This window comes from Fusarium poae, chromosome 1 (assembly GCF_019609905.1).
Source record: "Fusarium poae strain DAOMC 252244 chromosome 1, whole genome shotgun sequence".
Lineage (NCBI taxonomy): Eukaryota > Fungi > Ascomycota > Sordariomycetes > Hypocreales > Nectriaceae > Fusarium > Fusarium poae.
The window spans coordinates 6,467,938-7,521,632 of NC_058399.1; the positions used below are offsets into that span (position 1 = coordinate 6,467,938).

Sequence of the window (1,053,695 nt, forward strand, 5' to 3'; positions counted from 1 at the left end):
GTTTGTGTAAATAACACTGGATCTTCCTACAAAATTCCCTTATTTTTCATTGTAAATAACAGATCCGTTTACCTTCACCTCCCTTTCCCCAGTATGCCACCCTACCCCGTGAACCTTTCAGATATGGCAACTCCACAATACTCGATATCCCTGGCGTGCTGGCCATTGTTCCAGAACACCAGCTTCTTGTGTCTAATTTTATTCTCCTGACCCATTAATTCCTCACTTGGTGTCAAATCCTACCCATCCATCCCCTATACCGTTCAGGAAAACACCAAATGGCTAACCATCAGGCTCGCCAGAGTGAAAGCAGCGAACGAACAGTGGTACCAGAACCGCAACTAACAAAGAAAAAATCGAATCTTACCAACTATCTACGAGTTTTTACTTATGCGACAAGATGGGACCTTTGCGTGTATGTTGTTGGCGCACTGGCGTCTATTGGAGTCGGCGTGACGACGCCATTGATGAACGTCGTCCTGGGACAACTCGTTGGCGATTTCAGCGACACAGTCCAAGATCCATATAACATGGACTTGGGCAGCTTCAAGTCAATGCTGCAAAAACAGTCTTTGTACATCGTTGGACTCTTCCTGGGCCGTTGGCTTCTAAACTCGATCAACAAATTCTGCTTCAGGATGATTGGAATTCGTCTATCATCAGCGATTCGCCATCACTATTTACGATCACTATTTGCTCAGTCTATTCATGTAATCGACTCGATGCCTCCAGGCGCTGCTGCAACTGCTATCACTGCAACATCTAATACTTTACAAATCGGAGTATCGGAACGTCTGGGAACTTTCGTAACATACGTGTCCACCATCATTGCCGCCATAGCTGTTGCATTTACTTGGAGCTGGAGTCTAACGGTAGTTTCAGCTTCATTGCTTCTATATATCGCTATCATCATTGCTATCGTTGTGCCGATATACCTCAAGGCAAATGCTGCTACGCTCGAAGCAGATGCACAAGGAACGGCCATCGCAAGTGAAGCTCTGCAAGGGATTCGGCTAGTCAATGCATGTGGCGCTCACGAGCGCATCATATCTAGGTACAGTAAATGGGTTGACAAGGCTATGAAACGGTCGCAAAGGGTTGCTCCCATTATTGGCGCTCAGACGGGCTTAGTAGTATGTACCTCCTCTTCCATGGCTGTAAATCAAGTGCATCGAGCTGATGGCGCATACAGTTCTTTGGCATATTCGGTGTATTTGGCCTTGCATTCTGGTACGGCACCAATCAATTTATCCATGGTGTCATCGAGAATGTGGGCGTAGTCATTATTGTGTTGACCTCGGTCATGCTGATACTATTTGCCTTCTCATACCTTGAACAGCCAATCATGGCCATAAGTCAGGCTATGGTTGCTTCCACTGAACTGTTCAAAGTAATCGACGCCCCTTTGCCCCCGTCGGGTTCTCTCACTCCTGATATCACTTCGAAAGATCTAATATTCGAGGATGTAACCTTTGAGTATCCAAGTCGGCCTGGAGCTCGAGTGTTGGACGGTCTTTCATTCCGCATTCAAGCGGGTCAGAATACTGCACTTGTTGGCCCATCTGGTTCTGGAAAGAGCACGATTGTTGGTCTCTTAGAGAGATGGTACTCTTTGAAGCATTCTCAAGCCCTCCCGGAAGCAGCCACACTACCTTCCTCGAAGGATGATAGTCACGGCAAGACAAAACATGAGCGAAGCACATATGAAGTACCCATCATATCGCCGACTAACCTGACTGGTGGTTTGTCCGGATCTATCAGCATTGGTGCTCACGACTTGGATGACCTCGATGCAAAGTGGTGGAGAGCACAGATTGGGTTAGTTCAGCAGGAACCTTTTCTATTTAACAGCTCCATCTTTGATAACGTGGCGAATGGTCTTCTCGGTACCGAATGGGAGAATGAGTCCGAGGCTAAGAAAAGGGAAATGGTTCAAGATGCATGCCAAGAAGCATATGCTCATGAGTTCATCTGCCGTCTACCAGATGTAAGCTGTCCACCAATTATCCATATTTACGAAACGAGTAGCTCTTCTAACCACGACATTGTTAATTTAGGCGTACGACACACGCGTAGGAGACGGCGGCGCAAAACTGTCTGGAGGCCAGAAGCAACGTATTGCTATTGCCCGCAGTATCGTCAAAAGGCCACAAATCATGATTCTCGACGAAGCCACCTCTGCAATTGATGCAAAAAGCGAGAAAATCGTTCAAGCAGCCCTCGATCGAGCCACTAAAACACGTACAACTATTACTATTGCCCATCGTCTTTCCACCATACAGAAGGCAGACCATATTGTCGTGCTCAGCAAGGGTCGTGTTGTCGAGGAGGGCACACACAAGAGTCTTATGGAGCACGAAGATGGGGTGTACTACAGTTTGGTTCAGGCACAATCACTTCGACTGTCAACATCAACCACGGATGACACAGATCCTGACGTCCCAGCCACGACATATGTCGAGCTGAAGAGTGCTGCTGTCGATATTGAACAACCATTGGAAATTCACAATAATACCAATAGTGGCCCTGATACTGAGCCTGAGGTACTACGAACATTAACCCAGTCTTTTATAAAGCTGCTTCGTGGTCTTCGCTCACAGTGGCCCTCCTTTCTCCTTATTGCGATCGCATCTATCGGTGTTGGCGCAGCCACCCCGCTCCAAGCCTGGCTCTTCGCCAAAGCTGTTATTGTCTTCGTCTCATCTAGTGACGATTTGAAGGAAGAGGGCGATTTTTGGGCATTCATGTGGCTCGCGCTAGCAGGAGGTGTCGGTATTGCTTACTTCTTTCAATGTTGGACCAGCCTGAATCTTCAATATTATGTTGGCGCAACAACAAGACAAAGTTACCTCCGCGACATGTTACATCAAGAACTAAGTTTCTTTGACGACGACAGTCGCTCTTCAGGCGCTTTGATTGGGCGCATCGCGGGTGATCCCAAGCAAGTGGAGGGGGTCTTCGGGATGAACTTAGCTTCCGCAACTAGCAGCGTTTTCACTATCGCCGGCTGTCTCATCATCTCACTCACATTTGGGTGGAAGCTTGGTCTTGTAGGATTATGCGTCACAGTCCCTATAATGATGGTGTCGGGGTTTTGGAAGTTTCGGCATGAACTCCAGTTTGACCAAATGAATGCAGCTGTGTTCGCAGAGAGTTCGCAGTTTGCTTCAGAGGCTATCGGAGCTATGCGAACAGTATCATCACTTACCATGGAATCCGCTATCAATAACCGGTACAAGCAACTATTAGACGGCCATGTTGAAGCAGCGCGGAGAAAGGCTCAATGGACTGCTGTTATTTTCGGCTTTGCTGAGAGCGCTACACTTGGATGCCAAGCACTTATCCTCTGGTATGGAGGTAGACTAATCTCCAGTGGAGAATATAGCCTTGAGTCTTTTATGGTCTCTTACATGGCTATCATCAACGGCGTGGAATACGCTGGCCAAATACTAGGCGTAGCTCCGAGCGCTGCACAAGCCGCTGCTGCAGCAAACCGTATCCTTGATGTTCAAGACTCCAATCGGTCCCCCCAAGAGGCAGCAAAGAGTGGCCCGACAGTGGATGATACGGAAGGCGGAGTAGAAATTGAACTCCGCAATGTTTCCTTCAAGTATCCCACACGAAATGTCTCTATATACAATAACCTAGGCCTTACTATCAAGAAGGGTCAGTACGCAGCTCTTGTCGGGCCATCCGGGTGTGGGAAGACAACCATAATCTCTTTACTGGAACGGTTCTATGACTTGGAGCCAAACCATGGCGAGATCCTCTGGAATGGGACGAATATCAACGATTTCGGCGTCTACCAGTATCGGCAACATTTGTCCCTTGTTTCTCAAGAACCCATTCTCTTCCGAGGGACTATAAGGGATAATATTTTATTTGGAGTGGCTGACCCGAACTCCGTCTCAGAGGAGAGAATTCACGAGGTTTGCCGTGATGTCTACATTCACGAGGTTATCGTCTCATTTCCAGACGGGTACAACACCGAGGTCGGTGCCATGTCCCTATCTGGTGGTCAGAAGCAGCGCATTGCTATCGCCCGCGCCTTGATTCGTGATCCGAAACTTCTCCTGCTTGATGAAGCCACCTCAGCATTGGATTCTGAGTCGGAGAAGATTGTACAATCAGCGTTTGAAAAAGCGCGAAAAGGAAGAACTATGGTTGCTGTGGCACATCGGCTTGCGACAATACAAGATGCTGATATCATTTTCGTGTTTGATCAAGGTATGGTAGTGGAGAAAGGCACCCACAGCGAGCTTCTTCAAAAACGCGGTATATACTGGGATATGGTAAGTTGAATTCCCCGCCATCGCTTGTATTTGTTGGCTAACGTATGGACTTTTTAGTGCCAGACCCAAGCTCTGGATCAATAATTCGTCTAATTTGGGAGTTAGGAATACGGTAGGAGGTTGATTTCAAATGCTCAAATAGTAGCTGTTCAAGTCTATAATAGATTGCCCTGCAAGACCGACCATTGATGCGGTCACTTAACACTGCTGGAAATGTTTTAATAGTTGGCTAACCCAAGTACAATGCCACAAAATGTCGTATTCAATTCTAATGTACCATATTGCATGTACATGTTCTGGTTCTTAAGGAGTGTTTCCTAGCAGCCTTTTATTTTCAGTCAAGCTCCAGTTCAAATCCTTTCCTGTGCTATATAAATGTTCAAAAGTCAGATTAATCCCAAGTCCTCTCAAATCCATACTCCATGCTACAAACGTATAAATTTCGTTCAAGTTGCACTTAATCCTCGTCATCCTCGGCAGCCAGTATCTCCATGGCTGTTGCGACAGTTGAAATCGTCTTTGTGACAAAGTCGACCTGAGAGAACATTAGTAGCTACTTTCATTAGGATGAGCAAATGATTCTTACGTTTCTCGGATCAAAGATGCTAAAGTGGTGACCTTGGATCGGATAACTCTCTTTGACAATTGAAGACCCAGCCCGCTCGTTCCAGCCCAAGGTTGGACTATCTCTGAACTGGTCGACCAAGGACAAAGCTACGTGGTCACTACCCACGTCGTCGCCAGCACACAGCATTACAGTATGAGGTTGCGGTTCTCGTCGCCACACGGGAATTTTCCATTTGTGCAACATTGTTACGGTTTGCAACATGGATTTCTCAATATCGCTTCGAGTCGAGACTGGACCATCTTCTGATGGGGGAGATTCGAGAGCGAGAGAGAGAGCATGACGGTAATCAGGGAAGGGGCTATCGATCATGAGAATGCCCGCGACGTTCACCTTGGGATCTCTAGAGAAGATCCAGGCGACCTGGAGTGCAGTCATGCCTCCAAGAGACCAGCCTAGATATTTTATTAGTCACGTCCTGATTGAAGGTGTCTTCTCCAAGTGTATATACCGCCAAGCAGAATAGTTCCTTCTGCGATAGTGGATTTAATGAGAGCATAGTAACGGCGACTCATCTCTTGCAGGCTTTCACCACCGCTGGCTTTGATACGCGAGTCCGCGATGGCGTACACATCACGTCCCAGAAGGCCAAGAGCGAGATAGTTTGAGATGGTACCGCTAGCATCGTGAAACAGGAAGAGTGGACTGGCGTTCGACCCAGCAGGTCGCTTCTGAATTTGGCGAATCATTGCTTGTAGTTATCGTGACAACGAAACGATAGTATGTACTAGAGGTTGAAGCAACAAGGAAAAGATCTCCCTGGCTGGCAGACGATCTCGTGGGGCTGGTTGATGAGAACAATTCTTTGCCAGTGACAAGACGGGGACAAACTCCATCGACTGAGCGAATTCCCCGTCGTAAGCCATGGATGTTCATGACGGCTGGGCATATGTGGACTGGGTCAATGATGAGATCTGAGTGTTCAACCAAGTATACCGAATAGGCATGCCGTAAGCCGTCAATAATGGAATAACGATAAAGAGACGATGTATTGAGACAGGGTTATTCACGTAAGAAGTGGGTCAATAGAACGTAGAACGAGCAGCGTAGGATGCGCTAGTCTAGGATCCTGCCTTTCGAGGCTCTTCATAGCTGCCATATTAGGAAACTCTTGACATGGGTGGGTGTGGTTCTAGTTACTAAACTAAACAGACGACCCAGATACACTCCCACCGTTCGTGACTGAGGAGATGTCACCTTTGAGAATATCTAGATCGGTTCTTATGAGTGTATCTTTTGAGTAAAGGTAAATTTCTTAATTAATGACTTTGAACTCATATTGAAGAGGGACTGTTACAAAATAAGTATAAAAAAAAACAGCCATTGAATTTGACTGGGGTTCACCATGTAGGTTTCCTAGCTACTGACTGATACTGAGACTCTGGTCGAAGATCACATCTCGCGAGAACCCCTCTTCCAGTAGAGAGCTTTTGTGGCCAGAAATAGATATCTGACTATGGCATGTTCAACGTTACATTGAGTGCTTTGAAAAAGATCCTTTGCCTCGGTTCGGGGAGTCCGTGGCCATGGCCATGGCCATGGGAGAATACATCCACTATCTTTACCTGTTCGAATGCAGATAGACACTGGTAACGGGGGCTCAATATCCGTAATAGGAACGGTGAATGTCATTATCATGGATGGTGGGGCGGGTTCAGCCAATTCTAGTCACGGCCAAGCATGCTGGTATAATCGACCTCTTGATCACCTCAGCCTCGTAGTCCGTTGTGTACTATAATACATCGTCCTGATTCTTCTGTACACTCCATGTTGTCTCTGTAAACTACAATCTTAACTAATTGCGAACAAAATGGCTCCTGAAATGTCAACTCCAGAGCCAATTGCCATCATTGGCATGAGTTGCCGCTTTCCGGGTGGTGCTTCGGAGCCATCCCGTCTGTGGGACACCCTCTCTCAAGGAAGATCAGCGTGGAGTGAAGTTCCTGAAGACAGATTTAATATGAAAGCCTTTTACCAACGCGGAGATCCCCATGCAAGCACGACTAATACCGCTGGAGGTCACTTCTTAGATGAAGACCTATCCAAGTTCGACAGCAACTTCTTTGGAGTCAAGCCCTTGGAGGCTCGGGCCTGGGATCCTCAACAACGTCTCACCCTGGAGCTTGCCTACGAAGCATTTGAGAATGCTGGCTTGACCATACCTCAGCTTTGGGGATCCAACACTGGTGTTTATGTTGGTCAATGGAGTTCAGATTATAGCGAGGTTCTGGCGAGGGATCCAGAATACCAGGAACTCTACCACACTCTTGGTGCAGGTCCAGCAATTACGTCCAACAGAGTCTCATTCTTCTTCAATCTGAGAGGCCCAAGTTTCACAGTCGATACAGGCTGCTCATCTAGCCTTGTCGCATTGCACAACGCCGTGCAGAGTCTGCGCAATGGAGAGAGTACGATGAGTCTTGTCGGCGGTGTCAACGTCTTGCTGGATCCTCAGCGTTTCACCTACCAGAGCAAACTCAAAATGTTTTCGCCCGATGGTCGTTCATTTTCATTTGATCATCGCGCAAATGGCTATGGAAGAGGAGAAGGTTGTGGATGTGTCGTCTTGAAACCCCTTTCACTGGCCGTCAAGGATGGTGATCGAATCCGAGCAGTGATTCGAAACTCGGCACTGAACCAAGATGGCAGAACACCTCAGGGCATCAGTGTCCCAAGCATGGACGCTCAGGAGGAATTGATCCGACGGGCATATGCCGAGGTTGGGCTGGTTCCCACCGAGACAGACTATGTCGAGGCCCATGGAACAGGTACTGCAGTTGGTGATCCAATCGAGGCTCAAGCTATTGCTGCTGTCCTTGCTCAAACCAGGAAGCCAGGACAAGAACCTTTGTCTCTAGCCTCAGTCAAAGGAAACATTGGTCACACGGAAAGTGCGGCTGGCATTGCGGGCCTGATTAAGTCTGTCTTGATGCTCGAGAACCAGGCTATCCCTCCTCAGGTTAATTATGAGAAGCCGAACCCCAAGATCCCGCTGGATAAATGGAATCTACAGGTATGTTTATCAGGGATAATTTAACAGAAAACGGACTGGCTAACTCTTATCTCAGATCCCGACTCGGTTTGAGGATAAACCACTTCGCCGTATCTCTGTGAACAGGTAATGCAAATAGCCCGACTTGACCAAAGTCATCCATTGCTAATTTACGTGGTAGTTTTGGATATGGAGGTACTAACGCTCATGTGATTGTCGACCGCGTGGGCGAACATAATCACAGTAACGGTACGAACGGTACAAATGGTGCCCATCATCACAATGGCACCAACGGCTCAAACGGTACCCATGGCACCAATGGTACTAGCGGCTTCCACGATACTGAGAGCATATCCGATATCGCCTCGGACAGGCCTCGTGTTTTCGTCGTGAGTGGTGCCGAAGAGCAGAGCTGTCATCAAAATGCAGAGCGTCTTGCACAATATCTTACGAAACTCCCAGCATCTCTATTGGAGGACTCAGATGAGTTTCTCGATAAGCTGGCTGTGTCGGTCAACAAACGCACTGTCCATGACTACAGTGCTTCTGTCATTGCTTATGACGGTGAGGATTTGCTTGCACAGCTGGATGTCCTACAGCAGACACCTGTCGCAATTAGAGCACCCGTCAAGTCAGGAGCTCGCGTCGGATATGTCTTTGGAGGCCAGGGAGCACAATACTATAACATGGGTCGGGAAATGATCAAGTCTTGGACACCTTTCCGTCAATCTTTGGACAGAGCCAACGCCCACCTCAAGACTATGGGATGTCAGTGGGATCTTCTCACTGAGCTGGGCCACGAAAAGGCTCAGGACTCGCATGTTGATGAGCCAGAATATGGACAGACTCTATCAACTGCCGTTCAGCTGGCTCTAGTCGACACACTGATTGCTGTGAAGATGCGTCCGACATCCGTCGTTGGTCACTCCAGTGGAGAAATTGCTGCGGCTTACGCTGCTGGTGCCCTCTCATTTGAAGACGCACTGACAGTGGCGTACCATCGTGGTCGTCTCACATCCCAGTTGATCCGTACTGGCATCTCCGGTGGTATGCTTGCCGTGGGCTCATCCCCAGATACAATTCAAGACTACATTGAGCAGGTCAAGGCAACTACCAAGGCCAATGTCAAGATCGCTTGCTACAATAGTCCCACAAGTGTCACACTTTCTGGCGACAGCGAAGCTATCAATGCTATCGCCGAACTTCTTCAGGACGATGATGTTTTCAACCGCAAGTTGAAGACTCAGGGAGCTGCATATCACTCACAGATGATGCAGGCGATGGAGGAAGAGTACCGATCGGCAATCGCGCATATTCAGCCACGTCCCGTGGATACATCAGTCACCATGATGTCCTCGCTGCTAGGAAAGAAGCTGCCAGCTGGTTTCCTGTTGGACGGGGAGTACTGGGCTCGAAACCTTGTATCGCCAGTCCTCTTTGCTGGAGCTCTGAGGGGTATCATGGTAGGCGATGAGCATGATGGGTCATCACAGCATAGTCCTCAGGTCGATCTCCTGCTTGAGATAGGCCCTCATGCGACAATGCAAGGTGCGGTCAAGGAAACATTGAAGGGACTGGGGTCTTCGGTTCGCATCCAATACCTATCTTGTCTCAAGAGAAAGGCAAGCGCAGCCGAAAACATGCTACGCACTCTGGCTGATCTGTTTGCCCTGGGCGCCTCTGTTGATCTCCATTATGCAAACATCGGTTTCCGCACAAGCTTGCCATCCATCCTGAATGATTTGCCGCCCTATGCATTCAACCATGATCAACGTCTCTGGCATGATGGCCGTATATCCCATGAGTTCACTCACCGACAGTTCCTCCCTCATGAGCTTCTGGGCAATCTGTCCGCCGATGTTAATCATACTGAGCCCAGGTGGCGTCGTTTCTTGAGGCTGAAGGAGCTCCCCTGGCTGCAACATCACGTTGTGCAAGGTCAAGTTATCTTCCCAGCAGCCGGTTATCTGGCAATGTCAATGGAAGCAATGCGTCGCTTCACGGCGTTTGAGGCCGAGAATCAGTCCAAGGCTACTGTTGGCTACTCATTCCGTAACACTAGCTTTTCTAAGGCGCTAGTGCTCAGAGAGGATGATGCGGACACCGAGATATGCCTGTCGCTACGACCCGAGGCAAGAAGCGCAAGGAACTCATGGCAAGACTGGAAAGAGTTCCGAGTCTTTTCGATATCACCTGGTAAAGGATGGAGTGAACATTGCCGAGGTCGTATTCGCGCTGTTGTCGATGAAGGCATTCTTGCAGATGCTCTTAAAGACACAACTGGAGTCAAGGACCGCATTGCTGCCTCGGTTCCTCACCATATCACACCCAATCGGCTGTATGCCACTGCACGTCAAGTTGGCATGGAATGGTACGCTCCATTCGACAACGTCGTGACTCTTCAAGCAAGAACCGATTTGAGTGTGGCCACCAACAGAATGCCAACCTTGTTGAGCTCGGCTCATCCATTTGGGCCTTCTACATATGTCGTACACCCAGGCATGCTTGACTCAACTCTTTTCCACGGTCTAGTAGCCAGTGTCCTAGTTGAACAGGAGGTTAAGGCGCCTGTGGTGCCTACTTTCCTTGAACAATTCACTGTCTCAACTGCTATACAAGTTCCTGAAGGCGCGGAATTGCGCACTTTTTCTATTTCTCGGGAGGAAGGCTCTTGTTGGAGCGCCCAGATTGAGTTGAACGGGGAGTCCGTCATGAGCTTCCATGGATTGAGGACCGCTCAACTTCCTAGTGATGTGATAACTACTCGGCCTCATCAGCTGGCCCATAGTCCAGAGTGGGTAAGCCATTATCCAAGCATGACACGAGAACAAATCATCGACAACTGCATCAACTCAGTCCCTGCTGGATCTGCTAGACAGCGCAATATTGTTCTCTACGCAGATGTTCGAGCTCACGTGGAACGGGCTCTCAGCCAGATCCAACCAGATCAAGTTGCCTCTGGTCATCAGCAGCCTTGGTACAACTGGATGAAATCATTCTTGGCCACAGAACCCGAATCTGGTGAGACAGTATCCGAGGCTAGAGAGGCAACAAAATCGGAAAAGTTTGTTGGTTTTGACGCAGTAAAGATCATCGGAGAGAATCTTGAGCAGCTTCTAACAGGCGAGGTCAACTCTCTTTCCCTCTTGTCCACCGATGATATGCTCGGAAGATTGTACTCAGAGGAACGCAATCAACGTTGCTATACACAGATTAGTGCTTATTGCAAAGCTGTCGGCTTGTACAATCCAGCTTTGAAAATGCTTGAGGTTGGAGGTGGTACAGCTTCCGCTACCTTGCCCTTGCTACAGGCATTGTCTCATCAAAGCCATCCATTAGTTTCGCAGTACGACTTTACGGATCTTTCAACAGCTTTCTTTGCTGCCGCCCGCGAGCGTTTGGGTCAGTATGGCCAAAATGTCAATTATGAGGCCTTCGATCTTGCCCAGAACCCTGAAACCCAAGGTTTCGAACCTGGCAGCTACGATATTATCGTTGCATGCAATGTTGTTCACGCTACTCCCAGCATCGCATCATCTCTAGAGCACATTCGTCAACTCCTTCGTCCGGGTGGAACGCTGGTTCTTATGGAGATTACCAACGGTGATCCCTTCTACCAACTCATCTTTGGTTCCCTTTCCGGATGGTGGTCCGGTGTCGACGAGGGACGAGAATCCACTGCCATTCTATCAGAGGATGAATGGAAGCAGGTGTTGGCAGAACAAAGCTATCAATCAGATCCAATCATGGTCGGTGACTATGCTACATCTGAAGGAGGCACGATTAGTGTCATCTTTGCCAAAACTCCAGTCGAATCTCAACGTGATCATCTCAGTGAGACTTCACTACATTTCGTGAACAGTCTATTCGCCGATTCTTCAACAGGTTATCTTGACAATGTTGCTGAACACCTTGAGCAGAGACCCGAGCTTGGCCTACGACAGATCACGACCGGCAACTTTGAGGCCATGCAAGATATTGATAAGACTGTAGTGGTGATCGATCCTGAGACAATCGAGGCTCTCGCGGGTCGTATGGATGCATCTCTATGGGGGAAGTTCCAAAAATGCGCCTTGTCCTGCAAGGGTCTGCTCTTGGTTTCTCGGGGCGCAACTGGTAGCTCGGTTGTTCCTGAAGGTGCTTTGGCCGTTGGCTTCGCCCGATCCATGAGGTTGGAACAGCACGGCATTCGATACATCACGCTCGATCTTGACCCAAATATCAACCACGATGCCAATGAGCTGAGCCGGGTGCTAGCTCAACTCCTGACCTCAGAGACGTTTGACTTTGATCGCACTATCTCCGATGCTGACTATGAATTTGCTGAGCGCAAGGGACAACTGCACGTAAATCGACTGTTCCCCAACGTCAAGCTCGAGGAGAGTGTAGCCCACTCCACTGGAAGAAGCAAGCCTGAGCAGACCGAGTTTCTGAATACTTCACGTCCGCTCAAGGTCGAGCTCGGCGTGGATGGACTGCTCGAGACCTTCCGATGGGTCGACGACCACCAACATGCGCGCAGCTTGGCACCAGATGAAGTTCGCATTGAGTGTCGCGCTGCCAGTATCAACTTCCGTGACGTTCTCATTGCTACTGGTGGACTCGGCGGTGCTGGAACCATGATGAATGACTGTGCCGGTACAGTGGTCGAGGTCGGCAGCAATATGACGTCGCGTTATTCAGTTGGTGATCGAGTCTGCAGTTACTACGCTCAGTCTTACAACAACTACCCCATCGTTGATGGACAGCATTGTGCAAAGATCCCAGACAATGTCTCCTTTGCGTTAGGTGCATCTTTGCCAATCGTGTGGGCAACGACATATCATTCACTTGTCAACGTGGCCAAGCTCAAAGCGGGAGAGTCCATTCTGGTTCATGCTGCTGCTGGAGCGGTCGGCCAAGCCGCCGTCATCCTGGCTCAGCACCTGGGGGCCGTGGTATATGCTACTTGTGGCTCGCAGGAGAAGCGCGAACGTCTTGAAAGCATGGGCGTCCACCCCGACCATATCTTTACAAGTCGCTCTCCCGCCTTCGGCCCTGCACTTCGTGCCGCGACCAAAAACAAGGGCGTCAATGTCATCTTGAACTCTTTGGCCGGGGAGCTGTTCCGGGAGTCACTGGAGTGCCTCACATCCTTTGGTCGATTTATCGAGATTGGCAAGAAGGATTTCCTCGACGATGCATTGATGCCAACCAAGTTCTTGCTTCAAAACATCACCTTTGCATGTGTTGATCTGGTTCAGATGATTAATGAGGACAAGCCACTGGTTCACCGTTTGCTTAACGATGTAGTCGAATTGGTGGCAAGTGGACAATTGAAGGATGAAGTAAACCTGCAACTGTACAAGCTTGGAGAAATTGAGTCCGCCTTCCGCCTCATTTCAGCCGGAAAGCACATGGGCAAAGTCATCTTGACAGTCGATCAAGGCGAGACTGTTTTGGTACGTGAAACATCTACTGAACTTCCAAGTTTAACCAAAAGAAATGCATACTAATACGATGATATGAACAGGCTCTTCCAGCAACTCCCAACATTCCAAAGCTCCTGCCGGATGCCACCTATCTTTTGGTTGGTGGTTTCGGCGGCCTTGGAGTGCGTCTCATCAGATGGCTTGCTTCAAGAGGCGCAAAGACTATTGTGACCATGTCTCGATCAGGAGCCAAGTCCCCTGCTGCAAAGACGTGTATCGAGGAGATGCACAGCATTGGCGTGAAAATCATTGCCAAGTCTTGCGATATTTCTTCCAAGGAGGCTCTAGAGGCTGTGGTAAAAGAGCTTCAGGATGTTGACGGACTGAGCCCAGTTCGCGGTGTTATCAATGCCGCCATGGCCCTCGAGGTGAGTAGTTTAACATATAATTCTCTACAACAACTAACTTATGTGATAATAGGATGCCATGTTTGACCAGATGACCCATCAACAATGGGTGTCATCGTTAGCACCCAAGGTTGCTGGCACCCGAAACCTGGATGAGGTTTTGCCAAACGACATGGACTTTTTCGTTGTTTTGTCTTCGATTGCTGGAATCATCGGTCATCAAGCTCAGGCGAACTACGCAGCAGCTTGTACTTTCCAAGATGCTTTCATGCACTATCGCCGAAGCCAAGGTCGAGCCTCATTTGCAATCGATGTTGGAGTTGTTAGCGATGCTGGCTTTGTCAGTGAGGCTCCGGCTGTCTTCTCCAACATGAAACGCCAGGGCTTCTCTTTCATCTCAGTAGCTGAGCTCCTTGCGACGCTCGATTATGCTCTTAGCAACAACGGGCCAGATTGTCAAGCCAGTATTGGTGTAATGGCTGAGGCTAGTCCCAACAACGCTGAATGGCTGGAGCAGAGGCGAATCTCGCATTTGGTCAAAGACTCTGCTAATGGTACGGCGGCTTTGGGCGACGGCAGTGGCAGTGATGCAGATCACATTGGCCACATCAGGAGTGCAAAGACAGCCGAGGAGGCTCTCGAGGCTGTGGGACAAGCAGTTCTAGCTGAGTTGAGCAAACTGACCGTCACTCCAGTGGATCGAATCCTTCCTCACCGGACGCTCGATTCCTATGGCGTCGACTCGTTGGTGGCGGTGGAGTTGCGAAATTGGGTTGTGGCAATTGTAGCAGCGGATCTCTCCCTTCTCTTGATTCGTGAGTCCAGGAGCATTGAGGAACTCATCCACTTGGTTGCAGGGAAATCAAGATTGGTCCCGGCCAAGCTTCAGGAGGCTGTCTCAAAGTTGTCTTGAAATTTAGTATAGTGGTGATGGATTGAGTACAAGAATTAACAATTTCCTTACTTCCTCCACCAAGACGGCTCGATTAACGTCCATGATCATTTGAATCCCAGGCTCTTCGTAGCATTATAGATGTTATCTTGGTTTGCATCTCCGGCCATAACCGCATAACACAAATAGACCATCTTTGTAACAATATTGGAATACATATAACACCCTCAGCTTCACAAACACCTGTACAGTACAGCGGCAAATGCCGCACGGATATAAAAAGTAGAATCCGATATTACAGTATCCGTAGGGACCTAGCTCTGTGAACTCACTCATGTTACCCACAGGGTTGATGAGACAGTAACAGGGGCCATTTCAGCCATGAAGATAGATACGTTGACGGGCAAGCCCTGGCCCTAGGTGAACATTCAGGGTCTCAATACATCCGTAGACTAACTAACAATACTCACGACCTTTAGACGCCAATCAAAGCGTCTAGACTAGACTATGGATAGGGCAGCCAGCTCAACGTAACAGAGCTATGTATTCCACTAGTAACTTCTGTAGCGTGTTGATAATGGGGGCACGTCAAGTGCTAGTGTATCTTATCTACATACATAGTAGCCTGGGCTGCATTGATTCGAGATGAGTTTCTGGTTCTTGGGTTCAGACGTGATTGGCTAAAAAGAAAGTGAGTCAATATTCCCAATGAGACGGGTCAGAACAACAACCCCAGATGAACAATACTACGTGCATCTATCATCAGTGGAGAAAACCCCAGGCTGTCGGAAGACTTTGTAATTGAACAAGAATTATGCGCCAATTGAAAATTTTCGTTTCATTTGACTCCACCGCTACCTGAATACACTGCACCCTACGACATACGAAGGATGCAACGTGAACTTTCTCCCTATAAGATCCCATCGTATCCGAAGACAGGGATCAGCGTTAAAGCGGGACGGGCCAGGATACAAGATTTGTAACGGTGTCTCTAAAAAGGCGGTCATATTCACATGTATGTATTGGCCCCCTAGGTTCCCTTCTTTTGCATTTCGCCGGGACTAGAGCCGGAGAATATGAATGAAAACTCCGTACAGGCCAAGTACATGTAGACTAATGCTGGGTTAGAGTAGACAGAGTCTAGGCCCAAATCCCTACATACGCGCTTATCACTCCATATATAGGGCAAACTCACAGAGAGTCCATCCGACTCACTGAAACGCTAGCCAGGGCAGCCTCTCGTATTGAGAAAACATCTCTTACAATGTTAGAATGTACATACAGTGAGAGGTGTCGAGACTTGTGGAGTCTTTTCAAAGCCACACACATCTGTGATTTTGGCCGAAGAGTTCAGTGTCACTTTCTTCAGCTAATAGCTATAGCTGAATTCAATGTCACTGTTCTGTGCCTATTGGAAATGGAAAATCCAGACTTATCTGATCCTTTAGCTCATACAACCCTATTGGTCTTGCATGGTAAACTTCAAGCTCCACAAGTATTGACACTTGTACTACAGACGTGGTAAGGAGATCGTATACATTTGTTAATTCCCTCAACTCCCATAACTTTCTTATAACTACGTAATCATGTCAGACTCGTGAGGTTTCATGCATCCGAGAGAATACTTTCGTCAAGGTATCAGGATATTTGGCCGATCTAAGCATAAGTTTTGTCCCTCCTATAGTATCTAGAAAGAATGTACACGCCGTTTTGGTGACTAATAGAATAGCTTGGTTATTTGTTTTGGATGACGAACTGTGAAAAACGTGCATATCTGACACGGCCTGACATGCAATACAGAGCCACTAAAACCTGCATGTGTGCGATATCTAGGACAATATTTAAAAGCCCGTCGGCGAAGGATCGACAACCTTGAGGTTTGGGGATGTTCGGACTGCCGGCTTACATAGTACATTCGGGACCGAATGAGTTTGGCCTAGCCTGGTCAGGATCATGATCGTTAAGTGGGATGAAGCCATGTAGATCCCTTATGAGGAAAGTCGGGTTTTGAGACCTCCCTGAAGCGGTAATAGAGGCGGCATCGACTGCGGCACAGCAACGCTAAGGCGGAGCTGCCGAAGCGGCTCATCGAACGGCTTCCACACCCGGCGTCAACAAGTTCATCCTTGCGTGTTTTGGAAGCTGTGACGTTCTAGTTAACTACATATTTTCCTCTACTAAATATTGAAAGGTGCCTAAGTGCTTACCATGTAGTAGGTAGCCTGGTTCGAGCGGATGCGTGACATCGCTTAAACCCTTGTAGAATCCTTCGTCCGGAGCACACTTCTAAGAATGAAAGAGGCAGACACGTGTCGGATGATGGAATTTTTCTTTGAATTGCACTGAACAACCTATACGACATATATGTATTGAAGAATAATCCCAATTGTAGATGCTAGAGCTAGATATAGTCTGGATATATTGTCGTCCAGCGAATCAATTATCCTGCGAATGAACACTACCAACAGATTGTCAAACCAACCCCGCTTAGAACACATGGAGCTCGTGAGTTTAAAGTTGATCAATGCGGCTTCGCAAGGGTATGAATGCTAATAGGGTTCATTGCGCGTGTAGCCAACATACGCCGTTTCACAATCTCTGCTGGCATCACGATCTGTCGCTTCCCCGCGTGGAGACAGAGACCAGCCGGTACGAGCACCAACAAACGGAAACCAAAGTCAAGTTCAAGATGGTCGCAATCAAGTGACAGGCAAGAGAAAAAGGGTAAACCCTGGACATGTTCCAAAGGAGTTCAGTTCAAGATGCAATGGTCTCGTAAGTCTTCAAACAGGCAAACATCTGTACATGAACTCAACTGATCTTTGTCTTTAGACACAATACGCAGTTCCGGCATCTTTTCAGTCGCCGCAGCTAGTCCAGTATTCTCCTCCAAACCGAATATTACGAACTCCACCGTCCAACGACATTGATGACCTACCTTTGAATTCTCGATCAGAATCAGTGTACCTCACACTCGGAGCACCATGCGAAGCACAAAATCGTTCTCCTCATCCGGTCCCCGGAGCTGTCAGACAAATACCGACGACTCAATTTATGAATCATGTTCCCAACTTTGTATACGAGCCAACCAATAAAGATGCTGCCATGAAACAAAACTACTTCTCAGGTAAGCATACATGACGTTGCTTACACTTGTGCCTCCCCATTAACCTTGTAATATTGGCAGACTCAACTTTCTTTCCAAGCCCAGCCATCACAGATACATGGGGAGAACTACCTACCCCGGATCTATCTTCGTGGGATACCACCACTAAGCCACGCAGCAGCCCTGGAAACAGAACTACACCTATCATTGACAAACAAGTGTCACCCTTTGAAGCCGCTCTGGAAATAGTGGAGGCCGCATCGGACAGGAGTGCTCAAGATGTGCATGATGCCATCAGCACGGGAGATGGTCACATCGAAACTCCGGCGTCTATTGAAGACCGCTTATCACAAGTTCTAAAGGCTGTTGATGCAGCTGGTTTCGATAGTTTGGACAGTGCCGTCATCGCATACTACCAAAGATCATCCAAAGGCAACGAATGGCTTCGGCAGGAACAGAGACTAAATCGCATGCGACGGTTACCTGTTCTTTTGAAGGAGCTCCATCTTGCAGCACAAGGATGGGGTCAATGGGAAAGGAGGAACTTCCAGGAGCAAATCATCAAGAGCACAGAAGACATTCTCTTCGCTGAGCTACAAGATCATCTTGCGACGAGGCGGAGCTCCCCCCATGGCTCACCATGCAGCATTGAGCAGAGAGGTCAAACCCGTCAACATATGACGGACCAAGACACGGATCCAGAGGCCGAGGTAAGCTCCCAAAGAGGCATCTAATCAACCTTGCAAGATACTAACTACAAGTGCAGCTTCCCAACACATGGACCTTGCTTACGTCTCTTTCGACAAGATACAGTACGATAGCTTCTCAAGACTTACAAACTGATATGCCAAGATTGGTCAGCAACTTTCTTGCAGCCGGCACTGAATTGAATACTTGAGGTATTTTGGCTCTACAATAAATGTACCATAATAAACACACTGGTAGATTGCCTGGATCGACGTATACTTCATGATACATGATAGATCACAAGTGACCGAGAGTTGGGTGTGGTTGGAAGATGATCGGCCGCTAGTCTATGTATGTCCTACACACACAACCATTACGCTATGACTACGGAAGGCCACAGGGGGCAGTGTCCCAAAAGTGCGTCATGAGTCACGTGACGGCAAAAATCAATGCAATCACACCTCCCGTACAGACCCGTTTAAAGAATATACCTACTATAAGGTCTATGATTGATAGTGCTATAGCTGCTGAATGCGCTGCAATTGATAGTGCTAAGTGCGCTGTAATTGATAGTGCTATAGCTGCTAAGTGCGCTGTAATTGATAGTGCTATAGCTGCTGAATGCGCTGTAATTGATAGTGCTATAGCTGCTGAATGCGCTGTAATTGATAGTGCTAAGTGTGCTGTAATTAATAGTGCTAAGTGTACTGTAATTAATAGTGCTAAGTGTGCTGTAATTAATAGTGCTAAGTGTGCTGTAATTAATAGTGCTAAGTGCGCTATAATTAATAGTGCTATAGCTGCTAAATGCGCTGTAATTAATAGTGCTAAATGCGCTGTAATTAATAGTGCTATAGCTGCTAAATGCGCTGTAATTAATAGTGCTAAATGCGCTGTAATTAATAGTGCTATAGCTGCTAAATGCGCTGTAAAGACCTTCTGTTTAAATGCATATTCTTTGATTAGTCAGAAGACTAGTCCTAATTAGGATAATTATGCATTTAAACCATATAGTCATCCTGACATCGGCGTCAACCTAACAGAAAAATCATCGCATCCGCACTTTTGGGACACTGCCCCCTGTGGCCTTCCGTAATGACCGCCAATTGTGTACCTAAAAGTCATCACAGCGCTTAGAGTGTGTCTGTATGAGTTGTTATAAAATGGCTGGATGAAGGTAGAGGCCCAGACAAAATGTCGATGTACTGTCCAGATTAAGCACCCATGCTCATCCTATGTAGCACATTCGGTATCCATCACTAGCAACATGGTTGAACAGTTGGTAAAATTGAGCAAGACTCATCCCAATTGAGTAGAAGTCTGCGCATTATCTTCATCTTCAATCTCGACAGGGTTACACGTCAAGCGATTTCTATTCACCGCATCATTTTCTCTACCGCCATGAATGCTATCTTTTTGGCCTGACTTTCTCTGTTCCCCTATACCTGTAGTTTGAGGGAAAATCTGTGCCCATAACCAAACGGCCTGGTTAAAGACACGCTCACACGCCGACATATCGGGTGTCTGGTCTATGGCAAGCTCATCAACGATTGACTTGCAAACATCCACGAACCGGCCAAAGTTTTCTGACTTCCAATTCTCAATGAATGCTTCCCGGAGGGCAGTTGTGTGTCTATCTTTACGTGTCGCTTGGCCGCTATATGCGCTTGGGGATGCGCTCGACGGCAAGCTGTAAGACGGAAGTGAAAAGGAGCTGCGTTCCGGTGTTGGCATCGATCTGGCAACAAATGAACCGGCGTATGAGAAGGAATTATAAAAGAGCTGAACGCGGGTCAGCCTGTAGTCATACCGAAAGCATCAATTACGAAGTAGCTTACAATCTCGACGGCCCATAGCAATACCATGCCCTCAAGTAATGTGGCAGACGCACATGAGGCGCTGTTAAACAAATCGATGAAGCTCTTGGTAGCCGGTTTCGGTTCATCCAAGCCCACTTCGAGTCCATACTCGCGCTTGGTAGCTTCAAGAAATTCTAGCTCCTTCTTCATGTTGGATACAGCAGAGCAGAGCAGATCGAGACACCTAAACGTTGAGTCGTGTTCCAGGTTCGCAGTTTCCGGTATGCGGATCTTGCCTATTAGGGCTCCAGTGAAAGGGACAAGCGATCGTGAGATGTATCCAATCTGGGCCAGCCATTGATTGAAAGCATTCTCACTCAGCGATCCAGAGCCTGCATGTGCCAAGAAGCCATGTTGAACAGCATTGGTCAATAATTCCTCAGACTGGCCAAGCAAGTGTTGAGCCAACGACGGTGGTTGAGATGCACGAGATGGTGAAGGCCGAGAACAAGGGCCAACTTGTGCCGCTGTACTCAGAGGACGATTCGAAAGATGACGGACCATGAGATCAGGGTGTGGTCTGGTACCATTCCAAATCGCAGGAGACTGCTGTTGCTGCACATTGTGAGTCAGGCTTCCACTTGCCAGAAGTTCTTCCCCCTCAGTTGTCGCAATAAAATCCTTGCATTGCATCAAGTGATCTGCTTGACGAGTTGCATTTTTCGCTCGGACAAAGCCACAACTTTTGCATCGGACTCTTGCGCACTGCTTCATGTCAGACAATAGTTCAGTTGGCATGCATGTTGATCACATACCTTGTGATCAAGACTATCGTCAAAGAACTCGTCAAAATACTTGCTCATGTCAAGCGTCGACCGTATCCGTTGCATGGTAGGGACTTCTTGATTTGACCCCAGATGAAAGAGACTCGAATTGTCAAGGCCGTAAGACTCGGCGAAAGCTCTCCTACCAGTGGCGTTGTATGGGTTTGTTGGGGCCAATTCTTGGCCATTTCCTGCCGCCCTCCAAGCTGCGTATTCAGGACAGTTCTGAAGGTGCCCCTGAATGTCTTGTCAGTCTGGCTGATCAAAAATGGATTGCAAAGGATTCTGACCTTTTTGCGGCTTAGGACTTTTGCACTACCTTGCCAGCGACCACAATGTAGGCACTCGACTGTTTCCCCTAGATTTGCACTATCGACGGGTCTAAACTGTGACATCTCTTAACGACTATTCTTCCGAGACAACATGGGCTTACATGTTACATACCTGATCGTGCGTGTAAGTGTCGGCTGGGCGGGGCATGGTATCCTGGAGGAGATCCAACCCCTCAACCGATGAGGGAAAGGATTGATATCGTGTCAATTACAAGATGTAAATGTAAATGTAAATGTACGTTCACTTATAAAAGGGCCGTTCTGTTGCCACAAATGGAGCAGAAGGAATGGAGGGGTGGGTCTAATACTATAGTAGTAGTATGTAGTTTCGATGTGGGTGAAAACAAGCTTTTCTAGATAGATGTCGCCATGGCCAATGTAATAGTAACGGCTAGATAGTTGTGTGTTATTTACCTGTTATTACAGAGGATCCTCGTATACTAGCGGATACTACCATTACGGGCATTAGGTGTGTCATTGTCAAGCATTAGACTAATCTTCCGGCTGCCATGAGGATCGTAATCCTTGTCGGTTCGTTTTAGGGTCCTCTATTCCGTACGGAGTAGTTAGGTATCAGAAGAATTAGCCGCTAAAGGCATAAAAGACGAAATTAGTATTGTTTATTTTCGTAGGTATCCTAAAGCTCATAGGCTAACATTTTTGCTACGCACCAGAATTCTATTGAGATCTACTAGACTTCGAGGAACAACCACATCAATTAAGGATTATGATGCGAGTTTAGTCAATTATGTACACAACTAACCATTTAGTTATTATGCAGGATGGGATTTTTAATCATTTCATGGAGAAATGAGAAACCATTTAGTTATCTTTCCTTAGTCTGCCTCGTACCCTATTGTACTACGAATCGGAGTCATGTAAACTGAAGCGCTGTATTGGAGCTAGGAGCACCATCAAGTTAAGCTCATACTTCCCACAATTAGCCGCTTAACTAATTCAAGATGTGTCAATTCGCAGATACGTATATCGCACCGGACAAAACTAGTCAAATTCTCTAGGGCATGACAACTGTAGGCATCACGATTGGATAATTTAACAGTATTGGTATTTTGGATCTTCTTTTTCAAATGCTAGAATGAACTATTGCACAATGGGAGTTGGGTTTTGTTTTGATGATCTTTTTAACTCTAAGGGGCAAGGGGCTCGCCGTCCTTGATCTTCCTCGCGCCATACTTCTCGAGGCGGATACCCTGGATAGCGATGAAGCCAGTGGTGTCCTGAGGAGTCCAGTTCATGTCGAGGGTGTCCATGCTGCTCTCGTCCTCGGAGTAGAGGTTGGAGGTCTCGCTGGATCGTCCGACGACGTAGGCGTTACCCTTGTAGGCGACAAGGCTCACCTTACCCTCAACCTGGCGCTGAGAGAACTTGATGGCGTGCTCGACAAGTTCACGCTCAGGGCTGAAGTACATGCCTGTTTAGGTGTTAGAACATCAAGTCTGGGTGTTAGATGTGGGTTTGGTTAAAGATGACTGACCGTTGTAAATGCAAGCTGACCAGTCCTGAGTAAGACGGTCACGAATGGCTCGCACCTTGGAGTCAAGGACAAGTCCCTCAAGGTCGATGTGGGCCTGTCGGAGGATGGTGAGGCCGGGGGTATCTGTGACGCTGGTGTTAGTGGTGTCTTCAAGTAACCGACTGAGCCAAATCCCGTCACATACCGTAGCAACCTCGGCTCTTGAGACCTAAATATTGTTAGCGAGATACAATTGATGTTGGAGTCATTTATCTCCAAAGAAGACTCACCAATGAATCGGGACTCGACAATGTCGACACGTCCAATACCGTTGACCCGGCCGATCTCGTTGGCCTCCTTGAAGATCTCGAGGGATCCAGTGATGACCTTGCCGGCAACCTCGAGCTTGACGGGAACACCCTGCTCGAAGTGGATAGTGAAGGGGGTAGGCTCATCGGGGGCCTTCATGGGGTCTAAAGATGTACATTAGCATCTACTAGTTCTGGGATATCCAAGCCTGACTTACCAACTGTGCGCTTCCACATATCCTTGGGGGGCTCAAGCTCGGTTTGCTCGAGAATCTGACAGGGTCAATACGGTACACAAACCATCTGAGAACATGGGGAAGCTTACACCGGCCTCGTAAGAGCAGTGGATGATGTTGTCGTCCATAGACCAGGGGGCCTTGGGGGTAGAGCTGACGGGGATGTTCTGCTCGGAGGCGAACTTGAGCAAATCGGCACGTCCACTATACAGTCGTCAGCTTGGTCGCGAGCGAGCAATTGGGAATAGTAACGAACGCGAATCGGTTGTAGAACTCAGGCATGCGCCAGGGGGCGAGAACCTTGAGGGTAGGGTCGCAAGCCTTCCAGGCGAGCTCGAATCGAACTTGACTAAAAACATGTAAGTACTATGCCAGAGCTATGTTGAAAAGAGAGGCGTACTCGTTCTATAGACGTTAGTATGAGAAACCTGACAAGTGGAATTGAACAACTTACACCCTTACCAGTACCTAAAGAGATAGGAAACCCATATTAGCAAGTTCTCCATACAGAAAGATAGCTCTCAATTGAGCAAACCGTCGCTTACATCCGTGGCTGAGAATTGTGCAGTTGTGCTCCTTGGCGACCTTGACCATAGCCCTGGCGATGACGGGGCGAGCAAGACTGGTTCCGAGGAGGTCTTCTCGATGTTAGCTAGATCTTGGATGAGAACATAAGTTGGATATCGCATCTTACATCGGTCCTCGTAGATGGCGTTGCCTACAGATGTCGAGTGTCAGTAAGCTGTTCAGCAGCCAGGACGAAAGGGATTGGACGTACACTGGACAGCGGGCCAGACAAGCTCGTCGATAAGCTCCTGCTGGACATCAAGGATGATCATGCGCTCAGCGCCGAGCTTCTCGGCCTTGACCTTGACAGCATCGAAGTCCTCCTCCTGACCACAGTCGGCAAGGAAGCAGACAACCTGGTAGCCCTGGAGGACCAACCATCGGAGGATGGTGCTGGTGTCGAGACCTAGTCATATTGTGAGTATCGAAGTCGAGGCGACAATTTAGAGTTTTGCTCGACTTACCACCAGAGTAGGCACTGAGAGGATTGGGTTAGCTACCAATGAGTTGACTGACTACCTGTAGAAGAGGTATCCTGACTGGATGAGAGGGAGAACTTACAGGCAAACACGTTCAGCAGCCATTGTGATGATTTCTTGGTGTCAAAAAGTGACCTGAATAGGCAAGTGCAAGAGATGGGCCCAAAAGTTTGGTACGAGAAACAAAGCAGCTCGATATCAGGAATAGAAGTCGGCAAAGGTGCGGGCAGAGCAGAACCTTAGAATAGTATCTCCAGCTCCGAAGACGGCCCTCCACTCGAGTCATGATTTTTGTGGGGGCTCTTCGATATCAGGGCCGCTCAACCCTACCCATGTCTCAATTTGGGACTCGATTGGAGCCTCGAAGGATTAACTAACTAGTTATTGTACTTGTTGAAGCAATTATGGACGATGTTGAATAGTGAGCGATTCGCGTGAATGCCTTTGTATTACAATTCACTCCTTGCCTTTAGTCGACGAGTACTAACTCAGTTCCAGTATAAACATCATCATTGAGCTGTTCATCTCGGGCAAAAAGAAGGGAAACAAGACTGCTACAATCTTACGATGTTATCTTTTTAATTTCCTTTCCATGATACGATCCTACTCGTATCAGCTGAGCTCAACGCCACTATTACAATGTCCCCTCCTCATGAGCAGAAAAAAAAAGACCCCTCAAAAGAACGGGAGCTTAAAGATTAGTAGCACCAGTGGTGGGGGATTAGAGTACCTATCAGTGACGTATAACCAGATAAGCCCAGCACCCCGCAGTTATGGAAAGACCGCGTGATAAGCGATAAGCCGGTCTCAAGCGGGCTAAAACAATGTTGATAAGTACCTAATAAGCCGTTCAACTTCCGCGACTTTCTCCACATATTTCCCCGGACACACCAAGACAAGGCGAGTCATAACTTAGTTAGTAGTATTCATACATCAACAGATCAACGTCAATATTTCTGTTTCATTCCTTACTCAACTCGTCCCCGAAAGGACGCATATCGAAAGGAACAAGAATCCTTGCGCCCAGCCCGTTGGCTCAGTATGCTGCCATGATTACTTCTTCCGCAAGGTCAATTCGGCAACGCATGCCTACTGCTTCTGTAGTTCTCCGGTCATGTCCTCATCCCAGCTTCCAACGATGTATATCTCAATGGAGAGGACCTAGACAATCGCAATGGGTACACAGAAATACAGGCACTGGAATGGTACTAAGACGGAGTATACATTCTCAAAAAGTAACGGATGATGAAATTGCGACTCTTGCTCGTCTACATCAACATCCACTATCCCTGGCGGACTTGGTGAGGTATGTTTCAATACAATCACCCTCATCTACTCAAACTAATCAAATCTAATCATATACAGACACGGCCGTCCACCTCTTTCGTCCGAATCTCTCCTCTCTTCCGCCAACTTCGCACTCTCCCTCCTCCCAGTGCGCCTCGCCCACCGTATCCAAGCTCTACGCAACCTCCCCTACATCGTCGTCGCGAACCCAAACATCTCCCGAATCTACAACAATTACCTCCACTCTCTATCCATCCTCCTCCCCTACTGGCACGCGACCCGCGAGGGACGACCAATCTCGACCCTCGAGGATGAAGTACACTTCACCAATGTCTTAGCCGAGCTCGTGGCGACGCACACGGATACGATCCCCATTCTCGCTAAAGGCTTTCTCGAATGTCGGCGATACATATCTCCCGAGGAGGTAACTCGATTCCTCGACCAGCACCTCCGCGCTCGAATTGGTACACGACTTATCGCAGAACAACATATCGCACTGCACTTTAGTTCCCAGCCGCATTTCGACCCGAGTGCCAGTCCAACACCATGCCCTGAGCATCCTTCATATATCGGAGTTATTGACACAGCTCTTCGCCCAGCGCAAATAGTGGAATCATGCGCTGGTTTTGTCGCCGACATCTGTGAGCTACGTTATGGCGTGCGACCTCTACTATACATCCGCGGTGAACCGGACACGACGTTTGCATTCGTGCCTATGCATCTCGAATACATTGTCACCGAACTTCTCAAGAACGCCTTTCGAGCTACAATCGAGAACAGATCCAACGAACCCATAATCGTCACCATCGCTCCAGAGCCGGCTTCGCCTAAAGATTCTTCGACGTCTGCTCCAAGTCTACCTGCCGAGAACAAACAAAACGATACGAATACAGACACCATACGCCCTCTCGATGACAATGCTCCAGGTGTCACAATCCGTATTCGCGATCGCGGTGGTGGCATCCCGCCAGAGGTCACCCCCAATATTTGGTCATACTCGTTTACAACTTTCTCCGACGACGTCGACGATTTCCCTGGGGACGCCAACGGCAATGATGGTGGGCTCAGCGCCATATCCACTGCTAGCACTGGCGGCAGCTCCATCGCTGGTCTTGGCTACGGACTGCCTCTAAGCAGGGCTTATGCGGAATACTTTGGTGGGGGGATTGCGGTACAGAGCTTGTATGGGTGGGGAACAGATGTGTACTTGCGATTGAAGGGCGTGGGAAATTTGGATAAGCAGTAGTAGATAATGGCTCTATTTTGGATGTAAGCGATCCTTACCAAGTTACTATGGTACAGCGACATGAGAAGGACTTATGAGATATGGTATTAGTAAAATGCGAACGGTATCTGCCCGTCAAGGCATGTTGGAAAGGTTAACTAATTCTATCATCAACAACATTAAGCTCAGCTTTTCAGATCAGTAATTACAAACTGTAACGCTTATCATACGTAAACCACGATATCCAGTCCTTGTTGATAATCTCATAATGTATTTTGCAGTAGAATCGACAAGTCAAAAGCGAAACACATGGAACGTGGTTTTGGCAATAGATAGCATTAACGTAGGTAAGTTATTGAAACAAAAACCAATAGCCAGCCATTGTACCATTAAGAGATAATAAGAGATGTAAACATTTTTACAGTAAACCAATAGTATAAAATTTCCAATGAACGACTCCCATTTCTGCCCATTAATATCATCAAACGCCTGCCAGTATTCTCACTTTCTCGTTTTACGAACACCCATGTTTCCATCATGCTCTGGTTTTTGCTAGCAACTCTACCCAAGAACAAGTAGATGATGTTGCGACACGCTGTATAAACCCAGTAAAAGGTATGTACCCAAGATTAGAGTATAAAAACACAAATTTCCACGTTTCTCTAGTATTTAAATCACATGTTCTCGAGCTCATGGTCGATCTGTCGATCCATGAACGTGCGTCGCTCACCAACAAGCTCGGTCTGGAGACGTTGTTCCACCAGAGCGCGAACTTGCTTCTTAGTCACGGTATCGAGATCAACCTCGCAGAGGACAGAGCGGATTGACTCAACGATAGCCATATCAGTGGGGCCACCCTGTCCATGCTGGAAGTCAAATGATGACTGCGATCGCATGGCATCGGGCATAGGAGAGCGGGAGCCACTGCTGAAGCCCAGAGCAGTGCCTGACCTGCTGTGACCACCACCGGTAGCAGGGGAAAGATTAACCTGGCCACGCAAGTTGGCAACACTGGGGTGCTGGCCAGGGTAATCTTGGTACGGTGACTGACTGCGCATATCCTGGACACCTGTGCCCATAGACATCATGGATTGACGGTGCTGCATAGGTGATTCTTGGAAGCCCATGGTAGATGTGCGGCCGTTGTTGAAAGCAGGAGAAGGAGGCATATAAGTATTACGTCCGGGCATGCCAGTCAAGACAGAGCCCTGAGGACCGGCAGAGTACACAGACTTGATCTCATCAAGCTCGTAGTTGTCGCCGTAGGAGTAATCAGTCTTCTCCTGGTAACCACCGCGACGTCCGGGAAGGTTGTTGGCCATGGCATAGTCGTCCCAGCGCTGCAGAGGAATAGAGCGAGGATCGAAGCCCTCATCGTCAACAGCGACGACCTGCTTGTCACCCTTCTCTCCAATGACGATACGGGTGTTACCCCACGAGAAGTTGTCTTGATTCCAGAAGGAGTAGAGGGGAAGGATGAAGGAGTAGATAGGGAAAGCAAGGATGTAGATGATCATCCATCCGATGTGTTGCCACTGTCTCTTGAGGATGAAGATGAGAGCCTGGAGACCATAGACGGCAGCAATCATAGCAAGAGAAATGTATGGAATAGGTCCAGTGCCGGTTGCCAGAATGTAGATGAGGTAACCAATGTAGACGGTAGTAGAGGGGAGAATGATAGTACCGCAAAGATCGATGAACACAACGAAGCGCATACTGAAACAGCAGAAACCACAGAGCTCCTTGAGTTGCATAAGTTCAACCAGGTTGTGGATGGTCGAGTTGATCCATCGTCGACGTTGAGACAACAAAACACTCCAAGATTCAGGAGCAGCAGTCTTACACTGAGCATCAGGAATAAACTTGTAGGACATCTCGGGGAAGTACTTGGTCATCAGGGTGGTAAGATAACGATCCTCACCAAGAGACAACAGGTTCTTCTTGTGGAGGGTGTCGACATCGCAAACGCTGTAATCTTTAATGACACCATCAGAGATAATGAGGGGCTTGCCCTTATCAACGCTTCGGAGACGGTACATGGTAAAACTGGAACGGGTTAGCTAGATCAAAAGCATTGAGATAAAGAAGAGACTTACCATCCAGGCAAACAAGTAACACTGCCAAAGAGAGACTCAAAGGCCTTGGCAAGGTGATGAGAAATGAAGTACTCGTAAACTTGGATCATGGTCCACCAAGTCTTTTCATCGTTCTCCAGTGCGGTTTCACCACAAATACCAGCAATCTTGGCATCGTGAGCACAGGCGGCAACAAGACGGTTCAGGGAGTCTTCCTCAACGCAGGTATCGGCATCAACCATGAGAAGGTACTCATACAATTCAGGATCCACACCAATGATGTTGTTGACCTGATGGAACATCTCGAGCTCGAGAGGAGACATAGGAGCGCGGTGGTGGACGCGGTTGAGGAAGCTCATGAGGAGAATCTGGGAGTCACGCTTTCCACGGTTACCAGGCTTAGACTTGGATTGTTCAGACTCCTTGCCAACCTTGACGACAACGATATAAGGAACCACGTTGCCTTCAAACTCGTACAAACCAGAGTAAACCTTGCCGTAGTTGAGCTGCTCAGCACTGTTGCCAACAGATTTGAAGGGAAGCGCGGGAGGATCAACCTTGGGATCAACACCGAGAATGTCGAGGACAATCTTGGGTGTAGGACGATCGTTGCCTTGACCAACGACGACACCATCACAGATGACGCAGATAAGTTTGCGCTTGTTATCATACTGAAGAGCAGTCAATGAGTCCAGTGCCTTTCTAAGAGAATCTTCACCCTCAGTGTAGACGGGCACCTGGCAGATAACGAACTTATCCTGGGGCGAAGGACGTCGCTTGGAACCGAATTGTAGAGCAGCGAGGAACTTGACAGCGGTAACGATACAGATAATGATAGCGAAAGCCAAAAGGAGCCAATTGTTGACTCGGCATCGGGGAGAGTCACGGAAATCGGTGATACCCTTGAACGCAATGTTCTGAATACAGGTCCAACTGTTCTTAAGGTTGGCGGCCACAGTTTCGTTCTTTGCGTTGGCGATGAGAGAGTCAAGATCGTTCTTGATATTGGTGCCGGGGCTGTTCTTCCACAAGTTGACCATATCTTGGTTAAGGAACTTGTACGTATCGAAGTTGTCGTTGACATCCAGAGTGTTGAAGTAGTCGGTAAGGTCGTAAACCTGGTTACCGTACATGGCCCATGGGTGTTGCTCGCTACCTTCACCCTGGCTCTTGACAGTGCTCTCTTTCCAAACGAGGTCACCGTGGTAGTACTCCTTGATCTTGGGCTGGAACTTCTGCCAGAACCAGTCAGGATCATTAAGAGCACTAGTACGGTCACGAGTGTAGAAACCAGAGATATGTTGAGCAAGCGGGTTAGTGAGAGTCTCGTTGTAGGTGAGCTGGACGGTCTCCTTGATGCCAAGGCCTCTGCAGGCTCTGTTGAGGGGAGGCATGAAGTAGTTGTCCATAACCATACCAGCAAGAGGCAACATGTTCGTCTTGGTGGTCTTGATGCTGGTATCACTGTGCTGCTGTCGCCAGAAGTCGGTGATGTCGTAAACCTTGCCAAAAATGGCAACCCAGAAAGCGTCTTCATCTTCTGCATGACCAGCAACCTCCTTGACGTTCCATGCCTTGTCGGCATTGGGACATAAAAGCTTTCCAAAACCGATAATCCAGAAGATGATCATACCGTTGAGGAGGAGGATAATGAAGAACAGGACAAACTTTTCACGCCAAGCCATGCGGACATCAGGTCGTCGCATGCGGCCGATAAACTTGAGAAGAGGCGAAGGAATCCAGAAAGTCAAGGCCCAAACAAAACCAATCCAAGCCCGTCGGCCAAAGGTTAGGGGCTTGGTTTCGATCTTCTTGTCCTTGGCAAGTTCTCCATCGAGCATACCAGTGAAATCTCCATCCTCGTTATAGAAAACCTGACCCTTGTAGGTATCGCCCTTGTTACCGAGGCCATAATCACCGGCGGCGGGCGGACCGCTGCGCATAGCAGATGGGGCAATTGAAGGCGCTGATTGAGGGTTCAGATGAGGGTGTTGGTTGAAGGTAGCTTGGCTCATGTTACCTTGGCTAAAGTTGCGGGTATGCATGAGGTGATCATTGCTGCCATTCAAGCTGTTGTCCATAGCGGGAGCAGGGAAGAAGCCGCTACCGTTGGGTGGGTTGGCTGAGTAGCTTGTGTCAAAACCGGATGTAAATGGATTTTGACCCATACTTTGCAGACTATGAGCGGGCTTGATATCAAGCATACTCTCTGCCTCCCACCAAGGGCCCTCGCGGACCCAAATTCGCTCCTTGCCAATGAAAACTTCACCATTGCTCCATCCTCTCTCGAGCATCCAGGTCTCAATTCCGTCCTTGCCGTCTTTACAGCCTAATGCGCCGTAACGACCAACAAACTCGTCAACATCAAAGTCGGCTGTGTAGTCGAGACTTCGGTTGCGACGGTTAGCCCATTCGGGAAGTCGCCAAGAGCGAAGCTGTCGAGAGATAGTGCCAGCTGACCACGCGGAGGTGATAGCAGGGAGCGTAGCCAAGTTGGCAGGAGAATCATCTGTGGGGTGCAGAGAAAGGTGAAACCAAGCACGGCTGGCACTCAGAAGACCGGGGAGGTCGAAGCGACCGGCTCGGCCCAGATTGATACCCTGACCCTCGACAGGGAACAACAACTTCTTCAGGAAGCTATCTTCTTCAGAAGCATAGGCAGCCTTTTCCAGAATGACTTCTCGCTTCTCCATATCATGCTGTCGGTCGCGGCCCTGAGGACCGGTCATGATACCCAGATCAGGTGCGACGTCAGCGACGGCTTGCTGCATCTCACGAACAACAGAAGATGAAGCTGGGTGGATTTCGACACCATCCTCAATCATCTCAGCGTTGATGCCCAGGGTGTCGTCGAAAATAGTTCGCATGGCCAAAGCCCTGCCGAGAGCGGGCTCAGGAACCTCAACAACGGTGATAGAAACAGTGTCACCATCCTCGTTTTCGTTAGGAGTACGGACGCCACGGCCATCGACAGACTCGTCGCCATCTCGGATGCGGAGCATCTGAGCGGCAATGGCAGCGTTGGCCTTGGAAATGACCCAGTCAACGAGAGCTTCGTATAAGCCAGCGACAAGTGTTCGTCGATCTTCGGTGCTCAACTGCTGCATGAGAACCTCGGGTTCCATGCCAAGAAGACCGCTGACATCTTCGCAGATCTCCTCGAAATCGTCGGAATCGGCATCGTAGTCGAGGGTGTTACCAAGCTTGAGAAGTCCAGCCAATGTAGAGATGAAGTTACGATGGGCAGATCCCTTGATACCAATCTCCTTAAGTGCTTGGCGGAAGTCGTCGGCAGCAGCACCGTCATCAGCGGTAATGAGGTAGGATGGCGGCTCGTAGGTGCCTGAGCGAGCAAGGAGAGCATACGCTGAAGGTGCCTTAAGACCTAGGAACTCTCGCTCAGCGGGTGTCGAGGCGGATGTGAGCAAGTAGTAGAAAACGTCAAAAGCACGGTAGCCAGCCTCGGCAGGAACATTGAGTAATCCATTTTCTGTATCGATTCCGCCTTGCGACAAGGCCAGAGTAGCTCCTGTAACACTTCCTCCCAAGCTCAATGTCAGTGTAACACCGAGGGCGATATGTCGTGGAGCCGAAGCGTTGTAGGGAGTGACGCATCGGAGAAACGGTTGTACAGCCTCCAGTGACTTGTAAATGGATGCGGGAATAGCAAACGGAAACGTGTTGAGGAACGGCACGAGAAGCGAGGGAGTTGCCTGGTGGAGTGAACTATAATAGATTAGCAATGGCGACAATCGCATATTAACAAAGACATACCCTAAAATCACACAGCCATCCTCAGCACGACGCCTAGCATGCTCCCAAGCTCGAGCAGCGAGCGTAGCATCAACAGTAGCACCAGCTTGAGCAGCGGTGAGCCATGTGTTGACGACCAGACTTGTACCGGCGTCGAGTTGATAGGGTTGAGAAGACAGGTAGATGTTGTGGATGGCGTTCAGGAGAGTCGTGGTAGACATCTGCTGGGGGGCTTGAGGACCACCCATAGCCTCAGAGGCCATCGAGTACATGGACATTCGTCTCGCCATGGTCGATGAAAGTGATGCCCTCGATGGGGACAATCACAGGATACTGCACGTTGCGATGTAGATGTAGTACACGGGATTGGGTTTTGGTGTTGGTTTCAACGGCCGAGTCTAAGTGCAACAAAGTATATGGTGCAAACGATATTACGTCGAAAAATCGAAAGAGGAACGACAGACGATAGCAATTAGATGTATGAGCGAATGGATATGATAGCGATCGACTCCCCAGCAATTGAAGGCGGCTGAAAGGCTTGCAGGAAGATGGTCGAATGATGGGATCAAGGTTTCGGTCGCTAGGCAACGCCGCCCTCCTTTTTGCCTGATCGGATGAAGTATCACGGCCTGGGCGACAGTGAATACTGTGTAAAGGGAGGTTGGTGATGATGATAGTCAGTAATTAAGATAAAGTAGCGATTGATAAAAAGAAGACACAACCAAAGCGAGTGAGGCCGGTCAGTGAAGCTGTAGCGAAAACAGATAACGACAAGACAAGACGAGACGCTCACTCTCGTAGAATTGAAGAAACGACTGGGTCTTGTTCAGGGTGGTCTTGGTCTAGTCTGAAGGACAGGCGAGGTAGAGGTAGCAGTAGCGGGCGGTAGGAGGTCGAGCAGTATGGCCTAGTGCCGTTGTAGTGTGCCCCAGCAAAAAAGGGCGACTCCGAAAATGGATACACCTGATGATGCACTGTGTACGGCGAGACGTTGGATCCAAACGCGCAGTATTCCATGTCTACCTAACGTCCCGTCTTGATACTTTTAGCGACTCGACGTGGCGCTTCAGGCGGGCTTTGATCTGTAAAGGGGTCATCTAACTGGTCAAGGACACGATGGATCCAATATCTCCCTACAAACACAGCACAATCAACATAAGCCATCAAGAGACAACGGGGAATATTAACTACTGAGGTAGTAGTTACAGCTCTATTGTATTCTTCAACAAACTCAACATCAAACCAGCACAGCACACTGTATAGCACTGTACTGACTGTCACTCCTAAATGGATCTGTCCATCGCATATCTAAACTTGGAACACACGACCGTACCATCACCAGTCGGGGTAAGGGGGCCGACCCGAGGGCAGGGCAAAGAACCTTGTGTTTAGTAAGGATTGGGTCCGGATTGGAGTTGAGTGGTGTGTGGGTCAAGGCCAAATACGAGGGTCGGGCCAATTCATTCAATCATTCACTTGTATTGACTACGCGTCCCTGAGAGAAAAGTCTCGCGATGCACGACGTGCAGGTTATTCAGCTAGCCAGCTTTTTGTATGCACATAATAATAGTATTCATTCTTGTGATCTATAATGACGATAGAGAGGCTATGCCATGATCCAAAGGCCTCTACTTCTACTGTAGTACAGTAAGGCTTTAGTAACTCGTACACGTATGTATACGTTACATATACCACACAACCCAGGATTTCGGCTTGCATGTGGTTACACACAACTCTCAGGTTCTCACCACCAGCCTGGTCATGTCAATCGGAAAAACAAGGGCAGATGTGAACAACAAAGATCGAGAAATCGCATCACCCCGAAAATCTTATCTAGTTGTGGCCCAAAGTCCAGGAGAACCCATATCCCGTCATAGATCTACATGTAACAGTTCTTTTTCCAGGTTGTTGTCTTTTGACTTTCTGCCTTGATCCGCGGTTACCATGACCCTCTTATTAGTGATAGAGTTCCATCACTGTGTAGCATCTGATATAAGTAGGTACAATACCGACACCCAGCCGAGCGCTGAAGGCGCCCTGGGCGCGTAAAGCGTCAACGCCCGTCTGGACGATGGATCGTGAAATAGCTTGAGCAGGATTTTAGTTAAATCAATTGCTAGCATGTAGCATTAGCTGCAACGTTCACTGTCAGACAGTCATGATCCGCAGCTGGGACGTGGGTAGAAAGTTGTCTCACGAAAACATGGACTATTTACCCTAAACTTAGTAAATGGCATAAGACTACTGACACTCAAAGCAAGCTTTGGCTCTCGTTGATTAATCCCTCCTGGCCTATATTCTGACACGAGGAAGAGTTTATTATGATTCTTTACTCTTCCATCAATGCCGGGGGTCGTGTAGAACCAGCTTGATTTGAGATCAGCAGTAGTAAGGATGTCTCGGATATTTCCATACGACTCTTGCTCTCACTCACACAATCTTGCTGGGCTGTGTGAAGACAACAGGACGAAGGAACATCACGAGAGTCAGGTTTAGGAAATCAAGATAAAAGTCTCGTGGTAAAACGGTGTCATAAGAACAAAGACTGGAGGATGGATGCCATCCTTTTGATGACTGTGCCTCCACCCAACGACTGCCATCGCGACCTGCCATCCATCTCCCTGTCCTAAAATAACAGCTGCAGGGGAGGGAGAATCGCGGGCTAGCATCGATTTTCACACTTCGGGCACACATTCCAGAAGGCCGATGGAGAGGATCGATCACTGGAGCCGGGAGGTTGACCCTAGTAAGCCGGGAGACGGTCCAACGTTCTCCTTGTCTTTTTTGAGGCGACTTTGAAATTTCGACAGTGGAGATTCTAGACCCCTGAGACATCACAGGAGAAATTGTTAAAAAATCCCATATGCCCGTTGACATTCTTGCCTCGCCGCTTATTTGCGGTGTCATAGGGTAAGACGAATTATGAAAGGGTGTTGGCCACATTGTCTTGCCCAGAGTTATTCTCTGGGTCTTGATCCCTTGAAAATGTCTGGAACACTCTATTTAGGCATGCAGATGTTCCCGCCATCATATCATGGGTTATTAGTCAACTGGTCATCGGCTTTCAAGGAAGCCGACGCAGAAACATGTCTCAATTCAAGGTCTGATACTCGCTGTATAGGGGATTATGAATGCGCACAGTACGGAGCATAAATGTAAACAAGCCTTTTGTATGACCCGCCGTCCTGTCCCTGTCTGTGCGGGTTAGCAGCTTGGTCTTGCTGGAATATCATTCGACGAGAGAGTGACTGGCTGGTTACCGGGTCAGGGATTGCATGGGTTTCTTTTTTAGGGGTCTGTAAAGAGAGTCCACGACAAAACGGACGTTAGCATGTCGGTTGACGATGATGCAGTTACCCATCACGAGTTTGGTGAGTAGCATATGTCCCCTTTCGTTATAGCATCAACGAGAGAGGAATGTTTTCTCTGGACCAAGGCTCAGCTATCGTCATGGCTGGCCGTTGTGGCGTCCAAATTAAGTGAGATGGGCAATCTAGTCTTAGCGAGGGAGAGGCGCGATTGAGACTTGATTTAGAGATGATACAGAGCCACCACCACCGGATCTTTTATTAAGTGGCATTTTAATATGTACCGTGCTGTGCAGTGTATTGACCTCATCGTGATCAAGATTGAATTGTAGTAGTAAGCGGCCTGTACAAGCGCGGTTTCAGACACCTTTAATTATCGATCTGCTGCGCTGATCAGCCATGCATGGGAAATATGCGTATGATTTAGTTACTTCCGCCGCCTGTTCCATCGCTTTTGAAGGTCGCCCGAGCATGAACAAAGGGTAGTAGACATGTTTCTGATACATATTGTTCACAGACCCAGACTGCCAATATAGATGAGGCTCGTGACAAGTCTGGTCTGTTGTGCCAAGAACCAGACGAGAATGACAGAGACAAATTCAGGGGGGCTCAGGACTTGTGCTGTACAGCAGTCTAGACGGAAGTGCCGTGTGGCTATGGGCAGGGAAAAAGCTCGTATGGGCACCCATTTTTATGCTGTGGTCGTGGGACAAGCCAAACATAGAAATCAGTCCAAGGTCAAAGGGGGGGCTTCGCGCTATGTCCGAACTGCACATACTGACCCAAAGGTCGACCGTACAAGGAAAATCCCACCTCCACTCTCCCTGTCGTGTACGAGAAGACTTGCATGTGGCCAGTAGACCCAAGAAAACAATCCCTTTTCCCAGTCCAGTCCAATCCAATCCAGCCCAGTCAGTCCAGGTTGTTTTTGTTGGTGCTGTGCTAATACATACTACCTACTACCTTTGGCTGACAAGTAGATTGATTTCCCACTACTACCGTTCAATCGTCCGTCCTGGTGAAGGTTTTCTGAATCCGGAGCCTCTTACCTTTTTCATCTTTATTATTGTTTTTCTGACGCTCGTTTATTGTCTGTCTACTTGCACCCTCACCCTCGCTCAGAGTGCCTGTTGACTTGTTGTTGCTCTTGATCTGCCATCCAACAATCATCCCAATACACTAATCAACGACGACCGATCGAGTCCATAATAACCAATTCACGACAAGAACTGATATCAGAACCTACCGAATCGTTATAATCATCGACAGCCACTTGTTGGCTTGACTTTATGGCCATGAGCCTTCCACAGCTCGGCGGCGCAGGAGGCCCTCATACTCAACCCTCTCTGCCTTCGCTACCGGCACATCTCCAGTCCGACACGCACCTCACTGCTCACCTTGCCAGTCGTTTCCATGTCTCTCATCCTACTGCTCGACTCTCCTCTCACGCCCTCATCTCGCTCAACACCTACACAAACTCGTCAAAGGGTCCAGATGGCGGCAAGGAGGGAAGCGCCATGGCTGGCGCTGAAGATATTGCAGACCGAGCCTTTCTGCGATTAGGACACAGATCCGAAAACCAGGCCATTGTCTTCCTGTAAGTAATGCAGATTCTCGTAGTTTGGTGTTGTACTAACATACCTTCCTCAGGGGTGAATCTGGTGCTGGAAAGTCTACCATTCGAGCCCACCTCCTTACTGCTCTCCTCAACAAATCATCGACACCTCTCTCCACCAAGCTCTCTCTTGCCGCATATGTCTTTGACAGTCTCACAACTACAAAGACTGCCACAACACCGACTGCTTCAAAGTCTGGTTTGTTCTACGAGTTGCAGTATGATACTTCGTCTACTACCAATCCCATCTTGATCGGTGGTAAGCTTCTCGACCATCGTCTGGAGCGAAGCCGTATCGCCGATGTTCCAACAGGAGAGCGAAACTTCCACGTTCTGTACTATCTTCTCGCTGGTACAAGCGAAGCTGAAAAGTCTCATCTTGGTTTGGATGGTGGATCTGGGGCTGCCGGCGCCACCCAAAAGCGTTGGAAGTATCTTGGACACCCTACTCAGCTCAAGGTTGGCATCAACGATGCAGAGGGTTTCCAAGTCTTCAAGAACGCTCTCCGAAAGCTTGAGTTCCCCCGTGCGGAGATCGCTGAGATCTGCCAGATTCTCGCCAGTATTCTTCACATTGGTCAACTTGAGTTTGAGACAACTAACCAGACCAGCGTTACTGGTGATGACAGTGGTGGTTTCTCCCACGAGGGCGGCACCACTGTTACAGCCGTTAAGAACAAGGATGTTCTCAGCATCATTGCGGCCTTCCTCGGTGTTAGCGCTGCTGACCTCCAGACCACTCTGGGTTACAAGACCAAGATGATTCACCGAGAACGTGTTACTGTCATGCTTGATCCCAACGGTGCTCGCGCCCATGCTGGAGAACTTGCACGAACACTGTACTCTCTTCTCGTTGCCTGGATCCTTGAGACCATTAACCAGCGCCTCTGTGCCCCCGAGGAGTCTATTGCTAACACTGTCTCGATTGTCGACTTCCCTGGTTTCTGCCAGCAAACCCCTACTGGATCTGCCCTGGACCAGTTGCTCAACAACGCTGCCACCGAGAGCATCTACAACCTGACTCTTCAGAACTTCTTCGACCGCAAGGCTGACATGCTGGAGTCTGAAGAGGTCAGTGTTGCTGCTACCAGCTACTTCGACAACTCGGACGCCGTGCGAGGTATCCTGAAGCCTGGCAATGGTCTTCTCAGCATCCTCGACGACCAGACCCGACGCAACCGAACGGACATGCAATTCCTCGAGGCTCTCCGAAGACGCTTCGACGGTAAGAACGCTGCTATTGAGGTTGGCTCCGCTCAAGCCAAGCTCCCTGGCAGCAATTTCTTGACCGAGAACACTTCCGCTTGCTTCACCGTCAAGCACTTTGCTGGTGAGGTCGACTACCCTGTCAAGGGACTCATTGAGGAGAACAGCGAGGTCATCTCTGGTGATCTTCTCAACATGATCAACGGCACAAAGAGCGAGTTTGTTGCTCGTCTTTTCGGCCAGGATGCTCTTCAAACCGTCACTCATCCCACCGAACGTACAACCGTGATGCAGGCTACTGTCAGCTCAAAGCCCATGCGTGCACCTAGTGTCATGTCACGAAAGACTCACCGCACTGGCCGACCCAGCACTGCCCACAGGCGCCAGCAGCAAGAGGCTTTGGAGGAGCTTGATCAGCAGAGCCAAGCTGGAGAGTCCAACAAGAAGAACGCCAACATGACTCCCGAGCAAGGAGCTTCAGGCCAGTTCCTCGCCTCTCTGGACAACGTTCAAAAAGCCGTTACCGATCCCGGCACAAACTCGTACTTTATCTTCTGCTTGAAGCCTAACGATCGACGAATCGCCAATCAGTTTGATAGCAAGTGTGTGCGAATGCAGGTGCAAACCTTTGGCATTGCAGAAATCAGCCAGCGTCTCCGATCTGCCGACTTCAGTCTGTTCTTGCCTTTCGGCGAGTTCCTTGGCTTGACAGATTCCGAGACGATTTTGGTGGGCAGTGAACGCGAGCGTGCTGAGATGGTCATTGAAGAGAAGCAGTGGCCTCAAAATGAAGTCCGCGTGGGCGCTACGGGTGTGTTCCTTAGTGAGCGCTGCTGGATGGAGATCGCCCAGCTCGGCGAAGCCGTTTCTGTTGGAGGTCGATACGGTGGCCTGCCTTTATCCGACGCTGGCGACGGTCTCACACCTGCCGAGTCCATTCCTTATGGTGTTTCCAAGGAGAATCTGGTCTCTGGTGGTAACACCCCTCTCATGTACGGTGAGAAGTCCAAGGCCGGCTATTTCACTGATGACACGCGGTCTGAGGCTGGCGTCTCTGCTTTTGGCGGAGGCGACATGTTCAAGAACTTGGATACTCGTGAGCAGATGGCCGAGCGTGGTAACGAGAAATCACTCGAGGAAGTCGAAGAGTACAGAGACAAGCCCAGCCGAAAGCGATGGGTTGCTCTTGTTTACTTTCTCACCTGGTTTATTCCCGATTTTGCCATCAGAATCATTGGACGTATGTCCCGTAAGGACGTTCGCATGGCGTGGCGAGAAAAGGTTGCTATTAACATGCTCATTTGGTTGATGTGTGCTGTTGCCGCCTTCTTCATGGTCGGATTCCCCATGCTTATCTGCCCCAAGCAATACGTCTATAGTTCCGGTGAACTGTCGTCTTACGATGGTGACAAGGGCAGCAAGGGTGCTTATGTTGCCATTCGCGGATTTGTCATTGATCTTGAGAACTTCATTCCCAACCATTATCCTGGTAGCGATCTTGTCAGCGAAACGACTCTCATGAAGTACGCCGGAAAGGATATTACCTCTCTGTTCCCCGTCCAGGTCTCTGCTCTTTGCCAGGGTAAGGATGGCGCCATTCCTCCTGAGGTTACTCTCGACAACCGAAACACCAACATGACAGGCCAGCCTCAGCTTCTTGCGCAAAGAGATGTCGACGTCAACTCAATTTACCACGATTTCCGATATGGTACCAACGACAGCCGACCCGATTGGTACTTTGAGCAGATGTATACCTTCAAGCATGTCTACCTCAAGGGCAGAATGGGTTACACTCCCAAGTATGTCGAGAAGCTCGCTCGTGATAGCGCCTGGAACATTGTCACCATCCACGGAAAGGTCTACGATATGACAAAGTATATGCAGGGTGGTCTTCGCATGAAGCCCAAGCCCGGTCAGCAGACTCCCAACATCCCTGGTGCTACCGATTTCATGGAGGATAGCGTTGTCCAGCTATTCCGAAGTGCCAAGGGTCAAGATGTTTCCAAGTACTGGGACAACATCAAGCTCTCCGCAGTCAAGAAGCAACGCATGGAGACCTGCCTGAACAACCTCTTCTACATTGGTGACTCCGATACCCGAAACTCCACTCGCTGTCAATTCGCCGAGTACTTCATTTTGGCTATCTCGGTTATGCTTGCTTCTATCTTGGTCTTCAAGTTCCTTGCCGCGCTCCAATTCGGTGGCAAGAACGTGCCTGAGAATCTTGACAAGTTCGTCATGTGTATGATTCCCGCTTATACCGAAGACGAGGACTCTCTTCGCCGTGCTATCGATTCGCTTTCCCGCATGAAGTACGATGACAAGCGTAAGCTCCTTGTCGTTGTTTGTGACGGTATGATTATCGGTCAGGGTAACGACAGGCCCACGCCTCGCATTGTTCTCGATATTCTGGGCGTCTCTGAGACTGTCGACCCCGAGCCACTCAGCTTCGAGGCTCTTGGCGAGGGTATGAAGCAGCACAATATGGGTAAGATCTACTCTGGTCTCTACGAAGTCCAAGGTCACATCGTCCCCTTCATGGTCATTGTCAAGGTTGGCAAGCCCTCCGAGGTGGCTCGTCCTGGCAACCGTGGTAAGCGAGACTCTCAGATGGTTCTCATGCGCTTCCTCAACCGCGTTCATTACAACCTGGCCATGAGTCCCATGGAGCTCGAGATGTATCACCAAATCCGCAACATTATCGGCGTCAACCCAACCTTTTACGAATATTTGTTCCAAATTGATGCCGATACTGTCGTTGCTCAGGATTCAGCTACTCGCATGATCTCAGCCTTTATCGACGACACTCGCCTGATTGCCTGCTGTGGTGAAACTGCTCTAACCAATGCCAAGGGCTCATTCATTACTATGATTCAGGTCTACGAGTACTGGATTTCTCATAACTTGTCCAAGGCCTTTGAGAGTTTGTTCGGTTCCGTCACATGTCTGCCTGGTTGTTTCTCCATGTATCGAATCCGCGCCGCTGAGACTGGCAAGCCTCTGTTCGTCAGCAAGGAAATTGTCGAGGATTACTCTACCATTCGTGTTGATACGCTTCACATGAAGAATCTGCTTCACCTTGGTGAAGATCGATACCTTACGACTCTGCTCCTCAAGTACCACTCCAAGTACAAGACAAAGTACCTCTACAGCGCGCAGGCTTGGACCATTGCCCCTGACTCTTGGGCCGTCTTCCTGTCTCAACGACGTCGTTGGATCAACTCTACTGTGCACAACTTGGCCGAGCTTATTCCTCTTGCCCAGCTTTGTGGTTTCTGTTGTTTCAGTATGAGATTCGTCGTCTTTATCGATCTCTTGAGTACCATTGTCCAGCCTGTTATTGTCATGTACATCGGATACCTGATTTATCAGGTCGCGTCTAACCCCGCCGTTGTGCCCATCACAGCCTTCTTGTTGCTTGCTGCTATCTACGGTCTGCAAGCCATTATCTTCATCTTGCGCCGCAAGTGGGAGATGGTTGGTTGGATGATCATGTACATTGCTGCCATTCCCGTCTTCTCCTTTGCCTTGCCTCTTTACTCTTTCTGGCATATGGATGATTTCAACTGGGGTAACACTCGTGTTATTGCTGGTGAGTCCGGCAAGAAGATCGTTGTTTCCGACGAAGGCAAATTCGACCCCAACTCGATCCCTCGCAAGAAGTGGGAGGAGTACCAAGCCGAGCTTTGGGAGACCCAAACACAGACTGCTCGCGACGATGTTCGATCCGAGATTTCCGGTTACAGCTATGCCACCAAGGCTCAAGGGCCCTTCTCCGATTACAATGGTGGTTACCAGCCCAGCCGCCCAGGCTCAACTGCTGGTTTCGGTCACCACAACATGTCTCGCATGTCCCTGGCTCACTCTGAGATGCCTGGTAACCGCATGAGTCAGTTTGGTGGCTCACAATTCTTCTCTCCTGAGGAGATGGTTGGCATGCCCAGTGATGACGCTCTTCTCGCCGAGATCCGCGACATTCTTAAGACAGCCGACTTGATGACCGTCACCAAGAAGGGCATCAAGCAAGAGTTGGAGAGACGCTTCAACGTTCCTCTAGACGCGAAGAGGGCCTACATCAACTCTGGTAAGTTTCCTCACTCTTATTTCTATTCCCAAAACCCGAGCTAACATTCCTTTCAGCAACCGAAGCCTTGCTTTCTGGCCAACTATAGATTGCATAAAAACCCAATGAAACGGCCTTTATAATGCCTATCTAAAGCCTGGCGATAATCTTGTTTATTTGAACTTGGAAATCTTTTATTTATTTTTACATACGGCGAACATGGAATGGGAATACTAAAACTTAACATTTTTGTTTAACGGCATAAACAATTTTGGCCGGTCTTATCCATAATACTGCGTGGGTGGGTAGCGAAGGGGAATTTATCTTGTGTGAATAGACACGCACTTCCGTGTTCATTGTATGGTGTCTGTTCGTTCATTCGTGTTTTTGTGGTAGATGGTTAGGGATATGTACATACATACATGTACAAACAAATTTGATCAAGCTTGACAGTTCACTATTGTTCCATCATCCTACGTGACGCTGTTTGTTCATCTTGAGCATGGTTTAAGAGACGGCCAACGCCGTGCTTATTAGTCTACAATGGCCACGCCCGAGATCTTATCAACATCACTCCCTGACAACGTTGGATTCTTCGTCGTATTATAACGCCGGGTATATCAATTATCATATGGTCTATATAGATTCAAACCGTCCATTTTACAGAACATGGGCAGCAACCAACTTTTCGATACCGCCCTTACTCCAAATCTTCACCTTTTCCTGGTCACAGGTCTCCCAGACCCGCTTCATAAGCGCAGCCATCACATCTGCCTCCTCTCCTCCTTCGAACGAAGCGCGTTGTGTATCAAGCCAGCTCAGAATGCCAAATCGAGTAATCAATGTGGTGCTGCCGCCTTCAATGCAAGTTGCGCGGTAAAGCAGACGTAGAAGACGAGTGCGAAGGTTAACACGAAGATAAGGGTTGACGCCCACAGCGAGGATCTTCTCGAACCAACGCTTGCGGTGGAATATGCTCAGGTCGGAGGGTGTGCGCAGGCTGTCTAATAGGTAGGTAAGAAGCCATGTGATTTCGGTGTAGTATTTGTCATCTTCTGAAGGCTCGCCGTGAAGGACATCGTGAGCAAGGGGAAGCTTGTCAGCGGACCAGAAAGGACTGCGGGTGAGAAAGCTGTTGATCTTGGGGTAGAGAGGGTGCAGTGGGTTATTGAGGACGTCCAGGGCGTGGATGGCGAAGGCTGTGAATGCAGAAGGAACAGGACCCTTGTCAACTTGGTCCCGCGAGGACTCGACAAGTTCTGAGAGAAGAAGCCAGACTTGTTCCTTTTCTTCGTATGAAGACTCCTTGAGCTTGGCGGCCATTTTGAGAAGACCGGTCAGGGCTTCTTTACGGATGTTGGTATGGGCAGAAGAGAGGAGGCGGATTAGGCCCGATGCCCAGCCGTCTTCAACAAAATCCTCTGCGTTTTTACCTGCCCATTTGGTCAAGTTTGCGGTATCTTCGTCTTCAGCGATCGTCACATGTAGCATGGCCTCAAGTTTTGAAGAGTCAATAGTTGACCCGTCTTTCGCAACGGTGGTCTCAGTCGTGTCCACATCCATCATGTCCTCGTCGACAACTGTATTGTCGGACTTTTCCTCCTTGAGCTTCTTCATTTTGACCTTGCTCGAAGATAACTGATCTGAGATGCGCTTGTACAAGGATTTTGTAAGCTGTTTTCCTTGCTTCATGTTGTATGAGGCAGAGAAGTAATAGTATAGGAATTTGCCAAGTGCGGCCTGTTCATCGCTACTAGCAGAGCTCATAGCAAAAGACAACTGCTCCGCCATAGTGACATTGACTAAAGCAGTATCGTCACTAGGTATCTGTAAACCATCTTCCTGGACATATGTCTCTAGGAGGTCGAGGTATTTTATTGGCGACGAAGCACATCGGTTAATGCAGTTATCAACATACGACCAAACCTTTTCCATATGTTTTGTCGCGACATCGACCAATGTATTTTGAAGTGCATCAAACAGCGGTGACATGATAGATGCCTTTGTGACTAGCTGATTCTCGACAGCGACCTCGCCAAGAACCTTTTTCAGTTGCTGGAATGGGAGATCTCGCTTCTTGTCACAGAGCAGGCGTAGCAGAGCAGTATATGGTGACGATCCTGCCCCGTCGACAAGGTTGTCGATCTTTGAAAACCATCGCATACCTGGAGAATAGCTGGCAATAGAAACAAGGTTCTCAAGCTCCATCACTCTTAGAGACTCATCCTCATGCTGCTCGCTACCCTTGTTGAGCGATCTGAGGACTTCGGTAAAGAAGGGTGAAACGTCGAAGTTTGCAGCAAGTGCCACTTGTGGGATTACTTCATAGTAAAGGCGTAACAAGCGACTGGCCATGGTCTTGTGAAGAATGTTCTCGGCTGGAATACTCTTGTAAGATCGGACGATTTCTTTCATGTCGGGGATACGCTGGCAAAAGGCATCAGTCAAACGACGGCCAGCCCCAGTCCAGACAGGATCTTTGCCCTTTGATATCTCCTCATGCATTTTTAAGGCTTTAGACAGTTTTTCGACTGCCACGATAAGAATGCGAGTAGCAAAGAATGATGTGAGGTTCGATTTGGATGAAAGGCATCGAATGAGAACCTTCTGATTGATAGGGAGAGGAATAATGTTATCAAGCAGGATAGATGTAGGAGGAGGAGTTTTGGCAGATCGTGAGCGATCTCCGAAGCGAGGGAGCAGAGGAATCTGCATGGTATTGAAGAGGAAAGCGGCGTATCCAATCCAAGTCATGGATAGCTTTGGTTCGAACGTGAAAGATTTGTTGCTGAGGAAATATTTGGCAATGAGTTCGGGAGCAGCAGTGAAGATCTCAATGAGCAATTCACTGTGTCTCAGACTAGACCAAGGGCGTAGCTTCTGGGCAAATTCAGCGAGAACAAAGTTATACACAGGGATGTCCTCCTTGTACTTGTCTGTGAGCAGTGCGCCTTGCGTACTGGCCTTTTGCACTCCGTTTGGTATGGGGTCGTCATCGGATTCCTTGGGATAGAGACCGGTGGAAGGGTATAGTACACCAGCGCTGGGAGTTGTACAGATATAGATGAGAAGTTGGTGAGCCTTATAGCTTACTGTCGACTTCTCATCTACATCCTCACCATCGTTGGAATATGTATAAAGAGCCAAGAAACGCATCAATGACTTCGTATTGAAACTTCGGAATTTGATTTCTCGAGGAATTTTTTCATCTTTCAGAACATACGCTTTCAAGGAATCCAGGATATCCGTAACGACGTAAGGAGGATCGTTTCTGATCGTGTAAGTCAGATGCGAAAGGAGCTCTTTCTGCAAAAGCAGCTCTTTTCTGCCATCAGAACCCAGAAACTTGAGAAGACTCAAGAAGAAGCGGACAGCGTTCGTTCTAACAGAAGCCTTGTGTACTTCCTCCAGAGTATCGCCGATATGTCCAATCTCGAGATTTCTTCCGAGAGAGGTCAATGTAAAGTTTCGAGCACGGAAAATGCGCTTGGCATAGGCACCTCCATCCAAGCATGTCGCCTCTCTCAGAAGGCGCAGAGTAGGAGAGATAACGAAACCCTTGCTTTTTTCAGCCGAAAGGTTCTTCGCCAATGACTTGAGTTGTCCCTCTTGCAGGAGGGTTTGGCAGATACCGAGGCCGTGACGAACGAGCTGCAGCGAGCCGGAAAGGATCTGGAGCAACAAAGCTAGGACAACGGCAACAGATGACATGACGCCATCATTGTTGACCTGGACAGCAAAGGACCACATTTCCATGATATCGCTGAGAAAGACTGCATCTTCGGTTGTGTCTTTGGGCTTGACGGATTCAAGATACTGTTGCAAGATTTCGAGTTTTGCTCGTCGGTCGCCTTCTTCGTGAACTATCTGATCGAGTAGAGTCTTAAAAGATTGAAGGCCTAAGAAGATTTTGAGTTTGTGCTTCGTACAAGATTGCAATAACATCATAACTTACCATGCCTGGCGTTGCGCAAATCTTGGTCGAAAGAGAGGAGATTGCGCAATTGATCGCTTGAAGTCACCTCTTCACTGGTGGGCGTCTCATGTACAACCTTCTGACGCTTGCGAAAAGCAGCAGCTCCATCTCCGCTGTTAAAGTCACGTTTGCCCATTTTGACGACCTGGTAGCTTGCCGCAGCCTCTAACTCTTGTCCATGAATTTACTTGAGATTTTGGAATTCTGCCATTTGCGACCGTAGTCTCCGCCTGCCTAATTAGGATTCAGAGAGTTGGAGTTATGGAAACGTCGGAGAATCTATTTACCCGTTAAGCCGTTAAAGATTCCATGCATCTATTCTTTTGCTTCTATTTTCTGGAGCCCACTAAGAAGTCTCGAACCCACCTACAGACAAAAAGATGGGACGAAAAGATTGAGATACACAGGGCCAAAGATCCATAATCCTTTCTCTCTGTCTAATCCTTGGTTACTGCCTATCCCCATTATCTTACATCATTCTACACCTAGAGGGAAGCGAAGTAGTAGGCCGCAACCATTCGGCCTTGGAAATCAACCTTGGCTGAAGATCGGTGTCACCTTCAACTTGTTATCATCAAAATCGAGTCATCCAGGTCAACTGACTTGTTTCCTCTCCTCTCCACTCACTAAAAAAATTAAAGAGGACACTCTGATCCCACATCGCGAATTTCTCATTGCGCCACACCCGTTGTATCCGTTGTTGCAAGGCTCAAGACTCCAATGCACAAGAAACAAGGAAACGGGGTGCTCCATCCTTTTAAACAGCCATTCCCGTCTCAAAGACTGAGACAGGTTGCACTCCAAGCTGAATACTGCGCTTCCTGCGGGATAAATAGAAAAAAACCTCAGCCAGAATAACTGGAAGATCGCCACTAGAATATCCACAATATTCTCTTAGAATTCTATTTTGGAAGAGATCATGGCATGTGAATGGTATCTTGCCTCGATCATGAGCTTTTTGAACACCTCTGATGAGGGTATGGTGGCATCCCTGCCAAAAAGTTAATTCCCAAGCGTGCGGAGCCACCCATTCATCGCCATTCTTGATACGTCTCTATTTTAAGAACCAAGGAAAGGCAAAGTCAGGGGCACCACCCCGACAACCTGCTTGACAAGCAACCATCGTCTTTCAATTAGCAGACTCGAGCGATGAGTAGAGAAGAGCAGATGGTGGCGACGGCTACACACCAAAATTATCGGAAAGCTGCACGGCGTAGCGTAACGTAGCTAATGGAATTGAGCTTACAGCACAGGACAGACAAACTACCTCGCCTAAACTCACTAACCATGTCTGCACTTTGCAGCAGCAGGGAGCGGACCGGTTGTCGATCGGGCTTGACATCGACCCAGCTGCGTGGAATCAGCCCCTAACAGTGTTCGTCTGGCACACGCTCTTTAAACCCCACATGAAGCCATCACACATGCTCGTGTTAGTCATTTTTGGTGACTCTCACTGAGACAAATGCCGGGCTGTGCAATAGACTACTACGGCTGAGAGGCAGAAAAGGCAACAAGAATACGACCCAAGGTATCATGGTCGCTTACCATCAGATACTACCACTGAGGCCAAGACGTTTTCAGACTTTCCGTTCGTCAGCGGCAAACATTAAATTTCGGGAGTATCATCATCTCGTCAATTGTCTCAAATTCTGATGGTAAGCGAATCGTATTGCCTCCGCTCACGCCAGAAGACGGGTCATCACAGCGGCCTCTTTCTCGTCACTATTCTGGGTGACATGAAACACCGTCACGGCCGTTTTGGGATTAAACGACCAGTTCGGCCAGCCAAGTTGCAACATGTTTTGCCCAAAGGAGCAACGGGATTTGACGAAAGCTAAATTGACAGGCGTTCCTGATGTTCCCACGTTTCAAGAGGCCCTTGTTGTAATCTCATACAATAAGGGACGCGGCTGTCAGCCGCAGGGTTGAAAGGTGAACAAACAAAACGTGCAGCGTACCGATTTGATGGAGGAGAGATGATGAAGAGACTAGGTCCCGGGGTGCATCTACCAATCAGCCCACCAAGACCGGGGTGTTGCCCAAACCGGCGGTGCAACCCCAAATAAGATGTACGAATGCGACGTCAGATGTCGATTCAAGGAACACAAAGGAAGATGAGAAGGGCAAGATTGGCACTAGAAGCCAGCAAGCGAAGCAGGCCTATACGATCTACTGCTGGGAGTTTGTTCATGGGCACCAAGTTAAAAGCTATGACATTTTTGCAATGTATTGATTTGCTCTTCACCACGTGCTACGTGGTACTGGCAACGTCTTTTTGTCGATGCACTCAACATCAGTGATATCAATATCATGCCAATGGTCCTGCCAAGAAGAAAGTTCACACCAGTTTGACAAGAGAAAGTGAGAAATGTGCAGCGTGACGACACACAGCCTCGAACACAGGCAAAGGCCTCAAGGCTCAAACCCCCGTCATGTCTTGCAAGCGTCCAATGCGGAGGCAGCACGAGACCTCGTCTGGGGTCTTTTGTGGCAAGCAGAGAGTGGACCAAATGCACGACATCGAGTCGTAGTAGAGGAAACTAGACACCATCTCGGCCGCTACGTGTGGCCCAGTCAGTGAGTGTCTGTGGTGTTTTGATAAAGTTGGTGTGGAGCGCTAACATGATCAAGTCTCTCTTCTAAGCGCCGACTGGTCCGGCGTTACAACCGACCCCGGTCCATCACCTGCGCCGTGGGTTCGTCTTGGGCAAACGTCAACCACTCGATAGGTCGTCTTGCATCTGCTTGGGCTGCCGCCCATTTTTATTGTTATTTAATTTTTTTACTTTTTCTCTCTACAACAAGATCGTAGTCTGATGGGGCCCTGAAACTTCCCAGATCCCATTGCAGGGTCATGGTTACCAATGCTGCCGTTTGTTGCCTCTATGGGTGTGGCTTCAACGTCGCGGCCCAGCCGTCACCCACGAGATGTGCTGGGTTAGACTGCAAGTTGCTTGCCGCTGCTTGCTTCTCTTGATTCTTTTATCTGCCGGGTCCCTGGTCCCTTTCATGCGGCTTTCCCGTCCTGCTTCTACCTCTGTCCTATCCCTTTCATCTTCGTTCGTGCAGGTGTTGGCTTACATATACGAAGGCGTGTGCCGTACATACACACATACATACACACTCGGGATCTCACCTTGTCTTATCTATCATATGCGTTGAACCCTTATTTTTCAGCTGGACTCCCGACCTTTCTTTTTGTTTTCGTTGAGTAACGAATCGTCTGTCTTTTCACATATTCCGCCTTTTCTTCTCCCGTGCGTTCGATACGCATTCTCGGTATGACGTGAGAGCTTCGCTCGCAGCATGACACACGCCGGTACCCACGGTGCCCATGGCTCTGGCCCTCAAACATCTCCTTGGCCATCGTGGCTTTCTCTCTGCTGCGCACCGTTGGTCTCCTCAGAGGACAGGAGGCCGCGTCGTAGTAAGTCTCTGTCTACTTCTACTTCTGACTCTGCCCACGTTGGCTTTGCCTGGGCCTCGGATTCGTCTTCAACTTTGAACATTTCGTGGCCAGTGGGCAGGTTGAGCGACAAACAGTTGCTGATAGGCCAAGTCGATGAGAAGCAAGCATACCCAGTAATATACGATCAACCAGTTCACCATCCTAAACCTGTAGCCATGCCCAAGCATCGCAACATGTCGGAAAGTTCGCCACGAGACAGTGTCTCTTCGAAGAGGAGGAGATTCTGGTCTTTTTCTTCAAACAACTCGCGCCGACCTCTCATCTCAGCACCTTCAGACTTTCGCCATATAGCCACATCCACCGATCCATTCTTTGACTATCCCGAACCTACACCATCACGGGCATCCAATCTTCGACCGGCCAAACAGCTACCTCATCACCCTTACCGACCGCTCGAGTTGAGCATTTACCAGCCTGACAATCGTGTATCTCCCATTCTACCTCACTTTGAACCTAGACCTGCCAACCCGGCCCCTTCATCGGACTTTTCTGAGGAACGTGTCTCAGACCTTTCAGACTCACCATCAGAAAAAGTACGACCTTCATTAGAGCACCAGAAGAGTTTCTCAGACTCTCCTATGTCTTTTCACTTTCCACGCAAAAACATGACGAGCAGTGCTGCCAGCTCTTCCTTTGGAGACGATGAGATCCCTCCTCTGATCCCTCCCAAATCGCGAGGTCGTTCTCGAGCCTATAGCTCACCGGACGTGGAAAAGGTCAAGGAACGGGTTGCGAGTGCTATGCTCGAGGTCGAAAAACTCCAGAAACAAATAGACGAGGTTATTGAGAGGCAGAGTCTCTATGTCCCAAGTCGGCCAGCAACTCCCCATTCTGTGGTTAGAAACACGCCGAGTATGAGTTCTAGTCCTGGTGACGAATCTCATATGCTGACTCGCTCAGATTTGGAGCCTATGCCCTCAATTCCTGCTCTGCCACCAGCAGCCCCGTCCTTTGCCCAGCGTCTTAACTCTGATATCATTGAGAGACCTCACACGGCACCCATCAGATCACCTCGTACACCTATCAGGACTCCCATCACCCCTCCTCGTCGGGCCCGGACTCCTGGTGAGCCGCGGACCCCATCTTCTACCACTCCTCCCCCTCGTCCCAGACGAGATGATCTACCCCCACCGCCACCTTTACCTTTAGTGCTCCGACCTCCTCTGAGGAAGAAGAAGTCCTTTTCTCGGGTATCGACCTGGCTCTTTCCCGGATCGCAGCACAGTCGCAATATGAGTTTCGATTCTGTCACCAACGCTCCCCGCCCTATCAAGGGCAACCAAGGCTTCTACCAGGTCTCGCTGGGCGGGACATCACTTCGACGGCGGAGCACGGACTCTGCCGATACTGTTAGTACTTGGGAGTCGGACGAGGAGAATCGCACAGTTCCAACGACGTGCTCAGTTGGTAGCACAGCAGCCGTGTCACCAGACGAGGGGCATCTGATTTCACGGTTCGCCACGTCTACGTTTGGTCGCAACGAGATCCGACCACAGAGGAGGAGCGTTGGCGTTGCAATGTGAAGGAATGATTGGAGTACATTGTTTGGTTTATACCCCGCGTTTTTACTGCAACGTTTTTGATGACTTTATTTACATTCGATGATACCATTTTACCATATACGATAGCTACCACTAGCTAGACTACGTGGTACCTTTCTGGAAATTTGTTTGCGGAATAGGTAATGAATTGGGGGAACTGTGTTCGGATAAAAGCACGGAAATCTGGGCGGCAGGTTTGCTCTAAAATTCATGTCATGTTACACGATAGACACTTTGCAATAGGCAAGTTTCGGCATAACGGTATTAATGGAGGGTTGCACTAGATAGTCACAATATACCGCCTAGAGCGGTTTCTCACAAAGATTGATCCATTGTCGCAATTCTATTTTGAGCAGAAGTTTTGTCATTGTTCTCAGTTGAGGCCGAGATTCTAGGTTTAGGGTATGTGAGCTGATAATCCCAAGTCGAAAGTTCTCATGTGAACCATCCTCTATAGTATCTGAAACCCATGAAATTATAAGAAATCTATACATTTAGTAGTATCATATATACCCAGAAAGTCGTGAATTAATTGCTGCAACGGTTACAAATAAAATGTTCAATGGTCTGTGGCTAATGAGTGCCTCGGGTCAGCCTCATGACCATGCACGTGGCCCGCCTCAGGTGTCCTGTCTCGAAACCTCGAACAACATCAGGGATGCTCATTCACAATCAATCGATGCCATCAAACCGCAAGAACCTCGTGGAAAGAGGCTTCGAGTATTCTCTATTTGCTTGATTATTGGCGAGATAAACCTGCTTTGCCGCTTTGTCATCAATACATTCGTTGGGAGCTAGACTGACTAGCAGCTGGTTATCTTTCAAGAATCCACCAACAAACATCCCTGTCACTACAACAGACTCATTCGATATGGTAGGAATCTCGCACGACGATGCGCCTTCAACGGCCGGACAATCAAGTATCTCTGACACCGATGCTGAGAGAGGACGATTGCTTTCGGACAATGACGATGATGAGACCGACGATGATATTACCAACGCTGGCGAGAGCTGTGAGGATGCTGAGCGACTCGAGAGCTGGCATCTCCAGCATAAGCGGCGTGAGACCAGACGCTGGAGTTATCTTGTTATGGTAATCAGCACGATCGCATTGATAACAGTTCTTGCTGTTTGGGTTCACAACTAGTAAGCGCGTCACCAAATATTCTATCATTCACTCTGAATTAATATTTCCAAAGCACTTTCACTTCTGGATGCGAGTATGATGGAAGTTGTAATGACATCTCCAAACTCTGGGGCCAGTACTCTTCATTCTTTTCTGTCCCATCAGAGATTGATCCATCAACACCTGATGATTGTGATGTCACCCTCGCAATCGTCCTGTCTCGTCATGGAGCACGATATCCAACGATCACCAAGTCTGAAGCTTACGAAGCCACCATCGCGCGTCTTCAAAAGTCCGTGACCAAGTACGGCAGTGGCTATGAATGGCTCAAGGAATATGAGTACAGTCTCGGTTCTGACGATTTGACCGATTTTGGCCAGGATCAGATGATTGATTCCGGAAAGGCATTCTACGAGCGATACATTGGACTCGCCGAGAACTCGGACCCTTTTATCAGGGCATCAGGATCGGACAGAGTCGTAATTTCATCCTACAACTTCACACAGGGATTCTATGCTTCTCGTGGTGAATCTGGAGATGACTATAGTGGCAATATTCTGGTCATTCCTGAAGAGCCTGGAATCAACAATACCATGTCGCACGGATTGTGCACTTCGTTTGAGAAGGATGACGACCTTGGCGATAACGACGCACAAACCGCTTGGGGAAATAAGTTCCTGCCTCCCATTCGAGACAGACTCAATAGTGATTTGAAAAAGGCCAAGTTGTCGCTAAAGGAAACTATCTATCTGATGGATCTGTGCCCTTTCAACACTGTCAACACACCCGATGGCGCCGTGCAGTCCAGGTTTTGCGACCTCTTTTCTACAGAAGATTGGCGAAGCTACAACTATTGGCAGACGCTCAGCAAGTACTACAAGTACGGTAACGGCAACGACATGGGACCAACGCAAGGTGTAGGATATGTCAATGAACTTATCTCCCGCCTGACACGAAAGCCCGTTAAGGATGAGACAACTACGAACAGCACGTTGGACTCCAACCCAGAGACGTTCCCCCTTGACAGGGCTCTGTATGCGGATTTTAGCCACGACAACAGCATGGTCTCCGTATTTTCCGCTATGGGTCTGTACAACTACACAGGCAAGTTGCCGAAACACCACATTGTGCCAGCCGTCCGGGCGCATGGCTACTCATCTGCGTGGGTAGTTCCTTTTGCGGCGCGCATGTACGTCGAGAAGCTCGAGTGCGGGGCTACAAAGGAACAGAAGGGTGAAGAGTATGTGAGGGTGTTGATCAATGACCGAGTGATGGAGCTCGACACATGTGGAGGAGATGAGTACGGACGCTGCACGCTGGAGGACTTTGTAGAGAGTCTGTCGTTTGCCAGGGGAGGAGGACACTGGGATCGATGCGATGTTTGAGCTTTAATGTTAGGTTTAAAGTAGAGAGCGGTTAATTGCACGTTATTGTTATTTTGAGAGGCTAGTGTCCGCCGCAATGGACTGAAATAGAACTGAGACGCAAGGATCGTAGATTGAGTTGGAAGAGGAATACGAGGTTTTTAGGGCTAGTAACATGTTGTAGCTCAACAGCGAGAGTGATTAATGGATAGAACTATAGTCGCCTCTTTTGGAGAAAAGACTATTAGTATCGTTATCTATCGAAGCGGTTCATGAGCTCACTGATCTGGGGAGTTTAGAGTTTGCTTATTAGGTTCCATGGCTCAAGGAACTCATCGGGTATCCAAATGCAGCACACAGCATCAGCGCCAAGCTCACTGTAAGCAGCCCCTGTACGTTAGGCCCTGGCCCGCCCGTGCAGCCGTCCATTGCAGTGGGCTACCGAAGCTTCCCGTTAGATGGACACGGGCCATCCATTGATTTTGCTTAGGTTTGCTTATTCCTCGTAATTGATGAGTGAGATCGGATCTCCCAGCAATCTGGAAAGCACCCGACCTTGGAGCACAGCCACCTCACCCACAGACAAGCCCAAAGTCAAACAAAGGGCCTCGAATCTTACATACCAGTCTATCTAGCTACCAAAAACCTCCGTCTCTCAATCTTTTCCCTACGGCGATTGTTTCGTCAGCATCGACATACGTCTATCCACCGAAGCAATCATCTTGTTGCGTCACCAGGAATCATACATTTATCCGTCATCATCACACGATTGAATCGCATCGCAGAACAAATTGCCTGGGACACACAATAGCAGGATAACAGAAGATGGTGTCGGTAGCTGGAGGTATCGTGATTGCCATTATCGTCCTGCTATTTGCAGGCGCCGCAGGATGGTTCATTTTCACACAACTGCGCGCCCGCAGACTCGGGGTATGTTAATTGCACTTGCTTCTCGATTCCAGAGCAATCAGAACTGACTTTCTATCTACAGCTCCCACCCCCAAGCTTCACATCATATCTACCATGGCATAAAGAAGACGACGGCTACGGGCCCCCGCAACCTGCACCAGGAGGTGTTGTCGGTTGGTTCAACGATCAGTTCCGAAAGCTGAAGAACCGTAACAACCGATCCGCCGCAGGCGCTTACGAGCAGTCCGGTGCATCCCGCGGCCGTCGCGGTTTCGGTCCTCTCGATCCGGACGAGGCATGGGACTCGCGCGTTGGAAACGAAGCCGACCAATACGGATATTATGAAGAGGAAGTTGGTGGCCGTGGCCGAGATACCGCATACGGTGGAGGCGGCTACAATATGAACCTTGCAGCAACACCGGGACTGTCTGGTGGACGAGGATTTGGTGATGGAGAAGAGGACCGAGGCCGCAGGGCAAGCAGGAGTCCCACCTCAGGACCTGGTGGGCGAAATCCATTTGATGACGATGCTGCTGCCACGAGTTTGCGCGGCGTGAGCCCCCGACCTATCGACACAGGATACGGAAAGCCCAAGAACAGAAGTGGTAGTGCCGAGAGCAGCCCGACAGAACGACGGTCTGTGTTCAGAGAGAACATGTGAGAAGATATGGATAGGTTGTTTGATTTCAGGATGAGACGAGATAGGAGCTACGAGGACCACGGATTGTTTACCGTTTTGCGTTTTCATTTATCGGCCTTTGAAACCTCTCGCTGTGGCTGTGGCCTGGGTTTTCGCTTGGCGGAGGAGCTCTGATACATCATGACTTTGTTATATGCGTGTTTTCTCTTAAAATTGGCAGTTCGTGTAACATTTGTATAACTTGGGTATGGCTAGGTGGTTTCACCTTTCAATCAATGGCGTTGCGATATGACATGTTAGCCTACTAAGCCATCGACGGATCCCATCGTGACCAATTCATAGCAGAGCAGGAGAACAAAGCGCAATTCTGTTTCAGATAGAGCAATTCGGTAATAGGAATATCACTTTGAGTGGAAGCTCTGGATGGGGTCTTGTCCGACCGGCCCCGGTTTCCGGCCCCTCCTCGCAGACGTCAGGGTGACCTGGTGGAGCTTTGCTAATAAACGCTTACCCTTGTTGGGATAGAGACTCTCAATCCTATGTATGTAATATGGATGGATAACAAGCGATACCTGCAGAAGCCTATCTAGTCAGTTGGACTAGGTAGATAATATAATAGATATGTAAAAATGGTGATAGGATCTAATAGTCCGCTTGAACTACTTCCTCTCTTGTATTCAAGGACATTTCTAGACAAGTTGAAGGACTCAGTTTCTCTGATCCCGGTGAGAGGACCAGTTATCACCATCGTCCGTACCCACACTTATCTTGTCTTGACATCAAGACAATGTTTTGAATGTGATACCCATTGTGGTTAATTCAACTGATGAAGAAAATTTATATTGCTGATCATGCGACTATTCTGTTTCTTAATTTCAACAGACCATAATTCTCAACAATCGATGTGGGTGTTCCTCGAAGTTTAATAATCGAAAGATGCAGCCTCGTCACGAAAGATAGGGCTCTTGGAGCAACCTTATAATTCTCAACAATAAAATAACCTCTCCCGGGCAGATGAAAACTAGGTAAATTGACATTAGAGGAAGTGGTCGTGACAAATGAATTTTAATTAACATAAATTGCTCATACCCGGCCTTTGATAGTCCTAAAGACATTGCTTGATTCCAACAGAAGGTCTTCGGAAGCTTCTTCAAATTGAGGTTGTCTTCCTATGAAAATATGACATTTAGAAATATATAGGTCTATTAAGATATACAGAATTGTTTTGGTAAATTTCCGATCATAAATCGTCTTCCATTACATACATGGTATGTGAAAGGGTAAATATACGATATCTTGAAGCCTCCTAACAACTTGGTCAAGAATGAGTAACCTGCATTGAAGTATGGTGAATTTACTACATAGGTAATGATATTCCATTGCATTGGTACCCCGCCGCTGAGCTACCCCGCCGAAATAACATGGACCTCAGGGTGTCAGAAGAATTGGCCGCAGGAAGCATGAGGAATGAAATTAGTAGGTCAACTTATGCTCTTTAGACTATAGCTCTTAGGTTATTTATTTTTGCAGCCTAAGCCCCAGGAAGCCAACTTTTCTGCTACCCAGTAGATGGGGAACTCCTCCATAATAAGCCTGCTCCGCCTAGTCTCATCATGACACTGTCGAATTGAATTGTACATCTTAGCCACGGTAACCAAACAATGGCAGAACTCGACCTTCAAGCTGTTCACGATGAGCTCGTATCGGTGGCCTACGAGGCCGGAGCCATGATATTGGAAGCGAACCCCGCTGAGCTTGACACCGACACTAAGCTCAACTGTATGTCTCCGTCGTCCTGGCCTTGACGATACCGCTGAACTGATGCTTTCGTGTAGCCGTCGACATTGTCACCGAGGCAGACAAGGGTGTCGAGAAGATGGTCTCGACCCGACTATCATCCTCATTCCCCAACATCTCTTTCATGGGCGAGGAAACATACAAGCCTGGCATGAAGCTCGGCCCCGAACCAACCTTTGTCGTAGACCCCATCGACGGTACCACCAACTTCGTCCATTCGTTCCCCAGCGCCTGTATCTCTCTCGGTCTCGCCATCGATCGCAAGCCAGTCGTTGGCGTTATCTACAACCCCTGGCTCGACACTCTTTACACCGCCATCAAGGGCCACGGTGCTTTCCTTACACACGGCCGTGGAAAGCAGCCTCAGCGTCTTCCTCTTGCGCGCTCGCCCAGACCCATTGAGGGATTGGGAAGTTCGCTCGTTGCTATCGAGTGGGGCGCGCAGCGCGACGGACCAAACTTTGACGTCAAGGTCGAGGCATTTAGAAAACTCACAGCCAGTCGCGAGACGGGCGGCTCGATGGTGCACTCCCTGCGATCGATGGGCTCTGCCGCACTGAACATTGCTGCTGTTGCGGCTGGCCAGATGGATTTGTACTGGGAGGGTGGATGCTGGGCGTGGGATGTCTGTGCTGGATGGGCAATCCTCAACGAGGCCGGCGGTCGAATGGTGCATGGAAACCCAGGTAACTGGGATCCCGAGGTCGAGTCGCGCGTGTACCTTGCTGTGCGAGGCGCCCCAAGTGGTCAGAAGGAGCTCATTGAAGAGTTCTGGGGAGTCCTTGGAGACAACAAGCTTGATTACTCTATCTAGAATCAAAGAGTTATGCAACGAAAGACAATGGATACTTTAAAGAGTGGCATCCTAGAGAAAATGGATGCAATGTTAGAAAAAGTCACTTGCGAACAGCTTATACTACTATGACGATTTTTGTCATTTTCCACTAGCCGCGTTTAAAGCTATGATAGACAATAAGAAACACCCATTGCTCCGTAAAAAGTCCCATGATACAATTGTAGTAAACGAGCATTGTGTCCTTTTTTAATAACGACTTTCCCAGTTTCCGAAACATCCCCTTTTTTTGTTTAAATGCGTGGTATCAGCCAACATGAATTTGTTTGGTATTCCTTTCTCTTCCTTGATTCAGTTGTATGGTTCTGTTTTGACCTTGACCCACTCGCCGTCGACATCAGATTCGGACTTGAGTTTGGGTTCAGTCTTTGATTCGGGCCCATTCTTGATTTCAGGTTCTGTCTTGACCTGGGGAACAAGATCACCAATAGGTGTGTCTTCTCTGTCGTCGATGGGCTCGTCGGATTCAATCTTGACCTCGACCTACTCGGTCTTGACATCAACCTTCTTGGCGGCCGGCTCGCCGGCAGGAGCTTCATCACGGCTTCGCTTCTTGTTATCGCTAGACTCATCGGTGGTGGACTGGATGCGAGGCATGGTGCTGTTCATGTTAGCGGATGAGCTTGTCAATTGGAGATTCAACAGGGAAACCTACTCGTTGCTGCTGTGCTTGACATCGTCCTTGGCCTGATCCCGGTCGCGGCCACCATCGCGTCCGCCACGACCGCGACCTCGACCTCGACCTCCACGGCCACCGCGACCTCCTCGTCGGTCCTTGAAGCCGTTCTTCTGGTCGTTGTCGCGGCGCTGCTTCCAGTTGTCGTTGTCACGGCTGCCGGAGTCGTTACCGCCACGTCCGCGACCTCGTCCACTCTTGCCAGATTCCCTACCCTCGTAAAACTTCTTGGGCTGGGTGTGGTTAGGCTCGATCTTTCCTTGCTTGATAAGCTCGTTCTTTTCATCGCAGTAAGCACGCTTGCTCATGATCTTGAGGTCATGGTCCTGCCACTTGGGGGCGGGCTCTGTCTTGAGGAACTTATTGGCCTCCTCCTCATCGGCGAAAGTAACAAAGACGGAGCCCTTGAAGAGACCCTCGTTTGTGCGTCGAAGCTTAATACCCTTGACCTCACCAAACTGAGCAAAGAAGCTCTCAAGATCAAATTGAGTGTTGGGGGTTTCGTCGCCAAAGCCCTTGGCATAAACGGTGGCGGCCTCAACCTTGGACTTGGAGATGTTCAGAGGCTGGTAGGGGGTCTTGCGCTTGAGCTCCTCCTCACCCTCCTCACCAGAGAGGTCGAGGAACTTGCTGTCCTTGAGAGCAGCAATAACGGCGCTGTAGGGCTGGAAGGTTCGCATGCGCTTGAAGGAGTGGATGGTCTTGACCTTCATGGGCTTGTTCTCGGTGCCACCGCATGACTCCCACATGAACTTGTCTTGAGGGAAGTTCCAGTCACCAAAATAGAACTCGACCTAGAGGAGTCAGTACGCGCGCTGTAGAAGGAGCGTTAAAAAAGCTGTACATACCTGCTTGCGGATGGCCTCAGGGTCGTCAGTAACCTCACGGACAGAAGGGTCGAATTTGCGGTTGTTACGGGGGTTCTCGGCGTGTTTGGCGGTGGTCTTGAGAATCTCCTTCTTCTCTTCAGACTTCTCCTCTGAAGGTTGTGTGGTCTCCTCGGGCTTCTCTTCGGTGGGCTGGGTAGTAGGGACAGCCTCGGCCTCAGGCTGGAGGGCCTCGACAGGCTTGGGGGCTTCAGCTTCGCTCATTGCGTATTCTTATCGAGAAATGATAATGGAATGTGGTATGCGATCGCGATAGCGTAACCGATACAGGTTGAAAATGGAGCGTTGTGGTATGTAAGGAAAGAAACTAAAAGCTAGGTGAGAAGGAGTCGCGAAAAATAGGTACCGTAAAAAGATGGTGGCGGGGTACGGCAAAAAAGAGTCATCGCCGTACTTACACTCAAAGTTGAGTATTCAGTTGCCTAATAGAAACTTACCTCTAAGTATTGTATTGTTAGATTGAAATTACAGATGAATTGATTGTGCAATGTAAAGAGGTTGTTGCACAAACGCAAGTATGCGATTGATTAATTCTGCCGGCGCGAGAGAAAAAATACTTGAAAAAACCCATCCAGAGGCCCATCCTTGGTTTTGCGATTTCACCGCTCGCCGCTTTTGGCCACTCGACGCGCTTTGTTTCTACGTTTGTAGGACACTCCCCCACCGAAGCCGACCCCACTTGCCAGCCTGCCCTCAGGGTATCAGAAAAATTGGCCGCTGTAAGCCTAAGAGACGAAATTAGTGGGCCACTTTATGCCCTTCAAACTATAGCTCTTAGACTACTTATTTTTGTAACCCAATATTTAGGAGGTCATTTCTTCTGCTACCCATTAGCCTGCCGTTCCCTTGCTTTTAACGCTTTGACTGTTTGTTCATCTGTTTGTATTTCTAGTCAATTTGTGGTTGTATGTAACTGTGTGATTTTCAAAGCCTACTAAAGTAGCATGTACTGGCTAATTCTGACTTCTGTAGTTTTTGTTAAGCTGCAGATAAATAAAGCATTTTCATCGATGATTTTGGCTTCAAAGGATAATAACTTCAGAAAAAAAAACGTCGGTATAGGTATTCTTGAGTTTTGCTCTAGGAACGTTTCTACTGGGCTTGCTTGGAATTTAGTACTAACTTATTCTATATTTGTTTTATAACAAAGTAATAATTAACAAAGTTGCTCTGTGGTCAATTAAAAACAAGGCAACGAGATTAATAAAATAAAACAACAACCCGAGTCATTATTAAAGTATCAATTGCCGTGGATTTAATAATGCAGTCGTCATTAAAGATGTCTCGTGATATCAGCACTACCGATGGATCTCCATGAGCGATCTAAGATCTGTTTCCTTTGCCAAGATAAACGTCGAACTTCGAGTCTTCCCACCACCTCAAAACTTGGCAGTAAAGCAGATTGAGTTCCCGCGAAGTGAAAGCGCCCAAGTTGATCGTCAGCCGTGTTTTGATTGGGTCTCGACATGGTTGCTTGGCTCGAACCAAGCTTTCTACCTAACCATCCAAGTTTCGAGCGGACCTGAAGATCCGTGGCACATGTAAAAATTGGCAGACACTGCCCGAAACAAGCATCTTTACCACATTTTTATTGCAGGCATCGGGAATTTTCGTCTTCTTTTTTGTTTTTTTTGTCTGCGACTGACCCATGCATGGTACCACATTGTCTACCTTGCCTGCCTATGCGCGATTGTCCGACGTGATTGTGATCTCAGACATTGATAAAGTGATACTTGTAATAATCTCACACTTACCATAAAGTCTCAAGTACCACTCTAGTGTTGCCTTCTTAACCCCACCTCCCACTTTTGCAGGGAGCAACTAGAGAATGACATCAGCCATCGTGGGCTATTCTCAACAAGTTGCGCAGCGTCGTGTCATATAAACCTCCAGTGTCCGACAGAACCCGCAACATTACAATACCTATACCCTAATCTTTGAACTGCCATGTCAATCTAATTCTTCACTTTCTTTCAAACACTGTCAACTCCTATATAATCCTTTCGCGACAATGTACTAAGTTCGGACAACTAGCCACAGAAAGCATGTGCGCATAAAATAATTTCCAACGAATACCAATTGAATTCGAAAACCATGAGACACTATCGTGGCTCTCTCAGGAGCCTCCATAGAATCCCCTCTCGATTCAACCATCACACACGACTCCCACGAAGGCGATTGACGCCTCGCCAGCACCGTCAACTTTGGACTTCGCATACCAAATGTGATGACAAGCAAGAAGAACAACAACGATCGACGTTGCCAGTAGCAGTAATCACCGGCGGACTTTTCATCTGGTGGCTTTACCCTTCTGACGACTTTGCACAGCTCTCCGGCAAACAAGCAAGATTACGAGGCGACCAGGACACAAAACGAGACAAGAGCCAAGATACGAGTCAGAATACCGAATCAGAAGCGGATCAGTCGGCTTGGATCAACTTTTCCCGCCGCTTTGAGGCATTCTCCGCACTTAATAGTGTTGAGTTCTCCTCGTTTCCCGACAAGATCGTCAACTCGTTACTCCCAGAATGGTCCAGACTCATACCCGGCTATGTTCGTAAGCTACAGCGCGAGCTGTCCATGTCGCCAGGCTCCTTGGCCGACGAAATTTGGCGAGACGCCCATGATCCATCAATAAATCCCGAAATCCAATATTCCGCCACAGTCCGAGTATCCCCAGACATTTGTGACGAAGAGAAGGAGTATTTGTCCAGGCGGAAACGAGTTGCTAGAGTTGGTCTTGCCAAATATCTTGGACTCAAAGAAGATGAGGTTCACCCAGACGACGTTCCTACAATCGCCATGTGTGGCTCAGGAGGAGGCCTGAGAGCGCTTATTGCAGGAACAGGCTCAATCCTTGCGACAGAGGAAGATGGTCTATTCGACTGTGTGACATACACATCAGGTGTGAGCGGTTCATGTTGGCTTCAAGCCCTGAACTTGACATCGTTTAATCAGGGGAGCCTCAAAAAACTCATCGAGCATCTAAAGGCCAGGTCTTCCACTCACATTGCTTACCCACCCGAGGCATTCCAGGCACTTGCCTCTATGCCTACCAATAAATATCTGCTGAGCGGTATGGTTGAAAAGCTCAAGGGTGACCCGAAGGCCGATTTTGGCCTGGTCGATGTCTACGGCGTACTGCTAGCAGCAAGATACCTGGTCCCTAAAGGAGATCTCGGTGTCAATGACCGCGATTTTAAGCTTTCGAACCAACGGCAGTACGTCCAATATGGACAGCTCCCGCTACCCATCTACACTGCCGTGAGGCACGAAATTCCCAACCTGCCTGACGCTTCTGAACAGGGACCTATAGAAGCTGAAATCGCCAAAGAGAAAGCTAAGAAAGAGGCTTGGTTTCAATGGTACGAGATCACTCCCTACGAGTTCTTTTGTGAAGAGTTCGGTGCCGGTATTCCTACCTGGGCCCTTGGCCGAAGATTCAAGTCAGGCCGCGACATTGCCCCGGAGGACGGTTTTCATCTTCCCGAGATTCGATTACCGCTACTTATGGGCATCTTTGGCAGTGCATTCTGCGCAACCCTCAGCCATTACTACCGTGAGATCAAGCCTCTTGTTCAAGGGCTAACTGGTTTTGGTACTATTGATGAACTTATCTCGACACGGGACGACGATCTCATCAAAGTACATCCGATCGATCCTGCCAAGATACCCAACTTTGCCTATGGTATGCACGGAAAACTTCCAAAGACAACCCCTGAAAGCATCTACGACAATGAGTACATCCAACTCATGGATGCTGGAATGTCCAACAACTTGCCCATCTATCCTCTTCTCCGACCCGGCCGCGATGTTGATGTTCTTGTCGCATTTGATGCTTCTGCAGATATCAAAACTGATAACTGGCTTTCAGTCGCAGACGGATACGCTCGCCAACGTAACATCAAAGGCTGGCCAGTTGGAATTGGTTGGCCCAAGCCAGGGGAAGCCACATCTCAAGTCGTCGAAGAGCTCGATGAAGCCCAGGCCAAATCTTCACGCGAGGCGGAGAACAAACTTCGAGAAGCCAAGGAAGAACAAAAGGAACTGCGCCAAGAAGCTCATGAAGAAGGTAAACAAGTTATGGCTGAGAATGACAAAACCAAATTCGAACATGGTGACCAAGAGTCCGGCGATTTGGGATATTGTACTGTCTGGGTCGGAACAAACCAAGAGCGCAGTTCTAAGCCACCTCCTCCATCAAAAGCATTATCTGGAGATAACTCGTGGCAACTGATGGAGCCAGAGGCCGGCATTGCCGTTGTCTATTTGCCATTCATCTCGAATGACAAAGTACCCGGCATCTCACCCGGCACCACCGACTATCTCAGCACATGGAATTTTATCTATACTCCTGAGCAGATTGACAACGTGGTTGAGTTGGCACGAGCGAACTACAACGAAGGAAAGCAGCAGATCCGAGATACCATTCGTGGAGTATACGAACGCAAGAAGAAGCTTCGCGAAGAAACCGAGAAAGCACAGCGAGAAAATCGCTATAGATCTCTTGTGAGGAGAGGAGAGGGTGTCCGTCTAGGCGAGGGCGACCATTTTAGTTAACCCTGTAGTAGCAAAACTCATTGGCAAAAGAATTGTTTTGATTCATAAAACCATGCATCTAGTATACCCACCCATTCGGGCGTCAGGGACGCAGCGTAATGCAAAAAAAAAACCAAAAAAAAGTTGATTCTGACTCGCCATTGTCGAGGAGTTTTGTCATTGTTCTACATTGTATCGTACATTGACATTTCCCGATCCGATTCTCTAGGGTCCTATGCTCCCATGTAATTTTTTATACACTGCCCAACCTGGGCGAAGAATTCATTATTCACATACAGGGTCGACGCCTTACACCGTCCCTCCGCGTACATATATATCCAACACGATGACGCCTCTTTTTAGATAATCTCACCAATATCAATATGAGGGGCCTTCCAGGGCTTAGCACCCGGCTCGTGCATATCACTTGGTACCCGGACCTTGTTGCCAGGGCTGTAGAGGTACCACGCCTTGAGAGCGTTCATCGAAGCCTTCCACCTAGCAAGGTCCAGACTAGCACCGGCACCTTCACCAAGCTTTTCAGAGTTACTGTAGATGCCAACAACGAACACGGGAGTTCGTGAGTGACGACCTGTCTCACTCTCTAGGCGGGCAATGGGAGCTGGAAAGCCTTCGCGGGCACAAAGTAGGGCGAGTTCTCGTGTGGGCAGCTTGAACTGGAACATGGTGGAGACGTCGACCTGTCGGGAGAGGACGTGGGACTTGACAAAGTCTCGGGCAGCGTCTTGACCGGCGTGGGTGTAAATAGAACCGACAACGGCCTGAACGAATGAAGAATGCGCCTCATGCTGGTAGTACTTGTATGCATCCTCGCCAGTCTGGGGTTCTTGGATGGGATCGCCGAAATCGTCATCGAAAACCACTCGGCTGCTAATTCCACGGCGGGGCTGAAATCGGTCGGTATAGGCGGCCTCTTGACGCACATATCCCCATCGAGTTTGCATGCCCGAATCCTTGGGCGCCCACTGTAGCAGACCTGGATCAACCTCCTCGCCGGGAGCAGCGGCAGCCTCAACACCCCATCGACGAGCTATTTGATGCAGAGATTCCTTTCCAGCGAAGGCACGAAGGGCCTCATAGAGGATAGTCATTGGCAGACGGGGCCATTTGCAGACAAGGTATTCGAGGACGTGGTAGTTGATGAATGTGCTGCCGAGGAAAGCGAGATTCGAGTTGTTGTAGCTGGGGTTCCCGTCGGCTGAGGGGACGACAAGGGTGCGGGCGAGAGTCTCGAGTGGGATCTTGTTGGAGAGGGATAACCGGGCATGGAGGGCAGCAAGCTTAGCCGACTCTGCCGCGCGTTGGTAAGGAGGAGAAGGGAGAGGTTGAGGTTGAGATGAGGTGTTCTCAGTTTGAGAAGCGGTAGCTGAGGTGGTCTGTCGTCGAGTCGTTTGCAGAAAGGCCTGTCTCGTGATATTGATGCCGCCGCGGGCTTGGGCTTGGGCCTGCAGCAATTGGCCGCCCCATCGATCGAGCCGTACCCGCTTCATCGAGCCAATTTATTTCCCTCTATCCCAAATATCTCCAAGTTCCCTTCTGTTCGTAATTGGGGGCGACGGGGGAGGGAATTGTCGCCTGTTCTTTTGGTCGTCGACGGGGAAAAAGTTCTGCGCTACAAGCCTAGAGGCTAGAGTCGTGTGAGCTGGGGTGTGGTTGGTCGGAACAACCTGCGGCCCGCTGAGCGTTTCTCCCGGGCGAGCCTTGGAAGCTTGGGATGGGGGACCTCACCTGTTGGTAACCGGCCATTCGACATCAATTCAACGTCGCCATTGCGCACCTCAATCCTCTCCTTTACGTCCATTGATAAGTTATTCAAAATGGTAAGTGGTATTTCCATAACTCCGCATGACTCTGCGCTGACAATTGACCTAGGGCGGCGGCGGAAAAGTCCCGTAAGTCTTCTCACGAACCGACACACCGAATGCGAGGCGACCGTATCTAATCCGTATCCTACGACAGTTACCCCAAGCACGTCTGGTCCCCAGCCGGTGGTTGGTACGCGCAGCCTGCCAACTGGCGCGGCAACACTCTGATTGCTGGTGTCGTCATGGCCGGCATCGTTGCCGTTACTTGGAAGTTCAGCTCTGAGCGAGAACAATGGGCCCACCGACCTGAGCCAGGCCAGTGGTATGCCAGCAGACAGTACGTTATATTATACCGATCTGCGAATGAGAGTGAAAGTGCTGACGTAGGAACGTAGCTGGTCAAAGCAACTGAAGCAGTGGGATGCGGAGGACCGTGAGAATTCAACAAAGAGCGAATAAAGTTTGGATAAAAAGACCTGTGTATATTTCTGCAACAGATGAAGACAACTTTGAGTTAAAGATAAATCTTTGCGGCTCCTTGATGGTTTGTGGTGAAACCGAAGCGCCGATATCGTTTGTGACGGTGTTCTGCTTGTGCACAATTGAAATGCAGTTTAATAGCAATATTCGAACCCCAGGGAATACATACACCTCTAATTGCGATGACTGGCTTCTCCAACGTGTTGTACTACACAGGAAAGTCAATGAATTGCTGGTTTACACATGCCTTGATGGGCAAATCAGAGCATTTCTAAATATGCTTATGAGAGTTGGTATATCCGTCCTAAATCCGCGCTATAGATTTGGCTTGGGGTGCAATAAGAGGCACAAAGAAAGCTCGTGTCTGAATTTATACAATTCAAAATACCTTTATCTAGGTAATTATACAAATACGGGTTCAAAACAAACCTGTTGGTTCCGTCTTGTTGAACTTCACATATCGGATGCCATATCTGGCATCCATGGGTCGGGTAGTCTTCTTATGGAACTCACCTCAACTATTAAACAACACCAAAAACTAGTCTTTTATTCGATGGTTGAGACGATATGGAAATTTGTGTACATGATGTCCCATGTCACCACCAAGACATTGTGGCATAGTCTCTAGTTTGTGTGATCTAGCGATCGATCCTCGACGTGAACTACTGACTACCCAGGTATCGTTGTACGCAGTAGAGCAGGACAGGGTAATATATGGCTCTGGGCAAGACTCTACCCGAATTCATCCTGGACAAGATTGAAATTGAGCAGATATGTCCAGATAAAGGTAGAAGGAAGATACTGTATATGTCCGTCCTTTTCTTTCGCCATTATAACTGTGCTCTCATATCGTCCGTCATTTTTGTATCCCAGTACAAGGTCACGTAGTATCTTATTCTGCTCATTTCGGGGAAGCATCAACAGTTTTCGACAGGTCTTTTGGTATCGATTGGTTAATGGAGATGAATAGAAGCATCAGACAGTAGTCTGAATTTTTTGAGTCTTTGTATTTTACTCTCCGCTCGTGTTCTTTTGCAGTGCTGATAAAGATCAAGGTAGGCGAAGTGATGAGTATTGGGCATCAAACTCTTTCATATGTGATGGTGGTATAGCCAATGAGTGTGCCTCATATTCTCATTGCCTGAACCAATGCATCATGACCAATAATAAGTACATTTCATTGTGACCAGGCTGTGAATCGTTGGCTATCAGCTGTCTTCAAGACGAACTGTGGTACATCAAGAGGCAGTACAATTCAGCCCAGACAGCCTGCAGCGTGCCAGAAATGCAACACTTGCAATGCCTACGCACCTCCAATCAGTCTGGTACAAGTCGGGGTACTTCATGGACGCAAGGATTAAACTGCCCAAGTCCACTTTAAGCCGCTGCCATTGAGGTCACTACCGACCCTAGGCTTAAGTATCTGGCTGCAGGATCCTAGTACAGCTCCGCTGGCTTATTGAGGCTTCAAGGCTGCTTTGCGTTGTCATCTTTGTATGTCGATTTCCCCTCTTTTGCATTGATTTTTATCAATAAATTGAGATTTATGGGAGTTTGTTTTGTGAAAGATCCCACTGGCATTTGCTCTTTGTTATACGGGGAAACCTCAGGCCTACCGTCACGTTCTGGCCTACTAAGTTTGACCTCTGATCTCGTTCCGCCAGTATCGATCGCCTTCCAGGAGCCTAAACCATATCTGTCAGTGCACTCAATCACCACCAATACCTACCTACCTACCTACACTTGACCTACCAAGCTCCTGTACCTAAAGGTCCTCCCACTCCTCCGTTCCTACAAGACATTATTCTACCTCTCTTTGCCTGTCTTTGCACTCTTCATTCTTGGTTTCTTAGCCTTTCTGTTCACATCGCACTCCTCGTCTGGCCCACCCTTGTCTTGGCACTGCATCACCGTTGTTCTTTGCCGTTCAGGTCATTTAGTTCGCCACCGCCCTAAAGCTGGAAGTCATCAAACCATCACCTTACATTACCAACTTTCTTAACGATAGCCTCATTTGGTTCCGAAACGGAGCTAAGGCTTTCCTCGTCGTTTATTAAACCAGCGCGATCTTACTAACGCATCGCAACTTCAACCGAATTTCTAACCTCAACATCCGGACTTGCCGCAAGAGCTTACTGCACTCTAGCGCTCGGTCCATTACGCCATACCTCGGCCATCGCTATAAACGATTTCTTGCACCAACCTTCAGTCTGGCGTCCCGAGCTTTTCGCCTAGCCGGCCTTGCTGTCGGCCTTGGTTTGAGTGCCTTGACTGCGTATCAGCGCAATCAAGCGCAGCAGATGTCTTCTCATGCCGAAAGGCATGGTCACCTCGACGCGACCGCGGGGCGTGAGATAGTGTATTGCCACGCCTGCGCCAGCGAATGGTATCGAGATGAGGATGGCTTAACATGTCCCGAATGTCGTGGGGAGATCACTGAGATTGTAAGACTTGTACAGATCCGTTGCATGCCCCGCTTGCTGACCATGGATATTTAGATCGACCCTGAGAACGATCCCCGCGACCTTGGACACCATTCCTCCGCTTCTACTTCACCAGAACTTCACCCTTACGATTCGGACCCTGATGAAGCTGATATAGATGAACACACCAATCAAGGCTTTGTATTTCGACGGAGCATTCGCGAGGGACCCGGTCACCATCACCACCATGATCCTGCCTATGTTCCCACTTTCGAGAGCTTTGTGAATATGCTTAATGAATTTGGAGCGCGGGTGCCTGATGGTAGATCGTTCTCCCATGGACCTGGCGAGCATGGAGAACACCAAGGCCATGGAGAACACGAACATCAGGGGCATGGAGAACGGGCAGAAGAAGGAGAACATGCTCATCCGAACTTTGCACGTGTACAACGAGCGACTTTCACTGGACCCTTTGGCTCCGGAAGAACTACCATAACAATGATCTCTACACCTGTGCAAACAACTCACACTGGGCCCCCTGGTGCTTCTGGTGCTTCTGGTGCCGCAGGACTCCACACATTCCAAGAGTATGCACAACCCCCTCTGCGACGCCCCGACGGACCAAGGGGTCTACGGGTTACGGCCATTTCACTGACCATGGGAGCTAACCAACGTCCCAGTATATTCTCAGACATACTACGCGATGTCGGGGCACCACCGGGTCATGAGAACGCCGGCGAAGATGGCACGGGTGGTGTCCATCCACCTGGCTTCGGTCGAGGATTGCAGGATTTGTTGAACCTCCTCACCCCGGGAAATGCTGTGCATGGTGATGCAGTGTACTCTCAAGAAGCTCTAGATCGGATCATCACTCGACTCATGGAGGCCAATCCCCAGTCAAATGCGGCACCCCCGGCTTCAGAAGAAGCCCTTCGGAATTTGGAACGTAAACCTGTCAACAAGGAGATGCTGGGCTCTGAAGGTAAGGCAGAATGTACCATCTGTATCGATGAGATGAAAGAGGGAGATATGGCCACCTTCTTGCCCTGTAGTCATTGGTTCCATGAGGAGTGCGTCACACTTTGGTTGAAGGAGCACAATACGTGCCCCATTTGCCGAACACCAATCGAAAAGAATGATCGAGGTGCTAGCAATAACAGCGGTAACAATAACAGCAATGGTAGCAACCAGTCTCAAGGACCAGCTTCAGGACCTAGCTCCGACCGATCGAACCCTTTTGCAGCTCATATGCCTAATGCGTTCAACTCTGGTTGGGAAACGTTTGACTGGACTTCTCAACCTCACACTCACTCGCGCCCAGCACAATACTCTCGGCCCCCTAGTCAGAGCCAAAGCCGCCTCAATGAGGTCCTGCGAAATATCTCACAACGGGAAGAGAGAGACCGTGAATCTGGCCGCGAGCGAGACCGCGCCACAACATCTGGGTACAGTTACGACACCTCTAGACTGCAGCGCCGCAGCTCCCATTCCCCCACCAGTCCTCGTGCGCGAGCTCCTAGTGAGCATGGTGCGCGTATGAGACAAAGAAGCCCTTCCCAGAGCAGCCGACGATCAACGGCAGATTCGGACCAACAATCTCGAACTGGCGGTCACGGTCCCATTAGCTGGCTCCGTGGCCAATTCAGTAGAGGACCAGGTAGCGGATCGCCACGAGACGGAAGTCGGCAATAGGATGACCACTCACAACACCTTGAAGGAATCATATTGGGTACGATATCAGACGTCCCGGTTTCTCATTCGTTAGCTAGCTGGATTGAAGAAGATAAGAGGCTCATCAGGTGGATCGCACGGAGAAGACATACGGGCATCATGACACTTTGATACGGCAAAACAGGCATATGACTCTGGAAACAGAGCACTGAGCTCACAGGCTTAATGTTTTATGTACAAATAGAATAGATCGTGAAAGGGAGACGAGGGGATGGATTGAAATTAAGCTGCGAGCGGCATTGCTAGTTATATAAATGGACGTCAGGGATACCCATACTGAAATGAAGATTGATATTGAACACTATTGTTGTGATAAATGTTACCCTGAATTAAAGGCGAGCCAAACGACAGCCAAGTTTTTGGAACATCAGTATAAACTTTTGTTGCCACAAAAGTTACGAGAGGTCCTTGATGATAGGTAAAGACAGCAACTCCCAACCCTAGATAGATAATGCAACCACCTAATCAAACACATCCGTAGCGAAACGCTCGTTTCTACTTCTCTCAAACCAAGCCCTTGCCTTCTCCTCTGTCGCACCATTTCCTTCATGTGTTTCTTCTGACCTCTCCATGGCAAGACGAACACAGACATCCTCAACCGCCTTGCCAATCTCGCGGCTTCCACAGATAAATACCTTGGCGCCCTGATCCCACACCTTGAACACGTCGGCACGGTCGTGGTAAATACGATCCTGAACGTACTTGCAACCTTCGGACTTCTCGGTAGCTCGAGAGTAAGCACGGCGGACATCCACCGCTCCCATCTGCTCCCAACGTGCTATCTCTTCGGCATAGAGGTCGTCGTTCTCAGGGTCGCGACAGCCGAAGAAGAGAAGAGCAGGAGCGAGCTTTCGACCGGCGGCAAGCATAGCGGCGCGCTCCTGAATGAAGCCACGGAAAGGAGCGAGGCCAGTTCCAGCGGCGACGCAGATGATTGGGGTGGTCTCGGGATCACTGGGGAGGTGGAAGGCTGCGCTAGAGGCGCGGACTGAGACGTGGAGTTTGTCACCGGCGATGAGTTGAGACAGGAAGTTTGTGGCGACACCAACATGACGACCTTGGCCAGAGAGAGAAGGGGCGTCCAGGAGGGAGTATGTGAGGGTGAGTCTGCTGGGATCGGCAAAGGGAGAAGAAGAGATGGAGCTGCGAATGTTAGTACTGTGGCCTATTAAGGATTCGATGAGAAACTTACTACTGTCGGACTCTCATGGGAGGAAGCATGGCGAGATATGAGCTGATGGGAAGAGCAACAGCTGGGTACTTCTCGAGAAGATCCAGGACCGAGACCTTCTTAACCGAGATATCTTCTTGATAAGCATCGCCCGCAAGCCTTTCAAGTTCCTGGATAGTCTTCTTGTCCTCGGTTGCTTCAGCCAGGGCAAGGATGTTCTAGAAATGTCAGTAGAGCTCGAACAGTCAGTGATGAGTGCACATACCCTCTTTGTTGCTGGCTGTGACAGCTCGACGTAAGCACTGAAAACGTCAAAGGCAGAGATTGCGATGTTGGTAGGCAGTGTAGTAGGACCATCAGATTGAATCTTCAAGAAGGAATCCCAAGCGAGAGAAAACCGTCGGAAAACTCTCGAAACTGTCTTCCTTGGATTGAGGGGAAGAATGGCGAGGTAATCGCCAGCCTTGTAGGTCTTGCCTGAAGGAAGCTGAATCTCAATGTGCTTCTTGGCAGGACCAGACTTGGTGAGTGTCTTCTCTGATACCACAAGAGCTTCCTCAACATCTTGACGAAGAGTGGTCTTTCGTGGTGTCGTCACTTCGACCAAGAGACCCCTTTGTCCATTAGCCTCATCGTCCGTGACGTTGTACTTTTCCTTGAGAGCGGGCCAGAGAACGGTATCCTCCCATGCTTCAAAATCACTAAACATGTCGCTGGTGGCAGCATCGGCGCTGCCCATAGGAACAAGACGGGTACCGCCTCGCTTTTCGAGCGTGGTGTCGACAAGCTTGGGGATTCGGAGGAAAGTATCAACCCAGTCGTGGTGACCACAGCCAAAGACGGCGTAAGATACCTTGTCCATGTCATTACCGGTCAGATCTTCCATCCACTTGATGAAGTGAGCGGCATTGGAAGGCGGCTGTCCCTCGTATGAAGCAGTGACGATGACGACAGGTCGGTCTGCGGGGAGGTTCTGCTTGGCCTGATCCAGTGTACCAACGATTGATGCGCTGAAACCATGACCAGCGGCATCTGAAGCAAGTCTGTTAGCCAGAGCCTCACAGGTGCCACTGTTAGAGCCGTAGTAGATAGCCATAGGCTTTCCGTTGCTGGTCTTGGCTCCCTTGGCTGCAGGAGTCTTGGTATGGGAAGCAATGCTAGTAGCAGCGCCCTTTCCAGCCAGTTGACCCTCAAGATCTGTGGGGGTCATGCCATGTCGTAGAGTACAGTTGAAGAAGAAGTTGTCAGGCTTGATGGTGAGATTTTGCTTGATCTGCAATTCGTAGTTGGGATCGGTCTGTGTAAAGTTGAATTTTTGGAACAGAAGGGCCATTGCGAGGAGACTTTCCTGCCACGCGAAAGGTCTTCCGATACAAGCTCTTTTGCCGTTACCGAAAGGTTTCCAACAGTTAGGGAACTCTTTGTTCAATCTAGCGAATTCTTCATCAAGCATACGTTCGGGAATGAACTTTTCGGCATCAGGCCCGTACACGACGGGATCTACGTGACCTCTTGACAGGACAGAAAGGACAGTTTCACCCTTTTTGATAAGGTATTTACCGCCGAGGAAGGTGTCTTCGATCGCCTCGACACCGAAACCAGTGATGGGAGAGCTGATTCGGAGGGTCTCTCTCAACACGGCACTGAGGTAGGGAAGCTTGGTGAGGTGTTCCACAGTGACAGGGTCACGGCCAATAACCTCGTCGATCTCCTTTTGGACCTTGTTATAGGCCTCTGGGTTCTTAAGAAGGTAGTACATGGCGAAAGAAAGTGTGCCAGAAGTAGTTTCGTGGCCGGCGATGAGGAATGTGATGAGTTGGTTGGTAATGTTGTCGTCAGATAGCTTTTCGCCTGTTTGAGGGTCAACACCCTCAAGCATAGCAGCAAGCAGATCCTTTCTACCAGTGGGGTTCTGCTTTCTTGTCGCAACGACTTCGTCTGCTACTGACTTCATGAGAGCAATGTCGGCGTAAAACTTGTCGTTGGCTGCGCGGTAGAGAAAGTTGGGGGCGAATGCAGGTCGTCTGTTTCTGTTTCCTGACTCCAGTAGGAAATCGCCCATCGCTTCAATAAATGGATGTAGTTCCTCCTTGTAGTATGAGTTGAAGCGGAAGTCCATGGCACAAAGAGCCAAGGTGTCGAGTGCCAGCCGAGTGAAGTTGTCGCTGGCGTCAACTGGTGTGTGAGGGCCATGGCGAGCCAGCTTCATGCATAACTGATTGGCGATCTCGTGCATTTCTGGAAACATGTTCCTGATACTCAGAGGGCCGAAAGCAGGAATTAGAATTCTATGTGCCTTGCCCCAATTGGGCTCATCCTCGAATGCTGTGAATAGTCCATCATGGACACCTTCTCGCACAACCTAATGACTTTGGTTAGTAACGCCTTTTTATTTGTGGGTGGTAGTAACAAACACCGAGAACAGATTTCAATGTCTTTTTGAAGCGCTTTTCATCGCAAGCCTCGTTGATAAAGGCGTTGCTTGAGACAAAAGTAGGCGTTTTTGCTCCAAGACGCAGTCTGAAGATGGGACCTGTTGAAGGTTTAGTGGGCGGTCAAAAAAGCAAGGCGAGTGAGGTCAGTCACCATAAGTGTCGGCCAGACGGTTGAGATCAGTGAGTGGGTTCGTCTTGAATTCGCCCAAATTTCCAATGAGAGGGTAGCCAGGAGGCTCAGGAATAGGCACAGATTCAGCCATTGTTGTGTGTTTGAAGAAAGGTAAAGATGTAGAATGGATAAAAGGGTCGTCGTTCTCTTAAAGATCAGCACCTAGTCCAGCTAGAGGAAGCTCGTATGAGGCTTGGCGTGTATGTGTGAAGAAAAGTTTCTTAATCGTGTTTGGTTAGTGTGTGATGTGTGTTGACGTGGATCAGTGAGGGGAAGGACAACTGGAATATCGTATTTAAAGTATTTTGCATTCCTTAAGTAAAGGTATGGATCTCCTTTATATTAACTATGTCCCAAGGAAATAGCTACTTTGATAAACGTCATGCCCCGCGGCGAACGCCAATACCGACGGACTATAAGGAGCCTCAAAATGACCCAAATGTTTTATTCTAACTCATGCATCAAACTCCGGCCCCGTCCGTATCAAGTGCCGGTCAATCTGGCCAATAATAAGGGATGCATTGCATCAAGCTACTTAACTTGGTAACGTTGCCGTTTCTGTCTCCTCTGTCCTACCATGCCTCGGCCGAAGCCGTGTAGATCCACACTTTTTCCAGCACCGAAATCCGTCTAGCGGCCAAAACGGCAGGATTGTATTCCCGAATCCCCTCCCAATGTCTCCAACGGAGGTGGAAACGGAACTATCAATGAGAGGTTTCAATTGTTTTCTGAAGCAAACATTTGAGAGTTTAGAGTTTGCCTGTCAACGTAGACCAGTTTGAGCTAGCACATTCCTCATTCATCATTCGTCTTGGGTTTAGGGCAGGCTTTGCCTCTATTCTCTATTGCACTTGTTTCTAGCTAAATAAAAGAAACGCGGCACAGAAAGAATACACGACAACATCTACTAGATAGTTTTCTGATTACGCAATATCACCAATATCGGTTCTTGAAACTGCCACCTTGGAGTCTGTTTGAACGGCCCGTCGGCGTTGTGGATCCTCGATCGGAGTTTATAGACCCCCGTTCCTCCGATCTTTTGACATGTGCTTATAGTTTATCAGTCACTTTGACTGCCGATTGCTACTAAAACACTGGGCTTATCGTCCTGCACGTCAACGCTCTCGATTACCCACCATATATTTGTTATCACAATTCCAATTAACCTGAATGCCATTGATCATAATCCATATCGGCGAGTATGTACGCAGATTGGATTCGAAACCATTAAGTGAGGTTAGTGTGTAACAGAAAAGTTGGCCTTTGAGTTGTGAGGTACAAAAATAGACATCATAAACTGATCTAACAATTTCGACTCTTTTGCTTTCAGCTCCCAAATCCTCTATTGCCCTGAGGTGAGGCTATAGCCCGCCACCAACCCTATTTCTTCATTACCCTCATGTACGTCAACTCGGACTCGCCGTCGGCAACAGCCATACCTGCCACCCGTCTTCTTTTAGTCTCTTCACAGCCTCGGGCTTACTCCTCAATAAAAGCCTATAGAAATAGCCCTTGATCATAGACAGGCCAAAGGACCACACCATCGATCATTTTGAGGCTGCTTACATACATCTCTACAAATATTATCTGGCACATAGTGTTGAAGCATCAAAGTTCATCATTACTACTCAATCAAACGCCAACAAAACGTTGCCCACATTATTCATCACACCTACCAGGCCCCATACTCTTCTTGTTCCCATCCACATAACCCCTTTAAGTGTATATAGACTCAGTAACAGCATTGACTTGAAGTCCCCATTCCGCCATCTCAGCTTCAGACAAGAACTCGAGGGGAAACCAGACGAGGTGACCCTTTATTTGCGACAGTTTCTCTCTCGCGTCAGCTACAGGGAGGAATTGGTCGAAAATGTGGCCTGCTTTTACTCCCTTGGGGGGTAAATATCTATCGTAATCTTCGAAGGTTTTGACTGGCAAGCGTTAGTTAGGTATGAATTGAGATCAAGTTGAGATTGAGTGACAGTTGAAGGGTAAAGGTGGGTCTACCCGACGGGTAGCCACGAGGTGATCAGAATAGGCAGGACCAAAAGGGAAGGAGTGTATCAAAGTGGAAAGAGGGTATCCACTGATCCATGAAGTAATAAATGATAAGAGATGGCGGAACTTACTGTGATCATCAGGATCGGCATGGAAAAGATGTCGGAAGAGCATGGTGTTCTTGTCCGCTCGGCCAGTCCACATGTCCCAAACTTCGTCGCTGAGGGGATCCTCAACGAATTTGTACGACTCGTCCTGGTCGTAGATGTTGTTGTCAGGGTTGACGTTGACGGGCATGGCGTTGATGTCCTTGGAAGCATCGTGCTCCTGAGGGGGCAAGAGACCCATGTGTTCACGCCAGAGGTAGCGACGAAGTGTAGCCGCATGGTATCCAGCCTCATAGGGTTGGCCATCCATGACGCTAGGAATCAAACGGGTGTCCTCCATGACGACACTCAACTCGCTGTCGTGGTCACCAAGCTGACTGCGGTCGTTAAGGTTACTGCTTCCACAAACTGCTATACGATCGTCGACCAAAAGCAATTTACCATGGATGTACAATTCTTCTTGGATCCAATTCTTGATCTCTGATTCAGGGTCTTCTTCAAACCAAGGTTCGTTATTCAGGCCTTCGCCATTGCCAGCCATCGCGTGATGAGCGACCGATGATGTTGTGTGCACGTTTTCAGGGGGCATAGCAGCCTCGAATTTCTTTCGGGCCTCCATCGTCTTCTTGATATCTTCATCCAGCTCTCCCTTGTCTTTGTCTCGCCTCATATGGTCGTCGCCTTCTGAGTCTTCTGGGTCAAATGAGCCATGGATGCCCTCACTCATAATTTCCTCGGCTTCGGCGCGCTGAACCTGCTGGTAACTAATACCAGTCTCCTTTTCAGCCTTGATGATAGCAGGCGTCTTGTTGAGACGATCGTAAGACCGCAGGTTGAAGAAGAAAATGTATTTGGTAGGGTCAACGTCCTCAGCGCGGCACTGACCAAAAATAGAGTGTTCACCACGGCAAATAGATTTGTACTGGTAATCCATGATAGCACGCGTGCCCGTAGCAGCTTCCTCTCGTAGATCTCCAGCAAATCCGGGGATTGCGGGGATGAGAACGATAACGCGGAATTTGCGACCCTCCTTGGCGGCTCTGACAACCGCATCGACGATGGCGCGACCAATCTGGTTTTTGACCGGAGCCTGTTGGTCACCTGTTGCAGTGATGAAGAACTGATTCTCGATGTAGACATAGTGCTGAGCCTTTGAAATGATCTCAATGTATGCGTTCTGGATGCTGTGGTCCGTCAAGATACCGCTGCTCCAGTCGGCGCTCGACCGGACGATTTGACAATTAACAGTGCCCATATTATCAAGTTTTTTCTCACTTAGAGGCGTGTACGGATGTCTGACGTAATCTCCAACTGGATGTTTGGGGCGCTGAACTCCAACGAGGTCCTCATCCTCGCCCTCCCGGCCCTCCAACATCAACCAGTTGAATCGTTCATCACGTTTATATTTATCACGCTTTACGAAATTCCAGCGTAATACAAAGTGTTCTGCTACGTCATAGGCAGCGCTGCCTTCATTTTGAGTCAATTGGGCGTTCTGGGAAGTTTTTGAGGTTGAAAACTCGACATACCTTGGATGCACATCGCCACATCGTGCCAGGGCATGCGCCCGAAGTCAGCTTTGCTCAATTCGTTGTCCTGCCAGCTGTCCACTTTCTGAAAATCCATTACACGGTTGTTATTAAAGTCCTGGCCCGGCCAGATTTCGTCACGAACGTCGGTAGGGTGGATGTCGGCCAGAGGGTGTTGGTGATTATCCCAACGTCCGAAGCAGAGATCAAGACCACCAACAAAGGCGATTTCGTAATCGATGACAATGAACTTCTCATGGTGAGCCCAATACCAAGTCATGTCGCTGAGATAAGTTAGTAATAGCATAACATGGATGGTGGTGATATCGCCAAGTCAGGCGCAGACACCACAACCTCGACCGAAATCACGATAGTTCGGCAAATGCTTTTTCAACTTACCCAAAGTTTTCAAAAACGTTATGATCAGGGTGTCGGGCGACATGGATGTTTCCATATCCGGGGGTGCCCTTGGGGCAGAGCTTCCTCAACGCATGCTTCGTATGAGCTGAATTACAAGTCAAGGCCTGTTCGACCTCCTTGTAGACACAAACGTAGATTTGGACACCAGCTTCGGCCTTTCGCTTGATTAGTTTGTCCAATCTGTATTCCTGCTCCTTGTAAGGGGGGCGGCGGAGGAAGAGCTCGGGTGACAGCCACCAGTCGGCAATGTATATAGACTCTTTGGCGTTTTCGAGGGCAATAGAAACGGCCCAGAAGTAGTCCCTACCATCGACGTACCTAATAAGTTAGCTTCTGGCTCAAAAACAATACCAATTGACATACCATTTCACGCGGTTGCCGGCGCGCATGGGGAAGTAGGATTTGTAACGGTTCTGCTCGCAGATGGCGGCGCGCTTTTCATCGCAACGTTGCTCATGCTCTTCATCGTGTCTATGGTTTTTATTGAACTAAAGAAACATGTGTGTAAGCTTCGCGGTTCAAGGTAGCGATTCGGTCGGGGATCGCGACAGCGCGACACCGTCAATTGGGAAGTGCGCAACATACCAGGTTTGTCAATTTACCAATTTTATGTCTATATATACATGTTAGATGCCATTGACTTAAGCGCGACTCAAATTACTGACTTCTGGTGAACGAGATGCACCTTTGCATCGTGAAGCTTGAGCTTGTCAAACAGCGACTCGGTGCGCTTGTGTTCCCCCATTTCAACAGAACTCTAGCGATCTGTAGGGGTCTTTCGAATGAAAGAACAAACTAGGAGCGCTCAGATCGCTTTGCGCCGGTATTCGGCAGCAGATCGATCGGAGAGAAATATGAGGGGTTGGTGAGATTTGAGTGAGGGGGACTAAATGGAGGGGTAATGAGACGGAAGGAGCAAAAGAAGAAGAGAAGTGAAGAGACAGAATACACGAGGGTGACAATGCCTTTAGTCTCCTGGGAAGAGAGTGAGAGTAATCGCAAGGCTTGGCTTAACTAGGAACAGATCCTCACGCGACAACCCAAAAGAAAAGCCAAGCTCATCTATAATGGTAGTATAATTGACTACAACTCTTTGAGCCTGGCGATGTCATCGAACAAGCCAAGCTCAAAATGCAGGAAAACAACGCCAAGCCGGCGAGACGGCGCGCAAGACTCTTGGATAGCATCTTACAGGCTCAAATCAGGGACCTTTTCCTCTCTATTACAGGCAAACATTAAGCCTCGGCCAAGCTAAACAATCACGGCATCCGTCATGACCCGCACACATCAAGCGGAACACGTAATGGGCTACGCACAGGGCTGAATGGGTCGTATCAATAACCAGCCAATTGACTTGAGAATACCGTATGAAGCTTTTCATGGTCTCCCTTGCCGAGCATTTCGTTAAGAGAACAAGCAACAACAAGAAAAAGCTTGCATTGTAACTCTAAAAATAAGAAGAACCAGTCATGCCATTTCAGTCTCATAATCCCGTTTATCCCCTGGACCTGATGACGTCAGAAGCTATATCCTGAATCTTGGCCTGTCCTGTCACAAAAGTTCGTGACGATCAGCCGTTCAACCATGTTTCAAGCTAATCAATTTACTTTTGTTTGTACGATAATTAACGGTTTTAATGGTAACCCTTGCCTTGGTATGCTGTCCAATTGACAATTCTTTTGAGTAAACCCTAGCTAGGGACCCAGCCCCTTGCATGATCTCGGCTGGCAGAAGCGTAGCATCGTAACAAAGACCATACATACAGCCTCCATAACCATGGTAAAGGAGACACGTTCCTGGATGAGTGAAATGTCCGAGACTGTCAGATTATACCTGGTCTAGTTTGCTTCCAATCAAGTTTCCCTATCTTCAATGGTGATGTACCAGGTTCACCATTTTGATTGTGTTATCTTGAGCTTCGATTGGTGCAATCGTATCGCAGTTTTCTTCTCATTCATTCAATGAATCTCTGCAACTTGCCGAGTATCCCTGTACATGTTCGATTGATGAGACAATAGGGGATACAAATATAATTGTGTATCATTCGACACAAAAGACATTGTGTGAACAAGACCCAAGAGGTGAAAACAATTACCCACACATTTGTCTTGGTTGTAGGTGCGTTGCATGATTCGTTTATAAACATCTATATTTTATAGTACCCCCATGACATAATTATCTCCCATTCTTTTTGGATGTCTTTTCTTTGCGTTGATCCCAAACAAACTCATTCATTGTGGACAGGCTACACCTTGATGAATGTTGCTCGATTACTACCCTAGAGACATCCAAGCTGGAGCTCATACCAGAACTAACGGTCCAAGCTCGACCCGCCTCAAGCGTCGTAAGCCAAAACTGCTCCATATACTTCAACAGTGGCCTTTGTATCGTATCATTGATAACAAGTCGTTCCACGTGAGAGTCCCTGCAAAGTCCCACCGATCATTCCTCAGACGTTTCACCCAGCTTGTAATTATTTGTTGAGGTCTCGACTCTGGTCTCTTTCTCTCCGCCATTTGACAAGTTGATTGGCAGGGATCATGAAAGAACGTGGGGTTTGTAGCGGTCGACGGAACAACTAAATCCAGCCCCGAAACACAGTGTCAAATGCGAGAACTGTTGATGCATCTGGAGATTTCAAGTCGTAATAAGCTTGAATTGTTTCAGGTTGAATGCAGTTTTGCATCATGTAGAGTACAATATGCGTGCATATGGCATCTGAACTATTTATGTCTGTTTCAAGTGTTGACTTTAGATGCGTAAAGCATGATTGCTTATACTCATCGCCAATCTACATGTATCAGAGCTCTTATCTTATCATTATGCACTGTTCATCTGCCCCTCTTTCACCGTATTGACCCCTCCCTAGGTCCCCTGAGCTAGACCCCTCCTGTACTGCTGTTCACTGTACCTACCCGCAAAGGGACAGCTCAGCTTGACCGCTCCAACGACATCTCCTTTATCTTCTTCTTCCCATCCAACAATTCTTCAACTTCCTTTTTCCATTAATCTCTATCATCAATCATCATGTCTGACGCCGCTTACCCCCCTGGAGGCACCATTGTGCAATCGCTTAAGCGATCTTTCGTCGACGTCCCCGTCGATGAGGCCAACGGCGAGGCTGTCTCTACCACTGAGTTCCTCGAGGCTTCCGAGTCCCTGACCACTATCTTCGGTATGACAATGTCTCAGAGGTTAAGAGGATGATTTGTTGCTAACTTTGCTGTCTCTTAGATGCCATTGGTGGTGTTGCTTTCGGTCCCGTCAAGAAGGATATCCTTGGCAACGTCGAGGTTCGTCACGACATGCTCCTTCCCGTCGCACGACAGCAAACCCTTGCTATCAAAAATTTCCGTTCCAGATCATATATCTGACAATAAATCTACAGAAGCTCCGTGCCCGCCAGGCCGCCGCTCCCGCCGAGTCCGGTACCGTCCAGGACCTCGTCCGCAACGAGCTCAAGACCGGCAAGCACACTGCCACTGAGGGCTGCCTTTGGCTCGTCCGGTATGTATAACTCTTTGATACGATGCATCGGCACAGCTGACAACTTTATAGAGGTCTTGACTTTACCGCCCAGGGCCTTGAGCTCAACGTCGCCAACTCCAGCCAGGAGCTTGCTGACTCTTTCCGCACTGCCTACGGTAACACTCTGAAGCCTCACCACAGCTTCATGGTCAAGCCTATCTTCAGCGCTGCCATGTCCGCCGTTCCCTACCGAAAGGACTTCTACGCCAAGCTTGGCGAGAACCCCGAGCAGGTCGAGGCCGAGCTCAAGACTTACCTTGCTTCCTTCACCAAGATTGTCACTATCCTCAAGAAGTTCATCAACAGCCCTGAGGCAAAGTGGTAAATCATATATGATATAATAAATGTTAGCGTACCTGTTGCCTGCCGATAAATGACAGAGCTAAGTGAAAACAAGTCACATGTTTGAGAAACACGACTTGGTTGACGAGATGCATCAGCATTGAGGAGCTATCCTGCAGAGAGACCTGTGGAAGATGGCTACAATAATAGCTGTCGTCCCATATTACGATAACGAAAATGAATAAATACATATTGCATGACCATCTGCTTGATCTGTTACTCCTGTCATCGTGACTTTTCATACTCGAAGCCCCTTTCCGTGCCTGATAGACCTGACAACCGGATCGCGATTTCTGAACCAGCCACAACCTAATGTCAAGCTTTCTTCAAAAGTCATACCATGTCTGTGAATCTGGAGACGCCACATTTTATCATGAAGTGGCTGAACCTTTGGTTCGCGATCATCCAGGATCGCCAAAATCACGTACCAGTCTGTCCTAGCCAATTCGGCAACACGGGACCGAGCACACCACTTTCATAGCTGTAAGCATCATGAGAATCGCACTATGATTGGCAGTATGAAGAGTAACAAGTCGATCTCTGTACAAAATACGCGGCGACAAATGATGACGGCCGGGTGAGATCTAGTAATGAGACATGGAGCTTGGCAGAGAATCTGACAACAAAGTTATCCCACCAACATGATAGCAAGACAATGTTTAAACTATCGTGAATCTGTATCTCGAATTGTCTCCTGATGTTCCGTCATGGGTTACAATACGATACTACATACAATCTGCACTTGCTCTTGTCTACCGGGAGCGTCGGATTGTCCGGACAAAACACCTCGGCATTTGGTATTGTCCAAAACCCCGAAGAAAAGTTTCAGTCTCAGTCAGGCGGTCATTAAGCATAAACTATTAACGCATAGATGCAAAAGATAAGCAGCTGACCAAGGTCGCCATAAGTATTACCTCTCCGCATATTGTTTGTAAGGCAAGGCTAGTCTAGGCTGAGGGTGCCTGGAAACACTCAATATCATTAATGGTGAGAAATGATGGGAAAAGTTTGTGAGAAAGACATCACCTCCCGGGACTAGTTAACGACCCAGAAAAGCCACATGGACATGTCTAAAAACGCATTGTCCAATCTCAGGGTCTGAGATGCTACCGTCCTCCCGACGCTTCCGAGAGGACCCCGAAATGCTCAAATGTACCTTTTGTAAAACTTCAAGTACCTAGTTCCTGACATTTTCGTTTACACCTTGGGGTGAAATTCACAGAGACGAAAGAAAGCAAATACCGAAGTCTATTTAGCGAAGTGCCCTTGGCAAGACCAGAAATGCTTCTTTCAAATTGAGTGGGCATGTGGCTGATGTTGGTGATCTTGGCTATGGACCTAGAGACCCTTGAACTCTACTCTGCCAAGTGTTCTTGAGATGCTACTGTAAGGCTGATTTTATCATGTCTATATGCATTTATCTCGCTCTAACAACAGATTATGTGAAATCCAAAGCCTGGCCGTGTATTCTTTTGTGCCTTGCCAACCTTTATCTGATCAATCGGATGAAGCGCCTCGCTCAGTAAAAAACAGAATAAGAAATACGCAAAGCAATGTCATGATGATGCCAAAACCCAATAATCCTGCCAGAGGCCACTACCACCCGGACCAGGTATTGTAAGAGAGGTATTTGGGTCGTTTGAAGACTGCTCGTTTCAGTTTCATGGACCGCAGCGACTCTGTGTCAGTCTCGCACTTCTTGCCGAACCAACTAGCTATGGTTTCAACAGCTACTTGATACTCTGTCATGACACTCTCCTTTGGTGTCATGGGCGGGGGACAATCCCAAGCGTGCCTCTCACCTTCGACAATGCGCAACGTGAACTGCTTTCCAGCAGCCTTGAGGCGATTTGAGAACTTGAGACCTTCGGCGAGGAGCATGTCGTACTCGCATAGGACCAAGTGAATAGGGGGGAGCTTTTTCAGCATCTCATCTGGCATCAGACCTGGTGACAACCGTGGATCAAACCTTTCCTCGCGGGGAATGATGGGGTAGATGAACGAGGCATCAATTAGATCTGTGAGACCCTTGGGCAAGGTGAACTCTGGTTTTGAGCATGTGAGTCGCTTTTCGGGACGTGATATGGTCCAGTCTAGGACGGGGTAGTAGAGTGCTATACCCGCAATCTTGGGTGGTTCGAAAGGAAATTTGTAGCCCCATCGATCAGGGTCGTTCAGAATGAGCCAGGATGCAATAGCGTTTGTGGCTCCTGCGGAGAATCCTGACAGAACAATCCGATCAGGATCAATGCCAAACTCGGCAGCTCGGTGCTTGATCTGGAGAACAGCATCGACGCAATCCTCAATGGGAGTTGGAAAAGGACATGAAGGTGCCAGGCGGTAGTTGACAGTGAAGACAACCGCATCCAGATTCGCCATGATGGCACCGGCCCAACGGGCATCGTCAGTGCCCTGGCCGAGGATCCAGCCTCCACCGTGAAAGTTTATAACGGCAGCTCTGGCACCGAGAGCGGGACGGGGCGGCATCCATACTTCGGCTTTGATCTTAGTCTTGGCGCGGTCGGCGCGACTGGGAGTAGCTTTTGACAGCGTGGCATCGAGCCAAATGTCTCGCGTGGGTGATGGTGCAGGTGGATTAGTGCGATTGGCGATGCTGAAACCCAAACTCGCAGCAGAGCGGATGGCTTGGGCACGAGCGATCAGGTACCATCTCGAGCTGGACTCGAGAGGATTCACATAACCCGGAGGTTCCGGGGTGGTTGGTCGTGACTCAGAGGGGGTGGCCTCAGTCTCCATATCAGATTTGATTAGATGGATGAGGGGAGGGAGGAGGGCGTGGTCCCAGCTTGAGACTCTGGAGTAAGACGGCAGCCAGTAGCTACAGTACTGTACTGAGTGAGGGAGGGAGAGTGATGAATGTTAGGAAACACAAGCAAAAGGCTTACAAGCCCAAAGCAAAGCCAAGAAGTCACTCGGCTGCGACGGAATAAAGAAGCGGTGGGGGAGTTTCCTTTTGCGTGGTGCAACAGCCAGAGACGGTGCCGGATTGGAGTGTTCTGTAAGCGCGATAATATGTGGGAGCAAGGATTGGTTAACAAGGAGAATAAATGCTGATCAGAATGGATAAAGAAGAGAGATAATTTGTCGAAGGGGCTATTGATAGCGTCTATGTCGATGTTTGTCGGCTCATTTACTACTAATGACGACCTCAAGTCAAACTAGTGAGGTTGGACCCTAAAGCTGAGCTGACAATAGCAATAGAAGAGAAGAGAGAAAAAGCAAAAGCAGGTTTGGCTGGTCAGACAAGCAGTGAATTGAGAATGAGTGGCCTTGTCAATTGATTGAGTGTATCAAATTCTCATTGAAAACGCCGAGATAATGCAAAACCTGGTTAGTATCCAACCAGAATTGTTACGTGACGTTGCAGGCTTTGGAGTGACATGACAGGTGAATTAATGCTATGACGTAGTGAGGCTTGTTTTTGTTATGTTTTCCACTTTACTGGATTAAATTGGTTAGAACAGGAGCGGTACGACAAGGACAAGGGTATATTAGTGGAGTCTCGATTAATAAAAGAGCAAAAAAAAAAAAAGAAAAGAAAAGGCCTAGAATCGACTTAGTAGACAAATAAGCAAAGCCAAGCAGATACGAGAATGTTCCCTTTGCTTGGTGATTCGTATTACCAAGTCCCGATTCACCCGATTGCGCTTTGTTGATTGACGTCAATTCAATGCGCTGGGTAAATTAAACTTGTTGTTTCAGCACTCAAACAGATCTTCTTTCTGACCACAAAAAGGCTTGGATGAAATAATTTCAGGGGGGAATAACAGGTTATAATCGAGCCACGAGGTCTTAAACTACGAAAACCCTCGTTTGATCTTCTCTATCAATCGCCGATGGTATTAAGGATATGTCATGGGCTTGGCTGTACTGCAGTATCCGGAGCTTCTCCACCGGAACTCCAATCATGGGCTCCGTGCAGACCCAGAAACATCCGGGGGCGGGTAACTCGCAGTGTCTAAAAATCCCTAGTCTGGATGGACAGAAGACGAGAGAAAACCGACAACGAACGATCTTAGTGCTATGTCACTGATGTCACAGTGTTTCTCGCATTACTCGAACGGGCATCACCCGTTGACGTACATGGTACTTTGATGGGTACGTAGAGGAACGCCGAGACGGTAAACGGCAGCTTGTCTCGTTCTTGCAGGGTGAGGCCAAGACTGGGACCTGAGTGTCTGACGGTAATAACACCTTGGCTCCCGGGGTTATGTGTGGCGTATGTAGGATAGTGATAGTCTGTGTTGTGTTTTCTACTGATTATTTGCTACGTGGTACAGTATTTGTGGCTGGTTTGACTATCCAGTGTATCAAACACCGAGACATTTCCTGTATATCAGACGGACATCAGTTATGACGCAAGTCTAATCCCCCAGACATTACAATCGATCTTGTACGATAAATGCGATGCATGTGAGGCTCTAACTGACGGTATGTCCGTCTATCCACCACAACTATTCTAGACTAGACTACCGGGCACGTTACTTATCACGATCATGGCACCGTTCTAGGGCTGCTAGTGCAGAGACCTGAGCGTCTTCGTGCAGTAACCCGCGGAGTGTGTTGAAAACAAAACCCGTGGAGCTGGGTATGTACCCAGGCATGCACGGGAGAGTTACATCCCCCACGAGATGCCGAATCACCTGTCAGTCTAGCGGATTTTATGTGTAGGGCCGAGGCCGAATAGAGGGTAGCCGATTGAGTAAGCTGTCGGAATTTGACAAAGACTGACCACATTTTTTTTCGGTTCTTGTAAGCAGATCCTGTTCATGTCTCATTCCGGGTCGCCGAAAATGCCGTGACTGCGAGAATATTACGGTTTATAGTTTTGTGTTTACGATCATATAAACTGTATTGTAGTTCCTTTTTTCAGTCATGTTTCTCAAGTGTTTAGGGCTCGCATAAAAAACATAAAAAGAACAGGAAACTATTCTGTTGCTCCTGATTCATCTTTTCCCATTTCTTCATCAAACGACAAGCCACAGTGCGTACCTGATACATACTTGCACCTCTCATCGTCACAGCCACGATCATCGAGACCAGTCCCTGACTCTGAATCACCCAAAAGAGAATTGAACAACCGAAACCAGCCCGCACGATCGTCATCGACTGCAAGCAGGGGTGCTCTATTGCGGAAACATTACGGAGAGCCAGAACCAAGCCAAGTCAGGCAAATCCAAGATTTCAAGTGTGGCTGACCCACCGTGCCACACCCTCCATCATCATTGCTGCTGCTGGGCACTAATTCGCTATTATGACGGGCATCCTGGCTCCCGTCACATCAGCTTTTGGCATGCCGCTACCGTCCAAATATCATCAAAAAGGTCTTGCAACCACCACCACAAATTCTTCTTCCTCTCCTTCTACTCCTACCTCTATTTCTTCTACACCTAGAATTCCTTCTCCTTTAATCACATCATATACTCCAGTCCAGGCTTTAACATCAAGCCCACTTTCGACAATCTCCATAGATTCGGTCCTTTCAGAACCCACTGATTCTCTGACATCATCGCTCTACTACACTGCTCAAATGGCGAGCCCGGACACCACCCACCGGCCTGCCTCGGTCGCTACGAGTGCGGCCTCGATGAGCGTTGATACAAGGCCATCGGCAGCCATTCTTAGTTCAGCGTTTTCCTCACCTCGCTCCGTTTCACCATCCAGAACCATTCGCGAAACCATGAACGATAGCGGCGTCGAACTTCCCCACAGAGATTCGGCTCGATCCAGCATGGATGGCACAACGGCCACTACCAATGCTATTGTTCCTAGCAGCCGAACTTCTCTTGACAGCGGTCGAACTAGCATGAGCTCCGACTGGCCAGTTCACCCTGGCGAGATCAACACAATTGCTCAGCTCGATACCCTGCCCTTTGGTACCGAAGTCACATTTCGAGCTCGTATCGAGACGCAGCGACCCATCTCAAAGGTGCTCGACTTCCTCCTACTCCGCGACCAAACACACTCTGTCCAAGGTGTTCTCGCCCGTGATGTCGGTAATGCCGAGTTTATCTCTTGGGTCCGCAAGATCAACTCTGAGTCTCTGGTCCAGATCACTGGTACCCTCAAGCAGCCTCCTGAGCCCATCCGATCGGCCACACACTCTCGAGTCGAGGTTGCTGTCGACTCTGTCCATCTCGTCAACCTTGCCCAGAACCTTCCTTTCAGCAACTACAAGCCCCCAGAGACTCTGCGCAACCGAATGAATGCCCGAATTCTCGATCTTCGACACCCCTCGAACCAAGCCCTCTTCCGTGTGCGCTCAATGGTCACGCGCATCTTCCGAAACACCCTCGAGGAACATGGCTTCGTCGAGATCAACACCCCCAAGCTGCAGCCTGCAGCCACAGAGAGTGGTGCTGCTGTCTTTCCTGTGAACTACTTCGGTCGCCGGGCTTTCCTTGCTCAGAGCCCTCAACTCGCAAAGCAAGAGGCTATTTCGGCCGACTTTGGTCGTGTCTTTGAGGTCGGCCCTGTTTTCCGTGCTGAAAATTCCAACACCCACCGTCACTTGACCGAGTACACTGGTCTCGATCTGGAGATGGCCATCGACACCGACTACCACGAGGTCATCTCTTTCATTGACATCTTTCTCAAGGAAGTCTTTAGAACAGTCTACTCATCCCGAGAGCTTGAGGTCATTCGTAAGCGATGGCCAAGCAAGGAGTTCAAGTGGCTCGAGGAGACGCTTATCCTCCCTTTCAGCGAGGGTCTCCAGATGCTTCGAGACGACGGGCGCGAGGTGGAAGTGGAGGATTTGTCTACTCCTGATGAGATGCGACTTGGCGAGCTTGTTCGCGAGAAGTACAACACCGATTACTATGTTCTTGACAAATTTCCCGCCAACGCTCGTCCTTTTTACACTGCCAAGGACCTCGAGGATCCCACGTGGACTCGATCCTTCGATATCTTCATTCGCGGTCAGGAGATCTGCTCTGGTGGCCAGCGTATCCATAATGTTGAAGAGCTCCGAGCCAACATGGCTGAAGCCGGTATGACTGAGGATGGTATGGAGGATTACCTCACCGCGTTCGAGTTGGGTGCTCCTCCTCACGCTGGTGCTGGTCTTGGTCTTGAGCGTATTGTCGCTTGGATGCTCGAGCTTGGCGATGTCCGATACGCCTCTCTCTTCCACCGAGATCCCAAGTCTCTCCCTACCAAGGCTCCTGGCCTGCCTCATCCCGAGGCTGATACCACCAAGCCCCACCACGCCGACTCTCCCCCTCCTTTGGAGAAGCTTATCGCCAACTACGGTGATGCCACCAACACATCTTGGCTCGATGAGCGTTTCCAGATCTGGCGACACGAGACCGGTGCAGCTATCGGCTGGGTTCAGAGTGACAAGTTTGCCATGATCACTGGTGACCCTCTTTGCGACCGCAGCCAATACCCACAGGTCATCCGTGCTTTTATCAACCATCTTACTGTTGACTTGCGCTTGACACCTCTCTGGATGCTCGTCTCGTACGAAATCCAAAAGATTCTCGCTTCTGAGCTTCGCTGGCGAAGTTTGACGTGTACCGAGGAGCAGCGTGTTGATGCCGACAAACACAACAGTGCTCAAATTGAAGGACTGGCTGCCAAGGCCCGTCGCGTTGAGCGTGAAGGAGTCAAGATTCACGAGGTCAAGGCCGACGAAGACTTCATTTCTCGTGCCAACCCCGCTATCGAGGAATGGAAGCAGAACCGTAAGGGTAAGCAAGTTCATCTTACCGAAGTTCGTCCATGGATCGACCAGGAGCACCGCCGCTACTTTGCTGCCGAGAAGGACGGCAAGGTCATGTCTATGGTGGTCTTGGCCAAGCTTGCTCCTCGCCACGGCTGGCAAGTGAAGTGGGCTCTCGACTTCCCTGGCGCTGTTAACGGTGCCATCGAGGTCCTGGTCAGCTTTGCCCTGTCCAACGTTACCGGAAAGGTCACCTTTGGTGCAGGTGTGTCGGAGAAGCTTACCGCCGGTGAGCACGTCGGCGGACTTCGCGCCAAGTTCCTCAGCGCCACCTACAGATCTATCATTGACAGCCTCGGCCTTCGCCGTAAGGCTTCATTCCGATCCAAGTTCGGTGCCCTGGGAGAGGAGATTTACATCTGTTATCCTAAGAAGGGTGTTGGCCTGCGCGACTTGCAAAACGTTATCAAGTTCTTCACCGACTAAACGATCAATCAACACGAATAAAACACACGAAAAAATATATATACAGCATCATGACCGTGCTACCAAGCGAAACAATAGCGAGGGGGGAGAGGGGTTCTTTGCGTTTCTAAGATACCATGATACCATACAGAAGATTGAACCCGTGGGGTGAGGGTGTTCAACGACGAATGACGAGCATGGCACCTGCGTTGGAGGGGCTGTCTAATGAAGTATTGCTTTGGATGGGAGTGCGATATCAATTTCTTTTGTACTGGATTGCAACATGTTTATTGTTTAACAATTCCCCCTTTAGATACCAAACCTGGATGAAAACAACTCTAGACGGATGATCTTCAGCAGGCTGTGCCTACTGATGTGAACCAATATTACTAGTTACAGAATTCATATGTTTACAATAACCAAGCTTGAACTGTGTGACTTGTCTTTGTGCAAATGTCTATCCCTGGAGATTATGACCGCCCATGTCATTTGTTGTTCCTCGCTGGCTGGTCGTTCATGCAGTTAAGCGTTGCAGATGCTGGGGATCTGTTTTCATTTGTCGGCGAGCAACCTAATCTCATACATAAGCTCGAGGGAATAAACATAAGCTCGAGAGAATAACCATAAATGACAAACCTAAGTATGCCTAAGAAGCATAAGATAAGCTAATAGTTTCGTCCCTTATGTTTTATGATACCTAGTCTAGTACACTGGGTCTCGCCCATTCATTTTCGCAAGATGTGAACTCGGTTGCACTGGATGAGAACCCACGACGAGTTCCTTCCTCGTTCGCATGACCTTGTCATATCTTTGAGAAATCCTACACATGCCCAATGGTAAGGCTTGTCGTATCTTCACTGGGAATTACCAGGCAGTGTCATCTTCACACACTACATCACTCACCATGACGCCCTCTTGGAAATCATTGCCTCCAGAGATTCGTCTCCTAATTCTACGATGTATTATCCCTCAACATCGACTCAAAAGAACCATCACCGACCGTGGATTCCCTCGAGCATCGTTATTAGCCACCGTGTCCAAAGAGTGGCGGTGCTTTTTCGAGAGAGAAACGTTTCGACGCATGGATCTAGAAGCGACCGATTTGCATAACTTTACAAAGAACGTTGGGGGGAAGAACGTCATCAGGTTGAATTATATAACCAACGTGTTGCTTACCATCAAACTTGCAACATACACCCGGCGTATAGCAGACAAACCAGAGAGTGGAACGACTGCTACCCAGAACAACAGGACCTTTACAAAAGCTATGGCAGTCCTTCTAAACACACTATCTCACTGGGAAGGTCAAACTAGAGGAGGGCTTTTACTCGAGATCCGCATGTATTCGCCTAGTGACAGGCTGTTTCATGGCAATCTAATGCAGCTCTACGACGACTATCCACTTCGGTTTGAAGATGACCCACAGCTGTTGACTACATTTATGAGGTTTTGCAGGAGAAACAAGACACGGTTCAAGTCATTCAGAGCTGCACAACGCTCTTTGGATGTCGTGGGCCGGACGAAACGACTCCATGGCACGCCGCTCGAGTTGAAGCCGTCACTGGTGAAGAAGCAACATTTCTGCTCGAAAACATTACGCAACCTCCCAAAGGCCCCCGTTGTCAAGGGTTTAATTCTACGTGGGGATTGCCGAAAAAGTATTGCAGTGAAAACCCTCACCACGCTGTTTCGCGAATGCTTCGTAGCTTTGGAATCATTCAATTTTGTGCGATGGTGTGGTTTTACAGAGGAACAAGAAACAACTTTCTTAAACGGTACGTATAAACTTAAGAGTATGTTAAACACAAGCGAAGCTGTCACAACTAACGACTGAGACCAGATCTTCGTGGGGGGGTTGATGCCAGCTTTCCCTGCTAGTCTCCAGCGATTTGTCTTTCACATACGTAGGGATTATGGTCGATATCTTCCCGACCGTTCCGACTTTGTACCCGATGCTTTATCGACTCTTTTGGCCCATGCTTGCCATAACTTTACCCAGTTCTGCCTCCCAAATGATGGGGTTAGCAGCCGGCTTTCTTTTTGGGATGAATTGATGAGAGTTGATGGGCGCGAATCCAAGCTTCAGAGTCTAGCCTTCAAGACAAGGTATCTTGGTCACAATTCGAGCCAATTAGCAGTGACAGAGTTCCTGATCTTCATCAGTGTCACAGTAAAGCGCTTGCCTGCATTACGGACTCTGGAGCTATGGAGTGCCAGCGATGGATTTGGCTGTTTGTTCCGGTGCACCCTAGATGACTTCAGAGTCAAAATCACATGGCGATGCACCGATGACCGATTCACTTTGCAGGAAGAAGCGGTGCGGTACTGGGCTCACATGGCCTCAAACCGTCCTTTCGAGGTTATAAAGGTTCCACTTACCAAAAGCATAGAGTTCAACCCGATGTTTAAGCTCTCGACTATGCTGCGGGGGCTACAACTTAGGCAGCTGAGTTTTGACCCCATTTACGAAGCTCATACAAGGCTCGCTGAGAAAATGGACGTGGGCACATTGTTTGGTGTGGAATGAGGAGTGCATTTTGCACGTACTCCAGGCCTGGCTGTATATCAACGAGGAATAAACAATGCACGGTAGCAAAAATGTTAGCCTCCTAAGTCTTAGGATACAAAAACAAATGACCTAAGGCTATAGTCTATCTAAATAGCATAAACTGACCCACTAATTTTATCTCTTATGCTTCCAGCCCGTGATTGTTTCTTCTGGTACCTTCACCAGACATGTCATTCTTTCGTCTTATTTTGTGTTCACCCAAGATTAATGACTCATAGGTTTAGCACAGGATGGTATTGATGCTTCGAGGTTGTATGAAAGCTGATGACTTCATAGTAGCATCTGGAAGCGCAAATTATTACATGTTCTGTCATTGGACCAGCAGATTTATAGCAGCTGAAACCTCTGTATGGGAACGCCCCTGTCTTTCAGTGCTGCTTCTGTCATCCTTGGGTCTTTTGACGAAAATTCCTTGTGTCCAGCTCTGGCCCAGCACGGACTTCCATCTTCAAGTAAAGTCTCCTCAGATCCATCACTATAGGGGACACCATCCAGTCGAGGGTCTGTGAAACGGATAGAGCTCCCTTCTTTGACGAAACCATACAAAAGAAACTCGCGATGCCATAGCCTTTCCCACCTGTGAAAGTCGTTGCCGAGAAAGGCTTCAGCTGCTGAGAAATCGGGATGATAAGCTGGACCGATGACCATATAAGAATTATCTCTGGCTTGAGGCCGTAAAATGATCGATGTAGATAGGCCGAGAAGTACAGCGACTACATCTCCCTTCCGAGCCTCCATAGGAACACGAATAAAGGTTCCGCGACAGGTCTTTGCACAGCCATGTGTAGATCCTCCAATGGGTAAGCTTCGCAAATACACTCCGTCTTTCTCCCACGGTTCCTGCATATCATCTGCCTCCAAATATTCACTGTTTATCCACTGTCGTATCTTTCTACGCCAGTCATTTAATCCATGCAGTGAATATACTTTGGGAGGATGTAGTCTTTGTGTGCTGTAGTCCCTCACCTGTCCGTAGGTAAGAATCATTATCAATTGGTCCAGAATCGAGTCATCTTGGAGTGATTCCTCAGCTACCAGAGCCAGAAGTGTATGAACGATCCTTTGACGGAATTCGCTAATAGGTTCAACTAACTCTTTAGAGCGAAGCGGTTGAGGTGCATCAGAGACTTCATCGCATATTATGCCTGCCACTTCCAATATATGTGGCTCGATAAGATCTACTGCAGGTGACGAATTCCCTCCTGCGTTAGAATCCACAGTAAGATCTCCCCATGTTCTCTCCAAATCAGCTACCCAGCTTGGGCTTCTAGCTGCGTTGCAGTGTGTCAGAAACTCGAGATTGCGCTGCCGCCTGATTTCATTGAGGCATACTGAAGTGAATATCTGTTTCAAGGACTTGGTGTAGTCTACCTGAATTGACTCGGCGACATCTGGTTCGACAAGGCCGCGTAGAGAGTATATCCTATCGCGGTCATCTCCACATTCGAGAGCCTCGGTACCAGAGAGGGCCCCTAGCCAGCTATCGCTTTTTTTCACGTCGTCCGCACAAGCCAACAATCTGTCTCCGACAATCTGTACGTGTTTACTATATGCAGCGACATCATTGATGGCATGGGATGGGGGCCCTGTGAGGAAACATATAACGCTAACTGCGTCGTGGAATTGCTTCCAAGTTATTTCTTCAAAACCCAACATCACGATGCATGTTTGCTTGTTTGCCAGTACGACCTCTTGGTGAGTCCACAAACGTTTATGCCAATTGAGGGCCAGTATTGCCTCGAAGGCCCGCCACTGGTCCACATCCAACGGTAGTCCATCTCTCGCGAGCCCTCCATTCGCATGTACTGGATCTTTAAATTTAAACATTTGCCGGACGATGCTGTAGTTCATTGTGACCGATTCGACCAGGTCGGCGCATGACCGCAATGTATGCATCGCTAGGACACTCCAAGAGGTTTCCGGGCCTAGCCATACCACTACACTCGCAGCGTAGTAGTATATATGATGCATCTTTTGAACTTGAGCGGCACGGTCACCGAGATCGTTCTGATCTATGCAGATAGAGTCGCACCATATCAATCGCTTTCTCTCAGACTTTCGAAGAGCCTTCAACGCTGCGGCCAAATTCTTTCCAATACGTAACTTCCCTACAGTATGATCCTGGAATGATTGCTCCATATACATGTGTTGCTCTTGCGTCAATTCGATGGAGACAGGCTGAGACTGATCGTCCCAACAATACGATATGGCATCGAACTCTGGGATCTTTTCTTCGGGTAGGAAGGTTCTATACAAGATGGCACCTTTGAGAGGGTCTTTCGCGTCTCCAGGATCGAGTTCAAGTAAACGGATGTCTGAAGACAAAACAGGACGGTAGCGGAAGGCAGGCATTGATAGTGTATATCCAACGTCATTCGTGTTTAAAGAAGCTTTGACTCGCAATGTGACAACTAGTTTGGTTTGGAAATCGATGTATGGTATAACATTTGTGAGAGGTTTGCATCAACTTGCGGGGCTGAGTTGGACATATGCAAGCAGCTGGAAAGCTTAGTCATAAAGACAGATTAACAAACAAACTTGCGATGGTGAGCTGTGCTAGAATCATGATAAATATGTATGCAAGAATAACTCTATTGTTTGTTGCTTTTCGAGGCGTAAGTCCCGAAGTATACATTTAAAATCAACTCATAAGCAAGAATAACTCAGCTTTGCTGTGCTTGTCTTTCTGGGACCAAATACAGCTACGGCACAAAGGAATATCTTATTGAAAGATCCTATTGGGTGGTTGCAAGCATAGCGATCTGTCAATACCTACGTAACTCAGTGTGCGTTTTGTCTCGAATCTCGATTGAAGTCTTTATCTGTTATGAATGGTCGATGGTCTTGTGAAGTTAGGTTTTTAAATAAGTTGTCATACATGTCTAACTAAGAGGCTGGTCTTAGCTTCACCAGGAACCACGATAGGATTCCTGGCTACTGACCCAGAACACTACGAGAAAGTGCCAGCCCGTCGTTCTGGACCCCCTCCCTCTCCTTCTTCCAAACAAAAATAAGAAACGACAACAGGAATAAGAAAGACACCCCAGGGGGAGCCACTTCGATGTCAAAAACAGACCACCTTCCAGCATCCAAGGCCATACAAACCTCCAGCGCCGGAAACATTGGTGAATACAGACCAAGATCTCAGTTATGGTACCAACGTTCCTCCAGCCAAGACCTAAGTCTGGTGACACTCCAGAGTGCCCTGGGCAGCTGGAATCTGGGCCTGGAGCAACAGGAAGGCGGTACATCGAAGGGCTTTTGTTTTGGAGACAAAGAAAAACAAAGAAAAACATGAAAGAAAATGAACAGATAACTACAAACATTTGCGTGTACGACATATACGTAAAAAGGGAAAGGAAACGACAAACGAGGTAAAAAAGAAACAGTGATACCATGACTTGTAAATGGAAATGAAAGGAAAAGAAAAAAGGAAAGCTCACCATAGAACAGACAAGGAAGACTATTCAACAGTCCTAAGCACCGTCCTTGAAAACTTCAGAGGGGGTGTTACCCTCGGGGGTCCTCTGAGCATGAGCCTCAGTCAGCCTGACGAGGTAACCGTTGGCCGAACTGTCCCAGACAGCTTCCCATCCTTCTGGCAAAGGCGGCGGAGCAGGAAGGGGCCAACCTGCTGCTGCTGCAGCAGCTCCCGTCGACGTCGAAACTCAGCCTCGACTTGTGCCATCGCCGCTCGTTCCTCCTCGTCGATTTGCTCCTGCTGCTGCTGAAGGGGGGCAGGAGGGAGAGGATGTTGCTCACGATGAGCAGGAGGAGTCGTCGGAACAGGGGGTGCCTGACGACGGGCTTGCTTCTTGCGGTGACGCCGTTCACCTCTGTGAGGACAGTCCCTCAAGCGGTGCTCTTCAGAGCCACACTATAAAGAACTGTTAGTTTGAACTTGGTTAAATGGTAGAAATACTTACGTGCCAACAACCCCGTCGGCGGTCATTGGGGGCCACCACCACGTCCACCACCGCCACGGCCGCCACGGCCGCCAGAGCCAGAGCCAGAGCCGACCATGCTGCGTTTCTCGTAAGTTGCAGCCTCAATGGTGTGACCGATCCTCGCATTGGTAGACATCTGAAGAAATATTAGTGCTTGTATCTGAGAGAAGAGAGTGAGTGCATGCTGTTTCTTCTTGAATCCTTGTTCGTCGTGTTATCGTTGTGTTGTATGTTTAACGTGATGCGATGCGATGCGAAATGAAGGGAATAAAAAGAGGAGAAGAAGAGAGGAGAAGAAAGAAGGAATTTTGTGCAAGCTCTGACGCATGCCTGTAGATTGAAAGTGGAAGCTGAGTTACGGCTACAGGTGGCAGGTGGCAGGCACTGCCAAAGACCGTCAAGGATTGTTAAGATATTTGCAGGCCAGATATCGCCAGTAACGGTCACCACAGAAGGGAATCTTAGTAAAGTATGGGTTTTGGTTAAATTCAATATATTTGTTATTCAATCGTCGAGTATCGTAGTTACTGTTATCTAATGAATCTATCATCAGATCGGAGTGATCAACACGGATTTCAGTACGCGGGCCCAGCGCCAATCCCACAAGAACCTTGGTAGGAGGACTGAGTTGCATCGTATATATAGATAATATGGCAAAGGTCCGGGGACAGTGATGATAAACAGAAGGTCGGAGTTGAAAGTTAGTGCTCCGCCGACTATTAAAATACCGCTTTTCCTCAACTACGAGGAAGGCTGATCTTTGCTTCGCCTGAGCTTGTGAAATAGGGGTTGTTCAGATAAAACTAAGTCAGTAGGATTTGTTTGTTAATTGTATAAGCTCATCCACATATACTGCTTTCTATAGGTCAATGCACTCTGTAGTCATTTGCATTGCCGTGCCTTGACATATCAAAGTGCAGCTGGTATTACAAAGGCAACTTTTCAGTTGTGAGTGATGTTGATTTGAATTTTGCAGTAACATAGACAAACTAACCAAATCAAAATTGAAATACTTCTGGCAGAAGATTTTAATTAGAGTTAAACAAATTACTATACTTTTAAGATATTATTTAAAACTTTATACTTACTATCATTAAGGTCGTATATATAAAATAACCTCCATATATATCGACATATAATACAGTAAAAATATAATATACCCATGTTTTCTGACATAGAATTTTAACTACAACGTCTCAAATTAGAATGTCTGGCAGTGTCTGGCACCTGCCACTTGAACTCGCATCTTCGTAGGTAGGCAGGTGCCTACCTACTTCCTAGACAACTAACCACGCGTCGCGTTAGGGATTCTATTAAAATATTCCTCCTTCCGAGTTTCTGTCTTCTCATCTGCATCTCACATCTTCGCATCACATAACATCGCATAAAATCGCACTCTCGCATTCTCACATTGCATCATATCGCACTCTTGCCTCTTATATTCACTTCTCATCTCTCACTTCTCGCCTCATTTCATCTCGCCTCGTCTCATCACTGTATGTATCTCTCTCTTCAATATTAACTCTTCAGACCGCAGCTACTAATATCACATCTAGATGTCTAACGCCGAAACGATAAAGGCCATCGGTGCTGCTGTTGGAAAGGCTCTGAAGGAATCAGGACTCAGTGGCTCTGGCTCTGGTGCTGCTTCTGGCTCTGGCGGTCGCCGTGGTGGTCGTGGTGGTCGTGGTGGCCGAGGTGGCCATGGAGGTGACGGAGGTGTTCGCAAGAAGCCCGCTCGTTGCTTCCGCGTAAGTTCTCATTAACATCTCTAGAGCTTCAAAGTCTGATTTCCTTCGCGCAGTGCGGCTCGACTGAGCATTTTTACAAGGACTGCCCTCACAAGAATAAATCCCGAAGCAAGTCCAAGCAGGCCCAACTCGAGGCCGCTGCTAAGAGGCCAACTTTCCCACCTGCTGCGCCTCCTGCTATTCCTGGATGGGAGTCCATTTGGGATCCAACATTTGGCGCATATCTCCTGCGGCCAGTTGTGGTACCAACACAGGGTGCTCCTACTTCTGCCGCCCCTGCTCCTGCTCCGGCTCCTGCTCCGGCTCCGGCTCCTGCCCCTGCTCCTTCTTATTCTCCCGCTCCCGCTATCGGTCTCTGCCATTCCCCTCTTTCCGCCAACAGCGACGCTCTTGTATCTGATGCAGAGTATCGCTTGCGTCTTGCGGAAGCTGACATTCAAGCAATGAAGGAACGCTTCAGCGGGCCCCAGCCTCAGCCTCAACCTCAGCAGCAGCAACAACACCAACAGTTTGGCCCTGTTCCTGCTACAGTTCCACCTCAACCGACCGTCTCTGCTCTTGGGCCTGAGCAGCAACAGGCACCAACTCTTCGCAGTTCAGGACCAATCTCTCTCGACGACTTTCTGGGCCCTGCAGGGAATTTGCCTCTCAGCCAGAGCCAATCGTTTGAGCCTCGCAGTCGCAGGCGTCTCATCATCTCATTAGTGAGAGCGACCAACGTCAGCCCAGGTATCGCTGCCCAGCTACTCTGGCGGTTTGACTGGAACCTCAGGTTCTGTGAAGACCTCGTGTGGAATCAAGGGGTAAGTCTGGTTCTCTCTATTTATCATATCATTAAACTAATCGCATAATAGTCAACATGGCCCTCTAGTGTGTTCAAGGATGGCGGTTTGAGACGAGTGTAGGACTGGAAAATAGTTGTCTTCGTTTATTCTGCGGTGAATTGTTCTTTTCTTTTGCCTGATGGCCCTGTCATGTTGTTCATTTTGCGTCACTGCCGGCGATGCAAACGCCCATTCATGTTTTTTCCCTGTGGGTTTTTGTTTCTCTCTTTTTTTTTTTTTCATTACTGCTACATTTGACCTCAGCACACCTATTTGTATTCATGGTAAGCTCTTCCTCTATTTTCCTGCCGCTCACCGACGTTCTCCAAGCTTGACACCTACTCCGCATGGTTCGAGAGGCGCATCCCGGTTCGAGAAACCTGCTACCGAGTCGAGACACATCCTTGGTACGCTACCGAGTCGAGATATGTACATCCTTGGTATGCTACTGAGTCGAGATACATCCTTGGTACGCTACTGAGTCGAGATATATCCGTGGCACGCAGAAATTATACACCGTGGATGCAGATCTAGAACCTTGACAGGAGAAGTGGACTGCCTTGAGAACTGGAGGTTAAGAAGCTGGTCAGTGTTTGTATTGAAGTGACTTTCCTGAAGTGTCTTTGTCGTTTCTATTACAAGGCCAAGAATAGCGTCCGCAGTGGTTATAACAATTCCTCATTGTCTTTCAACTGTACTGTCTGAATGTGATCTTCCTATTGAGTGCCGTGGTGATACCGAGACAGTATAAGTAGTTTTTTTCTTGCCACTACCCAGACAGTCAACAACAAATGTACTTCACCTCTCCTTGGTTGCCAGGTTTGGTATTTACCACCTTTCCAAACTACACAGGCCAACAAGGCTGTCCTAAGTCTTAGGGTACAAACATAATTAGTCTAATATTATAGTCTAAGGAGCATAAGATAACCTACTAGTTTCGTCTCTTATGCTTCTAGTTATTTATTATTCTGACACCCTAAGTCTGTATATCTAGTGGTAGCATAAATACTGATATAGCAGCGCCGCGTGACAGTTTAATGTTACACGGGATGCTAATAATTACACCCCAATCAAAACTGCACTCCTGTAACTCATCGTCACCAAGTGATATGTTCAGCAGGCCTCACCGCCGAGCACCTCATATTCGTGTTCCGGCTGGATCGGAAAACGATCCTTCCAGGAAAAGCTCCTATAGTTGTGGTGACGGCATAGGTTTTCTTTCCCATGGGTTGAAAGAAAGGCGGGTTCAGTGCTTGGCTTGGCGGGATTCAGTTATATAATACGAGGTAGCTCGATATTCAGTTTTGTTTATCGTGGGCTTTGTGTCATAGTCAAGAGTTTCTGCGTGCTAGAGGCCCAGCAGAATTCCCAAGACAACCTTCTCTGGTCGTGTAGTTTCTTTGTGGTAGTGTAAACTCATCTGCAGGATCAATAGTTGATTTAGTGAAATTGGATCTATAAACTATTCATTGTAACGCTTTGTTTTTCGACGTGCCATTGTAGTTGCGAACGACAGGTGTTATTGTAATGAGATCTAAAAAGACCATGTAATTGGATGCGGTGCTGAGAGAGCACAAATGTGGTTCCCCTGCCTCTAGAATGGGAGTTACATATGATAGCATATAGTGAGTATATCTTCAATAAGAACGACAACGTGAAAGACAAATACGGTATATTGTATACGCGGTCACCTCTGTAGTTCTTCAGTCGTAACCACAATAGGCCAGTGTAGTATCAACTTCTGGACTAAATCATCCGGCACAGTGAAGTAGATGTATGTGACTGTCCATGTACTGGGTCAATATCAGATCAACAGAGTGGTGGAATCAGCACAACACGCATCAGGCATAGGGAAACTTCTAACAAAGGACCGTATTGGTTTCTTGACAACCTACATAACCCAGGAAAGGATTGTGTCTCCTTCATTAGATGGTTAAGTGGGTCAGGCGACTGGTTGTCGTGATATCAATGAAGTATCAAATTATTGTCAGAAAACATCAAGAATCAAATAAGACAACGTAGCCAAGTGGTTACGGCGTCTGCCTCGAAGCAATTCAAGAAAGCAGATCCCTTCGGGGGCGTAGGTTCGAATCCTGCCGTTGTCGAGATACCTTTTTGTGTTGTGTATCCATGGTGTTGTGGGTTCTGGACTAGCTTTTTGCAAGCGGTGAGATTTTGGTGGGTCTGGAATGAGGAAACAGATACTAGAGAACGGAGCAATAAGATATAGTGGGTCATTTCTGGGTCAAACAGTGGTTGTTGTTGTGGGACAATAGTCTACATAGTTAGTTGGTTGGGGTATAAAGTAGCAATGGCGTTTTGTCTCAGACCAACCGCAGCAAAACAAACTGGACCCTACAGGTTCTTTCTTAGCATTAATCATTAAGCGGAGTGGTTTCTTGAGCCTCTCTGGGCAAAATACCTTGGTTGTTTGTTATCTGTTACGGCAGGTCGAAAATCTAACCTGGATGAACGAGACCACCAAATTGACATATTATGGGTAGTATTGATAGGACAAAACAACGGCTGTAACGACATACTAAGCTAGTTCCTGAATTTTCTTACTGGCTAATATTCAGCTCGCCAACAAGGGCGACGACAGACGCGAAACCCGCATCAGTCGTGGGCCGAACCAAGAGCATTCCACTCCCTCGATCCCACTCAGCGATGTGCGCATTCTCCTCGGTAGCCTTATCAGGGTCACCCTCGGGAGTAGCAGGTATACCAAAGACACGAACAGAGCCTCCGGAGTCCTTGGCTTGCCCAAACATGTCATCAACTTGTCTAGCAAGCTTGTCGTCTCGGATACTGATCTTGAAACCGAGGTTTCTTACCACGACAAGATAATCGGGGAAGGCAAGCTTACGAGACTCCTCGGAAGCTGTGCTTGAAAGTTGGTATCGTCGACCAGGGCTGGGGACATTCCTGTCAAGTAGTGTCAGTATGCTATGTGGGCTTGGAAGTTGTAAACCCTACCAGTCACCAGCTGGAACCGCAACAGTCTGAATCTCGTCATATGAGAATTGAACGTCAAGGTTCGTATCAGTGTCAACAGAACCGAAAGACAAAGGCTTCTCATTCGTGCTTCCTTTGCCACTGGAGAATGACAGCCATGGACCATAAGAAAAACCATCTGTGGCGGCATGGCCAAAATCAAACTCATCAACACGCTTTCCATCTGCGACATTAATCTGTGTAGAGGAGTCTCCATCGCCAACTCCGTTCATCCAGTGCTCAATCTGAGATGTGTACTGTGGAGAGATGAACTCAGGGACATATGTGATGGCATGTGGTGTTCTGTCTTTCTCGAGGAGTTCTCGAGTGATTTCAGCGGATGCATGGCAAGCTGGCATGGTAATTCTATAATCGTTAGATGATAATCAACCTTGTTAAATATCGGACACTTACCCATCAACAAATTGCCCGCCGATCAAAGCTTGAATGATTCTGTTGAAATCTCTCGCAAGCTGACTGGCAGCTGGTCCTCCAGCGCTGAGGAGGAGAGCTTTATAGTCTGCAGCCACAGCGTCGACCTTTGACTTGGCAGCAGAATATGCCGGTGCATGTGAAGGCCACCACTGGGAAAAGTCTTCTTCACCAGTCAACCCATAACCTTCTTCCCTTTCAAACCTGTTCAGTGCACGTTCCCTCTCACGTAGAGCTTGGTCAAGTGCGCTGGTTAGAGTCCGTCCTGTCATGGTTACGCGAGTCTGGTTTCCATCTCCCTGAGGCCTGTTAGAAATGGATGTGTTACTGGTAAAGATTACATACAATCTTGACTGAAAGCAGATATCTGGTTCTATGTTAGCTCTATTGTCTCAGTCTTAGATCAATTCACTTACTCAAGTAGACATTGTGTATAGGTCTTGTGGTGAGATGGATCGAAGAATAGATCATTTGTCTGCAGAAAATTGTTGATAATGTTGTTGATACCATAGTTTGTGTAGGCGGGATCAACATCCGGCGATGCAACGGGTGCTTTTTGAGCCTTCTTGGTGAAGAACAGGGCAGGTTTGTGTCCAGGTAGGCCACCAACAGCATTCTGCACTGCCTTACAGTATGCCAACCAAAGGTACTTGTCAACTTCAGAGATAGACATTTTGATATCAAACGGTCAGATGGTTAGGAGAAAGAAAATGATGGGGAAATCCCTGGGAACAGGAGCAGCGGGTAAGACAGGATCAGCTTTTAAGGAATTCTAACAAGCCATGTTTCTCCTGTTGATAACACACTTTTGCCCAGCTTCCATTGAATCTGGAACTGAGACTAATGGTTCTCAGCTATGATAAGCCGCTAGGCAATAGGTTTGAACTCTATCAGATGTGATGAGCTTGGCAGGCTTAGCGGGCCACTTGCATCGATAGATCTCTATCGGGGAAACTCAACCGTGAACCCGAGTCAAAGTAGCTGGCGGAGTTCAAGACACGGCTTGGAGAGAAATGGTGCCAGTGACAAAATAGGTGCTTCCGCACTGACTATTGATTGATGGCTGTTACTGCTCATTCGTCAATTGTCTCTAACCGAGCCATCAACTACTGCCTGTTCCTCGCGGCGTGTCGTGCAAGGAGGGAACGGTAGAATGTCTCCCTTGCATCGTGTCTAGATTAGAGTCCAATTGGCAGGTAGCGCTTTGGAGAAATACACGTTGGTACTTCCCTGCATTGTGTCCATCATTTGAAAAGCCACCATTCCTAGACCCCATTGATCTAGCCGGTTCCCCGCGCAACAGAGTACAGAATTCGGTGGCTTGTGATCAGGGGCCCAGAAATGCTGCATTACGGTAGTAGAAAAAATGACCTCCTAAGTCTTAGGTTACAAAAATAAATGGTCTAAGAGCTATAGTCTAAGGAAAATAAAGTGGCCCACTAATTTCGTCTCTGATGCTTCCAGTGGTCAATGTTTCTAATATCCTGAGGGGAGAATCTGCGGCCGCAAAGTGAGAATATGTTGCATTACTTCAAATGATAACACCGTGAGATAAGCTGGCAGACCGCCTCGGGTCATATCTCTGTTTATTGGCCAGAGCAACAATCATCCAGGCGTTTCGAGATATGTCATTCATAGCAATGCAGTATTGTCATCACTCATACAGATATCTCTGATGAATCCCGCAGAGTTTGCGCTTTGGCCATTGGATCTTGAACGGCAGAGATGCGATGGAGCTCCCACGCGAGAGGAATAATATTGCTAGCCAAGTTAGATAAGCGGACCGACGCGTTGGTTTAGTCCAAGCGCCACCGCACGTTCTCGCTCCTACCGAGGACCAAGAACCCACGGCCTAGACAAGAATGCGTCTGAGCATTAACTTTGTCTGAGGAATGAGGTGGCAGAGAAGCAATCCTCGGGGTGTCAGAAACATCGACCGCCAAAGGCATAAGAGATAAAATTAGTATGACATTTTATGCTCCTTAGACTATAGCTTTAGACTATTTATTTTTATACCCCAAGGCTTAGGGAGTCTTTTTTTCTGTTATCTAGATGCTAGGCAGTCAAAATCCACTGGCTAGACCCAGGGTAGCAGAGATCTCGGTATGGAGGACAAAATGACTTGATCATATTGTGACGATTTAGCCGGATCTTTGGGCCAACTATTTTATCCGATCTAATCTTGGATCTCACATTCTTTACCGTCTTAAAGTCGGATAACAATTGGAGCCGCATCTGGAAACTTCTAGTGCAGCAATGAAAACCCATGAGCTTGGTATGTGGCGTACCATGTTTAAGGACACGAAGTCGAGGATCTAGTACTCGATCATAACCCACATGGCAAACGGAGTTCTAGTTTCATTCTTTCTCATCTGCCGATGATTGTGGATAGTGAGGACAGAAAAGACGGATCTCTGAAGATGAATACGACTAGACTTCATGACAGTCCTACCCTAAACTAATGGGAATTTATTAACAGAAGCATTTATTTATCTAAATAAGAGACATTTTGGTATTCCATGATAACATTCGCGTGATATTTGTCATTTCAATTGAGACATGCGAAAAATACTCTGTCTCTCTGTCGTATTCATCACCCTGTGTTTGGCTTGCATCGCACAACTGCCCAGTTATGGAAAATTCATGAGAAGTAGTTTCTACCATTGGCCAATCGGAGTAATTATAATACAAGTTTACATACGTAGTACGTAGTATGCACCGGAAACACTCCTTGTTAATAAAATCGCATCTTTCTTTGGCTGTAAACTCAGCTTCTTTCGGGAGTCGGGATGTGGGAGCCGAACTCCCCACAAGGCTTGGTAGCTTGCGTGTGTCAACACCAAGGAAAAGCCACCGCGAACAACCAATCGTCGTCACCTTTTTGTACTCTGACACGCACGGTTACCATTTTGCAAGTCCTCTCATAGGATAGACAACGACGACCCCTGCGTCATGCCAGATGCTATCCTCGGTAGTATTCCCCCTAGTTGCCGTCTATGCTTATGCTTCATGCTTAGCTTCTTCACTAGCATTCGACTGACTTCATTCGGAGAGATCGTCGTTTTCGATATCTTTGATGTAACGCGTCAGTCACCGCGAATATCCATGCGTCTCACTCTGATTGTTACAATGGCGGTATTCTTGAGCAAGGCTACACGGCATGTGGGATCTCATCAACAACAGAAAACCAAAGGACAATATTTGCGAATGAAGAAACATAAAAGCAGACAACTCCTGGAAACAATCTATCTCTATCTTCATCCAAACCATTCAAACTACTCATAAACCATCTACAACTCCTCTCCTCACCAACCACCACCAAAATGCCTTCTATCAAGAACGTCCTCGCAAGCTTCGCTCTCGCAGCCAGCATTGCTTCAGCCCATCCCGGACACGATATCGCCCATGAAGCTGCAGAGCGCCGCGACTTTCTCAGCTCTGTCAAGAGATCCTCTCTCGCTCACTGCTCCACTAAGCTCAAGGCTCGTGGTGTTGAGGCCCGAAATGTCGCTCGTCGCTCAGCCCAAGTCAACAAGGCTCGTGCCAAGCGCGCTTTGAAGAAGAGAGCTCAAGATGCCCTGAACACTTCTCACAATCAGACTGATCAAGGCTTCACCGAGTGTACTGATGCTGCTGCCCTCTTTGCGAGCATCAACTCTTGTGTCTTGACTCCCGAAGTTACTCAGGGTCCTTACTGTAAGATATCCTCCACACCATGTTTTGTATACACGAATACTAACACAAGATAGACGTTGCTGGTGAGTACGTCCGAGAGAACATCATCGAAGAGCAAGGCGGACTCAACATCGTCCTCGACTACCAGGTCATCGACGTCGAGACTTGCGACCCTGTTCCCAATGTCTACCTCGAGATGTGGCACTGCAACTCCACCGGTGTTTACTCCGGTATCGTCGCAAATGGTAATGGCGACAGCTCCGACGAGACCAACATCGACAAGACCTGGCTTCGCGGAATCCAGAAGACAGACAGTGATGGTGTTGCGCAATTCGAGTCCATCTTCCCTGGCCATTACACCGGCCGAGCGACTCACATCCATGTCATGGCTCACACCAACGCTACCCTCCTGGCCAATCACACTCTGGGCAGCGACAACTATGCTAGTCATGTCGGACAAGCCTTCTTTGATCAGGATCTCATCTCTCAGGTCGAGACTCTGGAGCCTTATGCTTCCAACACCCAGGAGCTTACTCTCAACGAAGATGACAGTATCTTGAAGGAGGAGCTCAGCACCGACGGTGTCGACCCATTCATTGAGTACACTCTCCTCGGAGATAGCATCAGTGACGGTCTTTTTGCTTGGCTCGCTTTCGGCATCAACACTACCGTTTCCAACTCTGTCACCCCCGCTGCTTACTACTACAAGGAGGGTGGTGTTGCCAACGGAAACAGCGGCGGCGCCCCTGGTGGCGGACCCGGTGGCCCTCCTTCTGGAATGCCTTCTGGATCTCCCCCCGGATCTGCCCCTTCCGCTACTCCTAATGCCGAGTAAATTGGGAGACCGACGCTAGAGTGATCTTTGGCACAATTCTGTTGCGGCACATCGTTTTGTTAGCCGATCTACCCGGTCCTGCCGAGTTCGTCGCTGCGCCGTAGGACCAGGGAGGCAAGAATTTGTGGGCTGATGTCCAATTCTCAGTCAGGTACTGAGTCGGAGTTTGTTATTATAGAGCGGAGGAATGCGCTAGCAATTGTTAGATGCATTTTGATAGTATAAATTACATGGTTATCTTGTACCAACACGTCCTTCCAAAACACTGATACCATCCGGCTAAGAGAGCTGTTCTATAACTGTACTTGCGTGTTGACAACACTTTCCGGTCTTCCAGGTGACTATAAGTGAATTCATTACTCTGTATAGTAGTCAGCCTCAGGGTATCAGAAAAATTGGCCGCTGGAAGCATAAGAGACGAAATTAGTAGGCCACTTTATGCTCCTTAGACTATAGCTCTTAGACTATTTATTTCTGTAACCTAAGACTTAGGAGGTCAATATTTCTGCTATCCACTACCTAGGTCAGATTTAGTCTTATCAAAGTAATTGGCTGCGTCGGTGATATGAGTCCGGCGCAATGTTGATATCCGGCCAGTCGCATGTAGAGTGCCGGACGCACAGAACCTCTATGGAGCATTGTCATACTTTAACCAACAAATAAATAATCATACAAATCCGATTGGAGAATCATTAGCGTAGGAGAGCATTGGGATCGGGAGTAAGAATGCGAATACTATGTTCCACCTGCTCAGCATGTTATATCGTCTGTATATAAGCCCCGGACAATCCGGCGCTGAGCCAGACGGAGGAATGATCTGATGCATTCTTCAATAGGAAAGCGCGCTATTCAATTACCCGCTAAACATTTATTTCAAACGTTAGAGTGTTAATTTTGATTCCCATTCAACTCGTAAACATGAGTTTCCTAAGAGCTGGCTTCGTTGCGATGCGTGGTACGTAGCGTTTCTATACCAAGCAAGCTCACCATGACTCATTGTTGATTAGCAACTTCATCAAGACCAAGCATGATGCTCAATAGCAATATTGCTAGAATTGCATTTACCCGTTTTTTGTCTCAACAATCACAGTGAGTTTCACAGCCACAATCCTCCTCATCACTCAACGAAAGGCCCTGACCCTTTTCCAGAGCCCCCATCATCACAAAGCTCCAGCCAGAGGAAGGTCGGGAGATTGTTGTCAAGCAGCGCCTGAATCGACCCGTCACTCCAAACCTTGGTATTTACAAAATTGGTCAAGTTTGGTTCAGTGCTTCAGCTTGGACCAGAATCACTGGCCTTATCGTGGGTGGCACAGCATATCTCACATTAGGCGCCCATGCTGTTGCTCCTTACCTTGGACTCGGCTTTGACTCTACTGCTTTGGTAACGGCTTTTGGTGCGTTGCCTTTTGTCGCCAAGGCAGCTGTCAAATTCGGTTTACTAGGATTCCCTTTCTCGTACCACTTCATTAATGGAATTCGGCATCTAGTGTTTGACTTAGGAATTGGATACAATAAGGCCCAGTTCAAGAAATCAGAAGCAGCTACGTGGATTCTCAGTGTCATAAGTGGACTGGTATTGGCATTTTGGCTGTAGTATTAACATTTACTTGTATAGCTTGAACTGGAAACCTGATGAGATCGAGTGACTACAGATGATAGATGAATCAGAATATCAGGATGGACTAACCCAAATGTCGTCTCTCATGTCTCTGTGGCTAATATGTATATCTATTATCTCGAGGAGTGGGTAGTCCAAAAAGGTCTATTAACAAGTTACTTTTGTCATGGTACTATTCTGGTATGTGTCACAGTGTCACAGAGCCATTGGATACCCGATATTTAGCCTTGCGAAATGGTTGACTCATCTAGCCTTGAGATACCAGGGTTGGAGTCATAATTTCTCAACTTCCTTTGAATTGACCAGACCAGCAAATTCAGGACAGAAATCAACATGTCCGACTTTATCGAGGTTTATTCTACCGTTCCAGCGCAGCTGGTGACGCTCTTGAGCAACCACTTGCCCTATTCTCTTTCACTTCTTCGGAGACTACAATTCACTAAATTCGAAGGGGGACTACGAAAAACAGCAAAGATTTGTTTTGCAGCCGACTCCAAACTGGATGACGAAGAGTCCCCAAAGAGATTCACGGCTATGTATATTGACGTGGGGGGTGGCCCTGACACACAGGCATGGATCTATTCGACCTACGAACACCCCGACCAAGCTACGACCAATGACACAACCATCTATGAGAAACAACTTGACAGGATTGTCCAAGAGAGTATCAAGATTGCAAGGGATCACGGCCGACAGCTTGTATACGACGATGCTGTCTTGCTTGGAACACTTCATGACTCTGTTCGTGAACTTCTGTACAAAACAGGACGAGTAGAACCACGCGAAACAGGAGCATACGACAAGTGGCTTTTCAAGTACGATGATATACCCAAGGACGAAGTAGAATTGCCCGAGGGTATGAAATGGGGAACGGCAACGGATGATGACTGTCGGATTGTCATCTCGCGAACTGATATCCCTAGAACTGTGTAGGTCCTGAAAGCTCGCGTAAGGTTCCATGCTGATGACTTGGTATAGACAGGTTTTGCGTCGTATGCCAAGTTTGATGATCAAGCTCGAGGATGGCACTCCCGTATCTTGGGCTTTTCTGGGTATTGTCTTCGATCGTACTTATGCGGCTCGGCTCTAATTGCGTTAGGTTTCGACGGTTCACTGATCAGTCTTCACTGTGAAGTAAGTATACAAATGTTGGCAGGGATAAATGGAAGCTTATTATGTCCAGGAACCATATCGTCGACGAGGACTGGCCAAGACACTCGCTGCAAAGTTGTTTCGTGAAAAGTCCCTCGACTTTGCGGATGATGGTTGGTGTTGTGCAGACGTGGCGCCTGAGAATGATGGGAGTAGGGGCATGTGTAAGAGCTTGAATGGAAAGCCTTACTGGAGGGTTTCGTGGTGAGTTTATTTTTGGGACAATACCTAGTGTGGCCCAGACTGACAATTACAGGGTATTGTTACACGTTGGAGAGAAAGTACAGGTTTGACGGATAAATGCAATGGTGCGAAGTGATAATCTAGATCTGGTAATGATATAATTAGACCTAAGAGCATGATAGAGATTTTGCACAATACAGAATAGTTGGTTACATGAAAAACCCCACTGACAAGATGAATCGTCACAATCCTAGACTTATCTGATCTGTTAATGAACTCATGGTCCACTCGATCGCTCGGGCCTCGTTGAAAAATCAAGGGCTGTTCTCAGGACATCCGTAGTTTGACACAGTTCGGCTAATGTAGTCTTGAGCGCAATGACCTGTATCTGGTCGAAGCACGAGCTGAACATGATGTTGTGGATTTCGGAGAGACAGCGGAAGCTTCCGCTTTAATATCTTAGGCTAAATATGAGTAATAAAGCTTATCCTTAGTTAGGATATTGCTACCACTGAGTTTAATATACTATGTATAGATTAATTTGATTGATAGACGTTGATCTAGGCATTTATCCATATTAACTGACAGCGGTGACATGTCTTGCTGTTAAATGTACACATCACTTTTCCAAGTCATAGGTTGTTAATAACTCTCGATGACAGCGGCATTAATCTGATGATTGTTTATCGAATACATTATTATTTTCATCCAATCGCATCCTAGAAACATGTTTCCAATGTCAATCAGTATCGTCACTTTTCCTTTTCGGGTTTCAAGGCTACAGATCAAAAACAGCTCATGTCCAGTTACTACACCTGAAACAATCCAACTTTTGACACCTGGTCCTGGCTTTTCGTCATGTTTCAAGTTAAGCAAGGTTTAGCTAATGCCAAGGTGGGTAAAAGTCCCGAGACGCGTCGTCAACTACGGTTACACTATGTTTCAATCGAAATTAAATGTGGCCCAATATGGTCAAGCTCAACGTCAAGAACAATGAACTTGAGTTTGGTTGACAGGAAACGACATTCTATACATAGTTCCCGTTTGTTAACTTGTTTCGTTACAAAACAAGAGATGGATTCAAAACAGCAAACACTATATGGTTATCTGATGATAGAAACATGATCATCACATCAAGTCTCAGAAATGATGCGAGATGTTCAATGTTAACCAACGCCAAGATTAAAATACTACCAAAGATCTCGAAATCATATTTAGCCGAAGGAAATATCGCCATAAGGCCTGCTAGAGCATTGATATTTCCTTGGCATATCGGCATTCTCGGCCCACGATCGATTGATTTACTGTTTCATAAACATGAATAAATCGCCAAGTCGGTCGCTTAACGGACGGAAAAATTATCGAGTCGATCCTCCTTCATTGACATGGTCCGATCGGCACTTCGGCCCGCCCTGGTAAGCATGCGGTAGTTGTTTCAGCCTCATTAACCTCACGACACATGGGACTTTCTTCTCAAGACTATATATCTACTATTTCCTCTGCCCTCTTCTTTATCGAATCATCCTTTCAACTCCATCACTCGCTTTCTATTCACTCTTATACATTCTTTTCTTTCTACTTGATTCAGGAATCAATCTTATTCTACCAAAATGGTTCGCATTACTTCCGTCTTCGTTGGGCTGTCGCTCGTAGCTGGTTCTATCGCCGCGCCCTCTCCCGAAGGCCTTTTCTCCAAGCTTGCCAAGCGAGGCGGTACCCCCAACAGCTCTGGTACTCACGATGGCTTCTACTACTCTTGGTGGTCTGATGGTGGTGCTGAGGCCACTTACGAGAACGGCGCTGGCGGCTCTTACACCATGTCTTGGCAGACTGGTGGCAACGTCGTCGGCGGAAAGGGTTGGAGCCCTGGAAAGGCCCGGTAAGTCATTCTTCCACATCAACGACAAATCCATACTTACATATCTAGAACCATCTCTTACGAGGGAGAGTACAAGCCCAACGGCAACAGCTACCTCTCCGTCTACGGATGGACCCGAAACCCTCTGATCGAGTACTACATCGTTGAGCAGTTCGGTGACTACGATCCCTCCACCGGAGCTCAGAAGAAGGGAACTGTCGAGGTCGATGGTAGCACCTACGACATCTTCACCCAAACCCGTACCAACGCTCCCTCCATCGACGGTACTCAGACCTTTGAGCAGTACTGGTCCGTTCGCAAGGATCACCGATCCACTGGTAGCATTGATGTTGGTGCTCACTTTGACGCCTGGGAGAAGAACGGCATGAAGCTCGGTACCCACGACTACCAGATTCTCGCCACCGAGGGTTACTTCAGCAGTGGATCTTCCCACATGACTGTTTCCGAGGGCGGTGCTTCTTCCGGTGGTGGTGCCTCCGCTGGTGGTGACAGCTCTGCTCAGCCTGACACTGGTGCTGGTAACGGTAACGCTACTCAGCCCGATGCCGGCAACGGTGGTGACGCTGGTGCTGGTGCTGGTGCTGGAAACGGTCAGGGCGATGCCGGCAACGGCCAGCAGCAGCCCGGTGCCGGTGAGGGTCAGGACCAAGGACAGGGTCAAGGTCAGGATCAGGGTAACGGTCAGCAGCAGCCTAGCTTCGGAAATGACGGCCAGCAGCAGGGTGGTAACCCCTTCCAACAGGGTGGTAACCCCTTCCAGCAGGGAGGTGCTCAGCCCCAGCAGGAGCAGGCCGCTGGCGAGTCTTGCCAGAGCAACTAAGGTTAAAAACCTGCCGAGCACAAAACCTGGCACTGGTTTTTCTATCCATCCGGAAACGTGCATGGATAGAACAGAGTCAGACTTCCTGAGAGCTGTCAATTTTGGATGATGGTTGTTGGCAACTTCTTGTGCCCCTTGCACAGAAGTGAAAGGAATTCTATTTATTTCTTGTATATATGAAATATTTACTTGCAGATACTGCAGCTATATGAAATGATCCCATCCTCAAGTGATTTATCTGCAACCATGTTCCTGTACATGACTTTCACTTTAAAACAGTCAATTTGCTTTATGTAAGGCCTGCCAAGATCTTGACTTACACCCATGCAAGTAAATCCAATCTTTGTTTCGCCCAGACATGGATTTGCAAGCGGCGCTCTATACTGTAACCCCTACTAGTTCATTTTGGCCACGATTTCGTGGTAGCAGGCTTGGCTCGTACAACCAAATTACTTTAGGTTACTTTGGACAGGCTTTTATGATGTTTATTTGTTTGCATCCTAAACTTATGCCTTTCGTTTTTCACTACCGCTTAGAGCCAGCATACGCCACTATGCTCACTGATACCAATATCAAAATGCCTCTTACGAGAATAATGGAATAATAATACTACCAGAGACAGCGATGAATACAGTCAAGAGTCCACCGATGTCAGCAATACTGTGTCCTTGTGCCTCGCTATTACTATCGGCGCCGCCGTCATCCCCATTTGTCTTTTGAGTCCCACTAGTACTCGTAGGGTCAGAAGCATTACCGGATTCTGTGCCTGTGACCCTTGAAGCTGAATCGGTAGTCTTGCTAGGGACCTTAGTTAAGCTTGTAGTAGATTTTATAATGGCTGCCGCAAGACTACTTCAAACCTCCTTGACGTCGAGGTTGCAAGGCTTTGGCTTTGGTGACTCATCCTCCGCAAGGATGGGACAGCCAACTGTATGATTCTTTTCAAGCTTGAACGCAGTTCCCCCAATGGCGCAACCATCGTATTCGGTTATAGCTTTGCAAGCAGTCTTTGCACCTGGACGAAGAGGGAATGTGACGTTTCCGGAATGTTGAAATTGGTTGTTCTTTAATAGGTAGGACACTGCCATCATATTGCGGTTCACAGACAGTGGTCCATCGAAAATCTCACTTCAGGATGCAAGGATCTTTTTCACCGCACCAGTACTGAAACTGGTCTTCATCGACATCAGCAATGGCCTGACTTGTGTGGAGAAAGTAGTATGGCCCAGAGCCGGGTAGAAAGTTCAAGTTCAGCCGACAGATGCCAAATAGCGTTTAAGCGCAGTCAAGTTCCCAGTTGAGTGTACCGCTAAAAGTGGTCAAAATTGGCGCGTTTTGGAGGCCAAAGATGACGGGAAGTGGTGCTTCTGCTGCGTACGTTTCCTTCGATGGTGGAAACACGATGTCTACTTCGCCAATGGCAGGGAATGAGACGACATCTTTACCAGAAGCAGCGGCCAAGATTGAGAGACCTAGGCTGATGAGTGTTGTAGGTATGGCACGCATAGTTACATCAACAACGGGAGTTATCAAAGAAGGCTGAAGATGACGGTCCGAGACCAAGTAAATCATATAGAGTATTTAAGAGTAATAACAGTCAGCCATCGGCAATGGATCCATCCCTGTCATTGCATCCAGATCCAATTCGATTTGGGGTCCAGCTGAAAAGGCTGAAACCCATTTAGCGTCACAACTAATTACAAGTGAATCCCCTCCAATAGTTTGCGCACAGTTTCGCTAGCATGACACTGAAGATTTGCTCGATCATGAATCAGGAACCAACGTCATAACCTTATCTCGAACTCTGTAAGCTTAATTTAATGTCAACTTATATGGGCTTCGGCTTGGAGGTCAGGCACGACAGTCAAGTCAAATAATGGACTCTAGATGGTAGCAAACTCAGTACGTAGAACCGCATAGAACAGTTAACTGTCTTGTAGCGTGTTTAATAGATTTATTTGGGTAGATTGTTGGTAATCTCATGCGCCTCCATTATCATTAACATATCTATGAAGAACCAGAGATAATGTAGGACTATGAAAAGTTAGAACAGCAGTTTAACACATAGGATTTGCTTACTAGATCGTGCCAGGCGACACCAGCGTATTCAGACTCGCTTTTGCCATAGTGCTCGAACCCAAGCTTTTGATAATAAGGCACAAGTCGGTCGTACGTCAAGATTGAAATTCTGTCTGCTGCGTCCATCTTCTTCATTTGGTCGATGTATGCTCGCATAATAGCCTTTCCCAAACCAGACCTCTGGTAGTCAGGAGACACGGCAAGGGCGTGAAGGGCAATTGTTCTTCCATTTTTCTTGTGGCCGACATCATAGTCACCCTGAGGGTCAGACTTCCAGTCAGGAGGGTAATCCATGTCTTCGTCCCTGACAGGCTTGTTGGTGGATTTGGTGGATATGACGTGCGCCAGAAGCACGTCGTCGTTGGATCCAGATCCTTCAACGAAGGGTATGTCGTGAGGGATGGGTGATGGTAGGCTGGCCCCTGCACGTAGGAATAGACCCATGCATAGCTCAGGGCATACTGTCAAGCGGTATTCGATCTGTGGGCGACTGTGAGATCAATATTGTTCACTGTGGACTCACATACCTTTTCGCGAGTTGCTGCTTCGGCTGGTGGAAACGCAGCAGTTTCGACGACTAGTGACCGTTCCAGGTCGTTAATGTTGAGTTCCCTAACGTACAGTGACATTGCTTCTAGACTTCCAAAGTAATGGGAGGAAGATGCTTGAGTTTTGATGATCTCAATACCAGACAATCCAACCGAAATTGATAGAAGAGGGCGGGGTTGAGTGGGGCAGTCTATTTAAGGGCGCGCTTTTCGACTGATCGTCATGGTCTCGATTGAGGCTCTGCGAAGATTACGATTTAAGAAGTCGGTGATGAAATGGTGCCAAAGTTGAGTCAACGGTAACTTTGATCGGCTTCTTGTAGCATCTATCAAAAATTGACGAAGCATATTCATCTCGCAACATATATCCAACAGTTCTGTACATATCCAATCTCAGTGCATGTAACGCCAGGTCACAGCCTTATCTCCCCTGGCTGAAAGCTCTTCTTCCGACACGGTCTCATGCTCGCCGGCCGCCATTCTCCTTTCGCGGCTTTTGTTGATGCGGCTGTAGCTAAATATCAAGATAAGAGCGGCGATTATTCCTGCGCTAATAAAGCCAAGTTCCAAAGCATGGCCAAGTATATACCGAGGACCGTCCTTTTGCCGGTAAAAGTTGGATGCCATGGCCTAGTTTCATTAGAAAGATCGAATAAACGCAGAGAAGAATAGTAACTTACACCACCAAGGTTGCCAACACCGATCTGAATAGCCATACCGACACTCCGCTTGTAGCTTCCTGACAGGTTGTTGGCTAACCATGTGATGACTCCAGGGAATGCTGGGTAAATGGCGCAAGCGGCAATGAAAACTCCACCATAGACAACCTTTGGGTTGTGAGTAGAAATACACCTGCACAGAAGTTAGAGTCAAATGAGGTGCAAGAACAAGACATGACTTACATTGAGAAACCAACAATCATGACACAGAGGAATGTCACGATAAACGGGCTTCTCTTTCCAACCCGATCTGAAGTCCATGCCACAATCACAGCAAGAATTGCCGCTGTGATGTAGATGGGCACAGTCATGAGTTGGGCAGTACTCGAACTGTAACCGAGATTTCGAATAATGGTGGGCAAAAAGAGGCTGATTCCGTAGAGCGGGCAAACAATCTGCCAGCGTGTTAGTAACTTCAAGACAAGCGCTCATATGTTATACTCACTCCCCAGTACACAAAGATATTGACCCAGATCTGCCAATCCTTGAATGCGTCCCAAACATAAGCCCATTTGAACTCATCGCTCTGCGCGACACGAGACTGGCTCTGACCGGCGCCCTTCTGCTGACCCTGATACTTAAGTCGGAAAACAACAAAGGCACGCTCCTCTTCAGTCAAAAAACCTGCGGTCTCGGGGAAATCGTAAAGAGCCCAAAAGGCAAAGATGGCAACAATAACAGTGACAATTCCTTCGAGAATGAAGATCCAGCGCCACCCTTCGAGACCACCAACACCGTCCATCTTGGCAATTCCAAAGGCGAGAAGACCGCTAAAGGCACCGGCGATAGAAGCAGCCGAAAAGAAAAGGGCTTGTCGGAATTGGATTTCGTGTCGGCAATACCACATGGTAAGATAGTACTAACTCTTATCAGCAATCGGGACGAAAGCCAAAGTTTGTTGGACTTACCGCAACGCCAGGGAAAAGACCAGCCTCGGTAAGGCCGAGAAAGACGCGAGCAACAAGAAGACCGGTGTAATTCTGGACGATACCCATCAATGTCATCACAACACCCCAGGCAATCATGATTATAGGGAGCCAAACGCTGGGGCGGAGCTTTTTGAGGAGGAGGTTGGATGGGACTTCAAAAGCGGCGTATGTGAAGAAGAAGACGGTAAGACACCAGTTGTATTGATCGGGAGTCATGTTGAGATCCTCTTGTAGGCCTTCGATTTTTGCATTTCCGATGTTGCCTCCTGAAAATATAATTAGCTTGATATTGGGGTAAGGCCGGCGGTGACGTACGGTCGAGGAATGAGAGGAGATATAGAAGTGCTAGCATGGGGATCAAGCGCATATCCATCTAGGATGCTAATTAGTTGGGTTCACTTGCGGTGACGACATAGAAATACCTTGCGCAGAATCTTCTTCTCATCAAGGTGAGAAAAAGACTCGAGTGTTACTCCTGGTGCTGTAGCCATAGCATCAATGCGGCCAACTTGGGTACCATCATGATATCGATTGGGGGTTGTCTCTGCCTCCAAGACCTCTGCCTTTTCGTTTGGGGGAGTAGAGTAAGGTGCCATGGTTGGAACAGTTGAGAAATGAAACTGTGTGAAGCTTGATCTGAAGGTTCAAAAAACGTGGAATTGTGGATGATCAACGTGTTTAAGTACGTCGGAGCACACCCCTTGTCTTCCCCATGATTTCCCCGCAAACTCCAGGTATTTGTATTGCAGATCTCATATCTAACGTAGAACAAGGGCCACAAAAGACGCAGTGTTACAGCCGTAAGAGGCTTGTGGGCGGAGGAAGCGGCAGATGGAGACGGCGTAAACGAAACTGCAACAAGGGAAGAGCGGAATTGGTTGACACAGAATAAAAGAGGACCGAAAGGGTAGTGGTTTTCGCTCCACATTCTGGCGGGATCGGATCCGATGCCGTTACCAAGTTGTATCAAGTCAAGTTGATTTGAGTCATGCTGTCATGGTTCTCGTTAAGTTTAACTGTAGTGGTGCTTCGGTTCCGAACGCTACCAGCAGACCAGCAATTGCGTTTGACTCATGGGAAGTGGTGGCCGTCCCATTCGATGCAAGGGCTTGTCCAAGATTAACCTCGCCAACAGCCTTGAGGCTACCGCTAAACGGGTATCGTCTGTTATTTGCCCGTTTACTGCTTGTTTGCAATGCGAAGCTTAAGATTGTGCGAAGCTTAAGATTCCTTAAAGCACAGTGACGATACCCCAGATTTAGTGAACTTGGTGATCAGCATGCACTAACGTTACCCCGCATCTCGAAATACCAACCCTAGTTCCCTGTTTCTTTTCCTAATCATCAAGTTCCGGATCCGATTCTACTCATCAACCCATCATCGCCTCTAATTCGAGATGAAAAGGCCTCCACTATAGCGACCCAATCATGCCAACTCGTCTTGTGACGCGTCGTACTCAATTTTCCAGTTGCGATGAATGTCGCCGATCGCGTGTAGCGTGTGACGCTCAAAGGAACCCCGACAATCCACCTGGAGACCCTTCTTCGCCGTGCACAAGATGTCGGAACCGGAATCAAGCATGTACTTTCCAGGTATGTAGTGACAGTGTACCATATACCGTTAGGGACTAATATATGTTCAATTGTATAGTGGCTTGAAAATACCAGAGCAAATACTGCTTCGAGTGCAAAGGGGAAGTCTCGTCGAAGTCGAAGGACAATCTCGCGGCCAATAAGTGATACATCCTCGACACAAGCCAGCCATGGTACAGATACTTTTGAACAGCCGGCCCCGGACGATGTTCCTGCTTTCGAAGCAGATATCGCTATCTGTGGCGAAAGCTCGACGGTTTCGGCGGTTCCCCCAAAGTCAGTATCCCCATCACGGTACACAAACCCACATGGGGACTGCGTGGGTGATGCCAGTATGGGGCCACTGGATACCATATGGCTCGATACACTGTACAGAGAAGGGTTCGAGGTTGTATTTGGCTCCTGGATGGGAAGCTATAGCTGTCCATTTTTGTAGGTATCGAAGTGACTCTCTCTCAAGTCAACGCTGACATTTCGCAGATTTGGCCATAATCTGGCCGATAAGTACGTCAGTATATCTGATCTCTGTCGCCATCTCGATGAGTGCATATTAGACTCGGGCAGCAGTGGAGTGGTTGGTCGAGGTGAGGACGCTCAACAGTCTCTGCAAAGCACCATTTGTTCCTTTGCTGCACGCTGGCTTCCTGTAACTTCTGTGGCAGAGCCTTATGAAAATCACCTGAGCCATGTTCAGAGTCTTTGGAGACATGCCCGAAGAGACATGCTGCGCGTCATCAACAGACCTTCTTACCGATCCATGTTATCATTGCTATTATTTGCTCTAACACCAATACCTGAAGGAATCTCGGAGGAGGAAGAGACAGACGGCATATCCGGCCAAGCTTGCGTCCATGCTGCCTTGCAACAAATTCAAACTTTACGAGCTCGCCAAAGAAATCTTCAGTTCAGTGGCTCCAAAGTCTCCCCTTCACTAAGGTCAGAAACCATCGTCACAACACCCGAATCAATCGAATCCTCTGGATTCATCAACGCCGAAAGCACCGTATACTGGGCCGCCCTGACATTTGATACATCAGCGTCCTTAACTCTGAACTGTCGATCTTTGTTGTCCTCAAACATCTTCGGCTTCGAGTCTGAGATGCCCTGGCGTCTGGTCAGGACTTGTGCCAAGATGTTCGATGAAAATGCCCGTCAATGGAGGCAAGCAAGCTCCGACATGACAGATGACAGGGCGAACCAGATAATTGCTGCTGGTGCGTCTTGGAAGCTCCTCGGGTGGAAGTTGACTGCGATATTCAAGGAAGCTCTGCGTGATGGCCACGAGGAGCTCGAAGTACGAAAGGCCTATTTCGCTGTGGTGGATTCCATAAAGCAGTTTGGTATTATTTACCGTCCTCTTTTAGACGAGTGCCACAAGAGAATGCCATTTCTTGGTCAACAGACCAAGCTACGTTGGTGTAGGTACAGTATAGATCTGGTGGAAGAGGCCGCACTGACTTATAGAATAGTTTCTCTTATGCTTCACTACCACCTCAGCATATTAATGCTAGTCGACATCATCGAAGCTACCGATCGTCGAGACCTATTGCAGGATATTACAGACATAATCATCGATGCCGAGAACACAATCATGAACACGCTGGCCTTTGGCCTTCATAATACCTTTACACTAAAACGGCCCCTCGACGATTCTCACAATGGAGGGAGATCAGTATTTACAGTACCAATCGTGTCTATTGATCCCTACCCGCATCATGCAGTTGCAGGGGTGCAGCTACTACGAAAGGCAATTGACCGTGATTTTGGAGTAGGAAAGATTACGGAAGACACGTATCAGAGTTTACTCTCGACGTTGCAACAAACTTTAAAGTACCTACCACAAAGTTCAAGATCTGTTCAAGCCGCGATAGCAAAGTTTTCAACGGTTTCAGCCAATATGCCATAATTGAACTTACCTAGCCATATTACGGTTTTTCGACTTCTGCACTAGTCAAACGAAAACATTTGTTCTCAAGGAAATGATTGCCAAGGCGAAAGCGGAACTCAGTGATTCAGTGATTCAGGACACAGAAAATAGGAAAGGTGGAAATGGGCATGTCATTTCACTCTCTCGACAAGCAGAAACAAGAAACGAGACTCCTCACTAGCCCGATGACAATTTCCGCACAGCGGAAAGGCAAAAATAACTCCAAAAGAAGCGAGTCAGCCACCGACATCACAGCTGACTATTCGGGTATGATTATCCTGTTTCTTATACCATCGGATCCGACCACGCCTTAGAGAATAAATAAAATGTTTCCTTTTTTGCCACGGCTATCAATCGGATCCTAAATGACGATGTTGTATTATTTCTTTATTTAGGATATTCCTTCACGGGTAAATACTTCATCTTTTCCGTTAAATGAAATCCGATAATCCTTACACCTAAGTACAAGCGCAACTCGACACGATGGTACTCACAACAGCTAGAATGGCCGTCACTCTGATCGGTGCTGGTACCCAGGGACGACGCCTTGCTTTTATGGTCAGTGCTTGAAAGCAAGATGCCAAATCAAAACGGCCCATATTACCAGTCCCAGAGCTGACTCAATATATCTCTAGTGGTCGAGTACAGGCAATGATGTCCATTTGGTCGACAGCCAAGAGTCTCAACTCCTGGCCAGCCTCGAAGCTATTGATGATTTTCAAAAGAGTTCCAACAAAGAATATGCTTCATGGGGGAAAATAATCACCCATTCAAGAGAAACACTATGTGAGGCACTTCAAGCCGCATGGTTGGTAGTAGAGGTAAATGAACTTCTCTATCCGAAACAAAGAGATACTGATTTTTTAGTGTGTTCCCGAGAGACTTGACCTCAAACAAAAGGTCATATCTGAGCTAGATTCTATCGCCCCAAAACAGACAATTATTGCCTCAAATTCTAGCAGTTACTCCTGTTCTGAAATATTGAAAGGCCTTGACTTGAAGCATGAAAGCCGGTTCTTGAGTGCTCATTCTTGTGAGTGAAGACGAATGTTTCTTCGAGGGACTGTTACTGATGCTTAAATTGGAAGATTGGCCGCCTGAAGTACCAGGTAAGCATTTCACTCTGATAAAACGGCAATCATGCTAAATAGGCCAGAAATCGAGATCATGGGTCACGGAACCACAGATCCTTCGCATATTGATCTAATGATGGAGCAATGCAAATCCCACGGCTTTTCTCCCTTTCACGTCAAAAAGCCATCGATGGGGTACATCTACAATAGGTAAGTGATGGTACCGATCACAGTAGCCCCAATGACTAATAGCTGTTCTCTTCAGAATATGGGCAGCTATCAAGAGAGAAGCCCTTCTTACAGCAGCAGAGGGCGTCGCAACTCCTGAGGAAATTGATGGCATCTTCAAAGGAGTTCTGAAGACACCCAAAGGACCCTTTGAACAGATGGATTTGGTGGGACTAGACGTTGTTATGGACATAGAGCAGCACTATGCTGATGCGAGGGGAAATATTTCCAGCGAACCCCGAGAATATCTGCAGAAGTTCCTAGATGAAGGCAACCTGGGTATCAAAAGTGGACGAGGGTTTTACGATTATACTAGAAGATAAAGGTCTGGTTCGTTATCTTTAGATTAGCTTGGCAGAGTGATGCCTTCATTGTTCCAATTTGATAATCTGTTGAATACCAGCGAATCAAACGAACTCGAATCATTGTATCCTTGAAACGCCTCCCAAGCGAAGAAGACTCGAATCCCAGGCTCAAACGATTATAAAACGTCTTAGTATAGTTCCAGGCCTCCCAAGCCACCCCGCTGTGGTGACATTGGATAAAAAGAAAATGTCAGGGATCATCTCGTCATTCCCGCGGGGAATATTGTTGCATCAGGGCTCGGCCCGAAGAGGAGCAAATAAAACTCGACGGTGTGGAGAATGCAACTGCATAGTGCAGGGGACTTGCCACGGAGTGAAGTCCTCATGCTTTGAATCCTATCAGGAACTGATACTTATATAGGCAGTTGGTTTAAAGTGGCAAGTCGGGCAGCCTAGAGTAGAAATTAAGCCCGTAGATATACAAGGGTCGATGAAAAACACTCATCCATAGACTTGGACCGGGAACGCCTTGCTTGGCGAGCCTCTACGCTCCACTATGATGTGACTAGGGGTGCTGACTTGTTCAGGTTGTTCAATTTACTACGGTGTTGGGTTAAGCGAAAGCGAAGTCATAGTTACCCGCGGGTATCGTAGTAGATCTATGGTTGATACAATCGCTGATAGATCGCAGTAAGGTCCCAATGGTGTAGTCAATTAGAAGGTACTGGTCGATGTTGACAATTTATTGCTGATCACTTTTGCGTTCTGGCCCAGGGGCCTTCCTTATACCCTTTCTTCGTGATCGTCACCTGTTGAACGTTAAATGCGCCCCATTTTAGGTTTTTGCTCAATAGAATGCCACAACCTATCTCGCATAATATGATAACACCAAGACAACGATCAAAGTCTACCATATGCAAAGTTGAATTATATTATCATGATATAATTAAGCGTTCTAGCGCAAGAGAATGCAACCTTTTCCATTCTAATAATGTCGCAGTTTAAATGTAGACATAACAGAAAGGACCAGATTGAGTGCTCATGAGATCCTTGATCTGCTTATCAGGTCCAAGCCAGCCCATATGAATGGTGTCTTCAAAGGTAGTGTCAGCGCTGGGAGGCATATTGAGGAACGTGTTGGTGCCTGCAAGGGCATCCTTTCCATTGATACGGTTCTTGGTGTCAAGCATCTGCCAAATCCACCAGACACGGTCAATCATGGAGTGGTGAAGGTAGAAAGCAGGGTCACCAGGGGAGGTATAGACATCCCGACCAGGGTCACCACCAAGGGCGTAGTGACCACCACCATGGATACCAATGTCTCCAGTGCCGGGGACACCCTGCATCTGCATCTGGAAGTCAAAGACATTCTTGGGCTTGACGATATTGTTCAACACAGACGTGGCGTTAGCAAATCGGCGGTTCACTGAGTCACTCAAGTCACGCTTGAGGCAGCGGGGATTGTATTCGAGCGGATCGGGGTTGGCTTGGACTGCACCTCCAGGGAGATCAAGGGCTGCAGGGCCAAGGTTGACGCTCATGCTCTTGAAGGGACCTGAAGTGACACAGCCACCTCCATTGCCGGTCTCGAGATACACAGGAGGCAGGCCACTGGATGCTCCAATAACAATATCGGGGGTTTTGCCAATGCTCTCACCATCACCAGAGAGGGATGTATCACTACCATCAAAGATAGGAGACTTCTTGAGGCCGCTAACGGCAGTGAGAGACCAGTCCCAGTACTTTTAAAGCATTTTAGTAACCAAAGTAAGTTGTCATCGTTTTGTTGGGGTGCTTACAGGCTGAGTACCCTTGAAACCGCACTCGTGTCGAAGAGCCTCCTCATACAACCACGTATAGTAACGATGGTACGAGAGGAAGTTGCCTGTATAATGAATAGTAGAAGTCACATTAATATGAGTGGCAACAAATTCATCAAAGCGTGTCTTGGCTCCAGGGGCAAATTCTGCAGAGCCCTTGCCAGGTTTGGACTGAAGACACTTCACAGCCTTGATATAAGCCTGTTTGTCACTCTTAGAGAGTGTGCCCCTACCGGTAGTTAGTATCATGCTTCATCTGCATGACATGCAGTGGCATCCAGACTTACCATTCCCGTCGAACGCGGACCTTGCTCCAATCGCAAGTATTGGCACGCTTGGTCTTGCCCCCAGAAAGCTCTTGGGCAGTCTTGTAGGCGGCAGCAGCAAGATCAGAGATCGCGTCGATGTTGGTCACCTCAGGAGCAGAGGCGTCAATTGTGGTGGGCTTGGGGGCAGCCAAAACACTGGCAGTGTTGAGAGCCACAAGGGAAAGGAATCCGGCACGCATGATGATGAAAGAACGGGGGGGACAGGACAAACGAGGGACAGGGATTGCTCAGGTTTCAACTCTGGTGATTGTGACTTGAATAACCGGTGAGTGAAGAGTGATGATGGAGTAGAATTTGACTGAACTATATACTGCATATGAGTCTCCTTGACCGGGGTTTTCGTCAAATCAACTTGCATGACCAACAAGCCCTAGGTGCAGGACAAGGAAATGAGCGGTCTTGGCTCTCTGTCAGACCTCACGACTATCATGGGTAAATATTCTACCAAAGTACCTTACAATTGGAGTATCGTGTAGAACCATTCAACAGTAGCTATAAGGCAAGGATTGGCTTGAATTGGCGGCAATTAACCTCGGGCCAATGACCAAAAAGCCGGGGTCGAGACAGAAGAGCGTGGTGAGTGTGGAGTCGCGAGACCCTCTAAACCTTATACATACAGTTGAACCGAGGCAGGGGTTCAATCGAGACCAAGATCTAATCCGATTTAGGGTTGTGATCCTACAGAATGAACAGGGAGTTCAGGAAACCGCGGGAGAGTTCACAGAGTGACAGGGATTCATCTGCAGGAGAAAGGTACACCAGCGGCGCATTTGTTACAATGAATAATTCAGGGGAATAAGGTCCAGTTGATGATATGATATGATGAGTGAGCCCCTTTTTAAAAATCATGAACTTGAGCTGGAGCTACTATTCCATTTATATCCGTATCACTCAACGGAACTTTTATTAGTACAAACGATGGCTGATCATTGAGCGAAGATCCGGAAGAGTCCCGTCAAGTGGAGAAAGGTATCCATATCTGAGAATATGTCCGACACTAACATACATAATATGTGCCATTACCGTTAGTATCAGCGGGGAAGACAAGAAGACTGTTCCGAGTGTCCGGTGTTTTGAATTCCTGGATAAATGGGGACGGAATACAGGGCTAATATCTGACTACAATGACCAGATTGGACAGGATACAAAAGACACAAAACCCACTTTGTGATTATATTCCCATCCGAACTCCTTGATCGACGTGTAGATCCCCCCTCGCGAATCATGGCTGGATCCAGTTGACGTGCGACTCGACTTTATCAACCCCAGAAATATGTCACTCTGCTATGAATGAGACCTTCCATGTTAAACATCCCTTCTCATGCGAAGCCGTTGCAGTTGCATTCGCAGACTTGTACAGGAAGCATCAATCCATTTCCTGGCGGAGAAGAATTGCCGCGGGTCCTGCAAACGCTTTGGGCGTGCATATCTTTAGTCTCGGCTGTAGTGAACTGGATTTAGAAATATTTTGCTACATCATCTTGGCGTTTCACCTACGGTGGCATCTTTCAGGAACATGTGATCACCACACCCTGGCCAAACTGATGGAACTAGCCCTCAGATTATGTTGCGTACCGGATCTACCGCTGCCAGGGATCTCATTCCAGGCGTGGGGTATAAGACGGAACACACCGTGTAGGACGCTTAATATCAGGAGGCTGGTGATTATGTCTCGGTACTATGATAGTTCTACATTAACTGGGTAGGTGATCCGACTTTAGTTTGGCAGTATTCTCCGATTGGGAAATGTGGAAATTACTCAATGCTCAATACGAACAATTTGACGTGGCATAATTCCGCTGTGACAGTGAATTCGAGTCAAAGAACTTAAAAGTACAACTTCTTCTTCATTGCGTTATACCTTGTAGCAAGATGTTGATCTTCCTACTTCGGAAGACCCCGCCGAACCTGCATCTCTACTATCCTCAAAAGGCCTCACCTGCGTTCCTGGACTGCGGGACTTACATGTTTTAGCTCATGCTGAAACCCTGTTAGAAACGTGGTGTCCAGGCTCTTGACGTGAGAGGCAGCTCGTCTACTGATAGTACCCCCTTGGCAAACACGTTTTACCCCCTCTTCTGTGCATCTATTTTTTCTTATTATATGCCCTACTTCCCCTGCATCGCTGCTCTATCCTTTCCATGTTCTGGGGTCTCTTGTAAATCTTTGCCTTGTGTTGATTCATCATGGATCCAGCCAATCTGCCCTCAAATCCTCAAGAGAACGCGTCTGCTACTATTCTTGGTTCTACTGTTTCTATTGTCACTTTGGCTACAATTGTTGTACTTGCTCGTTTGTATGTGCGAGTGTTTATTATTCGTGGTACTGGATGGGATGTAAGTTTGATTTTGACATTGCATTCTACTTGCTTTTTGTCTTCCCTTGACTCTACGCCGATCATTTGCTTGACTATCACTTTCAGTACGGACCAACGCTGACATCTTGACAGGATGCATTCATGATATTAACGATGGCCCTCAATTGGGCCGGAGAGGGTGCCATCATTGCTTCGGTGGTCTATGGGGCTGGGCAACACATCGGCGATGTCGATCCAGCTGTCTTTCAAAAAGGAATGAAGCTCAACTTTATCAGTCAACCCATTTTCCTTATAGCTATCTGTGTCGTAAAGCTATCTGTCGGATTTGCTTTACTACGAATTGCCTCTACCAAATTCTACCGATGGCTTATTTGTGGTATCATGATATTCATGTCAATCTATACCATTGGATGCTTCTTTGTAAGTTGCAACTTCCAACCACAAACCCCCAAATACTGACATGCCCAAGACTGTGGTACTTCAATGTACGGACCTTCGTGCCCTCTGGGATCCTCTAGTCCCCATGCAATGCTGGGACCAGCGCACCCTCCAGAGCCTATCATACACAAATGCGGCTCTAAATATCTTGACCGATCTTTTCTTCGCCGTCATTATTCCTACTCCCATGCTATGGAATCTCAACGTCCACTTCCGCACTCGAATAACACTCCTTGCCATTCTTGGCCTCGGTGTCTTTGCCTGCGCTGCCGCCATTGTAAAAGTCGGCTATGTTACCAACTACGGCAAAGTCGGTGACTGGCTCTGGGACTCTCGCAACATTAGCATCTGGACCGTCGTCGAGCTTAATGTTGGTGTTATTGGTGGCAGTCTGCCCTGTCTCAAGCCACTGTTCCGCCGCTTCCTCGGCACATACTATGGCAAGGACTCCAAGAAAACTCCGACTACTGGCAACACTGGCTATGGTCGTGGGACCCTGCGAAGCGCGACAGGGATTAGCGCAAAGAACTGGCATACTTTGTCAAGTGGCAACAGAAAGGATGATGAAACGAGCAGCCAAGAAGTTATCAATGGTGACTATGAGCTTCGAGACAGTATAACAAGCCCTCACGGGTTTACCAACCATGCGACAGTCCTCGGTAACATTGATGTACAATCGAGTGACGACGAGGGCGCTGATGACGCAGCACACCGAGGTCTCCATATGCAAGGCATTACGAAAACCACCATGACGACGGTCAAAGTTTCCAGGGCGGGACATTGACCAATGCGATAATTTTTAGCCTCTTTTTACTTGTATCTATGATTTCGAATTAATGGGGACGGAATTTGATACGATAGTATTTATGAATATGTGTCAGGCTTCTCTAAGAGAATCTCTCTGGGCCTAGAAGCATGTATATAGTTTTTAGTATATAAATCTCTTGACGACTTACGATATGTGTAAAAGATCCTCTCATTCTCCCATCATTCTTATATGAGTTTAGTTATCGATACACATTCTATCTCCCATTTAATATGAACTGGATCCCTTTTGATATACTCCATTTTGAAGTGTAAAGCTGATCCATCTCAGCACAGACCAACATTGAACACGTGATAAAAACAAATGCATCTCATAATTAATGGCTTTCTGTCAATATGAACATGTATGGTGTGACTGATTGATTGTGTTATCAAGCATTGAGTAAAGCCTTATGCTACTTGACTGCAAGAGTGGTCATGATGCATTCCAGGTCAATTTGTACACTGAAAAAAGCATGGGATCTGCCTCATTAAATATGGTTCGAGGTTGGATGCAAACACTATTTATAGCTTGTGGAATCCGGATATAAGTAATGTTCTATGATGCTTCTAACGCGAGCTAATGCAGGGCTTCGATAGCTGATATGAGAATCAGGGGTAATTTTGGCATGATATTCCAGGCTTATCAAGGCACGCATCGCCATGAACCGAATCTTTAAAGGAGAAAAAGGGTTTCGAGTCTGATAAGATACTCCTTTTAAACAAAGTGATTGATAACATTTGGGATTCACTGACCATGTCTCAGCCATTCGTCCTGCATGTTCGTTTCAGGTTTATCATCGGACCATGATCCCTTCGTTTAAGGATTCGCCTCACATGCAAAACTGTCTGTGTGCAAAGAATAAGGTTTCCCTCATATTGATATGCTCTCGAACGGGCCAACATGCTGTCCCAGCCAACATTCCTCACGGAACATACCCTGGAGCTCCGGACAGGAACGGAGCTGGGCGAAAGTTGCCCGCAAGGCTGAAGTGGCGTAGTTTAGTTATTGCTGACATGATTCAAATTACTTTCCCTCTCCATCAGTCTTATCAAGTGATTAACTAAAACGTTGAAATCACTTGTCTCCGTTTAGTTGCCAGAATTGTGTAAGATTGACTGAAGGCAGGGATTTAGTCTGTTATCAACTTATCACCTGCATGGAATATGTATGTATCACTTCATTATCTGCCGAAGGACAGCTCATCTCCACCATCCTCATCCAGGCCCGGACAGATGGAATTCCTAAGCTTATTTTTGCCGGTCTCGGTCTAGTTCTGTCTTCTGGACTCCATTTCCCCCGCAACGCGGAGAGACCGGTCGGTCCACCCCCGATTGGCCATGGGATCCATGTAGGACGCGAGTAAGGTGACATCAAAGCCGTACCCCATCCCATCGATTCCGAGATAAGGGACAAGGACAGAAGACTTTATAACTAGTCGCGTCTTTATTCCTTTTTGTCGCGGTGCAGTTGAAAGAAAGCTTAGACTTTGTTCAACATCACTCAACGCATTGTAGGTCATCGCAATCATGGCGGCGACAGAAACTCAGGCCCACGAGGGTCGCCTCCAAAAGAGGTTCTCCAAGATTACCATGATTGGCATGGCTTTTGCAATTCTCAAGTAAGACATTCATCTCACCACATCTGACTTCCCCATACTCATCACCAACAGCACCTGGATCTCTCTCGCAGGATCGCTAGGACTTGTTATGCCATCTGGTGGTTCCGTTAGTTTCGTTTACGGCTTCATCTTTTGCGTTATCTGCAATATCTGTTTGAGTGCCAGTGTCGGAGAGTTAGCATCCCTGTATCCTACAGCAGGAGGACAATATCACTACTCCTTTGCACTATCAGCCAAAAAATGGAAGAACCTCATGGTAAAAACACCATTTCCAATTCAATCAATTCCCTACTAACGTGCGACAGAGTTTCATCGTTGGATGGATTAACATTGCTGGATGGTTAACCCTCAACACAACCGCTGCTTACTTTGGAGGTAGTTTATTATTACCCCCTTTATTTCGCTAAATGTCTATCAAATCGCTTACAGAAAATTAGCACGTTTCCTTGCCGCCGCCGCTGTAGCTGGCTCTGGCGGTACCTACGAGATCACTCAATGGGGCACATATTTGATGTTTGTAGCAGTATCAATTGTCGGCGTCTTCCTCAACATTTTTGCCTATCCAATTCTGAACCGATGGAATGAGGGCGCATGTAAGTCTTTTGTGTATGATCCGTAAACCCAAATGCTGAGCTTTTGCAGTGTATTGGTCTTTGACCAGTGTCGTGGTCATCAGTATTGTACTTCTTTCCACTTCTCCCAAAACCGATGCCAAGTTCGTCTTTACCAACTTTTCCAACACAACTGGATGGAGCGATGGCACAGCTTGGATGCTTGGACTACTTCAGTCAGCTCTGAGTATGATTGGGTGAGTTTCTCTTTAGCTGTCAAGTGGAAAATTGTTAACGATTGTAGTTTTGATGCTGTGGCACACATGACCGAAGAAATGCCTCGACCATCCAAAGATGCACCTCAAGCAATGGTAGCTGCTGTCCTAGTCGGTGGTGTAACGTGAGATTCCCCAGAGAAAACATGTAGAAAATATGCTAAATATTTCCAGTGGCATTGTCTTCATTTTGGTCATGCTCTTTTGCTTTGTCGATCTTGATCTTCTTCTCGCATCACCCACCCAGAGCCCCCTCACTGAGATGATCTTGCAGGCAACCGGCAGTCAGGTTGCTGCTACCGTTTTGACTGTTGCTGTTGCTCTGTGTTTCGTCAACGGAGCAAATGGCTGCGTGACTTCTGGAAGTCGTCTTCTTTGGTCCATGGCACGAGATAATGGAACACCATTTTCCAAATAGTAAGTATTCCCTGACCATTCCATAATTCTGATGTGTTATTAACAAAAAAGCCTCTCGCATCTTCACCCCAAGCTTAATGTCCCCGTTCGCGCTATCTTGATTCAAGCCGTCTTCAACCTTCTCTTTGGATTACTGTATCTAGGTAAGCCTCTTCATCCTCAACGCTATGAAATACACTCTGACAGATTGAAGGTCCGGAGGTTGCTTTCAACGCGTATATCGCTAGCGCCACCCTTTTCCTCAACCTCTCATACGCTGCACCAGTTCTTATTCTTCTTATCCGAGGACGACAACTTGTTCTCGCAGAGCCTCCTGAGTTTTCTCTCGGACATATGTTTGGGTACACGGTGAACTACATCGCAGTTATATTTGTCCTTGTCACATCTGTTGTAAGCTATAACCTCTAGAGCAGAAACCACCTCGTTGAATTGAATCCTACTAACATTTTCTACAGTTCTTTTGCTTCCCGCCTGCGATTCCCATCAACCTGTCAACTATGAGTAAGTTTATGAACTTGACCATGCTTGCCCAATTGCTGACATGTTTTAGACTACGTCACGGCCGTCTTGGGTATCTTCATTGTTTTTGTGACAGGACTGTGGTTCATGAAGAGAAAGACCTATGAAGGACCCAAGCTTGAGTTCATCTTGGGGGAAGAATTGCCCGTGGTTGACTCATCGGAGCCGCAGAGAGCGGAGAAAGAGGTTGTGTCTAGCGCACATTCCAAGCAAGAGGAGTCATAATCTGACCAACACAGTAAGTAGTTTGAGCACGAGCAAGCAAGCGGGTGGAATGGTCGAATGATGTTTATGAGGTTATTGGGTATTTGCATTATTGTAATTAAGTTAAGGCTATCTTTCAAGTTCTTGTTTAATTATTCAAGGTCAACCGTGATTCAGGGACTGTCAATGTGTCAGTGAAGTGCAACGACTAATATTGTCCAGGTCGTGGTTGATGCTGGTATATATTTCGCATCATGTTTCAATAATACCAAGTCTTCACATGATTGCATAGTAACTCAAGGTTGTGGCATGAAGATATTGAATTATGTTGTAGTTTCCCCATACAACAGGTGACGATGACTTGGAACGGTACTCGGATATTCATTCATGACGTGATATAAAGAAGATGCGTGCAATAACTTACAGCTTTGCTGTTGTGCTCCTGTCATACCCATAATGCCAATCCTCCCTCGCTAAATCTTGCCTAATCTGGTAATTGCGCTCCGCAATGTCCACAGTCTGCATATCAACGTTCAGGATACGCATCGCCTCCTCGCCATCAGTAAAGCTCCCAGGAACAGTCCCGACAATGGGCAACGTGACTTGACTACAGCCAAAGAAGCCCTGTTCCGCTGGTCCGCCAACGTTACAGTAGATAACCGCGGCAGTGTTCTCGAATGCTCGAGTGACCAGTGCAGACTGTATAAACATCTTTTCGCAGTTGGCATTGTATGCGAGGCCCTCTTCTGACATGTCCCCTGATGTCCAGTATGAAGGGATAATTATTATCTTGGCCCCGGCAAGGACAAGTTGTCGGAAGGCTTCGGGGAAGGCAAGGTCCCAGCACACAAGTATGCCAACTCGACCGAGAGGGGTGTCGATGACTTGATGAGGGTTGGGGGCTCCGAATTCGTTTTTGGACGTGTTGCGAGCATGATCAACAAAAGAAGTCAATGTAAGACGCTCTGGAATCCAGAGGTTGGTCTTGGTGTAAGTGCCAAGGAGGTTGCCATTATGATCGATAAAGTCTGATGTGTTCAGCAGCGTAGGCCTGGCATCAAGATTGGCAACATCGCCAAGGTTGGAAGTCTGAGTAACAAAGGTTCCAGCGCAGATGTTGATGTGAAGTTCTGCTGCTAACGCTTGGTATTTCTCTCGATATTTTTGGGCATCTTCAGGCGAGAGGGCAAAAGATGGTTCTTCTGGCACCCAGCCTGTGAGGTGGTACTCTGGCAGGACTGCTAGAGATGCACCCCGAACCGCCGCGAGTCGTATCTGCTCGGCCGCATGTGCAAAGTTGTGTTCAGCATCGAGGGGCTTTCTGAACGTCAGTACTTTCAAGTGTCATCGATGTGGTTGTCATGACTTACCTTTGGCTTCATCTGCACAAGAGCCACGTCGAAAGAGGGACTTGGTGTTATCGACGCCATCTCGATTAGCTTTGATATTGACAACTGCAAAAACAAGGCAGCATTGACCTGGCGTTCCTGGTACAGATAGCTTAGATTGCTGGGAGTAATAGAACCCTTGAATAGAGAGAATGATAGCCACGATTCCCGTGCAAACAACTTCCGTTTCTGGTATTGATATCCTTAGCTTATTGATACCGAGTTGGGAATGGGGTTGGTGGAGCAGTAGCGGACGTTCGGGAACGATGGATCATTTCCTGGGGAATATGATGAATGATTATACCTCATGTCTCGGAATGGAAGTTATATGACACGCATATTGAGATATGCATTTCCGTCATGGTCAATCAATTTTGGCAACGTCGGAATGGCTGAAGAGGTGGCAACGGTAATATATGCTATAGGTGGAGATGTATGTAGTACAAAGCTAAGTAGTTCCACATGGGTTTAAGGTACTTGTGCATTGATACAGTGTTTGGTATAGTACATTGATCGAATCTGGATATTTACAACACCACAAGATGTTATTGTGAATAGAGTCAAGTTGGAGAGCAATAGACATGTTCCTCGGCAATATAAGCAACGGAATGATCCAATAACAAAGATCCAATAAGGAGAGGCGATGGCTTTACGCTAAAGAGTCACGTGATGATCGAGGCTCTATCTCTCTTCTCCATTCTCCACCCCCGACTATCCCGCACCTTGAAATCTCCACTCATCAACACGGACGGATACCACCAAACGGGGTCATGATGCTCTCAACTAATTCTACTCATTCAGCGGCGCGCATGAACATCACTAGATCACGCACGGGTTGCGCTGTGTGTAAGTCCAAAAGGGTAAGTCATTGTCTTTGCCTCACCCGTGACCCTACCCCTCCCCCTTTCTGACCGCTTATCTAGCTCAAATGTGACGAATCCAAGCCCGCTTGTTCCCGTTGTGTTAGACTAGGCATTCCATGTCCAGGTTATCAAAAGCCTCTACGCTGGAAAGGCGGATCAAAGTCTCCGCCAAAGGATCCTCCTGAGACGCCTTCTGATGCTACTGTTGATGATGTTGCTACCTTACCCCCTCAGCAACCTCAACCAAGTCCAATATATGCGTCTTATCAACCTCCACCATTACAACGGCAACAACAACAACAACCACAACCCGCGCACCAGCCTCCGCCTCCGCCTCCGCCTCAACCCCAAGCACAAGCACAAGCACAAGCACAAGCACAACCTCAACCTCAACCTCAACACTCGGGGCAGTTCGTCAATAGTTACTATGATCAAGGACTTTTAGATCATCTCTCTAATGTCATCGACGCGGGTTGTATCGAGCCTCAAGGGCAGGAAGCCTTGGACGGTTCCATGCCTTTGATGCAATTCACCGATGATATGTTACATCTATATCCGGATCAATCACTCGGACAAACGCCAGATAATGTTTCCCCAGAGCAAACTGATGATAGGCTTTGGTCAACTACCACGATGGAACCGCCACAGGTATACTCACAGGCGTTGACAAGAGTAGAACCCACGAACCAGGCGTCTGAGCAAGTTATCGAGATGCCGTTAGCTCAAGCTCTCCAGGACCATTCATCTGTACTTGTCGAATACTACTTTAAGGAAGTATGCGGAATGATGTCTTGCTACGACAGCCCGATGAACCCTTATCGAACTACTATCTCAAACATGTGGACCGGATCACAGTCTCTCTACTACATCACGCAGAGTATGGCTGCGGCATGCCTCTCAGAGGTTTCGCCTACCTTTGCATCCGTTGGCCACCGACTAAGAGATCAAGCCATGATATGCTTGTCCAGGGAAGCCAAGATTGCCGAATTAGAAACGTCGTCTCTGTTGGCTTTAGTCATGTTAGGAATGAGTCTTTCATGGCATGATCCGGACAGTCTCGGTCAACCACAATTCGATGTCCTTGCTCGAAAGGTTATATCTGCCGAAGCGCGCGGAGATCCGCTTGCCTTGGCCGATAAGAAGAAGGAGTTTTTCTTTTACAACTCGTTGGTGTATTGGAAAATGCTGCTTTCCTTTGTGACAGATTTGGACCCAAACACAAGGAGTGCTGCACCGCAGCCAGTCCCACCGGACTCTCTTGATATGCACGAACCTCGCATGCCTCACCCTCAGACAGGAATCGGCATTGAAGTGCAAGAGTTGGTTGCCAGTGTGGGTAGCCTTGTGCGAAAAGAAAGAAAGCGATTGCGCACCCGACGTTTTGTTTCCAAGGACGATATTCAACAGGCTCAAGATGCAATTCTTGCTTCGGAACAGCTACATGCGGAGCTTTGTGCGATTGAGCTACCACAAGAAGGCGATATTGTCGATGCTGGCGATGACTTGACCCCAGCCATTCATCTAGTCAATATTGCCGAAGCTTATCGATGCACAGGGCTGCTTCAGTTGTACCGAAACTTCCCAGATCTTTTGTTACCATACGCACAATCAGCGCACTTTATGACGGGCTCGCCTGATTCCTCTGGTTCTTATCCGGATGAGAGGGCTTTTGCAGATACGTGGTTGACCTGCCTAGCTCTCCATGTGCTAGACTTGGTCAAAGATATTCCTACAACGTCTCGAAGCAGGTCTATTCAGCCGTTGCTGTTTGTGAGTATCTGTAGTGAGCTCTCAATGTGTCGCTCGTACTGCTCGATTTCAAATCTGCAGCGATCTCCTGTGGCAAGCGTAGCAGCGAGTCCACGTTTTAGGGTACCGTTGAACGGATTGGAAGTCCTTCAAGCAAGAAAGATAGTTCTTGCCCGTCTATCTGCTTTTGAAAATATCTTGGCCGCCAAGCCGATTCGGCGGATGCTGATGTTGGTCAAGAAGACGTGGGCTTGCATGGACGAGGAAAAGAAGGATACGTATTGGATGGATGTTATGATGGATAACGGATATGAGACGTTGATGGGCTGAATCTCATCGAAGAAGGATAACATATAGACTTTGTGAATTTCTTTTCATTTCAAACCTTCACTCTTTTTCATCATATGATTCTAGAATGCGATCTAGAAGATGTCACTGGTTTGTACTTTAATATTATGCTTTTTAATCGTCAATTGAACCCATTGGATTATCAAAAGGAATAGGCGGTCTGGACTTGTCCAACGCCAATAACCATTTAAACAATGCGGGATTTTACCTTAGTTGCCGTTAAACTCACGATCCGTCTAAATTTAATCTCGTCTTTGCATGTCATCATGTCAGGGCCAGGGCCAGAGCCAGGGTCCAGTCCACTTATCCATAAGGAGAAGAGCCCTGCAGGCATAAGCTTTAACCGAACTTGGGCGATGCAGCCGCCGGTTTACGAGGGAATCCAGTCCCGGGCCTGAACTACCGGTCGTTCGGCTTTCTGACTGGATTGGGGCAAAGAATGGCATAATTTATGCCATCTCAACCGTTGGTCAACCCTTGATTTGGTGCTACAAGGGCCGCAGATAGAAGGCATATAAACTGCCATTACCGCATCCTTAAAGTCGATAGTTCATCATCGTCATCACCATCACCGCCAATACAACTATGGCTCGTGGTCTTTTCACTGTCTGCGCCAGCGCCCTTTTGGCCGTCGCTGGCGCAGTCAAGCCTGCAGACGTGGTCTTTTACAATGGCAACATCTATACCATGAACCCATCCAACAACATGGTCACTGCCATGGCCGTGCGTGGAGGCAAGATCGAGTATGTTGGCGACAAGGAGACGGCGCATTCGTACATTGGAAAAAAGACAAAAGTCATCGATCTCGAGGGCCGCATGGCTATGCCTGGTCTCGTGGATTCCCACATGCACGTTGTGTCGGGAGGTCTCTTCCTTCTCAAATGCGATCTGAGTTACCAGACCTTGTCCATTACCGAGGTGTTGGAGCATATTCAGGGATGTATCGATAATGAAGCCAACAAGGGTGATGATGATTGGATCGAGGTCGTCAATATGGACTATGCTGGTCTTGTGTCGAAGAGTGGAAATGTTGGAAAGGCTCAACTCGACAAGCTGAGCACAAAACGACCCGTCATCATTCGCTCAAGCGATTACCACACTATCCTCGCCAACTCCCGCGCGCTTGACCTATCAAACATCGATGAAAACACCAAGGATCCCGGAGATGGTAAGATTGTCCGTCTTCCGGGAAGTCAAGAGCCTTCTGGTGCTCTTCAAGACGGCGCTTCCAGCCTTCTTGCTGGTCCTCCTCCTCCCACTGAGGCCGAGAACCTTGAGGCTGGTCGTGCTGCCCTCAAGCTCCTGCGTGAAGCTGGTATCACCACTTTCCAGGATGCTGCCGCTCTAGATGAACACCACACTATCTTCAACGCCATCAAGGAGGAAGATGGCCTCTCTGCGCGCGCTTATTTCGATTATCGCATTGAGGCTCCCAGCTCAGTGGATGGGGTATCTGCTCTTGTCAAGAACGTCACTAAGAAATTAGCTTCTTGGCATGACAAGTCTACTGTCGGACCCAAGCCAACCCTCAAATGGCAAGCCATCAAGGCCTTCATCGACGGTGTCATCACATACCCCTCCAACACCGCTGCCCTTGTCGACCCATACTGGGCACCCGTCAACGCCTCCAACGAGAACGGCACTTGGGCTCCTGATGAGAACTCGCTGAACGACCCCTACTGGAAGCCTGCTGTGCTTACCAAGACCATCGAACAGCTTTTCATGGCTGGTATCGACGCCCAACTCCACGTCGACGGCGATCTCGCTGTGCAGGTTGGTCTCGATGCTGCCGAGGCATTCCGCAAGAAGCACCCCGGAAAGGATATTCGACTTGGTCTTGCTCACAATGAGCTTTCGCAAGAGAGTGACTGGCCTAGATATGCTAAGCTTGGCGTTGACCCTATCGTCAGCTACCAGTGGGCACAGCTCAGCTCATTCTATATCCCCAACACTTTCAATTCCCTTGCCGAGTATCGCATGGACAATCTTCAGGCATGGGCCCAATTTGAAAAGCGAGGTCGCCCACTTGTGTATGGAAGTGACTGGCCTGTAAGTTGATTTTATATCACCCGCCATCGTTAGATACAGTTATTAACTATGATAGATTGATCCTCTGGACGAGTTCCTAGCTCTCAAAGTTGCAGTCACACGCTCAGGAGACCCCTCAAACCCCAACTCACCGGCATCGCAGGGTCCCCCTTTCGATGGCGTCTTCCCGGGCAGCGGCATCTCACGCACATCAGCCTTACGTTCGATCACCATCAACGGCGCGCGCTTTCTTCGTGCCGATAAGCAGATTGGCTCACTGGAAAAGGGTAAGCTGGCTGACGTAATTGTCTTGGAAAACAACTTCTTCAAGGTCCCCGAGGAGGAACTTGGTCGGCAGAAGGTGCTGTTGACCATGGTTGGTGGAGAGGTGCTCTATGTTGCAAAGGGTCACGACTTTGGCGTCAAGGCCAAGTTTCCCAACGATGATGAGGCAAGTGGTAAGCTGGCCCGTCGCACCATTGGCGGTTTCAATGCCAACGAGCTGTCAGAGGAGGCCAAGATGAACGTCGCCAAGCTACGAAAGAGGGGCGTTTGTGTTCACAAGCACTAACCAAGTGTTTGTCGTTACCAGATTATAGATAGCACTCAAGACGATTCCATCTGGACTTCCTGAAAGAGATCTTGAAAAAAAGCTTAAACGCACAGGTCCCGCGTGATTGTAACTGTGATTGTGATAGACATAGCGTTTTGCAGTATCTTTGCAAAGATCCCGTGTCATGTCCATGGGACTGCGTTTCAGTACGACTTTCCAGATATGGAATCATCGCTTCCCGAACCAGATACGGAATAGTTGAGGAATTGCGGGATTGGCTGTTGGAACGTCTTCTACCTGGCCTTGGTATTGGTGCCTGAGCGTCATGTCTCATCTTAGTAGTACTGATAATGTGTTGTACGAGGTGCTTGAACTGAGAAACCCCTGGACTAAGAATTGACCCGATAAGAAAGTGAGGAAATAGCTCATGATGAATGGGCGTATCGCATCAGTAGACCAGCCACGAGGTAGTGTCAGGGGCATCAAAGCGGCGAAGGATCTACCGGGAACCAGGAGTATTGAGGTAACATTCGGCATGAGCGTTCCTTGGCGCGCTGCAGGTCGATTGTTTTGGCTTGTCTGCATAATCACCGAACTATAATACGGTATTCTATGAGTGTGTCTTTCTACATGATGTGATATTGGCAGATTGGGCAGCAGTTGTTGGTCACTTTTCAGGTGTGGCGCCTGTATCGCGATTCATGTTATAACATGTCATAAATACCTAATCAGCCGTGATCCGACATCTGTCCAGTCACCATTCCTTCTGAATTCATGATAATTCATTGAGGAAACAGTGGCTTGCTGTCTCGTTTGATCAGTGGGATGAGAGGTAAAGTGTGATTATTCCCGGTATCCCACTCTCGGGTGGACATGCCCGAGACTCTAGTGCAAACCTTAATGCTTAGGCCTAGCACCCCCTACACTACCCAGTTTACTAAAGTACCTAGGTAATTACTCATGTGTTGTTGACCCTTTACTTTATTGAGTGGATGTTTCCATGTCTAAGAAACGCCACCTACTCTAATTGAGGGTTGGTTGAGCTTACAATGTCAGTTCGCAGTCTAGCTCAAGATACTGACTGTGCTTATGGCTTTTGCGAATGACTTGTTATGTTCAAGAGGTAAATAATAATCAGGAAACCACTCTATTGTAAACTCGTCTAGAGGGACCTTCTTATTTCGTCTCGTACCCATTCTTCAGAGTTTGAGTGTCCAAGGAACCCTCCGCACGCTCGTCTCTGCAGGGGAAGTTTCTCTCCACCAACTCAACATGCATGGATTGTATGTATGTACTCCATAGACAGTGAAAGTCTGCAACAATGCCAAGTCTCCAATTCCTGGGGCACACATTGTCACTCTCAGGTGAGGCTTTGCAATACGTAGTTCATGTACATTGATTAGATATGTACATAGAGATGAACCCTTGCTGGATAGCCAAGCTCTAATGCATGTAAACTTTCGGATTTATCAAGGGCATCCATCCCATCTTTCTCCTGCTTGCGTCATGTCATTTCAGTTTTTCTTTTTCCGATCTCCATTACTCAAGCATTGCATTGGAAAATCATTGCAATCCTTACTTCTTTGCATGATACACAATTTCTTTTTTCTGATGCTTTGATTCCTTCCCCAGACTCACTATGGCTACTGCGCCGTCTGCTGCTACTGTGATTGTGTGTTTGACCACCTGCTCAACTACATCTCTTGATACTGACTGACCCAAATGTGTAGGCAGTGGAGTTTATGCTTGTCACAGTGGCACTCGCCATCATCATCGCTCGGGTCTACCTACGCCTGGTGGTACAGAAGCAAAGTCTTGTTCTTGCAGATTGGGTACGGATAGTAGCATTTCTATCTGGTTGTGTCACAGCCATCTTCGACATTGTATTCTTTGTCGAGGGGGCATTAGATCCCACCATCAATTTCACGCTGGACAATTGGAATGTGCCACCAGAGAAGCTAGAACGAGTCCTCAAGGTCTGTCTGACCAAGCAAACACTTGTGTACATAATATAGGCTGACTAGGATATCTACACAGTTTACCTGGGCTAATTCGATTCCTTTCTTTTCAACCTTTTACCTCTGCAAAGCCTCGCTTCTTGTTGTCTACCTCCAGCTATTTCCTACCTTTATGCGAAAGGCACGAATTGTGCTCTGGGGAGTGGTTGCTTATTGCATGTGCGCATTCATCATATCCATGAGCCTTGTGATATTCCTTTGTTTTCCTACTGAAAGGAACTGGTGAGTAATGGACATATAGCCTTCTAGGTCTGTTTCTAATTTATCACATAGGTCTGTCACGGAACCTGAGAAGCTCTGTGGCGATTGGCCGGTGGCTACAACATTCCAGATTGCTTGGGCGCTACATTTTACTGGATCTCTTGCTCGTGAGCTTGCCTCGTGTTTTCAATGTGGATGGATTCAATACTAACCATGCCTTCAGTATTTGCCCTGCCATTCCTCCTCCTCCACAAGCTCAACCTGCGCCCAAAGGTTAGAGTCGGTGTTTACGCTGTTTTCCTTCTTGGATTTGTCGACATAGCGTTTTCCTTGACTCGCTTTTTGACGATTCAACTGACCAAGGTTGGCGAATTTTCATCCATCACAACAATTGGTAATCCGCCCCCACAGTTCCAGATGGATGTCTTTCTAACATGTTTCAGCGCTCTGGAGTAGCCTTGACGTATACGTAGGCTTGATAGTCGCCTGTCTCCCCGCCCTCCGCCCATACCTCCACAGAAAGGGCTCCAAGTTCAGCTACGGCGAGTCAGGCCGACCAACAGGTACCTCAACTCATCCTGCACGAAGGACAGTGGACCGAGGATTCCAAGAGATTGACGAGACGCCGTCTGTGGAGGGCGATCGAGGACCTGGCCCGTGGGCTGTGGGACACTCACCTGAGCTCGGTGCAACAGGGTGGAGCGATAAGAAAAGCAATGGCAGCGACGTCGAACTCGTGAGTCTTGACGTTATGGCGGCTAAGGATCGGATGCATGTATAAACTATAAGTTGCTGGGTGCAACGATAGAGAGGGATATTAATGCAGGCAAAACCAAATATTATGCTTGGCACATCGTGGTAACCCACGTGTACTGTAACCTCGAATCATATGCGCAAATCGATGGCCAGAGAATTCAATTAGAGTTCGACATGTGAATAAAGAGCTCGTATCCCCTGCTTAGACCCCTGAATAGTGTTCCTGGTCATTAAAACATGGTTCATTACTCGCATCATCCCACGATCGACTCTACCCGTCAGTTGTTGGTTGCCACCTACCCGCGGCCCGTTGACAAGTTCCTCGGGATGATACACACAGAGTTATATCTAAGCCTGTTCTCACACAATTTAAACTTCACAATGGTTACACACAGGGTCGATGCTCGAAATAGAACAGCGAAGATACGCTGTCGATCTTTGCCATATATAGTCCGAAACCCGGACAAACAAATATCCGACGCATCATAACGGCCACTGTTTCATACCAAGCTTACAAAAACACCATGAACATCATCATCGTCAGAAGATGGAAGCTTCACTTCCTTACCACGAGCCCTCAATAACAACCATTGCCGTACTTTCAGGGTTTCTGATTCTCTTGAATCTAATCAATCATGGTCTCGATAAACTTGCCTACTGTGGTCTAATTGGCCAAGTCGCAATAGGGATAGCTTGGGGTACGCCAGGGTCGAAATGGCTATCTCGCGATGTTGAAAGTGCTGTAGTACAGCTAGGATACCTTGGTTTGATTCTTGTAGTATTCGAAGGTCAGTTCAACCTTCCGGTCAGCATATCACCCACTAATTCGTTTCATAGGAGGCCTTTCAACTTCTTTCAAATCTCTAAAAGCTAACCTCGGTCTCTCATCTGCCGTTGCGACGACTGGAATCTTGCTTCCTATCGGCTTCTCTTTCGCAGTCATGTCTATGCTCAACGCAACTCCCCTTCAAGCCTTTGCAGCAGGCGCCGCACTTTGCTCTACAAGTCTTGGCACAACATTCACCATCCTCGGCACAAGCGGCCTTTCTTCAACTCGTCTCGGCATCGTCTTGACCAGTGCTGCCATGATGGATGATGTGGTTGGCCTTATCATGGTCCAGGTTATCTCTAACCTCGGTGGCGATACTTTCGACGCCTTCACTGTTGTTAGACCAATTACTGTCTCTCTGTCTCTTGCGATTGTGATTCCTATCCTCTGCAGATTTATCATTGTGCCAGTCACCCTCCATCTCAACTCTTACCGCAAGGCAAACCCATCTACCATGGTTTCGAAACTTTTTGGTATGGAACAAACTGCTTTCGTTATTCATACAGGCTATCTTCTTGGTGTGGTTATTGGAGCAACTTTTGCTGGTACTTCGGGTCTCTTGGCCTCCTACATCGCTGGTGCAAGCATTAGTTGGTGGGACTCTGAGGTACAGCACTTGACGTTGGATACAGATAATCTTACAACCATAGAACCTGAAGAGAGTCCAACAATCGATCATCAGATTGGAGAAGGGCCTTCTACTCAAACGCCTTCACCCAAGATAATGAAAGGCGGTTCAGGTGCAGAGGTCTTTCACCATTATTTCGAGTCTGCCCTGCAGCGAATTCTCAAGCCTTTTTTCTTTGTCAGTCCATTATTCTTTATATCGCTTAGTATATTCTGACTCTACAGGCATCCATTGGATTTTCCATCCCTATCACCCAATTGTTCACAGGGTCCACGGTCTGGCGTGGTGTCGTCTACACGATTCTAATGATAATTGCAAAACTCGCTTGTGGACTATGGCTTATTTCCTTTGCCAGTCCTTTCCGGGCCTTCATTCGACCTGTTCGAAATATTATACCTACACTCAAAAAGTCTTCAAAGACTCTGGCACCTGGTGCTCAATGCACTGATAGCTTAGCACACGAAGGGTCCAGTGATTCCATACAGCAACCTCAAGAACGCGACAGCGTTCCTCTTCAGCCACTTACAGACACGGATATATCCCAGGTCTCTCCTCACACACGCAACTCAACACCGAAGCCTGAAAAGGCGCTTTCACTTTACCCAGCGTGTATCGTTGGAATGGGCATGGTAGCTCGAGGAGAGATTGGGTATTTAATTTCAGCGCTGGCTGAGAGCAAGGGTATCTTTGGACGTTCAGAGAATGGCCAACCATCTGAAATATTTCTCGTTGTAACATGGGCTATCACACTTTGCACGATAATTGCGCCAATTGCCGTTGGGATTGTTGTGAGTCGTGTTAGACAACTGGAGTATGGAAGCAAAAAGGCCAAGGGCGAAAGTAAAAGAAATGTTCTGGGGGCTTGGGGAGTCAGCTAGATATTTTTTCCTACTTATCGACCTTTCCGGCCTCATGCTACAACGAGACACGAGCTGATTGCGAAGGCCCAGCACCCAAAATTTCCCCAGTCAGACCGACCCAAGGCGATGGCTCTCGAGTACCGTCCATAGAACCATGGCCCGAGCTGTGCCTAATCTTATCCAACGCCTGATAGCCACCTCGAATACTATCAGCTTCGTAACCCTTGGCACGAAGCACACTTGTCGCAACACGAGCACTGTCTCCGTCGTAACAACTGAGCAAGATCCTTCTACCTTGGAGGAGAGATTGAAGTTCCCGTCCCGGTTTCTGGAATACATCTTCAAGACTCTTCCATAAAGTTTCCAAAAGCTTAGCATCAGAGAAGGGACTCGGTGTGTTGTCATTTACGAATGGCATGTTGAAGGCACCAGGAAGATGGAAGTTGCCAAAATCTTGAGGTTGTCGTAGGTCGATAATCGTCGTATCCTGTCTCGAACGTAGAATATTGTGTAGATCAACTGTGCTCGCCGATGGACTCTTTGGGTCGACTAGCACCATATCGAGAAGAGCGCCCCTATCAATATCGAAAAAGGCATCGATAGCTTCAGAAGCCGTTCGCTCCCACTTCTCGTCGTACCTATAGAGGTCGACTTTCAAAAGGTCCTAAATGTCGTTAATGGAAGGACTCCATCTTGCTTGATCACATACCCCATTTTTGATGGATGGAAAGTAACTTTCCCCGAGCTTATCAAAGTACTCGCTTATGTACTGGTATGGCAAATCGCAGCATAGAAACACACAGTTGATGGTTCCATCTGGTCCAGCCAGATCCGAAAGAGAACCTTCAGCCTTGCGCTTCTCGATGAGCTGGAACAGTCCTGTCAAGTTGAATCCAGAAGATGGGCCACAGACGATGCCGTTACGACATAAATCCAAGGACATGGAGAATGAGTGGTGCGAGTCGACCTCTTCGATGTGGTCAACTGACTTCTTCCATGGAAATTGGACAGGGGCCATCAGTGCGAATGATCTTGGTCCAGGGACTCGATCGCCAGGGGCAGTACATACACTATAAACACATTTTAGTAATGGGCCCTTCGGGTATTAACTAATGTGCGCTCGATTCGATCTCACCCGAGTTTAAACACCGAAGGCTTGGCTTCTTTAAAATATGTGCCAAGACCGGTCATAGTACCTTTAACTTGTTAGCAGCTAAACTGTCGAGATTATAACCAGTTCAGCTTACCTGAAGTTCCCATTCCTGCACAGATCAAGTTGATCTCTGGCAATTGTGCATGAAGCTGTGGGCCTGTCCATTTAACGTGTGCGTTCCAGTTCTGATGCAATGTTAGTCCTGGGGCCAATGCTCGGTCTGTGAGTGACTTGCAAGGTTATTCTCATATTGATTTGGGTTGATGATAGTCTCGTCCGAATCCTGAGCTAGCCTCTGAGCTGCTCTGATACCACCACGTTCGTCAAGAGGCTCAGGCTGAGATGGACCTCCGAAGAGTGTACTAAGGTAACATGTCAACACTTTGACTCATCTATGGCTTCAGTAACATGAACTGCTTACATGTCGATTCCAAAGAATTGCATAAGTTGAAGTTTCGTTGCACTCGTCTTGTTACTCAAGAATGCTCGCACATCATCAATGCCGTGGATAGCTCTTGAAATTAACGACATGGACAAAACAGTCGAGCCTGAACTGTATTCAACGACTGCCTTGGTTTTCCCCGGGACGACACAGTTGTTTAGTAAGTTCAGAGCTAAGATCCCTATTAGAGAGAAGCAACTTATACCAAAGTTATTTGCCTACCTGGCATGGCTTTTACATTATTCGCAGGATGCATAGTCATCATCTTGGCATAAATGCGCACTCCATCCTGACAATAAGGGTTAAGTGAGTCCGGGATCTCGACTAGCGGAAGTGGTGGCGCTGATTCAGGGTCGAAGTAATTCTTGATAGAGTCTTGTCCCTTGTATACGTTAAGAGGGTTGGGACTAGTCATGTTGAAACAAAGTCTTGGCTCGTAGACTAGATTTAGTCGACTGACACAAGGACAGAACCCCAAAGTCGAAGGAGTAATATAGCCACTATATAAGTGATTCCGGATGAGCTTTTTTCTCGTCGACCTTCTTGGTTTGCTCCGGCTGTGTGCAGACATAGGATATGTGGCCACTCTTTTCTTCGGGCAGTCAGCAAATGTTCATGTTCGAGGGGAGTCGCATGCCAATCAACGCAGTTGCAACCCACACTTGGATTTCATAATACTAAGATCATCATGTTCCTGGCGAGAGTGAAGTGGATGCTGAGGGCAGTCTCTGGCCAAAGGGAATAGGGTCTTGGAATGGCAACTCAACGACCTTCTAATGATCGGCAGACTTTTACTCTAGTTCAGTGGATAATTTTGGCTCAGCGACACCCTTGTCAGGACAATGAGGTTGTTTAATTATTATGCATGAAGCTCGTGGTGGTGTGTCTAACCATCAAGGTAGTTTCATTAGGAGCAAGTAGATAAATGAGTACCAACGATTACGTACGCTTGTGTATACGGGCAGGAGTACCTTTTAACAATTAATTCATCTCGACTATTTATACAACTCAATCTAATAATAGTTGCTAGTTTTGTGAGTCTCCGAAGTAGAGGACCTTGATAGATGTTGGACAAGGAGGTTCACAGTGGAGATACTAGTCAATTTTTTTTTTCCAAATCCAGGTCCAACCAGTTTAATGGTTTCTGGAAGAACCTTGATGAACCAGGGGTTTTTTCCCCTTGCTGAATTCCAACCACGCAACTACATGCTGCAATCGAGTTTTATATTCTGGCCAGAAGGGTTCTCGTCATATTTGTCGATCCCTGCGTATGTAATTCGAGGAGATATGGAATCCCAATTTAGGGAGAAAGTCTCGGCATCAAGGTAGGTTAAGGCTTGAGGGCTGGATTAAAAGAGAGTCGACGCTCTAGAGCCCAACTGGTAACTCTCAAGAACGTTCCAAGCGTATCCAAGATATGATTTATAATGGCGAACACCATCAACTCAGATAACAATGTTATGAGTCGTGATATAGGCTCAACAAACACTATCGTTGACGTGGGAGGATCTGAAAATGGCAAGACCCATCAGTTCAACGAGCAGACGAATTATGTTCCTAAGAGAGCCATCATCACAGTATGCTGTGATAACCCACCAGACAAGATACCAAGCTAACGCATGCCACAGATATTCCTGGCATGTGCAACCGTCGACTTGTTAGCACTGATGGACCAGACCATGTTAGCTACGAGTTTATACATTATCGGCAATGCCTTAGGCTCAACAGCTCAGGTATCATGGATAGCCAGCGGATATTTCATGTAAGCATTTTCATTGCGGCATGTGGACGCCGGTTAACAACTACAGCACTTCAACAGTTGGACAGCTCATGTATGGAAGGCTATCAGATATTTGGTCTCGCAAGGTAATCCTCCTTTTGGGCCTTGCTATCTTCTTTATCGGATCATTGGCCTCTTCTTTAGCACAATCAGTGCTGCAGCTCACCATCTTTCGCGCTTTTACTGGTGTTGGAGGGGGTGGTCTCATGACTGTCGCACAGTTGATAGTTAGCGACGTAGTCCCTTTGAGAGAGAGGGGAAAGTATCAAGGCATTCTCGTAAGTCACTTGAAGCACATTTGAGATAAAGACGACTGATGGGTTCCTTTGTTAGGGCGCTGTGGTTGCGATCGCCAATGGTATAGGGCCTGTCGTGGGAGGTGCACTTTCGTCAAGTTCAGAGGATTCATGGCGATGGATCTTTAGGATGCAACTACCTTTGACCCTTCTGACGACCGTATGTGTGCTTTTTTTTATGCCTTTGAAAGGCGTGCAAGGAGACTGGAGACTGTAAGTGCGTGTGACGAATATCAAATGTAACTTGGCTGACATGAATACAGAAAACTCAAGGCTGTGGATTTTTTGGGCATCTTCCTCGCCCTCGCTGGCATGACAGTTGTTATTCTGGGATTGACGTGGGGAGGAAAGGAATATGCTTGGAACTCGACGCAAGTGATATCAACTTTGACGGTAGGTACAGCAGTGTGCATCATGTTTATGCTGTGGCAGTGGAAGGGCCCCAAGTACCCATTGATACCACGTAAGTATCCCAAAGACCCATTGAACCCATCCTCTGACAGATATTAGTGCACATATTTAGGTCAAAGATCGTCAACGGCGCATGTCTTACCATGGCCATCAACGGCTGGAACTTTGTCATGCAAGTCTACTACATACCATCATTCTACCAACTCGTCTACGGCTACTCGGCTACCAAAGCCGGAGCAATGCTTTTGCCAATCACACTGCTCCAAACCGCCAGCAGTACCTTCTCAGGTTTCATAGTCCACTGGATCGGTCGGTACCGTGAGTGTATACTTTTCGGCTGGTTGTGTTGGGCTGTTGGTCTTGGCCTTATGTCAACTCTTGATGAGAAAACAGGTGTGGATAAGCAGATCGGTTATTCTGTACTCATTGGTATTGGAGTGGGCAATACACTGCAGCCGTAAGTAGGGGGGATTTGTGATGTTTGAATGGTATCAGAAAGGGCTCACAAGAACAATAGTGCGCTCATTGCTACGCAAGCTGGTGTTGATAGGCGTGACATGGCAGTTGTCACTTCGTTTCGCAAGTGAGTGATTAATGGTAAACACAACACAACACGAGAGTGAAGTTGACATGTGTGGTAGTTTCGTCAGAAATCTGGGTGCAACACTAGGACTTGCAGTTTGTGGTACAGTCTTGTATGCTGCATCATGTGTCAAGAATGAGCAGTCACTAACTGAATGGCTGTAGGAACAATGTCCTTGCCGGTTCAATGTCCTCCCTGAACCTGGGCAACCACGAATCAAAGACCTTACTGGGAAACCCTCAATCCTTTCTTGATACAGTTCCATTCAATGAAGCAGAGAGAATTCGATCAGTTCTCATTCCAGCCTATAGACAAGGATTCCGCATAATCTTCCTCATGGGCGCGGGTGCAGCCAGTCTAGGATTTATCCTAGCATTTATTCTCATGCCACAAGTCAATCTTGGAAGAAAAGATGACTCGAGACTGAAAGAAGAAGGTCGTAGAGCTTATTATGAGGAGAAAAAAGCCCAAGACATGAGTTAGGTGAGCATGACGCCAGAAGTGCGTGCTTTGGTGTCGACGGACGGGAATGAATTGTGGGCTTTGGGCTACCCTGGTTTCCTCACTCTACCTGGATCAAGGTTCAAATACGGGACAGTGGACGCCAGCGATAACAATTTATTGTATCTGACAAATTTTGTCAACAGAGTGACGTGAAATTAACAAAAGAATTACCTACTGCGAAGCTGCAAAGCCGGGTACACAAAGGGAGTCAGCAAGGACAAGTACGGTACCCCTCCCTGTGAAAGCTGCTGTCGAAATGTTGTTGACGGGTGTGTCCGGCTTTCGTCATTATTGAAAGACCCTGCCATTTGTTCCTACTGGATGACGTTCTTGGCGCACATCTTCTCTTCACTGTCTAAGCGCAGGTAAACAAACCTTCTAGCCCCCTGCGACAACGACTAGAACTGTTATCTACTAACGTAAAATAGCCATCACCCGACGAGTCTGGAACAGCCAATAGCAAGCATCGGAGAGCATGGCCGATGTTCAGCTGGGTTAGGTATCATTGGCAAATCGATATCTCTGCATCTGATAGAAGAGGGCTCACTAGTCGCTCGTTTCTCTCATCATGTTGTTGGCAGCTCTCATATGAAGATATTAATTACCATCTTCTCCAACGCAATCCCTTCTTTTCAGTTTTGCAATTGGAGGCCTTTTAGGGCGTAAACTCTTATCTCAATTGCAAACAAGTTATTATTGAACTCTCTTGAACAATGTCTTCTTCAGACTCAAGTTACAACCGTCCTATTCTCCCCGCTCCCACACGTTCAGAACCTCAAATGCACATTTCTCATACTCTACTACCTCGTCCATCCCGAATTGGTGTCTCAGTCGCCTGCGAGTCTTGTAGGAGACGCAAAACTCGAGTACAACACCCACAACTGATCATTTGTATGTCTACTCTAACTAGTGTCACAGTGTAGCGGGCAACGACCACGATGCGAAAAATGCGACACAAATGGAACAGCATGTACCTACGCCTTGCCTTTAAAGGACCAAGAGCTACGACAGCAGATCAGAACCTTGAAAACACAACAAGAAGTTAACGGAAAGCTCATAGAGCTCCTACGATCAAGAAATGCTGGTGAAGCGAGCCTTATACTCAATTTGCTCCGGCAGAATACTAGTGTTCAAGGCATCCTACGCCAGATCGAGCTCGGGGACATGCTGTGTAACTTGTCTCACCAAGCTGATCACGGCTGTTCTTAGACTAAAAGATCCTCGCAATACATGCATATATGTCCAACATTGTTGGTTTGTATTACCTCATCAAGTGCTTACAAAATCGGCTTTCGAATGATCAACTCGCTCCTCACGCCATCCTGCAATACCTTCTGCTACACTCTCATATAGAACCACCAACCGATTACGTCGCACTTATACCAGTACCTCAATGGATTGAATCGAACCCTTCATATCCTGGAGGATGCTGCAAGAGACAACTGTGGAGTTTTGGCAGCCATGTAGTATCTTGAGGACCTTGACCATGCTCAAAATGTCTCACAACTCGTAGAAGTTGCACGACTACTCTATCATGGTTGGCATGAGCCACCATGACTGTCAAGACGGCTTTACCAGTACCGCAGCCCTCATTAGGCTGTGTCACGAATGGGTTATCGCTATTGGGGCGGAGATTGGCCGGATCATAACAATTCTCACTACCTTTCTTGGACTGTGTCAATAAAGGCACCAATATGTTACAGTCTGAGGCTGAGAAGCACACAAAATACCAAGAATTAGCTGCTTACAACATAACACAATAAAGAGACTTGGGGAAATAATGCCACCTACAAAGTTAGTTTCGCTATTTTGTCAATTTGCAACTTCGCAGTCAAAACACATGTGTTTAAGCTATTCAATGGAGCTTCATATTTCTTTATTGTTGAAATAAAGCAGGTACATTAATAAACCCACAAACTTAATTTCTTCTTCTAGTATTATACACTCCTGAATCGGTGTGATTGAGTTGACACTTCAACTTTGTTCATACTTTTACCAAACCTGTATACTGCTCATCGGACATCGAAGATGCCTACCGTTATTTCGTCAACGCTATGCCAGAGATAAATACCATCGCCATTGTCGTTGTCGCTGTCATCGTCGTTATCGTTACCGTCATCGTCAGTGTCGCTACTCAGTGCCTGTCACCACTAACCCGCCCAGCTGCGTCCTTGTGATTTACGTTAAAGCTGACATTGCCCAAAAGGTTTCCCATCGGTCAGGGCCATAAGAGTTCATGGGCAAGGGAACTTCACCTGTCCGGTAGACGAGCTTAAAGAAATGGCGGTACGTCCGTACCCTTGCCGAAAACGTGGCGGCTATGAGAGAAAGTGGGTGATGAATGCCAACAGTGAAGCCTCTGTCCTCAGCGTCTTGGAGTGCTTTCATGATATCCGAACGTTGGATGAAGTTCCCATCAAAGGTTTGGGAAGCAAACTCCTCAGGGATTAGCGAACCATATCGGATGAACTCTGTGGTGATGATGTTCGATTGTTGCAAAATAGCTTCCTGGATAGGCAAAGCATCATACCCATCTGTCGTATTGACCAGGAAGTCGTGCTCGACGAGTTTCCTGATTATCCTGCAATTCTCCACATCATCGTCACTGATGTAGTTGAGATAGTGGAGAGCCGTTGCGCCACGGCTATCCAATATGGTGTTAAGGTTGGCAACGACGGACTCGTGCTGTAGAAGCGACTCGACAAGACCAGTATCACCGTTACTCACAGCCTGATGAAGGGCATGAATGCCGCATCCGGTGTGCGTGACAAATTCCGCGCCGGCATGGATGAGGAGATGTATCGTATCCCAGTCACCCCCTTTGATAGCAAAGTAAAGGGGGTTCGCTCCGTGCTCCAGGGTCCATCTGGCAACTTCTTCGTCAACACCCTTGAGACAGATTATGCCATCTTCGACGTTTGCATCCACGATATCGCAATAAAATGTGTCAGCTTTGACATGGACGCGGTGGTTTACGTCAGCGCCTCGTTCGAGCAGAAGAGAGACAATGTCCTTGTGGCCCCAGTAGGCAGCCCAATGGATAGCAGTGGCTTGTCCGCTCATGTCGAAGGGATGCCATGCACCCCAGTATAGCTCATGGACCTCTCCATCCATTGACAAACAAAAACGGGCGATGTCACGGGAAACTGTTCCCATGGTAGTATCGCCAATGTCAACATTGGCCCCAGCCTCGAGAGATCTTTTGACCCCTTCCAAGCTACCCATCTTGGCTGACCTCAATAGTGCAGCCGATTTGTTGTTTCGCACGTCAGTGCGATATATCTGTTTGATGAGCAGGTTGTAAAGGGCCTTGCAAGTTGTAGCAAGGCTGAGCGCATCCTTGTATCTGTGCAAGGGATTGAAGTATGGCTCGGGCTCGTCATCAGCCCAAGTCCATCGTGCGGGCTGCTCACAGCCATGGTTCATCTTGAGCATACTGTCGACGATGCAAACGATGATCTCTGGGGGCATCCTCAAGAATGGACGAGGCATATCAATGACTGTGTAGGTATGGACAGACATCTTGCTTTATAGGTAGGAATTGTCTAAAGCTTTATTAATGATACGTTCTGCAGGTAATATATCCAACCTTGAGGTACTATGTGAGGTGAGTATAAATTCTACCTTGGTAATGATAGCAATTCCGTTGATCGTAGTAGGATATGTGTGTACAAGTCTTGGTTGTTTGAACAAGACGATAATGTAGAACACAAATGGGTTTCGCCGTGGCTGAGAAAAAGTGTTTGTGATTCGGGTTTGTGAAGAGTAGTTCGATATCTGGTATAACTAATGAAATGTTGGCAAAGACCGAGGGAGTGTGGGAGAGCAGTTGCTTCTTATACCAACGAAGCCTTGTGAAAGTTCTATTTGCAAAATGGGTGTAGGTTCTTGAAATGACCGCAACATGGATATAAACTCAAATCATTATTAGTTTCATTGCGACAACAATCTTGGCTTGTCTGATGTGTTTAAACATTGTTCATAAAATGTGCGCACTTCAATTTGAGGCGGTCCAGCCTTTTTTACGTTCTGGAGTTTGTATTTTAACATTGAATAATCTGATCAGTCAGGACTCTATTGTTGTCATGCATTTAAAAGTCACTTGCAAAGTTTTCCATGAAATACAGCTTTGACAGAAAGTAGACATTATACATGTGAGTCTATACAGGCGTGAGTCTTGATGATCGATCGCCTGGGCATGGACAATTGCAGACCTGTATAGAGACTCTCTGTAAACATTCTGTCAATAATAATGAACCACTCATCCGGTATGGTGTAGTGGCTAACATTTCGCGCTCTCATAACCTGAGAGATCAGTACCGCGGAGCCCAGGGTTCGATTCCCTGTACCGGAGTTTGACTTTTGCCACTCGATGGTCCTGAGGTTTAAAGAGTGCTTCATTTTTTTTTAAGTTCCCATTCTACAGATAACTTTATTGCCTGACACAGGGCAACAACTCTCATGAAAGCCTACTGCTGAGCAACGTGAAACTAAACTTAATGCTTTAGGAATGAACCTTCTGTCGCGAGCACCCCAAAAGAAAAGCAGGTCTTATCACTTCTGTCATCTGGATACAGTTGCAGTACTTTCATCTAGCTAAGAGAACGAGAAATAAATATCAAAAAGATCAAAATCGTATCTGTATTCAGCTTCAGCTATACATCAACTACAGTCCGGCCGGTGTCAAGACTCGGATCCGGAAGTGGGGCCGGTACTTGCACATGGAAACGGAGACATTGAACCATGAGTAGGTAGAGAGAGTGTTTGATGGATGACGTTGAAAATGCGGTAGAATTGGTATTTTCTTATCGATAAAGCTATACAATAAAACATCATACTATCATAACTGTTGCGTTGGGCGGTTGTGCGGTCAATCCAAAGAAATGACATCAATGACTGGCTGGTCCGGTCTATTCAAGGCGCTGACTCTCTCTCTCTCTATCTCTCTCTCTATCCATACAATTACTGGAAATGGCAATGTCAGATCATCAGCTGAAGAATAGAACAACACTTACAAATCATACTATGAAACATTATCTTTCTATCAATCAACAAAGACAATATTGAATACTCCGCGACAGATGGAGCTTTCGGAGACGGGTTGATTACAAAGATTATTGTAACAATCATGGTCCAATGTGGGTTTGTTTCGGCACCTCCACCACCCAAGGCAAGGTAGCGTAGCCTCGGATTAGAAATCTAAACTGGGGGGACCTCATGAATAATTGATCCAGTCCATTTCATTCCCCAGACTAACAAGCCCCTCATTATACGACCATAAGTACTACTGTACTGTAACCATATTCAAGGTCAACATCTACTTCTTCTACCCATACTTATAAAAGTCACATCATCCCCTCCCCCTCTCTCTCTCTCCACCTTCACTCTCACTCACTCACAACACAAACACCAAACACCAAACATTAATGACAACACGTATTGCCAACCTAGGCAAACAATTCCTCAACATGGCTCAAAAGATCAAGACCGACATCACCCTCTACACCACCAACACTCCCAATGGCATCAAGCCCTCCATTCTGCTCGAGGAGCTCAACCTCGAGTACAAGGTAAAACCAAACCACTCACTTTACAGCAACACCGCCCAGCGTCTAACAAAACTTAGGTGCACGCCATCAAGATGACCGAAAATGAGCAAAAGGAAGAGTGGTTCCTCAAGATCAACCCCAACGGTCGCATCCCTGCTCTCACTGATACACTCGACGGCAAGCAGATTCGTGTCTTTGAGAGTGGTGCTATGCTGCAGTACCTCGTTGATCGCTATGACAAGGATCACAAGTTCTCTTTCCCTCAAGGCTCTGCTGAGCATTGGGAGATGACCAGCTGGCTCATGTGGCAGATGGGTGGTCTTGGTCCTATGCAAGGCCAAGCCAACCACTTCAAGCGTATGTTTTCGCCTCTATTTTGCCAGATATTCGATACTAACGGATCATTCAGGCTACGCTCCCGAGAAGATTGAGTACGGTATCAACCGCTACACCAACGAAACTCGTCGTCTGTACCGCACTCTCGACACTCATCTCTCCAAGCAAGAGTCCGGCTACATTGTCGGCGGCAAGGTGACCATTGCTGATATCTCCATCTGGGGCTGGGTAGCCTCTGCCAGTAAGTCTCTCGCATCCCATACTCCATCTCACATACTAACGCGGCTCAACAGAGTGGGCTGGTGTCGACTTGTCCGAGTTCCCTCATCTGGAGAAGTGGCTCTACAAGCTCCTCGAGCGTCCTGGTTTCGAGGCCGGTCGCCATGTTCCTACCCCTCATACTGCTTTTGACCTGAACAAGCTGTCTGAGGAGGAGTTGGAAGAGAAGGCCACCGGAGCCAAGAACTGGGTGCAGGCCGGTATGAAGGATGATGCTAAGAAATGAACTAATGAGAACATAAAAGTCGGATAATTACAGAACATAATACACATACAATTATTTCCTAACTCATTTACTATATTGCATAGCACGGTATGGTCATTACTTCTTGACAACAGCCAGCTTGCTTCGCACAGGCACATTCTCCTGTCTTCCAACCTCGGGGAATCCTTCCACCTTGACTCCCTTGCGGAAGATGACACAATGAGTCGAGCCTCCGAAATGGAACATACCCGTCTCTTGGCCCTTCTTTACATGGTCGCCCTCCTTAACCGTGATCTCACAGGTGCTCACCTCGTCCATACCGATACCGACAAATGCTAGCAGTCCGATAGCCGGTTCATCCGCCTCGATGATAATGATGGCTCTCGTGGCCAGAGCGCTCAAGTACCCCTGACTCTGCGAAAGTCCTGCTGACGAAATCTCGGTGGATCCGGGCTCTCCCACACCTTCGAAGAGAGGCTCACTAAAGTACGTGCCATCCTGGACGAAAGCGCGCACGATCTTTCCGGAGACGGGAGTATGCCAGCGGTGGTAGGACAGAGCGGAGAGGAAGGCCTGATAGATCGTTCCTCCAGCGAACTTCTCAGCTAGAGGGTCGTGGGCGAGCATATCAAGGATGGAGTAGGGTTGACCCTTGGCAAAGAAGCGGTCGCGGAGCTTGACGTCATGCTCGATGTTGTACACGCGGGACTCGCAGCAGTTGGCGATGACAAGGTCGTCGTCAGGAGATGCTACAGGGCGAGCATCGTCACGGATCTTGCGTGTGAAGAAGTCTGGGCCTGTTAGTGGATCACAAGACTTGACGTGATTGAGAATAAATCACTTACCATCCCAGGACTTGTAGCCGTAGTGTTTGGCTGAAGGGTCGCATATAAACATGTCTTCAAACTTCATGTCTGTACCATTCGGCTTATTGGCGACCTCTACAAGATCGTGGATGCCAGTTGGACCAAACCAGCCCTGAGTGTGATCTCCCAAGACCTTTGCCGAGTCAGGCGTCTATACAGAGTCAGTTTCATTCCGGATGCTTTACATGCGAGTAACATACCATAAGATACTTGCCCCAGTGGTTGAGAACCTTTTTAAGCATACGGTTCACATCAGGGTCCAAAAATGCGGCATAACCACTAAATACCAATCAGCCTCATCTTCACCTCTCTGATCTCTCGTTGAAGACTCACCTGGGCGTTCCCATGGGGTAGTCAAAAATAGCACAAAGCGGTACTCCAACCATTCCCACACTCTCAGCCGCATCTGTCCACTCTGGCGCCGTGCTAAAGATATGGTTCAACACCTGCAGCATGTGCTCATAGTCGCGCAGCTGGGGTGTGCCCGTGGGGTCATTCTCGTAAGGATGTTTCTGAGGGATCTCTTCAAACATTTGCACAAAGTACATGTACACACGGGGCGTCGTCTCAATGAACTCCTTGAACTCTTTGAGGACGGGCGTGAGTTCCTTGGGGTTCTCGTCTGCATGTTTTGTCACGCGACGCATGTACTCCCTGTGTACACGATGGTCGGCTGGGAGCCATGCACCAGGCCTTCAAGCTATGTTAGCTATTGTTATAGATGAGTAGGAAGTGAGTCAATCTTACTTGTGAATCCGGTGCTTCTTGGGGATATCATGGTGGTCTCCGTGTTGATGAACCATTTTTGCTGCTGCGTCTTGAGTGATTATGATACTCCAACAGTCAATTACCAAGACAAAGATGCTCTCTATATATAAACATTCCCTTCTCTCTACTTGAATTACTGCTCAAATACGATAGTGCTACGTCAGCATCTCGATGATGCAAACCACTTAGACAATAAACTCCACCCCCGGGCATTGCCGTGCTGTAACCCCTCTTCCGGCGTACCCGTTCAGTTATAAAGTGCCGTTATCCGTATTCAATTACTTGATATTTTTCGTTTCCTTTGGCAAGAATGCAAGGCGCATTGCTCTGTCCAATTGTTGTGCCGATCTCCCGAACTTCCAAGGTCAATTGACAAATAAATAATCATGACGTTGTGGGCATTCCATCTATTTTGAGACCCAAACCTCCTAACGATTATAGTTTGTATTACCTTGGAAGTTGTCGTTCGAGACTTTTCACTCAAGTACTTATTACTCAACACTAATTAAAATGCATCATCAGGGTTCTATCCTGGTTTGAACCATTGACATGAACAATTATGCAGATAACCACTATTCAGGTCCCAGATATTGTAACACAACCGCAAGGCAATGTAGCACCATCATTTATCACGCATTTGGACACGATCATACTTTTAGTATTTTGTTATTCATCCGCTTCAACTCTCAATCTCCAAAACATCCTGTCAAGATGCCCCTCGGAAATCTGGCTATATAACAAGCACTGGCCCACACCAGCCAGCGTTACCAGACTCTCACTGCAAGTATGAAGAATGGCGCCATCAAGAAACCGCCGTCTATCAATCCGCTCCCATTGTACCTCTCCTCTTTGGGCAAAAATATAACAGGAAACACCATTTCAGCGGCAAAACCGCTATCAGTTACCAAAAGACAAGGCAAGAAGCTCAAACGCCGGGGGATTAAATAAGATAATGAAGGACTCCGGAAAAGACATGTGTGTGCCTTTGCTTCACCAGAGACTCAGGCAGCTCACCGAATGAGCCCGTCACATCGGTGAATGCATGAACTTTCCTCTATTGGATATATGTCGTGGTGACAAGGTCGCTGCTGTCTTTTGTTCGGGTTGACGTGGAACAGATCGCTTATAAAAATTGTTCAACAAATGGAATGAAAAGTGCGTCGCTAACCAGGTGGCGGGCTGGTTTGGTATGATATGGTGTAACACAATGGCTGAATGTAAATAATTCGAAAAAGAAATTCGTTGCGTCGTAAAGTGTTGTCGAGCACTGGTGGTAAGGAGCGGGTATTTCAAAATCGTGGTTGGATCGACAATCGACAAGACCAGGTCTACATGACCACACAGCAACCACAGCCGCCCTTGCTGTCGTCGTCGGCAGGTTGTTGACGTTGAGGTTGTTGTTGCTGCACAGGTTGTTCGGCAGATTGCTCTTCTTTTGGCTGTTCTTGTCCTGGCCCGTTGGGTGAAAGAGGTGCGTTGGGCGACATGGGTGTCCTTGGACTTGGGAGAGGACTGTTGGTGGGCTTGTCCGAAATCCTAGGCATTGTGGAATAACCTCCAGCACGTTGTGTAGGACTCTTTGGCTCCAACTTGAGTGGCCACTCACCCCCAGCCTGGCCTTCTTCCTTCTCCTTCGAGTCGGTCTCGTCTCCGGACCTATTCTCATGGTGTTCCTTGCCCAAGGCATTATCGTTGAGGGGTCGGAAATCCTTGTCGTAGACATCGCCGAATTTACCCTCCTTCTCCCACTTCTCCTGCTGTAGGCGTCGCGCCACGGTTGGGAGAAGCTGCTGATCAGGAGGAAGTCGAGGATCAGGCTTGTAAGAGTTAATCATCCATGGAGGGTCACCTTCAGGTGCCTTGTTCCCAGGTGACAACTCTCCAGATCGAGTTGTAGGTCGCGTGGCGTTTGTGATACTATTTCCAACAGAACCAGACCTTGTCTTTGGCCTGTTTGTTCCAGTCGCTGTCTTGGAAGGTGCAGAGGTCTTTCGCGGACCGTTCGCGTTCTTCTTGGGTGAAGGATTGTCGGTAGCGGCTCGTTTCGGTGCGGGCAAGCTACTGTTGTTGAAGTTGCTGTTGATCGACATGGCATCGGAACCCTTCATCATGTGCGAGCTTCCAGGTCGCGCCTTTTCATATGTCAAAGTCCGTTCATTTTCGGGGCTCGAGCTCGTCTTTCTCGAAGCGATGGATGCTCGCTCAAAACGGTCGATACTGATGGGCACTGGACTAACCTTGGCAACCGGAATGCGAGAGCCTCCTTTGTGGCTGTTTGCATGGAAGTAAGCATTGTTTTCCTCCTCGGCAATCTCCTCTGGAGTTCTCAAATCCCAGGATTCGCCTCCAATCTCGGGACTTCGCGAATCGACAGCTGTGGAGTTCTTTCGAGATCTAGTCTCGGATGTATCTGTGCCTCGGCGCATAGCACTACGGCTACGGTCTCGATCGCCTCGTCGTTGCTTGCTTTGGTTACGGGATCTCGGAATGTAAATTCCGGCAGCCTGGAGCTCCTCACTTTCTATCCTTGCCAGCTTATCACGGTGAATCCACTTGGAGCCCTCATCAGGCGGTTGATCGATAGGTACAGCATTGCGACTGTATTCGTCCTCGGTCTCATGGGGGCCATACTCCTGTCCCCATGAGCTGCCATTCAAGGCTGGGCTCGTCTGGGACTCGGCAATGTGACGGCCCCCGATACCGTCGACGGAGTTATGAAGCTTTGTACTCGAAAGATTATCGTGGGAGTTTACTTTGCGGCCAACTCTATCCATACCAGAGTGGTAAGAGTTGGAGTTGCCATTCTGGGTAGTGAAATGGTTCTTTTGGGGAAAGTCATGGTTGTTCATGTCGTTATCATAGTCCTAGCCAGCCAATCGTCAGCAACTTGACCCTGCAACCTCGATAGCAGCAGACAGCATCCTAAGACGCAAAACTCCATACCTCTTTCTGGGACATGTTGTATCCCCATGAGTCTGCTTGGCCATGACTGCTGCGCGGTGGGGTAATGTTCTCGGTCGAGGTCGGGGCTGGAGCCATTGTCGCCGTGTAGATGGCGCCCGCGACCGTCGAGGACTGATTTAGCGGATTATAGGGCGGTAAACGAAGGTATGTATTGTGGTGTTGATCCAGATGTAAGGAGAAAATGTCGTTGTCAATGACGCAGGATTTCGGAGTAGTAGCTGCTAGGCAAAGTAAAAGCAGTGTTTATAGGACGCAATCGGTACTGCGTAGATTGATCGAAGCGGCTAACGAGGGGATCCGGTAAAAAGGTGATGAAGAAGAGATAAGATAACTTTTGGTAGGGGGAATAATTGTTGAAGGAGAGCGTCGACGGCCAGCGATACTAACTATTGAAAGATATCGTCGTCTCTAAGATATCATTCTTTTGTGAATCGAGGCGCGTCGGGCTCCGGGAGAGCTTTACAGAGAGAAAGAGAAGGTAGGACAGGACAGGCAGACACAGTCGAGACAGAAAGACAAGGACAAGGCGAGATTTCCCATGAGGGGGCTGGCCTGTGCTGGGGAATTGACACTGTGCTGTGCACTAACAACCTTCGCTGCACGGCCCCTCACCCGGGCGGGCTAGATCCCCTGGAAGCCCCTGTAACGGACTCAGCGAGCTCTAAGTGGACACTGACGGAAATACAGCAGAGAACAGGCAGGGATTGTCGAGCAAGTGGCTTAAGATGGGATATGAAATTTGAATGATGGAGAGACATTCTGCACAAGGCAGGTTAGATCATGTCTTGAGCCTGACGTTGGATTATTGTGAAAATAGCATACATAGCATCTTTGCACTGCCTACTCTGTGATATCATGCGCATCAGCCAGCGGTGTGCTTGCTTGCTTGATGGATCTGGATCGGACATTGTATCTAACCAATAGCTAGTAGAATACAAGTGAGGAGTCATGGGAACGCCACGCTTCATGTACAATGACCATAGATCACAGCCAGTTGTTCAAAGGCCCCTTAGTTGCCGCCGCCGTTTGTTTCATTCTGATTGCCCAATGGGCAAAATCCCAAAAGAAAGGAATGGATCATGCTATGGTGCACAGATAAATGCAAGCCAACGAGTGGAAGGGGAATAACCATGGTTTCCCCTGATGAGAATAAGCCGCGCCAGGATTAAAAAGCCACCAGACAGGGGGGACCAATTTGATCAAAGGAACGCCTGACCCGAATATTTGCTTTTTCTCGACTCGTCAGTGACTTTTTTTAGTCAAAGCAAAGCAAATACCCCATACGGAAATATTCTAGCCAACGTGAGCGTTTCATGTATTATTCGAACACCGCATCAACACGATGTTCAAGGTTATGCTTTGCTTTGTTGTTTTATTTTTGTTTTTATCGTTAAATTACCATGCTATAGGCAAAAAACGGCGTGCTTTAACTCAAATGGACAATACCGAGATTAGATTCCCTCCCACAGGTTGGACCGTTGCGCTGGGAATGGACTGTCAATCAGCTGGCCCTGTCCATCACCCTGTTACCAGCGACAGGGGACGTATTATAAGTCATCATCGCCTTGATTTATGCAACGCTGTTGAATTGCGCGTCAACAGGGGCCAAGTATCCGAGAAAACATAAATCTGTCAAAGGTGACGCGAAAAGGCGTCTTTCCGACTTGTTTTCCATCAAACCTGCATGAAGCTTTCTTTGATGAAGTCATTCCCAGGTTCAGAAAACAGGCAAACAGTCAGTGCGGGAAGAAACTTGGCCGCCACTGAGTGAAGAGGTTGTCATTTAGGGTCCTTCTAGCGCTGAAATTAGCGGCGTACAGTAAACGTGCACTGTACCGTGCCTTTTGCAACGGTCCATAACAACTTACCCAACGGCACTTGTCTCTCCAACATCTCGGTTCACTTTCCCAACCTCTATCATATTTAAATTACGTAGCATTCTTTCTTGTCAAAGAAAATCATCCCTTGGCTATCTAAGGACGGAGTATCCGTACCTAGGTAATGTTTCGTGGCATCAGAGGATCATGTTGATGGTAACATCTTCTAGAAGCAGGAACCGTAGCATTATAGAAGCCTTCCGTGATCCATCATCAGCAAACAAGCACAAGATCAGCTCTAATTGATCCACCAAATCTGCAGCCTGCACATCACCCTCGCATTACGACGGGTACAAGCGAGAGCCTCACTGGCATGGACGAGAAAATAAAGTAAAGCTCGCTCGCTATCAAAACGTGCTTCAACGGTTGCTCCCGTCGGTCAGAATCTCCCTTGCAGCTGAAGGAAAAAGAAATCAAATCAGCCACTTGACATGAGCCTACTTTCCGAATTCTGAAAAGACGATCCTTTGTCTTAGACATCAACTCCACACGGCGCATAGCTTAGTTGCCGAGCTGGCAGATTGACTCACTGAGTACAGAGTAACGCTAACCAGCGATTACACTTTCGGTTCCTCACCTTTACACAAAAGCCAACCATTCCCTTGGGTTAAACGGCTGTGAATTGGCTTTTGACGCCATTATGACAGCATCAATGAGGAGAAGAACCAGAATCGTCTGCATCTCTGATACTCACAACTGTCAGGTCAAGCTGCCAAAGGGTGATGTCCTCATCCACGCTGGAGATTTAACAAACCAGGGGAGTCATGTTGAGGTCTGTAGTACTGACTCGGATATTCTGAACTGGCACATACAAGACGGATGCTGATCTCTCTTCAGCTTGCAAAGACAGTCGCTTGGTTAGAGAAGCAGGACTTTGAGGCCAAGATCGTCATCGCGGGTATGACCTCTTCAAGATCCGTGACACGGTCGAGTAGTGTCTAACGCGCCTCGCAAACTCTAGGCAACCATGATATAACTCTGGATCCGGAATTCTATGCCGAGCATGGCCTGTACTTTCACAACAAGAACCCTCAGTCTCACGACGAGTGTCTGCGCCTGTTCACGTCTTCGCCGTCAATAACGTATCTGTCCCACGGCTCAGCCAATGTTTGTCTCACATCACCTTCAGGGCCACGTACGCACTTCAAGGTCTTTGGGTCGCCGTATTCTCCACGCCACGGGTTATGGGCATTCTACTATGATGCTCCCCAGAATCCGAGCAACTGGTCAGATCTGACGTCGATGTGGGAGTCTATACCACTTGATACAGACATTGTCGTGACGCACACACCTCCGAGAACGCATTGTGATGAAACCGATGAACGGCGAGCTACTGGCTGCGAGGCTCTAAGGCAGGCGCTCTGGCGGGTGAGGCCACAGCTTGTCGTTTGTGGCCATATTCACGATGGGAGAGGTGCTGAACGAGTGATGTGGGATCTAAGTTGTCGAAACGTCGCCTATCAGGAGGAGAGTGTCGTTCACTGGGAAGACCCTGGCCAAGGCAACAAAACATGCCTGGTAGACTTGACTGGAAAGAAAGCACCCTCACTCGCCAACGATGGATCTCATCCAGGTCGATATGGAACAAGTATAGGGGTACCTGACGTAACCGACGTTTCCCGCCCTGCCGAGTCAGCAACGAGTCCATATGTATTCGGATCTGGCCCTATGGATATGCACGCCTCTCATGGCACTATCGGGTTAGGGGGCGATGCCGCCTCACCACGAAGCGATCAGGCAGCTCTGTATGGGAGGATGGGTCGTCGAGAAACGTGTGTTGTAAACGCGGCGATCATCAAGAGTCGACATCCACATATCGGAGGAAAGCAATTCAACAAGCCTATCGTAGTTGACCTTGATCTTCCTGTCTGGGAACAGGACGGCCATATCAACGATCACTGATTCGCTCCTGACTTACCCTAGACTCGGGCATGAGTTGATGCCCAATGAACCACGTTGGGAGAGAAGATGGCCTCAAATGAAGTTGAAGTCAACCAAGTTTTCATGTGGTCATAGGCTATTGATAAAGCTTACTACGCTGTGACGCACCTTCTGCATTGTGCCGGATCGAAACAACGAATTGAATGCATGTGGTGGTATTTGACGTCGTGTACCACCGTTGTTTGATGTATGTCATAGTCGAGTCCAAGAGATGAACTACAACTCTAGTGCGTGAACGTGGTCCCAATGATCACTCGAGTACTTCCTAAGTAGATAACTGAGTATCAAATTAAACTTTGATGTGTTTTCAATGTATTACGTGGTTTGATGTAGTTGCAGGTATTCACAGTCTTGAATGGTAGCCTACCCTGGAGCCAGACAAGTTCGTGATCAATCGGACTCTCAACATCAGACCGCCAATCAGCCAAGCAATTATCAATCGATTCCTGTTGCGATATTGATCGGAATCGCAACACCATAACTAACACATTATTGCCTCTACAGTGGAATCATGGCCCCTCCTGTTGAGACGCCAAGAAGTCAAAGAAATGCCTCCCTTGGCACATGAAACGAGATCGTGGATAGTCATTCACGTGGCTATAGCATGAAGATCGAACAAACCTTCTTCCTTGCTCTTCGTCGTCGTCCCGAGTTACAGAAAACCTCTCTAGCACCAATCCAAACAAATAACCACAACGAGGGATTTGCTTCATACTTGCGGGGAGGGCTCCGCCGAGAGAGGGGGGAAACAAGTCCAGTCTCGTCTGCTCACCGCCAGTCTTTGTCGTGATACCCTCAGCAGCCCAATAGCGTGGCTTAGTTTCCCCTGTATTTCTGTTCTATCTTGGGAATGGCGAAGCACAAAACTCACCTTTCCCCTTTTTTGCATACTATTAGGTATTCTTTACACGAGGCTAGATCAGGTACGGCAGTTCCTCCATGAAACCGAGCTGTATAATATGCAACACGCTTCGCTTGTATATGTGCATACGACCCCGCGTTTAGCGAAGGATAGGAGAAGGAAAGGAAAAAAGGGAAAAAGCAAAGAGGTGCATCGGCAGAGGATGGACGAACGCTCACGGGGATGTTCCCAGTGAGAGTGCGCTTGAGGCATTTGACCGACGCGGGTTGAAGCGGCATGTTCCCTGTTCATGATTAACGCGCTTTTTCTCACGAGGGTCATGAGTGAAATGACATCGGCATCGCCAATCGCGGGATCGTCAAAGGGTATCGATATCGATCGATGTCCAGGTCCAAGTCCAAGGAACAAGATTCTTTTCTTCTACAGGTACAATAGGCAGGGGAAGTGCACCCATCTTTGGGCTCACATGGTGGATTAGGACATTTCCCAATCTTTCGTCAATTGAGCCGAAAACTTGGAAAAGGGAAAAAAGGTTGAATCATTCAGAGAGAAAAAGCCGGATCTAGGAATTTGACGTCTGGCAGAGAACACACCCACGTGGTGGTGACCTGCGCTATCCTATCCCATCCTGCCATCTCAAGCTATGGATCGAGGAATAACGTCAAAGGGCTCGTGCCAAAGCCACCACACTGACTTGGCTTCAATATTGCCCACCCTCTCTAACCCAACCGTATGATAGTGGTACGGCGCTGTACTTGTTTCCGTTTCGAGATGTACGATGCGACGTCTTGTAGCGGGCATCAAGAAAGACAGGAATTTGATCATGATAAGCCTTGCTCTGTGAAACTTTGAGAGGCAGAAGCCTTCTAGAAACTCTGCTGCCACGGGTGTTTTGTGTTGGCAAAGTCACTCTACGCGACCAACAAGCGCAAAAAAATACTTGACCTGTCTGTCTTTCTTCTTCCCTTTCTGTCCAGGGATTAGCCTAGTAGATAGGCCTGTGATCCCCAAAGCCACATGCTGCGATCAGATTCAAGCACCAAGACGGCGTCCGGCCTTGCCTGTAGATGGCTAGAGAGCTCTCTTAAGGAGGGGTCTTTTATCAATCTTCTGCCGCCTGCTATTCCTATCAGAGAAGTGTCCCCTCGCTGGTCCTTACTCAGAGAGGAAAGCACCCTGGACCAGACCATCGATGATCTTCCTCTGGCTTCGCTCTTTTTGGGCGGTGGCCCCCTTCTTCGTTTCTTCCCCAGGATTCTGGTCGGTCCCCTTTGCTTATGTTGGCATGTGTATGTGTGTAAGTATGTATGTATTGCTCCAGCTCCCCGGCTGTAACCTGGCCAGTTGCAGAGACCCAGATGGATCCAGGTTCCATACGAGTTTCCTTACGGGCATATTATTGAATGTACGATTTAGGCTGGATCTGAATCTTTGTCGTGTTTTTTTTCTTGTATCTTTCCATTAAAAACCTCAGTTGAAGGAAGCATGCCTTGATTGGTTGAAATAAATCCAAGATGTGATCAGATGCGAAAGCCCGTTGGACGGCCCCGCCCTTTCCCGAAGACGGGGGAGTTTTGCTTTTCATCCAATCAGATTATTTATTCGACCCTCTGACATGGCCTGGCTTCAGCCCAACGGGTGCTGTACTTTACCGGCCTCCACTGGGCCATGACGCTGATGACCAAAACATCTGTCACAAGAGACTCTGATCTGGGGAGCATCTGACTTTTCTTTCCCCTTTCTCTCGATGAGTTCGTCATCTCGGAGGAATTATCAATTGTTAGCTGTATAGAGAAGAAGTGATGGATGTGATATGTGGTACGTTTTCCCATCACATCTCTCCTACAGCTCTTATGCACTTCACAATAAGCGCCTGTGTGACGAGCTGTGATGGGCTCTGCTGTAGTCAGTCGAGTTAACCACCTTTTGGGTGTCAAGTACAGTGTTATGTAGGACTCGTCGCTTCTCATGGATGGTGTCATGCAGAAGAAAGACACCAAACATGCCCCTCACCACCATCTTTCTCTATGGTTAATTGGTCTTTGTCAGCTTGTGCCCACTGCATCTCTTTGGTCTTTCTGCAGGTCCGTCCCATCTCCTATCGGATGAGGAGTCCATAGAGAGAAGCCTTCTGCAGGAATGCTCTCGTGTGTCTGGTGTAGCATCCGCATCATGACACTCTTCCCTTTGCTCATGGGTAACCACTCCACCTGTGCTTCATACTGTTGTACTGTACATTTACCGTGGGGGGTATCTTTTGTCCAAATCTAGATGTGGAGATATGCAGCACATGGGTTTCTCGAATCTTGGAATCTCCTTTTATTTTCGCCGAACATCTATCTGGGTATCCGCGGATCAATTGAATAGTACTGTTATCATCATGAGGTTCCTGGGACAATGATCAGAAAGCCACAGCAACCACGCATTTTGATCCACCCCAAGCGGGTTCCAGGGGGTGAAGCGAAGAGTCCAGAGACGTGGTGCAACTTGGAAAATGCAGGCCTCGTGATGCGATGGCCTGCAAGCTACATTCCCACTATCAACTATCCGTCGTCTCACAAGGGGTCCAAGGGGAGCTTCATTCCAGGGATATCTGCTGCAGCTTGTCGACGAGTCTGCTGAATTGATGAATAGAATCTCACGAGGGAGAAATCTTCGTGGAGCTATCGCTGTGGTCCCTGACAGCCTGCATCGGTTGATCAAGCGAGCTGAGCAAGGTCCAAGGAACAGAAACGTGGAACGAAACCTGAAGCTAAAAAGAGCTCATGAGACGCTCGTCGCTACGGTGATTACATGCAACTTCCTTGAAGCAATTGACCGCACTTGTGATCCGTATTGTCTGTCTACCCGAGCTGTACATAGTATCATGGAACATCACCAGGGCAGGGCATAGTTTGGATCTTGGCTCGTTTTAGTCTCTCCCCTCCAAGCTCTGACAGCTCAAGCCGTCGATCCCCAGAGCTCTACACACCGAGTAATTGATCGACGATCTGTGCTCATGTCTCGTGGTGGGAAAATCACTTGCACGTTATGCTGCCAACGTTTGCAACAAGCATGATGCTGTATTTCAATTCAGATTCTTGACGGATGGCCTCACGACCACCTCAGCCCAACGAGGAGAGGGTAGCCGACCAGTCAGCCCATAGGTGTAAGTGGTCCAATGGAATGATGGGAGGCACTTGTAAAGACCGTTGAAAAATGATATGTCTTTGTTTGCGCTGTGGTTGGATGTATGCACTTTGGTTGTCCAATCTAGGGGGATGCTCCAATACAGCTTTACTTTCAACTAACAGTTCGCCTACCTAAGCACCACTGTATTTTGCTTCACTTTACCTCTGTCGTATCGCTTCGTAGACGATGCTTGTTATCATCGTCATAGTCATCATTTAGTTTGACAATTCAGCCTTACTGAAACTGCCGAAATAGAAACCTCCATTCGCTTTCAGCACCGCCTCGTGTCATTTCAGCTACCAAAGACACATACTTTCGGTGCAATGCTGGATTTAAGGAAAGGCGCCAGTCATCAGCCTCACCGCCTCTGGGCTTCGTCCCGCTCCCTCCCGCTTCCGTTCCCATCCCTCCCGCTGGGCACCTCCAAATAATAGCATACACCTTACTTAGCCTTGGGACGAGTCGGGCTTACTACAGCGGGCAACTTTGGGTATCCAGCTGCGATGGACTGCTCTGCAGTCAGGCCAAGGCTTGCCGTCATGAGACGGGGCTTGATGAACGCCTGAACTGCAATCCAAGAACTGATGATGTTTTTACTGGGCCGATGACTGTAGTTGTCAGGATGTTCCTGGGCTGATTCATACAGCTCAGCAGTTTGATGGAGTTGTTGGACTACTCAATGACAGGTTATCTCCACCCGGACCCTGAATTGACGACAGACCCGAAGAATTGGAAAGCCTTGCTTTGATCATTGTACTGTTCACCATCTAGATTTGCCCCGAGCTCCGACAAAGAAGTGAGTCGGAATTGAAGGGTCTTACTCGCCACACCAGCCACTTTAATTATCGAGGTACTTTGGTATTGGGCTTGGTAGTACTGTAATGCAAGGTACACCATCTCGGTCGGAATCGCCATCTGTGTACTAACTAATTGTTGATTATAAAGGGAAATAGTCTAATCAGGATTAACTCTTTTGAAAGGGATTACTCTAACCCGGTAATTGATCTAAAATCCGAGGCTATATCTGACATTACATCCATGTCAAGATGGTCTACAGTACTGACTGTATCATCACTCACAGCCAGTCATCCTGATTCATTGCCTGCTTCGTCTCAGTGTCGGTCATCCTCGCGCAGCCGAAGGGAACGAGTGATTAGGTACATGCGCCATTACCTGACTCATCTAACCTGATACCTTTAGCTCGGTGAATCTCGCCACTGGGAGGAATGTACCTCCACGTGTCTCGACTCGTAAGATGCGCGTACCAACAGCGACCCGCGCCACAAACCCACTTCCGCAATGGTGAATCAAGCCTGTGGACACCCATCTTCGCGAGCCATTTCAGTGAAGGGCAACAGGGGACCATTCACTAACCTGGTACAAGTGCGGGTTGAAGCAGCTCTGTCCTTGGCTGGGCTCAATCAAAGCCTTCGACGCCCTTCCATTAGTTGCTGTCTCTTGAACCAGGATTCTCCATTCGCTGTGACGCTATTCGCTCAATACGGACGGATACTGAGGAAAAAAACCACCGATCTTTTTTACCAAGCATATCGTTACGGAGTGTCAGTTCAGTTGGATGTACTAGTCAGCTCATGATTAATCGCCGCCGCCGCCGACGACCAAGATGCAAAAACACGAGACGGAAACACGACTAGAAAGGAGGCTGAATAAGGTGAAGGAAGACTTTTCCCACATGAACAATGAATTAAACTCAACTCAACTCGCCACGTTCCTGATTCTTTGCCTTTTACAGAAAGGAACCGGAATCTCCTTATCCAATTGACTCTGATCTGCTTTTGCGTTTTGATAAATCTCGCTCCACCCGTGAGAGTACGTACTTGGATACTTAGTATTTAACCTGCCCGTCGAAGCCTCAGGCAGGTAGAGCCTTGGCAATACTGAAGAGTACTTGGGCTACTTTGCTTTCTAGCACCCAGCCACCTCGTTTCAACCACACGCCTTACGAGTCAAACCATTCAATTTGATCAGTAGTTCGCAGCTACTTGATTCATTCTAGAAAATCAAGATACTCAGAGGCGAATAACGGAATTCATCGGTGAATAAGTGACTCTTTCGAGGTCATACCCAACTCGAGAAGAAAGAGAAGAAAAAAAACTCCACCAAGACCAGACCAGACCAGAACAGCTCCATCGTAAAGAGGGACTCGGACTACCTCACAAGTACATACAGCACCCCTCCAGTGGACCACCTTCTGGACCAACAGCGACCACTAACAGCGGGCAACTCCAGCACCCACGCACCACGCACCACCTACGCACCACCAGACGAGACGGTCCAAGGTACAGGTGGACCGCACCCCCAAAGCCCAAAGGCGACCCTCCAGAGTCGTGGACCCCCTACCTGGCGTCTGATCGTCGACTCTAGCTTGTCCTTTCTATCGACCCTTGTACCGGCGAATCAGTCCCCCTTGTCTACTACCACGCTCTCGCCCGTGACCTCATCTACTCTTGTTCTTCAATACCCCAACGACCGCTGTCTTGTCCCCTTCTCCCGCATTGTTCCTCTGTTCCCCGTGGACGTGAACAACCAAATCAACACCACCAAACTTTTTTAAACTTACTTATTCTCTGTCGTGTCGTCTGTCTCGTGTTCAGCAGCCGGCTGCTCACTTTTTTTGTAAAGACTCTCGCCTCCCACCCCCGGTCTTTCGTTTGATCCGGCATTGCATTGCATTTACTTGCAAAGTACAAATTTCTGCCTGGTTCTACGGTACCCTGCAAATCCGAGCACCCACTCACCTCACCTTGCTCTGGCGACGAGACTCACAAGACACCGCCCCCCCAATAGCAAAAGCCCAGACCACTCAACAACATCAAGTCATACTTACCCGACTTGGTTTTTAATATACATACAATCAACTTCCCAGCCCTGCCTTGCTTGTAGGATACAGCCTTACTACAACTCACTAAAGCCTCGCCCTTCCGACGACCTTCGGATCGATGCAATAGATATCCTCAACGAGCAACATTTATCTATTCTATTCTATTCTATATACTCGACACCTTAATCGGTAGTCGACAATCAACCACACAATATGTCTACACAACCTGATCCTTATAAAATTCTGGGTGTCGCCAAGGATGCTCTATTACCCGAAATCCGATCTGCGCACCGAAAGCTCGTCCTCAAATGTCATCCCGACAAAGTTCAGGACCCAACATTAAAGGCTCAGAAGCAGGACGAGTTCCAGCGGGTCCAAACCGCCTACGAGCTACTGGCCGACGAGAAGGAGCGGAAACGCTACGACGATCAGGCCAGGCTCGCGGAATTGCGAGAGCAAATGCGAGCCAAGACAGCTGCAAGTGCATCAAGTCGCCAGGCAGCAGCAGCCGCAAGCCCCTCGGCAAGTCGACCTACACCTACATCAACCGCATATAAATATGAAATCCACACGCCTGAGCGCAGTTATAAGTCTCCCCGACAGCCTTCACCTGGCCCCAGGGGATACTCTTCATATTCGCGTTCTTACGAGGATGACCACCATCGCGCTGCTGATATCTTTGAGGGAGTACGAACTGTGAGGAGGGAGAAATCCTACCAGGACAAAACTTCAAGACGTGAAGAGAGGGAAAGAGAGGACAGAGAACGAGAGAAGGAGTACGCGCGAAAGATGCGCGAGCGGGAGAAGGAGAAGGAAATTGAGCGTCAACAAAGAAGAAAAGCCGACGAAGCCATTCGACGTGCCGAGAAGGAAGCCAAGGAGGCCGCCAAAGAAGCCCGACGCGCCGAGAAGAAGACTCGCGATAAGTCTCGCAAGCGGGAGACGGAGAGCAAGAAGACAAAACCTTACATCGAGACCTTTGATAGTGAACCCGCCTCAAAGTCCGACAAGAAGAAGTCGAGCAAGAAGCACGACGAGAAACGCGAGCGAGATCGATCAACGCATCGTGAGGAGGTTGTTCCTCCCGCTACCAACTCGATGCCCCCGCCTCCTATTCCTACTCAGTACCAGAACGAATATTTGAGCAAGGCTGATGCTGCGTTGAACTATATCCACGCCTCTCGAAGCAAGGTTCCAGCATCTTTTGCTCGACATGTGCAGCCTCCTGCGCCCACTCCACCTCCTGTGGGCTCGCCTTTTGCTGCTCCTACCGAAGAAGACGACGCTCGGCGAGCAGCCGCTAAGCCTAGACGCAATTCAGCTGGCGAGAAGGTTTACAGCAAGCCTGAGGTCGTTGATGACCCCATTGAGGCTTCTCCTCCCACTGCTCGCCCTCACATGTACAAGTCAGCTACAGCAACCGGTGTGCCTACAGGCTCTCCTCCCCGACGCGACCTTCCCCGGACATCTACCATGCCCGTTGAGGGTGGCCACAGCGGTCGCTACGCGCCAGGCATCGCCAGAGCTCAAACTTTCAGCGGTGCCTATCCCGAGTTGGACCCCCGTGGCCGAGGCCGTACCAGGCACCAGGCCCAAATCCCTGAGAGTGATTCTGAGGACGAGTACGAGCGTCAGCGACGAGAGCGCAAGGCTCATCGCAGTAGCAAGAAGCACGGCCCCGAAGCGCGTGGCGAACATGTGATGCAATACCGAGTTGATGGCGGCCGTACAACGCTCCAGAACTCCTATTCGCGCTCCGCTGAACCCACTGATGCCTACGGATACTACGCTGATCACACTGCTGCCCGCGCCGGTGAGCGTCCTTCCATGCCTGCTCGCGACACTAGCTACTCTGGTGGCTATGGAGGCGTTCAATACTCCAAAGTCAAGACCTCGAATTACAGCGACGTGCAGTTTAGCCAGTACCCCTACCGCGAAGCCTATGCTGCCTAGACAGCCAGGCTAGCCTCCACATACATTGTCTCGCGACATCATTTGACGGCGTTTGAACGCGTGTATTCCAGCACCTGGGTTTCCATTTCCATCTTAGCCTCGGCATTGATATTTCTGTTATTTACCTTGTTTTCATGCTTTAACGACACGAAACATGTCTTACGAAATACGAAATTTACCTCGATCGCAGACAGGCGATTGGGATGCGGGATGATTGGCGCGAAGGGGCAGTGGTTGCTTGTTTTTTCACCACCATTTGATGAGTTTAGCTCTCTGGCATCTGGAAGGGCCTTGAATCGCTGTGGAGAGACAAGTTTGCATGATAGACGTGTTTTCTTGGCTTTGTCACTCTGTGTTCTCGTGACCCCAGAGCCACTCATTGTACGCTGTAGGGAGCGCAGCAATCATGGCATCGGTAAGGATCTTTGGGCGGCTCTATCTGTTTTTCCAGTTTTCTATTTTCCATAACATTATTGGCGTTGGGGATACCACACTCGCTCGGGTTTCTTATCTACTCGGATGACGAGAAGTTATATCAATATCAGATAGAGATAGGAGGCAGGCCTTTGACATGGCCTGGCTTTATTAGAAATGAAAGCTAATTCGCCTCGCACTTTACTTTCCTGTCCAATTGTGATCTGAACTTTACTCTTGTACAGATACCTGCCATATTACTGCTATCCTGATGCTATTCAGTTCCAGCCCTTTCCAAATCAATACGATATCTCGGTGGCGACCTTGACCGCATACAAGCATAAGCTGACGCCAAATCTTCTTGCGCCGCGAATGCTTAACGGATACTGACCGACCAAGCTATAGAGTTGCCCCGGATTGAACGGAAGCCAATCTGATAGGCCACGCCCATAAATTTGACTCGGTTAACGTTGGCATCGTGAAAGTAACCAAGGCCCGCACCCAAACACCACTCAGCTGTGGTCGGTCACCTGTGTACCTACGTAGCACTTGCCGGACCGAGATACAAGCACACGTACATACATTCTGATTTCATTGTGCGTGTGGACATGCCGGGCATTTGCTCGTACGTGTAATCGCTCGGAAACGCAAAGTGTCATCCGCATACGGGACTCTACTGTTTTGCCTCCGCTTCACGGAAGCGTATCTCGTTTGGGACGATGAGACGCGGTGTAGACGTGTAATGGAAGGAATATTGCCTAGATCATCGGAAGCATGAATCTGGGGTATCACGGGGGCACTGTCTAACCGATTTGCTCGGGATTGCTGTCTGGGCTGCCAGTGGAGGTTTGGTGAGGTGGCAAGAGGATACGCCTATCTGATTAGACACGTCAGTTGCGGTATATGAAACGGGGCAGACATCGTGGGGAAGCAATTTACTGTGATGATGTGGATTGTTTTGTGTATGTTGTTTATCCTTGAGGTCGGGTCAGTGCAGAGACAACAACACTGAGGCATCGCGGGTTTTTGCAGAAAGCGACAATGCATTCCTCCCAAGCGAGAGATCTCCATGGAGTCATTAATATCAATACTCCCCCAATGCATGAGGTCAATAGCCGTATTGTCTTTTCGGGATGACGGTGAAGAACCTGGAAGCGGTCCTGGCAATGATGCATTATGCCGCGTCTAAGGGCCAGTAAAGAGATAGCAATTCCATATCGTCAAACATAAACGGATACTGTACATATTTTAAACGGGATCATGCACAAGTAATGCTGTGCCGTGTCCATCATGCCTTTCTTTGGTTTCCTGTGTTTGCTGCAGTGTCCCGTCGGCGCCTGTTTCTCTAGCCACACAATTTTCGATTGCCGTGGTAGTGTCAATGATGGAATCTGTAGAATGGTTGGTATCGTAGTAATTAAGCAAATTTGAAGGAAAGAATGACCATATTACACTCATTCTTTCCCCCAACTTAAATCTTGAATCTTCACGCACTTCCCCAATCGTTGTTTCATACTACACATCCCAACACTGCACTTCTATCAAGTTCCATCGGGACTATGACTTTGCATCTCATGAAAGGAGGTATCTTTCAGCATGATATTGATGTCCCACCGAAGTTACTCTGGCAATTTATCGTCAGGGATAGAGTCGACGACTTGGCTCATTTATCTTCGTTTATTGGAGACGCACATCCTACTTCATGAACATCTTATCAAAGATGACGAAGTAAGTCTATAAGTACAGTACTGTTATGAAGCTGACCAATCTAGTGCTCCTGGAACCCATCGCCAGAATCACTCCTCAGAAGCAGTCTTGAGCCAGTTCACATTCAAGACAAGCGGTGTTCAATCTCGAAGTCTTACCGGCCGACAGGTAAGCATCAGGTACCGATAATCTCATCATTAACATATCGAGTCATTCGTCATGGCATGATGAAATTGTCGCGTGTGGTACTTTTGTACAGGACTACACTAACAACATCAGGGAAGAATGTCCTTTTGATCAAGTGACGTAAACCAGAACCCATCGTCAAACAGAAGCTTGGGAGGATGAGCCTCTCAATATTACCACACCGCGATCAGGTATTTGAGTGACGTATCGTGTCGCGAATCTTGATTATTATACCAGGTGTTGAGGGAATGATTCGACACCTCGTTCTCTATGAAGGTAAATATGAGTCGGACGAGTCTGAAGACACTACCTCTAAATCTGTGGTGGTCCATATGGCCACGGCTGAATGAGACCTCTTGCGAAAATGCATCTAGATGAGACAAACCTGATCGACAGGGTCACGGCTGTGTATATGTTACCTTTTATCGCGTCAACAAGAAACTCAAGCCGAATGTTACTCTGCGCAAGCTACACGACCTTACTATTGCAAGGCGACTCATTCTATCCAGAAGCTAATTGCTGCATATGGATATGACTGCCACCGATTCCACACCCCTGGTCGAATGGTCTCGAGCACATCAGGACAAGAATTCGTCTTTAAGTTAAAAACTATTTTCCGTGTTGTGAAGATGGAGTCCCGAACGACCATATCAACAAGATAGTTGACCACAAGATTGAAACTGTATCAAGGCCTTGAAATAGCGATCCGAGTATCACAGAACCGTCGAATGTACTCAATCACCAACGCGTTGATGCTATACGAGCCCGCGGGTTGATCAGTTTGGCATGGCTACTGCATCTCTTCTGAACGACGATTGCCAAACCCATCAAAGTACTTCAAGACTGGCCTCAGTCTCTCAAACATTGAACAGAAAGATAATGTTGCTATTTTGAGTGAGCTTATCTGTCAACAAGCCAAACATGGCTCAGTCATGACTTGTCTGTATTGTGGGTGGCTATGACATACAGCAAGTGGCAGTGTCTTGTAAGACAGGGCAAGAAATATGTTCTCAAACGGCATTACTGGACAAGATCCGCAACCTCAGCTGTTAGCTTTATGTCCGAGGTCGCAGGGAAAGAAGAAGAAGCGATTCCTTCCCTTTGTCGCCGGTGCTAGCTGATGCTGTATTCTATTTGATGCACCAGACCAGGCAGTCTTTCTCTCCAATTGTCAGAGACCTTGCCACGTTGTTTAAAAAGTTCACATGGAACACGGCTTCTTGCGCCATTCTAGCTCAAGCACACGATGTGTATGATTTCGGTTACAATCTTGTCATCAAGGCATCCCTCGTATTTAACACGGTATTTGGCCAAATAATGAACCACACAACAGCCAAAGACCTCGTGCCAGCACTGGCTATCGATATCTTCCTCAACTTGGACCTCAATCACTGGCGCCATCGAGAGAGGAAAGTCTTCATGAGAAACAATCATGTAATCTCACAGTGTGCGACAGGCAAAGTTCTGAGGATCAATTTCTGGTAAAGCATAGCAGTAGCATCAAATGCGGACCATTCGAAAGTATCCTGACTTTGAAGACGTGTTGAAGTTGGAGGTGTTGGTTCCATCTGTCTCTTCTCCAACAAAGTGCTAGCAAGGACGAAGAAGAAGCGTCACCTCGAGTCGATAACCTCCCTGTTGCACAACAATTTACCGCAACTATGAGGTAAATATCGTCGGGGTAACACATCATTATGTCGCAATCAGACAAATCTTCCTCTCAGTCACCCAGTACGACTCGCCTTGTACATCAACCGAATCAGAAGATTTACATGTCGAAGAGTCAATATCTAGACATGTTGTTCCGGACAGAGATATCAGATCCCTAAGTTCTCTCCACTCCTGCGAAGTCCTAGCTCTCCAATGTCTTGAAGTTTGCTGTGAGGCTTTCCATCTATTGACTTGGTGCGCTCGGGAAGCCCATGGTTACGAGTCAATGCGCATCAGAGATTTTAAGGGTAGGCCTTACAGTATAGAGGAGGAACCTATAGACACCACTCCTTTGACTCCATTGACGGGATATATGAACAGGTCTCGGAGGTTATTATATTGGAGAAAGACAAAATGTGACATGTTCCCGGATGTCATGCAAAATAGAGAGTGACATGGATGCCCTCATATTCTTGGTTGTATATTCTCAAGTCAGCTCTTGGGTGAATGGATGGGACTTCTACGTAGACCACTCTTTACATATCTCTTGTACAATGTTTCGAGGTGCATGGGTAGTCTTACACCCAAATGAAAAGGTTCGTCTATCATCAACCACTTCTTCCACAGTCACATCAGAATATACAACGAATAGACACGACAATAATATTTAACTTGCCCTGTCAGATCATGTTTCTTCTTCAAATGTCGCTTACACTGGAGAAACAAGAACTTCTGCTCCATTCTAGGAGGCCTACCATCATATGACATAACCCCTCAGACGTAGCTGCATAGGCCTCCAAACCCACCAATAGCACTGGATATAATGAATACTACAGATGCAGCTTGACTATTAATATAAATATTCATTTTTACGCTCTATCACCTGTTCTATCTTTCTTTTCTCTTCAATCCCGTTTCACTGCTTGATCAGCACCACTGGGGGCAGACTCAAACTTTTGCCCATATTGTCACTGACACTATGGGGGGAACGATGTGCCTGTCCCCAGTGGTGCTGCAAGAGTGTCACTGGGATTCAATAAATAATTATCCAATTCTTTTCTACCGATAATAATTATACGTCTGGCCATATAGGACTGGGCCACCCAAGAATGGAGCGTCAGAGAGAGGGCTGCAGCCTCTTCTTGTCGAATGTCATGTTTGATCCCAACATTGACATTTCAAGCGCTTCATGGAACGACTTATCACTGAGCCCTGCGGATGACGCATTATTTGCCGACGCATACCTAGGTATAGATGAAGGCGCATTTAGCATGTGCACATTCCCTACCGATCTAAGCACTTTCAATCTCGACAGGACACTTATTGATGAGAACTACTTAACCGATATATCACTTACAAGCTGGGACTTTCTTACGATGCAGCCACTACTTACTACAAATCCTTCCATCGCAACCTTGGCCAGTCCAGACAATGGAGAGCCATCGGAATGTATCGAGACTCAAACATCCTCCCCAAGACCAACAACTCAAGCCTCACTGGGCATGTTGAGCCCGCGTGAGATGCTACCAACGCAGAATGTCCCTGAACGACCCGCGGTTGTACCAAACACTCCGAGTGGAAGGACAAAGATGAAGCCCGGTACACGGCCGTGTGATTTAAGGTCGGTTACCACAGTTCTTTATTTCGAATGTTATCTTCTGACAGGCATCACAGAAGACAGAAGCGAAAAGACGACAAGCCAGAGAAGTGTCGCATCTGCGAGAAAGGCCATCAATGGAGGCGTGATCTGGAAAGGCACTACTGCACTCAACATCCGGATGAAGCTACAAAGATGGGACTTAGTATGTCTAGACCTGTGTGCAGACACTGCGGTCAAGATTTTGCGAGGCGCGATCATTTGACGCGGCACTTAAGGAGGAAGCATGGCGGTTAAGGGGTAATTTGTATATAAGCTCAGGCCAGTTCCACGGAGACGGATTGCTCATGGCGTTTCTTGTTGTCTTCCAGTTTTTTATCCGTTTGCTCGTTTCCAACTAGATGGTCCCACAACGGACGTGTTAATGAAGCAAGACGTTGTAGCATAGGAGCGTATGATAAAGGGATCGCCTATTGTATCCATTAAAGTTATTTTGACAAGGAAAAAGACGACGCCCTTAGCGCTCATGCGCTCCATAAGCAGGAGTTCATCATTGTCTATAAACAAAAAAGAAGCCTAAATATCCAACACCAACAGCAAAAGAGAAACTCCGGTACAGGGAATCGAACCCTGGGCTCCGCGGTACTGATCTCTCAGGTTATGAGAGCGCGAAATGTTAGCCACTACACCATACCGGATGACCTGATTGGTGATTTGATACAGGTGGTAGGCACAAACGGACATGATGTTATCTTCAATTTGAGAGGGAGACCTACACATAGAGACCTTGTCATTAACGTCCTTTACAATGAATTCATTCTCTCATGTAGATAGTAACACATGTTTTAATTTAAGATTTCTTACCTTCTTTCAGCCTCAGCTAGTAAATTATATTATATAACTCAGTTGGTAATAACTAGAAGTAAGGGTTAACGACAAGTCAGGAGGTAAGAAATAGTATACATATATCGTGAAATTCAATATACTATCAGATTACTAACTGACTTACAATATGCAGATAGGCATACAATTCAGGCCACTTCGTATAGATCTCATAATGGGTTAATCACTGTCAATCAGTAGCAGTGACAAAGATTCAGTTACCGGGCAACATCGCGCATTTTAGTGTAAACAGACTACGCCAGGCATTTCATTACAGTGTTTACACTTCATTGCTTCTCTTACCTAAACGCTTCAGTGTTGGCTCTCCTTTAATCTTACTCGTCTGCTCGATTCCAGCTAAAAATCTGTTCTCATTGTTGGTATCTACCCCTCTTTTGTGCCCTCAATTCTCAATTTTGAGAAGTAGTCATTGTGAGCCACCCAACTTGAGCTTCACTCTTTCAGCTCTCCATCTATCGGAGTTAAACGGTATTCGCTATAACATCTTTATTTGAACAAAAACTATTCTTTTCCTTTCGAAGCTTCATTGAAAGGTATTTACTCATTGAAAGCCTCTTTTCGGCACATACTGACCGAAATGCAGACTTCCAAGGCGCTCAGATCACGCGCACTCGAACCACATTGCTACTTCTTCACTGCATTCATGATGGAGCCTATGGAGGATACTTATGATCTGCCCGAGGGCTACACTTCCCTCGACTGCCCAAACTCTCCCGAGAACAAAACTCTCACTTGCCCCTATGTAGGCTGCGACGGCTTCGTGTTCGCCTCTGCCGATGAGTGCTAGAAGCACGAGTACAACTGGCACAAAGGTCCCTACATTTGCGGCGAGTGTGGCCACAGCTTCGCAGCTGCCTCTGCCCTCGGCAGACATGGACGTGGGAGCGGTCATCAAGTCGAGTGGGAATGTCGCGACGACGAGTGTGAGAAGTTCGGGGAGAAGTTTGCTACCAGTGCTCTTTATCTCGAGCATCTTCGGGACTCGTCGGGTCACCGATGTGATGAGGAAAGCGATGAGGCTAAGAATACCGCGTCCGTCTTTTCGCCTTCGTCAAACTCCGCTGCCCAAGATACTGAAGACGACATCTTTGGTCCGTCTGCTCAAACTACTGCTTCTGTCGGAAACATCTGCAACGTGCCCTGCTGCCATCATTACGGTGCGGATTATAGGTGCAAGTCCGAGTACAGCCGCCATGAAGCCACTGGCGCCCACCAAATTGCGAGCAGACTGAACCAGGTTCTTCTAGCCAACATTCCTGCTGACGGGGTTAAAGCTGAGCAGGAAGCCATCCGGGCCTTGCGATGCAACTGGTCTGACTGTTTGCTGTTCGGAAAGACTTTCAAGAATGCCAGGGTCTTTTACCGCCACCTCCAGGAAGAGGATCATCGCAACGGGTGGGATATCAAATTCCAGGAAGAGAGCTTTGAGTACAACAGCGACAACGAGCCGTTGCCTGGGATGGCCTTCTATGTCGACGGCCGAAAGGGCATGTGCATCAATGACAAATGCCCCCGGTTTGGTCAGAAGTTTGACTCGTTTACGGCAATGAAGCAGCACAGCAGATCTTTTGGCCATGCCCTGACCGAAGAAGACCTAGCCTCCACAGACGCCGAAGAGTCTGGCGATGAGATTTGGAAGACGAGCGATGTCCACGGCATGGAAGTTACTGATGACGAAAGCCTCTGGAAGTGTGTCAAACAAGGATGCAAGGGCTACCAGAAGATCATGAGCAACATGGCCAATGTCAGGATGCACTACAATTCAGCTGCGCACATCAACGCGGCGGATGAAGTCAGTTCTTCTGATGATTCCCATGAGGAGCTGGATGGAATGGAGTTTTCCAAAGACAGTGGCTGGCTTTGCATTAGACCGGGTTGCAAAAAACTCGGGACTACTTATCGCATTCTCTACAACGCGAAGCGACACTTTTGCAGCGAAATCCATGCCATGGCTGAAGAGGAGAGCTCTAATGATGAATCCGAAGAAGTACTTGATGGTTTGGCGTACTCGGAGGAACTGGCTGCTTGGATCTGTACAAAGATTGCCTGTAAGCGTCATGGCCATCGCTTTACTCATGTCGGCTTCGCCCGCCAGCACGCTCGATGCACTACTCACTTGAAGGCTAGTGAAATCACCACCACCCCGCGTCGTGCTAAGCACTCTTCAATCAACTCTCTCCTCACACCTATCGAGATGGATGGCTCGACAGCTCAAGTGACCCCCGGAAGCCCCTCTGCTGGTCGAGGCCTTAACCTCGTGCAACATCCAGCCGGTACTTCTGTGAACAGTCCTGCCACTCGTATCCCAGGAAGGATTCGAATTCGACGGCAATCTGGTGCTAACTCGCGCAACGAAAATCGTATCATGAAGCTCGAGAAGGAAAACCAGCAGTTGAAGGAGCGCGTTACGAAGCTGGAAGGAGAAGTGTTTGGACCGAAGAGTCCGGGTGTTGCTCAATCAAATCTGCTTGCTCCGCCTGCTATTCAGGTATCTACCGCCTCTTCTTCATCCTTGTCTTCGCCCGCTTCGTCTAGACAGATGGAGAATTTGGCCCAGTATGTGCAAGACGAGTTTCGCCTTGACGTGCCTATGGAAATGGATGAGTCTGATGATATGTGGGATCCGGCCAAGTATTGAAAGACGATGTACGGAGATTTGGAAGGGACTGCTAATCGGTACTGTATGAAAGGATCACGACTATATTTATCCACACTTTGCTTGTAGATAGCAGCTGCGCCGGTGTCTAGATAATGAAAAATATCAGAGTATCAACAAATATCCTCCGAATCACCACATAAATCCATCTTCAGTATCTCGGAAGATGCTGTCGGAGTTTTCATGTTGGGTAGCTTGTTCCCCATCAAGGCACTCCCAAGACTTGGAAAGAGAACCACTAATGGCTTCATCTCCAACGCCGAATCGCTGCCGAAACATCTGTCCTCCATGGTCCTCTTCGGGAGACTCAAGAGCCGAGCCATTTTCATCTTGTTGGGAGCCAGAACCTGCAACTTCATCCTCCGGACCATCGACGATTATCTCCTCTCCTTCTCCGAAGAGTTCTCCCGTACATATTATGCGACTTCCTTCGATCTCGACGTCAAATATCTCATCAATGTTGAATAACTCTTCATATAGCTCTCCGTCAACACAAAGCTCCATCTCTGGTAGGTCTTCGACGTCATCTTCATCGGATGCTTCGTAGATCTCGAGATCAACATCCGCATGTTGAGACGGAACACCTACGACTCGGGCGCCATGGAAGATGTTCAGCTCTTCACTGTCTGAATCGGGATAGTGCGGTTCGGGATCAAACATGTTATCGGCCGAGAACGTGTCGTCAAAGTCGTCGATATCATCAGGACCGATGTCGGGTTCAGACTCGCTATCGATATCACTATCGTTGCCAGGGTCGGAGAAGCAGAAAGAATCAAGGCTCAAGGAGGTGGAATCATCAGACAACACAAGGGTCGTGCTTTGGGATAGCGATCCTGCTCCAGTATCGGATGCCTGCTCAGCCTCAAAATCGCTGGAAAATAAGGTACAATCTTCGTCATCATCTGGAGTATGCTGCTCATCCTCGTCCTTTTGATGCAGATATCGGATCGCATCCTCTGCTGCTGCACCCTAGACAGGCAACAGATTCAAGCCGATATAAATATCCTCCAGTGGGATACCCTGAACACTGGCCTCATACAGCATCACGCCTGTCTTCCAGATGATGTCCTCACGCACCAATTTTCCGACTTGTTGAGCTTCATCTCTTGTGACGAGGCTAGACTGAATGATGTCGTGCAGAGATTCTGCAGCAGGATCCCAAGTGCGTCCACACCAAGTCAAAAGACAATCATCGCCGACAGCAAGATCATCAAGATCGACACCGCTCGCCTTGGCTTCTTCAAGGCGCTGGTTTGAGTTATAGAAGTAGCAGTTCTTGAAGTCAGTGGCCATGAGGTTAAGAGGGAGACTATTGAGACATCTTTCACTAAACTCTTTGACACTGGCGGTGAGATCAATTCCATCTATCTTCATGTTAGGGATAGGATAAAGGAGGACATAATCGTCTATTAACTTACCGAGAGTATCAGATGAAAGGGTACAAGAAGAAATCCCAGGTTCATCGCTATCAGAGTCGATGACAATGATATCCTGAAGACCCGAGCGAGCGTCGTCCGAAGGCCCTGTCTCAACTGTTTCGTCGGTGCGAGGCATTCCATCCAGGGTAGGGTTTTTGTGGCTCATTTTGATGATTGGTAGGCATCGAAGGGGAAGATTGATAATGGAAGAGGTAAGATGAAAACCAAATAGCTAGTTGAGTTGTCGAGTTGAAATAGGAAGAAGAAGCGGGGAAGAAATTTTGAAAGAGGTGAATCACTGCCTCTCAAATGGGTACCGGCAGATTGATGCGACACGTGTCGGACGACATTTTGTCTAGGTACCTACTAAGGTAGGCATTCGATGTTAATCAGTAACTTATGGTGTCCAGCAAACCCTATAACCAAGGATGTTTGTCACTATCGGTTTGTCCCCGTTTGTCAGGTTGGCAGGATCACCAGATATGCCTTGATCATCATCAAATCACTCTTTCTAGAAACATCATAGTTTGAATCAAGAGTAACTTACAATGATTCATCTTATGGCCTCTCAAGGGATAAAACAGCCCCCTTAACAGCCATATGTAAACGGCGCGAGGAGGGAACCCATTCGGAACAACAACGACCACATTTAAACAAACGACCCAATTTGAGACCTCATAGGTGAATAGCTCAGGTTTGCTTACATATGCTTGATGTTAATAACCTCAACTTTGACAGCTCAAAGTGATATACGGGGCGCATATTGGGTAACAGAAGAGATGGTCTCTAAACTCTAGGGAGCAAAGAAAAACATCCTAAAAAGCCTGATATAAACAGCATAAACTGGCCTACTAATATAGCCTCTTATGTTCCCAGCGGCCAGTTGTTCTGATACTGAGGGGGGCATATAGTCACAGTTCAAAATGTCTCCCTGGAAGAAAGGTTAGCAACGCACTCCGAGCAAGCGGTAATAGGCTTGTTAACGCCCTCTTTAAAACGCAAAATTACAACAAACCACATTTTCATCGACATCAAACATAGTTTCTTAGTTGCTCGATGTCTCCAAACCTTGTTCGGATTTCGATTTCAAGCTCTCTTGGTTCTCGCCGTATTCTGCAGAAACAAGTATCTACCTATCTATACTTCGCATTCAAGTCAGATATGTACATCGTGATTTGGTTCCGCAACTTTCTCATCTCAGCCCTTTGGGCCATAGCCATAAGCATTGGCAGAATCTTTGGTTGCGAGAGGGCCCTCAAAAAGCAACTCTACGTGGCTGGCTCTCGTTTTGGCATATCTTCTTGGGCCACCACCAATACGAAACCCGCAACGACCACAGAGAGAATCTTGGAATGGATGGAAAATGTTACCCCTGGTAGGTCTGTCAATAGCTACGAGCACATCGCCTTGACTAACTGATCAGGACCACCCGAAAAGCCACCTAAAAGACCGAAGCGCAAGGCCACCTCCAAGAAGAACAAGACCAAAAAGCCCAAGAGACGAGCTTAAGTTAACACATCTATCGAGTCAGAACAAAGGCAGCACTGGGGCTCTCTAATATGGCATCACCACCTCAAGATGCCGCTTGGGTGTATACATTAGTCCAAAAGCGGGCTGTGCCATCTGATACATATACAAAATCGACCATACTCCTTCGTCAAGCACCAAGATTAATTCGCAAGGAGACCAGGACATATGGTTAACAACATCGACACCATATACGACCGGTAATTATAACCGAACAGGCCAAGATCGAAAACAGATCGTCATATTCATTATTATCGGGAGTGTCTGGAGATTGTTTCCCTCAATATGCGCCTTTGCGACTCTAATGTGGAGTGGTACACCAGGATAGTACTCCTTAAATCCTGCTAATGTTTAATACTAGCTTGCTCAAGTGCTTGTGCCACATAAATATCTTTCAACACGACGTTTCCTCTCTGTCGCTACCATGGGCGGGTTATTCAATAATCGTTTCGCTGGGTAGCTTTGGCGCTTGTCGTGAATCCGTCCGTCCGTTCGGTCGTTTTTGTCTATCCTTTTTCGCCATCACGCATCCCTCACTGGATATCAGTCATCTCGGCCTCTTCGGTCTTCTCCTCGGTTTGAACCTCGGGAGCATCTGCAGCAAATCAGTACTTCATCACCCAAAGATCTCAACTTCTGTACAAACTCACCCTTCATCTCTGCTTCTCCCTCAGCCTCCATCTTTCGCTTTAAAGCATGCGCCATTGCCTTCTCGACCTTGCGCGCCTTCTTGGCACTCATCTTTGCTCTGGGTCCGCTTGTAGGCATAAGGCCCTTTCGCGCACCTCGTGTTGTGTCGGCCTTTGCGACCTTGTCCTTGGGAGCTTCGGACTTCTTGCGTCGGTCCTTTCGAGCCTTTGAGGCGCGGGCCGCAAGACGGTTCTTGGAGGGGCCGTTGGGGTTTCCGACTGAAGGCATTGTGATGGAATGTGGTTTTTGGTTGTTGTGTTGGAGATTTTGCGATCACAGCTCGGCCTGGCTCTAAACTTTTTTTTACTCTGGGGTCTAAAATCTCGGTGAACTCTCGGTGAGGAACTGCGCTAAGTTGTGCCCCGCTGTGGGGAGCGGCTGTCTTGCATGTTCCAGAACGCTTAGGGAAAGATAAGATAAGGAAGATACCCTGAACTGTCAATATACGAAGTAGATCTATCGGAAATACAACATCAGGTTTCTCAAGTCACTTTAAGTATGTCCTTTTTGGCTTCCAAGATTCATTTACAATATGGGAAACAAATATATCAATGTTTTATACGTATTACAAGTTGATGTGTTTAGCACTACACCCTCGTCCAATTCTCGGCGGACACAACGAAACTTAATACGAATCCTTTCTGTCGTGTACGCAGCTGCGTCTACAGAAACAACGACATTGGTGAACATCAAGATTGACAAGACGTTCACTGACTTAACGTATCGACTTTATGTATCAAATTCTTCAGTTGATTAGAATACCCACTCGCTGTATATCATGTACCTGTATCAATCGCGCCTAAAATATGTGTAATATATGTCTCTAGAAAATACCAACTTCCCATCTCAAAGACAAGCCTGACCATGAATCGTCGCCTCTTGTAAACACCGTGAATGACGCCACCCTGATTGCATACATTCTTTATGATAAGTACAATTGTCGTCTTCGAATAACACACTTTCAATCGTTATGTGTCTTGGTGCTAAAAACCCATCAATTCCTTGCCGCCGTTCTCGTATTGCTGGAGTCGAGCATTTGTCGACTGGGATCATCATCGTCGTCGCTCATTAATCCATCCAATTCAAACTCCTGGGCATCTCGCAATTGGCCGTTCTCAACTGCCAAACCATTGGCGTAGTGGTTGGCACCGAGTTCCTTAGTGTCTAAGACTGGATGTTCCAGGCGATCCCAGAGGCCGATAAGAATGTTGACAAACAAAAACATCAGAGATGCAAGCGAGTAAGTGATGAGGATGTACGAAATGTGATCCATAGAAGAACTGGCAACGAGCATCATCTGCTCTTCTGTAGCACCCATGAAAAGGAAGCCGGCGGCATACATGAGCTACCAACGTTAGTGTCAAGTCATCGGAATACAATGTGGAACTTACAAAACATGGAATAAACTGGAAACTGTTAGCTGATCGGCCGTCTTCTGAGATGGAGTGCGCATCTCGCAGAACAAAGGCAATTTCGATAACTCGAGTAATACCGACTCCCATGAGGGTGTATCCGAACATGGTGTGCGTAGCAGCACTAACCATGAGCTCCTGAGGATGAGCAGACATGCCCCAGCCAGTGATAAAGATGACAAAAGCGGGAATAAAGTTGCGCTTTGGATTTCCATCGCGGTCCTTGCTGAGCCAGATACCTACCAGGCCAGCCGACCACCATATAACGCCCATTGTGGTATGCTGCCAGTCATTCTTGACCCAGTCGGTGCCCCAGCGATGCTCGGTAAAGGTGTTGATACAGCCCCATGCGGCAATTGTTGCGCTGTCGTAAAACTCTTGAGACCGACCGTTTCGGCGAATCCAAAGCTGACCAACGACCAGGAGAATTGTGAGAAGAATACCGTAAGCGATGAATGCGCCTCCCATGATGAAATGAGCGGCGCATTGGCCGGTGTGATCTCCTTGACAAAAGCCCAGGGCAGTAATACCGCCAAAGATCATTTGTGTCCAGGCCATTATTGGCATCAGCTTTCCAATGATGGAATGGCATGGACGAATTAATTTTCTGATTTTGCCATTGATACCCTTCTCCCAATGACCTTTGAGGTACAAACCAAGAATGACCTGCGCAGCAAGGGTAAGTTGAAGAATGTGGGCAAACTTTCCATGGACATGGTTGGGAATGAACTGGCGGCCCTTATGCGCATGACCGAGGAAAAAGCCAAGAATAGCGAGGATCGTGCCTACAACTTGGGTTGGGACATGCCATCGATTCTTTGTCATCTGGGAGTTGTCAGTGTTGTGTATAGAGTCTGCGCCAAGCAATTACTTACACCCAAAACCATGCCAACTGGGAAGATAACGCCGTAAGCCAGCATTTGAATTAATATGTGAATCCATAATATCGTATCCTACTACTGATCAGGCTATGCTCAAAGTCTTGTCTACTTAAAAACACACCAGTGGTTCCAGGGAAATGGTTTCGCCTTCGGGAATCTGACTTGTATCGTGTTCGTGGGCTTGTGTAACTGGAGCAAGAAGCGCAACTATCGCGATACTAGATAACGAAGGCGCCGCGAGGGCCTTTGTTCTATAAGTACCAATCATGGTCTTTTCGTATTCAATTTCTTTGTATGTACTACAGTCGATATTGGCGAAAAACCTTCAGTGATTGTAAATGGTTATTCCGTCCTTTCCGTCGCAACAATCGCGGTCGGATCAGTGGGGGATCGTCACGATGATTTAGCGGCGTTAATGGTTCGATTGGAAGCAGTAAGCATTGGCGTCGATAAGCGAGTTTATGTTGACTTTTAGCGGCAGAGCAAGTAAATGTCTGCGCGTGTTGCAGGCTGTAGAACAAAACCTCCTCTAGAAAAGACGAAAAGAAAAAAGGTTAAGAAGTTTAAAAAAGATGAGGACGGAAATCGGGAAACCCCAAGGTTTGTTGTTTCCTTGTGTAGCTTTACCTCTGGGTCCTCTAGTCCTCCATAAAAAATGAGGCCCCAGGGGGGTCCTATCGACTGACAGCGTCATTCCGGAGCTTTCGGCAGCTCTAGCATGACCTTGACAGCCACAGTGATTGGTTGTCTGCAGCATGAGGCTTGATCCTTGCCTGTTAAATCCTTGAACGACTTGTGGGGGCTCCGGAGCTTTGTACGGATAGTCCACTAATAGATGGAAGCAGCGTGCGTTTTTTTGGGTCCCGATATATCCGGATCCAAGAATGCCATATCTTGTAAACAACAAGGGTTAGTCTGTAAGAGTCTCAGCAACTTTTATTAGTTGGCCTTGACTATCCTTGGCCTTGACGGCTCGAACTGTATTTACTGGCCATTTCAAAATTCAAGAGCGACATGTCGTACCGTACAAAGTTAAAAATGGTCAATATAGGTAGCCAGTGCATATCCACTTTCCTCGTCAAAGGACAATACGGTTGATATCGGTATCCCCCGCCAGAACATATCCTGTCTGCAGACAATATGCTTTCTCCGTCGACTTTTTCTTCAAGGCTAAAAGTAGATAGGTCGCACGCGTGTAACAAGGTTATTATATTAGCTAAGTTATTATAGCTAACTATAGTGCAGAAGGCACTATAGTAATAACTACTAATAAGATAACTAAAGTAAATAAGGCTAACCTTTATAATATACTACCTTAATCTCTTAATAGTATTACTTATAATATAAATTAAATTATATTAATTCTTTATATAATAATTAAACTTTATTCTTTCTTATAAATATAATAATATATTCTTTAATTAGCTATTTTATAATAATATATTTTTATATTTTAAAGGCTATTTAATTTAATAATCTCTTTTTTTTATTATTTTTTTATAAAATTTTTATTTTTAAGTATTTAATTATATAATTTTATTTTTATTATAATAAATATACTTTTCTATTTTTTAGAAAATTATAAAGGCCTTATTTTTATTTATATAATTATTATAAGTTTAAATAAATTAATTTTACTTATATACTTATTCTTAATTATTTAATTTCTTTAGAATAGTCTTATAATAAATCTTTTAATATTTATTTATTATTAATATTTTTCTTATATTATATTAAATATTTAAGTAAAAGTAAATATAATCTATTTAAATATAAAATATATAGTTTAAAATTATTAATATAAATCTTATATATTTTAAATAAATTAATTAAGTTTTTTATTATATAGGTAATATTTAAGTTTTATTAAATAATTATAAAAAGGTTTTTTTATATCTTATAAAACTTAATATATAATTTTCTTAGTTTATTAAGATATTTTTATATTATTATACTTATTTTTAATTATTATAATAGTAATAATAACTTAATATTTATTTATAAACTTTATTAATTTTAAATTTCTATTTTTAGTTTTTCTTTTATATTAATAAAAGCTAAATTAAATTCTCTTAAGGTTAAGTTTATATTCTTTAAGTAATTATTATTTAATAAGATATTTAAAATACCTAAATATTATAAAAAGGGTTTAAAATTAAATATTATTATTATTAATAAAATTCTTAGGTTTTTAATATATTAATAATTAAGGTTTATTAAAATAAGTATTAATACTTAATATTATTAATTTAATAAAAGACTTTTTTATTTTATTACCTATTTCTATAATTAGTTTTTTATTAAATATATATTTTACTCTAGTAAATTTATACTTTAAGGGTATAATATTAAATTAAACTTAAGTTATATCTTATATTTTATTATAATAGCTTAAAATACTATATTAAAAAAGTAATTATTATTATTATAGTAAATTACCTAGGGCTATTTAAATATTATACTCTAGTTTAATTCTTAAGTATTTAGAATTTCTATTCTATTTATAAAATAATAATATACTTTACTAATAAATTTTATTATATAATCTGCAATTAATAAAATATATTTATATCTATTTACTAAAGGTAAATTAATAGGCCTAAGGTAATTTATTTTAATAAGCTTTTATAGTATAAAGTATAAAATATTCTTAAGTTATATTTAAAAAATCTAAAATACTATCTATTAATATATTATATAGGAATAATAATAATTCTTAATATTACTTAATCTTAAAGGCTATTAATATCTTTTTTTTAGCTTTTTAATTATTATACTTACTATAAAGTATTTATATATATTATATACTTACTATAAGATAAATAGTACTTTACTTTCTATTATATATATTACTAGTAATTTATTACTTTTTATATAGTATAAAATCTAATTAATAATTCTATATTATAGGATATATTACTTTATTAGCCTTTATTAACTCTTCTTAATTATACTTATATTACTAAGTAATATAAAAATAATCTCTATATATTAAGATTTATTTTTCTAATAGCCTATAGATAGGTAAAATAGAGTAAATAATAATTTTCCTAGTAATTTCCTTTTTAATAGAATTATATTTATAATAAATTCTATAGTATATATTAAAATCTTTATAAATAGTATTTTACTAAAGACTCTTTTAATACTTAGCTTTAGTTTTATTAGTTTAATATTATTTTATAATTTTTCTAGTAAATATAATATTCTATTTACTAAGTATAATAGTTTATCTTTATAAGAGTAATAAATAAACTTAATATTAAATTCTCCTAGGATTTTAATCTATTAGCTAATCTTACTATATAAATAACCTAGGTTTACTATAAAGTTTATAATTCCCTTATAATTAATATAAACCTTTATAAGGTATATTAAATATAAAATTATCTATTTAATTTCCTTTAGTATTTTAATTATTATAAATATTTCTTTCTTAAGTATTATATATCTTTACTTAATATTATTTAGCTTACTGCTTATTTATATAATAACCCTTATATATTTATAGTTTATAGAGGTAATCTTTTTACCTAATAGTATTTTATTAAATTAAAAGAGTATAGCTCTTATACCTATTTTAAAGGTATTAATAGCTAGGTAAAATTATTTTAATAAATTAGCTTTTAAGGTAGTATTCTTTTAAATACTATTATAGATTTTCTTAAGTACTATTTATACTTTAGGGGTCTATATTAGTTTATTTTATAAAATATTTATTATTAATATTAATATCTTACCTATCTTAGTTTTCTTAATAACTTATTTAAAGAATACTATCTTAATAATATAAATAAGGTTAGCTCTTCTAAGGATAAATTTTTATATAAATAGTATAAAGTATAAGAGTTATTATATATTATTCTAAATATAGAGTAAATTCTCTTTAAAATATTTCTATAGCTACTTAAACTTTTTCTAGTATTTTAATAAAAAGTAAATTCTATTTATATTAATTAAGAATTTAAGAGTTTTAATTTATAATTTAAATAATCCTATTTTCCTCCTAGTTAAGCTAATTAGTACTTATATAATTCTTAAAAAGTAGAATTTCTATAGGAATTTAAAGTATTAATTAAATATTTTTAATACTATATTATAGTTATTAATATAAATAAAGAATATAATTATAAGTTCTTTAAAGTATCTTAATATAGATTAAAGTTTAATACTATCTTTAAAATTAAGATAATTAAATATAAGGTCTTTAAAGTATATATAGGTATTAAGTAAGCTAGTAAGCCTTATTAGTATATTATTATAATAATAAAGACTATTTAGAGTTTTAAATCCTATTTTAATTTTATTTAATTTAATAATAAGAATTCCTTAAAATCCTTATAATATATCTATTTATAAGAAAACTTTTAATCTTCTATAGTAAATAGAGTCTAGGTTAGCTTCTATATTATAATATAAGTATACTAATTTAACTATATCTTTATTAATTATTCTATAGTTATATATTATATACAGTTATACTAATTATTTTAATTTTAATTCTTTAGGCTTAAAAACCTAAGTTATAAGTACTGCCTAAAGTCTATTACTATATATAATTAAATTATATTTTTCTATAAGAAGTAGAAATTCTTATATAGCTTTAATATTATATTAGCTATATTTCCTATTTAGAATTAATTATAATATTATATTACTCTTAAGTAGAATATAATACTCTATAAGATTAGTTTATTTAAGTTCTTTAATATTTAAGATAAAATAATCTTTATATATATAGTATAATTATATAACTTTAAACTTTTAAGCTAGTATCTTAGCTATATCCTTTAACTTAATCTTATTAATAGTAAACTAGGAAATTATAATTTTATAGAGTAAATTAAAAAGCTAATAGAATTACTTTAAATTTTATAAAAATAAAAAGTTAGCCTTAATTTTTAAATTCTTTATATAAAATAGAGGTAAGGTTATTTCTTATATATCTTAGTATTAGAGTTATATTGCTTTACTTAACCTTAAGGATCTTAAGATTAAAATTTTTAAAATTTTAAAGTCTTATTTATTAATATCTTATCTTATCTATAGGATATCTATATCTTACTATATTAAGTATTTAAGTTTAGCTTATTTAGAGCTAAGTATATATATTACTAATATATCCTATACTATAGGTTTTTAATAATTTCTATAATTTACTATATTAAAGTTTAAATTACTATATAGCAGTTTAAGTTTTAATTTTTTAATTTTCTTTACTTATTTAACTATATTAGTATTATAAGTATTAAGATAACTTAAGGAATTAACCTTAAGTTTAATACTAACTATTTAAGTCTATCTAGCTATTATTAAGGTTACTATTAAGCTATTAGTCTATTATATCTATAAATATATTAAATTTTTTATATTAATAAATTAGATTTTTAAATCTAATATCTAGCTTATCTTTTTAATAGTTTAAATTTCTATAATATCTAGATTATTCTTAATTATAAGTATTTAATATCTATTTCTTATTTTTATAGCCTTTAATATAAAAGCAGAATTCTATATCTTTTATTTAGTTATTTATACTAATAGTAATACTTTCTATTTTAATTTAGTATTTAATATTTTAGCCTACTTTAAGGTTTTTAAATTTACTAGTATCTAGCTAGCTACTTTAATATTTAATATTATAAGTTACTTAGGTTATATTATTATAGTCTTAAAATAGCTTATTTAATAGTATTTTATTTTATATTATTATTTTATTATTTTTTATTATAGTATTTAGGTTTAAAGTAAAAAAGTTATATTCTACTTATATTAAGGAAATAAAGATTTTAATTCTAGTATTAAGATTTTAGTTTTTAATACCCTAAGTTCTTATACTATCTATTATATAAATATAAAGTTTAGATTTTTAATTTCCTTTTATAAAGATTTTTAATTTATTATAAGAATAAGTTTTTTATCTATAAATCTTATATATTATATTTAATAGTATATATAGTAAGTTTTAGATTTTAATTATTAAAGTAAAGGAAGTAAGTTTATATTATATATAGAAAGTAAAATCTTAATTACTTTCTCTTTAATTAATATAAAGGCTTCTATATATTAAGAAAATAGCTATAAGGAAAAGAATAATATTAGGTAATAATTAGAAAGAGGATAAATAAGAATAATAAGTATAATACCCTTATACTATATATACTTATTAGTAGTAATATTATAAGAAAATAGTTTATCTTCTATATATACTTAAAAGCAAGGTAACCTTTTAGTACTAATCTTTAGTATATTTAGCTTTACTTTAGAAATATAATCTTAGTAATTATAAGAAATCTTTATAAAATAGTTATATTAAAGGTTTAATATATAATAATAATAATTTATTATTTTAGTATTATATAGTTTACTATCTTGGTTTTTTATTTTTATAATAATAATAAGGTTTTTATTACTTTAGTCCTTAGTTTACTATTTTATTAACTTAGAGTTATTAATAGTAATATTTAATTTCCCTAGTTATTATTTTACTCTTAAGTTCCTTAGATTATACTATAGAGTTTAATAAGAATACTCTTAACTTTATATAAAATCTATTTATTATCCTTAATATAGATAATATTCTTTTTTTCTAGCTTTTCTAATTAATCTTATTAATATACTAAATAGCTAGTTTTAATTCTCTCTATTAATTAATATTAATATAAGCAAGGTATAATATTTAATATAGAATATTTATTATTAATTCTCTTTATAATAAGTTTCTTATTAATATAATATTTAATTGCTTAAATATAATATAGCTAGGGATAATTAATAAGTAAATTCTAATTACTATTTCTATTAATAAGGTAAATTATAATTACTATTAGAATATTTCCTATTTATAGCTTTAAGATAGTAAACTATATAATATAAATAACCTTATTATTTATTAAATAAATTAATTCTTTCTTTAATAAATTAAATAGTTATATTTTATTATTCTTAAGGAAATAGCTATTAATTAAGTTTATTCCTAATTTACTATTTAATAAGATTATATTAGTTTAATAATCTCCTAGGTACCTAATAATATAACTTAAGGTAATAGCTATTACCTCTTTAAGTAATCTACTATCTAAGTAAATAGCTAGGCATTTTAAATTTATATTTTATATTAAGTTATAAGTAGGTATTTCTATAGATACTAGGAGTTCTTTTAAATCCTTATTTATCTCTATTTCTAGAATCTATTTAAATAGTATTAGAATATTTACTAGTTTCTCTTTATATTATATATCCTTTAGCTTTTAATAATACTATATAAGTTATAATAGCTATTATTAAATAGATAGTATAATTTAAAGTAACTTTAATATACTTATAGTAATTAATATATCCTTAAGATAATAGCTAATTTTAAAGTTTAAGATCTTATACTATTTAATTATTTAAATCTTATTAAGAAAATAATATAGCTTTTTAATAATATTTAAATCTATTTTATTAGATTTATTCTATTAATTCTTTACTATATATTTCTTAATATATAGCTTTAGCTTATTTTAAAGTCTAATAAACTCTACTTTTAAAATTTCCTTAGGTAAGTTAATATTTATTTTATTATTATTTATTATAAGTACTTTAATATAGTCTCTTAATTTAATTATATAAAGACTAGGAATAAGTTAAGGTTTATTTTAAGATAAAGAATATTAAATTTATTCTAGGTAGCTAATAATAGCTTCTATTAATATTATAAGTTTCTTATTATTTATAACCTTTTCTTTATTATTATATATATTCTTTTTAATTTTTATATTAAGAGGGTTTTATACTTAAGATTAAGATATTAAGTATATTATTACTTTAGTCTCTAAAGGATATTATAGCTTAATAAGAGAGCGCTTAAGTTATAAGTTATTATTCTTAAGATACTAAAGTTTAAAAAGCTTTCTCTTAAGATATTAAGGTTTAATATAGTTAATATCTTATTAGAAAGGTCTTATTAAAGTTTACTCTCTTTACTATATTACCTATAAAGCTTTATAATTATATTAAACTATTAATATTAATATAAAACCTATTAAGGGTCTTAATATCTTAAAGCTTAAGATAGACTTAATAGTAATAATAGGCTTTATATAAAGTATTTATACTTAGTTTACTATTATTTATATCTAATTATTATAAAAAAGATTAAAATTATAAGTTTAGTATTTTATATTCTAAGGTATTAAATAGCTTAAACTTTTATATCTTTATTTTATATAATTAAAATATTATTAATAATATTTATTATTAAAATTACTAAGGCTATTTATATTACTTTAATATATCTTATTATAAACTTAAAGGTTATTATTATTTATTTATAAATTTAGGTTATTTTAAAGGGGATTTTATAGTTAATAAATATTACCTATTCTCCTATTAAATAAGTTTCTTTTAATTAAGTTCTTAATAAGCTTTAATTAAACCTTAATAAATTAAATAAAAAGATTCTCTATTTTATTATATTAAGTAAATTCTATACTTTATATAATAAGTAAAAGCTTTTTAATATTTAGTAATTTTAATTTACTATTAATATTACTTTAATAATCCTAAATTAAATAGTAAAGTTTATTAAAAGTAAGCTTCTTAATAGTAAAGCTATTAATCTATTAGTCTATAGTATATAGATAATCTTAAATTTATTTTTAAAGGTATATATCCTTATGCCTATTTATTATTTAAAGTATAGTATTAATAAAGACTATTAAATAATAGATTATTAAGATATAATAGTATAAACTTTATACTTTCTAAAGAAAGTCCTAAAGAGTCTTATTTATTTTATATCCTAGTTAATAAGCCTCTATAATTAGAAAACTATTATAGTATTTTATAAGATTCTTATATTATTCTTTAAATAAGGGTTTAAACTCTATATAGGTTTTATATACTAGCCTCTTTTCCTTAAATTAATAGAGTATTAGCCTTATAAGACCTTATTAAAAGGTAGCCTTTTAAAACTTATCTTTTAATTTAATATTTTTTAAATTATTATCTCTTTTTAAATTAAAGTTATTATATTTAATTTACTTTTTAATAAAACTAATATATATACTTAATTTATAATTACTAGGCTTTCTTAAGAAAGTAAAATTATTTCTATTAATATTTATATTAACTTTAGTATTTAAAGTATTTAAATTAAAATTAAATTAAGAAAGATTTCTACTTAAGGAATATTTAATAATAAATACTAGGCTAGATAGTAATAATAATAAGGTATTAAAGAATTATTAAGGTTTAAAGTTAAATAAAACTAGAGTTTAATTAATAAATAGTAATAATTTAAATAATAAAATCTTAAGGCTAGGTAATCTTAGAGTAATAAATTAAAAAAAGCTAATAAGAGATTCTAGAATATATATAATTAAATAAATAAAAATATAAAATTAATTTCTATATATAAAGATTAATCTATAGACTTTTTTTAAATATTTTTTAATAATTATAAATAAAAAAGAATAAGAATAATAATAAAAGGTATTAATATTAAGTTCTTAAGTATAATATAGAATAAAAAAGAAATTAAATTTATTAAGTAAGGTTAATATTTATTTTAATCTTATTTCTATTAAGATATAATTTCCTTTATTATTTTACTAGGAAATAGTAATTATAGTAATATATTCTCTAGATATAAACTTTAAATAATAAAATTCTATTCTTTATACCTTTCTTCTTTATATTAAAGTCTTTATAGTTTAATATTATTATTATAATATTAAGATAAACTCTATAGTAAGAATTTTTATTTTTATATTTTCCTAGTAAAAAGACTTTTTAAACTTAAAAGATAGTATTTTTATTAAGATTATATCTAGGTAATATTATAATATAAATTAATAAAATTCTATAGTAAATAAAATTAAAGTTTTTAATATTTATTTTTTATATAAGTATAAAATCTAATTTTCTTAAAATATTAATTTTTAAAAATAGTTTTAAATATATCTTAAGGCTAGTATTTATTATTAAAATTTTAAGGTTTTAATAGTAATTTATAATTTATACTTTAAGATTTTAAAATTTTAAAATTTAATATTTAAGTTTATATATATTTAATCTATTATCTTATTATCTAGCTATATTTAGCTTTAATACCTAGGCTAACCTTATTACTAGCTTAATAAATACCTTATTCTTATAATTTAAATTTAAGGCTATTTATAAGTTTTAATTTTTTAATTTAATTACTATTTAATAGTTTTACTTATAACTTTAGAATTTTAAAATCTAGTTTTAAAATTTTAAAATTACTTAAATACTAGAATTATAATTTAAGTATATATATCTTACTTTATCTTAATAATATTAAAAGTAAAACTAATATCTTAATTTTAAATATTTACCTAGTCTTTTAATTCCTAAGGTAATTAATTTAATTTATTAATTTAATATTTAAAAATCCTTTAAAGTTTCTAGTTATATTAAGAGGTTTTAAAAATCTATATTTAAATATTATTTCCTTATTCTAGGATTTTTAATATACTTAATATTTAATATTCTAATTATACTTAATAATATTAAGATACTTAGTATAATATATTTAATTTTACTTTAAATTTTATTAATTTATTAATTTATTTTATATAGTATAATATCTAGTTAATAATATATATCTAGTTTAAAGTAAGGTTTACTTTATTTAATTCTTTAAATTATTTTCTTTATCTTTTTAAATTCTAGTTTTATATTAATATAATATTATAATATTTATATATTATATTTATATTTAAAGTTTAAGTTTTATATATATATAATTTCTTATTATTTATAAGCTTTATAATACTCTAGGGAATCTATATTATAATATAGTATATTTCTTTTATATATTACCTTAATAAATTATAAAGGAAAGTTTTTATATCTTTATTACTTATAAGCTATATATATTATATTAAAGTTAAAATTTTAAGATCTTACTATAATATATTTTTCTAGTAATATATTATTTAATATAATTTTATAATATTAAAGTTTTTAAAGAAAAAGAATTTAATATATATTTTAATATATAAAATAAATCTAGAAGTTTAATCTTAAAAGATATTTAAAGTAATCTTAATCTTATTATTATAAAAGTAAATAGGTTATATATATATAATAAGGTTATTATATTAGCTAAGTTATTATAGCTAACTATAGTGCAAAAGGCGCTATAGTAATAACCGCTAATGAGATAACTAAGGTAGATAGGGCTAACCCCTGTAACAAGGCTCGCAGGCCAATATATCTTTTCTCTAGATTCATTACTTCACTAAACGGCAATCAAAGTCGCGATTGACGAGGGTTAAGTAATCTACTGCCAGCTTTCCTCGGGAAATCGCCCTGCCAATTCCTTCAGAGACCCAGCCACAGGGCCACAGTCAATCCAAGACTTATTGCTTTCCCAGAGCCCACAAATCAGCACTTGTATGTGTGTCGAGGTTTAAGAGGGATGGTCAGTAAACAATAGTAATATGGTGGATAGGGTCGTCAGATTTCTACCCAGGCAATGGATACACTTGGTAGAAAGATCAAGGCAAGGCTGATATGTTAGTTCACGACTAGCATCAAGGTAACCGTGTTATTATCACCATAAAAAGGAATAGGGTGCGAAACTGACTCTAGTTTCAATCCAGTCTTCTCATTGCGAGTCATGTAGAATACCCTTCTGTTTATTTCCTTGTTGTTATTCCATACGCGATTTGTCTGGGTGAATTAGGTAGCATGATCGCAAGTCTAGACAATCACTAGCCATATGAATTCGAAGACCATGCTTGTCTGGGGGTCCTCAATATCCCAAGTCATGAATTCCTCCGCCAAAATGACATCTGGTAGACAGCTCACGAGCCGAATTCTATTGAGCAGGTTCGTTCTTCTTCAAAAAACCCTTAGCTTTATCCCAAAGCTCTGCCTCCATGTCTCTCTCCACTCTCGTACCTCGACTGTTGAGCCAGCCTGCGCCAATATTGCCTACAGCTCCCACCCCATTCGGCTTCTGAGATGCCATAATAGGCCCATTGTTTTCATGGCGCTGCGGGGGGGCAAGATTGACGATACTAGCCTCCTCGAGAGCGAATATTTGTCGTTTCATCTTGACGTCGACAGCGTGTAGTGCAGTAAGAAACGAATCTGTCGCTGAGCGGAAAGCATCCTTTTGGGCGGGGGGGTCCAGTGATGGCTTAGGAGGTTCATATGCTGGGTCATGGGTTTGGTTGGACTCTGGAGTGTGAGGTATTGTGAGTGCGTTGAGGGCTGTGGCAGTGTGCTTCATGAGCTGGACAATTTGTTGATCGACGGCATTAAGCTGTCGGATGTTTTCTTCCACGGTGAAGGGCTCGTTTGCGCGTGCCGTTCCGGCCCCTCCCATGTCAACGTCGCTTGGAGATGACATATTTGTGTACCTGTTGAAGGATGGACTGCGTACAAGCGTGTGATGGTGTTGATGTGAATTTTAGTGTTTGCTCTGATGAAAGGTGCGGTGTGATGCGCGTAGCTAAAGTATGTGGTAAAATTAGTTCCAAACTTAAAACAACTCTCAAACAGTCCAAAAGTTGAGTTTATTTATTCAGTTGTCGATGAAGAAGTCCACAGCGTGTGAGCAATTGTTTCTGTGAGGTTGATGTGAGGTTGAACAAGGTACTAATTTAGGCATGTCCATTGTCACTCAATGCTTGGATATCTGCTTCGCGGGCCAGATTCAATGTTCCTGCTTTAACAACAGATCGTTCAATTCAACACGTTGATGGAGAAAAACTTTAAACTCAACTTAAACAGGCTGAGTAATGTTATTATTTATTACACACCAAAGAACTACTGAAAAGATAACTTATTCCTCAACTAGGAAGTCTATCTTGAACTTGTCATGATACTCGACCGCTTAATCCCCGGCTAATTAGTCGCGCTCTCACAAGGTCCGGCGCGCTTGAGCCTGTTCACATCTACCTTCCGCAACACTTCGAGGGTGCATAACTCAATATTCTCATCAGAATGCATCTCAATTTTTAAACCATCATCCTGATTTCTTTTATTGAGATTACTTATCTTGCTTAGAACTGGTCCGGCCGTCCCAAACCATCAGCAGACGGTATCTCATTTACAAACTACAGTCTGTGGTTTCACCTCACCAACATTAACGGAAAGCTGGCCATCACCAACACGAAAGCCTCATCATCGGGATATGATCAGTCTTTGAAAGGTTAGGCTGTTTCATCGCAAGTGTGCACAAAGGACAGGCGCATTTGAGTGCCCCGATACTAGGCAGCCTTCTGATACCGACCGCCTCTGCCTCCGCCTCTTTTCATCATGTCTGCTCCATCGCAAACACCGGGTGCCCCTGCGCCGGGCGCATATCAAGGCCCTGCAGCCACTCCTCCAGCTCCCACGCACACAGGTTCAACCACAACCGGACAAGCAGGCACTGGTACAACAGGGCCAATGTCAAACCAAAATCTCAATCAGATAGTAAGTCCTATGAATTTCTTATTCGTCACTTGGCTATGCAGTAATTGCGTGTTGGCCGGTCTGCCCACTGTCAGTCTCTATCACTGCCAAGCAGCTGCACAATGACATCTACCTCATGCCTGAGAAGGCAACCTGCCCAACAAGTAACAAAAAAAAGTTGGTGAACTGATCTACCAAAACTACATTGAATTGGCTCCTCGTGTAGCCTCGTGACAGTCACGATTGCTTGATACACACATCAAACATAAAGTTTTTGATGGAGTCATGCCCGTTCATTTTCGTTGCTCCCTCTTGCCAGCCATTCTTTTTAATCGTCACTTGTATTATATTTTCTGAACACGTGCCGAGCAACTATGGAATCTCTACCGAGCTTAAGACTGACTGGTGTTCGTGAACAGGTCACAGATTATCTACTCAAGCGAGGCTTCAATCGCACAGAAGAAGTATTTCGTCAAGAATCGAAGCATCTTGGCCCCGATGGCAAGCCCATCTACCAACTGGCCAACCTTGGGCCAAAGAAGTACCAAAAAGCTTTTGGCCTCCTTCGTGAATGGGTAGAGAATAACCTTGATATTTACAAGGTAAGTCAGGGTCTTCATTCGGCTTTTGCTTCGCTAATAACCCCAGTTTGAACTGTCCAAATTACTTTGGCCAGTCTTTGTCTACTCCTTTCTCGAACTCATCACGCATGCCTATACTGAAGATGCGAAAGCCTTTCTTAGGGATATTGGTCCCAACTTTCAGCCAGTTCATGCAGACGATCTTAAGACGCTTGGTACTATTACACTGGCACAACACATCAATGAGAATCCCATGACAAAGCTGTACCGGGAGAACAAATATCGAATTCCTCTGAACCAACACGCCAGTGGCGATCTTTTCAACTTCCTGGAACGCGAGTCTGACCAAGGTGGTTCTGTCATCCGACAGCTCTTGGCGACATATTGCCAGATTGACTCTACAGCTCGTGGGCCTATCACACCTTTCAGCTTCGAGGCTGTCTATAAACGTTCAAGAAATACGGAAGTCGAGAGCGTGGATACCAATGAAGGTATCCCAGGTGTCAACATCGGGTTGTCCAACCAGGACATTACGGATCCATCTACTACTTTAAAGCTTGGGCCCTTGCCCATGGACGCAGATCTTCGCGACGATGTGCGTGCAGAGCTTGAGGATGATGAGCGAAGAAACCCACCTCCACCTGGGAAAGCATCACTAGTGGACGAATTTGACCAAAAGATAAAGCGAGAGGAGAGTGCCGATGCCCCTAGCAGAGCAGAGCTGCCTCTGCCGCCGTCCAGGCCAAGAGATATTATGCTCGAGATGCAAAAGCTCAGAGAGAACCGCGACAGATTTAGGATTGATGGTGCAACAGGAGGTGTGGGTGTACCCATCAGCGCATGCATGTTTACTTTCCACAACACACTTGGAAGGTAAGTAGTCCTGGTAAAATGGTGGATATCCCACACTAACGGATCGCAGTGTTGCCTCTATGGACTTTTCCAACGACGGGCAGCTGGTGGCAGCCGGCACGACTGAATCTTATATCCGAGTATGGTCACTAGATGGCAAAGCCCTTCCCACTATGAATCCACACGAGAAAGATGCCAAATTCAACAGCCGGAAACTCATCGGACACTCCGGCCCTGTTTACGATGTTTCATTCTCTGATGCCGCGTCAGGACCCCCACAGAAGCTCTTTGGTGACGAAGGCAAGTCAAACCCAGCTATGGACACACGGCCCAAGCTTCTACTATCCGCATCAGCGGATGGCCAGGTTCGTCTATGGTCGTTGGAATCTTGGAGCTGCCTTTGCCTTTACAAGTCTCATGACGGGCCTGTTTTCAGAACACTCTGGGGCCCTCACGGGCACTACTTTCTCAGTGGAGGGTATGACAAGGCTCTCCGTGTATGGATGCAAGATCATGCTTCTCCTCAACGGCTGTTGGTTGGCCATGACACTGCCATCTCGGCGTTAACATGGCACCCCAACGGTCTTTACGTGTTTTCTGCTTCGGATGAGACCGACAAGTCAATTCGTATGTGGTCTGTGGTGAGCGGCTCTTGCGTGCGTGTCTTTACAGGTCACAACGACTACATCAGCGCCATGGAATGCGCGCCAAATGGCAAGATCCTAGCAAGTGCCGATTGTGCAGGTAACATCTTCCTTTGGGACCTTGCTAAAGGAACACGCATCAAGCGGTCACGTGGCCACGGTAAAGGTGGCATCTGGTCGCTGAGCTTTAGTGTTGAATCCAATGTACTTGCGTCTGGTGGTCAAGATGGCACAGTTCGGTTATGGGATGTCGAATTGCCTGCCGATCCACAAAAAGCCAGCCAGCAGCAGGCTGGAAATGACGCGACAGCAACGGGGGCGGATGGCACGAATACTGGAGGCGCCGTTGGTGAGGGTTCCCGCGTTGCAGCTGCTACTTCAGGGCAAGGCGGGGGCAGTGGTACAACCGGAACACATAAGAAAAAGAATAAGGAGGTCATGATTACCCCCGACCAAATCAGCGCGTTTCCAACAAAAAAGACGCCAGTGATGAAGGTCAAATTTACACGGATGAACTTGGTAATTGTGGGAGGCTGTTACGACCCCGAGCGTTAGGAGCGAGAGGTTACCGACCCAGTTGCGCTTGAGAAATTACGAAAGCGATCTTTTGCCGCTCAGTTTGGAATAGATCTTGAACTGAGGGCGATGACCCGCGAATAGCCCAAGGCGAAGACGGACAGAACAAATGGGGTGAATATTGAACAATCAAGCACGGAAAGCATGATCGTGATTTAATCAACGAGAAACAGACCGTGGCTGGGATGCATTGGGTGGGATGCAAGATAGATCTAGGTGAAGGCGTTGCATCCAGGCTTTTTGAAGAATTAGAATTACAGGTAGCTGATAATTCTTGGCTGACACTTGACGTTTTTGTAATAGTACTAGGCTACCGTAATAACAGAAATTGACTGATGATACCATAGTAGTGTGTACTCATTTGGTTATTGTGAGTTGATTGCGGGATTACAAGCAGTGTAAGTTGTGATGGAATGGCACAGCTTGTAGCCTGTACGATACGTACCTGCCGTACGGGGAAGAGTGGAACCGTCTCCGCTGACGTCCGGCTGCGTGGGTGCTTGCTCTCCAAGCTTCCAACCTTCACCTCCCAAGTCACTACAAACCCCAACTATATATCGCGACAGCAGAAGTTTAGCTTCAAGTTTCGTGATCGCAATAATTAGCTATGGACGTCGAAGAGTCGCCTTGGGCCGATTCATCACAGGCTTCGCAACAGGCGTCACAGCCTGAAGCCTCGGCCTCCGCTTCGCAATCTACCCCAGCTCCCGCTTCCTCATCCGCCCCTCGTCCGTCGAGAGGGCCCCGTCGCCTGGTCGCTCAACCCACACGTCTCGAAGCTGTCGATGATCCTCTTGGTCCCCTCGGCGCCGTCCCCGAAGACAATGGTCCCGCTCAGGATGCCCCTCCGGTGCCTCCGCAAAAGGAGCAGATGGTGATTCGTACCACCATGCCTCAACCGCAGCAGCAGCAACGACGACCTGCGGACCCAAATCATATTGATGATGAGGAAAATGATGGCCCAAAGGCTCCTCGCGCACCTCCGCCTGTCGATGCTGCGCAGCCAAGCGCTGTAAGGAGCAGCAACCAGCCCAGTGTTAGCATTGAGCAGGCTGCCAAGCCTACATTTCAGATTTACGTTGGTGATCCTCACAAAGTTGGCGATTTGACTAGTTCTCATATCGTCTACTCTGTCAGGACCAAGGTACAAACCCAAATACCCAATTGCCTGAATCCAGACTGATCTAGAAACAGACCACTTCTAAGGGATACAAGCAACCCGAGTTCGAAGTCAAACGCCGATACCGTGATTTCCTATGGCTCTATAATACTCTCCACGGTAATAACCCTGGCATCGTCGTCCCACCACCCCCAGACAAGCAGGCTGTTGGTCGCTTTGACAGTAACTTTGTTGAAAGCCGCCGAGCCGCTCTCGAGAAAATGCTCAACAAGACCGCGATACACCCCACGCTACAGCACGACCCCGACTTGAAGCTTTTCTTGGAAAGTGAGACCTTTAATGTGGATATTAAGCACAAGGAAAGAAGGGAGCCTATTCCCACTGAGAGCAAAGGTGTACTAGGCTCGTTGGGTATCAATGTTGGAGGCGGCAACAAGTTTGTGGAGCAAGATGACTGGTTCCACGACCGTAAAGTTTATCTTGACGCCCTGGAAAACCAGCTCAAGGGTTTACTCAAAGCAATGGAGACTATGGTTGGACAGCGCAAGATGATGGCCGAGGCAGCCGGTGACTTTTCGGCTTCCCTTCATGCGCTTTCTACTGTGGAGCTATCTCCATCACTATCGGGTCCTCTTGATGCTCTATCTGAACTCCAGCTTACCATTCGAGATGTCTACGATCGTCAGGCCCAGCAGGATGTTTTGACATTTGGAATTATTCTTGAGGAGTACATTCGTCTCATTGGTTCAGTCAAAATGGCATTCAGCCAGCGACAAAAGGCTTTCTATTCATGGCACACTGCTGAATCAGAACTGCAAAAGAAGAAGGCTACTCAGGATAAGCTGCTGAGGCAAGGAAAGAGTCAGCAAGACCGACTCAACCAAATGAGTGCCGAAGTGGGCGAGTCAGAGCGCAAAGTACACCAAGCCAGGCTCCTATTTGAGGATATGGGACGACTGATGAGGAGCGAACTCGACCGATTCGAGAAGGAGAAGGTGGAAGATTTCAAGAGCGGAGTTGAGACATTCCTCGAGAGTGCAGTTGAAGCACAAAAGGAGGTAAGTTTAACAACAACTCGCAGATGAGAACAGTGCTGACAGTCGTAGCTTATCGAGAAGTGGGAAACCTTTTTGATGCAACTTGACGCTGAAGACGACGAGTCAGTGTTTTATAGACCACCAGTATACCAGCAGCAACAGCAAAAAGGGGGTGACACTGCTGTCGACCGTGCTCGAGCAAGGATAGACGAAGACTCGGATTAGGTTCACGTGAGCCCTCTGTTCCTAGCGCCTTGCCACAATTCTGTCTCTTGGGAATGAAGTTGGAGAGAAGATGGAAGGGTCATATTCACACCCATGGGGTCGTTTGACTATTGACCAATTCGAGAATCGTGGGCACGTGTTTTTATATCTTACAAGCCTCGGGGGCTGTCAACTGTTGTACATATCAAACCACCCCCATCCACCTCATGCTTTCATTCTCGGGCCTTGCCAGTAGTAATTTATACAAGACACATTTATACCCTTTGAAAAATCTGGGTAGAGAATATTGTTGTGGTCGTTGTTCCCCCTCCGTCAAATCCCAATATCATTTCGTTTACTTTCTCTTCTTGGCCTGCTTCTTAGGACCTGAGTCTCTCATAGTGTTGGCACCTTGTGCTGGCGCATATCCAGTTATAAGATCCGCATAACTTCCGTCCGCATCCTCAGCAGCTTCAGCATTCTCTCCACCCTCTTCGGCACTAGAAGCATCGTAGGCACGGCCGTAACGCTCTCGGAAAGCGGCCAATCTACCAGCCTCATCGAGCTCGACGTTCTTGAGTGACTTTTCGGATGGCTGCCACAGCAGTGTGTTGCGTGTGTCCTTGGCAGCACGGTAGATGGGCAGTGGTGAAGTAGTTCGCATGGTGTATGCGGAGCCGTCGGACAGCGTGACCAGCTGGGTAAATGTGTAGGGTCGACGAGGTCGGGGAATGAAGGTCGCATGACGGACTTGGCCGAGGGAGAAGCGGCTCGGTGAATATGATGATGTTGAAGTGAGCGTTGTTCGGATAGGCGACAGGGTCGCTGGTGAGACGGAGAATTTGGCCATTTTGATATGAAACGCTGCTGAGAGCGAGGCCGGAGGACACGAATTGGCCCTGGTTACGGGGTATAGAACGATTGACTGCCGTTTGGCTGGTGATAAAGCTTTAGATCGACTTGAAGTTGATCGGTAAAATTTAGGATGCGAGGTCCGAAGGCGGGTACCACCAAGCAGGGGTTCGTAAGCTTATCGATAAGAAAATGGCAATTGTTGCTCGTCATTTCTAGACTGGCGTCGGAGTCCGAAACTTGCGAAACGAGTGAAATAAAACGTGCCTATCTTCTTTTGATCGCAGAGAGGATCCAGAGCGATCACCACGGTTCTTTCAGGTGCGTTGTCGATAATGCGCTGTGTTGGGCAATGAAGAGCTCTCTAGCCCTGCGCAATGGCGCTACGACAGCACTTGTCATGACGAGAGGCAGGACAAGAGGGTTAAGCTCTCTACGGAATTTTGAATGTTTGAGGAGGTCTTTAGTGGGACGTGAAGACTATAAGATACCTTTTGGCTCAATATCGAGGTCTTGTTCGTACCAATGGTCCCTTCAGAGTGAGCTCCCATCGTCCTTGTTGATACTCTACCTAGCTAATGTGTACTATAGATAGAAGAAATCACACTTCTACAGCCTCAAAACCATGGCATACATCACCAGCCACTCCTCCGACCGTCCATCCGATCAAACAAGTCCCTCTCCCCGAACAGCTCCGCTCTATAATGCGTCTCCTCCCCCACAGTGTGGTGGTATGCACATCCAACCAACCCGGCGATGGCCCACGGGCTATGACAATGTCATCGTTTACCTCTCTTACACTTACACCGACACCTCTTGTTAACTTCAATATCGCCATACCGAGCAGAACGTTTGATGCGATAAAAGCAAGTGGGGAGTTTAATGTGCACGTTCTCTCTGGGGATGAGCGGGGCGCAAGTGTAGCGAGTCACTTCACAAAGGGTAATGTTGGTGGACATGCATTCCAAGGTCTTGATTATACTCAAAACGGTGATGAGGCACCTATTCTAAAAGAGGAGGGCGTTATGTTTGCACTACGGTGTAGGGTGCTAAAGGATGCACCTGAAGAGGGTCTCATGAGAGTAAGGGATCACGTCATTGTGGTGGGAGAGGTGATGGAAATGGTGAGAGTTGAAAAAGAAGAGGATGAGGATTTTGGACTTGTGTATGCGGATAGAAAATATAGACAGGTTGGAGGAGTGTTGGAGATGTAAATGATATATCAAAAGCTGGCATGGAGTGTATGGTATTTCAGACTGTAAGCTACGTGTAACGATATAGGGTAGGGTAGAGAGCAAAGTTGTACTTGTTTCTCGAAGATTCACGATGTATGTTGAGAGATGTATTCGAACAGCAATACAGTGGAACATTCCCCTTCATGGAGGTTTGGGCTGGCTTCTATCCATGTCGGCTGCTGTCGTGGTTGTTGACTCAATTTGGAAACCAACAGAAGCATGCAACAGAATGAAAAGAACGGAAACTCCAAATACGCCAAATACGGCAGTTAAGCCTTGAGATTGCCTAGAGCCTAGAACATCAAGATCTGACACTCATGTCTCCTGCAGCCCGCCTCATTTTCGGCCCCCATTGGTACCTCAACTGTCTGTACATATCACTCAGCCTTGTTAGTTTTGATAACGAATCTTATTGGTTTATGCATAAATTACAAACGGCTCAGCACAGCTACAGCCCAGTCTACTTCGATTGACGGGCCTCAATTGGGCCCATTTTCAAGCAAAACCGCCAGGCAACACAAGCATCAGTCTGCCTGAATGGCTAGAAGATTCGATTAGATCGAGGGGTCGTTTTTTGCTGGGGTTAGGAAGCGGTGGACCTCGCTAGAAAGTCTAGGAATATATGAACAACAAGGGTCTTTTCAGCCTCGAATGAGGGGTTGTCTTGTAACAGAGACCCTCGACTACTCGAAGACAAAACAATAACGACGAGGCTCTACTGTTACCAACAATAACAATAACGTCGGAATTCGCCATGATGATTAAGATTTGCATGAATCATGTAGATCGGTGAAATCTCTGTTCCCGCTATCTTGATAGTCTAATGTTAGATTCGGGAGCATGTGGCTTGTGGTACCTGAAGTCGCAAAAGATGAACATTCTGAGGCGATGCATCAAAAACGTGGAAGACTCTAGCAAAGGCTGGCCAATCAATCGAGACCGTAGTAGACAAACGTGGACTTTTGCCGCCTGGTCTCTTGATACATTTTTTGGAGTAAGCGTATACGTACCGTTTCATTCACTGTAAAGCGCAAAGATGGGAGGATATAACGGATGGAAGGCAAACGGAATGGAGACCAGACAAGTCAGAGAAGAGGCAAACTGCAGTGATAGCGTTGGCCACTTGCCGTAGTGCGTGTAAAAGTCGGGCGGTTGCTATGGCTGCCTTCCAGTGCCCCTCAGTACCAGTAAAACATGGGTAGCGGAAGGCGGGGGAAGGCAGCTGTAGGCGGCGCTAGGTGGACTCTTGGGCCGTGGAATCTCATGGAACCCTTCACATTGGGAGAAGCAGATGGAAGGAAGGAGGGGCCGGCCGCCAGCCTACATATTTTTCTTGTACTGCCTCTGCTTCGACCTTTCTTCCCTTTCTCTCCAAACATTACATCTCTCTCACGCTTTTGCACATTCTCCTTTTCTCTCTCACCAGGGGATTCACTCAACTTTAGACGAGCAATCTTGTCTTTAGCCTTTTCCTTTTTGTAACGAATATCTCAAGGTACGTGCCTTTGCCGTTGCGTTCCCCGCTGCACTTCTATCAGCCTTGCACCCAACTTGCTTGGAATTCTTCTTCACCATTCTTTGCTATACCTTTGTGGCAGCTTGAATAGCTTCAGAATCTTCTAGCAGACCACTGTTTATTGGATACGCTATTTCTACTTGCGCTGGTGGCTACTGGTTGAAGTTGGAATTCTAGAGCATTCTGTACCCCTCCATCCACTGCCCGCCTCACTCACCGACCAAACTTTTACAACTATAAATTCAATTCTTTTTTCAGTTTCTAACGTCTTTAACAGTCACGAATTCCCTTTGATACCCGACACCATGTCTGAGACTTTCGAGTTCCAGGCTGAGATCTCTCAGCTTCTCTCCCTTATCATCAACACCGTCTACTCCAACAAGGAGATCTTCCTCCGAGAGCTTGTCTCCAACGCTTCTGATGCCCTAGACAAGATCCGATACAAGTCCCTTGCGGACCCTAGCCAGCTTGACTCTGGCAAGGACCTCCGAATCGACATCATCCCCGACAAGGCCAACAAGACCCTTACCATCCGGGATACCGGTATTGGTATGACCAAGGCTGTAAGTTGAACCGTCTACTAGTTGCCTGTAACAGTAACTAACAATATGCAGGACCTTGTCAACAACCTGGGTACGATCGCCCGCTCCGGTACCAAGCAGTTCATGGAGGCTCTTACTGCCGGTGCCGATGTTTCCATGATCGGTCAGTTCGGTGTCGGTTTCTACTCCGCCTACCTTGTTGCCGACCGTGTCACCGTCATCTCCAAGAACAACGATGACGAGCAGTACATCTGGGAGTCCAGCGCTGGTGGTACTTTCTCCATCACCGAGGACACCGAAAGCGAGCAGCTCGGCCGCGGTACCTCCATCATCCTCCACCTCAAGGAGGAGCAGACTGACTACCTGAACGAGAGCAAGATCAAGGAGGTCATCAAGAAGCACTCCGAGTTCATCTCCTACCCCATCTACCTCCACGTCGAGAAGGAGACCGAGAAGGAGGTCCCTGATGAGGAGGCCGAGGAGGTCACCGAGGAGGGTGATGACAAGAAGCCCAAGATCGAGGAGGTCGATGACGATGAGGAGGAGAAGAAGCCCAAGACCAAGAAGATCAAGGAGACCAAGATCGAGGAGGAGGAGCTCAACAAGCAGAAGCCCATCTGGACTCGCAACCCCCAGGACATCTCCCAAGAGGAGTATGCTTCCTTCTACAAGTCCCTCTCCAACGACTGGGAGGACCACCTTGCTGTCAAGCACTTCTCCGTCGAGGGTCAGCTCGAGTTCCGTGCCATCCTCTTCGTTCCCAAGCGTGCTCCCTTTGATCTCTTTGAGACCAAGAAGACCAAGAACAACATCAAGCTCTACGTCCGCCGTGTCTTCATCACCGACGACGCCACCGACCTCATCCCTGAGTGGCTCGGCTTCGTCAAGGGTGTTGTCGACTCTGAGGATCTCCCTCTCAACCTGTCTCGTGAGACTCTCCAGCAGAACAAGATCATGAAGGTCATCAAGAAGAACATTGTCAAGAAGTCTCTTGAGCTCTTCCAGGAGATCGCCGAGGACAAGGAGCAGTTCGACAAGTTCTACAGCGCCTTCTCCAAGAACCTCAAGCTTGGTATCCACGAGGACTCCCAGAACCGATCCATCCTTGCCAAGCTCCTCCGATTCAACTCCACCAAGTCTGGTGATGAGCTTACCTCCCTCACCGACTACGTCACTCGCATGCCCGAGCACCAGAACAACATGTACTACATCACTGGCGAGTCCATCAACGCTGTTTCCAAGTCCCCCTTCCTTGACGCTCTCCGCGAGAAGGGCTTCGAGGTTCTGTTCCTTGTTGACCCCATTGATGAGTACGCCATGACTCAGCTCAAGGAGTTCGAGGGCAAGAAGCTTGTCGACATCACCAAGGACTTTGAGCTCGAGGAGACTGAGGAGGAGAAGAAGGCCCGTGAGGAGGAGGAGAAGGAGTACGAGAACCTTGCCAAGTCTCTCAAGAACGTTCTCGGTGACAAGGTCGAGAAGGTTGTCGTCTCTCACAAGCTCGGCTCTTCTCCTTGCGCTATCCGAACTGGTCAGTTCGGTTGGTCCGCCAACATGGAGCGTATCATGAAGGCCCAGGCCCTCCGTGACACCTCCATGTCCAGCTACATGTCCTCCAAGAAGACTTTCGAGATCTCTCCCAAGTCTGCTATTGTCCAGGAGCTCAAGAAGAAGGTTGAGAACGACGGCGAGAACGACCGCACTGTCAAGTCCATCGTCCAGCTCCTCTTCGAGACCTCTCTCCTTGTCTCTGGCTTCACAATTGAGGAGCCTGCTGGTTTCGCCGACCGCATCCACAAGCTTGTCCAGCTCGGCCTCAACATTGAGGAGGATGACTCCGCTCCTGCTGATGCTGATGCCACCGACGCCCCTGTCGCTGCCGCCGCCGGTGACAGCGCCATGGAGGAGGTCGACTAAACGATCAATGCATTCTAAACGGGATACCATAAAAAGTCAACGGAGTTGAAGGGTTTCGGTTTTTATGAGCAACAAGGTCTTTGTTTTCTGGTTTTTATGCGGACTTGTCGGATTTGAGCAGCCGCCTTATCTGCCATAATTCCTCAGTTCTTGAAGTAGGACGAGGTGTAACTCTAGTTAGCTCTATGATCACGAGAGAGATGAAGTAGATGCGAAATGGAAATGGTTTAGATTAATTGTTTATGAATGTGACTGGCCCTGTGACTTGTACACTCGTCTATTGACTGAGGTGGAACAACCCAACCGTTTGAATTTCGGATCCATTGTAGTCGGGTTGGACACAATCTTGGATATGATCGTCGGAATACTACACCAGACCCAGATAATCCCCCGCATGTTATTCTCGGCTGCTGCAGAAATGGCTGTCGGTTCGGTTCAATCCTTGCTGTGGTGGACGCGATGCGACTATAAAACCGTTGATGATTCTCGTTTGACTCACCGTTGTTGTCTAGATATTTTGGACGGACGTTAATAGCTGCTATACAGATGGGCGTCTTTAACATTTTGGCCGTTCTCTCAGGTCTGGCCGTTGCACTGGCTAGCGATGTTTGCTCGCCAAGTTTAAAAGTCAAGACTCACAACGGTGTGCTACAAGGTTTCAAAGACGATTTCTCCAACGTTGCCCAGTTCCTCGGTATTCCTTACGGTGAACATCGACGATGGGAGGCAGCTATACCTAGTGGCCATTTCGGAACACTCAAGGCTACATCGTTTGGTCCCAATTGTGCTCAGAGTGAACCTGGTGTTGGCGGTCCTTGGGCTCCCGAGTTTCTCATCAAGCCTAACAGCACGAGTGAGAATTGTCTCTTCCTGAATATCTGGACGCCGGAGCAGGCCCTTTGTCCTAAGGCGAAACCACTTCCTGTGATAGTTTGGATTCACGGAGGAGGGTTCACCTCGGTATGTGTTGCATTCTACGTGAGATGGCGTGATCTGATAAGTGTAGGGCGGTGGTAATATTGTTTACCAGATTCCCAAGAACTGGGTTGAAAGAAGTCAGAAGCACATTGTTGTCAGCATCAAGTATGTCACTGCCCGTTTCATTGCAGGTTGTATACTGACCACCGCTACTCACAGCTACCGTCTTGGAGTATTTGGTTTTCCCAATGCTCCAAGTCTAAATCCTAGACAACAAAATTTGGGATTCCTAGATCAACGTCTCGCAGTTAAATGGGTCAATGACAACATATCACGCTTCGGTGGTGATCCTAAGCGCATCATCCTCTGGGGTCAGAGTGCCGGCGCCGCTTCTGTGGCATTCTACCAATATGCGTATCCCAACACTCCCATCGCGGCTGGATACATTGAGAATTCGGGATCGGCTTTCCTCGGACTTAGGGCCAATGACGTGACAAAGAGTAACTTTACCTCACTTGCTAAATCGTTCGGATGCAGGCGTGACTATGTTGAGTGTCTACGACGTGTTCCTTTTAAGGATCTCCAGAGACATGTCGAGGAAGCAAAGACTATGAGCTTTGTCCCTGTTGTTGACGAACGGACTGTGTTCTCTGACTTCACTGACAGGATCCCGAACGTTGCTAAACTTGTAAGTTGGCCTCAGTCGTCTGGCTATCAATACTGACCGTCTCATCAGCCTACGATCATTGGAACAAACCGAGACGAAGGAGACATGACAGACCCTCAAGCGCAAGGAGACCGGTCTTCAGATCAAGCCAAGCCCGATAATACCTTCCACTGCCCAGCACACTACGAGACCATCCTCCGATCTTCTGCAGGAGCAAACACGTGGCGATATATGTATTCCCCCAACTTTACCAACATTATGCCTGGAGGAGAGGGTGCGTTCCACAGCGCCGAGCTACCTCTGATCATGGGAACTCATGACGAAGCCCGTGGAAAGTCGACCAAGTTTGAGTATAAAGTCAGTCACGCTATGCAGGATTATTGGCTTGCTTTTGCGCAAGATCCTTCTGCGGGTTTAACCCGCAAGGGGTGGAAACCGACGCCAAAGACAGGACTTCAACAAGGAATTGCCTTTGGGTCCGACAACAAGGTTGTGGTGAAGCCCTATGTCTGGACTAGCATGGAGACTGGATGTAGCAAAGCCGGTGCTGCTAAGAATTAGATAGTACAGATGCAATCAGTCTACTGCCAAAGGTTGAATATAGGCCTGACATCTAGCAAACACAAATATTTTGCAGGCATGTGATTCAGTACATAGTAACAAAGAACAAAACTCACTATTGACTATGGGGTATATATCTATCTATCTTTATAATGTGGTAAACAATAGTCCAATCCTCCATCCAATCCTGTGCTGGCCTTGAACGACCGTCCCTGTACTTGTACATGGATGAGCCGACATGACGATTCCAGTGGGACCGTATCTCCTTATCTTCAGTTTGACAATTAGGCAATCAATGGATGACCAGCATATTCGTATAATTGCAATATTCGGGGCAAATATGTATCGACTACACAAGGACGTAGAGAGCACAAATCTATACTTTGTTAGTGATGTCAGGTGAAGAAATGAAGTAAACTTACCATGCTGAGACCAAGAACCATTGAAGCCCAGAAACAGACATTGTTCAAAGTCTTCTTGCCACGAACCCATCTTGTACGCTGAAGCATGACAATGGGTAGCTGAAGCATTTGGCAGACAAAGCCGTATCCACGGAACTTCTTTGTAATACAGGCCATGACGATCTCATGGCCAAATGCCGAGATAAGGAAAGTAAGCGCAGTGGCAGCACCTCTACCAATTCGAGGTCGGGAAGCGCTATAAACGTGACGCCGGAGAAAGCTGTAGACAGGAATATTCCATTCACGAGAGAACTCCATCCAGTCTGTTGAGTTCCACCAGTCAGAGTAAAAGTGTCGGTCAGCGAAAAAGGTGATTTCGGCGAAAGCACCAAGAACATATTCGAAAATCACAAGGAAAACGAGTAGGAATGTAATCATGAAAGGGAAAAGAAGCCATGAGATGGTCTCGGCCAAGATGAGAAGCTTCTCAGACACGGAGGATACTGCCGGTACAGCATCGAGCCGTTCCGAGGCATCCAAAAGGACAGGCAAGATGAAGTCTTCGGAAATAATGGTCAAGAGAAAGATGCAGCCAAACGTGGCAATAATCTTTGAGATTAGATTAATCCAGTTGATGCGCGATGTTCGAGGGTATTCAATCTCGTAACAGAGCGTCGGGCAGAATATGTAATCCGTGTAGTTGGACCAAGTCAAGTTGTTTGGGTAAGTGACATTGCCAATGGGACTCGTAAGCTCGCGGGCAAGGTCTTCTCGCAACTCGTCAACTTCATCGGCACTGTTGTTGGGGCTGGCGACAGGGCTGGGAGCTAGGAGATCATGGTTGATAGGTTCCTCGTCATTGCTCTTGTGACCGTTGGTACCATTTTGCTTGGCTTCTTGCTTCTTCTGGCGTTGTCGGCGGCGCTTCTTCGCGCTGGTGCTAATAGATTCTCCCTTTGTGACGCTGGTAGGCAAATCGGTGCCAGGATATTGATAAGCTGGACGTCGGTCGTGAGGCGAGAACGGGTTGTCGAGAGCGTGCAGTCGCTTCTCTGTTTGCGATAGGTGTCCATTGTAAAAAGCATAAGAGTGCATCTTCATCAGAAGGACCATGGTATGAAGGAGGAAGAACACCTGGGAGGTCCACGTCCACTCAAAGTAGAAAGGGACAATGATCCAAAGAGTAAGCCAAGCAACCTGATAAATACTCTGAATAGCGATTCCACCTCGATCCCAGTCCAGAAAGCTGCCTGGCTTGGCTTTCCTCGCCGCGCGATTCAGAGGTAGACTGACGGCAGTTGTCGCAACCATGAAAAAATCAGCAATGGCAAGATGCCAGAGCTTGACGGTAAAAAGACCCCAAATATGCACTCTCAGAGGAAAGCCAGTATCTTTAAGATTGCGCAACATGGAAGTAATGCCCATAATGGCAAGACCAATCCAGAACAAGTTGAAGAAGCCATGGAAGTCTCTATAATCACTCTCGGGGTCGAAGTGACTCACGCGTGAGGCGAATTCGATCGTGGGAAATATACGGCGGCGTTGCTCGGCGCGAACTTGTTTTCGAGCGGTAGAAAGGGATTTGACAGATGGAGGCGCATTATCCGGGACGGGTGTAGAACGACCGCTGTAAACAATTAGCTCGGGCTCGTTGGAAGTTCGGTCTTTGTACCTAGTCAAACCACTTGCTGAACCTGTGCTGGCGTTGTCGGGCATTAGGTGTTCACCATCACTTGCTGTCATACGGACAACATCAGAGACTTGTGAATGCTTCGGTTTGCGCGGCCGAGGACGAAGGACATGGTCATGTTCGCCCGCATGGCCATTTCCGTTAGGAAGAGTCTCTATCGAAGAGCTCATGGTCGCGGTGTTGTGTGGTGATATGTCGCGATCAATGTTGAGGATTCATTCGACAATCTCTTGAGGAATACTATTATGTTGGTGTAGTTGCTCGGCGAGGACGAAAAGTAAGAAACAAGACTTGAGTCAAGTTTGTCGTAAATGTGAGACACTACAGCGAATGGCCTCGAGGGAGCTAAAAAGTAGCTTGTCTTTTAGGCTTGATGTGTCGTCACGACGTTGAGAAGGGGTTGTGGCTTGAAGGGGTTGTGACTTGAAGAGAGATAATATAGAAGCAAGAGCGGCGGATACAACTCTGTGAGAGAAAAAAGGGAAAAAGGAGCGACGTAACTGCAAGACAGCCAAGAAATGTCAATACTTGTTTGTTTGAATCCTTCAAGTAGTACTGAATATTTGGTCGATCGATTGGGAATTGATTTGGGGTTACAGCGGAGGCAGCGGCAGATGACAGCTAGAAATGGAGCTCCAGTGAAGTGAACCCCTAACTTTATCCCATGACGTAACAAGGAGTTGGGGTCCTTCGTCATTTCTGCACGCACTCATGGAAGTAATCTCTACCTACCTAGGTACTCATGACAACTCATTCAATCCTCGTGACCTTAAGATACTGTCTATCAAAAGTCAATTCGCCTCGTTCAGCCAGAATCACTTTCTCGTGCAGATATTCATGAGAAAACATCGTTTATGCATGTCCATCCCTTGCTAACCAGGAACCTATACGCGTATCATATATCGCTATACTCTTTCGTTCCGCGTGTCGTTTCCTTTGCTCTTATTCGTCAACAGCCAGTTTCGAACGGTTGGCCTTTTCTGATACAATTCGTTTCGTATTAGAATCCTTGCAGCATATTCTCCTCACTATCCCAGTCGTTTCTCGATCATCACTGATCCCTATCAGAAACATAACAGACGAAATTAGCAGGCCAGTTTATGCCATTGAGACGAAACCTCAGACGATTTATTTTCTACCCTAAAACGAGGAGGCCAGCTTTCTGCAACCCGCTAGCTAATGCATCAAAACTCGATGGGAAGCACACAAGACACAAAGACAGTACGTTGATTGATGCTAGCTTGATGACCTCAGTAGCATGTCGATCTCTTGTAACACAAACTCCACGTCGATCTTGACAAGTTAACCTCTGGGGTCTCAACGCTATACATCAAGGCTAACGGCATTCACCTTGTCTATATTTACATACTTGACACGAAGTCATAAAAAGTACGATTCTCGATTGTCAGAGATTAAAATCTTGTTAGACTTGTGCTTATTGAGGTACAACTAACTTGTCTTGAACACATCTCAACAGATCCCTTTCATTCTCCGTTTTGCCGACCATCTCTATACAAATCTCCTGCGACTTAATGTTCCAAATGCTTAGCAACTAGACAGTTTCCATGAGCTCCCATTCTTGGCCAAATGATTTCTGCCTCGTGGCCTTCCTCTGCGTGAACCGCAATAGTTCTCATTGTACACATCTACCACTCCTTTTATTCTTTGTCGCAAACAACTGGAAACGGAAATTTGGCTTCGAGGTTCTCATATTGCTCCCGAGACGCCAGTTGACGAGATAGTACGGCAATGTTTTCCATGCTCAAACCGCCCTCGTCCATTTCCTGACATGTTCGGTCAAGAAGCTTATATTCGAGGATACCGAGTCCCAACTCTCGTGCTTCTTTCCGGAAGTTCTCTAGTTGGCCCTTTGACCAGAAAGCCTTTTCGTTGGGCTTTGATCGAGCATCGGAAAAGTTTGGATCAGCATTGACAGCATACTCGCGGAAGCAGTGGACGAGCTCGCTATCATCGCCCAGGAGATGGCATAACCCCTCGTCAATCTTCTGAAGATTATCCATAGACACATTCTTTGAAGGTCCTCGGGTATTTGCTCGCCGACGTTTGGTGGGCGGTGCAGCTGGAGAAGTTTGGTCTAGGTGCTGCAAACCATCAATCCTGGCCATTATTTTGGCTGTGGATTCCCGCTGCTCGTGCAAGATTTCTTGCATCCATTCATGAAGCTTCTCTTCGACACTGCTTTGAATAGTTGGGATCGTAGTAACCGGTTCTTCGAGGGTAGAGGTGTACTGATATTCCATGATGTCTTCATCCGCGTCCCGAATTGCGTCAAGCCATTCTCGGCCATGCTGTTGGCACCAGATCGAGACTCTGTTTTTCATTTCCTCGCTGAGCACTTTGATCACAGGCAGCGATAGCCATTCGTTCATTTGTGGGACAAGAGATGCTTGATCAAAACCTCGATGCCCCAGATTCTTGACAATGTCGCCAGCATGCGCCATGGCTCTCTCTCGCGTCATCAGATACGTCGCTCCTATCAATTGTGGTCCAGCAGCCATAGATGAGGGTGTCAAAGATTGTTGCGAACACTCTTCTGGCGAAACATTCAGGTCTGATCTTTCAGACGCCATTTCTAGCATTTCTAGGGCTTTTTGTTTCTGGATCATGTTAGCAGATATTTCTTGCGTGTAGTTGGCTTGAAAAACTCACAAATGGATGGTAATAACCCAATACTGACTTGTTATAGCGATTGCAAGCAGGTGAGGAGGCTCCTAATGTTAATGTTGCTGAGGCTTGAGATTTAATATGAGAGTGGGGGAGGATATAAACAAACAGATGTGCGGCTGGCAGTTGGCAGCAGTGACAAACCACATCACCGTTCAACAGTGATTCACCAAGCCAGCCTCAGGCCGAACGCTCACAGTCACTACTGTGAAGCGTCGTCCTGATCTCACCCCCATAAAGAAACCGGTGTCAGTGCCGGGGGCTGGCATGCTAGCTTGCGAACTTTCCAAACGGCTAATCAAGACTGATACCACTCTGGCACTAGGCATCACTTGTTTTAATCTTTTGGTATAAGTGAGACTCTGACTGCACTGAAGTTTAAACAGTTTGTGTTGGTCTGTATATACCTTTCGTTAATCCTCAAGTGTTCTCCTATCAGACCAGAACCAGGGAACCCAAGATATATATTAGCAATGCATGATAACAATAATCAAGTTTACGTTGTTTATACGAGGGATGACCTTATTTTCACAATGACATTGACTGGTTATTGTTATAATGCTGTATGCCAATAGGACCCCTCAGCTATATATGCAAGTGCATTATATATCTATGCCAACATCTTCAAACACAGAGTCATCATATATAACCAGCAAAACAGACAGCAGACTATAAAGTACAACATGAGCTAAAAATAACCAGTTCTCTCATCATTAAAGCAGTCTGTCCCGTTGGCTCCTATTAAATTCAGTGCGATAAATGATCTAGTCACTATGCCGTGACGATTTTCTAACTGCTTAATCTAATATGGCCTCAGACAGTTGTGCAATATCATTATTGATAGAGAGGATACGGGTATCAAGATGGAAGTTATCAGGGGTTGTTTGCCAACTTTCGGTGGATGACTAACGATGGATGGGACTTGCCATTCCGAGAAACCACGTTTCCGATCTGAAGCTTGAGCTTAGGCTAACCTTTTCCTTTACTCTCCAAAGGTGTGGGATTAACTTTACAATCGCCAACTCTGCCTCGATTCCCGCATTATCAACAAAATCACTGCTACTCAGGATACCTAGGACGACACATTGGCTACTGGCATATCCTATTCGCTCCGATAAGCAATGTACCGTGCTGGCAGCTGTCCAGAGCCTCGGCTTCTTGTTCGCCTACTACTCACCCACAATCATGAACCACTATCCGGTATGGTGTAGTGGCTAACATTTCGCGCTCTCATTCAATGAGAGAGAATCATCTCGATCCGCGGAGCCCAGGGTTCGATTCCCTGTACCGGAGTTTCCTTTTGCTGTCCTTTTTGCCTGTAGGCGCATGTTCTTTTTTGTTTCCTTGATCGACCAGTCTCTAGGCAAGCGCTGGAGTGATTACTTTGACCCTAGTGGGCTCAACAGACAGATGCTACTGTCTCTTACTTTTATCTTTATAAAGACACATTGCTAACTAGTTACTTACTCTCCTTAGTACCAGACACTTGGGGTTTGCAAAAGAGATGCCTTGCGTTGTATACTTACCAAGACAATCACAGCAGTTTCACTGCTGGATGAAACTAGTCCTGAGCTGCCCGATGCATGCTCCTGCATATATTCCATCGAGTCCTTCCCCTTACTCTTCTGTGGACGAGCAGGAGAGCAAAAAGAACTAACTCCGGTACAGGGAATCGAACCCTGGGCTCCGCGGTACTGATCTCTCAAGTTATGAGAGCGCGAAATGTTAGCCACTACACCATACCGGATGGTAATTTGTTGGAGGTTGAGGATGCAACATTGTTCCAACCTCGTCGTGGTGATGAGCAAGACACGAAACGGGTTAATCTAGTAAACCGTAGCTGCTTCACGAGTGTCCTTCTGCTGGAGTTTATACTGCCATATATCAGATAACTAGTTGCTGAAGTATTTAGCAGGTAACAACTTAGATTGCAGACAGCCTCTTGACTTGCCGTGTCTTGTTAATTATCCATCGCATAGACAAAGTTATATTCCCCAAGACGTTACTGTTCTTAATAGCTAGTCTAGATGCGGTATTAGTTATGTTATAAATGGCTTTCCACTGTGATAATGAAGGGCATTCAGTGGCTCAGTAAGAGAGTTGACATGGTTGCTAGTTGCGTCAAAGTTTCGATATCATGAACTTGTCCAAGGACATTTCAAGAGTCAGAGACACCACCATAAGGCAACAGTAACATCACCACTGGAATATCAGTTAGTAGTACTAATCTATAACTGAGACATAAAAAAGACTTAGTATTCTGTTATTGATCTATCTGTAAGGTTAGCTAGGTAGGGCCAACCACCAATGGATGTCCCTCCAGACGACGCAACCGGCAAAAGAATGTCGGTGGAGAGGCTCGAACTCTCGACCTTTGGATTACCCTGGTGTTTAACCAAGTCATGGACATATGAGACCAACGCTCTAACCAACTGAGCCACACCGACTGAGGATGGAAGAGACTAATTGCTTTCCAACGATGAGAGAATGACTTCAATGTTCACATATGTAAGAAGCACGTGCTGTCATGTGAGTCTCGCTCTTTTTGGTACATTCGTGGATCGTCATTCGCTCTCGCTTCGCTTCTTAGTCCTCTTATGGCAATGCTGCGCCTCACGTCCACGCACTACACATCCATCAATACTAGGCGGCCGCGTTTTACTTCGCCTGGGGGCGATGATGTTTTGATATCTGGTTGGATGAGATTGCGTAGACTCTTTATTGAAGAGAGTGCGAGGCATGCTGGCTCACAGATGACAGAAACGTTGACCTCTTAACTGTAGGATACAAAAATAAATGATCTAAAAGTGACATCTAAGTAGCATACGCTGGTTTACTAATTTTGTCTCTTATACTTCTGATAAGTACTATTCTGGCAATCTGGGGGCTAGGCGCAAAGATGTGTAACATATAAGGATGAGTGATCTGGATCAAGATGACCAGAACACTGCAGCATCTCTCAAGCGTTCACATTAACTTGCCTTTTTCCATCTTCAATTCATACAATTCAATATCTCTTTCATCATGACTGCCCATCCCACCAACAGCTACATCGAGGTTGACCCTCTTAAACAAGCTGGTCAACTTCCCTCTTACAACATTCCATCAGACAACACAGAACACTATCACACTCAACCACAAGACCGAGATGCTGTTCCTCACAATAAGCCAACTGCTGGTCAACGCTTCCACAAAATCAGCTCCAAGGCTGGCTCGCCGCTCAACAAAGCTGCAAACTTGATTGGAGCTGAAGGGTGGTGGCCTACTACTATGGACAAGGAGTGCGCCAAGGCTGCCCGCATCCTTCACTCTTTTACCAGTAAGTGCTGCCATCTACCTGGATAAGATTGAACAGTACTGACTTGCACTTTCAGACCTCAGCTCTTCTACATCTCCCAACAGCAAAGGGCCTCTTCACCCCACAGGTCTCACTCGAAAGTCGATGATCAAGATCCCTCCTACCGTTCTTCAAAACGCCGCCGGTCTCGCTATATTCAATGTCATTCGTGCCGGCGCCTGCCATGGCTCTCTTTCCGGTGGCTCTGGTGTAGTCATCTCTCGCCGCGCAGACGGCACCTGGTCTCCTCCCTCTTCATTCATTGTCAGCACGCTGGGTGCAGGCTTTGTCTTTGGTCTTGATGTATATGACTGCGTCTGCGTTCTCAACACCCCTGAGCAAGTTGCCGCCTTTACCAAGCCTCGTGTATCCCTCGGCGCAGAAGGTTCCATTGCTGTTGGTCCTGTTGGAACAGGTGGCAGTATCGAAGCGGCCCTCAGCAAGACTGCTGCTCGACCAGTGTGGAGTTATATGAAGAGTCGCGGTTTGTGGGCGGGTATTCAGATTGATGGCACTATTGTTGTTGCACGAGGCGATGCCAATGCCTCATTCTACAACGAGCGCGGTATCACAGCAAAGAAGATCTTACTTGGTGATGTCGCTTGGCCCATGGGTGCTAGGCCTCTTTTTGCAGTCCTCCAAGCACTCGAGGGAAGGTCTACATATGACCGCACTGTCGTGCAGGCCGTGGGCGAATCCCCCACCCCTGGTGACTCTATCTCTGGTGACTCTATCCTGCCTGAAAAACAGGGAAGATATACCGATGAGCCCGAAGAGTCAGAGACTCGTAGTTTTGAAAGGCTGGAAAAGTACACTGACGAACCTGAAGAACGCACGATTGGTGGGTCTGAAAAGTCGGAAAGGATCGATGAACTTTCGAGTCAGGAGGCTCAAGAGCCTCCGATGCTCATAGTTACATCTCCTACCACTATTCATAGCACAGAAGACCTTCCCGGTTATGAGGTTGTGGAGAAGAATTAGGTTCGGGATTTCGGTGAGGACAGAACGGGCTTTGACTTGAGCTTGCGATTTAAGTTTACTTGTTTCTTACATAAAGTCTTCAGTATTATAGTTATTGTTTATGTCCGTCCATCCATTAATCGTGAGCCAATACACTCATGCCTGAACAGGATATAGGCCTCATGCGGCAAACAAATGTCTTTCGTCAGCAGCACTTTCAATAACCATGAATCAAAGTTTCTGACGAACAGAATGCTATAGAATACTATACAAGTCTATTAAAACAATACTGTGTCACCACTCATGCCCTACTCCTTACTAACCATGCATCGTGACTAAACAGCCTCTTCGCCCACAGGTCCCCTTCGCTTCCTCCTAGTGTTTGCATCCAAGTTCTCTATCTCCTCAGCGCCACTACGGAGGGTAGACTCGGTGCTAATAGCAGGACCGCTCGAGCTTTCAGGCAACCTAACCTTTTTGCCTCCCCATCCAGCAGCCATGGATAGCGTTTGCGCTGCATAATCCAAGTCTCCATCAAAGCCATATCGAAAAGATTCCGTCTCTTGAAGTGGGAGATGATTGAAACGCCAATCCCAAACTGAAGCGTAGGTAGAGCGGTAGCTAGCAAATGCCATGATCGTGCCGATGAAACCTCCTCCCAAGATATCGTACCAGTTGTGCGCAGCATCGATGGTGAGAGAGCCAGCGATGAGAACTGCCGCCAAGACAGGTATGAAAGTGAGCAACAGCTTCCAGAACGCGGGCTTGTGATCTGCCCAGACCTTGAGCTTTGCGTTAAGCCACAAGAAAAGAAAACCAAATCCGGCAAATGCGGCGGTTGTATGTCCACTCGGAAACGACGTGATGGCGTTTTGGATCCTTGACTGGTCGGGCTGCGTACAGATCTCTGTGGTGTACATGATCTGGTAGAAGCCAACTCCATTCAGGCCAGATTTGTTGTGCGTCTTTGCGAGCGAGACGTCGGGCATGCAAACATCGAGAAAGTAAGGTCTGAAACCGCCCACGAGTTGTTTGAGAGTAACCTGGAAGAGCGACGCCAGAGTTACGGACCAAACTGTCCCGATTATAGCATTACTCGCATCCCAAACTGACTTGATCTGGATCTGAGCAACGATGTAGGTAATAATGGGCAAGGCGATAGAGATCAGGCCAGAGAGCCACGCAGGAATAATCCAACCACGGTCAGGGTAGGCCCACTGGGGGTAGACGATATCGCCGGACGTCGCATCGAAAGTGATTGGGAATGTTCGTGTAATGATGACGGGAGAGTGGTAGATCTGGGAGTTGTTAGCGACGGAATAAAAGCGCAGGAATAATACGTACACCATAAGCAAGAGCACCAACAAAGGCCATGCAAAGCAGATCTTGGTAGTTCACTTTTAACCATTTTCGCAAAAAGGTCTTGAGTGTCGCTCTCTTGGATTCAGGCGTTGCGGCCACATCCGGGTTGATTCGTGGAAGGAGAGGCATGACGACCCGAAGATAAATAATATCGTCTCGAAAATGTAGGGAAGTAAAATTGTTGCAGATAAAGAATGAGAGACGAGAGAAAAGACGAGATGCAAGCTTGTGATGCGTCGCGTGCCTGCTTTTAGATGGCTGACGTCATGGTGTGCATGCACGATCGGGATCGTCTTCAGGGTATTAAAAGCAGGTCAGTTTATGCCATTTAGACCAGACTTTTAGGTTATTTACCTTTATATCCTAATCCTTATGGCCAACTCGATCATGTCGGCGCCATAATGAATTTATTTCAATTTCTCCTTTACGCATTTATTCTGATATAGAGCTTTTGCTGAATCTGGTCGAATGTATAGCCTTGTGGCCTTACTGGTCTTGTTACTATTTGCTTTTGCTGTTCAATTATTGGGTTTACTGGGAAGGTTGCTACACTCTTAAGTTATATTGACTTTTGAAGACTGGAAAAGCATCTGCCAAATCATTTCAATTTCCCATAACCGTTGTATACATTGATGGAGGCTAGGTTCGTCGTTTGAGCATCAGTCTTTATATACAGGCCTCAGGGTATCAGAAAAATTGGCCGCTGGAAACATAAGAGACGAAGTTAGTGGGTTACTTTATGCTCCTTACACTATAGCTCTTAGACTATTTATTTTTATATCATAAGACTTAGGAGGCTATTTTTCTGTTTTCTGCTACCCAGTAGTTTAGGTCTAAATATGTCCGTAGTAACCCCAGCTCTCCGTCACGACTCGGGATGGAATAAAGAATGGGGGGCGCTGACTGACTGATTCCGCCTGGCTGAAAACCTAACTGGTAGGGATTTTTGATCCAAGATGCCTTGTGGCGCTTCCTTAAAATAGAAGTCGGTTGGCGGGGACCACAGTTCAAATGTCAACCATATCTCACTGGCTGTCGAGCCGCCTGATTGAAACAGATCATGTTGATCCCTCGCAAGAGCTTCAACAACCAAACATAATTGAATCACTTGCAGATCCAAAGCAGCAGCTCTGTTGCCTGTTTCTCATTTGACCAGACAAAAAGAAAAATAAATAAATATGACCCGATTGAAACAAGATGCAATTGAGATCTGACAGGTCCGCAAAACTGTCAGCAGCTGCAGCACAGCCCATCAAACTACTAGGATAGTAAGCAATCCGCCTAGCGCCAACAACTGCAGGTAGTTCCACACAGCCGCAAGCCTCCGATTTTAGGGTGCAAGGATAAACAGCCCAAGAAGTCTCGTTAACATAACTCAAGCTTGACCTACTAATTTCGTCTCCAAAGCCTCTAGCACCAGCTTTCTTGATACCCTGCGAGAATGGATGGACGACATAAAAGGGTTGGTAGACGCCCGAAAGAGGACTTTTATCAGCCCTATCATTCTTCATTTTCATACTCATCATGATTATTCCCACCTCTCTGTTGGCCCTTGCCGGGGTCGGCTTTGCTGCCCTGGAGCCTAGACAGATCATGCACCAGGCGAGGCATCAGCCCTCTTTCATTACATCTCGCGACCTTTCAGATACGAAAAACCCTTGCAAACTTATAAGTCAGACCTACGAGGAGGCGAACCCTGAAAAGGGAGATCCTGTCATTCTAGCTATTCCTCCATCAGTCGGCATTGCCTGCCTCAAGTCTGTTCCCCTGGACAAGAAGAGAGACCTGGAGCTACTCGATTACCTTGAGCCTCTCATCGGGTTTCAAAGCACACTCGAGATTCTTGCTGATCCCCCAGAAGAACATTTGTTTCCTGGTGTCGATGTCTTGGGTGGATTTGATACCATTCGCAGCAAGTTGGAGAACAGCAAGTACAAGACACAATATGAAGTCATGACTGATCTACGGAGTATTGTAAGTAAGCTTTCCTCGGGGCATAAGAGAAGTTGGCATGGACGCATAAGGGACGAAACTATTAGGTCAGCTTATGCTATTTAGACCAGGCTTTTAGGTTATTTGTTTTTATGTCCTAAAGCCTGGCCAACTTTCCTATTGCCATCCCCTTTACTTGACATGAATCCATACTGACCCAACAGTTTGCCGCTGCCTATGATGGCCATTTCGACTACCCCCCGGCGCTTCTCAATGCCTTTATGTATGTCCGACGAGGCATCGACTTTGAGTCCGTCTCTTCCAACGGTATCCGTTTACCCTACATCTTCTCCCGTATCGATTCAGACCGTGGCAACCACGGCCTTCTTGACTACACCCCTTCAGCTGTCAAGAGCATCGACGGCACCCCGGTTGTAGAGTGGCTCGAGGAGGATGCCTCTCGTCTTACAGCCGGCGCCCAAGATCCTGATGCTCAGTATAATGCTCTATTTTCATCCGCCCCCCGCAAAGCTGTTGGCTCATCCGCAAGCACACTCATCACTCAGTATGAGATCCCCGATACATATATCATTGAATTTCATAACGGCACCAAAAAGGTGGTTCAAAACGAGATCATCGTCCTGCCTGCAATCGATTTCTCTGGGATCGAGTCTGGCGAGGACTTCCACCAGTACATCGAAATCATGCCTGCCAACACGACATCCGAAGAGCCTACCAATGAACGCCGCTCAACCCAAGAGTCATCCAAGTCCATCCCTGGGTACCCCATCCCCATTGCCAAGCATTCAGCCAATTCTGTAGCCGCATACTTCCTCGACGGAAAGGGTTATGAAGATACTGCTGTTCTCTCCATTTTGAGCTTTGTCCCTATTGGACTTGACCTCGCCAACCCCCCTGCTGGCTTCAGTCTGGAAAAGTTTATCCTTGAGGGGCAAGCTGTGGTACTCGAACTCATCCGCAAGGCCAAAGCAGCTGGCCGTGATAAACTGATCATCGACATGTCTGCCAACGGTGGCGGATCGGTCATCTTGGCACACTCAATCTATCGTCTGTTGTTTCCAGATGGCAAGTTTACCGGCTGGGATCGATATCGCGCCAACGCTGCTCTCGAGGCAGCTTCCGAAGCCGACTATGATAATCTCGTCGCATCTTTTATCACAAGATCAGAGTACTACCCTGTGGGCGTCGATGGCAAAGCCATTGAAACCGGCAAAGACTTTTTCGGTCCCTACACAGTCAAAGGCGAGAACGTAACTGCGGCTTTCCAGACCAACAAGACTGTCCCTTGGGGGTCTACTATCCCTGCCTACCTCAACGGCTTCGACCCTGAAACGAAGCCCGTCGTGGAGAAAGCCCCTTGGAAGCCTGAGGATATACTCATTGTCACTGATGGCATTTGCGCATCAGCCTGTGGTATCCTGACTGGTCTTCTCACGCGCAACTATGGCATTCGTACGCTTGCTCTTGGCGGTCGCCCTCTCAATCAAGCTATGCAAGCCATGGGTGGCGTCAAGGGGACTTTGCTCAACTTTAACCAGGACATTGTCAGCGCAGTGGCTCAAGTTCAAGCTGGCGCAAGTGACAAGGAAGCACTCTCCATCCTCAACGACGCTTCTGCCTCACTCCCCAGCTTGTCAAACCCACCTCTTCTACCCCTACCCAACGCTGGTAGAGTCAACTCGCTCAACGGTTATACTGAGGATAACCTCAAAGGATATCCAGTGCAGTTTCGATATGAAGCAGCCAACTGCCGTCTGTTTTATACACAACTCATGTCGGCTTCGCCGACTGCCGTTTGGAGACGTGCTAGAGGTGTAGCATGGAATCAAGAGCCCTGTGTCTCGGGCTCTACCACGGGCAAGAGTGAAATGATTGGCGACAAGACTCTCAAGTATGACTCGAGAGTTCGAAGTCGAGCAAGCACCATCAAGGGTCCTGGTATGTTGAAGAGGTGATGAATCTATTTTACATGATACCATATAGTAGGCGATAGAGGCGTTATTATACCAGAGTTTATATAATTATTTATTCCGTGTTACATTTAGCTACGTATGAAAGTCCTTGGGTACTGTCTCACATCACGTGCAGTCGCATCAGCTTCGTGTCAGGACCCACCAAAGTTTAAAGTCTGTGTAATAGATAATAGTTTATATTAACAGTAAATTCAATAAATGATAGGAAATGATGGACAATATTGACATTGATTACAACACTGTTTCTAAGTATATCCATAGCCTGGACATCATAAGACCAAATGCGATTATCCGTGTCGTATGAGTTTCAAAGCCTCAGCGATAGGGGTATTTGGGAAGATGCTTGTGGGCGTAGATGGTGTGAATAGGTAGTTGGGGAGATTCGAATAGAAAGGCAGGAACTACGTATGCTGCAGTCGCTTCTTGAGTCCCGGTGCGCAGGCCCGTGGCCTTGGTTCTTCCGCCATGATACACAAGGTAAAAGTACGTTTTCATTAAAAGCTCTGAGGACGAGCGGGAGTTTTGGCATGCTGCCCAGATGATTCTCAGTCGGGATATCCCGTCCTAGACACTCAGAGTGCCATAACTTACACCTGTGCAAATCAGACTAGAGGGACGTGGAGATGATAGGATACTTGCCCTCTGGAAGCGCGTCAGTGAAGTGTTGTTGATTCTTATTGTTGTCTTTTGGCTGGAGAGTACGTATGATCACAGGGTGAGAACCCCGATTGTGGGCAGTTGTCACTGCCGTCAGGAACATTTGGAGAAAAGATTGCAGTGGTAGCTGCGATGTCTGTCTGGAGCGCGAGGGTTGCTTGAAGGCATCTGTTTTGCCCACAACTTTCAGGGTCTCTGTGTATGGCTCCAGCTTTGATGTGAGATGGGAATGTGACATGGGCTTTGCCCGGAAGGCGATACAACGGCTCGAGCCACTGTGCACCAACCGACCGGATATCGAGTAAAGTCACTTTGCGGGTGAATGTGATGCTTGGGATCAAGCCAAAGGCTCCCGTATCAACGACCATGAGCCCATGTGGCCAGTGGTTCTGGTGAGGAGGTGAGGGCATTGTGTGTTTTTGGCAAATCGTGAAGATAGTAAATTAAGCTATATCTGACGCCAGAATAAGCTTGCCCTGTACCTAGAATTCTAGTGCAACAGGTAGATTGGTAGGTAAATAGGTGGGTACTAAGGTAGTGAGCCTTGCAGAGTCCATCCATCGTTCAGAGCAAAGAACACTCAGCTATAGATATCCAGCTCGTGGGTTCAGGCTCAGGGGATTTGGGGCATTTGGGTAGTAGGAGATGGGCACTGGAAAGGGTCGGGTTTTGGGCATGCAAGTGAGTGTTTGGTGAAGGGGATAGGGATAGGGAATAGGGGTAAAGTGTCGAGAAGAGTCAAAGTTGGCTTATTAGGGCGTAGTAGTACCTAGTAGAAGGAGGAGGAGTAGTAGCAGGGTAGAAGGGAGAAGAGGGGGAGGAAGAGGGGAAGAGGGGGGAAGAGGGGAAGAGGGGAAGAGGGGAAGAGGGGGAAGAGGGGGAAGAGGGGGAGGGGAAAAGGGGGAACTCCTGGGGTGAATTCGCTCCGATATCCCAGGTCATCAGAAAAACTGCCACTTGACACGCGAAGCCTAGAGCTCCCATTTTTCTCTCACACTTTCCATTTCCCCTCTCGTCTACTACCATCTATAAATGCTATGGTAAATGATGATTCTTCAAGTGTAGCTTCCAAGTTACATGCTCTAATTAACCCCTTTCCAAAGACTGACGCCCACATAGTGTTTGCTTATGTGCCTACGCAAAGGGGCTTGAAGTTGATGCCCACCTATGAGTCATAGTAGTAGTCTTGTAGTTATTGAAATAGCAGATGTTGTTTGAGAACATATCGTCTTTACTCATGAAAAGCAATGCATCGGTCAGAGCTATATTGCGTCGTGTCTTCCATCTCTAGCCCAGTTAGCTATATCAACTCGAAAGATACCTTTCTAGTTTTTGAGCGAGCACATGGACTGATAAGCCAGTCCGCAATGCACCAGCCATGCATGGTCCTCTAATAAGTAACGCCACTGTTCGGGTGAGCAAGTTTTCGAAGACGAGGCGATTGCGCCACATTCATCGCGTGTCTGATGGCGCAATCGTCGCGTCTTGACCACGACGAATAGAGAACGCGTCGCGTAGGGTACCCATGCGTATAGGTAAGTCGGATTCTCTTCTCCTTGAACTATACTCCATCATCACCATCATCACCACCCACCTCGCCGACCTCGCAGCCAAAAGCCCCTTTTTATTTTTTTTAAAATATATATATATATATCCAAAGACTGTGATTCACAGTCCGTTACTCTTTTTTTTTTCTTTTTTTTAAACTACAATGTGGGAACAAGAGTTCCTTTCTGAAGACGTGTCGGGGTATATCCCCTATGACCAGGGTTTTGTCCCTCGGGACGAAGACTGGGCCGGTAAGTATCATCCTGTTAGATACTGAATTATTCATAAGTATAGACTATATTCTAATATTCTAACTAGACATCCCTGTCAATGCCCCGGTCGATATCCCGGTCTCTTTACCCTGTAAGGCTGCCCTAAACTAATCTTTATCACTATCCCATATTAACAATAGTCTTAGAGAAACGTAAGAGAGATGAGAACGACGAGGAAGAGAAGAAGAAGAAGAAGAAGAAGACGATCCAGGACTTCTTCGGCATCCCGGCAGCCGTCGCCCCGGTAAGTGTTACTTTCACTATGCTCTCACCTCCGAGCTACTCTTCAGCAACATCAATCGAATTGACAAACTAACATCTCATAGCGAATCCGAACCTAGGAGGAGCGGGTTGCGGCGGCTGTCGCGGCTTGCAAAAAGAGCCTGGCGACAATGTCGCCCAAGTATCAACGCCGCCTTCAGGCGAAGAATCTGGAGTTAGAACTCGCTGGGATTTCTGAGTGACAGGAGTTTTTTTTTTTTTTTTACTGGTAAAGCATAACGGCCTGAACATGGGGATGGAGTTTTTTCTTTTCTTTTCTTTTTTTAAAAAAAATCATGGAGTATAATTCCCTTAGATGGGATGGGATGGGATGGGATGGGATAACACAGTTAAAGTATTGATGCACTTGTCTTCCGTCCATCTTCAGAAATTAACTAATAAAGCATAATCGTAACCGTCCATATGAATGTAATCAACTATATTGATTACATACATAGGGGCATTGAAGAAGGTCAACTGCATTCGCTCTCCGGACGACCTATCGTTTGTTTTTGCATGGGGCAGTAGGCATTAGGCATATACAAAGGACTTAGGAGTACTGGGAAAGATGGCAGTTTAATGGTTACTTTTGGAAGACAAGTATGAATCATTAATGATTTCATTATCCTACCCCATCCTAGGGATTGACTCGTTTTCGACAAACAAAAGAAAGAACTCATTAATATCATGTCTATTCACCATCGTTCTTCGACAGGGAAAAACCTCTTCCCAGCGTAAGATCCAGTAGGTTCAGGACTTCTCTGAGGGTAGAACGTCCTTTGGGCTCAACTTCAGCTTGAGCTCAAACATGAACTTTGTCATCTTCTGCTTGACGGCTGCCCAAGCTACAGCAGCAAGCTTCTTCTAGGTTCGTGCCTGTTCAAGATGGAAAGGTCAGCATGTTTGGAAGTAGATTGTCGAGAAGGGTCAAATTTGACTTACTGGGGTAGCCGTGGCGGTGGTGGGAAAGGTAGCCTGTGCAGCAGCAACACGCTCTTCCCAAGTTCGCACCTGTTGAAAATGAATGTTGGCATGTTTTGAATTATTGTGTTGAGAAGAGACAAAGTTGACTTACTGGGAAACGGGGAGCCTCTGGCTCCTGGCAGATCTCGAAATCTGGTGTCGTCTTCGTCTTCGTCTTGATCCCCCCTTCCTCCTCCCGACGGAGGTTCACTAATTTTGAAGTTAGCTTCACAACGACTAAGATAGGGATGTTCAAGTACTTACGCGAGAATTCAAGCCATTCCCTCTCGGCTTCCGCCGCGTTCCACCAGGGCATCAGTTCACTCAACAACATAATGACAGATGTCTTTGTAAAGAGAAAAAATAAATAGGAATAGGCGGTCGCTCTGCTCAAAAGGCTTGATGTTTCTTCTTTCTGGAGGAAAAAAAGAAAGAAAGAAAGAAAGAAAGAAAGGAGGAAATTGCGAGAGGGAAGGAGCTCTTGTAGTGAATGGACTCTGATACAATTTCATCACTGTCTGGCACCTGCCAGCCAATGCCGACATGCGGCAGCGCGACGTTGGAGCAACGTTTGCAACTTGCAAATGAATTTATCCTGTACCCTTTTAGTCACATATAAATACATCTTATGGGTAGTTTAATGTTAATGAATCAGGAATAGATAAACATGCGATTTTTGTTTTTCAAGAAGCATGTCTAATGAAGAAGTTCATGGCGAACTATGTGGTGCAAACTGCGCGGCTGTCTGGCATCAGCTAAATAAAAACCTCATCATCCTCCTCGATCTGAGCTAGGTAGGTTTATAAAATTAAAAGGAGTTAAAAAGCAAAATATATATAAGGCTAAAATTGACCCTTGCATTCACATCTTGAGCCTCTGCCGTTTATCTCTACACCCTGTCTTCCTCCACCGGTTATTCAGCAGCATTTTCTTGCATCTCAAGGAACTGAGAGTAGTTTGGCGGACATGCTATGCGTTCTTTCGGGGAATTTCCCTAAAAGATACAGAGCTTGATGCTGTAATGCTATGCGGCATCTATATGCCAAATCTCTTGTATCACGGAGACTATTTTGTCTGGCTACATCCGTCCAGTGATCATCTCATGATAGTTATTCTTTATATCTGGATTACCGGCTACCACTACTGTCCTATCATTTAATTCTTATATCAAACCTGGAGGCTCTATTCTAACAGCTAATAGCCTAGCCATTGGCATTTGAAAATATGGCTGACGGTGCTTGGTATCCGCGGCACATATGATTTCCATCACAATCAATACTTGAACCAAGCTTCAGATAAGTGCCATCTCATGGCATTTTAGAGTCGAATCAATAAGGTAAACTCAGCAAGGGGTCTAGAATTAGCCCTGAGCTATGCATCCTGTCCCCTTGTTCTTCCCTAATAAAAGATATCGGTTACAATGGATCTAATTCAAGAATATCAGGGGTCTTATCCCTAATACAATATAAGAAGAGAAAGGAAAGGGAGAGTATTATGCGTTTATATAGGTCGAAGAAGAGGGGAGGTATAACCCGAAGGGATAGTACTTCCCTGACAAGCTGTATCTGACGAAATCAGTACATACTAACCTACCTATGTTAGTACCTAGAGAACAAGTTTTCGCTTTGTTAAGGCATAAACAGTCGAGTACTATGTTTACCGGAAGAGCAATCAACCCTTTCACCATAAACATTATGATTGTTCATGATGAAGCGATGTATGTTATACTTTAAATGGCTTGCATGGTTTGCAGCGCTACGTTTGTCAGACCCTGACCATTCAAATTGGTTGATGAATTGGCGATTAGCCTTCTATCCATTACTGTGTCGCACGTGCTTATGTATGAACATTTTTTCAGAATGCATATGTACAATATACAATATACACCTATGTGAAGGTAAAGAAGCTTCTTGGCAATATGTTTCATAGCTGGAAATTACTCAACTCTCATGCGCCCTAAGAATAAAGGTGTTGGCAAATTCACGACTTACAAACACTATTCAACGCCTGGCGATAGACAACAAATACGACAACAAGCACTGATACGAAGGCAGGTGACTCAAGCACAAGTAACACTATGATTGAACTCGGCCGGGTCCTTAGACGAATTATGTAGGTGCTAATGTTCAAGATATACGTTAATTTACAACGTTATTACATTGCAGTTGGCTCGTGAAGAAATGCCATAATGGTATTGTTGTTCGTTGAATATGATCAAAACTGAATTACAATATTTCCCCCAGATACAGGAAGGAATGAGCGTAGAAGACACTGCGCAGTTGTTCCACGAATGGCGAGTGTAGTGTCTGCTATACAATGCTTGTCAGTGATTCACAGTCTCTAGCCAACACACTCAACCTCCTCTCTCCATCCTTTTCAGTTCACTTTCGACTTCCCCAAGAACACACACAACCAGATCCGCCAGCTCTACCACCATGGCGAACCCAGCCTCCCCCAAGATTATCTTCAAGACATTTCGTGTCGTCAGACCACTTAACGAAGAGGAAACCAAGACACTGAACAATAGTGCTGGGCCAGGCTTCATCAGTCTGAAGGTTGGCGACTTCGGCTTGATTCCAAACATCCCAGCGAACTTCCTGGATGGGAATTTACGCCCACACCTAACTGTCCAGCTGCTGCGTCATGATGCAACTGGTGCTGTAGCCCGGCTAGACACGCACTGGCCCAACGGAAGATGTCGAGTTCCCAAATCCATCGTTGAGATAGGAGCATATTTTCGAGAAAATGTTGAGCTCATCGATGAGAACAACTTGCCGAACTCATCTCTCAAACTACAGCTGTCTCCCAACATGCCCCTGCAGAAATTCCTGGAGAGCTTTCTGGCATCGCTTTCGGCAGCCGAAATGCAAACACAACTCAAACTCCACGGTGTGTCTGGGAAAGTCGCAGACGTTGTATTGCAGTCCAACAAATGCCGTGGATTCGTGAAAGAATTCATCAATGGTAAGCTTGCCCCCATACCTAAGCGACGAAATCAGCAAGCCACTTTATGCTATTCAGGCTATGATCTTAGGCTATTTATCTAACATCAGATCTTAGGAATGGACTACTGCGGGTCTCTGAGACTCTTTCGAAACGGCCTCCCAAAGCTCTCTGAGATCTGGAACGAGCTTCGACATGTTGACTCAGATGCTTCGAATGCACCCTTCACCAAAAACGGAGTTTTCTTCTATATCATAATATATTACAACGAGAAGAATGGCACCATCGCGGTGTATATCGGTAAAACCGGCAGTCCATTGGCCCGGTACAGGCAACATACAAAGGAGCTTTCCGGGAATGGTAGACTAATGCACTATCGTGTTGCTCGTCAGAAGCTCAAAGACGGAGCCACTCACCGTCTCATCCCTATCGCTTTTTTACCAGGCCACATGTCCGATGTCAAATTGTTCGAGGGGTGGGCCGAAACAATTTTGACAGTCTTGTTCAATTCTTTCAGTCCCATCATGTTGAACAGCAAACAGCAATCAACGTCGAATGAACTCCCACCCGACGAACTTGCACAATTGAGTCAATCTCTCAAGCGAGATCCTTACCTTCAAACTTGCGGCGCCCCCCTTGGCAGATTTCTACTGAATGTGGCCGGTCGAATCAAGAACTCTGACTCCTCATTGAAGGGATTCGTTTCAAATGAACGGTTCACAGGCCTGAATTGGTCTGTACCGTTATCTGAGGGCGTATTTTATGAGGCGAACCTCTGGATTCGATCTACAATACACGGTGGTGGAAACAAACCAGCAATGTGGGAATTCCGCACCCACCCAAGACGGCTCACGAAGGAGAGGTTTGTTTTCATCTTCCACGGTCGTACCAATACTCTGCCCGTTAGGTTCCGCCCTGTCGTCCCAGCGGAACTCACATCCCTTGTCGCAGGGTCGCTTGTCAACGTGGTGATCGAAATCACCATTAATCCGAACGATAAACACCCATACGCCTACGCCCGAATGCCGACTGTTGGGCCCTTCGATTGTTGGAACGAGGCATCGCGTCTCGCCGTCCGTTTCGAATTTGAGGATGAGCAGGGCTGGCATACACAGTACTTGAAACAAGAGAAAGTGCAACTTTTCTCTGCAAGGATCAAATCAAGTTCAAGTGAACTTGGCGATGAAGTCAACCACATTGACCTTGGCTGGGTGCACAGTATCAAGATGCTTGCGGCTTTGTTGAACTGGGAATAGAATCCCCCTAACAATGCTCTAGCACAAAAGGTCTGGGTTCCTTACAGCAACAGACTTCGCGTTATCGATTTCGATTTCTTCAACCAATGACTCGTTGTCGGTAACTGCCAGCCAACCAGCAAGCCCGTCCCTCGCCTCCTGACTTTGGACGAGACATCAAGACTGATTGAAGAGAAGTTTGGTCATGATGTCCACATTGGCAGCCTGCCACACTTGTCCCAGATCAACACTGAGGGCTCAGCGATTCGGACAAAGTGCGATCTCTGTTTGGTAAGTCATTTTGCCCAGCACGGAATAAGGGAAGAAATTAGCAGGTCACTTTATGCTATTTAGACTATGGCCTAAGGTTATTTATTTTTGTACCCTGAACTTTGCTAACATCTTTACAGATGGGAGATCGGGGAGGACAGATGTTGAGTCTTCCCAGAAAATGCAAAGACAGATGGGTTGTCGGAACAGTGAACGGCCAACCACTCTGGCAATGCGCATTTTCATTTATGCTGAATCGGTATTGTACCTTCACCAAGGGCATTGAGAACCGACAGGATATGTACAACCTGGTGTACCATGTTGGAGAAGGGCATTACCCTATTCAACATATTGCGCCCCCGCCGAACGTTTTCCAGTATCTGGAGGTACGCGAGAAGCTGGAGGAGGAGCCAGTTGAGCAAGACTAGTTTGAAACCTGCGCCATCAACCGCAGTCTCCAGCAAACAACGCCTTATGACCAGCACTCCTGTCTACACAACCAAGGCCTGGGTGTGAGGCACAGGACTAAGATGTGAAGGATAATGCGAGTTTTTTGTTTCTGTTCTGTTTTGTGCTTCCTTTTCTGTTTTTCTCACGACCTACCTACCTATTGAGATGAATGGGGTTTTATCCGGCTGGGGTCAGACAAACTTCTGGCAGCCACACAGTTCCCCATGAATTACTTGAGCAGACCTAGCTAGCTGGCGAATTGATATTTCATTGCCCAAAGTTAATCTTTTATGAATGCGCATTGTCGCAATACTAATAGACCAATTGTGATAACATGACCGCATAAACAAAATGAGCACGCTTGCGTATACAGGATTTGAGAAATGCAGTTGCTGTGCTTTGGCCGTTTCGCTCTACTCTCGACTGAGCAGTCACCAGTATCACTGTCTCATATCATATGGCGCTGACCTGTACATACCTATTCATTAAAATTTTTGTCTGAGTGCGCTCCATTCACAAATGCGTAATCACAGTAATAGCGATTGACATGCCTCGATATTTGATAGATAAGACCAGTGCTTCAACTGCAGCTATTGATAGAACTCCACAGTTTAAGTAGACATAAGTCACTGCGTCTACAAAGAGCCAGTCTGAATATAATAGCGCCTTGATTGAGAAGGCAATGACATTTTTGCCTTCAGATATTATGCTTTCTCTCTTCCATGACAGGGCAACCTGTCACATATTGGTCTATTAGCTGGCTGTACAGAGTATGTATGCATGTTTAAGTGGAAAACGCGATCAATAGTGGGGCACATCTCAACGGTGCCCGGGCACGGGCACGTGCGCGGGAGTAGTGGGGCATGTGGTTTTTTTTGTGGGGATCGCAACCTCACGTCGACTGGGGTATCAAAACAACCACCGCGAAACCTTGTACCATGTCAAAACACAAAAACGAATCCTTTGTGATATCTTTATATCATAAAAAAGACAAAAAAAATTGGTAGCTTCTCTTTGATTGAGCGTGTCATCCTTAGTGCAGGGGCCATGCTAATCTATATTCGGTCAGTATCGTGATCGGGTTGATGATGTTGTTCGAACGAACCTTCTCTGTATCGTTCTGTGGGAAAGTTAGCGAAGTTTCTAAAGTTAGACCGCTAGGCCACTCACTCAATAGACCATTTGTGAGCAGGTTTGACCCTGTCACGGAAGAGAGAGAAAGTAAAATGACTTATATACCACCCACCACCGTTTCACCACCATACCTCTTGCAATCACTAACACTTTTCTTTACATTTCTTTAGACCAAACTCACGTGCCAACGCCGAATGTACATAGCATGTCTTGTGAAGCCACCATGACACTATACCAGGTCGAACGCAAGCTCAAGAATCCAACGTGCACTCGGGATACCACAACCACCGAAATTGATAGAAGTTGGATTTTTTACAAGTGCAGAATTACTCCCAGATACATAGTAGTCAAAGAACGCGGTATTTTACAAAATTGTGTGCCATTTGTAAAGGGTGGTGTGGTGGGGCTGATGCGCAAACCTGTTGGAACCATACTCAAAGTAGTGTTGTAACCAGTTCCTCTATGTTGCTCAACTATTCCAATGGACTCTCAGACTATTCATCCCTCTATCCCAGGGCTTGAACGCTGGCTATTCTATCACATTCCAGCCTGAGCAAAAGAAGCCGACGAGATCCAGGGTACGCAGTCTGAGAGTCATGCTACTGTAGTGACAGCAGACACAGAAACTCAACACAAACTTTACTGCCGTATAGAATATTGGTATTCAGAAGGGTCTATGTATGTTAAAATGAGATCAACCCGATACCACGATACTGACCGAATATAGATTAGCATGGCCCCTGCCCCAACGATGACACGCTCAATCAAAGAGAAGCTACCAATTTTTTTTTTGGTATATCTTCTACTTTCTCTATCTTGCCTACTGCCATTTATATATGCCATCTTGATAACAATAATGTGGGTGCAGCTCGTAGATTGCCTTTCCAAAGACTGATGCCTACACCAGCGTTTATTTATGAATGTATCCAGGAGTGCTTGAAGTTGAGTCCAGTCATCAGCTCACAAGAAATTACGAAAACATGATCTTTACTAATAACAAAAGCCGGCCAAAGCCATCGTGTGGTTATCTGACGCCCTGAGCCTAGCTAACTGTATGGGCTTGGAAAAGACCTGTCTGATTATTGGAGCAAGCAGAGGGACGGATGTGTCAATTTACAACATACATATCAGCGCTCAAGGTAAGAAAAAGAATGACGCTACAATTAATAGGCTAGTTCATACTCCTTTCACTATATTTCTTAGACTAATGATTTTTATATCTCAAGTTCCAGGGGACCAACTCTCCTGCTAACCAGTAGCCAGCCCTCAGGGTGTCAGAAGAATTGGCCTCTGGAAGCATAAGAAACGAAATTATTAGGTCAGTTTATGCTACTTAGGCCAGACCTCTTAGGCTGTTTTTTTTTTACCAAGCCCCAGGAAGCTAGCTTTTCTGCTACCCAGTACCTACTAAGCCAGCAACACGATCTGCACAGGATCGTTATTGGCCTGATGTGAGCCTGAGGGATCAGGCTTAACGGAGCCCTTGTCATGCCGCCCATTGAGACCGTGGCGCAACGCCACATTTCAGCCACGACGGGTAATGGAAAACGCGACGCGTAGAGTACCTCACGCGTGTTTTCTATCTTGGATTATAACTCTATCACCACCGTCCTCTCACCCTCGCCTCAAAGAGCCCCCGTTTCCTCTCCGTTTTTTTTTTTTTTTTTTAAATCAACATGTGGGAAGAAGAGTTCCTTTCTGAAGATGTAGGGGTAACTGTCCTTACGGACAGGAACTTCGTCCCTCGCGACGAAGACTGGGCTGGTAAGTGCATCATCCTGTCACTGAGTTATCTATTTATAAGTATATTAACATTTAAACTAGATTTTTTTGTCGATGCCCCTGTGGATGTCCCAGCCTCTGGCCCTATCACTCTGCCCTGTAAGCTGACCTAACCCGATATTTACCACTCCATACAGAGTAATATTGACATCATTCTTAGAGAAACGCAAGAGGGAGGAGGACGAGGACGAGGAAAAGAAAGAGGAGAAGAAGCAGAAGACGATCCTCGATTTTTTTCGTGTCAAGAAAGTTGTCGTAAGTGTTCCTTTGACTCGCTAAAAGCTTCTCATATCCTCCATGCTAAATCTCATCTACAGCGCCCCCGAACCTGGGCGGAGCGGGTTGCAGCGGCTGTCGAGTCTTGCAGGCGACGGCTGGCGGCCGCCACCGCCGAATTCCGGGCCCGGATAATGGCGATGGATCAGGAGCTGGGGCTTAGTGGGGTTCCGCGAAACTAGACTTTGAGATTCGTCGACAATAGAGACATACACACAATACTGGCATAGCAATCGAGATGGTATTACATCTATAATCGTTCTAATTACAAGACATGTAGACACGGCGATGCTAGGTACAAAGGACAAGACAAAAGTGGGAATAACGCACGTTCAAAAAGGCCACCGCCAAGAAGCTTCAGATAAAAAATGATCCATCCAAAAATCATCGATTACAGAAGGACCATACCAGCACCGACAACACCGGCGACGGCCATGTAGGCGCCAACGGCGTAGTCGCCGAGAGAGAAGACGCGGGCGATGGTAGCGGCCTGGAGACCAAAGGACTCATCGTCGTCCTCGCTCTCAGACTCGCCGGTGGAAGCAGCGCCAGCAGCAGCGGTGGCGGTGGCAACCTCCTCGTTGATCTTGTCGGCAGACTCGAGCTTAGCCTTGCAAGAGTCCTGGTTCTGAGCCTTCTGGGTGGTGGCCTTGCCCTTAAAGTCACAGGCGTTGGCGTTGCTGTTCTGCTCCTTGTAGTAGGCGTCGAGAATGTAGGCGAGCTTGGCCTCGCTGTCACACATGCTGTAGGCACCGTAGATGCCGGCGGTGGCGTTGGCGTTGATGGCAGTGCAGATCTTCTTGTTCTCGCCGCAGATGTAACCAAAGATATCGTTAAAGTCCTTAGTCTTGAGGTCGTCGGCGGGAACACAGCTTCGGCTCTTGACCATGCAATCACAAAGAGACTTGTCGGGGGTAGGGGGGAGGAGGGCGTTAACCTTCCAGGACTTGGACTGAGAGGGGCAAGTGGCGGCTTTTCCAGTGGGCTTGTAGTCGTCCTCCTCAACACCCTGGGGCTGGGCAGCGGTGGCCTTCTTCTTGAGCTGGGCGAAATCCTTCTGCTTGACAGCGTCACCGTTCTTGCTGATCTTGACGAGACCGTAGTCGTTGGCCTCCTGGTGGTACATGTAGACGATACCGCCGCTGAAAACATCAGTCATCTCCTTCTCCTCGTAGAGAGCAGTGGTCTCGTCAAAGATACGGTTGGCAGCACCATCGGGCTCGTTGCAGCCGTACTCGGCGAAGAAGACGGGGACGGAGTAATCCTTGAAGAACTCGGCCTGGGTAGAGTATCCAGAGTCCTTCATGCTGCTCTTGCCACACCAAGAGTAAATGTTGTAACCCCAGTAGTCGATGCGCTCATCGTCCTTGCCACAGTTGAAGTAGTCGGCAATATCCTCACGAATGTCGACATCGTCGTTGGAGGCGTATCCGACACCCAACCAGCGGTCGTACTTGCTCTTGATGTGCTTCTTGGTGTCACGGACGGCAGCCTTGACAAAGGCAGAAGCCTGAGTGTTGGAGACGTTGTTGGAGACCTCGTTACCGGCAAAGAAACCGACAACATTATCATACTTGGCGAGCTCGTCGACAACGCCAATGTATCGCTCGTACAGTTCAATGTCCCACTTGGGGTCATCTCGGTTGATAGAAACTGAAGGCTCGGAAAGATCAGAGATGACGTAGATGCCGGCGTCGTCGAGGAGCTTCATGCAAGCAGTGTGGTCGGCCTCGGGATCAATGGCGTAGGTTCGGATGATGTTGGTGCCGAGCTCCTTGAGAAGAGGAACATCACGCTTGCAGGCCTTCTCGTCGGCGAGAGGGTCGCTGTAGGACTTCTTTGAGGTGGTCTCACCTCCAGCGGCGGAGTCCTGCTGGTAAGCGACACCCTTCATGAAGAACTGAGTTCCGTTGGTGTAGAAAAGCTTGGAACCCTGGGAGCTGTCAGTATGTGCACCATGTCACGATGCGCGCGCAACGAACCTTCATGGTGATGGGCTCGAGCTTGGCGCTGGCAGCCGCGGCCGCCGCAGCGACAATAACGGCAGAGTACTTCATTGTGTTGTGTATCAAACGACTTGTAAATAAAATATTGTAATGAGTGTCGAGAATCAAGAGCAATTGTTGGAATGCTGAAACCCCTTGTTTGCCTTTCGCAAAGGTCGGATCGTGGTAGCAAGATTGTTTGTAAATGAGTGTCGGGAAAGGTTAAAAACGGTCTCAAAGTAACGAGAACCGAAAGAGACAAAAAACGGCGATGAAGAATTAGAGGTTGTTGTAGGAAGAAAGACGAAAAATGAAAGTTGAGTTGAGGGATGGGCGGGTGCATTTGAAAAGTAAAATGGAATGCATGGGACCGGCTCTGGGGCCCCTGAGCTCCAGTAACCCAAGCCGCTAATTGTCATGGCAAGGGGTTGGCAGCGGCTGTGTTGCAGTGGGTGAGCGACACTGTGCTTGCAACGGTCAAGGCTTTAGGTCCCTCGGACAAAATAACGAGCAGATCCCTTCGACAAGCGGGAAATGAGCCAACCAGACAAAAGAACCCATGTCGATTGTGAGGCGCAGTCCAGAAATTGAAGCTTGTTTGGGTCTTGACCGGCGCCATCCGTATCCAATCAGGGATGGTGAATGCGGCATCTCATCTTGTTGACGGTGGTATAGTGCTTGGTATCAATGCACACCGTAGCTCTATCTCGCTCTAGCCAAAGCTTGGCTTCGCCTAGGGCATTTGGTGTTAGCAACCCATGCTCAGACGATACTCTGCACTGTACAGAAAAGGGGACAATCTCCACTGGTTATCCGTCTTTGTCAAAACATCAGGGGTCTCACATTCTCTATTTCGCCTTCTAGACGTATACGACGTCTCGAATCAATCTTGGGAAATTGTCTTGAAACGCTTCCGGTGGAACTCAATCTTTGGACCTGCACTTGGCAACAAGAGTCATGGATTTTGCAATACAATGATATTACAGAGTAAATGTCTTGTCCTCTTGGCTTAATTGGATTGCAAGCAGCCTCATTTCAATCAACGACATTGGATTGTCCATAGGTTCATCCCTGAACAACAGAAGCTTACGCGTGTTCATATCTCCTGCATACCCCGATTCTCTCTCAAGGATCACAGATCCCTCTGCCACCTCGGCCCGGATTGTCTCTTTGTCTCAAGCCTCTTGAGGCATGTCATTCCTGATCCTGACACTGTATCTCTCACTCGTTTGTGCTGGTTGGCTCCGGACTCTGAAACGAGTGTAAAGCAGAGCATTGACTTCTCTGCACATCGATGGGTCCATAAATGATTCCTGATACGGCGGCGCATAGCTGGCGTGAGCTTGATTGTCGTATTTTTGGATTGTTCGTTGTTGTTCCTCCTTTATAAGCGCTGGGGCTCTGTCTATCATCATCATATAGAGTGGTTCATCGACGACATGTCAAAGCTTGATCTTGTTGACAGGAGCGCAAACAGTGGGTAATCTTCTTTCTGATCATCGATCCCATTCCTCTCTCGTGTATGCGTCGTCATCATTGTCGTGGTTCATTGCCCTCGAATCTTGTAATAGACGTTACCAACGCCGTAGAGTAAGCGACCCCAAACATCGTGAGTTTTTTGCAACATCCCATGTTGAGGACGCGTTTGACCATGCCGTTGTTCCGGCCGGTCTGCCGAAGTACGATGATAGTGACCATCGTGGTAAACGAGTTCTCCAGTTGGCATCGTGTTGGTTTTAATTAGGTGTGGAGTATGCGTTTTAATGCGAGTTCGATAGTTCAAAATTTAGTTGTTTATGGCCGTGGTGTTTGTTTCTGCACCTAGGAACTACTCTATTTAAATAATATCAAACATGAGTTAGTCCTAGGCTGTGGTGGTGGTTGTCAGCCTTTTAGGCCGCATGCCAAACGATGACTCTAATTACGCTTCACATTTTCATCACTTGCTGCTCGAGATTTTATGGTTCTTCTACATTTGACCTCTGACATGCGTTGAAATCTACGGCGTTACTGAATTGGTTCCACTGATGGTCGATCATGCGACACAATCGCTACCTCAGTTGGCTAAAGGGTGGCAAAACTGCCATTCGGGGCCAAATTTCCTTCATTCTTGCGTCAGGCGCGCGGAATATCAGCCTTGGCAACTGAGCCTTGTGAAGATCTTGTTTGAATGACATTGAATGCTTTGTGGTTGTCTGTTTGTTCAAGAACCTGTTTTAGTGTAGAAAAGAGGGAGAAAGATAACCCCATGAAACTAAAATGGGAGTGTGCGATTTCAGCTCTCCTAGATGACAAGACGATTGATATTATTCTGGACTATGGCGATCATTAATTTCGAGGGATACCTACATTAATTCTGGACTATGTATATAAGATGAGCTTGCATTTTGGTTAATGCCCATGGGCACACGAACAGAGAGGCAAATGCACTATGGTACAACGGAAAAGTCCAGCCCTAGATAAGTTTTTATCGGACCTAACCTTGAAGGTCACAAGTTCGAGGCACGGTTCGATCAATCACACTCTTATTTTTTAGTCTTTCTTTTTCTGACTTTCTTTTTGGAATTGGTGGAGTCTATTCTAGACTTGCAACTTATTCGATAAAAGGCCTTCAATGTAATGCTATTCATGGTGACCAAAAGCCGCCAAGATCCCCGTTGCTGATGCGTGAAACCCATATACCAATTCCCTTTCTAGGCCACACTAGAAATGGTTCGCCCTCTACGTCTTGAAATTGATGTCGCTCTTCTTATCTGGGGCTTCACGCAGGGCTGCTGGGCTGAAACGAGTCCAATGTGTAGGCCAGGCTTGCTTGGCATTAGATGCTAAACAGTGGTTAGCAGAGGCATGCAGGAATGCGGATGAGGTACCTGTATTTACTACTAATATCCTTCCAGCATTGATGGTTTTGCGGTGCAATTTTCAAAGTCTAACACTTCTCTCGTCATACATATAGCTAGGTAGCCAGGCAGGTACGGTATCGAAGTCTTCGACAAGTTGTAACAGGCAATACACAAAAGGTCGTTAGAGTAATAAAGCAGATTAGTAGCATAATGGCATAACAGCTTTATGGCACAAGTTACAGACCTTCACTTAGCCTTGGGCCAAATTCTACATGGTCAGGATGAGCGAATTCAGACAATGCTCACCCAGCTCCGCCAGATCGCGCGATTGGCTATTAAACAAGAGAAAACTGCATAATTTCCCGTTAGTACCAGTATCACAGGTCGACTATTACTCCTTTGTAGACTCACTCCTTTATGACCCGACCGTTGACATGACGTTCAACGGGCTGAGAATAACTAATTAGTATATAACAAGGCACGCTTAGAGGGGATTTATCACTGTCGCACTGGAAAAACAACCCATTATTCACAGATAAGTCGGGGTGTTTTTGACGCAACATTCCCCAATGTTATGCTACATTCCTCACCACTAAAGCGACACTCGAGTATACCAATCGCTTTGAATATCAACGATATATCTCCAAACAAATAAACAACAGTATTACATGCGCAATTTTGCCATAATGTTGGGGCATAAAAGTTTCTGTTGTATCCGGGTCATGCTGTCAAGTTTATGTAGCCCCTCGGATATCTCGACAGCTTTTGTACTCGAGGTAAGTGACCACTAGGTATGTATCGCAAGGATACACATATCATCAAACTGCTGCCATTATCAAGCTTACTATAGGAGCTGATACTCGGTACGCACACGAGCAATTATACATGTTGAAAGGCCCACGAAAAGTGTCACATTTCGTTAAACCACATATACCTTGTAGCGAACATATGCACGCACGTGGGCCATATCGCAATATCACCAGACTCTTCTGCGTTAAGTAAGTTTTTCCCATTGTGCGCATTCAACGTGAAAAGTTTTTGCGTGGTGAAGCTATTGCCTGGTGTAACTAAAAGTATGGTTTTGCATTAGTTCATTGCGGGAACGGACAGTGAGAGCGAAATGAAGAGGGTTGGACAAATATACGCCAAGACATATTCTCCACGACCCAGCATTGCACAGACATGCAGAAGTGGCCAGTAAATAGACAAACAGGCGAAAAGGCTCCGGAGCCTCATGGGTTTTTGCACAGGAGCGTGATTCTTGCATAAACTTTGGTGTTGTTGTTGTCATAAATGGTCGTCCGACAAGTTCAGACATCGTCATTCCGCTGTCACAGAAATGAGATGCCGGCAGGGCTGAAGAGTCATTAGACATGCAACCCTCTGTTGTTCTGCCAAAGGTTTCGTGTTACCCTTGGCCGTAGTATCCCGTCATGTTGCAACACACATCTTGCAGGTGCCACCCATCTTACACGACACGGCATCCGCCGCTCAGATCTCGATGTCTATGTACTCCGTCGAACTTTCCAAACCTTTGGCTAACCGAACTCAAAAAGTCCTTTGTTCTTACCGCTTTGCTTGTTTTCATGGCCAGTTCCTCGTGGCTAGAACCTTCATGATGTAATCCGGCGTCATGCTAGAGGTTAAAGGCGTCAAGTGAGGGACAGTCGCCATGATGTCATGCAACTACCAAATAGCAATATATCATTCAGCTCAAGGCCCTTTCTCAAATGATATCTGAATCAAATCATACTCTGCTACTTCAGCTTCAATTGAAAACACTAAACCAATTCTCTTCTCTCCCTACCTATACCAGACAACAGACACCATGGCTCCCAAGAACCAGAATCCCAGTCACGGTCAAAAGGTAAGCTCCGTCCAAGAATACCATGTGCTCCATGCCTGCAATGAATACTTACACGTCACAGGTTGATCTTGGCCAGAACGCTCCCGTCAAGGAAGAGGGTGCAGGCAAGGTCGCCTCCGAGTCTCTTGCTGCCGAGTCCATGAAGGAGGGCGGTGAATTCGCTTCCAACGAGGGTATTCGTGGTGAGAACCAACCCTCATCCGCGTCTGAGAACACCAGCGCTGGCCGCAACACCGATACCTCTTCGGCTCCTAGCTCCAAGTCTGCTCAGTCCAGCTCTGGCCAGTCCAGCTCCGACAAGTCTAGCGCTGGCCGTACTACCAAGACCTCTTCCGCTCTTGGCTCCAACGCCGATTCCAAGTCTGGTCAGTCCGACTCTGCCAACAGCGGCACAGCTCCCAGCTACGTCGAGAACCAGTACATCCGGAGCTCTGGTGGACCTCACGGCAAAAACATCACCGAGGGATTTGACGACTCCAAGACCAAGGATGGCCTCAAGTTGGCTTTAGAGTCTGAGCCAGGCAGCGAAAATGACCCTAGCCGGCTTGCTGAGCACCAGTTCCAGGAGAGACAGAATGCTGTTGGTCGGGATGCTGGCCCCAGGCAGAGTGCCCTCTCCAGCGAGACCCCTTTTGATTCTCTCAACGACACTTCCTCTTAATTCCTGAGGATGCAATGGCACCTGTAGCAGAGCGACTTTAGTATCAATGATGAAATGACTTGATGAAACAAAACAGGATATGAGCGATTGAGTGATACTAGTGACCTATGATTGGGACGTAAACTATAGTCTAGTCACTGTCATCATGTGCTCTCAATAGTATGCTATTCCAGTACCATGTTGAGCCCAGTTCGATACAAGTCTCCGGGGTGGGGTAAGATCGGCCTCAGTGATAAATAGCAGTGTAGGCCTTCCCCAGATAATCAATGGTACACGTCTTTGCATCGCATGAGACAAGTGTCAGCCTGGTAATTCATCATGATAAGTAACGAGTTAAGCTGGAAAGGGTATAACTGCCTGATACAACTCGGCTACAAGGATTGAGTCAGCGATTGTTACCGTCGGGTACCAGGCGCAACGCGCGGCAGTATCACCTTCAGGTGAGTACGTTGATTTGCGAGTTCATGCTGAGAGGCAAAGTTGACTCGCGCTGTCTCAACATGTAGCCGGTGAGTCCGACTTTCATGATGAAGCAGAGAATTACAAGTGCGGACACGATGCAATGATACGGGCTCGCCGTCCCTTAAGGTTGTCTACACGATAACAAGATGGCGGGCAGTGAAAATTCTAAAGACAACAGCCAATCAGATCAAAGGGATTGATGACGTCAGGTTTTTGAAAAAAAGATCCCCCATTTATTGGGGTTTTGATAACAGTGGATTTTACTACACAAAGAGAGAATCTAGAAATCAGCACATCAAGAGAATTAGCAAATATTAACTTTTTATTTTTAAAAGTTCAAACGAAATCAAAAACTTCTTGAATATTGCCGCTTATCGGAAATAAACTCACAGTTTGGTGCCTTAGTTGGTGCCTGACTCCTTCGTCAGTCAAAAAATCTGTAAATCTGCCCCACCAAATAAAAATTCACCCCGCCTTGCCTCTCAGAAGCCTTGAAGGACTGTACGTGCATTATTCAACCGGGAACTGGAACCGCCACACTCATTGTTATTTGCTTGGCTGGTTTTTCTTGTCGGTCAACTTGACTTTTTCCATCTCTCCTCTCTTCCTTCTTTCTTCATCGAACATTCATTTTCCAAACCATCACCAAATATACCCCCTTGGTTTGGACTTGATTTCTTAGACAGACAGTTTATTCACCCCGCCGTCAGTCTCCGTTCTTTCAACCCCGCGGTCTTTTTTTCTTCATACACACAGACTCGTCATCATGGCTCCCTCTTCTTCCAAGGAGAAGCGTCTCGCTAAGAAGGCTGCCGAGGGCAAGCTCAAGGGCAAGAAGGGTGCCAAGAAGAACGAAGAGCCCGAGCTCGATGCCAACGGCAACCCCATCCAAGACGATGCCCCCGCGACTTCAGGCGAGAAGCTTGACGAGGTGAAGCGTCTTGCCGACCAGATGGATAAGCACGGTATCTCTGACCGTGTCACCACCGGTGTCCTCGCTTCTACCCAGACCAGCAAGGACGTCAAGATCACAAGTACTTCCCTGGTTTTCCATGGTCGTGTCCTTATCACCGATTCCACCCTCGAGCTCTCGTACGGTCGACGATACGGTCTCCTCGGTGAGAACGGTTGCGGAAAGTCTACTTTCCTCAAGGCTATCGCCGCCCGCGAGTACCCTATCCCCGAGCATCTCGACATCTACCTTCTTAACGAGGGTGCTCCCCCCAGTGACTTGGGTGCCCTTGAGTGGGTTGTCCGAGAGGCTGAGCTGGAGCTGGAGCGTCTCGACCACCAGGCTGAGAAGCTCCTCGAGGATGAGGGCCCTGAGAGCCCTGTTCTCCTCGATCTCTACGAGGCAAGTTTCCCGCAACATTTTGATACAAGTACTCAACTAACATCCCACAGCACATGGACAAGCTTGATCCCTCAACCTTTGCTACCCGTGCTTCCCTGATCCTGACAGGTCTGGGTTTCAACAAGAAGACCATCCACAAGAAGACCAAGGACATGTCTGGTGGTTGGCGTATGCGAGTCGCCCTTGCCAAGGCCCTCTTCGTCAAGCCCTCTGTTCTGCTTCTCGATGACCCTACTGCCCATTTGGATTTGGAGGCTTGTGTGTGGCTCGAGGAGTACCTCAAGAAGTGGGAGCGAACTCTGGTTCTCGTCTCCCACTCTATGGATTTCCTGAACGGTGTATGCTCCAGCATGATCGATATGCGTGGTAAGCAGCTCATCTACTACGGTGGTAACTACGACTCGTACAGCAAGACGCGATCCGAGAACGAGACCAACCAGATGAAGGCCTACCAGAAGCAACAGGACGAAATTGTTCACATCAAGAAGTTCATTGCTAGCGCTGGTACCTACGCCAACTTGGTGCGACAGGCCAAGTCCCGACAGAAGATTCTTGACAAGATGGAGGCCGATGGTTTTATCCAGCCTGTCGAGCAGGACCGTGTCTTCTCTTTCCGTTTCGCCGATGTTGACAAGCTTCCTCCCCCTGTCCTATCTTTTGACAATGTCACTTTCTCCTACTCTGGTAACCCCGAGGACGACCTGTACCGCAACCTTGACCTCGGTTTTGATATGGACTCCCGAACTGCCCTTGTCGGACCCAACGGTGTCGGCAAGTCCACTCTGCTACGTCTCATGACCGGCAAGCTTTCTCCCACCGGTGGTGTCGTCACCCGACACACCCACTTGAAGCTCGGTCTCTACTCCCAACACAGTGCTGAGCAGCTTGATCTGACAAAGTCGGCTCTTGACTTCGTCCGTGACAAGTACAGCTCCAAGTCTCAGGACTACCAGTACTGGCGCCAGCAGCTTGGCAAGTACGGTCTCAGTGGTGATTCCCAGACTGCCTTGATGGGTACTCTGTCTGAGGGTCAGAAGAGTCGTATCGTCTTCGCTCTGCTTGCCATTGAGAGCCCCAACATGTTGCTTCTTGACGAGCCTACCAACGGTCTGGATATCCCTACCATTGACAGTTTGGCAGACGCCATCAACGCTTTCAGCGGAGGTGTTATCGTCGTGTCCCACGACTTCCGGTAAGCACCCTTCAATGAAATGATACAATGATATATGACTAACGATGTACAGACTGCTCGACAAGATTGCCAAGCAGATTCTTGTTTGCGAGAACCAGACCATCCGCACATGGGATGGCCCTATCTCTGAATACAAGAACTACCTCCGAAAGAAGATGATCAGCGCTGGTGCCGTCTAAGGCAACAACAAAAGTGTTTTACGACGATGTTTTGATTTTTTTTGGCACGAATGCATGAAAGGAAATTAACTATAGAGGATATTTATCCACAAAAGTTGATGAGTGCCATTGGCATCATGTGGTTATTTTCATGGGATATGAGCGGCGGGTGGCAAGACCATCAGGATACGGATATTTGATACCTGCCTTGCGATGGGAAATGAAACGGCCACGACGACGCTACAGGACGCATGGGCATGGCCTCAGTAGAGAGGCCCGGAAGCGTTCATGAAGATGTGGAAATGTTCACGATAGATTTTCTTTTTTACTTTGGGTCCGGCTCTTGAAGCCTTTAGTAGTACGAATAAATGGGATTTCCATTAAAACAATTGATGCTGGCTGAAAACGTGACTGCCTACACCATGAATAGATGAATCGAATGCTGGCAATGCTTTCTTTGACCTTTGTGAGGCTGTCGGTAATGTCGATTTTGATGCATTCCATACTCGTTGGTATAATAAAGTGCCTAAGAAATGAGCTTCAGCCTTGTAGTTCTTGCATAACACAGAATGCAACAAACGGTATATCTAGGTAGACAATGATTATTATTGTCAACACTTCCAATGACCTAGAGTAATGCCAACAACGTGTTTATACCAGCAAGATAATGTATATTCCTCTGACCTCTGGTTACCCTAGACAGAATGACAACATGTCAATTAACGATCTTCGGGAACTATCCCCCGCTGCCGGTGACTGGGGAGATGGCCAAAAACTGGTTAACGCTAAATGTATTAGCTTCGAGTCAGACCCACATGGCGCGGGACCAACGGGACAAGACAGGACAGGGGCAGACTGTCTGAACCAAAAAAGTTGACGTGAAAAAGAGACGAGACTGACACGCACCAAATCGAGGCGAGACGAGTCGAGTCGAGATCGGATCGTGTACATGTGTGCCTTCGCGTGCGCCTTGATTTACAATTTCCCATCTACAGTTACACCTGTCGAATACTATGAGGTTTTAAATACAGTGCATCGGAGCATATGTCAACATGAACTAATCAACACCGACTTGATATGAGTAAACGCTCCTTCAACACTGAGCCTATCGCCAATTCCTTTTTAGGGAATCGTGCTTTGAAACAGTTGGTGTGATACACAAATGAAAAAACTTGGCCTGGATTGCTTCACTGTCAACTGCAGTTTGTTGCGTCTGTGATTCCCATCTTAGTGGTTATAATTTAGTCCACCCAAGCCCCTAGATACCCGTGCGTGCAGCTTTGTAAATGACTATCACAGCGTCTGCATATGCTTCTTGTCTCTCCTCCATGCTCTCATCTGGATGGGCTGGATTGCGTTAATTCTCCACACCACCACCGTCGTCATGGCTCATCAGGCAAGATTTTTGTCCTGATCAAAGTCAACATGATGGGTTTCAATGATAAAATACATATCTGACCTGTTTGTATCATCACTTGAAATCTTATACTCGCATTGTGCCTGAGAAGTAGGTACTTACCGTTAGCTGGGCTGGGCTGCCAGTTACTCCATCACCACCACCTCAGCCTGGTTCAACCCGTCGTCTGGAACAAACTCCACTCCACTTTGTTCCCCGGGCCATCCTTCGACTTTCTCACCATTCATTCCCATTGTTGTCCTATTATCCGTTCCCCCACTGCCTCTCTCTCTACTCTGTCCATTGGCTCGTTTCTTCTACCTGTACAATAATATCCCGTAGCCACAAACACCCCGTCTCCAATCCCCTTCCCCATATCGACTGCCGCTTGCATCGCCGTATCCCAGTTGAGCGCCACGCTACGTCCAACACCTCCACACCAAAACACTTTGCCCCCCAGCCAGGGCTTCCTCGTTCGAGTTGCCGTGTATTTGGGCTCAACTTGGAACCAACATTGTCGCGATCCATCTACATCGGTCATCGTTCTCATTCCCCTCGTCAGTCGCAGTTCGCTGCATCACCGGTCGCGACTTGCGAATCGCATCGCATCGCATCACATCCAGTTCAGATTACACAAAGCCTCGCGTGCGCATCGCGAATCTCTGACTGATCGACTGCGCATCTTTGTCACGGAGAAATAACCCTCGCACATCGAATCCTACCCCCCAATCGTCGCAGCGCTGTCTTGTCGAGCACATGGGTTCTCGAATTTGATTGCCAACGGCCGCCCGACTTATAACATATTCCCTGCTCTCTCGGGTGTTTAGCTTTGTTCTGTTCTGCCAACCCAGGCGCTAGACCATCAATCATCATGGATCAGAACGGCTATAACTCCTCGGTGCTGCAGCGGCCACCGCGTAGAGGGGACGACGGAGGCGAAGAGGACCGAGACTCTCGTCCTCATCACCACCATCGTCACCACCACCATCATCATCACCACCGTCGCGACGGCGATTTACCTGCAGGAGCTGTAGCTGGAGAAACGGCGACAGCCTCATCGAATGCAGGCGGCGCGAATGCGCATCAGCACTCCACCTTTACCCTGCGCTCACCCAAATCTGAGTACCGCCCACCTCCATTCTCTTCTCCCAACGGTCATAATCATAGTCACCACAACACCAGCACTTCAAGTGCGAACCATTCCCTTCAATCCCCGCCTCGCCCGGCGTTGCCCAATCCCTACATGTCATCGTCCACGAGCGCACCCGGTGGCCCCGTGGCCCCTTCTCTGCCACCTCCTGTAGGCATTAATTCGTCCTCATCACCTGGGTCGTCGGCTGCTGGACTTCATCAGCATCATCATCAACCCGGAGCAACAGCTCATCAACACCGAGCTGCACCTCCACCGGTATCGCCGCTGCACCCTCCTGTTGCATATTACCCTCTCGGGACGAACACGGATATTTATATACCTCCTCCTGAGCCCAAACCTGCGTCGCGAGGTTTTTATGATCCTACAACTGATACACCAAAGGAACGTCGAATTTCTGACGCGGCGACGCCTGGAGCCTCCTGGCACAACGCCAACGCCAACGCGCCCCCGGCTGGCACTCCGAAGGTAAGGGGGGCAAATCCACTTCTTTTTTGTCTTTGACTCTCGTTTCGCCCAGACTCGATTTGATTAGATTGATTGCACTTGCTGCCCTTTGATTTTCCTTTTCCTATCAACCTTTAATTCTTTCTTGATCATCGCGATCTTCAACCATCACACCCAGGCCATCAATGCCTGTTTCATTTCTTCTTGCTTGTCGAGCTTAATTTCCCTTCAAGCTGTAACCGTCACATCATCTTTTTAATTTCATCATCACGCTCCTTTACTCCATCGTGCAACCTACTCCTCCTACTCCGAATCCAAAATCGACACAATCACAAAGTTTGCTGACGTGGAGCTAACCTTTCTTTCCCCCTCAATAGAACCGTGATTCATACAACTATTCGCAAACTTCCGACCAGCACACTCCTTCGTATTACAGCGGCTCCTATACATCTCCTCGAGGTCCATCGTATAATCGCCCGCGTAGCCCTCTATCACACTCGCATCAGAACCCTCCAGCTGGATCGCTCAGCCCTCCGGGGCAACAACCTTTGTTGGCTTCTCCCAGTGTGAGACATGGTGCTACAGCCAACATGAACTCAACTACTAATGGCGCTTCTGCTATGCCGCCCTTCAAGTCGGATCTCGCGGCTGCATCACCTCCCAATCCCGTGCCTTCATCAACGGTAAGTACCCCAGAATTCACGAATGCTATTTTTGTACTAATTCCACCAAAGACCTCGAGGGCGAACCCTATGTCTTTTGATAGTATTCTCTCTAGCTCCGAACCCGCCTCAAAACCAAAAGAACCTTCTCCCATAGTTGCTAGAGAGCAAGAAATTAAGCAGGAGCGAGAGCCTAGACGTGATCGCGAACCGAAACGCGACTCGCGGGAACCAAAGCAGACAAAACGCTCATTAGAGCCCGAACCGGATAACGATACTGAAGTTGAAAAGGATGTCGAGACCGAGCCTGAACCAATCCCCAGCAGGGAAAAGGAGAAGGAGCCCGCGGCCAAGAAACGAGGAGCCCGAAAGTCAACCAAAGGTCGCGCTTCTGATATCAGGGACGCTGCAACACCGAAGAACGGCCGCAGGCTGTCAGTCAAGAAGGAATCGCCAACGCCCCGTCTGCCAGCTAAGCGACAGGCGAATGGTCAGCCCAAGCCAAAGACCTGGTCAGCAGAGATGGAGAAGAAAATCCAGAATGCCGAAACACAGATCGAAAACAGGGCCGCAAACTTGGATGCTGATGAATTCGACGAACAGCAATACAAGGAGCGAGCCCAGAAGCGACGGCGCGTGATGAGCGAACTTGATGTTGAGCATGGCCTTTCCCGACGCGACGCATTTGCGACTACCGCTAGCAAGAAGTTGGTGCTTCACGCCGAGCTAGGCAAGCGACGATACGATGATGTTTTCTACGACGAAGCGCTTCATGAGGTGCGCGAACGAGAAGTCTATGCTGAAAAGGAACGCAAGAAGGACATGCAGCGCAAGCGACGTCGTGAGAAGTCCATGGCAGTCACGATGGAGCAGAAGGAAGCAGCCCTTGCTCGTGCTGAAGCTGCCGAAGATGAGACGGAGCGTCAAAAGCATCTTCGTGATGCCGAGCGTGCCAGTAAGAAGGCGCAGCAAACGAAGCTCATCTTGCAAAAGGGCATCAAGGGGCCTGCCCGGAATCTTGAAGTCAACTTGGAGGGTGGCACCATGTCTTCATTCCAAGCTTCAGACGTTGAATCTGGAGAAGCAGGTACACCATCTGGCAAGCGGAAGGGTAAAGGCCGCAGCGGACCTCGTCTCAAGAAATCAAAAGAGCAGAAGCAAGCCGAGAAGGATTCTGCGGAGGCTGCACAGGCCGCCCTGGATGCTGGAGAGGAGTTGCCGACCAAAGAAGAGAATCGCGTTCGCATCAAGATCAAGAAAACCAAGAAGGACGTCGCCGTCGACAGTGAGAAGGACAAGGACGAAGCCGAAAAGACTGAAGAAGAGGTTGTCGAGAAGAAGACCAAGAAAAGCAAGGACAAAGACAAGGACAAGGAAAAGGTTGACGATGTCCCCGACAACGAAAAGCGATTCATGTCCAAGGGTTACAACCAAATTTACGACCAAATTTGGCGAGACATGGCCCGTAAAGACGTCAACAAGACCTTCAAACTTGCTGTGGACTCTTATGCCACCAAGGCCTCGAATCTCAAGAAAACGGCCATTCTGGCATCGAAAGAGGCCAAACGATGGCAACTGCGAACAAACAAAGGCACCAAAGATCTTCAAGCTCGCGCGAAACGTGTTATGCGTGACATGATGGGCTTTTGGAAGCGCAACGAGCGAGAGGAGCGAGACTTGCGCAAAGCTGCCGAAAAGCAAGAGATCGAAAACGCTCGCAAAGAAGAAGCCGACCGTGAAGCCGCTCGTCAAAAGAGAAAGCTTAACTTCCTTATCTCTCAGACCGAGCTATACTCCCACTTTATCGGCAAGAAGATCAAGACCGACGAGGTGGAACGAAGCACAGACAACCCCGATGTCGCCAAGGATGCCCACCAGGTCGATAGGAAGATGCTTGACATCGATGAGCCTACCGGCCCCGTTACCGGCAAGGTCACCAACTTTGAGAACCTCGATTTCGAAGAAGGTAGCGACGAAGCTCTCCGTGCTGCTGCCATGGCCAACGCCCAGAACGCCATTGCAGAGGCTCAGAAGAAGGCTCGCGACTTCAACAACCAAGGTTTGGACATGGACGATGAGGGCGAGATGAATTTCCAGAACCCTACAGGTCTTGGCGATGTCGAAATCGAGCAGCCAAAGCTCATCAACGCTCAACTCAAGGAATACCAGCTCAAGGGCCTCAACTGGCTCGTCAACTTGTACGAGCAGGGTATCAACGGTATTTTGGCAGACGAAATGGGTCTCGGAAAGACTGTCCAGTCCATTTCCGTCATGGCTTACCTCGCAGAGAAGCACGATATTTGGGGCCCCTTCCTCGTCGTTGCCCCTGCTTCAACACTTCATAACTGGCAGCAGGAGATCGCCAAGTTTGTTCCCGAGTTCAAGATTCTCCCCTACTGGGGAGGTGCGAGCGACCGAAAGGTTCTACGAAAGTTCTGGGACCGTAAACACACTACATACCGAAAGGATGCGCCTTTCCACGTGTGCATTACCTCGTACCAGTTGGTTGTCTCGGATGTGGCATACTTCCAAAAGATGCGATGGCAGTACATGATCCTGGATGAAGCCCAGGCCATCAAGAGCTCACAGAGTTCACGATGGAAGGCATTGCTCAACTTCCACTGTCGAAACAGATTGCTTCTCACCGGAACACCCATTCAGAACAACATGCAAGAACTCTGGGCTCTGCTTCATTTCATCATGCCGTCACTTTTCGATTCACACGACGAGTTCAGTGAATGGTTCTCCAAGGATATTGAGTCGCACGCACAAAGTAATACCAAGCTGAACGAAGATCAGCTGAAGCGTCTTCACATGATTCTCAAGCCCTTCATGCTTCGGCGTGTCAAGAAGCATGTGCAGAAAGAACTTGGTGACAAGATCGAGCTTGACATCTTCTGTGACCTCACCTACCGACAGCGTGCCTACTACAGCAATCTACGAAACCAGATCAATATTATGGATCTCGTTGAGAAGGCCACAATGGGCGATGAACAAGACTCTGGTACACTCATGAACTTGGTTATGCAGTTCCGAAAGGTCTGTAACCATCCTGATTTGTTTGAACGTGCCGAGGTCAACTCCCCATTTGCTTGCGCCTACTTTGCCGAGACTGCATCCTTCGTTCGCGAGGGCAATGATGTTGCTGTTGGATATTCAAGCCGAAATCTCATCGAGTACGAGCTTCCTCGTCTTGTTTGGAGGGACGGGGGTCGAATCCACAAGGCTGGCCCAGATAGTCAGGTTGCAGGCTGGAAGAACCGGACACTGAACCATCTGATGAACATTTGGAGCCCAGACAATATCCGGGACAGCAGTGAGGGGTCAACGGCATTCTCATGGCTCAGATTCGCGGATACATCTCCCAATGAAGTTTACCAGGCCACCCACCAAAGCCTGATCGTCCGAGCCGCAAAAGAGCTTCAGAAACGAGACAGACTTGGATACATGAACGTGGCTTATAGTGATACTGAGGACGCAAACTTTACTCCAGCTCATGCCCTGTTCCAGATCCGTTCTCGACAGAACCGAAAGCCTCTTGCGGAAATTACTGATGAAGGTATCTTGAGCCGGCTGATGAACGTTGCTCAAGGAGATTACGACGAATCTGGCCTCGGCCGCCTGGAACCTGCGGGTAGACCTCGGGCGTCGGCACCGCCTATCCAGGTGTCTTGCCGCAGCTGGGCAAGCGAGTTTGAACGCGGTGAAGTTCTGTTCAATGCACCAATCCGCAAGATTCTCTATGGCCCCACTGTCTTCGAGGAGAAGGCCTTGGTCGAGAAGAAGCTTCCCATGGAGCTGTGGCCCACCCGGCAGATGCTTCCCAAGCCTGATCATGAGAAGAAGGGATTCACCAACATCAGTGTTCCTTCTATGCAACGCTTTGTCACTGACAGTGGCAAGCTGGCTAAGCTTGATGAGCTTCTGTTCAAGCTCAAGAGTGAGGGTCACCGTGTCCTGCTGTACTTCCAGATGACTCGCATGATTGATATGATGGAGGAATACTTGACATACCGCAACTACAAGTACTGCCGACTAGATGGTTCGACCAAGCTTGAAGATCGACGTGATACTGTGCACGATTTCCAAACTCGTCCCGAAATTTTCATCTTCCTTTTGTCTACTCGCGCTGGTGGTCTTGGTATCAACCTTACAACTGCTGACACAGTCATCTTTTATGACTCTGATTGGAACCCGACCATTGATTCACAGGCTATGGATCGAGCCCATCGTCTTGGTCAGACTAAACAAGTCACGGTGTATCGTCTCATCACCCGTGGGACGATCGAAGAGCGCATCCGAAAGCGTGCCATGCAGAAGGAAGAAGTCCAGCGTGTCGTCATCCAAGGTGGTGGCGCAAGCGTTGACTTCTCTGGACGTCGTGCTCCTGAGAACCGCAACCGCGATATCGCTATGTGGTTGGCCGATGATGAGCAGGCTGAGATGATTGAACGCCGTGAGAAGGAGCTTCTCGAGTCAGGCGAGTTGGAGAAGCAGCAAAAGAAGAAGGGCGGCAAACGACGCAAGGCTGAAAACTCGGCCAGCCTGGATGAGATGTACCATGAAGGTGAGCAGTGCAACCCCCTATTTATCTTTCTTCAAACTAACAGTATGCAGGCGAGGGTAACTTCGACGATGGTTCAAAGGGTGTCTCTGGTACAGCCACACCAGCTACAGCAGCCACCCCTGCCGATAGTGACAGCAAAGGCAAGAAAGGCCGCAAGGGAACAAAGCGAGCCAAGACAGCAAAGCAAAGGTTGGCGATCGCGGACGGTATGATGGAATGAAGTGATAGAAAGTAAGCGGTATCTAATAGATGCGTGGAACTCGGAGCCTCAAAGGCTCATGGGGGATCAAGGGAGTTAGTTAATGGTGTATTTATTACGTTGGGATTTTCTTTGTTTAGTCATGGCGATGGACCATCAATAGGCGGAGTTGATGGCGAAAATGCCGATCAAAGATAACAAGGCAAAGCATTCTTGCGGAATGGGACGTGTACATTACTATAGATGGAGGATAACAAAGCTTGTCCCTGGAACCAGTCCACGTGGTGAAGTATTGAGTGAGGACCCAATATTGGAGGAACTACGTGAGAAGCCTGGCCTGTACATGATGTGTGTTTGTCCAGCTCACCTTTATCGAATCACTAATATCGATTATCCGGTATGGTGTAGTGGCTAACATTTCGCGCTCTCATAACCTGAGAGACCAGTACCGCGGAGCCCAGGGTTCGATTCCCTGTACCGGAGATTCTCTTTTGCTATTGTCTGGATCTCTTTTTGCTGACGAGGGAGGCTTCTTGATTGTTGTGGATGTGGTGGGCTGTATAAGCAGTGAATAATTGGGGCCCGAGCTGCTGCATGCCAGCTTTTATAAAGCACATGAGTGAGATGGGTGAACAAGTAATTCACTACAAAAGTACGGTAGATACAATTGGTCATGTTGTTGGAGGTATCTATCGATGAGTATGACTTGAGAACATTCTCGTGTTGCAATATCCAAGATCACATGTTTATTCTACAATTAATCTGTATCAGAAGCTGGAATGGAGTTGTTCATCTGTATTACTTGATTGGACAAAACCATCCAGTGTTGCTCCCTCCCCGTAACTATGCACCAGCACATCCCCCACGTCATCATCCCCTGTCAATCTTACCGTCATCCCCTTCCCTTTTCATGACCATTGTATCATACACACCATAAACCAATCTTTTACCACATCAAACCACACACTCTCTTTTCTTCTTCCTCTTCTCGAACTTCTGTATAATTGCCTTCTTCAATCAAACCAATAACAATGGCTCCAAGCGCAACGATGGACTCATGGAAAGACTTCCCAGAGGAGAAAGCATCTGGCTTTATCACCTATGCGCGTAACTCTGTTGATCGAGTTGTCCCTCCTCCTTCACGACAAAAGGCATATGACAACACTATGGCTTTTGCTTCTGCGCGACCTATTCTCTTTGTAAGTTACCCTTTCCAGCTCCTCTGCGTCAACTTCAGCTAACGACAGCAGTCTTTCATTGTGTCACAGCTTCTCCTCTCATTCCTCCCTCTTCTCATCTTTCTCACCTTCTCCCTATCAACCATTCTTTTCGCCTTGGGTGCTGCCATCGTATTTTCGCTCTTCTGGATTGGTGTTGCTCTGTTGGTCCTCGTGCCCGCTCTGCTCGTAACTTCATCTATCGCCGTGCTTGTCTGGGGCTGGGCGGTTGGCAGTTTTGTTGTTGCACGATGGTTGTATAACCACTCACCCGTTAGTGTACAGAACGGGGAGGTTGTGAAGAAGGAGAATGGCAACTAGTTTTACGCTTGCACCGTCTGGCAACTTGGCATTGGAGCTGATTGGGATCCTCATGATATGTCTGCGTTTTGGGATCCGTGTATGGGATATGGGGGGTACCGAGGGGAATAATGGTTTATTCAAGGGCAGGAGTTCCGGATTTCTTTACTGAAAGGGCAAGGCGATTATCACACTACCAAACTAATGGTTCGCGCACAACATGATTCGAGTCATGCAACATGACAATGCAATACGCATCACTACACTCTGCACCGAATCCTAAGGCTGTTTGCCGACCTAGAATTAATGCTTGCCATCACATTTATATGTATGAATTTGCTGTTGCTCAACTCTATTTCTCATTAAAAACGACCGAGACCCATCTATCTCTGTCCCAAACGCGCTGGTACATTACAAATACAGACCCTCTGGCTCGCCCTCTTGCTTCGTACGGAGTACTCTCTCACGAGCTGAGCGGAAATCCGCCATTTGCACCCGCATTCTTCGTTCTCGGAGGGCTAGCAGACCAGCCTCAGAGCAGATGGCCTTGATGTCGGCACCAGAAAGATCGTCCTTTTGCGATATGAACTCCTCGAGATCGACATCGTCGTTAAGGTTCATCTTGGAAGTGTGCAAGGTAAAGATCTTGCGCTTGGTGTTTTGATCGGGGTTCTCAAAGAGAATCTTTCGGTCGATACGTCCAGGTCGAATCAAAGCGGGATCCAGTGTATCAATCTTATTGGTGGCCATTATGACCTTGACGTCACCACGGTCATCGAAACCGTCCAGCTGGTTGAGAAGCTCCAGCATAGTTCGCTGAACTTCTCGTTCACCGCCGGATGTCGAGTCGTATCGCTTTGTACCAATGGCATCGATTTCGTCAATAAAGACAATAGAAGGTGCGTTTTCGCCAGCAACCTGACAATGTTAGTAAAGGGCGGACCTATCAAAGGAACCTACATACCTGGAAAAGTTGTCGGACAAGTCGAGGTCCGTCACCAAGATACTTTTGAATAAGCTCACTACCCACAATACGGAGGAAAGTAGCAGACGTTTGGTTGGCAACAGCCTTGGCCAGTAGTGTCTTTCCAGTACCGGGAGCGCCGTAGAGGATAACACCCTTGGGAGGCTTGATACCCATCTCTTCGTATAGCTCGGGGTGGAGTAGCGGCAACTCCACTGACTCTCTGACTTCCTGAATCTGTTGTTCCAAACCACCAATATCGGCGTATGATTCGGTCGGCGCCTTGTCGAGCTTCATCACGCTGACGATAGGGTCGGCGTCGTCCGTCAAAACACCAACGATACTGACGCTCTTGTGGTGCAGAAGTACGCTGGCACCGGGCTCCAAAAGATCCTTGTCGACAAAGCTCATGATGCTGACATAGTATTCAGGACCAGTTGTGCTACTGACGATCGCATGGTCGTCGTCGATGAGCTCTTCCAGAGTTCCAACACCCATGGGGCTTCCTCGCATATCGTCAACACGACCGCGCTCATCTGCTAATCGGTCAACGTCGGCATCAGTGCCAGCGGTTTGGCCCTCCTTGGCTGCCTTGGCCTTTCGCAGACGCTCCTGGTTCTCGACGTATTCTTCCTCAAGCAAGAGATGATCGTGGATTCGCTGCATTCGCAAGAGTCGAAGCTTGCATCGGCTAGTAGGGTAGACGGCGGGAAGCTTTTGTGCGGCGCTGGTGCCACCGGCCTTTCTCTTCTTGCGGCCAACTCGTGTCGTAGGCCTGGGCGGAGGCTCGTACTTGGGCTTATCCTTCTATAAGACTGTTAGAGAAGCTGAATGAAAGCGGATTCGAATTGCTTGCCTTCTTGTCCTTGTCATCACGTCCCCCTTCTCCCATGCCGGATTGACCTTGACCCTAGATAACGTCAGTAGCTGCAACGACACCGAAACAGCGACGAAAAACCCACCATGCTGGAGAATTAAGAGCCTGAAGCTCGGTATATTCTTTATCAATGATTAATGTGCCGGGATTCTGTCTGAGTGAAAAAGAGTAGATGGATGTGATTTGATGTGGAGGAGAGGTCAAGGACGAGGCTCCAGAGCTTAGTGATGATGAAAGCGACCGCCAGGCGCCAGGGAAACACGACAGCAGCTCCAGCCTAGTCACGTGCTGACAGTCACGTGGAGTTCGACGACAACAGCAGCATAGCAATAAATGTTCAAAGACCCAATTCATGCAAAAATGTCTTGCTAATGGAATTAAGTTTATTGATAGTGTTTGTATTCTGGTAGTATTTTGATGATTGATGTATCTCTGTTCTTGCACCTCTATAACCTTCTATTGGTTATAAGTAAATAAATGTCATATTCGCCGATGTCGGAGGACACATTGCCGTAGTATAATGTCTAAACCTTCGATTTAAAAAGGTAAAAAGCTAATACGTATGCTGTAATGTAGAAGATTGGTTAATGAGATGATGATGTGGTTGGGAAACCGACGTTACCTTAGTACTCATCATGAGGTGCTTATTAAACCTTTGTAGTTGTATCCGTAGATGTAAGAAATATCAAGACAGGTATGAAGCGTTGACCCACTGCAAGATTCCTCATTATTAAGAGAAAAAAGTTAAGAGAAGTCAATTCTTCGGTGAGGCAGACACGAAACGTCTTTGAGCTGTGAGCATAGACGCAAGGTGGAATAATCAGCTGCAGGAGCAAACAAGGGTGTTACACTGTTACTTGTGACAGGTACTCCTGTCGGCTGCGAGGTTTAAAACATGATTCGTGAATATATTTGACTTGTAATTTCTCTCTCTTTCCACCTAAAAGCTCCACCTATAAAAAGAACCCAAAGACCTTTACCCATCGACCTGGGCACTTGTAGAAAGGCAGTAATCCATTCATTTCCTTCCATCCATCTATTTTTGAACAACCCGGCTGCAACCACCCCCACAAGGCGCTAACTCTTAGCGGTCTCCCAGTGGAGTGACGTCGGCTGAACGCTACGCCACAGCCTGACAAAATTCTAGGACCCCTCCTTCCATCGCCGACCCAACCCAACCTTAGTACCTACCCGGTCTTTTGCACACGACCATCTACAAAAGCTTACTCCAAAGGTTGCATCTTTTCCTTGTTACATAAACCGACATTCTTTTTAAACAAACAAAAAATAGCTACTCGATATTCCAAGACAAGAAACCCGCCACAGTCGACATCATGTCAAGAGATCGCCGCATATTGAAAGAGCTTAAGGACATTGAACTTGATCATGACAACTCGGGTGTAAATGCGACTCTTGTTTCCGACGGCGTCATGACACACCTCAAAGGGACATTTCCTGCTCCTCCAGACACGCCTTACTCTGGCGGCACCTACACGATCGATATTCAGATCCCTGATCAATATCCATTCAAGGCACCGTTGATGAGGTTTGACACAATGATTTGGCACCCCAATGTCAGCAGTCAGACAGTAAGTATAGGATGAGAGGGGAAAGAAGATCCTGGCATTTGGGTAAAAAACGAGGATTGGATGGAAAAGAGATGGAACACTATCAGAGAGCAGGCAAATAAGCAGTTATTGACCGACCCGTTTCTAGGGCGCCATCTGTCTCGACACCCTCAGCTCCAACTGGTCTCCCGTCCAGACCATCAAAACAGCCCTTCTCTCCCTTCGAATGCTTCTGGAATGTCCAAACCCAACTGATCCTCAAGACGCAGAGGTTGCGAAGATGATGATCGAAAGCCCTGAACGGTTCGCTGTCAAGGCCCACGACTGGGCAGTTGAATACGCTGGAGCTCCACGAAAAGAGGTCGATCTGAGCCAATACAAGCAAGAAGGCGCTCCTGCGACCCCCAAAGCTGATCCTGCCCGGTATGTGGACCATACGAATGAGAAGCAACGAGGGCTAACTTGGCACACAGATATATGGGTTACAATAAGGACCTCGTCGAGAGGTTTGTTAACATGGGCTTTGCTCTGGACAGTGTCGTTGAGGCCTTCATTGCTATCGGCATTGACCGCAACGGGGGCCGAGACTACGTCTTGGAGGAGGCATACATGGGCGACATTGTCGCCAGACTCCTCGGCGAGCAATAATTCATTACCAAGTAGCGTCTAAAGAGGAGGAACAGTGTTTCTAATAAACGAATTTCAGCATGGTATGGGGAGTTAGACTGCGTTCCGGATTTACTTCGTTCTTTTATTTTATTTGTCCGTTTTAACATAGACAAGTCCACAGGATGGAAAGACTGCGAAGCTGAAATGGCAGATGCACTTAGTAGCGAGTACTCAAAATCGAAATATGATATGACATTGTGGTTTGATGCTTGGCAGCATGTAATACCGTGCATGTCCAAGAAACAATTACGACATTTTCATGTGCAACAAACCACATGTTCGTGCATGGGTCCTTATCAGAGATAGCTTGAAACACTTTTCGACATTAGATAGGTAGTTCATGGTGTAATGTGACATTTTAGCGCATCGCGTGCTGAGGGTTATGTTATGGCACGCACTCGCCGGTGGAAAATCAACACCAAATAGCCCTTTCCACAATCTAGCCTGCGCGCCAGCCAGACCATCCTTGCTCTATCAGGTACGTACGAAGAAATCATGCAATATGATGCAAATAGCCCTCCTTGAGCGAGCCCTTGGTCAATTATATGAACCGGGCTCTGCTGACTCATTTACTTCCCCCAACTCAGACACATATCTCATCTTCCAAAAAGCCGAAACCAGTCAGAAGACGCAGACGTAGTTTAGTTATAAGATTATAGCAGATCGCGGCGGACAAACTCGTTGTAGAGAGCCTTGCCCAGACCAGCGGGGGAGCGCTCGACAATGACACCGGCGTCCTCGAGAGCCTTGATCTTGGTGTCGGCACCACCCTTACCACCGGAGACGATGGCACCGGCGTGACCCATTCGTCGTCCAGGGGGAGCGGAGATACCAGCGATGAAGCTGACAACGGGCTTGCCACCGTTGACGGTGTTGGCCTGCTTGAGGAACTCGGCGGCGTCCTCCTCGGCGGAACCACCAATCTCACCAATCATGATGATACCGTCGGTGTTGGGGTCCTCGGTGAAGACCTTTAGGCAGTCGATGAAGTTGGTACCGGAGAAGGGGTCACCGCCAATACCGACGACGAGAGACTGGCCGAGGCCGGCCTGGGTAGTCTGGTTGACGGCCTCGTAGGTCAGGGTACCGGAACGGGAGACGATACCGATGCGACCGCGCTTGTGGATGAAACCAGGCATGATACCAATCTTGCACTGTTCGGGGGCGATGATACCGGGGCAGTTGGGGCCGACGAGACGGGTCTTGTCCTGGGTCTTGAGCATGTCGGTGATGCGAACCATGTCTAAGTGGGCCCTGGGTTAGAAACCTTCAATTGGGCGTGAGACGGACATGAATAAAAACCTACCATGCTGGGGGATACCCTCAGTGATACAGACAACGAGGGGGATCTCGGCCTCGAGGGCCTCCTCGATACCGGCAGCGGCCAGAGGAGGACTGAAAGATATTGTTAGGGGCGGTTTTGTTCGTTATATGGTTGAGTAGACGTACGGGACGAAGAGACCAGTAGCGGTAGCGCCAGTCTCCTTGACGGCTTCTGAGACGTTCTTGAAGACAGGAAGGCCGAGGTGAGTCTGGCCAGCCTTCTTGGGGTTTGTTCCACCGACAACCTTGGTGCCTGTTCATTGTATTGTCAGTCTTTGAACCCCTGTCACATGTATATATATATATCATGATGTATGTGTGTCGAGATCGATATAGTGGGAAGACCGTACCGTATTCGATAGCTTGCTCAGCGTGGAAACTACGTCATTTGTTAGTTTTAATTGTTCTGTAGACATATTTGACTGTTCGTAATACTCACGTTCCCTGCTTTCCAGTGAATCCCTGGTAGATGACCTTGGTGTCGCTGTTGATGCGCAGGTTGTTGATGGTCTTGGCGTACTGCGATGAAGAGTAGGCGCGGCGGCCAACGTTCTTCAGCGCAGAAGCGCGAGCGGCTCTAGTGACGGACTGCATGATGATATGATTATGGAAAAAAGGAGAGAGAGAAGAAGTAACGCTGCTTCTGATTTGCAACGTTTAAAGATTGGAGAGCAATGGGGGGGTTCAATTTCTGGGGACAGGACTGGAGGAGCTAGAAAGGAAAAACGTCGATACAGGAGCTTGTTCTTGTTCGTATCAAGATTATCCCGTGGCCGGGATCTAACGGCCTAAACCAGAACGGGTCGACTCACACATTTTTGTTACCTTTCCAGTGTGTCAGTTTTTGGTGCTGGACCTCTGCGCTACGGGTGGTCTCGGAGGAACTGTGCCGAGCGGAACATGAATAATCCGGGGTTACAGGTAATGAGAACCACTAAGAAGTGCCCATGTAGAGGTGAGCGTTTTGGTACACGGTTAATCGCGGGTTCTCGGTGAGAGCGAAAACTAACGGGAAGGTGCGTCATTGGGTGCTGCAGGGGCCCTGGACCCTCCTTTTTTCACGGACTTGTAAGTCCTAATGATTGTTTCGATTAAAATCGCGGACATTGACAACCTGATTGATCCCGTGGGAGTGAATGAGTGAGTTCCTTCTACTATTGCCTTGTCTATCTAAAGAACGAATGTATTCTATCTACGGTTCAAAGAGTGTAAATCCCCAAATCTTTTATCCAATCTCTGCTTCAACCATTGCTCCCACTATATGCTGCTAATTGCAAGCAAAACATCTCAACCAAATGTTTGAAAGAATGTTAAGAAAGTAACGATATCAAGATATACTTCCGAGGAAGCATCCCGACCAAGTCAGTTGATACTCTGATCCTGGCATGCATGACCGGCTGGTATAGTTGATCACCGGACCAATCGTAACCATGTCAGCCCCTGGGTTCAATTGAAGATGTGCGCGTCCCATGACATTTCAGTTCAATCGCGCACATCTTCAATAAAGAACAATCTTAGTAGACGCTCTTCACGTTCCAGCCAACAGCCATTACTCTCGCAGCGAGGAAACAGGCAAGCGCCAGTACATACGACAGTCCATCAAAGACGATGAGAGCAGTCCAGCCTGCATCGCCGTTACCTCCAGCTTCGAGAAGAGCACCAGCAATGGGTAGACTGCTGAGGGTTCCGAAACTAGCTACCATGAAAGCTGTCGAGATGAAGCGTCCGTAGTCGCGCGGGTCGCATAGTTGACCAACGCAGACAGGTGTCAAACCCAGGTTTGAGCCAGAACCAAAGCCAAATACGACCGCGAATGCGATGATCATGACTTGGGAGTCACCTGCTGGCAACCACAAAGCGAAAGCCGAGAGAATGCACAGCCCAAGGGTAAGAAGCATGACGTTGAAGCGGCCGATCTTGTCCGCTAGAAAGCCAGGGAGAAAACGACCGAGTAATGAACCAGCGTTGAGGATCGAAATGAGTGTGTAAGAGCTATTGGCATCGCCAGAGTATCTACCAGCATAGGAAACAATGTACGTCAATGGTACGAAGAGACCCCATTCCATAAAGAAGATCCCAAACGCAGCAAAGGTAAACTTGAGGTCTTTGAAGATGCCAAAGTCTGGCCAGACAGAAGTTACTCTGTTATGTCGCGGAAGTCGTGATCGCATAAAGAGCGTGGCCGGAACGGTAAGACCCAAGATGATGAAGCCCAAGATACGAGTCGTCCACGCAAAGCCAATGCTGGGGAGGAGCTTTTGCAAGACGACGGGGAATATGATGCCGCCGATTGATCCTGCAGTCATCGCACAGCCTGTTGCAAGACCGCGGCGGACGTCGAACCAGTGGGCGATGGATGCATAGGAGGGAGAATTGAGCAGGGCGCCTCCTAGACCACCCATGACCGAGTATGACAGAAGGATCTGGTAGAATTCTGTATAGGTATGTTAGAGACTATTGAGTCCACGAAAGATAGAGTCACTCACCTTGACAAACGCTGAGGATGAACAGACTGGTAGCAATAAGTAAACCACCAGCAAGAACAATAAGTCTGGGGCCATATTTGTCAAAGACAGGCCCAACCTGAATGCCTACAATAAAAACAAAAAATAGGTACAGACTAAAGATCCATCCAATTTGGGATGACGAGTAGTCTCGGAGCTGGTTCTCGGAAAAGTACGACTCAAAGACAGCAGCGGTGTTGATGAGACCGTACACGGAAAACATGCCGCAAAAGGATCCAAAGACTACAAGCCATGCTTGAAGACCACCCTCGGGAAACTCGAGATTAGGCTCATGATTCTCGGTCGGGCTGGTGGAGGAGGTTTCAGTGGCTCCGTACTCGAACCCCGGAGCCGTTACCGGGGCCGGTGATGATTTTTCGGGATCTCCGCGCTGGATCGCCGGCGGCGGAGGGGAAGTGGAAGAATGACTAAAATTGATAGACTCGTCCTGCGCAAGGCAGGCTTGGTGCTGGTTTTTTAGGCAGCTGTCCTCTGCATTGTGTTCGTCGTATGTCATATGGTGGTTAAAAAAACCTCTTGATCACAAACGAGTTTCTGGCCTTGTTCAATTGATAATGAATTTACATGGAGAGGACCATTGAGAAGGTATTTAGTTGAATTGAGAGATAGACCAAGGTTCCGAGGAGGGGGGGATAGACAAAGAATTTATATGCCGGGATATGCAGCCGGTAAACTCGGTGTATAGTATGATACAATGCTGGTTAGGTTGGGCGCTATCTACAAGTGAGTCTACCGCAACAATTCATTTTGCTTAGTGCATGGGCGTCGACTCCGTAGAGGTGCATGACTTGGCACTAAACCATAGGCTATTCGTTTAAATTACAGATTCTATGAGTCAAGAGGACGTTGTTGTCCTCTATGATGATGAATTGGCTGATATGATTCATCGACGGGTGTCAAGTTACAGTTACATACAGTTAGAGCCCGTTTTGCCCCATCTTTGAAGCAGCCAGGGAGCTAGTAGTTAAATCTGGGGCCATCGGATACTCTAGCCGTGATGAATTGAACATCTCCGGGCGAATCACATCGGATATAGTTATATGGATACCCGCCGTTATTAATATATACAAGTCCGAATCGTATGATGAACAAACATGCATGGGAATTTAAGCTTATGATGATGTGTAATGTTTGCTCAAACTGCATGTGGGAGAAATTGGTTTCGACTCACCACAGCGCTTATTACCATGCAGGGTCTTGACTGACGATACCGACACGCTCGCACAAGAGAATATTGTTTGGCGTTGATGAGTATCAGGGCACTTTCGGTTAGAATACAATTAGTATCGTTCGGTTGGCGGAAAGTCCATATTAATGGTTGTGCCGATAAACGTATCCCGTAACCTGCAGCGAGTAACCGGCCTGGGCTATCTAATTTCTTGATCACCGGCCACTGCAAACTGTGAAAATAGACTTGGATTAATTATTGAAAATTGTTACTTAATAATATGTGCCATGAGAAGCTACCAACAGTACAGTATCCTTCAGCATTTGTGATATTGAGCTCGAGTGCAGCTGTCGTCAATGTGTATAACTGCATGACCCGGTAACAACTCCCCTATTTTCTTGACCAGCTACAAGAAAACGTTGTACACGAAGTTGATTCACAGCTTCCACGTAATTAATTACTCAAGAAAAAATCTAGCTACTATATGCCGTTAGTTGTAGACGGGACGCCCATGTAGGCCTAGACGCATTGACACTGTCACTGTTGTTGTCTGGGCATACCAAAAGTCCAAAGATGCAAAACTCCTTTTCATATCGCACTCTATTCTGACCATACTGAACAAACTGTATATAATTAATGTTATCGTAATAATACTGCGCCACAACCAATGTCCCACTTCAAATGCCGTTGCTCTTACACGAGAACACACCAGACACCTGCCCAGCTTCAAACTGGTCTATGATACCCTGCACACTTACATACGTTCCCAACGTGAGGTACAAAACACCAGTCAACATGATGATGACGTTGAGAGTCACGGAAAGGAAGTCAAGGATGGGCTGGCGTGTCCTTCCAACTTTCTTATCGGCGCTTCGCATGCGAAAGTAGGCTAGAGCCCAAAAGATGAAACCGAACCAGCAGTTGAATAGAGATGACATGACGGATAACACTAAAGTTTTCATGAGTGATATTCAGCAGCAAATTCGAGTGACTTACACGATGAGAAGAAGGGAATGAGTTCAGCGACGAGGAACGCTGCAGCCCAGCTGAGGAACAAAACAAAGCTCCACCAGAACCAGCCTTTGAAGGTATGCGACGTGAGATGCTCTGAGTCTTTGAACATGCGAAAGAAAACGAATCTGCCTGTCACGCTGGCGTAAAGGCACCCGACAAAGATGATAGTAGGGACCATGAAGGAATAAGAGACCTTCTTGTAGAGGTCATTGAGGACACCAAAGGCTGGCGTGACCATGTACTGGTTACCCGTATAGGCGTAAATGACAGCGCCGACTATGCTGAAGGTGACGATTTCCGCGCATGTGCAAGCCCACAAGGCCTTGGGGAAGTCCCTATAATTGTTAAAAGATTGATAGCTTCATCAATTGACTGTAACGTACCGAGGATCGCGCATCTCAGCGATGAAGCTAGGAATGGTGGTTTGACCGATGAATGTGTAGCTCATGTTCATAAAGGCCGACATGCCCGTAACAAGAGTGGTGGTACTTGGCGTCCATATCGAGATTATAGGCTCGCCCTTGCTAGGATAACCAGCAGGCGTTCCTTGGGCTCCGGAAAAAGCGGTTGCTAATATGACTGAGATAAAAGTGAACAGTGTCGAGGCAAAGGCGAGCTTTGAGAGCATGCTAAAGGTACGTGGGAGCGACCCGATCCAGCTGATGACGGTCACCACTACGGCAAAGGCAACTGTTCTGCAACCTTTGATGTTATCGGCCTCTGTCATTGTGTTTAAGTAAATGGCGCCGACAAGGACGTGGAGAGCCTGGATAAAGGTGTTGTTGAGGACAAACATGGCTGCTGTCCACCACCAAGCCCATCGCCCATTCCACCAGATCATCTGGCCTATGTCGCAAACATCGCGAACCTCGGGATGTCGCAGACAAAATTCCCACAGAACGAGACTTGTGTACAGGACAAGTCCAGCAACAACAGCAGTCAGGATCAATCCAGGTACGAGGCCAAGAAGACTGTAGGACCAAGGAAAGCTCATGATAGAAAGCACAATGTACTCGCTAAAGAGAAGCCCGGCCGTCTTTTGCCAAGAACATGTTCTGTATTGGATGGCATTTCCTGCTTCGGAAGCGACCTGCTTATCGTGCAGGTCTACGGCCGAGGTGCTGTCTGTTTCGGAGACAAGGTTGGATGCCAAGTGCTCGGCGAGGGGTTCGACGCGGGGGCCAATTGTGACTCTGGAGCCTCCAAAAGCTGATGCGAGCCAAGGCGATCTGTTTGCGGCGCCTGAGCTTGGCGTGCGTTGAGCCTCTTCAAGTGTGGAGGATTTGGATTCCATGGCTGTGTTATGAATGATACAATGTACTGTATGCGATAATGCAGCTCAATTGTAGTCTAGGGAATATGGACAGAATATGAAAGACACGCCGAGAGATGAAGATGACGATGGGGAAATGTTGGGGGATACAACCCTTATAGAAGAAAAAAGTACCTCATCTCTAAGGAGTAGCAGAAGGATGGCAAGTCCCTCTCTGCTGCTTTCCTTACCTACTGCTACTTACCCTCCTCTCAGTCCAAGCCAAGCCAAGTCGAGTGGAAGGTAGGTCGATCTTCTCTAGACTGCTCCAGCCTGCAGTTGCAGTTGAATGAACTCCCCGAGACCTTGCATGATGGGGGCGTTGAGGCGTCGGGTTCAAGGTAAATTACAGCACTAATTCCTACAGTGTTTATTCTGATTGGACTGTCTGCCGGTATTAAGGTACAAAAGTATCGATCATGACGTACTCAAAAGGTCCAACATGACTCCTAGAGAACCTGTTCAATCACGCAATTTGATGCTCATTGCTCATAGGTGTGTAGCGTTAGTCTAGTAGAATTGGGTTTTAAGCTTACTTCTCATAAGCTTGTTTTTGTTGCTCAGCTTCTACTGGTTGTTCAACGGGAATAATATGCAATCCCCGGCACCGCCGAACGCCCGACCACTCAATGAAGGCGCCATAGGTATATTGCATCTGCAAACTTATATCCACAAAAGAAATGGTTCGCAGTCCTAAGGAGTGTCTTGATGGATGAAATTTCACAGCACTAGTTACATTTCTGTCATTTTCTCCTACCCAGGTGACATTGGAACAACCTTGCATCCTAGCGGCACATAAGTACCTAATAAAGCAATCCTATCTTCTGGCCCCCAACATGGATGTTTTTCGAATTGAGAACCCACAGTGGGCACCTTATAGAGGATGCTCTGGGGACTCAAATAGGTATATATCTTGCGCTGAAATTGGCCAGTCAAAAGTTAACAAGTCATAGATAACCATGGTCAAAGCGAAAATGCAACTCTGACGACTTGGCTCAAGTTGTACTGGCGAATAAGACGATACCAAGAAACAAGCTATATCAACAGGCTATAGTCCATCCAATGTCTTAAAGAGGGTTAAAGCCCACAAGCCGAAGAAGTTGTTTATGGGTCGATTTTCTCTCTTCATCTCATCTCTTCTTCATCCAAACATGAACTCTCTCACCCACAGCGAAAGTCTCATCGCGGCCGGCCTCGAGGCACGTATCTTGGTACCAAATGATGCCGATTTCATGGCTCGTCAGGAATCATACTGGTCCAACAGTGCTAAAATCAAGCCCGCATGTATTGTGCAGCCCCATACTGCTGACGAGGTTGCCACTATCGTCAAGACACTTGTAGCTGCTGGTCACAAGTTTGCTATTCGTAGCGGTGGTCATACAAATTGGGCTGGATCGAACAACATCGAGGGTGGAGTAACTGTTGACCTCGTTCACTTGAACAATGTATCTTTTGATGCCTCCACCGAGACAGTCGATGTTGGACCTGGCTGCAGGTGGCGAGATGTTTACTCTCAGCTGAGCAAGCATGGCCGTACTGTGGCTGGAGGCCGTGAGGGAAATCCCGGTGTTGCTGGTCTTCTCCTGGGAGGGGGAAATACCTTTTTTACAGGAATACAGGGCTTCGGATGTGACAATGTCGTTTCATACCAAGTTGTCCTCGCCAGCGGAGATATCGTCACTGCGGACAACAAGAACAACGTCGACTTATTCAGAGTCCTCAAGGGTGGTTCCAACAACTTTGGCATCGTCACAAACTTTACCATGAAAGCCATTAGAGTTGATCGTGTATGGGGTGGAATGGCCGTGTTCTCCAATGAGGCTATTCCTGAAGTCATCGAAGCCCTCTCTGACTTTACGGATAACGTAGCCAATGATGTTCACAGCAACCTTGTGACTGTCTTTCAATACCTGCCCGACCTGAAAGACATCAGTACAGCTGCTGTGTATGCCAACATGGAAGGTATTGAAAAGGCCACAGCCTACAAAAAGTGGCTTGCCTTGCCTGAGATTTCCAGTAGGGTTAAGAATACCACTGTTGCTGAAATTGCTTCCGAGTATAATCTCCCCACTGATTACTAGTGAGTTGACTCATCTTGAAACAATGTCTGAATAGTACTAACGTCTTGTAGTAACACCTGGTTTACATGCAGCTTCAAAAATGATATTCGAATTATCACCAAAGCTTCAGAGCTGCACAACAAACTAGTGGAAGAACTCAAAGAATTCATCCCTGATGGCAACTTCGTCACCCAGTGCATATACCAACCTCTGCCAATGGTGTTTGGTCAACGCTCCGTCGAAGCTGGTGGTAACGTCATGGGTGTTGAACGCCATCAACACAACGGAATTTTATTCCTCGCCAACGTTATGGCTAAGACCCCTGAGCAGGAAGCCTTTGCTCGACCAAAAGTTAGCGATTGGGTTAGAGACTTGCGTGAATTTGCAGCCACCATTGAGGGAGGAAACCTGGAGTGGACATATCTGAACTACGCAGATAAGAGCCAAAATCCTCTTGGAAGTTATGGACCTGAGAATATTAGGAAGATGAAGGATGCAGCGGCTAAGTATGACCCTGACCAAGTGTTCCAGAAATTGGTACCTGGGGGATTCAAGATTTCAGACGTGAAAGACGTATGAATGTGATGAAGTGAGCTCGAATTTTCATATGGATATTTTCAGACAAAGCTTGGAATGTAATGGCTATAAATCAGAGTACTTGCAACATCATCTACTGGTATCAACTACATAACGGCCAGCAATGTTACCTGCAATCATCATGTCATAAACCTTCTGGAGCTCTGATAGACCGACAATTCTGAGAGATCAAGTCAGTAAGACGCCATGTCTTGATTTAGGAATAGCCTACTTGTACGGCGCCTTGATCAGACCTTGTCTGTAAAACTCGATGGCCTCAGCGGTATCTTGGCGGTTTCCCACGTAACTTCCTTTGATATTGATTTCCCTATTTTATCCTTTGTTAGTTATTTCGGATAAGAAGATTCAAGCCTTACTCACCGAACAACTGTGTCGAACACAGGGGCCTTCACAAAAGCATTTGCTGGTAATCCAACACAGACAATCGTGCCTTTGCTCTTGACATATTGACTAGCCTGCTGGAAAGGCTTCTCACTCGCTGCCAAAAGTAGAACTGCATCTGGACCTGAACCCCCAGTGGCACCTTTGATCTCCCCTACGATATCCGAAGAGGTTTTGAAGTCAACAAAAGTATCAGCTCCAAGTTCAGTACAAAGCTTGCGCTTCTCTTCACCACCATCTAGGGCTGTTACACGCAGCCCCATAGCCTTGGCATACTGGATTGCAAAAACACCAAGACCTCCGCCTGCGCCAGCAATGACTATACTTTGTCCTGGACGAACGTTGGAGGACTTGAGTGCTTTGTAAACAGTTAATCCAGCACACAAGATAGGTGCTACTCCAGCGAGATCGCAGTCTTTGGGAATACGCGCCACATGAGCTGCTTTGCCGACGGCATATTGCTGGAACGAGCCGTCGACTGTGTAGCCAGACAGTGAAGCGTGGGAACAAAGAGATTCGTTAGACTGGCGACATTGTTCACAGCTCATGCATGATCCATGAAGCCACTTAAGACCTACATGGTCACCTATTTCGACGTCTTTGACGAGTTCTCCTCGCGCTACTACCACGCCTGCACCTTCATGACCCCCGACTAGAGGAATCTTGGAAGCAAGGGGCCAGTCGCCGTTGACCGCATGAAGATCCGTATGACAAACACCACTGTACTTGATGTTGATCAAAACCTCATCTGATCCAGGTGTAGGAACTGGGATCTTTTTATACTGAACAGCTAGAATAGTTGGTCAGCCTAAATCAAGAAAAGAAAAATGCCTGACTTACCTCCCCCAGTCTTTTCCAGAACCTGTGCCCACTGCTCGGTAGGTATTGTGTATACTGCAGTGGCATATGCTGCACCTTTACGTAGGCTGTTGGGGTTAAAGTTTGTGGTGATGTTACTCACACTACAACGACTTTTCAAGCCGTGACGAGCACATGCTTGACCCCCAGAAGTTGCGCAACTTGTACAAGGCGTTCTTTTTGTAGTTGAAAAGTTCTGGCGACTTGTCTGGACTATTGCTGTTGTTGAGCGTACGAACAATGTTGTGTGTTGAGTGACCAGCCTGATGGGTCGAAGAATGCTAGTTCGCACCATATTACTGGAAGATAGCATGTTCATATTTGTAAAGAGTATATGAAATTGGTTGTTTGGTGATGTACAAGTATTCAAACGTATGAGTATGAGTCAACGCTTTGTAGAAGAGCGAACTCGCTTCAACTTATAATACAAAATCAGATATCAGCCCATTCAAATACTTCTATGGTGCCATGGAAGAGGAGTCAAAAGTGTCTCATCAGATCATGTCAAATCGTGCAAAGTTTAAAATCCTCGGGATAATGGAACTACAACCGTAAGCTGATGAGCTATGCTTGAATGTACCTTTATCCGTGGAGATGCGGCAAAGCCAGCTGACCCCGTGGGGTTAATAGTGCCTTTTACCCTGGCCAACACAGTCTCGTGCGTGCTTCTACAACAGGCTATGGAAATGAGTCGATTTGAGGTATGATTCTGTAACAATGGGTTTCAGTTCCATCACTGGGCCACAAGATGACAGAGACTTTTGGCCCTAAAGAGCTATATGGTAAGAATATTTGCCATAACAAGAAGGTGACACAATCACCCAATTGGCCGTAAATAAACATATATTGTTTTTCTCGGTCTTTTGCAGTGTAGCAAGAGGCAAAGCAATTATCCTCTTGATCCGCACCAATATGGAAACTCCAAACTGGTGATTTAGACGTCATTTGGGGTTGCAACAGCCCTCTCGAAAGAAGAAAATAAGTTTAATATGCAATTTAAGCATTTCAACCGCATGGAACTATGTAATGGTAGATGAGGTATTTCCTCGGTTAGTTTGGTCCGGAACTATGAATCCGAGAATGGAACAGCCCATCAAACATCACGAGATTTAGGATTCAAGTCACGCGAGGTTATTGGTTCACCAACAAGAACCATGGAATTCCTGGTTAACACTCCGAAGATCGGAGATACTCTGCTGTATTTGAGATTAATGTTATGATTTTATGATACTTTGGTTGCATTATCATACCAATATGGTTGAAACAAGGGAATTAATATCGTGGATAATGGAAATTGTTAGTTAAAGAGGCTAGTTCTAAACTAGGCTGCATGTAGGTTCCAAAAACATCTCGATACTCTTGAGCTTCTGGTAAGTCAAGAATAAGAATTGCTCGTTTTTAATATCCCATGCATGTTGAGATTCTTACTAAACCTGTCCTTACAAACTATTGTTGTCCTTGACGATTTCGACTACCTATCATGGCCACAAGTCCGTGCAAGCTATAGATAATCTTGGTCAGATGAACACGAACAGACATCCATTGCGATTGCAACAAGTATCCCAAACATCAAAACAAACGTCATTACGGTAAGTAGACTTATTAGTCATGATATAAATAAATCGAATACAGATTGACACTCACAGGGTAGCTGAAAACGTATTCATTCTAAAGTTGGTTAGTCGCTTTAGAATGTGTCTGTGGTGTCCAAATCACGGGGACAAGAACACGAAATATGCCATTTTTGGCTACATCTTTCAATGCTAACCATTAAGATATTCAAACAAAACCAGGCAGAAGCAATTCTTTGAAAACGACTCGTCCAGGTGACCGTGGCGCAGCTGTGATGCATACGAAAGCCCCGTCTTAAGTGTATAAAAATAGCCGTCTGACTAAGCCGTCGACTTACACGGTCTAGCCTCCGTCGTCATGTCTCTTCGACCTGGATGCGTATCACTTTCTTTCCTCTTATTATATGTATCAATTGCAAGATATACTTGAGAAACATTGCCATTCATTCTACGGCGTCATGCATACATCCGCAGATGTAAAGGATGCTGCCTCTCGGCTTGCGGAATTCGCCGATGAAGCGGCTAGATTCTTTCACCAACTTGATCCCTCCAAAAAGGACGTTACAAAACGACCCGAACAGTTGGAAAGCTTGTCAAGATTAGCAAACGAGTTTAAACTAGCCCCATCAACCGACAGAAGCGACACTGAAAAGGAACTCGAATTTACGACGCAAATCCTGCTTCACTGCTCTGAGATCATAAGAGACATTCTGTCCGAGCTTAACTGGCGTGAACCAACTCTAACCAGGCCTGAGTCGTTAACAGTATACGAAATTATCAATAGGAAGAGAGCCAGAGACCTTTTCGACGATTTGAAACAAGAGCAGCTGTGTCTTGTGGCATTCCGAAACTCAGAGTAAGTTATGAACAAGTCTACCAACAGGCTAAGCTGACCATTTGATAGATTCAAATCACTGTCCTGTGTTTCCAACTCTTCGCATCAACCAGAGTATTCAAACTCTTTCGAAGAACGCGAGAAAGAACTATTACACTATTTGTTTGTAATCGATCCACGACAAGATCGTGCATCACTCGAAGCAGCAAAGGGTCATGTTCTTGAAGGAACTTGTACCTGGATCACTGAGATTCCCGATTTCCGCTATTGGCTCCTGCCTCCCAGCAAATGTAAGGGCCTCGTTATCCAAGGAAGTCAAGGCACAGGAAAGACCATGTTGGCCAGTTACATCGCCGGTCAACTCGAACGATTATCCGGACACACGCCTGACAATACCGTGCTATACTTCTTTTGCAGCCAGGGCAACATCTACAAGAACTCCACTGCAGCTGTTCTCCGTGGACTCATATGGCAACTTTGCAAATTGAGACCCAAACTCATACGCCATGGGCTTCAAGAGGTTCGAGCTCATGGTAGCGACCGGATAGCTTTGGCAAAAAATGTGGTTGGGACACTTTGGCAAATATTTGTCGCCATGATTCGAGATCCACTCGCAGGAAATCTCACCTGTATCCTCGATGGAATCGACGAGTGCGATGTAACATCGATCAAAAGCTTGATTGAGCGGTTATCTGAACTTATAACCTCGCCCAAATGTCCTCAAAACTTTCGACTTCTCATGACATGTCTCTCGGTACCTCCCCAGATGAAGCACCAGGATACTATTTCGATATTGTCTCTTGATTCAGAGCTGCATGAGAGCAATGCCCGAGATGTTCAGCTCTATATAAAGACTAACGTCAAGAAAATCGCACAAGACAATGGGTGGTCTCTGCAACTCCACGACCAAGTAGTAACAGCTCTCGCATCACGACCTAACCAGTCGTTTCATTGGGCAAGCTTGGTGCTTTCTGATCTCCAACACAAATCTCAACTTCAGATACCATTACACATCAGGTGTCTAAGTAATAGTTTTGAAACTGTTTACGGCAATATTCTGCAGGAAATCCCAACCGAACATATAAAAAGGTTGCGATTATTGTTTAGTTGGTTGTTGCTTGTATACCATCCTCTGACTATTGAAGAGCTGGATGCCTTAATGGGAGATCAGAGTTCCGACCCAGAGACTAGCATTGGAGATCTACAGGCCTGTCTAAAGGTCAGCAGATCCCTTCTCATTATTAGACCAGAGATAAGAAAATCTGGCTTGGGATATGAGACAATGCAGACTGTTCAGTTCTCTCAACGCTCAGTTCGAGACTTTTTTCATCGATACATGACAGCTGAGAGGGCTGGTCCAGGCACCTTTCAGATACTCTCCGATAAAGACCATGAGTCTATTGCATCACGGTGTTTGGATCTGATGGGAGAGTTACTTCCAGCTTGGTCCGAGGGTAATACAGACAAGAGATTCGGTTTAGTGCTTCCCTATGCAACCCGATACTGGTTTCGACATCTCGGAGAGTGCCCTCAGTTACTTGAAAATGACAAAACAGCAACAAAAGCTATGTCGTTCCTGACTCCGGACAGTGCCCACCGAGGATTATGGTTCACATACCTTTCCAAGTTCAGAGATGCACAAGAGTATGTCAAAGACCAATGGACTGCAATAAAGAATGGTGGCCATTTTACTACGATCAACGGACTGGGGGAAATCACCGATGTTATTATTGTTGAGCAACCGAAGGATTATACTTCAGCAGACAAACTCAATCCTTTACAACTAGCTTCACTGCTTGGCATAATGTCGATTGTTCGGAAGATCATCGACACCACAAATCTGGCAAGATACCTGAGACAGACCAGTATTCGATCTTTACTATATAGCTTCTCTCTCACGCAGCCTAGAAGTAAAGCTCGCATACTAAAAACCCGAGAAGGACAACCGTTGTTAGCCACTGCGGAACTTGTGGCAATGACTCCCCTCGAGCTAGCTGTGCTCGAGGGACACAAGGAGGTTGTATCTCTTTTGTTGAAGCGTCATCCGCGCTCCAGTATGCGACCGGATTCGACTTTTGCTCTAGAGACAGCTATCAGTCGATGTGACAAGGAAATGGTCAGGTTGCTGATTAGAGCTGGAGCCCCAAAGTTGAGAGCTTCCAAGAATGCCGATGGTCCTGTCGGTAATGCAGTCGCCGTCAACCGCTTAGACATGATTGAGTTTCTCTGCAAATCTGACAACAATATCTGGGCACGGAAAGATTCGAAACAAGATGAGATTACATATGCCTTGCTACATCTTGCTAACGACGCCACACCCTCCCCTCATGATGAACCAAGGTTTGAGGACTACGCAAGACTTTTGCTTCGAGGAGGTGCTTCACCAAATGGTACTGTCTCGTGCCATGAGGGTCGCAGCTTAAGACATTTGAAATATGGACTCCTACAGTTGCTGCACAGTCGAGGAATCACTCTCCAGGCTCTTGGACCATTTCCAGACGAACAAACCCCCCTGATGCTCGTCATCTCATCAATGCACCTGAGCTGCTCTGGAGTTGACCCAACAGAAATCGTACAATTTCTTTTGGATTCAGGAGCTTCCATCAACCAAACAGATCAAAAAGCATGGAGTGCTTTGCATCACATCGCTAACCAGATCGCGCTGGGAAGGGTAAAGAAGGCCTGGGAGGATATGGAAGATGATGAGGAGCACAAGTTATATGGTATTGCTGGCCTCTTAATCGAAGCTGGTATCAACCAGGATCTAGAGGATAAGGAAAATCGTAAAGCTGCTGACATTCTTGAGATTGTGGGTGCTCCAGTATGGAAACGGGATATGGCATGGCATAAACGTTTTATGGGAAGTGAACCTACGAGTAGGATGTCTCTTGAATAGATGGAGCGTAGTGTACAGTTATTTCTTAATGTCTAATCTTAATATGGAAGTGTCTTTTATCTTGATTCTGCGTTGCGATCCAGCAATCACATCATGGCACTCGCTTGAAAAATATGTATGTCTTCTACTCCTGACCTCGTCATCGACCTCAAAAGAAAATACAGTCAATGATAAGAAGAAATCACAACAAAAAGTCGATTTGGTAGCGCTGATGTCGATCTGTATTTCCTCTCAGCCTTGAACCAACTTAGCGCCTTGATTGACAGCGGTTATTTCGTGCTTTAGTCTTAGCGTTCAGGGGTAAACATGTTTATTTTTTTCAATCATTTATCACGATCAGCAGAAAACAAGGAATAACGTGTTAGCTGCAGCACCAATTCCAATAGTCTGTTGTTAGTTTCGTGCTAGGACTCAGCCTAACCAACACTTATTCCAAAAGGATTATCACTGCAGATATTATATGTGTATATATTGAAGAATATTGCCTATATTGTTTACCTGTTGGTTCAGAGTTCTGACTGGAGAAGTTTGTCATTCGTTTTCGCATATTATTACATTCGTTACAATGGTTTCATCAAGACTATTCACTGGCTTTATTGCCCTCGCTTCTTTCCACGCTGTCAACGCTGGAGCATGCCGTCCTAGACCCAGCTCTGCAGTTGGAACCGACACCACCGTCACAACCAGCGAGACCTCATTCCAAACATCCATCGAGACTGAAACATCTTCAGTCACTGCCCAAGAGACAACAACCCTCGAAACCACTATCTCGCTCACATCTGCCGAGACATCAGTTGAGACATCTTTCGTAACAGAGGATGATTTGACCACTACACTCGAGACCACACAGAATCTCGACTTCACAACCGACATCACCTCATTCATCACTCTTCCTGCCGAGACCACAACGAGCGAATCCGCTGCAACCACGTCATCTTTTGTTCCTGCCCATCTTTTCCCCTGTGATTTGGATGAGGACTGCCGCACTGTTGAGTTTTGCGACACAGTTAATTGTGGTTGCCTCAACGGCTTCTGCAAGCTTCTCAACGTTGACATTGATGTTCCTATCCCACGACGTCTTCACTGATCGAATTCAACCCCGATTTCTTCAGGCACACAACCAATCTTCTTAGCATCTGCTCCTACAATCAAATGATAATGTCTGGGTGGTATTATAGCGCACATACAACTTGCTTCCTTCCCAGTATATAATAGCTTGTTAGAAACAATCAATGTTACTAAACAGTGACTTTTCACTATTGCCTTGCAGCTTTGAGTCGTAACAAGCAATCAATTTTATATATAAACCAGACTACGTGATACACAATCAGACTCTGGACTATGCCTTTGGAAACAATTCCTTGTACTGCAACAAAGCCTCTTGATACGGCTTCGGCTTCCTCCCCGTCAACCTTTCAACACTGTCAGTCGTCTTCGCCATGAACCCTCTTGCAACCATCTCTCCACAGCACAATAGATCGCCAATACAAAGCTTCATAGGTAACTTTGAGAAGTCACCAAAGAAATCTGTGGGCAAGCCGTGATCCAGCCACCATGTCTTGAGTTCCTCATCAGGCATATCAACGATTTCGCCCTTGTAGCCGGTCTGCTCGCACATCCATTTAAAAACTTGTTCGTTGGTGACTGCTTCTGGACCGCTGATCTCATAGACTGTGTTGGGCTCTCCTCTGCCAAGGAGTAATGCAGCCAACACATTTCCGCAGTCTTCTCGTGCGACATACGCACCAGCCTGGCCATGTGTGTTGACCAGCCAGCGATCACCACAGAACTTCCACGACTGTGCAAACAAAGTCGGAATGTTGTCTGCATAGAGGTAGTTGCGCTGGATATTCCACTCCAAGCCAGAAGCGTAGATGATCTTTTCGATAAAATGATGGTCTCGAGGAAGGAAAGGAATATCCTCCTCATTCTCGGCTTCGATACCGCCACCAACGAATGAGGTATAGCAGACCCTCTTTACGCCGCATGCTTTGGCAGCATCCACTACCGTCTGAGCCTGGCGACGTCGACCTTCCCCAAAGAGTCAGGTTGAGATCAACGAAACAGCTTCAGCACCTTGGAAGGCTGCTTTGAGGCTTTCGACGTCGTCGTACGTGGCAGTGACGACCTTTGCACCTTTATCAGTCCATGATTTTTGAAGGTCTTCTGGGATGGCGTCTTGTTTATAGGTGGTGAAAACGAGTTCATCATCAGGTCTGGCAATCTCCAAGGCGAAGCTAGCTGCAATTCGACCAAGGTTGCCGTCTGCGCCTGTGAGAACGTACTTTGGCATTGTGATTATGTGGTGATTGGAACTAACAATAAGATGTAGGAATATAAAACTACATCGCTAGACAAGAAATACTCAAGCTATTTATACGTCCCCTTTGTCCTGACCGTATTATCATGGTCTGATCGACATGGTGAGATGTCAATGATGCACCGGGTGATCCGAGTCTTGATAGAGTCGTGTAATTCCGAGATTCGCTGGTCACACCAGATCTGGACCCAGAGCGGCGGTAATCCCGCCGCTAAAAGTGGCCTGTGGAAGCTTCAGGGGTAGTGTCAGATCATCTTCTACCGACGACATCAGACCCAGTCTCGTGATGTCAATTTAGCGGTGTTCTAGTGTACAGCTGCCGGTTAAGCCATTGAATTTTCAGTCGTTGTAAAAGCGTTGATAACATTATTCTCTACACATTCCTCCTGTAGGTATATCAAGCCAAAACCCGTTGGTAGTTCGTTCCTAGAGCTACCGCCCTGTTACAAACATGAGCCTTCCTTGCTCCCCTCCCTCTATCAAATCACCAATCAGATTATCCGGTATGGTGTAGTGGCTAACATTTCGCGCTCTCATAACCTGAGAGATCAGTACCGCGGAGCCCAGGGTTCGATTCCCTGTACCGGAGTTAGATTTTGCATATGCATCCTTTTTGCTGGTCATTCCTCGTTAATGATGGTAGATTTGGGAGAAGGACGGGCAGATATTTCCTACTGGTACGTGCTTGTTTCTTGTAGATCTGGCCATTCATTTATCCATAAAACTACAGACCCAGGCCACGATGAATAAACATGTAGAAATAAACGAAGAAAGTATACACACATATCGTTGCAAGACAGGATATACTGATCAAAATCAAAGATTGCCCATTATATGTTCGTTCCATCAATCATAATCGGACAGCCAAGACTTCTATTTTGACGTCTTCTACGACGGTTGAAAAATAAATAGCCTAAAAATATGTATTCAAACAGCAGCCAACACACCTCCCACTTTGTCTATCTATATTATATATATCTCCATCTTTTCTGAATCCTGCTCGTGATTCCACCCTTTCGTCATATAATTTGTTATATATCCTACTCGCTGATAAACATTCCCAAACTCTCTGACCTCCTTGGGAAGATCAGACTGTTTGTTGAGCGTTTCGTTGTCTACCTTGACCAATACCAAGGCGCCATCGTCGTCCCAGGCATTTCTTGTACTCAGTCTTGTGCATAGTCTCAAGCACAACAAATTTTTAGTCTTGAGATTTCGCAAACGAAATAGACTGTCTGGTCTTTCGAATGGTTTCCTAACAGTGTTGCCCGGCTTTTCCAAATACACGGTATTTCCATCCATGTTAAAAGTCATTGGCATGGCGTGACCCGTGAGAAATATATAGCCACAATCCACCTGTCCGAACTTGTTTTCACCTTTAAGGGGACAAGCTGTTCGATCAAGGTCAACTGTGACGAAGTAATCATCATACTCGAAACTTTCCAGTCCCCATGTTACACCACGATGAACACTGAGCCAACTCCAGCTCGGCGCAATGTAACTTAACTCCTCCTCGGAGTCTTTTTCGTCTGGCATCCAGCGTAGACCGTTCAGTAGATCCTTCTCCCACAGGCCAGCAAGATATCTACCAGTCAGCTTGTCTGACCACTCTGTAGCCAATCCTGCAACAGCAGGAAGACCATCGGTTCGAAAGGTGATTTGTTTTTGAGAATACTGCACGATCAAATCTCGCCAAAGCTCATGATGTTCTTGAAATTCCTTCACTTCCCCCTCAAGTGGCTTTGATGGCCTAATAGAAGTTCCCCTGTAGCTCTTTGTTCCTGTGATAAACTTGTGACCCGTCTTGATGATCCGGCGTGCTGGCACTAAGGGATCATCCTCGTGTTCCTCAAGTGCGCCACATTCACAGTCCATTGACGACAGACAATCAAAAATCATCTCACTCTTAGTGTAGTGCAAAATCCGTGTGGCCAACAATCTTTCCTGAAAGCACCAGGCACGTGTCAACAACGGATGATCCAAGACATCAGACACGCTAGTTCCGCTAATGGGGTTTGAAGAACCTTTGGCCACGTTTCGATCGGTATTCCAGCCAAACGCAGAATGCTGTGCAGCTTTGCGCCCATAAACCTGAAAGGGTTTTCCATCAGGAGAGGTACCTGACACCGTCACGTAAGGTTCTCGTGGAAACAAACAGCCACCAGATCCATCAACTGATCCTGTAGCTGATAGGACCAACTCAGCACCATTGTAAATAGACGCCATTTTGGCAGCCTCTATTTCCCAATCCTTTGTATCATCTTGAACTATACAAAGAGAATCTATCCAGATGTATCGAATACCCAGCTCTCGCGAAATGATGATGGCATCCTGAAAGGTTTTGGCAAATCGATCGAATGGAATGTTCTGTTTCCACTTTTCTAGAGTGTCTTTAGTTGACTTGAGATGTTGTGTCTTTCCCCAGCAATGGGAAAGGGCGATGTACCGTTCAACTATATGCTGCTTAGAGTCATCGTGCGTAAAAATGTGGATTCCATCGTTTGTTTCAGGTCCAATGTCGACGACTCGCTTGGGTAATTTCGATGTGGAAGCAGACTCTGCTTCAGAACAGATGGTATGATTCTCCTTACATACTTTTATCCAACTCCTTGCTCTATCAAAAGATGGTTTAGAAGTAGGATCAGGCTCGATGTGATTCGCTTGTCCGCCGAATTCAGCATCAAGACTCCAATCAGGTCGTTCGATATTCATGCATGAACCGATGGTTGGCCAAGGGCATGGGGAACCTAGGTCAAGTTTAGAATCCGCTCCTCCATCTTACTCCGGGGGGTGGGTGGGAGTGTGTAAGGGGTATCGTACCAGGCAGAGTGTATATCTCATATTGTTCAATGAGATCACCTTCGGAACTATCTCCACCTGAAGAGAACATATCAAAGTCGTCTTCAGGCGGACTTCCACGAATAAGATTCAGCCTTAGAGTGTTCCCTTTACAGAACACTATCTCTAGCCAAAGCTCAGGATCGCTACAATCTAAATTGCCCTTGTTCAACTTTGTCAACATATCTTGAAGAAGCCAGCAAGATGCACAACCCCCCGCTGCTGAACCAGGAACGTCAGGAAAGTAGACTCTGACCCCCCAAGAAGCATAATCAATACGACCGTGTCCCGCCCAGGTGGAGGCTGCCTCTAAGTTACCGGCTCCGGCAGCTCTGACGGAGTTGATGGTACCAGAGTTCTCGTGCATGGCTATTCCAGCCAAAGGGAGAGCTGAAGAAGCTGAGCCAGGGTAGAGATTCCAGCATACTCGACACAATTTTGGATCTTTCCTAATCTCTTCATCGGTATCGCCTGTTGGGTAGGGAGGAGTTTTGAGGTTTAGTGAGGCCATACTTGTTTGACCCCGCAGTGAGGAGATGTTCTGATCACGCAAATGTTGGTAGTGAGGATTCACTAAATATCAGAACCAAAACTAGTTACCGAAGATGAAAGTCTGTAAGGATAAGTTAGTATATCTCAAGTCAGGATGAGATTATTGGAAGTCAGTTGAAGAAGCCTTATGATTACCCCCATTGTCATGTGATACCCTGGCCACTCTTGCCAGGGGTCCAATCTGATACTGAATTTCCACTTATGTATCTCTGATGGAATTATATTTCTCTCATCATTACATACAAGTCCATGAATAGGTTTGAGTACTACTGGGGTCTTAGATATAAATTACCGTCATTATGTTAGGTGTAGGCTCACTTCATCTTTGGATTCTTCAATGTGGATTTATGAACAAAGAACCCACGCTATTTTATCGCTTATGCCCTGGTAACTAAACATACTCTAATTGACAAGTGCTTCTCATCCAAGAATGATGCTGGCAGTGTTGGAATCTTCTGCGTTACTTATTGCACCTTAACAGCGTTTGCATGCTCTGCGTTCGCTGAACAGCTACATCGCAGTTGTTCTGGGTTTTGGCGACTAGGCCTTTCATCCTCACCTGCAGATCCCTGATGCTCTTGGCGTAACGGGGATTCTTTATAGCGGCTGTTTCCATCTTGGCCCATACATCCGTCATCGGTCCTAATAACTGCGAAAAGGGCCAAATTCTATGTGTTTCAAGGATAAGGGTGTACTCGGGCCCTGCAGGATCGAGTTTGAAATTTCGTCGATTCTTCTCCATCATGAGTTTTATCTCGAATACTATCCGAGACGTTGTGCTTCGCAAAATATCTTAGTCAAGTCAGTCTTGCTTTCTTTAGAGGCTTAAATCTGACGTACCTTCGATATCCGAGGCAATGTTTACTCCGTCGTCAATCCATGCGTTTCCTTCACTGAACTCATCTGCATACAGTATTGCTCTGTAGACAAACACTTGGATCAACTTGGGGCATTTGAAATAGAATGCGGCTGCAATGCAAGCCCCTATCTCTCTTCCCGTGGCTCTGGTGGCCACCCTATAGAGCCATAGATCAATCCAAGCGCTCATGATTCCGTCGCAACAATATTTGTCGTAATGCAGTGCGACGGAAAGAATTTTCGCGGAGCTCAAAACGTTGTATCTTCTGAGCTCTACCTTGTCGTGTAAAATTGAAAGGATAAGTCTCATAGTGTCTGGGTCATCCTCCAAAAGAGATATCTCGGGCTTTTCGCCCTTCGGGAAGGCAAGACCTCTGGCGCCAGATGTGAAAAGAGCGCGGAAATAAGACATCTGGTTCATTAGGATGCTTGAAGATACCATGCATCGTAGAGTAGGCTTTTTGTTTTTATTGTCAGGGATTACGAATATTGTGTCCCAATCTGGAGCGAGCTCAAGGGTTGTTGATTCCGGCATTTCGTCTGTATTCTCGCCTGCGCCCTTGGTCAAAGACATTTGCACAAGGTTTCGAGATTCTAGATGAGGAACGGTTGAGGGTAAGGGATAGAAGAAATCTGGTGATATACGACCAGTCTTTGGAAACAAAGGATAGCAGTGATTTCAATAGTATGTGAAGTTCAATAAGGCCTTGAGGCTTCATTACGAGAAGGGACGAAGAATACGTTATGATGTGCGGCAAAGTAAACACTGCTGTATTGTTATGATGTTAAGATTTGAAGAAGAGAAAATGATGACAGCTAAAGCTCAGGTATATTGATGATGATTACCTACCAGTAGGTAGGAGGTAGGTACTATATAAAAGGTAGTAGCCAGAAAGGCAACTCATATAACCAAATTAAAGGAAGGTAACAAAACCAGCCAAGAGCAATCAATACCTACCTAGGTAGGTAGGTACAGTTCAAAGAATGCACGTGACCAACTCATTGACCTTTGTGTAACTCCGCATTGGGTGGAAAGTGGAAACCCATAATAACCCCACCAAGATTTTTATCTAAAGCTTCTTTTGGAGGGGCAAAATATCGATCATTGAAACTCCTCCCATGTCGATTTGACACACAAACCCCGGCCTTTCAATCACTACTGTTACGAACGACTATCGCGACGTCCGAGTACCAAATTCTACAAATATCAACCCCGTCGCGACACCAGTTTCGATTCATTCATTTATCATGGCCACCGCCACCATGACTGTGACGGCCGTGCCGACCAAGAAGAAGCCTGATATGGCTCCCGAGAGCGAGCGCTTCCTACGATGTTGCGCCGACGTCGCAAATGCCCTCATTGAGGACCACGAAGCTTCAAAGGCTGGTCGCACCACTCGCGACATCAATCTCAACTCGCTACGAAACAAGCTCGCCAAGAAGCACAAGCTCATGAACATTCCGCCTTTGACCGCCATCATCGCCTCCATCCCCGAGCACTACAAGAAGTACATCCTACCAAAGCTTATCGCCAAGCCCATTAGAACGTCCTCGGGTATTGCTGTCGTTGCCGTCATGTGCAAGCCCCATCGATGCCCTCATATCGCTTATACCGGAAATATCTGCGTCTATTGTCCTGGAGGACCTGACTCCGATTTCGAGTACAGTACACAGTCATACACCGGCTATGAACCTACGTCGATGCGAGCCATCCGCGCGCGATACGACCCATTCGAGCAGGCTCGAGGACGTGTTGATCAACTCAAGTCCCTCGGCCATTCTGTCGACAAGGTCGAGTACATCATTATGGGAGGAACGTTCATGTCTCTATCTGAGTCATACCGAGAAGAATTCATTGCCCAGCTTCACAACGCCCTCAGCGGATACCAAACTACCAATGTCGATGAGGCCGTAGAGGCAGGTGAGATGAGCAACGTGAAATGTGTTGGTATTACAATCGAAACCCGACCCGATTATTGTCTACAGCCTCATCTCTCCGACATGCTGCGATACGGCTGCACTCGACTCGAGGTTGGTGTACAGTCTTTGTACGAGGATGTTGCGCGAGACTCCAATCGAGGACATACCGTCGCTGCCGTCGCCGAGACTTTCTGTCTCGCAAAAGATGCTGGGTACAAGGTCGTTAGTCACATGATGCCTGATTTGCCCAATGTTGGCATGGAGCGCGACATCGATCAATTCAGGGAATATTTCGAGAACCCTGCTTTCAGAACCGATGGTCTCAAGATCTACCCCACACTGGTCATTCGAGGCACAGGTCTATATGAGTTGTGGCGAACAGGACGATACCAGAACTACACTCCCAACGGATTGATCGATCTCATCGCAAGAATTATGGCTCTGATCCCTCCTTGGACTCGTATCTACCGTGTTCAGCGTGATATCCCCATGCCTTTGGTCACATCTGGTGTCGAGAATGGCAACCTACGTGAGTTGGCTTTGGCTCGAATGAAGGACTTTGGAACAACTTGCCGAGATGTACGAACGCGAGAGGTTGGTGTAAACGAGATCAAGAACAAGATCCGACCCAACCAGATCGAGCTGGTTCGAAGAGATTACGTCGCCAATGGCGGTTGGGAGACTTTCCTTGCTTATGAGGACCCTAAGCAGGATATTCTCGTTGCTCTTCTTCGACTGCGAAAGTGTACCGAGAAGTACACTTATCGGGAGGAGCTTACTGGCCAGCCCACCAGTATGGTTCGAGAGCTTCACGTCTACGGTACAGCCGTCCCTGTTCACGCGCGCGATCCCCGCAAGTTCCAGCACCAGGGCTTCGGTACGCTGCTGATGGAGGAGGCCGAGAGAATCGCACTTGAGGAGCACGGAAGTGACAAAATCAGTGTTATCTCTGGTGTTGGTGTGAGAAGCTACTACAAGAAGCTTGGTTTCTGGTTGGATGGACCATATATGAGCAAGTGGCTGGATGGACACGAGCAACCCGAGTAAATAGGAGAACTTGCAGAGTACAGGATAACGAATAGCATGAATAGTGGCATTGGGAATATCTCACGGTTGGGGTTTTGCATTTATAGATGGCGTACGTACATTGGATGGGAATAAAAGGCTACGACTATTTGATCAAATTGTGTTTTTTGACTGTCATCCTCTTTGTCCTGTGCTGTAGGTAGGTAGCTTCAGGTCACCTGGACCGTTTATAATGACCCTCATTCGCAGCACCTAATAGGTCCGCTTTGATTAGTCACCCGATCATCATCCTCAGAAAGCCCAACCTGCTAAGGTACCGCATATTTAGTCTACAGGCTGCCTCTTGTTCCCGAATCTCTTCTAAAACATGAATCCCTCAACGCCATGAACCCTCGTCAAAATGGGGTTCCAGATTATGGGACCGGTATTCTCCCGGTGATACCTCCAGACGTGTCTTTGCCAGACCGTGATCCACGAAGCAATGCTGCTACCGCCGCTTCAGCAGCTGGTGTCCGCGCCCTGAGCACCCAAGTCATTGCTTTTTACTTTCGTGCGCCTGCAAAGGCCTTTTTCAGAACACGAGTGGACTATCTTGCCTATGCAAGAAATATACACCAGGCGCAGACGCAGATGCTAATGAAAGCTGCTGCAAACGATGCCTCTGCTTCAGCGTTTACTACACTTTTACGCCAAAGTTGGCTCCTACTGAGAAGTACCACACCTGGAGTTCTGACTTCAGCCATCAGACACCAAGGATGGAGTATCGTACCGAACCAGATTTTGCCACCTCTTATTGCGAACGTTGGTGTTGGAGCAGTTTTGTATACGAGTTATCTCCAAATTTTAGGACGACTCCATGAAGAGAGCGGCCAAGCGCGGAAAAGAGTGTATCCACCACCTCATCCAACACATACCTTCACAGCTGGTTTGCTTGCTGGTGGCCTTCAGAGTGTCTTAGCAGCACCTTTGGATGCTCTTCAAGCGCGTTATGATCACACCGATCTCATGCCTAACGACGGCAGCGGTAAACCCAGGAGCATGTGGAAATTTGGATGGGAAAAGCTTCGCGAAATCGGTATCAGGGGTATTTTTGCAGGATGGGGGTTGTCTCTCGCAAAGGATAGTCTTGGAAGCGCTATATTCTTTAGCACATTCGAATACGTCAAGGCTCAGGGTTACTACCGTTTTGTTACGTGGTACTATGGTGGCCTGGCAGAGGACATTGTCGACGTGCTAGCTATGAAGCGTCCTGCACACCAACATCGTCAAGAAGAAGGCATTAGGCTTATCCGACCGCATTACGCCCTCGAGCCCATGTTCCTTCTACTCGGAGGTTTGGGTGCCTCATTCACACAACAAATTCTCCTCCACCCCTTGACACATTTCCAAGTCAAGCACTGGGATCATCTCGAAGACCTCGACGCCAAAGCCGCCAAACTACGCGCGTCTAAAGTGGTCAATCCAGAAAAGCCCCACCGGCGGTGGAGGATGCTACGAGCTTACTATCATGCTTATCAAGAATCACTAGCTGTCTGTAGAACAGAGGCGGCGGCTGAAGGGCTGACCCTAACGAAATGGCTCTACCGCGGGTTTTGGTGGAACGCAATCCGCCAAGTGCCCAGCACGAGTGCGGGATTGATCATTTTTGAGTTGATACGGCGTAAGTACGGACTTGGACAGGAAGAAGTGAGGATCACAAAGGGTGGATATGACATTCTACTTCACTAAGTTTAGATTGGGTGCGTTGGCGTTGGTGATGTATGATAGACGTTCCCCTCTTCTCAATTCATTGCATATATAGACTATTCATTCATTCGTTTCCCATTTTCCTCCGTGAAATCTATGCCTTCTCACTAACTCCAGGCGCGAATGTCAATAACATCAATTTGTGACAGCATACAAGTCAAAACCTCATCGACAATATCCAAATGTGGAGGCTCGTCCGGTACTTGAGGACCCATTCCCCAAAGAAATTCCATGTCCTCATCATCCAAGCCTATCGCGCGGGCATCCTTCACGAAATCACCCTCTCTCTCGAAAAAGCGCTCATCCCAATCATTTGGTTTGAGAGAGTACTCAAGACCAAAATGGACGTGATCAATAGAGCCTGAAACAGGAAACCTCTCAAACCAGCCATCGAACCACGCCCCTTCCCTCTCAAAATCATGATTAATGAAGAAGCTATCAATCAGAGAATTGAGGGAGCACAGCTCGAAGATAAACTGCAACTCATATGAGTCACCATAGCTGGGTAGGCAGGCTGCTAACCCCTGAACTCCAAGGTGATGGAGTTTGTCCACTTGCAAGATGCGGAAGAGACTGTACTTAGTTCGAATATCGCCTATGTCAGCCTTACACACTGTTATGGCTAGACGTTGCCACTTGACCAGTCTTTGGAATGGCAAAGTGTCCACCAGAATTGGCTCCCGCAGAAGCCGATCGATCGTCTTCCGAATCTCCCTATTATCGGAGAGTTTGCCATAGTCGTAAAGGTCGATCACATTCATAGCCCGGGTTTCGAATTCTTCTTGCCAGAAGCTTCGCTGCACGCGAGCAAGTAATTCCGGGTCGATGGGATTGCCTGCCATGTCCTTCAGAATTTCGCCGGGCAAATTCTGTAGATCGTAGACATAAAGACCAATACGAATCGTCTCCATGAGTTTGGGGTCATCCAGAGGTAGATCTTCCATGTCTGAAGCTGCAGTATCCGAGAACGTATTCCCGTGTGAATTGTACAGAGCATACCGATACATGACCTCCCAATGCTTCTGAGGGTCGGGCACAGCCATATAGAGTTCAGATAGTTGGTTGATGTTATCAGCCAGCTCTATGAACTCCCGCAGGATATTGAAATTGCCCTTTATTATGGACAAGTATTGGCACACCCATCTATCCAGGCCCACACCAGGAGGTATGGGATTGAATGGGAATCTATGGATGCTGAATGCGACGACGGCCATGCCTATATTGCGACGATCAATGTATTTGTCGATGAACTGATCGACATTTGTCCTAGGATCGCTTTTTGCTTGAGCCGTCAACGACTTGATGTCGTCGTCGATATAAAGGGACCTTTCACGTCGTTGGAGGATGGATTTGGCGGCTTCCTTGATAGAAGGAGGAGGGCGGATATTAAAACGATCCATGTTGCTTGATGACGATGGGAGAGTATCGTGAAGAAGTATCGAACTTGTCCGGTAAGCTCTGAGTGTAGGCTTTTGGTAATGACCTTGGTATATAGAGTACACAAGGGATGATTATTTGTAATATTACAATTGTAATACTACAAAGCAGTTGAGATTGGGATTGAGAAGTGTTTGTGACGACTTGATGAAGACTGGTAGATCTTGAGAAAAGAATCTGGAAACTGAAACTATGGATGAGCCTGGCTTTATACGACATCTATCTGCTACAGAGTTTCCCAAGGATTCAAAGTTTCAGACTTATACTTCTCCTAATACTCATGAGTGAGTTTCTTGAGTTTAAGAAATGCCCTTATACCACGCCCCATCTCAGATGTACCGTGTGAGTATTTACACAACGAAATCTAACATGGTATAATGCAGTCACGGAATGGAGAAACAGGATGTCCTTTCTCGCTGAATGCATTTACTTGTAGCTACTCGTGGTGTATGGCATCAATTTGTATTCTTTTGAGGCATTACGTGCTCTCTCATCGCCCTTCATGTATGTATGTCTGTGGTTACTGGGTGACGATAACAATAACCCAATAAAAAACTACTTGAGCTTTAACATGTTAGTCACGTTGTACTCATTGAGAAAGTTAGTCATTGAGAGACACATTTCTTTTTACAATTCGTAAAGTTTCAATCTGCACGGACAGACAGATCAGCCTTAAAGTTGGAAAATACCTAGAGTATATCGAGAAGGTTTAGGCATCTACTAAGAGATGAAAAAGCATAAGTTATATATGAAAGTATAAATTAATTGGATGCAAATTAGCAGCATGTGCGTCAAAGTCACTTACACATCCACGTGAATGCTAACTTTTGCTCAAACAGATAGACAAAGACGCCGTAGAAACTCTCCATTCTATCATTGGAACATACGCAATATGCCGGCAGACAAGACCACGTTCATTACCTATACCTCAAAGGGGGATATTATTGATCTCGCATTCTCGTAGGTCACATCTGCATAGGACATGTAACTAGTTATGTTGAAGCACTCGCAACTCACTGAGCCAGCCACAAGTATAAAAATAAGCCAACATAGATAATAGCAATAGCCACACTTGTTTGTTGAGATCATTATGTGAATACAGTGAAAGTACGCCTGCTTATTTAATCACAAATCACACTACAAATGGCAAGAAACATTGGTTTGAAGATGCAAAACATTGAATCAATTTACAAATCACCTCCGAGCCTCCCCTTTATCTTCGCTCCCTGTATACATACCACTGGACACATCAACCCCATCCGTCCCCCCCATCCCCAAGAACCGTGCAAGATCCTCAAAACTCCATGACGCAAAAACCAAAAATAACTACATCCAGATGTACGTATAGACGTGCTCCCCATATAGGAAAGACAAGAAACCAGTCCTATTACCGCCGCTTCTAGCTGCGTGATCCAGGACCAAAGTCGGGTTCGCGTTCGGGAAGATGCTTTTTCTCTTTGCGCCCCTTGATCACAAACTCAGACATGATCTGAATATGATCGGCGGGGAAATGCCAGTTGGGGAAAGCGGGAACCCGCTTGAGATACTCAGGATCAGGGGGTCCCAGCAGGTCTACTACTTCTAAGGTGTTGGTCGAGTACCAGATGTAATCAATCACATCGGCGAATCCGGGTGTGTAGTTGGTAAATGGCATGTCGTCGGCGGTGTGTTTAAGGTGGGCGTAGGCATCCCTCAGGCTGAAGGGGTGTTCAATACCGTCACGTGTGAAGCTACCGTACTGGAAGCTGCTCAAGTCGAGATGGTCCGGAGGCACACGTCCCATAGACATCAGCTCGTACACGGACGAGTCTTCTGTCGAGTTGAAATCACCACAGACGAGTAGAGGAATCTCAGTATTTGTGCGGTACTCTTGGCTGGGACCTGGCTCAGCCTGAGGCACGGGAACCTCATCTTCGCCCACTGGTAGTACAATCATCTTTTTGTCCTTAACTGCAGGCCACCTTGCGTATTTCTCCGCGAGTTTAGTAACATGCTCCATCAGAATACCGGTCTGGATAACCTTGACATCAGCCAGAGCAGAATCCCATGTAAGATGGGCGTTGACGAGGATAATTCGAGCTCCAGTAAGGCGAGACTCAAAGAAACAAATAACGGCAATGTTGTCCTTGGGCATGACACGATTGAAGACATCATGTTGGTTCTTCATGTCTGGTCGATTAATGGCAATAGTGGCGAACTCAATTAGCTGCTTGTCGAGAAGGATGAACTTGCTCTGCTTGTAAAAGACGGCGCAACCGTCCACAGATTGGGCATCCTTCTCAGACATGGTTTTGGCTCGCGATTTGGGCCAGTGGACACCCTTGTAATCCAGTTGTGCCAGATCGGGGCTGAGGTCCTCTTTGAACGCATCCGTAGACACCTCTTGAAGGGCAAGGAAGTCTGCATCCCTAATTTCGAGTTCTTCCAGGATGCAGCTCCTGCGATAGTCCCAGTTGAGAGCGTTTGTTGGTGTATATCCATAGGTCTGGGGTGTCGCATATTTGTCGCAGAGAATGTTCCATGAAAAAACTTTGATCCTTTCCAGGTTGGGCGATACGTCTTCTTGAATGACAACGAGTTTCCGAGGAGAGGGAGGAGGAGGGCCTGTAAAATTGTTAACACAATCAACCATGGTACAAATTGTTAACCAACGTACAAGGGGCGTTTTCTTTTAGATAAGTGATCAGACTCTTTGTCCCCTTCTCCATGATCTCATGTTTGATCTCTTGGTCCAGAGGGTTACCTTCGATTCCAAGTATTTCAAGAAGGTGAAGCGATCCCAGTTCATTGGGCAAAGTTCGAATGTTATTGTTGAAAAGATGCAAGTTCTTGAGGTAGGTGCACATTCCGATTTCGGGGGGGATTTCTTCGATCTGGTTAAAGGAGGCATCGAGGTGGCGTAGTGCTCGTAGTTCTCCAATTGCGTTGGGTAGTATTTTGAGCTTGTTCGAAGCTATGAAGAGCTCGTTCAAGAAGCGATACTTGAATAGTTCCGGTGCTAGGTTTCGCAAGCCTTGTCCGCTCATATCCATGTTGTGCCAGTCTTGCCGTCTCATTTCCTTCTCCACAGTCAGGGGTCGTCTTCTATCAACACCATCGTTCTCGTCGTCCGGCTGAGCACGTAAACTACTCGGTGGTGGGCCGCCAATGCCTCTATTTTCCGACGCTTTGAGCCTAGCATAGTAGTGCGGTTGTTGTTGATCGGTCATGGCAGCGTGCGCTCGTTCAGACTCCTTGTGCATCCTCAATTGCTCCTGCCACATTTCGTTTGGAGGCTGTTGGCCTCGATTACCAACTGAGTGGCCATTTTGAAGCGCATTCGGAGCGAAGGGACTCGAGTTCGAGAGGCCAGCAGGGGTGAATGTCGAATGATGGCTCAGGCCGTTGACGTTGGGCATGCCATGATCGTGTTGAAGTCCTTGGTGGTGTTGTGTCTGAGATGGGTGTTGATGTGAGGGATGTTGGTAGTTGTACATCATGCTCGGTATGCCTCGGCCGGCACCGTTCATCCGACCATGTTGACCTTGCCCGGAGTGTTGAGGGTACATTCCGGCAGGTGTCTGTGAAGTGATTATGATGGTTATAAGTTGTAGGGCAGTGGGTTAGGGGGCTGCGCCGGCAAACAGCACGGCAGCAGATATCGTTGGTCGGAAGTCGTTCTTGAGGGGGTGGATAGGGCAAGTCGCTGGAGCAGCTCATCGGCCGTCGAGTAAAATCGCTGGATGAATTGGGTTGAAGAGCTCGCGTAACCGCGCGGGGTGAATTCGACGAGTGACGAATGGCTCGACACTTTCACCCAATGTTCAAAAAGAGAGAGAGGAAGATTGACTCGCGTTGACGCATTAGCCTTTAGCAGCCAGTTCGTGGGGAAGTATGTTGTGTCTTTGTGGCTCGATTGGAGAAGGTTGATTCGTTGGTAGGTCAAGAGCTCATGAGAGTTGTTCGCGACAATTTCGTTAGGTCCCTGTTGGTGATGGCGGGTGAACCAATGTTAGTTAATCACTGTCGAGCAAACGGGAGCAACAGAGCTATTGTAGTGAAGATCGAGAGCAGAGCATGCGTGTCAAGAAATGCTGCAAGGATAGTGGTCAGTCAGAGCTTGTTTGAAAGAAGGGCATCATAGTTGGGAGGAGGGGGATCCGAGCTTTCGCGAACACGTTGCGGTGTCTGTTTTAGCTCGTGCGGGGCCACGCACATGTAAGGAGCGAGCGCAACAATGCAGATATTGGTTTAAAAATCAACTGATACTTGGACAGAAGAAGAGCAGTTAATGGTACAGGAAGCACGGCTTAGATATGACTGTGATGCTGGTCGACACTGCGACGAACGGACTGAGGCCCAAGGAGCGATGTTCAATCACGTGCATGCACCTGCTCCGCATTCTGATGGCTCGTGCGAGTATCCAGATCACGTGCACTCAGCCGTTCCGTCTCCAAGATGTATGAGACCATTGCAGTCGTCAGCCTTGCTTGAGAGTTGAAGATGCTTCAAGTCAATCGCGATATGTGACATGCCATGTTGTTGATTGAATCAAAATTTTACCAATTATCAATGTGTGTGTTTGTTTGTTTAATTGTGTGAACTCAATCTTGGCAACCTTATTCTAAATATTAAATTTACGAACTATAGGATGTTTGCAGCATCAGATGCTGTTATTCACGGGAACCCACGCAAGCGCATGCAATGACAAGGAACTACTAATTAACCACATGGTTCGAGCTTACCCCAGACTTGTATCCTGCAAAGGTGACTTTTGCAATCACCTACCATTTAAAAAGACACTCTACCTATGTGTTGCCATGTGCTGTATATAATAGAAATAAATATTCTTCGTTGTATCAATTACATAGGTGCGTAGTGATAATTCCGCGAATATTACTCCATCAGAGAAAGCATGAATTAAGTCATGAAAGTGACGCCACTATTGCTGTCACTCACACCACGTCCTCTGTGATTACCACCGACCTTGAGACTCCGAAAAGATATATTTGTACAATGACTTGGCTGCATGTTTTCTTAGAGGCACGTATGCAATGGTACCCCAATGGGCTCTTTCTAAATCTTCATGAATTAACATAACCTGGATGGCGACTCACGAAATTAATGGTTCGATCCGCTAACACGGACCGCCTGCTTGGGAGGAGCAGGAGCCAAGAAACGTTGTACTGATTCATCCGCAACAACGTCGCCCAATCATTCTCATATATCTGTCATGCCACGGAGCCTCGAGCCGCAATGGAACAACTCCAGCTCAGTCAGGCATGTGCAGCAGAGAACACTGCCCATTCGGCCGAGAATAGCACCGTTGGACATGATTCACTTTTGTGTAGTGCAGGACTATCTTCCATGTCACTATCGCGGGGAACAAGATCGCCTCAAGCACAAGTTCCGAAGGAAAAGCTGGGGTCTGCGCTCCCTTCGGCTATCATTCATGCAAGCGACCCGCTCGAATACCCAAATCCTGGAAAGATTGTCAGCCGTGAACATGCAGAATGTATCTATACTGTCAGATTCGGGTCGCTACAGCTGCAGCTGAAATTACATGTTTGATCCTTCGCAATGTACTCTTCGTACCTGGCCGCGACCTGCAGCAATCACAAGTTCTTGACAGCAATTGTCCCCTGTTCAACCAACCAGAAAGACCTCGGAACGCCAGGGCTGGAGAGGAAGCTGCTAACACGATACGCGTCAATAAAACATCAGGCAAAGAGTCTAATGTGCGGGGGACAGCCAACCGAAGTGCAGCGCTCCACACCTCATACAGTCTTGAACTGGGGAAACAGCATCGCTTGGATCCGAGCCAGCATGAGGCCTGGGGGATGTATCCTGTTGCGAGAAGCCAGTTGCCGTATATAGAATGTGACCTCTGCCGCCATGCCTGGCCTGTTTGCTTATCTGCTTGCTTGCTTGCTTGCTTGCTTGTCCAACCTGAAACCACAGTACTACTACTGCACAGGACATGCGGTTTGTTGCAGTATCATTGTCCTTCCTTACACTCGCACTCGCACTCGATCTCGACGCAGCTACCCGTCCCGCTGTTTGACGCCAAAGTTCATCTTGAAGACTTGAACCAATACGCACATACTCATGTATCTGCGGCATTTCCCGCATTCTTTGTTCAAACAGACAAACAAACATCGCCCACACCACAGACACGGCTTGCTGGCCAACCAGTAACGCCCGTCGTCAATCATTAGCCTACGTTGGTTCCGCCATCTATTCCAAGGTTACGACATCATAACACGGGAAGAGAAGACAGGGAAAACGACGGCACTGCTACTAACAACGGTCAATGTCCCTCTTTGGGCAATCAGGACTGGAGCAGCAAAGAAGGTCGACACCGGGAACTGGATATTGTTCCAGGTGCGATCAGCGGTTGACATTTTAACTTTGCAGATTGCGGGAATTCTTGGTCTTCAACACCACGCTGATCCGAAACCCTGGCACAAGCGGTTTAGGCGACCGACACCTTGAATCAGTGCCCAGCATTCATTCACAAAAGAGTCCAAGCCAAGGGTTAACTATCGGTTCCTTCAGTGCCCCTGCATGATCCGGGAGGCAATCCGGCGACCACCCGGATTTGGAAGTCGAATTACGCGGACCAAAGAAGGGTTCTAGAAGGGCTAAAAAGTCTGCAACCAGCCCCAGGGGGTCGGGAGAGTACCTACCTACCTACCGTTTTCTACAGTGCCTACCGGTAGGTACTAACTGAGACCTACACCCAAGTTGCCATATCTCGGTGCAGTGCAGTGTTAGGGCGGCTTCAGCTCAAGCCGCCAGTGTTTGCTAGCGGCGGTGAAACTACATCACCAGATTGATCAACCATAGCAATTACACCTGCAGCTGCACCTACACCTGCACTGTACTCCGTACAAACGGTAAACTATTAGCCCACCCCTGTCTAGTCCAGGCAAACCACCCCATCCCCTAATCCACGGGCATCCACATCCACATCCCCATCCCTATCCCTATTCATCGGCAAGCTTGCGCCAAAGAGTATAGTTTAGCCCAAGCCCAGGACGACAATGTCGGAATGGAGCGGATTTTACTACGCTTCTGCCAACCCCTTACCCACCTTTGCTCGAAAGACAAAGGCTGAAAAGGAGTGGCATCGCCCTGAAACTCCCCCGCGGTCCATTTCAGCTTCCCACGACATCAAGCCCAACAACACAAGACGTCCCTTTCGGCATACGAGGACCTCTAGTGGGAGTCAGCGTAGCGGTAGTCGCTCGTCGCACGAGTCGTCTCTCGTGCATTCCAGCTCCAGCCCCGTCGCCAAAAGCGGCCCCTCCTTGGGGGAAGACAATTCTCATTACTCGCACTCAAAAGTCTTATCATCTGACTCGCGCCGACAATCTTCAACGTCGACGTCAACATCACATAAACCTCCTATCAACCCAACTTCTACCACCGGCGTAACAGCACCTTTATCCCCTCCTATTATCTTCAATCGCCCCGTCATTATCGACAAATCCCGAGAACGCGAGCTTCTTTCCCGTCACTCAGGCGCGAGTACTCCTACCTACGGCTCTATTGATCTGAAAAATGTCACCATGTACTCCCAGCTGGAAGCAGGCAACAAACCCATGTCAGGGACAACGAAGCAATTAAACCTCGGTTTCCCTCGAACAGAGTCCGTATCTTCCACGAGCGGACAGACGACCGCCTCAAACCACACAATGACTTCGACAGATCCCTCCAACTCGTCCGACCCTGCGATGAAACCATTTATCGTAAGAAATGGCCGCACCTACTTCAATGATCCTACATCGTCATATCCTCTCCCTACCGATCTCACAGAACTTCATCGACAAAGCTTGCGAACGCTTCTCATGATCCAGGTCTATGGCGCACCCGTTTATACACCATTTATTCAAAACAACCCTCCACAGCGTGTGCTGGAGATTGGATGCGGCACAGGTTTTTGGAGTATGATGTGCCATCGATACTACAAGGATCGGGGCCACACCGGCATACATTTCACAGGCATTGACATCGCGCCTCTGGCACCCGGCAGTCCAGGATCCCCTGCCGAGCTTTGCAAACCAGACAAGGATATGAAATGGCGATTTATTCAGCACGATCTTCGCCAGAGGCCATGGCCTTTTGGCGATGAAGAGTTTGACTTGATCATGGTCAAAGACGCATGCCTCATGGTTCCAAGTCATGTTTACCAACTTTTTGTTGAAGAATATCTCCGCTTGCTCAAACCTGGTGGGGTTTTGGAAATTTGGGACAGCGACCCAACATTTCGCATGTTGCGACCACATGTCCCAAGTGCATTGCCAGGTTCAGAAGAGGCAGAAGAGCATGAAGCCGCACTTGATCTAGGTGCTTTTCTCATGACATCAAAAACGCCACTATCTGCGCCATTGAACTCATTCCTGGTTGAATACAACACATATTTGTCGCGAACTCTAGAAGGCCGACAACTGTCGCCTGTGCCGTGCTCTCTCATCAGCGCATTCCTCCTTCAAGAGGCAGAAGATATGATGGACATCAAATCAAAGCGTCTAGCAATCCCTCTGAGCGAAGTCCGTTGGGAGCGCGAAGGTGTCGGCGGTGTTGTTACAAAGGACGGCAAGTCGTATGTGGAGATGAAAGCCAAGTCAGCACCAAACCAAAAGGTTGAAAAGAAGACACTGACACCTGGACAATCTGCACTACGCAAAACGGCGCTCTTGACAGTTGCGCAACAAGTATCGGCACTGGAGCCTATTCTTCGAGATGCGAGCGGCAAGAGCCAGGATGAGTGGGATGCATGGGTGGCCAAGATGATGGCGGATTTGATGAGTGAGACTGGAACAAGCTGGGGAGAGTGTTTAGAATTGGGAGTATGGTCAGCGAGGAAGAGGCTGCGTAAGGGCGAATCTTGAGGTCACCACGGGAGTTGGAGTGCAAAAGCAAAATGGCGTCTTGAGGTGAACCTTAATGGACGCCCTGGCGCATCAATGTCTCATGATAGATGACACGCCTACATACATGGGGGACCTCAACGTCTCAGGTCAAGTCCCCACAGCAACCCTCACCAGCATCTTTTCTCATTGTACGGATACACATACCCGTACTTGTTCCCGTTTACGCGTCGGCGTCATAACGTTTTCTCAATGTGCGATATCTTTTCAGATAGTACCTATACCCATATGATTAGTAAAAAAGCAGGTTATTGGATGAGAGGACAGGATTTCAGGATAATGGAACTTCAGGGACAATTGGATTCTTTTTGACATTGGATGATTTGACTTGACCTTGGTTTAATCAAGTGATATGGTTGTGACAGAGTTTGGAGCTGGGTAACGTCTAACGATAGACAGTGGTTTGAAATGGCAGAAGATATGAACGCAAGCCATTCATAGACGATTGCAAGTGCTTTGACGCCTTGGTAAATGTTTGAGAGTAGACTTACAAAGCCTCGATCTCTGTGTCTCGTGTCAATAAATACTAGCAAAACGGCCATATTCAAACATACCCTTCTTAACGTATTCAGCCTGCGCAATTCCCTGGCGAATCTTATCCTCATCGCGCTCTCCAGCTTTGGAAATGAAGGCTTTGTGCAACCGAGGTCGAAAGTAATCAAAGCCAAGAGGATATTCTCTTCCTAGATATAGGAGCTCTATTGTACGTATCAGTGCGCGGCTTTGGACAAAGAAAATGTAGTCACTAACCCTTGTAGATGTTTATGACTTGACGTCTTAGTTGCGGGTTAGAACTCATTGTGGTTTATATGTTTGTGTATTGTTGAGAATCTCACAACAGTGCCTTGAGCTGATACCGATGGTCTATGATGATACCGCGGTACTTCCCCAGACTGTGGCGCAGTATCCACCGCTCTAATAAAAAATATTTCGCCTCGTTATTATTCAGCCACAAATACTTTCATCTCAACAAGCGTCTGATGGCACCATCACCAAAAGTTTTAATTTATTCCATATTGCCTACGATACCCTGGATTCTAGTGTTGCGCCAGTGTAGCAACTGATCAAGATATTAGTTGCCATGTTACCCAGCAGGATAGGATCTCAGCGTATCCTAAAACCGCTCCCTAAAGCCCCGAGTCTCGTTCGCTTCAAAAACTACAAAGAAGATCTTGCTGAAGACCGATGGCCAACAGGATTAACACCGGAAGCGAGGCCATTTCGCAGTACATGGACACACCCAAACAAGAACTACTCTGTGCCATTTACAGTGTACAATGTTCCAAACAACTCCGAGGCATTTATAAGATGGCCAACACTCAAAAAATTCATGCCGGCGCTGAATCCGCGAGCATGGAGAACAATCAAAGCCGGGGGATCCGTGGGTTCCAAAGTTGAAACAGCCCAACATGGTTCAGCCCGTGATGCCAGAGTAGAAAAACAACTAGCATTGATGCCTTACATGTACAATGACCTGGGTGTGTTGGTTTACGAGGGCCCAACTGAGAAACAGTTGCAGACCATAGGTCACATACTCAAGAAGCTAGTGAAACATGAGGGCAGACTGAATATTCGTGCATGGAACTCAACTGAGAAAAAAGTGCGCTTCGATAAATGGAACGTATACCGTTTGTCGGTAAATGAGAGTGATCATCTTGACATACGTTGGAAGGTGCGTGGGTAGATGTCCCTTGGCAAGAGTGAGGATACGACGCTGATTTTACTACAGAGAGGCTTCTTGCTCCCGAGTGGCCTCGATGAGCTTACTGACATGGCGCTAAACAAATGGCGACATGACTGGAAGGCTAGAAGGGAGGCCGAAGGGAAAGACGGTCGTTTACCAGTCAGATTTTCTAAAGACAGCAAGGAGATGTGGCTCTTGAGTAGCAAAGACGCCTTGGGCTCGATCAATGTAGGCTTTCCTTGTCACTCGGTCCAAGGCCCCAATGATCTGATAAACCTCGCAGGAAACCATCAACGGCCCTCGTGTCACTTCAGTCGATGCCTACGTTGCCACAGCAGTCTACAAAAGCCGCATTCAGATGAACATCGAGCTTCACACTGTAGGAACAAAGCGTTTCCTCGGCTGTGCAAACCTCCGACTTGAGCCAAGCGTCGACAACGGCGTCCAAGAAAAGGGATTGGAAGAGGTCAAGGAAATGGGCAATGCCAGCCCCGATGGTACTGAATCAGCGACGCGAACGCGCAAGCAACTGAGGGCAGTTGTGCGTCGTGATCTGAAGAAGATTTACAATATCGAAGCGCCAACCTCGATGGACCGGCAGGAGCCTATTGTTCACGACATGACCAGGAAGCTGTGGAGGCTTGAGCGATTGATTTGGAAGAAGAGAGAGGATGCTGTGAAAAAGGAGAGGAACGAGAAGAACAGACTTGAATGGGAAGCACAAAAGGCTTTGAGGAAGTCTATAAGGGCTCAAGAGAAGGCGGAAATGGAAGGAAATGAAATGCCTTTGGAAAAGAAAGAGAAATCTGAGGAAGAACAACGCCAGAGAGACGACGATGCCGCTGAGGGCTTGCATGATGAAAAGTCTACCTGAAGAGACAGTCATATTCTAGAGGTTCATTTGGCCATTGTGAAGAGCATTTGACCTCTTTACTATACTCTTCAACCGTCCGAGAACTCTAGGGCTATAAAAGTAGAAAAGTATAAAGTCCCACTTCTCAGGTCATTTTTGTCGAAAATGCTGGAACAGTACCTGGGTCGTTGGCGAAGTCTCGAAGTCAATCCAGTGAAACACTTACATGTACCGAGGATGATGTTTCTGCCGACCTGCAGTCAACTGCAGGTTCCATGGGTCTTCACCTCAGATGGCCTCGGAACACGTCAATTTTGATACTGGCAGTGTTCACATGTCTCCATCAAGCCCCTAATCCATGACTGGCGTTCAAACCGCCACACGTAACACGCAGGCATTGAATACAATCGGCACCGGTATCAAACAATTCCAAGTCACCCAAGGCTCTAAAGAACGAAACCAAGAACAAGTTGAATGCCACTAACTAATGACAAATACTGAGCTTGTGCCTGAGACATCCAGAGACATCGGGTTGCCTAATTGGGCAGCAGTTCAAGTGATGCCATCCAAAGCAAGACGTCGACTTTTTCATTTCCGAGAACACATGGACAATTTCCGGATCACTCTGAAGAAAAGACAGCGCAGCGGGAAGACAACCGAAAAGTGTGATATCTTCCGATATCACAGAACATCATGTCATGTAACGCTTCGGTCCATCCACACAGGGCTGACTCAAGTGGCGTCCATATGCAGCAGCACGGGGCATCCCGCATAACATATTGGAAGCTCCAACGCTCCCCCGCCCAGAACAGGGTCTCAAGTACCGGAGCTCAGCAGGTAGTTGTTGCATATATAGCTTCAATGCTGTTTAGTGATTCAGGCCATGGACTTGAGTAACGACATAATGCTTCATGAACGGTGCTCTGGAGCACTTGCCCTTGACACCATTAACAAGCATTATTTCTTTTCCGCAGAGGCCGGTTTGTTGTCCGCTCACCGTCACTTGACACCACCTCATGGCCTAGCACACGAAACAAAGTGCACAGGAAGCTGATGCAGGGTTGTAAGCTCAGTTTTGATAGGGCAAGTTAAACAGACAAGTGCGAGAAGTGCCGACGAGGGGTGGCAGCCAAACAGATCGCCCCCATCGATAGGGATCAAGCCAAGACCTAAGCGTGGTGCTGCGATTTGCTACGCAGCAGGGCAACAGCGATTATCGCGCTCCATCATGATTTTGTTCATTTGTAGTAACGAGATCGTGGGGTTGATGCTCGTTGAGACAACCGAAGTTGGTAAATAGCCACAATCCCATCAACAGCCTACGTGTTCGGCCTCAAAAGGCCTGAATGAAAGAGCATAATATAAATAACCTCACTGTACTTGTCTCGTACAGAGAAAACATTTCCAAGTTGGCCGGCCTCATTGAAGTTCATTCTCAGTCTGTGAATGGACGAGGGTCAGCAGTGGGCTCGCATAAGCAAGCACGGCCGTTTGAGTCGTGGCAGCAGATCACAGTGCGATGATTTCTTCGTAAATAAACCCATGTGGGTTGGATGATCAGCGTTTTTAGTCGTCGACTGACGACACATGGAAGAGGGGTTTTGTGGTGTTGATGTGTACAATCAGTGATTGTCAACCGCTGATCAAGAGGAGTTTTGAGCTTCCTGGACAGTGTGTCAAAAGTAGGTAGGCAATGCTAAGCAAAAATTCCAGAGGTTTAACTGCGCATTCTCTTGTCCCCTGTGCTGTTAACGGTCCGACAGCTTCATTCTGAGCAAGTGGGGTATATCAAAGAGTTGTGTGCATCTGCCAGGGAATGACCTGCAAATCTTTCAATGTAACCAAGCTCAAAATTGTTGCCCTTGTTGATCGGCTTTTGTCCATATCGAGACGAAGTTCGTTCTTGATCGTTGCAAAAGGACATGATAAAAAGCGGGACATTAAATTAGATCCAAAAACGGGCCAAGAAAAACTGCCGAAAGTAAATCCTTGACTGAGTCTAATGACTCAAGTACCGTCCTGGGGAGTTGATCATTATCGGTGAGTCGGGAAATAATTGTTAGTTGTTGCTTAAGTTGGGAGATTCCGATAAACTCGATGGGGTCTTGCAGCATGATTTGCAGCTTGTGGATTTCTGTGGCATCGAGGCTGTAGAGCATCCTGTAGTATAAAGGTTGAGCTTTGAGTACAAGAGCCGCTTCCTTAACTCTGTCGTTTCATCGTGTTTTTGACTTCCATGGTCATAGCCATGTCCATCCATGCTTGTGTCCGTCGTGCCCTTGTCGTGCAGTTTAGCGACTTGGAAAGAGTTGACCAATCCGTGTTGCTCTAAAATCTTTCCCCTTGAGCCAGCTCAGGGCCTTTCCCACAATGGGCAGCCCTTGGCGCCCACGACGTCAGTGAATTCTCTCGCGTCGCTTCCAAGGTATCGGCCGCCGTTCCAAAATTAAGAGGGAGACCGCCAGCTAGCTTAGCGATTAACCTTTGGGGGCGTTTCACTGGCTCATTCGTCCAACTTGGTTCGACATGTGTGTGTCGGAGTCTACCGAGGCAAGAGTTTCTAGCTCTATTGTTAGTGATGATGTTAACCATTAACTAGTTAGATGAGGCTGTGGTGATGTTCTTTTTCTTGCGTTGCGGAGAAGCCCTATAGTAGGTAGGAGCACGGCAGAGCCGGGGTGCACCCTGGCCACTACTTGCTTGTTTACAGAGCTTGTAAGCGATGGCGTGCGCACGCGATGTGTTGCATTTGTTCTTTAATGTCGACGTATAATCGGGATAAAGGCCAGGTCAAGAATTTGAATTAAAGCCATAGCGTTTTATGGATTATGTGTTATGACGATATTCTAAAGGTCAGCATATCTGTCAAAGCAAATATTTCGTGACGAATGTGGACAAGAAGAGACTTTGATTCCTGCCAATAATTTACCTTCTTCCGCCTCAACTCATCTCTGCTAAAAAGCAGGGTTCACACAGTAAGACGCACGGAGCGTTTCATTGTGGAGCATGTGACTCCTCTTCAATCGTCTATTTGATATTACTTGAGAAAAACTACTGCACAAAGCCATGGAAGACGACGTACATAGTTTTCCAACGGACATCGTTACATGGAAATGATATTCAAATCCAAACTCAATCATTAATCTGAGGGATTAGTAGGTAGATATTGAGCTTGTTGTATATAGGCCAGCCAGCTAGCTGTGCAGCAGTCCACCGTAGCGCCTCATCTTAACCAACACAACCTTGTTCCTGGGTACCTGATCTGTTGGCATTCAAGACGCCATTATGGCCCAGAAGTGGGATCTCAACGTGGCCGATCCACTTGAAGGATACATCCGTCCCTTATTGAAGCTATTCATTGTCCTGATTATAGTCATCATTGGCACCTTTCAGCTCTCATCAGCACAACTCTTCAATTCAGCCAAAGACTCCACTGATATCCTCTTTAACGCGCCTTTAGCGCGCATCTTGGAATAGACTGCCCTGCCCACTGCCCCAATTACGCCCCATCTAATGTGTCCCAAAACCCGGGCATCATTGGCGACTGGAGCCCTGTAATCATGCGAGCCACTAAGACTATAGTGGATTCTAGCACTCAGAGCCAGAAACAGCCGCGTAGAGAGGTACAGTGCGAGCCTTCGCACCCCGCTATTCCCGTTCCCGTCTATCCTTCCATTATCCTTTTTGCGTTCGGCCACTCCATTCATTCCTTTCTGTTTCCTTTTCAATACCTCGATCCTTCCACAAGCACGAGCCTGGCTTTGACAGCCAAAAAATCTCCTACCTCCACAAACAACAACAACCACTACCTCGCATTACTTTTTTTTTTCTTTTACCGTCCAATATTCTATATCAAAATCCCACTGTAAAACCACGTCGTAACCAGTCAAATCTTGTTGCAACATTACCTGCTTTCTGCGGCCCCTCGGCCGATCTTAGCAGGTTTTGCTTGTTGAAGTTGACTTGACTTGACGGTAGTTCCCCTCTTCTGTCGTCGCCCTTATCGTTTGATCTTAGCATTGTCTCGTCGTGTCTTGTTTCGTTACGACCGTTTACAATTCGAATGCATATGTCGGCCTCGAACTCTCTTTTCGCAACGGTCCGCCTCACAACTCTACCTTCTATCTGCCCGAGATCCCATTTTCTGCCCGCCGTACCGTGTTAAAAACGGCCGAGACACCATATCGCTCGAGTCGCCAACTTCCAGTTCCAAGCCCTTGACTTTGCAAGGCTTGTCCCGGCTGCCGGCCCTGTTCCCACGTGGTTCTCAGGTTCGACAGACTGTGGCAGCAAGACAAGTCGTTGCGCATGCCTCGCGCTCCAGGTTCGAGTAAGCGACAGCAAGGCGCCGCCAGTCACCGCGACAATCGCCATGAGAATGGGCTTGTAGGCCCTGCCAAGCGTTCCAACGACAAAAAGGGCTCAGGACAGCTCGATAACTCTGCCCGACGATCTGACCAAGGTGCTTCCGGTGCCCCTGGACAATCAACGCCCGTCAACGGTCACGCCAGCAGCCCGTACAAGCAGTGTGTCTATGATGCAACCAACGATACCCGTAACGACGACCACCGACGCTCTTCTCTCGACGCTGTCTCCGAGATGTCATCCGATTCATCCACCACCACTGGCCCTAGTGGTGTCGACTCTAGCCACCGCCAGATCGACGTCAATGCCATGAAGAACGCTGATGTCCACCGTGACTCGGGCCCGTTTGATCTTGCAACTACTGTCCTCAAGTCTCTTCCTATGCAGGACACGCTCGCTATTCTCATCATTCTTATGCATGTTCCATCGCTCTCACTTACCGTTATATACACCATCTTTACGTTCCTTACCTTTGTTCCTCCTGTCACCACCAGTTCCGGCATGAATATTAACTTGGCCGAGATTTTTGATGGCAACTCGACTATGCCCTCTCTTGTTACAGTTTTATGCGTCGACTTTTTCTTCCTTCTGATATGGCTCTTTCTGTGGGGTCCGATCCAGGACGCTATCCTGGATTTTGCTAAGCCAGTCATTGCTATTACTTTGGGAGGGGGAACAAGCGCAAGAGATGGGACTTCTAGGGGACTCACCACATGCTTCACGTGGGTGATAGGCCATCATCTGCTCCGAGGGACCAAAAACCATTGGGGTCGTGTGGCTCGCCATATACCTGAACATTGGCGTGTGCCAAATGTTTTCAGCAGTTCACTCGAAGCTACTTCCAGCACATATGATAAAATGAGTGCATACGGATGGGTCAGGAGTGTTCTAGCTATACACATCCTGACCCAAGGCATCGTACGATATATCCGAGAATGGTATCTAAGGCGTGAAAAGGCCAATTCTTCCGTTGGTGCCAGTGATCCAGAGGCTGGAAAGCCACCTAGTGTGGCTGGCGACACGACCAATGAAGGGGGGTTTTCAACGCCTGATACCGAAACAGGGACATCGTCGACGTCTACGGCACCTACGACCAAAAAAAGAAGAAAGCAAAGCACTCAAGTTCGTCTTCAGCAACCGCTGTGGGCAGCATTGGCAAGCACCAAAATTGTGGTGGTGAAGGAGTATGAGTTGTCCCATGCAGCTTCAGAGTCAGCTGGGACAAATGCTACCGACATTCACAATCTTGGCAATGCCCCTTTCAACAATCAACCCAATCAAATTTGGATTTCCTACATTGGTAGCGATGAAGTATGTTTTAACACTAGCTATTTTCCCGAAATCGACGATGACGAGACACGCTCTGTTGAATCCTCAGGCGAGGATTCAAGACCCGCCAACATTGACACCTCAAAGCCATTCTACGTCAGAGTCAATAATGCTGTTTGGCAGCCCACACGCATGTTTCCAATCGAGGAGTCTCCCGAAGATTCTCACGAAGGCGTACGCTGGACAGGCGATATCTACGGACTCAGGCCCGCATCCAAATATGTCTGTGAATTTCTTGATAGCCAAACTGATGAAGTTCTGTTCTCAACCAGTATCAGAACTGTTCAGGCGACTCAGCGCGAGGCGGACGGCGTCCCGCCTCCTGTGACTAATGCCCAGCGCTCTCTTCATCCGGATTCACCTGCCACGACATTGAGAACATCGATTGCCGCGGTCGAGGCTAAGCTTGGCGAAGAGAAGTCCCGCCTCAAGACTCTGCGAAAGGAATACAAGAACCGCGCCAACGCACTGCGGAAGGACAATGAGTTGACGGACAATCAGCTCTCCTCGGCTGGAAACCATGACGAAAAGTATCGACAGAAGATTCGTCAGCAAGAAACCCAAAAAGCCCAGGCAGAGCGTGACACCCAACAGCTTACTGAACAACTCAAAAACTTTGACACTGCTCCTGAACTTGCTGAACGAAAAAAGAAGGTCGAGAAGCAGTTCAGCAGTGAGAAGAAGGTTTTTGAGGCAGCGCAAAAGACTTTCAAGGAGTACAAGACCGGGCTCGAGAAAGAAATCAAAGCTAAGGAAGTCGAGAAATCAAACCTCAACACCCGTCGAAATAAGGTCGCCACGCGTATTGCCAAGGTTGAGAACGAGCTTGCCAACATCAACGATGCGAACAACCGTGGCCTGGACGAGGCGGAACGACGTAACCAACAGCGTTCTCACTGGCAAGTTCATGTTGCCGGCATCGAAGCTAACTACAACGAGCGACTGGCCCATGTCCGTGCCGATAATGCCGGTAAGAGCGAGGAGATTCGGCACTTTCAAATGCAGTTGATGAGTATGCACGAGTTTATGACCTCGGGCAATGGCATGTCATACGAAATGATGCCGCCTCTCGATGCTGGCCACCCACAGCTTGGACCTCCTTTCCAGCCTGCGACTTCGAGTACCTGGAACCCTGATCCTACGGTTCCTCCTCACTACCCAACTGGTCTCTGGTCGGCTTCTGACAACATGCTTCCTTCGGCTTCGGCTCCCACGCTCCCGTCCCTGTCCCCTTGGCAACCTCCCCCAACCGCCCCACCATTTGAGCCGCGCATGAACCGCTCGCGTGGACGCAGTTCAAGTATGCTCAGTAACATCAGCGGCTTTACGCAGTCGAGCGGCGAGGATTATGCATCACCCCCCATGGACTCTTACCAGGTCAAGCACATCTGGGCGAGTCGCACCAAGGCCAGCGGTGGCGGTAGCAGCGGCAGCGGCAGCAATGGTGATCCGACAAGCCCCAGATGAGCACAGCATGAGCATGTTCCGTTTGGGTCGAGGATTTGACTATCTTGCATTGGGTGATACATGGCTGCGGTAGAAGTTAGCGGTTTTTTAGTTCGATTTCGGCAGGCTGCTGTTGGATAGTGCTTGCAGCGAATAAAAGTAGTGACTTTGATACTGATTGTCTATCAAATGGTGACATGCCGTATTTACGTCAGAGCCTTAAATTTCTAGATTCTGAGAAAAAGGTAAGTCTCAATTGTATGTAATCATAACTACCAAGGTATATCAATTTGTCTAATGCTTGAGTAAGCCTTTGCTTTTATGATATGATATTACCCTAATCCCAGACTATAATTTTAGAAGAGTTAGGTGGTGGCTTTCTGCTAGTCATGTCAGTCAGTTATGGGTTCCAAGCAGAGTATGTCTGCATCTTCCGAATGAGGCTTATGGGATGGGATGTAGGAACAATCTTTCGTAGCTCTCTGTTCATCCAGGCAACAACTCGGCATTGCTTTGTGTCACTTCTAGGGTTGTATCGAGGCATTGTTCTCGATACCATGCGTGTTTGGATGCGTGTCGGACCATGTTGAGGAGCCTCTAGGGAAGAGTATTGAAGATGGGGAGATGAAGAGAAAAGTAGGTGGTGAAGTAAGTGAGTATGAGCCTAGAGAAAAGGCCACGCAACTTAAGATTATCATTTTATCTTTAATGATTAGCATTGCGATTGTCGACATTCAACCTTTTATCGCCAGCATAAGGCTCACCATTAAACTCATCAATGTATGTTGTGTAAATAAGCACCAGCTCAAACGAATTTCCATTAATAGTGACATATTCGTACAACATCGCCATATAATATATATTGAGCCTTGCGAGATCTAATATGAACAACAGGTGCCGACAACCCTATACCACCAAAGGAAGAATTCTTGTTTTTTGAGTGACACATGTTGACTCAACCCGAATATTCATAACAAACAGCTGATTGACAAGAGATCCCAAAGTAAGAGCATCGAAGAGCTTGTGTGGTGGGACGCACAAGCACTTATTATCTACGAGATGAAATCATAACTGAGACTGGACTTATTCCGGTCCTGAATGTTATGATATAGTCATGTCGCCTTTTCTAATACCAAGGTTGAATTATCCCTCTTACCAGGACAAATGCTGTACAAGTCATGCCACTTCACTTACAATTTGGCTCAAAAGAACTGTATGGTAAACTATCTGCACGACAGTGGTCTGTTTTTATGAATATGAATGCCTCCTTCAGCCAGAACTTATATCGTAATATCATCTATGATAGAGAGTACAAAATAGAAATAATTGTCCTTACTAGGTACAGTCAAAACTATCAACTATCTTCTCCTCAGCCCGGACTTGCACCTCAAAAAGGGGTCGCAACCCTACCCTAAACAATCAGCCACACACCCCTGTAGAGCCACAATCCAACGCCACATGTCCGGTCACTCAGTTGTCCATCGACCCAGGAGACGACAGCTCTCAACACAACAACTTGAAGTAACCTGCGCAGTGTCGTTATGTGGTCAAGGTGACCTTATTGCCCTAGATATAGTCGCCGGGAGATGCATCCAATATCGCCATGGATTTCGTGAGTGTCTCATCCACAGCTACTACCGCAGCCAAGACCTTCAGCTAATTGTCCTTCATAGTGGTCGCGCTTATTGAGCCCTCTTTCATCTGGGGGCTCCCGCAAGGACCTCGGACAGGATCCTGCGAAACGACTACAGCGATTCGAGAAACAGTACAGCCGCTTATTAGTGAGGCACCAGCCGAAGCCCTCCGTCCCCGACAAGCACTAACCACTGCAGAACGCTTGGAGAGCGTCGTCCAACCTGTCTCGCGATAGCGACGCCGCAGAAACCCTGGAAATCCGCCTCCAAGACCTCACCAACATCCTCAGCGACGAGAGTCGACGACCGCTACCGCATCCATGTATTCAATACTGCTCGATCAAGCAAATCTACGTTCCCATCGGCAAGATCGCTACGACCTCGTATAACGAATGGATCATTAAGGAGGCCGTCCTTTTCTTTGCGACTTTGATCGAAAGTGAGGAGGAAGCCTTTGTCGAGAACCAGACCTTCTCTTCCAGTCTGACAAACCTCCTCGTACGAATCACCGGTCTGAACAGTGTGCGACTCGGCCTCGATACTGAGTCGCGCGTCGTCGAACTTGCCTTCAATATCACCACCAAGATCCGACTGGACCCAAGTATCCTCCCAGCATGGTTCAAAACGCATCGCGGTGTGGCGCTCCAGAACAGGGAGAAGGAAGACAGAACCCGCGATACCTTTGTTGGACGGACCCAAAAGGCCGATTTTCCTCTCTTCTATATCCTCATGGACTATATTCATCATGAGGGAAAAGTAGGCGACTTTGCGCGGACAGGATTGCTCTACATTATCGAAGCAGCGTCGAGCTCAGGACCTCTGGAACAATGGATTGTTGAAAGTGACCTGTCGACATTGATGGCGACAGGTCTAGGCGCCTTGTACAGCCAGCTCAGTCGCAAACTGGTCGTTGACCATCTCCCCCACAACCTGCCCCCTATTCTTGCATTTTCTGATTATGAACACCCTACATCCAACTATGAAGTCATTAGCTCATGCTCTCCCGAGTTTCAATCTCACCTTGAAGTTTTCCTCTCTCACCTATTGTTCTGGCAAGACGTCTTGAACCACTGTCGATCGGTTGAGGTCAAGTCGACTCTGTTGGAGCACTTTCAAGTTATTTTCTTGCAACAGTTATTGTAAGTTATTTTATCCCTCTGCGTGAACCTTGCTGACAGTCCAGATACCCCTCGCTGCTTGAATCCTCTGATATTGACGGAGGTTCGTCAGTAGCTGTTTTGACTTATCTCCGCCGTATCCTAGAATCTCTTGACCACCCTGACATGATCAACCTTATCCTCCACTACCTCTTAGCACTACCCGATCACGTCGCCTCCGATGGGCCTGGCTCTAGCTCATCTGTCAGTAAGGCTCGTAAACGAAAGTCAATGGATTTGGCCACAATGTTGGCGGAGAGGGCAGAACCAGCTGCGACCCCTCTGCTCTTCAACCTGGTCGATCTCATTCTCGCATGTTTGAGATCGCGGAATCAACAAACAATTCATGTTACGTTGCAATTGGTGTCGGCTATTCTCAAGCGACATCACCGTTACGCCATTGTCACTCTTCTGAGGACTGATAACGTTCCGGTTCAAAATGCTACCCGAACTGTCGGTGCTCAAGAGCAAGAAGTAGAATTTTTCATGTCGTTGGCAGGGACAATAGGTGGCGAGGATGATTTTGATGAAGTGTATCAACTTGTTCTTCGAGATACTATGACTAAACTTGAAGCCCATCCTTGTTCGCTGAAGCTTGTCGCACCCAGGGCGTCTACGAGTAACCAAAGGCTGCCTGACAGTCTTCCTGGAGCACCCAAGGATGTCGGGGACCATACTCTTCGTCCAGATGATCCTCTTCTCAATTCGCTACTGGATCTTCTGGAGACGTTCTTCGTTAATCAAGTTGAGACAAATCTCTCTGTGACCGAGACGCTTGTTGATTTGGCTGTCTGCGGTTTCATGAAGATTGAAGGGTGGTTAACTCGCAGCCCGAGCTCTTATATATATGATGATGCCGTGAAGGAGAAACATACCCCTGAAGGAGAAGAAGCTACAGAGAGCGACGACGACGACGACGATGATGACGACTTGGGAGATTTGCCTTCTCCGACAGCAGAACAAAAACAACTTCGAGCTATGGAACAATGCCGCCAACGACCGCAGTGGTCTCAAGCTTCGCTACCACGTGTTTTCAGTGTTCTCAGACGATTGGAAGAACAAGTAGCTTCCTACAAGAGAAGCATTCCCCACTTTGACGAGCTGGTGCAACAAAGACGAGATGCATTCAGAACTGCGGATGCAATGTTACACCATGCGGGTCCCACGCCAAGGCCGACCCCCATCAGTGAAGACCCCCCTGATCGACGCAGCTTTGAAGAGCCATCACGCAGTACATCTCCTTCCCGGCCGTCGGCACTGGAAGGCCTAGCGCACCGTCTCCTGTCCGAATTGGGAACCCCAAGCCGTGCTAGCAGCCCGCGAGGACGCAAGGAGCTTGGCCGTGCGCCTGGCAGCGGAAATGCGACCCCCGGAAAACCTGGTCTGACTTCTCCAAAGGAGGCGTCCCTTAGTCGGGGGCGAGGCACTCCTGTGCTGAGCCATTCTCCGGAGAGGATACAGGGCACTATCGACCCGATGCAGAAGGCTAGGGAGGAGGTGCTTTCTCGACAGACAGCTGAGTTTGCAACTATGGGCCAAACTATCCTCTCTAAGAAGGTGGGATTACCGCAAGTCGAGGTTGAGCCTGTTTCTGTCAAGTCTGATATTCCTGTCAAGTCCGATAAAGAGTCGGCGCGCGAACCGAGCGTAACTGTAGATGGACCAGAGTCTATTGAAGAGGCTCCCACTGAACAGGATGATGCAAAGAAGGATGAGTTAGAGCACACTGATGAGGTGGTCAGTGAACTGGATGATACGAAGAAAAATGAAGCAGATGATTCTGTGATTGAAACCGCAGAGCAACCCCCCGCTGAAGTTAAAGAGGATGGGGAAACAAAGCCTGAAGGTGCCGAGACCGAGACTGAAGTTCAACCTTCAGGAGCCGAACCTGCTGAGGCTGTGCCTGAACCGACTGAGCTGCCCAAAGCTACTGAGGTTGACGATAAGGATCCCAAGATAACTGAGGTTTTCGAGGAACATGAGCCTACTAAGGAGCCTGAGACTCAGGAGCTAGTGGACAAAGAGCCAGAGGTCAATGAACCTGAGACCAGTGAACCCGAGGTCCAGGAGCCAGAGGTCAAGCCGCTAGAGACCAAGGAGTTGGACGTTGAGGAGACAGCGGCGGAGCAGCCAGAGACCAAGGAGTCTGAGACAGAGGACTCCACACCAAAGGACCCCGAAGCAGAGGAGAAGACAGAGACACAGCAACATGAGACTAATGACACTGAAATCGAGAGCCATCAACCCGAGGAGCCCAGTGAGGCGCCCAGGCCTGAGACTCCTCGACCAAAATCTCGACAGCAAACCCTGGAGCCAGAAACTCCGCAGCCGCGAGTACAAAAAGAGAACACAACGACCGTGTCAGTCTCTCACGTTGTCACCAACGTGATCATCCTGCAATCTTTTCTCTTTGAGCTTGCTGCTCTCGTCCAAGTCAGGGCAGGTCTATTCGACGAGGTACGATTTGTGTAAGGGTAGAAATTGAGCTAGAAGGTGCATTATTCGGGCGCGATTCACAAGATCCTCACGATTCATGAGCAGATGGCATCGGTGCGATTGTTTGATAGACAGGAAGGGAAGGGAAAGGAAAGGAATATTTATATAATGCATACCGAGACCGTAGATCCGGATCTGGTTGAACGTAACATTCACTTTTGACTCGTGGTAGTGTATCGTGACTTTGTGTATTGAAAAGAACCCAACGCCGGCTAGAAATGCGTACATATGTTACATGATTCCCATACTTATGGGTTAATTTCATCCCATTCTATCCACCTTCTGATGATATCATCGACAGCTTTGATGCCCTCTCTTGTGGCTTCTACCTCGAACCACTCACGATGTTCTCTACCACAAGCGGCACACTTGCCCGCATCCGCCTTGAAACCCAATCCTGAAAGCTCTAGGTGTACCAGCCGCTCTACACGGTGTACATGCGGCGTCATATGTGGAACAACGCCTGAAGATTCCTGTGAACCAGGAATATAGGGGTAGTATCGCAAAAGCTCAACTTCGCGGCCACATTGGCGCTGCCACTCGTTCAGTCGGCGCTGCACGTTAGATGCGCGGCCGATCTTGAGGAGCATGGTGCTCTTGGAGTTGGCTGGATCTGAAGCTGCAAAGCTACGCACGGCGTTGCTTGCGCTTCGCGAGCGCGATTGGTTGTTTGGTGACGGGGGTGCTAGGAGAGAGCGGGCTGCGTCAACGGGCGCGGCAGATTTGGACTGAGAGGTGGGAGTGAGCCAGAACATGTAGATGAAGCCAGGCTCTTCTCCACTTCCGAACGGACGGGACATCTCGGCCATTAGCGCTGAGGCGGTGGTGGTGTCGAGAGAGTCGGGGATGAAATCTTTGATGGTGGCTGTCCGCGAGCCTGTTGATTTACGTGATTTGCGGGATGATTTGCCGCCGGATATGTTTTGTGATGGGCTCAGTCCTTGGTTGGCCGCGGATGTGTGCTGAACAGGGTGTGGTTGTGGACGTTCCGGTTCCTCTTCATCTTCATAAGGAACCGAAAAGCAGAAACAGCACAACAGAGACGACTTTTTCGATTGTGGTTTCGAACTATTCATTCTCCCGTTGCCATGTTTCTTTTCGTTTAGATCCACCAATCCCAATCTGTCCGTCAACGTATCCAAGCTCGTGCGACCTTCCAGGATTGGTGTCCCATTAGGACGCGGGCCAGGACTGGATTGTGCTGAAATGTTGGCTTGTTCGCGATGCTGCCAGCAGTAGAGATTCTCATCGCGTGGATCAGGGGTGACGGGACGTCTGCGCCTGTCGGTCTTTGGTGGGGGGTTCTGCTGAACAACTGGGCGGCGACATGGTTTTCCGTTGGATGTCAGGCCGCGACAAGTTCCTTCGGTGAGTTTTGAGTCGGAGCGACCGAGATAAGACTCGGGAGTATTTGCGACAAAAGGCATTGTTTCTGTGTTTGTTTACAAAGAGCGGTGGGAACTCAATGGGAGAAAGAATTGCGGAGAGGGAGAGAGAGATAGTTGTATATATAGGTAGGTGGGATGAGAGATCAGAACATGATTCAGGGATGGTTGAAGGGATGACGAAGTGTGTTCAAGGCCAACCAAGGCGTGTCCGGAAGCTGGTTCGTTTGTTCCCGTTCGTTCCCCATCCCATGTTGACCTGGCTTGGCTTCTGCAGTCGCGACCAAGTCCAAGCATGGCGGCGGCTAGGCAAGGGGAGGGATCCGTGATGGAGAATGAGTTTGCAGCTAAGTGGAGAGTATGTTTGAGTTGGCAGACAGTAAGTGGCTGTGCGTGGCTGTGCATGAGCCGTAGGCTGAATTGAACCCTGCATATGAAGTGATGGCAATCTTTATGTGGCCAACAACTCAGCTCGGATGCTGTAGGAATTAAACATGTGTTGTTTATGCTTTGCTTTGTTTTTTTGATGCTTGGTGAGTTGGTGATGATATGTTGGTGTTGGTGTTGGTGTTGGTAGTACGTGTTGAGCTGATCAGTGCACTCTATTTTTACAAAATGAAACGTCATCCCCAATGACCGGTTAATCCCTGACAGATAAACCGGGGACTTTCCTGAATAAGAGATTTTGGTTTGCCTTGGATACGGCAGTTGTGAATCTTGATGATTCGGTGCCTGAATTGATTTTTTTTGTAATGGTTGAGCAGGTGGAACAAGCCCCAGGGGAATCAGGAACGAGAGAGATTAATGAGATATAATTCGACAAAGACAAAGTACCTATGGAGTAACTTGTAGCGAAAAAGTAAACAATCAATTGTATGCAGCTGATTAAACGCCGAGCCGAACGAACCTATGCTGGGGGGACCCTCCTCAACCGCGACGGGATGACAACTTATAACGCCCGCCAATAAGAACCTTGATAAAGCAAAGACACAAAACCCTTTGACCATGAACTTAATTCGTATCCGGCGCCAATGCACTCTTCTAGTCTAGTTAGAGCGATGGTGAAGGAGAGGATGGACAAGACGATTCTTCTGATGATCCCTGACTCATGAAGTTGAAGCCAACGATGCCTTCTGCCACGATTTTATTCTGGCCTGTTGCAAGACGTGAATAGACAGAAACACGACGTCCAATAATTCCATCGCCCCCAACTTCAAGTGATAGTGGCCCCTCGAGTTGCGATTCGACAAAGTGGTTGGATGCCGTTGGCGATTGGAGAGAGAATTGACGAAATAGACCACATTCGCTTGCGTTTCTTGTCAAATCACCACTAGAACTTTTCAGTGTTTGTTAATACAGACTGATGGACTGGTGGAAGTGAAGGAAGCTCACTGTATAATGATGTGTAGATTAGAGAAATTGTTTATACTGCATTCCTCGTTCGGGGTGAGTCTTGCATGTGTCGCGCTTGAACTTGATGGACTTCCGGGAGTGTGAAAGGCGAGATCACCAGAGAGTTTGGAAGAATGAGAGTTGAGGGAGACGAGAGCACCTCCTCGGGGACGGTTTGTATTTTCAGGGCCGCACATTATGGTGATCATAGAGAAAAGTTAGTGATTATAGACAACAGTAGATGAATTGTAGTAGATATAATATAATTATTGTACCCTTTTGTCCTGTTTTAGCATTCTTCTCATAGTCTCTCACGGTTCCTCCCGTCAAACCTGCTCATATAAAATCAACCAATCAGAGACCAGATACATCTAGCGTGTTCCCGAATCGGGTAACTTTTGGGGGTGAGCAAGTTTGAGGGGAAATGCTCTCGAAACGACAACAACAACAACAACTCGAGGACCTTGATGAACACTTTCACCCACTATCACTCACTATCTACTGTCTATCTACCTATCGCTATAACAAATACTACCAATTAGAGACTAATCCCTCTTCCGTCATGTTTCCCCTACTACCCCTCCTCCTTCTCCTCACTTCACCTTTATCCTCTCTCTCTGTCAACGCTGAACCTGACCTTGCTTCTGAACCTATTCAACCCTCAGATAACATTCACTCTTATTCCGCCATGTCTGTTGGAACCTACTCTCTTCCGGCGTTGCCGTACGCCTATGATGTGAGCCAGTCCCCTCTAATCATCAAGAACAACCAAGCTAACAACAAAAAGGCCCTTGAGCCCAGCATCTCTGCTCAAATCATGGAGCTTCACCACTCCAAACATCACCAAGCCTACGTGACAAACCTCAACGCCGCTCTCAAGAACTACGCCACTGCTACTTCATCTAGCGACATCGCCGGTCAGATCGCCCTGCAGTCCGCTATCAAGTTCAATGGCGGTGGTCACATCAACCACTCCCTCTTCTGGGAGAATCTCAGTCCCTCCAGCTCCCCAGACTCCAAGCCCGACAGTGCCCCCACGCTCGGTGCTGAAATCTCCAAGACGTGGGGCAGCATCGAGGCTTTCCAAGAGACCTTCAAGAAGACTCTGCTAGGTCTGCAAGGCAGCGGCTGGGGATGGCTGGTCAAGGACACGCAGGGCTTGCGTATCGTTACCACCAAGGACCAGGACCCTGTCGTGGGAGGGGAAGTGCCCATTTTCGGTGTTGATATGTGGGAACATGCCTACTATCTGCAGGTACGTTACAGTTACAGTGCCACAGACAATTCATAACTAATATGGGTGTGCAACTATCTAGTACCTCAATGGAAAGGCTGCTTATGTCGATAACATCTGGAATGTCATCAACTGGAAGACAGCCGAGGCTCGTTTCACTGGCTCCCGTGAGGATGCATTCAAGGTCCTCCGAGCTTCCATCTAGATTGGGTTGACATAATCAAGAACGAGTTATGACGCTACGAGACTCCTTCATACCATAGTACCAACTCATCTATTTCCAGATGACACAAATTACAAAAACACCCAACCTCAAGCTTTATCAGCCATGCAGTGAAACTCTACAAACTCTCTAGCAACGTGCTCAACATCCGACACTCAGTCTCGGATAACCACCCAAGACCGTGGCCTGCGTTTGACTCGTGCAGCAGCATGCCGTGCACTAGTATCTATCTTGCTTGACCGCCAAGTCTTTTCATTGTCCTTCTATCAATTACGCCTCCAAATGGCCCGCGAAATGCTCTGATCTTCTTCCCCTTGCCGTCTCCCCTTTCGCTCCTATTATGCGGCCACATGCATGTTCCCGTCTACACGCGTGTTTGGCAACGCCACGTATCTAAATATGCATACACATCATCCGACGATGACTTAACTGAGACCTCGGTCCTAAGTTTTGTATCACCGTCCTTTTATCAGCTTGTACATGTGAATCATGTGTCTGTGCTTGTGTAACTCGCCTACATAGAATAGACGCAAGGTCCGGCTTCACGATTGCGCACAATGGGAAATTAAAAGAGAAGAAAAAAGAAACGCCAACGAATCTTGACTGAGGCGTTAGGAAGTGCTCGACTAAAAAAACAGGGAATGAGCCAACCTGCGCAAGTGACTCGATGTAACTGTGAGACGTTATACTGACTCTCAAGTGCCAGCTCTCACTTTATCCAATTTCTCCCTATTTTGACATTAGGTAGAGAGAGAAAGAAATGAATCTGGAAGGGCATCATCCGTATGGGATGCAGGCTCGCTCGGCTCAAAGCATTAGCTGTAACAAAGTTACCCGTCTACAGGCTTTCCTTGACAAAACAAGCATTGGTGTCATGGCATTGCCGGAAGCCGAAGGGAAGGGAAGAGAACTGTAACTTGACGGAAGGAATATTATATTAACTCTACGGCAAGACGAAACGTGCAACGCGGACCGACACATACTTCCCATACCCTTTAATTATACCTCGCTCGCGGTCTGTCCGGTATCACCGCATGATGCATTGATAGGGGTTACATGACAACGGACTCGTGAGAGGCCTCGTAAGAGGAAGAATAGGTATAAAGAGGGGAGGACGAGCTTTCAAGAAAAACATCAAAGATCAAGTCTTGCTCACCCAGAACTAAGACCAGACTCATCCTTTTTCGTCACTCGTTTTGTTCCCTAATCTTTACACTCACCACTTTCGCTTCTCCCCTGAGAGACCCAAACATGTCTCTCCTCGCTCGCTTTGCCCTTGTCGGGCTTTGGTAAGTGTTTCTCATTCTTGTTCAGTGTAATATCAACTAACTGGCACAGGGCTTCAGCTGCTTATGCGCAGCGCGACACTGTCACTGTCACCGAGACAGTTACAGAGTGTGCTGCGTCCTGTTACTCTGTTGTATCGCAGTGTACCTCGACCGAGTCCATCGACACATCCTCCATCATCAACCTTCCGACTGAATCCTCGGTTACCGTGTCTGAGACTTCTCTTATCGAGACCACCCAGATTATCTCCCTTCCCACTGCTTCTGTTACCTCGGCGTCCTCCAAGTTTGCCAACACCAGCGCTACCACTGGCTCTTACACTTCTACCTCTACTGTCTCTGACTTGGAGACTACGATTACTATCTCCGAGTCTTCTGGAATCTCGGTTGGCTCTAGTGCTCTTGCGGGTGAGACTTCTGAGTCTGAGTCTGAGTCCAGTCTGTATGGATACTCCACCAGTACTCTGGCCTTGACCGAGGCGACCACTGAGACTTTCACGGATGTTGAGACTATACCCACCATTGTACCGAGTGTCGATTCCTCTGCTCTTGCATCTGGAACCACTCAGCTGTCAGAGACAAGTGAGTCCAGCATTGTCACTCAAGGTACGACCGGACAGTCTTCAGAGTCCGCCCCTCTCAGCACTGAATCTGTGTCTACTGAGAGTACTACCACCGATAAAATCATTCCTCAGCAGAGCAAATCCACTCTGATCGAAAGCACTGGTGTATCTTCAGCTACTGAGGGAGCCTCCACCGCCACTCTGACATCGGTTCTCACCAGCCAGGTCACCTTCACCGAGACTATCTCTACTGTCTACTCCAGCTCCGCTGAGCAAGGTATTACCTCAGAGGAGAGCACCGAACTCCTGGTTACATCTTCTCAGATTGAGGAGTCTAGTAGCCGAACTGAGCAAGGCTCTGAGACGACTGGAGCTGTCACTTCTGAAGTTACTGGTGTTACCCAGTTGACATCTTCCGTCACTTTGACACGCACCGAGACCGTATCTGTGTCTGTGTCCGAGTCCACTGCATCTTCAGAGGGAACCACCGAAAGCTCAATCTCCGAGTCCTCTATCACAAACGCCTCTACTGATTCTGAGACTGCAGTCGAAACTGTTACCTCCATCGAGACTGTCACAGTAGAGACATCATCTTCTCAGACTGATTCAACTGCTAGTGGTTCAAGCCCCGAGTCTACCAGCGCTGGCGTTTCCACTGGCACAACTGAGGTCGAGGAATCGACAACCACTACCTGCACATCGACCAGACACACTCACGTCTATGAGAACACAACTGTTATCCATAGTACTGCTGATGTGAGTGTCGACTCGTCTGCTCTGGCTGGATCGCTCACGTCAATTCTTTCCGAGAGTACTGGTTACACCTCTGAAACTTCAGTCGTGGTTGAGCAAACTACAGCCCCCACCGCAGAGACTGAGACTGGAGTGACTACTGGTGGTACAGTTGCTGGAGCTGAGACAAGCGATTCAGCTTCTATTGAGTCAACTGCCTCTCAATCTACCCCATCCGCCGCCACGACACCCATCTCTCTTCCATTCGAACCAACGTATCCTCCTCACAATTATGACTTTGGTGCTCCGAGCTCCGCAGACAATGGCTGGCCAACATTCTCCGTCGACTCGAGCGCTGATGCTGCAACTGGTTTCTCGTCTTTCACCACTTTCCTCACCACAAGCAAGGCCACTGATACTGCTTCTGCTTCCACTTCCACCGGTATCAAGGAGCCTGATTACGAGCCACCTGCCTATGAGCCTCCTTCGTACCGTGAGCCTGCATACGCTCGTAAGCGCTGGGGTTTTGGATGGTAATTGGTTTCGTTTAGTACGAAAGGACGTTGGTGTACTTGCTGGATTCTTGTCTTTTTTACTTTCTTGTGAATGACTTGATGTCTTTCTCCCCACTTTGATTGATTCCATCTTGTTTTTTGTATCTGGGATACGAGGTTATCTGGAGGTAGATAATTGATAGAAAATAAATTGTGGTTGTTTGATGTTAAGAGGTTAATGGTAAAAACGTGGTTTATTTGTAGTGTGATGTTAACTTTGTATTTATGTTGGCGTCCATTTCTTTTAGTCCAAAGAGAATAACCCATATCTACCCTCTCAACTTAATGTGGTGCTCATCAATACCATCTACCTAGCTTACACTCTCCCATTCCATAGGATCAACCATCCAATCCCATTCATCATCCACAGCCATGCCCATCTCATCATCAAAGTCATCAGCCCACGACCTCCCCTGGTTATCCTTTTCAACCTTTTTAGCGCCAATACCATATCCAACCTCCAAACCAGCCAGTATCTGTCCCACAAGCCAGGTTAGGTCATACATCTTGAGAGGCGGTGTCTCTTTCCCTTCCCCAGCATCCTTCCACCTATTCCTCAGCTCCTTGGCTTTCCGCAGCGCCATATTCACTTCTCCACTTCCCAGTGCCTCGTATAGAGGACATGACACCTCTTCCAAGGCGTTGATAACCTCCTCGTGATACCGGTGCTGTTGTTTCTTCCCCCCAGCAAACCTTTGGTGCGGAATTCCAATGTCAAAGACGAGGAGGAGAAGGACAATCGCTTGCTCAATCCATACATAGAATTCGTGAAAATCCACCTTGAAGTTTCTCTCAGCGTCGCCCACCGTGAATCCAAACTTTTCCGGATGCAGCGCACGCTCATACGAGTTCTTCAGATCAATGAACCTCCATCGCAGCCTCTGGCAGGCCTGTTCAAAGCGGTGGAAAGCTTGCGACGAAGTTAAGCGTGTCGAACTTGGAATTGAGCTTGGCAAAGGTGTCGTAGCTGAAATCGAGCCCTTCAAGGGCGCTGGGGGTGAAACCGAGCCTGATAAAGGCGCTGGAGTTGAAATTGAGCTTGGTAAAGGCGCTGAGGCAGATGCTGGCGGGGGTGTTGGTCGCGATGAAGGTTGCGACGAGGCACGTGCTGAGGGGACAGCGTTTTGAAGGCGAGAACGACCTCCCGTAGCCCAGATGGAGCCTTTGAGGCCTGTCGCGCCTGTCATGATGATGATGTTCAATGAGTTGAAAGAGTTGAGATGGCGTGTATCGTGAGAGAGTGCGAAAAGGTCTGTGAGTGATTGAAAGGGCAGACTTTGTTGCTGGCCAACCTCAATTCAGGTTCAACTTCAGCTGGCAAGCTTAATTGCTTTTCGCTTTATCTCATATAGTCTAATTCGCCAGCCTCCTTTGTTTCTTTGGTTTAGATACCCTTGAGGCCTGTGCTGAAGCAGTACAACTGACTTGTTTCACGTCTCTTTATGTTTGCGGCGACCTGGTTCCTAAAGCGGAGTCAATGTACACAAGCAATGACTTTACCCATGAGCTGAAGCTGAGATGGATGATAAAGTAGTGATAATGTTAACTTGCAACCAAAACAATATCTCGTAGTGATAAACAAAGAGAGATGCTCAAAGGAATGAAAGAACAAAAGTGAGTGAATACGCCAACTCGATTTGCGAATGACAGCCATGGATTTTAGTGCCCGTCGATGGCTTATTCATCGGCGATTAACAATTGGCGTTGACTCTAACTAAACTTGGCTGCGTCAACAACAATTCTCCATACTCGTGAGACTAATTCATCACCAATCTCTAACCAATAATTCGTAGCAGTAAGGAAACAAGATCAATGCTCATGACAAGTATTTCCTGTATCAATATATACAATGTTTGTTCACTATAGACAACGCAGACGCAGCAAGCCTCAGTACCTAGGTAGGTTACCCAACTCATGTCCAGAAATCAATCAATCAATCATGTTTACTTGCTCGCCTGACACAAACACATCATAGACTGGCCCTAGGCGACAGCTCTTAACCATATATGCTCCTGAAACTCCTACAATCCAGACATTTCGGCTTCTGGACGCCTTATTCAACGCTATCCTGATGACCCAACTCAAAAGCAACAAAAACACACAACTCCATTATCCGCATCTTCTTGACAGTTCCAATCGATAGTCTGTCTATAGGCCGGCCTATGTTGAATCGCGCACCTTTTTGGTCGCCTTGGCCGTACCAATATGAGTGTTGTGCACCTGTTCTGGTTAGCCTTGTTATAATCAATACATGGAAACAAACATACTTTTGTCGCAAATCGAAGACTTGTCAATGTTTCCTTCAGATGTGTCTCGAGTGGCGAAACCATGACAAACATCAGAGTCTTGCTGTTGCCTCCCAAGCTGTATTGTAGCAAGTGGGTCAACTTGGAATTGCGGTATGGAATATGACCTGATCCTCGTCCAAGAGCCTCGATAACATCGCCCAAGCAGCTCAGACTCTTGTTGATGTTTTGGGTTTCCTTCATACGGTCACCCTCAGCCTGTGAGTGCTTGAGACGCTCGGAACCCGCCAAATCAACGAGGTTCAGTGTACCCTCGCATCGTTCTCCAGTGGCAGAATTCTCTCCAATCAACTTGAGGATAAAGATGCTGTGAGATCGAGACGATCGCTCGTTGGCCTTAGTGGCGGCTACGGATCGATTGTTCTGTGCCTCCTCAAGCATCATTTCTACACTGGATGGACTGTCAAGACGTACTGACTGGCAGTTCGTGATTGTCGTCTGCTTGCGAATTTCGTCATGACGAATCTCCAACTTTCTTGCCGCAGCTCGATCATTAGGTGTCAACAGGTCGTTGAGCTCTTCGTTGTACACCTCAACAAACGAACCCTCCATGGTGTACTCCCAGGACTTCTCCTTGAGCTTGGTGATGGTGTCGTAGATCATATGGGTGGCACGCGGGATCATACCATCGCTAGAAGACATGGTATGTGTCTTTCCAGAGCCCGTTTGGCCATAACAGAAGATGCATACGTTGTATCCATCAAGTGCGCTTTGAACCAACTGAGAGATCTCACCGAAAATCTCTTGGTTCTGAGTACCAGGAACAAAGACACGATCGAACTCGAAGGGGTAATTCTTCCGTGTGATCTGTCCCAAGCTGCTTTTCTCTTCAGGGCCAGCCAGAACAATCTCAGAAGATGTCTTGTCATCAGGGAACGACATCTTGGCCTCCTCTCCCTCTCCGTTACCCAGAGGCGGTCGCACACGGCACATGACTCGAATGTTGCCTTTGAGCTCTTGGTACTTGTTGAAAAGAACTCGTCGTTCAGTCTCCTCTTTGATGAGCTTGGTCTGGGCCTCTTCGGCTACACGGAGGGCTTCTTGAAGACGTGCCTCCATGTTGGCAAATGAGTCCGACTGGGCCTTGTTATCCGATTCGAGGAATTCGACGTGTGACTTGAGCGAGTTGATCTTGGCTTCTAGTGTCGTATTGGCTGCTGAAAGTTCGGCGATGCTCGTTTGAAGAGTGCTCTTCAAGGTGCGTTCCCGCTGGAGATCTCCTCTTAGATTTTCCACCATGGAGTTGGCTTCTTGAAGCTCACGGTCCTTTCTTTGTATGGCGACGCCCATATCCTGGTGGTCGTTGCCCATTCGGGTTCGTAGTTCTTGGATCTCGCGGTCCTTCTTTTGTCTCTCCTCTGACAATTCCTGATGGTAGAGCCTTGTCAAGCTTTCAATCTTTTGCTCGTGGTCTTTTGTCTGTTCCTCTTTTAGTCGGTCCAATTCCCGCCTGAGTTCTTCGGATGCTGTTCTATGCTGTCGTGATATGTCATCAATCTTTTCTCTATGCTTTCGTTCCTGATCCTCCATTTGTCGTTCGAATTCCCACTTTTGCTTGTCCATTTCGTGTCGGATTTGGCGTCCCTCCTCTCTTGCCGAGTCGAGATCTGATTTCAAGGCGTCGTTCCTCATATCGAGCTTCTCCCTATCACTCTCCAACTCTTTCACTGTAGAAATGTTAGTGATTTTCCTCTTCATAGTCGCAAATACCCACCTCGCTTCTTTGCTAGCTCGAGGGCATCGTCATGACCCTTTCGCTCAATAAGAGTGGTGTTGACCATCTCCTTGAGTTCTTTGAATTGGGATTCCATGTCCACGACTCGACCGCCAACGTCCCATGCTACATATGATGTCAGGTTAGAATCTTTGTTTAAAAATGCTTTGCTAGGGGATGGTGCTTTGGCAGGGGACTGGAATGTTTTGACGGGCGAAAGAGCCAGTGACTCTTCGAATTCCGCAAGCTTTCGTTTCACTTCCTCAGCTCCTGGTGCTTTCGGAGGAGCTCCCTATTCCCGCTCCGAGGACGCCAGTCGAGAGGTAGCGATCTTGTCATTCTGGCCAACTCTGCCACGCCGTTTACAAGGAATGTTGGATATATGTGATGCGATTGATGATTGTGATAATCGACGTGTTAAGGGGCGGGAAATCGCTTGAGTCCCGGGGATATCTTGATCTTCGAGACTCAAACCATTGAATTGTGTGGTTAGAGAACTATCTCTGATTGTTGGTAGGGTCGGAAAGGCTTGTGATGTTCTTGTCTTGTTGTGAGGGAGAGGAACGTGTGATTGTGAACAGAATAGTTGCATTCCCGTCGTACCATTATTTGCTGGAGGCTCTTGTCGTTCTTCTTCGCGGATAGCATGCGCTGTTCGTGGACGAGGTGCTTGGCTCTTCGATCGGGTATGCGTAGGACGGCCATTGACTCCATTAGTTCCGTTAATTCGTGTAGTCGTTGTCGTTGTCGTGCCATATCGTCCGTTCTGGGTGGCCTTGTTAAAGCCCATCGATGTAGCTGCGCCGAGTCGTGACTGAGTGGTTGAGGGTTGCTTGAGCTAGAAACAAGGAGTTAGCAGCTGCAAAGTTGTATCAATACCGTGCCGGTAGAGTCATATGCCCGCTGTAATTTAGTACCAGTCGATAAGGAAGGAGGATAACGTGGACATCGTTCAGTTTCAGGAGCAAAGGCTTGTCTCCAGACTTGCTTCGTGGTGTCGGTTCAAGAATGTCGAGTAAGTGCGGTCGAAGGGTGATTCTGACACGCCAAACTGGTGCAATCTCAGAAAGTTTGTGACTTACCCCGGAAGACATGCCCGCTAGACTCTGAGGTCGCACACCTGATCGTGCAGCCGCTGCGCCAGAGGCATATGATGTCGGTTTGGAAGAATACTCGAGAGCGCGTTCGGAAAGCGGTTTGCGCTTGGGATCAGATTGCGCGGCTATGTGATGTCAGATATGGTTGCGACATGTCTGAAAATCGATTTACCTGGTTGAGGGATCTCGCGCTTCAGGTTTTTGAGGGCCGATAGCGAGCTCGCAGTGGAAGCAATGCGAGCGTTGTGTTGCGACTCGCTCCATTCCGTAAGGCCTCCCCCTCCTATCGACATGGACAGCGAAGAAGGTGCGGGGAGCCGACTCATTTTGGAGGTTCGTAGTGACTGTGAAGGTTGATGATAAGTGTCTGTCTCAGGTTTTTGACGCGAATTAACAACGTACTGAGTTGTCCTCCATGGTGAAAACAGTGCGCCCACAATTTAGAGACAAAAGCAGGAGGCACGGACAACAAGCAGCAACGAAGCACTTGTTGTAGACCGCAGTAGCAAGAGTAGGTAGGTAAGTAGTGTGAATATACGAAGGCTAATAAAGAGTGAAAAGTAGTGGTAACAAAAGTGGTACACGCTCGGTGCTTAACTCATGGATGGAGCTACTATTATGGTTGACTTGGAAGGATCCTCATGTGGGATAGTTCGCTTGGAGATTGGCGATGCGGAAGCGTTAATTGTTTACCTATGTCAAGGCGTTGCTGGGGCGATGGACCGAATCCGTTTTTGGAGACACCCCACCACGGAAAGGGGACTTTCAAGTTGACATCACTGTATAGGTATATGTACAGATATAGCCTGAAATGTAACCTCTCGATAAAGAGAATCTCGATTCCTTGGTCAGTCAGGTCTTGTATGATTGTTTTTCTAATCGTATTTCCTGCAGTGCAAACCGCCGTTGTCAAGTGCAACGTCCTACCAGCAAAGCGTTGAAGCTTCACCTCACCCAAAGCCATGTAACCTTCCAGTCTTGTCCTGTGAAACCATAGACCGATTGATATGACTGCTATACTAAGCCAAGCAGTGACTTTCAAGTTATTGAATGTGTCTGGTGATTTCAAAAAAAAGAAAGAAAGAAAAAAAAAAGAAGAAAAAAACACTGTGAATCGAAACAATATATCACCTTGCTACCCCCATATTCGACTTTTACCCATGTATCCAATCCAACCCAATTTCTACTGATCTGATTTTATGTATCAAAGAACTAAATGGAACCCGTTAAGACAACCCAAACTTTCTATAATATACTATGAAACAACTACAAACTCGGCCTTAAAGTGCTTCAAGGTTGAAGCTCTGAAGCTACCCCAGTCTAAACCAAAAACATCATCAAAGTTAGGCTGACTCAGCCAGCACCGTTGACAAGTCCCAACGTGGGGCGACAGACAGTTCACACACAAATTCACATGTCACTCTTGTCCGTCCATCTTATGACATGACGCTTGATGGCATGCGCTGTCGCAGAATCTGACATCGCAACGCCGTCTCATTTGTTCTCGTTATCCGTAGCCGAGTCGCATCTTTTCTCCTCAGACAACGACCAGCAAACATAAAAGCGAAAGGCTTCTCATGTCTCGATAGCTAACCCCTCCGCTTGTCCTCTTCTTTTGTCTTACACCACGCGATCACCAGCATCATGGAAAAATACAGTCAATTTCGCGATCGAGGTAAACTACCTTCAGAAACCTAGCGTTATTCACATGCTAATATCTAATAGCCACGGGTATTGCGCCCTTCCTTCCCGTCTCGACACCCATTTCAGCGGTCGCGATATTCACCCACGCCACGCTCTTCCTCTTCCGCCTCCCATTCTTCATCGCCTATTTCGTCGGCTACTTTCTCTTCTTTCACTTCCTCCCACTGCCCGTTATCTTTAGAAAAGTTGCCCTTTGGGGATTGATGGCCATACCGGGAATCTGGTGGATTGACCTGCAGCTAGACGGCGTCAAACGTGGCACTTTGGCGGACCAGCCCCGCGAGCGCTTCCCTCACCCCGGTTCAGTTATTGCTGTCAACTTCTCGAGTCCGATAGATGCGATCTACCTCGCCGCCATCTTCGATCCCATCTTTACAATCTCGTATCCTGATACCCGTCGTGTCCAGCGTGTTAGCTTGCTGGGCGCTGTTCTGGCAGCTCTCTCGCCCGTACGAACTGCTCCTCCTGCGAACGCCAAACTAGTCGAAATCAAGGACATTTTGGCTAGTAACCCAGGGCAAATTGTGGCCGTTTTCCCTGAGTGCGGAACGACCAACGGAAAAGCCATTCTGCCTTTTAGCCCGAGTATCCTTCAAACACCAGCCGATGTTCACATTTTCCCCGTGAGTATTCGATACACACCCTCCGACGTCACGACTCCCGTGCCTGGCAAGTGGTTCCGGTTCCTGTGGGATCTCCTTTCTCGACCAACAACATGTATCCGTGTGCGTATCGCTGAGGGTCAGATCAACACATCTGCCGCAAAGGTCAACGGTGTCTCACATTCTGCCCCCACTGAGCTGCGCCAACGTAACGATGTGAGCGCCGGCGTTTCTGCGGATGAACAGCGTGTTCTTGACCGCGTGGGTGAAGCTTTGGCCAGGCTTAGTCGGGTCAAGCGAGTCGGCCTCACAATGAAGGACAAGGCGTCCTTTGTTGACGCACTGAACAGCAAGAAATGATTACGGCAGCAAAAGTCGGAAGAGCCAATACAGAGATGTTGGTCGGTTGATTCGAGAAATGATTTGAGGAAAAGGAGTTGTCGCATTGCAAAGAGCCTGGAGGTTTTTTGTTAAGTCAGCCAAATACCCATGATCATTCGTAGTTTCGTATTTTCTGGGTTGGTCTTTGCATTTAATTTGATATGCCCTATTGTAGTCAGTTGAGTAGACTCGTCAGGTAAAAAGCATTTCTTGCATCACCAGTCACAATGGACAGAATCTGGTAAGGTATTTAAAACAAAAAATATTGGGATATAAGTTCTGACCCCGAAAAATCCAAATTCGCCTTTTCCGACCCCATTAAAATGAATTACATCGTGGCATATAACAATTTTGTTTGGCTTTCACGAGCCCTTTAGTTCTTGAGTCCGCTGTCGGTGACACAGCCCTCACTGGCGTCCCTGACCAGCTGAGCGTACTTGCTGAGAGTACCCTTGGTGTATCGGGGAGGGGGAGCCTTCCAAGCCTTGCGGCGGCGAGCGACCTCCTCCTCGGGGACAACAAGGTCGATAGCACGAGACTCGGCATCGATAACGATGGTGTCACCGTCCTCGACAAGGGCGATAGGGCCACCCTCCATGGCCTCAGGGACAATGTGACCAATAATGAAACCGTGGGAACCACCAGAGAAGCGACCGTCAGTGAGAAGGGCGACATCCTGCCCGAGGCCAGCACCCATGATGGCAGAAGAAGGCTTCAGCATCTCGGGCATACCGGGGCCACCCTTGGGTCCGTCATATCGAATGATGACGACAGTCTTCTCACCCTTCTTGATCTCACCAGCCTCAAGGCTAGAGATGAAGGCGGGCTCCGAGTCGTAGACACGAGCCTTGCCCTCGAATCGAAGACCCTCCTTACCAGTAATCTTACCAACACAGCCACCAGGAGCCAGTGATCCGCGAAGGATCTGAATGTGGCCGGTAGGCTTGATGGGGTTGCTCAGAGGGCGGATGATGGTTTGATCCTCGGGGAATCCAGGCAAATCCTCGACGTTTTGCTTCATGGTCTTACCAGTGACAGTAATACCAGAGCCGTCAATGATGCCCTCCTTTAGGAGGAACTTGAGAAGAGCAGGAGTACCACCAATCTTGTGCATATCGGCCATGACCCACTTTCCGGAGGGCTTCAGGTCGGCAAGGAAAGGAGTACGGTCGGAAACCTTTTGGAAATCCTCGATATCAAGCTTGATACCGACAGAGTCGGCAATGGCAATAAGGTGCAGGACAGCGTTGGTGCTGCCACCAAGGATGGTGGTGACGATCATGGCATTCTCAAAGGCTTGGCGAGTCATGATGTCACGAGGTCGGATATCCTCCTTCAGGATGTTGCGGATAGCAGGTCCAACAGCCTCACACTCAGCAACCTTGCTGGGGTCCTCAGCAGGGCTGCTGCTGCTGCCAGGAAGGGTGAGTCCCAGAGTCTCAATGGCAGTAGCCATGGTGTTGGCAGTGTACATACCACCACAGGCACCACCACCAGGGCAGGCGTTTCGAATAATGTCGAATCGCTGCGCCTCAGTGATCTCGCCTGTGAGGTATTGACCGTAGGCCTGGAAAGCAGAGATGATATCGATTGAATCGCCTTGCTTGGTGCAGCCGGGCTTGATGGTTCCACCGTAAACCATGATGCTGGGACGGTTGACACGGCCCATAGCAATGGCAACACCAGGCATGTTCTTGTCGCAACCGGGCAAGCTGACGTTGGCATCGTACCATTGACCGTTCATGACAGTCTCGATACTATCGGCGATAATCTCTCGGCTCTGGAGGGAGTATCGCATACCGGTGGTACCCATGGAGATACCATCAGAGACACCGATGGTGTTGAATCGGTAGGGAATGAGACCAGCCTTGGCAACAGACTCCTTGACATGGGCAGAGAGGTCCATAAGGTGCATGTTGCAAGGGTTTCCCTCGTACCATACGGACGAGATACCAACCTGAGCCTTGTTCATGTCATCCTCAGAAAGGCCGGTGGCGTAGAGCATAGCCTGGGAGGCACCCTGTGCCTTGGGCTGGGTGATGTTGGAGGAGATCTTGTTGAGCTTGTCATCGGCGCGGATGGCGGTGGTGGACAGGAAGCGGCTGTAATAGGAGAGATATTAGTATTTACAGATGAATTGACCTATTGTTGGAAATTGTTGATCGTTGGCAATAGATAGTGATGGACGTACCCATGGCTTCTGGGGATGGGGAAAGCTCCCACAGCTCTGGAGCGCAGTAGTGACCGGGAAAGCATGATGACGACTTGAGGCTGTTTACAAGAGCCAATTGAAGCTTTTCACGACAAACTCAAAAGGTCACAGCGTACGTGGGATGGTCAATGGCCCAAAGATGCCAGAAATAAAACGGTGGTAAGTTTGTGGAATTTCTTAAGCTGGGGTTCAACTGCGATGTCGGCTGCCTTTTTGACCAAAATTTCCCAGTTCAGGTTCCCTGTGATCTTCCCTGTGACTTTTGGTGCTCCTCCCCCGTCGAGTGCTCCCCGCATGACAATTCGAGTATTGCCATTGGTTGGAAGGAGGATTGCCAAGTTCCTCCGGGGGAAGTGCTTCTACTCCGGCGGGGCTTTCAGCGCATTGTCCACTTTGTCCACTCAAGTCATGTCATAGCAGCTACCAATACAACTTGCATACATCTATTCTGCCGAGCTTCCGGGCTTATGAGAGCTTATGACACTATACCAAGTGCAATTGTTGTTTATCACGAGTGAGAGTGGGAGTTTCAGTAGTTGTAAAAGAGACTCAATATTAAAAACATGCCCACGAAATTATGAGCGACACCCGCGGATTTATTGCACCTTGCTACCTATGCAAGAAGCAACCAGTGATGGTACTCTATCTTTCGTCATGTCCTATGTGTGTCTCCCATATTACCCTTTATTTCACCAAGACCTTAGGGAATCCTAATCCAAGTACTTACTTTGATGCCAGTACATTCATCGAATTAAGAAGTAGCTTGCCATGTCATACATGTCTAAGAACGACATAGGAACTATCTGTACCAGCGACAAGACACGCTCCCCATTTGCTTTAACTTATACATTCAACTTAGAGAAGCGCGTTCCAAACTATTAAGTGAATCCTTCATCTTCTCGGAGATATCCTCAATGAACTTGAAAGCAAACACTTCAAAGTGATGACCATCGATATCCACCACTTCGGAGAAAAGATTCTTGTCATATAAATCCCATCCCAGATTTCGCTCCTCGCGACTCATGTCCACGAGATCCTTTTCCCCATCTTTCACTGGTAAGGCCTCTTTGGCGCGGAGCAGTGAGACCCGTGGCCTTTCTCCTATGGAGTCCTCGTCCCAGACCGGAGGATCCCAAGACTGGAGCATACGGCGAGCATCAGCCATGGCAAGGTCAGCGAGAATCTGGTTCTTGTTTCTGCCTTCTTCTGATCCTTCGCCGGGCCTCTTGCGGTTATTACTCGAGTACTTGTGTGGATAGATTGTGTCAACCATAAGAATACCGATGACTCTGATCTCAGTATCCTCAGGGTTGAGCTGCTTGGCGATCTCAAGACTCAAGTGGCCACCCAGGCTCCATCCTCCGAGAAGTATTTGGATCTTTCCGTCGGAATTGTATCGCCTAGGGAAGTCGGGCTTCTCGACAGTCTCAATGATCCAATGTGTGTAAAGCTTGGCCATGTCTTTGAGTTCTCCGTCGAAGGGTTCCCCGCTGTGAAAGTTGGGATTGTAGATTCCGTAAACGGGACGGTTGAGGGGTTCCAGGCAGTGGTATGAGAATGTTGTACCACCTCCATCGTGGATGAGGAAGACTGGTACAGCTTGACCGGCCTGCCAGTCTGCAGGCTGAATGCATTCAGGATTGTTGTCCATGGCTGAGTGAATTTGAGTTGCAATGGTTCATATGCAAGGGTCTTTTAAACCAATGTGAATTTGAGATGTTTGGGCTGGGTCTTCTCTTAATGTCGATATGATGTATCGTTTGATTCGGTTTTTGCAGACGCTCAGTGAGATGAACAAAAATCGCTCAAATGACTTGCAACCCTGTATTTCACTTTCAACTCTATCGAAAGCAAACGGTATAAGCAACGTGGAAGCAACAAATGATGAACAAACGAAGGGTTACTCTCCTCTATTGTCAGAACCATCATAAAAAACGGAACCGATCTATCGGCGTGCGTCGGCCATGACTGCTGGCCGTCGGTAGATGTGGGGCCGTAATGAGAACCGACTGGGAGTGAACAACAGGATGTAGCACATGTACAAAATCCCTGCCTTGCTTATTATCATGGTATCTTTCTATTTTACAATTCTACTAATATTGCCTTGGCTCAATGAGCTCTGCCTGCGGCTCTGCCAAATATCCTTGTAGTCTCCAAAGGAGCAGAAACAAGCTTCGCATGCTTTCACTCCTGTGGTTCTTCAATATCAACAGTTCCTGGCCCTGAAACTCTTTCGCCTCCGTCCTCAATCGCTCAACCTCTGACTCGCCAAGTAGAAATACCAAGTCGTGCACTGCGACCTTCCCACCGTAATTGGCATTCTGCACATCAAGAGTGGCGTAATTATTCATGTCTTCTGTTGGTTCTGTTGGTATGTAGAGCACAGCCCCACCAGCAACAGATTGTGCTGCTTCTTCCCAACTCTCAACCGGCATGATGAATTTATAGGGGTCCTTTCCGTCGCGCTTACTTGAGCTTCGTGCGATGAGAGCGTCGACGGCTTGGCGTCGCATCATCTTGAGCAACAAGTCGCCCATATCAGGTCGGAAGATTCTTTTTCCAACAGGAGGGATGCCGTGTGCTCCCATACCATTGCGTTGAGCTGTCATCTTAGCTTGCAATGATTTGGTAATTGCAATAATATCGATCAAGCTTTTTCGTGAGAGAGTGTAGATGACGAAACGTGCGGGCCGATGGGAATCTTCTCTGATTTCCCCATCAAGACTGTCTTTTTCCTGTCCTTCCAAGATATCATCCTCGACTTTTTCTGTTTCTTTCTCTTGTGAGGTCTCCTCGCTATTGGTGGATGTCTCTCTTTGCGATGTTGTATCAGGGGCCTCATGTTTCTCAACCCCCATTTCTTGTATTTGTGCATTGGCGTTGCTCTCTTTATCCTCCCCCGGTCTCTGAAGACTCCATGGCATAACGTTCACGAAGGCCAGTGGGCCTGGAGCATACCACACTTCCGTTTGAGTGGAATCCGGATGCTTGACTAGCTCGAAGTCCTGCAAGAAATGTCTAGGTAGAATTGCATTCGTATTCTTACACCATCTCATCGGGGTCATCAATGCCTCGGCTATAGTACTACTTAGCCATGATATATATGTAAATACGGACAACATACCGTATGGGTTATTTGAAAGGTGCTTGCGAAATTGTCCTGATACTATCCCCGCCTTTGGTTTGCGAAATCGTCTCCTTGAAGCGACCCATTCCGCATCAAGAATTGGGGATAGTGGCAATTCCCCTGCTTCCGTCTCGATTGTCTTTTTCTCCAGGTTTATTGGATTGTCCCGGTTTTCTATTCTCGTGATTTCCGCTTGTATTTGCCTAAGAATTTGTTCTCGAGAAAGTTTTGATCTATCGTAGGAAACCCATCGTTTTTGGCCGTCGATCGTTAGTCGTAAGCTCCGGAGCTGACCGACACAAGCATTTGTACATCTGTTCATCGTTTCTCGAGGTATCATGATAGGTTCATGGTAATTGGTATCGTGCTTGTTCAATCGCGAATTCCGTCATGAGGGAAGCATGGAAGCTACCTAAATTTCAGCAGGGGTCAGTCGCATCGTTATCGATAACGCGCCGCTGGGCTACGTGAAGCTTCCCCCACTACTTCCGCCCGTCGGCCCCAGTCCATCAACATCATCATACCTACCACTCATTATTGCGACAATGTTTCTAAGACCGAGGACGTTGCGCGTGTTGCGCGGCGTGTCGAAGCATCAAGTGAGGGCATTTGGATTCTCTAGCTCCTCTGGTCAGGGACCAACAGCACCAATGGCTAACATCCCCATGCCGTACATTGAAGAGTCGTCTGTAGGTTATCTCTTGTTCTGAGTCAATGCGCCCAACTAACATGCCCAGGCCGCCGGAAGAAAGACATGTCCGTTTTAAGCTGTTATTTGGATGTTGTCAACAAGCTGATGGGTTATAGGGGATATCTTTTCCAAGCTTTTGCAGGTAAGTACAAGTTATTCATATCGCGAATACAGTTCTAACGGCGCCAGGAACGGATCATCTGCCTTAATGGTGAGGTCAACGACTATATGTCCGCCTCGATCGTTGCGCAGCTTCTTTGGCTCGAGTCCGATACCCCTGAAAAGCCGATCACGATGTACATCAACTCTCCAGGTGGTTCTGTCACTTCAGGTACTTCCACCGCCAATCATGTCTCTCTTCAATACTCACAACTGTTTTAGGAATGGCCATTTACGATACCATGACATACATCAAGTCACCAGTTTCGACAGTATGTATAGGAGGCGCTGCGTCAATGGCAGCTATCCTTCTCGCAGGAGGTGAAGCCGGCAAGAGATTCTCGCTCCCCCATAGCTCAATCATGATCCATCAACCTCTTGGTGGAACAAGAGGTCAAGCATCAGACATTATGATCTACGCAAATCAGATCCAAAAGACACGAGAGCAGTCCAACCGGATAATGCAATACCACCTCAACAAAGCCAAGGGTCACGAGAAGTACTCTCTGGAGGAGATTAACGATTTGATGGAGCGAGACAAGTACCTGACGCCGGACGAAGCCCTGGATTTGGGCGTTATCGACGAGATCCTAACCAAGAGGCCGGAAACGGAATCGGAAAAGAAAGAGGGGCAATCCGATGCACCCAAGACGAGCTAGAATTACAATCTTGCCATAAATCTAATGGGTAACAAATATGACAGAGACTAATGTTTCACGCATTTTAGATCAAGATCGTTATGTAGAGGGTTGCCTTGAAGTATAGTTTGTATAATAGCTGTTGAGAAGAGTATGTATTCATTGACTACACACAAGCCAGACTCTGCTACTTGAGTTGCTAACGAGGTTAACGACTTGAGGATCAATTGCTGTCGTAGACCTGAATATTATGGTTTCTGCACGTTACATACCGTCATTCTTACTTAAACTCACAACACGGTTGCAAGGTAGACTGACATTGTTGCAAGCTCTCGACACTAGATGGTACGAATGAAATCCAGCAAATTAAATACTGGCGGAAAGAAAGAAGAGAAAAGCTATTTACAAGTGTTCATAATCTTCCACTAATTGTCGATTCGGAAAACAGCAATGTCATGCTTCTCCAACTTAGCCTGAACAGTCCTGCCCCTACCCTTGGCACCAGTCAAGAGCTCTGTCCATGAGTAGTCCTGGTCCTTAAGTCCGGGAACTTGTGAAAGGCTCAGCTTCGTGTCGATGTTGCCCTTACTTGCGACAATGGCGACAACGGTTCCGGACGAGAGAGGTCCTGACCAGTAAGGGTAGATCTCGTTGTTGGCTTTGGCAGGGGTACCAGGAGGGGTGAAAGGCACGGCAGGCTTTGACAGTGAGTCTTGGTTGATCGCGAGGAGGCCCTTGATATGTATGGTCAGTTTATGTCTACAGTATCGGGTGCGACTGTGAGTACCTTGTTTGTGATGAGCTTGATCTCTTCGCTGTTGATCTTGGTCATGTCTGTTCCGAGGATGATGGGGGACTTGGTGATGGCCCAAATTGCAAAGTGAGTTCGCTCCTCAGCTGGTGTCAAAGCACCGTTGGCAAGAATCTAAATCTCTATCAGTCCTCAAATTTCTTATAAGCATATACAATCTTTGGCCTACCATCATATCGAGGTCATTGTAGCGACCAGGCTGGGTGTACTTAAGGATAGGTGCGGCCTGATTGGCAATTCGCACAACATCCTCCCATTTCCCCCAGTTATCGACACTCATACGCCACATGTGGCCAACCTGAGCACCCCAAGTCCAGACCTCATCCCAGCCCCAGTTGCAGAGGGAGTAGAGGATATCCTTTCCTGTGTTGCGGAGCATGTCTCTCATCAATTCGTATCCGGGTCTGGAGCTGGGGCCCTGGCCGTTAGGGCAGGTCTGGATGTCGGCTTGGTTGCCGTTGTAGCATGGCGTGTAACAGTTGTCGTACTTCCAGTAGTCAACACCCCAGCTGGCAAGCAGGTCGGCATCTTGCTTCTCGTGGCCTTGACTTCCGGGAAAGCCGGCGCAGGTCTTGACACCTCGGTCACCGTAAAGACCGAACTTGAGGCCCATTCTATGGATCTCGTCGGCGACAGGCTTGATGCCTCTTGGCCACTTACTGGGATCGGGTACAAGGTTGCCCTTCGAATCACGCTGTCTCGTAGACCAGCAATCGTCTATGTTGATGTATTGGTATCCGGCGTCCTTCAGACCCAAATCAACGAAGGTCTTGGCTGTCGCCAAAGCAACTTTCTCGCTGGCCGCATTACATTGTCCCTGATTCTGTTGAAGATGTCAGTAACCAGGCCGGGCTTTCGGATTTCTATCATTAACTTACCCAACCGTTCCATCCCAAAGCTGGGAGTCTTCCAACTTCTCGGGTTGCGAGAGTCTTTCGCTCAGGAAGAGCAGTGGTTAATGTGGCAAGGGCCACAACCCCAATGGATTGAGAAAAAAGCATTGTGAAGTTGAGCTGGAAGTACTGGTGGATTGCTGCCGAGCAAGTACAAGTTTTTCACTCCAAACAAGGCCGCCATTTGCTTTCTTTATATACTTTTCGCCTCTCATGATCACCAAGACCGTCAATACCATCTGAAATGCCGGCTAATATGGATGAGTACCGAAGGTTAAATTCGTATAAGTGAAACAATCTCCACTACTCCAACCCCAGAGTCCGGGGAAGTCCCATATCGTAGGTGATCGTCAGACCGGCATTCTATGCGCTTTGAATCCATTGGCGCGGTTCGTCCGAATGTTTCGCTTAGTAGAGGGCTTCCCCAGATGGCAATGGGTTTTTGAATTTGATTCAGTGCCTCCGGACGTGGCGATCTACCTAATTCGGCTTCGGATGCTACCTTCTTCGTTGTTTCCAAGAATATGTCATTCGATGGAGATCATGGCTGACATGGTTCTCCTCACGAAAAAAGCTAGATTTGTTGGAAGATGACGGTCTCTCAGATTCAATTCGAGCGGTAGTTGACCTTTTCCCGATAGGCTATTCTACAAAGTCCCCATGGCAGTTCTGCATAGTACAAGCGGGCCAAGGACGATGAAGTCGTGAAGATGTTTACTGCACGTCTGCCCTAGGAGGATGTTTAATAGGCCTTGATATTGGCAGGGATTGGTCTGATGGGGGCAATATATGCGAAAAGCTAGCTAAAGCATCGCATCTCCTATCTATACGAGAAGAGAAAGCAAGCATGATTGGCTGATATGTCCTTGAATATCAGATATCGAATGGGAACAGGTCGACGGGCATAGATACATCTAATACGCCCATGCTCTTGAATCGTGTAATGCAACTGTCTGTCTGTGAAGAGTAAAAAGAAGAGACCAGTTTTGCATTGGACCCATAACTGCATTTTTGATATAACATAGAAATTTGTCTTAGAGAGGTTCTACTCGTTGATCATTCCTCCGACGAACCAACAAATAGTTGGGATTTTAAATGTCGGGAAAGCCACGATCGCAGGTCAAGGTCCGGGGTAAGTTGCTCAAATTTGAGGGAGTAGAGTATTTTTTTAATGTAGTCGTCTTGAATGATGATACATTCCAATGGTATGGATTGAGATATATCCATGTATTATTCCTTGTAGTTTAATTAATTTGTGTCGACGACCATTCATCAGGATACCTACTCGCCATTATCTTTTAGTGCTGCTCCTTACCCCATATCTACCTCTAAAACTTCTACATTGTCACATCCGAATGATATTGTTAACACAGTGTCCAATGTTAGATCTCAAGTTGTTTCTCTTTCAAAGTATCCGTTTACATGACTGAGAAATATATTGCTGTTTATTCTCCTACTTGGCAATTTAAATGGTTCCCCAAGTCAAACATTTCCCGAGAAGCTCGGCATTCCAATTGCGGTTTGACGTCAGATTCCCATCTTGAGCCCCACCAAAAAGTGCCCCGCGTGCCCCTCCATGATGTTTAGTTGAGATCTCTAGTTACTTCCTGATGATCTTCCATCTGTTGAAAAAAGTTATCTATTCTATATTTACAATTGAAAGTGAAGACGCAAATCAATATGGAGCACGATACCAAGACTCGTATGTGCTTCTCGACTTTACCATCGAACACGACTGACTCGACCGACAGCACAATACAAGACTAGCGATCCCACATCGTTCGCTCATGAGTCTGTCAAGAAGCGATGGCCTGTCATTCTGGTGAGATGGACCAATATGCCTCATTGAAGTAACCGCTGACTTTTTGAAGACCCAAGGAATTGACGATGTTTACCGCGCTGTTACCAAGACCTCCGACCCCGAGAAACTAGCCGAGGGCAAGAAGATCATCGAGAAGATGGCGGGTCTCAAGTACGAAGTCGAACACGATCGCAAACTTACGTACGATACAACTATACCCCGATGAAATCACCTCTGACTGACTCGTATAGTCCCATCCCCGATGATGGTTTCACTGAGGAGATTGCGACCTACAACAAGGAGATTGAGGCTCTAGGTCCTGATGCTCACTGGTACGATGTGCCATGGCTCTTTTCCGAGTGTTATCTGTATAGGCGCATAAGCTCCATCTTCCGTATGAGTGAGCACTGGAAGAACTATGATATCTTTGCCAGACAAAAGATGGATACCTTCCGATCATCAAGACCCGCTGTCCTCGAGCTCGCCAGTAACTACAGACAACTGGTTCAGCAACTCCGCGCCGATAAAGACTCAACCCACGACCCCGAAGCAGAGAAGACGCTCTTTCAAGAGATGTTTGAGATTTGCCTGTGGGGTAACGCGACTGACTTGTCACTACTCACCAACTTGACCTACGAGGATATTCAGAAGCTGCAGGGTTCCTCGGCTCGTAAGGCGGCCGAGAAAAATATTCTTTGCAACGATCTACCCAAGGCATATGAGATCCTCAAGAAGGCCCAAAATGAGGGTAAGAAAGAGCGTCGCGTTGATATCGTTCTCGACAATGCCGGCTTCGAACTGTATGTTGATATGATCCTGGCCGGTTATCTCCTCTCCGCTGGTCTTGCTACCCAGGTTGTTTTACGACCCAAGTCTATCCCCTGGTTCGTCTCAGATGTTGTACCCAGCGATTTCAGCGGCCTCCTAAACGCCGTTGCCAACCCCCGTGCATTGTACGACACACCATCAGAGGACGAAGATCTTCAAGGAAAGAAGCCTGAGCCTCTATCTGAAGAGGGAGAGAAGGATCTCCAGTTCCTCTTCCAAGAGTGGGCCACATTCCACGCCGAAGGACAACTTATTCTCCGACCTAACCGATACTGGACCTATGGCGGAAGCTTCTGGCGCTTGCCCTCCGAGAACCCCGAGTTGCACGAGGAGCTCAAGCCTGCCGAGCTTGTCATCTTTAAGGGAGATCTAAACTATCGTAAGCTCACAGCTGATGTAAGTTATTCCTGTCAATCGAGAAGGACCATCACTGACACTGTATAGGCTGCTTGGCCCCCAACTACACCATTCACTGAAGCCCTAGGTCCCCTAGGTCCCTCTTCAGGTGTCAACGTTCTGTCTCTACGAACCTGCAAGGCCGATGTTGTCGTTGGCCTTCCTGAGGGCAAGGATGAAGAGCTGAGGCAACTTGAGGGTGGCGGTGGTGATTCTGGTGCCAGAAAGTGGGCATGGAATGGCAAATGGGCTGTCGTTAACCTTTCTCAAGGCCACTAAGCAACTTGTTTGATATGATGATAGATTTGATTAGACGTAAAACCAGTATGATAAAGAAGAATATTAGAAGATCTGTATATGATTTTTAGTACTTCATTGGACCCAGACTACTCTGCACTTATTTTTGCACAATAATAAGCCATAAACTTAAAAAGAGGCAATAGGAACATTCTTGTAGCAAACTACATCGTCAAGTCTTCGTGCTTAACTACAACCAGCGGAACCATCGCAATACCCCTGCCGTCAGGTACAATGACATCTCAAAATACTCGAGAGTCATGCATCACTAAGTTGAACACCCCAACCTGTTTCCTTCTTCATTTTCACTTACTCGCAATCTCGGACTGCTTTCTCTTGTTCTCAATTGCTTCTGACTCCTTTCGTTCTCGCTTCGCTTCCATCTGTGCGATAATATCGGCGTGAATGGAGTTGGGCGTACGGGCACCGCTGTTACGAACACGGTCCTGATTCCAGAAATTAGCCTGATGAAAAGCCTTGATTCCTGGGTTTTATACCTGGCCAGGCTCGAGACGCCCATCGTGATAGGGATGGGTACATCCTTCGGCGTTGGGTCGTGCAGCGAAACACTCGTGCGTGGAGACTAAAGATTGAGCAGCTTTGCGATCGGTCAGTAAAGCATGAAGAAGAAAGTTACTAAGAGAAACGAACGGGTGGTTCTGCCCTGGAGAGGGCCCTCGCCTTTAGCAGTAGGGGAAATGGCTTCCCACTGGTCGAGCACTTCTCTTGTAGGCATGATGGAATGATTGTTTAGGGAAGATGCGAACTGGGTGTCAGGTGTTGAGTGTTTGAAGTGTTGGGTTGTCGGATGTATTTGAAGGTGTTAGGTTATGATAAGTGTGGAAAGATAGAAACTGGGCATAAGAACAGGTGATGCTGAACCTTCTTTAAAAGCTTGACGTCACTTGGATACTCTAAATGCTATTAGAGTGCAGGAAATCATGTGGCTTTATTAAGCAACGTGGTTGCACTTGTACAACAGAAAGTTGAGGTAGGTAACGGACGTATGTGGAAGCTTATTGGAGGTTTTGTAAGTCAAAGGCTCGGGTAAGGAACAGCAGTGACGACGAGCAAGAGGTCAGATCAACCAACCAGGCAGTTATCAAGATACTGCAAAAATATCTTAGATAGAACTAATGAAACTAAGTAGATATGAATGGGAATAATAGATGACGATCAAGCGAAGTTATCATCTTATGGTATGGGGTTGAATCAGTAGTACCGACAGATTGGGTCATGCCAGGGGTGCCAAAAAAGTATGGCTGAGAACGACATTCTTGATCAGCCAGGTCCTCGGGCGAACACATAAAGCCACGCATGGATGTAGGTGATAACAGTAGAAACATTTTGACATACAGGAGACAGATTAGATTGCAGTCATTAATTAAATGTTAGCCTATTAGTCTATTTAATTAGAATGCCAGCTACTTGGGGTAAATGTGGACTTCCTGTCAGTTGATCGTCAGTTCCTGATTTTCGGGACAGGAAGCCCCACAAATGAACTTACTTCTCCGCGTCAGGTGACGGACGGCTTTAGTTTCCCCATCCTCTTATACAATTTCAAGTATATTCCATTGTTCCATACTACAATCTTGGACTTAGCAGTCTCTATTTCACACAGACCTAATGGATATGAATGGAGGGAGACCGCTCATTCCACGCCTTTCAAGCGGTGTGAGTATCCAGAGCCAAAGCCATAGCACATCAAGTACACGCCCTACAATCGCGGCAAGGAGGCAGATCCGCTCACGCGATGGATGTTTAACATGCAAGTACGTATAGTACTTCAAATTATGTGTTTGTCCCTGATTTTAAACACAAAATAGGAGGCGAAAAGTCAAATGCGACGAGCAGAGACCTAGATGTTCACATTGCGAGAGGCTCAATATGGAGTGCAAGTGGCGTCCTCAACAACGCTCAGGAGCTCAAAGGAGACCAGCATCTGCGGCAGGAACGCTCGCGCAAACTCTTGAGCAAAGTTTGTCGCCAACCGATACGTCACCGGGAACATCTGTGTTCCAATCGGGGCATGCAGTGGACGAAGTGTTTGATTATGCAAGTTTCATGTGGGATTACGGAGACTTTTGGCAACAAGCTTCACCTGAATTGCACCAGAATCAGGAGCTAGAAACACCCATGCTGGTAGGAAATTCTATGGTTACACTACGAGAGTACTGACACAAACAGGCTGCCCAACCACAAGTCACATTTCCAGACAGGACGACATTTGCAACACCGTTACAAGCACCTTCAATAACACACAGCAATGACAGTCGGGTAACCGATACTAGAGATGGAAGCGACAGGTTGATGGAGTTCTTTGCCAGCTCTGTCAACCCTCCCATTATTGCCGAGGTCGAGACTCAGAAGAAATGGATTTCTATGCGACAGATTGTTATCGGAATGGCCAATGTCTCCCCCATGGTCCGTCACGCAATTATGGCTTTTTCGAATCTTTTGCTTTCCAGAAAAGACGGGAACTGGACTATGAGCGATGATGATCATTACCAGCGTGGCGTTGCAGAAGTTGCAAGCCATGATGGTGTGTCCATGTCTGAACATAGCCGTGAACGCGAGCATCTCCTTGCAGCCTTATTCTTTCTCGGCTATATCGATATACTAGAGAGTCGTCTCGATGCCGCGCATTCGAATTTAAAGCGCGCGTATACTCTTTTCCAAGCGAGTAACAAACATGGCTTGACGCAAGTAGAGAAGCAATTGCTTCTCTGGATACGGCTCCTCGATGGGCGGGCAGTATCTGCTGGGGGCGATGGCCTGTTCCTCACTAAAGACGACGAGGTTCTTTTGGTGGAAGCATCACCGGCAAGTTTCGATGGGGAGCCCGACGATATCTCGAAGAACGACCCTGCGGAAGATATCGAGGATGTATTGTTCCAGGTGTTATATCAACCAGGTGTTGTGTTTTACCAGAAAGTTCAAAGCTTTATGGGCAGGATCTCCAAGATTGATCCATGGCATCGATCGCGTGGTACGGTTGAAGACGAAATCGAAGTTATGAATATCGGTGCTGTCATAGCGGCTGATTTACGCACTCTGTACGAACACCGACCACCATTGATGGACTATGCCGTAGCAGGCAAGTTGACGCAGCCTCACGTCTCGAAACACCTGGCGTTTGTCATCACGCGAGCTTTCCGGACATACCTTTCAAACTATTACGCCAGCAAAGTGCATCTTCATCGTGTTGCCTATAAGAGCCTGCCTTTAACGAAAGAGGCGTCAGAAGCTTTGGACCAGATCCGGAAGCTCGCTCGGCAGATTGTGGCAGCTTTGGATGCCGATGACACACTTCCCATCAATATGCTTTGGCCTCTTTTGATGCTGGGTGTGGAGGAGCAAGACGCTAGCGAAAAGGCTTGGATCAAAACACAGATTCTCAGAATGGAGAAGGTCGCTGGCAATGCACGTATCACGGCACAAGTGCTAGAGGAAGTCCAGGCTCGGCAAGACGCGGCCAAGGCACGTATGGACATTCGATCTGTGATGCACGAGGTCTTCAACTCAAGCTTTGCCATCGTCTGAGATCGGGTCGAGGCTGGGTTTCGATAGTTTGTTGCGACCCTGGTATGGTGGTTTCTGGCTGTCAGTTCCGCGATGTCGGTGAATATTTGTCAGACACTTGCAAGCTCATGACACTAGTTGTCTTGGCTTTTGACATATAAACTACTGATTTGGCTGGTGTCTCGGACCATTAATCAATGTCATGCGACTGATCTTGACTGTTCTACTTAACGGTCGGGTCGAGGCCCCACACACACTTGTCGAGCCGATCGGATGTGGTGATCTCCAACTTCCCCGCACCAGGCTAAAGTGGGTGAAAGCTGGGGATGACCTCTACTAATGCATTTGCACGACAAATGTCGAAGCCATGGCTAGCGAATCGCAGAACTAGAACATGACATGATGCCGTTGCATCAATGGGTCCACTAGGCCAGCGTCAAATTCAGAACAAAACCCTCGAGGTAGCTTGTTCTTCATCTTGCAACAATCAACAACCTCTTACTCCAATTCTGTCTTCCTTGACATCGATCTTCTCACCACCGTAACCTTGAATACTTCAGCTTTACATCATAGTCATTCAATATGGGCTCAATCTCCGCAAAGGGCAAGGCCTTCCCCCCAGGCATTCACGTCCCTTCTTTGACTTGGTTCCAGAATGATGCCGACCAAGAAGTCAACTGGGATCAACAGAGTCGCCATATTGAGTTCCTAGTCAACTCTGGCCTTGATGGCAGTATGTATATACATAAAATATAGTCGAACTCACACTAACGGCCTTCAGTCGTAATTGCAGGAACAAACGGAGAGGCAGTCACACTGTCAGCAGCCGAGAAGTCACGACTAGTCCGAACGACGCGCGAGATTGCAACCTCTTGTGGTCGCCCCGATATCACAATCACAATGGGAACCTCCTCACAAACAACAAGAGATGCCATCAACGAGACAAAACTTGCTAAGGATGCAGGTGCCGACTTTGTGCTCGTTCTGACACCCAGCTACTTCCACTTTGCTATGACGCAAGATGCTATTGTCGCATTCTTCGAAGAGCTCGCGGATGCTAGTCCTGTTCCTGTTGTTATCTATAACTTCCCTGGTGTTGTGGCGGGTCTTGACGTCAACTCAGAAATGCTGGAGCGTCTGGCCAAGCACCCCAACATTGTCGGCGTGAAGCTTACATGTGGTGGTATCGCAAAGGTCGCCCGTGTGGCAGCCCAATATAAGCCAGAGGAGTTCACTGCTCTCGCTGGTCAGAGCGACTGGCTCGTCCCAGCACTATCTGTTGGTGCCACAGGAGCAGTCACTGGTGTCGCAAACTTGTACCCCAAGACTTGCTTGCGAATCTTTGACTTGTACATGGCTGGCAAGACAAAGGAAGCTGAGGCCGCGCAGCTTGAGTTGGCTAAGATGGAATGGGGATTTGCCAAGGGTGGTATCAACGGCACCAAGTGGATTGTGGCCAAGCTTCTGGGATACCCCTCTGGCAGCTGCCACTGCAGGAAGCCTTACCCTCAGTATGTTGATGAGAGCAAACAGGAGTGGATTCATAGTGTTGTTGAGCCTCTTTCGGCCACTGAGAAGGGTCTCGGTAAGAGGGGTTCTGATATCTAGATGGGATTATAGATGAACTTATGACATATATAAAATTTTATCATATTACGAAATTTGGCGTTCATATTTCTTTCTGGATGATATAGAAATGGTTGTTTAAGCCATGCGATTTTTCCCTTTGGCTCTATATGAGAGTACAAATGCGTTGTAATGTTTAGAGAATTGTTGTTACTACTTGAATCGCATCTACAAATTTTGTTGTTGCAGCTGTTGCTCGGATCCTTTTAGTCATATCCAACTAGCAGCAAGTAATAGTCATAGCAATGGAATAGAATAGCCAGATTTTATGAGTCTTGTACCAATTCTTGGCCTTGATATGTCGCTTTAATTCCGCGTCTCAGGCGATTGAGCGAAAAGAATTCGGAAATCATGAGATATAATATCTTGATTTTGTTTATAAGAAGTGGACTAAGCTGTCTTCCCCCGCATCGGCAAACTCAATCCTCCAATCGCCTTTTCCCCTCGCCTCGGCTCGCCTGTCGGGTTTGGTCTCTCCAAGACTTGAACCCTGCATCGTTCATGCATGAGACCATGACTCGTAAAAGAGAGAGAGAGAAAAACATGTTTGTGATGACTCTGTTTCTCCACACAATCCCCAGGTTTCCATTTCCCCACGCCCCCGGATTTGTCAATTGGAGAGATTATGCTTTAAATACCGTTACTGATCCTGGATCAACCAACGTTTTTGAAAGACATGGTTCCACAGGGTTTCCTTCCTCCTTATCTCTTAATCAATCCGTCCCAGCTTCAAGTATAACATTTACTTGTTCACGATATAGACATCATCATGGGTGGCTTCCGTGCTGTCGAAGATCGGCCTACGCCAAAGGAGGTGTACAATTGGCGTCTCTACACCGAGGCAGCAGTTATTGCTACAGGATCTCTGCTGTAAGTTTTATATCGTTAACCTAAAGTTCAAGCCACTAACAGGATGGAAGATTTGGTTACGATTCCGCTTTCATTGGTACCACAATCGCTCGCGATAGCTTCAAGCGCGATTTCAACATTCAGCCTAGCCAACAGGCTGATATTTCGTCCAACATCACCGCGACATTCCAGGCTGGTGCCTTTTTCGGCGCTATCATCTGTTTCTTGAGTATGTTCTCCCATATTGAAATTTGGGGATACAATTGCTGATACCTCTGAACAGTCACTGAGAAGATTGGTCGAAAATGGGCTCTCCAGGCTAATGTCGCCGTCTTCCTCATTGGCGCTATCCTCATGACTGCCGCAACTCATCAACTGTCTTATATCTGTAAGTCAGCTTTGAGAGCTTGACGATATCGTTATCTAACAACTTTAGACGCCGGCCGTGCTCTCACAGGAGTCGCATGCGGAGCCATCACAGCCACAGTACCCAGTTACATCGCCGAGCTTTCCATCGTTTCCATCCGCGGTATTCTCACTGGCCTTTTCGAAGTCACATACCAAACCGGATCTTTGATTGGTTTCTGGATCAACTACGGCATCAACCAGAACATGAACCCAAACTCTGCAGCGGCATGGCGTGTCCCCATGGCTGTCCAGATCGCCCCTGCTGCTGTGTTGTTTATTGGTGGCTTCTTCTTACATGAGAGTCCTCTTTGGTTAATGCGCAAGAACCGTGAGGAAGATGCGACAAAGGCTCTTGAGAGTCTTCGACAGATCCCTCGTGATCACAAGTGTAAGTTTGGTATTGCGCTCTTATAAAAGGGACGGCACTGACAACGTGGTAGATCTCCAGGAAGATCTCGACATGATTCGCAAGCGTCTCGCAGATGAGGCTCACATTGCCAGTCGATTCGGAACAGGACCTTGGGCTCTTTTTCGTGGCGCGATTTCTGAACTGACCAAGAAAGGCATGCGAAATCGTGTTGTGCTTGTCTTTTGCTCTTTTGCCCTGCAAAATATGTCTGGTGCTGCTGGTAAGACTAACACCCACTTGGTTGTTTACTGTATGGCAAATCCAACTAACAGCTTACAGCCATCAATTACTACTCTCCCACTCTTTTCGGATCGCTTGGTATCAAGGATGTCGCTTTGTACACTGGAATTTACGGTCTCGTCAAGGGTATGTTCAGCAAATATCTATTCACCGTGCTTTTTCTGACTCCTAATAGCTGTTGCATCTATCATCTTCTACGGTGCTCTCATTGACATCTGGGGACGACGAAACCCGACCATCATTTCGTCTGCCTTTTGCTCAGCTTGTCTTTGGATCGTGGGTGCTTATGTCAAGATTGGACATCCTGCTTCTATCATCGCCGAGGGCAAGGAGTTGTCCCCATCAACTGCCGCTGGTGGTAAGGCTGCTACAGCCATGATCATGATATACTCTGTCTTGTAAGCTCCCCTCCTCTTTTTTGTTGAGATAATCAGTGTTCTAATCTGTAATAGCTGGTCTTTTGGTCTGAACGGCATCCCCTGGATTGTATCCGCTGAGATCTTCCCTGGTGCTCTGCGTACTTTGACAGGTACATACGCTGCCTGCGTCCAATGGCTCACTCAATTCGCCATCACAAAGGCCCTCCCCTACATCTTCAAGTCCTTCGGCTACGGAACATGGTTCTTCTTCGCCTGCTGGATGATCATCGCCACTGTATGGGCTTTCTTCTTCCTTCCTGAGACCAAGGGCAAGACCCTCGAAGAGATGGATGTCATGTTCGGCTACGTGCATGACCGTGCGCCCACCGAGAGCGACGATATGGGCGGCAAGCTTGGTGCCAAGGCATCAGTTACTGAGCACAGGGAGGATAGCGTCTGAGTAGATTCATGTATAACGTAGATTTATTTTGAGGAACATCTCCGCTGTTTGTAATACGCCCGCATGGTCCGCCACCAACTATTAGACTGTGCCTTGGATTCAGTGCCGTAATAAACGTTTCAATGTTATTTTTGGTTCACAACGATACACTATGATGAGCTTGCAGTCAGTAGGGACGCTAGAAGCACGAGAGACGAAATCACTAGATCAGTGTTGGCTATTTAGACTCGACTACTTAGGCTATTTCTTTAGGCCAGCCTTTCTACCAGCCACTCAAACAAACGATTTCGAAGACACCGATTTCGTTACGATAAACCGATGACTCGGAAATAGCTACGTCTCGCATTTTCTTTGTTCTCGGGAATGCAGCCGGTGGTTATTCTCGGCATCTTCAATCTAAGCACGCACACAAAGCGACGATACCCCTCCCAAGAGAACAAAGAACAAAGAGAACAGGTCGTCTTTGAAACACATATGAGAATGTCTATGTCTATCTATTCGTTGTTAGATGTTTGTTTCACGATGTAGTTACAAATGCCTATTAAAAGAAATGGTGGCGTTTGTTGGTGTGAGTGAGTCTGGTGACAGAACTAATACTGAAGTTTCTACATAAGAAGGTAGGACAACGGCCATGTGTAACAGTCTCCAAGAAAACCAATTACTGTACCTATCTTCGAAACACTTCTAGTGACTGTCGAGTTGTAAACCTTTCACCAAAAATTCATTTGCACTTAAATACAATCAAGTACTCCAATACACGTCAGTTCAAAATGGAGACTGTCAACCCAGCACTATTGACACGGCAAGCATCTCATGCACCTCCCAGTTCAAGCAGACCCTCAAATCCAGCAATTGCCAGTCAATTCACCGGGTCAGTTCAGCAGACTACTTCTTCGTCCTCGCCATACCCCAGTAGCGGACGGCAGGGCGCTTGGATGGGAAGTGTCGGCTTTACAACTCGTTTCACAAGAGACACTATGGGCTATGGCCGAGCAAACCTGGAAACACCAGTTATCGCCTACGAGCCTGAACCTCTTCAGCCTCTTTTCGGGGGTATAGTTTCTTTATCAACATTACCGGAACCTGCAAGCCAGAGCACCCAGATGCCGCCATCAGAACATAGAATGGGGGGGGATATGGCATGGCTCTTTGGGCGGCCCCAATCAGGATACGTTGAGAGACCAAATATTATTGCTTGCAACGGCGGGCAAAGACTAGTGACGACGCAAAGGATGTATATCAGCCGCGGCTTTAGAGAAGCTGGAAAGAGTCGTTGAATGGGTATAGTTCAGGATCAAGATTGTCAACTGGGGCCAGTATACTAGACTAATGGGTATAGACATCGCAAGTACATAATTCATAACTCGTTTCAATGATTAGCAATTTTTTCCTGTCCCTGAACCTCGACGACGCTCACATTTGGAGGATTCCGTGCTTCACCAAACGGCTGCTTCTTCCAGTGACGCGCAGGAATACCATCTCTGAAGAAACCATTAATCTCCTCAATGCTACGTCCTGTGACTTCGCCAACACAAAAGTACACATAGGTCAATGTGACGAAACAGAGACCTGTGTATACGAAACCTGTCTTAGGACCGAGATCCGCAGAGTAGTACAGATAAGGCAGGGTAAAAACTGTGACCCAGACTGTGATCCAGAACGAAGCAACAGCGACGGCGTAGATTTTGTTGCGGTTTCTCCCGACTGCCATTTCAGAAGCCTGGGGTATCATGTTAGAAAAGCATCGGGGAAGGTAGAGATACTCACAATTGTCCAGCCGAGAGGTCCCCAAGCAAAGTTGAAGGCCACAATCTCAATAATAACAAAACTGATAATCACCTTTCCTACCGTCTCACTTGGTTGTCCACCAGGAATACCCAAACACCCAACTACAAAGATAGACACAGTCATAATTCCCGTAGTGATCAGCAAAAGAGGTCGTCTTGGGATCTTGTTAGCCAGTAACACCGCCGCAAGGACGACAAAGACTTGGATAATAAAGACAATAAGCGTCATGAGGAATGGGTCGCGCAGACCAATTGCCTTGGAAAAGATAGTACCGAAATAGTAGAACCACTGAATCCCGTTAATTTGCTGAGCGACCAGAGCGCCGGCGCTGTGAATAACTTTACGACGCTCAACAGGATCTGTTATAAGTTGCATCCATGCGCTCTCTGCATCATCGGCGTTATCTTTCGCAGAGTCTTTTTCGATACTCCGAATCACGGCTTGACAATCGTACTGCTTGTCCTCGCGATGAAGGACACGCAGAGAGTGCATCGCTTTATCATGTTGTCCACGGCGTAATAACCATCGCGGCGACTCTGGTAGCCAAGTGATACCAAGGAGCAGTATCAATGGAAATATCAACTGAAACCCAATGGGGAATCGATACGCAAAGGTGGTGTCGTTGTGGATCACACTTCGGTTTATACCAGCAGCGATGATCTGCGATATAGACAAGACAAGTTGCCAGCACATAAGAAGTGGACTTCTCAACCCCTCTGGCGCAATCTCCTACAATTTGATCACTAATAAGCAAAAAAACGAACATGTTTCACATAGTTTCAAATAGACATACTCCCATATACAAAGGCGAAGTAGCAGAAAAGTTACCCACGCCAAACCCTGAGATGGCTCTCCCGGCTGTGATGAGAGCACGACTAGAGGTGGTGGAAAGTTGCATTACAACACCGATGATGACAGTGATGGCGCCGGACATGAATGCTCCCTTTCGGCCGAATAGGTCGTTGATGGGAGCTGCCAATAGCGATCCCACCAACTCGCCCACGTTAATCATGCTCGTCGTGACAGCCAGGGCGGTGGGGGAGATCTCATATTCGCCCTGAGCACCAGGTACTGGTGTGCCAAAGTCGCGTATAAAGACATCTTTTGATGGTATCAGCTAAACAGCACTAGTATCTGGTTTAATTTAGTTTTAGACAAATGGAGAAAATTAACATACCGAGAGTCGAAACCCCGGTAAAGTAGACGCCCTCATAACCATACAGACAAGCACCCAAAGCCGCAAAGCCGCAGCAGAGCCAGACGTAGGGATGTCTGATCCGGAAGAACATGTTCCTACTCTGTTTGTAACTTTCTCTTGACTCAGTTTCTGTTTGTTTTGCAATCACTATTTCTCCGCGGGAAATAGAAAGAAGTCTGGCGCGCTGGCATCGACAGGGCTGAAAGGGAGGATACTCTTTCTTCCTCCCGTGCCTTGGCCTTTGCTCTCTCTCTCTCTGTAAGCCGGCAAAGGCTTTCTGGGTTTAGTTGACTATGTTTAGTAGGGTTTTAGATGAGGGAGGGGGGGGAGATTGCAATTGCGGTTCCGATGCAGTAGATTGATTAGTGAGTGGATCAAATGGGGATGGTATCCTTGAAGAAAGAGACTGTGATGGATACTTTGACGTTGATGAGGGAGAAGAAGGAGGAGAAAAAGAGAGGCTCCGGAAAGAATACAACGTCACATACGAAAAATGACTGAATCACGAGTTTGTCTTGGCCTGATCATGATGTCTACCAACAAAAGTTCCCTTTCAATCCCCCCCTTTTTTCTTATCCTGTACCCTACCTTGCAATGGCTTTTGAGGCTTTGGCTGATATTAAGCTGATGTTTTAATTCTAGAACGTATTCTCCCGTACGCCTCATTATTGTTCTACCTAGTCATGAATTCAGAGTAATAATGTCTCTGTTCGGGTCCTTACTATTCAGGATCAGGTTAGAGGCTCGGGACTTGGGCATTCTTCATCGAAGCCTAAGCTAAACCCGTGCAAGTTAGGATCATCGAAATAAAGTTTGAGCAAGGGTCTAGAAGCTTGACTCGTTCGGGCAGCGCCGTGCCGGGGCATTTTCTAAAAAGGTTCATTTTGATACCTTGCTGCCGACGCGATAAACTAATAACTGTTCACAGCCAGTACAGAGTATGGATACAACTTCCAATCCTCTCTTTTATTTCTTGGATGATCCCCCCCCCCTGGTGCCTGCCCAGACATGTTCTGCCTTGTTATGTGATCTTCTCCCTTTTTACCCCTCTTCAAAAGTGATAATGTTCCAGTTGGAGAGTCATGTTCAAAGAGTCAATCCCCCGACGCCCTGACCATGTACATGAATCGGGGAACTCCATTCGATATCTAAACAGCGTGGAAGCTTCGACCATATCTACATATAGCCATACCCATACCTTCCTATACCTATTCATATGCCAAGGTTTCTTTTAAAATGGATATAAACAGAAGACGTTGCTTTACTTTATTATTCCTATCATTCATTCTAGGCTAATAACAAACAGTATCGTCCACCTTGATAATCAGACTATTCCTCACTTATTATATACTTCATATCAAGACAGCTCACTGCAAATAATTATGCGATCCATACTCCCAGTCCCAACTCCACCACCCGAACTATGCCCTTACTCTCGCGCGTCAGCCAGTCAAGCATCCGCCGATGTCATCCCACTGCTCGTTGACGACACATACCATGTCTTTCACCTCAGTACACCGCCATCCACAAAACACCATCCTCAGCGACTGAGAACAACATGGTCCCGCTTGCGATCAACAAACCTCCTCGAATGGGAACGGGATCCTCAACCTGTGATATCCCCCGGAGAGTCAAGTACCGACCCTGACGCTGATGGCGTCTGGACGGGATGTGCCGTGCTCGATTTGGATCAGAACATGAATATCTTCTATACAGGATATAATCTGTCTCGAAATGGCCAACAAACGATCCTTCACACCAAGGCTCTTGACCGTCATGGCACAAGGTTCAATTCGACATCAAAGCCAATCACTATTCTCGGCAATGGACTGGACAAGTTTGAGCGTATTGACTTTCGTGATCCGTTTGTCTTTTTCAACCGCGCCGAAGGAAGATATTGGATGCTTGTCGGCACTCGACTCGCCAATGGCCCGTATTGGAGTCGTGGATGCATAGCCCTATTGACTTCACCGGATCTTGAGGCTTGGACAGTATCCCCGGAGCCTTTGTATGCCCCCAACGACGTCTTTTGCCCAGAATGTCCAGAGTTGTTCACGATGCCAAATGGAAAGTGGTACCTGGTATATTCACGCTTCCACGCACCAAATGCAGGAACAGTCTATCGCATGGCCGACACTCCATATGGTCCATTCCGCGTTCCACGCGACGGGTCACATGGACGCTTGGACGGACGCCGTTGGTATGCAGCCAAATCATGCCCAAAGGCTGGAGACCCTGACAAGAGGATCTGCTTTGGCTGGATTGGCGACTATGCGGACGACGAAAACAAGTGGCTCTGGGGAGGCGATCTCGGTATCACCAGAGTTATGTGGGCAGATAACAACGCCTGTTTGCGCATTGACGCCTCTCAAGAGTTTCGAAGTTATATATGGCGAACTTCTAGACCTGTGTCGCCGGGTGATGCTGCTCCCAGCTTGTATCTTTGTTCTCTCGGGACGACAGCGACACATTATCCCGAACTAGGGGCAGCAGAGTGGAAACGACATCTCATGGTCGACTTTAAAGTCGCAGCATGTGATGCTCACACTTTTGGAGTCATGCTGCAAATTGATAGCACTGGAAAGGGCCATCGCTTGCAGTTCAGTCCTCAAGGAAATGGCCTCTTTTCTGTCGCGCTCATGACGGACTTCCCTCCCCTGGATGATTTCTGGGCTGACCAGTACCGTATGCACATTCCACGACCTGTCGACGGACCCGAGCTGGTGCGACATGACAATGTCAGCCTTATCGACGGGGTCTTCCTCTTTTTGAGAGGTCAAATCGTGGAGGTATTTTGCGGGGGGCGAGCACTAAGCTTTCGATTACCTACACCACCTAACTGGACAGACAACGACCGTTGTGGCGTCCGTAGGGTGGGATGGTATGTGGAAGATGGCATGGTTGATTTAGTTGATATTAATATGCGTCATTCGATGTGCAGCAAAGACGGCTTAGCCGAGTCGGACAATCTCGAAGACGCCGAGTAATTCTTCTATTAACCTTCCTCGCCGCAAGATTATTCTCTTTGCAGCTCTCATCCCAGATCGTCTTGTGGCATCATGGGATTCGGCTGGATAACCAACCCGCTAAGAAGATCATATGGACCTGTTGCGCCAGCCGCCAGGTCCCAGTCACCAAAATCGGTGTATTCATATACATCTGAAGCATAATTCCCCATCATGGGGCTAACTTTGTCATTGAGCGGTTCGTTCAAGTTGACCGCCAGAGAGTGCTCTAGACCGCGCAGGATGGCGCCCTCGAGACGATTCACAGCATATTGCATTGGCTGATGACTTTTGCTCATCATGCGAAGATTCCAGAGATACGAGTTTAGGGTTTCTTGCCAGAAATGTCGTTCTTGGGAAGATAGTGAGGTGACAAGAAGTAGGGTGGTAAATGAGCCGAGGAGCGAGAAGAGGTAGGGTGATGTAAAGTACCAGAATGCTTCGAGATGGTCAGGCCTCAAGCTTATTACGAAGCTTATCGCGCTCTGGGCAGTTTGGAGAGCAATCTGGCGAATGCTGGAGAGCACTCGATCGTCCGAACAGCGTGGCGGGAGGGCTGTAGAGCGAATCAGGCGGCGCAGAAGGGTCATGACAACGCCATAGTATGAGAAGTGCAAGTATCCGTGGAAACACAACTTGCGCTGGTAGATAACATTCATCTGCAGTGTTGGCGGGATGGTGTGGTACCAGTTCGTCAACATCTCGAAAAGAGGCCGGGCCTTTTCAAAAAGGATCACCGTGTCCTGCTCTCGACAGGTACGAGCTGTGTAGAAGTTGGAGTAGACAACTGATAGAATCTGCGTCAACCGCACCATCTGTATATACTGCGTCATACCAGTGTAGGCGATCGATCTCCGATCATCGTCGGAGCCAGAAACAGAAACGGAACTAGAAACAGATCCCGAAGCTGAGGGAGCGTTGGGGACCTCATTTTCAAAATCCGAAAAATCAGCCGAAGTAAGATCGCCAACTGTCCAGTCATCGTCGTGAATGTGAACAGGTCGTCCGTAAGCCAATGCAGTCCAGCGGTCCTGCAGGAATAGCGCCCAGCTGAGACGCTTACGAACGTTGCGCTCCCATTGGGGAATAGTCCAGTTGCTGGCATCAAGGTGAAGACCAAGACATTGACCGATAGCGAGCGCCTGGCATGTCAGGCCCCATTGGAAGGTATGGTCCGGGTTGAGGGGGTCCTCGGGCTGGCATTGGAGGAGGAGCAGGGCAGCCTGTATGGAACTGAGCTTTGGGCGGTGGTAGGACGCCGGGATGGCCGTCCGGAGCATCCTACGCAGTAGGGCAGCATCCGGGGGACTTCTAATGGAGAGTTCAGGGTCATAGGTCCACCAGCGGATAGCGGATAGATAGATGGCTCCGAGGAGGGCCGCGGGTATGCGCCGGTAAGACTGGCTATAGGCAAGGGTGAAGGGGTCCTTGGAGAGGATGGGATAGCACGGCTGAACGTGTCTCCAGAAGAGCTCAACTAGACTTGGGCCATGGGGGCGAACGCAACTCTCGATAGCGTCGACCTGGGAAAAGGTGGGATCACCGTCAACTGCTTTTTCATCTCGAGCCATGTGAAACGTCAAGGGATACTCCTGGCCGTCATCCCTCTCGAGCACACGGCGGATGGCATGCGTATCAAGGCTAAACTCGTGGGTTTGAGGATCGTAGGGACGATGTCGCATTAGTATGGGCTCCATGTCACTTCCAAGACCATAGAGTTCGGCGAAGCGCGTAGACGAGCACCCCATAGTGCGATCCAGGGGACCAAGCTCGGGAACAAGCACCGATGGCGGAGCAATAGGCATACCACTATCAGCAGAAGCGCGCGTCTCAGCAGGGGAGAGGAATGGCTGGATCGAGGGGACGGAGTAGACGGACTGAACTTCGTCCCGAGACTCTTTACGACTTTGCTGGCTCATACTCCTGGCTGAAGGTTGGGTCTGGTTCTGAAGCTGTCCTGGAATCTCGTCTGGGCCGATTTCTTCCTGGATGCCTGGGGCGGTGGCGGTTGTGCTGCTGCTATTCCCGCTGGTACTTGCAACCTGTCGCTCTGGGGGATCGTGCTGAAAGGTACACGGTGTAGCTCTCAGCTGACAATGGACGCAGTCACCGTCACCATCTTTTGTGACGCAGCGAGTCTTGCGCTTCCGACAAGCGTCGCAGGGACGAAGGCTACGACGTTGTCGCTTGCGGGAGTTGTTCTGGTAGTCCTGGGGTGTGATGATTTCCATTTGAGGGTGTCGTGATGTAGTGTTGATGTGGGAGAATACGAGACCGATGGAGTAGGTACAAATCTTTTTGCCATGTCCTTATTTTTCAGAACAAGACAGGCATGGGTGGGATGATGTGTTGTGTCTGTGTATATGTATATGTATGTATGTATGTATGTATGGGGATGGGTATAAGTATAAGTAAGTATGGGGATAGGTATGGGTATGGGTATTAGTACATGCAAGACAAGGCGAGGTAAGAAAGAAGAGAGATGATGTGTAAGAGGTTTTTGATGTTTGTGTTATCTTGTGTCTGGCTGGGCAGGTTGTTAAAAAGAAAACCCACCCCCCGCTTCTTTTCGTCTGCTTGTCCCTGTCTCAACTTGTGCAAGCAAATTCTTGTCTTGGTATGGATTGTGCTTGGACTTTTTTTTCTCTTCCTTTCTCTTTCTTGGGGTCTTGGGTCTTGGTCTCGCCTTTCTCTAAAAAAGGGAAGAGGGATAAAAAATACCTAGTCTACACCTAGGGCATGTACTTATTAATTGGCAATTCCACTGAGGCACTGCAGTACACTGTTGTATAGAGAGAGAAAGGTATGCAAATGCAACTACCGATCCGCGGTATAGTGTATAATCTACAGTGCCGAGCTTTGCTTACTTGATCGAGTCCTTGGCCTCAGGTAACAAGCTCTCTTGGCATGAGGCTGTGTCGATAGATGTGACAGTCTTATACTCTGTATGTACTGTACCGTGACTGTATCTGTGCATCTGTATCGGGGGAGATGGTGGATGATCTTTTGTCGATGGATGGAGGGAGGGATGGATAGTGACTGTCTGTCAGCCTTAAAGTCAAGTCTCAGCTTGTGGGTTTGTTGGCTCGATGCAGTCAGTGCAGTGGAGAGGGAAGAGGAGACGATGAAGAACCATGTCGATTATGATCAAAGCTTCTGGAGTGATTCCTTTTGGTTCAGCTCTCTGTCTCTCAAGTACAACCAACGGGGCCCGAGCCATTTACATAACACGCATATTGAGTGTTGGGGACTGGCTGATCTTGAGGCCAACCCTCTGTCCTCGGTCCCTCCATCCATTCGTGTTGTATCCCTGCTTAGTCGGTCAAGGTTAAGACGGGAACCTGGTTGACCTGTAGACGCGGACGGCAAATAGAGTTGGGTCCGTCCATTTTTTGCAGGCTCTAGCAGTTACGCCGCCTCATCCACACACCAAGACGCCATGGCGCACTATAGTGTTGCCTCGTTATCCGAACAGTTTAGTTTTACGGTGCGTTAGTTGTCGTTTTTTGCTTTGCCCAGTTCCGTGGATTCGGGAGTTGGGGTATCGAGGTTCCGTACTATACCGGACCAGGTCTTGTTGCCGCCGCCCAGTCTTGGCATGGAACCCTAGAGGAGGGTGACCCTGAAAGTCTTGTGCTTCCTTTGTGTCTTCTTTTAGTTATTCCAGAGTCAAATGACGCACTCAGATGTTGGATTTATCGGATTGATCCGAGATGACCTCATCTGGGATGCCCCCTTTTTAGAGCACTACAGTATGTATGTACCTATGTACATAAGGGAAATAATATATTTCACGTGATGACACTGCATGATGTATTACATGCCAAGACTCGTTGTATGTGAAATTTGATCCGTCACTACTAAAAACCAATGGTCTATGCGTAGGTACCCAGATAACTTATTCCATCCTTTGCCAAGACCCCGAGACTACGAGAGTGCCCGCAACGACAACGACAACAACAAGAATTACTACTACTATCAACACCTCTTAACCGTGGATCAATAATCTTAAATATGGCATTTCTTGGCGCCAACACGTCCAAAATGTCACTGTAAACCTTCTTGCCCATCCATGCATGCATGCACATCAATCATTTGGGCATTCCGCGGAAACACACCAACGTCGTGTTATTTCCACCAACTTTTAGCATTTCCGATTACCTAGCAGCTCATATGATGGAATTCGCCTCATTCTGACATCTCATTTCGTTCTCTAGTGCTCTGGAAACAAGTTCTATCCACACTCTAGTAGGCCTCCCGTCGGCCAACTTTACTGCTTTGGACTACTGTACTGTACCTGTTCGCCAAACGTGGCGTTGTCAAATTGCCTCTTGTTCCGAAAACCCAGGAATTCCTTCCAAAGATCGACACTGGAATTCGATAACGATTCTGCTATTTCCGTTGATCGACCACCAGTGCCAGGTAGCCAGGGCAGCCACTGTCAATCCATATGATAAGTCTCCTGGCTTTTCGATATTCCCCTGAACAAGCGAGCGCGGTGATCGAGCATGTCGCTGCATAGCCGCATCGGCCAGTCGTTGACCTCCTGCATCAATCTCATCTGAAGATCATGCTCTATTCTCGTACACGCAGCGAATCGGTATCAGCCCAGCTCACACAGAGTGCCCACAACTACCGTCGGTTCCCTCCAAGAGGAAATCCTACGTAGGCAAACATCTAACTTGATCAAGTTAGTTGGAGCGTACTGGTAACGTCTTGGCTTCCCCCTACAAGAGCCAAGATTCCGTTTTCTCGCAACGGTTTCGCTTCGCTTCGTGCCTTCGGCCCAGCCCTGCGAAATCTAAAGCGCGAAAGTGACGAGGCCGTATTTACGGTGCCATGCCCTGAGCTATAAGTGGCTACTGGCGCGCCGTTCCGTGGCGATTGGCAGCTTGGATGGTATGATCGTCGCTCGGACGTCGTTGCCATTTCCAACACGTCTTGGCACAGCAGCTGAACATTCATAGTTCGCAAAAGGCACTGATTTTCAAGACGCTTTGTTTTTTTTTATTACATTTCCACCTCTTGGCGGTCAAAGTCGGGTCATTTCTGCATAATGGAGCAATTGAGTATCTGATGCCAAGAGAGTCGCTAGGATGATGGCAATCTTGAGAGACAACAAGTTGATGAATAATAGGACTTGATCTGAATTTTACATCCGATTATGTGATCAAGCTTGAGCCGTGAGTAGGCGTATGAAGTTTAGTATTCGCACAACGTTGTACTGAGTGAAGATCCTATCGTCCTAGGCAGTGATCGTTGCAAGTGGATAAGACGGCAAAGAAAGACGACTCTAACAGTCCCTGTTAGTTGATACCATTAATCATTTGACAGCGAGATAGCTTCAAACTTGAGTCGTGTAAGCGACTACTGACCGAGTTCGGTCCCGAGTCCAGGCCTTTGAGAAATATCTCTCCTGCATGGTGATATTAGTTTTTAGTGCTAAGTTGTGAGTGGATGACCAACCCGTTTATGCACAGAGTGTCATTGCTAACAATTCATGTTTTGTTGGAATGAATAGAATCAAGGTTCAAGACATGTTCGCTGGTGTGAATATTCTGGTATCGTACAAGATTCTTGACATGAAGTTATTCGCAACATGACAGAGAGCAAGCTGACTCATGGGTATGGTATAGGGTAGGATACGTACAAAGATATCCAATCAGTATGTCTGGCTAGGGGTCCGAACTCAGTACTGTAGTTACACCGCTCACTTAGTAAACATGTCCAAAATAGTAACAGCATCGCAATGACGACTGATAGTAATGACAAAGCCCGAAAGTAATCGGGATACGAAATGGCGTTTTCTTTAATCTCCCTTGAGTTCTCTTGTCATATGTAGACTGAGTAGTCTATCGATCGAGGCAAGATGGTTTTTGTTAGTGCCCGCAGTTCAGTTCACGGACGTGGTTGTTCAAGCCACTAACTACGGCAACTCTCCACTGATTCCCACTTGAAGCGTTTACTGGAGAATTATGCGCTTATAAATATATGACTACTATCGAGGACACTATCCAGACAGACGGGACGAAACTAATACCAACAGGTTCTTTTCTAGTTTATACTCTTCGGGCCTGATGCTCCGGGCCCCGACTTGGCTACCTCGGTATGTTTATGAAGCTCTCTCTACTGTAGCTTTTAGTCTGCTGGTCTTGAAAAGTATGTAATAACAAATCATTAACGCTTTGACTGATGATCAGCCAGATTAGCTAGCGATTGGATGTTTTGCAGGGATTACGCTAGATCGAAATAGGCATCTCGATAAATCTCCAGCTGTGGCCAAATTCCAGCCGCAACATAGACAATAACACAAAAAGGCTTGGCAGTTGGTGATATCAAAGTGAAATGAGTGCTGCTCAAATGGGCAGTTCATAGAGATGGGTTGCCTATCTGTCACAAGCCCATAGTCCTTGGCCCTTTGAAAACGCCCGCTTCTGACGTGACGGACGAACAGTTGACAAGCAAGCCAATGTTCAGGGTCATTGAGGCGTTTTGTCTATCTAGTACCTTAGTAGTCGCAACGAATAAGCTTAAAGGCTAATGTGTTGGCACTAAATAAATTGCCCCAGTTGTTCAGTTGCGGGTTCTTCTAAGAGATTCAAGGGACTTTGTGTTTCTGTACGAGTCATTCAGTGGTTAACTACCTGTGCTACCATGTTGATGATTGATAAACAGTAAAAAGCGACAACAGTTTTCGATTTCACATTAGACTTCGAGGGATACCCATATCAACTTGTCTATTAGAGATACAGAGACAGAGTTCAAGAGCACAAACTAGACACGACTGCGCACAAGGAATGTCTTAGGTTGGTCAGGCTAACCTTGGTCAAAAACCGTTTGACCGACGCTATAAACAATAAACCTTCCTCATTTGTCTTACAACGCCGACGCGGCACCGATTACCCCGAGGCTTGAGTCTTGGCCTTGTTGGGGTCCCCAAGCTTATCAACAGTCTGGAGTCACACAGTAGGTAGACTCATAGTTAGTAGTAGACTGATAGTCAAAATCACATTCAAACAAGGACCAATCCAGATGAAACAGAAGCCTGCACACACGTTTCTATATACTTGCAGGTTACTGTACACGATAATAACTCCTGCCAAATCAATAATAGTTAAATAAAACAAAATGAAAAGGATTCAACTCAGCTCATGCGATAAGCCAGTCACATTACCCACGTGTGGTCTTGGCGATCCCTTTTTATCATGGAACCTTTGCAAGACCCCAAGACCTGTCATTATCAGCGACGATCAGGCCAAGGAATGCCGACAGGGTCTGCTTCAATTGACGAGTTAAAGAGTCGAGCCATGACTCTTGATCAATTTCTCGAAATGTTCACCCTTTAACTCTCGATTCTGGGGCAATTGCGCTTTTTTTGACGAGTCCAAACATTCATCATGAAGTCGTCAATTACTCTCACAGCTCTCGCTTTGACCGGCTCCGTCATCGCTGAAGATACCCTCTTCAGCAAGCGATTGACCAAGCGCTTCATCGACGATGACGGAAATTACAACATTTGTATGCACTCTACATCCGTCGCAATCAATTTCTGTATCACTCACTAACCTCTCATAGCCTTCTTCCACGTCAACGATGTCCACGCCCATCTCGACCAATTCGCAAAGTCAGGCACAGACTGCGTCGACCCTAAGAAGGGCTGCTTCGGTGGCTACGCGCGCATTAAGCATACCGTTGATGCTCTGCGAAAGGATAACCCGGACAACCTGTGGCTCAATGCGGGCGACGAGTTCCAGGGCACGCTATTCTACTCCTTCTACGGACCCTCCAAGATCGCAGAGAATCTGAATGCTCTCGACTTTGACGCCATGACTCTCGGAAACCACGAGTGGGATGGTGGCGACGAGGAACTCGGCGAGTTTCTCCAAAACTTGACTTTCCCTGTCGTTTCTTGCAATGTCAAGAGTGAGTATGAGGGTCTTAACAAGACCATCAAGAACTATCAAATCTTTGAAGAGCACGATTTGGCTGTCATTGGTGTGACGACTGATACTACACCCGGAATCTCAAGTGTTGGAAACAAGACTACTTTCCTCGACCCCATCACCGAAGTGCAAAAGGCTGTCTGGGAGATTCGCAACAAGACCGAGGTCAACCGTATTGTCGCGCTCACTCACCTTGGCTACGACGTGGACCAGGAGCTTGCCGCCAAGACGGAGGGTCTGTCTCTCATCATCGGTGGCCACAGTCACACTCCTCTCGGCAACATGAGCAATTCCGAGGGTGATTACCCCACCATTGTTGACAACATCAACGGCGAGGAAGTCTTTATTGTTACTGCCTACCGATGGGGCGAGTACCTCGGCTCCATCGACCTGACCTTCGACAAGGACGGCAAGCCCCTCGCATACCACGGTGCTCCCATCCACCTCACCAACCAGACCGAGATGGACAAGGACCTTCAGAAGAAGATCGAGTCGTGGCGAGGTCCCTTTGAAAAGTTCGCCGCTGAGGTCGTTGGCTACACGGATGCCGAGCTTGACCAGTCTACATGCCAAGATGGAGACTGTCTGCTCGGACAAGTCATGGCCGACGCCATGCTCGAATATCGTCTCAACCAAAGCCGCTCCGACGATGACAAGCCCAGCTTCGCCTTTATCAACGCCGGTGGAGTTCGCGCCACTATTGACGAGGGCAACATCACCCGCGGCGAGGTCCTAACATCCTTCCCCTTCGGTAACGCCATCGTTGAGCTCACTTTCACCGGTGCCGAGATCAAGGATATTTTCGAGGGTGCCGTGACAGGCCTGAACCAGGACAACGATAAGGAGATCACCTCGTGGTTCCAGGTTTCCAAGGGTCTCAAGGTTGAATTCAATCCTGACAACAAGAACGGATCCAAGCTGGTCAGTCTGAAGCTCGACGGTGAATCCTTCGAGGACAAGACCAAGTATCGCGTTGTCACGCTTGACTTCCTGGCTGGTGGCGGTGACAACTTCTTCAGCACTGACAATAAGAATGTTGCCACTCTTGACACACAGGACGAGGTGCTGATTGGTTACTTTGATGCGCACAACCCTCTCAAGCCCAAGCTGGAGGAGCGTGTTGTCAAGACCAACGCGACTAGCAGCGATGACGATGATTCCGAGGATGCCGATTCAGAAGAGGCCAAGGGTAACGGGAGCGGCGGAAGCACAGGAGGGAACGACGAGAACGCCGCCAGCGGAATGCAGATCTCTCTGCTTACTGCTGTGTTCGGTGTTGTGATGACTACATTCATGATGTAAATATAGGAAAACATGCAATTTGTGTATATATAGATAGATGACTTACAGCGCAAAGCGAAATGATGGTCTCTTGTTCTACTTCTTTGTCTCGATCGTCCTGTACAATGACTTGTTAGTGTCTGTAGTAGATATGATCGTCAGCGTCTATCAAAAACAATGCCAGCATTGTAAAAAAACAAAACCCACCAACCTGTTATCATACACCGACCCTCAAGCCCCGGACCGTGGTTTGATAGTCCATCGGCGTTTCCTCCACGGGCAACAGAAGACCCTCTTCCAACCACTCTACCTCTCTGTTCTCCATACGGCATTTGAACACTAGTAGTGTGACAAAGACGATGGGAAGAAATAGCCATAGCATTAGCTCAACGGCCAAGATACCCAGATAGACTGGGACAGCGTACTCGGGATGACTCATGTTTGCGAGATGAGAAACGAGGATGTGTTATTACAGAACCATCATGATCACGACGGATAGGAATGGGGTTTATGAGGAAATGGTGAAGAAAGATTTTTCTTTGTACGGGTATGTGGGAGACCAAAGTGTTTGGGTGGGAGTGTACAATGTGCGATGGTCATGGTTGGAGAACAAGACAAGGAACACGACGCAGTTCAGGAGTAACACTGTCCAGTCTATAACTTGGGAGGACGAACAGCGTTTGAGGTGACAGAAAGAAAGGCTTTTGTCTCTTATGAGCAACATGTCACCAAGATGAGTGCAAGGGATATGAAAGACAAAGATTTGAACAATAGATGTTATTGGACTACTGGAACATATCCACCTCGAACAACGGAGAAATCGTACGCTAGCAGTCGACATGCACTCATCCATCTTAGTAAGTATAGCGGAAATCAGCAGTAGCATCGTCCTAGAGTAGTTTGTCAGTGATGATGATGTGTCAGCAGGAAAGGGCTTACTCACATCATGAGCCTCCAAAATCTTCTCGCCTCTGTCTGCCTTGGCGTTGTTCCTCTTGAAGTCCAAATCGCAGCAGATGACAAGAATGACAGTGACAAGACAGCATGCAATACAGGCCCACATGCCGGGCTTGTATCCCGTCAACTTGTCCTGCTCACGGAACACCAAGCTGCCAGCGATACCTCCAAAACCACCGAAGCCCACAAGAGTGGCGCTGCAGAAAGCTCGCTTCCACTGACCACGGATGTTGTTGGCCTGGAAAGACATGGCAGTGGGGATGTTGCTGTTGGCACCGGCAGTGACGAGGAAAACACCGAAGTATCGGACGTTGGCGCTCTCAGCCCAGCCCATGATGGGAAGTCCGATGAGGCAAAGCAGCATGTTGAAGAGAATGCAGGGACCTCGGACGTGGTACTTGTCACCGACCCAAGCTGTCGCGAACATGACGATACCGGCAAAGGCGTAAGGAGGGGCGACAAGACACTGGGCAGCTCCGACGCTGAAGCCCATGTTTCCAACGAGCAAGATGGGAAGGGTATAAGCGAGGGCGTAGCTGATGGTGGTGGTGTCAAAGAAGATCATGGCATAGGCCCAGACCTTCCAGTCGGCGCCACCGCGAAGGAATTTTCCAATCTGGAAAGGAGGAACCTCGGTATCGCCACGATCACGGCTGATGCGATCGACAACCCATTGACGCTCACGAACACCGAGGAAAGACCAAGTCTTGCGCTTCGAGTCGGGGAAATCGACGAGAAGCCAGTAGCCGGCAATACCAAGGGCGACAGTCATAGCACCTTCGATGATGAAGATCCAGCGCCAGCCAGTGAGACCTTCACGACCGTTGAGCTGCATAAGCTGTGAAGTGAAATGTAAGTAAGTGCGAAACAGCGAAAGCGAGGGTGAAACGTACACCGTAGGCGAGAATACCGGAGAAAGCTGAGGCGACGCAGCCGAGGAGATAAAAGACTGAGTATCGCTTTCCAACCTCGTCTGAATATTGGTCAGTGACTGAGTGACAACCGACCAGATTCAAGTATACTCACATCGCGTGTACCAGGTACTAAGCAGATAAACACAGCTAGGGAAGAAACCAGCTTCGAAGAAACCAAGGACCGCACGAAGAGCCGCAAGCTGAGGGAACTTTTCGACGAAACCCATACCAATCATGACCGCTCCCCAGAGCATGGTGATGATGGCCAGATGAAAGCGGGGACCAATTCTGCGGATAAGGATAGTCGAAGGCGGCTGGAAGATGATGTACGGGATGAAGAAGACCAGGTTTGCAATGTTCTGTTGACCGAATTCGTCAGTACATATGGTATCGACCTCAATTGTTAAGAACGAGACTCACGTATCGGAAGCCAGTGAGTTGAAGCTCAACACCCATACCGGCAATATTGGCAGCACTCATGTTGGTGCGATCCATGAGCGAGACACAGTACATGGCACCGACAGTGATAACCAGACGACGATCAATGCGCTTGATAATGCTGCGCTGCTCCTCTGGGGTGAAGCCATGGTCGGCATCGATCTCGGAGCTGACCTTGCTGGGAGCTTGGTCGATGTGCTTATAGTCGGAATCAGGCTGCTTCTCAACAGCCTCCATATCGTTTGGCCTCTCCATGGTTTATTATCGAGAGGATGGTAGTATGTGGTGAGAAGTTGAGAGAAGATGAGGGAAAGAGAGAGAGAGAGAGAGAGAGAAGAGGGGAATGGGGATAGTGGATAGGTAGTAGATAAAAACGATGAGCAAGTGGATGAGGATTATGTTGTCCTGATTTGTTACACAACCCCCCTTTTGAAGAAAGAGGAAGGTCCCAAGTTTCACGGATTGAAGAGGTCAAGCAAGCTTGGATTGCTTTGCTTGTATTACCCCGAGTTTTTCTTTGTCTCCAGTTTATTCTGTTCTGTTTTGTTGGTTTACGATGCGTCGCTTCTCTTGTTTATATACCTACCTACGTCTGGGATTTTCTCTTTACCCCGGTTCTCTCTGTGTGTTCTCCTGTTATCGACCAATCCAATACAACAACACAAACATGCCTCGGGTGGCGGTCAATGCCAAGCAGCAATTGATAAACAGTCCACACCCCCTTTGCGTCTCGTCTAGGGCTATCGGTATTGTAACTATGCTTTGGAGAGGTTTGCGTCAGTATTATCCCCATGTCCCATCTACGTTGTGACTCTCCCCCGCAAGATCTGCCTACTAAACCTGGAGGTCGCTCCACACCTCACGATATTGAAGGAATAAAAAACCCGGGGTGTGGGAACTTTGCGGGGTAAAGTAATTCGTTCCCATGAGTGTATTGAATAGCTCCAGCTCCTACGCCCGGAGGATTGCCTTTTTTGGGCCAAGATGCGAAGGAGGAGCCATGCAACTGCGCTGGGAATGTATCAGCAGACTTGGTATTTCTCGAGGTGCGGAATATTATACACTTACTAGTTTAAAGACAGAAAAGAAGAATAAAAAATAAAAAAAAGAGGCTTGGGTAGTGCAGTCTTGGCTATTGACCAGACCAACCATTTGCAGAGCATGGATTCCCTACCTCTGTAATTGACAGGCCCCTTGCTTTCACTTGTCTGAGCGCACTGACTGATGTTCTCTCTGTGTTGCATGGGCTGAATCTAGAAGCGAGGGATTGGCATTGTTTGTCGTAGTATTGACCAGTAACCAAATGCTGTGTCAAGTCAATTTCCCTTTTACTACAAGTCGTGGGAAACACAACAGATGCTGTCTAGGTATTTGTTGACCTCACTTACACCAACAAGGGTAACCTGTTTCTCGTTTTGGAGCGACAAAAAGACTAAACTTGGGGCAAACTGAACAAAAATACACAGTCATTTTACAATCCTCCATACACCCTTGTTACTTATTTAATTTCTACACCCAAATTACAAAAGCCATCTTTTCCATCACCCCCAAGCCCTTAGCCTCAAGCCACCTCCTGCTTAATCTGTTCATCAAACCAATCTCATTCCATCAAGGACACGATATCCTAGACTAATTGTCAACTCTGACTTGGAAACGATACAAGTCAAAAAAAAAAACAAGACAAGACAAGACAGACACACCACACACACTCAAACCTCTCAACTTAATCTCTTTCCCCGCGTTTCTTCCCCACCCCCGCATCATCTCTCGATATCCCGAACCAATAACGCTTCATAGAGCGACCTTGGATGCCGAGGCTCGTAGTTAATCTAGACTAACCCTTGACAGAAAACGACTAGTCCAACCAGTCCAGAAAGGCTACTTGAACACCTCCCTAGCTCCCCAACCTTGAGTCTACGACTCTTCCTCGTTGGACAGACTGAAAAGAAGGGGACGCTAACTTATGGTTGTTTGCAATTTGGCTTGGCTTGGTCCGCGCTTGAGAGCTGCCACCTGAGGGAGGCTTGCAGCAACACCGCATGGCAACCCAACCCAAAAGCATTGCTATCTCTTTGTGGCAATGCTTGCGCATCCTTCCCTAGCTCCAACGTCGGTACGCGCCGAGGCTCTATTATCCGTCAATGATCCTTCCTTCGGTAGCGACAAAAGTGTCATTCGGGATATCAAGCTATCAATTGTACGTTCCTATACGCTTGCTGAACTACCTCAAGTCAAACTCAGAAATACAATTCGTCTCTCAGCCCTCGGATACTGTCCGAATCCTTGAAGCATCCTCTCTTCTGGATGCCTCCTTTCTAACCAGACTGCGCCTCGGTATCTCATCTATGCTGCAACAAAAACAACATCACACCGAAACAAGAAAAACCTTCACACCTTTATCAAATCCTTCCAGCTCACCTTGAAGGGTTGTGCAACCTTAAGCCGTCAAATTTCGACAGACACAACCGTCAAGGTCCGGTTCCATACACATCCCCAAGCTTACCGCCCTGATCCCAACCGAACCTCGGCTCTTTCTATTGAAAGACTGTTGTCATAGTCGTAAACGTCTTCTTGGTGTTGTGCCAAATCAGCGCAACAGTGCCAACAACAGTGAAGAGCTGGAGAATCTCCCATGGCTGCCGTGTCTTGACCTCGGTCTCGATGTAATCGACCTTACCCCCCTCCATGCGAGGGAACCGACCAGTTGACATGTACTCTTCCATCAGTGCATCCTTCTTATACCACTCCTCGCGAAGCCAGAGATCAAAGGCCTTTTGGTCGTCGAGGGGAATGTCGCTCAGTCGGAAACGGCGCCAGTGAAAGTTGACCGACTTGGGAGGTCGCCCTTGGAAGTAGGTGCTAACCAGACCAAAGTACTCTTCACCGAATCCACCTCGGCTATATTCGTTCGTCAGTCGACAGATTTTATGCTGTGTAACGGGGCTTGCAGGTCACAACTTACGGGATTCCCTCATACGCGACCGTGCAATCATAGACGTAGTCAAGGCTTCCTTTGAGCTCGTTCAAACAAAAGAACATACCGGTGCTCCTTGGGAGCAAAACGTGCTCGGGATCCTTGAGATCCATCTTGGCCGCCCAGCCTGCCGATTTTCTACGCCCATTGTTGGAAAGATTGGTGCCTTCAGGGAACAAGAGCAGCCACATCGGGTCCATATAAGACTTCCCATTGGGGTCAACCTTGGGCTTCTTCAGCTTGTTGAGGCGGTAAGCCATTCTGGGTTGATCAGAAGTCATCTTTCTTGACATGAAGATGAATCCATAGAGCTGCATGCCCAACCCAACAATTGGGATGCGCTTGAGTGACTCCTTGAGAATGATGTAAATGTGGCCATGCATGCTTGGGGAGTTGGCATAAGCAATCCACCAGAGGTAAAGCCAGTCAGTGTAAATCTACAACCAGAATTAGCACACGGCCGTTTTGCGTATCGCATCGCCTCTCCTACCTGATGATTGGCGATGAGCACCAACCGCTCAGGGAACTCAAACTGCACTCCCCCGTCGGCCCGTAACTTAATCTGGCCAGCGACCGACTCGTCACCGCTAACTCGAATGGTTGTCGGGCCCCAGATTTGGGTCATGAGAGTTATGGTAAGACCAAAGAAGCCCTTGGTCATGGCTATGTAAGCGTAGTACCAGTCACGGTTGACAAAGTACAGCGGCAAACCGACGAGCTGGGTGAGGAAAATGCTGCCATCATGTTAGCCATGATGCGGTCGATAACGGACTTGCTGTGCATACATGAATATGCATGAATTGAAGTAGAGAGCGAAACAAGAGCCGCGGATTATTTGCACAAAGGTTCCATAGCCCTCCTTTCCCGACGGATGCTCTTCCTTTGATAACGGCTTTTCGTTCTTGACCAACGACTCTTCAGTGATTCCAGCAAGGACTTCTGGCGCTGGGACTGCCGTCTCTGACGGGTGAGCGTTTGTGGTGTCAGCCATGGCGGCGCCTGGCTATCGCTTGCTTGCTTGCTTAAATGTGTTTGTCTATCTCGACCGATGGGCTCGTACGAGGTGTCACGACGAGGAGAACGAACAAAAACAGATAAAAGAGCGCCCTAAAGACTGTTATATCTCGTGTTTGCCTCGTCAAAATGGATATCGCCGAGCTGAGGTGAAGACGAGGGGTCGCGTGGCACAGGCAGTCAGTCTGCAGCTGTATAAGCCTCGTGGCAGCCGACGAACACTGTCGCAAACCTGCTAAAGTTCCAGGTAAAGGTAAAGACAAAGATGCAAAAGAAAATTACTAGTCCAGGTTACAGCATGTGATTAATGTCTAGGCATGAGCTTATTGCTACCGTACCTACATAACGTCCATGCTTTGTCTGTTCTTCGTTAGCTGCTACCAGCAAGCAAGGCAGGTTAGTAGTCTAGTGACATCAGGCGGATGCGTCGGAGGGCTGAGGTCCTATGACATTTGACCAATCACAACCTGGTAATATGAGATCTCGCAGCTGTTGGATCTACATCTACAGAAGCTATCGCGGGGTTCATCAAGACACTCTACAGTGGAGGTCATATACATTCTTCACCTGATCAGTTTTTATCTTTAAGGTTATAATGTCCGAGTCAATAAAAAGGGTTCAGATACCGTGATCTGATCCCTTGAAAACTCTCCAAGCTTGAGTACCCTCATTCTTTCCCAGAAGCTTTACCTCTAAGAAGGCAGGCGGTGAAAATAGCCCACCATTAGCTTCATAGATTCTGCCAAAGCAGTTGCAAAGCAACTAGCTGCCGTCTTCGGCGTCATCTATAGTCAAATTTAATCAGCCTGGACAGGCATATTTTCTTCTTGAAAGCCATGCACCATCATCCATGCCATGTCTAGAAGGCACTTCATAAGAGGCCTGGCGCCCGTTCAGCCCAGAATTTATCAGCGACCCACGTGTTCGTTCATTGTTCGACTACCAACCTCGACTTGCACTCCACAAACATGCCGTTTTCTATCGACAACTTCTGCCCGCCGAACCTCTGAAATTCGCAGCATTGCAGAACTACCAAATAGAATAAACCCACGATACCTCCAAAGTACCAAGCCAGGATCATCACTTTTATCTCTCAACTGGCCCAAGCCTCCTCAAAACCTTCTCATCATCCACAAGCTGTACTCAGATGCAGTTGTCGACGCCGTTGTCAAGTTTTCCACATACCTTCACAATGAGTATCCCGAGGTCAACCTTGTATTCGAGCCACGCATCGCCGAATCGCTAAAGGAACATCTCGATTTCCCAATCTACGCCTCCGACTCTCGATCCAACATGGCAGACAAGGTTGACGTCATTGCAACATTTGGAGGAGATGGCACTGTTCTCCGAGCTGCTAGTCTGTACAAGCTTCATGGCTCTGTTCCTCCCATCCTTTCATTCAACATGGGAACGTTGGGGTTTCTCGGAGAATGGGATTTCAGGGAATACAAAAAGGCTTGGAGGGAAACGTTTATGAGTGGCAGTGATGTTGCAACACGCGAAGCCAACTACCCTCGTGGCGATTGGGACAAGACAACCCCAGTATCCTACACAGCTTGGGATAGGCACAAGGGGAAGAGCATGGGAGCTCAGCGAGCTTCCAAGGTGCTGCTGCGCCATCGCATCAAGGCTGACGTGTTTGATCCCTCGGGAAACAATATCAACCATTGGCTGTCAGATACGTTATCAAGCGAAGCCAAGTCGGGGGCAAAAGCGTTAGCAGTCCCGCACGAACCGTCGCCATCATTGAGAGCAATCAACGAGATATCGGTGCATCGAGGATCTCACCCTCATCTAGCCATTATCGACATTTACCAGAACGGGCACTTTCTTACCGAAACCACAGCTGATGGTATACTTATCAGCACACCGACTGGCTCGACAGCGTACAGTCTAAGTGCGGGCGGCCCTATTGTTCATCCACTAGTCAAGTCCATTCTTATCACGTCCATCAGCCCTTGTAGTCTCAGCTTTCGATCGCTAGTACTTCCACTGGACACAAAGGTCACCTTGCGGATGAGCCGGAAGAACCGTGGCCGTGAGCTTGATCTCAGCATTGATGGCAAGCGATGCGCCGGAGTGTCCCCAGGGACCGAGATTCGGGTGGAAGGTGAATTCATTGGACGTGCTGGGCCTGGTGAAGAGTGGCATGGCGGTGTGCCATGCATGATCAGGACCGAAGATGATGACCCTTGGGTTGGTGGATTGACTGGCCTCCTCAAGTTTAACAGCACTTTTGGACGAGAGCCTGCAGGCGATGAATTTGCTGATTAAAGCCAGCTATGAGATATGTTGATGCCCATGCATGCAGATCTAGAATATATAATGCAATATTTGATACCCATGCTTTTATTAGAGGATATAAGATGACATCTACAGATATTCTAGGGCTGAACATGCTAGCGGGTACAGAAGATCGCCAGCTTTAAAACACAAATAAATACCAAACCCAAGAGTTTGGTTTGATATAAACAGCATAGAAAGTCTTTTGACATTATGCTTCCGGCAGTCGACTGCCCTAACCTTGAGGACATGGTAACCAACTGAAGCATAACAGCTGCAATAAGCTTGCAAAAGAGGAATAGATCGCTCTAGTTCTCCGCATCGGCCGAGAAAAAGTGAAGCTATGGAATTGTCCGCGGACAAGGGTTCAGGCTAAAATTATGATGTGGTAAGCGTTCCTGGACCACTCAACACGAGAGATTGCACCTTTTGGTGGTAAATGGTGATCCACGATGGATGCATGCCCGCTGACAGATGGCAGTGCAGTGGAGGAGAATCCACAACGTGATACGAGAGGCCTGTACTTTATATCCACAGTTATCCATTATTTTTTTAGAAGCTGACATGGTGAGAATTTTGATGGCATTTGTCTTACTTGATGCAATACCTTTTGGTCGACAGAGATGTGTTGTACAATATGTATCTAAGCGCCCTTTGGATGAATCTTTGTGTGTGAATTGCATGACAACAAGACGTCACAAGAGCCGCCAAGCCGTCTTGGCTCTGGAAATCTAAGCTTGGGGCATTCCCTTTAATTTCTCTAGGCAGGGGTAATCGTTCTATGTACTCTGTACGCGGGAGAGCATTTGACCCCGAGACTTTGGTAATGGCCAGTGCTTGATCTTCATGGAAATGTCGTTTGACGTTTTATGTTCCGCGGATCTTAATACTCACTCAGCCTTTGCGAAATATCCAGAATAGGGGATCCATGGCTGAGGTGAGGTCATTCCATCCCGAGGCTCAGCTCAGCTCAGCGGGCATCCATAATCCCCCCTAGGGTGCAATAGCGGGTGTACCTGGAACAGCTTTGAGCCTTGTGAGTGGCTGGTTCGTGTGCAGGGTGTTTATTCCATTCTGGGGGCCCCATAACGACTCTATCTGTCACTTGTGGACTAATAAAAGCTGTATGTAGACTTAGTAGTTGGACAACAAAAGGTCATGTTACAAGACGATAACGTACGAGTATCAACGTTCAATTGCAGTTCAAAAGGTTCAACAAAACTTATCCGTAGCTACACGCAGTGCAACTCTACATTAAAGCACAAAAGTCACACAGCCTGTACTATTATTGCATCAAACCGATACAGCTCAGAGAGGCGGCGCAGGGCTGGGCAAGTCTTGGCATCAAAGTAAGAGAGGGACTTTGGGCGCCTGTAAGAAAATGGTGCGCTCGGCGGCTGATGACACTAGAAAAAGGAATGGAGAGAAACGAATTAATTGTTATTTATATACTCACTTGCTTTGCCAGTTGTTTTGATATTCATGTACTCGTCTCGAACTACTAAACATGTGCCAGAACTAAAAGCACAGATCAAAAAAATCACAAGAAACCGTTTCCAATCAAACTCTCACCCCACATTGAATCCTTCCCTCTTACAAGCAACCCTCGCGTGTTTCTTGGATTTCATTTTACTATTCCCTTTATTTTTCGTTTCATTCTTCTTTAGAAGGGATTTCTCTCTTTTCTTCTTCGTTTCGTTCTATATCGCATTTCTTTTTATTTGCCCTTTGCCATTTTGGACGCATTCAACTTTGAAACACCAACTTTATCTTATTCCGAGCATCTTCGCCGATCGCATAACCATTCTCGAGCCAATTTATCGACAACGACAATTCAAATTCGACTTATCCACTTCGTTCCTTCTGGCGCCTTTACAAACTCTTCTTAGCTTACCGTCTTCTCATCACTCCTTTCACCTTGCCCGAGGCCTTAATTAGTATGGCCATCACTTCGGGCCTCGCCCTTTTGCTGGCTGCCAGCGCCGCCCTGCAACCCGTTGCTGCCAGACCTTCCAGTAAGTCGACATTCTCACCCAATCGCGCGCGCTCGCATATTACATGATTGCATTTTGAGGCGCATCAAGGTTGTTGTGCTGTGGTGCCATTTCTTGCCAGATTTACGGGTCCTGGATCGAGGCTAATCGCAACCTAATCGCAGTTGACGACGCCTTTGTCGCCATCTCCAACTCAGATTTCTCTGCCCGATCTGTGTCAAAACGAGGCACTCCTCAAGCCCCCGATGGTTATGTTCCCGCCAAAGTCGATTGCCCAAGCACGCGCCCGACCATTCGAAATGGCTCTACAATCTCGAGCATGGAGCGCGACTGGATTCCGAAGCGCCGAAACGAGACCATCTCCCCTATCCGAGATCTTCTGAAACGAATTGCGATCCCTGGTTTCAACAGCGAAGAGTATCTTAAGGATGTCGAGACCAACGCTACAGCTCTCCCAAATATTGGTCTTGCCGTCTCTGGTGGTGGTTATCGTGCCATGTTGTGCGGTGCTGGTGCGCTGGCGGCTTGGGATATTCGCTCCGACGGTAGCGACAAGGATGGGAACCTCGGTGGTCTTTTGCAAAGTGCGACATATCTCTCAGGTCTTTCCGGTGGTGGATGGCTCGTCGGTAGTCTGATGATGAACAACTTCACCTCTGTGCAAGACAGCGTGCAATATCCTGGTCTTTGGCAGTTAGAGAACTCGATCCTGGAGGGTCCTGAGCGATACTCACTGGTTCAATACTACAACACCATTTTCGACGCTGTATCGGATAAGAAAGATGCAGGTTACGAACGATCTCTCACAGATTACTGGGGCCGCATGCTATCATATCAGCTCATCAATGCCACAGATGGTGGTCCTTCCTATACCTGGTCTTCTATTGCTGACGATCCTGACTTCTCTGAGGGCAAGGCTCCTATGCCTCTCATTGTCGCTGACGGTCGCGCGCCCAACGAGAAGATCATCTCGCTTAACGCGACCAACTTTGAATTTACTCCTTGGGAGCTTGGCTCCTACGACCCTGTTCTTGAGGGCTTTGTTCCCCTCAAGTACGTCGGTTCCGAGTTCGACAAGGGAAAGCTACCCAAGGACAAGTCCTGTATTGCTGGCTTCGACAACGCCGGTTTCGTCATGGGAACTTCTAGCAGTCTTTTTAACCAGATTGTTTTGTACCTGAACGACGACGACAGCAACTACGTCCCCGATGGTGTTCCCAACATTGCCCTCGAGGCTGTATCCGCCGTCTTCAACGCTCTTGGCAATGAGAACAACGATATCGCCGACTGGACCCCTAACCCCTTCTATGGCTGGAACCCCGAGGAGAACCTGAGCGCCGAATCTGAGCGTCTCACTCTCGTCGACGGCGGTGAGGATCTTCAGAACATCCCTTACTACCCTCACCTCCGGAAGGACCGTGAGGTTGACGTTGTCTTCTCTTTCGACTCCTCAGCCGACACCGAATTCAGCTGGCCCGACGGTGCATCTCCCATTGCTACCTATGAGCGCTCTCTTACCGACATTGCAAAGGGCTCATCATTCCCTCCCGTTCCTGATAAGAACACCTTCCTCAACCTCGGCCTCAACACCCGCCCAACCTTCTTCGGCTGCAACGCCACCAATATGACTGAGCCCACTCCTCTCATCGTTTACATCCCCAACTACCCCTACGTCTACTCCTCCAATATCTCCACCTTCCAAATGAGCATCAACTCCTCCGAGCTCTCCGCCATCATCGAAAACGGTTACGCTGTCGCCACCATGCTTAACGGCACCCGCGACGAAAACTGGCCCGTCTGCGTTGGTTGCGCCATGCTCGCCCGCAGCTTCGACCGCACAAACACTACCGTGCCCGACAAGTGCCAAGAGTGTTTCACAAACTACTGCTGGAACGGCACTATCGACAACAGTGATCCTGGCGTCTATGACCCTCAATTCATCGGCGACGAGATTCAGATTGAGAGTTCTGCGACAAAGATGGCCAGCAACGCCTTCGTCGCTATCGCAGCCGCTGCAGGATTCATCCTAGCCATTTAAACCTGAAAAACAAGAAAAGACGAAAAGGTTTTGCACATAGGGGAAGAATATACATATATATATATATACCACGTATTGGAGTTGTTGATTTTTACTTTATTTATTCGTTTTGAAGCATGTTCTTGAGGAAATGCATTGCGAAGGGGATATATCTCGATTGAATAGACGATGAGTCTGAGGCTCATATTGTTTTTATTTGCTATACTTGAATTGAAGGGGTTGCACGGTTTGCTCTTTAGGATACCTAGTACTATGGTCAATCTAAATGATTTCGCGCCCAATGTTGTTGTGTGATAGTGAAATCATGATCTTGACAATCTCACTTTGATTCAAACTCAAAAACGATATCTCGGTACGCTGCGAGACAGAACGACGTCGTCAATGTCATTATATTCGTTTGGTTACACGGCTAGAACTACTTCTTAATGAGTGTATTTACTATCTGCGGGGCATCAGAAACGTTGGTCTCTTGCTGTTCAAGAGACTGACTGCTTGAGTTAGTTTATGCTGTTCTGACTGGACTTTCAGGTGGTTCATTCCAACATAAAGGCTCGGGGGTTAAGTCTTCTATTACTTACTATCTAGAAGTCGCAAGACTTGATATCTCTGAATGGGAGCTTTTTTGAAACCTTTCCATCAGTCGGCTCCATTCGACTATCCTGACGACGACCCCCATCATAACCAGTATTGTATATGTGCTTTCGTGGACTACTGTGGTTTTTGCCCGCCAATAGCTCGTCAATCTCTTGAGCAATGCCAAGTGACCATGCGTACGTATTCATTCCTTTGTCAAAAGCCTTCCACATACAGTCAATCTCGCTGAGTACCGTCAGCCCAGCAGCACCGACAACTCCGATTAGGAAACATGAAAAGAGCCTTTTCGATACTGTCAAGCTCTCCCAGTCAATTCTAATGAATAAAGGAACCGCAAACAACATCACTTTTGCAACAATTTGCAATACCCATAGGAAAGCAACAGGTACTGCATCGTTCTAAGAATAGACCAGGCACTCGCGACCTGATATGGCCATGACATCGATATTCTCGCCTGTTATAATGAGAACCGTGATGTCTACTAAGGGTATGGTCACTTACGGAGGAAGGGGGATCTGAGAGGATCCAAGTTTCTGTCGTCAATTAAGTTTTCGAGAATCATGCGAATATTGGTAATTGTATGTTGGGCAGCCAAAGACGGGCGGTTGTTTCGGCGCGAAGTACGGAACTCCATTTCCAGTTCCAATGAGAATGTCTCAAAGAAATGGGTTTGCTCGATATCGACATTTTCCTCTATATTAGATCGAGGTGCTTGACTCAGTTGTGACGAAGAACTTTGCCATGTGATAGGGTATATCCTTGTGAGTCGATGCACGGCTTCTTCGCAGCGGCTATCAACATCTGCGTAACATTTGTTGTCTAGTCCCTGGTGCAGTAGACAGACTGGATACGCCGTTAACAGTGCGAGGCATTTGCTAAAAATAGTTAATCTTCAGTACATTAGGTTGACTGACAAGAGGACTCACAAAACGTCGCGTTGCAGTTTCTTCTGTCGCTTCCCATGTTGAATCATCTGTTCCACTTCATTTCTGAATTGAACAATGTTCGGGTCTCTCTGTATCTCAAGATCAACAACTTGCGTGCTTTTCAAAAGCAATGTCGCTATCGTGGTGGCTGTATGCCCTACACGTTCCATTCCGACCCGCGCTCCTCGCAAACTGAGAAGTTTTAGCTTCATCTTCGACGTTACAATGGGGAGGGTTGCAGACGTGATGAGGCCCTGAGCCATAGAAAAAGCTGAACCGACAATACAGACTTCAAAGAAGAAGGGAAGAAACCTGGAATGTGTCTTGGTATCCATAAGTCCTGGAGCGATACTCCTGCCTTCATATGCTCCCTCGAAACCAGAGGCACTACCGTTGGGTGAAGACCTGCGTATAGGCATTTCCCCCCATACTTGGCCTGAAGGGTCGTATGCGCCTCGAGTCAGCCAATCCATGATGGACGTGATCATCATAGACCAAACAGACATCACGACAAAGCGAAAGACAAAACGAGAGACAAAACGTCCACGATTCCTAGTCTGGCCAAGTTCCTAATCGATGTACCTGGAACCTTCTGGGTCGGCGAATTTCCCCTCGATTCGATAGTCTTCGCTATCATGGTTATGTATTAGAAAAAGTTGGATAAGAAGTCTGAGGCATTGGGGCCTGATCCAGTTGGTTTTCTGGAGATACCACTCTCTCTTGGATGGCTGCGGGGTGTAGTATCCTTGTTCAAGATCGTCCAAACCAGAGGAGCTACACGTGTGGCATAGGATTTGGGGAGGTGGGCTAGCTCGTCGAAAAGCGGTTGGCAAAGACGACTCGGAGGTATCGTTGGAGAAGAAGCGCCTCGATAAGTATCGGGGAAGTCTCGCACGGCTTCTCGTCATAATGGGCGAGAAAGGGGGTGTATGGAGAAGTAAATGATTGATGTGTATATGATGCTGCTTTCAATAATAAGAACGCCTAGACGACGATGGGTCTACTGACATAAAAGACTCAAGATAATGGTGATAGAAGTTGATCTTTGCCCTGGCCTCCTTTCTTCAATAATGTCGATAGGACGTCATAAAGAAATATCTGTTGAGGAAAGCACAACAGCTCACACTGCGGAGAATATGTTCCGTAACGATAGGATAGTGGAAGGCGCGCAGCGTACACTTTACTTTTTTATTGTTCATTAAGTTCATTATATCTGAAGTGCCCTAAAGGCTTTAAGCAAAAGTAACGTCCTTGCCAGTCTTGGCACTCTCGAAAACACCCTCGATGATCTGCAAAACATCTCGAGCTTCGCTGGCCTTGACAGGCACATACTCTTCCTTTCCAGTCTCAACAGCCTTTGCGAGCTGGGCATAGAAGGCCTTGTAAGTAGGAACCTCAATAGAGGAGAGAGGTTGCTCCTTGGCCTTCTCGTTCTCGTCAACAACAATCAATTTGTATCGTGCAGGGTCCTCCTTTCCGAAACCTTCGTCAGTAGCCTTTGTGCCGGCCTTGAGCGCATCTTCTTGCGTGTCAAGACCCAGCTTGCGGAAGCTGCCCTTTGTACCGCGGACCCAGAAACGAGGCTGCTCAAGCTCGGCACTGAGGACGCTGATGCGGATGTTGACAATAAGACCATCAGGGTAGGTCAATTCAGCTGAGACACCGTCGGGGTTCTCAAAGTCAAACTTGCCGCTGCGCTGAGAGAGGAGACGACCATGGACAGACTGAGGCTTGCCGAAGAGGATATAGGCCTGATCAATGAGATGCGTTCCCAAATCAAAAAGGGCACTGCCACCCTGAGAGATGGGCAAATCCAACTTCCAGTTGTTGGAGGGGACCATTCGGTAACGGTCAAAGTGGTTATCAAACTGGAAGATACGGCCCAGTGTACCCTCAGAAATGAGCTTCTGGAGGGTAACGAAATCAGAGTCCCATCGTCGGTTCTGGTAAACAATAAGGAGCTTTCCGTTCTGCTTGGCAATCTCGATGAGCTTGTCGGCCTCAGCAGAAGTAGGCACGAAAGGCTTCTCGGTCAAGACATGCTTTCCGGACTCGAGAGCAGCCTTTGTGAGTTCGAAGTGGTTGTTGGGAGGAGTGCTGATAATGATCAAGTCGACATCGGAGTCAGCAAAGAGTTGCTTGTAGTCTGTGTAGTGCTTGATATCGGGGTAGTCAGCAGGCGCTGAGTTGCCCTCCTTGGGAGATCGCTGGACGATGGCATGCAGCTTGAACTGGGGAGTCTGAGTAAGGAAGGGGATGTGGAAGATTTTGGCAGACATGCTATTTGAGTCAGCTGATTGAAGTGGTGAGATGTCATGATTATGAGGTTGACTTACCCATATCCCACGATGCCCACGTTAAATGTCTTTCCGCTCATTTTGGTTGTATTTGGTTGATGAGCTGCTTGGATATGGTGAGCAATATTACAAGTGGGATATTCTTTGCTTTATAAACAGTCGATTAAAACATTGACATGAACTAGATATTTCTCCAAACTGTCGAATGATTCCGTCATGATGCGGAGTTACTCCCCACGGTTACTTGCCAAGCCATTCTTGGAGGCTCTGGAGAGCTCCGAGGTTTACGGTTGGTTCGTGGTCTCTGAATAAAGTGGATTTGACCGAGAAGTCGGGGATGTTTGGAGAAGAGTGAGAAGGTCCAAGCGAGAGAGCTTCAACTACTTAGTCAAGTTTTGACATCTGTTGGGATTACAAAACATCTAAAGGCTTTTCAATATGGGATATTTGCATGATAGAAGAAACGAGAAAATAAAATTTACTTTCTTAGTGAGGAATATTGGTTAGTTGCGGAAGTTCCTGTTTAGGAAAGGTATCTGCAAGACTGCAACAAGTCTATATCTCTTGATAAGCTCATGTTATCGATACGACAATCCGACATAAATTCCCGGACGGAGTGGATGTAAAGGCCGATGATTTCGGCGCCGTGGCCGAACATTTGGAGTCTCAGACCGGGGTGGATCCCGGACAATCGCTGCGACACCCGGGTGGTCGATCAAGACTATGATACAAGTCGAGATGAGGATCCAATTCAATGGGACATAGTTTCTAGTAGCACGTGTTACTGATTGACTGTGTATCATCACTAAGGTATATTCCTGTTTTAGCTTTCATCAACCACAAGATAGGTCGGTGTCTTGTATAACAGCCTTAGCTGATGTATGCCAACCTGCAAAGGCCGACCCATTCACTACATAGTATTACATCAACGCCCGTAAATACCTGTATTCAACTTCTAGTATCTCCAGTATAACCAGCCAAGATCTTAGCCAGGAATCTTGCTCAACATGTGCGTCACACCATGTTTCATAGACCCTTCTCGAACAGGGGCAGACAAGACTGGCACATTCAATCTCGACGTACGTCACACTGGAGATCTAGCCGTGATCTTGGTTAAGAATAAAAGCCGTTGATTTCTGTCGCAAAGCAATTCTTGGAACGGTTGCAATGACGTTGTTGTCAACGGTTGAGCGCCAAGAGACATGGGTTCCCTCTGGCAGAGAATGTGGGATAGTGAACTGTAATGATTGGTGGTAATTTCAGGGTTGAATATGTAGAAAAGCTGGCGGATCAAGGAAACATGGGACTTTGTCGCTGCTGGTAGGATTGAGAGGATTCTGTATCCAAACGACACGGCACTTCAGTCTCGGAGATTACAGCACTGTCTTGCTTTGACTCTAGGGGCACCTGAATGTAGATCCCATCATATGCTTCATCTCTCACCCTCGGTCTAACAATCAACATTGCCCAACCTTCCCTTTTCTATGGTCGGTAGTGATGTAAATTAAAAGTGTGTGGCAACGCATGTTGGCCCTGTATGCAAACCCGAGCTGAGATGGTTGCATTGAACCTAGCCGTTTTGTTCTCTCCAACCTTTGAGGCTATTTTAATCCTAGACCTGGCAGGAATGAAATTTGACATGACGAAGAATGTTGTTCCTTACCTACCCTACTGCTGTGCTGTGCCAGACAAGTACATTCCGTACCTTGCAATAAAGCCTCATCTCGGAGGAATGTGTGTCTTTTCGTCACCAACCTTTTTCATGGTTGCATGTTATGTGTGGTCTATAATTGAGCACCTATGCATAAGTAAATGCACTTGCATTAATGTTAAGATGGATCGTGTTCTCGTAAAGGCTATGCCTGCATTGCATCTCAGCTCATATACATACTTATTGCAAAACACTAAAAATGTCAAATATTGGGATGGGTTCTTTATTGTTGAACAAAAGCAAAAAAAGAGAACAGGAACCCTGTTTCACTAGTAACGTTTGCCAAGTCGGTAACGGCGGATAGGCGATGCGATGAAAGATCCCTTGTCCTCTCCCCATCGCATCAGTCGACTTCAGTTCCTCCCGAAGAGATTCCCCAGCAACAACAACAACAACAGTCGAGTTGGTCCCCCCAGCTAAGCTCAGATCAGAAAAAAGCAAGCAATAAACAGTGCCGCAGGACATGTGGGTTCCTTTCCTTTACTCTTTTTCCCATGTGAGTCCTCGGCGTGGCGGTCGAGAACAAGCAGCGGTTGAGTAGGTAATAATGCATTTGTCCATGGTAGGAAGGCAGTCAGTCTCGATCCCTGACAAGCGACAGGGTCTTTTATTCCCGTTGTGGGTGTCTCTGCCGGGGTTATTTGTTTCTGATGGTGGAGGCGTACACAGAGACGGAGAAGATGCGGGGGGAGTTTGGCGCCATTACTAAAGGAGTGTGTGTGTAAGTTTTTGCAACATTGAGATGATGAAGTTCTCTTCAGAGTTCAGATCACAATAACATATGAAATGAATAATAGAGCAAAAGAGTCAGGTGTTGGGAGTAATGTTGCATCCATGATAGAGCATCCAAGCTTTGAGACTCTACCCTTTGGAGCCAAGTCTTTTCACCATCTGACTTCAAACCAAGCCGATCTCAATATGCTGCATCAAATCAAAAACTAGCAACCTTTGTGCGTGTTGTGTTCCTGCATTTTCGACGTACCATTCCATCTCCTAGTTGTAGTGGTTGGTATGCTGTAACTTTAGCTCATTAAACTTTATAGAACCTGTTTTTCACATTCAACTCACCAACTTTTGACACTGGCTCTGGCCCATTGAGTTCCGTTCATCGGCCCTCGGGGTTCTAAAAAAAAATACCATGGGATTAATAGAACTTTGCGTGTCAGCATGTGACCCAATCCAGGACGAGTCCCGGATTCTGTCCGTACTCCAAATCTTGTTTTTCAGCAGCCAAACAGATGTCTATCACAATCGAGTCACGTTTCTTATAGAGATCCATATCTATTAATCGACATCTACTATGTAAAGCTAACAAGAGGGAACCAATATTCAATATCCAGAAGTGGACCATTCCACGTGTGCTCTGACCTTCGAATACTGATGGGTCGAGCTTCGAATGGGCATCATGTGGGAACAGGTCTCGGATAGAACCCATCGATCGGACCAATAATCCAGCAATTGCCTCTAGAGCATCTGTGCTCACTGCTAAGTTAAGGGGTTTCAGTTAAATAGATTGGACAAGGTGACTTCTACTCCGGTAGCTGCGTCTAGTAAAACCAAGTACCCATTTAGCTTTGACAACTAGCAGCAGCCCCTTTCATTAGTGAGCCCTCTGTACCTGATCTAGGGGATTTTCAAGTGGGTTTCTACAGAGTCTACCCGAGTCATTAAAGAATTGCCTCTCTCAATTTCGGCATTCGTGAATCAACTGGATATACCGAGCTGTTGTTGTAGAGCAGTTTGTGTCTGTACAGGCCTGTGCTTGCTTCAACTTTCGCTCTCTCCGCATCCCCCAGGTTTTTTTCCTTCTCATCTGGATCCCCCTCGTCGATCTACTCGGATGTGTGTATCGAATTCGGTAATCGACCCCGTTGGCCTCGTTAGTTGAAAGGAATAGACAGGCCAGAAACGTACGTAGTTGCTGTATAATCATTTGCATGCACTTGGACCTTTTGTCAATAACCACCCCCTCTTTACACTGGGTTTCTCTGCTGCTATTCTTATCTCCTATTGGTCGACGATCTTCACTGAGCTAGTCGGGCCCGGCTCGTCGCATGCCACTAACCTGATACCCTTGGAGGACTGGCCTGACCTGACCACTTTTCTATACTCCACCCACACTTGGCTAGTTTACATGGATGGCAATAGCTTCAGAATCAAGAACATGACGGATGTCCAAAGCAGTACTTGCAGTGAAGTGCATACCGCACCACATGCAGTTGTAGCTGCAGCTGAGAGGAGAGGCTGGTTCCTCTCTTCCATGAGAATCGATCAACGGCAACCAAACCCGCACAGACATACACCCCTGTTGTACATGATTCGACTTGTTGTTGACTAGAATCTATAAACTACATAAAGCCTCTTCTTCATCCGTCTTCTCGAGTCTCTTTCCTTCCTCCTCATCCACTCGCTCTTACACTGTCTCTTACACTCGTTGTATCTCGTCTTTTTCAAACAACAAGAACAAAAAAACAAACAACACATTCAAAATGAAGTACTCCGTCGCTTTCGTTGCTCTCGCCGCTGTTGCCGCTCAGGCTCAGTCTCTTGCCGACGTCCCCAAGTGCGCCCTTCCTTGCCTCGACAAGGCTATCGCCAGCGAGACCGACTGTGACAAGACCGACCTCGCCTGTGTCTGCAAGGGCTTCAGCGCTGTCCGATCCGTTGCTACCTCTTGTGTCATTAACGAGTGTGGTACCGACGTTGCCATCAGTGAGTCCCCTTCTATATCTTGTAGTTTATATCATATATACTAACCAATGATCTCAAGACGAGGTCCTCCCCGCTACCGAGGGTCTCTGCAAGAACCCTCCCAAGGAGTCTGAGGACAAGCCCTCCACTGCCGAGGAGAAGCCTACCACCACCAAGGTCGTTGTCAGCACCAGCGTCGCTGTCGTTGAGACCACCACCGCCGCCGAGGAGGAGAAGCCCACCACCACTGTCGCTCCTGTTGTTCCCACCACCGCTGCTGAGGAGCCCGTCGCCAGCACCCCCGCTGCCACCCCTTCCAAGGGCCCTGAGCAGACCAACGGCGCTGCTAGCCTCACTGGTCTCGGTGCCCTTGCCATGGCTGCTTTCGCTGCCCTTGCTCTGTAAAGGAGTTTAAGGAACTAGTTTGTCAGTTATGAAGAGCTGATTCCTCAAGTAGTCAAACTGGATAGTCAATGTGTACATCTGGTGAGGCGAACGGGGTAAGAAGCACTGTTTTTCGAGTTGAAAGGACGATATTGATTATGTGTATGAGAATTGGAAACATTATCAGGATTCGATTCACGGGTTAATAGTAATGGTCTTTGACCACAATGAATATGAGCGAATATACCAGTGATCATTATCTCATCTGTCTCTTGTTTCTTGCGATTAAATGCCTGACCAACTGGTTAACAATATCACGAATATACAACAGTCAGTACCTGATTGCAGATCGTGATGACACCCACTTCGATCATACTCAACTGTCAACGGCCGAGTAACCCAATCACTGAGCTGTTACTCGCCGCCACCTCCAACATCTTCACACACCCATGTTCCCTTCTCCAAACGGCTAGCCTCGCCTCCAGTGGTCGACGTCTGTTTGTCTGCACTGAGAGCCGTTCCGTTTCTGGACCGCATCCCGAAAGTTCCTTCGTTGTTGGCCCGCCAAGAGGCCATAACCCTTACGCGTCCCCGTCCCCCTCGATCTTTCATTTTGGCTCAGTGCGGGGGAACCGACAACCGATGTGACGCTGAAAATAAACCAGGGGGTGGAAAACCGAAATATTCTTGTGGCTGAAAAGTTAGATTTCCTATCGAGATCCAATAGAAGACGGCGTGTTATGCTTAAGTGGTGGCCATGTGTCTTGAATTCATCGTCAGCTTCGTATATGCAATCACGGCGCCAGTGCCCACGGTCCACGTCTAATTATTGATCATTATGATTGTCTACTGCTTTGGAGCGCTGTGATGAGGCTTGAAAGATATGCCTTGAGCAAGAGAATCCTTGTTCTTATTCGTTTTTGTGTCCATCGATTTCCTTAACCCACTCACATACTCTCTTCGCGACCTCTAGACTCGCATCTAAACCCGTTAGCGAATATCAGATCACCTCGGTGAATTTCACATACCTTGTCTCGTGCAGAATGCATGTGGAATATCCCCTTCATCAACCGCGATCCTTGACACATGTCCTCTCTTCTCCATAATGTCATTTCTCTCCGCATCATGAACCCAATGATCCTTCTTTGCATAAAACAAAAAGAACCTCGGCACTCCATTCTCCTCTCCAGCTGTAGCCCAAAGCTCTTCACTCCATTTCTCCTCGCAGATCATCTCCAGCTCTGTCAGCCCCAGATGAACTGCCTGCAACACACCATCTCTGCTCTTTAGCCATCGCGCTGTGACGTCTGCGCTTGCGTGGGTGAAGCCCAAAAGACGTTGCACGATCCACGTCACGCTGGCTACGCTCAATAGCCCGAGGAGTAGCCGCGCGAGTAGAGATGCGACGGTGTCGAGAAAGGGAATGATGCGACGCAGCAACACAAACTGCACGCCGTTGGAAGAACGAGCGAGGTGCGTCAGCGTAGGAAACAGAAGGAACCCATGTCGTAGCTTGAGGTTCGGCGCTCTTTCTGGGTTGTTCATGTGTCGATGGAATATCTCGACCGCAATATATGACCCAACAGAATGGCCCATGAGTATCACAAAGTCGTAACCTTCTCCCTTTGCCGTGATTTTGTCGTACATGCCCTCGACCTGTCCATCAAGACCCCAAGGCTTGTGGTTTGAATTGAACGGCTCGTGATCATCGTCACTGAACCCGAGTAAATTGGTACCATATATGTCGTACGCAGTGTTCTTCTCCGTCTTATCTAGCAGACCACGTAGGTTACTAAGGAAGTCGGTGTAGTACTCAATAAGCCCTGGGTTTCCACAGATATAGTAAATGAGGGCCTTCTTTTCGGCTCCCTTAGAGCGTTCTGAGGGCAGCCATATTTGAGGAACCATGGTGTTTGGTCAATGTAAGTGAGGTCCTTGAATTGAGGGCTTAGTGATAGAGACAAAAGTATGGATATGGGTGGATGCGATTGCGTATCTTGACACCCGAGCTACCCGGTAGCTAAGAATGATGATTTTAATAGTTTTGAAGCGTCGTACGTAGTGATCAGTTTGCCAGACATTTAATCAGCTACAGATGTACGCCAAATAATTTCTCATTTCTTAGAAAGTTGTGGGTGATATATTGACGCTTGTATACTTAACATTGTGCTGTTGCGACTGTGATTTGGGTCTCAGTATTGACACTTTGAAAATGTTTGATCATCATATTTTTACGGCACTCAGGTTACTCAACAATTAAACAATAGGCCAAAACCAAACTAATGCAACAAATCAATCCCAAACTCCCTGTCAATGGCTATCACCATGCTTCAGGGCCGTTCGCACTCATAAACCACTCTAGCGATGCATTGCCAAGTCTTTCAGGTTCCCGTCATGCATGTCGTGTTCGTGATATCCTCCCATCTGTTGATTAAACTTTGTGAGTCTTGCGCACTTCTACAAGTCCCACGTTCTTCTTGGTGACCGCTGCCCAAGTAGGCATGTACTTAAGAAGTTCGTCAAGAGCAGGAATCGTGCCAGGGGTGTTGGCATCGCTCCAGGCACAGCTGACTGTGATTTCAAGACGATCTGCTGCTTGCTCTATCTTTCTAGTCTTCAGTTCTTCGTCTCCCAGCACCTCGCTTTCTTCTTGCTCTGACTCTGCTACAGCCAATGCATTGCGCTCATTCAAGTAGAGATTCAAGGTCCAGGGTCGATCGCGATCACGTCGCCAGAGTTGGACGCTGCTGAAACCCTCCGAAGGAAATTTCCCAAAGCGAGGATCTCGTGCACTTGCACCATCAACAGCAAATCCGTAAATGGGTCGAGATGTGCGAACGTAGCAAAGTCTAGAATCTACGGCGTCGATTCGAATTCGTGCTTTCGATCCATCGCTTCCGTCAACCGTCTCGATCGAGACGAGCTGCTTGGGTGACTTGTCCTTATACAAGTTAGGAGTCAGAGAAGAAGAGTCGTATTGGCAGTCTGTTAGATCCCGCCCAACGGCTGGCTGGCACTTGATGTCCTGACCTGTTGTACTCGGCAACGAGCTGATAACAGAGCGCGCATAATCCTCGACTCCGACGATAGAGACTGTGTCGGTGCCGTTATCGAGATCAATCACCTGCTGGAAGTAAAATTTGAAGCGATTGTTGGCAGAGAAGGGGAATGCCACCAAATTGTAGATCAAGGTGCCAACGAAGACAAAGAACAGGAACATGGGCACATGATGGGTGACCCGGTGCATGAATGGTGTGAGCGGCAGCAACAAAAAGATGCTTAGAATGCCCAGAGACAAAACAGGAACAAGGAGACTACCTCCATCTGTACCCGTCATCTGAGTGGCGGTCATCACAACTAATCCAAGATTGCCAAACATGATAACAGGAATCGGGGCCAGCAATAGGAACTGAAGAATCCAAGTCCAGGAGGGAAGACGCCCAGACCAACTCTGCTCGTGCTCGAAAGGTTGGTATCGTCGCATACTAGGCGGGGCAGGCGAAGTGTCGGCAACCGAACGACGATACGTGTTTGCGAATGATGTTTGGGCATTGGAACCGTAGCCAGATTCGCCAGCTCTAAGTGGCGTTGTCTCGGTAGCATCTTCATTTTCGCCCTCACCATCATCGGCCTCAGCTTGGGCAGGTTCGTTGTCCGCTTGTGGTCTGGATTCCTGTTCAGTTCCGTGGCTCGAGACATCGCGCGCCTGATGTGCATCGTGCAGCTGAAGGGCAAAGTCGTGCTTGCCAAGCAGCGCAAACTGCTCCAATAGAGAAATCAGTAAAGCCAGGAAAATGGCCGACTGGAAGAACACGGTCGCATAAAGGGCACCAATGTGCATGCGGTCTTCTGCCACGGCGCAGACAACTTGTACACCCCACCCAAGAGCAAAAAGCCAGATTAGCACGAAGCCTCGGTGAAGGGCACTTGGACGAACAAAGGCAGATCCTCGCATGATAAGCCAGAAAGAGAAGTAAAAGATAGACAAAGTCATGGACCACCTGGGACATGTTAGTTTGCAATCGGTCATAAGTCAAGGCTACTTACACGGCGTAACCGCTACTGTAGATGATTAATGGATTGAACTTAGCAACCAAAAGTGTAGCCGCGATAGTCAATCCTCCAGCAAAGGCAAGCGCAAAAGGGAAACGGAAGAAGCCCTTCCAACCACCCAACGTGACCGGATCATCGTTAATGTCGTGGTGCATCTTGATGTCTCGAGCGAAGAAGTAGTACTTGTCCTTGCGAACTAGGATATACGTGAATGCCATGAGAACTAGAGGAGTAGCGACGAGGAGTGTCAACGACCATGCAAAGAGTCCCCTAAGCGCGAACACGGCCCATGCAGCGCCAAAGATATCAAACCAGACGCCCTCGGCCTGTTTACCATTCTGAACAAGATCCGAGTTGCCATCTGATCGATCACCGTTAAAAATGGTACCGGTCGTTTTGGACAAATGCTCAGTCGAAGCAAGGGCGGCTGAGAGCATATGCCAAATGCTGTTAACAGATGTGTGTCGGGCATCGTCTTGGTTGGTATGATAGCGAGCACGAGGTGCATAGAAAGCGATGTCAAGTCCACGCTGTCCAAATATGTCTGCAAAGATCTCGTAATCGGTGGCACTCTTAATAACGCCTCGTTCGAAAGCATTGGCAGCCACAACGGATCCGAGGGGATGGGGGCTCTTGGAGTACGCCTTGGCAGCCTGCAAATCAGTAGTACGGAAAAGCAGGGCTCGGCCTCCGGCGCCAGCACCTTCGAGATTGACGAATGTATGAGTAAAATGCAACAAGGGACTATAACCGAAAGCTCTAGCGCCAAGAAGACCATCCTCCTCGGCATTGTTGAAGAGCAGAACGATGCCATTCTTGGGTTGACGTCCTTTGAGCGTGAAGTAACTCAGAAGCTGGAGCATCGAGACGCAGGACATTCCATCATCGGTCGCGCCATATCCAGTGGAAACGCTGCAATCATTAGTCATCTAAGATATCATGGATGAGGACTACCTACGAGTCAAAATGACAGTTGACGAGAACACCTCCTTGGCCGTGGAATTTCTTATACTTGGATTCATCACGCCACCATTCACCTTCGGGGTCGTCCGTGCCGTGAATGTAGACATAGTAGTTATTTCCTTCGAAGTATTGTGCCAACCATGTCCCTTTGGAGATGTTAGAGCCCATGCGCCTGGCGGTGTTGTAAGTCCAAGAGACATTGGAGGTTCTGTCGTCAAAGAGAGTGGCCCCACGAGGTTTGGCCTGCACTGTCTCTTTGGGGCTGTCAAATGGGTTTAGGTTTTCAAGAGAAGAGGTTCTACTGAGTGTTAGCAAGCGTCCGTTGTCGCGCAATCTTGGCACTGACCTAGAATACCAGTCAACACCACCAATAGTCTCGGTCGTATATGAAACGTCGTTTCGATGCAGAATTTCCTTTGTGCGGTCGATAAGAAACTCGCGCACTCGATCATTCTCGTGACTGTTGTAAGGGTGATAAGTGCGACTAATGGCCTGTAAATCCAGCCACGCCTCGGTGAGGTTGAGGCCTTGATATAATGAGCGATCAGCCGGAGCCGGAGGGACAGTCTCGTGAACCCATATAAGAGGTATAAGAAGGGCGATATATATGACAGTAGTCCAAAAAGTCACAGGCCCTGGCCGGAAGGCAAGGGGATTCTTAGCCCTCATTGCGATGGTTGTTTGGAATTGTCGCTGAGGTAATGCCGGTGTACACGACGCGCCTGTCTGTCGCGAAGTGAAGAGAAGAGAGTTTAGGTGGCGCGAATAAAAATTATAGTTGAAGGGTCATTATCAGGATTCAAGTTAACGCGAAGCGATGGAAACAGGCAAAGTACTTTCAAGAAAAGTAAAGAGGTTGAAAGATAAGACAATGAGGGAGAGAGTAAGGCAGATGGAACAAGGATCTAACTAGACTGAATCAGATGACGCTTGTCAACGGATGAGAAGCAAGTGAAGAAGGTACAAGTACTGTAAGATTTTCGCGAGCGCGACTTCCACAATGCTTCGCAAGAGCCTTTTCTCGGTCGAACCAAATTAAAGTATCGAGTAACAAGACAAGACGAGGTTTGTAGAACTCGACGAGAAAGAAGCAACTCCTGTCGATTGCGTCGCTTCCTCAGTTAGTTGTTGTCACATGGCCCAAGCTCCTTGTCCTGTTCCGGGAATTCTAAAGTACGTATAATGACGCCAATACTGCAATGCGGGGTCTATAAGCATGCATGAGCTGCATCAATTATCGACGTGCATAAACTGGGTAGTTTACGTTACCATCAGCATGTCATCTATTTCACTAGAGGAAATCACAAGATATCAAAGACCATATAAACAAAACAAACTGACTGAATTATCAAATACACTTTGCCTACGCGATTAGTCCTGTGCTTCGAAATGAACTATAACTAGCTGCAACAAACGTTTCGATCATCAAAACTCATGATACTGAGCAGTGAAATACAAGCTTGGCTTGTACTGGTTAGTCGCTGCCACATTAGAAACGATCGCTTATTCCCTTTCTTAATATCCGATTTGACAAACAATCTACTATTGTCAGAAGCTTCCAACCTGAGATATCCTGGTCTGGCCTCAATTAGGCACCGGGAGGTGGAGGTGGAGGAGGCTGATCACTGGGAGGTGGTGGCGGGGCGTCACCAGAGGGCGGCGGCGGAGGAGGAGCTGCACCAGCATACTGCTGGATGAAGGCATTAATGTCACCCAGTCCAGGAGGAGCACCAGGAGGAGGTGGAGGGGCACCACCAGGAGCCCCAAGACCAGGCGGAGCGGCCATTCCAGGAGCAGCACCATAGGCACCATATCCAGGATACGCGCCATACCCAGCCTGAGTTCCAGGAGCTTGTTGCTGCCATGGAGCAGCAGCGCCTGAAGCACCGCCATATGCTTGCCCGTAGTAACTGTCACCGCCATTACCGGCGCCGCTATCCTGGTTGCGACCGCCGCGTTCTCGGGCCCAGGGAGCTGCCGATCCTCCTTCGTTAGAATCTTGGTTACGGCTGCGCCATGGTGCAGGTCCACCGGTAGGGCCTCGTTCCCACGGCTTCGCGCTGCCGTTGTCCTGAGCGCCAGGGCCAGCCTCAATGCGCGCAGGGGGTCCAGAAGATCCTCCACCAAGCTCTTGCATGAGTTGCTGCAATTTGTTAGCATTGTATTATTGCAATATATGTATAGGATGTTGCTTACCTCGTATTCACGGTCAACGGCATCTCCGCTATCGATACGACCAGCAGGTCGGGCTGCACCATCGCTGTTACGCCAGCTGGCACCACGCTGGCGGTCGGGACAATCGCGAGCCATGTGGCCCGCGTTACCACAGACGCGACAGATGATACTGGCAGTGTAGTTCTGCTTCTCAGGGCAGTCATACTTGCGGTGACCGATCTTGCCACAGTTCTGGCAAGCCTGGTTCTCGTCGTCTCGGAGGGTACCGTTGAGGGCGGCGAGTTCTCGGAGCTGGTTACGCTTGAGTTCGTTCTGGCCTTCAGGAATCGATGCAGCCTAGGTTCGTTAGTAAAAAGCATTGCAATGAGAGGAGGCACACTTACAGTCTCGATGACGTTGTGGATGAGCTTCTTGGCCTTATTGACCTTGTCTTCAGTATCGGCCATGATGAGACAATGCAGATCTTCTTCCTGGTTACTGGCATGCGCAGCATCAGACCGGCCTTTGCCCTCCTTGACGGAGCCCTTGCCACGAATGGCGATCTTGGCACCTGAGTCTCCCTCCATTTTCTTTAGAGTGTTACCACGAGGGCCGATAAGTAAACCAACTTTAGTACGAGAGAGCTATTGTTAGTATCTGATTGTTAAAGATTAGATGGACGGGCAAGGGGTTAGTCCATTCGACGAAGGACCAGATCCCACAACACAGAGTGTGTATTGATGAGTCTGATCAAACTCCAAAAGGAAAGCAAAAACAAGGAAAGAATATTGGTAAGTAGGGTTAAAGGGTTAGCAATCATACTGAAGTTAATCTCCGGGTAATCGTTGACAGGAACGTAGACCTTCTCCTGGGTTTTTGTAGGTCTGCGGTAATCCTGAGGCGGGTGGTAGTTAGGAATGGTCTTCATGGCTTTCTCAATGAGCTTATGTCGTTCATCTTCGAGTCGCTTGCGGTATCGGTATTCTCGTGTGTTAATACGTCGGCCGTGGTTGTCGTACTGAGGCGCGGGAGAAGGTGATCTATCCTGGATTAGCAGTGAAATGATGAAAACAAGGTTCGAAAACTTACCGATCACCATCAGCTGGGACGACATCGTCGATGCGTAGCTTCTGGGAGATTTCCTCGATTCGCAAATGCAGTGTGTAGGCCTCGAGCTGTTCACTTGTCATGTTTGACAAGATAGCAGTGGGCAAGCCCATGAGACCAGCTGCTTTGTTCTCGGATGCATCACCCCATCTGTTTCGCTTCTTACGTCGTCGAGGTCCATCAGCTTCGCTGCGAGGCTCAGGGTCGCGTCCTCGCTTCAAGTCGCGATCAACAGCGGCGTCGCCACCGTTGAACTTCTCCTCTTCCTCATCCCCGAAGCGTCGCTTTCCCAGGGGGATGTTGTTGGAACCGGTGATTCCCTGGTTTCTCCACGACATTTTTGAATGCTGTGCGATCAGAGATTGATGATATCTAAAAAATTGAAAAAAGATGGTCCAAGAGAAGAGAGCTGGACTCGCCTTAGTGTCAAAAGTTCAAAGTGGGTGCCTTGATGCTTCCAAATCTTGGGCCACTTGGCGGACTCGGCGAAACGTTCGGCCACGGAGCACGTGACCTTGCGCAACCGGCAGTTTTACGAACTGATATTGGAGTCTGATTGACTGGTCTTCTCAATTGCTAGGTATGTAGTCTATATCATGCAAGGTTCAACAGCAGAAAACAGCGCCTTTATACCTGTTTCGAAAATCTTTGCCGCCCAGAAATCTACCGCGTAAGGTGGCTACAACCGAACCTGATGACCACCAAAGTACCTTATTAGGCTCATGCAGGCATCCTAGGCTGCCACCACCTCGCATTCTGATGGACAAAGTCCGAGTCTACAGTCTATACCTGAATCCAACAACCTGCCAGTCCGTTGAATCCTCCGAATTTGCTGTTGGATCACTACTCTCTTCCCCAGCGCTCTCTCTTGCGAACCCTCCTGAGCCAGCACTTCCCACAATACCCTCTTCTTGTGTACGACTTGCATTCAACCGTTTGAGATAAACTCTCAAACCCGTAGCGCAAATTATAGCCAAAGTGTAGCAAACCGTGATCGCCTTGAACGCAGTTTCGTACAGCGGGTCCTCGGACCTGAGAAAGAAATGTGGTCCGGCCATGTTTCCTAGGCAGTACGTGACAAACAACATGGCTGTTATAGTCATCTTCTTGGTGACTCCTCTATAGTTGGACTGTACAAGGGCCATATTGAGAGGCATTGCGGCAGATCCGGTTGAAAGGAGAAAGTACGCAAATAGATGCAGGCTTTGGGGTACATGGCTCCGTTTGTAAATGAGGGCACTGCCGACAACACACGGTAGTATTACTGCAATGATGAGGAGACAATTCAGGGTGCGGAAGCGACCAGCCAAATAGCCACTTCCTGCAATTATCCCAGCTGAAAGAAGCGAGTACGGTATGTTGATTAATGTAGACTGCAAGTTAGTGAACCCAAAAGATGCCACAACAATATTGGCAAAGCTTTGAGAGCCACCATTTGGAATTTGAGTGAATAGTTCAATTCCAATGATGAACCAGGACTTGGGATCGACCAAGCACTCGTGCACTTGGTTCCACCTCCAGCGCGCACCCTCGGTTTTACCAGTACCAGAAGTAGACACACGCTGCGCTGTAATCTTTCGCTCTTCCGGTGAGAGAAAGGTGGCTTTTGATATGTTGTCAGGAAGGAGGAAGAACAAGGGCACAGACCATAGAAAGGTCATACTGCCTAATATCACATACATCCATCTCCAAGGTCGTATTGTCGTGCTGTCAATATGGCTTACTCCGAAAGCGAGCAAACTCGCGACTAGTCCCCCGACAGAGTTGCCCGAGAACCAGATTCCCACACGGGTCGGCATCTCATCGCGTGTGTACCATGATGAAGTAAGGAACATGAAGCCTGGTGTTATCGTCGCTTCGGCAATGCCAAGGAAGAACCGCATGAACAAGAGACCGCCAAAGTTCTGACACGCGGCAGTGAAAGCGACGACCAAGCCCCAGAATATCGTATTGGCCGTAAGATACTTTCCAATGGGGAGGCTTGCAACAAGAATGGTAGTTGGATAAGTCCAAAGTAGATAGCCTAGGTAGAAGACGCTTCCTACCCAGCTGTACTGTTGGCCTTTGAGATGCTCAGATAGCGTCAGTACCTATGTACAAATGTTGGATGGATAAACATACAGTGTCTTCTATCAACCCGAATACAGCTGCACTAGACAATATGACCTTGTCCATGAAATTGAACATGTATGTTATGAACAAAAGAGGAATAATGGTACGGTCAATTTTAGCCAATGTTCTTTTTCCAGCTTCATTATCGGTGATGTCTTGGCGCACCGACTGCTCGCTGGATATAGAACTTCTTTGATAGTCCTGAAGTAAAGGAACAGTTGGACTGTCGTCCATTTCATGCGTGGTGGGTGTATCTGAGAGACTGCGAAGTGTGGAAGCATCCCTCGCGGCCAAGGGATCGGTGGAGGATAAGCCAGTCATTACAATGGCTATGGCTAAAGACGAAAATGCTAACCCTTGTAAAGTCCTGGCTATTGCTTCAATAATACTATGAGCCTAGGACTGTAGCAATGATAACGGAATTAGTTACCTATACCTGGAAACACCTGGTATGTAGTAAGTAAGTGAGTCGCTTAAGAATAAAGTCAGGCTACCCGCGGGTACGTGCGAATATGTTTGATAAACTGTGTTGAGCATCAAGTGTTTAAGTAATAAGTCTCTTACTAATTATATATTTACAATAGAAAAATAGTAATTGTCTATATATAGAAGTATATATAATCACAAAATCATATTTCTTTCTGTATAAAATTATAGTCGCCTGCTATCTTAAGCTCTCTTAGGCACAGCGACCCAGTCTCTTAAAAACTATCTTCGACATGTCAGTTTGGGCAAGCACCTCTGGTCTTCACAGAGATGTGTCTCAGTTCGTAATTCCCGTTGTTGTCTGTCGAAATGGCAGTACCTCCTGCTGAACTCCGTACTTCCTCATTATTAGCGATGCCCAAATGTGCATCCTTGTGGTCTTTGCTTAGGTGTTGCGCCTTCATGAAGAAACTGAGCAACAACCCACCGCTCGAGAATGCAGTGTACTATCAACTGTCAGAAAAGAAGCGGGAGAATACAATCTGGTGCAACTTACTAATATCCACATCTTATCAAGAGAGTGGAAGAATGCGGCCCTCACAATAAGCTGTGCTTCGGTAGGGAGTGTTTTGATCAGGTCGATATTGGCAGACGCAGATGCTCCATCAAATGTCTTGGCGAGCTCAGGGCCCAGTGCGCTCACAAGTGTTTTATTTTCTCCTTTCATCCCATTTTGAAAGAGAACACCACCAATGACGACGGATATGGCTGTTGCAATGGTTCTGGTAAATCCCATTGAGGTTGTTGCAGCTGCCACATCCTCGTGCGGTACCACAGCCTGAACAGATAGCAAGGGACCCTCAAAGTTCATACCAACACCTATACCAGTTAATAACTGAAAAGTGATCATTTTTGCCCAGTTCAAATCCATGCTCAAGTTCATCATGAGTCCCATTCCCAAAGTCATCATGGCCAGCCCAACACGCGAGACTAGGAGATACTTGCCGCTGAACTGTATGTACACACCAGTAATCGCAGCGGAAATAGAGATGGAGAGAATGAAAGGGAGAAGATAGAGTCCCGAGCGAAGTGGGCTTGCTAAGAGAACGGCTTGGAAGTACAAGGGGAAATAATAAGCAACGCCCATAAACACAAAAGCATGAAAGAATGTGACAGCATAGGCAGCCGACGATGACCAAGTCTTGAAGAGACGAACTGGTATCACGGGATATTGTGCCAGCTTCCACTCGTTCCAGACGAACAATAATGCAGTGATGATCCCAAAGACAATAAGACAGACCACTGTAGCTGAGTTCCATGGCTCGTAGACTCCACCTAAGTAGAGCCCTAGAAGCAACATCAAAGTACCTCCTATAATGAGGAAGCTGCCTGGCCAATCAACAGCTTTGAGGCCTGCCCACACGGGAGTGTTAGGGGACGGGAGTTTGAGGGTGACAACAAGTAGAATAAAGACTGCAACAGTGATGGGCACTAGAGGTGTTAGTTAATGGCATGAAGGCTTTGTATGAAAGACTCACAGTTGATCCAGAAGCACCATCTCCAGCTGACAACAGTTAGTAAACAGTTTCATTCTTCTGGAGACATCTACTCACCTTAGTCGATCGGTAAAGGCACCTCCAAGGATTGGACCAACACCAGATGCGACTGCCCACACGATTGATGTCAAGCCGTAGTACAAGCCTCGATCCCTTTGCGAAAACATATCGCTAATACAGATATTCACCAACGTCTGCATCCCGGCAGCACCCAAACCTTGGATAGCTCGCCCAGTAATGAAGATTGCTAGATCATCTACAAGAGCGCATACAAGACTGCCAGCAAAGAAAATGACGTTGGCGACGAGTAAAATGGGTTTTCTTCCCCAAATATCGGAGATTTTGCCCCACGACGGTGTTGAGGCAGTGTGGGCAAGGACGAAAGATGTGCCGATCCACGTATAGCCTGAATCAGAAGCGAAGTGGGCGGCGATAGTTGGAAGGGCTGTTGAGACGATTGTCACTTCGAGGGCAGCAAGGAAGACACAAGCACAGAGAGAGGCCATCACTGTTGCAATCTGCGCCAGGCTCTTCTTGGATCTGTGTTCCGTGGGTTTTGGTTCACGGGAGTTTGTAGGGGGATCATTGTCATCGTTTTGGATGGAGGTTGGGTTCCCTACTGTCTTGCTGGCTTCATCTTGAGGGTGTGGTGGTATGTGATCTCTAGCATGGACATCCAGTTCATCAGGTTGCGCGAGTGTCTTGGATGCCATGGTTGTCGTTTGCGACATGGTTCGAAGATTGGAAAGCAGAAACAGGTTGTGCAACAGAAGAAGGAAAAGGAAGCATAGATAGGTTTATATAGATTTCAAAGTTGTGAAACAACAGTGTCGACTCCATTGTCTTGTCTCCATCTGATTTGTATATTGTTGGCTATCTCGTCGAATCATAGTGGACCCGCTAACGAATGCGATCGCATTCAAGGGTCCTTCGGTACCAAGATGCGTGGATTATCTGGGGAAGGTCCGCTCCCACGCATGATCGACCTTTCCTTCCATCTTTCTTCGAATACGGAGCAGCAGCCTTGTTTTTCTCACCTTGCCATTCATCTTTGTCTTTACATGAATACAACCTCAAAACTCACAACATTCGTCAAATTATCCGTCAAAATGATGCTGCGATGGGCATTCTTGGGTTTGCCAACACAAGTGATTGATTACTTTGGGCAATGTCAGCCTACCAATAGTCCCCAGTCGTAGGGCTGCATGCAAAACGCCTCCCTGAAAGCCCAACCTGATGACTTGAAGGACACGGCTTTGTTATAAACCCCTCCTTGCTTTCGTCCTGTTCTTGCATCAGGATCAGAACCGGTCCAACATCACAAGCATGCGACTACTCAACGCTTATACTATTAGGCTCGAGAGCTTCAACGGTGCTGAATCTGATATCCCTCACTATGCCATCCTGTCGCACACATGGGGGGACGATGAAATTACCTTCCAGGATATAACGCAACAACCACTCGAGAATCTCCAATGCCGGGAAGCTTTCTACAAGATCCAGGAATGTTGCGCACAGGCTCGAAGGAATGGTTATAGCTATGTCTGGATCGACACATGTTGTATCGACAAAACCAGTAGCGCAGAATTATCTGAGGCTATCAACTCCATGTTCAAATGGTATCAGCAGGCTTGTCTATGCTACGTCTTCTTGAGTGATTACAGTATCATCCTGTCGTATGGCATTGCCCAAACATCTACCGGAAGAGTCGTTCGTCTCCGATTAGCAGATACTTCATTTTTCTCTAGCCGCTGGTTCACAAGAGGGTGGACATTACAGGAGTTGATTGCTCCACGCCGTGTCGACTTTTTCGATAAAGATTGGATTAATTTTGGCTCCAGGGATGATGAGCTTCTCGGCCGCCTTTGTCATAAAACAGGTATCTGGCCTCAGCTATTTGAAGAGCCTCGATGCTACTGTCTTGAGCCTTATCCTGCGGTCCGCGATGGTGTCTGTGTTCGTTGCACAGCGCTTGATACACTTCCCCAAACTCTTGACTCATTTGCAGTGTCTGTCAAGATGAGTTGGGCGTCATCGCGTATCACAACGCGCAAGGAAGACGCTGCTTACTGCCTTCTCGGCCTATTCAACTTGAATATGCCCATGCTTTATGGAGAAGGAAACAAGGCTTTTTTACGGCTCCAAGAAGCCATAGTCCGTCAGTCGAAGGACCAGTCCATTCTCCTGTGGTGCGGCGGCTTCGGCCACGCACCGTTGGGCCATGTTTTCGGGTGCCTGGCACCTTCATCTTCTGTCTTCAGCGAACCTGTTCATATTCTTGGTCGTCGAGTTTTCAAGAGGATGGACAGGGCCTTTGAGGTCGGCTTTGTGAGCTCTGTGACTCCGATCGAGTTGACTGATACTGCTATACAAATGAATTTGTGGATCTGCCTTTGTACCGTGAGCATTTACAATCCAACGACAAATGAATGGTTTGATCGGAAACTCTCTTTAGGTATACTGGATCTGGCTTACGATGATGACTACCTCGTTCGACCAGCACTGCTTCTTGAACACCTAGGTACTATCAATTTGTATCGACGCGTATATCACAGATTTGTTGTCCCTGTTGACCCCAGGCAGGTTTACAGTAGCCTTGAGATAACAGTCGACCAACCCTCGTCGGACGCATCTACGGATGGGAACATTTTGAGATATCCTTCTGTAATAAAGGTCAGGCGGTATCTCAACCAAGCTACCCAGAAGAATGTCAGTGTTCTGCGTCATCAAAGCCCCAGCAACGCAGTGAGCATGAATCCTTCATATGATCTGGGCCCAAAGACTGGGCCAGTGTACCTTGTTTCCAAGATGATAAAGGTTCGGTATGTGTCCCATAGGAAGCGCAATTTCAGCTACACTATAAGCAAAGGCGACGGTCACCCTCCCTTGAGTAGGTACGATACCCGTTCAACCCAAATCCCTTCTCCGTGGGTCTTTGAGAAGTGTCAACATTCAGGAGTTGATCGATATTTTGGTGGCATTCACTTTGTCTGCTTCTCAATACATAATCAATCCAATAGCGATCAACCTCAGAATCAGGAAGCCACCCACGGCCGTGCGGTAATAATATGGGGCATGCATCGCCAGGTAAACGCAGACGGCAGAGGCTACACACCTTGGACCCCGTGGTGCCGGGCTTTCAACTTTCTTGCCTTCATCGAGCATGCTTGCACTTCAGCAGACGACATGAGGTCACTTGATATGTGCCTTTGGAGTGACACTCTCCACCCATCCGATATACAAGTTCAACTGGAAGGCCAGCGCCGCCGGTTGTGTTCAGCGAACTGGCAGCACCTGTGTATTTCACGGGACACTGAGCACAAGGCTCTATTCCCGAGCTCTTGTGACGATGGTTGGGCGGAAGACCAAATTCATAACATTACGAATGACCCAGTGATGAATACTCACTTGGCAATTAGGATAGTGATGACTGAAGGGTTGGGTCGAACGTTGTACGAGGTTCAGTTTGATATCGACCAAACGCCAACAGGACCACAGTCGCATGATGCACAGTGAAGAGGAAGAAGTGGCCAGTACAGCGATATCGGTGGCTTCTGTGGGCAACGATGACAGTCTTGCGATTGAAGATTCATGCTTTCGAGCCCGATAGAGCCATGTCAAGACCAGGCACGTCTAAAGCACCCGTTTGTGACTTGAAAGAAGCGTCTCTCTATGGATGATAATGAGGACTCATTACACTATCGCTGTGCGGTGAAGCTTTCTGAAACGATGTGACTCATTTGACCTCGCATCTTGGTGCTAAAGCAGCTCCGTGGGTGTTCGTTGGCACGTTTGTTGGCACGTTTGTTGGCAACGTCAAGCACACAATTGGTCGCTGATCGAGGTATTTTCACAGTTGTCTACATCGGCAGAGTTTATTAATCAAGTCTCATGGATGTATCCAAAACGTGGAGATTCGGCTCAAGAAGTGTCCATCCCACACTCGTCTTGAACCCACATTTTTTGCAAGACAGTGAGTGGTGCAGTATGTACGTACATGAAGGGTTTGTTGATGTGAACCAACCCCTCATTGGCGACCTCTTTGTGATTCTTAAATCTAAACATCTCAAGCTCACGCTAAAACAGCTTTAAATCGTAGAGGTGTGAACTATATTGGAATCGCGCGTCATACAAAGGCGATGTCTTAAAGGCTGAAACATAACTCGATCGAGTCTTCAAAATCGCCTCAGACAAAGTCATTGACTCACCCAGCCATAGGGTTAGAACCTCGGGGGCTACATGTACTATTGCCGCCCGTTCATCAACCCCTTGTTAACGGCATCAAATAGAAGCTGCATTCAGCTGCAGAGTCATCCAATGTCTGGCAGGTTCAGAGTCATTCTCATGCCTTGTCAGAGCTACGTGGCCATGATTGGTGTGTTGTCGACGAATTACAATGATAAAAAGCTCTATCACAGGGGTCTTTTTGGGCCACCCATGCATTCGCTTGTTTAGCAAGGTTCGCTAAGGGCTTTCTTATCTTGAAGACAAAATAAGTACCACAGCTCTCACCCACTGATCAGAGAATACTGCTCAAAGATTAATGCTCTCTGCAGTTCGACAGGGGAAAGATCGACCGGGCTGAGAAATGCCCCCCCGCTAGGAAAACACTGAATCACAGCAGCTGCTAAGAATATCTTCCTCCACTGCCATGCCTCGGTCAGGTCGGGGGGTCATGTGTGAGACTGAGACTATTCATGATTCTTGTCGTCTGCTTTTCCATCTTTTTGTTTACTGTTTTTAATCTTCTCCATAGAGCGCGTATACACACACACACACACACCTTTCTTTCTTATCTTACCTTACCTTGTGTGACTACGGCGCTTTCCTGCCTGAAATGTAAACATCCTTACTCCCCTCACCCTCCTCCACCTCATATATTCATCATGGGTTGGTGGTTCGCTTCATCGTCGTCTTCTTCAAAGAAGAAAAGGTCAAAAAAGTCTACTTCAAAGACAAAGACCTCAAAACCTTCAATACACAAGCCATCGATAACGGATCCTCCAAACGTCTATCGTCAAGCTCTTCCTGCTCCTATTTCAGGCAATCAGTCCGGTACTCGTCCTACCCTTCCGTCGGCACAAAGACCAAAACCATCGCAACAATATCCTGTTCAACCACCTACGAGCCTATACAGCAACCAACATGCAGCTCAATCTCAGCCGCATTTTCAGCCAGCCGGTTACCTTGATGCGCCTCCAAGTTGGAACGGTTACCAGCAGCCAGTTGTGGTAAATCACCACTACCACATCTCGCATCAGCCGTCGCAAAACCTCGCGCCTGTTAATCCTCCTCAGTACCACACCATCAACCATCAATCTCAAGCTCTGGTGCCGCCGAATCATAATCTCTCGTCAATGCATTCGCAACCAAACTTTTCTTCATCATTGAACCGCTTCACAGGCTCAATGGCCAATATGGCCAAGGAAGCGGCGCCACAGCTCTACGATGATGGATTGTCTGCTTGGCACGGCTGCACCCAGATCGCACAGTCGACGAATGCCATGTATGATCGCTTCAACGATATCATGACGCTGATTGATCATGAGAAGCTCTGCGGCAATGAGAGCAAGCTCTTCAACTGCGCTCCGGTTCAGGATCAGAATGTCAATGACAAGGGTGTTAGCAAGAAGAAGCACAAGGATAAGCAGTCTTGCAATGTTGCTGCATCAGTAGTTTCGGGCAATTACTTTTCCAAAGTTGAGCAATATGCAAACTCTAAACTCCCTATGGATCTACACACGCTCGCTCTGTACGTATCATACCATGCCATCATTGTACCTCCTAGACTTCCTCTAACGTGTCCAGGCATATGCCTACATGGCCCCTCCTTTGTCTTGCTGCCCAGTACTCCCAGCGTGTCTACGAAAAGCCCTCCGGCTCCGAACGTGACGCCCACGTCTCATCCGACTGGCTCGCAGGTCCCAGGCAAACCTGCATCAAATCTGTGTCGGTAGATAACCGCGGCACCATCGTTTTTGCCATCCGCGGCACAGCGAGCTTCATGGACTGGGCCGTCAATCTCAAGTCTGTACCCATCAGCCCTGTCAAGTTCCTCGATGATCCAGGCAACTTGTGCCATGCGGGTTTCTTGAATGTTGCTAAGAAGATGGTCAAGCCTGTCGCTGCGCGGCTGAGACAGCTTCTACAAGAGGATCCGTCTAGATCTTCGTATAGTCTCTTGATTACAGGGCACTCTGCCGGTGGTGCCATTGCTTCACTGCTATACTCGCACATGGTCGCCCAAACGAGTGAAGCGAAATCCGAACTCAACGTTCTTACAGAGCACTTTAAAAGAGTTCACTGCATAACCTTCGGCGCACCACCGGTATCTCTCCTCCCGCTCTCCAAACCTGACGCGCCATCTCTTAGAAAGAGCGTCTTCCTCAGCTTTGTTAACGAGGGTGACCCTGTCGTCCGCGCCGACAAAGCCTACGTTAAAAGCCTTCTCGACCTGCTCTCCTCGCCACCACCCTCCTCCTCGTCCTCGTCCTCCTCGCACCACAAGGACACCAAATCCAAGCAGCGCTCGCGCTCTTCGTCACGCACGAAGAAACCAAGGTGGAAAGTGCCTGCCTGCACGCTCAGCAACGCCGGCCGGATCGTCGTGCTGCGCTCGGGAAATCCCCATGCCAAACCCAAAGACCGCAAGACCGTCAAAGAGCGACTCGAAGAGGGCGTTGTTGCGGTCACTTGCAATGAAGAAGACTTGAGGGAAGTCATATGGGGAGATCCTGTTTGTCACTTAATGAATTTGTATGCCGAGAGGATCCAGGTGCTTGCTATTCGGTCTGTGACCGCAAAGCACTGAAGAGACCTCGTGAAAGAGAAAGATTTAAAGATTGGATTACGAAGTTATGATGGGTTTATTTTTTTCTTCATTTTCTTTTACATTGGCGTTTGATAACAAGACTTGACGACTGAAAACGAGATACCAGACAGAATACCCATTAGCATTTGTTATATAAATACATCACAACTCTTAACTTGGAAGGGCAGCTGTGTCCATTGAATCTGCACAATTGAGCGTTTTTAAGGTGTAAAGAGTCAAAATATGAGTAAAGTTTAATTCCGCATCTATTGTAATTCCATCAAAACTTCTTTCCTTTTTTTTAGCCATACAATGGAGGATCCCGCTTGGTACAGATCGTAACCTATGCCAAATGATTCCGATTTTACTTTTAATAGGCATAACATGAATGACAAAAAGAAAACCCCGGTCCTTGTTCCAGACCCCCAAAACTCCTAAAGTAGCCGTGCTCGTGGGTAGGTAGCAGAAAGGTTGACCCCCAAGCTTAGGATACAAAAGACAAGTATCCTAAGGATCTGCCAAACTTTCGTCCCTTATGCTTCCAGCGGCCAACTTTTCAGACACCAGAAGCCATGATGTGATACAAACTCCGGTACGCCCGCCATGCAATCGAACTTGGTTCAGTTCCCTAGGAATTATGAAAATAATAAAAAGCGAAAAAAAGCAGAAAAAGGAACGCCAAAATCGGTACCAGCCCGTTAAGTCAGCCAAGCATTATCAAGCTCTGCAGTTGGGCCATATCACCGCGGCGGTAATGTATTAAAATCCATTCCATCGGACATTGACATCGCTGATAGAGGAGTCTGGCTTTGCATGTTGAAGCTACTCTGGCGTGATGGTTGTCGTACGCCACTGTATAGCGAGCTCATATTCTGGTTCATTGGCGGTGCGTTGATGCCCTGATTGGGCATCCCCTGCATTTGAGGCTGATTGTTGAGTTGCTGCTGTTGCCTCTGTATATTGATGCCGTTTGGCGGGGCAGCGCCACCCAGGGGGCTCATGACCATATCGGAAATGCTGAAACCACCCATGTTGGGGGTGTAGTCCATGCCTGGAGACATAACGGCACCAGGGGAGCTGACAAAGTTCTGAGGCATTTCATTGCCCATTTGTGAGCCCGGTGGTGAGCCGTTTGAGTGATGGGAATGGTGGGAGTGAGGGAGCGAGTCGGGACTATTGCCGCCCATATCTTCATACTTGGGCTCGTAAGGGTTCATGGGTAGGCTGGCGTTGTAGTCGCCCATGGGCATTTGGGCCATGCCGGCATTGCCGAAGCCGTCGAATATATCTGCAGACATTGCATAGCCGACATTCTCTGGCGGGTTCAACAATGTAGGGTCAATGACGTAAGGGAGGGATTCGTTAACTTTGCTCAACAAAAGAGGCACAAACTGGTAGTTCTCGCTTTGAATAGCCAGACAAATGCGCAGGAGAGGCTGAAGGTGACGGTCGGGCCCGGGTGTTGTTGGATTGCGAGACTGCGGCGCATTGGCGAGGTATACAATCAAGTCCGAAGTGATCTGTATTAGCTTGGGGATCTGTGTATCGTTAGAACAGAGCGAAATGCAGAATGACATATAACATAAGAACTTACCAAGCCAGAGCTCATCAACATTCCCGGGTTGGGAAAACCAGAAAGCAACTGGGACATTCTGTACGCGATAGACTCCTGGGAATCTCCACTGACCTGCCACGCCACACTCTTGAGCCAGTTCTGAACATTTTGGCAAGCGACGCCAGGAGGATATGTAGACGGCATCTTGCCGAGCTGCGAGTTCAAAGAAACAATAGTCTGGCCATCGAGGCGGCAGCATGGATGTCTCCAAACACTGAGGAAACCGTCGTCAATGTTTCGGAAGACGCCGCACAAGTTGAAGAAGTTGCTCTGGATAGAAGGGTTGAAAGAGTCGGTGGGATCATCAGCGTAATTGCCCATATGGACAGTCGCCTGTAAGGACAGGGGGTAACCGCGCTGGATGGCATAGGCTCGCTCAGCGTTGAAGAACAGCCAGAACAAGCGGCGTCGTCGGATGGAGTCCGCGTCTTGCAAGTATTTATCATCATTGTTCAGGCTTGACATCTGGATCATGGTTGTGGCCTCTCGAAGATAATACCAGGCGGAAGAATGGGCTTCTTGAGAGTAGTGAATGGCGAAGATGAAGAAGTTGGTGGCCAGGGCGTAATGGGTAGGGCGTTCCCAATAGTCGGACCCCTTGCGAACGCGTAGGCACTCGTCGAGCAGTATGGCGCTGGCTGCGATTGTGGCACCAGGTTCCATCGAGAGATTGTAATCGGCTGTCGGAAAGCCCATGCCTGGCTGAAGCATCATGAAGGCGGACATAGCAGTGAACAAGCAGTATATATCGGGATTTCTCTCCATGGCTGGCAGATGCGCTTCTATGGCATTCCGGTCGAGGATGGGTAGTTTGGAGTAGAGATTTTCGAAGAAGAAGTTGACGCAGCTCTTTGCGAATTCGGCCGTAAGCAGTCCGGGTACCGGATTGTGGTGCGTAATGGCATCAGGAATAACGCCGTTCATTCTGGCCTGGACCTTGACGGGAAGACTCGTCAAGCGTTGGTTCTCTCGAAGCTCACTGATGACCTTGGCGCGGGACCCCTTGGGACCCTTCTTCTGAGGAATAGCATTGTACGTGCATTGGATGTTGGCAGTATTGCAGTTTCGGCATGGATTGTTTGAATCACACTTGACCTTTCGACGATGGCATCCATCGCAGGCCCTCTTCTGGATGGTACCCATTGTGAAATTTAGGTTGACAACGGCCGGGACAGGCTGTCGGAGAGGGCGATGGGAATAATATACTGTCGGCGGAGCGTTATATATGCTCGGTTGACAGGATAGATAAACAGATCGCGGGGAGGAAGCAAGCCAGTGAGCCAAAGTCTGGGGATTTTGCGGGGGTGACCGCGACAAGAAATGTTTTTCGAAGGTATATTCGGGGCGACTTAGAATTCAGGCGGGGAGGGGAGATTTGGTGAAGGGGACGAGACGAGCGTGCATGCGTTATTCGGCCCTTTCGCGATTGACCATAATGCGGGGGGTCTCGTTCGGGTGGGTGGCCTGTAAGAGTAAGAGGCGTAACGTTTGTCGATATTCGGAAGGTCGATGTTTTAGTTGAATGTGAGAAGCGTTGACGGAGTCGTGGTGTTTTTGGCAACCGTCGTTGTGTTGTTGTAACAGGGGAGAAAGAATGTGGATGATGGAAGGGGACGGGGAGAGAAGGCAAGAAGAGTAGGAATAGGAATAGAATGAGGTGAGAAGCGGGTTTGTTGGAAGGAGATTTCGAGGAAACGACCGGGGGTGGGTTTTAGTGGATCTTAGGTTGACGGCTGCAAGCAAGTGCAAGTGAGGTACAGTACAGTTTAGTGCTGTACTGTGCCCGGCCTCGAGGTATCAGAAAAATTGACCGCCGGATGGATAAGAGACGAAATTAGTAGATCAGTTTATGGTCTTTAGACCATAGTTCTTAGACTATTTATTTTTGTAGCTCAAGACTTGGGAGGCCAACTTTTCTGCCACCCAATAGGCCGGACAGTGGATGCGCGGTCTGCAGTCCGCAGTTCCAGGGTGGGACAAGGAGATGGCGGGTAGCAAGTACCTTGGCAGGGAAACAAAGTGGAGAGAGACTTTTCAGGCCAGTTTTTACTCGTACCACAGACCATGGAAGAAGCGCGCAGTCAACCGTACTTCCGAACGGACGAGAGAGCTGAAAGAGGAAAGGTGTAGAGGAAGAAATTAGCATGCACCACAGTGCTTGAAAATCATGGACAAGGAAGGGGGGATAGAGAGGTTGGTTGGTTGGTTGGTACAAAGTTCTACTCGTAGGTAAACAGAGGGAGATCCAGTTGCTTTTTATCCTCATTAATTTTGTATTAATCAAATCAAGTTGATGATAGCAATCAACGAATTGAAGATGGAAGCGAACGCAACGATACCTTGACGAATTGATTCCAGGTCTACCAGTGCTAGGCTACTACATAAGAGTGCTAAGCCTCTAAAAGCTACCTTACACTGTGCCACGTCGACTTTCAGTCTCTACTTTAGTACCTTAGTAGGTACGCTTTGATCATTCTAATCCCTCAGCTCTCACAGTTCAAAACAGTGCAACTTGAGCAGCAACAAACAACCTCGGGTTGCCTGTAGGTGATGCCTAACAAAATCAATCTACATCGACGATCGTGTACATGTTTCTGCACCTGAAATTCACGCAAATCTCAAGTCTTTTGCATGTACGTCGGTCCGACACGCGTTATCCCCCCCCTCTCTCTCTCTTGACTTCCACTTTGTCTTCATCTCGAGATGATGCGTCAAAAGATCTCATGTTTGCTTCTTCAGTTCCGTTCCGTCACGGTACATTGACGTTTCTCAAACACTTCAGACCGACGAACGAACTGAATTGAATTGAGATGACTTAAATTGTCAATCGCCAATTGTCACTATTTCGGGGCATAAGAGCCGTTGTTTTGAACCGCCCATTCCCGTCTTAGTTCCAGCTTCCCGTTAATACTACCGAAAAAAGACAATCCCCGAACCAACTTTTTTTGCTTTTGGTAGCCTTGGAGTCAGTCAATCGACACAATTCCGCATCGTCGGAAGTTCAATCTCAATGTCTCATCGTTAACAAACATCCACCCACTCACTGCCTGCATCTGCTACTTGATCTCCATAATTTACTTCCAAGGACCTGAAGCAGAGAGAGCCACTTTGAGCCTCATGTAACAGTAACAAGGTTGAGGCTGTCTCGTATGAGCTTTACAGGCTAGATCCATGGACATTGGTTGGTTATCAATCTCTACATGGAGTGACATTCCACTTGTATACAACAAAAGGAAGTTTTATTCAGCCAATACTATGTCTACAACTCAAGTCCATACTTGTCCTCAAACTTATTCTCCACCAGACAGACGTATTATTCCTCCTCAATTCTTGGGACGGACAGGTGACAGAGAGTATCGTTGGCGGTGTCCCTCATACCCTTGACCCTCCAGCATATACTCGTCCTGACTCACAATCCGCTTCCTGTCCAACGCACCATTGATCACGCGACTAGGATGAAACCAGTTGAGCGAGACCACGACTAAACTCATAAGAAGAGCATCAAAGATGTAGATCCAGAATTCCTGCGACTGGAGTGCGCTGTCTTTGCCCATGACGTACTCGGCGACACGAAATACTGATCGCACGAGGATGGACAGACTAGCCGCGTACAGGACGAATAGGAGCTTCTTCCAAGGGGTGACAATTTCTAGAGACTTTTGTGTGGGGTTGCGATTGATGCGGACATGGAAAATGAGAGTGACAATCATGAAGAAGCCGAAAAAGAGGATCTGGATGACGAGACCGCCGACGATGATATTCTCGCCTCTCTTGACAGCATCTTTGTCCTTGGCTGTTGCCAACATACCACCACCTATACAAGTCAGTCAGCAAGAGCATTTGAGTAAGTTACTTTAAAAAATACGTACCGGCACTCTGCGCGAGAAAAGACAAAACATCGCCAGTGACAAACACTTTGGTAAGCCACTTGGGGCTAATAATGGAGAGATGACCCGCATCCAAGAGCCTGATGAGACGACCGAGAACCATATAAATGGATGCAGCGAGCAATGCTGGTCCAAGTAACAACAGAATAGACTGGATGATGTAGGGGTTCTTGGTAAAATTAGGTGCTTCGTTTGCTGAGAGAGCACGACCAACGTAACCAACACATTCGACTAGGCAACCCGTAAGTAAGTGATTGATAGACACCAATGGTTGGTTTATGGGGACGTACAGAGACACCCGATCAAGAATGGAATAAAGTACCATGTTCGAGCACGCGCAAGTTGATACGTGTGTAATAATGAAGAGATGCCAAACACAACGATAAATATGACAGCTGCCACCATGCTCGGGTTGTAGTTGTAAAAGACATAAGCCTGTGGTGCATCTGAGCCCGCCATTGTGAGTGAGTTGTCGTCACGATCTCGGTATAGGTAGTGATAGTGATGATAGTGGTGGGGGTCAATCTTGGTGTTTTGATGTCGCTCTGATGCAGAAAAGATAGAAGCTGAGCTGGATGGAATAATCTTGATTTGCCTTGGTATTGCGCTCAACTATATACTGGTCTTTTAATATAAATTCTTCCCCAATTGCCATCTTTCTCTAATACAAATGTCTATAAAAATATCTGACTTCTTTACGCGGATAGTTATACGCAAGTGAACCTGCCCTTTTTGGACCATTCGTAGTGCCCATCAGTAATTTGTGGGGCTTCATATACGCGTATAAGCAGATCATCTACAAAATGATAGAGACAACAGATACTCAGCCCTATAACAGACAGGCGGGCGGATGAACAGGTAGAGAGTCAATCTGTATACGTGCATTTAGAATAGTCGTTTCATCAATCTCGGTCTCATTCAGTAGGTGGCTGTGCAGATGACGATACGACGGTTCGGCCCTTGAGAAAGTAAGATGAATGTATGTTTGGACGGCAGACGGTAACGGTAAGATATCATGACGTGTAACCGCAAGTATAAAGCTGTTTCGTGGGAATACAAACTGGATGTTATAGAACTTGGGTAGGTTCCGTTAGGTTAGCCCCTGGTTCTGTACAATAGCAGGTAGGCTAGGCTATCTGCCTTGTATCAATCTATTATCTGGCACTTGTACTACAATTGACTGTGCTATAACACCACTACTATGGAATGAGAGTTATGTGTCATCCAAAAGTTGGTCTACTCTCAGGTCTTGTTGCATCCTCTACCGTGCTTCCATTTTGAGGGATCTCTGTCCTCAACGGACCATCAACTTAGTGTTCAAGCAACACAACCTCCCATTACGTCTGTTCAGTCTCCTTGTAGCTCGTAAGGTCGTAACACGACGCTTATGTTCACTTATACTACGCATGACACAATTACGACTGACATCAAGATAGGTAGCCAATGATGTTCTTTAACAATACAGAGTACCACCCATTCTAGGTACAACTGTACGTATATAGATAGATCTGATGCGGAAGCCGCAGTGCAGCTGTCATCTCGCTTGAAACAGGACCATCCGTGCGTTTTTGCGCGGCTGTGTCACGTATCAATCCAAGGTAGTTCTGGGGTAACAAGGTTACGTATGCGTTGCCTATGCACAACAACACCAACAACTTCTTCCAATGTTGGAAAAGGAAACAGCATGGAAGTTCCCAGACCTTTCCCCGCAAAGAGGGGAGATGATACGATTAAGCCGCCTTCCATATCATAAAGCTTGATATGATCCTGAGGCGTTTGTTACTGCACATGCTTATAGGTTGATTGGTGTGAATAAACTTATTCTCAATGGCGTGGCTACGCATGAAGAGTTTGAGCATGTTTAACCGACCCCTTTGTGACACACCAATTTGATGGCTCACCGTAATAGCATCGGATCATCCAAGCTTCTGTGCATTGTAATATGTTGCAAGGGGTAGTCTAGATCACTAGTTTCGAGATTGTCCAACTCAGCTGGTGAAGGGATATGGATTAACGTGATTGAAGGTAATCAGCGATTGAGTTTAATATGATTGAGTCAATATGATTGGGTTTGTTATTCCCAGACGTGTTCCCGTCTTTTCACGATATACGGTTACAAACACCGAAAGACGCCGATGTTGTTGACTGGATGGATGGTGTGTGAGCGAGCAAGTTAAGTTCCTCACATAACCTGGTGGGCTATCACAGTGTGAGATATAAACCAATTAGACTTGCTCGCCACAAACACTGTATACTTGTGCGTGTTCGTTCGTGGCCTCATCGTGCAGTAGTTGCCGGACTGGCCGTGGCTAGCGTCTTTCTCGAAGGAACTTGGAACACTCGTCGTCTGCTTTTCAGTGGGTTTTGTTACGTCTTGCGCATGAGTCGTGCCTCTGCTAGTAAGATGCGTCTTTTGTCGATCAGGGCCTGATGATATTTCCCAGCTTTGGATGTTGGAATTGATTGCTATAATCTTAACACAACCCATCACCCGCAAACCCCAGCAACAAGGGGGGAATGCCCTTGGCTGAACCTGGAGAAACACGGTTTCCAGTACTTGGGCTAAACCCCAGACTAGACCCGAAGAAGGAACGTGTCTTTGCGGTCGGTCCGAAAGGGCGCCAGCTCAGCTTGTTCGGCAAGGCTGAAGACTGGCTTGAGAAGGGAGAGCGGTGACTGGTGACGCAGCAACCACAGCCACGCTTGTACTATGTAGTAGGTTGGACAAGAACTGGCTGTAAGGTGAGATCAGATCATATCCAAAGTCTAGGAGTAACATAAAATTCAGGTGAATCCTGAAAGCAATAAAAATCTGTCATATGTCAATGGAATGGTCCACCAAAATGCAACGTCGCATAAAAGTACGGATACATGTCAGATCACTTCTACCTACCTAGTTGTCACGAGCATGAATCTTAGTCAGCTAACTCAACCCAGCTGTCTGGCTACCCTGGACCATCCGGTCAAGTTTTCACCATCACTGTTCCTTGGGTTCATTTAGACTAGTTAGTCTTGGTCAAGTCAAGAAGAGCTCAACAGGATTAGTTTGACTTCTCATTTGACTGCCAACACATGTTTCCAATCCAACATATCATCATTATACATGCCGGGTGTGCTAGTACGATCCTTCATTTTGTGTCATGGCCCAGTATGCCAACAAAACTCCATGAATCAAACTAGACTATTGCCGCAGATCAGTGGATTCAATACCTTGAACCCGAGAGCCCGAGTCTAACTAGAGACTCTTTTCTCTGAATTCTCCATACCTGTTAGTCTAGACTCATCATGATATGATAATCTTATTTCTGAACGCACAGGCTGTATCGGACCTCGCCAAGAGGTGCAATTTTTTCTTTCTCCAAGGATTAAGGGGGATCCATTGGAAACAAGCTATTGGAGCAAGTGGAGTATTCTCCAGAGTAAACTCGTGAGATGCGCATGATATGCTGATATGCTTCTGGAGCCCCGAACGATAGACGCTACGAGTACGGCTCATGCCATGCCACCATGCAGAGAAGAGCCCACCGCAAACGAATTTTACTGTTACTGCACTTTCAGAACCGCCATTCTTAGGCAGTAGATCAAGGGTTAGCCACTTACCGGTGGACGGCGCCGAGATCGACATCAACGGCCCCACAGGTGCCCGTCCAGCCCCCGGGATTTTTGACAACTTGATCGGTTGACATGCTGTGGCGTCGGTTATTGCCGAGAGGTGTCAGATACGAACAATGATATCATTGCCTAGTACTTCATTGAGGTGACTCGATATCAACTCGCTGCCTGCTGGTGCTTGAAGCACCATCCTTTCAGACGCTGGTGGGTTGGATGAGCCTGGGATTGCCGTTGCGAAACGGATTCAGCGGAAGGTCGAACCAACAGACATAACTTCGTTCTTGCTGCCGACATGTTCTTGATGAATCGGCCAGCCTCTAAGTTAAGATGCAGTGATAGGTCTCAATATCTATAAACCAGCCTAGCTCTCTGGACCACGAGGCCAAAACCTACACCTGCAGGACAATGCCAGCGCCAGCCTCTGCAACAACTTGAGTGGCTGCATTAATTATTGCATAACGTTGGGCTTCGTGCTTGCTGTACGGATATCTTCCAGCCACTTACCAGTTGACTTGTCACTGTCCAAAGGGGTGAAAGATCGATCAAATCAGTATGTCCCAAGGGTTGATTTATGGCACATTGGCATCAGAATTTGACAAAGATGCCCAACTAACAAGATCGCGATTTGAACCGTACTCTCTGTGACATGAAAGACATGCATCATGTATGCGGCATGCCCCGGGCCATGCTCAAGTGGTATCATATCACACTTGACGCGGGCTGGAGATATTATAGGGGAACCATTTGATGGCCTAGCTGAAGAGTCCAATGTGCGATTAGTTAGATGAGCGACATGTTAAGCAAGCAGAAATATCAATGGCACACCATTGATAGGAGGCGAAATACGAACACAGTCAACTCATCATCTCAATCACAAGCTACGCAATAGTTCCCTGTGCTATTCTTCACAAGATCACTTTCACAGCATCTGATGGTATTGCTATCTTTATAAGACCCATCTGTGCGAATGCAAAAACCGGAATGGATGTTACGAATGGCATCTCACCTAAGTGGTCACAGAAGTTATTGTCACGTAATTAACGATTCGAGTCTTGCTATCACACAATGTACAGAGGGACCATTGCAAGCCCCCCCTGAGCCATGAGGGTAAGACATCGTGGGGTAATGGTAGGGAAAAGAATCTGGATGGATCAAGTGTGAGTGTAAACTTCAGGATTGGCTCTTTCGTGGTGTTCAATCTGGATCTGTTCGCAGTAGTCGATCCAGCTCTGAAGACAAAGAGAGGTCGATCGCCTATTCAACATATAATATCCGAGAACAATGATAAGAGTCCCGGCATATTCTCATAGAGCTGTCGTAGTAACTAACAGTCTAATTGACAGGTCAGACATGAGATCCGGCAACTGTTTCAGACAGAAATCTCAGATTTCGGAGGTCTTCCCGACGGGTGCGAGTAACGCTTTTGTGACATGAATGAGACCTTGACTGAGCTAGTTGGGAAAGATTATATGACAGTTCGAACACGCCATGGTAATGAAACAACTATACTCTGTACCAGAAGATATAAACGTGCATCGCCCAAGTATCTCCCAGTTGAGATTCGCTTAGGCTGTGTTGGCCAAGGCAGAGGCGAGAGGGTCCGGGATCGACTGGGCTCCCTTGGGTTAATCCTGCAAGCTTTTACATTTAATAAACAAGCGAACTTAGAATTAGGCGGAATGAGATTATCTCGGCAATCCTACAGATGTACCGTTGTTCGTCGCCAAAATGAATGGTCCGCTCCAATATCGATATGTTCTTTTCCACCCCGCACCAACATCTGTGCCTCACTTACTCAATACTAGTTCAAAAGTTTGAAGTAGAAACAAAAGAAGTTTGTACTTCTATTGCCCTCTCTCCCATAGAACCGAAGAGCGGTGTAGACGGACTCACCAGCCTTTAGGCAACTTCAACCGACATCAACGTTGCACTCCCAAACCTCTTCTTCGCCCAGGGAAACCTTGACCTACAACAAAACTGGAAATGTACATTGCCGTCAGTCAGGAATTGGTTCGCGTCGCAAATGCCGGTTGAAATAATGAGAGCCTAAACCTATGCGTCTGAACCAGTCGCACCAAACAGTCGCACCAGACGCCGTTACCCCTATCCGTACAACTCAGTGGTTCCACGGTAATTAAAGAACAGAGCCTTTTGGTTGGAGTAGACTCATATCACTGCATATTTGACAGAATATGCCGTGATCTGTTTCCGCGAAACGAAAAGAAAGAAAAACAGGACAAGCAAACATGGCTCATGCCCAACGTGATAAGAAATTCGAATCCTTCCAGTCATCCCCGAGCCAGCGGCCGTCCACGAAACGCTGTGCAATGAGGCCTTAATCTCTCTACTTAAGAAAGGAGTTCTGTCGTTTGCTCAGGGGTTGTTTGTTTTGTTTTATGTCTCTTTGATACGAACTGAATAACCGGACGCTGTTTCACTCTTTAGCTTTTCACAGTAGTAGTATTTGCTTCTACTTACACCATGGGCGCTTTCAGCCTTCTTTTTGTCCTCTTGGCCTCGCTGGTTTCCACCGCGATGGCACAGATACCATTTCATCACTCTAGACAGCCTGTCCTTTCTGTCGAGGTTCTTCCCCCGCTTCCAACCTCTGGTGCTCCTGAGCCGACGACTGTCTTGACTGTGGACTGTCTCTTCTGCTCTGTTACTGATGGCGAGGAAGTATCTTCTGCCACCGAGTGGGATCCAAGTGTCATTACAATTACGGAAAAACTCACGGTAATCACGGATGAGTTTACTCGAGAGTACAGCACCACATATGGAAAGGCTTCGGAGACGATCATCTGCGCACCGCCATGCCATACACTTGTCACTGTCCCTTGGTAAGAGATCCCTTTTTAAGATAGATAAACGCTAATAATAAACAGGAGGAGTGGCGAGTCTAAAGCTGCCGCAGCTACTCCGTCGCCGATAATGACATCTTGCATCACGATATGGAATACCCCTATCCCTTCGGTAGAGACATTGACTTCTCCATACCTGTCAACCTCGACATCATGCTCGACTACTTCTACGCATATGTATCCATGGACATGGGAACAGCCTGGATCCTCTGCTTCAACTGAGCTGGTTTCGACCGAGCTGGCTTCGAGCGAACTTGGTCTCCCCTCTTTGAGTTCAGCTGAGGCAGAGGAATCGACGGTAACTTATGTACCAGAGGTCACAGACACACTTGTCCTGCCAAGCAAGACGGAGTTGACTCTTCCATGGTCCTTTGTATCTATCGAGACGTCGTCTACTACTGAGACATTGACAGAGTCGGTGACTGAGGAAGTCCCCGTCTCGAGACCGTGTACAACAGACATCACGGTGACGATGACAAAGACAATTACGGAGACATGGGAGTCCAAGACACCGTCAACCGCGACACTGCTTCGTACTATATCGACCACCATAGAGACAATTCTTGTGGAGGCATATTCTACGTCGACGGGAGAAGTCGTGGTCGAAGGTACGAAGACGGAGTTGACTACGGTCGAGGCAGTGAGTTCGGGTACAGATTGTTCTGAGGCGGCAGGAAAATGTTGCGCAGCATGCTCAATCACAGCTGAGTCTGAGTCTGCAAGCGTCGAGACTATATCTTCGACGTTTGTGTCAACTCTCACGACTGTCGAGGAGTATGTGTCGTCTGCTGGGGGTTCAGTAGTGCCAGCCCCTTCGGAGACTTGGGTCCAAGGAAGCGAGGTTTCGTCTGCCACCACCTCGCTAACACTCGTAGAAACGACCACTGTATCTGGATCGGAGACCGAGACGGATGGTGCAACATCCGTTCAAACTGCGGGAGCCGCTCATGTGACGGCGGCGATGGGGGTAGGGGCTATTTTTGGCATAATGGGTTTATTGGCTTGATGATCGACAACGAGGCAACGAGTTGGTTCAGAATGAGCAGATGTATTGGAGAATGATTGCTTAATGGGTCTCAGAGATTGGTGCGTCCAACTGTTGATGGTTGCATAATGGACTTGTTTTCTAGGATGAGGATCGCGTGTACGGCGTAATAGTTTGAGTTGGTTGTAGGTAGGATAGGATAGGACAGCAAACACACAGCGAGTCAGGTCCACAACTCTGCAATTTCTTTCCATGAATGACAAACAGGTAATGCAAGCGCTGATGAATTGGATGTGTAACCAGCTCATCAATCTCATGTATCTTGTTGGTTTGTGTAGGCCAGTCCTTGTCAGTCTCTACTTACATATACTGCACGAACAGGGCTGCAACAAAGACTCCACGTTGCAAAGTGGAATTTGGCCTCAGAGTTGCGCAGATGATCATGGCTTGGAACAAGGCGTGGGGCTTGGGCTGGTTGGGCGGTCTTTACGGTGGATGGGTATCAGGTTGATCTCGTTTCTTCTAGAGCCAACACATCCCACATATCAAAGACAAATAACGCAGGTATGTCTCGATCGGGAGTCCTGTTCGCGACGTGGTATCATTATTTGCTTCTCCTTGGTCTATCTTGCTTCTGTGTTGCGGACGAGTATACCCTCCATTGAGGCCATGGCCTACCTCGGTCTGATGCCATCCCGACTGCCTCAAGTGCAAAGCACTTGTTGGAGTATCCCACAAGTACTCCAGACGAACTCCGCAGCCGACTAAAGCACACCCCCAATGTATATCCCGGTGTGTGCAGCCGGAGAACTTCCCTGCTGCAAGTGTTTCTGTTCCGGATCCCCGAATCGTCTGCCCTCATCACCACTCGAGATGGATGATCCCGGCTAGTTAAAGCAATCTGGCGTCAAGGGAAATTAAAGACCCATTTACTAGAGACTCGGAACCTTTGCCGCAGTGGAGGAACGTGCCAAGAACGTTGGGACTAGCGGTTCTATTAAGACCGTCACAGTTGCAAGGCGCTAGCTTTGGAGAGTCTGGACAATTTCACATATTTATGTTAGAGTTCACTGTCTTTTAGAAAGATCTAAAGAGGCTGCATACCGTTTTAGGTTAAGGATAAGCCTGAAAGCCACCTTAATTGCCTACCTAATCTACCGGTAGTAAACCTGGTAACACCGAGTACCTTACGGGACTGACTCGAAGAAACGGGTACTAGGACCATGCTTCTGCAGCAAAGGATCTCGGTGAATGTTATGCAGTTAGTTGGCTAGAACTTTTGGAGCAGAGCTGAGGGCGAACCAGTGAATTGTGGAGTTAATAGGTTGTGAGCCGGAAAAGGCGAACTGCGGCTTGGCTAACAGCCAAGGGGACGACCCTGGTGATGCTCGAGTCGTACAAATGGGCTTCAAGAAGACCCCATCTGGCCGTTGTAACGTGGAAGGAAGGCTATTGGTGTGCTATACACGTCAAGTGTGTTCCCTGTTAGGTATCCCCCACGATGTACGCCTTTTCTCATGTCGAGGTTGGGCGTCACACTGTCTGACTAGCCGGGGCAGAAGAATCTCGCATGATGCCATCTATAGATGCACACCAACTCGAGGACACTTGCAACACAGCCAATGACAACTCGTAGTTCAGCTGTCTGCTTAGGCCGATGTTGCAACAATGTAACTTGACGACATCTCAAGCTAGCTGCGATCGTGCAGGTCGGGCAAGACCTGAAGACACTCGTTAGCCAACTCACACCTCAACAGAAGTGGAACCGGAGAGCCCCAGTATGGTGATCATGCACGCCATAGCTATTATAGTGAGGGCTGCTATCCCCCATCAGACATGTTCCTCTGACAGGGCCACCCATGTGAGCGCAGTGTGATACCCGGTTATCACTGATGCTCGCTGCGTGCCTTGTGTCACATTACAGCTCCGGGACTTGCCTAAATAGTCATTGAGCAGCGAGCTGTTTGTAGAAATGATCAAGAGATGTGAATGATCAGGCCTCAAGACAAGGGCTTCGGAGTTCATCAAGGGTCGTTGAGGAAGAGTTGCTGCAGCTATCATTGGCTCGGATGCTATATCCGGGCGTTGGCGACGATATGTGCTGATTTAAATGTTCACGTGTAAGTAGTGTGATGAGCAGGTAGCAGCTTAGAGCCACAGTCGATATATGATAAGAGAGTTGAAGACGAGGAGGCAAACTCACTCAGCACCTACCCTACTCAACAGGGAACGGAATTCTATCGCTTTTTGTAAAACGTATTCTAACGGCCGACTTGATATGTTGTAGTGAATTTGAATTACTTGTTGATACCAAAGTTTATACAGAAGATAAAGTGTTTTGCTTAAGCATGTCTAACGCACTGATGATACCCCTATTTAGACACCTAGTGCACCGTATCAGGGTTCAAGAAGTCCCGATACTTAGAATGAATTAAGCGCGCGCTCGATATTTGCTGTACACCCAGTCGCTGTTGTATCTCCAGATTGGCAATATCCCTGTACAAGTGTGAGTTTGAAGGAACCAAGAGGTACTTGTCGACTGACCAGGTATAATGTGAATGATTCCCCTAGAACCATCCTATTATAGCTTAGCTTATGCCACTCTTTAACCTCGAGCATCAAGAAGAGAAAAAGTGTGACTACAAGTAGTGGATCAGTATCTCGGCATGTGTGATACTTGTCAATATCGAACCGGAACAATCCAGGTACCCGCCTTATGTCTTGTTTTAGCGCTGGTTGAGACCGGACAACAATGTCGTGCAGCCGGAACCGGGCCTAAGATCCTTAGTTTGATATCGATCAGCCTTGTATCTGTCGATTGCTCTATCCGGCCACCTTACCGAGAGACCTGGTCAGTCTAATCAAAGGCCCTGTGAAACGACAATTAGACGAACGGATTGCCCTACGACTCTCGGTGCAATTCGAAGTCATCCAAAAAGTAACAGGAAGAACAATAGCCCCAATTCCTTTGTAACATATTCTAGTTTCTGTAGAGTGGGAACTCTCTATAACCGTCAGGGCTTGCTTGGCTTCAAAGAGGTGCCATCCCAGCCCAACGTATCAACACCCCCTTTTCAAGACCAGCGCACTATGTCGACTTTGAAAAATGAGGCCTTCTGCTCTTTGCATCCGCCCCACGAATTCTGCAACCAACAACGACGATATGTACGATAACAAGGCCAGTCGGTCGTCTGGCCTGCGGCCCAAAGTGGACGACGACAATGTCAAGATGTGCACATCGAGATGCAATGCGATGGCACCTCGTTGATTTCAGGCCGGGGAGGCATCCGGGAGACAACCAATGGCTGTGGAGATGTTTTCTTTGCATCTTTTCAGTCTGCAAGAGAGATGATCAGTTGTTGGACGCCTCGAAATATGGGATGTCTGGTGTTGGACGAGTTATCAACATAAATAGCCCGGGTTGCTTTCTCTAAAATTGAAGTTACACATACGAATCATCTCTCAAAGCACAATCAAACTCCATTGACAACTTTTACTCTTCCCATAGTTTCCTGACTCTTGAAGTGTTGTTCACTTTCCAAAATGGCAATTCTCAGGGGCACTGCTAAAGATACGCAACGCTCTGACAATGGCGTCGTTGGTGCAAACTCTGATATTATCGGAGGGCTTCCTATCAAGGCCGAACCCAATGGCATCGTTTCTGGTCCTCTTGTCTGGTCTGGCCAAGACTTCCACGGAGACCAAACCTACACTCTCCGCCTTAGTGACGAGGAGGCTGGTGAGGTCGACAGCGCCCTTACCAGTTTCAAAGGTCAGTCCTTACCATATTAAGGCACTAATTTGAGTCAGGTACAAGTAGTTTGCTAACGGCTTTTGGTGCATCTAGCCCTCGGTCTCGATGGTGATAAAGTTTCAGCAGATAACTTCCCCCTTCCTAACTTATCTCGGCGCCTGCGTGCCAGCGCTGAAGGTCTTTATTTTGGCAGAGGGTTCTTTATCATTCGTGGCATCGATGTTGCTAAATACACTACTGAAGATAGTGTTACTATCTTCCTCGGTGTAGCCAGCTATATTGGCGACAAGCGCGGCCTACAGGACCGAAAGGGGAACATGCTTAGTACGTTTTCAGAACCCCCGACTTTACTTGTCATGCCACCTGCATTCGAATTTGGGATTTTCATCTGACGCTTGTAGGCCATATAACTGACTCGAAGAAGTGGACTACTCCCACTTACGCGCGTCATGGTATTCATACCAATGCCTCACTGGTAGGCCTCAACAGCCAACTCAAAGAAATAAGACTCCACCTAACTGTTCGCTCTGTAGCCGTTTCATACTGATATGGGATGTGACATTTTATCCCTCCAAGTCCGAGACAGCGCCAACAAGGGAGGAAACACTTATCTCAGTTCGGCCTGGACAGTTTTCAATCACCTGTTCATTCATGAGCCCGAGGTTGTTGAGACTCTGACAGCCCCTGACTGGCCTGTTCAACTGTAAGATATACCCTCGCATTCTTCAGTAGCGTGGGGGCAGCGTTAACAAGATGTCTCGGGCAGGTCCGGCCGTAACGCCTCGTTCTATCTCGCGCCCGTTTTGACATTCCACAATGGAAGGCTTCTCGCCAGCCTCGATCCGCACCGCCTCGGCCCGCACCCGAAGATGAATACGAACATTCCTGCTCTCTCAGAAGCTCAGCTCTATGCCCTCCAAGTTGTATCAGATACAGCTTCGCGATTCGAGCTGCAGTTGAAGCTAGAGACAGGAGATCTCCTGTTCTTCAACAACCTTGCCCTCGTTCATCGCCGAGATGCCTACACGGACGACAATACCTCATCGCGACATTTGGTACGACTCTGGCTTCGCAACCAAAAGTACGGCTGGGTAATCCCTGATGGTATGCTTCCTCCTTGGGAAGCTGCCTATGGAGAGAACCGCAAAATCAGGACTCAATATTACCCTATTGTTCCAATGCCAGAGTATTCTGTGCCGAAGTACACCACAAGCTCGGCTTGTTTCGTGATGCAAGACTCGGAGAGTTCTGATGGAGAATAGTGAGGAAAGTTGATGATATATTTGATGCACGGATGGGAAGAATTTGATTTTATGTCTGTTCCGAATCTCCAGTCGTTTCCGAGTTACGATATGGTTTACTTTTTCTTTTTTCGTCTTTCGTTGTTGGCGGGGTATAGACCCTTTTATGTGTCTATCGCCTCGTTAGATTCAGCCTCATGTATTTATTACGCTAGACAATTTAGGTATGGATGCTTCGTACCAGGTCGCTATGTAGGTAGGTACAGTATGTACCTAGTAGCCATTCTTTTGGATAATGCATTATCCCCTCCCTGTCTGTCACAGTAGTGCCATCGGAGAATCCTTGTTGCGTGCCGCTACAACTTTACCCCCCTGTCAGTGTTGAAAACACTGACAAATTGACCAACTGAATCTTGTATCAAAGAGTCAAAAATTGGTTGCTGTGCTAGGGACATTAACTAGGTAGTATCTGCCTAGTCCAGAAAGTCAGGAGTCGATATTATCCCTCCACTATCACATCCCATACTGTAGATCTCATTCCTGGGTTTCTCTCATTTCCATATCAGTCCATTCCTACAGAGTAAGTAATCGTAAGATATACATAAGCATCCCCATTGATCCACAATGTGAGGGCCTTAGCTGACTGGCTCAGGTAAGTTTCAAATACCTGTCTGTCGAGTTCTGAAACCTTGTCATAACAATACATACTTGAACATAGTCAGCGGCCTCGAAGACGCAGGTATTTTCTTTCCGAATACGTATAGCCGAGTTCATCTTGATTACATTCATGTTGATGGAATGTCTTGTGGAACAAGGGTTGTCAAGAAGATCTCAGGTCTCCCGTTGTCTCTTACGGTAGCGAAATTGTATGAGCGTCTTCTTAGGAAGTGACCCTTGTCTAGAAACTTGCTTACAGTGACTAACCTCGTGAGAATCTGGACCATTATTCGCCTAAGTTGATGCTGAATCTTTCCTTGTTGTGAATGGCCAATCTTTCCGGTTTGACAGTGGACCAAATCTACATACATACCCTGCGCAAGCTTCGAGAACCATACCCCTGCACAGATGTAACTGCCGAGATATGCCACAGTGTGACTCAAGACACCATGAATTTATTGTTCGTGAGATTGGCTTATTTGAGACAGATATTTCCTTCCACCATGTTTGGCTCTCATGTAATGACCGCGAGACACGTATAGTTGTAATCAGATGCTAGTTCGATTCTTTCGGCTGTATAACACAAGATGAGAATGCTTGACTTTATCAGTTACTGGTGATTGTGTCCTGGCTCTTGAATTGCGTTCAGTCCAGTTGAGATATTCAAAAGCTCCCTTTAATTACATGCCCACTCTCGTTCATATTTCTCCGCCTGGCAGCCTGTCCATCTGTGTACATATGTAGGTTCCCGACGCGGGCCGTCAAGGCAGCTTAGCCGATGTCTTTAAGCGAAGATCCGAAATTTGTCCAGAGTACATAGTACATACCCCTTCGATGGAATCATTGCTGGGATGGTGACTGGTTCGAATACGAGGGAGACAACACCTCGGAAATGCTGTACTGTTGAAGGATAGTTGAATTTCATGAGCTGAAAAGATCACCATTGATTACTCCTATCCGACATTGCGATACGTAACATTAACACAGGATGTCAGTGATTTCTTTGATGTTCTAATTGCCGTGGTTAACTTGACGTTGAGCTCCGAAAAAGCCGGGATGGCCTATCCCCATCGACAGCGCCAGCGAAACTTTAACCCTGTACTATTGACCACTCAGATCGACCGGTGAGGCCAGAATATGGACTTTGTGGATCCAAGTCTGCCGTCTAACCTTGTTGTTCATTGGTTGCATCTCTTGAGACAGGATCCATCCGTTAAAGACTAGGAAACCTTGAAAGTTAGACGTTGAACTAACATCAAATGTCAAAAAAACATCTCGAACTTGAAAATCGTGAAGCCTCAAAAGGTTGGGAAGAGCGATGGGAGTAGAGCATCTTATTTTGATAGGAAAACCGCCACTCAAGATGCCCAACTGCATCTCTGAACAAGGATCACTTCATGTAGTCGACAAGGATGTAGTTGTCTCACTCAACGGCTTGGGAGTGGTAGAACGAACGCCCCTGCATCACCCTCCAGACAAGGGCTCAAGGGCGACGAGTGGGTGAATCATGGGCACCTCACCTGAGGGAGACCGCGGATATTGCTCCTGCATCGTCACTCTCACCGATCACGTATTCCCGACTGTCGTAAGACCACCGACACCTCGTTACTGTACGAATATCGCGTCGCACATAGAGGTATGGATAGATGCATTTTGATAGCTGCCAAGCTAACCGCATGGGACACCGCTTTTAGTTGCTGGTATGGATGTTGAAGCCAATCGTCCGGCTGAGAAACTCGTAAGTGAATGAACGAACCATACTCCTCCACATGCCAACCCATCCCTCTGAAGCGTAATTGTTACGCCAGAGGCCATCTGTTGCGCTGAAAGCCTCCTGTAAAGTAACCTGCTCGTCAAGCACATGCTTGACCGGACCCTGGGGCCACCTGTAGAGCCCTACTGGTTTAGGCAGTGTGTGACGACGCGGGGGGTACCAAGCTGTGTAACTGGAGGACCAAATTGCCGGGAGCCATTCCAATGTGTCAACTCGTTCCGCTCTGTATCCTAACAGGTTCTCTTGGTGACACAGAAACGTCGGAAACGTGCGGGTACCGAACATGCAGCCAACTCTTGTCGATTGAAACGTCACTGCTCGAACCAACATCTAAACAGTGGTGAGCCTATGGAACGAACCATAGAGCACTGACTCAGCTCTAATGATAATGCAGGCACCGAGGCCCATGTACCACTGGTTAATTCGGATGAGCGCGTTTATCGACAGGACACGAGCCCATCCGAGTTGAGTCTGTCGCCGGATAACAGTCAACAGTTACTCGTACACCCTGGTCAAGACAATGTCGCTTCCAGCAGTACACGTGCACATACCGACGATGGGAGTGTAAAAGCCGGGAACGTCCAGGGTCCAGGGAGTGTTGTTCAGAAGTCTCCAGCGCACTCGGACCATCTCTCAATATCAACGCGACGAAGTCCATGCTGTGAGCAGTTCCTGGGTTTTGGGCTTGCGACCCGAAGCGACGGGCAACGGGACCAGGGGAAATTCCCTTCTCCACCCGAAGAAGACTTTGAGAGCGAAGATCCATCTGATGAAGATCCAGACGTTTTGGAACCAAGACGATCCAAGCCAGAGCTTGGCTCAGTACCTGGTCGTCAAGGGAGGCCGCTCCTATCCCCAGAACAGGAGAAAGGATACCCGAGTCAAGAGGAAGTCACAGCCCAAGCGCCTGTACATGCACCTGCACCTGCACCTGCACGTCCACAAACCCAACTTCAGGAAGGACCAAGCCTGAACCTTGATCCTGTACCAGTCACTCCTGGTCCAAACTTTTCAAAGCCATGCGACTCTTCTATTTTGCACCACCAACGTCTCGTCGATTCACGTTGTGATACCGCTCAAGATCCCCAACATGATGACGATGATGATGATGATGAGGTACCTATTGTAAAATTTGGTAACATCAATTTCGAGAATGAATCCCATCACCACCACGAGCCCTGCGGGGACACGATTCTTGATCAACCCAAGACGCTTGTTTGTCTCGTGGCGACTCAAGGCCGTTCCGTAGACGACAGACCCGAGAATATCGACAGCGACGATGGTGGCACCAACGGGGAGTTGGGAGAGAGGAGCCAGGTAGGCAGTAACAAATCTGTTGCTGAACCAGCAAATGACCTGTATGATACCGACACAGAGAGCATTGATGGTTCCCAGAACGATGCCACTAATTCTCACACTCTTTCTCAACTTGTAGGCCGGCTGACCATTAGAGATTTTCATTCCGATTCCGAAGGGTGCGCGAGCAATGATTATGCAAACCGTGGATCGCCTTCGCCTTCCCCGGAGCAAAATGTCTGTTCATTTTCCAAGGACACCGATGCCTGGGATCAGGACTCATCCTCCGAGGCGGTCACGCTTTACGAAGACTCTGCCGACGGGAAGTCTGAAGACGAAAACTCTGGACACAAAGACTCTGGACACAAAGACTCTGGACACGACGACTCTGGACACAAATACTCTGACGACGAAGACTCTGCTGAAGACTCTGACGACGAAGACTCTGACAACGAAGACTCTGGACACAAAGCCAATCACGATGTTCAGTCCAATGGACAGACAGACGAAGAAGAGAACGAGTATTTGTCGAATACTTACGAGGCCATCGAAGATACCCCCGACTCGAACGTTGGCAACGCCCTTACGCCACCAATGGCCCCATCCGGAAGACGTCGATTGACAAGCGAAGAACGCGAGCTTGTTCGGCAAACGAGAGAAATTGGAGCATGTGTTCGTTGTCGATTTCAGAAAATCAAAGTATGTTGTTCCTTGAGAATAGCAGAACACTTGACTGCTAGCGGCCCGAGAGCCAAAACTTTTTTTTGTTTATGCAGATTTGGATTAGATATCTACCGTTCTAGCTTCTGTTCTTCGGGCCTATAGTTAGCCTTTCTGCCATTCCCTACGTTCCTCAACCTCTAGCTCTACTTCACGGCGATGCTGACAAAACAAACAGTGCTTCCCTAATCTCAAAAATCCCGAAGGGAAATGCAGAACATGCAAAAGATTTTCCAAGACCTCTCCGAAGACGATCCACCGAGTTCCCTGCTTGCGACTCCGAATCACCGAGATTGTGCTTTACCGAAGCGGCGGCCTTAACCTCACCCAACGATGGAAGGGCATCGAGATGCGAGACATTCCCCATCGCCCCAACACGTCTGTCATTGAGATTCGAGTCTCCCAAGATTTTTGGGAGAAGACAATACCCTTGCAAGTTGTTCAATTCATCCCCATAGACGGCGATGTGACAGCTCGATACTGGACCGAATACTGCTCGGGGAATTTGGCATTCAAGAAGAAGGAGTTAGCGACGTACTGTCTTCGCAGCATTTATGAGACAGCCAAAGAAGTCAGACAATATACCGTGAAGAATGCGCTTCCTACATTACTACGAACAATCCGAGAGGACTTAACCCCAGGATGCGAAGGTGGGCTTATTGTTTTCAGAACATATCACTCAGCAATGGAACGTTACCTGGGACTCATTGTAAGAGGAATCAGGTTTGAGATGAACAATACATATCACTGACAATGATTTCTAGAAAACAATGAGATCTGGAACTGCAATGTCTCAAGAAGATAAGAAAGAGGTGGAGATATTTGGAAACCTTTTTGTTTTGTGGTGCGCTATACGTAAGTCATTATCCCTTGGTCTTGTCGACATGACCCCAGAGACACTGACAGCATCTATCTAGAACACACTGTGGGATCTCTCTACATACAAGGTGACGAAACACTCGGCATGCGGCCTGAAACCCAAGATAAATCCTACCCACTTTATGGCAAGATATCGGCCCCGCGCATGATCGTCGCTCAGTTTGATAATCTTGTCTATAACTGGGTTCTCGAAACGTTCAAAGAAAAGCTGCTCAGGGACGTTGATTGGCTCTTCAGCCAAGATAAAAATCGATGGTGGTTTACTATGTATACCGTTGTTTTCATCCTGTTACGCGAATCAAGTCGCATGACCGCAGATCGATATCGACATGCCAGGGAAAATTTTGGACCCAAGGTGATTGATGAAGGTGTGAGTTTGCGTTGAGATGACTGACTAGATACAGCCAAGATACTCGATACCCGAATTCGTCGAAAGTCTCCATGGAAGTTGCAATAACATCCTCACACATTGGCACTACTACAACTGCGACAAATGGCCCAAAAACAAAGAAGGCGACTCTGAGCATTTTGCATGCCTTGCGGCGGCTCACTTGGATCTCATCAGACAGACCCGTGGGGACGAAGGCATCAAGCAGCATCTCTCTGTATGGAAGCAATACAAGGCCAACAACGGCAAAGGTAGATGAAACCAACTTACAGTCTCAAGAGGAAACTGATCATTACTTCCAGTGAATAAACCTGACCTTGGAAAGGACCCAGAGACTATCAGCTACACAGGTAATCAGGACAAGTTTGACTGGGACCATCCACTCTATTGGGTGGCGCAGATGTTCGAGAAGAACTGGTATCCCCATCCGACCTACCAGCGGGAGCCTGTGCCTAAGAATCCTTTTCCGTCACCCATTCCTACGCCCAGTTGAAGAATCTCTAACGCATTCTCATCGCTCTTGAGTCTGCAAGCTACGGGATCTAGGGGAACAACTATTTGACGATTGAGACGAATTCTTTTGTATTTATATTGCAACGATAATTACGACGATGGTATGTGACGATGGAAGGTTATGAAATCCCGTATCTCGAGGCAGTGTCCGACGACCCGATGAGAACTCTTAATGAAGCAACAAAGCCGCGACCAATTATGGAACTTCTAGAGATAAAACTTTACCTGTGACGAACTGGCTCCCTTGTTTAGGGGCTACCAGTATCGAGACAATGACCCGAGCCGAAAAGACGAGCACCGGCAATTCAGTACTGCCCGCTATTGAACACGAGGCCACAGCAGCAACATGACTTCACCCAATAGTTATGACAGAATGGTCTAGTTGACGTTTGTTCCATCTACACGTTGTCCAGATTCCTGTGCCTCTTGGCTTCTCAAATATTGCGAAAGCCTTTGTTCCAACAGTACCAAGTACTCTCGAGGTCGCAGCCCAATCTCATTGACCAAGTTGCCGATTTGCAACTTTTTGTCTACATGTTCCAATTTGATTCCATCTCGCAACCTATTCCTCGGAAATGTCGATGCCAATAGCAAGTGTCCGTTAATGCCCACCAAAGACAAGCGTGAACAGTACCCAGATCCGGTTCTGCGAATCCATCTCCCAGTCTCCAAGCCTATATTTGCTTGCGCTTCTTCTTGACGGGCGGCATACCCCAATTATCCTGGTCTCGCACCCAGGCGTCGTTGACGCCGGTTACAAACCGGAGAGAGCTCCCAAGACGCTTGCTTCGGAGGCGCAACGGCGAATCTAACGGCAAGAAATGGCGTCGGCGGCCTTCGTCCATGTCTGCATCGATTGCATCAATGTTTCTTTGAGTTGAGAGAACGAATTGGACGGCATTATCGATAAAACGCTTCAGCTTAAAGAGTTGCGCAGCGTTTACAATGGGTTTACGCACGATGTTCTCGTGTACGAACTCGTACAGAATATTGTCGATCCCGTCCCGTGATAGGGTCCTGTTCTCGGAGATGTTTTTGACGAGATCATTCTTCTTTTGAACGTATTCTTCGTACTTTTCAGCCTGGGTGACGATCTCATCAAAGAAATGTGTAGGCCAATACCAACTGTACGGGTGTAGAAGAGTGCTCGGTGCGAGTCGCAGCTTTTCCATCTGGTCATCGATGGCCTGGGATGTGATCTCATCTGAACTGTCGCTATCAGATGCGGACTGGTCGTCTTCATTTTCAAAACTGTCTTGGGATATGGGAAGATGGTTATCGACCGGCAGAGATGCAGTTCCATCACCAGACCAAGTCTCCGAAGAGGCTTCCGCTTCAGCAGCTCCGTTGAGAGCATTGGGATCGTTAGTCAGCCATGCCGAAGTAGGGCCTTGAGGAGCATCGGAGTATTCGACTCCAGTTGAAAGGACTCCTTGACCATCGCCGGCATAAGCGACTGGGAACGTGACAAATGTATTGAAGAATACACTGTAGGGAGCATCAGGACTGTTTGTGAGCCAGGTATTCGACTCGGGGGTGTTAGTACTGGGAGGGGCTTCGAAGGGGTCGAATTGAACAGTCTCATCAGTCATTTCATCCTCGTCATCACTAGAGGCAGACTGATACTCAGACGGCTCCTCGATGTTTGGCCAGTCAAAGCCGTGGATAGCGCCATCCCAGATAGGCTCAGTGTCCTCCATGTCGACATCAGTAGTACCAGTGGACGCATCGCTGTCCCGTTGGTCCACGACAGCAACTTCCTCAGAGAACTGCATGTGTGCATCTTCGTGTTGTGCAAGTTGGTCCTCACAAGCTTTGACGTCTTCGTTTTCGTCCGAGTCGTTTTTCTCTGGAGATTTAGCCAGGTCTTCTTCCTCCTGCTCGTCAGGAGAAGGAAGTGGAAGCGCATTGGCATAATGCAGCAGAGCATCCTCCGTCGCAAATTCCATGGCAAACTCACGCACATTGATTAGCCTATCGAGCAGAGCCTTCGCACGATATAGCATCATGCGTCGGTAGACTGCAGGCAGCTTGGCCGTGTGGTGAGCCTTGGGTTTCCAGAACGGCATTGCATCTATGCCAGTGTCCATGATGACTGTTCCTGCGAAGAGGTTAAAGGGCATCCAGGAATACTATTTGTTCATTCATTCTCACCTGGGTACCTGAAAATACCAAGATAATTTCCTAAGAATCTGTGTCTCGTATCAAAACAAGAGACGGCACCGCGCCATGGGCGTACCCAGAGGGAGGATAGGGTCAAAAAGGTAGGGAAAATGCTGTTTCAAAATGATTTCTGTTTTGTTTTGTTGTTGTTTTTTTTGTTTCTGAACGGAGGAAAAACGAGAAGAGGTAACGGGAGATGATGGAAGAGAAGGGAAGTTCGGTGGTCCACCAAAAAAAGCGACGGGGAAATGGGACGAGCAGTGCAAGTTTCCAGGTACTGTCATGCGAGTAAAAATTACAACTACAGTGACTCACCGACGTCTAGAAGGGACGCTTTATGTATGGGAAGGGGCTGTTGAAAACAGTAAAAGTCTTCAATAGATGAGTTACTGCGTCCCAAGGAAGGAATGGCTGGGTACCAGGAAGTGATACCATCACCAGTGACGGACGGCTGATAGAACTAACAAGTTAGTACCAGGAACAAGGAGTGAGAGATGTCAAGAAAGGCAATAAAGCTGACGGAATGTGATGGGTATTTTGTATCTTGTTCCTTATCAATGCCTTGGATACATAGCACGAACACTAATTCTTCAAAGACATGATACACCTATCAATTATACACTTCCTTTGACTGTTCATACTTTATTCACGACTTTGATCTCTCATTGTTATAAACTAGCACTGACCTTTTCTAACCCCTTTGTTGTATCCTGTCCCCCAGCCCTACCTAGGTACCTATGGATACACCGAAAAAGGTGGTATACCTTCTATTCAAGCTTAAAAAAAAGAAAACCTGAGATTAATTTCCTTCGCAGCTCACCTTCAACGTTATGTTCAAACACTCGCCCACAAAGCTCGTATCTTGCGACCCGGCCGCTTCTAGCTCCCCTCATCACGCATTATGAACATTTCTACTATCGTTCTCGCCCTGTCCTTTGCGCCCTTTTCATTTTCGTCTATCCGACAGACCAACGGCCCGACTATCTCAGCGTATCTGTGTTCTCTCATCTTCCGCTTCTTTGAGTCCTCCTCTTGTGCGTTCCCTCGGCGAAAGCTTAGACGACGGGAGAGGCCGGGTTTGGGATCAGTTGTCACAGGCGTTAGCTCTGACGCTGCGCGGGACAGAGTGGCTGTGAGAAAAACGAACGCGATATTGTGGTTTGGTGCTGTAGAGAGAATGTCGAGAACCTGGGTCTTGGTGTCAGGCCAGGCAGTGGGAGGCACAGAGACTACGTTGGGTAAAGACGTAGAGAGCTTGGCCCAAAGATGGGTAGGGATGAGACCATCTGTAAGCGATTCGAGGAAGAGGAGGAGTATGGAGCAGACGACTTCTAACTTGTAGGATGCAGGCCATTCTAGGGGGAGCGCATCGAGTAGAGAGCTGTCGTTGTCGAGGGCAGACACGAGCTTGACCTTTGCATCTTGCATATCCTCTTCAGCAACCCTCCAAGTTGAAGACTCAAGAGGCCATCCAGGATCCCTCGGTAGCACCTCATCCTCGAGCATCGTCGCCTCTGCGAGACTACGCTCCACAAGTGTTTGCACTACTTCAGTGAGCCTGAAGAGCTCCTTCGGCGCTGAACATTGTACGGCTGAGTCGTAAGAGATCGCTCCCTTTATGCCCTTGTCCTCCACAAACTTTCTGATACCTCCATCTGGGATTCTTATGAGCTCTGCGATAGAGCGACCCAGGCAAGAGGGTTTCCAGGCCCCGCGTACAGGAATGAAGTGGTCTCTGCCGTCCTCTACACGAAGAACTAGAACCTCTTCGATCTTGGCACGGGCCTCGTTCAGGGCCCTAATGTGACGGACGGTTGATACTTGGAGTTCCAACAAGACCAAAGCCGTCTCTCCGGGGTTCAAAGTGACAGTAGTGCCCAAAGATGTTTGGGTTTCTTCGTCAGCAGACACGAATGTAGTCTTCAACCATTCAGGTATGGCATCATCTCCTTCATCTGTTGTCGGCTTCGTCACAAACGAAAAGGTCGCTGCGACACTCCCTGTATTGGCAACCGTCAAATGACGTGTCTGCTTCTCTAGAGGGAGAACCTCTCCAAAGTCGACAATCTTATCTTCATTGCCTTCACTACCTTCCACGACAACCGTAATGCCTGGGCGGCCCTCATTCTCCGCTCTGTCTAGTTCTCTTGCCACCTCTGCATGAATCTTTGCTTTAAGATCTGGTACAACAGCATCATAGTCGAGCGTAAAGATTGAAGTGATAGGCTTGTGGTCCGAAGATGCAATGCGTTGGTGAGAGGTATAAATCTCGAGGTTGATTCGATCCCGAAATCCTTCTTTTGTCACGAGCTCTTCTGCCTCCGGCTCATCGTTGTCATCGTATTCATCATACCCGAGGTTGTCAGTAGATGATGTGGGATCCTCTCCGTCGGCGTCTGGGTCATAACTAAAGAGCACGTCTTCATCCTCTTCCAGTCCTCTGGATTTCATTTCTTCGTCTTTCTTCTTTGCTTCTTCTTCCTCCTTGATCTTATTCTCATAATCCTGCTTGTCCTTTCGAGTCCTGAACAAAATGCGGTCGCACCAACTTGGAGCCCTTTGCTTCTCACTTGAGTCGAAGAGGCCAACCGTGCCAACATCATATTTGTATGTCGGAAGAAAGGTAATTGGCCCTTCTTTCCAGCCATCATGGAATAATTTCCGCTGCTTGATGATCCTACGCAGTTGGTCATGGGGCAGCAAAGAGTCGATGGTAGCCTGCAACGAAGTGGGATCTTGGCTGGGGTCTTCGGGGAAGTCATCAGGGTCCGGTAGGTCGCTAGCAGTATCAAAGCTTTCATCTCTTGAATGCAAAGATGGCCTCGAAGATGACTCGTCATCGCTATCGGAACCTTTCATGACAATGACACCTTGTTCGCCAAGTGGCTTTGACTCCTCTTCGTTTGTGCCATACTCACCTCGAGCATGCAACGTGAGTATTCGTCTTATATCATCTCCAGGTAGTCCATCCAGTCGAAAGTTCAGGTCTCCAAACCAGAATGCAAGATCCTCGTCTCCAATCTTCTCTCCTTCGTCTTCTTCGACGCCCGAGTGGACAATTGGGTCAAATTGAGTTCGCGAGAGAATTTGGCCAACGTCCCAACAGCGGCGTTCCAAGTATGAAGAGCCAGCACCACTAGCCAAGTGGCTATTCACAAATACCATGCGCGTTGTTTCGCCAAGTAACAGTCTCGTTGTGACGGCTCCCTTGTTTCCAAAATATCCCAAGAGACCCGTGCCAACCTGTTTCGTACTGACGTTGCTGATTGTTGGCGCAATTTCTGGGGAAGCATAAACCAGGAGTAATAAGCCAGTCATCTGCTCAGACGTGATGAGTTCGTAGCCTTCAGGTAATGCTGCTTCCAACGCTGCCTTCCATTTATCCATAGCACTTGTGTCTGTGTAAACAGCACGGTTCATGTAATCCTTGGTTGTGTTAAGGTCTACAATTTCCTGCAGTCCCAGCACATACAGACCGATAGCATCTCCAGAAGTCAAGTGTAGAGGCTCGGAACTGCCATTGTCTTTTGCATCTTTTTCCACAGCACTATTTTTGGCCAGATTGAGGCCTGTCAACTGCTCGTCCAAGCCTTCGCCGCATGTGAACCATGTCGCGAGATCTTTATCCGTCCCCGTACACGCTGCAACGTTCCACGTTCCAATCTTGACCTTTAAACTATGCGGTCGCACGAATTCCGATCGTCGGGCATGAACAGCTTTAGCGAGGGACTGAGGCGTCGTGGATGTAGGATCCCCTAGCTCAGAACCAGGGGACTGGTCATTTTCTTCCGCCATGGACGCCGTTACTGTAGTAGTAGAATAGAGAGACGAGTCATATACACGGCGTCGGCTTGAGGTATCGCTTGGAGGTCGACTTGTCGTTCTCTAGATCATGACTTCGAACAACCTGGCTTAACCATAAACAAGAGTCAAAGAGATGATTCTCGACTGCGGCAACACCAAAAGAATGTTGAAATAAGCAGAAACAGGGGTTATGAAGGGATAAACCTCAGCTCTCGCGTATGACGTCGGAGTTGCCGCAGTCTTGATTAGGTTGTGATGTACCGGTACTGTAGGAAGGGTCCTACTCAACGCCCCGCGGCAGCGTCATCTTGCGCCTTATCGATAAGCTAACTACCTGCCCAAGGAGCACTCAAGAATGCGCAACCGTGCCTGTCAACAATATCCAGCCTACCTTTGACTTTATCCTCCATACCACAGCCAACGTCGATCACACGACACTCGATCATCATTTCGGACAGGTCTTACATGCGAAATTGATATCTTCCTACCGATCAGGTTCTCTAGACTGGCAGCCAGTCTCACAAGCATTGAATTGTGCCCAACCCCAAAACACCAGAGCCATCATCATGAGTCGACAAACGCCACGAAAGCAGCGACACAGCCGTCAGCCTTCGAACCGTATACCAGCCGTTTCAGACTACGAATCTGATGCCGCAGCCATACATACCGACTACGCGCCACCGCCTCCTCGCACAAACACTGAACTCAACCTTTCTGTGCTCCAGCGCTATCTGCCCTCTATCCACACCATCCTCAGCATAGCGGCCAACGCTGTTATCTACACCTTTAGCAGCACTTCCGAGAGCTGGGAGAAGTCTGGCGTGGAGGGCACCATGTTTGTCTGCGCGCAAAGTCCATCTCCCGAGGATCCTGCCCAACAACCACGAGCCTGTGTGTTTGTCCTCAACAGAAGAGGACTAGAGAATGTGATTGTGGATCTTTCACGGGTGTCCCATGCTGAAGTTTCTGGTGAGCTTGTCATTATAAAGGTCGAGGGCGACTGGGAGGAGGGCGACAAGGTCCTGGGAGTGTGGATCCACAACGACAAGGATGAGACGAGAGAGATGAACGCCGCTATTATCCAAGAAGCTTGGAAGATTGCGCGCTCTGCCGGTCCTGTCGAAACAACACAAGGACCTGAAGCCGGCCCCGCCATGCAGGCGATGGGCAGACGACTGAGTATAAGCGATCTCTTTGGGACGGCGAGTGGTTTTAATGTCGGACACTAGGTGGCGTCCGTCATGCATGGAAAACCTGAAGCTGAAAACCCCGAGTCTGAAGAGACAAAGATAGAAGATACGAAAGGGAAAGGGAAAGGGAAAGGAAAGGCAAAGAGTCCGACGTCATTGAAACCAGAGGTTATGAAGCCAAAGGAGTTGGGCTCAAAGATTGAGGAGCCAGAAGCAAATGTGACAAAGGACAAGGGTTCCAAGGGCAAAGACTTGAAGACTAGAAACTCCGGGAATACGGATTCAAAGATCGATATGCCGGAGGTTCAGCTGCCAGCTGAGGAGAAGCCTGAGTCTGCGGGATCTGAATCTGACATCAATACCGACTAGGTCAATCTTGTTATGGGAACACCAGGGAAAATTCCTGATTCTGTAACTCAATAAGACCTTTCTGGGAACTGGAGAAAAGGCTACGGAGCTGAATGAATCGTCAACGACAACAAGTGTTCGCCAAAGGGCAAAGCACGTAATAATAAAATTATAGAAAATGATCTGCCTATATACAGTAGAACTTGAGAAAGTCCACAAGGACTCCGCATCTATTTTCTCATGAATCTTCATGATACTAGCACATGCCTACAAACAATAAGCATCCGTTCCATACGCCATTCCCCGATCCTGATGAGATGTAAAATCCAAGCCAAAGCCTATACCGTACCGCTGATGCTCAACTCACGAATCTCCTGCAACACCTGCTCCACTCTGGCGTCCAGTTGTCCCTCGGCATACTGATCTCTCGTGTCGGCATCCAGATACTGCTGCACCTGCGCCATACGCGAATAGGCTTCTGCACAAAAACGTAGCTGGATCTTGACGAGAGCTTCGAAAGTAGGGTCTAGGTATGGCACTCGAAGTTCGATCAGTTGGGGTAATTCGGTGCTTAGCTGCTCGTTCAACTGCTCGTAAGCGGCCTTTGCCATCTCCATCTCCTTTTCGGTACGGGGTAACTTGGTGGCGTCCTTGTCGGGCTTCTCGGCAAGCTTTTTCACTTTTGCGCGGAGGGCGTCATAGTCGAGCAGCTTGTGGGCGCGCTTTTTAATCGCCTCGTTGACGTCGGGGAAATAAGCGCAGAATCGTGTGATGGGGTCGAGGACAGTGGTTCGGTATGGGCCGTCCAGGGCTTTGATGGTTTCGGCGTCCAGATCTTCGACTGCCTGTTTGTAACTCCTGCTAACGCCGTCTGTCGCGCCTGAGTCGCCATAGAATGCATCTATCGTTTCGGCGATTCGCATTTGCGAAGCGGTCATGGCTAAATCGGGGATCAGTACAGGGGGTCATATGGTGTTGCGGATGATGAAGGTACCTCGGAGAGAATCAAGATAACCCTTTGATTCCTTTTGTAGACGCAAAGCAGCTGCTTCCATGGTCTTGAATCGTCTGTTTCCGTTAGACGTGGTCATTCGATTGCTTCAGTGTTGCTGACCTTTCTTCGACTTCATAATCACGATCGTTTGTTTTTTCCACATGCCCTACAGCACAATTAGCTTCATCTCTTCATTTCTTACGAGTCGCGTACCCGTCTTCATCATAACCTGCGTCGTCGCGCGGTTGACATTCTTCTTGAACCCTGCCTCATGTTAGACCCCTCTGTTCTGATCCGTTGTGCTCCTGATTGCGGGGTGATGACTCTCGTACCCGCCCACGACATTTTGAAGAATTATATTTATAAAATGAGTTGTCTCGTCTCGATTGAGTGGAATTTTTGGTAGTAATTTGTGAATGCGCGCTCGAGGGTATATGGTTGAATTGCTGGTGGTATCACAGGAGGTGGATGGTAATAAACATGGAAGTTGAGTGAAGAGTGACGACAAAACTGGAGCTCAGCCACACTAGGTAGTGCCTAGCAGCCCAATCGAAATGATCGACGTCAGCGATGGAGGCAGTGTTAAGCTCTTTATTCGATGCACGTGATCACGCGTAGATTTGCATATCGAAATGCAATTGGGAAAGAGTTTGACGATCCGTTTCAATATCGAATCGCGTTTCATTCATTATACGGCAAAAGAACAAAAGTAAATTGGTTCGATCTGACTCAGGTTCGACCAATTCCTTGCTTCTTGACCTATTCTTTATGTCCAAAAAATAGGTCACCACTTTTCTTCTGTTCTGGCTTGTCAAAATGTTCAACCCTCGGTTCTTGGTTGTTAGCTTGGGAAATCCTTTGCCGAAATATCAAAGTCTTCATTCAGCTGGTCACTTTGCTCTCAATGGTCTCGCCAACGTTCTACGCAACCCTTCATTTCAAGAAAAGACTTTCGGGGGCCAATCATGCCTAGTATCCCAAGGTCCAAAGTACACTCTGGTTCAGTCGCCTACTCTTATGAACATCTCTGGTCGCTTCGTTGCCCGTGCCTGGAGCGATATGGTCAAGCAACAAGACCCTTCGTCACTCAGTTTGATTATTGTACATGACGAACTTGAGGCGAAAAAGGGTGCTGTTTCTCTCAGAGCCTGGGATCGAAGTCCCAGGGGACACAATGGCATCAAGGACGTCAAAAACAAGCTGTCACAGGATAAGTATCCTACCTCGCCGTTTGTGCGGATAGCCGTTGGAATAGGACGCCCCTCAGATGGAGATAGAGACCGAGGCACTGTCAGTAACTATGTCCTTGACCGGATCTCGAACGAGGAGAGGAGGGTTTTTGAGGAGGATGAAGTACCGCGCCGGGTTGCGGAGCAGCTCATTCAAGTGGAAAAGGAATGGAAAGCCGAGCTTGAGCGATGATGGTTAATCTCCTAGGTTGATTCCAACCGCAAGCGATACGACGCTGCAACACTACTGCAACATTAGGACAGGTTGTCTCAAATACTTGCAGTAACAGCCATATTTGGACGGCTGTTCATTCCAACGAATAGCTCAACGTCAGTCTTGCTTAATATTGAAGTTCAAGACGTAGACGCGCATGTTCACTTGGAGCTTCAAGCTCAAAGCTGCTCGGTAAACATGGAGACTACTTGAGCAATTGAGAGAATCACAGCCTGAAAGATACCCAAACGAGACCCACAGCCACTACGCATCTTTCCCTGTGACCACACATGCATCTTCAGAGTGTTCAGCAGTCGGCTCAAGTCCGAGTGCGATATTTGAGAATGCACTCTACTCACTGCGGTATCTGCTTGTCCTACCATGTGGTATGCACATTTCCTTATCTCCCGCACACGCTAAGCACGCCACGGATGAACTAGGTCACAACCAAGACTCCCTCTTTCGCTTCCTTATCTATGCCAAGTTAGAAACAATTTGGCATAATCTCTTCAGTCCAATGGACTCTGTTCATGTCATGGAGGTTCAATTATCCCACTCGTGATGTAGTTTGGGTATGACAGCCTGGGGCTGAGCTGAAATATTGATCAAGAGCTAGTACAGTCGGCGCCTTGGTATCCGATAAGGCATGTGGAGGTGTCGAAACAACAAGTGATCAAGTGCCAGCGTGCTCTTGGTATTTCTCGCATCGATCCGGTAATCGTGTGTTGGTTTGGGAGGGCTGTCGTCAAAGCGGCCGGTCAAGCTATCGTATAATTGCGATTGACAAGCGAAACGAAACGAGGGTCGATCCTTGAGGACAGTGAAGAAAGTCGGAGATTCTTCGACATTGGAATAAGCTCAAACTTTGAGAATTTTTGGGCATGCTACGAGACGCAGGTCAACCTTATATACATGAACTTCTGGCGTTCCAAAGAGCGGGTAGTCCGCATGCTGACGCGCGCAACAAAGGTTTTGTCAAGGGCGTTGCGGGCGCAAAAACATAGTAAACATCTGTAAATCCGGGGTAAAGATGTCAATCATGTCAAATCTTCAAGGCGTTTCGACAAATGCTGCCCCATGCGATCATCCTCTGCATCTCTACATACTATCAGACACTCGGGAACTGACATCATCAAGTACCACCACACAATGCGAGGTCTTGATTCCCTGAGCCCGACACAACACAGTCAGGTATTTGAGAAAGCTTGGTGTTTTTCAATAAACACTATGAGAACTCTAGACTAAACACGACAACAATTTACACAAGTCTACTTGCACATGAAGATGTCTCGCTACCTGTATCAAGTATCGGCCGAGCGACACGACATACAAGGACAAGGATCATGTTCCTCGAGCTCAGGGTCTCTACGCTAAACGCTCCACCAAACCTGCCAAGAGATAAGAACTATCCAATCATTTACCTTCTATTCAATCCCAATCAACGTCTCCTACTAGAATTGGACAACCCTCAGGTCAAGTCAGATAAGAAGTATAAACGACACAGGCATGCGTCGGATATGCACTCCGTCAGGTCTGGGGAAGCTCAAAGCTCAGTCCATGTCTCAGAAGAGGGTGTTCGGACATGAGTGCCTCTTCGGAGCTTTTTCGTCATCTAAATTTGGTCTCACAACTGATCCAGGCAGTCCATGTCAGAATCGAAGCCTCTCTGGAGGATTACCAGCCTAAAATATACTGAACAACAGCGAATCAGAATGTCAAGTTCAATGTCATAACAATATCTGCGGCCGCATATTCCTAGGTTCGATTTCTCCCAGTCAGAGAGGGGTACAACAAATCGGAAGCATGCCTAGTCTCAGTCCACGCTTCCTCTCTTTTCTTCTGAATACAATGCATACATACCGACTCATCCAACGTTCGAATGCCTGCACCACCCAAGGCCAAGAAAGGATATTCATCGCGGACCAACTGCCAAGTGAAGACTACTGCCAGGCGCGCCCTATAAGCATATCTGAGCTTATCAGTGCCGCCTATTTGAACCTGGGCGTGGCGTCCATCCTAATACAACCGAATCGGAATGCTGGCGTGATAAGCAGCAACATGTGTGTGCCAGACTCAGGAACATACTAACAGGGGGGCTATTAACACGACCAAGGCCTCATCTCTGTGACACAGTGAGCTTGTCAACTCAATTTCAACGCTTTGTCACAACTAGTTTCGTATTCAAGCTTATCATGGCACGAATTCAGGGCTGTGGAGGATCACCAACCAGCTCTTCTTGGCACCTGACTCTTTGAACCTGATGGCATCGCCTTGTTCCATATATGGATACACCTAAGATCCCATCAACCCGAGCATGTGGCTCTTTCGGCTCAATTCGACGGAGTGGCCTTCCCCTTGTTGCTTAACTTGCGGGCGTCTTATCAAGCATCCCCCACACTATATGCCATACCCTCCCCTGGTCGCCATAGACACTCTGTCTTGGCTCCTCGCGAGCTGCGTCAGGTCTTTTTGCTTTAAATAAGTATCAAGCCTTCCTGACCCGAGTCCCTGGCCCTCCATCATCCCACTCTTTCCAGCTGTCAAAGTTGAGCTGGACTTGCATCAGATTTGGATCAAGAGCTTACGTCTCATAAGCGCCTAGTGGTCACAATGGCGACTCCTTACAATGGTACCGATGACTCTGCCGACGATGGTTACTCGACTGGCGTTTCTGACCTCAATATCTTCTATGAGGTATGTGCTGCTAGAGTCTCTGCATGTCCCTGACTAATAGTGAATAGACGGGCCACTTGGTCTTCCTGGTCACCTGCGCTGTGCTCGTTCTTCTCATGATTCCCGGCGTGGGTTTCTTCTACAGCGGTCTCGCTCGTCGCAAGTCGGCCCTGACTTTGATCCTATTGTCCATGATCTCGGTTGCTGTCATCAGCTTCCAATGGTTCTTCTGGGGTTATTCCTTGACCTTTTCACGAACTGGAAATGCCTTCTTGGGCGATCTCACCCAGTTCGGTCTCATGGAGACACTCGCCCAGCCCAATGGCTCTAGTGCTCTCCCTGATATTCTCTTTTGTCTTTACCAGGGCATGTTTGCTGCTATTACGTGAGTTTCTCGCTGATCACCTCCAATCACCATACTAACATTGATAGACCTGCCCTTGCCATTGGTGCTGTAGCAGACAGAGGTCGTATCCTCCCGGCTATCGTCTTCATGTTCCTCTGGTCCACTATCGTCTACGACCCCATCGCATACTGGACCTGGAACGCCAACGGCTGGCTCTTCAACCTTCCCAGCTATGACTTTGCTGGTGGCGGTCCCGTTCACGTCGCCTCAGGAACATGCGCCCTTGCGTACTCCCTCATGCTCGGTAAGCGCACCGGGTACTCTCGCAACAATGGTCTTCCCTACCGCCCTCACAACGTCACTCATGTTGTTCTCGGAACGGTCTTCCTCTGGATTGGTTGGTTTGGCTTCAATGGTGGTTCAGCTCTTGCTATGAACATACGCGCTATCATGGCATGCTATGTGACCAACCTGGCTGCCTCATGCGGTGCCATTGCGTGGATCCTACTCGATTATCGTCTTGAGAAGAAGTGGAGCACCATCGGTTTCTGCTCCGGTGCCATCTCTGGTCTTGTCGCCATTACTCCCGCTGCTGGCTTCGTCAAGCCCTGGGGTGCAGTCATTATCGGAGTTTGTGGTGGTGTCCTGTGCAACTTTGCCACCAAGCTCAAGTTCCTCATCAACATTGACGACAGTCTTGATATCTTTGCTATCCACGGAGTTGGTGGTATGGTTGGTAACATCCTCACCGGTATCTTTGGAACGTATGTTTCCCCATTTCCTCGTCTTGTGTGCAACACGGCTAACTCGCTATAGTAAATCCATCGCCTCTCTTGACGGTGCAGAGTACGACCCCATCGGCTGGGTTGACAGCAACTGGGTCCAGTTGGGCTACCAGATTGCTGGCACTCTGGCCTGCTTCGCCTGGTCCTTTGTACTTACCTGCCTTCTGCTTTTCATTCTCAACCTCATCCCCGGTCTGTCTCTGCGTGTCTCTCCCGAGGAGGAAGAGCTTGGCACGGATGATGGACAGTTGGGCGAGTTTGCATATGACTATGTCGAGATGACTCGCCACATGGCTGACAGCACACATCCCAACTCTGATGCGAGTGCGCGAACAAGTCACGAGAAGGTCTAGCAAGCTTCTCAAGACAGCGAGATGCAGTAGCGTTCAAATTATAAGAGTCGAGTCGAGGTTAGAATGGCTCATCAGAGCTTCATTCATTTCTTAACATTAAAATTAATATACCCTTTGTAATATAAACACACAAGCCAAACAATGGCAAATGCATACACACTTGATGTCAGGAGACTGAGATGGCCAGGCACTGATTTGAAAATCTGTGGAAGCAGGGGCGGGCTTATTATCTCCGAAAGGATCTTACAATTTGAGGCATAATTATATCCTCCATTCTAGTGGTTCAGGCAAGTCTCCGACGCGTGTCAGCGTTGCTGGCTCCTATGACCGAATAGCCTCATAACTAAGCACAATAAATTGCGACCGCTGTGGGTGCTTCAACTCCTATCAAAGGTTGTACATAAAACCAAAGCTCATGAATGTTAATGTGAGTAATCAATTGCCGCAGCCTCCCGGTCCTATCTGTGTCCTCTGTGGTATAGGTATACTTGGTTCTTGCCGTTAATATCATTGCCGCAAACAGCGGCTCGTAGGATAATGCAAACAAAAAACTCCTTGATACGCTCTGTCCCGTCTAGCCATACCGTCCGTGTGCAAGCACGCATAATCTAATTCTATAAACCATTAGCGACGTTCATTCACAAGGATGAGGCGATTCACATACCATGAAGAGGGGAAAGAAACACAAAACAAATCTGGTGCGTTGTCTAAGTGAGCGAAAGCAAAGTTCTGGTTGTTCAGTTCATCGAGTCAGATTGATCTCCGTTCTCCTGCGGCCGGTGAATCGTCGCCGTGCTTGCACCACTGGGGGACTCTCTATTTGCTGGGGCTCCATGGCCGAGGGGTGCTGCGCTCGCTTGGCTGGTCGTAGGTTGTGGCACTCCGCCTTCTGTCATGTTGTTAATGCTGGTCTGATAAAACATTGGCCTGAGCAGTCTTGGGTCTTGTCGCAAAAATGACGACGAAGACAAGAACCGGATATACGGCGGGAAGAATACAGGGTGCTGACCTATTGGAAAACCAGGAAGTGGAGGAGGTATAGGGATGGCTTGTTGTAATGCGTTGTTCGTCAGTCCATTGGGGTTCACGGTTCCGTTGCCGTTGCCGTTGACAGGATTCTGTGCTTGGGCATCCACAACCATCTCGCTACCGTCCAATCCCTCAAAGTCGTTCTCATCATCAACCATTTCGTCGTCAGCTCCCTCTCCAGAAGGTGCCGCTGGCTGGCTGGCTGCAACAGGGCGTCTTGAACCGAAGACTGCTGGTCGATTCCAGCCATTGTCCCACATATCCTCAAACTGCGGCGAAGTGTTGAGAAAGTCGCGGAACTTGGACACCATGGTACCAGAGAAGACGCAGAAGACATCTCTTTGGTGTTGGGTAAATTCTGCAATACCGTTAGCAGTAGTATAAACCAGTCTCGAGATACATACCAGGAGGCGCTTGTCGGCAGTATGGCTGGAAGTCGTCACGTTGGAAGGCGGCGACTCCAGTCAAACTCAGATGGGTCAGTCGTGGACAGGAGTTGAGTAGCTTCATGATGCTCTGTGAAATGTCAGTAATAGTGGAAGGCTAGACAAAGGATCAACTAACCTTGAGGGTCAAGTTGACGCAATAACTCAGATGGACACGCTCGAGACTGGAGGCGTAGTACTCGTTGCCAACAAGCATTCCACTGGCGTCTCGTCGCACTCGTGGACGATACGCAGCTTCAGCAAGGTGGAAAACTGATTCATCGGTGATAGAGCTGCATTTCACAAGGCCGATGCGCTTCAGTTTGGGCAAGAGAGCAAGACGCTTAACGCTCTCGTCCGTCAGGTTGGTGCAGCAGCCAAGATCAATGTATCGAATACGGTTGCAGTTCTGGACAAGTTTCTTGACACCCTCGTCGGTGATGTTCCCACAGTGACCCAAATGCACGTAATGCAGGTTCTTACCAAGCTTAGAAATAGCATGAACGGCTGTATCGGTGATGTTTCGGCACTTTGCAAGAACAAGGTTGCGGAGGCGAGGGGCCACATCAATAATCTTTTGCACAGCAGCATCTGTCAAACGGTGACATGAAGTCAAATCGAGAATGCGAAGATGTTCAAAGGTTCGTCCATAGGGGAGTGACAAGAAAGCCTCGTCATCGATAAGTTCACAGTTTGCCAACCGCAACTCCCGTAGACAGTTACCCTTGACCATGAGGGATGTCACTGGGCCGTTGCCAATGCGAGCGCATTGGTGAAGGTCAATCTCGAGGATGTTCGGGCAGTTCTCGGCGAAAGCGTGAATAGCGTCGTCCTGCAGCTGGCCGCATTCATTGAGTTTCAACTATAAATAGTTAGTTATTGCAAAAATTCGGTACTGTCGCAAAACATACCCTCTTGATATAGCGACAGGTAGTCGCTAGAGTGATCATGCTTTCGTTGGAAATACTCTCGCATCCCGAGATGTTGAGTCCCTGGAGTCGATTGCAGTGCTTGGCGATGGCGTTGATAGACTGCTCTGTAATGTTCTTGTCGTTGGAAATATCGAGTGCCAACAATGAGTTGCTATTCTCTACCAGAGCAATCAGGCCGGAATCGGTCAGGTTACGGCAGTTTGTGAGAGTCAACCGCTCGACACGAGTACAGACCGAAAGAGGCATGACGCTACCATCGTTGACCTTATCGGCGAGAGCGGCCAGGTTCAGGCGCTTAATAAAATCGCGGTATCGAAAAGAAGGGTTCTCCATGCCCAAAGTTTGGCAGATGCTGGCATGGTTCTTCCAGTTTGTGCACGCAGGACGGTGCCATAGTTGATCCACGGTGTTTCTAGCCCAGCGTTTGCAAACAAGCATGCAGTGAAATAGATCGGATGTGGAACTGAGCTTGGCAAACACACTGATGAGGATCTCGTTTGGCAACCGATGAACGGGCGGTTGACAGGCATCCTCGACCTGCATATCTTGAAAGTTTGGTACCCCTATGCTAGACTGCGAGTCGTTGGCTCCCAGAAAGAAGTCGGATTCTTCGTTGTCGGCCGGCGCGGGGGAGGTTGACGAGGATGAGGATCGTGAGTCTTCCCGCTCGTCGGCGGGGGTAGGACTTGGCCTCGCGGCAGCAGCAGGAGTGGCAGCAGCGGCCATGTCTTCGGTGGTTGGCAAGTGAAGCGCTTCACAGAGATGAGAACCGTGGGAAACTTTGTGTGGTGACGTCTTTCGGTGTGAGTTTGGGCAGGATTAAGGCGGAGGGAAATCAGGGATCACAAGGGTGATTCTTAAGCAACAGCAGCAGCAACAGCTGTGGACGGTCCCAAGGTTCCTTCTGTGGGCGCTCGACCGTAATAGTATTCGAAGTAGCGATGCAGAGACAGCAAGTTCAGTCGTAGGTCTAAAAATCAATATCGCGACCAAAACGAAGCTGATGCAGGTCGTTGAAGGGGACAATAATAAGAGTATGGATTGAATTGACAAGGCAAGGCAAGGCAAGGTTAGAGCCGAAACGGGGCGGCGGTTTTTGGTCGAAGTTAGGTTGCTTAGGTTAGGTTGGCTTGGGCGCGTGGTAGCGACAGCGGTAGCGTAACTGGGCTGCTGGGGTTTTGGGTAGTAGAGTAAGTACCTCAAAAGCAGGGAAAACAAGACCTATGACACAGCCAAATAATAGAGAACGACAAGTATCCTCGGGGGCGGCACGATTTGAGGCGTTTGTATTTATTACCTACGGCCCTGCACCAGACGGTTGGTTTCAGCCGCGGTCCCTGCAAATTGCCGCTGTACTGCAGTCTTGCACTGTCGTGCACTGCAGACTCTCTCGAGTGACTCCCGTTCAATAAGACGAGCGAGCCCAGGCCAGATGATCCTCAGCCTAGATCTCCTCCTTACGTCGTAGTCGGGCGGGATGGCCGTAGTGGGGTTTGGGGTTTGACACGGTCTTTTTTTGTCACTCGAGACTGGTTAAGTCAGGGGTTTGAAGTCTGCGGGTCTAGGAATGATGGTGGTGATATGTAGTGAGGGTGATGGTCGTGTGTGACTTGTTGTTTCGATTAGTTAGTGGTTTGGGTGCGAGGGATGATGCATGTTTCAGAAAACCGCGTGCTCGGTTTATATGTACATCTGAAATTTAAGAAGAAAGCTCTTTATAATGATTAATAGAATAGACACGATCCTCAGTTCATGTGATTTGATGAACTTTTGTTATTCTATTATATGGCACATTCGGCGTATCTACCTACACTTGCATATCTCTCGGCAACCCAGTTGATACTCCTTGACTATTCGTCACAAAATAAACGCCTTCGGTCCAAGGTTAGTTGTTGCTGCGGGGAAGATGACAAGCATTGGATACATCCATATACATGAAGGAGGTAAGCGGAATGATTTGATTTGAGGTTGAAATTGTGAGTCAATCTTGTCCCGCATGTGGCTTGAGCCAGTAATAAGTCCAGAGTATTTCATTTGGAATAAATACGGGTATTCGGGAGAGAAAATAAGAAGAATATTAGCGCTGCCTCCTCTAGACGAATTTAGGTACATATGAGTAGCGGGAAATGACTGATTTAGTGGATTTATTCATGATAGAACTCACGCATGAAACAAAAGTCACGCTTCAGTTCCAGGTGAGATGAACATGTATCATAGCTCGGCTACTATTAGCGAGACTCTTCCGTTTTTACAAATGCTCTAAAAAATCACAAAACAATCCCCATCTCCGCCATGACGTCTTAATCCTGGAGAACCATGATCCCTCCACTTCAAGATCCTACTGGTACAGGGTAGGACCCTCGCGATGGCATCGCTGGCGTAGTAAGCAGACAATTAAGCTTGTCGATTGGTTTTGTGGGGCTGGTTCGGATGAGGTTTACCCGTTTCTTCCGCACCTTTCTGAGGTCATCACAGGTTCCTGACTAGCAACCCAGACCATCACCATTGAGGTCTATCGATTTGCATATTGCTCGGGTAGACATTGTTTTGTTTTGTTGGCTAGTGGTGTGATCACTCGATATCCTGTCCTGAACCCCGCGATGCTCCGTCCCTCAACTCTCCGCCCTGCGCTTCGCGCATCAGTCCACACTAGATGCGCCATCACCCGTACGACTCGCCGGACTCTATTCTCCCAGCGATCAACCCGTCTAACCGATGATCTCGATGTCAACCAGCTCAATTCGAAGCGACGAGATTACGAACAGAACCGCACGGCTTTTCTGGCCGCTGGTGCCATTGCCGGTATCGTTTCCTTCGTTTATACGGCATGGAAGCTCAAGAAGGCCATTGAGGCACAGGGAGCAAAGGAAAAGGCAGCGATCAAGTGCGATACTGAAGTACCAACAGAGGCCTTCAAGACAGAGGCAGGCGAGAAGCGAAAAGTGGTTATTCATGACGAGGATGGGAACGAAGTTGTTCCTACAGGCAACACAACCGTCAAATTGTTCCCACGAACGTTGGAAGTTGAGAACGTTGGATCAGCTGGAGCTGCAGCTGGCCCAATTGCAGCCGCCGTCACGGATAAGCATGGAACCGAGTTTACGCTGGTCGGGTTGGGAACAAGAACAGTGACTTTCCTCGGCTTCGAGGTATATGTAGTGGGCTTCTACGTCGCTACCCAGGATGTCGAGAAGCTCCAGCGTTACCTGGTTAAGAAGATCAACCCTCTTGCTACGACACTGATCCCATCCGAGAAGGAGAATCTGCGAAAGGCTCTCCAGGATGCCAGCGAAGGAGAGGAGACGTGGAACACACTCCTAAAGGATGCTGGATGCCGCTCAGCGTTCCGCATTATTCCCGTTAGAGATACAGACTTTCCCCACATGCGTGACGGTCTCGTTAGAGCTGTCCAGGCTCGCTCAGCACGCAACCCAGACTACAACGACGAGGCGTTCGGAGAGGCCATGAAACACTTCAAGGTCTTGTTCCAACGAGGGCAGGTAGCCAAGAAGAACGAACTTCTTCTCATTCGAGACGGTGCTGGAAAGATGACTATCACTTACAATGATAGCACACGCAAGGAGCCCGTCAAGACCGTCCTAGGAACTGTTGACGACGAGCGACTTTCAAGGCTATTGTGGCTCAACTACCTAGCTGGAAATAAAGTTGCGTCAGAGGAGGCCAGGAAGAACATCATCAATGGCGTCATGGAGTTTGTTGAGCGACCCGTCGGTACAGTTGCCACACAGGTTCTGTAAAGGGTTTTGGTTTGCAGTAAAAAATGTACATTACGGAAATTTAGGCATGTATCACTAGTATGTAATGCACAGGAACTCAAATGGGTTCTTCGAAGTCATGAATTCTACTCAATTGGGGCTATATTGCCCAAGCCGTAGTACCGTCTAATCCTCAGGTGCCTAATCTATCTGCCTTGCATGCCCGGTGTATAGGCACGTCTAAAGCTTAGAACTGAAAGCATTAGATGCCCTTAGCCCATGGTGTCCATCTTTCATTATTGGTTTTGTGGATTCTTACGCCTTCAGGGCACCAGCCTCCTTCAGAAGGTTCTTGAGCTTTCCGCCAGAGTTCAAGCTCTGAAGGTCCGAGTTTCCACCAATGTGCTGTTGCTTGATGTAGACGTTGGGGACGGTACGCTGGCCAGAGATCTTCTCGAGAGCGTCCTGAAGAGCGGAGCCATCAGCTGCGAGTTGTCAGTAGCTGATATAGGCTCAGAGAAATCGTGGGCCAAACTTACAAACTTCGTCAAGCTCGAGGAGCTCGTAATCGGCGTTCAGTTCATCCAGAGTCTTCTTGGTCTGCTTGCAGTAGGGGCAGTAAGACTTGGAGAAGACAACTGCGCGCGACTGTTAGCTATTGCGCAATACTCCGCTGCGACAAGATAACATACCAACAGAGTTGTTGTCGATAAGCTGCTGAACCTTGGTAGATGCTTGAGACATTGTGCCGGGGCTTGTTGCTCGAGTGAAGAATGATCGAAAGAAACTCATAAGGAAGCTTTGTGCAGAGTGGGGGAGGTATTTATTCTAAAGGCGCTGGGGATAGAGGGACGGATTGCGAGATGTAATGGATGTATGCACTGTAGCTGAGGGCGAGTTGCTTTGTCAGTGGTCGGAGACAGTTCGGCGACTGAAAAATACCCTAGGTACGATGATGCAATCAGCTGGCGCCCCGGATTAAGTAATCACATATGTCTTCTTTGGAATCAGTCCCATTGCGTCTCTTCAGTCTCTGGAGAAGGCAATTGAATTTGTGATCAATTCGACTTGCATCTGTAATCATGAAAACTGATACAGAAAGAAGGTGATGTTTTATTGGTGTTTTAACAGGAACACCATAAGCACTTGTTTCTGTTAGTATCTGGTTGCTCGTGGACAACTGCCGATAAACCCTTGTAAGCACAGCCGGATAATAGATTGCATATGTACTCGATAGACAAGTAACCATAAATAATGATGAGAGCAACTTGATGTTTCATCATCGGTTTAAAGGCATAGTAGAAAAATATTAAGTCGTGGTTAACAAAATGAACGGAGATGATTCTGTTCTGTTATTGCCAGTGTTCAGGGTAAGTGAACTGCCAACATAGTTCAGGACTATGCTTTTCACGTTGCGATTGCGAGAGCTTCCAGAGACTTGCGAAAATAGCTAAATATTTATACGAACCTTTTTAAGTCTAACTATCGATGGTTTCTGGCAATGAGGGTCCTGTGGTGGTCCGTTTGTTCGGCTAGTCATGATGATTCAGTTTCAAACCTCCACTCGAGAGGGATGAAATCGAGCAACCACCGCAGAACAAATGGAGCATATTTTAGTCACGGGGTTCTTCGTCAACCGTATGTTTCCCATTGGATTGGTTTTCATCATGAGCGGATAATAAAAGAAGTGCATGTGGTAACTCTGCATACCCACCGGAAAACACTGACAAACTTCATGATATCTACATCTGACATCAGCCCAGTGCTCACAATGGAACCATGGACTTTGGATGAATGATCAACTTCTGGTAGCACTAAGTCCATAATTGGGGTACAATTTTCGAATATAATTGTGTGCTATGAATGTGATTTTTTTTTGACTCAGGTCGTGCCAAAGACAATGAACCATTAAACTGCCATCTTGAACAAATCTAGTAGTGGCTTCTGGACCCCTTGATTACGATTTTCCCGCTAGAACAGTCTGACACATTCCCCCAGGTTTCGATTGCCAATTGTCAGGCCATGCACCTGGAACAAAAGCGTCGTTAGTAGACTCCCCGTGCGGCTCTTGGCTTTCTAGTACCAGGTCCAAATATAATTATCAAATTTAGAAAAATCCATAATCTGGCCTCTCCCTTTTAATTGTTGTAATCCAGACTTTTCATCTGCAACGTAACTACACGCAACAGAACGCGCGCAAACTCTCGCTATTCCCAAAAAGAGAAAGCAAAACGAGTCAAATCTTCGTTACATATTTCTTGCATTCGATTTGTTTCTTGGGGCGACATCTTGTACTGTACTTGTCCCCCTCTTGCCCACATCTCCACCAATCGCTGCCTCACGTCTTGCAGTTTTCAAGTGTCCCCTAAAAGCTGCCCGGTTTCTTGCATTGCATCGCCCCGTCATCACCAATACAGAATACGTACAGCACTTTAGACTCGCGCTATAGTACCGATTGTCCTGCACTGCACTGCTTGGCCGGGACAAAGACTGACTGACTGACGCCCAAGCCCCCTCACGGTGTCACCTGAAAAAGAGCCCAGCCCGATACACCCGTTTGCCCAGTCTCGCCGTGTACCACTGACGGGTTACGGTATTTTACATTTCTCCCAGCACCAACTTGCTTGTCTGGTTGCGCAAGACAAGACCAGGCGGACAGCGCAGGTTTGGTGTAGACCCCTATACCAAGTAAGGGTCGTGATCATCGCATTTCTGCCCGCGATTCGCAAACTTCTGGTTATCGTTGCACGCCTTGCATCGAAGCCCGCCCACCTGTTCTGCTCATCGCTCCACATCAGCCCACGGGTCGATCACAAGAGAACCACCAGTCGCTCAGCTTTATCGACCGACCGCCCTGTCCTGACCTCTCTTCCTGTCCAGGAACTTGGTCAATTGCTGCACTCGTATTCCCATTTGCCTCTAGGGTGTCCTGTTCGGGACCACCTTAGAAACCGTCGAACAAGGTGGATTCCGCCCAAGAAATCGTGGCATCTCCCGGTGCCTTACAAAACGTCACGTCCTACCTCAACGGGGCGCTGGCTAACCTCTCATCTGCCTTTCAAGATTCGGGCGAATACATATCAGACACTCTCGGCGTCCCTCCAACTCTCATTTACAGCAGCCTCGCTGTTCTAGTTGCCGTCCCCTTAACAATGTCGAGATACGGTTGGTCTATTGGCCGCGAACAGATTTCGCCTTACAGTTCTATGCCCAGCGGCGTCCCCGCTGTCACCGACGACGATTTCAGCTACATCACCTCCCAAGATCTTGATGGGGTCGCTGAAGACCGATACTATCCCAGATCTCATTCGACTGCACCTCCACCAGCTCCAGAGGACGATATCCTCCTTATCAAGAACCGCGGCATAACATATCCTGCTCACTTCCCCGCCTATGCGATCGGAGATGGAAAGCTGCGGGTGATCGATGTCAAGGATCGGGTTGGGTTGATGATGGAGCTTCCTGAGCGCGGAACTTCACGCATCAAGCTTCTTTACAAGGGAAAGCAACTTAAGGATCCCATGGCGCCAGTACGAGATTATGGTGTTAAGAACAACAGCGAGCTGATGGCTGTCATGCCCGAGGTTGGTGATGTCAGCAGTGGTTCAGAGGAGGAAATGGTTATTGTCGATGCCCCTCGAGACGACAGAAAAACACGCCGCCGCAAGAACAAGCGCAGCAAGAAGAAGGGCATCGCCAGTGATGGTGATTCTCTATCAGGCAGTCCCCGCGACAGCGCCTCTACATTTGATCACCCTAGATCGCCTCCAGCGCCGCCTGCATCCACAGGAGCTACTAGCGGTCCCATGAAGGTCTTGGACGATCTGGCTGTTGAGTACCAGATCAAGTGGTTGCCATTGTCTGCCGAGTATATCGAATCACCACCTACAGATCCAAAGAAGAGAGAAGAGGACCACCGCAAACTATCTGAGAGTATCATGATGCACATTATGCTAAAGCTGGACGGTGTCGAGGCCGAAGGGATGCCTGAGGTCAGAGCGCGAAGAAAGGAACTGGTCAAGCAGGTCCAAAAGACGTTGAAGGATTTGGACGTTGCAAAGGAGTCTTGAGCCTGCATGCAAGCGAAGGCGTTGAATGTTATTACTGGAGGTTGACTGAAAAGATTGTCTAATTTGAGTGCGCTTGGCGTTGCTGGGAACGACTTATCGACTACCATTGATTGCTCTTGATATAGAACAAGCTGTACAATAGATTCAAGGAATGAAATAGCCTTGACGATGATGACATTGATAGACAGCATCTGAGCATATTGTCATAATAATTTGGTTAAATACACCCAAAATTGATGCCTACCTTAGTACCTAAGTACCTACCTACCTATCTACATGTACATGCAACCTTTGTTAATAATCATCTCTGATGTAAACCTCGGCTGGCAGTATCTTGTTCATGTCTTGCATCATCAGATTCAATGAGATCACGTGGTGATTGAATCTGAAGTGGAGGCCCGCCATCTGTCATCAGTCAGTTCACTTTCGCCTTATTCTAGTGATTCGGAATATCTTCGGCTCAACTCATAGGTCTTTTGAGCCCTAAGCAACTCAGTGAGTCGCTTGCGGTGTTAGGAGTCTTTTCCAATAACGGTTAGCGCACAAGGCACAACGAGCCCTCTCGAATGGTCCTTGGATTTTTCGCCCGTCAATCAGTATCGCGACCACTTGCACCCAACAATTCGAGGGACGACTAACCCCAGCAGCACAGGAAATCCAAATCTTCGCCGACCGGTTTGAGGATTTGTTTGTCTAGCCGTCGACTGAGCTGCCCTTCTTTCCTTTTCTTTAATCCCCCCAGAAAAGACGGTTACGATGTCCAGCTTCGAGCAAGTTGTGAGTGCCACCGACAGAAAAAACCACCAAATCAATATTGCCTTGATGTGCAAGTGCAAGACGAGCTGCGGGCAACTGGAATACGTTGGCGATGGGATTGGGGACGTTTTGGGATCTCAGCAGTCAGCGTCTGCAATTGTTGTTCACGCTGCTCGTCGCTCGCCTTTCAGATGGGAATATTGGTCTTGAAGACGCATTTCGCTGACCGTTGTGTGCGTTTACAGGTCGTCATCGATGGCAAGGGCCATCTCCTTGGCCGACTCGCCTCTATTGTCGCCAAGCAGCTCCTTAGCGGTCAAAAGATCGTTATTGTCCGTTGCGAGGCCCTCAACATCTCTGGAGAGTTCTTCCGCGCCAAGCGTATGTCTACCCCACGATACCACAGAATCTCGATATGTGGTCGAGCATCCTATGGAACAAATACCACAGCGATGCTGTTACAAGAGCAATCAAGCTGATTATGACAACAGTCAAGTACCACGCCCACCTCCGAAAGATCACCCGATACAACCCTACCCGCGGTGGTGAGTCGAAGCCGTTTCCTCAACCTTGGACAACAGTCATTGACTCGATATAGGTCCCTTCCACTTCCGCGCTCCTTCACGAATCTTCTACAAGGCCGTCCGTGGCATGATCCCCCACAAGACTGCCCGTGGTGCCGCTGCTCTCGAGCGCCTTAAGGTCTTCGAGGGTGTCCCCCCTCCTTACGACAAGACCAAGAAGGTCGTCGTTCCCCAGGCTCTCCGCGTTCTCCGACTCCAGCCCGGCCGCAAGTTCTGCACTGTCGGCCGTCTGTCCCACGAGGTTGGCTGGAAGTACCAGGATGTCGTTGCCCGGTATGTTTTCTCGATATGTGTCTTTGCCTTGGACGCAAAAACTAACTTGTCACAGATTGGAGGAGCGAAGAAAGGCTAAGGGTGCCGCCTACTACGAGCGCAAGAAGATTGCCGCCCGACAACTGGCCGATGCCAAGAAGAACGCCACTGTCAAGGAGGAGACCTCAAAGGCTCTTGCCAACTTCGGCTACTAAGCTGTTCATATCCCTCGACCTAAAATCTTGCCAGTCTAGGTATAGCTTGGCAACGTCTATCATTTCTCATGCGTTTCATTAGATGGCGCGGTGGTTCAAAGGGATTTACTTGATTTGCTGAGTGATGGCAAGGGTGGCTCGAGGAGTAGATGTCGATTCCCCCCCAAAAGAAATGTTCTAAATGAAAAGTCCCCAACCACGATCGTCGATTGCTCCTTTTTGCACTTACCACCCGAGACCAGAAGAACCTAAAGCACAGAGGTCCGACAATTCAACATGATTTCCATGAGGATAACTGAGACTCTTGTGTGGATACCTCTTCGAACTTTGGGTTATGTGATGAGGCTTTTGATGATGTGGAGGAGGGATATTTCATTAGTGAACGTTTGACGGAGGCTGGAGATTGCCATTGATCCCGTGTATACCCAAGGACGCCAGAGTTCGGCGGACAGGTTTTATGAGTGATGGCAATGGGAGGTGATCTTGTTACGCTTCCCAGAATGGGACAGGGTCTCGCATTTTGCACAATAGGAGTAGAAAAGGAAAGGCTCTTGTTTGATCAATTATGATTTCGTGTGAATGTGTTGAGTCGTTTGTCTGTTCATGTTGACGTCAGTGTTTAAACTTAGGCTATAAGTGAGTGAGCGAGTGTTGTTTGTAAGTGATGTAATGATATATTGTGTTATTGTAACCTGCACTTCATTATCGAGGCTCCTCTAATGCGACAGCACATTGTCTTCCTGTAATCGTAGTGTGTACTGTTGCTTCAGCTTGGATGACAGGTATCTAAATAGAAGTTGGGTGTTCTTCTGAGTACACCCATCAAACATTGATCTTTGTAAGGGAGAGCAAAAGAGTGAGTCGTTCGTTGTGTTGTCAGGAATAGTACACAGTGGTCCCAATCACAATTAAATGTACACCTCCAGCTTGCTATGAAACTAGAAATGCACTAATATTCGCCAAAAACACACGATTCAACGATGTAAATACGATATCAAGGCAGTCAGTCAGTCATTAGTATCAATGTGGAATATTTCCTTTTCTTGTCGTTGTAGGGTATGGTGGTTGCTCTCTGGGGTGTCATGTGTTGATAAGATAAGCTTTTTGTGAGGTGTCCTCACCCACCCCGTTACACTGGTGCAGTGGGACAACATCGAAACACTTTGTCACTTTGTCATTTTACACTCCCAACCAAGTCACTCTTTTACGACTAAAAGACTTACGAAAGAAAGAAACAAATAATAACTTAAAGAAGAGCAAATAAACATAAAGAAAGCGAAAACACATACCAAAACGTCAACATGTCGGATCTCGATCACTTCGACCTTCTTCCCATTCAGATGGACCCTGAGTCCAAGGCCATCACTTCGCAAAAAGCATCGCGCTCTCTGGCCGCCGAACTCGAAGCCCTCAACACACTCCACCGTTCTCTCCTTACCATCGAGCACCCTTCAGGCGCACCCCCACCTCCTGTGCCTGTCAACCCCAAGCGCACCGCCAATGTGACCAAGTTGCGCGATTCTGGTAACAACGAATACCGCAAGGGCAAGTTCCCCGAGGCCATTAAGTTCTACACGCTGGGTGTGCAGATGGCCATGCAGCGCCCTATGTGGGAGCCCGCTGCGCTTGTGCGGGAAGAGATCAGCGGACTGCTTGCCAACCGGGCGCAGGCGCACATGGCGATGCAGAACTGGGCCGAGGGTGCTGTAGATGCGCATGCGAGTGTCGAGGCGCGCTGGGTCGGAAACGCAAAGGCTTGGTGGAGAAGAGGAAGATGCCTGGCCGAGATGGGCAGGTTCGAGGAGGCCAGGGACTGGATCAGGAGGGGATTGGAGGTTGAGGGTGAAGAGGGAGAGCTGGTGCAACTATTGAAGGAAATCGAAGAGAGGATTGAAAAGCAGCAGGCTTAAGTTCACAAAGAATGGTTGAGTGCGATTAGTATCAAGGCTGAGACGAAGTGGGAGGATTTGCCCGAGACATGCTAGTTGGGTATAAGCTTCGAGGCAATGGTAGAAGTTATGAGGTCCCGATAAGGGAATGCCAGCAATAGCGGCACATGGGATTTTTGTTTTGACGGCATTGTTTGCTCGGCCGTGGTCATCAGGAGTTTTAATATCAACGCAACGCATTTGATGAATTATATGGATATTCAAGTCAATGTGACTGAGTACTTAATCTTCACCACAAAAGACATACTAGCATATGTAGCGTTATGCAAGCGTTCATGTATCCCGCATGTGTAAACGTGGGATCCATTGAATAAGTTTTCAAAGTTCAATCGTATAATGTCAATTCTTCTGTCCTGCACTCGCTACGCCTGAGAACGGATTAAGGAAACGCGAAACAGTTCACCCACCCTTTATCCCTAACCGTAACCTTAATCACCTGGTTCCCTAAATTCCATTCCAAAGGACGTCTTCCATGCATTGCATTTCATGCCCCATTCCTGTGTCTTTGCCACTTTATATGTTCCATCGCAGCATACCATTAGAGTAAACAAGAGCCTATAAAAAGAAAATCGAGAAAAAAGGAATTGGATGTCAACAAGCAGTCGCCCAGATCCCAATTCGCATGCGTTTGAAGTCGTTGAACAAGATCCATGATTGTGGGGTTTGCGAGCATAAATCAGAGGCTGAATGAATTGTGGCTCGTATTCCCACGCATTTCCATGTAGTTTCCCCCTAGGTTGATCATTGGCGTGATGCGTTATTCCGCTTGCGAAAAAAATGCAATGGGGGCAAGATGCCAAGCGCTACTCAGGAGAGTCAAGACCATGCCGAAAACAAAATAATTTTGTATCAAAATTAAAAAAAAAAGAAGAGTTTCTCGTTTGCGAGGGGTATCTTGTTCGCAAGACATGTGCTTTGTTGCGTTTGTTGTTTGTTTTGGTGGTTTTCTTGGGTGTTCTACTCCTTCTCGCTGAGCTTCTCGTTGAGGCTCTGGCCACGAGGTCGCATGACAGCATCCTGGCCGCTCATTCTCCTGTCGAGAGCACGCTCAAGCTTTGCGCCAAGGGCAAGCTTGCTCATGGTGTCTGTCTTCTCGTCGGTGAGGATGACGCGCTGGGAAGAGAGGGCCTTGTTCTCCATGCGGTCGAGGCCGGTAGCGATGTCGCGGATCTCGGCGTGGGCAGAGTCGGTGGTTCCGACGGTGGGAGACAGTGAGGGAGCCATGCTGTAAGTGCTGAAGCGAACAGAGTTGCGGTTCTTTGAAGAGTCAGTGGATGGTTGATCCTTTTCTTTTTCTTTGGTAGTTTGGCGATCGGGTTGGGTATGAGCGTGCGATGAGATCCAAGGCTTAGCCATGATGGGCAGGAAGTAAATAAGATTGAAATAGGCACAGACACACGGACGGGACAAAAAAAGTGATAAACAAGAAATAAAGAAAAGAGTTAGAGAGAGAGGAAAGGATGCGACAGGGGAATGTGTCAAGGTGGTAATGATGGGCGTAGTGGACAAAGACGGATGGACGATAACCAAGCCAAGGTACGTATGTGCCAGTAAAGGTTATATGGGCTGAACCAAGCGGCCGGTGAGGTAAAAGAGTCACATTTCAGTGGTTTCGGTTTCGTCTCTTGCATTCTCCAGTCTCCAGCCAGTACCGATCATCCATCGAAGTGGGCAGACGGACGGCAGAGCAGGCGAGACTAGAGACGGAACTAGACGGTACTGTACGGAACTTGACCAGGGGGGCTCCAAGCCAAGTGGATGGACAAAGGAGAGGATGAAAAAAAAGAGAAGATCCGAGCGGTCATTACTTACAGAAGGAGCCATGATGGGCCGGGAAGAGTCCAGAGAAGCAGGCATGGTGATGATGCGATGGGGAGTTGAGGGCGGATATGGGTACTATAGATGGATATATGAAACTCGCGACGACGAGGATTCCCAGGCAAGCAAAAGAGGAGAAAAGGAGAAGCGAAACCGCAGATGAAGAAAGAGAGGGAAGATAGTGGGTTTTGAGAAGTGGATAGAGACGTAATAGTAGAGGTAAGCCGATACAATAGCGACCGAGCTATGTATGTACCTAGGTAATTTAAAAAAAAGGAAGAAAGAGAACGGATGAACGGGTGTGGGCTTTGACCGTTTTGCTGTCGATTTCTGTTTAGCAGCTTATTTTCTTATTTTCTTTCTTTTCTTCTTATTCACGACTCAAAAACGAGAAACAAGAAACGGACAAACAGAGGTAGTTATTGAAATGGATAAAAAAGCAACGGCCCAGCAAAGGGAGAGGGGAAAGGGGAGCGAGTGAGTGGACAAAGATTTGTTGGAGATTAAAGCCAAAGCCACCTAACAAAACGGCACAGGCACGAGTCTCAGCGGTTGGTCTGCCCGGTAGGTCTAGGTTGTCTCGTCTGGGCTGGTCCCCCCCCGCGGATGGGCCGTTTTACAGGGGGTGTGCTACCTACAGCATGTGCACATGCGCTACAGTTTAGAGCCGCCTCGGACACAGTTTTGATCAGTGGGCTGGACTCGACTGGATTGGTGAGACCTGAACTTGATGAGGTTGACACTATATTGCACTTGTAGTTACTAATTAATGAACTCGCTGGTAAAGAACAATTATTGATTGATCATGCAACATTGATCACAATTGAAAAGCTGAACTGAACTGAACTCAACTGAGCTAAAGCAAAGGGAACCTGTAAGCGTTTCAAAACATTCAGGGATTAGGTCAGATGGCGCCTCTGGAGCCAAACACTCGTACAAGACCCCGGGCTCCATCACAGTACCCACTTGCCCTGAATCTGTAGGGGACGGACTGCTAAACACCAAGAGGCTATGTCACGGAGAATCTCAAAGCCCTTTTTTCGTCACTGGAATGTATATTTTCGTGTTGATCAGGGCAGTAGACCCTTGGAACATCCGCCACTCGCGTGGGAGCCACGTAGACATGTAGGTACGGCGTTTGTGTTTTGGGGGGATGATGATGATGACGATGGTGTTAGTGGAAGCGGAAACGGATAAGCTGAAGAGGGACAAACGATCGTCATTTCCACATGGCATGACATGGTGGCGAAGACAACGACAACCAAGAGAGAAGAGAGAGAGAGAAGAGGGGGGGGGAGAGGCACATGGCTAATGTGATGATCCTGGCATTACACGTGGTTTGGATTGGAGGGGATGAACTTAATATCATGCATTAAGTTCAATCTGTAATTTATACGCAGCAGATAAGCAAGCAATAAAGTAAAGTAAAGTACAGTGCTCACATTCAAGAGAACTAATGGATGTCTCGTATTGTAACCCAATGGATTATGGCTGTCAGTAAAGGGACATATCACATTCTAAACAACAACACTTTGCAATACAGCTTGGCTTTTGATGAAACTTGGTGGCAGAAGCTTATCATGACAAGTAAAAGCCCAGATCAATCTCAGTCCATCAAAGGCGTCGCCGAAACTGTCGTTGACTACCCAAATGGATATGAAACCTAAGCCATTCAGCCATTCATCTACAGAGTAGGCTACCTACTAGGTTAGGCCTGCGGGTTCTAGGCCACCAACATGGAGCCTCAACATTGCAAGCGAATGTTACTGCCTGCTTCCCAGTAATAACACCAATGCCCAATGCACATATTATATGACTATCAACTCTTGTGTCAGGCCTCAACGCATCTTGTTCGTTTTTGACTTACCGGACTATACCGAGGTAAATACATATTCAGACTATTGGCTGACGTTTCAGCCCATCGCAGATCATCATCACCCGACACTCCTCTTTCCATCTTTCAGATGAATAGTTTGAGACGGTAGCGAGAAGCCCCGACGCTATCGTCGAGACGGGTTGTTGGAGAGATCCGATAATAGTTAGATTCTTTTCGCTCGGCCGTATCCCATTCTCGGGCCGCAAAGTGGACTGACTGATTCGACAGTGGCTTTGACTATAAAAGTTTATTCGAGGCTGGTTTGCGAGTGCTCAGACAGAGAGGAGAGGAGATGTGGATAAATTGAGAATGAGATAGAGTATAGACTAAACCGTAGATCGTTGTAGAGATTGGGTCTTGGACCAGACTCTGTAAATATGAGATAAGATTGAACACTACCAAAGTACCTACCAAGGTACGACTGCCACCAATGCTGGCAACACCATCATGAGAGCCGCACCTGTCTTCACGTGCTGATCAAAACAGGCAAACCACCTATCTATTCACAATAACATGCCTTCAACAACAACATCATCATTATCATAATCATCACCAAAAGTCACAACATAGATGACTCTTATCTCTTGCTTCTGTGCCTCTTCTTGCTCGACTTGACCTTGCTTGATGGATACTCCAAGTCAAGCTTATATCTCGAGCTGCCTGAGCTAGACTTTGACGAAGATGGCGATGGCGTAGAATCACCCTCCGACACGGGCGGCGAGAAGGCAGATCCCCGACGATGGGACTTGGTGGCGCTGCCGTACCCGAACTTGCGCGACGCAGAACCCTTTCGAATTTCTGAAAAGGCCATTTCTGGCGAAGAAGTATCACAGCTTGGGCCTGGGAAGAGAGGTATCAGTCACACGTACCACTCCATCTCAAGCCTTGGTACTTACCGTATCGTACGCACTCGCTGCAACACCCGTGGTCGCACGTGGTCTCTACAGTCTCAAGAGAAAAGGAATCGGGATTCATGCTCAGCCTGCTCAGGGGCTTGGTACACCAACCCTGAGTGTTGGGACCCTGCTGGCATGCGCAGCATGTCCAACTGCCACCTTTGCTCTTGAACTGGCAGTTCTGGAGAGGACAGTCGGACTTTGTGGGTTGGGCTGCCGCGAAGGACATCTTGCTGCACGGCGTCTCATAGCCTGTCTCGAGATCGATGAGTGCCGACGGGCAGTAGTGCCAGTTGATCGATGTATGGGCACAGGGGTGGTGTCGAGGATGGCCGTGACACATTGTGACTGTCTTGAGGAATGAGAAGTGAATGACTCTGTTTATTCAAGTTTGGATTGCTTCTGGACGTCTTCATCTTGGGCCTATTTATACACAGACAGCAGCCAGCCTGACTGCCTACTAGACAGATTGCCATCTCTCATGACCGAGGCCAACCGCAGGCTTAGTCTCCCCTTCAGCGAAGCAATTTTCATGACTAGAGACCTCACAAATGCACATTCACGTACCAACCACACAATTTGCATACTCTCTCTGAGGCGTCTGCATTGCATCACCCCAGCTAGAACCATCGGTCGTGTTCCCCATCTTTTTCAAGCGTTGCATCATCGGGGTTTGTAGCTTTTGATATTCCCAAGCCTTCGATCCGGCAGAATTATGCCCTAAAGTCTTATTGTCTCGGGAGTCTTGGATGTTGGATTCCATGACTTTTCTGTACGACATGAGCTTATAGGACGCCACAAGAAGTGAGGCGGGTTGTATGGGGATGAAATGGTGGAGTTTGGTGGTACAAGATGAATTTGCGAGATCGGTGGTTGGCGAGATGCGATGAACCCGGCAGCCTGGTATATCGAGATTAGTGATCTTGAAGTGTGATGAAAGTGATGATCGCATTACGGCCAAGACAATAAATGGGTGTCCTTGGATACGTGTGGCTAGCCAAGCATACACCAGCATATCTTGTGCATATACCAACATGATCTACTGTACTGCTCAGGTCAATCTCGATTTAGACCCCCTGGCTCGCAACACAATCTGGTACAACACTACATGCCAGCCTCGGAAGCACCTGGGAATAAGCCAATGGTCACAAGACAAGTCCCCAAATTGATTCAGGACTGGGATAATGCTTGTAATTTACGGTGTTGAGTTCACGAGCTGTTGAGAGGGTGTTCGTGACGGTCATTGCAGTGCATCGGCCTGACTTTTGAGGTGTCATAAGAGCGTTATTAGTTAGATTGATGGCTATTTTGTGAGAATAACAAGTACAGAACTGATCCAAATTGTCAAATCCAACCGTCATCAAGGGTATCATCCTCCACGCTGCTCTACTTGTATAGCATACCATCCTAGGAGAAATACTCTCTAGAAGGCATACAAGATTGGCAGCAGATGTGCTCGCACCGATACGTGGCTCCCTCTCCTATCATGACACAGCTGCATCGCCCGCCTACGTTCCAAGTCTTGCCGCACCAACAGCAGTCCCATGCCTGGTTCTTGGTCTCAAAGGGACAGTCTGAAAGCGGGCACTTGGGAAGCGTGTAGCCAGACGGGGGAGGGTATGGGATGGACTGCTTGGTGGTGTTGCTGCAGGCGCGGCGGTGCGAGAGACCGACCACGCAGTATCTTATGTGCGTTGAGACATGTTCGCATGCGAGACGAAAAGTGATTTGCTGGCACATTTTCTGAGATGCTGATCGAAGCCAGGTGGATTGTTTGCTGGATTGATGTGTGATGATAGGATCGATAATAGGACTGCTGACATGACTCTTCATGATAACATCCACCTTATTCATGCAAAGATCGAAGGTATCTGGGTTTTATGTATCCCAATAGCCTTCATAATTCCCATCCAACATGTCAAACCGGCTCTCCTTACCCTTTCCTTGATCTCACCAGCACAACCCTGAACCATCAGCGCAACCCAACCGTGATAGATCCCGAGGGCGGACATGGCTTCCATATCTCACAAATAAGCCTGAAGTCGGGCGGACAAGCTTAGAGATCGGAATTTATTGGGCGCATTGGCTTGGGATTTGTAGCATAGCTGACGACGATTGCTTCCACCATTATGGGTTGTCGATATATCGTCAGAGGAAAGGAAAAGAAAGAATTCCTCTCGAGGTGGTAAAAACGTCCATCACTGTGAAACCGCTCGATCGGTTGTCCATACTTTGTGGTCGAGGAGTGTTACTTGGGATTGTATTTTGTTCTTCATTTCTTGTATGTAGCCCGTTTCTTTGCCGAAGTTGAGAGTCATCGAGTGGCTCGCGAAAGAGCCAAGGATGGAAACATGGGTGGTCTAATCTGGACGTAGTCAGCAAAACAGATGTGGTAATAGCAAAGGGGAAAAGGATAATAATAGACTTGCCATAATTGAACGCCACGAGGGGAACATGTATGTATCGTGGCGGCTACATCCTGCCTGCATATGCCACAACGTCGGACTATAGTCGAAGCTGAGACATGAGCTACGAGTCAAATCTCGAACCCCACGCATCACCCCGATATTCTTCGGACTCTGGCGCTGTTCATGTCTTGTCCTCTGTGCAGTTCTCGCATACTTGGTGCGTGCAGACAGCCATAGTTTCTGCAGATCGAACATTCAGGCACTTGACGCTCGAGTTGCCTACTCTACCACACATGCAGCACACCCACCTCCCGTTGAGATCTTCCAGCCGACACTCTCCTGCGCTGCAGCGACGGTCAACCATACACTGGCTCATAGAGCACGGGTCGTTGAGATCACCGTAGGGGGAACTGGTAGAGACGCTGTTGCAAGGCTCGAGGGGATGACTCGTTATGGGATCGTAGCGGGCTGCGGCGCAGAATGTGTAGTGGTAGCTGTATGTGATGGGGCGGTCACAGGGGGGTATGTGATGGTAGTGGATGTAGTTAGTGATGCACATCGTATTGTTGTACAGCTGTGTATGTATGTATGTCTCGGGAGGGTGCTTCAGCTGGATACGATCGAGCAGAGGGGAAGGTGGGATTTGGACTGCGCAATCGAGACGGGTTGCTGATTTGGGAGTTGTGCTGTGTTGCTGTGTTGTGTTGCTGCAAGACAAAACAGATGCGGTAGTATGTCGAAGGAAATGGTCCGACTGCTCTCTGCAGAAGGAGCAGATGTATGATATCACAATGAGGTTATAGATATATGTTATTGGCCCGCAGCTGAATGGGTAGGGCAGGTAGATGATGTGTGTTCTTTCAGATAGACGTGCTGGGTAATATCAGGGCTAGTCTTCCAAGACATTAATACCTTGAGTCAAGGCTGCCGAGGGGAGGACTTGATGGTATAGTGATAGTGAGAGCTGTATGCTAGACCACAGAATGACCAACAGCTTCAAACTCAGAACAACCAGGAGATTTGAGAAGAGAGTAACGACCCTCTTTATGTTTTCTCCTTCTAGTACCACAGAATGACAGCCCACGTCAACGATAGAGATGGACAGACCCGTCAACCCATAAGACAGCACAGCAAAGCACAGCTCAGCTCAGCCAGACACTGCACTATATCCGTAGGGCTGAAGCTGGCAACGGGAGTACTAACCAGCAAATTTCTAGGCCAGGTCCTTCCAGCGAATAACGTGGTCGGTACGACATTGCCTAGAAGGGGTGGTGGTCCAATAGGTGAGGCGAAACGATTCTCGAGAGGTATAAGCCGGACAAAACGCCCGATTCATGGAAACGAAATCGACTGGGATCCAGTATACGATCTCGCTCAGGAACTCGCTATGTCAGAGTCGAGTCAATGCGGAAGGTCTTGACCGCATCCCTCGGTTCACAATGGCGTATCTTGTTGTTCTCCTCCTCCTCAATGGACCGAGCTGAAACTGGAGTGACACGGCGGGTCTCATACTCATGCAGGGACAGGATCATTTTTCACATCGTGGAGAGTTCTGGTGGGTTGGAGATTTATCAATCAAGCTTTTGAGAGCTTTTCGCTTGTAAAGTTGCATCTAATGAGATCGGGCTTTGGGCTTTGGCCCATCGCTTTCGCTTTCGCTTTGCATCACCCAAGTACCTGAACGGAAAGCGATGTAACGTGCATAGGATGGAAATATGGAAAAAAAAGAGAGAGAACGGAATTGGGCCGCGGAGATTGTGTGATTTGATAATGTGTTTACCATTTTCATCCCGTACTAAGTGGTGTAAATGGTCTGCTTACTCAGGTCTCACTAAACACATGGCTCTCTCGTGGGGACGCTACTTTGTTTCACGGTTACTTTTCTTATGGAGACTTTGGTGCTTGGCATTAGAGGCTCTTAGATTGGATCGGAATTCCGTCCCAGGAATTGGAATTGGAATGGGGATCGGAAGATTATGTGTGGTTAGGCCTCCATAATAGAAGGAATGGAGCATGTACTAGCAGGGTCATCATTGTGAAAGCAAGTTACTAAGTTATGACAACTGAGCTTGGACGTTATGTACCTATAGAGATGGCCATATAGACGGTCATAGCAATTATACCCGGTCTGCTCGAAGTATTCGAGGGAGAAAATGTCCATTGTTACTTTGTGCAACGTACAACATGGGATCATCTCATGGGATACTAACACAACCACATGGTGAACTGGAAAGCCACGACTACACCAAAAACGAAACATGATCAAAATCCCGTATATCTTGACTGTGGGCTCAACCAGAGTGGCTTCCAGGACTTGGTGTTGTTGATCTATCTTGGTCGTTGTCCAACGGCCTGGTCCAGGCCCGCTTAAGCCCCAGAACCAAAACGCCGCCGCCTTGGATACGACCCAATGGTATGTAAGAGATTGTCCGGATAACAAGACGCTATGAGCCTCATCGTACGATTGATCTTCGGTTTGTATCCTTCTAGACTAGTCTAGTCCCTGTCTCGATAGAGCAGCATTGGGAGACATCCCGAGGACGTCAAAGAGTCTGGCGATCTGCGAGCAAATCTCTCCCAACACTGCCATACTCAATCAATATTGGTCAATGAATACTGCATACACCGAAACCTATCGGCCTCTAGTATTGGCTTATCTGGAATATGCACTACAGTTCCGTCTGAGGCCTCCCAGGTGCCCGGGCATTCCTGGGAATGAAACTGCTCTCGACAAACCGTAAAGCTGCTGACTCGAATGTATTGTTTCTGTGCCTTGCAGGGATAGTTACAAGGTGACCTCAGGGTTTCAGAAAAGTTGAGGGTTTGGAACACAAGGGACGAAATTAGTAGATCACTCTATGCTCCCTATTTAACTATTAGTTTAGGTCATTTATTTTGGTACGTCAAAATGAAGAGGCCATCTTTTCTGCTACTTACTAGGGTAATCACTAGGATCTTGCTTCAGGTCGGTATCCGTACAACCGCTGCTTTTCCCCGCTCAATAGGAGATGAACATATTTTTCTTGAGGGACTAACCGCCGGCCGAATGACGCAACTCAGGCGAGTCGAGGAAGGTCACCGACCACAACCAAGGCTCTTGGCGTCCATCAAAGCGGCTGCCCTTGCCGTTTTGTTGTACCGAAAGCAAGGGGTTCATCTCGACCGAAAGACGACTGTATCGGAGTAGAGCTGAATGGTCTCTGTTGGCAAAGGTAATGGAGCGAAAGGTCTGCAGACGGCCAGGCCTTTCATTAACTGAACTCTGGTTAGGGCGACCTCTCCCGCACGTATCATCGTTCGCTGCATTGCTGTCTTACCATAATATGGGCAAACAACTCTAAACATCTCCCACCACGTCAGTTGCACAATGAGGTGGTACAATCTCAATGCTACCGAGGCATTTGAAGAGCAGGTACATCCTATGCTGAGGACTGACCAATATCGTTCAATTGACCATCACGGGCAGGCTAAAGGAGCCAGGCCTCCACGAAAACCACACAACAGCCGTCGAACAAGCGCTGTGTAGGACCAATTTGGAACAGTTATTGCTGACATGACTGCATACTAAGGGGCTGCATCTTGACAACATCAGCAAAGGAGTCAGATGAGCATAGGAACTCGGCACACGTAGTTATTTCGAATGAACCTACCTGGTTAGCCCTCGCCAACGTATTATATCAGCTTCACCAAATAGTCATCCATATAGAGCCTGACACAAGACATCAGTATATTAGTGCTGATATCGTGATGGCTGCTGTCGCGCTGACGTGGGATGCATTGACATGAGGCTAAGTAAGACCTGATAAGTATATAGAAGACAGTAGCGCTGAGAGCGAAAAGACAGAATGTCAACAAACTTCCCACATCCAAAATGGCATTCCGACACTTTGCAAGTCTTCCGCTGGAACTTCAGATAAAGATATGGCAGATCTATGTGCGCCCCGGACCGGCCATGCATATCTTTGACGTGTGCTATCCGTCATGGAAAGGGGACAAACGTACCGAAAAAGCGTTCCAGTCATTAATGAATAGCAAAGAAGGAGAGGAAAAGTTGAAAGAGTATAGAAATATGGCGTTTCTTGATCGAATGGACACTATCGGCCCAAGGGGCGTGTTTGATCCAAGCATGTACCATGCCACCGCGACGTCGAAGCTGATCAGCCGTCTCCCGGAGCGAACCGTCAGAGAAATAGAGACAAGAGAGGATATGAACGAGATCTATCTTTCCGGCAGTGGTCAAAAGATTTCTATCCCGGCGTCGGATGTCCTGATGTTGCGCATTCGCCAAGATCCATCCGACCATTCCAATCTAGCCACCGAGACACTTCTCTGTCCACCACCCATCAAGGACATCCTCGAGAACCAGTGGTCAAGCGAGTTGGCGTCAGCCCTTCGAAACGCGAAAAAAGTAGCCATCGACGTTAGCGAGACATGGGCGACAGGTTTGTACGGCGAGTTGGGTCTCGAAGAGATTGCCTTCTTTGCGTGCACGATCCAGAAAGATCTCGAGGTGCTGTACTTAGTAGATGAGTGCACCGGGCGGTGCAACCAGTGCAGAAGACAGAATGTTAAAATGGAGGACATTCGGAAGCGTGATGCCCTGTGGAAAGGTCTACGAACGAAGAATACCGACGACGAAGATCGACCAGGCGATATCATCAACGCCGTCTCGAGACGCTACATTGAAGCGACAAACCTTGCCGCCCTGGGATGGGACGAGGAACACCCCTCATATCTCTTTGCGTGCTTGATTGACACCGCCATCAAGACTCAACAAGAAGGCACGGATAGAGGCAAGTTTCAGGGTGTCAGAGTGTTGGTGGTAGAAGATGAGTAAATCACGGAGGAACAAACGTAATTGGAAACTTGGGTTGTGAAGCTAAAGAAACCGCCCGCTCGACTTTTGCCGGGATATACCATAACGCCGTACATGTTCTACCACTTATATGCATTTAAAATCTGGCTTGTTAGCATAGTCTCAAGAAAAAGAGTTGGAATACTCACCTTATTTCATATGATCCTGCCCTCGTCATGTATCGCACCCACTTGACGCTCGAATAATTACTCTTCTCAAACACCTTAAGATAGCGCACCAACAGTCCGGAACTTGTAAACATGAGCAAGCTAAAGTTCATGCTCAGCGGTGGTCGGCTCCACGCGCGCTGCTCCGTCATGCTCGTCAGGATAGCCTCGGCGCTGAGGACGTATTCACTTTGACCCGTGAAGCGGCCAATCTTCCAGATGATAACGTTCTCGCTAGGTTCGTACTTGGCCTTGCCCTGCGTACAGCGCTCGGTAATCTTCGCGGTATTGAGCGGTGTAGGGATCTTAACGATAACGTTTGTCGCGAATAGCTTGGAGCCAAAGTTGGCCTTGACACCAATGCTGTATTCCACCTTGGATCGTCCGACCTCGTTCACGATGGCATGCACTTTGAAGGGCAAATTGACGTTCTCGGTGGCACGGTATCGCATCAGCTCGAATTCACCGTCAGGGGGCACAAAGCTAATAATTCGATCGGCGTCAAACTTGCCGAGCTTGACGCACTGATGGAACTGACAGTCTTCGAGAGTGACACTTCCAGCAGCCGCCTTTGTAGCCTTAGTTCCCATCTTGTTTCCGCTCGGCAGGCTCAGAAGGCCGTCGTTATCGAGAAGTAGACGATCGTTGAGACCAAACTTGCACTCGGGAGTGCCGGAGAGGTAAGCGCGCATAATAATCTGACCCGTCACGTCTGCGCGCAGGACAGCGCCAGTGGCGGACATGAGCAGGTTGACATCCTCGATCACGTCGACGAAAGCCTCGTTCTTACGGTACTTTACGTCTGCCTTGCGCCAGGAGAGGGCACCGGTGGCTTGCATCGTGATCTTGGATGTGTCTTCTTTTCGGGACTCGGACTTGACGCCTTCGGTAGTGATATACATCTTGAGGGTGTCGGTTTCTGTGTTTTGAGGGTATCCGAAGTCGATGATTTCTGTAGAGGGTCAGCGGAGCTGTATACAAGCAATTGGAACACGTACCGTCGAGCAGCTCATAGACCAAGACAAAGTTATTCTTGACAGCTTCCTCATCAAACTTGCCAAAGTAACCCTTACCAAGCTGAATCAGCCGGTAGAGAAACTCAAAGACAAGAGCAGCATTGGCGTTGCTCTTTGTGATGGCAACCAGGTAAATGTTCTCGTGCTTGACATGGCTAAAGGTGGTGCTTCCAAGGGTGAGGATGGGCGATCGAACTTGAGCGTTGGAGATGACCTGAATACGAAAGACGTCTGCGAGACGAGGACGACAGTCGTTTCGGAAGGCACGGAAGATTAGGTTCTCGCCCTTTTGGTTGAAGACGAGGACGCCGGACAACATGATGGCGAATTGAGAGAATGTTGTTGTTGCGATGCGATAGGAAGTCAATCCAATCTCCAGGGTCTCAAGATAGGAGGTGGAGGTGCCGTAGTGGGGGATTCTGCCAGGGAGCTCAAAAGCGGTGAGCGAGTCGCGTGGATGACTAAACTGGCGTTGGTGATTGAAGACGAGGCATTGTGAATGAGGATTGCTGAAACATGATGTATAAAGTCATTATAGAGTCTAAATGTTGATACTACTTTAAAGAACGATGTTGGGAATATTGTGGTGTTGTAGCTCTCCACATTGTTGGTATTGCTTCTGCTGAACTGGTTGGAACGTGCAGTAGCAGCAGCACGCACATACATACTTTATCGAACAATGCCGTTGGAAACTCTTAATTAATTTAAATATGCTTGACTTTCTCTGGCCCGTGTTTGGAGTTGACTCAATTCATTATCATTATAATATGCCTCTTTTCGTATCTGACAATGGATGAAAGTGGGTTACTTCTTGGCGATGATTGCTCGGCCTACTCTTCCGCGTCGTCATCTACTGCGCCGCCAGCCACTCATCTCACTTCCTCACAATGTCATACTAGATCTCCTTCGTCTGAATTCCCATTCTTTCCCCGTCATATCATAGTCAACATGGAAGCAACTGCAGAATTTCCACAATCCTTTGTTCGGCCATGGAAAGAACTACTTCAATCGCATCGCGACGAGCAACAGGATGACTTCCCGAGCTACTACGTCAACAACGTTGACTCTCTCATCACGACCAGCTCGCCCAAGTCTTTATACGTGGGAACAGGCCACTCCATCTACACGCGCGCTCTACTTCCAGCTATCCTGAGCGCCAAACACAGCGTGCAGCTTATTACATGCTATTGGGCTGCGTCTCCTTCTCTCGACTCTATTCGCGACACTCTTGAACAGCTTGCGGCGGCACGTGTTGAGGCCAAGATCCAAACTCGTCTACATATTACGATTGGCTTTTCATCTTTTGGACTATTCCAGAAGCTGTTCCATCCTGCGTCCCGTGATGGGTACATTTACGAACCCTCCAAGTGGTCCAAGCTGGGTCTCCCGGATCAACTGTTGCTACAGAATGCGGGTATCGATCTCACCGTCAAGAGCATCTTCTTCACGCCTCTAAGTGTTATGCATCCCAAGTTTGTCATTGTTGATGGGGAAAGGGCCTGGATTCCCAGCTGTAACGTCAGTTGGGAGCGATGGTTCGAAGGTTGCGTCGAGGTTGAGGGTGCCATCGTTGATCGACTCTTGGCCTTTTACGACCGTGTTTGGGCACAGGGCGACCAACCTCGACAGATATCAGATGCCCCAAACGACACAAGTAGAGACAATGCACCTCGATTACCAGTTAGCAATGCAGTATCGGCAACGCAGTCAATCGAGTTTCCTGCCAACGGCTTAGTGCCAACCATCTTCCTCCCGTCGCCGCATCATCGCAACCCCAGATTCTCATTCACCTTTCCCTTTCTATCGCAAAAAGACCCCCCGATGACACCGCTCAATGCAGCTCTACTTACACTATTCAACAATGCTCAGCGACGAATCACCATCCTCACACCAAACGTTACTTCATGGCCCGTTGTCGAGAGCCTGCTGGATGCGCTCGCTCGTGGAGTCGATGTTCAGATCAGGACAAGCAAAGGTATGATGCTTATCGAGCAGCTCGTCACATCTGGTACGACGACAGCCTGGTGTCTGCGCAAGTTCATCCAAAGATATAACGCTCTTGTCAACCAGCCACGATCATCAGACCCAGAGACGCAAGCACCCACGCCTGGCAAATTGGAGATCTTTTATTACAAACAGCTCGACGCTAGACGTGATCAAGATGACGAACCGGTTGTGAGTCACTTCAAGATGACTCTTGTGGATGATGAGTATCTGGTACTAGGTTCTGGTAACATGGACAGAGCTAGTTGGTGGACAAGTCAAGAAATTGGTCTATTGTTCTATGTCCCTGGCTTCCAAGGTCAGCATCTCTGGAACGATGTCCTTGAGAAGCGAACAGAAGTCTTGTTTCAATCAGACCACCCTAAGAGATTGATCTGATCATGAGCCCTCAGCCGCTTTAATCTTCTCCCAAGCACTGACAAACGTCGATGGATCGTTGGCGCCAGAAAGTCGGAATCGATCCTGCATCACAAAGTCAGGCACTCCACTGACACCACTGTAGTGCGCCTCTTCCGATAGCCTGTCCACTTCGGGACCGAACTCGTCGCTGTCGACAATGGCCTTCTGGAACTCGGCCTCCGGGATACCCGCATCAACCGCCACCTTCTTCAAGATGTCGTAACTGGTGATATCTTCGTTTTCCTCGAAATACGCGGCAAAGAGGCCATCAAGAGCCTTGCCTTCAGTCTCTTCGCCATACTTCTTGGCCAATTGCACCAGTCGATGCGAATCCCTAGTGTTTCCAGTCTGTCCACCATATTTGAACTTGATGCCCAGACTCTCTCCGACGCCGCTTAGGTGCTTGTGCATCATAGCCACGCGCTCCTTGCCGAACTTCTCATTGTAAACCTTTTCCTTGGAGACGCTGGAACCGGGACCTCGGGGCCAATCGGGCTTCAGTTGAAAGGGTTGGTAGCTGACGGCAAAGGTGTCATTGGAGTTGGGGTACTTTTGCTCCCACAGGCGCTGGGCGGCTTGGAGCTGTCTGCGACCAACGTAGCACCATGGGCAGATGGTGTCCGAGGTGACTGTGATCTTGAACCTGGTCATATTGATTGAGTTGGTGTGTAGGATAAGGTGATATGGGATGGGATGGCTAGAGTGTGATGAGAGGCCGAAATGGTGGCAGCCTTCTCGACTTATACGTGAAGGCATTTACTCTTGTGTAATCCTGCTTGCAAATCGCCGCTTCGATCACGTAATCACTTACAGCGCCGGTAATTTGACTCCACCAGTTCCGTGTGGGTCGGCACAGTGGGATGCCGAGGTCCGGAGTGACACAAAGCTGCCAATACGACGATTGTGAGACGTGCTTAGAAATACAATCTGCTTGCGTTGAACAGCTTTTTCAAGTTACACGGTGGCGATGTTACACTTTACCTTGGCTGGCCTTGGTTCATTTTGGGACTCTTAAGATGGTGTTAGAGAGGTCAAAGAAAGCCCATGTTATCAGTTGATGTCAGTGTGAAGTTGAATTAAGGATGTGGTTCGTATACATAGGGCTGAAGTGACGAACTAGGGTGACGATCGATGGCATAAGACGGTATAGCCCCATTGTGATATGCAGCTCGACGGATCGTGATGACACCAGGGGTTGTGTCCTGGACAACGAGCGTAAAACGACCAGTAGTTATAAATAGATCTTCCCACCTTACAACCCTACCTATCTCTTGTACGTAGCTGATGGGTAGCAGAAAGGCTAGCCTCCCAAGTCCTGGGCTGTAAAGATAAACAGCCTAAGAAGTATAGCCAGAGTAGCATAAATTGGCCTACTGATTTCGTCTCTCATACTTCCAGCGACCAGCTCTTTTGATACCCTGAGGCATAGATCTATACTAAGACTTTCTCTTATGCTTTTATGGGGCATCAACTACAAGGGACATATGATTCGAAGCATAATTCATCGCGAGAGATTAACTATATCTGCATTACATACTAAACAAATCCAAGAAATTTAGGCAAGATCAGAGCCAAGGCAGACCTAATTCTTATAGACAGTGCCATCCTCAGGCAACTTCCCCGTAGCCAAATACTGATTCATTGCCTGGCTTGTTTCTCCCTGTAGGTAATGACTCGTATGTCCAGGCCCGTTCCTTGTGATACTCACCCTTTTTGTCAACTGCTCCCTGAGTCCCTCTGCATTTGTCACACTCGTCTCAGGGTCATATACAGAAGCCGCAATAAGAATTGTCGGCGCATCCTTGATACCGCTAGCGATGGGTCCTTGTGGATTTGTCAACGGTGCAGGCCATCCGATACACGCGCTCTCGTAGTAGTATGTCTGCGACATACCAAGCGTTCGTGGTGCAAACGTTACAGCGTTGATGAGCTTCTGGCGTAAATCGACAGAGTTCTTAGAGTTATGAAGCCAGTCTTGACATCCGATGGCGAGGTAATTGTACGGTGAACCGCTTGGATCTTGAACAATGCGGGAATTAGGGGTTGGCGTGGATAGGGCTGTCGCGTTGCCTCTGCTGGCCTGAAGGAGAGCGTCTGCAAGATCGAGCCAGTTAGGACCGAAGGTGAGATATTGGAATGTCAGGAAGCTTTGTACGTTATAACGGATCTCTTCGCCGTTCACATCAGAGCGACATGTGCCGTTGCAGCCTGGTGCTGGGATGGGCTTTGAGTCTGCGCGCGAGAGCACCTGGTCCCATACACCGCTTGAATTCTTGCCGTGGAGAGCACAAGTAGAGTTTCTTTCGCACCAGTCGAAGAACTCATTAAGAGTAGTTTCGTAGCCTGTAGATTCTGCGAGGAGAGCTCCGATCTCGGATTGTGAGTGGTCCACGATAGCATCGAGAGCCATTCGGCCGACAGACTTGGGAAACAGGGACGCATACGTATAACCGAGAAGAGTTCCGTAAGAAAGTCCGAGGTAATTGAATTTGGATTCCCCGAGAGCTTCGAGCACGACTTGGTGGTCTTTTGCAACATGAACGGAGTCGAGATGGTCAATCAAGGGGCCGGTCAACTTTGCACAACTCTCGCCAACTTTACGACTGTAGTTGTAAAGAGCATCGTATTCCTCATCAGTCGTTACATAAGTCTTGACGCGTTGGTTGAACACTTTAGGGTCGCACTCGACAGGACTACTGACGCCTACACCGCGGGGGTCGAGACCGATGATATCATAGGTGTCTCGGAGATCAGACGAGAATTCGATTGCGGGGACGTAGGGACTTCCTGCGACGAGTATCGCGCCAGATGCACCAGGACCGCCAGTGTTGAAGAACAGAACGCCTTGCTTCTCGCCTTTGCCAGTGTGGTTCAACCGAGTAAAGACAAGTTCAACTGTTCCATTGCCCTTGGCTGAGGTGGAATTGCCGCTTTGATATGCGAGAGGGACGTTGATCCGTCCACAGTCTACACCTGGGGGAATTGTGGAAGGGCACTTTCCGTAAGTTATCTTTGGTGTTGCAGCATTAGTGGCTACAGCTACAAGTAGAAGAAACAATATTGAAAGGAGTCTTGAGGACGCCATTGTTGAAATAATGAAGTATGAAGTTGCACGATAGGAAAAGCGAGGGACAGCAAAGAGCAGTAGTGAGAATTTATACGTCTTCCCCCAATGACACAAGACTGCCCCTCACGATCTGATCGGGCAGATCTCTGGATAACACGTACCGAAAGTTAATTCGAGGCTATGTCCTATAACCCGTTGCCGTGTTTTCCGTGACAATGTGCAGTAATCCAGTACCAAAAAGGCTGGATTGTCTTAGTGCTGACTGGCACCAAAGACGCCACGAACATTCCAAGCTACGAGAGCTGCAGATAAGTGGCCGGAATCGCATTCGCTTTTGTTCATTCGTAGGTATACGAATCACAATAATCGTCCAATCTGTTGATCATTAGCGCGGCTGTTGTTGTGGAAACAAATTGTAGGTTTGCGCTTAATGTCTATCTAGACTAGTTCACCAGCACTAATAGCCGCGAGTGGTATTGATATCGGAGACACGTCTGATATTCTCAGTGAACTGCAGTCTTGGGTTAATTGACAGTTGGGATACCTCGTTATTTTTCCCCTTCGTGATGTAGGGCCATTCTAGTTGGTAATTACTTCACCAGCATGTATCAATACCCGAGTGACTTTTACGATCAGATGTTACCATCATCACTACTAGTTTAATTGACAATATACTACTGATTAATAGCGCAGTAAGTCGTGACTAGTATCAGATCTAGCACCCTAGTAAATCTATCAAGCTCGTCCATGAGCAAATGTCCCATCAGGGGTAATGGGACGAATAACTCGGCGTTTCTTCAATAATATTCGGAAATTTCTTCTAAATAAGTGTACTGATGACTAAAGAAGTTACAGCAGTATGGTGTCAAGCTCAGCCTTATCCCATCCGTTGTGTGCTGGGCCTGTGGCTCGTCTAAACACGATTCCAAGGGTAGAATTTAGATTGTCAAGATCTCGACTAACAACGCTCTAAAGTTGAATCTGACACAATAACCACTGAAGCTATTCTAGCAACGATCTCCAACATGAATTTTTGGAATTTTAAAAGATGTGGCCAGATCAGTACCCTTACTGTTGTTTGGTATGTCTGCTCAGCCCTATTCACACTCCAAGAACAGCATTCAAACGACGATGTGCAAGACCGATACTTCAGAAACAGTTCACATGTATAGGATACATTGTACTTAGTCTTATTTTACTGTCACATTGAATCAAGAGAAGAGTACTACAATTTGGGACCGTCCCTTTACAAGGCATCTTCATGACAAGCATCAAAAAAGGTTCGCACAGCACTGGGCATGCCTACTACATCCTCACCACAACGCCGAACGAAGTGGATTAACCCCCGAGTTTGCTCAGAGGACAAGTACCACACCTGCATCTCCCTTCCCAGGTGAAGGCGGGTCGGCGTCGAACCGACGAACTTGGTTGAGGCCCGCCAAGGCAGCTCACCATGCGTTAACCACCCAGCTACCGCCGTGATCCTTGTTAGAGACGTGTCTAATAGTTTTGGTATATAAAGCTCTCTGAGTGCTCATGCTAGGAAGGTGAGGGGTATCTTGGGCGTCGCCCTGGTTGCTCCTTCCTTCACAGAGTTGTAGAGGGTAGAATGCACGTGAAACGTGGAGGTGATGGAGGACAACCACTTGTGGCGTGTGGGATGTTCTGAGTGAGCATAGACATGGCCGTCATAATAAACAAGAAGATGTTACGAGCATTTGCAAAAGGGAAAAATGACCGAGAACAAAAAAAGGAATAAGTTATGAGCCTGCGAAAATTGGTGGGCCAAGATATCACCAAGACGGAACGTGACATGGATCGCGGGGTGAAACTCGCGTGGGCTGTTGGCGATGTAGAAATTGACGAGAAAAAAGGACAAATAACAAAAGGAAGAAAAAGGAGATAAAGAAGGAGCGGATGGGAATCGAACAGTAATATCAGGTTTAGAGTTTGTAGTGAATTAGAAATGAAAAAAATTTCAACCATGTTTGCTAAGCATGGTGAGCTGCTGGCGGGCATTAGTATGATAACCTAGTTTACTATATAACCCCTTGGTTTATGTCTTAAGATAAAACTCCAAAATTTCCATATAGTGGATTCGAACAGCGGCATCATATTTAGAGTTCATTGTGATTCAAAAACGAAAAAAAATTCAACCATGTTTGCTAAGCATGATGAGCTGCTGGCGGGCACTGATATGGTAACTTAGTTTACTATATAACCCCTTGACTCATGTTTAAGTCCAAAATTTCTATACGGGGGATTCGAACAGCGGCATCATATTTAGAGTTTATAGTGAATTGAAAATGAAAAAAAATTTCAACCATGTTTGCTAAGCATGATGAGCTGCTGGCGGGCAATGATATGGTAACCTAGTTTACTATATAACCCCCCCCTTGATTCATGTTTAAATCTAAAATTTCTATACGGGGGATTCGAACAGCGGCATCATATTTATAGTTTATAGTAACTTGAAAATGAAAAAAAAAAAGAAATTCAACCATGTTTGCTAAGCATGATGAGCTGCTGGCGGGCAATAATGTAGTACATTAGCCCGCTATATGAACCCTCAACCTCTGCAGCAACAGAGTAATTCTAAAATTCCATGCTTGGTAATTGAACAGTGTGACCAATAAATTAGAGTTTGTGGTATAGTAAAATGATGGAAAAATCAGGCTTACGCATGGTGAGATACTGGCTAGGCGATAGTGACAAAAGTTGATTCTACATATTAACCATCGTCTCTAGATATGCACGTTGTACACCGCTTGAGGCGGGCAATTACTCGTCTGAATCACCGGGCACGAGCAGCACAGTAAAGTGTTAATAGGACAACACCAGGATACCCAGCACTGCTGACTAGTATACATCACTGGCATATTTCTCACACTCTTCTGCGGTGACACCACATCTTTTCATGTTCTCTTCGCTCGCGCACCAGAATGATGGCTGGAATATTGATTCAGTACACAATTATACTCTCATATGGATCCAAGACTTACTCCCCAAGTGCAAGGGTTAGAACCGAGGAGCGGGATCTGATAGTAACTTAGCAGTGCGACTCGCGAAGCTAGCTACCCACTTACAACCATTTCAGGCGACGAGGCATGAACAAGATTGTTGGCCGAGAAGGAAATCAGGACGAAGAGCCCATAAAAGGAAATAGGGTTATGCATATTGACTATGTTGATAATGGTGCTCTGGTGGTTGGAGGACAAAGGAGCGGGTTGGTTTACAGCTGAAGATATCATGTGGTAGACCCTCCACCGCTATTTATATGCCTCTTCATGAATACTCCACTGCGTAGTTTCACCCAACTGCCGAAGAGGAGGGTTAGTTGCCAAGATAGGTACTAAGGTTACGTTTCTATTGGGGCATATGTATGAGCCATTCGACCAATCAAAGGCATGGTCTGCTGGCGGGCAAAAGGTATTGAGGGCTACTCAAATATATATGTTAGGTTCCGATCCGTTACTTGCTAGAGTTGGAGAATGCTTACTAAATCTTTGTAAAAAGTAGCGTCGGCATCCTTATATTATTGGATTTGCTTACGATTGACATTACGCCTGCTTACAAGTCGTATAAGTTAGGTTGAACCCGAGGCCGCTTTCGCCGCAAAGTCCCCGCACTGGTAGATATAAGAGCGATGCTGTCATGCCAAGCTCAACATCATCCTTATAAACATCCTCTCCAACACCAGTTATTCTCTTGGGATATCAACTTAAAGTGCTTGCTTCCTTTACCACGTCTTCCACAATGAGCGAACAAAGACCACCTGTTCCACCATTCAGCCGCGAGACTGCGCATGTCAAGGTCAAGGCCGCGCAAGATGCATGGAATACCCAGTATGATGCCCAATTTAGACATGAATCAAGTAGACTGACCATTCTGGTGTAAGAAATCCATCCAAAGTCAAGATGGCGTACACCCCCGACTCAATCTGGCGGAATCGTGGCACCTTTGTCAGAGGCCGTGATGAGATTGAGGCTTTTCTAACTGACAAGTGGAACCGCGAGCACGAGTACAAACTGCGTAAAGAACTCTTTGCTTTTGACAATGACAAGGCGAGTAATGAATTCTTTTTTCTACACCACGAATAATGTACTAACACGTACTACAGATCGCCGTGCAGTTTTGGTATGAATTTCGCGATGAGGACGGCCAATGGTGGAGATGCTACGGACTTGAAGATTGGACTTTTGATAGCAATGGGTTGATGAAGAAGAGACAGATGAGTGGGAACAACGTCAAGATTAGTGGGGAGGAGAGATGGTTCAAGGATGGAGTGGATGTCAACACTGTTGAAATCGGACCAGAACATTGGTAGACAATAGCTTGAGAAACGCAAGATAACCATGACGTTGGTCTTGTCAAGAAGGAACATAAAATGACCTCTATCTTTGCTGTCGCAGTGTTGGGTTGATTCTGATACAGAGCATCGATACTATAATGGCGTCGTGTGAACTTGCCCGGCTGCAGGTCTTGATTAGAGTCTCTGATTCGCTTTTAGGGGTTTTGTTCATGATTTAATGAAGGACTAAGCAATCATCCAATGGTATCAGATGGCTCTCATTCACCAAAGGAATGGATGTTTCATGGGGTCTGACAGGGGTTAATTGATGAAACAGAGGATCAGACAGGGTCTCGCATAGATGATCTTGAAACACACTTAAGAGCAAAGACATGATTGATTTATTGCGCATATAACCTCGACTTGACCCTTTCAACATTTTACCTGACAAATTATCCAGTAAAATCATTATCGCTAACGCAATGAGAAAACCTACCGCCGCTCAACTGGCCCTTTTGATGGCCTCAGTCGCTACAGCGGCCGAGACTACATGCGCTGTATGTGTATTGTTTAATCATTTATACATCATCAATACTAACAAAGGCAACAGATCGACTGTTTCCAGGGCCTCATCACAAATGGCCCTCCAGCAGATTGCAAGGAAGCCACAAACTACCTCTGCTTCTGCACCATGCCTACACTTCAGGAAAACTTCTCAAAATGTGCTGACACGAGCTGTGGCGACGACAAGAGTGCTGCCATAACTTGGGCAAATGATCTTTGTGCTAGTGAGCTTCGCGATTCCCAATATGATAGACAACGCTGACATATATCAGAACTCGGAAAGCCTGTTGATCTTGGACCTGGAGAGGGTGCTCCAAAAACCGATGCAACTACTGCTGTTGATGCACCTGTTAGCACGGCCAAAGAAACTACACAGACTACTCAGGCCGAGACTACTATTCCAGAAGCCGCGCAGACCACCGCGACCGAGGCTGAAAAGACGGATTCCAAGGCCAAAGAAAATTCCATCGAGACCTCTGTGCTATCTGAGACTTCAGAGGAGACTTCCGAGACTTGCACCACGGAGACAACAATGACCAAGACTGAGACCACATTCGCCAAAGCCACGACAGCTGAGGGGACAGCTGTTACCACAGACGAGAGCGGATCTATTGGTACAGTCACAGGAAGTGGAGAAACCGCAACCGCATCCTCGGATGCTGAGACTAATGCTGGATCTATCCAGAACCCTGGATTCTTGGGTATTGCTGGTGTTGTGGCTGCTCTGTGGCAGTTTGCGTAAAATTACACACGACTCCAAAGGATCAGGTACCACGCGATGGATTTGGCGTTTTACTGGGTAATTAATTTGAAAGTGCCTATTGAAACATGCCATGTATGGCATTGACAATTCAAGGTCTGTGCTACGCATCATGATTGGCCGGTCCTTTCTAGCAAGTCATCCAACATGGTTTCAACTAAAGAAACAAAAGACAAGGGACCTTCTCAGCTGGAATGAGAAATAAATTAATTAAAGACGTTGATTGGAGTTTGGTTATAGAACATCGATTGGGTTTAATTGACTATTTTATTCTTGAAACAAATCACGGACAACACTTCATGCACGTCGATCACTCATTTTTAGGAGCTGATATCAGATGTTTCAGCTTGTACTTCCCCAAATTACACAGAGTCAGTCCTCGGTTACTTCCGACGTCTTGGCTGTTCTGAGTAGTATTGGGAATATCTCCATTTCTTCAAACCCTAGATTCATGCTACTATCTAAACTTGCTAAAAACCAACCTCACAGACAAATTCCAGAACAGTCAGCTCCGCCCTTCTTAGGATCACATTTATCCTTTGGATCGTCATAACAGTACAGGCCCTTGGGGCATTTCTTGCCCTGGAATCCACCGCAACTCTGTGGCTTCTTGGGTACACAGATACCAGGCTTGTCACAAGCCATACCGCAGTCACCAGGTGTTCGAGGGTCGTTGGCACAATATGTGTTCTTCTTGCATGGTGGTGGAGGCGTGGAGCGGAAGCCACCGCATGATTGGTACTCGTTCTTGAAGTAGCACGTTCCAGGGCACTTGTTGATGTCTTTGCAGTTGGCGAGGGTAGGTTTGCAGACAGCATCATTGGAGCAGGGTGCAATCTTTCTGCCACATTCTTGACCTGTAGCTTGAGAGGCTGCGGCGGCGAAGCCGATGGAGGCAGCGAAGAGGATGTTTTGGAACAGCATATTTTCCAAGTGATGATATGAGTTTACTGATGAGTGTAGATATTGATGAGTTGGGTAATTCTTGATCAAATAATGCGGGGGAAGATGGTCTTATAAGACTTTTATTAAGTGTAATTAACCTGAATCCGGCTGAATAAAATCGTTAGTCCACGAAACGAACGAGCGTACGCCACCTCGTATAACCACGAGTTGAGGCTTTCAATAGTAACAAGCGCAATGACGCAGGGTCCTGATCACCGCGCACAGGCGCTGAAAGACGCTGTAGCTGAGAAGAAGATCCATGCTTTCTTCCAATTTTAGAGTGCGTGTTTCAGGGGAAACGACATGCTTTCCCGCAAACGGCGCTATGATCTACGCCGACCATTCCAGACCAGCGTCGCTTTTTTGAGGTTAGTTTGTCTTGTCATACATCATGGATTCGATGAAGAATGAATGATCGGATTGGCCTTGAAAGCGACAACTATCAGTCGTGAAACGGAATGTAGCCGTGGTGAAAATTTGGTTGTCATCTTGCGATATGGTGGAGCATAAATCTATCTAGACGTCTCATGATACGTCTGGTGTGCAATTGACGACAAACTATCCAACATATCACGAATTTATTCGATAATCCCGTCTTGTTGGATCTTTGAAATGCATCCTGTGAGTCCCCAGGACCAATTATTCCATAGCAGCTTGATGGGGCGTTCAATAGCGTCGAGTATCTAGCCATGGTTTATCCTAGCCTCAGCTTCCAACCCAATGTCTAGACCAGCTGATTTATAGTATTGATTAAGGTTATCAGCCGACAGACCCGAAAGGTCTATGCATAAATGGACGTAAAAATGAACTAATAATAACGACAAACTGTGAAGAGGGCTGCCTTCACTTCGTGAGCATTAGATTCATGATAAGTAGATGGTGTAATTCTGAATCCTGGACTGGACATCATTGACTGAGAATAAAAAAACCGCGTACAAGTTTTGTGAAGAAGAGAGCAAGAACTGCCACAAGGTAGACAAGTTGTCTACTCTGGAGCGACTTGTTGCTGCCTTATGTGCCACATAACAGCTGTCTTTATTCCTTGCGGTTCTCAAGTCCGCCTTGGCTGATACAACACACCAGTTAGCCATAAGCGGTGTAACCATGTGTGGTACAAAACCAAACTTGCGTTTCATGCGTTCCCAGATCATCATTCATGTAGAAGTCACCTGAGGAGAGTACCGGAAGTCACAGCAACAATACAAGACTCACCGTCTCATGGATTTGAAATGTAACGACCCTCTGAGCTTCCAACATGGGCCCGGCTGGGTTGATTTAGATGGTCTTTCGTCTCAAAACAAATTATTGAGTAACTACATCTCAGGCACTTGATGAACTCTGTGTCGACTTCAGTTACATCAAACATTTGAGAAGCTTTGGGAGTCATATACATTAAGTTCTGACAGGATAAAATGGTCCTGCAGCCAGCTGCAATTTGTAGAGTGGCTAAGATAGCCTCACAAATGATAGTTGCTGCCCATAAAAAGGAGTGCCACACCTTTCCCACATCTCCCTGTACTCCCATCGCGCTGGAACACTTGGCTATAACATATCACCTACTTTGGTTGTAGTATATAGATCAGTCCGATCTGACAGTAGGCACTAAAGGGGTGTATTTATATGTGGCTTTGCAGCAAATCCACACTATGCTTCTTCATGGGTACCACAGAGCATATTGTATATGCATCTGCTTAAGGCTGTAAGATACTCTCGGGTCTCTGATATCACAAATTACATGTAATATCTCTGCTGTAACACATCAACTACCCACATGTATTCAAGGGTGTAGGAAAGCGAGGCGATAACCAACGTGTTCCTGCAGAACTGGAGAAGCAGGGTTCTACTTCCGAGGCAGAGGGGTGCACGGCAACTATACTAATACTCGGTATTCTGAGGGCGGGAAATCACTTGTCTTCTGATTTTATCCATCGATTAGTCGGGAGGAGACCGCGTTGCTGTTGGATAGAAGAGTGACGGATTCTGTGTCTTAATGTGGAGACAGCATCCCTCTTGACGGTAAGAGGTTGAGCTGGTATCTTCCTCTTAACTTGTACTTGATGGAGGAACCTATTATAGTTGTCACCATATGTCAAAGATCTTGGATCGAGACCTTCTACCTGGTCTATTGGACGCATATTCTGACCTTTCCATCTGACGGATTAACGTGGGTTGACCATCAATAAATCACAAGTCCAACATGCCATTAGCATATAACAATAGAGCCAATCGCACCAGATCGTGGGAGCGATGTGGCTGAGACGCCAGAAGATAATAAGGGTTCTGTAATTCCGAAAGAAATGGTTGGTAGGAGTTACAACACCGTGGGCTACTATAATACTTTGATGGCGTCATTGAAGCTAGACCTTAGTGGCAAGACTACATATGCAAAATGCCGGCAGGGTCGTTGTTACTAACTTTAACGGGCTAAGCAAGGGACAAAATAGGTTGAGGCTCAACCTGGACTCGGTAATCACTTTATAGACAGAAGATGGAGAGAGACGATTGGGATTTGAATAGCATAAACTTTTGGATACAGGCTGCGTGCAGCTAAAGAGCGTCCTGCCTGACACAGGTCGCTGAAACTGGAAGATAAAAACACGAAAAGCATGTGAATTTGGCTATGCTAGTAATGAATGACAAACCCCAAAGCTCTACACGTGAAATTACTTGGTAGACACGGTGTTGAGCTCGTTGAAGGACTGCTCAGCAGTGATGGGCTCTTGATTGTCAAGAAGGACAGCTGGATCAAAGATACAGAAGATCAAGATTGCAACGGCAATGCAAACACCATCAAGACCGATAAAGTATCCCTCCGTTTTGAGTAAATGTCCCTCCCAACCTTCGAGAAGCTCGACCGTTCGGTAAATGCATCGAATGTAGACAAAGACGACAGAGATGATGGTGGAGTAGATAGAGAGACGCTGGCCCTTTTGAAGGGTGAGACCGCGAGTTCGTTTGATGAAGACGGCGAAGAGACTGCAGAATATGGTCATGAAGACGAGCTGGAAGATGATACCAGCGACCATCAACCTAGTGCCTGGTTGGGTGTCTTTGCCCTTGTTGGCAGCAGCCGCAGCGAGAGCACCACCGCCAGCCTGGATGAGAAGGGCAACGACATCGACGACGAGGAAGATCCAGAGGTAGAGCTTAGGACGGATGACAGAGTACTGAGGCCCAATGGATCTGATGAGGTATCCGAGAGTGACGTAGATGGCAGCGGCGACAAAGATTGGACCAACGACGAGGGTCGTGATTTGCAGAAGGAAGGCAATCTTGTTGTAGGGACATTTGTTGGACCACGTACGACCAATCCATCCCACAAGCTCAACGTACGAGGCGATGGCCAAGAGGTAAGACGTGGCTTTGCGCTTTTGAAACGAGCGAACAATGTGGTAGATTCCCGTGCCAGCAAAGATAAGATCAAAGACGATACCGGCTGCGAGGCTAGGGACGTATCCGTAGGCGTTCTCAAGGCCTGGGATAAGGGCCTTGCAGCCGTTGAGGAGGTCACCCCGAGCGTATTTACCGTCAGATATCGACATTTCTTGTTTATCTTGTGATTATGATGATGAGTGAGATGATGATGTAGATGGATGGGAAGAGAAAAGAGAGAGAAACCGGACTGTCGGGGAAGGTTGAAGAATAATGACAGATGGGAACGGAATGGGGCTGCGAGGTTGGACAAGGGGATAGAGAGCAACAGAGACAGAGGCAAGAGGCAAAACAGTGAGGATCTGCAACAGACCCCAGAACAGAACAGAACAGAACAAACGGGGAAAAAGAGGGCCAACAAGTCGCTCAACCTAATCTCATGACCCTGTAGAGTTGTGTTGGTGCTGGGTCTGTATGTAATACAAAAGTAGAAGCAGATATTGTTGGTACTGAACTGAACTGAACTGACCGGTACTGCTTTGAGTCAGTTGCTGATCCGACAAGCCAAGCGACTCGTGTTTTCCGCCTCTTGTCAGGCTAAATGGAAACAAGCATAGACCCGGTGCATTATCTTTGCTGTGCTTTTCTCATACAAGGCAAGACAGGGTCACTCTTGTTAGGGGTGAGACACTAGATCTTACGGGGTGGACTTAGATTGTGGAGAAAAGAGACATGATGGATGGATACCAGCCAGACCCTTGACATGGATCTATAGTGACACGCACAGATAAAGAAAGCCGTGCCTTTGTGACATGCTAAGCTAAGCCCCCTCAACAATCAAGTCGGATAATTAATTAATCACTCAGTGGTTCGGAAAGAATCTAGACGAGAAAAGTCCCGGATACACTAACTAATTTAATCTAGTGAGACATTTCGTGAAGAGAACAGTTGAAACTAAAATGCATCTTTGTGGCGCTGTCTAACCAGCCTTACACTAATACTAACTACACCCTTGCTTCATGCATCTCTAATCTACCTACAGTACACACTCTAGTCTAATCAAGTTGTCACTACCAACCCTGGATCTCCTCCACAGAAACCTTGAGCCCCTCCCGCGGCTTAGCAACGATCCCATCTGTAAGCTTCTTCACCTCGTACTCCTTGTCAATGTCAAACCTGTACCTCCCGACCAGGGCGCACGTGAGAGACATGAGCTCAGCCAGCGAGAATTTCTGCCCGATGCAACTCCGCGGCCCGTGAAGGAAAGTCAAGTTCGCGTAGTTGTTCTTTGCGCCACCCGAGTTGGCTTGGCCAGGCGCCATCCAACGTTCGGGATTGAAATCATCCGCGTCAGCTCCCCATGATTCGTGCGCACGATTGATGGCCCACGGGCACAGAATCACCATTGTTCCCTTTGGGACAAATGTCCCCAGAATGGTGGTGTCTTTGAGAGAGTCGCGCACTGTGAAAGGAATGGGGGCGTACAGACGTAGAGATTCTTGACAGACGGCATGGAGATAAGAAAGTCCATCGAGCTTCTTAGAGTCAACGTTATCAGCGAGACCATCAACATTTTGACGAATTTCCTCTCGCAGACGGTCCTGGATACCATGGTTCTTGGCAAGCAGGAAAATCGTCCAAGTCAACGCCGCAGCACTGGTTTCGTGTCCAGCAGCCAAAAAGGTCATCATAGTGTCAACAAGGCCCTCATCTGTGAAATGACCAGACTCAAGCGCTGTAGAGATAATATCGGGAGACAATTTCTCCTTGGCAGCCATCTGAACCTTTTTCGCGTTGATGAGTCTCTGCGAAGTATCCCTCGCAGCCTTGGACGCAGCCAAAACGCCCATGTTTCTCTGAAATGGAAGATAATCCGTAATGATGGAGGGAAGAACAAGCTGCAAAACAGTCAGAAGCTTAGCTCCGCGACTCTGCTTCACCATTGAGCCGTACATCTTCATGGTGTCCTCGATGCTGGGGTCAGAAAGCGACTGGAACTCGTGGCCCATACCCGCAGAACCAATAATGTCGAGGGAAGCGCGGCTTGCCCAATCTGCAATGTCGATCTGAGAACCTGGAGCTTCTGACATTTCCTTTTCGATCCCGTGGACAAGCTCTTGGGCTTTTGTCCAGAATACTGGGTAGAGTTCCTTGATGTGGCGGAAGCTGAATGCTGGCATGAGATTCTTTCTTTGCATCTAGGATTGTTAGATGAGTATCGTCAAAGAATGGAAGCTCATACCTTGTGCACATCTCCTTCAGAGAGTAGTAGTCCATAACCCAAGATCTTGCCGACCATTGCTCGGAGAAGATGAGGCTTCACATAGTCATAACTATTCTGGCCAAGGACTTCCTTCAAGCCTTCAGGGCTAGTCACAAGAATTCTTTCTTGATTAAAAAGGTGCCTGGGCATGTCAGTAATGAGTGAGAAGAACAGACATCTGATGGACTCACTTGTATCTAATCAATCCATTGTTTTCAATGGTCCTCATCCAATGCCTGAATGGTAAACCGGCAGGTTCACGGACCGACTCGGCCCAATGACCATTGATAAAACTACCGACCTGTACTTTGTCAGTGATGATCTTTTCGGTATTATTCATCAGGTACATACCTTTGGTTGAGGTAGATGTCTCAGAGGACTGAACAAGGCAGGATATAGGAAAACCGTGTACACGGCCCAGATACCCAAAAAGCCTAGCAGATACTTTCCCAAATACAACGGTGCATTCTTGACATTGTAGTTTTCATCAACAATTATTTGGTAGTAAATAGCAACAGCAATGGCGACAGCAGCCCATGGTCGATAGTAGGACAGGAAAACAGCAATTTGTGCCATTGTGGGTGGTTGCAGTGTGGATGAGGAGGGAATGGAATCTCACTGGGTTGGCTTTTATGTCTAGGTAGTATTACAGTACCAGTCCACTCAAGGAGGAGCTACTACGAGCAGGGGCCTGATAAGTACCAAAGTAAGCAAGGACCTTGTTTCATGCACCGCCACGCTATTGCATACACATACGTAGCAGCTTTCTTTTTTCTTTTTCACTGTTCTATTTTGGTTGTGCTTGATAACAACTTGCATTCGAGTGGCAATATCATAGGCTAAATTCATACGTGATAACTTCAATACACATCTATTCTATTACCAATAAATCATGCAAGCTCTCGCTTCTTAAATCGTAGCTTAACTCCCACAGGTGGCATAACAGCCTCTGTTACCCATTGACTCTCAGGTCGCACTCCATTATGCTCAGGAAGAAGCTCAATATCGAATTCCTTCAAGACATGACACAAAATCATTTTCATCTCGAAGTCCACCAGAAACCGCCCCGGACAAGCATGCTTTCCGTGACCAAAAGGTAGATATGTAGGAGACGTAGATACAAAAGAAAGATTCGCACCGTTTCCTTCAGTTCTCATTTGGGAGAAACGGAAAGGGTGGAATTTTTCAGGGTGCTCATAGATGGTTGGGTCGTTGTGAACAGGATACGAGAGAATAGACATAGTGGAACCACTGGGCAGAGTTTGACCGTCTGGTGTCTTGACTCCAGCTGGCGAGACTACCTTACGAATCATGGCTCTGTTTCCAAAGCCATGGGTTCTCATGGACTCTCGCAGGACACTATCGGTCTGAACCATCTTTGACACGGCGGCTTTATCAAACACACCCTTTTCACCAAGCACTTCAGCCATTTCCTTTCGGATGACCTCAATTGTGTCAAACTCTGCATTGGAGGCGGCAATATTGATCAAAACATTGCTGGTTGCAACGGCAGTCTGATGAAATGATGCAAGATTCGCAAGACAGAGCCTGTCGGAGATTTGAGAGGGAGTGACTTGGTTACCGTACTTGCCAATGGCATATTTCATCATCATTTGCAGATTATCTGTTGGCTCTTCGCTCTTCTCATAGAGCTCAGGGTTCAACAGACGTTTGGTGCGCTCCTCATAAAGAGGCTGAATGTGCTTTTGGATTTTCCATCGGTTGTACCGCGTTGGTAGAGTGATGAGGAATCCAATGAGAGGCTTGAGGAGTGAAGGGGTGTAAATCAAAAGACCAGAGTTCAAGATGAACAAGTCTGCAAAAGCAAGAGAGTCTTTTAGATAGTTCTTGTCGCGGCCTAGAAAATGTGTTAGGGGATGTTATGACCGGAAATGAAAAGACTTACACAGAGGAAGGCCAACAGTGAAGCGACTAGAAACTTGAGCTACAATCCATTTCATGGACTCATAGACATCAACCTCATCGTTTGGGCCGGGCTTCACATATTCAGGTACAGCATACTTCAGCTCATCGTCGACTTCAGAAGCGAGTATCTCTAGGAAACGACCCATTTCCTTTTTGATGACGATACTCTGCCACGGATCTTGGATATAACTGGCATGACCAGAATTCCAATCTCCCTTGTCAATTTCACGGAAACCTTCAAAGGGGCTGAGTACACCGTCTGGCTGTGAAGCTGCCCATTGGGTATGATGATGTGCTAGATGGATTTCATCTTTGAAGCCCATGCTTGGTAAAACACATGTTTTCCCATCTTTGGTGAACTGAGACAGTTAGTAAATTTCGTTAAAAAGTAGATAAACTTACTTCTTGATAAGCTTCAAGAAAAAGTCTACGACAATCAGTGAGATAACGCCAATAGAGCTTGAATGGCAGAAAGGGTGATGAATCTTGAAGTCGTGGTATAGTGGAGGGAACCTTGGGAGAGGTTTTGTGATTGACAAGAAAGACAACGGCCAAGAAGATGGCGACTAGCAAGTATGTCTCCATGTTTGGGTTTCTTGATGCTGAGAATTGAATACCTTGAAGATGATTGCTTGATTAAAGTCTCGGAGGTAAAAGCAACACTGCCTGACTACCTACCAACCAGTACGTACCTTGGTACTGCTAATCTAAGCGCCGCCCGACTTCCGTTCATCCACCGACAGCCCACTTTCAGCGGATCAGCCCTAACCGAAACAGCCCATTTCATGTCCCCACTCACCCCCTAGTGCAGTATAAATTTAGCCTGGGCTCCGTCATCATCTCACTGTAACGACACCCACACACGCCCCAGCCGAAAATCAGGCCGATAACCCTTGTTTGGTGTGTGCAGAAGCAACACCAACAACACCCTTGATATGTAAGACTGACAGGGCCAAGCCCAACTGAAGGCTTGTGTTCAAATGACAAGGACTGGGGGTAGCCATGACGGCCAAGAGAGAGAGAAAAAAAGTTGTATAGATAGTGAAATAAATGCTTCAACAAGGCTCACACAATCTCTGCAGCAATCCAATCCAATCAATCACTCAATCAACCAAACAACATGGCACAAGAAAAGGCACAAGACGTAAAGGTTATCGTGGTATGTCTTGTGTGACATCCATCTCAATTCCATCACTGATGATCTCTCCAGGCTGGTCTACCACGTACATCAACAACAAGTCTCAAAAAAGGTCTCGAGATTCTTGGTATCAACCCATGCTTCCATCTCGGTGACCCCCCGGCTCCCATTGCCCGTGTCAAGGAGAGTGCTCGCGTACTCGCTATCCAGGATCGTAACGAGAGGCTCAAGGCACTCAAGAAGCTATACGATGGCTTTGAAGCCGTCTTTGAGCCTCCTGCCAGTACACTGGTCGACGACATGCTGACAATCTACCCCAACGCAAAGGTAAGCAGCTCACTTTCACGCTGACTGCTTCTTGCTTGCTGACGATCCTCCAGGTCATTCTCTCTGTACGCAAAAATCCCCAGGTCTGGCTGGCTTCTTACTACGGATTGGGCATCGATCTGCGCTCCTCCTGGTATCGCATCCTCGGGTATTGGGTTCCTGGGGTAATCCATTCGAGCGATCTCATCGTTGCCTGGTCCAACTTTTACTCTTCAAAGTTTGGCCTGAAGCAGGTTCCCTGCGAAGAGCTGTACCATAAGCACAACCAGTGGGTGCATGACATTGTGCCGCCTGGCCAGCTCCTCGAGTACCAGCCAAGCATGGGATGGGAGCCCCTTGCAAAGTTTTTGGATAAGCCTGTACCTGTGGGTCAGGACTTTCCACGTGTGAACGAAGCTGCCTTTCTACGGAACGTCAAGAGGACTGCCATGGCTGTAGGATCAGTGGTGTGGCTCTGCCTGTTTGCCGGCTTGTATTTCGGCGGCTGTTTTGCTTGGCGCAGGTACTCTTACTTGCTGTAGCGTAATAATAATACTCCGTGCTTTTGACAAAGAAAGTAAAAGGCTGCGCCTCGTATGGGCAGTGTTTTATCAAGTACCGGCTGTGATTACCCGTGTTTTTATCTGAGACGAACTGTTCTTTTTTTTGTCCTTAACTAATGCGGTTGGTCAGTTATGTAATGCAAGCCACAAGGATACCCCTGGACTCTGCAGATCCTTCGCGTATCTTTTAGTTTAGCGCTTATTGCAACTCCATCTCTAATGAAACACCAACACTCACTACCTTGCTGACGGTGAGCCAAAAACAAAACCATGCTGAGACATGCCTGGACCTGTACAAGGCACCTGTTTCCTCTTCTGTTCTGTGCGTACTTGACTTTACGCTTCAGGTGTGATATCTCGAGTCTCACTTCATCAACTGCACGGTATACTTGGCAAGCCGTGTTGAAAATAACATTTGAATGCCCATCCCGTGCTGACAAGACGAGACAAGACATGACAAGACAATTCATTTCTTTGAGGCTTGCCACTATCACCAAGTCACCACAACCATGACGGCTCAAACTGCCCTCTGCCTTGCGGCCACCTCCCAGGCCTTGACTGCCTTTGCTCTCGGTTTCACAGCTCCCAACAACCTTGTTCGTCCAGTGATTGCCTTGGTCGTCGCTTGGCTCACCTGGATATTCAATCAGGCTATTGATGATGCCTTACCGAGCCGACTTCACATTGCTCTGCTATCAACTGGCATGTGGATTCAGTGTCTCAAATCATTCGACGATTTGTGCCTCACCCAATTGTCATTTGATGATGAGGAAACTACCGCCAAGAAACCATCCCCCACGTCGTCGTCTACTACATCAACTCGGCTGCGCTTTGGCGTAAGCAACCTTTGGAATATGCGTGGCGTCGGCACAGTCAACCAGATCTCCAAAATCCCGTCTTGGTCATCCTCTGCCGTCGCGCCATCTCTCGTTCCGTCCCGCCGCCAAGAAATACTGAGACATGTCAAAAATGCCACCCTCAGCTACTTGATTCTCGACGTATTCGCGAACCAACCGCCACCAGACCTGGAGAACCTCATGTCTCCCCGGAATGAGCTGCTTCTCACCCGATTGGGAGAGATTGACGCACAGGAAGCCCTATTCCGTCTCTTCGCCGTTCTTGGCTTTTGGGTAAACACCTTTTGTGTCATCCACCTTGTCAACAGCGTATTCTCACTCGTGTACCTTATCTTGGGTCTCTACCCTGTCCGAATGTTACCCCCCGTTTGGGGTCATCTGTCGGATGCTTACACGGTCAGGCGTTTCTGGGGTGACTTTTGGCATCAAACGCTGCGACGTCATCTTACCAGCATAAGTGATTTCCTCGTCCACGGCCTGCTTCACATGCCAAGGGGAACAGTCATTGCCCGGTACTGCAAGCTTATCGTCAGCTTTTTCATTTCAGGAGCCCTGCATTATCCCGCTGACAGAGCTCTTGGCATTTCTGTTCAGGAGTCGAATGCCGTCACTTACTTCCTCGTAACCGCTTTGGCGATAATGTGCGAGGACGGCGTCCAGCATATTTCAAAGGGGTTGGGAGGCAACATGAGAAAGTATTTCGGTTACATCTGGGTTATCGCTTACATGTATTGGATGACTCCTTCGTGGGGGTATCCTGCCGCGAGGGTTGTACGGCCTCAGGATCAACTGGTTTCGTACTCGGTGATTGGAACTTTGAAAGTTGTAGAGTGAGATAATTGTTTGTAATTCAAAGACTAGTCTAGATAGATGGTACTGTGTAAAGATGTCATGATATACGTATATTCCAATAAACTGCAAGTTCAACTGACTAATTCCAAATGGTATTGAGTAACATAATCCTAAGCGCGCCATAATCGAACAACCATATCCCTATCAACCCTCGCAACACCCCTGGCTCCATTGCCAACCTCTGGTCCTCTGTCAGAAGTCTTGCCATTGTCATCCACGAATCGTAGGGGCTCGGCATCAAAGTGTGCAAAGAAAAGAGTCGCGGCTGCCAAGATCTCCTGCTTGGCGTAGTTACGTCCAGGGCACATGGCTACGCCGCCTCCGTAGGGGAAGTAGTTGCCTGCCGTAATAACAGCCGAGCCTTTCTTGATGAATCTCTCAGGCCAGAACTCCTCTGGTGGGTAAGAACCTGACCATACTTCGGGAGCGCTGTGAGCCAGGTATGATGGTGCAAGGATGAGATTTCCTTGCTTGAGTGTGTACCCGTCGAGCTCAATAGACTCTCGTAGTTTGCGGACAACGAAAACAGAAGATCTGAGGCGAAGACACTCGAGATACACTGAGTTGAGCAGTGGTAGTTTCTTCATCTCCGCAATATCAATATGCTTACTCTCCTTGTCAAAAACCATGGCGACTTCCTCCTTGATCCTTTTGAAAATCTCTGGCCGGCGGAGAATTTCAATAATGATCCAAGATGTCATGGGGATAGCGTTGGAGTTGATGCTCCAGATGAGACCCATTTGGAAAGATGCTCTTCCCTCTAGGCCGAGACCGTACTTTTCCATGGCCACCTCTCGCTCACGGACAAGCCTGGAACCAAAGTTGGGCTCCCATTCGGGGTTGGTCTCGTTGGCAGCTCGCCAGTCAAGGTTTTGCCAAGCATTTGCGAGATATTGTTTTGTAGTCTCGAGGCACTTGTCTCTGGCGTTCCAGCCCTTGCGGTAGAGCATCTTGGGGAGACCGTAGAGAAGAGGCATGAAATCCACGTCGTACTCCCAAAAGACGTCGGCAAAGTTGGGATCAACATCAAACACGCCGTGACCAGCAAGAGCAATCGTCGACGCCCTGAACATGTGTTTTCTCAGAAGCTGATCGATACCAATCTCAATGGGTCCATCAAGTGCAACAGTGTCGAGCTCGTTGTTCATCAAACCGACAAACAACTCTGTGAGACCAGAAACTGCGCTAGACCCAATAAGGTGATGCTCGTAAAGTTCGTGGAACTTTCGCCATATACGATCCTCCTCTTTTGCCTCTATCAAAGGGACTCGTGCCGAGCCTGACTTGTCTTTTGAGACTAGTGCAACATCTCTTTCTGGGAGACGTTTGACCTTGTGAGCAACCCGAAGAGCAAATTCTTCAAAGGTGAGCTCCTTGGAACATCGAAAGACTTGTTGAACGCTTCTCGTTCCGTGAATGAGGTAGTAATGGTCAAGACCAAGACGCATTCGTAGCGGTTCTCCACTGTCAACCTTTTTACTGGAAGATGTTAGTTGTGAAGATAAATCGAAAGATGGATAGAGACTTACAGAATAGACTTGAAGAATCCGTGTGGATTACGCATCAACCCAAGGGCTGAACCAAGTAAAGGGACTCCATAAGGAAGTGTTGAAGGTTCCTTGCCTTGATAACGTCTGTTGGAAAGTCTCTGCAGTGAATATCGAATATTGGTGATGCAATATGTTGAGAAAAGCAAAATCAGCAGAGAAACAAGGGCGTAGGCCGTGGGAGAGGTTTCGAAAAAGTGATTGATCTTCATGTTTGTGGAATTGAAGTCAAAACTGATGTTTGAACTCAAGACGGACATGGTGTCTCTCAACGGCGGGGCGCTAAAGAAGAGCATCTTTTGACCAAAGTGATGGGAAGGTATAGTTTAATCTCAAAATCGTTTTAGTGCGACTTGATCTTTTTTTCTTTTTTCGTCTTTGGCATGGAATATTAATTAACTATGCTATGCAAGGACCTGATGACAGGTTAGACGACCCCATAAATAGCGTGGGCTCCAAAACAAGCAAACTCCATGTCTGAACCGAGCTTGGGTACGACCCCCATCCATCCTGACAAGGCTGGTTTTGGTATGGCACCCAAGTTACGGGGAACATGTGTATGTACATTCTGCACTGCACTGCACTGCACAGCCAGACGAGCTTATCATGGACCAGGATCTCGTTTAGGTAGAGACAGATACCAAACTTCACTCACCATCCTCTTTTGTCAGCTCGGCGCCAGTCGAGATCCTACGAGGAGGCACGGCTCGTCGGTCTTAGCGACTTCCATATCCACATACCGAGCGAGCCGTGGTCTAACCTGGATCTGTTGCAGAGTATTGATAGGGTATCGTGGACTGGACCAGGTAAAGATGGTGTTCATGTCCTTGCTTCAGGGTGTGTTCCATCATGCGGCCTTTGTCTTGGAAATAATCTCTTGGTTCTTGCCGCTGTAAGCTTCGTGTTCGTGATGTTTATCTAGGCATCTGATACAGAAATGCAAAGTCATCCAAGACAAAGTACAATTCGTATCATGAGCAGGTTTATCGTCAACGCCGTCACTTGAACCTGGAGGACCATAACCAAAGCTGAGGGTTGTATGCAGATCATCTCGATCATCGACGCCCCCTCCTTTTCTTGAGCGGGCAATTTTATGTCATGTCTTACTCATCTTGCCATCTACCGTAATTTGACCAATGCATGTGTCATGGAGAAGAAGAAGAAAAAAAACACCAATACGCCTGGTGAGTCCTTCAAGAGCCGAAGTTCCCAAATGGTGTTGCGACGGCCCGCAGATTTGCTGACTGCATTTTGTCATGTTGGAAATGCCCCTGCAAGTGACAACCGGCGATAAGACTAGTTATTAGATAGCTAATTAGATAGGCTTAGACTGATATTAATCTAAGTAAGGATAGCTCTATTAGCTATAATCTTCTATTAAAAGTAAGAAAATTCTACTTCTTAAATAGAAAAATAAGACTTATTAAATACCTTAAAATTTATATTAAATATAGTATAAATAGCTAGTTATTATAATTATAAGCCTAAGTAGAATTATTTTTAATAATTTTTATAATATTTATTTTTATTTTAATTTTTTTTTATTATAAATTTTCCTTTTTATAAATAAAAAAGTATAATAATCTTAATTAATATATAAAACTTTTTATTCTTTTAAATATATAAATATATAAAAAATCTCTTTTTTTTATTTTCTATAAATATTTTTAAAATTTATATTAAATTTAATATTATAATTTATTTTAAATAATAATATCTTTAGATTTTAATTTTAAGCTTATTAAGCTTAATAAGCTTAAAAATTAGGCTTTTTAAATAAAAATATTAAAAATTTATATTAATTTATTTAATATATAAAAGTATATTAACTTAAATAGAATAAACTATTTATATAATAATATTATTAATTTTAAAATTATTTTATAAAAAGAATATAAAATTAATTATATAATAAAGTTAAATAAGCCTATTAAGATTATTTTTATAAATTAAAAAATAATATTTATATTTTTTTCTTTTTTATAAAAATAATAAAAATCTTTATTAAAGAAAAATAAGCTTTTATAAACTATTAAATTATATTAATTTAAGCTATAAATATTAACTTTAAAGTATTTATATTATAATATAATATCCTTAATAAGGTTATAAAGTAGATTTTTATTTTAATTAATATTAATATACTTTAAATAATTAAAATAAAACTTAAGAAAAATAAAAAAAAGAATTTATTTATAAATAAATTATTTATAGTCTTAAGGAAAAATTTATTTCCTTTAATAATATAGTTAAAGACTTAATTAAAGCTTAATATTAAAGCTACCTTTAGGAAATAATATATATAAAAATTAACCCTTAAATTTAATTTAATTAATAGAATTCTATTTATATATAATATATAGCTTTTAATATTTTAGAAATAATTAAGGATTTTACTATATATAATTTCTTTAAGGCTATTAAGTAATAAATTACTTTTAATTAAGTAAAATAAATATAATATAAACTTAATTATTAAATTTAATTTAATAAGAAAATAAAAAATATAAATAATTATACTTAAGAACTTTCTATTAAGCTTTAATTTTATAAAAATAACTTATTTAATATATTCTTTATTATTTTAATAAAAAAATTAAATTATAATAATAATTCTAATTAAAAGAATAAGCTAAATAAGAGTTATTTATATAAAAGGCTAAAGTATATTTAAGATCTTAAGAAGTATTTCTATATTAAGTTTACTTTAAAGATTTTTATTAATTATAAAAGAGCTTATATAATATTTAAGGAAAATAAGTAAGCTATTTAAAATAAACTTTAAAAATTATAATAATAATATCTTTATAATAAGCTTAAAAGTAAAGCTTAATTTAATAATAATTCTAGCTATAGAAATAGTAATATAAGTAATAGCTTAGCTTTTAATTTAATTTTAATTTAAATTAATCTTAATTTTATTACTTAAGAATAAAACTTAATTATAATATATACTAATAGTTACTTATTATATTTACTTTCTAAGAATACCTTTTTTAATAACTATAATATAATATACTTTATTAATAATATTAACCTTTTTAAACTAAATTCTTTTATACTTTATATTAAAAGAAGTATAAAAGCTAATAATTCTAGTTTCTTTATCTTAAGAATTAAAACTTAGGTTATATATAGAATTCTTTAAAATAAAAATAAAAAAAAAGTTAATAACCTTATACTTTAAGATATATATATAGTTAAAGGTTTTTATTATAATATTATATTAAAAGCTAAGATCTTTTAATTAAGTATTTAATTTATTAAATATAATTATACTTTATATTAAAGTATATTAAATAATAATAAGATTCTAATTAATATAATCTATTAATATAACTTTATTTTCTTTAAATATAAATCTCTTTTTATTTACTTTTTTATAGTTTAATTATTACTAAGTATATTAATATTAATATTAATAATATATATAGTTATATATAATATAATTTAAATAAGGTATTTTTACTCTTTATTTAACCTATTTTATATAAAAAATAATAATAAATATTTATAATACTTAAGATTTAATTATTTTAATAAATAAGCTTTAAAAAAACTAGTAAATTAAGTATAAAGAATTAAGATTAATAAAATAAAGTAAATTAACTATAAAATATATATTAAAATTACTGCCTATAGTATAGTTAATAGAAAATCCCTTAAATAAGGTATTATATAACCTTTTAAGATAATTTACTAGGATCTTTAAGAATATAAATCTACTTATAATAGATATTACTATCTTTTAGTTTTTATAGATAAGTTTAATAGAATAATTTTTATATAATTATAACTTAATAAGACTAATATTATTATTTTTAATATAATTTATACTTTTAATAAGTTTATTATAAGATAGTATAATATTAATATTAAGGTATATTATAATAATAATAAATAAGCTATAATATATTTATTAAGAAATATTAATTATTAAGCTTAAGCTTACTTTAAAGGTATTAATATTATTTTAGTATTAATATTAATATATAAATTAAATAGATAAATTAAAAAAGTAAATAAAGAGATAATAAAGAAGTTTAATACTATATTAAATAAAGTATCTCTAATTTTTACCTTATAGCTAGAAAGTATAAAGGTAATAGATTACTTATTAAATAAAAGCTTAAAAAAAGGGAATTAAGGCATTTTTCCTTTAAAAGTAATAAACTTATAGTTTTATAAATATACTTTAATATTATTAAGGAAATATAATATTAACCTTTACCTTAATTAAAATAGAGTTTATACTTATAGCTATAAAGCTTATTTACTTATAAGAGAATATAAAAAGGGAAAATAATAATAAGTATTTAAAGTAAGCCTTAGAGTATATATTAAATACTTAGTAAAATATAAATCTTAATATATTTATAAGATTTAAATACTTTAACTTAAGAAAGTTATTATTTTAAGAAATATTTAATTTAATAAGAAGATATTCTATAAACTTAAAATTAAAAGTAAAATCTTACTTTTAATATAAGAATTAATTAATTAAGTTATTTAATACTAAGAATTAAATTAAAATATTAATAATATAGTAATATTACTTTAAATTATACTATTAAGTTTAAACTTAAGGATAAGAGTAATTAATACTTAATTTAAAGCTTAAAAAGTATAAAAAGCTTAAGAAGTAATATAATTTATTATATAAGTAATTATAATTAAGAAAAAAAGCTTTTTATTACTTTTACTATTAAATTAACTATTAATAAGACTTTAAATATTAAGAAATACTTTAAAGCTAAATATATAATATAAAGAATATATTATTATCCTAGGTATATTATAATAAGGATTAAATAAATATAGCTTCTTTACTTTAAAATTAAATACTTTAAATAATTAAAGTATAAATCTACTTAAATTTAAACCTAGATATAGAAAATTATTATTAAATAGTAAGAATTATTTTAAACTTAGAGATTAAATAATAGTTAAGCTTATTCTTTTTAAGATAATAATCTTAAATATTATAATATTAAGTAATAATATATTTAATATCTATAAATATAATAAGAATACTTAAAATAAGTTTATAGATACTTAAGAAATATTAATAACTATTAATAATATAGCTAATTATATAATTAATTAAGTTTTTATTAATAAAAAAATAAATATTACTTTTTCTAAAATATTAAATAGTTTTCTAGAAAGAAAAAAGAATATAAAATACCTTAAGGCTTTTAAAATTATATCTCTTAATTTATATTATTTAAAGTCTATTATTTTAAAGTCTAATTAATCTTTAAGATTAAATTAAATCTTAGGAAATATATATAGATCCTTAGAGAGTATATATAAAAGATAAGAAAAAAGATTAAAAGTATATTAGATATAAAATAATATACTTAATAATAATATATTATAGTAATTTAATATATAAATAAGCTTAAAAGATATAATTCTATTTAAGCTATTTAATAAATAAAAAAGAAAAAAAATAATTTTATATTAAAAAAAAGAAGTATTATTAATATAATTAAGTATATATCTTAGATAATATAAAGATTAAGTTAAATCTAATAAATAAAATACTCTTAAACCTCTTAAAGGTATTTACTTAATTATCTTTATAATTAATTACCTTAAAAACTTAAATTTTATACCTAGAGAGCTTAAAATTATCTTTTTTATAATATTAAAAGTAATAGATTATAAAGTAAAATAAGAAACTTAAAAAAAACTAATTAAATTAATAAATTTAATAAAATATTATTAAGATTAATTCCTTTTACTATTAAGCTCTTAGAAAATAATATTAAAATATCCCTTTAAAGAAGCCTTTATAGTAATAACTTAACTTAAAGTAAATTTACTATAAAATTTAAATATATAAAAAGAAATTAACTATTTAAAAATAAAAGAAAAGCCATTTTTTATAAAATAAATATTTACTTATAAGTATAATTAATTAAGTTATTTTAAGAAATATAAAGTATAATTAATTATATATAGTAATTTCTAAGAGGTTTTTTCTCTAGAAAGTATTTATATAGTTACTCTAGCTATATACTTATTTTAAATAATAATAGCTATTATAATTAAATTTAATCTTAAGATTCTTTAATTTAATATTAAAAATATATTTATAAATATAAAATAGAAAAAAGACTTTAAATCTATAATTTATTAATTCCTACTAGGGTTTAAGTATAAAGAGAAGCTTTTATAGCTATAATAAGTATTATATAGTCTTTATAATTTACTTAAATTATAATTTAATACTTTTTTTTATTAAATTATAGAGATTAAAGCTTAAATAAAGTATAAAAAAATTATACCTTTTTTACTTAAAGAATAAGAAAGTATATTTAATCTTTTTTATTAATAATATCTTAATTTTTTATTATTAAAACTGCCCTTTAAAAGTAAATAGAATTATAAAAAGACTTTAATAGAGCTTTAAGCTTATAATAAAGCCTAAGATAAAATAGTTTCTTAAAATTTAAATAATTTATAATTAAGAAAATTATATAATTAATTTATATTATAATTTATATATTAAGAAAATTATAAATAGGTTTAGTTAAAATATAAGAAATACTTAGTTATTTAATAATATTTATATTATTACTTAAGTTTACCCCTAGAGGTAATTAAATAATAATAAGAGAAATTAAGATTTATTAAGAAAAGATAGGTTTTATACTATATATAACTATTATAATTAAAGTAAATATAATATTTACTATAAGTATTCTCTTTAGATTCTTTATTAACTTAAATAAAATTTATTAAAAAATAATTAATTAAATAATTAAATATCTTTATTTAATTTATTATTACTATATTATTTATAGAAAGTATAATAAAGTATTTATAATTATATTAAATATATTATTTATTAATAATTAAGCTTTAAAGAAGTTATCTTAAGGTTTCTTAATAAGCCTCTTTAGTAGTCTTATTTTATAAAAAGTATTAAAATAAATAATTATTATTATTTTAATAATAAAAGTTAAACTTTTAGCCTTTAAGTAAATAGTAAAAGAAATAATAAATATTAAGAGATTATTCTTAAATATTAAATTTAATTTTAAAAAACTATAAGATATTTACTATAATAATCTCTAAATAATCTATTTAATAATTAATAATGGTATAAAAATAGCTATTTATTTATAATATATAGATATTTAAAATATATAGCTTAAGTAAAAATTTATAAAAAAGTTATTTAATATAATTTACTTATAGATAAAAGATATATTAGTAAATAGTTTAATAAAAGCTTTTTTAAAATAGAAGTTTAAGCTATTTATATTACTATTAAATATATTATAAGTTAAAATTAAATATAAAATATTAAATTAATTAAAAATAAAGAGCTCTAGTTATTTATAGCTATCTTAATTATCCTTTAGCTTTTAATATTAAAGATTAAGTAAATCTAATAATATTTATAAACTAAAGCTTATATATAAATATTAATTTTATACTTATAATAATACTATAACCTAGCTTAAGTTTTATAAAGAGTCTTTAATTTCTTATAAATAATAATATATAATAACCTAGATTCCTTAGTAATAATATATCTATATTAGCTCTTATTTAAATAAGCTAGCTTATAAGGGTAATAATAACCTAAATACTTAGGGTTATTTATAAACTTAATAATATACTTTAAGGCAATTTTATACTCTTTTTTTTCTTAAGATAAGTAAATATTAATAAGAAAAGCTATAAGTATTAAATTAAAAGTAACTATTTTATTTTTTTAAGCTTTTTAATCTTATTAATTAATAAAGTTTAGAAATTTAAATTATAAATAATATTATAAAGGTATATAATAAAAAGGAATATAATATTATAGCTATTAAGAAATTAATACTTTAAAGTATAAATTTACTTAAAAGAAGACTTATATAGGCTTATAGTAATAATTATTATTAAAATAATAATAATATTTATTTAATTTATAAATAGTTATATAATTAATAAAATATAATTTATTAATAAAAAGACTCTTAAAGTATTTTTTATAAGATATTTTAAAATACTTAGTAAATTAATTTAATAAAGGATAATTTATTAAAGTATAAAGTATATAAGTAATACTTTAATTACTTTAAGTAATATTAAGTTAAATAGGTATTTAAAAAGAGCTATTTTATTAAACTAGAATATAAAGAGATTTAATTAATATAGGTAATAATATAGTTAATACCTTAGGAATTCTAAGAAAAAGAGTAAAAAGCTTAAGTTCTTTAAAATTACTAAAGCTAAAAGAAAAATACTTTTTATTATTAAATATAAAATTATTATTATTATTTATAAAAGAAAATTAATTTCTAGTAGAATTATATTTAAAAGCCTATATATTCTTATTAAAGCTTTAATTTAAATAATAAAGGCTAATATATATACTCTTAAAGTAGCTTATTATTTAATTAAAATTCTTTAACTTAATAAGATATATAAGTAAATTAATAAAAAGAATTTAAAAAGAAATTTAAAAAGAAAGCCTAGAATATATAGAAATATTAAATTAATAAGAAAATATACTTCTTATAGAGATATTAAAAAGAATAATAAATCTAGACTTTATAGAAATATTTAAGTTAAATTAATAAATTAAAAAAGTATAATAATTTTAAATTAAAAAGAGATATTATATATAAACTTAAACTATATTAAAGATTTTAATTTTCTTATTAAATATAATAATATTTATATAAGCTTAAGTCTTAAGTATAAGCTAGTTTAATATAATATAATTATTATTATTAAAATATCTTTTTTTAATATTAAAGAATTTAATTAAAAAATAAAGAGAAAGCTATTATAAAGCTTATTAAGAAAACTATTATTTAATAGCTTTAATAATAAGAGATTTATAAACTTAAGCTATAAGTTATTAAATTTTAGCTTTATAATATATAATAAAAGTATTATAAATAGCTTAAGTTTAAACTTAATAAGCTTTTTTTATATTCTATATAATAAATAAGTAAATAAACTATTATAAGCTTTATTAAACTTATATAATAAAGAATATATTAATTAAAATTATTTAAATTATTAAAATCTTAAGAAGAAAATTATATCTTAATATTAATATAATAAGGCTAAAAAATAAGCTTAAATAAGTAAAAAAAAAAAAATTTAAAGCTTATTATTATAAATAAAAGCTATTAATAATATTATATAAAGAAAAAAAGAAAAAAAAAATAATAAACTTAAAGTCTTAATATAGCTTAAATAAGTTAAAAACTATAATTTATAATCTTTAGAAATAAAATATAAATATATATATATAGCTATATAAATACTATATTATAAAGTATTAATAAATTACTATTTTTATTTATATTTTAATTATATTTCTATAGATATATATTTATAAAAGTATTCTTTATAAGGCTATAGTTATTATTTAATATTATAATATTAGGCTTTAATTAAAAAGTATATTAAAAATATCTTTATAAATAATAATTAGTAATAAGATTAATTATTAAATAGCTAATTAAATAGGCTTAAATTAATATTAATTTAAGTAAAAATAGCTTTATTAGCTATAATTCTCTATTAAAAGTAAGAAAATTCTACTTCTTAAATAGAAAAATAAAGCTTACTAAATACCTTAAAATTTATACTAAATATAGTGCAAATAGCTGGTCATCACATGTCACGACAGGGATAGAAACAGGACAGGGGTTAGGAAATGCTAGACAGGGATGAGCGATTTTCAAGGTCCTCCAATAACAAACGTTACAAGTATCACCAGGCAGGGCTATGCTACGAAAGGAAGGAAAAAAGAAACCTTGACCACAGCGTTTAGATTACAGTACAGCAACTCTGATTAGCCGTCGTGATAAAAATACATACATAAAAAAAAGAATTCTTGATAGTGGATCACGGAGACCTTCGAGAAAGGATTAGATTCACATGGGGACCTGACACGTAGTCATTGGAGCGGGTCACATCTCAGCAAGTCTACCAGTCCAAGGCGTAGATCATGATATGACCCAGTTATGGCAATGGAGGCTGATGATGACAGGACCCTGTCTGTGCGGTAGAGAAGGGTCAGAGACAACCAACAGAGTCAGAAATTGATTGAGCGGATCCGTTTCGTGACGCGACAAAACATTGTTGTATGCACATAGTATAATAGAAACACTCCACAATGGAGCCTCTCCCTGCCCAGTGGTACAGTATCCGAAGCCTAGTCTCCCCCTAGCTAAGCCCTACCAACCAACAGTCCTTCCTTGGGTACACACCCCTGCTTACCTAGCTACCTAAACTAAGCCTTGTTCTCTCCCCTCCGCACGCACCGTAGCTTGATCTTCTCAGGGTGCTTCACCTTTAGCAGGAAATTGAAACTCGATTGCTTCGCCTCTTCCATGAGCGCCATTGACGCCGCAGTCTTGAGGTCGCCTTCACCGTCTGCGTCAGGCTCCACGGTGTACTCCTTGAGAAGACATGCGAGCACGGCCACGAATTCCACTTGAGAGAACTTTTTGCCTGGACAGACACGCGGTCCGGCGGCCCAAGGGAGGAAGGCCCCTGTGGGCATGGTAGTCATCTTTTCGCCTTCTGTCTCATCCCGTGTGATCCAACGGCTGGGGAGCCATTCCAGCGCATTGTCGCCCCATGATGCGGATGATGTGTGCAGTCCTGCAAGGTTGACGCCGATAAAGGTGTTCCTGGGTATCGTGTAGGAAGTACCATCAACCTTGAGAACCTGGTCCACGATGGTAGTCTTGGGGACAGCTCTTGCTGCTCCAAACAATCGCAGTGTCTCGTGCTGGGCGTGTTAGTAGTGTGTCAATTGACTGGGGAGAGTTCACTTACCATGATCGCGAGTACGCGCTTCAATTGAGGGTAATAAGTTTCGTAGTCAAGGTCCTTCAGATCAACCCCTGCTGTGACTTGGTCAACCTCTTCAGCGGCCCATTTCTGCCATTCCGGGTTCGCTGCGAGGAGGACAGTTGCGTAGGCCAGGGTGTTGGACGTGGTTTCGTGTCCGGCAAGATTGTAACTAAACAGGTTGCCGTAAATCTCAGTATCAGTCAAGTGGCGGGCACCCTTGCCCTGCTTATTCTCATTCTCCGAAGCGCGCACCAGGATACTCATGAGGTTATCCTGCTCCTCGGCGCCGGCGTTCATGGCCTCACGCTCCTCGGCGACCATCTCAGCCATGTACTGACGGAAGTTGATGACAGCATCCTGGACCTTCTTGAACTTGGAGGGCAGCATCCAGGTGGGGAGATTAAGGGTGGCTGTAAAGACGGCGGTAAAGAGATTTCCGAGGATCAGACTGAGGGCGTCGCGATAGCTGAGACTGTGGTTCTCCAGTTCGCTCTCGAGTCCGCTTCCGAACTTGTAGCTTCTGCCAAAGCCAGCAGCTGTGAGAACGTGAAGAGCCAGCACCATGGTATCGCTCTGGGGATTAACAACGCCCTTGGGGTTTGAAGCCCACATGTTGAGCATGTCGGTGGCTTGTCGCTTTGACTCATCCCATACGAGCGCGCTGTTTCTCTCATTGAACGGAGGGGTGGTGATTCTTCGGTGTCGCACCCAGTCATCACCCTCAGTAGTTACAACATTGCGACCAAAGATCTCAAGTGGCTTGTAAAGAGCTACAGCCTTGACAAAGTCCTTGCGTCGGCGACAGAGATCATCAGATGCTTTGGCGTTGCCTGTAAAGACACGGATCTGCTTAGGACTGACGATGATAAAGGTATCACCAATCCGTTCCTGAAGACCGTGGATCTGGCTGTAATTCCAGTCGCGACTGTTGTACTCAACAAAGTTTCCTAGTCCAAAAGGTAGAATCTTTCGAAGCAGAGGTTCCAGCCAGCTGGAGCAGAGTAGATAAGGCACGTTTGACTGTTGTTGATCAGTATTCGTATCCCAAGGTGACTGTCGCTTGACGTACAGGATCAATTGGTGTGATGAGCACTGGAAGGCCGATAGCCTTGGCCTTTCTGTAGTTCCATAGCAGCTGTACAGTACAGAGGCCACTGTAACCCAACAAGAGAACTCCGATGGCCTGGAGAGGTGTGATCATGATGGTGATCTGTGTGTATTGTGAATATGTATATGTAGTAAGAGGGTGAATGTACATTTGGATGGACGGTGCGATTTTAAGTACTTTCTTTGACCTGCCAAGTTACAGTGGGCGTCGCTAATTATAGAGCCCAATTTCCACTGTGCAGCACTAATTCAATGGCTCCAGCACCGCTACAGCCCTGTAATCAAGCTGCCCGCCTTATCTCTTCTGGACAGGCTTTCACATGAAGAGCAATTGGGTTTTGCCGGTTTTAAAGGTGAAACGGTTAAATATGATAGACTTAATAATCAAATTGAAAATATACTATTTCTATGATCAAATGTCGTCTATAGTCTAAAAGCAGGTCATAACCTTGGCCATAGGCTTAAATGCGCTCAGTCTAAAGAGTTCAGTTTCAGGCGTCTGCTGAAGAATTACAGGGAACCATCTCACAGGGCCCGACCAAGCAAGAAAACTAATAACCCAGAAGTATCCAGCCAACTTTGCCAAAACCCTAGTAGACTTGTACTTCCAGAGAGGAAGGAACATGTCTCCAAATGTATCTTCCAGCATGAGTCCAATCAATTGCGTCGAAAAGAACTGAATGGCCCCAGATTTGGCTGCTGGTACTGCACTTCCCATGTCACTGGGGACATGGACGAGACCTGACAGTGCAAATGCAAGGAGAATCTTGAGGTATCTCGAGGTTAAACAGTAAGAATTGAGACGAAACACGTTCTTGACAATCCATGTCGCTGTACCTCGAAGGTTGTTCTGAAGGCCCTGGTGCCAAAAGGTTCTACATCTGTCAGTTGTGTAACGTCGCGGAGAGAAAGGCTCGAAACTTACGACCAGAACCGTCGAAGGCAGTACGATTCGGACAATTCACCGAAAATCGGTCGCCAATCTTTGACAGCTTTGGGGTTCATAATGACCGAAGCGGCTGAAGCGAGCGAGTAACCGCCCTGGATGAAGCAAAAGATTGACACGACGGTTGTAACAGTTGCAATGTAACGAACTTGCAACTCCTCCATGGTAACATCACCGAGACGACGAAACACGGGTACATAGTCAGGCGCCATGTATCCCTTGTTCAGACTCAACTGCGTCGTGATACACAATTTGTGAACAAAGAAGCAGAGCAGCACCTTTAGAAGATTGATGCATACAAATGGTGTCGCAGATGGGACATAGGTAGGATCACGAGAGTCAAAGTTGTGGATGTTCCTGATCTCCCACGCCGTGCCCAGTCCTCTCATCGAGGACGCAACCTCTTGTCCAAAGACATATCGTGAGCGGAACTCTGCAAACCTCGATTGAGCAGGCTGGTCCTTCTTCTGTCTATCATCGACGTACGCAATCTTGCGCACGATCATGCGCTCAAAGTAAGTCAGTGAGATCTGAGGAAAGGCAGATATGATGGCTCTCGAGACCCATCCTGGTGGTTCGATGAAATCCTCAAAAGAGGAAAGTGCCACGAAAGTGGAAATGAGGAAGAGTATGAAGCCAATTGGACGCAGAGCCGAGTTCCTGGATGTGAAGCCTGCGATGTAGATAAAGAAGAACTGCTGGGCTGTCGATATGACCAGCGGGTGAAGATACAGACGGCAGGCCATTGTTTTCGCTGACGTTGGATGGTAGAGTAGCCGTAAGTAGTGCACAGAACTTTGTTTAGAAGGTGACAGTTGGAAGAGATGTCAGTAACAGGGACATGTAGAAACGACGAAGAGTTGTCACAGTCTGTTCGCCGTGGCTGATGAAACTCGGTCCTCTCCCGTCGGTCCTGCAGAAACATTGCCATGATAAACAATGGGGACCTTGCAGGCCAAGACGGATCAAAAGGTCTCGTCTACCGCTTCGAGCTTGACCGAGCTACCGAGACGAGTCTATTTTCTGAGATAAGCAGAAGCAAGTGCAAATGCATTGAAACCCATCCTCAGTGGCCCATTATCCATGTATCCGCATTAGCATTAGCAATACGTAGCAGGATCGTGAGGGCTTAGAAAGATTTTGGTGTGGAGTTAGAACGAGATCCTTTAATGCAACTCCCACAACCCTTGTAACTAACCTAACCAACCGACGCTAAACTAGACGCTTAGATAGCCGACTGATCCCTACCCTTTATCTATTCTCACTCCCTTGACGCAAATAAATACAACTCCATTATCTTGATCCATGCTGACCACCCAAACATTTAGGCTCGGCGGAAGACGTCTTCCGCAGTGCACCGACGAGGCGTAGCCGTCGAGTTTGAAGCCTTCCTTTTCGCTCAGGGCTAAAGTAGAACAGACCAACATCTAGGATTTCTGTTACTAAAGCTTGGGTGTGTAAATCTGTGAGGCGCATGAAACAATTGTGCGTGAATCCATCATGGTGCATCCATCGTGGCCCTGGTAACTCCACCTACGCAATAGGACTCGAAACGACTCCTTCATGACATGGCAGTGCTTACTCTTTGCTTTTCTTGACCCTTGATTAGTCGAGTCCAAAATTAGATCTCTGACTGGGTAAATCGGCTACGGCTCATGTTGAGTCCAGTCTTCCTCTCCGGTCTTTTCACTGCGTGACATTGGGCCTCACAGCAATCCCCTCGATAGCACCCACAACGCCACGTTGAAACAAAGATTGCATACCTTTTCAGACCTTTGTGGTACATCCTGTCAAGATAATCGTTAAGATGGGTGTGAATAATGTCACTCTTGGCCTGGTTTGCTGCGTGATCGTGGCCGTCGTTGCTTTGGTTACACGCAAAGGACCAGACCCAAGGGAACCACCCTATGTCAAAGAAACACTTCCGTACTTCAGTCACATTTACGGCCTCTTGAAGCATGGCCTGCGATATTTCGACGTCGTCAGGTAAGTATCTTTGATATCGGTGATACTTGACAGCTGCTAATAAGATCAGCGCCCAGCAGCCGCATCCAATCTTTACGATTGATATGTCAGGTCAAAAAAACTACATTGTGACATCTCCAGAACTCGTGCAGGCGGTTCAACGCAATACAACCTCTCTGTCATTCAGTCCTGCCATGATCCCTGCTTTCCGTCGAATGATGGGTTTCGATGAGGCAGGTATCGAGCTTATCTTCCGTGATGCACACACAGAGAAGGGCATGTATGGCGAGATTCACCGGGTGCAGAAGGCTTCACTGCTACCTGGTACGGAATCTCTGGATGAACTCTGCACTGTTATTCGCGGCAAGTTGTTGACCATTGTCAATGACATGCCATCGAGTCAGACCATTGATCTATACGCCTGGGTCCAAGATCTGTACATGAGAACCAATAACTCTGCATGTTTTGGTGACAAAGACCCTTTCACCCTGAACCCATCCCTAATTTCCACATTCTGGTAAGTAAATTGCAATATTACAAGTTCTCAGCTGACATGAACAGGCTATGGGAAGCAAACATCAAAGTCCTTCTTTTGGGTATTCCTTGGTTCCTAAGCCCCAAGAAGTACTCGACTGCACAGAAAACTCGTAATGAGCTTGTCAATGCATTCTTCCAGTATCTCGACAACGATGGACTAGATACTGCATGCTCGTTTATCAAGGAGCTGTCTAATCTCGGCATCCGTCGAGGTCTGAGTACTGAGAACAATGCTCGCGCTCTGGTCGGTAGTATCCTGGCCATTGTCGGAAACACAATCCCTACCACGTTTTGGCTCCTTATCCAAATCTTCTCCAGACCTGACCTCTTAAAGGAGATTCGATCAGAGCTCGAGGCCACTCTGGAAGATCCCTCATCGCGGTCGGAAATCAGTCTCGACTACACCGTCATCAGGGAAAAGTGCCCCATCCTCATGTCAACATACGAAGAAATTCTTCGCATGACAAGTGGTATCGCAACAGTACGCTACACAAACGAGGATACCCTCATCCAAGACCGCTGGCTGCTCAAGAAGGGTGCGCAAGTGCAGATGCCTACAGCCTTCATCCACGCTGATCCCACGACCTGGGGTGCAGATGCAGAGGTCTTTGACCACACAAGGTTTCTCAAGTCAAAGGTTCTCACCAAGGAGCAAAAGGCTCGTCGTGCTGCTGCTTTCAGGCCTTTCGGCGGTGGCAACACACTCTGCCCGGGTCGTCACTTTGCATCGTATGAGGTTCTTACTTTTGCGGGAAGCATCCTGTTGGGATTCGACATGACTCCTACCACTGAGACTTTCAATTTGCCAGAGATGGATAGATCTAAGCTTCCTTTGACTTCACTTAAGCCAGCAGGTGACATCAAAATTAACCTCACCAGACGGAGTGGTTGGGAGAAGGCTCATTTTAAGTAGTCGCATCGGAGTGTCTATGCTTTGAAATTAGATCGAACACTTGGACTAGGAATAATTTATCTCACTGATACCCAATGACTATTTCAATTGGTCTACAAACTCTCGTTGTCAAGTGACATTGCCATGCTAAGTTTCGTGTCATCGCTCATAGTGATTAGTTGTCTCTGAGTGTCAACGGCTATGGTTCTAGGGAGAAATGCAACCAGAGTCATCACTGCTAACGCTCAATGGATCTGTTAATTCCAAACGTATCTAGGCAGCATATATAACCTTGGAAGAAAAGTCGACAGTTTGTCAAGACCAGAGACTCCTGGCCTGATTCGATGTGGTCAGGGTATCTATCTATCGACGCGGTAGTAGGAAGCTTGATATATTCTCTTTCACACCATAAACGTCTATCCACTTATTATACCTTCTAGTCTAAAATAGATCATACAGTAACTAAACTATTTCCTCTCTTGTGATAAGAGAGCTAAGTTTATACTACTTAGGTGATTGTGGGGAGATCAAGCGCCTCGATCTCAACGACAAAGCAGCAGCACAATGAGTCAATATCACTTGCTATTATATAATTTCCTGAGCAAGCGCTCGGCCTAGTACTTTGTACAGTTCCACATGCGCATGAGATCAGGTCAGAGGGAGGTTGACAGCCCTTCGAGATGCTGTGGTTTGTGGCTTTGGTCTATATTGTAGACTTACGACAATATTTATGTACAATATCACAGCGTAATTGGTTTAGTGGTAAAATTCTCCGTTGCCATCAGGCAAATATCGGGGAGCCCTGGGTTCGATTCCCAGATTACGCATTAAATTTTTCTTTTTTTTCTCTAACTCGAAACTGTCAACCCTTTTTAATATGTTTCATCGATTGACCTTAATCTTGGCTTCAATCTAGAGGGGTTTTTAGAGAGAGAAAACCTTTGTGTGGGAGTATTGCACAGTCAGGCATCCTCAGATGATGCTCCAGTGAACACTGAACGCGTCCCAGCTTCCTGCGCAATAGTGAGACACACCCAGCGATCACTGGAACATCGTAGCTTGGCGATCATGAAGGGCGACGAGCCTCTCTTGGAAGACCTTAATTTCTCGATCTCGCCGTCTCCGCTTCCCTGTGTGCGGCTAAGCTAGCTGAACTCTGTAGATGCCAATTTGCGGGGTGACCAGACGCTAGGTGCCGGGTAGGTGTTGTGAGAATGGATATATATTTTATAGAATACTAATGGCTTAACTCTGGTCATTGTCTGTATCAAAGCTTGATTGAGCATTACTCTGTGTCTTGGATTTGTAGTTAATACTGATTCTGGTATTTAGGTTGGTTATTCTAAATTGTTGTGACGTCAAATAACGTAATGGTGAAATGGCTTGCAAGTGAATGCATTATTCCCATACTTCACTACTTCACTTTAACCTACTTTGCAATCACAACAACAATCGTCTATGACAATGTCTCTCACGCCTGTCTCATCTCTCCGCGTTTCAAAACATATCATACCAGCACACAATCTCATTCCTAACTACAGCATCCAGCAGAAGCCTCTCCTCCATTACCATGGCGCGTTCCAACGCCCCATCTCAGCGTCAAAAATCGAAGCACACCTCACGTCAATTGGCGCAGTGAAACCTCAATGGCGCTACACAATGTACAAACAGACGCACTTCCACAGCACATCCCACGAGGTCCTCTGCATCAGCCACGGCAGGGCGCGGTTGTGCTTCGGCGGCGAGGAGAACAATGGACGCGTTGAGCCTGTAGTGGAACAGGGCGACGTTGTCATTGTGCCTGCGGGCGTTGGACATCGGCTGTTGGAGGATTTGGATGGCGGGTTCGAAATGGTGGGGAGTTACCCGGAAGGATGCGAGTGGGACATGTGTTATGGGAAGAATGGAGAGGAGAAGAAGGTTAATGCCATTAAGAATTCAGAATGGTTTCGGAAAGATCCTATCTATGGTGATGAAGGACCGACTATGGATGTATGAATCTCATCTTGACGGTGGCGGAGGCGCCGCGTGGCATATAGTTGCGAGGCTTGATCAAGAAACATCAAACTCAATTGACGACAAGCAATACAATTGGATTCAAATCATGTTCATTCATTCGATCCACCATTACTATCAACTACCATTAATCCCTAGCTAATTAACATTTTACAATTAACCACAGTTTAAGCGTTCATGATGAGAGCAGCACCACCAAACAGCGCACCGAGCGCAATGGCAGCAGTAGCCTGAGCAGCACCTTCGGTTGAAGTGGAGGGGGTCAGACCAGTGGCCTGAGCGGTGCCCTCAGGAATACCAGAAGTGAAGGGAACGTCGCTGACAGAGCTGGCGCCAGAGAAGGCAGCCTCTTGTGTGCTAGCAGTAGGGTTGGCTGTAGCAGAAGACTTTTCGGGGTTGAGAACACTGAAGATGTTAGCTTAGAATTTGAGAGTGACCGAAGTAGACTTACGCATCGATAACGTGGACGACACCGTTGGCGATGAGGACATCAGGGACGATGACCTTGGCCTCGTTGACAAAGACAGTGCCGTTGTAAATGGCAATGTTGAGTTTGGTGCCGTCGGAAGCGGTGAGGGTACCGTTTGTGAGGTCGCTGCTGTAGCCAAGAGTGTCGTTGACGACGTGGTACGCAAGGATGTCGGCGACGTCACTCTCACTGGCATTGGCGAGAACAGAACCGACCTTGGCAAAGGCGCTGTTGCTGGGAACAAAGACAGTAACGTTCCTCTCATTAGTGAGGTTGGTCAGAACTTTGGCTTCTGTGAGGGCGCCAGCAGCGGCGGAAAGGTTGGCAGCGATGGCAGTGTCGGAGATGTTCTGAGGGACGCTGAGAACACGGTTGATGATGTGAATGACACCTCCAGTGAAGTTGAGATCCTAAAGAGTCAGCAAGGTCAATGCTATAGGTGGATAGTGACTTACAGCCTTGGTAACGTTGGACTGAGCACGGAATCCACTGTAGAAGCTGACGGTATCGTTCATGGCCATGACCTCGACGCGCTGTCCGCCAGTGACATTGGCGTATGTCGAGTTGGTTAAGTGGGTAGGGACGAAGGCAGGCGCATCCATGTCGGTGATGTTACTGGCATAGTAGGTGCCATTCAGGATATGGTACGACAGCAGGTTGGCGACATAGCTGGGGTTGTCTTCGACCATGCGAGCAACGGTGGTATCCTTGAGGAGCTCCTCGAGGGCATCGTTGCTTGGGGCCAAGATGGTGACATTTCGAAGACGACCAAGGTCTCGAAGAAGACTTGGCTGAGCGGCGACGAGAGCTGCGAGTGTCAGCATACCAAGTACACCATAGCTGGGTTAGTTAGGTACATACCACCGAGTGATGAGAGAGTAGAGTTCTCAGACTCAATAGCCGCAGTAAGGTTGGGACGGCTCTGGGCAGTAGCAAGACCCGAAAGGGCAAGAGTGGTGATAGTTTGCAGCTTCATGTTGGAGGTGTTTGCTTAAATAGAGTTATCCTGTATAAACAATTGACAAGAAGTTGGGGGGAAACACAGAGCTTATGAACCATTTCTATAGAAGCTCTCAGTCGACATGTCTTAGCTCTTGCGGCAGACTCCTGTCCAATTGCAAAAGCTTCATCAGCACGAGCCTTGTTGAAACCATGCTTGATGCAGAATAAAACAGAGTCAATGACATAGACCAAGATGCGGGAAGCATCTTCACTGGCTAGACAGGGTTGCAAGAGCGCAACTCAACTCAGCCAACGCGCCAAGGCTCTTGACTGTCTGAGGCGATGGTTCAATGTCAAAGCCAAGCAAGGGTCAGGTTTCGATCGAGAGCTGTCGTGTTTTGCCGCGTGCCGAAAGCCGGGGGAGACGAAGCAGTGTTGTGTTGTGCTCGGGAGTTGCGAAGCACCAATGGCAAAGCCGAAGGACGAATTCAATTGGACAAGGGGTGATTCCATATTGTTATTGTAAGTTTGTAACTAACCCTGCTCGTATTGACCTGATCAAAAGCCTGTTTGTCCACCGGTCTGAAGGCGCTGGTCGCATGGAGGCGCAACGACCGCGTAACGGACAACCTACACAAAACGATAGCTTCCTTCATTGCCAGCAATATCCGGAATTCGCGATAGGCTGGAGGTTGAATCAATTCGGCCTAGGCCGCCAGTTTTGAGCTCCTTTGGCCGGATCCCCACTCTCCACACGCCGATCGGGTATATTGATATCGTCATAGACATGATTTAAGGTATCGCAACAGCTTAGCTTGTAGCACAGCCCAACAACTGTTTGCAAAAGGCGCGTCCGCTACTCAGCTATTGAAAGAATTAAAGACGCTGCCAAGAGCTCGGCAATACTAGCGTTGCATTCCTGCTCTCTCATAGGATACGCAGAAAGCTCCCTTGGACTCACCATGTTGGCCAAGGTAAATTGCCAAGGGAGCAAGGGATGCAAGAATCTGGTTGCCAGCTCATGCATCGGCGAAAACTGGCCGATCCAAGTCCAGACCCTGGGGAATCGTCCTAGGAAACGTGTTGGCAGGTGCCGATTGGTTTGTTCGTAGAACACGATGAAGGTATCATCCAATTGACCAGACAACTCATAGAGGAGGCCCAAAAGGATCTGCATTCTCAAGTTTCACCCTTTTTGTTTCTCTTGAATCATCCCCAAATACCGTTCCATCCTCGCCCGCCTCTGCCTTCTTTTCTTTGTTCATGACCTGCTCTCGCCTCGCTCGTTGAAGATTGACGAGATTCGCTCGGTCCGGATCGCGACATTTCTGGAGTTTCTTCCGAAGGGGCTTCATCGCCTTAATGATTTCGGGCTATCATTGTTAGTCATTATCCAGCATCTATGTTATGAAGCGTTGCATACCGTTCCCCAGTAATCAGTCATCCTCTCTGGTGGTTCCTCCTCTAGCATCTTGCGACAGCTGTCGACAGCTCCCAGGATCTTGTCCCGCATGTTTGCAAAAACTGCTTCCTGGCTGGCATTGCCTCCTTGGCCCGGAGAAGGGATTAGAATGTCAAGCAATCCATGATCAACCATGGAAAGCGCTGCCATCATGATTTGACTTGGCGCATAGTGAAAGTATGCATCCGTCACCAAAGGACTGAATTTTAGAATTTCACGCGCTTGAGCGTGTGCCTTGTTGATTCGCGTTTCTTCATCAGGTAGCCTTCGCCTGAGTTCCAGAATGGCACCCTCAAGCGCCCTGAAAGGATGTCGCACGTCGAACGCAAAGCGAATTCCCTGGCAGAGAAGGAACTCTCCGGCAAGGATCTGCTCGCCTGTTGTGTTTGGGAACTTTTCCGAAAAGGCGTTGAGCTTGTAGAAGAATCCTTCCGCTTTACAGCCAAAAAATAGTGATGTCTTGAGAAGGTCGGTCGCTGGGTATGTCATGACCGAGTTGGTCACGTAAAATCGTCGCAGGAAAATGGCGGCGGTTGCTCGAATCTCGGTAGGAAGTTCGCAGAACTGGGCAGCGCGGATAAGCTCTACGGTAAAGAACTTGACAAGACGGATTTCTTCATCGGGGGTGAGGAAATCGGGAGGAGGATCTGTCGCGAGTCGAGGAGCGATCTGTTCGCGAGCGAGCGAGTTTGTCTTTGCGCGTAGTTCTTGTAGGTTGGCCGTTGTAAATGACCAGAGCCGAAACTGGCTCGACTGCCGGTAACGCTCGTCTTCAGTCGCCATGTTGATGATGATGCAACAAAGAGGTGTTGGTGATCATGGAAGCCTCTTGTTTAGTACTCCACGTGACCTTATCTTATCTCACCGACAGCATCATGACATTCACAATTCAACTGATAACTGAAGTGGAGACTTGGTGTTTTGGTCAAATACTCGATGGTCAATTGAAGAGTAGGATATTGTGTTATAGGAAGCAGGGAAATGATCTAGTTGCTGAGCAGTTTGTATGTATGAGGATATTGCTTTAAGAATCACGCACGACCACAAACGGCATTAACAATCACGCCAATGAGGATCACATGTTCAATTAGACGCATTTCGCGTACAATGACTCTATTGTCAAGCAGATTATTCCCTAACGCCAGTCACCCATGTACCCAATTTACCCAGTTTGTCTCATAATACATCATCAGTATCCCAAGTTCTCCCTTCTCGCAGGAGGAGGAGGCGGGGGCTTCTTGGCCCGGTTGGGAGGAGGTGGTGGTGGCTTCTTTCCAAGAGCCAATCCACTTGTGCTTCGACTCAAACTTCCATAGCTAGTTGCAGGGCTGGCAGCGCGGTGTTCCCAGTCGGGACTACCGCTTCTGCTGGTTGAAACATCATCAGAGAATACATCGTCGTGTCGTCCATATGAACCGCCGTCCGTAGCGACGCGTGTCAGAGGCGCACCGGGAACTCTGAGATTGGCAAGTGGTGTAGCTGTAGAGGAGCGGCCTTCAAAGGTTGAGGCGCGTCCGATCGGGGGTCGAGCAGGTTGAGGAGGGGGAGGCGCGAGACGGCTGCCGGGAGAACGATGAGGGATGCGGGCAGGTTGTTGTTCAGGCTCGGGTTCTTCGTAGACGGCTTGGTGACGAGGCTCTTGCCAAGAACGAGCGGTGTTGGATCGACTGCGTCCAATCTTGGGAGCACTAGTGGGTGATGATGCACCGCCGGCCCAGCTCTGGCGCACACGTCGGAGCTCCTCAGCGCAGCGCTCATGATAGTCGAGCTCAGCTTCGAGGAACTGGGTCAGAGATGTTATGTTGTCGACCTCTGATTCCTTGATGTCTTGCATGCGACGAAGAACATCCTCGCTCGTCTCCTCAAACTTGGCTTTGTTCATGCGAACCTCTTCTTCGACGCGGAAATCGTCACGGCGGGCCTTTTGCAGCTTGTTTGTGCTGGCATCGTAGGCAAGGCGTCGGTTTTCGAGCTTCTTGCGAGCGTTCTACTCTTGTTAATCGGGAAAATGCATGTGAAGCGATTTACATACCTGATACTCTCGCATCATTGCCAAACTCCTCTCGAGATTGTCCAGCCAAGTCGCATTGGCGCAGTCAACATAAGAGTCCTGAATACCAGCGATGCGCTCGTTGGCACGGCCCAGAGACAAGAGACAGTTTCCGAACTCAGAATCCTGCTCAAAGTCCTCACCATGGGTGGCCATAGTTCGACCAAGAGACGACATTGGGGTGCCGCGCTCCTTGTCTTCCATTAGTTCGTTGCGACGAGATAGCCATTTGACGTATCCGCTCATGGACTTTTGCATCTTTTCCATGCCTAATAATGTTAGAGCCATTATGGTGACTACTGGGGTCGTTGTAATGTTACGTACCATCTTGTCGCAAAGCCATCTCGGTCTCGAGATTCTTGAACTCATCAGAATGAGCAGTTCGGGCTTCAGCGCCCATCTTTTCGCCGGCCCATTGAAAGGCTCGGTCAATCTTCTTTGTGAAATGCATTTTGGGTGTTCCCGTTATCGATTGCTAAATCGGAGCCAGTCCGATGGATTGATACGCGGGGTCGTCTTGCGCCGTCACTATTAAGGAAGCAAAGCAAGATGGATCAAACGAGAGAATAGAGAACAGATGCAAAAGAAAGAAAGAAAGTTGAGTTGAATTGAGGAGCGAGAGACGGGGTAATGAATGGATGATAACCAAGAAGACAGAGCAAGGGGTACATAGAAGAGGGATGGAAGATGGATGCTGGGGTGGCGAACAGTTGGGGCGTATGGGCAGAGATGGAAAGGACACGACCCGGCCTTGAAGTCTGATTCCTGGTGCAAAAGGTTGTGATGCGACATTGGATGAGCGTGTCCGGGGTGTGACCGTAGTGGCCCCAAGCCAGTGTGGAGTGAGGTTGGGGAGGCTGGCCCCCTGAAAGTCACCAAACTACAGGGCGTTCGGCCCTGCACGAGCAGTAGCTTCAGCTTATCTTATCGTCTTGCAGTAGCCAAACACTGTTGAAGTCGCGACCTGGAGAAGTCGCAGGAATTGGATCTCATTTTCATGAAACAAAGCCCGAGCAGAATGGGCGAATTATTGAAACACAACAATCTCTGTGACGTATAATTGAGCCTCTGTGGAATCTTGATGGTTACGTTTGACGAGGCGATATGTTGAACCTATCGTATCGTGATGCTGTTGCCAATATGCCATGCCATGGGTACCTTGAGGACGGGAACTTGGCATCCCATGGGAAAGCCTAGAATGGCATGAGGAGATTCAAGCGGCAAAAAGACGAGTGGTTGCCGACCCCAACTTTGCGTTCAGTTGACTACAGGCTGGACTGAACTGGACTGGACTGGCCAACAAGCTAGGCGCTGCCGAACATGGCGCGGCTAAAGATTTCCCAGTGTCCAGAGGATTTTTAGAAGTCGTCCAGACATCAAACAGAGGATGTATCGCGCTGACGTACTGTGCAGTCAGAGTTTGTAAAAATAGAGACAGAAATTGTTAGCGAGACCCGCGATCTACTCGTAACGAGTCTCTGAATGAGGTGAGATGGATCCTGATACGAGTACGGATCAATTCTGTAACGACGTACCCAACACCTCACAGCAGCTGTGGCCCGTGATTCCAAGTTCCAATGCCCCCCCTGAGACGGACCTAGACAACGGCGCCCAATGACCTGCGGTACCGCTACACTAACAACGGGAACTGTCTCCGGCTGGAAAGCCAAGTTGGGCATCTCCACTGAAAGATAGACCAGATGGAACCGTACAACGGTGGTTGACTTCCATGGATGGTTTGGATATGGACAAGGACATAACTATATGATAGACCGCCACTGTAATCTATCATCGTCATGTTAATGTAATAATATGAGGTGTTAATCAGGCCAGCAGCCATCTTGATGAGTGAATATCTACCTATCTTAGTACTCCGTATCTACCCCGACATACCATCCACTAGAGTTGACCGACGAAAACTCTGGAACTTCTTTAAGCATACCATTTTTTATTCTCCATCAAACTAACCTTTCCATTTGGAGTTCGTACAACACCCACCAATTTTTAACTCGTTTCTTTTTTATCCTCCTCCATCAATCCTCCCCTTCTGTTGATTGATTCTTAATGTCTAGGTTAGTAGTCAAAACAGCATTTTCGGCCCGGCCAACCCATTGGTCTCCAACCTCTTACTTTTCTTCCATCATGTTATGATGAACCAACCAACCCCGCTTTCTATGGAATAGAGCCGCAAGACAGGCAAATGATCAACCCCAGCAGAAGAATGTAATCGTTATCTGATTGCTTCCATGAACCAACCTTCCTATTCCAGCCTCCAGCCTTGTTGGGAATAGTTTAACTAACAATTAATGCGTGTCGCCTAAAAAGGTCCAACCCAAAATTCTAAAAAATTAATTCACTCTTTTTTGCCCCGGGTTCCCCCTCAAAATCGACTCAACCTCAACCTCTGCTCCACACACTCTCACCACTCAGTGCTCACTACCCGGGATCCAGACCATTCCTCCAGTTCCGATAAAACTCTCCACCAACGAGCTTGCGTAATGGTCTTAATCGTAAGGCGGGGTTGTAAAGCACGCAAGTCATAAGTACCTACATTAACCAACTAACTGTACGTAAGATGAGTCCAATGTGACCTCAGTAGCAGCACTATCTGTATCGTATCGGCTGTTTGACCCGGATACTGTGTAAGAGAAGAAGGGGGAAAAAAAGCTTTTCCAACCTGGTCCCGTCGATCTCATTCCCACGTTTCGGTTTGACAATCGCCCACTCTCCGGTTGAAAAGCTTGGCTCTGAGCATGACTTGGCGCTAAATTGGTCTTGTTCTGTTCCCCAGACTTCCTTCAATGCGTCGTGTCGGGTGCGTGAGGAGCATGTTTTTGGTGCGCGCCAGACTTGTTCAGTATTGGTTAATCCTTATTTTCCTCTCAAGAGGCACCGTCTGATTTGACATGTCCATCACATTACGATCCGCGCCGCGTGAAACGTTGATGTGCACCATTTTGAGACAATTGCGTGGCACAGATGTCGTCTACCTGTACGTACCTGTAGGGTTCCCAGTAGGGGTTTATTGACTGTAGATCAAGGGTCGAGCAAGGGTGAGTTAGTGACCTAGTGGGTACCAGATTAATCATGGTCGTCTAAACAGCATAAGGTGACTTGTTAATTTCGTCTCTTGTATGTACTTGAGAGTCTCAGTAAGATACCTAGCTGAGGCGGCTTCTTCCACCGCAGTTTAGCCATCTCGACCACCGAACCAATCAGACAGTTCGTATCCTCAACATCAGGTTTAATCCAGGGTGCAAGTCATGAGAAACCTCCAACATGATACATGAGAAAACACCTTTGGCATTTTTGAATCCTCATAAGAAGATTGTGTTCAGTTTGGCTGCAGTATTGAAAGTCTAACTCTGATAACCTGTGTGTAAATGTATACTAGTTTTCACAAAATCACATGGGTCTGGTATGTTTACTTGCATTTTGCCCATGGAGATCTAAATATTATTCTTCGCAAGGTTTGTGTTCAGAATCTAGGGTTATGGAACTTAAAGTCATCATGTTGTGTGTTTTGTTCGCGAAACCTTGATTTATTCGCGAGGTGAAAACTACACACAGTCTCTCAAATTGATTATTCCTTATCCCACCAAACGGATCGATCGTCAGTGCAACATGAGACTTCGAAGCTCAGGGTTCCTTAAGTGGTCGTCTCTCCCTACAGAGATCCGCCATCTCATTCTAAACACGATAGCCGACCTCAAAAATCCACGTTGGGCTGAATTAGCTTCAGTTTCTAAAGAATGGCAAAGTGTCATCGGAGCAAGGAACATGGCCAAGCTAAAACTCCAATCGTTATCCTGCTTCGACAGGTTCAGGAACGTTGTTCGACAGAGACACCTTGTAAGGCATATTTATCTTTGCATTGAGCTACCAAAGTATAAGTGTAGTATTTGCCAGGACCGTTCTGATCGACTCAGGGGCATCGACTCTGTTGTGAGTTATGCAATTGCTGATGTTCTGACGGTCCTGAGCACGTGGGACACACAAGGTCCTTTGACACTGGAACTAAACGCGACCTCTGGTAGTGATACGGAGCACTGGGCTAAGAACTTTCGGTTCGATGACAGCCACGATGCAAGTAGCCAAGACTTGACTTTGGTAGAGCCTGATTGGCATGACCCCAAGCATGGTTGGGTAGACGGCGTCCAGGTCAACCCCCCCTCTTTCTTTGCTTTGCAGCAGGTGTTTGGGGTTGTTGAAATGCATTACGGATCACCTAGTCCTGTCACTGCAGTCACCAGCTTGATGATCCGCCGCCAATTCCGCCGTTGCCTTCTCCCCAGTAGCCTAAGCAGACTTTTGTCGCAACTCGTTTGTCTGACCGAAATGATCTACGAGCCATGGAAACATGAATATACAAACCTAGTTCCCTGGGGGTATTTCGAGGCAAAGTCTAGTACGCAAATCCTCGCGTGTGGATTCAAATCTCTAACTATTGAATAGAGCAGCTGGGATTCATGGGTATGCCTTTGCCTGACACACTCAAAAGACTTATCGTGTTTCGACATTCCGATGAACATATCACACAATCCATTAATGCAGATACAATGTACCAGTTGTATCTAAGCACTCGCCGTCGGTATAGAGAAATCGACAGTACATCCAACAACAGTCAAAATCTAGCTCAGACAAGCTTGAGACTCGAACAACTTTCTATCTCGTTTCTTATTGATGCCGAGGACTTTCTCGCAGCCTGCAGGGAAGAATGGACGTGGGATCACCTGCAGTCACTAGCCCTGACCTTCCAGGGAAGTGGAAAACGCCACGAGAAGAGCATCAACAGTCTGCTGCTATCCACAGCGAAACTTGCAATGCGCATGCCGAAGCTGGAAACTACGGTGCTTTGGAGTGGGGGCCGGGGAAGCTCGTGTGCGTTCATCTACACCAGAAGTAAGTACTACGCCCGAGTGGTATGGCGAGGGACATGGAACCTGAAAATTAGCCTGGACGTTCTGGAAGCATGGCAAGATGTTGCCAAGATTCATTCTTTGGAGCTTAGGGTTGGGCATGAACGTATCAAAGAGCTAATCAACAATTACGGAGATGCTATCTATCATCTCAACCTGCCCTGCAAAGTTGTTGAACCTACATCGCTTTGGCAAATGCGAATAGAAGGGGCTTGGAGACATGGGCAGGAAGGGTAATTGATAGCTGATTGTCTCCTGACTGTAATGGCTATGCCTGCTCCTAGTTTAGAGTTCTACTTTAGGATGGTATCCTAAATAAACCCCATCAATAGTCTAAGCAGCATAAACCGAACCACTAGTCTCTTATCTCGCCTAATGTTTCTCATACCTTCGTCTGTGGGCTGAGCCTCCACAAATAAGTCAGGGGCAGGCAGATAATGCTCCAAGACCATTATTACTCATGGAAAGTGTCTCAGTCATCAATCTGCCGCAAAATTAAATGTCTGTAGGTATCTCTACAATAGTGGTTTTCTCTAGACCTTCTGCTCCCGTTTTGAAACGGACGTCGATAGGTCTACAGAAGCCCCCGCGTCTATAAAATAGTGGCTGAAGGTTCAATTCCCGACGCAACTTATAAAGAGTGTCAATCCTTCGCTTTATATCTCGACTTCAACTTCCCTCGGTGCCATCCAGCCTGAAGGTAGAGCTAGAGCCAGATATCAAACTCTGTCAAGATGGCCTTTTGGCGATGTAAGCAAAGCTGCGACCAACTGAATGTCTTAAAAGAATCTGCTAGATTCTTGTCTGTCCATTTAAGAAGGATGGAGAATTTCAAGATGTGCCTGTGGATTCAGAGGCACTTAGCATTTTCGAAAAATCTATTGCTATCAGCACACTCGGGACAACAGCAGATATCAAAGCACAGCTCATAGAACCACGCAGGTGAGTCTGACCACTCCCCCATAGCGTTGAGTATAGAGAATAGTCATATCATGATTAGACATACTTCAGTGTCGTAATCACGGTCAATCAAGAAGCAAGTATCCAACCCCTGATATGGAGCTTGTCTCAGAGTTGATAAGCACTCTACAATAGGAGTATTTCAACTTTGATGTGGTGTTTCGGTTTATTGATGCTCTTGATGAATGTGAGAAAGTTGATGCGTTATTGAATGTTCTCTAAAAATTGACACTCAACGGTGGGCCCTGGGTAGATATGCGGTTTATGTGTTTTAGTCTTGACGAGAGTGGTGTTGAACAACCCCTTGAGCACTCAGGGCACTCAGACTTCTCCATACGGCCTTTGGATTATGCCTCTCGTGGCGCCTTGTCAAGGCGGAGAATTCCCAAACGTCGAGGCTTTGTTGGGTGTGGGGGCTGATCCAAACCTCGAAGCAGAGTCTGGCATGCTTCCCCCAGTGACATTGCTTGCAACCTCGTAATGCCCTGTTTCAGATCGGGGAGCGGATATTTAATCTCCCCAAGGACTTGACTTACACTCGTCAGCGAGGTGATTGATGTCGCAGAGGATTGTTTTTGACAAGGTGTCTGATGCTTCTCTAGTTGTATTCAAGGCGTCAAGTCGTTAGATCAATTTCCCACTAAATACCCATCCACTAACTGCCTTCAATAACTGACTCTCACTCAAATGTTGCGCATCCTCAGGAAGGATCCCCGCTCCTGGGTCACACAGCGGTGAGTTTGTAAGTAAAGCCATAGTACTCCCAATACTACATGGATCTCGAGGAAGGGTTCCGCGTATCTTGACGAGAAGAAAACCTATGGCACTGAGAATAGTCATAGTACCAAGAAGAACTTGAAGAATGAGTTTTGATGTTGGGTCGATGATGAGATGTGTTATCTCTGCTGAGTAAAGCCCAATTGTCGTCGACTGAAACGATTCCGTAGAGCTGTCGTTGGTGGCGCTTAGAATATTGATAGCAGAGCTCTGGTCTTTGGCTCGGATATTGTGATGTATGACGTGTCTGAGGTACTCGTCGTACTCTTCCGTCACCGCCTGGACGAAAAGCCATTCGTTCTCAGCACCTTCTAGTTCGCTGCGTGTGTAGCGGCCAGGTCGAAGAATTAAATGGTTGAAGAAAGAATCATAATCTGTCTCTGACGATGGGTAGCTAGAAAAAGGTAAAAGAGTCTCATTTAAAAACCCTTCGATCTTATACCCTAGCGTATGCGCCTTGGCATCATTTTGCACCATTCTATAGTCACCTTGTCTCTGCACATCCTCGATTCCCCTAAAGGATGGACTCCCATTGTACGTCACTCTCACTGGAACTTGCTTTATCGTTTGAGAGCAAACAAGTGCAGTGAGATTTGTTTCAACAAATGGTGCAACCATGCCAAAGAGTATGCCAACGGATGGACAATCGGTGGAGACCTGACCGGCAGCTGATTGAACAAGGTCAAAGTACTTACCGATTGAGCGTGGATAAGATGCCTCCAGTTCAATCCCAAAGGTAAGATTTGCATAGCCATCAATGGAAGAATCAGAACATCGAGGGTCGATCCCTGGGGGCCGAACGGCCACCAATGTGCCATTGACTTGGTTGAATTCGTCTTCTCGTCCAGCATGGACTTGGTAGGTAAAGTTCCGAGTTGATATGGCACTTTGAGGAATAACTGTACAGTTCAAGGCGGGCTCAAGGGCCATAACACTGTAGGTATAATTGGCACCACTACGTGTACCGTCGGGTTTGTCTGATACGGTTACTTCGGGGACTACCATAGTTTTCCAAATTCCAGGGGGTGTTTTAGCACCACCGTAATGCACCAGGTTCAAAGCAACAGCCGCACCTCCATCAGTAATAGGATCAGAGAACCAACTGAGATCCCAATTATTCACAGCCGCGGTGGAAGGATGATCAACGATGAAAGAGTTGACCGGTAACCAAAGACCGGAGACTATAATAGTCAAGAATCCCGCGATCAGAGTTGAACCATTCGATGCTGCAGGCCCAAATTGACGGCGCTCAAGAGATTTGAACATGACGAGGAAAGGGTTGACTGATAAAAGATGGAACAGAATGCCCTGATCAGGTCTGCTACTACCGGATCGGAGATTTGAGAATGGGGCAAAAATAACTATAGTAGAGTCTAGATTATTAATCATTGTTGCTATGCCGAAGATGATCAGGGTTGATGAGATACGAATGATGTATGATAGCGTAGTTGAGTCTCCATTGATCCGAACGAAATGACTTTCGCGTCGGACAAGGTGATATAGAAGCTCGAGGATACCGATTGTGATTAAAGGAGTGAGAAACGTTGGTATAATCATAGCGATGCGAGCTGACAATGGTGTCCAGATATGTTTCTTCTCCTGCTCCTTGCTCGTGGTACGGGATACTTGACGTGTAGATTCAGAGCTGGATCCAGTTTGAATTTCAAGATTCTCATCGATCTTCTTCGAAGCAGAGAACCGAACGCCAGCAAGTTTCTTTTCCAATTCCTCGGTCGTCAAGTGACTTGAGCCGGTCAAAATAGTTTGTAGGTCAGGACTTTTGGAAAGTATAGCTGCGCTGCCAGCTAAAGAGCCAGACATGGCAGGGATCCATTCAAATCGCTCAGGCCCCAGGACAAATAGTGATAAACACATGATAACCAAAAGGAAGAAACATGCCACCATAGTCCAAAGCGCAACAGGCCTCATGTGTAGACGATTCTCAGTCGCCCACCCTTTCGCAGAGCTGCGGATGACGTTTTGGACAAGAAGTGAATCCCTCGCAAACTCACGTGCTATGCCCTCCAATACCGAGATAGTCGTGTTCTTGAGAACATTCGTTTTATAAAATGCGTCGAGATTGTTCGGGCGACCAAGCTGGGCATACATCAACTGAAATAGGACATCTGCCGCTCTTGGTTCACTGCCAGTCCCTTTTACTAGTGGTTTGAGGGTAGGCACTTTTTCGTCCACAATAAGAGACTCTGACGTGCGTTCGAGGTTTGTCCACAGTAATTCTGCCAATGCAATACTTGATAGATTGCTCAAGAGCCTGAGCTCTCCACCAATAGCGGATTCGGGGAATGATACATTGCCAGTCAATACGTCTAGTGTTGCGTTGGCGGTTGCAATCCCATAACCAATCTTGCATATAAGAGCCGATGACTTGATTAGTTTCATTCCCGTGACTTGGCTTTCATTTCCAGACCTTTCGACGGTTGATTTAAAATCCGCAACAGAGATAGCGTATCGAATATCGAATGGCTCCATGTCTTTGGGCCACTCTCTTTGAGTATAAGGGTCTTCGACGCCGCTCGAACAGTTGACTCGGAATGAAGAGTAAACATGAGGTTGTGCCTGGCATGGGTTGGAAGCGTCTATATCAATGGCTGGATCACCATATCTCACGCCCTTGCAGGGTTCGACCAAGATGCCAGTGTGGGCGCATGTTTCCGAGGTAAAAGTGTAATTCCGCCATTCTGTGTCATGGTCTTTCTTCTTGCTATCCAGTGCTGATAGTGTAGCATCTTCACAGGAGATTTGAGGAACGAATATATCGACAGCGTGTTCGAGACGCGTGAGGTTGGATGCATCAGCTGTAGGACCAAACCTTTGCGTAACCAGGTCATTCGGCAGTTTCCAATCGTCCTTCTCTGTCGTCGCGTTGTTCAGAGTGCTCAAGTATGTCCAGATAGAATTGTCCGATTCACCACCGCGAAAGAGACGACCATCTGGCAAACTCACGCCACCACTGTAATAAGAGAGCCAGAATTCCGCAGTATCAAAGGCATCGTACATGGTAACATTATCAAACCTCTGCGAATCAGTCTCCATCACGACAAAAAGAGTCGTTGAAATAAGAATGATAAGCTTGATGAGGAAGAAGCCCAAGATAGATGCAGCGACGGCAAAATGACGACGCTTCACCGCCTGTGTGATGCTGACAACTTGGAAACTCGTGATGTAGTTGAGCAATAAAGACTTCTCGCTTGATGATGGACCGGCTAGTAACTCGCGCCATGGCTCTCTCAATTTGTAGTAATAGTCTACGCGTCTCCAGAAACTTAAAACAACGATAAGAATTGCCGTGGGTCCGTAGGTCCAGGAGTAGGAACTCGAAGAGATGGAAAGTGAGAGACCGTTTCGGGATGTTATGATAGTGTTAAGGACGATGAGCGAGACGGCGCAGGTGATGAAAACAAGGATGAAGACAGCGAGGGCGGCTTTGCTGAGCCAGAATGGCTGGCGTGCCTTTCTGTGCTCTGGCATCACTTGGAATATTTGGTTTCAGATTTCAAGGTCTAGTCTAGAACTACGAGAAGATGGAATCGCTGGGGATTTAATGGGATTAATCATTGTTGTAGCGCCTTCCAAGGCTGACTTATGCACGAAGTTCAGATTAGGCACACTCCGAGACAGGCATTCAGATCCTTCAGGGGAATTAGTGTTACAAACTGAGCCAATCAATAGCTCAGCACCATCGTGCTGCTACAATATATGAGAAGGGGGCTGACCCGAATGTGACAGGACGGTTTGAGACTGAGTATTTGCATGTAGTTTTAGCACTAGTATCAGTTTGTGGAAATGGGATTCTTAGAGAAAAGGCAATTGTTGATTAAACTTCTTGTCCCCTATCCTGAAGAAGTGATTCAATGATTCTGATCTACATTCCGTCTACCTGTTCATCGGATATCCAATGTCCACCCGCAGTACACCTAAACCCTCCATTCTGCTTGACCCATTGGAATCCTGCAGGGCAGATACCCATCTGCATTAGCTTCGCCTTCCTTGCCTCTATCTGCTTGCGTCTCTCCTCTTCCGCCAATATTTGTCGTACAAGCCTCTCCCTATCAGCATCGCTGGCATCCTGTTGAGCCTTTTTTAGTCGCGAAAGCTCTTTTTTCTCCTGCAACTCTTTTTCCTTGTCCTTCTGGAGCTGTTCCCATACTTGATCACTCACCCCCGCATCCCGTATGTCGGTCGTTCGGTCGTTAGACTCATCTGTCGCCTTTTCCCCATCACCAGTCTTTGTGTCTTTTGGATTAGAGGTCGATTTGGATGAAGTTGTAGGGGGTGCGCGATTAGGTGTGATGACAGGCGCCCTGGGAATCGGGGTAGCTATCTTCGGCTTCTTGTTGTTCATCCTACCCAGCCGTTCAGCAATCATTTCTTCAAGAGTGTTCCCGATGAGATCCTCCGTAACTGTCACGGTTGCCAAAGAGAAATCCAGCTTGCTGTATATCTTCTTCGCTAACTCCTTGACATCTCTAGCATTGGCCCAGCCTTCCTGCTGAGAGAGTCTCTGGAACTTGCTAGTAAGCTCTTCTAGGAATGCTGCACCGAGAACTTCCACAGAAGAAAGATCAATAAATTTTTTCTGCTTAATCTTCTCCTTCCTGGCTTGCAGTTGGGTTGTCAACAAATGAATGCAACTCGCGACGCTCAGTGGGTCAAAATCAATACTGTCGGGGAATCGACTGGATAAACCAGGGTTGACATTGAGGAGTGTGTTGATATCTTGCACATAACCGGCCAAGATGATGATAAGCTTTCTCTCATACTTAGACTTTGTAATGCAGTCCACTAATTCATCGATTGCCTCTTGTGCAAATGATCCATGGTTCGTGGGCGCAAGTCGGTATGCTTCGTCAATGAAAAGCACACGCCCCATTGCCTTTTCGAGCAGTTTCTGTACCTTGGGACCTGTATGTCCGACGTATTGACCGATCAAATCAGTAGCAGAAACCTCAATGACCTCAGTACTGGCCAAAAAGCCCATGTCATAGTACACTTTGCCCATCTTACGTGCTGCTGTTGTCTTGCCGGTTCCTGGTGGGCCACGGAACAAGAAGTTGAAAGGAATTTCAGGCTCAACCTCAAGTTCTTTAGCTTGTCGGACACGATTTTGATAGCCTTGGAGAGTGGACACGAGATGCTCTCGCCCAATGTCACCTGCAAAAAGCTTCTCAACATCGGTGCCCTTCTCCGCTCGGTCGAACTCTTGATCAAAATCAATCGCTTCCAAGGTACCATGACGCTTGACGAGACCGGATGAGACACGTTGCTGGTGATGCGCTTGAGCTCTGCCGAGAAGAATATCGATCTCACCCGCGTTCCCAAAGTTTGGCCGGTTTCGTGCGCGGCGAAGGACCTCTAAAGCCACAGACTTTCCTCGCTCTGTTGCCTTGAACCCAGCTTTGCCTAGCTTCATGTCAAGAATCTTTGCCAGGGCTGCCTCATCAAAATCTTCGAAGACAAAGGCAGATGCAATGGGAAAACGTCTGGCGAGGCCCGGGTTGACGTTTTGGAACATATCCTCCATTTTATCCTTGTAACCAAGGAGCAACACGCATCTATCCTCACCCGGTACACTTTGGACCTCACCCACAATGGTATCGATAACAGCTGTCTTGAACTGGTTCATACTTGAACCATCAGCGCTCCCACTGAATAGCCCATAAGCCTCATCGATCACGAGAACCTTTCCTTGTGTGGAGGCAAGTATGCCTTTGGTCAGAGCTTCCGATGAGCCAATATGGGCACCAACAAAGTCGGCCGGATTCTTGACAACAAGTTCACCATTAGATAGAAGGCCTAGGTCTTTCAAAATCAGACCGTACAGCTTTGCAATGGTTGTCTTGCCAGTTCCTGGTGATCCCAAAAAGACCTTGTTGAGAGAAAACTCTACCAATGGTTTCTCCTCAAGTTCGCGATTGTAGTTTGTCTTCAGTGTATCCATAAAGACTTTGAGCGAATCCTTAACTTCTTGAAGACCGATCATGCAGTTGAGATCCCGGTATGCTTTGCTCTTTGACAATGCTTCAGACGGCTCTGGGCCGATCATGTCCTCTTGAGTGAGAAGCAGGTCATCTGGCTTAGGACGTGATTGGCGGGCTCTTCGAAGACGCGTAGCCTGTCGCTTGCTAATGAGCTGAAGGTAATTCTCGACTGCTCGTGCATTGCCAAAACCATTTCGTCCGCGACCATGGCCAACTCGTCGTGCAACAATTCGACAAAAGAGTCCGTCGGCACCTTGTTCAACTTTCATTCGTCCCTTGAACTTGCGGTGGATCTGTAGCTGTAGGATCTGGAGAAGTTCCTCGTCTGTGTAGTCCTCGAACTTCATCTCGATGGGGAATCGACTGGGAATGCCGGGGTTGTGAGCAAAGAACGACTCCATGTCATTCCTGTAGCCGGCCAAGACAAAGACGATCTTGCCACGAGAATTCTCGACCTCTGCCAACAAGAAGTCCAGTACCGCCTTTCCACCAGGACTGTTTCCAGATGACAGCTGATATGCCTCATCAATGAAAATGCAGCCTCCACCGGTATTTTTGACCTCTTCAAGAAGCGTCTCACAGCCGGAAACGCCCATGTTGGCAAGCTTTGAGCCAGAAACTTCTTTGAAGGATGTTCCTGGAATCGCTCCCACCGTAGTAAGGAACTCGGCATAGATTCTTGCCACGGTGGTTTTCCCTTTACAATTGTTAGTGTAACTTATCATTGAATTGGAGTGTGGTAACGTACCTGTCCCTGGGTTACCGAGTAGCGAGCAGCTCCATCTGTCATCTCCTAGCGAGAACCCTTGACGGATCTTGGTGTCCACTTCCGACTTAATAGATAACATTTGGTCTTTGACTGATTCCAGACCGATCATTGCCATCAGTTTGTCCAAAGCGATGTTACGGGCACCTTCGACATCTTTCATATTCTGCCACTCGGAAGAAGCGCTTGAGACGACATTGAACTTTGGGGTCGAGTCCTCTGGCGGCGATTGGCTTTTCTGGGACGACTCCATCTTGGCTTTGTTGGATTGGGCTTGACGTAAAGATTGGAGTTCCTCCTTTTTGCGTCGCAGTTCATCTGCCTGGTCCTTCGCTTCAGACTCATGTTTCATAGTTCTCCTGTGATGATGGATTTCATCCTCGATCTCTTGCAACTCTATTCGGTACTTGTCTTGCTGCTCCTGGCGCTTTTTCTCCAGCTCCAGGTTCCGTTGAATACGACGGCGGTTGTCTTCATCCTCTTTGGTGCATGCCTTGCAGCTTTTAGACTTGTCTCCGCACAAGACCTTTGATTTGTGTCCGCGAGCGCAGGTTCTGTCGACCTTTTGGACACATTCAACATTTGAATGGTCTTGTACACGATGGCAGCGTCGATTGCAAACATGCTTACCGCAGTTTAAAGCCACACCACTAATGGGATTAGTTAGATAGGACACATGGTTGACAAAGATGGACCTACCAAGGTTCAGCGCACCCTCCATCGGGGCACATGATATCGAAATCTTCGGGTGTCTTCAAAAGCATAGATGTTTCTGGGTGCCTCTCACAATGGACGGGGACGCCATTGAACACAGAACCATTTATCTTCAGTGCGTCGAAATACTGTGTCCACATGTCTCCCCCCTTTTTACTTTTCATGAACGTCTCCATGTTGCCAAAAAGGATCATGCCATCGCGCGCACGTGAGAGGAGCACAACGAGACGCTCCCGTGCGTGCAAGAATCCGATATCTCCAGAGTCATTACTTCGAGTCAGTGAAATAATGACGATATCGCACTCCTCTCCTTGGTAATTGTCTGTAAAGTCTAGTATCAGCACATTCCTGATCCAAATCATCGTAATGGTGCGTCTCTCTTAGGTGACTGTAGCAAAGCTTGGGATAAGACTTTGCAGACCAGCCCTAAGTTATCAATGAAATTACTCACCTATAGTTGACAGACGAAGCTGTTTCTTGTTCACTTTCGCAGCTGCTGACGTAACCAGTCCTGCTCGTACCAAATCGTGTGAGTCGATGTCGCTTAACACAGGATCCGCTTCTTCGCGAAGGGTTTCTTTCAGCAGGCTTAGTTGTCCCAGATATGGAGTGAGAACCACCATGTTTTCGGTCTTGTATCCATTTTGCGAGAGGAAACGGACCATTCTGAGAACCATCACAGCTTCGTGCCGGTTTTTCTTGCTAGCCTTGGTAGTAGGATCACGGCGCTCGTTTACGTCGCCCATTGTATCTTCGGGCTTTTCGTGGTGAACGAAAGTGACTCTGTTCTTCAGCCCCCGAATGGGATCCCGTTCGAGGGTAGATGGTACATCTTTCAACTCTGGATATGCTAACATACGTGGGTACTGCGATATATCGGAGTGACTCCGATGTTGTTCTTCTAGGGCTGTGAAGTAACGACCTTGAGTGACGAGTCTCTCAAAGAGAGATACATTCAAATCATAACCCTCTCCTTTCTCCTTGGTCAAAGTGTAATTGTTGACCTTTGGCCTCAATTGCTTGTGATCGCCGATGAGAATTAGTTGCTTGACAGAGGCACTCATGGCAGTGATGATATGGGCTTCCAGGATTTCTCCGGCTTCTTCCACAAGAATAACATCAGGGCTGGCTGTTTCAATGATGGATTGATACATCGCTGCCGCTGTGGTTGTACAGCCAATGATGCGCTTGTCTTTCAGCACTCTTCGGCCGCGCTCGTCAAGTATACTTTTGACTCTGGTCTTGATGTCACTCATTCGCTTGTTGAGATCGACAAAGTTGACGATCTGTTCTTCTCGGACCTTCTGAGACCACTGATCGTGGAGATTTGTCCTCGATTGGTGAGAAAGGCTCCAAATGGCGCGAACATTCTCTTCCAATGAGGCTCCTAGGCTGCCCATGTCGTTGACATTGCCGTCGCGAAGCCAGAACTGGTAAATAGTCTCAGGTTCAATCACTTTACCTTGCGAGACAACTGTCTGGAATCCATCATCATAAGGAACCTGGAAAGCGGACCACGCAGTCGTATAAAGGTCGGAGAACTCAAGGTATTCGAGAATATCGCCGGGATGGACATCACGACCCGCGAGCTTCTTACTGTACTCCTGAAGCTCTGTATTGAGGGCAGTTTCTTCAGTTCGGAGGTAATTAAGAATGTTTCTCTCTTCCATGGTCAACCAGTACCTCTTTTGGCCATCATACTCCCGCAAAAGAGTGGATTTGGTGGCTTCGGTGCATTTGGATCCGAGACGGACAATTTCATCCGAACTGACACCGATGTTCATAAGATCTTCAAGAAATTGATCGAGGGCATGGTTTGTATAGCTCAAGACAAGGATACGAGATTTGGTCAAGCGCAGAATAGTTAAAAGGATCAGAGCACCAAGGAATGACTTGCCAGTACCTGGAGGGCCTTGGATCAAAGCCAGATCACTACTCAATCCATGAATGAAGGACTTGAGCTGGGCATCTTGAAGGTAAATGTCCTTTTTCAGTCTCAATCTCGAAGGTATTTTGACTTTGAGACCTGCCCCAAAAGCTGCTCTAAATTGATCAAGCAGGGCATCAAGCTGGTTCGACTTTGGGCTGTCGAGTGAAGGCTGGTCGGCATCGATCAATTGAGCTTCAAGAGGAATATCGGCAATAGTCTTCAATCGCTTGAGGATTGGCTCATATGCGAAGGTCGCAGTATCAACGATTAAAAACTTGAGTTGATGCTTGAGCGGGCTCTCGAAGGCAGTCAAGGCAGACTTTAAGCCAACATCATCCGTGAATCTGAGGCCAACAACAGGTGGTGATTTGAGAAGTTTGTCAACGTCCCGGACCAATGATCCGAATGCAATGATTGTATTATCACAGCACAGTGCACCAAAGGAGTCGTGCTTCATGAAGTTCTTGGAGCCCTTGATGTAAGCTCCCCTGTTCCCTGCAGAAATGTTGTGAGGGAAATTTACACCCTGGTTGCAGGACACGAAGAGAGTGTAGGGAAGTATGTGTCGGGCAGCTCCCCCGTCGTAATCGGTACCGACAAGCTTCATTTGACCTAGAGCAACCAGGCGGCGATTGTTCTTCTTCTGGCCCATAGCAACTTGAAGGTCCTCCCGTAGCTCGGACAGCATGTCTTCACGGAGTAAACGAAATAGCCAATCGCGGTAATTCTGGCTTCGCGTATCCATAGGTGCGTCAAATACCTCCCCCAGTCGCTGCAGGTAAGGAGGGTCGGTGGATGTGAACTCGTCACGAGTGGGATAAATAGAAATTTGTCGGAAGTTGACATGATCGTTGTCATGTCGTCCTCCAGGAGTGACGCCGTTGGCCGTCAGTCCCGGCTGGGAAAATATTTTGATGACCTTGTCAATGCGATAGGCGATTCTACGAACTTCAGGCAATTGAGACTTCAGAAGACTTTGATGCTCCATCATTTGTTCCACTGCAAGCTTGTGGGCATCAAATCCAGCTTGGTCAGATACGACCTGTAAGCAGAGCCAAGCAAATGCTTGCAGTCCAAGGTTGTCAAGTCTGCCATTGACGTAGGCATCCATTGAAGCAGTCCAGAAAGTGCAAGGTTCCAGGATGGCAGACAATATCTGGCGAAGAAAACCACCGTTGTTAAGTGAAATGACTCCATCGTTGGAAAGAGCCAGGATAAAAGGCAATGTGGTAGAGTTGATAAAGTCGGGACTCAGGTCGGCACGCACAGCTCTTTCGAGAGCCGCGACGCCGGGAGGATTGGAGATGAGAACTTCGACGCATTTGACAGCTGTGTTCTTGTCGCTAAAGGCCTTGCAAGATTGCAAAAATAGTTTTGCGGAGTGGGAATTGATGATCTGTTGCTCTCCCTTGGTCATGGCCCAGAAAGACTTGATGAGCTTGGCAGCTCGTGAGCCTGATGAGTCTTGTACCAGAACCATAATTGGTAATAGAGATGGAAATGTAAAGATTTTCAATTGAGATAATCAAGACAGATATGATGAAGAGAGTTGAGGTCAAGAAGAAATAATTTGACGCAAGATAAAGTGTTGGGTTGCTGGTGAATATACGAAACGTTGACTCACTCCAAGTGACGCACCTTTCCTTTGTACTACAGTGAACGAAGCGGCATCGTGCAGTCTGCCTGACTAGGATTGAACCAACCGGAACAGCCACAGTTTGCATGCAATACAAGTCAAACTCATGCGGGGGGCCAACAAGGCTTCATTATGCGTTGCAACAAACAGAAGACAATTCGTCACAAGATCAGGCTTTGTAGGGTTGATGGGCCTCCCGCAGCTACAACGGTGGGGAGATGTTGGTGACCGACGTAGGCCACGAATGACAAGAACGAGCAAAAATAACACTCTTGAATATGAGTTACCCTTGAAAAAGGATTGTACTCAAGTGAATTTAATTTGTGTTGGGCAGATTGGGAGGGGAGGCCTGAATGTCGAGTGTTCACAGCCTACCTACCTACTGTTGGTCGCAAACTTGGTCGCAAACTTGGCCAACAATGCGCAGCAAGTGTAATTAATTAATGCAAGAGACCGACCACACTTACCATTCACCAGATTGAGGATCTTGGCGTCAGTGAATCGCCAGTGAACATCAGCAATAACCTTGTCGTTTTGGAAGGTGGCGAGAATATCCCCCAGAGCAGCATCTTTGACTTAAAGACACGATCGGTATATACCCGCAATAAGGATCATCTTGGAGACCAACTCCCACGTTTGTGGATATCCCAGATCTCGCAATTCGTCCTCGCCTACCATGAAAAGGGGCTTTTCCGACAAAGAGACATAGAGATCAAGGATGTCAAATCTGATATCGAAAAATGGCAAGATCAGAACCAGCCATCTCTCAATCGCCTCGCTGCCCTCTTTCGCATCATCATTGAAAACACTCAGACATCCAACGATGGCAAGTTGGAGCTAGTCTGGTCTAAAGACGGCTCTCTCGAGGTTCGAAAACAATTGCCAGACGCGGGAGACGTCTTGTCAGAGCCAGTAAAGAAGCAATGGGAGGCTTGGCTGGGAGTGGAGAATGAGGAGAAGGCCGATCCTGGAAAATCGGGGAGTTGGGAAGAGTTCATGGCAACACTTTCAGACAGCGATGACCAGAGTGATTACGCTGCGTGTGATGCCGAGTGCGGTTATTGCGGAAAGTGCGTGTAGCAGCTCAGCAAGTCTACATATGAACAGGAATAGGGGCGTCGGGTCTTGTCTTTTGTCTCTCGTTTCGCGACATATTGTTCGCTTTTCTTACTTTCCTTCCCATAAACAACAGTAGTACTATGGACTAGCACCAGCACTATGACTTAAGTATCCAGTGGCTTGACAGCCGTAGAACATATTATCCATGTAACTTATCTATTTACATCAATAGATGCTTCCATTGGACCTCTTTCACAATTGTATTCGTAAACAATGGCCTCTCCAAGGTGGTCCCTCACTCTAGTCTTGCTGATTCGCGGTAGGAGAGTCTACGCGCCGCTGCCCAGATCCAGAATGTGAATCCGTGTCACCTGCAGTTGAATTTAGGGCGTTATATAAACTGTCAATATATCAGCCGCTGTGGATGAGCTGAAAATGTGTAGGATTACTGATAATCATCTCAATAGTGTCGAGGAATTTCTTCACTTGGCGTAGAGTGTCTTTACATAGATTTTCCACCGAGACTCAATATAAATGATAAAGAATACTCAATGGTCTGCGATCAGAGCTTTGAAATATGATGTGCTAAGTCTGGACTGATTGTAGCAGACACATACCAATATTTGAAAGACCATCAAGCGAATATAGATCTATAGCAATACGAAATACATAAAAATCGTCTCCATGTCTTGCCAAGGCAAGGTTAAAACCTATTCTGTAGTAACTATTATTTAGTGCTTTTTAAGGTATAAATCTTAAAGTATATATTAAAAATTAATATAATAAGAAATATTATTTTTAAACTTAAATATTAATAAAAGTCTTATTTAAAGGTATATATTATAATTTATAAAGTTAAAATTATAATAATTACTATAAAAGCTTTTATTTTTTTTTAAAAATTAATTATTAAATATTTTTTTATTAATATTAATATTAATTAAAATATATAATTTATAGTAAATAAAGCTATAAGCTTAGAAATTTAATAATAATATAATAGTATTAATAATAATAAAAGTAATAATACTATAAAGCTTAATATAAATTTAAACTTTATATAAAAATATAAGCTTTAAATAAATAATAAAAAATTCTTTTTTTTTTATAATATAATAATAAAAATAAGAAAATTATTAATATTAATATTTAAAGCTAATATAATATATAAGTTATTCTAATTAATTACTTATATAATAGTAATTAATTATTAATAGTCTATATAAATATATTTTATTAAGTAAGTTTTAATTCTATAGATAATAGCCTTAAGGCCTTAGCCTATAGAAATAGTAATTAATATAATAATAAAGAAAAATTAATTATTATATTAATTAATAATAAAGAATAAGCTAAAAATCTATATTAATTAACCTTTAATTAAAAAAAGCTTAAAAATATTAAAATTAATAATATATATAATAATAAGCTTAATATTATATTAATTTAATTTAATTATTAAGTCTTAGTCTTTTTATACTTTATTAAATTAAATTATATTAATTAAGTCTTATAAAAAAAAGAGTAATTTAATACTTTATATTAAAAGCTAAATTAAGGGATTAAACTATTAATATAAAAAAAGGTATTTCTAAAGGTAATATAATTAAATAATTATATATTTTAAATTATAAACTTAAAAATAATTATTTATATTATAAAAATATTTAAACTATTTAATAGTCTATAATAAATAATTAACTATTTATTTAATTATAATAATTAAAATAATAAAGTTAATTAAAATTATTAAAATTTTAAAATATTAATTTTTTATATAATTATTTTAAATTTAATAAGAAATTTTAAGCTTAATTAAAGGCTTTCTTTAAAGATTAATAAATATTATATAAATATATTATATAATAACTATTTAAGTAAATATAAATAATTACTTATAATAAGTATAATCTTAATTAGTAATTTTAATAATAAATATTAATATTAATATTAATAAAACTATATAATTATATAATTATTATATAAAATAATAAACTTTAAAGTCTTTATTAATTTTAATTATTTATTAAATTAAAAAATTATTTATAAAAGTTTAATTTTTATAATTAATTTTATTTTTAAAAAAAATTTAATTAAAAAAATTTAATATTTTTTATAATTTTTAATATATTATTTTTATTAATATTTAAAATTAAAATATTATTAATATATATAATTATTAAATTATTATTTTTATTTTTTTTAATTATAAAGCCTTTAATTATATAATTAATTATTAAATTAATAAATTAAAATTTAAATCTTTATTATATAAAGAAAAAAAGGCTTTAAAGGCTTTTTATAAAATTTAAAAAAAATATAATTTTAATATATTAAAAAATTAAATATTTTAAATAAAATCATTTTTTAATTTTTAAAATAATTTTTAATAAACAAAATAAATTATTAATAATTTATAAAGTATTTAATAAAAATAATATTATTTTATAAAAAGTTTATTAAATTAGAATTTATTATATTAAGAATCTTATAAAGTTAAAAAATTAAAAAAGATTCTAAGGAAAAAAGAAAAAAGCTTATAATTAATACTATAGCTTTTAATACGATAAAATTTAACACAATGGATTTTATAGTAACATTTGTTCAGCATGGCACTTTCAACATTCATTACCAGGCACAAGACAAAAGACTCCTGCCTACGAACAGGTATAAGTAGTTTGCAAGATCTACGGGAGCTTTTCTAATTCAAGCTCTGCGACAACCTCAGAGTTCTATAGCACCTTCTCCACTTCAGAGCCAAACAATGGGGGTCGCCCGCAAAGTCATTGATAACTCGTACTTGATCGAAGATGCAGCCGCAAAACGAGAGGCCACTGAGCGTCAAAATGAGATCACAAACGCACTGAGCACGTTGATGTCTCTATATAAGAATAAAATCATGTCTGCTATTAAGATTGCACTTATTTGCATTGCCAACTTGTGACCTTCTTGGGATCCCCACCAACATACGTCTGTGTCTTGGGATACAAACAATGCTTGCGACGAAAGTCAACACCCTCAGTATATGTGTCATTGATAAACTTGGTACCCGTCAGACTCTCAGGTGCATCTCCCTTTTCAACCCACGCCACAATGGCTGCCAGTACGTTATGCTCGGGATCAAAGGGAACTCCTGCTGCCGGAGCACCACCGCCCTGTCCTATAGCCCAGGCGCCGGGACCTGTACTGCAGTGAAACATGCCCGATATGGGGAAATAACGGTAGTAATCGTGCAATCTGTGATCATCGGATGCCATACGATTCCAAAAACGATGTGTGTTGAACTGCGTGATCTGGTTATCCTGGCCGCCATGGTAACTTAGCAGTTTACCACCACGTTTCTTGAATTCTGGAAGCGATTTGGGATAAGTGCGGATGTCAGAAGGGTTCAGTTCGTCAGCCTTTCGAACATCGTCAGAGCTGTATGTGCTGGCATCCCACTCTGGGTTGTTATAAACGACGTAACGGAACCAATCCACCGAATAGTCAAAGGGTTTGCCTGCTAGGAGCTTGGCTACTGCCTGCAGCTCGTTGCCAGGGTTCATACGCGGGAAGATAGGCTTGCCATTTGGATATGTGTATGGGGCGTATATCCTTTCCAGTTGCTTTATCTGAGCTGGGTTGAGGCATTTACTGGTCTGAGAGCCTTTGCAGAGTAGTCTTTTGGGGTTGAAGACACACCTTTCGGGCACTTCGATGATGCCGTCTTTGACACCGTCAATCTTGTCACATTGTGCAAGGACTTCATCGTGAATCAGACCAGTCCAAGTTGTCAAAGGAATGTAGTTGGCAGAGCTTTCATTGCCTGTGATGGTATAAAACATGGCTCTCTGCCCTTGAAGATTGTTGAAGTCGACGGCGGGGCATCCAGCCACGATACCATCGTAGTCTTCGGGGTATGCTTCTGCGGCCTTAACTCCCATGCGACCACCCAGCGAGCAGCCGATATAGTAGTTTTTGGCTGACGGCTTACCGTAGAAGGACTCGATCAGCTTCTTGGCCGAGGCGGTGCCTGTGTGAAGGCTGAGGTGGTCAGCGGATGTGCTTGTGATGGATAGAGGCATACTCACGATCTATAGGAAAAGTCCTTGATAACATCCGGATTGTTCAACATGGTGATGGCTGTAGTACCATTATGTCCATTGTTGGTGCCCATTGTAGCGAAGCCATTTGATGTACCATAGCCAAGATCTTCATACTTGATACCTGGTCAAAATGGTCAGCTTTAGCATCGTTGTGTAAACTTGGCAATACTCTTACATCCATCCACGCCGCCATTGCCAGTTGCAAGGTATCGGTTTCCCTCCCATTCGTGTGGCAACCACAGTTCGAAACTGATGCTAGACCGTTTGGAAGTAGGGATTTGAAGAGCAATACGACAAAGGTCGACCTTGACAACTTGGGAGCGACGGTTGCATGTCGGGACGTTGTCGGATAAATCCAGTATTGTATCAGCCGTGACAAATTCCTGACGCGTCAAAGTCGAGTTGTTGATGTGTCTCGCAGGTTTGAAGGCCAGACACTTCTCGCGAAACGAGTCACGGGAAATGTCGCATACAGCCGTTGCAACCAACAAACTAATGGCAACAAAATGCCAGTAGAAATATTTTGTCAAGGACATGTCGCCTTTTCTCTACTCAATCGAGGTATATCTAATTTGAGACTTCGTCCTCTGGATACATTCGAGTCGATCCAGGGGAATACATGTGAGGAAATGCGAGAGAGATAAATCCCAATTATTGTCGGTTATTTTACGAGAATGAACCCCGGAATTTCAGGGCCCCTCATATCAAGGATGGCCGGACATATGTAGTACATTCCCCGAAATTGGATGCGGAGAGACCACTAGTCTAGACTCCCATGCATATCATTTCCCGAGCCTCAGGGTATATCAGAAAAACTGGCCGCTGGAAGCATAAGAGACGAAATTAGTGGGTCACTTTATGCTATTTAGACCATAGCTCTCAGACTATTTATTTTTGTACCCAAGACTTAGGAGGTCATTTTTTCTGCCACCCACTAGCCGAGCAAGAAGAAATCGAAAAAGCTTACCCGGAAAGAAAGGTTAAAAATAAAGTCCAGTATGTTTTAGACAAAGGCAATATGGATCTGATTATTGTAGAAAATTATCAAGTACTTTTTTCCATATTGTTCAAGGGTAGCAGAATCATGGGCTTGTTTAAAAGTTGGTATGGTCAAAGTATGAAGTCTAAATACCATAAAATAACCTATTGATTTCATCTCTTATGCTCGTAAATGACCCTAAGCTCGACTAATCAGAGTGCATCATCTATTGAAAACTTATTCTCTGCGATTATCTGTTGTAAGGAGATATCGTCGACCACATGACGCAACCCTAGGCATTCGATAGCATCTCCATGAGAGCGAATCTCATCTGTCAACAGATATTGCTCAATTTTTATATTCGCTCCACCCCAAGCCGCTTCCAGTGCCGGACTCAACTCCAACTCCCATGTCCCTCGCCAGGTGATTGAGGCATATCTGTCTCGTCGACGGCGAGAGTGGCGAAGGCAACGGTAGGTGAAGGAACAAGCCTCACCTCTCGACCCGTTCCACAGCGTCATCGTCTCGAGGTTGGGCATCCTCTGTGCAACGTGTGCTGCTGTCGTCAAGAGGTAGTTGGTCTCGCCGGGCTCGTCTTTACACATTGCCCGCGAGGTCAAAGTGAGAGACTTTAACCTGTCCCATCGCCACCGCTGGTCAAACGCATCAAAGAAATCACGAGCATCGATAAGGAATGCGATCGAAAGGTTTTCTAGCTCTAGGCTTCTCCTAGCGAATGCAACCCCTACACCAAAGCTTGGCAGCCGAACCCGTTCTGGGTTATGATCCGGATCGGGCCCTCGACCAAGTTGAAATAATTCAAGGTAATTTTCGTTGAAGTCCTCGAATATGGTGACCTTATTGACCCCTTTGGGAAGGTTATTGATCATTTGTTCATAGAAACAATCCCACCAGGACTGCCCGGCACCTTCAGACAACTGCCACGGCTCGTATCGGATTTCGTTTAATCGAGGAAGTTTCGACCAAAGCTGCGATAGAGCCGATGGCTTTAGTTGACGACGGCATTGTCGTCTAAGCACGAATTTTGTGACCGCCGCGACAAAAGGAAGTTCTTCCTGCCTCTCGAAATTTAGGCTTTCGGATGGTACAAAGGGTCGGCTTAGTGCCTTGTCTGGGGGGTACTCGATGATACGGCCATGCCACCATCCGTGACCCGGATCATGAAAGTCTCTCGGCTTGGCGGGAACCTCGAACTTATCTTCAGAAGGAGCACCGAAATAACAGTCTTTGAACCAATGCACCGAGTCGCTTGGGGAATAGGTGTTCAGCTCCAATGTCAGATGTCGTCCTTCGTGGTTCCAATTAGCGAGGATCGAGAACAATCTGGATACCGCTGCCACTATGATATGGTTGTTCGCATAGGACTGTGTTAGAGACTCCCACTTTCGGCAAGCTCTACAAGTGTATCTTGTGAGCTCTATGTTGAGCCAAATATGGTCAATCTGCGCCGTTCTTTGTTCGGATATCTGATCGAGAAACTCAAGGCAAGTTGGGTGAAGCTTGAGGTGGCTGAAATTCTTCTTTTCCAAGAAGTACTGCCATTCTGTGGAGACAGAGGCATAAATTCCTGTTTTCTTGAGTCGTGATAGTTGAGAAAGAATAGCGAGGCGTATCTCTGGTGGCAAAGACAACCAGTGAGGCATGATGGCGGTGATACGAAGACTATGTGGAGGAAGGAAGAGCAGCAATCAACTCAGAAGTGGGCGGAACAATATTAATTTATAAGAAGAAATTAACCTTAAACCAAGGTTCAGACCTTCGAATTATAAATAGGACATGTGAGCTATGACTGACAGGATAGTTGCCTAGCTGATACTTGATTACATCCGTAAGGTTGATAATTTATCTTTGATCAAAGTTTGAGATGTGAAAGCACCCTAAATTTAAACGTTCACTTGGGTTGCTGTAGGTCTTGTGACGTGCTTCAACGCAATTCCTTTCCAATGCTAATATTTATCTAATAATACCTCGGGGTGTTCAACCATCAAGCTCAGGACTAACCATAATAGAAACTCGCTCTGGCACACCAACTGTCTCACAAGCAATCCCCATCACTACAATAACAATTTGCGCGAGGCGGGCATCTCCTGTGAAGTAAAGGCTTCCCCGTCTATCAGTAAAGATCCCATCCCTTACTTGCTCTCCATTACGATGCTTGAATAAGATATCGGAGATTTTGCCGCGCGAATCAACCGTAGCTTCCAGACGGATATCTAGACTGTCGCTCTCGACTCGGAAATCGCCTGGAAGACCATTATGATAAACTTTGACATCGGTGATATAAGACGGTTCTTGGGGAACATGTGTGCCGTTCATATTGGAAGCCATGATGAAGAATGGAAGTAGTAATCAAGGTAACAAAGATAGTTGGGTATGTTGTTGAAAATGCGAAGTAAGACGGATACTTATAGCTCAATAAGAGAGTTCATTGTCTGCATCAATACGAGAAATTTGGCTGTATCTATTAATTGTGATGAGCAACATCCACTCCGTAAACAATACACTTTATCACTATAATAACCCATGATCAGTCTACCCTAACCAGTGGATAGCAGAAAAATGGCTTCCTGAATCTAAAAATATAAGCATAAGTAGTTTAAGGAGCATAAAGTGTCCTACTAATTTCGTCTCCTATGCTTCCAGTGGCCAATTTGTCTGATACGCCGAGTCCATCTAACGATGTCGGACAGACACCTTGCGGTACCGCACCGTCTCAACACCAGCATCATCAAATGTCCTATCAGCCACAATCTTGTATCCTCCAATCTTTGGAAAGATCTTGGTCCAGAATGTCCAGTAGATAGCACCAAGTATCAAAACACCAACGCCGACGACAGGGAACACATAGTACGGATATCCATCCGCGTTCCAATCGCCATCAGGTGGAATAAAAGGCACAAAAGCGAGGAAGATATTGGCTAGCAGGTAAAGAACCGATATCGGAAGGTATGTGTACCATGGCGATGTCCAGTTTTCGGATTTGCTCCAGTGGAGGTAGATAAGACCGGCTGTGACAAAGCCGTTGATCCAGGCGCCGGGGTACGTGTATCTGAATTTGTTAGCACAGTTTCGTGACGGGCTGTTGGGACATACAAGTTGACGATGAAGTTATAAGCTGGTCCAGCAGGTGGTGCAAGAAGCACAACAACAGTGACAATCCAATGAAGAAACAACTGCACTCATTAGGCACATCACCAACGCTTTGTAGGCTGACTTACAGATGGAGCAGGCGAATTGAAAGGCTTGTTTGACGCCCAGAACCGACTAAAAGGCAACATTCCCTCTTTAGCCAACTCCTGATTCACTCTCGCGTGCGCGAAGGAAACAGCCAAAACATTACCCAAGTTACTCAGCGCGACGAACGCAGGCAAGCTCCTCGCCGCAGCGCTTTGGCCAAAAACGTTTCTGAAAAAGAGACCGGCGACGATGACTTCAGACTTGGCGAGGTCAGATTTGGGAATCGCTGCAAAGTACGCGACGTTTGCGAGAACGTAAAGAATCGTCACGCCACCGATGGCGATGGGGGCTGCGACGGCAAGTGTCTTTCTGGGGTTCTTCAGTTCGCCGAGGACGTAGTTGGCGTTTTCCCAACCCTTGTAACTGTAGATAATGTTTAGAAGGGCGTTTGAATAAGCGTATGCTCCTCCGCCACCGTATCCATCTCCGTCTTCAATGCGGAAGGCGCTGTCAAAGTTGTGAGGATCGGGAACGCGACGGTGTCCTGCTAGTGCTGCAAAGCCTGAAAAGACAATGAACAAGAGGATGACGACTTTGAAAACGCCCAAGACGTTAAATAACCGGATACCCCATTTCGGCAGTGTGCTGTGAAGGAGGACGGCGAAGGTGATGCATGCGACTGCTATACCGCGAGCCTCCCATCCATCAGGCGTCTCTCTACCTGATGCGTAGAGGATATAACGCCCAAAAGCGAGGGAGTTACCAGACGAGAAGCCAAGAAGGATCATTTGACTGGCCAAAACACAAGTGGCCAAGTATTTCGGATGTCGATAGACTCTTTCAAGATAGTTCTTCTCTCCTCCGGATCTTGGAATCGCCAATCCAAATTCGAGAAACACACTCAGACCGCAAAAGGTCAAGAAACCACCGATGACCCACAGCATAAGAGATATGCCCACGGAACCAGTAGCTGCGAAGATACTCGATGGTGTAGAAAAGACTAATCATCAGTTTCATTCTTTCGAATATGATGGTGGTAAACCTACTTCCTGTACCGATCATCTTGTTAAGAATCAAAAAGACAGCACCAGTGACGCCAATCTTGCGGTCCTCTGTAAAGGCAAAGTTTTGCGCATCAATAGTACTCGAGTTGTCAGCAACAGGCCTCTCATCGCTGTTGAAACCATCGTATGGCTGACCGCGCAAGCCATCAACGGCCTGGGTTTTCTTTGTGTCGGCCATGTCTGCCTCGAAACAAGACAAAACTTAATTGTGATACAACGAGACAAGAGCCTTTATACATGGTGAGAATTCATCACACGCAATAAAGTGTTACAATGACGATGGAGTACACGACAAAAGTTCCCCTCAGTTCTACAAATGATATGTCTTTGCGATGTCGACATCGGATCCTAGCATCGCCAAGATGCGCAGATCTACCCCAAGGGGAAGGTAAAGACCCGTCAGCGGGCGTATTGACCCGGCCACAAAATAAGCTCTTAAGCATCAGCCCAAGGTTATTGAGTGGCTGCTGATCATTTTACAGGGGTACAATAGGCTATTTATGAGATGAAAAGTAGTGTCTAATTGGTTCATTATTAAAAATACAGCCAAGTTCTAACTAGGTAATTAGAAACAAAAGATGTCATCAGTCATCTTGGCAGAGGCTCCAGGCTGTTCGAATCCCAAGTTGCCAAGAGATGTCTTGGCCGCTTTGATCATACCAGGAGGTCCGCACAGCATAATCTTGGAGTCAGGCCCAGGCGCCGGGAACTTCTCCTCCATAAGCGCTTGTGTAGCGTAACCAGTTCCGTACGCCCAACTCTCGGGCGCCTTCTCAACAACATAGTAAAGTCTGAAGTTTTGGGGGTATCGTCGGGCAAAGGTCTCGAGTTGCTCACGTAGCAGAATATCCTGCTCTGAACGGTTGGCGTACACAAGGCTGACTTGTGTGAGGTCGCGATCGTCTTCGCAGATGGCACGGATGATTTGGAACATGGGAGTAATGCCTGTTCCACCAGCCAGCATGCCTATTCTCTTGCATAGACCACGCTGATATCGCATAGCACCCTTGGGTCCGCGGAATTGCACCTCGTCGCCGAGTTCGAGGTTAGCAAGATACTTGCCAGTGAGAAGACCGTCAGGATAGCACTTGATGACAAGCTCGAGCTTTCCAAGGTCGCTGTTATTTGAGATGGGTGTATAGGATCTGTTGACTGATTTGCCGTCGATTTCGGCCTTGATGGCAAGATGTTGGCCAGTAGGTAGACCAAGGACTGTTGTAGGTGTGGGAAGAGTGAAAACCAAACGGTAAACATTAGGAGCAATCTCCTCCTTCTCAGCCAAGGGAAGAGCGTGGTATGCTGTAGGGTCGAGCCATCCTCTTTGAAGTAGAGGGTTAAGCTTTGTGACCTTGGGCATCTTCTTGTGGGGAGCATAGCTCATGAAACCACCCTCCTCAAAGTGAAGGTGCTTAGATAGCTTCTTCACGGTGAGAGTACCAGCAACAGTGAAAATAGCAGAAGCAATGATGAAACCTTCCAGGAAGCCAGGGCCGGATCCAGAGCCAGGCTTAACCTTGGGGAGAGAAGCCAAGATTTCAGGATTCAGTCGGTATGCTTGGTGAAGAGCAACAGCACCAACTGAGATGGCAGCAGTAGCTGTAAGAGCGGTTGTGGCAAAGCTGCTCTCTGCAACAGCGACAGGAGCGACCTTCTTGAGAGTAACAGCCTTGGGAGCGTTTCGCGCGGGTGCACCCTTGTACTCTCCAATGCGATATTGTTCCATAATCTCAAAGGCATCCTCAGAGTGACCAGCACTGTCAAACTCTATTGTTGAGTCTTTTCCAGCTGATTCAATGAGGACTTCAGCACCGCCAGGGTGGTCATCCATGTATTTTGAAACATCATAGACTGATGAAGCGGTCAGTCATGTTGTTTGCTTAGAGTCAAAATATTCTTACCTTGTCCCTTGATGGTTGTCCAACAGTCGCCGCGGGTGTTGTGAGCAGCCACTTCCTTTGCAGTAAATGAAGCCATTTTTGAGGGTATCGAGATTAAATTGATAGAAGATAGACAAATATCCGGGTCAAGAGGAGACAGCACATTATATTAATCGCTATCAAATACGGTCGCATTGACTGGTTCTGCCTGACGAAGCTAGTTTTGCCCCTTTTAGACATGAGCCGAGGCTTGTGGCCCTTTCTCGGCCGACTGTGGGTCCGGAACGGCCGAGTCTCCGTGCCTGTCTCCGTTTTGTTGTATTTGAATGGGCATGAATTCCGTCGGTCAAAGCTTTTTATCATGGGCCTTTATGGATTATCAATCCGAGGCACGGAATTCGGTAGTGAGATATACTCCGACGGTCTTGTTCATGATAAGGATAATGATGTTGAATCATGTTGAATCTCAATCATGTTTCTGCAATTACCTACTATGTAGACTGCGATTCACACTAATTACCTACTTCAAACTACTCTGACTCGTCTTACTTGTAGTGCCCGTTAGTCCATACAGCAAACCCGGCACTAATAAAAGATACTTACTCCAACCGGCAAGCTGCTCGCTAACATCTGTACTTTGCTAACAGGGCTGCGGAGAATATCTGGTGGAGCCAAAGCGCCACCTCATCATGTCAATGCCGTCTGCATACGCAAATTCTTTCATGGCCCCTATCCAATGTACCGGTAGATTGCAAGGTTCATATCTTTGATCCACAAGAATCCGCTGTAGCTCAACCTGGGCCGAGGCTCGTTCAATGTCGTCGTTTGCTTTATATAGACCAGTAGACCAGCCAGCGACTAGCCATTTGTAAAACTCCCATTATACTATACTGTATTGCTTCATCATCGTCATGGCTACAAAACGTTTTCATCTCATGGGCGAGGACCCTTCAACAGCCCAAGAAATTGAGCTACCCGCCTCCCTAGACGAGCAAGGTCTCCAACACTTGGTAGCGTCGCATTTTGCAATTGTTGACCCTAATGGTACGTCAATTAAATAAAAACAATCGCAAATAATGACTGACTTTTTTAAGGAATCGCTTTTGTCACCGACTCTGAGGCTTTGCCAACGGTCGCTGATGTTCTCGCTGCTGATGACATTTCCATCACCATCGATGGCAAGGCTGTCCGTGAGATTCCAGGCCCCAATGGTCTGCCTTTTGTAGGTAACTATTTCGAGGTCTATCCCGACCATCTCGGCAACCACCAACGTCTGTTTGAGAAATATGGTCCTCTCTTCAAGACAACAAACATGGGCAACACTATCTACCACACAAACGATCCCAAGTTGGCCACCATTGTTTTCTCAGAGACGGACTTCTTCTCCAAGCGAATTATTGAAGGCCACCCTTTATTCCCCATCAAGAACAAGGAGGCTGGTGTCTTCCTTGGTGATACTAATACTGAAGAGTGGAAGGAGGTGCACAAGTTTTTGCCCCCTGCTCTCGGTCCCAAGGCTGTGCGACATTACGCACCCACCATGCAACGAACTGTTGAGGATGCCTTCAAGGTCTTTGATGAACTTGATGAGCGTGATGAGGCCTGGAACGTGTACCCTTATATGTTGAAGCTCGGAGCCCAGGCTGTTGGAAAGCTCGTCCTTGGAATGGATTTCCAGCACTTTTCTTCTCCTGATGCCCGACCTCATGCCATGGTCCTGAGAATTGCGCAATCTCTTGAACTCAACAAGAAGCTCACATCCATGCCCAGCTGGTACAAGAGCCTTCCCTTTGGCGACCCTCAGCGTATGCGAGAGGCTCGTTCTCACATGGAGGCCATGATGACAGCGTCTGTCGCCGCCGCTGCCAAGGGTGAAGGAGACTTGGAACTCCAGGATGCCGCTGTTGAGGCCGAGAACATGGTCGACTATGTCCTCCGTGCTAGTGACAGCAAGGGCAACAAGCTTCCCCGAGAGCGCATCATGGAGCCACTTGTCGTTGCCACTGGTGCAGGTTTCACCACAACCAGTTCTCTTCTATCGTGGCTTTTGTATGGTCTTGTTGCCTACCCCGGCATGCAAGAGAGACTTTTGCAAGAGTTGGTTGATAATGGCTTTGAAGAAGATACCCAGATCACCGCTGATCTAACCAACAAGCTCACATTCCTCGACAAGTACATCAAGGAGACACAACGCCGCCACAACCCCTCCTACCAACCCGCTAGAACATCAGCTGTTGACATGATTCTTCCTGGTGGCTACAAGCTGCCCAAGGACTCCATCGTCATCCCCGCCCTCCACCACATTCACAACAACACCAAGATCTGGGACAACCCTGCTCTATTCGACCCGGACCGCTGGGACACTGACCGTGTGAAGAACCGTCCCAAGGATTCTTATATCCCCTTTGCGACCGGACCTCGCATGTGTGTTGGCTTCAACTTTGCTCTGCAGGAGGTCAAGGTCTTCTTGCCCAAGCTTGTATACCGATACAAGTTCAGTCTGGCTCAAGATGGACCTGTCGAGTACGATCCTATGTTCCAGCTGATTAGACCGAATAACCTGTATGTCAGGGCTGAAAAGAGGATAAAGTGGCCATCAAAGAGCGATTAAACATAGATTAGGCATAGATTAGATTTAGATGGATAGACAAAAGTATATAATAGCATGTAATGTACAATAATTATAACTGAGTTGCGATTGGTTGAGTGAAGATGTGTGAGATAGTACTAGATTTAGAGTGGAGTCCTTTCAAAGTCTACCCATGCAACGCTTTCAAGGCAGAATCTCGAGTCAGTAAATCTCTTGGATCACCGGTTTCAATTATTCTGCCATTTTCCATCACGACCACGATGTCAAAGTCTGTGACATGATCAAGTCGATGCGCAACTTCGATAATTGTTCGGCCGTGCATAACTTGCTGGATGATTTGGCGCACTTCCTTGGTCGTGGCGTCATCCACACTGCTTGATGGTTCATCAAGAAGAATAATGTTGGAGTGTGAGAGTAACGCTCTTGCAAGACAGAACAGTTGAAGCTGTCCGACTGAAAAGCCAAGTGCCGAGATATCGGCGTCCAACCCTCCACGGGTTTCAATGATAGACCAAAGGTTCGTCTTTTTCAAAGCCGCGATGAGCATCTCATCCGCCTGAACCAGCTCTTCAGGATCCATGTTCTGCCGGATGGTACCTGAAATGTTGACCGGATCTTGAGGTATAGTTGTGATTTGCGATCTAATGTATTGGCGTGATATCGTCGTAAGATCCTTGCCATCGATGCGAATGGTTCCGGTCTGGAGTTCGAGAAGCCGTAAGATTGAGAGGATGAGGGAAGATTTGCCACTGTCTTGTTAGCTTTTTTCCGGTAAAAAAGGGATGGTGCTGTACCTTGCAGAGCGGCCGCAAAGGCAGACCTTTTGTCCTGGTTCGAGAACCAGAGATATATCATGTAGGACTGGTTGCGACTGGTCACTATGAAATCTTTAGCGAGGTCTCAAAGTCACTTTAAGTAGTATCAGCATACCTGTATGAAGCTGTGATTCCCTCAATCTCAATCTTGCCGGCTGGCCAGTCATCTGGCATTTCTTTTTCAGCGTCCTTGTTCTCGTTTGGTGTGCTGCCAATGAACGCTTTGAGCCTGGCGATAGCTCCTAAGGACGTCTCCAAAGTCGTCCATTGGTCAATCACAGTTGTTAGAGTGAGGTTGAGGCCGAGCAAATTGACCATGGAGAGTCCTATTGCTCCTTCGCTGGTGGTTCCCGGGATCCGTAGCGCAATTGTAACCAGCAACATTGCCATGCCAGCAACGAAGAGATCAAGTACCAGCTCGAGCCATCTTTGTATGCAGAACATTAGATAAAATGGTTTCTGTGATGTGTTGAGTAGCTTGAAACTCTCGTTTAAAAGTTCCCCTGTCCATCCAAAAGAGCGGACAGTCGACAATCCTGCCGTGATTTCAATGAATTGCGTGTAGAGTGGCGTCTTTGCTTCAAGATCGAGAAGACGCATTTGTCTCGAGGTACGCAGATAGTATTTCTGGATGAGATAAAGAGCAAGGAAGGAAATTGGGAGAAAGGCCCCAAAATAACTTGCACCTGATGCAACAACTCCTGTTTGGACCAAACCGCGTAGCGTCAAGTCCAGCGTGAGATAGAACGCCAATGGTAATGACATATCAATGAGCGACATATCTTGGCTGAAGCGATTCAAAATGCTACCATTTTCGGTTGTTGTAAAGAAATGCAATGGTGCTCGGCAAACCGCTTTCAAGAGCTGCTCGTGAAGGTTGTTGGAAGATCTCTCAACGCCCTCAATGAGGAAGTAACCGATGTTGAGAAGAGCCATAAGCATAGAGGCAACAACAAGTCCCACGTAACCACCTACATATCTGGCATCCTTCGACCCGTCGCCCTTCTCTGTCCAGATTCGTAGCCAGATCTGAGGCATGGCTTCCAGGACCGCACCCGTTATAGCGGCAGGAAACACAAAGCCGATAACTTTCCAGCCCATTGAGCGAACATAAATCCGGTAGCATTCTGTATCGCCAGTCTTTCGTGACAGGTCAATCTCTTGTGTTGGGGTAGCCGTGGCAATGTCCTTCTGAACGATCTCGGTGGGTTGGGTTGGTGTAATGGCTCTGAGCGTTTCCGCAAGTTCGAGATCAGAGTATGTCATTTGATTGCGAGTAAGGCGACCCTCCTCAACAACTGTGATATAATCGGCCGAGGAAAGAAAACGGGCTGATTGTCAGAATATGGTCACCCATTGTTGAAAGGAAACACTTACCGTTACTGGTTGCAAGAATGACAGTCCTTGTACGAAGCAACCCATCTGCTCCCAGAAGTCGATCAAAGACTGTGTCAGATGTTGTTTGGTCAAGACTGCTGAAGACATCGTCAAGAACAATGAGATCACTTTGGGAGTAAACAGCACGAGCGAGAGCAACTCGCTGCTTCTGCCCACCACTCAAAGCCACTCCTCTGGATCCAACAATAGTCTCTTGGCCCTGTGGCAATTGCGCCAGGTCCTCTTCAAGTGCACATGACCGTATGACTGTCGCAAGCCATTTCTCGTCAACCTGTGACTGCCCAACGATGTTTTTGCTGATTGTTGTATTTCGCAGCCATGGCACTTGATCACAATAGGCGACTGAACCATCTCTTTCGACGATCCCTTGTGAGGGTATGTTCTCGCCGATGATGGCTTTGAGGAGAGAAGACTTGCCGCCTCCGACTTTGCCAACGATCATATTGATGGTTCCATGAACAACACGCATGTTAACATCGGTAAGAAGAGCGTTTCCTTCGTCTGTGGAAAAACTTGCATTATCGATGACCACGGCCAGACCGTTTCCAGGTACCTCTGCTGTCATGACATCTTGCTCCTTGAGTAACAGAAATGTCTGGATCCTGCCACACCCTGCCAAAACCCCAGCAATCTGCATCAACGACACCAGGACTGAGATAAGCGGTTGCGCGACGAGTGATACCAAGGACAATGACGTAAAAGCCTCGGCGACGCTTAGTCCTCCGTCCGACTTGGACCAGTAGATTGCTGAGAGTATCACAACGACTGGTGTTACTTGCGCAGATACCGTGGCTAAATCGTTAGCAACGCTAAGTGAAAGAGAGCGGCAACTTACCAAGTGTGATAAAGTGCACAAGTAGCCATCGAAGTTTTGCAGAGATCTTCAACTCCTTCACCCTCAGACTCTGTACTGTTTGAAAATAGAAATCGGTCAAGCCCATCATCTTAATGCCTTTGATCTGGTCTAGCATGCTTGATGTTTCGCCCACACGCTTTTGGACCATAGCGTTCCAACGCACTGTCGCTGGCTCCATTGATATCGAGATGATTCCGCTCAGAATGGTGGTAACTTGATTGTCAGCTTGGTTACGACTTGGGAACCAGAAGTCACTTACTGATTGTAGGAACCAGCACAAGAAGACTAGGGTTACCTATCTGACGGTGCAGTAGATAGATACCAATTGGAAGCTCAAGCATATTGGCCCACATGTCATGGACTGACGCTCCGGCAGCCACAATTGTTTCGACGTCTGTTGTCATGAGCGTGACTTGTGCGGAATCTTTGATGGATGATGTTTTGAGTCTCAGGGTCTTCTTGAACATCATCGAGATCAGTCCACCTCTGTACATGGTGACCATCTGAAATGACAGATGCTTGTGCCACGCTCCAGATATTGCGAGGCCCAGATAAATAAGCACAGTCGCTCCGATAAGGCCACTGGAAATCTCGACAGACATTTCCTTACGGGCAACAAATATAATGACGGATTGTATAAGAAATGGTTGCGCAAAGTTGAAGCCACTGTGGAGAAGTCGAGGGAGGATGCCTGCTGCGAACTGCCATTTGTAGGCGAGAAATGTGCACTTCAAAAGGCTGAACTGACTGTTCTTTGGGTCTGTAGATGTTAGTGAAAACACTAAAGATAACTTGATCCAAGCCTACCTCGTAACCATCGTTCTTCCAGCGGTCTCAACACATGATCTGTATCAAATTTCGGGTCAATGTTTTGCAAATCTTCAGTTTCGAGAATGCCATGATGCCCTTGAAGGAAGAGACTGTTTAGCCACCAGAAGAAACTTCTGTTGATGACACCTGAAGAGGTTTCTCGTATCTTGTCTTGCTCTCGCAATAAGAGTTTGGGCCATTCTTCTAATATCAGAAGAGTTGATTTGAGTGCGAGGGAGCAAGTGAACACGGCCGCAATAGCCCAAATCGACCGTATCCAAAAGGTGCGTACCAAAGCAATATCGAGAATAACAGTAACGGCAAGGTATCCCCCAATTATCTTGGAAGGCTTCCTGGAGTTTTTGTGTTCAAAAAATATCAGTGTAATGAGGGCTATCGATTCGATAAATCCCAAGACTGGTTCCGCTATGGCCATCTTTGTCGAGCGTTCTCGAGACCACAGCACAATCAGAGTGACCTGCAGGCATACATAACAGGTAGCCGTGGCCTGGGCTGTTAGCACAGTCAAATACATGTTCCAAGTGCTTACCAATTTTAGCCATAATAAAGTCCCAAGTACGACAGCCTTCTCATTGTTCCTCAATATAAACAGTCTAAATGGCACAAGTAGCAGAAACAATGCAGTAGGTAGAAGCGACAAGATGCTCTGCTCAAAGAGAATGGTAAAGTCGAAAACGCCTACACTATGAGGCCCGAAGTTATTTTCAGAATCCATGGCGTGTCATGAAGAAAGAAATATCTCCATGATCAACTGCTACTTCGACCGTGTTATATAGGTAAGTTCACAAGGTCTTTTCGTCCAATACAGGGCGCTCCAAATAACTGGAAGAAGTTTAGCGGCGAGTCACAGTGGTGGGGTCATACGGTATACGCATACGAGATACGACTATTGAGAGACGGATATTCTTCCGTCTTACACTTTTAGGTCTTTTCTCAAAGAGAGAGACGTTCAGGTCAGGGGTCGTCATACTTCTGTGACTTCACTTCCCAAACAAGTTGAGTGAACCAACTTGTACATAGGTACCATCGCCAATCATCATGTTTTGTCAAAGGTGCCAAGAGCTTTTTGCCTCTTCAACCCAAGTATCAGGGGGTCGATGACTTTCCTCATCAAACCCGCATGGAGCATTGGAGAGCTTTAGTGGAATCGAGATGTATGGTTTGCGTAACCCTGCCAAGTACCGAGACTATACTTCCAAAAATAACCTCTGGCTCTGAAATCGAAGACCGCCCTTTATCAGAAAAATATGCTCTGGATTACCAAAGCTATCGGAGACCGGTTCTATACGCACCTATCAACACTCGAGACTGGGTCATGCAAGAACGGTTCCTATCCCCAAGGGCTCTGCACTTTGGTTCACATAAGGTTTACTGATAGTGTCGTGAATTTGCGACCTTAGAGATAAACCCAGACGACTTCTAAATCTTGTATTTTGGAGAACCCTTCGAAGGATTGATGAATGCTCCGCATGGATACTCTTCCGGGTCAAGCTTGGTTTTGAAATATTCAGGATGCGCTCTGAGCTCTCCTAGTGACGAACTACTCGCTTTCTCTACCGTTGCAAGACTATACAGCTACTATTTGTCAGATGACGATGTTGCTGGGATGTGGCGTACAAAGTTTCAGGACGGTTTACTGTGGTGCGCATACGGCTCAACACGGTGTTGTTGATGATAACCTAGCCCAGCTACAACGGTCAAAAAATGAACCTCAAAATGACCGAAAAGAGGCTTGCAAGGGTGCCAAAAGGCCTTTCAATACTGGGTAGGTAGGGTCATCTTTAAGGAGCCTCATCAGGATCGGCTGGACAAGACGAGTCTCAAAAGACAGAGCTGCCTTGTGCGACATTTTAAAACGGTGTTCATTCCATATACGTCATATAGAGACTGAACATGAACGACAATAATCGCTGTTTTTGAGATGGGAAGTTATTACAGGGATCAAAAATTCGGTCAAAGATTCAATTGCAACTGTACTACTCCGCCTCCTCCTTCTAGTGTCGATCACACAATTCATTACTTGTTCGATTGAGTATCGAAGATGTTTCCATGTTAACTATAGTAACTCGTTGGGCTCGCTTGTTCACAAACAAGGTTTTGAGCGTTGGCGATACTACACAACAGCTGCTCAGCCCTATGATTGAGAGAACCAAGTTTATCGATAAGGCTGGTCCTCTAATCTTGGACGGCTACAGAATGCCGTTAGCGCATAAGCACTAAGCTTCAACCTGGCTCAACAAGGAGTCCAGCTTGTCAATCCTCTGCAAATTCAGCTCTTCGATCGTCGACACAGCCAGCCAGCTCCATTGATCCAGTTGGCCGATTCGCTATTGAGCTGCCCCATTTTCGAAGGAATCAACTGCGCCATGCCCAAACGAAATAGTTAAGGATTCAAGCAAGGGTTCCCTAGCTTACGCATTCCCGTCGGACTCACGAATGCGAGCTGTTCAAAATATCTTTTACCAACTTTTGTTCTTTTCTTCACAGCCTCAGTGATTCATTCCTCAAAAAAATTATTTCTACGTCCAGTTCGCGATTCAAAATGTCAAAGCCAGCAACTTCCTCGACACCCGTCAACGGCGACACAATCGCGCCTCCTTCATACACAGCTAAATCTAGTGCTGAACCGCCTACGGACGAGAAGATCGCAATTGAGTTTGTCTCTCTTCTCCCTTATTCAATCGCGCGACTTGCTAACATTTCCTCACAGACAGCGACACGTCAACGACGATAACCTCCCCGAAGTCGTGATCGAGCCCGCGCATCAATATCACCCTTCGCAAACAAGCCCGCAGACAAGTCCCCCACCACCCGTATCTACTGTTTTGCCTGCACCCACGAACGCAATGTCTTGGGACGGAACACAATCGCCTCCAATCCTGCAGCATCCTAGTCTTGCGCAACAGCAGTACGCAGGACAAGAGGGCATGTCGATTCAGATGCAACAACAGCCTCCCATGCAGCGAAGCGGTCCTACAGTCACGCCGCTGCATTTATTAGCCGACCAAGCTGATTCCGTCGACTGCCCGTTCTGTCAACACCAGACCGAGACAAAGGTCAAGAAATCAGCGTCTGGAATGACACAGTATGTTCCCTCTCCATCTCACAAAACAGCTTATCTGACTAGTACAGCGTCTACGCCGCCGCACTCTTTTTCGGAACCCTTTTTGGCGTTGTGTGTCCATACATCTGCCATTGCGCACCAAACATCAACCACTACTGCAAGAACTGCGGTCGCAAAGTCGCAATGCGCGAATACAGAGGCGAGATGAAGGCTCTGGGCACACCGGATCATTTGAGGGAGGCTTCCAAGTATCCTACCGCACCGCCACCTGCGCCGAAGAAATAAAGTACTCTACGTGGCAAGGCAAGGTGTACGGAGGGGTCAGGCGTTGGGATATATACAAGCGATAATATTTTCTGTGTATCTACTGCTCCGGGAGCTCTTCTTCGGCGAGCAGTGGCGCTCTCTCGGGTGTCTTTTTTTCCTTTTTCATTCCATATGATGCGACTGTGTAAATGCCGAATATACCCATCAGTGTGCTGAATGCGAATGCAACGATTCCTTTGAGTGTGAAGCTATTGATGTTAGTGGTCATCCTGGAACAGCGATATTGGAACATACCCTTCAGGGAGACGTGGTGGAGGGACGTTTTCGCCGGAGAGATCAAGAAGGTTGGTGTTTCCAGCTGCGTTACCAACGGTGGGAACACCACCAGCTTTGCACGCATCGAGGTGGTTTTGAGGCAATTCGAGAGAAGCTTGCAAAGCGAGGGGGTCTTCGACGAATGTTGCGATCAAACCAGAAGTGACGTGCCATTCGATATGGCAATGAAACAGCCAGACACCTGACAATTAGCTACCTACACTCAACACTCAATCGACAAACGTACCTGGGTTATCGGCTTTGAATCGAAGCACCGCATTTCCATTTCCTCTTACAACAACAGTATCTCGTCTCATCGGTGTCTCAGCAAACTCTTCTGATCCAGCGAAGTCGCCAACATCATCTTCGCTTCGGTGAAGGACCTGGAAGTGATGACCGTGCAAGTGGAATGGATGTCGTCCGTCATCCCTATTGTTGACAACAATCTGAACGATCTCATCTTTTTCCAGAACAAAGCTATGCGTGTAGGTTCCGTAGATCTGCGGGTTCGTCGCCTCTTTTCCGCTGGTCAACGCAGTATACAGAGTTGGCACCTTGGGAGCGCGATAGGTGATGTTGTTGAAGAAGGCATAGTTGGCGCCATCACGCAGGTTATCCATAACAACGTCGAGTTCGATATGTTTGCTGGGTTCAGGAAGTCTGGCCATGTCATCATACGGTACGAGATCCATATCGTCGTAAGGGTCGAATTCGTAGACGGTGGACGGTTCAGGGAGGTCCTTTTGTTGATCGTATACGAGCCATCCTGTGACGTTCCAGTTCAGATCATCGGGGAGTACGTCGAATAGATCCTGAATGGTCAGCCAAGTAAATCAAAGATTAGGTAACTTACTGTATCCATGCTTGAGACGATGGGAAAGTTGTCCAAAGTACTTTGTTTTGTGGTAACCAAAACACTGCATCGTTGACCAGCAGATAGGTAGATCATATTAGCTGAGGCTGGTTTTGTATAAGCACCATCCACTTCAACAATAGTCAGGTTATGTCCCTCGATCCAGAAGAAGTGTCCTGCAAACGCGCCGATATTGGCCAGTCGAAGAAGATATGTCTTTCCGGGCTGGACAACGACTTGTAGATCCTGCGTTTCGTTCATGAGAGCAGCCTGAGGAACTGGTTCAGCTCCAGTTGGATTTCCCTTTCTCATAAATTCTGGAATTAGAGTCTGCATCTGGTCGTGATACCAATCTGAGATAGTCATGATGATCTCTTCGTCATATTGAGCTTTGAAAGGTGACTCTGGGTCATGAATGATGAGAGGGCCACGAAGACCGTCTGGGTATTGGCTTTCAGTGTGTGAGTGATACCAATATGTCCCGGGTTGGGTGATCTATTTGATCAGCTTCAGCTTCATTTCAGTGTATCGTGACCACATACCGTAAAGTTATAAAGAAAAGACTCGCCAGGTCGAATGGCGCACTGGGTAACCTGTGAAGGACCATCCATATGATTGGAACCGTTCATAAACAATCCATGGAAATGAAGTGATGTGCTCTGATTGCCCAGATTATTCCTCGCGTTGACCAAAACGGTATCTCCAACATTAGCCTCAATCCTGGGAATTGGCCACTTCCCGTTTATCCCAATCGTCGGCCTTTCGAATGCCCCGTCAGGATCCGCTCTGACCCATTCAATAGTGAAATCATAAGACACCGTAGCAGCCAAAACGGCTGGCGTAAAAACCACAGCCCATCCGAATCTCATTGTGTTGTTGAACTGATCAGAAATGAGATGAGACAGTCCCAAGACCTTGGAGTCGGATTAAGCGTGGAGAAAGCAGGGATCTTATCAATCAGATAATCCGACGTCGGTCGCGTTGGCACCCTTAATTTTTCACTTCTGCACGGTTATTTAATACATAAGACATGCACCAAGGGCTTCAGAGTTTTCGTTCCAAAAAGACCCAAGCGAACAGCTGATACCAGGTAAAAACAGCGCGTGATTCGACATTTCAGGGTCTAAGTGGGCATCGTGTGACTCGTTAGTCCTGAACCGGCCGAGGTAATTTCGAGCCTTTTTTGGAAAAGCCTTGGCGTGCCGTTGCTCGGAATAATCTCATCTGACTATTTCTTATCTGATCCGATCTTTTCGATAGCATAGCAAATCTCTCAAGTCAACATTGCCCAATATGCTCGAACTGTTCTCGGTCCCCGTCTTTGTCGTCGTGTTTCGAGAGACTCTCGAAACAGCCATCATTGTCTCTGTTCTGCTGGCTTTTCTCAAACAGACCCTTGATGGCTCTCAGCGCGATGCTAACCTTTATAAAACCCTGCGCACACAGGTGAGTTTACCATTGCCTTTTATGTATTGATCATTGCTAATACCAATTGATAGGTCTGGGCTGGAACTGCGACTGGCTTCGCAGTCTGCGCTATTGCATCTGGTATCATCATTGGCACATTCTATATCCTAGGAAGTGACACCTGGGCAGACCATGAGTACTACTATGAAGGCGTCTTTTCGCTCATTTCAGCCATAATCATTACCATCATGGGCGGCGCTTTGTTGCGCGTCGGAAAGATGGAGGATAAATGGCGAGCCAAGCTGTCCAAGGCCATTGAGGAGCCTGTAGTAGCTGGTCACGGAAAAAGGGCTTGGCTGATCAACCTATTCGAGAAGTATGCCATGTTTGTATTGCCCTGTATTACCGTTCTTCGCGAGGGTATTGAGGGTATTGTCTTCGTTGCGGGCGTTTCATTCTCTGCGCCCGCTTCAGCTGTACCTCTGCCCGTTATTCTGGGTTTGACACTGGGCGGTCTCGTTGGATATGCTCTCTACCGGTAAGTTCTGGCTTTAGGCGAGCTTCTCAAATTTTTCCCTAACCTAGTCTAAAGGGGCGGATCATCTGCAAAGCTACAGTATTTCCTCGTCGCTTCAACCTGTCTTCTGTACCTTGTCGCAGCAGGCTTGTTCTCCCGCGCTATCTGGCTTTTTGAGCAGCAACAGTGGAACAAGGTTGTCGGCGGAGATGCCGCGGAGCTCGGCGATGGTCCTGGATCGTACGATATTGACCGAAGCATCTGGCACGTCAACGTGAGTAGCTCATATCTTCCCCCAAAACCCCAGCTGACAACTCAGTGCTGCAACCCCCAACTCAACGGCGGAGGAGGCTGGGCTATCCTGAATGCTGTTGTTGGATGGAACAACTCCGCCACATACGGATCTGTTCTTGCATACAACTTGTATTGGGTGTTCGTGATTGCGCAGTTTACCGCCATGGCATACAAGGAGGATCACGGCCATTGGCCTCTTGTCAAGGCCAAGGAAGAGCACAGCAGGACAGACTAGATTAGACGAAATGTATTGAACTATTGAATACAACAAATCCCATTAACCATCGTGTTCGTTCACCAGTCATCTACATGCGCGCCATTCGAAAATTCGTAAACAAATGAAAAAGCTCCTAATCCTCATCAACGCGGGCCTTCTTGCGAGGTCGGCCAGGACCACGGGCAGCGCCTCTGCGCTTATCGTTGGAAGCACCGCTGACCAACTCTTTGGCCTGGAACTTCTCCAGCTCAGCAGGGGCAATGTTACGCAGGAACTCCTCCTTCTCGACGGTCGAATCTGCGCGCTTGTAACCGACCCATTGCACTTCATACTTCTTGGCTCGGCTACTGGTGTCGCGCCTGAGAATCTTGAAGACATGGTAGACTTCTAGTTTGGTGGCAGCATCGCGGCCGCCGACCTTGTCCCAGTACTGGAAGACAAGCGCAGGGACCTGTTCTTGTAGACTCCATTCTGTCTCCCATGTTGTTTCTCCGCCTTCCCACAGAACCCGGATGTCGACGGTGGAATTAGCCTCGTCGATGCGGTGATCGATGAAGGAGTCGATCTCTACGTCTTCCTTATAACCGGGATCGACTCGTCCGGTCGCATCTCCGTTGGGCTGCGCCTTATCGCCGTTCTTTTCAGGCTCACCGCGTTCCGCAGGGCGGCTTTCAGCTGGAGCTTCTTTGGTGACGGCTTTCTTCTCCCCGGGTGTAGTCTTTGGTGTGCTGAACTTTTGATTCCCGACTGTTCGAGGGGTACCAGCTTTCGGAGTGCCGGTTCGAGGAGTAGCGGTTCGAGGCGTACCGGGTCTCACAGTAGCAGAAGCATTTGTGTTGTCAGGCTTTTCGCGGCGAGCGAGGCTGCCTTCTTTAGTGGGAGTAGCTGGGCGCATGGCGTCTCGGGTCGCCGGGGGCGAAGTAGGGAAAGCGTATGGATCTGATAGGTAGTCAGCGACAACTGTTTAGCCGATAAGACGGAGAGGAGAATTAATACCTTTTGGGGGCGATACCATAACGATAAAACACAGTATTGCAAAGCGCCGGTTGACTTTTGTCGTGGCTTTGCGTGTCGGGCTTTGGTTCCTATTCCAGGTCCAGCTGCAGTGGGTGCGCTATTGCGTCACTGTAGATGTTGGTCGCAAATTGAAGCGTGGGCGCGTAAGGTAAGGTTGACTAGCAACGCGTTGGATAAGGAAGGTGAATTGTGAAAGGAACGATTGGGGGCTGCAACGCCACAATCAGATCAGCCACTGGTTATAATCCAAACTGCTGACTGCTTCTTGTTTTATTTGATTCCAACTCTTTGCTTGCGTTACCTTGATTGCTACTCTGCGTACCTATATGCGGATTTGCTTTGAACCGTTTGTGTCTACGGATGCATTGACCTCTCGCTTGTCGTCAGTGAATAGCCACCCAGCGCATGATGGACCAATACCCAATTCTGCATACGTTATCGCCCAACGTTGATACACACTTCAAGCCTACAATATCTCATAGTCAATCAATTGAATTGGTGTTGACTGTGGCTGAGGCAATTGATGTCGTATCAAGTGCATCAAGATGTGGGGCTTCAATCAACGGTTTGTTGTGTCATGATACCTACGACAAAACACCCCCAAACCTTTGCGACTTTTATCAATACTCTACAGAAGAATACAATTGTAGGTTGTCTACGCGATGAACATACCGCGATGCGGATCTTCAATGCACTTGCAATTGTGAATTTACCGGCACCCATGGATGCTCTATCAAGCTAGCTGGATCATGATGATAAGACCATGGCGGCAGTCGTCTTGTTGAAGTATCTGGCTTTTGAGCTATTTAGAATTTTACCATCCTCCCTTACTAGCTAATCTTACAGCATGTATGTCATGATTGAGCCCAGTCCATTGGGTGATAATCCACATTACTCTTGCACGCTCTCCTCAGTCATGATGAGTGTTGTTGATAGAACTGGATTTCCAGAAACAGCTAACCGAATATAACTAACAGCATTGCTTCCTGACTTTCTCAAAGGTTTGAATCAGTATATCTATAACCGTATTTGGCTTCCAGAGGACACTCTTACGATTCCGGATGATTGACAACATCATGCCAGCGTTGCTACACCAGCATGAGTGGTTGTGAATATGTGGATGGCGAACCCCTTACCACCATCATCAATATTATATACAGATAACGTATGAATGGATAGAATTGAACGGAAAGCACCATAACTCTGTCCATAATGATATATATATGTGTTGATAACGGACGCGACCAGTCATATGGCAGTTGTCCTCACCACGATGGACTTACCCTATACACGGTGGACCACGCAACTACAGAATCTCCGGCGGACAAACTCTAAGCACGAAGAACAGTCATAACATGTTGCCGCAGGACGAAACCAATAGGTTGACAATATCTCAAACACTTAGTATTGGCAGATATTCCACCAGTTGGCATCATGAGTCTTTCTTTGACGTACGTTGGCAGGTTTCCAGTGAGACAGGTGTCTGGTAGGTAAGCAGTCCCGCACACAGATGCCAAACACTCTGCAAACAATCATCTCAAGGTCTCTATCAAGATAATACACCGTATTAGTAACCAAAGCTCGCCGTAGCTACCTCCTAAGCAAGCATCTTGGACCATAACGGGCCGAAACCGGGGCACCGGGAACGTCGCTTGGAAGACAGTCACTAGCCCGCCGCTCCAACCGGATAGTAAGAGTCTAGACAGATCTATGGGGATTATGGAGTAGTAGTATTTACATACTCTGAAGTGGATTGTGAGAACAGCTGGTTCCTGGTGAAAGTCTAGACGCGTTCACATGGGATCCTCTTTAGCCGCGGTGGACCTGGAGTTCCAGCGCGGCTTTCCACGGTCAAAGTCAAGCAAAGGGTCAAGAGTGATATTGAGCTAGTGGGAAGCAGAAAAAATGACCTCCTAAGTCTTAGGTTATAAAAATAAATAGTCTAAGAGCTACAGTCTAAAGGGCATATTGTGGCCCACTAATTTCGTCTCTTAGGCTAACAGCGGCCAATTTTTCTGATACCCTGAGATCGAGGTAGCCTGTCGCGAGTTGACATCTTGCTGCGATGCACATGAGATTGTCTTTGCCAGGCTTATAGGAATTACCTTGTCTTCACAAGGGCCAAGAGATTGCGCTCATAGAGGAGTTGATCTCGGCTCGAGTAAACGGCCTAATACAGCTTATCCGCGGGTTAACAGCTGTATCAATCTTACCTATGGAAGGATGGAAACAGGGAAAGAAAATTCTTCTGCTGGAAAATGACGCCTTTGACGCCAGTGGCTTTAGTGGCCGGTAGATCATTTAGGGACTTCTCCAAGCCAACGCCACAAAGGTAGCCAAGTTGTCAATTGTACAGTAGCGTCGACTATACCGAGGGTAGAAATTGATAGTTTCTTTATTTGGTGAACTATAGATTCGTTGTAAGTGTACATGCTTTGTATATCTCTTGTGAAAGTTATTGAACTGAGCTTTGTCGTATTTTGCCACAACACTAACATGGGACTTTTACGACAGCATTGATGATCCCATACAGTGGCTTAATGGCGAATTGTGGTGACCGTTATGATCTATATTCCAGTTCAGCTTGGCAACCACATTCACGGACTTGAGTATACAGAATAGGCAGTTGGAATTAGATGCCAAGTACTCAAACTATGAAGAAGCCTAGGGAAAGCATCCTTCCTCGGCATGGAGTCAGAGACTCATGAAAACTATAGTTGCTGCCACGCTGGCTTGTGCTGAGCACCTCTTCGATGCAGTCAACAAATCTTGTCTCACGAGTAGACCAAGTGATCACGACATTAGGTAAAGCTTAGGAACCAACAGGCCGGGAAAAGGTGACTAAGTATGATCAGGCAGGTGAGTCCATTGACAAGACATGCCACGGCTGCGTGGTTCAAGTCGAGGATGGCGATGTTCTCCCACACCTTGTCCGACTCGCCATCCCGCGGTCTGCATGCAGTAGTCTATAGGTGAAGACATCTCGATCGAGACCAGGGGTTCTCGGGGAGTCCAGCCTTACGGAGAGAGGCAAGCCCGTGTCGAGCGTGGTGAGATTGGTGATCAAGGTGTGCTGAGGCGTAGTCGATCCCTGTCGTCAGTCATACGCCTGAATACTATTGGGACGTTTGAATGAGCAAGCATGTCACGATATCACACCATATAGCATGACAATCAGTGGTCTATTGAAACACCAGTTGAGAAAGTTGTGTTTGACATTGATTGGTACTGTGATTGCCATGATCAAGTTCAGCTCATGCAACTCCTGTTCACCCCAGTTAACCCACTCAGCCGGACAGCCGAAGACGAGGATCCACGGGGAGTTTTGACAAAAAACAACATGTCAGATCAATTGCCATTACCCTCCAAGAATAGAAGATAGTTAAAACAATGGAACCTCTCCAAAAGAGCCTTGAAGGGAGGTTAAATTGAATCGGGAACCCATAAGGTCGGGTTCTGTTCACTAAACCGGTCCATTGCCCGGCAAGACTCAAAAGATCCATGCCATTAAAATGTCCAGAGTGGGTAAGAGTTTGTGATTTTAGAGGCTTTTATTGGTTGTAAGGAAATAAGCGTGCGATCACCTCAGATCGCGTCATCGTCCTAGTCACTTTAGAATGTCGAAAAGCTTCAACTGCAGAGATTTTCATGACACATTAGCTTCCTTCCCAAGTCCCAAGACCGTGCAAGCAAACCTTTCAACCAACAATTCTCGAGCGCTTATTCGCTCCTTCACCGCAAAATGGCACGATTCAGGCCCGAACCGTTTCTTACTCTAATTTGATCCCTCGTCTTGGCTTTGCCTTTTTCTGCATCGCCTTCTAGACTTTTGAGGATCAAGGAGGCTCCGCCGGTTGGTGGATACGACGAGTTTTCCTAATTTTGCCTTCCCTTCCCATGGGGATGGTTAGGAACGGGGTACTCCGTACTGACTGGTATTCGTGATGGAGTCCTCTCTTATTAAAGGAGACGCGCCCCCTTCTCAATACTGCTGCTCTTCTCTAGTTCATCAAGTTCTGTATCCTTTCTAGACTGCCTGATCTACATTACAGTCTTGTAATCATGAGCAAAGACGATCTCAAGGGTCTCGCACCCGAGGCCAACAAGACCAACTATGTCGGCTCTGGCTCTGACACAGAAGAGGGTACGTTAAGAATTACAGTCTGTACACTGGATTCTTCTAACTTTGACCAGGTCGCCTTCAGCATGCCGCCGACGCCAAGCGCCAGATTGGTGTTCTGAGCGCATCTATGCTCATCTTCAACCGGGTCATCGGTACCGGTATCTTTGCGACTCCTGGATCCATCCTCGCCCTTCTCGGAAGTCCCGGTCTGGCCCTCATCATCTGGGTCGTAGGTTCCCTTATCGCCGCCGCTGGTACCGCCGTCTACCTTGAATGGGGAACTGGCATCCCCAAGAATGGTGGTGAGAAGAACTACCTCGAGTTCATTTACCGCAAGCCCAAATTCCTCGTCACCGGAATTTACGCTTCCTACATTCTTCTCATGGGTTGGGCCTCTGGTAACTCTGTCGTCTTTGGCGAGTACATCCTCCACGCTGCAAACAAGGAGGTCGATCGATGGAACCAGCGTGCTATTGGTCTGGCTTGCATCACAACTGCTTTCCTCATCCACGGCTGCGCTCTCAAGTGGGGTCTTCGTCTCCAAAACGCCCTCGGATTCATCAAGCTGTTCATTGTCTTCATCATGATCATCTGCGGTTTCGTCGCTCTTGGCGGTCACCTCAAGATTGACGAGAAGCCCGACAACCTGAGCCGCGCTTTCGAGGGCACCACTGGAAGCGCATACGGTGTTGTCACTGCCCTGTACAACGTCATCTGGAGTTTCGTCGGTTACAGCAACGCCAACTATGCTCTCAGCGAGACTCGCAATCCTGTGCGCACTCTCAAGATCGCTGCTCCTACCGCCATCATCTCTGTGTCGATCATTTACATCCTCGTCAACATCGCCTACTTTGCCGCTGTTCCCAAGGCCGAGATCATTGCCTCAGAACGTCTTGTCGCTGCTTCTCTCTTCCGCAACGTTATGGGTCCTGCTGCCGAGCGCGCCATGTCTGTCTTTGTCGCTCTGTCTGCCTTCGGAAACGTCTTGAGTGTTATCTTCTCTCAGGGTCGTCTCGTTCAGGAGCTTGGTCGCGAGGGTATTCTGCCCTTCTCCCGTCTCTGGGCTAGCAACCGACCTTTCAACGCTCCTTTGGCTGGTCTTTTCGAGCACTGGGTCATTTGCGTCATTGTCATCCTTGCTCCTCCCCCTGGTGATGCCTACAACTTCATCCTCAACCTCATCTCTTACCCTCTCGCCATTGTCAACACTTTTGTGGCTGGTGGTCTCGTCCACCTCTACCTCCACCGCGAGAAGTACAACTGGAACGCTCCCATTAAGGCTACTCTGCCCGTCACCGTCTTCTTCCTTCTTAGCAACATGTACCTCGTGATTGCCCCTTTCATTGCTCCCGATGACCCCAGCCAGAACCAGTACAAGAGCATGCCTTACTACATCCACTGTGTTGTCGGCATTGGTATCCTTGCCGCTGGTGCTGTCTACTGGCTTGTCTGGGCTGTCATTCTTCCCAAGATTGGTGGCTACAAACTTGTTCGCGAGACTCATGTTGATGAGATCGATGGATGGGAGTCCAACCGCTTCCGTCGTGTTCCTCTTGATAATTAAGCCGGAGGAGAAATTTGAGATTTGACAGCAGCATATATTAGATACCCAACATTAATTTAACATTCAACATTGTTACTAATAACGTGTTTCCATTGACGCCATTGACGCCATTGACTTTGTGATCGTGATGTTTGTGAGCCAAGTACTAATGCCTGATAACTGTCAATTGACGCACATCATGGATGCGCTTGACATGCAGGTGGAATACATGCTATTACTATAGTAGCGACATGATTGACCCGAATTCTCGGGTCTCCTACGTCAAGGTCCACCAGATGTTGGAATTGACTTCATTCTCGATTATTCAAGGTGATTTCGTTTTCCCGATCCCCTACCCTACGCCCTCGGATCATCTAGGATCAATTATACTCCGGTGAATTTCCATCACGCGTTCAAGCGCGAAAGCTCGCAGACTTGACACGAGCTATTGTAATTACATACGATTAGCCGCGGCTTCAATTAATGGAGAATACTGTTCACTTACAGCTGACAGCTGCTGCTTCTACTATTCAGGGTCCGATGACCGTGGGTCGGCACCAGTTCTTCCACCGACAATGACGTCCTCTCGGATCCAATTCTGTCGCCGATCGTCGCAACTCTCGGCCCTACTATTACGACCGAATCCTCTTTAAACTATCATGAGCCGTTCATCATGACAACGAGAACAAACCACAGCACACTGCAATAATGTCGAAGCTATTAAGATTCCAACGGGTGCGGCCCATGACTTGGGGAAGCAGCTTCACAAGCCGCCAATTCAGCACAACGAGAGTGGCGCTGTCGGTACGAGGACAATCTAAGCTTTTCAAGGACGCGGATGCAGCGGTTGCGGATATCAAGAGTGGCTCAACTTTGTTGAGTTCTGGGTTTGGACTCTGCGGCGTGGCTGATACACTGATCAATGCGATCAACCGCAGGGGTCGCGATTCACTTCACTCGTTGACTGCTGTGTCGAATAACGCCGGAGTGGAAGGCAAGGGTGGCCTGGCAGTCCTTACCAGCGCTGGTCAGGTCGATCGCTTGATCCTGTCGTACCTTGGAAACAACAAGGTGTTGGAGAAGAAGTATTTGACTGGCGAATTGGCAATTGAGCTTTGTCCTCAAGGCACATTGGCTGAGCGCATTCGAGCTGGTGGCGCAGGCATTCCTGCATTCTTTACACCAACAGCAGCTCGTAAGTCGATCGTCAGGATCACAATGACCAAGCTAATAAGTTAGACACCCTCTTGCAAGATGGCGAAATCCCTGTGCGACTAGACAAGTCTGGCGCCGTTGTCGAAAAAGGCCGAAAGCGAGAAACCCGCGAGTTCAATGGTCGAACGTTCTTGATGGAGCATGCAATTGAAGGCGACGTCGCGATCATGCGAGCTTGGAAAGCAGACAAGGATGGCAACTGTGTCTTCCGGTATGTCTGACACCTTTAATCATCTTTCCCTGCTAATAGATCAGATATGCGACAAAGTCATTCGGACCCCTCATGGCCAAGGCCGCAAAGCTCACCATCGTCGAGGCCGAGAACATTGTCGAAGTTGGCGAAATCGACCCCAACGATGTTAACCTCCCCGGAATTTTCGTCGACCGAATCGTTCCCGCCACCGCCGAGAAGAATATCGAGGTTCTCAAGTTGAGAGAGGAGGGTCAGGATGGACCACCAAAGGCTACAAATGAAGCGCAAGAGCGAAGAAACCGCATCGCAAGACGAGCTGCAAAGGAACTCAAGCCTGGGTACTATGTCAACTTGGGGGTGGGAATCCCGACGCTGGCCGTTTCGTTCTTACCCGCCGACTCGACTGTACATATCCAGTCTGAGAACGGTATCCTCGGAATGGGTGCTTATCCTACAAAGGATGAAGTTGATGCGTATGTCTTTTGTCCCTTTTTTGAACTCTGCTAACAGTTTAGTGATATCATCAACGCTGGAAAAGAAACAGTCACACTTGTGCCTGGAGCATCAGTATTTGACTCGGCCGAGTCTTTCGGCATGATTCGGGGTGGACACGTCGATGTGTCAATCCTTGGTGTAAGTTGCGCAATTCTTCCTATTTCATTTCCATTGCTGACAATTACAGGCCCTGCAAGTCAGCGCAGTCGGTGATCTGGCTAACTACATGATTCCTGGAAAGGTTTTCAAGGGCATGGGCGGAGCGATGGATTTGGTAGCCAACCCCGACAACACCAAGATTGTCGTTGCAACCGAGCACTGCGCCAAGGATGGGTCGTCCAAGATCGTGCAGCAATGCACTTTGCCTCTAACGGGCGCAAATGTAGTCAGCACCATCATTACCGACCTTGTAAGTTTTGTGCTGTTTAGGGTTCTTGTGACCTTGCTAACTGCCCAATTAGTGCGTCTTTGAGGTAGACCGAGAGCAGGGTACTCTTACTCTTACTGAGCTTGCGCCGGGCGTGAGCGTTGATGAAGTTAGAAGCAAGACAGAGGCCGACTTCGTAGAAGCGAGGGAACTAAAACAGATGGAGTAGTTGATATACCAAGTAACTAGACGGCACAGCATACCCAGCATAGCATAATCTCAAAATATCTTAGTACTTTTGCATCATTCGTCATTGAATCCTGCCATGTCGCGTTGTCATGTCTCCGCAGCCAGCGGCGGGGGGGATGGTGAAATAGAGTTAGGCTTTAATTAAGGTAGAGAGGGCAGATCGACAGGGCGGGTCACCACCGTTGAGCTTGGCTTGTAAATGCACGAATGATACAATTCCCACCATAGCACTTAAGGAAGGTCAAAGACCTCAATGCTGGGCGTGGTATGATTGGAAATGATCGTCTACATTTGTCAAAAGTTCCCGCCAAGAATATCCGCCAAGTGATGATCTATCTACCTACTATATAACATCATGCTGTACATGTACTTACACAGCACTTCAGTCGATCCTCAACTTATCCATCACAATGAGGTACTCTGTCGTTTCTCTCCTCACCCTCGCTTTGGGAGCAATTGCTGTTCCCAAGGCTGACATCAAGACGTATGACGGCTACAAAGTCTTTCGGGTCAACACCCACGGCAAAGCAGACGTCAAAGAGAAGCTTGCCCCCGTCACCTTTGACGAGTGGGAACATGGTGACCAATACGCCGATATTGTCGTCGCACCCAACGACGTAGACGCTTTTGAGAGTCTCAAGCTTGACTTTACCACCTTGCACGAGAACCTGGGCGATTCCATCGTCAGCGAAAGCCCTTCTCACAAGAAGTGGAAACGTCAGGCCGATGATGAGTCTTGGTACGATGAGTTCCACAACTATGAGGATCACATCGATTACTTCCGAGACTTGCAAGCCCAGTTTCCCAACAATTCGAAGCTTGTTTCTTCCGGCAAGTCGTACCAGAACAGGAACATCTATGGTCTTCATCTCTGGGGTAACGCTGGACCTGGAAAGCCTGCTGTGCTTTACCATGGTACCGTTCATGCCCGAGAATGGATCTCTGCACCAACTGTTGAATACATTACCCTTCAGCTCATCAAGGGCTTCAAAGGTGGAGATGAAGACGTCCAGACCATCTTGAACAAATACGACTTTTACATCTTTCCCTTTGTCAACCCCGACGGTTTTGTAAGTCCTTCATATCCCGCATTGTAAATTGCTTAACTAACAAGATCAGGTTTATTCTACCACGGCTGATCGTCTCTGGCGAAAGAACCGTCAACCCCCTCCTACTTCAGCACCAAACCAGTCATGCTTTGGTCGCGACATCAATCGCAACTGGGAGTTTGGCTGGGACTCTAACAAGAGAGGTGCATCGACAAATCCTTGCTCTCAGACTTACCGCGGCGAGAAGCCAGCTGACAGCCCCGAGAATGCTGGATTGGACAAGTTTGTTCGCCAATTGAGAGATACCGTTGGTATTGCTCTGTACATTGACTGGCACAGCGTAAGTCTTATGCCGTTTTGACCAATTGCTCAAGTTGCTAACATCTTCAGTACGGCCAATATATCCTTTCTCCCTTTGGCTACAAGGAAGACCTTTATGCACCCGAGCTTGGAAAGTGGACCAAAGCAGCTGCTCTCGTTAGCACAGCTATCCGTGATAGCTCCGACGACAAGACAACCTATACGTTCGGTCCTAGTGGCGCTGTGTTGTACGTTACTACTGGCGCGGCGCCTGACCACGTTTACAGCATAGGACAAGCCAAGTTCTCATACACAATTGAGTTGAGGGACACTGGTGAGACAGGGTTTGTGCTTCCACCGGCTCAGATTAGGCCCAATGTCGAGGAGCAGTGGGCTGGACAGAAGGTGTTGCTCTCGCTTCTGGATGAGACTTTCTTCGATGGCGAGGGTCCTGCTCTCTACCAGGGACAAACTTAGAGCGCCTTGAATCTTGCTCACGAGGGAGTGCAGAGGATGTGGTAGGACATTGGAAACCAAAGTTGCGAGACGCTTTAACTACACAAGTACCCTTTCATGTATATAAATTCTGATCCACGAATTACTATATAAATTATCACAGTTTAGATTCAATACCTGGCGCAAAGCTACTTCCGCCAATCGCTTGAACAATCTTATCGACCGTATTCAAGATCCAATGGCCACCCTCGTCACTAGCCAAGTATTGTACAGTCTCATCTGTCTCGCCATTCTGATCATTCTTATATGTCCCGTCCTCAAGCCCCTTGCGGAGACCAAATACATGCGACAACACTTGAGGTCCGACGCCAGTTTGCGCGCGTAGACAAGAGATGGCGATCATGGAAGTATGGATTCGGCCGAGACTGGCAAGTGTACCGCGATCGGAAGCGGCAGGATCAGAGAGGAGAGCAGAGTAATGGCTGCTAAGAATATATACAGGTAGATCGGGGTGCGATAGGGCGAGCTTCTCGAACAGCTTGTCTTCGTACGGTCGGTAGATCGAGTCCCATAGCCCTCGACCACGGGCTAATGTTTGATCGATATTTTTTGAGGTCGGTTGTCGGCTTGGCTTTGTGCTGAGCTTAGATCTGACACTTTCGGGAAGTGATGCGTAGAATGCGTTGAGGGAGTTGATGGTCCGAGGAATGCCGTTGAAGCTGATACACTTAAGACCAACCTCTCGGATGAACTCGGCATTCTGGACGGCGGAATTGGGATCTTTGGACGATGCGACGCGATGAAGGACGGGGAGAGAATCGGGAGAGTTGAGAGTAAAGGTAGCAGCGGCCTACAGTAATAGTCGTTAGCACAATTGGCGAGGACACAATTGATTGATAGAACATACCGAGACAGTCAACCAAGACTTTGGGCCGAGGTTTCTAATGGCCGCATCATTTGCGATTGCCTCAAATAATTCTTGAACTTGGGCTGGCGCAGGTCTTGGACCAGGTCGCGCAAAAGGCGCATTGATAAGCGCCTTTAAAGGCGCAGAGAGTTTGGACATTTCGGTGTTTTTTTTGTTGTCTGACATTTGTGACTGTCGCATTTGCACAAGAGAAGCCGAGGATCTGTCGCGGTTTTGAGACGATGACGATATAGCCTCGGCCATGAATCTGGAGGCCGGGAAATGTCCCCACTATATCCGGGGTTCAGAATGAGGGACGACATCGGAGTTAGATTTAGAAGCCGATGGTTTTGACTGTGTACAAAACAATGACCGTGTAAGTGACAAGGAGGAAGCAGAAGTAGAGGATAATCAAGTGATTTGTTAATATGGTTTCCCAAAAGAAAACAAAGGAGCCCTTTTGGCTTGGGTATGTTTGTTTATATGTACTAAGTACAGTGACTGTCACTGACAATTTATAGTGGTGCTGCCGCCTGTATGGCTGTTTGCTTCAGTGGGTTCAGCACTTACAACTTCTATTACATGCAAGACATCCATCAACTAACTTAACTTGCACAGCACACCCTTTGGATCAAACAAAATATCGAATGCAGGTGTTGAAATCAAACTCATCTATGCTCAATGTCTTATACAGATTTGCAGCCCGAGATGGCAAGTCTCTATTTATCCTCACACAACAAAGCTAACACAATCAGGCATCCCATCTCTATGGACTGGTCTATCAGCTTCCATCCTTCGTCAAGGAACATACTCGACTGCTCGCTTTGGCTTCCATACATACTTCTCAGACAAGCTTAGAGGATATACAGGCAAGCAACTGTCAGTCACACAAAACATCGCCTGTGCAGGTGTCGCAGGTGGTGTCGCAGGACTAGTCGGTAATCCAGCTGAGGTTGTCCTCGTTCGCATGTGTGCAGATGGCGCAAAGGCACCTGGACAACAATTTGGATACAATCATGCTTTGGATGCTTTGACCAGAGTTTACAGTGAAGAGGGCATGATGGCGTTCTGGAAGGGTCTCGTTCCCAACATTGCGAGGAGTGCTTTGATGAGTGAGTTGCCTGCATATCTTTGTAGTCAAACGAGTTGCCTAACAGTTGCAGATGTTTCTCAGATTGCTACGTAAGTTCTCCCGAAAGTATAATATTCACTCAACTGACAGAACAGATACGCGTCTGCTAAGCAATATCTGCTTGCTAGTGGCTTTGGAGATGACACAAAAACCCATGCCGTTTCATCCCTAGCAGCTGGAACAATGGCGACAACCATCTGCGCCCCAGCTGATGTTCTCAAGAGCCGAATGCAATCCAACGCTGGCAAAGAAGGTCTAGCACAAGTTCTCAGAGCCGGTCTTCGCGAAGAAGGTCCTCGGTTCCTCATGAGGGGATGGACTCCTGCTTGGCTACGACTTACGTACGTTGCCCACTCTCCTCATATATGAATGATGAACCAAGCTAACTTTACAGACCACATACTGTTTTGACATTTGTGTTTATGGAGAAATTGCGACAGCTTACATCTTTTGACTGGCTGGGTGGAATGCAAGAGAAGGAAACTCTTGGCTAATGTTTTGCTATCTTTTATGTTATATACCAACTTCAGGCCAGTACAGCCATTCGAAATTAGTCATGTCTTCCCATGAAAGTCCACCGAACCCAGGTTCAAAGTCGTTGCCTGGTTGATTTAGAGCTTGAACAATTTGATCATCTGACATTGCAGAGAAATGAATCGGTTCTTGCCATAGCGCTTGCTGGTCCAGAAAGGTAGGCGTAGTGATGGGTGCCTCGTTTACGATCGGCATCCTTGGATCAGATATTCCGTCTCCAGTAGCTGCCCGTCTGACGATCTGTTTGAGATATTTTCCGTATTTAATCGAAAGACCGTTTCGATGTCTTGTCACTTTTCCGATCCTTTCAAGCACGGTGGCTGTCTCGTCAATGAGGTTTCTGACACTGGGAGCCAAAGCTGAACCGCCAGTCGCGTAAGAACTCAATGTCAGGGCGAAGCAGGCTGCGAATGAAATCATGATGGCGGTGTTGTTTGGCATAGATTGAAGTTGAGACTCTCCCTGGATAGCGGCGCGCATCACGTTGAGAGCTGAGGAGAGACCGGCTGTGTGGAAGAAGCGACGAACTTCAAGGGGCGCTGTGGGATGGTTTATCACGCCGCCGTAGATGGAGAGACGAGTATGAGTGACGAGAATTTCGACGTATGGTGGGAGTCGACGGTCTGATGGTCAGCGTGATTTGGGAAAAGAACGAGCACCTTACCTGGGCCTTTGCCAATTGAGATTCCCCATTCTGTGTACCATTGGTCAAAGAACCGTTCAATTGACCCTTGGATTCTGACAATGTTAGCTGAATAGCACATCGAAGAGTAACGGGACACGTACGATTGGGCAATTAATGAGCCATCACTAGAAGCCATCTGCGATCCGTCACAAAGAGCTCTCACTGCAGCAAACAATGCATCCAAGTCCCTTCTCAAAACGGCCATGGAGACAAGATGCCCATCAAGAGGATCCGCATATTCAGAGCGATGCCAATTGTCACAGTCCTTTAGAGACTTGGTCATGGGCACGGAAAATGGTCGTCCTCTGGCAAGAGACATTCCACGCTCCAGCACAAACAGCGAAAGCCAACATCGTTCTCGATTGCGAAGGAATAGACGTCCCTTCTCAGACCATGGATCAATTTCAGGAAACCCGTCCATGGCCAGAGCTGCTCTCGGGTCAAGACAATCACCCCTCGCGAGACCAATTTCAGCACCTGCACCTAGCATTTCAGGAGAAATGAGAGTTTTGTGAAGCGATAGATCGGTGGCGACTGTGTTTGCTATAGAGATGTACGTGCAGGTTTCGTCGTCGGTGGAGTGTTGACCCGGGAACATCCAGGGAATGTTTACCATGAATGCGAGAACAATTTCAACTGATCTGTACCGCTTGACTACAACTTTGTGGGCGAGGGTCCTGACGTGGTTTGATAGTCGTTTTGAAAGTGCTGCTGCTGATGGCATGAAGAGGGCTGATGCGGCCATGATGGATGTGTAAAGGAATGATGATCTTGAGCGCGTGAATTCGACAGTGTATATCCTCGGATCAAGACCCCATCGAGTATGCGCAAGATTACGATGAAAACTGATGGTCAGCAGATATCAGAGTAATGGCCATGGAACTTACAAGTGAAATAACCTGTCAGCTTCATCTTCAGAGACAAGTCCCAACGTGACAGGATCAAGGTCAGACCCGACATCCAGATTAACGTGAGCTGGAGCAAAGAAAGCTTGAATCTCGTCCTCAGTTTGCCCAGTTGTACTCGCTGTATGCGCCTGCTGAGGGGAATTTCCATGTCTCGACTCTGGTGAAGGTTGGATGTAGGATGCCCTTGCAAGAAGCTGCAATGGATTCTCAGCATCGTCAATTGCAAGACTTTGCTGTGTTCTTTGAATGAACTCAGGCATCACCACAGGGTCCTGCTCTTGCTCTTCTTCTTCCTCTTCAGAGTAGGCATCCTCTTCACCATCACCACTGGCGCTGTATCTCGTCTGCGGGGCATCAGCAGGTGAATTTGCGCCGCTAAGTAGATCCTGAAGATGATTCAGAATCCTATCATCTTCTGGATTCTTTTGAGATGCCGAACGAGCGCGTTTGACAGCTTGATCAATTTGATATAAAGCTTTGTCAAGACCTGTACGTTTACTAGCAAATATCAGTATTGTAATTGGGACGAATTGAAGGGTACTCACTTTTTAATACCCTTTTGACGACCGGGATGATATGCAGGTCGCACGCATTCCGTGTCGAGCTGGATACATCTCCTGCATCGTTCCTGATGGGGTTTCCAATCGCACTTGATCTTTGATCGACGACAGACAAGACAAGCAGCTTGTCTCGGACGGGGCGAATCACCTCCTTGTCCTTGTTGAAGCGGGGACGTCAACGTCTGGAGGTCCGAGTTTGAATTCCCCGCCATTTATTGGTGTTGGAACTGACAATGACACTCGGCGGTTGTTTTGTTTACCGAAGCAATTGAATGTGGATTAAAAGCACGCGATGCTAAAGAGGAGAAACGTGATGAGATGGAGAATTGGAATAGACGAGAGGAAGGGAAGGGGGAACTTTGACAGCGGAAACTTGCCCGATCCCCCCCTTGTATCGAGTCGAGTCAGGGATGAAGGCGTCGGAAACCATCATGATTGGTCAGTATTTAAGCTTCCGACGAGAAATCGGAGAGAGGCGGAGAAGGGACTTGGGAGCAGTTGCATGTTGAACGTGGATATGATACATGGATATTATATATAAGGTAGCACGCAATCTATAGACATAAACTAAAGAGATTCAACTAATTATTCTACACCCTCAGAACCTTTATCTATGCGCTTATATGTCGCCATCGACCCTGTCAAGCACGAAATGAGTCTTTAGTTGATAAAAGTGGGAAGAACCATCAAAAACACCATCGGCCAACTTGCGATCCTAGCCTTATTCGGAAGATTTGGGACCTTGACTCTCCACATTTGATACACCCTTGAACAGATTTATTGAGGCAAATAGATAATAGAATAATATATAATACTCGTGTCTGCATTTTCATATGAGATTATACGTTGTAGAGTAACCGTCAAAATGTCTGCCGTGATAGACAACAGCAGCGATAAAGACCAACCGGTCAAGGATGGTGCCCAAGATGTTACAGAGCAGTCAAAGCCTGTATCTCGCTTCACACGCTGGTATCGAAGTCCTCTATTCAACGTTATCATTGTTGGATTGATTTCATTCACGCAACCAGGAATCTGGAATGCCCTCAACAGTATGTGAATCTCTCTAATCGTCAAGATATGTCTAACGTTTGTAGACACCGGTGCTGGAGGCCAGCAAGAGCCATACCTCGTCAATGGAGCCAACTCACTTACATTCGGCATCATGGTCTTTGGATGTTCACTTTTCAGTATCCTCGCCAACAAAATTGGTCTAAAATGGGTTCTCATCATCGGTACTCTCGGGTACGCGCCTTATTCCGCTGCGCTTTACACCAACAACCGATATGGAGTTGAGTGGTTTGTTTTGCTCGGTGGTGCTACTTGTGGTATCGGAGCTTCTGCTTTGTGGGCTTCTGAAGGTGCCATCGCTTTGGGATACGGCGATGTCAAGGATCGTGGAAAATTCAGTATGTAAATCATCTACATAACGATCACGGAAACTAATTGTTGCAGCTGGAATTTGGCTTGGTCTGCGAGAACTCGGTCAACTCATCGGTTCTTCCATTCAACTCTCCCTCAACGTTGGCTCTGAGAAGCGTGGTCGAGTTGGATACACCACATACCTCGTCCTAATTGCTCTCCAATGTCTCGGCCTTCCTCTCGCTTTTCTCATTTCGCCTCCTCACAAAGTCATCCGACCCGATGGCTCCAAACTTCCAGCTACCAAGAAGAACACGAGCATCGCAGAACAATTCCGAAAATGGGGCGCTCTCCTCAAGCGCAAGCAGTTCTTCCTCCTCATCCCCATGCTGGTCGGTTTCAACTGGAACAGCACTTATCTCGGCATTTACCTTGTCAACTACTTTTCCGTTCGATCTCGAGCTTTGGCGTCGTTGACATCTGGTATCGCTGCTACTGCTGCCAATATCTTTTGGGGATGGTTCTTTGATCTCAAGTATTTTAGCCGACCTCAGCTTGCGCGCTTCACTTGGGCTTTCCTGGCCATTACCATGACTGCGCTATTCGGATGGCAGTTTGCTATGGAGATGGAGTATCGCAATGCTAACCCTCCCGTCACTCTGGACTGGGCTCATCCTGGATTCGGACGTGGATTCGCCGTTCAAGTTCTCCTTCGGTACGTTTATCAAATCTATATAAAATCCAAACAAAGCTAACTGATCAGGTTCATGAACGAATCCCATTACATGTTTGTGTACTGGATTATTGGAACCTTCTTCCTAGATGTCGAGACCTTGACTTTGGCTGTCGGTCTTGTCCGATCCTTCGAGTCCCTTGGATCATGCTTGGCTTTCGGAGTTGGCGCTGCCAAGGTCCCATCTCTTACCAACCTCATTGTTGCATTTGCCATGTTCTGCATTTCACTGCCTTCGACATCGTTTGCAGTGTTCCTAGTTCCCGAACGCCCAGCCGAAAATGCCCTGGATAAGCCAGAAGAGGAGGAGCAAAATAGTTCTTAGACGATCTCATGCCATAGTTGCCTTCGTTCAACACGACTCATGTTCAGTACTGAATTTTAAGCTGTGATTGTGTTTCTTAGATCGGTGAACTAACTGAACTGTGGGACTGATCAACGGTTCATGCAAGATGCGAGGAACGCCGGCTGTTCCCGTGCCATGCATGAATCGCGGCCGAAACAAGGAATTTACTAGAATAGGAAGTCCCCAGAAGCCAAGAAAGTTTATTCAAACCGTCGATGATCAGATGTAACTGCACTGGAGATCGGACCCAGGGGTTAGGAGCCAGGATGTATGATTCATGCCTCGTTGTGGATACGATAGTAGATCTCGCTATGGCCAGATTGTTTCATTGTTATTGACTATGCTATGTCCTCCATACTGGGTAACAAAAATGTTGACCTCATCAGTTTTAGGGTACAAAAATAAAAGGCCCAAGAAGTATGGTCCTAGAAGTCTGAATCCCTAAACTAAGTACCATAGACTGATCTGCCAATTTTGTTCGATTTTTAATGTATACTTCGGGACTTACGCCTCGAAAAGCAACAAACAATAGCCAATTTTGTTCCTTATGCCTTTATCGTCTAATGTTTCTGATACCCTAAGGCCTCTCCAGCTCTCACTAATCAAAAGACGAAATAATCACCTCGTCCAAGTCCCTGTACCGAATTGTGCCATTCTTGAACGCCCGGATGAGTCCTCGAACCTTGTGCTGGAGAGGTACTTTTGTTGGGTGATTTTCGAGGCGTAAGTCCTGAAGTATACATATAAAATCAACTCGCTGGAGAGGTACAAGCTGCCTCCGCTGCAGATACTTTCGGATTAAACGAATAGTCAGAAACGTAGACCCAGCAAATGTCCCTGTTTTGAAAGCTACCGACAGTGGTGAATTGGGCAAGGCGAAGGCGACTGCAAGACAGAAGACCGTACTAAAGGTGTCAGCAGGGAATGGTCGATGGCGGAGGACTTACCATGAAAGTATGTCTGGAGACACTAAACTCGCAAGAGGTTTCTCTTTCTTGATGATTTCTTCAATGATATTTTCGAGAACTTTGAGCTCTTGAATAGCGCTAGTAGAGATGTCCTTCAATAGCAATATTTTTGATGTCTCCTTTGAGGCCCTATCTACGATTTCAAAGTCAGTAGGTTGATTGTAGTCAAACAATTGTCTGAGAATACCGGAGAGACCAGGAAGACGGTCTTCGCTTGAGTGCCGGTTGAGGAAGTCGAAATAGTGTCTCAGATGACTGTTTGTATACCGACGGTGAATCTCAAATTCTTCAAAGACACCACTGTCGTCGCGAGCTGGTAGAGTCATGGTGGACAGTATTTCTGTGATTCTAGGTTGTCAGGTTGTAAAGGAAACCTTTTTTGGAGACCAGTGTGCATCACAAAGGATTCGAGCAATGACCACTTGCCAAAGCAAAAACATATGTTGGTTTGAGGTGACAGTGAATTCTTTATCGTCAAATGTGATTGGTTCTTTTGAAGACAATGCGAAGTGGCGTTGTTAGATTCGTTGGTGCAACAGGCACAACTGAAATCATGTATCCATTTAATGGCTACTGTTGAAACTACTGGTTAAGATTACACTTGCTATAGGCAATTATTTATATTTACTTAGATAGTTATTATATAATATATTTATATAATATTTATTAATCCTTAGAGAAAGCCTTTAATTAAGCTTAAAACTTCTTATTAAACTTAAAATAATTATATAAATAATTAATATTTTAAAATTCTAATAATTCTAATTAATTTTATTATTTTAATTATTATAATTAAATAAATAATTAATTATTTATTATAAATTATTAAATAGTTTAAATATTTTTATAATATAAATAATTATTTTTAAATTTATAATTTAAAATATATAATTATTTAATTATATTATCTCTAAAAATACTTTTTTTTATATTAATAATTTAATTTTTTAATTTAACTTTTAATATAAAGTATTAAATTATTTTTTTTCTATAGAATTTAATTAATATAATTTAATTTAATAAAATATAAAAAAATTAAAATTTAATAATTAAATTAAATTAATATAATATTAAACTTATTATTATATATATTATTAATTTTAATATTTTTAAGTTTTTTTTAATTAAAAATTAATTAATATAGATTTTTAGCTTATTTTTTATTATTAATTAATATAATAATTAATTTTTCTTTATTATTATATTAATTATTATTTTTATAAATTAAAGCCTTAAAATTATTATTTATAAAGTTAAAGCTTATTTAATAAAATATATTTATATAGATTATTAATAATTAATTATTATTATATAAATAATTAATTAAAATAACTTATATATTATATTAGTTTTAAATATTAATATTAATAATTTCTTTATTTTTATTATTATATTATAAAAAAAAGAGAATTTTTTACTATTTATTTAAAGCTTATATTCTTATATAAAGTGTCACAGCTCGAAGTCAGACCAACCTACCCTAGAGCCACAAGTGGATCAGATCACGTGGCGATAGCGTTATCGCCGTAACCTTAGTTAGACCGCCAGTCAGATCCTGAACGTAGCTCCTTGAGCTACGTCTTGTTAATAGAGCCTGACCTGCCTGCAGTGCCTATCCGTAGCAATAGAACCTATTACGCCCGAAGCGTTCCCTGTCCACCCGTACCGCCGGACTCAGCCCGTGACACTACGTAGCTCCTAACCGTTGGACACCGAACGCGATGTCTGCCCGCCCGCTCCCGCCCTTCCTGCCGGACAGCGTCGAGTCATTCCGTGACCATGCCCCGGAACACCTAGACGATTGGTTCGAATACTTCCGGAACGTTTATACCTACGCCGAGAACGCCCAGAACCGTATATCCCAGCTGGAGAATGAGACCCAGAACATGAAGGATAAACATCAAGGACTCGAACAATCCCTGCAACAAATCACCACTGAGCGTAACTTTGCCCGAGCCCAGCTCGAGTACACTGAGCAACAACACGAGAAGGCCCTAAAGAGGAAGGACGACGACATCTTCGAGGCCCGCCTCGCCGAACGTCGCGCCCTCGATGCCACCCGACCTACCGTACCTACTATCCGTGAACCCCCCGAGACTAGCGCTCCCGCTGAGCTTCGTGTAGCGACTCCTATGGGAACGACTCCTCCGCCTTCTTCCCGATCTACCGAATCAACCAGTCTTACCGAACGATTACCCGACCCTGACAAGTTTGAGGGCGAACGGAGCGACCTACGCCGTTTCGTCTCCCAGATACACTCAAAACTAAAAGCTAACCACGACCGATTCCCGACACGCCTCGCCCGAATGTCCTATGTAACTGGCCGTCTTAAGGGACGCGCCTATGCACAAGTCCTACCGCACATTAAAGCTGGTGAATGCCAACTCCCCGACTACCAGGATATTATCGATCTACTAGAACGCGCTTTTGGAGACCCGAACCGGATCAATAATGCCCGCGCCGAATTATTCCGCCTTCGCCAGACTCACAAGGATTTCAGCACCTTCTTCGCCGAGTTCCAACGCCTCGCGCTGGAAGGAGAAATGTCAGAAGAGGCCCTCCCTACCCTGTTGGAACAAGCTGTCTCCCGAGAACTACGCGGAATGCTTATACACAACCCACCGCCTAGCTATAAATATCACGACCTAGCCACCTTCCTACAAGAATTGGAAAACCGACGACGCCGCTTCGCAGCGGAGCCACAGCCTGCGTCACGAAAGACGAATATGCCGCTGAAGGAGTACCCCCAGACACTCCGAAAGAAGTCCCCATCGCCTCGTAGAGGGAGAAGCCCCCCCGAAAACCGCCAACCAGCCGGAGAACCTATGGACCTCAGCAATCAGCGCCGCTATAACCGCCCTAACCAACGACGGGAGAACAACCAGTGCTTCCGTTGCGGTTCAGCCAACCACTACCTCCGCGACTGTCCCGAACCTGACACACGTCCAACCAGGCTCCGTCAAGCCACCTTCGCTTATAGCCCCAACCGCACCAGCCAGCCCCCGTCTCCACACTCGCCTACATCCAGCCGCGCCAGTTCCCGCCGATCTAGACACTCCCGAGGACGCCAGGAAAACGGGGTGAGCCTGTCTTAAGTCGGCGCCAGGCTCCCCTCCCCGCACCTACTGTACCGAAGATTAAACTGTCCGCCGCCTCCGTTCATGGAATCCCGATTGAGAACGAGAACAACCAACGTTCGAACCTGATGATACTGCCTGCCAGCCTCAATGTGGCCGGAAGAGAACCAATTCCGTCTTACGCTATGACCGATAGCGGAGCGGAAGGAAAAGGGTTTATCGACGAGAGCTGGGCTAAGTCCCAGAACCTGAAGTTTAGACCCCTGAAGAGAACCTTCGAGATTGAAGTGTTCGACGGGCGACCTGCCGAGAGCGGGAAGGTCGCCTACTACGTCCGCGCCGGACTCCGCATTGCCGATCACGAGCAGAAGAGCATGATCTTCTACGTGACCCAGCTAGCCAGCTACCCTATTGTCCTGGGAATGCCTTGGCTAAAGCAACACGACCCGCAGGTGGGCTTCGCGGCCCACACGTTCACATTTAACAGCCCGTACTGCCAGAAATTCTGCAACACCCCAACCAAGCCTACAAGGATTAAGGCTTTACAGACCGTCCCGAAGAAGTTCATGCGCCAGATGAAAGGGAGTATCCCACCAGCCTTGGAGGGAAAGGATATCCTCCCGGTTTCCCTGCGAACCGCCCGAATATACAGCCAGAAGGACCGTTACCGCCTCTTCACCGTCACCCTGAAGCAACTGGACTACCTGCTTAAGCCTGAGCCAGAGGCATTCGTGCTGCCGGAAGAACTTCGAGAGTTCCAGGACGTTTTCTCGCCTAAGGAGGCAGAGAAGCTACCACCGCACCGATCTGGAGACCACCACATCGAGCTAACCCCAGGAGGAAAACTGCCGTTTGGACCCTTGTATGGAATGTCCCGGAACGAACTGACAGCCCTACGAGAGTGGCTAGACGAGAATCTGCGTAAAGGATTCATCCGCCCAAGCTCGTCGCCTGTAGCCTCCCCGGTACTATTCGTCAAGAAACCCGGCGGTGGTCTACGCTTCTGCGTGGACTACCGAGCCCTGAATAATATTACGGTTAAGGACCGCTACCCGCTCCCCCCTGATCAAAGAATCCCTGAATAACCTGTCTGGTATGAAATACTTCTCCCGTATTGACATCGTATCGGCCTTCAATAATCTGCGTATCAAGGAAGGCCAGGAGTACCTGACAGCATTCCGCACCCGATTCGGATTATATGAGTCACTGGTTATGCCCTTCGGCCTAACAGGAGCCCCCGCGACCTTCCAGCGGTACATTAATGATGCGCTGAGGGAATACCTGGATATATTCTGCACTGCGTACCTGGACGATATCCTGATCTATAGCCGGACCCGAGAAGAACATGTCGAGCAATTAAAGATGGTGCTTGAAAAACTGAGAGCTGCCGGGTTATTCGCAAACCCAGCCAAATGCGAATTCATGGTTACGGAAACCAAGTTCCTAGGCCTTATCGTGGGACGAGACGGCATCCGAATGGACCCTGCAAAGATCGAAACTGTTAAGAACTGGCAAACCCCGACCTGCCTGACAGATGTACAAGCTTTCACAGGATTTGCGAACTTCTACAGGAGGTTCATCCGTGACTTCTCTAAGCTTACAGCCCCGTTGAACCACCTGACAAAGAAAGACGTACCGTTCGTCTGGGACGAAACCTGCGAAAAGGCTTTCCGAGACTTGAAGGGAGCCTTCACATCAGCACCGATCTTACGCCCCTTCGATTGGACGAAGGACGTAATCCTGGAGACAGACGCCTCTGACTATGTATCCGCCGGTGTGCTGTCGCAATACGACGATGACGGAAGGCTGCACCCGGTAGCCTTCTTCTCCAAGAAGCATACGTCCACGGAATGCAACTACGAGATCTACGATAAGGAACTCATGGCCATTATTCGCTGCTTCGAAGAATGGAGACCCGAACTGGAGGGGCACCCTCACCGATAAAAGTGATCACGGATCACAAGAACCTGGAGTACTTTACGACGACGAAGTTACTTAACCGACGACAAGCCCGCTGGTCTGAGTTCCTGTCCCGATTTAATTTCCAGATCACATATCGACCTGGGAAACAGGGAGTTAAACCCGATGCCCTGACCAGGAGGTCAGAAGACCTCCCTAAAGAGGGGGATGAGCGCTTAGCGCACCAAAGCCAGGTGGTACTAAAGAAAGAGAACTGGCAACTTCCGCCGCTACGAGTCCAGAGAGCCCGCATCCGCCACCCACTACAACAGAACCAACCCGCACCAACACCCGAGGAGCCGTCACTCTCAATAGAGCTACCAGAAGAGATCGACCGCTTGCTGAACGAAGGATACCAGACCGATGAAGACCTGCAGTCGATACTACAAGCCCTCAGGACCGACGCACCGCGACACCCGAAGATTACGCTTGCAGAGTGCAAGATCGTCCAGGAACGACTGTTGTACCGGGACCGCATCTATATCCCGAGCCACGACGCCCTCAAGACCGCCCTGCTGAAAGCCTGCCACGAACACCCTATAGCAGGACACCCAGGTCGTGCCCGCACTTATGACCTGCTTTCCCGGGATTACTACTGGCCCGGAATGTTGGCCTACATCGAACAATGGGTTAAGAACTGCCATACGTGTCGAAGAGCCAACCCAGCCCGAGAAGCGAAGCAAGGTGTGCTGAAACCCTTGCCTATCCCCGAACGAGCCTGGCAACATGTGTCAATGGATTTTATCACACATCTGCCGCCCAGCGAAGGAAATGACGCCATCCTGATTATAGCCTGCCGCCTGACCAAGATGAGACATATCATCGCATGCAAAGGAACCTGCGATGCCGAAGACGCAGCCCATTACTACCTGAAGGAAGTGTGGAAGCTACATGGGCTCCCACAGACTATAGTATCGGACCGGGGACCCCAGTTCGTAGCGGAGTTCTGGCAGAAGCTCACCAAACAACTGTCGATCAGCTCGCTACTATCCACCGCTTACCACCCTGAGACCGACGGACAGACTGAACGCCTGAACGCTGTGTTGGAACAGTACCTGCGAGCCTACGTGTCATACCTACAGGACGACTGGAACCGATGGCTCCCCCTGGCCGAGTTCGCAGCGAACTCCCTGAAATCCGAAACCACCGGCGTATCTCCGTTCTTTGCAAACTATGGATTCCACCCGCGAATGGGCTTTGAACCCACGATTACAGTCAGAGGAACCCCAGCCACTAGAGACGCAGAACAGTTCGCAAAGACGATGAACGACATCCTAGAGCACCTGAGATCAGAAAGCATTGCCGCACAAGCCCGTTACGAAGCCCAAGCGAACCGACACAGACGACCTGCCCGACGATACCAAGTAGGGGACTCAGTGTGGCTAGACGCCAGGAATATCAAGACCCTTAGGCCACAGAAGAAACTAGACTGGAAGAACATCGGCCCGTTGAAGATCGGCAAGGTCATCTCCCCGTACGCCTATCGACTGGAACTGCCCGCCAGCATGAAGATACACCCCGTGTTTCACACGAGCCTGCTAAAGCCAGCTGCCACCAATCCGCTGCCCGGTCAGAACGTAGACCCGCCACCGCCAGTAGAAGCCGAAGGAGTGGAAGAGTGGGAGGTTGAAGACATTGTGGATTCCCGATGGGACAGACGAGGCCGAGGAGGCCGCCCCAGGCTGAAGTATACTGTGAAATGGGCCGGATATGCAGACCCAACAGAAGTCCCTGCTGCTTACGTGGAGAATGCTGCAGAGATCGTGGCGAACTTCCACAGGAGATACCCTGACAAGCCCGGACCACAGTAGCCCGTCTCGGCAGAGCTCGATGCTAAAGAGGGGGGCACTGTCACAGCTCGAAGTCAGACCAACCTACCCTAGAGCCACAAGTGGATCAGATCACGTGGCGATAGCGTTATCGCCGTAACCTTAGTTAGACCGCCAGTCAGATCCTGAACGTAGCTCCTTGAGCTACGTCTTGTTAATAGAGCCTGACCTGCCTGCAGTGCCTATCCGTAGCAATAGAACCTATTACGCCCGAAGCGTTCCCTGTCCACCCGTACCGCCGGACTCAGCCCGTGACATAAAGTTTAGATTTATATTAAGCCTTATAATATTATTACTTTTACTACTATTAATACTATTATATTATTATTAAATTTCTAAGCTTACAGCTTTATTTACTGCAAGTTATACATTTTAATCCATTTAATGGAATTGGTTCTATAAGCGATATGTCTAATTATCTACTGGAAGGTAAATTTAGGTTCGGAATGAGAAACAGGTAGTTCCATACAACTATTATCTTATGACGCTGTGACTTGACATCACTCTCCAAGCCAAGGTATAGCAATAACCACGTCTACTCCGAAGGTCGACACTCAAAGCAATCTGGCTGAAAAACACCCGGGCCACCCGTTGAAGCAGTGAAGCCGAGCTCCTCGGGTGTCCTGGAGTAGAGCTTGCAGCGTGCATTACGCCCAATCACATCTCCATTGGCCCAAGCCCCAGTGATAGTCTTGCAGTCAGGGTTTTCAGCACACATCTGGACACAATTCTCGAAAGGGCCCAACGGGATTTCAGAGCCAATAAGGTAGGAATTCGCGGAAGTCGGGAATGTCCCAATTTGTCCGCAAGTGAGACCCTGAGGAGGTGACTTTACAAGAGTGCATGGGGGATCATACTCGACAAGAGCAACATCGTCGATACGTATCTCGGCACCAACCCATGGAGAGGTCGGAACTGAGTTTGTACAGCGCCAGTATAATATCATACGGACGCTGTCGGATACCCTCGACAGGTATTGTCGTCTGGAGTATTCGTTGGTTGGCATGCCAGCAGCATTGAATCTGTAGTATTCAATGAGTGGGCCGAAATAAGTCCAGAATTCGCATGCCGTGTTTGACAATGTACCAAAGTCTGTAAAGGCCCAATGAATAGTCAACATATAAGTTTTCGTGGTGTCGAGACCGGTAATGGTTTGCTGCAAAGGATATATGGGACGACCGGTACCCGTGATGGGGAATTTGACAAGACTGGTATTTGACAGTTAGATACAATTACAAACAAGTAAGCATTGGGGCATACATACGCGTAACGGTTGCCTGAACGAGCATTTCCAGGGTCGTTTGGAATCGTGACGCTTCTACCTATGACCCAAGGGAGTGCATCAGGAGACGGATCATCTTCGAACCCGCCATTATAGAGGCCAATGGGAATTTGTGCTTCTGCTGTGGTGGTTGTGCTTGTAATGGAGGAAGTTGTTGAGTCGGACGACCATGATGTCACAACTGCGCTGTCTAAGGTAGTTGATTCATCGACAATCGATTCGGTCGTCGTAAAAGAGGTTGGAATTGTGGTAGCCGATGATCCATCCCATGTTGTCTCAGATGCTAAAGTCTCTAGAGAGGACTTGTCTGAGGAAGATGCCTCAAGGGTCACAGATGTTGTCTCATCTGTTGCCAGAGTTGAAGCCAAGGTAGTGGAAGTGAATTCGTAAACGAAACTTTGAGTTGGAAACCCAGATCCATTACTTACGTCGTCGTCGGTGGTTGTCGTAGGAACAGCATGAGAAGTGAAGTCTGGTGATAAAGACGCCGAAGAATTCGGCTTACACGGGCTTCCATTGACTCCAAGTGCAGCTATGAAAGCCGTCAGAATTAACTTTGCCGCCATCGCGTTGACTATGATCGGGAATAAAGAGAAGACAATCGGAGAGCTTTGGGGGATGTTTTGGTAGACTATTATTATTATTAAGTCTGGGGACGCCACGTATTCACGAAAGACACTATTGAAAAGCTTTGCTTGTTTGGGTGATTTATTGAGTAAACTATTGGAACTAGACGAATTATATGGTCTTGGCAACCATTTTTAATTCGCATGTTGGGAAAACATCTGTGAAATGGGCTGATGAAGCAAATTAACAAGCAAAAAAAACATAAGCAAGAGAGAGCTTGGACGTCTCAAAGAGCAATACTCTTTAGTACTTTACAATCCCATAAAACGTAGACACTCATCGAACAGGGTCACTTAACTATTAAATTCTGAACGCGTCTATTCCAGTCATGAATTGCCGCTAGTAGACAACTCTCTGATTGATTTACATTTGCAAGTGTTCACGTAATTGCCAGCCAATGTGAATTAAATAATGAAACAGATTCTATGGATTGGTTTCTCTACTATTTCATAACGGCAGTTGCGTGTGTTCCTCCAGATTAAAGTAAGCCCTTGGACTAGACCAACAGGGTTGATTCCAGGGATACAGGTCTAGAACAGCACATTTCCGGTACTGCATGTAAACGTAACAGTAAATCCATCGTTGGCTTGGTTGCAACAGTTCATGTCGCACCTTTGATGTCAAGATACCCGAATTTGGTCCTGTTTATGGGAGTCAACTCGTTGATCTTAAGACCGTAGTTACACGTGGAGAAGAAACGGGGACAGGAAACTTGAAAGTCTTCAATGCAGAATCTGTTCTAGTCGACCGTTGAGTCATGTACAAGGTTGGTGTTCTAGACTTGGCCAGTGAGGACTCACAGTTGCAATGAACAACGTTGTGATGGAGTCCACTCCGCTTTTGAAGGGTTATCCGACGACTAGTCTAGTTAAATCCAGATTTATAGCCTAAAACTTTATTGAATGCGCCTCTCACGAATGTTTTGCTTATTTTGGATATCATGCAGTTCCAGAAACCAGAAACCAGAAACCAGACTTAATGTTCTTTTATTGTCCTAAAACTCGTCCATGTTTTCTGTGGCGTTTCGGTGTACTTGCCAAGTCCAACATAGTGGCTTTCGGGGATGTCAATCTCTTTTCGTTTACCCCAATCCGTGATACGTGCGGCACAGACAGGAAAAGGGGGAAGCCATCTTTCTATGCATGCAAGAGCTGGTAAAAAAAAAAAACAGGAATATTACTCCTTGAATTAAGTGCTTACTCTCGAATAGCCTACCCCTCGTTTTGACAGAGCCGGAGATGATCAATCCTCCCAATCCTTGTCCTAATCTGATCAGGGATAAGCCATTGACACATGCCAAGAGAAGAAAGGAACTCCCATTGACGAGATACGATCCTTGATTCTGTCTAGCGCAGGGGCGAACTTCTCTTGACGACCTTCCAGAATAAGCAGCTAAGCTTGTAGTGAAACACGGGGTATTCAACAAAAAGAGAATTCCTCGTTAAAAACCCTTGCTGGTGACCTATAAGATTGCTGTACACGAGCTCAGCTTTGGGTGAATAGGACTCAAAATCCAGGCAGATTCATCCCTCATGGCGGCGATAAATGACGCTATTCTAAGGTCTTGCCTTGCACAGTTAACCTCCGATGCTACGCTGCATCGTGGAAGCTCTTCCGGGCGTTCCATAATCAACACAACCCCAGAAAACAAGATGAGATATCAAGGGGGCCTCCCTTATATCCCTTCTTCGTGATTGTCATCGAAGCGGGGTCGCGGCGAGCCGTTGAACCTAAAAGGCGCCCCATCTTAGGATTGCGCCCAATGGAATGTCACTTGAGACCAACAGGGCCTTCAAACCACGCGAGACGATGAACGCCAGGGTACTCTGTAGTCTGTCTGTCTAGAGTTTATATAGCCGTTCCCCCGGACCCGCTGATTGTCTTGCTATCTAAGTTTTGTCGATCATAATGAAGTGGGCTTTGCCTTTGTTGCTGGCCTTTGTGCCTTGGACTTTGGCAGATTTTGGGAATACAACCGAGTTGCTCAAGACTCTGCCTAGTTGCTCGGTAAGTTTGTTGCTGCAATAACAAAATGTGATTGCTAACATGTGCAGTCTCCTTGTTACGAAGAATCTTTTGAAAACTCGGGATGTAGAACTACCGATGTAGCTTGCTTATGTGGAGGAGGACAGAAGACTATCAAAACGGCTGAAGGGTGTGCAGCTGAGGCTTGCAATGTCAAAGACAGTTTGAGTAAGCCAACCCAACGGCATAATATACAGGCCAAGCTGACATCTATAGCCACTCTAAACATGACCTACACCTACTGCGATTATCCCGTCCGCGACAAGACACCCATCTTCATCAACGTTACCATCGTCCTCGGTGTCATCTCCGGCGTTTCTATTCTCCTCCGTCTGGGCACAAAATACTTCCTCAGCAATGCTGACTATGGTCTCGATGATCTTTTCATTTGTCTTACACTTCTTATCGGAATGCCGTCAACTGCGATGAATATACATGGGACAGCAGGACACGGAGAGGGCCGTGATATCTGGACGCTCGAGTTTGACCAGATCACTAAATTCGGCTTCTACTTCTGGCTTCTCGAGGTATTCTACTTTGCTCAAGTCTCTTTCCTCAAGACATCGTTGTTGTTCTTTTATCTCCGCATCTTCCCTGGCAAAGCGCAGAAACTTCTTTGGGGAACTATTACTTTTAATACCGTTTATGGTATTGTCTTTGTTTTCTTGGCTGCCTTTCAGTGCACGCCTGTTAATTATTTCTGGCTTAGCTGGGATGGCGAGCATGAAGGAAAATGGTATGTCTACCGAACCCAAACGAGTGACAATCTGCTAACTGTCTAGTTTCAACATTGCATCCATCGGCTGGGCAAATGCGGCTATCAGTATCATCTTGGACTTTTGGATGCTGGGCATCCCGATGTGGTACATCCGTAAACTCAAGTTGCACTGGAAGAAGAAGATTGGTGTTGCCGCCATGTTTGTCGTTGGAACTTTGTGAGTACCTTGACTTTCCACGTATCCGAAACATCATCAGCTAACTTCTCAGTATCACTATCGTGAGCATCATTCGCTTGCAATACATTGTCCACCTTGGATCTTCAACAAATCCAACCTACGACCAAACAGATGTGTCGATCTGGTCAACAGTAGAAATCAACATAGGCATCATATGTGCATCCATGCCCGCTCTTCGAGTCCTTCTCGTCCGCATCTTCCCCGCCCTGGGCGGATCCTCCCACGACTCAAGCAAATACAACAACTACGGCGAAAACTATGGTCGCAAGTCACACGTTCTAAGTCGTAGTCGGGCTGGTCGTGTCGAACTCCCTTCTGAGACAGGGGACTCGGACCACTCTCCTGAGCATGGAGGCATAGAGATGCACAGGACGTTTCAAGTGCAGTATAGTGAGAATGATGAGCAAAGCTTGGTCGATGGGCCGAACAAGTACAATAAGACACAGGTTGTATCGGAGACTAGGAGGTCACGCGATACTAGTGATAATTCAATCTAGATTGATGGAATGATGACATGGTTCATATACAAGCTTGTGTCTATAATAATTGGCTGGGGTTATGATGGTTCGATTTATGTTGGCGAGCTTTATGATGAATAACTAATTACTGTACACAAACCGTGCCATGAGTCCTCAAAACCATTGAATGGAGGCTATCCCAATGTCAACTCCCCTTTTTCTGAGACCATGAGAGTATCCTGTCATTCCCCTGACGAGTCTCCGTGGAGTTGCAGAGCACCTTGTAAGTGTTCTTGCAGGGTTATGTATTTCTTCTGCTTGATTCCATTAACCCATCCAAGTACGTGTCCCCAAACAATGAAATGCCTTTGACTGGCCTCGTTCTCGTCTTGGACCGTCTCAGGGAACGTAACGATGATTCTTCGTCGAGTCATGTTTGCCTTGATGACGGCATGCCCCTCCAACAAAGTATTGATTGACGCCAGATCTGGTACGACGAGCGTCTCGATAGGTGTCAGCGATGGTGGTTCGACTTCGAATGGCCCGACAATACCGGGCTCATACAGGAAAGGATCCAGTTTCTCCCAAGCAACCTCTCGCCTTTTCAAGTCGAGATCTAATTCTGATTCCGATTTCCTGTATGCAAACATTGTGAAGACGGCTTGTGACCGCACAATGTACTGTGAGTTGGGGTCCATTGGAGACTCGGGATTGGGCTCCGCATGTGATATAGTGATAGTAGTTCTTGTTGGCCAAGACGTTTCATTGGCACGACTTTCACAATATTCATCATATGTGCGACTCCGCGACTGCCCTGGTTTCAATCTCGACGAGACTTTCGGAGGCCCCCATGGCCACAAAGGCGCATCTGATCCAAATGGCCTGACTATGGAGTTTTGTATCAGTAGCAGCTACAGTGGAAATATAATCAAACTCACACCATAGCTTCCAAAAGACGTTGTCAACAAGGTACTCGAAATACGCTACAGAGACAGCACGCTGCATCGTGTCATTGTAGAGTATTTTACAGGCTGTCCGGCGGGCTTCAGCTGCATACTCGTCGTAGAGAGAGCTCGCTTGGGGGCGCATGAATTTAAAGTAGGCAGCCAGATGTAGCCGGCGAGAATTCGTGATGTTGGCATCGTAAGGAGTGTAGCTGAGGTCTCGGAAGCATGGACCTGGTTGGTTTTCCGACGTAAAGTCGAGATGACTTTTCACTGGCTTCATCGTCAATAATTCATGAGAGTAATTTATATCTGATGAGATTGAGCAAAAGTTGACTTGTGGCTTTACCAACTTGAAAAATATCTTTTGGCGGTGACCATATCAACATCAATTTAAGGCAGGCAGCTTCGCTGGTGTTATCACCTGCTGACGGCCGTCGGCTACCTACATTTCCACGTCATTCACTTCCTTTACGCCGTGTACCCCATTATCCATGTCTCATCTAGTTGGCTGCGGTGATTTAGAGGCTACATATTACGGAGGTGCGTCCAAACTCACAAACTCAAAATGGCGATATCATAAGGCTCATCCTATTATAAAGAGTGTCGCTGTTCACGATCCTGTATGTAAGGCTCAGCGGGAGCTTCTTCCATCAATCATAATCCATCTGTACACTGTAGAATCCAGTCGTTACCGTGTTGACAGCCACCCGGCTGCTTTTTCGGATAGCATACGTGTTCTTATGAGAGAAGCCACTTATCAAGATGATCGTTACTTTGACATGTTGAGTCTTTGATCCGTAGGAATTCTTTAGATTAGAAATTGAGAATGTTGACATGGGCTCGGCTTTGGTTTAAAGATTGGACAATACGAAATTGTCATCGTTTAGCTTATCGATTCCAGCAATTCCTGGTATGTTTTGACCATGCTCTCGTGTTCTGTGCTCAAAGATTTAGAGTCCAAATCTTCAAACGCCATGCTCCATATGGCTTGCGCCTCATCCTTTGTCGTCTTTCTCGCCGAGTCGATACCTAAAATGTCAGCCCAGAAACACTCCAAGCCAATGCGAAGCCTACCAATATGCTGCGCTTGAACTGGATACAGAGCATATCTGTCCAGTTGGTTTCCAATGGCAATGTCGTCCAGTATCAAGTCCACCTGCCCTCTCTTTCTTTTCTGGAGCTCGGATATCATCAGGGGCACCTGACGGCGTGGGAAGATCATAGCCTGCGAGCAACATCCAAAAGGCTCGTTAAAGACTCCTGGCGACGGTGGAAATAGACTCGCTTTACCGGATTGATACAGTAATATCACCAAACCTGGAACCAAGATGAAAACGACGACGAAGAGTATCTCCCGGTCGAGATATTTCTGAGTGGCCCTCCAGCGACGTCGTGCGAATAATGCGGGAGCCAAGATTCCTAAACCGATGCCGAAAATAATCCAGAACTCGTTGTTCCCTCCAATCTCATGAGAAGCCCACCCTATGGATCTCTCTTGGTTAAACAATCGCATAAATAGCCAGTGTTGCTCCGGATCTATGCTGGCTATATCTGCCAGACCTTGTAGAGTTCGCATAAACCATCCGCGCGCTAGAAGAATATCGTCCTCGAATATAGCGACATACGAAGCGCCCGTATCATAGCACCGTTCAAGAGCCAGGGTATAGTCAAATACGCCCTTCTCGCGATAGTTCTGGGTATTTTCTAGTTCGAGGAGATACTCGATGCTCGTGGCATCATCGTTGTAGGTGTAGACTTTGTCGACTGCACGTTTGAGCCATAGTTCGTGCCAGCTGGGATGTCGGGTCGGGTCAGTCTCGGCAATGAGGACGGATATGTCGATGTCTTGACGTTCTTGTTCGGAGAGGCCGTGTAGGATGCTTCCTATTGTGATCTAACAGTCGATCGACATGAGTATGTAACAAGGATAGTGGTTGTGGGGTGTTTACCGGAAGGTATTGTGTCTGTCGTGCCACCGAGTTCAGCGCTAAACAAAGCGTCTTGTTTCTTGATAATACATTCTTGGAATAAGGACTTCCTTCGGCGGAAAGTGACCCGATGGTCTGTTCAGCTTCGGCAATACGGATGGCTGAGTAACCGGCCTCGTACGCTCGTGTCTTGTCGAAGAAGACGCTGCCGGGGTCACGGTAGAAGTGGGACTGGCCGTACCAGACCAGGCAGAGCAGGAAAGCTACACAGGCGGTTGTTTTGTACAGCAAGCTATACATGATGTTTGTTTGAAAAGCTGGGCATTGTCATGTCTGAGAAAGGGATTTAAACAAAGGATCAACAACAATTGTTTGCTCGGAGAGAAAGAACGTACAAGCGAGACAGCTGGGATGACGATCCTAAGCCCATCTTTTTCTTTTGTTTTCGTGACATGTTGGCTCCAAGATAATTATTACGGAGCAGTACCCAGTTACGCCCTGTACCAAGAACCGGGGCATAAGCAATTCCATTCTTTGGCCAATGAACTAGTCTGCTACTGTGATAGTAATGCATTGTCGCAAACGACCCGCATCGCCAAGGGTCCTCAGCCTCACTAACGCTGGCCCATGGGTTGATCAAAACAAGAAATCGCCGACTTGTCGACACATTCCATTGATGCCGATTGGATGTTCATGTCTGGTCGGCCGCTTTGACAAATGCCCAGAGATGTGAATAACTGTCCATCTCAAACGGAATTGTAATTTGGGATTTACTAGTTCATGATATGACGATTTGCAATTCACCTTGAAACAACCTACGTGAGAAGCAAACGTCATCAGTACCGCGTCCTTTGGAATGTTTCATGCTACGGACGACACATGCCCACATGCTTTAGTTTGTTTCGCTGAAGCTATTTTGATCGACAAGTGGACACAGACTAAACGGCTAAAACGGCTCCCTAGTCCTCAGGGCACCAAGGAATTGGCTGCTGGAAGCACAAGAGACGAAATTATCGGGCCACTTTATACTTATTAGACCAGCACTCTTTCGGCCATTTATTCTTTCACCCTAAAACCAAAAGGTAAGCTTCTGTTACCCACTAGTTTAGCGAACTCGAGTGGGTATGTTAATGTCAATCCTTTGGTTTGACAGGCATGTCTCGCAGATTTAGATGACGACTCTCAAGGGGCTGGCAGGGATCAACTGACTGATGAATCTCTAGACGCGTCAAATAAGTTTAAAGCACCCGCCAGTAATAGATCTCGACTTTGGAACTTCTTATTATTTGTTTCCATATTATGATCAAGTCAAAATGCTGTCTACTTCCTGAGCTTCTCTCTACAACTTGAATGCTGATGTAAAGAGGAGTTTAGCCATGTACCATTACTTCATAATCATTCTATCACGTCACTCATAGCATCTATAAATCAATCTATGCCATATGCATCTTCTCCAGAAAAATCAACCAATGTAGCTTCGTTCGCTACAAAATCCCCTTCCCAATCCTGTTTTTCCGAAACCCGTCTCTCCAAGCCCCGTTTCGACATTGGAAGTCTATCCCGCAGCGAATCTGGCTTTGACGGTCGTGGCGGCGGCGGCGATCGCTTTGCGGGGTCTTCCTTGCTGTACGGTGGCTCGGCGTTCGAGTAGGCTCGTTCTGTTTGAGTGTATGATGGTTCGCCCTTGCTGTAGGCGGGTTGTTCGTCTCTGCTGTATGAGGGGCCGGCTTGGCTGTATGCTGGAGCGGGGGTGGAATCTGAGTCGTCGATTATCTTGGCTGCCGCAAACTGGTCTGCTTTGGATGTGGTGATTGTCGCATCTGGTTGTCGTTCGCTAAATGGTCAGCCATGTTTATCGACATGTCTCATGCTACTCACCTATTCACTCGCCAATACGGCGATGCCTGCAACAGCTCTAAATCGACTATCCCCTCGGCATCGAGAATTCTCGATATCACATGCTCACGAGCATTTGAAACATTGATGATACTTCTCATCAAGCTCACCGCCTGTTCAGGCACATCTTGCACAACATTAGTCTCGGGGTCCGTCATTATCCATTCAAGCAGTCGACGTGGGAGTAATGTCTGTTTGAAAATTTCCCAATTCTCGTCGTCCGAGTAGACAGTAAGACCAACTGTGTCCTTGATGTCGAGACCGCCCATGGGATTCACGGCAATAATTTCAGCGCTGCCGGAGCGGTAAACGAGTTGTGATTGGAAACTGGATGCGAGTCGGACTTCGCAGTGATCGAGAGTTTCGCGAAGCCAAGATGTTGCTTTTGGTGTAGTCGTTCTAGGACTTTTGAAGTGGACGGCAATACTATAGGGGTTAGATATGAAGTCACAAGGGTAGTAGGGACTTACCGTAAAATGTGATCAGCCTTAGCCGAGAGTTCATCGGGTAACTCGATGGACTTGAAGTTCTCGTCTTCTGGCCCCTGATCCACAACGTGGCGCGACAAGTACCGCTGATCGAGGCCAGCCCAAACTAACAGATTATCCAACATCCAAACAGTCTTTGGATCAAAGTCCAACAAATTCAACCTTCCTTCAAACGCCTCTTTCAAATTTTGTCGATCTGCAATTACAAACTCCATACTTGGCGCACAAAGCAAAACTCCATCCGATGTCGACACAGGGAAAACATTACTCTGCATAAATCTCTCCTTATCAAAAACATGCCCATACTCTGGTATCCTCTGACTGACGGCGACCAAAAGACCTCTTGCGGTGTCATCGCGTGAGCAGTCCGGACTTAATGAAGAGACTTGCATTAGTGTGTCAAAAATGAGACCCGAATCGTTTTGTTTGATGTCGAGGAAGTCGACAAAGAACTCATGGAGCTCAGGGTAGTGCTTGCTGAGGTCGTTGACTTCGGGGCTGTCGAGCTTGGGGCACCAAGAGACATCGGTTGCGTTGAGCCATGTGACGGTTTCTCCAGGAGCCACGGCGATTATGGGTTTTTCGATAAATGATATTCTGTACATTGTTAGTTGTTTGACTTGATAAATATGAACCGACTCACTTTAGATCAGCGGCATCATTGGGTGAAAGATCCATTCTCATCTTGTCCAAGGCGCGATAAAGTTCATCCGTCAACCAAAGATCGGCTGGGTCAAGCACTGCATCAAAGTCACGCTTCTCTAACACGTCCACTATGGTCCGGTAGCTGGCCTTTTCAAGCTTCAGCGTCTGGGTGTAGAATTCTCTTAGAGACGCAAGCTCAGACTTGCTCGCGTCCCAATCTTCTGGTACCGGAAACACGGGTGATTTTGACAACGTGCTGGATATCTCACATGAGTCGTCTAATAGACATTCGCTGAGGGGCCTCCATATCGGGTGGATATAGACAAGCTGTTCCTTCTCGAACGCATATCTGATGGCGTGAGCATCATGATGTTTTGAGGGGAGGGTGTTCATACCTGACTTTGTGGGCGCTGGCTTCTGGATCTTTCGAGTCTTCACACTCTGCTTGTATCCGAAGGTATAGTTCCAATATTCGACGTGGGAACTCGACAGTTGATGCTTTTGATCGTCGTACTCGTATCAGCATCTCGAGAAAGAAATCTAGGTCGTCATGGTACTTGGCAAAGGCCCTGAGACACCTCCATTGGCCAAATCCTCCTTCGGAGCGTATGGGTGGATCCAGTCTTAGGAAAGGAAAGGGTTCTCCTTCGAGCATATATCGATTCCGGAGGTAATGCAGCTTGGGAAGCGGGATATACGAGTTGCCGAGGGGTCTGAATTTTCCGTCTTGACATAGGACTCTGATGGCCTTTATATCAAACATGGACTCTGGGTTCTCTTTGATGTAAATCTTGTCACGCTTCCATGCCTGCTGGAGGTAATTGAGGAAGTCCTCGGGGTGCTGCTTGGACATCTCGATACATTTGGGCGCTACAGAGCGACCCCGCTCATTGAACTCAAAGAGCCGGGGCTCTGAAGGTCCAAAGCCTCCATAGCTCCTGGAAGAAGTGCTGCTGGTATCTCCACGATCGCCACGCAGTAATTGCATCGGAATGGTGTTTAGTTAGGGGTTGGGATTGGGATTCCCCAGATTGAGGTCTTGGTCGGGTTGCAAGACTCTCTCACTCACCGACTACAGCCTTTGACGTGGCCAGAGTGGAGAATGTGGGAGCAGGGGGTTGGCGGAAAAAAGTGCACTCCGATGAGTCAGCAGCCAATAGACACGCGACTTTGACAATCTTATCATGTCTTTGCCAAATCACTCAAACGTGGACATGAATGTCACGATGTTGTTGTACGTCATATTGACTTATCCTGACTTACCCTATGCTGCACAAACATTTTATTGCTCCGTGAGGCACTTTTTACAATAGAGTGACTCATTTCTATACTCACTTGTCTTTTTTGTTATACCATATTATTCCCCTTCGAAAATAGACTTAGTGGCAAAACTAAAGCAAATCCCAAACCCAATTGTGTCACTAACGTAGTCGCACGACATAATTGTGAGTCGCATCATGTTGATCCTTATCACAACAGATGCGCTATCATCATCACAAATCCTGACTAGACAGGTCTCATGAATTAAGCGCAGGACTTGGTTATGCATTTCGTCTCTTCCATTTATTCAGCCCAACCCAATAGCTCACTCATGTTTCGCTGCCATGTCATGAATTGAGTTCTTCTCCGATGTTTAGCCAAAACGGCCCGTCCACGCGAGATCGCCCTGACGATCCAACCTCCCAAAGTTTAGGATGTCTGAAAATAAATGATCAAACCGCTCATATACATTAGTCTATATTAGTCGACTCATTTTGTCTATTCCATTGTGTCACAACATCGTCGCGCAACTATTACAAATCCGGTAACACTTCCAACTTGGATGTCAAGCTGGTATAAGTACACCAGCGTGTCCTTTCCATTTGATTCAATCATTTATCATTACTTCCATCATGGCTACAATCACTCAAACAGACACCGCTACATCGGAAGCTGTCTTTGAGCTTCGCGATACAACAAACGCAACGGGTGGCTCACATAACGATGACCCCCCGCCAACATCATCCAGCAAGCCAAATACAGCAGAAATTCTCAAAATATTTAGTGCGGGCTTCTCATTCTTCGTCGCAGGCGTTAATGATGGAAGTATTGGAGCGTTAGTACCTCACATCATTCGCGACTACGACGTGACAACCGCCATCGTTTCGTCAGTGTAAGCTCACTTGAACAAACCCCTGATTCAATCAACACAAACTCACAATCCTAGATATGGAGCAAATTTCATGGGTTGGTTCTTTGGCGCCTTTTCAAACACTCACCTCTGTCAAATATTTGACCTCGGCTCCATGCTTGCTCTGGGTGCTGTCCTACAAGTCATAGCTCATGCTCTCCGCGCCTGGAAACCACCGTTTGCCCTATTCGCTGTGACCTTCTGGCTGGCAAGTCTAGGACAAGCCTACCAGGATACGCACGGAAATACCTTTGTTGCCGGAACGAAGGGTTCGCATCGATGGCTAGCTTTTATACACGCCATGTACATGGCTGGGTGTCTCGTTGGACCATTTGTGGCAACAGGTATAGCGTCAACCGGAAGTACTTCGAGGTGGTATCTCTTTTACACTTTTCCGCTTGCTATTGGTGTTTTCAACGTCGCGTTCGTGATATACGCGTTCTGGGATAGCCTCAAACTCAAGAGAAAACAGAAGCCGACAGAAAGGACGCTTGAGGCTGACGAGTCGCCTGCATCAAGAAGTGAAGATGCTTTCTCTCTGATCAAGGAAACCCTCAAAAACAAGAATGTCTGGCTTGTAAGCATGTTCTTCTTCTTTTTCCTTGGCGCTACACTCACTGCCAGCGGATGGGTGGTCGAGTACCTGGTTGATGTGCGCAATGGTGATATCAATCAGATGGGATTTGTACCTGCTGGATTTAGTGGAGGATCTCTGCTCGGAAGACTGTTTCTCGCAGAGCCTACTCACAGATTTGGGGTCCGAAGGATGATTTTTGGATTTACCATTATAAGCATTGTCTTGCAAGTCTTGTTTTGGCTGTAAGTTTCTTGAACTGCCCTGATCTTTGGCTTTCGCTAACAATACCAGTGTTCCAAACATCATCGCTGCATCCATAGCCATTAGTCTTTTGGGCTTCTTTATGGGTCCATATTTTGCCACAGTAAGTTTGCCAACTCAATGTTTGGACACAACTAATATCAGTAGGGTATCGACGTCGGCTCCAAATTGTTTAGTCCTCGTATCCAGTCTACGGCTTTGGCATTTGTCTTTGTTTTTGCCCAGCTTGGAGGTTGCATGTTTCCTATCATCACTGGTCTTGTAGCAGCTAGTGTTGGCGTGGGAGTCCTGCAGCCTGTTCTTTGTGCGCTGTTGGTTGCCACATCTATCTCATGGTTGTTTGTTCCGATGCCCAAAGAGACAGATAACCCAACATTGCACCAAGAGTAATTTCTGTTCGAAAAGACAACATAAGGGACCAAGTCAATGGGCTGTGTCGCATTACAGTGGAGTTTCTTAGGTTGTCTACTCTTGGACCCTGAAGACCCTGATGCAGGAGGGAAGCAAAGAGGAAACGCCACGAAAGACACATGGAATATGTTAGATAAATATAGTACCTCAATTTCCATAAAATTACCACTATTGTGCAATGTTGGCCTCTACCTCGATCTCAACAATCATACCCGGAATGCCCAACTCAGTGACGCCTACACAAGTCCAAGTAGGCTGGTGATCAGGCATCCACTTTCGAAACGACTCTACCATCAAGTCAAAAGAACTAGAGAGCGAAATGTGGTAACTTCTGACTGAGTGGACATCTGCCCAGCCTCTTGCGCCTGCATCCTTGAGGTTCTTCTCGACATTCTCAAAGGCGAGATCGATCTGACCCTTCAGGTCTTCCTTATCGATGTTGCCTTGGTTGTCCCAGCCACCCTGACCAGAGCACTTGATAGTGTTGCCTACGCGTACGGCTTGCGAGTAGGAGTATTCTTTGTTGTTGGTTTTGCCCACGCCATCGTAGTTGTAATATGTGAGGTGTGACATTGTGATGGGTGAAGCCTAGAGATATACTTTAGTTGCGTTGGCCATTGGAACTGTACATGAGAGGCCTTACGTGAAGACTGATGAGATTGATCAATGATTATAGATAATCAGTGCTTGATGGACTTGATCAGTAGAGCTTTATGTTCACGTACAGGAGGCGGCATCGCCTCTTATGTACTGCACGCCGTGTCACACAGAATGGTCATGGAGATCTTGGCGCAGGCTGTATACCAAAACAACTTCCTGATGACCGGCTATAGAGCGTCATCCATGGCATGATATGATTGAGTTGTGCTGCCGAATGGCCTACCAAGTTTCCTAATCTAGTGAGAGTATTGAATCCCCGCAGAAATGCCCAGAAATATCCCAAATTGAGTATGAGATAAGGGCAAAGTGTGTTGTATGGGATGAAGAGACGTCTTGCAGAAAGTGGGTGGCTAGAGGACTAAAAAGTTACCCAAACAAGAATAGCCCCGGTGGCTTTTGTCCAGCTTCCCCGCGGCCTGTCACGGGTTGAGATGGTCCCTCATCTTGGCCTCAAAAATTACCCTTCTTGAACATGATGGAGGGAATTGTTTATCATGAACTTGGACTGTGCCAGCATTCTCAATGGATATTGGCTGAAGACAGGGTTATCGGCGTTCTCGGCAGATGTTGTTGGCTGCAGCTATTCACAATTGATTGAACCCCGCAGCGCAGCTCTCTTTGACACTGAGTGAATGATTGGCTTTAATTATTTGTTGTCTCTTGACCCGATGAGTTCCGGTTTCCGTCATGTCGTACTTATTATAAATGATGACGTCCCCAAATAATTACCAGTCATCCAAGTCCTTTAATCTTCCCTCTGCTCTTCACATCGTTAGAAATGGCATCAACCACACAAATCTCGTTGCCCAACGGCAAGAAGTACGACCAACCAACTGGTCTCTTCATCAACAATGAGTTTGTAGCAGCTACAGGCGACGAGTTTGTCGTGACAAACCCACAGTAAGCACCCGCAGCACTCACCTTCAGAGGCATGCTAACAAATCAACAGTACAGAGGAGGAAGTCATCAAACTCAAGGGCGCATCGAAAGATGACGTCGATAAAGCCGTCCAAGCTGCGCGCAAGGCCTTCGAGGGCGAGTGGTCTGAACTTGCTGCCGTTGATCGCGGCGCTTTTCTCTATAAGCTTGCCGATCTTATTGATCGTGACCGCGAGCTCATTGCCGCCATCGATGCCTTTGACAATGGCAAGGTACGCGTTAAGCCTCAATCTACCGCAAATTACTGTAGTACTAACTGCCACTTCAGCCCTTTAGCGCTTGTCTCGCTGGCGATCTCGATGAGTCCTACAACGTTTTCCGCTACTACGCTGGCGCTGCCGACAAGATCAGCGGCAAGACCATCGAGACCTCTCCCGCCAAACTTGCATATGTCCTCCAGGAGCCTTTAGGTGTCTGTGGCCAGATTATTCCATGGAATTTCCCCTTCATGATGCTTGCCTGGAAGGTTGCACCCGCGTTGGCCTGCGGCAACACAGTCATCCTCAAACCCGCCGAGCAGACCCCGCTATCTGCTTTGTACTTTGGTAACCTGGTTAAGGAAGCTGGTCTTCCTGCAGGTGTCGTCAATGTTCTACCTGGTCTTGGTCCCTCTACCGGAAAGGCCATTGCTGGACATATGGACATTGACAAGGTTGCCTTCACCGGTAGCACCAACACTGGCCGAGCCATCATGAAGGACGCTGCCAACAACTTGAAGAATATCACCCTCGAGTGTGGTGGTAAGAGTCCTTCTATCGTTTTTGCCGATGCCGAGCTGGAGCAGGCTGTCAAGTGGTGCCACTTTGGAATCATGGACAACAAGGGAGAGGTAAAATCCTTCATCACATGCCCAGAGGCATTCTTACTGATTCTGCGTTTAGGTCTGCACTTCTACTTCAAGAATTTACGTCCACGAAGATATCTACGACAAGTTTCTTGAGAAGTTTGTCCAAGTCACAAAAGAAAACGACAAGCTCGGCTCACCCTTCGACGAGTCAACTGTCCAGGGACCCCAAGTCTCCAAAACACAGTATGAGCGCGTGCTATCTTACATCGAGGAGGGCCGCAAGTCTGGCGCCAAGCTTCTGTACGGAGGTAGCAAGTATGGCGACAAAGGTTATTTCCTCCAACCCACAGTCTTTGCCGACGTAAGTTTACAACATCGATGATATTACAGAAACTATACTGACTTGTTTAACAGACAACTGAAGACATGAAGATCATGAAGGAGGAGATCTTTGGTCCCGTCGTTTCCATCGCCAAATTCTCTACTGACGAGGAAGCTATCAAAAAGGCTAACGACACCTCGTATGGTCTTGCCGCGGCTCTATTTACAGAAAAGATTGCTCGCGCGCACAAGGTTGCTCGCAAGCTCCAGGCTGGTATGGTCTGGATTAACTCGTCGGGTGACTCCCACTTTGGTATTCCCTTTGGTGGTTACAAGTCTTCGGGTATTGGACGTGAGTTAGGACAGTATGCCCTAGACGCCTATACTCAACCCAAGGCTGTCCATGTCAACTTGGGTTTCGAGCTGTAGATGGATTCTAGCATGAATCCTGGAGATATGGTTAAATGATACCTGAGCCTCAGGGTATTAGAAAAATTGGCCGCTGGAAGCATAAGAGATGAAATTAGTGGGCTCCTTTATGCCCCTTAGACTATAGCTCTTAGACTATTTATCTTTATAACCTGGGACTTAGGGTGTCATTTTTTCTGCAACCTACTAGCTGAGTTACAAATATCATCTCATTTTCATGCGGTTTGGCTTAAATTGGAGTTGGAAGATGCAGCAGTCCGTTTCCCACGTCGAAGCTCGTAGTGATTTACTAGCAAGAAGTTATCTTGAATGAATGGATGAACCTTTCTAGATATGGAAACTTGGAGCATTGATACTTACGATAGTTCAATGCTTATATCCCGTCTTTCCCGTGGTTGAAATCAGCTTTGCGATACGTTCTTGGTGAACGGGAAAAGCCTTAGCCGAACAAACGTGTTGCTCGGGATCTGTTTCCGAATTGTCGGGCCTGACTATCCTCATGACCTCTGTTAGGTCCCACATCCCCAGATAACGACCTGTTTCTGTCAACACTATCCTAGTCTAGATATGTTTTCTCCGCTTATTTAGCTACAGTCGTGTAACTTGATTCGCTGCACCCCTTGTCGGTGAACTGGATTACATAGAAAAGGGCGTAGAAAGATACGCGTCGAGATACCACGATAAGCCAAGCCTGGCTTGACAGCAGATAGATATATGAAGGATAAGGGCCCGTCTGGATTCAAATCCTATCTTTGTCTAGAATTAACACATTTTTCTACCCTCAAAAATCTTGTTTTCTTCCAATAAAGCTAACAACCATGACTGCAACAAACTCTGTCAGCCCAGACGCCATCAGGGCCTTGTTCGCGTCTGCTCTCTCGAGCATGTACCGACGTGAGGTCCCGCAATATGGCACTCTCCTCAAGTTGGTGTCTGATATCAACCACAAGAAAGATCAGGAAATCGAACCCCGCATCGAAGTTGAAAGACACGGTGCCATTAGGCTAGGAACACCAGAAGAACTATCAATGATGCGACGCTTATTCTCTGTTATGGGAATGCAACCTGTCGGATACTACGATCTCACCGTTGCCAGCCTTCCAGTTCATGCCACATGTTTCCGACCCCTCACACAAGAAGCACTCGCTTATAACCCCTTCCGAGTTTTCACATCATTGCTGAGATTAGAACTCATTGAGGATAAGGAGCTTAGATCAAAAGCTGCCGATATCTTGAGCAAGCGCTGCATCTTCACACCTCGATGCGTGGAGCTTATCGAGCTATTCGAGTTGCAAGGACCATTTTCGGAGGCAACAGCAGAAGAATTCATCAGAGAGGCTCTCGAAACATTTCGGTGGCACAAGACGTCAACCGTGGATCTGAAAACATACAAAGCCCTTCGAAAAGCGCATCCTCTTATCGCAGATGTTGTATGTTTCAAAGGCCCCCACATCAACCACCTCACGCCTCGCGTCTTGGACATCGAAACAGCGCAAGTAAAGATGCTACGATGTGGCCTACAAGCAAAAGACGCCATTGAAGGACCACCTCCACGATTATGTCCCATATTACTTCGCCAGACAAGCTTTTTGGCTATTGACGAAGCTATCGCGTTCTCGGAGGGCGAAGAGGCGGGAGGAAGCCACAAGGCCCGCTTTGGAGAGATTGAGCAGAGAGGGATGGCCCTAACACCTAAAGGACGACAGCTATATGATGATCTCATCAACGAATGGCGAGAGGGTTTGAGCAACCTCACCGAAGCCGAGTCAAAAGAGAAGCATTTGGCAAAGATATTTGAAAGATTCCCTGACAATATGGAAACTCTTCGAAAGGAAAAACTGGCTTACTTTTCCTATAAGCCTGTTAAAAAAGCGAGTAAAATTCGGGAAGCTGACATTGACGCCCTTGTCAGTTCCGGTGCTGTCTTGGTCGAGCCCATTACATACGAAGACTTTCTGCCCATCAGTGCCGCGGGCATCTTCCACTCTAATCTTGGCAGCGATGGCGGCATGAACCACACAGTAGGCGCTGACAAAGATTCGTTTGAGAAGAGTCTCGGATGTACCGTCAAGAAGGAGTTTGATTTGTATAGTGAGATGCAGGAGGCTTCGATTAGAGAGTGCTTTGTCACTTCATGTTAGAAGGGGGCGGGCGTAATTAATGATTAACGATTGTGGAGGGGAATTGCCGAGGGTTAATATTTATTTACAGTACCGCGGCAAATAGTAATAACAGAATAGTCTCGGATACAGAGGAGTTAATCCCGAATGTAGTGATGTAAAAAGTTTAGAAGTGGTTGCAGTATACTTATTACCGGCCCCTCGGCTTCAATAATGTAGTGGATATGGAATCCAATTTCAATTCTTCTCCAAAACACTCAGAACCCTAAATATCTATGATAGAGTTGGTAAGACGGTAATTATTACCCGGGTTCTTGAGCAATGATAAGCTTGAACTTCCGAGGTCCCAGCGCTTATACATAATCAATCAGCCTCGGCTGTTGGGAATGGCTTGCGGCTAAAGAATCTTGGCGCCTTCGACTTGATTGATTGGTTCAAGCAATATGTCAATCGCTTTATATGCATCCTTTTTAGACTTTTGAGCTTATTCAGCTGACGCTGGTATGCTTGCCTTGGTTCGGATATAAAGTACCGTACAGCTCTCATCTTCTTGAGCTGCCAAAGAATCATCTAATCTTCTCACTACTGACCGATAACACATATCTTGCTTTACTTCATATCAAACCAACATGGCCTCATTCAAATACATTGCCCCTCATAACGACTTTCTCAAAGGCCTCGGCGACGCCTGCCACTACGAGCAAGCCGTCGACCTATGCAATGGCTTTTATAAAATCTCTGGCCAAGGTGGCTTTACCGACAAAGGCGAGATACCATCCGACGTCAAGGACGAAGTGGAGCAAGCAGTCCAGAATGTCGAGGATGTTCTCAAAGCAGCTGGTCTTCGTGGATGGGAGGATGTTTACTACGCACGATATTACCATACCGATATTGACGTGACTTTGCCACTGGTAGCAGAGGCAATCAAGCGGAAGGTTCCCAACAATCGACCTGGTTGCGTTGCAGCGGGTGTTGCAAGGCTGGCTCTTCCGAATATGAGGATTGAAATCGAGGTTGATGCTAAGAAGCAGTCCTCGCGAGGAAAGCTATAGCAATTCTCCATTTGACTCTTTTTATATTTTTCGAACAAGTTCATGACAATAGTCTGACATTAGGAGCCATTCTAAGAACTCGTTTCTTAGTGATATAAATAATTTATCCCGACCTCAAGGTTTTGACATCTCCAATATTGAATAGAGTGATAGTATCTGGGTCGCAATTCCCAATATCCAAGCAATTTCACTTGAGCGAATTGCCAGAGACTGAGCCAATGTGTGTACCGGAGTTGTTATTGCTAAATGTTTTTTTTTTTTGTCATCAGGATATTATTTTTGTGGATTCTCTGAAGAAAATAAAAACGCGGTGCAGATGCGAGATTCGTGCTAAAGCTGGAACGCGTATATGGCGCGACAGTCACATGTCGTGTCAGCTGAGTGGCCTATCACAAATCTTGGCATTTCTACGACAGCTTTTCCAATTACCCTAGAGGTATGTGTTGAGATTTTACGTTCTTACACTCAAAGTTCCTTAGTTTGAGCGGAACTCCATACGGATTTCCAGTATCATAGGGATCCCAGAATGGCACAGGATAACTATGGTTTTTTTTTTGGACATAACTGCCAATAAATTGTCTATAAATCTAACCTGAAGAGATATACCGCCGTTGATCGATGCGGATTTTAGGCCTGCTGGTTTTGGTAGCCCGTCATCAGAGGGTCGACTCCTATCGCATATTACTGTTATGATGTGAGTTTCAACATACAGTTGACTACTGAATTACTATTAGATTAGTCAATGAGAAGATACTCCCAGATAAATATTTAAATCTTCTATCAGTATGATCATCGAAAGTGCTCGTAGACTTGCGATTCAAAAACAAAACCAACCCAATAATGCACGGTTTCGATGCAAAAGAATTCAGAACAAGCCATTTGGGTCCTGCATAATGAATCCAAATTGGGAAAATGTATGAGCAACCTGTTGTTGGCTTGGCACAAAACATAAGGTAGATGGACGTGCCGTTATGCCGAGAAAGGTGTGCTACCTAGATTCCAGGGAGGGTGAAACCGAATTGCCTCCGTTGTACAGAAGCGAGTGATGTGGGAATGTCAACGTGGGATCGCTTGGCAGGGCGTAGAGTGAGCATGTACTCAGTACATGTCGCGGGGAGCTCGAAGTTGCCACAAGATATTAGAATCTGACAGGTCGAGACCAAGACACTCAATGCATACTCCCCGACACCAGACACCACTATCGAATCCAGAGGCAAGGGCAAATCTAGATCCCGCTCTTGGGGATAACGGGAGAGACACGATATTGGTGGGAAGCTTCAGGGTGGTGGGATACATAATTTGCAAATCGTCGGGCAGTGGGATAGATCGAATATGTAGTGTGTAAAGTACGAACCTACCAGGAAAGCTGTCGCATATTCGCGAAACTGCTGAACAATGGCACCATTGAAAGCCAGTAATAAGCTCGTGTGCGCAATCCCCTAATCTGGACTAGATTTTTTGAGTAACAGAATTTGCCAAGGTAAATGAACCCCCCTATCGAGGTGGCCAAGACGGCGAGACACATGGAATTTCGGAAAAGGCGTTTTCAGGCGTCCCTTGACGTGGGGGGCCAAGACGGAAAGAAGGCTGCCTAAGCACTTCGTCTCCCGAGCAGGAGAGATAATGGGTTCTTGGCTGCATAGCGTGTTGTTGAACCAGGTATCAAGAATGGGCCGTCGGTCGAACGCCGATGGTCCGACTGTAGGATGCAATGGTAGCGTCGAAAGGGGATACTATGGGCCAGGATCCTCGTACCTTAGTTGGTAATATGTGGAGGACAAGACGCGGCATCTATCCGAACCAGTAGATTATAAGTTTTGATCTCGTAAGATTCGCAGGGTACATCTGGATTTCCAGAACTACACCAGCCAACGAGCTGGTCGGGGCGACGAAGGTCACTCCGAGTTTAACTTGGGATTGTACAATGGGGGGCGGCTAGTGAAGTCATTGCTCGGTCCAGGTTGGCGGATCATACCCCTGATTGATCAATCAAGAGTAGATTAGAGTTAAGCGTGGATGGAGCAATATGTCAGGGTTTCTTGCGTCAAAATGCACCATGCGTGGCGATCAGCTCTGAGTCTAGATGAACAGAACTCGCGGCTAAAGTCGACCAAGGCCGGAAGATCGGCATGGAAAAGCAGAGCTATTGCTCAGGGCTTGAATAGACTGCGGTTTGATTGAGTCTAGATCTGTCAAATGACAGCAGGATTTCAGCTTTGGTAGACTGGTAGATGAGGTGTGTCTCAGTGTGTCTGCATGGGAGGTGCAAGGGTGTGGTCTTTTACTGGGAGCTAATGCTATTGGTGAATGGCTAGACAGGTCTGTCAACTATAATGCCTGCATGTCTGTGGTGTACCATGAATTGAACATGTAATAATCTTAAAACAAATCTTTGCTAACAGGGAATTGGTTCGGGGATAGCTTTGGAGTGTTGCATACCGTTGATAAGCGCGGAGAACGTGCACGAGAAACGCAATTATTAATGTGAATGAGCATCAAATAACGGCTCTACTACGGTCTTCGAGCCAGCAGGCAATGAGATGAATTTGGGATGTCGGTTGATACTGGAGACGTTGATAAACGGTAGCGCATGCGGTCCAGGATGTTGTAGGGGTAAGTGGGGCCGACGGGGAGTTGGGGGGAGGGAACTTTATGAGGCCATTTATGAAGAGTTAATGGGCATAAGCTGCTGATAGAGATACAATAGAAAGTAGATGCGCATTTAGTGATCTGTAATTCTGTAGCAATACCAACGTTTACATTTCTGCCATGTAAAGATTTGTTAGGTTCTGATTCTAGATATTCCCTCTCCGAAGAGATCTATTATCATCTCCCCGAAACAAAAGAAGTACGCATGGAACAAAAGCTCCAGGGTGGGAACGGCAATAAAAAAGTACTCAACTCCCCGAAGGTCCCTGTAGAAAAGATAAAGACACCTGTGATCTGTGTTCTACCCACTGTATTTGCAACTTTCCATCGCACGCTATACACTAAACAAATTAATGCTTGTTTTACGCCGCCTTTTGGTCCGTTCTTGTCACTGTAATGCATTCATTTTAGCATTTCTAATTGAATTGATGATCTCACTTTATCATCAATGCTCCGCGCCTTCACATCCAGCTTGCTCTCGCTAAGCCGTAAATAGAATAGCGTTATCCACCTGCCGAACAGCTCAAGACTTTAACTGGTTCTAGAGCGATGGCGCAATCGGAGACGATATCGTCGCGAGTTGATCTAACAAGGATTTCCTCTTTCCTCAAACCTTGAATGCATGAATCTGCAAATCGTTACACGATGACCAGACGCTGTACAATTGTCGCGCAAATTCACAAACACATATACTCGATAACAGAACGACTGAAATTCTATCGAATCCATATATACCCCGCAATAAAGAATCTTCATTCTCATGGAGACGACACGAATGTTGGTGGAGAAATGAGCGGAGCTGTTTTGGGATAGCGACAATGACATGCTCAGATCCTGGTCAGCACGCAATGCTTCTAATGGGGCCACTACACCAGCTTTTTTGCCGCCAATGCCAGCTTCCCCCACGCTTCTGCGCCCTCGCCTCGGTCAGGCCAGTTCAGGGCAGCTTGACGCGGGCTGGCCAAAAAAACAACAAGAGCTTGGGGCGTGGGAATACTATTGACCGTGATGCGAGAACACAAAACACAAATCACAGCCCGTACGTACCATGTACCTCAGGCGCTCAAATGGGTGTTCGTCGATCCCTGTACGCTCGGTCATCGACGCGCTGGAAGGGTGTACCCATAGCATCATTTCTCCCCGTCAGAAGATGTGAATGTCGCACACAAAGGGCTGAAGGGTCATCAATCGCACAGCATGGTATGCCATGGTGCAAGACTGCCATGGTCCACATCGGCTTATCCCAATACGCCAATTCACCTCATCTTGACCATTCTTAAATTTATACTTCCATCGTCGCCTCTCTTCTCGAATCTTTTTCCTCACCTCGTCTCATCTCACTCTGTGTCGCATTCCCCGATTCTTACCCAAAAAACGGGTCAAGACCAAACTCCCCATAAGATCGAGTCGATCTGTTCGAATTTTTACCTCAAATTTACTCCGTACCAAGCATTGGAGTCGTCATACCTTCCTCGACTACTTGCCCCAACTAGGAGAAAGTCTTGCTAGCGTTGCAGCATACCCCGACGCACCGAGCGACAACCCGAACGGTCCGCTATCGCTTACCCTGACTACAGGCCTTCACTCAAAAGACCCCGTTTTCAGTGGTCGACCATTCTGCAAGACTCAAATACCCACGTTGTGTCTTCTTGATCTCCCCGTTCTTGCATACTCCTCCTCCCTTTATCAATTCTTATTTTATCCAGCTCTTTATCTTCTCTTCTTTCCAGCGTTGTCTTTCTTTATTCTCACACAATCATATCCTCAGCAAACATGCCGCAACAAGGCAAACACACGGCCAAGACGGCCTTGGAAAAGTTCATTGGCGCCGATCACACCGAACCCGAAGAGAGAGCACCCTCAATCACGAATGCGGACCTGTATATCGAAGAGGAACCTACAGTTGGAGAGTTTCTCAGAGAAATCACTCCTTCCATCCATCAAGTTGGTGAATACTTTTACAACCTCTTCCCTTTCCTATCATGGGTCGGCAAATACAACTTGATCTGGTTCCTTGGTGACATGGTCGCTGGTAAGTAACTCCCCGTCCTCTCTGCCACATGGACATCTCTGCTGACACCAGCTCCCCGCACAGGAATCACTGTTGGTGCTGTTGTGGTTCCCCAATCTATGGCCTATGCCCAACTGGCTCAGCTCCCCGTCGAATATGGATTGTACTCATCATTTATGGGTGTCTTGATCTATTGGTTCTTTGCTACATCCAAGGATATTACCATTGGTGTACGTACATTCGACTCCCCATACAGACCCCTGCTAATTGTTCTAGCCCGTCGCTGTCATGTCTCAAGTTACAGGTAACATTGTTCTGCGAGCTGCCGACACCCTTCCCGATGTTCCTGGTCACGTAATTGCCTCTGCTCTGGCTGTTATTGTCGGCTCCATTGTCACCTTCCTTGGTCTCGCTCGACTTGGCTGGCTCGTTGAATTCATCCCTCTGCCTTCGATCTGCGCCTTCATGACCGGTTCCGGTGTCAACATTATTGCTGGACAGGTTCCCAAGCTTATGGGCATCAAGGGAGTCAACACGCGCCAGGCTACCTACAAGGTCATCATTGACACCCTCAAGAATCTGGGTGGCTCCAAGCTTGACGCCGCCATCGGTCTCTCCGCTTTGGTCCTTCTCTACATTATTCGTATCTTTTGCAGCACCATGGCCAAGAAGCAACCTCACCGTGCCAAGCTGTATTTCTTCATCTCCACCCTCCGAACCGCTTTTGTCATCCTACTTTACGTTGGTATCAGCGCTGGAATCAACATCAAGCACCGCGACAACCCACGCATCAGTATTGTTGGCGACGTTCCTAGTGGTAAGTATCAATGATCGCTACCCAAAGAATTTTACTAATCTGACCCAGGCTTCACTCACGCCGCTGTCCCCGAGATCAACAGTGACATCATCCGGTCCTTCGTCTCTGAACTTCCCGCCGCCGTGATTGTCGTCCTGATTGAGCACATTTCCATCTCCAAGTCCTTCGGCCGTGTCAACAACTATGTCATCGACCCTTCTCAAGAACTCGTCGCCATTGGTGTCAGCAACCTTCTCGGCCCCTTCCTGGGTGCCTACCCTGCCACTGGATCATTCTCTCGAACTGCCATCAAGTCAAAGGCTGGTGTCCGCACTCCCTTCGCTGGTGTCATTACTGCTGTCGTTGTCTTGCTTGCGCTTTACGCCCTCACTGCTGTTTTCTTTTACATCCCCAATGCTGGTCTTGCTGGTGTCATTATTCACGCTGTCGGAGATGTTATTACTCCTCCCAAGGTCGTCTACCAATTTTGGCGTGTCTCTCCCATCGAGGTCATCATTTTCTTTGCTGGTGTTCTCGTAACCATCTTCAGCTCTATTGAGAACGGTATCTACACCACAATCGCCATGTCTGCTGCTGTGGTTGTTTTCCGTCTGTTCAAGGCCCGTGGTCGCTTCATGGGTGTTGTTCGTGTGCGAACCATGAAGGCCAATGTCAGTGATGGCACTGCTAGCCCCGGGTCCGTCGATGAGGGTGAGGGTTCTCTTCGCGCTGGCTTCCTCCCTCTGGACCACGGCAACGGCTCCAACCCCAAGGTCATTGTGCGCACTCCTTATCCCGGTGTTTTTATCTACCGCTTCGCTGAAGGTTTTAACTACCCCAACGCTTCCCACTACCTCAACCACCTTACCGAGACCATTTTTTCCGAATGCAGACGTACCAACCCCGCGCTCCTGGGTAAGCTTGGTGACCGTCCTTGGAACGACCGTGAGCCCCGCCACATCAAGGCTGTCGAGAACGATGAGCGACCCATTCTGAAGTCTGTTATCCTCGACTTTTCTAGTGTCAACAATGTCGACGTTACATCTATTCAGGCATTGATCGATGTCCGAAACCAGCTTGACAAATTTGCTGCTCCCGAAGTTGTTGACTGGCACTTTGCCAACATTGAGAACCGATGGACAAAGCGTGCTCTGGCTGCTGCTGGCTTCGGCTTCCGCACTCCTCGTACTGGAAATGAAGCTGCTGGTCACTGGAAGGCTATCTTCTCTATCGCTGACCTTGGTGGTGACGATAGTGCCGCTACTGCCGCTGCTCTTGACGAGAAGGTCAAGAACACACCGACACGCCAAGATATCGAGGCTGTCGAAGGTTCTGTCAACAGCGCATCTATGGAGAAACTGCCCAGAGATCACACCAGTACTCGCCTCGTTGCCGTTGGTGGTCTCAACCGACCTTACTTTCACCTCGATCTTCAAGAAGCTGTCGACGCGGCTGTGGCAGCCGCCGAGCTTAAGCAGCACTAATTGTGAAGTTTTATCATTTTTATTTCAAAAACAGGCATTGGCGTTTATTAGTGGGAATTGTTTCATGTCAGAACAAACATTTGTCTTGGGAAGTTTTGTGATCGCCAGTTGGGCGATGCTGTGTGTATACCCGATTTAGTTTGATGTTTTACATTGGATATGATGGATATTGCAATGTCTCCGCTGTAGATGGCGTGGCATATGAATGACAATAATGACGTTGTTACCTGCACCAATGAGTTATGCTTGATTGTGGATTTTGTTCACCGTGAAGTTAGATAGATCGCTTTGTAAGATTATGCATCTTCTGCAACCCTACATTAGGCCTCAATTGTCCTTTCGTTCTTTCCAGAGCGACATGCAGTATCCGGGGTGGCACATGCCGGTATCAGCAGACGCAACACCTCCGCATGTAGTGGTGTTTCTCGTGTGATGTTCCCTTGAAATTTTATAAGTTTTTTTAGGCTGCGCTTTGATGTCACTGTATGGCCGGCCACGGTGACCCCCACATGAAGAGTTCCTCGAAACAGGCTTGAAAGATGGAAAGGGGTGAGAGAAGGAACCCGCTCCGCAAGAAGCGAAAATAGGATGTCAATTCATACGACTTGGAACAGATACATGGGCTATTTCTTCGCATACCCCAAGCTTAGATATGAATTTAAAGATAATCCTGATTGCTGGCGTATACCGTTCCTATAGTACCTATGAGTATGTCTACTCTACTAGTCAATGTCGTCGCTATTCTCATTATCCATGTCTTCGCTACCCCTGCTGTCGTCATATTCAGTGTCCATGGTATCCTCGCTGTCCTGATTGACTTCATTACTCATGATATCCTCGCTGTCCTGATTTACTTCTTCGTCTGCACTGTCCTCATTATTTTCGTTGTTCCCATCACCTGCCGGCGAGGGAGCTGCCGATGAGAGAGCCAGCTCGACTGGTTCATGAACCTGTTTATGAAAGTTTATGGACCAGCCAACCATTGCTGGAGGCAAGGGCTTCTCGGGGTCGCATAATTTATTGACGGCGGTCCAATCGGCATATTTATCGTAATAGTTGCTGGAATTTGGTTGATTGCCCAACTCTTCCAAAGTTGCACGAACGTCGTCGGTTTCTTCGGGGTCTACGAAATCATGCCTTGACTGGTCATAGAAATTAGCAGGCCACTTTATGCTACCTAGACCATACTGCACTGCTGTTATGGTGATGCTTACTAGTGTTTCCCAGCGCCACAATAGGTTCGCAAGATCCAAGTTGATTCGGGTTATAGTGTCGGCAAAGGTGGTATTGAGAAGAAAGACGTCGAACAAGTTACGCTTAGTTGTTGCCTTGATCGGGGCTGATAAGAGTCGCTGTTCTTCGTCGGTAACAGCCGGGACTTCTGTGTCTGTACCGTGCATGAGACCCGCTTGGTACCTCTTAACATGAACAGAGTTTATTTCCATTTTCGACTTGATTTGGCACCGACTGTAGTACCTCCACTTCAGTTCTTGTAAGAGGTGTTCCGCACCGACGTCAAGAAATCGGTCCGTGGTCTTGTTCCATGAATCACCCGGAGAGGCTATTGCTATGTCTGCTCGGTGCCATGTGAAACGGTTGAGGGGCCACAGTCGATGAAGGTGTGGTAGGTAAGTCAGGTTGGCAAGTTTTGCGAAGCATGGTAAGTGAAAGTAATCTATCATGGTCAGCTAAAGTCTCTTCGAGACATTAGGTTTAGGCTGATACATACTTGGTAGGATGGTCGACGAGCCAAACATGGGTGGGCGAATGGAGACACAGTATTGACCTTGATCAAATTCCATTTGGCATACCGTGCTGGCGCAACCCAGCACGCACATATACGTTCCATCAGCAGGGTTGAACTTATAGACTCCACGGGGTCTCTGTTGCAGGAAACACATGTAGACCCAACGGCCGTTCACCGCCCTCTTCAAAAATTTGTTGAAACAGAATGATTGCCACCTCGCCTTCTCCTAGTCGGGGGCTTCTCTTGAGGGGCGGAGCATGATTGCAGTACGATGGGTTGACAATGATAGTGTAAACTATAGACCATAGAATCTGCGTATGATGTTTGATGCAGAATTCATGTTGGAGGTCCGAAGAGAAAGGCTAGTGTAGACTTTGCTTTGACCCCAGAAAAGGTAACTGCTCCCCCCATGAACCCCTCTCGGCTTCCAAAAGTGCGATAACTCGGTTATAACAGGAAGGAGGTTGTCCTTTAAAAGCTTGACGTAATAATGGAAAATAACCAGGTAGCCTAAGAGGTAGGTAGGTATATACTGACCTACTGATTTCGTCTCTTCTTACGGCCAACTTTTCTGGTGCCCTGATGGCAGGTTGGATATAAAGTTTCGGGATGAGATCATTATTTGGTCTATCTACCGACAAGGCCCACAATGGATAAAGCATAGAAGATGAGAAATTGTACTATTCCTTCTGTGCTCTACTAAAGCCAGACCCTGAAGACTCTACTATCATGATCGAGATGTTGGTACCAAAACGTAAAAGAAGGACAATGGAACCCGCAGTTAAAGTGAGGCTGTAACTGACGGGCAGAAACTAAGATACCATTTGTCAGACTAGGTCGGTGATAGCGTAGCCTTATCACCGTAGTCAACTCAGAGTTGAGTAAAGCTTCGTCGGAGGCTAACTGATAGGGCGATAATGGACCGAGTCTAAGGGGACACTACTTGCCAAGGTTTCAGGCGTGGCCAAATTGAACGTAGAAGTTCAATACGACGTGGCCACGTTTTTTGGCCATCGGTATATGTTATAAATGTTTCCGAGAAATCCTGAGTAATCGGCATTGAAAAGTAATCAATCGAGATGTGATATCATTAGCTTTGCCGATCACTGAAAGAAAGAATGCTTGTATGTAACCTAACATCCTGTCACCGTTTGTTCTACCAGGGGTTCTAGAAACATTTCCCAAAACGTCTTTCAGTGCCGTACAAGCGACATGCCACTTTTTACTCATGTTTGATTGGATCATGTCTTCCGGACCGAGGATCAAGCCTTGGATGGATCCATAGTAGGGAGAACCACTTTTATACCCTAGGCGAGCCCGGAGAGAAGAACCTGAATCCACCGAAACCGTTGGAAAAATAGAGATTCAACATTCATTTCTCATTAATTTGATAGGGGAATCATTGAGCGTAGCGTAGGCGACATTAAGATTAACTGGTTCACAAATGGATATTATACTAGGTAGGTAAAGATAGAATATAGACCGCGTGTTTCAACCAGTACAACAAGACTTTCCTCATCATGATACAAGAGAGACGACTCTCCACTCCCTCCCTCCTCAACTGTTTCTTCAGTCCCAGTTCCCTTCCAGGGTCAGGGGTTTAAGTTCCATAGATCGACCCATTACCCATGTGTACGAGTCACCTAAATCAGGAAGACTGCCCCGTTGTTGACACAATGTAACATTGTCTACCGTCTTTTCTAACCTCTATATAAACCCTTTGCTGCAATTCTTCAACTCCTAGACTGAATTTGCTCCATCTACATCCCTACTCTCATACTCAACCACTCACTCATATACATAATTACATATTAAAAATGGTCTCTTTCAAGGTCTTCCGCGGTACCCCAGAGGGCAAGATTGTCGCCGACAACGTCGAGCGCGAGCTCGAGAATCACGAGGTCTTTATCGAAACAACACACTCTGGTGTCTGTGGTACCGATAAGCTCTACATGACCAGTGGCGTGGTCCTGGGTCACGAGGGTGTGGGTATCGTCAAGGCTGTTGGCTCTGCTGTCACAAACGTCAAGAACGGCGACAGAGTCGGATTCGGCTATACCCACCAGATCTGCGGCCACTGCGACAACTGCTGCACCGACCGCGACCAGTACTGCCGTGACCGCCAGATTTACGGTTTCTCCGATTTCAACAACGGCTCTTTCTCCTACGGCGCTGTTTGGGACTCCAAGACTGTTTGCCTTATTCCCGAGGGTTACGATTCCGCTGATGCGGCTCCTCTGTAAACTTCCTATCCTGAAGCATCAATGACGATTCACTAATCATCAAAAAGGCTCTGCGCTGGATCTACTGTTTGGACATGTCTTACCCAATACGGTCTTCGACCTCTTGAGTCAGTAGGTATTGTTGGTATTGGTGGCCTTGGCCATCTAGCCATCAAGCTGGCTGCCGCCATGGGCAACCACGTTGTTGTCTTCTCCAGCTCCGAGTCTAAGCGACAGGAGGCTATGGAGTACGGTGCTTCCGAGTTCCACGTTTACAAGTCTGGTGACAAGGCTCCCGATGGTCTCAAGCCCGTCAAGCACCTTCTTCTGTGCGGCAGCGCCAACATTGACTACAGCGGGTACGTATTCTGTTCCATAGCCTATTGCATAACCACCACTAACAGATTCAAGCCTCGCCTCCATCGTCGACTACGACGGTTCCATCTACCCTCTCACCGCCTCTCTAGAGGCCACTTCCGTTCCCCTGACTGAGCTCTCTCTCAAGGGTATCCGTATCCAGGGATCCCTTGTTGGATCTCGTGACAGCGTCCGCAAGCTTCTTGAGTTTGTCGCCAGAAAGAACATCACCCCCACTACCATGAAGTACTCTCTCAATGAGGAGGGTATTGAGAAGGCTCTCCATGACCTCAAGGACGGTAAGGTCCGATACAGAGCTGTTCTTGTCAAGGAGTAAAATATGCCTTGTGCATAAAATAAAGCATGATGTGTTTAAAGTTTGAGGAGTTGACGGCTTGTTGATTGTTGAGCGAAAAACAAAAATAATGGAATATACCAATTTTGAAGAATACTCTTGATGCCCAATATTCGATGTCCATAGCAGGTGAAACTCAACATCTACCATACATGTATCTCTGTACCAGAACTGAAATGCCATGTAGCCAATCGTCGGTCACATCTGCAGCAATAATGCTCTACGTTCTTCCATTGTTTTCCAATGTATGCAAGAGGGCCACCAAGGATTGTACACGCAAACATCAATGCTGCCATAGCACTAGTATATGATTAGTATCGTTCTTGTACAAGAATCCTTGAACTCACTGTGTCCCGCCGCAAATCTTCCGCTCAACCCTTGTGATGGATAGTTCTCGACAAGCTGGACAGAATACTGCTCGAGGCCACTGCTTCAGTTTCCACAAAGGTACAAAATTTGTTGGCGGAATAGTATTGAGCGCCGCGATTTCATTCTCTTCCGGGGTCGCATCCAATGTATAAAGTTCGATTCTATTGCTGTCACTCGTCTGGTCATCATGGAATGGAGACCGCAGGGTAGTCTTGAGACTAGTTGTCATTGTATGGAGATAGGCCGACATTGAAGTTTGACGGCACTCAACATCCATAGCCTAAAAGAATGTGAATATATTGTCCTTGTCTGAAAATCAAGACTTATGCGTCTACCAATCATCAAGGTTGAAATCAAGGGTGCCTGGAGTACCACACGTTATTGCTCGTATTTCGTGTTCCAAAGACATAGCCAATGAGACATGATGAATATCAGCCACAATCATCATTTGAATGAAAGATGATACACAAGGACAACGACATTCAATGATTTGTTATTATTACTGGGGAAATGTACACATCCATCATGGAGAGGGCAATGTTGATTATTATTGGCATCCGAGCGCGTAACCAGTTGCATATCTCAAACTTAGAAACGCCCTCAGTAATAGCTCAAAACGCCAAAGGCATTATTCTTGCCAAAAGCAGCCCAAGACAAAGTTGCCCGGTTTGCTGAATAACGTGGCCGATCGACACCATTTGAAAAACGTCCTCGGTCTAGTGCGCTCGTCCGGCCGGCAATAATCTCATTGCCCTGAAACTAGCCAGAGTTCCATGACAAGGCTTAGTGGATATGGCGGCTAGTAGGTAGCAGAAAAAATGACCTCCTAAGTCTTAGGTTAAAGAAATAAATAGTCCAAGAGCTATAGTCTAAAGAGCATAAAGTGGCTCATTAATTTCGTCTCTTATGCTTCCAGCGGCCAATTTGTCTAATACCCTGAGGGGCGGGCGGGCCCGATTTGTCAGGTATTGACTCAGAACCCGGATATGCTAAGCTTACTTTGATATGCCAAGGCTATCCGAGACTTGTTAGGTCACGATAGAGTTGAAGTAAGATCGGGTCTACGGGTATAAACAGAAAAGTTTGGGAAAGGCCAGGTTTTTGTGACCCGGAAGATGCTACCATCGATCCGGCGTAGATGGTTCCATCATCCCATCGGAGAATATCTCAGACTAATGGTCTAGGATCGACAAACAATAACAAGCTTAGCCAGGCCAATAATCCGTTCGCTCCTTGTTGGTGATGTTTTACTTTTATTGGGTAGAGCATCCCATCCACCATGTTGACCCGGATATCTGGATCCTACAATCATAAGAAATTCTCTCCCGAAACAAGTTACTGTAGGGCTGGGCCAAGAATGATCTGTTCCTGTATTGTTGCAAGATCCTCCCATCCAGACCGTCGATCAGTTCATTTTCATCATGGTCCTCATTCCAGTCATGTAAAAGTCAAAATAGTGGCTTCCCTTGGGTTTTACGCTAGTCATCCAGAAGAATCCAACATTAACTCTACTAATCCCAGCTTCTTTGCTCGCTTTCGAATCTTTGGTTCAGATCTGTCTCATAATCTCGTCCAAAATCATCATGGCCACTTCGATAGGCCCGGGTCCTCCTCCATCAATGGTTGAGACAACGGGGGATCGTCTGATAACGGTTCTTGTAGTCGTCGTTTTTTCCGCCATCATGTCGCTTTTGGCGCTTGGTTTGAGGATATGGTGTCGTTGGTCAATACACGCACTTGGATGGGACGACTTTGCTGCAATAATGTCTTCGGTAAGCTTGGTCGAGTACACCATCATCGGTGCAGTATGTGCTAACAACACCTGTTACAGTTATGTATAATGGTATTTGGTTCTGGGATACTTGCGTGTGCGTCAAAACTCTCGAATCGACCGAACAAAAGCTTACGACGATAGTAATACCCCTCGGTCTCGGCGATTCGACGGGACAAATACCGGCCGACAAGATGACTGATTTCTATAAGGTATACATGGGAACAATGGGGTATTTCGGACATAACTAATACTTTCTCAGTGTGCGTACATTGCAACCTTCTTCTACGGTCAAGCCCTGTTTTGGGCCAAGATGTCATTTGTACTGCTCTACTACAGAATTGTCTCGCTGTCCCACTGGCGATGGACCTATATCAGTGCGATGGTCTTTCTGGTCCTTTGGAATATCAGTGTTATCTTGGTATTTTTCTTAACCTGCATTCCTATGACAGCTATCTGGGATCCGACAGTAAAAGGGAGATGTGTGCACCATAAAATGGAACTCGGGTATATATGCGCTGGAATAAGCATATTTACCGACTTGGCTGTCGCAGCTCTACCTCTACCTTTTATCTGGAATCTCAATCTCCGTCGTTCACAAAAGATCGCATTGTCTGGAGTATTTCTGTTGGGTTGCTTGTGAGTTCTTGCCCGAGTTCCGAGACGGATGTCCAGTACTAATTCTCTCAAAGCTCAATAGCTCTAAGTATCGCGAGAATACGATGGATTAATATGTGGTCAGATTCAACATGGGACATAGTCCGACCTCAACTCTGGGGCCTTGCAGAGATCACATCCGCTCTTATATGTGCCTGTGTACCTACCTTCAAGCCTCTGCTTGTTCGACTCAATACCATGAGACCGCACTGCCGGAAGACGGACCGGACACCTGCTATCCGACATCAGCGTAGTGACGACGAAATTGGGTTAAACATGGATACAATGACAAAGGTTGCGAGTCAAAGTCAGGATAGTTATAATGAAGATCCCCATAGGACAGTGAGGGCGCAGTCGTACGGGACCAATACGTACATCGAAGCCAAGCAGCATCCTTGGAGGAAGTAGACCTACATAAGAAATTACATAAAACTAGTGAATAACGTCAAAATGTCTTGTGATGTGTATTCACTCGGCCATCACTCGGCCATCACTCGGCCAAGGTTCCCTGACAGTGATAAACGTAAGTCTCCGCAGTCGCTTATCAGGAGGTTCCCAATATAGACTAGCCCACCCCGCCTTTGCGATGCCGGATGATATGGAATCCGATAATAACAAGACGACCTAGACTAGACTAGATAGGCAAACTTCTCAACAATCTATCTCCCTTGCTATCGAATCCCTGATACGCTGAGCTCTTCCCTACCAGGACTCAACTCTTCAACATTTACGCGCGAGACCCGACCCCTCTTGGGTAGTCTACACGGCTTGCAGACTGACAACGCCACCCACTTCTCGTGCAACAATTTCCCAAAATGGCCCCCAACACAGCCCCAAACCCGGATAAAACCAAGAAGAGACCCAAGGTCAGAGGTACGTCGCTCTGCTGCTTGTGCCAGGGTTTTTCATAACACTTATGCAGGCTGCTATCAATGCTCTCGTCGTCGCATCGACTGTGATCGCCAAGAACCAGAGTGCGTGAAATGTATCACCAAAGGTGTCAAATGCAGTGGCCTCGGCCTACGATATCGCTTCAATGATGGTATTGCTGCACGAGGAAAGTTTGTCGGCAAGACTTTTCCAGTCGTTGATATACCAGTCACCACCAAGTCACCAGATCAGAAACAAGCCATAACTACAATCACCAAACATCAAAGAGATGATCCGTTCAGAGAGAGCGGCTACGAAAAGGTCAACCATGGTTCACTTCAGACAAATGAGATAGTGGAGGATATCACTCAGACCAAAGATCTGGTCGTGTCAAATCATAACCCACCATCTATTGACTGGGGATTGGATCACATTGATTCAAAGTCTAGGTTCTGTCTCGGATATTGTAAGTTCACAAGACCTCATCTACCGAACCCTCTAACAAGCTACAGTCTCCAACAACATAGCTCATTTAATCGCAGTCATCAATATGGGCTTCAACGGCTACCGAGATCTCATCCTTCCAAAAGCAGAGACAGACCCTCTCGTGCGAAAGGCGGTTCTTCTCGTCGTTGAACAACATCTCTCTTTACAAAACGGTACCTCGATATCACTCGAACCTGCTGCGTATAGTAGTCTTGTTCGAGAGCTTATCTCACGGTCTCATCAATGCGCTCCTCAAGATGACGATTCAGCTCTGACGGCGTTGCTTTTACTGCACATTCGCGAGATGATCAGTGGCAGCGACAACTTTAGGTTCATTTATGGATCTCTGAGAGTTGTAGTCAATGCTCTTGCCGCAAGATCGGAGGATAGGAGAACTGATCTCAGAACCTTTCTTCAATTGCAGATCCTCAGGTAGGACCCTTGTAGTGCGTACATATCAATATGAACTAACAATCTCGTAGAGTCTGTCTCTTTGGCGAATCGCTCTTTAATGAGACGAATGGTGTTCACTTCATCCAAGCACAACAAAGAGCCTGTCTCGAATTCATAACATGGTGCGACCGCTTTCATCCCGAGCTCAAAGATCTACTCTCTCAACTCGCCAATCGCCAACCTCACCACCCTCGCTTGCAACATTTACGTCCAACGCGCTGTCCTCAACCCCCCAGCAGAAGAAACCGTCCACATGATCGAACAATTTAAACAGTCCCTGGGTGAAGTGGACGCATACGTCGATATCGTGGGACGACATCTCCTGGCCTGGCCGTACTTTATCGTCGCTGCCGAGAGTTCAACAGCGGACCATCGAGAGTTCTTTTTGGACAAGTTGGTCTCACTGCATAATACCACTGGGTGTTGGAATTTGTTGAGAGCGATCGATCAGGTTAAGGAAATTTGGGCGTCGCAGTCTTCGATTCGATGGACGAGTCTGTTGGGTGGACCGACACAGGCCTTCATAATGTGAGATTTGTTTAAGCATAATATCAAACAGTTAATACATACCTATGAACCGAGTACAGATGTTACCACCTTTTCGACTCTGTCCACAATCATATCAACTTCCTCTTCCGTGATTGTGAATGAAGGCGATATGATGACCATGTCACCGCGCATGCCATCGATGTTTCCAGTTGCGGGAATCAGTGAAATACCGTGATCAGCATCCAAGCCAGTCTTGTGTAACTTTCCCGCAATTTGATCGCCCAGCGGGAAAGGCTCCTTTGTGTTTTTGTCTCGAACAAACTCCAGCTTTAAGCTTGTTAGTAGATATCCTCAAAGAGCGTGACTCACTTACCCCCCAAAACAGCCCTCTTCCCCTGATATCCCCAACATTTTTGTGACTCGACAACCTTTCTTTCAGCTTCTCGCCCAGAATCCTCCCGATTTCTTGCACGTTTTGCAGCATGTTATCCTCTTTCATGACCGTTTGTACAGCATATGCAGCTGCACACGCAACAGGATGACCTTGATATGTTTGACTGTGAGAGAAAGCACCTGATCCTTTTTCTAGAGCGTCTGCAACTTTGTTTCCGACAAGCAGGGTACCGACTGGCATATAACCCGCTCCGAGACCTTTGGCAATAGTTTGAAGATCGGGTACGACGTCTTCTTGTTCCCAAGCGTGCAGAGTGCCTGTTCTACCCATGCCGGACATGACCTCGTCCATAATCAGAAGGGCTCCGTGACGGTCGCAGACTTCTCTCATGGCTTTGAAGTATCCGGGTACAGGTGTTGCACATCCCAATGACTTTGATTGTCAGTTATGGTCTCATTCATTCGAGACGTTGACTTACCGTTCCAGAGACCGTCTCTGCAATGAATGCACACACGGTATCGGGTCCCACGCGTTTAAACTCGTCATCTAGCTCTTTAGCGAGTCGCTCAACATATTGTTCTTCTGTCTCGCCCTGTTTCATCTCTCGGTAAGGATAACATGGCGATACGTGGGACACATTCGTCGCGAGAACGGGCTCGTATACACCTCGTCGTGCTTTATGGCCCCCAACTGCCAAGGATCCGAGTGTATTTCCGTGATAGGATTGTTTGCGCGCGATGAATTTGGTTCGGTTTGGTTGCGGGGTCGGTAGTTCTGTGAAATATTGACGGGCGATTTTCAAAGCTGCTTCCACGGCCTCGGTTCCTGAGTACAGTCGTCAGTATTCTGAGTAAGCTGTCATACATTGACACTAACCAGAGCTGACTACAAACACCTTGGACATCTGTCCGTTTGTAGAGTCAGTTAGGAATCCCGATATCTTTTCGGCAGCTTCAGTTGTGAAGAAGGGGTTGTAGCAATACGCTACTTGATCCAACTGGGCGGTAATTGCTGCTTTGACTCTTGAATCATTGTGTCCGATAGATACGACAGCTGCACCTGAAGATGCATCTAGTATCCTATGCCCTGTGTTTGTTTGCAGCCAAGAACCCTCACTTTTGACGATTCTTGGTGGTGGGCTGTTGATTTTGGCGTGAAGTGTTGAGACGCTGGCGCGAGAGATATAGCGATGAGATGTGCTATTCCAGACAATCCCTCTTGTAATCACACATGCTGACAGTCGAGTTAATAGTCGCATCTTGAATGTTATGTGTATTTGTAAGATATCAAAAGTGAAACAGAGAGACCTCGAAGTTGCCATAACAGCTCATATCTATAACCTCCTCACTTGTTTATCATGTGTACAACAGATATGTCCAGAACGGGAAGCCAGAATGAGAAGCGGCGTCCAATTACATGAGACTTCATGATGTGGCATTGATAAACTTAGTCAAGGTGCTTCCGTGTAGCGTTTGTCTCCATCGGCCTACTGTATCTGGGATAGTCTGTCTTTGCGTTGACCTTGGGGTAACTTGGGGATAGTCAAGGTTATTGACGGTTCAACACGATGTATAGAATTGCTCATACAGTTGCCTGTGGCCAATGAGACACTTGATGTTCTCTGAAAACGAAATACTATATTCCAATAAAGATTTATTAATAAGAACCGAGCCACTTCGATTCACTGAAAATCTATAGATGCCTATCTTTCCAGTGACCAATTGTCTTGAGATCTTTGGAGACTTACCTACCTGTCGATTACACAAAAGCTGTCATCTAAGATGTCTTGCCCTAATAAAACAACACAAAAGTTGAGTCCAAGCATCACAAACAACCTTAACGTTGGTTGCCTTTTGCTATGATCGGTGAACCTTTTTCTATGAGGCATTGTTTATTGGACACCGTCGGGTAAGCTTATCTTGTCGATCACCGAAGATGCCGAAGCTACTCTCCGCATTCTAGTCAACCCAGATAGGCTCATCAACACTTCAAGTTGACCACTCAAAAGCATGGAAATTTTATATATATCATGTTTATCTCTCTGAGATCTAATAACTATCACTGTATCTAGAGAATGTCTCCAACATTGCAAGCTTGGGAATTGAATGTCCGATATCTCTGTTGTAACCCCGCTCACCAACCTCGACGTTACTTCGCCCCACTGGTCCTGGTATTGGCAGCTTCCTCATCAAGCTACTCTCTCCAATGCCAAGAGCCCAATTCTTGCTTAATATCATGCTTAAACGAAAGATTGACGTTGACGATCTCTCGATGTTGAGCAAACATGCAGGGCGGAAGTAAGAACTGGAGACCGTCACTTTATGAGCTACCTATTTAGGAATCTCTCGCCTGATAGCTATAAAGGCAGTTATCCCTTCAACTCCAAAATCTTTGGGCAACTTCCTCTAAGCTTTAGCAAAGATGTTGACAAAAACAGCCTGCCTCTTGGGCCTCTCGGTTACATCCGCTGTCAACGCCGTTCAGTACGGATACAATCATGTTCCCGTTCGGCCGGACCCCGCGCTGATAGCTGCCAATTTCAAAGATGTCGATATTGAATTACTGTCACCCGCCTTTGGCGGAGATAGACAGTCTGGGTTCAAGAACGGCACACAGGGACCAACCTCACATGAAGATATGGGTATGTCGTTATACATCATTCAATAGTCTGATATGCTGACAAACTAGAATCGTTCATGGAAAGAGTCGCCAGCAACAATGATTACATGACGTACCATACAGCAAACTTTACATCTGAGGAGCTCCGCTCATTTCCGTATGTGAAGCTGTCAACAACAAAGGGACGAACCAGATCAAACAAACTACGAATCTTTATCCAGGCAAGTGTACACGGGAATGAACCTGCTGGCGATGAATCCATTCTCGCTCTACTCGGCAAGTTCGACAATGATCCCAAGTGGGCTACCAAGATGCTCAAGGATACCGATATTGTCATCATGCCTCGCTATAATCCCGACGGAAACTACTATTTTCAGCGCATCCTAGCCTCTGGTCTTGATCCTAACCGCGATCATATCAAGCTTGCTCGTCAGCAGACTCGTGATATCAAGAAGTTCTTCAGTGAATTCGCACCACATGTTGCGATCGACATGCACGAGTATGGTGCGTCTTCCAGATACGGCAACTATGTCCAGGCCGCGGATGGTCTTTTCTCTGCTGCGAAGAACTTGAACATCAACCAGGGTATTCGGGAGCTTTCGGAAGAGTTGTTTGCTAAGAACATCGGTGAGGATATGGTCAAGGCCGGACTGAGATGGGAGCCGTATGTCACCGGTTCGACCAACTCGACACCTGGTTATGTCCCCAAGTAAGTTCCGTTCTGATATCAACATCTGGACTGTCTAACAGAATAATTCAGGTTCGATGAGGCTGGCTCAGACGTAAAGATTGGCCGCAACGCCATGGGCGTGACACAATGTGTCACCTTCCTAATCGAGATGCGAGGTATTGGTCTCGCCGACCAGGAATTCCAACGACGAACTGCTGCTGGTTTGACCATGGCCAGCTCGATCATCGAGACAACTGCCAACAACGCAGAGAAGGTCTTGGGGACAGTTGAAGGCGGTATCAAGGACTTTATAGAGTCCAAGGATCCCATTGTGATCACCGATTACACAAAGTTCAGCTCTCGCGAATTCAAGATGATCGACGCAACCAACGGCTCCGTTGTCAAGGTTCCTGTCCAATTCGCTTCCACAACACCCACGACTGCTAACCTTACCCGCTCTCGACCTGAGTCTTACCTTATCCCTGTCGCTTGGTCAAGCCTTGCAGAACGCCTCGAAGTTTCTGGCCTCGAAGTCAAGACTCTCAATAAACCTTGGACCGGGACCGTTGAGGCCTTCAACGTTACTTCTGCTGAGCTCTCTCAATCTTACTACGAAGGTGTTGTCCTTGCGACTATTACAACCGAGACAAAGAAGAAGGAGATTAAGCTTCCAGCCGGAAGCTTTCTTGTCAGCACCAGACAGAAGAATGCTGGTTTGGCTTTTGCTGCTCTCGAGCCCGAGAACATCGATTCCTATGCCAGCGTTAACATTATCCCGTTGAATGTTGGCGATGAATACCCTGTTTTTCGGGTTATGGAATAATGATGGAAATTTACTTCTTCTTCTTCCTAAGGTCTGGACAATTTACACAATAGACGAGACAATCTAGACTATTATTTATGAAGGTTAAATACCTTAAGAATATCACTTTTTATATCATGGCATTCCAAGTTCATATTGTCTTTGGCCACTTTGGCTGGAATGTTGACGAGACTCGTGACTAAGACTACAAGCCATAATCCCTGTCAACTCACCGCCAGCCTCCGCCTTTTCCTACATTCATCATCAATTAAGACAAAGACAAAATGCTCGTCAAAGGGAGTGAATCCGGTGATGAAACAAAGCCTTACCGGCGCATTGTTTTCTACCATCAAACTCACTACAAAGACGACAGATACATCTCAATACAACCCACAATTCTCCCGACTGCAGGCGTCACACACGTCATCATCGCGGCTATTCACCTCAACACGCCTACGCGTATCACACTCAACAATGATCTCTATGATGCAGATAAATTTATTCCTCTCTGGGATGAAGTCAAGCAACTTCAAGCAGCAGGTATAAAAGTCCTCGGCATGCTCGGCGGCGCGGCTCAAGGCTCATACACAAAACTTGACGGCTCGCTTGAAGGCTTTCATCGATGGTACCAGCCACTGCGTAGAATGATCAAATGGGCTGGTTTCGACGGCTTGGATCTCGATATAGAAGAAGCAATGTCTCTAGGCGGTGTGATCCGTCTGATTGACCATCTCAAAACCGACTTTGGTCAATCCTTCCTTGTCACCCTCGCGCCCGTGGCACCAGCATTGCGTAATGAACAAAATCTGGGTGGTTTCAACATGGAAGACCTCGAAAAAGGGCTCGGGTCGCGTATAGCATGGTATAACACGCAATTCTACTGCGGCTGGGGCGACATGAGCGAGCCGCACGACTACGACAGAATCATCGCGCGTGGATGGCCGCAAGAGAAAGTGGTGATTGGGCTGGTGACAAACCCATCCAATTGCTCTGGATACGTGCAGGAAACAAAACTGCGAAAGTGTCTCGGGGAGCTGGTAAGAAAGTATCCACGTATCGGCGGCGTCATGGGTTGGGAGTATTACAACGCGAGGACGGAGGAAAGCTCCGAGCCGTGGAAGTGGGCCGAGATGATCAATGACATATTGAACTGTGATTCGAAAATGCAGGGAGAAAAGGAAATATATGAGGGTCATAAATCGTAGTCATGATGGAGGCTGATATATCTATGACGACAACCATGCGCCACGCTCATCAGGGGCAGGCACGCGACACTACAAAGACCCCAGATTATTTATTTTTCAATTTTTAATACAATAATCTTAAGTTTAGACATCAAGGTTGTTTACTCTCTTGCCAAGAATCAAACGTCCAATTCGCCAAGATGGGTTCCGAAGACGACGACAAGAAGCACATGGAAAACCACCAGCACCAGTTTTCCCATGACAACCACGATGATTGGGAGACTCAGCCTCCATACATGAGACCCGATGAGGCTACTGAGAAGCGAGAGAACTTTGAGAAAAAGGTTCACGGTTCTTGTCATTGTGGCCGAGTGCAGTATTGGCTCAACAGTGATAAACCACTCGCTTCCAAGTACTGTCATTGCATTGACTGCAAGAAGATCCACGGCAAGTAACCCACTTTAATCTAATCTCCAAGTCTACAGTTGTAATCGACATCACTTTACCATAATTATAACTAACCAATTGCAGGTGCTCCTTTCCAATGGGCAGCCATCTTTAAGAAAACCGATCTCGGTTTGTCTTCCTTTCTTGGAGATCTAAACACTTATTGATTGACATTCTCAGCATTCGAAAACGGTGTCAAGAATCTACGTTTCTACAAGACTTCATCCGGCAAAAACGAGCACGTTCTTCCCTGCAAAGTGGGTTGTGCAGAGTGTGGAAGTTGGATCATGGACGAAGGTCGAAACATGGTCCTTCTATTCCCCACACTATTGAACCTTGACACACCCCAGCTCCGCGAGAACTTCCAGCCTCAGTAAGTACTCACTACACTTCAGCTGTTATATGAAGTCTAACTAGATAGATGCCACATCTTTTACACTCAGAGAGTAGTTGACATTCCCGATGGAAAGGACAAGTGGACCAAACTCGACAAGGACAGTGAACTTATGAAGGACGTGGGCTAAGTTGAGTTATTTATGATTGATGACAAGCGGCGGCGTTGTGGGACTGAGATCGGTATTGAAATGAAGATATCAATTCATGAATGAAGAGATTCTGTCGAAAATAAATGCGTGGTGATATCAATGGGTGGTGGATTGAGATGTTGATAGTTGACAGTTGTGCCAGCCGTCAGACGTGTAGTTTCTCATCAATCTGTAATGAGATAAAAACCTGACTCTCAACCAATCACAAAGCAATTCCGGGCGAATGGTTTAGTGGTATAATACTCCCTTAGCATGTTCTCACCTCTGAGTTCGTCATTGGGAGTGGTCCAGGGTTCGATTCCCTGTTCGTCCAGCTTCGGTGGTTAGATTCCACCTTTACCACATTTTTGGTACGTTGTACATCTTTTTGTATACCTAGTATAATATGGGTTTTATCTCCTAGTGTCTGACAACACTTCTACTAGAAATGTTGGCCATGACTACAGCGCTAGCATCCCACGTAAGCCGGGCTGCATTGCGAATCCTTCGTGCCTACTAATAAACGAAGTGTCCCCCTCATTCCTCGACAGTATTCATCATCTCTACCAAACCTCAGTTATGGCTACATTACGCGCAGCTATGAAGCCCTCAGTCGTCATTGTTCCTGGCAACTTTAGTCTCCCTCGCTTCTGGAGCACCATCCAGCAATCAGTCCAAGCCAAGGGATACCCCGTCGAAGTTGTCGGGTTAAAATCGTCGCGGGAAAAAACTATCGATCCCGCACCTGGTTTAGCTGACGATGTTGAAGAGGCTTCATCAGTTCTTAACAAGCACATCGATCAAGGAAAAGATGTTGTGCTGCTTATGCATTCGTATGGAGGAATGGTAGGTACCGAGGCTACTCGTGGCATGAGTCGCTTTGAACGCGAGAAAGCTGGTCTGAAAGGCGGGATAATTCGCCTAGTATTCCTAGCTTCCATCTTTGCGCCGCCAGGCAAAAGCACAAGGGGATTATATGAGGCAAACCCGGGTCGCTATCCCCGTCGAGAGGTGAGTCACCACAATCCAAGCAAGTAGACAAGGGCTGACATGGATGATACAGGGTGATTACCTTGTCTGTGATGAGGATACAGCAATGTGTTTTTACAGTGAACTCACCAAAGAGCAAGGGCTGCCGTTAGCTCAAGCTGCTTCCAAAATACACCAGGCTGTGCGCGTATTCGGCGACGAACAGACATACGACGGTTTCCACAAGCTTATCCCTTCGAGTTGGATACTCACTAAGAAGGATGTGTTGGTACCAGAGGCTGCGCAGAGAATATTTATTGCTCGGCTTGAGGAACAGGGAGACCGGAGCGTACCTGTGTTTGAGCTGGATATAGGTCATTCGCCTCATCAAACAAATCCGTCACTGTTAATGGGAACTCTAGAGAGGATACTTGAGCAAGAATCTTAATGTCAGAAAGGTTATGTTGGTTTGTAATAATGAATCGTATTTTTTGATGCTACCATGTTGTGCATTGTGAAGCATTGTCGCTACGTCTTTCATTAGCGGTTGGATGAAATTCGTCAGTACTGCCACATCAAATCCACGCGTTAAAAACATCTATCAGCCATTTTCAACCTTCAATCATGCAGGTTCCAATACAAAACATGCGAATCGTCGTGTCCATTCATTCCATCTAGAGGAGTTCTTTTTGTCGGTTCATCGCATTCCTCGCTTACCCTGTAAGATGGCGGGAAGTCGTGATTGACCCTTGTAAGGGACGATCATGTTTCAGCGCCACTCCCTTGCATGGCCCCTGTAGATCTAGCCACCGCGACAACTTCAGGTGGGCTTTCAGATTCTCAATTTCAGTATTGTGCGAAGTCAAGTCTGTCAGAATTTCTATCATTTTTCTTATCAACTCAATTGACGACGTCAAATGCAGAAATATGAAGTAGGATTTTTGATAAAAATCGTTGATTTAGCCTGTTGAATGTTTGCAATGCGAAATATGCATTCTTAATTCTCATCGTTCTCAATACACTTGAGCTATTCTGTCATGGACCTACGTTACCTCATTATTGAAATATTTCTTCCCTTGGTTGTGATTAAAGAGGCTAAACGAGAGGTCAGGGTATTCATCGGGCTATCCCTCGAGACAATTGCCCATCACAGGTGAGACACTGGGGACTACTCCATTCCTCTCCTCTCATACCGCCTCCCTAAAACACGCTGCGATCTAATTGAAGAAAACAGAATTCCAGTCCAGGTCAGCTTCTTACCATTTAGTGCGTTTCATCAGCTTTCCTCTGCACAGTTCCAGCCACATTTGAGAACGATGCCCTGAAGATGTGTCTCTCCCTGCATAATGAGTTTTTGGCAGCCATTGTTACCATCCCGAAGAATGATCAACTGGTATGCACGATTCCCCTGAAAAAGTTTTAATGGTTATCGCATTGTATGGAACTAGAACTATGGACCGCAAAGAGGTTTCCAGCCACGCGGGTTAACGTGTCTCGTCTTACGAACAATGCAGTACTCTTTTGTAGAGTGCCAACAGGTGAAGGGAGGTTAGCAAGGTAGGTGTTCCAGAATACAATGAAAGAATTGTTGTCATGTATATCAAGCTGGCCATCTCTCACTATTGAGAAAAAAAGCATCACCACACAACCTCTCCATCACACATCAAACGTTCTTCTCTCACACTCTCATCCGTCTACAACACCTTTAATCACAGCCTCACGACAAAATGAGACACTCACTGGCTTTCTTGGCCCTCGCCGCCACAGCCTTCGCTATCCCTCAAGCAGTCACAGAAGACATCAGCCCCAAGGATGGTCCTCCCAAAGGATGCATAACATCATACAGCGGTCAATTCGAAGTCACCATTTTCAAGCCCGGTAACACTAAGCGCGATCTCAGTGAGGTGAGTTGGTAGAATAAACAGATTAAATCCCATTCACTGACAAGTAACAGAAGCGTTCGTGCAACGGAGAGGGTGTTCTCGTCCTGAACCTCAAAGACGGAGTCCTCAAAGACGCCCAAGATCGCACAGGCTACATATCCGACAGCTACCAATTCCAATTCGATAAGCCCGCTCAGTCTGGCGCAATTTACACCTCTGGCTTTTCCGTCTGCTCCAATGGCACACTTGCCCTTGGTCCATCGGCCATCTTCTGGCAGTGCAAGTCAGGGGACTTCTACAACCTCTACGACCGCGACTGGGCTGAGCAATGTGAACCTGTCGAGTTTGGTGTTATGCCCTGTGGTAAGGGAAGTTCGTCCAAGTCTGCGCCCAAGAAGAGGATTGTCGGAAGCAGCGTCATTGCAACCACTGTCGTAACTGTTGTCTCGGATGGTACGACCAAGGAGGTTCCCACTACAATCGCAGTGCCGATGTGCCAGATTGGTGATGGACAGGTTCAGGTTCGCACGACGCCCTGTGATGATATGGAACTTCCCATCATTACCGCTCCTCCTGTTAGTCAGGTCTCGGATGGGAAGCTTCAAGTTCCTACCACTGCACCTCCGGCCCCTCCTGCTGTCCAGCAAAACAACCCTGGCGAGGCTGGAAAACCTGGGGGTGATGCACCTGAAAGTGGTAATGGAGGTGATGGAGGTAACTCCAGTGGTGGCAGCGATGGTAACGGCAACGGCGGTGATGGTGGTAGTGGCGGTGACTCTGGTGATGACTCTCGGCCTGGTGCTTCACCTGCAGGGAACTCAGCACCCGAAAACACTGGCACAGCATCCCAGAACTGCGCTGACTCGGATGATGAATCTTGCGGCCGTGGTCAAGGAAGCGCTGGTCGCTCCGGGAAGACCAAGCCCACAGAAACTAACAAAGAAGTGCTGGCCACTGACTCCGGTTCCCCTTCAGAGACTGACGACACTGAGGAGACTGGTACTTCTCGTAGCGGTAGCACTCGCGCTGTCAAGCCTTTTCGACCTCAGAGTACCGAGAGTGATGACGCGGAAGAGACGGATAGCGGCTCAGATGCAGGCTCGAATGATGACAACTCATCTTCTGATGCTGCGCAGTCGGATGCGTTGAAGATTGCTGCTAGTCTAGGTATGGTGTTTGTATCAGCTATGTTGGGTAGCCTTTTAGTTTTGTGATGGGCATGATGGAGATGATTGTGGTTTGTTGTCACGTCGTTGCATGGATTTGGTGTTTTGGATGGTTTTGATCCTTTTAAATGTTATTTGTCTTTGTTTAGTATCTGGAAATTAATTAGACTGTACCTTTTGAACCACTTTATGGGAGTCAACGACTTTGCTGCAAACCCATGGCGAGGAATAGCGAAATACAGATTAGATAAGAGGGCTGATAGTGGTAAGATATCTCTTATCCAAGAATATATGGCCAGGCGTGTGATTATGCCCTGTCACGCTGACCTGGCGGTGACTGAATTAGATTGGTCGGTTCCATGCCTGGTTTATCTCTTTCCTCATGCAAAAGTTCCATGGCTCGTTGAGGAAAACCGCGCGTATGTCTACGTAATCAATACCACGGCTGACCTTGATTTAAAGTCAACATGAAATAGTCAATAGGAAAAGAACACGGTCTTTGTAAGGAGACTCATTTCACATACCGTTCAACAGTCATGTCTAAGACTGGTTTCCCTGTTGAAGACCCAGTAAACTCATACTGGCAACTTCCGCCTCACCGTATCGCAAACCATCGAACGACTCCCAATCTTCCGAGTAATGCTGATTATGTCATTATCGGATCAGGCATCACTGGTGCTGTAGTTGCCCACAAACTATTCGAGCGCAATGCATCAGCATCAATACTCATGGTAGAGGCCCGAACGACGGCTTCAGCAGCGTCAGGTCGCAATGGTGGCCATTGTCGGGCAGGATGGTGGCATAGATTTCCACGTCATGTTGAGAAATATGGGGAAAAAGAAGCAATCAAGATTGACAATCTTGAAAAGGCAAACGTTCAAGCGATGGTCGACTTTGTTTATCTACACAACATTCAATGCGACTTGAAGCCGGTGGAAACAGCAGAAGTGTTCAAGACCAAGGAAAGGTTTGCTGTAGCGGTGAATGCTGTCGATTTCAGGCAAGCTTTCCGTCAGCGGCGACCAGAGTCTGAAATCGCCATTAACCATATGGTTCTACAAGGTAAAGAGGCTCAGCAAGCATTTGGGATATCTGACATTGTTGGTGCGACAATGTACCCTGCCTACACTCAGAATCCATATCTTTTGGTTTGTAACATGCTCGAGCTGAGTCTAGCAAAAGGCCTCAATTTACAAACCAACACGACTGTGACTCGGATTGCTAAACAGGATGATGTTTGGGAAGTCATGACACAAAGAGGACCTGTACGGGCCAAAAACGTTATCCTTGCCACTAACGCCTACACAAATGTGCTCTATCCAGACTTGGCAGCAACGGGCTTTCTTGTACCCAGTCGACGTCAGGTATCAGCAATCCGACCGGGCGACAAAGCTCATGAGATCCCAGCACTGAGAAAGAGCTGTGCATTTTCTGACTATAACGGAGGAGACTATTTCCTCGTCCGAGAAGCAGGTATTCGAGGGGCTGGTGACATGCTTTACGGCGGAGGAGAGCACATCGACAAAGGCACAGGCTGCACTGATGACTCAAAAATCAACTCTGATATTGCCGAGTATCTCCATAATGCGGCTGCAGAATACGTTGGGCGTGGTAACTGGGGAAAAGACGGCGAAGTAGTGAACGATTGGGTCGGCATTACATGTTACACGCCAGACTCATTCCCTCTCGTGGGGGAAGCCCCAGGTCAGCCAGGACTCTGGATGTCTGTCGGAATGAATGGCCATGGAAGTAGGTACTCCTACATATTCACAGTGACAACAATCTAACAGGGTAACAGTGGCGTTTGCTTACAAGTGCGCGGAGGCTTTGGTGTGCATGATGGATTCAGAACCAGACTGGCTGCCAAACTCCTTCTGCCTAGCAAGGGTTTTCGAGAAGCCGAATAAAACAATCCAAAGGACCCATTAGGTACGTGTATGAAATTTTAGAAGACCTGAAATTCATAGGTTTAGTGTTGAGTTTGCCAAATTTCATACAGCTCTTGTTCAGCTATCTGCCTCCTGAGTTATTTATTATCAGTCTAGTTATGATCTCTAGTCTCTATTTCGCTTCATGAAGTTTTCATAGAATGAATAAATGCCCAAAGATCCATCATAATGATGCTTATGGGAGTGAGCTGCTTGTTAACTTGGTTCATGCCCACAAATATCTTGGAGAAGCTGCTTTATTTGCGTTGCGATTTTATGTCAGCTGGCCGTCATCTGTCACTTCAAGCAAATCAAGTAATAAAACAAAAACAAGCGGGTCTGATAAAGAAGAATGAAAGAGTTGACAGTACAGGTGACTGATAGGAAGGTCCACCAAAGCACACAGCGTCTGAATAGCTTGGAAGTTATAAATAATATCATTCCTTACATCTTAGACCCTCCACAACCTTTTCAGAGAACAGAAACTCAACCCTTTCACACTCTCGGACTCACCCGCTATCCATCCAAGGCCACGATGGCCACACCGCCGCTACTCTGCGCGAACTGTCCTCCCGATGGTAACCATTGCCATGAAGTAGGAAAGTCTAGCTGTGGCAATTGCCGTCTCGTGGTCGTAGGTCATCAAACAAGGTCCCAAGGTTGTCTAGAGTATTGTTAATCGTCTTTCATCGCAGTACTGTGGCTCCGAGTGTCAGAAAGCCCATTGGTATCTCCACAGACTGGATTGCAAGTCATTCCTTGCCAATAAAAACTGGATTCCAGACTGGGCCCTTACGAACCGGACACCAGCATTCGTCGGAGAAGGAACAGGTTCCGTCGTTGGAGGTAAAAAGTATTTATGGGGAAATGTTCCAGCCCTTGATGTCCTTCAACTTGGCGCGAACGAAGGAGACAAGTATCAAGGCAATTTGAGCTTGTTGTTTGCAGGTATTCTACCCCGAATAGCATGACAACTTGGACTAGGCTAATGTTATGTGTTACTCATCATCAGCTTCCGGTGACATGCGAAACGTTGTCAAGACTATCGCTGAACTTCCTTCGACCTACGATCGGGACCTCGACATTGTCATGAATGACCGTGACCTCGATGTAGTTGCACGCAATGTTATTCTTCTCCTTCTGGCGCTCACAGCTGAAGGAAAGGACGAAACTATCGATTGCATGATCCACGTTTGGTACTCAGCCTTTATCCGCAAGTCTGATCTTGAAATTCTCAAGCAAAGAGTACTACCTCTCATTGAAGATGTTTGTGACAACATTAAAGGTAAACTAGCCAAGACCATGGTTGAAAAGACTTGGACGTTTGGTCAACAACGGTCTCTGAAGCTTGGCCTTGCGAAGTCGTCATGGGAAGGCATCTTGGGCTTCATGAAAGTTCCTGATGGATTAACAACAGAAAAGGCGAACAAGATACGCATGGATGTCACACTTCACGAGTCGGGACGGGATTACCGAGATCGCTCTTTTCTATTTTTGCCTCCCGCACATCGACTTGGAAGACAGCGATTCCGAGAGGATGGACTTTTACTCCCCTTTGGGACTTGTCGTAGTGAGTTCCAGCTGCCAAACCCGTAAGTCCCTGTACAATCGTTTTCATGTGTAATGGAACTAATGAAGATAGGACGTTCTTCAAGAGTACCGACAGCTGGCCGTTGCATGGCGGCTCCGATCCTTTGCACGGCTGGTCTATGAAGGACATTGAGGCAACTTCTACTGGACCTGCAACCTCGGATATCTACGGCAAGCTCTTTCATCATCTCAGGTCTTTGTTGAAAGGATTTCTAGAGCGCATGGAGAGATCAACTATGTCATTCAGACTTCTTCAAATGGATGCAATCGATCTTCCCAATCATCTCGCCAAACAACGTTTTGATCGCATAGAGGTAATTCCTATTATGGTATCAACCAGATTCTATACTCATTTTGAACAGGTGTCTAACATCTCGGATGGCGCGTATATTGGTATCAATACGACCGTCAGTATCTTGTCACCAGTACTCGAACCACCGTCTGTCAACCCTCACGCGACCCTCATCACTCTGTTCATGAACCTTGTGGACGAGAATGTGACCCGGGAAGAACAAATAGCCGATGTAGATGCGGAAAGCCCATCGTCAAAGTGCCTTAGTCAATTCCTCCCACTCACAACTCTGCGGATCGGTCACTATGATCCCGGCGTTACCAAGCTCGTACACGCTCGCGACCATGCTAGGGACTTTGATTACGTATTTGAAAGGTAAGTGATATTGACCCATGGGTCACTTCTTATAGATTATTCTGACTATGGATCAAGGATTTCACAGATGCTCCAGTTGTCTGAATACCCTCGTTATATGGGGGTAGCGATCAAGGAAAAGCATACCATTGTCGAGAAATGGCCATTCCGCCTCAAACTCAAACCTGAGCAGAAAGGATCCAAGGAGGAATTTGACCTTTTGATGAGAGGCAGTACAAGTGGAAAGGAGCTGTACCTTGAATGGAAGCGGATTTTAGGCTAGGACAAGGTTTGTCAAGATGGGAAGGAGGACTTCATTGTTCGTTTGTGGACATGGGAACTATCTCACGTAGTCTTTATTATGCAGACTAACCTGTTGTTTTCTATATCGGAATAGAGTAATCGTTGATTCAGTTCCCCAAGGCGTCCATTCTGATTCTCATCGTAAAACTCAGCAACTATTTACCACTGCCTTTTCCACCACCACTGCCTTGTCCACCACCACTTGGTCCATCATGACCATGGGGATCCGTGTAGAAGGTGGGATCAGTTACAGATGACACTTTGCCTCTCTTTCCACGACGAGCGGTGGTACCCCGGCCTCGCTTTGTGGTCCCTCCGGCAGACGATTGATCGCGTTCCTTGTCTTTGGCGGTGCTCCTACCCTCACCGCGTCCATCGTCGCCCTTTCCACTGTTGCCACTACCCGCCTTCAACATCTTTACCCCCCGCAGCATATTGAAGTACATCATCGGAAAATGTACATTGCCCATGTCCGCCATGACCTGCGCCTCACCCTTGCTACTGTTATCCACTTTGAAGAGGTGACCAGTCTCTAAGTCATGGCGCCCTCTCAAATAGGCTCCGATGTAGCCATCCCCATCAAAGGGTTCCCGAGGTGGGAAACCTTGGCTGCGATGCTTTTCCATGACTTCCCAAATTCGGTCCACCGTATTGTCCGGTCCATCGATGGTCGCATACACTGGGAATTTGGTTTTGTCCGCAAATTCCGCGGGGAGCCAGTAGAATTGGAATACGGTACGATATACTCCAGCTGCGTTATCGTCAGGGTTTGACCACACCTTGAAAGCCCAATAACACCGATCGAGCCAGTCGTGAAGGGTCTTGGTGAGAGCCACCACGTTCCCTGTCGTATTAACAGCCTGTCCCGACAGATCTGCAATATACCGGTTGTGGAACTCCGTTCCCAGTAGCGATTGGGTAATTTCCCAGCAAGCCGTGGTCAGCTCAATCTCAGCCTTGGACCCGACGGCGGAGTTGGGGAATATGTGCGCCATTTCAGGATCGGCGAACTGTGTAATTATACACTTGTGGTTGTCCCGCGCCTGAGCATTATCCGTGTCGATGTTTCTGTCTATGCGGGTTCTCGACAGGGTACCCACAATCTCTTCGATATCCAACTGACCCGTCCGTTTGGGTGGCATCCTTGAAGCGGCCCTGGTTTTGAAAAAGTGATTTCCCATGAGCACATATTTGTCCATGTTCATGATGATTTCTTCTGGGCGAATGTCGGGATCATCTATGAATGGTACCTTGGTACGATCAATGTCGAATATGGTTCTCATGACGATCGCCGAATGATCATCCAGAGTCATCCTGTACCCTGGGTCTACCCAGTCCATGATATGCTGGTTGATCTTTTTAACATTCCGCTTCGATCTGGCGCGTTGTTCGTCCGTGAATAGTGAATCGGGGTATTCCCGACGGGGTGCTGGCCAGGAGGGAGTCATTGCGTAATATTGTAAATCTCACAATGGTAAAAGATTCGTGATAGTGAAAGAAAAGGAAGCGGGTGAATGATTGGGCTGCTAATAGGAATGATGTTAGAAAAACGAAATCTCGCGGTATAGAGGGAGGGGTTCTGGACTTATTGCATTCTTCCTTGAGTAGAAGCAAGGCAGAAGAATACACAACTTCGGGATCATGCATACCTAGTGATGTTTGCACAGCAGGCATCCAGCCTCATGACATACGAAAGGTTAGCTTTAGATAGAGTCAGAGATGAGATCAGCAGGTTAATTTACGCTGGTTAGGGCAGGGAGATTTTAAGATTACTTCCACACACGCCCTAAGCTTTAGAGCTTGACGATTCTTACTCTGATGCCGTTGATGGTAGTGCAGTGCCTGGCAGTGTCTGGCAGTGTCAAGCAGTGTCAAGCCTCATGGTATCAGACGATTGGCCGTGGGAAGCATAAGAGACGAGATTAGTATGTCACTGTATGCTTCCTAGAATATAGTTCTTGGACTACTTATTTTTATATGTTAAGTCTTATCAGGCAAGATTTTCTATTACAATCGTAGATTGTTTGATTATAATGTTCGACCGGTGGTAAAATGACCGAAACCAAAGGGAAGCTATCTATTGTAATGGAATACTGAATGCATAGGAGCACTCAGACAGGTACTGGATATTGTGATACGTCCTGATAGCGAAATCAACAAGTGCACGGCATTTCCTTTCGCCTGGGGTCTTATCCGTAATTCGAAGCTATGAGAACCTCCTTTGGCAAGGTCCTGTTTTCTACTGCGATATACAGAGGTCTATTGCAAGTCCTCTGCAGGCGTCAGATAGATGCAGAAGTATTAAATTCCAGTTCTATCATCTAGCCATAGCTACAGTCTTTGGATAGCAGTTATAAAGTCTCTTGCGAGAGCTCTATGATCTCCGAAGGATCGCGGGGATCTCCAGACGAGGGAAATCATTTAGATCACAAAGACCATCTTCCAGCGAGCAGCAACCTTCAGCCGTTGGAACGGCTATCCACAACCATCTTGGTACCCCCTGCATACAATTACCTAGGTGGTACCTAGGTACTACCTAGGCAGTTAGGTAGATAGGTACAGAGTACTAAAGTGGATAATACATTTTAGCCGCATGCTGGATTTGAAACGTTCTCGACCCAACATGCATTCATGTTCTGCTGCTTGCCGCGTTAGACGCTTGGAGCCGCACCATGTGCTTACACCGACAAAGACTTTCGATCTGCCAGGTATATGTTGCTGCCCAGAAAGTCAGTTACTTGAGATAAACATTATTTTACTACATCGAATTTTCGATCTATATGGGTCTTTTGAGTTTAGAATCTTGAGCCGTTTGGGCTTCGGCTGGAGAGACAATACGTACCTACACATAACAGGCGCATCGATCGGTTGATAAACAGATCATGAAGTTATTTGTATTGACGAAACAGGAAAATTTCAAGCGTCATTTGTGTGGCTTGTCATAGAAGCAAGTTGCATGATTCGTTTATCCAGATTTTCTCATTATTCAGGTGGTCATTTGTGTAACTACTACATCAGGCAGCACTGTCAGAGTTTGAGGCGTCCAGATAACATGTGTATGGGGCCCCGTATGTCAACTTAAACGGATCATTACTTAAACCTAGGTAAGCAAGTGAGCACTGAGAAGTTTCCCCTGTTATTGTGAAGTTCACTCTCATGTCCCGAGATATTTACGTACCTAGTCTCTCAACAATTGAGGGTATTCTAGCCGGCGTCTCGGACTTCCAATGCCCGCCCGCCGTTGGTGATTGGACGTCGAAGATTGTGGTCCGTCCTGATTGTGACATTGATAAGTACACAGCATTTGCTCCCGGCCCCGGCCTGGCCCATCATCCGACGCTGGAAGCCCTCCTGTCGGCAAGGCCCTGTTGTCAACGGAGACACGCGGTGAAAATCGAATCACAAGTCTCCTGTAGGCGTCGGATAGATACAGAAGTAGTGATCCAATGTTTCATCATCTATTCATGGCTGCGATCTTCGAACAGCAGCCGTAAAATCTTTCATCGGGCTCTACGACGTTCGAAGACGTGGGAATCTACAGATGGCGGATGTTGCAATCGTCAGCTGGGCTCACCAAGACAGTCTTCCAGCCAGCCGCAGCCTTTGGTCTAGCCCTTAGAATGGCTATCCGGAATGAGCTTGGCAACCCCTGCATGCGGTCATCTACCTTGCTTAGTATAGGTAGATAATGCATTTCGGCCGTGTGCTGGGCTTGAAACATTCTCAACCCGCGATGCATTCACGTTCTGCCGCTTGCCGCGATTCGCGCTCATAATGTCAGTCATAGAATAAGCTGGCAATGATGCTATCTAGATAGTTAATGCATGCAATATTTTCACTGTGCCTTACACTGTGAACACCTTGAGCATGCTCTAAAACTGTAAGCTATTGACCGTCAGTCCAGGCGGAAGTTGAGGCGGAAGTTAGTTGTCTCATACTACCTGATTTCCCAGCCTGTATCTTATACAAACAAGGCCACGCGGTGTACGCAAAATCATCTTTGGAATCTTGAGTTTTGATACAATCCATTCCGTGGAGCTAGAATAACAAACCTTGTTGAGCACAGTCATCATCTCTTTTGTGTTACACATCACTGCGGCATCAGTGACACTAAATCGGAGCTCCAGGCAACCAAGAGGTGGGGTCAAACTCTGAAATTCATTGACTTTTTCCCATCCTTAATCAATAATTTCAACCCAGACCTTCCAACGACAAGATAAATCTCATTCAACAACCTTCGGTCGTAATCAGCGTCAAGATGGACTTGAACCTGCCAATCCGCCCAGCTGCGAAAGCGACCATTTCACAGCCGGTCCCTCCCAAGAGGGTACCTTTTCCGATCGCTTGTTTGGCAGAAGGTGGCCTCACAGCTCGCTATGAACATGCTAAATCTATCGAGACGCGTATTCAGCAGTATCAACCACGGTTCCGTATCCGAGTTGAACACTTAGCCACGATTTTGCTGGTTCCTTTCAAAAGTCTTGAGAATCTTGGCCATCTTTCACACGAGACAACCATCGCGCAACCCCTAAAAAGACGACTGGAGAGTGTCTCGCCATTTTGCAAACACTGTAAGAATACCTATCTTAACTATCACTGACCCTGAGGAAGAATTAACTGACCAGAAATATAGATATGCTTCATCTTGACCCCGACAACTTAAAAGAAGCCTACTGGAGCCATGCCAAGCCTATGCAGGTAAAGCCACAGAAGCCACTGGCCCCCGGCATGACCATGGACCAGATCACGCGGTCGATGTGCTACCGTGCGTCTTTCAAAACTCGAACGACTTCCAACATAATTTCTACCCAAGTCGGCGACGACGAGGAGATCAAGTGCAGGTCCCGCGACAGAAACAGATGTGTTCTGTCTGGAAAAGAGAACCCTTCTGTCTTTTGGTTCTTTCCACGTGGAATGAATAATACTGTGGACAACAACAACGCTACAGGCAATCTTGAAGCAGGATGCTACCACTTGACTAGGGTCGACCTTTTGAAGGGGGGTCTGCTCAGTCCCCGACAACTTGGCATGACTCATAAAGTCTGGAATATGATCTGTGTTGACAAGAGTTACTGTGATTACCTTGAGCAGGGTCTCTGTGCATTTAAGTTTATCGGCGACAAAGAACTTCCTGATGGACGTGTTCAGGTGTATTTGAAATTTTTCTGGATGCCTGAGATGCTTGCACGATTCAATCAAATCATGGATCTCAACAAGATCAGACAATTCGAGCCCTCTGTGACGTCTGAAGGGTTCACAACCTTCAACCGTACGAAGTTCAAACGACATAATGAACTCAGTGTTGACCTCAGCATCTTCGAAAACAAACGCTGTCCCTCCCCCCAACAAGTCAACAATTGCCCAGTACCGTCAGGCAAAGACATCGTCATAAATATGCCAAAGCAAGACGTGAAGCAATTTGTATCTGTGGTTGAGATACACTGGGGATGTGTCACGTTTACAGCTCTTTGTGGTGGTGCTGGGAGAGCTTGGTTCTTGACTGGCAAGAATCAAGTAGACGGCTCTCTTCAGCCGAGGGATAAAGAACTCAGACGAAAGGAAGAAGACGTAGGCAAGGAAAATGTCGAGGTGAAGGAAATGGGAGGAAAAGGGAAATGGAAATGAGGGACAAACGAATTCATACAAGTGCTTGGAAGCGCCCGAACGATGGTCGAGCCATCTGCTTAGTCTGTACCTGGCTCTAGGTTTTCTGTCTTTTTTATGTTGCCATTAGTTTTTGTATTTTGCCCACAAATTGAGTACCTGAGATTTTTTAGACTCTCCTATGGGTGGGTAGCAGAAGCGTCAGCTAACACAGACGAGTTGATGACTGTGAAGTTTAAGCCATTGGAAATATTTTCTAACTGCTCGAAATAGATCATATGGAAAGTTATGTCCTGCATGTCTTAACAGAAGCTTCCTCCATAAGTCACCGACATGATAGAGTTCAGGCCATAAGAGTCACGAGAAGATTGTTGGCGTTGTGGGTGCCTCAGGCCCCCACTTCCTTCTTGTAGCCTGACCCTCTCAGGACCCTGCTAGCTTCCTCATACAATCACATACCTCTATTGGCCACACCCCCTTCTTTACAAAGATGAAAGCTTAAGCCTCAATTTCTTCCCTCTATCAATCTATATCGGCGTTCCAGATCAAAACGCGGGGTAATGTGGTGAAGCGACACATAATACCCAGGTCCTATTGATTCTGGGAAGAACACCTGCTTATTTCGGAACTAAAGGGGTGATCAAAACTCTCCTTTGGGCTTTTTTGCCAAGGATTCTCGCGGCTATTCTGAGTCTCGGTGACAACCCCGCGTGGAGTAACATCCCGTACAAGGTGACTAACTCCAGGCGAAGAGTACCTGAGTCTCGTTCTATCGCCTGATCATGTCAATCACAGTCTATTCACTCAATATACATCTTCTAAATGCAACCTCACACGGAAATATACCTTTTGCTCGGCATGAATAGCTACATTCACATGGAAGTTCGTAGTTAGAGCGCGAGGCATCAATGGCTGTAGACATACCATATTCCTCAAATAACCAGGAGTAGCCTCTCATTCTTTTCAATCAGCCGTTCTCGCATATTACGAGCTCTATCTAGCCATTTGAGATAAGTTAGACGACATGGCCTCTGTTCGATCTTTGGGCATATTGGCTTTGACCCTTGGTGCCACAGCCCTCCCTTTCAATACCTTTGACGGTCCCGGATTCCCTGCCTGTCAGGATGTTGCCGCAGTCCACGATGCTTCAAGCGTCAAGGATATTCAAAATATCGTTCAAAATGCCATCGAAGCAGGCCAGAGGGTTAGAGCGTCCGGAAAAGCCCACATGTGGTATGACACGATGTGCTCTGATGATCCCAATACGGTCATTGTTCGTACAGAGCAGGTGAACAACATATACGATCTTGATATGGAGGCCGGCACCGTCATGATCGAGGCTGGTGTAACATTCTTACAGCTCGCTGAATACCTGCACGAGCGTGGAGCTTCTGCAGGATACACCCTTGTCAATTGGAATATCACTTTGGCTGGCTGTGTCGCAATGGGTGCCCATCGATCATCTATCCGCGAGGACTCCATGGTCGCAGCTGGCGTATTGTCTATGGATATCATTGACGGCACTGGTAAGCTACATCATCTGGAGCGTGATGACAGCGATGAGTGGCTCGCTGCTTCAACTTCTTTGGGCCTATTGGGTGTCATTGTCAGGATGAAATTCAAGATCTATCCCGACTTCAAAGTCTACGCAGATCAGGAAACGCAAGTATCCAGCTTCGTCATGTAATGGTCGAATTCTAATCTCGTATAGCTTGGACGAGAGCGATGTGCTAAACGGCGACATCTATGGTATGATAGCTCCATATGCCACTGCTAACCTTTGGGTAAGTGCTTGCTTCTATGAGTTTGAGTACCAAGTGTGTCCTAAACAATAGTAGTGGTGGCCGCACAAGAAGAAATTCCACTGGCGATACTACGACGTCATTCCAACAAACCAAAGCGACCAAGAGGGCTTCCAAAACACATTCTCGATTACCAAAATCGAAGCCGATGCTATTTCAGCTCTTTGGAATACTGGAAAAGGAGTTTCTCTGTCCAATCTTCTTGCTGAAGAGATTCTGTTTGGGCAGTGGGAGAATCCCAACTTTAGAGAAAAGACAACCAACGAGCCTATCAAAAACTGGCCTGTTTACGGATGGAATTACGATGTGCTTATAGGTGGTTTGTATCCCGACCAGCGTCCGGTGTGGGACTATGGCATCCACGGCTACACTTTGGAGCTCGCATTTCCCGTCACCCAAGCCAATACAATGCTTAAAAGGGTGCGCCAGCTCTTCGACAATGAGGCCAAGAAACTCAAATTTATGGCGTCTACGTATAGGAGTGGCATCAACATCAAGTTTGGGAGACCGTATTTTGACCTGCTCGGTCAGGTGACTTATGGCACATCTGATGGCGCTGACTGGGAGAAAGGTGTCATCATGTTGGACTTCCCATCTTACAAACCGAGTATCGGTGATGGGCTCCGATACAACGAACCATTTTGTAAGTTGACTGAAAGTTGTATCCGCAATCCGAGGCTGACAAACGATACAGACCACAAACTCGCAGAAACGTTGATTGATGAATTTGCCTGTCGCCCTCACTGGACCAAGAATACACGAGAGGTATTCGAACGTTCGGCCAAGAACTTGGACCCTGATGTAAGATATTTGTTACTCTGCCGGCAGAAGAAGCTAACATTTTCCACGTAGCACATTTCTCGATTCAAAGCAGTCAGGGAAAAGTTTGATCCGGAAGGTATTTTCCGCAGTGTCGTGGGCGAAGCCATTGGTGTTTATTAACCATGCCGTGGCATGTATCTATGAGTTGTTCCCTTTATTTCTCCCCAATTTTGTTGACTCCATAAGCCACTCTCGATTAATTTCGGTTGGTCATACCGGACCGTTTCTGCCATTTTCATCAACTCTCACTTTTATTAGTATCACATAATAGTCACCATTAAGTCAAGCGTCAAGGACGTCATCCGATGTCTTTTCTCTTGTCTGTCATCATAAACACTCTCTTTCATATACAAAATACAACTTTGAATTAGCTCTCGTTATTTGTTGACAAGGTAGGGGTCATAAGTTGAGGCCTCCACTGGACCCTGCATGACTCTGTCATGTCCCACTTAAAACGTCATATGTGTCTTCACCGCCTTAATACCAATTTATAGTCCTTATGACGATCGCCCAAGAATTGGGTAACTTGAAACCAAACACATTCCTCTGTTGTTTCGTTCCGAATCCAGCATCAAACAATCTCAAGACAACATCAGTACAACCTCACAAATCCAAAATGTCAGCCCCCGAGTCTCAACCTGGCGTGGAAGGTGATGAGTACGAGAAGACGCTCCTGCAGCTACGATGCTTCGATACAATGTTTCTTGTCGATGATTCCGAGAACATGCAGCCTTACTGGTCCGAAATCAAGACTCTGATCGAGCGAATTGCACCCATCTGCGCCAAACACGATCCCGATGGAGTTGATCTGTACTTTGTCAACCACCGACCTGGAGGCGTCTTGGCTAAATTGCCTGGAGTTCAGTCCATCCGAAAGTCCGGCTACACACATATTGGTGGCTTTGCTGGCAGCATGCTTTTGACCAGCAAGGGAAAGCAGGTCGGCGCCATCTTCGACAAAGTCAAGCCAGCTGGAAAGTGCAACATGGGTGCCAGACTCGGCGGCTTGCTCAAGTGGTACTGCGATAAATTCACAGGCGGAGAGGAGAAGGCTGCTCTCAACATTATCGTGCTTACGGCCGGTTCCTTCGACGACGATATCAAGACCCCCCTGATCCAGGCCGCCAGGACTCTCGACGAGGCCAAGGCTCCCATTCATCAAGCTGGAGTCCAGCTGTTCCGCCTAGGCGGCCCAGATCTGGTGCGACAAAAGACCCTGCAACACCTCGACGATGAACTACACAAGGAGGCTGGAACACGAGACATTGTCGACACAGTGACTTGGAGTGGCCATGGAACCTCCATGTCAGACGATGAGCTACTCAAGATTGTGCTGGGCGCTGTCATCAAGAAGATTGACGTTCGTGCCGCTGAGTTGCACTTGGATGAAGCAGCTACGACGACACGTGCTGACCGAGAGTACGATGAAGGAAATGTAATCTAGTTTCTTTTACCACCTCATGGCCTGTTTTATGGGTAATTTGAACAAATATACCTGGACTACTAATATCAAATTAATTGTACATCAACTACCCACATGTTTGAGTCACCCTGAATATGAAATTTGCATTGTGTTTGAAGTATAGAAATTAAACATAATGAACCAGAGAAGCATTGGTGTCGTTAAGCCTATGGCAACATAAGCTAGGGCGTTGCTGTTCCTTCGGTAACGTTACCTACCGGGCCTTCAATTCTTTCAGAGTCCGGTGAAATACTCACCGACATTGGGTCATACCAGTGCCTGCTTCGAATACACCAACCACAACAACGCTTTCGAGCATGATTCCACCAGGTCCGAAAAGCCTCGTATAGGCTGAGATATAGAGAAGTAGCGGCACTTTGTCGACAGGCAGCTATCTTCTGAGTGGACTGTGCCGCATGCTAGGGTAGCATTTTTTCCTCAGGTTTGTTGTCGGTGGATCATTTATACTCAGCCGTTGAGGATGACACTGAGTGAGAATTTTGCAATATCATAGAAAGATAAATAAATTACGCCTTTGTAGTACCATCTATCGGTTCAAGATGTAGAGTTTGTATCTTGAAGACAGTAGGTAGAACCCAAAATTATTGTCATGGTCACTTTGTCTCGCTTCGGTAGAACGACGCCCATTATTTCAGTACCCTTGCCGGCTAGCCTAGCCCTACAGCGGGTGGCTTGGTTAGAGGCTAACAGAGGATCTTTCGCAAGAGAGCTAGTAAGATTCTGGAAGGGGAGAACAACGCATATGAATATGACTCTATCGTCTTCATGGTAACGTCCCAGTAGCTCAAATAGGCAATCACCGGAACTTTTGAACTAAAAAATCATTATGTAACCTGACTATTCTTTCGATCGGAAGAATTTAGCAAAAAAGGAAAGCCCGAGTAGGGCACAGTCGTGGTGGCCTAATCCGCCTTACAAGGCTAGGAGTTCACGATGGTTGCGAAGGGGGCATGAAAATGTATATAAAGTGCCTTGAGTCCCAAGAGAAATAAATGCATAGTCCTCATTAACTCACATAGTCGTTCAAGGCAGCCCTTTTCTGTATCCAATTCATTTAAACCTAAACCTCATCACAATGAAGTTTTCTACTATCACATCACTCTTCCTCGCCAATGCTGGCCTTTCTCTCGCTGCTCCCAGCAAAACCTTAGTCAAGGCTACTGCTATTGAAGCAATGATGGGTGACAATGGAATCACAACTCCCCTTCCCATTCAGCCCGGTATGGTCGACAACTGCGACCTCTTTCACTATGTCAAGAAAGATACAGGCTGCCTCCAGATTGCCACCCAGTACGGCATTACCTTTGAGCAATTCAAGGAGTGGAACCCTACTGTCGGTGACGATTGTTTGTATCTCTGGGCCGATGCCAACGTCTGTGTTCGTACAATTGGATACGTATACCCAGTCTCAGTTGCTTGCTTTGGCAGCCGAGATGTCCTACCCTGGGGTAAGAACAAGGCTGCTGCACTTACTGCTGCGCATGACTGGTGCTACACTAAAACCACTACTGGCTTATACGACCTCTATGAGACCAGGACCGGGTGCATCAACGCACCTTCAGGACAGGGCAAATTTGAGTTTGAGATATCTACCAACCACGGAAGAAAGATCGGCCTTACTAGCAGCAAGTGTGAGACGTTCATCGACCTTGGTATCAATGGATGTCCTGAGGGAGCTCAAACAAATACGGAGGGCTGGTCCATGGAGTAAGTTATTCCTATCTTGACATTGTCCGTGGAGACCCCAGCTAATCATTATTTTAGGACTACCTTCAAGACTGGAAAGTGCAAGGCTTGAGTTCCCTTAGGTTCAGGATAGATGGACTCTAAATGCTCTTATGGTGGATGTATCAATCTTCATAGGAGCACAAATCGGACGCATCTATCACATCGCATAGATTGTCAATAGAAATGGGCAATGCTGTCAGAGGCTACTGTTTAATATTAGATTCACATATATAGTTATACACAAATATCTTAAAACTATTCTAAGACTCGAAACGCATCTACTTGTAACAGACAGACTTGGATACCAGTACCAAAAGGGGGTTGGTTGTTATTTGTTCTATTGATGGCAACATGAAGTGCAGGAGGTGGCATCGAAACACGCCGCCGACGTTCTTTACGCACAGGATGACAGTATAAATATCTAGTCTAATCTCTATTACCAATGACTTCTAGGTCGTAATCAAGGTTCATGGTTCTCATCCTCCGTTTGAACTTGCTGCTCCGACAATCGCGGATTTCTCAAGGCTAAAGCAAAGATAATCATTGGAATGCAGACGCAAATTCCCGCAATGCAAAGTAGTTTCTGAACAGAACTGTAGCTGTTGATAATAGCATCGCGAATCTCAGTTCCTACTGGGTAATCGGGAATAATGGAGAAGGGGTTGTTATAAATGGCCTTTGCGAGCCCTTCGTCAGGCTGAAAAGCAAGGTTGCGCTTGAGAGATTTATAGAGAGTCTGTGTCCATATGGCTCCCGAGAGACATGTGCCGAATGCACTTCCAATGTTGTAAAATGATAAGTAAAGGCCCGTCAGAATAGCGACGTGTTCGCGCGATGCTGAAGCCTGGATAGATGCTTGGGTCGGGTATGCAAAGAAACCACCAGCAACACCGAGAAGGATCTGCGCTGCAATAATTCCGTCTTTTGACGAAGTCGATGCACCCCCAGGGTACATGATCAAAACTCCAAAAGCAGCCATGAAAAGCAGTGTTCCGCCAACAATGATAAACTTGAGTCGACGAATTTTGAAGATAACGAGGCCAGCGACTACTCCAGTGATGACGCCGAAGAAAGAGAAAAAGGATAAGATGCGGGTGGCGTTCTCGATGGAAAAGTCAAATGCTACGATCAGAATTGTGTACAAATAGTTTCCTTGTGTGCACCAGGCGAGGTTGAGCAAACTTCGTACAGCCAGGGCAGACCAGACCCCTCGGTCGCGGAGGAGATGGAATGGGATAAGAGGATGTTTCGCGCCTCGCTGCTCCCAGGTGATGAAGCAGACCATGAGGGAGAATCCTAGGACCAAGGGTAGAATTATGTACCAGCTGCGCCAATGACTAGCAGTTCCTCCTGCAACGGTCAAAGGTGCAAGGATGAGTGAGAATGCAGTGACGAGAAGAACAAGACCAATGATATCAAGCTGATGGAAAAGGTCTGCTCTTCCTTTCTTGGTCTTGAGAGAAAGAAGTGCAATTTCTTCACTTTCTTTTCCTTCTGATTCCCAGGTTCGCCTTTCGAGGAAGTAAAGGCATGACAGAAGAGGAAGTGAAGCGATGGGATAAGTGATGGCCCACATGCCGAGTCCCCATCTCCAACTTGTCGATCCCAAGACGGCTGAGGTGATGTTTCCGCTGATCCATGTATTGATCAAGAATGGGATTGCGGGTAGATAACTGAAGAATACTCTTGCGCGCATGGACGAGAAATCTGCGATGAGAACTTCTAGAAGAAGAACAATGCAGGTATAACCGGTCTGGTAAATTATACTGCCCGTGCAAAACACCTCAACACTCTGTGCAGTTGACTCGATCGCGATACCCAGCGTGTACAGCACAGTAGAAATAGCGATGACTTCGAACCGTCCAAAGACATCTGCTATTTTTGCAGCGCTGGGTTGGACTGCGACTGCGATGACATTGCGCAGGACATTGATGGTGGACAAGTAAGAGTGTAGATCGAAGCTGGACGTTGCGTAAGATTGGTAAGCGAGCCGCGTTTGACTCTCGAGGCCGTATGCGTATCCGACGAGGAAGATGCCGATAAAAAGCCAGACGCGATGTGTCGTTGTAATATTCCGGGATACAATTTCCATACGCGCTACGCCAGCGGATAGACGTTTTGGGTTTGCTGGTCGAGATGGAGGAGTCGTATCGGGGTCTATATCTGGGATAGCCCCTAATAGAGGCGCTGTTTCTGCTGACGCCATGATGTCTTACTCATGAGGGTTGTTGGTAATATGTGAATAAAGAAAGACAAAGAGTCTTTGAAAGATGAAGAGATTTATGAAACACGACGACAGGGGTCATATGATTTGCTAAGATAATTCACGCATCGTCATGTCACAAGTATCCCTGTCAGGTGCGTTGGATGCCTGAAAGAGGATCTGATAATGTGACCTGTCTACCTTAGTACCTAATGACTGACCTTGTGACATGGCACAACACGGATGACAAAGCGGAAATACGGAAATCTGATAAGATTAAATGATCCAATAGCGGCGGATCTAACCGTTACCCAAGTGGAGACTCTATTATTATCACGGAACTCAATTCATCGGTAATAAATGTCCAAGTGCACATGGTTTTATTTCTGTATATAAAGTAATGAAGGTCCGTTTTCTCATCCTGCCCCAGTTCGTATCACTGAGTAATTCTTCAATCTTGGTAACTGTCCAGTAACCTGGACATGCGTAATATTGATCTAAAGATCCATAGCGTCGCTATCGCGGCAGCAGCTCCAGCAGCCATTACCCTATTCTTGTTAGCTATCAGTCGTTTTCTACTTCTCAAAACAAGACCTACAGTGTCTGTAGCTTCCTGGAGCACTAATTAGCAGAATTCATTAACTATAAAAACCAGACACCACTTACCCAACCTTCCGGGCAATCCGGTGCGTCAGGAAAGCAAGTCGCCCAGCAAACGGGCAACGTTTTAAGACCCTTGAACGGCTTGGGGGTCAATCGGTGACCGGAATGATCAGTCACCTTAATTCGGACACTAATTAGATCTGCTGTTAGCAGACTCGAGACTGGCTGTGAGATGCAACAGTAAATATGCAGACGTAGAAACTATCTCGGGGAAAACTTACGTGATCTCGTCGCCATTGGCCTTGATGCCCTTCTGAGAAGACCAGGGCATGGCCACGATGCCCTGCGCAAGAAGAGCGGTAGAGACGATGGAAAACTTCATGTTGATCGTGTCTAGCGAGTTTTGATAGTATTGAATGTGTTGTGTTGGAGCGATGCTGATGGGGATGATAGTCTGAATGTTTGCGAGATCTTCCACAGGCTTTATAGATTTTACGTCTATAGGGAGGACGACGACTACCTACTTCTATGACATCAGAAGAATACACAAAATCATATTTCTCAAACCGTCTAGTGTTGGAAACATGACTAATCGCCCAACTGCAGCCAGAGATTACATTGTCTTGTTGATCTGCTCAAATTCCCCGGTTTTCCCCCAGAGACTGTCCCACAACAAGACCGAGATCCCGTCCCGTATCTACATACTTAGCCAGACGGCAGTCAGTCCTTTGCAGGTGGTAAGACATACACATCAGAGGACCGGACAGGTCAATGCAGCGTGCCGTGCTCGGTCTCCGATATCACTTCCTGAACAATCTTGATGCATAGCAGGCAGTGGCATCAATACAATATCTCAGGCACGATGGTTTATTGGATCAAATCCTCATACTTGGATCTGAGGAGAACACGTTTACAAGAACACAACAGCAGATAACCGTGTGTAGCTATCCATTGCGAAAAACCATTGTTGTTCCCAATGGTTTCTATCACAGGCTATGTATCCTCATGCTCGCATTTGCATTTACATCCTCGAATATAGTTCTCGTGCTCTATACTCTTCAACAATGAATGGTCTATTGAGTCAATGAGGAACGTAATCATATCGTTACTAATGGGGGCTAGAAGCAGTTGTTTGTCGTACATGGGCAGACGCGTTTATGTATTCCTTGTCCTAAACTGAAATTCTGCAGCATTGTATCACGAACTGAGAACATACGCATGTCGGACTTTGAGGACCTCCATCTACTATTGGTCAGATCCCTTCTCGTGGAACCCCCGCAGTTTGCGTAACTTTGTCTCAACAATGTCGTTCGTGTTCCCCGACTTCCGAGCCATCGATCAACTGCAAAGCAGATCTTTAATCCTGTGCTGTGTCCAAGATTCTCCAGCCGCTTGGGCAATAGATGTGTAACGTTGGGTACACGTTGGTTTATGTGGATGTACTGTTTGGATTGATACCTTACATGGCTTCAGATGGTATCTAAGTCAATAGTTGGCTACAGGACTGAGCGGATAGCCAAGGTCAGAGCCATGGTTGATTAATGTGACCAAAATATGATGCAATTGGACGAGTACGCTAGAAACTAACAGTTCAAACTCCAATCCATGTTTAAAGACATTTAAGAGACTAGGTACTACTTCTTTCAAGACTCTACTAGGTGGATGCCTGTTCCCAACGCTTCTGCAACCGGCTGAGTACCATCTTCACATACTCCACGTCCGTTACATCCGGCACGTTCCTCAACGTAACACTGTCTTCTCTTGACAACTCGGTGAGATAGTCAAGGGGTCCAGTCTCGGCCTTTGTAGACGCCTTGTTTCCATATTTACTTTCAAACCAATCCAGAAGCTTGATGGGTGGGTTCTTGGATGGATCTCTGTCTGAGTCGCGTAGACGTTGCATCCATTCGCTTGTGGGAAGGGTTTCGAACTTGAAGCCCGCTTCCCTCATGGACGGAAGTATTTGGTTCGCCCAGTGGAACCGAATGGGGTTAAGGATGTGGTAGACCAGATCTGGGTTAGAGGAACGGTTTGTGGTCGGGGTAGTGGTTAGGTTGGACAGGTCGAGAATTGCCGCTGCGGCAAGATCGACTGGCAGCCAAGTCATTTCCTAACACATGTCAGTCACAGTTTCGGTGCTGCATCAATTCAAAACTTACCTCGTTTAGCGCCGGCAGAGCGCCAAGTGTAACAGCAGTCTGAATCATCAAAGGAATGCCCTCGGTAGTGTTCCACTCCCCAACCTTCGTGTCACCTACCAGCTGTCCCAGTCTCAGCACTCTTGCTACAGCTCCTACCTTACACGCGTTCCCTGTGATATGCTCCGCAACATACTTGGATCTCGCGTACCCAGTATGCTGTGCGTGAGCTGGCGAAGGGACCAATGTTTCGAGGACTTGGCCTGGTCTAGGTGTTCCTCCAGCGGACGAAACAGAAGAGCAGAAGTAGAAACGGGCAGGTTGAGGTGTTTGGACAGATAGACTTAGTTGGATAAGGTTGTGTACAGCCTTGATGTGTTGGTCTTCGAAGCTCTGTACCGAGATGTTGAAGTTGACGGCCCATGCACTGTGGATTATGGTCGTAAGCTTGTTCTGCAGTTCGGCCAGGTTGGATTCGCTCAGCCCAAGGTCCGGACGACTTAGATCGCAGGGTAGTGCGAGCACTTTGCCCCGCTGCTCATCATCCAGTGTTAAGCCCCGAGCTTCGAGAGATTTGTCCAGTCTTTCAGTGGCTGCGTGGTCACTAGACGCCCGGATCAATGCCCACACAGCTCCAACATGAGGTTGAGCTGTGAGCTGAGCAAGGGCATGAGCACCCAATGCACCAGTAACACCAGTAAGTAACTGAAATCATTAGCCTCAAATCTTCTAGTTGCCAGTTTCAAACTTACCACTAGCTCCTTCTGAGGCTGAGGAGCAGATCCGACGACGTGAGGTCTAAAGGAAGAGTACTTCTCAACCAACTTCTCCATGATCTTTAATTGATCTTGCGTCTCATCACCAGCACCACTTCTAAGTCTCTCGAGTTGACGAGCAAGTAGCTTAACGTTACCGGTTTCGTAGAGAACGTTCTGTCCGAGTTCGGATTGGTTGCCGCCGAGGTCGATCTCGCGCTTGATGAGACTCCACATCTGGATGCACTGAAGACTATCGACACCCGAGGCAAAGAAGTCTGCTTCTGAGGATTCAAGTTCCACGCCACATTTGGTCTTCAATTGTTCAAGAAGGTATTGTTCTAACTCTTTACCCTCGAGAGTCAGCGAGCCAGCTTGATCGTCTTGACCTTCGTACCGACGGTACGCAGCCTCAATTTCCTTTTCGAATTGGCGGTATGTGGGTACTCGGATGAAGGTACCCTTATCAGTTCGAGGGTACGATACTTCAGCCGGTACAATGACGACCAGTTCCTTGGGAATTCTCGAAAAGGATTCTGCGCGCGAGTTGGCGTCCTCAACCGAAGGCCAGATGGCATCGAGGTAATCATCATCAGACATATCGGCGACACGATCAGCCTTGACTATCAAGATACCAGGATATGTCCTTCCATCTCCGAATACAATGGCTTCCTTGACAATCTCTTCTTGACGGATACGACCTTCAATGGGGATCGGAAGGACCTTTTCACCGTTGATAAGAGTGAATCTATCATCCAATCGACAGGCAAATTTCCATAGTGTCGGTCTTGTGGGATGTTGCGTGAAGAGATCGCGTGTGCGGAATGATCCGGGTGGGTTGTCAGAGTTGGTGGTACTCTTTGATGGAAGACCATCTAGGGCTACACACTCAAACAGACCAGGGGCTACTTCGTCAAAGACGGTGTAGGGTTCAGCTGGGGGTAGAATACGGATGTAATTCCACGCCTTGTCACCTTCTGGGCGTTGAGAAGTGGCAAGTCTACCAGTCTCAGTCCTATAGTCCATTAGTATATATCACTCCGAAAGTCCGATTTACTCACGCTCCATAGTTACCACAAAGGTTAACTCCCGCTTCAACAAGACGATCACCAAGATCATCCGGACATCCACTTCCCGCATAAAGAACGACCTTCATATCCGCCAACATTTTTATGCCCTCTTCGCTTTCAGCAAGAAGCTTGATAACGTAAGGAACACAATGGAATATCTCAGGCTTGGTGGCTTTGAGCTGCGCCATAACAGACTCTCTTGTAATGGGAAGACCGTAGTTTGTGAGGTAAATTTGCTTGCCGGAGTAAATCGACCGGAATACCTCGTAGAAACCATGGCTGTGAAAGAAAGGTGATGTGAGGAAACCACGCATGTTCATATGGACTGCGAAAGCGCCAATGCAACTTGAGTTGGTGAGATAAATTGGCTTAGGTAGGCCTGTTGAGCCGGAGGAGTGAATGATAACTGCCACTTTTCGTGATTCAGCTTCGGGGTTGTAGTCTCGTAAGAAGCGTGGTGCGTCCTGCCTATACAAGTCTGAATTTTGTAACATGGGCAGTATCTCTAGTTGGCGGTTTTTTTGAACTTGTTCAAGAACGGGATGGAAGGTTGGCGTTGTTAGAATAACGTTGCAACTTGCCAGTTCGAGAAGCTGAGTTATGGCAGGACAAGCGAGACGTGTAGAGATAAGAAACGCTGAGTATCCAAGACGATTCAATGCGATGATTTGAACAACAACGTGAATGCCTGATTGGCCAAGCATTCCAACCACTGGCGCTTTCTCAAGTGTTGGATCCTGAATCATCAGTACATTATCTTTTGGAGGTTCGGGATAGTGCTCACCACAGGCTTGAGACCCATGCTCTGGAACTTTGCAACAGCCGCATCGGCATATCTATCCAAATCGATAGCACTATGTTCCTTGAAATCATCAACACCGGTTTCTGGCGCTCCCATTAAGATTGCATCTCCTAGCTCTGCAGCGCGTCTTCTGATCATCTCATCAAGGGTGAACATCTTGGCCTGAGAGGGCTGCTGAAACGTAGCAGGCTTAGGTGCCTCGACAGCATTTGAATCGTGTCTGATAGTCATTTTGGTCAATAATTTGTTATTTTCTTCAGAGTTGAAAAGCATAGTTGCGATTTGTAGTTGAGGAGATATATATCTTGACTATAGACGGATATCATGAACTCCACTTTGGTCATTGTCGTTGTGTCGCGAGACGGAAAAGTGATTTGCCCCTCAGTTTCGGATAAGGACTTGACCAAATACTGTGTCGGAAAAGTTCCGCCAATGCGGGGAGATGTGCGAAATAGCATTGCCAAGATATCCGGTTTGGGGTTTCCGATGATATTTTGTTTTTATACCTGTTCCAGGGCCGTTGATTCGGTAATTTGATCGGCTATCTTTTATACATACAGCAAGACGCAGTGACAATTGGATCGAGACATCGGCAGTTCTGTCCATCTAAGGCTTCATGGACCTCCTCGCCACCCAAAACTGCGCATTATACGCACTCTTAGTCAAAGCACTGTCATCGAATCCATACGCCGCCTCCATTGACCTTACTGTTCTTCTCTCAAACGTCTTCTCTCCACAGCTGTCATCTGTTTCAAGAAACTCGAATCCCAAAGCCTCACTAACCACCAAAACCTCCTCCAAACTCAACTGCACAAACGGCCCTGTCCCATAAAGTAATGGCCCTAGATTGATCCAGTGGCCACCTGGTTTCAACACTTTTTTGATTGTGTCGAGGTAACTCATTAGGTTTCGTGCCGTATCGATGAAGAAGTAAGTAACTACAACGTCGTATTCGCCTGGGGCGGAAAATACAGTTGTGAAGTCACCTTCTATCAGGACTACGGAGGTAGAGTTGAGAGATACGTCTGGGAAGGATAGAGGGCGAATCATATTAGATTGTGTGGCGTGGTGAGACCAACTGTCGACGAAAGGGTGAAAGGAGTGTGAGTTTTGAGAACGGTTGGCTTCGAGGAAGCGGTATGCTACATTCATATACATTGACCATTCGTTGATGGTCACATCGAAACCTGTCAACGGTTAGCAAAACCTAGTAATAATCGTTGGATATTGAGTTTACCTTCAAGTCTTGCAATATCATGTCCCAGTCTTCCTAGTCCGGCACCAGGAATGAGCACCTTCACAGGTTTTTCCCTTTGTCTCTCGGGGAACAAGCTCTCTAGTGTTTTCGTCAGACATGAGAATGTCTCTTTTCTTTCAGCTTCGCCTGTCTCAGTCCAGTCACGAACATAATGTTTCAAAGATTGAGAGACTGAAATCTTGTCGGCAAATCTTCCCGATGCTTCAAGACCATTCATGTGCTTATCGAGTTCGTCTTGTCCAATGTTGTAGAATTTCATTGCATGCTGCACGATGCTATTGCAGAGTTCTTGATTCTTCTTGAGTAAATTATCGATGCGGGTGAACTTTTTGGAGTATTCAACTGAGTGTTCTAGTAGCTATACGAGGGTTAGTATCCTATCTGCCGGATGATGAGGCTCGACTTACAGACTTTTGAGCTTTTGAAACGTGTTTATAAAGCCCTTTCAGTCGATCAAGCTCAAGTTTCTGTCGTTCGTAGTATCTGTTATATCCATATAGGGCATCTAAGAGTCGATGTCTGGGATGATGGGCATTCCAATTTCCCCATCCTCTGGCCATAGCCTTGTTCAATTTCTTGTAGGCATCGACATGACGAGGTGTGTTTGGTGCACCAGATATTTGGTCCAGAGAGACGACCGGGTTATCCAGGGAGCCAGGCTGTGAGGGTCGAAGGGTTAGTTGATCCGGTGACATGGTCCTTCGTAGTAACATCAAGCTGATGATGAGAAGGATTGAGAGACAAACCAGGTTGGGAATAGAGGCAAAGTCGAGTTTTGCGACGTCATCAACCTTGATGTTCTGGTCTGCGGTGATACATAAAGGTCCAAAGAGGAGCCCTGTCAGGGCGATCAAGTGTAATCTCATGGTTGAGACTCAGCTGAGAGGAGGGGATATCGGTGAATGAGAGGTAGTCCACCACTTCAGCGATTAGATAAAATGTTCAGAGAAAATCCAATCATTCAAGGAACCTTTTTCATTTTGTAGCCCAGGGATTAAAGCTTCCTATTTTGTTTCTTGCTCCGAGTGAAAGCGCAAAACGTTGTGGATAAAGTCAGGCTACGCCAACAGAACCTAGTGGGTAGCAGAAAAAATGACCTCCTAAGTCTTAGGTTACAAAAATAAATAGTCTAAAAGCTATAGTCTAAATAGCATAAAGTGACCCACTAATTTCGTCTCTTATGCTTCCAGCGGCCAGTTTTTCTGATACCCTGATGGGATTTGTTTGTAGTGGAGCTTCAGTGGAGGAGGATCCAGTTTTTAAGGTGAGGACCTTGATGGACATGCCAAGCAACATCCATGGATCAATTCTAGGACAAAAGACGAGACAAGATAAACAAACAGATGAATTGACTTGAGAGACATGACAATAGTTACAAGATTCATCATTTCATTGTTCAAATGGACTGATATTATAGAATTAGTATAGTCAATACTCATCAACACCTTGACTCCCCTTCCAATGTCATCAACACCAATACTCACCCTCACAAACCATCTCGAGACACTTCATATAAGCTAACATTCAAGGTTAATTCATGTCCCCGTAGTAATACTTTAGTTATCCCCTAATCCCTGTCCCACTCTCCTACCTAGTCTTGACTTGCCCATCACTGGCAAGCTCTTTATTTTACTTGGCAACCATCCAGCCTACCTAATCTGTCCAGACACGCGCCGCAGCAATTGTTTATAAATTCCACTCCCCTGCAGTTTCTTTTCCCTCATCTTCATCTTCTTCAACTCCAAGTCCTTTGTAAACACTCGTTTCTTACAAATATCACGGCCTAAAATGAAGACCACCACTTTCGCTGTCGCCCTTCTCGGCCTCTTCCCCGCCATCTTTGCCCAGGAGACTCTTGCTCCCTCTCCTACCGAGTCTGTCGGATGTGAGCCTCACGGTGACCACTGTATGTTTTCCTCTCCAATTGATCAATTGAACGAGTATCTAATCAGCGATATAGGGCACTGCGACGGTGCCAGGTCTACTCTTGCTACCGAGGCCAAGGCTACCACTGACGCTGAGCATGATGATGACCATGACCACGACCACGACCATGATACCACTGGAACAGAGTCTCTGGCTCCTTCTCCCACCGAGTCTACTGGTTGCGAACCTCATGGTGACCACTGGCACTGCGAGGCTGCCAAGACTGGTTCTATGGCCAAGGCTACTAATGATCACGACGACGACGACGACCATGACCATGACGACGAGGACCACTCCCACTCTGCCGGTGCAACCAAGTCTCTCTCTCCTTCTCCTACAGAGTCAATCGGTTGCGAACCTCATGGCGACCACTGTATGTATCCTTCATCGCTGCCCTCTTGTTCTTTCACTGACTCATGTCCCAGGGCATTGCGACGGTCCTGTTACCGCTGCAGCTACTGCAGCCACTGCTTCCGGCTCTGCCTCTGCCTCTGCCACCGAGAGTGACTCTGCCGCTGTCACCGACAACGCTGCAGGTGTTCAGATGATTCCTTTCGCAGGACTTGTCGCCGCTGCTGTTCTTGCTCTGTAAAATATCTTGAGCCTAGATTGGAGAGTCTATGAAGGTCTTATGTGTCGGCTTCCTAGATGCAACGCAGTGGAGGATATAAAAGACATGATTTGATGCACAATTCTTTTTCTTAGATGGACTAGATCACCTATAGATGGATGATCTTGTAATTATGACTTTATTTGACATGCTTCAAACGTTGTTCTGTGTCCCTGTTATTGTACTGCTGAATCAGATTGCCGATAAATGAGTCTAGTATTACACGACAATCTACGTTAACAAAGTTGGTGTCGGCAATAATTGACAGCTGAGCCTCATCCAAATATTGTGTTACAATTCATTTACCCGTAGAAAGTCTCAGTCCCAAGTAGCACTTCCGCACGACATGGACAGCCCCGTCGCACTCAAATTATCCATAAACATAACCTTGTTTTCTCCCGTACCATGCATCAACGCTACTCGCCACTAACATATTTACCCAACAGCATCTCTATCCAGTAAAATAAGCCCGAAATAAACCGTCTGGAAAATCTCTCACTCGTGCGGGTCGTGGTGGTGGTGTTGTGTCCATCAAGGTTCTCACCACCAACACTCATCAACCAAGTGGAGAGTCATCATGTCAGAAAACAAGGGTTGAGTGCCTGCTAAAGAGAACAAACAGCTGCATATGACCGTTCAAACCTTGTTTATAAGCTTGGTTTGGTTTGGTTTGTTTCTGTTAGTGTCGAATCGGATCTCGTCGTCGATGCAGCTCATACTCCGGATCAATCGTCTTGGCTAAGCTACCCAAGTTGGCCGATCAGGGTTTACATTCGTTGCACTTACTGCAGATTCTTCTATATGCAGGCTCTGTTGTATTCTTTGGTCCATAGAAGGGCTATCCAGGTCGTCGGCCCCACGGTTCACAAGTCTGCCAAGCAGCCGAACAAGAGTTCCATTGACAAACGAGGACCTTGATGTTCGCTCAGCTCATCTCGGCCGATTAATTCTTTCTTGCCCCTCACGCATATATAGTTCCTTACTTAGTAATACTTTTACTCCATTCATAGCACCATGAGGAGTACATAATACTCTGTCATCCTCCGAGCCTCCCCCTTGATCAGTCAGATCTGCATACCATCATCGACAACAACGCCCACCATGGCTCGTGTCAAGACCTTTTTCGAGAGCCGCAAGGCCACTGTCATCGTCGGTGCTCTTCTTTTCGTCGTAGCCGTATCGGCAACTGTCCCTGGTGCTGCTGTCAGGAGACAAGCGACAAAGACGAGCATGAGCTTCGAGTCTTTGACGGGCTGTCATATGCATGGACCTACGCAGTAAGACTATCTATGCTGAAGCCGCTCTGATATCGTTTCCATGCTAACGAAGGCAGGTTTTGTATGGCTGGCTCAGATGAGTATCAGATCGTCGCAGACTCGGAGGCGACAGCTACTCAAAACCCTCCATCTTCGTACACTGACTGCCACAACCACGGGTCGGACACGTACGACACCCATCGCTCTTTTCCAGTATGACATTGACTAACATGTTCCAGGTACTGCATGAACCCTAGTGGTGGAGAAGTACAAGTCCTGGGCGAAAATGCCAGCCCAACCCAAACGACTGCCAAAGAGACTGGCTCTGCAAAAGCCGAAGAGATCACTGCCGTATCCAACTGCCACATGCATGAGACATCTCTGTAAGTCACTGTCTTTAAACTTCAAGAGATGCAATAGCTAATCCCAGAGACAGGTACTGCATGGGTCCTAGCTCTTCAGAGTACTACGTCCAGACCACCATCACCAACACGGAGGAGTATCCGGCTCAACTCACCAGCTGCCACAGTCACGGTGAAGAGACGTAGGTACCCATCGACAGACTAATTGGTATTGAAGCTGACTATCTAGTTATTGCATTTCCGATGATGGTGAAGCGCCCATCCTAGCAGCTGAAGACGTCGAATCTGGCGAAGCAAACCCCGACGAGGAACACTGCCATTTCCATGCTGGTGTAGAGTTTGTCTCTCCCCTTATCTTCATCCCTATCATCACTAACCCTCTATAGACACTGCGTCGGTGGTAGTCACGGCTCAGAAGGCGGTTCGCGATCATGTACCCGTACCGACAGAGACTACAAGATTGGCATTCGAATCGGCATGCTCTTTGTCGTCCTCGTCGCTTCATCCCTTGGTGTCTACGGTCCCATCCTACTGTCGCGTTTCACACCCGTACAATCCAACATTATCCTCACTATCCTTAAGCAATTCGGCACTGGAGTTATCATCTCTACCGCCTTTGTCCACGTATGACTCTTTCACTGCTGTGGAAACCAATGACTAACATGACCCAGTTGTTCACCCATGCACAAATGATGTTTGGCAACGAATGTCTCGGCGAACTCCTTTACGAAGCTACCACGGCTGCCATTGTAATGGCCGGTCTTTTCATCTCCTTCTTGATCGAGTTCATTGTTCATCGAGCTATGCGATGGCAGGCGAGCAAGAAATCCGACACTGAGTCTACGTCGCTCTCTCCCAAGGCTATTGAGAAGGCTGAGATGGCCAATATTAGTATCATGGAGGCTGGTATCATCTTCCACTCTCTCCGTAAGTTCCCTGCAGTTCCCTCATTGCTTCTCGACTAACATTGCCAGTCATTGGTATCACCCTCGTCGTGGCTGGTGATTCCTTCTTCATCACCCTGTCCATCGTGATCATCTTCCACCAACTCTTTGAAGGTATCGCTCTGGGCACAAGAATTGCCTCTCTGGGCTACGGTCAAATGCCTCTTGCTCTAGGCCACACTCACTCACACTCCCCCACGCCCTCGGTAGAACGAACAGGAACATCCACTGTGCCACTCTGGAAGAAGCTTGTTCTCGCTTCTGGCTTCGCGATCATCACGCCTATCGGAATGGCGATCGGCATCGGTGTTCTCAACGTCTTCAATGGCAACGATCCTTCTACGCTCATTGCTATTGGTACATTGGATGCTTTCTCTGCAGGTATCCTTGTTTGGGTCGGTCTTGTAGAGATGTGGGCGCAGGATTGGATGATGGGTGGCGAGCTTAGTGATGCTGGTCCTGTGACTACTGCTCTCGCTCTACTTGGTCTGATCTGCGGTATGGTCTTGATGAGTCTGCTTGGAAAGTGGGCTTAGACTATCCGTCGTTGGCGAAAAGTGGAAGAAGAAAAGCTAAATGGTTTTGAGATATGATGGTGGTGACATCCATCACGGATTTGTGCTAATGATCCCTCGATAGATTAGATATAAAGCAGCAAGATACAGAGTTTGTTTCTTTCACATTAGTCAATTGAACCGAGCCCAGCATTCGAGAAGTGAAAATGGTATATCCCAGTAACAAAAGTTGGACTCCAACTTTTGGGTACAAACTGAACAGCCTAAGAAGACTGAACTAAGTGGCATGAACTGGCCTACTAATTTCGTCTTTTATGCTCTCAGCGGTCAATTTGTGTCATGCCCCAAGGCCAGTCAATCCCTGATCCAAACACCCAGAGCCTAACTCAACTTCTGGCGTGCATCCTGGATCCTCTTGGACAAACTTCCAATATTAAAGAAGATCCCAATGACAGTCTCACTCACCCATCTAGGCAAGCAGCTCAGAATCCAGACCTTGGTAGCCATGCCACCAGCATAGAACCAATCGGGGGATCCTCCAATCAAGCCACCCAAGTAGCCCTCGCCCTTCAAGGCTGCCGTGACCAGCTTCTTAGCATATGTCTCCGTTTGCATGGTGGCTGTGCGCTGACTAAATGTCAAGCGCTGCTGGAAAAAGTCTTCGACAGGCTTGTACAGCGAGTTCTGGGGGAGAGACCTGTGGGTGCGGCTGGCAATGTTGGAGCGCACGGTACCAGTGACAGCGTTCATGACACGAACGTTGAAAGGCTTCAGCTCGAGACGAAGAGCGCGGGACCATACGTTGATGGCGCCCTTGGAGGAGGAGTAGATGGCACCAAAGATGTATGGTACCAGGGTTGATGTGCTGGAAATGTTGATGATGAGACCACGTGCTTCGATGAGCAAAGGCGCAAAGATTTGAACCATGGACATGGGGCCAAAGACATTGACTTCATATGTGGCGCGAACATCGTCAAGGTCCATGTCCAGCGCGGGGATGGTATGAGTTCGGCCACTAAAAGGTTTAGCTGGGGGGTCAATTGGTGGAAGAGGAGACATACGCATTGTTGACGAGGATATCAAGACGACCGCCAGTCAGTTCGGCAACCTGTTCTTTGCAGGCTTCAATGCTCTTGGGGTCTGTGACTTCAAGAGGGAAACAGCTCATGCCAGGGCCCTCAAGATCCTTGATCATGTCAGTGTTTCGCACCGTCGCAATGACATGGCAGCCTTGAACACATTAGATACACTACTCAATCTTTCCCTGTAAATACTAACCTTGTCGGTTAAACTCTTTGGCGAGAGAATGTCCAATGCCTCCGGGCGAGCATCTGCTCTCATCAGTATCTGTCCACTTGATAGTTTTTCTGCGCTTGGGTCTTCTTACCCTGTGATGAGGACGAAAGTCTTTCTGTCGGCCATTTTTCTGAATGTCAACGATATGCCACGAATCTTGAGTGATTGAAACCTGGATGAATGACTGCTGAGATCTGCTATTCAATACAGTTGAAGCTCAATGAGGAGAATATATACATTCACAAGATAACCCATGGTCAAATCCGCGGGGACCGACCGAGGCCCGTTGAATATGCACTAGCCACATTCAGCCACAAGCCACATTCTACAGATACAGTACAGAGTACGGCAGTTGTCTTTGAGTTTTGTTTGTTCATGTCTGTAGCTTTCAACAAAACGCGCGTTCTTATGACACTTATCCCTTGGATCAACTAGATCTACTTATACGAGGTCACTTGGTTTTGTTCTGATAGTCATTGACGACACGGTGGACTACTTGTTCAACTCGGCAGTGACTAAAAAGGACGCCCAAAATGAGATGGATGGTAGATGCCTACCAGTCACGGATTGCGACCCGACTTAGCCATAATGTTCGCGGCTAAACGGGTTCAATCATATTTCAAAACTAAATTTATCGTATCTTCAGACAAAGTCGAATGGTCGTCCACTCAGCCTTGAGCGTGACATTATCTTCCAAACCCTTACCAACACTCCCTCGTCATCAACGCGGCAAACAGACACAGACTTCCCATAAAAAGGCAAGGTTGAAAGGAATTGAAATATGTACGCTAAATGCAATCCGACGATGATGTACAACAGATATGTCTACACTCATCCCAACTCCGAGGCGATTACCTCAATCTAGTTATCCAACCCGGCCCATTCCATCATTAAATCCTCCCCGATTTTACCGGTGCATCTCTCCATTTGGTCGATATGGCGTCCCAGGTTGTGTCTGAGGTGAAACCATAGCAGTGTCCCCGGCCGAAGAGCCCAATCCTGCTCTGCTGAGCTCATCACTACCACGGGGATGAAGATCAACAGGTGTTGATCCAGGCATCTCAACAGCTCCCGACGAAGTACCGTCCATCTCGAATATAGGCGCAGGCGCAGCTACGAGGTTGTCGGGTGGTAGTTCCACGGCACCCGCGTGCTGCTTCGGTGGTGGGTAGTATCCTGATGCGTTGGGGTCGGGTGTCTGCCATCCTGACGCAGGTGTAGTGCCCCATGCAGCTTTGGGTTCTACAGGTGGGTAGGGTGAGTTGTTGGATTCGTAGTTGGGGAGCATCGGGTGTGATTCTTCAGCGTTCTTCTTGCGACGATGTAGCCACAACCAGATAACTAAACCAACGATGGCTGCACCTCCTGCTGCTGCACCAACGCCCACACCGATCGTCGCACCTGTAGACAGTCCTGTGTCTGCATCTGCATCTGCATCTGCATTTGAAGCATCGGTTGTCGAAGCAGCCGCCGCCGTATCAGACGTGGTAGACGCGGTATCGGTCGCTGAAGCAGTCGCGGTCGTTCCTGTGGCGCTTGTAGTTGTCTCTCCATCATGGGCAGCCTGCTGGAAGTCCGCTTTCGACGTCTTCATTGGGGTTTGGGAGTTGTTACAAGCCTCGACCATCATATCGTACGTCTCGTCAATGTCGTTGGGCGACTCTTGTCCAATGCAGCGCGCAGAGCCGAGGATGAAGTCATTGTTGTAATTACCCAAACCGCACAGGCAGTAATTGAGCTCCTTTGAGTCGGCACCGGTGCACGAGGCGTCGTCGGCGTTCTTCTCCAGGCATTTTTGTGCACCTTTGGGGTAGAAGCTAAAATCGTTCTGAAGAGCCAGCGAGGGGGTGAGGAGGAGCGACAATGTGAACCATCGCGACGCCATGATGAAAAGAAAGCTTTAATCCAATTGGTCGTCAACGATGGTGGAAAAGAGTAACAGTGCAGTGGTTGTGGTTGTTGTTGTTGTTGTTGTTGTTATGGAGAAATCGGCCCCTTTGCTGACGGACCAAGCAAACAGTTGTGTCGGTCGGTAAATCCGGTTTCAGCTATCCAGCCACGAAACGAGACGAGACGAATAAATCGGTAAAAGGTCGATCATGCAAATCACCATTAAAAAATAGACAAAAATTATCCACCTCTTGACAAAAGCGAATGACTGGGGAAAAAAGCGAGTGATATTGGTCGATTATTAGGTAGAGAGTTGTTGTTGATGAGGCGGCGTGTCTAGAGAAAGGGAAACAAGAAACAAAGAAAAAAAGAGGGAAAAAAGCAAGAAACACTTTCGGGGGGGTTTGATGAATTATTAGTGGCCGGCTACAGCTACAGTACAACAATCATGACGGAATAGCACCTAGTAATCGCACTGCGTGTCTCCGGCAAGAAAAGAAAAGCCCAAAATCTAATTTAATTACTTGGACGATCCTTTCGTCAGCACCAGTCCTTAATAGTTATAGACAAGATGTAACAGAGTGGATTGAGTCCCATCAGGATCGACCACCCCCGTAATGGCGCAGCAATAAATCGGCCAAAACACAACCTGATTGGATCTGAGGGTGCTAATTTTAGGTGGATCTTGCATATGGCTGGGCATTGTAGGGTAAGATTGAGATCAAAAGAATATGTACTATCTACATGCAAATGCACATTCTGCCTCATTACTAACTAAACCTGTGGCAAGGATGAATACATCTTGAAGCATGTAATCATCACAGCCCTACAGACCAACAAACCTTGGCAGGAACACTCACATATGTACTTTATTCCCCGAAGAATGTTGTTGGTTGCCTCACTAAGTTAAACATCATCTCATGTCCAAGTGAGGCTTTCACACTGCAACCAGGACAGGACAGGGCCTGACCACTCTCCAAAACTGCCAACACATAACTAATGCACAGACTCAAATCATCCAGATTAGGGGTATCATTAATTCATTATCATTTCCCAATTTTAAATAAACAATTCCAAATCTCACATCATCATGAACCATAATTCCTATCCCCAAGTCTCCCCTCACAATCGCCCAAACACCTTGGCAAAAATCTCTCTCGCCTTCAAGAGATTCAACAAGCATAACCTCTCATTATCCAGATGCGCAGAGTCACTAGACTGCCCACAAGGAAGATGAGCTGCCGGAGCTCCGAACTCCTTCTCTAGGAAGCGAATCGCAGGGATGGATCCACCCTCGCGAATATACAGCGGTTTGCGCGGCTTACCCATCTTGGTCTTGACGGAAAGGATCTCTTCCTCCTTGGACTTGTCTGTTTCATCGGGTGTGGCTTCTCCAGATGAAGGAGACGTCTCGAAGCAATCCTCCCACGTTTCCAGGATGGCCTTTTCCAAGGTTTGGAAGATGGCATTGGTAGGATCACCGAGCCACGGCTCAGCTCTGTTGTCCACGTTGATGGTGAGTTTGTTCTGTGACTCGAGCTGCGAAAATTCTTCCTCGAGGAATTTCGTAAGTGCTTCAATCACCATGTCCACCTCCTGGCCTGGTACTACTCGAAAACTGATGTGAGAGCTGGCGTGACTGCTGACTAGACTGCCGTCTGGACCCGAGACCTTGTAACGGTGGAGTGTCAGATTGGGTTCGCGCCAACGCGCCATAAGCGACTGCTTCAACCTTTCCTCGGGGCCCTTTTCGGGATTGCTGCGGATCAAAATCCTGGCAATATCATCGTAACGGGCCTCTTCTTCTGGTGTAACTGGAAGGATCCCGTCGTAGAAGCCGGGAATCTGCACTTTGTTGCCAGGTCCCTTGAGTTTGCCTAGGATCTGTGTCAGATCGGAAAGAGGCTCATTCATCATGTAGGAGCCGTCCACACCCGAGTGGATATCTGGACGAGGCGCATCAACGCAGACGGTTGTATGCAAAACACCGCGTAGACCATACGTCAAGCATGGAACTTCGTCGTCGAGCCAATAACTGTTAGCGAGTAGGATGTAGTCCACCTCGCCGATAAGCTCCTTGTTCTTCTTCACAGCCTCTTCAAAACCAAGCGATCCAAATTCTTCCTCTCCCTCAATTAAAAAGACAACATCGTTTTCCAACTGTTGGTTTTCCATCAGATCGGTCACTGCATATAAAGCAGCGATGATAGGGCCCTTGTTATCGCTGACACCACGGCCGTACAAATAACCGTTGGTTCCCTGCATGGTAAATGGATCTGTCTCCCATTTTCCCTTGCGACTATCGGCGGCGACAACATCATAGTGGCCATAGAAGAGAATTCGTTTGCGAGTCTCCGCAGCCTCCTTCTTGGCAGAAAAACGAGCGTAGACGACTGGGTTGTGATGCTTCTCAGTGCTAAGCAACTCGACATGTCCGCCGAGCCGCTTGAACAGCGCACCGAGGTATGTAGCGCCCTTGCGACAATCCTCCGCAAACTCGGGTCGGGAGGAGACGGTCTTGTATGATACGAAATCCCGTAACGACGATAGCAGGAGGTTATCTGAATCCTGCGAGACTTCCTTCTCTTTGGTGCCACACTTGTCGGTGTCGATGGACCAGACAGAGATATTGTCGTCGTTCGCGCCCGTGATAAAGTACTGCTTGTTCTTGTAGTTGGTGACAGCTGATGCAAGCACTTTGCCCTGGTGAGCCTCCCATCGAAGGAGACACTGGTATTTCTGGGGAACAGCGCCGGAGGCGGCATGTTGGTATTTTCCATAGTGGGTTGTGCTGTATTTCTGCAAAGAGTCAGTAAGATAAGAAGGACGGACAGGAAGGGATACTCACGCTGGCCCAACCATTAGTTGCAGCAGTCCACAAATATCCCCAGCCCATCTGGATTGACATGATGTCACAGTCATGCGCTTTAATAACTCTCAATCGTTGCGCTGTATCAAGATCCCACAACTCAACAATGCCATCAAGCTTGCCAGCGTACAAGAACGAACTGTCAAGCGCCATTGATAGAACAGACTCGCCATCATCGACACCCAATGTCATGATCTCTTGTATACCACCGCCAAGCTCCTCGTCATCCTCAACCGTATGTCCCAGACTCCAAAGCTTGATTGTACCATCGCCCGCACCAGAGATCAAAACGTCATCATCGGTACCAACGTCAACTGTCGGCCCCTTGGCCATGAGCATGCAGTATACGTAGCCGTAGTGCGCAAAGTTTTTGACGCAGCCTGCGTGCATCTCGAGGACATTATGGGCTTTGGGAATCAATCCCCATCGATCGTCGTTACGTCGGGGCGTACTCGCACCGCCGCCGACGGCTTTGGAGTCGAAGAAACGGTGGTTTCGGCGGTCAGGGTGCTGTTGAGATTCGGGAGACACGCGGGCTGTAACGTCGTTAAGGCCAACCCATTGGATAGTAGCGTTTTGTGCACCGATATATAGTGTCTCATGCTGAGGGCTATATGCCGTACAGAAGATGTCACCGACATCGTAGGAACCATAAATCTCGTAGAGTCGAGTCAGGGTCTTGGGGTCCCAGACATTGATGATGGGATCTCCAGCGCTGGAGAACAAAAGCGAGGCATCGGGTGACAGCGATAGGGATAGAATGCTTCTCTTATGTGCTTGGACACGGCGAACTTGTCGGAACGTATCGAGAGACCATGCTACTATTTCGCCATCTTGTGTACCGGCGTAGATGGTTTCGTGCTGTGGACTAACGGCGAGAGCGAGAACGGTGCTTGCATGGGATAGGGAGTGGACGAGGTCGGGGCTGGTAGCAGGGTCTTCGGCAGCTTCGAGAGGTGAGAGGATTGGAGATGCTGGGCCGAGCGACATTATCGGCGATACCGTCCGTGAAGGCATGTTGAAGGATTCTGAGGGAGCGTTTGTTAGATGGGAGGTAAAAGACAATATCGATAGAAAGGGAGGAGCAGAAACAAGGGTCCTGTCGATGGTGTTGATGGGAAGGGAAGTCGACCAACAGATGATCTGCTCGGAGGAAAAGGTTCACTTGAATACAAGAAGCATAGGATATGTTATGATCAAGTGATGCAAAAAATAAGACGTGGTGTTGAAGTTGAGACAAGGGTAGAGTTAACAGCGGTAGCTTCAGTGCCGAGACCGCTCACAAATTCGGGCCCCAGTATGACGCGATCGCGCCAGGTTCAGTCCAGGGTCCATCCCTTTCCTTTCCTCGTAGTAACACGAGAGAACAGACTGAGACGGGTACGTTCGGTGAGAAAGTTGGGTAAAATTGATTGAGCCTTTGCAATTGACATTACAAGCATTGTGACTCTTTTCTGCAAACTGGGTTATTTTCCAAACGCTGGCCGATGATGAAGACGCCTCAGCCTTCTGTCATGTATGCATTCTCATTGGTTGCAACTATGCCAATTCCTTCAGCCTTATAGCGTGACTGCGCCACAGTAGAAGAGAAGCTACCCGGCACTAGCCTTCGGAGACTTATTGAAGGGCATTTGTAAGTCAACCCAACATTGTCTTTTCTGATGGGGAAAATATATAGAGTATCAGACGTGAGATTAATTGGGCTGGGAGAATGAGAAGTGGTGAGTATCGTACAAATGAACTTGTGACCGCTTGGCGTTACACTTGTTCGGCGATCCAAACTCAATCGCCGTCTCAAGTTCAGATGGAAAGACACATAGAAAAAAACATCAAGATTGAGATAATCTGGGAAGAGAAGAAGGAAAAGTTGTGAGCTCACCATAATCGGATGTAATTGTCTCTCCAGATAATCGCTTCTCGTTCATCAATATCTTTGCACATCCCTCGCAACCATCTCCGTTCGACAATGAAGAGTCCGAATACATAGTTAACTCGATGCGATCAATACAGCAAGGACAGGCAATGATTGTATTAAAGAAAGAAAATTGATAAAAAAGAGAGATAAGTTGGATAGTAAAGTATAAACATACAAGTAAAAGATAAGAAGACATCCATCCCCTTATCCCCAACATAAACGCCCCTTGTACCTGTCTGCATCACGGGACGAAGCCATACTGTTCCCCGTCAGCCCTGTACAACCCAATTCAAGAAACGTGTACACAGAGAAAAAGCGTAAAACAACGATGCGAGATCAGAGACACTGGGGCTCACCGATAGTTTAACTAAGCCACCCCTGGATATGTAAAGTGATCTGCTGTTAGCACTGGCGATATCGGGGGACCGGGCTACCGGGGCGGCGAGGCGGACGGGGAGCTAGCTGCATGGGATATCATGGAGGGTTACAGTGACCGATGCATCGGGTTTGGGGGATCCTTGTAGGAGATTGTCACTGTTGAGGCTTGGCTGGTATGTTGATGTTTATTTTATTGTTTTTGTAATGAGTTGAGTATCTATCTATCTTCAAATTTCTGTATTCCCCGTTCTCTGGTGGCCACTTGATCCATACCTTTATCGTCCTCTTCGGTTCATACTTTAGGTTTGTGTGTGACGTCCTTCCTACATCAATCAATGCCCAGTCGAGTTTGGGGCTGAACCACCAGCCGCTTCTGCATCGCATCATACCGCAACCTTCTGACGTTCACGTACTTGCTAACCAGTAGCATGCATAGTATGTTTTTCAACAAAAGACTGTCTCACCCATTGAACGGTCTTGGAAAAACTCAATCAAATCTGGCCTTCTCCGCTTGTGTGTCTGTTCGCTTGAGGGAAGCATGACCACCCGCAATGCTCACCAACTCCAGTCCTGATGCAGTTGAAGTATTTCGCCTTGCCGAGGAATTAATCCCTTCTCCTCGTTCGCCGTCGTAAGAAGGAATGCGATGCACTGATGGTGAGGTACAAGTGTCTCTTCATCATCTTGTGAACGCTTGTTACCCCTGTTGATGACAGTATGAAAGAGATCTGTTGAAGCGTGTGAATCCCTACAAAGACTGGCTCATTAAGTGCGGGCGATGGCGTATACAGCGCCGCGAGACTGTCGAGGAGCCCGTTATGTAGTCAAGGCAGGCGGCGATGGGCGACACGGATCAGATCTCTATGGAATTCATTGTTTCGATAATCACCCTGGCGAGATAGTCCCGAGATAGTCCGGATCATCGAAAAGGGTAGCAATGAAGAAGAGCCCACTGACTTTGGAACTCTTACTTGATGTTGAAAACATGAAGTAAGAGTTAATTGACTGGGGCGGGAGCTCCTGAGAATGAAGGTTATCCACGAACCGTCGCAAAACTGGTGGTACCAGTTGAACCGCTTGGCAGAAAAAGCTCCTTCACCCTTTTGTAGCCATCCTTGACGGAAGTTGCAAATGTTTGTGTTTCCCTTACTCTGTACTCTACCATAATCCATCGTTCGACGATCAATGGATGGCTTCGGTGTAAAGGCGAACAGCCTTATGATTACGTTTCATGTGAGTACTCGGTGCCATCATCATGATGAGGCGCATTCCCACTTGATGGAAAGGTTTGAGACATTCAGGGGTCCGGCGATTCTGTGTCCTGAGTCGTCGGGCAATCTGCAACCGCAGATTCTCATGCTACAAGTCCAGCAACAACCTCCTGATGCTGGCTTCCAACATATTCGACGAACGACTTGTTCAAAAAGCGAAGAGCTCGAAGGTGCTCACCTAGGCGGAAGTAAGGCCTTGGGGTGTAGCCTGAGGTATCGTGCTCAATGTGGTAGGTAGAATGAGAGATGAAGGAAGAAGAAGAGGCAGAGTGGCCGCAACTACAATCCACCATTCAAAATCGCCTAAATGACCAAGATGGCATCCTCTCATCTCGCACTTGCAGCCGGCTGGCAGGTCTGACTCACAGCCCCCACGCTTGACACGACTGACATAAACCTGAGTTCAAGACGGAGACGATCCTATTTGGGTCAGGCACAATTGAACCAGAAATTCGTTTACGATAAATCTTTCCCATGGTAGTTAATCCGGTCAGGCTGTTGAAGGTTCTGGACTTGAAAAACGAATTCCAGAACTTATCGAGGCAAGCGTAGCCGGCCACGGCTTGATTTTGTCTTGACAGTTGACGATGGCAGACCCTGAAATCTTGCGACTTATGCCTCGAACGCAGAATATTGGATCCTTCTGGCGGAAATACATAGACCGCCTCTTATCGGGGACATGTGTGTGTTGAAACCGTAATAATGAAGTGAAACCTGAATCCTCGTTGAGTAGATCTGAACGTCTTAGGCACAGGACAGAGAACAATGTTCGACATCTTGTGAATTCGGATCCCCGCACCAGGGAGACCATCTACACCCCCTTGTCGAAGAGCGTGTATCGGGTGGTTAACGCCACGAAGTATAAGAGACTGGGAAGATGAAGGTCTCTCCCAGTACAGCAAACACTGATATCAGAACTCAATTGAGTGGTTGTTCGAGTTCCTTGCTGGAAACTTCTTTCAATGAAAGAGAGGAAACAACAGCGCCAGGCTATGTGTGATCGAGGGATGGTGGTGGTACCATGTCCTGGTCTTCGTAATCCGTGTTCAGTTTAAACTGGAATTGGCCGTTGGTGCACACATCCTGTGGGAAGCCCTTTGAGATGACTTCGATGGCCAATCCGTCGATAGATTTGAAATCTGGGAGCTTGATCTTGCCATCATCGTTCACGTGGTAATCAAATGTCTGGCGGAACAAGGTTCAAAGCAAGTGTGCTAAAAGTTTCGTTGTCCAGCAGAATTTGACACGAAAACTGTGCTGCACAGCTTGTAAGACCACCATCCCGGGTATGGCCCAGCCCGGGAAATGTGTCGTAGAGCTCGTCACAAGCTTTGATTGCGCTAGTTGGAACTCTGTAGGAACAATTAGACTATCCACAACAGGCTTCAGGTCTTGGTCGACCTTCTCTCCGTCAAGTCGCAAAGCCCCCAGGAACTTGAGACACTCGTGGACTTCTTGTTTTACTTGTCAATTACGACGACATATCGCAAGCCTTCGACGTGCCCAGAAATGGCCGACGATGTTTCATAGAACGTGTAAGGGGAGTCTTGATAAAAACCTGGGCTAGTGAAGCCGGACTGAGCTCTTGAGGTAAATCTGGCTGTTGAGTATTGATCGCTTTGGCGGTTCGATAGTAACTATTGCATGCAGATCAACTAGCCCGATAACACCCCAGAGCTTGATTGACCTTCTCAACAAGGCTACTTAAAAAGTAGCTCGCTCCAGTTACGAGATACCGTAATCTCACGGAGCGGTCCATTGTTCTGGACTGTACTTCGAACTGTTTTATCCAAGGACCTGCCTATAACAGCGCGTGCTGTTACAGTTCCTGGCCACTCTGCGGTGTATGTGAGATCCCTCGTGACAAGGGAACCTGGTTGTATAGAATGGGTTACATCAGTGTTGAATAACCCAATTCTAAGCAGTTCCACCACGGTCACGCTTGCTGAGATGGCAAAAAAGAATGTCTCGCGGCAGGGTCGAATCTTGTCGGGGTCTTGTTGATAGTGCTTGTTGCTCATTACCCGAACCACCGAAACTTATCTCAACTCATGCCACTAGGAGCTATACCATATATCCGATAAGCACAAAGAGCATCCTTAGGCTGCGGTGCCAAGCACATCAACGAAGGTTTGCAGGCGTATGGCAGCAACCACGTGGATCTCGGTGTGCATTTTGAAGAAAATGTTGCGAATAGTCTCATTGTGTTGCATTTCCTAGGAATGGGCATTGTTGGTCATATTTGGGGGTGATTCAGGAGATCTCGGGCACCAACTGCATCCCAAGAAAAATGCATCATCTAATTGCGTCGAATTGAAACTTTCGTCCCTCGTCTTCCGAAGATATTGTAGAACTAACGAGCGGCGTTGGCAGGGCAGTATAGAAAGAATCATCCTGCGACCAGAAGGCTTCTTGTTGGTAAGCTGTAGTACACGCCTCCATGAACAAGGTCAACTCGACCTCAGGCACGCCGTTTTAAACCACAACGCCCAGGGGCATGATGGCGGACGTGGTGGTACCGAGACAGTAGCAGGGCAACTTCCATGTGTTTATGTTGAATGTATAGATTGATAAAGCCAATGGAAACTCCTCGCTGTTGGAAATCGATACCCGAATCTCAGGCGGTCAATTTTGCCGTCACAGTTGCCTGTGATACATCGTAGTAAGAGTTGGTACGCCGCAAATTGGGTCCAGTCGTCTGGGGTCAAATGGCGAAAGTTGCAGGGCAGGCAGCGTGATGTATTCGTTGTTGTTGGGTAGAACCGTGCAAAGTCATAGTCCCACTGGAATTCCCTATCATCCTCGTTCGGGGCTGGCGGACCAGGTCTTCCGAAATGATACTCAGATGGTTGGTAATGCGCTGATGTACTTGGCAACGCATTCCTAAGGATGCTCTTCGTGCTTATCATGTATGTAGCATGGCTCGACTTGGACACATAATTGCTGAAGACTGCGCCAAACGGCTGACAGTTCTTCTGTTCAGAGAATGGTGGAAGTCGGTGATGATTAGGCACGACTGGTTGTTGGGCCTCTGCGTTCAATCAAGCATGCCAGAAAAGAAAGTAGACAATGAAGAACAAGTAGGCCACGAATGGATCGCCAGTGCAAACGGCTAGCCTGTTTCTAATTAGTCAACGCAGACATCATCAATAGGGGCGCAAAACGATTCATACCCTTCATCTCAGGCCAGATACTTCATAGCTGCAGCCTTCTGTTCTAGAACCTTTTCCTAAGGATCGTTCTTCTTGTTCGAGCTTGTCGTACCTCCTTTGAGGAGTGACCACAAATCTTGTCGCGATCAGCTGTTTCGTACGTTAGTTTAGGCAAATTGTAGGCTACTGGGAAGGTAATGCTCACAGGACTTTTGGGTCGCTATTCTGTTCATGAAAGCTTGTCCTGGGAAAGTCTGTAGTGCCTCTGGCTCTTCGTGTGTTTAAATGGACACTGCAAAGGTGGGAGCCCAAAAGCTACCGAGTTCGTGCCACGGGCCTTAGGAGATGATCGATACATGGCTTGAGACGCGAACCAAGCTCAATATCGTGTTCAACGAAGTGATTGAAAGCGAGATGAAGCTATATGGCGTTTTCGAGATGCTCTCCATGTTCTGTCCGGTTTTGAGTATCTACCAAAGCCGCCCAGCAATTGCAGCATCAAGCTGATCGCACGCTCAAAGGAAAGCTGAAGATATGATGTTCCTGGTCAAGAATTTGACAAGACATCGGTTCATTGTAGCCAAGTGTCCAACGTTGCTCAGAACAAGTCTTTTCAAAGGCGTACTCATGATGGCAAGAGATTCAACTACGCCCGAGTAAAATGATGCTCAGTGAGGCAGGAGATCATCACCCGTAGAAATCATGTTGAGCAGATGTCGTTGAAGTAATCGGGCGGAGAAACACGACATTACTCTGGACTGGTTCCAGTTGGGCGACCGATCATGATAAAGTAGGCCGGCGATTCGACTCCGGAGGAATCGGGTTCATAGTCGAGGATGGCCGCCTTTCGAGAATCCGGCGACTAGTTTGCGATGAGCCATGATTGCAGTTGGGTGACTGACCCCGACCTCAAAGGACCCAGGTAGTAGTCCAAGAGCAGCCCCAGTACCGAGAGGTATAACATCGGAACACGCAACCTGAGCCCAACCATAAATCCAAGTTGATGATGGTGTGTCCCGCTACCGCCAGCATCGCCCGGTGCCTGTCAACATAAGTAGAAATCCCGTTCATCGATCATCGCTAATCACATCGTCATAATACGTGGCGTATGCATTGTTCAAGTCGTAGTATCCGCTTGAAGATTGATGCTGATAAGGCAACATCGCATCTAGAACAGCAAACGAATAAACCGTTGTGTCGTTGCACATTGAGCCTCCGATAAACACAGACACGTGGTAAAACAGAACACACACAATGCGCTGTGGGCTCGCAGTATGTATGGGAATTGGGTAGAAACGCCAGGGCTGCCTTCATCATACTCGCCGTGTCGATTCGCCATCTTGGTCGACAGCTTCAGTTTTTGCCTCCTCGAACTTGTCCTCCTCAAAAGAGTCCACACACTCTTGAATCTTTCGTCCAGAGTGGCAATGCTTCCTCGAACTCGTGCCCACAGAAAGGCAACCAAGCTTCTTTAAAGCGCAGATTAAAAGTGACTGAAGTGTGATGGGTAGCAGAGATGTTTTGTGAAATGCCTGGCTGCCAACGGCCGGTTATAATGGTAGGTCTTTGGTTTCGTGAAGACGACAGAATGAAAGATGTAACCCAAAGCAGTATTGGAACATGTGTCGTTCTTGAAGCATGCCTTCAGTGGCTTGGCTGACGATGGATCTGGCAGTTCATGATGATCAAGATACTGCGGGCATCATTTTCTCATGGGATGGGAACGTTGAGGTTCATGGACATGGAAGGACGTCTATCTTCAAACGATGTTAGACATGAAGTACGAAACGTAGTACACCTCAACTTACACGATGCGCGATGCGTAGCAACAGTACTATTAAAATTGGCATGAAGGTCATGTATGGGACGAGAAGTGTCTGATTCCATAGAACCCACTCATGTCTCGATATGCATGATATAGGACTCAAGAGAACTCCTGGCACATTTCTGTCAGTGGCAGTTGACGTATCCGAGATCCCAAAGACATACTGTCATCGTCCATTCATAGCTTGGCTCTGTTGTGGCAGTTCTCAAAGAGGCTTCTTCTGGGTTGGTGGCCTTGATTGAAAGACATGCTGACTATATTCCGAATAAGATTGCAAATGATGAACGGAACTTGTCGGGCCTTTCAGTTCACTCCTACAAGTAACAAGCAGGTGCGATACACAGCAAAGTGTAAAAGGGTTGGACGGATAGCTCGATTGGGTTTATGGGAGGGTTTATCGCAATCATTCGTTCGACTCTTAATATCCCTTGGTTGCTTGATGTAGCTGGCTTGTTGTAAGGTCTCGGGCCGGACGATAGAAGTAGGCGCTGATAAATGTAACGGCCGCTGTTGTCACCACGCCAGGCCAAAGGAAACAGCAACATGCTTTACAAAGGGGATACGAGACCCGGGAATGAATCTGCGAGGCAGTATCGGAATCATTCTTCTGTGATAGGAGGAAGCTGTGAAAGGATGATGTGGATATAAGTCGTCATAGCCGTACGAAACACAGAAGATACAGTAAGTGACTGAAGCCTCATGCTCTCATGAGATCACACCTTTCACAATTGTGGCCATATTTCCAGTCAAAGTAAAACAACACGCAAAAACCAGTCGCTCATGATGCTATCACATGGACGGGGGCTCGTTTGACCAGCGGCCGATGCCTGGTTTGACAGCTCTGGCAAGAGAGGTCGGATGGACTAGTGAATAGCATCAGCGTTAGAAATTTACGATGCCAAGACTTGTTCATGTCGACACAGGTCTGGATGAAGCGACAGACTACTTACAAGATATCGTGCAAGGATAACGTAACCACTGGCTCAAATGGAGCACCACTCTCCTCCACCAGCTACCAGTACGCTCTTAACTCCTCGTCGGCAAGTTCGATGACAATACCGGGACAAATCGTCATCATGCAGAACTCACAAGTGGTTTGCGTCTCATCGTGTCCAATCTACTGCGCGAGGTAGAAGAGGCAGTTTGGGTCCAAGATAGCATATGCATGGAACATGTCGAGGCTGGTTGTACGGAGACTGTGATGAATTCTCCAGAAACTCGCCCCTAGCTTGGGTGCCAAGTGTCGGAACGCAGGTTGACTGGTCATTGCTTGCGCTTGTCATATTCACCACTGTCAGTCACTCATCTTCACTTGTCCAGATCAACGTGGGAGGACTTACAAGTTTGAAGTGTTGCTCACAGGGAAAGCCAACCACCACCGTATAGCGAGATGGCTCAGAGGTTTGACTAGTTTGCGGCATCTCTTTAAGCCTGTTAAACATGTCGGCCGAAGTCCCAAGTGTCTTTATCGGCTCAATCAAGCAATCTCCTTCGGCATTCGTCCATGACATGACAAAGGTCCGTGGGATGTCGAAATATTGATATTGTAGAGATTCGCTTTCATCCATGGCATTGAAAAGTGCCAGATGAAGAGGTATAAGAGACTGGGAAGTTGAAGGGCCTTGCCACGTGAAGGTGTGGGAAAGATGTTGGGAAAGGAAAGACTCATGGATAGAGTAGCTTGGTTGGAACGCTCCTACGATAGAGGAGACAAATGAGTAGTGAATCATACCCAGCACATAGACGTGAAGGATAGGAGAGTGAGTGGATGATGAAGATGGAAGCACAATGCTAAGTCAAAAGTTGGGAAGAGAGGAAGATTCTTATGCCAACTCCAACGCCCTTGATGACTTATCATCCTCTAAAGCATCACATCATCTCTACAAGTCCAAAGTTCAACCTCAGCCAATAGTTCTCTCATTCTAAATTAAGATGCGTGAAAATTTACAATCTTCACAAAAGACTACTGTATTAGGCGATGATGGGCAATCTGGCCAACACAGGTATGCGGCATCACGACGGCTCTGCAGTCAACCAGACCACAACACCATACATCTATTGACATCTGTATCCAGCTTCGGAGGCTAGAGAGCTTTGACTCTGCAACTCGCCTTTCTCAGGATCTTCATTGGATATGTGTGAAGGCAAGTTCCCGTGTATTCTTCATCAGTAGCAAAACAATCACCCAAGACCGAATACGAGACCAAGACAAGTCCAAACAACAGCATCATCATCATAAAATGCCAAAGCTTCATGTCTTTTGTCCTACCCTTTTCTTCCCCTCTCAAGCTCGAGCCTATCGGCGTCAAAGCCTAACGGCAAAAGTGCACCCAACCTGGCAAAATGCATATCTCACAGGCCACATCAACGCACAGTATCCGGATTCTCTACGGGAAACAGCGTAAATACGAGAGAATTAGTTGACCGAAACAGGATCTTGATCCAATTGCGAAAACTTCAATTGTCTCGTGAGAAAACTTGATCATACGCCCTCAAATCTACCCGCTCTTCCTCTCACACCCCACAAAGCCCACACCACAAATCGGTTTAGATGTGGGATCAACTACGCAAGACTCATGCTTCAGGTCATGTAGAACCCCGTGACTCCCGTGTCTAGATGATGGCGAATCTTGTATTGAAGGTTTGTCAGATCTGAGATCAGTATGCACGATGAATCTCAGATCAAGGTACATGGATGCACATCGATGGCATGGGCATAATCACCTCATTGAACATTACAATCGACTCGTGTAAAGCACAATCAAAAAGAGCCATTTCAGCCCAATGCATTGATCGCTACATAAAAAAAAGCCTAAGCTAGGTAGTGTAAACAAAAATGCCATCCCAAAATAATAATTCCCATGCAAACAGCTCCGTCATCTGTCTTCCGTGCGTCATGCAATAAGTAAGAAAGAGAAAAATCTACTCAAGCGTGTGCAAGAGTCCATCCAATCCGTGTCGGTAATTCATTTCCATTTCCATTTCCATTTTCATACGTCTTTTCAAATGTGTCCAACTTCTTTCGTAGTATCGTGATAAAATAAAAACGACGAGTCTAAGGGAATAAATCGCTGGTGGGAAGGGCTTCCTTCTTTGCCCATCCATGATCTGTAGATAAAAAAAAGAGAAAATCCAAATGTTTATCTCGTCTTTGAGGATGTAAAGTCTTGTTCATCCAGTCTTTAAAAATTGCGCCAGAGAAATATGCAAGATAAAAGAAAATCCACAAAAGGGTATTGATATGCCAGTCTAAGCCATGACCATAGACCGCTCCTTCTTTTCCTTGTTCTTGAAAAGAGCCTTGAGCATGTTGGTGTTGGTGCGGCTGGGCTTGGGCCGCAACGTCACCTCGGAGGCGTCATCTCGTCGACTGCTACTTCGGCTATCGATGGATCTCGTCTCCGTCTTGTCGGTGCGCTTACTTCTTGATGAGCGGTGACTGCGCTCGCTGTCTGCGATGCTCTCGGTGTACCTGCTCTTGGTGTCGTCGTCGCGACGGCTTCGGGAACTGCGATGGCTGCCTTCGGTGCGGTGAGACTTGGAGCTTCGGTGGCTGTCGTGGGTCTTGCTTGTCTTGCTTGTCCTGGTTGTTCTTGTGCTACGGCGGGACTTGGTGTCAAAGTCGTCACCCATACTATCAAAGGCGGTAGGTGTAATGAGTTCCATATCGACACTCTCTGTTGCAGAACCTGCTGGGATACCTCTCATCCAGGTCTCGATTGAACTTAGATCATCGTCAAGGATGAGAGCCTCGTCCACGCCGCCATATTCGGAAGGAGAATACTCGCTCTGCGTGCGCATGGGCGCAGGTCGGTTCATGGGCACACCCTCGTAGCCCAAAGCCTCGCGCGCCGCCTTGGCCTCTGCCATTCTCTGGAAAATCTTCCATCCTCCAAAGCAAATAACTGTGACACCAGCAGCGATACTCGTGCCGATCAAGAATTGCGGTGACGATAGGAGCCCAAAGACAGCGGGTGATCCACTCTTGAGGAGGGTCAGGAAGGCTGGTGATGTTTTCTTGACAATCTTGGACAGCTCAGCAAGGGTGAGCGCAACGGCCGCGGCGTGGTCTGGGTTCTTCTGAAGCTCGGCCATGGTGTGCGTGGCAGAGTGGTGGATACACTTGGCTTCGGTGAGGAGGCCCTCGACACGGTGAACAAGTCCCATGGCCTGCTTCTCATCGACTTGCTGTGGGTCCAGATCGGTGCGATCCTTGAGATCGGGAGGGACACTACCATAGGCGAGGTCCATGTCGATTTCCTTGCGCGGCTTTGTCGCCTGGACAAGCTCTCCGGTTGATCGGTTTCGGGGAACCATAGCATCGCCGTAGGCTGAGGGGGCCATGGAGCGAGGAGACAAGGCGTAGTTCGTGGTTTGGGCGTAGGGGTCCTTGTATGTCATCTGTGTAGGGGCCCTGCTAGGGGCTGTAGCCGAAATCTCGGTATGTCTCTCGAGATTGTCGAGGGTCAAGGCCTTGCGGCTGCGGACGTCAAAGTCGTCTCGAGGATGGCGCGAGTGGACGCTTCGCGATCTGCGACTGCGTTGCGAACCGGCTTCGCTAGGAGCGGCGCGAGGAGGGTAATAACGGGAGCGGTCATCGTCGATTAAATTTGATCGTCCTTCGACGTCAAAGGTTTTTGATCGGTGGAGGGACTGGCCGGCCTTGATCTCGGCCTTCTTGTCTTTGTAGGTGCCTTGAGCTTCCTTGAAGATTGTGAAGAGTTGCTTGCCCTGGGAAATGTTAGTTCAGGGAATTGATTGAGGCGCTGGGGAACACGAACGGTCTTGATAATTTTGCCGGAATTGTTGACAACGGTTATTGTCTGTTCGAGCGCCATGATGGGCAGTTGTGTATTCAGAGGCGTTTGAAGTAACAACGGGATAAAGAGCTAGAGCGGGGGATATCGTGTATAAATGTCGGAGGGAGGAGACCAGCTCTCTCTTTTTGTGTTTGTGTGTTGGTAATGCGTGTCTCTGAGTTGCAGTGGTGAGACAGACGAGACGAGTAGGGAGTAGAGCAGTATTTGTCTTGTCGTCGACGATGCGAATGGGTTTGACCGCAACAGCAGATGGAGCTGATTAGGTTCAAGTAGTAACAGGCTTGGCCTGTCTTGAACGATACGATCCGATCAGGGACTGGGATACCCCTTAACAATTTCGATCCAAATAACAGGCAATAAAGAAAAACAAGAGGCCAGGCGAAAAGGAAGCACGGTAGAATAAATGATTCACACACGCTTGGTCCCGGTCCCGCGGTGAAGGATGGATGAGCTGTAGAGAGATCCGCAGTGGGGGGGGAGAAAGTAGTAGAGGGGTGGAGGGGGGTAAGAGTATGGACAGCGGAAGAATTTGGGTAGACCGGGCAAGGTCGGTCAGTTTTGTCCACTGAAAGAGGCAACCAAAGAGCCTGTAGTTACAGCGGCCTCCAGGGCTGTGGCGTTGACCGAGGCGAACTCTACTAGGTAACTAAGTAGATAGGCGGTGGCACCGGGGAAGATAGCTCAGTGGAGATGATTTGAAATGTCAAGAGAGAGTGAGAAAAAAGGGGACTGGAATTTGCTGGGAGTGAGTGAGCTGGGGGACAAGAGGGAAAAAAGTGGTGAATAGGTAGGTATGCTAGGAGGCGGTGGATTTGTCGGTGAGGAAAAATCGGACATGTACCAACAAGGAATCCCAGTGTTTAATAAAGACGATAGAATAGAGAGAAACAGAAAAGAAACCAGAAAAGAGGTAATACAAAGATTTAACTAATTAATAAGTCTATAGACACTCAAGGTTGCATTATCTATCACACACACTTTCTCTTCAGCTTTGGATTCTCAAAGGCGGTAATTCGATCTGTGAGATATGGGGATGGGTTGGATTGGGCTGGGCCAGCTGGCCTGGCCAGACAAGACAAGACATGACATGACAATTGGATGGCACGACTCAATGAGAGTGATTCTCAGGTACAGTAGCTGTAAGCGAACAGACCCGGAAATGTGACAAGCATGCACGATGATGAAGGTGGTCAATACATTTGGGTAGCAGTTTGTTGTAATGTAATGTATCCCGCATATAACACGCATGGCCCTGCATTGCATAAGATACAATGACCGATGACCCTTTGTGTTTACCCATTCCATGTTACGGAGAACACATGACCTTTGACATTGAATAGAGTCAATGATAGATTCATCATGTTGATAGTAACACTCAAATCGTCTCACCACCAAACCTCCATCCATCTTCTGGAACACATGCCGATTGGTCTCATTCCCACTTCGTCAGGCGCCTGTGCATTTGGCACTTTTCTCAAAAGAGAAAAGTCACTATCAACCCAATGAGCAGGGATATCCCTGTTTTTTCTTCCAAAAGAGCCAGCGCTTCCAAGCCCGCCATCGCGCCAATTCGCTTCGCACATGTGGTTCATCCAGCATCCTATCAAACTATGACAAGGCGATGGCGAGACAAATGCAACCTACGTACGAGACATCGAACAAGGGGAAAATCAGGAGAACCTGGTAAAAAGAACACGCGAAGAAGAATAAAACAGATGGCTGGAAAGATTAGAGAGAGGCGGGGGGGAACATGATGGTTCCTTTCCGGGATGTAGCAATGGGGATGTTTATCCGTGACACGTTAATGCTGTCGATCCCGTGATTTTTAGAGGCTTTTTTCTTCCAGGATATTCCCTTTTTGTGACGGACTCTTGCTGGTCTTGGTCGTGGTCGGTCATGGTCATGGGCTTGAGTGTGAGTGTGAGCATAATGATAGCCAGCGCTAGAGCAAAGGTCAAGCCCAATTTGATACTGAGCCACAGTTGGCCAGCGAAGCCAACTGTGGCTTTAGCTCGCTCTCCCCTCTTTCAGCTGTTGTTGTCGCGGTCTAGACGAATAAACACAAAGTTACATGATAAAGGAGGAGTATATTCGTTGTCATTCTCTCGAGTATTCGTCACGGCCACATAAGCATTGTGGCAGAGCTACTCTACGAGACTGACGAGGCATTACTAGACTATAGTCCATCTTGTCTCTAGTATGCCTACCCGGAAGTTACTGTAATGGTTGAGCTCTAAGCTTGAACGTAAAGAAATAATTAACCAACACAAGCATAGGCCTATGTGAAGTGCCATGTTGACTCACCTATTTCGTCTCTCTGTAATCAACATACGAGGCCAACCTGCCGACTTCAAATCCAGACCTGTCGATCTAACGTGATATCTCTCTTATCTGAATAATACCTCGTCCCTGCCCAAACCTCACAGACAGACAGACAGACACACGAGAACCACATCACGCAATAAGACCAAAAAAAGGTAAGACATTATTCACCTCGGGATTGAAGCAGACGATGCCATGTGGCAGATGCTGATCAAGACGTTTGTATCCAAAAAAGCAAACATTAGTCTTGCCGAAGGTTGATCAGCGGTCTTGGCCTCACCCTAGACCATAAATGAGTTGACGAACAGGTTTGAGTTTGAGAGGAGGGCCTCAAAGATTTGATGTTGTTTGATGAATTACCCACTCATCTTGAACAACTGACTCTTTTATTAATACGACGTTGTTTCCGTGACTCAGTTTCTGCTGGTGAGATTAAAGTGACTGTCTTAGTTTGAGGCTGTTGGGCTAAGATTCTTGTGATCCAATGTCGGGGTCTCCAAGATTCCCCCGCAAGCTTGGCGGGTACCTGAGGTTGATAATTCCGAGATGAACCGAGTCATGGAAGAGTCCTTTGACGATTGAGTATTCTTAAGGTTGCTGGTGTTTTTAGAATTGAGCTCAGTTGGTTATAGTTGTCGATACCCTATGCAGCAACTGTAGTATAACCTTTACCCCGGCTCGATACATCATGTCACCAAAGCTCAGTAAGCCCAGCCTCTGAGCTTGACGGGGTATAAAAATAAATGAACTCATATATATGCTCTAGGCAGCATGAACTGGTCTACTAATTTTGTCTCTTATGTTCCCAATGGACAATTTTCTGATATACCGAGGCCTAGTGTCCTCTTGTATAGCCAAGCCCAATTCATCTCTAAGCCTCTCAAGGCTGTAATATTAATTACAATTCCATTTGAATAAGAAAAAGCCTTAGTTTCTCAACTTACAACAATAAAATAAACTATAAGCCGGCGTCATCCCGATTCTCCGATTCTCCACACAATATCCCGCATTGGCAGTTACAATACAGTACAGTCAGTACTTTCTTGTGAAACACCATAGTTGAACATCACATCATCATAGATTCTGCCTGTCACCAAAAAGAATAGACAGAAAAAGAGAAAGACACAGACATAGAACATCAAAATGTCTTCAATATCGACACTCTGCGATTCCCTCCAGATCTCAACAGCCCACGTCGTCGATGGCCTCCGCGGCTTCGTCACGTCCTATCCGCAAGCGCGTCTGGACCTGGCCTCACTGTCGCGCGAGCTCGCAGAACTGCAGATGGTGGCGAGGCTACTTCACCACAACGCTCAAGCTCTCGACACCGACTCTGACCTGAAATTGCCCTCGAGACTGGACGATGCGCTCAAAGGCGTCGTCAGTGAGGCTGGCGAATTGATCGAGGAGGCTGAGGATGCCTTGGATCTCGATAAGGAGGAGGAGAGGACACAGAGTTGGCTTGAGCATACTGCTGAACGGCTGTCGGCTTTTGCGAAACTACTAGAGAGTTTAAGAAGTTCCATGAGTCTGGGGTTGGATTGTGTATTATTGTGAGTTATTCCATTACTATCTTATGACATCTTCACTCACATGTCTCAGAGTTATCAATGCTCAGCCTCATGATGGACAGAGAGAACTTCCCGGTTACAGTAGCTCTCAGATCCTCCAGGAAGCATCCACGCTGCGTTCAAAATACCTCGGAGAGTCAGACAGCGAAGACTACCGCGTTGAGAGCCAACGAACCATTATCGGTGAATTTCTCGAGGCTGTTCATGATTTTATCTCAGAGAGCTCCTCCGCTATACCTCCTCCTCCACCAGCCGACGATGAGGAGAGCAGGGATGTCAGCAACAGTAACAGCAGCTTCGCCAACCCTGAGTAAGTCCACCATTGTGCCATTTTATGTTTCTCGTACTTACTCATATTCCAGAACAATTGCTTCGTCTCCTCACTCAGAGACAAACGAACCTCCCATCCCAGACTACAACGCCATCGGTATAACATCCACAACACCCCTTCGCATCTCTCTTCGCCACCTGGCCAAAAAAGAACTCTCCAACCATGAAGTTATTGAAACAGCCTACCTCTCGCGCCATGGCGCCTGCACATTCGCCACCCAGACCCTCGAGTCCCCCACGCGCTTCTACGACATGAAGGTCAACCAGGTATCATGCCTCCAGAATCAGCACGGTGTGAGCATGATCTTCTCTCGCAATGGTCGCCAGTGGGCGTACCTCAGTGAAGAAGACGGCAAGGGTCTCAACGCAGCCAACCACGACGGGATCAACTTTAAGAAGCCAGTCATTTATCTAGGTGACTACATCAACGGACGCAAAGTCCCCGTTGCAAAGTGGCCCGGTGCGAAACCGCTGGCGTTTTCGAATGATGGGAACTGGCTTGCTGTAGGAAGCACAAAGGGTCGTGTAGGCCTCGTGGACTGCAGTGCCAACATTAACAGAGCATCCGTTGTTATACCATGCCATCTAGATGAGGTTACCCATGCTGTCTTTACACCAGACAGTAAGCTTCTCATCACACAGTCGCGTGATGGCACGATCCGCATCACAAACGTCAAAACGCGCGCCTCAATCGCCAAGCTGGAAACAGACACATGGAAGAAGCCTCTGTTCCTTGGAACGTCCCCCGATGGAGAAATCATCGTGGCAGTTTGGGGCGACACCATTTTCCATTGGAATCATGGCACAGCAGCGCTCGAGTCATATAATCTCAGCGGACGAAGAACGCGCGAGGGATGGCCTGTTGCTGTATCCGCTGATTGTCGTTTCCTGTGCTGTCGGACAGATGACGGCGTGGATGTGAGCGATTTGTATTCTGGACGAGTGCTGTATACTATCAAGTTCCAGAGCGGTTTCGTGACTGCGGCGTCGTTTAGTTGGGATGGGAAATACTTGATCCTTGGAAAAGCGGCGTCTTGTATGGGATTGAAGGTTGGGACGTCGACTTTGGATGTGTGGGAGCTTGTATTCTAGGCGTCTAAAAAGGTCGTGTTTGTAAGAGTCAAGTTGTATTTTAAACTCCAAAGACGAAAGGATGAACCAAGCTATAACGATGAAATCACAAACGACTAAGTCAAGCAAGACTTGTACATCACTCAACCTCTTTCCACCTCGCCTCAAGCATCTGCACCCTCATCATCGGCCCACCACTCATAACCTCAGCCATCTTCTCCCTCGCTTGTCTATCATACGTATAGCCTTGAAGCACGTACTCATTCTCATGTCCATACCCAGCATATGAATTTCCAACCGTGTATGTATGTCCCATGGTCACATCATGCGACCATCCCATACTCTTGTAAAAGGTACCCTGCGAGCCCAACATCTGCGCCTGCACCGCAGCAATTTTTTGCTGGTTAAGGATTTGCTCACATTGCATAATTGTCTGCGTGTAGATAATATGTCGCTGTTCTGCCATTGTGAGGAATCCTTCCAGATCACCTGTAGTGCATGCTTCGTTGTATAGACTCCTCATGCGAGGAGAGAAGAGATCACACATACGTTCCTTGTCAGGTTCTCTCTGGCCTGTGAGTGAGAATCGGGGTTCAAGAGCTGTTCCTTTGGCAAAGGAGACATAGCAGTCCTCACAGATGGCTACCACTCCCCATCCCCACCAACGTCTGTTCTTGCTGAACTTGATCCTCGGGCATTGTTCAACAGAGCCCCATTGCGCAGTCCAGTCGAGAAAAATCCTGCCCTCCCCCCAATTTCGGGCATTGGCGTATGTCTCCAGAGCTTTGAACGCGCGTGGATGTCCGAGATTGAAGCCGCACATGTACACGCCATCCTGCGTAACATTCGTGTCTCTCATAAACCACCTCGATCCTCCGACTGGCTTCACTATACCCTCATAGCACGCAGCACAGATACCCCACGGAGCGTCGTTGATGGGCGTATACCAAACACCGCCCTTGATGCCTTGACTGCTGCAGAACGGATACTTGTCTATCTCTTTCACGGCGTTCCAAAAGAGACTTCTGTCCTCATCGTCCATGGCTTGGTGCATGAGGATGACATGGTTCAGTTGGCCCAGATTGCATCTCGTACCGAAATCACCTCCAATGATTTGATTCCATTTGTCTTCGTCTTCTGAAGCCAGGAAGTAATCATGGTAACACGCTCCGCACGCCTGCAGCCCCTCTGGTCCAGATTTAGGCTTGTACCACGTATATTGGCTAGCCTTGACAACGTTGAGTTTTGGACAATCCGGTAATTGCGCCCTGCCATTGAACTGCCGACAGAATTCATTCCATTTATTCTCTTTGGCATACTCCATAAACTTGCGCTTGAGGAACCACATGCTCAAATCGCAGTAAGCGCTTCCTTGACTCTCTTGAAGGCTGTAGTACTTGGCAAACGAGGACGTGATAAGGCCATCCTCAAAGCAAGCCTGACAAATGGTCCCGCCGGGTATATCGTCCGCTATGTACCACAACTCCCCTTCGACGGCATTCTGCTCCCTGCAGTCTTTTATGTTGATTCTCTTGTGCATAAACTCGATGAGCTGATCCAGATCTCCAGAATTGACCGCCGCAGGGAAGAGATTATCTTTGACTCGTCTGCTGCTGAACCGACATTTCCGCTTTTCACCATCATCGTAGAAGGTCATTTTGAACGAGTTGCAGAACTTCGTATTGTATATGTGATCAACGTAGCAACGGGCACAAATGACGAATTCGGGAACTGAGGCGTGATAGAACCAGTGTTGGGGGAACGAATTCAGAGATCCTGAGCATTCGGATCCTGGCTTTGCACCACATGGATGCCCATGTGCTGGTTCGGGCGTTTTCACGCGAGGAGGCTTTTGTGATGGAGTAAAAGGGGGAGGTTTCTGTTGGCGGGGACTTGAAACTGGGCGAGGCGAATGAGATGTAGTCTCTGGCTGCTGCTGAGGGGAGGTATATTCAGAGGAAGGGGATGGTGCGTGGAAAGAATTCCTTAGTTTATGCGACCGAGATCCAGGACTCGGTGAATTATATGGGCTCCTTTCTTGGGCCGCCTGCTCTTGTACCCCGGATGTTGGTTTTGTCTGTGGACTTGGTGGTCTAGGACTGTTGGTCGTTTGTTGTTGAGAAACTTGACTGGCACCCTTTCTCTGACGTTGGGATGTGTTTAGAATAGGAGGGGGGCCAGGTGGAGGCGGAGGAGGCGGAGGAGGCGGTACATGACCCCGAGGACTCTGAGGCGAAAGAGACTCCTTCTGACCTGAGTAGTGATAAGGTGTCGACCTTCTAGGACTCATACTTCCACCTTCAGTTGTAGAGACAGGTCTCCTCGGTAAAGGCGGTGCAACATCCTCTGTACTAACCCTCGGCGGTAAGGGCGGTCTCTCTTCATCATCCTCTCCATTCTGCTGTCGTGCTCTCTGTTGTCTAATCTCATCAAACAACTTTTGCTGCTCCTTCACAAGTTCCTCTTCACCCAACTTCGAATTCCTTGCCTCTTCTGTCCTCAACCTCTCCAACTCGTTGTTATGATCAATATTCATTTTTGCCATTTGCTCCTCTGCCTGCCTCATTTGTGCTTGGTATTCGGCTTTGTACTGTGCCGCGAGTCGTTCGGCTTCGCGCCATTGCGTTTCGAGGTGATGTGTTTGTGTCTTTGCTTGCTCGGCTTGGGCTTGGAATTTGGCCAGGTCGGCGTAGTACTGTGTTCTGCGATCAGTTGTTCCTGATGATTGTGCAGCTGTTTGGGTTGACTGTGAGCTCATGGGGTTGTATGGTGATGGTGGTGGTGGATATTGCGGACTCTGATGCTGCCCATAATGAGGTGACTGACTCTGGTACTGCGGGCTTTGAGGTTGTTGATAAGTTGACTGTCCATACTGATGTTGTTGCCAACCTGATGGTGAAGCACTCTGCCCAACCCGGCCATGACCAAAACGTCTCTGCTCTTCTCTCTGCTGTTGGTCCGCAAACTGTTGCTGTCTCTCTCTCTCCAACTTCATCTCCTTCCTATACTCCTCCGTCGCCTTATCCACAAAGTCCTTGAGCCACGCCATTGCACCAAACACAAGATAATTTGTTGGATAGTCGGAAGCGAGGAGGGGTCTTGTTTAATGTTTGCCTAAATACCTACGTGTAAGAATGGCGGGTGGGTAATAAATGATAAGCCGCATGTTCGCTGGCAGTCAAAATGATCTGACCAATCTGAGAGGTCTTTAGACGAGTGACTCCATTCTCTCGATTTCCCATGCAACTACCTTAGTAGGTATGCAGTGTCTTGAAAGAATTTCGCTCTTGATTGTCGTTCTCTTGATCTTGGTTTTCACCATCACCTCCAAATCTAGCTTCCATACATGTGCGCCCTTTTTAATTGTAACACTCACACAAGGATGACATGGGAATCCATCTCATGTCACCCCTGTTTTCAGCTCGGCATGGCCGGGAATTGGCACTTGTATAACACCGTATATTGCTACACCATGACTTTGATCTAAACAATAAGCTTATTTATCGTAAGGCTTGACAGAAACCTTGAGTATGCATCGTAACATAGGTACCACATTCACAATCCGGAACTATCATTGCATGTAAAAAGTTCATTCCACCTGACTGTAATGCTAGGCCCCTAAACCATGGCTTTTTGTTCATCCTCCAGGCTCAACACGAGACACATTTCTGTCTATCCGTCATGAGCCTGATGATACTGGATCAACTTTAGTTATGAAAAAAGAAGAAAAAAAAACAATAGGTATATGCTCCCATCCGCCAAATGATAACAAGTTCGAACGCCTTTTCTCCCAGTCATGCTTATACCTCGTAACTATTTGTGTTGTTATGCATCATGTTCTTCGACGCCTCAACGCCAGTTGGTCTCATTAGTCGTCTGTAGACTGACAAATCGCGTGCAAACCCATATAGCTGATATTTATGTTCCATCATCAGTTTCATACGTAATTCTGTACCTCTCTTAGGCTTCTTCCTCAATCATGGCCCGGACCTCGGGTTCATTGAGAAGAATACGTTTGCCCAGTTCCTCTGGGGGCTTGCCATCTCGGACAGCTCCAAAGTCAAGAATCTGCATCATGTTAGTCATTGTTCTTGTTCATGTTAGTGTTCATGCTTGATTCTTCAACATACCTCGACATATGTGAGCTGGTCTCGCTGGACGGCAGCTACGCAACGTCGTTCGTCAAACTTGACTTGCCACACACCGCTGAGATCACTCAGCAAGTCCTGCACGCATTCGCCGGTTCGTACATCCCACATCTTGACTGTCTTTTCACTGCCACTTATGACCTTGCGACCATCGTGCTGGAAACAGGTAATGGCCCCGGTATGCGCCATAAGCGTATTACGGCACTTTCCATTCTCTGGATCCCAGATACGAAGAGTGGAATCAGCCGCTGCTGACACCAAACGCTCATCGCGCAAGTCCAACAACCCGACAAGGAGACTATGCCCTTCAAGTGTGTACAGACATGCGCCTGTTGCAAGATCCCAAATCTTGACCAACGAGTCCATGGAGCCGGATATGCAACGATTACGCTCATGGTCCAGAACCACAGAGTATACCTTTTGAGTGTGGCCATGAAGAACGTGCAGCGCCTCACCAGTGCTGATACGCCAAACGCGGACGGTGCTGTCGTAGGATCCACTGACCAAGGTATCGCCGTAAGCCGAAATAGCGCGAACGGAATGAGTATGCCCAGCCAACACTCGAATGAAGTAAGGGCAGTCCGACTCGTGAGCTGGGGGGCCGGTCTGAATGTAGCGACGGGAGCCAACCTCTGGGAGCCGCCAAACTCTGAGCTGACTGTCTCTGGAACCAGTAATGATGAGAGGCTTCTCGGGCTGCATGATAGCGTGTCCGCCAGAGTCTCTTCCAGTCTCGGTGGGCATCAGGATTTGCAGGCAACGAACAGTGCTAGTGTGTCCATAAAACACCTGCTGGCAGAGTCCACGCTCAATGTCCCAAACACGGACAGACCTGTCAGTTGAACCCGAAACAAGCATGTTTCCCTCATACTGCAGCGCCCAGACACCACCCTCGTGACCTTCAAGCTTCTTGCGGAGCTTGCCCGTCTTGGTGTCGTAAATGTGAATGAGGGTATCGTCGCTGCCAGTGATGATCTTGTCCTCGTCAAACTGAAGACACGTAATAACGTGACGAGGATGAGCTGCAAAGGCGACGTGGCCGGGTTTTACCTCGCCGCTGGTCCAGCTCTTGCGGATCATGTGGTGGCGGCGGTATAGTGACTTGTAGAGATGAAACTCGCGGAGACTTGGTAGTCCAATCTGAGGGTCGGGAACAGCATTGATGGCGGCACTTGCAGCAGACAGCGGTCCCTCCGATGGGTGCTGTCTGACTTCGGGCTGCGACTTGCTTTCCTCACGAGTCACGGCCTCCTGAGCACTTGCACGTCGCTTGGATCGCTCGGCGGCCGAATAGGTGTTGAGCGCTCGCTTTCGCTTAGAAGCCCGGGATTTTGAGGCTGTGTCTTGTCGAAGGGTTCGGGTGAGCTCGTGTTCGGTCGAGGTCAAACGGCTTCGCATACTCAAATCCTTCTCGTAACCAGAAGCGCCAACAGGGTCTTGCCACCCCCAACCCTGAATGGAGGCCTTGTGAAGCTCGCCAGGGGGGAGCCTGTAGCCATCACGGTCAAACAGTTCCTTCCAGCCGGTCTCGTTGCGGTCGACAAGATTGCGCCAGTGCTTGGAGACCTGCGCAGCTCGGCAAAGGTCCCGGTGGTCGAGATGGGACAGAACAGTGTACCCAAGCTCTAGAGGTAGCTGTCGAAGGAAATCACATTTGAGGGCAGGGTTGACAGCGTTGGCGACAACTCGAAGAGTAGGGCGAGGACATCGGCGAAGGAATTGATACATCATAAATGTCTTCATTTCGGTTTTCATCGAGTCGAAGGCCTCGAGCAGAGTTTGAGTATCGACGACGTGAGGAGATCCACCAGACCGGGCAAGTGCGTAGTCATCCTGGGGATGGCCAGCGGGGACTAGTGCGGTCGAAGAATCATCTTCTGTGAGTTGTGATTCCTCGACCCAGCGAGAGGGGTCCGAGTTTGATGTCTGGAAACTGGACTGGCCTTCATCTTCGGTTTCGGTGGTATGTAACTGAGCGGCTGCTAAAGTAGGCGACAGTCTAGGACTAGGAAGACTAGCATCTTGGGCAGCAACAACATCGATACTGGGTCTGGGGTTAAAAGGACGAACAGGTTGCTGAAGGGATCCGTCAATGTCTGCAAATGGTTCTGCATCGGCGTCGGTAATTGGTGGGGTAGCCACGTTACTGCTGAAGACGGTGTGGGAATCACTTTCACCAGGGCTGGTGGCTTCGTAATGGGGGCTAACAGCGGACGAAGATGCCTCGGGGGAGTGTTGTCGTTCATGGTGTGACAAACGTCGACGAGCTGACCGGTCAGATGAGCCAACAACTTCCGAGGTATCAGGGGTAGCAAGGAATCCAGAAGGCGCTCTAGATGACCTCTCTCCTTCTCGTCGACTGGACCCATGAGCTATAGAGCGACGAAGCTTGTCCGAAACAGCGTTGAGTGGGTTTGATCGAGGCAATCGCCGAAGGTTCGATGTAGCTGCGGATTCGGGAGAGTCTGTAGGGCTGGCTCTTGAGGCCCGGGAGCGTCGGGGATAGCCTTCGGAAGGAGATTGTGATCGGTGCTTAGGCACTCGGATGAGGGTATTCGATTCTTGAGGGGATTCGGCTTTCATTCGGCCAGGGGTGGAATGACCGTTGCTATATGTCATCTGCGAATGTTAGTCTTTATTTATTGCCACGATGGCCGCAGTATACATGCATGACCGATACGCAAACTTACTTGGGTGTCGGTAGGCTCATCCTCGCCTTCGTCGTCGGTCTCGAGTGCACCAGGCATATTGTAAGAAAACTCGATAAGTTCAGGAGGAGTAGGCTTCATGGCAAGAGGGTATTCTTTTGTATCGAGGTTTTCGAGGGGCACAGGATCCCTAACAAAGACGTGGGGGAACTTGCGTGTGAGACGAGTAGTGGTCGTAACAGTCTTAGTCTCGACACACTCACTAACCTCGAGCTGGAACCGACGAGATCGCTGGCTCTGGCTGCCTTCAGATATGTTTACAGAGACTGTTTGTGAGGGTTTGGGATGACGAGGCTCGAGAGCCTGACTAGTCACGGGTGACGGTGTCATGGTTCGTTATGATGTTTGTGTGGTTGTGTTCGTCCAGGCTCTAGTGAAAATGTTGCCTGGTCAAACAAAGGTGAACAAGTTCCGCTAAACAACCAGAGGCCGACTATCAAAACCAGAATCCGCAAAAAATGAGCGAAGTGATTCTGAAGAACCGACCAGCCAGGGACGGGACAATCAACGCGATGATTACGCCAGATCACGCATGTATCCACAAGCGGCAGAACCGATCAATAACGCTCCTTGACTCGATCGAGAGAGAAGGTTGAGGAGTCGGATGTATACGATCGTGTTAGGAGTATACGGACGATGGCAGGCGTTTATCGACGGACCGAACCGCGAAGGGGTTTTGAGTAACGGCTTCCCTGGGAACTGCACGCCCAAAGTTCAAAACACCGTAAATCGAAGCGTCGTTACGAGGGCGAAGAAGGGAACGGCTATAAGGCAGTTCGTCGAGCAGAAGACGCGTGTGAGGTGCCGACTCGAGGTGCAAAGGCAAGGGGAGGCCTGGTGTACAAGGGAGTGTGGCGAGTTGGGGCGGGAATAAAGAGAGAAGACAAGATATTGATTAGTAGAGAAAAAGGAAACAGTAATACAAAGAAAGAAAAACAAGGCCAACAAGAAAAGGGGTGGAAGATAGATGTCGTAGAATGGTGTTTTGCCTGTCTGATTCTTTTTCGTTGGGCGCCCTTTTTCCTTCGTTTTCTTCTCGAAGGGCTCCGTTTGCTGACGAGGCTTTGGTGAGAAAGAAGATATGGTTGTGCAGACTGATGTGACGGAGGAGTAGTCCATGGTAGTTGGTGTCTGATTCTCGGGCCAAGGCAGAGGTGGACTCTCCATTATTCGAGCTAGGCCGTTTCTGGTATGGTGTTGTATTGTATCGGTTGGCCCAGGGCTCCTTCCCAGAGTCCAACAGGGTATAGCCTGATCAGCATCGAGAAATAATTGGACGAAGGTTAGAAGTACGTACCGTCTATCCTTGGGGAAGGGGAAACATGACACGGGGACAGAACATGTACTGTGCATCTCCACATGCTTTTAATGGGTTCTTTCTTTGGTGAGCGTCTGTGGAAAAAGGTACCTGTTATGCAATGCAATGCTGGACATGAACTGAACTGCAACCCTATCACAGCTAAACTAGAGTATCTGGACAAAAGGTCAAAGGGTCGTTTTCCAGGCTGACTCTGTTGGCAAGTACCTAGTTATGCATTTGGACTGGAAAGAACCTGACTTGACCTGACATGGTCTGTGTCTTGTCACCCGGCTACCCTCTAGTTATACTCCAGCTGCGGATACGTCCGTGACCGACTGACGCGTGAAAGCTGGAATTCAAAGACCAGGTTTTAACCGCTCAGTCAGCCTGGCCTAGTCCCCCAATGTCAAGCCTCGTCGATTCTCAACCGGATTTCCATGACTTGGATCTAGGTTGTGCGGTCGTGCACGCCTTGGAACAGAATCCTTTGGGGGACAAGGCCCATTATAACTCACGTGATCTGTTTCTATATCTTATCGGTTCCGGCCTCGGCGAAAGTGAAGCTTATTTTGCCTTGCACATCGGATTATAATTACCTACTTGATGGATCCAGACTGGTTGAGATGCGACACGGGGGAATGAGACATAACGCCCTTTAACGCGCATCTAATTGCTTTTCATGGTTGCTATGCTATTATTGGCTTGTTATTCCCGGAAAGGGAGGAATAGTCACGTTTTAATGGATGAATCGAAGGGAATTCAGATAGTCTAGAGCACAAATAATTCGCCATTCATCTATTGCCACTACATTTACAGAGTAGTCTATGCCGTAACTCTGTTTATTATTTCTCCAAGTAGTTCGTTCACCCTTGGCAGTAACTATCCCTTCCCCTCACAACTACCTACTGACCTATCACCTCCCCTTTCCCACTCAAACTCCTCTCCCTTCAGTACCAGACTTGTCCGCATTCTCGACTAGAGTCCACTAACAGGACTCTTTTGCCACATGGATTTAACAGAGAGAAAAATCATTTCCAAACTCACGTGTATGTATCCCCGCCTGATCGTTACCGATAAAGTTTCACTTAGTCAGCCAAATCAAAGAGGCCGTGCCGTCGCCATCGGCATACCCGATACTCGGATTTCCACTTCCAGGTGAACGCCGATGCGGGGGTGTTCCGATCGGGGGCTTGGGTTGGCCGATATGGCGGATCTCTTGAAAGTAGGATTGCACCGACTAGACTGAAGGAATGTGATTTATATGAGGCTTTGCTATGATTTGGGCCATTTCTCTAGGGCAACTCGCATTAAATCACTACAGCGGTATTATTGTTGTGATATTTCAGGTTCATTGTCCCCAAAATAATGATATACTTTTGTACTTCTAAAAACTACATACGTCGTTATCGTGGTATCTAAAATCACATCGCTAAACACACCATCCCCAAATACACCCCTAAATCAAAGGATCATCTACTATTCAAACATATTTACTCAAGGCTCAAGATATATAAACCGGCATACGACTCCCAAGCAACTCACTCTTACTCAACTGTACATCCAACTTGTTAAAGTCATGCAGCATTAGCCAGCATATCATGCGGAATATCAACGTGCACCAGGCATCATCGTGCGACACCTCCTGTTCATACAAAGCGGCCTCTAGCCTTGGTCTTGGCACCTCGCTCGTCAGTGAATAAGCCTCACTCACGGCGCTGCCGGGTCTGCTGGATATCGAAGGACGACCGTTCGACATAGTGTTGAGAGGTATGTTTTCCACGCTTGTTTGTAGACGAGGTGCCGGCATGGGCGGCGGGGGAGACGAGCCTCGTTCCATACCGCGCGTGCTACTTGCCTGAGTCCTACCCGTGCCTGCTCTTCGGAAACCATGGCCCGGGGGTGCTCCAACAATACTCGTTCGTCGATCTGTTGAGCGGGTAGCGCGAGGGACGACCCTTTCACGAATGACGTGAAAGTAGACTTCCATGAATTTATGCTGTCTATCATCCGGACTGGCTTCGTGCATATCTTCAAATCCAAGCGGCGTCACTCTGGGCTGTCCATCTGGCCGAGGGTGCGCCGCTGCCGGGCTCCAGTCAGCATGTAAAGACTGCACATCGGATGAACGATCTTCCCCATCGTTAAGAAGGCGTAGGACCTCTTGGATATGCGATCGGAGGACATCCTGGACCATCTCTCGACGCTTCTGTTGGATCTCGGTCTCATGAACCTTGATGCCCATCTGCTCAGCAAAGGGGGTGATGACACCAGCAGGTTCCTTGGCCGTCAGGATTTGGTCACAGTCATCAATTGCTTCATGAAGTGCCTTGAGCATCATCATCTTTTCAGCCATGTTGCCGTCCTTGTAATCCAGAATTCGTTCGATATGTTTCTTGGTCTTGTCAAGGATGACAGGGTTTCGACGCGCTCCTTGCAGTGATATACCAAAAAGTTCGTAGTAAGCCTCCATTACTTTGACTAGTGATACTGACTGCTTGTCCCAGCGATCCGGTGTCGGGTTGGGAATATGGGTAAACATGCTGTCTTTGATGTGAAACGATCGACTCAGCATACCAAGGATCTCGAACGATACTGAAACGTGTTAACGGATGCGACATCGAGGACGGAAACGAGCATACCAGGAAACAAATGGGACGTGTGCTTGCCAGTATCCTGGAAAGCACGAACGGCATTTGTATTGCATCCAATTTTGATGAGAGTCTGCGAGATCTCCCCACGAGTTGCTAACTGGAGGAAAGCCAAATTTTCAGGGTCGTCTTCTGGGAATTGAAGTCGTCGCTGGTCCAATGTCACGCTGTAAATGGTAGACACGTAGCCAAAGCATAACTCCTTGACTTGATCCACGGGAATCACTCGATTATGCTCGAAGCGACTTCTTCCATAGATACTAAAGGTGAACATCAAACCAAGATCAGCGACCTTCTCTCCCAGGACCATGAAGCCATTGCCCTCGGCGCGGTAGCGGTCACGCCTGCGGTCAAACTCTTTCCAGTAAACACCCAGAGCTGCCAGCATCTCGATCAGATGGCATATCGTTGTTGTCGCGTATGGGCGAAGAACTGTTGCGGGCATGGTATCCCAGCTTTTCCGTTTGCGTTGAAGAGCCACTGTCATTGTATGCGCCTCGTACAAACTCGGAGGCTCTGTGGGAAGGTCAGACTTTTGCTCCTGGGCATTGGGTGGGCCGAGTTGTTTGTGCATTTCTCCATATTGGGCCTTCTGCCACTTCTCTGAATCGTGTTCCATGCGTTGCACAGCGCTGAGTAGAAGTGTCCAGGAAGCTCGTTCATTGTCGGCAGTGTGAATGCGCTCACGTCTCGTCTTTGCCGCATACTCTTCTCGAAAGTTGATGCTTAACTCAGACCATGTATTGTCGAGACTCTGTTCGCTGCCATCCAGGAAGTAAATCTCGGCCCCTTGAATGGGACCGTTCTTGTTATCTGGAGGTGAAACGAAGATGACAGGGGCTTCGAACTCAACCTCGAAACGAAGTTCGTCCCATGAGAAACGGCGGGTTTTTGTGAGTGCCCATTTCCCCATTACTTTCTCATTACATTGGGCGTATCCTGCGGCAGAAGCATAGTATTGCTGCATAACCTGCATGAAAGTGGCTGCGAGAGCGACCAAAGACACGAGGAGAGCCACAACGGCCACGATAACTTCGGGGTCTGCTTCAGCCATGTTGGTGGATATTCTATGTTCGCTCGTTCGATTCGTTCGATTCGTTCGTCTAGTGTCTTAGGTGGTGGCGTCGCGTAGTGGACTAGACAAGTCGTTGCCAGCTGGAGAGACACGGCGTTTAGGGTCGATGATCTGAAATCGTTGAGGCGAGTGAAAGATTAAATATGCGACGGGAGAGTTTTGGAACGACATGAAAAGTAGTCCCTTTCCTTTATAAACCAAGACCCGCGTGGTGAACCTTTCAGGTTGGCGCCATGTTTACCGGCGGATAAAGAGAAAAGAGGGATCCAAAGGTGAAAGGAGAGGATTGAGCTGCAGACGCAGAGCCTCGTTCGAACTTGTCAATTCGCATCTTGCTACCTACAGGGGAGGACGTACAAGGCTCTCAAGTCTGGGGTTTAATTGGAGCGATGGCTTAATGAGGTGGGTTTTGGGCTGAAGATGGTCAAGGTTATGGAAACATTGGGGGCGGCCGCTTTTAGGGCCGTAGCAGGCCTCAATCAGGGAGGGAACAAAAGGGATTGTGTATCTGGGTAAAGAAGTTATTCCCAGACTATGATGAAGAGGTCTCTTTCATCGAATAGAGCAACGAATTTATACAGCCATGAGAAGAGGAAGGTTTCCATTCATTGGTAGGAATGACGTTGTGGTTTGATGCAATAGTTACCTTAGCCCTAAAGCTTAGCTGATGTCGCGCTGGAATGGTTGGTGGATGCTGGGGCTGGGCACGGGCGCTAGGGGGTTACTCCCGTTCAAGGCTTAGGGTAGATGAGGATTCATTGAATAATGGAGACAACCTGTCAGTACAACATTACAGAGTATCAAGGATTGTATTATGCAGTTATCGAAGAGCATGGCACGGGTTTTATTATTTCTATCCGTACTTGTAGTAGTTCAATTGCTAGAAAGACACTAGAATAGTCTCAATGATGTGTTAATCAAGTTAGACAGACAAGAATTTGGTGTCAAGATGCTTCCATTTTGACGTTATCGATGGAACACTTGACTGAAGTTTATTGCAAAACACAGCAAATGAACATCAGGCATCACATGGAAGGATTCTCTGGCTACCTCGGGATAGCATAAATGTTGATCTCCTAATTCTTAGTGTACAAGAATAAACAGCCTAGGAAGCATGGTCTAAGTACCTAGGTAGGATGAGTATGTAGGATAAACTGACCTACTAATTTCGTTCCTTACCTACTAAAGTTTGCTTCTGGCGGCCAATTTTTCTGATACCCTGAGGTCTGGATTCTTATGCTTACGAGTAACCGTAATAGACTTTATCTTATCTCTCAACGAGTCGCTCTAGGATCACCTCAAAGCTTCATCTCCCGTCCTGTGTTCCTTTCAGTATCCAATACCAGCGCAATGATATTATTCAAAGAAACAACATCACCCTCACTATATAACCAATCATATCTCCCATTCTTGATAACCTTGGCTTCAATCCTGATCCTCAACCACCTCTCATTCCTCTGGCAAAGCTTTCTTGACATCTAGACTCAACGACACCGTTGGCATCCAAAAGATCTTGTCAACCGAAAACGGTCATTTGGAGTAGGTGCTTCGATGTCTATTGGTCGGAATCCTTCAATCATCAGGGAAGGGGCTAAGTCGGCGATATACCTGAGCATCCATGTATTCCAGCGCTCGCCGTTAGACATGCGCAACCAGAGATCCTATGTTGTTCTGGATTGAATGCATTAGTGGGCATGTACGGCATGTGCGCACCGGGCTTGCCTGAAGTCACTTAATTGCCCATCAACCTCTTTGATCCGCAAAGTCGGGAATCATATTGATTATGAACGAAGTGTAACCAATAGTTTCCACCATTTTATTCCTCGTTGCTCTAAGAGCCCTATCTTTCTTGACGAATCCGCGCGAATCAAGCCCTTAAGCTTCGAGGGATAACACATCAAATTCCTCGATTTTCTTAATCAGGCATGTTTGCTTGTTGTGTTGTTACTGATAGAAACTATATATCTGTTAATATGATGACCAGCTATTTGCACTATATTTAGTATAAATTTTAAGGTATTTAGTAAGCCTTATTTTTCTATCTAAGAAATAGAATTTTCCTACTTTTAATAGAGGATTATAGCTAATAGAGCTATCTCTACTTAAATTAATATTAATCTAAGCCTATCTAATTAACTATTTAATAATTAGTCTTATTACTAATTATTACTTATAAAGGTATTTTTAATATACCCTCTAGTTAAAGCCTAATATTATAATATTAAGTAGTAACTATAGCCCTATAAGAAGTATATCTTCTTACTAATTTAATATTTCTATATATTTTAGGCTTTCCCTTTAAACTTCTTTTTAAATTCTTTTTACTAATTTACTTATATATTTTACTAGATTAAAGAACTTTAATTAAATAATAAGCTATTTTAAAGGTATATATATTAGCCTTTACTACTTAAATTAAAGCCTTAATAAGAATATATAGGCTTTTAAGTATAATTTTACTAAAAATTAATCTTTTTTTATAAATAATAATAATAATTTTATATTTAATAATAAAGAGTATTTTCTTTTTAGCTTTAATAATTTTAAGGAATTTAAGCTTTTTATTCTTTTTCCTAGAACTCTTAAGGTATTAGCTATATTATTACCTATATTAATTAAATCTCTTTATACTTTAGTTTAATAGGATAATTCTCTTTAAATACCTATTTAACCTAATATTACTTAAAGTAATTAAAATACTATTTATATACTTTATACTTTAATAAATTATTCTTTATTAAATTAATTTATTAAGTATTTTAAAATACCTTATAAAAGATATTTTAAGAGTCTTTTTATTAATAAATTATATCTTATTAATTATATAATTATTTATAGATTAAATAAGTATTATTATTATTTTAATAATAATTACTATTATAAGCCTATATAAATCTTTTTTTAAGTAAATTTATACTTTAAAGTATTAATTTCTTAATAGTTATAATATTATATTCCCCTTTACTATATACCTTTATAATATTATCTATAATTTAAACTTTTAAACTTTATTAATTAATAAGACTAAAAAGCTTAAAAAAGTAAAATAATTACTTTTAATTTAATATTTATAGCTTTTCTTATTAATATTTACTTATCCTAGGAAAAAAAAGAATATAAAATTACTTTAAAGTATATTATTAAGTTTATAAATAACCTTAAGTATTCTAGTTATTATTACTCTTATAAGCTAGTTTATTTAAATAAAAGCTAATATAAATATATTATTACTAAGGAATTTAAGCTATTATATATTATTATTTATAAGGAATTAAAGATTCTTTATAAGACTTAGGCTAGGTTATAATATTACTATAGGTATAAAATTAATATTTATATATAAGCTTTAATTTATAAGTATTATTAAATTTACTTAATCTTTAATATTAAAGGCTAAAGGATAATTAAGGTAGCTATAAATAATTAGAGCTTTTTCTTTTTAATTAATTTAATATTTTATATTTAATCTTAGTTTATATTAAGGGCTTAGGCTTTAGCTTAAGCCTAAGGCTAATTAGATAAGAAGGGATTATATAAGGACTTAAAAAGGACCTAGAGAGGGGACCTTAAGGAAAAGATATAAGATTTCTATATATTCTTTTCTTTTCCTTTTTAAGTCTAATAATACTATTATTAATATCTTAAAAGTAATTACTTAAAAGCTAGTCTTTTATAATTATTAGATTTCCTTTAGCTTAAGATTTATAATAACTCTTTAACTATAATATACTTATTAATATAGAAAACTATCTATTATAATTAATATAAAATTAGCTTAAGTTTAATATAGATATTAATTAGGTAATAATACTTTAAAATAATAATTAGGAAATACCTTAATTAAGCTTAATAAAACTATTAAAGAATAATTTAATACTTAATTAAATTAATACTATATAAAGTTAATTTAAAGGTATTTACTTTAATCTTTATATCTAGATAAAAGCTAATATTATTATAATTCTTATAAAATAAATTATATTATAATTAATTAATTTTATTTTACTTTTTTCCTTTTAAGCTTAAATATAAATTCTTAAATTATTAATTATATAACTTAACTTATAGCTTATTTAAGTTTAATAAGAAAGCCTTAAGTATTATTTACTTAAGATTATAAAGTTTAATAATAATTATAGCTTATAGCTAGTATAGTATATTATTACTAAGTATATACTATAAACTATAAAATATAATATTAATAGTATAAAGGATTAATAGATATATATTTACTACTATCTAGAAAGTAAGGTTTTTTATAAAATTAGCTTATTTTTTAAAATAAAGTAAGCCTAGAATATTAATTTACTAGAATTCCTTAAGTATATAGAATATATATATAAAGACTAATATTATTAAGAATTAGCTTAAATAAAACTTAAGTAAATATATTAAATAAACTTAGAGATATTTAATTAATTCTTTATATATTTTAATTAAAAGCTTATAATAGCTAATAGCCTTTAATAAGATAATAATATTAAACTAGTTTACTTATAATAGGCATTTAATTAAGAATTATATAATTACTTAATTAAATAAAATATACTTTATAATAACTTTAAAAATATAGTCTTTATATACTATACTATTACTATAGAAATTAAGTCTTATAAACTTAAAGAAAAATATTAAACTCTAAAATAAGTATAAATATTAAGTTAATCTAGTTTTAATAAAGATATAAATAGAGATATAATTATAATAAGTATTAATATAGCTAGGACTTAGTAAAGTTAAGCTAGAACTTAAGCCTAGAATTAATTTAGATTATAATAGTAAGCTAAATAAGTATTTATATAGATTATATAGAATAAATAAGCTTCTAGAGCTTATTTATATTATAAGGATTAAATATATATAGTATATAATTACTAGCTTACTTAGGCTATTTAACCTTAGAATACTACCTAAGTTAATATAACTTATATTACTCTTACTAAGGGCTATAACTTTAATACTAAGGACTTAAAAAATTAATTCTTTTTAAGCTTAATCTTACTTAAGGAATTATAATAAAATATTAAGGTCTTTAAAGAGTATATTAAATAAGTATTTTAAATTAATATAATAAAATTAAAAATTAAATAGATAATATATTACTCTTAATTCTTATACTCTTTAATTTATATAAAATACTTAATACTTAAATTAACTTAGGATATAATTATTATAGAGTAATAAATAAGAGAATAGTAAAGAAGCTAGGTTTAAATTAAGTTCTTCTTAAGGTATTTAAGGAAGTCTAAATAGTAATAAAGGTAATTTATAAAGGCTAATTAGCCTATAATAAAATAATAATAATTATATATATTATTTAAACTATAATAAATATTAATAGATAGGTAATCTTAATCTTATTATATATTATACTAAGTCTAGTCTATAATATAATCCTTAGCTTATTATAGCTAGCCTATTATAATATATATATTTATATTAAAGAGTAAAAATTAATTATTAATATAATAAGAGGATAGGTTATTTAAATAAAGAAAAAATACCTAATAATAAAATAAGCTATACTAATAATAAGATTTATATTTACTATAATAATTTATAAGTAAAAATAATAAAAGCTTTTTAGATTTATTATAGCTATAATTAGTTTTTATAAAATTATAAAGATACTATAATTAATAGTACTTAAGGAGATAATTACTAATATAATATTATAGCCTATATTATTATTAGAATTCTTAGACTATAAGGACCTTTTTAATCTTAAGAAGGCCTTAGCTTTTTTACTATATAAAGGCACTTAAGACTATAAAATTTACCTTAAAGATAATCCTAATAGTACTTATTTTAACTTATTATAAGGCCTTTTATATAATATACCTTAAGACTAGCTAATTAAGTTATAGAAATAAATTATAAACTTTATAAATAAAGGATAGATTTAAATTAATAGCTTATTTATAGTTATATTAATATTATTAGCTAAAAAACTAAAAGGAAAATAATACTTTTATATTAACTATTAAGCCTTAAATAAAGTAATATAATAAAACTACTACTTATTCTTACTTATTAAAAAAATACTTTATTTTTTTTCTAAGGTATATTAACTAATAAAGCTTAATATTTAAATAGCTTTCTATAAGATCTATATAGCTAAAAGAGATAAATACTTTACTATATTCTATATTTACTTTAAACTATTTAAATAATTAATTATACTTTTTAGCCTTATAGAGGTATTTATAATCTTTTAAAGATATATTAATAATACCCTTAAATTATTATTAAGAATCTTTATTATAATATACTTTAATAATATCTTTATATATATAAATAGCTCTAGAAAGGACTATATATAATATATCTAGGAAATACTATAAAGGCTATAAAAAGCTAAGTTAAACCTAGACTTTAAGAAATATACCTTTATAATAAATAAAGTAAAATACTTAAGATATATTATTAAAGTAAGAATTAAGATCTATCTTAACCTAGAGAAAATTAAAGTAATTTATTCTTAAGTAATATCTATAAGAATATAAAGTATATAAAGCTTTTTTAGATTTACTAATTTCTATTAAGATTTTATACTAAGGTTTTTATATATTATAATACTATTAAACTACCTTATTAAGAAGAATATACTTTTTACTTAAATAGAATAAAAAGAATAAGCTTTCTAGATATTAAAAGATATATTTATTTTAAGCCTAATACTAACTTAATAAAAACTAGATAAAGAGATAATTATTAAAATAGATTATTTTAAATAGGCCCTTAGAAGGTGCCTATTTTAATAAAATAAGGCTAATATATTATACTCTATAGTATACTACTTAATACTATTAACCCTAGCTTAATAGAATTATACTATATATAATAAAGAATTTCTAGTAATAATTTACTACTTAAAGGTATAATTAATAAAGTTAAAAAAGGCTTTTTAACTTTTTATTATATTTATAGACTATAAAAACCTAAAGTATTTTATAAAAATATATAAGATCTTAAAGTATTAAATATATTAAATAGATTTCTTATTTTAATTTAATTTTTATTTTTAATATAGGCCTAGAAAAGATATCTTTTAGCTTAATGCCTTATTTTAATAAAAGTAAAATAATAAAGGAATTATAATTTAATAGAGATAAATCTTAAAACTAATATTAATCTTTTAATTTATAGTAACTACTTAATTAATACTTAATATAAGCTAATAGAAAATAAATTTAATTAATTAAGTATTACTATAGGGTTAATTAGTCTTTTTTAATTTATATTTATAGAACCTATAGGACTAGGCTATTCTATATTACCTTAAGTATATAGCCTAATTTAAAGCTATATAGTAATAAGAGTAAAGGTTCTTTAAAGAAGTAAAGATAAATAAATAAGTTTAAGATTACTTTATTAATAGAGCTAGCTTACTATAATATTAAAAGTAAACCTAGCTTTTACTATAGAAACTATTAACTATAGTAATTATCTAAGAAGTTTATAACTTATTAATCTTAAGCTATCTTAAGAAGAATTTAACTTTCTAGATTATTAATAAAAATTACTATTAAAATAATATATTATAACGTGCTTGATAAGCGAGTGAGTCAGACAAGCGAGTGGGTCAAAAATCCCTCACCTTACAACATTTCAATCTGATCAGATACTTCTCAACCAGCAACTATGTCACAGTCTTCAAATGAAGCTAGAATCCTTCTTGCCCTTCAGGCCCTTCAAAATGACCAAAATCTTAGTCTCCGACGCGCCTCAGGTATATATAAGGTTCCATTTGAGACCTTACGCCGCCGCCAAAATGGCATTCAATCACGACGTGATTCCGGCCCAAACTCGCGGCGACTATCTGATCTGGAAGAACAGACTATAGTTCAGTTTATTCTTGACCTAGATTCGCGAGGGTTTCCCTCGCGAATCCGTTTTGTGGAAGAAATGGCCAATTCTCTACTTGCAGACCGCGATGCATCACCTGTCGGCAAGCGCTGGGCTCATAACTTTGTAAAGCGACAACCAGAGCTAAAGACGCGTATCTTTCGGAGATATGACTATCAGAGAGCTAAATGCGAAGATCCGACTATTATTCGTGGCTGGTTTCGGCTTGTACAGAACACAATCGCTAAATACGGTATCCAACCAGGTGATACCTGGAACTTTGATGAGACCGGCTTTATGATGGGCCTTATACAGTCCGGGATGGTAGTCACAGGCTCAGAAAGGCAAGGAAGGCCAAAATCAGTGCAGCCAGGAAACCGTGAATGGATTACTGCAATTCCAGCGATAAATGCCGAAGGTCAATCGATCCCGCCGTTTATCATTGGTTCAGGCCAGTATCATCTTGCAAACTGGTATCGAGAAAGCAACCTCCCCTGCGATTGGGTTATTGCAACAAGCCAAAATGGATGGACAAATAACGAGCTGGGTCTTGAGTGGCTAAAACACTTTGATCGATCAACAGCGAAGCGATCAGTTAGTCTCTATCGTCTCTTGATCCTCGATGGTTATGAAAGTCACCACTCTGTCGACTTTGAGAGATACTGTCAGGATCATAAGATTATCACACTTTGTATGCCTCCTCATGCATCCCACCTACTCCAGCCTCTCGATGTCGGGTGTTTTTCAGTACTGAAGAATGCTTATGGTCGAGAAATAGAGCATCTGATTAGATGCTCTATAACCCACATTTCCAAGACCGAGTTCTTCCCAGCCTTTTATGCCGCTTTTCAAGCTACCTTTACAGAGAGCAATATCCAGGGGGCTTTTAGGGGAGCTGGAATTTATCCTCTTGACCCAGAAACCGTCGTCTCGAAGCTTGATATACAGTTACGGACTCCAACGCCTCCTGGGGAGGCAAGTCAACCACCAAGTCCATGGGTTTCAAAGACCCCAAAGACAGCAACAGAGGCTCAATCTCAATCTGAATACCTTACCAGACGAGTTATTATGCATAAGAGCAGTTCCCCAGAGTCAATAATTGAGGCTATTAAGTCAAATACAAAAGCAACATTGGCAGTTATGCATGAGGTTGTCCTATTGAGAGATCAGGTCCGAAATCTTGAAGAGGCAAATGCAATACTAAGCCGGCGCCGGAGGGCAAAAAGAACAAGACTACAGAAAGGAGGAGCGATGACTGTACAGGAAGCATCACAATCAATTGATCAGATAGATGTGAATACGCAGGTAGTGGCAGAATCATCAAGAAGTGGTGGTCGAGGAAGGTCGGTCGGACCGGGTGTTCGGCGTTGTGGTGTATGCGGCAAGACCGGGCATAACGCAAGAACATGTCAAGAGGATATTCAGGCCTCTGGAGATGAGTATAGTGAGTAGTTATAGTCAATTGAATAAATTGAAGCAATTTTATCATCTAGATAATAAAGAGGGTTAAGATTTTTGACCCACTCGCTTGTCTGACTCACTCGCTTATCAAGCACGTTAAAATATAATAAGATATTACTATAATTACTATTATTAAGAGACTTATAAAAGCTATTAAAGATAATAAGGATTACTTTAATCCTTATTAATTTTAAATTATTACTTTATTTAAATCTTTATAGACTTTATAATTAGCTTCCCTAGAGAAGTAAATACTATATTAATATTCCTATTAATTATTATAAACTATTTATTAAAGTATATATAGCTTAAGGCCTTAATTACTATTATAGCTAAAGCTTATATATTATAATTTTAAGACTATTAATAGAGATTCTATAGTTTCCTAAAGAGTATTATTATAGATTAAAGTTTAAACTAATTAAGGAAGTTTTAAACTAAGCTATACTGCCTAATAAGTATAAAATAACTCCTATTTACTTTATATTACCCTTAAACTAATAAAAGTATAAAGTAAGCTAATTAAGAGATATAAGTAATCCTTTATATAGTTATTTTTTTTATATAATTTAATTAGTTAAATTACTTATTAGTAATATAATAAGCCTTAAATAACTATATATTATTAATTACTAGATTTAGCCTTAATTATTTACTCTATAGGTTTAACTTTAATATTATATAATACTTTAAGAGATATTAAGAAAGCTATATTTTAGCTAGAGATAAGGTAATTATATTTATTATATACTTATATAATAGTCTTAATTTAATTTAAGTAGTAATTATATTTTAATAATAAAAAGTTAAAAATATATAGAATTATATATAATAAGCTATAGAATATTTTTAAGTAGATAATTAAGTTTAATTAGATTTATATAATATTAAAATTAATTGCTTAAGTAAAAAGCTTAATTAGATTATATAAAAATATATTATAGTAAGTATATTAAATAAGTTAAATATTATATTAAATATATTAAAAAACCTTTATTTAACTTTTTATATTAACCTTATAGAATATATAGCCTTTAATCTATTATTATCTTAGAATATAATTAACTTATATTTAAGACTATAATTAATACTTAAAAATAAAAAGCTAAAGCTAGAAAAAGAGAATAAATACTAGGTTAAAAAAATACTAATAGCCTATAATACCTTAAGGCAAGGTAAAAGAAAGTAAATATTAATAAAATAATTAAGTTAAATAGAATTAATATAGTAACCTTTAGAAGACTTTATAGATATAATAATATTAAATAGATTTAAAGAATAATAAAAGAATATTTTAATTTATAATAAGCTATAATAGGCCTAGAAATAATATAAAAGTATATAAACTATATATAGGGAAATAAAGCTATATAAAAATAATAAAGTCTAAGAAAAGACTAAGTAAAAACTAAATAAAAACTAAAGCTAGATAGAAGCCTATTTATACTTATAGTTATTACTGCTTTAGCTAGAAAAAGGGGAATAATATTAATTATTTTAATTATAATTAAGATAATATAAAGGGAAATAAGGAAAATAAGATTAATTATCTTAATAGCTATTTTAATAGTTATCTTAGCTATAAGACCTAGCTATAAGTTAATTAAGGAATAAGAAGGTATTAGTAATCTCTTTTTAATTAAAGGTAATAATAGCCTAAATTAATTCTACTTAAGTAATAATTTTAATAATAAAATTATATAGAAAAGAGTTAATTTTAATATTAAAGGCCTATATAGTAAATAAGAAATAATTAAAAGTTATAATTATCTATTAATTAGTAAAAGAAGAATTATTATTATTATAATAAGGAGAATTAAAATTAAAGCTTAAGGAAATTAAAATAATAATAAAGGTAAAATAGTAAATTAAAGTATTAGAAAAATAAGAATTAAAGGTAAAAGAGTTTTATTTTTCTTTAAAAAGAAAAACTTTAAAGAGAAAGTAAATAAAGTAAGTAAATATAAGTTAATTATAAGCTTATTTTATTACTTAATAGAACTATATAACTTAATAGAAAAACTAGGGTTAAAGGATAACCTTTTTAAACCTTTTTTTACCTTTATTAAGGCTAGGCTAGTAAAAAGTAAAAATAGCCTTATTATCTTTCTTAGTATTAATTAAGATATATTAAGTATAATAAAGTATAATAAATATAGTAAATAAATAGTATTCCTAGTAATACTTAGATTAATAATATATATATTAAGTATAAAAAGTATATAACTTAAGGTTATAAGCTAGGTCCTTTTTAAAGATAATAAAGTAAATAATATATTTATTATAAGGCTAGGTAATATCCTTAAAGAGGTTAAAGGCTTTATTATTAAAATTACCTTTTATAATAAAAGTATTTATAGCTTATTTAGTCTAATAGCTATCTTTATAATTATAAGGGGTATAAGGATTAATAAGATTATTACCTTCTTTATTAATAATAATAAAAATTAAAAGAAAAGTAAATATAAATATAATAAAGAAATCTACTATATTAAATTAATATAAAAAGTAAAAAAGGTCTTATATAGAACTTTATAAAAAGTATATAAATAGTAAGAAAAAAGAAGATTAAATAAAATAATTTACTATATTAAGTTAATATAAAAAGTAAAAGTATTTTATATAAAACCTTATAAGAAATATATAAGTATTAAAAAGAAAAAAAACTAAAAAAAAGATAATAATAAGTAAGAATCTTTATATAGAAGCTAAATAAGGTTAATAAGAGTATAGAAAGTAAATTAAAGGTAAATAGAAATATACTTAGAAAATAATAAATTATATAATAAAAGGTTAAAAAGAATAGAAAAAGGTATAAAATAGAAAATAAAAGAATAATAAAAGTAAATTACCTATATAATAAATAGAATAATAAGGTATATAATTAAAATAATAAATACCCTATATAAATAACTAGAATAATAAAGTATAAGCCTTAGTATAAGATTAAAATAACTTAATATAGGCTTACTTTAGAATTTACTTAGCCTTACTGCAGATTAATAATAAGTAAATTAAGCTTAATATTATATAATAAAGAAGTAAAAGAAGGCTATATTAAAGGCTTAGGCTTTAGCTTAAGCCTAAGGCTAATTAAATAAGAAGGGATTATATAAGGACTTAAAGAGGACCTAGAGAGAGGACCTTAAGGAGAAAGTATAGAATTTCTATATATCTTTTTCTTTTCCTTTTTAAGTCTAATAATACTATTATTAATATCTTAAAAGTAGCTACTTAAGAGCTAGTCCTTTATAGTTTATAATATATTTAATAGTAATATAAATAGCTTAAATTTCTATCTTAAAAAAGCTTTTATTAAACTATTTATTAATATATCTTTTATTTATAAATAAGTTATATTAAATAACTTATTTATAAATTCCTATTTAAGCTATATATTTTAAATATCTATATATTATAAATAAGTAGCTATTCTTATACCCTTATTAATTATTAAATAGATTATTTAAAGATTATTATAGTAAATATTTTATAGTTCTTTAAGATTAAATTTAATATTTAAAAATAATCTCTTAATACTTATTATTTCTTTTACTATTTATTTAAGGGCTAAGAGTTTAGCTTTTATTATTAAAGTAATAATAATTATTTATTTTAATACTTTTTATAAGATAAAACTACTAAAGAGGCTTATTAAAAAACCTTAAGATAACTTCTTTAAAGCTTAATTATTAATAAATAATATATTTAATATAATTATAAGTATCTTATTATATTTTCTATAAATAATATAATAATAATAAGTTAAGTAAAAGTATTTAATTATTTAATTAATTGCCTTTTAATAAATATTATTTAAGTTAATAAGGAATTTAAAGAAAATACTTATAATAAATATTATATTTACTTTAATTATAATAGTTATATATAGTATAAAATCTATTTTTTCTTAATAAATTTTAATTTTTCTTATTATTACTTAATTACCTTTAAAGGTAAACTTAAATAATAATATAAGTATTATTAAATAAGTATTTTTTATATCTTAATTAAACCTATTTATAATTTTCTTAATATATAAATTATAATATAAATTAATTATATAGTTTTCTTAATTATAAATTATTTAAATTCTAAGAAATTATTTTACTTTAGGCTTTATTATAAGCTTAAAGCTCTATTAAAGTCTTTTTATAATTCTATTTACTTTTAAAAGGCAGTTTTAATAATAGAAAATTAAAATATTATTAATAAAAAAGACTAAGTATATTTCTTTATTCTTTAAATAAAAAAGGTATAATTTTTTTATACTTTATTTAAGCTTTAATCTCTATAGTTTAATAAAGAAAATATTAAACTATAACTTAAGTAAATTATAAAGGCTATATAATACTTATTATAGCTATAAAAGCTTCTCTTTATATTTAAATCTTAATAAGAATTAATAGATTATAAGTTTAAAGTCTTTTCTTTATTTTATATTTATAAATATATTCTTAATATTAAATTAAAAAATCTTAAGATTAAATTTAGCTATAATAGCTATTATTATTTAAAATAAATATATAGCTAGAATAGCTATATAAGTACTTTCTAGAGAAAAAATCTTCTAGAAATTACTATATATAACTAGTTATATTTTATACTTCTTAAGATAATTTAATTAGTTATACTTATAAATAAATATTTATTTTATAAAAAAAAGCTTTCTTTTTATTTTTAAATAATTAATTTCTTTTTATATATTTAAATTTTATAGTAAATTTACCTTAAGTTAAATAATTATTATAAAGATATCCTTAAGGGGATATTTTAATATTATTTTCTAAGAGCTTAATAGTAAAGAGAGTTAATTTTAATAGTATTTTATTAAATTTATTAATTTAATTAATTTCTTTTAAGTTTCTCTTTTTACTTTATAATCTACTGCTCTTAATATTATAAAAAAGATAATTTTAAGCTTTTTAAGTATAAAATTTAAGTCTTTAAGGTAATTAATTATAAAGATAATTAAATAAATACCTTTAAGAAGTTTAAAAGTATTTTATTTATTAAATTTAGCTTAATCTTTATATTATTTAAGATATATATTTAACTATATTAATAATACTTTTTTTTTTAATATAAAATTATTCTCTTTTTTTCTTATTTATTAAGTAACTTAAGTAGAATTATATCTTTTAAGCTTACTTATATATTAAACTACTATAATATATTATTATTAAGTATATTATTTTATATTTAATATATTTTTAATCTCTTTTTTTATTCTTTATATATATTCCTTAAGGATTTATATATATTTCCTAAGACTTAATTTAATTCTAAAGATTAATTAGACTTTAAAATAATAGACTTTAAGTAATATAGATTAAAAGATATAATTCTAAAAGCCTTAAAGTATTTTATATCCCTTTTTCTTTCTAGAAAATTAATTAATATTTTAAAAGAAATAATATTTACTTTTTTATTAATAAAAACTTAATTAATTATATAATTAACTATATTACTAATAATTATTAATATCTCTTAAGTATTTATAAATTTATCTTAAGTATTCTTATTATATTTATAGATATTAAATATATTATTACTTAATATTATAGTATTTAAAATTATTATCTTAAGAAGAATAAGCTTAGCTATTATTTAATCTTTAAATTTAAAATAATTCTTATTACTTAATAATAATCTTTTATATTTAAGTTTAAGTTTAAGTAAATTTATACTTTAATTACTTAAAGTATTTAATCTTAAAGTAAAAAAGCTATATTTATTTAGTCTTTATTATAATATACTTAAGATAATAATATATTCTCTATATTATATATTTAACTCTAAAGTATTCCTTAGTATTTAAAGTCTTATTAATAGTTAATTTAATAGTAAAAGTAATAAAAAGCTTTTTTTCTTAATTATAATTACTTATATAGTAAATTATATTACTTTTTAAGCTTTTTATATTTCTTAAGCTTTAAATTAAGTATTAATTATTCTTATCTTTAAGTTTAAACTTAATAGTATAACTTAAGGTAATATTATTATATTATTAATATTTTAATTTAATTTTTAATATTAAATAATCTAATTAATTAATTTTTATATTAAAAATAAGATTTTACTTTTAATTTTAAGTTTATAGAATATCTTTTTATTAAATTAAATATTTTTTAAAATAATAACTTTTTTAAGTTAAAGTATTTAAATCTTATAGATATATTAAGATTTATATTTTACTAAGTATTTAATATATACTCTAGGGCTTATTTTAAATACTTATTATTATTCTTTTTTTTTTTATATTCCTTTATAAATAAGTAAGCTTTATAGCTATAAGTATAAATACTACTTTAATTAAAATAAAGGTTAATATTATATTTCCTTAATAGTATTAAAGTATACTTATAAAACTATAAGTTTATTACTTTTAAAGAAAAAATACTTTAATTTCCCTTTTTTTAAGCTTCTATTTAATAAGTAATTTATTGCCTTTATACTTTCTAGCTATAAGATAGAAATTAAAAATACTCTATTTAATATAGTATTAAACTTCTTTATTATCTCTTTATTTACTTATTTAATTTATCTATTTAATTTATATATTAATATTAATATTAAGATAATATTAATATCTTTATAGTAAGCTTAAGCTTAATAATTAGTATTTCTTAATAGATATATTATAGCTTATTTATTATTACTATAATATATTTTAATATTAATATTATACTATTTTATAATAAACTTATTAAAAGTATAAATTATATTAAAAATAATAATATTAATCTTATTAAATTATAATTATATAAAAATTATTCTATTAAATTTATTTATAAAAACTAGAAAATAGTAATATTTATTATAGATAAGTTTATACTTTTAAAGATCTTAATAAACTATTTTAAAAGGTTATATAATGCCTTATTTAAGGGGTTTCTTATTAATTATACTATAGGTAATAGTTTTAATATATATTTTATAGTTAATTTACTTTATTTTATTAATTTTAACTTTTTATATTTAATGTATTAGTTTTTTTAAAGCCTATTTATTAAAATAATTAAATCTTAAGTATTATAGGTATTTATTATCTTTTTTTATATAAAATAGGTTAAATAAAGGGTAAAAATGCCTTATTTAAGTTATATTATATATAACTATATATATTATTAATATTAATATTAATATATTTAATAATAATTAAGCTATAGGGAAGTAAATAGAAAGAGGCTTATATTTAAGGAAAATAAGGTTATATTAATAGATTATATTAATTAGAATTCTATTATTATTTAATATACTTTAATATAAAGTATAATTATATTTAATAAATTAAATACTTAATTAAAAGATCTTAGCTTTTAATATAATATTATAGTAAAAACCTTTAATTATATATATATTTTAAAGTATAAAGTTATTAACCTTTTTTCTATTTTTATTTTAAAAGATCTTATATATAATCTAGGTTTTAATTCTTAAGATAAAGAAACTAGAGTTATTAGCTTTTATACTTTTTCTAGTATAAAGTATAAAAGAATTTAATTTAAAAAGATTAATATTATTAATAAAGTATATTATATTATAATTATTAAAAAAAGTATTTTTAAAAAGTAAATATAATAAGTAGCTATTAATATATATTATAATTAAGTTTTATTCTTAAGTAATAAAATTAAGATTAATTTAAATTAAGATTAAGTTAAAAGCTAAGCTATTACTTATATTACTATTTTTATAATTAAAATTATTATTAAATTAGGCTTTATTTTTAAGCTTATTATAAAGGTATTATTATTATAGTTTTTAAAGTTTATTTTAAATAGCTTATTTATTTTCTTTAGATATTATATAAGTTTCTTTATAGCTAGTAAAAATCCCTAGAGTAAACTTAATATAGAAATACTTCTTAGGATTTTAAATATACTTTAGCTTTTTATATAAGTAACTCTTATTTAACTTATTTTTTTAATTAGAATTATTATTATAATTTAATTTTCTTATTAAAGTAATAAAAAATATATTAAATAAATTATTTTTATAAAGTTAAAGTTTAATAAAAAGTTCTTAAGTATAATTATTAATATCCTTTATTTTCTTATTAAATTAAACTTAATAATTAAGTTTATATTATATTTATTTTACTTAATTAAAAGTAATATATTACTTAATAGCCTTAAAGAAATTATATATAGTAAAATTCCTAATTATTTTTAAGATATTAAAAGCTATATATTATATATAAATAGAATTTTATTAATTAAGTTAAATTTAAAGGTTAACTTTTATATATATTACTTTTTAAAAGTAGCTTTAATATTAAGCTTTAATTAAATTCTTAATTATATTATTAAATAAGGTAAATATTTTCTTAAGACTATAAATAATTTATTTATAAGTAAATTCTTTTTTCTTTTTTTTTTAAGCTTTATTTTAATTACTTAAAGTATATTAATATTAATTAAAATAAGAATTTACTTTATAACTTTATTAAAGATATTATATTATAATATAAATACTTTAAAGTTAATATTTATAGCTTAAATTAATATAATTTAATAGTTTATAAAAGCTTATTTTTCTTTAATAGAGATTTTTATTATTTTTATAAAAAAAAAGAAAATATAAATATTATTTTTTAATTTATAGAAATAGTCTTAATAGGCTTATTTAATTTTACTATATAATTAGCTTTATATTTCTCTTATAAGATAACTCTAAGATTAATAATATTATTATATAAATAATTTACTTTATTTAAATTAATATATTTCTATATATTAAATAAATTAATATAAATCTTTAGTATTTTTATTTAAAGAGTTTAATTTTTAAGCTTATTAAGCTTAATAAATTTAAAGCTAAAATCTAAAGATATTATTATTTAAAATAGATTATAATATTAAATTTAATATAGATTTTAAAAATATTTATAAAAAATAAAAAAGAGAGATTTTTTATATATTTATATATTTAAAGAAATAAAAGGTTTTATATATTAATTAAGGTTATTATACTTTTTTATTTATAAAGAAAGAGATTTATAATAAAAAAAAATTAAAATAAAAATAAATACTATAAAAATTATTAAAGATAATTCTATTTAAGCTTATAATTATAATAATTAGCTATTTATATTATATTTAATATAAATTTTAAGGTATTTAATAAGCTTTATTTTTCTATTTAAAAAGTAAAATTTTCTTACTTTTAATAGAAGATTATAGCTAATAGAGCTATCCCTGCTTAGATTAGTATTAGTCTAAGCCTATCTAATCAGCTATCTAATAACCGGTCTTATCGCCGGTTGTCACTTGCAGGGGCATTTCTAACAGTTAATGATCTCGTGTAGATAATGCCAAGAAAGTCCATCTACTGATTTCTAGCGAGCCGAGAACGAATGACCAAAGAACCCCAGTTCAATTAAGTAGGTTAGTAGTTATGGACTAATCGATTGATTTGCCTCTGTCTCTCATGTTTTCAACTCTGAGGTCAGGTTAGTAGTCTGGGTTGGTGGTAACTTAGGCGAGGTGGCTTACTAAGATCATGACGCGGTCCCCTGCTGCATCATGTCTCGTGTTCCAAAGGAGGCAAGCTGATCTCGTTCTCTTCCCTCCCTCTTTCTTTCTTTATCATTTCCATCAGAATAACCCTACCTACCATCAGCTATAATCATGTCTCGATTCTCTCGCTATGATACCGATGAGGAGCGCCTCCCAGAGGGAATGCAGAGAGTAGGCTACGATGCTGACAGCCAGGTCTATACGTTCCGCGACGCCGACGGAAGTTACTGGGAGAGCGCACCCGGCAACCAATACGGTCATCTCACCAAGGTTGGCGAAGCGCGTCCCGAAGGCCAAGAATCCGAGTCTTTCCTCGTGACGAACCCGCAGTATCAACAACCCAAGATGTCTTGGTTCACCGAGATGAAGCCCTTCCTCAACTTCCTAATGCTCATCATCCTGTCGCTGCTTCTTCTCTTTTGGTTTCTCGGCCACAAGTCTTCTCCCGAACAGCGCATCCCCATTCCGGACTGTCCAGAGGGTACAATCGCGTATGGAGTTAAGCAAGACGATACGTGCTATGACATTGCCAAGAAGGCGGGCGTGAGCGTGGAAGATATCTTGAAGAAGAACAAGGATCTTGATTGCGATGCGCTCATGATTGGTGATCGTATTTGTGTGCCTGGCAAGAAGAGCATTGATTGAGAGAGTCGTACCATGTTTCGTGGGATGGCGTACAAATCATTGTTGAGTAAGACCGGATCGGCAGATGATGGTGCACGGCTGTTGAGCTATCAAGACTAAACTGAGTGAGCTTGGAACCGGTCTTTGCCTACCTAGACGGAGCTACTTACAAGTAGGCCATCCGTTGTCCATGCTGCAGGGCACTATAACATCGAGTATGGTCGCCTCTGACTTATTGGGCGGCTTTCATAGCAACAATATTGCAAGCAAGTGCTATTCAATGGATATTTATCGACGTCTGAACCGGTCTATGGATACCTCTGTCCAATTGTCTGGCAGTGAAGCGTCAAATGCTTTGAGAGCGTCTCTATTGACCAGCCAACGTCATCCGGGGCCTGTCAATGCCCACCCATTGGGTGCCATCTGTGTCATCATGCACGTTGCTAGTGCAGCTTTCGACCGACGTGTGCCAACGAGCCAAGTCTTGGCCTCTAGCGTTGCGTTGCGTTGCATTGCGTTGCATTTATCCGATGTCTTTAGCGATCCATGACTGTTTCTGGAAGACGAGCAGTAGAGGATTCAAGAGGTTGGTGATACTCAGCATCAAGAATATTTGAAATGCATAAAAAAGAAGCAGAAAAAACATCAACAGCTTTCTATCTATCATCACCTCAAGGACGGTCAAGTTTGAGATTCTCTTCGGTCACATTTCCCGTCAAGGAAATCATCACCACAAAAAAAAGCCCCGCGCTAAGAGTGGAATAGAAGAAAAAAACGAGGGGCAACATCAGACCCTTGGAAGCTTTGGCCGCTGCCTACCAACCAGAATCAAAGTTAGGAGGAGCGGGGCATATGGAATTTTTTTCTCTTACTCTACTAATTTCGACTCGACCCGAGGACCCCAAAATAATTTAAAAAATTCAGACGCGGGTCCCTGGCGGTTTATTTTTCTCTTTCTCTCCATACAACTATAAACCTTCGGGTTCTTTTTCTTTTTCCTCTTTTTTTCTCTTCCTCTCTTTCTACGTCGTTCAACCTTTCGACTTAGAAATTAATCATGGATAAGGGGAAGCTTGCTCAGCTCCTTGAAGGGAGCCAGGTCCGTAAGTTTTTGCCTATTGATCTACGTCAACACATTCACCAGATGCAAAGCATGCTCTGCTTTGTGTGTTGTCCCTCGCTACACAAACTCTAAAGCTAACTTTCCCTCTCTCTAGCCAACACAGAGCAGGTCAAGGCCGTCACAGCCGAGCTCCAAAAGAACTTCTACACAAAGCCCGAGTCGCTTCTCGCCCTCGTCGAGATCTCCCTCACACATGGAGATGCCGGTGTTCGACAGCTCGCCTCGGTCCAGGCTCTCCGTCTGATCCCCAAGTTCTGGGAGAAGACCGCCCAGGACCAGCGACAGCTTGCCCGCAACCACCTTTTGGAGGGTGTACTCAAGGAGTCCTCCGCTGGTGTCCGCCACTCTCTCGCCCGTCTCATCGCCGGCATTGTTAGCTCTGATATGGAGAGCGGCGAGGGTGAGGACTTCCTCAAGCACATCCTCCCCCTCAGCAACAACGATAATGTTATTGCCCGTGAGGTTGGCTCATTCCTCCTCTACGCCATCCTCGAGGAGGACCCCACACACTTCTCCGACAACACACACGATCTTCTCAAGCTCTTCCAGTCCCGTATCGAGGATCCTCAGAGCAAGGAGGTTCGCATCAACATCGTCCGCGCTATTGGTGCTATCCTCATGATCATTGAGCCCGAGGAGGACGAGGTTGCTCTCAAGGCCATGCAGGGTTTCGTTCCCAGTCTGGTCAACATCCTCAAGGCTACCGTTGAGGCTGAGGACGAGGAGAGCTACAAGATCGTCTTCGAGGTCTTCCACTCTTTCATCGCCTACGACTCTTCCCTCCTTGCTCTGCACCTCCGAGATCTTCTCTCCTTCATGATTGAGCTCGGTGGCAACGTCAACGCTGAGGAGGATGCCCGATCTCAGGCTCTTGCTTTCCTTATCCAGTGCGTCCGATACCGACGCATGAAGATCCAGGGTATGAAGGACATGGCTGCTGAGCTCATGGTCAAGGCCATGCACATCGTCACCGAGCTTGACCCCGAGGACGACGAGGAGGACCTTTCTCCTGCCCGCACTGCCATCAGCCTTATCGACACTCTGTCCAACGAGCTTCCTCCCCGACAGGCTATTGTTCCTCTCCTGGAGCAGTTCCCCCACTTCGCTGGCAACAACGACCCCAAGTACCGTATGGCTGCCATGCTCGCTCTCGGTAACGCTGCTGAGGGTGCTCCCGACTTCATCTCTACTCAGCTCCAGCCTCTTCTCCCTGCCATCATCTCTCTTCTCGAGGATGCCGACACCCGAGTCCGTCACGCCTCTCTTGTTGGTCTGATCCACCTTGCCGAGGAGATGGCCGACGAGATGTCCTCTCACCACGAGCAGATCATCTCTTCTGTCCTCAAGAACCTCGAGGCTGCTTCTCAAGGTCCCTCAGACAAGAGCAACGTCAGCATCATCCGCTGCGCTTGTGGTGCTCTTGACACCTTCGGTGATGGCATCGACACCAAGATCATGGCTCAGTACGGTCCCAACCTGATCGGCCCCATGGTCCGTCTTCTCGACCACGAAGACTTTGGCGTCAAGGCTGCTGCCGCCTCCGCCATTGGTGCTATTGCTTCTTCCATGGAGAAGTCTTTCGAGCCTTACTTCAAGGACGTCATGACCTCTCTTGGCAAGTTCGTCTCCATCAAGGAGGGTGAGGAGTCTCTTGACCTCCGAAGCTCCACCTGTGACAGCTTGGGCCGCATCGCTATGGCCGTCGGCTCTGAGGCTTTCCAGCCTTACGTCATGGACCTCATGTCCGCCAGCGAGGAGGCTCTCAGCCTCGACAACCCCCGCCTCAAGGAGACCAGCTTCATCTTGTGGTCTAACCTGTCCAAGGTCTACCACGAGCAGTTCGACCACTTCCTTCCTGGTGTCTTCAAGGGTCTCTTCTCTTCTCTCGAGCTTGAGGAGGAGGAGATTGAGCTCCCTGGTGTTGATGCCAGCCAACTCGGCGACGGTGCTATCGTTGTCGGTGGCAAGCGTGTCAAGGTCAAAGCTCCCGAGAATGAGGACGACGCCACCATCGCCAACGGTGGTGACGATGACTGGGATGACATTGAGGACATTGATGACCTCGATGACCTTGGTGCTGTGACCGCTGTCGCTCTGGAGCAGGAGATTGCTCTTGATGTTCTTGGCGATGTTATCTCCAACTCCTGCAACAGCGCCAACCTCGAGACATACGTCGAGCAGACCATCGAGAAGGTTTCGCCTTTCACCGAGCACACATACGAGGGATGCCGAAAGACCGCCGTCTCTACCCTCTGGCGCACATATGCCCGTGTCTTCCAGGTCTGGGAGGAGAGTTCTGGTATCAAGTGGGAGGCTGGTCTCCCTGCCAAGCACACTCCTCCTAACTCCCTCATCTCCATGGGCCAGGCTCTTGAGAAGGCCACCATGACCATCTGGTCTGACGACAGCGAACGGTTAGTACCACCCCTCTACTCTTTCTTTTCCGCCAATATGATGAATACCTTGCGTTATACCCAGCTCACTCAGAGGCAAAATGCCGTTGCTGAGAACGCGTCTAATCTACTTCTGATTCATGGCACTGTTATTTTTTTCTTGTTGCATCCTTGACTTGAATCATCTGCTAACAGTCTTATAGCACCGTCATCACCGACATCAACCGCAACATTGCCGCCACCCTCAAGGCTTGCGGTCCCGCCGTTCTCACTTGCAAGGACGGTTTCCTTCAGGAGTTGGTTTCGGTCGTTGGTCTTATCATTACCCGATCGCACCCTTGCCAGCAGGATCTTGGTGACGAGGAGGAGGAGCCCGAGGTTGATGCCGGCTCTTCCGAGTACGACTGGCTTGTCATTGACACCGCCCTTGATGTTGTCGTCGGCCTTGCTGCCGCTCTTGGCAACAGTTTCGGTGAGCTCTGGAAGATCTTCGAGAAGCCCATCCTCCGACTTGCCAGCTCTAGCGAGGACCTCCACCGATCCACCGCTGTCGGCACCATTGCTGAGATCACCAAGTACACTGGCGAGGCCATCACTCCCTTCACTGAGTCTCTCGGCCAGGCTCTTGTCCGCCGCCTGACAGACCCCGACCCTTTGGCTAAGTCTAACGCTGCTTACGCCATTGGCCTCGTTGTCCTCAACTCATCCGACACCAGCAAGACCTTCCCCATGTACCCTCACCTCTGGGAGAAGCTCGAGCCTCTCCTGACTGTCAACGAGATGCGCATGACTGACAATGTTGCTGGCGCCGTCTCTCGCATGATGACCAAGAACCCTAACAACGAGTTCGTTGCCCAGGCTCTCCCCGCCGTCGTCAACATCCTTCCCCTCCAGGAGGATTACGAGGAGAACGCCCCCATCTACGAGAACATCTACAATCTCTACCAACACTCCAACCCCACCGTCGAGCAGCTCACCCCCCAGCTCGTCGGCATCTTCGAGAAGGTCCTCAGCCCCCCTGAGGAGCAACTCGAGCCCGAGACCAGGCAGATCCTCCAGCAAACTGTCCAGATGCTCTACAAGGCTAAGCCCGACCTCCTGGCCAACAACCCTGGCATTCTCAAGCTTGCCAACATCCAGTAAATTGGCTGCAAGGCATACCAGCATCATGATTTGACGACGACTTCGAAATGGTGGTTTCACAAAAAGAAAAATGACGAACTACGATATGATTTGATGAAGAAAGAAAAGTTTTAGACACGCTTGTAGATAGCGCTGTGTCATTGATAGAGTACACGCATGCTTATAGGTCTAGCATGTGGAAAATAACGGGCAACGGGAATGGTAAACAATAGGGAAAAGGGTTTATAGGGATGGCAAGCGCTGGGATTTCTGAAGAAGCTATAAATAGGCTTTAGGACTTTTGATACCTAGGATTAGAAAGAAGAGATACCTTTCCATATGGACATTTTGTTTCTTCAAACTGTCAATGAGCTGGTGATGATATGTGTTAAACAAGACGTCACAAAAGATGCGTAAAAACATGCTCTTCAATCGTTTAATTCAATTTCAAGTCAAAATGCATGTCTAGTACCCGACGTAACGCCAAAGAATGCAAAAAAAAACTATTCACAAATCACCAGATCCTTTTCGCAACCATCTCATACCTTGAGACCTTTTCAAAGTCATCCTTCTTGGTCTTCTCCGTCGTCTTCTCAACTCTCTTCCCTGGCCCCTTTCCACCCTTGAGTCCTTCGTTCTTATCAGCGTGTACCCACCTCTGCCTCTCCTCGCCGACTTCGACCTGTCCGAATCCGCCAATTCGACGAGCACCCGGTGTGTCGAAGGACTCTGACGCACGACCCTGATGCTCCTTGCGCTTCATATCCGCGTAGCGATTGCGCGAGTATTTGAGTAGGAGCATACCAAGCAGGAGCTTCAGAATGAGAAGAACGAGGAAAGCGATGAAAAAGACAACCACCATGGTGACGGCGGCGATAACATCGTCCGATGTCCAGGAGTACCAGGGGCGTGAGTTGAGCGGTGAACCGTAGGGGTAGCCGTACGTTGCGCGGCCGAGAGAGTCGCGAATCAGAGAGTCGAAGTGGTTGAGAGCTGCAACTATGGCGGGAGATGAAGGCGTTGCGGATTCGGAAGTAAGGGATGTCTGTGTTGATTCGGGGATGGGCATCGGCATCGGAAGGTGAGTCGAAAGAAGCATGTGGTAGGTTTGGATCGATGCACGGATAAAAAGGCATGAGAGCGGTATGACTGCTAGACCTAGCCGTTTGGTGAGAGAAGGTGTCATAAATGCCTATATCTGTTAGTGAGACCCCGAAGGGAACGACAAAGAACTTACGTTTGTGTAGTAGTCTTTGCAAAGGATGTCGAGAATACGGCTGTAGAATGCTGGCTTAATATTGTTGAACTTTGTAACGTAGGCATGTTTGATAGAGTCGACAAGCATTTCGCTTCCAATGACAATCAGGAACGGAGACAGGACTTCACCCGACATGAGCCAGGATGGAAGAACCGTGAAGCTGTGAGGAAGAATAGATGGATTGTGCAGCGGCACAGAGGAGTCGTCAAAGGATGATTCGGAGCCAGCGCCAGGGACACTCAGTCCACCAACCTCAACGACATTTCGCATACCAATAATGAGAAGCATGATCCAAAGCTGAAACCGCTCAACGATGTCGGCACAGGTTAGCTGGAAGAGATTGTCCTTTTCGAAGCGTTTAAAGACAGTGCTCTTGATCTCAACGAATTGGTTGGAAAGAAGGAGAGTCAAGAGGGCGTTGGAGTACGAGTTGACAGCGACGTTGAGCGTAATAACCTGGTAGTATAATGCTATCGAATGGAGACAGCAATACGCTAACGCCAGCATGAACATGCCCAATGGAAGCAACACCTTTGATCGACCAGAGGCGTTACGGGAGAGTGTTTCGGTGCTGAAAAGACATTCGAGAATATCCTGACCGAGGGCGGAGAGAAGACGGTCGCCGACTTCGAGGATGTTGTAGATAACGTAAAGCTTAATAGCGGACTGAGCTCGAATGAAGTGGTACATTCGGCTTGCGTCAAGCGTCATGAGGGCCAGAGAACTGCAGATGATAACTGCGCCTTGAAGCAGATCAGCTTTGTGGAAGGCTGACAAGTTCGAAGGCATGGACTTGGTCCTCCTGTGACGAAACGCTCTAGATCTCGGTTGGGATCGAGACGGTAAGGGCTGGAAATGAGCATTTGCATGCGGTTTGAAATCATGTTTCTTCTCATCGCTCGAACGACCTCGCGGACGACTCTCGCTGCGTGATCTTACATGATCAACGGCCTCCTCTTTAGTAGTAGGCTGCGAAGTTCGTACACGTTTCCAAAGTCTACCTAGACCGTACCAGACATAGTCGACGAGCCATCGGATCTCCTTAAGAACCATGTACCCCCACCAACGAACCAGCACACCAAGAGCGAGGGTGAAACGCATGGGAAGAATGGTAAAGTTGTATAGCCAGGCATCAAGACATGCCATAGCGCCAAAGTTGAGTGTACGCTCGAGAAACGGCGGGAGAAGAAGTACGTTCTTGAGACGCTCGAACTTGGCAGCATTGGACTCGTAGGGGATGTCGTATGCATGAGATTGGTGGATGTACAACGGACTAGGTCGCTGAGCTGCTAGTTCAAGCTGTAGGTGTGTAGGCAGTGACATGGGAGGTAGAGGAATAATAGGCGGAATCGGCGACGGTGGCCGTAGGCCATCAGTTTGGACGGGGATGGCTGTTGCAGGTGTCGGCCGATTGATGCTTATAGGAGATGTCACACCTGCACCTGCAACTGCACCATCAAGATTGAGATTAAGAGACGTGGGTCGACCAGCGGAATTGAAGGAAGAGTATCTTCGCGGCGAAGATCTTCCGGAATCGCTTGCGTGCACACGACTCGTAGGAGGAGTGGACAGAGTGCGCGCCCCAGGAGACGGTCGTCGTGGAACGTGAAGATCCCAGAGTCCGAGGCCAACGCTTCCCGCTGATCGAGCCTCCACAGCGACACTGTTGGGCTGCAGCGAGGGGAACGCCTCGAGGGGTTGTTGGCAGTCAACACGCATCGTTGACTGTCTTAAAGCGTCGCGCTGTTCGAGAAGATGAGAGATGGAGTCTTGATCTATTGACCTCCGCTGAGGAGCGGGGGCGACAGGCAGAGACTCTGGAGAATTTGTGAGGCGTTGCATTTCTGTTGCGGATAGGCGGCGGACATTTGGGTTTGTCGTATTGCTTATCGTGCTGCTACGACTGGCCCTTCCAGAGGGAACAGCCGTTTCGAGATCCGTATCCTTTTGCGCATCGTCCGTCTGCTGTTGGGATTGATCATTTTGCTGTTGCTCATCCTGGTCATCTTCGACGGCTGGTTCGGAGATGGAGGATGAGCTGGAGTGAATGCGACGCATGCTCCCGCTGGAGCCTTCCTCGGAAGAATGGTCCTCGTCCGAGGGGATCGTGGGGAGTTTTGTGGTCTGTTCGTCGGCGCATGTTGACGGTGGAGGAGTCGAGGATGGGGATAGAAGCGGTGGGAGATGATGAGGTTGGATGGTATCGACGGAGGCGGCCATCACGCGGGTTTGTGCTCCTGAAGCATGTTTTTGTTATCCTCTTTTTAATGAATGAGCGTCGTGGAGAGGATAAGTCCAATCGAGGTCGATATTTATCGTGTGATGAAAGGAGAGACACAGAAGTAGGTAGGTTGCGATTGCGGCCATCAGCGAGCATACATCACTGGATGGATGTCTGAGGTGAGCTGGCAGTGGAAGCGCCACAGTGGAGTCTCCCCTGAAGGTCACTGAAACTTTAGGCTGTGGGGGTCAAGCAAGGTTGTGTCAGTGGCTTGAGATTCCAAGGATCTGGATTGCCGAGACGGGACGGGAAGAGATGGATTTGAGATTCGAGATCTGGTCTTATAGAAGCGCATCAATAGAGAAGACAACTTTGCTTGATAAAGATCCATACTAGTGGGTAGCAGAGAGATGACCTCTAAACTTGAGGATATAAAAATAAATGACACAAGATCATAGTCTGAATAAAATAAAGTGACTACCTACTCCCTGAGTGGCTGGCACGATTGCTTTGCGCATCACATACATTGCTCAGAATACCATTCACATTCCACTTCCAAAAGATAAACTTTAACAGGAATGTCTTCCAAGACTCATATTCCAAGGTATCAATAGTGTTCTATTTATGTGTTTATTTATTTATCTATATGTATATATATCATAACTCATTCGTCTTCACCTTTTAAATCAGGTGCTCATCGAACCACTGAACAGCCTGAATGAAAGCCTGCTCCTTGGCAAATACCTTTGCCTTGTCCTTGAGATCACTGCGCACAGCAAATCCGTGTTCAACGTGAGAGTACAGGTTGATCTGGAAGGGCTTGCCAGTCTCAATGAGGATCTCCTCGGAACGGTGTCGCAGGTTGGTGGGGAAGAGGTTGTCGATTTGAGCGGCGGCAATGGAGAGAGGTCCCTCGATGGCCTTGAGCTCATCCTCCTCGACGAAAGAGGGGTGAGCGACGTATCCGACCTTGATGCCCTCCTTGTAGTTTCGGATAACGTACTATATTTCTGTTAGCCAAGTTGTTTTCATCAGGTCAAAATTGAGGGACATACCTTGGCGCCGAAGCAGTATCCTACACCTCCAATCTTGGAGATACCCTGGTCCTGGAGGTACTTGATAGCTTCGACAACAATGGGGTCAACTTGAGCGGGAGTGTGAGGGTTGTTGCCGTTGGCACCCTTTGTGATCCAGCTCATAATATCGACATCGACAGGAGGGTAGGGCATGACATCGCCGTTGAAGAGGTCGGGAATAATAGTGGTGTAGCCGTTGGCAGCGAATTGATCGGCCATAAGCTTGCTGTTGTTCCAGATACCAAAGATATCAGCGACGTAGACAATTCCAGCGCCCTGGTGAGCCTTGCCCTCAGGAGCAGTCGCAAGGTAAGCGTCGAGACCGCTGGGAAGCTTGATCATCTTGCCGGTAGGCTCGCCTCTGTTTAAATGGTTAGTCAACGAGGGGAGTACCCGAGACGATGGGTTAAGTGCTTACTCGTGGCGCACACCCTGTGTGCAACACTTTCCGGGCGGGTTAGAAGCCATTGTGTATAAAGAGTATGGGAGTTGTTATTAACGTGTGAAAATGAAGCTGTAGATGCTGTAGAATAAAGGATTTTTCTCGGTGGATGATTGCCCGAGTTATATAAAAGATCTTGACCACCAACCCAAGCGGACCCCATTTTCCGTCGTGACGCAATGGAACCCGATAGATATAAGACCTCCGAGGCACGAAAATGCCGATATTGGTCCAACTACCCCCACAAAACGCCGTATCGCATGAACCCTTCACTTTTCCTACTGCAAGATCCATTAGATGCTAAGTCCTTATTGGTGAAGAGAGAGGCCCGTCTTTCAATCTACCCGTACAGGTTTTCTGAACTTGACCTCTTATTTCCGTATTTCCCTTGTTCTATGGGGTTGTTCTTATGTCCGTGTCCAGTCTTGAGATTTTGTGCTCCACGGAACGCCGGATTATATACCTATCGGCTGGGATCTATGGACATCGGAAGTCGGAACCATTGTAGGAATCGCCGGAGCTTGTACTTCGGCCCGGAGTCGGCGAAGATGGAGTATTTCTGGGGAGATATCCGTACTATTGTGATCAATCACTGCTCTGTTTTTGTTAAAGATTGAAAGCGCATCAACATATGTATACACGGAGCATGGTGATGGCATTTTGAACAAGAATGTGGCTCTGAGCCTAAACTCGAAGAACGTTTACACGCTTCCAAGCATCATGCCTGTAGAATTCAGCACCCGCAGAACAACCAGACAGTGACTGGATCAGCATTATTCGTGTGGTATCATTGTTATTTCCCCAAATCCAGCTATTTATATAGTACGCCATCAATCCCATTACTTTTGTCGAATTCCCTTTGGCTTTCTCTTCTTGAACACCACCATCGGAACGCCAGACTCAGCTTCTTCAGGCTCTGGTTTTATCAGAGGTTCAACATCAGGTGCTTCTGTCTTGATAGCCGACGTCTCCTCCTCCCCCTTTACCGTCGTTGCGTTATCTTCATCATCTTCCTTCTTGATGTTATTTGTACTATCTTCTTCTTCCTTGACTGTCTCCTCCTTGACAGCGCGAGGCGTAAATGTCGATCCGCTTAGAAGCGCATCCAGATCATGGTCTTCTTGAGGCATCGCTTTCGAATCTCGTCCCCATCTTCTAGGTTTCTTGAATAGTCCTTGCATAGCATCCTCTTCTTCCTTTTCTTGTTCTGTTGCCTCTCGTTTCCGCACACCATTTGCTCTGGTCTCAACCTTGACCTCCCCTTCTTCTTCTGGCTTCTCGATAACTCGTGTATTCGTAACCGTCCATTCACCTGGCATAGCCATCTCAGGTCGAAAAGCGCTTGGCATTGCAACACCCATCTCAGCTAGCTGTTCCCTCTGCTTCTTCAAGGACGCTTCAGACGGTGCGCTAGGCTGGGCGCGTGGCGCAGGTCTTGAGGGACCAGCTGCCGATGATGATGAAGATCCTGACACGACGCCATTGAGACGGGCAATTTCTTGCTTTGCGCGTTCTTTCTCGCGCTCGTCACGCTCGTGGCCACGGTGCAGGTCGCGCAGGAATCGTTTGAGGGCGCCTTGATGCTTGGCGGTAGATTCGTGGTTCTGGCGCTCGAGTTTCGTGTCGCGGACGTAGATTTGACAGTGCTTGCACCAGTATTTCGGTGTGGATTTCCAGTATTCGGACATTGTGGGTGGTTGTGATGAGGATGATGCTTGGGGAGCTTCTTTGGTGGAGGATTGGCGATTTGAAAGCCAAGAGCTTATGTCACTGGAAATCTTTAGCACGAGCCACGTGCAGGTACAGGGTAAGATTTTTTCGATGAAAATGGGAATGCAGAAATAGACTTTACCTAGATGCAATAAAGCTCAATTGACTGTAGTTGCAAGAGAATCCTAACATGAATACATGGTTTCAGTTTTACTGTGTGTTGTATCATAGATAGTTTGTAGTTTTGAGACTAGAGGTGACGCATTGAGCCCTTTCGTGGTGATCTCGAAGCGCGACAGACAGCTCTCAGTGTCCGCATTGCAAGCGTCAAGTGTGCTATATGATCATCATTTACCTCCTTCTTTTCCATTGTATGTCAGGCTTCTGCTTGCTTCTGTTCGGTACAGCTCTACGGATACAGCCATCTGTCCCGTAAGAAGTTGACGACCACAAATCCCTGGACATAATGTTGGTGAGACACAGCGAGGCGGCTAAAAATATTCGAGGCTAAGATTGCAGCTTAGTATCCTTTTGGCTTGGTTATGTTTTACCAGGGTAGATTACCATGTATCTGTTTATTGTCTTTGTTACCTGACTCAATCCCAATGACGTATGTGAAGCTTTTACTTTGTGATGGTAACCCTGTCTCGGCAGTTGAGATCGATAGTTCCCACGAGCCAGCCTTGATCTTGATTAGTTGGAACTTGGAAGCCAGAACAAAGCCACCATGGATAGCCTGCCCTGTAAATGAGAATGGTCTCGACTCGATGCTGGCGGCATCAGTGCGTAACCTACAGATATATCTTCGGCAACTGCGTCACATCCAGAGCACTAAACAGAACTCTCGACTGAGATTTTTGTTGAGTCAAGTTTCATAGCCTCCAGGGTCCGACCAACCCCGGACCAGCTTGGACGCTTTGTTCGCCCACAATGGACCCTGGATTTGTTTCTGCCGAATAGATAGGCGAAATATTCAGGGTGACTGTTCTTCATGTGGGAAAGCCAAGGCTGTCAATTACCTTACGAGAACCAGAAAAAGTTCTTGGCATATAAGCTTAATTAGATGTCTATTTTATGCATGATCAAAAATATACAAGTGAATCTTGTGTAAATATTGACACTAGATACATGTTGGACCTTGACCGAATGAAACTCTTATTCATGGTTAGCTTAGCCGACGTCCTTGTCTTGGTGGAGCTTTAGCTAAGAATACGAAGACGTAAATACCGCAGTTCCATATTGAGTTCACTTCTTGGCGCTTACAGCGCGTCATCAAGACTTGTTTTTTTGTCGCCGCCAATAAGCGCACCATGAGAGAGAATGATGGTGATTACGATTGCCTGATCCGGGATTCGAGTTGATCATGATTTGACAATGAGTGGTAGGTACTCCTTTATCGGGTAATCCATAAGAAAGGCGGTGGCGTTGTTGATGAACTTTTTCAGTGTCTAGACGAAAGAAGAAAATGCCATGGAAAACTTGGCGTTGCTCTGCCGTTGAGCCTCAAGCTAAACTCTGGGCATTTTTGACGACAACCCATGGCATTCAAGAACAGAGAAGTCTTCCGTTATATGTCTAGCATTCTTCTTGTTTTATTAAACTGAAAGCGCATTGTTTCAATGAACTCTTTATTACTGAAGACCAGCATGGGCTCTGGAAGAAGGTATTGGCGGCTGGTCATTGCTGCCTTTGTTCAGTAGTCAATTCATTATGTAAATGAAAGACACAGTTCGTTGATGATCCATTGAAATCTTGCTCCAAAGGATCGGGGTCCATGCAATACCCATGCTTGTTAGTCCGGTTCAAGGTGCCGCTTAAGTCTGGCTGACCTGACCTGACTCTGCCAAACAGAGACCTCACTCAAGAGAGCAGCGGAAACCCCGTTTAGTCCAAGCCGCACCATGTCTTTGTCTTGTATCCACAAGCGACCCTTTGGCAAATCACGTATTGAATGTTGGTTGAAAACTCTGAGGCCTGGAAGTAAAGGGTCCACTCGGTCGGTTTGCGACGCACTTTGAGTCACGTGGAAAGGCGAGAAAAATGCTCTGAGGGTGTACACGTGATCACATTGGAAGACTGACACTGTGACGTCAGATGTCCTGACTTGTTGCTTTGCATATTTTCTAGTCTACTATGTAGACTAGCAATTAACGTACCTAATTTGCTAAAATCTCCGATCGACGGTTGCAAAAACGACATTGTATGAATCGCATCTTCCAACAAGTACCTACCTACATAGAGAAACAGACAAAGATCATCGAAAGACAAGCTTATCATTATTGGGGTCAAACATGCATTTGGTGAACGGACTCGTTCAAAAGTGCTTGTTTGATGGAGTATCATCGCGGTCGGACGAGTTGAGTGTTTGATGGTGGAGAAAAAAACATGTCGCCTCCACCTCCAGGCTCGTTCAATATCGACGATATCCACACTCTCCCTCCGACTACTCTTACACGACCCATAATGACGCGATGCTTCACTGCAATTCTGGGTTCAGAAACGTCTCAATCGATGTTGACCCACTGAACCTCTCCTCTCAATACTCCACCAGAAGAGAACCATGTCTCGACTCGACGCTCGCTCCGCAGAGAGTCAGTCTTGCCTCTGAGCCTGTTGAATCGTCGATAAAACCCTTTGCTCTCGCTCTCACTTGATCTTTTTTCTTCTCTCTTTCCTTTCTTTCTTTTAGTATCCCTCTCTTCTTTCTCCACATGTTCTTGAACCCCAGATCTTCATCTGAGGGTAGTACATGGTTCTTGATCTGAGTTTCAACTAACACCAACACCTCCCACGGCCGAAAACATGTCTTCCGACTCTGAAAAGGTCTCCAAGAGGGCCGAGAGCCCTGTTGCCGACTCTGAAAATGATGGCGGCAACACTGACGGTCTTCATCGCCGTCTCAACAACAGACAGGTGCAGCTTCTCTCCATCGGAGGTACTGTTGGTACCGGTCTCTTCATCGGTATCGGTGCCGGTTTGGCCAAAGGTGGCCCCGGTAGTCTTCTCGTCTGCACAGCTCTCTACGCCATGGTCCTCGGTCTCACCAACAACTCTATCGCTGAAATGAACACTTATATGCCCGTCTCTGGTGGTTTCATCCGTCTCGCTGGCCACTGGGTCGACGATGCCCTCGGTTTCATGGTTGGCTGGAACTTCTTCCTCTACGAGGCCCTTCTGATTCCCTTCGAAATTGTCGCCTTGAACCTGGTTGTTTCATTCTGGAGTGATAACGTTACGCAAGCTGGTCCAACCGCTGGCTTCATCATCGCTGTCATCATTGCTTACGGGTAAGGCTTTTTTCTCGAACTGCGAGTCGCATCCTGATGTGCATTCATGGATGGGGCTCCATAGTTCACTTTTATCCTCTCTCCCTTGTCCATTGTGTTGTGAAACGTATGCTAAACTATTCGTCTCCTCTTCTAGTGTGCTGAATCTTCTCGCTGTCGGTGTCTTTGGTGAAGCTGAATTCTGGCTTGCCCTTGGCAAGGTCCTGCTCATCTTCATCCTCTTCATGTTTACCTTTGTGACTATGGTCGGGGGTAACCCTCAGGGTGACGCTTATGGCTTCCGCTACTGGTCCAACGTGCATGATGCATTCGCTACATTCCGATCCGAAGGTGATCTCGGCCGTCTCGAGGGCTTCATGGGTGCCCTGGCCTCTGCCGCCTTTTTCGTCGTCGGCCCCGATTACATCTCCATGGTTGCTGCTGAAGCCAAGCACCCTAGCCGATATGTCAAGACTGCCTTCAAGACTGTCTACTTCCGATTCGGTCTCTTTTTCATTGGTGCTGCTCTGACCTGCGGTATCGCTCTTAGCCACACTGATCCCACTCTTGTTGGCGTTCACCTGGGCGATGGCTCCGGTCACGGCACCGCCGCTGCTTCTCCATGGGTCATCGCCATGGCCAACCTTGGTATCGAGGGATTGCCCCATCTCGTGAATGCCCTGCTTTTCACCACCATTTTCTCCGCCGGCAACACCTACACTTACTGTGCGACCCGATCCCTGTACAGTTTGGCCCTCGAGGGTCGTGCCCCTCGCTTCCTTCGCAAGACCACTAAGAACGGTATCCCTATCTACTGTTTCGCCGTCACCATGGTATTCCCCCTGCTCGCCTTCCTTCAGCTCGACAGCAGTTCCGCTGAGGCTCTGACCATCCTTCTCGCCCTCATCACCGGTGGAGGTATTGTGGACTACATCACCATGAACATCACCTTCATCTTCTACTACCGCGCTTGCAAGGCCCAGGGTATCGACCGTAAGAAGATGCCTTACTTTGGTTACTTCCAGCCTTACTGTGCCTGGATCGCCCTCATCCTCCACACTGTCGTCTGCTACACTTATGGCTACACCTCTCTGGCCCCCTTCAACGCCAAGAACTTCTTCTCCAACTACACTATGCAGATCATCGCTCCCTTCTCCTACCTCGGCTGGAAGCTCATCCACCGTACCAAGGTTGTCAAGCCCGAGGAGTGCGATCTCGTGTGGGAGCGTCCTGCAATTGACGCTTACGAGGAGCGCGCCATGATCGTTGACCCTCCCACTGGTTTTTGGGAGGAGATCATTGGCCTTGTTGGTATCAAGAAGAACAAGAAAAAGAGCGCAGCTGAGGTGCAGGTCTGAGTGAGTTGAACCACCTGAAAGAACTGATGAAAGAACAAACGTCACGCCGCAATGATCCGAGAAAGCTGATGAGAAGCGAGTCAGTCGGCGGATGATCACGACTGTAAGCCACCTCGATGCGATCGGCATAGCAACACCACACTGCTTCGCCTGCTTCGCGTAGGCCGTTGTTGAACAAGATACCCCAAATAGTCATTCTTGAAAGGAGTGATTGTATTGCATTGAAATGTATTAAGTTGTATATACCATAGAAAGAAGAAATGAACATAACGTATTTGATGCGCTGAAACATCTACACATTTACCATTATTTAACATCATTACTCTTGCCATAAATCTCTCAATCTTGATCTTTGAGATTTCTCTGTAGAACGCTCAACTTTCGAAGACAGTCCCCTTGTCAGATTGGCTTGACTGAACAAAAATGTTCTTCGTCAAGTACCGAATGGCTCAAGTGGGATTTGATGGCCCGAAGCCACCCAACTTGACTTCATTGGGCGCTGCAGAGTCAACATTAATTTACTAGACTCAGTTATCCTAGTATGGCCTTATGAGTCAGTCTCTTGGCTAGTGAGTAGACGAAAATTTGACTTATTACATCTCGGCGATATCGCGAAAGAATGCCCCTAAGAGGACTATCAACAGTCAACAGGTGGCCTCTAAGAAGCTCAGGGAATTGATTGCAGGGGAGAATACAGTCCATTTGTGGAAAAGATGGAAGAATGAAATGTATATATCTTTTTTACGTTCTTTGACACATAAGTGCTATGGCAGGACATTAATTCGCAACTGTTCTCAAAGACGAAAATGCCATCAATTAGAGAAAAATAGCCTGGCAAAATGACTATCCTGGTACCCAATACCAACATTACGATATTGACAAACATAACGGCCAAGATATAAGAATTCGCACGTGAAAGCGATACCAGCCATTCAAAAGATTTGACTCCAAGCATCATTTGTAAATACTCCAGAAACAGAGGCCAACTACGCGAACTCAAAAGTCGACGATTTGTCGCCTTGCTGACCCTGTCTGCCTTGGTCCTGATAACATTGCATGGCCGGATCATCATATTCCTTGCCTGACAACAAATAAGGGCGTCCGGAGGCACCACATAAGGACGTAAACATGCTGCAAGCCCAGTGTACCTTGACAGCAGACTTAAGATACTGGACATCCTGTTCCGGCACGATGACGTGGATGAGATGTCCTGACCGAAGCGGCTCGCCTGACTTGGTGATTGGCTCATCTTGGAACGATAACGGCGGGGGATAGTTATTGTCTTGGGATACCTGAAGTTCATCCATCAAGTTTTGCCAGTCGCTCTCCATATCAAAGGCTTTGCCGAATCGACCTTTTGTCCGAGGCATCCAGTGAAACTGCAAAGTGACCTCGACATTCCCATTCTCGAGCGTTGTATCCTCAAAATGTTTAAAGGCACAGAGTCCGCTGGTGAGGGGATTGTAGAGGGCTGGGTCGATGCATAGCATATTCCATGCTTTGTGAGATCCTCCCAACTGGTGCATGTTGCAAAAAGGGTCTGGTTCTCGATCCGCCCTAAGGTTGACGCCCGTGACGAAGTCACCTGAACCCGCAAGATTTCCTGTCATATCGTTATGTATCTTAGTGTCGTTAAGAGTGGGAGGAAAAAACCAGAATATCTTTGGGTTGTTATTCCCAGTCACTACGCAAACGTCCTCATCGCGCTTACGACACTTGACCTCCTCGTATACGCCCAGAGGGTAATCTTCGAGATCATTATCAGTTCTAAACTGAGAGTCATAATCCAATGCCCGAACGAATGCAGCGAGGCCTTTTTCATCTGCAGTGCTGTCTGGTCGGATGTCCAGTGTCTCGGGCACGGAGTGAGCCCAGGCTGGGCCATTAATATTGTCGGGGTTGAGGTAAAGCATATCTATAGATAGGTAAGTGGTTAGTTGGAGATGGTACAATATATTGGAGACGCGTTCTTACAGTGTTTGACGAATGCGTCAATGCAGTTCAGTTTGCCCTTCAAAGACCCTTGGTTTTTGAACCAGCAACCGAGCATGGGAGCCAGAGCACCACCTGGCTCAATATGCTGAATGTTGTCGATGAGAAGGATAGCGGCGATGTGTTTAGTACGTAGACGGAAGTTCCTGAACAGGGTTTGAATGTGTTTCTCAATCTGTTGAGCATACTTGCGTTGTGTTCTAAGGTCAGTGAAAGAGAAGAGGGGGTTGGGGTCACTGAAATCAGAGTGCATTATGTGCTGCGAAGAATGATCTATGTTGTGAAAATGAGGAAATATTGGGCGATTGAGTAGCAAAAGAATGTGCTGATAAGTTGCTGATAGGAGTCGTCTTGTTGATTAATTGTTTTGGTTTCTGTAGGTAACCATTTGACGGTGGAAACCTAAGGTCAGATGAGACAAAGTTGACAAAACCCCCTGGAGTTTAATAGGCTTGTTACATGGATTAATGGCTGAATCAAGTAAAAAGAACAAGAACAAAAGTTTGACAGAGAAAAGTAAAACATGGTGATTTGTTGTACCTATCTTACTCGGACAAATAGTGTCACTGATTTACACAATTAGGACGGACATACGGTCAATATCCAACATGCTCATGCATTAAATTACTCTGAGCATTGTATTTCACTCCAGAATATCAATGAGTAGACTATTAGGCAGTTCATTTGTTTACTCTAAGATTAGATCCATATCCTTAGAATTGCTGTTATGGTGGCAATGCCAGGAATTCTATAGCTGCTGATGTCTTGAATCACAGCTTTAACCTGACACTGTCTCTTACACCTCTATAATTTGTCCCCTTCAACCAACACCCATGATATCTTTTGCGCTTGGCGCTTTGAGAGGCAATATACTCCTAGTCACCCGAAACAGCACTTCGATATGCAACCGGCCAGGCTTTAGAGATTTATGGGAGGCTTTTCTATCTAAAATCCCGCCTGTGTATTTCCATCTTGCGTTTCTAAGCTAATAAGTGACCGGTATCTCGTATGCAAGAAGGGTAAAAATATTGATGCATCCACGTAGTGCCAAACGCCGAGGCATAGAGAATGGAGAAGGGATAGCAGACCATTTATCTACCTACTTTGACATGCTGCAAATTTCGACAACTGATCGACAAGAACCCGCACATTGTATCGCAGTATCTAGAGTTGATACATGGCATAGGCAGTTAGCAAGCCTAGTATCTTTGATGGCGATTCAGCACTTTGCTTTATAGTGATTCATCCTTATTTGGATCCTGAAGCGGTATCTGATACTTATAAACTTGTCTGTTATTGATCTGATGTATGAGCTCTGGAATCATTTGCTGGTTCTGTGCCACGTACATATACAACATATATCATATAGTGTCAAGAGGATCCATATTGAGTGTTGTGCTGCGCTGTGCTGTGATGTTAAAGGTTTCTCGCTTTCATTCGACGTTCTGGTGAAACATTGTGATTAGGCTTGTTAATTATCACGTGACAACAAGATTGTCGGGGACTAGATCAAAACAGCGACTTTATACAAGACCCCAGACCTGGGCATTTCGGCTACTAACGTAACCTCCTGAGACCCTTGAAGACCCCGAGCCGCATTTGAGACATAATAAACACGCTACAGGCCGAACTATGGAGGTCTCAGTGGAGAAGAACCAGCAGCATCAGGTCGCATGCTTTAGTTGTCGCGCTTCTAGACAAAAATGTGACCGTCAAGACCCCTGGTGAGTGTTTGGTAGACATCAATCCTGGCTCACCTAGGCAGCTACTGATACATTTCTTTTCAGTTCTCGCTGTGTTTCCCATGGTCGTACTTGCAAATACCCTGCTCGATCTAACCGCGGTCGGAAGCATGGAAGTACAAAGTGAGTCCAGACCTGTTGTCAAAACAGACACACCATTCTCACTACTATCACAGCAAGCCTGATAGTGTAGAGAAGCTCCTTTCACGCATCGAGGAAAGCGGTGCAAAGGAAGAAATCATCGCTGCTCTTCTCGGAACAGGTCTTCCAAGCCCAAACAAAACAGTCTCCGTCAGAGGAACCCCGTGGACGCAACCACAGTCTTCCTCTGATAGTCGCTCCACGTCTCAAGCTGCTCAACCAGATTCGCCGCCTGAGGATGACGGGTACGACCACCCTGAAGATCTGATTTCACCGCTTAGTATCGTCACGACTGCTATCGCGACAAACACGTCTGCTCAGTGTGAGAGACTGCGATCTCAGATGCCGATGCAACCTGGCGTGAGAGAGGCCATCATGGCGCCTATAAAGGAACGACTTGGTGCTTATTTCTGTAAGTTGGGACAGATATCTATCATAGCTATCCCTGGATATTTCTAACATCTAGAAGCATCACACAGAGCGCAACAGAAAGATTGGGATGTTTTAGCTGCCCAGTCAGTTGATTGCCCTTTCAAGTTGGAAAAGGCCACTTGTGACCCGCTTGCTTCTCGATTGATTGACGAAAGTGATGCGACTGTTTACTTCCAACTGCAAGTCAGCATCTTTTACACTCCCATCGCCTCAAATCTGACCATTTCCAGTTTTTTCTCTACTCGCAACCCACTAGTAGGCCTCCTCGACGCCACATTACACACAGTTGAATATGTCTACGCGAATTCATTCACCTTGTTCTCTGTTATCTGTGCTCTTGGATGCGCCATGTCAGCTCGCCCTCGCGATCGAGCCATATACCCTGTTGTGGTCCACCTAGCCAGTGGAAACGTCAAGTGGTCCATCGCTGCTGCTGTAAAATCCCTTGCCACTATACAAGCCATCGTCAACATGCAGTACTGGACATCCGTGTCCCCGACACAAGGAGACGATACCTCATCTATATACCTCAGTTACGTGAGTAAAGAAGTCTAGATTGTTTGACAATTGAAAAATTCTAACCGATCCAGGCAATGCAACTAGCCAGAGAAATGGGAATCAGCAAATCAGATGTCATAAGAGATTATGTCAACGCAGAATGCGAGAGTTCATCACCTGAAAACATAGGGCGATATATCCGTAATTACGAAAGGACGTGGCTTCGGACTCTTATCTCAGATAAAGGATTCGGCATTATGAATGGGAAGCTACATTCTGTTAACTGGAAAGAAATTCCCAGTTCCGCAGCGCAGTGGTGGAAGGCTCCGTTAGCTGAACCGACGGACCGTATGCTAAGTGGCATTATTGAAATCAGAAGACTATTGGTAAATTAGCCCCTCCACTGGCACCAAAAGAATTCATAGCTAACTTTGAATAGCTAAGTCAAGTAGACAAACGAAAACAAGCAAATTCAACCACGTCCTCCATTGTGGAATGGCACAATGAGTCCTACGACGCTCTAACACGCCTACGCAATGACCGGTGTATACCAGACGACTCACCATCAGGAAAACTACTCCCTGTTCTGGCATTTTACATGGACCACAGCATCCTAGTCCTCAATGCCCAAGCCCTCCGAGATATTACTGCCGCTGACGACAACTCCTCCCCTTCTTCATCAGTGGCTCTTTTGAACATTGAGAGAAAGTCGATCGAGGTAGCAAGTCGTGTTCTTGACCTGTTGACTTCGGACAAGACGATAATTGAACTTGCCCTTGGCTTCCAGAATAATCAATATCTCATGATCTGTCACGTCATGACTGAAGTTCTACGCGTTCGTCTTCACATTGAAGCAAACCCTATTCACATCGCTGACATTTACAAAAATAGGCTATTAAAAGAGGCGCCCTCACGCATGAAGAGAACTCTACTGCCGCAGGGAAAGTCATCGGCGTTATTCCTTTGCTAGATCAGATCGTGCAACTCCTCCCCGCAACTTCAGCAGCGCATCTCTACTTTGATCTCGCTCGCTTCTTTGCTTGTCAGATTGACTCGTTGATGGGTGCACCTGATTTGCAGGAGATGCGCGAGAGTCTTGATACAGGAATGTTTACGGATGATTGGTTCAAGGCTATGGATATGGGAATGCCAGATGTCTATACACTTTTGGACATGGGATACCTTGGGATGGATCAACCGATGATGGATACTGATGATTTTATGATGTTGAATGATCTGAATAGTGTTAGTTAGGAATGTTTGTTACAAGTTCGAAAAGGTCGAGAATGACTTTAGAAATGGCTTAAGAGTCTTTTCCAGGTTAAAATAAAATGACTACACACTCAAACTACCGTTGCCACTCAATCTATCGATGTGATCTCGACGTAAATGGTGTAGAGGAATGCTCCTGTGGCTTGTTGAACGTGTTCAGCCATTTCCTGGGCTGCTAGACGTCTGATCATTTGATCACCATTGCGAGTATGCACAGACAGATTAACCTTATCACCAACAGCGTAAAGAAATTTGAGAAGACTTTGACTTCAGCTTAAAATTGAATTAATATACATAAATACTGTATACAAGATATTCCAGGGACAATATACATTTTTTTCGTTGTGTCGATTTCCAGTGACATTACGTCAGCTGAGCAAACATACATCTCAGCGCTGCATGGATCGCAAAGGATTCAACTTAGATTGCTTCACCTACACTTCCCAACAAATAGACGAAAATAAATGATTCAAAAATGTCTTCACAAGAGGAACGAAATGAACAGCAGCGTCATTTGCAAATGCAACAACGAAATCAACAACTGGCATTGAGAGCACAGCAAATGGCCGCATTGCAACGACAGCAAGCGCAAGCAGCAAACCAGATGAACACAGTGAATCACATGGGCTCATCGCAGAATCATCAGATGGGTAGTCCTTTCAACGACATTCCGGTGCAAGAACCCGAGGACAATAACATCCTTTATCATCGAAATCTGTCACCAGAAGCCACCTCATTCTTCTTTGCCTGCAAAACCGCCGACATGTCCACTGTCGAGTCAATCGTCACCTCCCAAGCTCGCACGCCAGTCTTTCTTAACCACGGTCTAATCATCGCCCTGGAAAGCGGAAACGTCGACATCGCACGATATCTACTCCAATCCGGAGCACCCATCTCACGAGAAACACCAAAAGTTGTTCTCAAAGCCCCAGCCGACCAGCAAATGGCCCTTTTCGAGACTCTCACCGAACATGGCTGGACTGTCAATACGCCAGGTTTCTACGGCGAGGTCCTCCTCCCGACGCTCATCCATCGCAACAACGAAACACTCATCGACTGGTTCCTCGCCCAAGGCGCAGACCCAACCCTGGGCATCCAGGAAGATTACCACGAGCGTCTAGGCGGACCCGACACAAGCTCGTGCTTGGCACTGCAGCTGGCAGCAGCGCATGGCGGTGCAGACTTGGTGCAGAAGCTTCTAAACGCCGGCGCCAAAATCACCAAAGGGGCCCCGCTGTACTACGCAGCTGGTGCTTTGCCACAAGGCGCAAACCCCCATGTTGGACGCGTCACGCCGACTAAAGAATTCGACATCTCCAGAATACCCGTTATGAAGCTGCTTGTGGAGAATGGCGCCGGAGTCAACGACAAGCTCGAGACGCGCCATATGGTGGCATTGTACCCGATTGTGAATGCCGTTTGCGCGGGCGCTGTTGAGAGAGTGAAATGGCTTTTAAACCAGGGGGCAGATCCTGATCTGAAGGGACCGTACGGCAGTGCTAAAGATTACGCTGACAAGTTGAGTAGCGACGAGATGAAACAGGCGCTTGGAATAATGTAGTGTTAGTTTAGGTTTAGTCAGTGACTGAATCGGAAATTTGAATTGCAGGGCGATCTATCCGTAACTAATCTCTACAAAAAAGTAATAATCCTTGGGGTACAAAAATAAGTAACCTAAGAAGTCTGAGCTAAACAGTATAAGCTGGCGCAATAATTTCGTCCCTTATGCTAACAGCGGCCAATTCTTCCGATACCCTCAAGGTTCGTGTGCCGTGATAATTCGAGGTTTGCTGACATGCATTGCCGATGCCAATTTCAAGTGATTAAAGATTAGGGGTAGGGATCAAGCCTGGCACCGGTTATCGGAATTTTGTGATATTGATCATCGACGACTCCATTTACAATGGTCGAAGGAACAAACAATGGAGCTTACGTTGGGGGTGGGACAGCAGAAGGGGAAATGATCAAGACACGAATTACTAGTATTGGATAAAGGCAGAATCTTGGTTCACAAGCTTGAGCTGTATTAGTGAGTACATCTTGGAATTGACTTTTGAGCATGCCCGCTGTTCTTGTATGGACATACACTAACAGTTGCATCTTTATGCTTCATGGTCCATCTGCAGAGTTCGCATCCTTTATTTTCTGGGCAAAGGCAATGAAAAGCATGTATTCTCATAACAAAACAAGCTTTCTCAATCGCGTTCGTTTATCTTCCAGTTGTTTTTCTCGGCTTCTACGGATCGAAAGATTTGGGGCCCGTTGAGGCTGCGGCAAGCCACGCCATTCTGAAACGCAGAAGGATCAGTGCTAATTAGATCCTGCAGGACCGCTAAAAAGTAAAACCTTCAGTGGCCCGTGGCATGGAGCAGAAGGATTCATGGCCGCTGAGCATAAGAGACGAAATTACAAGGTCAGTTTATGCTACTCATACTAGACTTTTAGGTTATTTATTTTTGTTTCCCAACGCTCAAAACCGGGCAACTTTTTTTGTTTACACAGAGTAACTAGCACTGGCACGTCAGCTCTCATCTGCCCTGGAAGAAAATGAGCCTAGGCCTGAGATGAGATGAGATGAGATGAGACGCTGATCTTTGCATCCGTGTTACACCAAGCAATCACAGAGCTCACTTCTACCCCTGTGGCGTGGAGATCAAGCAATGGAAGGATTCGCATCGATGCACGTTCCTGTCAGCCTTGACAGAGACCATTTTGAGACGTTCACTTAGTACTGACTGACTGACTGAGCTATAGAAAACAGCCCTACATATAGAGATGTCGCGCAACGATTCAATCGAGTCTTTACCAACCATAGGCTCTTTGGCCTTTTACAGTCTTTTACTTGCAGTATAGTTATTCATTCATTCATTCACTTGTTTACATATTAGTCATTCGTTTACGCAAATATGCGTACCACATTCTTTGCTTTGGCGGCTTTGCCGTTCTTTGCCATCGCTCAAGACCCCGTTGCTGAGCCTATTCCTACTACTACTTCTGAGGTTTTTGTACCGCCTGCTATTCTGCCTACTACAACCAGCGAAACTATCTTCATCCCAGAGACCACTCCAGAAGTCATCCCTGATCCTGAGAACACCACTCAGGTACCCGAAGTTCAGGATACAACTACTGAGCAGCCCCCACCCCCTCCTTCTCCAGACACCACTACAGAGCAGCCCCTGTCTGCCGTTGATACGACTACGGAAATCCCTCCTCCTGCAATTGATACGACTACTGGTCCTGCCCCTATCGACATATCAACTGAGCTGCCGCCTCAAATCGTCGATACCACTACGGGCCCTGCCCCCGCCATTGACACATCCACCGGGCCGCAGCCTCCAGTTGTTGATACAACTACGGAACCCGTGATCGATATCTCTACCGACCAGCCTGAAGCTACATCTCAGTTGCCTGTTGGGCAGGACACTACCGCAGATGTGCCGGCGCCTGTCGTGCCTACAACCTCAGAGGTCATTCCAGACCTCCCAGCGACTACCTCTGAGGGCAGCAATACTCCCCTGCCAGACACGACTATTGAGGAGCCTCTGATTGATACCACGACGGCAGATCCAGTGCCGCCTCCTCAGACTACAACCACAGCCGACCCAGCGCCTCCTCAGACAACTACAGAGGAGGCCCCCGTCCAAGATACCACAAGAGCGGCTGAACAGCAGCCCGTCGAGACCACACAGCCTGAGCCGAAGCCTACTTCTGAAGAAGACGCCAAGCCTACAACAAAAGAAGATGAAGAAGATCCTTCTAGCAAGGAAGAGGACTCGCCTGTGATTACACAACCTCCTGCACCCACTACAGCCCCGCCAGAAGCCACTGCCAGTGTATCATCGGTATCATCTCAGATCGCTTCCCTGATCCCTGTTATCGACAAGTGGAAGGAGGATCCCGAGTCTCTCAAGGACCAAACCAACAAGGAAGTCGAGGATACCCATGATGATATCATTGCTGTTATCGTCGCTCTTGGCGGTAGTCCCGATGTTGGCTGTTCTAATAAGAAGCGTGGTCTTTTGGGCCCGATTGGGGATATTATCAACAAGCTAGCTTGTATGGCTGAGGATCTTACCAAGGTCTCGGGCGGTATCATCGCGGGTAACGTCCCTGCTGTAACGGGTGCTGTTTCGGGCGTTCAGGGTAAGAACGACGAGTTGACCGACGAACAGCAAGATGATGATGAGGATGAGGATGACAAGACAGAAGAGAAGAGTGAAGAGCAATCCACCAAGGAAAAGTCAACTGAAGCTACAACTACTGAAGCCCCCACGACGACTCAAGCCCCTACTTCTACTGAGGAGTCTACCACAACCGAGGCCACCACTACCACCACCGGTATGCCAGAGCCTTGTGCCTCGGGCATCTGTGGCGGCGGAGACTCTTGTCCCATGGGACCCGGGCCCGGAAAGAACGGACAGATGTCTGACGAGGGAGATGGAGCCGTTGACTGCAAAGAGATCCCTACCTCCACAACCGACGGGCCCTTGCCAACCAAGCCTGGTGGCTTCAAGGATCCATTCAACGCACCTCCCACCTCCCGACCTAGTCCCTCCGAAAAGAGAGATGTACCTTTGAACCGTCGCGCATTCGCCGATGACACCTCTCCTAACGCTGCGTATGTTGGTTCCTTGAATCCCATCTGGGTTAGCCAGCAGGGCGACACATCTGGTCACTGGTTCAACGCCCCGGGCCCGGCAGGTAGAGGCTCTGCCGGAGTCAATGGTATCTATGGCTGTACCGCTGTTATGATCGTCTCTAACGTGGGTACCTATCTGTCTCACATCTGGGAGAACCCAGTCTTCATTGATGGAGATTGGAACTTTAAGCCCGATGACGAATTTGAAGCCAAAGCTTTCAACGCTCTTCGTGACGGTACGGCTGACGGGAACGCTCTGAGTGTCACTTCCCTTATCGGCACAGACGAGAACCCAGGTTATCTGCACTCTTTTAATGAGCCCAAGGTCTTTATCATCACTCCCTTCACTAGTAATGCCGATACCATGTTATACGGCATCAACACACTCTATCGTTATGAGCAGCGTGCAAATGATTTGGCCACCAAACTGGCGGGCATCATTCCCGGGGCTTCAAGCCAGGTACTCGGCTACATCCGAACTGACAAAGACCAGTCAACCGATATTTTCGGTTACTGGGGTCGTGCGATTGTTGAGTTTGACATGCTTGAGCGGGTTATCCAAAGCGCCGAAGAGGACGAACTCCTCGGCCTGGGTATGGCTATGGGTCGTTGGAGGCTTTGGGTTGAGGACAACCTAGTGACTTCGCATGAGTTCTTTGTCTTCCCTCCTGCTGCCCCCGCCGCCCCGGCTGGTGGTCAGCGGAAGCGAGCCGATGAGGACGCTGCTCATAGCTGTTTGATTCGCGGCGACGTGACTGCTTCCGCATCATCTGGACCCACCTCCACAGAGGCTGTCACTTCGACTGAAGCTGTCACTTCTGATGCTACTTCGGCTGCTGAGACATTGGAGACATCAGCTGGGCCCACTACTGAAACCAAGAACGACGAGACCACTGCTACGGAGACCACTGCTACGGAAACCATAGCTGAGGAGACTACAACAACAGCTAGTGAGACTACAACCTCCCCCCCTACCACTCTTATGACCTCCTTCATCACAACCACATCGGACCCTGATACCACCTCTGATACTTATACCGGCCCTTATCCTTGTGTCAACTTTGGTGGCCCTCGAGTCGAGACTCCTCACTGCCAATGCTCAACCACAACTGCTGGCCAGGTATTTGTTACTACGGCCGCTCTTATCTCTGGGCAGTGCCACTACTACCACGAGTACCCATCTCCTGTCACTCTGGCTCCCACCGAGGCTCCCCCTCCTCCAGAGCCTACCCCCTTCACTACTACTATGGATAATGGTGCTATTCTGGCATACCCTGATCAGTCAGTCAAGGTCGGCAACTATCCCGGCGGGTCTTACACTTATACTCAAGGCTCGGGCACTGCCTCGACGATTCGTCCCGCAGACCCCGTGCAGACCGATGGTAACAATAAGGGGTCCAGCCAGTGTCATTCAATCGACAACGCCTGCGACCGTGCGATTGACAACTTCAAGGATGATGTCATCTACACTGAGTTCGCCTCGTACTATGCTCGCATTAAGAGCGGCTTCATTATTGTCCCCACCTTTGGTCAAGCTGGTTGTGTTGTCGAGTTTGACTGCGATGACTGGAGTGTCGGTGGTCTGAACGGAAAGCAGATCAAAGAGGAGTACCAGTACATGAAGGATAACACTGGTGTTAGTAAGTGTGGTACTGGTTATATGTCCAACACTTGCCGTGTCACAGCCAACTACTGTACCAACTGTAACGAGAGGCATCAGCTGATTGACTAGATTGGTCAATGAGTCTGGGGTCAAACGATAATACATTTCGCTGGTCATCCATTTTGACATAATACTACACTATTTATTTGACACATTCATCGATATAGGGATGCTTCGTGATCTGTTTGGGTGACTTTTCAAGCATTGGGGTATAAGAATAAATGATATAAAGTCATCATTTAAACAACATAAACTGACCTAATGATTCCGTCTGAAGCTCCCCACAATGAGGAGTAGCTTGTGCGTCATGGGTGAATTGTATTTGATGCTGTCACACAATAAGCGGCTGTGGGAATTTAAGCTTAAATTAGCGAACTACAGTGGAACATATGTACCTAGTGACAAGAATGTGCGTACCTACCTATAAATTGACAAGCTTTTCTGCCACCTAATCACTAACGGTAGTACCTCGTAAGAATTGAATCAGCCTCGACTTTTTACTCTGCCGAGTGACCTGACCGCCTCGTGATCGTAACCAAGCGCTGAGCCATTGCAAAAATGCAGGGATCCTTCAAGGCGGCTGTGCTTAAAATCAGGGACCAACATGGGGCGGTGCAAGAGGTCCATCAGGCCTTATTATAGGCTACTAATGATCGTCATAGCCCCTCAGGCCCGGTTTTTAAGCTGGTACGCGTGGTCTAGTCTAGGTAGGTATGACTGTCGAAAACGCGTTGTCATGGAATCGTTTAAATGCTCGACCTGCCCTGCAATTTGTTCTCAGTTTGATCTAAACCATCGCAACATACCTATTATTACCCCCCGTTGAAAATATTATTCAAATTACTATAGTTATATTGCATTTAAGTTAATAGAGGGAAAGTAAATTATATAACTTTATTAATTTAATTATAATATAAGCTTTTACTTAGTTTTTTTAAACTTTATATTAAACTTTCTTATATATATATAAATTTCTTTATTATAACTTTAACCTTAATAAAGTTTTTTTAATTAAGCCTTTATAATTAAATTTATAAAAAAACTATTATTATTAAATATATTAAAATATTATAATTATTATAATAAAAAGCCTTATCTTTATTAATTATATTAAATAATATAATTTATTAAAAAATATAATCTCTTTAAAGTTATCTTTTAAATTATAATAATACTTATTAAATAAATCTTTTTTCTTTATAATTCTATATATATTATATATAAAGATCTAAAAAAATAAAAAAAAATATAAAAGTCTATAATTAAATATTATTAATATTATTTTATTTTTTATTTTAATTAATTAATTTTAATTTATTAAAATATACTTTAATAAAATTATTAAACTATATAGCTTATTAAGAATTAATTAATTAACTTAATTTAAAGCCTTAAAGATTAAATAGTAATTTTAGCCTTATTAATTTAAGTAATTATATAATATAATAATATAATATAATAATATTTTAATTATAATTAAATTAACTTAATATATTATATATTAAAAATAAAATATTTTATTTAATTATTTAATTATTTTTTATTATAATTATTATATTAAATAAAAATAAAGAAAAATAATTATATTATTTTAAATTCTTTTTATATATTTATTTTAATATTAAGTTTTTACTAAATCTTATTAAATTATATAGCCTTATAGCCTTATTACCTTTTTTATTATTCCCTTTTATTATTCTTATATTAGGTTTATTAGGAAAGTTATTCCTCTCTTAAGTTATATTAACTTTTAAAGACTGGCTTAATAGCTGCATGATCATACCTATTATTACCCAGCTACAGAAACGTTACATTATCGCTACAGTACTATTTAAAATACCTACTACACATACCCTACCAATTCAAATGTGCTTATTCAACCTCTTCTCAAAACACGAAGAAAAGAATGACCTACCACCACCAAGACCTGCAAATCTTGGTCGCAGAACACCAGAAGCCACATCCAGACTTCAAGGAAGTAAATTCTCCAGCGATGCCAGCAGAAGATCATCATCAGACAACCACAAATACGGCCACGGCTCTGGCAATGGATCATTAGGTGTTGGCGGGCCGCATGGTGGACCACATGGTGGTATATATGGCGGAGTAAATGGAGGCATTTACTCGGGCGTCAGTGGAGGCCCCAATGGTGGAGTCAATGGTGGTGTTTACGGAGGTGTCTCGGGGACTTCGAGCGGTGGTGGACTTGCACCTGGTGGAATGGGAACGTCACCTGGAGGAGGATATGGATATTTGTGATGCAACCAATATGATTAATGGGTCTACGTTTGGCGTTGAGAGTGGACAGAGGCGTTTGGTTATTGTTTCGATTCATGAATTTGCATTGCATTATTATAACAGTACATCTTATCAGCTTATATCCGTAATATCATAAGGTCTACCATGAAGTCTCATGAACCAACTTTCTCTCATCCAAAATGCCGTGAAGAGTTTTGGGTGTCTAAAGAACTCAAGGGACAACATGACAGGCCTTGTACCTCAAAGGGGGACAAGCGACCAGCGGCGCAAAAATGACGATATGAGAAGGCCCTTCTGAAGCACAACCTGATGACAAACGACTCAGGTCGTGACTGAGGAAGAAATTTATGTCGAGAATAGATGGAGCCAGGTGACCATGCCTGGAAGGCCAACTCTCGTGTAATAATAAAGCTCTTCATTGTACTCTAGTTCCTATCTCTATATACATCACGGAGCAGTTGTCAAGCCTGTACAATAATAACCAAATTTCATTGTATAGTAATCAAAGAGCCTTGGATTGAGCTGTACGTACTATCTAGTCACTTGTTTTTCTTCAATTCCCTTAATAAACTAACAAATACACCACTTGTAACCACAATTGAAATAGCTAGTCCTGAATCACATTTCTCACCTAAGCCTGCACAATCGCGGAAGCGAGCCCAGCTATGATCATAACACCAATGTTTCGGATAGCGCTCGAAGTTGCCCCATTGGTCTCTCGCGGCGACGAAGTATCAGTCGAGCTTCCAGTAGCTGTTGGTCCATCCCTCACAGCACTCTCGTTCCCTGTAGTTCGAGCAGAGCTTGTTTCTTCCGTAGCAGTAGCTGTGGCCTGAGTTGATTTGATCAAATCCTGTCCCTCAGTGATAACAACAGGTACCGATGAGAAGGATAGTTCAAACGCCTCTGTAATCTCTGCCAAACCCGTGGCAGTCTTTTTAAAACCCTCACCATCCGCTAGAACAGCTGTTGTACAAGCTTGTGCTGTTCCACTGCTCACAAGGCACTCGATTGAGCTGACTCCAAAGTCGGCCACGGATACCATCCAGTGAAACGTGCCCGTAGAGGCAGCGCCCTTGGCGACGGTCTTGTCAGCCCATGGTCCTACGACAACGGTGTTATTGATAGTTGTACTGTCACATTCTCGGCCCAGGCAGACAATTTGGAGAGTGGTGGCAGTCGGGTTGGCTGATATCACTGTTGCAGTGGGCGTATTTTGGCGGTAAAGATTGAAGGGGGGCATGAATACGGGAGTTGTGAGCGCTAAAGTCATTTTGGTGGGATGAAAGAAGAGCAATTAGTATGCAACTGTTGGCTTTATCATCGATGAGGTGTTTATGGAGGCAAAACCAAGGGTCAGGGACAGGAGGTGTTGTAAGACAAACAATGCGGCGTAGGAAAAGGGTGAACGATCGTGAACGTGATCATGATACTATTGGCTATTAAAATGCGCTAAGGAGTGATGATTCTTTTGACTTGGGATGCCAATTTCGGGTATTCATTTCAACCGGCTAATACTTCCACATTCACCATAGGTACAGTAGACTAACTTGGCCAGATAGTGCTAGTGGATTGGATGAAGAGGTTTGAACTTTGGGTGTCAAACAATAATACATGAAAAGCGTTGAAATTCGCAGAAACGTTGGCTCTCAACTTTATCATTCAAAAGAAATAGTTCGAAATTTGACTTGAACAGCATTAACTGAGATCTCTTGTCCCTGTAGTGGCTAATTTTGACTTGCAGTCCAGCAACCCATGAGAAGATCAAACACCCTCTTCCATCTTCATTGCCTGTCTGTTGTAGTGACAACATAGTAGGTGGTGTAGGAAGGTTGAACTGATATAACCCTAAGTTGTGAAAGAAAATCCGAGACAAGTAGGAAATTCCGCACAAGGAGATTAAAGGTACCTAGGCAGCTACAAGTCGATAGCTGACAAAAGATTGTCGAGAATGTTCGATAATGGCCGAATCTTGAAGTTGTAGATGTAAACTCCGCCATCAATCAATGCGAACCTCTCAGCGACTTTTCCGTGAATATATTCTAGTCTAGTAGATTCGGTCAATTCGTGGTTTAGGGAAGAACCCAGAGGGTTGCTATCTCTGCATCTGTGATGAATCTTTTCGACCTGCCAACTACATACACAAGTTCCACGAGCCGATCTGTCCACAAGGATGGCATATGTTGAGATGATGGATTGAATAGATTGAAATTGTAGTTTCGTCATGAGCCAAGAATAAAATCATTACGCGTTTGCCGAAACCCTTCTTGGCGATGCAGAGGAGTGACGTTGGACAAGGCTTGGCGGTTCTGGGCGTTGCAACAAGGTTTCACTCTAACGGCAGCCACAACTCTACAACGATGGCACCATGACATGTGCCAACGTACTGAGCCTCACAATTATGGCTTGGGGGCTTGTAATGGCTGCCATCAAGTGGCGTCATGACGGTAGTTTCCATATTGTGAAGCAGGTTTCTCAACCTCGATTGGAGGGTGACGTCGGATCACAACATGTCATAACCTGTGATTCAAAAATACAAATACTTCAGTTGCTCTCAACTCTTTGAAATCATTCCTAATTATCCTCATCAGATAAATCCACTTCAAATCATCTCTAAAAACAACTACCACAAGAAACTACAAAGATCAACTCAATAAATCTACCAACAACAAACTACTACCAACCAATTGGCATTACTCATACACAATTCGACGTCAAGTTATCCTCTAAAACCCCAAACAACAAACAAATCAAACCAAGAAACAAAATGTGTCTTCCATTCGGACGAAGCAGCAACAACCGTCGCTACGGTGGCAGCAGCGGAGGCATGATGGGCGCTCGTCCTGTCAAGGAAGTCCACCACCATCACCACGGAGGAATGGGCGGCGGCGGCGGCCGTATGGGTGGTGGATTAGGAGGCATGGGAGGAGGACGTAGAATGGGAGGAGGTATGGGAGGTGGACGTATGGGCGGTGGAATGGGTGGAATGATGGGAGGTCGACGAATGGGTGGACGCTGCTGAGTGGAATATTGCGATTAAATGATCGAGATACGACTATTCATGTGAGAGCGTTAGATGTACAATAGAGCACAGCGTTTAATTGATTTCTCAAAAGACTCAACATACTGATTCAAGCCGGTTCCAACCTTGTTGTAAAGAATTTAATCAAGTCTTCCAGCTCTTCAGGCGCCTTGATCCAATGGCCCTCCAACTCCGCACCTTTGTACTCTTTCCACTCTACCGAATAGCCAACGCGATTGAGGGTCTCCCGAGCTTGTCGTCCCAGTTCTACATCGACGTAAGCATCGTCTGTTCCGTGACCAAGAAAAATGGGTGTAGATAGATCTGAGTTCTGCGATGTTGGCTGACCAAGCATATCAATCATGAATGCGTCCCCTTCATCTTTTTCAACAGCTGGACTCTGACTAAGGTAATCCTGAAGACTCAAAGCGAAAGGAAGCCAAGTGTTTGTGCCGAAAAACGCACCCAGTGGTTTTTCAATTCGGTAGCGAAGAAGAGTCCACATCGCTATCGCTCCTCCTTGACTAATTCCGCCCAACACGACTCTATTACTTGCTCCATCAAGGCTTTTAATTTCTGCGTCGATGATTTTGTTGATGTATTCAGTCGACTCTTTTATGCCCGGTATTTGCAGATCCTGCTTCGCTGTTGTATCCGTCAAAGAATAGGCCTCAAACCAAGCCGGCATATCCTCCTGGAACGTCTCACTCCAGATTTCACGCGAAGACGGAAAAACCCATCGCCAGTTTGGAAGCTGCTGGGACATGTTGGTTCCATCAGCGAATAGAGTTTCGTTAAAAAGCTCTTGGGCAAACTCTGGGCCGTTGCTGCCTCGTCCATGTAGGAGGATTGCCGTATGCGTATGCTTTATTACAGATTCGACTATGTGTACTGGCCCAAACGAATTTGTGTTCTGTGACTTTGGAAACTGTGCCATGATGATAGTGGTCAGGATATTGAATGATGATGTTGAGGGGAAGTTTGTCGTGGTGGGGCTTTGAGAATTTATCTGCTTGCTTACGATACGATACCTATGTCCGTTTGTACAAAGTTTGGACTCGAGGGTTTCTGAGTAAAGCCTGATATATCTGCCCTGCCCATACTCACTACCTAGATGGCTAAGTACTCACGGCCTGGCGGAGGCTGGCTGAAGAATCAGTATCGTGTTCAAACATGTGTCATACGGTAAGGCTGCAGTAAGAAACAAACCGAGTTCTTCGTATCGATGAGATCAGGGCATTGGGATATGAAAATAATTAAGCTAAAAACTCCAACCTAAATACTATAAATTGACCTGCTAATCTCGTCTCTCATGCTGCTAGTGCCATGGATGTTTTCTGCATCCTAAAGTTTTGGGTGCGCGATCTTGCTCAAGAACAAACTCTGCACATTGCACATGCCTTTGAGACCGTTGACACCCCATTCAGCTCCAATACCAGACTCCTTGTGTCCACCAAATGGTGCCATGGGCGTGATATCGAAATGAGTATTGACCCAAACAATTCCTGCATCGAGCTGCTTCGCAACTCTCTCTGCTGTCTTCAAATCAGCGGCCCAGACCGAAGCACCCAACCCAAGTCGTGTATCGTTGGCGCGCTCAATAACTTCCTCTTCATCCTTCCAGGACAAAAGAGGGAGAATGGGGCCTGTACAGCAAGTCAGTATACTGAGGTCTGTCACATGCAGCTAGTTGCTTACCAAACGGTTCCTCAACAACAATCCTTGAATCCTCAGGTGGGTTATCGATCACTGTTGGCGTGATATAATACCCGTTCTTCGGCTCGGGATCGAACTTTCCTCCCGTGGCAACTTTCCATCCTTGCTTTTCGATGTCTTCAAAGAAGGTCTTGACTCTCTTGTACTGCATCTCATTTTGGACAGGGCCATGGCTGGTGCCCTCTGCGGACCCATCGCCAAGCTTATAGTTCTTGACATGCTTCACAACCGCATCTCGGAACTTCTCGTAGATGGATTCATGGACGTAGATACGTTTGACGTTGAGGCAGATCTGACCAGAGTTCATGAACGCCAGGGTTGAGACCTGTGCTCTGTTAGTGCTTCGTATTTAAAATTGTAATTAGTTGAAAAGGACTCACCTTTTCAGCCACGTCGTCAATATCAACATCTGGGAAGACAACTGCAGCATCGTTTCCACCACTAGGGAGTGTCAGTAGTAAGTCCAATTCGCCATTTCAAGAAAATACTTACAGCTCAAGGGTCACACGTTTCAGTGTCTTGGCAGCACTCTGCATGACCAGCTTTCCAGTTTGTGTAGATCCAGTAAAGCTAATCTTATCAATACCTGGATGAGTTGTCAACCAGGGTCCTAGGTTATCGTCTCCGCTGAGTGACTGCACGACGCCGGGAGGGAAGAACTGCTGCGCTAGTTCAACGAGCTTCAGTCCACAGTAAGGGGTGAATGGACTGCGAAATGTTAGAAGTTACGACGCAATGATGGGCGAAGATACTCTTACGAAGGTTTGACAATGATGACATTTCCAGTCAACAGTGCGGGAGCAATCTTAGCAGCGGCAAGCATGAGAGGGAAGTTCCAAGGAACGATAGCAGCGACAACTCCAAGAGGTGTGTATCGAGTGATAACCTTTCGAGTATCGCTGTCCTCGACAACCTCTTCAGTAAGATCAAGACTCGCTTGACCTTTGATCCAAGCAACAGCAGCGTCAGCCTCGCCGCTAGCTTGCGCAGCCTGCATCCCTTAGTATCTGCTCCAAGCATTAAAGTTGTCAGAAGGATATGAACTTACCGGCTTTCCTTGCTCCGAGGTGAGAAGCTCTGCAAATTCTTTCTTTTGTGCCTCGACAGCATCAGCCCAAGCAAATAGCTTCTGTCTCCGCTCTTCCCATGAGACTTTGGACCAAGATTTGAAGGCCTGTCTTGCAGCATCGACGGCCTTGTTCAGGTCATCTTGGGAAGCAACAGGAACTTCGGGCTTCTTTTCAAGCGTAGCCGGGTTTATTCCCTGGTGGGATTTTTGAGTCGGGGCGCTTTTGCCATTGATGATCTGGACGTAGTTGGCCTTGAGGTCAAGAGTCTTTGCGCCGTTTGTAGACATGATGGATGATTAATAGTTATTATGGATGAAGGGACTGTGATGAGAAAAGGTGGAATCCTCTAGTGAAGTAGTCCTTTTATACATGACAGCTCATGTAAAACTCCCCCGCACTTTATACCAACTCGTACAGCACACGAATCATGAATAAGGTGTCACAAAATAAAGTAAAGAGTCCCGAATGCCATCGGGCATGGCGCCCCTCTGCGCGCTAATGTATAGTTAGCTCCTCCAGTAACATTTCCCAATGTGAAACTGTCTCTCAACAAAAGCCGAAGCCGCCCTCGGACCGAGAGGACGGGTAACAAAGCCGTCTTTTCTCTAACTATCGGCTTCACCAAAATGAAATAAGTCGGTTAATTTGACGTTACTAATGAATAGGTTAGATAAGATATGTTACATATATAGATATACATATATGACTGTCTGCCGATTCCAATACGGCCATCACCTTCAACAATCATTCGTCACATCAATGTACCACATTGATGGGGTTGATGATCCCTGTCGTGGTAAAGGCAATCATGCAGCCTTTCAAGTCCAAGACTACAAGCTGATCACAATGATGACTTTTTTCGTCTTGTCGTGTCTCACATGTTATGTCTGCCTAATTAGGCTTTGTACATGTAAGGCTGGATGTTTCGCATCCGAGTGGCTGCCCATAAATGCTGTACACATACACAGCCCAACACGATGCCCAAGGCGGATAAACCACAATGATTCATTATTTATTCATTTCTACATAAGACAAAGTATCCACTAGATCCTACACGGTAGTTGTATATTGGTCACCAGCAGCTGGGATGTCTCTACTGTGTACCCTAGCAATTGCACGAGAGTATTCAGGCCGTCGTGCTGCAGTTGGTTATGTCCGCACACACCTGTGGAAGCTTTGCGAACCGCGATGGTAGACTAAAGTTCTCTGTGAAATACAGCATCGAATATTACTTTCTAGCCAGCAACCCAACAATACCCTCTTTATCACAAGCACTCGCAACATCCAAAGCACTTCTGCCCTCCGCATCCTCTTTCAACGGATCCAGCCCCTTCTCCATCATCATCGCAAACAAAGCCTTGTCATGCCCTTCCACCAAATACTTGGAGAGTGGTCGAGATGCAATTTTGTGCAGTGCCGTCTCTCCAGCTTTATTGACGGCGAAGACATCAACCCCACTCTCCTCTGGAAATAGTATCTCGTAGTGATCTACATGGCAGATTGACCCTTCCTCTTCGTCTCTTTGAGTATCCAGCATTGACAAATAGGAATGCAACGGTGTGTTCCCAGCATTATCAACAGCATTGATTGACCCACCTTGGGAAATACATCTGTTCCAGAGAGAGATACAACTACCAAAGAAATCTTCTGGCAGATCATTGTACCACCGCCATCCATCTACGTGCTGGCGTTGTTGGAGAAGGCATTGAGATGCAATGTAATGCAAGGCTGTACGACCTTGGGAATCAGGTTCTGATAAATCTGCGCCTTTTTCCAATAGAGCTTCACAAACTGCTGGACGTAATGTGCCCAAAGCGCAATGTAATGGTGAGTTCCCAGCACTGTCCTTCTGAAATAGTGTAGGAGATACCTCTTGCCGGTTTATGAAACTGATGAGGACATGATCGGGATATCCGGGGTTGTTCAACAAATGGTGCAGTGCTGTTTTTCCTGAAACATCCACCAAAGAGGCGTTGGCTCCGTGACTTAACATCTCCAACGGAGATATCCTCTTTTTCGTTTCCTGGAGCCGTTGGCGTGACTTCGATGTATAACCCAGAAGGTTTCGTCTCCAACTACATGCTGCCATTAAGATGGTTCTGCCTCGTTGGTCACGGCGATTAAAATCGATTCGTGATACACAAGGTTCTTGCAATAGAGCCTCAATAACTTCGTATGCAGTGTCCTCGAAAAGAAAGTGAATCAAAGTCTCATCATCATTCAAGGGGACATATAGATTAGCACCATGCTGGATGAGTGCCACTAGTAATGGAACGGAATTTGATAGGTTATTGATAAACCCAAAGATGTTTGTTAAGGAAAATGCCGAAAAGACAAGAGGGCATACCAGGCGAGATTTATTCAATGCCATGTCAACATAACAGCTTTGACACTCTTCACCAATAGCATCAGCGTTCGCTCCATATTTGAGAAGCAAATTCATCGTTTCGAGGTTCTGATCACGGATACAATCAAACAAGGGGCTTCTAACCCCATTATTAGCGTCTGATCCATGCCTGAGAAGCTCCTGTATGATATCGGGTGCCCACGATGCCTTGTGGAGAGCAGACTCGCCTCCCCCATTAAGGATGTTGACATCAGCTCCACGTTCGAGAAGGATTTTTACAGCTTCCATTTTCCATAAACCTTGTTTTCCATACTCCGGTCTGCCGGAAGCAATATGAAGAGGGGTCTCTCCCTTCTCATCGATCGCGTTGATATGGGCGCCTTGAGCGAGAAGGTACTTCAAAGATTCCAAATGCCAGTATCCTTCTGCTGACGCGAGGGTATGGAGAGCTGTGCCACCTGGAACTATATCGTATGGTCGTCCTCGAGCATTTGCAGGGACACTTGCAAAATGGGCATTCACATCTACCTTCATCTTTTCGACGAGCGCTTTCACAGTCAGGAGGTTGGATTCCTTCTGCGAACATGCCATTGCCAGGGCAGTCAGAGCAGGGTCTCCGCAGTATGAGGGTTCGGAAATAGCTACTTCAAGTCTGGCCTTGACACCTTCGAATATGCTGTAGCTGATGACAAACTCAGAGATACTCTCGATAACTTTCAAGTGGTCTATGATTTGCACAGAACTAGGCTCCACCAGTCGGCCGAGTAGCTCATAAACTGAAGTAGATAATGGAGACGCCTTGAAGCTCTTCATAGTGAGTTTTGTTATTTCGTCGGTTGACAATAAACCGAGGGCAATGCCAGGATTTTCAAGAAGTATGGTAAAACCAGGATCGCCTTCAGGCAAAGAATCCAGGTAAGGTCTCGGAAGCATCAGCGATATCTGGAGTCGCAGTCTTCTTCGCGTCTTTTGTACCAAGTCCGAAATGTCATTGTTAGTCTCCAGATGCTTGGTAGCTTGTTCGAGGAGTTTGTCAGACCGATAGAATATCTCGGTCAATCCAGAACATCCTGTGAAGAGAGCAAGATCGAGAGCCGTTGTTCCATAATTGTCACGGCAGCTGACGTCAACACCAGACTCAATGAGAGACTCAATAATTTTTGGAAGGCCTGGCGAGAATTTTGTTTCAAAACCCTTCGGCGGGGGACTGTTGCAATTCCGCAGATACCAAGGTGCCGGTATGCCTGAACGTTCGGAGGATTCACCTCGATGGAATTTATTCGATACACCTTCTTCCGATGCAACGTCTGCACATGCATGGAGGACAGTTGAACCATCAGATGCTTTTAAATGAGGAGAAGCGCCATATCGCAGTAGCCATGCTATGGATTCTGCTTCGCCTGCCCGACAAGCGTAATAGAGTGGTGTCCTGCCAAGATTATCCTGCTGATCAAGGTTGATGCCTCTCGTCAATAGTTGACAGACTATGTTTGGCTGGCGGGCACGGCATGCTAGATGCAGAGCATTTTGAGAAGCCGAAGTTAGAAGGTTTATATCGACGCCACAGTCTATCATCACCGCAACCTCCGATTCTGATTTCGTGGCTGCGATGTGGAAGGACGAGTAACCATTATTGTCTAGGACTCTGAAATCGATGTTGCAGTTGCTGCGGAGAACATCAATGAAATGATGACCCTTTTTCTTCTCATTGGCGTGTTGTCTTCCATCTGTTCCTTGGTATAAATGCAAGGGGGTTGATCCTTCATTGTTGGCTGAACTGACAGAGACACCCAGACTGATCAGATAGTGAACAATTTGTGCGAGCTTCTCGTCGGTTTTGTACCGCATTGCGATAAGATGGAGAAGGCTATTGCCATGGTTGTTCGATTCGAGAGGACTGACTCCGTGAGAGATGAGTTGTTTGAACGCTTCACAGTCGTTCCTTTCAGAAAGACAGTAAAGAAACAGCGCATTATTCCCCTCATCATCTTTCAAACTGGGGTTCGCTCCATGGTTTTGTAGAATTTCGAGCCTTTCACGTGGTCCCCGAAGGCAGCAGTTCAGATAAAGTGTTTTACCACCCTCATCTTTCGTGTCAATGTCAAAACCCTCTGCTAGAAACATTTCCAGGCACTGCGAGAACTTTTCTGTATCCTTTCGACGAAGTTTGGATAGCGAAAACCAGCAACGTTTCTTCTCTTCTATCTCCTGACATTTTGCAAACAGAATTCTGAATATACTGGCACCGAGTGACATGGCATGAGAAAGCGGAGAGTTCCCATCATTATCGTGGCACGAAGGATCTGCTCCCTGATCGAGTAAATATTCGATAATAGCTCGTGTCTTACTCTCTGATTCATGTCGGTGGTTGCGCAACGTGGGATCCATAGCACTCAAAAGTACTGTTTGTCCGAGCAGAGTCTTGCTGTTCAAGTCACATCCACGATCCACCAAGAGCTTCAACACTTCCAAATCTCGGCTATTGCTAGCGACTCTGTGCAAGACACTGCTTGGCCACTCTCTCGTTGTAACTTCATCATCCGCTGGAGGATTGGTTCCATGGACGTCTGCACCCTCTTCAACGAGTGCCTTGACAGAGGGCAAACATGTGCCAGATTTATTGTAGGCGCTCCTAGAATAGGTCGCAGCCTCAAGTAAAGCAGTCGTCCCTTCGCCATTGGGCTGATCGATGTCAGCGCCGCCTTTGAGCAGAACCTTCAGAGTCTTTCGGCACTCCACATCGTTGGAGTCACTCCATTCTTTTACCAGCCGATGAATTGGTGCTTGGTCGTGTTTATAGAATGTCTTGCTATCCTCGCATACCCGAGATACATTCTTGACGTCCGCACCTCTGTTGATCAATATTCGAACGCATTTGGAGCTAGGTGCACCACAAGCATAGTATAATGCTGTCGCATCCCGGTAAGTTGCATCAGGTGAGACCGGCGAGTTGTCTAGTAGGGCTTCGACAGCGTCTGGTCGGTTCCATGAGCACAGCAGACACAGCATTTCGCCCAACATGATCTGATCACAGAAAGTTGCCATAGCTAAGATAGTGTCGATACATCCCGCACGACTAGCGTAGGTGATGGCAGTCTCTCCTTTCGTGCTCTCTGCACAACATCTATAGCCTTCGTAGTTTTCCTTGGTCTTGGCTGTGTCCGGGCTGACCCCATTTCTAAGCAGGAGGTTGACAACTTCTACTCGGTCTCTTAGAGTTGCAAGATGGATCGGCTTCAGGCCTCTTATATCATCGGCGTCAGGATCTGCTCCATACTGTAGAAGGAGGGATGCGACTTTCAAGTGACCATTCACAGCTGCCCAGTGAAGAGGAGTTCGTTCTTGAGCATCGAGTGCTGACAGAGACGCACTTTGTCGTAGCAGTCTTGAACCAAACTCAGAAAGCCCTGCAAAGGCTGCGAGATGGAGAGGTGTTGGGATCCCATGCGTGTCATCTTTGTGAGATGAAGTCGTCCCCCATTCAATCACCAGCCATCGCAAGAAGGGAATGTTTTGGGGATCTACAAAACTGGTGATGGCTTTAATAAAGTCATCATCCAGCACATCATAGAAGCTTGCATGATATGACCAGTTTTCCACAGCATAGCTAAGAAACGGATATAGCAGTCGAGCAGTCCTGTAGTCAAATGGATCAGTCTGTTCAACAGACTTCAAGTGTGGGACTTTGTGATTGCTTTCATACTGAGCAAGAGCGTTTCTGGGCGACATAAATGTTATGGTCGGATCAAGAGGTATCATGCCAGACCTCTCAATATCCAAGAGCATCGAGCCAGCCTGAAGATACTCCAGACAGTTTAGAGCCATTCGTCGATGTGCCTGCAGCGAGTCGATGATAGGGAATGTAGATGCTTTGGACGTTGAAGCGGTGCGACTCTCCCCCCGTAGGAATTCTGTAAAAGAGTGGTGAATTACTTGCAAAGTCTCATCTTCGAGGACCTCGATCAGAGAGCCACAGCTCAATGCAACCAACGATTTGAATGTATTTGGTTTTGTCAGGTTGGGACACACACATTCCAAGAGACTTGCAAGCTCATTCAACCGCAGAGGCCTGGATGCATGAGTGATGGCTTCTAATATCGTAAGCTGCATATGGATGGTTATCCCAGACTCATCACGCTTTCTTGCCAGCATGCGGGTATAAGTCTGCTCGAGACCGACTGGGAGAGACGTCTCGAGTGCGACGATATCAACGGGAGTATCAGATGGCAGGGACTCCTCCAATTGATCCATGGTCAATTTGGCAACAAGGAACAGATCTTGAGACTTTCTTACAACCATATCGATGATATCTTGCTTGAAATAACGATTAGTATCAGACTTTGGCGACATATCAAATCGATGGCGAAGGTAAGCGAGTATGTCTGCACCTACGAGTCTCTGCTGGAGGCTAATGTGCACAATTGATGAATCTCGAAGTGACTTCTGTAGATGTTGTTCTGGGCGACTAGTTATAAGCAGCTTCAAGGTCTCAGGTCGATGCGTAGCGAGACTGTTGAGTTTCTCTAAAAAGGGCGTATTGTCGGTCGCCATCTCGTCAAGGGCATCTGCAACGCAGTATAGTCTCGGTACGCAAGATATACCTTCTATGAATAGCTGAATGAGTTCGTTGTCTGATGTATCTTCTAACATGGTTGTGAGCCGTCGAGATTGGATGGCGAACTGTAGTTTCGCGGAATACGGGAGTAGCTGGGCAAGCCAATCTTGCAGCAGAGCCCGGGGTGAGGAGCTGGTGGTGACGATGTTCCGAAAGAAGAAGAAAAGGACTGGGCAGTCTTGGGTGACTTTGAGGTGCTGAATTAGACTGGCTGCCATGACAGACTTGCCAGCGCCAGGCACGCCTTTGATCCAGAGACTTCCATGATGGAGAGATTCTTTCCATTTCAGATAACTATCTGTCTGGCAAACCCAGAGTCCAGTTTTTGGTGCTTGCGAGAGGAGGTGGCGACGAAACTCGCCTGACTCGGCGAGATAATCGGTAGGCTCGAGCCATTCCCTCAATTGAGCGACAACTTCAGGGTCCAATGCTATGTCTTGATGGTTGACGATATCATATTCATCTGCAGTATTGAAAGAATTGGGCATTGCAAGAAGGTTTGGTGGGTCGGCAACGTTATGATGAATTGGATGAGTGGACGCGATTGTGATGCGTGTTTTTCCTTGAGCTGGACAAGTTTTCATGGTGAGATTGCCATTGTAGGCAGCAGCTACGCCAAGACAACGTGCAAAGAACCTGGTTTATTGTGGTCATCAATCAAGATTACAGTCAGCAATACATACAAGTTGGTAGAATTATGACCTTGACACCTGTTCACATTGCTTCAGTGATGGCGGCTTTGTCTACATATAACTACTAAATCTTTCATATGATAAGAATCTGAATCATGATGAGAAAAGAATGCTCTTGGCTATCAATAACATTGCATTTTATTTGTGGTTGATGAAATGCTTGAGAACCTACCCGATATCAATAAATTAGGCCTGTCACAGAGAATCATTGCTAAGGAGTACTTAGTCCAAGACTAAGTTACTAGGTGACGCTAAGTACTGCTTAACTCGGTGCCATTACCTGACAGAAATATGGTTATCCCTACTAGCGTCGAGTCATGAGTTGACGCTAGACTGATACAGGTAGTGCTCATTATGAATCATGCATCGTCAGTCTGTCACGGCTTTTCCGGAACTTGGAGTAGAAAGAAAATATTAACGTTCGAAGGAAAGATGAAATAGTATAAAATAGTCAGGTATAATACAAATTTATTACAAAAACCAAGTTACCAGATTTCACAGTCCATCAGCTAAAGACTCAGAAAACTCACCACGCAAGTCAAGATGGGTTTCATGAAAGCCAATTGCGACCATGTCGACCTCTCAGCCCCTTTCACGCCTCTTCCCAAATATGGTCATCTCTCCAAAAAGACACCCGAGTACGAAGAAGCAGATTCTGAGATTAGGAAAGCTCGTTCAGTCATGAACAGTCTCCCTGACTTTCCAACCATTCGCGCAGTCGTTGGTGATCTAGACGCCATCATGCCTCCCGGCGGGCCTGATAGATACAAAGACATCACCACAGAACTGATCGATATTCCTACTCGCGATGGAACTGAAATCGAGCTCAAGGTTTACAAGTCACGGAAGGTGAACAAGAATGCTCTTCTAATGTATCGCATGCATGGCGGGGGCTGGTGTCTTGGACGACACGAAGTTGATGGCGTTGAAAATGTTTATGCAGCGACAAATCCTGATATTGTCGTCGTAAGCGTCGATTATCGCAAGTAAGTTTCCCTTTGGCTTGCCGGAGGATATCTTGTTAACATGACCAGAGCACCTGAACATCCCTTCCCAACACCATACAATGACTGTTATGATGGTCTCATCTGGGTATGTTGAGCCGCCATTCTAGACTTGCAGGATTTGCATGCTTACGATTTATAGTGCAAAAGTAATCCAGATAAGCTAGGCATTGACCCCGAAAAGGTCATAATCAGTGGTGGCTCAGCTGGTGGGCAGCTTGTTAGTAACCCTCGAACCCCAACTCTTCAATCACTGATCGTTTTTAGGCCGCCTCCCTCACGTTGAACTGTCTAAGAGATGGTATTACTGGAGTTATTGCTCAAGCGCTACACTTTCCACCATCATGTCACCCAAAGCTCTTTCCCAGAGATAAGTACGAGTATGGCAGCTTCATCCAGAACCAAGACGATGCCATACTCAGTGCGTTGGGTATGGAGACCTTTTACGACGCTTATACTCCCGAAGTAAAGCCTGATTATCGACATTCGCCTCTTCTAGCTGATTCCTTCAAGGGTCTTCCACCTACCCGTAAGTTTGTTTGTCGGAGAATATGAGCCACCTGCTGACAGTGTGTAGTCATTCAATGTGCCGGTGTTGACCCTCTGCGCGACGATGCTTTAGCACTAGCTGAAGCGATGAAGAATGATGGAGTCGAGGTAGAGGTTCACTGCTATGCTGGCCTCCCGCATTGGTTTCATGTTGTCTTACCTCATGCAACAGAAACCTCTCAGTTACTTCAAAGATATACTGGATTCCTGGAAAAACATACAAAACGTTGAGGAGATTCAAAACCAAGACAATTAGGGAGATGGTGGAGAGGAATTACAATATGTCCTACGGTGAAACAACATGAACTGTGTCAGACCCATCATCATTGATTGTTCTTATATTGGCATCATCATCTACTCAAGACTGCCTAAAAAAGAGTACCTTATTCCAACTGTGTCTCATGTCGTCGCTGATCAGAACTAATCCAATAAACGCCCTTTCTCGCTTGGATCAACGGGTCGTTCGAAGACTTGATTCCTTCAATACCACCCTTCTCTGGGTTGGGATGAAAGGAAATCTTTTGCTGCTGCGCAGCGTTGTCATCCGAGACCTTGTTGATCTCTAATCGTCCAACAGTGACAAACTCCTTGCTCTGGTATGGCTTAGTAGCATCGTCCAGGACATCATCAGGACCTGCAATGTGTGCCTGAATAGAGATGATGATTGGTTTACTTGGAAATCGCTCTCGGAGATCGTCTTCCAGATAGTCGTTTCCAAGCTGCGCCAACTTCTGCTTATCCTCTGGAGTCTTGGCGGGATACAGGTGCTCTCCATCAGCAGGATCAAGACGATATCTGACATTGGTGACTTTGCCATCCTTGTTGGTAAGTACGTGAGTGTTGGGCTCATAGTATGTGATGGTGCCGTAGTTGTGGGGGTTTGGCTTTTCAGACTGGACAAAAGTCAAAGCTGACTTGTGATCCGGGTTTCCAAGGAAGGACGAAAAGGCAGCGTGAGCCTGATCATATTCTTTCTGTTCTTTGGAGAAGTCTCCGCCTCCGGCCTTTGCCTTCTTGAGCATAGCGTCAGTATACCCATCCATCCCAAAGAGCTTGAGGAAGGTCAAGAAGTCCTCCCCATTTCGTGTCGCGAACCCATTAAAGGAGTGGGCGATCAGATCAGTATGCGTGGTGTCGTCTACCTGGAAGCGGATGGCTACACCTTTGGGAGTAGCACCGTCGGCTACATCGGCAACATGAGGCAAACCGCCACCGACTGAAAAACGAGCAATAACCTTGGTAGAAGAATTGTTGAAGTGAGCAGCCGTGGAAAGGTTCTTGGCTTCCTCAGTTGGCGTGAAAGTTCCTTCTACGAGAAGACCTTTGGCATGGGCTATAATGTACGGTGATGAGTTTCGGTTCCGAAACATAAGTTCTTATCAACTCACTTGTTCGATAGCCAGGATGCTTTCCAAAGATTCCCTGCATCGCAGTGACCAGGTGCTGAGGTAATTCGTCTTTGGATGGCTCCGGCTTATGGCAAACAGCGTTCAAGCAAGCTTTAGACTTGTGATCCGCGGCATCATTGGCAAGGCCGACGGTGATAGTAGTTTGAGGAACAACTTGAATAGACATTGTGAATAACTTGTGATGAGAAGATGATGGCTTGTGATTAGGTATGGCTCAGTGTTTCCAATACGCGGGACCAAAGGGTATTTCAGTTCAAGGATGAAAGTAACGGGAAGGCTGGCGGTGAATCGAATTGAACATGCAACTCTGTTAAATTCCAAGAACAATTTACAGAAATAGGGAGGGGCAGTAAGCTTGGAGCGGCCGCCGCCAAGTTGATCGACTCATCCAGAAGCTCTTACTGCCATCTGGTTCAGCTGGTTTGGAATGAGATACGTTGTACGGCTGAGCATGGTCTCCCCATCAAGATATGTGACATGTATAACCAATCACACCGACACAGATGGTTCAGCTGGCCACAAACACACGTCAGACTAGACTTTAGCCTCTAAGAGGAAAGATTATGACGGAGAACAGTTCAGAATGGCTGATCCTTGCCCTGAGGCTTAAAACAACACATTAATGTCTCAGCTTTGGTCGCGTCAGTGCAACGTCGCTGCATGGATTAAACGTCTGCGGAAACACCCATTGATGTACTGTCTTAGAACTTTCAGCTCAACATTTTCAAACTAATAGTCTAAGCGACTATGAATGATAACAAAGTCACTGGACCCGTCGTCCCCACGCCGCCTTCTGAATTGGAGCCTCAAGTCAGGTTTCTCATTAACCATAACACAGCAGAGCTTCTCACTAACGAATATCTTTTTAGGATGGACCCATGTAAACTACATATTTGCCAATTGAAGAAGCTGTGTGAAACTCCTCCCAAGTCTTGGTATGTAGCAGGGATCAAGAGTCTGTCTCCATAGCATTGCAGAAACACTGGAGTATCAGACAGGGATATAGCAAAATGAGATTGTGATTGCGGCATCGACAAGGATTGGTAGGGGAAGTCAAATACGAAAAAAGGTGATTATGATCATATGACACTTGATTGGATCGAATTATTATGTTTTTACAATGGAAGGGCAGATTCGAAGGCATAGTCAGATCTGTGTCGGCTTACCCGAACTTGAGAACCGAGGTTGTATCGCAGAACACGTTAGTCCATTTCTAGTACCTATTCTCACCGACATATATGTCTATTGCCAGGATGATTGGATAAATATGCAAAGGAAATTCAGATTCTTCCACCATTGTATCGAGACACTCATGAACTTCTGGTCCCTGAAAGCGGCTCTAAGTAACATATGAGGGATGTGATAACCGGAGAGGTGCCCCTTTAGCGTAGTAAGAAGGTGCCTCTATAAGCGAATTTTAATTAAGTTATTTTAAAGTTAATTTATAAAGTAATTAGCTAATTAATATTATATATTTTTATAGAGTATTTTTTTAATTAATTTATATTACTTTTTTTATAAAAAAAATTTCTTTATTATTTTTCTTTTATAATAATTAAAATAATATATTATATATTCTTTTAAATTTAATTATTAATATATTATTAAAGAATTATTATTAATATATTATTAAAGAATTATTATTAATATATTATTTATTAATTATTACTTTATAATACTTATATATATTATATTTAACTAGCTTAAGGATTATTCTTTTTACCTTAAGTATATTATTAATAAAAATAGTAATAAGCTATATTAATCTAAAGACTATAAATTTAAGTATAATAAAGTATAGCTAATATATTATTAATATATTTATAATATATTATTAATTTATTAATTATATATTTAATTTAAATAAGTAATTTTACCTTAAAGTAAAGTCTTTTATTATATACTTAATATTAAATAAGTAGAATAGCTATATAATATAATAAAATACTATTAATATATTAATAATATATTTATAATCTTTAATTAATATATTATAAAATAATCTTAAGCTTTTTTAAAACCTATAAATTTATATTAAAAGGTATTATAATACCTTAGTAATATAAACTATTTATAATAATAGTATTACTATTAATCTTATTATTATTAAAAATATATTTTCTATTTAAGATATTATTAATATCTTATTTATATATTAATAATATATTAATTAAAACTTATTTAGAATTCTATAATAATTATATTATCTAGCTTAAATAAAATAGCTTAAAGGAAAGTATTTACTTTATTATACTTATTAAAAAGGCCTTTTTATCTATAGATAGTAAGAAATATAGTAAATTAAAAGTATTATTAATATATTATTAATTAATTAATTTATTATTATTAATATATTATATAGGTAATAATTAAAGTATCTTTTAATAATAAAAATAATAATAATAATAAAAAGTTTTTTATTTATTTTCCCCTTAAGTAATAAAAATAATATAAAGTAAAAAAACTTATTAATATATTATATATATATTAATTATATATTTAAGATTTATTATTAATATATTACTTATAGATTACTATTTAAATTAAGAATATATTTCCCTCTTTTATTATTAAGCTTATTATACTCTTTACTATAGCTATTATACTTACTATTATACTTACTATTATATTTATTATACCCCCTATTATACCCCCTATTATACTCCCTACTATAGCTATTATACTTACTATTATACCTACTATACCCTTTACTATACCCTTTACTATAGCTTTTATTATACCTATATTATCTATAAGTAATTATACTATAGCTATAAAGGAGGTAAATATTAACCTATATCTTAATATAAGTAATTACTAATATATTATTAATATATTATTAATATATTAATAGTATTTATATAATATATTTAATATATATTTAAAATATTAATAAAGAAAAGCTTACTTAAAGTTTTCTTATTTATCTTTATATTATTAAAATTAAAAAAGATTACTTTTATTAATCTATTAATAAAGGCTAAATAATATATTATCTATTTATAATTAATATATTATTAATATTTTTAGCTTAATTTTATTATTATAAAGAAAAAGCTAAATTTTTCTTTTTAATAGGTTTATAAGTATTATTAGAATAATAAAATATTATTAATATATTATTAATTTATAATTAATATATTAATAGTCTACTTATTTATTAACTTTAATAATACTTATATAATTTAAGCTTTATTAAAGTAAAACTATTAAGCTATAAAAAAAGTATAAATATAATAATTAATATCTACTTAATATATTAATTAATAGATAGTAATAAAGTAATAAGGTAATAATATTATAATAGGACTTAGAGGTAGCTAGGTAGATTCTTGAAGGTAGGACCTGTATTAATGCAAAACTAAAGCTTGTCCCTTTCCCTAAGGGACTGCGAGATTTTCAGATAAATCCCCCTAGAGCGGGTCCCGATGTATAGCTGAGAACCCCTCGAAGGTCGTGGGTTCAAACCCCATTATAAATATATAGCTTAAGAGTTATTAATAAATAGCTAAAGGATTAATAATATATATATAATATATTAGCTTAATTTCCTTAGTATTTTAATTATTACTTTATATTAATAATACTTTAATATTAATATTTATATTTTACTTAAATAATTTAATATAAATAATATATTAATTAATAATAAATAATTATTATAAATATAAAGTAAAGTCTTATAATATATTACTAATATATTATTAATAAATTAATAATATATTAAGTATTACTTAAGATCTTTACTAATTTAATTTATTATCTTTATTACTATAGAATCTATTTAAGAGACTAATTTTTAAAATTAAGGATTATACTTATAGTAACTTAAGTTAAAAAAGTAATAATTACTTTTAAAGCTATTACTATAAAAGGCTAAAAAGGTATTTTATTAAAAGTTATTAATTATTATAATTAATTACTTCCTTTTCTATAAGTAATATATTAGTAATACATTATTAATATATTATAAATATATTATATACTTTAATATACTAAATAAATCTACTTATATAGTTTTTAATTTACCTTTAAGGTAAATACTAAGAGATTTAATATTTCTTATTAATATTTTAAATATAAAAGTAAGTATTATTAAATAGCTAGGTAATTAAAATACTAAAGTTAATATTACTTTAGTAAGTAGGCTATTATAATTTAAAGTATACCCTATATATTATTAATATATAAATAATAAATAAATAATATATAACTTATATTTTTACCTTTAGCTTTATTTAATTTATACTTAGAATAAAGTATTATTATAGCTTTAATTATTATTATAATAATTTAAAATATTTAAAGTTTAAATAAAGTATTTATTATAATTTAAATAGCTAAATAATATATTAATAATATCTATAGTTAAAACTACTTATTAAGACTCTGCTTATTATAGGGTATATTATTTATATTCACTTAGATAGTTATTATATAATATATTTATATAATATTTACTAATCCTTAAAAGAAACTCTTAATTAAGCTTAAAACTTCCTATTAAACTTAGAATAATTATATAAAAAACTAATATTTTAAAATTCTAATAATTCTAATTAATCTTATTATCTTAGCTATTATAACTAGATAAATAGCTAATTATTTATTATAGACTATTAAATAGTTTAAATATCTTTATAGTATAAATAATTATCTCTAGGTTTATAATCTAGAGTATATAATTACTTAACTATATTACCTCTAGAAATACCCCTTTTTATATTAATAGTTTAATCTTTTAATCTAGCTTTTAATATAGGGTATTAAGTTACTTTTCTTTCTATAGGACTTAATTAATATAGTTTAATTTAATAAGGTATAGAAAAACTAAGATCTAGTAATTAAATTAAGCTAATATAATATTAAGCTTATTACTATATATACTATTAACTTTAATATTTTTAAGCTCTTTTTAATTAGAAATTAATTAATATAGATCTTTAGCTTATTCTTTATTACTAGCTAGTATAATAATTAATTTTTCCTTATTATTATACTAATTACTATTTCTATAGGCTAAGGCCCTAGAGCTATTATCTATAAGGTTAAAGCTTACCTAGTAAAATATATTTATATAGATTATTAATAATTAGCTACTATTATATAAGCAGTTAATTAGAATAATTTATATATTATATTAGCTTTAAATATTAGTATTAATAATTTCCTTATTTTTATTATTATATTATAAAAGAGAAAGAATTTTTTACTATCTATTTAAAGCTTATATTCTTATATAAGGTTTAGACTTATATTAAGCCCTATAGTATTATTACTCTTACTACTATTAATACTATTATATTATTATTAAATTTTTAAGCTTATAGCTTTATTTACTATAAGTTATATATTTTAATATTAATAATATATTATTAATATATTAAAGATTACTTACTTATAAATAACCTTTAATAAGTTAATATATTACTTACTTTACTAATATAATACTTAATATATAAATTTAATATAATTTATATAATTAAATATATTATCTTACTTTATACCTATAGATAAGAATTTTTAATTAAAACTATAAGTAATCTAAGGTTAATTTTTATACTATATTTAGTCTAAGAATAATAAGTAATCTATATAATATATAAGTAATATATTATTAATATATTATTAATATATACTTTAAATAAATTAAGTAAGCCTTTATTTATACTTTTTATAAGTAATTATATTAAGTAGATTTATTATATATTATATAATCTAGTTCTATAGATTAATATTATTACTAAAGGTTTAATAATATAGCTTTTCTAAGTATATTTATTAGTAATATATTAATAATATATAAGTAAATACTTATTTATTCCCTTTATATAATAAATATAATAAAGCTTAAGATATTCTTTTAAATACTTAAGCTTATCTTTTATAAGATTAACCTTTTTATAGAAATATTAATTAAAACCTATATTATATATTAATTATATATTAATAATATATTAATAATATATTTATTAGTAATTATATTTATATTTTAATTAATAGTAATATTAAAAAGTCTTTCTTTATAAATATATTACTATTTAATATAAATAGATATCTTTTTAAATAGATATTTAAAGACCTTTAAGAATATTAGAAAATAAATATATATAAATTACTTTTTAATAATTACTTAAATAAAAGAAATAACTAAAATATTATTAATAAATACTTAATATATTAATAATATATAGAGAATATATACTTATTATTCTATATTCTTAATATAAAGCCTAAATAATCTCTTTCTTATTATTAATAATAATATATTTAAAATTTATATTAATTTAAAATAATTAAAGATTTAAACTTTTAAATAGCTTAATTTATTAATAATAAAATATAATTATAAGAAATTTATTTTTAATTTAATAGAATATATAGATATACTATAATATATTATTAATATATTAATAATATATTAATAGTAAATTAATTAATTTATATTATTAAGGTTATCTTTATATTAAGTAATATATTTATAATATACCCTAAGGTAGAAAATACTAATAGAAAAATAATTAATTTAATTTTATTATAAAAAATAGTATAAATAGTTTTAATTAATAAGGCTTAAGTAAATATTAAATAAAACTATAGCTTTATATTTAAAAAAGATTTACTTAATAGTTAATAATTAAAGCTAAGTATTTATATATTATATTAATAATATATTAAGAGTATATATATAATATATTAATAATATATATATACTTAAGGTCTTAAGAGCTTTTTTTAACTTTATTAATATCTATTTAATATTAGCTAGTATATTAAGTAATATTTTTAATAATAAAAAAAGTAAATAAGTATATTTACTATAAAAGGTTAAAATTATATAAAATATATTAAGAGTCTTTAATATAAAGGCTTAAAAAATAATATTATAAGGAATTTATTTAATTTAACCTTTTTTAAATAGTAAATATATAATAGCTATATAATCTATTAATAATATATTAATAATATATAAATAATCTATTATACTATAGTCTTTATACTATTTAATTATATTAACTATATAATAGATTTAAAGATAAAATAGTTATTACTTAAGTAATAATAAAGCTATTTTTAATATATTAATATAAAGTATTTCTATAGACTTTAAGATATAATATTAATATTATATTTAGATTTATTAATTAATATATTAAATAACCTATATAAAATAATTAGTAATTAATTATAAGTATAATTAGTATATAATATATTTATAATATATAGTTAATATATAAATACCTAAGTAATTAATTAAAAAAGCTAAAGCTTATATAACTCTATAGTATATAATTAATATATTAATTATTTTCTATTTTTATATAATTTTTAAATTATATTTAATATACTATTAATATATTTATAATATATTTATAATATATTATAAATATATTATAAATTAAATTAAATTTATATAATTATTATTTACTTAAGAGTTAATTTTTATAGCTTACTTTTTAAATCTTATATCTTTAATTAATAATTATTTATAACTTTATAATAATAAGATTAATAGAATTTAAAGGCTATATATTAATAAACTTTTATTTTTATATATTTATACTTATAAAATAAAATTAACTTTAATTTAAAATAACTTAAGATTAATTTTTATTTAATATAAATATACTCTATATAATATTAAATCTATAATATATTAATAATATATTATAATATACTTATTTAACTAGTTTATTATAAATAGGTTTTAATATTATATTATATAGAATAATATAAATTATACTTTCTTTAAATAATTTTAATTAATTTAGTATTATTAAGCTATAAATAAATATTCTTATCTATATTATAAACTCTAATATATAAATATAATTAAACTAGTTAAAGTTTATAAATATTAATATATTATTATCTTTATAATATAATATATTTATAGACTATTATTAATATATTAAATTTATTTATTTTAATTTTTAATATAAATAATTTATTAATTTTTTTTTTATTTAAAATAAAATCTTTTTATAAAAACTATATAAAATTAATATTAAATTATTAAGGCTTAAAAAAAAAAAAATAAGCTAATAAGATAATATAATAAAGTATTAATAATATATTAATAATATATTATTAATATATTAAGTAAATAAATATTAATATATTTTTTAATATAAAAAGTAAATTTATATTAAGATTTATTATATTATATAAAGACTTTAAATAAAAAGGTATTTTATTTTATTATTTAAGTAATTTAATTAAAAGTTAATAAACTACTTTATAGATTAACTTTAAAATAACCTAATTAAAATTTACTTATAGAAGCACCTTCTTACTATACTAAGGGGGCACCTCTCCGGTTATCCTATACCACGCAACATATGTCCACATATGGTGATATGTTTCACACTAAGGCTTCCAGCCCAATATTACAACTAACCGAGCTAGCCAGGCAGCTAGCCACAAGGCAGAAACTAAACTGCAATTAGACCGTCAACAGTCTTTAGCGCCATGGCTTGTGGGGTGGGAACATTTGACGAGTGTGATGACCAAAGGCAGAACCCGGATTTGCTTACCTTTTCTATAAGCGACCTGAGTGCAAGGATTTGTATGTCTCACATCAGCAGGTAACAGTTTCTGTTTGAATTGCCTGAACAGTTGCTTCCACCACAAGTTACTATTCCGGCCAAGTCCGCCATGGTGGAGAATGTCATTGCGCAACGCCTTGTCTAAGCCTCAGCCCTTTGGTCGAGCATTCTACTGGCTGAGGATGCTCTACAATTTCTATGATTTTCCACGCAAGTCTGGTCTTGTGAGATATCATAACATCACACATGTCGTTGACGGAATGACTTGTGCGTGGTTGGCTGATTGTAAAGAAGTTTGGAGACTTTATGGCGAGCTGAAATGCATGTCTCAATAGTCTAGTTGCATTCTTGTTGATAGTCAGAGGCTTAAGCGGCATTTACCTGAGTTCTTGGTTTGAAGACTGTACCTCTTCCTGTTGATCACCTTTCTTCGTAGCTGATACTGGGATGATTACGTCTTTCCCTGTCAACATCACATTTGCCAAGCTATCTCTCTTCTGCCACATTGGAATTTACGTTGCCTGTTTGCGATTCAAGAGCCAGGAGGTTTCCCGACATTGTTGGTATATAGAGGCTGTCACCAACTTAGAAATGTGAAATATCCATTCTACAATTCATCTCATCTTTCCAATCCTACTCTACCTTGCCACACACACTTGTTATTGAGTGAACTTTTACACAATGTCTGCAGTTGCTAGCCACGTTGTGCCGCCCAGGTCCAAGCTGGACTCGATCCTGAGCTCTGGACTCGAGCACAACATTGAGCAAGATCCTCTTGAAGTATGGGACAAGGGTGTCTTTATCAACGAACTCCTGAAGCAAGGTATTGCACTCAGTACTAATGCATACGGAACCCTGGACGGAGACCTCGTTGCGGACGAGGGCCTCAAGAAGGGAACTTATAAGGGTACCAGATTGGCCCTGACTGAGATATACAGTATTCTGGAAGACGCGTATGCAACCCTCAAATCTCGCAATTTACCTCAACCTGCTAACAACATCATAGTGCTGTGTCCCATTTTGACAAGCGCGGCTTTGAGCCCATCTTTCCTGTTCAGAGAGATCTCGATATCAAGAAGCATATCTATCAGTGGAGTGATGGGAGTGATGGTTATCCCCCTCACTTGAAGGTTGATGGTAATGATGAGTCGAACCTTCCCCCCGATGAGCGACAAAGCAAACAGGGCTCTGCTAGGTCAGAGGGAGTTGGACAAATCTTTGATATGCAAGAGACGGCATTTGTAGCCAAGATCGCGCAGGCTGTTTCCTTCATCATTCCCAAGGACATTGACCACGAGAATACTCCCTACAAGGGACCTACTCTTGCCGATGTCGAGAAGTACAACAAGGCTCAACTCCCTAAATCTGATTCTGCGGCCGATGGCAACACTCCCAACACGGATGGCCTGAACAAGGCCGCGGACATTATGAAGGGTCGAAACATTGGCGAGTACGATGACTGGTACTCTGACGCCCGATTTGCCCAGCAACACTTCAGTGGTGTCAATCCTAGCACCATCGAAACGGCTCCTACGGACAAGATCAAGGCTTATATCGATGAAGCTCAGAAGCAAGGTCTCGATAAAGTCAAGGCAATTCTCAAGGAGGGAAAAGACATCCTTATTCAAGACTATTCCTACTTCCGTGAGGCCACGGGCGTTTCCGAGGAACAAATCTTCCAGAACACCGTGTACGAACTCAAGGGCATTACCCCAACTGGAAAGACTACAAGTCGATACGCTGCCGCCTCAGTCGTTATCTTTCAACTCCACCAGGATGGACGACTTCACCCATTGGCCATCACACTCGACTACAAAGGCTCACTGGAAAAGTCCATCACCATCTTCAACCGAAGACTCTCTCCAGATGACGTGACTGATATCGCCGAGAAGGACGATTGGCCTTGGAGATACGCCAAGACTGTTGCCCAAACCGCTGACTGGGCGAGACACGAGGTTGCTACCCATCTTGTGGATACACACATGATTGAGGAAGCCATTATCGTCGCAACCAACCGAACAATCCCTGAAGGCGAACTCTTGTACGAGATTCTCAGCCCTCATTGGTTCAGGACCCTTTCCTTGAACGCCGCCGCACGCAAGCTCTTGGTCCCGGGTGTCATTGCGAGAATCGCTGGCTTTGGGCCCTCGAGCCCTTCTGCCGATTTTAAAGGCAACAATGCTTTCAAGCTGGTCGATTGGTCGTACAAGAACTTCAACTTCCAAGAGAAGTACATCCCCGAGGATCTCAAGAAGCGTGGCTTTGATATCAAGGGAGACAAAAGTGGCAAGTACAAGAACTATCCCTACGCCAACGACATGTATCTGCTTTGGGGCATCATCCGCAACTTTGTCAAGACTGTCATCGAGTCTCAGTACAAGTCAGATGATGATGTGCAGAAGGATCATTACATTGGCGACTGGTGTAGGGAAATTCAGACCAATGGCCAGATTCCCTCGTTCCCAACCATCACTACCGTTGAAGGGCTTATCGACGCAGTCACCATGTGCATCCATACAGCTTCGCCACAGCACACCGCGGTCAACTATCTCCAGGACTATTACTACAGCTTCGTGCCTGCCAAGCCACCTGCTCTCTGCACCCCCCTGCCCAAGGATCTCCAGGCCCTACAGAGCTACACGGAGAAGGATCTCACTGCAGCTCTACCTATCGGTACCGATGACATGAAGTGGAAAGACTGGCTTCTGGCTGCCCAATTGCCCGAGCTTCTCAGCTACAAGGTGCAGCAAGACTACAACTTGATCACCTACGCCAAGTCGTTGTACAATGTCAACAAGAACCGCACTATAACGGAGAACACAAAGTTCAACTGCAAGGCTATCAAGAAAGCCGCTGCTGACTTTTACAGTCATCTCAAGAGTGCCGGAGTTGAGTTTGACAAGTACTCGAAGGCCCAGACTGAAGGCACTGTCGAGTATCCTGTTCTGCAACCCGAGACTACTGCTATCTCGATCTTGATTTAAGCAGTCACCATGCATCACAGAGATTCCAGGACTCTTTTCTTAGTTAGTGAATCATTAAATTTAAAATCTGTTCTGTTATACAACAGCTGGCCCATCCGTGAAAGTATCCATAAAGCTCATATCAATCCCTTCCAACGTCCATGTATCTGGAACTGAACCTCCTGGTATAATCTGCGGAAGTTCTGCATCTAACGTCAGATCGTCTCTGGAACTCTCAACTCCCGTTGACGACAATGGTTCAGCAATATCAACGCCCGGATAGGAACCTGCCATCCCAACATTCGCTCTTCTGCCTACTCTGTTATCAGCCAGTACATTGCCCCAAGGTAGCTCCATCACAGCCGGCAAAGGTTCCTTCCCTTCTGGATCACGACGTAAGATCTTTATCACTGGGTAGTGAGGGAGGTGAATCTCTAGCTCGGTGCCATCGTTATTGGCTTTGACATGATGGCCTAAGTTCCCATCTTTTATGGCATCTTCCGTGAATGATACATTGTATCGCACACCAGCTGTGACATTATCCTCCATGGCGAGGAGATAGTGAAGAAGTGTCGCTAGCCGTTTAGAGATATCGTCATCAAAGATTTGCATATTCTTTTCTGCTATAGAAAGCACCTGTTCCAGCAGACCTCGATCGCTCAATCGCTGTTGAACAATGAAATGGTATCCATTATCTTCGATTCTTTTATGGCGATGGTCACAAAGGATATGTCCAAGTGTCAATGCCGTAGATGCCTTGAAAGCGATGAGGTCAGTTCCACGGCAATGCGTTTTTGTTTGAGGCATCGATCGGACCGAGATGAATCGTGTCAAGATCTCTCGACTTGCTGTTATTGCAGTGAGCTTGTGATAACCGCAGTTCTCTTTACTACCGTCTTTGAGTAAGTAAGGCATGTGCAACTGAAGCAAAAGATGATACTGCATAAAATGATCGTTAAAACGAGATGTTTCCCGGATCCTGTCAGGTAATTCCAGGTGCGGCGCGAGAGTAGGCATGATCCACCATTGTGCTGGCATCGACGTGCAGGCATCTCGAAGAATTTTGTCAACCTCTTGAGTGATGGTCTGATCATATATCTCTGATCGTTTCCGGTTCAAGAGCTTCCCACACGCAATCGAACAAAGATTCTGCAACTTTCGGTAGGATGGATATGATTCCAGTTCTTCCACATAAGGTAACGGCTCATCGGGTGAACTTTGGGGAAGACCAAGCATCAGACATAAATATCTGTCAAAGTTGATGAGACGAAACCATAAATCATTGACATCGACGACAACATCCCGGAAGGAAAATGGAACTACTCCTTTGTTGAGACCCATCATTTGAGCGATCGTGACCGCCCGGCGAGCCGCAAGCCAAGAACGACGAAGATCTCCTTTGTAGTTCGCGTAGAGGCCTTGGAGCATTATACACTCTATGCCTTCGAGGGAGGAGACAAGATCGTCGTTGCAAGTGACCTTGTCGTGCGCGATTTTGGCTAATCGGGCCATTATGGTCTCGTAGCTGATGCTGAGCTTGTCAAGATATCTTTCTGATGCTATCGGTACTCCTTGGAGATACGTAGCTAATACGAGCATCTTTCGCGCCACGAGGACGGGATGGGATCCGCGTGGTGGTAATCGAAGAAGATTGGTAGGAGACGGGAGACGAGAATTTCTGTCCTTCGGTGGCGCGCAAGTGAGGGCGCGAATGATTTGTGAAGGCTCGACTGGAAGGCTCAATATGATTTTCATATCGTTTGGGTTGGGCCAGGTAGCCACAAGCTCATTATATAGATCACCATGCTCACCCTCTGATTGAAGTGACAGTGACTCTTCTAGCTGCAGTGTAGTATTTGGTACGATATTCTGGACAATGTTAGTAGTAATTTCATAAATACGACGCGAGGTGACTAACCGTGGGTAATTCTTCGCTGCCAACATCGATATTGGTGTGGGTGGTGGTAGGTGAATTGGAGCAACGTTCATCATCTTGGCTTTGTCTTCTTGACTCCAAGCTCTCAGGTGATACAAGGCTATCATTCGACTGTCTCTCTGTTTGTGAAGCTTTGAGCAAATGCTGTACTAGGGCCTCGACTTCTCCAAGACGATCAACAACATGCTTGTTACTCCCTATAGGAGGCGGGTTTTCTTGCACTTCCTGGCTAACGCAGTCTGTTCCACGCCTTTTGCAAGAATCACAAATGCCAAGATGATCAGAATAGATGCACTTTGCTTTCCGCCGCTTGCACTCCCAGCATGACTGGGTCCCTTTGCGGAGTTTCCGCCGCTTCGGGGCTGGTGCGGATTCGTTTTCCGAAGGTCGGGAAGTAGTTAGAAGTTGATAGTCATCCAATGAAATGTGATCACCCATTTTCGATAGTGGAATTTGAAAGTGAGTAGGTAGTAAGGTCTTTGTCCGAGAGGGAATAAAGTCATAATTGCTGACAGTGGAAGGATTCCCATGCTCGTCCGCCGATTTCCCGGACATATGTAATTTGTCATCACCTTGTCCAGCTTGATTAGGCATAGTGTGTCTTACACCATAGAATCCTGGACTAACAATAGACGAAATTAGCAGGTCAACCTATACCACTTAGCCTCGGCTTATTAGACTGCTTTTTTTTGTATTCTATGACGAAGGATTAGACTTTCCTACCACACGTAAGGGTGAGTAAAAGAAGCAACGTAGAGCGCATAAATTAGTGACAGAGCTGGCCGACTTATTCTGTCTCAAATGTTGAGTAGTACCTTGCTAAAGCCCGGAGACCAAGAATGATATTTTGGAAACGAACGTCGGATATATCTACCTTGGGGGTGCTGGCAATCATACCATCGGCGGACAAAGGTCCTGAGACTGCGAAATGGCGGAGAAGACGATGGCTAGATTGACATTTACCTAGGTATATAAGAGTGTCTGGTCTGAATATCAACCCATTTTTTAACAACGTTCCAAACCCAAGCTTTACTTTAACAATACACACTTTAAGCTCAACATGGTCAAGATCGCAATTGCTGGAGGCGCTGGAAGTATGCTTACGACAAATCAAATCTTGATCCTCATGATGTGCTGCTAACAAAAATCGAAGACGTAGGTCGAGAAGTTCTCGATGCGCTCCTCGCCAGAAACAAACACGAAATCATACTTCTCTCACGAAAGGCAAGGCAATAGATCCAAGACAAGATAACCAGTTCTGACAAATTCAGGACGCCCCGGAAACACCCATTGCGCCAGGAGTCAAATGGATCAAAGCGGACTATCAGAATGTCGACGAACTAGCTAAGCTCTTGGAGGGTGTCCACACTGTCCTTTCCTTCATGTCCTTCTCGCCGGGTGAGACTGGAGCTGGAGCCCAGAAGCCTTTAATTGATGCTGCAGTACGCGCTGGCGTGAAGCGTTTCGCACCTAGTGAATGGGCAACGTAAGTATCCAATCCTCCAACGAAGTTCGCGCTCTGATTGAAAATAGCTCCAAACTTGATCATCAGCCCTGGTATAACTTCAAGAAAGAGACTCGAGAGTATCTAGCCGAGATCAACAAGGACAAGAAGGTAAACAATTTGGATTCCGACCTACTTGTGGTAACTAATCAAAGACCCTCAGGTTATCGAGTATACGCTCTTTCAGTACGGACTGTTTGCCAATTACATGACGTACCCATACATGTCATCCAAGCATATCACCATGTTTGAAATACCCGTCAATTTCAATGAGTGCCGTGCTCTCCTCGTTGATGACGGTGAATCTGTTGTCTCCATTATCACAGCACAAGACGCGGCTAAAGTCACAGCTCTGGCTGTGGAGTATGAGGGAGAATGGCCTGTCGTCAGTGGTATCAGAGGTTCAAATATCACACTGAATGACTTGGTGACATTAGGAGAGAAGATCAGAGGTACTCAACTCCACAGACTATCATGCCATTGTACTAACGTCTCCCAGGCAAGCCATTTACTGTCGTAAAGCTTCAGAGTAAAGACCTTCTCGCTGGCGAAGTCAAAGCCCCATGGCTCCCCTTGCCTGAGCATCCATCAATCCCTGTTGCTGTCCGCCAAGAGTTCGCGGCCAACATAGTGAAGGGTATATTGCTTGGTTTCCAAGATGGCTCGTTCCAGATTTCTGATGAGTGGAATAAGCTGTTGCCTGACTTCAAGTTTACTCAACCTGAAGAGTTTCTTACCAAAGCTTGGGCTGGGATTGACGCGGGCGAGAAGAGTGTGTGGACTGACTATTGATTGTTTTTTGGGGCGTCAGCTGATATGAGACAACTGACCAATATGCATGTCATTGAATTATGGAATGTGGTGTCAAGTAGTATTTATCTAACGATATAAAACCCTTCAGATCCACGACTGTTTACGACACCTTAGATTGTATTGTGCAATCTAGTCATGTCTTAATTTCGTCTCATCTTTACGCTTTTGGGACAAATACGCAGCTGCCCCGTATGGCGCAGCAATCAAACTCGCAATCGTTTAAAAGCTCAAGTGTCGTGTCGATCATCGCTGTATCGCCCCTCATTCCAGTAAAGATCGGCATTGCCTTCTAGCAGGGCTGATGGTCTGCTAGACTGAATATGGTAACAATAGAGCGATGGTCCAATTTTCCCCTTTATTAGGTTGCACAGCCCGCTCAGCTGTGTCATTAACACAGCCAATTAGCGGCTGATGAGTTGAATTATGACGCTAAATGTCTTCTGGAACAACGTTAGATGGGCGATATCCGAGAGCTCAGCCTTGGGTTGGAAACTGACTAGGTGACCACCATCACGTCATGTGAAGTTGTCAAGGCTGATCGTATACAAATATTATCTTGTATATATAGATGGTCTTTTCCGCTCAAGTTTACTCTACTATCATCATCATTATCATCAAGGCTCAACAGTCAAACCAATACAGACAAGAACTCTTACTCACCACAATCACCTAAACAAAACTGTAACAACAGTCAATCCTCAAATCCAATCCGCCACAATACACACTTGCATCAATATCAGCCAAAGAGACTCTTTGCAAACCAACATATACCACAACAATACACCTACTTAAAATACAAACCACAAACCATAAAAATGTGTATACCATTATTCAGAAAGAAGAAGCAACCAATGGTCTACGACTACTATCCTCAACCCGCAATGGGTTACGCAAACAAATACGACAAATACGGAGGGTACTCAAAGGAATATAAAAAGTCAAAGAAGTACAAAAAGCAACGCAAATACGACCACATGGGATCCGCTATTGGTGAATCTGCAGGTTTCTTCGCTGATTCATGGGGCGGCAGTGGTGGTGACGGCGGCGGCGGAGGAGGCGGTGGTTGTGATGGAGGAGGAGGAGGCGGTGGAGCTTGCTGAGCGCCATATATTTGACATTCAAGGGCATCAAGTTTGGAGAGAGCAGATGGGTGTGAGATTAGAGTGTACCGATACAGTTGATTCATAGATAGCCGGAGATTTTTGTTTGAGCGCTTCTTTTTCAATAGATTTCTTCTTCAGGGGGTCGGTGGTCCAGCGGTTAGTAGTCACCGGGCTTAGCCAACGGCTTATCCTCTGAGCCAAAGGTAGTAGGTTTGAATCCTGCGACTCCTAATTTTACTAGCCATTAGAGGAGGAAAGAGGCTCCTAATTAGTCACTAGCTCACTGGCTGGGCTAGGCCCGATTAGGTATGCCTACTAGAGATGATCCCGGGGAAGGTTTTTAAGGGGCATTACTGTATATCTCATTGTATTAAGGAGGGTTTTGATTCGCTAGGACAATTTTCCCTACCTAAAATAGCCCTAGATTTCCCCTACCTCGGTAGCTAGCTTGCCTACTAGCTAGAACACCTAAGAGCAGGGTCAATGAAAGCTCAATTACACACATTTCTTCTTCAGATACCATTTCAATTATTGTTCCTCTCACCTCTATCCATAAGCCGAAACGAATAAATCGCAAATTACCTGTATGAAATATGATACACCCAAAACCTAAACCCGAGACCCTATGCCAAATTTACATATATATAATTTACACTGATTAACTGAGCCTCAGACTCTTCTTTTCCCCGTGATAACCTCAAACTCCTTTTCTGAGCTCTTTTCAAGCTCTCTCTTGACCCAAGCTCCTATACTAGATGCCGCATCATGAGGACTCTCAAGATGCAACTGAAAAAAGCCCTGTAGCAGTGATGGCGTGAACGCACCGTCTGGAATCTCCTCGGCAAACTGGGCTGCCAACTCTTTAATCTCGTCCATGTCCAAATGTGAGGTACAGCCCAGATCGGGGGAGAACATGCGTATAAACATCTCTTCTGCTGACTTGCGACTGATGTTGCCTAGAAGAACTTTCATATCAACTCGGCCTGGTCTTACCAGAGCACTGTCGAGTTGTTCGGGGTGGTTCGTCGTCATAATAATGATTCTTCCTTCCACGGAACCCACTCCATCCAGCACGTTCAGCAGTCCGGATAACGTACAGTTCGGTGCAGAGCCGCTCTCTTGCCCATTGTCAGAGTTGGAACGGTCTGTCCATACGGCGTCAATATCCTCCAGCAGTACAACGCAACGCGGTGGGATTTCCTGAAACATTTGTTCGAGATCCGCATCTGTGGCAACGCTGGGGATTTTAACCTCGTAAAGATCCAGACCAAATTCGCCAGCTATGGCAACTGACAAAGAAGACTTTCCAGTTCCAGGGGGTCCATAAAAGAGATAACCGCGCCGGTAGGGCATACTTCGACTCTGGTATCTTTTCTGCGTCTTGGGGTCCAAGTAGTTGCGAATGTCCCCGAGAAGGTCTTGTTTGGTTCCGTTGTCAAAGTGAACAGTCTCCAGGTGTCGAATTGGCTTGCGAGCTTTAGGTTTCCATGATAAACCATATCTATCACGCGCGTAGATGATGACGAAGAATTGAGTTTGCCGATCCGAGTATTCGCGACAGGATTCGATGAATGCTTTGATAGGCTCTGCTGACCAGCCAAAGCAGCTCACGGTTATTTCCTCGCCTCCAATTCCATCATAACTAGGGTCCGATAAAGAAGAGCTGAAATCATCGACGCGTCTTGTAACAAGAAAGAGATTTCCGCTCCAGAAAAGCCATCTCGTGTTCCAATGGGGTGAATACTGGATTGAATGCCGTGTCTTTTTAAGAGCAGCTGCGCGATCTCCGTTTTGCCCAACATCAGTTCTGCCATGGAATGAACGATAATGTCGCTCCCGATGAGCCATTATCCATTTGACAACACTCCTATTCAAAGGATCTCCACCGGGGACTGTGACGGATGCAAGAAAGAACCGTCTTATTGTGCCATAAGCTTCGTTCCAGAGAGTGTTTAGGAATCTCCAAGCTGTGGGGACTGTTCCAGCTATAGCGATTAGGGAGCCAATTTGGGTTATGTCGAGCTCTGACCAGCGCGAGCAGACATCGCGCATTATACCAATTCCATGGGTCCACGGGTCAATGAGATTCTGGCCAGATGCTGGACCAATTGGTATTCGATGAGACATGTTGTCAATGGCTCAAATGACGTTGAAGATTTACTCAATTGAAGATGAGCGACGAGTGCAATTGAGCACCCATTGGAAGGAAAGACTAAATAATTTGTGAGGAACGATGAAATGTTAAATGATTACATTTGCTAACGAGTGACAGAAAGGGCAATCATGGATAGTAGCGTACAGGTCTATAAAAGAGACGCTGTCATAATGAGATGCAATGCAACCCAGAAGACACAGATTTGTTAAAGTTTTGGCAATATTTATGATGCCGAGCTTGACCGCCTACCTTTCTTGGAGGATGGTCCCCCTTTCGTACCGCGTATCCCTGCCAATGACTTTAACTCTGCTGCGTGTCAATCTCGCCCTTGCATTAATTAGCAATTGAGTTTAACATGTAAAAGAGATGGATGCTGTGGAAAGACGCTCTTATTTCTATGAAGAGCCAACTAAGGTATAAAGGCCACCTGACTGATTCTACACCGGCACTGAGACTAATCTTTACACACGTTTCTACATATGTGCTAGTCATCACGCTACAACTTGTCATACCCTAGAGCAGCAGTGTAATATGACTACTAAATCCGCTGACTCTTGATCGACAACTGGACATGAAGTTCCGCATTAATACATTACAAGTTTAAGCGTATTTTGTGGATCTCAAATCAACAAGATGAGATGAAAGACGCTTAATTGATCGATAAATCTCGTTTGTTGCTTAACCAATCTTTTGGGTTGTCTCTCTCCACCCCGGGTTTCCTATCTTTCGCAGGCGTGTTCTTCATCCTTGAATAGCCCCATGCTGCATGGCACAATTTATGCATAATGATTAACCATCAGTTTATAGAATCTGGGGAGGCGGTTATCCGAAAAACATGTGATTGGATATAGTTTGTCATTAAAAGTGAACCAAGCCCTTCAAACAAATATGAAACGGATTCCAGAATCCATCCAGCTCGTGGAGCAAGAAATTGTGCTTCACGAGTTTCAGCTCATTTTTGACTATTTTTAGCCTCATTGTACAATCCAGCAAAACCCTCAATCCCTTTCACTGCCATACGATCGATGTAGGGCAACTGTTCCTGGAGCCAATCCTCTTCCTTTCCGGCCTCTGGGATCGTCATGCCTCCTTCTCGAAGGGCCACCATGGGTGTAAAAGTCACCATGATCAGTCTCTTCTCTTCATCTCCAATATTCCACCTCGCCTTCTTGTCTGGTGGCTGAACTCCCAGTACGCTGTACCAGTATTCTTCAATGTCGGTTGCCAATTTGTCAAAATCCGCCTTGGATCGCGATACAGAGTCGCGAACTAGACCAACGATGCGGTTAGAAGTGGCGGGATGAGGCCATCCAGCGACAAAGTAGTTGTTGTCCTTGTTTTCTTCGGGGTAGAAGCGCACGTGAACAAAGAATGAGGGTGTCTTGAAAGCTCGACAATGTAGCTGGGTGATGGCAGTTGCCAGAAGTTGTTTCTGGTTTTGATTGAGCGAGCAAGAGTGGTGGATCTGGTAGGAAGGCATGACTTCTAGTAGAAGAGGGTATTAGATTAAATTAAAAAGGTATAAGGATTGGCTGAGATGCGTGAATTGTATCGTAAAAGTGGCTTCTAATAAGCATATCTTGTCGGAGAGGCTGTCTCCGCTGACTTTGGACAAAAGCGGGGTTGAACAAGGTTATGACGATACATCAAGGAGTCATAGTTTCAGCCCTGACGTTTCTGTGTATCAGAAGCACTTTGAGGGGAAAAGGCAAAACTTGTGTATGGACGAGTCCTATTTATATGGTAGATTTACTTATGAAATAACTAACTAACTACATATAACGAATTCTTGTCTCGCCCGTACTTCTGAGGCCTCCCCAAGAACGGCCCAAACTCAGCGCCCAACCATTACCACTTCTCAACATAAGGTCGAATATCAATCTCCTGTGTAAAAGCAGATCGGTGTTGTGTATGGAGATTCCAGTATGCCTCAGCAATCTATCAACACACGTCAGCCATTGTCCATCAACACATCTAGCGCAGAACTTACCGCGTCAGGACTAATCTTCCCATCCTCAACACCATCATTTGCAGCCCATTCCTTTGTTCTCGGGATATCAATCACTCCATCAATTACTGCATGCGCGATATGAACACCCTTTGGCCCAAATTCCCTCGCCAGTGACTGGTGCATCGCGCGTTGTCCCCATTTACCAGCTGCAAAAGTACTAAATTGCGGACTTCCCTTGATGGAAGCTGTAGCACCGGTAAGGATGAGAGTAGGCGGGTATTGAGACTCCGACACGGCTTCCAAGAGATGAGGAATGGTAGCCTGTGCAAAGTGAAAGAATGACCTGATTGAACCGTCGATACTGGCGTCGAGATCCTTCTCTGTCTGTTCCAAAAAGGGCTTTCTCACGAACCCACCGCTGCCGACGTTATAAACCGCTGCAGCGAGTTGGCTGTCGGGGAATTGCTTGTTGATATCGTCAAATGCCTTCTTTAGAGATGCTGGGTCGGCCACGTCGGCAGTAATGCCGATGGCCTTCCCGCCTGCCTTTTCAACATCTGCAAGAGTGCTCTCATAGCTTTCAGGGCGACGAGCGAAGAGAACTACGGGATACTTTTGGGCAAAACGTAAAGCGACGGATCGACCTGGTAACACAATCTGAGTAAGATGCAGTTTATAAGCGGGGTGAGGACATCAAGCTTACCTGTACCAGGACCGACACCAGCAATGATAGCATAAAGGGATTTAGAAGCCATTTTTATAATTGTACAGATAAGTTGTTTCTTGAAAGAGGTGAGAAGAATGATTTCCACATCTTTGTTGGACAGATTTCTGTCTTATATAAAGAAAGGTTGGCTTCTTGACGTTGACCTCACTTTCAAGTTCAATTATGTCATCTGCTTATAAATACTTACCGACGCTACTGCGGGCATCTCGCGTGTCGGCACGTTGGACCAAGTCCGTATATGGCTGATTAATATGATTTGGTGATTTGGCAGTTGTTTTCCAGTCTTCAAAAGTCAATGGCTGATTAATATAAATGTAAATTTACCAACATGTGTTGGTCAAGAATTCACTTCCACGTCCTAATCAAGGTCCTTAGCAACCTTGTTTACCCAGTCCTTCATTTCATTCAAACTTCCCCTAAGCCACAAGTGCATGGGGCTTGGGATCTCTCGATACATGACTGTTTTCTTCGAATTCGAAGCTGAAGTGATTATCTCGGCATTTTTCATCCCTTTTATGGCCTTTCCGAGTTTCGAACCAACTTCCCATACTGAAACGCCCATTGTCAATCGACTGAACTTACTGGAGTCTTCCCATTGATAGTCTCCCTTGTCATTCGAGTCGCGGTCCAGGATTGGAAGGACAAGTTGGCGGAGAAATTCAGGACCTTTCTCTTCGTCTTTGTCTTTGGTGCTCTCGCGTGTACTTATCCCAACCGACTCCAGATTACGGCCTCGTGAAAGAACCTCGGCGATCTCATCCTGTCAAATGTTAGTGGGATCTATCATTTATCTATAGCCTACATATTCTCACAAGTTGTTTTTCTTCCGGGTAAAAGTGGAAATTCTTCAGTTGAGGGAAGTTCTCAATAAAACGTTTGACCGTCTGAGTATCCAGACATGGCACCTTACAGCCAGAGGTAGAGATTGAATCTCTGAATTCCAGCGTGGTCAGATTTGTATGCATAAAAATGCCTTGTAAGAGCGTATCCTTCAAACCCGGGTTTGGTAAGTTCGAAGAATGAATTCCGGCGTCAACAACAATGAGACTCGTCAACGTGGTAAAAGACGAAATGAATTCTATACCGAGGTCCTCTTCTCCTGTTTTTGCCACCATCCTAATCGAATTAGAAAAGGCTTGGGAACCCAGATTCAATGAAAGGCTCCGGAGTTTTATCTCGGCATTCTTTGTAGCAGAAAATATATCGATTAGACGTCGGAAGAGTAACCCAATGTTGACATTCTTGTAGCCAAACTTGAGATTCTCTAATGAAGTAAAGTCAACAGCCCTAATCAGAGAAACAACTTCATCTGGGTTAATCTTTGTACCCCTAATAGAGAATGACCTCAAAGCGCTCAGGTCATGCTGTGGGTTTAAAGATTCAGCCTTGCCGATCGAATTGTCAACTGCCTTATACAAGGAGTGGAAATACGACCGGTCAAGGTCCAAACTCCGCAATGTGGAACGAGAGTTCCAGATAAGCTCCAAGGGAGGGCTGCTAGTGCTAAAACAATTCGATGTTAACAAGTGAAGGTGCTTCAAGCCTTGAATTCCAGACATTGTTTCTGTGTCTATGTTATCTGTCCAGGACGTATTCAGAAAAAGAGCCCGAAGATTCTTTTTTGCAGCTAATTTCGTTGCCATTGGCCTGTTCTATTATTAGCAGAGCAAGAAGCTGGGTCAGAACTGGAATGCATACTTTGTAAGACACGTGGCTGCGAAGACTTCTAAGTTGGGTGTACTATCCAAAAGCTCTTCGACATAACGGAAAACAATATATCTGTGCTTCTTGCCCGGATCACCAATGTAGAAGATGGCTTGTCGAACACAATCTGAAATTTGAGGTCTCTCGTTGTCATCTGTGTTGTTGGAGAAACTCTCCTGCTGGCCTTTGTACTGGCCTTCCTTCTTGAGCTGCTTCCTTTGCTTGATGGTGAGAAGTGGCTCGATTGTACGGATGAGCTTGGCAATATGAGCATGAAACGACACGGAACCCTCGACACGCTTGAAGAGTTGAGGTATGACGAAGCTATGAAAGGCCTTGCTAGTTTTGCTTAGATTCCCTAGAGACTTTGTGTCTTTGATCTAGCCGTTGTCAACGAATGTGTCCATCTGAATGATGAGAGATGTAACTTACCTTTTCTATAACCAGATTCAAGACTTCTGGGGGCAACGATGAAAATGGGCCATTGGAAGTCTTGGCTGGTGTTTGAACACATGACTCTCCAGTCTTGTTCGTTCCAGCTCCGGCCTTTGGCTTCAACTGTCGGCCAGGAGACTTGTCGTCAGACTTTTCATTCCAAGATTTTGTCTTGGGTGCTTTCTTGATAGATTTGTCATCGGTGGAAACTGGGGCCTTCCGTTTAGGTGCTTTCTTGGACTCCTGGGTTTGCTTCTCAGAAGAGGCAGGCTCATCGGCCTTGGCCTTTAGTCTCGCGCTTCTCCGTGACGGCATTTTTACAATGTTGAGTTTGAAGAGACAGATTTAGTGAAGGGAACTAATCATATATCTATTTGACAACTTTATCACGTGATGATGCTGACATTGACGATCCTTGCAGATGGCTGCCTTGTTTTTGTTCTACTTGTCTTGCTACCTTGCTAATTTGAGATAGTTCATTAGTGTTAAGCGAGTTCATGTTGTCCGAAAAGAGATGGTATGTCATTGCTTTCATTCATCCAAAGTTCCAATAGCCATTGACTATCCGTACATCGCATTGAGGCATGTGGAGTGCTACTGGGGCCACAGTGAGACGTGTGGGATGATCTCACGATGTCAAGGGTTGGTTTCAATGGCGTAATTGAGTCTTTTGATAACCTGGGCTGATATTATACGACGGAAATGGATCATGACCGAATTTACTAGAGCTAATACACTGACTACGTCGGGCCCCTTCCATTTCCCATCCTTATAAGGCTGGACAATAGTGGCAATTTCCTTGTGTTTAAGATTCAGTGACTAATTAAAAGACTACTACAAGTCCCTAGTTTTCCACATCTTTGTCCTCGGTATCAGGCACTGCTTGACGAATCGAAGGGCCTGGGTAGTGTTTCGAGGCAGACACCAGCCACCAGATACTTATGAGCACACACAATCCACAAAGAATTACTGAGTTATAGTTCATAGTAGAACCATCGAATGGTAACCCTACAGCTGGAGAATGTGTTAGTTATGAACGCTGAACGCACAGTCACTTTGACGCTACTTACGAAAGCAGAAAAAGACATCAAAAAGTATGATAAGCAATATAGTGAATGCGTTAATCAGGGATCCCCATCTTTTCAGGTGAAAAGGTCCAGGTGAGAACCTCTTGCGACCGCTGAGGAGATTCGAAACAATGGGAATAGCGTATGAAACCGTAGTGATGATGATGAAAGATCCGGTGAGATTACTGAACCCGACTGAGCTTCCCAAAGGAATACCACCGATACCCGAAGCTATGACTGCCACGAAGAAGGTCGATTCAACAGGGGTTCCAAGTTTCGTACTGACCCTGCTGAAGTACTGCGAAAACGGCACTGCTTGATCTCTAGCCAAAGTCCAGTAAGTACGGCAGTTGGTCAAGACTGTGCCAATGACACAGCAAAGAGACGATATTAGAATAATGAAGAGTAGAGCAAACGTCGCAGCTGTGCTTCCAGTTGCCTGATGATAAATCCCGGCCAATGGAAACGTGTTCGAATTTCCTTGAAGAACTGAAAGATCCGAGATGGCATATCCAAGAACAATGGCGAAAGCCAAAGCGTAAACACCGCCAATGGAAATATAAAGGAAGATGGCCCTGGGTAGATCTTTCTTCGGGTTGGCAGCCTCTTCCGCCATGTGAGTGATAGCATCCAGAGTCCCAATGGTGAAAGCACCGTTCAGAACTCCAACCATGAATGCAACTCCATCATTCCAACCTGTCAGGTTGTTTTCATGAAAAGAGTTCCAGACGAATTGACTCGAGGCATGCTTCGACGGCATGACTGCGACGATGATGATTGTCACAAGACCTCCAACAACGACGAGAATCAACCCAAGTTTCTGAGTATAAGGCACGAGTCTATTAGAGAATATGACAACAAAGGTACTCAACCATATCACGATCAGATATGCGACGTAAACGTGCCAAGCTGAAGGAGAGAAGGCAGGCGTGAGTGTTGCGTAACACTGTACTCCTGCATTTGCTGCGACCTGGACTAAAGACGCGAGCCCGAACATCCAGCCATAGAAGTTGATCCATCCGGCATAGAAGCCGGTGACTCGGCCCCATTTTGGCCCGGCTGCTATAGTAGCCCAGTGATAGACGCCACCAGAGCTTGGACAGGAGGATGAAAGCTGCAGAGGTTAACATGCTGTAAATGAACTTGTCGCGTTGAATTTACCTCAGCAAGGCTCAGGCCGATAAAGGCATAGTAGAATACAGCGACCATAAGTCCATATATGACTCCAGAAATACCTCCACTCAGGATTGACACAGAGATGGATGAGCCAAGAACAACCCAGGCATTATTGACTGTAACAGCAATGCCAGTCAGCCCTACGAGTCCATACTGTCGAGTGAGTTGATCGCTGTGGCCAGATGCATTAATAACAGAGCCTGGTTCAGTAAATGTCGTGGAATCTCCTTCAGTTACATCCCCTTTTTCGAGAATACCACCACTGATCTTGTCGTGATTCATTGAGAAAATGGTGATGACACGATTTGAGGCAAAAAGTATGAAGGAAGTGTTTATTCCACTGTCGCTCATACATTCATGTAGCTAGGAGATCTATATATGTCCAAGGCAAACAGATAAGTAACACTAAGATATCACGGAGTACCTTGCCCTGTACAGGTGTGATCCCATTTTGGCTAGACCCCTGTTCATCACCGGGGAGCCGAATGGAGATATCGAGATACCGCACATCCCTTATCACAAGCCGTGAGCTTTTTTCTATGCGGTTACAATTCCTAATTCAAGCATCCCTTATCTGGAGTTCCGCATTCTATGAGAATGTGAGGGTTGCATCACCTTATTGACTAGGGATTTAATTTTTATAATGGCTTAAGCTTTTATCTTCTCGGTTTCTTTAAGGTTATTAATAAAGATTAATCTATTTAAATAGATTAAATTTTTAATAAAATATTAAATTAAGGTTTCTCTTAAGACTTTAGGTTTTTTAATATAAATATAACTTATATAGTATAAACTTTATAATATTAATAACTTATAAAAAAAGCTTTTATTAAGCTATATAAATAATAATAACTTTTTTCTTTTATAATCTTAATTAATTATTTAAAATAATTATTACTTAATTAATTTATAATATTAATTTAAATTATTTTAAAGAGGAATTAATATAAATAAAGGAAAAAAGTAAAAGTACTTATAATTAATTAATCTTAATCTTATTAAATATAGCTAATAACCTTTATAGGTCTTATATAATATAATACTAGCTATTAAAAGAAAAACTATTAGTAAGAATATCTATCTTATAACCCTTTAATTTAAAAATATTAAGCTAATAATTAAAAAAATATAAAGATATTAATAAGATTAATATACTATAAAAAGAAACTATTAAACTATATATACTTATAAAGCTTAATAGCCTTATTAAAGTTAAACTAATAGCCTTTATATATAATCTATACCTTATCTATATATATAGTTTTATTAAAATAGAAAAAAAATTAAAAAGGTTAAAAAAGCTAAAAAAAAAACTAATAAAAAGGCTAAAGGATAATTTATTAAAAATAGAAACAATATTTATAGAGAAAATTAACTAGACCCTTAAGTAAAAACTATATAAGGCCTAGTTTAAATAATTAGAAAAGCAAGTAGTAATTATTAATAAGATCTTCTAGTTATAATTAGTTAAAAAAAAGTTAAATAATAAAGCCTAAAGCTAAAGGCTATTTTAATATAAATAATTTAGTTAATTAACTTTTAAATTCTACTCTTATCTTTATAAGAGATTTATAATATTATTAACTAGGGGTTTAACTAGGGATTATTTATATTATAGTACTAATGCTAATTTATTATAACTAGTAGTTGCTTGCAATGCCAGGGAAGTTATAGACAGTTTAGACAAGATAATATTTCTATACTATTAAGTAGAGTCTTTATTATTCTCTATTATTAGAAATTACTATTTTCAGTAAATAGCTTATAAAATTAGTATTTATATTCTTTTATTAAGTAATTTTTAAAGTATAAGTCTTAAAGTATATATATAAAATTAATTTATAAAAAAAATATAATTTTTAAACTTAAATATTAATATAAATTTAATTTAAAAGTATATATTATAATTTATAAAATTAAAATTATAATAATTACTATAAAAGCTTTTATTTATTTTAAAAATTAATTATTAAATACTTTTTTATTAATATTAATATTAATATTAATAAAATTATATAATTATATAATTATTATATAAAATAATAAACTTTAAAATCTTTATTTATTTTAATTATATATTAAATTAAAAAATTATTTATAAAAGCTTAATTTTTATAATTAATTTTACTTTTAAAGAAAAAAATTAATTAAAAAAGTTTAAAGTTTTTTATTATTTTTAAAATAATCTTTTTATTAATATTTAAAATTAAAATATTATTAATATAAATAATAATTAAATTATTATTTTTATTATTTTTAATTATAATACTTTTAATTATATAATTAATTATTAAATTAATAAATTTAAATTTAAATATTTATTATATAAAAAAAAAAAAGCTTTTAAAGCTTTTTATAAAATAAAATATAATAATAATATTAATATATTAAAAAATAAAGTATTTTAAATAAAATTACTTTTTAATCTTTAAAATAATTTTTAATAAAAAAAATAAATTATTAATAATTTATAAGATATTTAATAAAGATAGTATTATTAAAAAGTTTATTAAATTAGAATTTATTATATTAAGAATTCTATAAAGTTAAAAGAGGAAAGTTCTAGAAAGAAAGGGAAAAAGCTTATAATTAACGCTATAGCTTTTAACACAATAAAGTTCAACACAATGGGGCATCTGTGTTCCAACCTCACCATCCTGGTTACTGCTATAATATTGGTTGTTACACTTACTCCCATTTACAAAGTCCTATCCAGGTCATCAACTCTAATCCTGTCGGACGCTCGCTGAACTTCTTTCTTCCAGTTACACAGGGAAATGATGATCCATTCCAGCGCGCCCACGAGAAACAAAGCCACACACTGTCCAACCCAAAGCCCAGATAGTCCCCATCCGTGAAACGCAAGCCAGATACCTGCTGGAAGCGCACCTCCGTAGTAACTGATACAATTGACCAGAGCTCCAACCCACTGTCTTCCCATACCTCTCAAGGCTCCTCCGCAGCTTCCATTGAGACCATCGGCTATTTGGAATAGCGCTACATAAGGCATAATGTGCGCGACGAGTGATACAACCTCTTTGTCATCGTTAAATAGCTTGGCGATGACATCCTTGGTGCATAGTAGGATGGCGAGGATAATGGTTCCAAAAACGATGGAGAGGAGCGCTGCCGAATGCGCGCATCTTCGAGCTTGAACCGCGTCCCCGAGGCCTAGTAGATTGCCCAAGCGAGAGGATGCAGCAACACCAAGTCCAAAGGGAATTGTGTTGATGATCTGATCTAGAGTCATGACGACGGATTGTGCTGCAAGAGGGATGGTTCCGAGACGTCCAGCAGCAAGAGCTACAATCTCAAAAGCCCACCACTCCGTCCCAACATGGATCACGCCCAGAAACGCAAGCTTTGCAAATGGTCCAAGATGTTGAAGTGCTTGTCCAAGGTTGAAGCCACCCCAGCATTCCGAACCCTTGACAAATGCCGTGTACCCAACGAGGACAAAGAAACACAGCCAATATGATATGCCAGTGGCAATGGGGGCTCCATCAAGACCGAAGTCAAGGGTGTATATGAAGAACCAGTTAAGAAGAGCGTTGAGTGGAGATATAACCAGGAGTGCGTAAGTTCCTGGTCGGTAAATCTCTTGCGCCTGAAGAAACTTCTTCATCGCTTCGAACCAGACATAGCCAAGACCACCAGGGATCAAGAGTTGCAGAAACCGTGGGCCTTGAACACAAATGAACTCCTCTTGTCCGAGAGAGCGAAATATGTATCCAGAGAAGCACCATATGACGGCAACAACTGCGTAAAAGCCCGTCAAGACTATCAACCCTCTCTGCAATAATGTTCCCAAGTCGTGTTTATTCTTGGAGCTAGTAAATGTACTCGAGCCAAGTGTATCGATGGCAGTCGTTCCGCCGAGAGCGATCAACCATGCTGTTGCCATGGCGAACATGTAAGAGAAAGCGGCGGTTGCGAGAGCTTCGGGAGACAAACGGCCGACCATAAGGACGGAAACTGTTTGCAAGCTGTTTTGGAGCATGTATGCCAGTATGACTGGCACCGATGCCTTGACCAGGACGATCGTTTCCGTGAGCCATGGTGAACGGGAAGGACTCTTGTGTTCGATTGAAGAGGTTTGGGTATGAGGGATCAAAGGGGTTTCTTCGTCTGGGAATGATTCCAGAATTCGGTACGCGGGCTCTGCAGGCGCGGGATGCTGTGAGGCCATCTTGATTGCAATATTGGAAAGACTTGGTAGAAGCTAAATTGTAGCTGACGAGTGTGTAACAAGACGGCAGGTTCGGGGAAATCTAAACACTTTCGTCGGGTGAACTTGAATAATCATCCTTGCCAGATGTTCAAGTCATGAATATATTGTCAACATAATGCCTAACAAAAAGAGCAAATTATTTGTTTGGTATGTCTGAAGCCACATTAGCCTGTCTCATCTTGATAGGCCTGTAGTTATCGCAATATGCATGCCATCCTCTCTGTTCTCTGTATGGACATTAATTTCTCTTAGTATGAGGCATTTGTAACCTGTCATCGACGCCGCATCAGACTTACACTGCATCAATTCGAAGCCATCACCGTGTAACGTTCTTATCTCTGAGAGATATATCTCTGTTACCCAATGTGGTAATTTACCCACGATAAGGACATGGAGTTGCGGGGTGTCGATCTGTTTGCAACTTGATCAATTATTTTACCCCAGACTAGCCTAACTTGGTGATTTACGCGCTTCATCGACGCCCGTTGATAGATGATGATGCGAGTTGACGACAATGATGGTTCAGAGCACTTTGTTGTTGAGCTCCTTGTGGGATTGATGCCTGTAACTTGAAGAAACAAGAGTTCATGAGTAAATAGTAATGTTAATTTGTGTTTGCACTGGGGTATGCAGGCATGACTTTGCACTTGATAGTTCACCTGGGAGTAGTATAAATATTGGGTTACTGGCCATTGTTGAATTGACTGAAAGATTCCATATCCTTTTCTATCTTCAGACATTTACAATCGCTGGCTCAATTATGATCTTCAAGACCTTCACTTTCCTCGGCATCGCCTCTGTCGTCATTGCTCATGGTAGTCATGACCAAGAGCCGATTGAAGGACCTCACCAATCCCTTTGGTACAACACGCTACCTGGCGATGGTGGCACTCAAGTAAGAACTCATATGTCAAGTGTTTGAAACAATATTCTGATATTATCAGGCCGACTCTGTCTTTTCAGGCATCAGCACCTTTGGTCGACTCCCCTATCAACCTTGTCTAGGACACAACAGCATCAAATATGACATCGCTTTCATTGGTGCACCATTCGATACGGGTACTTCATATAGACCCGGTGCTCGGTTCGGTCCGTCTGGTATCCGACAGGGCTCTCGACGACTCAACCTCTAGTAAGTCGTAGCTATTCAATATTTGGACAGTAACTAATCTGATGATTCCCAGTGGAGGCTACAACGTACCGCTAGCCACAAACCCTTTCAATAGTTGGGCAACTGTTTTAGACTGCGGTGATATCCCAGTCACTTCGTAAGTTTCACCTTTGACATTGACTGCAAAGATATACTCATCATTTGTTAGTTACGATAATCAATTCGCACTCCAACAGATCGAAGAAGGCCATTACAGTATTCTCTCACGACCACCAGTCACAGATGCAGACAAGGTTGGTCCAGCGAGTAAAGGCCGAACTCTGCCACGAGTAATCACTCTTGGAGGTGATCACACCATCACCCTACCTCTGCTTCGTTCCATCAACAGAGCTTACGGCCCCGTAACTGTCATCCACTTTGATAGTCATCTGGACACTTGTAAGGTTCTCTATCATATTGCAGCAACTCAGACTAATTTGTTACAGGGAGGCCAAAGGTCTTTGGAGGTTCGCCCTCAGAAGCCGCAAGTATCAACCATGGCACATACTTCTACCATGCTGCAATGGAGGGTCTACTTGTGAATGACACCAACATCCACGCTGGTATCCGTACCACTCTTAGCGGTCCCAGTGACTACGACAATGATGGTTACTGCGGTTTCGAGATTGTTGAGGCACGAGAGATTGACACAATCGGCACAACAGGCATTATTGAGAAGATTCTCAAGCGTGTTGGAGCTGATCGTCCTGTTTACCTGTCTATTGACATCGATACTCTCGATCCAGCTTTCGCTCCCGCTACGGGTACCCCTGAGACTGGTGGATGGTCGACGAGAGAACTAAGGACGATCATCCGGGGACTTGAGAGCTTGAACCTTATCGCTGCAGACATTGTTGAAGTTGCTGTGAGTTTAATCTTCTCTTAAAGAAGTACCTTGCTAACAGAGAACCATAGCCTGCTTATGACACCAACGCAGAGCATACCACGATGGCAGCCGCTGATGTCCTTTATGAAGTAATGTCCATCATGGTAAAGAAGGGACCTCTTAGCCGAATGATGGACAGCAAGAAAGAAGAGGAGCTGTGAGAAGATAAAGTCCAAAGATAACGTCGAATAACTGTTCTGATATCTCACCTATCTCAAGCTAGCTTAGAACAAAACAATATTGTATGACAGTTTTTCTATCAACAAGTTTTAGCCAGATATCATCATTTTGGATCAGCAGACCTACCAAGCAAGTACTCAGCGCACAAGTTGCCCTCGTAATCTCCAAAGTCTTCCCTTAACTTCCATATGTCCTTCAGGGCTTGTTCGATAATCTTTACATGTAGTGATCCGATGCATATCTCAAGTTTATGAATCTTATCCAGAATGAAGGTTTTCTGGTCTTCGTTATACGCTTCACATCCAACAGTGAACAGAGGCATAGCCATGGCGACCCAAGTATGGCATGGTTCACCTTGTGCCATGTTCTCAATCATTTCGTGAATGGTATGAATGGCACTTTGTATTTGTTCAGATGATGAGGCCAGGCCATATAATTGTCGGTATAGTTGGATCAGGGTAGCCTGCTGGAAGACTTTGTTGCAGAGCGCAAAGTCACGACCTGCTTGAGAGGAAAGCGATGATATCGACACTCTTGGCGGCTGCTTAACGTCTCGGCTGATGATGACATTCAGTCTGCCCAAAAGAATATCTGCATTCATGGACGCTTGGTGATGTGTAGGCTCCTTCATATTTATCTGGTGGAGAATGTCAAGAAGCTCCTCGCTATACCCAAGAAAGCCATCAATCTGAGAGTCGAATCCGGACGAGGCGAGGACACTACTTTCAGCCTTTTCATAAAACTTTGCAGCGGAGGGAGTGATAGACGGCACGTGAGGTAGCGTTTCCAAAGCACGATAGAGCATGAGGAGATGCTTCATTGCTGACCTCAGTCCCGCATCGCTGATGTTGACTAGACGTTCTCCATGAAGCAGAGCTTTGATACCTTGCAAATGAATTGGCCATCTCCACATCCCCTGTTGCCCAGAGAAAACATCTGCAAGACACCAGATAAGACAGGTCGCGATCAGAACCTCACTTTGCTGCCCTTTCTCCAGAGCCGCTCGCAGAAGAGGTAACCCAGTGGCCTGTAAATGCTCGACGACTCGTGTTATGCTTGTTCCCTCTACATCTGTTATACCTCTAGATATTAGACTTGAAGCTGAGAGTGCAAGGCTTGCCGATAGAAGGTGCGGAGACTGCAGCATAGTCGGCATAAGACCTTGACAAAAGTCTTGATGGATCGTCGGATGGCTTGATAGCGAGGCTAGAACACCTTCTGCAAAGTGATGCAGCAGCCTTTTGTATCGTCTTGGTAAGATCATTCCGTTTGGTAGTGACTCTGGTATTCTCAGATCGATATTTTCCATGGCTTTTCCTGGATCATCACTTTGGATGTTCCAGGTGATGTCCGTGGACCTGCTCGAGACTGCGATTATATCGTGTCAATTACATGATCACTATTTCAGGGACCTCCACATACCATGTTGCGAAACGCGAGACTTTTGACTCCAAACAAGCCTCAATTCGTACTGACAGTTTCGGTTATTTGAGGCACATTGGCCGCAACTCGGCTTCGCCTCGTCACACTTTCGTCTACGTTTTCTACACTCTCCACACCCCTGTCGAGATCTTTTGCCAGTCATGCGTTCAAACCAAATGAGCACAGATAATACAGCATGAACCACTGGAGAACTTGGGGTAGAGAGTCTGGGGTAAAGGGCGTTAAATGGTTGGCAATTGTATGTTGTACTTGTGCGATAAGAGGTAGCCTCCTGATTGGGTAACGGGAGGTTGTATCGCTTCGGGTTTATCTTGGCTCGCAATGATGATCCATAACATTGTAAATAACTTGAGTCCCCCAAGAGTCGTAAGGAGGGACAAGTTCATTTCTATATGCTGGATAAACCATCTTTAAATTAAGAATACTAATAGTATATATTCATAAACACGACCCAGTAAGAGTATGACACAACATCTCCAGTTCTACCTATGGTTTTTATTAGGTAATTTTTAAGGCATAAGTCCTAAAGTATATATATAAAATTAATTTATAAAAAAAATATAGTTTTTAAACCTAGATATTAATATAAGTCTAGTCTAAAGGTATATATTATAACTTATAAAATTAAAATTATAATAATTACTATAAAAGCTCTTATTCTTTCTAAAGATTAATTATTAAATATTTCTTTATTAATATTAATATTAATATTAATAAAACTATATAACTATATAATTACTATATAAAATAATAGACTTTAAAGTCCTTATTAACCCTAGCTATATATTAAACTAAAGAACTATCTATAAAAGCTTAGCCTCTATAATTAATTTTACTTCTAAGGAAAGATATCTAATAAAGTTATCTAATGGCTTTATTCGCCTCCGATATAACGCTTCTGTCGGCACCTAGGGTCAAGATATCACCAACATGAATAACAACCAGATCACTACCTATGGTTATTTGTGTTCCTCCATCCACTCCCGATATTCCGCGTCTGTGTAAGGGAGTATATTGAAATCAGTAACACTTGTCCTCAAAAAATCTCTTCCCTGTTCATTACAGCTGAAAGCAAACTGAACATCAGCTTCTCCCCCATGGCTGTCAGTGTAAAACACATCTTCTCTTGTGACGTCTTCCCACGAGTCAAGCTTGTCTAGTAATGGCTTGGACTTGCTGGAAACGTTTCCAATAACAACAGTGGCGTAATCAAATTTGCAAAGCTGGGTTGGCTCTGTCATTCGACAATGGCAAATCAATTTCTTCCAGTCATTACTGGGGAAGTATGCCTCGGCGAGTTGAACACCCTTCAGGTTGTGAAAGGCGACATCTGGGATGCAAAGCCGAACCACAACAATTTCTCCACAGCCACTGTCGCGTCTTTTCATGTACGAAGCGTACATCTGCACTGCCTGGAGAGAGGTTGTGAAATAGGACATCGTATTGCACCAGTTAGAGTCAATCCAAGAATTCGGCTCGAGGCATTCGACCAGCCTCAAGTTTCCTTCGCGATCCAAGAACGATCTGTTACAGACCTGACGTGCATTGAATGTCTTGTATAGCACAGTGTTTCCGTAGACAGCGGGGTTATCAGCAGAGGCGAGAGTTTCGCCGGAGAAGCCGGACAGTACATTGCAAGAGGTGCTTGCAAGGTGGTGCTGTGAGTTCCGATCAATTCCCAAAATTGAGTTGTCGGGACGAGGCGCAATAACACGCAGGACTTCGCAATTATGTATATTCATGGAGTGCTCAAGACTCCTATAGCGCAACCTGATAGTGTCATTGATCCACTGGGCACATGTACGGGTCAAACGAAGTCGCTTGAACCGCCGATCCATGATAGCGTCCTGCATCTGACTTGCGATGCCCCAGTGCTCCATGCAATGGAACCAAGCTGAGTCATCGTCAATGTAGACGTCGTCCTTTGAACACATGTCCCTTGTGATATAGTCCATAAATTCGATCTTGTATATCTGGCCAGGCCAGGGCTCACGCTGCATATAGTCCCACCTCTTCCAGAGGCCAGCTGCCTGGGTTTCGTTAAAACCGACATATCTGATGGTAGCTTCTGAGGAAAGCTGATTTGGGATAGTGTGTCGTGACATTGCTGGGTCGAAGTAGATTGGTCCTTATTGATGTCAGTGATTTGTGTTGCAAAGAGGAAGTTGTGTTCTTATATTCGGAAAGAACCTGTAAGATTGCGCTGTCTGGTGGCGCGACGAAGTCTATTCTTTTCCTGTCACAAATTGAACTTTATTCGCTGTGCCCTCTTGACCGAGTGACTCAAACTTCAAAGGCTTTCAGCTATGTCTTTAAAATGGTGGTTCAACTCACATTGTTACAAGATTCATCCCACAAGGTTTCCTCTCTCTGCCCATGCCACACTTTCCTTGCCTCTTATACATATGGCCAACATTGACAATGTTTTACATTCCACCTTCATATATATTCCACCCCGACGATGTCGTCGAGTTAGAGGCATGTGATCTTCTCAGTCCTATCGATAAAAAAGGCTTCAGGAAATTGCATAAACGACGCGTCTGTGATTTAAGCGACTGGTACGACCGCCAATATTCACTCGAAGCACGGTACGACACAGACCATGACACCTTTATCAACGTTCCGGATAAAGTTACCTCCAAAGCTGGGATAATTCATCTAGTTTTTAGTGACGAAAAGGCCGAAGAAATCTGGTACCAATGGGTGAACTGGCCGGCCGTTGACTGGGCGTACAAGATGGAGGAGGTCTTCATAGACTACATCCTTGAATACGTCGAATACCCCAACGATGTGTACAGCAACAACGATGCTGCGGTTTGGAAGTCAACTATGGAAGTCTGGGGCACATCTAAAGAGCTACAAGATGCCATTCTTGATCCTTTATTCGAAATGGAACGTGGTGGTATTACCTGCAATGGTTGCATTATAGATACGGTTTACATGCGATACCGAGGATTAAAGAGTGTTCGAAAGAACTCTCATGATCGCGCAACAGGGAAGTCATTTATAATCCCAAAGACTGTTCAAACAGATGATGGAGAGATGCCACTGGAGGAATATTTGAAGAGCCACGATGAATTGCATCTGCCAAATCGATTTGTACTCACAGCCTAAGGCACGGTTGTAAGTAAACAGGACAGGGCAATGCCCGAGCAAGAAGTGAAAAGCCTCAACTTCTTTACCCACAACAATGAGCCGCTGCAAGTACGCGATGTCAATTGCGGGGGTATAACTTGGCAATCATGGATTAACAGAGATAAGAGTCATCAATCAATCGGCTCATTTTGCCGGTGGTGATGCAAAAGCTTACAAAGGTTCCCCATCAAATAACGATCTTTGCACCAAAATGCTAGATAGAACCTGGCAGCAGACTAAGACAAGACCAGACGAAATTATTAGTGCATCTTAGGCGATGTATCCACCAAACATTGTCTGATATTTTTATCAAGATCAAGACTAGCACCTGTTTTTATGCGACCCGCCTGAACATGCCTGGGAACTTCTGTATCGCAGTGCAACCATTGATCTGCATTGGGAAGGTGCCGGATACAGCATTGGTATATCAACAACAGAAGCCCCGCCTCACCTTTAACCAGGACAACATCCCTCATCATCAGCATTAATAGCAAATATGGCGCGCGGATGGTTTGTCAATTGCGCTGCCTTCCTCTTGGCTCTGACCGCCGGAGGGAACGCGTACCGTCTTCCCTCCCTCTCCGCTCGCGCCAAAGACAGTGGTCCTAAAGCCGTCAACATCAGCGTGCCTGTCGATCATTTCCACAATGACACCATCTATGAGCCTCACTCTGACAAGAAGTTCCCTTTGAGATATTGGTTCGATGCGCAATACTACCGCAAGGGAGGTCCAGTCATCATTCTCGCGTCGGGCGAAACCTCAGGCGAGGATAGAATACCCTACCTCGAGCATGGTATTCTCCAAATGCTGGCCAACGCCACAGGCGGTATCGGTGTTATTCTCGAGCATCGTTACTATGGAACGAGTTTCCCTGTGCCAGACTTGAAGCCTGAGAATATGCGCTTCTTGTCCACTGAGCAAGCTCTTGCCGACACAGCCTACTTTGCACAGCATGTCGAGTTTCCCGGACTGGAAGAGCACAATTTAACTGCGTCCACAACCCCCTACATCATCTATGGTGGGTCATACGCTGGTGCTTTCGCTGCTTTCGCGCGCAAGATCTACCCCGACCTTTTCTGGGGTGGCATCTCCTCATCTGGTGTCACCGCAGCCATTGTCGATTACTGGCAGTACTTTGAGGCTGCACGTCTCTTTGCACCCGGCGATTGTGCCAAGGTCACACAGAAGCTCACCCACGTCGTCGACAACATCCTTCTTGGCGACGACAAGGAAGAGAAGAAGCAGCTCAAGATCGCGTTTGGTCTCCTCGGACTTCGAGATGACGATTTTGCCACGGCCATCTCTCAAGGTATCGGAGGCCTGCAGAGCAACAACTGGGATCCTGCATCCGACTCTTCCAGCTTCGGCCTGTACTGCGGTAGTGTCTCTTCCGACGACATTCTCTTCGCGAGCACTCGACACCTCGCGCCTTATGTCAAAACATGGCTCATCTCCGCTGGTTACAAGAAGCAGCTCAAGTATATGACAAACCGCTTCCTCAACTACATTGGCTACATAAGGTCCAACGTTGAGAGTGACAAGTCGGGACGCTGTAACGGAAGAACGTTAGATCAGTGCTATTCCATCCGTGGGTCAATGAACGAGACTACGCTTGACCCCAACAACATGTTGCGTCAGTGGACATATCAGACTTGCACACAATGGGGATACTGGCAAACTGGATCTGGTGTACCAAAAGATCAACTTCCCATGGTATCTCGTCTCATTGACGTCGAATACAACACGATTCCCTGCCGTGAGGAATTTAATATCACTACGCCTCCCAATGTTGAATCCATCAACAAGCTCGGCGGCTTCAACTTCAGCTATCCCCGCGTAGCCTTCATCGACGGCGAGTATGATCCTTGGAGGGCTGCTACTCCTCACGCCATTGGTCTGCCGGAGAGGGAGTCTACTGTCAGCGAGCCCTTCATTCTGATCCCTTACGGTGTGCACCACTGGGATGAGAACGGCTTGGCTCCTGGTAGCGAGGAGATCGGACTGCCTCCTCCTGCTGTCAAGAAGGCGCAACAGGATATCGTCGACTTTACCAAGGCTTGGTTGGAGGATTGGGAGAAGGAGAAGGGCAACAGTGCTGCAGACCTTTAAAGAGATAACTTCTCACGTCAAATAGCTAATTGAATCCTTTAAGAATCATTATATATATCCTCCAGCTCTAATAACCTTCGCGTCTGCTGACCTTGTTGATAAGATCACTCTGCCCCGCACCCAATCTCTCCAAGTTTAATCCAAAAATGTCGAACAATCTCTTGTAATAGAACGAGGAGTTCGCACTAATATGAGGCGTGATAATCACATTCTTTGCGCTCCAGAGAGGGTGGTTCTCAGGCAACGGCTCAGGATCAGTAACATCCAGCGCCGCGCCCACAATCTTTTCAGAGTTCAACGCCTCGATAAGATCATTCGTGTTAACAATAGGTCCACGGGCGATATTGACGACGAACGTTCTCTTCTTGGTGAGTATGTCAAACTCGGGCTTGGAAATCAGATCCCTTGTTTTGTCAGTCAACGGTAATGCGATGACAACGATATCGAGGCCTGAGTCGAGGAAAGTGCGGACATCTTCCTTGGACCCGCCTGAGAACCATTTACTAGGGAATTCACCCTCTGGGTCTCCAAGGCCTGGGGGCGTGTAGGAGTCATCGCGACGAGACTCCGGGGTGTTGCGAGGATGGAGAGTGTAAGCGTGGACGTCCAGACCTAGTGCCTTGGATAGACGAGCTGTCTGACGCCCTATACTTCCGTACCCTAAGATCCCACTATGACGTGTTAGGCAATACTCTTAGTCTTGAGTTTAATGTTTCGTACATTCGTTTGCCAGCTGTATCTGTGGCATCTTCGGGGTCATTGTTGAGGCGGTACCATCGGCCTTGGTCCTGTAGCTTGGAGTATTCTTTCACTTGATACCCTGTTATTTAATGCGCCCGATGGATTATTCTTGTTACTCACATCGAAGTCTATGGGAAAGATAAGTCCCGATGACCCACTCAGCGGTTTGAGGCCTTGTCATCGTCAGTAACCTCTCGACATTATACGGATCACAACTCACCCATGAACTCCACTAGCTGTGCAGATAGGAATCTTTGTATCGGCAAACAGGGGATTCTTGGTAAAATAATCTACACCAGCGCTAGTAAGCTGGATATACTGCAGATGAGGCACCTGCTCTGGCTTCGGCAGCAGGTGAACAGTGGCCACGGCGGTCAAGATGATGGTAGTATCTTTCCATTCCTTTTCATCAAACTCAGGCTCCAAAGGCTCGTTATGCTTCTTCTCAATGAATGTCTTGATGGTCAGGTCAGGGAATTGTTTCTGGATAGCTTCGACTTGTGTTTTGGGAGACTCGGTATTCAGAAAGATGATTGCCTTGTGACCCTTGAGGCTTTTATTAGTCTTCGTCACGATGAGCGTCATTTTGATGTTATGGAGTATTGAAGTTGATCAAAATCCTACTATTGAAGGATATTCTTGAGTAGGTACTTGAGTGAATCTGCAGGATGGAAGATGCAACAGGTGGAGATCCTCATCGCGTCAAGGTGGGGTAGATTGACGTTTGAGATAAGGAATTGCTTGTCACGATAATTACTAGGAGATGGAAGATGGCGTAATGACAATAAAGTCCTCTTATGCTGTTGTTATTGAATTATATGACAGATGTGAAGTGTATAGGTTAGTGCTTCCCAAGTCTTCGGATGCAAGCACAAGTACTAAGTCTTGGAAGCATGGTCCAAGAAGCATAATCTGATCGACTGGGATGGACGACCACAACAACAGAAAGCCGGGTGATAAGAGAGAGAAATGGCAAGCCCGGCCCCATTCTTCTGATGCCAATAAACGATCCCACACGTCAATCTCGAACACGCCAAACCAGGTTCCAGTCTTCTGTCGCGTTAGGGTCTGGTTCTTGGGCTGGTAGTGTTGCGTTATCTGGTCAGTAGGAGGTTACCCTATACTAGTATTGGATCACGTCGACTGAATTCACTTTCCAAGTCTAGAGACTTCAACTCGGCTCTTTTAGAGCTTTATGTTGCACTTCCGTGATGCAAGAAGTTCATTCAATGATTGTTTACACTTTAAAATTTCCCTGGTTCGAATGGTTGCCTAAACCATTGGTCTTATTGTCTGACATGTGTGAGTTGAGTTGCAGGGGCAAAAACAACGATTGGCAATAAGAGGCACACGTACGCACATAGAAGCAAGGTAGGCGGCCCCCAATTGTAATTTTGTTTGATGTGGCCCGGCGCTACATTACAACTTTAACCTCTGAAGGCCTTGAGAAGGCTAAATTAGTATGTACGGTCCATGTCCCATCCATATCAGCATCAGCCCTACGAACAGCCTACCCCCGCTAATGCTGGACACCCCACAGCAGCAATAGATGGTATTGGCGGCGGCAGTGCCCGAGCTGAGCAACCACAAACTTCATTTCCACATTGTGACTTCTTCAACTTCTATGCACTGCCCGACGCCACGAATACCAACAAACATGTAATTCCACTCCGAGGAAAGCTACGAAGCGAAATATGCATTCAAATAACAACTTATCCCCCGGTGGGATCAATATCCGGTCATCCTTCATCCTATCTCTTGACAACTCTAAATGGCATCCATATCATCGACGCCCACAGACCTTCCCGTCCCGATATATTCGGCGATCGACAACGATGATCTCCTGAAGCGTATCGAAGCTTCCTCCTGCGTCGAGTTTCCCATCCTTCACTCCCCCGCCAGCCGTTCCACGAGTTTGCAGCGCCTTACCGTCGACGCGGATTGGAACACGTACCACGAACCCTACCGTATCGAGACAGACATTGTCGACGCCTTCTTTCTCGCCATAGAAAAGGGCCACGATGATATTGTCGCCGACTTCATAGCCCGTGGATGGGTGTCACCTGATACTACGAGTCGATGCGGAGAGACGCCCTTGATAGCAGCTGTGCGCGCGGGCAAACTGCCAATGGTCAGCCGCCTCGTCGCTCTCGGCGCAAGCGTCAATCAGTACGGTCGCGTGCCAATTGAGGATAAAACCATCGCGTCAGAGGAGCTGCATGAGCGGACTCCGTTAATGGTCGCTGCTGATCGCGGTCATCTGGCTCTGGTCAAAGTCCTGATTGAAGACTACGGCGCCAAGCACGATCTTATCGCACCAGACGGCGCAATCGCTTTGCGTCTAGCAGCTATGAATCGCCATCGCCAAATCGTACAATATCTGCCCCATTTCCGCGGTGGTTCGTGGAAGAGGTGGATGCACGTGCATCGCAAGCAGATGGAGAGACTGCAACGAGCTGCAAAGCGGCTGTTCAACTTTCTCCGGATACTGTCCTGGGACTGCCCCAAGTTTCTTTTATACGATGCGCCCAAAGAGGTATGTCTTGCGGTCTGGAAGCGCCGCCACCGGATCAAGAACTTCGTGAAGGAAATACCCGGGAAGATCAAGAGAGGGGTTGCTGCGATACCTGGGCATATCAAAAGCGCTGGGAAAGCGATGTGGAAGGGTATCAAGAATATTCCATCGTTTGTGAAAAGTGTTTTTCAGGCGATTTGGGAACTGTTGAAGAGAATACCTGGCGCTGTGATGACGGTTCTAAGATGGATCGGTAACGGACTCAAGAACATCGGCGAAGCCATTGCCGACATCTTTGCCAAGCTATTCTCGTTTCTACACACAGCGGTCATGGCCATTGTCACCTTTTTTCGTAGTATCACACTACGGGACATCTGGTATGGCTTCTGCTATCTCGCCCGGGCCATATTCATCGACGCACCCAAAGCAATTGGTGCATTCATCGTGTCCTTTGGCAAGATGACCTACGATGTTCTGGAAGCAGTTTTCGGTTATCTTGGCTCATGTATCTGGCAAATTGGCGTGGGTATGCTCTGGCTGATCAAATATATCCCGCTCAGGATCTGGACCATGATTGAGGCTCTGGGTATATCGTTGGTAAAGGCTTTTGAGGAGGCGATGGTGTTTGTCAACCCAAAGCGGATGTGAGCTTCCATCACCTGGATCAGATAATGTATAATACCCAAATTAAAACACAATATGTGCAGCGCAATTACCGCCACAAATCCGCTATGTATACATGATTATGCCCGAGTTGGCTGTGTTTGTTGGCTTGAAACCAACCATTGTTATTATGGCGCCGCCACAGGGTCTTGATTAAACCACTAATGGCCTAATTGCAAGCCTAACATGATCTAATATCAGGGGCAAGGGTATCTACTACTTAGCCCATTTTTTCTTTTCCAATCCATTAGGGCGTCAAGAAGAAATACAGACGCGAAACGTTTTCCACTTGTATCGCCACGAAAAAAACCGTTGGTCCGGACTTTTTTCCTCAATGAAGACATCGTCAAATCGATAGTGCCTTCGCTGTCCCCGCCAACAAACCAGTCGACCCCTGCATCTTGGACGGCCCCCTGTCTGGAATACTGACAGTGCTTTTTAGAGGATCGATAGTTTGGCGACTCAGCTGCCAAGTAATTGTTCTAGATTATGGAAGAGGCAGAGGCTATCAAGATGGGCATGGGAATAAAGATGTGCACTGCCCATGAGGCCGAGCGGTTGAGTCCGCGTCTGGCTTGCACCGATTATCTGTCGAGGTTCTAGAGATGGCTCGCCGTCTTGTCCTTTCGTTCTTTCTCGCTTCGGCCTTGTATTCGTCTGGAGTTCCTGCTGGACCTTGCCGGCCGAAACCTGTGTCCTCTTACGCTGTTTCGAGCGTTGCGACAAGTGATGTCTCTACAGATCTTACCGGCCTAACGTCTTCTATTGAGAGTTTGACTGTCATAGTCTCAGCAAGCGCTTCGACTGGTATCTCAACTGACCGTGGGGAGACCGATGCTGCTCAAACGACCGGTAGCTTGTCGCTGAGTCTACCCGACAGTCTTGTTACGACTGCGACTACCTATGGAGAGACTACTACTGTGGCGACTGGCCTTGCTACAGAAACATTCAGCTCTATGACAGACTCTAACACGGTTTCTTCCTATTCTGCGACCACTGGCCTTGGAGCCGACACCTCTAGCTTCACATCCGGTTCTGTCGCGACGGATTCTGCCAGTTACACAACCAGTGGTGCCACAGCAGATGCCAACACTGACACCGCCAGCGACGACACAACCGATGTCTCTAGCTTCAACACAGGTTCTGCCACCACAGTCGCGACTTACACGACCAGTGATATTACGACTGATGTTTCTAGCCTCGCTACGGACTCTGCCACCACAGATGCCTCAACCCACACCATCAGCCAGTCCGAAACTGGCACCACCACTGGTCCTGCCACTACTACCTCAGCTGATTACTGTAAGCCTCTCACTCCCAAACATGGACTTCTTTGAACTAATGTTTCCCAGGTAGCAACGCGGAGTGGCAGAACGATGCCCTCATCGCTTCCTTCGAGAAGACAATGACATATGCGATAGGTGTCTGTGCCACTGCTATCGAACCCGTCACCACCGTTGCAGCCACAGGATCACCAGAGACTACCGAGACTGAGATCATCGCCGTCACGGAGGATCACGCCGACGAGACCAAGATTGTCATTGATGCACCATCCACCAACTTTGTCGCCGGACCTGACAGGACTGTCACCGCTGTCCGTCGCGACGGAATTATCGAGATCATCGAGCCAAAGACCATCTACGACACCGTCGCCCGCACGACTATTGAGCTCCCAACTGCTTACGAAACGGTATATACTACCAATATTGAGTACATCGGCAGCACCAGCGTAGATACAGTCTACGATGTCGTCGATACTCAAACGACATTGATGGTTACGGACACGACCGAGATCACAGCCGCTACTTCTACAGATGTGGTTACCGAGACTATCACCAGTATTGAGAGCATTCCTACTACATCTACCGAGTACGTAGTCACCGGCACAACCATCAAGTTTGCTCCAGGAATGACTATCCACGTGACCAACTCTCGCACATTCGTTGTTTACTTAGTCCCATCTACCCGCACGCATGTTTTGTACACGACCACCGATTACCTCACTTCTGCTTGGACAACTGTCACTGTTCAGTCAACGGACACTGACTATACCACTGTCCCTACGGAGACTGTCGATGTTACTACCGCCACGAACACGGTGGACGAGACAATTGTCACGAGCACTGACACTGACTTTGCTACGAGCATTGTCACAACTAATGAGTGGACCACAGAGACTTGTAAGTCTATTCAATTGATCAAGTAACCACATGCTAATGTTCCACAGCCGTCTCTACTTCAACTAGCACCAAGCTTCTCCCTCCAAAGTATACCCAGCACGAGTTCCCTTGGCTACAGAACAAGAAACGAGCCATCGCCAGCGCTGCTCTCAAGGCTCGCGTCGCTCTGCCCGACAGCCTTGAAGAACAGTGGATCAACGAATTCGGCGAATCTCATTTCCATAGTGCTTGCTCGTGTTTACTTCCCTTCTCTCTCCCCACGAGAACCGTCTACGCGTCTGCAGAACTTGAGACAATCATTGAGAAATCCACCACTATCGACAAGATCTATGGTGACACCGTCACGTTGACCATTACCACGGCCGCAACCGTCACTACCCACAAGACCTTGACAGAGACGACTATCGTAGATGGAACCACTTCTATCGAGACGCGCACCATTCACAAGGATGTCACCCAGACTGTCTTGTCCACACCCACAGCTCAATCCCTCATCACAAAGGTAGTGGTTAATGATGATGTGAAGCAAGTCACTAAGGAAATTGCTGTCATTGACACAATCACTCTGTATGGTATCGCTACTGGATATACGTGGATGGAAGTTACCCGCACACAGGACATCTACGATCTTCGTAGCAAACTGTTCCCGGTTGTCCAGACCATCGATATTGCCGAGACGTCTACCTCTACTCTCCCGACTACCACTGTTGAGACTACCGTAGAAGTAACTTCTACTGCGTTGTCTACTGCCGATGAGACTATCTACGACGCGTTTACCAGCATCGTTCCCGTTGCTATCACTGATGTGAAGAAGTTCACATATACAAAGACTGTTTTCACTGATGCGACATCGGTCTACTCAATTGAAGCTACCAACACTGTTGGTACTATTGCGACAACTACGCTGACTACGTTCACCACTGTCGCCAATGGAGTTACATCCACAATCACCACAATCCTGTCCACCGACGTAACCGTCACAGCCCAAGCGATCGCAACAGAGACATGCGCCATGCCCATCAAGGACGGCGATTTCGAGTACGAGCCTGGCACCAGCCCGTGGTACGCATCCTACAAATCCAAGTACGATTGGAACAAGATTTGGCTTGACGATACCCATGGCAAGGTGCTCCAGACGGCGAAGCTTTACAACAACACCAACTTCATCTTGTGGCAGGACATCAAGTCTTGCAAGGGTGTGACTTTCAGCTGCGACTATCAATTCTGGATCGACAAGTACTACTACGTCAAGGGCGACAAGAAACCCGGTAAGGGTAAAAACGACAACAGCGACTCTGCATACTACTGGTGGACGCCATACGTCTGGACGTACTGGAACGATAACCCTACCACAATTGGGGAGCGGTGGCCCAGGAATGCGGGCGAAACTGGAAGGTGGATGAATGCCAACATCCAATTCCAGACTACTGGCAAAGTTGACACTCTGTGGATATACTCTGCAAGTCCACAGTGGCCGTGGGAAGGCGACAACTTTCTCATGCTGGATAACTACAGGTGCAAACCGATTGCGTTTAAAGGGCCGAATGGACCTGTTGGGGGGTTCCGTACATAGCGACTAACTATTTAGTTACTATTCTTCAGTACATTATTACTTATATACATTTTTATCTGAATTCACGGGGAGTGATACTCTTGTTGCTTCTTTCTTCAATTCGACACGTCTGTAAGATCAATAAGCAACAAAATAACAACCTCCATGCTTCAGGGTAAATGTCCAAATTCGTTCAACAGTGCACAAACTAGTCTAGCCTACTGATCTCGTGTCTTTACTTCTAGCAGCCAACCTAACTGATGCCCCAATATAGCGGAATGATAGTCGCGAGCTTCAATTGAGGACGTACCACTCTCTCTACATAGGGATGTAGACACTCTGTATCCAACTTGATGGTTGCAACAGCGGGAATTGGGTTTGGTGCGATGTGTCTTATTGGTCTCGATAATTGAGTTCAATTCGTCATTTTCTCGTGAATCTGAGCCTCTTCTTCTTGTCAATCGCATTCCTACTTTGCTATCACTACCTGAGATATCGCTCGCCTCAGTCCCTTCCAATTATTATTATTATTATTACTATTATTGATCGTGCTATTATGATGTTTCAAAGTTCCGTCAAGTCGTCAGTTCATCCACTCAATTGATCATGAGGGCTTCCACTCAATTCACGCGATGCACTTTGCTGTCGCATTTTACACAGCTGGTTCGTTCAGGCGCTGAGCATCTGCATATTGACTCCGCCGTGACTCTCTGGCATTAGATCGCTCATCATTCCCCTCCCAGCCAGCCTTGATAAGCCAGAACAAGGCCATCAATGGCGTCGTTAGAAGACTCAAAACGCCACAAAGAATAGCCTTGAAGGCCTGGGGTGTCCAATGATCGTCGTACCGCCAGTCTCCGCCGTCGCGCTCACCAAGAGTGGTCAAAATACCGACAGACAAAGGCCAGAGGAGGATGAACCCAGCGACAGCAAACATGAAGCCTCTCAGCGCTCCCTGCACAATGGTGTTGAACAGCGAAGCAGCTTTGGGCTCGTTGAGCGGCCGTACCTTTTCGGACTCGATCTCTGAATCGTTGGGATCAGAAGGCGGAAGAAAGAAAAGCCATCTCATCCATGGGTGCGACGGTTCGGGGATGAAGCCGACAGGTTGAACAGAGCGCTTGGAGAGGTCGTAGCTGACGAGACCCATCTCAACGAACCAGGTGAGGATGCATTGGATGATGATGGTGACAGCGGCATCACCCGATAACGTGTTTGGTAGTTGAAACAAGCGTATAGGGTTTTTGATGGTGTCTTGGGTTGTGTACATGGCTGTAGACGGGATAGTCAGTTTTTCTGTCTCGTCTCTCATATTGTGTCATATCATGACGATGATCCGTACCCAAAAGGTAGTGATTGTCAGATCCAGAGAGGAACAAACTCACGGTAAGCCAAGGCAAAATTAACGCCGCCGGATAAAAGCATGGCACCCACACCATCGAGGCCAAAGACGTAAAAGAGTTGATGACCAGTAAAGTTCAAGCTTGGCCTCATCCGCCCCTCCTCTTGTTCCTGTTCCTGCATTTCGTCTGCGTCAATCTCAGGGTTGACAGGTTTCATGGACCCCTCCAACCCCTGCTTGGCTTGTTGCAAAACCTGCCCCTGTGTCTCATGTTGCGCCATCGCAGTTGACATGTCGATTTTAGCGTATTTTTCCGTTTATTCCTTTTCCAGCTGATGAATCAAGGCAGGAGACAAGTCAAGTTGGTTGTTCGGATGAATTGAAAAGACTGAGATTGCGTATGCGTATGCGTTTGCGAAATTTGGGTCGCCAAGCGGTGTAAAAGGGGTCTTGGGAAATTACTGCCCGAAAATTATGGTGAAAGATGGAGAAAGAAAAAAGCACTGTTCACGACGAGGAGAAGCTTGGACTGGCTTAATTGACAAGCGAGCCTTGTCGCTAAAAACATGAACGATCAGGTAGAGTAGATCTTTACGGTTTTACACGGCTATAGGGTGACTTTCTCTTGGATATTATTGTTGAGATGGTGTTTACATCGCACCATTTTACACCGCTTAGTTAAAGACATATAGCATCATCACGCCATGTTTATATCATTAATAGTATGAATCGCCGGTTAAAACAATGTTCTGACATCTGATACACGATTGACAGTTTATAGAAACACACGTAATAATAAACATTGCATTTCTGCAAAACGTTTGGCAGACACTGAGTTGTCTAGGGTGGTTGTGTCTTCTTTGACTGGTTCTAGAGACGCTATCTTGACACTTACAAAGTTTCACTAGTCTAGCAAATGTGACCCCGATCCAATCGGTCGTAAAGCGGGTCTTGGAACAAGCAAAGAAGAAACTTTATCTTACTCTTGGTAAAGATTGACGCTAAATCAGGTATGTACAGTAGGCATTTTCGGTCCTGTCACCCGGCTCAAACCCTGTGGACATAGAGTCTACCGTAATTCCGTAAAATAGTAGTCCATGTTAATATCAATCTGGATAAGGCTTCCCGTTCCATTTCATCCCATCTCGGTTCACCTGGATAGACTGAAGCTGTCAGGGGATACGCGTGGCCAAGATGTAAACGTCTCAGGGAGATTGACCCAGGAGTTGACAAAGACAAGGATAGAACACTTTAACCGGGAGCGGGATCTAACGAGACTTGCGGAAAAATAAGAACCGTTTGAACTTTGAACCCTTGCCTCTGATGGTTCTTCCGGCGCTAAAGCAGGAACCCACGATGCTGCTTTTTTCCATCCATCTTATTATCTCTTACTCCCTTGTCTTTAGTTTCAGGTACGGCGGCTCTTTCAGAGATGCACGTCCCAAGAGAGGGGAAAGAAGGCCCTTCGCTTGGAAGAAACTGGCAGCTCGCCTGTTTAACTGCTCTAGACATGGTTTGACCGTTGTCAACTGAAGGAACAGCCACCGTATGACATGATATGACATTGAGAATGGTCATCTTGGTAAACGTCAAGCTCATGTCAACCTTGACCAGATCTTGGGGAACCATCTAGACTGTTATTTACTATAGACCACGAATGCGGACTATACTTTCGGCTCTCAATCAACAGACTCCATCACTTGTTGAAAATCATCATTAATCGCTGCATGATCTGCTGATATCTCGATCACTTAACCTTCCCTACTACAATAACCCTGGTCCCCTGAAACTGGCCAGGCCACGAACAATGCAACCTTCGGGCGCCAGATCCCTGATGGCATATCGGCCGAGCATGGTATCCCTGTCTATGACTTTGTCCAAGGTGGGAAACTACCCCGTGCAACCTTGAGGCTCTACCTATTTCGCATCCAATTCGATTTGATATAAGAAGGACAAGACATGCCGCTTCCAAATCGACTTTCTTCTTCTTCACTCACTCAGTCTCAATACAGCAGCTTCATTCCATTCACTTTGATCTTTGCACATTCTTTTACTCTTCTTTGACAGAAGTAGTTCAATTCATTCTTTCAACACCGCCAGCCGGAAACAACTATCACAAACACTTTCATTCACCAACAACTTCTTCTTTTTTACACAACCAAACCAACTTTCAAGATGTCTTCTTTCACTACCAAGGCCATCCTCGCTGCCCTCGTCGCCGCTGCCGGTGTTCGTGCCCACGGCCACGTCGAGTCCATCACCGTCGGCGGAACTGAGTACGAGGGTCTCAACCCCGGTGCTGCCGCCAACGAGAACCCCCGCAAGGAGCTCGCCGCCTGGTTCGCCACCAACACCGACAACGGTTTCGTTGAGCCCTCTGCCTTCGGTGATGCCGACATCATCTGCCACCGCGGCGCCGAGAACGCTGTCAAGTCCGCCAAGGTCAAGGCCGGTGAGAAGATCACCATCAAGTGGGACACCTGGCCCGAGTCTCACAAGGGTCCCGTCATCGACTACCTCGCTTCTTGCGGTTCCGATGGCTGTGCCAAGGTTGACAAGACCAGCCTCAAGTTCTTCAAGATTGCTGAGGCTGGTATGACCTCTGGTGGCAACTTTGCCTCCGACGATCTCATCGCTGCTGGCAACTCCTGGGAGGTTACTGTCCCTACCTCCATCAAGGCCGGTAACTACGTCCTCCGTCACGAGATCATCGCTCTCCACGCCGCTGGCCAGGAGAACGGTGCCCAGAACTACCCTCAGTGCTTCAACCTTGAGGTTGAGTCTGACGGAACCGCTGAGCCTGAGGGTGTTGCTGGTACCAGCCTCTACACTGCTGATGAGGAGGGTATCGTCTTCGACCTCTACAACAACCCTACCAGCTATCCCATCCCCGGCCCCAAGCTGAACATTGCCGGCGGTTCTTCCGGCTCTGCCCCCTCTACCCCCGCTACCCCCACTACTGGCTCCGGCTCCGACTCCGGTTCCGCTCCTTCCAACACCGCTGCTCCCGTTGAGTCTGCTCCCGCCGAGACCGCTGCCCCTGTCGAGTCTGCCCCTGCTTCCGGCAACGACAACCAGAACAACGGTGGTGCTTCTCCCGTCCAGACTGAGGCTCCCGCTGCTCCCCAGCCCACCAAGACTGGCTGCAAGGCCAAGAAGGCCCGCCGTCACGCTCGTGACATGATGAACTAAGCTCTCCCCATTTGAGCTTCAGTTCTCGTTAGCAACGCGCTGAGCGTGGTTGTGTGAAAACCGGATCATTGTGTCCTGTCTATTTACCCCGACAAATGGGATGAACCTTCAATATTCTGCTGTATATTTGTGACCTCGAGTCCGATTAATAAAACTACTTTAAGTACCGCATCTTGACTTCTTTGATGTTTGACCATGTCCCATATATGTAATACCATGTAACAGTCACTAATTCGCCCGGAATAGCTTGGCCCTGAGCTTCAGATTGCAGAAATAAATAGCCCAAGAAGTCTGGTCTAAGTGGCATAAACTGGCCAATTTTACTGACTTCCTAACGCCGTCGGTAATCCCAGAGTCTCGAAGAAACAGGGGGGCTAAACTTTGTAAAATTGTATCAACTTTCTCCTCGATCCTCACGTAGGTATATAGACTCAGACATTTCTACGAGATAACTCTCATCAAATCTCCCTCGTCTCATCGCGTTGTGTCTGGCTGAGACTTTTGACTTGGAATTTCACCGACCCACAGTGAGTCATCCGTCGAGTCCTTCTTCACGACTGCCCCCATCTGTGATCCCTCCACCCGCGAGACTTTCATTTCCGATCGCTTATCCCAGAGAATCTCAATACAGGGAACGATATGTAGAAGCAAGTTGCCTCAGCTGAGCTCCAAGCCCGCATCCCATACGAATATGATCACGCATGTTATAACTAATCTCAATAAAAGCTGAATCTCGATTAGATCTATCTTATGAACCTATACAATAATGAATTACTACCTATATAATAGTGGTAAAAGGATAGCCTTTAAACTTAAGGTAAAAAAATAAATAGTAAGCCAGATCTCAGTATTATAAACTAGACTTTATAATTTTATCCCTTATATTCCTAGTAGCTATTTTAATAAACTAATATATTAAGAAAATTTAGTTATACTATTAGGGAATTACTATTAAGCTTATATCTCCTTTTAGATCGTCGGCAAGGCGCCATAAATACATTAAGAAAAATAATTCTCTTTGTAAAGAGTAAATATATTGAAGACATTGCCTATAATATTGTAACTCTTGCCTAAGAATAAATGTATTACTGGTTTCTTCTTTTTATTTCAAGCCTGCGTATCTTGGCAGAAATCGATATAAACCTTGTTCTATAATTCGTTTATCTAGATCTGCTTACAGTAGTCAGGTGACCATTTGTGTAACTACGCACTCAACCAGGCAGCATTTGTCAGAGTTTGAGGCGCCCAATCACATTTATAATTCGTATGTATGTACTTCATCAAAGTATCATTTAAACCCAGACAAGTAACCATCAACAGCCATCACAAGCAATCTAACACATCTCACCCAATCTTTCTTGTTGTTTTGTCTCAACAAAATGTCCTCTCCCACGATGGTAGTCCCTATTTTTCCTGATCATCCACTTGATCACCCATTGCCTAGTCTGTATGAGCTTCAAGCTCGACGCTGTCATCTCGAAAGGTTATGCAGTACTATTCGGAAAGCAAAACCTGAATTCCGCTTGTACTTTGAATACCTTGCTGCGATCCTGTTGGTAGACAAGCAAAAGATCGGGAGCCGTGGTCGACTGTCGACAACGGCCGTCTCCCTTTACGTCGTGAAAGATCGGCTGGAGTTCATCTCTCCATTTTGCAAACACTGTAAGCGCAACCAAACCTCCACTGGCCCTTGCATGCTTAGAGACATATGGCTGACCGAGAACATAGACATGTTCCACCTTGACCCAAAGAATTTCGAAGACGACAACTGGCAACATGCTAAACCTCGACTGCCGGAACCCCAGCACCCGGTGAATCACGAGTTGTTCAACATGGACAACATTGACGAAGACATCATCCGGGCCGCGATGTACTACTCTTCTTGTTTCAAGACTGACCCGGATCTCGATCCTGTTCATCCTGACCAAGAGCAGGAAGACCTATGCCTTGAACGTGATGGACGAAAGTGTGTGTTGACGGGGGAGTCTAACGTTCGTATCTTTCACTTCATCCCCATCACATGGAACGATACTGTGGACCACAACAACGCCACCGGAATGCTCAAAGGAGCAAGTGTCGAAATAGCTGATATCAATCTTTTGAATGCTCCCGCCACAATCTGCAGCGCCAATGAGCTTGGCACGTCCCACAAAGCGTGGAACATGCTCTGCGTCAACGAAGATATATACGGTTATCTCGTCAAGGGTCTTTGTGCTTTCAGATTTATGACGTATGAGACCATCGGCAAAGGTCAGGCTCTGGTGAACCTCCAGTTCTACTGGATGCCTAAGCTGCCAGGACGATTCAACGTCGACATCAGCAAGGAAAGGTTTCAAGCCGCCACCGAAGGGTTGAAGCTATTACAACGCTTTACCACATATTATAACCAAGGCTGTCCCACGGAGTTCCCAGAAAGTTCCGAAATGGGCAAGAAACTCAAATCCGGCCACTCTATCGACATGACGATGTCCGAACAAGACGCGATGAAGTTGGAGTCTGCGGTCAAGGTACACTGGGCCTGTATCCTGTTTACAGCTCTTTGTGGTGGTGCTGGGCGCGCTTGGAACCTAACTGGTATGGATTTGAGTAATGGATCTTTGTACCCGAGGGATCACGCATTTGAGGGCGACGATTACGAAGAATAGGGCCTGAATATCGAGAAGGACGTCCTGAGCATCGGGATGGTACGGGATGATATTAAGACCTCCTTCGACGTTCCTGTTATGGCTACCATCTCGTATTGAACTTTTTGGTTCTTTATATTGTTTGGCACTGGCATTCTTCATTTATCCAGCTTTCAAGTCTAACTCCGTACCTCGGAAAATGGATGCCTGTTTGTTTCATATAAACTATTATGCTAGTTACAAACATTTTGCCTTTGACTTTCCTTCCTACTCTGATGTCCGTTATTTTGCCGTAAATTGACTGAGATGATGAAAAAAAAAGAAGAAGAGAGAGAGACGGTGACCGTGTTCCCTAGGCTACCACTTCTGGCCCGAAGCCGAGGTGCAACATCTTATTTCTTTGAGAAATAGCGGTGCCACTTGGGCTATGGTATATGTAAGTTGCGGAATCAGTCCACAGATTAAGATAGTGCTGAAAATCTCAATTTAGGTGTCATTATTTAATCGTACGCACGAGGCCATCAAATAAGATTATCACAAGCGAAGACATGCCATCGAATGGCAAATAGACAACCACACCACTGAAACAGCATCATCAGACACTGCTGGATTTAAGGAGCGTGTCGCCCATGAATAGCAATACACAGATATAGTACATGTCGACCATGATACACTATGTATGCGAGTGATGACGAGGAACAGGCGTTGTTCCACGCTGATGTTCGCAAACCCTCTTCTGACAAAACAAACTTGGGGGACTACGCCACCTTCCAACCCTGAAGTTGAGACGAACCGCACAGGTTTGACTTTCTGCCGCGTAAAGTTTTATTGGAAATGATTTTAGTCACTGCGTAACTCTATTCCTTTGCTCATCGCAACCCTCATCAGGCTGTTACCCATCAAAATCACCACTGTCCCTGCCCAAACTTGTACCGGATGATGGCTAAATTTTCAACTGGCCCTCTACTAATTCTTTCAATACTTACAGACCTCTTTTCACTTGTCTCTTGTCGTATTCACCAACACCTCTTTACCAAGGAGCCTCTTCTCAGCAGTGGGTGGGGTCGGCTGGCTCTGAGTTCTCGAGGCCCAGAGTCTGTTGCCAGGAAACTCGGGAAGGGGCGTTCTTCCACTTTTCAACGCCCTCTGCTGCCATGGCTTGAGCCGCACTCTCCTTGTCGTCATGGTGGTTTTCGAAAATTGGATGCTGGGTGGAGTCTAATGCGTTGGTCTTTGTGGGATAATTTGCAAGCTGCAGTGAGTTGAATAGTCGATTATCCGACTTGATGTGGATGGGGGAATATCCAGGTAGATGATCGGTTTGTTCTGATGTGTTGGAGTGGTTGTTCAAGTTAAGAAGATGCAGATCTATGTTGTTCTGATCAACATAGAGATAAATCGTTTTGTTTGTGCGGTTGTGGAAAATGGTAGACCAAAAATTGCCGATTAACAGTTTGGCTGGCGTACTGATGAACAACGTAACAAAAATGGCGGTTTGGGAAAGGTAAGAGAAAATTGGGGATTGTTTTATACGCGCAGAAACAAACACTGAAGCCAGGCTACAGGACTTACTCTCTATAACCTTTTCCAAAAGTCGTGCTTATCGACTTAGCGTTTCCTTCTCCAGCAGAGAACCAAACTCAACAGTCAGAAACTAAACACAAACATACGACTACTACCATGGCAGTCCGTCCCAATGAGTTAGCAGAAAATTCGGTCTTGAACTTCAAGAACCAAAGGTATACAAACCAAAGATATACGAATCAAGAACGGAGCCTAGATGACATAAACCGACTCACCAATTTCGTTTCTTTTGCTTCTAGCGTCTGACTCTTTTGTTACCTTGATACGACCATCGAAGAAGGTAGCAATAATGCTAGGAGGATGTCACTGTCACCGAAGATGACAATGCAGATGGGCAAATCCACGAGGGAACAAAGCAAGTGTAACATGTTGTGCACAAAACCGTTTGTCGCGACGAAGGAGCGAATAAATGCATGAAGAACCATGACAACAAGTTGAAGCACGGCAGCAATAGTTTTAGTGCATGCCCCTATATAGATGCCAGCGATCGTACATTCATCTAACTGGGTATATTCAATATCCCTTTCAGATTGCACTGGATGCTAGGCTCGAACGCCGTTGGTCTATATTCCCAAGGCCATCCGAATTCAGCTACACCGTGTTCTAGATAAAAATCACCTTGACGACAAACTCGTTTGTATTATCAATTTTTCATCTAAATAGCCCATTCAATCATCGCTACTAACTGGTTCTTCGTTATATTATATTGTTCATCATTGAAACAATGCGAAAAGGCTCCACATTGGTCCTTGGTTCTATTCACAATGAATTGCCATAATCTCCCAGCCATTGTTCAATTCAATAAATGTCAACATAACGGTTTATTGTTCAGTATACTAGTTTACAATTCAGGCCCGCAGCTTCAATCTTGAGGATGTATTTATATATCCTTCTTGCCTTTCTCCTGGTGTTCTTCTTGCTTCAACATCACAAACAATCACATTCGGACAAATACACAGTTGACATATATACACCATGTCTTCGCATGCCTCTGCACCAAACCATCAGCCAAGCCTCAAGTCTTGGCAGCGTCGGGCTCTCGACAAAGGTCGAACACCCTTGCCCGAGAAGCCCGGCGCTCGCCCATCAGCGACCAACTCCTCTGGGACTTTCCAAAGCCAGATTTCCTCTGGCAACCTGGCTCCTGCATCTACTCCGTCCACTGGTGATGGCACCAGCCAAAGTGCCGCCCAGCCAACCACCGTAAGTGACAATACATTTACGTTGAAATTTTAGCAACTCTGACTGTTTGTATTATCAAGATCGCCACCCCCTACTCTTACAGGTTCTGGTCTGCCGGCGAGGTTGAACGCCTCATCCGCTTGAGGCGCGACGGATTGGCCTGGATCCAGATCAAGGTACCACAACTCGCTTGTCCTTGAGTTTGGAAGTCTTGGATTACTGACTTGTGTCTTTTCTCAGGATCACTTCCCCGACCGTTCGCTTGAGTCTCTCAAGCAAACATACCACAAGCGACGCGGAGCCGTTGAGGCTGAGATGGATACGAGCGTGTGAGAATGGAACAACAGCAGACATTATTTTTAGAACGAGCGAATGAGACCATAGTCACAATGATTCACAATATACAAAAACTCTCCGTCAAGCGACAACTTGTCTCACAGTTACTCTTCTCGATATCCTTAGTGCTTAACTTGTTCGCCAGCAAGGAAATAATCCATCGCTATGATAATCATCTCTCATACATGACAGGACTTAATCAATCTTTCGGCAATGAGAAATTCCTCTTAAGCAAAGTGCCAATTATTAGCACAAATCTTCCATGCAGACGATTTAGGATTAAACAATAGCTGAAAAAGGCATGCAGGGAAGTGTCGTGGCATCGGTCGTTAGACCTATCGGGCTGATGGAGCTCACCGAGCTCACCGAAACCGGACAAACTCTAGACCGAAACTGCCTGCGTCCAGCTCGGTTCTCTGTCCTGCCCCACATTGAATTACTGTGCCTTTCAATTCCGCACTCTGGTAGCGGGGTATCATTTGAACAACATTATTTGCGACCATCACCCTCCTCCATTTCTCGACGCTATATAGATTTTGGGTTCGACATACTGCACAAGTATCGCCGCACTTTCAATTGCATCTCTTAAAAACAAACCTTCTTGTTTACTTGACTCCATCTATAATCGCAATACGCCGTCGTCATGGATGACCAATTTGGAGGCCGTACCGACGATGACCTCTTCTACGATGACTTCGAACCCGTTGAGAGCGAGACTGTCGTCACCCCTGAAGTACCCTCTTCTGTTTCTGAACCTGCTCCAGTCGCGCCAGCGCAACCGTCTCCTGCTCCTCAAGAGGAGCTAGCCTCAACCCCAACGCATACAGCGCCCCTCTCTAAACCCCAAGGACTCTCCTCGTCACGATACGCCGACAAACCAATCCCAGCTCCCGCACCAGCTCCCACAGCGGCGCCCAAACCCACAAAGCAACCTCCCCAGCCTACATCCAACGCACCTCCCAACGCTCCCACCGCTCCTCGTGAGAAGACTCCTCATGGCTCACAACATAACAACGCCGCACGTCTTCAGTCTGGCGCAAACCCACGACAGAAGCTCACTGAGGCTCAGCTCGCTGAAAAGATGGAGAAGATGAAGCTTATCAATGCTGAGAAGGCGCGCAAGTTTGAAAAGGCCGAAAAGGACGAGAAGGACCATGCTGCTGCATATGCTCGCGGCATGGAGGAGGCAAGGAAGCGACGCGCTGAGGACGCCGAGCGACGCAAACGAAATGAAGAAGATCGGCGCCAGTTGGAGAATGAGCGTGCTAAGAACAGAGAGCGGAAGCTTAAGGCTATGGGCATGAAGGAAGGTGGGTGGGACGAAGGCAAGGAGGCCCAGGAAGAGGAAGAGAACAGAAGATTCCGTGGCGCAAACGGTGGTATTCGAGGATCGAAGAACGCTGGGATTAGTGGAAGTCGGTATGCAACCAGGGACAACGAAGAACACGATGTGGATCGCTTCCTCGATGAGAGACATCGTGGCGGAAGGGGTAGAGGTCGTGGTCGGGGAGGAAGAGCAGGCAGAGGCGGACGTGGTGGACATGAGGGTGCGCCTCCAGCACCGCCCAAACAAGCCGTCCCAGCAGCTGAAGATTTCCCAGCTCTGCCTGGTGAGATCAAGAAGAGCGCGCCTGTCTCGGTTAGCGACAAGCCAGCCTTCGCTGCAGCTGCAGCTGGCCTGCCACCCCCATTGCCGCCACTCTCTGGTGGGAAGTGGGATGAAGAGATGGATGAATATGATGAGCAGAACAAAAAGTCATAGGGGAATGGATACAAATGAAAGAGTCGGAATGTTTGGTATGGCTTGGTAACGGAGTCGAAGAACATTGGGAAATACCATAGGCAGCATGATTAGACAGCATAAGTAGTCCAAGCGAGATTATAAAAATCCTCCTTCATTTTCGTTCGCTCTATCGCTGAGCTGCTCGGTCTAGATAGAAAGGGTATTGTCATCCATTCTCCCCCAAACCAACTCTTTCTTTCTTGATTTCCGTCTATTTTAAGCAGCGCCCTAACGCCTTGATACTATCCAGTAAACAAATATTAGTCGTAAACTACCAACCTCCACGGTATCCCCTTCCACCGCGACCACTCCTGTAGCCTCCTGAACCGCGCGGTCCTCTGGGCCCGCCCATGCCAGGACCATCGTCGTCTATTGGCGCCCTCGAGCGGCCCTTCATCTCCTTGGGAAATGCATCGTATGTCTTTCGCATCTGCGCATATCCCAAATGCATTTTGCCGTAAAAGTGATCGGCCAGTCGACGATCGTTGTCAAGTCTACTCAGGTAGGCACCGCAGACGTCGCAGACCTGAAGCTTCTGATGACCTGAAGGACCTGATGTGTCGGAAAGAGCCTTGAGCTCCTTTTCGCGATCGGCTTTGGATTGGGAGGCTTGGCGGACGCGGAAAAGCTCGTCTTGGGCACGGGAGACTTCGCCCATGGAACCGAGGACTTCGACTTCGAGGAGGCCGTTGTTTATGGACTCTGTGAGTTCGGATATGCTTTTGAGCTGTGTAGGTTAGCATTTGGATGAAGGAAGAGACACGAAGTCTAAAGACGTACTAGAACGTTGGTCTGTCGAATCTCATCAGGTGTCTTCTCCAATCGCCTCTGCGCAGCATCGATTCTTCGGTTACAATCATCGATGTACTTTTGCAGATCACGCATATAATCGTACTCAAATCCGTATTTCTGCTTCTCTCTGTCTGACAGAGCTTCATATTCGGTTTTTAATCCCTCATTGTGCACCTTTGGACAAGGACCAATGTCCTGCTTCGTGTTCGTGAACAAGTCGTGTGGACATGTACCTGCGAGGTAGGAGCGACAGACTTTGGGGTCTGTGAGAGACAGCTGAGCAGCGCGAGATGTTGACGATGCGCCCATGAGCTGCTCGAGCAGCTTTCTCTGTTCAGCGGCCATAACTTGTGTCTTTCGTTAAAAGATTGCTAATTGAAGTTGTTGAAAGTTGGCGGGGCCTTTGAAGATCCAGGTTGCGACGGTATGTGGAGGAAGCGCGCGCCGGTAAAGCTAAGATTCTGCCGGGTGTTACCGCTTACCACATTGAACCTTCCACGTCGCAACTGTACCTCTCCAAGCTACGACTCCATGTCGATTTCCCAAGGGCAAAGGTGCGATGTGAAGTCTTCAACGACTTGCACCTTCCTTGACCTTTCTCACGATGCGCCAATTCCTGGCTTATCTCCTTCTAGCCATTACAAATGGCTTTGCACTTACTTCGGCCGCGGCATCGGGCTATCACGAACAATTGACGCTTCGACCTTTACCCCTGTCCCAGCTTCTAGCGAGCTTCAACTTCCGAGCCAATACTTCAATCGCCGACTTTGAAGCGCACAACTTTCGGCTCTTCCCACGATCACTAGCTCAGATCTTACAATACGCCGGCACGAGGGAATTGCATCTTAGATTTACACTAGGACGATGGGACGCCCAGTCGTGGGGTGCCCGGCCCTGGGATGGGACACGTGAGGGAGGCACCGGTGTTGAGCTGTGGGCATGGTTGGATGCTGAAACGGATGCCGAAGCTGATGAGAAGTGGTTGATTCTGACAAACGCTCTGTCTGGGCTATTCTGTGCCAGCCTAAACTTTATCGACGAGACCCGAACCATTCGACCCGTCATGTCCTTTCAGCCCGATGGCCACCACTCCAATTCGTCGTTGGCCAATACAAGGCTTCTCCATGGTGTTTTACCACATGAAGTCGTATGTACCGAAAACTTGACACCTTTCCTCAAGTTGCTGCCATGTAAGGGCAAGGCTGGAATTGCCACGCTGCTGGATGGACACAAGCTCTTTGATGCCTCTTATCAGAGCATGGCAATTGACGTCAGACCCAAGTGTAATGCGGATGACGAATGCTTCCTGGAAATGGAGGAGACTGTGGACATGGTCCTCGATATTAACCGCTCCAAGAGACCTCAAAGTATGTTTTTTCAACCTGCCGATGACTCTTCTAACAATCATTAGACAACCCTATCCCAAGACCCCCTCCTGCTCACGAGCTTCTCTGCGATACCTCCAAACCATATCACTCCGACAACACTTGTTTTCCAGCCGACAGCCTCGATGGCCAAGACTGGAGTTTATCTCAAGTATTTGGTCGATCCATTAGAGGAACATGTCCCTTGACCGACCCCGATATCCCTCCTGTCTGCATACAGATCCCCCGATCCCGCGACATCTACACAACCGAAGGTGCCCGCGAGATCAGGTCCGAGAACGGAAACTCTCGATGCTATAATCTTGATGCCAATTCTGAACTAGCTCTCATGCTCGTCAAGCCTGAGTCGCAAGATGAGGACAAGATCTTGAACAAGCCCGAAACGCCGCTTCTCTACGCTGACCGCAGTTTCAACGGTCATGGTCAGGAACACGGTGGCGTACAAGCTATCTTGAGTAACCCCAGCGACACTGATGTTGAGTTCGTCTACATGGAGTCGCTACCCTGGTTCATGCGTATTTACCTTCACACCCTCTCGGCCCGTATCGCTGATGCTCCCTTGTCAAACGCGTCCGATCTGATCAAGGAGATCTACTACCGCCCTGCTCTCGACCGCGCGCGCGGTACACAGCTGGAACTTCGCATGCGCATCCCACCGCATTGTACCGTCTTTCTGACCTACGATTTTGAGAAGTCTATCCTCCGATATACCGAATATCCTCCCGATGCCAATCGTGGCTTTGATGTCGCCGCCGCAGTCATCACCACACTTGAGCCTAAGGTCCTTAACATCCGCACTACAACGCTTCTTCTGTACCTTCCCACGCCAGATTTCAGCATGCCGTACAATGTTATCATCTTTACATCAACAGCAATCGCCCTTGCGTTTGGAGGTTTGTACAACATCCTCGTGAGAAGATTTGTCGGCGCCGATGAGGCGCAAGGGATGGTCTTGAAGACCAAGATTATGGGACTTATTCATAGATTAAAGGGAAATGTTGGGAAGCAATAGATATGATGCATGAGTTATTTCCTCGACTACCTATAATACACAAGCATGTTCAACACCGTCATACTGGGCTTCAGCTGGACCAGGGTCCAGGATCCAAGTGCATGGGCTCTTGTTGTTCAGCCAGAGTTGACGTGATGCATCGTGCTCCCGGTCTTACCGTCTAATGAACGTTGCATGCAACTGCCATGTATCATACAGCTGGATACAATTGGGCCGCGTGGTTCGATCTAGGGAACACTACCACGAGCTTATCGCATCTCTGGATTGAGTGGGCTGGAGTTATATATGACGCGGAAGATCGTACGTGTGCTGAGGGTCTTCTGACAGCATGGCTGGAGGTGTTTTGAGAATTGATGGTGCGCAATTATGCTGCGAAAAATCTCCATGCTATCATAAAATGTTTTACTTCCTCTTTCGGGGATCGTAACGGTTGTCACGCACGATACCTGGTGTCGCTGAAGGTTCGATGATAGTATAGAGGGTGATGTTCCCAGCACATCACGTTTACTGCAGAAACAGCACCGTACTCGGAATAAACTAACGTGAATTGTACAAAATAGCTATTTATATCATGCCATCGTAATTTCCTCTCTTTCAAGGAAGTTGCGCGAGATGTAACCACGTTATCGAGGTTAGTATTCAAGCATCAAGAGGTAGAAAAGGCTTGCAACCTCCTTCCTCCGTTCCTTCCTCAACGGCTTGTCACGTCTAATCTCAACAAACAATCACAAACTTTCCCATGCAACTAAACATCATCACTGCAACGCCACTTCCTTCAACTTTGTTATCTTCGAGATTGATGTCAACAGTCAAAGCGCCCTCGCAACCATGAATCTGAATCCACTCGCCTTCTTCATTCTCTTCATAGCTTTCGCTGTGGTAGACGCCTACTACACTCTCACTGTCTTCGCACCAAAGACTCCTCAGATCCACGCCCGCGTCATCAACGCTCGGAATAGGGCATTCATCATCGGTGCTTCGCAACCCAGTACCTTTTGCGGTCTCGACAATGCAACTGAGTGTCCCGATGGAAAGTCTACACAAGTCAATGCAAACATGACGGGCCTTGCAGTGAGTCGCCCACGTCCCTCCCTGTCCTAGGTCAATTTCCGCTGATAGCGGTAGGCTGCAGTTCCAGGTGGTCAATTCATTTTTGTCGCGCCCGACGGCATAATCTCGTATCCGTCCCCGCACTCGGCTCTACGTCCACCAGGCTCTCAAGTAGGTGGTTTTCGTCCCGCGCACGTCGTCTCGGATTGCAAGATGCCTGTCACGATACTCATGTGGTCACCCGAGAATGGTAGCCCAGGCCTCTGGGCGTGTCCGACAGCCAGAAACGTGCCTGTCAGCAAGGAAGCTGTGCTCAAAGCATCCACGGGATTGTTCAAAGGAAAGGGGTGCATGAAGATCGAGGGTGTTGAGATCCAGACTGCGGGAGACAAGTTTGCGGCTTGGGCTTATACGTAAGCCATATGCTATGCAGGGAATGATGTGGAAGGACAGCAATGATGTGATTGGGAGTTCAAGAGAGAGATATGTCTGCTTTGTTTCGGGGTAACTGTGGTTGACAGCCTTTTGGAGGTTCATTTCTTTGTAATTAAACACGATCTCGAAACTCCCTCTGGATCTGCGATGTCACCGAATTATTGCGTGATGCGATTTGACTTGGGGTCAGCATGCTAATGGGGCAAATCATGTACCAACATCGCAATGTCCTACACTTAATGCAGGTCACCATCACGTTCGACTACAAGATAGTAAAAACGTCATTAGAATTGCAGAAAATATGACTCTGTCATTACAAGACAAGATAGACTGATCAATGTATACACGAGATTGGAATTCTCAGCCCGGTATTCTTTTGGTACCTCATCGAGTTTGGAAGTAACGCAAACGCTCGTCGACGAGAAATGCAAACACCAAGACCCAACACCAATAGACTCATCGATCAGACCTAGACGTGTGTCAGCCATATCCATCATGACCTCCTCAATTCAACACGTACCTCCTGTACCGGCTTTACCTTGACCACCTTTGTGTTCTTCATCTTGCCTCCTCTGTAGCTGTAGGTGAAGTCCCAGCCGCTCGCAGCAGCTCCATGGTTTCCGTACCGATCAACCACGACAATTCCACTCTTCAGATCAGAGTATTTGCGAACCATGCGCAGAACTGCGTCTTCGGCTGCTTCTTTGGGGGATAAACCCCGACTCAGGCTGTCGAGCGCTTGGTAGCAGGGCAGGAAGCGGAGCATGATATCACCGTCGCCTGTGGCGCCGCAACCACCGAGGGAACTATCAGCGTAAGAGCCGCTTCCTACAATGGGACCGTCGCCAACTCGGCCGGGGATCTTGTGCGATGCGCCATTTGTGGTTGTTCCTGCGGCTAGACTTCCGTCCTTGGTTATGGCGATGAGAGAAAGAGTATCGTGTGAAGATTGAGTTTTTTGCTGGGTCTGCTTGTTTTTTGCCAGAGGACGATACGGGCCGCAGAAGTGTTCGGGATTGGGGCTAACGTTGAGGCGGTAGTTGGGTTGGCATTTACTAGCCTTCCATTCCTTGCACTTCTTGGCAGATGCCTTTGTCGTGAGATTCGTCGTTTTGAAGCCATTCTCAATGGCGAATTGGGTAGCCTGATCACCTGCGAGAAGCGAATGACTGGTGTTCTCGAGAACATGTCGCGCCACGGAGATGGCATCTTCGACTCGTCGCAAAGCTGCCACAGCGCCAGTATTCATGGTATCGCCATCCATGATCATTGCATCAAGCGTAGTCTCACAGTTTTCGTCTGGAGAACCTCCATAGCCAACACTACCATCGCACTGGTTGCGTTCGCACGTTAGGCCACCAGCTTCAACGGCATCAATTGCGGAAGTCTTGGATTTCTGTAGGGCATTGAATGCGGCGTCTGTAGCAGCGGTAAAGTCACCCCCCCAGGTGTTAATGACAAATGGAAGACCCGGTGAGTTACCCGCTTGGACAAACGCCAGGAATGAGAATATCCCCAATACAAGGGAGAGGGAAGTCATGTTTGAAGTAGTGGTTGATGACGATGATGTTAAAGGGTAAATTTGAAGGACAGAGTGACGTTTCTTATACGACCTTCCGAAACCGATGGTTTCTGGTAAGTGTCGTGCCGACTTGTAGTACTAAGTTATTAATAGTGCCAAAAACAAAGCCAGAAACATAGTTCGAAGTGATAGACTAATTTTGTCTTTGATGATCTCGGCAGTCGAGGAATGTGATACAGCCTTATCAAAGTTAAACGCTGTAAGAAATAAATTATGGAAGCCGTTGGCCAGTCATTCAAGCCTGTTCGTGATGACAGGGATTCATTGACGCGTGATTCCTTCTTTTCTTCTCTTTTCTTGACTTGACAGTAGGTACACGAAACAGAAGTACGCTCATCATGACAGTAATAGAATTCGATTGAAATGATATGCCACTATGCCACCTGTTGTCAGCAGCTATTTTCCCCAAAATAGAGCATACCAAAGAGGATTTAACGAGCCTTGAATTTCTCCATCTTGAGTGGAGGCGAGCTGTTTCGTTTAACCAAGCATACTCACACGTTGTTGAGCTGGGTGCCTTAGGCCCCCACTTCCTAGGTAGGTACCTATAGGTAGCCTGACCCTCTCAGGACCATGCTAGCTTCCTCATACAATACATACCCTGTTTAAATGTAACTCCTTGACATAAAGGGTGCTGATAGGCCAATCAAGAAGGGAGGCTTTTTACCTCTCATTTGTCCATCTATACCAATTAAAGCCAATCAGTCTTCCGATAATTGTTAAGAAAATACATATCCCCTGTTAGGTACTGTGTTCACATTTAAACAGGGGTTGTATTGTACAATCACATACCTCTATTGGCCACACCCACTTCTTTACACACGTGATTGTGAACTCCACTAATTACGGCGCCGCATTTGGGGCTCCGCCACGAATAATAGGTACCTACTCAAATGTCAAAACTCACTGATTCACTACATTGCAGGAAGGAATAGACCCTACAACACCACAAACGCCGTGCAGCAGGTTTAGAATGGTCACAGACAAAGTATTTGCAGAAAGTTATAGTTACAAATAACACGTATCCTTTATAAGTCACCGATATCATAGAGTTCATGCCGTATGAGTCACGCCTGTATTAGAAAACCTAGAGTCTTGAGAGAAACCTTGACTTGATATTTTGTTGAAAATTTGATCTATCTGGACAGATTAACCTTTGTTGATAACCTTGAAGAAACCGAGAAGACGAAAGCTTAAGCCGTCATAAAAATTAAACAAATAACACGTATGTAATTTAAGATAGCAATTTCATGGTCAGAATACAGCAAAACAATGGTGGAAACTAAGAAAACCCAAAGCTACCTGTTACAAATTCGATGACTCAGCCATCGTTCTGGGGGTCTCCATGCGCCAGGTTGAATCATTTCCGGCGTCAGAAGTGATGCTTCACTCCTTTTTCTTCCGCGAGAGGAGTGCCTTCATCTTCTCCTTCTTCTCCTTTATCTTCTCCCTCTTCTCCTTCTTCTTCTCCATCTTCTTCTCCTTCTTCTCTCGCTTCTTCTCTCGCTTCTTCTCATCCTCCCTGAATTGTTCATCCCTCGCCTCAAGACGGCCATTTGCTTGGTTGTTGCCAGTCAAGTACCAAGCACGACCAGCGCCACCGCAAAGAGCTGTAAATGTGACACAAGCCCAATGTATCTTGACCACAGATTCGCATAGCCTCGATTCGTGTCTTGACATTCGAATCCTGACTTCGTGTCCTGATGAAAGGGACGAAAAAGATGTCGCGGACAATTTTTCCTGGCAGTATTCTGTCGGGGGACATAGGCTCTTGGAGAAGCTTTCGAGTTGATCAATAAGATCTGGCCGCTCATTGCCGGGCATTGTGCTGTACTCTCTTTTGATCAGATTGTCGATATCCATGGGTTGATTGAACCGTCCAGGCAGTTCAGGCATCCAGAAGAATCTTAAAAATACCTCGAAGGTATCGTTATCCATTTCACGTCTCAGAAGAAACTTGAATGCACAGCGACCTTCCATAAGAAGATCACATATTACCTTATTAACACAGATCATATTCCAAACTTGGTGGGTCTTGCCAAGCTCAGTAGCACTATGGATATCATCCAAAAAGTCGATCCCGGTTAAATAGGTGCATGCCTCTTCAAGGTTACCTGTGGCATTATTATGGGACGCAGTGTCGTTCCATCTCTCCGGAATGAACCAAAAGACAGATGGATTGATTTCTTGAGTCAAAACACACTTGTTTCTGTCGCGGGTCTTGCAATTGATCTGCGCCTGCTCGCCCTTCTTCTTGTTGACGATCGGGGTAGTTGTGACAGTTTCGAAAGCCGATCGGGAGTGGATTGTCAATAGAAAGTCGTTGTAGCTCATTCCAGGTCCTAGTTCAACATTTTCGTCCACCAGTTCTACCGGCTTAGGTTTGGCGTGGTCCCATACGCCGTTGTTCCAATTTCTCGGATTAAGGCAATACATGTCTATACTTCGTTAGCTAGTTCCTCCCAAGAGCGGGTAAAAGTTCAGATGTTCTTACAGTGCTTGCAGAATGGTGAGATAGTCTCTAATCGACTGTGCAGGTCTGGAGAGATGATAGTCTCATACGAAAGATGGCCGTCGGCCCTGAGATGTTCGAAAGGAACAAGTAAAATTGTGGCAAGGTGTTCAACTCGGATACAGAACTCAGGCTCAAATTGCCGAATGGAGGTCTGGATTCTTTTGATATGGTAACATCGTATCTTGGGGGGATGGGATTCTTCAAAACAAGCGATCGGAAAGCAAGTGATCGAACGTGAAATGTAGGGAAATGGGATTTCACTGCCCAATGTGAGTTCACCAATCCTGAGGGTGGTAGGATCATCCACGTTTCTAGGATGGCCCGTGAAGAGAGTGTCATATGGGAAGAAAAGGTTATTCGTGGGGATATGGTAATCGGTGATGGTAGGGTAGTCGGTGATGGTAGGGTAATCGGTGATGGTAGGATAATCGATGATGGTAGGGTCATTGCTGACGGTAGGGGAATCCGTGGTGGTAGGGGAATCCGTGATGGCAGGGTATTCCGTGATGGTAAGGTCATCCATGATGATAGGGAGACGCAGCAAGAAAGACGAGTAAGAGGTTTAATGAAAGTTATCTGACCGTGAGGAGGCTTGGGGTTATATAACTAACTGTCTGAGAAAAGAAAAGTATTAATTTTACAAAGTTTAACCCCGCCACTTGGCTGCCTCTCTGCGTAACACAAACGCGGAGATAATGATGATTGGGTTTGACTTGGTTTGGATTCAAATCAAAGGCTATCCATTACAGTGTATGTCAGCAAAGCTGAGCGGTATCACCAGCTTAATTTATGACTGGCAATAGAAGCGCCGATCGCGGCAAGCGGCAGAACTTGAATGCATAGTGAGCGTGTTGAAAGCGTTTCAGGCCCAGCACACAGCCGAAATACATTTTCCACTTAGGTACTAGGTATATGTTCGAATCAAGGATGCCAAGTTGATGGTGGATAGCTCTTCTAAGGGCTGATGATTGCGGCTGGCTGGAAAACTACCTTTGTGATCCCAGCGCGTGTTTACAATGTCCAATCTCTGTAGATTCTCGCGAATGTTTGAAGATCATGGCGTCCTGGTGCGAAATTTTAACTGCTGTGCGAAGATGACAGCCTTGGCCAAATGATGACACTGGACTTTTACTCCTGTCTCTATCCGACGACCGTAAAGGACTTGCGATAGACCGCCGTGTGTGTCAGTTGAAAACGGGGCGTTGGCGACGGAGGGCCTCCCAGCTTTGGATGATGAATCAGGCTATGGGTGAAAGCAAATGTCGCGTGCTTGTCAACTCTACCATCAGGACGGATTACAATGTCCAGTGGCGGTCTGATTTCTCTTTTGTATTGGATATCAAACATTCGTTACCACAAATAGCATCCCATGGGGTTTGGTGACTCTAGCCTCCGATCAGACCTTGTAATCAAACAGTCCACGAGCTCGTCCAGTGTGCTCAACATCTTTGTGCCAAACTTGCAACATACTGCGTCCACATTTGCTCTTTTTCTGTAGTCAGGATGAGCACAGATAATGACTGACTTTGTCCTGACCGCCAAACCTAGCTCTATGACACTTATTAGTGCTTCCGTGGCTTCGTGAAACATCAAGACAACGATGTCTTCAGCTTCTTGCATGTCTAGCTCCTACCCAATATACTTCGCCCAACGCTTGCCAGATGAAATTTCTCTCCATGTGCTATCCCAGTCGGGTCGATTGGGGTTGAGGATCGTGACGGAATAGTCGTTCCGTGAGGGTTTGGCGCCAATCTAGCTCGTTTGTGTTTGTTGTGATGTCCGCCAGAAAGATGGATGTTGTTTGGTCGCTTGAGTTTGCTGGTTGCGATGCCATGACCACCATAGCAGCTTGAGAAGTCGTCTCGCTTTTCATTGCTTGTTTGGGTTGGGTATGGCAAGTAAACGATTGAACCGCCGGGCCCCGCTTTTCAGACTGCACATCAATTGTCAATTTTATGCCCGCGTCCTGATTGGTTGGTAGGACAACACATGGTAACACAACAGAGCTGCTTTTAATCCCAAGGTACCTATGATGAATGAAAACCATATACAGTACACAGTATCAGATATGTAACTAGCAGTAGATGTACCACATCTGCGACACGATTAACGCTATGGATCAAAGCGGTAGAGGGACTATGACTGACTGTCTGTGTGATATATTGATTGGTATTGACATGATTTTAGTGGATTGATGATTACAGAAGGAAGAAACAGCTTGAAAGCTTCTTCTAGCAGATTAGCTCATGCTATCTAGACCAGACTTGAAGGTTACTCAATTCCATACGTGCCTTGAACTTCGGAGTCTAACGATTATATTACCTACTCTAATTCAGTTCACAACTGTACAGTATCCGGCAGCAGCGAATTGCAAAATCCTATGTGTTGAAAAAGACCTCTATTTTGATTGATGTGCCAAACGGGCGGCATACTGCCTACGTACCTAGGGTGAAGCATTTTGTCTCCGCGAAATTAAGCAAACGAGGAAGACTTGTTGTCGGTCCATGCTTCTTACCGAAATGAAATGTCGTGACATGACGGGGGTCTAGGCATCATACCATTGCTCGAATAGAAGGAAGCTTGCATCATTCACAGATTTAGTATTGTATGTAGCCGCTTTTAATTCAGTCACACGACAATTATACACCTCTGTTTACGAGGTACGAGGTAAACCCGTTGTATGGAAGACAGGAACGTTCAAACACACCGTCTCAGGAAGAAAAGGACGTTGACTTGAGGATTACACCACCGCCAGACTAGAAGAAGAAATACTTGATCATACTCATGTTAGTTTCTCGAGATTACTCCAAACTAGATTCTGACTGGATCATTTTGAAGTTATGGATCATGAACTGAATGATTGATGTCGACGTCGTATATATTGGGTAGCAAAAAATCAGCCGTCTAAGTAATGGGGTATGAAAATAAGTAATCTAAAAAGGATAGCCTAAAGAGCATAAGCTGACCTACTAATTTCGTCTCTTACGCTTCCGGCGGTCAATCTGTCTGATATCCTGAGGCCTCGGGATTGTCATGTAGAACACGGCAGGAGCGGCCCGTCGGTCAAATGCTGTGGGAGCATTATCGTCAGACCGATCTTTCCTGTTAGCCTGAGGTTTCCAGTCGGGATGAAGTCTACATAATGCCGCTGACAGCTTCTTGGGAGGGTTTGGAAATTCGCGACATATCGATACACCTAGCAAGTCGGATTCATACTGTTTTCGGTCACTTCAGCCTTAGCCTTGTCAACTTCCCCAGAATTCTAGACAGGGGCATCTTAACATTCGCCGATTCATCATGACCGACACAGGGGGAGCAATGCTCTATTCCGACCTTGAACTTGATGAACAGGAAGAAGCTGCCAACTATCATGTGGAGGAGTTGACTAGAATGGTCAACAGAATCCATCCATCGTGGGAATTGAACAGAGACGACGTTACTGTCGTGATGCGAAACACCAAACTCATGAACAAACTGAACAATCTTAGACCGAAACAGATCGTTCAGTATTTGCAAATGCATATCTACCTAGCCAACTGCTACCTCTCTACAATTCCTGAGTCGGCCATGCCAGAGAAACGTATTGGCAACATCGACGTCGAAGAGATCAAGCGCAAAAATCCGGGAGTCAAGGGTGTACCAAGGCTGCCAGATAACAAAGTCAGAGAGGCGTTGATCAGGGATAAATTCAAGTGCGTTATCACGGGGATGGCCAACCCCGAGGGAGCTCATTTGTTTCCTCACTCTGCCTTCAGTAAGGACAACATTGCTATGACTCGATACTGCTGGCGTATTACCGCAACCTTGATCGATGAGCAGTTTTTCAAGAAATACAAAGAAACTGTCAACGGCAAACAAGGATTCGAAACACCGGACAATCTGGTATCTCTCGCACGGCATCTCCACACATGGTTGGACCGCGGCTTCTGGTATTTCCGGCCTGAGCCTAGAATAGGTACGACCACCGATTTGAAGTTCTTCTGGCTCCCAGGGGCCTTCAGTGTAGAGGACAACTTCCCAAAGAAGGTGGATGATGTCCGTGCCTACATCAAGAAGATGACTGAGGCCCTGAAGACAGCCCAAGAAGAAGGGTTCTTAGCCCGCCAGCCCCTTGAGGGTTCGGGATGGATCGGAACCCACCTGGAGAATGGAATTCTACTGAAGAGCGGCGACGTCTTTACCGTTTCTCACAGTTCTGACCCTCAAGCGTCATATTTCCATGACATGGTTCGAATTGGCTGGGCGTGTTCGTCCATTCAAAACCAGCGAGGAGTTACAAAGGGGAAGGGCTCGCCAATCGGCAAGCCTTCTAAAAAACGCCGGGCCCCTGACTCCCCCCAGGATGACTCTCCTCAAGATGGCGCAGGCGGAGGAGGCGGAGGAGGCGGAGGGAGCGGAGGAGGCGGAGGAGGCGGAGGAGGCGGAGGAGGCGGAGGAGGCGGCGGCAAAGGAGAGGAAAAGAAAGGGACAAGCACAATAAGGCAAATGGCGAAAAAAACGCTGTCGCTTGGCAAAGCCCTCGGGGGTAAGGTTGCCAAGTAGTTATCAGTATTGGTTGATGGCATGGTGATAAAAGTACGAGATATTGTATTTTATGGTTTTATGGATAAATATTAACAAGTTGCGCTCTGATCGGCATAATACGTCTGTACAAAATCCGTTTTATCGCCCTGATCGGCACGATACGTCCGTACAAAATCACATCCGTTTTGTGGGGCAAAAGTGACTTCGATATAACTGACGACCAACGCAAGTACCCTCCCTGCCTCCGAAGGTCAGCCATAGCTAGTCATGTGACCGTTTTTTCGTTATTGCCGGACGTATGGCCTCTCTTCTGTTGAGGACAAATGTACAGTCATTTACGTACGTTTTTGTATACGGATATAAGTACCTTTGTCTTATAGCCGGTGCGGAGGGCCTAGAAAGGGATAATTGCAGAGATAAGAGATTCCAGTTATTACTGATTTCGTCTTAGGTCCCGAGGTATTTCCGCAATCTCTTTATACCTGGTAATCAGGCTGCCAGGCATCATTTGGTTGAACGCCACGTGTCTGAACCAGATATAGACCCAGGCCTCAGGGTATCAGAAAAATTGGCCGCTGGAAGCCTAAGAGACGAAATTAGTGTGCCACTTCATGCCCCTTAGACCATAGCTCTTAGACTATTTATTTTTGTAACCTAAGACTTAGGAGGTCATTTTTTCTGCTACCCACTAGCCAGGTACCACTGTCCTTTATAACGGGGGCCTTCATTTTCGGGTACTTTGGCCTAGCGGTCGTCGCGACACCACGTAATTGGATACCTTCATATGCGCAGGTTCCAATGAGGAATTACTTTGTGAAATAATGAGGGGCCTAAGGTACCAGGACGTCCATCCTATGGCTCGGAGACTCAATTATGTCGGAACTCCATTACTGAGTGAGTGTAACGTTCAAGGTAGAATGTTGAACCAAGCTTTCGCATTGACAGCTCTAGCATCAAATAGCTTCCGCCTTTCCGTGGTCAGAGGTTCATGTCGCTCGGATCCATTCCTCTACAAGGTTTTGGATCTTATCGCTATTCTTCTCCATAAATAGCATGTGTCCATTGCCATGAATTCTTTCCTCTCCAAGCTCAACGTGCTTGGTCTTTGAGCAGCCAGCCTGTTTGAGGTACTTGGCTGTGCAATGATCATAAAGCATGTGGTAAGAAGCCTCGCCCGTAACGATCAAAATGGGCTTCGTTTCCAGATTGACAAGACGACGTGGCGCAGGCTTTTCAGCTTGAAGGATACACTCGACAAACCCTTCTCCTCGACTTGGCTGCACCTCTTGGATGAGTTCGGTCGAAGGATCAGTAACAGCTGGACTGTAGGTAAGACTAATATCAGTCAATCCCCAGGCTCGAGCGGTTTTGTTACCAAATACTGCATCTCTAAATGGCGGACCCGATGGCTCGAGGAGTACCAAACCCTTGGCAAGCTCAGGACGAGCATCCGCAATGAGAATTGGCATCATGCCGCCCTGACTATGACCCAGAAGGACGACAGGCTTGCCGATTCTGTCAAGAAGAGTAGCTCCAGCAGCTTGAACAGCTTTTTGTTGGTAGGTAGCATTGTTGATGAACTGCACATTCGAGCTATAGAAGGCATCGAAGGTTGGATCTCCTCGAAGTCCTGTGCCTGGCCATTGTGTATGCTTCTTTGCCTGGGGCCACAGGTTGAATTCTTGTGCGGCTGTAAAGCGCCGCTCGATGATTTCAGCGGAGTACGTCGAGGGTTTTGAAACACCATAGGCAGGAGACCATGCTGATCTGCCTCGGAAAGTTTGATCAACGATATAGACTTCGTAGCCTTGGCTTATGAACTGGGATGCCCACCCACGTCCGCCATCAGGTTTGTTCAAGAAGTTCTACCAAATATTTAGCCAGGGACATTTAAAGAGATGGGACTCACGTACTGTGCCTGTTTGAGCTTGGCCGTGGATGAGAACAATAGGTGTTTCTTTCTTTGCGCCTCCAACTGGTGATAGTTGTTCGATATACATCTGATCACGGCATATCTCCCCACCCGCACCGTCGCTCACATACCCCCCTCCTACGTAAAAGTATGAACGGATAGAAGCGACCTCATTCTGGCTGTTCTCGCTTGCCGTCACAACACTATGTGTGAAGCTAGTGGCGGCGACGACAAAAACAGAGGTCCAACGCATGATTAGTGAACAATGCCAATTTTGTGGGAGGTGGATCTGGAGATTAGCAGGGAAATGTTGGGTGATAAAGACACTAAATAAAGAGATTGTTGTTTACTATCAAGTACAGGTGATGAGGATGTCTTAAATCGCTCAAGGCTAGCAAAGTTTATGACCGGGATCATCGGTTCGTGGCACCATATGCGGTGTCGTGAATGACGAGCTAGAACGTGAACCCCGGTTCATCATAGCGTGTCAAGATTACATATAATTTCCATGATTCGGATTCTTGCAATAGTACTCGTTCCAAACAAAGCATTCTCCTCTAGAATTCTTTGGCCTAGCAGTTTCCAATCATTTTCTATGTAGCCATTCATCTAATCTTGGAAAAACACATCCAGACAGTCTCTCAAGTGGTTAAATATTATTTGTTGATTATTTGCCCGACTTATCTTCATGCACATCGTATTGATAGATAGAAACACCTCTCAAACGGATTCATATGAAGAAAAAGAGGTTGATACATATTTGCACGTTGATCTTTATCGATATTTTGTTTTGATGATGCTATACATCTTCGATAGTGTATGGTAGGAAGATGATAGCCAGCAGACAACATCGATATGATGCGACGTGTTTTTTGTTATGTTGCCGATAGGAACAGCACCATTGACAGTGTTATCGGCTAAGCGTCGGTTAATGTAAGCTACACCCTTCAATTGACAAACCCATGATCCCTGGTGTTTTGCTAGGGAACCTGACATTCAACAGGCGTCATCTTGGATAACGTCAATCAGTCACCTGTCAAGTTCAGAAATCACTTGACGAGCTTTGCCATAGCAACATCGTCAACGCGAACGACTGCAAAATGAATGACTCAGTTGCTCTATCCAAGTTCGACTCATTAATAGAGAAGAACCTAGTCTTTTATGACGAACAACAACAAATTGTTGAGTATGATGACAAAGGTCTCAAGGTAAGAACTACAACCGGGGCCATGTTGGAAATACAACTATAGTCCTATTACTGACACGTCGACTCGCAGTTTCAATTCATTCTCACGTCGGCTCTTGCAAGAAAGCCTACCTTACAGGTGGACCCTGTCAAAGACGAAAAGCCAGGCGAGACAACAACTGTACAAGCACGAGATGGGAGCGATATCAACACCGCTGGCTATGAGATTTGTGACGTTGGTACAACTCATTTTCTAGTCGCCAACAAGTTCTGTTTCGCGAGACCGCATCTCATGCTGCTTACTTCGGACGGAAACGAGCGCCAATATAAGCCACTGGACCAGAACGACTGGCAAGCTTTGAGCAACGTCTTGACTGACTTGGGTCATGACTATGTTGCCTTCTTCAACTGCGGACAAGACGGGGGATGTAGTCGACTACACAAGCACATGCAGTTGATGCCGAAACCGAAAGACAGTTTTGCAGCTTTCATGGACAATGAGAATGTTACGGAGCCCGACATTCCATTCCAGTGGTTTTTTCATCGTTTTGAGTCTCTATCACCACAACCGAATGAGTTGTTGAACACTTACGAACAACTTCTAAGAAAGGCCACGGACGTGGGAGAAGGTCTATCTGAACATGCCGACAGTCTACCAACAGGGGCGGCAATTCCGCACAACATGTTGGTCACAAACCAATGGATGATGGTCCTCCCCCGACGTCGAGCAGCTGTCAATAAAGAGGCTGGGGCTAATTCGATTGGTATGATGGGAGTTATTGCTGTTGCGACTCAAGAAGAGATTGATAGTTGGATACGTATTGGACCTGTTGAGGCACTCAAGGAGCTCGGTGTCCCAAAGACGCTCTAGTCTTATGCTTGTGTCCCAGACATCTATTTTCTGATGGAAGACACTTTATATCTATTCAATGATGATTTGAAACGCTTTATTTAATTTCCAGCTTGGCAATAAAACAATAACTAGTTCGAGTAAGCTTTGCATGTGTGTTGCGTCTTAACAACAATTCTACCACAACAGCCGGGCGTCGTCAAATTTATTCTATCGCACTCCGATTATCTGCACCACCCAATAACATACGTCAACTTACCATTGAATCTTCAAAAGCCACCAATCAAAAGCTGGAACGAAGTAACTGTTCTGTTTACGTTTCGGTATGTCCGACATGATCTGACTCAGTGCCAACAGCCAACTGGTTTTGCGACATCCTGGTCAGCTCTTTGATTGGCCTCTATTGCAACAACCACAAAGTCAGCCCTCAAGACTCAGTCAGGATGTAGGTATACGCTTTTGTGTACTGCACCTCGCCACTTACACCACTTCACCAGTATAATGGTTGGGAAGCATGTATATATATGATGCAAATAGTCTCTTGTCAACATTTTCATTCCTACCTGCAATATAACTACCATCGGCCTTAACAAAGATGGCCAACAAACCTAGTGTAGAATGGTTTCTTTCCAAAGCCAACCTCAATCCTCCTCCACGTCTTTCCCGTCTCACCATACCCGCATACCAAGATTTCCTTCACTTCGATCCCCCAAATCGTGACACGGCACACAACCTCCTTGTCCAAGCAAGAAAATGCTCTCCCAACTACAAACCTCCTGAAAGCCAAGCGTGGCACCATCTTCGCACGAGATCACAAAAGGCCGCAGTGTGCAATGATTTGAATTGGACTTTCACAAAGCATGAAATTGCCACAGTCTTTGACAAGTTGCTTAGCCAATCTACACTTCCTCCCGCCGGAGTCGCCCAGGCGTTACTGATGCGAGCTCGTTTATCTTCAATGGATGAACTCTGGGGACACCTTCTTGACGAATCGCTTGAGAGGAAGTTGAGAAACAAACAACTGAGTTCGGACTTCATTGAGTTTGAAGCAACTACAACCAGAATGACGTGGTTGGACAAAGTTGTGTCCCTTGACAATATTAACTACATTCACCTCGTTTGTCAAATGAAAGTCAGTCAAGTCGTTCTGGACAGGGCACTTGACATCGCGTTATCCAAACCGCCGTTACGGGTGATGAAACTGCTCCTCACTTTCGGAGCGGTTGCATCAAGTTACGTGGAGACCATAGACATCCACATCCAAGCTCGGAATATGGAGTTTATAGAACTGTTGTTATCAGCTCCTAACTCCATGGGTATTGACACCTGGGAGGAATGCCTCCGTCGAGAGATTCTTAGGGCTACAAATGGAGGGACAATTTCTGTATCATTCCTCCTCCTGCTTCTGGCAAATCGTCTGGAACTCGTATCTCCCTCATTACTACTGAGCACTCTCAGACTGGAGAATCATCAAGCTACAGCAATTGTCATGGCTTATTCACGCTCAACCCAAATGTTTTTCAACATCCGTCACCAAGCCTTTGACCTAGTATCTTGTTACCAAAGTAACAACAAGCGACAGGCCTTCTTTACACTTTTATCTGATTGCGAACTCATTGAAGATAGCTTGCTAGCTCGCAAGGAGGTCTTCGAGGGCGTAAAGGCCCGTGACATACCGCTAGTCAAGCTCTTGGTGGGAGCTGGTGTGACGGTGGATGAACCGTCATACAATGCTTTACAATGGGCTGTTTCTCAGATGGACTTTGAGATGATAGAGATTCTAGCAGGTGGGACCTTTGCATGCTATCCTAATCATGCGTTGGCCCGTATACCAGAGAATGCCACAGAACAGGATATGAGTCACATCAGGGCAATATATCGGTCAGTGGATCTAAGACGACAATCTCTCGACGAAGACGGTATGGACTATATGGACTTTACATAGCCAGTACAATAGTGAATGCAAAAACCCCTGTTTCAGTTTGAATTGTATTCACCGTCTAGCTGCTATCTAGTTTATATTTCTGCTGTATTGGTAAACATTATTGTCGTGTGGTTTGATTATGAGGCACCCCTCCTTCGCAACTGTCGCTGCCGGTCCCGCTCGCGCCGCTTCTCCTTACACGCCTCACAGGACCGACCCCAAAGAAGTGGAGGATTCCTCCCACACGTTGTACATAGCCCATGCCTTACACGACTGCGGCGCCGTTCCATTTGGTCTGTGTTATTCAAAATGTTACATATTTCGCAGCGAGTTCTACCTTCCTTCGCGTCACATGAAAAACAACGACGACACAAGTCTAGCTGCTGTTCAACAAGACGTTTTTGATCAATGTTGATGACTTTAGCGACGTCGTGGTCCTCGCAGGTGATGTATAATCCTGGAATTGACACACGGCATACAATACAGTACCGAGTTTCCAACAAAGTTGTGCCCTGGCGAATATTTTGCTGATGGATCTCATTACAAGGACCGCAGCGAACCACAGTCTCTGTTGTCAGAGCTTTGCAATTCACACAAAATAGTGGAACTGAGTATGGTCCTCGTGAAGGATGCTGATTCTGATTCTGTTGATCTTGTTGTGTCCTGTCTAACGAAGCTCCATACTGATTGTAGCTATTGTTTTCGGGGGTTAGACGTTGAGAGGCAAGGCCCTGATTATAAGAAGGTCCTGCTGAAGTGCTCTGGTAGTAAGGAGCTTGCGCGTAAAGAGACTGGGTTGTTAAGGCTGGAGGCGCAAATGGGTTGTCAGAACTCCCGTTAGTACGATTTCCAAACTCATAGCCAAGAGTCGGGACGTTGCGAAGCGGAAAACTAGGATTTCCAAATGGAAAAGTGCTATCAGGTCGTTGTAATGTATAAGCCTATTTATAGTTAGCATTATCTTCTCCACCACTGGACTCACTTATGTACTTCGTTTATGTCTGGCTTTATGTCTGACCGAGGATAAATCGTACGGTATCGGGGACGGCTTTGGGAACTCTCCATCTGGTCATAGCCAGATCTCTGCCTATAATCTTGGACAGGTGAGTAGGATGGTTCACTATATTCACCGTATCCTTGTGATGTTTGGAACTGAGCACTACCTCCGGTACTCGGCTGCCGTGCAAGAAACGGATTGTCAGATCGCAAATTACTGTTGTAGCCTTCTACGGGACGGTTTGGAAAGTCTCTTCCTCCCACATATCCCTGGGAGTAGTGGGTGTTAGCACCGCCTCCGACGGTAGACCGCTGTGAAAGAAAGGGATTGTCAGATTGGGTGTTGCTTTTGTAGATTTCTGCGGGACGATTCGGAAGATATCCCCTTTCACCATATTCCTGCCTGGAACGCAAATAGGTGTCAGCTCCATCGCGAGTATGTGGTGTAAATGGATTGTCTTGTCGTGAGTTGCTACTATAACGATCTACAGAAGAGGGCGAAAAGTCTCGTCTTTCGCCGTATCCAGAGCTTTGTGTCACAGAGATAGAGTCATCAAAGTTCTCGATAGGAGGCGGTGGGTCAGTAGTATTCGAGTAGTATCCGTACCTATCGTATGGACGTGAAGGATTCATGGTTCAATTAACGAGGATTTGTCTTTTGATACATCGGAATTATAGATCTTGTTTAGTCAATAGTAGGAAGGAGAAGAAATTAACGTATAGAACATTTTTATTTATACTTGAAAGGATATCTCTATCTGATTCAATGTTGGCAGGATCCGACTATATTTGTGAAAGCTGATATAGCTGATACACATGCGATACGTGACTCAGTGTCACAAACTCCCTTTGATGAAGTGATAATTATGACTTTGACGCACACGACTGTATGTTGGCCATCTTTCGGGAGTTGTCCTGCGCATTGAATCATTCTCGGCCGTCTTCCACCGGTTCCAAAATCCCTTCTTCTTTCATCCTTTTGCGACGATGATATCTTTCCCTCCGCAACTCTCTACACTCATTGCAGGTCCGGTATCCCGGCGATGTATCCTGTCGCCAACATAGGTTGCAGATACCTGCCTGTATGAGGGCTCTCTTCTCACCAGGGCTAAATATAGCCCTCTTCTTTGAATGGTACTCGCAGAAAATGCTTTCCCAAGAACATGCATCAGCCTTACATATGATACATGAGCGCGATTCCAATGTATCCGGGGGCTGGCTGTTATGGAACTCGGTGCAGTATTCGCATCGAATACCGAATTCAGGAAGAGGTTCTTGGCAGAGCAGGCAGAATACTGGGAGAGGTTTCCGTGTTTGATAATCACCCAGTTTTCGGCACATTTCTCTCCTCAGCCCGTAATCTTCGTGGCTTTTGACGCAGGGGTTGAAGGAATCAGCCCAACTGGTGTATTGCGAAGGATTCGGGTCGATCAATTGACCGCTTCCTTGCAAGAAAAGCTCGTTATTCTGTTGCTCAGCAGAATCGCCACTACTGAGTTCATTGCCCTGTAAAAAGGGGCTTTCGAGAAATCCATCGTTCATTAACAGTGGGGACGGATTGTAACTCATCTCAGCGAGTTGAGGTACTTGGACGTCCATCCGAGCCTCAACAGCCGATTGTGGAACGTAGTATGGCCCTTGTACAGAGCTACCGCTCGAAGGCGACTGTTGAGATAGATTAGCGTAGTTTTCGGGCGGGAAATAGTTGTTGTGTACCTGGCCTGGCCACTGCCATGGCTGCTGTCCGGGTAGGGTGTCAGAGGACACCGTCGAGTAAGTCTCGTCCATCCCTAGATAGACATCGTCTACTTCAAGATCATAAAAGAAAGAGTTTGTGTCCATTTTGCGAATTCCTTATGTGTTTGTTCAGACTTTTTCAAACTTTCAATCGCGAATGACCATATAAACGAAGTTGTTGATGTGCAAGACGGAAAGTAGAATAATAGAAAGGAAGAGCATGGTAGATATGGCTCTCTGTTTATATCCTGGGAAGACAGTACGAGAGTTTTTGCTCTCATAAATTTGACTTTGGCGTTCGTGTATTTACCTCGACAATGCCTAAATATATTACCTCAGACTATTACCGCACATCGGTTGCCAAGTTAAATTTCAACATAAAATCCCGGTGGTATTGGAGAATAACTATAAATATGCTCAAGCTTCCTGTTGCCGGGTTCTACCCACCTTATACACTCAAATCTCCAGCTTGTCCTTGATTCACCACAACATGTGCCTTCTTTTCGCCCTGAGAGTAGTAACGTACTGCGATGCAGAGCGTCTTGATCAGTAGTTGACAGTTTTGGACATAAGGTCCAGTAAAGTAAATATCCGGATTACCATGGATACGGCTATGTAGCGTGGCAAGTTGGCCAATATTATTGAAAACAGCAAAAACCAAAGAATGACAAATATCAGCATCAGAAAATGATTTAATATCTGCCGTGTTTTCAACGCTCTGAGCCTCCACCTCAGCCTCAGGTCTATGCTCCAGACTGAAGGCCTTGCAGAAAGTCGATGCAACAGCCGTCATCTTCATGCCGATTCTGTTGTAGTCCATTCCGTAAATGTCTCCGATCAGTTTATCGACGTTGGCGTTGTTGCCCTTTTCTGCTTGCTCAAGCATGTCTTCATAGGTACGCGCTCTGGTGAGCAAGAGAAGCAGACCGCATAGTGCTGAACCACCAAATGAAGAGCCCGAGATACGTTGGCACTGGTTGTTTTCTGTAACCTGAAAGAAGGATACTCCTGAACCAATGTTGACAAGTAGATATGGGTGAGCTTTTGGCGGTGTTGAAGGAACGATTGTTTCATCTACGAAAGTGTAGATATCGCAGCTCTGGCCTGGAATTGGTGGACGGTTATCTGGTCACAGTTAATACCTGCCTCAAGGGGTGTGTGAGGAAGTCATACCATGACTTGAACCGTCTATACCATCTGATATTTGACTAGCATCCAGGGGATTGACTAGGTACTGTAGCACTGGGTCTTGCAATTGATTCAGAGCTGTATCCATAGTTCGATTTCTATTTCTTTGGATGTTGATAGTATCAAGTGAGATGGTGACGAATGTCTTGTTCTGTGTCAACAAGAGAATATGACTGATGTTGCTCTGATGTTGCACGCTGATGCGGTGACTCAAAGAAGACTAGTGCCATTGCGACAATTAAGGGGGGGAAAGCTAATTTGCTGAATTTTCACAAAGTTCGCTTCGGTGGGTCTTTTGGCATCAGATAAGATAAGATTCATCCCAATACGTTTTCACCGAGCATCAAGTTCAACTTTATATAGGTAGTATTCCAAACTCTAATGATTTCCTGCCTATGATTTGGTATTCTACATGTATTGGCTTTGCTTCCCAAACTCTGAAAGAAATGAAAAACTCTGTTTGTTTCTTTGGCAAATTGCTAATTACAACTCTGATTCACTCTCGCCTGACCATGACTGCTTATTAGACCAATAATTATTATCATGATCCATCGGGTATCTCTCATATTAAACACACTACTCAAATAGCAACTGACTCCAAACTCATTCAACATTGCTCAATGGCTCATGCAGGCATGTTCATACCCTCATTAGCCTTGTATCCTTCTCCGGTAGCAACGCTCTGAGCCTCACGATACTCAGCTTCCTTATCTTGCTGAATCAAGTCACAGCATCCACAGCAACACGCAGTAGCAAGATCAACAAGACAACTGCCTTGAAGGTTGTGCTTCTCACGAAGGTTGGCGCGTTGAAGGGCCAGAGGGATCCAGTGTAGACCAACGCAGGTGGAAGCCCAGAACATAAGACACTAGAGACTTATCAGTACATCATAATCGCAGTGTTTTGTCGGAAGACATACAGAAGTGTTTACTGGCTCGTAACCTTGGAGGTTGCTGTTCTTTTGAAGACGATGATGTGTCTTGCCAAAGGTCACGCAGGGAACACAGCATGTGATGGCACAGAGACTGATAGGGCTGAAACAGCCAAAGAAGCTGTTTTGCCAAGGTTGAGATGTCTCGGGAGACTTGGAGTTGACATGTTCGCTGGGACGAGCAAGGACATCGTTGAAACGACCCTTCCACTCATTGAGGTCGTTGTGGTCGATGGGGCCGTTGTTTTGGGCATTTTTTTGAACTGGGGCAGCCATTATGAAGATGATTAAAGAAAATCGGTATTGAAGGAATGGCAAAGTGAAGAATCAGTGGCAGTTGGCTGGCTAACTGTCTGAAAACATGGAGGACAAGACGGGTTCTTATCCTGCTCCGAGGCACAAAGCCATTCAGCCCAAGTGCCAGTTACTTTCCACAATCATCGGACTACGGCTTAAGTGCCTGATACTAGCGTCGTGATCAGCGCGTAGACATGCCCAAAGCAAACGACGAAATTGCTTCTTCGACGCGAGGCACAGAATGTCCAATCACAGTCAACTTGTTGGAGTATCACGCGGAATGCTATCTCAGCCCTGCGATGTTAGAAAAGGATGTGATTCGGTAGTCAATATGGCAATAGGCGAAAGCTGAAGCGCCACTAATTTACGGTAGAGTCGTTTGCGGGTTGGGCGTTGGAGCTAAGACGAGCTTTGGGGATCAGCTGCAAGCCTCCAAAATGGTTCACACGTTTATCGTTGAACCTACAGATATCGGAAGACTTTAGTTGAATTATTTCTCATCCCTTTTGTTTTCTGAGACTAACCGCGTTCCTCTTCATCATTGTGGTCGTTGCGATTATTGTGTCTTGTGTGCACGAAATACAATGAACAATATTGTTGTGCTAGACTAGATTGAAGTACAAACCTGTCAGATCATTTTCGTTCGGCAGTTGACATGATCCATAGCGGAATAAAGGAACCATGAGATTAAGTGCTTGTCTTTGCACCTGAAACGCACTATTTGGCTGTCATTTCCTATGAGCGCGTCAATTCCGCTGCGGCTGAGACTCGGCAATTACTTCATGCAGTTTAAGTGCTGCCCGGTTTGTGAAATGAGACCAGTGACTCATACCTGTCGATCTCATAGATATGTCTAAATTCACGGTATTCTCATACGAATATCCAAACTTGCACTATCACTCATGTTAAAACGTTGAATAGTTTAAGTGGGATTCTTGCCCAGAATTCTATCATTCGCTAGTTTATGCAACTTTATCTAAATCCAGGCCGTAGTGTAATAGTTTTAGTGTACTCGTCTTGTTGAAAAAAATGATCTTGCCAGCAAGTACCCTGAATATGTGTATGTGTTTCTTCGTGAATGTGCATTAAGTGTCGTGATGTTGATGTGGTCTGAAACGCCTGCATTTCTTGACCGATGTCATTGTTTAATCTTCTAGCCAAGTGCTGTAAATCATGGTCGTCATAGTCTATAAAGTTGTTAGTGCTGATATTTCAAAGAGTAATATACACAAGTCACATACCTTTTCACTTTGTGGTGTGCTGTATGAAGCAAGTCTTCTATCGAAAGACCGCGATTGTGTCTGTGGCTTGAGCTGTGTGCGAACACCACCAACAACGACTGTAGCGCTACCGACTGTCAAGAGAAGAGGGACAATCCTGGTGACTTGTTAGTGTGTGGCTAGTGATGAGTGGAGATTTGAGGCTCACTTTTCAACGGGCATGGCTCTTAGGATTGGTTGCATATTGGATGATATTATGCCAGGGTTTGTTCTTGTTTCTCAATAGACAATTCAGACAAGTGAAGAACAAATCAATTGATATAGTAAGTATTACTGTAGATATTAATGATTCACAACGACATACTATCGATATATTATATATCATTTGTCCCGTATCTTGCATTGTTGATCTCAGTGTTCATGGCGTGGTGTAGCGGTGTTTCGAGGCCGCTGGGTGGTGCCATGAAAATGGCCCGGAACCCCTGGTCGGGTACTTCCGGAGGCTCAATCAAGCTCAGAATCGGGCCATAAGAAGATCCAGATCGTTTATATCTTGTGGTTTTTTGTGGGCGATAACATGAGATGTTCTGATGATTGAAACTCGTCTATTTTTCTATTTTATTTTTCTTCTCGATTGCCGATAAGAAGCCGTATTACGCGGTCGATTATCAGGAAGAGTCAGGCCAGCTAACGCGTCTGAACCACTAAAACTGTCCACTAAATAGCAAAGACCATGGTTAAAGACGCGTCCAAACGTGTTGAAACAGCAGGACAGCATTGTTTGAGCTCTGATACATCAATTCACCACACGTTTTGTCTAGGTAATGACTTATCGTTCAATTTGAATATATTATTATACGATATTCTCACCAACTGATACACAGATGATTCAAGCAGTCTATGTTACTCATGTCTTCTACAGGGTAACTTTCCAGGTACTGTTGAAAACCATCTGATGATTGGCAACGGCGTCTGCCGAAACAGGGAAATTTGAATGGATCCTAATCCGATCCAGATCGCACATCAGGCAACATCTTGGCCCAAAATACACCCATCTTTCCATTTGATAAACCACCATAGATAAGGCCCGAATATATCTTGAAGCTCTTGCCTCTTATCATTGTGCAAGTTTTGTTTTAGGCAGACGCATGATGATTCTTGAACACATACGATGACTTCATAACATCTCTGTATTGTCATGCTGATTTGTTGATGTGCTGGATGTAACTAACAAAAATTGATGAATACGATGCAGCCTATAATTGCTTTGTCTGTATAGCTTCATGTGAGATAGTTGTCAACCTTGATACCCAATGTTGAGACTTGGCTAAAGCTCCAGCCACTCAACCGCGCAAGCTCGTGACGTCATGCCAAGTCGTAGACTTGAACAATTCCCTCCCTTGTTTTACATATACATGATGCAAATACACCTTTACAGAACTATGTTGTAACCTCTTTCACCGATATCTATCGTAATTATCTTCATCATGCCGTGGAAAGACCATCTCAAGCGCCTCAAGAATGAATTCGAAAATCTAGTCGGTGAGCCACAAGCTCAGAACCAGAGCCAGAGCCAGAATCAAAATCAGCAATATTACCCCCCACCGCCTCCTCCTCCCCAAGGCCAACAGCCCATGGGCGGCCAGAACCAGAACCAGCAGCAAGGACACGTCTACTGGCAGCCCCAATTCCGCCCCGATGCACCCGTTTCTTCTGAGTGGGACGCAAAGATCGGTAACGGCCCGGATGGCTGGGGTAATCAGGAGCTACAGTACTACACCGCCGATCAACAAAACGCCTTCCAGTAAGTTTATCAGCACCTGACCTGATCTGGAAATCTACCGATAACTGATTACCGTTGTAGTACTCCAGATGGAAAGCTTGTTTTACGTGCCATTGCAAACAATGCAGAGTCTGATCATGAGAAGCGGTATACCTCCGCTCGACTCGTGAGTCGTCAGACGCTCTCTCGCGATCAAGGTGTCCTCACCGCCTGGCTTACTTCACCATGCGCGACAGGTATCTGGCCTGCATTCTGGCTTCTTCCGCAGGAGCCTTTTTCCTGGCCCACTGATGGAGAAGTCGACATAGCGGAGACGTGGAACGGCGATATGGAGAACCACTCGTGTCTCCATTGGGGACACCATCACGAGCCGGATAAGCATCGCGTCCTTGGCACCAAGATTCCCGACATGCAGCATCGGCCTGTGCGGTATGACCTGGCGTGGCTTCAGTCAGGTGGACACGCCGGGCAGGGCAGAATGATCTGGTACATTGATGGCAGGCCCGTCATGAAGGGGGATATTCCAGAGGGGACGAGACCGATGAGGGATATGAACATTCTTTTGAATGTTGCTATGGGTGGAAATGTTTGTGGTGGCAAGACACCCTCAGATGGACAGTACGATATGGTTGTTCATAGTCTGTATATGGGGAGTGAGCCTGAGTACGGCGGATGGCATAGATTCGAGTCTGATTGGGCTGCTGCTCCTATGGGTAATACTTACTAGCGGTTCCAACAATACCAAAACACATATTTTGTGGTTCTGCTCTACATATTACCTGCGTTTCTACTCTGTGCATGATCTGAGAATCTTAACTATCAGATCATACCAACGTTCAATCAGCAGATACACAACTCATGCATAACACATTGTGATATAGATCTTGATCTATATTGATTGATGCTATTGTTAGAGCTGAGACTGATACGTGCTCTTATCATAGATAAGATAACGATAAGATGTCAAAGATAAGATACCAGGTCCGAGATACTCAACGCCAACAAAGTCGCACCTGCGGCCCTCGCCAGGATCCGATATGTTGTACCATAGGAAGGGTGGAATTATCAAGATGGCCATATGCATTCGTTGGTTTTCTTGGAGACACGTAGAGTATTCTCAGAATGGACAATCGCCAATTACTGTTAGTATCCAGGAAATTAAATACCACCAGTTGCCTCAGGGCTCAGGTGTCAATCCCTTCCCTATATCATCTTGACTTAATGGCGCGTGAGAGGTAGGCTATGATTGTTTATCCAAGCATACAGAGTATAGAGTAGGAAATTCCCAGCTAGATTAAAAAAGAGCAAGTTACCTTACAAGCCCCTCTACTGATGGATGTTCAATTACCCGCAATCTACAGTACTTCAAGGATATGGTGACGTCGTAAAGTGTAATATGTTGTCATTCTTGCCTTAACCAGGGAGCCCTGTGTATTTCATGGGGTGATAACCATTCAGTCTGCCCACTAGAGCCGACATTTGGAGCCAATGGCAACAACACTGTACCTGATTCAACTAGACTTATGCGTTTCAGAGGCCGAACGGGAACTCTCGCCTCGGGTTCGGACGAGATGTTTTTCGTAAAAACTCTAATTTACTACCCGCGGATAAGATAATCTGTCAGCTATTTCCCAATAATGACATACCCATGCTATAAATCGCATCCTTTGCTTTCATATCGATTCGGAATTCGGCAGATAGATCGGTATCCCACTTGGCAATAACCTGGATTTGCCTGACTCGCAGTATGTCGTGTTGTATAACACGGCATCTCAGGGAATGTTCTGCAGCTCGACTGTTATGGCGAATCAAACCCATGTATGTTGCGGAGACAAACTTTATTCTCTGCTTTGCCGTGAACTAAATCATTATTAAGGACGTGTCAACGTACGTGTAACCGCGCGGGATTGTTAATGCAACATTATGTAACATTCTGGTAATCCCACTGTATCGCTGAGTGGCTTCATTGTATAAATCATAATGCGTCAACTACAATCGTAGTCTTTGGAAGAAATCAGGACAGTCCTCACCTCTATCTCATCTAGTACGCTCTTTTATATCAGCCAAAATGCGGTCTTCTTTGTTCTCCATGGCCTATTTGGCTACTTCTGTCTTGGGCTACGATCAGGTTCTTGGTTTCAATGGCAAAGTCGAAACTGAGACTCGGTCACTCGATGAAATTCACCAGGCAGCGCTCAAAGAGGGAGGCGTAGTCACGCTCTGGCATGGCGGAGATTCAGTCAATCGACAGGCTAACCTGAAGGCAGCCTTTGAAGAGCGCTTCCCCGGCATGGAACTCAATGTCACTGTTGATCTATCCAAGTATCACGACGCTAGGGTGGACCAACAGCTTGCTGTTGGTGGAAAGGCTGTCTATGTTGACAGCGTCATTCTTCAGACATTGCACGACTACCCCCGCTGGGCTCAACAAGGCGCATTGCTCAACTACGCACCCAAGGGCTTTGATGAGATCGATGACGCGTACAAGGATAACACAGCTTATTGGTACGGTGTTTATATCTACTCTTGGGCCTTTGGCTGGAACAGCCAGAAACTTCCAGGAATCAAGCCACTGGCCGAGTACCCCGATTTTCTCCGACCCGAGTTGAAGAACAAGCTTGTCCTTACCTACCCCAACGACGACGATGCGGTTCTCTTCGCCTATCATCTGATGTAAGTATCCTGACGACACATCTGTATTATATGAACTAAAAGTTCTCTAGCATGCAACAGTATGGCGTTGATTGGTTTGAAGGTCTCCTCAAGCAGAATCCTCGATGGATCCGTGGTACCGCTGCGCCATCAACTATTGTCAGAGGTAGCAACTACACTCAAGCTGCCTACTTTGCTGCTGGTGGAGGCTTCCAGAATGCCGAGCCTATGAACTTCGCGCAACCCAAGAGCGGCAAGTATGTGTCTTGGGCGCAGACTGCTTGCATTCTCAAGGACGCACCTCACCCCGAGGGAGCCAAGCTCCTTCACAACTTCATCCTCAGCCCCGAGTACCAGAAGGCTGTGGGTACCTGGTCCGTTCGCCGCGACATCCCTACTCCCCAGGGCTACCCTGATCTTGCAAATGAGACTGCTACCAACCCTGCTGAATTTGCGCGATTCATGGCTGATCGAGCTTTGGTCGAGAGACTTCGTTTCTGGTTTGAGGCTCGCATTGGTTCAGCTCAAGGTGTTGACCCTATTCACGACCCCATCAACATGCAGTAAACAGGGATGGGTGACTGGGTTTGAGACATGATCATAGAGTTCTGTTAAAACCAGAACGGTGTTTCTCTTCTTGTCATGTAATAAACTGTATTTCGATATACTTACTGATTCGACCAGCTTAGAAAATCATGAATCGTTTTGTAAATAAAATTCTATACTTTATCCTCACTGCGAATCATCTGGGTAATTCACGATGGATAACCTCTGAACTTACCCGGGACTGTCAACATTGAAATCATGACTAAGAGAAATTACCCCGCGATTAGAATTGATCTAGAATCTCTGGTTCCAGATCTACTCTTGATATCTTATCACGATAACGAGCAACACGTGACTGCTGTATGATGATGTTGATTGTCTATGATGGTCTCACTCAAGCATTGTTGCATGATCGTAAACTTGAAAAAGCTCTTTATTAAACACATTGGTTATCATAGCTTCCTTCTTCATCTGCAGAGTTCGAAACACCATTAACTAATTGGGAATCTTCAACCGACAGCTAGATAAGCTGCCCGGTCTAGCGTTCCAGACAATCAGGTACTAAAGATACAACCCCTCGGGGAAATACGAAACATGGCCTATCTCCGCAGATTGGGGATGGGATCCAAACCCCTTTTGGAAAGAACATGCGACGATATTCCTGGGGGCAAACTAAAGAAGCGTCAATACCAAAGTCTCGGGACGCGTAGATGAGACTTAAAGATGGTCTATCTCCCGTCTTGTCCTTCTCAATTGTCTTTGCTTCTTCAAGCCAATTGATTCAATGGACGACACACGCAAGATGAATTCGTCCAAAAGGGATGACGATACTCATGATACCAAGTCCGTCACCCAAACCACGCCTATCAACGCCTCCGGTCACGTCCAAGAGCTGCCTCAAAACTTCACTCTTCTCTCCCTCGCAGGAGTCGGTCTCGTCGTCGGTAATGTCTGGCCCGCAATTGGTGGCTCTATCCTTGTCGCCATCTTCAACGGCGGTCCACCTGGTGTCCTGTACGAATTCATCGCCGTGTCAATCTTCTACTGGGCCGTAGCCGCCAGTGTCGCAGAACTCGCTAGCGCGATTCCTTCATCCGCTGGCGTATATCACTGGGCGTCTGTCACCCCAGGTCCACGATGGGGACGCGTCTTGGGATTTTACGCGGGGTGGTGGAATTATCTCGCTTGGTGTCTCGGATGCGCTAGTATGTCGAGCATCCTTGCGAACACGCTCGTGCAGATGTATGCTTTGAACCATGATGGGTTCGTGGCTGAGTCATGGCATGTTTTCATTACTTATATCATTACCACCTGGCTTTCATGTGCGGCTGTTTGTCTGTGGAATAGTGCCATGCCAGCTTTGAACAAATTCGGCGTTTTCATCATCCTGGCTGGTTTTGTTATCACGGTCATCACTGTCACGGCTATGCCTGGCACTGGAGGTCATCCGCCGCATGCAAGCTCGGCATTTGTATGGAAAGACTGGACAGCTGATATCGGATACCCGGATGGATTTGTCTTTGTCGCGGGAATGCTTAACGGCGCGTATAGTGTTGGATCAGTCCATGCTACAACGCAGTTGGCAGAGGAAATTCCCAACCCCAGTCGGAATGTCCCCATTGCTATCTTATTTCAAGTGGCGACTGGATTTATTACTGGACTTTGCTATCTCATCGCCATCATGTACGCCATCAACGACTACGGTGCGCTTTTTGAATCTGCGTATCCCATCGCAGAGATTTATCGTCAAGCAACTGGCTCCGCGGCTGGTGCTACGGGCCTGTTGTCATTGGTTATGATTTGTATTGCCTTGACAGTTGTAGGACTGTACATCACTTGCGGGCGAACACTCTGGGCTCTTGCTCGTGATGGTGCAACTCCTTTCCCAGCAGTATTTGGTCACGTCCAAGAATCCCTTGACATGCCTCTCTGGTCCACCATCGCCACAGCAGTCCTAGTTTCTGTCCTTGGTGCTATCTACGTGGGAAGCACAACAGCTTTCAATGCATTTGTGGGAACATTCATTCTGCTCTGCAGCTGTTCATTCTTATCATGTATTCTCCCCAATCTGCTCAGTGGACGCAAGAACATCACATATGGGCCTTTTAGAATGCATGGAATTTGGGGTTTTATTGTCAACGGCATTGCTTGTGCTTATCTTCTTATCTGGAGTGTCATCTACTGCTTTCCTTATTCTTTACCCACGACGCCACAGAGTATGAATTACACATGCGTGATTTGGGGCGGTTTGACATTTTTGGTTAGTGTTTGGTGGTTTGCGAGTGCAAGAAAAGGATACAAAGGGCCTACAACGACTGGAAGCGTTGTTTCCGGGGTAGCTGTTGGTTCAGTCTGATGTGCTTGTTAGTTCTGGTGGCAATAACTGATTCGTCTCTTTTGCTTGAAATTCTCCAACTGCACATAATCCGATGAGCGTCCATGGGTTTCATTTCAACAATCGCCTCATTTCTGTTTATCTGCTGTTTCTGATGCGTGGCATATTCACAGCCTGCAATCGCAACATCGAGGCGAAAAATTCATTCGAACCTATCATATATCAACTGTGCATGTCTTGTCCTCTCGTTTGAATATCCAATCTTAGTCATCTGTCCCATTTAACAGGGCGAGACAAGACCAGGTTCAGGACTGGTTGGCCTCAAAAAAAAAGGCGGACTTTTGGGTCTATGTATTCTGTGCACAATGATATGAGGAAAATGCGTTGTGACTGTGATGAACATTACATTACATTACATTACATTACAGTAGGCTAGGTAACAAAATGATTTATGCACACGCGTAACATAAGAAGGAATTTTGATGAGATCGAGGCCACGCTTTGCATTTGCAGCGCTTATCGAGTGAGCAATGTGTAGGTAGGTACACGATCTTTGCGGATCACGTTATGGAGTTTGATGGACACTAGGGCATGCAGGCCACGAGATGAATTGTTGATTGTTGATTGTCGATTGTCGATTGTCTCGGTGAATCTAGAATCAAACGTTTTTTGTCAGGCTTTTGTCGGGTTCTTGCTTGTTCTCGAAACATGGATAAGCCAGACAGACAATTCGATACCTGGGTTCCACACTGACAAGGAATACGCTTGAAATGCATTGCCGCCAGAACCTTTGTGCTGTCTTTGTGGCAAGGTATGTATTTTCAACTGATAGCTGGCAGGTAATGAGTAATACCGACAACACCTCAGCTTACTATGGATATCCTGCGCCGCCTCAAGGGACAACAGCATTCGCGGCCATGGCTGTTTCATGTATATGACAATACAAAGAGACAATCAGGCATTTTTGATGGAAAACTACGGAACCCAAAGCCTTGGTTAAGGGTTCAGAGGAGGTTGGGCATATCATAGTCGATCTGAAACCCCGCAAACGGGGTCTGGTGGTTGAAGCGCCGAGATTGATTGATAGCGGTACGGTAGTTGACGGTAGTGATCAGCGCTTCCACTGCTCAAACGCGAATAGCCTCAGTTTTTTGTCAGGCGGGCAAGAGAAAGACCAGGTCATGGATGAGAGTATTTCTTGGCCGCCAGCCACAATGAGTTGGGCTGAGCTGTGCTGGACTGGGACTGGGATATGTATGTAATGAGTCAGAAAAAGCCTCAATCCAACTCATCACTATTTATTACTCATAACCCTCGTGTCCTCAAAAGGTACGCTGTCTACTATCCAAGCATTTCCTTTTGTACTTTGCCTCACTGAACTGTCGGTTTCTTCTCCTCCCCAACTACATACATAGTACAGCCGGTGACTAGACTAGGAACTTTTACCCAATTTTATGACCCTTCTCGAACGAATCGGAAACCCCCACATAAACGTTGCAGCCCGACCCGACATAAACGCCTAAAATGGCCTCAAAAACTACAGGGACTCCCCCTGTAAGTCTAGGAGCCCAAGCTGCTGATCTTTTTTGTGTGATTTTGACTGGGACTGGATGCCTTGATTTTAACGATTGGGCATGATGAAATTGAGTTTTGTGGGGGAAAAGGATGGACAGATAGATAGATAGTCTGTAGCCAAAAAGACAGGGAACAAGAACAAGAAAAGGCACAGAATAGAAATGGAAATAGAAAAAGAAAAAGAAAAAAGAAGACAAAAAATAGAAATAGGGCAAAAATAAGCGAATTTTCTGTGGCACAAATGTAACGCAAAAGTTATGTAGGTGCTCGCTCTCTCTCGTGATTTTGGTCGTGCTTTGTTGTACACGTAAGACACACAGCGGTATGGAGTCGTGCATTTCTTTTTATCCTCTTTTCTCCCCTTTTGTGCAGAACAGAGGTTATCGCTTAGTCCTCCGGTGAACGAGGCTCCTCTATTACTCTAGCACCTGCACAGACGTCTTCCACTTCGGCCTTGTTTCGACAGCGGAGGGACCGGGATCCCCATTCCCCTGCAGAGGGGTCACTACACTACTGTACCCGGGGAATGATTCCCTTCAAACCACACCTGTCCACATGGCCAGACGTAGACTCTTTTTGTCAACTGTCAGAGCTTCACCTGTGCAGTAGCCTCACCCCGCTGACTCCGGGGGGTCCATTATCCATAATGTACATGGCCCATGAGGCCAATCGAGCCCTTGCAGCATGTCGGGTCACCTTTCTCACATACCAAAATAGACTAGGGCCTCTTTCTTCCCTTTCTCTCCCGTTCTACCGTCCCAGGATCATGCTTCTCTCGTCATGGGCGCTGCCGATTTGGTAGTTATTGGTCCAACTGTTCAACTGCAGGCCAGACCAGACCAGGTCTTCTCTGCTCGTGCCCAATCCATTGTGATACATAGTCTAGTATCTTTCAATGTGGTTGGTAGTGGGCCAAAGTCACTGATAGCCCTTGTTGGAATTGGGTTGGGCTTGGCTTGGCTCGGGCTCTTCCCCCCCGGCTCTTGTAGATCCAAGGCAAAAAAGAGGTTTCGAGGCACCTCGAACAAAACTGGCGGCTATACACCTTATTTCCAGCCCGAGCTGAATTTTTCTTCCCTTTCTCTTTCTTCCTCTTTTTCTTCTCTCTAGAGACAGCTCAACACAAAACCATTAATCAATTGATTGTGAGGCCTCTTGTGTCCTCTATTTCTTATTTTCATTTATCTATCTAGTCCACCCTCGATCCTCTTCACCGCCCGTCGATCACATCACACACGGACCCTGGTACCATACCTTCTCAGTATAGTGCCCACGAACCCTACGAAACTACAGAAAGAATATACACAAGACCGAGACAGAGAGGGAAACTTACTCTCCATCACCGAATAATTCCCTTCAACACATACATACATACACACACACACACACACACACAACACAACACATCACAGAACAGTCTCATTTCAATATGAGGAAATCATCACAGAAGACGGCGACAAAGCCGGCGCCATCACGTCGGCCTTTCGACCCAATGTCACAATATGAACAGCAACGCCAGCAGGAGACTGCCATGGCCCTCACAATTCGTGGCAACCCACCCAGGAACTCGTCAGACGAGAACACAAGGAACCCAAGGACCAGCTCTACTGCCCTCACACGAAACCGATCAGTCTCCCGTCCACCACCAACTCGTCGACCAGACGATGATGGCCTATCCACCGTCTCAGAAGCCACCACAGCACCATCAGAGGTCTCTACTGCCTCTTCAGCCAGTGACGTCTCCTCAGTGTCACCACCACCCATGAACCGACGACAACACTCTGGACCAGGCTTCATGTTCCAACCACCTCAGCTTCGTTTCAGATCCAGCCATGACACACGATCACCAGAACCCTCACCCAGAGCCTCGTACATGTCCGATGAGAACTGGGACTCTGCATCCGAGCTAGGATGGGGAAGTTCATCCAACGTCTCTGTCTCCACAAGGGCCACCACCGTCATGAGTGAGAGTGAGGATGACTACTCCAAGACACCTACCCGATCTCGATCAATTGTGCGACAGACAGGTGCCCTCTCAACACAGCAGTCTCGTCCCACTGAGAAGCGAGTTGAGTTTGAGACAGACAGTCAGCTTGAGAGGACATCTGGACGACAGGTTGAGCGCCAGCAAGAGAGGACCAAAGAGCGATCACGCAGCCGTGGTAGAACATTTCATATCCACATTGAGCCTACCGCCCAACAACAGCAGCCTCTCATCCCACAGCAACCAGCACAGCAGCAACAACAACAACAGATCACTACGCAACAACCTCAGCAGCAGACCACACAGCAAACCATCAACCAACCACAGAATGGTGCTGTTATTCATGCTACCACGACTACTACTTCGTCGTCGTCCACCTACACTCAGCACCCTGCAGGTCAGCCAATGATGACTCAGCAGCCTCTCATTCCTCAACAGCCTCTCATTCCAACGCAGCCCGTCATGTACACTGCTCAGCCCATCAGCCCTCCCATTGTGCAGCCAACCTTCCAGCAGCCTCTCATTCCTCAACAACCACAGACTGTTCCTACTCCTCAACGCATCCCAGAGGAGCGTCAACTTCCCCAGCCTGAGCGTCCTCCTTCCCGACCAAGGGCTCGCTCACGCCATGATTTGGAGGAGACCATGTCTGCAGAGCTCGAGAGCCTCCGCAAGGAGCTCAAGACGCTCAAGGAGAAGCAGAAGGAGACACACAAGGACCTCAGCGACGCTCGGTACAGACTCTCCAACATGCAGACCGACAAGGATGAGCTCCGAGAAGAGAGGAACAAGGCCCAGGCTACACGGGACAGACTTGTTACCGAGTTCGAGGAGCAGACCCGTCTGCTTGAGAGGACGAGGACGCGCCTTGATGAGCAGCGTCGCACCCTGGAGCGATTTGAGAAGGACCGCGACATCTCAATCGACAAGGTCAAGAAGGATCGCGATCATGTGCTCGACAGGTTCAAGTATGAGCGTGACCAAGCCATCAAGAATGTCGACAAGTTCAAGCGAGAACGCGACCAGGCTGTGGAGCAGGCTCAGAAGGATCTGGACTCCACCATCTCCAAGTCCAAGAAGGAGCGCGACCAAGAGTTGCATCGACTTCAGCGCGAGCGCGATGAGATGGTCGCTCGTATCCAGCGTGAGCGTGACTCTGTTGTCGACAAGCTTCAGAGAGAACGTGACCACACTGCTGAGAAGGCCAAGAAGGATCTTGACATGGCTATTTCCAAGTCCAAGAGGGAGCGTGACTCGGCTATTGCCAAGCTCCAGAAGGAACGGGATCAGGCTATTGAGCAGGTCAAGCGAGAGAAGGATCAGATCATTAGCCAGGCTCAGAAGGAGCGCGACATGATTGTCTCCAAGCTTACTCTTGAGCGTGATGAGCTTATCAAGACCGAAGCTGCCTTCAGCAACAGGGTCAAGGAGCTTGAGGAACATCTCACCAAGCATCGCGAGCTCAAGGCTGCTCTCGAGAGGAACTACGAGGACCTCAAGAAGAACAGCCTGGAGGTGACCCAGAACAACAACAAGTTCGAGGCCAAGGCTATCAACTTGGAGCGTGAGCTCGAGGATATCAAGGCTATCCGCAAGTCTCAGGAGACGGCCTATGTTGCTCGTATCGCCACCATGGAGATCTCTCAGGAGTCCATGCAGTTCCGCGTCAACAACATGGAGCAGGATCTTGTTGAGAAGTCCAAGGAGCTGGGCGAGCTGACTGTGTCTCGCGACCGCTACCAGCTTGAGAGCGAGAACTCCAAGAACCAGGTTGAGTCTCTCAGCAAGGACAAGCTTGGCCTCGAGGAGGACAAGAAGAACCTTCAGCAGCAGATCAATGATCTCACTGGCGACAAGACGAGACTCCAGGAACAGCTCACCGGACTTGAGACCGACAAGAAGACTCTGGAGGCGCAAGTCACGATACTCCAGGCCACCATCGACGATCTGATGAAGGACAAGGAAGCCTGGGCCAAGGACACTGAGAGCAAGGAGGCTCAAATCGCCGGCCTAGACTCGGAGAACGGAGCCCTCAAGTCCAAGATCGAGTCCATCTCCAAGGAGAAGGATTCCGTGGTCAAGGACATGGAGGAGGTGGAGAGCAAGAGGAAGAAGCTCAAGAAGAAGTACGAGCAGCTCCATGGTGAGAGAGACGGATTGAGGGACCAGATGAGAGGCATGTTGCACGCTCAGGACGATCAGTCAGCGCAAGTGCTGAGATTGTCTGTGGAGGTCTCAGGCTTGAGGTCCGAGAACATGGCCCTGAGATCCGATGCTGGTAGTGTTGTATCGAGCTCTATCTCGTCAATTGGTAGCTCTATGAGCAGCGTCAGCGACGTGACCAGCGTGGCTTCGGAAGCAACGGAGAAGGCTGAGCCTGCCAAGGTCCCGGTGCCTGTTTCTGTTGAGGACGTGCCTGAGACTATTGTCGAGGATGTCATCATTGTTGAGGAGGAGACGACGGTACCCGATGGAGAGGGTCCTCCTGCTGACTCTCCTCCTGCACCAGAGGGTGACCCTGCTCCTGAACCCGAGGTCGAAGCTGCCCCCGCACCCGAGCCTGAGCCTGTAGAAGCTCAACCCGAGACTGTAGTGGCTGTCGAGGAAAAGGTTGAGATTACAGTTGAGGAGAAGGCTGCGGATCCAACTCCTGAGCCAGCAGCCCCCGAGCCTGAAGCAGCACCTGCTCCCCCTGCTCTCGAAGTGGAGAACACTGAGCTCAAGGAGAAGCTCACTACTGCCGAGGAAGCTGTTACTGCCATGACAACCAAGCATGATGATCTCACTATCAAGTTCGAAGCCACGGCTGAGAACGCAGGTCGTCTTCAGCTTAGCGTTGACATGCTCACTGCCGAGCGTGATGAGATTACACAGAAGCTCACCACACTGCAGGAAGAGGCTACCGCCCTCCAGCAGAAGGCTGATGCGGTCACGACCGATCGTGACGACCTCAAGACCAGGCTAACTGCCGCTGAGGAGCAGATTGCGGCTCTCATCGCGGAGCGGGACGAGCTGAACAAGAAGCTTGAGACCGCTGAGCGTGAGGCTGTGATTCTCGACGCGCTGAGGATCGAGAACAACAACCTGATGAAGAAGCTTGACGATGCCAAGAAGGCTCAGAAGTCTGCTGCATCCAAGGTGAACTCTCTCGAGACTCAGATCGCTGCGCTGGTGGCTCAGATCAACAACGGTGGCGGTGCTCCCAGGGCCAGTTCCAAGGGAAGGAAGTCTATCAAGGATCCCAAGCGAGCACAGGAGCTTGTCATCGTGAGGGATCCTCGGGAAAAGGGACTGTAAGTTTATCTCCTTTCATGCTTTATATGATGATTATTTACTAACTGTTCACAGGAGCTCGATCGTACGCAGGCGTAACCTGGACTCGGCTGTTGCGAGGTCGGGGTCTCGGTCTGACGGATCTGCGGATTCGTGACTAGTTGAATGGCTCAAGGATGTCCTCCACATTGAGAGAACCGACATCTAATTATATCAACAACCATTGCAACACAACAACTATTACTATAACAACAAAACACGACATGGCCTAATTATCCATCTCGCTATAGAGATTGGCCTTGCTCAACAAAACACAACATGACTCTGTCCTACTCTCGCTATAGAGATGGGTCAAGTCAACACAACACGATCTTGTACTGTATCTCTCTATACCGAGAACAGTCAAGGCCGGCACTCATTTGAAACTGTTTCCTTTGTCATTCTTTTCCTTTCAACCCTCGTTTGTCACTTTTCATTGAGTCTTGGTGGTACATTTGTTTTGGATCTTTGGGGTTGTTTGAGTAGCAAGCGGGTACAACATGTAGAACGGTTTTTTAAAAGATGAGACGAGCGACGCGATATTTGTATCAAGATTATATATGGGTATATGGGCATGTCTGATTTAGATAAGAGATGGAATTATGGTATTTATTGCGATGGATCATAATAGGTATTTATTTGATAGTTCTGGAATAAAGATAAATTGAATGGATTGTCTTCAAATCGTGAGCCTCAACTACCAGGTCTGTCTAACTTGTGATGTCTACTGTGCTGTGTATCCTCCATCAACCGGCAGACACACCCCAGTGATCCATCTTGCCTCTTGACTCGCGAGGAAGATGGCTGCGCCCACAAGGTCCTGTGGTGTACCTGTTCCATGCAGTGGATGCTTTGCGCGGATGCTTTCCTTGTCGTGCATCTTGATGGTGTCGGCGAAGATGGCTGTCTCAGTGTCTGCGCGACTGCATTAGTAAACAGCCTTGCATCATAGCAGGGGGTAAATATACAGCCAGGACAGATGGCGTTGCAGTGGATACCGTCTTTTGCGTAGTCCAATGCAACGGAACGAGTCAGGTTGGACACTGCTCCTTTGGAAGCAGCATATGAAGCTGTTCCGTTAGCTAGCCGTTGCCTTTGGCTCAGAGTAAACTTACGGACGGTATATCCTCCAACTATACCAAAGATGGATGAGATATTAATGATCCACCCACGATCGCCAGACTCGTTCGTCTCCTGTTTCAGCATCTGAGCAATGGCATGCTTGCTGGTCAAGAAGATTGATTTTAGGTTGACAGCCATGGTCAAGTCCCACCAATCTTCTGGAGTTTCGTGAATTCTGCATGGTGTCTTGCCTGCCTCGATCGAGATGCCCGCGTTGTTGACCAATCTGTACCCTGTCAACATATCTGCATTCTCACCACAGCATGAGTGTAACAACTTACACATCCACTCGGCCAAACTGGATCACTGTTCTAGTGATGAGTTCCTCCACAGCAGTACTTTTGCTAACATCTGTCTGTACAAAAATAGCTTTGCCGCCCTTATGTCTGATCAGTTCATCGGTGCTTATGTCTTCTTCGCTATTCACGTTTGCACGTGCAACCTGTTGTAGATCTGCGCAGACAAGCAAGGCTCCTTCACGTGAGTAGCCTAGTGCTATCGAACGGCCGAGCCCAGAAGAGGAGCCTGTCACGATACAGACTTTGTCCTTGAGTCGTGTTCCAAGTGTTGATGTGCCCATGGTTGATAAAGAAGTTAATTTGTGGTGGTTAGATGTGATTGAGCCTTCTGCTATTTATGTACATGATTCGAGGCTTAAGGACATCGGAAAGAATGCCGTTGTGAGATGCATCTCTGAAATGAGGCCCGACGAGTCCATCAAACGGCAGATAGTGGGTTCCGATGTCGAGTTTGGCGTTGCAGTGCTTATCCGTAAACGGGCATCAAGGCGAATGTAACTAAACTGGCTGAAATTAGGCAACAGAATTCTAAATCTCACAGGCAATCAAGCCGAACAATAATATCGTTCTCTGACGATTAAGTGTATCATTTGTTCTCAGAATTACCCAATATCATTTGCCCCAAAGGCTGAACATGACATTGTATGACTTGCACAGTCTCCTTCACTTTTACATTCCCGACGCCGTAAATTTACGCAGGCCTTGTCAGGTCACACAAGTCCGACACCAGCACTTGTTTGGTACTCAATAAATATACCTATTAGATCCATGTTTGTGATTATGTGACCCAATGGAGGCTGAATTTGTGTGAACAAGATGGACGCTGTAACTCCACATTTAGCGCTCGGTTATGGTGTGACATTGTGTAGGTACTAAGGTAGGTTGGTAAACAATTACTCTGAAATAACCAACAACCAATACCAATTTAAACTTACGTCACTTAATCTCAACACTTTCTTTCATTCTCTAATCCAACATCATCTAGCACTGCCGTACAACTCTTGTCAAAATGGTCTCTAGTCCTGGCTCACCATGCGATTCTGACACTCGCGAGCGGAGATGGAACGATTATTGGACGGCCCAGCTTAAGGAACTCCCTGTATTGCCCAGCCCACGACCTCGCGCCCTGACACCTGACCTATCTTCTGACTCTGGGGTCAATTCAGCGCCGACGCCACGTTACCAAGAGTCTTCCTTCTGGTTCAAAGTTCCGCCTAATATTCGAAGAGACATCCTTCGTCTGGCCTTTGGTGATACACGTCTTCACCTGTTTATCGATTGCGACCATCCTGATGTCCCTCGTGAGCCGTCTCAGAATCTTCATTGCGACATTGCTCGCGGTCCTCTAGATGATAACAACAAATCAAAGCGTCGTATCAATCGCCTTGTAGATAAGACACAGCCACAAAAATGGCAGTGGTGGGGTTCAAGATGCCATCGCGTTCATCCTAGTGATACCGGGAACCTGGGCCCCATGACACGAGGTGGCTCTCGAGGCCCATGGACTGACTACTGCCGAAATGGCGGGAGTTCAGAAGTTTGTGAAGCCTGGAGACGTCAAGATGGGTCATCGGCGTGCCAAATAGGAGTCATGGGCTGGTTACTGTCCTGTCGCCAAAAGCAAGATGCTCCGTCACTTCCCACCTTTCCATTATCTGCACTAACGAAAGTCTATAGTTATATGGAGACTATAGATATACTCTACTCCGCCAATACTTTGATATTGGAAGATACGTATGCGCTGAAGCATCTCCCGAAATTATTGTTACCACAAAGACTTAAGTTAGTGACCTCCCTTGAGATCACTTGGCCGATACGATCCTGCAGAACGCCCGACTCGGGGGATTTTTGGGCGGATGTGGACGTATACAGTTTCGACCAGTTGTTAAACTTTCTTTCTCTGTCCCAATTCCCCAGCCTTCGTCATCTTTACGTATATCTCCCCTTGGAGGACGATCATGACCTATTTTATGGCGACCACTTTGATCATATGGACATAATCTTGAACCGCTTGGACCCATTTGTGCGGCAGATGACTCATCTAATCGAATGCTCATTTGCGTTACCCAAGGAACTTTTCAAACGTGCATTCTACGATGCAAAAGTGGTGCATAACGAGGGCGTCGAAACAAGAATAGGCTGGGGCTCATACAGGCAGATCTGGAGAGATGTTAATGGAAATATGACAACAGTAAAGCTTCCATATCAGGATAATTATCCAGGCCGGCCCTATGGCGTTCTTCAAGATCATGAGACAACTACTGGTTACTGGATCCTGGAAGGATCAGAAGAAACTGCATACTTTAGACACACTGATGAGTTACTTGCCAGGGGTGGGGTTTTTGGAAGCCGTGTTGGAGTGTGAGGAAAGTAGTTTCTACCTGAAGGAAGTCACAGTACCAAGTAGACTCAGACATCGGACCTCTACATGTTGAACTTCAACTTGACTAATTTTTCTCTATTTTAATAGCCTGTCGCATTGAAGATCTTTTCTACTCTGCTAGTAGTCATCACCCTTGCGTGCTGTCAAAATAAAAATAAAAATAAAATACAGAATGCAACCTGGAATCGATAGTCTCTCAAACTATTAACACTAGCGTGGAGCTAGTTCAGCCCCAGACCCTTCTTGAAATTTGACAAACAATTATGTAAATAGGGGCCAAAGACCATGAAAATATCGATTTGTTCTGTTCTGTCTGTTTTTGCAACCTCTTCTGTTCACTTGCCTTGCGCTACTTTATTAGTCGCTTCCATTCGTTTATAATTGATTGTCCTTCTCAAGATGCTTTCTCGTTCCATTCTCGTTGTGGCGGCTGCCGCTATCAGCTTCCTCGGAGCCGAAGCTGGCCCTTGTCGGCCGACTACCGTCACAAGCTCGGCCGAGAGTGAGACCTCGTCGACTGTTGTTCCTGTGTCTGAGTCCACTACGTTGACAACCTTGATCGAGACTACCTCCACGGCTGTGGCTGAGACCACATCGACTGTCTCGGACGAGGTCACACCGACCACGCTTGCTGCAAGCACCACGACTTCCGAAGCACCAAACTGTGTCGAAACTCAAGTTGTTTCCAACTCAGGCTTCGACGAGAACAACGATCTTTCGCCTTGGGCTAGCAGTGGAGGGGTGACTAGTAACGGCGCTTATTCCGCTCCCAATGCTGCGTAAGAATCCCCGATGATGCTTGAGTCAGTATTGGTGATAGACGCTAATGCCCAGCATAGATCCTTTGGGTTCCAGTTTGGTCAAGGTTCAAATCAGATCGCCCAGGATTTGCTGACTCTGGATGGTGATTATAAATTATCTTATCGATGGTCTGTACCTACCGTAAGTGGGCTCACAGGATTCGGTTGTGTTATCCAACCCAAGATCGGTAGCGACGCACTTCCCGCCGCTTATCCTTATGCACTTTCAGGTTGGACTCCGGAGAGTCTGACCTGGTCTACCAGAGGCACTTCTGTTGAAGGAGCCGCTATCTCAATCCAAATTGATTGCTCTGGAGAGTACGATGGCCTCACTGTCCTTCTCGATGATATTACCTTGACTCGAGACTGCGGCAGTGCAGTTCGCGGAGACTAATGTTAGATAACGCCCATCATGGCAACGGTTGCGAGTGTAAAGCTCCAAACCTGATCTACTTTCCACCGCAGCAAGCAATATTGAGCTATCTCGTTCCCGGGAACATTTAGATTCGTTCTTTAAAGACTGCATTTCATAGATAACTAATTATCTTTTGGCCACTCATCAACTAGTTTCGCCCTGTGAAACCTCGTCGTCCATCCTAAATCCCTTTCCACATCCCCCAACAGGTTTAAAACTGCATGTTGTTCTTCCTTTTCATAAAAGACTTGTCCTGCGACAAAAAGTGCCTGTACAGAATTGGCCCTCACCGGATCACTCGGATCAGCGAGGCTGATTCCGCAAATCTCCTTTGCGTAATGGCGAACATCCTGTTGGATTCTCCTGTATGAATTCAACCGCGCCGAAACAGTAGAGCGTATGAAAGTGGATTCTTGTGGTTGGTTCACGAGCAGTAGTATCATTGCCATGTGGTAATTTTGCATGGTAGCAGCACAAATCGGTAACTCGTACCATACCTGATCGAAGGCGGCGAAACACTGCTGTGATGACAAGTCTCTTGATGGATATGGTGTTCGTGCATATGGTGTAAAAGTCCTGGGAAGACTCTCATGCCACTTTTCAAATTCAGCCATCAATAATTCCCAACGCTCAAGTAAACGCTCCTGAGTCACCCCGACTGAAGGCCGCTGACCATGGGGTAGTGCATAGTCTGTAGGATTGATGGCGTCGCCCGATGTGAGATGGTTTGAAAGCTTGCCTATCAGCCATGTCAATTCATTGCTTTTGGTATCTTCTTCTATATCAGCTGAGGTCCGAATATCTACAGAGCACAGAGGGCTGAAGGGCATCAAAGTGCCGTCTTCTGTAGTTGCAAGACCCGCGTTTTGCCAGAGGCGGACGTCTTTCAAGTCGAGTCGGGTCTGCGTTTCGCTGATAACTATTATTTGTGAGACATAATACTGATAGATCAACAAGGCTAGTCTTACATGCGCATAATAAATCTTGCCTCGCCAAATTCCAGAGAATAGGCCCTTGTATAGCGGTCCTGGGAATCACTATTGGTGAGGCGAGGTTCGAAGGATCTTCTGTCGACTTGAACAGCGGTAAAGCACTCAAGTGTGCCCTCCATGCCGTTCCGGGTGCATCCATAAGTTCATAGATGCATAGAATTGCAACAGCCGCTAGCATATCTTCTTTCTCACTGAGGTCATTCTCGTAGGTTTGTAAGTCCACTGCGCTTCTCAAATGATTGATGGCTTCGTCATAGTGTCTTGCAGATTCATAGCGCCAGTCATACGACAGCCAGAGGGTGTCTCGGGGTTCTGAACTTAAGCTTGAGTGGGACTTGTTCTTCCTGAGACGGTATAGATGCTTTGCAGCAATAGCGCAAATGGCAGATTTGAGGAGGGGACTCGAAGCGGCTTTGACGGGGACTTTGCCAGAGAAGTAACAACCAGTATCAAATATGTCGAACCTTGTATGGTTAGCGTCCGGGGTATGATCTTTTGTCCAGGGAACTCACCAAGTACCGGGCCCTTGTTTGTAATGCTTTATCAGATGGAGCGTCGCGAGTCTCGAATCAGCAACATGCTTGTCATGACTGGGTGTCTCTTCTAGAACAGGCTCCTCTGCATACGAGTCGCCATTAATGATTGAAGAACCGTGATCTCCCCAACACCCCGATGCTCGATATGGCGTGACGGGTGTTTGTTCTGCCGAGAAAGTGGCATCAAATATTGTGTCATCCTGCTCAGCATAGGGATCCTCTATATAGACGAAATGAACTAGAAGGTTCTCATAAGCAACAAGTACCACGTGTAGTGAACAAGTTCAGACATACGTTCTTCGGGAACATGGAGCCAAATGTGATCGTCATCAAAGACATGCTGACCATCTCCGGAACCAAAACTCAGGTCGTCATTCTTACTTTTCCCACCATAATTCTGGAATGGCCGAAACACTGATCTTCTAGAGTAACTGCATGATCGTGAAGATTTGGTGCATGCCCCACATATCGGCTTGTTTTCATCACACTTCAATTTCCTGCTTCTGCATGTTTCACTGGGAACCTCGGATCAGCTTATTCGTTGGGAGCGTGGTAAGGGAGGTCTTACCAGCCTGAAAAGGAGCGCATTGCTTTCTTGGTTGAGAAAGTGAAGCGAGAAGTGCAATGAAGCAAATGAGGTTGTTGAGCCGGGATGTTTATATCAGGTCCATCTAGTTCAGATTTGTTGTCAGTGGATCAATTGTGATGTTTTGGAAGGGAAATGAAGCCGAGGGAGCTAGATCTAATGAAGTCATCAAGGCGAGGAGGGGGAACTGTGGGGTGAGACACGAATACTACAGACAAGACCTGACAGATTGATAAGCGGGGCATGGACACCAAGGGGCGCCAGTACCTGCACAGCTAGCTATGCATATATAGTTATATAATAAATTATATAGCTAGCTATATATATAATAATATAACTAATTTTAAAGCTATATATATATCTTCTCCTTAATTTAATTATTTAGCTTTTTTTAAAACTATTTAAAGCTTTTTTTAATATTATATAATATAATTAACTAATTATAATTATAATTTATTATTTATAAATATATTAAAACCTAGTATTTTATTAATTTAGCTATATTTTTAATATTATAATATTATTCTTTAAGTTATAATATTATTAAATCTATTTTTCTATATTAATATATAGTTAAATTATAATATAAATTTATATATATATATTTAACTTTATAAAGCTATTAAATTATTTTAATTTTATATTAAATTACTATATAAAATAATATTTAATAATATCTAATAATAATAACTTAAATAATAAATCTAGCTTATAAATCTTAAAGAATATTATAATTACTTTAAATACTTAGATTCTTTTTAATTTAAATAATTAATTTATACTTTAGCTTTCTATAGCTAATAATAATATAACTAGCTTTCTTATAAAGTAAATAGCTAGCTTTTTTAATTTAACTCTTAATATTATAAAGTATATTAAAAAGAATAATAATATTATATTATTTCTTTTTAATTTCTTTATATTTTAATATTAAGTATAATAATATTATCTTAATTACCTTTAATATTTATATTAACTTATAATAACTTAAATTTAAATTATTAATACTATATAATATTATATAAATAATTAGCTAATTATATAGACTATTATATTATATAGCTATTAAGTTAAAAGAATTTAATATATAAAGTAAATTAATAATATTATAAATTAATAATAAGCTTAATTATATTTAAATATTTAGCTTTTTTTTATTATAAATAGCCTTATTAAGTATAATATATATTTATAAATAGTAAACTAGTTAATTCCTAGATTAATTTAATTAATACTAGCTATAAGAATAATAATATATATTTTAATAATTAAAATAATATAATTAAATAGAATATATATTAACTAGGTAAGCCTAAAGGGTTAAGTAAACTAGATTTAATAAGAAATATAGTAAATAGAGGTAATTAAGGTAAATTAAAGTATTTATTATAATAAAAATTAATATCTTTATATTTTACTAATACTTAAGGCTATAAATAATTTATATAGCTAAATAAAGTTAATTATATAAATAAAATCTAATTATAAATTAAAGTTTTATAATATATTTAAAAAGTAAAAAAAAAAAAAAAATAGTTATTATATTAAGATAATTAAAGTATTAATTAATTATATTTTTTTTTCTATTTAATAATATTTAAATTAATTAAATCTAATAATAAAAAATAATTTAACTATAAAGTATTATTTATTATTAAACCTTTATAAAGTAATCTTATTTTAATAATAAAGATTTATAATTATATAATTAAAAAAAAAAGTAATATATTAATACTATAATTAATAAGTATATTAATTAAATTAATTAAATTAATTAAATAATAATCTATATACTTATTAATTTACTTTTTTAAGCTAATTTTAAATATATTAAGTAATTAATTATTAAATAAATAAAACTAAGGCTAAATATTACCTTTTTAATTACTTTATTATTATAATACTAATATAAGATTACCTCTGCTTATAACTCTACTTATAATAATAAAGGTATTTCCTTATTATATTAAATAAAAAGATCTTTTTACTTATAATAGCCCTTTTTTTATAATATTAATAGCTTTATTAAAAGTTATATTATAATCTATATAGCTATTTATCTCTTTAATTATTTAATTTCTTACTTTCTTAAATCTAAATATAAGCTTTATATACTCTTTTATTTAATAAGCTTACTAAGCCTATTTATAAATTATAGTATTATACTTTAAAGGAAACTTTATTACCTTATAATAAGCCTTATTAATTAATAATACCTTAATTAATTAAAAAGTATATTAAATACCTTTTACTTATATATATTTATAATATATTTAATATATATATACCTATATTAAATATAATTATTAATTATTAGCTTTATAATAAAGCTAAGGCTTAAGATTAAGCTTTAATAAAAAGAAATTTAATAATATTATTATATTTTAAAAAGGGTTATTTTCCTTTATTATTAACTTTAATTTTATTAAGCTAAGCTATACTTTATTTACCTTAAGATTATTAAATTAATTAATATATTTTTATAATACTTTTATATATTCTTATTAATTATAAGAGCTATAAATAAAAGGCTTTTTCTTAGGCTATATTAATAAACCTTTAATCTCTTTAAACTTATAAGGCTTATACCTTATAATTAATATTAATAATTAATTAAATAATATCTTATTATTTTACTATTAATATAATTTAATAATTATAAGTAGATTATTAAAATAATAAAGATATTAATATATATAGAAATAAGTAAAAAGATTTAATAATTAATATAATAATATAAATAATATTAATATATATATATATAGTAACTTAAGAGATTTATTAAATACCTCTATATAAAGAAATAAATATTTAAATATTCTCTTTTTTTAATATTCTATTTCTAATAATACCTTATAAAATACCTAGCTATAGACTTAACTATAAAGATATTTAAATAGCCTTATATATTATTAAGGTATATTATTTAATTTATATACTTAATTACCCTTAAGTATAATAAGCTAGTTAAAAAGAATATAATTAATAACTTTAAATACTTTAAATAGATTAATTTATAATAACTTATTATATTTTTATTTAATAAAAATATAAATACTTTTAACTTAAAATATAGCTTAATAATTAAAATAAAGAATTCTATTTATAAAGGCCTTAATAAATATATATTTAAAGAGATTAAATTAACGTGCTTGATAAGCGAGTGAGTCAGACAAGCGAGTGGGTCAAAAATCCCTCACCTTACAACATTTCAATCTGATCAGATACTTCTTAACCAGCAACTATGTCACAGTCTTCAAATGAAGCTAGAATTCTTCTTGCCCTTCAGGCCCTTCAAAATGACCAAAATCTTAGTCTCCGACGCGCCTCAGGTATATATAAGGTTCCATTTGAGACCTTACGCCGCCGCCAAAATGGCATTCAATCACGACGTGATTCCGGCCCAAACTCGCGGCGACTATCTGATCTGGAAGAACAGACTATAGTTCAGTTTATTCTTGACCTAGATTCGCGAGGGTTTCCCTCGCGAATCCGTTTTGTGGAAGAAATGGCCAATTCTCTACTTGCAGACCGCGATGCATCACCTGTCGGCAAGCGCTGGGCTCATAACTTTATAAAGCGACAACCAGAGCTAAAGACGCGTATCTTTCGGAGATATGACTATCAGAGAGCTAAATGCGAAGATCCGACTATTATTCGTGGCTGGTTTCGGCTTGTACAGAACACAATCGCTAAATACAGTATCCAACCAGGTGATACCTGGAACTTTGATGAGACCGGCTTTATGATGGGCCTTATACAGTCCGGGATGGTAGTCACAGGCTCAGAAAGGCAAGGAAGGCCAAAATCAGTGCAGCCAGGAAACCGTGAATGGATTACTGCAATTCCAGCGATAAATGCCGAAGGTCAATCGATCCCGCCGTTTATCATTGGTTCAGGCCAGTATCATCTTGCAAACTGGTATCGAGAAAGCAACCTCCCCGGCGATTGGGTTATTGCAACAAGCCAAAATGGATGGACAAATAACGAGCTGGGTCTTGAGTGGCTAAAACACTTTGATCGATCAACAGCGAAGCGATCAGTTAGTCTCTATCGTCTCTTGATCCTCGATGGTCATGAAAGTCACCACTCTGTCGACTTTGAGAGATACTGTCAGGATCACAAGATCATTACACTTTGTATGCCTCCTCATGCATCCCACCTACTCCAGCCTCTCGATGTCGGGTGTTTTTCAGTACTGAAGAATGCTTATGGTCGAGAAATAGAGCATCTGATCAGATGCTCTATAACCCACATTTCTAAGACCGAGTTCTTCCCAGCCTTTTATGCCGCTTTTCAAGCTACCTTTACAGAGAGCAATATCCAGGGGGCTTTTAGGGGAGCTGGAATTTATCCTCTTGACCCAGAAACCGTCGTCTCGAAGCTTGATATACAGTTACGGACTCCAACGCCTCCTGGGGAGGCAAGTCAACCACCAAGTCCATGGGTTTCAAAGACCCCAAAGACAGCAACAGAGGCTCAATCTCAATCTGAATACCTTACCAGACGAGTTATTATGCATAAGAGCAGTTCCCCAGAGTCAATAATTGAGGCTATTAAGTCAAATACAAAAGCAACATTGGCAGTTATGCATGAGGTTGTCCTATTAAGAGATCAGGTCCGAAATCTTGAAGAGGCAAATGCAATACTAAGCCGGCGCCGGAGGGCAAAAAGAACAAGACTACAGAAAGGAGGAGCGATGACTGTACAGGAAGCATTACAATCAATTGATCAGATAGATGTGAATACGCAGGTAGTGGCAGAATCATCAAGAAGTGGTGGTCGAGGAAGGTCGGTTGGACCGGGTGTTCGGCGTTGTGGTGTATGCGGCAAGACCGGGCATAACGCAAGAACATGTCAAGAGGATATTCAGGCCTCTGGAGATGAGTATAGTGAGTAGTTATAGTCAATTGAATGAATTGAAGCAATTTTATCATCTAGATAATAAAGAGGGTTAAGATTTTTGACCCACTCGCTTATCTGACTCACTCGCTTATCAAGCACGTTAAGTCTTTAATAAATAATTAATTTTTTAAAGATTTAAATAAGAATATTTCTTTAGAAAGACTATAAGATTTATTTAATAGATTTTTTTTATTATTAATTTTATAATATTAAATTACTTCTTAAAAAATACTTTTTATTTTATATTACTTTTAAAGTTATTATAATCCTTTTTAAATATTAATATATAATAGCTTAAAATAGTATTATTAATATATTAAAAATATAAATATATATTAATTTTAAAAACATAAATTATATTTATAATAATATTAATATAAATAAAGGCTTAATTAATTAATATAATACTTAGAGATTATATTCTATTTATATTATATAATTAATAAAGGCTTAAAAGTATTTAAATAAAATTATCTTTATTTTCTTTATTAAGAAATTTAAATATAATATAGAAAGTATTTTTAAGGCTATTAATATTAATAATATTAAGAAAAAAAAAGTAATATTTATTAGTCTTATATATATAATTAAAAATAAAGACTTTAAGATATAATTATAAATAAGATAATAACTTTAAATAAGTAAATATAATAAACTTAATATATATATTATTATTAATAACCTTTTTATATTAAAAGCTTTAATTAAAAAGGTAATTAAAAAAGGCTTTAATATAATCTTAACCTTTAAAAAACTTTCTTTTAGCCTTTTTAATATAATTATAAATATTATTATTTAATAATAAAATAGCTTTAGTCTTTTTTATTTTAATAAAAAGATAATTCTTAATCTTATAAGGTTTAATTCTAGCTTTAATTATTTATAAGATTATTTTTTAATTTATTTTAAAGATTTAATAATAATTTAAATAATTTATATTTTTACTAAAGGTTTTAAAGTAATTATATACTTAATAAAAAGTATTAAATTAATATATAATAACTTAATTACTATTTTTTCCTTTTTTTATAATAATAAAGAATAAATACTTAATATAATAAAATAAAGTTTTTTTTTTTTATTATTATTAAGAATTTATTTATTCTTTTTAATATTTTAATTATATATATATATAACCTTCTTTTTATTACTTAAGGTCTTTTATAACTTTTTAATAAAAAAAGTATAGCTTTTTAATTTTATTTATTTATTTGTCACGGGCTGAGTCCGGCGGTACGGGTGGACAGGGAACGCTTCGGGCGTAATAGGTTCTATTGCTACGGATAGGCACTGCAGGCAGGTCAGGCTCTATTAACAAGACGTAGCTCAAGGAGCTACGTTCAGGATCTGACTGGCGGTCTAACTAAGGTTACGGCGATAACGCTATCGCCACGTGATCTGATCCACTTGTGGCTCTAGGGTAGGTTGGTCTGACTTCGAGCTGTGACAGTGCCCCCCTCTTTAGCATCGAGCTCTGCCGAGACGGGCTACTGTGGTCCGGGCTTGTCAGGGTATCTCCTGTGGAAGTTCGCCACGATCTCTGCAGCATTCTCCACGTAAGCAGCAGGGACTTCTGTTGGGTCTGCATATCCGGCCCATTTCACAGTATACTTCAGCCTGGGGCGGCCTCCTCGGCCTCGTCTGTCCCATCGGGAATCCACAATGTCTTCAACCTCCCACTCTTCCACTCCTTCGGCTTCTACTGGCGGTGGCGGGTCTACGTTCTGACCGGGCAGCGGATTGGTGGCAGCTGGCTTTAGCAGGCTCGTGTGAAACACGGGGTGTATCTTCATGCTGGCGGGCAGTTCCAGTCGATAGGCGTACGGGGAGATGACCTTGCCGATCTTCAACGGGCCGATGTTCTTCCAGTCTAGTTTCTTCTGTGGCCTAAGGGTCTTGATATTCCTGGCGTCTAGCCACACTGGAGTCCCCCTACTTGGTATCGTCGGGCAGGTCGTCTGTGTCGGTTCGCTTGGGCTTCGTAACGGGCTTGTGCGGCAATGCTTTCTGATCTCAGGTGCTCTAGGATGTCGTTCATCGTCTTTGCGAACTGTTCTGCGTCTCTAGTGGCTGGGGTTCCTCTGACTGTAATCGTGGGTTCAAAGCCCATTCGCGGGTGGAATCCATAGTTTGCAAAGAACGGAGATACGCCGGTGGTTTCGGATTTCAGGGAGTTCGCTGCGAACTCGGCCAGGGGGAGCCATCGGTTCCAGTCGTCCTGTAGGTATGACACGTAGGCTCGCAGGTACTGTTCCAACACAGCGTTCAGGCGTTCAGTCTGTCCGTCGGTCTCAGGGTGGTAAGCGGTGGATAGTAGCGAGCTGATCGACAGTTGTTTGGTGAGCTTCTGCCAGAACTCCGCTACGAACTGGGGTCCCCGGTCCGATACTATAGTCTGTGGGAGCCCATGTAGCTTCCACACTTCCTTCAGGTAGTAATGGGCTGCGTCTTCGGCATCGCAGGTTCCTTTGCATGCGATGATATGTCTCATCTTGGTCAGGCGGCAGGCTATAATCAGGATGGCGTCATTTCCTTCGCTGGGCGGCAGATGTGTGATAAAATCCATTGACACATGTTGCCAGGCTCGTTCGGGGATAGGCAAGGGTTTCAGCACACCTTGCTTCGCTTCTCGGGCTGGGTTGGCTCTTCGACACGTATGGCAGTTCTTAACCCATTGTTCGATGTAGGCCAACATTCCGGGCCAGTAGTAATCCCGGGAAAGCAGGTCATAAGTGCGGGCACGACCTGGGTGTCCTGCTATAGGGTGTTCGTGGCAGGCTTTCAGCAGGGCGGTCTTGAGGGCGTCGTGGCTCGGGATATAGATGCGGTCCCGGTACAACAGTCGTTCCTGGACGATCTTGCACTCTGCAAGCGTAATCTTCGGGTGTCGCGGTGCGTCGGTCCTGAGGGCTTGTAGTATCGACTGCAGGTCTTCATCGGTCTGGTATCCTTCGTTCAGCAAGCGGTCGATCTCTTCTGGTAGCTCTATTGAGAGTGACGGCTCCTCGGGTGTTGGTGCGGGTTGGTTCTGTTGTAGTGGGTGGCGGATGCGGGCTCTCTGGACTCGTAGCGGCGGAAGTTGCCAGTTCTCTTTCTTTAGTACCACCTGGCTTTGGTGCGCTAAGCGCTCATCCCCCTCTTTAGGGAGGTCTTCTGACCTCCTGGTCAGGGCATCGGGTTTAACTCCCTGTTTCCCAGGTCGATATGTGATCTGGAAATTAAATCGGGACAGGAACTCAGACCAGCGGGCTTGTCGTCGGTTAAGTAACTTCGTCGTCGTAAAGTACTCCAGGTTCTTGTGATCCGTGATCACTTTTATCGGTGAGGGTGCCCCTCCAGTTCGGGTCTCCATTCTTCGAAGCAGCGAATAATGGCCATGAGTTCCTTATCGTAGATCTCGTAGTTGCATTCCGTGGACGTATGCTTCTTGGAGAAGAAGGCTACCGGGTGCAGCCTTCCGTCATCGTCGTATTGCGACAGCACACCGGCGGATACATAGTCAGAGGCGTCTGTCTCCAGGATTACGTCCTTCGTCCAATCGAAGGGGCGTAAGATCGGTGCTGATGTGAAGGCTCCCTTCAAGTCTCGGAAAGCCTTTTCGCAGGTTTCGTCCCAGACGAACGGTACGTCTTTCTTTGTCAGGTGGTTCAACGGGGCTGTAAGCTTAGAGAAGTCACGGATGAACCTCCTGTAGAAGTTCGCAAATCCTGTGAAAGCTTGTACATCTGTCAGGCAGGTCGGGGTTTGCCAGTTCTTAACAGTTTCGATCTTTGCAGGGTCCATTCGGATGCCGTCTCGTCCCACGATAAGGCCTAGGAACTTGGTTTCCGTAACCATGAATTCGCATTTGGCTGGGTTTGCGAATAACCCGGCAGCTCTCAGTTTTTCAAGCACCATCTTTAATTGCTCGACATGTTCTTCTCGGGTCCGGCTATAGATCAGGATATCGTCCAGGTACGCAGTGCAGAATATATCCAGGTATTCCCTCAGCGCATCATTAATGTACCGCTGGAAGGTCGCGGGGGCTCCTGTTAGGCCGAAGGGCATAACCAGTGACTCATATAATCCGAATCGGGTGCGGAATGCTGTCAGGTACTCCTGGCCTTCCTTGATACGCAGATTATTGAAGGCCGATACGATGTCAATACGGGAGAAGTATTTCATACCAGACAGGTTATTCAGGGATTCTTTGATCAGGGGGGAGCGGGTAGCGGTCCTTAACCGTAATATTATTCAGGGCTCGGTAGTCCACGCAGAAGCGTAGACCACCGCCGGGTTTCTTGACGAATAGTACCGGGGAGGCTACAGGCGACGAGCTTGGGCGGATGAATCCTTTACGCAGATTCTCGTCTAGCCACTCTCGTAGGGCTGTCAGTTCGTTCCGGGACATTCCATACAAGGGTCCAAACGGCAGTTTTCCTCCTGGGGTTAGCTCGATGTGGTGGTCTCCAGATCGGTGCGGTGGTAGCTTCTCTGCCTCCTTAGGCGAGAAAACGTCCTGGAACTCTCGAAGTTCTTCCGGCAGCACGAATGCCTCTGGCTCAGGCTTAAGCAGGTAGTCCAGTTGCTTCAGGGTGACGGTGAAGAGGCGGTAACGGTCCTTCTGGCTGTATATTCGGGCGGTTCGCAGGGAAACCGGGAGGATATCCTTTCCCTCCAAGGCTGGTGGGATACTCCCTTTCATCTGGCGCATGAACTTCTTCGGGACGGTCTGTAAAGCCTTAATCCTTGTAGGCTTGGTTGGGGTGTTGCAGAATTTCTGGCAGTACGGGCTGTTAAATGTGAACGTGTGGGCCGCGAAGCCCACCTGCGGGTCGTGTTGCTTTAGCCAAGGCATTCCCAGGACAATAGGGTAGCTGGCTAGCTGGGTCACGTAGAAGATCATGCTCTTCTGCTCGTGATCGGCAATGCGGAGTCCGGCGCGGACGTAGTAGGCGACCTTCCCGCTCTCGGCAGGTCGCCCGTCGAACACTTCAATCTCGAAGGTTCTCTTCAGGGGTCTAAACTTCAGGTTCTGGGACTTAGCCCAGCTCTCGTCGATAAACCCTTTTCCTTCCGCTCCGCTATCGGTCATAGCGTAAGACGGAATTGGTTCTCTTCCGGCCACATTGAGGCTGGCAGGCAGTATCATCAGGTTCGAACGTTGGTTGTTCTCGTTCTCAATCGGGATTCCATGAACGGAGGCGGCGGACAGTTTAATCTTCGGTACAGTAGGTGCGGGGAGGGGAGCCTGGCGCCGACTTAAGACAGGCTCACCCCGTTTTCCTGGCGTCCTCGGGAGTGTCTAGATCGGCGGGAACTGGCGCGGCTGGATGTAGGCGAGTGTGGAGACGGGGGCTGGCTGGTGCGGTTGGGGCTATAAGCGAAGGTGGCTTGACGGAGCCTGGTTGGACGTGTGTCAGGTTCGGGACAGTCGCGGAGGTAGTGGTTGGCTGAACCGCAACGGAAGCACTGGTTGTTCTCCCGTCGTTGGTTAGGGCGGTTATAGCGGCGCTGATTGCTGAGGTCCATAGGTTCTCCGGCTGGTTGGCGGTTTTCGGGGGCTTCTCCTCTACGAGGCGATGGGGACTTCTTTCGGAGTGTCTGGGGGTACTCCTTCAGCGGCATATTCGTCTTTCGTGACGCAGGCTGTGGCTCCGCTGCGAAGCGGCGTCGTCGGTTTTCCAATTCTTGTAGGAAGGTGGCTAGGTCGTGATATTTATAGCTAGGCGGTGGGTTGTGTATAAGCATTCCGCGTAGTTCTCGGGAGACAGCTTGTTCCAACAGGGTAGGGAGGGCCTCTTCTGACATTTCTCCTTCCAGCGCGAGGCGTTGGAACTCGGCGAAGAAGGTGCTGAAATCCTTGTGAGTCTGGCGAAGGCGGAATAATTCGGCGCGGGCATTATTGATCCGGTTCGGGTCTCCAAAAGCGCGTTCTAGTAGATCGATAATATCCTGGTAGTCGGGGAGTTGGCATTCACCAGCTTTAATGTGCGGTAGGACTTGTGCATAGGCGCGTCCCTTAAGACGGCCAGTTACATAGGACATTCGGGCGAGGCGTGTCGGGAATCGGTCGTGGTTAGCTTTTAGTTTTGAGTGTATCTGGGAGACGAAACGGCGTAGGTCGCTCCGTTCGCCCTCAAACTTGTCAGGGTCGGGTAATCGTTCGGTAAGACTGGTTGATTCGGTAGATCGGGAAGAAGGCGGAGGAGTCGTTCCCATAGGAGTCGCTACACGAAGCTCAGCGGGAGCGCTAGTCTCGGGGGGTTCACGGATAGTAGGTACGGTAGGTCGGGTGGCATCGAGGGCGCGACGTTCGGCGAGGCGGGCCTCGAAGATGTCGTCGTCCTTCCTCTTTAGGGCCTTCTCGTGTTGTTGCTCAGTGTACTCGAGCTGGGCTCGGGCAAAGTTACGCTCAGTGGTGATTTGTTGCAGGGATTGTTCGAGTCCTTGATGTTTATCCTTCATGTTCTGGGTCTCATTCTCCAGCTGGGATATACGGTTCTGGGCGTTCTCGGCGTAGGTATAAACGTTCCGGAAGTATTCGAACCAATCGTCTAGGTGTTCCGGGGCATGGTCACGGAATGACTCGACGCTGTCCGGCAGGAAGGGCGGGAGCGGGCGGGCAGACATCGCGTTCGGTGTCCAACGGTTAGGAGCTACGTAGTGTCACGGGCTGAGTCCGGCGGTACGGGTGGACAGGGAACGCTTCGGGCGTAATAGGTTCTATTGCTACGGATAGGCACTGCAGGCAGGTCAGGCTCTATTAACAAGACGTAGCTCAAGGAGCTACGTTCAGGATCTGACTGGCGGTCTGACTAAGGTTACGGCGATAACGCTATCGCCACGTGATCTGATCCACTTGTGACTCTAGGGTAGGTTGGTCTGACTTCGAGCTGTGACATTATTAATATCTTTAAAAAGTTTTTCTTAAGAATTAAATATAGCTTTAAATAAAAAAATATTATTAAAGAAATTATTAATATTATAAATAATTAGATTTATAGTATTAATACCTTAAGGATAGCTAAGTATTATTATTATTAATTATAAAAAGAAAAATAAATTAATTAAAATTAATAAAATAATATTAAAATAAAGAAATATAAAATATATATATTTATATTTAATTAATTTAATTAAAAGTATATAAGAGGGAAAAGCTATATATTAAAGGAAAAAGTAATATATAGATTCTATATATATAGCTAGCTATATAATTTATCATGTGACCGTATATGTACAGCTAGCTGTACAGGTACTAGTACCCGACACTAAGCTGATATTAACTAATGCCGGGATCACTTGTATGTAGGTACCATATATAACCTTGACTACACTCATTATAACCGTTTAAGGACTGAGAATCAACTTAGACATTTTTATCATTCTTGTTTACTTCATCTTCATACAACGATGACCTCTCATTCTAATAAGCCATTCTCCGTGTCTGGCAAAACTGCCATTATCACTGGAGCTGGTTCAGGTTAGTACACCAAAGTGACTGTAGGGCCAATAGACTAAACATTTCAAGGAATCAACTTTGAATTTGCAAAGATTCTATTGTCCAAGAACTGTAATGTTACTATCGCGGATCTCTCACTTCGACCAGAAGCCCAAGATCTAGTGTCCCAGTACTCGTCATCTTCTTCACCAAGGGCAGTCTTTGTCAAAACAGACGTAACATCCTGGAAAGATCTGGCCAACGCTTTTAGACTTACGATCAAAGAATTTGGTGACTTTGACGTTGTCTGTCCTGGTGCAGGTGTCTACGAGCCTACGTGGTCACATTTCTGGCATCCACCAGGGTCTCCTGAGAGTAAAGATGATTCAGAAGGTGATGGCTACAAGTTGCTCGACATCAACCTCACTCATCCTATTCGAGCCACTCAAATGGCCATTTCCTACTGGCTGCATGGCCCCAGCGAAAAAGCATCGCCGGAGAATCCAAAGCGGGTTATCCACATCTCTTCTATTGCCGCTCAAATCCCTGTCTTTAGAGCACCCATGTATGGCGCGAGCAAATTTGGAATCACAGGCTTTGTTCGATGTTTAGCAAATCTCGAACTCGTCGGTATACGAGTCAATGCAGTTGCTCCCGGTGTGGTACGGACACCTCTGTGGACAGAAGACACTGAAAAGATCAAGTACGTGAACGAGGCGCAAGATGCGTGGGTCACGCCTTACGAATGTGCAGAGGCAATGCTGGAATGTATGGAGAGCGACAAGCATCTTGGAGGCACTGTATTGGAGGTTGGAAAAGATAATACCCGCCAAGTCCAGGTTTTCAATGATCCGGGGCCGGACTTTACGGATCCTACCAAGGGATTCTCAACCAGTAATTGGGAAGAAGGGGATGCGAATGTTTGGAATTGGCTTGGTGAGAAGAATATCTGGGGCTTCAAGTTGTGATTTTGAGTTGCAAGCCTTTCTTGCACCCAATGGCTAGTCAGTTTGCTGCTGTGATAACGAATACGAAACTTCCATATCTGTGAAATTTATTTCCTTCAAAGTATGTCCTTGTATGTCAACGTTGCTATGAAAAAGATGGCTTTTCAGCTTCACTTTTACTCACCAATTATGATAAATCACTCGCATTTTGTAGTGACGCCCATGCATGTGCGGGTTACTGAATTTAGTAACTGACGGTAGTCAAATGACCTTGAACGTCTGAGTTGTTCTCTTTTCCCCTCTCACGCCATCATTTTATTCTGATTCATTGCAGGGATACCCATATCAATTCTGATTCATTGCATGAAGCTACCCCACGCAAATGGAACCCCCGCTTGCTGTTGTCGGCTTATCTCGTTGCTGGGAAGCCGAAGTTTAACTGATACCCTTTCGGCCGAGATTCCCAAGATTGATGGTTGAAAGTGGCGTACCTGCACCACCTCGGCTTGATTACTGTTTTGAGTTGGGGAAAGTCGTCGATGTAATGGCTGCAAATAATGATCACGACACAGGAATCATCAAGGAAATGGATTGATATCGAGGTAAGATATCAAGTTAGCATATAAATAAAGTCAAGTTCTACCGAGCTGAAAATTCGATAATACTTTTGTTCTACTACTTTCTTGCGAACCATCATGGCACAGACGGACGTCCTCATCATCGGAGCTGGAATGTCAGGCATAGGCCTCGGCGTCCAACTCATTCGCAAATTCGGGACCAGAAACTTTGAGATTATCGAAAAGAGTTCCGCTATTGCCGGAACGTGGAATGTTAACAGTTATCCAGGCTGTGGATGCGATGTGAGTGAGCTCATGCATGAAGGAAACTTCATTTGACAATGTAAATCAGGTGCCGTCTCATTTCTACTCTTACTCCTTCGCTCTCAATCCGAATTGGTCACAGAAATATGCTTCGCAGCCTGAGATCGAGGCTTACTTCAAAGGCGTTGCAAATAAGTATGACATAGGAAGGCATGTCAGACTCAATTCGGTCGTCGAGTCTGCCAGTTGGGATGAGCATACCGGTATTTGGGAAGTTTCTATTCGAGATCGTGAAACATCAGAAGTCAATACACGTCGCACAAAGGTACTTGTCTCTGCAGTTGGTGCGCTATCTATTCCCAAAGAGTGCGACATTCCTGGTGCTTCAGACTTTGAGGGACGTTTATTCCATACAGCAAAGTGGGATCATTCTTTTGATTGGCATAGTAAAGACGTCGTTGTCATAGGTGAGTAGATTCCAAGACCATGTCATTGCAGCACTCATAATTATAGGTAATGGGTGCAGCGCAACCCAAATTCTCCCGGTTATCAGCTCGGGAGAAACAGCTGTCAGAAAAGTGACACAATTCGCAAGACAAGCGCACTGGCTATCCGAGCGCCCAAACCCTACTTACTCGTCTACCTTCAAGTGGATCATGCGATGGATTCCTTTCGTTATGCGCATCTACCGTGCTTGGCTATACTATCAAAAAGAGAGGGACTTTGCAGGTTTCCGCATCACAAACGGGCTCAAGATGCGAGACAAGTGGACAGAGGAAACGGTTAAGTACATACGAAAAATGGCTCCTGATCGATATATCGACTTTTTGATCCCAAAGACAGAGATAGGTTGTAAGAGGAGGGTAAACGATACTGGTTATCTTGCTTGTTTGCACCGAGATAACGTTGAGCTGGTGTACGATGACCCGATAAAGAATATTGAATCCAAGGGTATCAGAACGAAATCCGGCAAGTTTGTGGCTGCTGATGCAATCGTTCTAGCACACGGATTCGAGACTCAGACACCTCTATTTCCTATGAAAATATACGGGAAAAATGGAATCACCATCAATGAACATGTCAGTCTTTTCCATATTTATGCTAACAAGATACTGACATTTCCAGTGGAATCGCGTCAGTGACGGAGCAGCATCATCTTACTTCGGGACCTGTGTATCGGGCTTTCCGAACTTCTTTATCATGATGGGTCCCAACACGCTCAGCGGCCATCTCTCAGTTATATACACCACCGAATGCCAATTCGACTTTACCTTGTGCGTTATCCGACGTGTCCTTGCGGGTAAGGCAGACATCGTCGAAGTCACAGCCGAAGCCGAACAACGAGATATAAATGATGTACAAAAACAGGCAAAAGAACTGGTATGGGCTACAGGGTGCACCTCGTGGTTCATCGATGAAAACTCAGGCAGAAACACTATCATGTTCCCGGATTGGCAGTTTATATTTTGGTGGAGAAGTTTTCTTATTAATTGGCACGATTTAGAGTATCGGAGGGTTGATGGGAAACAATATGGAGTATTTCCATCGGAATGGACAACGTGGCTAGTTGTTTCTGTTTGGTTAGTTGCTTTGGCATATCTTGTACCGGCATTGAGGTCGTAAACACTTTTTATAACTTCAAAAGAAAACATAACAGTATAGTGATCCAAGGAAGGAATTTGATAATTTGCATCAATTTAAATACTGATCCAATATCTCTACTCGGTATTATAACCTGCTAACTTGTGATAGCAATGCAAACTAAAGACTCCAAACAATGCTAATCCAATTTTACCATCACATCAAACTCATTAAATCATCCTCGTTTCTAAAGTTTAGGCCCACTCTTGCTCGCACAGCAAGAAGCAGGCTCTTCCTTCTTCTCACCGAAAGCGTCCTTCGAAGCAGCATCAACACAAAGCGCCGAAGGTGGAACCCACAAACCAGGGTTCTTCTGATAGAAATTTGATGCTCGCAGCATGACACTAACAGGCTCAGCAGGCATGACAGGGAAATCCTCCGTTCGTGGAAAATGTGTCAATCCAAACTGGATATAGCACACGATATCCGTGTTCTCGATGGGCTCGTCTCGATTCACCCAATCAACGATGTTGCTGTTGTGAGGGTGGTTCTCGATACCAGTGGATTGACAGACGTAGTCACCAGCGGGGAATATCTCGTAGTCCTTATAGGGTGTCACCCAGAGACTCTTGCGCGCAAAGGCAGCGCGGTTGTAGACTACACTGCCAGGCTTTGCCAAAAGAGCGGGACAGTTGTTGTTGAGGATCTTGTAGGCGACGGGCTTCTTGGCGGAAGGGTTGATGCTGTTGGGATTCGTGATAGCCCAAGAACGACTTGTCTCATGGCAGTAATTTGAAGATGCGTCCTTGGCAGTCTTGTAAGGTGTGTTCTTGCAGTAGAAGCCGTTCCCGTAAGGATTTAGTGGAGATCCGACTTCCTCTTCTGAGGGAAGAGCGTCATTCTGAACAATTGTGTTGTTGGGGCCATCAACTTCGGGGTCGACACGGAGAGAGAAGATGTGCTGGTGGTTGTGGGCGTTGATTGTGGGAGCCACTTCAGTACCGTATGGGGCAGCTGTCTCGGAAGGGTGCATGCAGTAGGTGTTCAACATGCCAGTCAGCTTGATCTCAAGCTTGTATGTTCCGTCGAGTGTGAAGGTGTGGTAGAAGCCGTATTCGTAGTTGGCAGCTGTGATGATTTGAGAAATGATAAGCTTGCGATCACGGGCGGAGATGACACTGCCGTCTCGGTAGTCGGTGTGCTTATATAGAAGACCGTTGTCTTCTTCGTGGATGCAGATGGCGTTCTTGATAACAGCGGGGTCACCCTCGCCAGTGGCCATGACAGCATCGAGGTAGTGAATAGCTCCCTTACAATCACATCCCAGCTTCAGAGAGTTGGTCATGAGACCTGTTCCATACTCGCCGACGTCAAAGGCGTGCTTGCGGTGGTGAGGAGGATCGGGGTTGCCGTAGGGAACGACCATCTCTACAACACTGATCCTGTTGAAGAGAGTGCGCTCGCGGTGCTCGTGGTGGTCTTCCATGCGGACATCTGACAAGACAATACCTTCGCGGTAGTTGAAGCCAATGTGCATCTTGTAACCTGCCCACGAGATCTCGTTGCCGCGCATGCGGAAAGACACGCCTTGGGGTTGTGTGATGTTGATGGGCTTGAGAGTGCCATCGATGTAGTTCTCACCGATGAACTCAGGCATATAGTTGTGGGGAGTAAGAGGAATCTTGGTTCGCTCGCCGTTGACAAGACGGACATCGACAGCGAGAACCTCTTCCTTCTCCGTGTCAAGAACGACGGAGAAGTCGAGAGGGTGAGCGTACTGGTTGTCGTTGGGCGAAGCACGGTAGTAGACCAAGCCCTGCTGAAGACGTCGCTCATAACCCCAACGATCATCGAATCCGATAGCCCAAGCATCGATGAAGATCTTCTCCATATCGGTGATCCCAAGCTCCTCACAAGCGCGAATGACTCGAGGGTCCTTGCGAGCAATGCGTTCGCAGACATCAAGATCCTCAAGGGTCAGGGTAGGGCCGACGTCAGTGACAGGCTTCCACTCTTCGACCTTGCCCTCGCGGATGTTGGCAATGACTTCAGCGACCTGGCCGGTTCCGCGCTCAATCACAATGGCGAAGGCGCGACGAGCAGGGCGAGGGCCAGTACGGGCCTTGAAGGCAGCATACTCGGCCTTTTTAGGCTCACGAAGGGTGAGACAGTTGAACTTGAGAGTCTTAGGGCTTGCATGGTCACGGATGAGTTTTGTTGCGGCGCGGATCTCATCAATTGAGAGGGGATCTATAATTGTAAGCAGTCAATTGGGTAGAAAGGATAAAAAGGCAAATTACCAAGAGGATGAGTATGCTCAATTTGAGACAGATCGGGAGCGTCGTCGTTGGGCTCTTCCCGGAAGATGGTGTAGCCGGCGATAGAAGTGGTGTCTGGAATCATGATGAATGTTGTCTGGACTAAGCGACTGTTCCATACGGTAGATGTAATGCAAGGTTTGCAAGTGTTGCAAGTCTTAATTGGTGTTGTGTTGTTGTTTATGAGTTGTAGCTTAGAGTAAGCAAGTGAGACAAGCTTTGTTGATCTTGGACAGAAACAATAACTTTGATTGAGGATGACAGCTTCTTATAGACGATACAAGTACAAAACAGTATAGAACAAAGAAGAGGAAACAGAGTCCACTGTAGCGCCGCCGTTCCATGACACCGCTCCGCTCCCCATCTCCACTCTCCGCCTTACAGTGACTCCGCTGATCTGTATGTAAGACGGGCACAGGAAACAAGACGTTGAGACTACGGGGCCACGCTATGGAAAGTTAGCCGAGATCAGATCTGACTTGTTTATGCTATCTGTTACCCCAAAAGCGCAATACAATTACATTTTTTGTTAGATCCATCCCCGGCAGTTACACACGCTATATTGAAGCTATCCGAACAGAGGCATTGAATGGAACAAAGTTGCCAAATGAGGGGTGACCCGCCAATTTCCTTATCTTGCTGTTATCTAGCAGACTGGACGTGTTATTGGAAGCATCTTGTTTGCCTCGTTTTGCCTTGCATCTGCGTGACCTGGAGGAGGCTCTGTCACTTGACACCCTGCAGAGCCAATTAGGCCAGAGCTTCCCCTCATTTTGTGTCTGTCTAACTGTTTGCAGTAGCTGTTTCTCAGCTTTCGTACCCTGTAACTTGTCTGAGTAAAGCTAAACCCGTTTGGGGTATTATTTTGAAGGTTTTGGTGACAGACAGACGATAAGAAGTTAAATGCACCGAGATAACCGAGCAAGGTCCCATGCTCTTTGCCACAAGCTGCTCAAGACATGTCATCTCACTTTGATACGACCGGCCCGGTTGATGGAAGTCGCTGAATTACCTAAGATTGCAACGGGGAACAATCCATGATCTGACTGGCATCGCAACTCTATTCATCACGTAATGGAATGCCATCGCTCAACCGTCAATCGGACTTCCCCATGGGGAAAGTTTTCTTCCCCGCAGATCAATCGTTGTTCCCTGTGGCTGCATGAGTTACAGACTCCAAAAGAATTCATGTCCTTGTCGCGTTGCGAAACTCGTCTTGTCGCGATGAAAACACCGACCAGGAACGGGCACTGACAGTAATGACGTACTGAAGAAATTTAAATTTTTCAGGGTAGGGCAGTATGAACCAGGGTCAGAGATAACAGTGACACCCTTATCTCTACCCAAACTAATCCATATGCGCCCTTTTCCTACCAGGTTTTTCTTGGTGTCTCTCCATCTTCAGCGATGAGGTAGGGCACAATTGGGGTTCTAGTTAGGTAGTCTACGCTCTTTACAGAAGGTTGATTGAACTAGACACACTCTATTCCATACAGTATTGTCCGTGGTCTTCTCGGGTTGTCACATCGTCCCGGCCCAGGTCGCTACCAGATACCTAATCTGTTCTGTTCTGCTCTCTAGTTAACCCCCAACATCTCTCTATCTATTTGTCTACCCACGTCTTTGTAACTCCTTGGTCCGTTCGTCGGCGAGCAAAGCTGAGGTAAATTGGATATAAGCAGCGACGCTCACTATTTACTTTATTCCATTTCCCCTCCTTTGTATCCCGTTTCATTTATAGTCGCAAAACCATCTGACTCGCCTTTTCACCTTGACAAGGCTGCCCGTCGCCTTCTATTCCTCCTCATTTACGTCATTTCAATCTTTTATCTCGACGCGGTCATTGTCAGACGCGGCCATGACCAACGACGTCGAGACAAACTCTGCGCTCAAGCGCCAACCTTCAACCCCCCAAGCTATTCGCGATGCAGAGGATCTTGCCAATTTTGGTCATGACCAGAGCCTCACTCGCAAGTTCAGCATGTGGAGCATGCTTGCTCTTGCTTTCTCAGTACTAGGCACGTGGTCAACTTTTGCTCAGGGAATCGACAGTGGCCTGACAGCTGGAGGCCCCATCGCCATCCTCTGGGGTCTTGTGCTTGTCTTTGCATGTAACATCTGTGTCGCCGTGTCACTAGGAGAGATGTGTAGCAGCATGCCCACCGCTATGGGACAGGCCTATTGGATCTCTAGACTATGGCCTACTCCTGCTGGTAGATTTACTTCATATCTTTGCGCGTGGATCAACATGACAGGTTGGATCACTTTGTCTGCGTCGCAGATTGCCTTCATGTCTGAGTTTCTGCTCAAGATGAAGATCCTCTTCACGCCAAACTGGACAGGCGCTGATAAAGGCTGGGTTTTATTTCTAGTCTATGTTGGTGTTACTATTGTCATGACACTTTTCAATGTTGTGGCATGTCGCAAAGATGTCATTCTCCCGTGGTTCAACAACTTTGTGGGCATTTCCTTTGCCAGTCTCTTTGTCATTATCAGTATGGCGATGCTGATTTCTGTCGGCGTCAAAGAGGATTTATCTTTCCAATCTGCGGATTTTGTGTTTGGAAAATGGATCAACCAGACTGGTTGGCCTGATGGTGTAACCTGGTTTATCGGTCTTGTACAAGCAGCCTACGGTCTCACAGCTTTTGACGCAGCTATTCACCTTGTCGAAGAAATTCCCTCGCCTCGAACCAATATTCCAAGAATTATCTGGCTCTCTGTTACCATGGGAGCCATCACTGGTTTTATCTTCATGGTTGTCTGTCTCTTCTGCATGGTCAACTCAGACATTTATCTTAACCCGTCTACTGGCCTTGCTTTTATGGATCTCCTCAAGGAAACTGTTGGTCTTCAGGGTGGAACGGTCCTTCTGACGCTGTTCATTATCAACGGTTTTGGACAAGGTATTGGAATCGTCACGACGTCTTCTCGATTGACCTGGGGTTTCGCTCGAGACGGTGGTCTTCCCTTCAGCAGCTACTTTGCGCGTGTCGATGACTACTGGAAAGTCCCTGTGCGGGCGTTGTGGCTTCAAGGTGCCGTCATGGCTCTCATCGGCATTCTCTACACTTTTGCCTCAACTGTGCTTGAAGCTATCCTCAGCGTCAGCACCATTGCACTCACTGTTTCGTATGGCATGCCCATCCTGACTCTTCTCTTTGTTGGTCGAGACAAGCTCCCACCGGGCGAATTCGGCCTCGGACGTTTCGGGTCAGTGATCAACTGGGTCGGAGTAGTCTACTGCGCAGTAACTACTGTCTTCTTCTTCTTTCCGTCCGCACCCAACCCCGCAGCAGCCGACATGAACTACGCCATTGCTGTTTTTGGGATTATGCTTGTTATTACCCTTGTTTTCTGGGTCGTCAAGGGCCGAATCACTTATCTGGAGACTGAGGAGGCGCAAGGGAACATTATCTATGCACAAAGAGCCGAGAGGGCCAACTATGTTGACATTGTTGGCAAGACGGATACCGCGGGTCCGCATCCACACCCGCACCCGGACCAGGGTGAGGCCAGTGGTCAGTGAGACATTTGTAGAAGGGGGTAAATAGGTGGCTGTGTCAGTTGTTGCATAGTAAATATTTGGTTGCTAGATAGTTGAATGACGAAGAATGAAGATTGTGCATGCGAAGATCCCTTTATTTAAATTACAATTTCTTTTTGTCCTATCTTGCTGCCACTTTGGGAATAGATCGACCTTTGAGAACGCATTCCCAAATGCAGGTAACATTTTGCACGGAACCGCAACTATCATACGACTTACAGTTCAACAATACTGCCAACAGTGAACAGGGATACATATTGCAGCTTACGGCCCAAAGGATGTTTAGAAAAGACTGACATACTATCATTGTTGCGTTTTATTACCCGAATTCTGCTTCATTTCTTTGCCGAAGGACTACCTGAATCGGCAATGAGAAGACATATTGATGTCGATACAGGGTATCTCAAGACCTCCCCACATACGGCTCGGCTGGTGTGTAGTATTCCACTAGTCCGAAACGGGGCGATACTTTTCATTTTTTGTGTCTGGGGAATCATGACGATGAAACCCCATGTCGGTAGTAAAGAGTCATTCGCCGGTAGCCCATTGTTGTTGTTCCGCAGACGCGCATACCAACAAATAATTGGGGTAATATAATCCATAACAAGGATGAATCCCTCCTCAGCAGATTTCTCCAGATTCTGAGCCCATCAATACATACCTACATCCACAATGAGTCTAGACATCCAACTTACTGCCCCCAATGGGCGAATTTACAAGCAGCCCACCGGATTGTTCATCAACAATGAATGGGTCAAGTCATCCAATGGCGAAAAGATCTCTTCCATAAACCCAACGTAAGTTGCCCTCTCGCTTATCGGTATTGGAATTGCTATTAACAAATACAGAAACGAGCAAGAGATCACATCCGTCTACGCCGGTTCGTCTGAAGACATCGACAAAGCCGTCAACGCTGCCCGCCGTGCCCTTCGCAACCCCGCATGGCGAGACCTCCCAGGCACTGAGCGTGGTAAACTACTCAGCCGTCTTGCTACACTCGTGGAAGAGAACAAGGAGATTCTCGCGACGATCGAGACTTGGGATAACGGAAAGCCCTACTCTGTCGCTCTGAACGATGACGTAACTGAAGTCGCTGAGACGTTGAGATACTATGGTGGTTTTGCCGATAAGGTGTTTGGACAGGTCATTGAGACCACAGGCGACAAGTTTGGATATACCATTCGTGAGCCTATTGGTGTCTGTGGGCAAATCATTCCGTATGTGAATTAATGTCCTTTCCACTATTGAAGACTATTGACTAATACTGCTGATAGATGGAACTTCCCTCTTGCGATGGCAGCTTGGAAGCTCGGCCCTGCTTTGGCTTGCGGTAACGCTGTGATCCTCAAACCCGCAGAACAAACACCTCTTTCAATTCTCTACCTCGCCAATCTCATTGTCCAGGCAGGCTTTCCACCTGGTGTTGTCAATATCGTCAACGGTCTAGGAACTGTTGCCGGTGCCGCGCTTGCTTCACACATGGACGTCGACAAGATTGCCTTTACTGGTTCTACACCCACGGCACGCTCAATCATGAAGATGGCTAGCGGCAATCTGAAGAACATCACTTTGGAGACTGGTGGCAAGAGCCCACTTATCGTCTTCGATGATGCCGATGTTGACTTGGCTGCATACTGGGCCCATGCTGGTATCATGTACAACCAGGGTCAGGTGTGTACTGCCACGAGTCGTATCCTTGTCCAGGAGGGTATATACGACAAGTTCATGGCTGCTTTCAGAGCCCAAGTCAAGAACATCTCCAAGGTGGGCGATCCCTTTGAGGAGAGCACCTTCCAAGGTCCCCAAGTTACCAAGGCCCAATATGAAAGAATATTGTCCTTCGTCGATGTGGGTAAGAAAGAAGGCGCCAAACTTGCTCTCGGAGGTCAACCATTCAAGGTTGGCGATGGAAAAGGTTACTTTGTCGAACCGACCGTCTTCACAGATGTTACACCCAAGATGCGTGTTTTCCAGGAAGAGGTCTTTGGCCCATTCGTAGTTGTCACCAAGTTTGCTTCTGAAGATGAGGCTATCCACTTGGCCAATGATACACAATATGGACTTGGAAGTGCACTTTTCACTACAAACCTTGCGAGGGCGCATCAGGTTGCCAAGAGGATCGAGGCAGGTATGGTATGGGTCAACTCAAGCAATGACAGTGACTGGAGAATTCCCTTTGGTGGAGTGAAGCAAAGTGGCATTGGTCGGGAGTTGGGAGAGGCTGGTCTTGCGGCTTATTCCAACATCAAGGCTGTGCATGTCAACATTGCAGCCAAGTTATAGACAGATATTAAGCTTGTGTCCTATCATGTAGCATTAAATTGAACCAAGCTATTGACTCAACTTCTTAAAGACCTCTTCCGGGACGCCCCGCCGGATGCTCCATATAGTGTTGTGATCAGCCTTCTTGATAGTCTTTGTGCTGTAACTTATGGTGTCACCGACATGTTCTCCCTTCCAGCAAGCATTCATCCATTGTGGCCCTGCCGTCTCAGGTGCACCTATCATGGAATCTGTCTCGGCGTAGAAAACATCGATAGTCAACTGTCGGCCAGATTCTCTCAGCGCACTCACCAACTTGGGGACCAGATCGTCGTAGTCAAGCCAATCGCCAAATCCAGACATCCCGTTTATATTTTGCATTAGAAGCAGTGATTCGTCTGAGAACCCTTCAATGCTCTCGGCATGAACGATTTTGAAAAGATAAGGCTCGAGCGACTCCTCGAACTTGGAGAACTCGGATTCCCCTTCAAGACCGGCCGGAGTTGGTGTTGTGAACAGTTGACTAAAGCCAACAGATGAGGTGAATGCTGGGCCAAGAGTATTGTTAAAAAACCCAATTGCCTTGTCTGCCTGAGCCATCATTCCCACTGGTAATGCTTTGACAAACGACATGGACCAGATATTCGAACGAGAAGGTAAGATCCACGGCGCTCCAATGGCCATGTATGAACGGCCGGGATGCAGTATCTCAGGGTGGTGGAGCAGCATGTCAAGAGCATATACTGTTCCTCCGCTATGACATGCAATAGACACTTTATCAATTCCAAGATGCTTCAAGAGAGCCAGTGTCATTTCTATTTTATGTTAGCCTTTGTCAAATCACACGACGAAAGAAAACAACGGTATTACATACTTCGGCATATAACGGCACGCTTTTCCAACTTGACAGGATCTGTCCCACCAAAACCTGGTCGGTCCATTACCACGATACGAACATGGTGTTTCTTGGCTAGCTCATCTTTCGCACAATGGATAATGCGAGATGCGCAGAGTGGCGCGAAGAAGAGTAGAACATTCTCTTCTTGGGGGTTAGACGTATTGCGATAGCCGTAGTCTGCGTATTTGACTTGGATAGCAACCGGGCGATCATCAGAAGAGTCTGCTGGGAGATGAAATGTTTGGGAGAAACGCGGGTCTTTGAAAAATGCCTGAGGATCTATTTCTTCTTGTGCTGCCATGATGACGAATGACGATAACGTGGGATTCTATTCCGAGTATCAGACAGGATGTGGCAAGTAAGACGAATGAGGGAATAACATGGCATACCTTCGTACAACAGGTGTCACGTGTAGTTAACGAAAGCCAGCCACAATACTATACTGGCTAGACTGGTCTAGACTGGCAGCTGAATTAGGAACCCTGGTCAATCTTTGGTGGTTGGTTGGTGAGTCGCCTGACAAACTTAATCGTTGTCGCATCAATATTATAAAAAAAGGCTTCACAAGTTTTCTCCTACCCACTAGGCCGCGTCAGTATGATATAGATACCAGTATACGCTTGAGGATGCTAAAATATGGAAATGCAATGTGCAATATCAGACCAGCACTGTATGACAAATTGACGTGGTCTCGACTGGACTCGAAGCAGAGTGGCATACAATCTATGCAGTAGTTCTCTGTTGTTGATTCTAGAACTCTTCCAAAGGAGTTGGGAGGAACAAAAACACAATCTTATATCATTGTAGGGAATTTGGGGGAGTGGCGGACACCAATGTGTCAAGACAAATGAAGAGACTAGTTGGACATATGACCATCGTCGATGGCATGCCGTGTGTCTAGAAAGTTCAAAAGACCTTCGACTCGCTCACGAAATTGACATGTTTTTCTTTTGGCCCGGGTCCTGGATGCTTTAAACTTGGAGGCTAATTCGTTTGCGCAAAGCGGCGCAAAGCGACCAGAAACACGATAAATCATGAAAATATTGTCGTCTCCCTTATCCACGAGATTTGGTTATCCGGAAAGTTACAAAGCGAGACTCTTCATGTTGTCAGGGTTACAAGGCCCTGATAAGGAAACTGTCCAAATGCTTAAGGTCATCTACCTTGGTGAGCAACCTCAGCATTGTGAGTTTGCATATAGAGTATAGGGTTAATCATCGGAAATCGGAGACAATAACCAATCCGGTAGGGAGATCTGACTCGTTCATTGATCGTCCATCGATATCTATCATGGTAAGACACAAGGCGTGAAAAATTATGCATGAACAAAGTGATGATCCCTTCATTACAGCCCCTGTCTACTGATTGAGACATCAAGGGTTAAAACGACGAAAATTCTTTCAATAAATAAAACATCAGCCCAACGAAAGAAGCAAAAGAACTGATCTTGCAGCTTAAAGATTATCTTATCAAGGACTTTAATTACAAGTCTCCACTACGATCCTGGTATTGGGCGTTAATGGGAAGCGAAAAATGTTTAAATTTAAGACATGATGTTTGAGAGGAATGGCACAGACGCGCTTGAGGTTCAAACGCAACCCGATCATTCCCGCAGGCCTGGTAACTCATTTAAGATCCTGGCAAGTTGGGCCTGAAAGTCTTGTCTTGATTATTGGGCGGCGACGGGAATACGCAGATGTCAACATTGGATACTGACCTGGTCTTTTGTACCATGATCTCGTCGACCAGATAGATGGTTCACTGATACTGTAACAAGGTATAAGAGACTATATATTTAAGTATTTATGAGAATAGCGTGTTGTTGTATTGTCGCGTTGTCGCGTCGTCGTGGTGAGGCCTCTCAATCTCTTATTATGGACGTGCTTGTGGCGAAAACCTGTTTAAGTTTTTGAGGCTCGGCCTTATCTCTTCTCCCTTGCTTCATCCTTTGTCCTTCGTCCTCCCTCCCTGGTCTCTCCGATGAGTTGGCTACCGGGAACCGGCGCACCGGATTCTCATTCCGCGAGCCACAGCATCATATTCATGACCAGGAATAGCCTGTCAGTCAATGTCAACTCACTTCCAGGACTTACAAATCCGGCCACACTAATCCCTTCACGAAAGAATTAGCGTCCGCCCCCTGTAGTTAGCACCCGATGAGCCTCAAAGCCACGGCATTTACAGTGGACCAGAGCCCGCTTTTGGGCAGGGAATGGAAGCTTCGCTTTGACTCGAGTCACGGTTTTATCACGAGATTTTGTTAAGTTTAGGTTGAAACTATCTTGCAATCGCCCCTTTTGACTACGAGGATGGGGCGGTTTGGCTGAGCATTGATAACTTACTGATAGGACATTCAAGCCCTAGCCTTTATAAATAAGCCATGCCGCTACTTACCTATGTTCCAATCAATCATCTCATCCATCAATCAGCCTTCGTCAAGCCTTCCATCCTTTAGACTCCCCCAAAATGGATCAATTTCGAGATATCAGTACCACATGGGTAGATTCCAATTCACCCACAAGGCGCAACTCTATCGACTTCTCTGCCCCTTCGCCACCACCTACTCATGAAAATGACCCAAAGGCCTTTTTGAAACATCATGCTGCTAAAACAGCTCTATCTCAACCATCCCCAGACCCCGAAAAGGGCAGCAGTGGCTCCAGCAGCGACGATGAGAAACCACAACAACAACAACAACTCTCATTCCGACAAAGATTACATCATTTCACATGGGCCTGGTATGTTTTGCCAATGAGTGTCGGGGGGTTGTCGTTGCTTATTCATGTGCAACCTCATCAATTCCCCGGTTTGAGGATAATTGGTACAGTGCTGTACAGCATCAACCTCCTCATCTTTACCCTCTGCTGCATTGGCATGATTCTCCGGTTCTCATTCAATCCTGGTGACTTGACACGATCAGTCACACATCATCGTGAAGGTTTCTTCCTTCCTACCTTCTTTCTCGCCATTGCTTCCTTGATCACTAGCACTCAGCGCTATGCCATTCCTAAAGACAACGCATCATTCTCTTGGGCAGCACAGACTATCTTCTGGGTCTATGTCGTTACCACATTCATCTTGGCCATTTGGCAATACTCTTTCCTTTTTGCAGGACATAACTTCAGCTTACAAGCTATGATGCCTGGCTGGCTGTTGCCTATATTTCCCGTTATGTTGGCTGGAACAGTAGCGACAGTTATCCTCGATACGCAGACACATCTTAACCCTTTACCCATCATCTTTGCTGGTCTGACTTGCCAAGGATTGGGTTTCTGCGTGTCAATGATGATGTACGCTCACATGATCGGTCGACTCATGCAATCAGGTCTTCCCAACCGTGAACATCGCACTGCTTTGTTCATGAACGTCGGTCCACCATCCTTCACAGCCTTGGCTCTCATTGGTATGGCCAAAGCTTGGCCAAAGACCATCTCTGGCATTGAAGATATTGCTCTTAATGTCGATACTGTCCGCACCGTCGCGCTCCTATGTGCCGTGTTCCTTTGGGCATTGAGTTTGTGGTGGTTCTGTATCGCCGCTGTCGCAGTCATTTCATCTCCGCCCAAAGCATTTCATCTGGGTTGGTGGCCTATGGTCTTTCCAAACACTGGATTTACACTTGCTACCATTTCTATCGGACAAGAGTTCAAGTCTGAGGGCCTTCTTTGGACTGGGAGTGCTATGAGCATTCTCCTTGTCATCACGTTTTTCATTGTCATTTTCTTTAATATTAGAGCTGTGTTTGTACGAGACATCATGTACCCTGGAAAGGATGAGGATGCTGATGACCACTAAAAGTTTTGTTTCAGATGGAGTAATGGGTTTTGCGTTTAGAGATACCACGGGATACAGGATAGACAAAAGGCTACCAGAGCTAAAAGAACTGACTTTAGATTTAGACATTCATAATATTAATTCATTATCTGTACCATCATCATGATTATCGCCGTAATAGTTTGCGGCCCAAGCCGGGCCAGAACCTTCGATGCCTGTCAACAGGGATTAAGCATTAGGCAATAAAGTGGTAGCAGGGGTTCGATCAGGAAACTTTTCCAGAATCAGACGAGAATTTCTTCTGATGCTTGGATCGTAATCGCTGGGACCACGGTCTTACGAGTCCGTGAAACAGGGCCGATAACATGACTCTGAAGTTGCTGCTCCCCCTTTCTTAATACGTAGGTCCGGTTTTCGGCGAGACTCGGGCAAACTGACGGTTTCGCCGATGGCTTGAGACTACAATAGTAAATGGATGATATAAGAGTCTTGACGATGTGAAGGGAAGAATATGATTGAATGTTTATTGCAGCCTATACTTATGAATATGATCGGGCCAAGCTAAGTTCATGATTTTTGACGGAGTGGTAACGATGTGGAATTGGGCCATCCTGAAGGCTAATTCCTACAGGACAACAGCTAAACACCTCTGTTCTCACAACAATTCAGTCCAGCTGTTGATATTCATCCAGTCCTGGTCCGACGTAAAACTATTAAACTGATGCACGCCTTCTGCTCCAAGTAAACGGTTCCAATCCGGCGGACTCTCAGGAACCATGACCTGCTCACCCTGTAGCCGTTGCGAAACCAACGTCTCATACTCGCGATGCAGTTCCTCAAAAACACTATGCACAGCTTCTGCATTGGGCCAATGTCTCGCAAGCAATGTAGTGCATCTCAAAAGTCTAGATAACCTCTCCAACGCGTTGATAGCCACCAAAAAAGTTTGTGATGTCACTGCCGCGCGTATCTCTCCTGCAAACTGGATACCCGCTGCCGTCACAGCACTAACTGATGTGAAATGACATTGACATAGTTCATCTCGTGCAGAGAGCTTTTCGAGGGATGTGACGATGGCTTGGGCAGCGGCAGAACATATCGACGAGGAGCTGGGAGACGGGAGGTTGCGGTGGAGATGGAGGAGGAGGAGATTGTAGTGCATGCGAAGATGACACGTCCACGAGTCGTCGTCTTCTGCTACGGTAGATATACCAGATCGCAAAGACCAGAGACCTAGACGTGCATCGATTGACGAAATGTCTATCATGTGATCCCTTGCTGGAGCGTTGAGTGCAATGACGTCTAGGCCGATGTAGGCCAAATCGACCAGGTGATTCAGAAAGTCGGGGTTTACACCTGGAGTATCGACCATTGAAGGATCGGTAGTCGCTGTATCAACCATGTCTTCTTGCCGGAGTGGTTGCTGATCGATATCCTCGGCTCTCACCGCACAGGGTCTTCCCATTTCCAGAGAAGAGAAAACCTCACAAAAGAAAGCAGACCACCAACATCGTCGATATTGAGCCATTTCAGCAGCCGGAAGCTGTGAACTTCTTCTATGCGCTCCAAGGCCTGTTCCTATACGTACTGCTATGCCAGCCCAGTACCACGGGCCACCAGCAACTGTATCTCCATCACCAATATGCCACGTAAACAGTGCTGCGGCCTGTAGAAGATGCATCCTATCCGATTCGTGGCGCATGTGATATAGCATGCTTGCTCTTCTGAAAAGGATATTCTGCACCGCGTGACGGTCATTTGCAACGAGCGGATGAGAGCATGCGTGAGCACCTGCCATGAGAACTGATTGGAACAGTAGTAGTGGTGGAGGGTTATCGGGAGTGCGGTACCTAGCAAGGAATTCTGGCTTTGATACGATGGGTAGGAAAGGGTGAATATGCTCGAAGTATGCTGTGACTAGAGCATCGCGAACCTCTTGAGCAGGAAAAGATGAGACTTCAGTAACTAGATCCTGTGTCATACCCCATGAGCTCGGTGTAGGCTTCCAAGAGTTTACCTGTCGAATAGGAGGATATGGGTAGTGCAATGGCTTCCCACCACCTGTCCTATCACTAGTTGAGCTCCCATCAGCAGCAGAGTCCGCAAATGAGCCATGTGTATCCGGTCCTGTCGGTCCCGAAATATCTGCTAGAATGGAAGAATACGGCTGTCTGAAAGATTTGTGCAAGTCAACGAGATGCACCAGATTTGATACAGCTGTTCCGACGTAAGCAATACGGAAGCTCTTGGTAGAGGCAAAGACAGCCCATGCTGCTGCACCAATACCGTGCTTGAAGAAACGGGCTAAACCTTCTCGGGCGAGTTTCTCTTGGCCATCAGACTGGGGAACATTTTGTGTTTTGTCTTGTTGTTGTTGGGATGAGTCCCGATCGGGTCCGATAACAGATAAATGAGTATCGAGGTTGGTGTTCCGACCTTGTACGGCTCCGGGACCCGGATCCGGACGAGATACTCCTGGTGATTGACTTCTTGTTCTGTCCTGCAAGGAATGTCTAGACAAAACTGAACTTCTTCTTTCATCCGTCCATTTTGAACTATCAAATATTAACATTCCTCTTCATTTTACGTCTACACACGCTCTCTCATGATCTCGGAGCCGTGGTACCCGAGACTTACCGGCATTCCAAGCCTGATTTTTCACAGACCGAGCAAGGCCCCGAAGGTCGGTCCACGATGTCGCAACGGACTTTGCGGCGACGACAGATATCACATGCTTTTCGCTGTTGGCGCCGACGTTTGTCGTGTTGCACTTTTCGCGGCGTCGCGTCCATGATGATGCAAAGCTGTGCCAAATGGATGGAGGAGAAACCGGAACCGGTTGGCGGTAAGGATCGTCGGTGAGTGGGTAGTCTCGGCTCCAGAAAGTGAAGAGCCGAAGGTCCGGGAATAGAGCGGATATAGAGTCATCAGAGACACTCATATCGTCACTGTTCTATAGAATGCGTGTATTTACAGCTGCTACTATGGTATATTAAGTAGAATTCTTTGCAACTGATTGGTGATTCTGTATTTGACTTGTTATAAACAAACTCAGAGAGAGTGGCTATTCTATATCGTGAATGATGCATCCCGCATTCTAAAATTAGACCCGACTCAGTATTGCGGAGATTTGGACTCCTCACCAGTTCAGACCTCAACCGCATCAACAGACAAGACAGTTCATACTCGATCATCTCCTCAAGCAAAATGCCATTCATCATTCAAGGTTCAGTCATTCTTGTTACAGCAGGCACGTCTGGGCTTGGACTCAGTGTAGCCACGAAACTCGTTGAACTCGGTGCAAATGTCGTAATAAACTACGCCTTCAACAAAGACCGTGCTGACAGCGCGCTTTCTCAACTCCAAGAATTGTCGAACAAACAAGATCCGTCTCCCAAGTCAATCGCAATTCAGGCCGACGTCACGAAGAAACCGGAAATCCAGCGCCTTGTAGCTGAAACCGTCGCTGCTATGGGCAAGCTTGACGCTGTGGTGTCCAACGCCGGCTGGACCCAATTCGCCAACTTTGCTGATCTTGATGACAATGTCGATGAAGAGGTTTGGGATAAATGTTATGCGGCCAACGTTAAATCACACTTGTTTCTTTGTCACGCTGCAAAGCAGTATCTTGAAAAGGCAAATGGTTCTTTTGTTATGACTTCTTCTGTTGCTGGAGTCAAGCCCAGTGGGAGTTCAATTGTAAGTTCCCTTTCTGCACATATCTTGGTTCACGTCAAACTTACAATTACCCTAGGCTTACTCGGTCACGAAAGCTGCCCAAATTCATTTGGCAAAGTCTTTAGCTATGGTTATGGCGCCATCAATTCGTGTGAACGCCGTGTCTCCGGGATTTATGGAAACAGTAATGACACCAAATGACCCCCATGATGTGAAAGTAATAACTAACGGTCACAGAACTGGATTGCTGGTTTTCCACAGTCAAAGATTGATGAAGCAAGAGAAAAGACTCTGCTCAAGCGAATCACTCAGGTTGAAGTATGTCACTTCGCTACTTTACGGACCAAATGCTAATAGGTGACAGGATGTGGCAGATCAGATCATTCTCCTTCTCAAATCGGAATCTGTCACAGGAGCTAACGTTATTATTGATTCAGGCTTTTCTTTATAAGACAGACTGTTGCAATGGTTTTGTAGTGTTGCACTTCGCGTACGTATACGTGATGCGTACAGGGTCGGAACCCTTCCGAGTACCACATTCCGAGTCGATAAGGGCGAGGTCTCAATCTCGGTTCCGGGCGAAACAGATAACGTATCTTGATCCTAGATAGCAAAGATAGGGATGATCTACCGTGATTCGGTTATTGCATAGCCGTGACACTAAAATACGACGATCTAGATTTATCCCTGATGTCTTGGGATACGGCGCGAATTTTTTCCTCATTTATTACCGCCACTACGACGTTATTACATAATAGCTTATGAATTCTGCCCCAAGTTGAGACAGAGTTTGTATGGTGGAGATCCAACAGTCAAGGGATGCTGGTGATCGTCACTTCAGATTAGAGTGCGTAATTCTATCTGCTACAAGATTTCTCCATGATTGCGGAGATTTTAGACTATGTACCACGCAGCCAGGATTAGACGAGGCTAGACTGAGAGAGGAGTAGTCCTCAGCCGTATCCTCAAACGATTCCGAGTCGCCGATTCCGACCTTGAAACTAAACATAAAGTTTATTTATTGGGACTCAATACGAACAGGCACGGTTGTTGTCGCAGGGCTTAGTCGTCGTAGAGTCATTGCATTTTGGTGTTGGGGCATTGCTCGGGCCTATGAGTGTTCAAGGTGGGAAGATCTTCATTCTATATAACAACAAATAATTTTACAGATGGATAATTTACAGCTTTGGCCCCTCCTGCTTGCAGCATCCGGATGTCAGTTTTGATCCCACATCCTTGTCACTTGGCACATCAATGGCCGGGTTCCTTGTGAAAAAGTCCGAGGGCGAAATATGCAACTGAAGCATCTCAACTGGCATGACTGGCCAATCTTCGGTTCGGGGGTTGTGCGTAAGTCCAAAGACACTCCACACGACAATGTCCTGGTTCAGCACATCATCGCATCGATCAGCTGCGTCGCTGACACCTCCGACTTCAATCTTGGATTGTAGAGTGTAGCGACCACCAGCGTAAAGTTCGTGGTCCTTGTACTTTGTTACCCACAAGTGATGCTTCGCAAAGAGTGCGCGTTTGGCTTGTACACTGTTTTGGTCGGCGAGCAGGAGTTGAGTGGGTGGGGGAGTGATCTTGTAGCCGACGGGCTTTCCAGATACAGGGTTTCGCTTGTTGAGGTTCTGCACCTTGAAGACCCTGTTGCTGAAAGGGGCTGCATCCAACCCTTGGGATGTGGTGATTTGTTTCTGGCAAACCTCATACAAGTTGCCCTGCGGATTTGTCCGCTTGTCCATTCTCAATGGAATACTGTCCTCCTGCACGACAGTGTTCTCTGTACCGTCGATAGAAGGATCAATTCTGACACAGAACACATGTTGATGGTTTTGTGCCAACGCGCCAGGGCTGACGACATTTCCCCAATCGCTTGTCTTACCAGGATCAATGTTGACAACTGACACGATTCCTGTTGCACGGGCTTCCACGACAATACCCGCGGCTTGGTCGAACTTGTAGTTGAAGATGTACTCGTAGTTGGCGAGTGTGATGATGAACTGGATGACCAGTTCTCGTCGTCGGGTAACAACAGCTCGGCCAGTGCGCCAGTCGGTGTGCTTCCAGTTAATGCCGTTGTCTTGCTCGTGAAGACAGATTACGTTTTTAGTATCTAACGCTGATCCATCCGAGTCAATGAGGACACCGTCAAAGTACTAGTGAGTTTATTAGTATTGAGTTGTCTTAATTCCAAAAACAGACATACCTTGATAACTCCCAGACAGTCGCATCCAAGAGTCAAACTGTTGACGCAGTGTCCGAGACCTCCATCACCAAAGTCGAACGCTTGCTTGCGATGATAAGGTGGTCGGGGATCAGCATAAGGAACAGTCTGTTCATGGTTAGCAAAATCTCATAGTGTTTATATCAAGGATAACATACCATATCACTGATACTCAATCTGTACAAGACAGGACGTCCATCGTAGCGGATATCGTGAACAACTGCACCCTCACGGGGGTTAAAAGTGACTCTCATGCGCCATTTCTGCCACTGGATCAAGTTTCCATCTGATACAGAAAAGCTTGGGCCTTGAGGCTGCGCGATCATCAAAGGCTTCAAGTCCTGTCGGGTACCACCAGCAACAAGTTCAGGGATATACTCAGCGGGCTGGCAATGATCTAGAAGGCCAGGCGCATGGGTCTTGTCTGTAAGACTATCGCCCTTGCCTCCTGTAGCAGGCTCTTCGACGCGGATAATCTTTTTGGTCCGGGCATCCATAACTGGAATGAGAGGAACAGGATAGGCGTAAAAGTTAGAGTCGGGGTGTCCATTCTTGGTATCACGCGCAAAGACAAGGGCCTGGAAGAAACGAGTGTTTCCATCCTCGAGATCTGGCGCACCATAGGGCCAGGGCTCGATAACAGGCTCAAAGCCTGGTGGGAGTTTGATCTTTGCTAGCTTCTCCTTGAAGATCTCTGATTCCCCAACTGCCTTGACAACTTCTTCAAATTCGTAGCTATTGATGTTAGTGTTATGTACCAAAAACAGAATTTTGAGAATGCTTACATTGTCAAGCTAGATTGATGCTCAGGACTAACAATCTGTTGCTCCACGATGGTCCTCTTCGTGAGGTCAACCACAGATTCATAATACTGTGTCTTGGTATCACCACCAATGATGTCGTAAAAGACCTGAGCACAACGATCAGGTCGCGGAGATGTTGAATGCAGAGAGTTAGAGTGCTCTAGTTCCAAAAACTTGAGAACCTCCTCCTTTGGTGGCTCGAAAAGATAGGATTGTCTGAAATACAGTAAGGCGCCAGGATGCGCCTGTTTGACGATATCTCGGGCGAGATTCGTCTCATTTGCGCTTAACGCGGACAATGGATGTGCGATAGTAGACATGATGATCGAGAAAATAGATGCTGGGATATAATTGGATGAGAATACAGTAGTTGGATTATGGTATAAAGCGTTATGTGTCGGAATCGTTATATAGATAACAATGAAAGGGTTGTCTTCTCCCTGGTTGTTAAAATACTCCCTCGTGACCCTCGGAATGAAAGATTCCGAGCCATTATTGCGGAAGTCAGCTCGGAACGGGGAACCTTGTCTATTAAGTTTTAGTTAGGGTGCGGAGTCGTAACTGTGCTACCCCATGTTTTGATAAACCCCCTGTCTAGTGCCAACTGACTCGAGATCTGTTATCGGAAACGTGCCGCGCTATCCAGGAAACAGCATACATTCTTATCGCCACTATGCCTATAGTCTCATAAAGCTATGCCCTTATAGAAACTAGTGGCGCAGTCATAATGAGGGATTCCGAGATAGCGTATTACTTGAGGCTGGGGTACTGGAGAGTCATGGGAGATTGCATTTCATTCCTACTACTCAAAACATTGCAAGTTACAACCTCCTCGACATTGCTTCAACGTCCAGGTTTCGTTTATGCGGGTCTCCTGCATGTTAAGCAAGTTGCAGGGTCGCACAAACTCTAATTACAAACACATCCTTATCAGTATTGCTCTACTTATTAACTGACAAGTCCTCCCAAGCGATACACAATTCCCGACATACATCAACAAACCGACACAAGTTTTTTTAAAAAAGAATACATCAACTTATTTACCTAGAATGTCGAAAAACGAAGCAGATATCCTGGAGAAACAAACCATGGATAAAGGCAATGGAAGTCTCAATGACGCGCCTGCTGCAAGCGAAGACGCCCTGCGCCTTGCACAGCTTGGACATGAGCAGGAGTTACGAAGACAATATTCTCTGGTCTCTTTGATTGCACTTTGTCTTTGTCTTGGTGCCACTTGGGAGGCTCTGTCAACTGTCGTTGCTACCGCTTTGGTCAACGGAGGAGCGCCTTGTGTTTTCTACAACTAGTATGCCCTTTCAATACCTCTTTGACGAAACCATCCTTACACACAATCCAGTATTCTATCAAACATCTTCTCGCTCTGTGTTGCTGCTTCCCTTAGCGAAATTGCTTCTATATATCCTACTGCAGGAGGTACATCCACATTCCTCTCGTTTCAATGTCCTCTGCTAACTCAATGTCTCAGGACAATACCACTGGGTAGCAGCCCTCGCCCCCTCCTCGATTTGCTCCTCAGCATCCTTCATGACTGGCTGGGTCAGCATTGGCGGCCAGGTAGTCTTGACAGCTTCCGCAGCCTTTGCAGCCGGTCTCGAAACACAGTCACTCATCATCGTCAACGATTCTTCATATGTACCAGAGCGGTGGCAGGGTGTTCTCTTCTACTGGGCCGTCTTGACATATGCGCTCGTGCTCAATATCTGGGGCCACAGGGCTCTTCCTTGGCATAACTACGTGTCTGGTACGTACTTGTATCCCCAAGGGTCATGCGGGTACTAATTAACTAACTCTTTCAGGCATTATCCATGTCGGTGGCTTTGTCATAGTTGTTGTTGTTCTCGGTGTCATGGCGCCCAAAAACACTTCTTCTTTTGTATTCAAGGAGGTTACCAACCAGAGTGGCTGGAGCGATGATGGTGTTTCGTGGCTAGTTGGCCTTTTGACTACTGTCTATCCCTTCCTCGGGTATGTCCAACCTCCGCGTAACTCGGAAGACAAGAACTGACCCTGTTTAGATACGACGCTGCATGCCACATGGCAGAAGAAATGCCCCACGCAAGCCGCAACGTCCCAATCGCCATGGTAGGCAGTGTCGGCATTAACGGTTTCCTTGGATTGGTGTATGTGATTATCCTTCTTTACTCCGCCGGTCCTCTGGAGACCCTTGTCAAGACCCCCACGGGATATCCCTTCATGCAGATTTTCCTTGACGCAACAAAGAGTCAGGTCGGCACTACCCTTCTATCCTTGTTGATCATACTCGTCGCCGGGGCTGCTACCGTTGCGGGTACTACGTCGACGTCGCGAACACTGTGGGCCTTTGCACGGGACAGATCTACTCCGTTTGACAAGCAACTGAGCAAAGTCAATAAGAAGTACGAAGTCCCCATCTATGCCGTCGTTGTGACGGTTGTGCTGCAGATGTTGCTTGGCTTTATCTACCTCGGTAACACGACTGCCTTCAATGCAATCTTGTCCATGGCTATCATCGGGATGTATAGTAGTTATGCATTTCCCATCATTTGCATGCTGTTTTCCAGAAAGCGTCTTCTGTCTGTCAACGCTTTTGGTCCCTTCAGGCTTGGACGTGTTGCAGGTCCTCTCCTCAATGTCATTAGCTTGATTTGGGTCGCCATTGTTGTGGTGTTCAGTACTTTCCCTTCTGTTATGCCTGTCACAGCACAGAACATGAATTACTCTATTGTTGTCATGGCTGGCTGGACTTCTCTGGGAGGGCTCTATTATCTTGTCTGGGGAAAGAAGAAGTACCAGGTACCAAATGTTGACATGGCTGTTCTGGATGGTGCTCGGGATTCGGGAAATTAAGATTGTCCCTGTCAATCGTTGTTTATTGTGGATTTGTAGCATATGAATACAAAGTTACGCCTTGGTTACCGATTAAAAATATCTTTGCTAAATATACATGCCGTCTTGAGTTACATCATACCATTAAATCTCGTCAAATCTCCGTCCAGTCCAAGCCCAGTTTGACCATCCAATCCTCCATGTGTCATGGGCCCCTTCAGCAGATTGTCTTCCTCAAAGGCGCTGAACAAATTCAACAAATCAGTCTCCAGGCCGAATCTGTCGGATATCAAATCACCCAGGTCAAGGCTGCCCGTAGAGATATCCCCATGGTGGTGTCCAGCATCCTTCTGCGCCCCGGAATGATCTTCATTCTCAATAGTTCTTGTCACGCCTGTATTCCCACTCGATGCAAGAGACGTGTCCAAAGATAAAGCACGGTTGATTATCCCTCGGATCGACTTCCAAAGTCTTCGGCTTACTTGTCCTTGCTGTGAGATGTTCTCTAGCAATTTGACAGCATCTCGAAAGTCTTGTCTGCAACGGTTGGCAAATACGTCCGGTGCGTTGCATACCGCCAGTAAGATAGACGCCAAAGCAGCAGTGAGAAAATAATTGAATGTCGGTTTCTGACGAGCATATATATCGCTTGTCTCATTCAGATGCAACAGCACTTGGATAGTGTCCTGGGCTAGACTGACCACAAGCTGTGCACCCTGCAGATCAGCGCGTAAGTTGACGGTACTCATAACGTGATGTCGCAAAACTAGACTCCGTATGTGGTTGCCTCTTAAATAGAGGAGGGTTCGTAAACGCTGTAATGTTCGAGACTGCTGTTGTGGTGCTTGAGAAAGACGCGGAAAGATGAGTTGTAGGTTATGAGGTATGGAATGCATCCATTTTTGAGTGAGGAAGTCAAACAAATCAACCTTGTCTTTGGGGACGGAGAGAGGTGATGAGTCGAGGGGGAGCTCTTCCCAGACTTTGGAACACAGCCGAGCGTAGGAGACCATGCACATAAGATAGGGATGATGGGTCTTGTCTGTTCATCAGCATTTGGTGCTTTCTGTGAGATGATAGAGATTGAGAAGGACATACCGGATCTGGCAACTGGGGATCAATGTCACGATCCGAGATCCCAAAGGACAAACTCGTTCCATAACTCCATCTCCGGTCAAGGATATAAGCGCACCAAAAACATCGTAAAGCCAAATCCCGTTCCTGGGGGTCCTTGAAGTTCTCCAGAAGTGAGGCCCGACGATGTAGTCCAGCTTCAATACATTCTCTTCCTGCATTGCCAATGGCCCTCCAGGCTAGAAGTTCTTCCCCGCAGAAAAACCAGTAGATACTCTGGCATGTGTTAGTTGAAGACCTACTGAAAGTGGAATACGTACCAGCATCATCATCAGTTGAAGTTCTTGAATATCGATAAACGCTTCGCCTGAGATTCTGCATATCACAGGCTCAACGTCGTCTATGAGTTTTTTGCTAAGGTTGTTCTGCCCTTGGGCTTCGATGGCCAGGGCTGTACCAACAGCTAATTTGATAGCTTGTATTTCCTTGAGCGTATTCTCCTCGGGGGACTCGAGGACTGATGTAACATTACGAGATAGGCTTTCCATTTCAATAAATGGATATACAGTCGCAACTTCTTCGAGATACAGCTCTAGAAGTCGCTGTATCTCTACTGCGCCCAAACTCGGAAGAACATCGACATCTCTCAAAGGGAGGGACCCACCTTCACTTGAAACATCCGGTACTGAATCGGATGGGGAAGCGGACATGCTCATGGCTGTATCAGGACGTCGCTCGATACCCATACCCGAAAGAGAATTCTCGGCAATTTGGAAGCTGTAGGCGGATCTCATCGGACCAACAAACTGTGGTTCCCTGGGTTCATTTCTAACATTCCGTAATTCTTGTCTGTATGTGGATCCATTGCCTTGAGACATGGATGTTGTGGTGGATGGATCAGTGAGTTGGGGAAGACGCTGAGACACGTCGTGTAAAGCTGTTGTTAAGGCGCTGACTTGATTTTGAAGGGCAGCAACTTGTTGGTTGAGGGATGTAATATCTGGTCTATCAAGTTGATTAGCCCTGGATTTTCTTGGTGCAACTGAGACCTGATTTAACGAACTGTGGCTCCAGTGTTGACCGTCTTGTCGAACGGTCATTATTTTCATTTGATGAGTGAGTAGTGGTAGGAGTAGCAAAGACGCACTCGGCGTTGTTCGTGGCGCATCTCCTACAGACATGTTCGCCTTCTTCTCTTTCACATTTTAGTTTTCGTTTCTTGCACGTATCACTGTCAAATGTCAGTTTACACCTTGTTCAATGTGTATGACGCGCGTAGCGTACCATGCTACCGGCGCGTATTTGGCGCGTTTGGTGCGTCGATTAGACAATTCTGATGATTCAGCTGTTGATCGTTTTTCCATGTTTAGTCATGGATCGGAGTCATTGGAGGGGAAAGATAGATGACAGTCGGGTACAATTGGGTCTAGTTATGGGGTGTTGTAGTAAAGATGAAAAAAAGTGGTCAACTAAAAAAACAGGCCGGCCATTCTGGGGTCCCCTGCTTTTTTGAGGGATCTCGCTAGTTAAAGTGTGTCAAGATAAGGAAATGTCGCAGAGGACCCTTGACTGTTGTACCCAAAGATGAAGACCCCCGTTATCGGGGACATAGGTACTCCGTAAACTTGATCCATATCTGCTTGCCGACGGGAAGGCACTTATGCTAGACCCGAATTGCGGGACTAATGAGACCCTGGGATAAGTATCATCACTGCTTGGTTCTAAACTCCATACCGATCCGGGATTTTGGAGATCTCCGTCGTCCACAATAAACAAACACCATATGAACTATAAAAGACACTATGGATTGTCTCGTCTATTTCAAATAACATAAGATATTAATAAATAAACTACCTATGTATATGCCCTTGCCTCCCCAGTCTGTGGAAGGGATGGAATTTACTGACCTAGGTAGTCTACCCTATGTACTGTCTGGGCAAGGTACTTGCCGGTTCCACAATTCTTCGTCTCCATTACATGGACGCGACTCAAATCAAGGCTAAACGTGAATCCAGGATCTGTTTGCAGTGTGAAATTTAGTGAAAGGTGATATCAAAGCACGGCAGAATTAGCAAGCATTATTCTATACTTGGTGCAATTCTTGTGCAGATTCCTTGCCAACGTTGTCATGTAGTCTGCACTAAAACTGAGGCTCATCTAGATAGATACAAGTACTGACCTGGTCAGGAGGCACAAGAGGCGTGGTAGAAAGAATTCTGCACAATAACAACCACCCAGTCCTAAGAACGGGTTGAGTTTATGAACGGACAAGGCCCCATGCAATCCTGAATCAAGTTTCGTCAGAACCCATTTCGCTTCAGGTTCCCAACGCAACAGGCTGGGTGACGTGACATCCATAGCAATATACACTACCAAAGTATTCAACAGTCTCGAATCTAGCCATGTCTAAAAAAGTGCCAATGCGATAGATGACACTTATTTGGCTCTTTCTTCTATCAAGCTCATGTCATATTGCAGCTGAGTAACAAGCGTAGCATTCTAAACTTTGACTAGGTACCTACTTAGGGGACGGAAAACGAAATACATTTCCAATGTAAAATGAAACCATCAGGTATCAGTTGTAACTGTTTCATAGGTTTTGAAGGGAGAGAATATCACAGACAGGAACGCTGTAATGAGAACGATGCTAGACTAATGCTGTTTTGTGCTCTTGTTGGGCAATGAAACTGGTAACAACAACAGGGTTTGCTTTGTTTCCTCTGATTCATTTATCTATGCTACCTACTTCACGTTGCAAAAGTTTGCCTCACGATTGTTGTTCCATGACGTTCTGGTTTTCATGCAGCCAGGCAGTAGCTTTCATCGACAAGTCACAGAACAAGGCTGTTGCTGACCTGCAGAACGGCAGCTTGATTTGACCAATAAGCGCCACCTTGAACATGACATGGACACCCAAAAATATCCATCCCCGCCACGTTGTTTCTTTCACCTACATCATCAGCAATTCCGAGACGTACCACGTACTTTGCATCTTTGTCTGGATAGTACAAAGTCGGTCATCATCAAAAGTTCAGTAATCTTTGAAAGCATCTATGCTTGACACTTTGACAGTACTATAGGTGATGCTTCAAATGCTCGGTCGCGCCTTTTGGAGAGATTCTCTCCAAGAAACGCCGCGCAAATCCTTTCAGCTCTCCCTCTTGCTTGACGATGAAGATTATCGAGATGAACACACGACTCTACGCTTCATGAAAGACAGTTGGACTGAGGCTTTATTTGGTGACGAGTTTCATTCACCGAGGTCGCCAATACACCACAGTGGCCTAGATCACGGAAACAAATTGCTCATCATATTCCGTCTTCTTGTTTCGATGGATCATCCGGCCCTGAGTATCCTTGGTGACCTTCTGCCGTTTCGCGCCCCAATCGATTTCTATTCACGTTATCTTGTCTCGACAAGCGAATACTACGACACATGTTTTCCTAGTACATTCGCAGTGGTCCTGGGTGATGGCGATATTCACGGAGAACATATATATCGTTTTCGTCTGGGAAGATCTATTTTCAGAGCGGAAAGCTGCAGCTGGGTGATACTAATAGCACTGCGCAATACAGATCCAAGGCTCAGAGTACAACTACTCGGAGCGAGTCTATCCAGACTGTGCTGGTCATCAGTCGGTCATTGGGCTATAGAGCTCTGTTCATTGTTGTGCATCCACGGCCCGATTCTCGCAGTTATTTTGCGAACTGGTGCTATTGTGAAATGGAAAATTCTATTTGATATTGAGATCCAAGGCGCGATGCAAAGAGAAAGGAGTCAGGCCTATAGAATGAGAGATGGAGGGTTAATCACAAACTGTCTGCATATTTGCTTGGCGATGCTAAATGTTGAAAGGCTTCCTGACGACAGGCAACGTCTGTCACTTTGGCTGGTTCTCAATCTATCGTTCAGTTTTCAGCAGAAAGTACCTCTCCAGACGAGGATCAAGCGGGCGGACGCCTCGAATTACCAGAGTCGGTGGTTCTTGAAAGGAACGACCAGAGACGTCAATCAGGGACAAGACTGTGCAGATGGTACCCAAAACAGAGGAAGTCACTCGGAAAAGGGACAAAAACATAACAAACAAAATGCCCGACCACTCCAAAGACCATTGTCATGGCCTTTCCGATCCGGTCAGAAAAGATCGGCGACCTCGGAAGAACTCCCAGAAGAGGATGACAATGATGGATCAAGTGACAAGAACCCCCACAAGAGACGACGTCTTGAGAACGATAAGACGAATCCTAGGTTTGCTTGCCCCTTCTTCAAGCACAGCCCTACCAAGTTCATTGGGGAACGGTCGTGTTGCGGGCCAGGATGGATTAACGTTCAACGAGTCAAGTAAGGAAACTCTACCCCAACTTATTTCTAATCTTGTTATACTAACTTTAATGTTATCAGAGAGCACATATTCCGGAAGCATGCGGCCCCAGAATTCCAATGTTCGAGGTGCTTTACCGACTTTGAACGCCATTCAGATTTAGATGAACACCAACGGAGTACGGTGGCATGCGAAGTTCGCGATAGACCATCAGCTCCACTCCATGTTGACAAGGGGACAATGCAACTGTTAAAGCAGCGAAAGAAATCTACAGGTCCTGTGACGGAATCGGATAAGTGGTATACTATGTATGAAATTATATTTCCCCACGAAACTCACGTTCCGAGTCCTTGTGAGTTACAGAATTCTCAACAAATGCAAATGAAATATTTAACTAATATTTTACTAGATTATGAGCTGGAGGAGAAAGTGCTTACGAGTCCTTCGGAAGCTACTGTGGAGGAAATGTTCCAGAAGAATCTAAAAGAAACATTACCAGTAGAGGCCCTAACAGACATGAGATTGATGAATCTCATAATGCCTGGTGTTATGTCCGCTTTCAATAGGACATTGTCAGCCTTGAACGATCAAAAGACGACTGTTCTACCCGTTGATATCCAGCAAACGATAACCACTAGTACGAGCTCATGGCCTGAAGATACTAGACGGTATGCAGTGGAAAGGAGCCCATCTCAAGCTGACATAACGGTCAAAGATGAACCCACAAACATGTGTATACCTTTATCTCACTTTGATTCCGCCAATCAGTTTCAGATGCATACGTCTAGTCTTGGGTTGGACAGCATGCAATCAGAGGCAAATACAAGCGATACTTCATGGGAAGCAGTACCAAATAGCGCAGTTTTTGTCGATACAACTCATAATGAGTGGAATTTTGGCGACGATGCGATTGCGGAAACTGGAAACATTCAAATGGATCAATGGATACCATTCGACTATGGTTGTGTTTGGAGTGAAGAGGTTCCAAGGGATTAGAAATGTCTAGAGAAAAAAAGTCACTGTAAACTCGAGGGTTTTGTTAGGAGGATTATCTACAAAGGCTCACGAAAATCACGAATCGTTAGTGAAAGGGGCGTAGTCCATTAACCACAAATTGTCAGAGTTCCATACAGATATCTCTAGTGATACTAAGAAAAGTAACCGTCACACTCTTTCTCTAAGAAATCCATGTGCTCCTGCTCTTCCCGTGCCATCTCACCAATTGTCCAGTGATCCATCGATGGGCCTTCCCAACCCGGTGTGGACGCGTGAGTAGGAACAGAGTCTGCAGCAGGTGTTGGAAGCTGGAGTGGACCTTCTTCATCTGTGAATGGAGAATTACTTGAGAGGTTCTCAAGGCTGTCTGCCTGCGCCACAGTATGAATAGTGGCCTCTGGACCGGTTCTGCTAAGTGTATTGTAGAAGACTGGTAGGTATTTGTAAAGGATGCTCAAGTTCTTGGTCGCTTCCTGTTGGCTTGTTCCACCTTGGCTGGCAAAATCGAGGACTAATCTCTTCATGAAACCTTCAGTAGGGTTACGCACAGCAGCCAGAGCCTGATTGAAAGTCGGGATGAACGGGGCTGGTACATGAACGGCACCGGGATGGGCGAGTCGATACATCTCAGTCCATACCATGTCATATGGATCACCATCCTTCTTGCGTAATTTGAGGATATCGTCGATACGTTTGGCTGAGAAGTGCATGGGCGTTTTGCAATTATTGCCGCATTTGCAGACATGTTTCTTCCGCATATGCTCACTATTGCGTCAAAAATCTGGTCAGAAAACTAGATACAGAGGATCTACGACTGATGTTACAAACCGAAAGTGTCTCCAGTCAACCTCTCCTGTGCGGCATGCTTCAGGGACAGAGTGACGGTTTGGGTATGATTGAGAGAATATGCAGGCGATACGATATGATGTCACTGTTTCCGATAAAGCATCCATAGTGGTGAGATAGGTCAATGATGACAATGCTTAGTCCTGGGACTGATACCATTTCCTGAGGTATCGAGGTTACTGCAGGTGGCTCAGAATTGGAGAAAATATTTTATTTGAAGCAGATATGAACAGACAGCGATTTATGGGAAAGAAAACAGAAGTAAACACATAATCCGACTGCCTCTACGTGCATATATCTGGCGGTCGGACGTCTGAGACTCTTCAAGGTCAACAAATACAATGACGTCCGTTGGGCTCGAGCACATCCGCCATTGGGATTTTTGTTGGAACATTTTTCTAGATGTTAGGTAGATGTCGCTATTATTCGTCGTTGTCTTAGCTCCGAAATGCCTTGACCAGTAGAAAATAAAATATTTTTAGCAATTCGCTGAGAGCCTGATGATACATCACCACATGGGGGTTGAAAACAACAACGTATGCAGGACCTTCAGTGAGCCACACTGCAAGGCATTCTGGTTACCCCTCACTTCAAGTTGAGGCGAGCATTGGTCTGGTGGTGGTGGGAATTGTCCATTTCGACATTTCCCACCTGTCCTGGTCCAATGAACCGCCATCCAGACTGGACCTATAGCGACTGCATGAGTCCTGCGATGTCGGCATGCCGCGATTAATGGTTGCCAGACTGTTGGAGGTGGCTCTGATCGTGGTGGACGTGACCCGTGTTGGATAAGTTTGATCAAACAAAGTCAGGAGGCAAACAACGACTTCACCTTCACACGCCAAATACCTTTGAGAACATAACGACAAACGAAACAAAACAAGACGGGTAACCGAACAAACAAGGTAAGGTCGTCGATAGTGGGCTTGTAACAAGGTGGGGGAGCTCGAGCAAGGGACTGATGCCTGAGGTGAAATAGAAATGACTACCGACAGAGTAGCAAAAGCCAACAGGCCCACGATACTTCACCGTTATGTGTTGGAGGATGGCCAGTCGGATGTACAGAGACGTTTGGCATCAAAGAAGCCAGCTCCGACAGTTGCAGAGAAGATTGCAGAGATGAGGAGGCACTTGGAGTCTCTCGGTCAAGGACCCGTGGCGGCGAGCGAGGAACAGCAGAACAACAAAATGGTCCGTGAGCTCGAGAGCTTGGCAAGTGTAACTGAAGTAGAAACACCAAGACCATGAAGCTCATATATCGGTACAACCTTCGAGGTCGGGATATATATATTGTGTCGTGTAGGGACCGGGGAAATCGTTCGTGAATCGAGAGATTGGCAAAGTTGTTGCCGAGAAAGAGAGAACAAACTGTGAAACAGAGCTTCAAAATTTGAGAATGGACAATCTAGGCAGAGTTCTAGTTTTAAGAAACCAGCTCTATTTACTATACACTACATTTACACAAATCCAACATCGCAGAAAAGCTAAACGCATTTGCGTCCCGACGCAAATGCGTCGAGTGCTGGAGAGACCGACCGACGCCAGGGAGCGGCTGACTGCCTCACCCACCGACTGTGGTACCTCACAACGAGTTACATCAGGCTGTCAAGTCAATGTGTATTGGTGGAGATAACAAATGCCCCGTCTCATGTTTCTGTATAACCGCCATGCCCTTAGCGAGTATTTCACCCATGAGCAGATCAGATCATCTGCACTGATCAACAACGCCGTCCAATCAATACCTCTTTTTCAAGCCTCTCGCCAATCAGACTCAAGCGGGTATCTCCCGGATTTATGTACAGCCCCCAAGGGTAATAAAGGTGAATTCTATTACCTAGATGGCAATTGGCTAATCCTAAATGGTTAGATCAGATTGAGTCCGAGTAGCTCTACTAACAAATTGGAGTCTAGTATATACACTGGTAAGTACAAAGTTCAGTGGCAAAATTCACCTTTATTACCCTTGGGGGCTGTAATCTTGTTAGCCTTTCAAATGATGATTTTAAAGCCTCATATGTCAGTAGAATAAATGACAATTATGCTACAAGATCCAAGGCTACTCTGTACAAATGATTCGATTGTTTTTACCCAATGATCAGGATGGTGACAGAAGTTTGAGCGTCTGCGAGACCCCAGGCATATGTATCTCCTCTTATCTCGTTGTCTCACTTCAGCCACTCTTGGTCAGACAATGCCAAGGTCACAACACCCACGCGCGACTAGATGGCTCCAACACTTGCAAAACCAAGGGACCACTTAACGGTGAACTCCGACCCCTGCATAAGAGTCAAGAATTATGTCCGCCAGCTAGCAATGCCAAGTCGACCAACTCAATTTCGTGTATCATTTATTTCCTGTTGCGAATGGCTGCAGTAGCTTTCACTCTAGAACACCAAGCCCATCATGCATTTCACTACCTCAGAAAGATAAATAGATCTTGGCATAAACGGTCCCTGCGTATCTCCAGTATTCTTAGCCACTGATAACTGGATTGTGGCATTTTGGCGCTTCGATAATGCTTTCTTGGCAGCCCGGAGTCTTCCCCTAGCTTCGCATGCCATCCCATGTACAGAAAGGCTGGACGCTAATAAAATAGAGTTTCCTGAAGAAACGCACTACAAGGATGGAACAGTTGATTGGGACTCAGCTGCCAAACTGACCATTTTCTCGCCTATCGCAAGCTTTGTTGTCCTCTACTGGGAACAACCTTATTAATCTGATCGAGCTTCGGATCGCGCTGACGATCCTCCTGTCCCAGATATCGAATGTCCCCTGCGCAGTAGTGTAATAGTTCAATGCAAAGTCAAGCTATTTCCCATGGTGTCGGATCCTTTGTGCTTCCATTCTCCCCTAGTGGCATCCTCAAACCCCTTTATTCACCAGCCTAAGACTGGACTGGGCAGGTCATGTCGTGGCGCCGCCCGCGTAAGCTTTTGGTCTGGAAATAACGTCTCGTTGATGCTAACGATTTAGACTCCCACGAGCTTGTGGCTGCCTTGACTCGGATGGTTAACCTTGTCCGATGGGTCCATGCAACCGCCGCATCGGTGCACCATATATCAAGTCTTCTGCAGGTTACCGACAGCGTTCCCGGTTTCTTTGTTCTTTGTCTTCTTTCGTCCTTCGCTGTAACCCTTTCTAATTTTGGGCCTGCACTCGCAGGCTGCGTCACTTCGCAGAGATGATTTCCAGTACTGCCGTTATGGTATTTATATCCGTAACCCAAAGCAATCGAAATTGCTAACATTGTGCAGGCATTTGAATGGACAATCCTCGTTCTTGCGTATGTCCTGGTCGCTTGTCGTGTTTATGTCCGCATGTTCCTGCGAGGCGTTGGCTTACACGCTGCCGACTACTGGTTGATCGTCGGTTTAGTATCCTGCCAGGGTCTCCTCATCTGTGATACCCTGACATTCAGGATGCATGCCATGGACGATTTTGTACTTGCGAGTAACAGTATACCTATCAAGAAGGTTCGATAAATGTTCGACACTCGACTTTTAATGGTTAACTAATATCTTTATTCTAGATCAGATTCGCGACGAACTACTTCTTCGACGTGGGCATCTACTTCCCAAAGTTCAGTATCATCGCCTTTTACTTTAACCTCGTGCCCGTTACAAACCCAATGATGAGGCGTTCCCTTTTTGCCTTGACTGGTATAACCGTGGCCTTTGCGTTTATCACCGTCTTTTGTGATACATTCTGGTGTGGGCCTAATCCTTCACTCAACTGGTAACTCATTCAATATACCATCTTCATCCTGATCACTAACACTTTGTCAGGGCGGAAGGAGATCAGAAGTGCACCGTTTTTACGTCAATGACTCTCATGAGGTTGAATTGGGCTTTGAACTTCATCACAGAAGTGCTCAGTATGTTTCTATCGTCCCATCACCTGGTCCTGTTCTTCTAACGTTTTTTCAAAGATCTTATATTCCCTATTCCGCTACTACAAGGCCTCATGACCTCAACAAAAAGAAGATCGGACTAGCTGTCGTCTTTGGAATGGGTATTATCACAATCGCCGTCAGTGTTGGCAGATTCGTCACAATGCTCTACGTCAGCAATGACATATCCATTTGTAAACCTTCCCCGACCCACAACTCATGCACGCCTTTGACTAACAGCCTTTTAGATATTTGGGCCACAGCCGAAATCTGTATATCTGTCATGATCGTCGCCCTGACAGCTCTCCGACCACTCCTCCGAAAGATGACCAACTCCATGTCCACGAGCAGTGACGATCGCTCAGGGAATCCATCAAGGAGAACAGGATTGACAAGGAGTTCGATATATTGGCCAGGAGGAAACAAGATACCTCGAAGACATGTCGTTGAAGTAGGCTCAGAGAGTCTGGCGGGAAGTGAGACCGAGTTGAATAACATGAGTCACGGAATTATGATGACAAAACAGGTCACTGTGTCGGTTGGTAAAGCGGAGTCAGATGCAGAAAGTAGTCGATAATGAACATTAGAGTAGAATTCAAATCCTATAGATAAAGTAATAAACTCTCGATCTGCATCTGCTACAGCACGAAACTGTGGATATACCTCGTCCCCAGCCATGGTTAACGAGATGTCAGTAACTTATCGACATGTCAGCCCCAACAAGAGCCATGCTAAGACCCCTGCATACACTGACTTGCATAGTTGCACAATATTGTGATTCCAGGATTATCAATTAGAAGTCATCCTTTACTCTCGACGAATTATATCTAACCTCAAGTGGTTCCTGTCCTCGTATCTTCATTAAGCTATATGAACTAGACCAGACGTTCCACATTATCTAGCAATATCTTGTCTCATAGCACCTTAGGCCTCAGGGTGCTCGTTCAGCCATTGCTCAAATCCCATGGGAGTAATCATCCCCTCCCACCTCTTGCAATCACTGGGATCAGCAAGTGCCACACCCTTCAGAATTGCAAGTGCGTAGGCCAAGTCGATGTACTTGTTTGATTCCAAAGGACTCATAAACTGCCTTGCTTGGGCCAGCATTCCCTCAAGCTCAGGTCGACCACCAACAGGTTGCTTCTTGATTTCGATATTTCGTGCTTTTCCATACAGTTCACCAAGCTCGGGAACCGTGCATCGGAAAGACTCGACGAAATAAACACCCCTCTGTATGATCTCGGGGTCGGCTATCGCTGCCAGTGTATATTTTGCCAAGTCGTCAGCACTGATCAAAGACATCTTGTCCTCGCCAGTACCACAGTAAGAAACAGTCTTTGTCTCTGGATCGATAGCAGATCGTCGTCCATCCTTCTTGCAGTTGATAAACATGTACTCTAGGATAGACCCGCAGAATCCGTAGATGGGTTTCAACCCACTCGAGAGTTCAGCAAGACGCTTGAAAGACATGTAAGCATCATAAGTCTCATGGTCACCCATGTTGAGCTTTGTCCAATCAAAGTTCCATGATGCAGCGTGGAAAACCTGAATTCCAGGATAGTCAGTCCAGATCCATGTCGAGAAATTGGGGGCCATACCTTGACACCTGCTTTCTCTGCCTCCAACAAAAGAGACAACTGACCGGCTCCAACAATACCCGGCACAGTTGGCAAAGCAGCGATGACAGCATCGACTCCTTGAACAGCTTTCCTATAAGCATCTGAGTCGAAATAGTCTCTGCAAGTGACGAAAGACTCGAGCCTGGATGATAGTTCTGCGTCGAGTTTGTCCGCGTTTCTGCTGAGACCACGGACTGAATGGCCTTGAGCGATGGCGGCGCGGGCCAGAGGTTGCCCAACCATCCCGGTAATACCAGCGATAAGGATAAGCATGGTTTCTGAATGTATCAAATATTGATATGGTGCTTCTGGGTCTGGTGAAATTATTTTGTTTGCCGGAAAAGAAAAATACGGAGGCAAGATGACTTTATATAATGTCGCAGCTCGCGGAGGTTACTCGATTAGACTGGCAGTCGCAGTCATGCGGCGCAGAACCACTTGGCTTATTGAGCTACTATGGTCAACTTGGTACTCTCTTCTCCCATATTGACAACAAAACCTGTTTTACGGGATCACCATTGGATGAGCTGGTCGTGTTCTTTCATTTTATCGACCGTTGTTTTCCCCGCTCATGACGATCGACGGTCCACGTGTAAGCTAACTTGCGTCTAAACCGGTCTAATATTGAGATGTGCTGAAAAGGACCATTTATACGAGCTTGTATGGACGCTAGGCAGGAACCTCGATTTCTTCCACTTTCTTGTCCTGAGCTATAAAACGTACCGAGGGCCGAGAAAAGTTCCGAGCCTGTCAGGGTCGCTGTAGCCGTTGTCCACCTATCCTGAGATGTCCAATCTTTCCAGTCTTGATGATAACGATAATTGAAGGTCTGAGAGTTTTCCATACGGCCTTGTTAAGTCGTCTTGGGAAAAGTAAGTGTAACCAACAGTGAGTCAGCGCAAACATCTTCTCCGCTTCCACTATTCGGAGCACTTGTCCCCTCTCATATGTGTAGCCTTCTTATTGCCATGACTGCAATCGGATTCATTGTGGACGATGCTACCAAGGCTAGTTTTGCTAGAGTTGGGTTTGAGAAGACAAGCGTGTCTGTCAAGATGGCTTAATCTCGGCAGCACTTTGCTTCAGAGCCTTATACTGCCTCGGACAAGATGAGAGGGTGCTGTTGCTGAGAATCTCCACAAACCTAAGCTCGAGGCTCTTGTGTACAAACGTACTTTGTTCCTTGGTCGGAAGTTGTAAGTAATTGAGTGGCAAATGTTGATGTTGAGACATGTATCAAAACAAGAACCCATTTTCACTTTGACACTCCCGCCAAATTGAAGAGGCCACTCCATGGTACGATAACCCGATGAATCGGGACTTGACTTCCGGTGTCTAGTACAAAATTAATTCAAAACAATCGGGATACAACGGATGGTGCAGACCAGGCTCTCCTGAGTAAATATACCTAACTACAAGCATACCGCTGTTGGTAGGTTTGGTCGCCGTTAGTTCTATAAGTCGTTGTTACTCGGGGCTGAACGATGAAAGTCTGCCATGTACCTAGTGAGTCAATTTAAAATTCCCGCTCATTCTCATCACCTCGAGTGGCTCAATTGGATAATTGTGAAAATTTTGTAATTATTCTCTTGGTGTTCAGGGCTTGTACTACGCGCAATTCCGGTGGCTCAATGCAGTCAATTGACTGATTGTGCGTTGGCGAGAATTTGCAAATGCATGATGTGAGAGACATGAAACTCGGTGAAGCATAATGGGGCATGAACCACAGTGGGTGCGGGGTTCTAGTCTAAATGAGTAGTGGTATATTTGCAGTCGGCAACGTTCGTAAGATCGTAGGTAGTTGGGATAATAAATAGTGAAAAATAATTACATAAAGGAAAACACTCCAGATCCCAATCTATAAAGATTTGTTTTTGTAGAAACAAGGTCTAAGCGTGGGACTTTCTGCGGGTATCATCGTCAACACCGTTGGGTGTCTTTGAACCAAAACTAAACATGTCAAGGAACGAGCTCCGCCTCTGTTCTTGGGCAGCTGCAGCGTCTTGGTCGTATGACTCGCGTCTGCTACCGGCGGGTGACATCTTCTTGGTAGCTCCGCCCAAGTAATCCATGAGAGAGCTACGTCGCTGCTCAAGAGGTTTAGGGGGAGTGCAAACCATGATTTGTAGTTCAAGGTTCTCAATGTCGTTGTCGGTCTCAACCTTTGTGCGGCCGCAGTTGGCGAAGCTGGTACCAGAGTAGAAGACGTAGCCAGTGAAGGGGCTGGCCAGAGCTACTACTACAGCGCCCTTTTGGCGGGCAACCTGCAGGGTTTGCTTGGAGAGCGTCTTGGCGAAACCTTGGCGAATCCAGTGCGGATGCGTGATGACGGCATGAAGAAAGATGACCTCGGTGTGACGAACGAGGTACTTTTGCTGAGTTTCTGTGATGCCTTGCTGAAGAGCTTTGAGTCTCTTTATCGTCTTTGTCTGGTTGTCATCTGCATCAAGACCAAAGACTACAATACAAACACGAGAATTAGCATCAAGGTTTCAAAGAATGTGGGTAGTAATAAACTAAAGCTTGAAAGTGGAGGTGAGATGAGGGGCATCCAATTTAATAACGTTACGTACCTTGCTCAGCCTGCTCGGCAACGCCCTTTTGACCATCGGCATTCTGGTGAATGGTTTGGCAGATGGCCAAGGAAACAGGGTCGTGAGTCTTGGGAGCATCAACCACAAAGCAGAGCCAGTTGACGTTTTCTGCGTCAATGATTCTCTTGAGCACAGTCTCGACGTGATTTGATGCTGTTTCTGAACGAGTCGAGGGGAAGCAGTACTTGAAGACGGAATCCTCTGACAAGCCCTTGAGGATAATCTCCTTCAAGGCGGGAATGTCTTCTTGGGTAGCGATTCTGACACCCATGGTTGTTGTGAGTGAGTACTGACTGAGGTATAAGTAGAGTGTTTGTTGTGTTGATGATTGAGTTGGGTTGAGTTGAGTTGATGGTATCCCAGGAGTCAGGTCTCTCTTATTGTATCAGGGCTTGAGACTCATAATATCGCCTCCCAAGGGCACAAAAAAAATACCAAGAAGTGGGCTCTCTTATTGTCAACGTCACACGTGAAGCAAATTCTGATCATGAGCCGACGCCAAGCCAAGCAAAATGAGATCATAGCGAGAGCCAAGAACAGGATTGGACTCGCCGTAACATTAATTAGGCGTTGGTTTAGAGGCGTCTAGCACTGAAGTGAGGCGTTGGCGGGCGGCCTCCTTTCAAGGACAGACTACTCTGTAAGCAGTGGACACTACTAGGGGTCAAACCCCCCACAAACGATCGACTCATTAGCTGCCAAGTCTGCTGATTCCGCCCTAACCGTCCTGTACTGGTTTTTGTCTCTGGGGGTATAATTTAAGCTTAACGTCCAAGGTTAAAATAAAAATAAGACTCTTCAGCAATGATCCGATGGCTGATTGTCAGGTTTAATATCGTATGAGATATTAAACACGACCATGAACTGATTGATACCAAGAGTAACAAATATATTTCTCGGCATGGCGAAAAGTAAAGTAAACATCACCTAAATTATCGGGTTACGTACGAGGTACCACCTTTGCCGAGAAATTCCAAGAGATGATGTGTCGGCATAATTTTCGGAAAAGGTTGCAACCTTTTTTTATTTTAATTCTCGTCAACGACATGCATGCGATAACTCCCTGCTTTCTGTAAAACGTCTGGGATTCCAAATGCTCACTAGGTATTCAAGTATCAAAAGTCAGCTTTTAGACCTGCCAGCACATACACATGAGATAATGCAGTCGAGAACACTGATAATCCCGCAAATTACCGAGTCATTCCTGCCTGTCATGCGTTGTAGCAATTATCCCTCAGAGGGGTTTCGATCGTCCCCCGTTCAAGGAAAGGCTCTGCGATCATGTGATGATGCGTAATCTTTTGCTTCATCGCCATAACATCATTACCTGCATCTTGAAACTTGGTTATGCACAGTTTCATGCCGCATTCTAGCAGCCACAGATGCAGCATCAATTCTCTGATAGAGAAATGGCAATACACTATAGATACCTGCAAGCCATAACATCTCGCACAACAAGACACCCCACAAACTACATTGCGGGGAGCAGTAGTTAGCAAGGCACTATCCGCACCTGCAAGATCTAGAGATAGATACCCGACGAATGCTATCTTGAACTTGCGGGGTTCACTTCGGTTCAGCCCTACCTATTCAAGATGCTCAAGATTATCCCATAGAGTGTGATTGGTTCGTCGAGGCTCGGCATTGCCAAGTTTGATCGCCTTGCGGGAATTTCTGGGCGGCCAAGATGTGAACACTCATTAACACACTGTCCATTCATCAATACCCCGTGCTAAGCTATTCAAATCAAAGACACCATCCTAAACTCAACAACATCACAAACACGTTCGACGCTCCATCAGACCATCTCTGTGGTTTTGACAGGGTGCATGGGTGGATCTGTCAGGGTCACCTGTGGCAGACAAGCCAGTCAATATTAGCCTGTACAAGTCTTTCTTTTAGACTATTTTGCATTGTTTTACAGTACAGGCATTGCTGAATAGTCTAATCTCTCTTCTCCATCCATGGCAAACAAGCTTCATAAATGATCTTGAAACCAGGATATGCCACGCACCGCTGAAACACACTCTCATCAATGGTCCTCATTGACTGGAGTGAAGCAGCGATGAAAAAGTCCGTGTAACTCGGACGATCTCCCAATACAAACGGCCCATTCTCCTTGTTCGTCATCATCAACTCACTGAGCTCTTTCATTTTCTCCCCGACACCTTCCCAAGTCTTTTCTTCTTTCTCTTCATTCATCAAATCTTCCAACTTGCAGCCAAGTTGGGTTTCACTCTTGGCACGAAAATATTCCTGAGACCGGGGTGATAGTATGAGATGTTCACGTGGTGTGATTGAGACACGCAATGCTGGACCTATCGCGCTACGGGCACTGACCTCGATCTCTTGGCCAAGGTCGGATATAAGTGGAAGAGGTGGGTTGGGGTAAGTAGTCTCCAAAAACTTGGCGATGGCTGGTGAGTCCATAAGGAATGTGCCTGTAGCAACATGCTTGATGGTAGGGACTGTGTAATTCACATGAGATCTGGAGCCTGGCGGATGCGAGGCGACACCACTAGTGGATAGAATAAGCATGAGTCGACTGCGGAGACAAACGAGACTCACAGCTTTTCTAAGGTCGGCGCGATGTCAGGAAACTCGAGAAAAATGGTTTCATATGGGATTCTCTTGTAGTTGAGCATAAGACGGATCTTCCATACTACAGGAGAGAAGCAAACGTTCTTGGTGCAAGCCAAGTCGTAGAGAATGATCTCGGGCTGTTGGGAGTCAGTCATGTTGATGTTTGATGTTTGGTGATGAAGGTGAACGTGATAAATCAGGTGGATTCCATGCTATTGTGCAGTGACTCAATCTAAATGCTGACGAGATAACGCTAATTTTCATTTTATTGGACAGAATTTGTGGTTGCCTAAAATCTAGGACTGTATGTATATTCACTGCTTATCATCTTTAACATTTATTATATTTTCAACAGTCTCAATTCAGTCATGTTTAAGTTGTCGGGTAATTAATGATGTTTATAAATTGTTATTTGGTCACCCTGTACCTTAGAATAGGTAAATGCCGACGGTGTTTATGACGCGTACCTCGTTGGATCTTATCTTATCAGATTAGTCGGTATAAATATTCTTCCGTTTCCGGCGGATGATCAGATCGATACTGAAACGGTTGCGCCGCATTCAAAAGTGTATTAGGAAATGCCGATAACGGTTACAGAAAAGACGACACATGATAGTCTACAGCCTTTGAATTAACTTATGATTCTTAGTCTGTCATGTCAAGACTGGTTTGGTTAATATTGATAATTAGCGTGCCTCGGCACCAAAAGATAAAGTCCGTCGTCATGACCCACCTTTCAAGACACAGCCGAGGTTTGAGAGTCTTAGTCTCATCAATTTTCCGACATCGCTCAGCCGAACCATTCCCCATAAAATTCAACACCTCCTTTCTTCAACTTCTCCCCGCGACTTTTATCAACTCTGGGGTAAATTTCATAATCCGGGGTCATATCTAATAACTCATACTCATACACACGAAATGCCTCCTCCTAATCCAGACTGGGTCAAGGCCCTGACTCCCTCAGGTCCTCAAGGATCTGAACTTATCGCCAAGGAACGCGCTCAATCAGACATCAACGTTGATCAACTCGCCACATTCCTCTTCACAAAGGAGGTCCTCGAGCGCAATGCCAAGATTCTCAACATCCTCCAAGAGGATCCTGTCTTTGACAAGTCGCAGAACTACTTCCGTGGTCGCACAGATCGTCTAGAGGCTGCCCTCGCCAGAGGAAAGCACCTGAAGCGTCTATCCGACAAGCACAACTGGACTGAGGAGGAACATCATGTTGCGAATTCCCTCATCAGCGAACCTACACCTTATGGTCTTCACGCGACAATGTTCATGAAGACGCTGGAAGAACAGGGAACTCCAGCCCAGCACAAGCTTTTCCTTGAGAGAGCGAGAAATTACGAGATCATCGGATGTTACGCCCAGACTGAGTTGGGTCACGGATCCAACGTGAGAGGTCTTGAGACGACCGCCACCTGGGACCCCAAGGACAAGACATTCACTCTACACTCTCCCCATCTCACTGCTTCAAAGTGGTGGATCGGTTCTCTCGGCAAGGTAGCTAACCACGCTGTCGTTGTCGCCCAGCTCATCATCAACGGCAAATCTTACGGCCCTCACCCCTTCGTCGTGCCAATTCGCGACATGAAGACTCACGAGCCTCTTGAGAACGTCCACGTCGGTGATATTGGCCCCAAGTTCGGTTACAACACAATGGACAATGGTTTCCTGCTTTTTAACCACGTCAAGATTCCCCACGTCAACATGCTGAACCGCTTCTCTGGCGTTGACCCCGAGACCTCAAAGTACATCCGACCTTCTAACCCAGCCCTTATCTACGGAACCTTGACCTTTATTCGATCATCCATCGTCTTCGAGTCCGGTTCCGTTCTTGCCCGCGGTGTCACTATCGCTACAAGATACTGCGCTGTCCGACGACAGTTCCAGGACCGTGATGCCGCTGGCGAGGTGGGCGAGAACCAAGTCCTCAACTACACCATGGTGCAGCACCGTATCCTGCCTCTTCTCGCGGCATCTTATGCTCTTCACTTCACCGGCCGCGCTATGATCAACCTCTACAACGCGAACCAGAAGCGCATGGCTCAAGGTCGAGACGCGCGCGACGCAAACAGCACCAACCGTGGTCCCGGACCTGAGGAGCTCAACCCCGGTAGCGACCACTTGGCTGATCTGCACGCCATCTCCTGCTCTCTCAAGGCTTTCGCTTCCACTACCGCTGCAGAGGGTCTTGAGATCTGTCGTCGTGCTTGTGGTGGCCATGGCTACTCCGCCTTCTCTGGCATTGGCAGCTGGTATGCCGACTATCTTCCCACTGTTACATGGGAGGGTGATAACTACATGCTCACCCAGCAAGTCGCCCGATATCTCCTCAAGTCTGCTCGCGCCGTTCTTGCAGGAAAGGCCCCCGACAACGGTATCTCTCGTATCTTCAAAGAGTACATCCGAAGAGAAGATATTGGTGCTGCCTTTGATGTTCTTGATAGCGATCAGGACCTTGTCGACGCTTTCGCCTGGCGCGTGTCTTTCCTCACCTTTGAGGCTCTCAAGCACAGAGATGTGGAGAAGCAGTCTTGGAACAGCCTCTTGATCGACTTCTGGCGTCTCTCCACTGCGTACGCCCAGTACCAAGTCGTCAAGAACTTCCACGAGGCCCTTAAGGAGGAATCCACAAAGGCCTCTCTTGATGCCAACACCTTGGCCCTTCTACACAAGCTCTTTGAGCTGTTCGCCCTGCACCACCTTCAAAGCTCTGCTTCCGAGTTCTTCACCAGCGCTGCCACAACGGTTCGTCAGATCCAACTTGCGCGCACAAAGCGTACACTTTCTCTCCTCGATGAGATCCGCCCTCACGCTGTGCGTCTCGTCGATGCGTGGTCGTTCCCTGACTGGCAGCTTGACAGCGCCCTGGGTCGATCTGATGGCAAGGTGTACGAGGACCTCTTCCGTCGTGCTTCAGAAGATAACCCAGTTAACGACATTGTCTTTGATCCTTACCCTGCGTCGGATGTCCTGTTCCGAAAGAACGGCCTCAAGGCCAAGTTGTAATAGCGCGCGATATCAAGTCATTTGGAAGTCATCATTTGTACTAGTACACTTTACACATAGATTAAACACAGTCAAGCTTTTTGATACATTGAAATCAAAGTTTCCTACCTACCACGATCAAATGTTCATGTTCCAAGAATGGCTGCCTTTGTGTTATCTCTTGAGTAAATAGAGAGCCATGTAGTGTCTCCATAGAGCCCGAGATATCAACAACAAGGACTACAGTTTGCCCTACTACAAACGCACTCCTCCCATTTCTCTCGCAAGATCTTCAATCTCTGTAGCATGTCTTACACCTTCGACTGACACATGGTTCCGTCCACCGATCGGTGCTCCACACTCTGGACACGTTGCTTCTTGCATCGCCATGCCACAATTGTTGATAGTAAAAGGGTGCCCGTTACGACACGTGTACCAATGTCCCGTTCCACGTAGCTCTCCCATAGACGCAGCATACACTTGTCTCAACTCCTCGGCTGTAACAGGCCGATAAACTCCACCATTTAAAGATTCTTCCGCAGCGTCTATCTCGTTCTTGAGGAACGCACATGACTGGTTCTTCTCGAGAAGTGCTCTCGCTTTTGAAATGTGATCGAGCCCTCTGTCACGTAGCTGGTCCAGTAAGTCAGGTTCAGCGGTAGATACAGGCACTGAAGCCTGGGCATCGTGCTGAGTCGATGGCGATGGCGCAGAGGCACAGTGACGGGAGAAGGCGCAAAGCTGAGCATAAAAGATGTAACCCTGAGTCTCCTCTCGTGGATACAAAGCAGTCTGTGCATCTTTGATCAAAGTATCGCAATCATTCATGAAGCAGGAAAAGTCGAGTTGGACTGCTGATGCGGGAAATCTTGAATCCGCACCGACAATGAGCCCGAAGAAGTCGGAAAGAATCAATATGTCACATTTCAAAAGCAAGACAGCCGAGAGGAGCGTCCCTTTTGCTTGTATGACAGCCTGGTCGTATCGGAATTCGCTCTGCCCACCCCGATGAAGGTTGGAGTGCCTAACAAGATTTGCGACGCGCTGGAACGGTTGTTCCTCCCTTCTCACTTTGGCGGCATATAATACCACAGTCTTCCGGAACTTGAGAATGGAATCGTATCTCGTATGAACAAACTCTGTCAGAACCTGCAGTTGCCTCTGGCGTGAGCCTGTAACAGTCAAATTGGCATTCGTCCCAGGTTTGCGCCCCAGTATCGCAGGAGGTTTACTAGTGGCGAGGCGTTCCTGCTCAGCGGCAAGTCCTGACGCCACTGAGCGGTACTCGTCGTTTGACCATGAGATGAACTTTTTGGTAGACTCGTCGAGCATTGCTCGGCGCACGATTCGGCCGTATCGTGAAACACTACGAAGAGACCCACGGCAGGTGGCACAAGACTTGATATCCTGACCATCCAAAGAGAAAGGTTCAGAGCTCTGCAGGATCTTTATGGGAAGACCGTCGGCATCGAGTGTATAGTGTGCTGCCATTTCCATCTGACCATCCATTGAAGAGACAGCGAGGAAGTGCCCACAGTTAGGGAAGACACAAGGCTCTTTGTCAAGATCAATGTCTCGGTATTCCGTCATCATGATGAAGTCGACACATACTGACTTTATATCATCAGTTGCGCAGACCTGGCAGAATTTCGAAGGAGGACAGACTTCTCCACAGAGTGATGGGCCTTCAATAGTTAGTGAGTGTGCAATGCCAAATCAGGCTGTTACTTACATTGATGACCGCAGCCTAGGAACTTGTCGCATCTCAACGAACAGGGCACCCAGTTGCAAGGGGCGGCACAGGGTGCGGTACACTGGGAATGGACACATCTTGAAGCGCACGTTTCCTGAGCACAGGGAGCGCAAGGCTCGCTGCAAGGCTTGTCGCATCGTGAGTGAACGCAACGGACTTCGCATCGTTCCCTGCACGGCTGACAAGGTGCTTCGCCATGGCAACTTTGAGCGCAGCTGTGTTGACAGGTCGAGTAGTTCCGACCGCAGCGTTGAGTGCAAATACCATGGTTTTGCTGTATGATCTTTCCACCCTTGCGTGTGTTGCATTGGAAGCAACGCGTCTTGCAGGTATGTCCACAGGTGCGATTACTACCACATGGTGAAAGACACTTGAAATCATCCGTCGTGACATCTTCGCAACATTTGACGTATACTTCATGGGCACATCCTGGGACGTTCTTGGTGACCATTTTCACGCAACGGACAGAGTTTGGATGTTGCGCTTCCCAGCATTTCGGCGAAGAAAGGTGATGTCCACATGGAAGAAGTACATCGATTTCAAGTCTGACCAGACATTTCTTCTGACAAGGTTCTCCGCATTTGAGAGGACAAGCATGATTGCATCCTTGCTTCAATCGGGGACAGGCTTCCAAGCACTTGACAGCGCGGTGAAGTGTATCTGAGTGACACTTGCGCTTGCAGGGATGGCCACACGTCAATCGCTTGTCGCAAACAAGTCGACAACCACCCTCGGGAGACATTTGAGAGAAGTGTTCGGGATGAGAGACCAGCATAGCTATTTCTGGATGTCTGGGGCACTGTAGTTCCAGCTTGGGGCCAATGTTCTGACCGATGGCCAGGATTTCGAGAACATCCGCCCACATAGGTACCTTCTCGTACGAGTTGCTGTTTCCAATGATGTACATGCCGTGCTGTGCACGGGACAATAGAACGTTGATGCGGTTGGAGGTCTTGAGAAAGCCACACTCCTTTTGAGGATTGTTTCGAACCATGGAAATCACGATAACCTTGGCCTCTTCACCCTGAAAGTTGTCCACAGTCGCTACTCTGACAGTTTTGAGGAGGGTTGTCTTTCGAAGGGGGCCGATAATTGGCACACCAGCATCAACACCCTCTCCTTCAACGGCCTCGAGTTCTTCTGCGTCCCGGTCGTTGACGCAAATCTCAAACATGGATTCCATCTTGCGGCGCAAGAGTTGAAGCTGTCCCAGGTATGGTGTGATGACTGCAATATCTCCTGCTCCGTATTTACCCTGCTGTGATAGGTGAGAAACTAGAGACACTGTCATGTCGACCTCGAAGCTGTTGGACCTAGAAGTGTTGATCGAGTCATTATTATCGTTTGCAGTTTCAGGTTGATCATGATTGAACCAGAATAGGCGTCGTCTCATGCCCACTACTTGTGGGTACTCTTCGACGTTCGTTGAGTCTTTGAGGGACGGGTATAGGGTCGATCGGACTAGCTCGGCGATTGAGGGATGCATTCGTCTTTGCGTCTCCAGTACACTGTAAGGTATCTTCGCCGCTGTGTCGATCGATGGCTCAACTAGTCTCTCGAACAAAGAAACGTCAAGGGAGAATTGCTTTCCACGCGGATTAGTACTTTGCAGATCGTAATTTTGTATCTGAGGGCGAAGTTGGAGGTGATCGCCAATCAGGATGGCATGCTCGATGGAAGGAAGAAGGGCAGTTAGAATATGGGCTTCGAGAACCTCACCCGCCTCTTCGCAGAGCATCACCTTACATCGCAGCTTTCGCAATAGAGTCAAGTTTCTGGCCAATCCTGTCGTAGTTACGCCAACGATATCTGCCTCATTGAGACAGCGCAGGTCAATGTCCCCACGGATCTCGTCTTTGTGTCGTACGGAGTTTTTGTATTCTTGATCCAGTCTTGCGAGTTTAGTTATGATTGGGTCCCTGATTGACTCGACCCAGTGCCGATGGAGGATGGCCCGTTCTTCCCTGGTCAGAGTTTGAAGTGGCGCAAGCTTGAGCTGTCGAAGTCGCCTAGGGCGGCTTCCTGTAACATGATTTCCGCCCTGAAGCCAACGACGAATAACCATCTCAGGCTGATGGATGACGGTTTCCCACCCATCGCGATCTTGTCCAAAGATCTCTGCGTATTGACTAGGGTATTCGGACGATAGAAAGGCCTTGATTGAGGTCCATGATTGGCACAAGGCAAGCTCCTGCAGCAGTCCCTTCCCCTCCTCGACAATTTGGTGGATACTTTGGTCAGCTTCCCACAGGTCACACTTTTCAGACTTCGTGAGGAGCACCTCTTTGGCAATAGTGCGCAAGTTCAGATTCTCAAGTCGTTCGGATTTAGAACGTGATCCCATACGGATGATGCTTTTGATTCCGTCGTCGAGGAGATGTTCAAGTAACTGATCCAGAGCATGGTTTGTGTAGCAGACGCAGAGGATCGGACCTAGCTTCGCTTTCTTTCTGCTTCCCAGAAGAACCTTGATGATCTTTTCTCCAGTGTAACTTTTGCCCGTACCCGGAGGGCCCTGAACAAGCGACAATTCTCTAGTCAGAGTGTTCAACAAGGCGGCAGATTGAGTGGGATCGAGGCTGGTTTTGAGAGCCAGAGCTTCGGGCGTAAGAGGCGAGCGAGGGTTCATGGCGAGCGCGGATTTATCAGTGGTAAGGCAGCCCAGGTTGAAAGCAAAGCCTGGAGCTCTCGCATATTGAGGTAGTCCGATATCCACATTGGAGTCTGAATCGTTCTTGGGCGCCAACAAATTCTTGAATGGAATGTCTGGTTTCTCATGCATCTTTTGTAGAGCTGATAGAGTGTGTTTGAATGAGTCAAGAAGAACTCCTGGGAACTCCACAAGATATCGACGATGAGAAGATTGGGTGTCGTTGTACCATCGCATGGCATGAGATATATCTGTGCCAGTTGGGTCCACGAGTCTCAGATTTACATATAGAACAGCCTCATCGTCCGACAGTGTTCTAACTTCTTCATCAGGCTCTGGGTCCTCGGCCTTCTTTTGCGATTTTCTCTCTTTTTTGTCGTCCTTCGATCTCATTGTGGTGTCAGACACCACGCAAAATAACACTGTCCCGTTGAGATCAAAGAGACAGACAAGCGCACCAGCTTGCAATCTCTTGGAGTGTCCCCACCACTCCCGTCGTTGTTTCGCGTTGAGCTTCCCAACGGCAGGGGGTTGCTTGCAGCACACAACCATCTCTAGCCCTCCAATGCGATGCCAGTTTATATGAATGGGCATTGGTCTTTCGTAGGTATAAGTTCTCATGGTTTTAGACTTTCGAAGAGGGTCTTTCTTTGGGTCTCGAGCAGCTTCCAACATGTCACGTACAACGTCTCGGAGCTGACCAACTGTGTCCTCTCGAACGAGTCGGAACTCTCGATCTAGCCGGCCTCGGATGCCTTCAATATGCCATTGGGAAGGATATTTAGTTGGCAAGTACTCTGCGCGGGGTGATACAATCTCATCGAAGGTAGGCATAATTTGTATCTTTCTGATGTCTGTGTGGTCATTGTCATGGCGGCGTCCGTCTGCAGAGAGTGTGCCTGGACCATTTCGTTTGAGCACGAAAGTCTCCCTCGATACTGGGATATGAGTGTTGAATGTCATATCTGGAATATCCTTGCCAGTGTCTAATCGTTGTTGCATGTACTCGACATACTTGGACGCCTGTATGAATGAGAAATTGTCCTTGCTGTTGGAGTGGCGATGTAAGGCCTTAGCGAATGCAGAAACCAGCCTGCCGCATTCAGGATTGACGATATTGTTGGTGTTGCAATCGATTATTTTTGAAAGTACGTCGAGCGAAAGCTCTAGGATTCCAAGCTGTAAAGTACTCTGTGTCGGATGTGCCAACTCAGCGATCAGCTGGAGAATGAAGTTGAATAATGTCGACATGCGGCGGCCCTGAACTCCAAGAAGAAAGTTGAACAGCTCGGCGACTTGCTGTTCAAGCACGGCTGAATCTACAACTCGGGGGTGTGCGATGAGGGAAAATAGAGGTTCGATTTCGGACTTCCACAGATCGAGCTTGGTTGTATTTCCGGGTTGTGTGATATGCCGTTCAGTCAAAGCCTTGATGAACATCAGGCCAGAATCTTTGGCAAAAAGTTTGATTGCTTCTTGTGCAGCGCCGATATCACCGCCCAACAACTCTAGACCGAGCTGGAAGAACTGGGCCACGATAGCTTTCGTCAACTCAGGCGAGCTGGATCCAGAGTCTCCCAGTTTAATGAGTCTCTTCCACTGCTGCAATTTCCCATCTCGAGGAGCGCTGGGGGTGTTGGGGTGATCGGCTCGGGCGGATCTCTGGGTGCTTGAAGTATCATGTAGGAATCGGCAGTCCTGTCCGTATGTACACTTTTTTCGCAGAAAATGAGGACACACTCGAGGTTGAGGGTTTGACGTGAAGCCCTTCCGGCCATTTCTAAGAAAGTTAGTGACGATCTCTTGACGCGCCAAGGGGGCCTTACCGTCGATTTTCCGCCATGTTTATAAGAGGCAGAAAAGGTCAAGCGGTAGTTCGCTGAGTGTCATCGGAGTAAACAGTCTGAGAACATGAAATGATGATGGGAAGACCTTTATGTGAAAAACAGATAATTTGGAAGGAGCTGCCGTTGGTGGGGGTTATCGTTGGTAGGCAGGTAGTCAGTTGTTGGCCAGATGGTCGGCCTCCTACAGCTGAAATGTAAAAAGTGCGTATACGTGGACCAACAAACTACCCGTGGATTCGACCTAACGGAGACCCTACTTATAGAGTAGGTGGCAAAATTCTAGGATAAGGGTAAAATTCTAGGATAGCTAAATAGGTATAAATAGGTATAAAAGATTAGTATTTTTATTTAGTTTTTATTACTTTTAGTCTAAATTAAATAGAAATTATTAAAATAATAATATTAAATTAATTTAAAGCTATATTTAAGAGTATTTTATTATATAATATATATTTCTTACTATATTATAATTAAAAGTTAATATAATTACTAAAGAACTATTAAATTTATTTCTGTCACAGCTCGAAGTCAGACCAACCTACCCTAGAGCCACAAGTGGATCAGATCACGTGGCGATAGCGTTATCGCCGTAACCTTAGTTAGACCGCCAGTCAGATCCTGAACGTAGCTCCTTGAGCTACGTCTTGTTAATAGAGCCTGACCTGCCTGCAGTGCCTATCCGTAGCAATAGAACCTATTACGCCCGAAGCGTTCCCTGTCCACCCGTACCGCCGGACTCAGCCCGTGACACTACGTAGCTCCTACCGTTTGGACGCCGAACGCAATGACCGCTAGACCGCTTCCTCCGTTCCTGCCAGATGGCGCAGACTCCTTCCGAGCCCACGCCCCCGAGCATCTCGACGACTGGTTCGAGTACTTCAAAAGTGTCTACACCTACGCCGAGGAAGCCCAGAACCGTATCTCTCACCTCGAGGACCAGCTCCAAGCCGACCAAGAGAAAATCCAGGATCGAGAGCATACCCTCCAGCGGATCGCTAAAGAGCGCGACGCTGTACAAATCCAACTCGAATATGTTGAGCAACAGACCAAGAGAACCTTGAAAGAGAAAGATGACGCCCTCTTTGAAGCCCGCCTGGCCGAACGGCGTGCCCTCGACGCCACCCGACCTACCGTACCTACTATCCGTGAACCCCCGAGACTAGCGCTCCCGCTGAGCTTCGTGTAGCGACTCCTATGGGAACGACTCCTCCGCCTTCTTCCCGATCTACCGAATCAACCAGTCTTACCGAACGATTACCCGACCCTGACAAGTTTGAGGGCGAACGGAGCGACCTACGCCGTTTCGTCTCCCAGATACACTCAAAACTAAAAGCTAACCACGACCGATTCCCGACACGCCTCGCCCGAATGTCCTATGTAACTGGCCGTCTTAAGGGACGCGCCTATGCACAAGTCCTACCGCACATTAAAGCTGGTGAATGCCAACTCCCCGACTACCAGGATATTATCGATCTACTAGAACGCGCTTTTGGAGACCCGAACCGGATCAATAATGCCCGCGCCGAATTATTCCGCCTTCGCCAGACTCACAAGGATTTCAGCACCTTCTTCGCCGAGTTCCAACGCCTCGCGCTGGAAGGAGAAATGTCAGAAGAGGCCCTCCCTACCCTGTTGGAACAAGCTGTCTCCCGAGAACTACGCGGAATGCTTATACACAACCCACCGCCTAGCTATAAATATCACGACCTAGCCACCTTCCTACAAGAATTGGAAAACCGACGACGCCGCTTCGCAGCGGAGCCACAGCCTGCGTCACGAAAGACGAATATGCCGCTGAAGGAGTACCCCCAGACACTCCGAAAGAAGTCCCCATCGCCTCGTAGAGGGAGAAGCCCCCGAAAACCGCCAACCAGCCGGAGAACCTATGGACCTCAGCAATCAGCGCCGCTATAACCGCCCTAACCAACGACGGGAGAACAACCAGTGCTTCCGTTGCGGTTCAGCCAACCACTACCTCCGCGACTGTCCCGAACCTGACACACGTCCAACCAGGCTCCGTCAAGCCACCTTCGCTTATAGCCCCAACCGCACCAGCCAGCCCCCGTCTCCACACTCGCCTACATCCAGCCGCGCCAGTTCCCGCCGATCTAGACACTCCCGAGGACGCCAGGAAAACGGGGTGAGCCTGTCTTAAGTCGGCGCCAGGCTCCCTCCCGCACCTACTGTACCGAAGATTAAACTGTCCGCCGCCTCCGTTCATGGAATCCCGATTGAGAACGAGAACAACCAACGTTCGAACCTGATGATACTGCCTGCCAGCCTCAATGTGGCCGGAAGAGAACCAATTCCGTCTTACGCTATGACCGATAGCGGAGCGGAAGGAAAAGGGTTTATCGACGAGAGCTGGGCTAAGTCCCAGAACCTGAAGTTTAGACCCCTGAAGAGAACCTTCGAGATTGAAGTGTTCGACGGGCGACCTGCCGAGAGCGGGAAGGTCGCCTACTACGTCCGCGCCGGACTCCGCATTGCCGATCACGAGCAGAAGAGCATGATCTTCTACGTGACCCAGCTAGCCAGCTACCCTATTGTCCTGGGAATGCCTTGGCTAAAGCAACACGACCCGCAGGTGGGCTTCGCGGCCCACACGTTCACATTTAACAGCCCGTACTGCCAGAAATTCTGCAACACCCCAACCAAGCCTACAAGGATTAAGGCTTTACAGACCGTCCCGAAGAAGTTCATGCGCCAGATGAAAGGGAGTATCCCACCAGCCTTGGAGGGAAAGGATATCCTCCCGGTTTCCCTGCGAACCGCCCGAATATACAGCCAGAAGGACCGTTACCGCCTCTTCACCGTCACCCTGAAGCAACTGGACTACCTGCTTAAGCCTGAGCCAGAGGCATTCGTGCTGCCGGAAGAACTTCGAGAGTTCCAGGACGTTTTCTCGCCTAAGGAGGCAGAGAAGCTACCACCGCACCGATCTGGAGACCACCACATCGAGCTAACCCCAGGAGGAAAACTGCCGTTTGGACCCTTGTATGGAATGTCCCGGAACGAACTGACAGCCCTACGAGAGTGGCTAGACGAGAATCTGCGTAAAGGATTCATCCGCCCAAGCTCGTCGCCTGTAGCCTCCCCGGTACTATTCGTCAAGAAACCCGGCGGTGGTCTACGCTTCTGCGTGGACTACCGAGCCCTGAATAATATTACGGTTAAGGACCGCTACCCGCTCCCCCCTGATCAAAGAATCCCTGAATAACCTGTCTGGTATGAAATACTTCTCCCGTATTGACATCGTATCGGCCTTCAATAATCTGCGTATCAAGGAAGGCCAGGAGTACCTGACAGCATTCCGCACCCGATTCGGATTATATGAGTCACTGGTTATGCCCTTCGGCCTAACAGGAGCCCCCGCGACCTTCCAGCGGTACATTAATGATGCGCTGAGGGAATACCTGGATATATTCTGCACTGCGTACCTGGACGATATCCTGATCTATAGCCGGACCCGAGAAGAACATGTCGAGCAATTAAAGATGGTGCTTGAAAAACTGAGAGCTGCCGGGTTATTCGCAAACCCAGCCAAATGCGAATTCATGGTTACGGAAACCAAGTTCCTAGGCCTTATCGTGGGACGAGACGGCATCCGAATGGACCCTGCAAAGATCGAAACTGTTAAGAACTGGCAAACCCCGACCTGCCTGACAGATGTACAAGCTTTCACAGGATTTGCGAACTTCTACAGGAGGTTCATCCGTGACTTCTCTAAGCTTACAGCCCCGTTGAACCACCTGACAAAGAAAGACGTACCGTTCGTCTGGGACGAAACCTGCGAAAAGGCTTTCCGAGACTTGAAGGGAGCCTTCACATCAGCACCGATCTTACGCCCCTTCGATTGGACGAAGGACGTAATCCTGGAGACAGACGCCTCTGACTATGTATCCGCCGGTGTGCTGTCGCAATACGACGATGACGGAAGGCTGCACCCGGTAGCCTTCTTCTCCAAGAAGCATACGTCCACGGAATGCAACTACGAGATCTACGATAAGGAACTCATGGCCATTATTCGCTGCTTCGAAGAATGGAGACCCGAACTGGAGGGGCACCCTCACCGATAAAAGTGATCACGGATCACAAGAACCTGGAGTACTTTACGACGACGAAGTTACTTAACCGACGACAAGCCCGCTGGTCTGAGTTCCTGTCCCGATTTAATTTCCAGATCACATATCGACCTGGGAAACAGGGAGTTAAACCCGATGCCCTGACCAGGAGGTCAGAAGACCTCCCTAAAGAGGGGGGATGAGCGCTTAGCGCACCAAAGCCAGGTGGTCCTAAAGAAAGAGAACTGGCAACTTCCGCCGCTACGAGTCCAGAGAGCCCGCATCCGCCACCCACTACAACAGAACCAACCCGCACCAACACCCGAGGAGCCGTCACTCTCAATAGAGCTACCAGAAGAGATCGACCGCTTGCTGAACGAAGGATACCAGACCGATGAAGACCTGCAGTCGATACTACAAGCCCTCAGGACCGACGCACCGCGACACCCGAAGATTACGCTTGCAGAGTGCAAGATCGTCCAGGAACGACTGTTGTACCGGGACCGCATCTATATCCCGAGCCACGACGCCCTCAAGACCGCCCTGCTGAAAGCCTGCCACGAACACCCTATAGCAGGACACCCAGGTCGTGCCCGCACTTATGACCTGCTTTCCCGGGATTACTACTGGCCCGGAATGTTGGCCTACATCGAACAATGGGTTAAGAACTGCCATACGTGTCGAAGAGCCAACCCAGCCCGAGAAGCGAAGCAAGGTGTGCTGAAACCCTTGCCTATCCCCGAACGAGCCTGGCAACATGTGTCAATGGATTTTATCACACATCTGCCGCCCAGCGAAGGAAATGACGCCATCCTGATTATAGCCTGCCGCCTGACCAAGATGAGACATATCATCGCATGCAAAGGAACCTGCGATGCCGAAGACGCAGCCCATTACTACCTGAAGGAAGTGTGGAAGCTACATGGGCTCCCACAGACTATAGTATCGGACCGGGGACCCCAGTTCGTAGCGGAGTTCTGGCAGAAGCTCACCAAACAACTGTCGATCAGCTCGCTACTATCCACCGCTTACCACCCTGAGACCGACGGACAGACTGAACGCCTGAACGCTGTGTTGGAACAGTACCTGCGAGCCTACGTGTCATACCTACAGGACGACTGGAACCGATGGCTCCCCCTGGCCGAGTTCGCAGCGAACTCCCTGAAATCCGAAACCACCGGCGTATCTCCGTTCTTTGCAAACTATGGATTCCACCCGCGAATGGGCTTTGAACCCACGATTACAGTCAGAGGAACCCCAGCCACTAGAGACGCAGAACAGTTCGCAAAGACGATGAACGACATCCTAGAGCACCTGAGATCAGAAAGCATTGCCGCACAAGCCCGTTACGAAGCCCAAGCGAACCGACACAGACGACCTGCCCGACGATACCAAGTAGGGGACTCAGTGTGGCTAGACGCCAGGAATATCAAGACCCTTAGGCCACAGAAGAAACTAGACTGGAAGAACATCGGCCCGTTGAAGATCGGCAAGGTCATCTCCCCGTACGCCTATCGACTGGAACTGCCCGCCAGCATGAAGATACACCCCGTGTTTCACACGAGCCTGCTAAAGCCAGCTGCCACCAATCCGCTGCCCGGTCAGAACGTAGACCCGCCACCGCCAGTAGAAGCCGAAGGAGTGGAAGAGTGGGAGGTTGAAGACATTGTGGATTCCCGATGGGACAGACGAGGCCGAGGAGGCCGCCCCAGGCTGAAGTATACTGTGAAATGGGCCGGATATGCAGACCCAACAGAAGTCCCTGCTGCTTACGTGGAGAATGCTGCAGAGATCGTGGCGAACTTCCACAGGAGATACCCTGACAAGCCCGGACCACAGTAGCCCGTCTCGGCAGAGCTCGATGCTAAAGAGGGGGGCACTGTCACAGCTCGAAGTCAGACCAACCTACCCTAGAGCCACAAGTGGATCAGATCACGTGGCGATAGCGTTATCGCCGTAACCTTAGTTAGACCGCCAGTCAGATCCTGAACGTAGCTCCTTGAGCTACGTCTTGTTAATAGAGCCTGACCTGCCTGCAGTGCCTATCCGTAGCAATAGAACCTATTACGCCCGAAGCGTTCCCTGTCCACCCGTACCGCCGGACTCAGCCCGTGACAATTTCCTTTAATATAAAGTCTTATAACTTACTTATTTAATCTCCTTTTTAATAAGGAAAATATTAATAATATAATTTATTATATATTTTATAAGTAAAGTATATTTATAATTCTATAATATATAGAAAAGAAATTCTTTTTAAATTTAATAAGTAAAAGAGAAAAAGGAAAAAGATTAAGCTCTTTTTATATAAAATTAATTATCTTAATAATTTCCTTATTAAAATTAAAATTATTTAATTCTCTTATAATAAGGTTTTTAAATAACCTATTTTCTTATATATTATTAAGTTTAAATTTAATTTTATTACTTAAAGGAAATATAAATATATTTTATAATAAGCTATAATAAATATTAATAGCTATTATACTATAAAGGTATTTATAGAAATACTATTAAATAAAGGAATTACTTATATTATAGTAAAATCTATTTTTAAATATTATAAATAAAGCTTCTTATAATATTAAAGTAATAATAATAATATTATTCTATATATCTTTATTTTTTTACTCTTTTTACTGCTTAAAGTTAATATAAATTAGCTTTTTATTATTATTAATATTATATTTATATTACTTTTTCTATTTAATTTTTAAATAATTATCCTTTTCTTTTTATAGTTATCTCTAAGTATAATATTATTAATAAAGCTCTTTTACTTACTCTTTTTATATTATAATAATAACTTACTTTTCTATTTACTATATTATTATACTATTTATATAAAAGCTAGTAAAATAAACTCTTCTTTTATATATCTTTTAATTATTTATAGTAAAAATATAATTAAAATAATTCTTAATATAATTTTTAATAAAAGAATTTAATATTATTACTTTATTAAAAATATTATTAATAATACTATATATTTTATAAGTAAATAAATTAAATTATTTATAATAATTATATTTAATATAATAAAAAATCTCTTAAGTATTTTAAAATTATAATTCTTAAGGAAATAAAGATTAAATTATAAGGAAAGCTTAAGAAAAAATAAACTTCTATTTTTCCTTTAGCTTTTATATAATTTCTATACTATTAAAAAGAAATATTTTACTTTTCTTAAATCTATTAATAATATTATACTTTATAAAGCTTTATTAATAATCTTCTATAAATAAGTAATAAGATTTAAATACTTAAAGTTTGAAAATCCCTTATAGATATACTTATAAAATACTTTTTAATATATAAGCTTAAGAAGTTAAAAGACTTTTATATTAAGTAGCTATATAAGATATATTAAGTAAAGTAAAAGTATAAAGATCTTAATATTAAAATATAAATAATATTTTATAAATTCTAAGGAAATTTTACTTATAAAGCTATTAATAATAAAAAGTTATTAAATTTTTTTTTTTTAAATTACTTAAAGTAAGGCCTTTTTTAAATAAAATTAAGATTATTAATATCTCTTATAAACTTATTATAACTATATTAATTAATAAAGTTTATATTAAGAGCTTTTACCTTTATTATTATTAAGAAAGAATATAAATTAAAATAATAAATTTAATTTATTAAGATTTCTATATTAAAAAAGCTAATCTTAAAGTATATAAAGTAAATATTCTTATTTAAATTATTAATATTTTATTTTTCTATTAGCTATAATTTAAAAATTATAAATAGAGAAATAATATTTATTAAATACTATTAAAATAAACTATAAAATTAAAAGAATACTTATATTCTTTAGTATTTATAGCCTTAATTATTATAGCTAATTTATAGTTTAAAAAAGTAATAATTTTATATTTTATATTATATTTTTTCTTTATAATAATTACCTTAAGCTACTTATATATAATACTTATTTATATATTATATTTATTAATATTTAAGATTTAAAATAGCTTAATATCTCTTTTCTATATAATATTAATAAGGTTAATATAGAAATCTTTAACTTCTTAAACTTTATATACTTTAAATTTTACTTTTTTATAATTAAATATTTATATTAATTTCTTTTTTTATAGTTATAAATTATTTTTAAGAAAATATTTATATTATCTTTCTTTAATTAAGTATAATAAAGAAGTTTATAATACTTTTAATTTATTTATAGTTATTTTAATAATTAATTAATTTATAGAAAATCTATATCTTTTAAGCTATATAATATATATAATAATTATATACTTTTTACTTTTATTAAAATTCTTTAGCCTTTTAATATTTATATTATTAAAAGTTAGCTTTTTAATAAGCTTTAATAATTAAATATACTTCTTTATAGTACTTTTAAAAATATAATACTTAATAATAATATCCTTTATAGTAATAAGCTTTTTTTTATTATACTTAAGATAATTTTATAATATAAGGATTTCTTAAGTAGTTTATATAGTATTATTAATATAATATAAATATAGTATTTTATTAACTAAATTAAAAAAGTAGCTTTATAAATAAAAGTTAATTAAATTATATATATATATATATTAGAATTTATTAGATTTAGTAGGTAATTTTAATAAAGTTCTAATAAAGCAGGGTATCTAGCTATCCTAGAATTTTGCCCTTATCCTAGAATTTTGCCGCCTACTCTATGAGTAGGGTCTCCGTTAGGTCGAATCCATAGGTAGGTAATTTTCCTTTTTAACCTGCAAGAGAGCGTAGAGGGGTTCTGCAGCCGACTGACGAAATCGCTATAATTTGTTGAACAATCATGCTTGTGTGACACGGAAGACGCAGTGAAAGACAAGATGATAAAGCACGTGCCACTGTAGATAATATGATACAATGACTATTGATTTTACAGGACCTGACAAAGACAAAAGACTCTTAATGATACGAGTACCTGTATCTGTATCTCATAGTGGCAGAGGTTTGCAACGTCCCCTAAAACCGAAGTTCAGACACCCAAACTATCAACCCAGATGATTGCACTGATGGTTTGGTCGTGAACCTCTAGCGGCCAGTATTGATTGGTCACCCACTTGTCACACGTGATACTCCAAGAGGCCGACCCTGATTTGAAACAGTGCATGTCAGCTGAATGAGTAGAGCAGTGACGGAATGGTTTGCTACTAATGGAGGAGAGAGTGACAGGCAGGTTGTCCAATAGAATTTGTGTCATCCTAGCATTTGAGCTCTAGGCTGCAAAAATAAATTAACAAACAGTGATGCTCAAACAGAATGATCTGAGTCACTAATTTCGTCTCTAGTGTCTCCGGCGGTTAACAGTTTTGGCGCCAGCCACATCCGAGCCGCATTATCATGTTGACAGTGGGCTTGTCACTTCTACAATATCTACGACTTACGCCGAATATATAGGAATATGCCTTCGACCAACGTCACAGGAATACTGCGACACGGATATATCTTCAGTCCTTTCAACGCACCTGATTGTTTTTGTATTATTACAGCTGGATTCAGATATAAAACCCATGTCTGTTTTCTGTGTGGGTAATCTTCTGAACCCTCATCCACAAAGTAGAACAAGGACAAAATATCAAACTCCCCAACAATTATTTACTAACTTATCGTACCCTTCAGGATTCAGACCATCAGATAAAAATTAGCTGTGCATTTAATGCGGGTCCTCTGAGTTGTTCGTCTTGCCACGGTTGGTTTACAACTTTAGCTTCCCCGGCCGTTGCCTTTTTCGTATTCCTCCCGAAGGCAGAATCATATTGTCAGCAATGGTGACATGAATCCAGCCGTGCTGACGCAGGGTCATGGCGCAGCTCGTTAGAAGAAGTCAAAAAATCCTTCGTTTTTCACTTGGCGGGAACTGTGCCCCTGTTCGTTGACGATCTAGAACTGTGATCACCTGGGGACAATCCTACGCTCCACTTAGCAATGCGAATAAACAAGAATGATTTCTCTTTTATCAAGTAATTTTCTGGCAACAAGCTTGCGTCACGTATTTATCAAATGTCGATCCCGTAATCGTTGCATGAAACTTATCGTCGTGGCTGTGAAGAATATTTCATTTACCGTATTGTTGATCATCACGTAATTGGCCGAAGCGTAAAATGCGTCGTTGGTCCGCGCCGCTTTGCCGAATAAAGTTGCCTGATTAATCAATCCTTCGATATGGACTCCATCGGTCTAACTCGGTGTTTGAGTCGAGAGTCGGTCTAGAATTTCTACTAGCGCTATTACTCGTATAATTAACTATGTTCCCCTCAATGACCTCGACAACTTCAAAAACTCGAATGCATGGTTTTGTGGTACGCAAAAGTCTTCATGGCTTCGGGTTACAGACTTGCCAGTTCATGCGAAGCTGCAATGGTTGATGATATTGAGAAAGGTCCCTCCAGAAGGATGATCCTTCGGCATCACCTACGAAAGAACTGGCTGAGATACGTTACCGGCTTGTTATTCTGCTTGTGCGTTCACACCCTCACATATATATCCCACCCCAGCTAATTGTTGTATAGATGCATCGGCGAACTCATCTATATCCACTACCTTAGCAAAGATCGAATTCGTGTATCTAACGACCCATACGACATCCGCTTCAGCGGCCTCACATATAAAAGCCCTGAACTTTGGGACGATGCCCACCAATCCTTCCTCCGCAATGCCGACCCCGTCCCGATTCACTCCCATAACGACTACGAGCGTCACATTCCTCTCTTTGATGCTCTCGGTTCGGGATGCATCAGTGTCGAAGCAGACGTTCACCTAAGAAGGTCAAGCCTGCTCGTTGGTCACTCAAGATTGGGTCTGAGCAGTAAGAAAACACTCGAGTCATTGTATCTAGAGCCTCTACAACGCATGATCAAGGCTCAGAATCAGGGACTCACTGGTCAATGGAGGGGATTGTTCGACAAAGCTCCAAAGCAAACGTTGACTCTACTGATTGACTTCAAGTCTTCTGGAACAAAGACATTTGCTGAGCTGGATCGCCATTTACAGCCTTTACGAGATCTAGACTATCTCACGTATTGGAATGGCACAGCAAAGATTACACGTCCGCTTACTATTGTAGTAACTGGAAATGCGCCATTCGAATCCGTCCTAGACATGAACTCAACACACAGAGATATCTTCTGGGACGCCAAACTCGAACGTTTGGTATCAATAGAAGATAATTTCGAGACCAAGCGTCCAACGTATCGCTTCAATCAGTCCAACTCATACTTTGCGTCCACGAGGTTCCGAAACGCCAAACTGTTTAGGTCTGACTATGAGAACTCCCTCGATGTTTTGCCCAGAAGAGAGAGAGATATGACATCGACGCAGATCGAGCAGGCGGAATCTCGAGGATTACTGGCTCGGTACTGGGATACACCTTCTGAGCCGCCAAATGTGAGGGATATTGCTTGGCGTGTGCTTATTGATAATGAGATAGGTCTGTTGAACATGGACGACTTGGGCATCGTGAGGCAGAGAGCCAAAGGTTGGGGAAGGTTAAGAAATGAGGATTTGTGAGCGAGCATGAATGATGATGATGTTTGTTATATGTACCCTACCTAGGTAATCTCGCAAGCTCATTTTCTGACCAATCAATCAAAGAAGATATTTGTTAGGTAGTGGAGTGACCAGGGGATAATGTTACTGCCTCAGGCTGAATCACTAAACTAGACCCAAAGGATTTCGCGTCTCAACCTAATGAATCCACACTCCAGGTTGCATTGTTGATCATTTGTTTACACGAATAAATCCAAGCGTTTATTTACCCTTGAACTCGACTCGACTCTCTCGATAGAGATCTTTCGACTGAGCCAGATAGCGAAAGTCGACACCACTAAACTTCCGCCAAGGATGTCACTACCCAGCAACCAAAGTCCCAGCCGACTAGAAACTTTGCCCACTGAAATCAAGCTTCACATCTTCCATGCCTGCGCAGATATCTTGCATATTTGTGAGATGCTGGAGTTATGTCTCGTGAACAAAGGATTTTACCAGCTGGGAATGGAAGCTATCTTCGAATCTGACATACTTCAACATGTCGTGTATTGGGACCCTGTGCGTGAAACAAAAGTGTTTCGTAAGGAACTTCCCGATGATCGTTACACATCCCCAGGGGCATATATTCGTTCTGTCTTCTGGGAACTATTCACGGACCCGAAATACCACGACTTTATGTTAAGCAATGAGTTTTGCATAAGATACTTGACAGCCCGAACCTTGGGGAAGATCAGACAGAAGCCGCCCACCAAAGACCATATTGTGCTGAAAGCCATTGCAGAACATATGAAGCAGTACAAGCTTGGCCACGACGCATCTTGCAACACCACAATAGAGGAGGAAGTCCAAGTGGTCTGCGAGATCGCAGTAAAGCACGGATACATTCGGGATCGACACGATTTCTTCACTGGCAAACTACAGTTGGATGAAAATATAGCATTCACTTGCCTGGACGAAACTTGTCCTATTGTGCGCGAAGGGCTAGTTGCCGTGGCAATTTATATCGATGAGCCTGAGATACTGAGAACAATAATCGCCAAACAACAATCGATAACTTGTCCAGATCACGTCGGTGATGACGAAAACCATGGCCGAACTTCCGATATAGAGCTCCCTCGCGCCGACCGGAGCTGGCTCAACTATATACATGGCTTGGATTCACTCGTTTGCGAACGTTCTCTCATCCGAATCGCAAACACTACTAGAATGATGATACAAACAGACAACATGAACTGTGCCACCATTTTACTAGACAGCCTTGCTGTAGACTCTGGCGCGAAAGACGTTGTCAGATATGAGATTATCTCCGAATCAAAGACCCTCGAAAGGCTGAAATGGCTGACCTTTGCGATCTCCTGCGGCCCATCCTTGACAAGATACAACACCGTTCGTCCAGGACTCCAGGTTGAGCTAGATTGGCTCGGGCGCACAAAGTATAGCAGCCGAAAGCCTGCAGCTATTGAACTGAGCAAGATACTTGACAAGACGACAAGTGTTGACGTATTTGATGTTGTTTACGATGCCATCATAGAGGGTTTTACTGAGAGAGAGGGTGTTTGGTGGACCAAGACCTCGTACAGAGACGATTACGCGGCACATACCTTGGCTTCTTGGGGAACGGCAAGGATCCATCGTGCTGTTTTGGATAACTGCATGCCCTTGGTGAAAAGGCTTGTTGGATTAGGCTATCACCTTCGCCCGTCACACTCTGCCGAGGACCTTGAAGATTACAACGTCTGTACGCTGGTGGAAAGTGAAAAGCCGCGAGATATATCTTTGCCGCTTGCCACCAACAGAGGGGACTTGGAGATGGTTAAGCTTCTGTTTGATATTGGTGCGGAAATGAATAGGAAGAATGTGCGAAAGGCGATAAAGATCGCCATGGAGCAGAACAATGGGGTCATGCTTGAGATTCTTGTAAAGAAAGGTTATCCTGAAGGACTGCTGAATCGGAGGCATATGAGGCTGTGGAAGAAAGATCTCGATAAGAGGGGACAGCAATATATGCTGCCATGGCTAGAAATGATGCGAAGCAAATGAAGGGTCTCTATCCAGCTACATAGAATAGGTTTATGCCAAACCATACTATGTATACACCAAAGCAGTTGTCTTCCCGTATCAGTCGCGACTTTTCTGTTACCTTTGAATTATTTGTCAACTTCAATGTATCCATCGAGTAAGCGAAAGAAACTAAAACCCACTCGTGTTCGTATCCTCATTTTCCCATTCCGTTATCGTGAGACTTCAGCAACACAGTACCAGTCCACTAGGTCAAGACACGAAGGGCTTTCACTTGCTTGCCACGTCAAGTCCCTGCGCTTCCTCAGACTATACAATGCCAGAGTCTATGGCGAGTCATTCTGCCGCGATGCACTGGATCCACCAAGTCTGATACAGAGCTTTGACTTCTAAGCGCATCAACTAACAAGTCATAGGTTGAAAGGGAGCTAGAAGTCATTCCTGACGCTAATTTCCCATAAGATCAACATCAGGTGATATACTCTTGGACTACCTACAATGACACCAGCCTAACTTCCCCGCATTCTATAGAGAAAACTAAACGTGGCTATGGAGCTAATTCTTTGACTCCAGTCCATTCAGCATTGACGTTGTGACGTTTCAATGCCTGATAGCCATGTTAATCAGTTACCCGGACCCACAGCCACGTTTTTGTTTTGCGGAGAGAAAAGGGTCAACTCGGGCTAACGGACATTTGTAGACGCAAACCTGCAGATAGGCTCAAAGAGATCTGCACACAAAGTCCCCTCTTCCTTGTCAGGACTTTTCAATCCGCTGTCATTCCGCGCATCATGAGGGCTTCTCAGACCACTTCGGACTCTCTGACTCGTCCGTTCTCCATCGTCCCAGCTTGTATCCCTGCTTTCGACATACTCATAGCTTTGTTCTTGATAGGACTTCTCTTGGTCTCCGGGTTTCTATTATCCGTACCTCGGTCTCGAGGTACTCAATTACTGGCTGTTGAAGCTGCAGATAGATGTCTACAAACACGCATTTCAAATATAATTGGATAATGTAGTTCAGATGACGGCAATGCATTCTCCGAATCTTGAAATCTATGATACCTCGGTTACTTTTCCATATCGTGTCGCTCGCGAGGTCGTAGATAAATATCCCAACTTGTCCCGTGATGTTGTTTTTCATCCAATTCCACATCTTACAACATTCCTAGTCATCACTATATCTTCAACATGTCTGTACAAATCCCTTCACATCAACGCGCAGCAGTCCGTCAAGGATCTGGACCAGATGCAAAGGCTCCTGTCAAGACCGTCCCCGTACCTAAGCCTGGTCCGGGCCAAATTCTCGTCAAGGTGAATTGGACCGGCCTCTGTGGTTCAGACAAATCTCTTCTCCACGATGAATGGAGTGATTTCGGCGTCAGTATGAAGGACGTCACTGGCGGTATCGCTGGTCACGAGGGAGCTGGCCCTGTGGTGGCTGTGGGTGAAGGCATGGAGAAGAGCTGGAAGATTGGTGATCGAGCTGGCGTCAAGTGGATCGCCAGTACTTGTGGGGAGTGCGATTTTTGCAGAGTTGGCTCTGATGAGGTTCATTGCCCAGTTCAAACAAACAGTGGTTTCTCTGTGCCGGGAACATTTCAGGAGTATGTTGTCGCGGATGGGAGATATTCTTCCAGGATACCTGATGGTGTTTCTGACGAAGAGGCTGGCCCTATCATGTGTGGCGGTGTCACCGCTTATACTGCTTGTAAAAGGTAAGGGAAGATGTCATTTGCTTTCAGGATATTCTAATACGGGTATTAGATCTGGTGTCACTCCAGGACAGTGGCTAGTCATTCCTGGCGCAGGTGGTGGTCTTGGCCATTTCGCAATCCAATATGCCAAAGCGATGGGCATGCGCGTCATTGCCATCGATGGTGGTGACGAAAAGCGCGACTTGTGCAACAAACTCGGTGCTGAGGTGTTCATCGACTTCAAGACTACCAAAGACGTCGCGACCCAGGTACTCAAGGTCACTGGGCATGGTGCCCATGGTGTCATTGTCACAGCAGCTACCCGGGCGGCATACGAATCAGCCCCAAACTATCTTCGTCCCAACGGAACAGTCGTTGCCGTCGGACTCCCTCAGGATCCCACTGTTCTTGCTGGTGCGCCACCGATGGTTGTCGCGCTGCGAAGGCTGAAGATCGTAGGAAGTGTTACCGGAAGTCTGAAGGATGTTGAGGAAGCTCTTGACTTTACAGCCAGAGGTCTTGTTCGCGTAAGTTCATCGTACCTCACATATCGAAGTTCTTGTACTGACTGCCTATAGCCGATCCTGTCCAAGGGTAAGCTTGAGGATCTTGATGAGTGGTTGCATAAGTTGGCGACTGGTCAGGTTGCAGGTCGTTGTGTTCTCAAGGTTGCAGAATGATGGGCCTAGAAGTGTCAGGTGTTTGGTGAGTCAGAGATATTATTTTACGTAGCACGTCAATTTATCAATAAGTAACACATTTATGAACAACAAGTTTATTAAGCCACATCAAGTTCTTCAGTATATCTCTCCAGACGGAACATAGTTTCACGCGACCTAAAGCTGTTTTTTACTCTTACTTTGTTCATATTCTGAAGTTGGATCGTATTTGTTAATAAAACAGTAGATACACTATGTATTGCTGTCGGTTATGATGACCGAGGTTGAAGTCCTAGGATAACAAGTTTAGCTATGATTGGCTTCGCAAGTTCTTTTATAGTAAGGGTTACATCGTAACCTCTTGAACTACCGCCACTACGGAACTCTGTCAACGAAGATCATCAAGAGATCGTCGCAAGATTCCTAATTGTGGGTCTTTTGGTTTTACTTGACCTATGGTGTCTTGTATGCGGGACATATACATTCCTACCCGTTGGTGGTTGACTATCACAGCCTTGGACAATAAACCTACTTTGCTCATTCTTTTCCATGTCGGAATTCATATTGACCTTCTTTCTACATGATGCATCACCGTTTGAACCCCAGATTCTGTCATAGTCCCCGCCTCCTCATTTTCACAATAAAAGGGCCGTTAACCCACGCCTAGGCCCGCAAAGCATCGCCAACTTTATTTCCCCTCAAGATTTCACAAGAAGGGCCGAATAAATCTCCTTCGCGAAAGAAAAGTCAACGACTGACGTCATTTTTATTGTTAGCGGTTGTCAATTATTGACAGCAGAATCCGGGGAATTCAAGGTCGCGTCAATTGTGGGAACGTGATTATTGTCTCACAATTGAGATCAATCGCGACGACAGTAGAAACTATGTAAAAAAAAGATTTGGTTACTGATGAATAGTGAGAAGCGCATAAATGTATAATCGGGTCTACAACACAATTTACTTTTGAGGCGCTGATTGACTCAGTCAGTCAGTACACTGTACCAAATTGGAGTTATCGCCATTGCATCCAGTCAACATATCTTGTCATTACTTTCATCCTATTTGCTTACCAATAAGGTATTATAGTCCTTAGACTCAGAATAATAAGCATTTTATTTATAGGTTATTTATTTTATTTCTATACAATTAAAACTAACTATAACACTCTAATTCGTTTCAATACTATAACGCACATTCCAGGTGTAGGGTACGCGCCCACACGTTGGTCGCGTCTTGACATGTGTAGAAAAAACAAGTCTAAGAATGTCTTATTAAACCTAAATTCGAGACGCGCCGAAAAGACACATGGCGTTCATCATCCGCCAGCACCGTTTTGGCAGGTTCAGAGACCAAAGCCTCGCATTAGCCAGGAGAGAACATCTGCTGCAGATGAGACTAAACAACTAGCTGGCGCGCTTGATCTGCACCTGTTGCACATCATCTCTTGGCTGATGAAATGGCAATTATCTCAGCTGCTGGCTGTTGTCGTGTTGTGGGTTCAAGTCAAGAAAGCCGACATAATCCGATGCTGGACCAGTGTCCCTCGGAAATAACGCCCCTTGACGGTTAGTCTAGCACGTTAATTGATGACAGACCAGGTTCGGTTAAAAAGCTAAAAAACAGCGGAGAAGCATGCCAGATGCCAGACAGAGGTCATGACTCGATTTAGACCGTGTAGTTTTCTGCTTTGGCCTCAGTAGATCCGGGTCGCTTTTCCGAGGGCTGAGTGTCAAAAACGGGGAACTTGTGTCCCTTTTTAGACTCGGCGAAGGAAGAAGAAGGAGTTTAAGGGATTTCGGGAATGACTACTCGGCATCACGTGTAGTTCCGGCTTCCCTCGGGTAACTGAAAATGGGAGTTGAAACTTGAAGTTAGATGGAGCTCACCCGTTCAACTAAAGGTTCTATGACATGCAGGGGCTGACGAAATAATATTTATTTAGCCAGAAGGTGCGGAATTAAAACGCCACACCACACAATGTTGTCCTGCTGATGCTCTGTTCTCGGGGCTGAAAGTCCAACAGAGAAGTCAGTCCATTGCGTCCTGCTGTCAGTACGTAATAGGGGAACAGACTAAAATCAAACTAAACTAGACTCATCGACTCTCCTTTCTTCCGAGCCAATCCCCACACTCACTTCTCGTTCCCCATGGGATGAGAAGAGTGGACACAAAATCAGATGTGGACATGGTGAGACACGCACACGAGAACTATCCGTAAAAGCTCTTCCGTTCTTTAATGAGTTTCTAGGACAGTTACCTAAATTATTACGTTTCAAGGATTTTGTATTTCCAAAACAGGGAGGTGGCATGTACTAGACGTGCTACTATTGACTCTAGGAACCAAGTGTCAAGACGCGAAGGATCGGATCTAGAACACTTTGATTTGGCGATCCGGGTCCCCGGTAGACTACAGTAGTAACAAGCCTTGGCTGACTGAACCTGAGAGATGGTGCCATGCCTTTATATCCCTGTCCGTGCCATAGTAAGGAGATCGACAGGCAGTTGTTAAAAAAGAAAACTGCTTTAGAAAAGAGCCGCATTGTCTTTGCATGATCGTCATTGTCCAAGCTTCTAGAACCCTTGAGGGAATAAAAACTTGATGCCCATCACAGTTGTAACATAATAACTGGAATGCAGTTTTTGATCTTCTTCTTCTTCTTCTTCGCTTCCACCCCTCAAACGCTCCCCCGCAAGAACCAAACCCATTGTGGAAAATGTCGAGCTAGTGTTATTCTTTTCTGGTTCGACCCTATCTTTTTTCTCCAGTTTCTCATAAAAGTATCCACTCTCTGCCCATGGAGAAAGTGAGCAGCGCCGAAGAACGGCCGTTGTATCTCTACGTAGTCGCAAGCTATCTATTTTCTATGGAGGTGAACCAACATGAGGTGGACGGATCATTTACCCCAGCTGGTGATTTATGCAAAAAGATGAAAAGACGCACCGTCATCCCAAGTCCTAACCGAGAGGGTCCATGTCTTGTCGATCCTATATATGTTGTCTGTGGCCGCGGGATAAATGCAACCAGGACCAGGACCTGCATCAGACAGTCTCATATCGGATGACACAATCATTAAATCGCCACATGGCATCCATTCCTTTTTTATCCCTCGTTTAATCTCAGTCTTTCTTTACAATCACCATGTTCGGCTCGGGAAAGTCTACCTCGTCGGACAATGGTAGTAAAGATGAGATAGTCCTCCTCCCTGTCCAGTCCAAAGCCATCCTTCGTGTCACAGAGATCGAGACAAAGGTGCACGATCCAGAAGGCAACCAAGTCCCCGTCATCCAAGATGCATCCACCACCTTCGACCTTCCAGATAACCACCCCAACAAAAATGCTGTCGAGATATTATGGCTTCCTCGTGGATCACACAGCTCCGACGACACGGGCGAGAAAGTGCGTCGTGCGCTTAATAATGAAAAGGACATGACCATCATAGGCTGCTGTAAACAATTCCCCAAAGCTATCTTTTGGTCTCTCCTTCTCTTCCTCACTGTCGTCATGGAAGGATATGACAAGAGTCTTGTTGCTGGATTCGTCGCCTTTCCTGCCTTTCGAGAACGATATGGAGAGGTGTTTGACACGCCGAATGGGCCAATCTACGAGATCTCACCCCTTTGGCAGACAGCACTGCAAGTATCTGCCATTGCTTGTGAAGTCATTGGTCTATTGCTGCATGGATGGATCACATACAGTATTGGGTACAAGAAGATGATGTTAATCAGTCTTGCTTGGATGTGCATTGCCGTCTTTCCAGCTTTTTTTGCGCACAACATTGCTGTATTGGTTGCTTCTCAGGCACTATGTGGTATGTACTCACCTATCTTCACTTTAATTCTTTCTTTCTTTAATATTACCCATACTGACTATCACTCAAAGGTATCTCTTGGGGTGTCATCCAAACACTAGCAGCTACATATGCTGCCGAGGTTGTACCATCGGCCATCCGCGCCTGTCTGCTCAGCAATGTCAACATGTGCTGGGTCATTGGTCAACTCCTTGGTACTGGTATCTTGCGATCGCTCGTTCACAACGATTCCGAGTGGTCCTACCGTGTACCCTTCGCTCTCCAATGGGCCTTTGCCATCCCTCTTCTTATTGGCATCATGTTTGCTCCCGAGAGTCCTTGTAAGCTCACACTCCCCTTCTAACATTCCAAACACCGATCTAACAAATATACTAGGGTGGCTTATCCGTCGTGAGCGCAAGGTCGAGGCCAGGCATGCCCTTCAGCGTCTCACCAAACAATCTCAGCTTGATATCGATGATACAATTGCTGTCATGGAACATACCAATCGTATTGAACGCAAGCTCAACTACGGCGGCTCAAGCTACTTGGACCTGTTCAAGGGCGCAAACCTTCGACGTACCGAGATCTCGTGCATGGTCTGGTCTGTTCAGGCCCTTTGCGGCTGGATCTTGACTGGCTACGCTCCTTACTTCCTGGAACAAGCCGGATTTGACTCATCCCACTCTTTCAGCTTGTCCACTGGCATGTACGGTATGGCTCTGGTTGGAGGTATCATCTCTTGGTTCTTGTTGTCCCATATCGGCCGTAGAAAGCTATATCTCGCTGGCCTCGCTGCTGCTGTCGTTATGCTTACCGCTGGTGGTATTGTATCTGTGGTCCTCGAGGGTCAAAAAGGACTCAACTGGTCACTTGGAGCGATTCTCATCACAACAACCTTTCTTTATAACCTCAGTATCGGTCCAACATGCTACGTCATCGTTGCCGAGATTCCCTCTACCCGTCTGCGCGTCAAGACCATTGCTCTCGCACGCGTCATCTACAACATCTTCATGATCATCAACAACGTGATCGTCCCTCAAATGCTGAACCCAACAGCATGGAACATGCAGGGCAAGTCATGTTTTGTTTACGCAGCCACCGCTTTCCTTTGTTTATTGTACTGCTATTTCCGTCTTCCAGAGACCCAAGGCCTTTCCTACCTTGAGCTTGACATGTTGTTTGAGAAGGGGGCGCCAACGGCCAAGTTTAAGGAGTTACAGCAGAGGCTGGCCAACTCGGCTTATCTGACTGTGGATAGAGCCGAGCGTATGAGGAATGCTTGGCATGGATGGCTCACTTACTCTTAATACTTGATAGTGCAGATAGTCACATTTTGGTGGAGATACATAACCAGACAATCTTATTTCACAGTTCTTTAGATGCCCTCAGTTTGTGTTGAATGAATATTGAGTAGTAATATTGTGCATTTCGAGGTGAATTATATTATTACATAGTGATTATGTATATGGAAGAGTCTTGGTACGATTCTGGGCCTGCCCATCGGTGTCCAGCACCCATCATGAATCTCGATAACAGTCTTGTACCAGCAGACCAATTGCCATCGCTCATAAGATCCCCCAAAAGGCTTTGATATGTATCAAAATGTTGTAATGTACTTTTAGTTATCGCAATCAGCGGCGGCATCACCGCCAGCGGCAGCACCTCCTTGTAGATTCTGAAGGAGGTCGCCGAGAATACCGCGCTTAGCGTTGCAGGCAGCATTTTCCTTTGCCTTATCACCTGCCTTGGCGTCGTCCTGTGATGCGTTGTCGTCATTGTTGCTTGCGTCGTTACCATCTTGAGCAGCATCGCCTCCTGCATTGTTACCGTCGGCGTTGTCGTTGCCGTTGCCAGCAGCTTTGTCTGCTGCATTGTCGCCATTGTCGTCTGCGTTATCTCCTTGGGCAGCGTCCTCGTTGTTGTCGTCATTTCCGTTGTTTCCACCAGCGTTGTCGTTACCCGCGGCATCCCCAGCGGCATCGTCATTGTTACCGTTATCGTTTGTGGCGTCTCCAGCGTTGTTGCCATTTTCGTTGCCGTTATCATTGGCGTTGTCATCACCATTCTGGTTGTTGTCCGCGTTGTCCTGTCCATTACCATTATCATTCCCATCATTGCCGTTGTCGTTGCCATTGTCGTTGCCGTTGTCGTTGCCATTGCCATTGTTACCATTCTTGTTCTTTGCTTTGCAAGCCGTAGGTGCAGCTGTGGCCGCGGCGTCAGTTGTTGAAGCAGCAGCCGTCCCATTGGCAGCTCCAGTTTCAGTAAGAACAGCAGTTTCGGTAGCAGCGGCATCCTGTATGGCATCGGCAGCATCAGTCTGCGTCTCGACAGCAGCAGCATCAGTCTGCGTCTCGACAGCAGCAGCATCAGTCTGCGTCTCGACAGCAGCAGCATCAGTCTGGGTTTCGGTGGCCAGAGTCTCCGTTGCAGTATTTCCGGCATTGTCGCCTTGTTGGCCTCCTCCATTGCCTTGGTCATTGCCTTGATCGTTGCCCTGGTTGTTGCCCTGGTTGCCATTCTCTGCTCCGTTCTGATTACCGTTGTTTTGGTTGTCGTTCTGGCCATCTCCTTGCTCATCGTTGTCTTGATCATTGTCGTCTTGGTTATTTTGACCATCGTTATTCTGTTGACCGCCTTGTTCGTTATCGTCGTCTTGGCCGTCTTCATTGTCCTGGCCGTTCTGATCATCATCCTGGTCTTGATCGTCGTTCTGTCCCCCTTGATCACCTTGGGCGTTTTGGCCTCTCTTGTGACGGGGCTCGATGACTATTAGCAGGAGAAACAAAAAACGGAATCGCTGTCTACTTACTGTTCTCGGTTCAATGAGACCCATCAAAGGGGCACCCGAGACGGGTAGGGCCGCAGCAGCCATCAAAGCCTAGAATCTCGTCAGAATAGGTAGTGACAAAGAAATGGGAATACTTACTGCATACTTGCCTGCTTGCGCTGGGCGTGGTGCTCCATTGTTTGATACGGCCTGAGCGGCTAAGACGCCGACAAGGACATTGGCAAAAAACATGTTGATTAGATGAATATGAGAGTTACCGCGCAGCAGTAACTTGAGTAGAGAGAAAAAGAAAGGGAAAAATTGACTGGTAAAAAAAAAAAAAACAGTAAACAAGCAGTTTATTGCAAAGAAGAAGAAAGGAAATATCGCGTCAAGCGATTCTTTTGGTTGAAGTGTGGTTTGATGAGTTGATGAAAATAACCAATCTGTATCGAACGACAGGCTTCTTATAGCAAATGTGTTTTTGACATCCCAGCGATTCTCCTACGACACTTAACCTTTGGATGGATCTCGAAATAGATCGTCCCAGAAAAGCTTGTCGTCGTAAACATTGCTGAGACAGTAAACGCCAAGGCTGATTCGTTTGCAGTATCATGTTACCCCAGAAGGAAAAGTTACAATACGTGTGATGGTTTCAGATCCTACAGATCTACAACTAAGCTTTCCCTTGGCGATTCAATTTTATGGTGGAGTTCCGTAACCTGGAACTCGGATGTGAACTAGGCCGGATGTAACAGAAGCGAAGCCAGGGATTTTGGGGTTTCAAGTGCTGGCGAGACGACTCAAGCCCCAGATTTTATCGAACAACATGGATATATGAAACGCCCTTACGCAAGCTGATCGTCGTCGTTGTCTAGTTTACTAACACTGGTTTAGCGTCTGTAAAACATCTAAGATCAAATGTCCCTCAAAGACGCGTCATTCGTGCTGTATGTGGGCTGTTGTCGTTTCCAATAATGGGAATTTCTTCAGCCGTGTATGATCAATTCACAGAGATGGATGGATGCGGGGTTGAAGGTTCTGATTTGAATACTTTCCTGTTGGAAGATCTGAGGGACCTTACGTATTGGGGCCACAGATAATTCAAACCCTTTGATAGAGACGGGTAAGACGCAGAAAGAGGCACATTATACTATTGGCGAAGCACCGAAATACAAGAGGAATAACTATGTGTCTTGACATTACCAAGCACCATTATAGGAGCATGCCAGCTCCTGCAATCAGTCCCAAAGTGATACCAAGAATACTTATAACTCCTTGTCGCGAAGTCACAGCTGAAGCCGCATTTTCATCACCTGAATCATCATTTCCATCGTCGTCGTCGCTATCCTTGTCATCATCATCCTTTTCCAGATCAGACTTTTTATATACCAGCGGCACAGCAGGTACATATGTCGCAACAGCTAAGTACCCCTGAACATCAGTCGCAGTCAAGAGGACATCATCCAATGTCGTCACGAGATCTTCTGTTCCTGATGCCAAAGATACCAACTGATCGCCTGTCAAGGTGGTGCCATCCCAGGTCGTAATCGGTACAATGTCGTTGCCAATTGTGAAGCACATCTTAGAATAGTTGTAGGACTCGATTGGACCGAGAGTAGACATGCACAGTCCAAAGGCATCTGCTTGATAATCGCTACAACTGTTAGAGTCACATGTCAGATCCTCGCGTAGAACACTAACTCACCTAGGGCAGCAATAGGCAAGAGTTTCAGAAGGTTCCAAAATTCCTAACCAGAACTCAGTTGCATGAAGGAGCCTGAGTCCTGGTTGTTCATCCCAACTGGGAGTTGCCAGGGCACCTGAAGCAGTAACATTTTTATCGTCATCGTCACCATGTGCTAAACTTCCCACAGTACGCCAACCCGAAGGACAAATGAGGCCAGGGGAGTAATAGGCGTATAGTCCCTGTACAAATTCAGTTGTCTGTGCCGCGATAGATTCCCAAGAACTTCCACTGGGAAGGCAATCCCCATATTTAGCAACTTCGCAAGTAGGAATACCGAAAGCTCTGACTGGGTCACTTGCGTTCACAAAAGCAAGACGATCTGTTCCTGTCGCACAACTAGATGGGGCGGTGTAGGTTGTCGTCAGAGGACCGAGATTGTGGGCGCTGAAGCCAAAGAACTCTGTGGCAGTAGGCATTGTGACTGGAACCTCAATAGAACCTCAACAGGCCTTAGAAACAAAGGGTAGAATTAGTACCGATGGTGTACGGATTCATCAGCCCAGGGAAGGAGAAAACATTAGCGTTTTAAGAACAAAACAAAGACTAGCCAAGACTCGGTCTACAGTGTTTGGCGAAATTAAATCCTGTTTCTAACGTTGGAAATTCCAATTGTACGTCTAGTCAGCTTGGCAGCGGTTGATTTTACCCCATAGGGTTCTTGGCTCATGTGTTTGTGCGAATATTCCCGGCGATTTCTATATTGGACATGCGGGGTGAATTGTCAGATGACAACTTAATAGAGGCTTGCAACTTCCAGTGTCTTTGTTTGCTCCTGTCAACAACATACATAAAAGCAGTCGATCTGGATTACATGAAAAACCAGCATGTGATCCGGCAACTATCACGTCCATCAGACCCAAAATTGGAGGGCTATGCGAAATAAATCAATACTCTAAACCGATAACACATATCACATGGTTCTATCATCTCCGAACATTGAACCTCATCTGGTATCTCTAATGTAATCAGTCGTTGCTATGCAGATGTAGCCATTATTGATATACCGTTCACATGCCATATCATTTGAGAAAGGGAACAGAAAAGTGACCAATGGAGTAAGTACCAATCTACCAAGGTTAAATACAAATTGATGTATTTATTTCACACAAGTAACGCGAGTGAGCGGTACATGACCTTACGACTTGACAATATAACTCAATTTCGGGGGTAGGGTCTCAATAATGTGAGTTGCCTAAGTGAAGAGATGTATCATTACGAGCAAATGCTAACCATATCTTTGCAAGGTAACCTGTTATCAATCATTGATTTATAAATCAGGTTCGGTCTTCCATTTACGATATAGAATTTATTTCATTTATGATCTAGACACTTGAACCTAAGTGAAGGATCAGGGTCTTGCACTTGTGCTACTGTTATAACAGACTCTGAAACTTGATCTATATTTCGTTGATGGGTTGTTTGACTTCAGTTACTGATACTGAATGTTAGTATTTATTTATTATTTGTAATCTTAGGGTCAAAATACTACCTGCACCAACCTTCACTTCTGTTTCGTCCTGGTACCCAATGTCATTAGGCTATATCAAGCGTCTCGGGGTACAACCTCGACCAGTCAACTCTATATTATCCATACTTCCTATCAATATTATGTCGCTTACAGGCGTATTGTCGTGGTAATTTGACGGAGAATTATCATACGACTGCTCCGCAAAGAGAAAGCCCCGAGGCATCTGGTAGTTTGAAATGGAGTCTTATCTAAGAGAGGTCTGATATTTCTGGGGGAGCTGGAAAAGATACTTAAAGTAGTGCTGTTCTCCTCTTGGCGATGTAGTTGACCTCTACATTCAACAGCATCTTTGACGTCGGTCCTCCACACCCACTCCAGTACTTTGCCTTATATGTCGTTATAAGACATGAAAGGACTCACTGCACTCGCTCCATTCTTGTCTGTAGTTGCGGCTATAGATGCCTACCTCTACATAACGCCCGACTGCCGTGTCACCGGTCCTGGTGGGGGCTTTGGCAGCTACATGCGATGCAACAACATGAGGCCAAACACTTGCTGTGGTGTTGACACAACCGAGAGTCCTTTCCAGTCTATTGCTCTTCAAGGTATTCAAGATGGATTCCCAGCATTTCTGATCGGGTACAGAGGCGGTAATTGTACCGAGCGTGTGGCTAGAGATTCGGGTCATGGAAGCTTTAAGGTTTGTATCCCGTATTTTGGGATTTCATACACCGGTTGCGACTGGAATCCCGGGTTTTACAAGAGGGATTCATTGGATGAGAAGGTCGGGTGTCAGAGACCTGATGTCCTTGTTCTACCTGATGGAACTGAGTATGAATTGAGTGGCCTCAGTAATGAAAGCTTCCAGGAAATGTAAGATCTCATTCATCACTAAGGTGTCACGTGTGCTAACAAGGGTTCTTTGACAGCCTCGATATTAGCGCCCTAGCAACCGGCTCTTCCGACATTCCCGACAAGTTTCGGGTACTCTGAACAGAACCATGGAAGGCAGATTCGATGTACATATTGTTGCACTATCTTTAACTATTACATGCAAGTCTTATTATGAGAAGCTCTGAGTTGTTTATCAAATTAACCACTATGATTTCATTGACTTTTGTTTCTCTGGCCTCTCTCGTTCATGTTCTCTCGGTACTGGTAGTTGCGTTGTACCTCGCTAATGTCAAATAATGGGTCTTAGTCTGGGGTTCGGCTTCAGTAATTTGTGATCGCTAATTGGATCAGTTTCTGCTCCCTAGTGCTAATCCTTTCCATAGCGGGATAGTGTCTTTATTAGCTTCATACCCCGCGTTGGCCCTTTCCTTTTCCCCCATACCATACCGCCTAATTTATTTTCATTCCTTTATAACGTGTAACCTTTCATTCCGACATCTCAGTCTTGGCTCCGATTCCTATGTGTCTTCTTCCTCAATCACCTCCATGATTGCTGTAGCCCCTGTTGCTTATATGGAGACAACAAAACAGCGGAGTCGGCGACCTGCATACACGACTGTAGCTTGGTATGCATCTTGGCCCTGAATTGCAACGTCTTGTGGCCTATGCATTGCCCTATCAGTCTGTCAGATACTAATCTTGGGATCCTAGCGACACATGTCGGAAACGGAAGAGTAAATGCAGCGGTGGTGATCCCTGTAATCGTTGCCATGAGCATAAAACAACATGTTCTTATCCACGAACGACGCGATACCGTTCAGGTCGTCGAGACTCGTAAGTACTTGGAGCTCATAGCAGAAGCTTATTCCCTACGCGTTTTCTATACCTATAGATATAAAAAAATTCACTAATTTGGAATGACAGGACTATTTCTCGTTCGATAACAGATGGTGATAAAGCAAATCCTGTGCCCCAGCAACGGGATTTGCCCAACGATGTCTCGAGTGACTGTTCTGGTGCTAGTTCAGTACCCTTGAGGCCAGAAAGTTACGATTATTCTATCCGTCTTGGCGAGAACAACTTTGGTTCTGTCATGAATGAGGCCTCGAGGAAACTATCAGGAAAGCCCGCCTCCAACTTTCTTGGAGTTGATCAGATTCGTCGAGCTATTGAATACAGGACTGTTGGCTCCATTGGCGGGGCCCTCGCAGCTTTTGACATGGAGACTTGGATGGGAGTGTTGCAGCTTTGGGACGAAGAAGTCGGACTCCAGTATCCTCTTCTTAACATACACCAACTTCTCAATGAGATTGATGGAGCGAAACAAAATGCCGCTTCGCCAAAGCCTTCTCCAAGTTCCAATTATCAGTATGCCGCCGACATCGCTTTTCTTGTGCTTGCTATACTTTCATGTATCAAGGACGCAAGTGCAATTGAAGTGGCTGATCCCGCCGTTCAACAACTTCATGGAATAGTCCTGGTGCAAGTTCACACTGGCCGCCTTAGACGGGAATCTATGGTACTGTTACTTCTCACTGTAAGTATAGATATTCACACAATTCGCCCCCATCTACCCTTTTCTTGTACAGCATACTGATTCTGTATGTCCTAAAGGCTGTTTACTCATTCCTTATCGACCGCGAGATTCTCGCCTGGAGATCTACAGGAACGGCTCTGCGCTTGCTTCAGGAACTCGATTGCGAAGATAATAGCGGCCACGACAATGATATAGATGACAAATTATTCTGGACAGTCTATACACTAGATAGGCGATGGAGCTTTGGTACAGGGTTGCCTTTTGCCGTTTCGGATACCGACATAACCAGAAGGTCTAAGCCGGATGTGAGTACGAATGGTCAGATCTGAATACTTGAAGTGAAGAAGCCTGGTTGACAATTGAATAGGATGAAAGCATCTCGTCAGCATACTTGAACCAGATGATTTCTTACTGCAATATTGCTTCGGATGTTCGAAAGTCATTGTTTGACCAATCACCCTCCGCTTTATCAACCACGTCAACACGCGATTTCCTCGAGTTCCGTGTTTTGCAGTGGCAACAGAATTTACCAGAGAAATTACGGTTTCAAGGCCCTCGGGACAATTTCGACCCTTCCAAAGAATCTCGAGGTGAATTCAGGCTTCGGTTGCTGCTCTATCTGAGGGCCAACCAAATGAGGATAGTCATCCACCGCAAGTTTGCCACGAGGTCAGAAACGGATAATCTCGACCCTTTAACAACTCGCCCCATGGTTGAGGTTGCCCAGAGCACCATCCACGTGCTTCTTTCGGTCGCTCGTGAGACGGACATCTACTACGCCCAGCATAAGACTTTTAATCACTTTCTAGAAACAGCTCTGTCATCACTGCTTTTGGTTATGTGTTCACCTGCGGCGTCCCATCATTCGTCATGTTTGACAGATGTCTTTATGGCAATGGACTTTATAGGGCAACTCGCTAAAAGGTCACCTATTTCTGAAAAGTTGAAGAATAAGCTGCAGGGCATTCAGCAACTGATTTTCGAAGCCAACAGGCAGAGTTTGAGACCCTCATATCTTCACACAATGAACGCCGCAGCATCAGAAGGCTCCTCACGAAGAAACGATGCAGCAGCAATTGTGCATACAGAACCCAGCAAACCCGCAGGACAGCCTCAGCACTCAGAACAAGTAGAGCTACTCACGAATACACTCAACACATGGGCACCGATACAGCAGCTACCATTGCAACAAATAAGAAGCAACACCGCTCCAGATTCGCAGGTAGAAACGATAGTTCCGTCGCCAACGGCATCTATTCCAAAGCCCTCGCAGCCGATCTGGATCAATTATGAGGGTTCTACAAATCTTGTAGTTGCAGGTAATCCATCTGATGGAAGTTCCCCGGCACAGGGTGGGTCATACGAAAGTGTCCCGAGAACTGAAGGATTATGGCCGTTTGCATCCCCAGATCCTATGGGTCCAAATGAAATGGACTTGACCAGTGAGGATCTCGCCATATTTCGTTCTCCGGACATGGCCGAAATATTGAAAGATTATGATTCTTTTTTCTTTTAAATATCAGACATTATTTGGTCTAGCATCAGAGTGCAAAAAGGTGGTTTGGAAATTTGACACCGCATGGCCATGTCAATCTTGACTCCATCGCTTTAGATATCATCATTCTCCTCAACCAGTGTATAAATACATCACGGATAACGTTTGAATTTCGAATTCACAGAATCAAACTAGTTCTCCAAATACCTATTTACAAAATGCATGATGAGTTCCCGTCCCTCAGCACCTTCAGGATGTGGTAAGAGAGGCCAAACGTGAATCATGTCCTCCTTCTCAACATATATAAATCCATTTGTCTCCGTACTTCCTGGCAACGCCTCGTTTACATCCTTGCCCGTGAATTTTGACTTTAGTCGCCGAGAATCAGCGCAGAGCATATCGCAAGTACCACACAAAAGAAGTGTGGGGGGCAGGTTCTCGATGCTGCCGTACAGAGGACTGACGATTGGGTCTTTGATGGGGAGATCTGCTGCCAGCTTGGGAATGATGACTTCGCGGAGGCCGTCAATGGCAAGCCAAGGGTCGATCTGTTCAAGACGCACAACTTCTGGATGATCTAGCCCAAGGTCGACAACTGGCGAAATCAGAACTAGAGATTTGACTTTGCTGAAGAATTCCGGTTCTTTATCTCGTAGTTGCTGGGCAGTCACCATAGCGAGCATGCCACCAGCTGAATCACCAGCTATACTCACAACTGGACTCTTAGACAAACGGCAAACATCAAGAAGTCCAGCCGCAAGTTTCTGTGCTGTAGCTCCTGGCCGTGGCACAAGTGGGTAGATCGGGATCAGAACATCTAGACCTGTCTCGCGAGCAATCTGTGCTGTGAGATTCCAATGCTGGGAAACAATTTCCCGGAAGAAGGAGCCACCATGTACGTAGAGAAGTGCCTTGCGTGCATCATTCTCGGTTGAGGACTTATGCGAGGTTACTTTGTATAGAGGCCAGTCGTGTACATCGAGGCGATCAATTATGATGTCGGTTCCGAGGTTGGTGGGTGGAGTAAATTGCTGTGGCCGAACATACCCCTCTTGGAGAGCATTACGTATATTCTCCGGACTTCCCATGATAGCCTTGCTTTGACGAATCCATTTAATGTAGAATGTGACGATGGACGCTGTGATGGACGGCATTGTTATGAAGGACTACGGAGAGAAGTCGGTTGATGGATCAGGCGGTGGGAAGTGATGATTTTGATCGCTGCAGTGAGGTTTAGATTGATAGCAGTTAAAAAGCTTACACAAGAGAAATGGACACAGCGAACATCAATGTTTGAGTAATAAGTAATTGACGTCGATATTGCAAATTAGCTTTGAACGTCTTGAACATCTGAATTCAGATGCCGGGAACCTCGGCACTACGTCACCTGCTTTCCAGTTTATGCATATATACATATAGGGTAGACTATGCATTTATTGTGCAATTGATTATGCATACCTAATTATTCAGCTACTTTTATAACTACTAAGAGGTTACTAATGGAAAGTCGTTTCATTTACAATTTATCTACATGTCTATGTCCTCATTTTAAAGACTTTGGAATTACTAATAGATAATAGTCATATATATGTTCAGGGTGTCGAACGTTTACGAAATGTGTTGCAATAGAATAAACATTGCAATTCGGAAACTTGGGTTCCGAATGATGTGCATAAATGTGACAGTAACTGATTTCGGCTAGGGCAGCGTCACGTAGCTAGTTCAAGCCAACAACATGGCGCGTGTCCTTGTTATCCTTATGTGCCCTCAAAATGCCTTCAACACATCGGCGACTACATCAATGAAGCTTGTATCCAAATTAAGCTCAAGATTGCAATGAAAGGTTTCTAAGAGACTCTCTCTTTGGGTATTCCTCCTACAGCTTGGAGACCATCACCTGGATGTATTTTGCCTGTGTCCAGTCGTCAATCGCCTCCTTGCCCAAATCGCGACCAAATCCACTCTCTTTGAAACCACCAAATGATACATTTGCATTGACAGTTCCCCACATGTTAATGGTAACTTGTCCACTCTCAAGCTCCTCGCCTACGCGAATTGCCTTGTTGACGTCTTCGGTAAACACGGCCGAACTAAGTCCAAAAGAACTGTCGTTGGCTAGCCTGACGACTTCCTCTTCCGAGTTGAACTTGGCAATGCACGCAACAGGACCAAAGATCTCCTCCCGAATCACAATCGCTTGCGGGTCCACGTTCACAAATGCAGTGTTGGGTACAAAGTGGCCCTCAGAAGGCAGCTTGGAATCATCTCCACCGTGCAAGACTTGGACCTTCTCCTCTTGACCTTTCTTGATGTAATCCATAACTCGCTTCTTTTGTCCCCCATTGATGACTGGACCTTTTGTAGTCTCCGGCAACAACGGGTCACCAGCAATGGCATCCTTGCTTCGTTCTGAAAAGGCCTTGACAAACTTGTCGTAGATATCAGCTTGGACATAAATACGACTTCCTGCAGCACAGATCTGGCCGTTGTTAACGGTAATGCCGGCTGTTGTCCACTTCAAAGCATTCTCAAAGTCGGCGTCGTTAAATACAATGCTAGGGCCCTTGCCTCCGAGCTCCAGACTGATCTTCTTTAGATTTGTCTTGGCTGATGCAGCTAGAATCTGGCGGCCCACGCCAGGACTTCCTGTGAATGAGACCTTGCGAATGACTGGGTGTGCAGAGATGGCTGAACCGGCTACCGTTCCTAGGCCACAGAGTATGTTGACAACACCTGGGGGAAACCCGGCTTCGGCAATTAGCTCACCAAGCTTCTGGCCATATAGAGGTGCAGCCTCTGGTGTTTTGATGATAAGGACATTTCCTGTGGCCAGAGCGGCGGCAATCTTCCAAACAGTGATCATTCTATTCGATCATCAGTCAGTCTCAAAGAAATAAGGATCACACTCGCCGGATGAAGGGGAACTTACAGCGGTGCGTTCCAGGGGACGATGGCAGCACAGACGCCAATGGGGACTCGACGTGAGTATGAGATACCCTGGGGAATATGTAAAGAGTGGCCATCAATCTTATCAGCCCATCCAGCATAATAGCGAAGCGTCTCCACAGCTTGGGGAACGAACATCGCGCTAGAGTTTTGGTACAAGATACCAGCATCAACAGACTCAAGCGAGGCTAAAACCTCAATGTCTCTTTCGATGAGATCAGCCAAACGGTTCAGCAGATTCCTTCGAACCGAGGGTTGAGTTGACTTCCAGGCTCCTTTGAAAGCTTGTTCAGCGGCTGCAACAGCCTTGTCCACATCGGAAGCCTGAGCCGCTGAGACATGACCTAGAGTCTTCTGGTTGAAAGGATTTTCTATTTCCACAGTAATGTTGTCCTGTGCAGGGACGAATTCATTGTTGATAAAGAGTCCCGTTGGTACTAGCACGTGTTAGGCCAGACGACAGCCATTGATATGATTGAGGCTTACCACTTATCTGGCGTCCGTTAACACCAGTAATGGTAATTGTAGACATATTGATATCTATGCGCTTGGTTGATATGAATTAATAGGAGAAGTGAGGAGAATCGTTTGAGAACCTGCCACACAATTCGCAATTAGAAATGCGTATGTGCAGAGTGATACGTCTTGAGTAAAAAAATGGTAATCAAGTTCAAACAGATGGAATTGAAATACAACATTTGAGAAGGGTACCAAAAGATGTATATGTGATAAGGTAAGTTATTTCTCGGAAGCTCATTCCGAGGTTTCCGTCACCGTCCATCTCACCTGTAAGCCACATCGGACTCATCAAACACGCTACGCTACAATCAGCAACCCAAACGTTGCGGAATCGGTTGCTTTTTTTCCGACCTCAGTTCCGGGATCCTCTTGATTCGAAACCTGGGGTCTCTCAAATGATTGGTTGCGTCGATGTGATTGTCGTTTCGGACTCTCGGAACGAATCACATCTAGTCACTCGTTATCATACAAGAAGATACGGTAGAGCCAATAACTACATTTTGATGTTCCTCCCTGTATTAAATGGCGGATTGTTACTGGGGGACCCAGAGAGTTGTAGCATACGAAATCAGAAAGTGCTTGTAGTAAAGATTGATCTTATTTTTATGTCACATTCTACTCGTTGGCTAGCCGGGAGGGGGTGCCAACTAAGCAAGCTTAGTTGGCCACAAAAGTATGAGACAAGGCGAAAAGTGTGAGACATCCCGGAAGATGCCCACTTGGCGTGATTTGCACCAAAATACCATTTTTTTCAATCAAATGACACTCAAATCTTGTCAAAATAGGCTCAAACTGATGAAAAGGCGTAGTTTGAAGCTTCTATTGATTTATTGGCTATTTCAGAGTGGGAGAAATGACTGCGACGGCTCTGGTGATGCTCTGGCAAGGGAAACAGCTTCCCTGCCAAAATGTGCCGTATATCTGTTTTCTTAGCCAATAAGGCTATCTTCTTGTGCCGTTCTTATTCCCCTGATGATATCACGAAGTGACTCATGAAGCTGCGTGTGGTGTTGATAGGGACAAGGAGTTGAGGGAAGTGTAGGTAGTGATGACTCAGAGTCAGGTGCACAGGGCGGCGATGAGGGCATCTCGACTTCGCTGCCGCCGGCGACTTCAATTACAGGAAGAATCTCGTCTTCTTCATCCATTTCCTCGTGCTCGTGTGCTTGTGTGAGGTTGAAAGTGACCGTATCATCACTGTGAGGGAGGCCGGTGAGATCAACGGCGCTGAGGGGCTTCGCGGCATACTGTGCCTTGCGGATAGCTTCACGCACATCATCAGGGAGTTGTGTATCTATCATATAGCCGTCAGTCTCTTCTTTCAGTGCTTGAGTCATTTGTGAACGCTGTGTATCCATAGATAAATAGTCATATTGCTTCCCTGTGTGCTCCAACCACTGCTTGAACTGCAGCCTCTTTGGTATGCCGTTGACGATAACTTCTTTATTCTCTCGCCACTCATCCTTGAGGCGGTTCATCTCCTTGATGATGACAGATCGTGTGAATCGTATACCCTGCTTATGTTGCTTCTTCTTATCGTCGGCGATAGCCTCCTCTTGTTGATCTCGCAGATCTTGCAGCGATACTGTAGGAATAAGGTCAGAGACAGTCTTTGCGCGGCGGCCTCGCTTTCTCTCGTGATACCGCTTTTCGATGCGAGTTCTTCGATCATCCACGTACTTTTGATAACATCCTCAAGCACCACAGCTTCATGAACGATGTTGCGAATGTGCCGGAGCCCTGCGAGCGTAGGAGAACTGAGGATATCGTGATATCGCTCGCCGATGGTCTCGGCGGTGCTGGAAGCGGCGTGAAATCGCATATCTGAGGGAAGAAGTGAGAAATGAGCAGGCGTGAAGGTCTTCTTCTTCTTGAGCTGCTTCCTGAGAAGATATTCTATGGCAGGTCGGTCTGTGGGAGGGTAGATGCCCGTTTTTGGAAGCCCGAGATGATGTGAGCGGCAGTGAAGCCTTCATTAAAGATCTCCTGATTTTGGTGAGAAAAGGGGCCTTTTTCGGTGAAGGCTGATTAAGAAGGCACATACCTGAAAAGCTCCTGCAAAGGCACGCCGGCCAAAGGTAAGATTTCCCTTCCGCAACGCCTCACGAAGCTTCTTCTGATGCGCTTCCTTCAGAATTGAAATACGCCTACATCCATTGGCTGGAGTATATGCGTTGAATGAGGCGGAAGAAATGCTACGAGAATATTGAACTTTATCATATATTCTCGTAATTCGAATGAGCCGTGGCCTGTGAAGCCGTCGATAACGAGCAGCCGCCATACAGCCTCATCATCAGGCCTCGCCGCGGGAGGCATATCGTGAGTAACCAAGCGGTTATTTGTATCCTGAAGGTGCTCATTACACCCAAACCACTCTTCAAAAATCAAGCTGACGTTTCTGTACAGTAGCAGATTTCTCCCACGAGCATCGGTTGAAGTGCTTCGCCCACTCGAGCGTTATCGCCGCACTTGAGAATGCCGAGTCTGACTGAGCGAAGCGCATATCAGGATCGCCTTCAATGAACGCCCACTCAAGCGTTGGCAACGACTTGAAGATCAGCCAGGGGGGCGTTGTTGCGCCGGCTGCGTTGCCTGAGCCGATGACTGTGCAAGTCTCGCGATCTTGCGGAGAAAATACCTCTGTTGCTGACTTCTTCTTGGTGCGTACAACGAGGCATTCCATCTTATCTCGTAGCATTCCGACTCTAACTCCTGCTTCATCTGCATTCCAGGTCTCTGATGCACCGATATTGTACTTCGTCATCACATCGCTGAGGCGTTGGAACCACTCCTTCGTATCATCAACGCCGCCTTCCTCATATTCGGCACGCGAAGCTTCTCTCGACTTCAATATCGATTTCGCAAGCTCAGGATGATCATCGCGGAAGCGAGAGTACCACATCTTGCTCACAGGTCTCGCATCAGGATCACGGCGGCGCCGCAGAGTAAGTGCTGCATCTTCTATTTCCCACTTGGAGGCAGGCAGGCCTGACTTTTCCATCCAGATGATATAACACACGATAGCTTCTTCTTCCTCATCCGTGAGTTGCCGCGGGCGCCCCATCTTAGGATCGACAACATCCTCATAATCTACGGTATTCGCAGCCTCAAGTCTCTTGACGATGCGGCCGATAGATGCACGAGCAGAGCCGGCATATCGAGCTTCAGCAGCACGAAGAGTCAGTGGCTTCTTTCGGCGGCCGGCAGCATCACGATTGAGACCGCGGCGAAGTCGCTGGCGTGAAAGAACAACGGCCTGAGCAGCTCTCAGATTTGATTGTGAGGGCATAATTTTGATGGACGTGATATATGACTTTTTTACTGATTGATGTCCTAGAAATCATTGGTTTTGGCGGGCAAAAGTCATGATTTTGCGACAGCAGCCTGTGCGGGGTTGTCTCACACTTTTCGCCTTGTCTCATACTTTTGTGGCCAACTAAGCTTGCTTAGTTGGCACCCCCTCCCGGCTAGCCAACGAGTAGAAATTAATCTATATATTATAATTATATTATTTAAGAAGGCTATATAGCTTAAAAATTTCCCTTTTTTTAAGTAAATACTTTAAGCTATCCTTAATAGAGTTTCTCTTAATTAAATAAATCTGGCTTTAACCCTTTTAAGGTTCCTTTTAATTAAATAGACTGCTAACCGGCTTATATAGGATAGCTTCAGTTTAACAGAGATAGATACATTCATAATAAGTAGATAGCTTATATAAATAAAAGGAATGGCAAGAGGGCAACTAAAATAAACACAGAGCCATTCCCGTCATAACAAAAGGCAAAAAAATGCAAAATATACAACAGCGGGGATTCGCTGGTCATCACCGACCTAACTACTAATCCGCCGGTTAGTGGCTTGACTATGGGAGAGCGGACGGGATCCCATATTTTCCACTACCTTTGGTCATATGTAGTAGACACTCATGGAACATTGGTATATAAAGGCTCAACGTTTTATATTCCTTGGCATGGAAAGTTGCACTATAACGCCTCTATCTCGTCTAATCCAAACACCAAGCTATTACTTGCAATAAATGGTACATTATGAACCTTCAAGGCCGCAAAGGTCCTAATCATTAATTACCTGTTCTTAAAGACAATCGACGTCAGGAATCCATTTCCAATTGATTGTCACGGCCGATTGAAAATTGCGCGTACTCGTTGCAGATTGTCGAGGTCTATTGAAGCCACCATAATGATTAGCTACGCACATACAATTCACCGTAGAGAATGTTATTCTAAGGGTAAATATTGGTCTTAGGTGATTCCTATAGCAACTAGGATGCATAAGAAACAATAACATTGATGGCCATTTTTGCTTCTACAACCAATGGTAAAACATCATCTATTATTTACTCACTTACCCGATAGCTTGTTTTAGAGGTAGTTAGTGTGAAGCTTGATCTTGACGCAGTGGAGACATGCTATCTACGGGACGGCCCGCACCTCTTTCAACTGTCTTTGACAAGGTGAAGGAACATGAGTTTTTTTCTCCCTTTCACTGGAAACCAATTCCGAAATCCTCCATCGCCCAAGTATCCATTTCAATCAAGTTCTATACACGCGTATATATCATACATCAAATTTCCTTCAGGAACTTTACCCCCGTCGTGATGGTACCCAAGGAAGTATAAACATATTTAGGATTCCGACGATGCAACCTGGTCCTTTGTCTCTTCGCCTTTCGACTTCTTTGTCAAATCAGACCTAGGTACTGTGCTTTCTGGCTCTTCGTCATCCAAACCTCGCTTGCCCAGGGTTGAAGGTGGAGGCTGATCTGGTCGAGGCTTCTATAGTCAGTACGTTTGCAAAGTTGCGTTATAAACAAGAACAACTTACTCTTTCGCAGTCTAGGCAGAACTGACTTTTGAAGTTATACGGTGGCATAGTCAGGAAGCTGTGCTCTGCCTTGGATACCCGGCAGAAGGCGCAGATGATTTTACCGGTTGCTGGATCATCCATCAAGACTGGACCTGTTACTAGGACCCCATCAGGGCCAAAGGCGTATTGCACACTGCCGGCAACTTGTTGTTCTTCCATTGTCAAAGGTGTTGTGAGAGGTAGAAGTTTCGATAATCAAGAACAAGATGATGTCTGACGTGATGACGTGTTCGTTGCCTGTGTCCACTTGCATATTGGTGAGGGGTTGTTAAGACATGGCGTTTCGAGGTCGCTGTGTAAGCACCTGAATCTATGCGGGTTATTCTCGCAGTTTATGAACCGACAAATGAAATCATTACAGAGTCAGTCACAATGAAATGCACTTCCGAATCGACATGGATGGGTCATGCAATGTTCTATTGGTAAATACGTACATGAACGATCGGCTACAAAATGAGAATACTTAGACACAGACAAGGTAGTTTGTCGGATCGATCATTAGTGACGAGCTCAGGTGCATGAATGATGACAGGAAAGCCTTGGGTGCCAACTCTCAGTATGTGACATTCTGAAAGAAGAAATATGTTTTAATACAAACAAAAGTCAGGTTATATTGTTACTGGCTCGTGTGGCGTTGGCTGATCCTGCTCTGGCAGCAGCCATCTGTTGTGACAAATCCTCTTCGATTGACCTTATACTTAGTAGGTCAGTTAACCAACCACGAGGTCACTGATCATAAATGAACGTATGCAGAGCCTGGCAGATAGCAATAAGCAGAACACACAATGAGGCTGCCTATGTCATCTTCAGTATTGGATGGGCCATATACGTAAATATGTGGGATGCGATTTTGAGAAACATTAAATAAAGTATATAATGGAAACCAGGAGTCCAACCAGCTCGACTTGTGCCCCATACAGTTCTTGATAAGTGGACTGTACTCCAAGCTACCAGAATCCTATGCATGTAATGCCTCTTCACTGCTTACCTAGTCCCACCAGTTACCCTCTTCGTCCTGGCAGATACACCAGCCTTGGTCGTCACATTTATCCCAACACTTCAAAGTGGGTTCCTTTACCTGATTGTCCCGGCGTACAAGAAGTTTGACCCTGTATTTTAACTCGAACTCGTATGCTTCTTCGTTCGATTCATAACCACAGTGAATGAATTCAGGGCCAAAACCGGAATATATCCCACACAAGTCAAACCAATTAGCGCCCCAAAACTTGTCAAAAAATGCAGATGCACTAAGAGATGCTCCATCCCCCGTTGATTCAGGTACATCGTCCCAGTCCACTTCGACATAGTCCCCATCATAGTCCCGGTATATAATTTTGTCACGTTCTGGAGAACGTTCGAACCACTTGGCGTTTTTGTCGATGATCCAAAGAGCCCTGCGTGGCTCATACACCAGTTGACCATCAACGAGCAATGCCCAGTATCCGCGGACTGAATGCTCTCTTGTCATGTCGCGATACCGCATCTCAGAGTCTACCATCCAGCTCTGGTCGAATTCAAATGCAATATTGTCCGGTCGACACGAATACCCGTCAGAATTGCGACTGAAGAACGTATATAGCCACGAGTCTTCAATCTCCTCAGGTATAGGCATAGTAGCATCTAGTTTAATGCAGAAGATGTCCTGACTAGGATACGCAAGCATATGCCACTCCTCGGTGTCGTCCTCAATTTCAATAGTTGCGGGGTGGATGGCTGATGTGCCACTATCCCAACCGGGCTTGTAACTGTTGAATGATTCGTCTTCATCAATGGCTTCATTTCGTAAATGGACCCATGCTTCAGAGTGTGTATGCTTCTCGATAACCTGTCTTGACTCTTTGCAGGCATTCCACAGGCCTCCGTCTATCAGATAGGCGGATTTGTTCTTTAAGTCACTCGGATCCTGTTTCGAGGTCTGAGCCCAATTGCGAGGTGATGGCACTAAGCCGTCTGCTGTTAAAACAAGGTATTGAATGCCTCGTTCGAGCGGGCCTGATGGGAGACAGGCTTCTTCCCAGATTTGCTGTCGCAGTTCGAAAGGTAGTCGTGAGAAGTGATGGAAAGTAGAGAAAGGCATGATGTTGGATGTCCTGTGCTGGTTATGGCAATAATCAAAGACAAGATGGTAGCAGAGAAGTAAGATGTCGATTTTCAATCTTCACATTTTGTGGAAGTTGAAGAAAGAACGTCAAATGACGGGGGGTTCCTGTATCTTTTATGTTGTCTATTTGGGTTACTTCTGAAAAAAGGTTAATGTTGAACCTTTCCACAAAACCTTATCCCCTTGAGTCATCGCCGACAGAAAACTTTAGGTGTCATTTGTCAAGGCTCCTTGCCGGTAGTCGAGTCTAAATCTTGTCCTGCTTCCCTTACTTTGTTCCTTTGACAGGCAACACCTTTCCCTACACTCTATCCACTCTTATAGGATACAATTTACTATCCTCAGATCTCTGCACCACGCCCCCAAACAAGGCAATCCATCACCTTTAACTTAACAGTAAACTTTGGTTACAGGAAAACACTATATTCGCAACCGGAACATATAGACTAATTAACTGATTTAAATCACTGAGACACAGATGACCGTTGCGCAATCGTTTTGTAGACTGACAGGCCTCGCTGATGCATCATCCTAGTTTTGTCTCACTAGAGTACCCTCAAGTTATTCCAACTAAATTTGACATCTTGGTAGATTTTTTAATTTTGAATTGGTGCATGAAGGGGATTTCTTTCACGATGGTACATTCAGCCACAGTTGCAATAAGCCAATTGTTATCAAGCTATCAACAAATAATTGCGTTTTAAAGTTTTCAAATAAAAGTAATTAATTAGTAAAAGGTAAAAGTGCTCAACACGAGCTCTGAATCAGTCGTATTCAATTATAATAGAAGGAAGGATCCATTCAGTCAGTCAGTATACAGCTATTTTTCTAGGTCGAGGGACTGAAATGTATAAAAAGAAACTAAAAGTAGATAGGTTGTATGCATATAATAAGGTTATTATATTAGCTAAGTTATTATAGTATATTATAGTGCAGAAGGCATTATAGTAAAGGCTATTAATATAATAACTAAGGTAAATAAGATTAATCTTTATAATATATTACCTTAATCTCTTAATAATATTACTTATAATATAAATTAAATTATATTAATTCTTTATATAGTAATTAGACTTTATTCTTTTTTATAATTATAATAATATAATTCTTAAATAATTATTTTATAATAATATATTCTTATATTTTAAAGGCTATTTAGCTTAATAATCTCTTTTTTTTATTATTTTTTTATAAAGTTTTTATTTTTAAGTATTTAATTATATAATTTTATTCTTATTATAATAAATATATTTTTCTATTTTTTAAAAGATTATAAAGGCTTTATTTTTATTTATATAATTATTATAAGTTTAAATAAATTAACTCTATTTATATATTTATTTTTAATTATTTAATTTTTTTAAAATAGTTTTATAATAAATCTTTTAATATTTATTTATTATTAATATCTTTTTATATTATATTAAATATTTAAATAAAAGTAAATATAATTTATTTAAATATAAAATATAAGGTTTAAGATTATTAATATAAATCTTATATATTTTAAGTAAATTAATTAAATTCTTTATTATATAGGTAATATTTAAGCTTTATTAAATAATTATAAAAAGATTTCTTTATATTTTATAAAACTTAATATATAATTTTCTTAGTTTATTAAAATATTCTTATATTATTATATTTATTCTTAATTATTATAATAATAATAATAATTTAATATCTATTTATAAACTTTATTAATTTTAAATTTCTATTTTTAGCTTTTTTTTTATATTAATAAAAATTAAATTAAATTCTCTTAAGGTTAAGTTTATATTCTTTAGGCAGTTATTATTTAATAAAGTATTTAAAATACCTAGATATTATAAAAAGGGTTTAAAATTAAATATTATTATTACTAGTAAAGTTCCTAGGTTTTTAATATATTAATAATTAAGGTTTATTAAGATAAGTATTAATACTTAGTACTATTAATTTAATAAAAGGCCTTTTTATTCTATTGCCTATTTTTATAATTAGTTTTTTATTAAGTATATATTTTATTTTAATAAACCTATACTCTAAGAGTATAATATTAAATTAAACTTAAATTATATTTTATACTTTATTATAATAGCTTAAAATACTATATTAAAGAAGTAATTACTATTATTATAGTAAATTACTTAAGGCTACTTAAATATTATACTTTAATTTAATTCTTAAGTATTTAAAATTTCTATTTTATCTATAGAATAGTAATCCTAGTTAATAAACTAGTTAATAATATATTAATAGAATCTTATAAAGTAGAATTAAAAGGTTATATAGCTAGATAATTTATATTAAGCCTTTAGCTTTAGGCTTTATTAATATTGACTTTAACTTTATAAACTTAACTTTTTTATTACCTATTTAATTACTATTAACCTTGCCTACTGCCTATTATTGCCCTTTATAGTTATATACTTATAATCTTAAGCTATAACTAGTATAGTCTTTAGCTATAACTTAAAGGCCTTAATTATAACTATTACTTACCTTTTTAATTATTTAAATTAATTAATATATAAATACTTACTATTATATATATTAATTTTATCTAGGAATTCTTCTTATATATATAATAAACTTATAACTAGCCTTTTAATAAGCTTCTTCTTAAGCCTATATAGCCTCTTTAATATTATTTTTACTTTTTTACTTTTTATATATAAAAAGTAAAACTTATAATTAAAGGCTATTAATTTAACCTTAATAAGACTATTTATCTTTTTAATTATATAAAGATTAATAGCCTCTATATATAACTCTTTTAGTTTTATTATATTTTTATATAATTTAATAAATTTCTTAATAGTCTTAGTATTAAAATTAAAAAAGTAACTATTATTAATAAGTCTTAGTTTAAGGATAGCCAGTATTATATTATATAAGACCTATAAAAATAATTAGTAAGATACTATAAGGGATTAAGATTAATTAACTATAAGTACCTTTACTTATTTTCTTTTACTTATATTAACTCTTTTCTAGAGTAGTTTATTTTACTATAGATATCTTAGATAAGTAGTATTATAGACTTGCTAATTAATTAAGGTTAAAAGAGGAAGAAGTTACTACTATTTATATAGTTTAATAGAAGCTTCTTTTATTAATTATTAATATTATAAAGTTTAAGTAATTACTTTATTAATTATATTTATATTAAAAACCTTATCTTAAGAGAAACTATATATAATTCTTTAATCTATATAGATAAATAAAGTATTATAAATAATCTTTAATAAAACTAAAAAGGGTAAAAATAATCTTATAATTATATATTAAAAAAATAAAAAAATAAATAGAATAGTAATATATTTTACTAATAAATTTTATTATATAATTTATAATTAGTAAGATATATTTATATCTATTTATTAAAGGTAAATTAATAGGCCTAAGGTAATTTATTTTAATAAGCTCTTATAGTATAAAGTATAAAATATTCCTAGGTTATATTTAAAGGATCTAGAGTATTATTTATTAATATACTATATAGGAATAATAATAATTCTTAGTATTATTTAATTTTAAAGGCTATTAATATCTTTTTCTTAGCTTTTTAATTATTATATTTACTATAAAATATCTATATATATTATATATTTACTATAAGATAAGTAATATTTTACTTTCTATTATATATATTACTAGTAATTTATTACTTTCTATATAGTATAAAATCTAATTAATAATTCTATATTATAAAATATATTACTTTATTAGCCTTTATTAACTTTTCTTTATTATACTTATATTATTAAATAGTATAAAAATAATCTCTATATATTAAGACTTATTTTTTTAATAGCTTATAAATAGATAAAATAAAATAAATAATAATTTTCTTAGTAATTTCCTTTTTAATAAAATTATATTTATAGTAAATTCTATAGTATATATTAAAATCTTTATAGGTAATATTTTACTAAAGACTTTTTTAATACCTAGCTTTAATTTTACTAATTTAGTATTATCTTATAATTCTTCTAGTAAGTATAATATCTTATTTATTAAGTATAGTAATTTATTTTTATAAGAGTAATAAATAAACTTAATATTAAATTTTCCTAGGATTTTAATTTATTAGCTAACTTTATTATATAAGTAACCTAGATTTACTATAAAGTTTATAATTCCTTTATAATTAATATAAACCTTTATAAGGTATATTAAATATAAGATTATTTATTTAATTTCCTTTAGTATTTTAATTACTATAAGTATTTCTTTTTTAAGTATTATATATTTTTACTTAGTATTATTTAACTTATTACTTATTTATATAATAACCTTTATATATTTATAGTTTATAAAAATAATCTTTTTACTTAATAATATCTTATTAAGTTAAGAAAGTATAGCTTTTATACTTATTTTAAAGGTATTAATAGCTAAATAAAATTATTTTAATAAATTAGCTCTTAAAGTAATATTTTTTTAAATACTATTATAAATCTTCTTAAGTACTATTTATACTTTAAGGGTCTATATTAATATATCTTATAAAATATCTATTATTAAAATTAATATTTTACTTATTTTAGTTTTTTTAATAATCTATTTAAAGAATATTACCTTAATAATATAAATAAGATTAGCTTTCCTAAGGATAAATTTTTATATAAATAGTATAAAGTATAAAAGTTATTATATATTATTTTAAGTATAAAGTAGGTTCTTCTTAAAATATTTTTATAATTACTTAAACTTTTTCTAGTATTTTAATAAAAAGTAAATTCTATTTATATTAATTAAGAATCTAAGAGTTTTAACTTATAATTTAAATAATACTATTTTTTTCCTAATTAAGCTAATTAATATTTATATAATTCTTAAAAAGTAGAATTTCTATAGGAATTTAAAGTATTAATTAAATATTTTTAATACTATATTATAATTATTAATATAAATAAAAAATATAATTATAAGTTCTTTAAAGTATTTTAATATAGATTAAAGTTTAATACTATCTTTAAAGTTAAGATAGCTAAATATAAAGTCTTTAAAGTATATATAAGTATTAAGTAAACTAGTAAGCCTTATTAATATATTATTATAATAGTAAAGACTATTTAAAGTTTTAAATCTTATTTTAATTTTATTTAATTTAATAATAAGAATTCTTTAAAATCCTTATAATATATCTATTTAAGAGAAAACTTTTAATCTTCTATAATAAATAGAATCTAGGTTAATTTCTATATTATAATATAAGTATACTAATTTAACTATATCTTTATTAATTATCTTATAGTTATATATTATATATAGTTATATTAATTATCTTAGTTTTAATTCCTTAGGCTTAAGAATCTAAATTATAAGTATTACTTAAAGTCTATTACTATATATAATTAAATTATATTTTTTCTATAAAGAGTAAGAATTCTTATATAACTTTAATATTATATTAGTTATATTTTCTATTTAGAATTAATTATAATATTATATTACTTTTAAGTAGAATATAATACTTTATAAGATTAATTTATTTAAATTCCTTAATGCCTAAGATAAAATAATCTTTATATATATAGTATAGTTATATAACCTTAAACGTTTAAGCTAGTATTTTAGCTATATTTCTTAATTTAATCTTATTAATAGTAAATTAAGAAACTATAGTTTTATAAAATAAATTAAAAAGCTAATAAAATTACTTTAAATTTTATAAAAATAAAGAGTTAGCCTTAATTTTTAAATTCTTTATATAAAATAAAGATAAGGTTATTTCTTATATATTTTAATATTAAAGTTATACTGCCTTATTTAACCCTAAGGATCTTAAGATTAAAATTTTTAAAATTTTAAAGTCTTATTTATTAATATCTTATTCTATTTATAGAATATCTATATCTTATTATATTAAATACTTAAGTTTAGCTTATTTAGAGTTAAATATATATATTATTAATATATTCTATATTATAGGTTTTTAATAATTTCTATAATTTATTATATTAAAGTTTAAATTACTATATAGTAATTTAAGTTTTAATTTTTTAATTTTTTTTACTTATTTAGCTATATTAGTATTATAAGTATTAAGGTAATTTAAAGAATTAACCTTAAGTTTAATATTAACTATTTAAGTCTATTTAGCTATTATTAAGATTATTATTAAGCTATTAGTCTATTATATTTATAAATATATTAGATTTTCTATATTAATAAACTTAATTTTTAAATTTAATATTTAGCTTATTTTTTTAATAGTTTAAATTTCTATAGTATTTAAATTATTCTTAATTATAAGTATTTAATATTTATTTCTTATTTTTATAGTCTTTAATATAAAAGTAAAATTCTATATCTCTTATTTAATTATTTATACTAATAATAACATTCTTTATTTTAATTTAATATTTAATATTTTAATTTACTTTAAGGTTTTTAAATTTACTAATATTTAACTAGCTATTTTAGTATTTAATATTATAAGTTATTTAGATTATATTGCTATAATCTTAGAATAGCTTATTTAATAGTATTTTATTTTATATTATTATTTTATTATCTTTTACTATAGTATCTAGGTTTAAAGTAAAAAAGTTATATTCTATTTATATTAAAGAGGTAAAGATTTTAATTTTAGTATTAAAATTTTAATTTTTAATACCCTAGGTTCTTATACTATTTATTATATAAATATAAAATTTAGATTTTTAATTTCTTTTTATAAGGATTTTTAGTTTATTATAAGAATAAGTTCTTTATTTATAAATCTTATATATTATATTTAATAGTATATATAATAAGTTTTAAATTCTAATTATTAAGGTAAAGAAAATAAGTTTATATTATATATAGAAAGTAAAATCTTAATTACTTTCTCTTTAATTAATATAAAGGCTTTTATATATTAAGAAGATAACTATAAAGAAAAGAATAATATTAAGTAATAATTAAAAGGAGAATAAATAAGAATAATAAGTATAATATTTTTATACTATATATACTTATTAATAGTAATATTATAAGAAAATAGTTTATTTTCTATATATACTTAAAAGTAAAGTAACCTTTTAATATTAATCTTCAATATATTTAGCTTTACTTTAGAAATATAATCTTAATAATTATAAGAAATTTTTATAAAATAATTATATTAAAGGTTTAATATATAATAATAATTATTTATTATTTTAATATTATATAGTTTACTATTTTAATTTCTTATCTTTATAGTAATAATAAGGTTTTTATTATTTTAGTCTTTAGTTTATTATTTTATTAATTTAAAGTTATTAATAATAGTATTTAATTTTTTTAATTATTATTTTATTCTTAAGTTCTTTAGATTATACTATAGAGTTTAATAAGAATACTCTTAACCTTATATAAAATCTATTTATTATCCTTAATATAGATAATATTTTTTTTCTAGCTTTTCTAATTAATCTTATTAATATATTAAATAATTAGTTTTAATTTCCTATATTAATTAATATTAATATAAATATAGTATAATATTTAATATAGAATATTTATTATTAATTCTTTTTATAATAAGTTTCTTATTAATATAGTATTTAATTACTTAAACTTAATATAACTAGGGATAATTAATAAATAAATCTTAATTACTATTTCTATTAATAAGGTAAATTATAATTATTATTAGAATATTTCTTACTTATAGCTTTAGAATAATAAACTATATAATATAAATAACCTTATTATTTATTAAATAAATTAATTCTTTTTTTAATAAATTAAGTAATTATATTTTATTATCTTTAAGGAAATAGCTATTAATTAAGTTTATTTTTAATTTACTATTTAATAAGATTATATTAGTTTAATAACCTCCTAGGTATTTAATAATATAACCTAAGGTAATAGCTATTATTTCCTTAGGTAATTTACTATTTAAGTAAATAGCTAGGTATTTTAAATTTATATTTTATATTAAGTTATAAGTAAGTATTTCTATAGATACTAGGAGTTTTTTTAAATCCTTATTTATCTTTATTTCTAGGATTTATTTAAATAGTATTAGAATATTTATTAATTTCTCTTTATATTATATACTTTTTAGCTTTTAATAATATTATATAAGTTATAATAGCTATTATTAAATAGATAATATAATCTAAAGTAATTTTAATATATTTATAATAATTAGTATATTCTTAAGATAGTAATTAATCTTAAAGTTTAAGATTTTATATTATTTAATTACTTAGATCTTATTAAGAAAATAGTATAACTTCTTAATAATATTTAAATCTATTTTACTAGACTTATTTTATTAATTCTTTACTATATATTTCTTAATATATAGCTTTAGCTTATTTTAAAGTCTAATAAACTTTACTTTTAAAATTTCCTTAAGTAGGTTAATATTTATTTTATTATTATTTATTATAAATACTTTAATATAATCTCTTAATTTAATTATATAAAGATTAAGAATAAATTAAGGTTTATTTTAAAATAAAGAATATTAAATTTATTCTAAGTAATTAATAATAGTTTCTATTAATATTATAAGTTTTTTATTATTTATAATCTTTTTCTTATTACTATATATATTCTTTTTAATTTTTATATTAAAAGAGTTTTATACTTAAGATTAAAATATTAAGTATATTATTATTTTAACCTCTAAAGGATATTATAGCTTAATAAAAGAGTATTTAAGTTATAAGCTATTATTCTTAAGATATTAAAGTTTAAAAAGCTTTCTTTTCAAATATTAAAGTTTAATATAATTAGTATTTTATTAAAAAGGTCTTATTAAAGTTTACTCTTTTTACTATATTACCTATAAAGCTTTATAATTATATTAAACTATTAATATTAATATAAAACCTATTAAGGGTCTTAGTATCTTAAAGCTTAAAATAGACTTAATAGTAATAATAGGCTTTATATAAAGTATTTATATTTAGTTTATTATTATTTATATTTTATTATTATAGAAAAGATTTAAATTATAAGTTTAATATTTTATATTTTAAGGTATTAAATAGTTTAAACTCTTATATCTTTATTTTATATAATTAAAATACTATTAATAATACTTATTATTAAAATTACTAAGGCTATTTATATTACCTTAATATATTTTATTATAAATTTAAAGGTTATTATTATTTATTTATAAGGTTAAGTTATTTTAAAGAGGATTCTATAGCTAGTAAATATTACTTATTCTCTTATTAAATAAATTTCTTTTAATTAAGTTCTTAATAAGCTTTAATTAAACCTTAGTAAATTAAGTAAGAAAATCCTCTATTTTATTATTTATTTTTTTTAATATATAATTATAAGATTACTTTTACTCTTTTTAATTTTATTAAAAGTTATTTATAATACTTTATTTATTTATATAAATTAAAGAATTATATATAGTTTCTCTTAAGATAAGGTTTTTAATATAAATATAATTAATAAAATAATTACTTAAACTTTATAATATTAATAATAAATAAAAAAAGCTTTTATTAAACTATATAGATAGTAATAACTTCTTTCTCTTTTAACCTTAATTAATTAATAAGTTTACTACTTATTTAAGATATCTATAGAGTTAATTAATCTTAATCCTTTATAATACCTTATTAATTACTTTTATAGGTCTTATATAATATAATACTAGCTACTATTTTTAAATTAAAACCTATTAATAGTAATTACTTTCTTAATCTTAATATTAAAACTATTAAAAAATCTATTAAATTCTATAAAGATATAATAATACTAAAAGAATTATATATAAAGGCTATTAACCTTTATATAATTAAGAAGATAAATAGCCTTATTAAGGTTAAATTAATAGCCTTTAGCTATAAGCTTTATCTTTTATATATAAAGAGTTAAAAGCTAGAAATAATATTAAAGAGTCTATATAGGCTTAAGAAAAAGCTTATTAAAGGGCTAGTTATAAGTTTATTATATATATAAGAGGAATTCCTAGATAAAATTAATATATATAATAGTAAGTATTTATATACTAATTAATTTAAATAATTAAAAAGGCAGGTAATAATTATAATTAAGGCCTTTAAGTTATAACTAGTATACTAGTTATAGCCTAAGACTATAAGTATATAAATGCAGTAGGCAGGGTTAGTAGTAATTAAATAGGTAATAAAAAAGTTAAGTTTATAAAGTTAAAGTTAATATTAATAAAGCTTAAAGTTAAAGGCTATTTTAATATAAATTATTTAGCTATATAACCTTTTAACTCTGCTTTATAAGATTCTATTAATATATTATTAACTAGTTTATTAACTAGGCTCTATTTTATTATATTAAGTAAATTCTATAATTTATAAAGTAAGTAAAAGCTTTTTAATATTTAGTAGTTTTAATTTACTATTAATATTACTTTAGTAATTTTAAATTAAATAGTAAAGTTTATTAAAAGTAAGCTTCTTAATAATAAAGCTATTAATTTATTATTCTATAGTATATAAATAATCTTAGATTTATTTTTAAAGGTATATATCTTTATACTTATTTATTATTTAAAGTATAATATTAATAAAGACTATTAAATAATAAAGTACTAAAATATAATAATATAAACTTTATATTTTCTAAAGAAAATCTTAAAAAGTCTTATTTATTTTATATTCTAGTTAATATACCTTTGTAATTAAAGAACTATTATAATATTCTATAAGATTTTAATATTATTCTTTAAATAGGGATTTAAACTCTATATAGGTTTTATAAGCTAGCCTTTTTTCTTTAAATTAATAGAATATTAACCTTATAAAACCTTATTAAAAGGTAGCCTTTTAAAACTTATCTTTTAATTTAATACTTTTTAAATTATTATTTCCCTTTAGATTAGAGTTTTTATATTTAATTTATTTTTTAATAAAACTAATATATATACTTAACTTATAATTATTAGGCTTTCTTAAAAAAATAAAGTTATTTCTATTAATATTTATATTAATTTTAATATTTAAAATATTTAAATTAAAATTAAATTAAGAAAGATTTCTATTTAAAGAATATTTAATAATAAATATTAAACTAAATAGTAATAATAATAAAGTATTAAAGAATTATTAGGGTTTAAAGTTAAAGGAAATTAAAGTTTAATTAATAAATAGTAATAACTTAAATAATAAAATCTTAAGGCTAGGTAATCTTAAAGTAATAAATTAAAGAAAGCTAATAAGGGATTCTAGAATATATATAATTAAATAAATAGAAATATAAAATTAATTTTTATATATAAAGATTAATCTATAAACTCTTTTTAAATATTTCTTAATAATTATAAATAAAAAAGAATAAAAATAATAATAAAAAATATTAATATTAAGTTCTTAAGTATAATATAAAATAAAAAAGAAACTAAGTTTATTAAGTAAAATTAATATTTATTTTAATTTTATTTTTATTAAAATATAATTTTCTTTATTATTTTATTAAAAATAATAATTATAATAATATATTCTTTAAATATAAACTTTAAATAGTAAAGTTTTATTCTTTATATTTTCTTTTTTATATTAAAGTCTTTATAGTTTAATATTATTATTATAATATTAAAATAAACTTTATAATAAGAATTTTTATTTTTATATTTTTTTAATAAAAAGACTTTTTAAATTTAAAAAGTAATATTTCTATTAAGATTATATTTAAGTAATATTATAGTATAAATTAATAAAGTTTTATAGTAAATAAAATTAAAGTTTTTAATACTTATTCTTTATATAAATATAAAATTTAATTTTTTTAAAGTATTAACTTTTAAAAATAGTTTTAAATATATTTTAAAATTAATATTTATTATTAAAATTTTAAAGTTTTAATAATAATTTATAATTTATATTTTAAGATTTTAAAATTTTAAAATTTAATATTTAAATTTATATATATTTAATCTATTATCTTATTATTTAATTATATTTAACTTTAATATTTAAATTAATTTTATTATTAGCTTAATAAATATTTTATTTTTATAATTTAAATTTAAGGCTATTTATAAGTTTTAATTTTTTAATTTAATTACTATTTAATAGTTTTACTTATAACTTTAGAATTTTAAAATTTAATTTTAAAATTTTAAAATTACTTAAATATTAAAATTATAATTTAAATATATATATTTTATTTTATTTTAATAATATTAAAAGTAAAATTAATATTTTAATTTTAAATATTTATTTAGTTTTTTAATTCTTAAGGTAATTAATTTAATTTATTAATTTAATATTTAAAAATCTTTTAAAGTTTTTAATTATATTAAAAGGTTTTAAAAATCTATATTTAAATATTATTTCTTTATTTTAAGATTTTTAATATACTTAATATTTAATATTTTAATTATATTAAATAATATTAAAATACTTAATATAATATATTTAATTTTACTTTAAATTTTATTAATTTACTAATTTATTCTATATAATATAGTATTTAATTAATAATATATATTTAATTTAAAGTAAGATTTACTTTATTTAATTCTTTAAGTTATTTTCTTTATTTCTTTAAATTCTAGTTTTATATTAATATAATATTATAATATTTATATACTATATTTATATTTAAAGTTTAAGTTTTATATATATATAATTTCTTATTATTTATAAGCTTTATAGTACTTTAAAAAGTCTATATTATAATATAGTATATTTTTTTTATATATTATTTTAGTAAATTATAAAGGAAAGTTTTTATATTTTTATTACTTATAAGCTATATATATTAAATTAAAATTAAAGTTTTAAGATCTTAATATAATATATTCTTTTAGTAATATATTACTTAATATAGCTTTATAATATTAAAGTTTTTAAAGAAAAAAAGTTTAATATATATCTTAATATATAAAATAAATCTAGAAGTTTAATCTTAAAAGGTATTTAAAGTAATCCTAGTTTTATTACTATAAAAGTAAATAGGTTATATATATATAATAAGGTTATTATATTAGCTAAGTTATTATAGCGTATTATAGTACAGAAGGCGCCGTAGTAAAGGCCACTAACGTAATAACTAAGGTGGGTAGGACTAACCCCTGTAATAAAACTCAGGTACAGGGAATCGAACCCTGGGCTCCGCGGTACTAATCTCTCAAGTTATGAGAGCGCGAAATGTTAGCCACTACACCATACCGGATGATAATTGGCTGATATTTGATTATTGTGGACGATCGGTCACTAGTCTATATACTATGGATCGAAATTCTAAAACATTCGTCAAGTACTATACAGCTTCCTCCAGCTTCACCGGGAGTTCGTCTTCTATGACAAAGGTGATGAACTCTCTTCCAATAATCTCGCAATATTGCATGCCGTTACTAGGAGAAACCCTGCGAACAATATATGAAATTGCAGTTCGCTATCGTCAGAGCGGCCAAAACTTACCTTTGCACGATGCATGACCGTATAACTCTAGAAAACCGATAAAAATATCCTTCAAGCTCCTTATTGTTTTCCAGAAGCCACCTATCCGGTCGGAACTCTCCTGCCTCTGAGAAAACTCCCTTATCGTGGGCCAAATAGGATATGGTGGAAGATACAATAGTCTATGAAGTACATTAATAAAGACTGAAAATAACTGGGAAAGATTAGTGCACATGCTATATGAAGGTTATCTTTGATACAGGCTTCCAGGAACGGTAGGGTTTCAAACTCTCTCAAGTTCGGCCTTGAGTTCACCTTCGACATAGCCGTCTTTCGCTCGTCCTGAAGCCGGACATAATTATCGGGTTGATGCAACAGGTGCCACAAAGCGAAGGAGAGCTGTAGCGAAAAAATGCCGTCGCTTTTGGAGTTGGAACAAATTGTGTACCTGAATGCCACAGTCCGTGAAGCCATACGATTCGCCATTGCAGCTCCAGGGCGGTTATCGCGTGTCGTTCCACGGGACAGCAAACCTCTAATTGTTGATGGGCAGGTGATACCTGCAGGAAACGTCGTTGGCATGTCCGCATACACTATGAAATTCAGCAAAGAGCTATGGGGTGATGATGCCGCAGATTTCAAACCCGATCGTTGGCTGGGTGAAGGTGGAAAAGGTCTGGACACAAATATGTGCTCATTCTCGAAGGGTCTTCGAAGCTGCCTTGGTCAGAATCTGGCATTCGCTGAGTTGCATTACATCTTGGCATATCTCTTTGCCAAGTATGACATTGAATTGGCTGATAAGCCGGGCGACATTGAGGTTTACGATCGGTTTACTAATTATGTTACAAAACATTCTATCATGGTAAACATGAAGAAGCACAAGCCTTCTAAGTAAATTAGATATCCGTCAAGGCCCAAACAGTCTAGCCATTCTACATCTCAACTTCAACGATATTTCTTTTCAGGCAAAAGTGTATGATCTATACCGCATCGACTTTTTCGTCCCATGTTACCTTGTCTGTTGAATCTATTGCCTGCAGTGATGTTTTTGCTTGAACCTCAATAGGCGGATATCGCCTCAAAAAGCTAAGATCATCTCGTGGGAGGATTTGGACACTAGGTGAAGGCATGTTTTTGCTTAGTGAATATCGTATGCTTACTCAAACTCAAGCCGTATGAGTCACTTTTGTGTTAGAAAACCTAGTATCAAGAGAATATTAGATTTGAAGATTTGTTTAACGTTTAATAGACGCGGATAGATTAACCTTTTTTGAAAACCTAGAGGAAAACGAGAAAACCTGGTCGAAAGCTCAAGAGACTGTAAAAAAACAGATACTTACTTATAGCTTCAACGAACCAAACTGCCAGGCTACTCCAAAAAAACTGATGAAGTGATTAACGACGAAGGTTACAAATACAGGTCTGATTAACATATCATAGTTGATTAGTGAAGCGTCGTTGCGTGTCCAAACACCCGTGGTTCAAGCGCATTGTGGCGCTCTGCTTCACAGTCTACTTGACCATGATCACTGACCAAGTCTGACTACAGCGTTACTGAAACACAACAGTCATCGTGACAGACGGTGTATATAGACAAAAGATATCCCTCTTCAACAAATATCTCTACCAGTTTCACCACCATCAGACGATACACTGCCTATCACAAATTAACAACCAAAGTAACTCCATCAATCAATACAAGTCAAACCGACATACCTCGAGCAATAACATCGTCAAAGAACTAACAAAAGAACCTTGTCAAAATGTGCGGCATACGTCTGGTTTCAGTCCTCTGCGTACGTTGCAACGGAGAGCAAACGGTTGAGGATGAAGTTTTACTACATGATTTCCCCGTCGGAAAATGTCCTGAAGGAAATACAAAAACGTATTATGGCAAGAGGCCAGGCACTGAGGTATGCAGTGGCTGCTTGGCAAAGCAGGCTACCCAGGACCTCCTGGATGGATATCAGAAATGTCTGGACGACGGAAATCGTAGGAAACCGGACAACACTCTGTGATTGGCAAGATCCAATGGCAATCCGTTCGTCGTGTTGTGAGATCGAGGCGATTGTTTCTCAAGAACAGATACATTGAGTGGGGGTACACCAGATAGAGCAGCGACTAACAGGTCGCTAGGGGAACATTAGTATTAATATCAAACATTAAATTAAAAGATATTCAGACTATCCCTCAGTGACATGGATCTACGTATGCGAAACGGATAAAGACGTAACGTGTTCATCCAACTACAAGTCGAGGTCGAATTGAGTGTGCACTAACAACAGCTTTACACAGGGCAGAGGGTTTGGCTTACATTCAAGGCAAAGTTCGTTCTCTAGAATTTCCGGTCTTGGAATTACAGCATTCGTGTCCTTGTATATTCCACAAAGCCTTTTATCTGTACTCCTAGACCTGTCGTATTCTCACCCTGACGGGCATCCCCTTACTCGGGTGCGCTGTGAGCTCACCAGGCATTTGTGCCTGATACGCCTGGGAACCATATAACTTATCTTCAGTATCCTTGTACGCAGGAATAATCTCCAAATCCCTGACGGTCATTGCAAGGAGTAACCGTAACTCTGTTAAAGCAAGCTCCTGACCAATACAGCCTCGAGGACCTAGCTCAAACGGGCGATAAGCAGTTCTATGAAAGTCGTGCTCCAACCAACGCTCTGGCATGAACTTGTCAGGTTCAGACCAGAACCTGGGATTACGGTGGATCGCTTTGCTTGCTGAAAAGAGAATGAAGCCATCAGTGGGAAGCTGCTGTCCTGTTTCAGGGTGTCGGAGAAAGAATGTTGGGGAGCCTTCTCGACAGGAGCCAATCGGTGGTTCGAGTCGGAGGGTTTCCTTGATGATTGCTGTGGTATAGACTAGTTGGTTCAAAACGGTAGGTGATTCGGAGATTACTGATGTCGCTTCGTTGGTATCTGGGCCTAGGACTTCGTCGTGCTCTTTTCGTAGCTTTGCCAGGACATCTGGGTGATTATGGAGGTAGCTGTAAACGAAACAGAGCGTGGACGCGGTAGTGTCATGGCCGGCAAAGAGAAAGATCTTGAGGTTTTCAATCGTCACATCAAGAAACTCATTGTCGACGCCAGATTCGGAGTTGCTTTCCTTTCCATTATCCTTTAGGTATGTACGGATAGCAAGGCCATTGACAGTCTTTGGCCCTCCAATGTGCTCATGATTCTCAAATTGACTCTCGATTAAAGGTCTCAACTGGCTTCGTAGCCGCTGGTTTAAACTTGCAAGACGCCTGACTCGGAGAGGGTTCAGAAGACGGCCCCAGTTAGGCGGGGACCAATCGGTAACAAGAAGCGCAATGGCACCTTTCAGTGTAGGGAAGATCTTGTCGTCTATACCAGACTGAATCCCTAAACTCCGACCCAAAACAGACCGCCCGATGATGTCACATGTCGCCTTCATCACACAGTCTTCCAATGGAATAATTTGGTCGTCTTTGGCCACTTGTTGTAGATGCTTTTTCCAGATTGACGCCTCTTCGATGAACTCGGGGACTAGGGCTGATATGTTCTGCGTGGAGAAGCCGGGGTTGAAAGTCGCTCTCCACTTCTTCCAAAAAGACCCTTCGGCCAGAACAAGGTCTTTCAGTCCAGTTAAGGGTTTGAATTGTCCTCTGATAATCTCATGCTTTGGGCGCGATGTCTCCTGCGTGAATTGTGCTGCTATGTCCGGATGAAATGTAGCCATCATGGGCCAAGAAATAGGCCACAGGTCAATGTAACACACACCAAACTCGGCAATTTCTGGATATTCGCGAGCGAGAAAATCAGGCATTAATTGGCCATGTACATCTCCAGGATATGCAACCATGATCTTTCCTACAGCGATCAAATTTCCAAGGAGCCAAGAATGGTCTGGTAACGTTGGCTATGCACAGTCAGTAAGAAGGTTTCTCTCTATGCTGATAGAAAGATGTTCCAACTGACAAGGTTGTACTTTTCCACAGCTCGGCGAAACCATAGTCGGTGCTGATAAAGCCTGATGACGAAGTAGCCGATTGATGAGAGGAAGAGTATCCCTGCCCACTTCAGGGCAATGTCGCCTTGAGCCATGCCTCTTCAAAACGAAATAAAAAGAATAAAGATCTAGGTAGGAAATGTCATCCAGCATAGATGTTGAGAGTAAAATCCTTAAGTTGTGTTCTGTTTCTTTTAGGATTTCTGTAGTAGCCTAGTGCTTATGCCGTGAAATACGGCAGAACGTTTTCCCACTATAACAGGCCAATCGAAGAAGAGTCCAAATCAGCAACTTATCAACGTGATAGGATTTCAAACAGGGATTGAATAGACTAAAAAATGGTTCGTCAAATTATAGATTGCAAGTAAGGTGTATATGAAGACATGAGTTGTGATAAAGACAATAGAATGAGACAAGAATTAGATCCATTTCTTCGTTGTTAGCGAATGGTTTCTGTCGGGGCCCATATCTACCATTTGGCTGTCAGCCTGGGAAAACGTCACCAACAAAAGGCTGCCACTGTCGCTCACACCAGTCCCAGAACTTCCCGGTATAACCCAGACCCCCGGCAGACTGAGGAGTCATGGCTCTCATGATGTCTCTGCGTGGGCAATCATCATCTGAACGGATCCGTCCCCAAGGAATGATATAACACCCATTATTTTCGCTGGTGATATCGGGAGACAGGCCAGAGTATAGCTCGGTGTAAGCTCCAAGCTTCGGATCATGAAGGAATATCTTCATCAAGAACATGGCAACGGCTGGTGTGCCAGCGTAGGCCCTGGCCTTGAGATTTCCTGGGTTCTGAGTGACGCTGATAATACCATCTTCAGTATAGCTTTTGTATGGTGATTTTTAAGGCATAAGTCTTAAAGTATATATATAAAATTAATTTATAAAAAAATATAATTTTTAAACTTAAATATTAATATAAATTTAATCTAAAGGTATATATTATAATTTATAAAATTAAAATTATAATAATTATTATAAAAGCTTTTATTCTTTTTAAAAATTAATTATTAAATATTTCTTTATTAATATTAATATTAATATTAATAAAATTATATAATTATTATATAAAATAATAAATTTTAAAATCTTTCTTAATTTTAATTATTTATTAAATTAAAAAATTATTTATAAAAGTTTAATTTTTATAATTAATTTTATTTTTATAAAAAGAAATTAATTAAAATTATTTAATATTTTTTTTTATTTTAAAAATAATTTTTTTATTAATATTTAAAATTAAAATATTATAAATATAAATAATAATTAAATTATTATTTTTATTATTTTTAATTATAATATTTTTAATTATATAATTAATTATTAAATTAATAAATTAAAATTTAAATCTTTATTATATAAAAAAAAAAAATTTTTAAAGGCTTTTTATAATATTTAAAAGAAATATATTATTAATATATTAAAAAATAAAATATTTTAAATAAAATTACTTTTTAATTTTTAAAATAATTTTTAATAAAAAAAATAAATTATTAATAATTTATAAAATATTTAATAAAAATAATATTATTTTATAAAAAGTTTATTAAATTAGAATTTATTATATTAAGAATTCTATAAAATTAAAAAATTAAAAGAAATTCTAAGAAAAAGGAAAAAAAGCTTATAATTAATACTATAGCTTTTAATATAATAAAATTCAATATAATAGCTTTAGCATAGCGGGTTATTATTTCACGACTCAATATCCAGTTTCCCAGTTTTGAAACACCGTAGTTCTGCACCCGGTCAGAACTACCTTCCTTGAGGAAATCGAAATCGATACCATTTGTTGGTGTTACTGCTTCGGCAAGAAAGCTAGACGTCCAAACGACTCGAGATGACTTTCTCGCCGAGGAGGCGGCAGCAGCACGTAATTGAGGGATGAGAAGTTGAGTAAATAGCAAGGCTGCGATGCAATGCGAGCCCACCATTATCTCGAGACCTTGTTTTGTTTTCGCTCCCATCTCAACTGCGGTACCTCCAGTACCTGCGTTGTTCCAGAGCACATCAAGTCGACTTTCCTGCTGGACAAACGTTTCGGCAGCATGCTGGACGCTCTCTAGATCATTCAGATCTAAGCACAGTGGCTTGATAGTTCCTGGATTCGAAGGTGGAGGACTGAGTGATGTGATGGTTTTGATGGCACTCTCTGCACGATCCTGCAAATTTAATCAACAATCAACGCTCTTCATTTCTGTTGGGTGTGGCCTTTACAATTGATCGCGAGGTCATGTAGATTGTTGCACCTGTCCCATAAAGCATTTTGACGAGTTCGTATCCGATGCCGGCATTCCCGCCCGTGACGAGGAAGACTCGTCCGTTCTGAGCTGGCACATCCTGCTCTGTAAATTTTGGCTTTGGGGGAAACCACTGCGCCCGCCAGTTGCTCAATGAAGCGAGCACCATGATGATTTCACGCTGGAGATGGCGACAATGGTAGGTGTACCGTTCCCACTGATCCAGGTCGCAGTAGACTGTAGATATGTAGAATTGAGCTTGGAGGTGGGTGAATAATGCGATAAGGAAAAATCGACTTTACTTGCTGAACGTCAGTATCTATTTATACCTAACTAACGTTAGTCTTACGCCATGCGCTATGAGACGCGACCAATTGGTGTCAAAGTTACACGATGCCCCTCAGTTATGCTGACGGGCTGATGAAAAGCCCGGCACCCGAACACTGGCACTCACATCTTTATTCAAGTCTGAGATCGATCTAAACTCAACTGCCGGAAGCTCTAAAAGTGAATGTCGATTTGGTTCAACTGATTGTGTTTCATTAGTAGTTAAGTGTCTGTCCAGATAAGGATCTCAAACACAGCCCTTTTAGGTGTTAGCTTGCCGACACAGCCTTGATATCGAAACAGTACTTGAGAGCCAGCACATCGTGCAGCGTGACACACACACAAATCCGCTTCAGCCCCACGGACTAAAAGAAAAGTCGCTTCTGCCAGCATGGAGCACGGGACAGCTTGGCCACTTTGCATGTGACTAGAGAAGGACTTGTGTCAATTATTTCTTAAACCTCAAGCTCTTAGTTGGGTGTTCTCGCAGCCCGAAGACCCTCAAAATACGTCAAGATGACTAGTAGCTAGTCTTTTAGGTAGGTAGGATAAAATACAAAACCATCGATGAACATGACGACTAACCAGATGCCATATACATCATTCCAGTGATCAGTGTGAACCCCTCCCAGGCTTTACAGCGCATCTCGAGAGTTGATGGAAATATGTATCATTGTTCTTTACTACTTACTACCCGGCATGTCCAGTGTCCCTGTTCTCTATCAATCACTGCATGGCTTTCCACGTTCTGTCAATGTTTGGAGAGTTAAAAGTCTTGATAAACTCAGAATTACTCCCGGAACATGGTCTACAAGTCTGATGGCGTGTCATTAAAACATTTTGACTGCATACGTTGCAGCCAATGACAGACAGGCAGGTGTTCAACACATCATCCACTTCTGACCATCATTTTTCTGAACCCAACCTAGCAGTTGTCAAAATGTGTCATCAGATTACAGAAGTCTTTGCGGCATGTCGCTATATCTACTACATTCACCTCTATCAGTGGATACATGAAAAACTAAGCAAGCAGTTAAACATTTAGGACGGGGCGGAACAGAAGGCCATAAAGTCATAAAACAAGGTTTACATTACTTGTCTAGTTCTCCTGCCAGTCTTTTCATGATGTTCAGATCCGATAGAAACCGACCGAAAGTCCCATAAGTATACCATAAGCCCCATTCAGACATTAGTCAAATTCATGTGTTTAGCTTGGGTCTCTAAGTAAGCGATCTTGGGCTCGAGCAATTCCTGTAGGGAACATTGGTGCATCTTGAGTTGTTTGACCTCGTCTTTCTGACCCAACCGATAATCCTCTTTCAACACCCAGACATTCTCTTTGGGTTGTGACCATGACGAATAGGGTGAAGGGGGTACTTTTTGAGTCGCAGTTTTTGATGGAATATACAGAGGCGGTGAGTCAAAGCTTCGCACTTTCTTGAACGCCGAGCACAAACTCATATTCGGGAAAGCTCCTTCAGGCGCAGGCGAGAATAATTTCAGGTCATTCATATTCTTTGACAATCCCCCAATCATCACATACGTACATTGCGGCTCATTGCAATGACTTCCTGAGCATAAGTTTTGCAAGGAGGAATGTAGCTGATCAGCTAGGTCTTTTAGAAGATCATGTCTCTTCTTCTCAATTTTGTCTGCTCTGGTTAGAATCGCATCAAAAAACAGGAAGTGCACATACCGATGATGTCTGAGATAATGGGGAGCCCCAAACTATCGATGTGTCCGGTGCTATCCATCAATGCAACTCTTGTCGCCTTCCTAAGATACTCATCGAATTTAAACACGGATGCAACAAAGATCCACTGAATCAGTGATTTGCACATGTAATGAGGAATAGGTTGGCCAATTCGGCTGGTCCACACTTTGACAAAGAAAGATAGAGCTTCGTGGCACTGCAAATCGTCCACAATTTTACCAATTGAGACTAACATCTCGAGCGTGACATTGTCCGGTAGATTCTGATTGCTTGCATGCATAATTCGCAAGACTATTCCCAGAGCCTCAGGGTCAAATATAGGCTCGAATTTCCAGTGATAGCAGCCGTCAATCTCCGATTTCTGGGTTTCAAGATACTCTCCTTGAAACATTCTTTTCGCGCGTCGAGACGCTACCGTAAGATGGTTTCTGGATACCTTGAACCGAGTTTCTGTTACTGTATCTGTATCAGTACCTATACCAACAAGCAAGACAGGTCAGTTCTATGTGAATAATATGATGCTCTTCGGATGATAGATCTGACCGACCTTCGTGGCTGTGGGTAGTCTCACTAGCATCCGTGGTCTCAGATGAACTAGTCGTGTACGGAATGATTATCAGAGTGTCCCCGTCAGGGTCAATAATTTCGTTTAGTGCCGTCATAGCTGAGGATGTTATTATCTTCTCCGTCAAGGAAATCTCTTCTCGTAATAGTAGCATCAAGGTGCGGGGCGCGGACTACTTACTAGGCGCACAGCAATACAAATTGCTGGAAAATTGGATACCAGTCAGATCAGCTAGGAGTTTGATAAGAAGAAGACAAGAGTTGGATATCAAACAGCTATAGAGAGATCAGAGGGAGAGGGGAATTTGTTGCGATACAGCTAATAGGTCTTTTGATCTTTGATGAATGTCTCCACATGTACGTTTTGCTTAAATCACGTGCTCTGACTGCAGAACAAATTCCACTAACATACTGTTGAACCGGCTGTATAAGACCTAAAAAGGCCACTGTAATATAGCGAATAGCGCGCTATAACTTTTGGCGCAGTGGCCTACGGGTTAACACATACAGTTTTGTTGCTTCGTGAGGATCATATTTGCTATAAATGGAAGCGATGATATTGGACGAATAGAGGCACTAAGACGTGGTTGTACCATCGATTTGATCCCTTCACGGGAAGTTTGGTAAGGTGGCTGCTCTTATTTCTCAGCCCAAGCGTGCATCACAAGAGATTTGTCTGCTTTGATTGTTACATCCTTCATTGTTAGTTTATGGATGCGTTATTGCACAGGACAAACTTCACATTCTGAGTCCAAACTCATAGGTGCAGGGGAAAACAGCATCTTCTGGCCTGATATATAGCTGTATAGCTAGCTATTCGTTAATTAAGATAAATCTAGCATCTATCTCTTTTATGTTTCGGTGTAACCACTTATGGTTAATGTGATAGGCAACATGTTAAAACAGAATACCACCCGACCAAGCACACAGGTACAGGTCACTTATAAATAAGTGTATAATTAGGGATGAATACATCATGTCTTTTTCTTTCATGATTATTGATTTCCCTGGTGCTAGAGGCATCTCTTTCCTTTTTACGACTGATATTGTATTGATCTCTGTCCAAACCTCCCGTTGGTCTATTTGAATGGTTTTCTTCAAACGCGTAAATACGCCAAACTTTGCGGGGGCTATCTCTGGGAGGTGCCAACTGTAGGTATGGAGATGTACCTATGCCCAGAAGACCATTAAGCCCGCTCAGTCGAAGCGTTGGTCAGGGTGCAAGTATGGGTAACGTGCCTCCCGCTAGCTTTACTCGAGCATGTTCTTATTCCATAATACAGCTAATAACACTTTCCCGTACATTCGGCTGCAGGGCTGTTGATTGATTTATTCGAGGCAGATCCGAGATGAATGATGTTGCTGTTGAGTGGAGTCATGAAGTTAACTAGTCTAGGTACCTAGTTAGTCTAGGCTATAGACAAAATACAGGGTTTCATTCAGGCCAAGCTCCATGCGGCACGCGGAGGTACAAGATCCATCAATTGGAATAAATAACCGTCGGCAAAAGTGGTTTCAGACGTCGATCCGCATGATTTAGCCTAATGGGCTATTCCAACTTGACACTATTATAATATGTCACTATTTAAAATCGTCGTCCCATCTTAAACTTTTGACGGTTACCCACCTGGCCGTTTGTGTTTCTGATAGGTAGCACAATCTTTTAAACATGTTTGGTGGTATTACGACAAAGGCTCTGCTTATAGCCGGTCTGGCTTTGTCAGCCATTGCCGCACCGAACAAGAATGAGAAGCGCCATTGGGTTGGCTCATGGGCGTCTATGCCCCAGGAAGTTGAGCCTGCCAATCTTGCACCAGCTCCATTTGTGAGTATTCCATCCAAGTAGATGATCAATTACACGGTTCTTGCTAACGGGATATCAAAGGGAGGACCAGATGCTGCTGCTCAATTCTTGAACACTACGCTTCGTCAGACATTCCACATGTCCATTGGCGCCGAGAAAATTCGCATTCGCTTCTCTAACATCTTTGGAAAGACGGATCTGCCCATTGACGCAGCTACCATCGCTCTACCCGTTGGTGGAAAGGCTGGGGTTGGTGAAATCGATACCAAGACCGCCAAAACGCTCAAGTTCAACGGAAAGAAGTCCGTATCTGTACCTGCAGGAAAGATCGTCTACTCTGATCCAATCGACTTTAAGCTGAAGCCCCTTTCCAACCTTGCTTTGTCTGTCTATACCGAGAAAGGACAGGCTGGAAATACTATCACTGGACACCCTGGTAGCAGAACGACTTCCTGGATGCAGAAGGGCAACCTTGTCAATGCTGCTTCTGTTTCCGGAGGAAGTACTAAGCATTGGTACTTTGCCAACGGTGTTGATGCTTGGGCTCCTGCAGATCACTTTGCTGTTGTTCTCCTAGGTGATAGTATCACTGATGGACGAGGAAGCACTGATGACACAAATGATCGGTGAGTAAACTGAATACTCTGGCTCTACTTTTACTTACCATCTTTAGTTGGTCTGATGCGCTTGCTGCCCATCTTCAGGCCTCAGGATTGAAGAACGTCGCTGTCAACAACATGGCTGCGGGTGGAAACGCCATCCTCCAAGGTGGTCTTGGTCCTCCTCTTCTTACACGCTACAAGCGAGACGCTCTCGAGCAACCTGGCGCCAAATTCGTTGTTATCTTCGAAGGAGTCAATGACATCGGTCCATCCGCCACAGACGCCGCCACTCAGAAGAAGATCAAGGATGGTCTCATCGCCGCTTACCAACAAATCGCGGGCGATATCAAGAAGGCTGGCATGACCAGCATCGGAGCTACCATTACTCAGATGCTCGGAAATCAGTACTATGCCCCTGAAAGAGAGGTGACAAGGGTTGCTATCAACGAATGGATTTTGAGTAATGGTACTTTTGACCACACGGTTGACTTTGCTTCGTTGATTGGACAAGGAGATAAGCTGCTTCCTCAATATGATTCTGGGGACGGCTTACATCCTAACCCTGCTGCATACAAATTGATGGGCACCAAGTTTCCCATCAAGTTCTTCAAGAAGTAAGGGGGACCTAAGTCTTCTCTGAAGGTATATATACCTCTGTTAAGCCATTTCTACTCGTTTCCTCTATATTTATAGTTCTTCAAGTAAATATTACTATTACTTATCATCCAGACTTTCTCGTCATTTGGGAAGTTGATGAACTTGACCCTTAATAAAGTTTCCGGAACTCGGGAACGGTGAGTTATCTTATCTGGGGTCACATCACAAGTGTCCGTCTATCTTTCTAAACTCTCCGATTAAAGATGTCCAGTCGGAGACTTCACTAGCTACATACCCCCCGATTTCTCTACTATAAAAAGGCGTCCATGGCCATACTCAGTTTTACATACTTTATCGCAAAATCCCATATCCATACAACAATATTCAATGAATCCTCCTCTTGAACTCTTCGTCCTCTCATGGGGTGTTTACCCGCGCCGAGTTCTCATCTACCTTGCCGAAAAAGGCCTTCTCAACTCACCTCTCATCAAGATCACTGAAGTGACGGTCGACAACGGAAAGCTATTTGCTCCTGGAAAACCAAGCGGTACAGCTCCCGTGCTACGACTTCCTGACGGGTCATTCATCAAGCAATCGGTCGCGATCCTCGGGTACTTTGAAGATACTTGCCAGCATCCCAAAGAGGATTGGGAAGTTGAACTGGTCAAGAACGCCAACGGCAGTATGCTCGGAGACACGGCGGCAGAAAGAGGCCGAGTTCGAGACATGTTGTCTCTCGCAGACGAAATCACCAGCCAGTTCGGTTTTGCTTGTCATAAAGGCTCTGTGTTGTTCCAGACAGTCGAGGAAACGCATCCTATCACCGCAAAACTTATTCTTGAGTATTGCTACAAGAACTTGAGACTGTTAGACAAGTACTACGAAGATGATGGACGTTTGAGACGTAGCAGCGATGATGATAGGGCTAATATCGCCGATTGCGTGTTGTATTCGGTCTTGCACTTTGCCAAAGACTTGTACCGTTTGGACCTTCTGTCCGATCCTGAGTTGGTCAACTTGCGAGCTTTTTACGAATGGTTTGGGAAGAGGGAGAGTGTTCAGGTGGATGATGACCATTTCCCAGGGTGGATTCAAGAACTAGCTAGCCAGTGGCTTGCTGTAGAATAAGTGTCCGGTTGGATGAGGAGGGTTTCACGCACGTGTTCAAGGCATTTCAATGTACCAACACGGTCACTACCTCTGTCCCCAATGCCAAGTCTGACCAACAGCTTAGCTTTGTAGATCTACATTGAATATTTACCAATTTGGACAAAGCTCCGTCTGAGGTTGATCTCCAACCTGCATGATTATCTCACCGAAAAGAAGGCACGAGACCATTTCATGAATTCAATATCTCATTAAGTTACGTTATTATAGATACAAAGGCCATTTCCTAGATCTTGAGACAACCAGAAATAGTCCAATAGTCCCGCTCCAACACAGCATCGACATTTTAGAGTACAGGATCTATTTGCCGCCAGCCTTCTCTACCGTCTCAACTGTGGCTTGGTCGGTCTTGTTGAGCTCATCAAGGACATGCTCATCAACAGACTCGTGGAAGACGTCGACCTTGGTGGTGGCGAACTTGCGAGCGCTGATACCCTTCTCGAATAAAACACCAAGCTCGGCAAAGGTACGGCCGTTGGGTTCGGGAAGGCGGAAGTAGGTGTAGATAATGCAAAGGAAGCAGATACCACCCTAAAGGGCAGAATTAGTACATAGTTATTAGTGCAAGAACTGATAGAACTTACCCAGAAGAAACCGGTAAAGTTGCTCCAGTCCCAAGCAGTGGGGTTGAGCATGTAAGGAGCCAGAACAGCATTAACAATACCGACAATACCACTGTAAATTGTTAGTTGTTGATTCATGGTGTATATGTAGAGGCGACTCACTAGAAGATACGGCCAAGAGCGACGGTCTTGATCTGAAGTCTTCGAGAAGGAAGCTCACTGACGAGAGAGTAGGCCACGGAACCAACAGTAAGCTGATAAACAACAGCCCATCCAATCATGAGACTTCCAGTTGCAAGGGCGCCCTTCTCACGGTCAGCCTCGGGGACAAGACCAAGGAAGCCGAGAATGCAAAGGACAGTGCAGAGACCGCACAATCCATAGAGGTAGAGAGTACGGCGACCAATTCCAAGACTCATCAATCCCCAAGCACCAAACACACCAATCATGTTGATGGCATATTGTCCAAGAGCGAAAGAATAAGCGTGCTTAGCGGACAGACCGGCTTGTTCGAGGAAGTAGGTAGAGTAGTTGGAAAACGAGTTTCCGCTGAGATTCTGCATAGCCCAAACCATACAGACAATTTCTGTTCGACGACGGTTGACACCCTTGAAACAGTCGACATATGAGCTTCCGCTAGTGAGCTTCTCCTCGAGGGCAGTTGTGTGCACCATCATAGCCACGGTCTCGTCTGCGTCAAAATCCGTCTCGCGGTTGAGGCTAGTCAGTCTCAAAAGACTCTTCTTGGCATCTGCAACACGACCCTTGCGAACAAGCCACCAAGGACTCTCGGGCGCAAGCCAGAGTCCAACGATCAAAGGAAGAGGCCAGATCCACTGCAGACCGTAAGGGATTCTGTAAGCCCACTGATCGGTTCGTCCGATCATGGATCGCAATATTCCGATACCAATCTCTTGTCCCAGACCCCAGCAGAAGTTGACATATGTGGTGAGATAACCTCGTAGAGCGATGGGGCAAACTTCGGAGGCGTAGGTGACGCAGATGGTCTGGAAGATACCCCATGGCAAACCACAGAGGATCTCGGCGGCGAGGAGCATTTGGACGTTTTGGGCGGTGAAGAAGAGGGTGATGCAGGCCGAGAGCCAGATGAGACAGCCGATGATGGTATATCGGTAACCGAAACGCTCCGAGAGCCAACCGTTGAGGAAGAGACCGATGATGGAACCGACATTGGCACCCTAAATAGGTCAATTAGCTAGCTGTAAGATTAAGAAGTTGGGAGCGTTCCTACATTGCTAAGACCGGCTTGCCATGCTGCTGACACTTGGTATGTTCCGTCGGGCTGGAGAGTTCCGTATTTTTTATTCCACTGGGGAAAGGCGTCTAATTGGGATTGTCAGTAATTGCGACGCGTATCTAGTAAGTAATTGGTTGTAATAAAAACTTACAGAAGTTGTTGACGAGTACAATGTCAAATCCCTCCATGACAATGCATGTAGAAATAAGAATACTCCATGCGACAGCCTTGGGATACAATTTTATGCCCTGCATGAGGGTCATACTTTGTTCCTTATTCGCAGCAGAGCGCGCATGGTCGATAACATCGGGATGTGTCTTGCTGGGGTCTGTGTCGTGAGCCACTGGGGCAACAGCCGAGACCTTTTCGTCCGACATTTTCTAAGATACCCACGATCAATAGGTAGAGATGAAGAAGAAGAAAAGAAAGTTGATGCGGGGAAAAGAGATGTTTTTGAGGATCTGGGGAAAGATGGAGAATTCCAAGGGCGGCCCCAATATTCTTTATTTAAGATAACTAAAGATGCTGGGGAAAAGAGGGGAGAAGACAAGATGGGTTTGATCGGCGAGCTGCCCGGGGAACAATTGCTCAGTCTTGCTTGGCTGGTACGGGATGTTGCCCTGAAGAATACTAGCTCCGTCTTGTGACTCTTGTCCCAACGTTAGTCGAGACGGTCATCAGTCAGTTACTTAGTACATCGGTAGGTTGGTAATCATAAGGTATATTTATGTTTATGAGAACAAAGACTGAGTGTCATATCATTTATATATTTCCCTGTTTCCAAAGTAAAGATGATACCCTCACCGACAAACGACACGACAGAATCTTGGAGAATCATCTCAATCGCATAAACTCGTGTTTCCCTCAGTGTCCATCCAATTTCTCCACAGACCAAAACAGACTCCAGCTAATCTGGGGGTGGAGAGACCGACACCTTCTACACCCAATAACAACATTCTGATAGCCAATCTCACTGCTAATAAAGTGGATCAGAACGCTCTCGAACAAACCAAAGTCAGAAATCCAATCTCAATCGTCTCCATACCAAAAACTTGGTAGCAAGCGGGGACATTTTCGGTCTGATTCCGCAACCTCTTCGTGAGCGGTCGCAAAGAGTAACGGCAATTGAGTTAGAGTGAGTTTTGGTGAATTCACGACTCGTGATCAAACGGCGAGAAGGCCGTGAGTAGCGCGGCTGAGAAGTCCGTTACCTACTAGATAGAAGTCTAGACTCCAGATCTACCAGCCGTCTGGTCTGGTCTGGTCTGGGGTCACTAGATCATGCTTCCCCGCGATTTACACCTGTCGAACCCGAAATGCACGAATGGCAGCTCGCTTGAAACGTTCTCTACCAAGTCTTGAACCAGATTAGGGTTCAAATCTATTGGTTCATGGTTTATCAGATCTCGGTGCGACTTTGCGAAGCATTCAACACATGCACATGGCACGTGGCACGTCTCATTATTTTTTAACGCGTCATTCTTGTCGCGATTCATAGACAAATGACTAGAGAACATAAAACTATCCATTGTTTGGTCCGAAGACATTGAGGAGCATGAGGAACATACCCTATACACAAGACATGCCAAGCTTCTCAACACCATTAAACAGTCAAAACTATAAACAGTGTTGCTGCAATAAATAAAACTACAACTTCACGCTGCTACCCTGTACAGTCCAGTGTATTGGAATCGTTAGTTGTGATTGTCGCCTTGACAGAGTGATATTCATGTTCGGTTGGCAACGGCTGAAAGGAGGCGACAATCAAGCCTGTGAAAATGCCTCACGCCAAGATCAAATGTTTGTTTCCATCCTCAATTTCTAGGCGCATTCAATCGGCTCGGCTCGTTTGAATGTCTCTTGATGATTGCAGTCTAGACGTTTTTATCTCAACAATGTGTCAATCACTCACCACTTTTTAGTGACATTGAGCTGTGAAAGAAGACAATGGTTTGGCTCACATTTCTTGTTTTCGATAGATAAGATAAGATAAGATAGCACAAGGATAAGATAAACCCAGCACGAGTCGCGTCACTCACAACCCCTTTGTTGTTTCTTGTCTGATGGCATCACTTAAATTCGTAGAGTCAATAAGACGGAATTCTGGTATGATTCACAAGGGAAAGGCAGTGGTATTTAACCTGCTGTTTCCCTTTATGTATTGAGGCATGTCTTGCTATTCATCCACTCCATGATCCCAATTTTGTTACATTCTCAGAAACGACAATTTCTCCAACTTGGTTTAGATAATCCACATAAATCCTACCCCTTGTCGTTCCAACCAATCATTATCCTGCCCATTCGACCCCAACATCCGACATCGGGGAAAGTTCTCGCTCCAAGTGGGATTTTATCAGAGGAAATTTGCCAGTCTAAACTTGATCCATCTTGTTCAATGTCATAGAAATATCCATTACGTGCTTTCGTGCTTCTTGGCGCTTATTCTCGGAGCGAAAATGAAAAGAATTGGAGAATTTTTATCTATCGTGATGGAACAAAATGGGACTTCTCCATCTTTGCTGTCGGAGTCACTTTCCTTTCTCTCAAGTTTTGGAAAGTGAACACGACAAGACTTGAGCATTGACTTGCTTGATTGATCAATTGCCAACATGTTCGGCTCCGAGAAAGTTGACCAGGAAGGTCAGGTCTTGTCAGGGGAAGTTCATGATGATCCTGGACATGCTCATGATGCTGTTTTTGGAAAGATCAGCGATGATGGGCCAAACTATCGCAATGTGAGTTAAACACCAAAATGTTCCGAGAATAGACCATGTATACTGATAATCCGAGCAGGTTGGTTGGGTTGGGACAGCTGGTCTTATGATGAAGACACAGCTGGGTCTTGGAATCCTCTCTATCCCTTCCGTCTTTGATACCCTAGGAATGATCCCCGGTCTCATCTGTCTCTGTGTTGTGGCAGCTATCACGACATGGTCAGATTACATAGTTGGAACCTTCAAGCTTCGGCATCGTGAGGTATACGGCATCGACGACGCAGGAGGTTTAATGTTTGGCAGAGCAGGTCAAGAAATCTTTGGCTTTGCTTTTGGTCTTTGTAAGTGAACTTCATGATTCGGCCCATACCCTTCTGGAACTAGAGCTGATTGAGTGTCTCAACAGACTGGACTTTTGTCTGTGGATCAGCCATGCTGAGTGTGTCAATCGGCTTCAATGCTGTATCGGACCATGGTACTTGCACGGCTGTTTTTGTTGCGGTGGCAGCTATTACTGGATTCATGTTTGCAAGTATTCGTACCCTAGGTAAACTGAGTTGGCTCGCTTGGTTAGGTCTAATCTGTGTCATTACATCTGGTATGTTACCATCACCACTGGTGTCTTTGCTATGGACTACTTTTTCTGACCTATCTCTGTAGTCATCACTCTCACAGTCGCGGTGGGTATTCAAGACAAACCAGCAGCTGCACCCAAAGACGCCGTTTGGGTATCAGACTACCAGCTCTTCAAGAAACCCAGCTTCACCAATGCCATCTCAGCTATCTGCGCGTTAATCTTTGCATATGCAGGCACGCCCGCCTTCTTCTCCATTGCAGCTGAGATGAGAGACCCTAGACACTACACAAGATCACTAATTTTGTGTCAAACGGTTATCAGTGCTTGCTACATCGCCATTGGCTGTGTGGTATATTATTTCTGTGGCTCTTATGTTGCCTCACCTGCTCTTGGATCGGCGGGTGTCTTGATCAAGAGAGTCACATACGGAATTGCACTTCCTGGGTTGATTGTTACTACCATGTTGACCTGTCATGTAAGTTTATATGTCACAAATACTCTGAAAAACCGAAGCTGACATTACCGACTGATAGCTGGCAAGCAAGCACGTCTTTGTTCGTATTTTACGAGGTTCGAGGCATCTTGCCGCAAACACATTCGTCCACTGGGCGTCTTGGATAGGATGCACCTTTGGAATCACCGTCGTAGCCTACGTGATTGCTAGTGGCATCCCTGTCTTTGGTGGTCTTGTTTCTCTCATCGGTGCGTTACTCGCTACTTCCTTGTCATTCCAGCCTATGGGTTGTATGTGGCTGTATGACAATTTTAAGCGTGCAAAGCAAGATCGATCTGCGACTTGGTATATCGGAGTTCTCTGGAGTTTCACGATTATCGTGTTAGGGTCTTTCTTGACTGTGGCTGGGACTTATGCTTCTGTGGTTGATATCATAGCTTCATACAAGGCCTCTGGAGGATCGGCAGCCTGGTCCTGTGCCGACAACTCTGGCTCTTCATAAGCTAGAACTGATAGTATCGGTTCAACAATTTACCTGCAGCAATGAAGAGATTGGTTACATAGCTAAGTTATACGACAAAAACGTCACAAATTCGAGACTGGTTCGTTGTAATATAAACAGACATAGTATTTCTACCTCAACCACGGGACTCTGTTTAATAAGACGGCCCCCTTTCTACGCCTTAGACTCCTGAATGCTTCACCCAGTATGCCTGAGGGTTGCACCATCCCTTTAGTCCCACTTCTCCCCAATCCATTCCAATCCCGCTATTCTTGTGACCACCAAAAGGCACATTAGGCGCAACTTCGAAGTGTGTGTTGACCCATATGCTGCCAGCTTCCAATTGCTCAGCCATTCGTCTTGCGCGAGGAACGTCCTTGCTCCAGACCGATGCACCAAGACCCAAGTTGGATGCATTAGCTCTGGCGACAACGTCATCCTCATCGGACCATTTCATCATGGGGACGATGGGGCCAAAGGGTTCAGTTTGAACAATCTCTGAGTCTTCAGGTGGGTCGTCAATAAGAGTAGGCTGGAGGTAATAACCCTTTTCTGGCTTTGTGGCCCCGGAACTGGTTACGGATTTCCATCCTTGTTTGTCGATTTCCCCGTAAAGACGCTGTAGCTTTTCGAACTGCATCTTATTCTGTATCGGACCGAAGAATGCTTCTGCATCAGAGAAGCCACCGCTCTTCATGTTTTCAAGAAAGCCGATTACAGCGGAACGGAAATCGTCGTAAATGCTTTCGTGAACATAGATGCGTTTGATGTTCATGCAAATTTGTCCGCTGTGAACGTAGGCGAGGAAAGCAACCTGATTATCATGATCAGAATATGTTTGTAGTGGCCAACTTATCGTCGGCGCAGTGGTATCTTACCTTTCCAGCTACGGTGGGGATATCAACATCCTCACACACTATAGTAGCATCGTTGCCTCCCAATTCAAGTGTAACACGCTTAAGCGTAGATGCACAAGATGCCATGATCTTCTTTCCTGTCTCTGTTGAGCCCGTGAAGCTCACCTTGGCTACACCAGGATGCGCAGTAAGCATCGGTCCGAGGTCGTCTCCTCCACTGAGAGCTTGAAATACGCCTGGAGGAAGGACCTTAGCTCCAATCTCTGCAAGCTTGAGAGCAGAGTAGGGAGCGTATGGCGAAGGCTTCCATATAAAGGTGTTGCCGGCAAGCATGGCTGGGTAGGCTTTGCCAATACCGAGGATCATGGGGAAGTTCCAGGGAACAATGCCTACACCTACACCCAGTGGTACATATCGTACAATGGCAGTTCGCTTTTAGCAAGTCAGTCAAGTTTCCATTATCCCTTAAATATAACTTAACTCACGTCGTCATTATCCTCAGGCTTCTCTTCTTTGAGCCTCAACTCGGGCGTTTTCCTAACATGCTCCATAACAAGCATGAGTTCAAATGCTCCAGCTTGAGGTGGCTTTCCGGCTTCACGACCGAGCAGGTCGATAAACTCTTGCTTATGCGCCTCGATAGCGTCGGCAAATTTGACTAAATACTCAGAACGCTCATCCTGTGACAGTTTACGCCAAAGAGGGTAGGCTGCTTTGGCAGCGTCTACAGCGCGATCAACATCTTCCTGGGTGGAGACCGGGCTCTCCCAGAGTAGCTCTTCGGTGCTTGGGCAAATGCCATGGCGGGTTTGTGATGTTGGGCTTGTTTTGTTGTTGATAACGTTTTGGAAGACCTGTTCATGAGTTAGAGGAAATTTCGAAAAACAAAATGGCACTCGTATACTTTGAAGTCGATTTTTTGGTCGTCAGGAAAAGCCATCATTGGGTTTTGGAGCTTGGAGGCGATGGAAATTGGAATTAGGTATTTCGCTGATAAGAAGAGAGTGGAAAGCAAGCTACATTTATGAAACCTTTGATCATGCGATAGATATGGACCTTTGTCAAGGGCTTGATAGATATGGACATTGCTTTAGTCCTTCTCTGGAAGCTTTCCAAGAGTAACCAATCAATGTAGTTTTGCGATCACTTCGATGTGCCAAGTAATAAGCACAGCGTAGCATGCATCGCCTCTTGTATATGGAATTGGAATAGGGCTGACGAGAGACCATCAGCAGGCGAACGGAAGCTCCTAAAATCCGATTGTGGAACTATTTTGACCTGGGATGTATTGACTAACAGAACGGATCCCATGACTAACATACTCCGATTACATGGCACATATGTACGGGACTAAAACTGTCGACCGTGGATTATCCTAGGGCAAAGATTTTACCATCCAAATCCATTGGATTCAAGGGCCGTCGCCACCTGTTCTGCGACAAGCTTGTTGATGGCAACGCCGGGATGGTAATCGTCAAACCACAACTGACAATCGTCAGCAAATGAAGTTATGTTCCTCAGTATGACACTTACACATGACTTTCCATTGTTGTTGAAGCATGTAGCATCCGGTGCCCCGTAAGCAGTGGGGTTCTGAATCGCCTTGTTGAAAGAAATAGAGGTGTAGACAACGATGGCTTTAACACCTGAATTGGCCTGCTTGAATGCCTGCAATTTGGATGCGATCTTGCTGTTGTATAGATTGATGGACTTGACCAACATAGCGTTAGAATCGGGGCCCTGCTTGATCATGGTTGGTGTGAGCTGAGTTGCTGATAAGGGTGTTAGTCCCATCTTTCCAAGCAAAACTATGCCTCTGTCTCTACTTACGTGGGACGCTCAACAGGACAAACTTTCGCAGTCCAGCATTATACATGACCTTGAGCAACTCAAAGTATCTTGAGACCGCTCTCTCAGTAATATCGGCCATGTTGCCCAGATAGAACGAATTTCCTACATCATTGACACCAATCCAAACCCCGGCAACAGCATTCTGTGCATTCCATGGTGCATAACTGGGCTTCTTAGCGATTGAGTTGGAGAACTGGTTTACTTGGTCCACCATGCTCAAGACAGTGTCCTGATACGGCTTGATGATGTTTGCATCGACGGTGGCGCCTCCATAGGCAAAGTTGTATGCCAAGACGAGTGAGTTGTTCTGTTCCGTGACGATACTACCAACCCAGTTGGGCCCGCCGGATGCTGTCCAGCCTGGGAAGGGAGGGTTGCCGATAGGGTTCTTAGAGGAAGGTTTCTCGCCGTTGATATCGAACCATGTTTGAGAGTATGAGTCTCCACTGATTTACGTTAGTGTTTGAGATAGAGCTGGTGGATAAGATACCAACAATGTGATGAGATAGTCGATATCTCCCGCTGCTTGGACAGCAGTGTTTTGTAACAAGATGCTGGCAAGAGCCGGAAGTATCAACTTCGATAGCATGATGATTCAACAGCAGATATCTGGGATAGTATAATGGCTGGTGTGAGGTGAAGTCTATATGTCAAATACTATACGAAATACCGCGTTCCATTTTTTATTTATCCTTGAATAGACAACTTCATATATATCTGTCACGCACCCATGTCAGTATAGCTACCATCCCTATGACTGGCGGATTTCACGCTCAAAGTATTCCCGTCTCTATTATCCAACTGAAGTCTATCTCGTAATTAAACAATTCCTGTGCGAAACTCGGAACATATTGAATTCTCAAAGAAGACAGCCGGAGGTGTTCCGCAGCGGGGTATACACTATTTTGGGCCTGGCTAGCTGTCCATGCCGCGAATTGTACATAAATATGTAGATCATTATCCTTTTGGCACGGAGAAATAGGTTCCGCCAAACCTCAGGTATAAAACATGGACAGACGCGATGGAGTAAATGTTGTTAACCAGTAGTATCGCACAATTGAGTACAGAACTGGGAGATGGAATTGGCTAGAATGGCTACCAAACTATACTTTACTCGAAAAGTCTTGGCGAGACCACATAACACCTATTTATTTTCAGGTCCAACGTCTCCAAACTATTGCTTTGCTGTATACAAGTTTAAGTGAGATATTTGGGTGATAGATTATGCCCACGACGCCTCCATCTCGTTGTATAACCCTGGCTGTGAAGTTTGTATAGATTACTATGATCTTATCTGGTACAGTCATCTGTGAAACCTCGTGATCTGGTGATTGCAGTCCTACCATCGTTACTTAGCTACACAGTCGGCTATCGAAACGATGGAGAAACAATCACCTGATCATGCAGCAAAAAATGAACTCAGAGGAGTAACACACATGTCTAGATTTACGGACACTGCATCACAAATACGTAGTCGTATCCAAGCTTGCTCGCGATATGTTTATTCCCAGGTTATCAGCACAGGCAGATAGATATCCTCCATCCCAAGCTGAGTCTTTATCGCTTTGACCATGCTCACAGTCAATGTCTCACATAAAGGTGGACCAGAAACCCCAATTCCAGCTGAAATCACCTTGTCTTGCGACTATCACTTCTCAATCAGATCCTGTTCCGTCACAAGCCTCGCTGCATTTGGGTTCGACACGGTAACGCCGCATACGTCAAATCTCCATCTTGGGATCAGCTTAACCAACGAAAGCTATGCATGACGTAGGATCTACTTGGTAGACATCGAGCTAAGAGGTCTACACTTGGACATGATCTTCGCTTACGTCCGAGCTGAGAGCTGAAATGTCTCTGTTTTTAATGGATTCGATGATGCTAGTTTGACTTTGAGAATGTGTATTTATCTTCAAGCACGTCAGGCATAATTCCCTTTTTGTAAATTTGACATAGTAACTCTTGTTCTCACGTCGACATTGCTAGCATTTATTTTATATTTTCCTCAATATTTGTTCAATATGGTTATTCTCGTGACTGGTGTAAGCTGCTTTGACAACAACCCTACAAGCTACAAAGCTGACATTCTACAGGGGGCCGGGTTCCTCGGCAGCACTTTAGTGGAATTACTGCTTGATCAGGGCCATGAGGTTGTGGTGCTCGACTCTTTATGGACTTCATCGGACAGCAACCTCGACAGATTCCGATCCAACAAAAGATTGCGATACATCCAGTACGAAATAAATTGTTAGATGCATTACTTACCACCCTTTTGACTGACATTGATCAACAGGGCCGACGTGCGCGACCCCATACCTTGGATAGATGGAGTCGATCAAATATATCACCTCGCCTGTCCAGCAAGCCCTGTCCATTTCGAAACCCAACCAATCGATATTCTACAAACATGTTTCATCGGAGCATCCAATGTCCTAGACTACGCGGTCAAACAAAACGCGCGCGTTCTCCTCGCCAGCACATCAGGTACGGTCTTGCTTACACCAACATTCTGCTTACATACGCTAATTAAGTCCCAACAGAGGTCTACGGCGACGCTCAAATTGCATGCCAGGATGAAGGCTATCGAGGAAACGTCAATTGCTTCGGCCCTCGGGCATGTTACGATGAAGGGAAAAGAGTTATGGAAGCTCTGGGGTACTCATACCAACTCGAACATGGTCTAGAGGTCCGCGTCGCCCGGATATTTAACGCATACGGACCCTTTATGCAGGCCGAAGACGGTCGCGCCGTTCCGAACTTTATAACAGCCGCTCTGAAACGAGAGCCAATAGTCATTTTTGGAGACGGCCACGCAACACGATGCTTCCAATTTGCGTCGGACTGTATCCGGGGGTTAGAGGCGCTGATGAACAGCGATCAACATGGGCCGGTAAACATCGGCAGTGATTTGGAGATGGAAATCAGCGAAATTGCGGGTATAATCTCGCGTGTTGTCGCGGCGAAAACGGGTTATGATCATCCCGTGCCTGTACGATTGGAGCCAAGAAGGGAGGATGATCCTGTGAGGAGGAAACCAGATATAAGCCTTGCTGAGAGGGCTTTGGGATGGAAGCCTATAGTGTCGCTGGAAGAGGGTGTATCTGCCACAGTGGACTGGTTCATCCAAAGGGAGAACGGGATTGTGAGCAGACTCTGAGATGGAGGATATTGGGATATTCAATTACTGTTGTAGCGTATATTGAGCAATTCTTATCGATCTAAAATTCCCCATTTATTAATCCACCAAGGGCGAGACGTTGAATCAGCACATAGATCGGAATCCTCGGCACAGCGAGACTCCCAAGCTGTCGGTAGTTGTTCCATTGTCTGATCCCCCACAAGAAACCCCTGTGATATTGTAATGTAAACTACCGAGTGGTCAGCTCCTGTCCCAATTTCGTAGCAGTGGATCGTGCACATTTTGAGTTTGGGGCTGTAACTGCCTACTACAGTAGATGAATGCTACACTACTCTGTAGTCCCCCAGTAATAAGCGTTGGAAATTTAAAACTCTAGCAGCATCCTCCGAGAGAAACGCAACGCAATTAAACTCTGTGCAACGACCTTTTTACATTGCAGGGTTGCATTGTACAACCGGGTTCTGGGGTCACGGAGCAACAAAACCCGTCAGCACCCAATCAAACTCAATTTTTAGCATGAAAAGAGGCTTTTTGACTCTCTGATTCATTGTTTTCGCTACGGGCTGATCGCTGAGGCCTTTGATCACACTCTTTGACTCTCAATATATATATAAGGCGCCCATGTCTTTCATTTGAGAAACATTTTCTAAACCCTCTCTTTCTTCATTATACTACTATTATTCTAGTCACTCATTTACTTTCTATTACCAATCTAACCATGCATATCTCTGCATTCCTTGGCCTCGGTGCCGCTGCTCTTTCCACTGCAGCCGAATCGCGAAACGTGATATACTATGACCAGTACGCCAGCCTAACTATCAGTATTAGACACTGCCGCTAACAATTGACAAGATGGCACACAAAAGATCTTCCCCCCAAGGACATCACCAGTGGCGTCACCCACGTCATGATGTCTTTCGCCAACTCCTCCCTCTTCACCACCGAGCCTGCTGGAAAGTACGAGCCCTTCCAGCCCCTTGAGACTGTGCGTGGCCTCTTCGACCACGATGTTAAACTGTGCCTTGCTGTTGGTGGCTGGGGCGACAACGCTGGGTTTGACGAGGGTGCCAAGTCCGATCGTAGTCGCGAGAGGTTCGCCAGAAATGTCGCTTCCACTCTTGACCGACTTGGCTTTGACTGTGTTGGTAAGTATCCTGTTTGTGTCAGATTTGTACCTTGAGGCTTATATTGATTGACTAGATATCGACTGGGAGTACCCTGGTGGTAACGGACAGGACTACAAGCAAGTCCCCAACTCCAAGAAGACCTACGAGATCAAGGCTTTCCCCAAGCTTCTGAAGGAGATCAAGAAGTTTATCGGAGAGAAGGAACTTTCTATTGCTGTTCCCGGTCTTGAGCGTGACATGATTGCTTATATTCCTTCCGAGACTCCTCTCATCAACCAATCCGTCGACTTTGTCAACGTACGTCTACCTTTTTAATCTTGCAAACAGTTTGCTGACTCTTGCAGGTTATGACATACGACCTCATGAACCGCCGTGACAACTACACTACCCACCATGTCTCCATCCAAGGCGCTGCCCGTGCCATAGACAAGTACATTTCTCTTGGCTTCCCCCCCTCCAAGCTTGTCCTTGGTATTCCATTCTACGCCAAATACTTCACCACCAAGAAGGGCTACACCTGCACTGAGCCTATTGGCTGCCCTACCGAACTTCTTGAGAACCCCGAGGACGGAAGCGACACCGGAAAGTCTGGTTCCATGACCTTTGAGGCTGCCAACTTTGCTGCTCCTCCCACTAACCTAACTACTTCAACTGATGCTACCTGCGGTGCCGGTACCTTTTTCAAGTGTGCTGAAGGTTCCTGCTGTGCTGGCTCTGGCTGGTGGTAAGTTCTCTTCTTTTACTGAGACCAATGAATGACGAATACTAATATGCTTCAGTGGCTCTACTCCCGCTCATTGCGGTGTTGGTTGCCAATCCGCCTACGGCAAGTGTGACGGCGTCGATATCAACAACTCATTCCACAAGGCTCTCAAGAACGGCCGCACTGACACAATCAACGGAGGTCAGTGGTACTGGGATGCTGAGACCCGTATCTTCTGGAGCTGGGATACTCCTGAGCTCATTGCCCAGAAGATTGCCTTTATGGCACAGACTCGCGGTGTCAAGAGTGTCATGGCTTGGGCTCTTGCTCTTGACAGCAACGACTGGAGCCACCTCAAGGCTATGCAACAGGGATTCCAGGACGTCAACGCTTAAATCTAAGGTTCATATTTTAGAGAGATCTTGTTTCAATTGGGTAGAATAATTTGTTCGTGTAGCTTGGTTGAGGTCTTTTACCTTTAATATTTTAGACGGTCCCACAATATTTTGAACTAGATATTGTCTCCAATACCAGATCATAGGTTGCTTGTGAGATGACGCACTGCACATCATCCGATTCCATTACTGTACAGATAACGATGACTTGAGCTGTCCCCATTGTTCGCGTGTTCGCTTGCTGTCAGACACGTAAGAGTGCATGAAAGTGAATGTGGGGACTTTTGGTTATTGATTGGAGGTCAAGGGCGCCATGTGTTGATCGCCCAAGATAGTTAGTCAGTGGGTTTTGGTATTAAGCGGTGGGCATCAAAGATGAAAAGAAAACCCCAAGACTCGATAATTCCTGTCAGTTCTTTTCTTCTTGTTCTGATTCTCATACATCTTCAACTTATAACATCCTAGTCTGTATCTTTCAGACCACAGACACAAGAGAGAGCATGGCCCCCGGCTCGCCCCCACCGGTGCTGCCTCAGCGCCGACACGATTTAGATGTAGCGAAACAGCAGCTGGTCTGCATCGTTACCATCATCGCGACTCTCTTTGTTCTTTGCCCAGAACGGTACCAACTATACCGAAATCTTGCCGTTATCCCTGTTATAGCCTATGTTACCTCCAGAACTTTTGATTTGATCATCTCGTTGAACGAGAAATGGGATAGAGCACCAGCCGTGGTGAAGTACTTTGTTCCCGTCCAGATACCCGAAATCGCACCTCCAACAGAACAGCTTTGTTGTTTGGTGAAGAATCAGATAACAACCGCTGGGGACAAAGTGCACCAGTTCTCATTGCAACTGAGATCTATGGTGCGAGCTTTGTTGGATTGGATCTTGCGTCAAACAGGTCAAGGTAAGTAAGAAGAGGCAACATGTACGAATCTTCTGTCTGACAAGACTTTGCAGGATCATACAACAAAGGTTCGCCTGGTTCCGATGCCAAAACACCTAAACAACCAAAGCAAGACAGATGGGTAGCAGTCCTCGTTACAACTCCCGTTCATGAGGAGCGGAACCCTTTTCAGATCGACACGGATATCGACAGCGAAATTCTGGAAATCATCTCTTGGGAAGCCAGTGAATTGTCACCAAATTTGGCAATTATTCTGTCAACGACTTTCAAGGTCCAATTAACACTCTGTCTCATTCCCAAGACTATCTGGTTTTCTCGCAAGACCCTTCTGGAGAAATTCACGACGGGTCTTTACTGGAGTCACCAGCCAGGGCAATCACACTGTCAAGCACAACAATGGGATGAAGATAAGATACGGACTATCTCAAGAGTACAGTATATTGGCAAGGTGGATGATCACAAGGACATTGTCAAAGTCAACGAGCGTAAGTCAAGGATTTCTTTCATCTCGAACCTGACACTGACAATTATATGAAGGCTTTGACTCCCTTCGAAATGGATGGAATGATGTCAACACCTACTGGAGCGACGTCGACTATGCTATTTTATTCGCCTTCCTTCTTGTCGGAAAATCGTCAACGGATGTTTGTAAGAAGATGTTTGATCACTTTGCCAACCTTCGAGTCGAATATGCTCAACGTAACACCGATCTGAATCGCTCTCGCGCTGGCGCCGCCCTTTTGACGTTGCTGACAGGTGGCTTGGCTGCCCCCGTCACGATCCCGATGATGATGGGAGCTGGCGACGCTGCAATGACCATGTCAGCGAATGATCGTTACTTGTGGGGAGAAAGAATGAACATGTGCAAAGGACTCTTGGAGCGCTACAAAGAACTGGAAGCGATCATTGAGTTGAAGGATATAGAGATAAATGTTACGAAGCCAGTAACCTTACCCCCAGCTTTAGAGACGAGCTGGATGACTGATGAGGCTTGGTAAGAAACTGGGTTCACGCAGAGATACCATGCATAAAATACGAATATGCACACGCCGGCCGTTCATCATACTGCTAGATTCATTCAGATATCTGCCCAAGATTGTTTACAAAGAACGCCCAATAAAATGCAATATACAACTAAATACAAATACTATGCATTTCCCATCTTACAATTTGCTCTTCAACTCCTTACTGGAAGTAGCAAGTAGAGTTCGCTGACTGTTTCCGCCATGTCCGACCTTGACAGGGGCATCAAAGACTGTGGCGTCAGACTTGGCCTTTCTGTCCTCGGCTTCAACATACTCTCTCTCGCCCTCTCCAATGTATAGCTGTCGGGGTCTCCAGATCTTGACACCAGAGGGGTTCAGCATCATCTGTCTCCAGTGAGCCAACCATCCAACACATCGTGGAACAGCGAACAAGACAGGGTAGAAGTCAAGAGGGAAACCCATGGCCTGGTAGATTAGGCCAGAATAAAAGTCAACGTTGGGGTACAGGTTTCTGCTGCGCATAAATTCACTCTTTCGGGCGTAGTCAGCGAGCGTTAAAGCAGTGTCCAACAGCTTGTTCCTGCCGGTAACCTCGAAGACTTCCTCGGCGAGCTTGCGGATGGCAGTGGAACGAGGGTCGACGTTCTTGTAGACGCGATGACCGAATCCGACAAGGACGCGCTCTCTCTTCTCGACTGCCTGCATAAACGCTGGGACGTTCTCTGGGGATCCAATCTCGATGAGCATGCGGATTGCTGACTCTGAAGCACCTCCGTGAGATGGACCGTAAAGTGCTGCGCATCCTGCAGAGACGACGCTGTAAGGGTCCACCAAGGAACTTCCAACCTGCATCACCGTGGCAGTTGAACAGTTCACCTCATGGTCAGCGTGGATGATGAAAAGCTTGTCCAAGGCCTTGGCAAGAACCGGGTGCGGTTGGTAATCGGTCTCAGACAAATGGTCCAGAAGATACAGGAAATTTCCAGTGTATCCCAAATCCTGTGCTGGTCGGTTAAAGGGTCGACCCTGGCGCATTCTGTATGACGCCGCAGCGAGGGTAGGTGCCTTTCCAAGGATGCGGAGAATCTGCTTGTCTAGCATTTGAAGGGCTTCCAAGTTGCCTGATGCTGCGTTGGTGTAGAGCTTCTGGCCAGCGAGCGAGGGGTTGGCTTCCGGTGCAAACGCTCCCAGGGTTGCAAAGGCCGCAGTCAACATGGACATGGGATGAGAATCATATCGGAACGACTTGAACATGTTCTCGATGTCGCTGTGAATGTAGGTGTGATGCATCACCTCGCCATGCCACGTGTTATACTCAGTTTTTGTGGGAAGCTCTCCATAGATAAGGAGATAGGCAGACTCGAGGAAGTTGCTCTTTTCCACCAACTGCTCGATGGGATATCCGCGGTAGCGAAGAACACCATCCTGGCCATTGATGTATGTGATTTTGCTCTGCACAACGGCAGTGTTCATGTAGGCGGGATCATAAACTCTCAGACCCTGGTTTGTCTCATCTTCTGGACGATCGTTTCCAGCCTCAGCCTTTATCTTTTTGAACTCTGTTGCTGGAATAGAGTTGTGAGTGATGGGGATCTCGTAGGTCTGGTTTGTTCTGTTGTCCACGACCGTCAGCGTCTCGCGCCGACCTTTGTTCTGTGAAAGAACCATGATTAAGAGGTTATAAAACGTGCTACAAGACAATGAATTCGCTGAGTTTGTTGGATTTCGGAAATAGCAGTAAGCAGCATGTGATGGCGATGATGGAATGTGTATTTAACATTGTCACGGGCGCGTCGCGATGACACGTCACGTGGTCGCCGACCTCGGTAAAGGCTAATCAGGGGTGGTGCAGGTGCACATGGAAAAGGAAAACCTCGGCAAGTGGCTACTTTCTGCAGGGCAGTTGGTAACGGCATACACTATTTTGAGCCTCATGTTCTTATATAGTTACAAGGACAAATCAACTTCATGAAGACAATCGTAAATGTACTCATAGAAGAAATCCATTTTTAGCAATGATACTTTAGTGCAGTGTTAGAAGCATCTTAGCTTGTAGTATGTAATTTCCAAATTTATTTCATCAATAGCCTTGTATTTTTTTCATCTTTTGCGCAAGCATATAATTTCCTGGCCTGTTGTCGTTACAGCTCTATTGAATAATCGGGCGCGCAATAGCCTTGTCGGGGATGACAGTGACTTGTTTGGAGTTGTTGGTTCTAGAACACGATACAGCGGGTCCATGACGATGCTCCATTTAAACCCAGAAAGACAACATCTTGGAACAGTTGAAAGATAACCTAGAGCCCTCCCTCTTTGACTTGATGTGTCTGGACTATAACTGCAAAGCTTACGACAATAAAGAGAAAAACTCACATATTTGGTCTTGTATCTACAGACAGTTCAAGGTCCCAAGATACCTAGTACAGCGTACGTCATTGACTCTTCATAATCATTGCTCGTGCTGCCAACCAGAGGCTGTAGATTGCATAACAGGATCCCAACTCGCATTAATTATTTAGTGACTATGTACATAACCCATATCATTGCATATATACCGGCTAACAAACGACTGTTCTCCGCTGCATTCGCTTAACAGCAGGGGCAAGGGATGATCCAGCAGTTGATTGGGATCGGGCAGGGAATGACGCCACAGAGTCTACCGTCGCAGGCACCACCTCCTCGGAGTTCGAGGGTAGGTTCTGTAGTCTCGGGGGCCTTTTGAGGATCTGCATAGGGTCAGCGGGAGAATTCTACCGACGCGTCTTGGCGTGTGTCAACAGTGAGATGACTTACCCATGGAATTCTGGGCCTTGGGCTGGTCAGTCTCCAGAGGCTGAGAGTTTCTCATGTCTGAGAGTTCTTGAGAAGTGTTTTGAGGAGAAGACATGTTGGCTGATATCTGATGAAGTGTGTATGTGATCATTTGGCTTGGTTGGTGAGATGAGTTTAAGATTAAAGAAATGAGATTGTGTTTCAATCAACTGACGTATGCTGACGTTATATGCCATGGCACGTGTAGAAACGCGTACTGAGTGTGGCGCAGGTCAAGGCTGAGAAGATTGACTTAGTAATGAGGCTGTGTCGAGTTACCCTAGGCTGTCTGCTATTTAAATTAATTTACTACAAGATTCAATTCTGAATAATCAGGTCGTTACTTGGGGAAGAGATAGTAGGCCAAGGTATTAATAATTATTCATTGAAATTATCATGATGTTACTGAATAAGAGTTGAATGTTATGTTGTAAAATGTGGTCTAGAATTCCAAACTGCTGTTGGAGTTCCGTTGCAAAGTTGATGGCCTTTGACGGAGAGAGGATTGAGGATTGCGGCTAGACGAGTCATGACGGCAATTCATAAAGAGACAAATGACTAAGGGCCTGCCCCATTACAATCAACCAATGAAAGATCGAGCTATTTTAAGTATGCCTTCGTCCCTTCACAGACGATGAGATGGCCTAGGATCTTGCAATCTACCCAAGAGTACAACGCGCTTTCCAACATAATATTTCCATTCGCTTAAATAAAAGAGAACAAAAGAGCCTCTGAAGCGAAGCCAATGGTAGCGCCGAAAAAGACATCCCATCCCCATTATGTCTGCCATGAAACCGTTGACAAAACATGAGTTCCCTTGAAATGTTTCATGTGGCTTTTTACGGGCATTGACGGAAATGCTTAGACATATTGATACCCAAATTACGACTTGTTGATCTTGGAAATTTGACACCCTCAACTCAACGTCTCAGGCCTCTGTGTGCTTTAAGCGAGCCTGCTATACTTGGGAAACAGGCTCTGTAAATGTTTTGAATCGTTTCGTCTCTACTTTCCACCAATCCGGTCAAGCCCAATTGCAACCCATGGCCCAGGCTTCAAACAATGTGCTATTCATAGTAGAAACCAAACAGTCAGCGGCTTTAGGACGGAGAGGGCCATACTGCTTGTTCGGAGACGATGGGGATCCGTCTATGGTCAAAATGGTATCTGGGCCGACCTCAATTCAGACTGTAACGGTCGCTTGCTGTAATTAGCATCATCAAGGGCGAAAAGGTAGGTCTGTAGTTTGAAGTTATTTTCATTTTTCTTGGCTTCGGCCCGGTGGCTGATATAAGTATTTCCCTTTGTCTGCATAATAGAGTCATTGTCACTCACAGGCTTGTACATGCTTGAACCACATCACAACTACTTCCCTTTAGAGTTCATTATTTCATCTGTTTGAAGAAACATTCTTGTTCTCTCCCAATCACATACAACTCACATTCCAAGATGCCTCTTCTTCGGAATATCCAGAACAGGCGCCCTGCCCGAAAACACATTAACCCCCATCGTATCCTCTTTACCAGTCTACTTCTTCCTGCACTGGCGCTAGCCGATGATGAGCCTACATCCTCAACACGTCAAGTCACAGAGCCCTTCGTCGACCAAGTGACGGGCCTCACCATGGAACGCTTCTTTGGTATCAAGACTTCATTCACATTTGCATTTGCGCTGCCAGATGCCACCCCCGCCGCCAACAGTACTGCAGCAGGCTCTTTTATCGGCCGGCTAGAATTTCCACTTGTCAATGGTGAAGGGTGGGGTGCAGCTGGACTGACAGGAGATATGGAAGGAAACTTCATCTTGGCTGCGTGGCCTGATGGAAAAGGAGGAGTCATGTCATCTTTCCGACAAGCTATTGACGAAGACAACCCAGCCGTGGTCAAGGGAAACTTCAATGTCAGGCCATTGCCTGATGGTGTCTCAGTCAACGAGACTTCATTACTATACACGTTCCTCTGTGAAAACTGCCTCGACAGCACACTAGGTCTGGGACCCGACGCCGCCTCTGGCAACGCAGTTATGGGGTGGGCGCTGTCTGAGAGACCACCAAGAGGAGATGCTTCAGACCCTGCCGCTTTCCTTGGGTTCCATGAGAAGGGCTTTGGACCTTTCACTGCACGACTGGCTCAAGCCAAGGTTGCTGGGTTCGATGCAGTTGCTGCAAAGGCGCTTGATCCTGTGGGGATCTCACCAAAGGCTGTTGCAACAGTCCCCAATGCCTTCCAGGATGGGTTTAGTGACGATGAGGACAGTGGTGACGAGGGAAGTGATATAGATGGTAATGATAGTGACTCTGGGGACGAGTCGGATGATGATGATTAGACGAGTCTATACCACTTTAAGAAGATACAATAAAACAATACCACAAAACCGGACAGCTTGCCATGTGATAAGATAACAGACGCGCCAAGGTTTATGTATAATATGAAACGGATGAAAGCTGTTCCGTCAAGAATAGCAACCTCTTCGGAGGCCGTGTTTCCGTACTAACACAACCAATAATCGCACAAGCGGCAGATGTCCGAGCCTTAGAGGAAAACCATCGACGATATCTTGGATAATTAATAGGAAATAAGATTCGATGACCTGCTGAACGTGCAAGCCCTTGTAGCTGGCCAAACTCGATGCATACAATGAAGAGTGTTGGAGCTGCTTCTCCAACAGCCAATTAGATCATCAGCATGACAGTTACCATGGCGGCATCATCCGTTGAGTTGACCTTGAAGCTTAGCTTGCCCAAAGCTGAACCAAGCAATTAGCTACTTTCGTCTAGCCCTTACGCGTTGACTTGATCGAATCTCACATAATCATCTAGCTCAAGCCCTCTTTTTTTTTTTTAAAACACCGTTGGAACTTTGATTGTTAGGAGTAACTTGAAGTTAAACCTAGTGTTAGACTTAACGAGATATCAGAAACTCCGTGCGGAATAATTGTCCTCTGACTTGTGCATCGGAGTGAAGACTTTGAAACGCATGTCCAGCATAGCCACTGCCATCTCTGCAACCGAGCCTCATTATTTACTCCAGGCCACGCAAGTCTTGACGTCGAATAGTGTAAGCAATTCGCAACTATGCCTCTCATGTTGCCAAGAACGGGAAATCACTTAGCGGCGATCCATGAACGTGCAGACACAATCTACCACGGCTGGACGAAGACTGTCTAATTTAAGATGTAACGTGGCTGACGGGCTGACGTACCGACGGTCTGGATCGCGGTCAGCAAAGTCAAAAGGGTTGTGATTGGATCAAGGGTGCAAGCTATCTCAGGGCTATTATATTAAATTTATTATATTAAAAGCTATAGTATTAATTATAAGCTTTTTCCTTTATTCTTTAGAACTTTTTTTAATTTTTTAATTTTATAGAATTCTTAATATAATAAATTCTAATTTAATAAACTTTTTATAAAATAATATTATTTTTATTAAATATTTTATAAATTATTAATAATTTATTTTTTTTATTAAAAATTATTTTAAAAATTAAAAAATAATTTTATTTAAAATATTTCATTTTTTAATATATTAATATTATTAACGTGCTTGATAAGCGAGTGAGTCAGACAAGCGAGTGGGTCAAAAATCCCTCACCTTACAACATTTCAATCTGATCAGATACTTCTCAACCAGCAACTATGTCACAGTCTTCAAATGAAGCTAGAATCCTTCTTGCCCTTCAGGCCCTTCAAAATGACCAAAATCTTAGTCTCCGACGCGCCTCAGGTATATATAAGGTTCCATTTGAGACCTTACGCCGCCGCCAAAATGGCATTCAATCACGACGTGATTCCGGCCCAAACTCGCGGCGACTATCTGATCTGGAAGAACAGACTATAGTTCAGTTTATTCTTGACCTAGATTCGCGAGGGTTTCCCTCGCGAATCCGTTTTGTGGAAGAAATGGCCAATTCTCTACTTGCAGACCGCGATGCATCACCTGTCGGCAAGCGCTGGGCTCATAACTTTGTAAAGCGACAACCAGAGCTAAAGACGCGTATCTTTCGGAGATATGACTATCAGAGAGCTAAATGCGAAGATCCGACTATTATTCGTGGCTGGTTTCGGCTTGTACAGAACACAATCGCTAAATACGGTATCCAACCAGGTGATACCTGGAACTTTGATGAGACCGGCTTTATGATGGGCCTTATACAGTCCGGGATGGTAGTCACAGGCTCAGAAAGGCAAGGAAGGCCAAAATCAGTGCAGCCAGGAAACCGTGAATGGATTACTGCAATTCCAGCGATAAATGCCGAAGGTCAATCGATCCCGCCGTTTATCATTGGTTCAGGCCAGTATCATCTTGCAAACTGGTATCGAGAAAGCAACCTCCCCTGCGATTGGGTTATTGCAACAAGCCAAAATGGATGGACAAATAACGAGCTGGGTCTTGAGTGGCTAAAACACTTTGATCGATCAACAGCGAAGCGATCAGTTAGTCTCTATCGTCTCTTGATCCTCGATGGTTATGAAAGTCACCACTCTGTCGACTTTGAGAGATACTGTCAGGATCATAAGATTATCACACTTTGTATGCCTCCTCATGCATCCCACCTACTCCAGCCTCTCGATGTCGGGTGTTTTTCAGTACTGAAGAATGCTTATGGTCGAGAAATAGAGCATCTGATTAGATGCTCTATAACCCACATTTCCAAGACCGAGTTCTTCCCAGCCTTTTATGCCGCTTTTCAAGCTACCTTTACAGAGAGCAATATCCAGGGGGCTTTTAGGGGAGCTGGAATTTATCCTCTTGACCCAGAAACCGTCGTCTCGAAGCTTGATATACAGTTACGGACTCCAACGCCTCCTGGGGAGGCAAGTCAACCACCAAGTCCATGGGTTTCCAAAGACCCCAAAGACAGCAACAGAGGCTCAATCTCAATCTGAATACCTTACCAGACGAGTTATTATGCATAAGAGCAGTTCCCCAGAGTCAATAATTGAGGCTATTAAGTCAAATACAAAAGCAACATTGGCAGTTATGCATGAGGTTGTCCTATTGAGAGATCAGGTCCGAAATCTTGAAGAGGCAAATGCAATACTAAGCCGGCGCCGGAGGGCAAAAAGAACAAGACTACAGAAAGGAGGAGCGATGACTGTACAGGAAGCATCACAATCAATTGATCAGATAGATGTGAATACGCAGGTAGTGGCAGAATCATCAAGAAGTGGTGGTCGAGGAAGGTCGGTCGGACCGGGTGTTCGGCGTTGTGGTGTATGCGGCAAGACCGGGCATAACGCAAGAACATGTCAAGAGGATATTCAGGCCTCTGGAGATGAGTATAGTGAGTAGTTATAGTCAATTGAATAAATTGAAGCAATTTTATCATCTAGATAATAAAGAGGGTTAAGATTTTTGACCCACTCGCTTGTCTGACTCACTCGCTTATCAAGCACGTTATTATATTTTATTTTATAAAAAACTTTTAAAGCTTTTTTTTTTTTTATATAATAAAAATTTAAATTTTAATTTATTAATTTAATAATTAATTATATAATTAAAAATTTTATAATTAAAAAAAATAAAAATAATAATTTAATAATTATTTATATTAATAATATTTTAATTTTAAATATTAATAAAAATAATATATTAAAAATAATAAAAAATATTAAATTTTTTTAATTAATATTTTTATTTAAAAATAAAATTAATTATAAAAATTAAATTTTTATAAATAATTTTTTAATTTAATATATAATTAAAATTAATAAAGACTTTAAAATTTATTATTTTATATAATAATTATATAATTTTATTAATATTAATATTAATATTAATAAAAAAATATTTAATAATTAATTTTTTAAAAAAATAAAAGTTTTTATAATAATTATTATAATTTTAATTTTATAAATTATAATATATATTTTTAAATAGAATTTATATTAATATTTAAGTTTAAAAATTATATTTTTTAATATATTAATTTTTAATATATACTTTAAGACTTATACCTTAAAAAGCACTTAATAAAAGATAAAAGCTATCTTAGGGATTTAGTTAAAAGACCGATTTAGTTCATTGGAGTATTGCGTAGGCTTGGCTTTGGCTTGAAATGGTGTAAAGCGAATGCAGTAGACTTACAGTAGGCTCGGTAGTCGACCTGAAATACAAAAAGGGAGTCAATCCAGAACTATGTTTTGAAATCATTCACAAGCGTTCACTAGTGTCTTTTCCATTGTCAGTTCATAACAACATAAAACATTGTGAAGATGAAGACCATGATTGAGACAGCTCTTGCCTTTGTCTTCTTGTTGCTATGTAAGTACCCATACGTTTCCGCCTAGATACGGTAGAACAGAGACTCACTACAGATCAATTATAGTCACCAATATAGTGTACGGTTCCCCAGCATCCTACTGCGATTCAACAAAAAAAGTTTGCTACAGCTGGGCTGTTCCATCTTCGACAACTTCTTCCAGCTCTAACAGTCTTTATCTCCGACTCCAAGCCCCCACCGACTACCAATGGATCGCTCTTGGTACCGGATCTCGAATGAGCGGTTCTACCATGTTCGTTATCTACCAGGACGGGACAGGCAACGTGACTTTGAGCACAAGAAAGGGCACTGGTCATGTTATGCCGACGTATAATCGCATGGGTAACGTCAAGCTGATTGACGGAAGCGGGACGTCGAACAAAACCATGGTGGCAAACATACACTGGTCTGGCGCAACTGGCATTGACTTGACGGGGTCGAACCATTGGATCAGTGCTTGGAAGAAGGGCAGTCCACTCGACACAAGCGATACGAGTACCGACATTGATGAACATGATGGGACAGGCAGTTTCTCTGTCGACCTGTCTAAAGCCAGCGTCAGTGGTAACGCCAATCCTTTCACCAACTCATCATATACTCAGAACAGCGATAATGCAGTTTCTGGTGGTGGTGGAGGTGAGGATCATACTGGCTCCATCCATGGCGCTATCATGGCTGTCGTCTTTCTGCTGGGATTCCCCATTGGCTCCGTACTCATGCCTCTGGTTGGTAAATGGTTACTCCACGCCTCATGGCAAATAGTCGCCTTCATAGCCATGTGGGTTGGACTTGGCGTTGGCAAGGTTGCCGCAGATCGTGGTGGAGATGTAAGTAGTATACCAGTACACGATGAAATCAGTTACTAACATATTGCAGTCGTTTCACGAACCTCACGTCATACTCGGAACGCTCGTGTGTATCTTGATGATTGTTCAACCCGTCTTGGGATGGATGCATCACAGAAACTACGTCAAGTACCAGCGACGAACAACCATTAGTCATGCTCATATTTGGTACGGCAGAGGCATCATGATTGTCGGAATCATCAATGGTGGTATTGGTCTGCAATTGTCTGGAGCGTCGACCGCGCTGATTGTTGCTTATTCTGTGGTTGGCGTGGTTGTCTCCATGATCTATGCTGGTGGTGCTATCTATAAAATGGTTCTGCTGCGACGGAAAGAACATCACGTAATGTCTGACGACAGTTCAAACAGCGCTCTGGAGATGATGCATGATCAGCCCCCGGCCTATAGATCCTAGACTAGATTAAACGAAAAATGATTTCATCTCACAAACTCTGGTGTGGTAATACTAATAGACACTCGTGAAGATCGGCCACATTGAGAGTTGTTGACCACTAAGAGTTGTTTACGAGGATGTTGCGTGATAAAGCTGAGAAAATCAAGCCTTTGACTGAATGTAATCTCTTGATCAAAGAAGGTTGGAAATCCCAACGAATGTAGTGACTCACCCGAACTCGGGCCTATAACAAAGTTTGTGTTGTCACGGGGAGCCATTCTCGCTTCAGTATTGATGTGGGTGTTCCTCGAAGTTTAATGATCGCTTCAGTATGACTCTTCAAGCCTTTTCCCTCTTTACCTTCCGGTTTCGGCAAAAAAATGGGAAAAGAAAAATATATAATTTATCCTTTTCTTCTTTTATTTCTACCGATAACAAAATTAACCATCAAAAATTGAAGACGGATGAGATGACGCCCGAAGAATCGCTCGATCTGATCAAAGCCAATTTGGCTGAGATCCTCAACCCCGAGATTATCGACGATGTCGTCCTCAATCAGAACCGACCACTAGAGATCTATTGGGGCACTGCGACCACCGGAAAACCACACTGCGGTTACTTTGTACCCATGGTCAAGATCGCAGAGCTTCTTGAGGCGGGATGCAGGGTCAAGATACTCATCGCTGACATCCATGGATATCTCGACAGCTCCAGCTCCAATGTGCCATTCGAGCTCATCGCTCCCCGGTGTGACTACTATCAATTTGTGATCAAAAGCCTCCTACGAACCATTGGCGTCAGCTTCGACCAACTCGAATTCGTTATAGGCAGTTCCTTCCAATGGGATAAAGAATATAACATGGACTGCCGAAAGCTGGAGACTATCACAAAGCTCTCAGCTGCGCGCAAAGCAGGTGCCGAGGTGGTCAAACAAGGCGATGATCCTACCCTCAGTGGCTTGACCTACCCAATCATGCAGGCTCTGGACGAGGAGTACCTTCATGTTGACGCAGAGCTCGGTGGTGTTGACCAGAGAAAGATCTTCACCTTTGCCCTGGAGAATCTACCCAAGGTCGGATACAAGAAGCGGGCACATCTCATGAATACCTTAGTCCCAGGTCTTGGACAAGCACAAAAGATGAGCTCAAGCGATCCAAGCTCCAAGATTGGGCTGTTGGACTCCCCTGAAGAAGTGGCCAAGAAGCTCAAAAAAGCCGTGTGTGTCCCTAGAGAGGTGGAGGGAAACGGCGTAGTCGCTTTTATCGAGCATGTGATCTTTCGAATTCTTGCACTCAAAGGTGCCGTCGAATTCGTCGTGGAGCAGGGACATGGGGAGTCTCTTGTCTACCAAGACATCGCCAAGCTTAAGCAAGACTACCAGCAAGACATTCTGACACCTCAGACGATCAAGCCAGCACTGATTCGGACTCTTAATGTGTTGTTAAAACCAATTCGGGAGGAATTTGAGAAGTCAGAAGAATGGAAACTGGCCGATAAGTCAGGATACCCACGGGTAGCGAAAGCAGTGAAGAGAAGGATGGCGAAGAAGGACAAGATGTAGGCGTCGAATTGGACACAAGAATTCTCGAATCAGCGATGGAAAACTGTACGAGCAAGTACAAATAGAGGAGTCACCTGTCAGTCCGAGATAATGGAGATGTTTTACGAAGACTATGTGCTTAGAATTGAGCTATAAATAATGTGACAAATGAGATTGCTATGCGATGACAGTAAAGTAAAGAAACTTCCAAAAATCGTACAAAAATAATCACTACCACCCCCCTCGTTGATCAGACCAACGATTTATATCTGCGCCTTGACCAGACTAGGACCCTGATCCTGGTGGCGAAGCATTGATACAACGAGCACCATCGTTCTGGGATGTCTTGGGACCTTGAACGACCAAAGACTTCTCATACGTCGAAAGGTTGAACCGATAGATAACACCCGAGGTATTCTCAGATGCGTAGATGAGGTTGGGTCCAACAGCATAAACGGCGCCCCAAGTATTGGTACCGGAAATGTTTCCAAGATCTTGAAGAGTTTCCCACTGTTGAGTGTCGAGACTGAACCTTCCAAGGGCCGTCTTGGAACTGCTGGTCATGGCTGATTGAAGACCATAGAGATAACGACCACCGCCCTTAACAAATGCCCAATCGGCGATATTGTTTGCTGGTGTTGCGGTTCCTCTTGCAAGGATGGTTCCATAGGTGGAACGTCTTGGATCAACATCGATCTTGGCCCATGCTTTTCCGTACAGAGAGATCCAGAAATGACCGTCGTCGTCAGTATCTCCACTGTTCCAGTTGCCATCGATAATCGTGTCCATCAGAGTGGAAGACCCAGTGCTTCCAATGCGAATGACTTGACTCCTTGGATTTGTATTGTTACCGATCTGAACAATACCATAAATCAAGTCATCAATAATATTGTAGGTGATGGGGTTGATGATTCCTCCCGGTCCAATGTTGGTAGCAACTTGGCTGTTCACACCGCTGACTAGGTTCAGTCTATACAGAGTCGTCAATTGGATCAAGTATCCTCCCTCGTCACAACTGAAAGATGGGGGAGGAGTGGGTGTTTCGACGATGTATGTGCCGGCAACTGTTCCTGATGGCGAAACTGTTGAGACTGTCATGGCGCTCGCTCGGGAGGTTGTACCTGTGTATGGTCTGGTGCTGGTTACATATTGAGGTGGTTGAGTCTCGACAACAACTGTGGCAGCCTCGGTACCCGTAGGCGAAATTGTAGTGACTGTCGTTGGTCCTCCCAAGACGCCTGTACCAGTGTAGGATCTTGTGCTTGTGACAGTTGGACCTTGTGTTTCGATGATCACTGTTCCAGCTTCGGTTCCGGTCGGCGTAATAGTTGTTACAGTCCTTGGGCCAGTCAAGGTTTCTGTACCAGTATAACGTCGGGTGCTTCTCACGGGCGGTGTCTCAACAATCACTGTTCCAGCTTCATTACCTGTCGCTGTGTAAGTTGTCACTGTCCTTGGACCCGTTAATGTTTCGCTACCCGTGTAGAAACGTGTAGTTGTGACTGTTGAACCTGGTGTCTCAATAATGACTGTTCCGGCCTCAGTTCCACTTGGTGTGATCGTGGTTGCCGTGATCGGGCCGGTCAAAGATGATGTACCAGTGTATCGTCGGGTGCTTCTAACTGGTGGTGTCTCTACAATCACCGTTCCGGCTTCAGTACCTGTAGGTGTGATAGTTGTTACTGTCCTTGGACCAGTCAATGTCTCAGTGCCAGTGTAGAAACGTGTGCTTGTTACTGGTGGTGTCTCTACGATGACTGTTCCTGCCTCGGTGCCTGTAGGTGTAACGGTTGTTACTGTCCTGGGTCCAGTCAATGTCTCAGTGCCAGTATAGAAACGTGTACTGGTGACAGGTGGCGTCTCCACGATGACTGTATCTCGGTCGGTCCCTGATCCGGAGATCGTAGTAACCGTCGTAGGTCCAGTCAAAGTTGCTGTTCCAGTGTAGAATCTTGTGACAGTGACTGGTCGTCGTGATGGTGTTGCCACGATGACTGTGCCGGGGACTGATCCAGACGCGGGAATTGTCGAGACAGTAGTTGGCTCAGTGATCGGATCGGTTCCTGTGTAGGACTCAGTGACTGTGACGGTAGACTGGGGTAGGTCGACGATAACAGTTCCTGTGTCTCCAGCAACACTGGGTGACTCAGTTGTCATTGTGCTGGCCGTGACCGATCCATAACGCATCACAGTAACATAGGGCTGAGGTCGATCAACCAAAACCGTGCCAGTCTCTCCAGGAGTGGCGGGTGTCTGGGTTTGCGTTGTGTCGCCGCCCATATCAACCATTCCATATCTGGTTGTTGTGACATAAGGCTGAGGCCGGTCGATAATGACTGTACCAGTCTCACCGGGTACAGAAGGTGTCTGAGTTTGTGTTGTGTCACCACCTACATCAACCATGCCATATCGAGTTGTTGTGTCATAAGGCTGAGGTCGATCAATAAGAACTGTGCCAGTCTCTCCGGCAGCTGTAGGAGCCTGGGTCTGAGTTGTATCGCCACCTGCGCCGACCAGCCCGTATCGTGTTGTCGTCAGGTAGGGCTGAGCAAGATCGATGATCACAGTAGCTGTTTCTCCTTGGTTACTGGGAGTTTCCGTCTGAGTCGTCTCACCACCTGCGCTAACTTGTCCATATCTTGTCGTTGTGACATAATGTTGGGCAAGATCAACAACAACTGTAGCTGTATCTCCCGGGTTGCTGGGAGTTTGCGTTTGTGTGGTCTCACCAGTAGCATCAACTAACCCGTAACGGGTCGTGGTTATATACGGTTGGGCAAGATCGACAACAACTGTACCTGTTTCTCCTGCATTACTAGGAGCCTGTGTCTGAGTCGTCTCACTACCTGCGCTAACCAGCCCGTATCGGGTTGTTGTCGTGTAAGGTTGAGCAAGATCAACGTAGACTGTAGCTGTGTCTCCTGGGTTGCTGGGGGTTTGTGTGGAAGTTGTCTCGCCAGTAAAATCGACCAAGCCGTACCGAGTTGTAGTCGAATAAGGCTGAGCAAGATCGACAATAACCGTTCCGGTGTCGCCTGAACTAGCAATGGACTGTGTCTGAGTGGTCTCTTGACCTGCTTGCACTACACCATAGCGAGTAGTCGTTGTGTACGGTTGCGGAAGGTCGACCACTACAGTCGCAGTGTCCCCAGGCTGATTAGGCGGTTCAGTCTGTGTGGTCTCACCGCCTATGGGTACTGACCCATAGCGTGTCATCGTCGTATAGGGTTGGGCAAGATCGACGATAACAGTACCAGTCTCACCAGGCACAGAGGGCGACTGTGTCTGGGTAGTTTCAGCACCAAAGCTAACCACGCCATACCGGGTGGTTGACGTGTATGGTTGGGCAAGGTCTACAATGACTGTGCCGGTCTCCCCAGGTGCAGAAGGTGCCTGTGTCTGAGTGGTTTCAGCCCCAAAGCTGACGAAACCGTACCTAGTAATTGATGTGTATGGCTGGGCGAGGTCCACGATAACTGTACCAGTCTCTCCAGGAGCACTAGGGGCCTGTGTCTCGGTTGTCTCATGTGCGAGATCAACTGAACCGTAGCGGGTTGTAGTTACATATGGCTGCGCAAGGTCGACGATGACAGTGCCAGTCTCCCCGGACGCACCAGGAGCTTGGGTTTGTGTCGTCTCATGGGCGTAGTCGACAGAGCCAAAGCGAGTTGTAGTTACATATCGCTGGGCAAGATCAACGATGACCGTGCCTGTTTGTCCAGGACCAGAAAGTGACTCGGTTACCGTGGTTTCGTGGTCAACATCGACTGAACCGTATCTCGTAATCGTCGTGTAAGGCTGGGCCAGGTCAACGAGGATTGTGCCGTTATCGCCTGGAGAAGCAGGCCCCTGTGTTTGCGTGGTTTCGTGGGCCTGATCAACTAACCCGTAACGGGTGGTAGTTATATACCGTTGAGCGAGCTCGGCGATGACGGTGCCTGTTTGTCCTGGGACAGTGACTGGGTCGGTTACGGTTGTTTCGTGATCAGAGTCGACCGAACCGTATCTCGTAATTGTTGTGTAAGGCTGGGCTAGGTCAACAAGAACCGTGCCATTCTCGCCTTGAGCTGTAGGTCCTTGTGTTTGCGTCGTTTCGTGGTCCTGGTCAACCACTCCGTACCGGGTTGTAGTGACGTATCGTTGCGCAAGATTGGCAACAACAGTACCTGTCTGGCCTGGAATTGTGGGCAATTCGGTTGTAGTTGTTTCATGGTCACTATCAACTAGACCATAACGGGTCACAGTTGTGTAAGGTTGGGGAAGATCAATAATGACGGTTCCTGTATCGCCTGGCGCGAATGATTGAGTGGTTATTTCGCTTGCCGTGACACTGCCATAACGAGTCACTGTTATAAAGGGCTGAGGTAGATCCATAATGACGGTCCCAGTCTCGCCGGGATTGAAAGACTGTGTCGTTATCTCACTAACAGTGACGCTTCCGTAACGGGTCGTCGTAGTGAATTCTTGAGGAAGATCTACAACGACAGTGCCAGTCTCGCCAGGGTTGAAGGATAGCGTGGTCATCTCGCTCACAGTCACGCTTCCATAGCGAGTGATGGTTATGAAAGGCTGAGGAAGATCGACAATAACCGTCCCGGTCTCACCAGGATTGAAAGACTGTGTAGTGATTTCGCTGACGGTGACGCTACCGTAACGAGTCGTCGTTGTAAATTGCTGAGGGAGGTCGGCGAAGACAGTCGCAGTATCACCTGGGCCAAAGGTCCCTGTAGTTGTCTGGCCAAGAGTGACGCTTCCATACTGTGTGATAGTCGTGAAAGGTCGAGGCAAGTCGACGACCACTGTGGCTGTCTCGCCGGGGTTGAAAGATTGCGTGGACATCTCGCTGGCTGTCACGCTTCCGTAACGAGTCAACGTTGTGAAGGGTTGAGGAAGATCCACGATGACAGTCCCAGTCTGACCTGGAGCGAAGCTCTCTGTAGTTGTTTGAGCGATAGTGACACTTCCATATCGCGTTGTGGTCGTCAAAGCCTGAGGCAAGTCGATGAGAACTGTTGCAGTTTCACCAGACTGGAAACTCTGGGTAGTTGTCTCAGCAACTGAAGCAACACCAAACCTGGTAGTGGTAGTGTATGGCTGAGGGAGGTCAATGATGACTGTGCCTGTCTGTCCAGGGACTGTCGGCGATTCAGTGGTGATGGTACTGGCTGTGACGAGTCCATAGCGGGACACAGTGGTAAAAGGCTGCGGCAGGTCGACGAGAATGGTCGCAGTCTCGCCAGACTGGAAGCTCTGAGTAGTTGTCTCGGCGACTGAGGCAACGCCGAATCTAGTTGTAGTAGTGTAAGGCTGTGGAAGATCAATGATGACCGTGCCTGTTTGTCCTGGCTCAGCGGGTGATTCAGTGGTAATACTGCTGGCCGTGACTCGTCCATATCGAGCTATAGTCGTGAAAGGCTGGGGAAAGTCAACAATAACTGTTCCAGTCTCTCCAGGACTCGCTGGCGTGATGGTGACGGTGGTGCTACTACCTGCAACGTTTCCGTACCTGGTTGTTGTGGTGTAAGCATCAGGACGATCGATGATAATGGTACCCGTCTCCCCTGGAACAGTTGGAACCTGAGTCGTTGTGCTGCTGCTGCCAGTGATACCTCCCCAACGGGTGGTTGTCACATAAGGCTGAGGTAGGTCAATCAGGATTGTTCCGGTCTGACCTCCCGAAGTCGGTGTCTGGATCGTCATGCTACTACCCTCTGTGATGACACCATATCGTGTAGTAGTTCGGTACGGGTAAGGAAGGTCTATAACGACTGTTCCGGTTTGTCCCGGGCCAGATGGTGCCATTGTGGTGGTACTACTACCAGCAGAGATGATTCCATACCTGATAGAAGTCACATATGGATCAGGGAGATCGACAACAACAGTCCCAGTCTGCCCACCTGCTGCTGGCTGCTTCGTTGTAGTACTACTACCGTCGGTGACAACTCCAAACCTTGTCGTAGTCAAGTACGAGAACGGTAGATCGACAAGAACAGTACCAGTCTGGCCTGGTGAAGCTGGAGTCTGGGTAGTAACCCTGCTAATAGAAACACTACCGTATCTTGTACTGGTAACGTATGGGTTTGGAAGGTCAACGATAACAGTACCGGTCTGTCCAGGTACAGCTGGTGACTGGGTCGTGGTAGAGCTTCCAGTCGTGATGCTACCAAATCGAGTAGTTGTCAGATAAGGGTTGGGTAAGTCGACGATGACGGTGCCAGTTTGTCCGGCAGCTGCTGGCGTCTGTGTAGTGACACTACTCATGGAGACACTACCAAACCGGGTTGTGGTCACATATGGATTTGGTAGGTCAATGAGGACAGTACCGGTCTGCCCAGGCGATGTTGGCGCTTTGGTGGTTATGCTACTGACTGTAACGCTCCCATACCGTGTTGTGGTCACGTACGGGTTGGGCAGGTCAACTAAAACAGTACCGGTCTGCCCAGGTGATATCGGGGCATTAGTGGTGATGCTACTGGCAGTCACGCTTCCGTATCTTGTTGTTGTCACGTATGGATTGGGTAGATCAACCAAAATGGTGCCAGTTTGCCCAGGCGCCATAGGTGTCTTGGTAGTAATGCTACTGAGAGTCACACTTCCATATCGTGTGGTGGTAACGTAGGGGTCGGGGAGATCGATGAAAACAGTGCCAGTCTGTCCAGGAGAAGTTGGTGATCGGGTAGTGACCGAGCTGATGGAAACACTTCCATAGCGTACGATTGTGGTAAACGGCTGCGGCACATCGACAAAGACAGTGCCGGTCTGTCCGGCGCTGGTGGGCATCATGGTCGTCGTACTCATAGCCGTTACACTGCCGAATCTGGTGACCGTGGTGAATGGCTGGGGCAAGTTGACTAGGACAGTTCCAGTCTGACCTGGACTAGTCGGCGTCAATGTTGAAGTTGCCGGTACAGAAACGCTACCGAATCGAGTAATAGTCGTAAAAGGCTGGGGTAGATCGATCAAGACTGTTCCTGTCTGGCCAGGGCTAGTAGCTGTGAAGGTTGATGTGATTGGCACGGAGACACTACCGAAACGCGTAGTAGTTGTATATGGTTGGGGAAGGTGGATAACAACGGTGCCGGTCTGGCCTGGCGTAGCCGGCATGTAAATACTAGTCCCTGGCACAGTTCCAGTGCCATAGCTAGTGATTGTTGTATAAGGATTAGGGAGATTGATGAGAATTGTGCCAGTCTGTCCTGCGCTTGCTGGGGTGAGGATGTTTGTTGTGGCAATGGTTACACTGCCGTAGCTTGTCACGGTAGTATAAGCGTCAGGAAGATCAATGAATACTGTGCCGGTCTGCCCTGGAGATGCAGGAGTCTGCGTTCGAGTAGCTGGAGCAGTCACACTCCCATACCTGATGATTGTTGTAAACGGCTGAGGCAGGTCCACAACAACAGTACCAGTAGCTCCTTGACTAAAGCCACTGAGAGTTCGAGTTGCTGGAACTGTAACGGCACCGAAACTTGTGACGGTAGTGAAAGGTTGAGGCAGATCAACAATAATAGTGCCAGTCTCCCCGGGCTTCTGAGGGCCGTTGGTGGTTCTCGTGGAGGCGGAAACACTTCCGTAACGAGTTGTTGTGGTAAACGGCTGAGGGAGATCAACCAAGACGGTCGCAGTCTCACCCGGATTGCGAGGGCTTTGCGTGGTCGTGGAAGAAAATGAAATGCTTCCATAACGGGTCGTTGTCACGAATGGCTGCGGGAGATCAATAATAACAGTGCCTGGATCTCCTGGATTCTGAGGGGTCTGGGTTGTTGCTGAAGAGATGGACACACTGCCATAACGAGTGATGGTAGTATAAGGCTGAGGAAGATCGATGATAATGGTGCCTGTCTCCCCGGGCTTTCCAGGGCTCTGAGTTGTGGTAGAAGCCGCTGAGACACTTCCATAGCGGGTGGTTGTCATCCATGATTGAGGCCTGAAAACAACAACTGTGCCGGTTTGACCTGGAAGAGTCGGGTTTATAGTGGTCGTATAAGCCGCTGAGACTGACCCATAAGTCGTTGTTGTAACAAAAGGAACAGCTGAAGATGGGACTTGAATAACAACAGTCCCGGTCTGACCTGGAGCCTTGGGCGTGTAAGTGATAGTCGTAGTGAATGACTCGGTGCCAGTGCTAGTGACCGTTTCGTATGGTGTGGCACTGGGAGGAAGCTCGACGATCACAGTTCCAGTCTGACCGGGTTGATTCGGGGTCTGGGTTATGGTTCGAGTCGTAGTAGCGGTTCCTGTACCGGTCACCGTAATTGTTAGGTAAGGAACTGCCCCAGCAGGTACTTCAACAATAACTGTCCCAGTCTCACCTGGCCGAGAGGGAGTTTGTGTAGTGGTTCGGGTTATAGTGGCTGACCCTGTGCCAGTCACTGTGGTTGTCACGTAAGGTGTAGCACCAGGCGGCAGCTCGATAATAACCGTGCCAGTTTCACCGGGCTGGCCAGGTGACTGGGTGATCGTCCTGGTGGCACTTCCCGTGCCAGTGACAGTGGTCGTGATAAACTCAGGCGGAACCTCAACAACCACAGTCCCGATTCTACCAGTACCAGAGGGGCTCTGAGTAAGTGTTCGTGTGGTAGAATCCGAACCTGTTTTCGTAACCGTTCGATATGACGTGATAAGAGGAACGACGACGACGACCGTATCAGTCATACCAGCACCAGTGTGCGTCTGAGTAAATGTTTGAGTATCTGACCCAGACCCATATTGAGTAACAGTGGCAAAACGCATAGCTGGCACCTCAATACGAACAATACCCGTATCACCTGGGCGTGAAGGAGGGACGGTAACAGTGCGTACTGTTGTTCCAGTCCACTCCTCACTAACAGCGACATAGCGGATGCCGGCGGTGGGAAAGTCAACACGAATTGTGCCTGTATCTCCAGGTCCAGTTGGAGGCACAATGACTGTTCGGGTGGTAGATCCAGTCCAGTATTCACTTACGGCAACATAATTCGCATCATCAGAAGGGAAGTCAACATGAACGGTACCAGTCTGCCCTGGTCCAGCAGGAGAGTCGGTGGCTGTGCGTGTGGTTGATCCTGTCCAGAAACCGGATACTGTCACGTACTGCGGGGTTTCAGGATAGTCAATGCGGACTGTACCGGTTTGACCAGGTTGAGACGGGCCCTCAGTTGATGTGCGAGTAGTTGAGCCGGTCCAGTACCCAGTGATAGTCGTATATTTCGCTCCATTCCTAGGAATATCGACACGGGCGGTACCAGTCTGACCAGGGCTAGGTGGGTCTTGGGTGACGGTTCTTGTGGTTGACCCCGTCCAGAAAGTACTGATAGTAGTGTACTCTTTAGGGACATCCACGCGAATTGTACCTGTCTGACCAGGGTTGGCAGGCGGTTGAGTGACTGTACGAGTGGTGGAACCTGTCCAGAAGCTAGTGACTGTTGTGAAGGGTGTGGCATTTGGTGGAAGCTCCACGATAACTGTTCCCGTTCCATCCGGATCAGAGGGTTTTTGCGTGAACGTTTTAGTCTCTGACCCTGTACCAGTTGCAGTCTTCGTCGTTGTCACGTACTTGATTGGAGTCACAACAACAACTGTTCCCGTCTCTCCTGGAGAAACTGAATCCGGTGTGATAGTCGTGAGGGCTGGGACATCGCTTCCGCGAGTCACAGTTGTAAGAGGGTTGGGAAGCTCGACGATTACTATTCCTGACTCATTTGGTCCATTTGGGAACGAAGTTGTTGTCCTTGGTTCTGTTACGGTACCCCAGTGTGTAGTGTGGCGAAGGCGAGTGTTGACTGGAGGCAAAATGATCACGACTGTGCCAGTTTCGCCTGGATGAGCAGGAGATAGTGTGGTTGTTACAGGCTCAGTGACAGTCCCGATACGAGAGATGGTCGCGTATGGTTCACTAGTAGAAGGGAGTTCACGCACAACTGTGACAGTTCCGCTAGGGCCATCTGGTTGCAGCGTATACGTTATGGGTGCTGTGCCTGTGCCATAACGTATGATGGTCTGGACTGGTCGAGTACTCGGAGGCACGTCAACGAAAACAATCCCGACTTCCCCGGAACCTGTGGGCTGTTGGGTCGATGTGACAGTTGCCGTTCCAGTACCGGTCCGAGTAATTGTAGCGTATTGGACAGGACCAGAAGGGACCATAATAATCACGGTTCCTGTTCCATCAGGGTCACTCGGTGACTGTGTGGATGTAACAGTTTCCGTGACACTACCTATGCGGACGATTGTTGTGTACTGTGCCTTGGACTCGGGTACTTCGACAATAACTGTGCTCACATCTCCCGGACGGTCAGGCTGGAGTGTTCGTGTAATTGGAACGCCAACACTGTTCACGCGAGTAATGGTGGTATAATCTTGTCGTCTAATAGTGACAGTTCCCTGTTCGTCAGTATGATCAATAATGAGAGTTTTTGTATCGTCTTTCTGCACAGTCCTTGTAATTGGAACTTGGACAAATTGCGTGTGATCGGCCGCTGTTTCGTCTGGGTTCGCAATTCTCGTTTGAGGATCATGTAAACCTCCGTGGTCGGTGTTTCTGTCTTCCGGTCGCTCGATAATGACAGTTGTTGGATCTCCGGGGCTGGTCGGAATCAAAGTTCGAGTTCGCTCGGCCGTTAATGAGGGAATGAATGAAGTGATTGTGGTCACAGGTTCTTTCACAATGACGGTTCCGACCGGAGGTGTGCCTTGTGGTGGTATGGTGTATGTAGTGGGTGGTCCGTCACCAAAGACGGCGGTCGTGATGTAAGAGGCATTGGGAGGGACGTAGAATGTTCTATAGCAATTAGAGAAGTGTAATTGAATTGATCTGCGTCACAAACCGTGTGATTGTAGCATCAGAAGTCCTTGTACCATTCACCACCCTGATAGGTTGTAGTTGGATGATTCTTTCTCCAGTGCTACACTCGAATTCCGGTGCCTTGGCTGCTACGTTAGTAAACAAAGAAAAGTAAGCTCCATAGTGGGCGATGTTGTTGAGCCACATGGCTAATTGAAGTCCCGCGATGGGACGTTAGCTGTGTCTGTCGCGTGTCGTGAATGAATGAATGAATGAACAAACGCAACTCGAAGCAGGTTCAAAGAAAGAAGAAGAAATTTGGTGGACTTGAAGATTTACCCAAAAAGAGACGTTAGTATATACAGACAGTAACCTGGTTCCGAAATAGAGCTCCCGGGAGTTACTGAGCTGCAAAAGGACGATAATCGGCTTGGACATTCCTGGCTCAGGGAAATGTTCGCTCTGGGGAATAGCATTAGATTGCTCTAGACCAAGATTTAAAGCTATCAATTACCTTTATAGGGAAACATGCTTTCAGATCGTCCACTTCTCCAGTTAGAATTGTTAGATTGAGCCACTAGCATACCAGTGTCAATCTTGTCTTGGAGCTCTCTCCGCAAGAGGATGCTGAGCTTGCTAGCTCTCAACAATTAACCGACTCTGTAATAGTTCTAAAATGCCAAGGTACCGGTCTCCTGGAAGAGAGACTAAAGAAAATGCCGAGTCATGAAGATGATTTTTCTCTTTCAAATGGAGGTTGGCTTGACAAGTGTTCTGGATTCACGGCTATGGCTGTTCCTGCATATCAGTTGTCATAAGGGTGGCTCCGTTCCTTGCACTAAGACAAAAACGTCAACGACTGACGCCACTGTAGATCAAGATCTGCGATAAACTTTTTGTCTATCTAAGTCTCGCCGGCCAAGTCAATCTTGGCAGGTGACACGTGCGTGGCTACGATATTCCCGGATGCGGGAAGCAATTACATATTGTTTCAGTCACAATTCTGCAATCTTTCAGGATCTTCAATAACAGATCTACAACAGTCGAGACATCATTCCAAGGTACCTATTGTCTCGTTCTCGAGGTTGATAATCTGCGAATCCCTTCTCAAGTGATGTATTTAGGTTCCCAATGGTAATGCTGGATAAGAAGCCACCGATCCCAATGCATTCCAGGCACATTTGAAGTAAGGCTGGACCCTCCGTTGATCTACTATCATGTAAATGCTCCATGTTAGTCGGTAAACCCGGTTGTTCCAGGCGCATTCTAGTGCGCCAACTATCCGGCCCGAACTTTCACCACGGACCCTTACTGTCCTGGTGTACCTCAACTAGATTAGATGATTATTTCTTCATGACTTGCTGGTCATTAACGATGCCTTTTCCATTTCATAAGATACCCTCTCGCTCCTTGTTTAATTCTCACTGAAACCTGTTGTTGTACATACACTTTCATTTCCTTGTCACTCCTTTCTAATTGGCGATATGAGGTCATTTACTCTGATCAGTAGCCTCAGCCTTATACTTCCTTCTTTTGCTCTAGTAGCCTACCAGCCTTGTCTTACCACCACTGCCTTGCCCATGGTCACCGTCAAGGGTGGCCCAGATGGTTACTACACTGAATGCACACGGACATATCGAGAGTTTACTCCTCAAGGCTTGACTACAAAGATTTACACCGTTACACAAACCTGCTCCAATCTCGACTGTCAGACGCCGCCAATTGAAACTGCTCCTCCGCCTGGCTTCACTGCCGCGGTAGTGAAATGCAGTGACTGTGGTGGGCAAGGCACTCAGGTCGCCACCTTGACATTTCCTACAGAATCTGTCGAGGCATATTCATCTTCAGGATATGTGGTTGAGCCTCTTAGCCCGGTACAGGCCACAAAGGGTTGGATGGACCACTTCAACTCACCCCCGGCCGTTGAAACAGTCAACGTCAACGGTGACACCGGCATGAACGTCGAAAATATTTCCCCTACTCCAGGTTCATCAGATTATACCTGGTCTGCGCCTCAAGGATCTCAAGTACCAAGTAATGAAGGTAGTCAACAGGGTCAGAATAGCAATGAGAGCTTCGGCGATACAAGCTCTCATCATGCTGCAACTGAAGATACGGGGTCTGCAAGTGGTGACGGCTCCTCTGATAGCCAAAATGCCGGAAGCTTGGATGGCACATCCAGCGCGAAGGGGTGGCAATCAGGCGAGACGGGCAACACTCCTGGCTCTGGATCTAACGCTGGTGACACACCAGCAGGATCTATCCCCCAACAAGGCTCTCCATCCTCTTCTTCATCCTCTTCATATGACGCCACAGGATCACAAGAGCAAGGGCAAAATACTCCTGGCGACTCCAATGATCCCACAGGCAACACACAAGGAGATGCTCCTGCCTCTGGTATTGCATCTGTTGATGGAGAGCCCATCACCAACACCAACAACAAGCCAGATGACGCAGCCAATACCACATCTCCTGATGGTGTCAATGGCACCTCTGGGGACACATCCGTATCACCGGATAACAATTCAGGGCCACCTTCATCGCAAAACAACAGCCCTCCCGTTGTTGACTCAGATTCCAAACACGCTGGAAATGACGATGACTCACAAGGACCAGATGCTCCCTTCACTGTCAGTGGCGCAGGAGCTTACAAACTCAACATTTCGGCATGCATAATAGCCAATGTTGCGTGTATATTCATTGTTGGGTTGTTATGATCCATTCACTGCGTAACTCTCATGACTTTCAATTTATTATCATGTATTTTAACGACGAAAATAAAATAGACCATCTTAATGACTCTCAAAATAATCTTGGGTCCTGTTCAGTGATTAGTAAATGTCAATATTCACAAGCCACTTACTACAAAATCATATGACAAGCCACCGCCATGGATAAGAGGATAGCGAAAGCTTTACTATTTCCGGCCCATTATTGCGATTGGCAGGTATTTGTAATTTTCTTGTACTACTTGAGCAAATTAAAGTTACGATCTAGATCTTGAGACTAATGATAACTGGTATGCTGTTCCTGTGTCTGTGCTGGCGTTAACTTCGGCAATAACTGACCCGGGTTGAACTAGACTGGGCCTCGACCTTTGGCTGGACGACCCAAGTGACTGGGTCGTATACTACTCAATCGAGGCTTTGAATAAAATACTCAATTTTCCATAACTTCAAGGTTCGAATTAAAGTTGTCTAGAATTCTGATGTTGTTCAATCTAGATCACATTGTTACTAGGCACGCTGGTCCTCCCTCATTCTTTGAAAGCGCGTCCACCTCAATCACTCTACACACTATGCCGGATGGTCGGTATAAGTACGCGATGATCCAACAAAGCCTGTTTAGTATTACCATCCAAGAATCAGACCAAAGGTTCTGTCCGCTAATTTGAGTGTTTATGTAGCTCTGGCTTCTTGAACATGAGCTACCCTGCACCATGTTGGGTTCCTAACTATGCTTACTGAAGGACATAGTAACTGAAATTTCATGTTATCTTTCACTTATATTAAAAACCTCGTGACCAATGAGTTAGTACTTGTGTCTCCAATCTAAGTCATACCCTATGGTTGACGTTTTTTTAATAATTCAACTGTCATGACTATAAACACCAAACATTCCCCGCCCAACCCCGCAGAACTCGAGAAGAAGAAAAGGAGGTCTCATGCTGGCATATCCCTGATCTCGCAGCAGTATCATTATTACCCAAACTTGAAAGAATTATGGCTTGATTGAAGATGTTCTTAGCCAGTTA

General features: G+C 45.6%; 366 protein-coding genes and 8 non-coding genes across 374 annotated transcripts; 195 read left to right on the forward strand and 179 right to left on the reverse strand.

The window, feature by feature from the left end:
* Window positions 1-278: 278 nt before the first annotated feature.
* Window positions 279-4,376, forward strand: FPOAC1_002080 (uncharacterized protein; the record flags this gene model as incomplete). Its single annotated transcript, XM_044846667.1, has 4 exons — window positions 279-1,133; window positions 1,193-1,987; window positions 2,058-4,292; window positions 4,350-4,376. 4 exons carry the CDS (start codon window positions 279-281, stop codon window positions 4,374-4,376), a joined length of 3,912 nt encoding a protein of 1,303 aa, XP_044712583.1.
* A 373-nt stretch (window positions 4,377-4,749) lies between these two features.
* On the reverse strand, window positions 4,750-5,606 carry FPOAC1_002081 (uncharacterized protein; the record flags this gene model as incomplete). Its single annotated transcript, XM_044846668.1, has 3 exons — window positions 4,750-4,827; window positions 4,879-5,312; window positions 5,369-5,606. 3 exons carry the CDS (start codon window positions 5,604-5,606, stop codon window positions 4,750-4,752), a joined length of 750 nt encoding a protein of 249 aa, XP_044712584.1.
* Window positions 5,607-6,727: 1,121 nt separating this feature from the next.
* Window positions 6,728-14,640, forward strand: PKS40 (Highly reducing polyketide synthase 40; the record flags this gene model as incomplete). Its single annotated transcript, XM_044846669.1, has 5 exons — window positions 6,728-7,930; window positions 7,986-8,035; window positions 8,091-13,350; window positions 13,422-13,748; window positions 13,801-14,640. The coding sequence occupies 5 exons, from the start codon at window positions 6,728-6,730 to the stop codon at window positions 14,638-14,640; spliced, it is 7,680 nt and encodes a 2,559-aa protein (XP_044712585.1).
* Window positions 14,641-17,070: 2,430 nt separating this feature from the next.
* Window positions 17,071-18,623, forward strand: FPOAC1_002083 (uncharacterized protein; the record flags this gene model as incomplete). The annotated part of the gene is made up of 5 exons (XM_044846670.1): window positions 17,071-17,124; window positions 17,194-17,394; window positions 17,452-17,746; window positions 17,807-18,435; window positions 18,492-18,623. The coding sequence occupies 5 exons, from the start codon at window positions 17,071-17,073 to the stop codon at window positions 18,621-18,623; spliced, it is 1,311 nt and encodes a 436-aa protein (XP_044712586.1).
* Window positions 18,624-19,711: 1,088 nt separating this feature from the next.
* On the reverse strand, window positions 19,712-21,515 carry FPOAC1_002084 (uncharacterized protein; the record flags this gene model as incomplete). Its single annotated transcript, XM_044846671.1, has 5 exons — window positions 19,712-20,194; window positions 20,251-20,976; window positions 21,027-21,272; window positions 21,326-21,421; window positions 21,480-21,515. The coding sequence occupies 5 exons, from the start codon at window positions 21,513-21,515 to the stop codon at window positions 19,712-19,714; spliced, it is 1,587 nt and encodes a 528-aa protein (XP_044712587.1).
* Window positions 21,516-22,515: 1,000 nt separating this feature from the next.
* On the reverse strand, window positions 22,516-24,536 carry FPOAC1_002085 (uncharacterized protein; the record flags this gene model as incomplete). Its single annotated transcript, XM_044846672.1, has 12 exons — window positions 22,516-22,799; window positions 22,863-22,985; window positions 23,047-23,070; window positions 23,132-23,314; window positions 23,368-23,422; window positions 23,475-23,589; window positions 23,642-23,729; window positions 23,931-24,023; window positions 24,080-24,103; window positions 24,164-24,358; window positions 24,417-24,430; window positions 24,514-24,536. 12 exons carry the CDS (start codon window positions 24,534-24,536, stop codon window positions 22,516-22,518), a joined length of 1,221 nt encoding a protein of 406 aa, XP_044712588.1.
* A 1,097-nt stretch (window positions 24,537-25,633) lies between these two features.
* On the forward strand, window positions 25,634-26,964 carry FPOAC1_002086 (uncharacterized protein; the record flags this gene model as incomplete). Its single annotated transcript, XM_044846673.1, has 2 exons — window positions 25,634-25,737; window positions 25,797-26,964. 2 exons carry the CDS (start codon window positions 25,634-25,636, stop codon window positions 26,962-26,964), a joined length of 1,272 nt encoding a protein of 423 aa, XP_044712589.1.
* Window positions 26,965-27,617: 653 nt separating this feature from the next.
* On the reverse strand, window positions 27,618-33,061 carry FPOAC1_002087 (uncharacterized protein; the record flags this gene model as incomplete). Its single annotated transcript, XM_044846674.1, has 3 exons — window positions 27,618-28,989; window positions 29,040-32,744; window positions 32,793-33,061. 3 exons carry the CDS (start codon window positions 33,059-33,061, stop codon window positions 27,618-27,620), a joined length of 5,346 nt encoding a protein of 1,781 aa, XP_044712590.1.
* A 4,313-nt stretch (window positions 33,062-37,374) lies between these two features.
* Window positions 37,375-43,072, forward strand: FPOAC1_002088 (uncharacterized protein; the record flags this gene model as incomplete). Its single annotated transcript, XM_044846675.1, has 3 exons — window positions 37,375-37,676; window positions 37,730-42,984; window positions 43,041-43,072. 3 exons carry the CDS (start codon window positions 37,375-37,377, stop codon window positions 43,070-43,072), a joined length of 5,589 nt encoding a protein of 1,862 aa, XP_044712591.1.
* A 551-nt stretch (window positions 43,073-43,623) lies between these two features.
* Window positions 43,624-47,075, reverse strand: FPOAC1_002089 (uncharacterized protein; the record flags this gene model as incomplete). Its single annotated transcript, XM_044846676.1, has 2 exons — window positions 43,624-46,862; window positions 46,919-47,075. The coding sequence occupies 2 exons, from the start codon at window positions 47,073-47,075 to the stop codon at window positions 43,624-43,626; spliced, it is 3,396 nt and encodes a 1,131-aa protein (XP_044712592.1).
* Window positions 47,076-50,245: 3,170 nt separating this feature from the next.
* On the forward strand, window positions 50,246-51,931 carry FPOAC1_002090 (uncharacterized protein; the record flags this gene model as incomplete). Its single annotated transcript, XM_044846677.1, has 1 exon — window positions 50,246-51,931. The coding sequence occupies one exon, from the start codon at window positions 50,246-50,248 to the stop codon at window positions 51,929-51,931; it is 1,686 nt and encodes a 561-aa protein (XP_044712593.1).
* Window positions 51,932-52,820: 889 nt separating this feature from the next.
* Window positions 52,821-54,460, forward strand: FPOAC1_002091 (uncharacterized protein; the record flags this gene model as incomplete). Its single annotated transcript, XM_044846678.1, has 2 exons — window positions 52,821-53,095; window positions 53,149-54,460. The coding sequence occupies 2 exons, from the start codon at window positions 52,821-52,823 to the stop codon at window positions 54,458-54,460; spliced, it is 1,587 nt and encodes a 528-aa protein (XP_044712594.1).
* Window positions 54,461-55,264: 804 nt separating this feature from the next.
* FPOAC1_002092 (uncharacterized protein) lies at window positions 55,265-56,009 on the forward strand (the record flags this gene model as incomplete). The annotated part of the gene is made up of 2 exons (XM_044846679.1): window positions 55,265-55,369; window positions 55,431-56,009. 2 exons carry the CDS (start codon window positions 55,265-55,267, stop codon window positions 56,007-56,009), a joined length of 684 nt encoding a protein of 227 aa, XP_044712595.1.
* A 1,640-nt stretch (window positions 56,010-57,649) lies between these two features.
* On the forward strand, window positions 57,650-58,599 carry FPOAC1_002093 (uncharacterized protein; the record flags this gene model as incomplete). Its single annotated transcript, XM_044846680.1, has 2 exons — window positions 57,650-57,767; window positions 57,824-58,599. The coding sequence occupies 2 exons, from the start codon at window positions 57,650-57,652 to the stop codon at window positions 58,597-58,599; spliced, it is 894 nt and encodes a 297-aa protein (XP_044712596.1).
* A 330-nt stretch (window positions 58,600-58,929) lies between these two features.
* On the reverse strand, window positions 58,930-60,405 carry FPOAC1_002094 (uncharacterized protein; the record flags this gene model as incomplete). Its single annotated transcript, XM_044846681.1, has 4 exons — window positions 58,930-59,080; window positions 59,126-59,239; window positions 59,294-60,108; window positions 60,163-60,405. 4 exons carry the CDS (start codon window positions 60,403-60,405, stop codon window positions 58,930-58,932), a joined length of 1,323 nt encoding a protein of 440 aa, XP_044712597.1.
* Window positions 60,406-62,295: 1,890 nt separating this feature from the next.
* FPOAC1_002095 (uncharacterized protein) lies at window positions 62,296-64,761 on the forward strand (the record flags this gene model as incomplete). Its single annotated transcript, XM_044846682.1, has 1 exon — window positions 62,296-64,761. The coding sequence occupies one exon, from the start codon at window positions 62,296-62,298 to the stop codon at window positions 64,759-64,761; it is 2,466 nt and encodes an 821-aa protein (XP_044712598.1).
* Window positions 64,762-65,099: 338 nt separating this feature from the next.
* Window positions 65,100-66,251, reverse strand: FPOAC1_002096 (uncharacterized protein; the record flags this gene model as incomplete). Its single annotated transcript, XM_044846683.1, has 1 exon — window positions 65,100-66,251. One exon carries the CDS (start codon window positions 66,249-66,251, stop codon window positions 65,100-65,102), a length of 1,152 nt encoding a protein of 383 aa, XP_044712599.1.
* A 327-nt stretch (window positions 66,252-66,578) lies between these two features.
* FPOAC1_002097 (uncharacterized protein) lies at window positions 66,579-67,025 on the forward strand (the record flags this gene model as incomplete). Its single annotated transcript, XM_044846684.1, has 4 exons — window positions 66,579-66,581; window positions 66,634-66,653; window positions 66,721-66,903; window positions 66,962-67,025. The coding sequence occupies 4 exons, from the start codon at window positions 66,579-66,581 to the stop codon at window positions 67,023-67,025; spliced, it is 270 nt and encodes an 89-aa protein (XP_044712600.1).
* A 2,321-nt stretch (window positions 67,026-69,346) lies between these two features.
* Window positions 69,347-71,161, forward strand: FPOAC1_002098 (uncharacterized protein; the record flags this gene model as incomplete). The annotated part of the gene is made up of 2 exons (XM_044846685.1): window positions 69,347-69,490; window positions 69,545-71,161. 2 exons carry the CDS (start codon window positions 69,347-69,349, stop codon window positions 71,159-71,161), a joined length of 1,761 nt encoding a protein of 586 aa, XP_044712601.1.
* Window positions 71,162-71,661: 500 nt separating this feature from the next.
* Window positions 71,662-75,069, reverse strand: FPOAC1_002099 (uncharacterized protein; the record flags this gene model as incomplete). The annotated part of the gene is made up of 5 exons (XM_044846686.1): window positions 71,662-72,343; window positions 72,393-72,589; window positions 72,637-74,733; window positions 74,786-74,904; window positions 74,958-75,069. 5 exons carry the CDS (start codon window positions 75,067-75,069, stop codon window positions 71,662-71,664), a joined length of 3,207 nt encoding a protein of 1,068 aa, XP_044712602.1.
* A 1,625-nt stretch (window positions 75,070-76,694) lies between these two features.
* Window positions 76,695-79,777, reverse strand: FPOAC1_002100 (uncharacterized protein; the record flags this gene model as incomplete). Its single annotated transcript, XM_044846687.1, has 7 exons — window positions 76,695-76,909; window positions 77,108-78,553; window positions 78,613-78,896; window positions 79,012-79,350; window positions 79,396-79,520; window positions 79,618-79,645; window positions 79,698-79,777. 7 exons carry the CDS (start codon window positions 79,775-79,777, stop codon window positions 76,695-76,697), a joined length of 2,517 nt encoding a protein of 838 aa, XP_044712603.1.
* Window positions 79,778-82,059: 2,282 nt separating this feature from the next.
* On the forward strand, window positions 82,060-82,885 carry FPOAC1_002101 (uncharacterized protein; the record flags this gene model as incomplete). The annotated part of the gene is made up of 4 exons (XM_044846688.1): window positions 82,060-82,207; window positions 82,267-82,325; window positions 82,421-82,539; window positions 82,591-82,885. 4 exons carry the CDS (start codon window positions 82,060-82,062, stop codon window positions 82,883-82,885), a joined length of 621 nt encoding a protein of 206 aa, XP_044712604.1.
* Window positions 82,886-84,498: 1,613 nt separating this feature from the next.
* Window positions 84,499-85,659, reverse strand: FPOAC1_002102 (uncharacterized protein; the record flags this gene model as incomplete). Its single annotated transcript, XM_044846689.1, has 1 exon — window positions 84,499-85,659. The coding sequence occupies one exon, from the start codon at window positions 85,657-85,659 to the stop codon at window positions 84,499-84,501; it is 1,161 nt and encodes a 386-aa protein (XP_044712605.1).
* A 2,794-nt stretch (window positions 85,660-88,453) lies between these two features.
* Window positions 88,454-91,075, forward strand: FPOAC1_002103 (uncharacterized protein; the record flags this gene model as incomplete). The annotated part of the gene is made up of 1 exon (XM_044846690.1): window positions 88,454-91,075. One exon carries the CDS (start codon window positions 88,454-88,456, stop codon window positions 91,073-91,075), a length of 2,622 nt encoding a protein of 873 aa, XP_044712606.1.
* Window positions 91,076-91,958: 883 nt separating this feature from the next.
* FPOAC1_002104 (uncharacterized protein) lies at window positions 91,959-93,581 on the forward strand (the record flags this gene model as incomplete). The annotated part of the gene is made up of 2 exons (XM_044846691.1): window positions 91,959-92,829; window positions 92,890-93,581. The coding sequence occupies 2 exons, from the start codon at window positions 91,959-91,961 to the stop codon at window positions 93,579-93,581; spliced, it is 1,563 nt and encodes a 520-aa protein (XP_044712607.1).
* Window positions 93,582-93,950: 369 nt separating this feature from the next.
* Window positions 93,951-95,975, reverse strand: FPOAC1_002105 (uncharacterized protein; the record flags this gene model as incomplete). Its single annotated transcript, XM_044846692.1, has 1 exon — window positions 93,951-95,975. The coding sequence occupies one exon, from the start codon at window positions 95,973-95,975 to the stop codon at window positions 93,951-93,953; it is 2,025 nt and encodes a 674-aa protein (XP_044712608.1).
* A 1,124-nt stretch (window positions 95,976-97,099) lies between these two features.
* On the reverse strand, window positions 97,100-97,696 carry FPOAC1_002106 (uncharacterized protein; the record flags this gene model as incomplete). Its single annotated transcript, XM_044846693.1, has 3 exons — window positions 97,100-97,150; window positions 97,255-97,500; window positions 97,550-97,696. The coding sequence occupies 3 exons, from the start codon at window positions 97,694-97,696 to the stop codon at window positions 97,100-97,102; spliced, it is 444 nt and encodes a 147-aa protein (XP_044712609.1).
* A 1,430-nt stretch (window positions 97,697-99,126) lies between these two features.
* Window positions 99,127-100,226, forward strand: FPOAC1_002107 (uncharacterized protein; the record flags this gene model as incomplete). The annotated part of the gene is made up of 3 exons (XM_044846694.1): window positions 99,127-99,321; window positions 99,375-100,124; window positions 100,176-100,226. 3 exons carry the CDS (start codon window positions 99,127-99,129, stop codon window positions 100,224-100,226), a joined length of 996 nt encoding a protein of 331 aa, XP_044712610.1.
* Window positions 100,227-102,157: 1,931 nt separating this feature from the next.
* FPOAC1_002108 lies at window positions 102,158-102,250 on the forward strand. Its single transcript has one exon. It is a non-coding gene; the product is annotated as a tRNA-Ser (tRNA).
* A 456-nt stretch (window positions 102,251-102,706) lies between these two features.
* On the reverse strand, window positions 102,707-104,244 carry FPOAC1_002109 (uncharacterized protein; the record flags this gene model as incomplete). Its single annotated transcript, XM_044846695.1, has 5 exons — window positions 102,707-103,070; window positions 103,122-103,505; window positions 103,554-103,870; window positions 103,917-103,938; window positions 103,988-104,244. The coding sequence occupies 5 exons, from the start codon at window positions 104,242-104,244 to the stop codon at window positions 102,707-102,709; spliced, it is 1,344 nt and encodes a 447-aa protein (XP_044712611.1).
* A 2,650-nt stretch (window positions 104,245-106,894) lies between these two features.
* Window positions 106,895-108,081, forward strand: FPOAC1_002110 (uncharacterized protein; the record flags this gene model as incomplete). Its single annotated transcript, XM_044846696.1, has 2 exons — window positions 106,895-107,267; window positions 107,321-108,081. 2 exons carry the CDS (start codon window positions 106,895-106,897, stop codon window positions 108,079-108,081), a joined length of 1,134 nt encoding a protein of 377 aa, XP_044712612.1.
* Window positions 108,082-108,999: 918 nt separating this feature from the next.
* FPOAC1_002111 (uncharacterized protein) lies at window positions 109,000-109,678 on the forward strand (the record flags this gene model as incomplete). Its single annotated transcript, XM_044846697.1, has 3 exons — window positions 109,000-109,036; window positions 109,089-109,170; window positions 109,231-109,678. 3 exons carry the CDS (start codon window positions 109,000-109,002, stop codon window positions 109,676-109,678), a joined length of 567 nt encoding a protein of 188 aa, XP_044712613.1.
* Window positions 109,679-110,035: 357 nt separating this feature from the next.
* On the forward strand, window positions 110,036-111,147 carry FPOAC1_002112 (uncharacterized protein; the record flags this gene model as incomplete). The annotated part of the gene is made up of 5 exons (XM_044846698.1): window positions 110,036-110,631; window positions 110,681-110,754; window positions 110,802-110,836; window positions 110,886-111,058; window positions 111,111-111,147. The coding sequence occupies 5 exons, from the start codon at window positions 110,036-110,038 to the stop codon at window positions 111,145-111,147; spliced, it is 915 nt and encodes a 304-aa protein (XP_044712614.1).
* A 1,500-nt stretch (window positions 111,148-112,647) lies between these two features.
* On the forward strand, window positions 112,648-113,736 carry XYL4 (Endo-1,4-beta-xylanase 4; the record flags this gene model as incomplete). Its single annotated transcript, XM_044846699.1, has 2 exons — window positions 112,648-112,916; window positions 112,965-113,736. 2 exons carry the CDS (start codon window positions 112,648-112,650, stop codon window positions 113,734-113,736), a joined length of 1,041 nt encoding a protein of 346 aa, XP_044712615.1.
* Window positions 113,737-114,287: 551 nt separating this feature from the next.
* FPOAC1_002114 (uncharacterized protein) lies at window positions 114,288-114,827 on the reverse strand (the record flags this gene model as incomplete). Its single annotated transcript, XM_044846700.1, has 3 exons — window positions 114,288-114,292; window positions 114,350-114,542; window positions 114,597-114,827. The coding sequence occupies 3 exons, from the start codon at window positions 114,825-114,827 to the stop codon at window positions 114,288-114,290; spliced, it is 429 nt and encodes a 142-aa protein (XP_044712616.1).
* A 916-nt stretch (window positions 114,828-115,743) lies between these two features.
* On the reverse strand, window positions 115,744-118,607 carry FPOAC1_002115 (uncharacterized protein; the record flags this gene model as incomplete). Its single annotated transcript, XM_044846701.1, has 10 exons — window positions 115,744-115,770; window positions 115,816-116,295; window positions 116,343-116,554; window positions 116,771-116,993; window positions 117,044-117,215; window positions 117,266-117,477; window positions 117,528-117,941; window positions 117,991-118,277; window positions 118,327-118,384; window positions 118,434-118,607. The coding sequence occupies 10 exons, from the start codon at window positions 118,605-118,607 to the stop codon at window positions 115,744-115,746; spliced, it is 2,259 nt and encodes a 752-aa protein (XP_044712617.1).
* Window positions 118,608-119,438: 831 nt separating this feature from the next.
* FPOAC1_002116 (uncharacterized protein) lies at window positions 119,439-121,509 on the forward strand (the record flags this gene model as incomplete). The annotated part of the gene is made up of 4 exons (XM_044846702.1): window positions 119,439-119,603; window positions 119,662-120,035; window positions 120,084-121,021; window positions 121,073-121,509. The coding sequence occupies 4 exons, from the start codon at window positions 119,439-119,441 to the stop codon at window positions 121,507-121,509; spliced, it is 1,914 nt and encodes a 637-aa protein (XP_044712618.1).
* Window positions 121,510-121,715: 206 nt separating this feature from the next.
* Window positions 121,716-123,154, forward strand: FPOAC1_002117 (uncharacterized protein; the record flags this gene model as incomplete). Its single annotated transcript, XM_044846703.1, has 8 exons — window positions 121,716-121,797; window positions 121,926-121,940; window positions 122,000-122,088; window positions 122,166-122,351; window positions 122,398-122,563; window positions 122,619-122,639; window positions 122,687-122,813; window positions 122,869-123,154. The coding sequence occupies 8 exons, from the start codon at window positions 121,716-121,718 to the stop codon at window positions 123,152-123,154; spliced, it is 972 nt and encodes a 323-aa protein (XP_044712619.1).
* A 983-nt stretch (window positions 123,155-124,137) lies between these two features.
* FPOAC1_002118 (uncharacterized protein) lies at window positions 124,138-125,464 on the reverse strand (the record flags this gene model as incomplete). Its single annotated transcript, XM_044846704.1, has 3 exons — window positions 124,138-124,878; window positions 124,936-125,185; window positions 125,244-125,464. 3 exons carry the CDS (start codon window positions 125,462-125,464, stop codon window positions 124,138-124,140), a joined length of 1,212 nt encoding a protein of 403 aa, XP_044712620.1.
* A 2,007-nt stretch (window positions 125,465-127,471) lies between these two features.
* FPOAC1_002119 (uncharacterized protein) lies at window positions 127,472-128,824 on the forward strand (the record flags this gene model as incomplete). The annotated part of the gene is made up of 3 exons (XM_044846705.1): window positions 127,472-127,621; window positions 127,735-128,022; window positions 128,072-128,824. The coding sequence occupies 3 exons, from the start codon at window positions 127,472-127,474 to the stop codon at window positions 128,822-128,824; spliced, it is 1,191 nt and encodes a 396-aa protein (XP_044712621.1).
* Window positions 128,825-130,374: 1,550 nt separating this feature from the next.
* FPOAC1_002120 (uncharacterized protein) lies at window positions 130,375-132,453 on the forward strand (the record flags this gene model as incomplete). Its single annotated transcript, XM_044846706.1, has 11 exons — window positions 130,375-130,466; window positions 130,518-130,722; window positions 130,772-130,841; window positions 130,904-131,059; window positions 131,109-131,274; window positions 131,322-131,417; window positions 131,467-131,709; window positions 131,761-131,852; window positions 131,903-132,099; window positions 132,165-132,210; window positions 132,260-132,453. 11 exons carry the CDS (start codon window positions 130,375-130,377, stop codon window positions 132,451-132,453), a joined length of 1,557 nt encoding a protein of 518 aa, XP_044712622.1.
* Window positions 132,454-132,852: 399 nt separating this feature from the next.
* On the reverse strand, window positions 132,853-133,862 carry FPOAC1_002121 (uncharacterized protein; the record flags this gene model as incomplete). The annotated part of the gene is made up of 2 exons (XM_044846707.1): window positions 132,853-133,749; window positions 133,803-133,862. 2 exons carry the CDS (start codon window positions 133,860-133,862, stop codon window positions 132,853-132,855), a joined length of 957 nt encoding a protein of 318 aa, XP_044712623.1.
* A 767-nt stretch (window positions 133,863-134,629) lies between these two features.
* FPOAC1_002122 (uncharacterized protein) lies at window positions 134,630-136,762 on the forward strand (the record flags this gene model as incomplete). The annotated part of the gene is made up of 2 exons (XM_044846708.1): window positions 134,630-134,680; window positions 134,744-136,762. The coding sequence occupies 2 exons, from the start codon at window positions 134,630-134,632 to the stop codon at window positions 136,760-136,762; spliced, it is 2,070 nt and encodes a 689-aa protein (XP_044712624.1).
* Window positions 136,763-137,365: 603 nt separating this feature from the next.
* On the forward strand, window positions 137,366-139,379 carry FPOAC1_002123 (uncharacterized protein; the record flags this gene model as incomplete). The annotated part of the gene is made up of 2 exons (XM_044846709.1): window positions 137,366-138,829; window positions 138,885-139,379. The coding sequence occupies 2 exons, from the start codon at window positions 137,366-137,368 to the stop codon at window positions 139,377-139,379; spliced, it is 1,959 nt and encodes a 652-aa protein (XP_044712625.1).
* A 1,621-nt stretch (window positions 139,380-141,000) lies between these two features.
* On the forward strand, window positions 141,001-142,361 carry FPOAC1_002124 (uncharacterized protein; the record flags this gene model as incomplete). The annotated part of the gene is made up of 6 exons (XM_044846710.1): window positions 141,001-141,033; window positions 141,092-141,337; window positions 141,399-141,601; window positions 141,653-141,747; window positions 141,804-141,974; window positions 142,024-142,361. The coding sequence occupies 6 exons, from the start codon at window positions 141,001-141,003 to the stop codon at window positions 142,359-142,361; spliced, it is 1,086 nt and encodes a 361-aa protein (XP_044712626.1).
* A 522-nt stretch (window positions 142,362-142,883) lies between these two features.
* Window positions 142,884-144,671, forward strand: FPOAC1_002125 (uncharacterized protein; the record flags this gene model as incomplete). Its single annotated transcript, XM_044846711.1, has 3 exons — window positions 142,884-143,124; window positions 143,174-143,970; window positions 144,018-144,671. The coding sequence occupies 3 exons, from the start codon at window positions 142,884-142,886 to the stop codon at window positions 144,669-144,671; spliced, it is 1,692 nt and encodes a 563-aa protein (XP_044712627.1).
* A 37-nt stretch (window positions 144,672-144,708) lies between these two features.
* Window positions 144,709-146,663, reverse strand: FPOAC1_002126 (uncharacterized protein; the record flags this gene model as incomplete). The annotated part of the gene is made up of 7 exons (XM_044846712.1): window positions 144,709-145,317; window positions 145,363-145,723; window positions 145,789-145,849; window positions 145,901-145,963; window positions 146,038-146,168; window positions 146,228-146,420; window positions 146,471-146,663. The coding sequence occupies 7 exons, from the start codon at window positions 146,661-146,663 to the stop codon at window positions 144,709-144,711; spliced, it is 1,611 nt and encodes a 536-aa protein (XP_044712628.1).
* A 1,045-nt stretch (window positions 146,664-147,708) lies between these two features.
* FPOAC1_002127 (uncharacterized protein) lies at window positions 147,709-149,801 on the forward strand (the record flags this gene model as incomplete). The annotated part of the gene is made up of 9 exons (XM_044846713.1): window positions 147,709-147,825; window positions 147,877-148,010; window positions 148,057-148,306; window positions 148,362-148,537; window positions 148,588-148,787; window positions 148,835-149,192; window positions 149,253-149,318; window positions 149,377-149,430; window positions 149,483-149,801. 9 exons carry the CDS (start codon window positions 147,709-147,711, stop codon window positions 149,799-149,801), a joined length of 1,674 nt encoding a protein of 557 aa, XP_044712629.1.
* Window positions 149,802-150,535: 734 nt separating this feature from the next.
* Window positions 150,536-151,031, forward strand: FPOAC1_002128 (uncharacterized protein; the record flags this gene model as incomplete). The annotated part of the gene is made up of 2 exons (XM_044846714.1): window positions 150,536-150,688; window positions 150,741-151,031. The coding sequence occupies 2 exons, from the start codon at window positions 150,536-150,538 to the stop codon at window positions 151,029-151,031; spliced, it is 444 nt and encodes a 147-aa protein (XP_044712630.1).
* A 29-nt stretch (window positions 151,032-151,060) lies between these two features.
* Window positions 151,061-151,506, forward strand: FPOAC1_002129 (uncharacterized protein; the record flags this gene model as incomplete). The annotated part of the gene is made up of 2 exons (XM_044846715.1): window positions 151,061-151,285; window positions 151,336-151,506. 2 exons carry the CDS (start codon window positions 151,061-151,063, stop codon window positions 151,504-151,506), a joined length of 396 nt encoding a protein of 131 aa, XP_044712631.1.
* Window positions 151,507-152,000: 494 nt separating this feature from the next.
* FPOAC1_002130 (uncharacterized protein) lies at window positions 152,001-153,344 on the reverse strand (the record flags this gene model as incomplete). Its single annotated transcript, XM_044846716.1, has 1 exon — window positions 152,001-153,344. The coding sequence occupies one exon, from the start codon at window positions 153,342-153,344 to the stop codon at window positions 152,001-152,003; it is 1,344 nt and encodes a 447-aa protein (XP_044712632.1).
* A 742-nt stretch (window positions 153,345-154,086) lies between these two features.
* On the forward strand, window positions 154,087-154,176 carry FPOAC1_002131. The gene has a single exon. It is a non-coding gene; the product is annotated as a tRNA-Glu (tRNA).
* A 1,114-nt stretch (window positions 154,177-155,290) lies between these two features.
* FPOAC1_002132 (uncharacterized protein) lies at window positions 155,291-156,212 on the forward strand (the record flags this gene model as incomplete). The annotated part of the gene is made up of 4 exons (XM_044846717.1): window positions 155,291-155,392; window positions 155,449-155,728; window positions 155,781-155,948; window positions 156,001-156,212. 4 exons carry the CDS (start codon window positions 155,291-155,293, stop codon window positions 156,210-156,212), a joined length of 762 nt encoding a protein of 253 aa, XP_044712633.1.
* A 96-nt stretch (window positions 156,213-156,308) lies between these two features.
* Window positions 156,309-157,860, reverse strand: FPOAC1_002133 (uncharacterized protein; the record flags this gene model as incomplete). Its single annotated transcript, XM_044846718.1, has 5 exons — window positions 156,309-156,982; window positions 157,037-157,208; window positions 157,258-157,336; window positions 157,391-157,750; window positions 157,805-157,860. 5 exons carry the CDS (start codon window positions 157,858-157,860, stop codon window positions 156,309-156,311), a joined length of 1,341 nt encoding a protein of 446 aa, XP_044712634.1.
* A 1,293-nt stretch (window positions 157,861-159,153) lies between these two features.
* On the reverse strand, window positions 159,154-160,864 carry FPOAC1_002134 (uncharacterized protein; the record flags this gene model as incomplete). Its single annotated transcript, XM_044846719.1, has 2 exons — window positions 159,154-160,689; window positions 160,769-160,864. 2 exons carry the CDS (start codon window positions 160,862-160,864, stop codon window positions 159,154-159,156), a joined length of 1,632 nt encoding a protein of 543 aa, XP_044712635.1.
* Window positions 160,865-163,306: 2,442 nt separating this feature from the next.
* Window positions 163,307-164,568, forward strand: FPOAC1_002135 (uncharacterized protein; the record flags this gene model as incomplete). Its single annotated transcript, XM_044846720.1, has 3 exons — window positions 163,307-163,438; window positions 163,504-163,564; window positions 163,628-164,568. 3 exons carry the CDS (start codon window positions 163,307-163,309, stop codon window positions 164,566-164,568), a joined length of 1,134 nt encoding a protein of 377 aa, XP_044712636.1.
* A 7,127-nt stretch (window positions 164,569-171,695) lies between these two features.
* Window positions 171,696-173,435, forward strand: FPOAC1_002136 (uncharacterized protein; the record flags this gene model as incomplete). Its single annotated transcript, XM_044846721.1, has 1 exon — window positions 171,696-173,435. One exon carries the CDS (start codon window positions 171,696-171,698, stop codon window positions 173,433-173,435), a length of 1,740 nt encoding a protein of 579 aa, XP_044712637.1.
* Window positions 173,436-175,569: 2,134 nt separating this feature from the next.
* Window positions 175,570-177,227, forward strand: FPOAC1_002137 (uncharacterized protein; the record flags this gene model as incomplete). Its single annotated transcript, XM_044846722.1, has 3 exons — window positions 175,570-175,577; window positions 175,622-175,724; window positions 176,889-177,227. 3 exons carry the CDS (start codon window positions 175,570-175,572, stop codon window positions 177,225-177,227), a joined length of 450 nt encoding a protein of 149 aa, XP_044712638.1.
* A 1,274-nt stretch (window positions 177,228-178,501) lies between these two features.
* FPOAC1_002138 (uncharacterized protein) lies at window positions 178,502-182,530 on the forward strand (the record flags this gene model as incomplete). The annotated part of the gene is made up of 5 exons (XM_044846723.1): window positions 178,502-179,013; window positions 179,067-179,194; window positions 179,609-179,715; window positions 180,476-180,634; window positions 180,680-182,530. The coding sequence occupies 5 exons, from the start codon at window positions 178,502-178,504 to the stop codon at window positions 182,528-182,530; spliced, it is 2,757 nt and encodes a 918-aa protein (XP_044712639.1).
* A 150-nt stretch (window positions 182,531-182,680) lies between these two features.
* On the reverse strand, window positions 182,681-184,132 carry FPOAC1_002139 (uncharacterized protein; the record flags this gene model as incomplete). Its single annotated transcript, XM_044846724.1, has 3 exons — window positions 182,681-183,517; window positions 183,575-183,912; window positions 183,967-184,132. 3 exons carry the CDS (start codon window positions 184,130-184,132, stop codon window positions 182,681-182,683), a joined length of 1,341 nt encoding a protein of 446 aa, XP_044712640.1.
* Window positions 184,133-185,127: 995 nt separating this feature from the next.
* FPOAC1_002140 (uncharacterized protein) lies at window positions 185,128-185,475 on the forward strand (the record flags this gene model as incomplete). Its single annotated transcript, XM_044846725.1, has 2 exons — window positions 185,128-185,341; window positions 185,390-185,475. 2 exons carry the CDS (start codon window positions 185,128-185,130, stop codon window positions 185,473-185,475), a joined length of 300 nt encoding a protein of 99 aa, XP_044712641.1.
* A 551-nt stretch (window positions 185,476-186,026) lies between these two features.
* On the reverse strand, window positions 186,027-186,411 carry FPOAC1_002141 (uncharacterized protein; the record flags this gene model as incomplete). The annotated part of the gene is made up of 2 exons (XM_044846726.1): window positions 186,027-186,088; window positions 186,144-186,411. The coding sequence occupies 2 exons, from the start codon at window positions 186,409-186,411 to the stop codon at window positions 186,027-186,029; spliced, it is 330 nt and encodes a 109-aa protein (XP_044712642.1).
* A 766-nt stretch (window positions 186,412-187,177) lies between these two features.
* FPOAC1_002142 (uncharacterized protein) lies at window positions 187,178-188,744 on the reverse strand (the record flags this gene model as incomplete). The annotated part of the gene is made up of 4 exons (XM_044846727.1): window positions 187,178-187,528; window positions 187,575-188,420; window positions 188,471-188,548; window positions 188,598-188,744. 4 exons carry the CDS (start codon window positions 188,742-188,744, stop codon window positions 187,178-187,180), a joined length of 1,422 nt encoding a protein of 473 aa, XP_044712643.1.
* Window positions 188,745-200,312: 11,568 nt separating this feature from the next.
* FPOAC1_002143 (uncharacterized protein) lies at window positions 200,313-200,849 on the reverse strand (the record flags this gene model as incomplete). The annotated part of the gene is made up of 1 exon (XM_044846728.1): window positions 200,313-200,849. The coding sequence occupies one exon, from the start codon at window positions 200,847-200,849 to the stop codon at window positions 200,313-200,315; it is 537 nt and encodes a 178-aa protein (XP_044712644.1).
* A 911-nt stretch (window positions 200,850-201,760) lies between these two features.
* FPOAC1_002144 (uncharacterized protein) lies at window positions 201,761-204,530 on the forward strand (the record flags this gene model as incomplete). Its single annotated transcript, XM_044846729.1, has 4 exons — window positions 201,761-201,919; window positions 202,318-202,500; window positions 202,547-203,352; window positions 203,402-204,530. The coding sequence occupies 4 exons, from the start codon at window positions 201,761-201,763 to the stop codon at window positions 204,528-204,530; spliced, it is 2,277 nt and encodes a 758-aa protein (XP_044712645.1).
* A 628-nt stretch (window positions 204,531-205,158) lies between these two features.
* FPOAC1_002145 (uncharacterized protein) lies at window positions 205,159-206,933 on the forward strand (the record flags this gene model as incomplete). Its single annotated transcript, XM_044846730.1, has 3 exons — window positions 205,159-205,695; window positions 205,746-206,729; window positions 206,778-206,933. The coding sequence occupies 3 exons, from the start codon at window positions 205,159-205,161 to the stop codon at window positions 206,931-206,933; spliced, it is 1,677 nt and encodes a 558-aa protein (XP_044712646.1).
* A 334-nt stretch (window positions 206,934-207,267) lies between these two features.
* FPOAC1_002146 (uncharacterized protein) lies at window positions 207,268-207,762 on the reverse strand (the record flags this gene model as incomplete). The annotated part of the gene is made up of 1 exon (XM_044846731.1): window positions 207,268-207,762. One exon carries the CDS (start codon window positions 207,760-207,762, stop codon window positions 207,268-207,270), a length of 495 nt encoding a protein of 164 aa, XP_044712647.1.
* A 706-nt stretch (window positions 207,763-208,468) lies between these two features.
* Window positions 208,469-208,978, forward strand: FPOAC1_002147 (uncharacterized protein; the record flags this gene model as incomplete). The annotated part of the gene is made up of 1 exon (XM_044846732.1): window positions 208,469-208,978. The coding sequence occupies one exon, from the start codon at window positions 208,469-208,471 to the stop codon at window positions 208,976-208,978; it is 510 nt and encodes a 169-aa protein (XP_044712648.1).
* Window positions 208,979-210,820: 1,842 nt separating this feature from the next.
* FPOAC1_002148 (uncharacterized protein) lies at window positions 210,821-212,974 on the forward strand (the record flags this gene model as incomplete). The annotated part of the gene is made up of 2 exons (XM_044846733.1): window positions 210,821-211,078; window positions 211,130-212,974. The coding sequence occupies 2 exons, from the start codon at window positions 210,821-210,823 to the stop codon at window positions 212,972-212,974; spliced, it is 2,103 nt and encodes a 700-aa protein (XP_044712649.1).
* Window positions 212,975-213,520: 546 nt separating this feature from the next.
* Window positions 213,521-215,120, forward strand: FPOAC1_002149 (uncharacterized protein; the record flags this gene model as incomplete). The annotated part of the gene is made up of 4 exons (XM_044846734.1): window positions 213,521-213,934; window positions 213,981-214,057; window positions 214,112-214,580; window positions 214,629-215,120. 4 exons carry the CDS (start codon window positions 213,521-213,523, stop codon window positions 215,118-215,120), a joined length of 1,452 nt encoding a protein of 483 aa, XP_044712650.1.
* Window positions 215,121-215,469: 349 nt separating this feature from the next.
* Window positions 215,470-217,381, reverse strand: FPOAC1_002150 (uncharacterized protein; the record flags this gene model as incomplete). Its single annotated transcript, XM_044846735.1, has 2 exons — window positions 215,470-215,496; window positions 215,543-217,381. 2 exons carry the CDS (start codon window positions 217,379-217,381, stop codon window positions 215,470-215,472), a joined length of 1,866 nt encoding a protein of 621 aa, XP_044712651.1.
* Window positions 217,382-218,869: 1,488 nt separating this feature from the next.
* On the reverse strand, window positions 218,870-219,838 carry FPOAC1_002151 (uncharacterized protein; the record flags this gene model as incomplete). Its single annotated transcript, XM_044846736.1, has 1 exon — window positions 218,870-219,838. The coding sequence occupies one exon, from the start codon at window positions 219,836-219,838 to the stop codon at window positions 218,870-218,872; it is 969 nt and encodes a 322-aa protein (XP_044712652.1).
* A 1,295-nt stretch (window positions 219,839-221,133) lies between these two features.
* FPOAC1_002152 (uncharacterized protein) lies at window positions 221,134-221,594 on the forward strand (the record flags this gene model as incomplete). The annotated part of the gene is made up of 2 exons (XM_044846737.1): window positions 221,134-221,214; window positions 221,373-221,594. 2 exons carry the CDS (start codon window positions 221,134-221,136, stop codon window positions 221,592-221,594), a joined length of 303 nt encoding a protein of 100 aa, XP_044712653.1.
* Window positions 221,595-222,240: 646 nt separating this feature from the next.
* Window positions 222,241-222,343, reverse strand: FPOAC1_002153. The gene has a single exon. It is a non-coding gene; the product is annotated as a tRNA-Met (tRNA).
* A 577-nt stretch (window positions 222,344-222,920) lies between these two features.
* Window positions 222,921-224,214, forward strand: FPOAC1_002154 (uncharacterized protein; the record flags this gene model as incomplete). Its single annotated transcript, XM_044846738.1, has 2 exons — window positions 222,921-223,215; window positions 223,271-224,214. 2 exons carry the CDS (start codon window positions 222,921-222,923, stop codon window positions 224,212-224,214), a joined length of 1,239 nt encoding a protein of 412 aa, XP_044712654.1.
* Window positions 224,215-224,528: 314 nt separating this feature from the next.
* FPOAC1_002155 (uncharacterized protein) lies at window positions 224,529-225,684 on the reverse strand (the record flags this gene model as incomplete). Its single annotated transcript, XM_044846739.1, has 2 exons — window positions 224,529-225,491; window positions 225,538-225,684. 2 exons carry the CDS (start codon window positions 225,682-225,684, stop codon window positions 224,529-224,531), a joined length of 1,110 nt encoding a protein of 369 aa, XP_044712655.1.
* A 1,395-nt stretch (window positions 225,685-227,079) lies between these two features.
* FPOAC1_002156 (uncharacterized protein) lies at window positions 227,080-229,463 on the forward strand (the record flags this gene model as incomplete). Its single annotated transcript, XM_044846740.1, has 2 exons — window positions 227,080-227,529; window positions 227,712-229,463. 2 exons carry the CDS (start codon window positions 227,080-227,082, stop codon window positions 229,461-229,463), a joined length of 2,202 nt encoding a protein of 733 aa, XP_044712656.1.
* Window positions 229,464-230,155: 692 nt separating this feature from the next.
* On the reverse strand, window positions 230,156-230,548 carry FPOAC1_002157 (uncharacterized protein; the record flags this gene model as incomplete). Its single annotated transcript, XM_044846741.1, has 1 exon — window positions 230,156-230,548. One exon carries the CDS (start codon window positions 230,546-230,548, stop codon window positions 230,156-230,158), a length of 393 nt encoding a protein of 130 aa, XP_044712657.1.
* A 1,301-nt stretch (window positions 230,549-231,849) lies between these two features.
* FPOAC1_002158 (uncharacterized protein) lies at window positions 231,850-232,422 on the forward strand (the record flags this gene model as incomplete). The annotated part of the gene is made up of 3 exons (XM_044846742.1): window positions 231,850-231,937; window positions 232,105-232,202; window positions 232,300-232,422. The coding sequence occupies 3 exons, from the start codon at window positions 231,850-231,852 to the stop codon at window positions 232,420-232,422; spliced, it is 309 nt and encodes a 102-aa protein (XP_044712658.1).
* A 547-nt stretch (window positions 232,423-232,969) lies between these two features.
* Window positions 232,970-233,516, reverse strand: FPOAC1_002159 (uncharacterized protein; the record flags this gene model as incomplete). The annotated part of the gene is made up of 4 exons (XM_044846743.1): window positions 232,970-233,083; window positions 233,162-233,230; window positions 233,295-233,392; window positions 233,447-233,516. The coding sequence occupies 4 exons, from the start codon at window positions 233,514-233,516 to the stop codon at window positions 232,970-232,972; spliced, it is 351 nt and encodes a 116-aa protein (XP_044712659.1).
* A 2,101-nt stretch (window positions 233,517-235,617) lies between these two features.
* On the forward strand, window positions 235,618-237,381 carry FPOAC1_002160 (uncharacterized protein; the record flags this gene model as incomplete). The annotated part of the gene is made up of 2 exons (XM_044846744.1): window positions 235,618-236,146; window positions 236,243-237,381. 2 exons carry the CDS (start codon window positions 235,618-235,620, stop codon window positions 237,379-237,381), a joined length of 1,668 nt encoding a protein of 555 aa, XP_044712660.1.
* An 86-nt stretch (window positions 237,382-237,467) lies between these two features.
* FPOAC1_002161 (uncharacterized protein) lies at window positions 237,468-238,058 on the forward strand (the record flags this gene model as incomplete). Its single annotated transcript, XM_044846745.1, has 3 exons — window positions 237,468-237,481; window positions 237,543-237,651; window positions 237,771-238,058. 3 exons carry the CDS (start codon window positions 237,468-237,470, stop codon window positions 238,056-238,058), a joined length of 411 nt encoding a protein of 136 aa, XP_044712661.1.
* Window positions 238,059-240,890: 2,832 nt separating this feature from the next.
* On the forward strand, window positions 240,891-241,435 carry FPOAC1_002162 (uncharacterized protein; the record flags this gene model as incomplete). Its single annotated transcript, XM_044846746.1, has 3 exons — window positions 240,891-240,978; window positions 241,039-241,095; window positions 241,314-241,435. 3 exons carry the CDS (start codon window positions 240,891-240,893, stop codon window positions 241,433-241,435), a joined length of 267 nt encoding a protein of 88 aa, XP_044712662.1.
* A 228-nt stretch (window positions 241,436-241,663) lies between these two features.
* FPOAC1_002163 (uncharacterized protein) lies at window positions 241,664-243,329 on the reverse strand (the record flags this gene model as incomplete). Its single annotated transcript, XM_044846747.1, has 2 exons — window positions 241,664-243,205; window positions 243,255-243,329. The coding sequence occupies 2 exons, from the start codon at window positions 243,327-243,329 to the stop codon at window positions 241,664-241,666; spliced, it is 1,617 nt and encodes a 538-aa protein (XP_044712663.1).
* Window positions 243,330-247,928: 4,599 nt separating this feature from the next.
* Window positions 247,929-248,628, forward strand: FPOAC1_002164 (uncharacterized protein; the record flags this gene model as incomplete). The annotated part of the gene is made up of 2 exons (XM_044846748.1): window positions 247,929-247,967; window positions 248,029-248,628. The coding sequence occupies 2 exons, from the start codon at window positions 247,929-247,931 to the stop codon at window positions 248,626-248,628; spliced, it is 639 nt and encodes a 212-aa protein (XP_044712664.1).
* Window positions 248,629-249,856: 1,228 nt separating this feature from the next.
* On the forward strand, window positions 249,857-251,815 carry ARB1 (ABC transporter ATP-binding protein arb1; the record flags this gene model as incomplete). The annotated part of the gene is made up of 3 exons (XM_044846749.1): window positions 249,857-250,423; window positions 250,495-251,636; window positions 251,689-251,815. The coding sequence occupies 3 exons, from the start codon at window positions 249,857-249,859 to the stop codon at window positions 251,813-251,815; spliced, it is 1,836 nt and encodes a 611-aa protein (XP_044712665.1).
* Window positions 251,816-254,061: 2,246 nt separating this feature from the next.
* On the forward strand, window positions 254,062-260,236 carry INO80 (putative DNA helicase ino80; the record flags this gene model as incomplete). Its single annotated transcript, XM_044846750.1, has 4 exons — window positions 254,062-254,808; window positions 255,165-255,470; window positions 255,522-260,016; window positions 260,067-260,236. 4 exons carry the CDS (start codon window positions 254,062-254,064, stop codon window positions 260,234-260,236), a joined length of 5,718 nt encoding a protein of 1,905 aa, XP_044712666.1.
* A 372-nt stretch (window positions 260,237-260,608) lies between these two features.
* On the forward strand, window positions 260,609-260,698 carry FPOAC1_002167. Its single transcript has one exon. It is a non-coding gene; the product is annotated as a tRNA-Glu (tRNA).
* Window positions 260,699-261,246: 548 nt separating this feature from the next.
* Window positions 261,247-261,753, forward strand: FPOAC1_002168 (uncharacterized protein; the record flags this gene model as incomplete). The annotated part of the gene is made up of 2 exons (XM_044846751.1): window positions 261,247-261,414; window positions 261,466-261,753. The coding sequence occupies 2 exons, from the start codon at window positions 261,247-261,249 to the stop codon at window positions 261,751-261,753; spliced, it is 456 nt and encodes a 151-aa protein (XP_044712667.1).
* A 390-nt stretch (window positions 261,754-262,143) lies between these two features.
* On the reverse strand, window positions 262,144-263,661 carry RPT2 (ATPase of 26S proteasome regulatory subunit 4; the record flags this gene model as incomplete). The annotated part of the gene is made up of 3 exons (XM_044846752.1): window positions 262,144-262,650; window positions 262,697-263,503; window positions 263,659-263,661. 3 exons carry the CDS (start codon window positions 263,659-263,661, stop codon window positions 262,144-262,146), a joined length of 1,317 nt encoding a protein of 438 aa, XP_044712668.1.
* Window positions 263,662-264,907: 1,246 nt separating this feature from the next.
* Window positions 264,908-265,789, forward strand: FPOAC1_002170 (uncharacterized protein; the record flags this gene model as incomplete). The annotated part of the gene is made up of 3 exons (XM_044846753.1): window positions 264,908-265,162; window positions 265,290-265,564; window positions 265,615-265,789. The coding sequence occupies 3 exons, from the start codon at window positions 264,908-264,910 to the stop codon at window positions 265,787-265,789; spliced, it is 705 nt and encodes a 234-aa protein (XP_044712669.1).
* Window positions 265,790-266,463: 674 nt separating this feature from the next.
* On the reverse strand, window positions 266,464-267,727 carry TCA8 (Succinate--CoA ligase [ADP-forming] subunit alpha, mitochondrial; the record flags this gene model as incomplete). The annotated part of the gene is made up of 5 exons (XM_044846754.1): window positions 266,464-267,053; window positions 267,117-267,205; window positions 267,260-267,386; window positions 267,484-267,512; window positions 267,573-267,727. The coding sequence occupies 5 exons, from the start codon at window positions 267,725-267,727 to the stop codon at window positions 266,464-266,466; spliced, it is 990 nt and encodes a 329-aa protein (XP_044712670.1).
* Window positions 267,728-268,647: 920 nt separating this feature from the next.
* FPOAC1_002172 (uncharacterized protein) lies at window positions 268,648-270,154 on the reverse strand (the record flags this gene model as incomplete). Its single annotated transcript, XM_044846755.1, has 2 exons — window positions 268,648-269,567; window positions 269,620-270,154. The coding sequence occupies 2 exons, from the start codon at window positions 270,152-270,154 to the stop codon at window positions 268,648-268,650; spliced, it is 1,455 nt and encodes a 484-aa protein (XP_044712671.1).
* Window positions 270,155-271,503: 1,349 nt separating this feature from the next.
* On the reverse strand, window positions 271,504-273,134 carry FPOAC1_002173 (uncharacterized protein; the record flags this gene model as incomplete). The annotated part of the gene is made up of 3 exons (XM_044846756.1): window positions 271,504-271,775; window positions 271,823-272,175; window positions 272,224-273,134. The coding sequence occupies 3 exons, from the start codon at window positions 273,132-273,134 to the stop codon at window positions 271,504-271,506; spliced, it is 1,536 nt and encodes a 511-aa protein (XP_044712672.1).
* Window positions 273,135-274,303: 1,169 nt separating this feature from the next.
* FPOAC1_002174 (uncharacterized protein) lies at window positions 274,304-275,791 on the forward strand (the record flags this gene model as incomplete). The annotated part of the gene is made up of 2 exons (XM_044846757.1): window positions 274,304-275,232; window positions 275,284-275,791. 2 exons carry the CDS (start codon window positions 274,304-274,306, stop codon window positions 275,789-275,791), a joined length of 1,437 nt encoding a protein of 478 aa, XP_044712673.1.
* Window positions 275,792-276,016: 225 nt separating this feature from the next.
* On the reverse strand, window positions 276,017-277,367 carry ADH1_1 (alcohol dehydrogenase; the record flags this gene model as incomplete). The annotated part of the gene is made up of 4 exons (XM_044846758.1): window positions 276,017-276,116; window positions 276,170-276,980; window positions 277,031-277,116; window positions 277,288-277,367. The coding sequence occupies 4 exons, from the start codon at window positions 277,365-277,367 to the stop codon at window positions 276,017-276,019; spliced, it is 1,077 nt and encodes a 358-aa protein (XP_044712674.1).
* A 1,710-nt stretch (window positions 277,368-279,077) lies between these two features.
* On the forward strand, window positions 279,078-282,350 carry FPOAC1_002176 (uncharacterized protein; the record flags this gene model as incomplete). The annotated part of the gene is made up of 2 exons (XM_044846759.1): window positions 279,078-279,475; window positions 279,524-282,350. The coding sequence occupies 2 exons, from the start codon at window positions 279,078-279,080 to the stop codon at window positions 282,348-282,350; spliced, it is 3,225 nt and encodes a 1,074-aa protein (XP_044712675.1).
* A 565-nt stretch (window positions 282,351-282,915) lies between these two features.
* FPOAC1_002177 (uncharacterized protein) lies at window positions 282,916-283,437 on the forward strand (the record flags this gene model as incomplete). Its single annotated transcript, XM_044846760.1, has 1 exon — window positions 282,916-283,437. The coding sequence occupies one exon, from the start codon at window positions 282,916-282,918 to the stop codon at window positions 283,435-283,437; it is 522 nt and encodes a 173-aa protein (XP_044712676.1).
* Window positions 283,438-283,689: 252 nt separating this feature from the next.
* On the reverse strand, window positions 283,690-284,643 carry FPOAC1_002178 (uncharacterized protein; the record flags this gene model as incomplete). Its single annotated transcript, XM_044846761.1, has 2 exons — window positions 283,690-284,381; window positions 284,427-284,643. 2 exons carry the CDS (start codon window positions 284,641-284,643, stop codon window positions 283,690-283,692), a joined length of 909 nt encoding a protein of 302 aa, XP_044712677.1.
* Window positions 284,644-285,169: 526 nt separating this feature from the next.
* FPOAC1_002179 lies at window positions 285,170-285,259 on the forward strand. The gene has a single exon. It is a non-coding gene; the product is annotated as a tRNA-Glu (tRNA).
* Window positions 285,260-285,710: 451 nt separating this feature from the next.
* FPOAC1_002180 (uncharacterized protein) lies at window positions 285,711-288,019 on the reverse strand (the record flags this gene model as incomplete). The annotated part of the gene is made up of 3 exons (XM_044846762.1): window positions 285,711-285,713; window positions 285,745-287,417; window positions 287,491-288,019. 3 exons carry the CDS (start codon window positions 288,017-288,019, stop codon window positions 285,711-285,713), a joined length of 2,205 nt encoding a protein of 734 aa, XP_044712678.1.
* Window positions 288,020-288,520: 501 nt separating this feature from the next.
* Window positions 288,521-289,492, reverse strand: FPOAC1_002181 (uncharacterized protein; the record flags this gene model as incomplete). Its single annotated transcript, XM_044846763.1, has 2 exons — window positions 288,521-288,852; window positions 288,901-289,492. The coding sequence occupies 2 exons, from the start codon at window positions 289,490-289,492 to the stop codon at window positions 288,521-288,523; spliced, it is 924 nt and encodes a 307-aa protein (XP_044712679.1).
* A 689-nt stretch (window positions 289,493-290,181) lies between these two features.
* On the forward strand, window positions 290,182-291,885 carry ELP3 (Elongator subunit; the record flags this gene model as incomplete). The annotated part of the gene is made up of 1 exon (XM_044846764.1): window positions 290,182-291,885. One exon carries the CDS (start codon window positions 290,182-290,184, stop codon window positions 291,883-291,885), a length of 1,704 nt encoding a protein of 567 aa, XP_044712680.1.
* A 363-nt stretch (window positions 291,886-292,248) lies between these two features.
* FPOAC1_002183 (uncharacterized protein) lies at window positions 292,249-293,592 on the forward strand (the record flags this gene model as incomplete). Its single annotated transcript, XM_044846765.1, has 1 exon — window positions 292,249-293,592. The coding sequence occupies one exon, from the start codon at window positions 292,249-292,251 to the stop codon at window positions 293,590-293,592; it is 1,344 nt and encodes a 447-aa protein (XP_044712681.1).
* Window positions 293,593-293,717: 125 nt separating this feature from the next.
* Window positions 293,718-295,010, reverse strand: FPOAC1_002184 (uncharacterized protein; the record flags this gene model as incomplete). Its single annotated transcript, XM_044846766.1, has 1 exon — window positions 293,718-295,010. One exon carries the CDS (start codon window positions 295,008-295,010, stop codon window positions 293,718-293,720), a length of 1,293 nt encoding a protein of 430 aa, XP_044712682.1.
* A 1,436-nt stretch (window positions 295,011-296,446) lies between these two features.
* Window positions 296,447-298,595, reverse strand: CCR4 (Glucose-repressible alcohol dehydrogenase transcriptional effector; the record flags this gene model as incomplete). Its single annotated transcript, XM_044846767.1, has 2 exons — window positions 296,447-297,651; window positions 297,704-298,595. 2 exons carry the CDS (start codon window positions 298,593-298,595, stop codon window positions 296,447-296,449), a joined length of 2,097 nt encoding a protein of 698 aa, XP_044712683.1.
* Window positions 298,596-302,072: 3,477 nt separating this feature from the next.
* FPOAC1_002186 (uncharacterized protein) lies at window positions 302,073-303,923 on the forward strand (the record flags this gene model as incomplete). The annotated part of the gene is made up of 1 exon (XM_044846768.1): window positions 302,073-303,923. The coding sequence occupies one exon, from the start codon at window positions 302,073-302,075 to the stop codon at window positions 303,921-303,923; it is 1,851 nt and encodes a 616-aa protein (XP_044712684.1).
* A 246-nt stretch (window positions 303,924-304,169) lies between these two features.
* Window positions 304,170-304,761, reverse strand: FPOAC1_002187 (uncharacterized protein; the record flags this gene model as incomplete). The annotated part of the gene is made up of 3 exons (XM_044846769.1): window positions 304,170-304,180; window positions 304,517-304,660; window positions 304,713-304,761. The coding sequence occupies 3 exons, from the start codon at window positions 304,759-304,761 to the stop codon at window positions 304,170-304,172; spliced, it is 204 nt and encodes a 67-aa protein (XP_044712685.1).
* Window positions 304,762-305,043: 282 nt separating this feature from the next.
* FPOAC1_002188 (uncharacterized protein) lies at window positions 305,044-306,520 on the forward strand (the record flags this gene model as incomplete). Its single annotated transcript, XM_044846770.1, has 3 exons — window positions 305,044-305,634; window positions 305,692-305,874; window positions 305,930-306,520. 3 exons carry the CDS (start codon window positions 305,044-305,046, stop codon window positions 306,518-306,520), a joined length of 1,365 nt encoding a protein of 454 aa, XP_044712686.1.
* Window positions 306,521-310,807: 4,287 nt separating this feature from the next.
* FPOAC1_002189 (uncharacterized protein) lies at window positions 310,808-313,660 on the forward strand (the record flags this gene model as incomplete). The annotated part of the gene is made up of 1 exon (XM_044846771.1): window positions 310,808-313,660. The coding sequence occupies one exon, from the start codon at window positions 310,808-310,810 to the stop codon at window positions 313,658-313,660; it is 2,853 nt and encodes a 950-aa protein (XP_044712687.1).
* A 1,582-nt stretch (window positions 313,661-315,242) lies between these two features.
* Window positions 315,243-318,902, forward strand: FPOAC1_002190 (uncharacterized protein; the record flags this gene model as incomplete). The annotated part of the gene is made up of 4 exons (XM_044846772.1): window positions 315,243-315,251; window positions 315,313-315,420; window positions 315,472-316,412; window positions 316,457-318,902. The coding sequence occupies 4 exons, from the start codon at window positions 315,243-315,245 to the stop codon at window positions 318,900-318,902; spliced, it is 3,504 nt and encodes a 1,167-aa protein (XP_044712688.1).
* A 272-nt stretch (window positions 318,903-319,174) lies between these two features.
* FPOAC1_002191 (uncharacterized protein) lies at window positions 319,175-320,353 on the reverse strand (the record flags this gene model as incomplete). The annotated part of the gene is made up of 1 exon (XM_044846773.1): window positions 319,175-320,353. The coding sequence occupies one exon, from the start codon at window positions 320,351-320,353 to the stop codon at window positions 319,175-319,177; it is 1,179 nt and encodes a 392-aa protein (XP_044712689.1).
* A 1,008-nt stretch (window positions 320,354-321,361) lies between these two features.
* FPOAC1_002192 (uncharacterized protein) lies at window positions 321,362-321,900 on the reverse strand (the record flags this gene model as incomplete). The annotated part of the gene is made up of 2 exons (XM_044846774.1): window positions 321,362-321,647; window positions 321,704-321,900. The coding sequence occupies 2 exons, from the start codon at window positions 321,898-321,900 to the stop codon at window positions 321,362-321,364; spliced, it is 483 nt and encodes a 160-aa protein (XP_044712690.1).
* A 365-nt stretch (window positions 321,901-322,265) lies between these two features.
* On the forward strand, window positions 322,266-323,142 carry SOD2 (Superoxide dismutase [Mn], mitochondrial; the record flags this gene model as incomplete). Its single annotated transcript, XM_044846775.1, has 3 exons — window positions 322,266-322,439; window positions 322,491-322,958; window positions 323,020-323,142. The coding sequence occupies 3 exons, from the start codon at window positions 322,266-322,268 to the stop codon at window positions 323,140-323,142; spliced, it is 765 nt and encodes a 254-aa protein (XP_044712691.1).
* Window positions 323,143-324,411: 1,269 nt separating this feature from the next.
* On the forward strand, window positions 324,412-326,278 carry FPOAC1_002194 (uncharacterized protein; the record flags this gene model as incomplete). Its single annotated transcript, XM_044846776.1, has 2 exons — window positions 324,412-324,449; window positions 324,499-326,278. 2 exons carry the CDS (start codon window positions 324,412-324,414, stop codon window positions 326,276-326,278), a joined length of 1,818 nt encoding a protein of 605 aa, XP_044712692.1.
* Window positions 326,279-326,606: 328 nt separating this feature from the next.
* Window positions 326,607-327,482, reverse strand: FPOAC1_002195 (uncharacterized protein; the record flags this gene model as incomplete). The annotated part of the gene is made up of 1 exon (XM_044846777.1): window positions 326,607-327,482. The coding sequence occupies one exon, from the start codon at window positions 327,480-327,482 to the stop codon at window positions 326,607-326,609; it is 876 nt and encodes a 291-aa protein (XP_044712693.1).
* Window positions 327,483-328,455: 973 nt separating this feature from the next.
* FPOAC1_002196 (uncharacterized protein) lies at window positions 328,456-331,829 on the reverse strand (the record flags this gene model as incomplete). Its single annotated transcript, XM_044846778.1, has 7 exons — window positions 328,456-328,515; window positions 328,563-330,268; window positions 330,316-330,441; window positions 330,919-331,153; window positions 331,233-331,537; window positions 331,585-331,756; window positions 331,815-331,829. The coding sequence occupies 7 exons, from the start codon at window positions 331,827-331,829 to the stop codon at window positions 328,456-328,458; spliced, it is 2,619 nt and encodes an 872-aa protein (XP_044712694.1).
* A 1,227-nt stretch (window positions 331,830-333,056) lies between these two features.
* FPOAC1_002197 (uncharacterized protein) lies at window positions 333,057-334,078 on the forward strand (the record flags this gene model as incomplete). Its single annotated transcript, XM_044846779.1, has 2 exons — window positions 333,057-333,087; window positions 333,138-334,078. 2 exons carry the CDS (start codon window positions 333,057-333,059, stop codon window positions 334,076-334,078), a joined length of 972 nt encoding a protein of 323 aa, XP_044712695.1.
* A 394-nt stretch (window positions 334,079-334,472) lies between these two features.
* Window positions 334,473-336,355, reverse strand: FPOAC1_002198 (uncharacterized protein; the record flags this gene model as incomplete). Its single annotated transcript, XM_044846780.1, has 2 exons — window positions 334,473-336,201; window positions 336,291-336,355. The coding sequence occupies 2 exons, from the start codon at window positions 336,353-336,355 to the stop codon at window positions 334,473-334,475; spliced, it is 1,794 nt and encodes a 597-aa protein (XP_044712696.1).
* Window positions 336,356-337,161: 806 nt separating this feature from the next.
* On the reverse strand, window positions 337,162-337,962 carry FPOAC1_002199 (uncharacterized protein; the record flags this gene model as incomplete). The annotated part of the gene is made up of 1 exon (XM_044846781.1): window positions 337,162-337,962. The coding sequence occupies one exon, from the start codon at window positions 337,960-337,962 to the stop codon at window positions 337,162-337,164; it is 801 nt and encodes a 266-aa protein (XP_044712697.1).
* Window positions 337,963-338,404: 442 nt separating this feature from the next.
* FPOAC1_002200 (uncharacterized protein) lies at window positions 338,405-339,760 on the reverse strand (the record flags this gene model as incomplete). Its single annotated transcript, XM_044846782.1, has 2 exons — window positions 338,405-339,387; window positions 339,436-339,760. 2 exons carry the CDS (start codon window positions 339,758-339,760, stop codon window positions 338,405-338,407), a joined length of 1,308 nt encoding a protein of 435 aa, XP_044712698.1.
* A 328-nt stretch (window positions 339,761-340,088) lies between these two features.
* FPOAC1_002201 (uncharacterized protein) lies at window positions 340,089-340,947 on the forward strand (the record flags this gene model as incomplete). The annotated part of the gene is made up of 5 exons (XM_044846783.1): window positions 340,089-340,127; window positions 340,176-340,194; window positions 340,246-340,271; window positions 340,319-340,460; window positions 340,511-340,947. 5 exons carry the CDS (start codon window positions 340,089-340,091, stop codon window positions 340,945-340,947), a joined length of 663 nt encoding a protein of 220 aa, XP_044712699.1.
* A 404-nt stretch (window positions 340,948-341,351) lies between these two features.
* Window positions 341,352-342,738, reverse strand: FPOAC1_002202 (uncharacterized protein; the record flags this gene model as incomplete). The annotated part of the gene is made up of 4 exons (XM_044846784.1): window positions 341,352-341,660; window positions 341,714-341,851; window positions 341,907-342,560; window positions 342,616-342,738. The coding sequence occupies 4 exons, from the start codon at window positions 342,736-342,738 to the stop codon at window positions 341,352-341,354; spliced, it is 1,224 nt and encodes a 407-aa protein (XP_044712700.1).
* Window positions 342,739-344,310: 1,572 nt separating this feature from the next.
* Window positions 344,311-345,934, forward strand: FPOAC1_002203 (uncharacterized protein; the record flags this gene model as incomplete). The annotated part of the gene is made up of 6 exons (XM_044846785.1): window positions 344,311-344,332; window positions 344,382-344,452; window positions 344,502-344,632; window positions 344,683-344,763; window positions 344,806-345,655; window positions 345,704-345,934. The coding sequence occupies 6 exons, from the start codon at window positions 344,311-344,313 to the stop codon at window positions 345,932-345,934; spliced, it is 1,386 nt and encodes a 461-aa protein (XP_044712701.1).
* A 323-nt stretch (window positions 345,935-346,257) lies between these two features.
* FPOAC1_002204 (uncharacterized protein) lies at window positions 346,258-346,688 on the reverse strand (the record flags this gene model as incomplete). Its single annotated transcript, XM_044846786.1, has 3 exons — window positions 346,258-346,398; window positions 346,450-346,550; window positions 346,604-346,688. 3 exons carry the CDS (start codon window positions 346,686-346,688, stop codon window positions 346,258-346,260), a joined length of 327 nt encoding a protein of 108 aa, XP_044712702.1.
* Window positions 346,689-347,578: 890 nt separating this feature from the next.
* Window positions 347,579-349,495, forward strand: FPOAC1_002205 (uncharacterized protein; the record flags this gene model as incomplete). Its single annotated transcript, XM_044846787.1, has 3 exons — window positions 347,579-347,724; window positions 347,779-348,094; window positions 348,140-349,495. The coding sequence occupies 3 exons, from the start codon at window positions 347,579-347,581 to the stop codon at window positions 349,493-349,495; spliced, it is 1,818 nt and encodes a 605-aa protein (XP_044712703.1).
* A 561-nt stretch (window positions 349,496-350,056) lies between these two features.
* FPOAC1_002206 (uncharacterized protein) lies at window positions 350,057-351,082 on the forward strand (the record flags this gene model as incomplete). Its single annotated transcript, XM_044846788.1, has 2 exons — window positions 350,057-350,207; window positions 350,256-351,082. 2 exons carry the CDS (start codon window positions 350,057-350,059, stop codon window positions 351,080-351,082), a joined length of 978 nt encoding a protein of 325 aa, XP_044712704.1.
* Window positions 351,083-351,869: 787 nt separating this feature from the next.
* On the forward strand, window positions 351,870-353,825 carry FPOAC1_002207 (uncharacterized protein; the record flags this gene model as incomplete). Its single annotated transcript, XM_044846789.1, has 8 exons — window positions 351,870-351,970; window positions 352,021-352,178; window positions 352,233-352,337; window positions 352,386-352,745; window positions 352,798-352,986; window positions 353,046-353,132; window positions 353,182-353,404; window positions 353,459-353,825. 8 exons carry the CDS (start codon window positions 351,870-351,872, stop codon window positions 353,823-353,825), a joined length of 1,590 nt encoding a protein of 529 aa, XP_044712705.1.
* A 770-nt stretch (window positions 353,826-354,595) lies between these two features.
* FPOAC1_002208 (uncharacterized protein) lies at window positions 354,596-355,102 on the forward strand (the record flags this gene model as incomplete). The annotated part of the gene is made up of 1 exon (XM_044846790.1): window positions 354,596-355,102. One exon carries the CDS (start codon window positions 354,596-354,598, stop codon window positions 355,100-355,102), a length of 507 nt encoding a protein of 168 aa, XP_044712706.1.
* An 80-nt stretch (window positions 355,103-355,182) lies between these two features.
* Window positions 355,183-356,902, reverse strand: FPOAC1_002209 (uncharacterized protein; the record flags this gene model as incomplete). Its single annotated transcript, XM_044846791.1, has 5 exons — window positions 355,183-355,188; window positions 355,243-355,545; window positions 355,593-356,342; window positions 356,407-356,714; window positions 356,791-356,902. 5 exons carry the CDS (start codon window positions 356,900-356,902, stop codon window positions 355,183-355,185), a joined length of 1,479 nt encoding a protein of 492 aa, XP_044712707.1.
* Window positions 356,903-358,193: 1,291 nt separating this feature from the next.
* On the forward strand, window positions 358,194-359,798 carry FPOAC1_002210 (uncharacterized protein; the record flags this gene model as incomplete). Its single annotated transcript, XM_044846792.1, has 1 exon — window positions 358,194-359,798. One exon carries the CDS (start codon window positions 358,194-358,196, stop codon window positions 359,796-359,798), a length of 1,605 nt encoding a protein of 534 aa, XP_044712708.1.
* A 47-nt stretch (window positions 359,799-359,845) lies between these two features.
* On the reverse strand, window positions 359,846-362,047 carry FPOAC1_002211 (uncharacterized protein; the record flags this gene model as incomplete). Its single annotated transcript, XM_044846793.1, has 1 exon — window positions 359,846-362,047. The coding sequence occupies one exon, from the start codon at window positions 362,045-362,047 to the stop codon at window positions 359,846-359,848; it is 2,202 nt and encodes a 733-aa protein (XP_044712709.1).
* Window positions 362,048-367,213: 5,166 nt separating this feature from the next.
* FPOAC1_002212 (uncharacterized protein) lies at window positions 367,214-369,061 on the forward strand (the record flags this gene model as incomplete). Its single annotated transcript, XM_044846794.1, has 2 exons — window positions 367,214-367,334; window positions 367,392-369,061. 2 exons carry the CDS (start codon window positions 367,214-367,216, stop codon window positions 369,059-369,061), a joined length of 1,791 nt encoding a protein of 596 aa, XP_044712710.1.
* A 75-nt stretch (window positions 369,062-369,136) lies between these two features.
* On the reverse strand, window positions 369,137-369,479 carry FPOAC1_002213 (uncharacterized protein; the record flags this gene model as incomplete). The annotated part of the gene is made up of 2 exons (XM_044846795.1): window positions 369,137-369,205; window positions 369,264-369,479. The coding sequence occupies 2 exons, from the start codon at window positions 369,477-369,479 to the stop codon at window positions 369,137-369,139; spliced, it is 285 nt and encodes a 94-aa protein (XP_044712711.1).
* A 415-nt stretch (window positions 369,480-369,894) lies between these two features.
* On the reverse strand, window positions 369,895-371,604 carry FPOAC1_002214 (uncharacterized protein; the record flags this gene model as incomplete). The annotated part of the gene is made up of 5 exons (XM_044846796.1): window positions 369,895-369,930; window positions 369,984-370,835; window positions 370,891-370,970; window positions 371,024-371,270; window positions 371,332-371,604. 5 exons carry the CDS (start codon window positions 371,602-371,604, stop codon window positions 369,895-369,897), a joined length of 1,488 nt encoding a protein of 495 aa, XP_044712712.1.
* Window positions 371,605-373,883: 2,279 nt separating this feature from the next.
* On the reverse strand, window positions 373,884-375,314 carry FPOAC1_002215 (uncharacterized protein; the record flags this gene model as incomplete). The annotated part of the gene is made up of 4 exons (XM_044846797.1): window positions 373,884-374,247; window positions 374,312-374,760; window positions 374,814-375,057; window positions 375,109-375,314. The coding sequence occupies 4 exons, from the start codon at window positions 375,312-375,314 to the stop codon at window positions 373,884-373,886; spliced, it is 1,263 nt and encodes a 420-aa protein (XP_044712713.1).
* A 991-nt stretch (window positions 375,315-376,305) lies between these two features.
* Window positions 376,306-377,611, forward strand: FPOAC1_002216 (uncharacterized protein; the record flags this gene model as incomplete). Its single annotated transcript, XM_044846798.1, has 2 exons — window positions 376,306-376,310; window positions 376,357-377,611. 2 exons carry the CDS (start codon window positions 376,306-376,308, stop codon window positions 377,609-377,611), a joined length of 1,260 nt encoding a protein of 419 aa, XP_044712714.1.
* Window positions 377,612-379,559: 1,948 nt separating this feature from the next.
* Window positions 379,560-381,652, forward strand: FPOAC1_002217 (uncharacterized protein; the record flags this gene model as incomplete). Its single annotated transcript, XM_044846799.1, has 2 exons — window positions 379,560-379,635; window positions 379,779-381,652. 2 exons carry the CDS (start codon window positions 379,560-379,562, stop codon window positions 381,650-381,652), a joined length of 1,950 nt encoding a protein of 649 aa, XP_044712715.1.
* Window positions 381,653-382,233: 581 nt separating this feature from the next.
* On the reverse strand, window positions 382,234-383,645 carry FPOAC1_002218 (uncharacterized protein; the record flags this gene model as incomplete). The annotated part of the gene is made up of 4 exons (XM_044846800.1): window positions 382,234-382,471; window positions 382,664-382,700; window positions 382,748-383,121; window positions 383,173-383,645. The coding sequence occupies 4 exons, from the start codon at window positions 383,643-383,645 to the stop codon at window positions 382,234-382,236; spliced, it is 1,122 nt and encodes a 373-aa protein (XP_044712716.1).
* A 96-nt stretch (window positions 383,646-383,741) lies between these two features.
* Window positions 383,742-384,080, reverse strand: FPOAC1_002219 (uncharacterized protein; the record flags this gene model as incomplete). Its single annotated transcript, XM_044846801.1, has 1 exon — window positions 383,742-384,080. One exon carries the CDS (start codon window positions 384,078-384,080, stop codon window positions 383,742-383,744), a length of 339 nt encoding a protein of 112 aa, XP_044712717.1.
* A 324-nt stretch (window positions 384,081-384,404) lies between these two features.
* FPOAC1_002220 (uncharacterized protein) lies at window positions 384,405-385,549 on the reverse strand (the record flags this gene model as incomplete). The annotated part of the gene is made up of 2 exons (XM_044846802.1): window positions 384,405-385,452; window positions 385,509-385,549. The coding sequence occupies 2 exons, from the start codon at window positions 385,547-385,549 to the stop codon at window positions 384,405-384,407; spliced, it is 1,089 nt and encodes a 362-aa protein (XP_044712718.1).
* Window positions 385,550-389,669: 4,120 nt separating this feature from the next.
* Window positions 389,670-390,276, forward strand: FPOAC1_002221 (uncharacterized protein; the record flags this gene model as incomplete). Its single annotated transcript, XM_044846803.1, has 2 exons — window positions 389,670-389,892; window positions 389,951-390,276. The coding sequence occupies 2 exons, from the start codon at window positions 389,670-389,672 to the stop codon at window positions 390,274-390,276; spliced, it is 549 nt and encodes a 182-aa protein (XP_044712719.1).
* Window positions 390,277-390,669: 393 nt separating this feature from the next.
* FPOAC1_002222 (uncharacterized protein) lies at window positions 390,670-392,163 on the reverse strand (the record flags this gene model as incomplete). The annotated part of the gene is made up of 3 exons (XM_044846804.1): window positions 390,670-390,750; window positions 391,211-391,236; window positions 391,284-392,163. The coding sequence occupies 3 exons, from the start codon at window positions 392,161-392,163 to the stop codon at window positions 390,670-390,672; spliced, it is 987 nt and encodes a 328-aa protein (XP_044712720.1).
* A 523-nt stretch (window positions 392,164-392,686) lies between these two features.
* FPOAC1_002223 (uncharacterized protein) lies at window positions 392,687-395,940 on the reverse strand (the record flags this gene model as incomplete). Its single annotated transcript, XM_044846805.1, has 4 exons — window positions 392,687-394,256; window positions 394,303-395,220; window positions 395,267-395,569; window positions 395,618-395,940. 4 exons carry the CDS (start codon window positions 395,938-395,940, stop codon window positions 392,687-392,689), a joined length of 3,114 nt encoding a protein of 1,037 aa, XP_044712721.1.
* A 919-nt stretch (window positions 395,941-396,859) lies between these two features.
* BBP1 (Branchpoint-bridging protein) lies at window positions 396,860-398,870 on the reverse strand (the record flags this gene model as incomplete). The annotated part of the gene is made up of 5 exons (XM_044846806.1): window positions 396,860-397,414; window positions 397,468-397,782; window positions 397,830-398,053; window positions 398,248-398,465; window positions 398,515-398,870. 5 exons carry the CDS (start codon window positions 398,868-398,870, stop codon window positions 396,860-396,862), a joined length of 1,668 nt encoding a protein of 555 aa, XP_044712722.1.
* A 438-nt stretch (window positions 398,871-399,308) lies between these two features.
* On the reverse strand, window positions 399,309-400,965 carry FPOAC1_002225 (uncharacterized protein; the record flags this gene model as incomplete). Its single annotated transcript, XM_044846807.1, has 2 exons — window positions 399,309-400,604; window positions 400,654-400,965. The coding sequence occupies 2 exons, from the start codon at window positions 400,963-400,965 to the stop codon at window positions 399,309-399,311; spliced, it is 1,608 nt and encodes a 535-aa protein (XP_044712723.1).
* Window positions 400,966-401,366: 401 nt separating this feature from the next.
* FPOAC1_002226 (uncharacterized protein) lies at window positions 401,367-403,357 on the reverse strand (the record flags this gene model as incomplete). Its single annotated transcript, XM_044846808.1, has 4 exons — window positions 401,367-401,576; window positions 401,627-402,561; window positions 402,609-402,634; window positions 402,684-403,357. 4 exons carry the CDS (start codon window positions 403,355-403,357, stop codon window positions 401,367-401,369), a joined length of 1,845 nt encoding a protein of 614 aa, XP_044712724.1.
* Window positions 403,358-403,952: 595 nt separating this feature from the next.
* FPOAC1_002227 (uncharacterized protein) lies at window positions 403,953-406,142 on the forward strand (the record flags this gene model as incomplete). The annotated part of the gene is made up of 2 exons (XM_044846809.1): window positions 403,953-405,448; window positions 406,046-406,142. The coding sequence occupies 2 exons, from the start codon at window positions 403,953-403,955 to the stop codon at window positions 406,140-406,142; spliced, it is 1,593 nt and encodes a 530-aa protein (XP_044712725.1).
* A 1,370-nt stretch (window positions 406,143-407,512) lies between these two features.
* FPOAC1_002228 (uncharacterized protein) lies at window positions 407,513-409,437 on the forward strand (the record flags this gene model as incomplete). Its single annotated transcript, XM_044846810.1, has 2 exons — window positions 407,513-408,378; window positions 408,435-409,437. 2 exons carry the CDS (start codon window positions 407,513-407,515, stop codon window positions 409,435-409,437), a joined length of 1,869 nt encoding a protein of 622 aa, XP_044712726.1.
* Window positions 409,438-410,177: 740 nt separating this feature from the next.
* On the reverse strand, window positions 410,178-412,195 carry FPOAC1_002229 (uncharacterized protein; the record flags this gene model as incomplete). The annotated part of the gene is made up of 2 exons (XM_044846811.1): window positions 410,178-410,975; window positions 411,032-412,195. The coding sequence occupies 2 exons, from the start codon at window positions 412,193-412,195 to the stop codon at window positions 410,178-410,180; spliced, it is 1,962 nt and encodes a 653-aa protein (XP_044712727.1).
* Window positions 412,196-414,375: 2,180 nt separating this feature from the next.
* Window positions 414,376-415,398, reverse strand: FPOAC1_002230 (uncharacterized protein; the record flags this gene model as incomplete). The annotated part of the gene is made up of 3 exons (XM_044846812.1): window positions 414,376-414,866; window positions 414,922-415,170; window positions 415,230-415,398. 3 exons carry the CDS (start codon window positions 415,396-415,398, stop codon window positions 414,376-414,378), a joined length of 909 nt encoding a protein of 302 aa, XP_044712728.1.
* Window positions 415,399-421,032: 5,634 nt separating this feature from the next.
* FPOAC1_002231 (uncharacterized protein) lies at window positions 421,033-422,418 on the forward strand (the record flags this gene model as incomplete). Its single annotated transcript, XM_044846813.1, has 2 exons — window positions 421,033-421,391; window positions 421,437-422,418. 2 exons carry the CDS (start codon window positions 421,033-421,035, stop codon window positions 422,416-422,418), a joined length of 1,341 nt encoding a protein of 446 aa, XP_044712729.1.
* Window positions 422,419-425,940: 3,522 nt separating this feature from the next.
* On the forward strand, window positions 425,941-427,413 carry FPOAC1_002232 (uncharacterized protein; the record flags this gene model as incomplete). Its single annotated transcript, XM_044846814.1, has 4 exons — window positions 425,941-426,169; window positions 426,245-426,475; window positions 426,728-426,854; window positions 426,918-427,413. The coding sequence occupies 4 exons, from the start codon at window positions 425,941-425,943 to the stop codon at window positions 427,411-427,413; spliced, it is 1,083 nt and encodes a 360-aa protein (XP_044712730.1).
* A 2,143-nt stretch (window positions 427,414-429,556) lies between these two features.
* On the forward strand, window positions 429,557-433,599 carry FPOAC1_002233 (uncharacterized protein; the record flags this gene model as incomplete). The annotated part of the gene is made up of 9 exons (XM_044846815.1): window positions 429,557-429,685; window positions 429,744-429,749; window positions 430,079-430,163; window positions 430,218-431,818; window positions 432,018-432,548; window positions 432,604-432,694; window positions 432,757-433,073; window positions 433,123-433,357; window positions 433,409-433,599. 9 exons carry the CDS (start codon window positions 429,557-429,559, stop codon window positions 433,597-433,599), a joined length of 3,186 nt encoding a protein of 1,061 aa, XP_044712731.1.
* Window positions 433,600-434,293: 694 nt separating this feature from the next.
* FPOAC1_002234 (uncharacterized protein) lies at window positions 434,294-435,709 on the reverse strand (the record flags this gene model as incomplete). The annotated part of the gene is made up of 1 exon (XM_044846816.1): window positions 434,294-435,709. One exon carries the CDS (start codon window positions 435,707-435,709, stop codon window positions 434,294-434,296), a length of 1,416 nt encoding a protein of 471 aa, XP_044712732.1.
* A 952-nt stretch (window positions 435,710-436,661) lies between these two features.
* On the reverse strand, window positions 436,662-439,577 carry FPOAC1_002235 (uncharacterized protein; the record flags this gene model as incomplete). The annotated part of the gene is made up of 1 exon (XM_044846817.1): window positions 436,662-439,577. One exon carries the CDS (start codon window positions 439,575-439,577, stop codon window positions 436,662-436,664), a length of 2,916 nt encoding a protein of 971 aa, XP_044712733.1.
* A 575-nt stretch (window positions 439,578-440,152) lies between these two features.
* On the forward strand, window positions 440,153-441,145 carry FPOAC1_002236 (uncharacterized protein; the record flags this gene model as incomplete). Its single annotated transcript, XM_044846818.1, has 2 exons — window positions 440,153-440,765; window positions 440,943-441,145. The coding sequence occupies 2 exons, from the start codon at window positions 440,153-440,155 to the stop codon at window positions 441,143-441,145; spliced, it is 816 nt and encodes a 271-aa protein (XP_044712734.1).
* A 317-nt stretch (window positions 441,146-441,462) lies between these two features.
* Window positions 441,463-442,463, reverse strand: HOB3 (BAR adaptor protein Hob3; the record flags this gene model as incomplete). The annotated part of the gene is made up of 5 exons (XM_044846819.1): window positions 441,463-442,064; window positions 442,119-442,192; window positions 442,239-442,284; window positions 442,332-442,382; window positions 442,451-442,463. 5 exons carry the CDS (start codon window positions 442,461-442,463, stop codon window positions 441,463-441,465), a joined length of 786 nt encoding a protein of 261 aa, XP_044712735.1.
* Window positions 442,464-442,934: 471 nt separating this feature from the next.
* FPOAC1_002238 (uncharacterized protein) lies at window positions 442,935-443,540 on the forward strand (the record flags this gene model as incomplete). The annotated part of the gene is made up of 1 exon (XM_044846820.1): window positions 442,935-443,540. The coding sequence occupies one exon, from the start codon at window positions 442,935-442,937 to the stop codon at window positions 443,538-443,540; it is 606 nt and encodes a 201-aa protein (XP_044712736.1).
* Window positions 443,541-446,171: 2,631 nt separating this feature from the next.
* FPOAC1_002239 (uncharacterized protein) lies at window positions 446,172-447,718 on the forward strand (the record flags this gene model as incomplete). Its single annotated transcript, XM_044846821.1, has 4 exons — window positions 446,172-446,255; window positions 446,303-446,619; window positions 446,667-447,344; window positions 447,397-447,718. 4 exons carry the CDS (start codon window positions 446,172-446,174, stop codon window positions 447,716-447,718), a joined length of 1,401 nt encoding a protein of 466 aa, XP_044712737.1.
* Window positions 447,719-448,455: 737 nt separating this feature from the next.
* On the reverse strand, window positions 448,456-450,830 carry FPOAC1_002240 (uncharacterized protein; the record flags this gene model as incomplete). Its single annotated transcript, XM_044846822.1, has 4 exons — window positions 448,456-449,105; window positions 449,152-449,263; window positions 449,312-450,034; window positions 450,084-450,830. The coding sequence occupies 4 exons, from the start codon at window positions 450,828-450,830 to the stop codon at window positions 448,456-448,458; spliced, it is 2,232 nt and encodes a 743-aa protein (XP_044712738.1).
* A 1,874-nt stretch (window positions 450,831-452,704) lies between these two features.
* Window positions 452,705-453,862, forward strand: FPOAC1_002241 (uncharacterized protein; the record flags this gene model as incomplete). Its single annotated transcript, XM_044846823.1, has 1 exon — window positions 452,705-453,862. One exon carries the CDS (start codon window positions 452,705-452,707, stop codon window positions 453,860-453,862), a length of 1,158 nt encoding a protein of 385 aa, XP_044712739.1.
* A 273-nt stretch (window positions 453,863-454,135) lies between these two features.
* FPOAC1_002242 (uncharacterized protein) lies at window positions 454,136-454,564 on the reverse strand (the record flags this gene model as incomplete). Its single annotated transcript, XM_044846824.1, has 3 exons — window positions 454,136-454,305; window positions 454,360-454,458; window positions 454,513-454,564. The coding sequence occupies 3 exons, from the start codon at window positions 454,562-454,564 to the stop codon at window positions 454,136-454,138; spliced, it is 321 nt and encodes a 106-aa protein (XP_044712740.1).
* Window positions 454,565-456,972: 2,408 nt separating this feature from the next.
* On the forward strand, window positions 456,973-457,890 carry FPOAC1_002243 (uncharacterized protein; the record flags this gene model as incomplete). The annotated part of the gene is made up of 1 exon (XM_044846825.1): window positions 456,973-457,890. One exon carries the CDS (start codon window positions 456,973-456,975, stop codon window positions 457,888-457,890), a length of 918 nt encoding a protein of 305 aa, XP_044712741.1.
* Window positions 457,891-458,646: 756 nt separating this feature from the next.
* CRP46 (60S ribosomal protein L16) lies at window positions 458,647-459,697 on the forward strand (the record flags this gene model as incomplete). The annotated part of the gene is made up of 5 exons (XM_044846826.1): window positions 458,647-458,667; window positions 458,892-459,027; window positions 459,138-459,191; window positions 459,245-459,503; window positions 459,559-459,697. 5 exons carry the CDS (start codon window positions 458,647-458,649, stop codon window positions 459,695-459,697), a joined length of 609 nt encoding a protein of 202 aa, XP_044712742.1.
* A 1,301-nt stretch (window positions 459,698-460,998) lies between these two features.
* On the forward strand, window positions 460,999-461,607 carry FPOAC1_002245 (uncharacterized protein; the record flags this gene model as incomplete). Its single annotated transcript, XM_044846827.1, has 1 exon — window positions 460,999-461,607. The coding sequence occupies one exon, from the start codon at window positions 460,999-461,001 to the stop codon at window positions 461,605-461,607; it is 609 nt and encodes a 202-aa protein (XP_044712743.1).
* A 996-nt stretch (window positions 461,608-462,603) lies between these two features.
* On the reverse strand, window positions 462,604-463,503 carry FPOAC1_002246 (uncharacterized protein; the record flags this gene model as incomplete). The annotated part of the gene is made up of 2 exons (XM_044846828.1): window positions 462,604-462,903; window positions 463,459-463,503. 2 exons carry the CDS (start codon window positions 463,501-463,503, stop codon window positions 462,604-462,606), a joined length of 345 nt encoding a protein of 114 aa, XP_044712744.1.
* Window positions 463,504-465,917: 2,414 nt separating this feature from the next.
* On the reverse strand, window positions 465,918-466,579 carry FPOAC1_002247 (uncharacterized protein; the record flags this gene model as incomplete). Its single annotated transcript, XM_044846829.1, has 2 exons — window positions 465,918-466,180; window positions 466,237-466,579. 2 exons carry the CDS (start codon window positions 466,577-466,579, stop codon window positions 465,918-465,920), a joined length of 606 nt encoding a protein of 201 aa, XP_044712745.1.
* A 5,936-nt stretch (window positions 466,580-472,515) lies between these two features.
* FPOAC1_002248 (uncharacterized protein) lies at window positions 472,516-473,481 on the forward strand (the record flags this gene model as incomplete). Its single annotated transcript, XM_044846830.1, has 1 exon — window positions 472,516-473,481. The coding sequence occupies one exon, from the start codon at window positions 472,516-472,518 to the stop codon at window positions 473,479-473,481; it is 966 nt and encodes a 321-aa protein (XP_044712746.1).
* A 115-nt stretch (window positions 473,482-473,596) lies between these two features.
* On the reverse strand, window positions 473,597-475,001 carry FPOAC1_002249 (uncharacterized protein; the record flags this gene model as incomplete). The annotated part of the gene is made up of 3 exons (XM_044846831.1): window positions 473,597-473,603; window positions 473,649-474,618; window positions 474,665-475,001. 3 exons carry the CDS (start codon window positions 474,999-475,001, stop codon window positions 473,597-473,599), a joined length of 1,314 nt encoding a protein of 437 aa, XP_044712747.1.
* A 629-nt stretch (window positions 475,002-475,630) lies between these two features.
* Window positions 475,631-477,059, forward strand: FPOAC1_002250 (uncharacterized protein; the record flags this gene model as incomplete). The annotated part of the gene is made up of 2 exons (XM_044846832.1): window positions 475,631-476,984; window positions 477,055-477,059. 2 exons carry the CDS (start codon window positions 475,631-475,633, stop codon window positions 477,057-477,059), a joined length of 1,359 nt encoding a protein of 452 aa, XP_044712748.1.
* Window positions 477,060-477,064: 5 nt separating this feature from the next.
* FPOAC1_002251 (uncharacterized protein) lies at window positions 477,065-480,170 on the reverse strand (the record flags this gene model as incomplete). The annotated part of the gene is made up of 4 exons (XM_044846833.1): window positions 477,065-477,728; window positions 477,897-478,029; window positions 478,203-478,287; window positions 478,794-480,170. 4 exons carry the CDS (start codon window positions 480,168-480,170, stop codon window positions 477,065-477,067), a joined length of 2,259 nt encoding a protein of 752 aa, XP_044712749.1.
* Window positions 480,171-483,011: 2,841 nt separating this feature from the next.
* Window positions 483,012-483,328, reverse strand: FPOAC1_002252 (uncharacterized protein; the record flags this gene model as incomplete). The annotated part of the gene is made up of 3 exons (XM_044846834.1): window positions 483,012-483,101; window positions 483,155-483,190; window positions 483,239-483,328. The coding sequence occupies 3 exons, from the start codon at window positions 483,326-483,328 to the stop codon at window positions 483,012-483,014; spliced, it is 216 nt and encodes a 71-aa protein (XP_044712750.1).
* A 580-nt stretch (window positions 483,329-483,908) lies between these two features.
* Window positions 483,909-484,409, forward strand: FPOAC1_002253 (uncharacterized protein; the record flags this gene model as incomplete). The annotated part of the gene is made up of 4 exons (XM_044846835.1): window positions 483,909-483,997; window positions 484,051-484,220; window positions 484,273-484,289; window positions 484,359-484,409. 4 exons carry the CDS (start codon window positions 483,909-483,911, stop codon window positions 484,407-484,409), a joined length of 327 nt encoding a protein of 108 aa, XP_044712751.1.
* Window positions 484,410-484,925: 516 nt separating this feature from the next.
* Window positions 484,926-485,749, forward strand: FPOAC1_002254 (uncharacterized protein; the record flags this gene model as incomplete). The annotated part of the gene is made up of 3 exons (XM_044846836.1): window positions 484,926-485,000; window positions 485,054-485,231; window positions 485,280-485,749. 3 exons carry the CDS (start codon window positions 484,926-484,928, stop codon window positions 485,747-485,749), a joined length of 723 nt encoding a protein of 240 aa, XP_044712752.1.
* A 501-nt stretch (window positions 485,750-486,250) lies between these two features.
* On the reverse strand, window positions 486,251-486,691 carry FPOAC1_002255 (uncharacterized protein; the record flags this gene model as incomplete). The annotated part of the gene is made up of 1 exon (XM_044846837.1): window positions 486,251-486,691. The coding sequence occupies one exon, from the start codon at window positions 486,689-486,691 to the stop codon at window positions 486,251-486,253; it is 441 nt and encodes a 146-aa protein (XP_044712753.1).
* Window positions 486,692-489,375: 2,684 nt separating this feature from the next.
* FPOAC1_002256 (uncharacterized protein) lies at window positions 489,376-490,254 on the reverse strand (the record flags this gene model as incomplete). The annotated part of the gene is made up of 1 exon (XM_044846838.1): window positions 489,376-490,254. One exon carries the CDS (start codon window positions 490,252-490,254, stop codon window positions 489,376-489,378), a length of 879 nt encoding a protein of 292 aa, XP_044712754.1.
* Window positions 490,255-491,154: 900 nt separating this feature from the next.
* FPOAC1_002257 (uncharacterized protein) lies at window positions 491,155-492,923 on the reverse strand (the record flags this gene model as incomplete). The annotated part of the gene is made up of 4 exons (XM_044846839.1): window positions 491,155-492,282; window positions 492,327-492,489; window positions 492,539-492,648; window positions 492,699-492,923. 4 exons carry the CDS (start codon window positions 492,921-492,923, stop codon window positions 491,155-491,157), a joined length of 1,626 nt encoding a protein of 541 aa, XP_044712755.1.
* A 314-nt stretch (window positions 492,924-493,237) lies between these two features.
* Window positions 493,238-494,858, reverse strand: FPOAC1_002258 (uncharacterized protein; the record flags this gene model as incomplete). Its single annotated transcript, XM_044846840.1, has 3 exons — window positions 493,238-494,205; window positions 494,254-494,632; window positions 494,676-494,858. The coding sequence occupies 3 exons, from the start codon at window positions 494,856-494,858 to the stop codon at window positions 493,238-493,240; spliced, it is 1,530 nt and encodes a 509-aa protein (XP_044712756.1).
* Window positions 494,859-495,393: 535 nt separating this feature from the next.
* On the forward strand, window positions 495,394-496,259 carry FPOAC1_002259 (uncharacterized protein; the record flags this gene model as incomplete). The annotated part of the gene is made up of 3 exons (XM_044846841.1): window positions 495,394-495,432; window positions 495,484-495,738; window positions 495,792-496,259. The coding sequence occupies 3 exons, from the start codon at window positions 495,394-495,396 to the stop codon at window positions 496,257-496,259; spliced, it is 762 nt and encodes a 253-aa protein (XP_044712757.1).
* Window positions 496,260-496,789: 530 nt separating this feature from the next.
* On the forward strand, window positions 496,790-497,971 carry FPOAC1_002260 (uncharacterized protein; the record flags this gene model as incomplete). The annotated part of the gene is made up of 1 exon (XM_044846842.1): window positions 496,790-497,971. One exon carries the CDS (start codon window positions 496,790-496,792, stop codon window positions 497,969-497,971), a length of 1,182 nt encoding a protein of 393 aa, XP_044712758.1.
* A 128-nt stretch (window positions 497,972-498,099) lies between these two features.
* FPOAC1_002261 (uncharacterized protein) lies at window positions 498,100-499,832 on the reverse strand (the record flags this gene model as incomplete). The annotated part of the gene is made up of 2 exons (XM_044846843.1): window positions 498,100-499,468; window positions 499,519-499,832. 2 exons carry the CDS (start codon window positions 499,830-499,832, stop codon window positions 498,100-498,102), a joined length of 1,683 nt encoding a protein of 560 aa, XP_044712759.1.
* A 9,968-nt stretch (window positions 499,833-509,800) lies between these two features.
* On the reverse strand, window positions 509,801-513,168 carry FPOAC1_002262 (uncharacterized protein; the record flags this gene model as incomplete). Its single annotated transcript, XM_044846844.1, has 5 exons — window positions 509,801-510,304; window positions 510,352-511,389; window positions 511,439-511,579; window positions 512,036-512,351; window positions 512,402-513,168. The coding sequence occupies 5 exons, from the start codon at window positions 513,166-513,168 to the stop codon at window positions 509,801-509,803; spliced, it is 2,766 nt and encodes a 921-aa protein (XP_044712760.1).
* A 1,061-nt stretch (window positions 513,169-514,229) lies between these two features.
* FPOAC1_002263 (uncharacterized protein) lies at window positions 514,230-515,837 on the forward strand (the record flags this gene model as incomplete). Its single annotated transcript, XM_044846845.1, has 3 exons — window positions 514,230-514,408; window positions 514,458-514,904; window positions 514,949-515,837. The coding sequence occupies 3 exons, from the start codon at window positions 514,230-514,232 to the stop codon at window positions 515,835-515,837; spliced, it is 1,515 nt and encodes a 504-aa protein (XP_044712761.1).
* A 724-nt stretch (window positions 515,838-516,561) lies between these two features.
* Window positions 516,562-516,643, forward strand: FPOAC1_002264. Its single transcript has one exon. It is a non-coding gene; the product is annotated as a tRNA-Gly (tRNA).
* Window positions 516,644-517,280: 637 nt separating this feature from the next.
* On the forward strand, window positions 517,281-517,814 carry FPOAC1_002265 (uncharacterized protein; the record flags this gene model as incomplete). The annotated part of the gene is made up of 1 exon (XM_044846846.1): window positions 517,281-517,814. One exon carries the CDS (start codon window positions 517,281-517,283, stop codon window positions 517,812-517,814), a length of 534 nt encoding a protein of 177 aa, XP_044712762.1.
* A 185-nt stretch (window positions 517,815-517,999) lies between these two features.
* Window positions 518,000-519,277, reverse strand: FPOAC1_002266 (uncharacterized protein; the record flags this gene model as incomplete). Its single annotated transcript, XM_044846847.1, has 4 exons — window positions 518,000-518,237; window positions 518,284-518,711; window positions 518,757-519,109; window positions 519,163-519,277. The coding sequence occupies 4 exons, from the start codon at window positions 519,275-519,277 to the stop codon at window positions 518,000-518,002; spliced, it is 1,134 nt and encodes a 377-aa protein (XP_044712763.1).
* Window positions 519,278-520,391: 1,114 nt separating this feature from the next.
* Window positions 520,392-521,488, reverse strand: FPOAC1_002267 (uncharacterized protein; the record flags this gene model as incomplete). The annotated part of the gene is made up of 2 exons (XM_044846848.1): window positions 520,392-520,616; window positions 520,667-521,488. The coding sequence occupies 2 exons, from the start codon at window positions 521,486-521,488 to the stop codon at window positions 520,392-520,394; spliced, it is 1,047 nt and encodes a 348-aa protein (XP_044712764.1).
* Window positions 521,489-521,894: 406 nt separating this feature from the next.
* Window positions 521,895-523,206, reverse strand: FPOAC1_002268 (uncharacterized protein; the record flags this gene model as incomplete). Its single annotated transcript, XM_044846849.1, has 3 exons — window positions 521,895-522,692; window positions 522,738-523,024; window positions 523,080-523,206. The coding sequence occupies 3 exons, from the start codon at window positions 523,204-523,206 to the stop codon at window positions 521,895-521,897; spliced, it is 1,212 nt and encodes a 403-aa protein (XP_044712765.1).
* A 3,173-nt stretch (window positions 523,207-526,379) lies between these two features.
* Window positions 526,380-527,911, forward strand: FPOAC1_002269 (uncharacterized protein; the record flags this gene model as incomplete). Its single annotated transcript, XM_044846850.1, has 2 exons — window positions 526,380-527,163; window positions 527,211-527,911. 2 exons carry the CDS (start codon window positions 526,380-526,382, stop codon window positions 527,909-527,911), a joined length of 1,485 nt encoding a protein of 494 aa, XP_044712766.1.
* A 1,347-nt stretch (window positions 527,912-529,258) lies between these two features.
* On the reverse strand, window positions 529,259-532,900 carry FPOAC1_002270 (uncharacterized protein; the record flags this gene model as incomplete). The annotated part of the gene is made up of 1 exon (XM_044846851.1): window positions 529,259-532,900. The coding sequence occupies one exon, from the start codon at window positions 532,898-532,900 to the stop codon at window positions 529,259-529,261; it is 3,642 nt and encodes a 1,213-aa protein (XP_044712767.1).
* Window positions 532,901-533,294: 394 nt separating this feature from the next.
* On the reverse strand, window positions 533,295-540,300 carry FPOAC1_002271 (uncharacterized protein; the record flags this gene model as incomplete). The annotated part of the gene is made up of 4 exons (XM_044846852.1): window positions 533,295-536,107; window positions 536,159-536,826; window positions 536,876-537,212; window positions 537,342-540,300. 4 exons carry the CDS (start codon window positions 540,298-540,300, stop codon window positions 533,295-533,297), a joined length of 6,777 nt encoding a protein of 2,258 aa, XP_044712768.1.
* A 374-nt stretch (window positions 540,301-540,674) lies between these two features.
* Window positions 540,675-541,536, forward strand: FPOAC1_002272 (uncharacterized protein; the record flags this gene model as incomplete). The annotated part of the gene is made up of 3 exons (XM_044846853.1): window positions 540,675-540,689; window positions 540,934-541,047; window positions 541,108-541,536. 3 exons carry the CDS (start codon window positions 540,675-540,677, stop codon window positions 541,534-541,536), a joined length of 558 nt encoding a protein of 185 aa, XP_044712769.1.
* A 2,900-nt stretch (window positions 541,537-544,436) lies between these two features.
* Window positions 544,437-546,136, reverse strand: FPOAC1_002273 (uncharacterized protein; the record flags this gene model as incomplete). Its single annotated transcript, XM_044846854.1, has 3 exons — window positions 544,437-545,538; window positions 545,586-545,721; window positions 545,776-546,136. The coding sequence occupies 3 exons, from the start codon at window positions 546,134-546,136 to the stop codon at window positions 544,437-544,439; spliced, it is 1,599 nt and encodes a 532-aa protein (XP_044712770.1).
* Window positions 546,137-546,791: 655 nt separating this feature from the next.
* On the reverse strand, window positions 546,792-548,243 carry FPOAC1_002274 (uncharacterized protein; the record flags this gene model as incomplete). The annotated part of the gene is made up of 1 exon (XM_044846855.1): window positions 546,792-548,243. The coding sequence occupies one exon, from the start codon at window positions 548,241-548,243 to the stop codon at window positions 546,792-546,794; it is 1,452 nt and encodes a 483-aa protein (XP_044712771.1).
* Window positions 548,244-548,577: 334 nt separating this feature from the next.
* Window positions 548,578-548,928, reverse strand: FPOAC1_002275 (uncharacterized protein; the record flags this gene model as incomplete). Its single annotated transcript, XM_044846856.1, has 1 exon — window positions 548,578-548,928. The coding sequence occupies one exon, from the start codon at window positions 548,926-548,928 to the stop codon at window positions 548,578-548,580; it is 351 nt and encodes a 116-aa protein (XP_044712772.1).
* A 345-nt stretch (window positions 548,929-549,273) lies between these two features.
* FPOAC1_002276 (uncharacterized protein) lies at window positions 549,274-551,019 on the reverse strand (the record flags this gene model as incomplete). Its single annotated transcript, XM_044846857.1, has 4 exons — window positions 549,274-549,649; window positions 549,694-549,773; window positions 549,819-550,777; window positions 550,824-551,019. The coding sequence occupies 4 exons, from the start codon at window positions 551,017-551,019 to the stop codon at window positions 549,274-549,276; spliced, it is 1,611 nt and encodes a 536-aa protein (XP_044712773.1).
* Window positions 551,020-551,406: 387 nt separating this feature from the next.
* Window positions 551,407-552,815, reverse strand: FPOAC1_002277 (uncharacterized protein; the record flags this gene model as incomplete). Its single annotated transcript, XM_044846858.1, has 2 exons — window positions 551,407-552,689; window positions 552,740-552,815. 2 exons carry the CDS (start codon window positions 552,813-552,815, stop codon window positions 551,407-551,409), a joined length of 1,359 nt encoding a protein of 452 aa, XP_044712774.1.
* Window positions 552,816-553,653: 838 nt separating this feature from the next.
* FPOAC1_002278 (uncharacterized protein) lies at window positions 553,654-555,329 on the forward strand (the record flags this gene model as incomplete). Its single annotated transcript, XM_044846859.1, has 2 exons — window positions 553,654-553,762; window positions 553,813-555,329. The coding sequence occupies 2 exons, from the start codon at window positions 553,654-553,656 to the stop codon at window positions 555,327-555,329; spliced, it is 1,626 nt and encodes a 541-aa protein (XP_044712775.1).
* A 145-nt stretch (window positions 555,330-555,474) lies between these two features.
* On the reverse strand, window positions 555,475-559,923 carry FPOAC1_002279 (uncharacterized protein; the record flags this gene model as incomplete). Its single annotated transcript, XM_044846860.1, has 8 exons — window positions 555,475-556,057; window positions 556,103-556,186; window positions 556,239-557,454; window positions 557,501-558,313; window positions 558,357-558,590; window positions 558,637-559,137; window positions 559,185-559,695; window positions 559,738-559,923. 8 exons carry the CDS (start codon window positions 559,921-559,923, stop codon window positions 555,475-555,477), a joined length of 4,128 nt encoding a protein of 1,375 aa, XP_044712776.1.
* Window positions 559,924-561,750: 1,827 nt separating this feature from the next.
* On the forward strand, window positions 561,751-562,557 carry FPOAC1_002280 (uncharacterized protein; the record flags this gene model as incomplete). Its single annotated transcript, XM_044846861.1, has 3 exons — window positions 561,751-561,863; window positions 561,919-562,293; window positions 562,341-562,557. The coding sequence occupies 3 exons, from the start codon at window positions 561,751-561,753 to the stop codon at window positions 562,555-562,557; spliced, it is 705 nt and encodes a 234-aa protein (XP_044712777.1).
* A 79-nt stretch (window positions 562,558-562,636) lies between these two features.
* FPOAC1_002281 (uncharacterized protein) lies at window positions 562,637-564,576 on the reverse strand (the record flags this gene model as incomplete). The annotated part of the gene is made up of 5 exons (XM_044846862.1): window positions 562,637-562,787; window positions 562,834-563,056; window positions 563,102-563,666; window positions 563,726-564,202; window positions 564,250-564,576. The coding sequence occupies 5 exons, from the start codon at window positions 564,574-564,576 to the stop codon at window positions 562,637-562,639; spliced, it is 1,743 nt and encodes a 580-aa protein (XP_044712778.1).
* A 424-nt stretch (window positions 564,577-565,000) lies between these two features.
* FPOAC1_002282 (uncharacterized protein) lies at window positions 565,001-566,160 on the forward strand (the record flags this gene model as incomplete). The annotated part of the gene is made up of 4 exons (XM_044846863.1): window positions 565,001-565,153; window positions 565,207-565,652; window positions 565,707-565,905; window positions 565,951-566,160. 4 exons carry the CDS (start codon window positions 565,001-565,003, stop codon window positions 566,158-566,160), a joined length of 1,008 nt encoding a protein of 335 aa, XP_044712779.1.
* A 115-nt stretch (window positions 566,161-566,275) lies between these two features.
* FPOAC1_002283 (uncharacterized protein) lies at window positions 566,276-567,157 on the reverse strand (the record flags this gene model as incomplete). The annotated part of the gene is made up of 2 exons (XM_044846864.1): window positions 566,276-567,081; window positions 567,139-567,157. 2 exons carry the CDS (start codon window positions 567,155-567,157, stop codon window positions 566,276-566,278), a joined length of 825 nt encoding a protein of 274 aa, XP_044712780.1.
* A 4,064-nt stretch (window positions 567,158-571,221) lies between these two features.
* Window positions 571,222-572,846, forward strand: FPOAC1_002284 (uncharacterized protein; the record flags this gene model as incomplete). The annotated part of the gene is made up of 2 exons (XM_044846865.1): window positions 571,222-571,303; window positions 571,354-572,846. 2 exons carry the CDS (start codon window positions 571,222-571,224, stop codon window positions 572,844-572,846), a joined length of 1,575 nt encoding a protein of 524 aa, XP_044712781.1.
* A 687-nt stretch (window positions 572,847-573,533) lies between these two features.
* Window positions 573,534-575,324, forward strand: FPOAC1_002285 (uncharacterized protein; the record flags this gene model as incomplete). The annotated part of the gene is made up of 6 exons (XM_044846866.1): window positions 573,534-574,020; window positions 574,065-574,251; window positions 574,296-574,706; window positions 574,749-574,866; window positions 574,916-575,137; window positions 575,190-575,324. 6 exons carry the CDS (start codon window positions 573,534-573,536, stop codon window positions 575,322-575,324), a joined length of 1,560 nt encoding a protein of 519 aa, XP_044712782.1.
* A 430-nt stretch (window positions 575,325-575,754) lies between these two features.
* Window positions 575,755-577,170, forward strand: FPOAC1_002286 (uncharacterized protein; the record flags this gene model as incomplete). Its single annotated transcript, XM_044846867.1, has 3 exons — window positions 575,755-576,414; window positions 576,464-576,733; window positions 576,784-577,170. The coding sequence occupies 3 exons, from the start codon at window positions 575,755-575,757 to the stop codon at window positions 577,168-577,170; spliced, it is 1,317 nt and encodes a 438-aa protein (XP_044712783.1).
* A 136-nt stretch (window positions 577,171-577,306) lies between these two features.
* Window positions 577,307-578,215, reverse strand: FPOAC1_002287 (uncharacterized protein; the record flags this gene model as incomplete). Its single annotated transcript, XM_044846868.1, has 2 exons — window positions 577,307-577,999; window positions 578,057-578,215. 2 exons carry the CDS (start codon window positions 578,213-578,215, stop codon window positions 577,307-577,309), a joined length of 852 nt encoding a protein of 283 aa, XP_044712784.1.
* A 269-nt stretch (window positions 578,216-578,484) lies between these two features.
* Window positions 578,485-579,682, forward strand: FPOAC1_002288 (uncharacterized protein; the record flags this gene model as incomplete). The annotated part of the gene is made up of 6 exons (XM_044846869.1): window positions 578,485-578,525; window positions 578,578-578,591; window positions 578,812-579,168; window positions 579,220-579,238; window positions 579,284-579,529; window positions 579,583-579,682. The coding sequence occupies 6 exons, from the start codon at window positions 578,485-578,487 to the stop codon at window positions 579,680-579,682; spliced, it is 777 nt and encodes a 258-aa protein (XP_044712785.1).
* A 19-nt stretch (window positions 579,683-579,701) lies between these two features.
* Window positions 579,702-582,087, reverse strand: FPOAC1_002289 (uncharacterized protein; the record flags this gene model as incomplete). The annotated part of the gene is made up of 5 exons (XM_044846870.1): window positions 579,702-580,345; window positions 580,387-580,460; window positions 580,509-581,252; window positions 581,295-581,813; window positions 581,861-582,087. 5 exons carry the CDS (start codon window positions 582,085-582,087, stop codon window positions 579,702-579,704), a joined length of 2,208 nt encoding a protein of 735 aa, XP_044712786.1.
* Window positions 582,088-582,740: 653 nt separating this feature from the next.
* Window positions 582,741-584,292, forward strand: FPOAC1_002290 (uncharacterized protein; the record flags this gene model as incomplete). The annotated part of the gene is made up of 4 exons (XM_044846871.1): window positions 582,741-582,924; window positions 582,970-583,281; window positions 583,328-583,949; window positions 583,998-584,292. 4 exons carry the CDS (start codon window positions 582,741-582,743, stop codon window positions 584,290-584,292), a joined length of 1,413 nt encoding a protein of 470 aa, XP_044712787.1.
* Window positions 584,293-584,858: 566 nt separating this feature from the next.
* FPOAC1_002291 (uncharacterized protein) lies at window positions 584,859-585,607 on the reverse strand (the record flags this gene model as incomplete). Its single annotated transcript, XM_044846872.1, has 4 exons — window positions 584,859-584,864; window positions 584,936-585,218; window positions 585,261-585,414; window positions 585,469-585,607. The coding sequence occupies 4 exons, from the start codon at window positions 585,605-585,607 to the stop codon at window positions 584,859-584,861; spliced, it is 582 nt and encodes a 193-aa protein (XP_044712788.1).
* A 7,074-nt stretch (window positions 585,608-592,681) lies between these two features.
* Window positions 592,682-593,994, reverse strand: FPOAC1_002292 (uncharacterized protein; the record flags this gene model as incomplete). The annotated part of the gene is made up of 2 exons (XM_044846873.1): window positions 592,682-593,354; window positions 593,411-593,994. 2 exons carry the CDS (start codon window positions 593,992-593,994, stop codon window positions 592,682-592,684), a joined length of 1,257 nt encoding a protein of 418 aa, XP_044712789.1.
* Window positions 593,995-595,963: 1,969 nt separating this feature from the next.
* Window positions 595,964-597,533, forward strand: FPOAC1_002293 (uncharacterized protein; the record flags this gene model as incomplete). Its single annotated transcript, XM_044846874.1, has 5 exons — window positions 595,964-596,062; window positions 596,110-596,248; window positions 596,297-596,816; window positions 596,863-597,015; window positions 597,068-597,533. 5 exons carry the CDS (start codon window positions 595,964-595,966, stop codon window positions 597,531-597,533), a joined length of 1,377 nt encoding a protein of 458 aa, XP_044712790.1.
* A 203-nt stretch (window positions 597,534-597,736) lies between these two features.
* On the reverse strand, window positions 597,737-598,721 carry FPOAC1_002294 (uncharacterized protein; the record flags this gene model as incomplete). The annotated part of the gene is made up of 2 exons (XM_044846875.1): window positions 597,737-598,380; window positions 598,433-598,721. The coding sequence occupies 2 exons, from the start codon at window positions 598,719-598,721 to the stop codon at window positions 597,737-597,739; spliced, it is 933 nt and encodes a 310-aa protein (XP_044712791.1).
* A 603-nt stretch (window positions 598,722-599,324) lies between these two features.
* Window positions 599,325-600,669, reverse strand: FPOAC1_002295 (uncharacterized protein; the record flags this gene model as incomplete). The annotated part of the gene is made up of 3 exons (XM_044846876.1): window positions 599,325-599,470; window positions 599,516-600,335; window positions 600,391-600,669. The coding sequence occupies 3 exons, from the start codon at window positions 600,667-600,669 to the stop codon at window positions 599,325-599,327; spliced, it is 1,245 nt and encodes a 414-aa protein (XP_044712792.1).
* Window positions 600,670-601,797: 1,128 nt separating this feature from the next.
* On the reverse strand, window positions 601,798-604,386 carry FPOAC1_002296 (uncharacterized protein; the record flags this gene model as incomplete). Its single annotated transcript, XM_044846877.1, has 5 exons — window positions 601,798-602,203; window positions 602,248-602,691; window positions 602,736-603,350; window positions 603,397-603,747; window positions 603,794-604,386. 5 exons carry the CDS (start codon window positions 604,384-604,386, stop codon window positions 601,798-601,800), a joined length of 2,409 nt encoding a protein of 802 aa, XP_044712793.1.
* A 904-nt stretch (window positions 604,387-605,290) lies between these two features.
* On the forward strand, window positions 605,291-606,796 carry FPOAC1_002297 (uncharacterized protein; the record flags this gene model as incomplete). The annotated part of the gene is made up of 4 exons (XM_044846878.1): window positions 605,291-605,550; window positions 605,605-606,387; window positions 606,437-606,509; window positions 606,554-606,796. The coding sequence occupies 4 exons, from the start codon at window positions 605,291-605,293 to the stop codon at window positions 606,794-606,796; spliced, it is 1,359 nt and encodes a 452-aa protein (XP_044712794.1).
* Window positions 606,797-606,985: 189 nt separating this feature from the next.
* FPOAC1_002298 (uncharacterized protein) lies at window positions 606,986-607,994 on the reverse strand (the record flags this gene model as incomplete). The annotated part of the gene is made up of 3 exons (XM_044846879.1): window positions 606,986-607,405; window positions 607,461-607,467; window positions 607,939-607,994. The coding sequence occupies 3 exons, from the start codon at window positions 607,992-607,994 to the stop codon at window positions 606,986-606,988; spliced, it is 483 nt and encodes a 160-aa protein (XP_044712795.1).
* A 261-nt stretch (window positions 607,995-608,255) lies between these two features.
* FPOAC1_002299 (uncharacterized protein) lies at window positions 608,256-609,953 on the forward strand (the record flags this gene model as incomplete). Its single annotated transcript, XM_044846880.1, has 5 exons — window positions 608,256-608,377; window positions 608,427-608,628; window positions 608,685-609,245; window positions 609,298-609,564; window positions 609,618-609,953. The coding sequence occupies 5 exons, from the start codon at window positions 608,256-608,258 to the stop codon at window positions 609,951-609,953; spliced, it is 1,488 nt and encodes a 495-aa protein (XP_044712796.1).
* An 818-nt stretch (window positions 609,954-610,771) lies between these two features.
* On the forward strand, window positions 610,772-612,094 carry FPOAC1_002300 (uncharacterized protein; the record flags this gene model as incomplete). The annotated part of the gene is made up of 1 exon (XM_044846881.1): window positions 610,772-612,094. The coding sequence occupies one exon, from the start codon at window positions 610,772-610,774 to the stop codon at window positions 612,092-612,094; it is 1,323 nt and encodes a 440-aa protein (XP_044712797.1).
* Window positions 612,095-612,702: 608 nt separating this feature from the next.
* FPOAC1_002301 (uncharacterized protein) lies at window positions 612,703-613,125 on the forward strand (the record flags this gene model as incomplete). The annotated part of the gene is made up of 1 exon (XM_044846882.1): window positions 612,703-613,125. One exon carries the CDS (start codon window positions 612,703-612,705, stop codon window positions 613,123-613,125), a length of 423 nt encoding a protein of 140 aa, XP_044712798.1.
* A 4,422-nt stretch (window positions 613,126-617,547) lies between these two features.
* Window positions 617,548-620,065, forward strand: FPOAC1_002302 (uncharacterized protein; the record flags this gene model as incomplete). The annotated part of the gene is made up of 4 exons (XM_044846883.1): window positions 617,548-617,806; window positions 617,870-618,015; window positions 618,062-618,602; window positions 618,651-620,065. The coding sequence occupies 4 exons, from the start codon at window positions 617,548-617,550 to the stop codon at window positions 620,063-620,065; spliced, it is 2,361 nt and encodes a 786-aa protein (XP_044712799.1).
* A 722-nt stretch (window positions 620,066-620,787) lies between these two features.
* Window positions 620,788-621,510, reverse strand: FPOAC1_002303 (uncharacterized protein; the record flags this gene model as incomplete). The annotated part of the gene is made up of 1 exon (XM_044846884.1): window positions 620,788-621,510. The coding sequence occupies one exon, from the start codon at window positions 621,508-621,510 to the stop codon at window positions 620,788-620,790; it is 723 nt and encodes a 240-aa protein (XP_044712800.1).
* A 2,119-nt stretch (window positions 621,511-623,629) lies between these two features.
* FPOAC1_002304 (uncharacterized protein) lies at window positions 623,630-624,728 on the forward strand (the record flags this gene model as incomplete). Its single annotated transcript, XM_044846885.1, has 3 exons — window positions 623,630-624,051; window positions 624,103-624,393; window positions 624,446-624,728. The coding sequence occupies 3 exons, from the start codon at window positions 623,630-623,632 to the stop codon at window positions 624,726-624,728; spliced, it is 996 nt and encodes a 331-aa protein (XP_044712801.1).
* Window positions 624,729-624,889: 161 nt separating this feature from the next.
* Window positions 624,890-625,344, reverse strand: FPOAC1_002305 (uncharacterized protein; the record flags this gene model as incomplete). Its single annotated transcript, XM_044846886.1, has 2 exons — window positions 624,890-625,046; window positions 625,094-625,344. The coding sequence occupies 2 exons, from the start codon at window positions 625,342-625,344 to the stop codon at window positions 624,890-624,892; spliced, it is 408 nt and encodes a 135-aa protein (XP_044712802.1).
* A 1,354-nt stretch (window positions 625,345-626,698) lies between these two features.
* Window positions 626,699-627,951, forward strand: FPOAC1_002306 (uncharacterized protein; the record flags this gene model as incomplete). Its single annotated transcript, XM_044846887.1, has 5 exons — window positions 626,699-626,887; window positions 626,947-626,983; window positions 627,031-627,098; window positions 627,149-627,525; window positions 627,579-627,951. The coding sequence occupies 5 exons, from the start codon at window positions 626,699-626,701 to the stop codon at window positions 627,949-627,951; spliced, it is 1,044 nt and encodes a 347-aa protein (XP_044712803.1).
* Window positions 627,952-628,358: 407 nt separating this feature from the next.
* On the forward strand, window positions 628,359-629,884 carry FPOAC1_002307 (uncharacterized protein; the record flags this gene model as incomplete). The annotated part of the gene is made up of 5 exons (XM_044846888.1): window positions 628,359-628,416; window positions 628,466-628,879; window positions 628,926-629,331; window positions 629,382-629,474; window positions 629,497-629,884. The coding sequence occupies 5 exons, from the start codon at window positions 628,359-628,361 to the stop codon at window positions 629,882-629,884; spliced, it is 1,359 nt and encodes a 452-aa protein (XP_044712804.1).
* Window positions 629,885-629,922: 38 nt separating this feature from the next.
* FPOAC1_002308 (uncharacterized protein) lies at window positions 629,923-631,493 on the reverse strand (the record flags this gene model as incomplete). Its single annotated transcript, XM_044846889.1, has 4 exons — window positions 629,923-630,168; window positions 630,215-630,667; window positions 630,714-631,060; window positions 631,112-631,493. The coding sequence occupies 4 exons, from the start codon at window positions 631,491-631,493 to the stop codon at window positions 629,923-629,925; spliced, it is 1,428 nt and encodes a 475-aa protein (XP_044712805.1).
* Window positions 631,494-632,656: 1,163 nt separating this feature from the next.
* Window positions 632,657-634,347, forward strand: FPOAC1_002309 (uncharacterized protein; the record flags this gene model as incomplete). Its single annotated transcript, XM_044846890.1, has 3 exons — window positions 632,657-632,876; window positions 632,924-633,563; window positions 633,615-634,347. 3 exons carry the CDS (start codon window positions 632,657-632,659, stop codon window positions 634,345-634,347), a joined length of 1,593 nt encoding a protein of 530 aa, XP_044712806.1.
* A 263-nt stretch (window positions 634,348-634,610) lies between these two features.
* Window positions 634,611-635,531, forward strand: FPOAC1_002310 (uncharacterized protein; the record flags this gene model as incomplete). Its single annotated transcript, XM_044846891.1, has 1 exon — window positions 634,611-635,531. One exon carries the CDS (start codon window positions 634,611-634,613, stop codon window positions 635,529-635,531), a length of 921 nt encoding a protein of 306 aa, XP_044712807.1.
* A 179-nt stretch (window positions 635,532-635,710) lies between these two features.
* FPOAC1_002311 (uncharacterized protein) lies at window positions 635,711-636,481 on the forward strand (the record flags this gene model as incomplete). Its single annotated transcript, XM_044846892.1, has 4 exons — window positions 635,711-635,861; window positions 636,042-636,086; window positions 636,138-636,330; window positions 636,379-636,481. 4 exons carry the CDS (start codon window positions 635,711-635,713, stop codon window positions 636,479-636,481), a joined length of 492 nt encoding a protein of 163 aa, XP_044712808.1.
* Window positions 636,482-636,719: 238 nt separating this feature from the next.
* On the forward strand, window positions 636,720-636,815 carry FPOAC1_002312. The gene has a single exon. It is a non-coding gene; the product is annotated as a tRNA-Ala (tRNA).
* A 245-nt stretch (window positions 636,816-637,060) lies between these two features.
* FPOAC1_002313 (uncharacterized protein) lies at window positions 637,061-637,898 on the forward strand (the record flags this gene model as incomplete). Its single annotated transcript, XM_044846893.1, has 2 exons — window positions 637,061-637,492; window positions 637,545-637,898. 2 exons carry the CDS (start codon window positions 637,061-637,063, stop codon window positions 637,896-637,898), a joined length of 786 nt encoding a protein of 261 aa, XP_044712809.1.
* A 1,279-nt stretch (window positions 637,899-639,177) lies between these two features.
* On the forward strand, window positions 639,178-640,547 carry FPOAC1_002314 (uncharacterized protein; the record flags this gene model as incomplete). The annotated part of the gene is made up of 2 exons (XM_044846894.1): window positions 639,178-639,354; window positions 639,405-640,547. 2 exons carry the CDS (start codon window positions 639,178-639,180, stop codon window positions 640,545-640,547), a joined length of 1,320 nt encoding a protein of 439 aa, XP_044712810.1.
* A 488-nt stretch (window positions 640,548-641,035) lies between these two features.
* Window positions 641,036-642,428, forward strand: FPOAC1_002315 (uncharacterized protein; the record flags this gene model as incomplete). Its single annotated transcript, XM_044846895.1, has 2 exons — window positions 641,036-642,248; window positions 642,298-642,428. The coding sequence occupies 2 exons, from the start codon at window positions 641,036-641,038 to the stop codon at window positions 642,426-642,428; spliced, it is 1,344 nt and encodes a 447-aa protein (XP_044712811.1).
* Window positions 642,429-642,962: 534 nt separating this feature from the next.
* On the forward strand, window positions 642,963-644,946 carry FPOAC1_002316 (uncharacterized protein; the record flags this gene model as incomplete). Its single annotated transcript, XM_044846896.1, has 6 exons — window positions 642,963-643,061; window positions 643,123-643,375; window positions 643,440-644,019; window positions 644,070-644,331; window positions 644,380-644,684; window positions 644,742-644,946. 6 exons carry the CDS (start codon window positions 642,963-642,965, stop codon window positions 644,944-644,946), a joined length of 1,704 nt encoding a protein of 567 aa, XP_044712812.1.
* A 175-nt stretch (window positions 644,947-645,121) lies between these two features.
* On the reverse strand, window positions 645,122-646,414 carry FPOAC1_002317 (uncharacterized protein; the record flags this gene model as incomplete). The annotated part of the gene is made up of 1 exon (XM_044846897.1): window positions 645,122-646,414. The coding sequence occupies one exon, from the start codon at window positions 646,412-646,414 to the stop codon at window positions 645,122-645,124; it is 1,293 nt and encodes a 430-aa protein (XP_044712813.1).
* Window positions 646,415-649,224: 2,810 nt separating this feature from the next.
* On the forward strand, window positions 649,225-650,358 carry FPOAC1_002318 (uncharacterized protein; the record flags this gene model as incomplete). Its single annotated transcript, XM_044846898.1, has 3 exons — window positions 649,225-649,396; window positions 649,600-650,235; window positions 650,279-650,358. 3 exons carry the CDS (start codon window positions 649,225-649,227, stop codon window positions 650,356-650,358), a joined length of 888 nt encoding a protein of 295 aa, XP_044712814.1.
* A 1,236-nt stretch (window positions 650,359-651,594) lies between these two features.
* On the forward strand, window positions 651,595-653,314 carry FPOAC1_002319 (uncharacterized protein; the record flags this gene model as incomplete). Its single annotated transcript, XM_044846899.1, has 5 exons — window positions 651,595-652,133; window positions 652,282-652,354; window positions 652,409-653,015; window positions 653,067-653,173; window positions 653,225-653,314. The coding sequence occupies 5 exons, from the start codon at window positions 651,595-651,597 to the stop codon at window positions 653,312-653,314; spliced, it is 1,416 nt and encodes a 471-aa protein (XP_044712815.1).
* A 496-nt stretch (window positions 653,315-653,810) lies between these two features.
* Window positions 653,811-654,638, forward strand: FPOAC1_002320 (uncharacterized protein; the record flags this gene model as incomplete). The annotated part of the gene is made up of 1 exon (XM_044846900.1): window positions 653,811-654,638. One exon carries the CDS (start codon window positions 653,811-653,813, stop codon window positions 654,636-654,638), a length of 828 nt encoding a protein of 275 aa, XP_044712816.1.
* A 1,114-nt stretch (window positions 654,639-655,752) lies between these two features.
* FPOAC1_002321 (uncharacterized protein) lies at window positions 655,753-656,475 on the forward strand (the record flags this gene model as incomplete). Its single annotated transcript, XM_044846901.1, has 2 exons — window positions 655,753-656,384; window positions 656,442-656,475. 2 exons carry the CDS (start codon window positions 655,753-655,755, stop codon window positions 656,473-656,475), a joined length of 666 nt encoding a protein of 221 aa, XP_044712817.1.
* A 390-nt stretch (window positions 656,476-656,865) lies between these two features.
* FPOAC1_002322 (uncharacterized protein) lies at window positions 656,866-658,611 on the reverse strand (the record flags this gene model as incomplete). The annotated part of the gene is made up of 1 exon (XM_044846902.1): window positions 656,866-658,611. One exon carries the CDS (start codon window positions 658,609-658,611, stop codon window positions 656,866-656,868), a length of 1,746 nt encoding a protein of 581 aa, XP_044712818.1.
* Window positions 658,612-659,105: 494 nt separating this feature from the next.
* Window positions 659,106-659,593, reverse strand: FPOAC1_002323 (uncharacterized protein; the record flags this gene model as incomplete). The annotated part of the gene is made up of 4 exons (XM_044846903.1): window positions 659,106-659,156; window positions 659,207-659,221; window positions 659,275-659,401; window positions 659,493-659,593. The coding sequence occupies 4 exons, from the start codon at window positions 659,591-659,593 to the stop codon at window positions 659,106-659,108; spliced, it is 294 nt and encodes a 97-aa protein (XP_044712819.1).
* Window positions 659,594-660,865: 1,272 nt separating this feature from the next.
* Window positions 660,866-664,207, reverse strand: FPOAC1_002324 (uncharacterized protein; the record flags this gene model as incomplete). The annotated part of the gene is made up of 5 exons (XM_044846904.1): window positions 660,866-661,321; window positions 661,371-662,054; window positions 662,102-663,119; window positions 663,166-663,911; window positions 663,959-664,207. 5 exons carry the CDS (start codon window positions 664,205-664,207, stop codon window positions 660,866-660,868), a joined length of 3,153 nt encoding a protein of 1,050 aa, XP_044712820.1.
* Window positions 664,208-664,582: 375 nt separating this feature from the next.
* FPOAC1_002325 (uncharacterized protein) lies at window positions 664,583-666,100 on the reverse strand (the record flags this gene model as incomplete). Its single annotated transcript, XM_044846905.1, has 3 exons — window positions 664,583-665,163; window positions 665,214-665,592; window positions 665,642-666,100. The coding sequence occupies 3 exons, from the start codon at window positions 666,098-666,100 to the stop codon at window positions 664,583-664,585; spliced, it is 1,419 nt and encodes a 472-aa protein (XP_044712821.1).
* A 922-nt stretch (window positions 666,101-667,022) lies between these two features.
* On the forward strand, window positions 667,023-667,752 carry FPOAC1_002326 (uncharacterized protein; the record flags this gene model as incomplete). The annotated part of the gene is made up of 3 exons (XM_044846906.1): window positions 667,023-667,140; window positions 667,195-667,533; window positions 667,586-667,752. 3 exons carry the CDS (start codon window positions 667,023-667,025, stop codon window positions 667,750-667,752), a joined length of 624 nt encoding a protein of 207 aa, XP_044712822.1.
* Window positions 667,753-668,871: 1,119 nt separating this feature from the next.
* On the forward strand, window positions 668,872-670,868 carry FPOAC1_002327 (uncharacterized protein; the record flags this gene model as incomplete). Its single annotated transcript, XM_044846907.1, has 8 exons — window positions 668,872-669,047; window positions 669,104-669,214; window positions 669,266-669,409; window positions 669,463-669,570; window positions 669,618-669,725; window positions 669,775-670,012; window positions 670,060-670,315; window positions 670,363-670,868. The coding sequence occupies 8 exons, from the start codon at window positions 668,872-668,874 to the stop codon at window positions 670,866-670,868; spliced, it is 1,647 nt and encodes a 548-aa protein (XP_044712823.1).
* A 360-nt stretch (window positions 670,869-671,228) lies between these two features.
* On the reverse strand, window positions 671,229-672,269 carry FPOAC1_002328 (uncharacterized protein; the record flags this gene model as incomplete). The annotated part of the gene is made up of 4 exons (XM_044846908.1): window positions 671,229-671,862; window positions 671,909-672,077; window positions 672,126-672,178; window positions 672,235-672,269. The coding sequence occupies 4 exons, from the start codon at window positions 672,267-672,269 to the stop codon at window positions 671,229-671,231; spliced, it is 891 nt and encodes a 296-aa protein (XP_044712824.1).
* A 781-nt stretch (window positions 672,270-673,050) lies between these two features.
* FPOAC1_002329 (uncharacterized protein) lies at window positions 673,051-674,028 on the reverse strand (the record flags this gene model as incomplete). The annotated part of the gene is made up of 1 exon (XM_044846909.1): window positions 673,051-674,028. The coding sequence occupies one exon, from the start codon at window positions 674,026-674,028 to the stop codon at window positions 673,051-673,053; it is 978 nt and encodes a 325-aa protein (XP_044712825.1).
* Window positions 674,029-675,155: 1,127 nt separating this feature from the next.
* FPOAC1_002330 (uncharacterized protein) lies at window positions 675,156-678,887 on the reverse strand (the record flags this gene model as incomplete). Its single annotated transcript, XM_044846910.1, has 3 exons — window positions 675,156-676,832; window positions 676,882-677,930; window positions 678,782-678,887. The coding sequence occupies 3 exons, from the start codon at window positions 678,885-678,887 to the stop codon at window positions 675,156-675,158; spliced, it is 2,832 nt and encodes a 943-aa protein (XP_044712826.1).
* Window positions 678,888-686,706: 7,819 nt separating this feature from the next.
* FPOAC1_002331 (uncharacterized protein) lies at window positions 686,707-687,011 on the reverse strand (the record flags this gene model as incomplete). The annotated part of the gene is made up of 2 exons (XM_044846911.1): window positions 686,707-686,718; window positions 686,784-687,011. 2 exons carry the CDS (start codon window positions 687,009-687,011, stop codon window positions 686,707-686,709), a joined length of 240 nt encoding a protein of 79 aa, XP_044712827.1.
* A 1,681-nt stretch (window positions 687,012-688,692) lies between these two features.
* FPOAC1_002332 (uncharacterized protein) lies at window positions 688,693-690,281 on the reverse strand (the record flags this gene model as incomplete). Its single annotated transcript, XM_044846912.1, has 2 exons — window positions 688,693-690,168; window positions 690,219-690,281. 2 exons carry the CDS (start codon window positions 690,279-690,281, stop codon window positions 688,693-688,695), a joined length of 1,539 nt encoding a protein of 512 aa, XP_044712828.1.
* A 3,447-nt stretch (window positions 690,282-693,728) lies between these two features.
* Window positions 693,729-695,578, forward strand: FPOAC1_002333 (uncharacterized protein; the record flags this gene model as incomplete). The annotated part of the gene is made up of 3 exons (XM_044846913.1): window positions 693,729-694,138; window positions 694,188-694,466; window positions 694,519-695,578. The coding sequence occupies 3 exons, from the start codon at window positions 693,729-693,731 to the stop codon at window positions 695,576-695,578; spliced, it is 1,749 nt and encodes a 582-aa protein (XP_044712829.1).
* A 118-nt stretch (window positions 695,579-695,696) lies between these two features.
* Window positions 695,697-698,606, reverse strand: FPOAC1_002334 (uncharacterized protein; the record flags this gene model as incomplete). The annotated part of the gene is made up of 1 exon (XM_044846914.1): window positions 695,697-698,606. One exon carries the CDS (start codon window positions 698,604-698,606, stop codon window positions 695,697-695,699), a length of 2,910 nt encoding a protein of 969 aa, XP_044712830.1.
* Window positions 698,607-699,517: 911 nt separating this feature from the next.
* FPOAC1_002335 (uncharacterized protein) lies at window positions 699,518-702,743 on the reverse strand (the record flags this gene model as incomplete). Its single annotated transcript, XM_044846915.1, has 3 exons — window positions 699,518-699,625; window positions 699,688-702,324; window positions 702,396-702,743. The coding sequence occupies 3 exons, from the start codon at window positions 702,741-702,743 to the stop codon at window positions 699,518-699,520; spliced, it is 3,093 nt and encodes a 1,030-aa protein (XP_044712831.1).
* A 2,471-nt stretch (window positions 702,744-705,214) lies between these two features.
* FPOAC1_002336 (uncharacterized protein) lies at window positions 705,215-707,415 on the reverse strand (the record flags this gene model as incomplete). Its single annotated transcript, XM_044846916.1, has 2 exons — window positions 705,215-706,305; window positions 706,353-707,415. The coding sequence occupies 2 exons, from the start codon at window positions 707,413-707,415 to the stop codon at window positions 705,215-705,217; spliced, it is 2,154 nt and encodes a 717-aa protein (XP_044712832.1).
* An 18,965-nt stretch (window positions 707,416-726,380) lies between these two features.
* Window positions 726,381-726,914, forward strand: FPOAC1_002337 (uncharacterized protein; the record flags this gene model as incomplete). The annotated part of the gene is made up of 1 exon (XM_044846917.1): window positions 726,381-726,914. One exon carries the CDS (start codon window positions 726,381-726,383, stop codon window positions 726,912-726,914), a length of 534 nt encoding a protein of 177 aa, XP_044712833.1.
* Window positions 726,915-727,950: 1,036 nt separating this feature from the next.
* FPOAC1_002338 (uncharacterized protein) lies at window positions 727,951-731,552 on the forward strand (the record flags this gene model as incomplete). Its single annotated transcript, XM_044846918.1, has 3 exons — window positions 727,951-727,996; window positions 728,111-730,430; window positions 730,613-731,552. 3 exons carry the CDS (start codon window positions 727,951-727,953, stop codon window positions 731,550-731,552), a joined length of 3,306 nt encoding a protein of 1,101 aa, XP_044712834.1.
* A 493-nt stretch (window positions 731,553-732,045) lies between these two features.
* On the reverse strand, window positions 732,046-735,009 carry FPOAC1_002339 (uncharacterized protein; the record flags this gene model as incomplete). The annotated part of the gene is made up of 2 exons (XM_044846919.1): window positions 732,046-732,723; window positions 732,769-735,009. The coding sequence occupies 2 exons, from the start codon at window positions 735,007-735,009 to the stop codon at window positions 732,046-732,048; spliced, it is 2,919 nt and encodes a 972-aa protein (XP_044712835.1).
* Window positions 735,010-735,691: 682 nt separating this feature from the next.
* On the reverse strand, window positions 735,692-736,554 carry FPOAC1_002340 (uncharacterized protein; the record flags this gene model as incomplete). Its single annotated transcript, XM_044846920.1, has 3 exons — window positions 735,692-736,012; window positions 736,066-736,447; window positions 736,505-736,554. The coding sequence occupies 3 exons, from the start codon at window positions 736,552-736,554 to the stop codon at window positions 735,692-735,694; spliced, it is 753 nt and encodes a 250-aa protein (XP_044712836.1).
* Window positions 736,555-737,367: 813 nt separating this feature from the next.
* Window positions 737,368-738,216, reverse strand: FPOAC1_002341 (uncharacterized protein; the record flags this gene model as incomplete). The annotated part of the gene is made up of 1 exon (XM_044846921.1): window positions 737,368-738,216. One exon carries the CDS (start codon window positions 738,214-738,216, stop codon window positions 737,368-737,370), a length of 849 nt encoding a protein of 282 aa, XP_044712837.1.
* A 2,824-nt stretch (window positions 738,217-741,040) lies between these two features.
* Window positions 741,041-742,862, forward strand: FPOAC1_002342 (uncharacterized protein; the record flags this gene model as incomplete). The annotated part of the gene is made up of 2 exons (XM_044846922.1): window positions 741,041-741,525; window positions 741,662-742,862. The coding sequence occupies 2 exons, from the start codon at window positions 741,041-741,043 to the stop codon at window positions 742,860-742,862; spliced, it is 1,686 nt and encodes a 561-aa protein (XP_044712838.1).
* Window positions 742,863-743,848: 986 nt separating this feature from the next.
* On the reverse strand, window positions 743,849-745,107 carry FPOAC1_002343 (uncharacterized protein; the record flags this gene model as incomplete). Its single annotated transcript, XM_044846923.1, has 2 exons — window positions 743,849-744,777; window positions 744,837-745,107. The coding sequence occupies 2 exons, from the start codon at window positions 745,105-745,107 to the stop codon at window positions 743,849-743,851; spliced, it is 1,200 nt and encodes a 399-aa protein (XP_044712839.1).
* Window positions 745,108-746,486: 1,379 nt separating this feature from the next.
* Window positions 746,487-749,217, forward strand: FPOAC1_002344 (uncharacterized protein; the record flags this gene model as incomplete). Its single annotated transcript, XM_044846924.1, has 8 exons — window positions 746,487-746,578; window positions 746,642-746,719; window positions 746,773-747,149; window positions 747,246-747,706; window positions 747,760-748,053; window positions 748,107-748,502; window positions 748,559-748,893; window positions 749,157-749,217. 8 exons carry the CDS (start codon window positions 746,487-746,489, stop codon window positions 749,215-749,217), a joined length of 2,094 nt encoding a protein of 697 aa, XP_044712840.1.
* A 242-nt stretch (window positions 749,218-749,459) lies between these two features.
* On the forward strand, window positions 749,460-750,500 carry FPOAC1_002345 (uncharacterized protein; the record flags this gene model as incomplete). Its single annotated transcript, XM_044846925.1, has 1 exon — window positions 749,460-750,500. The coding sequence occupies one exon, from the start codon at window positions 749,460-749,462 to the stop codon at window positions 750,498-750,500; it is 1,041 nt and encodes a 346-aa protein (XP_044712841.1).
* Window positions 750,501-751,845: 1,345 nt separating this feature from the next.
* On the forward strand, window positions 751,846-755,310 carry FPOAC1_002346 (uncharacterized protein; the record flags this gene model as incomplete). Its single annotated transcript, XM_044846926.1, has 1 exon — window positions 751,846-755,310. The coding sequence occupies one exon, from the start codon at window positions 751,846-751,848 to the stop codon at window positions 755,308-755,310; it is 3,465 nt and encodes a 1,154-aa protein (XP_044712842.1).
* Window positions 755,311-757,107: 1,797 nt separating this feature from the next.
* FPOAC1_002347 (uncharacterized protein) lies at window positions 757,108-757,500 on the forward strand (the record flags this gene model as incomplete). Its single annotated transcript, XM_044846927.1, has 1 exon — window positions 757,108-757,500. One exon carries the CDS (start codon window positions 757,108-757,110, stop codon window positions 757,498-757,500), a length of 393 nt encoding a protein of 130 aa, XP_044712843.1.
* A 631-nt stretch (window positions 757,501-758,131) lies between these two features.
* On the reverse strand, window positions 758,132-758,773 carry FPOAC1_002348 (uncharacterized protein; the record flags this gene model as incomplete). Its single annotated transcript, XM_044846928.1, has 1 exon — window positions 758,132-758,773. One exon carries the CDS (start codon window positions 758,771-758,773, stop codon window positions 758,132-758,134), a length of 642 nt encoding a protein of 213 aa, XP_044712844.1.
* Window positions 758,774-760,267: 1,494 nt separating this feature from the next.
* Window positions 760,268-760,522, forward strand: FPOAC1_002349 (uncharacterized protein; the record flags this gene model as incomplete). Its single annotated transcript, XM_044846929.1, has 1 exon — window positions 760,268-760,522. One exon carries the CDS (start codon window positions 760,268-760,270, stop codon window positions 760,520-760,522), a length of 255 nt encoding a protein of 84 aa, XP_044712845.1.
* A 109-nt stretch (window positions 760,523-760,631) lies between these two features.
* FPOAC1_002350 (uncharacterized protein) lies at window positions 760,632-761,459 on the reverse strand (the record flags this gene model as incomplete). The annotated part of the gene is made up of 1 exon (XM_044846930.1): window positions 760,632-761,459. The coding sequence occupies one exon, from the start codon at window positions 761,457-761,459 to the stop codon at window positions 760,632-760,634; it is 828 nt and encodes a 275-aa protein (XP_044712846.1).
* Window positions 761,460-761,866: 407 nt separating this feature from the next.
* FPOAC1_002351 (uncharacterized protein) lies at window positions 761,867-763,595 on the reverse strand (the record flags this gene model as incomplete). The annotated part of the gene is made up of 6 exons (XM_044846931.1): window positions 761,867-762,168; window positions 762,221-762,563; window positions 762,619-762,679; window positions 762,731-762,946; window positions 762,997-763,229; window positions 763,287-763,595. 6 exons carry the CDS (start codon window positions 763,593-763,595, stop codon window positions 761,867-761,869), a joined length of 1,464 nt encoding a protein of 487 aa, XP_044712847.1.
* A 941-nt stretch (window positions 763,596-764,536) lies between these two features.
* Window positions 764,537-770,758, reverse strand: FPOAC1_002352 (uncharacterized protein; the record flags this gene model as incomplete). Its single annotated transcript, XM_044846932.1, has 1 exon — window positions 764,537-770,758. The coding sequence occupies one exon, from the start codon at window positions 770,756-770,758 to the stop codon at window positions 764,537-764,539; it is 6,222 nt and encodes a 2,073-aa protein (XP_044712848.1).
* Window positions 770,759-771,505: 747 nt separating this feature from the next.
* FPOAC1_002353 (uncharacterized protein) lies at window positions 771,506-772,771 on the forward strand (the record flags this gene model as incomplete). The annotated part of the gene is made up of 6 exons (XM_044846933.1): window positions 771,506-771,948; window positions 771,997-772,054; window positions 772,109-772,186; window positions 772,234-772,495; window positions 772,544-772,629; window positions 772,688-772,771. The coding sequence occupies 6 exons, from the start codon at window positions 771,506-771,508 to the stop codon at window positions 772,769-772,771; spliced, it is 1,011 nt and encodes a 336-aa protein (XP_044712849.1).
* Window positions 772,772-772,898: 127 nt separating this feature from the next.
* On the reverse strand, window positions 772,899-774,090 carry FPOAC1_002354 (uncharacterized protein; the record flags this gene model as incomplete). Its single annotated transcript, XM_044846934.1, has 2 exons — window positions 772,899-773,848; window positions 773,904-774,090. The coding sequence occupies 2 exons, from the start codon at window positions 774,088-774,090 to the stop codon at window positions 772,899-772,901; spliced, it is 1,137 nt and encodes a 378-aa protein (XP_044712850.1).
* A 9,064-nt stretch (window positions 774,091-783,154) lies between these two features.
* FPOAC1_002355 (uncharacterized protein) lies at window positions 783,155-785,457 on the forward strand (the record flags this gene model as incomplete). The annotated part of the gene is made up of 2 exons (XM_044846935.1): window positions 783,155-783,426; window positions 783,480-785,457. 2 exons carry the CDS (start codon window positions 783,155-783,157, stop codon window positions 785,455-785,457), a joined length of 2,250 nt encoding a protein of 749 aa, XP_044712851.1.
* A 75-nt stretch (window positions 785,458-785,532) lies between these two features.
* Window positions 785,533-787,966, reverse strand: FPOAC1_002356 (uncharacterized protein; the record flags this gene model as incomplete). The annotated part of the gene is made up of 2 exons (XM_044846936.1): window positions 785,533-787,305; window positions 787,355-787,966. The coding sequence occupies 2 exons, from the start codon at window positions 787,964-787,966 to the stop codon at window positions 785,533-785,535; spliced, it is 2,385 nt and encodes a 794-aa protein (XP_044712852.1).
* Window positions 787,967-788,432: 466 nt separating this feature from the next.
* On the forward strand, window positions 788,433-790,789 carry FPOAC1_002357 (uncharacterized protein; the record flags this gene model as incomplete). The annotated part of the gene is made up of 7 exons (XM_044846937.1): window positions 788,433-788,466; window positions 788,526-788,539; window positions 788,644-788,858; window positions 788,906-788,987; window positions 789,040-789,328; window positions 789,376-789,652; window positions 790,525-790,789. The coding sequence occupies 7 exons, from the start codon at window positions 788,433-788,435 to the stop codon at window positions 790,787-790,789; spliced, it is 1,176 nt and encodes a 391-aa protein (XP_044712853.1).
* Window positions 790,790-791,461: 672 nt separating this feature from the next.
* On the reverse strand, window positions 791,462-792,919 carry FPOAC1_002358 (uncharacterized protein; the record flags this gene model as incomplete). The annotated part of the gene is made up of 1 exon (XM_044846938.1): window positions 791,462-792,919. The coding sequence occupies one exon, from the start codon at window positions 792,917-792,919 to the stop codon at window positions 791,462-791,464; it is 1,458 nt and encodes a 485-aa protein (XP_044712854.1).
* Window positions 792,920-793,899: 980 nt separating this feature from the next.
* On the reverse strand, window positions 793,900-794,427 carry FPOAC1_002359 (uncharacterized protein; the record flags this gene model as incomplete). Its single annotated transcript, XM_044846939.1, has 1 exon — window positions 793,900-794,427. One exon carries the CDS (start codon window positions 794,425-794,427, stop codon window positions 793,900-793,902), a length of 528 nt encoding a protein of 175 aa, XP_044712855.1.
* Window positions 794,428-794,795: 368 nt separating this feature from the next.
* Window positions 794,796-795,653, reverse strand: FPOAC1_002360 (uncharacterized protein; the record flags this gene model as incomplete). Its single annotated transcript, XM_044846940.1, has 3 exons — window positions 794,796-794,885; window positions 794,938-795,542; window positions 795,602-795,653. 3 exons carry the CDS (start codon window positions 795,651-795,653, stop codon window positions 794,796-794,798), a joined length of 747 nt encoding a protein of 248 aa, XP_044712856.1.
* Window positions 795,654-795,983: 330 nt separating this feature from the next.
* FPOAC1_002361 (uncharacterized protein) lies at window positions 795,984-798,079 on the reverse strand (the record flags this gene model as incomplete). Its single annotated transcript, XM_044846941.1, has 4 exons — window positions 795,984-796,385; window positions 796,438-797,272; window positions 797,324-797,709; window positions 797,762-798,079. The coding sequence occupies 4 exons, from the start codon at window positions 798,077-798,079 to the stop codon at window positions 795,984-795,986; spliced, it is 1,941 nt and encodes a 646-aa protein (XP_044712857.1).
* Window positions 798,080-798,608: 529 nt separating this feature from the next.
* FPOAC1_002362 (uncharacterized protein) lies at window positions 798,609-800,289 on the reverse strand (the record flags this gene model as incomplete). Its single annotated transcript, XM_044846942.1, has 3 exons — window positions 798,609-798,778; window positions 798,835-799,945; window positions 799,993-800,289. The coding sequence occupies 3 exons, from the start codon at window positions 800,287-800,289 to the stop codon at window positions 798,609-798,611; spliced, it is 1,578 nt and encodes a 525-aa protein (XP_044712858.1).
* A 2,416-nt stretch (window positions 800,290-802,705) lies between these two features.
* On the reverse strand, window positions 802,706-804,196 carry FPOAC1_002363 (uncharacterized protein; the record flags this gene model as incomplete). The annotated part of the gene is made up of 1 exon (XM_044846943.1): window positions 802,706-804,196. One exon carries the CDS (start codon window positions 804,194-804,196, stop codon window positions 802,706-802,708), a length of 1,491 nt encoding a protein of 496 aa, XP_044712859.1.
* Window positions 804,197-804,998: 802 nt separating this feature from the next.
* FPOAC1_002364 (uncharacterized protein) lies at window positions 804,999-806,435 on the forward strand (the record flags this gene model as incomplete). Its single annotated transcript, XM_044846944.1, has 6 exons — window positions 804,999-805,133; window positions 805,183-805,370; window positions 805,423-805,506; window positions 805,558-805,787; window positions 805,835-806,253; window positions 806,304-806,435. 6 exons carry the CDS (start codon window positions 804,999-805,001, stop codon window positions 806,433-806,435), a joined length of 1,188 nt encoding a protein of 395 aa, XP_044712860.1.
* A 122-nt stretch (window positions 806,436-806,557) lies between these two features.
* FPOAC1_002365 (uncharacterized protein) lies at window positions 806,558-807,274 on the reverse strand (the record flags this gene model as incomplete). Its single annotated transcript, XM_044846945.1, has 1 exon — window positions 806,558-807,274. One exon carries the CDS (start codon window positions 807,272-807,274, stop codon window positions 806,558-806,560), a length of 717 nt encoding a protein of 238 aa, XP_044712861.1.
* Window positions 807,275-808,856: 1,582 nt separating this feature from the next.
* On the reverse strand, window positions 808,857-810,002 carry FPOAC1_002366 (uncharacterized protein; the record flags this gene model as incomplete). Its single annotated transcript, XM_044846946.1, has 1 exon — window positions 808,857-810,002. One exon carries the CDS (start codon window positions 810,000-810,002, stop codon window positions 808,857-808,859), a length of 1,146 nt encoding a protein of 381 aa, XP_044712862.1.
* Window positions 810,003-810,318: 316 nt separating this feature from the next.
* On the forward strand, window positions 810,319-811,011 carry FPOAC1_002367 (uncharacterized protein; the record flags this gene model as incomplete). The annotated part of the gene is made up of 1 exon (XM_044846947.1): window positions 810,319-811,011. The coding sequence occupies one exon, from the start codon at window positions 810,319-810,321 to the stop codon at window positions 811,009-811,011; it is 693 nt and encodes a 230-aa protein (XP_044712863.1).
* Window positions 811,012-811,528: 517 nt separating this feature from the next.
* FPOAC1_002368 (uncharacterized protein) lies at window positions 811,529-813,142 on the forward strand (the record flags this gene model as incomplete). The annotated part of the gene is made up of 1 exon (XM_044846948.1): window positions 811,529-813,142. One exon carries the CDS (start codon window positions 811,529-811,531, stop codon window positions 813,140-813,142), a length of 1,614 nt encoding a protein of 537 aa, XP_044712864.1.
* Window positions 813,143-813,209: 67 nt separating this feature from the next.
* On the reverse strand, window positions 813,210-814,468 carry FPOAC1_002369 (uncharacterized protein; the record flags this gene model as incomplete). Its single annotated transcript, XM_044846949.1, has 4 exons — window positions 813,210-813,813; window positions 813,863-813,953; window positions 814,004-814,056; window positions 814,104-814,468. The coding sequence occupies 4 exons, from the start codon at window positions 814,466-814,468 to the stop codon at window positions 813,210-813,212; spliced, it is 1,113 nt and encodes a 370-aa protein (XP_044712865.1).
* Window positions 814,469-815,654: 1,186 nt separating this feature from the next.
* FPOAC1_002370 (uncharacterized protein) lies at window positions 815,655-817,046 on the forward strand (the record flags this gene model as incomplete). Its single annotated transcript, XM_044846950.1, has 1 exon — window positions 815,655-817,046. The coding sequence occupies one exon, from the start codon at window positions 815,655-815,657 to the stop codon at window positions 817,044-817,046; it is 1,392 nt and encodes a 463-aa protein (XP_044712866.1).
* Window positions 817,047-817,666: 620 nt separating this feature from the next.
* Window positions 817,667-820,814, forward strand: FPOAC1_002371 (uncharacterized protein; the record flags this gene model as incomplete). Its single annotated transcript, XM_044846951.1, has 3 exons — window positions 817,667-818,363; window positions 818,414-819,241; window positions 819,289-820,814. The coding sequence occupies 3 exons, from the start codon at window positions 817,667-817,669 to the stop codon at window positions 820,812-820,814; spliced, it is 3,051 nt and encodes a 1,016-aa protein (XP_044712867.1).
* Window positions 820,815-821,445: 631 nt separating this feature from the next.
* On the reverse strand, window positions 821,446-822,428 carry FPOAC1_002372 (uncharacterized protein; the record flags this gene model as incomplete). The annotated part of the gene is made up of 2 exons (XM_044846952.1): window positions 821,446-822,065; window positions 822,179-822,428. The coding sequence occupies 2 exons, from the start codon at window positions 822,426-822,428 to the stop codon at window positions 821,446-821,448; spliced, it is 870 nt and encodes a 289-aa protein (XP_044712868.1).
* A 1,882-nt stretch (window positions 822,429-824,310) lies between these two features.
* FPOAC1_002373 (uncharacterized protein) lies at window positions 824,311-825,327 on the forward strand (the record flags this gene model as incomplete). The annotated part of the gene is made up of 1 exon (XM_044846953.1): window positions 824,311-825,327. The coding sequence occupies one exon, from the start codon at window positions 824,311-824,313 to the stop codon at window positions 825,325-825,327; it is 1,017 nt and encodes a 338-aa protein (XP_044712869.1).
* Window positions 825,328-826,706: 1,379 nt separating this feature from the next.
* On the forward strand, window positions 826,707-827,972 carry FPOAC1_002374 (uncharacterized protein; the record flags this gene model as incomplete). The annotated part of the gene is made up of 2 exons (XM_044846954.1): window positions 826,707-826,989; window positions 827,056-827,972. The coding sequence occupies 2 exons, from the start codon at window positions 826,707-826,709 to the stop codon at window positions 827,970-827,972; spliced, it is 1,200 nt and encodes a 399-aa protein (XP_044712870.1).
* Window positions 827,973-830,510: 2,538 nt separating this feature from the next.
* FPOAC1_002375 (uncharacterized protein) lies at window positions 830,511-831,050 on the forward strand (the record flags this gene model as incomplete). The annotated part of the gene is made up of 3 exons (XM_044846955.1): window positions 830,511-830,738; window positions 830,798-830,893; window positions 830,958-831,050. The coding sequence occupies 3 exons, from the start codon at window positions 830,511-830,513 to the stop codon at window positions 831,048-831,050; spliced, it is 417 nt and encodes a 138-aa protein (XP_044712871.1).
* A 646-nt stretch (window positions 831,051-831,696) lies between these two features.
* On the forward strand, window positions 831,697-832,815 carry FPOAC1_002376 (uncharacterized protein; the record flags this gene model as incomplete). The annotated part of the gene is made up of 1 exon (XM_044846956.1): window positions 831,697-832,815. One exon carries the CDS (start codon window positions 831,697-831,699, stop codon window positions 832,813-832,815), a length of 1,119 nt encoding a protein of 372 aa, XP_044712872.1.
* A 292-nt stretch (window positions 832,816-833,107) lies between these two features.
* FPOAC1_002377 (uncharacterized protein) lies at window positions 833,108-833,973 on the reverse strand (the record flags this gene model as incomplete). Its single annotated transcript, XM_044846957.1, has 2 exons — window positions 833,108-833,563; window positions 833,617-833,973. The coding sequence occupies 2 exons, from the start codon at window positions 833,971-833,973 to the stop codon at window positions 833,108-833,110; spliced, it is 813 nt and encodes a 270-aa protein (XP_044712873.1).
* A 259-nt stretch (window positions 833,974-834,232) lies between these two features.
* Window positions 834,233-836,025, forward strand: FPOAC1_002378 (uncharacterized protein; the record flags this gene model as incomplete). Its single annotated transcript, XM_044846958.1, has 2 exons — window positions 834,233-834,995; window positions 835,040-836,025. The coding sequence occupies 2 exons, from the start codon at window positions 834,233-834,235 to the stop codon at window positions 836,023-836,025; spliced, it is 1,749 nt and encodes a 582-aa protein (XP_044712874.1).
* Window positions 836,026-836,853: 828 nt separating this feature from the next.
* Window positions 836,854-837,492, forward strand: FPOAC1_002379 (uncharacterized protein; the record flags this gene model as incomplete). The annotated part of the gene is made up of 2 exons (XM_044846959.1): window positions 836,854-837,096; window positions 837,151-837,492. 2 exons carry the CDS (start codon window positions 836,854-836,856, stop codon window positions 837,490-837,492), a joined length of 585 nt encoding a protein of 194 aa, XP_044712875.1.
* A 481-nt stretch (window positions 837,493-837,973) lies between these two features.
* FPOAC1_002380 (uncharacterized protein) lies at window positions 837,974-839,050 on the reverse strand (the record flags this gene model as incomplete). Its single annotated transcript, XM_044846960.1, has 2 exons — window positions 837,974-837,979; window positions 838,031-839,050. The coding sequence occupies 2 exons, from the start codon at window positions 839,048-839,050 to the stop codon at window positions 837,974-837,976; spliced, it is 1,026 nt and encodes a 341-aa protein (XP_044712876.1).
* A 1,428-nt stretch (window positions 839,051-840,478) lies between these two features.
* Window positions 840,479-842,130, reverse strand: FPOAC1_002381 (uncharacterized protein; the record flags this gene model as incomplete). The annotated part of the gene is made up of 2 exons (XM_044846961.1): window positions 840,479-841,530; window positions 841,587-842,130. 2 exons carry the CDS (start codon window positions 842,128-842,130, stop codon window positions 840,479-840,481), a joined length of 1,596 nt encoding a protein of 531 aa, XP_044712877.1.
* A 2,774-nt stretch (window positions 842,131-844,904) lies between these two features.
* FPOAC1_002382 (uncharacterized protein) lies at window positions 844,905-846,149 on the forward strand (the record flags this gene model as incomplete). The annotated part of the gene is made up of 1 exon (XM_044846962.1): window positions 844,905-846,149. One exon carries the CDS (start codon window positions 844,905-844,907, stop codon window positions 846,147-846,149), a length of 1,245 nt encoding a protein of 414 aa, XP_044712878.1.
* A 968-nt stretch (window positions 846,150-847,117) lies between these two features.
* On the reverse strand, window positions 847,118-848,296 carry FPOAC1_002383 (uncharacterized protein; the record flags this gene model as incomplete). The annotated part of the gene is made up of 2 exons (XM_044846963.1): window positions 847,118-847,996; window positions 848,045-848,296. The coding sequence occupies 2 exons, from the start codon at window positions 848,294-848,296 to the stop codon at window positions 847,118-847,120; spliced, it is 1,131 nt and encodes a 376-aa protein (XP_044712879.1).
* An 847-nt stretch (window positions 848,297-849,143) lies between these two features.
* FPOAC1_002384 (uncharacterized protein) lies at window positions 849,144-850,100 on the forward strand (the record flags this gene model as incomplete). The annotated part of the gene is made up of 2 exons (XM_044846964.1): window positions 849,144-849,251; window positions 849,321-850,100. The coding sequence occupies 2 exons, from the start codon at window positions 849,144-849,146 to the stop codon at window positions 850,098-850,100; spliced, it is 888 nt and encodes a 295-aa protein (XP_044712880.1).
* A 574-nt stretch (window positions 850,101-850,674) lies between these two features.
* On the forward strand, window positions 850,675-852,024 carry FPOAC1_002385 (uncharacterized protein; the record flags this gene model as incomplete). Its single annotated transcript, XM_044846965.1, has 1 exon — window positions 850,675-852,024. One exon carries the CDS (start codon window positions 850,675-850,677, stop codon window positions 852,022-852,024), a length of 1,350 nt encoding a protein of 449 aa, XP_044712881.1.
* Window positions 852,025-852,592: 568 nt separating this feature from the next.
* On the reverse strand, window positions 852,593-853,632 carry FPOAC1_002386 (uncharacterized protein; the record flags this gene model as incomplete). Its single annotated transcript, XM_044846966.1, has 3 exons — window positions 852,593-852,641; window positions 852,688-852,944; window positions 852,994-853,632. 3 exons carry the CDS (start codon window positions 853,630-853,632, stop codon window positions 852,593-852,595), a joined length of 945 nt encoding a protein of 314 aa, XP_044712882.1.
* A 294-nt stretch (window positions 853,633-853,926) lies between these two features.
* Window positions 853,927-854,841, reverse strand: FPOAC1_002387 (uncharacterized protein; the record flags this gene model as incomplete). The annotated part of the gene is made up of 2 exons (XM_044846967.1): window positions 853,927-854,664; window positions 854,716-854,841. 2 exons carry the CDS (start codon window positions 854,839-854,841, stop codon window positions 853,927-853,929), a joined length of 864 nt encoding a protein of 287 aa, XP_044712883.1.
* Window positions 854,842-855,184: 343 nt separating this feature from the next.
* FPOAC1_002388 (uncharacterized protein) lies at window positions 855,185-857,131 on the reverse strand (the record flags this gene model as incomplete). Its single annotated transcript, XM_044846968.1, has 3 exons — window positions 855,185-855,840; window positions 856,570-856,792; window positions 856,844-857,131. The coding sequence occupies 3 exons, from the start codon at window positions 857,129-857,131 to the stop codon at window positions 855,185-855,187; spliced, it is 1,167 nt and encodes a 388-aa protein (XP_044712884.1).
* A 1,166-nt stretch (window positions 857,132-858,297) lies between these two features.
* On the reverse strand, window positions 858,298-858,615 carry FPOAC1_002389 (uncharacterized protein; the record flags this gene model as incomplete). Its single annotated transcript, XM_044846969.1, has 3 exons — window positions 858,298-858,339; window positions 858,394-858,529; window positions 858,581-858,615. The coding sequence occupies 3 exons, from the start codon at window positions 858,613-858,615 to the stop codon at window positions 858,298-858,300; spliced, it is 213 nt and encodes a 70-aa protein (XP_044712885.1).
* Window positions 858,616-859,859: 1,244 nt separating this feature from the next.
* FPOAC1_002390 (uncharacterized protein) lies at window positions 859,860-860,882 on the forward strand (the record flags this gene model as incomplete). The annotated part of the gene is made up of 2 exons (XM_044846970.1): window positions 859,860-860,176; window positions 860,237-860,882. The coding sequence occupies 2 exons, from the start codon at window positions 859,860-859,862 to the stop codon at window positions 860,880-860,882; spliced, it is 963 nt and encodes a 320-aa protein (XP_044712886.1).
* A 1,341-nt stretch (window positions 860,883-862,223) lies between these two features.
* FPOAC1_002391 (uncharacterized protein) lies at window positions 862,224-863,374 on the forward strand (the record flags this gene model as incomplete). The annotated part of the gene is made up of 2 exons (XM_044846971.1): window positions 862,224-862,828; window positions 862,879-863,374. 2 exons carry the CDS (start codon window positions 862,224-862,226, stop codon window positions 863,372-863,374), a joined length of 1,101 nt encoding a protein of 366 aa, XP_044712887.1.
* A 763-nt stretch (window positions 863,375-864,137) lies between these two features.
* FPOAC1_002392 (uncharacterized protein) lies at window positions 864,138-865,709 on the forward strand (the record flags this gene model as incomplete). Its single annotated transcript, XM_044846972.1, has 1 exon — window positions 864,138-865,709. One exon carries the CDS (start codon window positions 864,138-864,140, stop codon window positions 865,707-865,709), a length of 1,572 nt encoding a protein of 523 aa, XP_044712888.1.
* A 2,983-nt stretch (window positions 865,710-868,692) lies between these two features.
* On the forward strand, window positions 868,693-872,677 carry FPOAC1_002393 (uncharacterized protein; the record flags this gene model as incomplete). Its single annotated transcript, XM_044846973.1, has 2 exons — window positions 868,693-872,540; window positions 872,596-872,677. 2 exons carry the CDS (start codon window positions 868,693-868,695, stop codon window positions 872,675-872,677), a joined length of 3,930 nt encoding a protein of 1,309 aa, XP_044712889.1.
* A 606-nt stretch (window positions 872,678-873,283) lies between these two features.
* FPOAC1_002394 (uncharacterized protein) lies at window positions 873,284-874,261 on the reverse strand (the record flags this gene model as incomplete). The annotated part of the gene is made up of 4 exons (XM_044846974.1): window positions 873,284-873,474; window positions 873,528-873,629; window positions 873,675-873,907; window positions 873,963-874,261. 4 exons carry the CDS (start codon window positions 874,259-874,261, stop codon window positions 873,284-873,286), a joined length of 825 nt encoding a protein of 274 aa, XP_044712890.1.
* Window positions 874,262-874,989: 728 nt separating this feature from the next.
* FPOAC1_002395 (uncharacterized protein) lies at window positions 874,990-875,762 on the forward strand (the record flags this gene model as incomplete). Its single annotated transcript, XM_044846975.1, has 2 exons — window positions 874,990-875,517; window positions 875,658-875,762. The coding sequence occupies 2 exons, from the start codon at window positions 874,990-874,992 to the stop codon at window positions 875,760-875,762; spliced, it is 633 nt and encodes a 210-aa protein (XP_044712891.1).
* A 1,000-nt stretch (window positions 875,763-876,762) lies between these two features.
* On the forward strand, window positions 876,763-877,557 carry FPOAC1_002396 (uncharacterized protein; the record flags this gene model as incomplete). The annotated part of the gene is made up of 2 exons (XM_044846976.1): window positions 876,763-877,142; window positions 877,203-877,557. The coding sequence occupies 2 exons, from the start codon at window positions 876,763-876,765 to the stop codon at window positions 877,555-877,557; spliced, it is 735 nt and encodes a 244-aa protein (XP_044712892.1).
* Window positions 877,558-877,864: 307 nt separating this feature from the next.
* Window positions 877,865-879,694, reverse strand: FPOAC1_002397 (uncharacterized protein; the record flags this gene model as incomplete). The annotated part of the gene is made up of 6 exons (XM_044846977.1): window positions 877,865-877,928; window positions 878,071-878,497; window positions 878,547-879,034; window positions 879,083-879,344; window positions 879,401-879,621; window positions 879,675-879,694. 6 exons carry the CDS (start codon window positions 879,692-879,694, stop codon window positions 877,865-877,867), a joined length of 1,482 nt encoding a protein of 493 aa, XP_044712893.1.
* Window positions 879,695-890,148: 10,454 nt separating this feature from the next.
* FPOAC1_002398 (uncharacterized protein) lies at window positions 890,149-891,209 on the reverse strand (the record flags this gene model as incomplete). The annotated part of the gene is made up of 2 exons (XM_044846978.1): window positions 890,149-890,281; window positions 890,362-891,209. 2 exons carry the CDS (start codon window positions 891,207-891,209, stop codon window positions 890,149-890,151), a joined length of 981 nt encoding a protein of 326 aa, XP_044712894.1.
* Window positions 891,210-891,992: 783 nt separating this feature from the next.
* Window positions 891,993-892,988, forward strand: FPOAC1_002399 (uncharacterized protein; the record flags this gene model as incomplete). The annotated part of the gene is made up of 2 exons (XM_044846979.1): window positions 891,993-892,062; window positions 892,111-892,988. 2 exons carry the CDS (start codon window positions 891,993-891,995, stop codon window positions 892,986-892,988), a joined length of 948 nt encoding a protein of 315 aa, XP_044712895.1.
* Window positions 892,989-893,662: 674 nt separating this feature from the next.
* Window positions 893,663-895,553, forward strand: FPOAC1_002400 (uncharacterized protein; the record flags this gene model as incomplete). The annotated part of the gene is made up of 5 exons (XM_044846980.1): window positions 893,663-893,827; window positions 893,877-894,255; window positions 894,302-894,867; window positions 894,914-895,257; window positions 895,541-895,553. The coding sequence occupies 5 exons, from the start codon at window positions 893,663-893,665 to the stop codon at window positions 895,551-895,553; spliced, it is 1,467 nt and encodes a 488-aa protein (XP_044712896.1).
* A 63-nt stretch (window positions 895,554-895,616) lies between these two features.
* On the reverse strand, window positions 895,617-897,772 carry FPOAC1_002401 (uncharacterized protein; the record flags this gene model as incomplete). Its single annotated transcript, XM_044846981.1, has 2 exons — window positions 895,617-897,619; window positions 897,670-897,772. The coding sequence occupies 2 exons, from the start codon at window positions 897,770-897,772 to the stop codon at window positions 895,617-895,619; spliced, it is 2,106 nt and encodes a 701-aa protein (XP_044712897.1).
* A 1,773-nt stretch (window positions 897,773-899,545) lies between these two features.
* On the forward strand, window positions 899,546-901,216 carry FPOAC1_002402 (uncharacterized protein; the record flags this gene model as incomplete). The annotated part of the gene is made up of 1 exon (XM_044846982.1): window positions 899,546-901,216. One exon carries the CDS (start codon window positions 899,546-899,548, stop codon window positions 901,214-901,216), a length of 1,671 nt encoding a protein of 556 aa, XP_044712898.1.
* Window positions 901,217-901,906: 690 nt separating this feature from the next.
* Window positions 901,907-903,517, forward strand: FPOAC1_002403 (uncharacterized protein; the record flags this gene model as incomplete). Its single annotated transcript, XM_044846983.1, has 3 exons — window positions 901,907-902,031; window positions 902,083-902,451; window positions 902,509-903,517. 3 exons carry the CDS (start codon window positions 901,907-901,909, stop codon window positions 903,515-903,517), a joined length of 1,503 nt encoding a protein of 500 aa, XP_044712899.1.
* Window positions 903,518-903,565: 48 nt separating this feature from the next.
* On the reverse strand, window positions 903,566-904,695 carry FPOAC1_002404 (uncharacterized protein; the record flags this gene model as incomplete). The annotated part of the gene is made up of 2 exons (XM_044846984.1): window positions 903,566-904,311; window positions 904,371-904,695. The coding sequence occupies 2 exons, from the start codon at window positions 904,693-904,695 to the stop codon at window positions 903,566-903,568; spliced, it is 1,071 nt and encodes a 356-aa protein (XP_044712900.1).
* Window positions 904,696-906,860: 2,165 nt separating this feature from the next.
* On the forward strand, window positions 906,861-908,189 carry FPOAC1_002405 (uncharacterized protein; the record flags this gene model as incomplete). The annotated part of the gene is made up of 1 exon (XM_044846985.1): window positions 906,861-908,189. The coding sequence occupies one exon, from the start codon at window positions 906,861-906,863 to the stop codon at window positions 908,187-908,189; it is 1,329 nt and encodes a 442-aa protein (XP_044712901.1).
* Window positions 908,190-908,823: 634 nt separating this feature from the next.
* FPOAC1_002406 (uncharacterized protein) lies at window positions 908,824-911,109 on the reverse strand (the record flags this gene model as incomplete). The annotated part of the gene is made up of 3 exons (XM_044846986.1): window positions 908,824-909,026; window positions 909,381-910,643; window positions 910,806-911,109. The coding sequence occupies 3 exons, from the start codon at window positions 911,107-911,109 to the stop codon at window positions 908,824-908,826; spliced, it is 1,770 nt and encodes a 589-aa protein (XP_044712902.1).
* A 266-nt stretch (window positions 911,110-911,375) lies between these two features.
* On the forward strand, window positions 911,376-912,297 carry FPOAC1_002407 (uncharacterized protein; the record flags this gene model as incomplete). Its single annotated transcript, XM_044846987.1, has 4 exons — window positions 911,376-911,867; window positions 911,923-912,030; window positions 912,084-912,164; window positions 912,211-912,297. The coding sequence occupies 4 exons, from the start codon at window positions 911,376-911,378 to the stop codon at window positions 912,295-912,297; spliced, it is 768 nt and encodes a 255-aa protein (XP_044712903.1).
* Window positions 912,298-913,024: 727 nt separating this feature from the next.
* Window positions 913,025-915,199, reverse strand: FPOAC1_002408 (uncharacterized protein; the record flags this gene model as incomplete). Its single annotated transcript, XM_044846988.1, has 4 exons — window positions 913,025-914,008; window positions 914,059-914,184; window positions 914,235-914,811; window positions 914,862-915,199. 4 exons carry the CDS (start codon window positions 915,197-915,199, stop codon window positions 913,025-913,027), a joined length of 2,025 nt encoding a protein of 674 aa, XP_044712904.1.
* Window positions 915,200-915,928: 729 nt separating this feature from the next.
* Window positions 915,929-917,726, forward strand: FPOAC1_002409 (uncharacterized protein; the record flags this gene model as incomplete). The annotated part of the gene is made up of 5 exons (XM_044846989.1): window positions 915,929-916,185; window positions 916,237-916,313; window positions 916,366-916,641; window positions 916,697-916,865; window positions 916,916-917,726. The coding sequence occupies 5 exons, from the start codon at window positions 915,929-915,931 to the stop codon at window positions 917,724-917,726; spliced, it is 1,590 nt and encodes a 529-aa protein (XP_044712905.1).
* A 110-nt stretch (window positions 917,727-917,836) lies between these two features.
* Window positions 917,837-920,143, reverse strand: FPOAC1_002410 (uncharacterized protein; the record flags this gene model as incomplete). The annotated part of the gene is made up of 5 exons (XM_044846990.1): window positions 917,837-918,742; window positions 918,804-919,055; window positions 919,100-919,784; window positions 919,843-920,010; window positions 920,064-920,143. 5 exons carry the CDS (start codon window positions 920,141-920,143, stop codon window positions 917,837-917,839), a joined length of 2,091 nt encoding a protein of 696 aa, XP_044712906.1.
* A 1,728-nt stretch (window positions 920,144-921,871) lies between these two features.
* FPOAC1_002411 (uncharacterized protein) lies at window positions 921,872-924,097 on the forward strand (the record flags this gene model as incomplete). Its single annotated transcript, XM_044846991.1, has 3 exons — window positions 921,872-923,121; window positions 923,182-923,453; window positions 923,511-924,097. 3 exons carry the CDS (start codon window positions 921,872-921,874, stop codon window positions 924,095-924,097), a joined length of 2,109 nt encoding a protein of 702 aa, XP_044712907.1.
* A 52-nt stretch (window positions 924,098-924,149) lies between these two features.
* On the reverse strand, window positions 924,150-925,050 carry FPOAC1_002412 (uncharacterized protein; the record flags this gene model as incomplete). The annotated part of the gene is made up of 3 exons (XM_044846992.1): window positions 924,150-924,153; window positions 924,272-924,862; window positions 924,926-925,050. 3 exons carry the CDS (start codon window positions 925,048-925,050, stop codon window positions 924,150-924,152), a joined length of 720 nt encoding a protein of 239 aa, XP_044712908.1.
* A 3,074-nt stretch (window positions 925,051-928,124) lies between these two features.
* On the forward strand, window positions 928,125-929,409 carry FPOAC1_002413 (uncharacterized protein; the record flags this gene model as incomplete). Its single annotated transcript, XM_044846993.1, has 6 exons — window positions 928,125-928,148; window positions 928,198-928,416; window positions 928,473-928,678; window positions 928,729-928,821; window positions 928,872-929,026; window positions 929,081-929,409. 6 exons carry the CDS (start codon window positions 928,125-928,127, stop codon window positions 929,407-929,409), a joined length of 1,026 nt encoding a protein of 341 aa, XP_044712909.1.
* Window positions 929,410-929,756: 347 nt separating this feature from the next.
* On the reverse strand, window positions 929,757-930,724 carry FPOAC1_002414 (uncharacterized protein; the record flags this gene model as incomplete). Its single annotated transcript, XM_044846994.1, has 2 exons — window positions 929,757-930,377; window positions 930,431-930,724. 2 exons carry the CDS (start codon window positions 930,722-930,724, stop codon window positions 929,757-929,759), a joined length of 915 nt encoding a protein of 304 aa, XP_044712910.1.
* A 1,616-nt stretch (window positions 930,725-932,340) lies between these two features.
* FPOAC1_002415 (uncharacterized protein) lies at window positions 932,341-933,316 on the reverse strand (the record flags this gene model as incomplete). The annotated part of the gene is made up of 2 exons (XM_044846995.1): window positions 932,341-932,909; window positions 933,025-933,316. The coding sequence occupies 2 exons, from the start codon at window positions 933,314-933,316 to the stop codon at window positions 932,341-932,343; spliced, it is 861 nt and encodes a 286-aa protein (XP_044712911.1).
* Window positions 933,317-934,989: 1,673 nt separating this feature from the next.
* FPOAC1_002416 (uncharacterized protein) lies at window positions 934,990-935,783 on the reverse strand (the record flags this gene model as incomplete). The annotated part of the gene is made up of 2 exons (XM_044846996.1): window positions 934,990-935,563; window positions 935,614-935,783. The coding sequence occupies 2 exons, from the start codon at window positions 935,781-935,783 to the stop codon at window positions 934,990-934,992; spliced, it is 744 nt and encodes a 247-aa protein (XP_044712912.1).
* Window positions 935,784-936,546: 763 nt separating this feature from the next.
* On the forward strand, window positions 936,547-938,643 carry FPOAC1_002417 (uncharacterized protein; the record flags this gene model as incomplete). The annotated part of the gene is made up of 1 exon (XM_044846997.1): window positions 936,547-938,643. One exon carries the CDS (start codon window positions 936,547-936,549, stop codon window positions 938,641-938,643), a length of 2,097 nt encoding a protein of 698 aa, XP_044712913.1.
* Window positions 938,644-938,877: 234 nt separating this feature from the next.
* FPOAC1_002418 (uncharacterized protein) lies at window positions 938,878-944,868 on the reverse strand (the record flags this gene model as incomplete). The annotated part of the gene is made up of 5 exons (XM_044846998.1): window positions 938,878-940,307; window positions 940,355-940,376; window positions 940,436-940,590; window positions 940,640-944,805; window positions 944,852-944,868. The coding sequence occupies 5 exons, from the start codon at window positions 944,866-944,868 to the stop codon at window positions 938,878-938,880; spliced, it is 5,790 nt and encodes a 1,929-aa protein (XP_044712914.1).
* Window positions 944,869-945,656: 788 nt separating this feature from the next.
* Window positions 945,657-946,716, forward strand: FPOAC1_002419 (uncharacterized protein; the record flags this gene model as incomplete). The annotated part of the gene is made up of 3 exons (XM_044846999.1): window positions 945,657-946,017; window positions 946,059-946,503; window positions 946,584-946,716. The coding sequence occupies 3 exons, from the start codon at window positions 945,657-945,659 to the stop codon at window positions 946,714-946,716; spliced, it is 939 nt and encodes a 312-aa protein (XP_044712915.1).
* An 8,517-nt stretch (window positions 946,717-955,233) lies between these two features.
* FPOAC1_002420 (uncharacterized protein) lies at window positions 955,234-956,451 on the forward strand (the record flags this gene model as incomplete). The annotated part of the gene is made up of 2 exons (XM_044847000.1): window positions 955,234-955,403; window positions 955,455-956,451. 2 exons carry the CDS (start codon window positions 955,234-955,236, stop codon window positions 956,449-956,451), a joined length of 1,167 nt encoding a protein of 388 aa, XP_044712916.1.
* Window positions 956,452-956,784: 333 nt separating this feature from the next.
* On the forward strand, window positions 956,785-958,470 carry FPOAC1_002421 (uncharacterized protein; the record flags this gene model as incomplete). The annotated part of the gene is made up of 1 exon (XM_044847001.1): window positions 956,785-958,470. One exon carries the CDS (start codon window positions 956,785-956,787, stop codon window positions 958,468-958,470), a length of 1,686 nt encoding a protein of 561 aa, XP_044712917.1.
* Window positions 958,471-959,639: 1,169 nt separating this feature from the next.
* Window positions 959,640-960,825, forward strand: FPOAC1_002422 (uncharacterized protein; the record flags this gene model as incomplete). Its single annotated transcript, XM_044847002.1, has 3 exons — window positions 959,640-960,166; window positions 960,216-960,672; window positions 960,724-960,825. The coding sequence occupies 3 exons, from the start codon at window positions 959,640-959,642 to the stop codon at window positions 960,823-960,825; spliced, it is 1,086 nt and encodes a 361-aa protein (XP_044712918.1).
* A 3,118-nt stretch (window positions 960,826-963,943) lies between these two features.
* Window positions 963,944-965,902, forward strand: FPOAC1_002423 (uncharacterized protein; the record flags this gene model as incomplete). The annotated part of the gene is made up of 3 exons (XM_044847003.1): window positions 963,944-964,613; window positions 964,685-964,933; window positions 964,989-965,902. 3 exons carry the CDS (start codon window positions 963,944-963,946, stop codon window positions 965,900-965,902), a joined length of 1,833 nt encoding a protein of 610 aa, XP_044712919.1.
* A 311-nt stretch (window positions 965,903-966,213) lies between these two features.
* Window positions 966,214-967,617, reverse strand: FPOAC1_002424 (uncharacterized protein; the record flags this gene model as incomplete). Its single annotated transcript, XM_044847004.1, has 3 exons — window positions 966,214-967,356; window positions 967,408-967,476; window positions 967,525-967,617. The coding sequence occupies 3 exons, from the start codon at window positions 967,615-967,617 to the stop codon at window positions 966,214-966,216; spliced, it is 1,305 nt and encodes a 434-aa protein (XP_044712920.1).
* A 963-nt stretch (window positions 967,618-968,580) lies between these two features.
* FPOAC1_002425 (uncharacterized protein) lies at window positions 968,581-969,531 on the reverse strand (the record flags this gene model as incomplete). Its single annotated transcript, XM_044847005.1, has 2 exons — window positions 968,581-969,022; window positions 969,074-969,531. The coding sequence occupies 2 exons, from the start codon at window positions 969,529-969,531 to the stop codon at window positions 968,581-968,583; spliced, it is 900 nt and encodes a 299-aa protein (XP_044712921.1).
* A 1,458-nt stretch (window positions 969,532-970,989) lies between these two features.
* Window positions 970,990-971,576, forward strand: FPOAC1_002426 (uncharacterized protein; the record flags this gene model as incomplete). The annotated part of the gene is made up of 2 exons (XM_044847006.1): window positions 970,990-971,456; window positions 971,513-971,576. The coding sequence occupies 2 exons, from the start codon at window positions 970,990-970,992 to the stop codon at window positions 971,574-971,576; spliced, it is 531 nt and encodes a 176-aa protein (XP_044712922.1).
* Window positions 971,577-972,247: 671 nt separating this feature from the next.
* On the forward strand, window positions 972,248-974,530 carry FPOAC1_002427 (uncharacterized protein; the record flags this gene model as incomplete). The annotated part of the gene is made up of 4 exons (XM_044847007.1): window positions 972,248-972,311; window positions 972,425-973,014; window positions 973,092-973,319; window positions 973,382-974,530. 4 exons carry the CDS (start codon window positions 972,248-972,250, stop codon window positions 974,528-974,530), a joined length of 2,031 nt encoding a protein of 676 aa, XP_044712923.1.
* Window positions 974,531-974,700: 170 nt separating this feature from the next.
* Window positions 974,701-975,663, reverse strand: FPOAC1_002428 (uncharacterized protein; the record flags this gene model as incomplete). Its single annotated transcript, XM_044847008.1, has 1 exon — window positions 974,701-975,663. The coding sequence occupies one exon, from the start codon at window positions 975,661-975,663 to the stop codon at window positions 974,701-974,703; it is 963 nt and encodes a 320-aa protein (XP_044712924.1).
* Window positions 975,664-976,385: 722 nt separating this feature from the next.
* On the reverse strand, window positions 976,386-977,987 carry FPOAC1_002429 (uncharacterized protein; the record flags this gene model as incomplete). The annotated part of the gene is made up of 3 exons (XM_044847009.1): window positions 976,386-977,373; window positions 977,439-977,892; window positions 977,942-977,987. The coding sequence occupies 3 exons, from the start codon at window positions 977,985-977,987 to the stop codon at window positions 976,386-976,388; spliced, it is 1,488 nt and encodes a 495-aa protein (XP_044712925.1).
* Window positions 977,988-978,903: 916 nt separating this feature from the next.
* Window positions 978,904-979,796, reverse strand: FPOAC1_002430 (uncharacterized protein; the record flags this gene model as incomplete). Its single annotated transcript, XM_044847010.1, has 2 exons — window positions 978,904-979,559; window positions 979,619-979,796. The coding sequence occupies 2 exons, from the start codon at window positions 979,794-979,796 to the stop codon at window positions 978,904-978,906; spliced, it is 834 nt and encodes a 277-aa protein (XP_044712926.1).
* Window positions 979,797-979,870: 74 nt separating this feature from the next.
* FPOAC1_002431 (uncharacterized protein) lies at window positions 979,871-980,290 on the reverse strand (the record flags this gene model as incomplete). Its single annotated transcript, XM_044847011.1, has 3 exons — window positions 979,871-979,960; window positions 980,019-980,090; window positions 980,126-980,290. The coding sequence occupies 3 exons, from the start codon at window positions 980,288-980,290 to the stop codon at window positions 979,871-979,873; spliced, it is 327 nt and encodes a 108-aa protein (XP_044712927.1).
* A 61-nt stretch (window positions 980,291-980,351) lies between these two features.
* Window positions 980,352-981,263, reverse strand: FPOAC1_002432 (uncharacterized protein; the record flags this gene model as incomplete). The annotated part of the gene is made up of 1 exon (XM_044847012.1): window positions 980,352-981,263. One exon carries the CDS (start codon window positions 981,261-981,263, stop codon window positions 980,352-980,354), a length of 912 nt encoding a protein of 303 aa, XP_044712928.1.
* A 1,353-nt stretch (window positions 981,264-982,616) lies between these two features.
* Window positions 982,617-983,016, reverse strand: FPOAC1_002433 (uncharacterized protein; the record flags this gene model as incomplete). The annotated part of the gene is made up of 2 exons (XM_044847013.1): window positions 982,617-982,763; window positions 982,816-983,016. The coding sequence occupies 2 exons, from the start codon at window positions 983,014-983,016 to the stop codon at window positions 982,617-982,619; spliced, it is 348 nt and encodes a 115-aa protein (XP_044712929.1).
* An 829-nt stretch (window positions 983,017-983,845) lies between these two features.
* Window positions 983,846-984,934, reverse strand: FPOAC1_002434 (uncharacterized protein; the record flags this gene model as incomplete). The annotated part of the gene is made up of 1 exon (XM_044847014.1): window positions 983,846-984,934. One exon carries the CDS (start codon window positions 984,932-984,934, stop codon window positions 983,846-983,848), a length of 1,089 nt encoding a protein of 362 aa, XP_044712930.1.
* Window positions 984,935-997,963: 13,029 nt separating this feature from the next.
* On the reverse strand, window positions 997,964-998,053 carry FPOAC1_002435. The gene has a single exon. It is a non-coding gene; the product is annotated as a tRNA-Glu (tRNA).
* Window positions 998,054-998,692: 639 nt separating this feature from the next.
* On the forward strand, window positions 998,693-999,178 carry FPOAC1_002436 (uncharacterized protein; the record flags this gene model as incomplete). Its single annotated transcript, XM_044847015.1, has 1 exon — window positions 998,693-999,178. The coding sequence occupies one exon, from the start codon at window positions 998,693-998,695 to the stop codon at window positions 999,176-999,178; it is 486 nt and encodes a 161-aa protein (XP_044712931.1).
* A 1,511-nt stretch (window positions 999,179-1,000,689) lies between these two features.
* FPOAC1_002437 (uncharacterized protein) lies at window positions 1,000,690-1,004,688 on the reverse strand (the record flags this gene model as incomplete). The annotated part of the gene is made up of 4 exons (XM_044847016.1): window positions 1,000,690-1,002,128; window positions 1,002,825-1,003,094; window positions 1,004,039-1,004,441; window positions 1,004,497-1,004,688. 4 exons carry the CDS (start codon window positions 1,004,686-1,004,688, stop codon window positions 1,000,690-1,000,692), a joined length of 2,304 nt encoding a protein of 767 aa, XP_044712932.1.
* A 1,340-nt stretch (window positions 1,004,689-1,006,028) lies between these two features.
* On the reverse strand, window positions 1,006,029-1,007,657 carry FPOAC1_002438 (uncharacterized protein; the record flags this gene model as incomplete). Its single annotated transcript, XM_044847017.1, has 5 exons — window positions 1,006,029-1,006,498; window positions 1,006,543-1,007,034; window positions 1,007,108-1,007,224; window positions 1,007,306-1,007,356; window positions 1,007,633-1,007,657. 5 exons carry the CDS (start codon window positions 1,007,655-1,007,657, stop codon window positions 1,006,029-1,006,031), a joined length of 1,155 nt encoding a protein of 384 aa, XP_044712933.1.
* A 1,136-nt stretch (window positions 1,007,658-1,008,793) lies between these two features.
* FPOAC1_002439 (uncharacterized protein) lies at window positions 1,008,794-1,010,148 on the forward strand (the record flags this gene model as incomplete). Its single annotated transcript, XM_044847018.1, has 3 exons — window positions 1,008,794-1,008,949; window positions 1,009,010-1,009,554; window positions 1,009,602-1,010,148. 3 exons carry the CDS (start codon window positions 1,008,794-1,008,796, stop codon window positions 1,010,146-1,010,148), a joined length of 1,248 nt encoding a protein of 415 aa, XP_044712934.1.
* Window positions 1,010,149-1,010,514: 366 nt separating this feature from the next.
* FPOAC1_002440 (uncharacterized protein) lies at window positions 1,010,515-1,011,255 on the forward strand (the record flags this gene model as incomplete). Its single annotated transcript, XM_044847019.1, has 1 exon — window positions 1,010,515-1,011,255. The coding sequence occupies one exon, from the start codon at window positions 1,010,515-1,010,517 to the stop codon at window positions 1,011,253-1,011,255; it is 741 nt and encodes a 246-aa protein (XP_044712935.1).
* A 339-nt stretch (window positions 1,011,256-1,011,594) lies between these two features.
* On the reverse strand, window positions 1,011,595-1,013,492 carry FPOAC1_002441 (uncharacterized protein; the record flags this gene model as incomplete). Its single annotated transcript, XM_044847020.1, has 5 exons — window positions 1,011,595-1,011,825; window positions 1,011,879-1,011,969; window positions 1,012,020-1,013,056; window positions 1,013,110-1,013,201; window positions 1,013,267-1,013,492. The coding sequence occupies 5 exons, from the start codon at window positions 1,013,490-1,013,492 to the stop codon at window positions 1,011,595-1,011,597; spliced, it is 1,677 nt and encodes a 558-aa protein (XP_044712936.1).
* Window positions 1,013,493-1,015,724: 2,232 nt separating this feature from the next.
* Window positions 1,015,725-1,017,362, forward strand: FPOAC1_002442 (uncharacterized protein; the record flags this gene model as incomplete). Its single annotated transcript, XM_044847021.1, has 5 exons — window positions 1,015,725-1,015,850; window positions 1,015,909-1,016,170; window positions 1,016,236-1,016,427; window positions 1,016,490-1,016,881; window positions 1,016,940-1,017,362. 5 exons carry the CDS (start codon window positions 1,015,725-1,015,727, stop codon window positions 1,017,360-1,017,362), a joined length of 1,395 nt encoding a protein of 464 aa, XP_044712937.1.
* Window positions 1,017,363-1,017,543: 181 nt separating this feature from the next.
* On the reverse strand, window positions 1,017,544-1,020,659 carry FPOAC1_002443 (uncharacterized protein; the record flags this gene model as incomplete). Its single annotated transcript, XM_044847022.1, has 8 exons — window positions 1,017,544-1,018,176; window positions 1,018,241-1,018,651; window positions 1,018,705-1,019,073; window positions 1,019,124-1,019,235; window positions 1,019,613-1,019,704; window positions 1,019,753-1,019,991; window positions 1,020,050-1,020,516; window positions 1,020,565-1,020,659. 8 exons carry the CDS (start codon window positions 1,020,657-1,020,659, stop codon window positions 1,017,544-1,017,546), a joined length of 2,418 nt encoding a protein of 805 aa, XP_044712938.1.
* Window positions 1,020,660-1,022,091: 1,432 nt separating this feature from the next.
* On the forward strand, window positions 1,022,092-1,023,227 carry FPOAC1_002444 (uncharacterized protein; the record flags this gene model as incomplete). The annotated part of the gene is made up of 4 exons (XM_044847023.1): window positions 1,022,092-1,022,112; window positions 1,022,164-1,022,303; window positions 1,022,364-1,022,554; window positions 1,022,611-1,023,227. 4 exons carry the CDS (start codon window positions 1,022,092-1,022,094, stop codon window positions 1,023,225-1,023,227), a joined length of 969 nt encoding a protein of 322 aa, XP_044712939.1.
* Window positions 1,023,228-1,023,927: 700 nt separating this feature from the next.
* On the forward strand, window positions 1,023,928-1,025,434 carry FPOAC1_002445 (uncharacterized protein; the record flags this gene model as incomplete). The annotated part of the gene is made up of 5 exons (XM_044847024.1): window positions 1,023,928-1,024,010; window positions 1,024,062-1,024,354; window positions 1,024,410-1,024,633; window positions 1,024,681-1,025,060; window positions 1,025,116-1,025,434. 5 exons carry the CDS (start codon window positions 1,023,928-1,023,930, stop codon window positions 1,025,432-1,025,434), a joined length of 1,299 nt encoding a protein of 432 aa, XP_044712940.1.
* Window positions 1,025,435-1,025,934: 500 nt separating this feature from the next.
* FPOAC1_002446 (uncharacterized protein) lies at window positions 1,025,935-1,027,341 on the forward strand (the record flags this gene model as incomplete). Its single annotated transcript, XM_044847025.1, has 3 exons — window positions 1,025,935-1,026,343; window positions 1,026,397-1,026,828; window positions 1,026,881-1,027,341. The coding sequence occupies 3 exons, from the start codon at window positions 1,025,935-1,025,937 to the stop codon at window positions 1,027,339-1,027,341; spliced, it is 1,302 nt and encodes a 433-aa protein (XP_044712941.1).
* A 165-nt stretch (window positions 1,027,342-1,027,506) lies between these two features.
* Window positions 1,027,507-1,028,997, reverse strand: FPOAC1_002447 (uncharacterized protein; the record flags this gene model as incomplete). Its single annotated transcript, XM_044847026.1, has 1 exon — window positions 1,027,507-1,028,997. One exon carries the CDS (start codon window positions 1,028,995-1,028,997, stop codon window positions 1,027,507-1,027,509), a length of 1,491 nt encoding a protein of 496 aa, XP_044712942.1.
* A 921-nt stretch (window positions 1,028,998-1,029,918) lies between these two features.
* On the reverse strand, window positions 1,029,919-1,030,252 carry FPOAC1_002448 (uncharacterized protein; the record flags this gene model as incomplete). Its single annotated transcript, XM_044847027.1, has 2 exons — window positions 1,029,919-1,030,055; window positions 1,030,123-1,030,252. 2 exons carry the CDS (start codon window positions 1,030,250-1,030,252, stop codon window positions 1,029,919-1,029,921), a joined length of 267 nt encoding a protein of 88 aa, XP_044712943.1.
* A 1,337-nt stretch (window positions 1,030,253-1,031,589) lies between these two features.
* FPOAC1_002449 (uncharacterized protein) lies at window positions 1,031,590-1,032,465 on the forward strand (the record flags this gene model as incomplete). The annotated part of the gene is made up of 1 exon (XM_044847028.1): window positions 1,031,590-1,032,465. The coding sequence occupies one exon, from the start codon at window positions 1,031,590-1,031,592 to the stop codon at window positions 1,032,463-1,032,465; it is 876 nt and encodes a 291-aa protein (XP_044712944.1).
* Window positions 1,032,466-1,036,356: 3,891 nt separating this feature from the next.
* On the forward strand, window positions 1,036,357-1,037,663 carry FPOAC1_002450 (uncharacterized protein; the record flags this gene model as incomplete). Its single annotated transcript, XM_044847029.1, has 3 exons — window positions 1,036,357-1,036,405; window positions 1,036,470-1,037,230; window positions 1,037,280-1,037,663. 3 exons carry the CDS (start codon window positions 1,036,357-1,036,359, stop codon window positions 1,037,661-1,037,663), a joined length of 1,194 nt encoding a protein of 397 aa, XP_044712945.1.
* Window positions 1,037,664-1,038,111: 448 nt separating this feature from the next.
* On the forward strand, window positions 1,038,112-1,039,203 carry FPOAC1_002451 (uncharacterized protein; the record flags this gene model as incomplete). The annotated part of the gene is made up of 1 exon (XM_044847030.1): window positions 1,038,112-1,039,203. The coding sequence occupies one exon, from the start codon at window positions 1,038,112-1,038,114 to the stop codon at window positions 1,039,201-1,039,203; it is 1,092 nt and encodes a 363-aa protein (XP_044712946.1).
* A 264-nt stretch (window positions 1,039,204-1,039,467) lies between these two features.
* On the reverse strand, window positions 1,039,468-1,050,148 carry FPOAC1_002452 (uncharacterized protein; the record flags this gene model as incomplete). The annotated part of the gene is made up of 3 exons (XM_044847031.1): window positions 1,039,468-1,040,609; window positions 1,040,661-1,049,938; window positions 1,049,985-1,050,148. 3 exons carry the CDS (start codon window positions 1,050,146-1,050,148, stop codon window positions 1,039,468-1,039,470), a joined length of 10,584 nt encoding a protein of 3,527 aa, XP_044712947.1.
* Window positions 1,050,149-1,051,425: 1,277 nt separating this feature from the next.
* On the forward strand, window positions 1,051,426-1,053,059 carry FPOAC1_002453 (uncharacterized protein; the record flags this gene model as incomplete). Its single annotated transcript, XM_044847032.1, has 2 exons — window positions 1,051,426-1,052,571; window positions 1,053,024-1,053,059. 2 exons carry the CDS (start codon window positions 1,051,426-1,051,428, stop codon window positions 1,053,057-1,053,059), a joined length of 1,182 nt encoding a protein of 393 aa, XP_044712948.1.
* Window positions 1,053,060-1,053,695: the final 636 nt, after the last annotated feature.